This window comes from Ooceraea biroi, chromosome 6, assembly GCF_003672135.1.
Source record: "Ooceraea biroi isolate clonal line C1 chromosome 6, Obir_v5.4, whole genome shotgun sequence".
Taxonomy (NCBI): Eukaryota; Metazoa; Arthropoda; class Insecta; order Hymenoptera; family Formicidae; genus Ooceraea; species Ooceraea biroi.
The window spans coordinates 14,896,624-16,050,056 of NC_039511.1; the positions used below are offsets into that span (position 1 = coordinate 14,896,624).

The 1,153,433-nt window shown below is 42.6% G+C and overlaps 36 protein-coding genes, 6 long non-coding RNA genes, 2 other non-coding genes and 2 pseudogenes across 106 annotated transcripts in view; 22 read left to right on the plus strand and 24 right to left on the minus strand.

The window, feature by feature from the left end:
• Positions 1–6,044: 6,044 nt before the first annotated feature.
• Positions 6,045–16,910, minus strand: LOC113562055. Its single transcript, XR_003406605.1, has 3 exons — positions 16,562–16,910; positions 7,346–7,535; positions 6,045–6,888 (listed from the first exon to the last, which is right to left on the minus strand). It is a non-coding gene; the product is annotated as an uncharacterized LOC113562055 (long non-coding RNA).
• On the plus strand, positions 6,349–7,577 carry LOC113562056. The gene is made up of 2 exons (XR_003406606.1): positions 6,349–6,437; positions 7,234–7,577. It is a non-coding gene; the product is annotated as an uncharacterized LOC113562056 (long non-coding RNA).
• Positions 11,331–16,316, plus strand: LOC105285910. 3 transcript variants are annotated; one of them, XM_011350466.2, is made up of 4 exons: positions 11,331–11,913; positions 14,615–14,910; positions 15,107–15,376; positions 15,464–16,316. In XM_011350466.2, the coding sequence occupies exons 2-4, from the start codon at positions 14,638–14,640 to the stop codon at positions 15,572–15,574; spliced, it is 654 nt and encodes a 217-aa protein (XP_011348768.1). In that variant the 5' UTR covers positions 11,331–11,913; positions 14,615–14,637; the 3' UTR covers positions 15,575–16,316. The 3 variants fall into 3 exon arrangements, with proteins under 3 accessions (XP_011348768.1, XP_011348766.1, XP_011348770.1); XM_011350464.2 differs by lacking the exon at positions 11,331–11,913 and adding an exon at positions 12,677–14,199; XM_011350468.2 differs by lacking the exon at positions 11,331–11,913 and adding an exon at positions 14,118–14,199 and having other exon boundaries at positions 14,637–14,910.
• A 439-nt stretch (positions 16,911–17,349) lies between the features above and the next one.
• LOC105285909 lies at positions 17,350–20,488 on the plus strand. Of its 2 annotated transcripts, none has more exons than XM_011350462.3 (6): positions 17,350–17,524; positions 17,967–18,098; positions 18,214–18,342; positions 18,843–19,363; positions 19,441–19,536; positions 19,823–20,488. In XM_011350462.3, the coding sequence occupies exons 1-6, from the start codon at positions 17,464–17,466 to the stop codon at positions 20,240–20,242; spliced, it is 1,359 nt and encodes a 452-aa protein (XP_011348764.3). In that variant the 5' UTR covers positions 17,350–17,463; the 3' UTR covers positions 20,243–20,488. The 2 variants fall into 2 exon arrangements, with proteins under 2 accessions (XP_011348764.3, XP_026825875.1); XM_026970074.1 differs by having other exon boundaries at positions 19,083–19,363.
• LOC105285911 (signal recognition particle 19 kDa protein) lies at positions 20,261–21,442 on the minus strand. Its single transcript, XM_020033816.2, has 2 exons — positions 21,290–21,442; positions 20,261–20,925 (listed from the first exon to the last, which is right to left on the minus strand). Exons 1-2 carry the CDS (start codon positions 21,334–21,336, stop codon positions 20,529–20,531), a joined length of 444 nt encoding a protein of 147 aa, XP_019889375.1. The 5' UTR covers positions 21,337–21,442; the 3' UTR covers positions 20,261–20,528.
• Positions 21,443–21,851: 409 nt separating this feature from the next.
• Trnap-cgg lies at positions 21,852–21,923 on the minus strand. Its single transcript has one exon. It is a non-coding gene; the product is annotated as a tRNA-Pro (tRNA).
• Positions 21,924–22,407: 484 nt separating this feature from the next.
• LOC105285912 (mediator of RNA polymerase II transcription subunit 12) lies at positions 22,408–32,956 on the minus strand. 3 transcript variants are annotated; one of them, XM_011350472.2, is made up of 13 exons: positions 32,588–32,956; positions 31,748–32,517; positions 30,004–30,746; positions 29,108–29,888; positions 28,609–28,934; positions 27,985–28,516; positions 27,263–27,856; positions 25,461–27,175; positions 24,943–25,371; positions 24,378–24,852; positions 23,969–24,228; positions 23,614–23,772; positions 23,347–23,529 (listed from the first exon to the last, which is right to left on the minus strand). In XM_011350472.2, the coding sequence occupies exons 2-13, from the start codon at positions 32,289–32,291 to the stop codon at positions 23,347–23,349; spliced, it is 6,741 nt and encodes a 2,246-aa protein (XP_011348774.1). In that variant the 5' UTR covers positions 32,292–32,517; positions 32,588–32,956. The 3 variants fall into 3 exon arrangements, with proteins under 3 accessions (XP_011348775.1, XP_011348772.1, XP_011348774.1); XM_011350473.3 differs by having other exon boundaries at positions 22,408–23,523; positions 31,748–32,956; XM_011350470.3 differs by having other exon boundaries at positions 22,408–23,529; positions 31,748–32,956.
• A 106-nt stretch (positions 32,957–33,062) lies between these two features.
• Positions 33,063–38,611, plus strand: LOC105285913 (transmembrane 9 superfamily member 2). 2 transcript variants are annotated; one of them, XM_011350474.2, is made up of 15 exons: positions 33,063–33,406; positions 33,874–33,941; positions 34,022–34,115; positions 34,200–34,335; positions 34,689–34,810; positions 34,907–35,030; positions 35,118–35,266; positions 35,388–35,564; positions 36,182–36,338; positions 36,475–36,652; positions 36,729–36,888; positions 36,978–37,129; positions 37,217–37,328; positions 37,396–37,567; positions 37,651–38,611. In XM_011350474.2, the coding sequence occupies exons 1-15, from the start codon at positions 33,272–33,274 to the stop codon at positions 37,716–37,718; spliced, it is 2,004 nt and encodes a 667-aa protein (XP_011348776.1). In that variant the 5' UTR covers positions 33,063–33,271; the 3' UTR covers positions 37,719–38,611. The 2 variants fall into 2 exon arrangements, with proteins under 2 accessions (XP_011348776.1, XP_011348777.1); XM_011350475.3 differs by having other exon boundaries at positions 36,194–36,338; positions 37,651–37,718.
• Positions 38,612–38,750: 139 nt separating this feature from the next.
• On the minus strand, positions 38,751–44,652 carry LOC105285915 (apoptotic chromatin condensation inducer in the nucleus). 3 transcript variants are annotated; one of them, XM_011350480.3, is made up of 10 exons: positions 44,506–44,652; positions 44,018–44,252; positions 42,033–43,440; positions 41,756–41,843; positions 41,552–41,662; positions 41,269–41,470; positions 40,971–41,179; positions 40,655–40,879; positions 40,309–40,569; positions 38,751–40,056 (listed from the first exon to the last, which is right to left on the minus strand). In XM_011350480.3, exons 3-10 carry the CDS (start codon positions 43,436–43,438, stop codon positions 39,937–39,939), a joined length of 2,622 nt encoding a protein of 873 aa, XP_011348782.1. In that variant the 5' UTR covers positions 43,439–43,440; positions 44,018–44,252; positions 44,506–44,652; the 3' UTR covers positions 38,751–39,936. The 3 variants fall into 3 exon arrangements, with proteins under 3 accessions (XP_011348782.1, XP_011348781.1, XP_011348783.1); XM_011350479.3 differs by lacking the exons at positions 44,018–44,252; positions 44,506–44,652 and adding an exon at positions 43,698–43,939; XM_011350481.3 differs by lacking the exons at positions 44,018–44,252; positions 44,506–44,652 and adding an exon at positions 43,553–43,664.
• LOC105285914 (NADH dehydrogenase [ubiquinone] 1 beta subcomplex subunit 11, mitochondrial) lies at positions 44,353–45,219 on the plus strand. Of its 2 annotated transcripts, none has more exons than XM_011350478.3 (2): positions 44,353–44,495; positions 44,570–45,219. In XM_011350478.3, exon 2 carries the CDS (start codon positions 44,659–44,661, stop codon positions 45,088–45,090), a length of 432 nt encoding a protein of 143 aa, XP_011348780.1. In that variant the 5' UTR covers positions 44,353–44,495; positions 44,570–44,658; the 3' UTR covers positions 45,091–45,219. The 2 variants fall into 2 exon arrangements, with proteins under 2 accessions (XP_011348780.1, XP_011348779.1); XM_011350477.3 differs by having other exon boundaries at positions 44,377–44,507.
• A 303-nt stretch (positions 45,220–45,522) lies between these two features.
• Positions 45,523–48,895, minus strand: LOC105285917 (Golgi reassembly-stacking protein 2). The gene is made up of 7 exons (XM_011350482.3): positions 48,671–48,895; positions 47,815–47,895; positions 47,512–47,715; positions 47,204–47,421; positions 47,025–47,109; positions 46,560–46,902; positions 45,523–46,241 (listed from the first exon to the last, which is right to left on the minus strand). Exons 1-7 carry the CDS (start codon positions 48,731–48,733, stop codon positions 45,814–45,816), a joined length of 1,422 nt encoding a protein of 473 aa, XP_011348784.1. The 5' UTR covers positions 48,734–48,895; the 3' UTR covers positions 45,523–45,813.
• A 1,107-nt stretch (positions 48,896–50,002) lies between these two features.
• Positions 50,003–53,128, plus strand: LOC105285918 (probable kinetochore protein NUF2). 3 transcript variants are annotated; one of them, XM_026970061.1, is made up of 9 exons: positions 50,003–50,027; positions 51,125–51,284; positions 51,446–51,587; positions 51,667–51,875; positions 51,964–52,110; positions 52,204–52,439; positions 52,518–52,697; positions 52,820–52,982; positions 53,082–53,128. In XM_026970061.1, the coding sequence occupies exons 2-9, from the start codon at positions 51,129–51,131 to the stop codon at positions 53,115–53,117; spliced, it is 1,269 nt and encodes a 422-aa protein (XP_026825862.1). In that variant the 5' UTR covers positions 50,003–50,027; positions 51,125–51,128; the 3' UTR covers positions 53,118–53,128. The 3 variants fall into 3 exon arrangements, with proteins under 3 accessions (XP_026825862.1, XP_011348786.2, XP_011348785.2); XM_011350484.3 differs by lacking the exon at positions 50,003–50,027 and adding an exon at positions 50,678–50,953; XM_011350483.3 differs by lacking the exon at positions 50,003–50,027 and adding an exon at positions 50,682–50,946.
• Positions 53,129–53,282: 154 nt separating this feature from the next.
• Positions 53,283–54,862, plus strand: LOC105285919. Its single transcript, XM_011350486.3, has 3 exons — positions 53,283–53,709; positions 53,888–54,040; positions 54,243–54,862. The coding sequence occupies exons 1-3, from the start codon at positions 53,695–53,697 to the stop codon at positions 54,564–54,566; spliced, it is 492 nt and encodes a 163-aa protein (XP_011348788.1). The 5' UTR covers positions 53,283–53,694; the 3' UTR covers positions 54,567–54,862.
• Positions 54,863–55,045: 183 nt separating this feature from the next.
• LOC113562210 lies at positions 55,046–56,039 on the plus strand (the record flags this gene model as incomplete). The annotated part of the gene is made up of 2 exons (XM_026970774.1): positions 55,046–55,192; positions 55,280–56,039. Coding segments are annotated over 2 exons (300 nt in total), but the record flags the coding sequence as incomplete, so codon positions are not given.
• Positions 56,040–56,101: 62 nt separating this feature from the next.
• Positions 56,102–58,860, minus strand: LOC105285920 (vegetative cell wall protein gp1). Of its 3 annotated transcripts, none has more exons than XM_011350488.2 (4): positions 58,564–58,860; positions 57,899–58,471; positions 57,327–57,533; positions 56,102–56,555 (listed from the first exon to the last, which is right to left on the minus strand). In XM_011350488.2, exons 1-4 carry the CDS (start codon positions 58,843–58,845, stop codon positions 56,127–56,129), a joined length of 1,491 nt encoding a protein of 496 aa, XP_011348790.1. In that variant the 5' UTR covers positions 58,846–58,860; the 3' UTR covers positions 56,102–56,126. The 3 variants fall into 3 exon arrangements, with proteins under 3 accessions (XP_011348790.1, XP_011348789.1, XP_011348791.1); XM_011350487.2 differs by having other exon boundaries at positions 58,540–58,860; XM_011350489.2 differs by lacking the exon at positions 56,102–56,555 and adding an exon at positions 56,858–57,031 and having other exon boundaries at positions 58,540–58,860.
• A 1,101-nt stretch (positions 58,861–59,961) lies between these two features.
• On the minus strand, positions 59,962–67,589 carry LOC105285922. Its single transcript, XM_026970775.1, has 10 exons — positions 67,359–67,589; positions 67,027–67,175; positions 66,806–66,894; positions 66,541–66,548; positions 66,398–66,469; positions 66,224–66,322; positions 65,970–66,125; positions 65,478–65,719; positions 62,211–62,381; positions 59,962–61,935 (listed from the first exon to the last, which is right to left on the minus strand). The coding sequence occupies exons 1-10, from the start codon at positions 67,407–67,409 to the stop codon at positions 60,156–60,158; spliced, it is 2,817 nt and encodes a 938-aa protein (XP_026826576.1). The 5' UTR covers positions 67,410–67,589; the 3' UTR covers positions 59,962–60,155.
• Positions 67,590–67,877: 288 nt separating this feature from the next.
• LOC105285923 (derlin-2) lies at positions 67,878–72,266 on the plus strand. Its single transcript, XM_011350492.3, has 6 exons — positions 67,878–67,970; positions 68,419–68,484; positions 68,753–68,920; positions 69,043–69,165; positions 69,303–69,466; positions 69,663–72,266. The coding sequence occupies exons 1-6, from the start codon at positions 67,878–67,880 to the stop codon at positions 69,763–69,765; spliced, it is 717 nt and encodes a 238-aa protein (XP_011348794.1). The 3' UTR covers positions 69,766–72,266.
• LOC105285924 (protein phosphatase PTC7 homolog) lies at positions 72,137–74,564 on the minus strand. Its single transcript, XM_011350493.3, has 5 exons — positions 73,995–74,564; positions 73,347–73,526; positions 73,018–73,216; positions 72,629–72,885; positions 72,137–72,339 (listed from the first exon to the last, which is right to left on the minus strand). The coding sequence occupies exons 1-5, from the start codon at positions 74,245–74,247 to the stop codon at positions 72,290–72,292; spliced, it is 939 nt and encodes a 312-aa protein (XP_011348795.1). The 5' UTR covers positions 74,248–74,564; the 3' UTR covers positions 72,137–72,289.
• Positions 74,565–76,086: 1,522 nt separating this feature from the next.
• Positions 76,087–78,602, plus strand: LOC105285926 (GTP-binding protein 128up). The gene is made up of 8 exons (XM_011350494.3): positions 76,087–76,304; positions 76,382–76,547; positions 76,758–76,888; positions 77,063–77,302; positions 77,399–77,567; positions 77,651–77,780; positions 77,871–77,993; positions 78,080–78,602. The coding sequence occupies exons 1-8, from the start codon at positions 76,263–76,265 to the stop codon at positions 78,180–78,182; spliced, it is 1,104 nt and encodes a 367-aa protein (XP_011348796.1). The 5' UTR covers positions 76,087–76,262; the 3' UTR covers positions 78,183–78,602.
• Positions 78,603–78,704: 102 nt separating this feature from the next.
• Positions 78,705–82,504, minus strand: LOC105285928 (centrosomal protein of 131 kDa). Of its 2 annotated transcripts, none has more exons than XM_011350499.3 (11): positions 82,379–82,504; positions 81,624–81,865; positions 81,350–81,443; positions 81,159–81,228; positions 80,620–81,061; positions 80,149–80,366; positions 79,906–80,065; positions 79,554–79,810; positions 79,297–79,468; positions 79,052–79,215; positions 78,705–78,941 (listed from the first exon to the last, which is right to left on the minus strand). In XM_011350499.3, exons 2-11 carry the CDS (start codon positions 81,837–81,839, stop codon positions 78,803–78,805), a joined length of 1,932 nt encoding a protein of 643 aa, XP_011348801.2. In that variant the 5' UTR covers positions 81,840–81,865; positions 82,379–82,504; the 3' UTR covers positions 78,705–78,802. The 2 variants fall into 2 exon arrangements, with proteins under 2 accessions (XP_011348801.2, XP_011348802.2); XM_011350500.3 differs by having other exon boundaries at positions 78,803–78,941; positions 82,409–82,500.
• On the minus strand, positions 82,220–83,188 carry LOC113562155 (annotated as a pseudogene).
• Positions 83,189–83,414: 226 nt separating this feature from the next.
• Positions 83,415–100,605, plus strand: LOC105285927. 3 transcript variants are annotated; one of them, XM_011350495.3, is made up of 5 exons: positions 83,415–83,556; positions 88,851–88,947; positions 89,731–89,904; positions 90,639–91,003; positions 91,460–100,605. In XM_011350495.3, the coding sequence occupies exons 1-5, from the start codon at positions 83,545–83,547 to the stop codon at positions 92,318–92,320; spliced, it is 1,509 nt and encodes a 502-aa protein (XP_011348797.1). In that variant the 5' UTR covers positions 83,415–83,544; the 3' UTR covers positions 92,321–100,605. The 3 variants fall into 3 exon arrangements, with proteins under 3 accessions (XP_011348797.1, XP_011348798.1, XP_011348799.1); XM_011350496.3 differs by having other exon boundaries at positions 91,463–100,605; XM_011350497.2 differs by lacking the exons at positions 83,415–83,556; positions 88,851–88,947 and adding an exon at positions 90,209–90,390 and having other exon boundaries at positions 89,762–89,904.
• Positions 100,606–104,397: 3,792 nt separating this feature from the next.
• Positions 104,398–142,380, plus strand: LOC105285932 (disintegrin and metalloproteinase domain-containing protein 11). 18 transcript variants are annotated; one of them, XM_026970545.1, is made up of 26 exons: positions 104,400–104,917; positions 117,723–117,773; positions 120,044–120,192; positions 120,432–120,488; positions 120,620–120,699; positions 120,816–120,885; positions 121,316–121,462; positions 121,966–122,169; positions 122,458–122,532; positions 122,617–122,789; positions 123,016–123,185; positions 123,276–123,439; positions 123,535–123,699; positions 123,975–124,279; positions 124,361–124,480; positions 124,600–124,681; positions 124,823–124,918; positions 125,195–125,351; positions 127,436–127,538; positions 132,520–132,672; positions 134,646–134,717; positions 136,284–136,429; positions 137,653–138,001; positions 138,279–138,395; positions 139,829–140,038; positions 141,625–142,380. In XM_026970545.1, the coding sequence occupies exons 1-26, from the start codon at positions 104,830–104,832 to the stop codon at positions 142,133–142,135; spliced, it is 4,014 nt and encodes a 1,337-aa protein (XP_026826346.1). In that variant the 5' UTR covers positions 104,400–104,829; the 3' UTR covers positions 142,136–142,380. The 18 variants fall into 18 exon arrangements, with proteins under 18 accessions (XP_026826360.1, XP_026826346.1, XP_026826350.1 ...); XM_026970549.1 differs by having other exon boundaries at positions 132,523–132,672; XM_026970544.1 differs by lacking the exon at positions 127,436–127,538 and adding an exon at positions 130,145–130,283 and having other exon boundaries at positions 139,835–140,038.
• LOC105285930 (protein rogdi) lies at positions 142,327–144,688 on the minus strand. Of its 3 annotated transcripts, none has more exons than XM_011350502.2 (6): positions 144,535–144,688; positions 144,233–144,304; positions 143,803–143,937; positions 143,436–143,714; positions 143,146–143,352; positions 142,327–143,062 (listed from the first exon to the last, which is right to left on the minus strand). In XM_011350502.2, exons 1-6 carry the CDS (start codon positions 144,568–144,570, stop codon positions 142,994–142,996), a joined length of 798 nt encoding a protein of 265 aa, XP_011348804.1. In that variant the 5' UTR covers positions 144,571–144,688; the 3' UTR covers positions 142,327–142,993. The 3 variants fall into 3 exon arrangements, with proteins under 3 accessions (XP_011348804.1, XP_011348803.1, XP_026826362.1); XM_011350501.3 differs by having other exon boundaries at positions 143,146–143,355; positions 144,535–144,687; XM_026970561.1 differs by lacking the exon at positions 143,803–143,937 and having other exon boundaries at positions 143,146–143,355.
• Positions 144,689–181,413: 36,725 nt separating this feature from the next.
• Positions 181,414–770,613, plus strand: LOC105284583 (RNA-binding protein Musashi homolog Rbp6). 11 transcript variants are annotated; one of them, XM_026970601.1, is made up of 16 exons: positions 181,414–182,396; positions 185,989–186,029; positions 400,081–400,162; positions 541,189–541,273; positions 561,560–561,601; positions 609,824–609,916; positions 666,023–666,071; positions 729,217–729,299; positions 730,042–730,126; positions 736,333–736,365; positions 737,226–737,309; positions 754,473–754,544; positions 764,397–764,462; positions 768,355–768,629; positions 769,631–769,695; positions 770,138–770,613. In XM_026970601.1, exons 1-15 carry the CDS (start codon positions 182,332–182,334, stop codon positions 769,670–769,672), a joined length of 1,197 nt encoding a protein of 398 aa, XP_026826402.1. In that variant the 5' UTR covers positions 181,414–182,331; the 3' UTR covers positions 769,673–769,695; positions 770,138–770,613. The 11 variants fall into 11 exon arrangements, with proteins under 11 accessions (XP_026826402.1, XP_026826401.1, XP_026826406.1 ...); XM_026970600.1 differs by lacking the exon at positions 754,473–754,544 and adding an exon at positions 763,201–763,305; XM_026970603.1 differs by lacking the exons at positions 181,414–182,396; positions 754,473–754,544 and adding exons at positions 368,005–368,040; positions 763,201–763,305 and having other exon boundaries at positions 182,655–186,029.
• On the plus strand, positions 297,064–360,024 carry LOC109611400. Its single transcript, XR_002193775.2, has 2 exons — positions 297,064–297,125; positions 343,871–360,024. It is a non-coding gene; the product is annotated as an uncharacterized LOC109611400 (long non-coding RNA).
• Positions 439,572–445,814, minus strand: LOC113562176 (annotated as a pseudogene).
• Positions 445,887–452,179, minus strand: LOC105284590. The gene is made up of 16 exons (XM_026970597.1): positions 451,313–452,179; positions 451,028–451,165; positions 450,750–450,905; positions 450,486–450,659; positions 450,201–450,322; positions 449,680–449,872; positions 449,451–449,518; positions 449,157–449,346; positions 448,939–449,057; positions 448,603–448,792; positions 448,153–448,458; positions 447,817–448,061; positions 447,603–447,687; positions 446,719–447,287; positions 446,324–446,586; positions 445,887–446,161 (listed from the first exon to the last, which is right to left on the minus strand). The coding sequence occupies exons 1-16, from the start codon at positions 451,668–451,670 to the stop codon at positions 446,062–446,064; spliced, it is 3,276 nt and encodes a 1,091-aa protein (XP_026826398.1). The 5' UTR covers positions 451,671–452,179; the 3' UTR covers positions 445,887–446,061.
• On the minus strand, positions 452,330–454,785 carry LOC113562175. The gene is made up of 2 exons (XM_026970611.1): positions 452,990–454,785; positions 452,330–452,832 (listed from the first exon to the last, which is right to left on the minus strand). Exons 1-2 carry the CDS (start codon positions 453,183–453,185, stop codon positions 452,663–452,665), a joined length of 366 nt encoding a protein of 121 aa, XP_026826412.1. The 5' UTR covers positions 453,186–454,785; the 3' UTR covers positions 452,330–452,662.
• Positions 454,861–463,671, minus strand: LOC105284588. 2 transcript variants are annotated; one of them, XR_003406701.1, is made up of 20 exons: positions 462,228–463,671; positions 461,843–462,001; positions 461,455–461,720; positions 460,988–461,183; positions 460,545–460,883; positions 460,212–460,364; positions 459,924–460,079; positions 459,656–459,817; positions 459,448–459,569; positions 458,899–459,097; positions 458,690–458,754; positions 458,402–458,600; positions 458,188–458,309; positions 457,792–457,984; positions 457,085–457,387; positions 456,760–457,007; positions 456,562–456,637; positions 455,771–456,324; positions 455,390–455,648; positions 454,861–455,188 (listed from the first exon to the last, which is right to left on the minus strand). XR_003406701.1 is itself a non-coding variant. In XM_011348240.3 (19 exons), exons 1-19 carry the CDS (start codon positions 462,427–462,429, stop codon positions 455,550–455,552), a joined length of 3,813 nt encoding a protein of 1,270 aa, XP_011346542.1. In that variant the 5' UTR covers positions 462,430–463,671; the 3' UTR covers positions 454,861–455,549. The 2 variants fall into 2 exon arrangements, 1 of the variants encoding a protein (XP_011346542.1); XM_011348240.3 differs by having other exon boundaries at positions 454,861–455,648.
• Positions 467,955–476,745, minus strand: LOC105284587. 2 transcript variants are annotated; one of them, XM_026970599.1, is made up of 14 exons: positions 476,659–476,745; positions 476,410–476,577; positions 476,159–476,280; positions 475,627–475,822; positions 475,400–475,464; positions 475,121–475,316; positions 474,903–475,021; positions 474,400–474,592; positions 473,762–474,064; positions 473,437–473,681; positions 473,224–473,299; positions 472,361–472,920; positions 471,872–472,140; positions 467,955–471,696 (listed from the first exon to the last, which is right to left on the minus strand). In XM_026970599.1, the coding sequence occupies exons 1-14, from the start codon at positions 476,678–476,680 to the stop codon at positions 471,552–471,554; spliced, it is 2,679 nt and encodes an 892-aa protein (XP_026826400.1). In that variant the 5' UTR covers positions 476,681–476,745; the 3' UTR covers positions 467,955–471,551. The 2 variants fall into 2 exon arrangements, with proteins under 2 accessions (XP_026826400.1, XP_026826399.1); XM_026970598.1 differs by having other exon boundaries at positions 467,955–471,699.
• Positions 476,900–477,754, minus strand: LOC113562174. The gene is made up of 2 exons (XM_026970610.1): positions 477,216–477,754; positions 476,900–477,076 (listed from the first exon to the last, which is right to left on the minus strand). Exons 1-2 carry the CDS (start codon positions 477,571–477,573, stop codon positions 476,925–476,927), a joined length of 510 nt encoding a protein of 169 aa, XP_026826411.1. The 5' UTR covers positions 477,574–477,754; the 3' UTR covers positions 476,900–476,924.
• Positions 477,805–525,124, minus strand: LOC113562177. The gene is made up of 3 exons (XR_003406702.1): positions 478,963–525,124; positions 478,549–478,707; positions 477,805–478,439 (listed from the first exon to the last, which is right to left on the minus strand). It is a non-coding gene; the product is annotated as an uncharacterized LOC113562177 (long non-coding RNA).
• LOC113562222 lies at positions 665,445–665,563 on the plus strand. The gene has a single exon (XR_003406735.1). It is a non-coding gene; the product is annotated as a 5S ribosomal RNA (ribosomal RNA).
• Positions 770,614–784,729: 14,116 nt separating the features above from the next.
• Positions 784,730–786,202, plus strand: LOC105284582 (charged multivesicular body protein 6). Its single transcript, XM_011348231.3, has 3 exons — positions 784,730–784,927; positions 785,169–785,278; positions 785,446–786,202. Exons 1-3 carry the CDS (start codon positions 784,862–784,864, stop codon positions 785,903–785,905), a joined length of 636 nt encoding a protein of 211 aa, XP_011346533.1. The 5' UTR covers positions 784,730–784,861; the 3' UTR covers positions 785,906–786,202.
• Positions 786,203–792,970: 6,768 nt separating this feature from the next.
• Positions 792,971–806,542, plus strand: LOC105284581. 5 transcript variants are annotated; one of them, XM_011348230.3, is made up of 4 exons: positions 792,971–793,197; positions 799,743–799,993; positions 804,139–804,380; positions 804,905–806,542. In XM_011348230.3, exons 2-4 carry the CDS (start codon positions 799,745–799,747, stop codon positions 804,906–804,908), a joined length of 495 nt encoding a protein of 164 aa, XP_011346532.1. In that variant the 5' UTR covers positions 792,971–793,197; positions 799,743–799,744; the 3' UTR covers positions 804,909–806,542. The 5 variants fall into 5 exon arrangements, with proteins under 5 accessions (XP_011346532.1, XP_026826150.1, XP_026826149.1 ...); XM_011348227.3 differs by lacking the exon at positions 792,971–793,197 and adding an exon at positions 797,536–797,647; XM_011348225.3 differs by lacking the exon at positions 792,971–793,197 and adding an exon at positions 797,538–797,657.
• Positions 806,543–806,861: 319 nt separating this feature from the next.
• On the minus strand, positions 806,862–1,081,911 carry LOC105284577 (mucin-12). Of its 6 annotated transcripts, none has more exons than XM_026970347.1 (21): positions 1,081,361–1,081,911; positions 1,065,136–1,065,310; positions 959,003–959,080; positions 921,936–922,026; positions 871,093–871,139; positions 848,327–848,427; positions 834,338–836,292; positions 826,720–826,792; positions 826,327–826,367; positions 824,506–824,664; positions 822,571–823,656; positions 822,369–822,487; positions 822,097–822,257; positions 821,598–821,869; positions 819,531–819,771; positions 816,634–816,768; positions 814,548–814,742; positions 813,676–813,738; positions 813,024–813,292; positions 810,630–810,847; positions 806,862–810,139 (listed from the first exon to the last, which is right to left on the minus strand). In XM_026970347.1, exons 1-21 carry the CDS (start codon positions 1,081,372–1,081,374, stop codon positions 809,864–809,866), a joined length of 5,769 nt encoding a protein of 1,922 aa, XP_026826148.1. In that variant the 5' UTR covers positions 1,081,375–1,081,911; the 3' UTR covers positions 806,862–809,863. The 6 variants fall into 6 exon arrangements, with proteins under 6 accessions (XP_026826148.1, XP_026826143.1, XP_026826146.1 ...); XM_026970342.1 differs by having other exon boundaries at positions 814,542–814,742; XM_026970345.1 differs by lacking the exon at positions 824,506–824,664 and having other exon boundaries at positions 814,542–814,742.
• Positions 1,045,067–1,051,492, plus strand: LOC113562090. The gene is made up of 2 exons (XR_003406646.1): positions 1,045,067–1,048,612; positions 1,048,924–1,051,492. It is a non-coding gene; the product is annotated as an uncharacterized LOC113562090 (long non-coding RNA).
• On the plus strand, positions 1,072,933–1,080,947 carry LOC105284578. 2 transcript variants are annotated; one of them, XR_003406645.1, is made up of 2 exons: positions 1,072,933–1,074,632; positions 1,080,678–1,080,947. It is a non-coding gene; the product is annotated as an uncharacterized LOC105284578 (long non-coding RNA). The 2 variants fall into 2 exon arrangements; XR_894895.2 differs by lacking the exon at positions 1,080,678–1,080,947 and adding an exon at positions 1,075,621–1,076,426.
• Positions 1,081,912–1,082,280: 369 nt separating the features above from the next.
• On the plus strand, positions 1,082,281–1,083,823 carry LOC105284579 (transcription initiation factor IIA subunit 2). Its single transcript, XM_011348224.3, has 4 exons — positions 1,082,281–1,082,501; positions 1,082,841–1,082,945; positions 1,083,038–1,083,167; positions 1,083,340–1,083,823. Exons 1-4 carry the CDS (start codon positions 1,082,430–1,082,432, stop codon positions 1,083,369–1,083,371), a joined length of 339 nt encoding a protein of 112 aa, XP_011346526.1. The 5' UTR covers positions 1,082,281–1,082,429; the 3' UTR covers positions 1,083,372–1,083,823.
• A 47-nt stretch (positions 1,083,824–1,083,870) lies between these two features.
• On the minus strand, positions 1,083,871–1,086,667 carry LOC105284575 (membrane-bound transcription factor site-2 protease). Of its 4 annotated transcripts, none has more exons than XM_011348211.3 (8): positions 1,086,537–1,086,667; positions 1,086,392–1,086,462; positions 1,086,088–1,086,321; positions 1,085,546–1,085,821; positions 1,085,012–1,085,362; positions 1,084,758–1,084,916; positions 1,084,365–1,084,622; positions 1,083,871–1,084,249 (listed from the first exon to the last, which is right to left on the minus strand). In XM_011348211.3, the coding sequence occupies exons 3-8, from the start codon at positions 1,086,160–1,086,162 to the stop codon at positions 1,083,881–1,083,883; spliced, it is 1,488 nt and encodes a 495-aa protein (XP_011346513.2). In that variant the 5' UTR covers positions 1,086,163–1,086,321; positions 1,086,392–1,086,462; positions 1,086,537–1,086,667; the 3' UTR covers positions 1,083,871–1,083,880. The 4 variants fall into 4 exon arrangements, with proteins under 4 accessions (XP_011346513.2, XP_011346514.2, XP_019888900.2 ...); XM_011348212.3 differs by having other exon boundaries at positions 1,086,088–1,086,336; XM_020033341.2 differs by having other exon boundaries at positions 1,086,392–1,086,645.
• Positions 1,086,668–1,086,804: 137 nt separating this feature from the next.
• LOC105284576 (8-oxo-dGDP phosphatase NUDT18) lies at positions 1,086,805–1,089,131 on the plus strand. Its single transcript, XM_011348213.3, has 4 exons — positions 1,086,805–1,087,050; positions 1,087,173–1,087,707; positions 1,087,790–1,087,895; positions 1,088,181–1,089,131. Exons 1-4 carry the CDS (start codon positions 1,086,948–1,086,950, stop codon positions 1,088,418–1,088,420), a joined length of 984 nt encoding a protein of 327 aa, XP_011346515.1. The 5' UTR covers positions 1,086,805–1,086,947; the 3' UTR covers positions 1,088,421–1,089,131.
• Positions 1,089,132–1,089,465: 334 nt separating this feature from the next.
• LOC105284574 (zinc finger and SCAN domain-containing protein 21) lies at positions 1,089,466–1,091,873 on the minus strand. 2 transcript variants are annotated; one of them, XM_011348210.3, is made up of 3 exons: positions 1,091,351–1,091,873; positions 1,090,976–1,091,200; positions 1,089,466–1,090,902 (listed from the first exon to the last, which is right to left on the minus strand). In XM_011348210.3, the coding sequence occupies exons 2-3, from the start codon at positions 1,091,198–1,091,200 to the stop codon at positions 1,089,988–1,089,990; spliced, it is 1,140 nt and encodes a 379-aa protein (XP_011346512.1). In that variant the 5' UTR covers positions 1,091,351–1,091,873; the 3' UTR covers positions 1,089,466–1,089,987. The 2 variants fall into 2 exon arrangements, with proteins under 2 accessions (XP_011346512.1, XP_011346511.1); XM_011348209.3 differs by having other exon boundaries at positions 1,091,338–1,091,873.
• Positions 1,091,874–1,092,056: 183 nt separating this feature from the next.
• LOC105284572 (transmembrane protein 39A) lies at positions 1,092,057–1,094,480 on the plus strand. Its single transcript, XM_011348206.3, has 7 exons — positions 1,092,057–1,092,858; positions 1,092,937–1,093,076; positions 1,093,160–1,093,258; positions 1,093,373–1,093,470; positions 1,093,569–1,093,821; positions 1,093,913–1,094,120; positions 1,094,208–1,094,480. The coding sequence occupies exons 1-7, from the start codon at positions 1,092,427–1,092,429 to the stop codon at positions 1,094,460–1,094,462; spliced, it is 1,485 nt and encodes a 494-aa protein (XP_011346508.1). The 5' UTR covers positions 1,092,057–1,092,426; the 3' UTR covers positions 1,094,463–1,094,480.
• Positions 1,094,479–1,103,346, minus strand: LOC105284573 (spectrin alpha chain). The gene is made up of 8 exons (XM_011348207.3): positions 1,103,025–1,103,346; positions 1,102,699–1,102,930; positions 1,098,888–1,102,504; positions 1,096,076–1,098,603; positions 1,095,943–1,095,997; positions 1,095,476–1,095,854; positions 1,095,234–1,095,400; positions 1,094,479–1,095,144 (listed from the first exon to the last, which is right to left on the minus strand). The coding sequence occupies exons 1-8, from the start codon at positions 1,103,172–1,103,174 to the stop codon at positions 1,095,016–1,095,018; spliced, it is 7,257 nt and encodes a 2,418-aa protein (XP_011346509.1). The 5' UTR covers positions 1,103,175–1,103,346; the 3' UTR covers positions 1,094,479–1,095,015.
• A 1,114-nt stretch (positions 1,103,347–1,104,460) lies between these two features.
• Positions 1,104,461–1,153,433, minus strand: part of LOC105284568 (ecdysone-induced protein 74EF) — a 149,977-nt gene continuing 101,004 nt past the window's right edge. For both annotated transcript variants that reach the window (XM_011348202.3, XM_011348204.2), the window contains 4 exons: positions 1,138,779–1,139,039; positions 1,136,830–1,136,997; positions 1,136,144–1,136,383; positions 1,104,461–1,107,736 (listed from right to left, as the gene is read on the minus strand). In XM_011348202.3, the coding sequence (XP_011346504.1) occupies positions 1,107,183–1,107,736; positions 1,136,144–1,136,383; positions 1,136,830–1,136,997; positions 1,138,779–1,139,039 (1,223 nt within the window). In that variant the 3' untranslated portion in view covers positions 1,104,461–1,107,182. The remainder of the gene's footprint in view (positions 1,107,737–1,136,143; positions 1,136,384–1,136,829; positions 1,136,998–1,138,778; positions 1,139,040–1,153,433) is intronic.

Below are 1,153,433 nucleotides of genomic sequence, written 5' to 3' on the forward strand. Positions count from 1 at the left end.
ATTCCGACCTCTTCCGGCAGGAAGAGAGATGGAGGAGGAGAAACTTCGCAGCGCGAGTCCCCCAGCATGATCCAGACGACCGACACTCCTTTGGTCTTTAATTCCTCGTCATGGTTTCCGGCCTTCGCATACTAAAAAAGTTTTTTCAATGGAAGTTGTACCGTTGCTTCACTCGGAGATGCTTTGAACAGGAAGAAGTCCGTCTCGGGGTCGGTTTGGATGCCGTAGCTGTGGGGCGTAATATTGATCATGGCGTTGGCGGGCGGGTGGACGGGCGGCGAAAGGGGGTGAGCGAGATGAGGAGGGCAGAGATGGGGTGTCTACGCGCCCTCTCTTCCTCTTCTGCCTCGCTCTGCACGGAGGCATAGGGGGCGAGAGGGCAGAGGGGCCAGCTGAAGCGTTACAACGGGCCCACTCGCTGCATACGCACGTCGAATATAACGGGTGCTCGTTAAAAAGAGAAACGAAAAAACAGCTCGTCCGTCCGTCACCATTTTACGTCTTTTTCTGATCATGTAACGAGAGAACAATATTAAACGTACTATATATTTCAGTCAAAATTTCAAGAGAATGAAATAAATCGAGTTGATCATATATGACTCCTCAAATCTACCCTTTTTCCGTTTGTGCATTATAGCTAGATTGTAGGATCATTATAGAATCAAAATCTAGTGATTCAGATGTAATTCACAACTTTTCATATCTGTTTACGCATGAAGGTACATTTTATGTTTGACTAGTTAGATTATTCTTAAAAGTAACGTCCAGTCACTAGCATCATATGTATCATTGTCCGCAAAAAAGAACTATCTCGCGATCTTCGAAAAACGAGTCGCATGTTGTTCGCATTAGCCGCGCACGTTATTAATTATTGGATTTCTGACAAAAACCGTCCAAGTTGTATTTCATCTTTCGCAAATGAGTTTTTTTTCAACTGAGAACCGCTGGGACTGTTTCAGTCAGGATCGAAATGACAGTCTGGGCGAGAAGGGCGAGAGCTTTGAAAGCTCCTCTCTCTTTCTCTCTTTGTCTCTCTCCTTTCTATCCCTCCGCGTTCTATCTCTCTCTCTCTTCCTCTCCCTCGATGGGAAGTTTCTGTGCAGTACAATATGGGATATCGTGCTCATGTATGCACATGTGTATTGAGCGAGCAAACTCACCCAAGTGTACGCGTAATCGTTCGAGCGTGTGAGTGCGTGCAAAAAACTTTTGCGAGAGAGAGAGAGAGAGAAAGGCGATATAGAGGACTTACAATACAGTCATGTGCAGGTGGAGGCCATAGAAAAGCCCGTCTAGCTTAAAGAGTGAGGTCTCGAATCGTATGCAAAGCAATCCGCAAACGTCATTATACAGAATAAATCTGTCGTTGGCGAATGCCAACAGTTTGCGCATGTAATAGCTGCGCGTATCGGGAGCAAGTAATTTTGAGCACAAATGTAAATGTAAATGCACAGTGAATTCACGTATTTTTACTGAATTTAAATAGAAACTTGTTACTCTCTTGAATCAAAACGACATATTCTCTTTCTTCAATGAAAACCGTATGTAATCTTAATGCTTTTGTTGTGATATTTGCTATTGATAACATTTGTTACATATTTCTCGTAACGTTTTAAAGTTATTCTGTCAATCTGGTTGCGTTTAGAGATAAATATATTTAAATCTGAATTTCATTTATCTAATATGCGAATATAATGTTTAATGTTGTATCAAAAAGTAATTAAATATATTTAATATTAGATGCAATGCAAATATGATTGCATTGTATTAATGCATACGATCCGCGCTATCTGCAATGAAAAGATGATTTTTTTCTAAATAATAAAACAAAGAGAGAGAGAGAGCTTCCGAGAGATGATACATAAAAAGAAACACTCGAACGAGGGTTGCAAAGTGTTTGAAGGTGTAGGTAGGCCGTACAAAGAGTTGTGCAGCTGTCATAGTTGAGATCTCTCCAATTATGGCCTCGTCTTCCGCTCACTTGTGTAATGTTAGCAACATTTCATTAATTTTAATGAAATATTTTTAATTTTCGTTAATAGTAAGTAGATTTTAATTTAGATTCGTCAGAGCTCGTTCTATGTTTAAAGAACTTATTATTTTACGTTATAATCCTAAAAGCAGGAATGGAAATGTCATTGTCTGGAAAATGAAAAATTTTTATCAAAAGAGAGAAAGAGCATGCGCGCGTGCTTAAAAAAAAGAAAAGATGAGGTGAGAAAGAAAGGACTTTACTCATTTAATATGCATGCAATTTATATTAACTTGTTAAGCCGTATATTTCTCCGCAAACCCATGATCGAATTAGTTTAAGTCATTATCGAGATCATCAAATTGATTTTAACAGTTAACAACTTTGCTTCCACATGATTAAAGGACTAGTTGTTAAACCATGAAACCGCATTAATATTATATGATAGTGTAATATAGTGATATTAATTAATATCGTTTTTCGAGAATAAGTTCTTAAAACAGCCATTCTTACGTCGCCGTTGAAAAATTCTCATTTCTGATTAAACACTTCATCAATTAAATCTTATTTCAAAATCTGCATATGTATAAAAAAACACACAGTGTTTTATTTTTCTTATTTCTGAGACTTTAACGCGTATCCAAGAAAGATGCCAGATGATACGCACTGCTATTACGTCAAAAATACAGCGTGGTTTATCTTGACTATCACGTTTTGGAGAACCAGGGTTAAGCGGTGTCAGGGGGCAGTATCGGCATGAATGTTTCATGAGGCCGTTCACTCCCACCCGCGAGAGATCGCACACACACGTGCGTGATCGTGTTTGTTGGGTGACAATCCAGAAACGCGCACCTAAATCATTGTCACCTCAGTGATTGGCCGATGTCCACTATGCTCATAAAAAGTTCCGAATTCTTGACAGCGAGCACTTTCACACTATGAGTTTTTCGCACCTCGATAAATGTTCGTTTTTATTCACTGCGAAATAGTGACTCTCAGAAGAGTAATGAGAAAATTTCATTTTCCACGGAAGAAAGGATTGTTTACCTCCTACAGCGCTATTGACAATGTGTGTATATGTGTGTGCGTTATTATCATCTTCTAAAAATATTAAACATGTTACTTCAATGCAATCAATTATTTTGTGTAACACAAAAAGAAATCAATTTGATTAATTGATACTAAAAGCTAATTTATATCCTCAGAAAATGATCTGGGAAAATGAATTGCGAAGACTTTTTCAAGCTATTCCGTCATATTGTTGATCTCATCAACGATATGACTAATTTAGAGATAAGCATTGACAGTTAGACAAATTGCACATAGCAATTCAAAAGTGCTCCAGCTTAAAGGCAATCAGAAAAAAATTATATCCTCGACACATAAATGCCACATTCGCTGCAGCCATAGGGCAAATTCAGGGAGTTATTATTATATTTTATATTTTCTATTATATTTTCTAATGTAATATACTTTATATTTTATTGCAGTTTGTTGTTATATAAAATCGTTGTTGAAAATATTAATCTGTCGTTAAATCACGTTCTCTTTAATCGTGCGTTGCAAACTTTTCTTACAATTTCGGTGTCTGTTATATTGTTCATATTGTTCTATTTACACAACCTCGGATGTTTCGGATGGATACACAAGGGAGGGTTCTGTATAAACTCAATAATTATTTTCGATCTTGCTATTTCAGAAGCTAATGATAGTTTCTATTTCTGTGAAAAGCACCTGACAAATTAAAACTTTAACTTGCTGTTAAAACAGTATAATTATATAATGCATTCAAAGTATTTTCTGAAATAAACTAAGCACGCCGATGTTCCCCCTTGCCCCCAGTCTGGACCGACGTTACGTCACGAAGTCAAGGAAAAAGCGATAGGCTGCCGCTGTGCTAGAAAGAGTATGAAGAAGATATGGATCGAGGCAAGGGAGAAAGGGAAGAGAGAAAGTGAGTGAAGGGGAGCGAGGGTGGGCGCGAGAGAGACGTGACGCGTGGCATCACGTGGTGTATTGATCGTTGCGCAGCATCCACGAGAGCCATTTCGGCTGCCAACCTTCCTACCTACCCCAAGTACTACCCTTTCTCTCACACCCCGTCTGCAATCGCCCGCTTCCCCGCTTACCCTTCATCCACCCCATTCACTCGCTCCCAAACCTCTATTCTCCCTCAGCTTCCACTTCTGCAACAAACCTCTCTTGTTCTATGTCTCTCTTTCTCTTACCATCATCCCTCCCTCTTCCTCTCTCTCTCTCTCTCTCGCTTTCTCTCTTTCTCTTTCTTTCTTCCGCCCTCCTAGATTCTCTCGACGAAACCCCGTCAGACATCCATCGTCGTGTATCCAGCAAGTTAATTATTAAATGCATCGTCGTGCCTGTCGAGCTCCTACTCTACTGCACACCCTCTTTTCACCCTCGTCGGCCCATGTGAAATCTCTTCCTATCCTCGTCGCCATTCCCTTGGTGGCAAGGTACGGTTTATCTTGAATTTTTGGCTGACGCTCTCGCAGTCGACAGATTTAACATCAAAGCGAGCATAAAAATGCTTTTATCACTTTCCGATTGCAATCGAGGATTCCCCCATTACATAAATTTTCTGCTTCCCAATTTTCTCATAGAAAAAATTCTTCGCGATATGTACGCGATTAGTTATTAAGACTTACGTTAATATTTATCGTTATACTATTTGTTATTTATCATTTTATTCGTTCCTATTTATTGAGGCCAGATTAATAAATTTAATATATTCTATTCCAAGACGTATGATAAATTTAATCGCCGTTAATTTAAAAATACGTTCAAGCTATCGTAAGTATTTTTTCGCATCACAGTACAATATTGCTGCATTTGTTTAAACAGGGAGCGTTGGTTTGACCTCATTTTGCGAAAATTGAGGGACATACATATTTACACGAGCATGACGTCGCGCTCGCGCTATGTGAAATGGTCTAAATACGGGGAACGTGATCATGTATGAATTTTCACGCGCGCGCGCCACGAGAATATATATATATATATATGCACGTCGCAAATTAATTTTAATCTGCGGCGGAAGCACGCATTCGTGCCGCGTATTTAGCATGCCACATGAAACAATCTCCAAACCCGATTCACGATTAGTCATCGAGTGATTCCAGTGAATGCAATGTCGCTTAATTTTCATATTTTGCATATTCGCATTGGCATTCGCAGCGCGCGATGCAGGTAAACAATTGTAAAGTGGAAACCGCAGGAATCGTAAAATTTATTAACGCTCACAGTATTGGCGAACTACGGGGGATTCTGATACTCGTTGCCTTATTTCGATGCACCCGCTTGCGTTGCAATAATTTTGCGAGAACTATTTCACGGTACCTCCCGTACGTTGCTCGACGATATTGTTGCTAAAGTTAAATGCGATTAAATACGAAACTTAATTAAGATGGGTAAGTAAATCAACACGCTCTCCTACGTCTTCATGTTCATGTACATGTATGGGTTTTAATAACACCAGCTACATGTAATACGTTGTAATAATTGATTGCACGTTGTACGGGATATCATTTATGTCGGCATGTATGTACTCAATAAATTGGGATTGATGCGCGGCGCACGATTTCTACCCTCATTCATATCTTTTATGATTACGCGAAGCTGCTTCCGTACTACAAGAATAAATAAAAAGACAAAAATAAAATGCAGCATAGAATAGTAGATATTGTTTTTCATAATCAACATTATCGACAAGATAAGATAAAAGTGCATCAAGGCAAAGGTCTCATCAGGCAATGTTAATACATAAAATAATGTTGATAATGGTTCGTCGTTTTACTTGAACATACTAATAAACCCTTCACACTGATAAAATATTTCACAAAGAATACTTTTGAGAAGAGAAAGAAGAGAAGAAACGACAGCGTACAGTTGCAGAATATTTAAAAAAAAGAAAAAGAAAACACAGATATACATGTAATACTTCGAGTTTTGAAATTTGTATAGAAATTACAAAATTAAAGTATAACTTGCACTGTTTCGTATTTTGAAATTTGTATAGGGAAGACAGTCATACAGTATTAAAGTGTACTTGCACTTTTTCGTATTTCATAATTTTAATTTATTCACTGCTATCTCTTGTTTGATTGTTGCGAGTTACGTTTTAGGCCAAACGGATGCCAATAGCGCAATAGGGAACACGTCAGGTACAAGTCATCAGTATACATATGCACACTTACTGGTGCATGTTAGAGCTACCAATCAAAGTGCCACAACATTGTATCGCACCATGTTGCCAAGAACATTACGCTTCTGCCGCGGCAAATGGCCGAAATGTTGCTCGTCATCGAGATAATAACATGGTATACCTTCATTGTTGCACATATGTAACGCAACGCTCATCTGACGTCTGTTGCAATTCGCTATCTGGTTGCGAATCCATCTGTTTGACGTTCCACTGTGTCAAGTGCACCTTAGCGTTGTATTAAAGGTACTCGACGCTTTCGCCAATTACGCGACAGCAATCATTAATCATAGGATTAGCATTCTGGTATATGAATCGTACCGAAACGATCTATCGAGATTGGATCGCGCGTGTGCAAATATATTTCAACGTATTAATAATATTAAATCAGTTTGTTCAGTATGTATGAAGAAAAACAGTTAAAAAAATAAAATACTCAAGCACATACATTTACAATTGTTAATTAACATTTAATAAAATAGAACCACTTCAAACTGAGAATTCTTTGTACTCACGTCTGCTCCGTTAAAGTCACTGTGGAGGAAATAGGAAAGCCGCGTGAGTGATAACCCGCCGAGGAATTTACCTACATCTCGAGCGTATGGCAGACATAAATTGTTCCGGCATTCTTGAGTCTTACTGTCGAATTTTCCTCCCTGGATTAATGACGCCGACTAACACAGTTTGTAATTATACACTAAACAATCCAACAATCAAAATTAATAGAGGCGAAGAGAGAGCTGAAAACTTAAATTTACATGAAAAAGGATTATGCAGCAGTTTCATACTAACTGACATAACTTCGACATTGATATATTTAAATAAAATTTTAATGTAATAATAAATTTCAAAATATTATTGATAAGAATTATGTCAGCTCTCATAATCAAAACGTTATCGCTCAATATGGAAAGAAAGGAACAGAGTTGTGAATAAAACATAAAACGAGATAAAACCTAAAATATTTAACCGATGCACCAATTCTAAAAATTGGAGTTGTACGTGTATGTATAATATTCACTTGTAAAAATTTTAATTTTAGATCTGAAGTGTGTGTGCAAGCAACACATAGACGTGTCGCAAATATCCCGGGAGGATGCGTTTGTCGCACGGCAGGATGGGTAATCGATTAAGTCGGATGTATATCCACTTACCTGCTTGCTCTCACACCCCGCAGAGCGCAAATTCCAGAATCTCAAAGAGGTGGTACACGGTATCTTAAGACGGGATGGATACGACGCTCAATTTGCACGGATCTTTGGCTAAGCCTCCAAAGTGATAACCGATCTACTAGATGCAGCCTAGATTATACCAAGTTTCACAACGTTGCACGTGCCATCAGATCTGTAATAAAACACATAAAATATATACATTATAAATTATAATAATTATTTAAGCTATAATTCTTCGTCACCTACTCGTGACTATGCTGGTACAAATATTTTCTACTGAGAACGCACTGATAAAATGCAGTTGACAAAGTGCACTGATACAAACATTGATTATATTTAATAAACTTGATATTGGATGAAGCTTGTGTTGCGTCTCAAAATTTCCGCGTGCTAAGAGAGCTTCTGCGCTATCTTAAGAAGGACGCGCATGCATGAAGCAGGATGCCGCCATAATCTCAATCCAATTTGTGTGCTTGGCGTTGTAGCAAGGAGTCCCTTTCGTGATAATCTCCGCCGGAAATACTAGACGGCCGAAACTTCGCGACTAACGCGATTTTCAGGTAAATTTCACTCGTCGACACTGCCATTAGGGGGTGACACGCCATGGCTCTTAGTCGGACTATCAACTGATTCACTGCACATGCATCCTCCGTTAAACGCGAAGTTGATTTCCACAATGTTACAACACATGTCACAATTAAAAACCATTAATATTTTATTCGGATTTGGATTATGATCAATTATGATAAATCCCAAAATTATGAATCAATAAATGGAACAGATAAATCGTATCAAGTAAAATAATGATAATAAGGATGATGCGATTATATGGTATTATAATTAATAAAATAAATATATATAGAAGCGTAATTATTACAAAAAACATCCGAATTTATCGCATATTGTTCGACTCAAAAGATATAAGTTAATCAAAAATTATTAACGTAAAATGTAAAATGTAAATTTTAAGAACATCTTTTAATTTACAAACTAACACGCAATATAAGAAGTTATAATCCTTACGCTGCTTGACGATTTTACTCTCATGTAAGAAAAAAATAAAAGAATACAATGATACACATCGCTCAGGAAATTTGATAAGAAAACTCGTTGAGAAACACGCAGCAGATCGAAGACATCGGAAACGAAACATATTTAAAAAAATCCTACGTAGCAAGAATCCTTTTAACAAATTACGAAGCTATCGGACAACTCTCCCGAAGGGAGACACGGTTCACGACATTATATTTAATAACGTCCAATAAACGTTACTCTCCGCAACCGCCTTTCCTTTTCTCTTTCTTATTTCTCCTTTTTTTCGCCAACCATCTTGTATCTCCTTCGGTTCTTCGTTATATCTCTATTTTCCTGCCGCTGCCGTTTTTTTTCTGCTTCAATGTCCACGCTACTAATGTTCCTAGTCGTATCACATTAAAACTATCGATTCTGTTCGCTTCGCTCACAATGCTCCTTCTCTCAGGGATGTTCCTCTCTCACCATGTACCGAAAACCAATATCGACCACTTCCAGTCTGGGCACGAGTCGAGTAAACGGCCGCCATTAGCCTGAGAGTCCTGCGACGTAACGTAGGAATTTGTCCTCTCTCGAAAACGGCCGCGAAGCTTGCAGCTCATATATCGATTATATTATTATATTAATACATGGCGTTGCATATAAGTTTTCGCGGGATCATAATTGTATATGTCTTCCACACGTCTTCCTACAAATCTTTCATATTCGATTCTCTCTTTTATTTCTCTTATATACAACAGTTTCATTTTTGTTGTATGATTTTATTATGTTTTATAAGATTACAAATGTTTTTGTAGAGATAGAGATATGTACTTGTTGTTGTAAGTCAGTTTTTAAAATTATTTTTCCTATTCTTCCTGTAGCGTTTCGAACTTGACTCGTAAGCAAGGTTTGTAAGTTACTATATTTTATTTATTACTAAGTAATGCTTATTAATCTTCCATTTGTCTCACCTTTACTTTTATTTAGGAATCTATTGAAGAATTCTTTATCCGGATAAAGTAACAAAATCTTTTCTCTCCGGCGTAAAATAAGTGCACCAATGAGTTAAAGAATGATTATTTTGGAGAGTCAAGACATTTTGGCTATGTTAAAGGAATGCGCAACGATCTTGCGAGCAAAAAGTTGCAAGGCAGGGGTAGCCGCGTGGAACGGAACGATCCAGTATGGTACGCCAGTGATGTGTAGCAGTATTTATAGTATAGATTGTGTCTGCTTGGCAGCTTGCCATCAGATGAACGTCTCCCGAGAACCTTATGAGAAGCACAGATCAAACAGGGGTACAAGTGCTATTGATAACTATTGTCCCTGCCTTTATCTGCAGATCGCTCATTTTACTTATTAAACTGTCATTTAGGAAATAAATGTATCATGAACAATTTAGTTATTGAATAATAAATGAACGTATGTATATTGTTTAATTAAAAAAAAGAGCAAATCATCCATTTCAAATTATTGCACTAATTACGATATAAATATGGTAATCGCACTGTCTATATGTACATATATTCAATAAGTATTATGATTATTTAATGATACAATTATCACGCAATTATCAAGAAAGATAGTTTACCCAGGCCAAAATTGCAGCAGCGGGAATAAATCACGATTGAGCGCGATCAGTAGTCGCAAGCTCGACCCTGCTTTTATTAGACTGGCTGACATCAAGGATCTCACTGCTAAACTAGAATCGCGCGAACAATGGCTTCCACGTATCGAGTCGAGCGAGCGAAAATAACCACGATTGCTCGCACTTCTCATCGCACCCTTTTTTTGTCAAGTTAAAGCGGGAATAGAGACGTAGATAAAGATAGAAAGATGCACGTAAAGGAAGAAAAAGAAAGAATAAAGAGCGAGATGGAGAAAAAGAAGAGTCCAGTCACTTTATCTCATTTTGAAAAAACAACTTGCCATGTTTAAGCGAAACTTTAAGAAATATGTTGGTAAGTTTATAAATTTTAACGTAGTTGCAGATCAGAGACGAGCGGTTGAAAAATGAAAAAACGAACGAAGAAGAAAATGTCAAGAAGAAAAGTATGCTTTTATCATAGAAAACGAGTTGGTAGCACAGCATAATTTTATAATACATATCTTTGAAAAATATTTGTCTCATTCTAAAGTTTTGATTCCTAAAATTTTTATTTTCTAGATTTTGAGATTGCGAATTCAATTTATTTAATTTTATAAACTAGTTTTTGATATAAATAGCAAAAATGTTGTTAAAAATAATACGTTTTATAATAATCTGGTAATTCTTACTAATTAGAATGCCAATATGCAATTCTATTAACATATATTCCAGGTTTAAAAATAGAATTCGAGAAAGTAATGCTTTATGCTTTAGAGTAATGTTTCCTCTAAATTGCGTTATCTTCTCTCTTATTTTTTCTTTTATAAAAAAACCTAGATGCGCCATTCCGAGTTTTACCTGCACCAAGTGCAACGCAATGAGAAGCGACGCCATTGTTACTATTTTAGCTTTTTTCATCGATTACCGTTACCCCAACGAGAGAGCCTCTGTGAAGCTTAGCACACCGATTCGAGGACCGTCCTTGTCCCGTATATCCCCGTATCCCTAGGATTAGATGGCTTTAATGCTCGACGACAAGGGATTTCGACGGTAATTGAATCAGAACATGCTGGTATGCCGCAGTTAAAAGTTAATAACGTTTGCTATTATCATGTTTTTGCATTTGTATTCAAGTCGATAAAAGAACTAATTTAATTAAAAATCTAAGATATAATTTCTTAATCAAATATTAATATTAATTGATTCTTTAGATACATAAAATTGTTACAAAAATAATTGCTATCCGATCGCTATATTCCCGAAATTTCATAAGCCAGCTGCTCCACGTCTATAAATTATGCACATGATCGCACTATAGTTTATCACTTTGAAACGCCTTTGATGCATACGAACGACAGTACGTACACGTTAATTCTTCCTGATTGGTGAATGGAACCGGAAGCACTGTCTTTCTTTTTGTGCTAGCTGGCCCGTACTTAGGTATGTCGATTCCACGGGAACTGGTTTTGATCTGTCGCGTGGAAGGAACCGTTCACCCTCAACCCCGGGTATCTACGTACTCACTGTCAAATTTATAATCGGGTGGATAGAGATCATTCCCTTGTCGCTCGTATAAGTACAAAAATATCGAAAAGCCTCTTCGAGGCGTTACGTCCAACGTGCGCATAAAGATTAAAAAAGTACCTGCGAATGCAATTTATTCATGATAGATCGTCATTGTTAACTTCAGTCAATCGTTAACATATTACAATATTACATTACTATTGTTTATAATTGTACAAATTTGATTAAAACATGTAAAGTGTTTCTTCTGTAAATGCTAGGTAAAGTATAACAAGCGTAACGTTTATATTTATATGTTTGCAGCCCTAGATAACATCTACGTTGCATCGGCAGCTTCAATTACGAGCTGCAGCCTCGCTAGAGCGATTTCAAGATGAGCCGAGCATGCTACAATACGACAAGCGGTATTTAACATAGGCAAAAGGTAGGTCATGCTGTAAAAAGCTGCACACAGTGTACGTGCACACTGTACACATGTATATAATTCGCAAGGCGATTTCCCAGCTTCGGCTTCAAAGGAGCAGCTAGGTGAAGTGTATATTCCGTACTCGGCACGAGGCCACCTTCGCGCACGCACGAGTAGTCAGGTGGCATCGGCATCGTGCGCAAAGCGGTTATTTTTAGTTCAATTTGTCGCTCGAACGGTACCATAAAGCGAGTGCCACGTATGTATAACTCGTGCACGGGATCTATAGGGGTTTTCACGTGAGCATGCTCGCGAATAAACGTCGCTGGGATCGTTAAAAGCGTCAACTAGTTGCCACAGCGAAACTTTCGCTTTGCGCGATGCTTCTAAGGCGCAAGGTGTCCTAGGATTACTTTGTAATTTCGTCAGACGAGAATGTATTCCTTCGTCATTGGGCATGAAAATGGCCGTTCATCACCCCTTCAGCGGCCTCCAAAAGAAAAACGGTCGACATTGAGCGAACGTTGCGGAGATCAGCTTCGGATTGATACTGATAAACGCTCTGTGTATCATGACTATGTGCACATCAACAATAGACAAGATTTTCTGGTAAAAGAAATCTTTTGATAAAAGGATTCGGTTAAAATGTCTTATGAAATATATGTAAATAAAGAGTACGTAGGTATATATTGCGAACAATTATTTACTTTGATTGAAGGCTGCGATTATTGAACAGAAGATATATTAGGTAAAATTCATTTGAAGTATACGAATACAATACCTGTTTCGAAGTATAAATATTCCATTAACAACGAAATTTTTAAGTCGAAGCTCGAAGGGTTCCAGGACTCCAAACTGGCGTTCATCATAAAATATTCCAAATATGGGACGACAGTAAGTCGCAAAAGTAGATCCGTTTAGCAACCAATAACTATCGTTAATATTTGTCGAAAAAGTATTAGCGTAAGTATTCAGAAAATTTAAAGTCTGTTGTATCTTGCTATTCAGCAAGCTTTATTTATATGTATAATAACTTATATAAATACAAATGTGAATAAAACAGATTTTATTCACACAATAACTTGTGATATAACGTAACTAATAAAAACGTTTCAACGATTTACTGTTTTTTTCTAAAAACAACGTCAAGTTTCTGTCAAAATATCCGAAATTCGGATTTCGAATGGCATGATTAAAAGCAGCATTTTTGTTGCTAATCTCGCAGAATCACGTATGCTCTATGTGTAATTCAGCCGGTGCGATCGCAGTACATCTACACTGTTATGCACAGGCCTTTACACTGGCACAAATCAAAATCAATAAGCCGATTATTGGCTGCGCTCAGCGGAGATTACGTCGCTTCGAATTGACACCCCGACGCGAGCCTCGTACCAATTCAATCCCGCAGGCTTTCCCGACAGGCGGACATCCGTTCCAGTTCCTTTTTCCACGCGAGTCCGACGCAAAGCAAAATGGCGCTCAATGCAAGCTACGATCTCGCTCTCGCGTTTCGATCGTATTCTTCACTCCCCTGCCTCGCAAGGCGAGAAAATTTCATGCATTTGGGTGATTACGACCAGTGTAACTGACTTCTTCTCCATGTAATCTTATCACTTCTCTCGTTATTGGCCTGCTATGTATTTATCCCAGAAGAATATATCAATAGTGTTATATATATTAGCATCTCGACTGCCGCAACATGGCGCCACCGTACAAAGGGAAGCAAAAGCCGACACAATTTTCAAAAAACTGAAAAATCAGTTGCAGGACAATTGAAAATGTAAATTTCAATATTGTTGCATTGAATAATCATTGAATAATCAGGATCAAACAGATATATTTAGAACTAAGATTTAACGTTTCTTTGCACTATTGTTGTTGTTGTTGTTGCGTTTATTCATACGATTTAGTTGATGTAGTAGTTTTGTAGTGAAAGCCTCCTCTTTTTGTTTTTGTACGTTCTTTTACGTTAGGGTTTTGTACGTGCGCCACCGGTGGCACCCCTCTATCAATTAATAAATATATAATTTTTATTACAACCAGAATAATCCTACATATTCTATTGCACGTACTGGAAAAACAAAAGAACGCAGCATTGGACGTAACGAAGCAAACATCAAACAGCTAATTAAATTACAATTGCTAACATCTCTGATTGCTGACATTTTTAATTTGATAATATATAAATTTTTGTGAGAGAGAATTTTTCGCTGTACGCAAACTAAATGCTATTCGACCGCAAGGATCTGCACAAAATATTTCATAAGTTCACTAAAGGATATACAACGTCTGAAAAATTATTACGTAAGTAAGAGACAATATAATAGAAGAAGCATAAATGACATAAAAATTTTAGTAATATTTTCTGATTAGCCCGGGTCTACAATAGGTGTAGTAAGCCTGAAGTCGTAAAAAATTGATCAATCACAGTCGATCTTTCTCCTCATATTCCACTGAGATTGGTCAATTTCTTACGGCTTAAAGCTTACTACACCTATTCCCAGATAGCACAAAAGTACCAGAAATATTCTAAGAACGTCCTACCAGAGAGGAACCTGAGAGCGGCCACGCTGCCGTTTACGCCCATATTTTTGCACTGAGAAATTTGAGAAATACAACACCGAATGTGAACTTACATTCCATTTGGTCCTACGAACGTTGAACATTCTTTGAACGTTCTTAGATTGTCTCTGGAACTTTTGTGTTATCTGGGTTGTAGATCCGGCCTTATACTTTGATAGAATGGGACAAATCATAGGCAGAATGCCCGAAACGTGGGCAGGTACCATGGAAGAAAGAGATCGGGTTTTACACTGGAGTTCTGAAGTACTGGCTAGAGTACTGGACAACGTTACAAATGAAGATACGTTTTTGATGGACTACGATGACGCCAAAGTTAATGCTAAAGTCGATACATGGATAAAAATGAATCAGATACGAATCGACGAAATATTTAACAAATACCCAAGGGCATCGGATCAACTCAAGGCTGTAGTCACAGATGAAGTTCAAAAGGTAATATAATTGCGTTTTAAAAGGTATTATAATTGTGTTTGTATCTAATTTATATAAAATACGGTATATATTTCTATTGCATACGTGACATACCAGTGAGGTGTATCACGTATGCCAATAGAGATACAATTTGTACAAACATGAAAACTAATACTCCGTATAAACTGTTATACTAAATAATAGTCATAATATTTAGCTTACCGAAGACTTTCGAACAAAAATACGGAAAGATTACGAGGATGCGTACAGTGATATAAAAAGGTTTAACAAGAAGGTAGACCAGTTAGGTGAGGAGGAAAGAAAGATACACGCAGAGATGCAAAAATTAGAAGAAGAATGTGCAGGAGATCTTAAGAAGTTTCACAAAAAATTTGGACCATTGCGAGTACAAGTTTTTGATAATTTAAGGAAAGGCGAAAAGATGATATTTAAAGAGAAAAGGCTAAAAACTGATTTTATCAAAAAGGTACACGCTTTACACAACAAAGTTTATAATTTTAAAGCTTTTATATTATTCTTGTAATTTAATTGCACTTTTCTACTTTAATTGCAGGTCTACGACATTGATCATAAACTTTCTGCCGATTGCACAAATCGAATAGAAAAATTACTCAAAAATTTTGAAAAAAGTGCGATAAAAGAAGAAATGGAAAGGATTACATAAGCAATGCTATATCAGAAAAAATCAATCATCATAAATATTTTATATATTGCTCATATGTAATTTAGAGAGACAAAATTTTAATAAAACTTTTTGAAACATAATAATGTTGAATAAAATACATCCCACATCGATGGAAACTATTTTCAACAGGATTTTCAAAATTTGATATAATTCCTATTACGGCAACAAGATTTGCAGCACTGAAAGTGTTATTATTTATCCTCTGACGTGCTATTTAATTTTGGAACTTTAATCATATTTGTGTGTGAAAGCTGCACGTAATATAATTAATACTGATAACTAAATTCTTGTCTATTGCTCTCATATATTATCATAATTATAACAAAATAAACTAGTACACTATGGTCTATATTTTCAACTCATTTTTATTGATAACAACGCTCTTTTAGCAATGAAACATTATCACTTTATCAACAATTCTAAAAGTGGCTTAAAAATCACCTGACTGGCTGAGAAGCCACAGTGAAGATACTAATTTTCATCGTTAAAAGTGAGTTGAAAATATGGATCTATATAATAAGAAAAATAGAATACAAAGAGATCAATCAAACTCGCACACCAACAAATTCTAATATTCTAGAATTTCTAGATGAAATATATGTCTCATGATGCCCCAAAAATATAGTCATTTTCGTTGAAGAAAGAAGACCAGCCGTCGAGATATATAGATATACAGTGCTGGCAAAAAGTTCCGGAACGGTTAAAAATCTTGGAAAATAATGATTTAGTGGAAAAAGGTTTCAAACAAAAAGCATAGGGCTTAAAACAATCTATTAGATGATGATATCTATTTGACCTTGGTATGACCTTGGGAAGCCCGGTCATAGTCAACATAAAAATCTTAAATGGAAACCCCTATTTTTTATTACATATTCTTGCAGCTTAGCTCGAGAGCTTTTCGAAACGCTACAATAAATTTTTATGTTGGTATATTGGTACAAGAGGCTGAGAGCGCGATACACTTACAAGCCTAGGTGCAACCAAACGCGGCGCCGCGTTCGAAGCGACTTTCATGGTAGCCGCCAATAGCCGACCATAGGCGGCCTTGCCTCGTTCACGAGTGGTCGTTAAAGGTGTTGATGCATCCCGCACTCGCAGCGGCCGCTTTTTCCGTGCACCGAGGAGACATTATCGCCAAAACTCCGACGCCGCGATAGCAACGGCGGTCGCTGCAAGCCCCCGACGATCCGGCGAGCAGGAGCACGGCGGAGCCTGTTTTCGCGAACCGCGGATTCGTCCGCGCAGGCGCGCTCCCGAACGTCTAGAGCAACTACGTAGCGCGCAATGTCTATGTCAACTCATTTGAAGTGTTCAAACGCATATATGTATATATAATATTTATATGAAAAATAATGGAGCTCATGAAAGCGTAAAGTTAATTTAAAATTTTAAAAAGGATCGACAACAAATTTTTTAATATACAATTTGGTCGTAGTATTGCATCGTATTTTCGTAATATTGTTCGTAGTAGTCCAAGCAAAGTGACGTCAGTAGATTTGATATTATTCCATTTCGTCTTGTGTAATACATTTGACGAAACTTGCGAGATCGCAAAGCTAAAAGAAAGACGAAGCAGCGGAGTCAAGTGTATTGTAATAATTCCCCGAAATCTTTGCCGGATACTGATAAATTGTGACATTTTCTTTCATACCTTGGTGACGCAACTGATTGCATCCAATGACACAAAACACGAAGTTGCGGCAATCAAATCCGACAATCAGTTTGAAAAATAATCAGCAAATTGTGCAACGTAAACTAATATAAATCAATACACACACTGCTGTTATGGCAGTGTAGTGCGGGATCGCGTGCGGATTTGTACCAAACTTTACATTTTTTATTTGAGCTTTTATCATTTACCGGATAATATGGCTATCCAATATAATAGACATCAATTTCTATTGTTAATTCATATTCTATGTTATGCTGGTTCGTATACAAAATTTTGTGGCCCCTCATTTGATGATTAATAATTTTATTATAATTATATTAACAATTCATCTCATTTTAATATAGTATATCATAAAATTATATAATAATATAAAAATTCAATTTTATAATTATTTATTAAAATAGAATCAATTATCTGATTGCATAAATGGAAAGATTGTATTGATATTTAATTATCTTACATATGATTCAAAGTCCTTTTTTACTAAGAATACTGTCTTCTAATTTTTCAAATATTTATTATTTTTTAGAGATAATAAAAGAAAAAGTTTTCAAAAATGCAATATCAAAATGTTTTATATGATTAATTAAATATCGTCCTTTGGGCTTTAAATTATACGCAGCTGAATCTGTTATTCATAATTTAATATTACTAGCAGTTCAATTAATTTAATTAATGATAAATAAAACATGCTTGTAGCAATAATTCATGGCATTTTATTGGATACAAATGATGCTGAAATTTGTAATCTGCTGTGTGAACAATGTAACGCTTCTGCAGTTTTTTCGGATGACTATTGTGAATGCAATTTTTCTGATGATAATGATGAAGGTATTACTCAATAATATAAATATCTTTTATTTTAACAAAAGTGGTAACAAACTATGAGTGCTTAAAACAATTTTTTAAAAACTTTTCTTTTTTACTTAACAATATACAATTTTAGGTACAGAATGCATACAGCGTTTACAAAGGGAAATTCAGACTATCGACCTGAATGTACTTTCTGATGACCTCACGGATGAGGAGCGAAGTGTGCGTTCTATTTTAAAATCTAGACGTCGTCTCAGAATGGGTAAGATCAGAATAATTATGTAAAAGGATTTCATTGTTTTTTATTCTGATCTAGATGTAGCTGCAGTAAGACATGCTCATTTTATATTTTAATCATTGCAAAAAATATTATTAAATCATGAAAACTTTGAATCACGTACTCCACCAACATTTGACAATATTGGAAATTATAAAACGTATTGTTATTAACTAAGTTTAACGGTAAGAAGATAGAACCTCTTCCTTTATGCATAAGTGCATATAGAGAACTTTTAAATTAATAATCAAAACAGCGGGAAAACCTTTAAATTTTTAATTAATAATATAAAATATAAAATAATCAATAATTAATAAAAGCAACTTTATCTATAGAAGTAAAAAATGAAATGATATTCTAATCTAAAGAATAAAAAAGAATCGTTCAAAAAAATACCTTCTAAAAGAAAATCAAGGCACTTTTTACATATTTGGAGAAACGTCAGTATGCAGTATTAATGTAAAATGTAGTAAATTGTCTTATAGGAGATGCCGACAAAGTGGCACAGTATTTTATTAATGGAGGACCATCGGCTGGTCACTCCCATTTTTTCGGAGCGTATAATGCGGCTTACGATAGTGCCGATCCTAGGACAAATTCGTTTTCGGGCGTAGCTGACAAAAATAATCCCGAAAGTGAATTTTATGATGATGTATCATCACACGTATCGTTAACCAGTCCCATTTCACGGAGTACATACAACTCTCCATTGTATGTGCTACCAGAGGCCGCAAAGCACGAGGATCCAGCTACGCTCGACGCAAGAGAGAGATCTTTGACCGGATCAGCGAACTCGGTCCTCAATTATCCACCAAATGGATGGTATGATTTATTAAGTCCGCTGTTGGGAACTTATCCGTACGGAGGATACAGATACGGAGTGCCTCTTCACCACAGCGTACTAAGAACGGCTACTCTTCCGTCGCAATTATTACACAATTTATTTGCACATCGTTTACCAAACCGTTATCCCATGTATCATGGCAGCATCGTCAGAAGCGCTAATGTAAGCAACACACCTAATTATCAAATTATACCAGAATGTGTAATAATAATATAATCTTAATTTTCTTTCTGCATTAGCCATTACAAGATAGTTTACCCTTCGTCGACAGATCATGCAAAAATGTCGATGATGATGCTGCTTTATATGATTCTTCCACCGCCAGAAATAACGCGGTAAGTTTTACAACACAAGTTTACAAATTATACAAGTTAGTATATAAGTTAATACAAGTTTACAAAGTAATAAGTACACATCTTGCCTTTACGGAACCTGCACTGTATTGCCGTAATTTTAATACTTGTTGCAAATTTTTTCATCATCTTGTATAAGCGATCTTTTTTTACTAGAAACAGATTAAATTAGAATTTATCACGAAAGTTGCGATACTCTGCATATTTGGTTTTTCTCTGAACTGACTTGTAATAATATAAATAACGAACGAAAATTTTATTCTTCCAGGATAAATCTGTCGCGTACAATGTTGGTGAAAGTATTCCTGGATCAGACTTCCCAGTTCAATTCTCGCAATTCATAAAGCCATATATTTTCGGCACAGACACATTACATCAACCAATGCAATATCGATACTTTGGTTCTCCGAATCCTCAATATCCTTATTACAACCCTTTGATCAGTGTACTCAATCCTTTAAATGGATATATTCTCCAACCTATCCCGCAAAGTTTATCAGATCAGCTAATTTCGGCGCCTAATCCAACTTCATGTTACACGAATAACGCAAATTCTGAACAGCGAAGTGATGCTGCAGTTCTTACCGATAAAATTGTAAATGCTGATGATAAAACAAAAGGGCTTAATATAATTGCAGATATCATTTCTAAAGAAGAAAATAAAGCAGATAGTGGAGGCAGTCAATAACAAAATATAAATTAAATATCTCCAACTTGGATGTATTTGTAATTTAAAGGTTTTTCTAATATTATTGTATTATGATTTTATAGGAAACTACATTTTCTTAGAACTTTTCTATTATATTTTCTTTTATATAGACATATATATTTTTTTAATATTTATATATATATATATATATGCGTATATGTACATACATGCACGTACGCATATCATTCAGACATCTTATATAATAAAAAATATGTGCAAACCAAGCTCCACTATAAATAATAGTTTCGAATCTTCTTCCCTCTCTTTATCTTCTTCCCTTGCCTTTTCCTTTCTTCGATGCTGATGTGGACGGCTGATGTGACGTTTGCTCGCTCGAGCTCTGTTTGCCTTGGCGAGTCTTCAGTTTCGGTATTGTGGTCCCGATATATTCTAAAACGGAATCTCTAGTAGGAAATTCGGCTCGTACCGGTGTACCGTCATCATTTCTCAGCTGCACGCGAATGCGACCGCGATACACGGGTTCCTTGCTGCGTTCCTTCGGGTGCAGCTTATTCTCAACGCCAACATTAAAACCCGCCGCTACCAGCACATCTCGTATTTCTTGATGAGTTGGATTTTCCACGCATTTCTCTTTAGACAACTTTCGTCCACCAGCCAAACTTCTTTTACTGTTTATGTATATCGGATAAATGCATATCCACCTGTAAAAAAGGAAAATGTCAATGTAGATTTAAATTTGTGTGCATGATGGAAGTCCCTATAAACTAATAAACTAATAAATGTCAAATATTTATATTAAAACTGGAGCTTTTTATCTTGTTAGGATCTTTTCAGTTCCTTGTTAAAACTGCATAAAAGTTACAGTTTTTCTAACTTGAATATGCGTACAACAATTAAGAATCTGTCATTCAAATTGGCGTTATAGGTTAGGTTAAATAGCCTGTAGAGCGCAACGTATCTTACGAGTCGAGACAAATTGCGAAAGAAATGTTGCATTAATGAACATTACAAAAAAATTTATTTATTGATTTATTAAGTTCCTTTTTTAATACTATTGTGCTTTACCTCTCACGCTCGCTATGCTTCTTTGCTGGGTTCCACGCAAGCGACATGTTGTCTGCGAAGAAAACCACACACCACTCATGTATACATATTACACATTAATTTAATTGCACCAATGTCAAAAACAATAAAGAATTGAACCATTTTATTATTAGTCAGCTATTAATACATCTTTTATTTATGTAAACATATTTTAAGTATCTGTTGCAATTTATTTATTAATCTATTGCAACGTATAATTAAACAACGCAGATTATTTAATAGTTGTATGAGAGAATGCGTTTATTATAGTTGAATTTGCAACTATCGAATCGAATAATAAAATAAAATAAAATAAATATGTTAACTTGTAAAATTGTATTAAATATGCATGGATTTTGTCTTTTCTTATTACATAAAAAAATATTATATACTTCTTTTCTCTCTAGATAATGTCTCTTTCTCTCTCTTTTTTATGCATAATAATAGCTTATCAAAATTGAAAGTTCTGCAAGGAGGAAAGAGAACGATCTATTATCAAGTTAAATACCGATAATAACAAATAATAACAAAAAAGATCACTCTTGGGCTCGTCCGGGATTTGAACCCGGGACCTCTCGCACCCGAAGCGAGAATCATACCCCTAGACCAACGAGCCATGTGATAGACTTCTTTTGGTATACACGTGAACTTCGGTATTAATAATATCATTTTATCCATAATAATCATGAGCATGTGAAAAAGGATATCCTTATCGAAAAACATCAAGTCTGATTGCTCTTCCTCCGATTGGCGAATCGTCTTCCGTGTGAATGATGTACGAGTGCGCGAGATGCTGCGCGCTTGACAGTTCAAGGGCTTTTGTATCTTTTTAAAATTATTATGAAACACCAAAAATAGTGTCGGAAGAAAGTGTCGAAATTGTTTGAAAAATATTGATATCTGTTTCTTGTAATACTAAATATTATATTAAGAGCATTTGTCGATATAACCGCGATCTATAACGTTGTACTAGACTAATGAAGCAGCATCAGAGGTTAGGCGTGAGACTGTTAGAGATAGATTAGGTATGATTTGGACAATATACTGCATACAGGAGGCATGCAAGGTAGAAATATAATAGAATTATAATTGTCGAAAAATATGTACATAACATTTTCCTTAATATTTATTTTGCAATATTAAGAAACTACTATACAATACGTTATTTCTCATTATTATGTAATAAGAGACACACGGTCAACGTTTTAGCTCTATAATAAATGGCGCCCGTGTAATATGTTTCATATAATGCTAGTTCTATGTAAAAAATATGATATACAAGTATAAATAGTCGCCGATAACAGTAACAATAAATTTATTTTGTAATACAAATTATACACACACACAATCTCGTGACTATGTTCATCATGATATCCATCACTCTATCATCATTTTGCGCTATGTATAATATATATAATGTATACTAATAATAATAATAATAATATATATATAATAATAATACTTATGCGAGAATTTATACATAAAAAAAGAATGGAATACAATTTGTTTTGGAATACAACATGTTTCATTACAGGAGAATACTGAGTCAATAAAAATATTCAAGCAGAATTTCTGACCTTTTAGAAATCTTTAGTAAAAAATTTCTATTTGTATCAAGTATTTTGCATAGTCAATTAGAGGTGGTTTATGTGGTCCAAATACCGTTATAATTATTAAATAGCAAAAAGAGTCATTCGGTTCTCACTTGAGGAGCTTGAAACATCGTGATATTCCTATATCCATTGCACCAAGTATTGCATCGTAATAGTATACTCCATACGTGATACTTACGATACAATCCTCTCGAGTACATAAAATATTGACTGATAAAAAAGATTGCAGCACTGTCGATAAAATTCTCCTTTGTCTTTCGCTCTATTACTATTAGGTACTGACGCGTTTCCTCAATTTTCAGCTGATAAAGTGAAATCGAATTTAAATTGGTCGACATTAATCGAATAAATCCATTCTTACGATTACCTCGATACCGTATTATCGTTAAAAAGTAATAAATAAAAATGATTTCTTTTAACAGACGTTTAATAAGGTGGCGGTTGATGCTGATAGGAATGTTGCGGCGGCTGATTGAGATGCCTGAGAAGTTGGTTGCTAGCACCACCCTGCTGCTGGGCAGCTTGCTGCTGCTGCTGCTGTGCCTGCTGCTGCTGCTGCATAGCCAGCATTTGTTGCCTCATGCGCTGTTGATTTATCGCTTGCTGTTGCTAATGTAAGGATTGATTAATAACGATCGACTTCGCGGAGATTTCTTTAGAGCTTTCACGTTATAATTTGATTTGGAAATGCACCTGGAACTGTTGATTTTGCTGCAAGCTGACATTTGTCGTTCCTACTCCCGCTACACCCACCGCGCCCGGTTTCCCAGCAGATTGCCGGTAAGGAGGAGCGGGCTGATTCTGAACACCTCCACCCATTGGTCCCATCGCGTTCATGGTTACATTTGGCGCCTAGATGAATGAAACATATCGTTTTTCACGCTCTCATTAAAAGGATACATTTGTAAGAAATATCTATAACGTAATACTCTTGATAATGAAAATTATGGAAGTTGTAAATGAGTAGCGAGCATATCCGGGCTAGTAATTCTATACAAACATAAATTCGCATTCGAGGTAAACGTAAATATTACAAATGCACACGTACTTGTAAGTACGGTGGTCTCGCAGCACCAGGTTGCATTCTTTGTTGCGGCATGTATTCCCTCTGCGGACCCATCATTTGCTGCTGATTAGAGAACATCATATTTTGCTGCTGCTGGTTCAAGATTCCCTGTTGCTGTTGCTGTTGTTGAAGCAACTGCTGCTGCTGCTGCTGCTGCGTTTGTTGGGGCGTCTGCTGCTGCTGCTGCTGCTGTTGCTGCATCATTTGCTGCCCGCCGTATCCCGCATAGTTTTGATTCATGCCTACAGAGGAGAATTAATTAAGCAGGCTCATATATCGCATGATCGTTTTTTCGTTATACATTTCGTTATCGATTAGTGACAAAATTCTGAGCCACTATTTCTAACTTTGTATTTTATTGAATCTTAATCATTTTTCTCAAAACTTGTACCTTGTTGAATTCCAGCGTACATCCCTTGCTGCTGTTGCTGCTGCTGCTGTTGCGTCTGTGCAAACATGCCCTGCTGTTGATTCATGCCAGGTGCCCCATGCTGCGCTCTCAACTGTTGCCTAATGAACTGTTGCCTCTGCATTCCTTGGAATGCACCCGGTCCAGCAACTGGCGCAGCAGTTGGCTGTTGCTGCGAGCCCATAAACTGAGTAGACGGTAATCGCAATCGCAACATGTTGGATAGAGCCTGCTTGGACTGATTGTTCATTCCCGGCCTCTCGTAACGTGGACCGGTGACCGGTGTAGGCGGCAGCTGTTGTCCGTATCCGTACTGTTGCGCCGGTACGTGAGTCTGATTACCGTACCATTGCTGCTGAGGTTGAGGCTGAGGCTGTCCGGTAAACATACCGGGCTGTTGCGCAACGGGAGCTTGCTGATTAGCGAATGCCATTTGTTGCAGTTGAGACGGTGGTTGCTGTTGAGTATTAAAAAAAAAAGAGAGGAAATTAGAAGTGATGATAAGAGCAACAATCTGCTTTCTAACATTGCGCAAGCGTTAACTTACTTGCATCTGCTGCGATATAGGCGTTGTAGGTGTCGCGGGTCCTTTAGTCCGTCTGTTATGCCGTTTGCTTTTCATGGCCTTTCCTTTACCGTTAGTACCAGCATTACTAACTCCAGTGTTGGTGACGTTACTGCTAATGCGTCCTGGCGAATCGATGCTCATGGGAGTGTCCGCTTTGCCAGGCTCCGATTCCTTCTTGTCCGGCTCGAGATCTTCCGGTGGTAACGGTGGTGGGTCCAGGTAATGACTAGCCGGGCGAATTTGACTATGTGTGTGATACCGCAGTAGTTTATGCGCATTCTGATATGTAAGTGGCCTGCGTTCCAACCTGACGGCTCTGAACCATGCCCAAGAGAGCGGCGCCGGATTTTTATGACCTTCCAAAAGCTCCCACGCCGATACTCTTTGGGAATCGCACACTTGCAGTCCCTAATTTCAATTGCAATAGATTACATCCTCCTTGCAGTATAAAATATTTCTACCGATATATCAAAATTAAAGGAATAAAACGTATATACCTGCTTTTTATCGATGCTGTCGAATCCTGCAATCTTGTTTCCTTTAGTGTCAGTCAAACATCCTACCGGTTCACACGTGATGACCTCCATGGTCAGTTTTGGCAATGGTAGAAGTTGTCTGACGAAACGGATACTTGGAGAATTTCTGTCGCCCAATTCTTTCTTCAACTTTTTCATCAAGTTCTGATAGTGCTTTTTGTTCTCGTCCTTTTCAGACTGTGAATCTGACACCAAAGTGGAATGGATTAGCGTCGCCAGCATGTCTATAACGGTAGTGAACAATTCCGAATTATTATTTAAGTCTATAACGCCGTAGCTGACCAATTGAACCAGTAGAATCGCCCAGTCTGTCGTCGCGGTCGTATTCCTCTGTATCGTATCGAACACGCCTCCCACAAGACTGAATCTCAACTGTAGCGCATCTTGCAACACTTCTCTGGTCTTGGGATCTTCGGAGCCGATATGCTTTTCCTCCTTACTGGTGTTCAAGAACTGCGAAAGCTGCGAGTGTAGCGACGTCAGTAAGCCTTCTCTTTGATCGTCTTGGCCTTTCAAGCACGTCAGCACCAATGAAAGAAACGGTTGGTGATTGAACAACGAGGGCGATTTTGACTTGCCTCTTTCGCGACCCGCTGTTTTGGACCAATTGCCCGATTCCAACACTTGTCCTGCCACTTTGAGAACTCTACCTTGCACCGCGCTCGGTAACTTTGAAACCAACGGGGCAACTAGCCATATAGAGCCCGATCTCTTGTCAGGCTTGCTGTTTAAGATGCTGTTCAATTGAAAAACGTCGATCGCAGCTTTTGCAACTGTGTCCAACCATTGAGAGAGCTCGCTGGAGCCGGGCGAAAATTGTTTGTACATGAGCTGCAAGTCCAGCCAGGACATTCTCAAGCTCCACTGTTCTAAATTTTCCAAAATGTTAGTAATATGAGTCTTTTGATCGATGAACGCCTCAGTCGGAGTTTCGGGATAACAGATCATGTGTAACAATTTCTGAGCTTGCCGTAGTGTCAGCATATTGTCGAGAAGCATGTCCTGGTGGCAGAGCTCCTCCGGATTTTGCAGGCATCTCTCCAGCACCCATTCTTGGCTGCAGATTTGACGTAAGACATGGTGAGCGAAGTCGGAGAATCCCTTCACATTTTCCGTCGTCATACCGGCGCTGCTGTTGGACGACGACATAGCCAGATCGAGACCGAGATCGTCACCACCGCCTAAGATGTCGCTGGTTCCCAGAATATGGCTGATTGACAACTCGCCAGGCCCGCTGCTGCTAACACCAACTCCGACTCCGACACTAGCCGGGCCACCGCCCTTACTGGAATGACTTAGAGGTATGTCGACCTTCTTGGGGGGTTGTTTAGCGGCCGCGGCATCTCCCACAACTAATATAGCTTTAAGCACCGCCAATACTGGTCCGACTCTTATATTATTGTGGGCAGCTGCCAACAAGTGCCTGTCGCAGCTCAATTTTATACTGTAGCCCCTAGAATTCCCACTTGGGAGGGGATGGGGGCTAGTGCTGACCGAATACAGAGCTGGTTGCGGACATTCAACGGTTTTAAAGAGCCTTAGCAACAAATGACAGGTCAAGCGTGCACCAGCCTCTGCTTCAATATCGATATCCCCACGACCATCGTTGCAAGTTTTTACCAAGGACGGCAACGCTATGTGCACGACGAAGTCTTCCAAGGAAAAGCAATGTCTTGCTGTAAATATAATAAGCTGCTGATTTTTATGGAACATTTATGATGCATAAAATGTAATAACCGCGAAACGTATCATTTGGAACTTACCGATTAAAATCGAGGTGAATATAGCCAAAGAGTTGTGTATGCTCAGGTCTTGCACGTCAACCTGATTCAACACGTCGATATAAAAGGCGGAACTATTGGAGGAGCAACAAAGTGCCATCAGCACTCCCAGCCACTCGGCATTGAGTGTATTGCAGCAAGCAGTCAGTTCCGCGCAAGTTATAGCAACATCGTTCAGCTTGTCGTTATCCGTCTCGCTACATACCGCGACAATCGCGTTGCAAACGAAACTGTAACGATTTGCTGGCGTCTCATTCAACTGCCTCGCCCATTGCGGCTCAATCTTCCCGCCCCTTCGTAAGCTTGAAAAAATATCGACCATAAATTGCGAGTTGTAAACGTGACTCGAAGGTGTCGGCTGCAGTGTGCTATAGAGGGTCGTCCGAATTTTCGGATAAGCGTTACTGAACGCCTCCACTCCGTGCGACTTGGTTTTCAGAAGAGAACACGTCGAATATAAATCGTACAAGTGTGCCAACACGCATCGTTCGGCAGAGCTGCAATCGCTCGGATTTGACACGTGCTTCACCACCTTGCATAGCAAGTCGAATACCGCTGTTGTCTGTTCAGGCGACACTACAACAATCATATATAAAAAAATATTAAAAAATATAGACATCATTTATCATTTTTAATATAATCTTTTAAATATTTTATTAATTAAATATATACGTATATATATGAAACAATAGTTCTACACTTACATAGTAAACAGCAGTGGTATCTTCTCAGTACACCAACCACGTACAAGCTTAGGTTTGTGGTGTAACTTCGAACTAATTGACTGTTTCTAGCTGTCAGCTGTGCCTCTACTTCCGGCAGCTCTTTCAGAATTTGTATGCAAACGTCGATTAGACCGTATATGTTCAACGCTAGCTCCATCAAATCAAAAAGAAATGCTACGTGCTCATGCACTGGTAAATAGGATGAACCAGCTAGTGCAAACGTATTGAGCATTTCGATCACTTGCGTCGCGCATTGCCACGTGACCACATGCTGATCGAAATAACTCAGATTTTGAAACTTCATGGTGACGGCCTCGAAATTGAATTCACTCCGCGAATGTTTCTTCACTTTACCGCCCTCCGCGACATCGATACTGAATTTTTTGCCGAACAGTTTGCACACCTCCTTCGTCATCTTTTTGACAGTATGCCTAGCCTCGTCCCTGACACGTCCAACACCGTATAATAGCACATGTCGTTGATTGCAGTCGTGCTGACTACAAGTCTCATCCTGTAATAATTGAAATGATTGTTCCAAAGAATTCAGCAACCAAAGAACGATCCATCCAGGCAATCTTACAAATTCATGTCCGAAAAAATTACCTGCGGCAGTGGAAAGTGAGTAGTGTATAATAAATGTCTGCTATGGCTCGATGGCATTTTCGAATCAAGACTCTCATGACCCCCGTGACCAGTCAACGCATCTTCTTTAGGACTATCTGGTGCGTCCATACTATTTTGCTGATCTTCTTTAATGTGTTGCAGTAATTTGTCTAAATCATCGTCGATTTTACTGTCATCGTAGTCCATGGCACGTCCGTGATCTGATACTTCTAATTTGGTCGGCTTTAGGTCTATACCCGGGAAGAGACTGTCCTCGTCGATTGGTTCCCTGTTACTGGGTGTCCCAGGTTTGCTGGCTACCGGACCTAGTCAAGGTATATTTACAATTTGTTAAACAGGCCTAGATAAATATTTTTTAATACTATTAAAATATAATTGAGAAAAATGTTCTTCATTGGCAAATTGAAATAACTGAATAATTCTTAAGGGAGTTTTTAATTAAAATAGTTCTAGATAAGTAAGTAACCATTTTTTCTACCTTGTATAAGATCACCCCTCGAAATAAGAGTGCACATGTACGCGTCGTGCGAGAAAACATCATGCCTTATTAATTCTGAAAACAAGTGAACTAAATTTGTGAATTGGGCCTTGGACTGCGTCGAAGTGTTATCCAGTACCGGCGCGTCCACGTCTAAGAATTTCATAAGCAGCGGTTGGAAAATCGGCAGCACAGGCGGACTTCCGTTACTGCACATACTGTCTTTGTCGTCGTTATCGTTAGTCTCGCCGGTAGCCTCGCTCTGTCTCTTCTCGAGAAGTTTAGCGACCGCCATTGCCCTATGCTCTCCCCAGCGTTCCGCGCTCACAGCCCATTCGCACAAAATTTCAACCACTGCCGAATCCTGTTGCGGATTATATTCTGTCTTTGCGTCACGTTCATTAGAGGTATCTTTCGGGGGTGGTGTAAAGATTTTTGTATACAACGTATCGAGCGAATTAGCGGCGTCCATTCTATCGAAACTGTGCCGATCGAGGGCGTCCAACGCAGCTAGCACTTTCGTAGTCGTCGTTCCCGCGCTGCTTTGTTGCCATTTGTCACACGACCATCTGCCCTCCGCGGCTTGAGACCGAGCTCTTATATTTTCCTGCGCGACCTTCAGCTGCTTCATCGTAGGATTACCAGAACTCGCGGGTGGGCACGGCAAAGCTGCGGGAGGACACGGCAAATAATCCAAAGGCGATCCATTCAAAACTGATGGAGCCTTTCCCTCGCCAACGCTGTTCCAGACCAGTGCTGTAGGACACTCTAATGTTATGACCTAAAAATTAACAATTTTCTTAATCGCGTAACCCAGCAATGCATACTATTAACAAATCTTTATCTAACATACATGTATCAATGTTTGTACATAATATAAAATGATGAAACCTTACTTGTATTATAGTGGCTAAACTATAAACTACGTCTCTGTGGTGCGAGCAAGTCAAGTAATCGTTGAAAGCAATGATCAAGGGGTTCAGTGGTCCTTGGGCAGCGACGGCAGCTTGCTCCTTGCTACCGTTAACTTCGTTCTTGACAATGGACGGACTCTGAGGATTGGCATTACTCTCGACGTTGTTGCACATATGTGCCATTTTACGGCAGCACAGATACGCCAATCGTCTAGCTAACAATTCAGATTGTATGAATTCCTCTAAATATTGCAGAGCTAATGGCAACAGCAGCTTCAATATCCCATCTTCCGAAGGAGATGACCTGATCTTGTCCAGTAACTCCAGGATCCACTGCAGCAGCTCTTGCCTATCCAGCAAGCCCTCTTCAAACATGTACTTAGCCAACTGTATACAATAATGCCACTGTTTAAGCGCCAACTTGTGTTCCTCGTTCATTGTCGTGCCCGTTGCAGGCTGACTGCTCAAAGTAGGCGTAGGTGGTTGATTATTAGTGGCGGAGCCGTTACTATTGCTTGCATTATTACCATTAACACTGTTATTATTACTGCTGTTGCTGTTATTGTTACTGTTGTTTGTTCCAGCAGTTCCGTTGCTGCTGTTACATGAACTGTTTGTCGTGCTATTATTGTTACCAGTACTAGCTGCATGATTGCCCATGTGATAATATTCTTGCAGTTTGGACAACTGATCCTTCAGAAACTTTATGAGGGTGCCCGTCCATTCTGGATACGAGAACAAAATCAATGTTTAATGAAACCTTCAAAATCGGAGAAAACTGACATAAAAAAGTGTCAATAATCCAAAGTACTTTAACAGAAATTCAACACATATTATACAGGGTGTCCCGGGTTTTAACCGACAAACTGCGGGAGCATATTCTACTAGTGGAAATAAGAAAAAATTCTTATATCGAGTTTGCTTAGAAATGCTTTATTACAAAGTTATAAACCAATATTGAAAAGAAATATGAGATAAGTAACAACGGATTTGTTCACAAAAATTAAAATTATCTACGCAATGATTTAGTGACGCATTTCAAAATGTTGTCCTTGCACATCGATACAAGCTAGACATCGACGTAGTACAGAATTTGTTATGGTACGACATTCCTGAAAATTTTGTTGCATCTCAGTAACTGAATTAGTAATTCGTTGCTTTAAATCTATCTGGTACTCTCCTGTTAGGAAATCTACGTTGATACTCTCGTACGGCAGCTCGTGCATTTCCGTCACAGAATCCGTACACGAAATGAATATCGGTGTATTCCTCATTTGAAAACACTTTTGGCATTCTGATAGTAATTGCTAGTTGACACGACGATTGAAATCTAACAGCTACTGTTGTGAAAGTAACAATCATACTGAATCGTTTCAACATAGTGAACATGAATACATGTGAATACACGTAACATAAACATCTTCGACCTTCCAAATTCTACACTATGTTCCGTTGTTACTTATCTCATATTTCTTTTCAATATTGGTTTATAACTTTGTAATAAAGCATTTCTAAGCAAACTCGATATAAGAATTTTTTCTTATTTCCACTAGTAGAATATGCTCCCGCAGTTTGTCGGTTAAAACCTGGGACACCCTGTATATAAATATAACACTTTTCAGAAATAAAAGTGTATTTCAATTCCTTCAACTTTGAACGCAACAATCACATCGTTTTAATGATATTATAGAAATAAAAGAGAAGCAGAGCTGTGAAATGTGCTCACCTGTTGTTGGATCCGGCAGCTGACGCTTTTTTATTTTGGCCTCGGAGACTGCGACCGTGTAAGCCGAACTGAGCTTGATGAACCAAGCGGCCCTCAACATTGGCACTTGATACTCACAGAGCATCATAAATATCTCCTCTTTCTTATTAAAGTTTGGGGCCTTCTTTGCCAGAGCAACTAACGGCTTACTACCCGAGAGATCCTTGAACCAGGCCTCGATACCATTCTTCGTCCTAGCTGTCACCGGCCAGAAGTTATCTTTGGGATTAATCTGCTGTCTCTTTCTACCAGTGTCAGGCATCGTCGCGAGCTCTTCCTTCTTGGCGAGGATTGCGTTGAAGTAGGCTCCAACCTTCGCCGCGGTGACGTTGGAACTCCTTGCCGTTCCGAATTCGTCCGCCAGCTGAGGTATAGTGGTGAAGCCATGCTTAACGTTCGTAAGCGAGAGCTCGTCCTCCTTCTGCTTCGGTTCTTGAGGATAGACGTCCGGCGGACCTAGCCTCGGCCTTTTCAGCGGCCTCTTCTCGTACAATATTCCCATCATGGTACAACCGAGCGCGAGAGATACACCATCAGAGAGCGCGTTCGCGAGTTCACCGCTGAAGCTACTCTCGCTGAGAACGCTCGCGGGTAGTTAATCGCGTGAAGCAGCGCGCATAACGTTCATCGGTTCTCGAGAGCTTACATCCGTACACATCGTTGCAATTACGACTACAGGACCTGCACGTAACCAACGCCGTTATCCGTCACCGCATCATCGAAGTACACCCCTGCATGATCGAGAAATCAAGATTCACCGTGAACGGACAACGTGCGTCCTAATTGCGCTCTCCTGTTTACCTTCTTGCAGTTCCTTATGCAACTACAGTTCATCTCAGACAGCTTCGGACGCTAGCTGATGCTGCGTTTACAGATACATGTTGTGCATCACGCAAGAGTATCACATGAGAAAAGTGCTGCGCCAGTAACGTAACATCAAGCCGAGGCGTTCGGACCGAGGCGGTGCGGCACTGCGTTTAGGTTAAATCGATACAAAAAAATAAGTGTGCGTGAGGTGTAAAAATAAAAAACCGAATATATAGCAAAAATCGAATCGTAAACGAAATAAATAATATTACACGATTGCGATATCGACGTATCGTGCAATACATTCGTGTAAAGACGCCTTTATGAAAACTGGACAGTTTCGCGTTCAGCCAATCGCGTAGCTGCTCTCGCGAGTCGGCGCGAGATTCAACGACGGTGCGTTATCACCGGCGAAGGGCAGGCGGCGGGGGGAGGGACGGGGTGATTATTAGTTACCAGCACACTCGCCGTCACGGACTTCATGACGTGTCATGGCAGCGCTCGCGATGTGATACGCGTCTACTCGCGACGACGTTTCGCGCGATTCCCGGCAACGAGAGTGTTTCACGGCAGGACGTCGTACGATGCGATTGAACGCTTTCATGTAGGAGAGTGTATCTCGCGTACGAGACGCGAACGAAGCGGCGGAGATTTTAAAGAGACTCAGTAACCGCGACGATGATGATAAGAATGACGGCGGCCGCGGTGATCTTTTATACGCTGTGCGCATTTTACGGTGCCTCGGCTTTCTATTTACCTGGACTGGCGCCTGTAAATTTCTGTAAGGCTGGCGAGACCACACCAACCTGCAAGGTACGTGATAGGCAGTCGATTGGTTATGACTGATGTAGATACATATATATACATGTATACATTCTGTGCTGTGCATATGTGCATTTGTTACACACCCATGTTTTATAATTTATTTATAGTTTTTTTACACGTTATTAAATCAAGTGCATCGATGCATTACCTTGGAAGTCTTGTTTTGGAAGTTCTGCATAAGAATTTCTCGTTGCGCGTTTTGTAAATTATATTTTCTTGATGGCTATAAAGATACATCTTATTTATCCATCATAATTTTGTGGTATATTTTCTTTTACACAGAATAAAACGTATTTTATAATAATTTTTTGATTGTGATTATATTATTAATTAGTGTTATACAATATGTACACTAAGATTACTTACAATGGAATATATAATACAAGTAAAATTAAGCATTAGGTTGATTCGTTATTGATGGATATATTATTATTGAAAATATTGGGCTGTTTCAGTCTGAAATTAAACTGTACGTAAATCGTCTGAACACTGAAAAGTATGTTATACCATACGAGTATAATCAGTAAGTAATATCATAATATTTAAACCTTGTATCATCCAATAACTAAACTTTTCAATGCTCTAACAATGTTTTCAATTTAGTTTCGACTTTTGCACGTTGGAAGATGGACAGTCCCCGGTTGAGAACTTGGGACAAGTTGTATTTGGCGAACGCATACGTCCGTCTCCATACAAAGTGAGCGCAATAAGATCCAAGACATTTTTCGAAAATCTGAATTCTGAGGAAGATTATAATAAATTTAAATTATTGCATTTTTAGTTGGAATTCATGAAAGATGTCAAGTGCGACTTTGTATGCACCAAGTCATACGTAGGAGGAGAGGAACAAGATGAGAAGAAGCTGCAACTATTGAGAAAAGGAATAGCAGTAAACTATCAGCATCATTGGATTGTTGGTAAAGTCAAAAAGGGTTGATTTGTAATCGAGAATATATTGTGGTGACATCAATGAGCAATATTGTTTTAGGATATTTTTGATTACAGTCACTTCTTTAACATTATATTTTATGCAACACTCGGCTCTCATATTTGCTTTTCAAATTCTATTTATTTATATTTATTTAATATTTATTTAATATCATTTTTATTTTAACTTTATTGTAACTAATTAATCTGTTGGGAAAAATTTATTACATAGATAATTTTCTCAAAGAATTGTAATATTTCTAATATTTTCTATTCTCATCAATATGTCATTCTAAATTTCAAGTTTGTTAATGACTTAATTGACGTGCTCTACTTTCGTCAGATAACATGCCAGTAACGTGGTGTTATCAGCTAGAGGACGAACGACAATACTGCAGCACCGGCTTTCCTATGGGCTGCTATTCCAAGGAACCCAGATCTCAACAAGACACATGCACTATACACGTGAGTAATTGAACGACTTATCAACTTATTTTAAAATCGTAATCTAATTAAAAGACTGAATTTATCTAAAGAATATTTCCTTATCGATACCGTTAGGGTCCTTACAACAAACTGAAAACGTTCTATCTCTTCAATCACGTGAATCTTACTATAACTTATCATAGCGGTAGTGGAGAAGAATGGGGATCATCTTTTCAGGAAAATGGTGGTCGCATCATATGTGAGTATTTTTCAATAAAAAAGGTGAATCCTCTTATTTTTCATAAACCGACATTTACGTTAACCACGTGCGTTTACTTGCTAATAGCTGTAAAAGTAATGCCACACAGTATCAAGCATACCGGTACAATAGATAGTAACAGTTGCGAGAGTCAAATACCACTGGAGATACCAGCCAATGAGCTTCCAAATGGAGAGAAGTTCCAGATCATGTACACATATTCTGTTAAATTTGTGGTAAGTCTTCGCGTGCGTTAGATAGGATGCGATAAAAATATCTTAGAAAGGAATCGAGGAACTTAATTATTCTGTTTATTGGATCCTATAATTCACAGTCGTTTCTGCCGTTATTTTCCAGAGAGATAACAAGATCAAATGGTCGTCCAGATGGGACTACATCTTGGAGTCGATGCCGCATACAAATATACAGTGGTTCAGTATCCTAAACTCGCTGATAATTGTTTTGTTCCTCTCCGGTATGGTGGCTATGATAATGCTTCGTACTTTACACAAGGACATCGCGCGATACAATCAGGTACTTGTCAAGAGATGTAGTGTCGAGTGTCTATAGTATAGCAGCGAGAAAGATTGTGCTATAATCAGTTAATTACATAACAACTGCATGTACTTCTTCCTACATTTTATACATGTATAATTTTTTGTGCTTGTCTCATTGTAAGCTGAATGAGTGCATGTGCATGTAATTGAGCGAACGTTTCTGAAAGTGTTTTCGGTAATTCCAGATTATTTATAACTGAATCACGTAAAAATTCATTTGAGACTATCAAAGGGAACTTAATTTTGCAAAATGTTATCTCTTCTTTTTTACTAATTTTATTTATGAAAGTACCGGCAATCTTTGAAGAATTTCTTTTTCTGAGCTTTCCATTTTGAAAAATTCGGTTTCATAGAATTACTCTTCTTTTTAATATTTAGTAATTCAGACGTTACGTTATAGAGTGAATGCTATACTAACTTTATAGTAAGAAACACACACACGTACACGAAAGTAATACAAAACTAACTTCTATAAGAACACATTAGGTGCTTTTATAGAATAACAAACGTATTTCGGAAAGGTGAAGGTAACCAAACGTTTTCTTCACTTTTACAAGATTGTGATATTTGTCCGTCTGTGTTGTGATAACGCAGGCCTACTTCCAGATAGAATCAGGAGAAGATGCGCAAGAGGAATTCGGGTGGAAATTGGTGCACGGCGATGTGTTTCGTCCACCGCGTAAGGGAATGTTGCTTTCAGTTCTACTTGGATCCGGTGTTCAAGTATACTTCATGACATTGGTCACACTAGGTAAATGGCATTTATTTGTAAAATCAATTCGATGAAATTTAGAATTAATTAATTCTATGTTTTTTTTAATAACATTAAGCTTGTCGAATTTTTTATTTCGAGCAACTAATTATAAATGTCATAATTAATGCTGCAGCATTCGCTTGCCTGGGTTTCCTCTCTCCCGCTAATAGAGGTGCACTGATGACATGTGCGATGGTGTTGTACGTTTGCCTGGGAGTTTCCGCGGGATACGTGGCTGCTCGGATATACAAGAGTTTCGGTGGTGAAAAATGGAAATCCAACGTCTTACTGACATCCATGCTTAGTCCAGGGTAAACTTATAATATGTCGATTGTCGCTCACCTTCGCGACGCAGCATTTATCGTAACGTTATACTTTCGTTTTCAGAATCGTGTTCAGTTTATTCTTCATCATGAATTTGATATTCTGGGCGAATGGCAGTTCGGCTGCGGTACCTTTCAGTACTCTAATCGCGCTTCTGGCTTTGTGGTTCGGAGTATCCGTGCCATTGACGTTTATTGGTGCCTACTTTGGCTTCAAGAAAAGGGTAAGTGTGGATTTAGTATTATCCCGTACATATAAATAACAAGTAATTACAAATAATAAGTAAAAACAAGTAATTGGACAACGTCGCAGGCATTGGAGCACCCGGTACGGACGAATCAGATACCTCGACAGATACCGGAACAGAATTTCTACACGCAACCGATACCAGGGGTTATCATGGGTGGCGTCTTACCATTTGGTTGCATATTTATACAATTATTCTTCATACTTAATTCCCTTTGGTAAGCATTTCACGTGCGCGCATGGATGTTTTCATAAATAAACTAAATAAATTCTTAAACATTAATAAACGCAACACTTTTCATCAGGTCGAGCCAAGTGTACTACATGTTTGGATTTCTCTTCTTGGTTTTCGTTATACTCGTCATTACGTGTTCCGAAACGACGATCTTGCTTTGCTATTTCCATCTTTGCGCAGAAGTGAGTACGCATGTTATGCAAAGCGGAAAACATTGGATCTTTGTGATATTAATAATGTCCTTTCCAGGATTATCATTGGTGGTGGCGTAGCTTTCTCACGTCTGGTTTCACTGCTGTTTACTTGTTAATTTATTGTATACACTTCTTCATCACAAAACTAGAAATCGAAGGCGCCACTTCGACGTTCCTGTATTTCGGATACACCTTCATTATGGTTTACTTATTCTTCCTTTTGACAGGTAAATATATCGTGCGTCGCGCGTTTTGCTTCAAATATTGCCGCGCCATACTAAAAAGAGAAAAAAAATATTCTTTCTTCCAGGTTCCATCGGTTTCTTTGCCTGTTTTTGGTTTGTGCGTAAAATTTATAGTGTTGTGAAGGTTGACTAAATAAAACTGATGAGATGCGAGAACGCCCGTAAGATGATTGTGGTACAAGTGAAACTTGATTGCAACGAGAATGAGCGATAGTCGATTGCCAGTGGTAATACACTAATAAATGTACAATAGTGCACTCCTCGCGTCGCGTTACTGCCGAAACGCATCGTCGCGAGTGTCGTCATAATACTAATGAATAATAATTTATTTTATTAACGTGGAAGTTAATAAAATAACACGTTTAACAGACTTCGATATCGACTATCTAACATTCTTCAAAGTATTTCCCTATGTAAGCGTCTAACATACGTCGTACATCTTGATGTATGTTTCAAATGTACACGAGAAGTATCTATGCGTCTATAAATATTTTATTTTGTTTTCTGTCCGTTTCTGGAATGCGTGGCCTATGTCAGAAAATGTTGCATTACAAGTGTGCAAGTTTCAGATTTAGCGTTTCGTATTAAATCTTTCTTACATGTCACATAAAATCTGTTCTGGCCGAATCACTCGGTCTTAATAAATTTATTAACAATAAAAAAAGGACTTTTTTCTGATAAAAAAAAACGATAAAAGTATTAATCATAACGGTGTGTAAATATAATTTAATTCTGATAAATGCGTGCGTGTTTATGTTTCTTTAAATTTATTAAGCTACAAGTCAACTACACAAATGATAAGAATGTACAAATTGAAAACCATATAATGATTAAATTTTACGTCTCTCCTTGCGCTTTTGGTTCTCCTTATTTTTCACTATCTCTACTAATAGTATTCTATAAACGTGACGTATCTAATAGTCAATATGCACACATTCTGTACTCAAATTTTGTAAACTAAAGTACCTACAATGTTATAGAGAGCGTTGATAATGTTATTGATACAAATAAAATTATCAAATAAGTTTATATATATTCGCAGTAATTTTAAACGACGCCACGAATATCGCGTTCTATTTTCCGCAGCGGTCTTTTCAACCGGGTAACGCAATTTTTATATAAACGTAACGAATCGGACGACAACAATAGTAATATAGATGACTCCTTGTTTTAAACACAAATTTATTTACTCATGCTTTCAATCTTTTTCGTCTACAGGTGTATCGTAAAAAGTAACGATAAATGTACTTTCGTATATCTTAATAGTGTCCTTTTTATGTAAGATTTATTAATAATTTTACATGTCACACCATGGAATATCAGTTGTATTTACATGTATGCCTTTACCCTGCACTAGTCTATCGCATGGGTAAAGAACACTGACGCGACATTTTCAAACATAAGCGCTATCAAACTTGGATAATAGTAGTTGTTGAACTCGAAGAATTCGAAATAGGCTACGGAGAACAATCATATCTTTAACGCAACGACTGCAAAGACACTCTTTCCTTTTTTTTGCTCCTCGAACGAGACATCCTCATCTCGCCTCCGTGTTTCAGACGAACACTTTTCTGTCGTAACTGCGTCGTGGCGTTAATGCACAAAGAAAAAAGAAAGAGCAAAGGGGACATCGAACGTGTTACTCCGTGATCACGAGTACCAAGTCTATTCCATATCTGACAAATCAATAACGTCTTATCTTCTTCGGTAGTTCCCACGTCGTTAGACACTGCGTGCGGATGCCGTGAACATGTGCGGTCTCTCACGTGTAGTTTCAACGTGACGTAAAGACGATATCATCCCCCGTGAAGCCAATGAAAACACAGTACCACTACACCGAATCTGATCTATATTGGCTCTCTGTGGGATAAATGTTGACCTGTAAGAAGCACGGTTTAATTTTGATGCGTGAGGAGAGGGAACGAGGAATGGCAAGGAGGCTTGTTAATCATGCGTCAGATAGCATCACCTATAAGCGGCTCGTAATCAAACTGCAGAATGCGAAAAACATGGAGAGAATACGACTGAAAAAAAATTATCGTAATAAGGACATTCGAGTTCAAGATCGTAATTCATTTTTACTGGAAGGAAAGTAAATCGAACTGCAAACGGCAGACATATACGTATAACGAATATTAAAAGATTAATTTATTATTTGATTACTTGGGATGTCTTTAAACGGGAACTGAAACGAGAGTGAAATAGAGAACTGGACGTGACAAACGACACAATATCGAGGAAAAATAAGTTTCGAAGCTAAAAAACTAGTTGAAGTGGTGAAGTGGACTGGTTAATACTAAGTTAGCTGAAATTGGATCAGGAGAGGAAAGATGTGTATGATGACATTTCTTTTATTTTCGCGGACTACGTCGACGCCGACCATCCCTGTTTCTATCGGCGCGTCTCATCTCTTCTAGTCTACGCGCATGTTCCGCCATGTGTTGCCGCCGCATCTCCTCCTTCACAACTATCTGCAAGATTTGCAACGCAAAAAATGGTTAATTATTATTCCGTCCGACAATCGGGACTCCTCGATATCGTCAATTGATAATAACCGAATTGCAAAATGCGTGAGTCAAAATGTAAGAGTTTATACTAGAATCGTGTATTTTATATTTTATTTAAATATACATGTATATCTCTATTACGGAATAAACAATTTTATTTAAACCTTTTTATTAAGCCATCTTATAATCTTCCACATTGTTCCCGAGCTCACCCACCTGTTCGTTCGTAAGTGGTAACCAGTATATGCAAGGCGTCGCTTTCGTCTTTCTGAAGAGATCATCCAGGAGCTTGGCCGGTGGCGGGTCGTCCTCTTTCTTCTTGAATTTGCGAGCTGGTGCGGACAGATGAGTATCCAACGCAGGGCTCCGACTCCGTGCTCGTCGCTTCTTGTCATGCTCCTTCTTCTCGCGCTCCTTCTCCCTCATGTGCTGTTGGCCATCTTCCTTACCCAGGTCCCACTCTCTCACCACGGTCACCTAGTAATGCGCGTATGCGTCTCGTTAAATTGACTGCAAACATTTTACACCGGTAAATACCACGTGGCTAAGGCTACAACGATACCTTGGTCGTATTGGTTTTTTCATCACGACCCCAATCCTGCTGCCACGAATCGGACGAGAGCGGCTCCGTCTTGCGGGCGATCGGTTGTTCCTTGGACGATTCCCGGGCAGCCTCCATGTCCTCCCTCGTAGCGTATTCCACGTGAAGCTTCTTCGGATTCGACATAGGCCAGGAGATCCCATGAAGCGCCTGTCTCGTCTCGAATGCTTGATCCTCGTTGGAATACTGTAAGGATAATCGTAACGAATTTTACTACGCATGACTGATACATGAGTGAAGATAATTGGAGGGCTGTTCCATACTCGTACAATCGTACCTCGACAATGCACTTGGATTTAATTCGATCCATCCAGAACCCATTCTCCACGATGGTGCCAGTACGGGAAAGAAGCTCCTTTATTTGATTTAATGTGAAAGGACGAACTAGATTCTTGATCAAGAGTATACTTGTAGGTTTAGACGCTGGTGGGCTCGGCGATTTCACGTGTGGCATTTCCTTCACGATCGATATTTTTCGCCTCGTCGCTGCGCAGAAATGATGTAATATATTTTACAGTTATACAAAAGTCTACTGACTTCATGGTATCTGAAGAAAATTTATTATAAATCTGTACCAATGTGGTTGTCCACTTTTCCGTTGCCCTTTTTAGCAGCGCCGTTCTTCTGCGAGCTCTCGTCTATTGCCTTGTCATCGTTTGTACTGTCGTTGGAGCTGTGCCGCTTGTCATTACTTCTATGGCGATCTCTATCCTCGTCGTCATCTTTCGAAAGACGAACCTCATTGATGGGTAACGGCTTCGCACCGGGCACCAATGCCTGTTGATATTATTATTATTAATGAGTTTCTATATTTGAGAAAAATATTTAAAAAAATTGAAATATTTCAAATAAACTTACTTTAAGCGAGTCGGTCGAAATGGAGAACGAAGGCGCGGTATCGGTGGAAAGCGCGGTTCCCCATCGACGTTTTCTCGGTATACATTTTGGTTCCTGTTCGCCACCATTCTCCTGAAATGCATATCCGAGTATAATGAATATAAAATGAAAAATAAAAAATAGAATGTTTTCAATACTGATAAAGTACTGTAAATTGCTATATACCTTATTTTGACTACTGGCCTCATTGTCAACGCTTGCATCGGTATCGTCTTTTTTTACTTCACTATTATCAGATAACATCCTTGCAGTGCTGAAAAATGTACAGAAATTACAATTTATTTACAATTATATGCACTATTGACATGTCAGTCCAATTACTTAATTGTAATATAAATGTAAAAATAAGAAAAACGAATTTAAAAAATAGAAAATATTCTGCAAGTAACTTAGATCTCTCGTCAGAAAAAGGTACTAATTGCACAAGAATATTTATACTCACAATGATCTTTTCAAGTTAACTTTAACTGGTTTGTGAACTACTGCCTGAGAGCTGGCCAGTACAATTTGTTCCGATTTCTCACTGACATTTTCTTCCGATTTAATTTTGACAGTTTCGCAATGATCATGATCCGCCTCGATCTTTTCTACATTGTTCTGAGAATGAGAGTTAGTCCTTTCCGGCGATACCGATCGTTCCTTATCATTTTCTCGTACATGTTCCAGATTTGGTTTTTCTTCATCCTCCTCCTCCTCCTCCCTCTCCTCTATATAAGGCTCGGAAACTTTTCTCTCGACCGGCTCGTCCTCAGAATCAGGTGTTTCAGAATTGGACGAGTCGCCGTACTTGTTTCGATGTTTTCTACGAGTCGCACGTGGCGATGTTCGATCGCTGCTCGTTCTACTTCTTTTGGTGCGCGACTCGTCATTTGAATCGGATGACGAATCCACTGGACGTTGCGTTTCCGCTTTATTGTCCTCCTCATCCTCACTACTTGTGTCTTTGTGAACCTCCTCCTCCTTCTCCGTGGTACTTTCTTGGATGTTGAATGTTTCCATTGGCATTTCGCTGGCATCTTCCGTAGATTTATCTTCTTTGGCGATGTCAGCGGCAGCAGCAGTGGCGACCTTCTCGCAAGAGTCGCCGTTTGCGCTAGGAGCCGGCGCGGTTGTCGTACTACCCGGCTTATCAGGTTCGCTATCAACGTATTGGGCAGCGCAATTTGCCTCATTTGATTCAGCATGCTGATCTATGTTTGGTTTATCGTCAGACAAGTTGGCCGAAGTGGTTTCAGGCAGGATCTCCTTGCTATCACTTACCTCTTCGTTGGAGTCCTGACCTGGGTATGAAGAGGAGGGAGCGATCGGCTGTTCAGTGCTACTGAGTGTTCTTGTATAAGAAACCAGTTGCTCATCGGCCGAGTCAGCCTCCTCTACAACGCCCTCACCACTTTCCTGCCACTTGCCACTTGACTGGCCACCTTTCCTACTCGATACTGCTGTTTCGGATGATACTTCTGACGTGTTGCGCTGCCTACATAGTTTTAGCTTCTGTATCTCACCGGGCGACGCATCCGCCCTTGCCACTTTCCACACTGATCCGCTGTTGTCCACCTCGTCTTCTGGCGAGTCCGCCTTCATGTCTCTGTCGCTGGAGGAGACCTTCTCCTCCCGGCCTTGTGGCATCTGTTCCATTTCCTTGCTCTGTAGGCGCGTCTGCATGCTTGTCTCCTTATCGATCTCTTTGAGCTGAGTAATTCCTTTAGTTGCATCCTCGACAAAAGCATCTTGTTCCGACGAAGTAGAGGGTGATCTCCTGCCACGCCTACGCGTTGACTTTCTCGTTGGTTTCTCAACTTTTTTCTCCGGAGATCCCTTTGCTTTGTTCCTTTCGCTTTTGCGTCTCATGCCTGTGAAACGACGCAATAAAATTGTTGTAATCATGTATCCTTAATTCATGCACGTATCTATATAAACCGCAATGTATCATCCATCATATATATTCATCTACTATTGATATACCTTCAAGTTATTACACACAATGCTATTATGCACACATAAATAAACTTTACAATGGACTAGTACAGCTTATATGTGCCGCTACAACATTTGCAACTATAAATTTTTGGACTTTTCCGTCCAATTGAGATGACAAACATACACGTACACATACACACGAATCTACACAACGCCACCATCTTCATCTCGCGCGACGCGATCCAATACCCGATTGCCGAGAAAATACATTGAGATCACTACGTTGCAGTCCCTCCATCATCCGGATTGTCATCCCGATCACCTCGTCTATTTTTTATGCAGTAATGCTCATGCGGATTCGTTACATTGATCAGCCGCCGCGGCTCAGGTCTCCCCCGAATTCGTCGATCGATCTAACGCACTTCCCTCAGTTTGTGGTTATCAGCGCGAATACGCGCGCGCGCGCGCGCTTCCTCGGCAACGGTGACAGCGATGGTGACAGATACTTACTCAATTGCACTTGCTGCGTCCGTAGATCCGATTAAACGCCTCGTCTACGTCGGTCGCCTCGATAACATAAATGGCACGCTCTCGAAGAAGAACCGCGACTCCGATGACGCTACTCAACAACTCTCGTTCGTTCCTGCGAGAGCCGCCATACCAACCACGAATCTATGGCATCGCATTGGATAGCAACCCGAAGGCTTTCCTCTGATCCATGAGCCACCCAATCGGAGAATACGTTCTATAGAGATAAAAGTATCACTAAAGTTCTTAGATCTAAGGTTCCTAGATTTTGTTAGTGAACTATGAAATAAAGAATTTCTATTGTTTCGAACTTTCAGAAAATAATAACGTCTCTAATGGCTGGCTAATCCGCAGGAAATGTTTTCTACAATAATTTATTAATTTATTATTCGCTAATCGGACGCTCACTGAGCAGCGAGCACTTGATTGAGAACATAACCTATACAGTATACAGCTATAGGTACACTCACACGTATGTAGTACGAATCACCTGCAGTCTCTTGAAAGATTATCTAATTTCTCTGGTTGGCGCAGGACTCCTCTGATACAAACGACGTTCGGAATCCTGCATGCATTTTTCGTGACAGTTGTCACGCGGCGAGAGAACGAGTAGAGAATTGACGATGGCAGCGTTACTTCGCACTACTTGCGTCCAAGGACTGCGTAAGGGGTTGGCTCTGATAACCTCCAAAGAGGCACCGATATGCCGCAAAGTAACGACGACACCAGGACGCTACAGCGCGGGACCTAAGGAGAACCCTACTAAGAGAAAGTGGATAAGTTACGGCTTCAGTAAGACGGATGAGGCCCTCGATCGTCACTCTCTTCATCAGATCCTGTTCTGCTCTATAACCATAGCGTTGATATGTGGAGGCACTATCATGGCTTACCTACCCGATGTCAACCTAACTGATTGGGCGCAACGGGAGGCGTATCTGCAGCTTCGCTACAAGGAGGAACACGGACTTCCTCCGGTTGACCGTAACTTAATTGATCCATCTAAAATAATACTGCCAACTGATGAGGAATTAGGTGACACAGAGATTATTATTTAAAGAACGTGTTGACGATGCTGAGAACTTTGGACTTGAGAGTATCGTTACAGCCTATCTGTATCGATGTAGTACTTGTTATAATGTTGATCGAGGATAATGTATAATAAATATCGCTTTTATGGATTAAAATCTTTTCAATTTATTCAAAAACATACTTACTAATTGTATAATGTTCATGCACGTTACATTACATTACTGTCTGATTAAGACGCACAGAATATTTTATAAATATAAGTTTATATAATCATTTAAGAAATATAACTGACTCTATTATAATAATAAATATTCTAATTATATATAATTAGAATTATAGAAACATTATAGAAAATTGTATAAACTTATATGTGATTATATATATATATATACATACACACACACACATATACATATATGTGTGTAAAATATTTTTAAAATAAATGCAATAAGAAACGATTTCTTTCACAGTGCAATTTAGTATAATTAAGATTTTGCAATATTTTATTTATATACAATATTACAATACTATCTTCTTTAGTACACATTAAAAAATTTATTATATGCACATCACATTCTTGATACTTTATTATTATTAAGGAAACGTAACATAGTCCCCCAGTGGTTTGAGTCATATGCAATTTTAGAACGGATAAGTAATCAGATTTTATTTCACGGGCACTCTTATTAAAGTGAAAATCATATCCTTTCCCCCCCTCATTCGTTTAATTCGTAAACACATGCCTCTCATTACTGCGTAGACGTCGACGATGCTAATGTTGAAGGAACGGTAGTAGTGGTAATACCAGATGGAAATTGGTTTTGTTGTTCAATAACGGATGAATAGAAGGAAGTGTTCTGCGGAAGGGAGGCGCTGACTGTGATAGGCGGCATTCCTGGCAGTGCGATAGGCGTCGTCACAACGTGAGCTTGAGGTACGTTAAATCCACCAGTTACGACCGTGTTATGATGCGCAGGAATCTGTTCTTTCTGAAATCCTGGCACATTGAATGCCATGACACCAGGATTCTGTTCTTTCTGTTGTCCCAAGACACTGCTGATTGATCCAGGCGATGCCGTTGCAGCTTCGTAAGAATTAGTCATGCCAGCTGGTAATACTGTCGGTAATGCTGGAGTAGTTGGCATACCAGGAATACTTGGAGTCGCTTGGTATGTGCCTAAATAATTAAATAGCTGAATGTACAATGACTTAATTAGATGAACGTTAAGAGTATGAAAAATTTGCCATTTATGCTGTCGAAACTTCGACATGTGAGGATAAGGGGTCTCTAGATGAAGCTTTGTGAAATTTTTAAAAATATCCAACAAGCTTTGTGGATTTAATAAATAATAAAAATGAATTAATTATTTTCACGAAAAGAATAACATGAAGAAAATCCATCCATTTTTGAAAATTGAGTTCACTTGAGCGATTCGCGACTATGGTGAATTATTTGTATTCCGGGAAAAAAGGTGTAATCCAACTGTGCGTTTACCAGGTGAAAAGTTGACAGCGGGCTGAGTCGGGTACACATGAGGTGCCGAACCGATAGGTGCATAACTACCAACGGCAGCACCGGTAAAATTGACTTGACTCGTTGCTTGCATCTCTTGTGCACTTGGTCCAGGTATGTTCTGAATTGATATGGCTTCCTGTTCACTCTTCAAAGTTTTCGCGGAGTTATCCAAGTGCGCTGTGTGTGTGTAACTCGGCGGGACGGATAATCCAGCTGGTGCATTGGTAATAGGATTGATTTGTCCTGTAGTAGCGACAGGAGTGGTCACTGTTGCCGGTGCTGGCGCCGCTGGTTGCGTTTGGGCAGCGACTTTAGTAACGTTCTGAAACAAATACTTATGGTAGGCAAAGTATATTTAAAAAATATATTTATTTTTAATTTTTAATACTATATTGCAAAGCAACAAAAAAGAATTATTGCAAGGTAAACAGTGCAACCTCTTACCGCGTATGAATTAACAGGTTTATGCTCAGGCACACTCCTGACGGGTATTCTGTGCAGATATCCATATCCGATTCCACACCCTAGGCTGTCAAAATAAATGCAAGAGTAATTTAATATTGATTCCACTTTTCGAACATAATCGTACATGTTCTTCAATAATCGTGTAAAAAGTCACGAACCTTCCTTTGCCGCCCCAGGTGTTGTTAGGTGTAATGGTCACTTCCCTACAAGAATCATCCTCAGTGTTATATACATACAATTTGAGAGGACGCGACTCGTGCGCCTCTATTAAAGTGAACAAGTCTTCGCTTTCATGGAGAATAGAATCCGCTCCGATAATGTAATCGGTAAACGGTCGCAATCCAGCCAACTCCGCGGGAGACGACGGATGCACTTCCTGTGGAAATTTAAGAATCAGCATTCCTCGCCTCGTAACGATGATACGTTCTTGCATAAAATAAATAAGAAGTTTAAAGTTTACACTCACTAGTACATGCCACACGTTCTCGTTGGCGCCTTCGAACGAGCAGAAACGTATACTAACGCCTAGCAATCCCTGTCCACCCCATGTCATGCTCGGTACAATCTTCGTTCGTCTTACAGATTGTGTTTTACTACTGTATACTGTGATCATTAATTCCTTATTTACAGCAGCTTTTAAAAGCTCCTTCAAAGTATCATTATCCTGGTCCTGAAAGAAGCAAGTACATTATTTTTAAATGGATACACTGCAATGTGACAATTATAACTGTGCAAAATATTCTTGTCAGTAGGAAATAAATAAATATACCAGACGAGTATTGCCGATTGCCACAATAAAATCAAAAAATGCTTCAAGACCTGCTTGTTGTCCAGGAGAACCATCCTGAACCTGTTAAATGAAGTAGATATATTATTTAATTTTATTTATCTCACTTACATTTACGATAATATGATAAAAATGTAGAAATTTTAACATATGCAAAACAGTTTTAGTTTACCAAAATATATTTTGGTAGATATATTAACATCAACACCATTTAGGAACTATGGAATATTGAAGTCAAGAGATGTTTCATATTTATATTTCTTATTTCTGAACTTTTAACTGATTTTTTTATTAAGAAAATTAATTAATAATTAAATTATATTAAAATTGTCAAAGATAGTTTTTAAGTTATAAGTAATATAAAATTAAGATATCACAAGAATTAACTTTTAGAAGCATAAATTTAATCCTTTTTTTGACTACATTGTTTTACAATTTGACAAGTCTATAATTTGAGATGCAGTGTGAGAAAATATTAAAAATAAAGAAAGTTGACAATTCCGTATCCTCAATGTTTTCACTAAGGAAACGTTGACTTTAGGTTGTTTAAAAGGAACATGGATTTAAATTAAAAATTAGAAAGAAGATGCCCCAATAAATCTAGAATATCTTCCATAATTTGTAAAAATAAAAGATGACGAGTGCATTACTTAAATGATGCATCTGATCATATGTCAATTGGACTACACAGACTTGTTATGAATTTATGTAAGCACACAATTTCTTGTTAAATATCATTATCGTTTAATGCGATAATTACATCTAAATACATTCTGTAAATGGATAAAAATATTTCGAACTTTTCAAGCAATCTGACACTCTTGACAGATCATCTTACCCTCAATACATGATAACCTTCTGTGCCTCCTCCCGGTATCTCCACGCTGTGAGATGATCCCATTTCGACCGAGAGCTTCTTAGGTCACCTGGGAAGAGCAAGTAAAAGACATGTAATCAATTGTTAATCGCGCGACTTTACACAACACTCAAACGGCAAAAATACGTGGCACAGGTATCGTAACGCAAACTACGGTGACGTCACGATCGCCATGCGACATAATTTGGTGACATCAAGTTGTGCATCTCACATCTCTCGAACTAGAGAACCTCAAGTAAGAGTATGGACATCGTGGATTCGCACCTGATTGGTCTAGTTTCTAGTGGGATCGAAAATGGCGGAATTGAGGTTTATCAATTAAGGGACTCTATCTAAAATACATCTTTGTAGTGTAAGGGTGCCGTTACATGGAGCGTAACTTGCGTAAGCGTAACCTAGTAATTTTATAGAAGTTACTATAAAACTTACGCCTAGTTAGTTTACGCTTTCTACGCCAGGGCATCTATCACGTAACTTTTCCCCTAGGATGAAAAATGAAAATTTTGCGTGAACTTTTACGTTATGATTTGCTGCTGAGATGAAGAAATTTTCATTTTTCATTTTCTATCCTAGGGGAAAAGTTACGTGATAAATGCCCTGTTGTCAATTACGCCGATCCAATTTCTGGTGGAAAATACGCTAAATGCATGTGTGTGACAGTGTGTGTGTATCCTTTTTTGATTCGCGATCGCCGTGCCAAAATTTCTGAAAAAATGGATCAAATTCGGGTAATTTAAGAAATGCATTTAAGTTCTATAAAGGACTATATTTGCAGCTCACTTTTATCAATAAATGCGTGTATTTATTTATGATATTCTATAATATATGTAACGTGAACTATATACTAAATGCACGCATTTATCATAAAAGTGAGCTGAGAATATGGACCAAAATGTTTAAATAATGCATTTAATTACTTGGATATAAATCAGTACATCGGTTGCATAGTATGACAAAAGAATTTCAATTTATGTCCGATAACTATGGTATATTCATTTGCATGTCTGGACTATTTTCAACAGCTTACTGCAGCTTATATACATTTTCACTTATGTATTTCCTTTTTAAAATACAGCATAAATGTGGATATTGTGGGTGGCTCTTTAGCTTCACCACAAATTTTATTGATCATAAGTGCTTCAAGCAGTACGTTGAAGGAGAAGACCACATCAGCATCGATGAAAACCATATCGTAACAATAAGTATAATTTGTTGGCAAGAACCGCTAATACAAGAGTAGAATCCATGTTTAAGAGATTCCAGGTTTTTTGTGCTAGACACGCGTCAACCAGTCAACCACTCCGTATACTTTATTTAGGTTATTTCACGCATACTCGTACATACATTACACACATATATTACGCTTCAACACATTCTTACATCAAAGTATCTATTTTACATGACGCGTATTTAGCAATACGCTTAAATAATAACAACCAATCGATTTATCTCTGTTGTATTGTACAACAGAAGTCCTGATCTGTTATTGGTCAGGCTTGTTACGCTTTATGCGCATTTAACGCAAAGTACGCGCCATGTAAAATGGAATTTTCAGAATAGCGTGCATTCTAGTAATTTACTAGAATACGCAGTGTGCCTATTCTAGCTACTCACTAGGTTACGCAGGTTACGCTTACGCAAGTTACGCTCCATGTAACGGCACCCTGACTTCAGCCTTACGCGAAATGCTCGACGGTCTCGACAGGGATGCACGGCATTTTTATTGGACGAGCGCAGTCCGGGTGGGGGGGGGGGGTGGCCGAACCTCCTGGGGGCAGGGGCCCACAGGGGACGCAGGTCGTACAAAATCACCCTTTTTAGCCGGGAGCGTGGAACCGGTGGAGAGTCCTGACGTAATGCGCCTTTTAGTTCCAGGACTCTTTGTGAGCGGTTTGGTTGGTGGGATAAAAAAAAACTTACTTTTTTTACACTAATATTTTTAACCCTAAAATAAGGAAGGTTATATTGTATACTCCTCATAGATAGTGACCATACTAGTGACAAACGAACGCCATTTTTGATCCACGATGTCCATACTCTTACTTGAGGTTCTCTATCTCGAACAACACATCTCTCAATGATGTAAAAGTCCCTAAAAAGTACTAGATTCGAATGCGTTTGAATGATTCCGAACCGTTTCAAAACAAGTTAGCCTGTCGTCGTAGTAATCTGAAACTCGAAGAATTACGTATTTTTGAGATATAAATTTCATCTGACATAAGGAGAGACAGATTAAGGTATTTAGTAAGTTTCAAAGTAAAGAACTTTCTGTTTGTAAGAGATGTACAATCCAGCTGAAATTCATGAAGAAAATCTGTATGAATGTTGTGTACTAAATTTCTTATCATATTTCTCCTTTGCTTATATCTTTTTACTGGAATTAAGTATTTCATTTGCAAATAACGTTTACTTTAGCATCATGGATACATCCGTTAACACGATTCACCGTATTTTACTGGACGCTTCGTTGCCCTCAACTCTAGAAGATCTAAAAAACCCAACAGAAGATTACATTGTGAACTTGCTGAAAATATTTTTGTTACGATTTGGTATTGATGTAAACTTAATCGATCGGGTAAGGTTCTGCAAATCTAATATACTGAAACTTGTCTTTGCATTATACATTATACATTATGTATTATGCATAATTTTTATGATAGTTCAAAGAAATTGCATCCTATTGTAATTACGTCTCGATTTATAATGAACTCTACTGTTTATGTCGAAATGTTGCAGCCACTTTCAGAGCAACATACCGCTATGCTGTATTACAAGGACTCTGACCTAGTAAAGCTGATAAACTTACATGCTGTTGTAACACAAATATTTGATAACATATTTATATCTGATTTTTCTCTTATCGACATCATGAGTCCCGGTACAAATTTCAGTTTAAAACTTCTTAAGGGTGAGTTGTGCAAAAATAACATTGTTGACGTTACAAATCAAATTTATAGGGCAAAAGCGGCTTAAGAGGCAAGCAAAATTTCTTTCCAACTTTGTATTGTATACAATGCTCAAGAAGTCGGAATTTAATGACAGGATGGATCAAATTCAGGCAATGTCCAGACAGTTAGAAGAAATAAAAGGGGACAGGGCTCAAGTTCTGGAGTCTATGAATAATAAAGCATTGAACAAAGCTAAGCAGTTAGCTTTGACAAAGAAGGTATTTCATTTCCGTTTCATTATCAAAGTATGTGTTTGCATTTAATTAATTTTTTTATTGTACAATAAGAAGTTTAAACATATTTTAGTATGAACATGATATACAACAAATGGAATTAAAAATAGAAAACAACAATAAAAGGGAATTGGAGCTTGAGATAATAAAGAGCGAAGAGGAAAAAGAAAATGCAAAGGCGAAGGAAGTTTGCGGTTCTATTAGGAATGCAGTAGGAAAGGTAAATATGTTGATCTTTATTTTTTGTAATAATATAATATCCGTAGTGTTCAATAATAAGATAGGTGTCTAATGTGCACGACATAATTTTCAGCTATCCAAACTAATAGCTGAGAAACAAGCAGCAGTGGTGCATTCACCAGAAGAGTATCAATCTCGCTTGGACGAGCTTAGAAAGCAGAAAGACCTAAAAGTGCAAGCCCGTGATGTGATGCAGGAAGCGATTCAGGATAAAAAACAGTCTATAAAGCAGATGGAAGAAAAATTAAATTTTATTCTGTCAATAAAGAACTCATTCGCTGCATTGTCAGATACATTTAAAGAGCTAAAGTATAAATTTTATCCATTTTTAAATTGTTATATAAATGTACAAAATTATACGATATGTATAAAACACCGTTTTTCTAGAGAGAAGGAAACAAAATTAGATGATATAAAAAAGCAGATAGATTCATTGAATAAAACGATGAACGAGCAGCAGACTGAAATAAAAATACACAACGATCATATGGACACCGAAAAGAATGAATTACAATGTCTTGAGAATGAGATTACTTCAGTATGCAGCTCGTACAATCAATTATTGAGGTAATGTCATATAAATTGGAATTGATTTTTTGTTTGATAAAAAATATCTTCACGTTTTTCCCCACTTTCGATATTAACTTTAATATGGAAATGCCAAATTAATATTTCATAATATTCATTAGTGAAAAGAAAGTAACGAGAAGCAAATTTGAAGCATGTAAAGTGTCCTTCAATGAGGAATGCTCGAGATTTAATAAAATACAAGCAGACACCCGAAAAGTAGAGGAAGACACTACAGCTTTCCTCCACTCTTGCCAAGAAACTTATGACAAGGAAATTGATAATGTAAGTTGCTTCGATTTAATCATAAATATATTTACTTTTATAAATATATTTATATACGTTGATAATAAATTATTTTAATGATATATTTTATTTTAACAGGAACGTGATTTACGAAGTGCTTGGAGGAAAGAGTAAATGAGTCGTTCCAAAAAAGAAATATACATATTGTTAATTTTCGTGCGATTATAAGCTTCTCTTTCTTATTATAATAGATGCTCATTACATCGAAAATTTTATATATTTAAATTATATATATATATAGATTACAAAGAGCAGTCTATATTATTATTATTATATTTTACGTTTTGCTAAGAATTTGTCATTTATTTTATTTAACTATGCATATTTACTTTCTCTTCTCTTTTGCGTAGAATTACTGTGTTTAAAATTTAAACTTTAAATGCTTGATTTCATCGTCTTTTTGTACACGATACAATTGTAATGTGTGAAGTTGCATATTAACATCTTGCTATGTTATGATTATCTTTGGATGGTTCTTATGTCACGCCAAATGTTGGTAGAAACATTTTAAACAACTTTGAACGTTTTAAAAAGCTTCCGCGAATGGAATCCAGTGAAGAAACGCTGCGGAATGCAATTCGTTAGATGCGATGAATCGAACATAAATTTTTATCGGCAGGATTTCGGAGGATCTGTGATTGACAGAATTGTAAACACGACTTGTCGCTTATGATACAAACAGATACCGACGATGTGGATCCTTTGCGTAAGAATCGTTCTTTTTTAATGACTTCTAATACACAAGGATCTCAAATATGATATCAAATTTACTAAAATTATGTATAGCGGTAAAGCAATCTCTTGAGATTTTATACTCGAGCAAGAGTTAAACAGTCAACGTTTTGTTTTTAACGATCTGATCATCTGATGTATTTTTATTACAGGCATTAATTGGACTCTTCCAACTTATACTCCTATTGATGTTATCTGGTATTCTCTTTTCCATCGCCGCCGTTTCACGTCTGATGGAGATAACGGTTATCCTAATATATCCTGCTGTTGTATTCTTATTACGGCAATTCGCAAATTTAATCATTGTGAGTGTACAGTTATAATTTTCTGACTAATTTTTTCATGTCCATTTTTGATTACACTATCATTCTTATAAGATAGAGAATATCAGGATTTTTATTAAGCAAACGTATATTATTATTTGATACTTTTTTAAATAATGTGTAACCAAGACCAGGGCCAAGTAGCCCCGTGGTCAGTTAATTTTGAACACGTGGTCCTGCACAGCTCCTGACAATCCTGGCGGCAAGAATGACGTCCTCAGCGTTTCACGCACTGTTGACTCTTGTTAAATATGATCAGGAGGAAACCGTCTCTCGGCAAGAACCGTCGTCGGGTGTTGCACAGGTTCAACTTGGTATGCAAACACCTTTCGTGTCATATAAGAAGAGCGTCCTAGAAGAGATACCAGAGGACATTCTACCCACAAAGGACGAATCATCCGCTGTTGTACCGTCGGTAGACCAGGGAATTATTGAACCTCCAGAGACTCGGTCACAGGATAATGCACCAGAGGAAGCAACGATATCGTCGGGCACTACTGATTCCTAAACTAAATTTTTGATAAAATTGAATTATTAACGAGAAAAACATTTATATCAAATAATTATTTGATACGAATAATTTATGTATAAACACAAAACATATTTTCTTGGAAAATTAATTGTACGATTTCGAAGAATTAAATTCTATGAGTGCGCAAAAAGAACAAGTATTTAGGATTATTTTAATGATGATGTACAACTATAATGAATGTAGCGAGAAGTAATCGATTTATTGCTTTTTGTGTGTTCTGTAATCGATTGATAAAAAGTGCAGTAACATCTGACACAATTTCACTGCTGCGTATTACAAATCAAATTTTATGTGTATATATAGAATTCTATTCGATCTCAAAATGTAATATCTTATACATTCTTATAGCAGCTTTCTAGATGGATTAAATTGACGTTTCCTGGGAATTTATGGAAGAAAAGATGAATGTAAATCCTCTAATATCTAATTTGATTTTATTATAACATTAACTATTTTTAACAACGCAGTTGGAGGTTGTATTGACTGACTTGAGCAACAAAATACCCTATTTGCGGCAAGTTTTTCGGCCAGAATATGCTCCGTATCTGAACACAATTGCAGCAATATTGCTTGGATGGTTATTTGTGTCTTGGATATTTCATGTACGTCACTATATGTTATTAACAGGTATCTAAAACTTAATATTCGATTGATTAATTCATAACTAATTGCACCTAATTCTTTTACAGTTAATCTGGATATTATTTACTCCGTTGATATTAAGTGCTATTGCCATAGCACTAATGTGTCCATCGACAAGCAAATGGTGTTTTCAGCAATTGGCAATAAATTTGGAAGAGATAATGAATGATTTTATCCATAAATTTCAAACATCTCGATAATGACATCGATGAAATCTGATTTAACTTTATTTCTAAATTATTTAAATATCTATTTCTATGCACTTATATCAGAAATTGTCATTTATTTACTGCAAAACTATTAATAAATTAAATAGGTATTTTTAATATTTGCAGAAAATATACATAAGTTATAAAATTAACTAAAAATTGCAAAATTTAAATAATTAAATTTTTATATAAACTATATTTAATAATATGTAACGTTTTGCAGAACACCTTCAAGTTCTTTATCTAACGACCTGAACTTGCCGTGAAAATGAAATGAAACGTTTCGAAAAATTACGCTTAATCTTGAATTTGACAATTTCTAAAGTTTTCAAGCACATGATCAGAAAAATTGCGTGTGTAAATATGTGTCATGGTGAAGAAGAATTATACGAGAAAGAAAACATATGACAGAAAAATTACGGAAATGGGAGTGCAGAATTCGAAACGGTGAGTAACTCAAGATTATTATTACTTAGTACCTAATTGAAGAGAGATAGACTTTTTTATTATATTGCTAAAACAATTTCACATATTTATTGAAATTGATAATATATTTACAATATTTAGAAAAGTTAAAAAACGATTCCACAATCAAATAATAATGAGAGATTAAATAAATAATAATATATAATGATGCAGTATAAATTAAACATGCGTTACTGATAATGATAGTTCTTTCTTCTTTTTATTTTGTGTTGCCGAGTTTGATGGTATCTGCGCTTGCCTCCTTAATGGTTATTGTTTTTCCCTCCTGCATTATTTCATTCTGTTCAATATTCTTCAACTGGGTGGGATCAGCCGCTCGCTTTTGGTTGCTAGAGAAATCACCTACTTCAGAAGCGATCAGATGTGGTTGATGTGGTTCGCTATGTGCTTGCGCGTCTCTGGATAGTGTCTGGCCGAGAAATGGTCCTCCCGCGTTCACAGTGACTTGAGACGGCACGTTACCATAAGGATAAGAGTAAACGGGGTTGGGATTGTAGCTTACTGCAGGATAACTGTTGAGGTAGGAGTTGTATTCATAATATGAAGGAGCAATAGCAGGTTTAGCATACATGGTGGAATACGGGTCCATCGGAGTCAAATAGATTCTGTGCTTGTGATGTCTCGGTTCCTGCAAAAGAAATTTGTTTAAAATTAAGATCGCATTTTTTCAGAATTATTTTTGGAAGTTGGATGTCTCGGAATCGATGTTCGCCTTTCGCTTTGAGCGAATTGGCTGTGTGATGATCCTCGACTTATAACAATATCAAATCTTCGACGATTGAACCTCAGAGTTAGGCGTATGAATAATATATTTTACTTTGTACGCATCAAAAGATTCCACGCGCAATGTGATGTTTTAGATATTACACTATAGATCGTCATAGGACTGGGTGTCAATTGGGGGAATCAAAGAGAGAACAATCGGGCAGCTTTCATATGAAAAAATATTTTTTATTTGCTGAAAAAACAGTACATGTGGACGTTCCGTTGAAGACGCACTTAAAACGCGTAGTTAGTGCAACGTTTTAGATGTACTTCTACGATCTTTAAACTTGCTTGGTCCAATTTCCTTAATGAGGTCACCGGAGATATAAAGGGTTAAACCTGTGCGTGAAACCAAATATTATGTCAAACTAAGCTTTGTCAATCTATTTTCGATTGGACCTTCTTTACAAAGAGAAGGACCTTTTATTATAAATAAGCTATAAAGCTTCTCTCCTAATAGAAATTTTTTATCAAAACATTGGAACGTCATCACGCAGACAGGAATCTTTTGATGTCGCATCAAAGTTTTATTGCTTCTCAAAAGTTGCGCTGTTCGTACCGCAGAATAGCGCTTGCTTGTAGACGTACAAAATTGATGATAATCATTGCTTGCATGTTATCAGTTCGTACTCACCGCTTCTCTAGTTTGCGTAGTAAGGACAGGGACGCCAGTTGATAGATTCGGATTGCTTTGCGTGGCCATCATCATTTTAGCGGGTGCGGGTCCAAGAGATGCGGGTATCGGAAGGCGCTGCTGGATATTGGAATGTCTGGATTTTAAGTGGCTTTCGGGACGACAGTTGCATTGAAACACGTCGTGTGATGATTGCTCAGGCAAGACCTGAATCAACAAGAAACAAATTTGACTTAATATTAAAGCTGGAAAACACATACGACATACGTAGTATTCATTTAGAAAGAAGAATATGACTAAAAATTCGAAACTTTGAGAATAGCAAAGAAATTTTATGGGAAAACTGCCTTTAATGAATTGCAAATAATGTCTGACGATGTAGATTATAATCCAATAATCCTTTCATTATTTTAATATTTAATATTGAATTTTTCAAAGAGTTGGCAGATGCAATATAGTTTTTAATTAAATTGTCACCGATTATCTTGAAATTATTTCAGCACATATAACTTTTTTCCATTTTTATCATATTCTGATACACTGATGTTTATTTGAATGCATTGTCATCTTACCTGCACTAATGACATCGGTTTTACTTGAGGCTTAATAAATTTCTCTTGCTCCAGTTTTATCGGTTCTGGTTGGATCACCGTCACGGTCGGTTGCGGTACTATTTGGGGTGCTTGCGGCTGAAGGTAATGGTACTGAACAGGTTGTGACACCGTTGGGGTTTGTAGGAAGTAGCTAGTCTGTTGTGGGGCGCAGGGGGCGGCAGGCTGAATGTTAAGGTACTGAGTTGGCGCAGGAGCTGGTGCCGGGACGACGATCTGCGGAGCTAGCTGAGGAGCTGGCTGGGGCGGCAGCACTATGTTGGCTACCTGAGGCTGAGGAGCCGGCTGGGTGGGCTGGACAAAAATAGTTTCCGTTTGTGCTGGCGCCGGTTGGATTACGTTCACTGAAAATGGCTCTGGGGCACACGGTGCTGGTGCAGGTTGCACGATGGTCACCGGCGCCGGTGCTGGAGCTGGTGCCGGTGCGGGTTGCACGATGGCCATCGATGTCGGAGCTGGTACCGGTGCGGGTTGCACGATGGTCAGCGATGTTGGTGCGGGTGCTGGCAACGGCAAAATGGAAAATTTAGGATCCTGAAAAGAAACAGGGTATATTAGTTGAAGTGCAACTGGTTTAATAGACCGCTGAACTTGCAGGATACCTGTTCTTCCTTTTCTGAACGGACCTCAACGCAAAAGGTTGTCGCTGATTTCTTTGATCTGTCCTTATCCGCGCCAGCATCCTCCAACGTCAAGCTGTCTTTGGTGAGCTCGGTTTCCGCTCCGCTGATCGATTTCTTGTCGATAATCTTAGGCGAGGGTGCAGCCTGGCAGGCGACGAACGCCAGCAGGAGCAATGCGCTGTAGTTCTTCAGATGCATCTTCGTGTTCAAGTCGAAGTCGCAGTCGAAGTCGAACTGATGAAGCAGAACGAGCTGCACTGGTTTTTTAAGGGAATCCGCGACCATTCGCGAAATAGGAGCTAACGAAATCGTTCGTGCCGCTTGCGAAATTGTGCGAGTGATTCGATGCGTCGGCGAAATGCGATGCATAATTAAACAATTTACGCGCCCTCGTTATTTCATGATAACGAAATTATACGTGATGGCAGTTGATTGATTATAAGAAAAATTAGCATGAAAATAATACTGTATGAGGTTTCTAATGAAATAGCATTTATGAAATTATTGCTAATAATACATAGTATTGAAAGCACATATTAACAGTGATACTATAATAAGCATTGTTTGCACAGTTTAAATGTTTAAGCTTCTTGAACATTTGTATTATTTACTTTGTATTACATTTTTTAAATAATAATTAATAAAAAGTAATAAAAAATGAAGATTGTATGCATGCTTCACATTTTTTATTGCACGCAAAGCAAGATTCTTATGAGTCAACAGAAAAGCGATGTTGTAATAACAATAACAGCAATTTTTACAATTTACTGCATATTGTTAAATACGCATGATTGCGTTGTCCTAATTGTATTTCCATTCATGTTGAAACGTGTGTATATGTCGACATTTCGCATTTTTTTACACATCTCTTTTCGCTTATACATGAAATTCCGCAGACTTGACAGAGTCCAGTTTCGCAAACGTGATGAAAATTCAACGTATTAATGTGATCAATAATGTGAGAAAAATTTAGACATTAGAATATAACTTAAATTTCTTTATTGATACAAATATTTAAAAATATGATTTTATCTTTTTTATTTATTTTGTATTATTTTTCAATAATAGTAGCAAATACAAATTGCGAAACGTTTTAAATTCGACAGTTTTGAAAATATCGATTGCTTTTATAAAATAACAGATTAAGCTATATACATAATGTTAGATATGTCACTGATTATAGTTGTATGTTTTGATTATCTTAATTGATAATAATTCATAATTGATGATAATTCTTACAATTTTTGTATTTAGGAGCGCAAATAAACGGAATGTTAAAACTGTTATGAGGAAAAATAAAACCATAAAAATATTTTCTTTGATAATCGATTTATTTTCAAATAATATATGGAATTGTAGAAATATAATTCTGCTTTTATATATGATATATATTATATTATATGTGATATATTATAAACATTTATTTTCAAATTTTTCTTTTGTGTACATTATACAACAATAGATTCTTAGTTTAATTAGTAATAATTGATTGTATAATATATGTTTCTATTTGATAAGTTTGAAATAGTTTCGTGTAATAGATATATAATATATGATTAATAAATAACTAATAATTAATCCTTTCTCTTTTATTGTTACTGATGTGTGGAAAATTCTGCATGAGATTCTGTTGGTGTCGGTTCCGTAGGTTTTGTTGGAAGACTCTCAATATCATCAAATAGATCAGGATCAAGTTCGCTCGAAGCTTTGTTCTGGATATTGTCTTTTGCACTTTGCCACGTATTGACAGCAGGAATATTGTATTCATTGTAGTCCCTTAGATCGAAAATATCCTTCAGCAAATCCTGCTCATCGTGGGCAACAGCCTTATTATCAAAAACTCTAGAGTTTCTTTCTTCTACAGGATTTTTATGTAAAGAACTATATTTCGTTGATTCTTGCGATTCTTCCGAGGACTGGGCAGAATGCTTCGCATTATTAAAAATATTAAAGTATCGAGAAAGGAAAGATTTATATGAATTTACAGGTGTACGAGTCATTTGATCAGTATTAGCATTCGTCCTGTGTTTAAAAAGTACATCTTCGTTTTCTTTATCTTGGAAATACTTATCTTGAGAATATATTTCCTGTTTTTCTTTTTCAATTTCATGTAAATTTTCGGACATGAAGTTTAAGTTGTCAGATAGTTCTTTATCCTGCGTTGCTCTCCAAATATCTGTATTTTGGGAAAAATTGTAAGGATTGTAATTACCTCTTCCAATTTTGATAGTATCCTTATCAACCTTGTCTTTAAAATATTCCTGATTTATATTTTCCTCATCGGAGTAATCGTTTGCAAAAAGAATATCGAATTTTTCCCGAGGATAAAATTGCCAATTATTTTCAGCTTTTTGGAATTGTTTAATTTCTTCAGACTCTTGCGGGTTTCTTGTAGCGAAATCCCAATTATCAATAGGCTTTCCATACTTTGTCGGCTTCGAGATATTTAAATCCTGAGGAAATATTAATCCTGAATGAGAATTATGATTAATTTGTTCATTATCATCCTCGGTAATAATCGTCTGTTTATCTCTCGCAGGGTACACTTCTAAAAAATCTTCAGCTTGCTTTAATCGTCTTGGAGTCCAAGATGGTAACGAATCTTCGTCCAAATTGTTAAAGAACCTCTCATCCTCCGTTGTTTTATCAGTATTTAAATCCTGAGGAAGAAAATGAAGACCATGTTTAATTTCAGGAACGCCGAATTCATCGGGATAATACGCTTCCTGAGGATTTGCAAACTTGTATCGTCGGTCGACAGAATTTGGAGTCTTGACTAAAGATCTTCTTTCCTCGAGATTATTTTCTTGATGAGATGGAAAAGAATTTTCACTTTTTGAGGATAATCTTTGTGTCCAGATGTTATTTGGAAAAATGCTCCTTGTATCCTCCCAAGGTTTCGTACCTCTATCTGCACGATAAGTGCTGAATAATTTGCTTGCAAGATCCTCTTTGTTTTTCCTGTAATCTTGGAAATTCTGATTCTTCGGCAAGTACACTGAATACTTGTCGCGTGGACTTCTGAAGAACAAATTTTCCAATCTGTCACAAGATTGTCTCGGCGGAGAAACATGAGCAAAAGAATACTCGCTCATTGGTTCGCTTTGAGAAAAGATCTCCCGTCTATCTAAAGATTCCGAGAATTTATTAGGACGATTTCTGAAAAATAGATCTTCGTTTGCAAATTCTTGCTGGGGGTAGCTCCTATAGTTTCCAAAGGACAATGAATTTGGATTCGATAAAATATCATCATGTATCATGTCCTGAAAGACTTCTTCTTGCGTTAAGCGAGGATACATGGAACTTTTAATAAGTGGATTGAAGGAAAAATCTTGCACTTGTGGCTGATTTGATTCTCGATACGATTCTCGATACCTGAAACATTTTTTCAAAAATGTTTTGTTAAATTTAAAGCTTTTAAAGCTATGTGATAAATATGTAAAATTAATCAAATTCAATTTCTTATATTCTAGGTTTTAAGTACGATCAAGTTCTAAAATTCTAGATTTCTTGGATGTTGTGAATACGACAACGCTTAAATTTGATCGCATCTTTAGAACTTTAATACATTTGGTCTTGAGCATTATTATTTTCAAAGAGGTTCTTCAAGTTTCAATTGTTGTATGTTTATGTTTTGGAATTGTTCTTACCATGGTACTTGAACAGTTAGAAGCTCTGGCTGATCTTGACTACATGAGGGACACGATGCTCGTCTAGGAATCCTTCGCGACGATCCACAAATTAGGATCGCGTGCACGGAGAAGAAAAGTAATAAATAATGTCGAAAAAGTTGTCTCGACATACTTAAAAAATTCGAAAAAAAGAGTTACGACTGCTCTTTATAAGCTCGCATGCAAAGCACGCAGCAAGGACACATGATGTTGGGAATTAAAATGTTTTCCGTGTTATGTTAAACCGTTTTTCTGCTTCTTATATACATCCGCTAATTTTTTATACGAGATAGTTGTTTATTTGCTTCTTTGTTATTTATATTTCCACAATCTTTTACTCGCAGGCAGGAAGCAGATGACGACATAATATCGCAGAAGTCTCTGGACGCAGTGAAAGGGCTTATACATTTTTTGAAAGAGCGTAAATGTATTTCATATGTTACCAGATACGTATTATATTTTCTAACGAACGCAGTAACTTAATTATCTGGCTTGAATTGCGCGTGGACTAAAGATGCTAGAGTGGAGGGACTATTTCGGCGGGCAGGACGTCGCGAACTTCGGCAGCATATATTAAATTCCTTGAAGAAAGGGCATAAACCGCATTTCGACGATTCGAGTAATACAGCTCTAGAATGCGCGGCGGCTTTGCAAATTTTTCTCAGCCACTTAAAGAAACCGATTATGCCGCAGCATGTGCAAGAACTGATCCTTGGTAAATAATAAATAATGAGTACTAAATAAAAGATAAGAAACAGCAATAAATTTCAATCTTGAAAGAAGAAAGCCATGAATGTTTTTCACGATTAGATTTTATCGTTTAAAATTGCAATGTGGAAATGCAACGCTGGTCGATGTCAAACGTTTGTAAATTCATCGTCAGCAAGATTTTATTTCCGGGGAATTACGATATCATATATGATATTAAATGCATAAAATTCTGATGAGACAGGTTCTTGAAAGATGCCCTCCCCCATAGCTAATCTTTTTATATTTAATTTTTGATATACATATTTAACGACAGTTTTTCATTGATATTAAAATTTGTGAAATATTAAATATTGTGACAATCTTTTTGTCATATATTTTATATACATTTCATGAATAATATGAGTAAATGAATATATTTAAATCAATATATTTGTACAGCTGATAATCCAGGGGTGGAAGCACAAATTATTGCGCAAGATGCTCTAGGACTCATTAGACAGGATGTCAGCGGTCGTCATGGCGAGCTCCTGACTGATATCTTGGATCTACTGAGGCATTTGACTTTATCAGGACCTCCGTCCGAATGTTCCGAGTTACGCGGATCTCCCTTGCCTATCGTCCTTTTGCCAGTGTTCTTTAATTTATCGGTGATAATTATTGCATGGATCATACATTACCTTGTTGAATTGTTGGTTTTAAAAGAATATTATTTTCAGGACAACATTTTAGCAAAATTCTTAAAAGTAATTTCCTGGCTCATTTCAGTTTTATTTATTACAGCCCAGTGATTTGATAAGATGGAAACAAGTGGCGGTCAGATTCAGCGAATTAATAACGGAAGCCGCCGAGCAACTCCGTCGACATAAACAGCCAGCTGTCCGTACCGAAACTACATTAAATTCCATGGTAAGTTAAACTGATGAAATACTATTTCAAAAAATAGAGATTTGTTAAAAGATTTTACGTCGATTTTGAGTCACACTGCACAGTGTATGTCTTAAAATTTTTAAATAATTTTTATTTCACTAGAACACACAGTGTATGTGTGTGTCATTCATCATCTATTTTTAGACAGTTTCGACCTCCCCAGAAGAAGCTGAAGAATTAACAAGATTGCAGGAACTTTCCTTGCTGTATCCTATCGTTCGAGTTACAGATCATTGTAACGCTTGTAAGATATTAATTGGTGTTTCATGTCAGTCTTATTAATATAATATAAAAATAATCATATATCCATTATCTTAATTAATTTTTTGTTAACAAATTTTGACTCGTCAACGATTCAATATGTAAAACTTTGCTGGCAGATCATGTTGGTGAGATGGCACGTGTCCTTATTACACCATTACAACATTCAGCCGTCAGCAGATTACATCCAATTGTTAATCCTAATTAGGCGTATTAATGGAGCAAACGTCCAAATTCTTTCTGATTATTTTGTAAATTATTTTGTACATTATTGATATCGTTGCAAGTTTATGTAAATTAATTGTAATTCAATTGCGCTTTAATTAAAATATCATGTCTACATATGGCAAAAAATATATCAAAAAAACAATTTTTGATTGAATTAGTAATAATAATTATATCTATTGCGATGAAAGTTTGAATAAGTAAGAGTTATTTGCAAACACATATAATTCCATATATTTTTGCAAGTGCTTCTCTACATTAAATCGGAAATAAAAATTAAAAATACATTATTAGATTAAATTACATTATACGATACAACTTTACGCAATAAAAATAACAATTTACACTTACTAATTCGCTAACAAAACGCAAGAGGAGCTTATTTGCATGTACAAGATGTGATTTCAATGTGCGGTTAAACTTCAGAATCTTAGTAAATTAACTCTCTTATAAAAGTTTTGACTTTATACCGGTTCTCGGAACGGTTTAGACCACTTAGCTTAGTTTTTTTTAGGCGCTTCTGAAATTTAACCGTGCAGTCTAATCGCGCAAAATGCGGCGTTTTCGGGTGCACTTTTCTGCAGTACATCGAAATGTAAGAGTAAAAATCGTTTCATGACAAATATACGTATACAGAACTACACATATGTATGTGTCCCAAGAAAAACAATCGCATTTGTTGCAACATTCATAGAGACGTATTCACACCAAAGAATGCGATATCAATTTCCCTGTATTATAACTATCATCGATAATTACATATACTAATTTGTTTTTTATAAAAAGAAAATTTTACTTTGAAGAAGACATTAATATCAAAACTCGGATTCGTAATAAAGTCGAAAATTGTCTTAGTGATACATTACTAAAAATAAATTTTCTGTTATTCTAATTATTCCAAAGAAACCTCCAAATTATTTATTTCGATATTATAAACCAAATTTATTGAGAAAATATGTCATCGGTACCGACTTGTGCATTCTCTCTTCTAGGACGCTCAATGCATACATATGTGGATGTGAGAAATACAGAATGCCACGTGTTCCTTTCGCGTAATGTTAACCGAAACGACAAAGAGTTACCGCAATGCCCGAAATCGATAGCCACGCTAATCGTGGCTACGACCAGGGAAACCACGATCGATTTGATTGCGTGGGTGACTTCGGCGTCGGCGTGGTCGGTGCGGATGAGGACGGCGTGCTGGCCTGTTTCTCATTGAGCTGATTCCTTAGCCTGACTTTCTCGTTCGTCTCGGTCTGCATCTTCTGCTCGTATTGCCGAACATCCTCCAGAGTCATATCGTACCAGTCGTCAATCCAGGCGAAGGCCTGTCTGTGGCCCAACAGCAGGATGTCTCTGATACACTGAAATTACCGAAAATCGAATGATCAATGCACGTATATATTTTTAATTATAAAATGAGCTTTTTACAGTAACGTTACTATTATTTTGTACATGTATAGTTCATGTAGAAGAAAATTATTGAATGAAAAGAATTGAGATTGATAGTCAATGTTTTAAATTAAATAATTCCGGTACAATCTACATAATACCATTTGTGGTAGGAAATAATTGAAGTGTAAGGCAAGTGTTAGCTGATCAGATAAAACTCACTCTGTGTATAAAATCCTCTACTCGTGTTTGCATGCCCCAGACCTCAAACGAAGCATGCACCAGTTTATACGAGCACATTATGGGTTGTGTCGAGTCTCTCCAGCCTTCAACCAGAGGACCGCGCCCGGTCCGTTTTGATTGGAAAAATTTTGGGTCCTGTTAGAAGTAATATTAAGTATAAGTATCTTAATGTGAAATATAGTGTTAAAGGATATGGGTGTGTGTTAATGTCATTTAAAATTTTGTGAACTTACTTCTTCCTCTTTGTAGTGCTTTGCAGAGATCTCATCGTACGCAATATCCACAAAATCAACCTCTCGATGGATCAATTCAATGGGCGACAACCCTAAGCACTGTAATTGAAAAATAATTAATAGAAAACGATAATAAAATATGCAGCAATCTCAGAAGTGTGAGAAATTACTTACGTTTTCTGTTGAGCCATTGTTGTCTTCGTATCGTGTATTTATTGCTATGTGAAATTTAGGTATAAATGAGCACTAGAAAAAACAAATTTACAAAATAACAGGAAATTTTATTGTAATGTTCATATTAAATCATTTTTACTTACAGTGTATTCTGCAGCCACCATGAACAAAGCGTGCAAGAAAATATTAATAAAGTATTAATAAAGAATAATGCAATCTTTTCTATATTAAAAAATTATGAGATTTAAAAGTTAACATTCATATAAATATTAAGTGAGTTAAAATATTTCTGAGAGTAGAAAAGCTTGATGAAAAAAAGCAAAAGTAAAAGATTAATGATATTCATTGTAAGCGGCACTTATTATGGAATGTAATAAAAATTAATCCTAGATTAATTAAACGGGTTACCTGTGATAGTAAAGGGATAATAGTTCCATGCCTTCTCCGTCACATAAAATATTCGCGGTAGAATAGACTGTATCCAGTACGGGAGTTTACTGCAATGGAAATAAGACAATATGCTAATTGCACTTAGAAAACAGAGACAATCTTGCTGTTGAACGTTCGTGAACAGCATATTGAGTAATTAAATATTCTACACATGCTACGTTTAATAACGAGCAATTTACCTGGAAAGATGGATTCTTTTCTCAGTATACTGGCCTTTTCCATGGACAGGATCTTCGCAGGCAGTATTCTCTACTACTTCTACTCCTTCATCGTTATCAGATTGTTCATGGCTATGCCTGGCAATCATGTATAATTGACCGATGCGGTACTGCAAAAAACATTGACCAAGCATGATCAATGCAAAACTTAATTATAAAAGAATCATATTCGTATAGAGATAAGTAACCACAACGTAAAGGCATTTTAGACGCAATTAGATCAGCTTGTTTTCATTTATGTTCATCTCGAATAAATAAATTAATCGGGCGATCAAGTAACACGTAAAGGTTACCTCTTCCGTAGTGAGCGGCATGCTAATGCGGTACTCTTTCGTGAGAACCATCCCGAGTTACAAGGATCCTTAACAATTAATTGATCACAGCAATCGGCAGACTCCTGTTCGCGGAATATCCTCGCCGAGTGTCCGGACGAAAAACCAACTTCGTGATTCTCAGCGTCTGACGTGCGATAAACAATCCGCGCCTCACCGCGTGAAGTTCGCCGCGCTCTCCGCGGGGGGATCGATCGGCAGCTCAGCCGCGGCAACCTGCGAGCGCGGAAAGTTACTTTGGGCGGTTGGCAGCGCTGTACTGGCCAACACTCGAGCTCGGCGATAATTTCACGTGTTACGTGTACAAAAGTCGTACGGACAACAAATTCGCGTACGAACTACGATGTGCAGATAACACCGCCGCGTTGGTGCGACATGCGATGGTGAAGCGGACAGGTAGAAGAAGCGGCGGAAGTGCAGCTGCGAGGTATCGGTGCATAGGAAGAAACACGGGCGGAGAATCGCCGATCGTCGGCGCCAATGGCCTACGAAGCGCTATGGCACGAGTACATGCAGATGCCCGTGGTGACGCGAGCTTACACCACAGCCTGTGTCATCACGACCCTCGCCGTGGTACTTGACCAACTCTTCTTCCTTTCCCCCCTTCGGGAGCCTTTTCCGCGACGGTGTCACGTAGCCGCAGCTGTGAATTACGATCTCGTTGCTATGAATTTCCAGAAGTACTAATCTCTTGCTGTAGTTCTTGGTTTTCGCGTTTTCAATTTTCTGTCGGCCTTTACCTTTGAACTTGTAATCCCACCTCTTAGATTCGGTACCTTGACTCCAGCTTCTTCGATTCTTTTTACGTGCTGCCTGATGTCTGTACTTATCAGATTTATATGTTTCTCACGTAAGAGATCATCTTGAATCTTAATACTTGAATTTTGGTGATTTAGTTCATATTACGGTCTTCCCTGATGCAATAATTATATAAATGTGATCATTGTAAGAAAGACGCGATTTAAGTAATACAGTTACATGTTTTTTTTTTTATAAATGTATGTACTTTTAAATGTTTCAGCAACTAGACTTGGTCTCCCCGTTTCAACTATATTTCAATCCCATCCTCATTATCGAACAGTATCAGGTACGAAAATACAACGTTACTTGCAAATGTATCTTTTTTAAAATGAATCACCGAATTAATTTACATACTAATAAATAGGTATGCAAAGTACTTAACTTCAATGCAAAATGCAAAGTACTTCGTTAAGGCAGTTGAGAGAGTTAATTGATTTTTACAGTAACACTTTTAATGCAACTACTCCAGGATTGTAAAAATTATAAAATAGTGTAGCGTCAACAAATAATATTCATTTTGCGTACTTTTTAAAATGTTACTTGAATTATTTCAGGTATGGCGATTAATAACAACATTTCTGTTCTTTGGAAATGTTGGATTCAACCTATTATTCAACATGATCTTTACATATCGGTATTGTCGCATGCTGGAAGAGGGCTCTTTTCGCAGAAGAACAGCTGATTTCGTGATGATGTTTATTTTCGGCGGAATATGCATGATTGTATCCTTGGCAAGACACATTGATCGCAAATTTATTTCCGACATCGCTGCTTTTCAGAATAATATACAGTAATACTGCACTCTTGGAATTACTCTATTGTTATTCCTTAATTATCTATGCAGACCTTTGCATTTTTCGTCAATCTGCTGTTCCTGGGACATGCATTCACGATAATGTTAGTGTACGTGTGGTCACGGCGAAATCCTTTTGTTAGAATGAACTTCTTCGGACTTTTAAACTTCCAAGTAGGTCTTTCAAGGTCTTTGATGAAAATCAGATGTTACATCTTGCATCGCTCTATTATTGTTCAGTATTTTAGAATTGATTATCACATGGATATCTTTAGGATGAAGAAATGTAATAATTATTTTCATACTTGCAGGCTCCGTACCTACCGTGGGTGCTGCTAGGATTTTCCGTATTGCTTGGCAACACAATATGGGTCGATCTTGTCGGAATGGCAGTAGGGCATACTTACTATTTTGCGGAGGATGTATTTCCGCGGTTAAGAGGAGGTTTCCGAATTTTGAAAACTCCACAAATACTGTGAGTATTTTATTTATTACATAATGTTTTTGCAATTATGATTAAAATTGATCGTCATTACTCGAAGTTGAATTAACCATCCGTTTATTTTTTAATTAAGTTACAAATACACACAAGTACTCTGGAAGGTCTTTTTTCATTTTAAATGATCAATAAAAAAATAATATATAATCCTTTTTCTTTCTTTCTTCTGCAGTAAGACTTTATTCGACGCACATCCCGAGGATCCGGATTATATGCCACCACCGGAAGACAGACCGGGCGGTTTCAATTGGGGACAGGAAGCCAATGTACAGTGATCGAAAGATTCAGCTATTCTCTTCCTGATGCTGTTTCTCATACGGATTCACTCGTCTAGAATGTTGCGGAAGTGCGTCTGTTTCTATCCTTATTTCTTCGTTTTCTGAAATTACTGATAACTTAGCGATTGGATTTGTACGTAAAGATACACTACGAAACGTATGTAAACAACAATATACAGGGTGTACACAAGAGATTGGACGATTTTTTTTTCAATTGTCGGATTTTCGACAAATTTGAAGTCGATACTCTCTTAATAAAAATTCATGATACCCAATTCGAGACTTCATTAAACAATTGTAAATAGTGATAATCTATAATTAAATTTGTAGTCGAGGAGATGTAGACAAGGTTCCGAGTCCTTTAGAGAATTTATGGACAAAACACGACTTTTCTTGTGTACTCTGTATATAGAGGATAGCGCTAAAGATATACGTCTATCCTTAAGGAGTTATTATCAATTTTCTTAGATTTCATATGCACAGTCGCGTACGCGTTTTCCGCTATTTGCCACAAAGTTTATGTTTTTTCAGTCAATCGGAGAATTTAAAGTTAATGAATTTAAAGTGCGTACGATTAAAAATTAGCAAGTTAAATTGTTGTCAGATGCTATGTACAGGCTGGTTATATACGACGCTGAAAAACCGTTATGTATAATTTATTTCAACCTACTGTAGTGACTTTAGCATTAATAAGTATTAAAATTTCTGCAAATTTATATCTGAAATCAGTATTTTGTAATTCAATATGAAAATGGTGTTTCTATGCACACGAGTGAAATTAAATTGGCGATTCACAGGGATCCGAACCTGTTGCGAATGCGAATTTACTTCCGCAAGGGGGTGGTGTAATGTTCCGCTTGCGGAACTAATTGAATTTATCGTGTGAATTTAAAGTGATATCATTTTTGTAAGAGCGATATTTGCGGCCGGTGGAAACTTTGTGATATGCTCACCACGCTCGTAGTTCTTACACGTATCGATGAGAGAGAGAGAGAGAGGAAGAAAGAAAATGTCATTATGCAAGGGAGACTATTTTAAAGTATACTAAAGCATTTATTTATATTTATTACCGTAGCGAAGTGTAATCTAGGCAACATCTACAAAGTACAAATCGTTAAATATAAATTAAAGAAATAATATATATACATATATACGTACATATATATGTATACACATTTCCTACACTTTGTTCATACGTGTATGTTATGTACCACGTGAATATAACTGAGGCGTTTTGCGTGTGCATTGATTCTAGGTAACGGTCATCGTTTCTTCTTTTCTAGAAGCGATGGAAAAGTAACGTTTCTCTTTTTACGTTTTTTTTACGTATATCAATTTGCCAACTTAGGTCTTATTGTAGCAAATATTGAATCTTATTTTTTTGGAACACGTCGATTATAAAACTACACAGATTTCTAAAGCTTTCCAATTTTTTAAGTCCGCTACTTTTGTATTTTTAAATGCCCGTTCTTTTTACTGGGGAAAAAAAATGGACACATTACTTTGCCACGCGCAGTTCATACCTGACTTGGATGTAACTTTTTCTGTGATTGTGTGTGAGTGTTACGCGCAACGACTCGTAAGCTAAACATACATGAATTTTTAAGATACCGGTTTAACTACTGGATATTAATAGATTTTATTTTGCGGTACACTGGTTTTCGATGTAGAAAGAGGAGATTAAAAATAATTTCGGACGAATAATCATCGTTATCTCTTGATCGCGATTTCTACGAGATTCTCTTTGTCTTAAATTTGAAGTTGTAAAATTCTTAGATGTATATATATTTATCTTCCTTTTGTAATTTCAGCTTTCAGGATCCTAGGATGTCTAGTTTTTCTATGATTTATTTTTGGATTCTTAGCCTCACATATTTATGTACATCTTGGTGTGGTGACAAATAATATTTTGCAAATAATTATTCATCATTAAGTGATATCAATGTAAATGAAACTTTTGGTTTTACGAATCGTTAATCTTGGGATTCCTAGTTTTAATATTATCAAGTCATTTTGACAGTCGGTGTAATTAATGACAATTACATCCTCGATCATTCATTGTTAAGATGCGTTCGTATTAACTCCTTTCAGTATCTTATTGAATATGGCAGGAACACAGAGATATTAGTTTGCATTTGTTTGGGTTTTAAATATATTTTGCTTTTGGATGTAAGACTATGGACCTAAAGAAAGTAGAAGTAACGAATTCACCGAAAGTGGACATGTTGTCATATGTTGTAGCATGTAGGATGCTGAAAGGGTGAATCAATAAGAGCGCGTTTGCAATCGCCAAAGAGTACGTTAATAATTATCGAAAAACTGTAAAGAAACGAATAATAATAATAATAATGAGTAGAAGATAAGAAGTGATTTTACAAAACCATTTATTTCGATTTTAAATAATAAATGATTTGCGTAATAGGATTAATATAATGATGTATAACTAACTACATATACGCAATGACATGGACTATAATACAATGATCGGGGCTCTATTGTACACTTGTTCCTTATTGTTTTATCATATCGCCACCGTTGCTAAAAGGACAGTGATGTCATCCGGTTTACCACCTGGAAGATCCAAAATCTATTTTTACACGCTCTTCCTCTTATTAAATATGTGTTAGCTAAATTTTCCACCTATTAATCTGCTCATGCTGTTGTTAACGGGCCAAGTACAAATATAAATAGAAAGTTAGAGTTATTAAAATTATTTTATGAAAAGAAAGGAGCGAAAGAGATGTAACAGTACAGTTAAAATTTACCTTTAGTATATTATACTTTTTTATAGATTTTTCTATCTATGCTCAAAAACTACTCAAAATACAGTGAACGTAGTACTTCCGTTTTTATTACGTACCTATTGCATCGATCCCATTTTCGCGGGCATTTTGAGCAAACGGAGACATGAAGGCGCCGTCAAAGGCCAATCTACGCGCCATCCACGCTATTGTGTTAGCGACGTACTGTATTTTCGTCGGGTCTCTCTCGCCCTCGACTTTTTGCATCTCCGTGACTAGCAACTGGTCAGGCACATTATCGAATACCCCGTCGGTCGCCAGAAGGATCACATCGCCGTCCTCGACCCCGAAACTCGAAGTGTCGGCGGATTCTGGACTGAAGAGGAAGTTACGTCATTCGCGGCCGTGCTCCTCACCACGATTACGACATTGCAGAAATGTGAATCACAGTACGTGTGATTACACACACACACACACGGGCAACATATAATGTACAAGGATGATCTACCTATCGCGAAGTACCAGATCAGAGTGTCCTGGAGGTGGCAGCGATAATTGAAAGGGGGTGTTGAAGTAATGTTGCTGCTCGGAGGAGCGATGCACCACTTGCCCCCTTCGCACGACTACAAAGCCACTGTCCCCTATATTGGCTGTGTAAATGCTGCTCGTCTCCTTATTGAGAACTATGACGCATGCGGTGCTGCTACCTGTGCGTTACAGAAAAGTTGTCAGTGTCAAAGAGAGAATTAATCTAGAGGCAGAACATTTAATTATTTTAAGTTAACTTTCGTAGGACGGTCGATGTGCACTTTGTTGCGGAAGCAATTTGCTGCTTACCTAATATCGGTTGTTTGTTTTCTAATAATTCATAGTAACTACGCGCTAATAAGCCAGCCGGTTCCGTGGGTGTAAATCTACCCATAGAAACTAGCCTTTCGCATGTTTTCATTAAGAAATTAGAAAACTCTCCCGGATCGATTCCGTAGTGACGCCATCCTCCAACACCGTCAGCCACACCTGGAAAGCATTATAATTCAAGGTAAAGTTTAATGTATGTAGTTATCTAAATAATTGCTGGTCAATTGTTACATAGTGCTGTCATAAGTATCTATAAATAAGTGATAATGCTTTCAGGTGAATTCAAATGTTACATGTTAACATATCTATTTGCATATATCAGAATATCACATATAAATATCTCTTATAACTAACAATATAACAGACATCCAAGACATATTGCTCCAATATTAGATAATGCTGAAGGTACATAAAAAAAGAAACCCAGACGAGATAAAGTAACGTATAAAAAGCACAGTTAAAAGAAACAGAAAGGTGCCTTGACAGTACCATTATATCTTACTGTCTGCACTTTGAAACAGAGATATGCACAAGACTTGGGGAAAGACACGGAAGAAAGGGAGAATCTCGAGTTGGCAGGAGCCTAAAAAAATTCAGATTTTAACAAGCATCTTCCAACAGTCTCACCTATGACCTCGGCAGCTTTGAATTTCGCGGTGAACCAGGCGTCGTCGCCGAACTGGCCCCTGCGTATACGGCCCCGTGTAAAGTCCTTTGGGAAGCCGCACACCGCAGAGACGAGCGAGGCCTCGTAACGCTTGCTGCTGCTCGCGACAATCGCATTCGGTTGCTGCTCGGCGCCGCACGTAGAACTGTAGCTCGCGATGCCATTCCAGAGCGCGCGCGACAGGAGTCGTCCAGTCCAGTAGATCGACTGCATCGTGGTGCCAACTAGGTGTCCCCTTCACCACGATCAGCGGCCGACCAGGACTCGCAACGAGGTTGAAGACATCGCGACGCGTATCCCTTGTGCTGCTGGTCGTTTCGCGTGTTATCTGGCCTCCGATTGCCTCACGATCGCGTTTACGTCATCGTTTCTTCTACGCAATCCACTACCGAGATTCGTGGCCGAGAAGCCGTACAGTGCGAAGCTAGCTACGATTCTACCCACACTTATCATTCGTTCACTACCTTCATCCTACTGAATTGAAGGAGACACACGGAAAGGTTGACGGATTGACTTGATGCGCGGTCACGTGGCGCGCTGGTGTCGAACTCGGTTGGACTTTGCCTTTATGCCGGATTCACGCGGCTGCGGAATATGCGCGATGCGGAATTGGCGGAACGCTCGTTATTGGTTCGACCCTTTGACTATATACCTATGGACTGCTAATGGGCAGCCATTGTGCGATCCAAGATCTCAGCGCCACCAGGTACCAACGGCCAAACCATGAACTAATAATCATATATTTCGTGAACATTGTTTTAAGAATATAATATTCACATTCTCTTATACTACAATATAAAACAAAATATTCATGGTCATTGTATTGATATGATTTTTTAAATGCTTTTTGAACAGTAAAATTGTTGCACTTTTCATGTTAAATTGCAAAATAACTTCAAATTCTTTTCTTACTTACGATAAAGCATTAGGTACATGAGAATGTAGTACAATAAAGTATACTTGAAAGGAAAAAATTAAGAAAATAAAAACGTAATCTTAAGAGACTAGAAATCAGTTTTATTATACACTAGCATCCCCCGTCACGCGGGCTTCGCCCGCGATATTATGTGTAGAATTAAATAAAAACACATTTTACCCCTTCTCACCCGTTAGGGGTGGAATTTCGGAAAACCCACCCTTAGTGAGCACCTACGTACTAGTAGGAATATACCCTTAAAATTCCAAGTCGATAGATGCAGTGGTTCGGGCTGCACGTTGATGAGTCAGTGAGTGGTATTTGACTTATATACATATAAATTACACTACTACCCTTTGAACAAAATTAGTTTTGTAAAATCTTTACGGACATATTTTACATGTAAGTTACGTGTCGATTCTTTGCCAAACCAATATAACTTTATTTTTAAATAAAACTCTATTATTGTTTTTATCATTTTATGTTTGTGATTTTCTAATAAATCATTATCTAATACGTGCGCGTCAAAATTGGTAAAAAGATTTTGGACATTTATATTTCTTATTACGTGCAAAGTCATTCTTTGAAATGCGTGTTTTATTTTCTATTCTATAAATATTAAATATTTTTTCTGTAGTGCTCGTTTTTGTATGAGGTATGACCTCGATGATTAATCGACGTCCGTTCGTAAGTAAGCAAGGAGAAACCTTTCAGATTCAAGGATCCGTGCATCATCAACCATCGGAATTGCGGACCGATAATCGCAGAGAATTTAAGGAACCAAGTGTGAATTCTTTATTTCGAGACGATTTTTGTATTCCTGTTTTGGCTTTGTATCGTGTGATTGTACATGATTTGATACAACAATAACGAACCATTTTGTTTTCACTCAGAATTTGTCACTTATAACACCTCACGTGCGTCATGAAACCACAGAACAAATGCTTCAGTCAAAGGTACATGTACGACTATTAGTTCTTGGCTTGGCCGTTGGGACGTGGGTGCGCTGCGATCTTGGATCGCGTCTTTTACATAATTACCTAAGTGGCAACGTTAGCAGTCCATCGGTATATAGTCTATATAGTCAAAGGTTCGATCCTTTTTACGTTCGAACGCCAGTCTAGAAACTTTCTACAATTCACACGATCCATGGCATGGCGGATCTAGCATATGCGCTTACGCACGTGTAGTATGCGGCACTGTATTGTCATTCGAGCGGTTTTGCAATTTTAATAATGTAACAGAGCACCTCGGCCGAACAATTCACTTTCAAATTTGACATCATTTTCCACGATTCTTTGTAGGCGGAAGAATGAGTACGATCTTGGAAAAAATTGCCTCTATCGAGGCCGAGGTAATCCCCTGTTCTGTTAGCAACAATTGTCGCGATACGCTTGCGGTATCATCACTTATAATGATCCCGTCTTACAGATGGCCCGAACCCAGAAAAACAAGGCAACTTCTGGGCACTTGGGTCTGTTGAAGGCCAAGTTAGCCAAGCTCAGACGTGAGCTGATCACTCCAAAGGGCGGTGGAGGAGGTGGTGAACAGGGTTTCGAAGTCGCCAAGACCGGCGATGCTCGCATTGGCTTTGTTGGTGCGCTTCTCGAAATTACTTTTATCTCTTGTAGTCAACATATTATTACTCCATATCAGTCCGACAGATCTAGCTTTCCACATTCTTCTGCTGGATCAATGCTCGACAATTTAGTCGCGTCATAAAAGTTGCTTACACACATTTATGCAGTCTCGTTAGATGCAATATCTTTTGTTATATTATGATTTTACATGAAAATTGTGTTTACAGGCTTTCCATCTGTCGGAAAATCTACCCTATTAAGTACGCTTGCTGGCGTGTACTCTGAAGTGGCCGAGTACGAGTTTACAACGCTTACAACTGTCCCCGGCTGCATAAAATACAAGGGTGCAAAGATACAAGTAAATTGATTAGATATATCTATTAGTATTATTATTAATTTATGTTTTTCACATGTCGGTAAAAATGTTTAATGTTGTTTGTTTTAAATATGGCTTATTTTGAATTGAGGAAAGCCACACGTTGCACACAAAAGTAAATTCAAATGAGATTCTAATAGGGAGTGTACCTTGCAGCTGTTAGATCTTCCAGGTATCATAGAAGGCGCGAAAGACGGAAAGGGACGTGGACGACAAGTTATTGCCGTAGCACGAACGTGCAGCTTGATCTTTATTGTTCTGGACGTGCTCAAGCCCCTCGGACATAAACGGCTGATTGAACATGAATTGGAGGGCTTCGGTCTACGGCTGAACAAACAACCACCAAACATAACGTTTAAAAAAAAGGACAAAGGCGGTATCAATTTGCAGACTATGGTAAGAAGACGACTGATCGAATCAGTTAATGATCAGTGAATGGTAAGTTATTGCCGCACAAAGCGGCGATATTAAGAATCGTTGCATTTATTTCAGTGTCCGCAGACCGAGCTCGATTACGACACGGTGAAGATGATTTTGTCCGAGTATAAAATTAGCAACGCGGACATCACGCTCAGGTACGATGCCACTTCCGACGACCTGATCGACGTCATAGAAGGGAATCGCGTTTATCTACCTTGCATTTATCTTCTAAATAAAATAGGTAATAGATCTGATGGTCGTGACAGTTGCAATCGCGACGGCGGGAAGAAAATACTTACGAATCTGTGAACTCTTACTCTGTAGATCAAATAAGTATAGAAGAGCTGGATATTATTTATAAAATTCCGCACTGTGTGCCCATCTCCGCTCATCACAAATGGAACTTTGATGACTTGCTGGAAAAAATGTGGGACTATTTGCAGCTCGTTAGAATGTGAGTTAAAATTATAGTCCCAACGCCGTATGATTTAATATGATTACTGCATCAATTGTTAACAATTTAACAATTCATTTTCGTATGCAGTTACACCAAACCGAAGGGACAGCTGCCCGACTACAATGCTCCCGTAGTATTAAATACCGAGAAGCGAACTGTCGAAGATTTCTGTAACAAGCTTCACAGATCGATTGCGAAGGAATTCAAGTAGTAAGTTTCGCACATTTCGTTAGATCTTCCTGAAGAGATGGCCATTCTTCTCTTCATCGGACTTTCACTGATTCGTTACGTTACAGTGCATTAGTATGGGGTTCATCGGTGAAGCACCAACCGCAGAAAGTGGGGAAGGATCATCTGCTTTGTGACGAAGATGTTGTACAAATTGTGAAGAAAGTGTAACTCGTTTCCTTTGTGTGGCTGTTCTTCAGCGAAGGAATAAACTTTTACTGATGAAATTAACGATACCCGATTTGAGAAGAAAGCACATTTCGATTATTATTGTCATATACTACGTTATGTGTACGTATATGTTCAAATTGTTATTATATTTGATCGATTAGAAAGAGAGAGAGAGAGAGAGAGAGAGAGAGCGCAAAATGTAAGAGAAATAATAGAAAATTATGTCTGCAGCAAATTACAGATACATCTGGTTTTATAAGATTATGTATAAAATAATCCTGAGAGAACTATATTTTATAATTATATTTTATATATACCTGGTTTACATGTATATGCACTCCCCAGACGCACACAGAGATATTTAAATCTTTTTGAATGAACATGTACGTATAAATAATATATAATATGAAATTTGCTGTAGCTTATTTTATATTTGTTGTTACAGCAGTTGCCAATCATTAATTACATAATATAAACATTTTATGGTATACATTTATATAAACTATTCGTACAGCTTAGAAATGGAAAAAAATGTTTTTAATATAATCGAAAATAATTAGAAATTTTAGTTATTAACTTTTTTGCGAATAATACATGCAGTCTTTTAAAATTCAAGATATTTACACAGTTTTTAAAATATATTCCTTTCTTTGCTGATCCAACAATCTTTCCAAACGATCGCATCTTGAATCAGCAGCATTTAGCTTTCTATGGAGATGTTTTATAGTAAACACTTTTTGAGTGATTATAAACTTTATTCTGAAACATAGGAAAATATAATTAAAGAACAATACTAAGATATATTCATTTTCAATATTGATTCATGCATTACTTCTTTATCGTTTAAGTATTATATTTTTGGTTCTTACTTGCTGTGCAATTCTCTTATAGATTGGTCTTTGTTAGCATTATTTCGTGTTATTTCTTGATAAAGTGACGCAATCTTGTCTTTCAATTCTTTTTTCTCTGCTTCAATTTCTTGTTTTGCTATCTCCTTTGCATTATCTCTCTCTGCAGTTACCTTTGTAATTACCTGTAAATCGACAATGTTATGAATTTGCTTCATTTAAGGGACAGAAGGGTGTATTGAACCAATTACGCTTATATAATTTACCTCATTCATATTATTTAAGTCGGACATGTACTCTTTCAATTTATCTTCTGTTTTTTGAAATTGTGTTTCTGTACATTTGTGTCTTTCCTCCAATAGCAATAATTTATTTTTATGAATACTTTCGCTTTTAATTGCCGATTCCAATTTTGCATCGTAATCTTCTTTCATCAGTCTGAAAATGATTTTGCAAAAATTGTAATTATATATTTATGTATATTTGCAAGTATCATAATTATATTATATATCATTAAACTTACTCCAGTTTGTTATCGAAATTTTGCTGTAATTTAACTCGTATTTCGCGAGATTCCTTTTCCAATCTAGCTATAGCAATCTCTATCTGCTTATCCCTCATCTTTTGACAATCATTACGTATCGCAATCTCTGCTTTAGCGAAATTTGCACTTTGTTGTTTTTTATAATCATCAACCCACGCGAGCCATTCTTTTCGCAAGGATTGTTCAAAATTCTGCTTGCCAATTTCCTGTTGCTCTTTTAATTTTTCCGTTTCTTTCTGCATACGAAAATTTAATGGATGGCAAGTGCACGTACGACCAATTTACTTGCTAATATATTTTTCGTAGTGACATATATATGTATTAAACAAACCTGAAAATGCAACTGCGTTTGTTGCATTATCGCACTTGTTTCCTCATCGCGTTTCTTCTGTTCTGCAGTAAGAATCGACTTTTCTCTTTCGAAATGCTCCGCAAGTGTTTTTTGTTGCGTTTGAAAGTGTACTTCCTGCTCTTCCAGCTTTTCTTTGTATCTAGTCAAATGTAATTATTCCGTGTAATTTAAGTATATTCAAGTCTGCTAGACATTAATGTATACGACATGACATTGCCAAACCTTGCCGCTAAGATATCCTTCTCTTTAGTCAACAATTTTTCGTGACTATCCGTCAGTTCGATTCGCAGTTGCTCCAACTGCTGATTCGACCTACGCATCGCACGCAATTCCACGTCCTGTAACTCTTTTATATGTGCGCGCCTCAACTCCTGTATTTCCTGTTGATGTTGCTCCATCATGCTGTGTAATTCCGGTTCTAATCCTTTCACTGTCATTTCCTGTAAGCAATAGTCTTCAGTTATTACTCTAAAGTCTAAGTAATTATATTTATGTTTTAGACAATGTTATTATTAAAATAAATTATAATAAAACGTCTACGAATCATCTTTGTTTATCTTCTTTATATATTCCTTACTTAAACAAATTTCCAGATCATAATAATTTATTTCCAACATCATGATTTTCCAGAAGCTGAAATGAACAAATAGGAGTCTTAAATTATATTAAATAATGATAATTAACGCGAGTCACCTTGATTTTCGTAGTTTTTATCTCCAGCCATCGCTCACGCCGGATCTTCTCCGACGCCATCATGTTGTCTTTTACCCGTTGCATCTCAACGATGTGTCGTTCAGTAATTACTTTCAAGTCTCGTTGAACCTTACGCTCGATTTCCTTGATCTCTCGCGCCAAAGAATCGCATTTTTGCGTGAGATCCTTTTTCTCATCAATCAATTGTTCGATGAATTTCTGATGACGTTTCACGATCATCCTGTACTTGTTCTCCAGCTCTTTCGCCTTCGTAGCGTGACAGCGCTTCTGCGATGCGATTTTGTCGCACGCCGCTTTGCGTTCGGACTTCAACTGATTCTTCAGACATTCAATCGTCGCATTCTTTTCCTCGATTTGTAATTTCGCGGTCTCTAAATCATCCTGCTGACAGCTAAAAGTTCGCCCAGCCGGTACGTCATGTCTGTCAAAAAAGCGATATTTTTACGATACTTCCTTTTTTTAAATATGACAGATTTTACATACAAAATATACATGGCAAAGTATATTCATTTTCTTACGTATTAGAATTTTTGTAGGATGAAAATATAGTTGTCGCACTATTGGCGATGATATTATCTGCTTGCATACCTTCAAAAAAATAAAAATAACATTGAAGAAATATAATTTACCTTAAAAACGAGATAAGTAAAATCTTGAAACATGGACGTAAGCACAACCAGCGATAATATAATTTGATAAATATTAATACCATCTTCGAAGGTTTCCAGAAAAGACATTATGTCTTCATAAGTGATCGTGATTGCTCCACATTTGTCCTTCGTATCATCCTTTTCCGGTTCGATCTGCGTTTAATCATATTTGATTTATAATAATTAAAATTTATAATTGCAAAATAATAATTAATAATTATGATAATTAATTGCACATATAATTATTATAATGTAACAGTATTATCATTTTTAATTAAATTATATTTTCTTCTTATAAATCAATAAAATTTAATAAAACTTTCGTGTACCTACTTGTTCCGAATATTTGTGCAACATTGGTTGCACATCGGTGTCATGTTTTACACACGCGTCCACTCGATTGCACTCCGCAATTTCAATACTGCTATCTTTCTCCAACTGATTTATTATACTGCACAATTGTTCGAATGAACGAGATGGTTTAATCAAGTTCTGATTAAAATCACGTGTTTTTTCATTTAAATTATCTGCTTCCATTTTTTCCAGCATTATTTGCTTACAAGATCATTGCGTTCCTGAAGAATTAATCTGATTAGATCGACAAACTTGCACGAACTATCATCGCCATACATTTTATTTGTATCATTGCACGTTGTCCCACGATTGCCATGGTAATGCACGTGCCGTAAACAAGGGTGTACGTAATGCGTTCACCCTAACGCACTTTTTACAGTTCTTTTTCCTTTTTGAATTACACTTAGAAACTAATACTTGTGAATTATTTTACAAAATTCACATTCAGAAACCTGTTGCACATTATTAAAATGACTCTTCTCTCTCCTTTTTTTCAAATAATTCTCTTCTTTTATAATAATCCCAAAAGAAGGCTAATATTTATTTTCTATTTTCTATTTTCTATATATTTTTTTACAACTTTATCGTTTTATTATACTCCTGAAGGTCCTCGCAAAATTCGACTGTCTGACCATTCTAGGATCATCTACTTTTCATTCAATATCTCTCATTTCAGTTCTCGGTCAGGAAAGGTCCAATCTACGCTATCGGAAGAAGGATTCCGAACGGCTTACCTGCACGTTATCGCGCAGGATGACAGTTACCTTCGGAGAAGACCTTTCTCAGGGTTGCCCGCGAGCGTAACAACCCCTGCTGCACTCTCGGCGAACGGCACGAGGGTAGTTTCCCACGTAGTCGCGACTGTCGGGTGTCGGTGGCGCTCACGGGGCGAGGTTTCCTAGGTACCTCGGGCGGTGACGGGGGTGGCGTAGCGCGAGGGTAGCGGACGGGGGAGGGAGTGTGCAGTGCGGCCCTTCCGACCCCTCGCGGCGTACGGCGGTACGTACCGTGGGAGAATCGATCTAAAACTAGGAGTCGCCGCAGTAACTGCTGGGAGGAAGCCAGTGTTACAATTCGCGGGGGCCCCCGTCGTATGCGCCAGTGAAATCTTACAGACGCACGCCGGTTAATCGCACGTACGCACGGTCGTCGGGGCCAGGGTACGTCCACGTCGACGGACGGACGGACGGACGTACGGTACGTACGTACGTCCTCGCCGCAGGCCCTGCTCGTCGCTCCGCCGTTCACCCTCGCGGTCTTACTCACCCCCCGCTATCCTGGCGGCATAGCAGCACAGGGGCGGCCGGTCAGGGACGGCCGTGCTTGTAATCGCGAGATATAACGGCGGGTGGTGTTGTGCGCTCCTCGTTCTCGTCGCGTACGTGCGTGCGAGCGGACGGGACGGAGCGAGGCGCGGCGCCGTGGCTGCGACAAAGACGCAGACGGCGTCTTGGCCGGGAGCGGTCGCGTGAGGAAGGGAAGACACCACTGCGACCGTCCGCACCTAGTGGATCCAACCAGCCAGTGTATCCGGCCAGGCGAAGTGTCGCAACGCGTTTCACCCTCGCGCTCGGGAAACGGAGGAAGAGGAGAGACGGGAAGAGAGGAGAGAGAGAGAGAGAGAGAGAGAGAGAGAGAGAGGGAGAGAAGCAGAAACGGTACGAGAGAGCAAGGGGGAGAGGGGGAGAAGGAGAGAGAGAGAGAGAGAAGAGAGAGACACCTTGCGAGAGGGTGTACGCGCGAACAGGCTGGGCGGACAGCAGCGCGACCAGAGAGCAGCATCTTCCGATATATGATGCAACGTGCAGCCTCCTTCCTCGTCACCTTGGTGATCGTTCCTTCGGAATAAAGCCGCGTGCTTGCTGCTGGGACGGTTCCTTACCTGCAGGGCTATGACGTAATGGCAAGAGAGGTACGCATATCCTTCCGCAGCAGCTCACCTTCCTCTTCATCTCGCGCGCATGCAACATCCACCCTCGTCGGTCCAACCCCGCGCCGGAGACGTTTGATTCCCGTATTCTTTTCTGCCTGTTCCGTCTCATCGCGATATATCATCGTCGTCTCGTCCCATCGTGGAGATCTTTTCCTCCGCGGAGAGGATGCCTCTCAGTGACCTATTTTCACGTGACCTCGTGCCGCCCGACAGTCGGTCCTCGGCTTGCACCCCCCGGAGTGCATCACCCTCTCGGCAAGGCCGAACAACCGAAGGGACAAGCCCTTCGGCCCGTTTTCTCTCTCTCTCTCTTTCTCTTCCTTTCTCCTTTTCCCCCTCTTTCTCTCTCCTCTCTCTCTGTCTGTCTCTCTCTCACTCTCTCACTCTCTTCTCGATGGATGCGCGTTTCTCCATGAAAAGGCATTCGCACGAATGCTCCATTTTTTATACAAGCTCTTCCGTTCGTTCTTCTCGGTTATCTCGTGCGGTGTCAATGTCTCCTTCTTTTGTCTTATCTATTCAGAATATTGTGAAGAGATTAAGTTTGATTGTAACTCCTGTATTTATTCCTTCTTAAATTGATTTTATTGATTCTTTTGGATTATTTCACGCGTGTACAGAAAATTCCTCTTTCGGAGATTAGCTAACGATATTCTTTAAGAATGATGTTTCTCTGATAATCCCTGGCATTCTTAATTCCCTTGATCTAACGTCTATTACGATAGACACACTTTTTCTTCATTTGTAATATGGATGCATATAGTTGTGGAGAAAGAGAGAGAAGAGAGAGGTACTCGCTGGTGTCGTCCTAGTTTGTGGACATGTTCTGAGTTATGATTCCAGTCGTTTATCACCATCCACCCGCGACTTCTAAAGGGAATAATAAATAGAGAAGAGATGTATTCGAACACCTCTTGATAAATAGAGATTTGGTTCTGGAATAGTTAAGAAATTTCTCGTTAATAACCGTTTTCTTCGAGTTTATAATAATATTTCCTCAACAATCATTTCTACTAGGTTTTTATCGTTTGTTGTTAGCAAAGTTAGTTTTCTTTTAAAAATTCCTTTTGTTACAATTCCTCTTTGCTAACTATTAATAATAAATTAATAATTCTTATTATTTCTTATTATACTCTTTATAAGAATGATTAGAAGTTTGTATCGCTATTTTGCTTCATGTTTCATTTGTCAATGTTTTATTCATTGACAAAATGTTCTACGGCTTTGGCATTAATGGAATTCTTTGTGCACAGAATCTTCTGTAATAATTTTCTAATTTTTCCATTTGAAAAATGTATTTATCGCTTTGTTTCTTGATAAAAGTTTCTTTTTTTTTATCATTTTGCATGTTCGCAGAGCCTTTTTTTCTGTTCTTCGTATTGTAACGTCTGTTTTTCATATTGGCAGGAATCTTTCCCACACTTTCCCCGCTCATATAGACTCGCCCTCTCATTGCCTCCTTCGTCTTTTCACAATCCATCCCATCACTTGCTCGTAGATTCTGCTTCACCGATTCGCTGGACCCTAAAATCCTCGTATCATCTTGAGTTGAATTGCCAGAGTCGCCTTAACGGAGCCCATAGGACGTAAATGTGAAATTCAATACGCTTTTTGCAAATACTCTCTTTCGACTTGTTTATATTGAAAATTATACACAAAGCAGAGTCGCGAGAATGTTACTCTTTTGTCGCTGGAATGCTTTCCTAACTCGTAGAACGCCTCTTTACTTCATTGTATGTTCGCTCGTCGCTATTTTGCATACTCGCAAAATTCTTCCATCATTCTGTACGTTCGCAGATTCTTTCATCGTCCTTATTATCGTTTGCCATGTTTTGCAGGATTCTGCTGTACATCTTTTGTTTCCTCGTAGAAGTCCATTCGCATGTCTGCAGCTTCATATCAGATCATTTAGAATATTCGAAAAACATTCTTCCATATTTGCTGTTAACATTTCGCTCAATTTGTAAAACAGATAAACCTAAATGGAATAAATATTGAAATAAATTGTATACAAGCTAAGAAAAAAATCTAGATTAATTGTAAATTAATTGGATATACAATAAAAGAAAAATTCATCGGAAAAAGTGAAGTCTAGCAGAAATCTAATTCTATGTATTGTCTATATAATTTTATATAATACAATATAATTTTTTACATAAATAAATTAAAAGAGAAATCGAACTTATACATAAATTTCTTGAAAATACATATTTAATATAAATGTACATCTAAAACCATTTTCATGCAGTGGAAATATGGAATCATGTATATGGAAAAGAAAAAGTAAAGAAGAGATGCTGTTAAATATTCTTTCAGCGCTTTCTGTGTCTTGTCAATTATTTTAAATTTTACGATTTCAGAACTTTTCGTTAGATCTCATGGCTGTGGAGTCTTTTGAGCATGATTGAGTTTTAGTAAATCAAAAATTTGCGGAAAAGTCGGTGGTTCTCGACGATACTTCGTTAAGAGATGCACCTGGGTACATCCACGTTGCACAGGCCGCTGTAGCTGCAGGCGGTTCCCTATTTGCTCGTTAGCACGTTGCGATGTTGTTTACTAAGTTCCATCCACGACGAGTTCACGAGTGCATCTAAGGGTTGTTGCCCGGGAGGGGCTGATCCTTGCATTGCTCAGATAAACATTCAATTTTAGCTCTTTGGATTTTAAGTCTCTGAATTTCTTAGATGTTGGATGCTTTGATCCCTCAACCCTGAATTCGTAGATGTTTGTCAAATTCTTTTATGTTTTTTCGATTTGTTTATTCTCTAATCACAATCGTGTTAAACTTATGTATGTATTGGATTGTAACATGTATTCGTCCCGTTCGTTTAGAGTTTTTAGTAACGAATACATGTTACTACCCAATAGCATAGTTTCGAGAGAGTCCATCGATTCTTAGATTAATCGACTCGTAGTAAAAAATTTGTAAATATTTTAGCTTTTTAAATATCGGATCATTATATGTAAAAGCATGAGCTTTCGGAACCTCGTGTTTCAGATTCCTGCACATTTCAATTTTCGGTCTCCCGTTCCGGAGTACAGTAAGATAATAAAATTCTGGGAATAATACAGAGATAAATGAAACAATTCATCGCGTAAAGTGGAAATAAATTAATAAATAAATAAAATTCCTTTTTAAACTCGATTACATCGAGTTGCATCTTGTTACGGCATACGCACTTAATTTAGTAATAAATGCATAATAAATTTCGTAATAATATATTAATATGGGTGATGAATGACTAGTAAAATCGACACACTGCACAGAATAAATAAGCGATATTACAAGTTAAGACCGATTGAACCAGGTCAGTGCTTTCGAGCATAAACTGCGCACGCGCTCTGCATACTTTTAGCGCCACCCCGTTGAAGACTAGGGACAACCCCAAACATAATGCACCCCTTCGGCTCGCATTATTCTGAGATCGCTAGCGACGTCGGGATGCAATCTCACCGATCGAAGAGTGCAGGTTTACCCACGGTGCAAAATATGATAAAGTGAACAAAACGAATTCGGTGAATACTCGCAAAAAAAGAAACAAATTATATGGACTAAAATTACTTTTAAAATCAATCAAATAAATTAAAATAAACTATCGAGATAATTAGTCTCTGATAATAACCGTAAAAATTTTGGATGGGAATTTTGTGGAAAAATTTGTGCAAATCGGCGCAGTAAGTGTTTTGCGACTTAATACACATTTTTAACATTGCTCAATGTGACCGGTTCATAATTTGCGTAAATGATATAAATCAGCTCTATATACTATTTTATATATGTACACATCTATTATAAATGTAAAAGTGCATTGTGTGAACGACTCGGGAATATTTGAATATTTAAATTTCTAGATTTTAGAATTAAAAAAGAAATTACATCTTTAAATTTCTCTTAGATTTGTGCATGGAATTTAGGAAGATAATTTTAGTCTGCAATCTTTAAGATATCGAATTCCAGAATGCAATAGTTCTATTAAAGTGCGATAATTCTGTAAATAAGTGCGAGAGACTTTACAAATGCTTAATCTCTCTAAATTATTCTGTCATCATTTTTATTTTATATTAACATTTTTACCTTATTTGATTAGTATTTTATTTATTTACTGTCATGCGTCGTAATCGTATGTTAGTGGACTTCGGACAATTTGATTTTGGTCCTGTATGTCCTGCATGTTATTTAATAAATAAATTTGTATTTAAATGTATATAAGATTTGCATGAATAAATTATAAATTACATAATAATAGAATATATAAATCAGCTATACTTTGGTGCAATATTATATGAAAAATCTATAGTTACATGTACAGTGCAGTGTTAATTGAATCTCATTCTTAATCTTCTTTTTTAAAAGTAATGTATGAATGTGTGAATGTGTAAATTATCGAAAATATTTGCGTTCTGTTTTTCTTTCGCTTTTTTCCGTCTGTTTAGTTTTGCGACATCATTTTTGACACTAAAGAATGCCACATTAATTTTGTTCATGACAGAGTAAAATATTTGAAAGTTCCATATGAAGACTTTATCAGCCTTTCTACATGGTCTACATTATGTGTACCAAGCATGCTGTAAAATTATTTACTCTACTTAATATCTGGGCGACAAGCATTTCCCGGGGTCACCTCTTTAGCCTTCATACGCCTTTTCTTGCCGCAAATTATTTTTAATTTATGTCATTGCTTATTTGCAAAGTATCTTTATTTATTTTCTACAAAATGCATAGTAAAAATTTATTTAGTAGATAGTTTATTATTTACACATATAAATTTCGAGAAAACGAGTAAATTTTACAGACTATGTGATTGTGATGTACGTGATTGTACAAATTTTCTGAGATTATGACTATACAATAACTCGCATATTTGAAATAGTGTTAAAGCTTATAGTGTTTTACCCTTTTTCTAAGGTTCATTATCTTTATTTTTACAAAGCGCTGTAAATGCCTACAAGCTTGCATGAGCTTCCGGAGAACATTTAAGGTCAATAATAAAATGCAAATGTCAACCATTTTTAACCTTAATATGCATTAAAGTCCAGCACACATCGACATTTGTTCATTATTATATTATATTAAAAATAATCGATACCAGATGTTACACCTTTTCTACCATAACGGTCTCTTTTGACGCATAAATAATTTTCATCCTGTGCTTCATAAATTTTTATTCCATATTCAATTATAAAATTATTTTTTATCTTTTGTTATATTTTAATATTAACATTATTTAAAAAAATAATTAATCATGTATTCTATTAATCTGATTTTTGCGCAGGAGTTACGGACCAAGAGACCTTTTAAGATATGGGACAGTTGGCGTAATGTGAGAAAGGGACTGGTCGTTAGCAATTTTGAAGAATTAATTGTCCGAGGTAAGAAATATATAAATTTAAAAAAAGCATTAATATTATAGACAAAAATAAAATCGTTTTGTTAAAATTCTTTAAAATCACACTTAGCTTGGAACAAATATTTCTGGGATACTAATTTAATTTTCTTTCTATTTCTTAATATTGCAAAGAAGCAACAATACGTCACATATAATATACTTTTCTATTTTCATGATACTCAAAATATTGAATTATTAGTCATAAGATATGCCATTTTTAGCGTAGAACATACTTTGAAGAAAATAGTTTCAGAAAAATGGTTCAATCTAATTCTAAAGAACAAAGAAAGCGTTCAAGATATCAGATTCACTCCTTGTGTCGAGAAATCGACGCGCGTTGCGCTCAGGATAACTCCTGCGTGCATCGTCCTTTTAGAACACTCTTTCCACCTGTCCGGTCGGCTGGCGAAGAAATATTTCCGGTCGGAAATATTTCCGCGCGGCGTATCGCGCGCGCGGAATTGCATTATCTGCAAAGTTCCTTTGAAAGTGTCGCTCTCGTAGCATACATTTCTCGCAACATTTCGCGGAGACAAAGCGTCGTTCGTTCGTTCGAGGACACACCACCATTATTCGCAACTACGCCATTCACGCGATTACACAGTACAAGCGACACGTGGCATACGTACATGCACGCGCTTACCGACACCACAGACACCGATAGGTAACGCACATGTACACGCATATGCGCACGCCCACATGCTGATGCAGAAGCGTTATCACAACGCCAAACACGCCCAACCCTCCGCCCAACCCTTGCTTTTAGGTAAGGAAAAGCTGGGCGTGCCACAAAACGAGAATGTCTCGCTAGTTTTGGAGTCGGACGGCACGCAGGTCGAGGACGGCGAGTACTTCAAGACACTAGGCAACAACACGATCCTGCTCCTGCTACGGCATGGTGAACGCTGGCTTCCCACTGGCGTCGATATCATACGCGCTGGTAGGTAAAAGGGACACTCCAACGATCGATTTTAGGGGAAATCAGCAACTTGGTTGAGGAACCTTGAAGCGATATGGACGATCGAGAATTCGAAGGCACAGGGTTTGAAAGGAATAAAAAGGCCAGAAGAGTTCCAGAAATTAGGTTGTCAGAATTATTTATCGTTTGAGTACTGAAATTTTCACATCGGATTGCTTTACAAAATCGCGTTCTTACGTAGATCTTTGTACGATCAACCAAGTAGCTATTTTCTACTCTGAAATGTCTCTCGACTTTCTAGATTTTTGAACCCTCGAATATATAGCTTTAGAGTCATACGCGCTGCTATGTAAAGGGGATATTACAACGATCAACTTTGGTTGATGGAAATCGGCAACTTGGTCGAGGAAACAAACCTCGTGGCAACTGATAAAATTGATCAAACTGAATTACACGTGGAACAAACTGAATCCTTACACACACACAAGCCTTTAAACGATCAACCAAGTAGGTCTTCTTCCATTCTTAAGCTCTCTTCTTTATAGATGTTTTGAATACTTTTACAATCTTTACCACCTGAAGCCTCTTTAGATTTTTGGATTCGTAAGTTCTTTGGCTCCCTATAAGATACCGATCTCGCACTCTTGCGATGGATCACCGGCACTGACTATCACGTTTTGCAGCACCGAACACTACCCACAATTCTGCCTCTCATATTTGTCAGTAACAATTTGTTTTCTCTTTTGTATTCCCAGCAATTTCGGCGATCCCGAAAATAGTCTGTGAGACGATCCACGCGCTGGAGTTGCACGATGAGACGCCATCGTGGAAAATCATGGACAATAAAGGCCGAGTCACAGTGGTGCTGCACTGGGACCAGCGCTCGTCATCGTCGTCGCAGGTGCAGCAGCAGCAAGCGAAGCCGGGCCAAGATGCCCAGACTTCCAAGTACTCGCCGACTAAGAAAGTTGATCTGAGCGGCGCTCAACGGCCGTCCCTAGTGATCCAGACTAGTCTGGACAAGCTGGGCTATGACGGCAAAGCGACGCATTTGCCTGGCGAGATTGCCCCGACGCGGTATACCAGCCCGCGAATCACTGTGATAAATCATGACGATATGGTATTTATAATTCAGACTTGTTATTCTTAAAAAGCGCGTGTTTCATATTCTGGTCCAACCGCTTTTGATTTTTTTTCATTTTCGTAGTATAATTGAGAAAAATCAATATGTGATCTAATTTATTTCTTTAAGATTCTGAAATTTTGATAGAAAATTTCTTTCTTTTAATAGAATGAGTTGGATCATTGCTATGTTGAATCTTTCAACCTGGATTATAATTTATTTTAAAGTCCTTTGCTAGTTGCAATTTTTTAAATTCTACCAAGCAGTCGATAAATGAAAAGATCAATATGATCTTTATTAAAGTGCACAGTGTGCCGTAATATTCTTGAATGATTAAAAAGATAAGATGAGTTATTGTTGTACATTACATTATCAAATATTTGAAGCGACTCTTGACTTTATACGATAATAAAACGAATCATTGTCACGCTACAAACTCGTCTTTCTGAATAGCAGCAGCCAGTGCAGTCGCATGCCATGCCAGGTCGTTTGGTGAAGCAGGGCACGAATTCGTTCGACAGCACGACCATCCACATCCACACACCTGAGTGCTCCAATCACATCCACCAGCCGGTTGCGCGGAATGGCAGTCCAGTGAATGGTGCCGACGGTGGTCCCGCTGGCGAGTGCGACTTCCACTGCTGCGCTCTGCACGAGGAAGGTCGCAGGATCGCCGTGCATAAATCGGTAGCAACGTCGCCGATCCAGGACGCGCAGCACGCGCAGTACCATCCGCATCATCCGCATCCGCAGCAGCAACAGCAGACGCAGACGCAGACACCGTCGCCGCAGCCACCATCTTCCCTGTCGGACGGCACCAAGCGACCCGGCCTTAGCAAAGGTCACGTGCGTTTTCGCGACACCGCCGACGAAGAGTCAAGCTCGCGTCTTGCCGGCGCAGTCGGCTTCCATTTGCATCATAATCACCATCACCATCATCAGGAGCACGACAGCTCCGAATCTGAAACGGAGAACACGATAATGGAGGATGAGATCGTGACTTCGGAGAAGTTTTTGCTGCTGATTGACCAGCTGACGGTCGACCAGAAGCATCATCTTAGCATCAAGGACATCGGCATCATACTGGAGCGGCTCAGCTCCAAAATCCTCGACGTCGAGCGGCTGGATCGCGAAAGCGAGAGCGAGGAGTGCTACAATTGGACGATCAAGGCGATCATTCGGGGCGATGTTCTACGGGAGCTCGGAGTAATCTACAATGGGAATTACTACGCGATCTCGGAGCATCCCGGCTACAAAGAGGAGTCCGAGGAGAATAATGAGGATAACGAGGAGGAAGAAGAGGATAGACTTTAATATGATGCTGTTTTATTAGATAGATAGATAGGTTATACACTTATCCTTGGTTATTACTAACTTAGGACACGTTGTAAACGGAAATAAGGAAAAGAGACATCGCGCGCGGACTCCTTTTCGAATTCGAGGATTTTTTGATTCCTGAATTTTCTGTGATTTTTTTTCTGAGAATTCATCGCTTGGAATCTTCTTAAAATCTTCGTGAATCCTTTTCTGGGATTCTTCAAGATAGGATTCTCTGAGAAATTGGAATTTCTTAGTATTAGGTTGTTCGGAAAGTTCGTATCAAATCTTCTATGTAAGTTCAGGACGCAATATTTTACTCAAAGAGCAATTTTATTGAAGTAACGCAGGCATCTCCATACAACATCTCATTCAGGATCTGCGAAGCTGTGAAGTCACGCTAGAAGCAATACAGCATCACATGGCGAAGTGGATCTTCTGGTTCTCAAACTTTCCACTTAATTTTTGCCGAAATGATTGCACTTAGGAAGGCCTGCGAGGTTTCCTTTGCGGGCACACAGAAATTTGAAACAAACTTTCCGAACAATTGCGTGTTAAGTTGAAAATTCTACGGAATTAACGCAGATGCTCTCAGTATTTGGATAATACATAATTGTGTAAAAATTGCCTAAAGTTTGATGAACTTAGAACTTGACATCTACTTTTCTAGAATTTCTCTCCCACAATACTTTCCTAGAATTTTCTAAGATTTCTAGTCCCTTGTTAGGATTCCATAAGAATCTTTTAGAAATGTAGAAACTTTATAAGAATTTTTAATGTTATCCTATAATGTCTTCAATTCTTCTTAAGATCTTATACGTTTAGAATTTGCTTACAATTCTCTAGAAGTTTCCTAAAATCTTTCAAATTCTAGGATTGTCAGAATTATTTTTATTTTCGATTCAGGATGTTCCAGTAGTTTTTAAAGTTTCTTTATTCTATGATTGTACAATATTTTTTGACAAAATAGATAGATAAATTATATTATTTGAAATGAATTTAGAATAGGTAATTAAGATATTTAGTGTAATTATGATTTAATTTTATTTTTGTAATATGTGCATATTATATTCCTCGAATTTATAAAATTGAAATGAGATTCTCTTATAAAAGTGAGCACTGCGTTGTTCCACACTCTTTTGTTTATGATTCATGATGACTTTACACACGAGTCTTTCGCAACTAAAAGAGTCTCAGTTTCTTTTGTGGGGTATACAAAATTCTCGAATCGAAGATGAGATCTACGAGAAAGCGAAAAGCGAGTGACATGTGCAAATGACGATCCGCGTTGTAGGGAGAAATCTAATTTAATAAGATCGAAAAGCGACAGAGAATAGACCGAAAAGCGCTACTTCTTCCGGATGTGTTTCGTAATAAGAAGAAAGAAAACAGAAAAGAAACGAGAGAGGAAGAAGGAGGGAGAGAGTGCATCATAATGGAATCATGTAATATGATACACCTTTATTAAAAACCTAGTTCTAAAGACGGTTGTTGAAATATGTATTTATTAAAAAAAAAACTAGCGTGTATACTTGTAGGAAACATTTTTGGGATTACGGACGTCGATTCCGTAACCGTCCACAACACTGCCCTATCTAATGAAAAGTGACAAAGTAACGGAGACGGAGTGAGAAGTAGGGAAAGGCAAAAGCAGAGGAAAGAGAATCAATTTAATGGTGTGAATATACGATGCGTAACAATTCGACTCGACTCGACTAAGCTCGATGATATAACTTTTTTTCTTTGTTTGCGAGGCGTGTAGCTTTGATTAATCCGTTATTACAGGATTTCGATATATTTTTTGTGAATTCTCAAATTAATTGAATGATTTCTTGCATATTCCATATTTCATATAATATTATTTTATAATATCTCAGAACAATCTTAATTTATATACGAATATAATGTTTTAAGATAATTAGCTTCTTGAATTTTCGTTGGATTCTAACTTTTAAAATTTTTTTTCAAAAATTTGTAAACTAAGATTGTAAACTTCTTTGAATTTTAAAATAGATATTTTTAAAATAGAATTTATCAAAATATGTTGAACATTAGAGAATTTCTAATTCTTGATGATTATAATTACAAAATGAATAAATAAATTATAAGCTTTTCATAGGAAATGCCGCGAGGCGCGTATTCTATAATAACGGATTAATTTATACTTTTAACAAATGCGATTGTGCGTACGAGGACGAGATAATCTCTCACAGGTGCAAGATCGTTCGTCGACGTCAGGAACGATCGGTGATCTCGAATGGCGGAGAGATTACGCGTGGCAAACACGTGTATATCAATCCATAGATAGCCATAGAACGCTCATTATCGATATTAAATACGGATAAACGTAATATCGCGTGGCTGCCTTTAATTCATCGAACATCGCGGACGATGAACCGCGACTCAAGAATCGACATCAGAACTAATGAGAAAGCGACGCGACAACAATGGGGTTGCGGGATGGAGCTGTTTGTTTCTCGCCGACGTAAATTCTTCGTAGTCTCGTGAAATAATATTCTCGTAGCCTAAGATCCTTGGATCCTCGGATTCTCTGATCTTCGATCATTTGGATATTAGATTCCTTGATCATAATTTGTTGTAATCTAGATTATTAACTTCATTCTTTTAGATTATACACATTGTGATTGCGTTTAGTTTTCTAATATTTTGATGTCTTACACGTTCTAAGGTTCTTGAATCCTTGAAAAATTTATTAAATTACAGAAATATTTTAATTCTTTTAAAACGTACTTAGATTTCTTTATTCGCAATGTTTATTCTTTTGCTAAACTTTTTGCGGAATCTAATATCCATTGCATTCATTTTGGCTCACTGCAGCTACGATATCTTAAACTGAATCCGTGAATGAAAATCATTTCATTTAAAACGGATTGCACACACAGACAACATCGTTCAGAGCTTTCAACTTTTTCAAAATATAAAAGTAACACGTAGTTATAGAATTTCTTTTTACTTGATGTAAAGCTTTTAGTTATTAAGTTCTCTATTTCCTGAATCTTACGAGCTTTTTGTATGTGTACTTTTTATGTGAAGAAAGATGAATTTTTTCATTTCCTCATTCTTCAAAATTGATTAACGTCTCTTCCTACATCCATGCTATCCAAATAATGAGATTCCATTTTTATGTGTTATATATTTAGATAGAAAATATTAATTATCTTAATTAATATTGAAATTAGATGTTACGAGCTGGATAGCAGTTGAAAGTTTTGAGCGCTGCTCTAAAAACAGACATGCATACATACGCGCGCGTGTAGATTATGTGTAACGATATTAAACATAATCGGAATCATTTGGAATTTACGTTAGCGGATGTACTACATGATTATAAGTGATATATCGATACGTGTCGAGGATACGCTCTATGTGAAACTTTGCAATTTTAATATATTTCTATTGTAAGTATACTCGCGAAATTGTGAAAGAGAAAGAAAGAGGCAGAGAGAACGACAAAGAGAGCAAGTGTGTGCGTATGCGTGCGTGCGTGAATGAGAAAGAAAGAGAGAAAGAGACAATGGCACACGACGCGCGGGAGATATTCGATAGCGTATATAAATATATATATACATATATATATAGATATATACATATATTATATAATAATATAGCGAACTGTCGTGGGGAATCCACTTTATACATACAGGTCATCTCGTCATGGCCGACTCGAGGGATGCTCGAGGGCGAACTTTGGGAGTGACTCAAAACAGGGTCACTCGCGTACAGAGGAAACAGCTAAGTTCGTCGTTCCGTTGGCGTTAAGGTTTTCCATGTGTCTTATCTCATCTCGTACTTCCTTCGTGATCATCTTAGCTTTCGAGTGTGATGCGCGTAGATCCCGAAATCGTCGGAATCTAGAGGATTCCAGGTTCCGCCGATTTTAGATCTCTCGGATTTTAAAGGCCCAGATTCTGTGGTGAGTCCTGTGTCGGAGGACAGAGGAGGAGGGGGATGAATTCCTTTCCAATTATATAAAAATTCCACGAGTCTTAAAGCCGTTGTAAGATCACCAGTTTTCTGGATCTCTCGCATTCCTCGGTATCTAGATCGTTTGAATTCTAGATCCCTTGGAACATCGGAACCACGTGGCTCATCCTCGATCTAAGATCTTGACATTCGCATTCTCTCTCAGATTCTTGGCTCTTTAAGTTTCCAAATCTCCTTTTGTTCTCTTGCAATTCTTTCTCTCTCAAAATTCTCGGATTCCAGGATTGTTCCTTCCTTAAATCGTTGCGTCGTTAAAACTCTCGATCCTTGGGTCATCGAATCTCGATACTTTGATTGTTAAAGGTCACAAGGAACTTAAAATAATCAGAATAATGTGAGAAGGGAATAAGGAGAGCGAAAGGGGGCAAATATAAACACGATGGAATGAATGATTCGATTTATTGAGTCGATTATACATTTTTTTCGTTGTAAAAGGGCATATGCTTTTGCAATCGAAAAAATAAAGGGGTTTCTTCTCCCAAGAACTATTTCATAAGATAAAAAAAACCCTTTACAGGTTTCCGGTCTCGTAGTGCCACTTTAAATAATAATAAATAATAATAATAAACCGACAACAACAAATAATACTAATATTAATAATAACAATAAATTAATAATGATAAAAGGAATAAAAGAATTGTTATAAGTTGTATAACTGTTGTTTCTGGTACATGCAGATACTATACATATACACACATCGCACACACGCACATACACACATACGCACATGTACACTTTCTAAATTAAGGACATGGCCTCCGCCATTTATTTATACATAGCCTCCTCCTACGATCCTGTTTTGCAAGTAGTGCAATGTCCTGGAATTATCAAAACGGAAAGTAAATTGTATTTAACAATCATTGCTGTTGTTAGATTTGTTTTATTGTACAGTTAATACAGATTTTTGTGATTATTTTTGCTCTTTTTGAAACAAGAGATACATTCGCGGATCCTCCAATATCCTTTCCATATACGTGCGATCCTGTTAATGCCCCGTAATATAATTTATATTCCTATCAAGCAATTTACATTTAACAAGAATGTCTACTCGAATGTTTTTCCGATTATATGAAATAATATTATATAACGTCGGAGAGAAGATTTATTTTATAAGAATATTTGCGACACTATCTCCACTTGAGCAATTCGTTGACTGAAATTAACATAATTGCGCCTTTTTCGTCGTTTCACGTGTGATAACGTAATTTTCACGACCTATCGATCGATCGATCTGCAGCGAGTAACTGACGATCAACGTAAGGGAGAGAGATCTAGCGTAAGCAACCTCGCATTATGATTACCTCTGTGTATCTGCATGACCGCATTACAATAACCTTTAACTACTTTTAAAAAGAGAAAACCGTAGTCACACTATACTCTCGATGTAGGCGAAAAGAAAAACTATACAGAGCGTTCCAAAAGCGTGTGCCAAACGTGCGTCGGGGGTGCGCTCGATGCTAATAATTTATCTTTGCGACGACAATCTTTCCCCAGCAAATGCTCTTAATCTCTACTAAGAATTAATAGAAATGTTTGACTTTCTCTAAATTAACTTGGTACTTCGTTTTGCTTCTCGAATCTTTTCGTCTTGAGAGTTTTTAAAAACGTAGATTCTTGTTAAATATTTATTTAAACGACAATTTATAAAATTCCGTAATACTGTCCTTGTATAATACCGAAGTGAAATCCTTTTTCAAATAAGGAAGTTGCATTATATTTCACCGTCGCATAAAACTTTCGGAGCACTCTGTATAAATACTCGTACCGATCGTGAAGTACATTTGGTATCTCTTGCCGCGTAGCGATTAGATTGTATTGATAAATGAATGAAGTAATTAATTACTTAATTGCGTTAACTTACAAAGGTAAGATTCGAAACAATGAAGCAAGGGAGTAAATCAAAAGACGGGAATTCCTGTGAGATTTATCCAGGACGAAGTACTTAGGAGGAGTCTTCCCTCGTGAGAGGCATGTTGCCCTATATACACATATACAGTGTACCAAGAAAGTACTTGCACATCTTCACGGTTTTATTACAAGTTCTGTGTTATATTCTTTTATTACATCATGTTTGATCATTTGTTTGTCAATGTGCGTTTACGTTACGACGTAACCGGCGGTTACGTGAAGCAAAATTATTTATGGCACAGTTTGAGATACGAGGCTGATGCTGAATAATACATTTTTATATTAAATTACAAAATCTCAGATCTCTTGGGTCCTAAGATATTTCTCATAATTTCACATTTTTTTATATCCTGGACAATAAAATGCTTGGAGATATTATTAAGTTATGCAAATTTTCTAAGTTATTTGAACTGCAGATCTGCACTCTCGAATATCTAGAAAGGATTTTAACCTTTTTATTCAACATAAATGTGCTATAATATTTAGTATTTTGGTTTTAAAAATATAATTTTATTTATAATATAAATACACTATTACAATATATAAATGTAGTCACAGCTTTTTTATTAAAGTTATGTTTTCACCGTGAAATACAAGTGCGAGCGCATTCTTCGCACACCACGCATATATTTATACATAATATAAACTATATATAATATAAACTAATCATGATTTGCAATCCTACACTGTCGAAAATGAAACATACAAGTAGTGCAAATTAAGGTTTTTTAAGCATTAACGACGAAAGAAAAAGAGAGAATTACTGTACTGACGATGATGACTTTTTTAACGTTTTATCGCGTTACGGAGTATAATATGTGTATATATACGTTAATGCATATAACATACACCCACGGCAAAAGAACACACGTAGACCACACATGTGTCTATGTATATACATATATATACAATTCATATATATATACGCGCGTGCGTGAGAGTGTGCGTGTGCGTGTTTGACGAGAGTGCAGGAAGAATGTAAATAATAAAGACCGTACTATACCACGATTATCCACGAGAGAGGATCTATAATTGCCAAGTATAAAAGTCACGTACACAATACACATACGTCATATATATAGATTACATGAGTTCGATGCACGATAGCGACAATCGCATTATCCTGTGCGATTTTTCGGCGAGCGAGTTTTTGCACCACTTTGTTCGTGAATTTCCCTGCAAAGCGAGGTTTCCATACGAGTTCACGAGTTTAACAACTAAATAAAGATATCAGCTGAATCTTTTACTTTACCTGGATTCTCTGGCGCAATTGGATCGGCAGACCTCCGGATTCACTCACGGTTGCTACGATTTTTCGTCCGATGTTTTTACATACAGTTCCCTAAATCCCACACATTCCTCAAAATTTTATTTTACTTCGAAAGTGATTACACACTCGAACTGTCGTCAACGGTCATCTGAAAAAATTCACCAACAGAGAAGGCGGTGCAAACTTTCCCATGCGAACATCATCAATGGTAGACATTTTTTCTGGGCGCACGTGTCACGGTGTTTCTTCTTAAGTACCGGGACACTCTGGTCAGATCCCGCGCTATTTGTAATTTAAGATGTAGCCCGATTTATTTTCATTGAAAAACAAGCGCGCGAATCGAGGATCGTATTATTACAAGTAAGATATCTCATTGAACGGAAGTGAGATTTCTCATCCTCCGTAGGCACGTTCCGTGGATGCCTCACGGACGTTTACCGTATGCAAATTTCGTGGGATCCGACAAGCCTTGATCGTGCGCAGGAAATGTTAATCCTCCCATCACACGCAATTGATGCGTTTATTAAAAGGATCAGTAGAGAAACGTCGCATATGGATAGGATAGAACAATGCCGGGTGAGACTGCTCGATTGTTGAAGAGGAATGTTCCACGCTGACGTCGAGCTTATAAAGTTACTTAATGTTAGACGGATGATTTTACACATCTGCTACTTTACAATGACGCGAAGTTACGCAATTGTTCGTCTGGATAGGGATAGGAAAATGCCGGGTAAGACTGCTCGATTGTTGAAGAGGAATGTTTCGCGCTGACGTCGAGCTTATACAGTTACTTAAGATTAGACGGATGTTTTTACACGACTGCCACTTTACAATGACGTGAAGTTACATTGTTTGTCTTGATGGACGGTGCCAAATGTTTGCCGCCGCCGCACAGTGTGAAAAATCGTCGCCCAATCAAAAAGGACAAAAGTACTTTATCTGCTTGTGCACGCAGCTTTTTGTTTCGTAAAAGAGTGCAATTTTAGATGAAATATATCAATTTGAGATTTATCTATTAGGAACATAATTTACATGAAGATGATATCAAGAATTAAAGATTATTTCTTTCTTACTTATTGATTTACCTTTCGTAACAAAAGAAAAAGATATAGTTTTATTGTTTTAAATTAATTGTAGCATAAATTAGTTGTCTTGATAAATTTTTCTATTGAGAGACATCGTAATAGAAATTTTGTTGCAAATTTGAATTTTGTCTTAAAGTTAATAATTGTTTTACGAGATGTCCAAACAATTGAAACATAAAGTTTCAATTATTTTTGCACTTAAAAACTTTTTTATGAATCTAGTAAAAACAGGATACGTTTGTACATATTACTTTAAACTCTTACATGCCTTAAAAGCATTGAAACTGTTATCTCTTTGTTTACTGAAATTCAGAAAACAAAGAGATAAAATAGCTTTGCCAACCTGGATTGATCAAGTTTCACACTGTGCGTTGATTTCGTTTTCTGTCGGCGTAAAAAACAGCGTTTTTCTCTATCATTTTACCTCGCCGCAGGAAACGCAACGGCGAAGTCTGCGCGCGAAGTGAGTTTCACTGCGAACGCGAGTCTGTTTCTCTCGACTACGGATTAATATGCAGCCGAAATGTACCTACTATACGTAAATAAATAAATAAATGAATAAACAAATAGGTCAAGAAAGTAAAAAGAAGAGAAGAAAATAGGATGCTGAGTTCTTTTTCGTTATTAAAAACTAACTATTATTTTACATTCAGTGTTTGCATGCTGTTTTAAAAATTTATTTATGCACAATGCTAGTTTTGTTGCACGCATGAATATTGATATATTTAATAAAGTATCAACTCACTTTGCATGTTCAAAAGAATGATTAGATCATTAAGAATGTTTATAACTAAGTTCAATTATTTCACTTTTTTACTAACAACAAATTATACCACAGCTAAAATATATCTGTCAACAAAGTGCAAAGAAACAAATTATTTTTTTCTATTATAAAATATTTAGAATATATTACATAACTACGTTGCATAAGAAAAAAAATTAATGAATAAATCTTTTTATTTTAATATTTCATAACAATTAATAGAGAAGTTACTTGGCATTTATGCCAAATGCGCGAAATGTTGCATTATTTTACTCACGCTGTCTGTTATAAATAAGTAATCGTCAGCCAAATCACCCGCAGTGCAACCTACGTGGCGACCTAAATTTAGACCAACACGTGAATGAATCTTTCACGTGCCTCGACATTTGCTCCCCATTTCCAGTATGTACGAAATCGATTATTTTTTATTTTAAAACAATTTCGATATATGTGATGTAACTACAAACGTGTAGAGTTTTTCCTTTTTTTAACACAAATTCTAAAAGCTTTTGAAAATGTACAATTTTCCTGATCTCAAAAAATTGAATTCTTTAAAAGTTTTTTAGATTCTAAAACATTTGATTATAATCTGTATAATCATATTTTTTATAAATATTCAGTTCTCTTGATTTTATAACTCTTGAATTTTTAATAATTTATTTATAATAATAAATTATTTAAAAAATTTTTAACATATGATAGAAATTATTTTATAGCAGTTTTTGCGTGCGACTTTTAATTTTTAAATAAATTCGCAGACATGAAGCAACTGCGTCAGCTATATATGATATTAGATTGTTTTCGCAAGCTGTGCAAACAGTTGTGCTTGTCTAAATTTAGAAAGGCCAAGACAAAGATGCGCGATAGTTCGCTGTAAGATTGACCAGCAGGTAGGAAGATGCTGATGCTGATCTCCGAGAAATCCAACATTGCGCAAACAACAATAATTGGATCAAATTCTACAGGAAGGCGCCAGTCGACCTTTTCTTGCAAAATGGATGCTAAAGGAATAATAGGATGATGGCAAGCAGTAAATATGTTATTACAATTAAGGTTAACAAGATTTAGATCAGTCAAATTCCGAATAAGTAGGAGTGCAATAGATTTTCTGGCTTAGCAAATCTATTCTCTCTAGTCTCTTAATGTTTACAATCGTTAGATTATTGCTTTTCTTAGTACTGTACTGTGCCTCATAAATTTTTCAGGTGTGTTTATATTCCTCGTGCGCTGCACAGTCCCCAACCCTCATGTTCATTGCAAAGCAACCACCTCAGGATCTAGATGCCTTAAATTCTAGATTCCGCAGATTCTGAATTATTTACTGGCTGCCTATCTAGTGTCTCACGTGCCAGAAATTTTTGAAACCCTGTTCTGGTTCCGGTTCTTAATTCTTTTCATTCCAGCTAGCTACAGCGACCTCAGATTTCTTCCTTAGAACAATCTCAAAGGCTTCTCACATACCGTCACCCCACTTCAGTTTAATAATTCCTCCACTTTTGGCCCCACAATCTCCACCTGATCCACCATCTTCAATATCCTATGCTTCGTGCCAATTATCGTCACCTAATCTAGCTTCGCCAGCTACTACCTTCTCACCCCACCTGTCTCCCTCTCGTTTACAGTTCGCTTGCTTGATTGACGCTAAATGCTCATACTATCAATTAGCGGCTTTAGTGTGCATTCTTTATTCCTACCAATCGGAGCTGAAGATGAAGTTTCTATGACTGATTCTTTGATCATCATCAATACGCTTTTACGTTAATGAATTTGCGTGCTCCTTTAATCTCTTCTAAATCGGCATTTTTGATCACAATATCAGTGACTCACATTTTTAATTTTAGAAGACTAAAATCTAAAAGGATAAAAAAACTCTATCACATTCGGTTGTCATTTCTCTCTCATTCCTCTGTTCTCTTTTCTTTCTCTCCAGAGTTGCTGATAATCAGCAAAATCTAAGAAACTAGGCTTTTTACGAGAGTCCGTGTAATTGGGACATGAAATAAGTTCTTTAGCCCTCGTCCTTCGTCGTCAAGTTTGGATCCCATCGATACTTGATTCCAGATATTTCTGCCCCAGCTTTCTTATTTGTCCCATCTCTTCTCCCTCTCTCTTTCCCACTGATTCTTTCACCCCTCCTGCTTCCTCATCGTATTCACCGTTCATCTGAAATCTTCCCCACATCCACGTCGGCAGTCTTTGTCCTGCAGCATCCAGTCAGCAGCAGGATCACCATCACCAAGCGGTTGATGCTCCGCGGCAGCTCCCGCCACCTGGTCCAGGGTTCGTTCTCTCTCTCGCCCTGCGCGCTACCTCAACCAGAGGGATTTTCGCATCTCGATGCCGTTTCTACCCCCGCGGCGGTACCAAGAAAGCCGCCGGCGCGGCCGACGCGCGCGTTATTGATTTGACAGGAATGACGGGAGGCGGAATGGCGCAGGAATCGATAAGAGGAGGTGGTGGTCCAAGCTGTGCTGGCGGTGCGCGCCGCACGGGGGTGCGAGTGCGCGCGCGACGGAAAGCGCCTGGTACAGCGGACTTGCGAGCATGCGAGGGAGCGAGCGAGCGAGCGAGCGGGCCGCGGATGGCTGTGTGGGGTTGGAAACGAGCAGGTAGAAGGAGGGATGGGTAGGAGGACCGGCGGGAGCGGCAGCGAGGATGGCCAGGAGAGAGGGAGCGCAGAATATTTTCATACTCCAGACTCCCGGCGTAGGTAGAAGATGGCAACCGAGGCGTGATTCGGTCCGGGCAGTTTCCTCTCTTCTGGCCGCGCGCGCGCGAGAGTAGTAGGGCCGCAATCCGCTTTGGGTTCGAGAAGAAGAAGCCGCCGGGAAGTAGTGTGCTCTCCCTTCGTAGTCGGTCTCCTCGTCGTCGGTCGTCGACGGTACCCGTGGCTTGGAAACCCCGAAGGAAGCCGCCGGGAGATGATCTAAGGAGAGACAGAGAAACAGAGAGAAACGAGAAGAGAGAGAGGGAAAGAGAGAGAGAGAGAGAGAGAGCGAGATCGAGAGAAAGAGAGAGACTGACTGACTGACTGACTGACTGAAACTCAAGAGAAAACATAGAAAAACAGAAAAAGGAGAAAGAGACGGGGAGGCAGAATAAGAGAAATCCGCTCCGCCTTGCTCGGCTACGCTCCGCTCCCGCGACGTGTCCATCTCGCTGTTTTTCTGTCGTTTTTTTCGTCGCTGCCCGCGCGAGCGCGTATCTCTCGTATCGCGGGGATCGGTACGCGATCGGTTCACCACCGCACGCATTATTCCCGGCAGGATTGGCTCGTGATCCGCCCCGTTACGCACCGATCCGCTCGGCTCCGCGTGCCGTGTCTGATGATCGAAGAGGTGGTAGATGTCGGTGATTATGCGCGCAGTAATGAGTAATCCCGTAAAGCCCGTTGGGATCGCAGCAGCCGCCATCGTCGCAGTGTTTCACGAGCGTCATGTAATTTGGAATTAAACAATGTTGTTAAGACATAAACATGTTCTGGCTACACTGTGGACTCTTTGTTCTCGTGATTGCCGTACCTGGATTTATTAGCAGCTTAGCCGACACTACATCTAAGCGAGGTAACGCCTGTCTGCTTACCTGCCTGTCTTAGTTTACTCTTGTCTCCCGCATGAATTGGTGGCTGAGTAATCGAGCTGTCATCGTATCGGACACAATGGATCCCGTATCGTTCTAGAATCGCGATCCGGTGAACGGAACTCGGATCCGATCAATCCGAATCCTTCACCGCGCTTGTCGGGGAGCTAGATTCGTTTCGATCAGTTTCGGGAAAGACGGTGATCCGAGAGTCGGGTTGTTGTTTGACGTTTAAAACGGTCGAAATTATTTAACAAACTGATTGGGAGCCATGATTGTCTGCATGGATGATTGCTTGGATGAATGGGTACATGGCGCTGATCGTTATGGAGGCATTGCACCTGTCCGCGCACCTTGCTTGACCAGCCCGTTTGATAGTCTTAAGGAGGCAAGATCCAAGGAAGAGAGAAGGATTTAGAGCGCCTAAAAGTTCAATCGAAAGATCTAAATCTCTTTTTAATTATTATCCTGCCCGAATAATTGGAATTATATTTGAATCTCTCTGAAAGGATCATTTAATTTGGCAAATATTGACGTTGCTAGCAAATACAATATCAAGTAAATTGATCCGTATTGTCAAGAAGCTATCTGGTAAACTGCAGTAGTATTGTTGGAATAATCGTCGTACCGCGAGGAGGTACTGATCCGGTTCGTAATTTGACGTAAGGGCATATTATTCGCCGAGTAACCACATCTATCTAGATAGCCGGGTGCAATCATGTCAAGCAGCGTATTTGTCTCGTTCTAAAGAGCGAATTAGCTCGGATTGTTAAGTGAATAATTTAGATACTTTATATGTTTTGCGCTACCTGCAATTTCTTTTGGTGTCAATAATATTAATTAACTTGAAGTTTTCCGAGTTTCACGTTGTTTCGATCATTGATTCTTTGAGTGCTCGGGATCCTTTTAACGTCAAAGAACCTGCGATGTCGTGTTGGCGGGTCAGGAAATCTTGGAATTTTAGGCATCCGTGCGGTACATTCAGAGAATCTAGGATTCAAATAACCTAATTTAATCTAGAGATTAGGTGAATCTAGCGAAGGGATTCGGAATTTACAGGCTTTAGAATCCTAGCGTTCAAACAATCTAATCTTTGGTTTAGGGTGTAAAACCGAAAAAGCAAACAATTAGTAAACCAGATAATTCGACAGTTATAATGTTTTCGAGAAACGAAAAATATGATAAATTTGAATTGACGGATCTAAAGAAAAATTAAAAGATGTGATAATTTAAAAATTTAATAATTTAAGAATATGAAATTTAAAAACTGAGAATCTAAGAAATTAAAACAATTACTCGATCCAAGTTTTGGCACAGAGCAAAATTAGAAAGCTAAAACATTATGTGTGTGTGTAATTTCTAACAAACTGGGCATCCTATCAGAATACAATCTCCGACTCTGAAATTATCGAATAACATATTTAAATCTAAATATTTTTAATACATGCATCAAAAATTTTTCAAATTTTTAAATGCTCTTTTTCTAATTTTTCACACTTTCGAATATCTATTTTTTCATTCCTTGGATCTTTAAATTTTCAGTGAACCTCTTGGAGTGTTAACACAATGTCACAAATTTTTTAGTAGCATTACTTTTGCTACATTTTATTTTTCAAGACTTTTTCTTATTAATTATCAAGGCATGTGTACCTTTGTGGCTTAATTCGTTGCAATGTGTCGACAATTCTTTATCCATGTCGTGCACGATACCTTTCTCGATATACACGCAATCCTTTGTACAATATCTAAAACTGTACATGTAGCAAGCGTGTAATAGTAACATAATGTACAAGTAAAATAGATAACGATCGCATCGTAAAAAGTACTCTCATGTATTAATTATTAATATCTTGTTCGAATATCTCTCTCTCTCGAGAGAGAATTTTAATGTTTCACAAAAACTGTTCCAACTTTAACATCTGCAGAACTCAATGCGGAGTGTCCACTGTAATATCTGCGTTACGGTCGCAGTTTTATTATTAATTTCGCTAATTTGCAAACCCGCTGACCATGCTCGCGCGAGCGCGCATGGTGCTCCTCGTAAATTCCGCAGATTTGCGCATTTTGGTATTTGCCCCGGTCGCGGGAAATGCGAATATAGATCAGCGTAACGGCGGTGCTTATGAGCGCGTACGTACGGCACGCCGCGGATTTTCGCGGTACATGGAAAAGGGCGACGCCGGGCGTCGGAATGCGCGTACGTAATCGTTACGTACATTTCCGTCGGGCTTCAAATCCCGCCGCTGCATTATTCATAATGTTATCGCGTGAAATTACTTCGCACTCGCTCGTTCACTTTGCATGCGTTGCCGCTCATCGTCGCGTAAAACCGCGCGCACGCGAATATGTGTTTTGCACATGCATCGTCGTATGTGCCGCGTTTATCGCGGCTTCGATTTCGCCCCAACGGCGACGATGATGACGACGATGACGACGATGCACGCGCATGTATTACGTTTTCTTAATGGACGACCATCTGTATCGCGCTCGAAGAGGAATGTGCAATTCCGCGAAATCAGATTGCCTGGAAATTAGCAAAGCGTCATTGCATGTCTGAAAATATCTCATGACAATTTTATGAAGCTTTGTTCTCGGAGAATTTAATAATTCCATAGATAGAACTCCTAACAAAGATGGCATTACACCTGGAGTTATACGTTTTTTTTTTTTACGGAGCGATTCAACTAATTGCATCGTACCTATAAATGTATCTGATTCCGTTTATAAGGATATAAACGGAATCAACTATATTTTTATCCGTGTAAAGTATCGAGTTGCTTCAATATGACAGCTATAAAATATTTATGAGCTGCTTAAAGACTAGTTTCAAAAAATTATAACCTGAATTATCTTATAAATATTTTAATGACAGCGTTAATGTTTTATGATATGTTTTATGGAAGGCGATATAACAAGAGAAAATAAAGTAAGAAAGACAATAAGACTGTCGGAAACAATTTTGGTGGCAATTGAAAAATAATAACATTTCTTAGGTGGTTCCCTCAAACTAGCCAAGATTGGAAAAATGATGAAACAAAAGTTGTCAACAGATAACAGGATCTTATTTTTAAGTTTATTCCAGTGTAAACTTTATTTCAACGAAAATTTTCAGTCGCAGCTTAGTTACAAAGTTACGAAAACTATATGAGTTACGTAACAAGATGGCGGCTAATCAATTTTTCGTTAAGGAAAAATCGATATCAGATTGTCTGGCGGAATTAATAAACGCGATACGCGCACACATTTGCAAGGAGACACATTTTTATGTTTTTACAGTATTTTTAGAAGTACAAAATGTTCGTAAACAACAGTTATATATATCTCGAGATCTATAAAATCTATAAAAAATTCACAAGTAGTTGCAATCGTATTACATGACAACTATTCGCAGTCATAGAAAAATGTCATTTGTAAGCGATATCATCTTTTTTATACTGGTCAACAGATCTACATTTATATGAAAGCTTATTACATACATGGATTATAAAAATAATATCATAAATGATATTTAATACCTGCAAGTACCTGATAAAATATTAGCTATTAATTTTCGATAAAATATCAATTAAATACTCTCAAATATTGGATTGACCGGAAAATCCGTGTCGACTGTTGTAGCAAAGTCCAAACGCAAAACTTTGCATTAAGAATTAAGTTTGCTAAAAGGAATCCGCACGGACTTTCCGACATTAAGAATTAATACAAAGTTTTGCATTTAAGTTTTGCTAAAACAATTGGCACGAACTTTTCGATCAATCCGATATTTCCGGAAACTAATTATTCTCAATAATGGACTATTACGTTAAATTTATCGATATTTGTACAATTTTATTAAAAATCTATCACACGGATGTAGCGAGTGGTATTATGTACGATGAAGGAGTTGAAGGCAATGAAGGCAAACGAATATTTTGTTTGCTCATAGTATGCGGAATCAATCAACTTGTATCCTGCAATTAATCAAGGACGTATGACGGAAAGACGGCTCGTCGACGAGTTTCCTCGAGCAAGACCCACGAGATTGAAATGGCAGTGTGCCAGTTCTGACTTATTAGCTTTTAATACGTGAATCTGCTGCCGATTTTGCAGCTTGGCGAAATAGGACAGGTTCTCCAAAAAATCAAAGTAATGCGTACAATGGATTTAACGATAAAATTTGTTGTCGATCAATGATACGATTGAACAAATCAAGAATTAAATGTTTTCTAAAGAGTTTGGAAATTCAGTCCAAGAAATAATTATTTTTTTTGTATAATTGAGATATTTTAAAAAGTTTTCTTAAAATAATAATGAAATTTGTGAAAAGTTTAGGTAAATTAATATGATAGATGATAGTACAATGAAGACATTATCTTCTAGATAAATGATTTATATGCCCATTCATTTAAACACACTCATATACGTACTATACTCGTTTAACTATTTATCTAGTATATCTATACTGCATTCAATTCCATGAATCTTGTTCGCCCACGTCTTACTCTTTAGCTTTAGTATTTCTCGTTCAATAATTTATTCTATAATTTAGTATATTTTTGAATACGAAATTTTCTAAAATCCTTTTACATTTTAAAAATTAATCAACTCAGTAAACAATAATCATCGTTGCAGCAACGTTGTAGCAAGCTTCTGTGCTTTATGAGATATAATATGATATTTGGTCGCTTTATAAGAGGTGTCTCAGACTTAGCAAACCAACATTCGTCACAGTTTTTCAGCAATTTAGATTTTTTTGTGAAAACTGAATATCTTTAAGTGATAAGAGTCTTCCTTTTAGTAAAGTAGGATCAATTCCAAATTAATGAAAGTATCTGCAGATAAAAGAGTCCTTGGCAAGTTTGGGACACGTTATATTCACTCGAAATGGCTTCTACCGAAATGAGGATAAGTCGATTTCTCCTGTTAGGAGATCTAGGACAATTTGTTTTCCAAATTTCATCCCATCGTCCTTACGCTGGTAGACGAAAAGGGATTAACTGGACTCACGCAAATAGCGCCGACTCCAAGCTATACGGATCGATCCGAATTATCGATCGACGTTGTAATTTAACGACGACACGATAAAAGTTCTGTGTACGAGCGTGTAACACGGGTATGTTAAAGGGCGGTCGATTTCGCGTATGCACGTGCACGCATGTCCTTCTATCAGTCGAGGTGCATATCCGGCGATCAATCTCTCCGCGAATGTCGTATGGTGGCGATCAACAGGAAATCGCGAAATAACGAGGCAGTCGACTGCAGAGCGCCTGCAGTGTACATTGACGTACGCGTTGGTAGTGATGACGTAATGAGGGTGGAAACGCGCGAGAGGGGTAGGTGAGGCGGGAGGCTCGGGCGAGAAGGGAGGGGAATCTTACGCGGTTATCGAGTGACGGAAGAACGTCACACAGGTTTTACTAACCCCCTGGAATGCGTGATGTAGGTCAATCCGATCCAGTTTCCCACCCTGCTCTTAAACGCGTAAATTGTATATCGGTTATTTTATTCGAGCGAGCGAGCGAACGAATATCGGTCTAGGACATCTCTCCGTGCGATAATGCGGCGAGGAGGGAGAAACGCGCGCGGCAGACATCTTGAATAAAATGGGACGGATGTGCACCAGCGCGCGTCGGTTATCAATGAACGACCGCCGGGCGACCTTATGTCCGGTGAAAATTTTATCACGTCTCACGAATTCTGCGGTCTTCCGTGTGTATCCAGTGTGTCTCGTCGTTGGAATTTTGTCTCCCACGTGAATTTGACGTTTTCCGCGGATTTGAAAACCTGGTCACGTAGCGATGAAAATTCAGGATGGGTAGTGCAGAGCCGGGGTGGTAATGCTGCGCGCGAGGGGTGCCGAACGGACGCGGGACGAAATTAAATTTCTCTCGCGGAAAGAGGCCGAGTCACCTCGCCGACGGTGAGGTGAAAAGGAGATCTCCAATTTTAGCATGATCTCTGAAAGCGCCGGCGAAACTGGGCCGTAAGCGCTGTGTACGAGACGGCGCCTTTTTATGCGCCTCCGTGCGCCCTTTATCTCGCTTCGAAACCGCATTATTAGATTTGTTGGAGCAGGATAACTGTCTGGCCGCTTAATTCGTGCGACTCGAAAGAGGGACACGGAATTCAACCAAGTGGAGGACGAGGAAAAATTCAAGGAATTCGAAGGAGCTGTCGTGCGGATTATTGTTGAACGGAGAACAGGATATCAATTTGTCTCGCAGCTATTATATTCACCCTTTCCTTAAGGTGGAGCGTGTCATGTGATATTGGTTGCTTACGTGCAAACAATATCGTGATAGAACAGGGCGAGCAAATTTCCGGATCATTTTTTTCCTCAAGGTTGTTGCCGCCACCTGAAAAATTTTGTTCCGGTTTTGCTCAGTTTTCTCAGCCGAGCATTCTGTACGTATTTATCTCCGCATTAAATATCCGGATCATAATATATTTAATATAATATATGGATTAAAAACAATATGAGTAGATGTACTAATATATTAAAAAATACCAGAAAATTCATGTCAAAAATATCCAAGGAATTCAAATATTGCATACTAAAAGTATAAAATAATAACAGATAACATTACATATATGTAATAGTTATTATACGTATAAATTTAATTATTATATTAAAATAAATTATATTATTCTACTCGTATTTTTAGTGTGTTATACAAGCATGTATCCGTCGTTTACATTCCGTGCAATAATCTTGAATTTTTGAATTGGCACTTCTTGAATCAAGGGCTTTAGATCGAAATTGCCGGGCAAGTCATTTTTCCCGGATGTCCTCTTAAATCGTCCTCGACGCCTGAGAAATTCCGCTCGAACCTGGCTGCCGCTTTTCCGGCTGACTCACCCACAACCTGCCGCCAGTCTCGTCCATTTTCCTTTTTCGGGAATGACCGTCATCATTCTCTATCTCGATACTGGGAGAATACTGTGGGAACCAGCAAATGGCAGCGACAGGACATTAGACAAGAGATAAATATGATATCGCGAGAGCCATGATGGCGAAAATGTCTACTTTATTAGATTATAATGATTCATAAACTTTTATGAATTTGGAGACAAACGTCTGACAGTGCAAAACAGAAAGAGTTCGCTAAATTATTAATTATTTACCACTGTTTACTATTGGACTTGCGTGGAATCTTAAAGGACTTGAATATTCAATCATGTGAATCTGTAAATTCAAAAGATATATTACCAGAGAAAAAAAATGCAAAATTAAGAAACGCGAGGATCCGAGGGTTTGACTATCCGGAGTCGTTAAGCTTGACAATCAGAGGACACGGCTGTCAACGTTGAATCCTGACACGGCGTGACAGAGGATCGAGATGTCGAAGAGAAGAGCGGCCAGGACGAGCGCAAAGCGTGGTATTTGTTTTAGAATTCCTACGCTTTACCGATGTTCGAAGTGGCAAAGCGTTTGAAATCTGAAACGAATGCGCGCAAACCTTCATCTCACAGGCAGGAAGAGCCATGACCCGTGGAGAAGCTGCGTGATCCTGCGCGCACGCACCATCGCGTGAAGGGGAAAGTGTGTGTTCTTGTACGTATGCGTGCGTGCGTGCGTAGTATGTGTGTGCTGAGCGTGATTAATCATTGTCTCTCCACCCTCGAGATTACGCACTACCGGCGTATCATTTTTGTCGTGTTGTCCCACTGGAAGGATTTGATCTCATGTCGGAACATCACATGGGTATAAAAATGTGTCGACCTGTTCTTCGTTAGACGTTCTTTATTACGCGAAAGTCCTATGAGAGTTTCGATTATGTTTTCATATAACTACTAACGTTTGTTTCTAAACATATTTCTTTTTCTTTACTATCTATATTTCTCTCTCTGTATGAGCATCACGTTTTTGGATGTCAAATGTACATAGGATGTCAGTGTTACTCAAGTGCGCGATCTGTTAATAAGGTGGCATTCTTTCGATAAATTTGGAATCAATATCTTTTTGAGCAAAAGTAAATTTATAATTAGATTTTAGGTTTTAGTAGACTATATATATATTTATTTATTGAGGCAGCTAATGTTGTTAGTTGTAGATTAGAGAATGTATTATAATATTTGATACAATTTCTGTTCGTGCGATGCTGGCTAAAGAATTTTAAGACGAAGGAAGAGACGATATTTCCTAGATGTCATATACGCGAGTATTTGTTCAACCTACGGCTTGAGATTCGCCAATCTTTCATAAATGCAGGAAATAAACAGTTGTGACAAACACGGAAGAGAGAGACAAATTCCGAGAAGGAAGGCGGTTCAAAGCGAATCTCGCGTTTTTGATTGCATATTTATTCGATTTTAGATCTTCTGCGTGCGCAGGAAGACGAGATGTTGATAGGATAAATCAGAACTGAAAACTTGAAGCGAAAGAAATGCGCGGCAGGAAAAAGTTTGCGCTGCAAACACGAATTCGTACACTTTTACTTCAATTCATTTTTCGTGTTAATGTGCGGTAATCATGCAATATACTTTAATCGACTTAAAGAATTAATTAAAAATTAAGTATTGAAGCGAGGTTCTTTCTCTTTTTTGAACGTGGATTCTAGATTGCTTCTTTTATCCAAAAAGGATTCCTTTGAATTTTTAAGTTCAAAATCCGAATTCTACTTCCTTTCATTCATAGTTTATATATTAATTATGTAAAAGTGATACAATAATTCATGCGTTTAAGAATTTCGTTGATGAAAGTCTATTTTAAGCGTCGAATAATCCATTAATTCTTAGGTCTCTCTCTTTCGCGGTTATCTTTAGGTTTTCGGAACACTGAATCCGCACATCTTAAGTCTTTTAGATTTGCGGCGAATCTCGAAGAATTAAGACGAAAAAGGGAATAAATAGAACCGGGCGAAGGGGTTGAAGTTGTGTTTTAACCGCTTCGCCATTCACACAGTACTTCTCTCACCCTCTTTCTCCTGTTTGCTTCTTTTCACTGTCTCCGTGGCTTCTCATCCCATCGGAAAACGTTTCCATGCCGGTCTTCGGGATAAATAGTTTGCACAGGAAAAGGATTTCCACGCCGGCAATTTATCTCGAACGTACGCGGCTCCATTAAACGGAGACGCAACCCTTTGAGTCTGGGGAGAGTGGGATGCTGCGGATTTAGGATTTAGGATTGCGCGTGGATTTAAGAGCGTAATCGTGGGATTTCGAAATGCGGAACACGACAAGGTCGGTGATAATTTCAGAGGAAATTATTTTGTTCGCGTTTGTACAGCGCGTTTTGGTGATTTCTATTTTTATCGATATAATTAGTATCGCTTTTGCCTTTCTTAAAAAATATTAAATGATTCAAAACACAAAACAATTTAATATAATTTTGTGTTTATGTCAAGTTATTGATCCATGTTATTTAATAATTTATTATAAAAATTAATTAGTCAAATTTATTTATGTACGTAAATTTTATACTTATCAGAATATGCGTTTTTTGCATAATTAATTTCATATGTATCTCTCAAAATCTTCAATATATTTTCTGGAAATCGTAAAGTTCGAGCTATAAATTCTTGAATTTTACTTCCTGAGCTTGCGTAAAGATCGTAAAATTATATGAATAAGGGAAATTGCAAAGGGTTGGAGACTCCGAACTCGCGTGTATTCTTTACAAATGAAACAAGTCTTTCGCGGAAATGGTTTACGCGAACTGTGAAAAGAAATCGATATGGGCTGACGGGAAGACTCCTGCTACGAAAGAATCGACAGCTGCCGCTTTCTATGGCAATAAAGTTAAGAGGCCTTAAAGTAAAAGGGCAGTTTAAGCCCACGGCGTTTGCCAAGTAACATGCTCCTCGTACGAAATGAATTCAACGAACGAGAAAGGAGCTTCCAACCTAGAAAGTTTATCTTTCGGCAACGAGTCGCGAAGAAATTTCAGGAATTCAGAAACACGTATCTCGCGAATTTGGCTCCAGTTCCTTGGACCTGCAAGTTCCTAAAAACTTCAACTTCTTTACGCGCGCCGGTACAATCGCTATCTCTCTCTCTTACAATAATTTGCAATAATTTGAATAAAATTCCAACTCGGATATTCGATGTTTTGATTTCGAATTAATTATCTATACATATTACCTAGCTTAAAAAACAAAGTTTAAAATTTTACTTAAACAAACAAATAAGATTTTTTAATACATGTTTAAGGTCTATGTCCTTAAATAAGCAGATCCCTTAATCATTTCATTTCGCTCGATATTATTTAATTCTTGATAGCTTAGGATTTTCGCCCTTAAACTGCCAACAAATCTGCATTTTTGGATATACGAACTTTAGAATCTTAATCAAGCTTGAAGGGTCGGTAACTTCCAGCGTCGTTAGGATAGAAGGAAGAGAAAGGGAGAGAGAGAGAGAGAGAGGAAGAGAGAGAGGGAGGGGAGAGAGAAAGAGAGACAATGAGAGATATGCAGAGAGATGAGTGCGAGGAGGAAGAGGAAAGGGATGGAGGGAAAAGCAATCAATCTTTGAGAGGCAGATGAGTGCAGGAACCTAAAATATAGGGCAACACAAATTTAGTCTGGCTGCCGGTCCACGTCCACGTGTCGACGTGAATGCGCAACCGCCCGGGTTTGTAATCGATATTGCCGACAAGGCACCACGCCCTGCACCTGCGAGATGTGCCGGGATATGCAATGCCACCGAACCGAACCTAGTCGAACCTTGCCCAGGATTCTCTCTCTCTCTCTCTCTCTCTCTCTCTTGCTACCTTCCTCTCTTTCACCTTCTTTCTTTCATGTGCCCTTTTACACTACCTTCTCGAGCATGCTTCGAAACTTAGGTGATCTCAGACTCCTTTGAAGTCCAACTCTCTTCGAGTCCTAGATAAACCGATTGTTCAGTCTCGTGTGCGGCGGCACGCATAAGGCAACCTAGTCAAACCTTCCTCAGGGACTGTTTATCTTGTTCCTGCATGTTCGACTTCCTCTTCATACATTATTTGAACTTCCCTCTCACTTTTTCCTCGCAGATTGTGGAAGCTTTAATTCTGGATTGGATTGTCCAATTAGAATGGTAAACCCTACGTGCGACGATGCTGAACCGCGCCTAGGCAAGCTTCGATCAGGATTTTCGTGCGCTCTTTTGTATTTCCTTCTCGAGTGATGCTGCTTTGGAACTTAAGGGATTTCAAGAATTTTTCCTCGAAGCGTAGCTCTTCTTTCAGTCCTAGATAAATCTATTGCTCAGTCTCGTATGTGGCAACGTGACGCCTGTGCTGTTTATTCTTTCATACATTTATTTTGCTTTCCTGATATTATTCGAAATGAAAAAAAGATTATATTTTTGGTGCAATAATTCCAAATTGAGTGTTATTCGAATGTTGTACAAGTTCATACCGCTTATCATGTATACCTGCTTCCTTTCGCAAATGATGCCTCGGAACTCAGTCAAAGCCCTTCGAGGTCTTCAAGCTCTAGATAACTTAATTATCAAGTTTGTCAGGCAATCGAACTTCCTTCACCCTTCTTTAATATCTTAACGTTATCCAACTTAAACTTTGTTTCTAATTGCGCGATTTCGGAGATTTCACTATTAAACATTAAATAAAAGACATGATTGATTTTTTTGTGCTAGAAACAAATTATTTATGTTTAATAAAAGGCACAACATTAACGTTTAAAGAAATTGCTTCGAGTTGCTCAGTCGCAAAGGGCGGTGCTCCGGTTTTACTTGGAAGGCCCGAAGGGCTTCGGAGGGGGTTGAGAATCACCCCTATAGAACCGCCACGTCATTGACTCCGATCCATTCGGGGTCGACTTCGCCCTCGGCTGATTTTTTTGTGCTCCAGTGCCGGAAGTAGGCCAGTGCAAACCGCCGTCCCTTTATCCGTCACTACGTCCATCTTATGAATTTTTCGGCGAAGAATTCTGCGCAACGATGAAAAAGTTTCGCCATCCATTCTCGTCCTTGCGCAGGATAAAAGTGCAAATACTGTCGTATATCCTCTTCCTTTCTTTCTTTCACTGACTTCACGAGTATTTCTAGAGAGATCTAGATATGTTAAAAGCGTGATGAATTCTGATGAATCGTATGATCACCTGGATGACTTTACATCACGAAAGGAACGTAATACAGTTTTGCGATCGACTAAACGAATAGGAAAACTCGCGCCAACACACGTATCCACTAATATAAAATATTCTAATATAAGACAATTATTTAATTTATGTAAGAATAATAAGATTGGCAGTTACTGTGTATACATTAATTTCATATAACAAATGAAATGATGGAACCCAGGTAAATATACGATAATAATCGAATGAACAATTGTCACATAATTAATGAATTCATTATAACGTTTCAATATTGAAACATTCAATATCCGTCATTGTTAGTTTTTCGCTGTTCCGATATCATTTTAAACAGTTTTTAATTCAATTTTAAAACCAATATGTAGCAAGTTTGATTAAATACAGAATCTATATATCATTTTATCGCACAGGACTTTAAAATGGGTAATAGAAAGGTCATTCTGCGAAGCGAGAAACTCATATCCAAGCCTTTAAAATTCTAACATTCTGAATTTGAAATGTCTATTCTGCTGAATCCTTTAATTTTTTAAATCTATTGTTTCTTACATATATCGCTTATACATCACTTTTAGCTGATTATTATAAAAAGTAATATGTATATTTAGTAAAATATTTCGATGTTCTAGCTTTAGTTTTCCCATTATAGAAAAATTATCTTTATTTTTCAATATGATTACGTGACATTATGTATGATTACCGTACATGATTGTATGTTAAGTACAAGAATCTATAAATTATTTATTAAGCCACGTATCTCGTTTCTCTGTTTTAGAAGCCGACTACACTTTAGATGATTCCTTTTGGAATGAGGATACTCCCATTGGTAAGTATATTTTCACGGTGATATTCCTGCAGTAATTGTTTTCAGAAAAGTACTAACGCTAAGCTTAATTAACATCAATTGCGTCATTACTGTTACAATGAATAGACACAATTTAAAATGTAATCAATTAAATCTCATAAAATTACTCAGGTTCAACAAGCAATGCTGTCGACTAAACGAATAGTCGTTGTTTTCGAAATTACTCAGCTAAATATGAATTTCTGCGCAATTAACAGTGCAATTGGACTTCGTTTCTATTATCACTTACATAATCAACGCGCGATTTGCATAATTAAAATACTGCTACCCCTATACAAGAGAAAAAATTTACGAAGATTTGCCGGCGCAATCTTCGCACAATTGCGACGGTTGTGAGAATAACGTGCGCGTGAAGGCGCAGAGCTCTACGTAAACAAAACCACCGTAAAGTGGAAGAACCGCAATGCAGCACTTTCGTTAGAAACTTGATCTTCGAGGATACGACAAATCCCCCGAGAGTGGTTTATTGTTAAGTCAACACCGCTGATTGGTTGGAAACGTGAAACTTAAATTGGATTACATTTTAGATAGGGACAAAGCACCGGGACAGAGCTTGACAGAGGGAATCCTGGTTTACAGTGACAGAGTCGAAAAATATCCACACATCTTAGATATTACGCCAATTATGTAACGGGGAATCTGCCTTGACAACCGGAGGAAAAAGAGTTAGATTTATTCAAGCTAGAATTTAGTTTAATCTGGTTCTGAAAGCTGAGAAAACTCTACGCTATGTTTTTCAGTAACGCTGAATGCAGGATTCGTGGAATTAAGGAGCTTAATTAGGGATTAGAATGTAAAGCGGTGTTGAGCGTATACGAGTAAGCAGCAATAGGTGCTGCAGCGTTACATGTAATTTAATTTAATTCGGTATAACACTCTCCTGGATATCCATTATATTTATACACAAATTCAATTTGCGACTTAATTAATTTTGAAGTGAAAGCATCAAGAGAAGCATATTGGGTGATACAAAGAATTCGGGATTCAGAGGATTAAGAAGTTTAATTAAAACTTAGAGTTTAAAGCAATGTCAGGGATATCGCGTTGTGTAGAATAATAAAATAAGAAATAGATTTGGTTATTTTAGATTCCAGGCACTTAAGAAATTCTAAAGGTCGCCAAGTCCAAGAAAAACGACAGAATTTCTTGCAGAAAATCGAAGTCGCCATATTATTATAGTTCCAAGCTGCAATGTATATAACAATGCACCGAAACATAACAATGGAAGACATGTCAGTTGAACCATTTGTACGAAGTACTTGCGATATTTCTACGGCGCTGACAATAATCGGCGGAAGAAAGGGGGATAGTGGGTGATGGGCGCCGCGGAAGGAGTAAATTAATTGCCGAGTAATCTTGGCGTGTTTGGCTGAGACTTGAAGAGTGAAGATGGAAATTGAATCTGCGTGCACACAAACTTCTTGAAATAAGGACGCAAAATGATTTGTGAATTCTGAAAAATAGATTCAGCGAAGTGCTCTTAAATAATATGAATATTTACCGTTTATCACCATTTGAATAATAATAATTCTTTCAAAATTCTTTATCCAAAATGTCCCGTCAGCTCATAATTATAAATACTGAGAGTCAAACGGAAATGTTAATAAAAAATCTGAGTTTCTTAAAGAATTTACGTACCTGTATCAGTAACAGAAGTGATGATGACTTAAAGCTAATCGAATATTAAATAAATTATTAAATTTTGATTTGACAATGAATTTCCTTAGTATTTTTGTTTCTTTTCGATAATTAAATTTAAAGATATATTTTGATATCATGTCTATATATGAAATTATATACGGATGTATATATTTTATATAGAAAAAATTTATATACATGAATGTATTGTTGAAAGTTTAAAGAAAATATCTTCTTTTTCTCACGTACAAAATCTGGATGAAATCAATTGATGAAATCAATTTAACAGGCAAATACCTAGCTACACATGACTACACGTGGCTACAGGAACAAAACAATAAAATCTCTTTCTCTTCATTTTATTACTGGCAGTTTTATTATTGAATCATATGTGCTAAAATCTCAATGGTGGCGGCTCGGAGGGCAGGTTAATGGCAACAGCGCGAAACTTCGTCGGTGCGGCGCAATGAATCGCCCCAAAGTCCATTCGAAATGAAATTAGAGATCGTATGAGAGAGGGAGAGAGGAAGTGAGCGTGTGAGCCGGGGGTGGTTAAATGAGGCCGTTCGATTGAACATGGAAATTGATTACAGGTGAGGCCGAACGACTACTACGCGAATATCGACAAAACCAAGAGCTAGTATCGAATATCGGTGGCAATTTCTATCAGATCATCTATCCGGTACAGCTACGGCATCACGAGAAAATGGGGATATCCACAAGAGAAGTCGGCGTGTCGAAGGTAAAATTCTACGTCATTTTCTACATTGTTTTCAATGTAGAATTTTTGCTAGATTAAAGTAGAAATGAATAAATAACTTGAAGTAAAAAAAAAGAATCAGCGAACAGAAATGATTGAAACCGTATAATTTAATATCTAAATTTATCTAATTATGTCTAACTGATATATTTATATTCATTTTGTAATGTATTTCTTCATAATTTAAATGAATAATTAATTGTGTTTTAACTGTAACATAGTTTCCCCAAAGAGGTTACGGAGATGGAGGATATCAAAATTCTAGAAGCAGAGGGAGAGTAAGTTGTTTGTAATAAAAACACTGCTCAATAATTAAATTAATTATTACCGTAATTTTCGAGATAAAGATGAAATTGTCCTTAAGATATCTTTAGTAATTAAAGTTAACTTGTAATATTAATATTTACAGACAGGGAGACATTTTCACCGGACGTCCCTTCTGATCAAGGCCTTTAATCACAAATTTCGCCTAGATTTAGAATTAAATACGTAAGTGCTCTCAATTATATATGACAAAAGTATATTTGCACAAACAGAACTTTAACTCATGTAAATGACTCAGAGCGTAAAAGATCTAATTAAAAAATTTTTGCGTTTTGTTTTAGGCAACTTTTAGCTCCAAATCTTATGCAGAAAGACTTTTTAACCGGCAATGCGGAACAAACGTCTAAACAGGTAAAAGTTCAAAGCAAGAGAAATGCAATATCACATGCAACAATTACACTTAAATATTCGTGACGTAGATTCGTGGTTGTTAATAATTGTTTGGGTATAATTGTTTTGCATAGTTGAATACCTTCATCTATAGTTCGTTAAAATAAATTGATTGCGATAATTGTTTTTAATATTAATGGTCTCATCAGACACGAATGCTAAAGGACGAAAATGAAAAAAATAATTGGCTTGATCGAGAAATTTAAAATAATTTTAATACCATAAAGAAAAAAGGTGTCACATATGTATATTATATAACAAATTATCTTTTCTGTACTATAAAATAAGCTGTATTATGAATGGTTAAGCTTAAAACTCAATTGATATTTAAATGACAAGTAGAAGAGAATCTCAAGTTTAAAATTAATTTGTTATTATTTAATTCTTACAGGAGATAGAACATTGCTATTATCATGGTACTGTCAGAGACTATCCGGGAGCTAGTGCTGCTTTTCACACGTGTAACGGTGTAAGCGGTGTCATTCATTTAGGCAACGAGACTTTCGTCATTCATCCATTCTACGGCGGCGATTTGTCGGTCAGTCAAATTACTTTCCTCAGTCATCATAAAAACATTTTTAAATCACTGTTAAAGTATCTATGTGGAAACTATCTCTTTTAACAGTTTTTAAGTTTTTTGAGAAATATAATTATACGCATCCAATTCTTGTTAAAATTGTAACTTTGAAATATTTTCCTGCAACACGTTGTTTAGAACAAAATTATAATTAACCTTATATTATTATTACGAAATATTAGAACAACTACGAACAAGTTGTCACCAAAACTTGAAGTTTATTTTGCATCAAACTGTAGACGTGGTTCACACACACACTGTTTCAAAATAATGCTTGCAGCTGTGACTAAAATGGAATCAAAGGCTTCGCAGCCTTCACGCTGGTTAATTTGGCTTGATTTTATTGCCAGATTAGACGTAACTTTGCGGAAGTTTAGGTCGCGCTATAATTAAATGTTGAGTGTCGGGGACGGGTGGCAAAATGGCCGACGAGACCATAAACTATATGCAGGCCTCTCTTTTAGCAGAAACATCCTCACATTATATTTGAAGCCCGAACAAAAGCTAACAAAGGCTGCGCTAATTCGGCAAATAATGAGAGACGTGTAAAAAGCCGCCGGCAGAAGCACATCCTTGGATTACCAAAGACCACTTCCGATCGATACAAAAGAGACGTCCGTGAAGCAACCAAATACATCGAAACTGCCATCATTATCGATAAGGCTATGGTACGACGTTATTATTATTATTATTATTATTGCTATTATTCTGGAAATGTCTTTTGCATAATTAGTGTTTTAAAATAAATCCTTTTGAGCGAAGTTCGCAATTATTAAAGCAATTTAATTAGATATTAAATTACTTCAGGAAACGACTTATTTTATTTCTAATAACGGAATTATAAAATTGATTGATATTAAGTGAGACCATTGCTTTGAATACTCGATTTTGTATTTCTAGATTTAACTATTTCACATATATTCCTAATATATTTTTCAAATAATATTTATGCACAGTTTGACAAAAGAAACGGTAGCACCAGAGCCGAGGTTGTTCACGATGCCATCCAAGTCGCTAATATCGCAGATTTGGTAAGCTCGCTACAACGTTGAAATATGTTTATTTTTTATCTAACATGTATGCTAAATTGCACTTTTTTTCGTGCATTATTGCAGTATTTCCGTACATTAAATACTAGAGTCTCCGTCGTATACATCGAAACTTGGAAGGGCAGCAACCAGGCGGACATCGATAAAGGCATCGACATCGATCTCGCCTTGATAAATTTGAACGATTATACGATGCGGAGAATGTATCAACTTGCTCAGGATACCACCCAATTGCTCACGTGAGTTCATTATTCATTTCTCCCAGTATTCAAATTCTTCTTTAATAGAATCTTTGATGTTTTTCGTATTTGATATGTTAAATGTCTCGTTCAAAACATATTTCTCTCCTAAAGTTATTAATTTTTTGAAGTAGATCGTATGTATAATCTTATGTAAGTAACTATATATATATATATATATATAATTATAAGCAGTTAATATTTAGCGACATTTTTGTGACGGCAGGGGTGAGACATTCTCAGGTGGAGAATCAGGGGTGGCTGTACCCGCGACCGTGTGCAGCCAAAAATCCGTAGGAATCAGCGTCGATCTAAACACATACGAGCCTCATCTTTTAGCTGGTACCATGGCTCACATGATCGGTCACAATATCGGCATGAGCCACGACGATGGAAGTCAGTATCGTGCATTTTCACTTTTGCACCTCGAGAAATGGTTTCCTTCTTCAGGAACATATTAATAAAGCCTTTTGTTAAAAATTCTAGGAAACGACTGCAATTGCCGCGATTGGCACGGATGTATTATGGCTCAATCCATCGTCGGCCTAGAAAACGTTCAGCCGTACAAGTTTTCGGAGTGTAGCAAATCTGATTATATAGAAGCCTTGAAGTCCGGCCACGGCTACTGCCTTTTTAACAAACCAAACGAGGTAAAGAGCAAAAATTTACATTGCAATGAAATTATTAACGTTTCAGTCGAATCAAAGTGAATCGAGTCATACATATGTCTGCTTTTGGGATACAGTTGGAGATTAGGAGATGCGGAAACAGGGTAATCGACGAAGGAGAAGAATGCGACTGCGGAACGCTCGATGAATGCCACGAGCTCGACCCCTGTTGCGATCCTATCACCTGCAAACTGAGAACGGAGGCTGAATGTGCAACTGGCCCTTGTTGCAGCGATTGTAAGGTAAAATAAGAGGAATACGATCCTGTCTCACCTTTTAATGAACAATGTCTTTAATAAAAACTCGATATTTGAAATATACTCATTTTTTTATTGAATTAAACAAAAACCATCATTGTATATATAACTTGTTTGATATTTTTTCAATATTCAATAATAGTGGAATTAAAACAATGAAAATCCATATTGATAAAAAAGAAAGAATAATTTTTTTCTTGCACCATTTCTATTATATTGTTTTAAATTAAATAAAGTTGTAAAATTTTTTAAAACTACAGCTCCGAGTACGTGGGGTGGTTTGTCGCGAATCGACGAATGAGTGCGATTTACCGGAAGTGTGTACTGGCGACAGCGGTCAATGTCCGCCGGATGTCTACAAAAAAAACGGCAACCCATGCTCAAATATTGCTGGATACTGCTTCAACGGAGTGTGTCCGGCTCTAGATCTGCAATGTGAACAAGTTTGGGGTTACGGCGGAATCGCTGCTGATAAACAATGCTTCGAGCAATTCAATTCTAAGGGGTCCATCAACGGACACTGCGGTACCGATAGCAGCGGTCATTTTATCAAGTGCGAGGCGGAGTGAGTAGCCACTTTTTCCTATGTGTGACATTAATTTAACGTTTGGAATTGAAAAAATGGAAAAAATATATTTTCTTTCAGAAATGTTCATTGCGGATCCCTTCAGTGTCAGCAAGGAAGCAAGCAGCCGGTAATTGATGGAATGAAAGACTATTATTCTAGAACTATAATTTCCATCAAAAGCCAGGAGTATGAATGCAAGTGAGTATCCAACGATGAAGAAAACGTGTCATTAATCTTCAATTTATTGATTATTATATATCGTATAATTTATTGTTATCACGTTGTTTTAAATTAAATGAATTATTCCAATTTGCAAGAGCTACGACTGGAAAGGTGGAAGGATCCGATATGCCAGGATGGGGATTAGTTCGTGACGGCACATCCTGCGGTGATAATTTGGTAATTGTAACTTTATAATTCTCTAACTTTATAATTCTCTGACAGTTACAAATATCATCATACGTAATGTTTTCGAGTAAGTTTTGACAGTATCACATATCTAATTGTGTAATTAATTAAATTGTTAATTACTCATTCTAGATATGCGTGAATCAAACTTGCACTAGTTTGTTTCCACACATCGATCAAGGAAAATGTCCCAGCAATCACGACAACAGTGAATGTTCAGGCAATGGCGTAAGTATACTATACTATATGAAATTATGTACTGTTAATAGACAATAATAATAAAGATCACTTTTCATGCTTTTAACACAGATGATTTCAACGTGGAAATTGAACGAAAAAATATTTTTCACATTTATATATTCGGAAAATTAAAATTTTAAAATCGCCCTGAGTTATATCTAGCAATATTTTAATAATGTTCGTTCATTGATTGTTTTCAAAGTATCAATTAATTTATATTGAATTTCATGTACGTGGTAACATTCAAGATTGCTGTTTTCGCAGGTTTGTACAAACGTCAACAAGTGTTACTGCTTTCCGGGTTGGAGCGGGCCTGACTGTTCCATAGAGCAATATATTCCAACGATGTCGCCGACAACTTCCAGCCCTGAAGTAGTCGGTAAAGCTGATCCTAAACTGGAGAAGAAAGAGACCCCCTACGGTAAGCTTTGGCTCCTTCCCTAATTCTTCCGTAATTATTAATTAGAGGATAAAAGCGGGAAATTGATGCGCCTTTATTCTTACAAATTTTTTCTCTCTTTTTTTTCTTAAAGCATAATTGACCCTCTAGCAGGCATACAGATCAATACAGGCACCTGTCTCTCACTGCCTCTATCTTTCGTACTTTCTCTCTTTCTCTTTCTATATCTCTTTCTATTTAATTTCTTATAACTTTTAGCCATTATCTTTGAATTCATCTGCATGCATGCCGCATGTGTGCTTTCTGGAGGGTTAAGCGTATAATAGCCTATGCATATATTGCTATTATACGATTATTCATTATTCTCACATCGATGACTCATTTCAAAAAGATGGCAACTAAAAAATGCTGAATTTGAAATTTTTGAAGAATGTATGAAGATCACGCAGAAAGAGCGTGTATAGTATAGCTTTTTTAATGTAATCGAAATATTCTCTTTTAATCGGTTTTCTTTGTATGCAAAAGTGCAAAAAGAAATTTAAATAATTGCATTTTTGGCCATTTTGAATATTTGAAATGCACTTTGCATGAAATCACGACATAATATTGTTACTTTTTGAACTGGGCTTTCGATACATTTCACTACAATTATATAACGTTATTTAATAATTATTGTTTATAATAATATTCTAATACGAGAAAATAAATAATACGATTAGTTAATAATTCCATTTACATCAATTATATATATAATATCATAAGAAATTCAAACTTTATAGAGATAATATTTGATAATCATATAATATCATATAATACTTGATAATCACATATCATTTGTTTCATATTTTAATACTATTTATCGTTATCATCGATTATTTAGTCATGATTAATTATCATTAAATACAGCGGACTTCCGTTAACTCGTATAATATTGTCATTTTCAATCTGAACTCAATCACATGATTTAATGGCATACTCGTTTAGAAAATTATAATTATTGCAAAATTACAATTGTTATTTTTAAGTTATCGAGTTTAATTAATATATTGTAATTTCTAAGTCGCAAAGGTATTATCTAACAATTTGCATTTTTTAAATAATAATTATAATATAATTCCATAAACAAATTTGGAATTGCGAGCATTACATAAATATTCGAGTAATCATAAAAAAATTAATTTGTCAAGATCGATTTAAGAATCTATTTTAACAATCCATATATATATATATATATATATGGATACAGATTGATGCCCGAAAATTGAAGCTATATCTTTTCTAACTGATTTGATTTTGACATTTAATCAGTGATAAGCGATCTCTTTCATTGGCGGAAAACGATTTAGGCCGGAGATAGTGCCATTTCCGATAAAAGGAAGTCTACTGTACTCAATTCTATCAATACGGGTCAAGTCGACCGTCTTGATGGATTTTAGGCTTGCGATAAGGCAGAATTAGGATTTTTTGGGGTCATACTATCAGCTGTGCACATAACATCCGATGCGTATATGAACTCATATATCGTGCGATAACTACTCGATATCTCGTTTCGAGAGAAACGAAAGCAGAAAGGAAGGATCCCCTTATGTATCCTTGTTATATCCTTCTAGTATTTTCTCGGTCCTTTCGAAAGCGACATCCCCGCTTTTATCCCGTATACTCTTAGGTCATTTTATCTAGAAACAAGAATCGTGACTTAGGTTCAATACCTTGGATCTTCAGATCCATATGTTTTCTTACTTTTTAAGTCCCTATTGTATCTGTCTTTCTCTCAGATTAAGTAATCTGATATAATTAATAATACGTTTTAATATAATATTAGCAATATATTAAAAAGTAATATGTATGTGTAATCGTCATTCTAATTCTAAAATTTGTTGACCTAACGATTTTCAAGTCCGTCAATTTTTCAAAGAGAAAACAACAATCTTTAAAGTTTTACAAATTACGTAGTTTTACGATTAGAGTGACGATACATTTATTATTAGAGGGATATTAGAGGATTGTGCGATCGGTAAAATGCGACGCAATGCAATAGACACATATACACGAACAAGACACCGCCGCGTCGCACGCGCGGGATACAAAATGCTTGATCGTTTCAGGAGGTACCAACCACAATCTCTCTACGGGATTGATGGTAGTGATCCTGGTGGGTGTGGTGACGGGCGTCTTCCTTTGTTTTGCACTAATGGCTGTTTGCTACAGGTACAGTAACAGCAAGAACAGATTGCCCGCGATCACAGGCCTGTCGTCTTCGTCTTCGTCGTCGTAATTCGTGGCTAGCTGGATGATATGATAATGATGATAATGATGATGATGATGATGATGATGATGATGATGATGATGATGATGATGATAATAATGATGATGATGATGATGATGAGGAGGCATCGCACGCGGCCATCAATGCTCTATCATAATGTCGATCACTCTTAGCCTATTCTACTCGGTGTTCACTTATTACACGTATAAACACGAGAGTTGCAGAAACAAAAATCGCTGCGTTCAGCTACGACGATGACAATGGGAGAAGTCACTTATTAATATTAATGTTCCTTACTCATCTCCGATCTTTTTCCCTTAGGACTCTCGAGCAATAAGTTGCGAGCACACTCTGTCGCCGTAGACAATCACTCGAGTCTTAGATCTCTCGGATCCTGTTACGTGCTTTGCAGTTTAGATTGCTTGCGTTCTTAGATCCCTGACGCTTTAGCTCTCGGTTCAGCTTTAGATTCTAGTTACCTCGCATCCTACATTCCCCACTGAGACGTTCTTTAGAAGAGCATAGTTGTCCTCTACATGCAATGGATTCGAGATTGTTTAGTTGTTATTACGATCCCTCGCTTTATAGGTTCCAAGTTATCCAAGTCTAAGACGTCTTGAGATTATCGCATAGTCGAAAGGATCCTTGAGACAATACGTTGGATTATAGTATTATCTGATATTTCGGCTTCCGTTTAGATTTATCAAAACAACAGCTATAAATTATTCAAATACCTGAAAAGATGATGAATTTTTGAAAATACGTGTTTTCTCCATGAACATTTTGGACGCAGCTGGTTTTGTGTCTGTACCACTCGTATACTTGACAGAATATATGTATATATCCTTTTTTATATATATATCTATATATATAAATATAATATTGTCACTATGTGGTGTGCTATGGATGTGCTCATGGCATAGTGATTTATGATCGTGATTATGGTGTTCCAGCAAAGATCTCGATCTTAGCAATTGTCGTTTTTTTGACGGACAACAGATAAGAACAAAATTGCTTAATAAAGGTTGGATATAAATTTTACAAACTAAGAATTGATTAGTATTAAATTAGTATTATTAATACAATATTAAATGCTTCTTTCTGAACTTACCGCTAACATTCGTAATATAAAAAAAGATGCCAGATAATTTTATATGTATGTATAAATGTATTTTATATGTATATATAAATTATGTTAGATAATAAAAAAGTTTACTTTTTCACAGAAAATCTGGTTGTCCCTCAAAAAGCGACGTCCAAGAACCTATATAATGTGCCAGCTGCTTGTATGCCCTATAAAAGCATGAAAGAAGCTGATTAGCGAAGAACTTATTGGACATCGTTAATTACTAATAACTGTGTGCAACCTTGCGGACGCTTGCAAGTTAGAATTTCTTTGAATTAACAAAACAGGCTCTTCGTGGAAGATTGAAATTCTGATGAGCTATGTGATACGATTAACTCTTTCGGCAGTTATTCGTAAAATATGTAATACCTTATACTTCAACATTACATTTAATTTATAATTGACTGTTATTATAATGAAAAAAAGAATACTTAAAGTTAAAAGGATTCACAGAAGCTGCCTTTTTCCAGAGAGAATACGAAGATAGATCTTTAGGATTACACGATCCTTGGATTTTCAATTCCACGGATCAGCGCGTCTTCGGATCCTTGAATCCTTGGATACTGAGATCTACAGATTTTTATGTCCTTGAATGTTGACTTCCTCAATATCTGAGATTCTTGACATCGTACGGATCTATGGATTATTCATGTGATTCTGAGATGATTAAGATTTTAGGTCCTTCAGTATTAAGATACACGGATTCTCAGATCTGAAAATCAAGATTCTGGAAATCTGTCGAACGTACCATTGCTCTGATTACGAAAATTCGTAACTTTGAACTTTCAGATTGACAGTTTTGTTGTTGAAGCAGCAGAATTTCGTAAAATGCTGATGCCCAGTCCGCATTTTTTGAGTTATGAGGTTTGGTAATTAGAGCAATAACATATAGAATATTCATTTCAAGACGCAACTGCAGTTTTATATTCTATTTCACAATTTACATTTTATATTTATTATATTGAAAAAAATCACGCAAAAATAATACAATATAATAATTATTACAATAATGATGGTACGAATCCAAGTACATATTTGTTGCGTTTTATAAATAAATACTCTATACCGGATCACAGTTGTTATATACGTATATGATAATATACATATAATATATGTATGTCTCTCTCTTCACGTGCTGATATTGGCTTCTCTGTTTTTCTGTCTGTTTCTGTCTGCCATCTCTGTCTGTCTGCATGCTGTGGGACGCTCGGATACGAAAATACCGAATCGAACCACCCTCCCGCACTACGTAATGGTGTAAAATCTCCATTTTGTAAAACTAAAAAAATCGATATAACAATCCATTCATGTCGGCGTATACGACGGCCCGCCACACGCCTCTGACGACGACGATGATGATGACGAATGCTAATGATGACGACGGTGATGACGACGAATTACATACACACAATACGCTTACAGAGAACTACCACGGCTCTAACACTGTATTTTTAGTTGGTATGCTCATGTCGGTGGTAGGGGGTGTTTTCGTAGTATTTGCTCTGATGGCTCTCTGCTACAGGTCAGTCGTAGTACATAAAAACTTCTCCCTCTGTCTCAGGTTAGTGTGCAGAAACATACACAAGTAGAACTTTTCTCTTTCTATGTCCTCTTTTTTTCTATCTTCTCTCTCCCTTTCTCTCTCTCTCTCTCTCTCTCTCTTTCTTTTCTCTTCCCTTCTGTACATGTGCTGCGAAGGGTGGAAGGAGTGTATGCGCGCTACGAGTGGCATGCTGCTCTTCGGGAAATTTGCACTACAGCTTCTCTCCTCAGCAAGCGTTTGGTTTTGTTGCTTGATGTTGCTTTCATGCTGCTATACATGCTACTCATTGTAATGCGCATTAGATCTTTTATAGAAAATATTATTTTATTATTGCCTTTCATATAATTTGATTACGTAATCCATCCTCCTGATTTGATGATTAATAATAGTTTAATTCATTCATCATATATCCGATAGAATTCAGTATAACTTTCGATAACGTTTAGGTCCTTTAAATCTTGAATCCTTAAATCTCAGTAGGCCTCAGTAGCTTACGTATCTTGAAAGTAAACTTTTGTAAACAATCGTTTCTATATAAATAAACTCTTTTGTTATGTAATAATTAATTAAAAGATTATTATAAGATTATTGTAGCAAAAGTTTCGTATAGCACGCTAAGAAATCCAATTTCAAATTCCTCGAAGACTGAAGCTTTACTACTAGCATACGCTTTTCTCGCGACCTTCTTTATGCATGTACATGATAATTATACGTGACTGACATGATTATACTCAAGTGCACATATATACACATGTACATGCATATATTCATATCATTAGATCTGAAATTGAATAATACTCTATATGCCTCTCCTTGACTCTCTTTTACACTGATCTTTGTATATCTGTTCTTTCCATTTTCACTATCTTTTCTAACGATAAGAGGAGTTGCGTATACAAAATATAATTACGTGCGCGTTCGTGTTTTAGCACAATAATTAATTAATAATTTGTTTCAAATAATAAACATCATGTAAAATATTCAAACATTTTCTATACGATTGAAATCACGGCTTCTTTTCATTTTACAAAAAAAGAATTGTGAGTTGAATTTTTACCACTCCGAAAAGAATAATCATCTCCTTGTATTTCATTACTTTACTTTAAATATGTCTCTTATCTGTTTAACCCTAAACAAAAAAACAACGCCTTTTTAAGGAAATTTCAACAAATTAATTTTTCTTTTAATAATAATTTTAACAATAAGTTATAATTGATATAGAGTATGGTAAAAGTGATAACAATCACAAATATTTGTATAAATTTTCTTACTGCTGCGCTTAATATCGTTTAGGGTTGAAGGACTATGATTTATCTTTTACTGATTGGTTAACAGGTACCGCAGCGGAAGGCTAACTTAGTAAGCCAGCTGCGAATGTACCAATTGGCTAATTGTCTGTTTTGCTTCGGAATTGACTTTTGCATGCTAAAAGGACTCGTTAATTTTTGTTCGAATATCACAAATTTTACGAACTCGTAATAATTATTCATATCTATAATTATTTTGATGTATAATTATTTTGATCACAGATAATTATGTAAACTCTGATGAGCCGTTCACCAGCTTAAGAGAGATCATCAGCGCCACGTTTACATCGATGAGAGAACTTCGTTGTGAAAATTAATTAAAAAGTGGACAGAATATTAAGAACATACTTGGATTGATGATTATGAGTTGAATTGTAAAAATGCCACGTATCAATCAAATGTGGATTAATATTAATCATTATGATTTGATAAATGTTATATTGGTGCAACTAGAAAAAAATAATTTCATGTTTAAAAACTATGAAAATTATGTGTATTTAAGGAATTGTTGCAAAGATTTAATTTATTAGAGTCATTGTTTTTGAATCTGGATTGTTAAATTTTATTAATAAAATTCTTTTTATCAATTTTAACATTATTTGTTATTATTATGTTTCATATTTGACATTTTTATTCGATAAATCAAGTACTTTTTTTCTACACAAGTTACTTCAGGTAATCTATAATAATAATTAATATAATTAACACGAGATTAAACCTTTCGCATCTACTTTTAAAATTAATTATACAGCAGCAGTCATGCTAATAATTAATAACGATACTAATAATAATCCATGCAGCTGGCGATCCCTCTTAATCTTTAAATCTAAAAATCCCGGAAATTATTTGATACTTGAAATAAACCTTTTGCTAGTTTGCATGCGCTTTCCCACTTTTTTCTACAATATGAATTGACAAACTATGTGTAATTGGCGAATTTCTCGCAGAAGGAAGAGCACCGTCCAGAAATACGATCTGCCATACTCGAAGAAGCCGCCGCAGAAAAGCTACAGCGGTGTTTCCGGTAATCATCATGCGGAAGCTGCAGCCTTGGAAACCGTCAACAAGATCCTCACCTTCGGCAGAATGCCTCAATACAGGTACGACGGTCATTTCATTGCTTATTTTGCAAGCCTATTGGCTATTACGGAATATTTTAACAGAAGAACTTATCAGCAACTGATGGATTTTGCAAGAAATGGATGAATTGCATAAAGAACTGGTCAAAATAAACTCAATTAAATCTACGAATTTATAACATTTAAAACAGAATATTAATTTGAAAATAATTAATATTACAAATAATATTAAAATAAATTAATGTAATGTATAAATATTTGGAATTTAATTATGAAAAACGCGTTAAAATTTCTTTTATTGATAGAAGGTATATTAATATACCTAGTATATTAATATATCATACAGTAGTTACTTATAAAGATCAAAAAGCTTAAATAAAATTGTAACGCAACTTTCATATTTTTAATTTTACCTCGACATTGTTTATGCTACATCAATTTAAGATTACGAGAAAGTAATGCATTAACAGGAATGTACATCAGTAATAAGACCATCCCACATTACATCTTACATCTTGTCTCATATCTCATTTTATCTTTCATCGTTTCTTGCAATCGGCAAGTCGGACATGCATGTTAAACATATCTCTTTATTAAACCGTTGCCATGTCCCAGAATTCGTCCCACAGATGTCAATAGGTATCAGGCATTTATCGATGTATGATGTAGGATTGACTGCAGCTCGAGATGCTTCTGTCGTTCGATCGTTTTCGATAAACATCGTCATTACATAACGATGAACGAAGTTTGTAGTATACATATTTGTAATTTAGATAGCTGCAGGAGGGACCAAAAATCATCGATTATAAGTTACAATTTGATATAACATTTGTAATATTTTGTTGTAAGAATAGTAGAATTAATTTCTCCTTTTGCAAGTTAGTTTTTGATGATTTTTTTGGCCCATCCTGTATAACGAGTTAAGCTTACTGTTGAAGATGCGTGAAAAGCTTTGTAAAAGGTGAGCTGAAGTTTGCTTGAATCAATAATTTTGGAGTTCGATACCTTCCTATTTCAGGTAAATCTCGACTCCTCAATTCGATATAAGCTTTAGTGTGCGCTTCGTAATGATAATCTTCCTGACATCGTTAGTTGCATTAGATCCTTTAACGTGAGGTACCGAATTTTTAAAGAATTACGAGAAATATAATCTTAGTTATTAAAAAATACAGATTATTATATTTTATAACGTGACATGATCCTTTATTCCGCTTTATTTTGTAATTTGTTACAAACTGAGAATTTTAATTATAATATCACACAAATTATATAGGGTCAATTTTATAAAGTTGTAGATTTTATGATAAATTTTGGAAATTTTAAATTGCTGTCTGTTTGACTAAATAATTCAAGTTTTTTTTAAATATTTGATAATTATTCATTACATCTTGATTATTGGCAATAAAATCGAAACGCGCGAACGACAGAAAATTACGAGCATTGCTCGATCGATTTCTTTCCGCAAATAAGAAGGTGGAAGATGGCATTACAGAATTTTATTAACCCTCAATCGTCATAAAGATTGCAGATAATTTTATTTAAACATAGTACAGAGAATATCCATTTCATTTTTACTACAAACTCATAAGTGTTCGCTCAAATATTTCTTTTTAAATAATTAAAGATTCCATTGATCAAAATATTTGTTTGATTGTCAAAATAATTCACAATGATTTCTAATACAACATATTTTGTATTTAAGCCATTTAATTTGAAGATAATTTTGACAAATTACTTGCATAGTTTTGTAAATAAAAGAAATATCTAAATAAAATATATTTATTATAAATGTTTATTATAATTTCGACATATTTCTCCTTTTAAGAATTTTACTTTATAAAATATATTAGTATTAGGCACATGGTAGATATATTTATAAAGATCAAAGGACAAATGGGCGTTTTGTTAACATGAAAATTGTGAACGAAGAGTAGACATGATAATTGAGGGTTAATAAGGATAGCCGCGGCATGCCTATATTAGTATATTTCTAGCCGCGGCGAGACCCAGCGCGTGCTGTTTCGACCCCCGAATAACGTCGCCGCCACCGACGGGCCAAGACTCAAGTAAGTCTCATGTGTCTCGCCGTTTTCTTTCACTACCATTTGGTCTAATCAAGGAATCACGTTTTACCATTGATTTTGCCGATTTTCTTAATGACTCAACTTAATCAGAAAGAGGAGAAATCCCAATGACATTCTTGAGCATTGACGATAACAATTTATTAACAGTTATTCCCATTCTTAATTAATCGTTACAAAAATTGACAAATTGCCAATACAATGGTCGTTATCAAACCCTGGCGGAAATTTTCTAAATTAATCAATATCTTTAAATTACAATATCCTTAAATTTTCATGTAATACATTTATACAATCTATTATTCCTTACTTGGACCACTATCAAGGATTTCGATTGGCAGTTCGTATGCGTTTTAGCAATACAGAAGATGGCAGCAATATCGCGTTTCGGTCATCGTAATCGTAAAATGCCTCGCGTTCAAATTTTTGGCAATCTTCTTAACCCTTCTCTGCATCCAGTCACGCTTATTAATAGTCTGGTCCGGATTCGCCTTTTTTTTTCTCGATATTTCTCGCACAGAATCAGTTTCTGCACATGTCGTAAACTCAACGACGACGCTGACTTTGCAACACACACGCTGCGGTCGAACCAAATGTGGACAATTTTATTCCTGCATGCCTATCCGTTGCTGTCGATTGTAATGCTTATTATTTTACTTCGCTGCACTTTCGTTTATTGCATGATGGGTGCGTTTATACAGATGTCCAGTATCGTTGTAGGATCTATCGTTCCTTTCCTGTGTTCTGCACAAGAAGATAATCGCTGACTCTGGAATACGTATATAGCTGCTGGATAGCATATGGTTAATTTTTCATTATATATTGATCGCAAACGATACTGTACATGAAACATTCTCCTGGAATTATTATTTCTCACTATGCATTTCATTGCAAAAGCATCAAGCATCACTAAATATATTATCACTATCCATTTCCGCAATTACATAAAAGCAGACAATTATAGAATATTTGCAATTATTGCAAATTTCCAATGGTCTGGTTCCATGGTTATAATAAATTGCAAGAGTTGCATTTTTAAATATATCATTATAATTTGTTATGGCATAATCCTTCAAAATTTTTATTCTTGCCAAGATTAAAAGCATTAATTATTTTATCAAAAGTTGATCCATTTCCATTTTAAAATGTTATCAAATTTGAAATCTTTACCGATTGAAAACGAAAAGAAAATATATTAATGGACAATAATTAAATTAAAAGGCACATGACACTTATTAGTGATATCATTCTCAAGAAATTGAAAGAGTTGATTCTATTTTTCCATTTTATTTGTTTCGCACTTAATATTAAATAAATATTTATATCAGAATAAATATTATCTAATATAATCTAAGGTTGTATTATCATGAATAAGCATTATAATGCTGAACAACGTAAGAATTTAGGCTTAAAAGTCTTCTTTATGGCAAATTCTTTTAAAGGATCAAGTTTCTGCACATCTCTTTCCGCAAAAGCAGAAAATAACAAAAACTATCGATGATAATAATAATAAAAATAAACATCGATATATAAAATCCATCTGTTTTTCAGGGATAAACCGCAACCGAAGAGGCACGGCGTGGAGGAGGAAGATGGAGGTACGGGAGCAGAGGAGGTTGTCTCTTTCATTGATCTCCCACCAAACAATCTCACAAAGTTGCCTGAGAAGGGAATTTTAAAGAAACACGGTGGTTACGGTATTGTAATGCCTGATAGTTGTAACACAACAGAGTGGGCGCGATCATTTTGATATCATGTGGAGAGTAGTTGAAGAAAGCTCGAACTTTGGTATACTGAAAAATTCAGCACAAGTTAACCGAACTTGTAGCTCAAGTTATATGAATAATTATATGTCGTATCGAATATCCAAAAGTTTCCAGTAACTGTAGAAAATGGCGAGAGAATTGGGAAACTCTTCAATCATTGTTTTCAACTTTATCACTTATTCTGTGAAAAAATTATTGTAAATAATAGACAATATATATTAAATTCTGGATTTCCTTTGGAAGGAGCCACACAATATGATATTATATCCGTGATCGCTGATCGCATTTACGACACTCTCTTCACATACTCACTCACACTCGCGCTCTCATATATAATAAATAATTAAATTTATGTTTAACGTAAATAATCCTTTTTATTAACCCTGAGCTAGAAGAACTAAAAGATAAAATTATAATGTAACAGTCGTGTTTTTTCAAGAAGATACCACAGCCATACACAATTCGAAGAGTTGACTAAATATTTATTAATTTAATTTAAAATTTAAATAAGATAAAAAAAAGAATATCTTAAAAATATCCACTATCTTGTGCTTACTGCATGCTTGGTTATCTTTCGATTCCTTGCAAAGTCGAGCTTTTAACACCGACCCTTCACAAAAATTCGCGCGTTAACCCTTTATAAATTAATGATACTCACATATTTTTTTCACACATTCTCATCCACCAAGAAGAATATAATTATCAAGAAACAGTTAAAACGAAGAAACGATTTCAACACATACAATTGTAGATATTAACACACTATCAAAGTTCGAGAGATTCTCTTTAGGAGATTTAATATTATATTAAGATATATAAAGGGTTAATATACAGGGCTTTTAAAAGGATTTACTGAAGGATTTTATTTACTTAACTCTTTCATGTGCTAATTAATCTTAGATTATAAATTCGTATTTCATTATGTACAAGTAAAATATATTAAAATAATTTTCAATTTCTATAAAAAGTAATCCAAAACGAATAATAATTATTGTTAGTAATAAAATATCAGTCTGTTAATATACAATATACGAGAAATTCACGAGTTTCGAAAAGTTTGACAGAAAGATGAATTGCACATGAAAGAGTTAACGCGAATTGCACCATCAAGAGTATCTTTTATGGAGCGGTAACTCGAGTCACATGCTCGCCAGGACTAGGTGCAGGCGCAATTGAGCACGTGGAGAGAACTCTGAATCAGCTAAACGGCTACCATGAGGATATACTCGAGGTACTGAAGAACGCAGCAAGTCGTCGCGATCTCGCAGGCACCCCGTCTGGTAGCAGCAATCTCTTGGACGACGATGTCCTACGCAAGTCGCTTGCAGAGGTTGGTTGGCACCCCGACGTATACCATAAGGACACTGATGGTCAGGACAATGGCATCGACAATGGACAGGAGGACGAGGAGGAGGATGTGGAACTGCAACCCCCGTGCGGCACCATTCGTATACGTACTCTCGAAGATCTTATTCGCCAGCTGGAACATCGAGCAACTGCGAGGTAAAGATTTCTTCAATGCTTTGGAATTTTATGCTGCCAAACAGCTAGATCCGTAAATTTCTGAATACTTGAATATCGATAGTCCGAATATAAATAAATTTATTTACCTCTGATCTGGAGATTACTGTAGGAAACATGTAGATTTAATATTCTTGAAAATTTTTAAATTCTTTGACACTTGTCCGACTTTTCTAGAGTAGCAATTTTGAGTTTTCTTCATTAGGAAGATATTTAATTGATAATTGGTAATTGATGTTTCATTGATTTATGTCGTTAGACCTTACCTGCCTGGCCAGATGAGTCCGAGTGGTTCCGAGGAGATTCGAATGTCCGAGGGTGAACCGGACCGACACTACAGAATCGATTCTTCTGTTTGTAGCGAGTCATCTCAAGGGTAAGAATTTGTGAGAGAAAAACACGTGCGCTTATGTCAGACAAGCTTTCGAATTCAGTTGGAAAAGAGCCTTAAATATCGAAACACTATCGAGATAGTAATTTCGACCTATGGTGATGTTTATTACAAGATACAAGGAATATTTCTAGACGATTTAGTAATGACTTGTAAATTAGACATTTATCAACAACGTATACTTACCGAAACGATCAACTAAATACGTCTGAGCTTTTTCATACTTTGTTAACCACAATTATTGTCAGCAGATATTTCACACGCTGCCATAACTTTCACTGTGAATTGCTTACTCTATCTTCTCTTTCGCCAATTTATTATCTTAACCCTCTCATATGCTAATAAATTGCATAGCAAGTTGCTATGAAATTTAAAAAAATATTCTCACGTAAATGACAATTTCATAAATTTACATCATTTTTATCTTTTTTATTAATAATACATAATTATAATTCTCTTGTATATTTTTTGCATATAGTTAATAATATTTTAATATGAAAAAGTAAGTTCTCTTTGTTATTTTTAATGTTATTCAGTTTTTTAATAATGCTACTATACAGAATCAAGTTAAATTTAAAATTAGATTAAATTTTCCACAGAGAATCCATTGTTACATGCATCAAAGTTTAGTAATATATATTAAAATGCACGTAAAATGAAAAATGTATAAAAATGATATAAAAATCTAGATGAATTAAATTTTATACTAATTAGCAGAAATAGCAGAAATATTCGAATAATTAAATAACGGAATGAGAGGGTTAACTTATTATCTTATTCTGCTTTCTATCTTGCGCATCACAGAAGGCTGTAAAACTCGACGCATTTATTTATGTATATCAGACATTATATATTATTCGGTGTATTGCGAAACTGTAGATTACAGTAAAACACGCGCAAGGATAATGAGAAAGGGATACACACTTGGTAATAAATCATTAATGCGTATTTACACAAAGAATTTACTTAAGGTAAAATGCGGAGTCTGTTTATACTAAATAATCATAATGAGCTTGACCATATATTGCTCTCTTTGGATAGTAAACCTCATAGTAACAAATTCATTGTGATTTAATCGAAATATAAAGCGCCGAGTAACAAAATAGTTCTTTTTAGCGTCAAATAAAATTTATTTACCGATACCAGGTGTGAATGCCACCATTGTGGCACCCTAGAAAACAGAAAAAAAGATAATTAGTTACATTATAAGCATATAAAAATAATTAATTAATCGTACAAAAAATAGGACAAATATGGATAAACGTTTCGAGTATCTTTCATATAAATATTGATTTAAATATTGTAAACGACTAAATTAGAGTTTCAAATGTTAAGAGGCGGCTTAGATAGAGAAATTTTCAATAAAAGTCACACGTAATCGCGGACTTGTGCAGAAATTGATTGGTTTTCCCACGTAGAAGCAGAAGATGTAGCCGCGGCCGCGACGAGGATGCTAGTAGATTCGTCTACGGTAGATATCGTCAGCCAACGTCCCGAAGTCCTTACGGCAATCATCAACACACTCATCAACACTCCCATCAAATACACCCTGAGGACGAGGGTATCTATGAAACTGCCGATCCTGACAGAGGCTCAAATACTAGGGGTGAAACACCCGATTGTGAAAGGTATTGCAAGAATCTTGCATCACGGAAAACCACATACAGCTTCACTAGTAGCGATTATTCACCAATATCGACTTTACACACTTATATATCATTCCCTCTCCTACCTGTCACTGATTCCATGATAACTCGCGCATATCTCAGATAAGGATGGTGCATGTATTGTTGTTCGCAAAATTGAGTCCAAATATAACAAATGTCGACATGAAAGCAATTGTGTATGAAAGATATGTGTTCTATCGAAGATTAACGAAAGGCGCAATTTGAAAAGAATTTGAGAAAAACATGATTTTAAATTTAGACGAAACTAGATTTCTAATCATTAGAGATAGTGGATATTCAAGAATGACAAAAACAGTGTCGCAAGAATTAATACTGCTGGCTAGAATCTAAAATATCTTTCTCTCTCTTTCTCTGTCTCTCCCTTTCTACGTAAAGTATAAATAGACTCGGCATATAATATTCAATTTATAATTTCGCAATTGCAGCATTCGCAATTGCACATTGCATATTGAATTAATCGAGCAAATAATCGAAAGTAATATAATTTACGAAATTCCGAAGAGAAAAATAAAATGCACACAAAAGTTGCATGCTTTTTTGTTTGCTTCTGCGTTGTGTATGAATGTTGCTCTAACAACGATACAATAACAACATACATCTGACCAGTAAAGCCAGGTGTAAAATATCTCAAATTTATTAAGTGTTTTTTTTTCAGATAGCACAGAAATTTTGACATCTTATATATAATTTTTTAAACTTTTAATTTTATTTTTAAGCTTACTTTATGGAAAATTGCTTTTTATAGTTTCATGAATTAATTTCCATTTATGACGTCGACACTTTATAGATTTGAGATACTTAATAGAGCTTACGTACAAATAAGATAAAATCTCGCGCATGCAGCTTGTAGCACTTTACATAATAAAGCTTGTGAAACAAAATGGTAAAATCTCCGAGTTTTCAAGAAAGCATAAGAGATCTTCGTCAATTATTTCTATGATCTCGTTATAATTGATGTAGGCACTTATCCTTATCTGAAGTTTTTATTCGTTGGTATGTCCGAAAATAATATAAGAAATGTTAAATTAAATAGCAATCTTAGTGACAAACTGCAAGGCTTCGCACGCGCTTTAAGTGTCTTCATTAATTTTTCCGTTAATGTGTGTACGTGACACTTTCTCAGTGTTAATTTCGAGTTAATTCACATTTAAATGCATCAAATTAAATTTTATTAAATAAAAAACCAATTTTTACAAAATTCTTTGAATATATATAACTAATCAACTAATTAATCGAAGCTTACAAGAATATTATGAAAAATTTGATAGTGTACCAGTTTAATCATATGATCTTCTATCAACCCTCATCTATTCGATGCTATTATATACTTCCTGTCGCATTATACCCAGCTACAAAAATGTAATTTCAACTTGGGGAGTAATCACGTACGCACCGACAGCTCATCTTCCAGGTCAACTGGTCTCTTCACTTACTGAATGTTATTACGTGGTTGTCCCGCGTTCGAATGCAGCATTAGTGGCGGTGGACTAGATCCAATGGGCTCGTGTAATCTTATTATTTTCTAGTGATGCATTTATTCAAGCTCAACAACAAGTAGCCCGGTGGACTAGTGAGGACGGAGGAGGAGTGCAGCACCGGCCGCCGCAGCAGCCACCTCCACCACCTGCAATGCAGTTGCCGGTGCAGCAACAGGCACAGCAGCAGCAGCAGCAGTCGCAGCAGCAACCGCAGCAGCTGCAGCAGCAACAGCAACACCAACTGCCGGTGGAACAACTGCCAATCAAGCAGCGTGGCTATTATCCATCCCCCCCGACCGAAAATAGTCTCGACGTTGGCAACAACGCCGAGGCCGAATCTGCTCAATCCCAGCAACAACAGCAAACGCTAAGCGACGTTCGTGGAATCGATGTTAATCACTTGCCTAATATTAAAAAATGCCCACTAGACGATAACTTTAGTCTAGACTGTAATATAATGAATAATGGCTCCCCCAAAGAATTAACTACCAACAACAATAGTGATAACGAAAATACTGCCCTACTGCCCCCCACGCATTTTCCTGAGTACAAGCATTGATAATTAATTAATCGATGACAGATAGTGTCCGAGGAAAAAAAGAGGAAAAGGGAAAAGTCGTAATAATAATAATTATTATAATAATAATAAAACATAGTGATGTGACAATGATGATGACGATGACCCATGATGATTTAATCTCGAACTCGCATTTTATACCGAATAGTGTAAATAACGATAAACTGTAATTGCGACGATTATAACAACAACATGTATTAAATTACAATAAATTCAAATAATCTATATGAGATGTTTAATAATAAACATTAGTAAAATGATTTACTCAAATTCCATTGTGTAGTTATTTCATCCCTTTGCCTCAATTTACTAAATATATTGTATGCTAAAGTTAAAGACTTACACACTCACTGTGAAAACTACCTCAGAAATGGGAAGAACACAGTATATAACATGGTGATGAGGCACACCAGTAATTGGCAAAATGTTCTTATTAATCCTCCATTTCTGGTGTATAACAACGATAGTGTAACTTGTTATTATTCTATTAGTAACTCACATAAACGGATGCAAACCCTTAATTAGATGTTTCAATAGCTAATGTATTCAATACACCATATATATATATGTATATATATATACACATATATATATTACTATTACTATATATTACTATTATTATATATTACTATGCTAGGCGCGTGTTGTAATAATTTTTAGAAACACTAGGGCAACAATCCAGTACAGGTGAGACAGAGAATATAAGAACAACAATTAACGTATGTAAAAACGAAGGCCAGAGCAAGTGTTACCTAATTGAGGCCAAAATTCGTTCACTTGCACGTAGCACCGTACTATATCAAACGCCGATTCGAAATATGAAAATTTCTTGGTGATAGGTTACCAGCCTATTGCGGAAGGGACACGAGAACCCACCGTAAAATCTTTGTATTGGGAAAAGACGCATATCTGAAAAAGCGTATAACGTTACGCAACAGTTTAATCAAGTTAAGCCGAATAAGTCGAATTCAACCGAAATGTTTCGAGCAAACCTTGTCCTTCAGTCGTTGGCAAAGCTGTAGCGCAATAGTAAGAAGTACGAGGGCGTCGTTTAACCACGGTACGCTGCACTCCGCTTGCTGGGTCTCGTACTTTACGCTACCGTGAGCGTTCTCTAATTGGTAAATAGCTAACACCAGCTTGTAGCTTTGAATGTAGAAGCTAATGGCCAAATTCTCTGGTAGGTTCGGATTCAGAGACTTCTGTAAAACAAGGATCTCGTATAGCAGTTACTCTCGGAATATCAAGCAGCGTAATAAAAAAATCCACTTTGAATGCACACCATATTGCGACTCTTGATGAGGTCGTCGATCGTCTTCTTCCTGGGTACGATTAAACTGGTTCTGCTTCTCTGAAGGCAACCCAGGATATTACCTAACACGTGCATAACTTCGTCGGACGTTTTAAAAAGGTAGTGTCTGTCTACGTTATCTATGTGGGCAATTCCTTGCTGCAAGTGATTGGCGGCATCCTGGATCTGTTGTAGCTTCCACGGATGCTCAGTTTGAATACTGGTCCTCATGTTAATATTCTGCTGTCGTTGTACTTTGAAATTCACTTCCTGTGGAAAAGATATTTCTCATTAATTCAACAAAGACGAGATTCCAAATCTGAATCAGAATCTTTTAACAACGCGATAAATTCATTACCGCATTCGTGATACTGTCACCGGTCAGAACAGCGATACACTTGACTTGGTCATGCGGTGCCGCAAAAACAAATCTATCAGTTTTATTGTGCTGATCATTACCGAAAAGAGCTAGTGGAAATCGCTGGGCACATTCCTTGAAAGAAATGTGAAGAATGAATGGATCATATGCATATATATCTTATGTATTTATATATAATACATAATAAATAATTTTATCGATATATTTAAATGTACCGTAGGCATAGAATTCACCTACGGTAGACGTGCTGTGTGTTAGCATATTTATAAAAAAAGAAAATGATTGAAATTGACAAATGTTCATTTAGCGTAACTGCTTGTAAATAAATTGATTTATAGGCATAATGCACCGACAGTATGCATTATGTGTGACACATCATAGTTGTATAACCAAAGTGCTTATTACATACCATTAGAATGTTTCGAAGTTGCGACAGCGATGAGTGCACTTCCTCGTGGAGCACCCATTCAAACTCCATTTGCTGAAAGCAAAGTTACCGTTACATTATCGATTCAAATGTATTAGCGTACATAGAGCATACATAACGTCAAAGAAACGTCAACGACATAACCTCTGATACGTTTCCGTCATGTTGAAGCGCAGCAGCGGATTAAGTGAACGATACATAATCCCTGCTATCTTGCAACAAGTGAAACGTAACAAGGTCGTCTAATTGATTAGATAAACGTTAAGTAAATGTAAATAACTTACGAGATTGTGTGCCTCCTCCTTCTCACAATCTGCCATTTTTCAGTGGCATCTGAATCTCAACTATCTGAAGACTGAAGCAGTTTAGTAGCGATGATTTTCATGCGCATGCGCACCGACAAAGTCATAGCCGTGGCAGACTCGTGTAATAAAAACGCTTTTGCATATGTAAGGTCTTTTTTCACAAAAGAAATAGATGGCCTTGGCATTGTCATCTGACTGTTTTACATATGTAATTTTACAAGATTCTTTTAATTATAATTATAATAAATTATTAACGCAAAATATAAAAAAATGTAATATACTTTAAATATTAAATTTATATACAATAATAAAATTATTGTTTATTATTAGTGCAAATGTAATATATGTTCTTATTTCCGTGTTTTATTAAATATATTACGTTTTTATTTACTTTATATTTTTTTATTTTTAGAAATATATTTTACAACATTTAATAAATTGGATTGAATAACTGTCAACTTTTATGTTGTTTTATTACATGTGATGATATGTTCTATTGAATGTGTATTCTGCTTTTTTAACGTTCACAATTTTGAAATAAATTTGTGACTTTTTATTATTTCTTTTTTATATTTGATCAATTATTACATATATTATCGTTTTTTACTACTCTTTTGGTACTAATAAAATGCTTCAAATTTCATGCCTCCGTTATATAATTAATCCCTGCAATTGATCCGTTATTTGATCGTTTCGATATACCCATACAGCACGAAAAGATTGCATATATATTGCAGGAATCTTCCACCGCAACGTAGCAACATTGCAAATTCACTGCGAAATGTTTCTGCAGCATTGCTATGGGATTGCAGGAATGTGAAAATGTCCGCTTTTCGGAACATTGCAGCGAAACGTCATAATAATATTGCAATGTAATGAATTTGCAATAATTATAATTATTCATTATTATATACTTTAAATATTTTTATTTATATAACTTCAATATTTTTATTTATTAACATAAATAGACAATTATATGTAATATAACAATAGTAATAAAAAATGAAATAAACATTTTCTCTATTTTTGTTATAAAAAAGTAACTGTTCGTTATAAAAAAAACTTAAAAATCCTCTTCTTGAGATATTATTTTTCCCTTAATTATGTTAAAATATTTTTCCTTTAATTAAATAATTGAATTTTCTTCGTTTTTGTTTGTATGTTGCCTGTAAAAATAAAATAGGAATTAAAATTCATATATTAGCATAAAATTACATAAAAATATACATACTGCAAGTATGTATAGAATTATATGTAAAATGACATACTTTGATCTCTCAATCCTAACCGGAGCTTGAGCAAGCCACTTGGAAATGCATTCAGCAATTTCTGCATCAGTGGCATGATTGTGTATTTCACGAACAGCTTCTATAACAGAAAAAGTTATTAAAAATATTACAACTATTAATATGCAGTTTTCTAATGAATTTCCATAATTTTGAGGTTATAGTGATATAAACCGTGAGATAGGCAAATAGAGTGATTCTCTATTATAATTAATAGATACAAGATTAACAGCACACAAGTGCTATAATTAGACATAATATTATAAAAAAGTACTTACCTTTTTCTTTTACGTAACTACTTTCTTTTAGAATGATGCTCGCGTCGTACACCCACCATGTTCTTTAGATAGTCGAAAGAGACAAACACCGCATGCATATATATATTACCGAGCTCAGATTCTGGTCATCACACATCATTGGTCGAATAGATTTGGACGAATCTCGTTAGGATAGGAAGACTCCAATGTTTTTATAAAATGAATTATTAATATTAATTAATTACAAATTTTGATTGTGCAATGTTTCCGAAATATTAATGTCATGTTGCTACAAGTGTGCTGGTATTTTGCGGATATATATCTCTGCAATGTCTTTGTACTGTTGCATTGCAATTTGCAACGTTGCAACGTTGCTGCAATGTTGGTGCAAGCTTCTGTGCTGTATGGGTATAGAGAAATTCGCAAATAGTGAATTTAATTGCTTTCATGCTTTTCTGCCTATCTCTCGATACTATCGATTAACGCTTGGACGCAGCTGTAATTAACTGTAGTACACATATTACTCGTTAATTATAATAATTATTATTTTGTTGCACGCGATATTCCATGTAAGAAACACTCTCCTACATATACCGTATGTATTCGTAGTAGAATAGTTTAATTGTTTAATATCATTACAAGGATTTTGCTCGAGATATCAGGATCGAAGCTTCAAAAGCTTGTTGACGTTCAACAGTATTTTGAACGTATTCAGTATTTTAGTTTTTTAGTATTTACAAACAGGCGGCAGCCGCGGCTCACGGCTCATGATAGGGAAAGGGAAGGAGAGGACACACGCAAGCGAGAACCGAGTACGTGTGTCGTGTGCGCTTAGCGCTTCACTGATTGGTTTGTCGCTTGGTGCGTTATCCCCTCCACTATCGTCAACCGTCCCGGTCCCAAGAAATGGGATACGCGATACCGGCGATACTCGGAACTCGGTAGCATACAGTAGCGTTGGGTGGGGATGGGCGTGAGCCGCGGTTGCCGTGTGGCACCCCCGTTACTAACCGTTATCCCCTCCACTATCGTCAACCGTCCCGGTCCCAAGAAATGGGATACGCGATACCGGCGATACTCGGAACTCGGTAGCATACAGCAGCGTTGGGTGGGGATGGGCGTGAGCCGCGGTTGCCGTGTGGCACCTCCGTTACTAACCGTTATCCCCTCCCCTATCGTCAACCGTCCCGGTCCCAAGAAATGGGATACGCGATACCGGCGATACTCGGAACCCGGTAGCGTTGGGTGGGGATGGGCGTGAGCCGCGGTTGCCGTGTGGCACCTCCGTTACTAACGTTATCCCCTCCCCTATCGTCAACCGTCCCGGTCCCAAGAAATGGGATACGCGATACCGGCGATACTCGGAACTCGGTAGCATATAGTAGCGTTGGGTGGGGATGGGAGTGAGCCGCGGTTGCCGTGTGGCACCTCCGTTACTAACCGTTATCCCCTCCCTATCGTCAACCGTCCCGGTCCCAAGAAATGAGATACGCGATACCGGCGATACTCGGAACTCGGTAGCATACAGTAGCGTTGGGTGGGGATGGGCGTGAGCCGCGGTTGCCGTGTGGCACCTCCGTTACTAACCGTTATCCCCTCCCTATCGTCAACCGTCCCGGTCCCAAGAAATGGGATACGCGATACCGGCGATACTCGGAACTCGGTAGCATACAGCAGCGTTGGGTGGGGATGGGCGTGAGCCGCGGTTGCCGTGTGGCACCCCGTTACTAACCGTTATCCCCTCCCTATCGTCAACCGTCCCGGTCCCAAGAAATGGATACGCGATACCGGCGATACTCGGAACCGGTAGCGTTGGGTGGGGATGGGCGTGAGCCGCGGTTGCCGTGTGGCACCTCCGTTACTAACCGTTATCCCCTCCACTATCGTCAACCGTCCCGGTCCCAAGAAATGGGATACGCGATACCGGCGATACTCGGAACTCGGTAGCATACAGCAGCGTTGGGTGGGGATGGGCGTGAGCCGCGGTTGCCGTGTGGCACCTCCGTTACTAACCGTTATCCCCTCCCCTATCGTCAACCGTCCCGGTCCCAAGAAATGGGATACGCGATACCGGCGATACTCGGAACCGGTAGCGTTGGGTGGGGATGGGCGTGAGCCGCGGTTGCCGTGTGGCACCTCCGTTACTAACCGTTATCCCCTCCCCTATCGTCAACCGTCCCGGTCCCAAGAAATGGATACGCGATACCGGCGATACTCGGAACTCGGTAGCATACAGTAGCGTTGGGTGGGGATGGGCGTGAGCCGCGGTTGCCGTGTGGCACCCCGTTACTAACCGTTATCCCCTCCACTATCGTCAACCGTCCCGGTCCCAAGAAATGGGATACGCGATACCGGCGATACTCGGAACTCGGTAGCATACAGCAGCGTTGGGTGGGGATGGGCGTGAGCCGCGGTTGCCGTGTGGCACCTCCGTTACTAACCGTTATCCCCTCCACTATCGTCAACCGTCCCGGTCCCAAGAAATGGGATACGCGATACCGGCGATACTCGGAACTCGGTAGCATACAGTAGCGTTGGGTGGGGATGGGCGTGAGCCGCGGTTGCCGTGTGGCACCTCCGTTACTAACCGTTATCCCCTCCCTATCGTCAACCGTCCCGGTCCCAAGAAATGGGATACGCGATACCGGCGATACTCGGAACTCGGTAGCATACAGCAGCGTTGGGTGGGGATGGGCGTGAGCCGCGGTTGCCGTGTGGCACCTCCGTTACTAACCGTTATCCCCTCCCCTATCGTCAACCGTCCCGGTCCCAAGAAATGAGATACGCGATACAGGCGATACTCGGAACTCGGTAGCATACAGTAGCGTTGGGTGGGGATGGGCGTGAGCCGCGGTTGCCGTGTGGCACCTCCGTTACTAACCGTTATCCCCTCCCTATCGTCAACCGTCCCGGTCCCAAGAAATGGGATACGCGATACCGGCGATACTCGGAACTCGGTAGCATACAGCAGCGTTGGGTGGGGATGGGCGTGAGCCGCGGTTGCCGTGTGGCACCTCCGTTACTAACCGTTATCCCCTCCCCTATCGTCAACCGTCCCGGTCCCAAGAAATGGGATACGCGATACCGGCGATACTCGGAACTCGGTAGCATACAGTAGCGTTGGGTGGGGATGGGCGTGAGCCGTGGTTGCCGTGTGGCACCCCGTTACTAACCGTTATCCCCTCCACTATCGTCAACCGTCCCGGTCCCAAGAAATGAATACGCGATACCGGCGATACTCGGAACTCGGTAGCGTTGGGTGGGGATGGACGTGAGCCGCGGTTACCGTGTGGCACCTCCGTTACTAACCGTTATCCCCTCCCCTATCGTCAACCGTCCCGGTCCCAAGAAATGGGATACGCGATACCGGCGATACTCGGAACTCGGTAGCATACAGTAGCGTTGGGTGGGGATGGGCGTGAGCCGCGGTTGCCGTGTGGCACCTCCGTTACTAACCGTTATCCCCTCCACTATCGTCAACCGTCCCGGTCCCAAGAAATGGGATACGCGATACCGGCGATACTCGGAACCCGGTAGCGTTGGGTGGGGATGGACGTGAGCCGCGGTTACCGTGTGGCACCTCCGTTACTAACCGTTATCCCCTCCCTATCGTCAACCGTCCCGGTCCCAAGAAATGGGATACGCAATACCGGCGATACTCGGAACCCGGTAGCGTTGGGTGGGGATGGACGTGAGCCGCGGTTACCGTGTGGCACCTCTATTACTAACCACAGTAACCGTGTCGCGGCGACCAAGGTAAGTGTGATTTAGTCGTTCCGCGCTTTTCCGTGATTATTGCCATTTGCAAGTGAATCAGGTGCAAATAAATTATTAGTGTTTCGGAAAATATTTACTCGTGACATAAATGGCATATACAATCGTAATTACTTCGAAATTTGGTGATTTTGGCATCAGCGGTTCGATCACTTCTGTCTTCTCTTCTGTGTATCCGACATCGATTGGAAATCTCGTCATGTACTTTACGTCTTCGCCAGGAGGGGTGGAAACTGCAGTCGATGGACGATCGTCGTAAGGTATGTGCACGATTATCATCATTCCTTTAATATCTTACACGGTTTCGCTTTCTTCTCGTAATGAATAATTTATTATCCTCGATTCCATTTTCGATATTTGATTAAAATAGTTAAAATTTACGCCTCTGAATTAAACAGTAGCTCTGTCGATTTTAGTCGCACTTTCTATGTTTATTTTCTTTGTCGCGAACCAACTTCGTTGCGGGAAGAGCAGTTGAAACAAATATTGAGATCCAACCGTTGCGATTGATCCGCCATTTTGGCCGTATCGATATTTCGAGAAACTCAATATCGCAGTTTGACAAAATTCGTCAGTCAGGTAGTGAACGTGTCGCGATGATCTCCGGAGGCGCGCGTTCGGTCGCTCCGTATCATACATTTGAGGTAAATCTTACGCGTAGGGGATTATCAGAAGTATCTCGCAAAGTGTTTATCATAACGCGAATATCCTGTGCGATCCTCCGTATACATTCGTTAAAACAATAAATGAAAAAGTTCTAGCCATTAAAATTTTTTCTTTTTCTGAGGAGTTCTGGGATATTTATATTGTTACCAGTATATTACAACACAGGCGCGCGCTATTTTATTTTTCAATATTAATAATGTTTTCGAATAACGATATTTTTTTTCCACAGGACGAGAGCGAGCGAATTCAAAATATGGGTGGTGCCGTCCTACAGTGTATGGGAGTCCTGCGAGTAAACGGATTCCTCAGCATATCCCGCGCCATAGGTAAGTCGATTGTATAATATTGATTGTCAGGAGGGGTCCTCAGAGGGTAAGATGACTCTTGTGGATAATGAACTAATATATTTTAACACGATACAAAAATAAAAATAAAAAATACGGATTAACAATAACTTGCGATCTCGACTTCGATCGAACCGCCGTGATTCCGACTTGAATCTTTCGGACGATATTTGCCTCTCTCGCTGCTCGACAAATAACTCGCTTTGTATTTCGTTCCTGGCCTATTTATCCTCTTCGGCCTATTGACGGTGAGGCCCGACTATCGGTAGCTGGGGGGTATTTTGATCATTTGTTCCTTAGATCCTTACATTACTTTCTCGCTCTTTCTTACACTTTTCATTGAATAAAAATCAGATATAATTTTTAGCTTTCGTCGAATAAAAATTCCGTAATGTAATTAATTGTTGTAACTATCATTTTTTAAGTAACATTTTTAATAATCTTGAAGTTGCTTCAATAAATTATTGAATGTTGAAACATTGCGTAAATTTACTCTTTTCAACATACTTCTACATAACTTAAAGAAATATTAATTATTTACAATATTTGTAAGTACTTTTTTAATCATACTTTTTGAACTATTTAATCTTTAATCCTTTCCCTACTGTTAAAAATGTGTGTATACAAAATGCCTGCATTTGTATACTTGTATTTTCTCTGATAATTTTAGTCATTACTATAGCAGTTACAAAAATTGTATCCCATCATTTAAATTGTTAATATTTTGCTTAAATATAGAATCATGTGTATTACACGAAACACATCAATCTATTGTACTTATTGGCCGAGTTTACACCCTGTTTCGTTCGCCACCTGACCTGTACTCTGACCTAAAGTAAGCTTCCAAGTAAACGTTTACATCGTTTAGACCTATAATATTTTATAAGTGAAAAAGAAACCTCACCCAACCCAGATTAAGTCGCTTCCCAATTTAGGTCAAATATAGGGTATAGGTAGGTAGCGGCCTAAAATGCACGGTGAAAATGAGGCCATTGTCTTTAAATAATATGTAAGAAGTAAGACATTTTCTCTTCAAACATATAACATTTGTAGAAAATCATTGCATAACCATCATTAAATTAGCATGTCCTTTTAACATAAAAAAATGACAGTGTGTTGCATTTGTATTTTTATATTTATTAATATTCTGGAATAAAATCCATCGTTTTAATATGCAAATATATATTATTGCACATATTAATAGAATATCGAATTTGTAAAAATAATTTTTCACCCAGAGGAACTTAGAAATATTTCCAACGTGCAACTTCAAGACGCTGCATCTTTTTAACTTTTTATTTCCGAGCTTTGATCCTTAAGAATAATCGATAGTACTCGTCGGGGGGCTACCAGTACTCTCAATAGAATATCGAATTTGTAAAAATAATTTTTACTCAGAACAACCTGGAAATTTTTCAAAACATTTTCTCGGAACTTTGGTGTTTTCTCAACAGTACTGGTACGTTTCACGTTACTTTTTCGCTGAAGTGCGGTGATTGATTCAGCGTTGTTACCAAGTATGCTTAATATATTATGTTTAATATATATGTATGTCATTATATATTATGTTTAATATATATGTATATCACTATATATTAAACATAATATATTCTTCGACTCGATCTCTCCTCTACCTCACAACAGTAATAATGAAAAATGTGTACTTTATTGTTTATATACTGTTTATATAAACGATTTACTTCACAAGACAAGAAGTTATTTTCAGCTCATTCAAAATAGTCAATGATAAAAAATAAAGGCGTTAGTGATTAAAATATTATTGAATTAAGGGGATCCTGGAGTGGCCAGTGTTGCTCCGTCGCGGCGTCTGTGTTTTCGGCGGAATCGGTGATTTTCCTGCATTTTTCAAGAAATGGATCTTTTTATTGAATTCACAGAATGAAAAATCCTTTTCCACGATGAAAGTACACACAATAATGTAGTGTGTACTTTCATCGTGGAAAAGGATTTTTCATTCTGTGAATTCAATAAAAAGATCCATTTCTTGAAAAATGCAGGAAAATCACCGATTCCGCCGATAATCCAGACGACTCCAGGATCGCCTTAAACTTTTACACATTAAGCTTTATATGATAAAAAGTTAATATTACAGCCATCTATTCATATATCACAAAAATGGAAACTATCGATCCATCGATAACTCGTCATGTAATGATAACACAAATTTCTACCTCGTTGATATCATTAACTACTATATTCATTAACTACTATACCGACGTGTTACCGACAATACATAACCAAAAAATATATTTTATTACCATCCGCGCTTGTTTCGATTCATATTCAATTGTTTCGACCAACCGTTCCTTCGACCTTTCTTCCATCTTTCAAACAGAAAATAAATTCTCGTTTTGCAAAGTAAACATTGTGTTATATTATTTCAACATTTTCTCCTAATTTTTATAATCTTGACCTACGTACAATAATCAAATAAAAAAAAACTTTAATTCACTAGCGAATTCTTATATTCTTCGAATTTTAAGCTTCCTAATGGGTTAGTTAATATATCCGCCGTTTGATCTTCTGAGGGACAGTATTTTATTTCAATGTTGTTGTTCTTAACTTGTTCGTGTATGAAATGATACCTGACATCTATGTGCTTCGATCGCTTGTTAAATACACTCGTTTTTATCAGACTGATCGCGCTTTGATTATCTATATTTAATGTTATTTTGACAGTCTTATTTTCTAACTGTTCTAACAATGACTTTATATATAATAGCTCTTTGCAACACTCAGCTGCCGCTATGTATTCCGCTTCGGTGCTTGAGAGGGCAACTATGGACTGTTTCCTTGAACTCCATGCTATTGGTCCTCCGCCGAATATGATCACGTATCCAGTCGTGCTTTTCCTGGTTTCCTCATCGCCAGCAAAATCTGAGTCGCAATAGGCTGTCAATCCGTTTTCATCGCCATCAGCTCTGTAGACAATACCTTGGTCCTTTGCCCCATTTAGATACCTGAAAATACGTTTTGTGTCTATAATTCTTTGTTTAGTACAATTATTTAAATCTCGACTGCAGAAGTTAACAGCGTATGCTATATCCGGTCGTGTTTTGGTCGTCAAATATAGCAAACTTCCGATTATTTCTTTGTAAGGATATTTTTCATTTCCTGGTGTTCTGCAGCTTTCGATCTCCTTTTATCATTGGCGTATCTACAGCTTTGCTATCCTTCATGTTGTACTTTTCCAAAATTTTCTTTATGTAGTTTTCTTGTTTCAATTTCAGGCTTCCTTCCTCTTCGATTATTTCCATTCCCACGAAAGAATTTGGTTTGTGATTAACTTTAATTTTGTAGTCTCTTTTCAGTTTGTTCAATAACGAATTTATTTCTTCTGGTCGCTGTCCAATGATTATTCCATCGTCCACATATATTCCAAGTATTAGAGAACCTGTTATTGATTTAAAGATGCATCGCTCAGTTTTTAGTTGTTCCATTCCTTCCTTCTTAAGTGAATCTGTCAGTTTCTTATTCCACGCCATTGATGCTTGCTTCAATCCATACAGTGCCTTCTTCAATCTGCATATTTTATTTTTGTATTTGTATCCTTCAGGTGGAGATAAATATATTTCTTCTTTTACTTCTCCGTATAAAAAAGCTGTTTTAATACCGAATGTCACTATGGTATAATTCCTTTTAGTAGCTATAGCAAAAAGAATCCTTAGTGCACTGCTATTTACTACAGGACTAAATGTTTCTTCGTAGTCTATATTTTGTTTCTGTTGATATCCTCCGATCACCAGTCTTGCTTTGTATGTGCCATCCTCTTTGATTTTGAAGATCCATTTTGACGTCAATGGTTTTTTCCCTTTTGTTTCAGATGCGTTTACTAATTCCCATACATTGTTTTCCTTTATTGAATTCTTTTCCTCTTTAATTGCTTGTTTCCATTTTTCATTATCTGGTCCAGATAGTGCTTGAGCATAGATAAGATACACGTAGTCGCCATATCTTGTTGGTGGTTTTTTTTTCCCTCGTCGATCTTCTAGGGGTTTCTGTTATAGGTTGTCTTCTATTTCATCTTCGTCTGTTTCTTCGTCTTGTTCTATTATATCTTCGTGATCTGTTTCCTCTTCTCTTTCATCCTCTTCTTTATTTTCATCTTCAGACTGTGACTCTTCATTATCATCTGTTATCTTGAATTTGTTTGTTTTAAGTATATTTCTATCTCGCGTACTCGTCTTAAATTTTACATCTTGCAGTACTGATATTTCTCTTGTCCGGATTCCATAATCGGTAACCATTTGGAGCGTATCCTACAAAGTAGTATTTTCTGCTTCTATAATCCAATTTTTTAACGGTCCCAAAATTTTCGCGTGAGCTTCGCATCCAAAGATCTGCAGATTTGTCAAGGTTGGTTTCTTCTGTTCCCATTTTTCAATTGGTGTTACATCCAATGATTTTGTCCGACTTCTGTTGAGTAAATATACTGCGTTGTACACCGCTTCTCCCCACATGTATTTTTCCAAGTCTGAATCAAAAAGTAAAGCTCTTGCTTTCTCCATAATTGTTCGCACTAGCCTTCGGGCGGCTCATCCCTTCCTAAATATCTATCTTATATCTAATATCTAATCTAATATATTCGGTTATGACGCGCGACATTCCAAATGTAAAATAAAAATTATATTATTTCAACATAATCAATGTGATGTGTCTTGGTGAAACAAAAATTTAAAACGAGAAAATTGAAACAGATATAACAAACAAAAGATTTTTAATTATGAAACTTACTTTTAAGGATATTAAATTATTATTCAAGACAACACTGTTTTTCTTATGCATATATTTATTTTTAATAGCAGCATCTTTAAAAAATTATAATTTTCATACCCTACTTCTAGTAATTGTTTGAACAGTGCAGCTTACGATGCAAGTTTAAATTTATAACACAAGTACCTTATCAATTCCATACGAAAGGAGCACGGTTCTCCATCTTCCATCAAATTAGGATAGACATGTTTTGCTGTTCTAATATCCTGATATTTTATATATCGAATAAAGCTGAGGCCGTTAAAAGGCGAACTTAGGTCCCCGTTTAGACCAGCCACTACTCATCGTACGCGAAATAAGCGCGAGCGCTTTATGCTGAAAACCGCGGGCGGCAATCCCGTAAATGCGATTGGCCGTTGATGCCAGCCCAACCTAGACGGTATCTGATTGGAGTAGAGCTCGTAGCTCTCATCCGTACTTTCCGCGGACGCTTCGGAAATCGCAGACGAAACCGCAGAGCACGAAACATCGCGGGCGAGCGTGGAGCCTGCTCACGAAACCTGATAAGCCGGTGCAATATTTTTCCTAGATGCATCTAGGACGCTCGGAATTCTATTTCTGCCTGGGCGCTCCAATTTTTATATTTCATACGGATGGAATAGAATGCGGACGTATTTGCAATGCTATTTAATATGTCCGCTGCCTTTTTGATAGGGAAAGAAGGGAAACAAATGTATTGAAACATTACTTAACTTTGTTATGCACGTAAGAGAATATTTTGTGCACAAAAAGTTAAGATAACTATAAAAGTTGAGATAACGCAAATTTAGAATAAATATTAATTGAAAATCTATTTCATTCTCGACATTCTAATTTTGATATTGCGAGATATTGTTAGAGTTTTGCAGTATTCTACTATAATTAATGTTAATACAGTCACCAAATATTTATAACTGAAGCAAGAGAGGAAATTACGCTCTTCTACAAAACAATCTCTTGTCTAAACTATGTCTTGATGTTAACGAGCCTTTTATTGTCTTCTAAAATTGAGTAATTTACAAAAACGTACGAGGCTAACTATACTCTTAACTATGCTTAACTGTATGTCGAGACGGAGGTTCGTGGTTATCTGACTTACTTAACCTAGTTGTCCGATCAAGACTCGCTGGAAACTTATCTGAAAGAACAAAGTTTTCTACTAATAATACTCGATTTTATCAACTCGCGTTCACAATTAATAAAAATTGTGCATTTATTTCGAAATTTTTATTCTTTTTAACTCATCATTTTCATGCAAGGTCAATATTAGTTTTAACATAAGGTCACAACAATTCTATCTTTTAATATTATGTATGATATAGCTATTTCAGTTACAATATAATAGCGACGGAATCATCTTTATTGCGCTGTAAAAAATAGCATCCATTAACATCCGACAGATGTCAAATTATCGAAATTGGAATGTATGTAATGTTCTCCCTGGCGGATAACAGCTCGATATCGTTTTTCGCGATTACGTGCCATATTTTTCGACGTTTCTCACGAGAGTTCACTTCTAGTGCGGCATTATCGCAAAAATGTTCTGTCGAATATTTCGGAAAAAAAGTCACGAGAAAAGCGACGGATAAGCGACGGCGAAGGCGGTTACGAGAAGCACCTTAACGAAATTCCGCTCGCACTTGGATGCACGGCCTGGCAAAGTGACACTCCTCCGACGAGTAATCGAGTTATTTCATGTCTTTCCGGATCCTCCCTTCGTCTTGCCACCTTTTGCGATCGCTCGCTAGTACCGCTCAGTGATTTACTGATTACTTAAGAAAGAGCAAGAAGAAGAGAAACACACATGAGCGGAAAGACTAAAACAAAAGAATTGTTCTTTCTTTTCAATTTGTCATTTTGATTTTTTATACGTTCTCAGATGTATAATAATAATCTCTTATATAATTATCATTTTCTTATTAGCTTGAATTATGTTATGATTATAAATTAAATTAGGGCAATTTATCGCCAATAAATGTTGAATCAAGAAGATTGTGAAAAAGTTTCTGCGATGTTCCTCTCGTATACGCACGAGGTATATTAATTATTTGTGATATTTATCAGCGATGTGGGCGCGAACGTGTCTTATCTTCGTCATTGAATATGGCTTCACTAATTGGACAAATCTTTTCGCCAGCTGCATGACAAAGCATTAAGTTCCCAATTACATTACCACTTATTGTTAGCTTTCCACTTCAAAAGCGAAAAGCTATCAAAGCTAAGGTATATTGAGCATAGCAGGAGCAATATAAGAAAACATTTTAGATATGAAATAATTATCCAACGTTATTTCTGCTAAAGATGATACTTTCTGAGTGAGTGAGGTAAATATCTTTTTAAACGTACACAAAAGAAAAATATCTGTAATTTTAATTTCTGATACTACACATGCTAGTAATTACCAATTTATCTCGTTATAACATGATCTTGATAAGAATGTTGTGGGATGAATTCTCTGAGGACAAATTAAATAAAAATTTTAAAAAGAATCAGAAAGCTCGTTCAATTGGTCGTTGAATGACACGGTGAAAGCTCGATACGATGCAAGCGTTGGATGTTTAGTATGTCTCACTACGAAATATGCGGCTGATTGAAAGATATTCGTTGTTTTTAACAATCGCAGAACCTACAGGATTGAGTTGCCAGGGTGGGTGGGAGGAGCGGTTGGCTTTGCAGTGCGGCCCGGCCAATATTTCAAACGGCCAGACATTCGGAAAGAATTGACAAGGTACGCGCGCATTCTCTCCTCTTGCAAAACAACCCTTTCGTCCGCGGGCCAGGCTGGCGTCGCGGCGCACCCCCTGACAGCGGGGGGGCGCCGGAGGAGTCCCGCCAGCGGCCATCTTGTTGTTTGTGCAACCGCCGTCGGCCGTCACACTCGCGCCCGTCGCACGGCGCCAGCTTCCATCGCGTCCCATTGGCGCATTTAATCGCTAACAACCGGCTAACATCGAAAAACGGATTAATCTTTAAGGATAATTGAAAGAGAATCGTCCCCACTATATTTATGTGGAAAAATAAGGGGGCGGGAGGAGGCGACGATCTCTGGACAAGAGAAGCAAGCGAGTCATTGGTAACGCGCCAACTTTCATCCCTTTGCGTTGCGACCCGCGTGTTTTTAACTGTTAAACGTGTAACTATATAGCTATAATAATGTCGAGAACCATTTCCTTACGAAAAAGTACTGGCTGACACGTTCTCAAAATTAAAATTGTTCAATCTTGTCATACAGCTGTAATATTTTGATACGTTATAATGTAATGACACTATGTATAAATTGAATACAAGAATAAGCGGTAACTTTTATGATTTTAATTTTAATAAATTGTTATTTTTCTAGAAAATTTTTCGAATGTAATAAAATCAATTACAGAATCAGGCATATTGATCGGATTTCGACTTTCCAACATCGAAGATTAAATTTACCCGTTACCGAGGATCTTGATAGGGGAACAAATTCTCACACTGGAGAAATCCTCGCATTCTGATTGCGCGATGCGAAAAAATATTTTCGCGCCATGCCGGGATTGTTTTCGCGGTCGCGCGCGGATTTAACGAAAAATGTCCCCGGGGCGTGAAAGCGCTCGTTTTTAACACATCGAGTGCAGCTCGTGACTCGTAAATCCGGTCGCGTCGATTTGAATCGCCCGGTAGCGCGACGGAGGGCGCCCGATAGAGGCCCCCCGATAGAAGGTAAGGGGTCAATAACCCAGTGTACCCGTCGCGCTTTTTCCACAGCCGCGAAATGGATGTGGAGGCCCGTTGTGGCCGGTAGCCGAAACGCGCAAGTATTCCTCCGACGGAGATGATCGAGTTTCGCCGCAATTGAAATTGATATTGATATTTTTTTGCGCGACCGCCGCCGCCGCCGTCCGCGTCGCCGTTGTTGCGTTGCTGTCGCCGTTTCGGCGCGAGAGTCACGTGCGAGCAACGCTTGTGAGAAAAACCGAAATATTTGTGTCGTTAAATGTTCGACGGCTGAAAATATCTAATACTTTTATTATTTCATGTGTGACAAATACGTCTGTTAAGTTAGCACCCCCACTTTAATTTTTAATTGCTAATAACGGATTATGTAACAAATTTGGAGGAAAGTTTGGTTCACGTTTATCACCAATTGAAAAATAAATTTTCTAGTTGATATTGCAGCTGCCTGATAATAAGAAATAAGGCTTTTTCCACTTCTGATCTTAAAGTTTAATTCGCTTTTGCAAACGTTGGGAGAAATGAACGCAATGAAACACCATTCTCGTTTTCGGTCCTTCTCGGCGATAATATCGAATTGGAACGATTATGCCGCAATGTGAACGACAAAAAAAGCAGTTCGAAGGAAAGTTTCCTCGGCGAGCGTGCAGCGGAAACGGGCGACTGCCACTGTCGTTTGTTTAACTTTTGCGACGATTCTCAGCGTTTTTGCATCGGTTAGGAGAGCTCCTCTCCGCCCCTCTTTCGTGTACTCTCTATTCCTCCCTTCTTTCGTCTTACTATCGACTTCGTAGCGCGATTCCTTGCCGTTCTTCTTTCTAACTTCGGTCTTTTCCCTGCTGTCGCAAACAAACAAGCTGCAGGCCGAACTTCAGTCTCGAATGCGTTTGGCGAGACTTGACGGAACCTTCGGCAACTTTCAAATGTAATTTTCGAATTCGTTTTGTAGCAGTTTTCGGGGTCCACGACGTTTGGACTGATCGGTGCATTCGCGTAATATTTGCGAACATGAATCACGCCTTGCGCAGTTTTGTTTCGACACCTTTGGCGACGCAAGTATCATTGCGACAATTAAATTTTTAATTTAACAAGCTCTTAAATTTTGTTCTCTTGGAGATATCTTAATAAGACACACGCAATGCCAGTTTGTAATGTTTAAAGAATTTTAGAAACTTTTCATAACGTTTGCATTCCCATTGTAAATTATTAGTCTGCTTTTGGTCTATGATATATTTATAATTTACGTTCTTATGTTCGAAATTCTACATGTTCTACATTGTCGGTTCACTCCATCGCCGATCTTCATCTTTTCAATCTTTGGACAATCTACTTTGACAATCTTTTCAATTTCGATGCCACTCGCCCGTATTAAATTTCATAAATGTAACGGCAGACACACAACGTACCGAGAGAACGCCGGATAAGAAAGAGGAAGAAGCAGCCCGCGACTTGACCGAACCCCGATCGAAAGAGTACTATCGTCCCAAACTCTGAGAGGTCGTGCGCGTTATTTATGGAGGCGGCCGATAGCGATAAGGACAGCAAATCGAGCGAACTCACAATCGGACCAAGCTGTATTCAATTCCAGCTCATAATTGTTAAAGTGGAAAAGTTTCAAAGCACCGTATCGGGCCACCCTCGTGGCATTCTCTCTTTTCCCCTCTGTCCTCGCTTCACGGCTCGACTCACCCCCGCGGGGGAGCGAGTGCTCCTTTTTCTTCTTTCCCGAATCCGCGTCCCGTTTCCGCATTCGTTTCTACGAGCTCCGGACTGTCGCACGATCCTCTAGCGAGTTTACGATTTCCGTCTACACTGTCCACGCTACAAAGGTAAATTTCCCCGTTCTGCTTCAGCAATCGACGAGCAGTCGATGGTGAAGGGAGGTACGTCTTTTAAGTTACCTTCCATGGATACAAAAATAATTCCTACTTTCTCAATCATACAGAAAAGTACGGAATGTATCCTATAATTTCCATTAGCATTGTCCCACAATCTTTTTACCATTTGTTAAATAATATAATTACATAACTATGCTAATACGCTGATAAGTAAAAGATATCTCACACAGTTTGGAGACTTTCAAATTTTCACAATTGTGGTGTCACTATTTATATGCAATCACTCACCTCATTCTCCGCATCTCCTCCTCCTCCTCTCAGTAATCCACTGATGATTGCCCCTTTACACACACATACACTCGCGGAAATACGACACTCCCGATACGGATACGATATTCGCTCGCAAGGGTACGGTAAAGTCGTACTGTGAAATATAGCATTCCGAACGCGATTAATTCGCGCGGTAAGACACGACACTCCCGACACAACGCGCACTCGCCAGGATATGGTTATTATTACTCGTACGAAAGAACGATACTCGCTTACAAGAATACGATTCATTCGCGTATCAATATGGCGCACTCGCGACATATCAAAAGATATGCTGATTCACGTGGCCAGATATAATACCCCATGCAGCGATTCTTTCATGAAGATTAATCGTTAATTATAATTGCGAATATGATGATCGTCCATTGATGAAGCGAATGCGATACTCATAACGCGCGCATTTTTCTCGGGCTCTCACTTCTCATTGTTGCCACTAGAAACATAAAAATGAAATAATTTTAGTCATGAGTTCGCTCATAATAATATTAAACGAAATAATAAACAAAAACCTATCCGAGAAAGAGATAGCAAAATAAATCTAATAAGAACTAGATTTAATTTCACGTGCTTTTAAAAAGATTTAACATCAATATCAAATTCAATTTAAGTCCCCTTCAATTTATGATATGTATTAGTCGATTAGATATTACATAATACATATCAGGTTATGTGTATATCGCTCTCGAGAGAAACTTGATCTAAATATGAAACTGTTCCGATCTGAGTCGATACTGCTTTACTAAATTTTGCCAGCTCTAATAATACCCCTAATACGATTCACTATTGGAATTTCTGAAATAGAGCTCTTCCCGGTTTCGGCTGCATCATTGAATCCCATATGGTTTATAAGATTTTCTAATATTTCAAATCCGAGTATCAAAATGTGCAGCTGTGCACGTTACATTTTACCATGATATTTTTTCAGACGAAAGATTCTTAATTCTAGCTATTATTATAAAAATGTTACATTTTCAAGAATCGATACGTTAATTAGTTACTCTGTAAAATGTACAAATACAATTATAATGATAAAACAATGTTATACCATTAACAAATTATTAACTTGGCAATTGTGTGAACAAAATACTTCAAAAATTTAATAATTTTGCTTTTCGCGATTAAAAACTATTGATGTCCTCAAGAAAGAGAAAGCAATTTGTCACACGATAATTTCCAGGTGCCGCGCATTAAAACGGGACGAAATGATATTATGTAAACGATATTGCGACATCGCCGGGAGCGTTGCATTTCCTAGCATTTCCCGCTTTGATACGATGTCCCGAAGCAAATCCGCGATACCTAATAAAGCCGCGTTTTTGGCGAGAGCGCATCTCGCGTTTCGTCCCGCAGCGACGGCCGAGCCCGAAAGCTCCTGATAGTGGCTTAGCTAGGATCCGCCAGTCAGTCGACGGATTAGGGTATCTCTCGGCGGCCGCACGTAATCTCTCCCCGCCACCGGACATTTTCGCCACCCAAATCGTTTATCGTCTCCACGCTTCCGTTACGTCGGCCGTTTCGACGCACTATCGTACAACCGCGCGCGTTCCGGTGTCGTCATATTTCTCCTCTATCCCGCGTATCCCTGCAAAGCAGACTTCACCGTACACGAAATAACTCGTATGTCAAAATAAATCGATTGTTTTTTCCCTTCCTTTCTTCGCCTTTCGTATCAGGGAGTTTAGCCATGGTGACTGCTTCCATTGTTGAAAATCTAGATAAGTACATGTATCTCCTCGATTTACAGATTTACAAAACTTTTTTTGAAAAAAGAATTACTTGAGCAATACTTGTGTCTGATTTTATATAATATTTAGTGATTATATTCAGGGATTTTAATCCTCCGGTACTTCCGGTGCTCAAATGTTAGAATATTAGATAATTTGGCATCAGCCAAGGAAGATCGTGTTGCTGCACGACATTTCCGACATAAGGGCATAACTTTTCCCCAACAGCGCGATCGACGACGCTGTGGCATCGTGGTTGTTTTATGGCACATCTCTCACGTTCACCCACGAAGCGCGCTCTTCTCCTTCGTCTACGTCTCCAGAAGACTGAAGCACGGGGGGGATGCGCATGAGGGGTGTGTATCGGGCGGATCGCGAGGAAGGGTATGGCGGCTTCTTGCCGAGTTGACGATAAACTTTCGTACAAGTTAAATACGAGCGGGATGAAGATGCATTACCCAGGCAGCGGTGGACGCTAGCAAATTGAAGGGAGAGATTCAGTTCTGTCCGGAAAACTGAGGAAAAGTGAACGAGCGAAACGAGTTTCGCGATTTCTTTGTGCAGCCATGATTTCGAGGGATTTCCTCCCGTCCTGTTGTCGCGTTCATCCTCGAATCTCCGACTGGCCGTAATGCCTCTCCCTTTCTTCTAGATTGACTGGATCATCAATCCCTTTCAACCGAGTACGTTCTATATCATATAATAACGGAACTATAAGATGAATCTCTATCAAAAGCGATATATACATGAAGCTTGTAAGATATTGAACATTAAACAAACTGCTTTTTCTACGATTAGCAGCGCAATTATCGATAGAGTTCTGTTTTTTTTATTTAAAAAGTTGCTTTCTGTTAACTATACTTTTTCTGCAAACTGGTACAGACATTTATCAGCATATCTGTAGCAGCAGTTAAAACCAGCGATAATAATTCTGTGCAAAATATTGGACAGAAAAACTTCCAGTAAATATTTTTTTATTTTTTTGAATGTTATGGGAATTTTATACGAAAATAATTGTTTGATGTTTGCAAAGTTCAGTCCAAGCAGGAAATATATAAACTGCATATGTAGCTTTCCCTTCCATCGTGAATGCAAATGTACTATTAACATATGCGAGTGAGGCAATCTTTTAACGTTTAATTCATCCCTAAAAATAGAACAATAGCTTGTAACGGTTAAGCGAAAAGCTGTATTTCATTCTCGGATGTAACTCATGAAAACGCTGACGTAACTTATACCGGAATTATAACCAGGTCGGACAACGAGATTGCCTTTGTTTCCGGAAAAAGGATAAATGTCACGTTCTATTATTCCTATCCTCGTAATTAGTTGACTGGATATTGTACCGAGGATTTTAACGTACTACAATATCTTGACCCAGTATACTTTATTTAGTTTGCAATAGCATTTATATGTCGTTAAATCGTATTTTTATATATAAACTGTGTATGTGAAGACCGTGTTAAAATGAAAAAAGACACGTATAGGAATCATCACTTCGATTTTCGTCTGTATTTAAGAGTTAAATTTATTTCATCGATTATTTCTCGCATATTACCGCGGAATCTTGCCCTTTAGAAATTCCACTAAATCCTTTCACATTTCTTCAAACTTTCTCAACTGACTTTATTTCAATTCGCTCCATGTTCCTCCTCGCTTTTGCGTTCTTACATCCAACTATCCTCCGGTGTAAGTTGATTAACAAGTTAATCAGTCGACTGCTAATGGACTTATCAACTGGATACCGCAACTTTCTTCCGGGTGCTGGTCAATCCACGAGTTTAGATCGAGTCAGCGGACAAATTAAAAATCAGGATACGTCGGCGAGCGTGACGATGGCATCTCTCTCGAGGTCTCCACGCCCTCCCTAGCAGCCACCGTGCTTGTTCGCGATGGTTGTGACACAACGTGTATTAGCCGGCGTGAGGGATGCAGGTCTGCAAGGCCTGAAGGGCCTGAGTTGGCAATAGTGAAGAGCACCCACTCGTTGCGACACTCGTGAGCGGCCTCATTGTCTCTCAAGGGTCTTCTCCAGCCTCATCCTTTCCCCATATCCCCGGACCTCGCGGCTTGTTCCTCTCGCCCTGTATATATTCTGCACTTTCACAATCCGCGTCTGTTCCTCCCGCTTTCCCCTACCGCGCACTCGTCCCCCTTTCTTTGACATCGTTCGCTCGATGTCGACGAGCAACCCTCTCGGGACACGTCGTCGGTACAGTAGGTCCCGTTTTTGCGTCACGCGAACCTGAGGAGGGTCGAGCGGAGGCTGAGACACGAAGAGGCCTGTCCTGTCTTAGCTTGTCTCGCCTTGTCTTGCCTTAACAAGCTTATGCAGCACTCTCCAACTGCATCGGCCACCACCTTCAGTCGATATCCTCGTCGCCGCTTCTAGAAAGATGCTGCGGAATGCTGAAGTAACTATCAGATTTCTAGTGTACGTTCATCTTTCAACTTGAGTTTCGTGCAACGTGTCAATACGTGTGATCTGCCCCTTTTATTAACGAAGGTTACGCTCTCATTAAAATTTGGATGCAGCGTTTAATAAAATCGATTGATTGACAAACTGGTTAATCTGTTTAAGAGAGATGGGACAAGAGAATGAGAAACTTCAGTTAAAAATATACGAGACGATAGATTATAGTCTACGTAAATTTCTCTTTAAATAGCTGTTAGCTTCGCGGTTTCGCATTAATTGAGAAAAGTCGAAATCGGTGCATTCGATCTATCCGCACAGATGTTAGATCCGTGCATTCAGCTTGGCGCTAGGAGATCCGTTCGTGAACGTTTTATCGGTTCATTATACGCAAGATCGATGGCATCTACGAGACCGTAACATTTTTCGGATAAGACCAGTCTAACCCTCCGTCGCTTCCTTGGTCGTTGTCTGTATGTGCGTGTGCGCGCCCCGCAGACCCGTCTTATCTTAGCGTTTCCGGTCCAGCGAGCCGGAAATGCGTAATAGAGGGAGTAGACGAGTAGACGCGAGGGACCAGCAAGGCGAAACGAGAGAAAGAACGCGAGCACGTGCGGAAAATGGAGAGGGAAAACACGCGCGAACATCGCATCTGATATAACGAGCTCTCTCTCTCTGTCTCTCTTCTGAGTCTCGCAAACTAATTCCGACCGAAAATTCCAAACTCCTCTTTGGAAATTACAAACCAGGCTAGTGTTTTTCAATAATATTATACAGTATTTCGTAACTTTATCCGCGTTCTGTCATGCGTTTTTAAGCGGTAAATGTTTATTATTTTGAGAAGAACAATATGCATATAGTTCATCATTTATTTATTCAAGATACAATTGAATACAATACATAATGTTTATTAATATATGCATACCTAAAAGGTCTCCGTGTGCTAGATAAATAATCTGCATTCACCACAATTTAAAATACTTTGAAATTATATTCAAGCGGTGAGTATATTTATACTGTTCATAAGATATCGTAATTATTTCAATAGCCTGTATAATAACGTCGGATCTAATCAATGATCCTTCCGGTCTCTGTTGCTTTTTTATATCTCACGCTTGCATTAAATTAAATTTGCGATCCTTTCAACATCCTCGTTTGAAACTTGAAGATCGTTTAACTGGAACGCTTTGCTCCTCGTAAAGAGAGAACGACTTTTACCGTTGACAAGCGAGGATCAGAAATTGAAAACGTTCGAGTCAAATTTCTGCGCGAAGAAAATGATTTGACCGCCTCGCAGCGTGATCCTGGAAATTAAAGGTGCGAGGAGAACGTAGGATCTCTTTAAGCCGCTGCTTCGTATAAATTAGTCCTGAAGCCTTCACACTCGTCGGATTACGGAGATTATCCGGATCATAGGGAATCCGTAGTCCAATTAATCTGAATAGGACTTTGGAATAAACTCGGTATGAAGAAGCAATCGCGAATTCGCGACGGCCATTCACATCGCGAACAAAACTGAAAATTTATTTATCCGGTCGCTCACTACATTGAAACAGGGGTTTTTACCTTCGTGAAGTTGACACCTCATTTTTTAAAAATCGATTTTTTATTAAAGTTCTGGTTGTATCCCATTGAATTCTAAAGTTCTTTGCTAAATTTATCAATAGTTCTGAGGAATAATATACATATATATATAATTATTTATTATATTTTTCTGTTTTAATTAACTGTTTTTTAAATAAAGAAACTGCTCCAAAACCGATTTTTTATGCTCCGGTTCGTTACCGGAGCGTTTTACAATATAATCAAAAATGGTTCGCTCCGGATCGGAGCGATTTTATAAAACAAACGGGTCGGTTTACAATACTGTTCCAAATAATTTACTCCATAAATTCATCCGGTTTTTGGAGTGGTTTTTGAACTCGAACCGGTTCAAAAACGCTCCAAAGAGCGTATTTTTGTTCCGGTTTACAACCCTGATTAAAACCGTTGAAAATACTGAATTTGTTATAAGGATTTAAGAAATTTTCAAGATTTCAGAAGATACAGCGATTTTTCGTGTCACGAGCCAAAAAAATTTCTAAGTCTGAAGGAGTAAAAAATTTTTTTGCGAACTCCGACGTTCCGTCGACAGTTCTGTATAGCACCTCGAGAGTTCTAACAATGACTCTTAAGACTGGAAGCGCTGAAAGTAAGATGTAAGAAGATACAGCGATTTTTCGTGTCACGAGCCGAAAATTTCTAAGTCCGAAGGAATACATTTTTTGGGAAATCGGACGTTCCGTCGACAGTTCTGTATAGCACCTCAAAAGTTCTAACGATGACTCTTAAGACTGGGAGCGCTGAAAGCAAGATTTAAGAAGATACAGCGAGTTTTCGTGTCACGCGTCAAAAAAATTTCTAAGTCCGAAGGAGTAAAAAATTTTTTTGGATATCCGATGTTGTATTGAGTTCTGGGTAGCACCACAAGAGTTCTAACAAAAATCCTTATAACAAAATTCAGTATTTTCAACGGTTTTAATGTTATTGCTAATTTTGTGAAGTTAGCACCTCCAAACTTCAAAATTTATTTTTTAGCTTAATTCCCCAGAACTATTGATAAATTTAGCAAAGAACTTTAGAACCAGGGTTGTAAACCGAATCGAACCGTTGAAGTTTATACGTTCCGAGAGAACGGATCAAAATTTGAATTATAAAATCGTTCCGCTCCGGAGCGAACCGTTTTTGATTATATTGTAAAACGCTCCGGTACCGAACCGGAGCACAAAAAACCGGTTTTGGAGCGGTTTCTTTATTTAAAAAGGAGTTAATTAAAACAGACAAGTATAATAAATAAATATATATATATGTATATATATATAAAGTATTCAGATTAATGGATCACCCTCCGATGTCAATAACCTTGACATATATTATCATTAGTATCCTCCCTAAGTAAAATGCAACACCCTGTATTATATATATTGTTCAATTTGCATATTAAAAAATATAAAAAACGAAAAACTAAAACTTGTTGCATTTTACTCAGGGAGGATACTAATGATTTATGATGAAATATTTGTCAAGATTAATGATATCGGAGAGTGGTCTGTTAATCTGAATAATTTATATATATGTATATATATATATATACATATATATATTTATTTATATTTTCTGTTTTAATTAACTGTTTTTTAAATAAAGAAACCGCTCCAAAACCGGTTTTTTATGCTCCGGATCGGAGCGATTTTATAAAACAAACGGGTCGGTTTACAATACTGTTCCACATAATTTACTTCATAAATTCATCCGGTTTTCGGAGCGGTTTTTGAACTCAAACCGGTTCAAAAACGCTTCAAAGAGCGTATTTTTGCTCCGGTTTACAACCCTGTTTAGAACTTAATGGGATGCAACCAGAACTTTAATAAAAAATCGATTTTTTAAAAAATGAGGTGCCAACTTCACGAAGGTGGGGTTTTTAAATAAATGTAAAGATGCGAACTTGAAATCAAGAAGTTTTCGAGTAGTTGAATCATTTCGACTGAACTACAGCTTTCTTCGCATTGTTCAAATCTTTTATGTCCAAAAAGCATTGAACGTTTAAAAGTCTTCATTATCCTTACATATTTATTTCCATGTATTTATTGAAATTTTACTTTTTATTAAAGAGAAGCACAGGGAGCATCGATTAGCTACAAGATTTTTTATCTCTGCATACCTTCGCACAGCTAAATAATTGAAAGTATCCAGATTTTTAGTTCCTCCTGTAATTCAGGAGTGATCGATATATTTCCGTGAAGGGATAATTTGCTCAAAGAAAATTGATCAAAGAGTAGATTATGCATATGTATTACGCATTTATGTGTGAGTTATAGTAGTTTAGTATAATAATGCAACAGAGGTCTCCGGCGAACTCGGTGAAGAGACGTCCGCTGCTTCACATCGGCGAATTCGAGCACCATCGAAGTCGACGAAACGCCTGACGCTGCAGTCGCTTCGCGAGTTCGCCGTAGCGTGAAGTACAGCAGGATACGCTTTCGCCTTTCGCTCCCGTTCCTTTAGCCCTCTTTCCGTCTCTCCCTTTTTATCCCGTCGCCGTTGACGACTCTGGGAAACGCCAAGCCGCCTCGTCCCGCTCCTACCGCACCCTCTGGCAACGGGTATGAATATCGTCAGCTCTTTTTCACCCTCGTCGAACATATTTCAACGACAGTAGGCGTCGAGAGAGAGTCGACTGATGCCTCGGCACAATTCCGAATACGCCGCGGGGTGGCTCAATCGCTCGTTCACTTCGATTGGGATTCCACCACTTCCGGGAGAGAACGTGAGGCTGCCAAAGGACGAGAGGGCTGAGACGGTGGTGAAGTTTGTCGTTCCTTGTGATGGCGATCGCGTTCAACAAAGCTTACATATCGAGATCATAAACCATGAATTTTTTATATATTACGTATGTTAATCATTGTTTAACATTGCTTCACTTAAAGATGAAAGATTAATAATTAATGTTGAACTTAAGGACATTAGATTCAACTATTTAGTCTGTTTTAAGCAATTAACATCATTTCATAGTTGACGCTTTCATCTATTATAATATTATAAATTAATTCAAATATATTATTATAGTTTTTCAATGAGAATTAATATATTGGAATAATGTATCCTAGATCGTAAGCATCATAAAATGATAATTTGCCATTGATATCATACAGCGTAAAAGAAAAATTATTAAAATAAAATAATCGGTTTATCTCTCTCTTCTTTGTCTTTCGGTGGAAGAAAAAGTTTATATCATTGGCTTGATATTTCTTGAATTAGTTCTTTTGCTTACTTTATTTAATTCTACCATTTGAGTTACGAACGCTGCATGAGTTAATTATCTGTCGCAGTTCTCGCAGAGATTCTATTGTTAGTCTACACGGTTAATTAACTTGTGTTACTTGAGCTAAATAGCTGAGTCTCATTTAACTTAACCGTCGATTTAGGTAGATTTACTTAACTCGATTGTTTAACTAGAGTTACTGAAGATGTAACATGCAAATAAACACGGAAGAATAATAGTGAAATGTAGCAGCACAAATTCTAGCTGAAAATATCAGACGAATTAGATTTAAGATTGAAGTAAAAAATCGTTTTACTTAAAGGAGAATTTAACGTGAATATAATAAAAATTGAAAAACATTATTTTCCAGTTCCGATAAATTTGAATATCAATTTTTGCACAAAAGATAGTATTGTTAAGAACCGGAAAAAAGGAATATAATAAATATAAAAATTTTTTTTATAAAACATTTGTTATTGTTAAAAAATATAAGCTTTAACTACATACATACAGTATAATATAATTTTTCAACTTTATATTAAAATCATGAAAATTAATAAGACTCCCCTTTCCGCACTTATCATTTATCAAATGAACAAATCGTTGACTAATTCCATTATTGATACTCCATGAGAGTGTCGACACCTCATACCAGAAAAATTGGGACATCATCCTCACAAAATTCGTATGGCGATGTGTCAAGGAACCGAATCCCTCGGAGTCGTTCTCCAGAGAAGTGGGTCGAAATTCGTTGAAGTACCAAAAAATATATCGCCTGGATGTTGCCTCGAAGATCGCGGAGAAGAGCTCCGGAATGTCCGTGGGATCGTCGTCGCCCCTCGAGAACGATTTATAAGCCAGCCGTTCCGACGAGCTCGCCCGGTCCTCCCGTTCTCTCCTCTTCGAGCAGCCCGGCTTCCTTTTTGCGGCTTTGAGCTCCCGATTCTTTACGCCGCGCCTCATTTTAAGGATGAATTTGCGCGAAAACTTCTTCCGCCAGTTCCGCGTCTTGCCGCTCGTCGTCTCGACGTCGAGAGAAATTGCGGCGGGACACGAAGAGAAGCGGCTTCGTCTTATCGAGATTGAATTTTATTCCTTCACGGTGCATTTTATTAATGTAGAGAAGAAATGATTTTATAAGGGTTTCATCGCGTTGTGTCTTAACATCTCCTTTCCTGTGTGAGTAATGAGCTGGCTTCTAACAAACTTCCTACTCGTTTATTTGCTGTTACTTTGCATGTAATTGATTATTTCCCATGCTTGCTTTAATGCCGAAAAGTCAATAAAAATCTCTCTGGAATGAGCAATGGTTAAAATGTGTATAATATTTGCACATTTCATTATTTAAGAACAATTTTGTCTTTATTTCTCTTTGTTTTCATTTTGTTTAAATATAGTTGTATAAACTATAATAATACAGAAAATTTATTTATAAAATATACTCTTTTTTTTGTTCATTTTAATCTCAAATTTGCTTTATTTAAAGTTGTATAATATTTTAAATGTTAAAGTTTTTAATAATTGAACTTAATTGATTATTAGTGCTTAATTTTTTACAGGTTTGTAATTGAGAAAATTATTATTTCTCTTCTATAAAATGTTATCAGTAGAAAAAAATTATAGATTCTATCCAATTTTGATTGAAGTATAACAGAACAAGTTAAAGTACTTCTTCACACTCATAGATGGTAGCACATGTTTACACGAGCGCTTTATTCGTTACATAAAATTTTTCCAGTAAATATAATAATATGCAATTGTAAAACTTTATGCTTTAATACGTAATTTCATTCTTCTCGGACAAAAATATAGTTTTGTGTAAAAAAATAACAATGCAAATCAATGATTCTTAGGAATATTGACAGATAATATATTTGAATACTATATTTGAAAGCAAAATCATTTCCAAAATAAGTAGTAAGATGTATAAATATTATATACATTTTAATTATTTCTCATTCCTAAAAATATCAATTTTTGCGGAAATTAGTGAATAATCTCGAATAATTCTACAATGTTGATGTATCATCAATCAATATAAATTCTGTAATAATGGAATTATAAAAATGATATATTTATGCATGGTTATCGTGAAAACCGTATCTTCGAGAGACATTTTTCAATTTTATCAACAAGAAATATGTCGGCTGATTGCGACGAAGGATGTTAACGGAGACGGAGTCTCAGAAAGTTCAGTTTTGCAAGAACCCTCGAGGTCTAAGGGCCATGAAGTGGCTGTGTTCCACGCGATAACCGTTTCTAATCTACTTTTCGCGCCTTCGTAGCGCTTGGGAACACCTCTTTGCGTCGGTTAATGGAATTAAAGTTCGGCCTTGGAATGCGGTTTCCCACACAGACTTGGGTATGCGATAAGACTAATTGATACGCTCTCATGGATGAAACGTTGCTCGGAAAGACTCGTTTAACTGGCAATCTTTTGAGTCTCTTGAAAGGACGAAGGAAATCCCTCTCGAACGCTTCTAAGGATCTCTCAACAGTATCGCATCTTCGCCTGATCTAAGCCTAGTAAGTTGTCTTTCAAGCTGTAGCTATAACATAAGCGGAGAATATAATACTCAAAGGACAAGGAGATGATATTAATGTGCCAGGCATCGTAACCAGGTGTATCTCGTAATCTTGGTTAACTAACGTTGCTTAATCGATTATTCAGTTAATATTCCACTTAACATTGTGTAGTTCTAATTAAAATATATAGATATAGAATATATAGAATAGTATTAAAATAATAAATGTAAGGATAATAATGGATTACTGCAATCTTTTTGCACAAGGATGTAACTTCGATAATTAAAGAGAAGAATGCAAAACTTATAAACCTACATAAAATTGTTTTACCGCTATATTAGAGTGTATCGTGTATTTAATCTGATAAAGAGCAGAAAACGTGAATAATGATGCAAAGATTAAGCGTTGTTAATTGTTGACCAATAACAAACGGCTTTACATCAGTAATCGCTAGAACTTGCGATGAATAAAGGGAGACATTATGTCTCCTCTTGCGCTTCCTTCATCTTGAGAAGAAGCGCGGTCTTTGTGCTCGAAACGACGTTGCTGTCACTCTCAGCTATTCACTCGCTACCGCGTGAGAGTTGCGAAGTTTGCGCGAAAGTTTCGCCGAAAGTCAGCAGGCCGAGTGACGCCCGTAAGAAACTGCGGGGGAGAATGGGTGGCATCGATTATTATATATACAAGTAACCCACGATCTGCGGAAATTTCCCGTACGAAATTTTGCTTTAGTGAAACTCCGTTCGCGGACAAAACTTGATTGAAATCATGTGTTAGTTTGCGTTAAATAGTTTTTTTTATAGCTACATAGTATAAAATGCATAGTATAGTAAAGAGAGACATTTTCATGTACTTTATGTATTCTAATAATCAAATTTATTAGCTTTTTGATATGACTTATCACATTTTTACATAATTTATTAATGAGCTTTTATTCATGCTATAATAACGCAAAATTCTGTGGCTTTTGTACATGAAAAGAAACTTGCCTTGATAAAGGATTTTAAAGTACTTTCGAATTTACTCCGCGTGTATGTGTATTTTATTTCTTATTAAATTAATACAATTTGTTATACGAAGTTGATCGCAGAATCGATTTTTTATTATAATAATGCCAGTAATAATGTTTAATAAATTGATATTGTTATATTATACGTGATATAGCACTTTAAGATGCGGGAATTATATCGTTAACAAATAGGAAGGGTGTGACTGTTCTTTAAGGTCTCGATGTTACTCTTGTACGGTGAATAGCAAACGTATGTAAGACCGGAATGCGTTTTCTCCGCCTGTCGATAAATTGTCGGGATTCCTGTTATTCCCCTTTCGTCGAAAAGTTTTCATTCAATGCAAGAAGTGCAGGCAAAATATTTGGAAGCAAACTTTGTGGCACGACTCTTTTATCTTGCTGTCACGTTTACTTGAGCGTATCTTTCTATCATAATATTAAAGATCCCGAGAAAAAATTAATTTTATAGTGACACCGAATCAATCAGCATTATTACCAACATTTTTTGAAATTTCACGGAGGTTATAAAATGAAATATTAACTTGAGACCGGAAAGTCCGTGTGAATTGTTTTTCGTAAAGTTTGCACGGACTCTTGAATCAACCCAATATTAGAATCATAATACATAACTTGTGGTTTCTTTCTCTTCACAAATTAAAATGTTTATACATTATAATATTACTTCGCACGTGTGCGCACCCATCTATTACACGTTATAATAAACCGAGAGAACATTTGCGTAGGAAATTTTATGGAATCGTCTTACGAAAGCGAAATCGACTTTCGGTCGCGTTCTCTCATTTCTACAATTATTCGCGCAATGAATTCTCCGTGTGTTTTAACGCGCCGCGTCCATCGACGTGACCCTCCGCATCGCCAGCCACGCCGTTTAAACACCTGCGGGTGTTTGCTCAGGACGAGCGGCGGCACGAGCTCGCTAATTGACTGGTTTCGACTTATTAGAGTGTCTGCGGAGCATTTTAAAACTGGATTAACTGTGCTCTGTGCCTTTGGTCGCGTCGCCCGACGTGGTCCTTCTCCTCGAACCGTTCGTCAGGCAGTTCCCCAGTAATGAAATCGGCAAATTTGCCTTCGTTTGGACGAAAATGACGAAAGAAACCGGACCTGCTTACAATTAGAAGACTGACTAGGTGAGCGACCGTCCAAGTTAAATCGCCTTATCCTGACTAGTGAAATAATCTCCGAGTTGCGAGATACTCACGTAAAACGGTAGACGAACGCCAAGTCGCGAGATAACTCGTCATGAGCGTTAGGAGATTAATTACCCGCGAAAACCTCGTCCCCCGCGTCTCTCCCCGGTATTTCGCGTTCCAGAACACGCGTCTTTGTCGCGCGCGGTCCTTTGTCGACGTGGAAGCGCCTGGGGCTGGCCGTGCCGTGTGTACACAGGGCAGAAAGAGAAAGAGAGAGAGCAAGAGCGAGCGAACGCGAGGGGGACGCCCCTCAATCAGACGTCGAATCGGGGCGCGTGTCGTGCGAACGAAATCCATCGATCAACTCAATTAACTAATTGCCCCGCGGCGCCCCCGTTTACATCCCCCGCGTTGCTCCCTCCCCCACGTATTGTTGTCTCCCTTATTCGCAGCCAGCACGCCAGAGGAAGCCAGACGAACCTCGCGTCGAATTTCGTCACGCCGCTCTTCTCCGCCGTTTTCCGCTCCGATCGCGCCTTGCCACGCTCAAAAAATGCCGCGACTGCCGGTCGACAGCGGAGTTTATTGGTCAACAGTGATTCGCACCGACGGACTTTTCCGTTGCGTTATTCCGAGGCGGATATGGAAAGCGATTGAAGCTCGTTTTGTTTGTCTATACGGTCGTTACATGTTTCACTGCGCGGTCCTTTCTGGCGCGTTACATTGTTGACGTAAAATGTACGTCGAAGCTTTCATTGCGGAGCAATTGTAAAAAGTACTATATGAGAAAAACGGATGAAAAATTTTAAATCTATTTTTCGACAATGTGCAACGGAATTTGGGACAGGTATAATAATTGCCGTGGAATATCTTTTTTGCGTAGAATCAGACAATAGTATCTGAGATTGAAATATATGAAGGTATTATATTTTTTTTTTTACAGAATACACACTAAATGTATATCATACTTAACATAAATCTAATAAGCATTAAAAGGATAAAAACGTGATTTTACATATACAGGGTGTCCCGGGTTTTAACCGACAAACTGCGGGAGCATATTCTACTAGTGGAAATAAGAAAAAATTCTTATATCGAATTTGCTTAGAAATGCTTTATTACAAAGTTATAAACCAATATTGAAAAGAAATATGAGATAAGTAACAACGGAACATAGTGTAGAATTTGGAAGGTCGAAGATGTCTATGTTATGTGTATTCACGTGTATTCATGTTCACTATGTTGAAACGATTCAGTATGATTGTTACTTTCACAACAGTAGCTGTTAGATTTCAATCGTCGTGTCAACTAGCAATTACTATCAGAATGCCAAAAGTGTTTTCAAATGAGGAATACACCGATATTCATTTCGTGTACGGATTCTGTGACGGAAATGCACGAGCTGCCGTACGAGAGTATCAACGTAGATTTCCTAACAGGAGAGTACCAGATAGATTTAAAGCAACGAATTACTAATTCAGTTACTGAGATGCAACAAAATTTTCAGGAATGTCGTACTGTAACAAATTCTGTACTACGTCGATGTCTAGCTTGTATCGATGTGCAAGGACAACATTTTGAAATGCGTCACTAAATCATTGCGTAGATAATTTTTATTTTTGTGAAAAAATCCGTTGTTACTTATCTCATATTTCTTTTCAATATTGGTTTATAACTTTGTAATAAAGCATTTCTAAGCAAACTCGATATAAGAATTTTTTCTTATTTCCACTAGTAGAATATGCTCCCGCAGTTTGTCGGTTAAAACCCGGGACACCCTGTATACTGATAAGATGACGTTTAATCCAAACCTACACTGTTAAAAATTGTGCGTCCATATGTTAAAATTTTCTTGTGTTGCCATGTTTTGATTACTACTTCAATGTAAAATTAACATACAACTGATATGTTATTATTTTTATAACAATTTTATATGTTACATTAATGTTAACTTCATAACTTAACATTTTGTGTATGTCTCTTAGAAATGGAATATTATTTGAAATGCTTTTAACACAATAATTTTAAACAATCAACATGTCACAAAGTCAGTTTAACATTCTAAAAGAAGTTAAAGTAAATCTTCAAATAATCATGAACTTTGACATATAAAATAATCAAATTTACTAAAATTAAATGTTTCTATCAAAAATAATTTAAGTTGAAATAATTACTATTATGTGTTAATATAACATAAAAAGTAAATGTTCATATTGTATGAACGAAAATGTTCTATCAACTTTTCTGATGAGTTATTGTAACTTCTCTTCCATGTAGTTTTCAATTACTTTGTATGTTATTTTTACATTGCACTTAAAGTTACAATAACAAAAATAAATGTAAAGTATTGTGTTAATTACTTAACATTTCTAGTTTGTCAAGAAGTAACATATGACGAATGAGTTACTTTAACTTAAAATTTAGAGTGGACTTTCTGGGACATGCAAAAAATGTTAAAATTAACATTTTATTTTTTACTGTGTAGACAAACATGGATGTAGAAATAATGATATTTAATTAGAATTGTATTTAGAGATAAACAATTTGTGAAGGAAATTTGTACGTTTCAATGATTTTTTGAATTTCCACTTTTACGCTTAGGAGACCAAAGTTTTTATTACTTTGCTTCTACTTTTCCATATGCTTTCCACTTTGCTAACATTAAAGATAATTCATTATATAGGGTAAGGACACGCATACTCTAAAGTTGATTTCATAAATTTGCCGATAATATTGACAGCAAAATTGTCCTTATAGCAAGGGTCTACGTGCAAAGCAAAGTATGACGAGGTGCGGGAAGTCGATAAAAATTTGATCGACGTCCTTACGGTCTGCTTACGACACTATCATCTTCATGGCATTCTTTATTTCGCACTCACGAGCACGTGAATACCTCAAAATTGACACTTTTGGCCCAGGATGACATAAAGGTTGTCAGCATCAAAGAAATATGATTTTATCTCAAACAGGTAGCACAGTCTAAGACTATGATGAAGATATCTTTGAAATCTTACTGTCCACAAAGTTCTTCGATCTTTAATGTTAATGAACTCCGCCATGATAGAAGTGATAAATGATCACAGAAGATAGATTATCATTTAACATTTATCACAGAAGTGATAAATGGTGATATTTCATATATACGCATTTTTAAAGAAATTATATATATTTTTATATTAAAATTTTATACACAGAGAGAGGAATCTGTATATACAAATTATTATAACAATAAGCGCGCAATTATTTCTTGATATATTGAATTTATTATTTTTACCTAAATTTGTTTAATTTGCGAGTTTATAATGGCACTTCGCGCGTTAAAGCTCACGACGTTCACGACACATGCAGTGTTCACCACGTGACAAGTGCCATGAAATTGCGTTTCTTTCTCTCTTCTTCCTCCTTTCTCATTTTCTCGCTCTCGAATTATGCAAATCCGTCGCAGCGAACGCGATCACGGACCTTTGGCAAAGGATGCGCTACAACCAGTCAGGTCATGGCTTAGGACGATTCTGTATGAGCTACCGTGAGGTCACTTCGGGGACGGCGTAAATCCCCGAATAGTGATTGGCAAGTTCCCGACGTTCCCGTGGGATATATCATCAGGAACAGACGTTCACGACTGTGACAGCGCCAAGCTGGAAAGTCTTCACAGCTACTTATTGTGAATACAGATTTCTTGCAATTGGTCCGCCGTTTATTTAAACTTGTGAATTTTATGAATATCTGATAAAGAGTTCTTAACAATTTATTAATATGTTCAAATTTCAACATTAAAAAGTATTAAGAAATTCTCGCATGTGATACATATATTATGAGACACATTATAAATTTATATTTGCTAAAATTTAATTTTAATGTAACACATCAACTGCATCGGCTTTAGCAACTGTATATACAGTATAGTGTTAGAAAATACATTTGTTATGAAACGGCTGTTTCATAATATATGAGACATTACACAAACCTGTTTAATATGTAATACGAATTTGATTTCAATTAAGATAATTATTATCGAATTGGTTGTAGTTCAGCATATTTTGTTCCTTTTGCTTGCTTAATGTTTTGCTAGACAAGAGTACAGAGAGAAAGAACGTATTTTTATGCGTGCTAGAATCTCGTGTGATCATCAGTTATTGTTCTGCGAGTGAGATTGTGAGAAGAAATATTGCACTGGAATGGTGTGATGTAACTGACAACCTGTTATCTTAAAAGAACACGCGTGCAGATATAGCCCATTTTCCATGCCGGAACCTTGCATTAGTTATGAACGCAAAGAGTGCGAGATTATCAAGTAGGATAATCGAATGTAAATGTGCAATTAATTCAATGTTGATGACAGCAGAGAACATTTTAAATTAAATTCACAATGCAATCAGCTACACATTTCCTAATTTTTATTTGCACTATTTCAAAGTAGTTTTACACATTTTATATATTTGTTCAAATTTCACATCATTTTTGTTATTTAAATCAATCGACTTGCTTCAAAACGATATATAAGGTATATCGACAATATGAAGTTTCAATCGATAAGCTGACCATCAACGATGCAGAACATTGCTGCTTCGGATTTATGTCATGAATAATTGTAATTAATTGATCACTGGCCATTAAGTGTAAGATTCTAAGAAGCGTAATAAGTGCAATAAAAATAATAACGCGAGACACACAATGTGACACGTGTCGATACCATGTGTTAAATTACCATTTCCACATAATGCGATGCATGATGCCCTCTCACGAGTTATTGAATACGGTAATAGACCAATACAGATCGTGAAAATCGTTTACAGAGACCGTGCTAATTTAATTACACCTGCATACGTAACATATTGCTGAAGCGATACGTTCATTTACGCATTCGTATATTTATCTTTATATAGGTTGTATTAAATTCATCATTTAATCTTATATTTTACATTTTTATTTAGTGTTATAGATTTTTCTTATACTTTTAGATACAATTAATTCGATTATTGAACTTTTGACAAATTTATTTATAAACTTTTATAGCACTAAAAAGAATAGTATCTAAAAATATTTAAATATGTTATATCAATCATATGACTAATCGATTAATGCTTGTTTTATGCTAATAGATTAATTATTCTTATATCTTTATTTCAATTTACGTGTCACGAAATTTTCTAGCTAACTAATTGACTTCAATTTTTGTTCGAAGAGCATTTATTTGAAATTAATCAGGTAACAAGATTGCATTAGCAATTTGCATTTTCGACGTTCAATTCACTGAAACACCTTTACATTCGGTTATGTAGTATCGACTTCATTAAGTCTCTGTTCAGTATTTTACTAAAAAAACTGTCGATTGCGAATTATCACGAATGATCGCGTTATCACAAACGTTGGATAAATCGTATGATCGCGTTGAAAATTCGATTAGGTCGACGTCAAATCGAAAGGCAAACGACTGGGGATGATTTGTTGCACAAACGAGCCGCTCATTCGACGGTTCTATTAAAACTAGTGGAAACACGCGGTCCGATAAACTTTAGAAGCAAGCAAAAATTCTGCTGGAGGTTTCAGCCGATCAAATCGATAATCACCGGCACTGCATCGAAAGGCAAATTAATAGACAGGGGGTGAGATGTACGTGAACGAGCGAATCGTGGGGCAACTATTAACTGCATGCTCTCAATACTAGTGTATTAAATCGACAATCACTTCCGATTGTTTCTGTCATCTAATTAGGTAGAACGCAGTATTAACATCCTAAATATCGTTTTATGATTAATATAAATGATAGATATAATCGGGAAATGAAAGCGTATGAGATAACGTTAAATAAAAAAAAAAGATTTATCTACAATACGCTTGTCACTCGCGCGAGGGTTGCGCTTTCGACGGTCGGTCACGCGGAGGCGAGGAAGTGGAGCAAGTGGTGCAGGCGCGCGGGTGGTCGGGCTTTTTCGCGCGAGGATCGCATTCGCTCTCTCGCCCGTTCGCTCGCGCTAGCTTCAACGCTAGTGATACCGTTAGCGAGCGAGCGAGCAAACGAGCAGGCGAACAGGCCGCAACCGGAGGCGGGTACGCGGTCGTGGCATTCCCTTCCCCGTTTCGCGGCTAGATATCCGGGTGGGGATAGCGCAAGCGCGATACTGCGCGATTCCCCCGCCGCAAGAGTGCTGGCTCTTCCCCGCCGCCGCCGCCGCCGCCGTCGTTGCCGCCGCCGCCGCCGCTGCTGTTGCCGCCGCCACCGCCGCCGTTGCATGCCCCTCTCCCCGCGACGCCCCTTCCCCCCGCCCCGCGCCGAGAGCGCAGTGTCGCGTCGAACCTCTCGCAGAGCGCGTCGCACGTCCGAGTACCGGCCGCCGCCCGTCATCAGTAGTCGCCGTACCGCGCAGCCACGTAACCTCTCACCTTCTCCTTAGTTTTTAGTAGTCGGTAGTGTGAGGAGAGTGCGGAGAGAGGAAGAGAGCGGAAGAGAGAAGGAGAAAGTTATCGCCAAAGGGAGGCAAGAGAAGAGTAATATCGGAGCAAAGAGAGCGAGCGAGAGGTCGACAGCCTTTTTTCCTCGTGTACTCTATTAGTCGTCGTCGTCATCGTCCTCGTATTCGTCCTTCTCATCGTTGTCGTCATCCTTGTCGCCGTCGTCGTTGTCGTCGTCGTTGTCATCGTCATCGTGCGTCGTTCGGCGCGGCAAACCTGCGGGTGTCCTGATCCTCAACCCGCCCGCGCGTCTCCATCAGCGTCAATAATCGCGCTTTTGTCGTAGTGTCGCGCGATTATCAGTCAACGCTACCCTCCGTGATCGCGGAGTGGCCAAAGGGTAGATAGAGGCAGAGAAAGAGAGAGAGAGAGAGAGAGAGAGACAGAAAGAGGAAGACGAAGGAAAGGTAAAAAGTTACAAGTGGAAGCTCCAACCATAACTGGAGCACTGGGACCGTTGAGGGAGTCCCGAGGGAAGTCATCGCGCGTGTCGTGACACCACCCCCTCATACGTCACGAGCATTATCGCGACGACGCTCGCCGCTGCCGTCGGCGACGAGATTATTGCCGCGAGCACCGACCAGGACAGCAACAACAACAACACCAGCAACCACTGGCACCACTCATTCGGACGGATACGTGAACAGTCGGACGCCGTCTTTCCACCCCGGGCACGCGAGAGCCTCGACGACGACAACGAATAATCGTGCGTCGCGCGCCGCTATGGAGCCCCAGAACCAGGAGATCGTAGCGAGCGGCTCGCCCGCCGAGGTGCCGAACGATCCAGGGTATGGAGAAAGAGAGAAAACGAGGGTGCGGGAGGTTGTCACCGTCCACGTGAACGGCGGCCTCCGTTTACAACTCCCAGGCAACCCCGAAACGTTCCACTACATCGACCATCAACGATCGACCACACGAGAGAGGAACGGATAGAGAGGGAGGGAGGGAGGGAGGGAGAAAGAGAGAAAGCGAGAGAGGATGTATGTATGCGTGAGTGCGTGGGTGTGTGAAAGGAGAGGGTGGACGCAGGAGCGGGTGGGAAAATGGGGCGCTTTCGTTCTCAGTGCGTTGATACGATGCCGCGCGACGATCGCTCGTCTTCGGAGCAGCTTGTGTTTCTGTTACCCTGTTCCGTGCTCAGTGCCGGTTAATGTCGGTCGTTTCCTTCGTACGGATCGGTGCTTGTCATGACCTCAACCCGACCAGGTTGCCGTCGACGCGACGGCGCGAATCCCGCGACACGCATGGTGTTTATGTTTGCGTGAATATGCGTGCCTCTTCTCGGACCGGTGGCGCCCTTCTTTCAGCGTTTGCTACCCCTTCCCCCTCGCGTTAGCGGGGGCGGCTGCGGGGGTGGGGGAGAGAGTCGGATGAATGGAAAGAAGGAGGGGGAAAGAGGAGATGCCGCCACCTTCGAATTTGCCGCCAGCCGGCACACTTCACGGGCTCGAAAGAATGCGAAATCCTGGAATGCCACACGTGAAGACCGTGCCTCGTGATGGCCACGTGGTGGACCGAGTCTTCTGCCGGAATTACGCGTGCCCTCTTGTCACGTGATCATTCCAGATGAAAGCATGACCATTGTTCCCCGTAAACGACGCAACAGTCCCAAATTCAATGGGATTTTGGAATAGCCTCTTTGCGATCAGCAATTAAAACTTGTTCAGTTGATGCACTTAGGATGATGAAGAACGCAAAGGTCTTAGCTAGCTTTGATTATGTTTGACAAACTGACGATGTCATGTCTCTGACAGAAGTGATAGTAAGGTATCGGTCGATTTTATTCGTTGGATTATTTGTGCCCGATTCAAACAGTCACCTGATACTATCTTTAATATATGAGGCAGTACGTGATGGTTTCGCTGCGTTTCAATTGTGGTTGACAAAATTATCTGATCACGTTTCTGCACAATGATGACGACTGTGAGAGATCAAATCGAGTATTCAGTAGCTCGCACTGTGAACGACTTAATGTTCATTTGATATCCTCAATGCCCGATCATAGTTGCGCTTGCTTCGTTTGTGATTGCACTGATCAAATCATGTTATTAATCGTTAATAAGAGAAGGGTGTATCAAATTGATTAAATTTTTACCAGATCATTTAGTATTCATTTGATGCTGCCTAATTTTGGTTGACAACTTTATAAAACCATATTTTCGAGTATATTCATAACGATAGAAGTAATAAACGTTTCACGTTCTTTTCCGGAAATCCTCTGAATACGTATTACTGTCATCTGTCTGATTACTGTCCATATGATGAGGAATCGTGAATTTTGAATTTGATGAATGTTTAGTTGCTAATTTCGTCTTTAATGATACTGAAGAAGCGGAATAACGCATATTATCTCCTTATGTTCTCCTGAGTACTTGATAGAAATCTATTTGCAAGAATAAATTATATATGAATTTATTATGAATACTCCAAGTGTTCTTTAAATACTTAGCATGTGTCAATTCTATCTTTTTAAAATTATAGGTGTATAAATAATATACAATCACGTAATGTCAAGTTGTCTCGTTTGAAGAATTCAATCCTTTTCGATGTGTCTAAAGTTTTAAAAAATAATATATATTCAATAATAAGATATCGAAAGATACTGAGTTTATTTGAATCTATTTATCTGTCAATACAAAATTTACAGTCAACCGAAGATACATACATTTCATTTCAATCTCGAAAGAAATTAGTTTCATAGAAAAGCGTAAACATTAAGTAACATTACTATCGGAACAAAACAAACAATTACTAGGTCAAAGTCGCGATGATAATCATTTCAGATCTAACTTTCGCGATGATTACGAGCTAGGAAGCGGTAGTCCACTTTGATATTTCCAATTGGGAAGATCTAGATAGATAGGTGATAAGATGAATAGAGATAGCTGCAGAGGTGGATAGAGCTACAGAGAAATGGCGGGGAAAGGAGTGGAGGGAGGGGAGAGAGCGCGTGGGAGGAAGACGGCTATATCACGGCTCGGAAAATCGATGTTCAAATGCGCCACCACGTGATTACGTCCACCAAGCGGGAGCGTTATCTCGCCGTGTAATAATACGAGGCGCGATTATTTGCGACGGCGATGATGAAGAGAACCGGCAGAAGTGGGGACCACTTCGCCCGCGAAATGGAAGGGAAGGGGAGATCATGAATGAAAGGATGGGGAGGTCGTTTCCTTATCGACGCATGCTGACGGATACTTAAGTCGGCTAATTAATGACGCGTACGTGGATCGATTATGGTCGCTGCCGGCTGTGCGGGAAGCGTAATTCGCTTCCTCGGAAACTGGCGATTACGCCAGCTGGTGATGGTCTTCCGATCAGCCGGTTTATTTACGGACCGGTTCGCGTCACGCTCACCGCCCATCTAGAAAGCTTATATGCCGTCGTTTTTTATTGTTTCACAGGCTTGATAGAGAGATAGTGATCTTCATCTAGAGCTTTTCACTGTACCAAAATCGTATCGTAAGGCTGTAAGCAAATACATGTTGTTGAATCATAAATTGTTACTTCACAGTCATACGGATCATTCATCGATCTTTTATGACAACGTCGTAAAATAGCACGCGGATTTTCCGCGTTGGCACAGTGATCGATAAGCGACACGTGTTCATTCTAGGTTCCTTGACGAGAAAGTTCCAAACGAACGTAATTAATTTGGTCGTCAAAGTTTCTTCGGTTTTTGTGTTCTGTCGGATTCGAAAAGAAATCTTATGCGGACTTAAAGGCTTTCGAACTTTAAAGATCGAAAGATGCAAGAACGAATTCTAAATTGGACCCTTTACCGCATTAACTTCTAGATGCCGGATAGTGATTAATAAGTGATCACGCTGGATTATCCACTTAGAATATTGCACATTGTTCAGAACTAATTGTATGTGTTATTTACATCCGTCGAGTCCTCAATCAATTCATTTTGATAATTTAAAGAGAATAAGCTGTATCACAGCTGTATCGTTCCTTCAGCAGAAGTTTCTAATGAATGAAACCTCTTGATGTATCATAGAAAACAAATAATAAATAGTGGACCAACGCATTAGTGGATTGATCGATAGTTATCAGTGTGTATGGAATAGGAACTCGAGCATGCGAAACGGGAGTGCCGGTCCGAGGAGGGGTTGCATAGCTCGCGTTCTGTCGGAACATCCGGTTTTCGGACGAGTCGCGACGAAACGTGTCCGCGAGAAAAGAAGAAACGGGTGTTGTTTGGTTGTTGGTTGATGTGTGGTGACACCTGCCGCTGAGGGCGGGAGACTGCGCAGGGGGTTGCAAAGTAGCAACCGGAAGTTACCCTCTGCTGGCAGTCTCCTCATGTCCGCTTCCTCTTACGTCAACGACCCGCGGCCGGACGACGAGCCTGATGGAATCGTCTTTCTTTTCTAGGAAAATGTTCATCGGCGGCCTATCTTGGCAGACCAGTCCAGGTATGTGGCAGACACGTAATAGCGATCATACCTCACCGACTGACAAACCGCGATGCACTCTCGCGATGGCGATATTCATCGTCCGCACGACTCGTGAACCAGTCCCGTTCGTGAGAGCGCGCCTTGTCTGACCGTTGTAGGCATTATCCCCTTCCGCGCGTCTTCACGGTTATTACCTACTGACTTGTATACTTGACGACGCGTTTTTCTCGCGATGCAGTGGCACGGTTGAGGAACATCGTTACCAACAAGCTGAACAGCGACTTACTTGCGAGAGACGTGCCATCATTAACGGGAATCTGACTAACGGATTCCTCGATGATCGAACTCTTCTTTCGTAAAGTTTCGCAATCTATTATGTTGCAAATTTTGTTCTGTTTTCATTGAGCGACATCCCGTTGATTATGCTGATAGAATCACCTTTTTTGTAAAATGAAATATGGATTTTAATTAAGCAACAAAGTAAATTTCGGCAATTATTTCAAAGCTTTTAATTGTTTTATGCGGATGTTTCTTTACTTCGTGGAAAATATCGTCCGAAAACATCTGAAAAGAGAGTTGGAAGGTATACTATCTAAAAAATTTTAGAATGTAACAAAATTTTACATTTTGTACTGTTTTATAACATGACATACTTTTTTTATTTCATGACGAGGATGCCACATTCTGTCTCTGAAAAGTATCTTTTTATGCAAGAGGAGAAATCTCCTACACAAAAAAAAAAGAATATTGCAGAACTTTGATGCCCAGTTTTATTATATAGTGCTGTCTATATTTTTGCTACTCACACGGCTTTGTAAACACTAAAACCTATTTTGCTTTACATTCACATCTCAAATAATGAGGTACGGAAAGCTTCGTTTCATCTACATTCATCCCCTTATATTTTTCCACGACACGAAGCATTTTTAAAAGAAATGGCTCCTGACACTGGAAAGGCGTTGTAAGAATAACGAGCAAACTGGGATAGTACAACTCGATTTTACTCTACACGTAAGATAATATAAAGATGTGAAAAATATCATGCATGTGAAAAATGAGGCAAATCTGTGTCAACCATCGTTGCGTGACATTGCTTAATATTTTTGCAAATACGCCGCATCTATTTAAAAAACTGAGGATGCTACGATACATTCTCTGATACATTTTTTCGATATTTCACGCAGTTATACATATATAGCTGTATCATCTTGTTATACATATTTTTCTTATTACAAAACATATAGCAAAGAGAACATATTTCTGAGATGTCGGAGGAAAAATATGATAATGGCGAGAAATCCAAATAGTAGATCCTGACTCTTATCTTCTCTTCTATGATAGTCTGTGTACGATTATTACCTTAACACTTTAATGATAGGTAATATTTCGTCATGATACCATGCGTGAAGAAGATACGCTAAAAAACTGGCAGATGCTCGGAAATGCGCATTTCGTAGAGCACTTATGATAATCATGCATTCGTATTCTTTTTTTGCGACATTTAATCGGTCTGATGATGCCCGCGTGCGCGTGCCAATCATCCTCGTTACCTGCATCCGCTCTGTTCACAAAAGATGTTGCCTTGCGAATTAATTACACATCATATATCGTGATGCTATTTGCTATAATAATAACTTTATTGGATAAGATTGATTATTATCATGAATAATAAGACATAATATATTACTATTTTTTAATTTATTTTAAAAAAAGACAATATTATGTTACTATCTTTCATAATATTTAAGATATACACATACAACATTATCGTATTGAAGAACTAAAATATAATACGTAATATGCGAGAGGTATAATACATAATAAGATTACGTTGCATGGTTTGAATATCGATAGTTCTTCAGTAACGAGTTCCTTTCAAGGAGAGCCTCGCCGCTTGAAAGAAGTACGAGGAGTGAACTCATTAGCGTTATTTGCTGCTATTGCGTAAGTCATGCCTTCATCTCGCCTGTTTCTCGCCATCTCGCTCGTTTTCCCGCTCCATAATCCGCTCTTTCTCCGCAAGCCGTCAGGATGTAGCCCAATAACTTTTATATACTTCGTGGGCGTGTAAAGCGCCGATATACCTAACTTTTCAAGTGAAACGTAGGGTTCGCCTAAAACCCCATGCTGGCGTTGGCGCTGGCATAGAACGATAAAGCTGCCGGTGTGTAAACATGAGTCAGTAGATCAACTTTCGTTTAATTTACGCTCTCTGCCGTCCTGTTTTGAAAGGGTCATGTGCTAAATTGCATCAAAATGAGGTCAGATAGCCAAGGCTCTCTCTGTGTGTGTGTGTCTCTCTCTCTCTCTCCTCTCTCGCACCAGATTTTATGCCGTACAACGCAAAGTGGAGCCGCATAGAACTCATGCCTCACTTTGAAAGTTACTTGTATTGAATGAGCTGTTTGTGCATTACCTACACATCCTACATAGTGACAAAATTTATCGAAGAATATGAATCATTACGTTCACATTTAGCGTAGTAATTGGAAAATACGCAATTAAGGTTTCTTATTTTCTGCTTTTTATGTTAACAATGTGGAAAGTAATCATGAATATGAACTCTATTTACCTTTTGTAATGAGATCGATTAAACTGTATGTAACCGTACTAATTGTTCCAATCACATTTTATGTGCCATGTGTTAATATTATCTCATATTATATATATTATACTTATAATATGATATCGAAATAAAATGAAACATATTAATATAATAATGCTAGTTAATTGGAAAAAGCATCTTTTAGTTAGATAGAAATTTAATTCTGGTTAATGTACTTTTCCATTAATTTAATTTTTTCATATATGAGTGAAAACGTTATTTCATTTTACGTTACTCGACAAAATACATGTATCACATTAATATCGTTGAATGTCATCGGCTAGAACGATAGAATCTATTACTACGTAATAAATTAACTCATGAATGATTCTAAACAATTCAGAGATTATCCTAATTAACATTCATAATGTAATCTTCATTTATAATGCAAAACTCTTCCTCACTATGATTGATTTTACATCAAATTAGCAGAAATGGGATTATTTATGAGATAGGTAAATCGGAGATGACACTGCGAATTAATTAATTCTGCTGCATTAATATGATTATTATTATTCGAACAATATGACTCATGTGATACTCGTCTTATTATGTCTGCTGAAAATTGGGTTTTAGGCGTCACGTAGGTTCGTTCGAGAGCATTCACAATCCGTGGTTTTGTATAGCGTTTCAGCGGGCGCCACGACATCTTCGACGGATCTAAACATTAGACTGACGCTTTGGGACTGGTCCAGAGCTTGTGGAAACAATGTACACTACTCGAAGCTTACAAGCACACGTCAGTTTACGCCTGATTTTCGTCACATCTCGGGCGAGTAATGTACGAGCTTTACAACCCTCGATGCAACCGCTGATGTGAGAAATTCCCGCAACAAACGCAAATACGCTTCGCATACTTATTTCCGATACAGAGCAGTTCATAATGTCTTTTCAACGGTAGAGCTGTTTTGCTATAATAATTAGATAATTAGAGAATATCGATTTTTAATGAGCAATTTTTTTCACTTGGGTAGCAAAGGGATTAATATCGACCTTTTTGCATCATAAATTATTCACGGTAATGATATGCCAAACATGAAGAAACACACTATCGATCCTTGCAGCTGCCGCAAGTCGATCGCAAATCCAGACGAGCGAAACCTCTGACGTCTCTGTCGTCGTCGTCGTCGTTGTCATTGTCTTTTTCATCGTTGTTGTTGTCATCGTTGTCGTTGTTTTCGTGGTTGCATCTTTCGCTGCCATCCGCTTCGTCGTCGTCGTCGTCGTGGTGTCTGATGCAATCGAGCGCAACAGACTACTCTCGACTCTCTCGCTATTTTTAAACGTAATTGCACCCGGCCGTTTTAATGGGCGACCAGGCATAGTGACGGAGATAGAGCGACGAACCAGCATAGGGAAATAACTCGGCAAAAATTCGCGAGCGAATTTCGCCAAGCGCGTCAGCCGTTGAATTTCGAGTGCAGAGTTTAATACGTGACCATTGTCAATAGAAATGATGCTTCAATCATTTCAAGTCTTAATTAACTGTCAAAATTTCTCTATTGTCTTTGATTTATAAAATTTAAAATTAAAAGTTCCATAAAAAACTTGGTCACATCGAACATTAATTGATGTTAATTGTTATTGTATTTGATTGTTAATTTGCTAGAGTTGATTGTTCTCCTTCGGCACTTCAAGATGATTGGATTGATTTTTAATTAATTTATTATGAATTATTACATTTTCTGATAGGATTATAATGACAAAGCTTGTCACGCGCCGTTGCGCATGTACGAGCTTAATGTGGGGCGAAACGGGACACACGTCAGTCGATTAGACGCAGAATACCGCCGTCGTCATCCCTAAACAACGCCAATTAGTACCACTCTAGAGAGCGGATTATAAATAGTACGTTAGGTAGGTCTGGGTTGAATTGGACGAGCTGTAAGTTGCGTATTAACGCGAATGACGCATTTCGCATGGATGTGTGTCGTTTGATTTATTTTTAGTCCAATTTCGATAAGTGCGTAGTAAGTTGTATCTATAATATTTGTTAATTAATTTCTCTTAGCGGTATCAAATGATTTCTATTATAAATTGTAGCTATAAGTATATTATAACACAGATACAGGAGCAAAACTTAAATATCAATAGAAATTGATATATTTAATTTCGTTATTAAAAGTAATTTAATACATGAACCAATATCTCTTTAATTATTGAATTCGCAATCAATTATTTTTGTCCTTTTTTATATCATGATACGTAATATGTATACATATCCTAGGATATGTGTATTAATTAATTAATCTATAGAGAGAAACGATTTTAATTAAATTAAAATTGAACAAATATGCAACACCATGGAAACAATTTTTGACTATGAAGAGATACTATTAGAGAAGCAAAAGTTTACTCAAATCCAGTGATATTCAGTGTATTCAGTGATTCAATTTCAATAATTTGTACCGCTTATTTTCGCGATTCATGAATATTGAACGATTTTATATCTATAACTGTACTATTTTTAAATCATGCAACGAGTAATTGTGACGAGTATGAAGTTGCATCATCTATTACGGCTGGATATTCCAAATATCGATGAACAAAATAAATATTCTTCTATTTTACCCCCTTCCGCTTCTATTTTTCTGAAATATTAACGCAAATCGAGGCTTGTTTTGATCAGGGTAAACTATATTTCCACTATATTTCACCGAAACATGCAATCCGATGCGGTATGGCAAATTTTCGCTCGGTGCAATGTGCATCCGTCGAACACACGAACTGTCGTGGCATCAGAAATATTATTCGCAGATGGGTGCCGTTTACGATTTAACGGATGCTTCGATAAATATTTTTCACCTCGCGGCAGTTTAATGTATCGTCGCGTCCTTGCCGTTAGCTTCATCTGCGGACGTTTCTACTGCGAAAAGTGTGCACTGATAGTGTACAGTTGTACACTGACACATATATTCCCGCGAAGATATGCTTCTATAAAGAATTATGTCAAATTCATTCTACAAGAGAAGCTAATTTATTGTTTTATAATTTCATAAATTTAATGACACGATACGATTGATAAATAAATAATTCGCTCCTCTGGTCACGCGATAGTGACATACTTTTTCACTTTTCGAAGAGAGATAAGAGGGAAAGCAGAAAGAACTTGTCATTCACATTCTTCTGATAAAATATGAAAATATTACAATTGAAAAGCTCCTGAAGCTACACTTTCTTTTGTCGAAATTCTATGATCTCCGTATTTTCTAAAATTCTGAGAACTGCCGATACTTCAACGTTGAGACAAGTGTTCCGTGTTTCAGCTCGACTCTTAGAACAGTGATGGAGAGAAATGACGGTAGTTCCGGGACATCCTGTATATCCTTTTGCATTTCCGCGTGTAGATCTTCCTTCGGAGGGAACGGATGGGTCGGCGATGGTGAACGTGGTTTTGAATATGTATGCACCGGTAGTCGCGTTCGCACGGTCGACGAACACTCTTATCCGCGAGCATCTCGTTTTGCTCCGGCTCGCAGATCTCGAACAAGAGGCGCCTTGTGCCGATACGCGTACGTTAGAAAGAATCTCATAACAGTCGGTGCCTCTTCCCTTATCAGGCAAACCGTCGTCACGATCGTTCTTTTTTCTCTCCTCCCCGTTCCTTCTTTCTTTCTTCTGACCTCGTATGCGTCGGCGAGAGATAAGCCAAAGCTTGGCCAGAGATAAAAAGGAGCACTGCGTGCAATGCCGGAAGTTGCAAAAAAGAAAAAAAAAAACACTTAAACAAATGAGAGAATTGGTAATCTGTAAAATCGATTTTACGTTAAAAATATATACCGGATATCCGGACGAAATTGGAAATCTGATATGGATATAATAGTGCCTGTTTAAATAGATACTCTGATCCGATATATTGCTCGGTTCTTTAAAGTTCCGATAAGCCACAGATGATCGCCGCTGCTCTCTAATCAAACAAATGATATGACGTTATAATGTCTATCTTGTGTAGTATTTTACATTTATTGGCCGATAATATTACATGATAGTAGCTTTTTCTTCCGTTTAAATATTAATTTCCTTAGAATGGTCGGCGATAGGAGATGTAGGTCGAGTCACGTACTTGACCTGTGTTATAATTTATGACGACAATTCTTCGATTTGTTATCGGCCGTTTCAATCGTGGAATATGGAAAATAGAGTTTCAAAAGAAGAATAGCATCGCGAAGGAAAGTATATAACTTTTAGCAGTATCAGTATCTCGTAAGAATATGTGAGAATACCATCACGAATTCCAAAGTGAAAAATATATCTTTTGAAATAATTTTTAAATTTAATTTCTACTGCTATCTAATTCATATAATTCTGTTTTATTTTATTCCCACTGCAATTTTTTCCATTACACATTAATTCACTCTCTCCTTCATTTATGCCACGTAATTGATATGCTTCGTGCACGAATTAATGTAATGCGCCATGGAGTGAATCGATTGTGCATCGTAGAATTGCGTTGCAACCAATGTCATGATTTCTCTTAGATAGCGCGCGATAATCCTCGCGGCTGGTATTTACGACACTTTCGTTTCGTGAAATTGAGATGCTTGCATTTAAGATATGCTGCTGTTGCTTCGTATGCTCCAATTCACCGTAGTGCCTTTGCCGTGTGCATCTAGTGCTTGAGCAGCAGTAAGATTTGTCTGACGTCACTTAGCGCAATAGTAATTTCTCCCAGATTGCACATAGCGATCTCTCTGCAATGCTACCGTTTTACGAAACAGCAAACGCTTGTATCCCAAATGTGCATTAACATTTCCGTATTACATTAATGCTTGCCGGAATGCAGTCGAGAGTTGCGCGCTTCGAGTAGAACAATTTCTCATCTAATGTAAATAAACGTAACGATCTTTGCCTACAGAAACTGTCATCTTTTCTTACAATTCGTGCTAACATAAATGACAGTGCGAATGTAGCAAACAGAGAAAAAGGGAGTATATAAATAATAATGCGACCTCGCGTCGACGAAGGAAAGAATAATACCAGATCCGGTAAACGCGGGTTTTCGCGTTATTATCAGTGCGGTTTTCCATAACAATTAATATCAACCGCGATCACTTCTCTTTTAACGGAACGCTAAAATTATCCTCTCCAACACATTTCCGTTTCGCGATACCGAAAACTACGCATATAACAGTGGCATCCAATGCTTTATACGCTCCGAATCGCGGTGGAGTTATCAGTGCGGTTTTCCGTAACAATTAATATAAAATTGTATTTCCATAACAATTAATATAATATTATACCAATCACAGTTGCTTCTCTTTTAACGGAACGCCAGGATCATCATTCTGTCCGACACATTTCCGTTTCGCGATACGGAAAGCTACAGAACGTAGAACAGTTGTAAAACCAATGCTTCATACGCTCCGAATCACGCTAGAGTTATCAGTACGGTTTTCCGTAATCAATATAATATTATATTAATCGCAGTCGCTTCGAATGGAACGCCAGGATCATCCTGTCCGACACATTTCCGTTTCGCGATACGGAAAGCTATAGAACGTGGAACAGCTGCATCCAATGCTTCACATGCTCCGAATCGCGGTGGAATCCGTCCGCGACGACGGACGCCGAGTGGTGCATCGTGGAGTGCATCCAGCGCATCGTTCCCACCGTTCCTGCCTTCTCTTCGTCCCGTTCTGCCGGCGGTCGTTCGCGCCAGATGCTTCGTCGTTTTCTCCTGTCGGACGCACGTGCCGCTCGTATCGTTCTGGCACCGGCGGTCGAGCACTGCAAGGTGGAGCGGCAGGATCGACACGAGACGGGCGGAGGATCGCGTTGATACGAGCATAAATGTTTACGCTACGTGTCGCTCGATAACGTTCGTTATCGGCGGTCTTTGAGTCGTGTGCCTTGCAGTTCGCCTTCACCGAGTCCGATGCGCTTTAGCCTGCCATCGTGGGGATCGCTCGAAGCGCCAGCGACGACAAATTTCGAGCAATCGCTCTAAAATAGAACCGGCTCTCCAAGCCGCGATGTGATTCTCGGTGTCTTCTGATGGAATTTTGTGCGTGTGCTTTAATGCTTTAATGATTGCGGGCGCGTCTTGAAAGATTGAATTCTTGCGGAACGATGAGAGAAATAGATGCGAAGGATGAATGAATGGAAACGTGAGGTCTTTTGTAACGCCAAATGGGATGTAATATCAGGATAATGATGCGGTAATGATTGTTTCAGTGATGGATCGCGCGTAAGATTCGGAACACATGGAAAATTACACATGGAGTTATAAAAAAGTAATAGGTTTTGATATATATTGTAAATATATATGTTTCATGTACGTGAAATGTATGCATTGCTGGGATATTATGACAATTAATTGTTTCATTGAGGAATATCGTGTTGTTAATACACAGCTCAGTTCTACGCTTCTGCAATGTCAGGTTAAAATTTTCGACATTTAAATCCGACAATTTTGCAGTTTTTGGAATTCGCGGATTTGAGATTCTGAAGAATGGTAAAATTGATAGAATATATATATAATTATATCTGAAAACCCGATATTTAACATTATCGTCACTAAGTCCCTCAATCTCTTGATCCAATAAGCAGCACGTTCGAATTGCTCGAAATAATACCATTAAATGCGCCACAAGCGCTGAAAGCCAAGATACCGAATTAAGATTCACGTCGTGTATCGTATTTACGGCGACTAAGAGATTCAATTAAACGATTCGACGACGATAAGAAATAGCATTAATCGGCCGTAATTAGCGCGCTGTCTAAGAGGAAGTCGGTGCACAGTTGTAACTGACGCAAATAAAGGATCTTCTCTCGTCAATTGCATCCTTCGTTCTGATTATAAGTACTACACGTTTAATCGCGTCATGCGATATTGACAAGTTTTTGAAAAACGCGTTACATTATATCTTGAATTATGTTACTAACATGCGCGTTACATATTACTAGTTTTTGATTTAATAAATTTTAACACTCGAAAGAGGATAGTTGATGATTGTTTACTTTCTTGCGGATTATATTCAGAAATGTACAATCTCGCTACTGCGCATATTAATCCTAATCGCTGCCGGCGATGTATTTTAATGCGTTACAACGCGAGGCTGCAATTTCGCACCTATATCGCGCCCGTTGTTCAAATCCGAACTCCCTCGTTGAGGGATGGGGAAGTTTTAGCAGTTTTGGAACGGGAGGCACGGCAGAGTTGCAGTTAGCGGAGCTGTACGAAAACAAAAAATCGTTGGCGAACATGTGAATGGTGGCGATGCAGGAGCGCGGGTGGCTGCGCGTCGCGAGGATATCCTGCATGGCATCGGAGCGCTACAGTTTCCGACAATGGCACTCATATTGCCCTGCCCCGCGTTTCCTCCCCCTCTCGCATTCCCCACAGCAGATTCGAATTCATTCAACGTTTCCAATTAAGGGGTTAGCCCACTTTGCGTCGGCGGTGAGGTGTGACTTTGTGCCGCGGATGCGCGCCGCTCTCTCGCACGTTCTAGAACTTCATTCGGCCGAAACGCTCATTATCGGAGCCGCGCGATTACATGCGGGCAAAAATTTACATCCGAAAGCGTACGTCTGAAAAAGGATTTTGCAATCTGCCTAAGAATCCGCAGGAACTTTCCAATTTGTTGGATCTAAAGATTGTCCCTTGCGCGATATGGCATTCACGAATTCTGCTAATGCCGATATCGACGGATTCTAACACTCGGAGAATCGCAATACTCGGAGTCTGCACGGGGAATATCAGTTTCTAATAAATTCTAATAAATTTCAAGTTCGCGCAGTTTCAAAGTTTTAGAATTCTAGATCTGGAGATCGTTGAATCGGAGGACTCTCCATCTAATTTTCATGTAACTTTAGCTGTGATACTTTGGGAATATCAGTTTCCGAGATCTCTTGTACTTTGGAATAACTTTTGCTTTCTTTGAAGCTACTTCCTTCTCAGTTCTTGAAGCTTTCAGTTCGTCCACGTATTGCTGATATAATTTTCATTTATAAAAATGTATGTGCGAGAGAATTTTTGCTTTTTGAGGTATTTGATACATATTATTTATATGTAGCTGCACCTAATCGGTACATGATATAACCATACCTACCTACACGTTGCATAAGTTTGATTTGTCGCGTTACGTAATCCGATCCGACTCGCTGAAGTAAATAAATGCTTGTCCACGTGGAGCAGAGCACAACTGCGTCGCTCTCTAATCAGCTGGCGATTAACTATCTGATCATTCATCATTCCGTGCATTGCATTGTTAACCTTAATCAGTATTTATCTCTTTCAAGCTGATATATTAATTACTATGTATAGTTGTTGTGCATCAAAATTATACAGTGCGGATCAGTTTTCAAAGCGACGTTTACCTGCGGTGGCCGCAGGCGCAGTTACGAGTGAAATGGTGCATCTAACGTGTATTCATTCGAACGTAACGTTTAACATGTTCTCATTCACATGCACATTGAACAAATCTTTTGAATGCCAAGCGGCTTTACGCTTATTTTATAATATTTATAAATATTAGTCCGGTAGGAGAAAAACATGTTGCACATGTAACAAATATTTGCAAATATATTCATAACATCTCGATCATTCTGTTTGCTTGCTTTAATAAAAATATTTCTTACATTTTTGGTATAAATTGTGCAATATTGTGCAATAACGACCAACAATTTCCTTTTCTACAAAATAAACACAGAAAACCTGCGCAAAACCTTGAACAAATTTTCGAAACAAGATCTGTAAGGCGAATCTGAATTCGCGATCAGGATAGCGAGAATTCGTGAAACTCGACCGACGACGTGCACGCTGATCGCGAAAAATATTGAGGCTGAGAGCCTCTTCCGCAATAGGAGCGACACGGTGCGCGCAAGCTTATCGGGATCATCCGAAACGAGCTATTGTCAGCACGTGGTTAACCGTGACTATCTAAATTAGAATCGGTGTTGACGACGCATCGGCCTCCCTGGTACCGGCGTGTCAGAGTTTGCGGCCAACTTTTACGTCCATGCCTTTTACGTCGAGTGAAAAACTTCCGCGAAACTTGCGAGACAAAGGCGAATTTATGTGCCTTACTTCGACGATCATCGAAGGAAACGTACGAATAAAATGTGCAAATGTTGAAACGAATGAGCTTTCGTGTGGTCTAAAAACTGACACACGATTGCCGCATTCCCATAAAGACCTATAATTTTAATACTTTTTGAGAGCGATTTCCACGTTAAAAACCTACTTGGTAGCACGTTGATCTTTTTACAATCGATGTTTTTTTAGTCACTCAGAATAGATAGAAGGAGCTCACACGAAAATGAGAAAGAATTTTACTTTTTTCTTTCTACGATTTTTCGACTATTAATTATTGTTGCGTAAACTATGTGCATAAGCACTTTCCTTTATTTTGAGCGGTTTGTCTGTAGCTTCGGTCCAAAACGAACCGTACTCGTCTTAAGTCATTCCCGTGGAACTTGCGAGTGCTTTCCGTGACGTGATAAAAGGCGGTCGGATATAGATAGAGGCGGGTAAGGTGATAGGTTTTTACGCTGACTCGTCGCTGACACGAAGTGGCTTGGGTTACGTCGCGGCGGTAAGGATGATCGTCGAAAGGGAAGAGCATGCTTCGGAAAATGTCATGGAGCGAACGTGATGCACCTCGAATATGAGTCCGTTCTTAGCTTATGAAACTGTACGTATATATACATCGCCTGTCTCACGTAGATGATATTAATTTTCACAATTTTCATATAATTTTTAAATATTCGTCATGAAGTTGCGCTGTAATTTTAATACCTGATACTTCGCGTAGTCACTACGCCGTAGTGGAGCATCTAATTTTGTTAATACTCTACTTGAATTTTCTTCGGTGTGAGTTGGATGAGCATCGGAAACTACCATAGAAGTAATACAAAGAGCACCAAGCTTTTAAGAAAAAATTTATTCATGAATTAACAATACGTAAGGGGGAAAGAAATGGGGAAGTTATGGACAATAGAAAGTAGAGAAATTGTAAAACACCGTGAGAAGGAAAGTTCTCTTCTACTTGGCACGGTATCATTTTATCCAGTTTAACATTTCAACATGTGAATGCGCCATCCCATGCACGCAGCCACGATCGGTTATAGAGCAACATCTTATGTCCCCGATACATTCAGGGATTTATAACGATCGATTAATGTTTAGCGGCAAGTCACCGGTACGGTCTCGAAAGTGGCGCGCAGCGTTTCATACGGAAGTCTCTTTAACCCTTTAACTGTCGTGTTGCTTTCCATAACTCATGCCATCAATGAAGAATGAACAGATATTTCCGCTTTACATTCATTTATTATGTAATAGAAATGAGTATTTGGCACATTGATTATAATAACTTCTGTAATATTCCCTATATGCAATATAACTAAGACGTTTAATTGGAAGCGAAGATAAGATAATAACATATTCTATTTTATTTTATAATAATTTTATGATGAAATAAATAACATTATGAAAAGTTGGACGTATCATATATTGCGCAAAGTAGCGTTCTGTTATTATAAGTAACGTGTATTAAAAAGTTTGGTGTATGCTGAAATACGATGAGAATTAATAAAAATAAAAATATAATTTTCTTACTTATATCTTTAGCTTGCTTGTGATTTCTATATTATCTCTTAAACAATGGGAAAACATATACACTCTCTCGTAAAGCTAATATTGCAATGAAATGAGTGAATCGGATTAGTGCCTTAAATTTTTTCAGAGGAAAATCGTTAATGAATAACGAACATCTTCTCTTTTGCATAGAAGAAAACAATTTTCTCTGTACTCCAACTGCGATTCTCAACTCCCGACATAAAAAAACGTAAATTTCTGAAGATCCAAGAAGTATAGAAGAGATAAGTCGTTTTATAACAGACAAGTCAGTTTTTGCGTGTTCCCGTTTTTATTGCAGGCATGCATGTAGGCTCACTTCTCAGCGGAATTGTGCCATCCTTCTTCCATTGCTCGTGCACTATAGGCTAGGTCAGGCTCTAGATAGGGCGCTATAAGCACGAGATACAGACACACGTACACGCGTGCACGCGCGCATACGAGTGGATAGACCACCCCGTATCGAGCCAGTTAGACGAACAACGGTTACTTCTTAATGGACTCGCCATGCTCGTCCATTACCTAGCCCAACACGCTTGTATCCCCCCCGTGTACACGCACGCATCGTGCAACAGTTATGGGGCATACGTGACACCATTGTCACGTGGTTGTAACTACTCGCGGGCTCTAGCTGGCAAATGCGACCCTTTATTCCGACATGCGACTCTAATGCGAGAAAATCACTGGAAGCAACGGTGAAGCGCTTTAGCTCTTCAGTTTCGAGTCTATATTCGTGTTCCGTATTTACTGTGAATTACGATGTTACAATTTTCCGTTGCATTTGTCCGTGGGACCATCTTATATGGAGCTCGGATGTTGCAATTAAGGAACTTTGTTACAATTAAGCAACATTTAGTTTCAGATGCACAACGTGCACTCTTTGTAGATCGTTACGTTTGGAATCTACGGGTCGCGAGGCAGATTTTAATCGATTTAATCGTGTAGATTCCGTGTGTTCTTTGCAGTCTCTTTCAAGTTTAATACTACTCGGCCTTTAGAAGCCTTGGGGGGTACCATTGTGGTTTCAGAATCTAAATTGAGATGCTAAGGAATGCGTCCATTTAATAATGAAGAACTAGAATAGCTCTGCAGTTATGTATCACGAGCTCGTAAATTATCGCGTCTGGAAACGTATTATGTCACACTTCCCGTATTATTTCACTACGAGTCTGTTGTTCGCCAGGTCTTTCTGAAAGAATGCCACTGTGCGGCGTTTACATAATCCGGCACGAAGCTCGGCGTGCGTGCGGGATCCGTCACATGGTTCTCGCAAATTTGCGGCTGACCACGTGGGCGGCTGATATTTTCGGGCGCTTTCATGTACCACGAAGCAGAAATTTATGCGGACCCCTGGGAATGCGTTCGCGGAAGCACGAGAGAAAGTGGAAGGAACACGACAACTTTAATCCTCGGTCGTTAGCGCAGCTTCCGCGACGCGACTGCTCGCGCGGAGCATTATATACGCCACATTAGGAGGCAAAGTGTTATTCTCAAGGAATATCCTTCTGCGTTAAGTTCTTACATTTCGTAAAGCTGGATTGCTTTTTCAAGTGAGCCGACTGAATTGTTGCTCTATAAAGATGTTACTTCGAAAAATAAATTAACCTGTGCTGAGATTAACACTAAATGCGCGATTTGATTAATGTATATAATTCTGACTGCATTACAATTTCGTCAAAATTCAATTAATATCAAAAAATTTTATTTTTTAATATTTTTAATATTCCTTAGATAATTTTTAAACAAATTTTGTTTTAAATAAACTCTAATAAAATTCAGTTATCTTTAAATTTAATTTAAATGTAAATTTAAAGAAAATAAAATAAAATAAAAATTTAATTTACTTTAAATTAAATCATTATATAAATATGAAGCAATAAGTATTTAAAATAAATATCACGTTTTAAATATCGTAAGAAAAATGATACAAAACTGTAATATAGAAATGGCATTTAAACAGCTTGAGAGAAATTAATCTTGATCAAAGAATTGATGGCCGAGAAAGGCAAGATTATAATTCTGGAATGCTGAATATATCTGCAAAGAGGGCTTTGGGAACAATGCGATAAATGTGCCGTACGGGAAACGCCAGTAACTAAGAGTTAACGGAATGAAGATACTTGCGCCGAGTAACACTTCCCTACAGTCTCCCTTTGCCTCTCCCTTTTTCGTCGCGTCATTCCCGATCCCTTCCTCTGCGCTGCTCGTCCGTCGAACTAAGTAGATTACTCAACAAGTGGCTGCCAAACCCTGCACGGTCACCGACCGCCGCAGTTTTAACGCCGACCGTCTTCCATCACTTCGCGATGGAAATCAAAAAGTCGTCCAACTTTCAGCCTCCGCGTATCTCTAATTAATTTGCGGCCAATCATATTAAATCGCCACGAAGGCGATGTAAATAAGTAGTTTGATGAATAACTTTATTAATGCCTAATTAATGCAGGATGAATGCATTCTACAGTCTCAGTAGTTAAATGCCATTTAAAAATGAATGCTCGTTTTTTTAAATAATATTTTCAAGAGTTTCCAAGTTTTTCTCTACCTTTTTCTCTTTCTCAATTTCAATCTTAATTGGACATTCTTTGCGTTTTTCTGACGTTACCATGGATCTCTAGACACGCTGAATTATCGTGTTAATTGACGCGTCCACTATTCTTTGAACGCTAATTGGTGATTAAGTCATTTATTGGAGGCAATAGACGCCGCCGCTAGAGTTTCGCGAGTTCTTCGATTCTGTAATTCGGTCACTGGGAAAAGGGCTAAACGCGCGGAAAACGAGAAACTCAGCCCGTGTATATATATATATATATATAGTCGATCAAGTGGGTTACTAGAAGAAAATCATTCCCCGCATCGTGGTGGCCTAACAGTCGCGAACGCGCGGCGGAAGTTTGGTCGTGAATATTACATACCACCGGCCGCAGACGGTAACGATTTCTTCCAGGGGGCTGCCGCAAACTAGGTAGGTTGTGCATTATCGGTCTTATAGACGGAGGGACAGACGCGAAATGTCATCAGAGAACGGCAGTAGACACCATGATGTAGGAATACTAAATGCGACAGTCCGACGAAACATACTTGTTTCAATCCGGGCCGAGTGAAATTCGCTACGAAATCTCTCGACGAATCGATAGCCGTCCGCTGCTATGCATGTTTTCTTACGAATAACAGCATTAAGGTGATATTACCGTATATTGTGCCGATAATGAGAGGTTTTGCAATACCGTCTTTTCAGATACGGTGAACGCTAAATTCACGTTATTGGTCGAAAGACGAAATTGCGCATGCGTATCTGAAAAGACGGTATTGCAAAAACTCTAATATGAAATCTAATGTATTGAATCGAATTACATAAAAACAATTTATGTAATTTCTATTTATAGTAATCCAATAATCCAATAATTATATTCTTCGAGCTTTGCATTTTTAGTTCACATTTCGAATTTCCAATTTATGCTATAATATTTTCACATTGTGGTATATGTAGACCCACGATTTTCTGAAACCAGTCTTTCGTTCTCCACCTTCTCCAGTTTCTTAGTTTCTTCCAACTGAGAACCTCACCAGACTCCTTGTGTTGTCTCTTTTTCTTCTACCTGTTCTTTTCTTCGTCTTTCTCTCACGGTGTTCCGTCTTATTTCCCTTTGTCTTTACCTCTCTTCTCGTCTCTCTCGATCTCCTGTCCCTTTCTCTCTGGCGACTAAACACCCTACGAACCTTCGAGGCCGCAGCCAAAGGTACCAGTCGAAGGTACCAGTGGCCTTGCACACCTTTTTGCTGTAAGTCTTCTTCCGGTACAGTCGCCATCAACAACATATCCTGGCATTATAACTTAGAATATGTAGTCAAATATGAACTCTATAATATTTTTCTCCATTACAATTTAAAAAATTGTTTAATTGACGTTTGATTGTGATTCTCTTTAATCATTGTTCAACTTTTATATGTTTTATAACTTTTTATATTATACAAAAGTAGCGGTGTATTCATGTTAGTTCCGAAAATTAAGAATTTATTATATAAGACATGCAATACATACGGTGCTATATATTATAAAATAAATGTCTTGGATTAATTTAATTCAGCAAAAATAGAAATTGCATGATGTGATCTTCGTTGGAAAAATATTTCAAGATATCTGAAACTATCTAAAATTATTTCTGCTAGACAAATGCTCAACTTTCTAGAAATAATGTGAGGCTATTTTGAGTTACATCATTGGCTCCGTGACTTGACATACAACTAGTATTTGGAATGCACAGTGCGGATGCATTTATAAGCCGCCGCTAAAAATAAAGCACGCGAACTTATTTTGGAACCCGCTTGTCCACGCTTGACATATGCATCAGAACGCATGTAAGCACTCGCGTGTAATTACGCCTATGCAAACAGGGATTGATTAAAAAAAATAAAACTACCGAAAGCGGATACATCGCGGCGTGCATGAAAAATATCAACGATAGAGAGACTGATTGGAAATTTCGATGTGTACAACATCGTAGGCTGATGAGTTTTGCAGAAGAGAGATTGTAACGGTTCAGAGGATTGTCGTCAACAATCTAGCTACCTTGGAAATCCTGAGGTGCAAAATATAACTCATTATTAAAATATCTCGTTATATGTTATTCCGTAGGTGTTCTAGAATTATTACGTATAAACTGATAAATGAAATTTTTGCTTTAATTTAATATTTATGAATATGGTGTGTATAAAGTTATATACATGCGTCAATCCATTTATTTATATTAATCAAGATATATCATGAAAAAGTTTTTCGACTAAAACGTTCTTTACTCAATTGTACACAGATTATTATCTTCTAATTAAAGAAAACATTATCAAGATCTGTAGAATGTACTAAAAATAAAACGCACCGAGATTTCAAACATATATATAATATTTCACAAGTGATACACACACCCATATATTTGTGAGCTCTTTCCGCCAAAAGCTTAATTTTCTGTAAACGCCGCGGCGTCGCAGTTTGCAAATTAATGGCCGATGCGTGATTACCTGTATTTTAGTTAAAACCTGACGGATGACCGTCAATTACCGCTGCAGGTGGGACTGCAACGCGGCGCACGCGCTCACGTGCGTCATTACATTCGCGTATGCATCCTGCACTCGTCATACGCATTATTCCGCGGTTTATGCATCCCTTCGTATTCGTACGTGTGCAACCGTCCCCGCCTGCGGCTACGATATGCATACGCATGCACAAAACCCCCATTTCCTTCCTATTTGTCTAATGGTACGTCCGTGCGTTTCTCGCTGCGACGGGGTGCGTATGCGTGCGAATTCGTTTGACGGGGGCGAGAGCGGGGGAGCGGGTGGACCTCCACGCGCTATGGTAACTGAAGGGTTGCACATTGCGGGGACCGGGACGGGGTTAGGCGCATGTGTAAGCGACGTGTTAATGACATTACGTAATACCGAGCAAGCCAATCAATATGGCAGACACTGTGTGCACTCCGGTGCACGTCATGTCCTTCCGCGCGTTATTGCATCGGGCAACGTCAGTGCCGCATCCGAGTGCCGGGATGAGTGTCCACGTGCGACGAGATTCGTCATCTTGATCGACACGACACGGTCGATCCTCTTCCGCGAGTCGAGATTTATGACGCGCCGCCGGATTTTATGCAAAGTTTCTCTCTCTCCGCCGGACAAGGAATTCCGAAAGCGGCGCGCCATACGGAGATCAACTATGGGAAATGTATTATCGTCATTGCTGACTTCAACACTCGAGTAACGCGATAGTTTCACAAATACGCAAATCTTGGAGAGTATTTTTACCTTGTAGGTCCATACGGATATTACCTAGCTGCTATATTCTCATATTTTTAACTTTTAAAAGCATTATAAATTTTTGCATTCTCCGTTTTCATGTGATTGTTGCTTGTGTTGCTAGTCTGATGTCCCCGAATCTGTTTCTGTGTATCGCCAGTTTTCAGATTCATACAAGATGCATGTCGGAACGGAAAAGCACCTTTATTGCTAATTAAAATCTGTGAAAAGTTCGTAAAATACACGGACACGAGGGAAGTGTTCGTCGCGAAAGTCGTAGTTTGATGCGTAACGACGATTGCAAGAAGAACCTTCTCGAGGAAATGCAGAAATAATTGCAAACGAGGCATGTCCGGTGTAACGAAGTGACAGTCGTGGCAGGATGCAACGGTATGCACCGCTGCACGACCATGCGCACTGGACAGGACGAGGGGGAACGATCGCATGGTTGCGCGATCGATCATTGCGTGTTAGGGCTCGTTTCTACGTGACGAGGTGTCACGACATTTGCTGTCATGTCCAGAGCCGTAACTAAAGTCGAGCCGTACTGGAATAAAAATAAATTCACACGCTTGTTTAATAAGTTTGTTTTTCTAGCGGAATCTAATTCACGATGATGCTAATAACTTTGTTAATAATAAATCATTAATTATAAATATAACAAATTTGCAGGAGCGTGATGATTCGATGAAATTTTTAAGTGCATTATTTTGGAAAGTGACAAGATTTTTATAATTTTAACCTGCTATATTAACGTAATATAAACAATTGCATAATAATAATAATAGATTGTTTCACGAGAAGCTCTTCACAGTTGAAGAATTACTGTTCTGTCGTGGAAAAATGTGTTTGAAGTTGATCATCGATTCCGTAGGTGAACGCAACAATTCTGGGACGCTGCGCAAATGGAAGTTTACGGGCCAATCGCGTTATTGCATCGGTAATTGCGCATTACTACTACCGCGAACCGGGTACGTTCGTGTTGCGTTGCACAGGATTGCGTGCTCGATCACGTGCTGCGGCTTACGCACATGTTTGTCATGCGACGGAGCGGAGAACAAGTTCCCGCGGTTTCAAACGCCCACGGAGACGATCAGCTGATTCACGTCGGGCTTTTAAACGCGCGATTGCTATACGCGCGCGTATGCGTGTGTGTGCGCGCGCGTGTTGTATTGCATTACATACACGGAGGCCTCCAATTACGGTCGCTCGCGTAGGCGATTCCATGATACAATTTTTTACGGCTTATCTTGAGAAGTTCTTATACGGAATCAGTTGTATCTGCTCAGATGACGGAGGTGTGCGTTTCGTCTTTTGTATTATTCTTCCAATCACGAAAAGTAAAACGTTTTAGTGAAATAAATTCAGTATTCCAATCGAAATTTTCTTCTTCAGCGAGACGTCACATTATATTTTTTATGAACGATCAATTTCCTCTTACTCTGTGTTATGATGTAAGTATTAACTTATTTAACGACTGCTGGAATTTCGTTATTGTGTATGTCGACGCTATTAAATATGACGAACCGTGCATTAAATTTGACATTTTTTTCTGACGGAGTTTGTTGCAAGTGTTTTTTAAATGTTATAAACGTGAAAGACTCATTATACCTCTTGTAGCGTTAATATTTACTCTTCTGTGATCGTACTAAAAGAGCACCGCTTAGAACGTTTCTCTAGAAAAAACTACACGTTTCTTGGAGCTGATAAAAAGATATTGCAAACACAAGAATGCTATCACAAGTGCGATTTAATGTTTCTTTTAAATGGATAGATAAGATAACCGTATCTTCTCACGGTCCGTTAAACGTGAGCTAGACTTTCAATATTATTTCGCGCGAGCAGGAGAAGGGGGGAGCAATTTGGCGACATAGAAAAGAAATCAGGTTACACGCCTTTTTGCCCGCGCACGTTACGGTGTCTTTGATGTCATTTCACATAACTATACCTGCAGAGATTACTTAAACTTGCCGCGAGTGAAACGGGAAGCGGAACGTTCTGTCACGCCTCCCTCTCACGAATATCCGCGTAGCTGCGAATGTGCTCGCGCGGTTGACCACGTCACGCCCTTTTTCCATTCACGTTGTCAATTTGCGGATGCGGCAAACAGGGTTCGTTCGCGTGAGCGTACTTTCGCTTGCGCACGGCGGGACGTAATAACAGGTAGGACGCTACGAGCGCCTGCGAGCGTGCTTGCAGGTGGAGAAGGCACGTCCTTCTTTCTCTCCACGTTGCATCGCGTCCCTCGAGCATTGCGGCGGTAAATGCGTCACGCGTACATACATGCGTGATCGATCGTCGCGTGCTGTTGCGTCGCGCCGCGTGCGCGGTCACGTGCCGCGTCACGGGGAGAAAATGACGACGTCACGGGAGAACTTTGAAGAATCATGCGGGACTGCGCGTTACCGCAGCGTTTTAACGCATTCGTGACGACACGTGCGGCGGTATATCATAAATGGTAAATGGGTTTCTCGCAAGTTACTCACCGTTCGTTACGGGATTACGGCGTACATGCAAGTAAGATTTAAGGAAACGATTCTATTTTGGTCTTTCTGTAACATCATCATGAACGTTCTGAACATGTTAATTATTTGTAAATGTAAACTGGAAGTTTTGGGTACTGGAGTATTTCGAGTATACCGCATTGACATTACGTGAGAGTATTTGAATCCTTGGATTGAATTGTCTCTCTCTCGTAGCTTTTGTTTATGATATTCTTTCTGGCTGGAGAAAGAGAGGAAGCGACGATGATTATTGTGGATATGCTGTTTTTCTCTTTTATTCCGAATGATTCATGCGGCACGATCGTCAAGAGTGAAATTCGTGCGAATTTGCCTTAAGGAACGTCGGGGTACGGCAGCGACACCGAGGACGTAAATCAGACGAAACTGTACCGCGGAATTAAAGGACTCTCCACCGGCCTGCGTCCTTAATGAATGTACCGCCGCCACTAATTAGACGTCCTTAGTGCCGCGCGCGTCGCTTTATACCAGGGGGAAAGAGAACGGAGAGAAAGTGTCGTCGTAACCGCTATTCATAAGCGATTTAGGTTGCGAATTACGAGCTGAGGAAGCTCCGGCATTATCGATAAAAATTAAGGGGCGTATGGACGCGAGAGATAATTGAGTGCCTGCAGAATGAATTCTAATTTTCAGATCCGCCAATTGAAATTCCAAGAAACTCTCGTTAACCGTCCAACGCAAGTTAATTGATATGAATTAATGTATCTCTCTTTCTCTTTTCCTTTCTCTCTTACGTCGACTTAAATTATCGAAATAAAACGTGCACGAACATTTCTCGTACATCGTTTTTTCTTGCTTAACATTGGCGTTAGAAAGCGTCTTCCAGATCTCTCGCGTGTCCTTCAGAAACATCCATGGGACTAATATTATCCGAGCGTTTTCTTCACAGCAAGCATCTAATTGCAAGATGTATCCGCGAGGGCGAGTATTCAAGTTTCGAGAATGTGAATCGCGAGATGTCCATTGGTTTCTCGTCTATCAAACCGCTTTTCGACCGATCGGTCAATCACTGTAGTCAAACGTCAACGTAACAGGTTGCACCGTTGAACATCGTTTGAGGGCTGGTTGGTAGTTACCTACGGCCCAAGCGTTCCCCCTCAGGGGTTGAGAGTGGATACGGACTGCGTGCAGACAGTCAGGGTAGAGTAATTTCTGTCTACGAGGGTCATTGGAAGCGGTGGTTGTCTCTCTGTCTCCCTCTTTCTATCCTTTTCTCGTCCGAGAGGAATCTGGGTGAAAGGCTACCACCCCCTTCGATGGCTACCGACCCTCCGCCCTTCAGCCCCCGTCGGCCACCGTCCTGCCTTCGGAGACCGATTATGTATAATTATCCGCAACCTATTACGCGCTAAAATCTTGTCACTGCGATTATCGGTGGAGCGTGAAGGAACTGTCCTCTCTGCGACGTCGCTATGTCGCGACGCTGAATAGAGAGCACTTGACGCTCTCTATTCGCCTTCGATGGTCGATGTTGGGACTTAGTACTTGACGTATCGGGTCTTCTTCGTATTGTAAGGCTTTCTTAAAGGTGTCGAAATGAGAGTACGAAATAAAAGTATTTTTGTATAGTGGTTTTATGGTATTCTTGGTTTTAAATGAATCGATAATTCGATGGCGATTATTAGTGTTGCAATATACGAGGATAGTGGACACTTAGCATGCATAACGTACGTCGAAGCAAGTTTCCTTCGAAATGTGTGAAGTGAACGTAGAGTAGGAGAAAAGTCGATTTAGAAATTTTCAAACTTTCGTGATTCCAAAGTTCCGGAATATAGAATTGTTATCATGTCGAAGCTACTTTTGGAATCTGGAGATCTTAAAAGTTCTGAGACTTTCGGATCTTGGAATTTTACAGCTCTAGAATTTCTATATCTTTGGGAATCGCGCAATTATGACACGTTAAAAACTTTAGATTAGAAAATTGTTGATACATTTATTCTTTCAAAATTTCGAAATTTGAATTTCAAAGTTCCAAGGTTCATATTCTAAAATTCCAAAAGTCTGATTCTCGAAATTGCAACGGGATACCTTCGAATTTCGTTTAACTTAATATCATGACCTCGTGATCACGTCCGCTGCGCTTGCGTGAGTAACTGAAGAACGTACAGACAAATCGTCCAATGTGTCTGTTAGATGCGGTCTGCCTACTTTTTGTCGCGGTGCAGCCACGAAGGTGTCATAAGCCAAGGAAAGCCTAGTTATCCATCTAGACAGCTGTTTTACAATACGCAATGTAGGGCAACTAATCAGCGCGGCATTATTTCTGCGCTAAGTCACGGCAGTCGGAATATTATATGTGCGGCGAAATTATGCCATCCATCAAAATACCGATGCCTAGGATAATTGATGCCATCGGAACGGCGACGCCAGTCACGCTAGACAGCGCATGGCGTAAAATTGAATATCGATTAGACGTTCGGAGAGGGCTCGAAATGGGGCTCGCTAAAGTTATTAATTCCCTCGCAGGCAAAATCTCGCGATTAAATGGCAGCAACAACGGCCGGTTCGCGTATGTAAATTCGTCATTAGTTGGTCTCCTCCTCTCGAATTAATCTTTTAATTTCGGTCAGATTAATTGGAACGTGCCGTTGAAAAATGATTAAATTTGAAGATCTTTCTGTTCACCTTTTTTAATCTATTTTTCCATTTATTGTTCCATCTTGGGATGGAACGCGAATACGTTTGCGCAAAACGCGTCTTCGTGGAATGGACCGTAACTTATCAAGTTCGATGACATTTCCGGCGGCGGCGTTTTCATCATAGTTTTTGCACAAGTGTTTACGCTCTTCGCATCCCATACTCGCATACTGGCCCAATCGTAGGACGATTTTATTTTTACTTTTCTTCGCAGTAAGATCCATTTCCGAGCGCTCGGAGAACAGAGAGGAAACGACTGCTTCACTCGCTCGATCGATATTTTAACGGAGAATGGATGGACGCGTTGCGCCACCCTCGAGGGTGGAAGCCTTTACGTAAGCGTGCGACATGAAATCGGAAAATGAAACTCGCATCGACCTTTGATCCTTTCGTGTAACGTCGAAAGAAGGATGACGCTTGGACACGCCAGAGCTTTCTATGTAACCCTTTGGGCATAGAAAACATCGTAGCGACGACTACTCCTTACGTTATATGTGTTGCATTTGAAAATGTAAAAGAAACGCAAATTTAAACGACTATTATTCTCTAAACAATATATTCAAAAAATTAGTTTTGCGACATAAAGATAGTTGTTTGTTATGTCAGTAGTTGTTATCAACATTATACATGAAATTGCATAACATGATAACTCATGTCTAAAATTTATCAAAGCGTATCTTTCACGCGCGCGTAAATGTTTATTATTAAATGCCTCGACATTAGGATTCGAGATAGTGCTCACTGGAATCGAGTCAATACGGTAAATGGCGTCACGATTGTTATGCCAGGATTGCGGAGACGACGGTATCGTCTTAATGACGGTAATGCGCCCGGCAAGTTGCAAATGTTGCCCGTAGCACATACAATATTTGCATTTTAAAACACCGCTGCGCGTAATTAAAGGGTTGCAGATGGAAGTCGTTCGCTTCTCTCTCTCTCTCTCTATATATATATATTCTCGGTATCATGCTTGATTTTCAGTTATCGAATTACACGCATCATGAAACGCGCGTTTGCCACGTTAATTTCATGCGTAACACGAGCGAACGTACAAGCTTACGCCGTGTTACATCATCACGAGGCAGCGTATTTCTCAAATACGCGATAGAGCGACGATAATAAATTATAAATAAACGCGCCATACAGCCCTTGATAAATTTCTCCCTATTTCTCGCACGTCTCTTCATGATTATTGCAAACGTCAGAAATGAGCTGGTGCTAGCGTGCGCGCGCTCTCATGATCCCCTTTTTTTATGAGAAATGCTTCGCATGCAGGACACGGATTGCCAGGCAGAACGGTCGCGTAAAAAGAACGTAATTTCATAGCCGAGCGCGAGCGAGTTGATCGCGATCGCTGAACGCAGGCAGATGCACTTGGTACGCATGATGCGCGTAATAAAGGAAGACAGGTTGAAATTATAGGCTGCAAAGTCGGCCGGCGCGGAAGGCCGCGGAAATTGGGAGCGTGTTGCATAATATCGCCGAGCTTACACGTGTTTCCCTGGCTTAGGGCAAGGCCGTTGCGTATAATAACGACGCGAGATAAATCACGCGGGATACGTTGCGTACAAAGATCCCGCGAAGTCGGCACGCCGTGCGCAATATCGCGCATTCAAGGCGCCAAGGCTTGAATCCTGCTTATCCCTTTTGAACTGAATATTAACGCGATACGGTGCAGCGTGCGTTAGATAACGCGTAAATCTCATAGATAGTCATCACTGATGAGTAAAACGTCAGATCCGCGCACGAGTGCGCGCTCGTCTGTTAAGCGGATGTGGGAGGCGACGTTTATTTTAATTCCCCGTTCGGTAAGCCCGATGTGGATAACGTAAATAAAAATAGCGGTCGCCGCTAGTGGTAATTCGGTCTCATAAACTGTTTCGGGTTCGCGAATACGTCGATCTCGCTGGATTTCGCCATTTACCGTGGAGAACGTAATGCCAGAAGGCAAATACGGGAATATCCGCTTTCATTGAAATATACGGTAATCCACAAACAAAACTACGCGGATGTTCATAGGATATTTTCTGCCCCACTGTACTACATCGCGCTGTTTACATCTGTGCATTGTGGTATGCGCCCTCCGCCTTTATGAATATTCATGAAAGCTGATCGACACATGAAAGCGAATGAATGATTTGGAAAAAGGGCTACGTTCCAGAAATTTTAAAGAACGTTGTTTCGGGGCAACGAAGAATTTCAGGTACGCATTGAAGTATTGCACGTGTTTGCGTGCGTTACCGTTAGCCGTGCTCTATTTTGTTCGTTTATTCTACGCAGAAATTTACTTTTACAATAGCAATGCAACTGTTTACGAGAGCTTATCCGTGTGATTTCTTTTTCTTTTACTTTTCTCGAATATCGCAGCATCGTTCATCGTTGATATCAGCGAGTCGTGCGCGCGGAAATCAGAAAGCGTTACGACGCCACGGCGCGTCGCCGCGCGAGCGGGTTAACGAAAACTGATGCGGAATGACCGACCGTTTCTCAGTATCTCGACGTGAGAGGATCGTATATTTAGAACGCCGAGCGGGCCTTTACTTCGCGAAATCTTCAAGACGTTTCCGCGAGCGGAGACAAATCGTCGGCGCTAGTCACGTTGACGTTGGCGTTTGAAAGAGAAGAACTGCTGATCGCGTGCGCGACAGTTAACGGTCGGCTGTCGAGCTTCTCCCATAAATAAAACGTCTATTTTAAAAACGACGCATCTCATATTTCAAAAATTCTATTGGAATGGACGTACTGCACGCTTAGAATAGTAACTCAAGTCGTCAGAACCACGATAAGTGCAAATTAAACGGTGTGTTACTGATATAAAGTTTGAGAATTAAGAACTTATATCTTTGCTTTACTATCAGACTTTCCGACGAAAGCAGCTTCTTCGTTATTATTTTCTATTAATCCCTATAAAATCAACTGTCGCATCAGTTATATTTATTTCTGCATCCTGTCCTGACTTTATTTTCAGATTTGGGTACATCGTTTATTTTATTGCGGTCTCGTCGATAGTAGATATCAGAAGTTCACGAATTTGAAATTATTTGATTTCTATGGCAGTTTGTGCGATTGCCGGAGCCAGGTAAATCCCTACGGTGGAAATAACCGATGGTGTGACTGAAGTTTAATTGACGTCGGGATTTGCATTCGCTCGTTGTTCCATTGCCGCGCCGATAAAAATTCAGGGCGGCCCATTGTATTCAAATTCCTGCGTGGCGACCTCGCCAGCTGGTATCCTCGTCCTGGTACACTTGTAAAACGAACACTGTAGAAAGGAGGCTCGCCGACATTCACTCGTGCTGTCGAATCGGTTCAGCCGTTTCGAATCCAAATTCAACTTCACCTTTCGCAGTTGCGCCTTCCGAAACTCCAGCTTGATCGGACGCAGTTGCAGAAACGAGAAAATTGCGAGAAAATTGCTGGCGTAATGCATCTGACGAGAAAAAAGCAGTTGCTAAATTACACATGATATTGCCATGCCTCCTGTACATATTGTAAGAATCCCATTCAACTCTAGCGAGCGTTGCTACGCGTATGTTCGACCACCAATACCAGTGGTATCGTACCCCGCGTCACGCTCGAATGATGCCGTGTATCTTTCGAAGATACGAAACCCTCAGCTCCGTCACGGATGTCCCGAAGGACCGCGTTAACCCTGACCTTCGGTCTCGTTACGTGCGAGAGCAGAAGCGAGAAATCGGCGGTGAAGGATTGATATGGGGTGGGAGGGAGAAGGATATGGAATTGGCGAGAGGGAATAAAGTTGGGGGGCGAAACGTTTCGGAATAAGGCGAGTACTCTTGTTTCGCCGGCTCGTGCAGTCTCCGCGGTATGCGATTTCCGCGGAGGCTCGAGGGGTCTATCGACGACGCAGGGGGGTACAGAGCAGGGGAGTGGCGGAGGGAGCGAAGGTCGGAGGGGGGGGTTGGAAGAGGCTTGGTACGCCAGGGCGGTCGTGTGGATGCGTGGGCTCGGGTTCGACCCCGCGAGAGCGACCGAGACGGAGGGCATGCGTAGGCGCGGGGAAACGCGGGGAGGGTTCCGAGAAGGTACGGGGAGGGAGCGAGACAGGAGAAGAGAGAGGCGAGGAGAGAGAGGAACGCGGAGGGGTGAGAGAGGTGAGAGGGTTGGACGGGTTGGATTCGCCGGCTCGCTGCTATTGATTTTTCCCGTCAGACTCGCGGCCTCTTCGTTCCGCTCTTGGTCCTCGTCCTCCTCCCCGCCGACCCTCCCTCCATCGCTCTCCCGTTTCCTCTTTCCCTCCTCGCCATCGTCTCCGTCCCGCGCATCCGGCTCCCGCCGACTCCTCCGTCCCTTCTCTCTCTCTCTCTCTCTCTCTCTCTCTCTCTCTCTCTCTCTTTCTCTTTCCTTCCTTGGCCTCTTGCTCGTTAATGCCGCGCCGCCCTTCGACTCTCGATCCGTGCTCTCTTCTTTCTTTCTCTCCCTTTTCCCTCTACGCATTTGCATCCGGATATCTTTCTTTACGCTGCTCTTCCTCCGTCTTGCTTCGTCCCGCTCGTTCTCTCTTTTTTCTCTTTTGTTCTCTCGCTCTTTCCTCCTGTATTTACCATCCAGAGTTCTTAAGAGATTTAATTCCTTTCTCTCCCTTTCCATCCTATATATGCAGATCTTGTTATTTCTTTGTATCTACATGTATTTTTATTTTTGATTAGTTCGTTATCTTTATAATTCTCGCGTAATTCCGCGAGAAACCTTTTTGTACGTATGAATGAAACGACTCTTGTATAAGTTTCCCAGGATATGTAATTACTTCCATTCTCTATCCTGCTCTATATAAACTACCTTCCTCCTCTCGTTTATCCTTTTTTCTAGCCTCGTTTTCTTTATCTGTTTCTCTCTTTCTTTCACTTAGTCCCATTCATTTAACTTTTTTTCTTGTTTCTCGCTATCCTGTATATGCATGCATGTACGAATCCACGCGATAAAGCGGGTTACGTATGTTGCGAACGCTGTTAACGAAAGGCTTTTTGCTTAATGTCGGTTGATGATCCCGACTCTTGCGCAAAATAACCCGCTTCCGATTGTCCCGCTTTCCACTCGTCATTTTTCAAGCGCTCAATAAAAACTCCGAATTACGCCGATCATCGGTTCTTATCGCGCTGTCACGAAGTTACGTTTCTGATTAATTAGTGGGATTTCCGCAAGAAATTTAAGTTTTTGGCTAGATTGAGAAGTAGACAGTCGGGTTAATGAACGACGCTCTCATTGTACTAATTTATCTCACACCAGGCAGCAATCTTCCCCGATATAACGGAAGAAAGGAAAATTATGTCCTGCTATTAACTTCACAGCCTCTTTGGAAGAGAGAGAATTATTGATATCCTTGCAACGACGTAATTTATGTACAGCAAACTCCAAATTCAATGCTACGTACAACCGCAAACTGCCATCTTCGTCTCACACCTATATTATCACTCATCGTATAGATGATTTGAGGCCGCACTATTTGTTTTCAGAACAAGCAATCGTAAAAAAGTCTTAAAGCACGAGCGAGAAGATCTTAAAGCAAGATTAACGTCATGAATCGCAATCAGAAGTATCCCTTCCTTATCCGGATTTCATGTCGTTTATCCACCATACGGTTTGCGAACGTTTGCTGCCCGAGATTGCCCGGGCATCCCGCCGTCTCGCAACAACGTTTTCTTCTTACGGTAGTTATACCAATCGCGCGTATTTCCATATCTCCATCGTGAATGCTCTCGTAAAAGTTTTCACGATCCTCGCGAAACGGCGCCATCAGTATCTCCGGCGCTCTCTGCGATCTCGAGTTCCAGAACCGATTAAACTATTATCAATTTTGTATCTGTTACTTCCTGTTAGATCGACGGCGGAAATTGCATCCGTGCAAGACACCGTGTAAAATCGATAATCCTTAACTCTTTCCAATTCGGTAGTTTCAGACAAAGTCGTCGGTTACGTACAGAATACGTTAATTTGCTCGTCCATAAAACGGATATTCTTTTCCGAAATGTTAAGATCTAGATGTACGATTATTCTCGGTTAACGTTTTGTTGGTTTCGTTTATAAGTTCGTGGTTTGCGTTGGGTCATCAGCAGAGTTTATCACCTTCAACCTATTCGCGAACTAATCGTATCGAGTCTAGACCGTTTATCGGCTTCCTTGGCCTTCCTCTTCGATGAAGAGAAAAAGAGAGAGAGACAGAGGGAGCGAAAACAAGAGAAAAAGAGAGAGAACAGATACAAAAGAAAGAGAGAATGCCCGCGAGATTTACTACTCTCCTTCGTTACTTCGAAAGTGGATGACAGCTTCGTTGCGCACGATCTGTGTCGTGCTTGTGTTGACATAAATTTAATCAATCTCATGATCAGTACTTTCATTTCGATAATTGTTTCTGTAAAAGTTTTCGAATATGTCAGTATCACATTGGATAAATATTGATATTTTAATGGACAAAGATTAACGTCGTTATACGTCAAACGTTAAAGCCTGATAAATTGTGAAAGAAGAAAAGTGCATCGATTATCCGATCTTTTATGTACAATTTCTTTCTCCTAATTAAAATCTCAAAATGTCTCTCGTAAAAAGAATTCTTCTACGAATATTAATTACGGACTGCTGAATTTCCAGCGCTGCGACATTTTCCTCTCCGAGATTCGGGAAAGTATCCACCTTGTTGGCTATACTGTTCATGACTATGCTTCGAGAGTAATTTCCATGAGCCCGTACGAGAGCGTTCTCATACATAAACAATTTGCGTTTCCCGCTCGAAAAAGCGAAAAAAAGATCTATCGTAAAAGCGAGTCTTTCGACAGCGACGATTATGGATCTGGGACGGTATGCATGCGAATGGGGAACATAATCTCGTTACTTGGACGGAGATGCATAAAGATACGACGTGATTAATTACGTAGGCGCCCTTTACGGGGGCGAACAATGCGTGCCAATTATTTTCTTGCCACGGCAATCCGTCAATTGCACCTAATTAGTTGAAATTTCCAATATTAAGCGGACCACCGCTTGCGCGAAATCTTCTAATAAAATATTGGCAGAAGTTTCTCTGACGCTAATTTCGTGCGACCGAAACGCATTCGAAAGTGTTTGGGAACCGGGCGTTCCGTTAATATCGTGATTGCAGTGAATTATATTTTCACGTATCTTAACGTACTTTTAGTTTTGACGTACGTTATTTCTGCAATTCGTTTTGCATGCCAGTGCCCTCGCGTGGGGGCTGCTGGAAAATATTACTTCCATGTTTTATGAACTGCACACTCGCTCTGCTCCTTTATTACAAAGCTGTGAATGTTAATAGTCCTACATCACGCGCGATTACTTTGATAGATGTTTGCACATCTATCCGCACAAACTTGTTTAAGGCATTCTGGAGAGTGATGCATTTTTCAAAATGAAAGTTGTATTCAAGTTTCTCTCTTTTTGTGTACATGGTTTCTATTCTTTCTTTTGTGTGTACGAGGATATTGTAGGATAACATCTAAGAATTTGCCACTATAAACCTGTGCTTTGTACAAATTTTTATAACTTTGTTTTATTACTCTTTTATTACGTCACCATTACTTCCTAGGAAATAATAAGTCGGTTTTTATGAAGCAGTTGTCCCGTGCATTCTTTTATCAAGAAAAATTAACTTATCCTTAGTTTATCTATCGGTTTTCTTCCACGCGATGAGCAAAATTATGTGCGATTTGCAAGCGATGTTTGATTCCTTCGCACGAATGTTTCGGTAATAAAAGCCGATCCGATCGAATATATCTTCTTTCCATCTCGATGCCGCTCGTTCACTTACTTTCTTCATCTCACCACGAGACTCACCACCATGGAGACGACGAATCTCGGTTGCACGGCAACCGCGTCTCCTTGCGAGGTGGATAAGCGGACTCTTCCGGAAAAGAGAAATTGGAAACGGATATATACACACGCACGCGCGCGTACACACACACACACACACACACGTATATATGTATATTTATACATGTATGCATCCGTACGAAATTGCGCGAAACTCGCGAAGACGAGATTGGGATGGAACAACTTTAAACTGCATTCCAGTGATCTGCTTGATTGAATAGCAAATTGGTATACGGTAAAACGTTCACTCGCGGCCGCTTGTTTCCGAGGAGAATACGAAAGCAGCGTCTGGTAATCGCTATGCTCCGCGATGCCATCGATCTTTCCCATCTCACGAAACGATTTCGGGATGAGGTGCGCGTAAACCCGGCATATTTCATTCGCGATATAAGTGTTCAACGAATCGTTTAATCCCAACGTTTGCTGCCTACAAAAATTTACATTTTTCGGGAAATCAGGGAACCGGATAAAACACGTCTCGGAACACATATTATACATATTTATTTATTTCATTTCTGTTTTGTTGCGTGCGCGTGGGTCTGTGTGTGTACTTCATTTATTATGCTTTTTTTATTTAGAGATGTTATGTCGTTACATGCATCTTGTAGCAAGCTACAACATCATATTTCAGTTAAAATTAAAAAATTTTGTATATCCTTTTTCTACATTCCGGATTAAAACTCGAACAGGGATTATCCATCGAATGATTTATTTGTATTGAAGATTACGAAGGACAGGATGTTTGTTCAAAATACAAAGTATTGTCGCGTTGCGAGCATAAGGTCTATTTGTCTGTCATAAAACTGTGATTCCGGTAAGTTTGGAATGGAATTTTGATGATAAATATCAGAATATAGACGCGAGACAGGAAAAGCGGGAGCGTCTCGTTCGAATCGCGGCGGCGTTAACAGTCTGGGAATAAAGTTTCCCTTTGCGACGTTTGCCAAATCCAGTTCGCGTTGTGCGTGGGTCGTGAGAAATGCGAACGATGACAGTAAGCGGAATTCGAAGGAGCTGCAGCCGAAGATTGACGGTGCTCGGCGAAGGGCAGAGAGGCATGGAAAGGGTGCCAATATATAGGGTGTGCACAAATTGATTCTCGCGGTTCTCGCAGAGATCTTTTTGAAGAATTTTATCTCTACGTGCTGATACGTTCAAATATCGACGTTCGGAACTGCGGAATATTTGATCGCTTTAATTTGAACGAGACAAACTCGTGCAATTAAGAGTTTGAAATAAGTAGCACGACACAAAAAGTTCCTAATGACGACATCAATAATGAATAGTTAACAGTTTCCAATCTTATGGTCTTTAGTAATCTCAACTCTGGGTACAGCTTGTTAATAATTTTGCAGCGTTATTAACTTTATCGTATTAAGGCAATTATTACGTAATTTAATTCATTTTATGGTTTCAATTATTGCGTCCGACATTTATTCGGAAAGCGGCAAGACAGCGTGTACAAAAATCGGCTACAGTTCTTCCTCTACTTTTATCGTTAAATGCGATTGTTCTGGCTTAGAATGCTACTATTTTTCGTACACCCCATACAGGGGCGAGATGCAAGGTGCAGCGGGAATAAGGTAAACAAAGTGGAATAGGGATGGGAGGCTGCGGCTGATTCGCGGAGAGCCCTCGTAAAACCGGTGCACTTCGTCGGGAATTCCGTTGCGTCGTTTTTCCGCGGCTGTTCGGATTCCGCGGGATGGGATTTCTTTTCGACATCATCCTACCCGCAGGGTATCTACAAGGTGTCTTTGGTACATTAACTAAACAGCTCTGACGTTCTAATATCGAATTTTTAATTTGCTTTTGCGCGCCAGCCCTGTTACGGTTGATCTAATTAAGGGATTGTCGTCTAAATAAAGGTAACTTTTGCGATGCCACACGCATAAAAAATACCGTAGACTAAAGTTAATTTAAAAATCACCGACATTACTCTCACAAGGCGACGAAGAGCCCGATATCGAGCACAAAAATCCTCATACAATCAATTAAATGCAAAAGAAAGCGAACACGACGAAATATTTTCATTAATTACGACGTCGCGATTGTGTCATCGTTTTTTTTATTCCGAGCTCCATTCAGCATTCGCCGACGTTTCCATTTTTGTCCGTCTCGATTGTGGCGATATCGGCAACTAGTAATTTTTTGTTCGCACACAAGAGCGCGTCATCGATCCCAGCTGGGAACCTGTTAGCGCATCGGTGACACTTTTAAGGGATGTGCGGGGTTACGAAGCACGTGCCTTCCTCTCTGTTACAGAGTTTATTTTTGTCTGTTTTGATTTTTCAAAAAGAGTATATTATATGCACATATATTAGATATAAATTTACATGTGTATCACACATTCATAAATATATTATATTTATGCATGATCGTAGATCGTGCATGCAATATACTAATTTGTTATTTGGGCAATTTGAGAAGTATTAATTCAATTGGATGCATTAATTTATACACATATGTTATTGAATTTCATAATATAATCGTTTAGAAAACCGAGATCATAGATCGATGCAGAACCAAAATATAATACGTGGTCGAGATAACATTTTGTCCTGAAAAATGTTGTTATATCGCTTTGTTAGATTTCTCTGTACACGCCAGTTGCAATGTTTATACTTGTCTGAGGAGACCCGGGCTCATTTTCGCGTACTGCACCGAATGATTTATAACAGCCCGCCGATTCGTAACGTTATTAACTCGCATGATTGATTTCCGGCGCGGGAATGGCAGGCGTGATTATACTGGCCGAAGGACGCGCGCGGATAATCACTCTTGTCAGATCCATTAAGGGATTAAAACCCCGACGAAGCCGATCCGCGTAACAGATTCCTCATCGTCGCTCGAGGAGGTCATGCAATCTGCTGAAGGAGATTTTTAAGTCGTTATGATAAATCGATATCTCGGACGTAGAACGACCGATGTGTCGCTCCTCGTGAAGGTAAAAGAAATGAAATATCATAATGTCCCGAAAGTCGGATAGTCCTTTTTTTAATGCAGTTAGAAGGAAAGGAATCATGGTGCATGATGGTCTTTTAAGAATGTAAAGGACATAGAAAATAAAAATTAATGGACTTTGCTGGAACTTTCGGGTAAAGAAACGTTTGAAGCACGCAGAGCTTCTTAGACACAAATTTAGGACGTTTTTAATTTATAAAATATTTTATAAAATGAAGCGTCCGAAAAGTTTCGAAAACTGTTAGAGAGATAGTATACATATACTTTCAATAACTGATTGCCATTATTTATGACGTTGACAAGAGTACGAATAAAACGATGAATGCTTCTTCTTCGATTAATTTCAGATGGTTTTTAATCTAACAAATTCTTTCGTGATTGATAAGGACAAGGACCGGTAACGCGCGTTAAATCGGCGCATCGACGGTATCAGCGATATCTACAAACAGTATTACCAAGATATTATCTGGCAGCCTCTCGACGTCGGCGGTTTAGATTTCCCATTTCGAACGGAAGAAGAGCTTCATTCGAATCGGGAATCGCCGACGAGATCATCTTGTTTAACCTCGTCCAATTGTCTCGCCTAGCATCCTCAAGTTCGATCCCCCCCGTAGTGGATATTCAGATAACGAGGAAAGAAGGGTTAGAGAAAGATGGAGAAAAAGAGCGAGAGAAAGAGAGGAGAAGGGAGGAGGAGGCACTCCTTTCTTTCCCACGCTCGAATCGTTATGAGTCGTATAGGTATAAACTACCAGTTCGATCAGATGTGATGGCGATATACCGGACGATATTGCGAGAGGATAGCTCGAGCAGGAGAGTATCGATATGGAATACACCTCCATCCTCTCTGCCACGTTCTTGTCCTCCCGTTCCTCCCCTCGCCGCTATCGCAATTCGCCGCTCTTCCTTTTACCACTTCGGAACTCGCGGAACGCCTGGGAGGGGGTCAACGATCCCGACGGGGATTTTCAGGGATCTGCCAACTGAAACCACCGACGGGACTCGTCACGACTCAATTCCAATCGCCGGGGCGATAGAAAAAAAAGAAGGGTAAAAGGGGGTGGCACTTCGCGCGGGAATCCGAACGCACGCTACGCACTTTCGATTCGTTGCTGCCGATTGTGGAACGTGCGAATACCGCGATGTGTTATTTGGAAACCGGAAATGCAGGAGCGTTATAAACGCTCGGAAATATTGTTTTTGATAAATCGATAAAACGTTTTTGGTGCAATCAGCGGTACATTAATACGTGCTTGCCATAACGCGCGAGATACATTATATGGTTGCGCACTTTTATATTTTTAAAATTATTATTACTTGTCGTGAATTTGTCATCTGTCAGAAATAAAGATACATGCGTTCCCAGATCTCTATGCATTCTCTAAAGCTTCTGAACTCTTATATTCCACAAATAATGCTCTGCTGAAGCGCGACTACAGCGTCACTGAGACATGACCGTTTCCATGAAATAAATCAAGCCCGAGTTGTCGAAGCGAGCGCAAAGCGAGCTCATCGCCCGCTCTATTTCGGAGCCGATGTTCCGGAAAATGCGAAGAAATTCGCGCTGGAATTTTTCCACGATTGGCGAATCTTTTGGCGAACGAAATTTCGATGGGAGAAATGATTTCCGAAGCGTCGCGAGGTGCGTAAAAATAATCGTCGAGAGAGAAGAGGCGAGGGATAGGAGTGAGCACACGTACTTTTGTGCTGTTTTATAAAATGTTTTAACTACCCTCAGTGAGATCGACGAAAATTGTGTGCGATGTCGGTCGGCGCGCAATTTGTTTGCGAAGTGATGTCAGAAAAAAAAGAAACGCGTGTCTAGAATGTCGAAATTTTTAAAGCGGAGAGAAAATTTAATTTGTGGACGGAAAGAATTTTCAATATCTCGTATTACGCGCGCAATTGCTATTCTTAATATAATATCCGATTGTAAACGTTTCCGCAATTATTCAATTGTCGCGATACAACGGAAACTTTTCGGGAAAAAGTATGTAATCCGACGACGGCTAAATTATCGAATGTTCGCACTCGGTTCGCACTCGGTTTGCACTCGAGTTGACTTGTTCCTATTCAAATGGAGAATATGGAACACTTTAAAATATCGAGTACTCGCATCCTCTGATACCCTCATTCTTCGTACGAAAGCTAGGATCGATCAGCGTTTGCCCAAGTAATCCTGCACGACGTTTATTCAATTTGATCGTGCTAGTACGGCGGCGCGACGTGTGCGTTACGTCGGACGATCCAATTAATAGTTCAATTAAATAAACCGATAATTGCCTGAAAATGGAATATAGCCGCTGAATATTGGATCTTCCGGTTTCTCATATTCATTATTCTCCATCCTCGGCACGCCGGTATCCGCGGAGATTGCAGACACACCCAGCACGAACGCGTAGGTACACATGCACGTGCAGGCGCACACACGCACACGTATGCATATAATCCTGCACTGTACAGATACATGGCTCTCTCTTATTTCCCGATGCCTGAGTTATGAGTGAGTTATAAGCAATGTGTCTCGATAGCCTTTGCCTTATCGTCCTACAACGGTTATACTCGTTTGTTTGCCACGATACGCATAAATTAAAGCTTAGCTGTTCTAGCGAATTTAAATGTCAAGAAAGTTCATTAAACTGACACGAGCATCTTGATACAATCGAGCGAGACACGCAGGAATTTAGTGTTTTCTTGTTGCTAATTAGACACTCCGCCGGCATAAAAAGATAATGAAATGTTACTTATCATCAATCACTTTAAGCAGAGGTTTATTTCAATAAAAATTATGTGAGATTAATCTATCAATGAAATATTAAATAAAAAAATAGAGTTGCAATATTTTGTCAGATTTGTCAAACGTGACGGAGAAAAGATTTTCCTGTTTCTCGGAAAACCAATTTTCACAGCGAAGGTGAAACTGGAGGGGAACCGTAGGGACACCCAGTACAATTGACGCTCTAATGCGCATATCCTCGCATGGCCGTGCGTCTAAACGCGGACGGAAGACGCTGTATAATGTGTGTGCCGTGGCAATATTACGTGTATTAGTCATTGCAAACAGGGACCGTGCCGTCTACATCGGACGTGCGCACGCAAGCACGGCACACGAGTACGGAGAAACGCGCGTGCACGCGATATGCATACACGACGTAAGTACGTGCGATTACGTAAGCTTGAGTCACGACGCATTCTCGGCGCGGTGTCTGCCGCGGTTCTTTAACTGCCGAGATATTTACCGGTATAAGCGATTTTTCCTTCGGAAGTGCCGTAAATCAAACTTTGGAAATTTCAGCGATCCTCGCGAAATCAATTTCTTTCCCACGGGAAGGACCGGGTGGCGAAAGTCATTTCCGACAATTTGTCTGAAACTGTCAGGACAGATACACACATACACACACGACTAAATAGGCAGATGAAAGATGGAATGTGCGTTAGACGTTGATAACTCTCCGCTGAGTGTAAAAGAAAAAAAAGAAATTGATACGTGGGTGCAATGTTACTTTGAACTCGGCGATAACTTTACGGCCATGAGACTCGGCGCTAATTGTTACCAAATAAGTGACATGCTCTTTTGAAGAAACGTGGACCCGGACTTTCCTCCAGTCAAGCTTTTTTTTCTCGTTATCGGACCCGGCAATTTATCATAATTTTTAATTTCCGACATTTATTATGTCTCGGCGATGCGTGTTTTTCCCCCGAAGGAGTCTCCTCTGTCCTCGCAAAAGAGGCACAAACTTCGCTGCCACGCGCTATCGCGCCAGCCAGCGTTTTGTAAACGCCGGTTGAGCGACTTTAAACTTTTATCTCGCTGCAATTTTCCGGCCGCGTCGCGGCGTAAAAGGCGCCTTCGAGGAAAGCGGTGTGCTCTCCTGAGATGTGCAAAAAGTCGCTACAAAAAGGAAGAAGCGCGGAAGAGAACGCAGTGCGTTTACAAGATTACGTTGCGGCGCTCAGGAGTGGCGACGCAGAGGGAGAAGAAAAACTGTCCGATCGTGGGAGTTAACATCTTTCCTTCTTAAACGAGCCGCCGCCGCCGCCGCGACTTTAAGTCGTGGATTTATCACGATAATCGTCGCTGATGAATAATCTAAAATGAACGCGTATTTCGTTTGTCATATTAAAAGTGTAGATCCACTGTAGTTTGTAGAATATTCGTATTTGCGAGTGCATGAATGAACTCGAATATAATCGGGAAGATTTATGAAAATTTTATCATGTGCTAATATTTATGTGCGTTACGATAAGATTTTTAAACTCTTTCGTTAAACTGGGGAGGAACTATTTTTGGCAAAATCATGTTCGATGCTGTAAAGTCTTAATAAACACACACACACAACTTTAAGTACCTTAAATATCTTTAATATTACACACAACTTTAACTACAGACGATTCTTATGTTAAAATTCTGATAAAATAATTCTCACTTTTTTTAAATTAAAATTAAGAGATTAAGAAATTAGAAAAAGAAAAGAATTTTTTATTTTATATTATTACAGTTTAATTTGTAGAACTCTGCGATTTTCGATAGCTTGCGGATAACTAAAAAATGATTGGTTTTGATGGAATAGAAATGGACTATAGAGGATCCGTAGGCTAAAAAGATTCAGTTAAATTTAACTCATCTCATATACAATACATATTACACACAACTTTAATATATCTCTTTTATTCCCACGCATGCAATGGAACGTAGCAATCTTACGAGTCATTCAGGAAACACTATTTACACGTTACAGCTTATATGATTCGACCGTGATGATCACATCAAAGTAAATTTGATTGGACGTACATTCACAGCTCCCACAGTTTACACTTATAAAACGTTACATACGCCGAAACGCTTTAATGTCCAATTACTTGTAACCCAACGTTGTGGAAAATTGAGAGAAAGTTGAGAGACATTCCTTTTTTAAACCTGCTATCTATCTCGTTAATTTAACCGAGAACATATTTAATACAAAAAGTAAATGTCATTTTTGATTTCTACTTCTCATTTCTACTTAATTTTTTCGTGACTTATATAATTCGCGGTGTATCTTCATTCTACATTACACATTCATGTTCTGCACAGGCTTACGAGGCTAAGCAAGGCCTTACGAGAGCTAAACTTTTTATTTATTACTACTCCCGGGCGGATCGGAATCGCGTGAATCGCGCATTCGCTGTACGATTGGCACGTGCGACCAGAGAAAGCTTGCATCTCTCTTTCGTTGCAGCAGACGAGACCGTTTTCTCGCTCGTCATTTCAGGCCGGCCCTGCCTGAGCGCAGCACGCATCGTGCGCGCAGCCAAGAGATCATTTGTGTGTGCGGGGGAGGAAAAGCGCGAGAGATGAAAAGAGACGAGGCCGACAAAGAGAGATAGAAAGAGAGAGAGAGAGAGAGAAAAAGGAGCGAGAGGCACATGGTGCAGGATGGGGTACGGGGGAGGATCGAAGCGGCGCGCTCTCTTGCCTCTCCAGTCACGTATTCGCCCACACTCATTCATTTGTTTCCCGGCAGTGATGCTCAACCTCCCGGCGCGGATCCCGGCGACCACCCACCTCGTGTAGCTATTCTATATGTATGTCGTACTCGTGCTCGTATGTGGGTCGCCCTGCATCTCGCATCGTGCATACACGCGCGCGCGCTAATGCGGAGCAGCGGTTCTCAACGTTGCGGCTGCAGCTTCAGGTCGGCCGCCGCATTATCTTGTCACCGTTTCGCAAAAATGCGCGCGTTACGTAATCCCGCTCCCGAGCCACCAATGACCTCGTTGCAATATTTAAAGCGTCAATGCTCGAGGTACTTGCGAGAGGCCGGATTCGTTTCGAGCGACATCAATCATTTCCGCCAGTTCGTTCTTGTCTAATTGCGCATGTCAATCTTGATGACAAGGTAACGTTGATAACGATATATGTGTACTTAAAGTACTGGTTTAAACAAGGTGTAATGTACCGATGCGACTCGTGATTCCGCAAAGTAAGAAAAATCTAAAGGAAAAATAAGAGTAATATAAATAAAGAAAAAAGTAAGAATTACTCCTTTTCTTCATGTTTCTTCTTTTTCTCCATGGTACCTTTTGTTCATTAATTCTCCCCTTTTTTGATCTTTTTCCCTCCCATTGCGGAAACCGCTCGATGTCATGTTTCTTCGCAATACGAAAAAACTGGCGTGCGATTACTCGAGTATTACGAGAATGACGGAGCGCAAGCAAATCGACTGGATAATCTGCAACATAAAACATGTGATAGTGTCACGCGGTATCGCAATGGAGAATAACTGATAGGGGATACGTATATCGCGATTTTTACAGCTGACACGCAATACAGTGACGGTTTCAACAAGAGAGAACGTAAGAAACGTAGCGGCAATACCGTAACCGTAACACATCAAGTATATGAAACAGATGAGTCAACTCTAGTATAAACAACGATAGAGTCAGCATCAAATTGTGCTACGTAACGTGATAGCGTAGAAATGATTCAAGGTCCGACACCTCTAGCGTTCAACGAGAAGCTAAGGCGATAACGGCAGACCAAATAAAATTCTGAACGTTCATCACACTAACTGTGCGTTCTCTCCTTTTTTCTGTGAGGTGAGTGATCATTTTCGTAAATCACTGCCACACGGACAACGACGCAATCTCGCGGTGAGTCTGTGTTTTCTTCTCGCTCCCGTAACGCGTAGCGCAACGCCGCGTCGTGAAATCGACGTTACGAAAGTACAGAAACATTAGGGAATAGCAGCCAAAAGAAAAAAAAGGCAGAATGGAGGACGCGTTCTCGTGGGAAATGACGAAATAGATGGCGAGCTTGTGATATCGCTCCAAAAACGCGCGATCGAGAAGCGAAAAGGAGAAGAAACGAGCTGCATTATTGAAGCCGATGAACGTTAACGTTAATCGATGAACACTAACGTTAGCTGATCGAGTTCAAGTACTTTCCTGCGCGATATTTGCACTTGCATAGTCACTTCATGTGACGTCGTTCTCAGGGATGACGTATCGCGAATAACGCTGTCGGGATGAGAACAAAATTCTCGTTGGAAGACGATAAATTTAGCCGTTATCTTCCGGAATAGAATCGTGAATTTGCCATCGGTGTGATATAGATAGACGGGCCAAAATTTCAGATAGCCAAATTTCTCTCATATATCTCATAGTTCGTCACATATAATCGTATGTGCGTTTTGGTATATAATATTCATCACGGATCTATCGACGTTTCTACTTTACGTTTTGAACCATCACATTGTTTTAAAATAGAATGATTTCTAGATCCAAGAACTCATATAATATAGCGACCATTTGCATTTGAAATGAGGAAATGAAATTGATCCTGAATGAAATGAAGCGATCATTTAAACATCAGTAAGAATAAGGTTTTTTGTATTGTAATGTGCTGAAAATATCGAAACGATTCACAGAAGATTCATGATAGAATCTTTTAGAATTACAACTAGATTAAAATGTACGAAACGGTAATACGAGGTTCACGACTCTCCATCTTGCTTGCTCAATCTCCGTCTCGAAAAACAATCCCCTCGCGTTACTTATCCGAAGGTGTTAGGCAAATTTGATACATGTACAGCAAGGAAAGTGAAGAAAGAGAAGCGTACTAAGAATAGGGCACCTTCGTGGGTCTTTAACCTCTGCACGTGCGCATCACGAAGATACCAGCGGCGAGTGCCGCAGATTTCCGACGGCGATTGCGGCTGCCCTTAAGCCACCATCGTCGTGGACTGAAACTCGTGTAATGCGAGACGACTCGTAATCAAAGTTAAATGGGGCAAAAATCGTTCCGCGGGAAACACGATAAAGGCGCTGTGATTCGCGGTCCGGTATATAGCTAGTTGTTTGAGATTTCGACGACGACGACGATGACAACGACAACGATCGCGGCACGGAGAGATCTTCACTAGGCGCTGAAGCGGAAGCTAAAGATGTAAAGAGAAGGAGGGAATAAGAAAGCGGAAGAGATGGGAAGGGACTCACTTCTCGAAAGGGCAGGGATTCCTCTGGAGACCCTTGATCGGAGGAACTCTGTTGTTCTTTCGAATCACCTCTCGTCTCGTTCGGGAACGGTAATGGAGTTCCCCCAATTTGTCGTATCGGAAGCTGTGCGATCAGCTGTACGTTGCGTGTATCATTATTTACACGGCTATTCGCGAGCGAGGATCCTTCGGGATCGAGTCCTTTTCGGGGTCTCCTCCATGGGGAACGTTATAGTCTTTGAGAGTTTGCCTTCCGTTAAGAGCTTATCTAATCTTTGCACGAGGCATTCCGGAAGCATCGTATCTTGTTTCGCAACTTCTCGCGACAAGAATCATCGGTGATTTTCGCACGTTTTTTTATCAGCGCAAATGAAGATCAGGGATCGGCAAAATATTAATAATAAATTAATATTACTTGAGTATTTAATTATTTATTTAACAGGAAAAAATAATTCCCGATTAATTGATTAATCAGTAATCAAGATAAGCAATTTTTCAATTGCTCGGTTAATCAGTAATCAAAAAGAACAATTTCTCAATTACTCGATTAATCAGTAATGACAATAAACAATTTTTTAATTACTCCAGTAATCAGTAATTAAAGTGAAAAATTTTTTAATTATTCGATTAATCAGTAATCAGAACGTAATAATTTTAATTACTTGATTAATCAGTAATCAGATCGAAAAATTTTTCAATTATTTCATCATTCAGTAATCAGTGTCAGATGTTCCTTGATTATTTAGTTGATTTTTTTCTGGATTATTTTCTTGATTATTTAAGTTTCTTGATTATTTAAGTCATCAGCGTACAGCAGCAATTATGTACAGAAAAAAATTAATTCAACGCAATATTTTTCTAATAAAATTAGTTGAAGTAGGATTTTTTATGACTGATAAAAAACTAATTTAAATAGTGAAATATTGCGTTAATTTCATTTTTTTCTGTATGGAATTGGTGCTGTACGCTGATAACTACTTAAATAATCAAGAAAATAATCCAGAAAAAAATCAACTAAATAATCAAGGAACATCTGACACTGATTACTGAATGATGAAATAATTGAAAAATTTTTCGGTCTGATTACTGATTAATCAAGTAATTAAAATTATTACGTTCTGATTGCTGATTAATCAAGTAACAAAAATATTTTATACTATAATTACTGATTAATCGAATAATTAAAAAAAGTTTCACTTTGATTACTGATTACTGAAGTAATTGAAAAATTGTTTATTTTGATTACTGATTAATCGAGTAATTAAGAAATTGTTCATTTTGATTACTGATTAATCAATTAATAATAAATTTCTCGAAGTTGATTACTGATTATCAAAATAATTGTTAATCAAAGCTGAAAATATTACTGAAAATATCGTTGATGCCGATCCCTGATGAAGATCTCTGTGTGAGAGAGAATAAACAATTAAATCGTTATTTACAATCTTGGCTATTACATTCAGTCGTTCATTAAATTAAATGTTGTCTCAAGCCAGTATAAAAAAAAACTGTAGGACGGCGTTTGGTCACGAAATTGATCATTTTAACACATTTGTGTCCCTGCGTCGCATATGCGTGACGAAAAGAGCAAGACCACACGTTGAAATTTGCATCAGTATCGTGAGTTATATTTCAATGTGGCGTTTTGGACGAGAAACACGACGCTCGCGCCGCAACTTAAAATCTCGCTTTAAATCACGTTTCAACAATCGCCGTATCACGAAACTGTTTTATGAGAGCTCGGGTTTCAGGTTTGCAGGATGCATGTTTTTCGTTCGGAGCGAGAAACCTCGAAATGCAATTCACGTGCGACATCGATGCCAATTTTAAGGCGCGCACGTCACATACCACGCTGTATTAAAAATAAAATATTGTCAGAATATTTATATCTCTCCACATCATGTAGAGGAAATATTATCCTAATTTTTCAATTCGAGCTAATCTATGATGAAAGACCTATTGCATTTCAAATGCGGACGTATTACGTGAAATAAAAAATAGCCATTGTTCGAGTCGTAATTGTGATCACACAAAACAAGTAACAATCATCTTTAAATATTCCAATTCACTCGAATCTAACGCGCATATTGCATACTTCATACGAAAGATTAAAACCGATATAACTTCATCGATATCAGATTTCGATGGAGAGAGGAGGGACAAAGAGGAAAACAGACCATCTGCACGCGGAACCTTAGCAATTATTCGCGAAGGTGAAGGCGTAGCAAAGGGAAAGAGAAAGGAGATTTTCTCGTTTCTGTCGCATCGAGATCAGACGATGGTATCGAGGTGTTACGAAGAAAGATGAAAAATTGAGTCTCCGTTTCGCAGCGACATGCGTGGCGTTGTGCGGTTCTGCTTTCATGTTCGACGACGGTCACGCGCGAGGCGCATCGCGGTGAGTGCATACGACACGCCCACGTGCACGTGCGTGCACGCGTGTATACGCGTGTGCACGCCTACGGACGTGTGCACCGGCACGCCGGTTGCGTGCATATCTGATCACGCGGAACGGCAGCATGCATCCAAATGCGTTCCGTCTTCCTTGTCGCCGGCTTGCCTGGATTGACCCTCTGATGCGCTTGGAACGATCATCGCGTACTAATACTGCGCTATCGCGTATACATCGACATGAAAACTTTTCAGACCCTGATCCACTTACATTTTCCTTTGCACTTGTTTAATCTGCGCGAGCGAGGCGTATGAAAATTTCATGTAAATGACGGTATTAATATGATAACGGGAACTGCAACACGTGATTCTTTCGTTGGCCAAGAATACGAAGACACACCGGCGTCGGATTAAATTATTCAAATTCAAAAGTTTGCGAGTGCGAGTGAATCCGAATGCTCTAAAGTTTAGGAATTAAACAATCTGTTAAATCACATCTCTTCGATATTCCAAGAGAAACGATTGCTACACGATACGCGATACTTTATCCAACTTCCGGTGTTTTATTGTTATGATATTAAATGAGATTGAGGATTTATCGCGGCAGATGCACACAGATTTTGCAGAAATGAGGTCGTGTCACGTGACACCGCGAAACAAAGACTTATCAGCAATCAACAAAGAGCATGCCGCCCACGCGTACCGTGTTGCTTCTCGACTGGAAAACAAACGTGCGAGGCGCACATCGAGAACGCTCCCCGGCTCTCCGGATGCACCACGTTGACCTCGAGGGAAACGTGATGCACTCGGTAGCCATTATAGCGCGATGAACCGCGGAGCTGCTGCGGGGAATACCACTAAATAACTCGTTACAGCGGCGAATCAAAGGAGCGCGCGGGTGTTTTCGCAGCGATCATCCGTCCGATCTTGCGCAGTCACTACATTTCCTTCGGCGAATTAGTCTTCGTCAGAATGCAGCGTAGCAAGCATGAGAATCGTCCTTCGTTCGTGAATCCCTTCCCACGTAATTCACTTTCAAATCGCAATACTGTCGTTTGCTTTGATTTTGTAAATCGCGCCCGAAACGAAATTTCGCTACGCTTATAAAGGAGTGGAGGGTATTTTGTTGTCATGTGCGTGTGGAATATCGATATTATATCAATAATTTTCAAATTTCGAGAGATACCGATGTAAAATTCGTATGTAATTTTCGGAAAATTAAATGCATTTTATTCAGATAATATTCGTTACATTCTTTACATTTCGTCGATGAGGAGTTTCATTTCATAATCTCATTTCAATAAAATCCGGTAATTTACAATTTGAAACTAAATTTTTAATCTGAAATTAAATTCTCTTCGACGAAATTTATTCCGTTTTTGCAAATTGTATATATCGTAAACCAAGTTTTAAGTATATTAGAATTTCTTTTATATTTTGTAAATTTTCGAATTTATATTTTGTAATATAAAGTGTCAAAAGAAGGTAAAATTAATGTTCGAGAATTGGACGATTTTTTATGAGAACTGTTCAATTCGCATAATTATTACTATTTTTCTTGATGTGTGTTTTCTGTAAGTAAAAGATTTTATAAATTAAGAGCCTTCTGTTTAAAAACTTTTGCCGTATGAGTATCTTTCGACAACATGGAATACATGTATATCTGACATTTTGATAGAGCAAGTATCACAATCGCGAGTTCTTAAACATTCAATAACGATTTGAATGCCGATTGAAAATAAAATACAGGTATTGACGTTACCATGTTGGCGGGATCGATAAATTAACTTAATGGCTCGAGTTATGAGAAGGTAGTCACTCGAATGCGAGTTCGACGTCGACCTAAAGAAGGGCGGGCGTACACTCGGGCACATATCTTATTCAGGAAGCATCGTAACTTGCCGCGAAATGTCCATTAAATTATGGTCGCCGCAGATGTTGCATACTTGAATCATAATTCTCATTGGAAGTAACAACTGTTCCCACCGTCGCAGAGAACGTGAATTTGAATAACCAGATTGATTTATATAACAATAAAAACAGAGTCGTATACAAAGCTACCGTCTCGGATTCGTCATACTTTCTTTCGCGAAACGCTACTCTGTAATTAATTTTACGCGCGTTATATCCCAGCGGAATTTCAAATTGCCTCTTCTCAAGATATATCTTGCGCCAAAACTTACGGAATTGTCCAATCAAACTTTTACCGAGAAGCGAAATCGGGGTTAATAAAAAATTTTGGGGAATAAAGGAAACTGCGGAAACTTTATTCGATCGAGGAGACAATGAACATCTCAACAACCTTGTGTGAAGATAACAAATAAGAAAATTGCGCGTATAATGAGCATTATTAAAATGTGTATGGATTCAACCTGTCAGTTGATCCAACACCCTTACGTAAGTCAGGTAGTACCTAGTGTTGTTTAGTATTGTAATTGACATTATCGATCCCCTACCTGTTCAATTCAGCTGCCATTTTGTCGTTTACGTTTCCGTGCATTTGCTGCATTTGTTCGACGGGATTCGCACGGCGGCATTTACGAATCAGAGCTTTGCAAAGTAAATTCTCCGTAAATCAGCGTTTGCGTGGCTGATCGACCGCGCGTGCAAACGCATCGCGGCGCGCGCGTTGGAATTGTTTTCAGCGACAATAACATTCTCGATTATTTATTCACCGCTGGAAAATGAATCGGCGTAATCCGTCGAATTTTATCTTTCCGGACGAGCAACGAGATTAAATCGCTCTTTGCGCGTTTTCGCCATCGCCGTCCGCTATTGTTTAACATACTGACGACCGCGCGCTACGTATGATAATCGATAGTCGCTTCGGTATGATTAATATTCCGTTATTAATGTGCGTGATTAATATTCATCCGTTGTTAAATGTATCTAGTCGCAATATCGACCATGGCCACGCAGTTCCGGAAAGAATACATGGACGATTAAAAAATAAGTTTTATATATTTCGATGTAATTATTATCAATCATCGGACATTACGTTGATATTCATATAATAACTCGGTAATATCATGTCACTATGTTTTATGTATTACAGTACCGGCGATATGTTGCAAGTAATATTATTAATAACAATTTTGAACGGGCTATTTTTTTCGAGGAACACGATCACGATGCTTTTTCCGACGTTGAACATTGCGAAGGAAGGGCCATATTGCGATCGATGCATGGCAATTACACGGTACACGGTTCTTGCAATAATTTCCATTTTTGAGCGGATAATCCATATTCGATAACCACGCGAGTTCCAATCCGTTCCGATATCGTAATGCCGATCGCTCCTCGCTCGAGGTGGTATCGATCCGACCAGGTACTAACTCGTTTCTTGGAACTATATGCTGCGCGTATACTCGAGGAATTCCTGCCAGGAAGCAAAAGGAAATGCTGGCTTCACATGCAAAACAATACTGTATAATATTGTTTCCAAGATTTTTTACTAACCATTATTATTCTTATTAATTGTTCTAGCTAATAACGAGAATCAGTGATAATCGAAGATACCTTGATGCATTATTTGATAAAAATATTTCGCGCTAAATTATTGACACGCACGAGACGTCTCGATAACGCAATATGCAAGTAAAAGCGATCGCCTGTTACACTCGCATAATTAAATCGCGCATTTCCGGCAGCATCCTGTGGCAATATCTATCTCCAGAAATACGCTCCCTTATCCTCGCAGTTAATCTTTATCGACGAGCTATCGGGGAGCCGCGGCTTACAGGACGACATAAAGCGGCGCGATAAAAATTCATCTCGCGTTGCATAGGAGAGATTGGCAGCGAGAGGAGAGAGGGAGAGAGAGCACACACCGACCGTTATCCCTCCACCGGCGCCGCGGCGTCATTTACGACGTTTAAAAACTCGTTAAAAACTTGGCCGATGCGAGCATAGATCCGTCGGTGTTTAAGGCAACCCCGCACACCCCTCTCCACCCCTGCTCCTCCTCCTCCGCATCGGGATTATGAAAGTTTGATAAGGCGATAAATAATTATCCGCTAGCCCATCGCGAGCTCCGACGTAACTTTTGAGTTACTCCAACAGTTTCGTGCCTGCCGCCTTATCCTCTCCTTTTCCCTCTCTGTGCCTCTTCTCCTTCTCTCACATCCTTCTGCGTACCTTACTTCATCCCTCTCTCACCCCCGCCTTTTTCCCTCTTTCACCCTTTCGCTTTTCTCTTTTCCTCTGACACTCTGCTCGCTCGCCGCTCCACCCTATCCACAGTTTCATCCGCTTCTTTTTCTTCGATCTCACCGTCAAACTTTCGAACCCCTGCACGGCTGCTCCACTTGATCGCAAGGGGTTAGCGGAGGGCACGGGAACGGTGGAACTCGTTGCACCGTACGTCCCGTGTCGACGTCGGCAATATTCGCTGTCGTATCCATACCGCACCTCGCCCCCTTGGAGCTTTACGGGCCGCTATCGAGCTTCGTGACCGGGAACCCGAGCTGAGCCGCGTGTGGATTTTCGGTTCCCAGTGAAGGGGAACGACCCCGGGTTCGCTCGCCCTCGGGCTGCTATCGTCCGATGCACCTTACGTACGACGACCGTACGTTCTGGATTTTTCGGAAGTGCCTCGAGTTTAGACGGGATCGAAACACTTACGGTTTTCTCTCCCTGCAAGCGAGTCTTTATTTCTCACTTTTTGCACTGCACTTGCGATGACACCTGATGATACATCGTGCCTTCCGTACGCGTTGGGCTGACGTGAACGATGTAACTGCCGCGCGTGTCTGGTGCAACAGTATACGAAGCATCAAGTATCAAATGATACAGAATTCCGAAGAATATTTAGAAGATTTTTATTTTTTAATCAACTGTCAACCAACCAGTGGAACAATCTGAGTGCAATTAATATCGTCACCCTCCCTTCGCGGCGTATCGGAGCAGTCATGTCGAGATTAACTTTCCCGTTGTCTGGACGGAACAACGGTTGGTGGGAATAACAATGCGGCCGTCTTAGAGCAACGATCCTCCAGCCAGAACACGTTGGCTTCGTCGGGAGAGGATAAATCGTTGCATCGGTAATGGCGGCCATTGTGGGTGGATGCGAGTCGTCGTCCTCGCGTTCGTCCTATCGTTCGCCATTCGGCGCGTATTTCGGTGTTCGCTATCGGTCGGCGCAGAATAGTAGGTAACTCCCGGATTATGCAGAGCCCCGGGGAGATGGGAAGAGGTGAACGGATCCCGTATGCACTTGTGCATGTGCATGCAGCCGCGCGAGGAGAAGAGATGATCGGTGCAGGCGAGAGCTCGAGCTCGAAGGCTCCACCTGGGAGATTTATAAATTCGTTCGCAGGGTGAGAAACAGAAGATCGTTGCAGTCTATTCCTCGATTCCTCCGAGTTTATACGATTAAAAAATTCTCTTGTATTTTGAGGAAAAATAAGAAAATAGGAAAAGCTTGAGACGCGTCGATTTTTTCCGCGTTTTTTCTTGAGAATAAAAGATGAATCTTCTTCGTGTAGATCACGATGTGATGATTTTAATAATCTTCTTATTTTTCAGTTTTGGGAGATAACAAAGAGCGACGACAATTTATAATCGCGGTATAATCGCGATTAGGTGTCGTCGCGCTTCTCGACGCTTCTCTGAAGAGATCAGCCGCACGACAGAATCGCCGTCGCGGAGTTTCGGGCGCGGGGGACAATTTATATGCTAATTTATATGCGCTTAATAACGATGTCCGACGGTGCTTACCGACACGCCCTGCGGGCGGTGCCTGGCGATTAAATCGATGCGAACGGCGCTATAGCCAATCCAGTTGTCATTGCCCCAATTATCCGCGTCTTGCATTCGCGACGAGTTTGTTTCGGTTCTCGAAGGGTCCGCTGCAACGACGAGCCGCGTTGCTGAGTATCCCGTTAGTAATTCCTTTCCCTTTCTAAATCACAGTTCTTGTAACATTTGTAACGGCAAGAGGTTCGCTTATACTGGACATTCGATGACAGATTTAATTACAGTGTTATTGGATTTATTTAATATTGATTCTGAGATGCTTGAAATTATATATGTCCTCTTTAAATACGAATATATTGTTAAAAACAGTTATTTTTGAACCATTGATATTGATCGCAGGGATGTTCTGCGATGCTCTATATGTCGTGAGTTTTAGATTTTGAATATAGATGTCTAAGAGATATTATCAAGAGAAAAATAATGGGAAAAACAAAATTAAGATTGCAACATTTTATTTCGTATTAGATTTGTCTCATATTTAATTTATTTTACATATGAATCTTTTAATACTTAACATACTATATAGCAACACAAATAAAAAGTAAACGTAACGTATCGTTTTAATATTTCTCTGGCGGATTTCTCGCGGGGCAGAGTCCGAACACATCTCGGTATCGAACTTAGGAGATCGAGAATCATAATTTATAACGCAGCAAGTACACGGAATAGCCGACGGCTGCAGCCTTCGAGTATACAAGCGCCGTCCGACTGTTATAGCAGGGCATAGTTTCATCAAGAGGTTTCCATAATGAATGCCGCGCACTGGAAGACACCGTTCTTCGAGAAGTTGTGAAAGTTTAACACGTCAGAACTCCGACTCTGACTGAATGGCAACACGTTCAACTCTTCTGGCTCCTTTCTTTCTCCCCTTTCCATAATACGTCTTTGACACTTTGGGCGGTATTTATACTTTCATGCGATTAAATATTGGTAAACGCGCTATTTAATTTGTCAACTTACTGCAATACATGGTCGCGAGTATGCACGAAGCGTTGAAACTCTTGCGTGTTCATTACTATTCATTTCTATTTATATCATGCTAATTCAACCAATTTACATATGTTTTCTTAATATTGTAACATAGCTTTTCATCTTATCTGAAAGTCATCTGAATATTCTTATAGTTTGAATTAATAAGCAAGTTTTCCCACTATACTTGCATTTGAAGAATATAAAATCAGGGACTTCCTCTATTAACATTTGGAAATCTGGAGAAATATATTTAGCAAACGCTACTAAATAAGTCGTACCACAATCTCGTCTCTATCAGATTAATTCTCCTCGCATTAAAAAATGTCACGTACAAAATACATTTAATGATTCAAATATTCTCCTGTTTTTAGGCCAGCTATTCGCAGCAGAAACGAATAGTAATATTTAAATCATGTACACACACACACACACACAACACACACATACATTGACTCTCTTCTCTCTGGATCGTTTCCCTTCGCTATTTTCCCAGTCTGCCTGACCAATAAGCGGATCAAAAGCATCCTTTGACTGCGCCAGTCGCGCGTTTCCTCGTCACTCGCCGGTTTATTAACCACGATCGAGAAGGCGAGAGGCTCCGTACTCGGAAGTGACGAAAGTATAGCCGTTAACCCTCTCTCCCCATCCCTATCGATTTCCTATCTCGCCGACGAGACCGGTCCTGACCTCGGGACACGCAGCACCCCGGCGTCGATTTATTTAAACGGTGCACGTCCGCGCAGCGTAAAATATCTCCGCGCGGAATGCGCGGGGTATCCTCGATAACCGTTTCTCCTTGCGTTTACGCGGGATTCGCGGTTAGAGCTAATATTTTCGGGGATTTCCGTGTAAAGCGCCCGCGCCGTGCATCGCGCGCATTAGAACCCACTTTCCCGCGTTTAGGTCTAGCTGGCAGTTGGCCTGAAATGCTTTTGGAATAAATGTTTATTCTGCATGCGCCGCCGCGATTTCTGAGAAGAGCGACGCGTTCTCTGCGGTCGGGATTTAAATACGGCACGCATTGCATGTTATTCTTCAAGTAAATAAATAAAGGTGGATAATCGATAGAAAAGATTACTGATTATTTGTGATGTAAAAAGTGTTCATATTTCGGTGAGAAAATTTGGCGATTTGGTATGAATACGTGTAAATATACGCAATCCCGTAGTGTGTAGGCGCGTTTGTAAAAATGTTGCTTGCCATTTTAATAATAAGCAGGAAAATTTTATCCCTTCATACTTTACTCGTGTGTTTACATCTCGCTGCGTGGAATTATTTTTCGTACTCTTCTGTCAAAAATTCGCTTGATCACAAAGAATTAACAAAAAAGAATTAATAATAAGCGTTGGACACAAGAGAAAACTGAGGTTTAATGCTTTCACTTTGTACAGTTCTAAAAATTGACTTTTATTTTTATTTTAAGACAGAAAATATTAAAATGAATAAATATTGGAAATATATATTTTTGATTTTCACGTTATACGTATGCGTTTTTGAATTTAGTTTTTATTACTCTTTTCCATTTTTGCGGTTTCCATATTTGCAGTAATTTTATACAACGCGATCTCTTTGAAGCTTTTAGTATATCATAAACGCTACTAAAGTTTTTCTGCGAGGTAAACTAAATACTTGTCAATGATTTTTTTATATCTCGACTGTATCTACGTGACTCGTAATGCGGAACGCGTAGCGGTTTCCAAAACAAATCCACGTGTGTGAAATAATACTCTTTTATCCGTTCCGACTGCTCCTTTGCTAAATAGCGCATAATTAAAGTTGAGAAATTTTACGAGATACATAAAGTGTAAAGTGCCGTGGCTGAGCGAGAATGATTTGCAAAAAAAAGAAAAAACAATTCGGAGAAGTCGCGTATTTCATTCACATTTTTCGACACGGTGACGCGATTTCGGCATTGATCCGCGCGGAATTGCAGCAACGTGCACCTCCACCAGGGCTGCACTGCTCGCGCAGTTCTGTGTAGTATACACAGACGTTTCTCGCGTTCAAAGAATGCTGAGGATGTTTGTCGAGACGAGGCTGAGCGCGAGCAAACGGTGTACCTAATCCATCGGCCGTGAGACCTTGCTCGATGTCTAGGTGGCTCGCGTTCGTATGTGCACGTATATACGTACGACCGCGGACGCAGATAATACACGGTGTTCGAGTGCACGCGAGAAAACTGGCCGTGGGTAACCGAGAGAGTGTGATGAACCCTGGACGAAGAGAGCGTACGAACAGCTTTCCCACCGAATCAAAGACGCGGAAGTCGAGTGTCTCGTATCCTTTGCCGACGCCGTGAATTTCATTTCGCCGTGATAGATTAGTACGTCAGAAATTAACGCGACACGTGTACAGGTGTGGAACGACCTGTAATCCGCATCTTTCCCGAAGCCGCTAGTTTGCAACGTTTACTTTTTGAACGAACGCAGACGTTCCGACGTTCGAGTGTCGTTCTCTCGTCGACTTATCGAACAAGCACCGCAGAATTTGTTCAAGTTGTTTCGTTCATTTAATCTCGCGTCTTCGCAAGTGAAAAATTGTCGGTACCTAGACAGTTTCGCTCGTGATTACGAGACGTATGGAATCTATCCGTACCCTAGAATCTAAATAGAAAGTACAAGAAGGTGCCGACAAGAATAAACGCACCGTTATCGAACGCGATAAGCGTATTATGATATCGTGTGACTATGCGAACGCATTCGACCTCGCAGATAACGTTCCATCGTTGATATAACTGTAGATTTTGTCACGTACGAGACGACGCAGCGGTCGACCGTAGTTTTCCAGAGCTTGTCCGTTGGGAAGGGTTTACCGGTGGGTTATCGCATTGGGATCATCATGGATCTCGGTCAAGCTGTCCGTTTTCCCGTGATTCCATTTCCTCGGACGAAAAATGTTTGAATCGATCAAATTAAATACATAAATTTTTATATATATATATTATATACATAAATTGGAAACGCTCATCCGTTAATCCGGTAATTGCAGATTGGCTGGAACGTAAAGCGGATTAGGTGATTAGTGCTCAGAGAAAGGATAATGATTAGGCGCAACTGATTTGCATGTAGCGTATTATTAATATAACATAATGAAGTCGCAAAAGCTTCACAGGTGTTGCTGTCTTATTTGCTAGTGCGTTGACGTCTGATCATTATTTCCCTTGATCTCATTATTCTTTCCTCGACTCGCTATCTCTTGTATACTTTTAAAATGATTTAAAAATGATCTTTTCCATCTCTTTCGTATCGAATCGTTTGGTATATTTCTTCCTTTAGCGTGGCTGCTCTTCTCTCCTTTTCTTTTTGCATTTATTTTTCTTTCGTTAGCACAATGTAGCGTCTACTTCGTCTCTTTCGACGAGCTCACTTCCCGTTTCTCCTTTTTCAGCGTGGTTGCGTAAGACATACGCATTATTCGGACTAGAAGCGTTCCTCCAATGGTCGTTCGGGCACCTCTCCGTCCGTTGAAGCGTATGATGTAACGCGATGCAACGCGTAGCGCCGCAACGCGCCAATCCGCCTCCGTAATCTCGTCTGTCTCGCGCCGGCGAGTTCCGGCGCGAGTGCGAGCACACATGTTTGCCGGATAGGATAAATGGCAGCACTTTGAAATACGACACATTTCCATTGTCACCGTAGCGTTGTGGATTGAAACGACTTGGCGGTTCGTGAGTTATACGCCGACGCCGAGAATCGGCCGGGCGCCTCGGTGTCCGATCGCAGTATCGTCCGATTACAATGTAAATGATTGATTATGCTTACGCGACCGTGACAGTCGATAAATCTCGAGGAGGAGCACGAGGTATACGGCGCGTGCGCCTCCGCGGGTCGCCGGGGTCAAAACAGGGCGAACAGTGCGAACAGGATAAAGATAGAAAGAAAGGAACGGAAGACGTCTCATTAATTTGCATGTGTAAGTCACACGACTTCCGAGATTACTGAGGCAGCTTAGCGAGGTATTAAGTTAACTGTATTAGGAGCGAGAATAATAAAATAACGCGCGAGAAGTTGCGAGCAAGGAAAAAAGCGCAAAAAACGTTAATAAACGGTCGTAGGGTACTTAACAATATATGCACATAAGAGTCTGAATTCGTCTGTAAAATTTGTACAAATTATTCGCGACAGTTGCGGTCGAATTGTTGCCCGCGTACTATCTCGCACATTATCTCGCAGATCTTGCAGATGTGCGGTACCACTGACCTGTTTTACGATATCACGATATTACGATCGAATCTGTCTGATTGACGCTTCGTGTTCTTGTTATCTTATCGTTTATTAGTAATGCTCTATGGAATGCTGTTCTATATATCTATATATCTGATTACGTTTTTATGATCGAAATTTGGAGCGATTAAGCCGAGTCGTTATACTTCGGCACGGACTTGTGTCTCGTTATGACAGAAGTGAGATTCTGCGTAGACGCACTCTGATGTACATGGCGCTTAAAATAATATTAAAAATATTTTGTGGAATTTTGTAAAATAATATTCAGCTCTCTAGGGTCTTTACAGTGTGCTTAGCGCGGTTGTTTTGCATTCACCTCTCTAATCGCATAAATAGAAACTTTAACGGTGCCATCTGCGGTGTCGCTGTGTTTGTAGAACGCCCGCCGCAAGTTTCAACAGCGTCAGCGTGATATCAATTATTGAAGCAGCACATAAATATACATTGTGGTTTCTCTGTGTAATGGAGCCGGGCCACTGGCGTCTCTCGCGCACTTTAACTTTCGTTCGCTCGCAATTATGATATGCAACGCGTCGGGCGTAATTTTTTCAACCGCTCGACCGGCTGCTGCTGCTAGTCATCGCAAGTCACGTTGTGACGAAATGTCACGAGTGTGAGAACACTGGTAATATTTCGTTACCGCGTCGTGAGCATACGTATTTCTACGAATGATCACATTAGCGAGAGGTCCGTGAGGCTGTAAACGTAGCCAGGCTCAGCTTTCAACGTTGTCGGCGTTACCACCGATCACCTTGGTCAAGATGCGAAGTCCGACCGTGTATTTTATCAGCTTAGCATCCCCTGCACTTTCCGCTGCGCGCATTACCAGTCGTTATAATTATTCGCGCTACGCTACGGTACAATATCTTCGGCGTGTCAGACTTCTGAAACACAATATTACGTTAAAAGCCAAGCTATCCGGTTTCCCGGCGCGAGCCGCGCGCACTCCGCGAAATCCAAGTCGAATCTATTATTCCCACCGCGTTATTCCAGTAATTGCACGAAGAGATTAAACTCCGAGCCAGCGGTCGAAAACGGCTCGCGAACGGGACGAAGAAGCAAAGAACTGAAATATGGGTACGCGAGAGCGGCCTGCTGTTTCGCCCCGTGGAAGTTAAATTGCGAGGTGCATCATCAGACTCGACCACAGTTTCTCCCAAAACGTCGATGTTGCCCGTCATACCTGATAAACCCAAAGAAATCACGCAATCTGCCCCGACTTGGTGCAAATACGCGTGTGGCTGACTGTTAACGACGTATCTCTATCGTATTTTCTGAACGCCTCTCGATAATGCACGCGTAATTGGAATTTTGCATTATCACATGTTGCAGTAGCGCGCGCGCGCTTAATTGATTTAGGAAGAAAACAACACGCATTTTATAATAAACTCGCCAATTCTGCATTAACTCTGCATTAATATGCAATGCACGGGCGATATTCGAAAACTTATTCGGACAATAATTCGCAAACATTATTTGTTGAAGCATGAATAAATAATCCATTAGCCAAAATAATCGCGCATCGATGCTCATTAATGCTCGTTACTTAATTCAATCTGATTAACGATTTTTCGTCCTTTTCTGAACGTAACAGCCACGCAAAGCGCTTGGTCGCTGGCATAATCATCCAGTTCTCGCTTTCAGCGTCCCATCAAGCGGATAATCCAATGCAGATTCCTGTCAGTCATCCAAGAGAAGAAATCGATCGACTCGAGGGTATTAGATCGATTTCTACGCAGGATGAGCGTGGAATAATAAAACGCAGCGGAAGCTCCTTTCGCATGTATGTGCGCGCGTTTCTACATCGTGTACTAACTCTTTGAGAGAGGCATGTCAACGAGCGCTGATCGGAGCTTTCTGCTGATCCCTTCCGAGCCGCGAAGCCTCGCCGTGACGATCCAGCGCGAGCGACGACTCGCGTCGTGCCCGGTAATTGCATCGTGCCTGCTCGCTTTTCTGTCCGTCAGGCGGGAGGAGCGACTCCGACAACAAAATGCCTTTCGTCAAAGTAGAGCTGTGCCAGCTTTTTCTAGTCGGCGATGGCTACCCTACTCCACCCCCAGTTTCCTCCACCTCCGCTTGCTGCTCCTCTGGCTCTTCCTCGTCTAGTGTTGCCGGTGTCTCGCCCACTAGCTTCATCTCTCTAGAGAAGTCCGCTCGATGAATGTCAGCTTGCGCCTCGGGGCCCATGCCATTAACAGCGAGTCCTTTAGCGGTGGCGTTACCTATCAGAATTGCTCTGGAAACGTGACGAGAACACGGTGCACCGCGACGTGTCTGTTCATTTTAATCTTCACGTAGAATCGTCATTGATCTCTGACGAGACATTTCGTGCGGTCATCGCTCAAAGCGGCTTTCACAGGCGAAGCGTTCCGGTGATAAGATTAACAATCGACGACTATTCATTTTACCAACACATTGGATTTACTTTCAAGTCAGAAATTGCGTTACGATCAAGCCAGAATCGTTTAAAGCGGAACAAAGTAATGAAGCAAGCGATCTTTCAGCTTGACTTTGAACGATTCGCGGATCATTGCTGCTAATTAACCGTACAAATTCATTTTTATTGTTGTACGCCGCAGGGAGGAAGCTCCTCGGCCGGTTCTTCGACGTCTGTGGGAAGGTTTCTCCGAGTGGAGAGAAAGAACTCGCGCCTATCTCGGCCGTATATCGGCGCGCGAAAACCGCGTGCGGTGGTTACGAATCGTGGCCTGCCTTATTTACGATCCTCTTGAAAGTGGGGTACCACCGCATCGGCTCTCCTCTTCGGCGGGTTGGTTGCTTGGTCGCTTGGTTGCTGCTGATGGCCGAGCAAAAATAGCTGTAAATTAGGCGCCGTGACGTTTACGTCGCGGTTGGCTTTTGCGCGCGGATAGCGACGAGCCGATTGCGCAAATACTATGTTCCTCCTCCGCCCTCTCTCCCGCGAAGACAAAGAAAAAGTTTATTCTGGTGTAGAAAACGTCCCGCTTAAGTGAACTATTAATTAACAGAAAAGACGCCAACGTCGGAACATTAACAAACTTGATTTTTCCGAGAATAATCCGAGTTGTCTTTTATCACAAGTCGCGTCATTGTGTAGCCATTTGATCTCAGCGCAAAAACTTGCAATGCGAACGCGACATTAAAATTTGTTTCTGCAAATACGTGTGACGCAAATAAAGTTCCAGTTACGAATAATCGTGTTAGCATGGGTTGCAGTTTTGCGAATTAAGCGATACATGTGGGTTGTGTGTCATTGATTTTATTTATTATATTTCTTATATACGCTATTGGGGTGGAATCTCTTTCGGTACCTTAATTACCTTCTACAGAAAGGAAATCGTTTTCGCACAACGATCCCTCAACTCCATACGACCTCGTGAGAGATTACCGCGCCGCGTGGGACGAAAGGTAAAAGGGATCGTAGCCGGGTGATCCCTGGGAAGGGACTCAGGTCGAGCGTGACGACGGCGACCCTCGCGAAGGTCGGACAATAATTCCCGACCAGACCCAACGTCGATTGAGCCTTGACGAGGCGGAAGCGCGCGGGCCCGGTGATCCGGAATACGCCTGTACGTCCGGGCGCGTCCTAGACGTTCAGTCCGGCGGCAAACGACGGTCTCATGGCGCATCCGCGACCGGAAGACGAGACGATCCGGCGCGGAACGAAGCGCAGGGGTGTGGGGCAGGGTGAAGAGGACCGGGAACGGTCGGCATCAGGGAGACAGGGACCGTTTGTGCGTCTAGACGCGAGTCCGTATTCGCTCTACCGTGAATCGAATAAATGGCCTCGATCCTCCTCGGCTATCCCTCCTCGGCTTTCCACCACGGCGATGGCTTTCCGTCGCCACGATGCGATTAACCTTGAGCACTTCCTATCCGCCCCTGCTTCTTCTTCTTCCTCTCCGTACGCGATCATCGTAGGTGAGCGAGTCACCTAAGAGTTGACCTCTTCGAGCCACCTCTTCGTTGAGAGTCGAGAGTCGCTGGCATCGAAAAGCTTCGCAAACTACTTTGGAATCGAGTAGGAACGAGTTTTATGATGGACACTTAAGCAACGTTCTTCAAGATTTGTATTTATTTATTATATTGGAACAAGCAATGTTCCAAACGTGGAAGCTCGTACTTAACTGATTCTCTACCAACAGTAGTAAAAGGGAGATTTTACTTAAACATTAATTAATGTACGAAACAAAACTGAGGTACTTTGAGAAAATGAGGACTCGAGTATTCGGAAGTTTTCCGTGTATTTCTTTTAATACTCTCCATTCTGTTAGCATGTTTTTCTCGTTTACGTACTTCCGATCGTACTTGCATACGACGTTCTCAAAGAAGTAGCTCCGAGTCGATTATCGAGTCCGTGCGATCTGTATGTCGGGGTGCGGTCACGATACATTAATTAATAACACCTTGCCGATAGCGTCTTAATTGCCCTCTGTGGTGACGTCGGGGTCTGGCAGTGCATTTAATTAAATTAGCAATTAAAATGCCACCGGTACGACGTTCATTGGCCGTTGACGCGATTTACACGTATCGAAATGCAGAGTATCGGTACCGTGCGTGCGCGGGGCTCCACGCAATCGTTCCATGCTTTTAATCTGCGGGCAGATCGATTCGATTTGTGCTGCATGAATCGAGTGTATATGGGGTGTCGCAGATTCATCGTTTCTCCGCTGTCCGGCTGTTAATTTTTCAAGAGCGTCAAATTCCTCTTACGGATTATTTTATTAGGTTTTGTTTCACAATTCGGCCAGTACACAGCGTTGAATACTTGAGTGACTGACAACGACGATTTCGAAATTAAATTTCGGTTAAACGCGCCGCTTCCAAAATGAATAAAAGCTGCGATACTTTTTATTTGAATTTCTGAAAGTTTTTTGTTAGTTTAATTATTGCTCACTTTTTAATAACTCGCTAATTTTACTCTCATTGGCTTTTTGCGTAAATGTGTACATACATTTTTTTATTCACACCCTATATACCCTCATGTGTTTGGTTACCGTAAATCAGCTCGGTGATTTGTGATGAATGTACCATATATTGGATATTAAACCATACTACCGCGTTGGTCGATCATCGACCAGGGTTTATTTTCTGCTGATCGGTTTCAGTTAATGACCAGTTCGATATCGAGTTCTGAAGTGAGCATATCAAGTGTCCCAGAAAGTGCATTTTATTTCAGTCACCGAATACCGGAAGTCGAGAAAGAGTACGAACTTTTTCTGGCATTATGGGTCAACAATCGGAATCCAAGTAGATTAATCTCTTAGCTCATTAGCGTTTTGTTCGTTCAGTATTACAACGTTATCGCGTAACTATGATCTAGAAAGTTAATTTAATTAACTTCGATTCTAATGGTAATTTCCCCCTCCGAGCCCCGAGAAATTCAGGCTTCGCCGACAAATCGGCATCATCATCGCAACATTGTCACCATGACGTGGCCATTATTATCGTCGATTTACGGCTTTCTAGCTTTATTATTCCCGACCTTAATCATCCGCAGTGAATGTAACACGTCACTCTCGCGCTCGTCGTGTACCAGGAAATGTTTCCATTATCCCGCGCGCTAAATCGGTTCGTATCTCGGTGCGGGATCACGGACGATCACCGGATCTGCTGCGATCGTTAACGTCTGCCCGGGAAAACACGGGGACGAGTCGTGCGAATATCGCGATTTCGCTGCGGAACGATGTCGCGCTCGCTCCGTTCCGTCCGCGCGAACCGTCTCCCCCGGGCGACGCTTGAAATTGAGATTAATTCGAGTCTTCCGGGTGTGCGTGTACGTGTGGCACGGTGGTGAATTAACGCGCGAGTCCGTCGCTCTCTCGCCGCGGGAGCGAAAGATTACGATTCTATTAACGCGTGAACGCGACCATTGTCGGCCGGATTTTACTTCGCGCAACGTAATTCGCGTCAATTCGCGATTCAGGGCCTCCGCTTCTGTGGCTACCGTAGCTCTTCGCACTTCCGATATGACGATACGATGGATTCAGAGTTTTCATCGTTCAAACCATGGCCTCTCTTGCTCCCCGAAGCGTTTGCTCGACCACGTTGATCGCGATCAACGAATTTTCAATTGAATTTCTGAATCTTTGAGGACGCGTGCAATTTTTAGTTGCATCACGGTTTCGTCGCGATAACAATTTGGCAAACAGAGGGACAGTAACGAGCGGAATGTCGATGAAGAGAATTGACATTCTTCTAGCTCTGGCGAGTGGAATTGTAGTGCCATTGGAATACTTTCGTTTGCGCTTAGAACCGCGAGTGATTCGGACGGTTGCACAGGCACGCGCGAATTAACGAGCGATTTTGCCACTTGCCACGTGTGCAAAAGCCCGCGTCGATTTAATTATCGGACGAAGGCTGACGCTATTGTTCGTCGTAGCTCGCCCTCGGTTTTGCGCGTTTGAATTTGTGCTGTTTGCACTGGCCGTTGGGATGATTTCTCGACTCTCGCGGTCCGATACTCGCGCGAAAACCCGCGCCGGGGCGCGAATAGCTATAGTCTCGATTCGTTTGTAATGTTTTGCTTTCATCAGCTCGATTAATCTCCCTTTTTTTCATTCATTCCACCACGTTTGATCCGTCATCGATTGTGTTTCAGATAAACTCGATATCCTTGATAAGACACATTTTTTGATATTTCCGATATCGATCACGTTCAGTTGCGCCAGAGTAAAGGACGATGCGCTCCAGTACTTTGTCGTTAAATTGAAATGCGATTTAATAACGTTGCCACGCTAGTTGACTTACGCGAGCGACGTGCATCCGTCGACATTCGTGATGGTGTCTCGTCACCAGGCGATAAAACGAGAGTTTCGCGGGGAAATGTAGCATCTACGAACGAACTGTCGAACGTATAACTCGAAAACGTAAGCGTTAAAATATAAGACTCATGGAGGCACTCGGTGGGTTACGAGAAATACGAGAGTTCCGTCTCGCGACGCGGATTCTGCTCGCAGCATCCAGCTTCCGTTTGAGATCCGAGATATCGAAAGTTGCGCGCCTACGCGGTCGCTCTTTGCTTTTATCGGGTTATTCACCACCCGTGCAGCGAAAAAGGACCGACATGAGGACCGATGCATGGGTGCCGCCAGAATTTTTCCGTACAACGTACGGAGGTATCGAAGGAATCTGTTCCAGTCGAACACGGAATCTCTTCGTGCGGCATTTATCCTACATATTTCATTTCGAACAATATATCCTTCGTATTGAAATTCTCACGTCCCATCGTCGAAATGTTCCATAAAATTTTATTCTACCCATGAAACGCAATATATCGCGCGTTATTCTATGAAATTTCACCGCATGAAACCGGATATTTTTTTAAACGAATTTTTCATTTCCGCTTTGATAAGTCTAGAGCGTGCAAATGCAGCCCGTGGCAATCGGATTGTAAATTTCTCGCGGCGCCCATGAACAACAACGGAGCAGGATTGCAAGCGAGACGAGAGGGCCCGCGGACCCCTCGGGTGCACAGAGCTCTTCGTCGACGGTAATTGGTGTTCGGGCCTCATTGTGTAACTGGTATCGCCGTGTACTCGCCGGGGTATCGTCACGTACGATCTCGGGATGGTGGCGAGCCTCCCTATGACGCCGCTTCAGCGTCGAGATAAGCCGTCGTCGGTGTATATGTACCTCAGGACCGCCTCCAAGTAAATCTTTACGGAGCATCACGGATCATCGTGGATCGTTTTGTAGCCTTTCTTTTCTACAGATAGCACTTGGGAGATTTTTGCGAATCCTTACTAAATTTGCTATTTGGAAGGAGGTGGAGGGGCGGGGAAGGGTTGCACATGTTGCTGTCACTCCAAATCAGATCAAAAGTGAAAAATAAAGTAAAACATTTTGAATTAAGTTGTTTTCGCATACGTACGAAGTACTATTTTGGTTCTACTTTCTCTCTTTCTTAGTTTGAAACGGATGAAAGAACTCGAAGAAAGAGATATGTAAAAGTACGTAAAAAGAGCGATGAAACATTCATTTACTCTGCCAGAAGACCGGGATTCGACCGGCCCTGGAATCTTACCTTTTTCTTCATCGCCTTTGGCAGCAGCGGCGTCGTAACTGTCGATCTAGAATTCGAAACCTTTCGAACGCCCGTCGTAAATTGAATTTATGACCGCCGAGATAAAATCGTTTCGTTAAGTCATAACACGCGGAAACCCATCGGGGCACGGAATACATTGATAATTCGATAACGGTCTTTATAGACTGATGCTCGTGGAAGTCGTTTGACGTGATGCTGTGTTGTCGACATTACGCTGCTGCTTCTCCCCAACACGAAAATTTTGATGCTTCACGGTCTAACGTTCTTCAAATAATATTTCATATAACGCGTATTTCTTTAGAAATAAATGGACGCAAGAGGAAATTGCGTTTTGTGACTTGATATAAGAGAATTACAATTATTTTTTTAAGCGTGAGAATGTGTAGTTATATCGTTATGCCAATACTTTTTGAAAGTCTATTTTACATTTAATATTTGTCTTCTAGAGAAAAGTTATTGCACATTACTGAAAGACGATGGACGTCTTCATATTTCTGTAGGAATATACACCTCAAAAAGAGTATCACCTGTTCCGCTGTACAAAGTAGCGCTGAGAGAACTTTCCGGAAGTATATCGGCTTTTCGCCGGTATACTCTTACAGCGAAAGTGGAACCCTTTTTCCTTTTCGTCCGGCACAGACACGGTCCACTCCACGTCGACCATTCTCGGGTTTATTTAGGGCAGTCTGTAAGTAATCTGTCGTTGATGGGCGTACGGCCTGCTTCTTGCACTGGAGGCCCCCGTGAGCGATTGTCACAAAAACTGGTCTTTCTGCTTGCGCGAGGCCGAGGACGTGGCCTCTATGCTTGTTAAGAGAGCACGGCTCTCCGCTAGTTTCCGACTCATAAACTGTCAGATCCCTATAAAGTTTCTTCTTGCATTTCATCGGGTATTGCTACGTTTACGGTAATCAACATCAAAACGGAGACACGGTCGGCGGATGAGTATACAATTTGCTAAACTTCTAAATTAACATATAGGTATCTAAATTGGATAATTCAATTCGAGCTTTCTAGTTCGTGTTCATTATGATTTTATTTTCTGTAATAAACGTTGATTATATTAATAGAGAATCGCGAAATTGATTTGTACTAATATTTCTTAATAAAATATACGCGGATGCACACGCGGTAAAATGGTAGATGGCGGTTTGCCCGGCGTGGTTCCTCCGTGATATCATTAAGCAGTGAGACCAAGAGTTCGCGCTTATGACCGACTGATTGCGGATGGTTGCGGACGAACACTCTTCAAACAGCATCGCGTAATTATCATAAATCACTTCTGCTCGCTACGTCGCGCGGTCGGCCACTATACAAGTCCTGTTATGTCAAATATCGCCGAGAGAGCTCGTTCCGTGCCGCTAACTCCAGAACCAATACCTATCTTGCACTTTGCAACGGATTAACGCAGACGCTCATCCGCAACATATTGATATAGCATTACGGCCATCACCAATATCTTTCCGACAGATTGCGAGACAAGAAAAGAACATTTACTAATAAATTAAATTTAAGCTGGATAGAATCCATAAACATGTTATATAAGAATGCTGAGATAGTATGTAACAATTTTGTTAGAGATTGCCAATGTAGAGAAGTCAATACGACATGGAAAAAAGTCGAATCTGTAACATTTAATAACATTTTATCTCGCAATTTGTTTTATTGATATTTTCGCAAAGATGTTATTATAGTAATGGCCGCAATGCGCCGCAATATATCGATATGTTGCGGATGAATATCTGCATAATTACATTGGAGATATTCAATACGCATCCAATATACATTGTATAATATAGGTATATTATATACGGAATGCACGATCCACAATGCACTAAGAGAGGCTTTAAATTCCTATGGTTTACGCAGTGCGCATCCTCGCACTTTATTTCCGAAGCAAACACGGTCCATGGAAATGGTACAAGAATGAGCAAAAAGGCGCGAGCAAGGAAATGCAAGAAGCACGCGACAATCATCTCTCTTGTTCGGTGTCTCGTTTAGTATCTTATCAATCATCTCACTCCCGTAACGAGTCGATACTTGGTCAAGAAAATCGATATCGCACGCAAGGCTGTTGATTACGTCGGGCAACGAGGGTAACTACGCGAGAAACGGACGCACATGTGCAACAGGATATCCGACATCTCGCGCGTAGGATATCGTTGCCATCGCTAACGGCTGATAGCGCATATACCGTGCTCGCGATGCGGGGCGATAAATTTTCCCGAATTAATTCGCCTTTTGTGCGCCGCTTCCCTCGCCGTTGCCCTCATTCTCGTAAAATCGCGCGATTAATGGCGCCCGCCGTACGCTCGGCGTCCGCTAGTCGCCCGCTCGGGGACTCGACGTCGATGCCGCCGCGATGCTCGTAGCTTAAGTTAGGTTTATTACTGATTTAGTACACTCCGGGCTTTAACTCTCGGCTACGCCAGCTCAATTTGCGTAACACGATTATTTACGTCTTTTTCAACTCCATCCTGCTGAGAGAAGATCTCGCGTGCGCGCTATAAAAGAAAACCGTGGCCTTTCGATTACCATCACTGATGGCGGGGTACTTCAGAAGCGAGTAGCTGTTTGATGTATGTATCTATAGACAGATCGAAAGTTGATTCTTCACACTTTACACTCACACTGAATTGATTAATATAGCGATGTGAATATATCGTTGAGCGTTAGAGACGAGTAACACTATTTTCTCTATTTGTTTCGTAAAGCTACATTCTAAATGCCGATGCGCCAAGGCGCACGTTTGCTCCCAATATCCCGTATCCTAATTCGTAGCTATAATATGCGGGACGTATGTTCCGGCATCCCGTTAATCGTACTGTCCATACGTCGTGATCTAATGCCCTCAGGAACGGGCGATCGACTGAAATTAATTGCAAGATTATGCAGAGCGAGTTACGCAACATGAATACGCATATAATTATATGAAACGCACGAGATCAAAGCTGAATTTGGTCTTTTAGATTGTCCTTTCCAGGAGACCGATCTGTTTACTCTTCCCAGTCGATATTTCTCGCTTCCTCAACTTTACGGGGAAACGTACGTTGCTTTGCTAGATTTCTAACGCGATTTCGTCTTATAACGCGTAATTCTAGCGTAATGTGCAACCTTGCTTGCAGCAACGTGCTTGCATGTTGCCTGAAAGTGTTTAATCCTTAACGGTGTTCCTTGTTATCGTCAGGCACTTATGTACGAACCCGTTTATTTTTCATAAAGTTTTTCCGTCAGCGTATTGTTTGCAATTTTAATTAGAATTTAATTTCAAGACTGAAATTTGTTCCCACTAAAAATTCAAATTGCATTTCAAAATTAAAATGCAATTTCACGCAGAATTTAAATTTAATTCCGCGTCCTTTTAAAAGCTCGCGGCCACATCACCAGTTACGTCGTTATGTGAAGCGGATGGAACACTTGTGGTGTATTAATTACTGTTTTATTTCACACGTAACACACGTAGCAACGTGCAGCGCACGATAAATAACCAGGAAAAACAGAAGTTCTCGAAAAGTTAAAAAAAAAATATTGCTACATTTCAATGGCTGCACACATACACGCATAGCATTAACAATCAGAGTATTTATGTTATTAATTAAAACAGAGTTGGAGTTGAAGCTTTACATATGAGTTGTATATCGGATGCTTTAAAAAGTATTCGTCTTTATTCCATTAATGAATTTGTTCCAGCCAGCTTCGGTTCTGACTTGCTCTAAACAGAAACCTCATTTCATTCTTTTATATAATTGTTTAACTCTAATTAAATTCCAGACAAAGAAATAACATGAATTCCACTAAATTGAAACTAATCAAAAATAATATAATATTTGATTATTACTTAACTTGGATTCAAAGTTTATACATGCTTTGTTGAATAATTTTTATCGCATTGTTACATTGTGTGTGCGTGTGCTCTTAAGAGTATTTATTATTGTTACATTTTTTCTAGAAAACTCCAAAAGATTTGCAATCGAAATCTTCTTTCATAGTGTTATTTAGATTCCCATTTATTTATTTAATAAAATATTGAACGATATTATTATATATCTAGAAACAGAATAGAAAATGATTACTTTCCGGTGACTATTACTCAACGTCAGTTTAAAGCGAAAAGGTTGAACATTATTTTCGGTTTTCACGTAGAAACGCTTGGTTCCTTTTATATGAAAAACTATTCAATTGCTCGGCAGCGTCGTGTCGACAGACATGTGATTGGCAGGCTCGAGTCCAACACGTGGGCTCTTCCAGCATGGCGATTCCATATGGGGACCGACTTCACGCGGTTCCCCATGCTCGTGTTTCACCGATCGCGACTCCGGGAAAACACAAATTCGTCGTGGAAACGGTCCTGACAGACAGGATGCGCTAGTACGCTTCCGCCGTGATCTGTGCGTCCGAAGAGGCATATTCGTCGAGTTTGCTTAACGATGTATTTGCGGGCGAGATGTCGTACATTGACACGCTCCTTTCCCGGATAACGATTTTTCCCTTTCTATCACCGAGCGTCAAATCACCGTGGTCTTCGAAGAAATCTACGCCAAGGTGGTAATCAACGTGATTCTTGGAGACGTGATATTAATATGCAGATCTACATGAATAACGAACACTCAATGGTAAATCGATAATTGAAGTTTCAGAATAACAAACGCCGTTGCAGCTGACGCTTCAGTTGCTGACGCGTCCGGTATTGTCTGCTCTATTGTCCGTTATTTATACTGTATTTTATTTTCAATCTGCAGTTTTACTTGATATATTTTTAAAATTCGCGTGTGCTGTAATGTCTTGGATTTGTCACAAATAAATGAAGCAATTTTAATAAAATCTAATTGAGAACACTGGATAAATATGATTTTTAATAATATAATTAATACTTTTTCTTTTTTAAATTAGTCTCTAACTGATCAGTCTATCCTGCTCTTAATGATTTAATTGCATTGAGAATTTTAATTTCTCAATTAAGAAATTAAGGTATTGCTCATTCAGTCTCCGTTGCTGTGCTTGACATTATTGACCCTTGATTAGAAATATATTTCTTACGCGTATACGTACATGTACGTGTGTATTTCGATATATTTAACTTAATGTAAAATTTACGACGCAGGAATCGGAGAAGAGTAACGACGCTAATTAAAGGACACGAAAAAAATGTCGATACCTAAAAGTGTCGTTTATATTCCCGGTCGTGAAAGAGAGCGATACTCAACAGCGCGCAGCACGTAACGTAGCAGCGAGTTGTTCGTGATAATTGACGATTAGCGGCGAGCTCCGGCGCGCGTCGTGTAATTAAAACAAATTAATAACGGACGTGAAATAAGATGGCAAGACCTCACCGAGGTCGTTAAGGATGCGCCGATACCACGGTGTAAAAAGGATGAACAAGGAAAGAGATGAGGTGAACGACGTAGGATGATGTAGAAGGAAGGGAAGTTTGCGGCTCCTTCGCGGCGAAAATTTGCGGTTCGCGGAGATTTCAGGAGAAGAGAGGAGGGGCGCGGGAGACCAGGCGATACGATTTAATTAAAGACTCTCTTCTTCTAAGCCGCGACTTTCCCTCCCGGCCAGTTAACGAATCTAATTTTTCCTCGGATTTTAGATTACTACGGGGATTCATCCGGACTCGATCTTATAATGCAGCTTTCAGGGAGAAGGGGAGGAGGAGAGAAGGGAAAAAGAGGAGCGGAGAAGGATATCACGTTCGTTAACCGGAACGAAGCGGATAACCGAATCTTCTAATCGCACGCCGCGGTCGACGTTCGCAAATCCGTTCTTCGATATATCGGCGAAGCGTCTACTGAGAAAACGACGAATCTTCTTTCCGTGATATATAGTGCGTCGCCCGATTTGAGATGCTTTAGCTCAATTGTATATTTCTGAGTGAGACGAAGTCGAGAAGAATAGCAGGTATTCCAGAGAGCGTGATTCCCAAATTGTGGATGTGTGTATATTATAAAATAAAATAAGCAGAGAGAAGTAGCAAGAGACTATTTTTTTAAGAAATTGCGCACGGATATAATTCTGAACAAATTCCTGTTATTTAGCGTGTACTGAAGATATTTAAAGCTGGACATCCAATTGTTACAATACAACAGTTCAAGAAACTTTTTAGAGGACAATGTGCTTTAGGAAGAGTTTCTGGATTCAAAGATTTTGAAGTCGGAAAGAACTTAGGAATTTTGAGAATTTCAGAAATTGTTTAGTATTTGAGGACATTAAAATTCAAGGAATATTTTCAGTTTCGCGCGTTGCGGAGAAAAATGTTGATTTGGCAATTGTGCATTATACATTCGGAGATCAGCATGCATATAAATTATATATCAAAATTAATTTCAAAGTAAAATACGTAATCGGACTTGGAAATGATATTTACGCACGATACAGAAATATAAAATATAAAATAAATATTATTAAAATCTTGTTATGAATAGTTATGAATAGTATGAAATGTTTATTAATATTATATCATCTCACACGAAAAATGTTTTATAATAATTATGCGCATAAAACTTTAGCTTTTTCGTTTTGTATGAACGTATTGTTTGTACAATGCATAGATTTCATCTATATGTTCGTCTATATGTATTTGTCAAAGGAATAGTACGTTTAAGATTAATGAAATGTCTTATTTATAATTCGTGCTCAAAGAGGATGCCATTCGCGTCACTATTGAATTGCATTCTGCCGTGCGATGTGGAATTGGACGGTCGCGGTTTGCAGACGCGTCAACTAATTAACCAACAAATTAGTAACATCCCGTCACTCATTCTCGAACTTTGCAAACGTTTAGCAGCTCGCTTCACGTTTCGCACCACATAGGCAAACTTTATCTTTTGCCGGGAATTAGTTCTTCCGTGCAGCAGCAACGCAGTATTTATTATATTTAACGAGTAACGTAAGCAATATTGTTCCGCGATTGCATAATTTGGTATACCGAGATTAAAGAGAACATTGAATAATCAATAAATGTCAGACATTTAATCTTCAACAGTTTGGAGGAAACTTTTGATTACAGTAATAATTATAAATTTACTTTCACTAACGATGTAAAGTATAGAGTACTGAATAACTAAAGTAACTGAACAATAAAACCAGAAATTAAAGACATAATTATCGCATTTTTGCGTATCACATATAGTTTTATCGTTTTATACAGTTTACACTTTCGTGTTTTTAATATACAACTTTAATACATTTTCAAGAGGGAGGATTGAGAATCAGTCAATATTTAAATGTTTAATTTATAAATATTAATTAAAACTCTTAAAGATTTACAAATTATTTATTATTATAATATATTGGAATAATGGTTACTGATTCGTAATTCATTAATTTTCGCTATTTTATGAAACCAGATGAAGAGTTTACGATGTTTCACGAAGTACTAATAAATTGCTGAATTTTATCGTATTGTTAATTAATGCCGTGTATCGACGACAAGCTACGCGTGCTATTTCATGTATTGTACTATCGTTCTCAATGCCACTCCTAATTAGCCAGTATTTTTGCCCATTGCGTCTCCAGTGATGCGAAATGGTACTATTTGATTCGGGCGAAGGGTGTCTGATTGAATCGAGGGAGGATTCCATGGCAACGACGTCGCAATCAGAAGTTAGGGCAGAGCGTTAACTGGCCATGGACATGCTGTTGAGCGTGAGAGGTCTTTGCCAATGATCTGGATCGTGAGTTTTCACGTCGTCCTATATAGTTTTCAGAATGCACACATTGCTGTCTCCACATTGCGTCATTTTACGTCATGATAGTTACTGACGATTCCAATTTTATGTAAATAATTAGATATCGCTTTTTTGAGAAAAACGGTATTCAGAATACTTTCATCGTCAAAAATATTTCATGAATAAAATATCCAGATTCATCAATACATATATCAATATATTGTCGTTACATAACATTTAGTTACAATAATTATCATAACTATTATTCAAACTATTGTAATGCCCTAATCATATGTAATATGATTAGGGCATTACGTATATGTTACTTGCAATTTCTTGTTATTGTTACTTATTACATTCCAGTTATTTATAACGACAGTATATAACTGTGTTTGCTGAGAATATTATATAAATATAGTGATAGACAGATATTCCAGAAAATTGAGGTTAAAAATAGTATTATTATAAATACCCAGTTATATTCAACGTGACATATAATTTCAAGCTAAACTCAAAGTGATATAGCGTTTAAAGTTTTCAAATTAATAAGATAGATAATTACGTAGATACCTTGGCCGTTGGCCAGGATCGACATCACTCTCGCGGTTCATCTACGCGCGTGGGATAAGGCGCGGCGCGCTTTGTAAATCTTCATGTTGGAGGCGGTTTCTCGGCTTTTTCATTGACGGTGCAGTTTCTGAATATGCATGAGAGACCGGCGATAGCGCGCCGCGTTCGCGCGGCCGCGCCATAAACTTCGCATAAGCCGTCGAAATCTCTCGAGCGCTTCCCGCGCAACTTCGTCGTCGGCGTGAAGGCGAACCGCCGACCTGAAAACGGAAGAACGAAACGAAGCGGATGAACAAAAGAACGCATTCTCCGTCGCCGTTTTTCTCTCTCCCATCGCCTTCCCTCGCCATTTTTCCCTCTCCGTCGCTTTCCGTCGCCGAGAACAAAAGCGCCTTCGTACTTTCGCGGCGGAGTGTAAATCGGATTTTAATAAGAAATACCAGTGAAAATAAGGACGCGGACGGTACGCGTTCTTTAAAGCCCATTACCATGTGGCACCCTGGGCACCGTATTTCCCGATGTACGTCCATCGCGACATATATTCTCGCAGTAGAGAGTGAGCACAGTGAGTGCACTGTGACGAGCAGATGTTACGTCGCAATGACGGATCGAGGCACTTGGATACTCCGAGTGTGTCACTTTTATAATCTCTCTCATCTAAAATACTATACGAATTGCAAATTATAAATGAAACTTTGGAGACTTCTAAAAATTATGAGATTCCTAATGATTAATAAAACTTGATAAAAACTGTAGAGGACTAAAATTTCGTGCGTTTGAAAATCACTGCGAGTCGTGTCTTGGAACTTAAGTTACGCAAGTCGAATCACACGAATGACATTTTACTAGTCAGAGAATATTATAAAAAGGTTAATTCGTGCTGATAACGCCTATCGCGATACTAAGTGCCGTTATTGCGACAATAGGCTTCGAATGACAACGATGTCACGCTGGAAAGCTAACTTTGCTTTCATTAATTAACTCAACCGCTGTTTCGTAATCGCGCGCGTCGGGGAATCGTTAAACTGGGACACCGTGTAACGAGCGAGTCCGGAGAGTTTCGGGATGCTAGCCGTTTAACCCTTTCGTTGGCAATGGCGGGGCCATAGTCACCCCTCCGCAAAATGTTCACCTTGTAGCAACGACTGTGGCAGTTGAACAGGAACTGACATTTCTGTGCTTTCCACGATTCCCGGTTGCAGTAATTTGTCGCAACATTGTTCTCGCTGCTATGAGGATTTATATGTATATTATAGAAGATATTGCAAAACTCTCCATCCGTTTCCACAAGAATTCAACGCAGGAACTAAGAGAACAATTCAGTTCATTTCAATTCAAATAATAAGATTTTGCTGTTTAATTGCTATATTCCATAGGTTTAACTCGTGAAAACCTTTTGCCCACAACTAAAATATTTAAATATCATTGGCATGCCTAGACAGAGATGTCAGCTAGAAAAAATTTGTTATTTAAAAATTACAACGTTATTATGAGAGTCCTGGCCTACTTCTATTCATATTCACGCAATATTCTTGACGATCACCGTCAACTTTTAAATCACGCGATAAGATAATATTTATAAAATTATAGATTTACAGAAGAAAATCATTTGCGAATTCCTATGTATATCTTTATGCTCTTTGTTCCGGTTACGCGGTACCTACGTTTCTTCCCGTCACCTGCGCAGGAAAGGGTTAAGGACATCCGTGCCCTCGTGTGGTCCGATTTAAAGGGTCAATAAATCGCGCGGTCAGGAGAAGGGCCCCGGAGGGCAGAAGAGAAAGAGAGAGATGGAACTTGTGGAACGAGGCTCGGGCGCGATAGTTCGCCGCATTAATAACGCGGGTGGGACACGATTTCGCGCTCTTTATTGCCGGTCGGCGTTGGGTCGGCGCACATATCGGCGCGGCCATCCATCGTCCAGGATCTCTCGGGCTTGCGCACGACATATCCGCTTACGGGATATATCGCGCCACGACGACGACGACGACGACGACAGCGGCGCTAAGGTGCCTCGTATAACGTGCTGCTAGTTTATTGCTCGGCCCGAGAACAGGCGTGAGGACCTCGCTGTACTAGCACGGCCACGTTAATGAAACCTACGGTTAACGACCTCGTCCTCGCCAGATGTACAACGGCGTTTTTAATTGCGAAGCGTAAAAATAAAAATGATCGCGGAGGACAACCAACCTCGTATTGCATCGAGTGCTCGGAGAGGTTTTCGTCGATTCTTCTGGGAGATGTGTACAATTTTTGAGACAGTTTGTTGTAGGTAGAAATGGATATTTTATTGCGGACACAATCTGAATAAGTAAATGGCTTATCTAGGAATATGTTGCCTGAGGATTTCATAGCTAGATTAGCGTAAATTACATCGTAAGACAGAACAGTTTCACAAACTGTTTTTCATTTTATTTTGAAGCAGGGAAAAAGATTGTATAAATACTTGACGTAGAATTCAGTTGGTTTATTTCAGTATCTCTTATATTTTCGTAAAGAGTAAAATATAAAATTTTATGAGAGAGGTATATTATTTTTCTGCAATTTTTATGTATATTATTTTTGCCGTAAAATTAATGTGCATGAAAACTGGCACGTTTATGAATTTTAATTCAAGTGATACATGTATGTTACATAATGTACGTATGTACATATGTGTATATGTAAAATACATGTGCTTGCAAAACTTCGTATGATAAAAGCTATTTTTATTTATTATTAGTTACAATTTATGAGATGACATGTAATATTTTAATCAAAGTATTGGTCGTTGCTATCAATAACCTTCTGCCATCTTTCGGGCAATAGATTGATCTTCCGCCGATAAAATAACTCATCTTTTGAGGCAAGCTATTCACTTGTGTAAGATCTGGAAAGATAGTCGAGACTGACAGGTCGTATAGAGGATTGGAATGAAAACAAGTTGATCGCAACAGTAGGAGTATTGGCCGTACAGTCTAAGACCTAGGCGTGTGAACCAGGGATCCCGGAGAGTTCGAGTTCAAATCTAAGGCAGTCTCCTAGTTATTTTTCGCCTCTTACACTTGTGACCTTATGAACTTTTGCAAGCATCTAGATACAATATTTCCAAAACTGTTAGTATATCTAACCATTTCACGTTGTGCTAAAAATAAAATCTTTCCTGTTCCTGAAATTATTCTGTTTATGGGAAAGTGAATCTGGAAAGGGAAGGAGGCGTTCGCATGTATTGGGTCGTCCGGAAAGTTCGTGCCGATTTTGAAGGAAAATTCAAAGGCAACATTTTTTTATGTCGATAAATATTTATTGACTTATGTATGCACCGTTTTGTTTCACAACCTTTGTCCATCTTTCACGCAACTGGAAGATTTCATTCTCCCAGAACTTCTTAGGTTTCTCGGCGAAAAACTCCTCAAGGTGGTTTTTTATGTCGATCAAAGAGTTGAAGTTCTTGCCGCTAAGAGAATTTTGCAAAGACCTAAATAAGTGAAAGTCTGAAGGTGCAATGTCTGGTGAATACGGTGGGTGAGGTGGCACATCCCAGCCAAACTCCAACAATTTTTGTCGGGTAGTCAAAGAAACATGAGGTCTGGCATTGTCCTGATGGAACACGACGCCCTTCCTATTAGCTAATTCTGGACGTTTTTCCTGAATCGCTGTCTTTAATTCATCCAGTTGCGAGCAGTACTTATCTGCATTTATCGTTTGGTTGTGTGGTAGGAGGTCATAATATAGAATTCCTTTCCAATCCCACCAGACACAGAGCATGACTTTTTTTGGATGAAGGCCGGCTTTCGGAGTGGTTAATGCTGGTTCATTTCGCTTACCCCAGGATCTTTTTCGTTCTACATTGTTGTAAATGATCCATTTTTCGTCACCCGTCACTAATTGCTTCAAAAATGGTACGTTTTCGTTGCGCTTGTACAGCGAGTCGCAGATGGAAATGCGATCCATTCAATTTTTTTCGGCCAAATTATGCGGAACCCATATATCATAGCGACTTACATAACCAAGCTCGTGGACAGTGGTTTTCGATATTTTCAGTATCTCTGCTAATTCACGTGTCGTGTAGCGCGGGTTATTCTCGATCAGTGTCTTAATTTGGTCATCATCAGTAGTAGAGGGTCTGCCCGAGCGTTCTTGGTCTTTAAGGTTAAAATCACCAGCTCTAAACTTAGCGAACCACTTACGTACGGTTCTTTCAGCTAAAGCGCCTTCTCCGTAAACAGAACATACCGAATTTGTTGCTTGTGAGGCATTTTTGCCTTTCCGGTAATAGAAAAGCATCAAGTGTCTAAAATATTCTTTGTTTTCTTCCATCTTGAAAAGAGTACAAAACTGACACGAATCAATTAATCTGAAACAACTTTTTTCCTAAAGATGCGTTGAAATGTCACCTTTAAGCATATGTATATAAATCGTATGTTTTCAATAACATTGATATATTGAGACATGTTCCAACGCCATCTATTAAAAATCGGCACGAACTTTCCGGACGACCCAATAGATAACAGATCAATTTGTGAGTATACAATAAAAAATAGACGAATTAAAGAACAATATGGAGGATAGCTCTCATTACACACAAGATGCGTACATCGAAGTACACATGAGAAAGAGAGCACGTATCTATATCGGGGCGCAATTTTTCAACCGTTCTCGCATTCATGGACAAAAATTAGCGCACAGGTAAAGCACGCAGTCATAATCCCGCTTATAAAAAATTTCCACGGTAAAGTCGTATGAAAAAAAGCAAGAGGTGCATACGAAGATTGACGCAAGGTGTACGTACGTACGCACACGATCGAGCATGCCGCCCGCGCGCTAACGACATCGACTTTACTCGCCCGTTAAGCTCGAGACTTGAACGGAGTTTCATGCGGCCGGTGGATTCGATAATAAAAGCTGGCAGGCCGACGTTTACGACTGCCTACGTTGCGCCTTGCTTGTATTTCCTCGGCGTAATACGTACGTATCACTTACGCCGACAGTTACGCCTTTATTTACGACGGTGTGACGTTGCGCCGCGAGCTGCGTCGCGATAAAAATCGATGCGTATCGACGCCCGTAGCGCGCGACGGCGTAGCGCCGCTCGTGATTTCGCGCCCGGCTCGATTTCTTATTAAGATACCGGGGGCTGAACCTATGGACAGTCTCGACACGGATACGTCTCGTAGATAGAGATCGGCCTCTCCACAATGGTCGCCCGGCAGAAACGAGCTTCTGCTGTCGTCGCATACAAAGAGACGCTTTATGAATGAGCACCTGCAGCTGCACGCCGTGGCGGCGTCGCGTTCTGATAACGCGTCGCTCGGGAAGCTTGATTAACCCCTTGCGGGATACGCCGTTTGTTCAGAATATCGCGATTGCCGCTTGCGCCGGGCAAACGCGTCCGCGCGAGGAGCAACTTGAGTAATCTCGCCGCGTCAACTTTTTCTTACTCGTTGAAAAAGAGTTGCGGTGCATACCATGGGACAAATTTCGCGCAGCGAGTAACGCGGGCTCGCACCGACCGCATGAACGCGTCGATTAATTGTTGGCTTGATCGGAAGTCCGTGCCGTTCCCTTTAGTTCAAAAATTCAAATGCAAAACTTTGTATTAATTAAAGCATTAATACAAAGTTCTGCGTCTGAACGCTATCAAAACATGTGTAAGGTCCGCACGGACTTTTCAAAATTCTAGATTAATTCTTAACGCAGAGATCTGCGTTTGAAGTTTGCTAAGCAGGTCGGCATGGACTTCCGAATAATCCAATAGATCGTCTCGCATCATAATTATGTATCATAATTTTTATTCCACTGCCATTGTAGATAGAACCATACGATTTATATTTACTCCACGCTCGAAACGTCAGATTAGAGTATTAGACTGATTTGCAATTATTCCCTTGACATTAAGCGCTGCCTAGGTTTATTCGCACAATTGATAATCTTCGCCTATAGTAGCAGAAAGTAAAGACCTGCAAGTCCAATTTAAACTTTGTTGCTGAGGCAGAAACTTCCCCCGTCAGAGTAACTACACAACCGCGCAGAGCTATCAAATAAAAAGCTATACATAATAGCGCAGACTACTGATAAGTAGTTAATCATTGCCGCGTGAGATGCAGCAGCTGATCATCGTGTCCACATCGATGAGCCGCTTTTTAACGCTGAAATATCTCTTTGATGTAAAAAAGTGAGCTTATGGAGCTTATGTCGAGGACGTTCTTGTCGAGTAACGATTGGCTGCAAATTCGTCGAAAAATACAGTGGAAGGCAGGTTCGACGATTGTGCTCGGGACACTCTGTACACGAGCCAATCTCCGGTGCGCGGCTCTGTTCCATGCGACGGATACATGTCGCATTAATTATATCTCTGTCAATGCGCCGTCGGACCGAAGCAGCGTGTCAGTAACCACAGTCGGCCATTGTTCGCCAGGCTAGTTGGATACCTGGTGGCGGCCACCGCGCGGGAATTGTTGCGCTTATTAGCCTCGAAGTGCCTGGCGAACCAACGTCGCCGTCGAAGCTGCAATATCAAAGCGTCCGGATAAATTAAACGCGGTGGCTCGTAAAATAAAATATCTGCATTCGATTACGGATAAAAATACCGGCGGTACACCGCGTCTAAATATAACTACTCGATATAACGGCGGCTAATTACGGACGCATTATACACTGTATGAAAATTGCCGCCTTTCCTTGATATTTCGGGGCTTTGGTATCCCTTGGAGTATTGACGCGCATGAACTTTTATTTCCAGAGGATGGAGTGAGGTCTTTGAATAATGTGGATGATTAAAATTCGATTGCGAACGAACCCTGTTTTAAAATGTTCTAACACATTTCGATGAATTGCAATAGCGGTCTGAAATTAGGAGTGGTAACATTATTATTGGAGACATTTTGAGTTTATTATTACTTAAAGGACATTTCTCGATTTAGTTAATTCAAGTGACCTTTTGAAAAGTCCAAACGTTTTACCGATAATCAATGTATAATGAGCAAAGTGCTATATGTGCAATTGCGAAGCAAGGAGATTCATGTGGCGCAATTGACATTCAAGCAGTTGATTGATGCGCGACGGTAATAGCTAATATTATTTACTCAATCATCTCTATCTGATGTTACATACAACACTAAGAAAACAAAATCTCAAAATCACGTTAAGTAGACTTTCGCTGAAAGTAAGCTCTGTTTCTAAATCGTTGAGCGGAATTTTAAATAAAGTATAAATATTAAAATAAATTTAAATTTATTAAAGTATAAATATTAATAAAATATAAATATTAATAAAGTGAATTAAAGTTAAGTTGCTCTTTTTCACTCTGATGAATTTTCATAAATCCCAATCGAGCACTTAGCAATCACTTCCACGCATACGTGATTCACCCTAATAAATGGATGACGTTTCAGTACTCCGTGCGTGTGTGTCATAGGAATGCATTACCACGTTCGTTCGGATGTGCGAGCTGGTATAAGTCAATACTCGACCCAGGTACCTTCGCCTCCGCGTTCTGAAGCCGGGGTGCTCCGGCGTCGCGTAGTAATTGAAAATTGTTCCGGCTAGCGCAATATTTTCCATGGTGCAGCAGCTCGCCGGGGCCAACCGACCGACCGACCGGTCCGACGACCGGATCGGTCGGTCTTTTGTAGCGCCCGCGCCAAAAAGTGCGACACAGAAAGATGAAAGCCGGGAAAAAAAGAGTGCGCGGTATGATCGTGGGAGGAGGAGGAGGAGGACTGCGGATAAAGAGAGAGAACGGAGGGTAGGATCGCGAATAAAGAGACGTGGGGGGAGAAGGAGGAGGATGACCGCGACTAAAGAGGTGGAGGTGGAGGACGAGGACGCGGCAGGCTCTCTTCACTTTTCATCCAATATTCAACAAAGGTTCATTCAATTCATCCTTACACGCTGGCGCATGAAACACCACGCGACATATGCAAATGGCTGGTGACAAATGATCTTGTTATTCCCGTCGCTCCTCTCGCTCCCGACCGCCGTGTCCGTTCAGGCATTATACGATGTCGTGCGTCCCTTTGAACCCGGGCGCCGGCATTTCCCCTTGCGCGTCGTCCGCTCGATGCATTCGCGCTCGCGCCCAAGCGTTGTCGAGCGTGAGCGAGGAAGGGAATTTCTCGTCTCACGTGAAACGCATCACGGAATCAGTCAATGATATGATATAAGGGATCAAGAGCGGATTCAAGTTAAGTTTGCGGCGTATACCGTTTTCGTGTGTTCTCGACACAGCATTACAGTGAAACGTATCTTTCGTTTTATCGGAATCGTCGTATCGTACTTGACAATCGACATGTCTGTGACGCACGATTTATTTTAGACGTCCACATTACGTATGCTGCGCGCTGTGTGCTGTGGTAGACAAGAGTATTTTCGGCGCAGTTTGTCGAGCGCGTATTATTATGTAGATGAGGCAAAATAAGTCCCGAAGACTGACATTAACGGAAAAAAAGGAACGTGCTGGTTACGTCTATCAAAAGGAAAGCGTTAAATTGGGACGAAGTGCCTACGCAACCGACGTCGTAATCGACCTAGCCCTAGACCTTAGCCCCAGATCGAAGGGGAATTACAAGGGAAACGCCGAGAAAACCGCGACACCGAGAGATCGCACCGTTTGCGATTCTCTCGTTTCTCTTCGTCTGGTTTTTGCGTGCGACGTGTAATCTTCCAGAACGTGACCGTGGACGCTGTCGGAATTTTTCGTAAGATGGCCGAGGGCAAAAAGACTTTCGTTCCTTGTCAGAAAATGCAGGTTACAAAAAAAATCGCAAGATACATACGTGTACACTTCGATTTGTATTTATATTTCTATTTGTGAAGGACAATAATGGTAGTGTGGGACATAGTGATAATCTGGCAATTAGAGAAAAACGAATTATTGAATTGCGATGTAAAATATAATGAAAAGACGAATAAAGAATTTTTGCACAAATATCACAGAAATATGCTCCACAAGCCTATTTAAGATAATTATGATAATTACGAAATTGTAAGAAATTATGACATAGAAGATTTAGAAACACTTTAAATGTTTAAAAATATACACGAAAAATTTCGCGTTTTAATTAATATAAAATTGCAATATATTAAAAATACTGAGTTTATTATAAAATTTATTACTCTTGAGATATTCATTTTTCTTGATCCTGAGTGTCACGCAAATTGCAAAAGAAAAATAATCTCAAAAGAATCGACTCTGACGCGAGTCATATGTGCTCGCCGATATCGAATCTTTCTTTCCTTGGTATTTTTTTACACTCCTTTTTATTTTATTAAAGTTATCCTTCAAGTGTGTGCACCAAGACCTCTGGCACAACTTTTTTAATATTCGCTGCGTCTTCGCTCGGTGGAGAGCGTTTCTCGTTATCTGGAAAATCGCATGGATAACCGCTCTCTCTCCAGTCCCTTCGAGTGAGAAATTTTCTAAGGACGCGTGCGTATATTTCAAGCCAACGAAGGAGCACGATGCGGAGAGGGGAAAGGAAGAAAGAAAATTATTTAGCCTCCATTAACGTCAGTCGCATTTACTCGTCGAGATGTATTCCCTTCGTCTTTTCCCTGCTGCCCTTTCGTTTTCACCTAAAATTCATTTCTCTATCTCTCGCTCCACTTTCCGTTCCTCCTCTTTTTCTCGCGGCTTTGGTTTCTCTCCTCTTCCTTCGGCACCATCGATGTCGGAAGCCCGCCGCAGCTCGTTATTTAAGCTCCTCGTTGCTCGACGATGACGACGACGACGACAGGGAGCTACGGATTTGATTTCATTCGTTTCGCGGAGAAGGATAATATTATGTTATTCTCGTAACTCTAATAATAACGCGGCTACTTGCGCTAACGACCTAAACGCTTATACTAGTTAACCCAAAGTGCCTTATATACGCCATGGATATAAGCCCACGCTGGAGAACGTATATTAGTTTTCTAGAAGCGTTGAGAATTCGCTGGCTAAATGAAGGAAAAAATACATCCCCGGCGATTTGCCTTACCGAATGTTAGGCCGTTAACATTTTGGCGTGCAATTTTGTCTAGCATTTATCGTTAATTTTACAACACGAGATAGATTTGAGTGTCAATTTTTATGTATCGGTTTTTGCTGTTAAAAACTTGATGATACTTTAGCACGTTTGCAAGGATGCTTGTTTCAGAAAAATTAAAAGATTAAATCTGATAAAATCCTCTCGCATGACGGTAATGATGAACAATCCACGTGTGTAAGTTCCCTCATTGCTTCTTACTGCTTCTCACCGTTAAAGTTACTGGAGTAACTTAAATACGGAAAGTGACGAGACATCCACTGCTAAATTCCGAATCGGTCGAATCCGGTCCATTGCAGAGGTAACTCTGCAACAACCGCAGATATTCCAGTCGCGTTCCTCGCAAGTCTCCTCCTCCAGCTCTTTTGCCTTCTCTCTCTTTTCTTTCCCCTTGTATTTCTCATTTCGCAAGGCGGTGCAAGAAACAATATTTCCTCGCAACGTCCGCATCCGGACTCGAGGAGCGAACTCCATCGGCGCACTCTTTTATAAATATTTATCCTCATTTGAATCCCCATCGGGGACCGAAGTCCTCCTCACCTCTCGTCACAGCCTTGCTTCCTCCTATCCGTTCTTCTTCGCACCCTCCCCGTTTCCGAGGCCAAAGTACCCTTCCCCTCCGCTAGCGTGTATTTGTTCTTGCAAATCTTTTATACGTTTCGTACGCGGATTTGCATCTATAACAGCCGTGAGCGACCCGAACCGGCTCTTCCATCACGGCGTACTCTTCGTACTCTTTTCCGTCCTATGTCGTGCTTTCTCTCTGCTTCTCTTTACTTGTTCCCCTTTTTCCGCCCCTCGTAGTGACGCGTGCAAAGTTCTCGCCGATTCTGTTTCTGCTCCCCAAACCCGAGGCTTTTCGCCGAAGCGAAGCGGGGACCCTCGCGTTTTTGTTACTTGTACCAGTTCGTTCTTCTTAGCGCTTTTAGCGTGTCACGTGAAATGAACATATCACAAATTGTCGCACAATCACGTAGTCGTGAAACAACGTGGTTGAACGTAATAAGAGAATAAGAAAAGCTTTCTTGTTAGTGGCTGACGTTTTCGATTTAAGTAGTTCAGACGGCGACATTTCGCGCCATCGATCGATCTCCGAAAAAATGCTGAAGCGATAGTCAAATTCCCAGAGCCGGAAAGCAGACTGCGATCGATGATGGCGATGGACGAAGAGTCGTTTCATCTCGCCTCGATCTGCGCAATTGATTTCTCGTTCGCGATCACAGGACGGAAACATGGGGAAACATGCGTTTTCCCATACGGCTCTTTCTCGGGGATATCACCTCGTCGACCTCGGTCAGCGACAGCGAGCGTTCTCCCGGTCGCGAGCGAACAGTTGCTGCACTATTACTGTCTTTCCGAGAATATTAATTACACGACGACGAACGAGATGGGAAAAGCCATCTCGGGCTTCGAGGAAGCACGCTGAGGTCGACGAGAGCCGGCTTAACCCTCCTACCCGAGGTGGTTTACTTTTGCGTTTAACCCCTTCGCTCTTCCCCTGTCCCGCTCTCGCAAACGCTGCTGCAATATTTAAGCGGTTCTAATTTACCGGCTTCTAGCGATTCGCCGGATAATTACTTTTACATTTTTACCTCTATAAATTACAAACCTGCTTGCTTAATTCAGATGCAAATATTTCATTTTGCATTAACTTCTTGTTTCACGACGTTTTTTTCTCAGCGGCGAGTAAGCGCGATGTCAAGAGGACGTTGCGTTCGTAGCAATTAATATCACAATGATATTTAAAACGCATTTCTATGACCGTTGTATAAGGAATCCAATTTATTTCTCTCTCGCTCTCTTTCTCTATATCCGTCCTTAAATAAATTTATCGTTACATATTTCTTTCTTTCCTTTCTTGATACTATCCCAAATGTTAAAGTCAGCTACTCTACTTTGCCGTTACTTTCGTCCACCTTTATCTACTCGCAGGATAGAAGTTGAGTACCATCGAAGTCGAGGGAAGTCACGAATACGACTCTTCGTGCACTTTCCTCTGCTCCAGACGCTCTTGAGTTTGATTATATACATCGTGGCCTTTCGTTCCTCCCCCTTCTGCTTGCACCCTGTACCTGCCCTGTCGCTGGCTCGCTTCATCTATCCGGCAACCCTTTCGCGCCGCAGGTGCGTGCGTCCGATACGATACGCGTATTGAATTTGCGCAGATCGATCGATCTCGTTCGCGAAATGTCACGCGAAACGAAGATTAATCGCTCGTGGAATCGACCGCGTCCATTGTCGCGGGTTTTTCGATTTTGACGCTGAGTTGATCGACGGTGATAACACGGGGTGGGATCGACGTACGCTCGTTAAAGGGATCACCCTCCGCGTCAATCCTCAAGGCCAGATGGGACCGCGTTCTGTGAAAGCGGCTCCAAACATGTTTTCATGTCACATCTTGGGATATATAGGGCATTACTGGTTTAACGTTGCTGGTACCACGCGATGCAACAACTTTGAACCGCTTTCCTTCTGATTGCTCGATAGAGTAAGATGGAGTAGGAAAGATTATCACACGAGAGAGGAGAATAGAAACACGCGATATCCCAACGTGCTAATTCTTAATTATTGCATGAGCAATGTATAATTAACACGGTATTGTTTGTGCCACAATACATGGCGTTCTATTAATATCATTATTTCGGTATGCAGTATTCCAATTTCATTGTCGCCTATTGTCGTAACGATTGGCGATAAATGAACACATGGATTTCTCGTTGTTTCGCAGTTCCATCTCCAGTGTTCTGGTTTTTTGATTGCATGATATGGTTAAGCAAAGGACTATTTTCGTATTTTCCCGCATTGTGTGGAAGTTTGCGCATATCTCGTCGCGGTGTCGGACAGTGTGTCGCGAGCATATTCTCTACGAGCCCGAACACCGCTTTGCTCTCGTTGTTCGGAGTTTGGCTTCAGCGTTCTTCGACGCAACGCCGCGGTGCTACTTAGCGTTTCCGTTTCCGGGCGCGGGGCATCTCGTTAGAGTGGGTTGGCGGGTGTCGCATTGGCACGTACCCCCGAGATCTCGCGGCCTTCCTCGTTGCTGTTGTCCCATTCCGCGTCTGCGGGTGCGGGCGCTAGAGGGAAAAAACGGGGGAGATGAGTAGGGGGCGGCCTTGCACGTTGCCAAAATTCGAAATGAACCGTGCCTCGGGGGAAGAGCAATGCGCCGTCGACGGCGACGGCTGCCAGAGCCATCGTCATCATGGTTGTGCTGGTTTCCCAGCGCGGTCACGAGGCAAAACAAAAATCGTGTACATATAAAGGCAGTCGCAGGGAACAGGGAGAATCAGAGAAGTAGAGTGATTGCAAAGGGGAATAAGAGGGCCTAGATTTATTTAAGAACCGAGGGAAGAGAGAGCAGTAAGATGTGTACAGACAGAATGTGCGTGTAAGGAAACTTCCAAGTGTTCTAATCGAATGAATGCGGAATTACGTGGGGTAATTGCAGAAACAGGAAAAGCATTATAGATATACACAGCATAACGAGAGTACGATAACGAAAACGATAGAAAAAGGCATTAACAATAATAAAAATAATAAAGATAATAATGGTTAATGCGAGAATAATAGCTATGTATATATAGTTGATAAAAATTATTTCGTAACTTATGAAATATAAATTCGTGAATCGATACAGCAAATGTCAGAGGGAGGAAGAGACACGGGGAGGCGGAAATAAGCAGAATAGAAAGACTTTCTTTTTAAATGTCTCGACCACGTAATGAGCCGCGCCGCAGAGACTGAGCAAAGAGAGAAAGAAGGTAGAGGTGAAATCTAAAAGGAGGAAGTAAAATAAAAAGAATAAGCATAAGAGAGCGAACGGGATAAAATCGGAAATAGTAGAACACAAACGTAACATCTACAGTGCTCGAGCCCAGTACCTTTTTAAGGAGACCGTCGCTGAATTTGGGAACTAAAATTTCCGGCTGGAGCACCGCGCTGATTTTAGCAAACCCGTTAGCGAAGTGATGCTCTTGTCGTCGAGTGAAAGAAAATCCAAATAATCATAAAAGTCGCCTTTTGGCAGTCATGTGGACGCCATTTCGACAATCGTGTTGTTTTAGATGAGGTCCGTTATTATTTCGTCCGAAGAGTGGCTGCACAAGGATTATTGCGACAAATATTTAAGTTTCCGTGCTTGTGGCCTCTTCGGACCTGAGCGTCTGCTATCAAATGCAGGTTTTGCATGGAGAGACCGAGAGAAAGTTCTGTTAAAAATAATTTGGAAAGATTTTGCGATACGAAAAGCTTCCACATGATAGACATAAAATGTGGCATCTTTATTGTTATTGGTGAAATAAAACAAGACATTTCCGACATATTGTATCGATTTTCGAATATTGTGAGTGGTACATTTCTTCTTCGTAACGTGCAAAAAGATTATCTTGAATGTACATGATCTTGTTTCACGTCATCGTATTATCGATAAAAGGATAACAGTTTTGCGTTTTGGCAGCTCTCCTTTCGATGTAATTTTTTCTGTCGTTCACCGACAATGTTAGCGGTTAAAGTTGGCAGTCGCGATCGTCATCCAGGAGATTAGCGAAAATGGAAGTTTCGTTTGCCGCACTCCTAATTCGACGCGCCGTCCCGGTTTCGGGGATGGCGAAACTTCCGTTTAATGCCGCGACCGTTAGTTTTAACGCGCAATAAGGTCGTTCCACCGTCCCCGCTACCAACGAGGAGGACGTCGATGAGACCGAGAAGGGGCAGAATTGGTTGAAGGCTACCTGGAGATTCGAAGACGTCCCGGCGGTCACGGCAGCGACGTTTTAACGAGCCTTTTATGCCGGCGGCTTCATTATCTTCGTTAACGATCAGAACTCGGTAGTTTGGTATGCAAATCGATTCGGATCGCGGGACGTAAGACCGGTTGTCGGGTGTCAATGGAACTTCCGCGGGAGTTGCACGCGATTCACTTCGCGTGACGTCTCATCACATTCGCTGTCATCGCGTCGCAGGATAAAAAGATTACATGGAGCGAGACTTTCGCTCGTTTCGGCCCGCTAATAAAGCATTGCGGTAGTTACTGTTTCCGCGGATCTTGTCCTTAATCGCAGGGCGTTTTGAAGCTCATTTATTATTTATACGTTTCTCGACTATTATTTGATGCAATTGAATGTTTGCATTTTAACGACAGGTCTGTGATCAACGAGACACGCGTTGGTCCAGTTGCGCTCGCACTCATGGAACTCGGAATATTCATCTCGCACGAGTTCCGGAACGCGAGGCGAACGGAATTATGGTGGCGAGCGCGGCCTTCACCATCGAGGATCGTAGCGTCCACCGCATGTCGGACACAGAAAGCCCATTAAGAACGAGCTTGCATGCTCAATGCCCAGCTTCGCAACAATGCGGCACTTTTGCTGGACAAACACGGCGTATCTCCCCCTTCGGGATCCTTTCCTCTCCCGAAGTTCGTAGCGACAAAACGGTACAATCCACAAAACTCGTCGCCATTTGTCGTTTAGATACACAGCCGAAGCTGGAGGCTTTCAGAGTTGACACGAGGGGTAATAATGCAATACAAACAACGCGTATATACGTATGTATGTATGACGGATAACGGTCGATTGACGTAACATACGCGAAATATTGTTGCCATTCCGATGTTATTTAATCGATCGACGTTTGTAACTGTTTGGAATTGGTGTAAACGTAATCCCTCCTCAGGGAAAATTAAATTTCCTCGGTAGGTCTTGCGCTGTGTATCAATTCTCATTGGTCGCTGCGCATCGCAAATTGAATTTCTCCGATCTGAAAGTTTTTAATTGCTCCAAGACTTTTCCTAGATGGATAAACTGGAAATAATGAAATGGATTCCTGTCCCGGATGCGTCCCCATTTATTTCCATACCGAAGGAATCAACCATGCGGTGCGCTTGAAGCAAAGTCACAGAGCGACACGAGTCTCGCGATAATCAAGATCGGTCAAGTCCCGTCAGTGGGAGGGTAGAAGGCTCGAGCACGAGGACTCTGATATCAGAAAAATGAAAAGAGGCGCGGAAACGCAATGGGAAAATGAAAGGAAGCGAGCGGAGCAACGAGGAGAGCAGACGCGGAAAGAAGGGAGTAAGCGAGAAAAAGAAAGAGAAAGAGAGAGAGAAAGCAAAAGGGGGAGAAAAATCCGAGAGCTTCGTCGGCATCCGGTCTACTCGGCACGGCGGACTCATTAAGGGGTTATTTCAAAGTTTAACTGAATCGAGTCGGGAGGAAGAGATGATAAAAACTCGGAGCACCCTTCTCATCTCCCCGTTACCCTCCTTCACGCCATATAACCCACCACTGTCTCCTTCCAGTCCCGCCCGTCACCTCGCGCGCGCGGGCGAACTTCTTCATCCCTCCCGTCGACACTCTGTACCGTTGGCAATATTAATTAACGTCATCCTGCAGCCGCAGTTCAGGTATTTGCAGTTTGTTAGCCGGGAAGACGCTAAGTCGCGACGCTCTTCCTCCTTTAGCTTCTTCTCCCTCGTCCCCATCGCGTCATCCTTTGCCGCTTAGCAGTGCGTCGCTCTGTGCCGCCCGCTTTCATGATGCATTATTAAAGGATGTGACATACTTTCCCTTAAGTCAAAGTCGGAGATCGCGAAGGCGAGGGAGACGTTCCACGTTCAACTAATCTTGATAATCGCCGATTCAGATATTAATCGCGTCCGCTCCTCTTCTCATTTGTAATCGTAAATGTTTCACGTTGCTCACGTCGCATCCTGTGTGTAATTTAAGCGTTCTGATTAGCATTGCTTCGCGATTCGATCGCTTGATGGATGAACAAACTAATACGAGCCTCACGTGCAATCTCTACTAGTGCTCGATATCGCGATTCCACGATGTAAATTTATTACGTATCTTTATCGTAGACGTATGTTTTTCCTCAGACGTTCGATATCAGTGATGTTGTTGCGCGTCTCCGGGCTGGGACGCAGGCAAGTAGGGGAGGAAAAACAGCCGAGTCGAAATTTCAGAGGCGAAAAAGGAAGACGGGATGTCTGCCGCCAGTCGCCGTCGTTTCTCTTCCTCTCCTCATTCAATTATAAAGTGATCAACGTCCACCTCCCTCTTGGTGGCACGGTTAACGATTCCAGATGGAAAACTTCAGCTCCGCGTAATTCCCTTTTACACCCGGTGAAATCCGCTCGTTAGTGTGCAAAATGTAGCCGCACACGCTTACGTATTCGCGTATCTACATTTAACGATAAGTCTTTCAGGATAGCTGCCGCTAAGACTCGGTATTCACCGATGAAAATAGACTCTCTAGTTTCTTGAATTGGTATCGAGCTACGAGAAGCTATCGCTTGAACATAAATGATAAATTCGCCTGGAAATAAATTGCATTTGCAAAATAAAGAAATAGACAATGTAGAACATTCATCCGTTTGGAATAATATCTCGATGACGTCCTGCAAAGTAAATTTTTTTTTCCTATAATAGAATCGTACAATATGTCAAAAATCTCAAACATGTAATATTCTTAAATCAGAAGTTTGCATATTCTATGTGGAATTTCAATTTTAATGGTACCGTCTTATACAAATGTTACGAAGTAATTAATTAATTAAACTGATTGTTTCAGTTAATGCAAATATATCTGTATGTTTGTGGAATAGAGTAATTTGTAAGCGACGGAGATTTTGATACACATATCTAGTACCATTTCTAATTAACCTCAATACAGATTTTAATGTTACGAATAAGATTATAATACATTAGTGTCAGTCACATATCGTTTGACAAACATTCGCCTCGATTGATTGAAGAAAAAATATGATATGTATGCGACTTAAAGGAAAAATATGAGATAAATTTGAATTTTGTAATAGAGTTTCTATTCGCATTAGCATTATCTACGTGTTAGTAAAGAGTCTCGATCATTCGGCACGCGCGGTCTACGCGTTGCTTGTTGACTTGTACACTTGTAATAAATACATGGAATTCTCGAAGCGCGCGTTCTCATACGAGGTGGCGGCCACGTGTTACCGGTTATCCAACGGCGTGTAAACAAATTGGCAGTAATGATATTGCAATTTGTCAGATCGCCCGCGCGGTACGAGCGAGTGCACGAGCGTGTGTAACTGTTCTGTGTGCGCGTTGCATACCTATGTGACGTGCGAGAGTTAAGATTGGTGTCTGATGTGGCCGATCGCAGCAAGTACATGCCTTATTTGCATATGTACTCGCCTGCAGCAGGTGCTTCGTGCGAAAACTGACCGTCACAACTGCGTAATCGCATCGCTTCGGAATGGGTAACCGAGAGAAACTGCCTGCTGCTGCTCAGCTGTTTCTTGAAGTGAATGTATCGATTATGAAATTGCATAATGGGATAGATAAGTGACAATTTAATCTAAAAGATTGCTTCTTCTCTATAATTCTATGAAATTCAATAAAACTCAACTGCTGATTCTTTTGATCCTTTATCTTTTGATTCTTCCGGATTTATTTTTCTTGAAAGAAGTATTTGAAATAAACTTGATAATTTCTTAAAAGGAAGAACATAGAGGGAAAGTCCCCGATTATGAGATACCATATCGATTTTGCCGAATGTAAGGAATTTAAAAATGTAATACGTTCTCTTGAAGAGAATTTAATAAGCTTTAGGTTGGTGAAATGAAAAATCTAATTTAAATATTATTTTTTCTGAAAATTAAAAAAATTTGAAAAAAGCTTTACGCAAGATCGCGAAAGTGTGCTCCTAATATAAGATACCTTGAGAAATCGGTGTTAAAAGTGCAAAATACATCATTATTGCAAGTAAAAAACTTTATTAGATATTTTTATAAAAATACTGCTGCCACAGCCTTCGCCAAATCTTCACGATTCCACTGTCGACGCTTCCTCGTTTCTCTAACTTCCATAGTCAGATTCTATAAAAATTAAATACACAAAAATTCGTAATATAAATTCGTATTAACTTTTCTCTAACCTTAAGTAGTATTTTCTTTCATTTTATTACACTACATACTCTTCATATTCGAGCAATAATTATCTCATATTAAGAGTACCCTGAATATCTCATTATACGAGCCACACGCCTAGCGGTTCCGCGATCATGAAATCTAACCTCTACAATTAAGCAATTCAACAAATCGCGTAGTTTCCTGTTACTACGATTCTACTCTATCATTGCATACTGAATTTATTGCCAACCATTTCTTTATTATGTAATAAACAAGGTTTAAAGACTTACCTTAAGTTCCTTTGACATGTTCACAATTTCACAAACCTTTTCTTGCAAAAGCTAAACGCAAAAACGAACAATGAATTTTTCACTAAATACATTTTACACCAAGAGTAATAAGTTTATGGTGGAACTAACAGATGGTGCTCACTAGTTTAGCAGAAACTCCATTATCTCATATTAGGAGCATATCTCATAATAGGGGATTCTCCTCTAATGAATATTATTTTTATTTTTATGTACAAACTGTCTCAAATATGCCCAAAATAGGCCTTTTTGCACTTTTAGGTTAGGATATCTCAAAATCCTGACGTGCTAGGGCGAAAAAACCACCGGGATTGGATTCAGCGCACGAAAAACCTTCGGAATAACCTTGTCTGATTTCTGGGTCCAAAATCGTGTTGGCCTGTGTAATCAATAAATGATTTAGTGAGAAATTTCGAACGGAGGTAGTAGAGGTAGAAGAGAGGTGTAAACCGCGTTCGCCAGATTAAACATATCTTGGGTAGAATTGAACTTTCCTCGCGTTCATTTCCTGCGGCGGTAAGCCGCGTAAGGAAACTCCGGAAAAGTTAGGAATTACTTTACGAAAACTGATAACGAACGCGGGAGAACTCGGTCAAGGAACAAAGCGGCGGTAACGGTTAATACCAATGAGAGGAAACGAAAGCAGAAGGGTTGTTATTCGACTTGGCAAGAAGGGATGGGCGAAGCAGGCGGCATTAGAGCACGCCTCATTTGAATCTGGCATGGCCGAGCACCTCGTAAAAAGTGAACTTCACAGAAATCGCTAGCCAGCACCACCCTTCCCGCCGCTCGCCGCTCGCCCTCTCGCCAAACACGTGGAGGAGTTAATTCGAACACGCGGGCAATGAGCGCGAAACGCTCCTCGCCGTTTACTGCGCCACGCTGTGCGGTATTGCGCTCTAAAACGCATACGTAGACACCAGTGACAAATTCTCGTTGAGTCGGAGTTATATTTGTAATACCTGGGGTTAGTAGTCTCTAATTTCGCCGAGAGTTTCGCCGCATCGGTAATCTCCAAGTTCATGGTTTGAGAGTTCGGTAATAAGTCGACGACTACATTAACGGTTCCCGAATAAAGTAATCCCCAAATTTAGCCGACAGTTTCACCAAGTTGGGATTACATCAATAGCTCGAGTTAGGATTACTTGGTGCTAATACCACGTCCGGTGTTACCATTATCTAGTAATTCCACATTTACCGTTACTGCCGCTATTATTACTGCGGAAACGTGGCTTCGTGAATTCGTTTGATAATGGCAACACAGCGATATTACTACCGTGCGTCCCGCGCATTGTCCAATTCACTCTCCCGGCCGCTGATGATTCGCCACGCATTCGCCGCTGTCTTCTGTTACGCGGAATCCGCATTCAATCATGATGAGCTATTTCCAGAAACTGGAGACCGGCCGCTCGTTAGTGACGATCGACCGCGACACGCTCGCGTTTCGATACGGGGCCGTGCTGTTTCGACGACGGCAAACCGAAATTCCGCCATAACCGAAATTCCCCATCGGCCGGGGCCGGTAGCGGCTGGTAGCGACGTACTTTATTGGCCATCATATCTGTCGCTGGCAGGGGGACAGGCTTTCGAACGATTAATTATAAACAACCAGCCGCAACAATGGCTCTGCGTAATTAAAGCGACCGGTCTCGCTTTCCCCCTCTGACCTCGCCCCAAACACGTTCATCCGCCCCCGCGACTCCGGCAATATCAAAGTGAGGCACCCCATTTGCTCGATGAACATATCTCAGGATCAATCTCGTCTTGCCGGAATTAACTATGCTGCTCCTTCGCTCACTTCCAAGAGATCGGATTTGACTTTTCCGTTATTTTAATGATAACAGCTTCCGCACGTCGCGTCGGTGCACTGATATGAGCGAATAAAATCCATTAAGCCATAAACTGTTTCAAAACGATCTTGTTGATAAAAAAACACAAAATTCAGTAACAGATGCATATTGCCAAATGATAAAATATTCCGTCATGTAATGTGTTCACGTGCATTCTAGTCATATACTCTCGACATAAATAATCGGAGAAGTACGGTCCGTTGGTAATTCTATCTTTAGGAATCCAATTTTTGATTTAGTTATTGAAAAACGATATATATACGTAATATAATCCGGTGTCGCACGTGCCAAAAACTGCCGCGGGAAACTGCTATCACGGGAAATCGTGCTACGAGTTAAACGCGAGCGGGCGAGCGTAATCTTTTCCCATCATTATCCAGCCGCGAAATAATTAACACGGAATCAAATAATTAATTCCGAGAAAACCAAGGGAAGCGCGAGAAACGAGGGATACCCGGCGAGTATAACGCTCTGCGATAACGATTAGCGCGATTCTCGGAGCAGATAGCTCGGCTTCCCCTCGTTTCGCCGAGAATTTACGAACCCGCTCGTCGTAAGAAACGGTCGCCCTGTGTATGTACGTGGCACGTTGATTTTATTGGAAAAGCGATATACGGCAATATTATTTCAAGCATAAATGATTTTTCATGTATCAATTTCCTATAACGTTTTTCTATGCAATATACAGTAATTCATGAGAAGAAGAGACTTGTAAAATTGCATGTAAAATTTGTCTCGTTTTTAAGTTCAAGTTTAGAGTAGCGTGCACGTTCGCCATGATTGTGTTGCGTTTAATGCAATCAAAGTGTTCGCGTATGCATATAAAAATTAGTCGGACGTTAGACTAATGAAGAAACTTACTTTAACGAGTTACAACACAACGCTTCCTCGGCGAAGGGCCAATTTGACCACATGTGGACAACTTTGAAAAAAATATGTTACGTAACCATCGAATTTTTAACGCCTATGAAATGCGTGTGGAATGTTTGATATAAAAAAGCACAGCAACATTAAAATGTTTGTGTTTTAATATTAAATGCATTTATGTATCGTCTATTCGCAAATGCGTAGTATTTGTGTTTTAATATTAAATACATTTATGTATCGTCTATTCGCAAATGCGGAACGTTTGTTTGCGCATTAACATTATACCTTTTCAGGTACCTGTCGATACTCAGGAATGAAATTTCATATTGAAACGGCATATTACGGAGCGGTTATAGCATTCGCATTATTTAACACGGGTGACAAAATGCTTGAAAATTAATGAAACCAAAATTGCTTTTAAAGAGGGAAGCAATTAAGTTAGCTGTACCCAACAGATTGCAGCTCTCTCCCACTGAATTGAAATAACGCTTCTCTTTTAATCATACATTTTCACAATCTAGGCTTTCCGGACGTGGCTTTCATCACTATCCACTACTTATGAAATAAAGCATCCGCCGATATTGTTTATCTGAAAATTCTATTTTGAGCATTCTCGCTCGAAACCCCCTGTAAAGTCATTAAATTCAAAGTCTCCAGATTTAGTAACGAACCCTCGTCACTCCGTGCCGCGTCTCTCATGCTCTTTATTAACGTCGACGGCGCTAATGATCGATGGGAAAGAAACGAGCATCCGTTATTTCTGTTTTAGGTAAGCAGACGTTCGAGTCGAGATGCGGGCGAACGGAAAGTGCGCTCGCGTATGTTAGTCGTCATCCAAGTGAGTGCACACCCGCCGCCCTCTTCCTGTATCAGCCCGATAATTATTATCCGTGAATAAAAGTGTCCGCGTCGTCCGGAGCGTCGCGCCGCGGCGTCCGCGATGTTAATTCTCGCGTCGGTCCTTTTATCTCTTTTAGCCGGGTCCACCATTGTTGAATCAGCGGGCGTTAAATGACGCACGAGCGACGTTAAAGCGCTAAATTTCCAGCGCGGCGAGCGCCGTTTCTTCTTCTTTCGCCAGGAAGGAGCCAAGTCCCCTTTGTATTCCGTCCCCGAAGAAAAGCAGCCGGTTGTGACAGCGCGGATGAAATAATGCGCGAGTACAGGGCGGTGAGGATAGGGTCGATATTCCGGAGGGCTCTCCGAAACTTTCCGCAGAAGTCACTCGATAAAGTGATTAGGTAACTCTCGGCGAGACGACGGGAAGGGGGAAAATGGAGAGGCAATCGGTCAACGGCCATTACAAGTTGTTCCGCCATCAAGGAATGACTTATTACATCGCAAAACAGTTCGGATGACTCGCGGAGGGGGGAGCTATTAAAACGCCTCGGAACGAAGTCGGATCTCGTGATCTTGCGTTACGATTTTAGCGACTGACCAGTGACCAGTGATTATCTTTAGCTACAGATTGAGCATTAAATATAATTATTGCTGTTCTTGAGGAAAGATCAGTTAAAAATATCACAGTCGTGACGTTGTTCGACAAAGCGTCTTTAACTGAACCGGTTAAATGCTTCTAAGAATTCGCGCCTTTCAGACGCGGATACTTTTTTAACGAATCAGTCGCGCGTGGAAGCGTAAAAGTTTATTAATACAAAATCGATATTATATGCTAGAAATTGTTTATTTTTATTTTTATAAGTTTTTGAAAATTATGAAAAAAATCTGAATCTGCAATGTGTTGTTGCGTACGTTTACAAGGTGAATGCTATTGCGTCATGGAAGAAACGATAACGCGATTTGTTATGCGAATGACGTGAGCGTTCGGCAAATTTGTACGTAATTACTCATGAGAAATGAGCACGAAGCTGATAGATGCAGTTGTCCGAATTTGCGTATCGCAAACTGTCACTGATGTAAAGTCCGAGTTAGCCTTTGGGACATTATCGCACCTTGCTATGCTTTCCCCACGAGCACTGCCCAATTTGTGTACATTTCGACCGCCATTTTGGCACGGATACACGTGTAATATTACGCGGGCGTGAACATGACGGCGACAAGGTTGCACTTGACCCGTTGTGACGACTGCCGTTACATTCCACGTTGTTTTATCAACCGTACAATTTGCAATGACGAACGTCAGATAAAACAAGGTGCCGTGCTTTCGCTATTTGTCATCGCACGTTTCTCATCACATATCATCTGCACGTGCCAGTGGCGTAACATTCTACCAAGAAGATACCGAAATTAACACATGTGCAGTCGTGCACGAAACAATTGGACAAATAAAGTAGTTAAACAAATCAGATAAATCTCTTGTTTGAAAAGAAGATATGAATCTTGTATAAAAATGGAAGATTATTTCGCGCTGCCTGCGGTATCTTGTTACTATCATCTGATCTTATTTAATTAATTTGTTATTAATGTATCACTAATTTACTACCAATATTGCTGATTTACTTCGGATTTAATATTAAAATTACCAAAGAAGACTATAGTTGACATCACTGGCATTGTCAATTCTAATCAAATTGATACCCTCGGTGTACTCGACACGTGATACCAATTCCATTGTTGTGTACTGATATTATTTGACATGCCAAGTGAATTATTGTTCCGCGTGCCAGCGTTACGCCACTATTCCCATCACGCATTACGTTTCAGCTTGTGGCATTACACGCGAGATGAATCCGAATATCCGAAAGTCATCTCTTGTCCATGGTACAGTCAGCCTGCGTTGCACATGGATATTGCATCCGCATTCGCATTCGCGAAAGTCTCCGCGCTAACTCCGCGGAGCGTCATCGGAGATATCAGATCGGGCGAGGTGGCAAAGCGATGGATATTTGCTGCTGACTTGCTTGGAGATGAAGTACTCACGAGTCATCCCGGTGTGATGCAGCGAGTTTTGCAGTATCCGTACGCGCGTATTCATGTTGCATAGTACGCGCGTCGTGCGAGATGATTGTTCGTCACTCACCGGTCATGCACTCAGCCGCTTTGAACGAGGAAGCGCTTGAATCTCGCACTCTCTTTTTCTCTCTATAATTGCTCTGCTAAGAAAATATCTCGAGCGAATGGACGTCGCACAAATTCAGAGTTCACATTTCATACAGTATTCGCCATTCTTACGATCGGGACGTCCGACAATTCACCGTGCTCACGCTCGTCCCGAGTGAAATCCCAGATCGCCCACAGATTCCGATTAATCGAGCTTTATGGGGCGCGAGCAGATAATAAACCGTGCTCCCGTCAGTAGCAAACGAGCAATGCTTCAGCGGAATATCAAGCGGGGGACAATTACAAGAGCCGTGGAAGAATAGCAGTCCGAAATCTCTTTCTCGGACGAGATCATTCGGCCGAAGGGAAATATCCGCGCAATCGAATTTGGGGGAGAGAAATAAGGGCGGCAATGTGCGTTTCTGCTGGTGGACGCGGCTCTTGCGAAGCGCTCCGTCCGCTCGCAGATTCGCGTCATCGGATCGCGTACGCTCGCGCGTCACTCGCTCGTCCGCTCGCTGTAACGACGGCAGCGACAACCTTGTGGCCAAGGTTGCGCAACAGCGGATCGCGGGACGCAGCAGCAGCACGTGGTGTGTGCCAGGCTATGACGCACAGCTGAACGCACACACACGCACGCGTCCACGCAAAGACGCACGAACATACACGCGCACCGAAGCGTAACTAGGCGCGCTCGCGCGGCCCCGCCAATTGACTCAAATGCACATTTACCCTACATCCTCGCCGATTACATAATGGAGCTCGGCGTAGCTGCCGATTTTTCTTCCTCCGTCGCGCGCGGAATCGGCCGGCGAACCCTCGGCATTTTTCATCTCCCGACAGTTTCGAATTAATCGATTCATCGACTCGTTGATTAAAATTAAATACGAGAGTTGCCGCAGACGGACGAACGATCGCTACATGCGATTTCTTGGTAACGATCGAGTTGGCAGCGATTTTGACGCGAGTCGATGGCCACGCGGAGATCGGCGTCGAGCCCACGCGTGAGCGGGAGCTTTCCGTACTCGTTTTTCCTCCGATCCACTCGCTCGATCGATTGCTTTCGGTCCCTTTGTGACCTAATCGCAGGAGAAACGTGATTACGTAAAGCCGGCCACCGGCCGACCGGCTGGCTGGCGCGAAATGCGAACGGGGCCGGGGAATTCGCGTGTCCTCGCGGCTTAATCACACAGCGTGGCCTTAACTTTCGCTTACTGCGGCGCGGTTAACGCAGCGCGACGCCGACGCGACGTTTTTACGGCTTGCAATTCGCGTTTCCTAGGACGACGACTGCAGTGCACATGGTCGGCGGCACGGTCGGGTCGTCGATACGTAAATACGACGCCGCGGCTTGTTGCAGTGCGCATTGCAAGAACATACACGTACGTACATATGCGCTGCCGGCCGCTCGATCGGCATACGTAAGTGGGACAGTAAATGCCAATTGGGTGGCTTTTATGCCGCGGAGGGTGAACTATGCGGGAACGTCGTAAAAGTGAGTTATCGTCGCGAATCGACTTCAGCAACATTGATCCCGGGCTTACGCCGGCGCGAACTATTACAAACGATTTCAACGAAGTAGGCGAACTAGTCGCGCAGCGTCGTGCAACGCTCGGCGACGACTGAGGCGACAAGTGGAGTCGCCAACGTTATTTTAATTCGAAATCGAAATGACTCGGACGATGATTAAACGATCTGCCGGAATCGGGTCACGGACTGAGGAAGCCCGCGCGTGTCGCTCAAATAAACGTAGCGTGCGTCGTCGAGCGTCACGAAACGCGATTATCGATGGCAGAGGTAACTTTCGCAAAATTACAGGCGTCGCTACGCCTGTATCGACATTTGGAGATCTTTCCCTTCCGCCTTTCCCTCCCTTTTCTCAATTATTCGTGGACACCACTTATTTCGCGAGCGGAGATAATTAGCGGTTCGTCCTGAGCGGCGAGGCCTTGCACCGTAATTAAATAAATTACCGTGTGGATTTTAACGCAGGCGCTAAACGCAACGGACGTAATCATCGGCCACCGTTGCGCAATTACGATGTCATTATACGACTCACTGTTAATCGCTAATGACTTCTTGATCCCGTCCCTGGAACTGTTTAATGGGGCGACATCCTGTGCGTGGCTTCGCAAGCTTCTAGTGGGACTCGGAACCAGTTCGCCTCGATCGTTACGCGGATATTCAGAGATATGAAGAGATTTCCCTCGAAAATGAGACTCACGTCACGTATTGTGTAGACGATTAATGCGGCCGATTAATAAGTGCTATACCAGAATAATAATCCGACCGCGCGCGCGGGAATCTACTCGCCAAAATTCAATTCCCGCGCGATATTCCAAAGGGGATGAATAATTTACGCTACGAATATTTTATTGATACAATTTATTACGTGTTGCAATGTAATCTTTTCGATTAATTTTCAAACAGCTTTTATGCACGTTTTCACGTAATGTCTTTAAATTAAATATCTATTACATTTTATTTATTTCAAATGTATATTCTTTAAAATATTCTTCCTCTTGATTTCTTCATCTAGCATAAATATTTCTATATAGCTCTGTATATAGTTTAATATTCACGTTGATTCAATGTCTGATCAAGATAAAATTTATATTGCGCAACATACTTCTTCATCCGATAAAGACGTTAAATGGCAAATCACGTCACGCTGAACGATGCGTGCACTATCATTAAGTGACTCGTCGAAATTCCGTTCTTCGATCCGGATATTATCGTGAGCACGATTCCGCTGGTAACCGATCGTCGTGGAGAGGCAGACAAAAAAGAGGCCGCCGGTGATGATGAGAACTCGCGATACGCTCTCGAAGACGACGCGAAAGGGGACGGCGGCAAGAAAGAATCGCGTGGGAGGGGAACGAAGCGAAACGAAACGCTGGTAAATGCGTCTGGCGGTCTCGCACCTGGGTAAGAAGTTACCTGGATCGAGGTGCCGCTAACCGCCGTGCCGAGACACCGCTTAACGTCACCGGAAATCCGGTTTTTCGCTTGAACGCGATCACCGAACTGGCGTTGCTCCTTTTTTGTCATTTCCTCTCCTTTTTCTCCGTCGAGCTCATTATTTATCTACATTCCTGGCTCTTTTGAATACTTTCTCTCCCTCTCGCTCTCTCTTTCAATCTTGTCTGATAAATTTCTTATTTCGAAACAATAACATTCAAAGCGATACGATGGTTATTACAATTTCTATTATTTTTTATTTTCGAATGTATTGGGCTGTCTGAGAAGTTCGTATGAGTTTCAAATCCTGTGGATGACTTCTTTGCCTTTAAACCAGCCAAGTTCTTCGAGGAATCTTAAAGTTTATCGAAAGATGAGTTAAAATACTGCAACAAAATGGTAGATGAATAAAATTTAGTATATTTAGAACTCGTGTTTTATTTTAATTTAAAATCTTACACGAACTCCTCGGACAATCAACATTTGTGTGAGGAGAATGTTTCTTTATAAATCCAACGAATTATCCATTTTTTCACCCACACGTGTTTCCTAGATAAGAAAAGAACGTCACGCAGTATCCGATACGAAGAATTATGAAATACATTAAACTAATCTTTCGCAAATTGATTTCGGCCGCTTCCCGTTTCGCCCGTTTCGTGCAGAGGGTGATAGCACCGAGCTCGCTATCTCCACGTGCGAAATTTATTCGAGCGATCGAAGGTGCTCCACGTTGGTCCCGCCCGATGGTCGCCCGGTCCTCGTCCCGGACCACTCCCTTCCTGCGAATTCACTATTCCATGATTATTCCGTCGCCGTTCCCGGCTCCAGGGGAACGCACCAGCGTAATTACCAACGCTAACTGCCGGTACTGTTATTCGGCTCGCACCGTCCCTTTGTCTTCGGAGTCCTCCGACCGCCTGTACCTAAAGCACGAACACACACCTAAGCCACGCGTGTACGCGCTCCTTCCTGCAGTTGAATTGCCCCTCCTCATCTTTATCTTCCGCCCTACCCCGCGGTCGCAGTCCTCCCCCTTCCCCCATTCTCTCTCTGTCTTCATTAAATAACCACTAGTTCCTCCTGGACTGGTTCGAGGTAATGCAAATGGATTAGCAACTCCCAACTACCGTGCCGTCAGGGACATATATATGTATGCTCTACGTTTGCATTTTCTTATGGTTCTTCGCAGTTTCCCCTCCTGATGAGTTTCCAGTAACTTTTCCAGTACTTAAACAACAGTTAAAGAATTCGAAATCAATAACTCAGCGTATGAAATCCCTTCTATCCTGTCCTTTGTCCTCCTGTCCTTGAACCTTCGCCAAGTTTCTCTCTGATGCACCAAGCATTAAGGTATCATCGATGAGGCACTCGTAAGCCGAACGGATCATCCGCGCAATTAGTTGATATTCCTTCGCTGCACATTACTTTTGTATCAGTTCGCTAATTTTTAATTCGCCAGCGCGAGATATGTACGCAGATGCTCCACTTGTTTCCTGATTCGCCTCCGCAAACATGAACCGTGCTTGTTCTTGGGAGAATTTTCCCAGAACACAATAACTCCGCTTCCTCTTTCTCTGCCTTCCTGCTCTTTCCCTCGTCTCTTGTTCTTTCTGTAGTTGTACCCGGGTATTAGGTGAACGTGATTTTACGTCGAGCTGCATGTGTGTATGTGTGTGTATATGGGCATTCGCCGCAAGAGTTACGACGTGCTCCCCGCAACAGGTCCGCCGTGGTTTCCCCCTTGGCCACTACGCCAAGGGGAGAGAAGAGACGGCAAAACGACAGGGGGAGGAACGACAGGGAGGGACCGAGTGACGGTGCGAGGTGGAAATGCGTCTCTCGTTCCTCGTCTTGGCTCGACCGCGAAATCTCTCAGTCGGCTTGGCAATAACACTAATATGGTGGCAGCGCAGGGTGGATCGAAAGGGGGTTCATTTGCCTTGATCCCGTCCTGCCGCCTCCCCGTGCGAGGAGCACATTGCAAGAAGCAAATTCTCGCGCAACATTTCACGACACAATCGATATAAGAATAGGAATTATATACAAATCATTAAACATATTAAATTGATAATAAATGTGAGGGAGGGAGGAAGAATTTCGTGTGAACGAATATAAAACACTAGTTTAATTTTTGTGCAAGAATAATAGAAAAGGCAGGAAAGATCAAGTTTTAAAGTTTGATATAGACGCATTCGTGTATCCGCATATCAGATTGCAATGTTTCTTTACCGATTTGCCGTAACTTTTAACTTTCTGCTTTATTTACTATTTATTTATTATTTTAATATATAAATACTTCAGCGACGAATGACGTAATGTTATGTAATATGTTATGTAGCGGTACAAGAGCCACTTTAATCGCCGTACTGCTATATTATCCGATCAAGGCAACATGTCTTTCGTTTTTACAGACTGCATTAATGCGTAGTTTTGTTTAGTCCATGGAGAACACTTGCATGCACTCGCCCTGTACGTGCGTGTTGCGTGTCTGCTCCTTCTTTTTTCTCTGTCCAGTCGACTGTTGCTAGAGGCAGTGTATAAATCAGGAAGACGACTGCAGTCACCAGAGCGACGATGTATAGAACCGATGAGCGGGAACGACATGAAGGTAGAGGAGGGATGGAGCGAGCACGAGGGAGGGAACAGGGGCACGATCGGTCCCGCTGCTGCATCCGGTGCAGCGAAGCGACCTCGATGCATTGTGGGATATTCCGTGACTGGAATCTCGGACGAGCGTTACAGCCTCGCAGTTCTCTTGTTTCCCCGCTTCCTTCGTCTTCTGATCGCGCCTGTGTTTTCCTCCATTTTTCTTGTTAACGCTCACACCCAACTTGTTCTAGGTATATATATATGTAGAAGACGTTTAAATATCTCGACGATCTTTTCGTATTGAAAATTTGAAAAGTCTATCTGTCTTCGACTGAAATAAGTATTATATAATAATTTATATAATAATTTATGAGTTTATTCGCGAAATCGCGCTCAAATTCTCTTGTGTAAAAAGACATTTAGAAATCCAGCTTTTACTGAAAATAATCTCTGACTTGACGATGCAATAAAATCAGGGATGAATAGTAGTTTGATCGAAAAAGAGAGAGATTTCTTTGTTTTAGGTCGTTCAGTCTTTGGTTCGTTGAACGATGGTTGCTCTTCGAGCCGAGCATCGTCGACAAAAAAGGGTTGTCGTAAGCGCCGTATAGGCACGATCGTTTCGAGCCAATGACAAATCACGGAAGAGATGACCGATCCCATCTCCCGTCCGAATCGCCATCGCGTTCGATTGTTGCTTCGGTACAATAAACGCCATTGTGCACTGGAGTTGTCCACTGCGTTACGATTCCCACACACTCGAAATCCGACAGTGATGGTTCCGACGTTTCCTGCAAACAACCGTAACTCGATTAATCTTCTTTTCTCTTAATAATAATGTTAGCAAAATCGCTGAAGAGAAGTAAAATAAAATTTTTCGGCGATTTCAATGACAATGCAGGGAATCATGTAAATACGAGTGGACGCACATTGTACTTTGTCTTGAACAAAAATTTGATTTTTGCGACTTACTCTTTAGGAGTAGTAAGCTAGTAAGTAACAAGGTGCTCCGAAAATTCAAAGAACGTGAAACTTCGAGAGTTGAGAGATCAAACGACGTTGCGCATCGAGTTCGCTATTCTATCAACCGTAAGAATCGTAAGAGAGACACATTTAACTGTGTGTCCTGCTGCATCTGATGATTCGTTGCACTCGACACCGTAAAAAGAGGGACTATTCGCTCTCTCTATCCCCGACCGCGCGTTTCAGACGCATATAAAGGACTTCGAAGGGTTGACGACCGGGCAAACGGCGCGGAAATTTCCCTAAGCGGTAAAACATCACCTCGGTTGATCCGCCACGCCGCCGTATCGCTCGACATATATTTACTTAACATTCCTTCTCTCTCTCTCTCTCTCTCTCTCTCTCTCTCTCCCTCTCTCTTGTAAGGAATACTAACAAGATATGTTACGAATAGTATATATTGCACGTCTCTCTTTCTGCTAAAATCGGTTTATTTTTTAAAACAATGACTGAATTAAGAAAATTCATTGTTGATAGATATATCCTTTAAAGATACTTTCTTCGTACTTAAAGAAATATTGAATACTTGTAAAATATGATAAGTTTTTTGTAATATTTGAATAGTATATTATATCTTTAATTATATATTCTTTTGTAATTGTCAATAAAGGATCTGTTTTAATAATTGGCTCTCATAAATGTTAGCAAATTAAAAAAAGGTACGGTAATATTTAAAATATTTCGTAAAAGGACAGTGTAAAGAAATATCATGTACATATTTTTTATTTGAAATATGTCGCGTATAATAGATATGAACTCGTGGCGAAATATAATATCTCTGCATTGAAAGGACGAAATGCATGAGCGGATTATATCCGCGCGCGAATGCTGCCTGGGCGAAAGATATTATTTCGTGAATGGAAGGATGCGCGCGTTTCACGGTGCCTAAGACTAATCAAATCTTAATAGAGGCGCTAATGAGAGGGCATTCAGCGCAGTGGAGCGGCGAGGCTGAAGGGACGGCCGTTAAGGGAAGGGCTCGCCCTTTCGCTCCGAATTAGCCTTTGCGGTTTCGCGGGCCTGCATTCCAACATTCGTCTCACGTTCTGTCCGGGGCGAGGCAACAATTATTGTTATGCGCCAGTGCGACTATTGCAATTTTATTTTTCCCGTGCTTGCCTTGCATCCCTCTTTGTTTTCTTCCTCTTAATCGCTCTTTACGCAGTACGTCCCTTCGCAACTCATTTCGCCAAACAATTTGCTGACACAGATACTTGCTGCAAATCGTATAAACGGAAACCTGTTTCTACGTTCTAATAAAATTTATATTCGCGCGGGGAGGATCTGATTTTCATTTATTATGCTCCTGTGTGTGTGTGTATGTGTATATATTTCGTCTCGCGTGATTCGTGTCAGTGAAAATGGTTCGAGAATAATAAAATCATGCACTACCAAGTTCCTTCTTCTTGAATCATGACAAAATATCAGGGAATTATCGCTCGAAAGTTACTGTGGAAAGTTATTGACTCTCAAAGTTTTTAAGCGATCTCGTTCATTTCATTTCACGGCATAACTAAAGACACGACTCACGAACGAGCGAGGAAAACGATAAAACCCGACACGCGGTAATGTTTAAGCGGCTATAATTTTCTTCTCGCGATGCTGCCGCTACTTTCGAAAAGGACGAACGTCCTGGAAACAAGAGGCTCTCCTTGCTTATAATTATGAGCACGTGACTCGCTTAATTTCCTGACCGAACTCGACCAACCAATTTCCTCCGTTCTACGAGCAATGTCGATCGGATAACGGTAGCTTCTCGACTGCAAACGTCATTTTTTCCTCTCTCTCTCTCTTTCTCCATTCGAGGATCACTCGCGGACCAGCCATGAGAAAGAAAAAGAGAGAAGGAGAGTGAGAAAAAGAACGAAGCCGTTTCCTCGACGTGAAATATCGAGGTATCGCCGTTTGCTCGATGCTTCGCGCCCGAAGCTAATGAAATCGCTACTGCATTGCGGTTCGTTTCTTCAATCTCGCATTAGATACACCGAGCGGTTTCTGAACGTAAATTTGTGATAACGGGCAAGATGATTGATAATGATAAAAAAGAAAAAAATCTGCATATCTTGATGTTGAAGTTTCCCGCGTGGTCTTTTTCGCCCGTATTCTGACATCAGATAAAATGAATTAAATTGCGCTGTAAAAATAGTTGAGGTAATATAATAAATATTCTACGTGAACTCTCCCTTGACGTCAGAAATGATAATGGAATATCAATGTTCGAACAAGACTGATAATTCTTTTATCCTTTGAACGATCCGTGAGGCCACGGCCCCGGCGTTACTTTCTGCGAGAACAATACGAGGAATCTATCAAGATCTGATCTGATATCTACGTGCGCCGCGCGACCAGAACCAGAATCCAGAACCAGTCTCAAGTTCTCCGCCGCGGGAGGTAGGCATCGACTGGCCTTTGACCCAGGAATCAGGCCATCGGCAGCTTTCTCACGTGATGGCTACGAAACCGAAACGAACCGTAGTATCTGTCCACGCTGAAACTTTCGCGACGGACGAAGGATAACGAATCATCTTTAAAATTTACGTTAAATATCTTTTCAATGTATCATACGAGCGATAAACGCCTTTTTGCAATCTCTTCCGAGCGTAAAACTCACATGATACGTCCCACGACTCTAAAAGACAAAGTTATGAGGAAAATTTTACAAGTTGATTTCCACTTTAGCTTGCTCTTTAACGTGCTGCGCGGTTCCAGCGACAACAAACTTGCACTCTGATATAATTTACATATTCCCCAGACATTCGCTTGATATCTACGATTAAACGAACATAAACACGAACAGGTACAATAAAATGGGCAAGGGGTAGGAGAGCGAGTAGAGAGATAGGAGTAGAAAGAGTCGGGGGGGGGAGGGGGACAGAGGCGGCACGCCGACTTGGACGTGCACGGGCACGTCGCATGATCGCTGAATTATCGCCGGGAGACGCGGCATAAATATGTATGCGGTGGAGCAGCGGCGGTATTCCGGATTGCGGAATGCACGTACGGGAGCATGCACCGCGCGCTCGCGCGTCTGCCTTCGCTACCCTCGCGTTCTTCCCCCGTTCGCAGCCCCTACTTCTCGGTCTTTTCATGTCCCAAATGAACCCCCGCGAGCCCCGAACCGCGCCAACTGCTTCTTCCTCCTCGCGCACGCGTGTCTACGTCTAGTTAGTCACTTTTGCCGGTTAGCTATTTCCCAACTTTTAAGCGGAAGCTCGAACCGCTGACGAGCGAGAAAAAGAAAAGGAGAGAGAGGAAGGGATGGCCTTCGTGTTTTTGAGAGCCGCGTTCTATCGCCCTAAATTATGCGCCGAATCTCTCTCCATTCCTCTCGTTCTCTGCTCTTTTTCGCTCACCCTGATCTCTTTTCTCCTTATCCTTCTTCCCCCTTTCCGCCACCATGTGCACCGCTTCTGGTGATTAATCTCGCCGGGGGCATTCCCGAAGGATACTTAGCTCTGATCTACGAGCTACGTGTCGTACTACCGGCCGAATAGGGAGAAGGGGAAAGGATGCATTTACTTTTTTTGATCTTCTTTTTCTTCTTTGGCTCCTTGTACCAAAGATGCACCCGGCATAGCGGCGATTCAACCTGGACTGTCGATTGGATCTCGCGAAACGTGATCCCGAGGGGCGAGATCGTTACCGAGCAATCTGGGCTAGTTTGTTTTCCGGAACGAACTCGAGCCGAATGTAAACCTGCCACCTGACTTTAAGAGAGTAAAAATCCCGCCACACCACGCAACGTTCACGTTCGTATCTCGTTCGCGCTCCATCCATTCGCGTGCGGTGCGGTGACTTTGCGTTTACGTAAATTTATTACCGAGATCGATTGCTATCGTGTTGATTAACATCCTAGACGTAGCAGAGAAATTTCCTCGTTAATTTAAAGTGCAATTAAGGAGCCCGTAATCATAATGAGGAAATGCGTGATTTGAATATCGCGAGCCAATGATACCGACGATACAAGTTTCAACGATATTATAATATCAAAACGGATTTGACACAACAGAGCCTCACGTCACTGGAGGCTTAAATTGAAACCATCGCGTCGGAATCATTTTGATTCCATTCGCTTCTCCAGCTCTAGTTCCACGTCGCATCCGTCTTTTCGCGCACGGAACTTGCAGAGAGAAATATAACGTCCAGCATCTCCCTGGAGCGACGCGAGATCAGCCAGGAATGCAATTAAGACGTCCTGCTGGAACGATAATGATAACGGGTAACGAGCCTAACCGACACAAGAATTTTAGGTCGTCGCTCGCCCCGCGTATAAACGAGGAATTACACGATGTATTCTTGCAGGAGATATTTCGCCGTCGAGTAAAACTCACTTCCACAATCTGTCAAGTGTTCACGTGCTTTTCACTCGTATCAAACACACATTTTTCAGATTTTTTGTAATAGCACTCTTCTCAGCAGATTATTCTATTGTGTTGCTATTCTTCGAAGATTTTAGTCATCACAATTTTTGTCTAAAAATTCGGCAATCTTTATATTTTAAAATCTTGTCTGCAAATCTCAAGTTTTTTGAGACTGCAATATTTTAAGCACGCACCATTTTATACGCAATAACGTAACTTCCCGAGTCGAAATTTTAGTTCTACATTGAACCTCGAATTCTTCATTTGAGGCGTTATTCAGCGTCTATTTAGCTACTACTTTAACACTAAAATATGTCCGAAATTTCCTTTTTTGCCGCTAGAGCGTCAAAGCAGGTTACGATCAAGATTATAGCCGAATGTTGCAGGGTCAAAATAGCATCTTAACATCTGTTTGTAGGAGTTTGAGTTTCAATGTAAGAGTTCTAGGTTCTATTTTCCTAAAAGTAGGTTCGTACGACTGCTAAAAGCATTAAAGTAGGCGCAAAATTTCGACTCGGGTTGTTCGATAAAATCTTCTTTTTTATCTGTGAATTGAACTGGTTCCAAGTTATATAATTCAACAGCAACCAAATCCAAGTTTTTGGAATTGTTATTTTTGTTTTCGTATTCTAACTTTGTATTTATTTACGAAAAGACTTCGTGTCCTAGTTTAAAAAGATCGCTTGTGTCACAGCAAATAAATCTACCCACTTGTTCAATCGGGCGAGGGTGCGGAAACCAGATTGGGTATCTTGAGACATCAGATATCTTCGGTCGGCATCGCTATTAGTAGACGAGAGTCGAAGTGGCCGACGGTATTGGCATAATTCGGCGTCTCGATGAGGACGCGACGGACAATCCTCTTACGTCGATAATCGTCTCAATTACGGCAGAGTTCCTGTAAACCGTGAAATCGAGCGTCCCTACGGCCACTACGCCGAGCCATTAAATCCGCCACCATAGGGTGATATACGCGCGATACCATCTGCAAGAATGCACCGCGTAAATTCTCGCGACGTACGTTTGATAAAAACCCCGTCGCTTCCGCGATCCTGATAACAAAAGTGCAATTCCCGTTCCGGGGTGTCTCGCGGAACTCGGAATTTTTCGGACTCTTCTTGCGACGTTTAATTGCTCGGCCGTATCGAATTAGTCACTCTGGTGAATTACGTCTTCGATCCACTTTTTAATTGGCCCGCGTTTTTCACTTGGTCGCAGGTCGCCTCTCTGACCTGAAAAGAAACACGATTTGCCTCGGAACAATTGTCCAGTGCACATGTTTTAATCGTGATTAGCTTGAAATAATAAATAACTTGATGAATCGATAGGTCTGATGTAGTATATGCCTGAGTAACTATTTTTTATGCAAAAGAACCTCTGCTTCCATAGAAATGAATTTTATGCAAAATTGAAGGGTATATAACAAGAAAATGAGTGTGTGTGTGTGTAACTCGCGTTCGATTGCTGTTGTAACGTTGCATGCTCTGGCTGACGCAAAAATAATGAATGCACGAGGAATGTGTTGCATCTAATTCTACTATTACGTTTATCTGCAATCTCCAAGCAATTTATCGTGCGGTATAAAGGGTAACGTGTACGCCGCACGTGGTTAGTTAAAAAAAGGTCTTTGTAAAATAAATCTTTTTGCGGACACTCGAGGGTAGCATTCTCATCGGATCACGCGAATACGGTTGTTCCAATTACACTCGTATCGATAACATTGCCTCGACTCTTGTTGTCACGTTGGAGCTGTACGACGCGCGGCTGGATTGTGATGATAAACAGCCGATGGACAAATCATCGAGATTTACATCAGAAGCCGTCGCGTTCGCTACGCAATTACGTGATTTACATGTTCCTGCGAACGCGATTGGTCCTCGTCGATCGCTACCAGGAACCATCTACTGCCGCTCGTAATTCATGTAAACGCGCACGTACCAGCGAGCCATTATACGAGTCTGAGTCTCAGTAGATAGGACGAACGACACAGTTATTGACCACTTAAGGAACATTTGCTTTTTGTCGCGAAAATATGGATTTTTAGATTATGGATAGCTTTCTAGTTAAAGATAATGTATGCGTATATTATAACTCTTTGTGCTTCATTGCTGGTACAAAAATATGGAATGCAAGTGGACGTTGTGATAAGCTTTTAAAACCGAATGACAAAAATGAACGAGAATTCACAGCCATGCTTAGTATAGATTAATTAATAAGCAGTTGTCTATATAAATAGCAACTTATAATGTAAATATATATTAATATATAAATAATGAGGGAACTGTGATAGTAAGATAATTGTAATCTAACGTAGATATAATCATGATAATGATGGTGATGTAAATAACCATGGAAATTGGCGTCTGAAACTGAAATCCGGGATTTTAAATGAGCAATAAACTTACTGTGCGACGTAAATTTACGTTATACTGCAGATCTTTCGGCAAACTATAATGCAATTACGCGAGAGCGCCGTCGGGGTTTAATCGAGTCACGATTACACAGCGGACAGGAAACATCTTCGATCTCATTTCCTCCCGTATTAATCAAGCTATATATAATTTGGACAGGTCCGTCTGTTTGTTTGCCAGGCGCGAAGAACGCAGAGAGAACATCGCGAAGGAGAGAGGCCGCGTGTCATTGATCTAATTCAAGAACGTTGCACCTAGGAGCAACCTAAGAGCAGCAACTGGCGGATCTTTGGACCTGGATGGATACAGAAATTGAGGGGGTTGGTCATTTATAAATGCAGTATGATTCAGCGCTGGTCCATCTACGGATCGAGAAATACAGCGGGTTGTAAATGTGTGGCCGCCGATTTATGCGTGCGGATATGGCGTTCCATGATCACACCATAGTCCAGCATTATTCATGGTCCACACTTGTAGCGCACTTGTGGATTTATGAATTGAAAACTTATGGCTCGTAACGTGGAGGGAAAGATCTACGATAATTGCATTCTGTTTCCACGAAGGTATATAGCTGCATAAATCGATCTACGTTATGGGCATTTATAGAGAGATCTTGATCTACTGCAGCGATATGCATTCTTCATTGCCATAATCGTTCTGTTCTAATCGATCTTATCGACTAGTATTTTATAACTCTCGTTTTTATCCGGAACGGAGCAGCTCTTTCTTGCCTCGAAATTTTGCTGAAGGATTTATCGTGCAATTTTACGTGGGATTTACATCATCGTACGTGGGCACAGATTGATTTCACGCAAAGCAGGAGATATGCCAGCGATGCGATAAACGGATAATCACATCGGATGCCTGGCTGCGGCGTTCTCGATGGCTCGGGCGAATCATGCTTACGCTGCTACTGCAGTTTCGAGTGCAGCGATGAGCTATTATATCGCTGATCAGCCTGAAAAGTAACGAGATTTACATCCGAGTTTCTCCTGACGCAAGCACTTTGTAGCGCCGCTATTCATACACTCGCATCCTACATAAAGATTGATTATTATCATTTTATAAGCATCCATAGTATAAAACTTGGCAATGCATTTATTGACATCATTTTACTTTGTCCAATTTCTTGAATTATAATTAACATATATACATCTTTTTGTTTTATTTGATTTAAGTTTCGTTACTGTTTGCATCTAACTCAAACATTAAAATAGTTAAAAGTGCACAATCAAAACAATTATGTTATAATTTACAAGTCGCTAAATTTCGCTGTCATGTGCCTAAACTCACCATTTATTTTCAATAAATAGATTTATGACTGCAACAAAAACAAAATCCACTATAATTCCCAAATTGCTGGTATTGTAAAACTGCGCACATCATCCCGTATTAACAACCGTATTACTTAAACAAAGAACTATAACAATCACTATGGTTCACGTGACCATCTATTTTCAAGAGCCGCAACGTCTTAATCCGAAACGCATGTGGCTCCATTCGGCAAACCGCGGTAAACGGATCGTTGAAGTGCGTCATAAAGCGCTAATCCAGATCTGCATGCGTCTCGTATGCAGTATCGTTGCATATGCAGCGTTGCAGCGTGGCACGGTTGCACGCACGACTGCGCGCGCTTCAGGCGACCGATCGACTCGATTCGACAAAGCCGACAAAGACTCGCGAACGAGTCGTCGATCGGAAAGCCGTTTTCAAATATTGTTGTCGCGCAGTATATACGCGCTGCGTGTGCATTACCGACCGGCGTGCCGCAAATTTGTATAATGCCCGTAATTCGAGCCTGCGACTCGCAGCCTTACGTGGAGGGCGAGTACCCTTGCGCAAACCGATCGTTTTTGCCGGAAGCCGATCTTACGCAAAGCGAAAGTTTTTTTCCCAAGCGCCGCCGCTGCGGCGATAGGCGCAGCGACTTCGCGAGCGAACGGATAAATGTCGTTTTGCGCACGTGAACAGGTGTTTCCAGGTGTGCCTTTGAAAGTTTCGTTTCTATAAGTCCTGCGCTGAAATAGAACGCGTATAAATTTCAAACTCTTTTAAGCTGGTCGCTCCCATTTGTACGTCATATCGGAAAATAACGATATGTTTGGAATCGATGCAAAATGCACTCGTATATGGCGTAGAGGAGAGACACTTTGCAAATATGTTTCTCTCTTCGTAGGAATAATTTTGCATTAATAATATCTTCATAAATCGCGTCGGGCGATCGAAATTTCTCAGATTTATCCGTCGTCATTTTTGTCAATCTTGCACAACGATCGATGTTAATGTTTTTTTTGGTCGCATCATGCAGACACCTGATTTATACAATTGCCTCTCTCTGTTTTTCTCGAATCAACGACGGATATTAACACATTTACAAGTAAATGTACGCGAAACGGACGGACAACTATTGCCGACACATATCCGCGGGTGCGCCAGCGGAAAGTCAATATCGGCGAAGAATCATCAAGATTTGTATCGGACGGCGCGCCATTGGTCGCGATGCATTCTCGCGGTTTACACAGGACGCCGGACGTTATTGACCTCTCGCAAATTGGAATTCGGGATCACCTGGCGCGGCGGGGCCGCGCCTGCGACTCGTGTAAACGTGTAATACATATGGGCAGCACCGCTATTGGTCCCGCGCAAATTGAAACTCGGAAAACCTACTGCAGCTTCGTTTACGATTTATGCGGCCGTGCAACTCGCATTGTGGCAGGAGGGTATTTATCGCTCGCGTGTAACTGCCGCATTAACGAAAACGGAAAAAGGGAAACACGCAAGAGCGAAAGATAGATCGGCGGTTTGCGCATTTGAATCGCTAAATTCTCAGGCGAGACGACGAAAGAGAGAGAGAAAGAGAGAGCGTACTCATATCGGAATTATGAAAATTACCCGTACGTTGCGTGACCCTCTTTCGCGAAACTGCTCCTTTCAGCTTCTCGAGATGCGCTATTGTGATTTACTATTACGAGCTTCTCGGATTTTTCTCACAGCTCGTTCTTTCATAGAAGGACCATCTCACTTTGGAGCGTTTCGCGCTTAAGCAAGAAAACAGAGGGGAGAAAGAACGACGAGGAGGGCAGAGGGAGATGGTGAACAAACGGAATCCAATCTAATTATCCGTAATGCGCCGGAACTCGGAAACGAAGGCTTGTCGTTCCGCCTCACCCCTTCCGGTCGTCGATGTTATTCATTTGTTTGTCCGGAACGGTGGGACTTCCCTTCTCCAGCTTCGTTCTGACTCTCTTTTTCCGATGTTCCGCACCCCGTCTATGTTGAAGAGTTTTGCAATGGTTTGCCAGTCAAAGATTGCAAAAATTGATGAAGCTATGTTTATCAATTATCCCAACAAAATTACGCGGGATGTTGTGTGTGAGAAATATAATGTAGGTATATGGAGAAATATTATAAAATATTAAATTATTTTATTGAATTATTTTCGCTTAATTTGGGAAAATTAGACAAAATTAATTTTGATAGATGTTTTGAGAAACCTTGTGATAGATATATCTTTAAACTATAAATGAAACATGCCTTATTTTTAAGTCAATCGACGAGAGACCATTATTCAATCCTAGACTAATTGGCAAGTAACTCCTTTATTGGAAAGAATGAACTTTCTTACTTCCAGAACTTCGATTATCTTTTAATTGCCGATATTTTTCAGTAAAATATTAGAAGATCTAATGTGCTCGTGACACCATAAGAGGCATAAAAGACGCGAACATAATTAAATTGGAACATTTATATCGTTTTAATTTCGTGCAATTTTACTTGTTTTGTTTAACGTAACTGTTCTGCAATTACTTCCTATATTTTTAGAATTAGCCTTGCGATTGGCTACGAAGGCGTTTAATTTAATTACCAACGGAGATTTCGCAAGATCCGGTCGATTCATAAACTAAGCCGTAAAGAGAATTACGATAGCAATTATCGTTAGTGTTACGTAATTACTGGCTGTATAAGGAATTGACTTCTTTCAATTTTAAGGAGCCATTAGCACGTTCTAGATGAGTGTACATTACAGTTTCCAACTTTAAGCGCTTATCAGAAGTCGAACACTGCGGTTCGAAATTATTCGATCGTTCCAACGTAAAAACGGTCCTTTTACTCCTGCATCGATATTGACGTAAACGTGATACGTTGCAGTACTTTCTAATTGGTATCACATAGATCAGATCCAATCAGAGATTAGATTTTATTATTGCACATAACACATTTCGTTACACTACTATTATATTATGTGAACGCGCGTGTGAGAGTAAATACATGTTGCACGCGATAGGTTTCTTATCATATAATGACAGTATAAAGAACAAGTTTGCACAAGGAAAAGTCCGGACATACTGCTTATTAGCGTTTACATTTTCCTCCTATTTGACGATTAGCCTTAGCATGCATATTTCTCTACGCAAAGCAGGAATCCTTCTCGTTTTCTACGGAGCTTATGTGATCTACGTGAGGGAGTATCCATGTTCATCATCATGGACCGTGCGGACGGGGGGAAACCACGTGGACGTAATGTCGAGATGCACAGCGCAATCGTGCTTGCCACATTCTCCCAGCTGGTCCTTTAGGGCGCACGATCGACCGCTTCTCTTGCTCCCCCGGGCACGCATTGCCCCCCTTGCCCTTCGTCCGCTGTCGCCACCTCCCGCGGCGTACTTTCGCGGGGGAGCGGCGAAGACTGGCCGAAATTTATGATGGCATAAACTCATTCGTGCCATGTGCTTTTATGACGAGCGCACTGTAGCTCGTGTCAGGCCCAGAGCGAGCTTTGCGTATCCGCGCGAAAAGCTTGCGCCTGTCTCTCCCTTGACCCCCCTCCGGCCGCCACCCTTCCCCCCAGGTCGTGGCGGACTGCGTCGTCCGCAGCCGCGCGTTTCCCGCCCTATTTAATAAAGAGTGATTTACACGCGTTTCCATGCACCGGCTTTTATCGTGACTTAAAAGCGGTCTCGCGGTCTGCGTCGCGATTCAATGGCGACCGATAAAGTTTGGCTTTTGTACGTACGCGTTCGGCTTCCGCCCCGTCCGCCCGACCCTTCCTTTCCCTGCTGTTTCCTGCAAAAAGAATAATTTATGATGTTAGAACTGGATAGATAAACGTCCCATCACACATGTACTACCGATTTCAATCAATATCCGTTTATCTGCAGACACTGGAAATTCGACGAAGAGAAATGGCGGTTGTTTTGATGTCGTGACTCGGTAGTGACAAAGTTGTTTAAAAAATTGAAGGGCAGTTTTGGGAATCAAACGTAGATTTTTATATCGTGATGGTTGCGACGATTTATATACCGCTGGGGATGCAATTTTGCGACACGTGTCGGCTGGCTTTCCAAGCTTTGACACAAAGACGTTAATTAATTAATTTATTTATTGACCAATATGCGATCAGCTTTGTCGCGATTCCGCGAAATACATTTCGAAATTGATTCATATCTATCTTTGTGCCTTTTATTAAATTCACGATTCCGTCGTTTCTTTTGCCGAATGTTTCTTTTGCAGTTGCAAAAAATTCTGCAAATTGCGTGTAATTAGGCTCGATTCTCGTACTGAATAAAACCCTGTTTTCGTCGTAATGACATAATAACGTCGTCAGATTCCGTTTTGATGGTGCTTCAGGTTTTATTCGTTGCCACTTTTGCAAACGCAAACGACCGAGTGTCCGAATGTGCTCCAGTTTTTTTTTCCTGCGTATAAGCTTGGAATACAACCCTTTATAAACTTTTTAGAAATCCTTCCCGCCACAATGACCGCCGAGATGTTTACGGGTTTACTACTTTTTCGTGCAACGTCAATTCGACTCGTATCTTCACGCTCGTATCGTACCTCTATATACGGTGACGCTGAAAAATTAATGCAATAACGCCACGGGAAATGTCGGTGAGTATTTTTCTTGCTCCTTTCCAAACGCCTGGACTACATGGATATGGCGCTCGGTCGAAACGTTTGCGGTTTTACAACTTTCTCGCGGTACAACGAATGTTACGCGCGAGTCTTAGACCACTTCGGAGCGGTCGTGTCGAATATGTGTGTGTGCGCGTGTGTACATGGCGGCGCTTAAAAATTAATGCAATAAAGCTACGCAGGACATCCCGTGCGCGCGTGTGATACCGGTGGGTATTTTTATTAAGGCCCACGGCGTGCGGAAAGCTCGTCTGCCGAGCTTTCGTTCGTAGCCGTGCTTCCTGCCGTACTTAATAAAGAGTGATTTACATGCGTTTCGCCGCGTCGGTGAATCCCGCCTCTCACATCCGCTATGAAAAGCCCGCGGCGTAATCAGAAATTTAACGCCGGCGACGCGGGCGTCGCTTTCATCTCTCGCGACCGCCGCGCGTTGAAGCTGCGGGAATTGTCGGCGATCGCTCGCGGATTTGCAGATATGTCGAAGAGCTTCGCTCTTGCGAGCTCGCAAAATTGATGCAACTGCGAGGATGGATGAGATTGCATTTACGAAAAATTTAGGATGGATATTCGATGGATAGAACAAGTATCAAGTGCAGCTTATATTCTTGTGAAATACGTGTTACTAAAAGAAAGATCTGTCAAGTGTTATTAAGGTTTCTTTTGTGCAATATTTTACAGATATCTGTAAAAGGATGAGGTTTCTTTGTTGAATGTGTAACACTGAAATAGCGCTGTCAGTTTTGTTACACGAACCGGACCGCTTGAAATAGAAGCATTACAATGGCTATTCATTAACGTTGTTTTCATATAATTAAGCAGAAGAGCCCAGCGGTAGTAGTCGTATCTATTAATAGGATATGTGGCGTGTGAACGCTCTAATGTACTGTGCGAGTGTACATGAAGTGTTTCATAAAGGATGTAGGGGGACAAATTCCAGTCGCTCTTCATAGTAACTATAAAGTTTTAACTCGGGCTTATCGTGTGTTGCAACATTTAACGGACATTGTTAATTACACTAATTACATCATAATTAAATTGAATTTAAGGTCATATTATGCTGTAAATGCTTAATTAAAGATTGAAGAAGGAGAATTGTTCTTTATAAATATAAACTTTCTCTAGAAAATATAAAATATAAGAAATATGAAATTGGCGAATGTCAAATTTGCGAATTTTAGCAAAATATGCTGAATTCAGCATCTAAAGTTATAAAAATTTAAAAGCTTAAGAAATTAAATAATCTTTTTAAGAGTATCTCATCGAGAGAAAATGAATAAACCAAATAAATGAATGAATAAACAAAAATAAAAGAGATAATACGTGGAATCTTGAATCGCATTATAAATATTGAGTATTCAACAATGTCTGATTCCAATAATCCGAGGAAATACATATGATATTCGCAATGGTGTTAAATCTGAAGAGCTATTCGATCGCGCTGATTCGCATCGAACCACCGTTATCCAACACGTGTCTTTTTCGTCGTGGCATCCGGTATAAGACACGTATTCTCCATATTCCCCGCGACCTGACCTAGCTTGTCCGTTAACGGCGTTAACGCACACGCCCGGCATCGGCTTACAAGCTACGGTGTTATTCTAAGCAACGCTTCGCACGCTCTGGGAAACGGGCATTAGTCATTTTCCGCGCTGACAGCCGCTTTAAAGCGGGTTTCCACCAACGCCGTTATTTCCACGCTCGCCTCGCACTTTTTCACGTTCCCGCCGCGGCTCCGACGCTCCAGATGCTTCCTGTTCCGGTCTCTCGGCGAGGCAACCGGAAATCCCTTCCTGCGTTGAAACACGGAGATTATCTGTCCTGTTGTTTTCACCTTACTCCTCCTCAACCCCTTCCCACACACCCTCCTCTGGCGTGCCCCGACTCACAGCAAACGTCTGCGTTTTCACCACCGAGAGGAGGTAAAAGGCATTCGTACGCCAATCCTTTCCGACTTACCGGGCGTGTTGTTTCTTGGAATCGCGTCGGATGCTTCGTATCTTCGTGGGGAGTGCATCACCGCGGAAGGAGATAGCAATTGCAGCTTGTACGTGGCGATTCACCGTGTGCGTTCTGGCATTAATCTCAGAATACAGCGAGACGTGGATATTTGCCTTACCCAGATCCTGATGAGCCGATATTGCCAGCACCATGTTCATCGCGTAGCTAATTTTTCTGCATAACTTCCGCACGTAATACCGTAAGATGTCTTGGCAGTAGATGTCAGGGAAAAGCATTACGGGCGAGAGGAATAAATTACGGCAGCAAATACAAAAAAATGGTAATAAAAGTAAAAGGGAAGAAGGGTGATTTCAGCTTTTTCCTTGTAATATGTACTCTGACGTCAGAGCGATAGGCACGGCGATATTTAATTTACGTATAATCACGAAGGTGGGAGAGAAGGAAGAAACCAAACGTCATCCAAGGAGAGCAGCCTGTCGAGTGGATAATTCCCCCTTACCCCTCTTGCACTGACTCGTTCGTCAATGCTTTCAAGATATTGCGCTGCGGTTCTCCGCGATGTTTTCGGCCACTTTTAATCCTGGATTTATATTAGCTCTCTCTTCCGTTCACCTCGTCTCTCGGCCCTCTCGGCGATGCCTTTCAGAGTTCTAAAGCCGCGGCCTCATAACCCCCCACCCTATAATCCATCGTAATCCTTAAGACAACTAAAGGCGACTCCGGCCTCGCCCGGCCGAGGAATAGCGCCTCGGCTTTTTGCGGGAAATAAACAATTAAAAAAAAATCTGGGCTTTCGTCGACAATTTTTCAGTTCATTGAGTGGATAATTGACGTCAGAGATTCAGACGACCTCAATCGAGATTCTGGAAAAACGAGCATCTCAGTAGAGTTTCGTGGATTTTTTCCCCTTGTGCAGCACGAATGACGCGATATCCGAGTACCGCAATTCGCCTCTGAGGAAGCTCATTTTCATAACAAAGGCATTTTCTTAATCCTCTCGCTGTGGCGCTCGCGTAATTAAAAACGTTTCTAATAACGATGCGGAGGAGTTTGCACGGCGAATGGCGTATGCAGAAATTTTCCCAGAACAATTTAAAAACGTAAAACTGTAAGCGAGATTGGATGGTCACAGAATGTTCCCGATCACGTGTCAGCTGCTGCTTTCGTCCTTACAAGCAACTTTCAGTTTCATAGGGCCCTAACAGGCGAGAAACAGGAAATGTTCCCGATCACGATCCACCGTTCGGTACCCTATCCCCGCATAAAGTCCCAAAAGCTCCTTCGCCGGCGCATTTAAGCGCAAGGGCGCGAACGCGCCGGCCAATGAAAGCGGCTCTCTCTTACCTTCCGCCCGCATTGCAGCGTAGCCAAGGGACGATTTACGAATCGTCGTCGATGCGGGGATCCCCCGCCCCCTCTCCCGCCGTCCTCCGCCACCCCTTCCAACCCCTGCCGAGCCCTCCGCCGCCCTTCCGCCGTCCGTGCTCCTGGATCGATCTGCTGCACCAGGGAGAGAATTTAGGGACGCTTCGTTAAACTGCGCTGCAAAAAAGTTCGCCCACCGATTGGGCCGCCAGCCCCGAAGCCTCCTCGAGAGGAAAGAGGAACGTAAGAGGAGATGCCGGTGGCATGGTGGAGAGGGGATTCTTTTCTCCGTCCGCCCCTTTTCCCTCGTTTCAAAGATGGATCCCCCTTCCCCTCGAGCCTTCCTCTTACCCCGGATGGATTCCGCTCGACGATGGCTTTTGGATAGCCGCCCAATCGCTGCCACATATTCCTATCTCGGCTCTCCGCTTCCCGCCTATCCTCATCCACTTGTCAGTATTCGCTTCTTCGGTTGCTTCACCATACGATCCTCCTAATCCTAATTCATCTCCACCGTCTGCTTCACGAACGTTGCAGACATTTCGCGCGGGTTGTTGTACGAATATCGCTCAAGTGGTGTTGAAATAAGAGATCTTTCTTTTTTATTGCGGTTGTTTTAGATGTCTCAAACTGCACGTTTCACGAGTTTTCGCCTTTTCACTTAATTAAGAAGAAAATTGTGTTGTATGAAATTCAATTTGTGCGAGTTAGTTTTTCATGGTTTTTTATGGAAATCTTAGAAGTTTGTTATACGAACTTTTGCTTCTCTCTTCTCTTTGATTAATTGTTTGAATTATAATGATTACAACTGTTTAGTTGTAACGATTATACTTATGGGTTTGAGATATGGGAAAAAGAGTGTGAGATTATAGGATCGTAGGAACAATAAGATGCTCTTTTGAAAATTGCCCGCTCGTGCCGCGCCATTACGCGTGGCGTAGCGTGTTTTCGGCGCTTATGTATGCTCGAGCGAGTGAAAAACGCAAATACTCTTAACGTTATTACCTTTATTAAATTGCGCTGTGCGCTACTTTGCGACGCGCTCGCCGTCAGCCGTGCGGGATCTTCCGGCGTGCTTTACGACCGAAATGGAGGCGTGGTTGGATCCGATCCAGCTAGGATTGTGGATCCACCCCCAGATGTGGCGCTGCCACCGTGTAAACTCGCTTCCTCTCCGCTTCGGAATGTTCCTGCGCGATTTTTCGGATGTCCCTTGAGTTCGACTTTCATTGTTTCGTTGTATGAGAGGAAAGTTGAGTCGGAAAGTTATTATCTCTTTACGATGTTCAGAAAGTCCACTTATAGAAATCGGAGAGTGTAAAATGTGATACTTTATATAACTTTAAGTTGATTTGTCTATGACCAAGAATTTAACAAAATATATGAAAATAGTAAAAACCAAAAAGTTACAATTCTGTCCTCATATATTTTTACTCGATCCGTTAAAAATTTTCAACGTTACACGTTTGAGATATAGAAAAAAGTAGTTTTAAATAATCACACAAAATAAAATAAATCATAAATACATAAATAAAATACATAAATATTCTTTTATTTTTGTACGTTCCAGATACTTCTTGGGCATAATATATTCTCGATCTCTTTCTTCTCCTCTCTCTCTCTCTCTCTCTCTTCCTTTTTCTCTCGTCTACTCTCGTTAAGAACGCTCGTTTCATTAGTCGATATAATAAGCGGTGAATTAGTAACACGCGCAAGTAACGCGTGCGAGCATTCGGGAGCGGTAATAAATCTAATAAAGCATTCCCCGCTAATCAGGAAATAACATTCTAATTAAGACGAACGATCTAGCTGGCGTTGTCGACCTGCGCCGCGCAACCGACCTGGAAAAACATTTTCCAGCGAGCGAAAATTTTCTTGCCTACTAAACGTTGCATAACGTCGAAAATAATTAACACGTCGCGTCAACACGCCGTAAATAATTAATGCCATGTGGTTTTCACATGTAAACAGCTATATGCGAGTCTTAATATGCGATACGTGATTGCCGCATTTATCATTAGTTATTGCACTTTAGATAAGCAATTAATTTAGTGTAACTTAGTTAGATACACATATTAAACATGAATGTGTTAATGATGAAAAATATATAATTTTTTCACAATTATATTTTCATATCCTAAAATGTTTAACTTTTGTAAATATTTATCTTTTATCAATGCAATATGATGCAGTTGGACTGGTATTTTTTTGTTGACTGAATTATCTGGCATTATTACGGTATCTCGTTTCTCTTTGTGACAGAATACTCGTGATTTTGCGGATATGGAGCTCAGGCCAGCGATTAATGAGGGCTGGGAAATTAGATTTTACGTTTCGTTATTTCGCACCCCCTGACGGCTGAGTGGGGTGAGCGTGAGAGTGAAACGCATGTGAATTCGCCAGATGATCACCATTGATACCAGATAATAAGCTCGCTTAAAACTGCCTGACGTGGCGATAACACGCGCCGAAAATGGCGTCCTGGATGCATTTCTACATAGGTTTCTCACACTTTTATTCTGTACTTTTTCTACTCATTATAAAAGTATATGATAAATTTCAGGAAATCGATTTAGTCACGTACAAGTAGAAAGACACAGTAAATTTCTTCATAAAATGCTTTCTGGATATCTTTTTTCGCTGACATGTTAATAACAATTTTATTAAAAGTAATGATCATGATTTAAGACAGCGTACAATACATTACGGACATCTCATGCTTTTGCCTAAAGCTACATTATTGTACTGCTCATTTTGTAGTGCTTCCGTTATACATACTTAGGTATGTAAGTGTTTTGCGTGGGATATATCCTCGAAATGTGCAATAAATCTCACCTAATCTAATCTCTCTTTTGTAATTCCACGTGATACAGAACCTGCACATTTAACTCCCCCATTCCTAACGTGAAATGTCACCGTTGCGCATCTGCACTTTCACGCGCACGAGGTTTACATGCGTATCAACAATGCTACGCGGTTGAAGAAGCTTCACCCTAAGGTATCATAAAACGTGTCCCTCTCCGCCTCTCTCTCTCTCTCTCTCTCTCTCTCGTTTTCTCCACATCGACTTTTCACTCTCTTTCCTCGTTTCCCTTGCAATATTTCACGCCACGTTCTCTTTTCCCCGAATGCAACGGCGCCCTCCGGATCGCGCAATTCTCATATGCTGCAACGTACGTTTTCTCGCGCGTTACCCAGATTGGCGCATCACATTTTCCGCCCGTCCCGCCGACCCTCCCGCCCATCGCCGACTGCATTTTTCATTTCGCGCTCGGTTCATGACGTTATTACCCCGTACTTTTGATACGACTTTATACACCAAGCTGCAGCAACCCTATTATCGCGCGAGTGCGGCGGAGCGGATAATCGCGCGCGAGAACGCGCTGCTCGGTACGGACCGTTTTTAATCCCGATAATTGGATTCGAACCGATTTTTTACGGCGACTCGCGCGGTCCACGCTGACACTCGCGTAGATCTTGCGGATCTCTCGCTTTCCGCGCGAGCGCAATCGCGGAAGTTGCGCGATGAATTACGACTGTTTGCATCCGACTGTTCTCGGTGTCGCGAATCGCCTCGTGCTGTGATTCAGCATTAAAATTGCCTTGCGTTGCCGGTGAGTCGCGTCAGGTCCGTATCTCAGCAAAATCGTCTTCGTACATCTCCGAGAGTTTCATTATCTTTTTTTGTACTTATTGCAGATTTAATGCCTTCAAAATATTAAATAAATATTAATAAATATTTTACCATGAAAGAGTACGTTCATTGGCACAATATATGCAAACCCGTCAAGTTGTTTATGTTTCGCGTTTAATGGTGGAATTTACATTTTTGTTTCATTTTCCGCCTGCTCTGTAAATTTCTCTTGACCAACTTTCGCAAAATTTTGCTTCTGACACGATGACCTTTTCGAGACGGCTGATTTATTAGTGGATTCCGCTATTTCATATAATAGCATGCTTCCATTTCCACCGCAGCGGGCGATGTTTTATAGCAGTGTGAGCACTGAACTTTTACGATATATAATGCAAGGGAGAAAATGGTTATAAAAAAGTACATGTACACCCACACGTCGACAAACGTTACTTCATACAAATGCGCTTTGTTCGCTGAAATAGAACTCTTCGGAGCTTTGGAATCAGTGATACGTCAATTTCGCGCGATCGCGGCTACGGCGCTGCAGTTCTTTTCCTCTGCAGATTCGTGGGTCCGATTAAACCTGCCGTTTCCTTTGCAGGCTCCCTTCAGGGCGCGAAAACGCGTAATCCCGCCATTCGTTCTCACGCGAATTTATGGTTTCGCGCGGCGACGACCGGCGTCGAGTCGGCTAACGAACCGACCTGCCGCGGTTTAATTTAAAACCGCCGGCGAGTGGTTCTCTTCCGGTCGATTAGGAGCTGGACAAGTCTTTCCTGAAGAAGGGCCGGCGTCGTGCTCTATCTCTCATTCTCTTTCTCTCTTTTTCTCTTTCATCATCCCCCCGGGTTCTTCCCCTCTATCCCCCGCTCGTTTTGCACCACCCACGCTATTTCTACTCGTACGGTGTATCCGGTCGCGTTTATTTACTGATACCGCGTTCTCCAGTCGGCCACACGACCGTATACATAAATCCAGTTAGCCCTTTGCGCTCGTCCTTCTTCCTTCGCACCGCTATCGCTTCCCTGTTCCACACCCCCTTCCGTTCGCTCCGCGACTTCTCGCGCGAGCTTCCGACTTCTCGCTAAAGCTGTCACGCTTCTAATCACGCTTTTTACGAGGAAAGGACTGAATAAGCAGCAGCTGAATTCGCTCGAGCGTCGTTAGAGCGCTCGAGAACTGGGACGGCGCTTTCAATAGAAGGATACTTCTGACTACACCTTCTCGTCCCGATGAAGTATCTCGATTTTGTACTAGTTGCATATGAACGCATAATTCCTCATTACTACGTTATTATAATGCGTTGTAGTATTCTTGCATTATTATATTTACTTACCGTACCACACCCTCAGAAAGGATTTCTAATAACAAGACGAAAAATATTCTTGACTAATTTAATCGTATTACAAGTATAAAAAATATGAAAATAAAACAATTTTTAATTTAAATCAGTAATTTCTATTCTTCTCTCTCGAATTAAATAAGATTGTCTTACTGTCTCGAGACAAGAGTAACATATACAAATTTATCCTTATATATTCTTGTATGTAGAATAATTTGATATTAGCGCCACTTTATAGTAGGCTTCGTCGATGTCGACGCATCATTTTCTCACAGTCGCTCGTCGACTCGGCGCCGTCCTTTATTCGGATAAAACGGCCAATATTTATGTGTTGCAATCGAAAATCGGGAAAGTGTTTCTGTTATTTACAATGAATAAGTGCAATACTCTACAAGAAATATTAAAAGATATGGAAATGTAAGTAAGTATATACAATATACTTACTTGAGAAATAAAATTCGAGATAAGACATTTCCATATCTTTTAATATTTCTTGTAGAGTATTGCACTTATTCATTGTAAATAACAGAAACACAGAAACACTTTCCCGATTTTCGATTGCAACACATAAATATTGGCCGTTCTGTGCAGATTCTACAAATTCTCTTACAAGAATAGCATAAGATGTCTTTTAGATCTCACAATATTCTTAAATCAAGAATATTTTGAACTTGCTACAAATTTTTATCTAAATCCTTCTGAGAAAATTAATGAGATAGCACCAAGATTATTTGAATCTAGATTTTCGAATTTTCTATTCAAGATTAAAATATGCTCCTTTTCAATAATAAATATGATTGTCGCTATAGCGATCTTATTTTATGATAGATTAAAGAGTAATAGCATTAAGTCCAGAAATCTTTTCTGTGGGTGCATACAATCTGTTTCTCCTACATCGTGTGACGTATCCTCGACGTAATATTCTACTCGCACACACGATCCGCGTATCATGATTTTTCCTCGCGCGCATCTCGTATGTATGCTCGACCTCAGCAGCATTCAGCTGCGTTATTACATGATTGTGCGTGCCATTGTAAGATAATATTTATAATATTATCATCCCCTATTATCTCCCTCCTTTCCCCCCTCCCTCTCTCTGCCGCTGCCGGATGCGCAACGTTCATGATGCAGTATTCCATTTACGCTGGAATGAGGTTTTAACGGGACGGTTATATTCGCGGACTCCGGTACGCGCCGCGTTCCGACGACTCCGGGCTGCTGCCGGTTAGCGACTTGCTGAACGCGGCGCACTCGTGGAATGCAATTTTACGTACGAAATGCAACGTTACATAAGTTATCGTGGGTAATGCGCCGGGAACGAGGTCGTCGCTAATTGTAAGATGGTGCGAGAGAAGCGTGCTATATAAGACGCGCAGGGAGAGGAAGGAGGATGCACTCGCGCCGTTACGCACAGAGCACGCGTTGCGTTGCAATTACGAGACGCGGCTTCACTCTCGTTGCTGGAGAGAGAGCCTCTCCCTCTCTCTCTTTTTTTGCGCTCGGCTAACGTTCATCGTGCTCGTGAGGCTTCTCCTCTGTCTCATGCTTCTGGTTTTTCTGCCCTTTGCCTTTTTCCGTTCTTTCGCTTTGTTCTTTCTTTTGCTCGGGGACGTGTTATCGAGTTCGGTGGAGAATCGATTTTATTGTTAAAACTATTTTGTTAGATTCTTCTAGTTTGTATGTTTGTTGCGTTATTTTATAATTGCTCGTTATGCACGCTCGTATGCGTATTATTTGTATCCTTTCTTTTTTCCGATATATATGCGTTCCTTCTTCGTTTCTCTTTTTTATTTGTTTCTTTCTCTTCTGTTTCCCTTGCGGTTTCCTTCAACATGTATTCGCATTCAGCGGACACGCATCCGTCGTGTATATTTGCGTGATGTAAAGCAAATAAACTACCCGAGTGTTTCGCACATACCTTTTGCTCGTAACGTTCATGTGGGCATGCAAGAGAGTGCATCGTGTCCCTCTTGAGCTTCTCTTCCCACTTTTTCTGCCTTTATATTGCATCTTGGAGTTACTCACCTTTGTTTCGCAATTTTATTCCCCTGACTTTACTGTCGTCACTTCAGTTTATCATAAATGATAACATTGTTCAGATATTTGACAAGTTCGTAAAAATAACCTGTCTAAAGAATGTATTATTATTAAATTTTATCCAACGACATAAGGACATGCGTGAATAATTATTAATACAAAGCAGAAAAGTAATTAGACACGCAATCGTGATTCTCAGGAAGAAAACTTATAAACCGTCTTGCTGTTTATGCAGACACGCATTTCAGTGTCGCACGGATGCACTGCGTCGCTCCGCGACTTCCGACTCATCGCGAATTCCAACGATTTTAACATTTAAAGTAATTGCACTCCTCGTCCCTGTGTTCTTTGATGTCGTCCTTTGAAATAATCTTTTTTGATCTGGACTGATTAATTTATCGGATTAAATCTCGCAGCAGCGTAACAAATCAGCCGGTAATCAGATTCCTCTGTATCCACTTCCCTTTGGACGAAACCCCAATGCGACGACGTCGCTCCCGCTGCGCCGCGCCGGATTCGCAGCGCTTGTTTGTTCTCGCAAGAAGGGATATCACGCCGGCAACCCGGTTTTCCGGAGCTGGAAAAACCATCGAAAAACAGAACAATTTGTATCCGCGGCGGTCGGAAGAGCGCGCTCGGCTTCTCGTCCGAGCCATAAATCGACGCGCTCATCTTTAAAATATGGGAACGCGGAGATATTTGGATTTGGGCGCGCCGCGCGAGAGACGAGGGCGAGAGCCGTCCGTGTGCGCGGACGGAATCAAAGGGGATGAAGGGGGCGAGACCGGGAGGAGAAGCGCCGGAGTCGGAGCAGGAAGTCGCAAAGGCTCGTAGTAAAGATGTCATCTCCCCGCCGACGGGCGGACGGCACGGGTTTATTTGCAACGGGTGCATCGCCGGCCTCTCCCCCTTAACCCTTTTACCCTATCCCTCTTACCCTGCCTTCCCTTCCCGATCGGTCGGCCGCCGTCGTCGGTTCTTCCTCGTTTTCCCGCCGCTGCGGCCTCGTAAATTGCACGGCAAATAATTGATAGGCGAACGCGATGTCTCTATTCTTGTTGGCAGCACTTGTAAAGGAGCCGCGATTTATTCCGCCTCACCGCCTCGCTGTCCGCCGCCAATATAAATGGCCGTTCCCGGAGAACATGCGGAGGAGGGGGTTAGCAGGGGACCGGGTGGAGGTAGAAGGATGTACCCGTCGCCGGTACCGCGGGAAAGAAAATGTTTGCGGGAAAGACTCCGGGAGGAGGAGGAGGAGGAGGAAGGGAGGCGCCGCGGAAAATCGCACGGAAATTCCGCGCGTCGGACGGACTTTTTTCCTCCTCGACCCCTCGCCGCTATCCTTCCCTTTGACCCCATCATCGAACACGCGCGTATCCGCGTTTACGCTTTAAACGACGGTCCGCTTCCGCTTTTTCCTTCCCGTCGCCCGCCCGCTTTGGCAAGCAGATGACCAGGATGGGAAACATCGCCGTCTGGAGCGCTGCCATTTTTGCGGCGAGGATACGTCGGCTCGTAAATTGCTTCGAGGCCGTCGCATCAATTCGATGGTTCCGCTTATGGCTTCCTTCGTAATTCGCGAAGTCTCGTAAAGCGGCATCGGTAACCCGCCGATTATTAATCAGCCTCGTCTAACTTTTGTGCAAAGTATTTGAAATTGAATTTTTCATTTATATAATATATTCCGGAATATATAACATTCTAGTTATCCCAAAAGTACGTTTATACAACGTCGATCATTGGCGGTCGGACTTTTCATTCGAAGATAGAGGACAGAGCATTCCGTTATTGCATGATAAATTACATACGTCAGAAGAATCAAGCGCGCATATGCGGGTTAATGGAATGTGGGATTTGTTATTTCTCTCGTTCTCCAAGAGAAAAGTAATGGGAGAAACTAGAGGCAATTAGATGCTATCTACGAGTCCGCTGGATGTTGCTGTACGTGTGTGCACTTGACGTGATCGTGTGATTAAGATTAATATAAGGATCAAATGACAACTAACTTGACAACTGAACATCGCTGATGAAGCCCTTTGGACGGATATACACTTTTTCGAAGGTTTATTCATGGACAAGGGATCGTCTCTGGCTCGATGGCCGTCGAGTATAACTGAAGACACGGTCTAACAAGCGCATTCACGCGAGCGTCGTTATATCGCGCGTGCAGGACGAGGCAATAATGTGCATTCGCGTTCTTTCCCTCCTTTTTTCTCCCGACAAAAATTTCTTTTAACGATTTGCCTCGATACCGCGGTCGACAATGCCGCCGGGATTGCAAACGACTTCCTGCAGACGGTACTTCCGTGAGATTGAAGACGATTTGATATTTTGCGCTCCCGTGAATCTTCTCTTGCTGGAAGTGAAATAGAGATCGCACACATACTTGGTCTGTGCAAATTTACGCTAAAAAAACGGAATGGATTTCACGTTAATTCGGGAATGCCTGCAGTTAATGAGAATTGCGATGAATTCGGGAAATGGTGCAATGGTGCAATACAGATCACTGAATAAACGAGAAATCAAGTAACCGGATTGCTAATGGCCGGAGGCGAAAGAAACAACAGCTGGAAACGCTACTTTATTTCGCATTAGAAAATTATTATACCTTGCCAGACCGCGAGTATACATATATCTCGGGATTGCGAGAATGGGGATGCAAGGAATGGCCACGTTGCGAATGGCGGAAACGAACGGAGAAGCGTGAGATAACGCGAGGAGAATGACGATGAGGAAAGGCGGGAACGGGCGGGAAAGAAGGGCGAGCATTGTCATCCATGGTCCGTAATTAGGCTGAATGGCGCTTTTCAACGGGGCAGCCCTTTTCGAAACGAGTTCGGCTTACCGTCACTGCGAAATATCACTGGGCGATAATTAACGCGTTATCGCGTGTCCGAACCGGCCGGCCACGGCGTACCGGCAGAATTTAACCGCGCGATTAACGAATTCGCCGGGAATTGTATGGCGCGCGTCGACCTCGTCCTGCGCATAGCGAGGCGACCTGAAAAATAATATTTCTAGCGTATTTTCGTGAAATAATGTCCGCGCTGAATGAAAAATTTAAAGAATTCGTCGTTCTCGGCGTTCGCTTTGCGAAAATGTCGGTCAGGATGTTATAATATTTATGCGTCTATGAATTTGTTAAGTGACAGAAACGAGTCATCACAATTTTACGTGTATTTAACTGAATTTTTATAATATAATTTATTCGTTAAACTGTGTTATTAATGTGTTGATTAAATATAAACGCTGCGCTTTGTAACGGACGTGTTCACTTCAATTCTAAGTGACGATTTTATATATCACTTTTCAATTCATCATTTTCATTAAAAGTGGATCATTTTTTCTAGCCTTATACATCTTGATTTTAAAGCTAAAAATAAAGTCATATTATTCGACCATGAATACTGCATCATTAAGACTATCACGGGACGTAGAGGAGCGTAGAGAGTGTAGAGAGCGAGCGCTCGGAAATTAATCGGAATCGATGTCGCGTTAAATACAAAACGAAGCGTTCTTTAAGCGTTTGCATCCTAAACATTCGTTACACCATCATGTGAACCGTAGGGCTGCAGACTGGAAAGGGACACTGAATTACTAACTGGAGTTAATTGAGCGAGTCTGTCGGTGCAAGTGACTCTGGAAATGTACTCGGCCGTACTCGTCGTGGTGCGCGCGACAGCCCGGCCGTTTTGTTATACGGCGCCGCGTTAAAATATCCGCGCCGCTCGCGATTCGGCACGAGAAGCGTTTATCGGGCGTATAATATCTGCGAGTCACGTCGACAAAATGTTTAACGGTTCGCGCGACGGCGATTAATGAGATATTTTAACTGGGCGAAATAGATTACGCGCACACGCCGGCTGCCATTCGAAACAATCAAACTGCCCGTTTGGACCGCCGCCAGTCGCACGACCGCATAAACGTGCGAATTTATTATAAATCTTGCTGCGACCGGCGTGTTTCAACGAGCGCGTTTCATTGATCGCGAGCGCAAAAATCAACCGGAGTCCGATTGATTAATCTCCCGTCATCGTTTCGAGTCCCTTTCTCGCGCGCGAACAATGTTGCCCGCACGAGCGCAGGAATCTGCAATTGAATAACGAGACGTGGCTGCCGTTTCGTGCATTGCCGGCAATCAAGAGGATCAATATTATGAGGCGAATAATAACGCGATATTATTATGAGTTATTATGCTGCCAGGGCGTCGAGTTTTGTTCGCGACCAAGGGAAAATGTACAACGCGCCATGATATAGAAGAACCGCGTTGCGCTGGAATATAAAATAAAAATAATCATCCGAACGAATTGTACGTTCTATTATTTCTGTTTTATTCAATGACGAATATTGAGGATAAAACTTTCAAGATCCGTAATGCCGAGCGACTTCGAGCGTCCTATATTCCTCGCGTTGGAAATCCTTCGTGTACTGAATCTGAATTTTCAACGATGCTTGAAAATCTATTGTTTGTAGATTTTTAAGTTTAATATCGCAAATATACGAGTGTACCAAGAGAGAGAAAGTTTTAACAATCCTCTGCAGCCACGAGGTACCCAAAAATATTATATCTAAAGATATCGAAATCCTTTATTGAGATCATCAGTTCGAGGACTCGGGATACAGTTGGCAGGACATTGCGTAATTCGCAAATGCAAATCTAATCTCACGATTAGGGTGCAGTACGCTTTTTTTTTACGTGCCATTAGGCTACCACACCCGATTACTTCCGGTCCCAGGAAATGCACTTCGACATGAGGATTCTGGATTATCCTGTCGCTCGCGAGTGAGCGGGTTCGTACAAAAACCAGCTCGAGTGTGTCTACGCCGGGCGGTCGTATAGTAGTAGAGTCGGTAGCGAAACGGCCGCCATAAATCCCGGGGCGAACACATGCTTTGCATAATATAAGCTTCGCCTCTCCCGAAGCGAACCCCGTCGCCTCGCGTTTCCTCTCGTTCCTCGTTGCGTTTCTCCCGCGTTTACCCGTTGCTGCCTCGTCCTTTTACTTTCGTACTCCTCCGCCATCGTGCCACCTGCGTGTACAAGACCGCTCCGTGAGAAACGGAACCGAGCTCGTTGCTCTTATTGAAATATAAGCTTCTTAGTTCTTGCTTGTTCGCACTGTTTATTGGATTCTTCCGCGGGAATAATTGGATGCAGTATGGAGCTGATTTTAAATAGAGGTCTCCGCGAAGAAAAATGACTCCATGAGTCAAGTATTACAGGAGCACAGTTTTTCCCATATCGATGCAGGACTTCAGCTAAATTAAGATGGAAATTAGTTCCGTTAGTTGTAAATTGAAGGAGATATTTAAAAAGTACAGCGAAATGAAAATTAGAAAAGAAACCCTATGATTTTCATATATCGTAATGATTGAGACATTTACTTAATTAAATGATGAAAAACTTCAAAGCTTTAAATTAAATTTCGAATATAGAATGCGATTAATTGATTAGCAATCATTTTATAATCAAGCTCTAAAGCTAAATATTTTGTAATTACAAACAGTTTTACACAGCATGTTTTTCAAACTCTTTTAGATGGAACATTTTCAGGAAAACTACACAATCTTGTTTGATTAAAATAATTATTAAAAATCATTATTAAAACGTTTACGTGTGTCAAACAAGAAAGCTGTTAAGCAAATACGTTTCGCGCACAGCTATTCTGGTTTAAGAGAATAACGCAATGATGTACGCAACGTTTTGCTCATCTAAAATATTAACATTGTCGCCTCCGTTGTAAGAAATTATCCTCGCGATTCTTCACGAGGAGCGAGTCAGGCCGGCGACGCGACGCGTCGCGACGCATCCTTGCTACGATCAACAACGTTATTTATCGCGACGATAAGTTTTCAATTGCGGTCTCGCGAGAAGTTATGGCGCAAAACCCGGTTCCTTTTTCCAGAGACGCGCCCGCGTCGCCGGAAGAAGCCCTCGCGGCCAATAAATCATCGTTAATGATTCGACCTCTGGCACAATCTCAGATCCCTCATCCCCGTTGTAAGTATTAATGTCAGCCGCGATATTGCTCTATCAACGTGTACCGTAATTTATAGCGAGCCTTGCTCGCGTCCCGGGAACTAATAAGCCTGTCCGACGCTATTCTTCGAGCCGACCTATTCCTCTTTCGATTCCTCTTCGGTTTCCGCACAATGGCGTGTCGAAATTTCCCCTGGAACCGCCATTCTTTCCGAAATCGGGAATATTGGCACTATGGATTCCCGATATCCATTTGCGGAGAAGAGATATAGGCACCGGTTAATGAGACAGCACGGAATTTTAAGAAGACGGACAATTTTAATATAGTGATATATATTCTCATTTTCCTCAAGTGTCAGTTTCTTTCTCCCGCTCACCATCTCTCCTTGAATTCTCTCGCGACCTTCTCATCGCTGTATTCGTTCCTTACTCTCAATTTCTGTTCCGCCACATTTAGAATACGTGTAACAAGTTTTACCAATGTTCGCGTAAAATCGGGGAGAAAAAGTGAGAGTGACAGACCAAAAGAATAAAGTAAAGACCAGAGTGTTTAAAAAGGAGTGAGAAGGAGAGCAAGCAGGGAAAAAGGGAGAACATAAGTGAACCGGTCCTCCGGAGGCTAGGACGCGGGGTTCACGGGTGGAGGAATAGTGGAGGAAAGAAAAGCTTAGATAGAATCTGTCGATGAGGACCGGTACCTTGGCTCTCTCCTTCGAGATTTTCACGACGATAATCGCCCCACTCGAGATCCTCGGGAAGCGCCGAAGGAAACGGATGGGAAAGAAAGGACGACTGCGAGGCGGGGGATGGTCCCTGACGGCGCGGAGTAGGGCGGAGGGGTTGGAAGGATCGGAGAGGATGGGCGACGAACTTATTCCTACGGCGGAGTGGGAAATCGACCTTGGTAATCCAGCGTTCCCGAGGGCCGACTGTTCCACGTTTCTTACGGAGCAATCTGCTTGATGATTTCTTCTTCGGGGCTCGAGCAGCCGTCAGCCACTTGGCTCCGCGCCGCTCCGGAAAGTCGGCAGACTTCCTCGCGGATCGCGGCGGCTCGAAGGCCACGACGATAGATAAACCGGGATAAATAGGAGAAGAGCTGCTCTTGAAACTTTGGAAAGTCCGTCGTTCTTATTCATCGCGGATGCTCCGTCAGGATTGGTCTGCAGCTTCACTTTAACAAATGGAATCGGATCCGACCTTTTTCCAACCGATGACAGCGGTTCCGCGTGCACGTATGCATATGTTTCTCGCATCTGCATGAGTAAAAGATGCGCACGGCTGACAAGCCGCACCAATCCGTCATATCGTATGTCACTTTTCAAACGTGCGTAAAACGATGTAATTGATAGCGAGCGTGACGGATAACGTGTGACCCCTAAAAAGTTGGAAAAGCTTACCGTTTGTTTCATGCATCGCTGATCGTGAATAATATTTCGTTGGAAATTAAAAAGCTCTCGTGAATTGAATTTTCGGACGTAAACAGATAATAAAATATCTTTTATTTCGACCGATATAAAATTTTCGATAGACAGATTTTCCAAATTTTACGTAGAATTTATGATCGAGAGGTTACGTTGTTTTATAAAATTTGGCAATGCAAGTCATAGTTATTTGCATGATATTTTGCATAATTGCCAGACAAAACTGAGGTCGCTTTTTGGTCAGGCACATTTTCTGCAAATGTATGCGCGACTCGAATGCCAAGTGTAATAAGTGATGCGATCGATATGAATAACCGGCAAAAACGTCGACACCCGATATTTGCGGGCGTCTTAATGGCGATTTGATTGCGGAGCTTTGGGAAGTAATCGTCGATTTGACGAGGCTGGAGAAAAGGCAAGGGAACGGCGAAAGAGCTGCGGGGACGGCGAGAAGGAGGACGAGGAAGAGCAGGCTGCACGCGAAAGCGGCGATTTGCGTGCAGATCACGTTTTTACGTAACGCGTCTCTGGCATTGTGATTCCGCCGTAATGAGAGAGCACGCACGTGCGAACGAATTGGTCCCCAGCGGATGCACTGCGTGTCACACATCTCTCTCGTTCATCTCTCAGTCGTTCATTCTTAGTTTCCGCGCTTTCATCTCTGCAAGCGTTATCGGTTCAGTTATTGCGTGACGTCTAGCTTGGTAACGTTTATATTGTTTGCATATTTTGCATGGCGAAACGGTAGATTTTCTCTTGGATGAATCGCATCTCATCGAAGTAGATGTATATATACATTCGTTTGCTTCTTCTGCTTTCTTCTGTTTATTCTTTTTTCCCTGTTTTGCAGAGCAATTAATTTTCTTTATCCGCTTATTACGCTTAGCTTCATGCGATACATCTACGTGATCTCGACGCTCTTATGTCACTGTATCCTCCATGTTTCACTTTTATTACATATTACTTTTTAATCTGAAAAGCAGATCTTTTCCTAGAACTCGGATAGGGCACAACTCTCCGCTTTTCCTCTCGCTTATTTATTCACTCACTCACACGTTTGTGCACTTATTTCTTCCTCCATCTCCCTTTTTCTTCCCTTCGGCACCCTTTGCTCCGGTACCCTTTATGCAAATCCTAATGGCCACGACGACCGAAAGCCACGAGTTATAGTTAGCCACAACCCTCGCTTACTTTCGTACGTGGATGATCTCAGCTGCATCTTCCTTCTTTCCTCCTTTTCGCTATCTTCGTCTTCCGTTCCTGCTCGTACTCTTCGTTCATGCGTCTCTCCGGAACCAGATCGAGAGAGAACGGGGGCGGAAGATGACGCGGCTCTTTCGCCGCGAACCTGTTGATTTCGACGAAAAATTCAGGGCGATAGCGACTCCATGAGCAAGCCCGCCATGAAACAGTATTGCGGCTGTGATTAACGAGCGAATGATTACCCGAGTAATTTTGATATCGATATGTTTTTGCGCACGTCCGGAGATGATGAATGTCAGAAATTCGAAATGGCAGAGTTCGGACAGATACTCGATCGAGAGACCAATTTATGAAAAATGAAACTGTAAACTTGTATAATATCTCAAGCGAGTTATAAAATATTATTGAGTTTTGATCATTGCAAAATAAATAATTCTCCAGGAATCTCATTTCGAGATTGCTTCAGTCCAAACTGCTAAGCTAAGGACGAGGAATTGCGAAGGATGAGGCAACGCGATGTACATACATCGAAGAGCAATGGCGGTCGCAGCGCACGGGATGCTAGATAGGTCATCCGGGAACCTTTGACGGGATATCGACCCCATCCCTGTCGATATATCGACAGACTCTCGCCTTCTATCTTTGATAGAAACATGTATGTAAACGGGCACATGTATGTATGTGATATACGTATGATGTACGTATTCGACATATTATACGATAAATTGTGCATCACTCACGCGCAAAAAAGAGAATGAAAAAAGGAGGTAAGGTAACGGACAAAGTCAGAAGGAGATGATATAAGTGAGAGAATCGTGTGCCCTGGTCCCTTTTTGTCACAGTCGAATCCTTATCGAGCGTTTCCCTTTCGCCTCTCTTTCTGCTTCTGCCCGCGCCGCTCTCATCTTCCTTCCTCTTCGTAGGTCTTCTTTTTCTCTTTCTTCTTTTTCTGAATCTTCTACGTGCCCTCTCGCCCTACCGTAATTTTCCACGCCGAGATATCCACTCTCGATCACGGAGCGTGTCGGCGTTTAGTCTTGCTTTTATTTGAAATTGAAACGAAATTGAGACCTCGATACGCTCCCAATCCGATCTCGGACACACTTCTCCCGTCTCGTCTTCGTCCTCCAACCGTACCCCCTACTACCGCGCGGGATAAAACCCTTCCTACTCTGGTTCACCAACCGAACAAGCTCCTATCGAAAGGATAAGTTTGGGGCGAGACGAAGTCAAGTGCTCCACTGCGAATTCTCCCATCTCCGTGACGAAATTTCGACTTCCTTATATCTTCCTTATCCAAAACCGTTTTATCAGACATTGACATAATTCTGATAAATTTAACTTTCGATGCTATATGACGTGTAAAATGATACATTTATGCCAATTGTCACAGTCCTTTTGTTGAAAATAATAAATACAAAAATAATTTCTTAAACATAGTAAAGAAATAAATGTAGAGTTTTAAAATTTAGATAAAATACAAAATTAATTGCGACATAATGTAGACAATTAACTATTAACAGTTCAGTACATAAATCTGTTATATTATTAATTTTTATTAACATCAATATTGTTAAGTTTCCCGAAGTTTCTTTCTGTTCTACATTTTTACGCGCGCCTTTATCTAGTGGACACGTTGAAAGCTAATTATTATTTCTTCAGAGAAGTTTCATTTACAAACATTACTTTACTCAACTTATTACACGCGCCACAGTTTCACGCTAAAACTTTAGGAAAACTTACTTCGTTACTTTGTATTTAGAAATCGCAGCAATTAATCTCATGATGGGCTTTAAGATAACGTGCGAAGAAGACGACGGAGTATTGGTCTCCTGGAATGTCCAGAATAAAATCTTGGAACCTGCTGGGATGGGAATTCGCCGCATCGGGGAATTTCTCGCGATAACTGCACGCGATGCCAAGCTGTGCTTGCTCGGCCCCTCGTGACGACAAATTAGACCGACGTCAGTCTCTCCCCATTCTTCCGGAACCGGCATTTCTTAATGGATTCTTGACGCTCGAGCTGCTGCGCGAACTGCGCTCCACGACGTGAAAGAATGCGCCACGTCGCTCGAGATATGCGATAGTGTACGTTTCTGATAGCGGCGAGGACATCAAATTATCCATGGAGTCGATCATTTTCTATCGGAAATGTCGCATCCGGCGAGTTCCATTCTCAAGAGATGCGTGACTGAGACTTTAGCGGATGAAAGTGAATATGAACCGTAGGACAATTTGAATACACACAGTTCAATTTAATCACGTGTTCCGCTGAATCTTTAGCTTCCATTCGGAAATGCTATAGAAAGATTTGACGTTCGAGAGTTTAATGTTAAATGAATTTTCATTAGATACAAGGGGAGACCTTGTACTCCACCATCCACCATATTAATTTCCGCGGGAACAGATCGACAATTGCGTACCTCGAGATTCGAGAAGCGCGCGCGATCGAGCGCGCGTTCATGCGCAAGCACTCGCTCAGCTGCGAAGCTGAGCCTTTAGCCAGCTCCGTTTCTCTTCCGGGTTTCGTCTTCGCCAAGCCTCTTCTCGTCTCCACCTCGCCTAATCCCCGATGCTGGTACCGAGAAACTCGCTGGAGTGCTTCTAATCAGCGGCAAGACCCGTCAAGTTCCTTCACGTCGAGTTACAGTCGGAGAGTGAGGGTCGAAGGGGTTCGTTCTCTTTGTCCCTCTTTCTCTCACCCCTTTCATTTTGCAGTCTCGCGCACTCCCTTCGCCACCATCTTTCTCGCGCTGCCTGCCTAGGAGATTCAACAACTTTGATCCCTGATTCTGGTTTACCTGCGGAAACCCTCAACTTCGTCTAAGCTTGTTCTCTTCGTTCCCTTTCTCCATCTTTCTCCTCTCTTATTTGTGCTTATTGCTTATGCGGGTTGTCGCTATTATTATCTTCCTTTCTTTCATGAACTTCCAAATCAGTTTTCCTAAGCAAGAGCGTCAAGAAGCTTTGATTTACATTTTGATGGAATTTTTAAGAATGTTTTGATTTATATCACATAGGATAAGCAACGACAAAACGTTACTTTCTCGATTCCGATAGTAGTTTATCTTGGACAAATTTTGTAAACGATTTAAGGATCGGTGTAAACTTAATCAAATGCTAAATTTACGAAGGGTAAATTACAAATTCGTCAAAGAATCTGTAACTAAAGAGCCCTACGGTAGTTCCGAGATTATTTTGTATGCGTGTGAACACAATAACGAGACGCGTTGATGGTCTGCGTGAAACAGGATGAAGTAGGGTTAATCTCATAAGGACTCGTAAGTAATGTAATATTAGTTTGCCCGTGTTATCCGCCGTGGGCCCTAACTCCGACTTGTTCTGTGAGATCATCCTTCGTTGCTCCCGGCAGCTCCTCTCGACGCCGAATTACGGAACGTAACGGAGGATACCGCGTGACCCCCGGACTTGAAACTCTTCGAAGTTTGCCGGGTCTCTTGCGAATTTATCACGGAGGAAAATTGTTTGCGATCGTCTCTGCGTTGCGGAGCGTCTCTGTCGGACTTCTAAAGTGATCGAGCGCGCAGTTCATACCGAGAGAGCATTAAATTTCGACGCTAATAATATCGCGCACCTGTGACGAACTTGGCAAATGAGAACTAAATCTTCTTTTTTCAAGCAACTGAGAAGTAAACAGCACTTGATGTGCTTCTGAGATTTACGCAATGCATAAAGCAAAGCCTAAGATCCAGATTATTATGAATTACTCCTATGTAATTCATAAAAAGAATATACGTGGAATGAAAAAGATTCACACACATAAATCCAATTGCCATAGATCCTCTCTTCAAGGGAAATGAACACACGTATCCCATAATAACATTTACAGAATCGTTTTCACTTAATGGCGGCTCTTAAGAGCGATAACAAATTCAAGAGATGTTTACGAGGTTTTATGTGAAATTAAACGATCGGCGTTTCACGACAACGCTCCTTCATAAAAGCGAAGAACGCTATTCTTCACGTTCTCCACTTTTATGAAGGAACGTTGCTGTGAAACTCCGATTGTTTAATTACATACATTATATCCGAGCATGTTGTTCACGTTCAGAGATGCCGTTCGCCGCGATCGCGGTTATCAGGCGACTTAATTAATGCTGGTAATCGATGTTATTTCATGCATCCATGCATGGCGTAGCTTAACACGGTCGTTTCTTCCAGATTCAAGGAATGCGCTTAGAGTACAAACTTATTACGCTTTGCCGCTATCACAAGACGTATGACTCGCATTGTTTGCGCACTGGCTATTTTAAATTTTCATTGAATTGCAAGTAATTATTTTCTTGACGTTACTTAGAGTTGTTTTAAGTTGGAGCTTATAGTAGAGAATAACAATAATATTAAGATTCGTATGGTTACATACACGTATCAATATAAATAAAATTACAATTATAACGTGCACACATCTTTTTATTGAAAATTTCTATAGAAATTAAAAATAATATAACGCTCATGAATAAATAATTCTGTTTATTTCTTTCGTAAATGGAGGTTGCAGATATCACGAACAAAACGAAACGTTCTTTTGACTGAAACTGTTTTAGTGATAACTGGAGCAACGTAGAACGTCCGTAATGAGAAAGGCGACGTTCGACTTTAAAGTAAAGCTTCCTTGGAAAACGATTCTGAAAGCGGATTTTATTCTAAGCACATCAACAACGGACGACAGTTTGAAAGAAAAGTCTTCCCTTTCGTCAGGACTGTTTTTCCTGATATAAAAACTGTGAAACATAACATTCGTATATTAAATATGAAAAGTGTTTTAATATAAATATAATTATAATAGAGAAAACTACATTCAAGCATGTCGTATTGAAAGTTTTAAAAAAATAATGTGACAAATGGTTTGTAAAATATTCTACAAAATTTTAAGGAAAAACAGGTATATTTATATAACAACGATAATTATATATAAAAATACTGTTTTAAGCATTTATTTAAAATATGAATGAGATGAAAACGAAATTTACAAAGATATCAGCAAGTGCTAAAAAAATGCATCATTTGCAGAAAACAAACAGCACAGCAAGCAACTGTATAATGTTGAAAGAAATCTTTTGCATTGCTTGTACATGTTTCACGTTTTTTGCATCTCATTTTATAATTTATCCGTTATACCTACGAAATTGCACAGCACTCTCGGGCTTTAATGAACGTGTCTTTTTTCCTATTTCTCCTCTCTGCTTACACGTCTCATCGAATTTTAATACTGTCACGCTTTAATTAAGCGAGATAAATAAATTAGCCGCCAGCTGCACGTCTAGCAGAGGAAAAATGTACGCATAATGCGACTAGAGCCTCGCTCCAACAAGGCGGGACAAAAAAATCGAGAAGATTCGGGGGCGTTAACGATATCGCTGGCAGAATGTTCCTCGCGCAATGTAATTTCGGCGTCGTTACAATTTAATCAGGGATTGTTTTACGTTAATTGCCAGGACGTATTTGCCGCTGCGCGCGGATAATGCATCGACATTGTCGGGCTGCATAACGGCGCGTAATGTCCGTAATGCACGTCACAGGATGACCCCTCGCTGCGAGGGACACGTATCGGTATTCGTTAATGTAGTATTGATTTTGGTTGACGGATATGTAAAGGGCGTGCGGACGTGTTGAAGGGTAGTTTACGATAGTACAGGCAATCGCGTAAAATAGCCGTATTAATGATGCATCGTATTAATTCCCGGTATGCTAATAACGCGCGACACGTATCTCGGCAATTCTCGCGTGCGATATATTATATCTGAAACGGCGACTTTCCCGCGATTACCCGCAGCGGTGGCGGCAAAGGGAGGAATTCGACATGAACAGAAGCCTGGTTTACGCGCGGTCGCACATTATATTTCCAGGAAGAACCATTCCCAGCGATCGTGATCGTGGTAATTTTTTCCATTTTGAGCACGCGATGAGGTCGGCCGTTTCATCGTTCTCGTAACGTCATCGGCGAAATGAACTTGGTATCGTAAATTGTAATTGACGGCCGTAAGCTAATAAAACATGAACCACCTGTACATCCTCGTGCACCATGTCAGATACGTAACGCGTAACGTGCTGGATAACGTGCATTTGTATGTGTGTTAGAAGGAAACCTTATGGCTCCGATGGCCGGACAAAGGTAAATCCATATTTGTAGCGCGAATTATGAACCATGTGGAACAATCTTCCTTTTAATTTAACGTTTTTTTATTTTATTATTTAAACGGACGGCAATCGAGTAAACAAATTTGCCGAGACAATAAATACCGAATGAACGTTCTTTAATAATGTCGACAGGTAGATTCTGCGATGTTTGCTTCGCTTGACAGCTCATATTTCCAGAATTAGAAAATCAGCGAAATATCAGACACGTGTTGCCATCAATCGACACCTCGGGTTTATGAAAACCTGAAAAATACTTGAAAGATATTTTTATTAACAATGACACGCGGTGGATCTCGTAACTATAGTATGCTTGTGACATAGTCGTCCGCATTTGCCTTCGCACAAACGCACACGAACCTTACTCTGTGCTGAGACATTCTCACGGAATCTGGATTCGGAGCATTAGCCGCCATTCAACCCTTCGCTCTCGGATATCCGAATCATGCGTGCGCCGGTTGAACACAGCCCGCGTCGCGTCGAGTGTTTAGGAATGCGAGGGTAGCGGGGAGGGTTAGGTGTGTCGCGAGAGGAGTTGAAGCGCGAAGCTGGAAGCGGGGGTTGTTCGATGTGCGAGGTGCAGGAGCTCGCCGGGACCGGCAGGGGTGCGAGGGGTCTCGGCGGGCAACAATACCGGTAAATGAACCGGCGGTAACTCTCGAGCAACCCCCGCTGCGTCTTCAGCGATGTCTGCTGTTGGAGATAGTGTCCCGCCGTGTGTGTATACCGTCGGTACCGCGGCTGTTTTCATCCCCTTCGCGGTGTGTGCTTCACGACGCCGCCGGGTGAAGTGCCTGTGGTTTGTATGTATGTGCGTTTTGCGCGTGTATGTGTGTGCTGGGAGGTATCGGCGCGCGAGCGTGGATGCGCGTGTGGGTTTCCGGCGCGGCTGTTGCACCAGCGTTGTCGAGCGTCGGTGGATCCATAATTATGCGCGGACTTAGGATCGACGCCAACGGTGGTTATTAAGCGGCTGCATCCGCCGTGCGGATTAGAGAAAAATAGGGACGATAGGGGAAGAGAAGAGTATTTCGGCTCATTTGCCGAGATTGTGAGATTATCTCGTGGAACCTTGGAGAACCTCGGTGTTGGAGTATCGTCTTTCGGCGGGAATACTCGTATTAAAGTTTCTGAAGATCGCACGATTTCCGAGCACAGAAATGAAAAATTAGGATATATACGCTCACAGATGTATCTTGCATTTTATATTTCTTTAATGTGCAAAATTGTTTCGAGATTGCGTCTTTCATATTTTACATTTTGTACGCTTACTTCGCGTTAGGTGTGCTTTATGAGAATTAAGCTTTGCAATTTGAAGTCGAGGGATTATATTTCTTCTTGCAATATGACATCACTAGTATAATTATAAAATTATGTTTCTGCGATTTTGTAATTTGTCTTTTATTGTGAATACTTGTTATATTGTATTATATTTTTATGCGCTTATATTTGAAGATTTTTATGCGTTTATATTTGGAGATGTTTGTATCTTGCACTTTGTCAGGTCTTATTCTTATTGTACTAGAGGGTAAGTTCCCGTTTATCTTACTAAATAAATAAATAAATTATATTTACATAATTAGTTCCGATTACTTCACGTTATCAAGACGCGTTCTTCAGTTTCATGTTAGTCCACGGTTTTTTGTAATGAACAGGCGACATTAAGGCGATATTACATTCAGCAAAGGAGTGCATCTCTCGCGACGTTACCTTCCATTTAACCATTAACAATGAAGATACATTACGTGGCCTCGTTAACGAGTGCTTGTAATTTCCGATCAACTCATACGGGAAAATTGCTTATCACCGAGGAAGATGTACGTTATTCGCGACGTTACCGCGAATTGGCGTGTCGCAACGAGGCCGCGTGCGGGTTTATATGCAGAGAGCCGCGAGCAAAGCACCAACCTCGTTGCGGAAACGACCTGACTTCAGCCAGCTCTGTCTCGTTCCGTTTCTCCTTTTCTTCCGCCACTTCCCTTGCGTCCTCCATTCGTCCCATCCACCGCTTCCCCGCGACGCGTCGCTGCGGCAGGAATTATCGGATTTTCCTCGGATACGAGTACGCGGATGGTGGATGTAAGAGGCTGCAGGCGGCGGTATTAGTAGCGCGGTGAATGGAAAAGAGAGCTCGGGAAGCGGGCGCGGGCGAAAAAGAATGCGCGTCGTAGCCGAAGGAAGGAACCGAGCGATGCAATCTCGACACGCGACGCAAACAAGATGACGATGATAACACGGTTTTAATTGCCGTAAATCAGTATAAACAATGAGTAACATCGCGACAAATTGCGCAAGAACGCTAACTATTGCATTTGATACCTTTGATACGTGTAAAATTGTCGATGAAAATTCTCGATATACCTCGATTAGTAACATAATGATGTCGTGTGCGTGTTAAACTGTTGAATATCATTTTCCCCGGGGTATTTTACGTGACGGAAATCAAGGCGCCGCTAAGTATTACATTTATCACAGTTTGAGAAAATTGTCAGCGTGAAGCCTGGGAACGGTAGACGACGATGTATCAGTCGAGAAATGTCGAGATTCACGATGGTGTAAAACCCGGATCCGCGCGGTTCGATAGTCATTTGCATGCTAAATGCGCTTCGATTTCACTGCTAAATAATTAAGCGACTCCGCCGGTTACCCGCGGCCCAATTACTTCCTCTATGCGATCGCTTGCCATCACTCTCTCACATCGTTTGTTCGCTTATTTTTAAACTGGAATTATTCCCTCCGCAACATTACTGCGCTGGGTGTCGAGAAAGAAGAGCGATTGTGATTACATCGAACTCGTAAAATTTCTATTTCAAGTAAATACTTTCACGATTATAATCTGTATAGTATAATATTGCAATGTTAATTGAACGCTTACGCACAGACACATGCAACAGCGTATTATAATCTGAAGAAAATAAAATGTTCTTACAAATAATTACAAGTAATTAGAAATAATTATTTTCTTTATTACGCAAAGAATATTTTTCCGTGTACGTGCAGTTAAATTATGCGGTTTAAAACATCCCAATAGAAAATATATAAAGAAACTTTTCCATTAATGCGATATTATTATATATGATTATCGCGAAATTTTCATCAAAAAATTACGTACATATCCAGTAATCGTTTGATATTCCATTTTAAAATAATTGCCAATTAATTCCGATGTTAAATTTCGCCTACGGACGTATAAATGGACTAACAATTGGCATTCATTAGCTGCAAAATTTGTATGTTCCGAATTTATGTAGTTTAATATTACCCATACTTTATGAGAATTATAAATTATACTATATGTAAATAATAAGAATCTTCTTCCACATCGGCACGTATCACGCAACTGCGCGTTTAATATGCCATATTAAATATTCTGCGAATTAATTCCGAAATTAAATTTCTTGTACGCCGAATGAACCAATTATTATTGTTCAAATATTCGTTGCGTGAAAATCTCGGTTAACGGAGTGCAATTGCTAGGAATCAACGAGTCGTATCGGGTGTGTTGTCCACTGGCTGTCACACATTCCGTTGCATAACCAGAGTCGCCGATACATAAGTGTGCATGGAGGTCGCGAGGAAAGTTCGTAGGAAATGACACCCCTGCCTCGCGACGTCGGCGACGGCATACAGCCGTAAATAGCGGCTTCCCGGCTCCTATAGCGAGGTCGTGCAGTATTTATATCGGCGATCGACGTAAATGCATAAATGTTGCAAGCCCGTCGTTTCCTGGTAGGTATCTACGCCTCTCGTAAATGTCGGTCGAGCGGGCAGGTGGTGCCGATTCGAGACGGAACGCGAGGGACGCGAGACGATCTGCAAATTGAGCTTCTGAACGATGCTCGATGCGGACGTCACGATATACATATGTATGATATAGATATCTCGTATAGTTGGAATATTTCTTATATTATAGCTTTAAATTAAATTCATTGAGGTTTAGCCACGAATCCCTCCTCCACATCCGAAATTATGGAAATTAAATCATGTTCGGTATTTGCTTGAAACGATACACTTTTCAGAAGTTTTTTTTTCGGTTTTATTTATACACTTCTTCTGTAGTTTTACAAAAAGTTTATAAAAGTTAGTAACATTATAAAGTTAGAACTTTTTCCCTAATAAAGTTGTAGTTTCTATTCTGTATATATGTAAGATAGATGTCATTGGGTATTATTGTTTTAGTAAGTAGTAGGATATTCAGCCAAGTTGTGCTATTGATTAAAGGTTCATGTGTGCGGTATTAGTAGGTACTATTATGATTATCAAGTTAACTGTGAAGTCATAAGCGTAAAGCACTGTAACTATAAATGGAACATAAGTGCTTTGTCTCTGCTTTTCTCTCTTTCTCTCATGTACATACTCATTTAATTCATACATCATGATGATAACGTTAGTTATATAAGGACTAATAATATGTGGATATATAATAATGATTAACATATGGCTGTGACATATTTATATCGAACTTCTGAACTTTACAAATGTGATATATCATTCAGTTATTCTCTCTCTCTTACCTTTTCTTTTATCTTTTTATGTTATATATATAATATTGTATTTTATATTATATTTTATGTTATATTGTAGTAATGTAAAATAAAAAAAGTATAATTAAAATTAGTTAAATTCTACTAAAACATATTTTCAATTTATAACAAGCACGGATTGTTTTTCCATTCTCGTAAATTTTCATTTGCCTTGAAAGTTGGAATAAACATAAAGCGCATTAAATTCAGCAAGACTTACGACATAGTATAGTCCGCGGCACGTACAAAACCCTGATATCTTCTCTATCGAAGTGTCCGTGCCCAGAATGAAACAGGACATAAATGGACTCCGCGATGCGGTTCGCCCCTTTTTGGCGAGATTTCTCCCGATCGGAGATCGACGGCGGCGGTCGGGCCTCCTCTTTCATACGCTCCTAGCTTTATTGGCGGTGCCGGAAAGAAGAAGAGAAAAAAAGAGAGGCAAGGGAGAATGCGGGTGGCATCCTCGTTCTATGAGCTTTGCCAACGCAAGTAGAAATAAAATATTTGAAACACGCGCGGATTCTGGCTCTCGGGTGCGTACCCGCTTCCCCCATGGTTCACCCTTTCCTCTATCGGCCTCTATCTTCCCCTTCTGCAATCCCTCTGCTCTTGTTCCTCCTAATCTTTACATCTCGCCCGCTCTTTTTTTTCCTACCCCTTTCGGCAATAACCCGCGTTCGCGGATCCATCGATAGGAGAGAAACCTCTCGTTCACCGACAAGAGATGCATTACATTTGGCAGCGATTTCACTCAGCGAGATTAAGCTTATTTTCGCTAGGCCGATTTCGTCGGCAGCGCACATATCCCACAGTCAACTCGGCCTCAACCCTCCTCCGATGGAGCGAGCAGCAAGAGAAGACACAATCTCGCATCAGCGCCTTTTCTCTCCTACAATCGAAGCTATACTTGCAAACCGAAGGTTTCTACCCTTCCCGTCGTTTATCTTTACGTTGCAAATGCTCCCAGTGGAAGCATTCTATGGAAATATGTATCATGCTTAAGATGATCTACTTAGAAATTTGTATTTCTCTGTGCGTTTCGTCTTTTACAGCTAGTCCGAAATTGGATTCCAAATATGCAATTCAAGTTCGACAAAAGTCGAGCATGCAGATATATTTCTGTTACGACAGGAGCCATTACGAGCCTTCGATTACGAGACTCGATTTCTCCAATTAGAATCGAGCATAAGTTAGACATTCGGGCTATTGCCTGCTGAGATCGTCTCGTTAGAACGGATACTGTTCGACTGGATGAATCCGCCTCGAAAGCGACGAGAGTGCTGCGCGAATAATGGACCGACCGTCTTTCCTTTGAAGACCCCTTCAGAGTTTTGGCGTTAATTGATGCGAGTCCGCACTTTGGGAAGATCGCCTTAGCACTTCTGGCCATCCTGACTCGGTTCAAGACTCTCCTCAGCTTCCCGAACGGGCCGAGATTACTTCGTCTCCGCTCGATATCCGCTCTTTTCCTGTTGATCTCGACGCCGAATAATTCTCCTCGGCGAGAATATTTTCATTCAAACGCTAAACTTTTCATATTTCCTTCTATTTTTAATTGACCCGAATCGTACATCCTGTTTTAAAATTTATGTCAATGAACGTATCATAAATATCAATAATATCCGCTTGAATTATGGAATATGAATAAAATCTGATTTTTGCATTAATTTTTAAGGCACAACGCGCACACACGATAAAAGTATATAAAAGGACACACTGAGTTCAATTGTTTGAAGCGTACGTTTTTCATATTTCATAATGTCGTTATGAGATTTTCAATAAAATACCAATTGAAGGATTTTCATCGAGCGCTGTAAAGCCATCTAAAATGCATTAAATTCTATATTACATACCTGAATTTTTTCGAATTCTCAACATATTTTCCAATTGGAGAGATATGTATTACATATCGTAACATGAAAATGCGATATATAATTTTCCTCGTCGTACAGTTGTGATCTTTTCATAACGGGAATTCTCTGACGAGGATAATCGCCGAAGAATCTTGAAGTTTGTGTTCGCGGAAGGTAAATCGAAAGGGATGACGCTTAACCGCGGGACTTATTGTACGAGAACAATGGCAGGAAACGCGAGAGCGGGTCCGCAATCGCATAAATTAGATGGCGAGGGCATTCCGACTTCGCAGCGTGCATATTAAACGCGCCTCCTCGTGTATCTTCGCAGTGATTCCGTGAACTCCAACCCTTCGAGGAGCACCAATTAGGGTAGATTCGCGTTACTACGTTCGCGCTGTGACTTGAATGGATCCGCCACCGTCCGTTCACCGCTTTTCCAATGTATTTAAATCTCAGATAACTGTATGTTCGTAATCGAAGCGAAATCGGCAGTAGGTACATGCGGAGGCCTACCTCTTACTTCTCAATTTCATTTTAGTTTCATGCATTTAATGGCTGCCGTTGTAAAAGCACCACCCGTTTGCAACCCTTAGCCGGGCACGTAAGCAAACTTTAGCTTTGGACACGCGTTTCATGTAACGACCGATGTTACGAGAGCACGAGTGCGCTTAACCGCCTTCTCGGTTACCGCCAGGCGGCCCTCCCGAAAGATGTTCACTTGCATCCCCAGCTCCAGTCACGATATTTACTTATCTTCACGATATCTTTTAAGCCAAATATTGTACTTCACTACACAACTGTATCAGAGAAATATTTATGTGATATAAAATATCTTTTGTGCGTGTACATAAAACGTATTTGATTAGCAATTTTGCGCACTGAATCAATATGTCGAGAAATCTAGTGAAAATGTATTCCGACTTGAAAAATACCAACTCAGATGTTGGGTGAAAAATTCGACTTGATGCTTTTCATAAAGTGCAACAAAATTTCTTACTAGCCCCGACACAAAGTAAAGAGGCGTCAGTGAATTCTCGTGCTCCGCAATTAAATCTTACCGGAGGGTACGCTCTTTTTCTATCTCTTTCTCTCTGCAGAAACTTGTCCCCCGTCGCTTCCGTCGATTTATATTCGGCAGTCGTTGTAATCGCGAAAAGTACGGAACACGAATCAATTCCTCACCCTTAAGAAACGTGGAGGCAGGATAGCAAGCTGGTCGAGAGGGTGAGGAGGGCGTGAGGGAGGCTTCTTGTCCGTACGAAGAACTTTCCAAGACTCGGGTTAAAGTAGCCGATCTCATGCGCTCTCTTCTTGCTCGCCCGTTCATGTTTTCTCTCTCTCTCTTTTTCTTCATCTCCATCGCACTCTTCTGCCCGTCTTTTTAGCCGTCCCCCTTTCGAAACTGATCGCGGGAATCGGCTTTCGGCTAAAGAAAGAGCCGCCCCGATCCCATCGCTTTCAAAAGTTTCCTGGATAATTGATTGTTTTGCCAGAGCACGCTTTCCATCCTCTTGTCGATGCCCGGCTGTCGTCCTCTTCTTGCTGCGTGAAAGGGACGTACCTTGACTACGTCCCTGTATTTCCGGAAGGACGCTTCTGTGTCATCTCTCTCTACGCGGATATTTCAAAATCCGATCGATACTTTAGACAATCACCTATCCGAGCAATAATGTACTGAGATGATGATTGTTTCCAAACTAAAGTTTACGTGAGGAAATATTTGCTACATCATTTACGGCGTTTGTGTATGTGTAGAGAATCATATATTTATATATGGAATAATATTTACATCTATTAAAGGGGACGCGCGCAATTCAGTTATTGTCAATCCGGCAAATCCAAAAATAATCATTTGAAAGTATTGGAAACGAAAATTTCCAATCTCGATGTCGTTATTCCTGTGTCATACCTTCGGAGAGAAAGGTATACAGTGAGAAATTAAAACTGCAATCGGCAATGCGATCGGCCGTCTCTGTGGAATGAAACGGATGAGTGTTGATGATGCTGTTATCGGAGCACAACCATGAGTATCAATTCATTAATGAGTCCTGACAGAGTCAAATCATTAGTACAAGAGTATTTGTTGCAACTTCGATAACGAGTCAAGTGAGCTCGTTTTACAAAATTGCTCAGTGTCCTACAAACTTTTGCACCGTATTTTAATTTTGCCACCATCTACCACACATCAAATGTTAACTTGTTTGAAGAGAATGTGCATATGTGTGTATGCTTATAAAATATTTGAAAATAGATATTTACGTGTGTATGTATGTTATCAGATAATAAAATTTATTATCGGTTTTATTCTCTATCTTTTAAATGCATTTTTTCGATTCGAATTGTTTTGTTGGAATTTTAGAACTGTTTCCGAGGAGATTAATTAGAAACACTTTTGCATTATACCGTCAAATGTGGCTAGGATTCTCAAATTACGATGACGTATCTGTCACATTAGACGAGCTCAGAATTAGATGGCTACATTTAGTGCTAAATGTGGGGCACGGATACGGACCTGCTTATACATATATAAGCGCCGTCTAAAGGACAGCTGTTCCGATATCAAACTTTGTCTGGATATTTCGAGATTCTCGGAGCCTCGTTGGAGGGACGTACCCGGTAGAGCGAGGAAGGGGTGATAGGGGCGCGAGGGTTACGTAAGCCTCGGAAAGTTGGCGGAAATGTCAAATTCTCGCTCGCGCTCGCTTCAAATCAGCGTCTAAATCAGACGATGCCTCCTCGTGGGGCCTGCCGTTTTCCCATCCTTGTCTTCCTTGTGCTTTGCGTCCTTTCTCCTTTACCCGAATTCTTCGTCACCTCCTCCCATGCCGTTTCTCCTCCTCTTCTCCCAATCCTTTTCCTTCCCACAGGACTCGCTCGCGTCTTCCACGTCGACGACCGTTCGCCGTCAACGGCTAAGACGTCTCACTTCGCCCGAGACGCGCGCTACACCGGATGCTGGAAAACGTGTCCTCATCCTCTTCTTGTCTTTTCCTCCTTCTCGCTCGCGCTTCCGTCACCCTTTCTTGCGTGCTCCTCCCGGCGCCAGATGGAAATCGCGCGAGAGACTTGCCGGCAGCCATGTTGACGAAATATTCTCCCGTATTCTCCCGGTGATAGCTGGATTGTCTGCTTCGATGTGCATATTTACTTAACGGGAATATCCACGGAGTCGCTCCGCCAGCGAGAGTTGTTCTCGGGACAGTGATTCACTCGTGTCGCGCGAGATAACTCCACGGGGACAGCGATCTTATCATCCGCGAAAGGATTTCCCGACTTCCGAAAGTTGCGCCTGGATTCTTCGAGCGCGCGGAATCAGGACAGCGGTCTTTTAAATCAGGAGAGTAATCCTTTAATTCGTCCTGTATAAAACGAGCGTAAGAATCCTCCGACTTTTCCGCGTGCAGAACCGGAATGAGTGCGGCGCGTTCTCGGATCTGAAAAATTAAAGTCTCGGGGATGAACAAGTTTTCCTCGGTGAGATCGTCTTCCTGCGGGAGCTTCTCGAGACGGTGACTCGCTCGTCACTCTTCAAGGATAACAATCTTATCCTTCGCGAGAACGTCGTCCATTCTCGCAGTTGGATCTTATTTCTTCAAATGCAGAATTAAATGGAAAGTTCGCTAATTTTTTCGAACGCGAGATTAAAGAAAGCGAACATAAGTTCGAATCTAATTCTTCGATTATGAGATCAGAGAACAGTAAATCTTTAACTCGATCTACAGTTCGTTCGGGTATCTACGTAGGACGCGGTGAACTTTTCAAATGTCAAAAGGTGGCACCATGCACAGGTCGGTTTTTTCAAATGCTAAACTGAAGTATCTCCGTGATGGAATGACGCGAATGTCACGATAACGATCGATTTTTCGTTTATCTCTTGATCAGTACCTAACACGAATACAATAAATAAAATGTCTAACATGTCGTCTCATTGCATCTTAAAAACTTTTTATTTTGTGCTGTGAATGAAGAAATAAATACACAAAAGAACTTTGTCCGAACGGAATGTACAAATGAAACAAAGCAGCCGGCAATTACGCGCGGAACGCATAACGATCGGTCGCATTTGGCGTTAAACGCCCAAGAATCATGCGGGTCCCTCTTTTTGACGCACAAGCCTTGGATGAAAGGAGACAGAATTTTCGATTCATTCGCGAGCATGAAAGGCCAATGTGCCATTTGCTCGTGCCGAAGCATGTCGTATACCGATCTCCACACACGTCCACAAACAGTATATGTGATGTGTGCACGTACACGCGACCGGCATATACCGGTTCGCGAACGCATGGGCGGGTTTGCACGATTTTCTCGGACGGTATGGGGTACGCGAATGCTCGAATTATTTACGCTAAATTTGCGCGGCGACGTGCGCGAGGCGAACGCGCGTGGCAAAATGCAAAACGTAGAATGCAAAACGCGAAATGCCCGCCGGTGGACACGACCAGACAAGACCAGATGGGAATCGAATTCACGGGGCTGAGGGAGGGAATGGGGGGTGAGGTGGGAGTGGAGACGCGGTATGCGGCAGATTCGACCGATTGGAAACCAGAACGGGGCTCTATAATCTCTCAAATTGTTCGTCGTGTTATTTTCTGCTTTTGTCCGACCCGGATGTTCGCTCGAAATTCCCACCCACTCGTGCTCCTTTCTCCGTTCTCCATCCTTTCCATTCTTTCTACTCTTGATCTGCCGTTACAACTTTAGCGAATTGTACTTTTATAGGGAAAATAAATATTATCAACTATTTGGAATTATCATATTTTGTTAGTTTTATGCGATCAAATGATCTTACATTATCAAGATTCCTGCGTTTCGTAAAATTTGTATCAGATTTTGAAAGTGAAATCGAAAATTGTTTCTCAACAAAAATGTGAATGGAGTTTCGCATGTAAATGCTCCCTGCTAAACAGTTTCTCGATCAAGACTAATGTAAGATTAGATGCAAACAGAAATTTACTTGGACGTGATCGAAGAATGCGCTTGTGTTGCGCTTAGCACGTCCAAAAGGTCAAAGTCAGAGCGAAGTCTGAACCGAAATTCTTCAACCGGTTGCTTGTAATCAAATTATCATTGACGTGGCGACATCAACGCAACCGCCAGTCTGCCAATATCTGCACAAACGATGAACTCGGGCACGATCTCGCGTAACGATGCGGCGAGTTCATTAATCACCGCCACGCTCGTCCACGTGTTCGCGTTCTTTCGCATCCCGCCATCGGCGACGGCGATGGCGGCGACGGCGGTGTGTGGGTCCATTTAGTACCGTAGTTTCGTAGTTTCGCAGTTCCCCGGGTTGTCGGTGGCGTCCATTTGTATCGGGCGAAACGGCTTTGGGAACCCGAAATACTGGCCGGTGGCCAGGAATTTATCCCGGTCCCTTCCCATCGTTCCGCGCGGAACGACCGGGCCGTGTCCGTGCCCGTGCAGGTGGACCGCCGTGTAAACGCCGTATTTATTGCCTCGTTCCCGGATGTAAATGCGCGTGCCGCGGATTATTGGGAACTGATCTTCCGGTCCTGGGGATAATTCGGGTTCTAGCGACGTGATCGCCGCCGATTTCTCGACCGCGTTTCTCCGAATATCGGCGTTCCGCCAAAACGCGTCTGTTTGCTGATGTATTATATTGCTGCTTCTCTATTCGCGCTTGGCGAACGATTATCGATTATTAATGGTTCTCACGCGGAATCCGCGATTACCGCGACGGCGAGGAAAAGAGTTCGAGTAAATCTTGAATGCTGGAAGATTGGATCAGTTCCTGTGATATTTCTCAATAATTATTAATAAAACCATTTTTTATTACTTTGTAATACCTGTTGATTTTACCGAATATTGTCATATCCGTTCTGTTGTCGCTATTATACAAATTGTTCCTTTCGCAGTGGGAAATCAAATAGCACTTTAGCACGAATTAAAAGGACGTTTTTGGAAACTGAATAATGCAAGAACATATTCCACATGTGGATTGCTACGCAGAATGCTGGGAAACATCATTTGGAACTGCATTGTATGACTCGATCCAATTAGTGATGTACCCGTTAATTATCTGTCCCTTGTAACGTCGGACATTACACGAACAACAATATACGTAACTAAAGCGGTAAATGCGCGAGCGGTTCGCGGTTTCTGCGGACATTCGCCCCGTGCCACGAGAACATCGTTGAACATCGTCATCGGTTTTCTTTATCAAAGATTCAGTCCAGTGCAGGCGACCGCAAGGGCCTAGACGTGTGTTTCAGAGGGCTACCATCTGGGTTAATTCCACGAGTTGCCAAGGGTGAATTTACATCTACAAATTCAGACGACCTATTTAGAATATCGAAATGAAAGAACGAGTGATTTGTGTAATCGATATTTCCGCCGAAAGAATTTAATGTTAGTCTGACAATAATAAATATTTTAGCATGATTATAACGTAAATGATAATAGACCACATTAGAAGTCGCATTAATGTCTCTCTTAGTCGCACAGCGTAATTCAGCGTTGATTTGCTGTTGTAGTGTCATAATAAACCGTGCGTGTTTAATGAGAACATGTGCATCGAGCGCGCAATTCAGCTGGAATAATCATCCCAGAGAACGCGAACTGTAGAAATTCACCTTAACTCTCGGACACAGTGACGTTAACATACCGCGGGATTGTCAGAGGAAGGCAGCAGTGGTTGCCAGCGCAGTGGGGTCCCAGTGTCTGCGGTCGAACCCAGGATATCAAGAATTCATGCCTGACCTACGGCACCGGTTCATCCCCTGGCACGAACCGCCACCTAGACCACGGCATCGTAGCTCATTCTTTCCGCGATTAATAATCGCTTTAACATTTCATTCTACTTGCGTTACCGCGTGTCACTAATATCCCAGAGAAGACGCTTTTTCATTAGGATGTTGCTGATGTGCGCGTAATGTTTGATGAGATTTTCACACATCTTCCTTCAGATAATGACACTCGTATCTTTTGAGGATCCATTGATCATATCTTTTAAATCTAAATCGTTCGTTCACGAATGTAAAATTATACAACGTTGATTTATTTTAGTTTTATTAAATTATTGTGCTATGAAGTTAACTAAACTTGCAGTTGATTATCTTGGATAACAAATGAGATTACGTTCCGTGAGGTTCTTGATCGATTGGAAGGCACGAAACAATCTTTACTGCTCTTTCTGATTGCACGAATTTGTATTTTGGGTCACTAGGCACTACAATCTTTTGCTACTCCGTTCCGCATAAATTGATATCCGCTTATTGTTGTTGCCGAGATCCATTTTAGCACGGGCAAGCGGGACAGGCACGGCATGCGCGATCCGGAATCCCAGAGTTGCGCGAACGCGCGATACATCACCCGGAGCGCTATTTCACAAATTGCATGCACGTAACATTTCTCCCGATAACACATCGATTTCTCGGGGATGCATTTTTTAAGCGGCCCGTCGCGCCGGGACGCGGGGTGAGTGTCGCGCGCGATAGCGGTCTAAGAAAATTACTTTCGTCGGGACGCGGAGGCGCGAGGAAGTGCATCGGGCGAGCGATAAAAGGGCGACGCCGTCGCCGTCGCTGCCTCCCGAGCTCCCGAGATCAATTTGCGATCTCGACCTCACGCCTCTCGCGCTGGAACTCGAACTCCCACCCTCCTCCCAACCCTCCCTTCCCTCCTCCCCCGCAAGCCCCGCCAATCTAGCCCCGTAAATAACGACCGCCGGAAGTTGCCGGGGCGGCGGAAGATCCCTCGGCGGGTTCGCACTTTGTCAGAGACGGATGACGCCGCGACGCTCGCCGCGATCGGATCGACCGGTGATTTACGACGGGCGCCGTCACGCCGATCGTTCTTGCCTTGAGATTATTTCGATGCGCGCAAATTACAAGACGAGAGGGAGAGAAAGAGAGAGAGAACGGAGACGAGAACGGGAACGCACCACCGGGTTGCTTCCGGTGGCTTGCGTTTACGTGGATCCGATCAGAGCTCGCTGTGCGATGTGAGTAATCAACTCTTCGATGTTACTTGGCTTTCATCGTAGGTGGAAATTATCAGGGGGATTTTATCGGTGGTGTTCCACGTTGCTCGTCACTTCTCTTTGCTTGTTTCAGCATATGGCAAATAACGGATGAAAGGAATGTTACGTTATTTTATTAAAAAACTCTTTTACATGGAATCAGTCGAATGCGATGTCTTGAACGATAACTTCCTCGCTTAGAAGTCTATCACTCCATCTTGATTGATGACAGACCAATCCGCCTTCCGAGTAAACAATAATCTCCTGTCATTCTCGGTTATACCAACTGCAAACGCAATTCTCACTGTTCTTTTCAGAAGTCTATTATTCTATGTTGATTGATGACAGAGCAGCAGGTCTATGAGTAAACAGTCATTTTCGTTCGATCTTTCGGTACTTTAAACGCAAAAGATATTCTCATGTTCGTGGCACGTTAACGAACTCTTGCGCTGCGAAAGCCAGCAATAAATCTTGATAATCGCAATAGTTGTGAAAACGAGACTACGCTCAAAGTGGAGACTTGTTCTCTCAACTCCTGCGATTATCCAGATTTATCGTTGGCTTTCGTAGAGCGAGAAGATATAGTAGCGTAATGATCGCAATTCGATGGTAGGTCGCTTGGCTGCGCACGATGTTCTTATTGATAATGCATGTCGTCATGCGTAATCCTCTAATTGATAAACTCATTTTGTTCATCACGTACGCGTACGTGTTCTCCGATATCTTGCTGTGAGCTTTAATCCTGCAGTCCGCTCTCATCCGAAAAGAAAAAGTGGTTACTATTGTGTCAATGATTATTTTAATATTATAATGTAATAATATTATAATGCAATAATAGAAATTGCGCGCCTAATGCGTTAGTTAATGCATAATAGGCAACAATCAATTAGTTCAACATACACATGATAATGATCAATTTACCGCATTACAGATAATAAAACATTCATTAGTTCAAATATGTAGGATGCGCGTGTGTAGCGCAAACGAGCAACTATCACGTACATTACTTCACTCGAACTATTTAATATAGATTATTGTATTTTTCTGCTATAATCTGCTATATCTGTTATTTGGTTTACGTACCAGTTCTTGTTCTGGATACATGTAAAAATTGTCTTGACATGTCATGAATGTGCGATTTGGCATAATTTGATGTAATGTAATTTTTACTTCGATAATGTTCTTTTGACGAAATTCATTGTGTATAATCTATGTATCATTGTTCAATTGTTCCCGGCAAGAAGATGGTCATAAACAGGAATGAATGGCATAATTTATAACAGTCTCGTTTTCGCTAATTATTCAATTACATTTATTTCTCTTTACAGATTAATAATCATTTACATAATATCAAATCCCCACATCGCGTTGTACGCGAGATAATTATGCCGCAAGGTGGTTGCATTCACTCGCTGAATATTCTTTCATCTTTATCCGATAAATATGTTTTTGTGTGTAATGCCTGCGTAAATTCCAGAACCGTATCTTCTTCCTTCTCCATCCCGTTTCCCTCTAAAAAGGATTCCGATTTAACGTCTCTTTTTCGTCACAACACACGCTGAATATTCTTCGTAAACATATTTCACCGTAATTAATTGCGCTGTTATTTAACGCTGATGATAAACACGATCAATGGCGCGAGATTTATTACCCAGTAATAAAGTAAGTTTCGTTTGCTCTCTGTTTCAGGTAAAACATTACGCCTCCCCTCCCCCCATCTTTGACAGCGTTTATATGAAACGGTTATCGACGTAGGTGCAGTAAGTTGAAAAGTCCTCAATCATGATATATCGGAACGCAAAAGTTCTCGTTGCACGAGAATTTGTACACGGATCGTGACGCGTGTTTCAATTGCTCCACGGTCGAAATATCGAGGACCGTCGATCATTTTAACAGCGTTATTGCCTCGACCCGCCGATGTTAATGGTCGTTATCTAAATTCGTACGCGGAGGCAATCGCGTGTAACATGCGACACTCTAGCGGACCTCGCGCCACGATGTATCAAAATGTCTGGACGATCATCGCCAAGGTGGATGATCGCCAAAGTAAATCGTCGCGAACGAACGACTTGCGCGAGTTGCATTGAACCGTCTTACGTCAACGTGTGCGTTGACGTAATTTCGGCCGGTCTCGCGACACGTTCGACGTGCTTTTTCGGACGCGCATTTCGGGGGTGAGTTTCACAGACGCAAAGCGTCTGTACACGAGGAATGTTTATCGCTCGGACGGATTACAGGTCTCCACGTCGGCGCGTAGATGGCGGTAGAATGCGCTCTCGGATTTAAAAGTTACCGTTCACGGAATTTCAACGGAGCGAGACATCGATCCGCCGATTTCGTCGCCTAATCCCGTGGGCACGAAATCCGGATAAGAAGTAGCCGGAAGTTCTTAATCCTCCATCGGTTGCGATGTGTCGGGCAACAAAGTCGGTTGCAGCGTGCACTTCTGCGAGATAAATCGTAGACTAAAGTACGAAGCCGAGAGGGTGCAATGTACAGGAACTGTCAAAAGTGTCAAAGTGAATAAACCGAACAATTGTTATCCTTCGGTACACATTTATGTCCCATTCGGTCCTTATTGATCCGCGTATAAGAGTACTTATATCGTAACGAATTTATTTCCTCCTTCACTCATCTCATTAATTCACTCCAAAAAGCAGAAACATTTTGCTTTTCATAAGAGAGACACAAACAAACGCAGGGTGATGAAGCTCGAAAATGAAAACGTTTGCCGGATACTATCATCGCTCGATCGCTTGTCAATTTGCTCAGGAGAGAATTCCCGCTTTCCGTACTTCGCATCTCCCGCCGGCGAATTTTAGGATTAACGATTTAAATAGTTTCGTGCGTGTCGCGACGGCGATAATTGAAATTCATTGTTCCGCGACATTTTCGGGGCCAAAGTACGCGCGCGCTCTCTCTTCCTACCCCCTCCGGAAAACCGGGGTTGGTTTTTTTCACGCCGCGTTCGCCCCGTTTTTCCGCTGGTCGTCGGATTACGGACGGCCGCGTTTTATCGGTCGGCCCGCGGTAATTAACAACGGACGATAATTAATTCGATTGGATCTCGCGCAGCACCGTCGATTCGATGCGTTTCGCCAACGGCGATGCCGGAGAGGGATGCGGTGCGAGTCGATATACGCGCCGCGCCGACAATCCCGGCTTATGACGCCTCTCGCCTCGCTCCGCGGCTCTTTGAGTAGCCTTTCAAAAAGGGCTCAATATCGTGATATTAAAACGCACGATAATCGCACGGCACGTTGAGGTCTCCGGTGAAATAATAGACGGCTCGGTCGTTTGATCGAGCGCCGCGTAAAATCGCGTTGGCCGACTCTCTCGATCGAAAGTGCCAGTCACCATCTTCGATTCGACGAATGAAAGAAAATAGGGCAGAAACGAGGAACGAGGATCGAGAAAAGAAAAGACATTTGTTATTTCTTACGCACTTTCGAACGAAGACCAGGATCTTTTTGCGCACGCATACACAAAGACAGAAATACGTTTCAGAAGTATCTTCTGTCTTTGTATGCAGGAAACATAGATACGTTAGTAGCTATTGAGTTAAGTACGACCGACAATAAATCTGGCATGTGTGATAGAAATTTCGCGAGGGACAATAATTCGTTTCCGATCGCTGTTATGTGTAAAAGCGGTAAATCACAGAAATCACAGAAGAGAACGCGAGGCAGAAAATTGTTTGCTTCGTTATTTCGTGTAATATTTAATTAACAGCCGTGTATTGCATTTGCAACAAATGGATGCCATCTCGATAATGAACCTTATCAATTATTACTGCAGCCGATGAGTCGATAAAGTATCTATACAGAGCGTAACGCGAAGCTTCTCTTTTTGCGAACACTTGTGTTTTGCACAGTACGATCAGAATCCTCTCGATGAAAATGAGTAAACTAGCATAAATAAATCTAATTTCTAGATATTTATCGTGCTTCATTTACGGAGTAATTGCGATTGCATTTATGAGATTGAAGAGTCTGGAACGGTATTTCAAATGCAGCATTTTCGTTCGTAAAGTGGATAACAGGCGCCGCGTTATTAAGTTCCAAAAAAAACGGATTTTGTGTGGGAATCGATATGGAACAATTAGTAGTTAATAGATAATTGCCGCTGGAGCTCGAACCAAATTGCGCTCATTGCGCTTTGCTGGATATAATGACACGCACGATGCACGTACACGGTGGCGACTTTGATCAGGTTTTTCACTCACATAAATTGAATTCGGAATTATTTTTTTCATTTCCATATTAAATATCTTGTAAATAAAGCTTTTAATTGAATCATTTCTTTTTTTGAGGTTGTCTGAATAAAAAGATCCAGTCATTCAATTGCATTATTAATTCTTGAACATGAAAATTCTCTTGGCGGTGCATAATTTCAAATATAATTTTATGCGTTGAAATAATTATTACTTGAATTGCGAACTACGCGGTGTGTAATGTTTTGAATGGCGAATGCAACTTTATACAGAGACACCCCATATGTCCGTTGATACGCGATCGGTGCATTAGCGGCATTACCATATGGAATCGTGAACGGAGTCCCAGAGATTTTGCCGCGATCGCAATTTGCATGATTGATTGCCCTAAAGCTCCTCCGGCTTTTAGCTCCTAGGTGATACTCTTGTTTCCATTAGGAATTAGTCGCTCCATAGAATGCAAAATGCATGCGCGTTTAATTTCGCGATTGCAACGCGTCCAATCCGTTCGCGAATTCCTAAACCGCTACGTGTTCCAAACAAAAAAAGGAGAAAATTACTATATCGTTGATTTGATATAATTGCGTAATTTATACAAAGCAATATTTGAAAAGACGCAAATATTACGTTATTTAACAAATTTTGATGAAATTTCGTGACATGAATTTCGGAAAAAAAGATTCGTTACTGGTAGAGAGATGATTTCCTTTGTTAAACACGAGGATTCTTTCATATATTTTGAAATAAGAACAGAATTGTAGAATTAAAACGAAAAGAAAAGCGGAATAATCTGAATAATCCGCACCGAAGACCCGTTTAACTTTATCGAGCGAAGGGACGCGATAAACTTCTTATCTCAATCTTTCCCCTCATCTTTTTTTCAGCTTTCTCCGCAATTGCCCTCGTCACCGTAATTACTCTCAATGATAATAACCAAGTGACCACCGGATGTACGCGAACGGTACGCAGAGTAACTCCAATTTGATAAATTTCGATCTGCGAAAACTCGAGGCTAGGTAAAAGTGTCCACTAGATGCAAAGATTTCAAGATCGCCCTGAAAATCACGTTTTAATCCGAGACGCACTTTCGAGACCGAGACTTTAATGAATCTGCGCGGCGAAACGACGGGAACGGCGAGCAGGCACTTCGAGAGCGGTGAGTTGAGGCGATTTTTTTTTCCCCGGACATCGCTCTCACGTTGCGCGTCGAGGCGTCCTCGTGGGACTCGAAGGAAGGAACGGGCGCGTTCGCGACGGCGTTCCTCCGTGTCCGCGTGCCACCCACCCCGTGTGTCCTGGTGTCTTGTTCCCGTATTACATTCTTGTCGCGGGTAAGACAAGTAAGACAGAAACTGCAGCCGTAATCCGAGGCGACACGATCCGGTAATGCCGTCGCACCGGCTGTAATTTCAGATTGGCATTCGCCCGCGATTTAATCGCGCCTCGACGTCGCGCTTGTTCGCCCGCGTCTCGTGAATTAGCTCGACAGTACGCGTCGCGGCGCCCGCTGCCATTCACTCGATTTTCGAATTTCGCCCACGATTTCCATCTGCTCCTCTCTGCGACGGTAACGAGATCGCGGAAATCGGATTACCGCACCGTCGGCCAACACGCTTCGGAAATGCTCGCGCGGAAGAAGAACCAGGAGATTTTGCGAATTGTGTACATTCCTTCTTTGCAGGGATTACTGTTAATGGATGAGAAAGTCGACGCGTGATCGTAACTCTTTTCGTATAGACGCGGTTTTCGATAGTCAGTTGCGTTTCCGAGATTTATCGATAGATTATATAATAATGATTCATTTTTAAGTTCACAGTATGACTGAATTTTCCGAAATTTCCGGAAGACAAGTTAGAGTGCCGATAAAGGGCAATAAAAAGGAAAGATCTTCATCTTTTTATTTGACGCACATTTTCGCTAGATATTCCGCTACGGATTTGATTTTACGAGATTCTTTTACGACGCAGTGATGCAAGGAAAAAAATTCTCTGCTAGCAAGACCCGAATGTAATATCGATGTTTTGTCTCGTGACACTTTATTACAGCATGCATCCAATTACGAGGCGGTACGCGTAAGCACGTAAAACACGTCCGCGGGAGCCATCTCGTCCCTACGCGCTTTGGCCACGAGGCTCGTTACGTCGCAGATTATTTTTTATGTTGTAATTATGAAAAACTGTTATGCTTTACAATGGCGCACGTAGACCGCCGTTGCAGGACCCTTACACGCATTTTGTTGCATTTTGTATATCTTGATAATATAATTTTTCTAATTAACATCATGGAGCAATTCAAATTCAGTAAAAAGACATTGACTTTTTGTATTAAGCCTTTCGATCAATTACATTTACGAGATAACTATCACTCAAGATAAGCACACAAAACTTGTAAACTTGCTAATACGCAATTCTACGATTGAGATTCCAGGGGTTTTTACGAGAGTCCGTCGAAACCTGTAAAATTTTCACTGCAATCGAGTCGAAAATCGAAGGCGAAATCCGTTTAGGGATTTTCCATTTCTCGATGATACCAACAATCTCGTGTCGTGAAATCGCGGCGTCTCGAAGCGTACGGAGTCACGGGAGCGGTGATACGATACGCGCAGCTCGTAAAAAATAAATCGCGGGCATCACGTTGCCGAGGACGACGACGACGACGACGTCGTCAATCCGCGTCGCACTCTTTCGCCGACCCGGCCGGCGGATTAACCGGATAAGTCTTAAACGTTTCCGTGCGCGCAATCCCGTGACTTACGCGGCGGATGTCGAAGCGGACGCGAGCGGGTACTAACCGGGGCATCCTGACGAGCGGATTAAACGACGGTACGTGCTCCGCTCGTGTTTTGATCGTCGAAGTAGCCGTCGGGATACGAGCACGGGGTGCAACGCGTACCCGCGCCGCTCAAGAGGACCCTGAAGAAGGAGAGGGCCAGGGAGAGAGCAGCACGGGAAGGGAGACAGAATAGCGTTTGTTGTCCCGGAGCAGCGCTCTATAAAAGCTATCACGGTGCGGAAACACGCGGTGATAAGCGATATAAACGTAGCATAAACGACGGCCGTATTCTCGCTTCCATTTAATTTCGTAAATATCGCGAGATTTAGTTGGCGTTTTACCCGGGAGGAAAATTGGGACGCGAGCACCTGTGCGCAATCTGTTGCAAGAAAGTAAGCGACGTTCGAAGAATAGTGATGGAATAACTTGCGATGCGAATGGTAGATTCTTCTTTTTCTCCTTACATCGATCGTGCACATTTCTACTTTGGTAATAACGCATTTGTTGAAAGTGCAAACGATCCGCTGGAGAATCCGTAAGAGACACTCGTCAACGATACTGACGATATTCGGAATGTTTACGGGCGGATAAATTCGTAGGGAATGAAACGGGGGTGCGGACGCGGCTCACATGATCCAAATCCTCGGCGTTCCGTCGACAACGTGTTCACCTGGAAAGTAAAGGAAAGCGCGGGCGTCGTGGGAGAGCGCGGTCGCTCTCCGCTTAACCTGTCGGCTTAGCGCGAGAGTTCCGCAGGATAGATTGCTTTAATTTAAGTGGAGTTAGGCTAACAGCTCGAACCCCCGGCACGCATACTACCCCCGTGAGTTGGGTTACCGACGGCGAGTCCGGCGTCCGGGCTTAATTCGACCCTCCTCCGCCCTTTCGCTCTGCCGCCCTCCCGTCGCTCTCTCCCGTCCTTCGCTTTCACGGAGGTCTCTTCTTTGCCCCTTCTGACAGCTCGGGCTTAACCCCCTCCCTTCCAGATTAGTCCTACACTCGCGAGAGGGCATGGAGGCCGGGTGAGTGGGCGCGGAGAAGGGCTGAAAAGGGGCTCGAAAGGTGGCCGGGGACTATGTGGATCATTCGATATCCACTCTCGCCGTTAAGGCAAAATCGAACCTGGCCGACTGCAATATCCGCATCCACTCGAACCCTCCTCCCCCGCTGCCGCCGCCACCGTCTCCTCCCTTCTCCTTCATCCCCCTTACGAAACCGCCGGCTTTCATGCTCTCGTCTCGCTCCGTGCCCGCTTACCCCACTCTCTTCGGGCTTTTTTCACCCCGGCCCTTTCTCCCGCCCCCTTTTCCATCTTCTCGTTCCGTTCTATTTCGACGGTGGCGGTCGTTACCGCCGCGAGCTCTGTGCAGACTCTCTCCCCGATTCGGCTCTCAAGAGCCCGCCTCGCCGAGTGAATTCCGTACGCGGGCTCGTAACAATCGAGCCGTCGCTCGGAAATCAGAGTAGTGCGAGTCGTTCGGATTAAGTTCGTGTCGATTAAGGATGCAATTTGACGACGGAAATCGTGAACGTCGAGTGATCTTACAGCGCGTACAACGACTCGAGAGATGTCGATTTATTAACAATATTTCGCATATTTACCGTGACAGCTACGTAAGCAATGTTATCAGATTTAATTGGTATCTAACAATTCAGAAATTGTGTCACGTAAGAACGACTGAAATGTTTCAGAATTAATCCCGTTATGATATATCTCGCATATGTTTCATATGCATCGTATCGTTTATGTATAATTTCTTGCGTAATTTATATAATAATTTATGCGGTAATTAATCCTTATCTAATTATCATCGTGAATTATACTATGACTGTTTTCTCTCTCTCTCTCTTTCTCTCTTTCTCTTTCAAACGATACATATCACTCCGATTTTCAACTCAGCTCAAGTGTTTGCGCAACGAGAACCGCGTAAATTTTTCAGCGGTGTGAGAATCGTCCGTATCGGCATTCATCTGTATCGGTAGTTCGCGCGTATCGATTTTGCCCACGAAAATCCCGCGGGAATTAAATATTTATACAGCGAATTTGGGCACGGCGCCTCGTTGAATGTGAAACGCGAGCTCGCGCGCGCACACCCGGAAATAGCCGGAACGAAAAGTGCAATGAAATGTCTCGCGCTGACGTGCACGGTAATCTCGCCTCTGAAAATAGCGTCTAATCCGGGATGCTAAATCAGACGGTATAAATTAAAATAGTTTAACAAGCGTACGTAAAGTTATTTGATGCAAATGCGTGACAAGTTGGACAGAACCATTTGTGAAAAGATTATTTTCCGATTTACAAATGTTATTAACTCTGTCGATATTTATTTCTATTTTTCATCTTTATTCGGCAAAACTTCCCTTTTGCGAATAACAATTAAGTTCCTGCTTTTACCGTTATTTGCACACCATGTCCCGAATATCTGCGCTATTCATCCAAGATAGGAAACAATTACGGGAGTTCAAGGACTGAATGCTAAATTATAAATACGACAAACAGTTAAATAATAATTAAAAGCTCATTTGTCATTCGCGGTCGATATCGATGGCGCTATTACCATCAGTTTCATGGAATTATCATAGCAAAAAGTCATTCAAAAAATATAACGTATAAAAAGATGAAAATCGACAGCCTGACCGACATAACTCGCCGTCGTAAATCAAACGGTATTCGCGAACGCACATTTAACCGGGTGCTATACACGGCATAAATATTTCAATCCCCGGCAGGGCAAGGCCGACATTTGTCGCGCGTCGGTTGACACGAGCAAAATTCACAAATTACAGTTTCCGAGGCTTAGATTTGAAGGCGGGTAGAGCGCGGGGCTTTAGGGCAATTTTTTTCTGGCAACGTTCCACCCCCGTGGATCATGGGCGCGATTGGAGGGGAGGATTGGAGGGGTGGCGACGATTCAGGAAATGAAACCATTAACTGCACCATCCCCGTTACTTGTTTAACATTTTTGCAGCAAAAGCTCGCTATATCATCGCTGTATTTGGAAGTGTTTTCGGATCGGTCGCGTCAGCTTTCAGTTCCGTTATCTGGATGAAATACATTGAAAAGTGCAAACATTGTGAGATCAACAACAAATGTGAATGGAAATGCACGAGAATTTTGAAACGCCGTGCGCGAATTTAGCGGTATAATCGATTTTGCTGAAGCTGTACTTTTAACTGAGTTTCCCTTCTTGTAAAAAGCTAAGAATAGTTTTCAAAAACAAAGCGATAATTATTTATTCGAATTATTAATGGCCTAATTTAATAGTTTAACGTTTCCGTGCTCAGCTTTAAAATCTATTTTTTCTGTTTTAATTTTTCATCACAAGCTTTTTCACTCGTTCTCTCTCTGATCCATGGTACTATACCAATGATACTGCGTTACAGCATAAAATGAAATTCCTCACATTTTGCCTAACAGCTGGCTCTACTCACAAAGAGTTCTTATGTCACAGTTTAATTGATGGTATAAAAAAAGTCTTAAGTGCCCTGAATATTGTCTCAGGATGTCCGCGTTACATTAATTCACTCGAGGGACAAGTGATAATTTTTGCATTTATTTTGTACATTTTTATATTTGACATCTTTATCGTGTATATTCACGAAAAATACATTCCCAGTATAGTTTCATGAATTTGGCGCGCAAAGATCTTTTTCAATGAAAACACAAATTTTTATATATAATAGAATTTTATTATTAATAAATAATAAAATTTCCGGTGACTCTTTTTCACATGTAGCAAGTGAAAGCCATCTCGACAAATTTAGAGACGAGACAGTACTTCGCGCGCGATAATCAAATCGGCGCGAAGAGATATCATAACCACCGTTCTCCGAAGACCGAATCATTCGCATGAGATGCGAGGGGTAGCACGCAGAGGGATGATCCACCATCGGCGCGGCAACATTAATTCACTATGCTTTGCTAGCGGCGATCATTATGAGCCGCGTCGTGACGTAATCGCGTCATGACAAATGACATTTGTTCGCTGCTTTCGCGATAATTTATTTAACGAACGAATTGGGTCATTACGAAAACGCGTGAATTATTCACGAGGGGGATTTTGAAAAATAAAATGCGGGACGGTGCGATTCTCTCGGGTGTAATATAACGTCACGCTGATATTTTATGTAATTTCTCTTTCTCTTTTTATGGGTCAGTCTTAAATTTTCTACAATATGCGATTATCGTGACGTGTCCTTCATTAACGTGTCTGTTATTAATGTAAAATTTATCAGTTCTATTCTAGAATAATCATAAATATTGAAAATCGATAGATTGTACATCAATTTAATGATTTGGAAACTTGGTAATTTGCGCAATTGTGCGAACATTAAGAATTACAATTCACTCTAAGGCTTGGAAAATGAGAAAGAGATGAAAACACAGAGATGTAGATATAAATTTTGCAATTATCTCGTACGATACAAGCTGCGTAATTAGCTCAGCTCGCATGAAATTCTCCGCAACTTTAATACGCGAATAAAATTTGTTCAGTACATTTACTGAAGCGCGTAATCGCGGAACGGCAATAAAATGTTACGACTGCGTCACATCGGGCTTGATCTCTTAATTTCGCGGATCTGCCTGGTTTTTTCTACCGATTCACTGTCATCTCGGTCTCTTTCGGTCGCTAATCCGCATGCCGTAATCGTCGAAAGTAAGGCGCTAGATTATCAGAATGTTGCTCGTCTCCTCTCCATTTTTATCTCTGCGAGGATTAAGACTTTGAACCCTTATCTTCGTAAAACACGATGCATCGGATCGACGTGTCCTTCGAAGATCGAGTCTCTAAAAATAGTGTCCATCTTTCGCGTTATGCGAATGCAGCTCGCGTATGATTATTGTAGCTTAATAAAGCAAGTGTTGATAATCACAGTATCTAGTATTAAATTAAGTTGAGTGGTATTAACTGTAAAGCGAAAAATTAACGAGATATTTCTAATAGATACAATTTGATTCTGATATTGATACTTTACGTGGTAAAACTGTTGGTATACATATTTTTTTCTAGTAGGAAAAATCATTATTTTATGAGACTCGAGAGTTATGACTCTCGAGTGTGCAAAAAGAAATGTTTCTTTTCTAGAAATTTGTTAATCTAAGAAAGTTAGAGACATTAATACCTGAAAATATGGTACTAATTTGGAAAATTAGGAAAGCGTGGGAAAGTTGGAAATTTGCAAGTTTAGAAACTTTAAAAAATATAAAGGGAGAACATTTGCGCACGTTTCAGACTTGAGAAACTGGACATTTTTTGGAAATCCGCGAATGCTGATGTTACTATGGATGTTTATAGCTAACAGCTTGGTCGAAAATCTTGGTGCGTTATCGTACAGTCTGCGGCGAACATTGCCGGCGACGGACATTAAAACCGCGTCGATGTCGACTGTCGCGATCGGGTGTTTTGCGAGTTTTCGCCTCGCCGCACTCTCGTTGTTCGCGTCCGCGGGATTGATACGGAGGGAAATGAGTCTCGTCGTTACGGCCGATTTTATCGCGCTCGTCGCGCGGAACGCCGTTTCTGCCTTGAAATACGAGTCACCGGGTGTGCCGAGTTGCACGAGAGAAACCGGAATACGAGCGACACCGCGCAATCGATACTCCGCGATGCGGTTGAGTTTAATGCGTCCCTCATTATGTCAATTATCGTCTTTTTGAGCGAAATCGCTTGATCCCGTTTGTCCTTTGATCCGGCTTGTCCTACTTTTACTCTGCCGAGACGACCTTTCTCTCTCTCTCTCCATCTCTCTCTTTCTCTGACTATTTAAAATTTGGAATTTAAAGACGTATATATACATAATTACGGTAGATGATGAAGTAATTCCTTTGAGCATGTTTTTCTTTATAGCCTTAGAATCTGTTGACATTGTAACATCAAAGGAAAACGTCAAACTATGAAGTCAGACTGAGAGAAAGATAAGATAAAATGGTACGACGAATGGAGCAAAGTAAACATAATAAGTAATAAAATCTAAAGTACGCGCAGTAAAACAACATCGGCGGTTTAATTTCTCCGTATTGACGAGCTATTGTGCTTGTCACGTTTCCTCTACGCAGCTCTTCTCGATCTCTTACGTAATGTCTTCTGCTGGAAAGAGAGCGCAGTTGTGCTCAGAGTACGATCTTTTAATCGAGACCGTTACGGAAGAATCGGGAGCGCCGCGAGTTACAGTTGACGAGAAAGTTTCGCTGTGCGAAATTTTTTCAATTAAAAACCGTCGGCGCGTACTGTCCACCGTGCAGCGTAGGCGGTGGATAGCGGAAGAAGAGGGAACAGAGGGGGTACTTTTAATTACTGCGGCGTCGTAACGCATGGCCCGCTTCGGTATATAAGACCCGGAGCTAGAAAAATTCCGACGGCAGCTGCGCGAGCGAATCTCCCGCGACATGACGAACCGGGTAGACAGCACGGGGTAGGAATCCACTGCGAAATTAGGTGGGAAGCGCGCGTTGCAATCCCCGCGCTGTATTTTTACGGCGCGCTTTTTAATTAGATTAGAGAGCCGCCGACGAAAACACACGCGGCGTCACGCTTCTCGAACTAATTTCCATCGATTTTCGTTGAATACTTCATCAGAATTGGTCGACAGAATCTCCATCACGAGCCTCACAGCGAGATACAGCGTCGGAACAGGAGACAATCACGTTCGCTTGCTTGCTTGCATGCGAATCCGCGTAGATGTAAAAAATCCTGCACTCTCATGACGGAACTATAATGGTTCAGGTTGCGTAAAGGAACGTCGGATCTTTAATGGACGCAGTGGTGAACGGTCGCGGAAGAGGCGGCACGAGGAGGAGGCCAGGACGCGCGTATTTATAGCGGATGACGGAGGTCGTCACGTGGGAATGGACGCGCGGCATCCATTGATGCGATAAATGTCGCCGTCGGCCATTAACGACGCTCGCCTTGCCTCATAATCAATGGGAGAGCCCGACGGCAGCTCTCTGGGGTCTCTCTGGGTTCCACCCCGGGTTTTCCCCCGCTTCCTCTCACCCTCCGTCCCGACCACTCCCGCACTCTCCACCGAGCAGCCGCGCAGGACAAATTAATTCTCTCCGTTTTTCTGCCTTCCAATTACCGTTACCGCCGCTACCGGATCACGTTGTCTACCCTGAAGAAGAGAGCGGAGTATTTGGGAGCGGATCCACTCGTCGAGCTTTCAGCGCCGAGTGGAGAATGGCGTCGTGATGCCTGCACGCGACGTGGTATTTTGTGGCCGCATAACGGGAAGGGCTAGATCGCGCAAATGATCGTTTTCCGCCGACAACGATCCGCTGACAAGATAACGGTCGATCTCTCTTTGATTGTCCGCCCAAGCGTACTTGGAACATTTTTTGTGGAGACATAAAAATCTGTGAGGGCTATTAAACCTTATTTTATAATTCTAGCAATTAAACTTGGATTTTTCCATCACGTTGCTTCGTGCGGATGCAATTCCGAATTTAACGATATATGTACAAGAATATCAAACTCTTGATCATCTTGCATCATATCTTTTTAAAAATAAAGAAAGTTGTATAAATAAACGAAAGTTCATTTCTATAATTCACAAGCTCCCTTTCCATCACGGATGAATCAAGCGAGTAGAACTGTGACGCAATTTGCTGTGAATTTGATAGAAACTAATTCGTAAACGTGGACCACACTTAGTAAAGGGAGAAGCCGCGACGAAAGGGGAACCTTCTTTCGAGAGGGATTCCGAGGCTCGCGTCCGCATTTAACGAGATAATAACCGCGCCATTACGCATTTAATTCCCTGCGTTTAAGATGCGCGTCAGCGATAAGACGTGACAAATATTGGCCGTAACAGTCGCCCGCCGTGCTGACACGGCCGGCTCGTGGCGCATGATGACGCCGATGAGGAGACCGACCATGGGTGCGATGGAAAAAAGGAATGTGCAGAGCACGAGCACGCGCGCCTCTCATCGAGAAGGGATACGACAGCAGAAACCTGTTTCTGTTCAGATATCGCCGATGCTGCGATCCTACCGATCGTTTTTTTCCGGCGTAATTCTTCCTCGTTTGACTTTTGCCATTCGCGATTTCGATAAGGCAAGTGACACCTGATACGTCCTGTGTATACATATCGATGTGATATGATCATATCGCGTATAACTGAGCGAACGCACGAGAGATAAATTAAGAGAAATAAATTTATATCTTTTTTACGCAGAAACACGCAATTTCCCAAAACCGGGGGAGATGATAAAAGGAACGATATTACACACGCCGATAAGCAACATCAGGCTTTTATGCATAAAACGCAATGTTTTAATCGCGATTGAAACGGTACAAATAACAACGCACGTGCGGGCCGACTGTTCTCCTCTTCCAAATTAATTTGATAACTCGTACAATCAAAGGCGCGCGTCACCCGTTCATTAATTGAACTTAAAGTGACGAAGCGTAAGCTTGCACAATGCTATAATATTGCGCCTCCAGCTTAATTCGCACGTGCGCGATTCGAGATCCGGACGGAGGAGCGCGAAGGACTTTTTCCGAGTTGTCCCGGGACCGGACAAGAAATTCAAGCCGACCGTGAACCATGTACGTGGAAATTAACAGCTTAACTTGGTTACCTAAGAAGAGCTCCCGGTAGTCCCTTGAAAGTGCCACGCGCTCGCGAGCTCGACCCGGAAATTCGCCGGAGCACGACGGCGAAACTTAACCCATTATATTTCTCCGTACCCCGTCGACCGACCTCCTTCCACCATATCCTCTCCGCAATATCTACGTCATTATTTCCTCCGCGCTGTATAATCTCGCGCGACACATCCCGAGACTTTGGCCGGCCTTCCACAATCGGTCGTAGGTGTGTAATTTCGCTTAAAGCACCGAGTGCATCCGAGGTGTCACCTTACGATTCTGTGTTATTCTCGCAAATAGGATATCGCAGATTTGTCAATCTTCTTTTCTTTCCGCCCACATCCTTTGGCAAATTAAAATAAAACAAATATCTAACCATTCTATCCTCAAAACTTTTCATTTCCGGTGTTAAATATTTTACTAAGAATTTGTAACTGGCTGCAACTTTACGACTGGTGTTAAGATATCGAAATTGGCTAAAAGGTTCTTTGTTTGTTGTTTTTTTGAATATTATTCAGTACCATCCTTTGATACTCGACTAAAATATCGATTCATGTCTTTGCGAGACCCTATTTTTCTCGGTCGAAAAACCCCGGCGCAATCAGACTGCAATCTCTACCGAGAGGAGGAGCAGCGGCGAAGCCCGCGATAAAAATTCGCAGCAAGCGGCAATAAAGCGCATCAAGCCGCGGCAGCTAATTGCTGCGCTCGGCAATAATCGGCCGCGCGCCGAGCCACGAGCAGCAATTATTTTTACGACGAGGATGATATTGTCCATTTATTTAGCGGGGCTTGGCGCGCGTCGCGGCACTGCGTTGCCGATACGGGCGTCCGTGTTAACCCGCGGCGTGACGGTAACGGTCGCATAAATTTCCGGTATTTCCTGCGGTGCCGCGACGACTTTATTCCGACGATTCCTCCACGTGATACTGATACGTGCGCAGTGTTTTCACCAATCCGCGATCTCCTGTGTGATTAGCGCGAGGAAAGGAAACAGAGTAACGACCATTGAATCTATTTAACCGCGGAGGAAGGATAACGGTTCGCCAGAAATATTTAATCGGGTACGAACGGTAACGCTATCCGGGGCGGAGATCTGACCGCGAGAATAAAGATAACGCTAATCAGAGTTATTTGAGCAGGTCTGCGCCACAAGCCTGATGTAACTTTTAAAGTCCGGACTTTTAGGTCCTGATGTTTCGCAGCACAAAAGTCGCGTCGTTATAGTGGTCTCGGTTAACTAACTTTTGCTAACTGTGGTGATATCCTCGAGTTTCTAATGAAACTGTTTCGCCTTAAAAAGATGACTGCGCGCCGCAAAGTGTTTGCGTACTTTGAGATAAATATTTGACTTTTATTACATTAGAAAGTAATGTTAGAAGAGCAGTGTCGCGTTGCAAGGTTCTATGAGACATTGCAGAGGATTACACGCAACTGAAATAATTGACGATCAATCGACTGATTCGTGGCCTTGCGGCGCGGGCGATGATCAAGATCGTCGTAGATGGAAGTCGGTGCGCCACAAAAGACACGTAAGAAGCCGACAGAAATAATTACGGTGGAAGTGTAGGCGTGGACTAGGAAATTACGAGGAAACGCTTATTAACCGCCACCAGGAGGATCGCGCAAGCGACAGGGACGACGTGGGCAAGAACCTGAGGAACCAAGACGGAACCAAGGCCTTACTGGTTTTACTCAATTACTTATTTGTTAAAAGAACACTACTCAACTTATCGATTAATCGTACAAGAGTAACCTTATAAAGGCATTGACTAAATAGAAAAATTACGTAGTTTAGAAAATATCTAGCTGCCAAAAATGTATGTCTCGAATTAAAAGAATTGTATTTGACAATACTTGATAAAAAGTGGCAATTTTTGACATGAACCATTTAACCTGGTTAGTTGTACTCTTACGTCAACTTATGAGCGACTATTAATTAAAATGAATGACAATTAGGGTCTCTGAAAATATTCCTGGCACTAGCCGAGCCATGTCGAAATTTAGATCTGGCGTTCAGCGTGTTAATTACTCACGGCTGTTTTACCATGGCCCCTGGCTCTCATCGGCGAAACGACGAGGAACACGCATTCATCAGAATCGTAAATTTTCTATACGAATGGTTTAATGCGCCTACACAATAAACTACGGAAGAGTGTATTTATACGCGCGTAAAGTATAGATAATTTATAACTAAGCGGATCATACTCGGAGGATAACTTTATCTAGACTATGCCATTTTCCGAAAATAAATAATGAACATATTTATATGAACATATTATCTTTGATTTATTTATCTTACAAAGTTGTATGAATTTTTTCCCAATTATAATTAATGAGTGCTACTGCTTGTCGCCGCTCTTTTTTATCCGCATAATTAAACCGTGATTACAATTTGCATTAAAGTCCCGTTGAATTAAAGTTCATTTGGAATTAATCGGGAAATCAAATTTCGTCAGCTGTATTTACATTTTCCCGGCTTAAATTGTAGAAAGAAATTACGCGTTTACATGTTAATTCCCAGGTTCCGGAAGCGAAGTTAAAGCTCTCGAACGCGACCCGCCGTAACTCGAGCTTTTTCTATCGCGTTTCCTTTGCGCGATACCCTCCATTTTTTTAATGGTTCCCGTTTCCTCGCTTACGCGAATCCCGTGGAGATATAGCCGGGATGGTGCATTCAACGGCGCTTAATAACGCGCCGGCTTTGCACGCGCGGCCGGAGCACGTGAGGGCGAAGCATTTCGAAAAATATGGACGGGGCGCGCTTCGACGGCGCGCTACATGCACGGCTCTGTTTAAACAGTGGCCGGCGCTATTTGCATGTAATTACCGAGTCGGCGATTTAACATTAGCAACGCTGCATTTATACAGCGCCGTCGCGCCGTCCGTCACGCTGCGCTTCGCGTCTCGCTCCGCGTCCCGCTTCGTCGCGGTCTTATGCATCCCGGACTATCTGAAGCGTCTGTTACATTAACTCTATCGTGAATTTACGACTGCATACGCAATGGCTAGTACATCGGGTTGTTATCATTGTCGTGAAACACCGCGAAAGCCGATCGATCGAAGTTTATGCGACAAAACGTGATCGCAATTTTTAGAAAAATTTTCTTGGTTTTCTTATAGAGCTACAAGTATATGTAAAGAACCACATGTGTGCTCTAGAAAAATAAATATAAATACTTTACTGTTTTGTTTTGTAATCTTGGCTCACTGCGACTGCATCTTTTACATTTCTATACTACTTTGCTGTCCTTTCTTTCTCGTGATTACTCGTGCACCACTGAGACTTTTAAAGTATGTAACTTTAGAATTTTAGTAAATCTCGCGCGCGCGCGCATAAGTGCGACATTATCACTTTCATGCGTCATGATTTACACCCTTTTTCGCCCAGCGTGTTTCCAGACTCTGGCACCCCGCACGCGCGATCATCGCCGGCGATCTTTCGGCGTGATAAGCCCCGCTTAAAATTCTCGTCTCGCCGCGCAAGTTCTCGTCGATCGTCGTGCGCGAGGGTGGACAGGAGGGTGGTGGGCATCTCGATAAACTCGCCTCGTTATTGATTTATTTGGGGTGCTTAATACGTATTACCGGCGTTATTCTGGGGTCGACTCGCGTGATTCGACGCGGTAATCCCCCGTTCCGGTGAGGAGTTACGATCTCGGAGCGTCGGTAGGCGAGTTCGCGGACTGCAGTTGGCCGCCGCTGCAATTTCGGCCGATCAATTTTGCCGAGGAGCCCGCTCCCGCAATTCTCTCTTTCTTTTTCCCTCCCTCTTGCACCCCCTCGCCGAGGATCTCCTTGTGAACTGGCCGATCGTCGTGGCTCGTCGCTAATTTTAATCAGCTCGCACAATTGGCCGATCCGCAGCACACAATCTACCCCATTGACCGGCGCAGCTGTTATGAGGATCTCAATGAGACGAGCGACGCCGACAGGTGCAACCCTTTCATTCTCCTTTCCCGCCCCTTTCTCTACCTTCGCTCCTCCGCTGCACCGCGCTGTGTCGTCTATTTCCACCGTTGATCCGCGGCGGTGCCCGTTGCCGTTCGAAGCGTCGTATTTATAACCCGAGAGAATGATGTACGGCGAATCGGCGACCGCTCCGAGAAGCCACCGAGGTCAACGACGACCTCGTGGACGGATGAACGACCGACGCCGAGAGGAATCGCCGTCTGGATACCGGACGTCGCCATGAATCTTGAGAGAGTTGAAACTCGTTCTAATTCCCGTAATCGTAAACTTTGTTTACTTTTCATCACCCTGAGAAGCATAATAGCGTTTCTTTCTTTAAAAGACATCAAATATAGGCAGTCCCAAATATGATTGTGATGATGAAGAAAGTTTTTGCTGGTCTTTGAAACAGTAAGTTTCATTTCCGTTACACTTTTCGGGTTAATCTTCCAGTTTGTATTTATTTTAGCATGAGCGAACATGCAACCATGTCTCTACCTCAGCTCTTTATATCTCTATGTCCATTCGTGGCGACATTCTTTAACGATGCGGCGCGAAATAGCTCAGACTCCGAGCGTATACATCGACGGTCGCGATTTCCATTCGGCTCGCGCAGATGGTACCGGCGAATTTCCTGCGAATTACAGGCCGTAGATCTGCCGCGGCCGACACTGTCTACAAGCTCGTCCGAAATTGGCAATACGTTTTGCCCATCCGATTGAGTACTTTCGGCGGACACTTCTCCGCGAGCGCTCGATGCGGGGAAGGGTCTGTGCGGCTCCTCCGATATTTTCGCGGGATCGGGCGATTTCCGTCCGGGAGCCATGTGTGCAGAAGGCAGATATGATATTACGGGAATTTAATTAGCTCGAACTCGGCAAGTCTGCGATATCGCTCGCGAAGCGATCGCTGCCCGAGGAGCGATTGTTCGAGGATTAGTGCGAGCTCCCCCGCCGTTAATTGAAATTCATTGTTATTCTCTGCATCACCCAGCCGGATAATGGTATTTTTCAAGACTTTTCAAGAAAATGTTCTTCTCTCGGGGAAAAAGAGAGGAAGAGTAAGTCACCGATATCCTCTGTGTTAAAAATGGTATTTGCGATAAAATTCTATTGATAAATTGATAAATTGCAGGAAGCAGGCGAAACGCCGGAAATTAGATTAAAATTCTTTATATTGTTGCATTTCGGTAAAGAGATTCTGGTGAAGTCTAATTATGTTGTTTATCGCCGGCATGATCAAGTAGAATTGACGTGTCGTGTCTGTACTGAATAATTCCGAAGAACGTATTTTAAACGAGATACGCGGGAACGAACAGGATGTGATAAACCGAGTTCCATCTCGTTCTCTTGGCGCTCCTAGAATACTCATGGCGGAGGCCATCAATAAATCAAGCTGGAATTCGCGTATTAAGTGAAACCGAGTTCAAGCGTTGCAGCAGGTTCACTGCAATTAAGTCGCGCACTTATCAGAGTGCTAAGTTAGAGTGCTCGCTTAGCTGGGAGACCGCCGAGCAAGGGAATGGAATGAGCGAGCAGGAAGAACAAGCGCAAAGATGCGTCACGGAGTAAGGAATTATTTTTACTGATGTATTCGCGACATGGAATTTTGCCAAACGCGCCATCAGAATTTTCTAGTCCAATCTAACGCGTCCGTAAGTTACGCAAAATCTGGGAAAGATAATGGTTATTCATTCTACGCGAACGCGGATCAACAATAAATCTTTACTTCTTAGTTTATTTTGCACACACGCATACAAATTATACGGATTCTCAATCCGAATCTCGTTTGCCAAGAGATACAATACTGGAGATGAGAGAAAGAATATAACGTCCAATGAAACGTTCATTGAAATTCTATAGTAAGAGAATGATCTTAGATCGGTCAAGAAAACCAGAAAGAAGAAGAGTTTTCCTTGAATGTACCGTGAAAAAGAAAATTTCTTCGAACGGGACTCTCTTGATTTTTGATTCCTCGTTTTGTGACATAACGATGGCAAAATACGAAAATACACTATTACGGGCGTTCGTTCTCTCGTGCTTCTGGCAGCGTTGTGTTTGAAGTTCAATGGAGAAGAGACTATTGCCGGCTGACAGGTGTAATCCGTCTCCCGGCATCACCCGGAAGTGAGAAGTGACGGTCCAGAATAACTCCAGGCGACGTGGTTTCGGTGCACGTTCATCGCCAGAAACCTTATCGCGATTCGGGTAGCAACGACGTGACGATTGGTCTAGAGCCAAGAACGACGACCTCTCGCCGAGGTATATATCCAGATGGGGACGAAGGAAACCTAATGTCGGGACATACCGAAAATTAATACTCGCGAGAAGCGCGTACCACCAGATTCTCCCATAGATTATCCACTTTTACTTCTCGCGTCTCCCGTCGACGTCTCTCGAGATGGAGATTAATGCGAGTTTGCGATATTGCGATTAGATTAGACTTCGTTTGATCGCTGTTTGTCATCGCACCAACATCAAACGATTTTCGAAATACTGCTTTTGCTCAATCGAAATCATTTTAGCGACACTTTTACCGTTGTTTTGTACAAACAACTTTTTCACATTAATACACTGCAAAACATGTCCACTTTAACTATAACGGAAAAAAAGTCATTTTTTTCCGCTTTAACTTGTAAGTGTGAAATTAAAGCGGAATCATTGCGAGTTGTCATAGTTACGTTATTTTCGTCCGCTTTAAATATGTATGACCGAAATCGTAACCGATGATCACATCCTTTATAATATCCGTTATAATGCTAGATTATTACCAGTCCTATTTATATAAAGGATTTTATATTAAAAAGGATTAAATAAAGGGATTAAAGGATTAAAAAAGATTAAATATTATAAAGGATGTGATCATCGGTTACGAATTAGGTCATACATATTTAAAGCGGACGAAAATAACGTAACTATGGCATCTCGCAATATGGCAGCAGTATATATATATATGATTCCGCTTTAATTTCACACTTACAAGTTAAAGCGGAAAAAAATGACTTTTTTTCCGTTATAGTTTCGCGGAATTTAAAGTGGACATGTTTTGCAGTGTACATGCGCAATACGCATAATGTTACTTTTTTAATTTTCGGATGAGAGCGTGAGATATGTATACACGTATTAATTAATTGAAAGATTATGGTATCATGTGAATCTCTTGCATTTTAAAAACGACGTTACGTTCCTCTGATACTAAGTTAATGGAACTGGCATGAATGGGAATAGCCGTTGAGCAAAGTTAAGCGAAAGAGGCAAAGAGGAAGAGAGAGAAAGAGAGAGAATAAGAGAACGAGCGGCTCTTACCGCCCCGACAGGTCTAACGCCATTAACGCTCAAGCAGCGAATTATGCCGGATTTGCGCCGCCATCGTAAGATTTCTCGAAAGTATCTCTAGTCCGCTTGACTTTGGCACATAGCGGAGCCCACGTTTAACGTTAATGGAACCCGAACGCCCATTTAAAATACATTTATCAGCGGGCGGAGGACGGCAGGAGCGACGCAGGAGCTCGCGCGAATATTCCGAGCACATGCAGCTCGTTACGTGAAATACGGTTTATCATTTAGGTGTTTCACTAATTATCGTTCGCTTATTGCTAAACAAGGATACGGCACGAGAAATATGCGATATTTACAGCGCAAGATATTATTTTGGAGAGAGAATGCGAGCGACGTTTACAGCCGTGTTGTATAGATAATAACGACTCTAAGTTTAGATTAATTATTCTCGCCATAATGTAGGCGTTTGCGACATTCTCATTAGCGACGTCCCCCTCGAGATGACCACGTTACCGATGCCCCGTGAGGGGGAATAAATTTAACCCAACACTGCTGTCAGTTTCGATAACATCGTTGGAAGTTATCCAGATTTAAGCGCGTCCGTTCTCGAATTATTTTGGATGACGGGAGCGTCACCGAGTCTTTGTGCTTTGAACTTCGTTTTAACTTCTGAAAAGCGGAAATGGATTAGGCGGAAGCCAGGATATGAAGAGACATTTTTGGCCCTCCGTATCTTTCAAACTATGATATTACTTCCAAACTGGGTAACTCTGGGGCATCCGCCTTTATCCTCCGGAGAAACGTGAGAAACTTTCGAGGGAGGAGAATGCCTAATTGATGAAAAGAAGGAAAATTATCAATGTGGAAGTAGATTAAAAAACGTCACGGCATAAGGGTCTAATGCAAATTGTGCGTTAAATCTTTTCATAAAAGAAGTTTGTATTAAAAGCAGAAATAAATCTGAAGAGCTTGCATGATCTCTTGCCATAAACACATTTTTTCACGAGCCTTTTTAACAAGAAATAGAATTTAACATCATTGACGCTACGATTATTAATGGAAAGATAAATTTTCTTTTTGAGAAGATTGTAGAAAATGCAGAAAAATAATCAGTCTCATGATATCCTTATTCCATTCTGGGAATACGAAAAGGATACGTGATAATAATGTTCCTGCTGGCCGTTTGGTTGAACGCGAGGGAAAGATATCCCGAACGCTTCGTCGTGTGAACAGAGAAAACAAAACGGTTGGAAGGAGAGAAAATGCTAAGCTGACGGTCTGCTTGGAACTACTGCGGGAAGGTCAAAGAGCAATTCTGGTCACGTATCTCCGCAGGATTAGGTTCCGCTCTCGCGAAATGGCCAACCGCGTTTTGTCCCGCTCCAGAATTTACACCGTGCGATTATTTCGCGCGACGATACCGAAATCCAAAGTTACTTCTCGCTCCTTTCCCTGGCGTTCATTGCGTTGGCAATTGTTTTAAAAGCGGATCCCCGTAGTAATGGAACGATCGCCGCAGCTTACGAAGGAGTTCAGAGAAGCGATTAAACAAAATGCACGACCATTACGGGGGACAAGACAGCGATTTTATCTTATCTTCGTCTCATTTTATTACGCATTATTGCTGCGTATCGTACTGTATCTGCAATTTGAGTCAGCTCTTGTTCCTCGATGATATCTTGTTCTTCCTTCTTGGGCGAAATATCTATTAAGTTTCGAGAGTCTCGAAGAATTCGAGAGGCGCGCTTTCGCGGGGAAGCTTTTCGGGGAAATTTCATACGAAAGAGGACAAAATAAATGTACGAAACTATTCGTCTTACGTTGCACAAAGGCAAGAGCATGGTAAAAGGTATATATAATACATTGTGCCCCCATCCGTTGCTTTTGATCTTCACGTTATTAAAAACGGGAAAACTTGCAAGAACTATCTTAATTATTGTCTAACTGTGAGCGCAATCTTTGCGGAAGAAAGGTGACAGTTTCTTATTCCATATTCAAACGTTAAAATCAAGTGATAAATCCGTCTCAAAATCAGCGTTTTCTTCATCATTCTTGACAACTTAACGTTAAATCAACTTCTTTTAGTTGACATCTTGAATTTTTGATTAATCTTATTTACTCGTCTTATTACTCTATCTATTTCTATTTAATTTGATTTTAGTCGTATTTGGCAGATGAAATAGCAACGCAGCATCTACGAGAAATTCCAATTTTCGAAAGATATTTATGAGTTGCCGCGGGAAATTAGAATCTAACGACGAATTGCAGTCTAACGCAAACGTAAAGGGTCGCCCTTAAATTTTAGCGACCCTCGGCACTCGAATGACTCCCACCGCCCTCGCAGGGCAAACTTGCGACCCTCGTCGAAGGAACTTATTAAATTTCGCAGGGCGGTTTTATTCCGTTTCCCGAACGCGGCCGCCGATCCGCCCGTCGTGATAGCGGCCGGGATCTGTGCGAGGAGTTTTTAAGTGACCGCGAGATTAAAATGTCCACCGTCGCATATTTCCGCGAAATGTCGCGATGGCGGCGACGTAATTAAAAGGTATTCCGGCGGACTATACTTCGTCCTCCCTTTATCTCGCTGCCACGGTGCGAACGAACAATGGCCACGACTTTGTCATACCGCAGTTTCCGGGAGAATCTTCCGCCTTCCCCTCTCACCCCGAGAAAATAGATTCATTTGTTTACCGCAGAACGATGTAGAATGCATAGGTAATGCGTCAGAGAACGGGATATTGCCGTTCCTTGTAACAAAGTGATCTTGCGAATCTTTCATGCCGCGAGATGAACACACGACTGATTTTTAGCTTTTAACAAAAGTTGTAGAGTTTATGATTTTCTCCATTAAATTTGATGCTACGAAGAGAGCAATAATTTATGATAAATATAATCAAATCTTTTATATCAAAATATGATTTTGTGTGTGATAAAAAATTGAACATTTATTGTAATATATTATAATATCATATTATTAAAGAAGCCTCGCATTAAATGTCGATGTTGTAATTTCTGTTTCAGGTAAGCGAGAAAAGCAAAGTATAGAGATGCATGCATGTAAGTTTAAAAAGCGACTTTGGTTTTTTTTAGTAATTAAGGAAAAATCAGTTAATATTAATTGGTTCAACGTTTCAAGATAAATTAAATGATGACGATAGTGTCACGAAGAGACAAGGCGATTCACCGTAGATCGCGTAATCGCATATTTAAGAGCGGAGGGTTGCTTCGGCAAGATGGCGTCTAACGCTTTATAAACATCCTAGCGAGGCGTGACGTGAAATAATTAATTCGCCAAAGCGAGCGAGCCGACAGGGCCGGGCGAGTTTGCCGAGCTGGAGAAGCCGTTGGTCCTCCGAATCGACGATCAGCATCCCAAGTCTCGCGAGTGGCTAATTAGGTATTATAATGTCACCGAATCGGCACCGAGTCGTGGTTTTGAATAATTTCGCTCGACGAATAATCGAAGCCGGAAGTTTACAAACGCGTCAGTCGCCAAATTAAGAAACTTTGCCTGTAGTGCTTAGCTAGCTAGAAATGACAGCTCGCAGTCTCACCCTAATAATTCGATTAAACTGGCAGGCGTTAGAGCAACTGGAGTCGTTGGAGCTGGCGGCGATCGAGTTTCCTATTCGCGCACCAGTAAACAAGTAGGGATGTATGAACGATGTGAAAATATGTATACGGAAACGCATTCGCGCGTCCAAAGACTAAACCTGTGACGTTTCATCCGTCGTAAATTCGCGGTCTCTGTTTCGCAAGCGGTTCGATTTACTTTCGCGTATGCTCGACTTTATGTGTCATAAATGCTACATTTCATGTAAGCTATTTTCCATATACCCGACATTCCACCTAGTTACGTATCGCGTATCTCACGCCGTACAAATTCTCGAGTCCATGGATTCTCTACCTTTTACAAATTTTAGATCCCATTTAGCCTGTATCTCAGCAGGCTCTGCGTCTCACAAATTCTCCATTCAGACTTTATGTTTCGCAAATTCAAGCTCTCATAGACTTTACGTCTCACAAATTTCAGGTTCTATTGGTTTTATATTCAGGCTTCCTCCTCCTCCTCCTCCTCCTCTCTTCTTCCTCTTCCTCTTCCTCCCCCTTGCCCTGCTTCCGATATCGCAGGTTCCATTATTCTCTTCTCTTTCGTTCTCTCTTTTTTTTTTATCCATGAGGAATGAAATATCCGAGTCGTTTATATTCCTAACTAATTGCTTTCTTCTGCGGCGCGAAAAATCGCTCGATCGTTTCTCGATTCAGCCCCGAAGGACTCGCGAATTTCCTCTCGGCACGCGAATTTTCTGCATGCATTGTCTTCACGGAGGAAAAGGAGAGAAGGAGGGAAAGGCCGAAGGGAGTCAATACCTTTCCTTTCGGCGCGGTCGGCGGAGCTAGGGGGGAGGGTAGATTTATAAGAAGGAACTCAGGTCGAAATCTCATGCAAATCAATGCAGGCCGACGGGGATGCAGGGTGGCGGGCGGGAGGAAGAGAGTCAGGGAGGGCGGGTGTTGTCGATCGTTCTTCGTAGATACACGTAGATACGCCGCGCGATGCGGCGAACGGGCACGGGGAGAAAGAGAAAGAGGGACAGGGCGACGGGACGGGGGAGGAGAGGGGAGAGGGTTGGAACGTAGGTGTGTGACTGTATTATATATCCCCTATCGCTGGTTTATGCAGCCATAAATAGCGTTTATACGCTCGGTAAAGTATTCCCGAAGCACCAGCGGGCCCCGGCCTTCCGCCTATCCGCTATCTATTCTATTATGCCCCGACATAGTACCTAACTACATCTACCCCGACGCCGATGCCGCCACCGAACGCTCCGTGCTTCTCGCACACGTATCCCGCCATTCCCATTCCTTTTTCCACCGCGCCCTTCGCGAACTCCGCCGCCTCGCGAATTCCGTCTTTCGAATTCTCGTGTCGCGGGAATCCCGCTCGATATATCCGCCGTCGCGCCCGATCCACACCGTCAGGAGGTTGCACCCCCTTCCGAGGTTATCGCTATATTTGGAGATAGACGCCGCTCTTATCCGGCCGCGACTTCGGCTCACGACACGCCGGCGATTTGTCAGGGGATCCTTGGACGTTCCTCGAAATTCCCGAGACTTTAGCTGGCGTCGCGTCGAGAATGCACTGGAGCAACGTTTATTGTCTCGTCGTGATTATTTTATCTTTGATATACCGAGGAAATTCTTTTACCCATTCTCTGTATGTTACGGACTTTTTGAAACTGATTTATGATTACAAAGAGAAATAATTCTGTAGTGTCTAAAATTATAAATAAAATTATAAAATTACAAAATACTGAGAGCGTTATTCTGTTATAGAAATTTTTGATAATCTATATCAGATCGGAAGTAATCTAAATTTCCAATTATACGGACTTATAAAATTCTTACTGATCGTCTTTGGACCCAGGGTTAAAATTTCAAGTTTCATTCCTGCAATTTACTTGTAATTATTCGCTGTATGGAAAACTGGATACGGGATCCTCTATAAATCCACGTTGATGTAAGAGCTCAAGGGCTGTTAAAGAGGCTACCGGGCGAAGAAGGCGGAGACGATAGATGAAGAAAGTGGGATTGCTGCGAGACACGCGGCTTGGCGTGTGCTCGGAGCTGCAGCGGGGTTACGTTAACTTCCAGTTGGGTTTATTGGGCCCTGAGCACTCTCCTTCTTTTCTGCCTCCTCTCTGGCTGGTGAGCTGTGTAACGTATTCGATCTAATGCATTCTCGCAATAAACTTTATTACCGTGTTGCTTGCGTGGCTGTATTGCTCCTATGCACTGCGAACTTCAACAACACCGATGCATGCGTCGATCCGATGTTGCCTCAGTCTTGGCCGGAACTTGCAAAGCTGATGCTATCACGATGTTGCGCGCCAATGAGAACGGGCCCTTCGTGGTAGTCCTCGCTTATCGTTCCTATTGAGAACGCGAGCGCGTCAGTCGAGATTCGCTTTTAGACTCGATGGCGTTCGCGTTGGTTCCTCCGATGCTAATCCCGATTAATTAGTCTTCTTTATTTACATAGGTTGCGTAACTTCCACCGTGTATCGGGTATTAATAGCGTGGAGCTCCTAATGAATTTCAGCCGCGCTATATTAATAGACGTTTGAAGTTACACATTCTGCGCAAATAAAGATTCAAGTGATGGGGAAAATGTAGCGTTACTTTTGCATATTTATTTCGCAAAACGTATCGAGCGACTGATGAGAGAACTTTATTTGATTATTTGCCTGTTTGCTCGGATTGATGAAGCTAACCAGGTGCAAATTTGTTCTAAAACCGTACCTTCTAACTGTAACGTAACGATCAAGATACTCACGCACGAAAAAGTACCTTTTACGGGCGTCTGTTTCAATTCACTGCTGGGTATCTGGGTTCCATACGTCGCCCTCGAATTTACGTTGCTTATCGACAACTACTGCAACGTAAGTGACAAGTAGCACGTTGCATCGTGTACAGCATCCACGCTAAGGGCCACAAGCACCGCGATGAAACGAACGTCGAATTCGAATTTCGCAGCGTGCAAGAGCGCCTCGCGACACGTGAAAGTTTTGCAAGATAAACTTAGCCTCGTGCAAGCTGCACGGTTAGCGAATCAACGAGGTAGCAGGGAGGCTGGCTGTCTGGTTGGCTGCACGGTTGGTTTGTTGGTTAGCTGGCACGGTGGACTTGTTGTTCCAACTTCGCTCTCTTCGGCAATCTCTCTTCTCGCATCTTGGTGCACCTCTCCCCCAGTCTTCTCTCTCTTTCTCTCTCTCTCTCTTTCTTTGTCTTTCTTTGTATCTCTTGCTTCACCTGCTTCCGTTTTTCTCTGTTTCTTCTTCAATTCCTTCGCCTATCTCTCGGTTCCTGCCCGTTCTTGCTCGCATGCCTTCCACCCTGCTCTCGCTTCGCCGAAGACCGTCGCGGTAGTCGAGCCAAAAAAATGGCCATGTAAATTACCTCAAAGAACAATGGCCGCCCTCCGCAGCTCTCCGCGATTCCTCCTTCCACGAAGACATGCAACCTGGAGGAGGCGCACGATTGCCGTCTGCTAGCCGGTGCGGCTACTTAAAACTTGACGCTCGAAACTTCGCTGCTTTCGTGACGATCGATGACGCGGAACTCCGTGTCGGCATGTCGGCGAAGTCCCATCACCCGGAAAGTTCGGGAGTGCCGATTGAGCCTGGAACACCAGTTAACGAAGCTTTTATCTCTCCCGCGTCTCGCTCGGGAGAAGAATCGAGAGAATTATTCGTCGTTAGCGTCTGCCGGCCATAAGCCGAGCGACGTTCGGTCGGGTGTCGTTATCGATGCTAATCTCCAACTTTGTTCAACAACAAGAACTGCTCCCATTGACTTGACGTTGATCGCTGAACGGGAAAGGGAAATGTTATGTGATGTCCACGTGAATACCACAATCAAGGCGGACATTTGTTGCCTCGCGAACTTTTTTTTAAACGATTGATTATTTCTTTCTTTCTGTTTGATCTGTCGTTTGATTCTCTTTTATGTTAACGATGATTATCGAGATATTTCCTCCTGTCTCCATCCAAACTCCTCCGACGTGTGCTCTCCTGGGCTTGCGCTAATTATCTCTCACTTTCGCATTGCGCAACGTCAACTCCGATCGCTCTTTTCGATCTCGACAACTCGTTTGGCGAAATTAATGGGCGAGGATCGCGAGCGTGACGTCGCGTTTCGCAACTCCGCCGACGCGTTTTCTCATTAAAAGGCGAAAACAAGCCGGCTATTTAGCCCGGCTGATGTCGGAATTGTTTCGCCCGGCACGGAACCAAAGTTTTCCGATCGGCAACGCTCGATTCCGCCGCTCCCGCTTGCAAGAGCCACCGCACCGGCAACTTTTGACAGCCGGCGATCGTCCGTACGGGCTTGTCTCCTGCGACTGGGAAAAAGACCGAGGACTATCCGCGTTGTGCACGACAATCTATCTCTTTCGCCTTCGCTCCGCACGCGAACGGGCGTTTTCGTCTCGCCGGTGAGCGAGTTTCGCGGATCAATTCGTTTTACGGTGAACGCGCATTTCTCATTAGGCTTGAGCACCCGCCACTGAGAAATTATGAAGTGAGTTTAATTGTTCCGGCCCGTACCTTCACGGCTGGTCTCGGCGTACCTGCGCCTATCGTTTCTGCTACTGGCTTGTCATTATACCACCTGATCGGCGATAACGACTCGCCGATGGAAACACCCTTTCTTGCTCGCGGTCGTGCGAATGCACGGCTTGTCCCGCGAAAGATGTAGACGAGGCGTATCGCTAGAGGAGATCGAGATGGATTTTCTGGAACGAGAATCTTTGCCAAACAAATTGTTGCTTGTTCTCTGCAGCTTTATAGATGATTCATGTCTCAATAGTAAATGAATTTTAATTTTCTTCTCCTCCTTTCCTGATATTAAACTCTTATATTAAATTCTTACATGTAATTCTGAAGTTATATTGAATATTCGCATCATCCTTTGCAGGAAATAATTTTAAATCTCGGAAATTTTCAAGAAAACATGTTTTAACGTTAAAATATTAAAAATAAGATGCACGTACTGTGCCATATCCTTGAAAATATGAGAACATAAAAATTCGAAACGCACGTTGGAAGTTCTCGAAATTTGGGATTTTTGGCTAAACTTGTTAATCGACTTTTGCTGAAATTTTTGTCGAAGATGAACTTCACGCGCGTCTATGAAGTTTTGCCTCCCTTTCGGAACACCATCTACGTATGTGTGTGCGCGCGCGCTTCTTCAGCCAGGCGCGTCAACTGGCAGAATACGAGCATGAACTTTTAAATTGATTTGGCGTCTTGCCAGTGGCAAACGACTTTCTTATATCGCGCTCATGTCTTTCCTGGACTTCTTTCACACACTCGGGGGCAGGTAGATAGCTTCCCCGTTCTCGCGCGGCGCGCCTAATTGGTTTTATTGCACTTTAGTCGAGCGGGTTCCGCCGCGCCTGGTCCCGGTGCGATAAGGAACGTACAATGAGTCCCCGCGTCGATTTAATCCCGGCTAAACTCAAGAAGCTCGCTCGAACCGTTCTTAAAATCGCCGACCGAATTACGCCGGATGTGCAGGCCCGCTCGTCCCCCGACAGGGACTCGCATAAATTTATAAGAGGACCGAATGCGCTCCCTCCCCCGCTTCCCCCGGCACTCCCGCGAGTGCGATTTGGCGGTGATATACTTTAAGCGCTATCGATTACCGTAATGTCCCTCCTGGGCTACCTTCCGAGCGATTACAAAGGCTCCGGGTGTTGACTGGTAAGCCGAGTTAAGATGTACCCACATCACGTGAAACGTCCCGTTTGACTCATCGCGCACACCGGAGGGGTGTTATCCGTCCGCGACTTTAATCGTCGGCTCTGAGCGACACCATGGGCTATAAGCGCTACGACAAATTCCGAGCAACGAAACGCCACATCGAACGTGCATCCCTCATCTTCGATCCCCTCATCTTCGATCGCGTACAATTCAGAGATACCTGACTAAACCCCCCTTAAATCGCCAGTCGCACTCCAGCCGATAAATTCCCGTCGCGGATAAACCGCCCGTAATCTGATCTCGGGAGGATGAAATTTCTTCGTATCGGGACTAAGAACTGCGCGCAACCGGGAAGAAATAAAAAGATAAACATCTCTTGCCGGGGCGACGATGCGACGGCGGCCGGCGGGGCGAGAGGGAGAGAACCGCACAAAGGGGGACTCGCCAGCAATTTTGTCGCGATCGCGGTAGCGTGGGACGTGGGTAGGTGTACGTAAAGAGGCATAATTACGTATCATTCGCGGCCACGGGCAATAAATTTCGCAGATTCGCGCGCGAGATAGCGCGCCGAGGGCGCGGGGGATTGCGGGGAGGGTGGCTGGCTCATGAGGGTGAACGGGGAAAAAGGGGGACCTCCGGCGTACAGCCGGACGATAATTCACTGCTCGGCCGGCCGACGTGGCCGGGTACGGCAGTACCCTGTCCCCGGGTACACGGTCAACAAGTAGCCGTGGATACGCTCCGCTAAGCGCGGACATTGCGAGCGCAAAAACCGCTGCGTTAACTCGGCCGCCTCGTTACCCTCGGGTACGGGTAACGTGTGGCTCTAGCAGACGCCGTCTAGGCCGATGCTGGTTACCCGGCGTGTTCATTTGCCTCCGCAGTGCTCTCGCGTTCCTCCGTATAATGAATTACTCGAGATCGTAATCGTCGCTTTCGTTCGTTCATCTTTTTTGCATCAAGTGATTGATGAGGATACATATGTGCTCCTTGGGTTCTGAACTCCGAGGAAATCGTCTCTACGAGTTGATGAACATGCTTGACGATTGTGGGAGTATTCTGGTCTGCAGCATTTTTTGGATGTCTAATAAGAGAGAGAGAGACTTTTTGAATGTAGTTGTTGATTATTTGAACAAGTGTGCCTTGAACAAGGGTTTACTTATTGATCTGTCGTATCACAATGTTCGCGGGTGCGAATTTTAGCGAGGTAACCGTAATTTATTGGATCCTTCACGTTTCGGAGCGTGTTCCCGAAAAGCGAACTTCTCTCATCTGCCGCGCGCTTACGGGAGACGCATCTGACGGGATTGAGGAAACGCAAAGTTTCCACATGGGGCGTGACCGAATGGCAACGACACCGGGAAATTCGGATGCAGCGATGCGAGTGTCTAACCAGCTGGCCGTCATAATTAGAAACTTCAGCATCCACAATGTGCGAGTCTCGCCCCGGATCTTAATGATCCGCGTCCGTCGATCGGTCGGAAATAAAGCGTCCCGTCGACTGGGTCATGTCTATGATTAAACCGTCCGACTACTATTTTAATCGCATCTACGCAAAATTTACGCGAAACGTTTTACATTTTTAATACCGATCCAGCAAAACATTTGATATTATATTAAATTTATACGTATTTATGCCTAATTAATTACAGAACATTTCATTAACGAGTCAAGTCCAACATTCTCACAGTTTAAAGTTAATAAAAGTTTGTTGCGATAAAAAGATGTATAAATCTGTAAATACTAATTTATGTCATATGTTTTTAAAATAAATATTAAAAACGCTTTTTTGTCGTTTGTGCGTAATTATTACATTTAGCAATTTAAGTTTCGCAAATTCGGGAGATTTATATAGAGGAGAATCCCCTATTATGAGATATGCTCCTAATATGAGATAATGGGGTTTCTGCTAAACTATTGAGCACCATCTGTTAGTTCCACCATGAACTTATTACTCTTGGTGTAAAATGTATTTAGTGAAAAATTCATTGTTCGTTATTGCGTTTAGCCTTTGCAAGAAAAGGTTTGTGAAATTGTGAACGTGTCAAAGTAACTTGAGGTAAGTCTTTAAACCTTGTTTATTATATAATAAAGAAATGGTTGGCAATAAATTCAGTATGCAATGATAGAGTAGAATCGTAGTAACAGGAAAATACGCAATTTGTTGAATTGCTTAATTGTAGAGGTTAGATTTCATGATCGCGGAACCGCTAGGCGTGTGGCTCGTATAATGAGATATTCAGGGTACTCTTAATATGAGATAATTATTGCTCGAATATGAAGATTATGTAGTGTAATAAAATGAAAGAAAATACTACTTAAGGTTAGAGAAAAGTTAATACGAATTTATATTACGAATTTTTGTGTATTTAATTTTTATAGAATCTGACTATGGAGGTTAGAGATACGAGGAAGCGTCGACAGTGGAATCGTGAAGATTTGGCGAAGGCTGTGGCAGCAGTATTTTTATAAAACTATCTAATAAAGTTTTTTACTTGCAATGCTGATGTATTTTGCACTTTTAACACTGATTTCTCGAGGTATCTTATATGAGAAGCACACTTTCTCGATCCTGCGTAAAGCTCTTTTTTCAAATTTTTTTAATTTTCAGAAAAAATAATATTTAAATTAGATTTTTCATTTCACCAACCTAAAGCTTATTAAATTCTCTTCAAGATAACGTATTAAATTTTTAAATTCTGCCTATAGATTTCCTTACATTCGACAAAATCGATATGGTATCTCATAATCGGGGACTTTCCTCTACGTGTTTGCAGTATTAAATATAATAATTAGAGTTATTTGTAGATGATGTTATAACCATCTTATTCTTACTCTTATGTGTTAATTGTTGAAATATTTTTTTTCGAGTTTCAGTTGTAGGCGTTATCTCACCGTTCTTCGTCTCGCACGAGATCACGCGTCACGCGAATCACCGTTCACTTCTTGTGTATTCCGACGGTATGAGATATTACTGTCCATTTTTCAAAGGGGGCGAGCCGTTAAAATGTAGGCTGCGTCGTTAATATTCATGCGACGCCGCGATTTCTAATTATGACGTCCAACATGCTACAGATCCGCAGCTCATTACACAGGCACGTCGCTCCAGCAGCGTGCCAGCTCCGACTCTTCGGTGCCAGAGTGGTGAAACCTTTTCTTCACTTTCTACAATATTTTTTCAAAGCAACGCGGCAAGACACCTGGTCCGGGATGAAAAGAACGAACGACTCAAATAGTGACGCAAAGAAATACGAGCGCGAACGCGCGAAGAATACGATCGCTATCCACGTAGCGCGAATGTAAAAATTAATTACGGGAAAATAGTAAACACGTTCCGGAGCTACTTCTTCTGATAACTGCCCCATTTTGCAAAATTCTTAAAAGCCATCGAGAAACCTCCGTGCTCCAAGAAAAACCGTTGCGATTTCTACGAAGAAAATGCATGGAGGAGCGTTTTTATCCCCTTGATTTTTGAAATCTAACATTCGGACGTTGTTTGTGTCTGGACTTCACGCTGGTCCTGACGTCGCCGGATGTTGGCGCTAGACAAGAGTTGACTTTTTGCGGGCATCGGCGCCCTCAGTACGTGGGCGGTGATGAGAATGACAGATAGTTGCGGATTCCAATTCTATGCTCGTTGTGCGCTCCGGCTTGACGGTGCGAAATCGCGGAGAGATGTTCCGCGACGAAGGGGTGGAGACAACTTTCGAGCGATGCGTATTTATGGGACCGCTTGGCATGAACGTAGGGGAGAGCGAAGCAGAGAAAGAGCAAGAAAGAGAAAAAAACTCGTCGGACGTAAACCCGACACCGTCCAGTCTAACGAGATAAAAAGCGCAAATCCGTTTTCTCGAGATCCGTCTTTGTTGGAATACTCGTAAAAAGTCGACAGAAAACTACGATGTGTTCCAGTCTGCCGAGAAAAAAATGTCCATCTTTGAATTGGAACCTCAACTCCTCTTAAACTGACCCGCAAAACAAAATTTCTCGTCATTCCACGATTTAAAAACACAGCAATTAAATTATTTCTCGAAGTTTTTTCTGTTCTTTTTTTTTTATATAAAGAATAAAGAAAACAAGTTTAGTTCACCAAGAGATTTCATTCCAATTCGAGAATATATTTCGTGTCACTGATTTTCGTTTTTTGAACAGGAAGTAATTAAATCGCGGAATTTTACTGATTGGTGCGCGTTGAATCCGCGTTCTAGTGTAAGAATAAACAAAACTGGGACGCACACCGAGCCGAATTATTTGTCAGGCAGTATCACTGAATTCTCTTTGACTATTTTGCGGGACGTGATAAATCTGTGCGGGGGAATTACGGGATTGCGGCGTTGTCGGCATGATGCGTTGCTCTTAATAACGCGTGAATGTTAATGGACTGCGCTGGTATTATATTCTGCGGCGAGAACCCGATATCGTTGTCGTGGACTTCCACGCTGGTCGCTGCGATAACGGGAAAATCGCACAATCTACTCACGGATTAGTGTATTAATTCACGGTATCCACGTTACGGTTTCCATATATACGTTATACAGCCACATTTAATGTCTCCTCGTGTCAACGTTACGTGGGTATCTTCCTATCTCGTGTAAATTGCAGGAAAACGTGTAAATGTACATATTTCGCTACTGATTCCGGATAATTGCAGATGCGATCACGATGCGTTATTATATTATTCTTTTTATATATTAAATTATATTCTTTCTATATATTAAAATATTTGTTGAAGCATAATAATTAATTATTAATTCCACCATTTCAAGCACGGATAAAACATGCGTGACTTAATTAAAATCGATTCTTAGAACGAATGTACGTTTTTATAATTGTAATTTATCCGCTGTTCTTCCTCGCGCGCATCGTGATTTTCTTTCGTTCTTTTTAGTATTAATAATATTTATTGATGTTAATATTATTGTTCAATAATTTGTTCGATAATTGCATTGATTACGTCGCGATTCTGAGTCGCAAACGTGCAATTCCGATCCCCTTTTCTTTTTCGTTCGTCATCTTTTATTTATCTGATTTACCGCATGGTGATCTCTATTCGGATCCACGCAAATAAAAAAGGAATACAGCAGCGTGTTACTACAATATAAGTGAACGAACAAGAGCGCGCAAGTGTATTCCATCTAATGGCCGTGAGCGAGAATAGTTAAGTAGATCGGGGAATTGCGGATAATTTTGATGCTTGGTTAAATTGCGTGATTGTGAGCACGTCAGAGAGAACACGAAAGAAAGAAGGAGACAGAGAAAGAGAGAGAAAGAGACAGCGGGAATCAAGAAGAAAGATATTCGTCGGGTACTTCGCCAAGCAGGAGGAAGAGTTTCGGACTGGCTCTCGGTTAGATTCGTATTTACATGAGAAAGAGCGGGAGATTTATAGCCAGTATTAAGTTCGCCTCGCGGACGAGCTGTGAATGCCATCGACTGTAAGAGACGACTGGAGAAGAGAAGGATCCCCCGTCCGACGTCGCGCTGCGCGCTGATCCGTTTTACCCCGATGCGTCGCGACGATTAATGCGTCTTTCACTTTTGCCCACCGGCCTCCATAATTCCATTTCGTTACGAAGCCGGCGATTTATGGGGCGCTCTCCCGTCCTCTGTTAATTGGAACGCCAAGGTGCATAACTGGAGTTGCATTCGTAGCGAGTGCTGATGACTAAATTTAACATTTGCATGGCTTAGACTTGGCTTAACCCGTGCCAACGTGGATCTCTATGCTGATCATGATTCCGAGCCTTCAATGCCAATCACTTTTTCTTGACACCTCTAGTTTTTCATAAACTCACGCGCGCAACAGTCGCTTTGAGATGAAAAACTTTTACTTTCTAATTAATATTATTCTGATAACAAAAAAGGCAGGAAAACTGAATTTAGTTGACGCCGCGATTAATGGCTTCGTAATTCGTCATATTGCCGCATAGCTGTAACCCCGTGAGGGCTAAAATCGAGAAGGCGATTTTACCAAGTCAGGACAGGGGAGGCGTTTCCCTTAACTTGCAATTGCACGCAACTCGTCCGAGAAACGCGGCACGCTGTTTTTCACGAGGGACGTAAACGAGCGTCCCCTGCGAGTGCCAGCGGAGAATCTTGCACATGCAATAAACCCTCCCTCTTTCTCCTTTTCTCTCTTTCTCGTCTCTCGTCCTCTATCCCTCGCAATAGGTGCACCAACGAATTCACGTCGCGTCTTACGAACCCTGTAAACCGACTGCGAGCGACGCTTTAGGGACCCACCCCCTCGTTCTCCCAGGCACCTCTACCGCTCAGAAACAAACACCGTAAAGTATTACGGACGGGAACTGTCCAGCGGGGTAGGACCGCGCAGGGGTGCCGGGGAGCCGGCGCACGTAGGCCTTTATAAATTTCTCCCGAACTCATCCCAAGTGCCCCAGCCCTTACGACGTAGCTAAAGTATGCTTCTTCTTGAAGTATTCTCGGCACGCGCCGCTATTCCCCGCGCTGCTACCGCGGCTCGCTTTTCCGCTCGCGCGTGCTGCCGGACCGTCGTCTTGCCGAGAAGTCGGCAAGTTGCGGAAAATCGGCGCGCGGACCCGCGTGCGCGATGCACGGCTCCGCTTTCCATGTATCCGGAAGATTTCGGATTTCCTTCCCGCTGACGGATGCGACGTATGTTTCGCGGAGCGTGCTGCGTTTACGTTATAAGCCGTTATGCACGTGTATAAGTTGTACGCAGAATATTGAAAAAAGAATTCTTTCTTCGAAGTTTGGAAGTAATATTCTGATTGATCTGTACTTGTATATAAATTGGTCTATATTATATATATTTCTATCTTCTATTCTACTTGTGCGTATGCCACGTGTTTCCTGATAATGAGCGCCCTTTAATAATCGCGATTAAAAACAATTTGTTTTTGTCAAAATGGAATAAACGATGGCTATTAATTTGCCGGAGCACGATCGTGAAACTTGATTCCTGTAGAGCTTTTCATCTTTAATTGCTTATAATCCAAAAACCGTTTGGCTTTTTGACGTTTCTATTAACGAAGAATGGGCTTCAAATCTGCTGTCCAATCTGTTTGAATGATTAATCTGTTAAGGCCTGTTGACAACTTTAGTTACCATTTTTCGCTTGCGGCTATATCCGAGCAACAGTTATTGCGGCGTTTTTGATACTCACGATCCAGGAATCTCCAAAAACGTTACATTACTGTGTCGTGGCGAAACGTATTGATCTAGAACATCGCAGAGTAACGCTACAGCACCAAAAAATCTCGGAATACGCACGTTAATTGATTAATACGACGATGATAGCGTAGTTCGTACAACAATGGTATATATTACGTTTACAGATGTACTACCGTGTAAAAAGTAAATTACAAAGCACGCCGATACGTGTCCAATTTCGCGTTCGCGAGCTGTTGCACGGCACGTTTCATCGTTGCGATTTTGTTCTCGTCCTCCTCTATCCAGCTTTTTTTTTTCATCGGGCAGTTTACATCGTACGGATCGTCGAGTTCGATATCGCGACAACGACCGATACGATATCCGAAAACTGGGCGCATAGAATGACGTTTAAGCGACAACGAAGAAATGGTGAAGCGGGATGATACGATAGAAACGCAAAGGGGCGGGAGAGGGTGCACAGCGCAGAGAATATGGAAAAACCAAACTGGCCACTCGACTTTTGTTCTTTGATCGAGGTCGAGAGCAACGAGCGAATGGGGTGGCGAAAAACGTTCGAAAGGGGGTAGCGCTTGATCCGATTAAAAATGGCGTTTGATAAATTCGCGCGGATGCGGGTGTTACGCCGGCCAACCCCAGGATAATTAAAACGTTACGGACCGGTTTGGGGACATAATTTTTCTCTCCCTTTCCAGCATTCTCGTTACTAACACGACCTACTTTTCCAATTAATTTTAAGTGAACTCCGCTTTAGCAGAATTTTAATTGAAAGCTCGGTTACAAAGACACTTTTATGTGGAATATATTAAAAATTTTTGCTGAAGTATAGTGTCTGCAATCTCATTTGGAAAAGGTCTCTATGAGATTGCTTGAAGGAATCACGCACGAATGACGGCACATTTCCACCTTATTTCCGTAAAAGTTTAACTTTTTGTATTAAATAAAAGATTAAAGTGGCGAAAAAGTATCAGCGATATGTTTTAGAAATATAAATTGATACGAAATAAATCGATGAGCTGAAGTCATTATCTGGATAATTAATTTAAATTTGTTTACGAACATATTTATGAATTAATAACGTTTATATTTTTGAATCCTGCAGTTGTCCGATATCTTCACAATTATCCTATCATATTTCGTGCGAAAAATTTTGATGTTTGAAGTTATTCAAGAATCAGACATTAAATGGTCTTAATTAATATTATGACAATAGTATAATGTATCTATTGTATTTTACCTGATTAATTACGTAGTTTTTAAAATACAATTTCATCGCGTTTTATTTCGCGCTATTGAGAGGAAAAAGCTTTCAAAATTCAACTGGTTGACTAACTTCCAGTCTCAGGCTCGACGAATGCAAATTCAGATAAAAGCGAATGATCCACAGCGCTTTAAAAAATTCTGCCTAATAATTCTGGCCGCCAATGGCAGCTCGGAGTTTCGAGAGCTCATTGACGAGCTCGTGGGCTTTTTTCGCATCGGTGATGCGCGTTAGAAGTTTCTGGACAAACTTTTCGCGGCGGAGGCGTACTCCAAATGCAACTCCACTGAAATGATCGGCACAAGAGTTTTTCGGATGTGGTCGAAAAAATAGAAGAGAAGTAGAAAACGTGGCGTTCGGACAGATATTCATTGAGACTCGATACCAAACGGATTAATGAATGTAGGTAAAACATTAATTACAGACAATAGCAGTGCTATTAATTTTCTAGCAATTATTGCAATATATTATAATTGCAACAATTATTAATCATAGGGATTATCATAATAATGACTGCAAATTACTGTAATAAGAATCCAGCGAGTGTACTAATTACGACATTTATATGATTGTTATATTATTTAGCCTGTAATTTTGCAGTATTATATTATTGCACCTGTTTTTACGATTTATAATTTGCTTAAAAGGCTCAAGTATTTTTATATTCATGTTTTATTTGACTTATTAATTAAATTAAACACGATTTTATCTATCGATATTTTTCCGACCATGAATGATCCAAAGAATAATCATTAAAAATCTCTTTTTGTCGTCTTTCGGCTAATAACGCTAATAACAACTTGTTATGATGAAACATGCTACAACAAAGTTATACAATTCTACGTTACAGTTGCGTTACAGTTCTGATTTCAAAGGTGTCTAACGACCAGGATAGTCATAGAATTGTGGTTCGCGTAGGGAAAGCGAAGTGAGATAGCAAAACCGTCTTCGCTTCTTCTCGCTCGACTACGGCCTTTGTACGCTTGAGGTTTCATGGTCGGTAAAAAGTACAGAGTAATGCAGGAATAAGCGGAAGGGCGAAGGGGGGCTAGTTTGAGGGCTGGGCTCGCGAGAAAACGTTTCGTGTGTTTCCTGTGCCGAGCCAGCCGGACGAGGTCAAACACTGGCCAGCTTAGGTCCGCGGTGGACCGTGACTTTGTGGCTCTGCAAGGGAAATGGTCAGGCAGTCGACGAACGGGGGAGAAGGGAGAGGGGAACAAAGGTAACAGACTTCCGAGGGTATTTTCATGCCGATCGGAAAACGGATATCGGCATCATTGGATTGCACAGTGTGCTGCAGAGCGTATGACAGTGCTGTCTCTTTAGAAAAAACGGACCGGAGAGAGTTTGTTGACCGGAAAGAGGGGGAGAGAGAGAGGGAAACATCGGCAGCGTTTTTCTCTTAAACTCCAAAATAATTTGCAAAAATAGAGACAAACCTACAGTAGCGATACCGAGAGATTTAAGTGGGAATTTAATTCGGCTCCTAAGATTTAAGTCTCGAAGCAAGAACAGAAAGAAGAAAGAGGAGATTTCTCTGTTCCCCAGTCGAATCGGTAGAATTACGAGTAATAGAACCGGTAGAATTACATGTAATATCGGAGAGGAGTTTCGGTAATCTTCGAGATTAACGTATTGGCAGCCGGCTTACGAATGATCAAGGAACGATTAAAAAAAAAACGAGGAAGAAGGAAGTCGGAAGAGTAAGTGCAAGCGTCGACTTGGATCGGCACGCATGAATGGAGGAGAAACGGCTGGTAAAGACAAGCTCACAGGGTTGGATCAGAGCTGGCTCAAAGCTACACGGGGGTGGAGGCTAGGCTGGGATGCTGTGACTGCATTTGCGTGTTTCCCGACGGTACATAGCGAGAGACGGATGGCGGTTAGGTCACCGACGCGAGATACAGGCCGCCGGAACACGATTGTTGCATTATTCGGGGGCCGCAGCTTTCGAACTTGCGGCGGAGCTTGCGACCTCGTCTTCGCGACGTAACCGCAACGAAAGAATTAATCTCTCGAATGCGAACCGCGGCCAGCCCTGGCTTTCTGCTCGTCGTTCTTCTTCCTTTCTTCTGCGATACGTGCTCTTCTTTACGATATTTTCTTTTTTACGATTACAACCGCGAGTTTTATGTGTTACGCGTTTCTTTATATGTGCGTATATGGATTGTAATTAACGAATCATGAATAATAATTCAATAAATTATCACAATCACCAAATAAGAATAAAATTTTTGACAGCAATAAACCTCTGAAATATTAAATATTATATAGACTGTCAAAATGCATGATCCGCATTGTGACAGACAGGCAACTATATAGATAACATGCTTTTTTGAGAGATTATGCAATATTCATGCATATACAACAGGACTGATGCGATTTCCAATATCAAAAATCAAATATTGAAAATGGAAATAAAACGCAAGAGAGTTTACAAAATCGAACAATATTAACCGATTAAAGCAATTTATATTTTTGTCACATATTATTCACAAAATATCGTGTCATGGCAGGCGATTGTCGTGAGCAATTGCCATTTTTCAAATCTACTGAACTACTTAAAAATGTACTGAAAACAGAACAGAGGAAACCTGATACATAATATATTTTTGCAAGGAAGATACGTAATCGTAATCACGAAAGTCACGCTCCTCACGGTCGTTACAAACGAGGAACGTACGATCGCTCTCGTTATGGCCTGCTTTTTAACACACTCGAACGGGCACGGTATTTCGCCGCCGGTAAATCGAAATGGCGGAAGTGGAAGCGCTTCGGGGCGCGTCGGCTTTTCTTGGGGACCGAGGCAGCGGCGGACACTCGCGTTTATGCCGGAACTTCCACGGCCTCGACGTTTCATTTCCGTCGATCGGACGGAAGTTTCCTTCTCCGTACGGGCCGGGGTTTGTCTCGCGAAGTGAGCAAACAGGAAGGAGAAAGCAAAAAGAAGAGCAGGTTGAAAAGCGAACGACGACGACGACGAGGACAACGAGAAGGACGGTAGTCTGCGATAAAGAAAAACAAGCGGCTTAAGGAGTTTAAATATACGTTGGGAATTAAGGCCTCTTACGTACGCAAACGTAACGGTCGGCAGAGCCGTTTCCTTTTCGCCTTTTTCCACTGACAATTTCTCGAGTCGCAACGAGCTACGAGCAACGAGTCGCCGAGGAGTACATAACGTTTCAAGGAGGAGCAGGGGTAAGGGGGGATAGTTCGTTCGTCGCATTTAACTGTTTCCTGCGACGAGCTGCCGCAGCTCCTATCTGCTTAAATCCACATTATGAACCCTGGCACGAAGGCTGAAACTCGAACCAGCTTGGTCCTCGCGCTAATTGTTGATCTCTTATTATAAACTTTCAATAATTATGTTATAATTATATTATATATAAAATGTATATATGAATTAATAATCGATGTGTCTTTGGCATTATTATTTTGTGTGTACGTTTTCGAAGTTCTTTCTCTCAATATCTTAATAATATTTCAAATTTATTTTAAATGTATGTATGCTGATATAATTATCAATTATATGATTGTTTTACTGACATCAGTGATATATTTCTCGAAAGGGGAGCGTTCCTTAATCGAGATAGAACTGGACATTTGTAGCTGATCCAAGTACGCATCACATAGATATCGTCCATATTGATAACAAATCCGCGTAATACCTTTAAGCTTTCATCGTCACGTTAGGAAAGGGATATTGGGGCTAATAGAGCAAGTTGCATCATGGCGCCAAGTTGCGCCAAGTTTAGCCCGGTTGAATCCGGCCCAAACACGATCGATATAAATACTAATCAACGAATCTTGATCAGCCAATCCTGTTATCAACGCCTAATGTTACGTGCTACGAAAAATAGAATGAATACTCATAATGGATCTCGTCATGAATATTTCATTAACCATTACAGTTGCTCTTAGATTTGCTATTTCCGATAAATATAATAGAGCATATGTGGGACATTCTATATAAAGCTTATGAGAATAGGAAGAAGTTGCGGTATAATATGAAAATTATTCTTTCCGAAACAGTTTAGTAATAACCGTGTTTCATATAAAATGAACGAGAAATTAGAATTAACCAGACCAGTAAAAGAGTATATTTTTGCAATCTAGCGCAATAGATTATACGATTAATCTCTTTTTCGTTTTTTTTCTCCTTTTTCTCGTTGCATAACTACGCTTGGCATGATTTTGCCCCATATCCGTGACCAATGTGCAACTTTCTGACGTATCAAGCTAAGACCGCCCCTAAGCTACTAATTATAAGCGATCTATGTTTGGCCGTCTTACCGATGTTTTCTGGCATTGATTGTAGATACGCTTTACTTCTCATTCAGTTTCTCTTGAGCTATTGAACGCGATTAACCGGCGTCATCCAGCGGCTTGCTAACAATTAACCCTTGTTTGAAAGTACAACTTGTTACAAGTATCTACAAATGATAGTAAAGTCAGATAAATAAATGATTTCCTACCGCAAAAATTGAACTAACTCATATCGCATTTTCCTAAGTTGAAAGTTAATTATATAAATTAAATATATATATAATTTCTCGATACATAGTTTCTCTCTCTCTCCCACTATAGAAACATCTTTTAATAGCGTTGAAAAACGGTAAAACTTTTTATTCAACTTTTAAACTTTTCTTTCGTATTTATCCATTCGGAAAGGCCCTACGAGGAAAGGCATAATAACTATAAAATGATCTTATGCGAGAGATCGTGTTTCGAGATAGAACGAGTTAAAATATCACTCGCTCCGGCATCTCGTATACTTTCGCACGGTTTGCTCGGACACTCGTAGCTATACGATATGTTACAGTTTGACGTCATCAATATATTGAATTCAACAGGCCAGGGTTAACGGAGGTTAACTCGTACGTCTACGCACGAGTTCCCGTCTTTCTGCTTTCTACTCTTCCTCGCCGTAACAACGACGTTCGCAGTCGCGCGGCCAAGCTTCGATAATAAATCGAGATCTATTGCATGGCGCGTCTAGCTCGACTGCGCCGTAATTCAAAGGCGCAGTTCCCATTATTTGTCAGCAGACAGGTGAATTACATACGAGTGTAGGCGATATATATATATATATATATATATATATATATATATATATAAAGAGTCTCCGTCTCTACATGACAAGATATCAAGTGGACTTTCTCCGAACAAGCGGAATGAATTGCATATATACTTTCTACATACGAGCTATCGATTGCTGCCTGTCGAGGGTGCCGAGGGAAAGTTTCGACACGAGGCAATATAGCTTCCCTTATTCGAATTTTCTTGCTCGAAACGGGAATGGAAATGTAAACGCAGGAAGTCGATTGGCAGCGAACTTTTGTGATGAGCGCTGCACAAACAACGGCGCAAGGCACCGCCGATCGCCCATTGATCGCGTTTAGTCTTCAAGTGTAGCGCGAATCAAGCTCTCGGATAACGCGCTCTCGCATCGATCTGCATTGTACCGCTCAAGCTCGAGCTTATCGCGTTTCGAAGTTGTTGCATTCGCACCGCGCACCTGAAAGCGGTCGACTTCATCAATCGATTCGGGCGCATCAAAGAATCTGTAATTGGCAGAGAAATGTTTTTGCAAGGGGGATGATTAAGTAACGCGAGCGAATGGAGGCTAAATGAAACAAACGCGAACAGGTCAGCAGGGATGATGGACGAGATATCTCAAGCGGGCGGATTAATGTACGCTCTGCGGAGGATCGCCACGCGTGATCCTCGATTCGTCCATTAAATATATTTGCGGTACTTATTACATCGTTCTATGCATACATACATCCCGTGCGTGCTGACGAACGAGGGTTCAGAGCAAATCGGTTAAAACCGACAGCGTATGACGTAAATGCGATTTTACGGGCGCACGTAACGCGTGATCGTAGCGGCATGCCCGATGTCGCGAATGGTTACCGTAATCCCCTATCGCTATCGGAGTTCCACGATCGCTATATCGCACCCCTCCTCCGCGTATTTCTTCCTGATGATACGCGAAAACAGGTAGCTCCGGGTAGGAAGAAAGGGTTGAGCCAGCTGCCGATTGCGAGCGAGGCGCGCACGCTACTGAAATCGGATTAAGAAATCGAGCTGGGATATTGCATTTTTGATCGGGGCTCTGCCGGTTCGTAACCGGCCGGGGTTTCCTATTGGGTTGAATTATTAAATTCAATTTTTCGAGTACTGAGAGATTTGAATTATTAAGGCGGCCTTGGCACGAAGACTCTCTTTGCAATCGCGCGACTGTCTATATCTTTCCCTTTCTTTCTTCTTCTTGCCTCATGCGCGACTGGCATCATACTTCTTACATCAGTTGAGGAAACAGAATATATAATAATGTTTCGTAGCAGTTTTTCTCCTTTTGTTATAAAATTTCATTTTATATTACATATACCACTTCACATCTACTTGATCCGAGATGGATTAGTTTGTTATTACTGTTTATTCAGTTTTACAAATGTTTGGAGTCAAATAGAAACATTGCCTCTCTTTGTTCTTTTTCTTTTACTCTGTTTCTTCATTTGTCTTTTCTCTCGTCTGCCACGCATTGTACTCTGCTCTTTCTCTGGGCTTTGCTCGCGAGTCCGCATTTCTACTTCGCTTTCTACTATTGTATCTTCAAGCATGAAACTATAACTTGATACGATCTCATCAAATTCGCAAACCGATGGCCGACGACTGAAAAATTTAAGAGGATGAATGCGATCGTCGGTGCACGCTCGTCGGATTTCCGGCCGTTTCGCCAATGATGGCCGAGATTCAGCGAGGAATCTTTTAAAAGAAAGAATGCTTTGTGCGACGGAAATAAACGTGATGCCGGGATGCTTCTCGCGAAAATTTCGTCTCTTTGGGTAACGCTTCCGTTAGAGACAGATTGGAAATTCCAATTTCTCCGTTTGCATTCTCGGGACCCATCGTAACCAAGAGTTCCAGAATACAAACAACGTAAGGGGAGTTTATTCTTTACTTAGGTTCAAGTGGACTTTATTTCCACTGAGAGATAATTCAAGTCTTCGTCGTCGAGATATTTAACCCAGGTGAATAGAAAAAAAGTTACTAAATAAGACGACGTTCAATCAATTAGATAACTTTTTGACATTCGATTTTAAATATCCTTGCAACTGGCTCTCGAGATAAAAACTCATCAAGTAAATTCCGTTTGGAATTGTATGAAGAAAGAAGATCGTTCAGTCGTCTATAATTCAAAAGTTATTGCCGTCTTGACATTTTTATTCAGGAAAGTCAACTCTAAATCAAAGACGAAGACTCGGTAAGATAAGAAAAGGTGCGTAGAATCTGTAACATTTATCATCACTTTCATCTTGATTTTTTTATTTTGCACGTAAGTAAAACTATCGCGATTTGATGTGACGGAGAATATCGTCTCTTCACATGTATTAAATCACTCGGAAAATTCGGAACGAATTAATGAAAATTCCCTTAGTGGGTACTGTCAAGAGAAAGGAGTAGCAAACAAGTCGATACAAAATACGTCGGTACAGATCAGAGTTTCTATCAGAAGGTGGACGCAATTCGTGATAGTATCCAGCTGTGAGACAAACGAAACGAAACGGAACGATGATGTCTTGGGGAGATGAGGGCCGCGGGTCGGGAAGGTAGGATCTTCACCGGCTAGTTTTCCGCGCGATTTACCGCGAGAAACCCGAGAAAGGATTGAGGGTCCGAGATTGGAAGGAGCTGAGCGATGCGGAAGTGGTAGTCGGAGGTTCGGGACGGGAGACAGAGCCGAAAACGAAAAAGCCTCGTCGAGAGCCTTCTTAAGTGGGCAGAGCTGGTGGCGAAGGTGCTGATACACGAGGAGGAAGAGACTTGCGGAGCGGCAAGGGGCGGGACAGCCGGCGGAGGGTTGGGGTAGTAGATGGAGGAGGTGCCGGTGTAAGGAAGACGTGGAACAGTGGCTTAGCGATGGGTATTATCGTATGAGAATCTCTCATCGGGTCCGATAGTTCGAGCGCGCGGATGTGGAATAAAGCTCATCAAGGATTCAGCCCGCAATCCGCATTCGATGAATTAAAGATGTCGCCGGGAGTAACAAGAATGGAGCCCTCGTCTCTCGTTCTCCGCCGTCGGCTTGCCCTTCCTTCGTTCCTTCGAGCCGCTGCATCGCCATTTCTGCAGGCTCGCGGAGTCGTCCCGGCGCTTATCCGTCTTATTACGGAATGGAATTAACCTCCGCTATCCTGGCAGCGGTCAGATATTGATCTCTTCAAGTCGAGCAGCTCAAGTCCGCCGGGAAACGAAATTCGCTTTTAGCGTGGATGCACGCACGATTTTCGAAATATCGAGTTTCATAATGTATTTGCCCATGACTACGGAATTTCAATTTTTGTCGGAAAACTTTTGTCGTTAACATTAATTTTCTACATTAAACACCTTCGAGAGCTTTAAAAGACGGTAAACAATGGGAAATAGAATTATCTTATTTACCTGCATAGCTAAAAGCTTGTATATTGCAGTTCAACAACCTTTTATCGATTTTCATATATGTATAAATATCTTGTGGCTGAGAAAAGGTACTCTTAAGGTACTCTTAAGGCATCTGCATGATGATAATAAAATAAAGCGTCTAATATAAATAGCATAGCAGGATGACACGTTTTCAAGATAACGACGTTTTCCCGAGTTGCTCTACAAAATGTTTATCTCGATACTATCTTCAGCCATAAATCCAAGCCCCGGATTCTCTTTTGAGCTCCTACTTCATTCTGAATGTCGCCGGTGCTATTTATTAAGTTAATCGCCATCTCATTGTCAGCCGCAAGCTTGTCGCTGGATCTAATCAATCGCAAGTGACGTGAAATAAAGATCAAGAGATGCGGAAGTGGAGAGTCCTCGAGAACGAGAGGGGGAGGAGGAGAATGCCATCAAGAAAATCAGTCGCGGTCAACGTAAGCGGGGGGAGACACTTCGCGGCAAAGTGTCAGCAGAAAAGCAGGGGCTGGCGACAAAGAGTCCGTGGGCCTCGCCGGGGTGCTTGGAGGGTAACTGTGCGCGGATGGGCGGCACAAAGAGAGACAAAGAAGGAGGGTGGCGAGAGTGGTCGTACCTGGGTTACCATCATTACGATGGTGGGCCATAGCTGCAATGCGGGCGCCTATGCGACCGAGTGGAGAGTAGCGGGGTGGTGCGCACTCCACCGGGTGCCTACTATGCACCGACTATGCATTCCCCCCCCCCCCTCTCTCTCTCAGTCTCTCTCACTATGCATCAACCGCGGTGCTATCGCGAGCCCTGAAAGCGGGATTGGCTCGCAGCCAGGTAGGCTCCAGGTTCTGTCGTCCCTCTTACGTTTCACCCCGTGACGCGCGTAGGGAATCAACCTACCCTCCGTCTATTACTACCCTCCTCGTGGCGTCCGCTATTTCGCCGCGTCGATCTGACATTCGAGCTAACCCTTGTGACCCGAAATAAATGTTATTCGCTCTTACTTTCATATCCGCCGAAGTAAAGAATTACTTGTAATTACGTTAAAGTAAAATAGGGTTAAAACGTAATTAGTTGTGAGACGCCCCTAACCATGTCTTTAATTTCGAAATAATTGATATTAATTTTTCCCAACCGCGCGTATTAATATTCTATGATTTCCATCTTGACTCGTTGTAATTCGACAAGTTCGCGAATCTACGGCAATATATAATCTGGTATCGATTCTTACGTAACGTTCTCGTATATATTCTAATATCCGTGTACAACATTTCGGGCTGGCTATCAATGATGCACGAGGTCGGGTTGGCCGCGAGCCCGACGAAGAAAAACCATTACCAGTTCGTTCGCGAAAAGGACTACAGCAATTTGGAATTGGTTCGCTACCGTCCGGAGCGGTACGTCCAATTCCCGCGCGGCTCGTCCGCTCGGCACGCCGCGATTCTCAGCCGGACTTCCAAGTATACGCTTACGTTGCCGTTAATGGCTCGTCGCTGCGCATGAAGACGACGATCACGACGGGATCTGGACGGCGCGATCTTTTTGGGATGCTGCGCGCACGCCGAAATAGACGTCGGCACGCGGGAGAGACGCGGCGTTCCGCTCGCGGCGAGTCTTCCCGCGCGAGACACGCGAGAACATGGGGACGAGGAATTTTCATGTAGGATACGACATGCGCACACGGCAATGTTTATTCATTTATTTTATTACTCGCATGCACGCCGCTGACGACGTCACTGGACGATTGCCGCATCACTCGGCTGAGGAGTTTGTTGAACGCGAAAGGTCGCCGGCAATTGGGCCATCGTGTGCATGGCCGTTCACTGGACTCCTCCTTGCATGATAATTAATATAGTATATATTGAATATCAATAGCACTATTAATGGCTGCGGATGGGAAATACGCCATCCTGACGATACACTGACGGCAGTATTGATCGTTAATTGCGGCATTTTCGGGCTTAACGGTATTACTGGCGGTTTAGGGATTATTTGATGGATGACGATGAAGAATTGATTCTGTTTATCTGGCTAATGGCTCGCTAACTTCGACTGATTGTATGAATATTTTACGAAATTATCTCTCTCGATATTTATCGTTGCGACATTTATAAAGTGGACTGTCGATGTATCAAGAATCACATTGATATTGAGTATATCAATGTGATATACTAGTAGGAAATATAATAATAGGAACACTGACGTCATGCACGAACAAATTCCAAGACTTGTTACGATAAAAATTAGATTTTGTCCGAGTTCCCAGGACTCGCAAGGCCTGATACGTTTTTATGTTAATGATACATTAATATCTGCTATCTGCTATCTCCGTTAAGTATTTCATTTATGAATATTACTCACTGTTTAATCAAAATTATATTATCAGTAATATTGATCACACGCATACAGGAGGATCGTAGTGACAAGCTGATCGTATGAATAACACATACGAACAACACGCTGATATCGTTAATAATAATTCAATGCAAAACGCGTAGCATCGCAAGTCAACGCTTGGAATTGTGTTCGCAATCCGCATTCATCCAATTTAATTTACGCAAAAGCGTATTTACGCAACGTCTTTAATAGCATCGCTGCTTTATATTTGTCGACGACGTGCGTAAGCATCGCACTCGTGGCTAATTCTGGTAGCTTCGCACAAAAATAGAAGTTAATAATTTCTTCGATTTCTAGTTCTGAATTTAGAAAATAACAATTTTTCCGTTCCCTCTTTCTATATGTATCTTTGTAAATTATTTATTCTATAAAATGATTATTTATATAAAAATATTTCTCGTACAATTAACTATAGATAGACTCATGTTGCTCTCGCTAACTATTTAAGGAATTTAAGGAATAGGAAGTTTCGGTATATGCGATTGTTTTAAATTAATTAAATATTTATCTCTTCTCTCATCTTGACGCGTCACTCTAACAGTAAAACGATGCAACGGGTATGGTGACCCATTGCCGAAGATGCGACATCCTTGCTGACAGGGATCTCATCCCGCGGGTAATAGGGAATGAGGAGTTCTCTTTTTGCTCGGAGGGGTATCACGACGCCATTAATATAGTCTTGGGTGCACGCTGCAGATCTCTCTTTCTCCCCCTATCTCTATCTCTCTTCCTCTTTCTCGTTCGTTCTTGCCTGCCTGGAACAGGCGCGCAGTAACTTCGCGTTTATTCAAATGATGCTTTAGGTTGAGCCTTGAGCGTCCTTTGGCGGTGGATAAGTAATCCTGGCGGATTCGCGGGAGGCGTAACTCGAGGAAGAAGCGAAGAAAGAAGCACGGCTGGAGATCGGCAAGGGGAGAGAGAAGAGGCACGTTCGAGGGTCAGGGATAGGGTACAGTCAAGGGGCAAGAGAAAGAAAGGAAGGCAGACGGAGGGACGGAGACACAGAAGCGGGAAGATCGTGAAGATGGGAAAGGCACAGGGTGAAGGAAGGCAGCGAAGACGAAGGGACGAGGAGGAAGAGGCGGACAAGGCCATTCGTTTCAATGAACGGCCCTCCGGAATGGGGGAACCGCCCCTTCTCCTCTCTCTCTTTCTCTCTTTCTCTCGTTCGGTATCCTGCCCCGGCTCCTGGGGGATCCGAGAGATAGGATAGGATAGAACTTGGTATATAGGACTTTATGCGAGTCTTCTCTGAATAGAAAAACACTCGAGAGCGGAGGCCAGCGTGCACCGTGCTCACCCTCGCCTCTACGCCCTCTGCGTCTCCCGCCTTCTCCCCGTTGGCCTCCTGGCGTCTCTTCCGATTTCTCCCGAGCGTTGAATCTCATTTGAATGGAGCCCGCCACCTTGCCGTCTCCACCTTCCGTCATTGACTACCGTGTGGATAGTTTCGGTTCTGTGAAGCTTCGCCGTGGCACAGCGAGCAATGTGCTCCAAGCACGGCGTGCTGCAAGAGATCTCTCTTCCTCTCCTCGAAAAGAGGGACAGAGAGGGATGAGAGGCAAACCGAGGGCAACATCGACGTTTGCGAACTAGAAGGCAGGAGAGAAATTCTGGATTAGCTGTTCGGACGATACTTCAGCAACTATCGAAATCCCTGGCATCTTGATCATCTTTTGATATAATTAAGCTTCCACGAAATTATTTCGCGGCGATGATTTTTCGCACAGGATTCAAATTGTCAAAATATTCGAAGAGATATGTACTTTGTATTTATGAGAACGAAGAAAGTGAACATGTTGAATAAACGCTGCGTCTTGCGTTAAAAAGTAAGAATAAAACGTAAGTTCGCAAACTCGGCAGAAACGCAGAAGTATTCTTTTGCCGAAGGGAACCATGGTTGGCACATCACCAATGCAAAACGCATTGTGATGTACAATGCATGCTACTTCGGCAAATTCACCGCTCGTAAACTTCTTAACTGTAATTTCCTCCGCTGCACAGATAGAAACTGCAAATTCTATTGCCTTACACATATTTAATTAAAAACATTTATGAGTATATAAGTTGCGCATAAGTCGCGTATAATTCTCCAAGTGTTTAGATTTCTTGTCTTAAACAAAGCAATTGAAATATAGAAAGATAAAATAAAAACGTACGAAAGAAAAGATAATAAAGCAGATCATTAAATCAATTTTAGACCTCGATATTTTTCAGTTGCTTAGTAAAAGAAGTTTATAAATTATGAGACCAGATTCAGTGATCTATTAATTACTGAGTTTTTACGTTATAAAAAATCGGATACGTTAACAATTGCATCAGTATCAGAAAATGTGGACTTTGTCTGTTTCATTCGTATGTACGTACGTACACAATTAATCAACCAGCTGCTACTCTAACGAGCGAGAGAGAACTGCGGCTCTTTGTTTTCAACACTATAAATTACTGCATTCTTGAGAGCACAGTTAAAGAAAGTTGCAAGTAAACATTCCATTTCCTCCGAGCACTACTTCATTCGGACTCGGCAACGTATCGCCCCGGCTTCCGCGTTTGTTGCCATTCGGAACAACGGGGGAATTCTGGGCTGAGTAAGCTAGTCGCGTCACCGGCAAAGGGCCAAGGCACGAAGCGTACCTTCCGAGCGGCTGCAACGTTGCTGAAATGAGAATGCGGGACGGCGGCCGAGGGCCGAGGCGCGCGTGAAAAATAAGTTGTGCCGGAGAACAATTAAGGAAATGACAGCCGTAAATTTCGGCGGATCGCGGCCGCGTTCTAAGAGCGTCTTCTCGCGAGAACGACGAAATTGCTTCCATCAATCCGGGAGTCGGGACAAATTAGGGAAGCATTGGCAAGCCCGCCCGCCGGGGTACACCCATCTCAATTTAATGACATTTTCATAGTAGGCTGATGTTACTGGAGCGAATCTGGAAAATTAACAAGGGACTACTTCGAGAATTAAGAATTACGTTTCGGTAAAGTTCACGGTCTTGATGAAGATAAAAATTTTAAACATTCATGACCTGGAGAACACATTAAAAAACCAGAGGCATCTCTTTTTAATTTGATAATATTTTCAGTGCTGAAACATTAAATTGTGACAAATTTAAAAAATTACTTTGTAGAGAGAAAAAAAGTGAGAAAATTAGCTTCTTTTAAAATTGTGTGGATGTAATTTTAATTTTGGAATTTGTATGTTATAAATAAAAATAAAATTTCCTTTTAAGTTACGCAAGATTTCTAATAATAAAAAAATAATATTTTCTTTTAAACATTTTATTAATCTTTTTAGAATCAGTAGAGAGGGTTACAAGTTTCGGATAAAGAGAATGCCATCAGTCACCGTCAAGGCGTCAACCTTAAAGCGAGTTTTCAAGATTCCAGATCTTTTCATGACGATACCTTCGAAGGGATCCCATCTCTTTTCGTCCCCTAAAAGTTCTTCGAATTAAATGCAAATTACAAAGCCATTAAAAGGCACGCCTCGATAATGTCCTTTTTTGCTAACAAAATCTTATTTCTGACGAGGATGATGGCGTAATAAATGGTGGCGTCGATATCATCAGGTTAGTCTAATTGTCTTTTGAATGTTTAGTCATGAAACGAACATTAGTCGACGTGGTTGATACTAGGTTTTCGCTGTATCGTTTCCTTAAGAATTTCGACTTGGTGTTGCTAATTAACGGAGAAGGGGCTGGGGTAATTTATGCGCAAAGCTCGTTACCAAACAGGTGGTGCCCGGCAGCTAATGACCCAGGGATACCAATAATTCATTGATTAATGCCGCGCGCTGAATTAGCAAGTCCAGTCATCCCCTATTTTCCACGTTCCGGCAATAACAATTATCAAACATTGCAAGCTTTTACGATTACAGCTGCCTGAATGCATTTTACATTTTGTGTGTGGAAAGTAACGAAGATACGATGTTGTTTTTATTATATTCAATAGATTTGATACATGAAAAGTCATTAACATAGCATATGCTATTGTTTTAACATTTGAGAAAACATCACATTTTTGGTTAACAAGTTGTAGCCTAAAAATATTTAATCAAAAACATATCGAATTTGATGTTATTTATATTTATATCATTTCTCTGTTAGTAATATTTCACGTTCTAAATTATTCTATCTATTTCGAAGAGTAAAAGCGCTGTTGTTAATGATAAATAAGTTACTGCTTGTTTTTCTAGAGGATTGCACAAATAAATTCTTTACAATTACAATCCCCGGGATTTCTTGATATTGTCTTGGGTTGTTACCTTGAATAAATGATGTGTTTTATATATTATTTCGTTATCTTAGGAATTTTATATGAATCATTGAATAACGTTTCATCGAAAATACGGAAGAACAGGCATATACATATTTCATGTATCACAGTGCATGTATCGCAAAGTCGCGTTAAAGATTTATCGAAGCTTATTCGCGACCGAACAGGCAAGTAACCGCCGAACATTACGAAGCCTTCGGAGCGGACTGGATGAAACAGCGTATAATTAGATAAGGTGTAAGACGTATTTGGAGCGCGGCCATGCTGGCCTGCCGCCAGTGTTCAGCCTTTCGCTATAAACCTACGAAAAGGGTCAAGGGGGTGTCCCTGGTGGAAAGGAGCGAGGAAGCTCTACATTGGTTACATCGGCCGCATTGATCGTGCGGCACGCGTGCGATTGGATAATTTCTCGGCCAACTAAAAAGTAAAAAAGGGGACAGACTGGCTGGATTTGTATTTTGCGTGTTCCTTCTTGTTGTTCAGTCTGGAAGATACCAGCATTTCCGACTCTGTTTGAGAACCATATTTAGTTTGCAGATTTGCCGCAGCGTATGATGCATCTTTCCCGATGATCGTGAATAATTCATCGTACAAAGTTATTTTTCCGACGGAAAAACTAGAGGAATTAGCATTGCGGGGTAAAAGGAACATTCGACTATATTTCTGTCATTCGCGATCCGTTGTTAGTTATATTTTCCATTTAATTTCAGTATTATGCCTACTGTTATACTGTTGTTCGCATTTTGTCAGCTTTTGCTTGTCACGTATTTGCATCAGCGGAAAATGGCCGTTGGTCAAGCTCGTCACAGCAGGTGCACAATGTGTAGAATTAGCTGCCGTCAAAGCTAGGTCGTGTGCTAAGCTGAAGCTTTACTTTGGACGCACGCACCGCGTTTATCAGACTGTGAGGATTACGCTCCGAAGTGTCGACTCGCGTTGTTATCTACTAATTCCAATTAGCGTCAGCGATCTTCTGGGCTGCCTTCAGCTCTAACTTTGCTTGACGGATGCCTGCGCGAAGGGATAATTTGGCTTTTCGTCGCGATGTCGTGTCTCAGCAGAGGCATTTATTTGCGTGAAAAAACACTCGTGAAAAATGACGGAAAATGTATTATGATAAAGACACAAAGGTAATACTTAAGGAGACGGGCCTCCTCACCGATTTCCTTCAAACTTTGTAGAAATTAATATTTTGGTCCTAAAACACGATTGCGAGAAGGAAAATCGTCGCTCTCAAGTAGAACGAAAGTTACAGCTTACTGAAAAATGACAGTTTCGAGGTTAGGAAATCTGTCATACCGGCGGTCTACGGGCGTAGCGCAGACCGACCGAGCATGCGCGGTGACGTGAAAGTGCGCGAAATTAGACACGTGACAGCTTTTGAATTGCCAAATAAAAAGATAATTTGGTAATTATGCGTACGGAAATCGGTGAGGAGGCCCGTCTCCATTACCGGATATACATATATATCCGTTCTTTATTTTATGATTATTTTAAATGCACCTTCGCGCCCATTCGCGTTCGTTATAATACATCTACCGTTCGGCCGCTTCCATCGTCGCTCGGCCATTGCCGTACCGTTTCGGCCGATTTCGTTTCCTTCCGCGCTTCTTCTCGCGCGAGCCTCGCGAGCCGTGTTACAAGTCGGATTCGGTTGAACGTTTCAAAGTTGTAATATCGATTATGGTCAGGATGGATCCTCTGAGGGTAGTGATGACTCTTGTGGATAGTGAGTAACAGACTGATATATTTAACACGAATACACAAAGAAACATAAAGGAAATGGATTAAACAATAACCTCGATTCGATCGCTACGTCGATTCGCCCGCGATTCCGACTTGAATCAGACACTATTTGTCTCTCGACACTTCTCGACAAATAACCTGCTTGTTTTCTGGTCTTGGCCTATTTATCCTATTTAGCCCATCGACGGTGGGGCTCGAATATCGCCAGCTGGTGGTATTTTGATCCATCGCTCCTTAGCCCCTTACAAAGTTTATTTTATAAGCGTGGATAAAGTATTTGTAGTTGGTTTGTTCGCCAACGTGTCGCGTGCGAATAAACAAGTTTTATAATTAAAAGGAGTGTTTCCTTGCCCGCGCCGCTCTCCCGAAAGAGAAAAATACCGGAGAGTACCGCGCGGAGGGCACGCGCCCGCAGCGTCGCCATTTTCACGTTGGTGGACGCAACAGTTTCTGTAATAATAATATTCTTTGATAATGTTTCTGGTAATCCATATGGATACTGAAATTATTTACATGATAATTCGTCGCGTAGAAAGTAATAAACTTATCGTATTGTTTCAGAGAGCCTCAGGGAGTATTTCACCAAGTATGGAGACATCACAGAGGTCATGGTCATGAAAGATCCTACCACGCGCAGATCAAGGTAAGCATTGCATGCATTTAATATCTCTATTATTTTAATTTTTCAGTTTATCTTAATATATCTCGTTATATGTCTGTTTCCAATTTTCTAAGAATCAAGGAGACCTACATATTCCTCCAGAAATGTCAATTTACCTTAGCTTTAGAAAGTGTGTTAAGCACATTTTTATCCTTGGAAAGTCTGGCGAAAATGTGAATATCTTCATAGAAATTCATAACGTTACAGCCACGTGTCTGTCTTTCGGGAATTTTCGTTAGATTCTTTATTTCGGTCGTTAAGCGGAGAAAACGCGAATATGATTGACGCGCCAAGGTTGGTTCAGCCAAAAATAAGTATAGTCGATCGGTTTGTAAATCAGATTCTTATGCTTTCTATATGCTTTGCGTTTCCGATCTTATTACCCGCAGGAAATAAAGGAAGATTATGACGGATAAAAATTGGAACAAAATTGGATAAAAAGTGGAAAAAAATAAAAAATAATCTCATAATAGCAAAATTATACTGAGGTAGTCAAAATTATGACAATAATATGTTAATATTAATTTAATAATGTTCCTTAATACTATTTTTTTTCCTTATTCTTTTAAAATAGTTTTGAATAATACGATATTAAATTAGAATTTATTGTATATTCTAATTTTGAGAAATAATAATAATAATAGTTCAAGTTTAAAATACTTTTTCGAGAGAAATACGAAATAATGCGAAATTATGTGAACTAAAATTGCAGAAGGTTCTGGATGAACCAACGTGATGCAAAACGTTTGCGGTAGCGTTTTTGATACTGGCTGCGAAATTAATTCACCGCGCTATTCGCGTCCCACGAAGACTAATGCGCGGTATAACGTAATGATATACAGCGCGACGCGAAAATCGAGTTTCACGTCGAGTGTCGCTGTTAAGCAGAAACAGAGGAACACCGAAGCGGGGATGGTAAATGCCGGAGCACACTAGCATCGGAGTAATTACCGGTTTTTAAGTGGAGGAAACGAGGGGCGAGTCCGACGACGAGAAGGTCGAAAGAAGCAGGGATGGCGGGAGGGTTGAAGGGGTGCGTCCAACAGCTTATATACAGTGCACCTTGGTGCGAAAGGGGAGCGCGTGCGTCTTATCGCCCATCGAATGTAAAGCCGATGATGTTTTATTATCGAAAGATCCCAACGAAGACGCCCTTGCGCGTGACGAAGCATGACTCGTCAATGCATAGCGATACCGCTAGCGAAATGTAATGTGTGCTTTGCAAAAGGTGTACAACAAATCCCTTTTTGCAATTATGCGGTGCAATTCCTCAAAACACCTGTTCGCTGCTTCTTTTATTCTGATTCTTAATTTAGCTACGAGAAAATTATTATGCTACGTTAGACTATACGTAGACACTTGGAAAATTGGTAAATATGAAAAATTAGCTTTGAAAAATTAGCAGAAAAGGCTGCTACATATGCATACTGTAATAATGCTGGAATAAGAGTGCCAGCTATATTTTATCCATTTGTTCGTTTGATTTTAAATTCTATAAGTTTCATAGTGCGCGCAGATCTTCCGTTATGATATTCCAGTCGCTAATAGCCGCCATTATATTGAGCAAAGCCTCTTTATGCCATAAAAGCGTGCCGTCAAAACGTTTGTGCAGCGATAATCGTGCAGTCAAATTGTCGCTGTTTAAATTGCCGTCTCTCTGGCGCTTATGCGCCGGTTACCTCTTGTACCGTGCATTTCTCCGACTAATTAATTGGCCAGAAACTTTCGGGCCGTGCCCGCCAACCTTCTCTAATTATTCGTTCCTTTCATTCCCGCGGGGAGAGGAAAGGGAACGGGATAGAGGGAGAGGTCGGGAGGATGAGGAGAGAAGGAACTGCCGGACAACAAAACGAAACAGGGGACAACTTACTTCCGTCGAATTACAAAGCGCAAGCAACAGCCGGGCCTATTCGCACCCGCTTATTAAGCGAAAATAAAGCCCGCAAAATCAAAGAGCGTTTCCCACTCCTTTTCAGCTGCTGGCATTCATTCGCGACTTGCTCTGTCTCTCCCTCTTTGTCCCTTTCTCTCTTTCTTTTTCTCTCTCACTTTCTCAATCTTCGCGAATCTGCTGCTTTCTCGTCTCTCCTTTCTTCTCTGTCTTAGATAGTTTGAAGTCCACTGACAATTAAGAGTTTTGTTCTCCAACCATCAACGAGCTCGTTATGAACATGTCGAGTCGGGCAAGTCTGTCTTGTCCACGAAAAAGCCGAAGATCCGGAGATTGTGCAGCACCTGAACGCGGAAGCGGCTTTCTAGTCAAAGATGCTGAATTAAACGCAAGACGATTAATGAAGGGTGTTATTGCACCCTTTCTATTCGAATAACGACCACACTGACAATGAAACATCAAGTACCGAGCTTTGCTGATTTCTAAACAAATTATCGGCTGTGAAATCTATTATTACTCTATTATTATGCATAATTATCTTATCTTGTTATTAACAAAAATGAAATCTATCTATCAAAATCTGTCTATTGTTACATACGGAATATGCCAGTTGGTAATTGTCGGCGATTAATCGAGAGGCGCCGTCGATAGATTTAAATTTCTTTGCCGTGGTGTAACGGGGAGTTTCTCGGGCGAATGGAGGTCGCTTAAAAGTGGGTGCGGAACGGAGATGGCGAACAGAGGAGACAGACTGAAGAGATAGAAGGGACCATCCGGGAGCCAGGGTGGTTGAATCCCTCAGCGCCACGTCGTAGCTCATATCTGCCGCAAGGGGACGCGGATCCTGTATGCAGGGGTTGAGGTATGGGGTTACTCTGCGGGTTGTAAATTAATGGTTAGCCCGTGGCGTGGTGGGGTTTCGGCCTAAGGGTTCTGGTTGATCTATGGGCGGCATGTGTGCCAGGTCAAACGGGCCTTGCCCACTGATACGCCAACGAAAGTCCTCTCTCTCGCTCTCTCTTGCTTTGTGATTCCCTTTTTTAGTCGCAGCACATTGTAAAATCGATAACAGTTTCGATGGAGTTCGCGCCGCGGTTCTGACGCGATAAGAGCGAAATCACGTGTAATTCGATGATTTAATATATCCTTCCTTGACATACGAACGACGCGCACATTCGCGGGTTTAAACGTCCCATTAAATCATTCGCGTTATATCTTGCATCTGAACACGAACATTCTCGCTTCTTTTTACCTTTCAAGTCACGGAATAATATCGGTCGTTCCGATTAGTTAAAAAAGTCGATGCTTTCAAGTCCAATATCATCTCGTGACTTTAAGATAGAACTGTCGCATGTCCGAACATATGACAGTTCTACTTTCTTCTACTCCCAGGTCTCCCCCGATACGATCGATCGTTCCCTAGCTAGCGAGTACGCCCCGTATGCGACGACTTGGATTCTCGAACGCGCGATCACTGCCGGCCGAGTTAACGGCCATTGCATTAGCGTTAACTCTCATACACGTCTACGGAATATAAAAGTAACGCGATGCAGTCGATTCAATCGCCCTTTTACGAGTTTCCCAAGCGGCCGTAATAACCGTGAGATCCCGGCTGCGATCGATGTATAATGGCGGATATTCGAATGCAGTTAACTTTAGTACTCTTGGAACTCATGGTGCATCGAAGGAGGGAGAGAGGCGGTAAGCAACCTTGCAAAATCGATAGTCCGCTTCCCCTTATCTTTCCTTCTTCGATTATCAAGCTTCTGACGTTTCGCTTCCTCGCAATATTCGAGTTAATCGTCAACTGAACCCATCGCAATCTGCTCCATTACGTTATACTTTATGACTTGAAGCAACTTGAATCGCCAACTTTCAGAAAACGTGCGCCCTGTCTCTCCGCTTGATCATTCCTACAACGATTGTTCTAAATAGATAAAGCGTTAAATTAACAGGGCATTTACCCTTAGGAGGGACTCACGTTTGCACACGATTGCACTCCGGAGGCGAAGTGCTTCGATACGGCCGTTATTCCTCGTTAAACGAATCGAAATCCTCATTTCTGGCGGTTCTGCTTCTTTCGAGGGTGGCGAGCGCGAGTTCTCCTCCTATCGACAGTCTCATTTCCTGCCTCGAACTTATCAAGACAAATACACGCCGAGCACGCGCTCTCTCGACCGCCTTTCGCCGTCCATCCGTCGGAAAATATCTCTAATGAACAAACTATCCGATTTGAGCCGGTACTGCGCCACCTCGACACTCCTTTCCCTCGCCTCTCGTCCTCCTCCTGTCGCGAGGGGAGTGCGCAACCTTCGATAACCAATTTCTCGGCCATTTCGCCATATCTGTTGCGCGACCCCGAGATTTCATTCAGCATCTTCACGTTTCCGCTCGGTTCTCTTCATTTCAGAACACCTCGTTGGATGTTACGTTCTCCAATCGAGACTCGTGGACGCTGAATCATATGAAGACTATTGTTAGGTTTCGTCGAGTCTTTAAGCAAGGATTAAAGTAGATATTAGGTGATTACGAAAAGCTTCGTTTATATCTTCTTTTATTCATGAGATATGAAGTTTATTCAGAATTGAAAAGAAAGCGATACTGCTAAATAAATTTCCATTAATTAATTATTTTTTATGTCGTTCAATCTTTCCTCTAATTTTCAAATTACCATAGCATAGAGTATAGATTACACTTGGCGGGCGGAGAGTGAGAGATGACGACGTACGCAGAATACAGAGGAGAACGAAAAACCGTCCGCACAGGGACTATCTTTCCGGCGGGGCAATCTGTTAATTCGATCGTAACTCGTCGTTAAGAGAGAATTTAGTTGGTACTTGGCCGGCGATAATTACACGGGTTTTGCGGCACGTAGTGGGATGGAGGAGGGGAGGAGAGAGACGCGATGCGAGACGAAGAAAACTTCGGAAGAGAACGAAAGAGATAGAAAATGAGGAAGAGAAAGAGAAAGAGACAGGCAGATGCTGGCTGAAGTAGAATTTATTGGGCGATAAGCGCCGCGCAACTTTCTTCCCTTACGATCGTCATTCTTTATCAGGCCACTCGTGGCCGACAGCGGCGTATCGGCGTACCAGGATAGACTAGGCTTTATGAATCGGGATTATTAAGGTCTTTCTTAGATCATAGATCTTCTCGTTTCCCTACTCCGCAACACGCTAAATGGAAACGTCGCCGTGGAGGACTTCCGGTTCTCCGTCTTCGTGCGCCGAGATAGCGGCCGCGCCGCCGCCATTTAATATCATCCCCATTCACCTGTCGAAAGGTGATAGTCACCGTTTGCTCGCCACGGTCAAAAATTCTATGGAATGAAAAAACCATCGGACACAGGTTTCATTTCAATCACCATGTGACGTCGCGATAGAAATCTGTAAAAAAAAGAAGACAAGAAAGATGCATACGACCTCTCGCTTCTGATGGTTCGATGTACTTTCTCTGCGAGAGTTACGCACCGCGGCGCACGTCGGTGATGATAGCTTCCTTCCCGGATGGAAGGTTCTCCAGGCGTGCAGCTCGGAGAACCGGAGATGCTCGGGTCACGTGTACCGATCGTTTCCCATGGGGGGTTTATAAGGTGCATTCCGGCCGATAGCCGTGCGCACATGACCGCGTGCTCGGGATGGACGATAGAGGTCTTGAGTAATTTATCAGGGCGCCCGGAGGGGGTGGGTGGCGATGGGAGCATGTGATGCACGCGGCGAGCGCGAAGATCCGTGACCACCGCCGTAGTGCGAAGTCTTATCTGCTCAGCGGGCGAGCACACGAGGGTGCTCATCTACTCGCCGTTAGTTAGCCGATGTTAGCGATCTTGGTTCTCGCCGCGGCACAGAAACGTCACACAGCCGCAGATATACACGTAGCTCGGATCTGGCTGGCGCAGCGCTGGACACGTTCGTGAAATAAAATGATGTATCAACCGCTTGAGGAGATCTTGCTTCCTGTAAATAATAAGTGAAATGGTAAATTGATTCATTTTATATAGTGCTACTTTAATTTAGAATGTTTATAAAATCCTTGGCATGAAATGTATCACGCAGAACGTTTCGAGTCTCCTTTTATTACGAGCCGTGGATGTACTGATTTTTATATTCGCATGAATTTAATTAATATATTTTTTAAGCGCGTATACACATTTGATATTTTATATATCTGATGTAGTCTATACACGAAAAGAATAGTCGATCTTACTTACCTACAAGTCGATTTTTTAAATTATAGATAATAGACGAGAATATATTTTCGGTTCGGGGATATTCTCCCTTTTCGGTCGTAATTAATCATTTGACACGAAAAATACAAAAAAACACGTAATAAAGGGTAAAGCGTTAAAGGCGGCCGAGATAGCGGCAAAGTACGTATGCGCGTTGGTGGATCATTTGGCTAGGGGCTGCGGGAGGGAAGGACGCAAAGTGAGGAGGATGCGGAGGGGTGGGTTAATGCGAGTCCGCGTAAGGACACCCGCTGCGCCCTGCGGGAGTTAACGCGGGAATCGCGTGTTCCCGCTATGAAACACGGTACGCCGAAGAACGTAAGGAAGAAAGACAGCCGGGATGAAGAGAAATAGATAAACGAAGGGAGATAGAGAGAGAAAGGAGGTAGGGAAAGGAAAGGAGTATATGGCTCTGTGAATCTTCCGCGATTATTTTTCCACTCATGTTCCTCGTGCAAAGGCAGAAAAACGCAGCCGCTCATGTGACGACACGTGGCAGACGTTACGGCGCCGTCGATTTTTATCCCGCGAATTCTTAATTCAACATCAGCAGAATGAAATATACAGACGCTCTAACACACCATGATAATTGCATGCAGTGTGCAAATTTTTAAATATATTTTAATATATTTTTTGGATATTTTGTAAATTATTCCTGATTTTGAAAATTCTGCATCGTTAGGACTACCTCTACTCTATCAATTATATCCACGATATTGACGTCGTTAAATTGAAGATGCAATTATCCTATCATCGATCAGAGCACACAGTAGCATTAATATATAATAATTAATTAACGATAAAAAATTAACGATACAAAGTTTTACCGTTAAAATTTGAGCATTGTCTCTGGCAGCTGTTTTAGTTTCTCTTTTAGTCCAGCGCAACATCTACATATCCTGTGCATGCAACATGCACCCTTCCGGCTCATGACGTACGCAGTTACCGTACTCTTGTACGCATGTTTCCGCGAATTCGCGTTACGACACGTCAATAATCGCGGCGATATTCGCGCTTTAAGTTCGCTCTGCCGCGAAGCGGGCATCCCTTTATGGACACCCGTTACATTCTCGTTTCGGCGCTACGCCGACTGCTCGAGCCGGCCGCTTTTATGACGCGCACTCTGTAATGCCGGTATTACGCGGCACGGATGCGTTACAACGCCGTAAAACGAACTCTTATGCGATGGCGGACGACGCCGCTGCAAGCATAACGATGATTTGTTTTCCGCTTGACAACTTTTGAGCGCCCGCGCGATAACGTCCGCAGTTTCCACGTTTCGCATGCGGACGGCCGTGCTCATAATTATGAGTCGTAAGCACGGGAATTTAGAATCAACGTAAAATCGCACGTTTTCGTGATAATTGCATGCATCATGCTTACGTTCAGCGAAGTCAGATTACCGTGCGTTCATTAAAATCCGCATCTTCCTTCTTGTTGACTCCACGACTTTGATTAATAAACAACACTCCGGTCTATTAATTAATAGAGACTTTTCGCGCTAATAAAACACGGTAAAAGAGCCAGTTGGATATGGTGAACGGTACATTTATTTGGATTTTGCCGTAACGAAACGAATTTAGCACCGCTGTTGGCAAGGATTCAGAGTGCTGACTGAAATTATGTCGAGATTGGTGGGATATATTTAATTTTTCCGAGATTACCCGAGGTTCATTTACGCATAGACGACAATTCACATGCGAGAGAGTGTCAATGTATTTTCGTGCGGTAACGAAGCTCCAGTTTGCAATCAGTCGTTGCGCGCGCGCTTATGTGTATGTGTGTCGACACCGCTGACCGCGTTCCGATGGAGCACGATTGCATCGCAGATTTCTATTTAGACGCGTGATATTAATAAGTGACAAAGGGGAGGGGAAGAGGATAAAAGAGAGAGAGAGAACGCGAATTAGGCGCGCTAAAAGCGCCCGCAGCCGCGCTGCGGTTTTGGGCGGGAAAACGAGAATCGTCTGCAAAAATCCGTCTAGTTCGGACGCGCCGCGATTTATTAGCATCTGACCGAAAATGCCACGCTCGCGGAAAGCCGTGGCACGCGTCGCGACGCGTAGCGTCGCGTCGTGTCACCGTTACGTCGACTTGACGCCGAGTCGTGTGAATGCAGCCAAGCGATGTCATTAAGCAAATCATGTGGACCGCTTCGTCTGGGATCTAATGGCGGTCTCAGAAAGGCGCCAGTCTGCGTTTTTTTTCTTCTTCTGCATTTATCCTATGGTTGTGTCGATTTCGTGTGGAACGCCAAATATTGCCATGTTGAACAAAAATCTTTTGGAAAATGAATTTAAATTTTCTTTCTTTTACAACTCACTTTCTTGAATTGACTTTTTAACTCTCATTTCTGTCTCACTGACATTTATTTTCTATTATTTTATATAAATAGAGATTTTATTTAATATCGAGTCTTCATGTTTTCTTTCATATTTTAATTTTGCTGCACGGATATACGAGATTTTATTATCATATTTTATACAAAAGGTAAATGTTTAGAAAAAAATCATATTATAGATTTGTCTTACATAAAACGGATTTATTGAAAGAAAAAATTTGACAAAAATGCTAAGACGCGAGTAGTAGTGAGAGCAGATGAGAGCAGATAAATAGCTACTTCGCGAAAGATTCGATCTAAATATTTGGACAGAATACGAACGATACGCTTTCTGTAGGCGATTGAAAAAGCAAAGTATGATTCCGGATCATAAAGCGATTTTCCGCTGTCATAGAACATACTTTCACGTCTCGTCGCGCTACATTATAGTGCTACGTGAAATCAAGGAAAACGACTGACAATCCGCTGTTTACGGCCGCGTCCTTGATAGCGTATCTCAAATAGCGCAGCCCGTGTATGTTGCACGTGTATGTTGCACGATGAAGACGCACGACGTCGAGATTAAACTTAAGACACAAGCGGCGTATCTCGCGCGGTGATCTCGCGATTACCTCCCTCCGTTCAGGAACTTTCCTCTTGTTTTATCCTAATTCCTTCTTATCATTCCGTCATACGGTCTGGTAGCGACGTTTTATTTACACTCTTCCTCGATTCCCGTATTTGTCGCGGGAGATAGCCTAATAAAACGCAAGCGTTAAATCTGTTAAAGTGCCTTTTAAGAAATTCTTCCATCGTGTTTATCGCCCCTGAATTGATGAAAAATCAGTTTACGATTCGGCATAAGTCACACTCGCAATCGTACCTCGCCGTACGAGATCTAATAAATAAACGATATCGAGTGCGACATAGAGTGAAGTGACGTTTATCGTGGCGCGAGAAAATAATATATAAAATAAAGAATCATAAATTTTTTATTTTCATCTTTTTACTTTAAATCATTTAAAGATGCGATATCGCATTTCTCACGATTGCATATAATTATCTATCTCGTACAGCGATTGTACAGCGATCAGGATGAATCTGCGAGTTTCGACCTGTCTGACCTGATTAATTCAGGGAAGCGACTTCCCTGAAGATAAAAATGATTTGATTCAACAGTTTTAATTGCAATCGATCCAAAAGTGGGACATGCTAAGCATCGGCGGGCCTAATGCTCGTTGCACACGATAGTGCATACTCGGCCAAGCCATTATAGCCCTAGGGAGGAGAAGGAGGGAAAGAGGGAGGATTGCATTCTCCACCATAGCACTGTATACCAGCCGACCTGAACAAACCACTGTCATTTGCTAAACGTAAGCGAAGCCGCATAATGGATGTAAATTCGTTACTAGAGAGCATAGTTTAATTACTATTCACGATGCGGTAATCGATCATGAAATTCCCCCGCTCTTGAATCAGCTTTGATTCCCTTGACGCGTCGCGTCGCACGGAACCGACAAACAGATCTCACTTTTAATCCTTTTCCTTTCTATTCCGAGATCTAACAAGGATATACGCGAGAACGCTAAGGCAATCAGGAAAATTCACGAGGAGGCGATCTTCGCTCAATCAATTGCGCGATGCATGGCGCGTTCATGTAGATGTCTTCAGCATTCGATAGTATAATGGTGGACAGTTTGAGCCCGGTGCCGACCTATGTAGCGCTTCATCCTTCACCCTGGCGTTTGCGAGCAACCCCTTGCGCCGACAACCGAGCGTGTCTGTGTGCGTGCACTTGCGGGCGCGCGCGCGAACTCGCATGCGGGACGGATTGCCGCTGACCCGTTGTTAAGTTAGTTCGCCGTGCTTCGTGTCGCTGTCGAGGGAGTAGTTTTGCTAATTAAATTGGCGCCGCGCGATTGGCGTGAGGGTGGCGAAAAATGGCGGTACGCTCCGCGGTCCGACGTGTCACGGCACTGGGTCACCGGGCGAACTACCGACGGACAGCCGTTGGCAAACTTTCGAATTTATGCTCGTTTATAAACCCGTACCTTTGGATTCCGGATCCGCGGACGTTAAGGGCGACGCTATTCGGTAGAGACCGCCATTCGCGCTGAACCTATAATTGGATCCCGATTCCAAGCCGTTGCTAAATGCGATTTTCGTGTTGTATTCGATATAAACGAACGTGCGCGTTTACTTTTGTCTGGAGGGAAATTTATGTGAGATGTAACGTCCAGAGTTGATATGTGATCACATCTCGTATGACATTTATTGGGATCTCATATAGCGACGGAAACTTTTGGAGAGTCTCGTATATAATTACCACTAACGTGCGATTGCCACGAGAATATATGTTATTCTGACACGAAATAAAAGTTTGCAGATGTGGAATAAATTTATAAAAAGATTTAATAGAAAGTCGATGTAGGTACGTTTCAAGATGACAGGTGAGATGAATTGTACTGAAGTTAATTTAATTATTTGCAAAATTAAATAAAGGATCGTGGAAAAGTACTATTCTTGCTTACGGATGTTTTTGTTGTTCCTGTTTGCTTTGCATGCAACCTTACCGTCAGCTCGTTCGACGTCGGTCCGCAAAGATTCAATGTAAGCTCGGAGTGTGCTTGTTCAATATAAGCTCATCCTTAACTCGACAACCGGATCCAGAAAAAGCTTGACTTTTCCATCTGAAGTCCCAAGGGAATCGAAGAGATGTTTGTCGACCGCGATATTTTTGTCGGGTCGTGCATTCGTTTTGTATCGGGCTCACCCCCCGACTCCAGCGAAAACTTCGAGCATGCTTATTCAATTTGAGTCCGCCTTTAATTCGATGAGTGGATCTGGCGCGTTTGATTTTCCCCCGTACTTACGAAGGAAGAAAGAAAGATGTCGACGTGTGCAGTTCCTATTTTTCTTCATTATTTGGGTCGTGCGTTTTCGATCCACTTCATTCTTCCGGAAATCGAGTAAAAACTTTGGCACTGCGTTCGCTTCATGAATTTAAGTTCATCCCTAATTCGATAAACGGGATGTAGAAGAGCGCTTAATTTTTCGATTTTTCCTCGGCAGATGGAAAGACGTCGAAGATTTCTGTAGAGCTCTTGATTGTCCTCGACTGTCCGCTTGCCGTCAATTTCATTCCTCGGAATGATTCGAATGATTATTTTAATACAACTTGTAACACTTTCAGCAATGTAAATAGCCTCATTTCGCAAAAATACCACAAATTAAACGAATTGATTCAGGTATGGTTTAGTAAAATTATAATAATTTGTACAATCCGCTGTGCACTTCGGTTCCGATAAATTCCTGTTTGCATTTATTCCCGACATAAATCTCGCGTATGCGAGGTCGGCCGAACGTAGATCATAAATTTGCAACATTCGGGGGTTCAACATTGTTTTCGGGGGTACCGGTTTGAAAAAGGAGAACGGTCGCTCGCGCGTAGTTCGCGGCAGCGGTAAAAAGTAACACGGGAACGAACGAGCGTTTCATTACACGAGGCGGAAGGAGAGGAGGGCCCGGAAACGACGAGGGGTTCGAAACGGCGGAGGACGGGAACGACGCGGTTGGTTAACGCGCGTAAACGCACGCTGCACACAATTACAGTAACTAATCGCATTGTTTTCGTAGCTGCGACGCGGCGTAATTCGTCATAACATTCGATCCAACCCCAGAATCGACCCTTGATCCTTGGCCCGCCCTCTCAGGCGTTGACCCTCTCCCCCGCGCCGATGCGCCTCGAAATTGCCGCGACTTGCGTGATATACGCATCCAGAAAAGTACGGATTCAGCCGCGTTTACATGCACGTTGTGCGGTGCACGTTTGTTTTGCGGAAATTCGCGAGCGCGCGTACAATTTACCATTTTTCGCTTCACACGTGAAAATGAACAATTTCTATAAATAACCGAAACTTTTATTGGACATACAGTTAATCGATGGTATCGATCGAAGCGATCGTTGCATAATTGCGTGTGCGCGCGTAATTGCGTTGCGACACGCATGTATCCGCGCGCACATTAAAACATGCACACGCAGCAAAATAGCGCACGAATTGTATTAAGGTAACAAATGTAGGAATATATTATATAAACATGAGCGAATACCGCGTCTCGTTTGCATCGAAATACCCCGATACCGTGAGCAAAATCGCGATCTGAAACCGGCGCCGCCCTCCACAGTATTAAAAAACGTAATGCAAATTCTAAATTAATTTCCAATAAAAAACTCGTTAGCCAGATGTCCCGGGGATCGAGGGGGAAGGAGGAAACGCGGCAGGATTGGGGCAGCTACGCGAACAAACGATCTCGAGCGTGTAAACGCTCGCGCCAGTTTCGGTATTTCGCCCCTTTCTTCCACTTTTTGCCGATTCGCCCGCCGCCAACCCCCGCGCCGCGCCGGCCCGAATTTACGGCGAAATTGTTAAACGACGTTTGAAAAATTCGTGGCACATACCATCGCCCGGTTTCCCCGGTTCTCCTATGATCGTCGAATTTATATCCTCCACTTCCGCCGGGTAGGAATGCGAGTAAAGTCGTAGGAGGAGAGAGGAGGGTGAAGACGTGGAGAGGAAACACGTTGGCGTTACGAACCATTGCGCGGTTTGCAACGGATCATGATTCCGAGCGCAGGCATGGCTGCTCCGAGACCCTCGAAGTCTCGGGATAGTTAATGCGTTTGCGGCCTGTAATTAGAATAACCGGTGTTTATCTGTCGCTCCGCGACAGCAGATGCGCGGATGCGACGCCGTGCTCCTCAAGCTGGAGTTAATTAAATTTCGGGAACCTGGGGGGGGGGGGAGGCAACGTATATATGGATCGCATCAATCTGCGGGCAAACGTGGTGAACGTGGCATTTTTCAAATTACTCTAGTAACGTCAAACTGCACTTGGCGGTGCATTATCATTCCTCAAGTCTCGAGAGCTAAGCGGGAACGTAATCTTAGACCCTCGGTATATCCATTTCTCTCGTCCGAGGCGACAATTTCCGATTTCGAGTCGCGGAAGCCGCGGGGCTGCCCCGGAGGACGCATCGTTCGCGCGCGTCGAACGGTTGCGCGTGTTACGCGCTTGATCGAGGAACAAAGCGAAATGAACGCGGGGACCCGGAGATGCGATTACGTTGCGTATCGCGGCGGGATGCGCGGCGCGATAATGGCTATTTGCATTAACGATCCGCGCACGCATGCGGCGCGTCGCATGATCGCGGCCGGGTTGCAGCGGCCCGCCCGGCTCAGTCAATCAGCGATTCGGATCCGGTACGTCAGAATCGTACCAACCCGACCAGGGATAATCGCGTTACCTTCCCGATTCTGATTACCGACCTTAATTAGGCAATGGGAAAATGATGCGTGGCACAGCCGAGGGCTTTTGCGTCGACCCCCGTCGACGGCCTCCCATTTCGCATCGTTCGATTATCCGATTAGCCGATCTACATCGCGTCGTGCGAGTCTTGGGTCCTGTCCTGCACCAGATTAACCCTTGACCCCTTCGCTCGTTCTTCCGCCGCGCCGGCTCGCAAGCCGACGCTTGTTCCTATTTCGGTGGAGCGTGGCGGTTTGAACGGGGAATACACTCTACGTGCTTTTCTTTTTCTTATATTCTCTTATCATCGTCTTCAGTAATTATTCTTTTATGGTGGATTCACGTTGAGTCACGTCTTACAGTATTAGGGAAAGATTTACTGATACGTTTGCAGCATTTTCCCGCTTTGATACCTTCACGGGGACGAAATCAATTAAGTTTTATTCGCGCCATGAACGCCTTATGTTGCTTCGCATTTTGCATCGTCCAATTTGCAGTGAAACATCGAAAACAATTTTGCCGCATTGCCAAAGCGTCATCTCCTGGCTCCTCTTTGCCTTCTTTTTCAGCCGTTGCTCCTCTTTTGCCGCATGGAATCCGCAAGGAAAGCGCAAAAGAGGAGAATCCACTTTCGACTTTTCAGAAAAGTGAAACAAATTCGCATAATGGATCCTACTTTCTTGAGTATAACTTAAGGGGATGCTGAAATGACTGTCGAACTTTGGCGCGAAATTTATATTGTTACATTTTATATAAAATATTTGAAATGCTTAGAATGTGTGTGTAGAATGGACCCTTCCACCGTCCATTCCTGAGAACGCAACCAGTATATTGTTTCATCGTCTCTCCGAGTTTGCACATGAGAGCTTGTGAATATAGCTCTGGCATGAAATATTTCTTTAACCAGAATGCACTTGTAAAAAACATGATGCGAAATATTTATTAAAGTGACCAGCTCATGAATGGATCTCTAGCATAAAATATTTCTTAAAAAGTATATTTGCAAAGTTCATCTGGTGTAAATTTCTCAAAATTGTTTTTATTTGGTATACGTATAATATAACGTATAATATTTATTTATAATATTTATTGCCGGTGAAGATAGGTAAGATTGGTATGGAATTTAATATTCCAACTTATACGATGTAATTTGTTTAAAAATTAAAACTACGAGCGTGTTTCAATAATATTGCCGCAAAAACGGCACAATAAATTAGAGTGTTCACATGTCGCGTTAATTGCTCGCAAAATCATTTGTAATATTTATCTCTTGTTTCTTGGCGTCTTGCCTCGTGAAAAATAAAAGATGAATTGCATCTATTCATTACTTTTATTATCTTTCCATGATAAATTCTGATAAATTCGCAATTCTGCGTATCTCGTCGCGTATCACCATCCTTATATAAAAAGACAGATATTTAAAATAAATAAATAGTTACGCGTTTGCGTTTGACACAAATATCAGTAAACACTTAAGAAAATTCAGTGAAACTCCGTGCCCTGAGCGAGTTTAATTGCAGACGTCTTTCTTCTACAGAGATGCTGATGCGCGCGATAAATCAGCCGCGAATAAAAGTCACGTCTCCATTTAAATGCATCGAGATTGGGCGCGTCGCTGGTCGTCACGCGGCACCCTCGCGACGATAACAACGGCGAGGGTGGGTGCGGAAAGACGCTTGTAAGAAATAATTGAAACGTCGGAGATGTTTGATTCATCTCCCGCGGCTCTCTTCCCCTCATTTTACATGGGTGCTGCCTCTCTCCGCCGCCGATGCGGGATGCGAGGCTTTGCGTCCACCGTAAAAGGGGGGAAAGAAGCAGCGGTGCGACGAGCGCCAGGGGGTGAGGACAGATCGCGCGATAGAGCATGAGAAACGTCAAAGGCTGTGGTCTATCTGATTGGACAGGAAGTCCCAGCTCTATAGGAATGCACTTATCCGATTGGCCCCGCGAATCAGCCGCGTCAGCTTCTTCGTTTGTCCCCCTTTCAGGGTGTCGTCCTTTCCTGTACTCCGGGTTAGACGAGGACGACGAGGATGGTCGACCGCCCACCTACCGATTTTACTCTAGCAGCTTTCGCATCAGATGCCACTTAGATTCCGTTTAAAATAGAGAGCTCCGCCGCCGTTTGCAGTGCTATCCGCAATTGGTTCTTCGTGACGCCAACGATGTCTTGGATGCTCTAGAAGCAGCGAGTACTTGCGGCGTATGTGATACAGTGGTAATCATCGTGTTGCAATGCAGTCGAACGAAATCTATGAAAACCCATACAACTGAGGACTGCGACATATTTCGTAACTAATATTTCCTGGCAGCTTCAGGTGCAAAAGCGATTTGCAACGGAAGAAATCTTCCTCGAACCATGTATCAAGCGCGATGTTAATCGCCTCCGTATAATTCTCCATTATGGACGATAGTTTTAATCCAGGTTTACCTTGAGGTCCAACTAAACTCACCCCCGGGGTCGCCGCTACGTAATTCCAGGGGATCGGCCGAGCTTCCAATCGCGACAAATGGCAGCAGCCGCGTTTCGCTCGCGAGTCCTCGTAGTCGTAAACGTTCGCCGGGGCGGGCAAGCCAGCATTTTCATTAGCCAAGATAATCTGTTTACTGCCGTTGCAACGATACGGCGGCCCGGCCCAGCGTTGCGCACATACCACTCGAAAGCCATGAACCTCGCTCGCTACGTTCAACTACCCGACTCGCGTATATACCTCCATATCGTGCCACCTCTTTCACGTACATGTACACCCCCCCTCTCTCTCTCTCTCTCTCTCTCTCTCTCTCTCTTCCTCTTCCTCTTCCCCTTTCCCTCGCACGCGTGGTTCCGTGCTGCTGGCGAATCTTGGGCGAACCAGTCATGAATAGTGCATGGTGGTTCGCGCTGGTATACACAGGCGTTCTGTACAGCGCACTATGGCGCAACGTCGGAGTCGTTCCCCAGCGCCATCCGGGCCGGGGGGGCCGACCGGGTGCGCCGAGAGCGAATTGAATAGTGGACGTCATCTAATATACAGGTTGTCCCACATGTTCCGCTACGCGTCACGTCGTTTCGGCCTGACATTATTTATTGCCACAGCCGTGGATACGCTGTGTTCCACCCGCTCTTCTCTGCCTCCCCGCTCCCCTTCCGTCCCCTCGCCGCACTAGCTCGGCTTGGCTCGTCTCTCTCTCTCTCTCTCTCTGCTATCCTTTTTCCGGTTCCTCTTGTTGCCTCTCGTGTGTGCTCCCTCCGGTGGCTCTTTTTCGTTTCCTTCATGCAGTACACGTTGATGCACACGTCTGCATGCACGCACTTCTTGCGCGACGCCTTGCGCGCGCGTATCTCAGCATTCACCCTGCAATCTTCTGGTGATGCGCGCGACAGCAACCTGTCCCGCGCTACCCACCCCAATGCAACCACCCCGCCCGACACCCCATTCCATCCTTGGATCTATTTGTTTACCGCCGCAGTACAATTTCCAGTGATTTATACCTCCCGCGCGTCCCGGCCAGCTAGCTGCCCTCGAGTGGCTATGCCGGAATAGCCAAGCTTTTTCCGACAACATCCCCGATCCAACGTTGCACTCGCGATGTTGCAACAACAATATGGAGCCACGTGTGGAATATCTACATTATTACTTTATCCGAGTGAATGTTTCCAGCTGGAGCAATTTAAGCAGAGTGCGTGTTAAAAATAAAACGATTGTGCGAGAGAGCGATGCGATAGTCTCATCTTATTTTTCATCCATTTGAATTGAACATGATGTAATCTAGTCAAGATATTTTGAATTATTATTTTATAAATTCTGTGCAACATCATAATAATCAAAGGTTGCAACTTTGATCAATTCTTTAATTTTAAAATGAAAAACGTTCAAATCGATAGCTATGTATGTAACAAACAAACTTGCTTTGCGTGCTTTTTGTCTCGCATATTTGCACATTGTTTATTTTCTTTCGCGTCAATTCCGTTCGAAGCATCGCATGCACTGAACTGGTAACAGGCTGCCGTATTTGCACGAATTATTAAGTGTTTAGGGGTTCCATTTTCCAGCATCCGTCTATACCACCTACACAACGGTGCGTGCGTGGCTTTTGTTCCGCGGCCGCTTACGCTAAATCGTTAACCAGGATCATATTCGCCGGACGCATTGTCTGCACCGTGCCTTTCAGTCGACTCGTCAACCGGAAATCGCGCGCGACGCGACGAATAATTACGCGCGGGTACCAATAATGCGACTGCAGCGGTGCTTTTCCGGAGTGGTCCAGGAATGCCGTCCTGTCTGAACGAATGCTAGGTGCTACGGAAAAATATAGAGATGTAGAAAGCGATAAGTGCAGAGTTATATCGAGGCGAGGTTCGTAAAAACAGCGTTTCTGCCAGAAATAGTGAGCTTCGTCAGAGGTAATCGAACTTCTCGCCTGACTGACGATGAGATGAAAAAAACAAGAAGAAGCGAAGATTTTAATTTACGATTGGACCAAAGTTTATTAAAAAAAAAAGAAATGATTGATCAATCCTGCAAAATGTGATGCAGATAATGTCGTTTACAACACAAGTATTTTTACAATACAATACAAGTATTTTTCAGGTCATACATCCAACGTAAAACCCGGGGGGTGAAAAACGTAAATTTATATCCCAACAATTTCGCAATACAAGAACCGCACGTGCTCGGCGTAACTCGGCGAAAAATATCAATTAATTTTCCATCCAATATCCGTGTGTCGTGAGCCCTATAAAATACAATTCCGAGGAAAAATTTAGTTCCGAATCCCGGCAAAATATTTCCGGTCTTTTAGGAAATCGAGGGAATCGTTTTATAATCCTTTATTCGGCGGGGGATAATCGGCTGTTCATGTTGTCGTCGGTTTATTCGATACATCCACTCTCGATTTTATATATGCCGCTGATACACGTGTAACCGTAATCTAGATCAGAAAAAGAGACAAGTTTACGCCGTGCGGTTTCAGCTCACGCTACTAAGACACACGCCCACAATGGACGAAAACGGGGCGAGCATGTACGAAAAGCTTAATATTTCATGTAAAAGGTCTGAAGCACGGATTACGAGGGGTGGCTTCCGTAGAATTGATTGTTGCGGATTCTTACACGCTTCCCTCACAAGCGGTCTGCTCCCCTCGTTAAAATTGTTGAAAGTAGGGTGATTGCTGTGCACGAGATATCTCTCGTTTTTAATAAAACGCAGACCATGCAGTAATTGACGATCAACATAGCAAGTATTGGCAATAATATTTTATAGCTCGTATATTATAGTATTTATATTATTTATTTATTCTTATATTTATAATATAAATAAATATTTTTAAAAATATTTATTTATCATTATTCCGTTTTCCGTTTTGTTTGAAATTAGCAATATACACATTTATTTGAAATATGCAGTTTATCGGCAATTATTGATATTAGATCAATATGTTTTATACACATGATTTATAATTGACAAACTTACCTCTGGTTAGCATTTATAAATTTTATTTTTCACAATGTCTACTTATAATATTTATACATTATATATTTAGAATAAAAGTAAGATGTGTAGTAAGGAATTAACAGGGATATTTAATTTTAATGACCGCATTTAGAGGGACGCAAGAGAGGCTGAGGGTACAAAGTACAAAGTCTGGAGCGCAAAAGTTGGAAGTTGAATAAATGCGTGACCACCAAAGTCCATGAAACTGACCGGCCGACTGCTCCTTTGATATTACAATACTCTCAGCGCGGCATAACGTCCGGACGAAAATCGGCTTAAGTACTTTTGAATAATAACGAAGGGCACGCGCGCATCGGCCTCCGACGCGAATGCGGGCATTACGTCGAATCTGACTTTTGCTGCAAAATTAAAGGAGACTCGCTTTCATTCGGGGCGACCGAGCGCAAGAATATCAAGAATAATTTAATATTCTCTGTTAATAATTTAATAATATGCTCTGCAATTCGACCTTCTCCTCAACTTTGCGCGCGGCTAACTCCTCGAAGCACTTTGAGCGTTAAAGCGACATTCCGTGTCGCCGTTGCGTAACATCTTAAGGATTATGGTTTATCAAGGTTTTCCTTACTTTTTTTACAACGCCGAACGAACAACACTCCACTTAACTTTTATGTGCAGCCTGAAATATTGAATGGCGCACCTCATCGAGGAGTGCAACGCTCGTTGGTGTAAACGATCTGTTACGTCTATACGAGAAATTGCGTTCTCGTATAACGCACAGAGAGAGCGTTAAATTAACGCAAGCAATAAACGTATAAACGACTAAAAGTGCATGTAACGTTGTGTTTAACGTGTTTAATGAATGAAATGTGTGCCGCCGAGCAATTTCCGTCAATTACGAAGCCTTTCGCGTTGCGTAAAAACCACCCTTGTTATACAATATAATAGAATTGAACGATAGACCACGCGACTTTTCCGAATCAAGCCAGGATCAAGTAGTTGCTCCTCTTATTCAACTTTTCTGTCTTTTCTCTTAATCCTATACTCACCTCTTTATTTTTTGTTTTTTTTTCTTTCCCTTGCGATATCGACATTTATGCAGCATAACGGAGCACAGCGCCGGCTGGATCGGAAGGGTTATCTCACGTAACTCCTACGCGTTTTTTCGCGTATCCCCCGTTAACCGACAAACCGCGATAAATCGTCGTTCCCGCGCGATAGTGATGGGGAAGGACGGCGCGTAACCCGGAATTTCGAGAAAATCGACTATGGTCGCGATGACGACCGGCGTGGCGTGGCGTGGTGCGGTGCAGTGCGGTGCGGCGTGGCGTGGCGTGGCGTGGCGTGGTGTGGCTTGGCTCAGCGCGGTGTGGCGCGACGTGGCGCGGTGCGGCGCGGTAAATAAACGAGCGTGCATGCCCCTGCTCGCTCGTGGATATGGAATTATTGATCTACGGCTGTAGCGGCGATTTATGGCCGCGGATAATGCATTCGGAATGCGTTTAACGGCCGAAACGGAGTCGCCTGCGCCACCACGACCGACCGACCGGCGACTTTGTTTAGGCGACTCAGGAGGAAGGGAGTCGTCGGGCGAAAGACAAAGAGCCCGAAAACGTTCCCGGCGTGCCAGCGATTCAATCCGTTTCGCCATTTCCCTGAAAATGCGAGGGACGCGAGTTAACCCCGGTGATCGAATTATTTTCGGGCGCTAAAAAGAGAGTGATCTGCCTGTAATCCTATTTATACCGGAAATCTCATTTCCATTGTGGACGCGATAAAAATATATCAAAATCGCGGAAGTGCGAGGCGCACTTTAATTCTCAGCAGTTACGATTTCCATCCACCTTCGTGTAAAATTCACGCGCGGATTTGTATATTTGTTTTAACACCGTGGCAAAGCCGCCGTAATGATTATCGCGCGATACTCGAAATAATTTGCGCAATTTCGTAACGCGCGCGGCTATTGTTGCAACATTTTATTTCCGCGACGTTGCGCGCGGCTGGAAATAATTCCAAATATGATTTTCATTCGCCCGTAGAGCATAAAATATCGTGCCCGCTATCGCTTATGAACGTTGTATTTACATTGCAGAATGTGAGTCGTATCGACGGTAAATTAATTAACAATACTAATTTAATTAATATCACGTAATGTATGGCGTTTGCATATGTATTGATTACAGTTACCCAAAGTGCATTTCCATCCGAGAAAAAAAATTCTTCATTAACAGAAGTGCGCTTAAAAGAATTCGGCATATGCAATCATTTTTGCGCATTCGTGCTTTTATTACATTTTATATAAGTACAATTACCCGGGTAGAAATTATGTTTGGTAAAAGTTAGGGCCGAGTAAGGCATGCCGGCTCTGACATTCGGTCCTGATTCGGTAAACCAAATTCGGCCCGGATAAGGGGTGTAACGCATTTTACAAGTTTGGACCGGATCATGTCTGCCGTATCTGTTCCTAAGTAAACGCAGGGGGGAATTCACAACTCAAAATTTTGTATACCACTGCCGATTTTAAACAATGCTATAAAATTCGAAAAAACACTGCCAATTAATTATTCTGACAATTTAATCAAAATCCCCCCGTACCTCCCGTAAAACGACAATTTAACTTCACAATTGTCTCAATTAATTATTATTAATGATTTATAATAGGCCACTGCTTATTTTTTTCAGTCCACTGCGGTTTTCCGGATGGTTATTTATAATGTGATAAGCAAATGTTTCTTGCGAGAACGTCACGCTTGGCCTGGCCATCTATCGGTCGCTTGGTAAATCAGAAAAAAAGAATATTCGACATGTCAAATAATTATTGGATCTGGCATGCCGAATCCGGTATACCGATCAAAAATCGTATTCGGGCCTTATTTGGCGTACGCTAGATCAGGCATGCCAGACCAAATTTCTATCCGGGTAGTTGGATGACATGTATTTCCTATTCGTCAAACAAACGCACGGTGCACGTAAAGCTATTTATCGTATATTCTCTCGATTCACGCGGAAATAATATTCGCACGACTCGAAGTACCCATCCCCGGAATGGACTGCGACACCGCCGCCTTGGGCGCGCTCAACTCAGCTCGCCGATTTTCATCCCCGTCCCGCGTCATCCCTCTTCCCTGTGCATTTTCTTCGACTCGTTCGGCTCGCAAAAAGCCGAGCTCTCGCGTTGAGCTCTCGCGCTGCTTCATCCTCTCGACGAGGGGCCGGTTCCAGGCTGTTTTGCCTTCTCGCGCGAGGACATTTAAATGGTGCGCCGGCACCCTTAAAAAAGCCGTAGTCCTCTCCTCGACCCTTCGCCGCCGACGAACCGGGTCGAGGAAAAACGCGCTTCAGGCGTGCACACAATTTTGCGGAAAACCGGGCCGGGGATTGCCCAGGCGACGAAAGAAACTACGTGAGAAATGAATAAGAAGGTGAAAGAAAAAAGGAAACGAGAAAGAGGAAAGAGGGGGTGCAGAACGACCTACTTGACGATCCTCGCCGCGAATGTGGAACGAGAGAGCGGAGAAACGTAGCAAGACACGTGTGCACACGAGGGTGTGGGTGCGCAACGGGAGGGGAGAGAGGAGGAAAATGCGAATAGGAAAGGGTAAAAATTGGATACACCATTGGCCAAGGGGGTGAATAAATAAAACGGGGCTGGCTACCTGGTGTAGGTGCCGCCATCCTACGGATAGCACGGACAGTTCGGCAAGCCGAGTCGCGTATCTATTTTTCACGAACCGCATATTTGCACGCTTTGTGTGTACTCACGATCTCGAACGTAAATTCCGATAAATTTGCAAGACGACAAGCGCCTAATATCGGCAGTGCCGTCTTTCACTTTATCTTGACTAATGGAGATATCTTCCAGTGCGAGAATCATCGTCTATCTATTCCATTTCGCGTTGTTAACTTATCGTTATGGACTTTCCTCTTTATACATATTTACGGGCTATTGACGCTATTGGCGTAACGGATTTTTCGAGTAAAAAAAAGAATGTGGACTGATACATCTTATAAATCTTTCCTATTTCCGACTGTTGTTTCCCTTTGATTTTTCTCTTATTTAAAGCAACGCTTCTGAAGTAAAGAGCACATGAAATAATTGTGCAATAAATTGATACTTCCACCTCATTGTGCGATATCGTTGCGCCTGAAATATCAAATTTACGATGCGCGAGTTGATTTTAATGAATCCCACTCGCAAATTGTCCAACTTTGGGAATCTTCGCTGTCCCGCATTCTCCAAATTTGTACATCACTCCCCCGAAGAAAGCACGGCACAAATAATTATGGGCTGAAGTTTTCGCGACTTCGTGCGATAATCGCGACGCGCTTCGAGTGCCAGATTTAATCGGAGGGGTCGAATTTAATGAATTCGTTTCGCAATTTTCCGTCTTCGCGAGGGGGAGAGAAAGAGGTGACGTCATCTCGTCCTCGCGTTCTCGACTTCCTGAATCTCGTTCGCGAGAGATCTTGTCTCCGCCCTTATGAATCAAATTGGAATCGAAAAGCGATAATTACACCGTCGTAATGGTCGCCTTAAATACAGACGAACGTTTTCTTTTTTCCCCTGTTCGTCTGCCCTCCCTCCCTTCCACTTCACTCGTTGGATACCGCGGCAACTAATGTAAACTGACTGACGGACGAGGAAGGGACAGAAAAGGGGTTGGGACATACAATAGCCTTCGATGCCTCGAAGGAAGACGGTGGAAGGAATTGGGAGGATGGCAAATGGATCCTCTCCGTCCCGCCTTGGGAGCGGAAATGAACGAAATGGCCGCTAAGCGAAAAAGCTTCCCTTCTTTGAGCCACCGAACCCGTCCAGAAGTGGACTCGCGATGACTCCTTGATAACTGAAGACATAGAGGCGTATCGATTTTTTTCAGGCACTGCGTAACTGCACAATTCTTCGTTCATGCAAAACTGCCAATCGCGGATCAAGCGCCTCGTTGCAATTACGTATTTGTTTTATTAGAATATGTGTCATCAGCAAGTATAATATATTATTATTAATTATGCGTTAAGAAATTTCCATATATCTTTTTTCTTTACGTTTGCACGGAGTCTCCATCTATTTTTACATCCAATCCCATGAACTTGACACTCGGAAGAGCCAATATTTCATTTTTACCATTGCCGGGAGCACCCCTGCTTCGTTTCGAATGGTGGGAGAGTCATCATCACAATAAGTTTGGGAGATGATGTGGCATTAGCGTCGAGTACGGCGGTGGGCATATTTGTCAATAGGCGACTGTTAATGACAGCGAGCCACCCCTCACCTCGTAGCCGCCACCCTGCTCTACGCTCATCCCCATGTTCTATTAAACCTCGGGTCCATTAACATACGTAAATAGCCTATTCTATCTATCGAGCAACATGCAAGTGGTTGTATCGCGTTATTCGAATTGCATAGAAGGAAACGCGTTACCGTACTCGCTGTGGACACGAAATGAAGGGAACATAAAGGACTAATCATATACCAATTACGATTGGAGATCCATCCTGGCTAAATAAATTCATTCCCTGTAACGTACTGACGTGTAATAATAAAATCTATCATATCTCTCTCTCTCTCTCTCTCTCTTCGAGACTTGGAAATAAATTCTTTATAAATAAATCGCGGCGTACATCGATTCTTGTGGTTATCTTATGAATAATCCGCGATACTTTAAACTATGAACTTTCCATTGTACAATTGATTGACCTACGTATGCGGCGAGCGTGATAGACGTGCGTGCGACGGGCACGTTTGCACACGTACTCCACAACGGCCAGTAAACGACGATTTCAGAAAACGTGTGCGTGCTTGCCGGAACTACCCTTCAGACATCGCATATGAGATACGCGAGGAGGCACAGTGCGGGACATAAGCTGCTTCGGTAAGCACGCCGACTGCAGACGGCCAGACGGCAACGATGCTGTTAGCGCCCGAGAGGGTTGACGTAGGCGGCACATCGCACTACGAACAACCGTATTATTAGTTGACTGCATCACGCGCGGCTTAAGAGGCGTAAAAGGAAGCGCGTCACACAGATACACGCACACGCTAGGATGCGCGCGCGAGCAGCGAGGATAACCCATGGCAGGCGACGACGAGGACGAAAGGAAGGGCGAAAGGACCTTCGGGGTTGGGTGCCGCTCGTAAGCAATAAACCTACGCCTCGTGGCGCAAGGCGCGCATCACACCACGGAGGGGTTCTAAACATTCCGCGCGTCTATAAGGCGTTAAACGTAGTGGCTTTATCGCCTCTCGGCCAACCGGGACACGCAGGCAAGAGGCGCTTTTACGGTCGCGAGGCTCAAGCCTGCGCCTCCTGATACCGGTTAACTTTCCTGATCGTTATCGGCGGCGCAGTCACGGTCATCGCCATATATCGTAGCGCGAGAACGAAATGGAGATTTGTCCTCGTCAGGCACACATCCGCACGTACGTCCTAGGAAATCGCGTTTACGACGTTACGCTCATCCGGCACGGGGGTGGTTACATGCCTGGTATCGTCTCTCTCCATCCACGCCTTCACGCGGATAGACACCGTTGCAGCCGGCCGCAATAATAACGCTTCTTATCGCCGCTTCCCCTCGGTTACGTCGCAACCGTAAAAGTTGGGGTAAATGCCGGTAAAAGTAGAAAATTGTGGTACGCAGTCGCGTAAATCGCATCTGCATTCGAAAGTACATGCGTCTGATTTTTATATAAATTATAGTGCAGATAAAAAATGGACAGTATTATTCGCGGATGGTTTTGGACATTGGTGGAGAAGATGGATCTGTCTTTATACTCGATATTTATCACACGTGGCTATTTAGTGCTAAATTTATATTTGTCGAACAAAAAGATGGTATATATAATATCTTTCTTGTAGATTGTCTCTATCGTGTACGATAATACATAAAAAACAAAACGTGTTTAAACCATTTAAACATAATCATGTTTCTGTTTGCGGATCTAGCTACTGGTCTCTAGAACAAAGAAGTAATAGTTAAAGAAATTGGGGTTATTTTAAGTAACACTTAACGGTCCTCCGTGCCGGCCGAGTAAACCCGATGATCTCGACGGTCAATTTAAGTACGAAACGGTGGAAAATCCGCGTGAAACTAAAGGTGCGAATAACGTGCAAACTGCATAAATCCCTGATGATCGCCCATCTCCTTTACGCCTGGCCAAAAAAGACGGGAAAGAAATCCGGGATAATCAGCATAAAAGGTGCGAGCGATAGGACGAAAGGGTCGAGGACTGTGCTCTTATCGGAGCCACCTCCGGTCCGGGCAATGGCGGTCACGGATGGTTCTCTCCGGAGGCTCTCGTCGCGCGGCACCTGCTCGGGATCGGCGCAATATTCGTCCCCTTACCCCGGGAATCCGCGGGGCAGCGCGCACCCTCTTCCTCTTAGCTGCAACCACCGCTGCTCAGGACTGATCCATATGTAACGCGAATGAATATTCAACCCCCGCTGCGAGAGTGCCACCCTCTCGTCAGGGTTACTGCGTTTGCCTCTCTCTCTCTCTCTCTGTCTCTTCCTTTCTCGTCCTCCCTTTCGCTCTCTATCTCTCTCTTTATTCGTCCTTGCTTCCCATCGTTCCGCCATCGTCGTCAACGATGTCGTGGCGAACGGCAACAGCCGGCGATGCCACGGCGACGTCAGCTTCATCCTTGCAAGAGAAAGGGAAAAGCGAGGTAAGAGCGAGATCCTAAGTGCACCGATAGCACGAAAGGCGATAACGCTATCTGCCCGCTGACGACGTCCCGCTCTACGCCCCGTTATCCCCGGATGACTGGTGGTAAATGGGGAACGAAAATTTCCGCGCGTCTTTTTAGTGAGCGAGGAACCAGACTAGGAGGGCGAGAGGAGGTAATTTTTTATTCGTCGGGTCATAATTATTCGTCCTCATTAAGGAGAGCGTAAATACTACAGAGTAACATACGAGAGACGCCTGCTGATGGTTGACGTATTGTCAGCGTATGTACAGTATACGTTTATATTCTGTCCATTCTAACTTCAGAGAAAAATAAGATGTAATGCTGTAATGCATTCGAATGATTGGTGCGTGCGCGTGCTAAGATAGATTGCTTTGTTTGCACGATAAAAAGGGTGAAAACGTCCTGGTGGATGGTTAAAGTATAATAGATTGCGATGCTTAAGTGACGTACACAATTGCCGCGCGCAACGTACGCTCCGTTCGCTCTTATGAGCGAGCAAACGAAAGCTCTGGTGAATGCGAGAGATGCGGGAAAGCTTGCTGAAGAAATATTTGTTTACTGATTGGGTAAATGCGAATTTTTCGTAGTACGCTTGCCGGCGGAAATGCCTATGGGGAACGAGGAGTTCCGGGATTCAGACAACACCTGTATCGACTCGGTACATAAATAACTACGCTTGCAACGCCGGGCGCGAAAGCGTCTTAATGAACGCAACGAGATTTACATCGGTTTACTATGTTAACGGTTTTCGCTTCGGATTTTCCGCTCGACACTTCTTTCGCAGGTCTTTCTACCACGTAAATGGATACGCGCACTTTTTCTTCACACCTGCAGTTTTCATATATCCCTTACAAAGTTAGATAAGTAGCCGTATTCTGGATCAAATTCAGGATTTTTACGATTTTTACGGATTACAGGCTGCTCGAAATAAAAGTGTGCACGAATTATCAAGTATTTCACGTTCTACGTTCAAAGGATTCAGCGTCAGAAACGAAAATTTAAAACCGAGTTCACTCTTCCGTTTCCTTCATTTAAATGCGACTCCTAAATTGTGTCTTCTGTGTGGAAAGTTTCTAACTTATTCTTTTATGACACAGTTACACTGATACGAGGACAATCAGATAATACAGCGTATAATTATCTTGTATCATTTGTATGTACCTATTCTTTGTCGTTCAAACTTGGAGCTAAACTAAAGAAATAAAGATAAAGAGAACTCTTTCAGCCGGAAAATAATTTTGCTCGCTAGTCTGATATTTTACAGTTAGTACATTTTATTTAACACCCGCGCCAAGATGTAGTGCGTTGTTTTTATGCAATAAATCGAGATCGTAAGTATCCGCTGAGGTGGAAAAAGTTGGCTTCACTTTAGCAATTCTTATTTGGCTTACGAACGATAACGCGACTACTAAACGATCCCATACAAATGTGTTTACCGCGAAACTTCGGCGCGAAGACCCAGTTTACGTTTCCCTTGGATGCAGAAGGGAAATTCGGGATTTATCGCGCGCGCCTGCGATCTGAGCTTTTCTCGAAATTTATAGGGTCAAAATTCGCGCTAGAATTTCTTTCGCAAACGCGCCAATAATTTCACGCGCAAAACTTCATATTTGCTGTGCTGCGCTGTAGTGTAAATAAGCGAGATTGCCTTCGTGAAAGTTTGGACGTCAGATATTTCCTTTCTTCGTCAACTGCGCTCTTCGAAATACTCGAAATACTGAGAAGATTGGCTTCCTTTTCTCAGTATTTTATTTTCCAGAAAATACGATTACTAAAACGTGAGTATCACAATTTACGAAGATCAGTCTTTTTCAGTCGATTGTTCAATCGATAAATGAATGTTAAATAAATTTTTATTGTTTAATTAACGAGAATTAACCTTTGTAAAACTCAAAATCGATGTGTTGCGATGATGGTTTCCGAATTATTTCTCAAGAAATATCTGTTCTAAGTTCATTAAGGGATGCAACGGTTTCCACGCTTCAATGAACTCGATTATGGAAGTATACCTTCGAGGATACGTTCCGGAAAACCAAGAGATACTAGATAAGTAACTATTATATGGATAATGCGGTATTACATGGAGAATACCGTAGGTACTCGAAGTCACTCGCTCCAGCAACGATTACAGCAATTCAGCGGAAAATAATTTTTGTTTGAATATTCCCAGGGATCGATCTTTCGAGAGAGCACCACGAAGGAGCTCACGGTACTCGAGGGAGCTCGAAGGTTTTAGTGGAAACGGTTGAAAGTTAGAAGAGCATTGCTCGCGCGGCGCGCATCGGCAAAGAAATTTATGGCAGTTCGGCGAGACTTTATGCGATCTGTTTCGCAAAATTGTTTTATGCCGCTTTCCCGTAATCATATCAACTGCTTTCGCGAATGGCTGTCCATCGTTGCTGATTGCTTCTTGCCTTGGTCAGCAGATACATGGCAATCTCTGTTGTTCGGTAACGATCATGAAGCAGCGTGCAATCGTGAAGAAGCGATTCTTCGTTTTTGCATGACGAAACTATCCTGTTTGCTCAAATTTTACACGTTAAAATGGATAACCGTATTCATGATCTTTGTTTCTTTTCTTCAGTTTGTTTATGACATTTCACGATTATAATGGTGAGAGAAATGTATTTCTTCGGTGTTTTGAGGAAAAAATGAAGTTGAGCACGGTTAGTGCGTCGGAAAAGGGCCGGTGAAAGGAGATTTCATGGCATTTGCGGTATGCACTATCTGGTTTGCTTTGTCCGAATTTTTGTGTCCATTTATCTGCACATCCATTCGCCAATTCCTGCATCCCCCGACTGGGACCACCACTACCATCACCGCTACTACCATTGCTCTTATCCCTTGTCATCGGCTTTCATTCCTGAAGCCAGCAAGTATCCGACAAACCCTTCTCTATATTCTCTCTCTCTTTCTCTCTCGTTTTCTCACTCGTTCTTTCTACCGCTGTCCCTATTCGCGCCCATCTCCCTTTCATTTTCCGGCTCTCTTCCGTACTGAAAATGCCTTTGTTTTTGCTGACTACCTCGTAGTGTTCTAAGCCCGATTGCAATTTCGACGAGTTTCCCCTCATCTCTCTTACCGGCGAATTTTTTCGGGTTGGTGCAGCTAAAAGGCAGTAGAAGAGATCTATTATTAGATGCTTTCTGAATTTTTCTTCTTCCTTATGTTTGCGATGCAACCTCCTTCGATTAATGCAATTGGAAGTGATAAGCGATTGAAATTATCAGACGGAGCTCGTTGTGCTTTAAAGAGACAAGTAAATGTAAATGTAATGTTTAAAAAAAATTATTTCTAGCATTTGTACATCTGCTTGTAGCAGCGGAAGGAAGTGTGACCTTTTCAACATGAACTTATTTAGAGCTCTGCTTATCATTTCTTCGACGACCTTTTCGAAATAACTTTCTCTCTCACTTTTCCTCTTTTATCGACTTTTCTCCATTATTTTTCCGAGAAATGTCTCGCGATACATTTTCTGCTGCTTCGCTGTGATTTCTATTAGCAGTTAATAATAGAAATGACGTGAAAGCGTTGCGTTGCTTTGTCCAGCGAGACATGAGCTTTTTAATTTACAATAACTTGTCCACGGAGGAAAAAATGTACGATTGCTACATTGAATTATTGACTAGTAATACGCACAATATTGAAAACCAGATGAATAAAAATTTTACATCATAATTGCGTCGAGGCTTTACTTCAACCTAACGAGAAAACAAAATGATGGAAAAAAAATGTAAAACTCCAACTGAACCCTCACTCGTAAAATGTCTTTTTAATTGCGTAATGACTTCCGGTTCAGATTCGTATCAGCGATTTCTTCGGGGTGAATCCGTTCGCGTGCGTACACGTGCGGAACCGACGTGGAGCTGGAAGATTAATGAAATCTGGGAGCGGTCGTGCCGAGGTGTGGCTTTCGAAAGATTCGTGATCGACCCGGATAGCGATTTGACGTAACGCCATTAGTATATCCGTCGGATTGTTCGCCGACACGAACAGTTCAGTGTCAAACTTTGTCTGATCTGATTCTGATTTCTCTAACGCATCGATACGTACTAAATATAGAGAAAAAGACTAGCAAGTACATACACGGCACATGATTGAATCTATTTTTTGAAGGATAGTCGCGCTCATAGTTTCGACAAACGTTATTTACGGGCGTACCTATCGTTCCGACATTAATCATCCGCGAAAAAGCTCAACGCACCAAGCGCCGTAGTTTCCACCTAAATCCAAGCACGTGCATGTGTCAACCATGTCGACACACGATCTCGCCTTCGTACTCGCGATGTCATAATCACCATGCGACGTCAGCTGGACGGACAAACGTGATCGCCTTCGAAGCTTGGCGGGTTGGAAGGACGCGAGCCGCGAAGACAGACGCTTATTGAAGTGCAATTAATCAAAACGACAGCGCGACTTCGGGGCAGGCGTCGTGTTGGTGGCAATACACGTGTACGATCACGTCGGTACGGATCGTCATCGGTGACGTCGATTCCCGGGTCACCATGTCGTCGCGAGTCCACGATGGTGATCGATCGATCGCGCATCCCGGTTACCGCAAACACACCGATACTCTCCGCCTCGATTCCTCCTGGGAAAGCGATCTTGGCGGTCTTTGATAGCGGCGCTTCATGAATGTGCAAAGTAGGCAGAGCGCTAACGGTGGCCCTACAAATCGATACCTGGACGGACGAGAGTATGGGCACCCCGTAAAAATCAAGATGCTTTTCTCGCCTCTTTAAATATATCTACCGTATCGCGAAATTTATTTTTGCCCTCCTTCCCCTGCAAAAAATTCCTGCTGGAGAATATTTTATAATGGTTAGTCCTTTACTCTTTTAAGAGATGCATGAAAAGACAGACGCGATACGTGTATAAAATTATCGTCATTAAAAATTGTAAGTTTTCCTCCTCATATACACGGCATAAATAACATCGCTACGTAATTTGTACAAAAAGAATTTATTCTGATTTGACGTTACGTATTCAGTCAAATTATTAATAACTTATGGCTTCTCGATATTTTGAGCGCGGATCGATACACCTCGTCAGAAGAAATCTGCATTTTGCGTGAAATGTTGCCTCGCGCGATCTCCCAAGTCGCGCAAGACGTGCTCCGGATGTGCTGAATGTATCGGATAGCTGTATCTCATGCCATGGTATCGGAGTCATTATTACAGGTGACAGTATCAAAGCTGTCGCTATAGGGGTACGTTCTTGCGGGTTTTCCAGCACGTCGCGGGATGGAAGAGACCGGGTTCACAACGACGTCCTGCTTCGCCAAGGAGGAACAAGTCGCGGTGCGGGTCGCTCTTTGATCGCGTTATCAGGAAACAATAGCTGTTTTGCCTGGTTTCGCTCGACTTTGATCGCCCGTCGTCCCGGAAAGTTTGCCTAACCCGGGGAGAGCCCTTTGAACGCGCGCACCTTTATCGGAATTCCCGTCCTAATGGACTCTTATAGGGAGTCTTTGCTCGTCTGCTCAGTCTCTCTCTCTCTCTCTCCCTCCCTCCCTCTCTCCCCCCCTCCCTTCCCAGTGTCTCCGAAACTCGGCCGATATCTCGCGGATGCATTCTGCCTGATTCCTGAATTCTCGCTGAGATTAATTTCTTGCTCGTACCTTTACTGAAAAATTTCAACCTTGATACTCTTTAACCAAGGCCTTGAAAAACCTGGAAAGATTTACACAAATGTTGATGTTTCATTTGAATATCAGACATATATATATATATTATAGCTAGCGTTACGTAGCAATAAACGATTATTAGAATATTTATTGTACTGGATACTCTATTTCACCACTCAAAACATATGTCAAATTTACTATGAATATCTTCATGATATGAAGAGAACAATTAATCGCTCGCGGGGTTCAGTGATTGCTCTCGAGAACGTGGATACGCGAAATGCTTTCCCGTAACTGTAATCCTGACATTTGTACGTTGTAGTCTCGGGAGGGCAAATGGCGGGAAGGAAGCGGCAAATTTTCGGGTTCGATGGGAACATCTCACTTTCGTGATCAGTTGAGTGTCCGAGAGTGCTGGTAACGCGATATCCATTATCGCGGATGTTTTGCAGCCAGCGAGCGGCAAGTCCGTGTCATTAGCGCGTCTCTGACCGATCCCCCATCAGTCATCTTTACCCGTGGATGACAACCGAATTCGCAGTGCCCCGTCCCAGATTGATGGATCCGCGTCCGTTTCCTCGATGTATCCTTCGCGCGCATCGTGGATGAAAATCCACCGTGGTGATCCCACACACGCACACATCCGGCCGCCGTGTGGTCGGGCAATCCACTGGTCATTAGTTTCCAAATTATTGCGTTTCTCGAGCGAGTGGACGGTAAGAAACGTTTATGCGCGTGTCACGATGATTTATGGGCCGCTCGCTCACGGACGCGTCCGTGGGATTCCTTATGTGCGACTCGGACGTACTGATAATCAATGAACAAGGTGAAAAAGTTAGCTACGGGGGGATGAGAGTGAAGATGGATCTCTCTCTTTACCGTTTCTTTCCTTTGCGATGTCGTACCTTTCCATCTAGCTAACATAACGTTGATACTAGCTAAATACAACGACATATGCAGTATTTAATTAGAGATTTTAAAAGTGTAGAAATTTTAAGAATTACGCAAGAAATGTGTGGATTATAATAATTCATGATAAGCCAGTCATATATCTACATTGTTACGCGGAGATGCGCGATTGTGTGCGCGGGATTCCTCTTATTCATGAAATTGTAAGTTTATTAAACTGCTGAATTTCTCGTAGCAGGAATTTTCACGCGTTCGGTGAAACTGGAGCAAAACGAACGTTGCTCCTATTTTGTGCTGCATTAGCACCATGTGGAGAAAACGTACGTGGAGGAAACAGAATAGAATCGCAGGCAAAGAAGGATACTTTTCAAGAATAAACCGTTTTAGTTCCACCAAACGTTACTCCAGAGCGAAGCAAGCAATTTTAATGGTTTCCAAACATACCGCACGTTACAATGAAATTTTCTCGATGCTGCAGACGAATGGCTACGCGTTTTACGTCTTTCGGCGATGTATGCGAATGGCCATCGGGCGCTTTTATTGTGCCGTAGATTCGTCTTGTGAGTTCGATTTCATTATCGTAAAAATAAGATCGACGGCGAAGAATATGCGGCGGAAGCCGTGCGCTCAATGACTCCCCCGAATTATAAAAGTCACGGCGTGTTGTAATGACCGAAGATCGGACCTTGTTTCTCACCCGGATTTCTTCGTCCTTTTTTCTCCCTCTGGATCTTCCTTTCTATTAAAAGCAGGGGAAAAAAGGAAGTGGCGCGCTCGACTCGTCTGGCGTTTACGACGGACGTAAAGGAACGATCTCCGAGAGTAGAGGGAGGTGATTGTTCGCCGCGTGAGGAACCCTGCAACTCTTCCTCCCTCTGCGATCTCTCGCAGGACGGTGCGTCGCGAATCGGCGGGATCGGGAACGGGACGGTAAACTCGCTGACTCGATATGTTCCCTCGGCTTTGATGTTCCTGATAAAAGAAGAAGTCCATTCCATAAAGCGCGAGGACGGTCCACCGTTCGGGAGGGTAAAAGGTATCCTCGAAATTTTATTCCGCGAAAGGATGAGCCAGGCGCTGCGCCGGCTCGGCGTGAACACGAGCATATTCCGGAGCGAGGAAAGGAGCGAGTTACGAGATGGCATTCTCTCTTCTCTCTCTCTCTCTCTCTCTCTCTTTCTTTCGAGTAATTTGAAAATTGCCCGAGGAAAGAAAATCGCGATACAGTTCTACGCGTTGTGTTTTACCTCAGCGATAAAAGTTTACGCGACGAGTATTTCTTGGGAAGCACGGTTACGGGTTCGCCGCTCTCAAAAGCGATTCCGGTGCATTCGCGTTACTCGCGCGATATTCAAACTCAACGCGAATAAGTTGATGTTATGAAGATCGAAGGCACAAGTGTGTATCTGGAAGAAAACAGGATGTTAAAGGATGATAAGGGAACTCCTTTCCAAATATGAAGGAAAAGCTGACTTTGTGACCACTTCGTGCGGAAGCTGACTATTCCGAGGAAAATGCTGACGTAAACCTCTTCCGAGATTGCTAATAAAAAAGAATATGGCGCGTTTATTGGCAATTTTTGAAGTTTCGGATGGGAGAACCGTATTTCCATTTCTCCAACTTATTATCTGAGAATTTTCGGCTTTAGTGAGATTCCTCTTGTTAAAGATTCGCAAAACCGAATGCGTAAAAAGATAATATTTATTATATTGTATACTGCCTCGATATGTATAGAAAGTATCCACTCTTAAAAAAACCGTGTTAAATCAAATTGAAATCATTGTTGCCTCTTTTCCGCGACGCTGATTGGTTATCTCGATTCGCGTTGTGCGTTATATTCAGTTTAGATTACCATCGCGCGGCTGTCTTCGCGTGGAGGTTAACAATTTGGTAGAGTGTGATAATTGTGCATATAATAAATAATAGATATAAGATATTATTATTCGAAAACATTATTAATATTGAAAAATAAAATAGCGCGCGCCTGTGTTGTACTAATAACGATATAAATAGCACAGAACTCCTTGGAAAAAGAAAAAACTTTTAATGGCTAGAACTTTTTCATTTTTAAATCTAAAGGATTTTCAATCGTCGAAGCCTCTTCGCAATATGCCAAATAACAATATAAGTAGCACAGAACTCCTCAGAAAAAAAATTTTAATAGCTAGAACTTTTTCATTTATTGTTTTAACAAATTTTAAATCATCGAGAACTCTAGGCAATATGCCAATTAACAATATAAATAGCACAGAACTCCTCGGAAAAAGAAATAATTCGTTAAAACAATAAATGAAAAAGTTCTAGCTATTAAAATTTTTTTCTTTTCCGAGGAGTTCTGTGCTATTTATATTGTTAATTGGCATATTGCCTAGAGTTCTCGATGTGTTATTAGTACAACACAGGCGCGCGCTATTTTATTTTTCAATATTAATAATGTTTTCGAATAATAATATCTTATATCTATTATTTATTATATGCACAATTATCACACTCTACCAAATTGTTAACCTCCACGCAAAGACAGCCGCGTGATTATGCACTTTTCTTTAAGACACATATATTTATTTACTATATTTGTACCACGTATCTTTTACATATTTATTTCATATCAATTTGCATTTATGTGTTTATATATTTATCTACATTAACCAGTTAAACTACTAATTATATTAAATTTTGAGTTTGATATTGATTGATTACTACTGGTTTATTAAACCAGTAGATTAAAGCTCACACTCCGCTAAACTATTATATAAATTATCCTAATGAAACATGAATGTAACGTAATGCTGTAACGATCATTTGGCTGGAGATAACTAGATACTATTTTTCGATTTCTATTTTGAAAACCAGCGGAGAGATGCTGAATCCTATTTATATAAAGGTCGTTCAAGCAAACGTTATGGTGCTAAATTCGATACGAAAATCCATGGGACCACTTGAGCGTTGGGGACAGCGGCGGCATAGAGAGGAATGGAACCGTTCGCAGCAGATGAAAATAAAGCGGGTCGATTCGGAAGCCAGCCTCGGATCAATTCGTATTCATTTAGCGCGCAGGTGTTGTTAACGGTGAAAAATTGTCGTTACCTTTTTCACAGCGCCCGCGATCAATGAAAGACACTCGTTATTTCGCCGCCTCAGAAGGGTGGATACGAAACTTTCCAATGATTTATCGTTCGTAACATTTTCCTGTCGTTCCCTCGACAGGAGCAACTGCGAATACCTCAAAAGGGGAAAGCCCGAGTTTTCGGCATTGTTTCGCGAAAGCGTGCATTTGCGAACGACAGAGGCGCACGATTTCCTATGGTTGTTCCTGAGTATCGCACATTGCAGCTTTGCAATCAATTTTTTAAGTATAGTAGCATTTAGTTGTAATGAATTGGCAGACATGTATTCATGTATCCGAGTTTCTTTCGAAAACTTGAAAGACTTAATTTCTGATTTCCGTGTATAAATGGGTCTCGTAATTATTTGATAACTAATCGTTATGTTTCTATTTTCTTTGTTGCAGGTGAGATATTCGTACAAAGCACGGCCACGAAAGATTATTTATTTCCGCATCGATCACTGGGTCATGATAAATTTATTCGCTAGTGGCTCGGTCGACTCTGCGAAGGCTTTAAAGCTTTAAGCGGGCGACGCGATAATCTCAACGAGGCAGGAGAAATGCTCGCGTTGATACGATATAAAGCGGAATTTCATTTTAATACGACATCGCGACACTTTGCGAGAATTAATTGAATCCATTTCGCCGTCGCGTCACATACCGTCTCTCGCCGGGATCTCTTTTCCTTCATATTTTTTTCCCTCTTTTTTTAACGCGTCTGCTTCTATCGAGAGGGCTGCCATTTCGTCACGTCGTATCTAATTACGGAACTGAGCGAACGACAGCTAATTACACAATTGAATTCGCACGCAGCGTCACAATCGAAAGAAGTTTTCTGTTAAGTACGCAGAGATTAAACAACATCAGCATCATAAAATCTCTTTCGTTTCCCCAAAGTCTCGTCTTTCATCTCGAGATAGTCTCCAAATAGTTTCATCGACTGCCAATTGGTTTCAGTGACAAAGTACATAACATTTGTGTATCGTAATTACTTTTTCAATGAGCGGAAAGGCCAGACGTAGTTTCCGTTTAATCCATCTAACGCGATTTGCTGAAAATACATATCCCGTTAGTTCATTACTGCATAATGGGACTGGCTACGTTGTTACGCCGCTTCCCGTGATACGGCGTGACGTTACATGATGTGATATGACGTACCGTGACAAAGCGTGAGCTCAGGCCGCGTGATAACAATGTGTCTCTAGACATCCTCGCGAGGGCTTAGAATTTGAGAAAGGTGAAAAGGGGAGAGGCTCGAAGGGATGTAGACGTCGAGGAGCGTCCATAGAATGGCGAGCAGAAAAATTGCGTGATGCATGCCCGGGCGGGGCAAAACGGGGCGACTGAGTCTGCTCTTCCACCCTCTTCTGCACCTTCCTGCCGTAAGCCGGGGATGATAGCGCGGAGCGTCTCGATTCACGCTCGACGATGAGGTCAGGAGGGACGACGAGAAAGGAGGAGGATCCTCGAGCCAGATGTAAGAGAAGGATTATCTCGCGTCGGGTTTCGAATCTGATAGCAAGCGTGCGCGGTGCGGGGTAGAAAGAGGGGAGACGGAAGAACCGGGCGAGCTTCGTCGAAGCCGCGGCTGCGGTCGGGGGTGGGTGGTGCTTTTAAGGTATTGGCCCCGGAAGCGGGGGATGAGAGTCAGCAAGACCGCGGCGCCAAGCCGCGCTCACGAACATACCTTGACGTATTACGCACGTAAAATGGAACTCTCGTGGCTGTCGAGTGACACCGGGACGATGATAACGCCGCTCACATTCGGCGGGAACGTGCATCGTTCACCCTCGTCGATTGCGTCGACATAGGTAAATCGCGGGTACATGCCCTTCAGACCGTTAGCTGCGTCGCGTGGATTCCAGATGCTGCGAGATTAGCCCGTTGAATTGCCCGTTGAGTCGCTTATTTCTCGTTCTCTTTGATGCCTCTTTGATGAGTCCGACTCTCCCGCGAGGTTCGCGAATTATCAGTCGTCTCTCGTTGCAAATGTCCGCCGCACGTCCATTGGCAAGCTGATCCACGTCGAAAGCGCATCCCGCGCTCTGCAACTTCGGAGGGGAAACTTTCGCCGGGGGTGAGCGATTTATTCGGAGAAACTCACGTCTGGCGCGAACCCGACGCGATGCTTTGATTGATTTTTGATCTTCGCGATCTTTGATCGAATGACTTCGCAATATCGTGAGCAGGCGCTGCTATTGTCATATACTTATGGCGCAATGTATGACGTCAGAATTGAAAAAATATATTACCATAAAATAAGTTACATTGGATGGGCGTAATTATCGAGTTAAATATCTCTTATTTTGATTGTTATGTTATACGTCAACTATTTTCAGTTTTCTCCGAATTTATTTTTCAAGCGTCGATGATAATAATAAAATTATTCTTATTGTCAGTTAACTATTCTTGAAACATATCAGTATAATCTGTTTTTCTAACAAAAGTTGCAGATCAATAATTCTCTTCTAAATTCGTTACCGTTGCTTAAATAGTGATCGAGAAGAATTTGTGATTATTGAATGAAGTTCTAATCAGTTATCATTGGTTATTGGGAGATATATTCATCTTCTGACGCATTGTGCGCCCGATTTAGATGTATGTTATAATTTTGTGAGGATTTCCGGAAATATTGTGGCAGCTGTTGACGTATATTTCGGTACAATGTAATACGTCAGAATTTGAGGTCGGCTATTATCGAGATGCCTATTTCGCGCCGTTTGTATAATTAATGTATAAAGTTATCGACATTTGCTTCAGCATGAAAAACATCTGTTTTATTTTTCACTACTATAATTTTACATTTTATTCTTGTGTGTGATTACTTCTTTTAAATATATACGATGCCACTTTTATTTTAATGTTTGTCATTTTTATTGGCAGAAACAGTATGTCTCTTTACATTCCTATTATTATCTTATTATTATCAATTATAGTTCGCATTATCTATGACAATCGTTAGTCCATCGTAACACAAAGTTATTTCGATTTTGTCGATTTTTCATGAAAGTTTTTTTTAAATATGAGAGATTTCTGGAGAAAATCACTGGGAGAGAATTTTTCCATTGTAATCGGCAAATGTAATTACGCGTACGATATATCGCAGTACTCGCGTATCAAGAATATCCCGCGAAATAACTACGCTGCTTACGCGACAGCTTCTCCCGTGGGACTCGTTCCTCTCTAGCTGCTTCCTTGCCCTTTGATCTACGAACCGTCCCACGGAATCGCTCACGTGACTTCGAGTTTAAGAGCAGTTTGCGGGTCTCGAGGTACACCTCCCAGAGCGGATTAGCGCGGACTGAAAAAATAGACAATTCCGTTATCCGTGTAACGAGGTGTGTCTAGGAGTTTCCGTCTAGGAGTATATTCCCGGGTCAACGCCGCAGCCTCGGCGATTGGACAATCCTGCGGGAGGATCTTCACGAGTTAGCGGAGTATCTGCCGCCTCTTCGAGTCTCAGATTGATAAGAGCCGAATCGGATTAGCGTGGCGTCTGTGTGTACTTGGCTATGTGTGTATGTGTGTTTGTTCTCTCTCTCTCTCTCTCTCTGTCTCTCGGAACTTTGCGCGACGACGCCAACAATTTCTCGGCGAAATCGGCGCAAGCGGCTGCGAGGCGGCAGGTGTTGCTCGGAAGTGAAGATGATGAAAGATGACGGGCCGTCGCCCCGGGTGAGGATCTCTCTGACTGGTGCCTTCCATCGACCCCGTCAGTTCGAGCATGAAATTACCGGGCCGACTGAGGCGCGAGTGGTTGCTTGCGCGGGGATGCCGCGGGATGGGTAAACGAGATACGGGGGTTGGAGTCTGCGTGGAGCGTGATGGGTAGCGAGGACGGGAGGGAAAGGTGGAGGAAACGTCGGATGGAACAGTCGTACGGGCGCGAAAGACGGGGTGAGGAAGACGGGAAAAGTCCCCGTGTGCGAGACGGAGAAGAGGCAGGTGAAGAGTGACAGAGAGATGGTACCGAATGAGTAACATCCCGAAATTCCAGCGCTTCGAAGAACGTCAGGTGTGAAGAGGTTTTCGCATCGTTCTACGGAATCGCCCACGTGACTTTGTGCTCAAGAGCATTTCGCAGAGATCAAGACATATTTCCTGGAACGTTAGTTTAATTAATGCTGCTATAAACGAATGGATTCCTTTTATACAATGAGTATGTTGTAACATTATGAAAAAAATAATTTAATGCTTGTCGTTCGTTACATATTAAATTGTTAAGCATTAACAAAAACTTAAATGGCTGAATCAATTGGCTAACGAGACTAAGCCGTGATAAATTAGGAAGAAGGGGGGAACGAGAAGAGAGAGAAAGAAGGAGATAGGCAAAATAACGGGTAGAGAGAGAATATCTGCGAAATCAATTAATGTCATTCCAGTCTGCAGTCACTATCCTGATGTATGTTGACTCCGTGATGTATGTTGCTCCGCTTCGGTAACACAACAATCCGTTATTCGAGCCAGGTTGCAACCTCTTCGCGTTCGCCTTCAAGCCTCCCTCTTCCTCTGTCTGTCTTTCTAGCTGTACCGCGCCTGTTTCTATCTCCGTCGTTTCGCCGCCTCAAAATACCATTGCATCACGAGCGAGCAATTTGTCACGAATAGCGCTTATTAGGCAATTCCACGGCATCGACGCGTCTACGATGCCGTGAATTTCATTAGGATCGAGCAGCCGGGATCGGTATTAGGCGCCGTTCGTCTCGTTACATCAGCATTTCCGGTTGGTATGCGGCGAATCTCCGTTACCCGGCCAGGAGATCGTTTAATCCTGAAGCAATCGCTCATAATTAATCTGCGCCATGTGTCGCCTTCTTAACGAGCAGACAATGGCGCGCTGGGAGGCTCTCTCGGCGCCAGCTAAAACGTTAATCTCCGTTTCTTCGATGGAGGACGACAAGGACTCCTCTCGCTCAATAGTTGTCCACGAACACAGAGGTAAGCCAGATTATCACCTAGTTGCCTAGCAGCGTCATCAGAAAAATAAGCAGGACAAAAGGCCATAAAAAGGGTATAAAACAAGTTACAGGAAAGATCATCGAGATTTGACTACTGAATTGTAATTTTATTTATTCATCTCAATTCACCAATCCATTGCTTCTTCCTGCATCGCAATCGCAGACCTAGTATTAAATTCTCGTGACCGAATTTTTGAACGTGCGCGAAAAAGAGATCGGGGGATTCCTTTCCAGTCACATTCGTGGAGTTATGGCGGTGCGGTATGTCGGCGACACGGATGTTGCTGAATCTCGACGGAAACATTGCGCGATTCCGCAACCACCCCTATGCGTCTCGGCAGCGCTTCCTGTGTGTGATCTGCGATAAAGTCGCAAACTTAAACACGCGCCGTATCCGGCGAGGCGCACGAGCGACCTGGTCCGACCTGGCCTGGCCCGGTTTATGATGCCGCGCGATTCCGCGGGGCGGTAGGTGGGGCCCGGGGATTTTATTTCGTACTGCCGTCTCGTAACAGCTTGCACAAAACTGTCGGTGATATACGAGCACGAGCGCGGCTACCTGGAACGGGGCCATCCGCATTAAAAATACGCGGCCGCTCGCCGCGCGCCGAAATTGATGGACGAGCGCGCGCTACCTGTAATTATAATTATAAATCACTGGGGGTACATGAGAGAGGAAGAGAGAGAGAAAGAGAGAGAAAAAAGACGAGCTATACCACATTGCACGGTGGCTTGTGCACGTCGCTCGTACTCGCGCGACGCCGCCGAAATTTATTCGCCGAAGGGCAATTAGGAATTTGAATATGCAGCCGCGGTTTTTATGCATCGTTATACGGAAGGACCGAGAGGCGTGGCGTGACGTTTTCGGTGGAAACTCGTATTTTCTTCGCATTTTCTCGTGCGGTTGAGAATTATTAGTGGCTATGAACTAAAATGATGGTATCTCGGTGGAAACACCTTTCTGATTTACGGGAAGGAGGCACCGCTCAGGAGAGTTGCAATTAATGATTTATTGAGAATTTTCATTATTCTGATTTATAATAATTACAAGTATGAGTAATCGCGACGAGACGCCATTTTATAAAGAGAAAATGTAATTTAAGAGTGCAACGCGCGTATAGTTGTATTTATTATTTTATATCGCTATTAATATTAATTATATTATGTTATTATATCTAATATACAAAAATTCGTAGCCTCTACTTGTGCCAGTTATCGTATCTAGTAATTTAAAAGAGAAAAGAGAAACATTATATAATATAAACTTTATGAATATTTTATCTCGGACTTCTTTATACTTATCAATTATGTTAAGTTTTACTTGTTATTTAGTAACCTGTACACTGCAGTCAAGCTAACGTGTAAAATTGGTAAACGATCATGAGTATTACAATTCTGCAAATTTTTAAACAAAAAGTGTTATGATTCTGCAAATTAATCAAGTTTGGCTGGATGAAATCTAACATTTCCCTCCACATAATGGTTCCCCTCCAGGAGGAGTGTTTGTTGTTATTGCCAAGGATGTATATAGAGTGATTCGCGCGCGATTTCGCCTAAGATCGTCCCGTTATGTCTCCCGCGGGAATGATGAGGGGGTCAAGTTGGCGAGTAGTTTAGGGATCTCGTCATCGTCAGCTGGTACCGCAATAATCGTTGCGATTCGGATTCGACGAGCGCTCCGTTCAAAGCCCTCCACGAGAGTACAGTTTCTCCGGAGTTTCAGATCATTCATGGTTCTTGGGCGAAAAGGCTACTTCATACACTTCCGCCGTCAGCTGGCACGGTGATAATCGTAATTCGCGAAGAAGCCATGAACGTATGTGCAGTCGCTCTGACACGAACTTTGCGAACGTTCGGTTTCGTCACGTCCAGGAGCGGTTACATTAGAAATGTCGCTTGCATGACACTTGCAGCGTCGTAAATGCAAGCGCAATTGTGGAAGCAATTTTTAAATGTGCCAGAGAGCATTACTGAAAAATTTAATGCATGATTTTTTATCTTTTTCGATAATTTTTACTTTTTTTTATCTTTTTCGGTAATTTTTACTTTCAGAAGTGAAAGAAACGTAGTTGAGATAATTCACGCCTTTGCGAGAAACGCGCACACACGTATCACAGCAATGAAGGAAAATCGTTTGAGCTACTCCACGCCACCTTAAAACGATTCTCTGCCCCCGCAGTTCATCGTTGCGTCCTCGCGGTTATCGCTTCCGGATCCCCGGTCGGATCTGCAGCTTCCGTGGAAGCGCAGATGGGCATCGGGAAAGCCCCGGGGGAGAGAACGTCCGCGCTTCCCTCCTAATTTGGCGCTTTCAATAAATTTAACAAGCTCGTCACGGAGGTAGGAAGGGCCTGTATGTCCGGGCACGGTGCCAGGCTGTTGGTGCGCTCGCACAGCCGCGACACCATTACCGTCCCGTATCCCCGGATGGACCAGGGTGTCCCCCGGGGGACGCCTGGGACACGCCGGGTCGTCGACGACGTCCACTTGGTAATACGGTTCCTCTTCCTTCCGTTCTGCCACTTCTCTTCCTCTCTACTCCGGTTTTCCCGGCCGATTGTAGCCAGACACTCGCCGACTGGCATCGTTAGGACGTTCTCACCGACGTGCGTTCGTCTCCCCGCGCGTCCCGTGGCCGTCACCTCCGGAAAAATTCATCCCCCGTGGTCCCGACGCAGATGCGCGTCCACCGAATAGAAAACACGTCGATTACTGTCGTCGGGACGACGGAACTGCACGCGCGTCCGTCCATTCCCGCGAGAGGTCCTTTTCCGATGCAAAGCAAGGCGGACGGTCCGTCCAGTCTGCTAGCACTCGGTCCTTCGGACCTGCGTTCGTTACCCGTCTATCGCCGGTTCCCTTTGCGATGGATGGAAATGAACGACCCGGGCCAATAACATGCTAAGTCACACGCTGGGAAGCCCGGGTCTCTCGGTTTACGTCCGTTTACGGCTTCGATTATGTTCCATTCCAGAAACCCTTGTCTTTGTTCGAAGCGACGCATCAAGCAGTGAGCCGAGTGGATGTCGAGAGAAGATGTCGGTGTTGCGGATGGTCGCGCGTATGCAACAGCAATTTGGATGTACATATCATTGCCAGACGTCTAAATGTACGGCATTAACAGCAAGTTTGTAATTTAAGCTGTTTATAGTTTGCCAATTTAAAATGAATGTAAAATGGAGAATCGTGGTTTCGCGCTGCAAGCTATCGATAGACTAACATTCTTATAATGTATATATAATATCAACAAACGTGCCAGACATTATATTACCTTTTTCTTGACTAAATTGCCTTTCTCAATCGCGATGTTCTACTTTCTACTTTGCGATATCTCGGCATTAGTTTACCGTAATCTGCTGATAGCGATTACATGATTGCGATTCGGGAGATTAAAGTGGGATAATACTAAGAGTTTGTAAAGAAAGGATATCGTTTCAAGATAAAGAACATAGATATCTGAATCCTCAGCTCCTGAAACTTCGACGAGCGTTGTATTTTCCGTAATACCGGATTAATTGCTCGGATCGAATTATTCGATTACTGAGCGGTAACTTTGAATGGAAATGCAACGGAAAAATCGGATTAAAGACAGAAAGAAACAAATATAGAAGAGCTCTGTTTGCTGATCGGGATACATGAATGGGTATCAATGTGCAGTCGAAATGAACTTTTAGCATTACCAATAAAAGTACCCGGTTTGACAGACCACGAACTGCTCGCCATTTAAAATTCAAAGGCTACCGGAAGTCGTGTTCGCGATGTTTTAGTGGAAGTTCTCGAAACTCACTATACGTATGTTAGGTCTTTCTCAGCGTCGTCTTTCTACCTTCAGATGATGACGGCTACGACGGTGATTCAGCCCAGCTTTCGCGCTTCTTTCTCCCTATTCTCGTATTCTTTCAGGGTTTGCTCGCGCGGATGTCTCGTGGAAGGCAAATTGTTCGATAACTTTTGTCCCGGTCATGCGTACGTCGGTACCCTGAAACTTTCCCAAAGCGGTGCCAGAGTTACGGAACACCGTCTCTGAACCAGACAGCTGCTGTTGCATACATAGAGCGTTTGTTGTAAAGCACAACTAAAATGTGATTGCGTGATATATTTATTTATTCATTAACAGTATTTATTAACACTTATCTTTATAAAAAAAAATAAAATTAATAATAAATTACTAGACACTATTAATTAATTCTGTGCCTTAATTATAATATTTTTTTACTGTTATCTAATATTATTATAATACCATTATATATATATTATTCTGGTAATTCAATTTAATACAATATTTTGTGATCAGAAATTAAAAATAGGATCAAGAAATCTTGTTATTTTCGATGACAATTATTGCACTTCTACACTGGGTGGTTGAACAATTGTTGTTTATGAGAGTCAAACTGTTTTGCTTTAAATTTTATATCACGGATATAGTTTGATCTGGCATTTGTACATCATCATATGTTACGTATTCTGCCAAGATCGTATCAGTTTGCTGCGTTTTCTGTCTTTTTTTGCTAAAATCAAATTCAAGATTACAGCATAATCTGTGATTAATTTTAAACTTAATTGAAGTTTTTCTTGTTTTATGTTATTGTTGAAACCACATATGCTGTTGACTTATATTAATATTAATAATAATAATCTTTATTTTCTATAACATAAGATAAAAGACGTACCTTTGGTAGAAATAAAAAGCTGCACCTGGTACAACGAAAATTAATATTATAAATATGAGCCATTTTTTATGTTCCGTTGATGACTCCGTAGCATTAAAAATCGATATTTTAAGCATGTTAGGCTTGTTATGCACATTTTGGTTATGTTCGGTTATGATAACCGTTATTTCATAAAATTCCTTAGATCGCAATGGACAGTTCTTGGCATTGCCATAAGATAGATTGTTGCCAACTATGAATGGTTTGCCTGCGAGCTCTAGAGTCTGTCACAATTGCAAACAGACATCGAAGATAATTAGTTTCATAGTTACACAAAGTCATTCAGTTAGATATTTATGTTTATCCTGTTTTTACACTTTTCACGAACATATTGTGATTAATAATTATATGCATACCGGGAGTTCAGCGGCTTGCCAAGCAACATCGTTCGCATCTATGCCTACATACGCTTGTAGATCCTCTGGTATTTTTGAGTGTGTTTCGCAAGATTTGGTCTCTTGGGGTCCTTTCACTATGATATGCATCATGCTGTTCTGTGTATTGTTCAGAACAGGTGGTATATTCAACGAGATTGTGTAAATGGAGTCATACAGCATATATTCTAGATGACCATTGAATGTTAAAGTTGAAGGCGTTTTAAATGTCTTATACATTGTCTCGCTGAATTTGTTCGCGTATGTCACAGCTTGAATGGAGACGATATATCGCGTTGATGGAAACAAGTATAGCCGCTTGCTATAATAGCGCGTATAATTCGTCACCGAAAGCTTGACAGTAGTAGGCAAACCGCGAGTTTTCAAAAGATCATCTTCTTCGCAAAGCTTTTGGAAATTTGTGGAAGTCAAGTATATCTGGATGTAAAAATACTTCAGATGGTTACCCGTTTTCCAAGGGTGATACCATTGTAGATCCACGACGCTATTGTTAAGAACTGTAATGCTGAAATTGCTAGGTTTGTCTGGAACTGAAAGATAATTTGTTCATAATCCATACTAAAACAGAGCAATGATTAATTTAATTTACAATTTATGGCACAAATTGAAGAGGTTCCGAAAAAAATGATTACATCTAATGTAAGTTTAATAATGACTGTAGAGATGATATTTTATCAGCATCTTGTGGATAACGTAACGTAACATAAAATGTTCGTAACAAGGATATGTTTGATGCAGCAGAAAAGATTTTACAAAATATAATAAAATGCAATAAATACATAAAAATTTGTAATGCAATTAATCGTCGTAAAGCGATTAACTTGTAATCTCAAGTGAAGTCATACTTGCAAGCATTGTCTTATCAAGCATTGTCTTAGATACTTCAAATGGAACGCCTGGTTCGGGAACACCCATGTTATACGCGACAACCTGTAATATATAATACATTTGTTATATACTACTACTATTATATTATGCAAATTATATTATTTAAATTTAGTTTCTCTATCTATTAGACCACGTAGATTCATTTTGTAGAAACATTGAGAATTTCCATACTTCAATTGTCTGATTATCGTAATATGTTTGAATAGATCCGCAAATGTAATTGTCCCACAAGGTGCACATCGCGTTTAACTGAACGTCAGTATTGGCACACTTGGTTGCATTGCATGATCGGATGCGATAAGTACGCAATGTTCCGTTGAGAGGTGGAAGTGGACTTTGCCATCTCAAGTGAACAACAGGGGGCTTTTGACGATTGTCAATTTCGTAAACCTCCAACTTGGTTACCCTGGGTGGAACTGTCGTTTCCATTACATTGTAGTTGCAAAGAAGAAATATACTATATATAATATATAATAGTAGTATATAACTTATGATACCAATTTTTACCTCCAGGCGAAGTTTCAAATCCATATGCTTGATAAATAGAAGGGATAGACGTATATTTTATCGCATATCTTATTACATAAAGTTTTGCTACGTATTGTTCGGCACCGTATAATGGAATATCATTCAAGGATAAATAGTAGTTTGACGTATTTTTCACTGTGTAAAAGTCTTTAACTACGTCACTAATTCCGCGTATTTCTATCCTGGCATTTAATGGTCCCATAATTGTTTTGCAGTCTTTAGGCGGTTTCCATGTCATATTCCATCCCTGCACGTTTATGCGACTAAATACTTCCGTTACTGTAACTATATAAAATCGTTGATTGTTATTAATTGTTCTGAAGAATTGACTTTACTGGAATGTATACATATGCATTATTATATTTGCATATAATAAAATTAGGTCACATACAGCATTAGTGACAACTATGATAAATAATGGTAATATACCAGATGTTTTTGTCTCAAACGTTATTTTTGCAGGCGCGCTGCTATATCCTGAATTGTAAGCTACGATTTCTACGCCATACTTTGTATATGGATGTAATTTCTGAATTGTAATTCTTGTACTGTTTGTCCAGTGCTTAGTGCTGGGATTATTCAAAGCGAAAGAGTTTTCACAACCAAAGTATTCTCGAACCTGCAATTGACAGAAAATATTTACATAAGAAACCAATTTTACATTAGAACGGAAAGAGTTTAGTAGTATAATAGATATTGTTGAAATACTGTATCGATTTTAACTAAAAATTAAATAAAATATAGAATATAATAAATTGGCTTTACCTGTAACATTATACTATACCGCAGTATTTTGTTACGTGGTTGGTTTGGGGCCGTCCACGTCAGAATTACGTTCGTATTGGATACAGATAAGATTTTAATATTTGATATCTCAGATGGGACTGCCGGTATTCATAAAGTGTACTTATAAGATATGAGCAGAGCTTGCATGTAAACAATGTTCTCATTTTGTGTATCTTTAAGAATAGAATTAAGCTTACCTTCCTCGCTTGTACTAATTGTTTCGGAAAATATTTTCTGATTTTTGTGCAATATAATGACAGTAATCGTAGTGATTGGTAAAGAAGATACTTCATATGGAAATTTGTGAAGAGACGTATTTAAGATTTCTTTGTCCGTATTTGTATTCTGTACTATCAGTCTATACCAATTTGGCGGACATAAATCTTGCTGTTATCGAATAACGGAAATTAGTATAAGTTACATTTTCTTTGAGGAATAATTTACATTTATATATTTATATGCAAAATATGGAAAACAAAATATTCACGTACGCTTGCATTAGGCTTTGTATTAATCGTCAAACGCAGTTTTTCAATTTTCAGCAGGAAGCCATCAGATGCTAGACAATTATAAGTAAAATTATCATTGTAAAACATTCTAATACGATGTAAATTTGTTCGTGAATGCTGGTAAATAAACTGGGATGCCTTTTTTGTTGATAGTAAAAGCTTCATTTACGAAAGTTTGGTCACGTTAAATACCACGTTAATTTTAACTTACGCCTGCAATTTGTCTCTGTGGTTTGCCATTCACTTTCCGTGACGTTACACAACATGCTATGTTGACAGAAACGTAATGCGAAGGCAATGTGATAAATGGTACCGGGATCTAAATTTCCACAATACTCTAGCAAATTTGTCGTATTCTGAAATATCGGCTTCCAATTGTAATTATTACTAATACCGTCTCTGCCCTGTAAAACGTGTTCATATAATTAGTTTTCTTTCTTTTGCTTTTGAAATGTCAGCGAATATCATTTTTGTCGTATTTATCCATCAAGATCACTTAACTATCAATATGTAAGAAAACATTTCTCATAGTATACTTTGAGAGGTGTACATAAAAAGATTGTATAAATTAAGGAATGCATATCTCACTCTACAAGATCATCTGTATGTAATAAAACGGCGAGAAGGATGTTACAACTGGAACTTAACTGGAGCTTAACTTTCTGAAGCATTATTTCATAAATAATCGAGTAGGTATTTTTAAACAAGATAGTTTTATAAAATGTTACTTACTCTAATTCTGAAAGAATAAGAGAGCGATCCTTCGTATTTGTCTTTCCATATCATAGGATGTTTGAGCAATATGCTTCTAGCGCTTAGAAGGGAAATTATTGGTACTCGCGGCTTGTTTATACCTTTTAAAGCGATTGATACATTAGATATTTGTATCTAATATATAATGTATAAATATATAAATAATATATAATAATATATAAATAATATATAATGACACATGCATATTTGTTTGATAAGGCTAGCGAGAAAAACTCTATTATGTTTATAAACTATCTAACTTACTCATTTGGCACAAAGGTGGTATATAAAGTTTTTCTGGATTGATATTACATCCGTAATTACACGTTCCATTTACTATATTGCATAAAGATGTTGATTGTTCTTGTTTGGTTTGTTTGGTCATACATGATCCACACGCCTTTTTGCAGTCATGTCCGTATGTATTTTTTTCACAAGCTGCGTATGCAATTTTAAATATTAATTATGAATAAACACTGTTTAATTGAAAAATAATAGTTGATTTGATAATATATTATCAGCTATTACGTTTAGTACAATGGGCTCCCACGTAACCTGCGGGACAGGTGCAACCATCCTTAAAACAAATTGCACTTGCTTTGCATACATGATTACCCTCATCGTCACGTTTGCAAAACTCTAGACATCTTGGCCCTATTCGTCCTTCAGGACACTCTGCATCATCTGAAAGAAATATTTTGTATTGCAAAATAATTTTTCTATCAAGCTGTTTTAAATGGTTTACGAACGTAGCGACATTACGAATTCTAATCACAATGTTGCAGAGAAATATTTTTAGTAATTACCCAATTTCATATTTAGTTTGGCATCCCATATACTACTCACGACGATACGATTATCATAAAATAATTTTTGGCATGTCACATTTGGCCATACACGGGTCAAATTGTGCTTAGAAAGCATAATACTCTTTCTCAATGATCCTGAAAGGAAGGTCCTTAAAAGTCAGATATACAAAGAATTTATCTACCCAATGAAATTGCAAAAATTATATAAAATTATTTTACGCAGAATAGTGCAAATAATTCATATTAACAGATATAAAATTACGAAATTGATAGAATTGGTACCAGTTTTGGGACATTGACGAACATTTGCTACCGCCCACAACGGATTAGAACTTTTTGAATTAAGTTTGGGTGTTAACTCCATGATTGCGTTATCATATTTGGTTAAATGCTCGATTGTGACAAATTGCCATGTAGGCAAACCATGTATCGCAGCCTTCAAAGAACCTTTTACTGTCAACTTTTTTAACTCTTTGTCGCGTATGGCATTAAATAGCACTATATTTATGTCGCATTCAGCGCAAAGACCAATTAATAGTTGTATACATATTGTTCCGTTATCAAATTGAAAAATGGGACTTGTTAAAGTTGTGTTTTCAACGGTCGTGTGCAGAAAAGTATCTGCAAGAGGTAAAAACATAATTAAGAAATGTTTATTTATAGTTGTTACTTTGTTCTAAATATCTCGATTGATAGAAAGTTTTCAAGTGCTTTCATACTTACATGTGTGAAGTCGAATGAATGCAGAATCGTTGCTGTATATAAACGTGGAATATATGCTTGTGCTATTCGATTTTTCCTCATCTCGGTATTTTATAAAGATATCATTATTGTCAGCATCGTAAACAGATATATTTCGTGTTACAGAGTTCCACATAATCAAAAAAGTTCTCCATTTAGTTGAAGACAATGGACTATGCTGTATTAATCATCAATTATTTTTATCTTTAAGTACAATATCATAAGAGATGATTCTCGCGACTTCAGATTTCCGAAAATCTAAATTTTTAGAATATTTAAAACTTGGAAATTTGGGAGAAGATGATGAATAACGATACAAATCATAGATATTCAACTTATTTATATAATAATTTTTATAATTATTTATCTAATTTATATTTATAATTATTTTTATCTAATTTGTACATTTATTTATATAATAATAATTTATTAACTTTTATTATGTGATAGATTATGCATGTACAAAAGAAAAATATCTCAAGATATGCATAAAATAAAAATGTGAGCTATTATATTTTACCTTAAAAGAACCTTTTATTTTATTGCATTCTTTATTAATTTTTTCTTGACTAATAAGTGAAATGCCTGCTGGGCACTTTCGTATGGTGGACATTGAATTATTCGAAGAACCCATTGTGATCAAATAGCAAAGACCTTGTCGAGAAATATTAGGACTGTTGCAAATTATTACATTTATCTCCTTCAATTTGTTACGTATCGAAAATGAGAACGCTGTAGTATTTTTCAGCGTTACAAAATGAGCATGGCGATCAAAAAGTCCATGTTGCGTGAATTCTAAAAATTTTGTATACACTTCTGAGATCGTTTGATCTTAAAGATATATTTAATCTGCGTCGTAGTGCATTTTATATATTACAATCCTTTTTTATATCAGCTTTTACCTTCCCATCGTTTATCAAATACCGGACCTAAAGGTGTTATGAAAGACTCTGTAAAGTTCCATTGTTTTGTAATCCATGATTTTAAGCACTCATCGCTTTTCTTCATTTTGCAATCTATTTTGTTTTTATCTGGCTTAATTTGATCCACATTGTAAAATCCTGGAATAGAATATAAAATATCTTAGTGGTACGATTTCGGCAATTCTACTGTATGTTTGATGAAAAAAGCTCTTGTAAAGAAACTTGTATAGTGTTTCTTCCTATCGTGCAAAGCTTAAAATAGCGTGAAAATGCTTACTTTTATTTTTATACTTACGTATTAGGCGTGATTTTTTTAATGATTCTTCCGAGATTACATCGTTCCACACAAGAGCACTACCATCATCTTCTGAGAAGCACGTTAGTTTTCTTTCTCTTGCGTTGTTCTCTTCGCGTAGTACAATCGTTTTTCCAAAAGTATTAATTGCCTGACTTGCCAAGAGAAAGAATATTAACATGTCCACCATTGTCATTAAACAATTACGTCCCACTGACAAAATTAACGATCGTCAGGAACGATGCAGACGAAACAAAACGCATAGAAATAAATGTTACAACTAATTAGCTTGTTTCATTCAGTAGTGTCGCTTCACAATTTGTACGTCAAATCATTGCGTGAAAAAAAGCCATCGTGCGTATCGCGCATTTAATTTAGTTCAAATAAAACACTTGTGAACATTGCTTTTTTATTTGAAAGAAAGATTTTAACGATGAGATTGAAGCGGAAGAATAGAAATAGATGTTAACCGTATATAGTGTATTTCTGTCTCGTACTGTTTGAATTACTGAAATGATATCGGTTGGCTAACTGAGATACAAGGGAACTGCACTTCCTCCAAGGAAATTTAAATCCGCGATAACGGATTCCACATCCGCTATATGTGACGCTTCAGGAGGTGGTTCTACTGAGACTATTTCTACATCAAATTTTGACGATTATCAGTTTCGTAAACTCCCGACTTGGTTACTCTAGGCGAAACTATCGTTTATAATTAAATATCGTTTTCATCATTATAGGTGTAGAAAAGAAATTTCAACAGTAACATATGATATTAATATTTATCTTCTGGAGAAGTTTTACATACATATTCTTGATAAACGAAAACGGATTTCTTAAGCCTTCCGCATTTCTTGCTACGTAAAATTTTGTCTTCCTAGTATTATCCAAAATTTGTTATAATAAATAGCAAATATGATAGAAAAAAGAGAGGAAGAAAAAGTTAAGAGGAGAAAAAAATTACCTTTCTTTTACACAGAAAGGTAATTTTTATGGACGTATTAATGGGCACTAAGGAACTGGTTTAATCCCTGCGCAATCTGCACGTTTTGAAAGACATTCCGAACTCATTTCTTCGGCTTAGTTGCGAGTCGTGAAATTAAATTAGCTATTCTAATATTGAAGCATTACCGTTTCACATACACATTTTTTTCTTCGCACTCAGTGAAACACTAGTCTTTCGAGCTGAAATGTTTTTGTGAATTAAACTTACCATTTATATGCACGTATGTCATAAGATCCTCTTATCATAAGTATCTCTTGAATTTACTTAATAAAGATTTGTGAAACTTCTTCAAGGAATATAAGGTGGATTGCATTACTTTTCATAACAATAAGTGATATCTTGAAAAACAAGACTTATGCAACATGAAATAACATTGTCCAGCCGTGCGTAACTGAAGTCCGAAAGTTTCCTCAAACGAAAACTTACTTTGAAGCATTTCTCGGAAATGCAGCACATTATCTCAAAATCAGACTGCTGTTGCTGTTGCATGTTCAGTTCACTGTAGGGTGCAATCAAAATTTGACTGCATGATATATTATATATTTATTACAAATTATATTTCACAAATTTTACAAGATAAAAATTATCAGGCAAGCAAGAAAATTTTCCGTAATAAATAACATGATATTTGCATAGAAAATTGCCACAATTATAATTATCGCATTGTTAAGCATAATTATGCTTAACGATTCTAATTTCAATGAGATACGATCGTAATAGAATTAAAAAATATATGTTTTCTGTTATTTTAGATTCAAATTACATTTATTCATTTAAAGTATATTCAAATTAAAGTATATTTAAATTAAAATATATTCTACTCAAAACATTTAATGGAAAAATACTTGTAGATTAAATAAAATATTAAGTGCTATAATGCTAAATAGTTATTTATATTAATTTTCTTAGTATTATGCGATCTTATTGTAAATGTATTATTTTGATACTATAATTTGTATGACATTTTAAAGTTAAGAATTAAAAACTCAATCAAAGATTTATCTTCTCATCATTTTCGATAGCAGGGTGCAGCTTTTAGAGTAGCCATCCACAGTCATTACTGCTGACTAGGATCGGAAGATTTTGCTTCTAATTTAATATCATGGGCTTCATCCTGTGCTTTGTATGTTACGTCTTGAGACAAAGTTGTCTCATTTTGCAATATCTTTTGTTTAGCTTCTCCTTGCTTTTTCCTGCCAAAATAAAATTTCTGGTTGTAATGCAATTCGTAATTATTCTTAAACGATTTTAAAAAATTGTCGTAATTAATCTTATTTGATTAAAACTTCCTGCTTGGTGTTTTTATAAAACACTGTCATTCTGTCAAAGACAGACGTACTTAATAAATAGTAGTTTCCATTTTTCAAAATAGATTAGGATAAAAGAGATGTTACCTTCGGTAGAAATAAAAAGCTATGGCTGCCCCGATGATGATTAACAGTATGGGTATAATCCACTTTTCGTGATGCGTCGATGAAACATCATTGTTGCGAAACGATATTTTGAGTATGGCTTTGCTAGACAAATTTTGGTTACGCTCAACGACGAGAACTATTATTTCATACAATTCCTTAGGTTGTGTGGGCAGTTCTTGGCTTTGCCATAAAATTGATTGTTACCAATTATGAACGGTTTGCCAGCGAGCTTTTGAGTCTGTCACACACACAATTGAAAGCAAGGATATTTACAATTAGTCTCACAGCTATATTAAGAGATTCAATTACATATTGTAATATATGCCTATGTATACAGCATTACACTTATTATATGCATACCGGAAGCTCAGCGGCTTGCCAAGCGTCATCATCCACCTGCACTCCTGCTTGCGCTTGTAAATTTTTAGGTACTTTTAAATATTCCTCGCAGGGTTTAGGCCCTTTTACTATGACGTGTATCATGCTGTTCTTCGTATTGTTCAAAACAGGCGGTATATCCAGTGAAATCATCGAATCAGATAGCATGTATTTTAGATGACCATTGAACTTTAAAGTAGAAGGTGTTTCGAAGTTCTTGTACATTATTTTGCTAGTTCTGTTGTTATACGTTACAGCTTGAATGGAGACGAGGTACTGCGTTGAAGGAAGCAGGTATAATCGTTCGTGGTAATTACGTGTATAATTGGACACCATGAATTCGATTTTAATTGGCAAACTGTGATTTTTCGGAAATTTATCATTTTCCGAAAGCGTTTGCAGATTTGTTGAAATCGGGTTCATCTGAATACGAAAATACTCCAGAGGACTGCCCGTTTTCCAAGGATGACACCACTGTAGATCCACTACGCTATTATTGAGCGTTGTAATGGTGAAATTATCAGGTTGGTCTGGAGCTGAAACATAATATGCTTGGGATTTATATCAAATCACAGCAGACTTATTATAATTTACAATTTATTATAGAAAAATTAGAAAGTTCTGAAAAAATTATTACATAATCTAATGTAAATTTTACAATAAATACAAAATATATAAACATATGAGAGAATATTAATATATAGTGATTTCTTATCAATAACTAAAATCTAATGCGGTTAATCTTTATAAGGATTTCAAAATTAACGTCATACCTGCGTTATCAAGATTTATCATAGACACTACAAACGGAATGCCTGGTTTAGAAACATTAACATTGCTCGCCACAACCTGTAACATATATTTATTTATTATGTAAATTTTTTATATATGTATATTTATTTTTCAATTTCTATTACATCACGTGGATTATCCGCGTTTGTTTAATTATATTGCAAATGTCATTTTCTTACTTCAAGCATCTGCTGTTTCTTTGAATATCTCTGAATAGATCCACAAATATAATTGTCCCATAAGTTACAGACAGCATTTGATTCAACTGTATTATTAGTGCATTCATTTCTTTCACATAATCGGATGCGATAAGCATGCAATATCCCGTTGAGAGGTGGACGTGGACGTTGCCATCTCAAATATACAATAGTAGGATTTTGACGACTGTCAATTTCATAGACTTCCAGATTGATTACCTTAGGCGGAGCTGTCGTTCCATTATGTCATTATGTTCGAGAGAAAAATTATTAAGCAATGTAAATAATTTATGATACTAATTTTTACCTTTAGATGGAGTTTCAAACTCATATGTTTGATAAGCGAAATGATTTTCTAAGCCTGTCGCACGTCTTATCACGTACAGTTTTGCCATGTATCGTTCAGCACCGTCTAACTGAATTTCCTTTAAAGACAAGTGATAGTAAGCTGTTTGTTTCATCATATTAACATCTTTAACATCATCACTTATTCCGTATATTTGTATCCTTGAATATAATGGTCCCGTAATCGTCCTGCAGTCTTCAGGTGGTTCCCACGTCATATTCCAACCTTGCACGTTTATATTGCTGTATACTTCCGTTGCTATAGCTATATAAAATTATTGGCCACATTTATTTATTGTGAAAGACTTGAATAAATTGATTGAATACGCATGTGTCATTAACTTTTTATGTAAAATAAAATAAGCTGTAAGATATGTGTAGCATAATATTATTAGTTTAAAACGTGCCGTTAAGTAAATTAATACAGAGAACGATATATTAGAATTAAAAATTTTGAAGTTGTCTCGTTTTATTAATTAATTACTAATAATGACTTTCCTTTAAACTAATTCCCTATGTTCTTTTATACTAGAATCGGTTACGTGCAATTGTGTTATCTGAGCTCATTAGCAGTTTATACATATTGATTAATTAAATCCATCACGTTATCATATTCCATTCGCAGTATTAATGACAATTACGGGAAACAATGGTAAAATGTGCATATACCAGATACTTTTGTTTCAAAGGTTGTTTCTTCGGGCTCGCTATTATATTGTGAATTATAAACAACAACTTCTGCATTGTACAGTGCATATGGATGTAAATTCTGGATTGTAATGGTTGTGTCGTTTGTCAAGTATGTAGTGTTGGGATTATTTAAAAGAGGTTTAGAATCGGTACAACCATAGTATTTTTTAACCTGGAAATAACAAAAAGCATCTATTTATATATTATATCGGTCATTGTGATTTAACATATGTATTATTTTGTCAAGTTTTGCAGTTTGTATTATATTTCAAGAGACGAAGAATGCCACATTTTTAATATTAAATAAAATATAAAATAACTAATAATTGATAATTGATAATTTATAATTCATAATTTTCGACTTATATGCATTACCTGCAATGTTACTTCATACTCCATTATTTTTTCTTCATTTAGTTGTTTTGGAGCCATCCAGCTCAAAGTGACATTAGTGTCAGATACGTTCAAGCTTCGAAGATTTGAAATTTTCAATGGAGCTGTGCGTAAATTCATAAAAAGCACAAAAAGATATACTCACATGCAAGTGAATTGTTCGATATATATCGTTTAAAGATATAATCAAACTTACCTTCTTTGAGTGTACGAATTTGTTTAGAAAATATTTTCTTATTTTTCTGAAGTATAATTACATTAAATAAAGTGTATGATGGTAATGAAGATACTTTGTATGGAAGTTTGTCAATTGATGTATTTAAGATTTCTTCGCTCGTATTTGCCTGTTGTACTATCAACATGTATCGATTCGCTACACACGAATATAGTTGCTGCTAAAATATAAAGTAGCACATAAAACACAGTTAGTTATTTTTTCGAGGAATATTTAAATACATCTGTATACAATAAAATATTTACATACGTTTAGTTCGTTTTTCCAATTAATCGACAAGCTATGTTCTTCGGGTATCAAGAAGAAATTAGACTCTAAACAATTAGAAAATGATGATTACTGAAAATTATATAAAGTGATGCGAATATGAAATTTATGAACGCTGATAAAAATCACTTTATCAAGAGTAATAACTTGAATTAAGACGTTTTGCATATGTTAAAAAAGTTTTGTCTTACGATTGCAATTTATTTCTACGATGTGTCGTTCGCTCGATATGTCATTACATAACTTGCCATCTTGGTTACAAGCACGTAATATGCATATAATGTAATAAATAACATTAGATTTTAAATTTGTAAAAACTCCCGTCAGCTCTGTTACATTTTGAAATACTGGCTTCCAGCGTATTCCATTAATATTAATATTATTTGTGGTCTGTAAAAGATGTATTATTTAACACTTTTCTTCTTAAATGCGAATGAATATAATATTTTATATCGATCACACAAATTGCATTTAATTATCAAACCAATTAAAAAGCAATTCTCAATGTTCTTTGAAGAAGGCATATGTACAAAAAACTTATAAGTCAAAAAACGCGCATTAGGCGCCACGAGAATATTTATATTATATATTATATACATATATATATAGAGTAAATCAGCAAAGACGATATGAGATATGTTTTACTGGAATATTAGAGTTTCTAGAAAAAGTTTCTATTAATTTATAGATGTTTGATTAAATATCTTTTAAATGATATCATTTTATCCAATATTATTTACTTGAATGATGAAGGAATAAAAGAGTGGTCCATCATACTCCTCCTTCCATGTGATAAGAAGTTTCACTTGGATATTTACGGTATTTATAAAGTTAACTAGAGGTGCGCCCGGCTTGGTTATACCTTTGAAAATTAAAATATTAAACAATTCTATTAAATAAAAACATATACATATTTGTTTAATAAGTGTGAAAAGAAAGAAATCTTACTCATTTGACACATAGGTGGTATATAAAGTTTGTTTGGATGGTTATTGCATCCATAATTACATACTCCAGTTACTTTATTACATAGAGATGTTGATTCTTTCCTGACCATGCACGAATCGCAAGTTTTGTTACAATTTTGTCCGTACATATTTCCTTGACAAGCTAGAAGTTTGTAATTTATATGTTTATTAATTATGCACGAATATCAATTGAATAAAACTAAAATATCATTAATCGGATATATTATAATGTATTGTAAATTATTTACGTCTAGAACAGTAACGTCCCATGAAACCAGGAAAACAGGTGCAACCATTTTGATAACAGATTGCAGAGTCTTTGCAATCATTACCAGCGTTTGATACAAGATCGCAAGAAACCGAACATCTTGGTCCAAATTTGCCTTCAGGACACTCAGTATCATCTGAAAAAAGTACAATACTTATTTCAAAATAACTTGCCTAACATGCGTTGTCAGATTTTACAAGTAGAAATGCAACATTACTAATTTCAGTCGTAAGGGAATATTGTATAGACGACAATTTTCAGTAATTACCTAAGTTCATATTCGATTTGACATCCGACAAACTACTCACGACGGTATGCTCATCGTAAAATAATTTTTGACATGTCAAATTTGACGATGTATGTACGTATGTAAAAACATACGGATTAACAGAGATAGACAAAACACCTTTTCTAAATGATTCTGAAAAAATGAGCAAGACGTTAAGAAGATTCATTTACCGAAAGAAATCTTTAAAGTGATGTCTCGATATGCAGAATAAATGATAATAACATATATATATATATATATATATGTGTATATATATGTTATATATATATATATATATATATGACATGAAATTAAAAAAGAATTGATTTATACCATATCTGGGACATTGTCGAACATTCGCTATCGCCCATAATGGATTAGGACTGTTTGAATTAAGTATAGGTCTTACTTCCATTATCGCACTATTACGATCAGTTAAATGTTCAATCGTGACGAATTGCCATGTAGGTAAACCGTGTGCTGTAGCCTTTGAGGAGCCTTTTACCGTGAATTGTTTCAACTCAATATTGTGTGTGGCATCATATAGCGTTATGTTTATGTCGCATTCTGCACAAAGGCCAGCTAACAGTTGTATACATATCATTTTATTATTGAACTGAAAGATCGGACTCCTTAAAATTGCATTCTCAACGGTCGTGTGCAGAAAAGTATCTGAAAAACATAGGCATGCGAGTGATATTTCTTTCAATTATTTTTTACTCTATTCAAAATATTATCTGCATCGATAGAGATATTTGAATAATTTGTATACTTACATATGTGAAATCGGTAGAACATAGAATTGATGCTGGCTATAAACATGTGGTAGTTTTTTGAACTATTTGATTGTTCGTTATCTTGATATTTCATAAAGACAGTATTACTGGCAGCATCAAAAACGGATATATTCCGAGCTACGGAGTCCCACGTAATGAGGAAAGTTCGCCATTCAGTTGCAGATAATGGTTTGTGCTGTATTAATCATCAATTATTTTTTAAGTACAATATCAAGGTGTGTCAATTCATGCGAATTTAGCTGGCTGAAGCTTCGGAGTTTTAAATATGATTCTTACAATGTCGCCATTCTACGAGAATGTAATAAATAATGACATATTTGTAAGTTGTAAGTTTCTTAATTTTTTTCTGTGACTTTGAATCTCTCCAATTATACACGTAAAAGAAGAAAGTGACTTTAAGATTCAGATATAAATTCAAATAAAAAGTATAATATATTGTGCCTTACACTGAAGGAAACTTTAAATTGTCTGCATTCCTCATCAGATTCCTGCCATTCCATGGGTATGCCTTTTGAACATTTTTGTATGACGGACTTTGTATTGCCGTAATTACCTATTATGATCGAATAACAAGAATTTTGTTTATATTTAGAGCCGTTGCAAAGAGTTATGGTCACCCTAGCGGCTGCACGAACCGAAATGGAAAACGCTGTAGTGTTTCTTAGTTCTATAGGATGATTTAAGCGATCAAAAATCCCATGTTCTGTGAATTCTGAAAATGTTGAGTGCATTCCTTTTAATTTTGAAACTATGCGGTCTTAAAGATATGTTTAATCTGCATCATAACGCATTTTATATATACCGCAATTCTTTTTATTGCAACGATTCTTTTACCTTCCCAGCGTTGATCAAATACCGGACCCAAAGGCGTTTTAAGGGAATCAGTAAGATTCCATTTTTCTGTAGTCCACGATTTCCAGCAATCGTCGATTTTGTTCATCTTGCAATCTATCTTCTTTTTATTTTTCGCAACATCATCCACGTTACTAAATTCTGAAATAATTCGTGTGTCTATGAGAAATACATCGCGTGAATAATATTAAATTTGAATATTTTATGAATGTTTCATTTGATGGAAATCCATTGAAAGGGAGTAAACTTTCGTAATAATTAACAACTTTTATACATATGTAAAAGTGGCAAAAAGAAACTCTTGCAGAAAAATTTGCGTTGTGCTTTATCGTGTTGTAAAAATGCTTATTCGATTCTAAAAACTTACGCATTTTGTTTGATATTTTGATTGATTCTTTCGATATTAGATCGTTCCACACAAGAGCGCCGCCATCGTCTTCTGAGAGACATGCCAGTTTCATTTCATTTGCTTTATTCAGTTTGCGTATTACAATCACTTTTCCGAAAACATGAAGTACCTGACTTGCGAAGAGAAGGAACATTAACATATCCATCACAGCTCTTCGCATTTTTATTAAATATATACGTCCCACTGAACAAATTAACGATTTTCAGAAACAAAATGAACGAAGCAAAACTTGGCAGAATAAATGTAGCACCTAATTAAGTTTTTTGTTTTATCATCACTTCGATGTATGTCTATATCAGTTTATTGCGTGACATATGTGATACTACATATCGCGTATTTAATCTAATTTAATTGCAACACTTTTGCGTCCTTTAATGAATAACTTGCATTTTAATCGTGATAATTGGATTCAAATAAAATAAGGATAGAAGCGAAATTTTACGGAAACCGTTTGCACCGTGTTTTCGACTCATACTGTTCAGATTACTGAAGTAGTATTGGTTGACATCTTGATAGAGAGGAAACGCTTTTCCTTAAAGGATATTTCTATCCGCGATAACAGATTTCTTATCCGCTAAACGCAAGTGACACATCAGGAAATGATAAAGTTCTCCAAACACACAGTATGTACATATCAATTTTTATATTAATACACTGCAAATGCCTTATTACATATTTTGTTTTCAATAAATCATATGTTATATCCGACACTATTCTATGGAAAAAAGCTTGACGATGAACTAAATAATATATTAATTACTACTAATAACTAATTACAATTTATTAGTTATTTAGTAATTAATTTAGTAATTAATTTTACACGATAATTATTTATTTAGTATTATGCTATATTGTTAAAACAAATTATACATTGTTGTAAATACAGCTAAGTATATTTCCGTATCTTATTGTTAGTTTACGTTATATTTTGAAAGTAGAAATTAAAAATGGAAACATTAAATGATCTTGTCTCCTAAATGATCTTGTCTCTTAAATTATCTTCTGTGCACTTAATGCACTTTAGAAATAATAGCGCGATAGCTATTGCTTAAACAAATCGAGACGTTTTGCTCCATATTTGATGTCACGTATTTATCCGATAACTTGTATTTCCTCGTATACTGTCTGTTCAGACATGGGTATCTCATTTGTCGGCATTCTCCGTCTATTCACTCTCTGCCTAATCACCATTCGTTTTCTTTTGCCAAAGTTAAATTCCGAATTACAGCACGATCTACACCTAGTTATAATTTTATTTAATTCAAGCTTTCCCGCTAATGTATTTACTTAAAACAAAACTGTTGGCGAACAACATTAGCAGATATGTTTAGTGAATAATAAGCTTAATGTCTAAAATAAACTAAAATAAAGCAGATATTACCTTCGGTAGAAATAGAAAGCTGTAGCTATTCCAACGATTATTACCACAGGTACGAGCCATTTTTCATAATGCGCTGATGCAATCTTATCGATGGAAATTGATATTTTGAGCATAATTGGTTTTTTAAATAAATTTTTATTACGCTCTGTTACGATAACTGTTATCTCATATAATAGTTTAAATTCCAGTGGGCAGTTATTGGCATTGCCATAAAATTCACCGTCGCCGACCACGAATGATTTACCTGCGATCTTGTCAGTCTGTCATAAAAACAACCATAAAAGATTAGTTCCAAATCTGTTCAATGTGATGCAATTATATCGCATATATGTATGCAAGATCATAAGTATTTGATACAGAATTATCATGGAAATATTTAAATTTAAATAAAGTATGATGTCACGATTCATGTTTTCTTTAGACTTTTCACGAGTCCAACATCGCCAAAAAGTTATAACATACCGGGAACGCAGCAGCTATCCAAGCAACATCGTTCATGTTTACGCCTATTTGCGCTTGTAGATTTTTAGGCACTTTGGAATATCCGTCGCAGATTTTGAAATCTTGAGGTCCTTTCACTACAATATGTATCGTGCTGTTCTTGGTATTGTGCAAAACAGATGGTATATGCACTGAGATACTGGGAGGAGTCTCGTACAGTTTGTATTTTAGTTGACCAGAGAACGTTAAGGTAGAAGGCGTTTCAAACAGTTTGTATACTACTTTGCTTTTTCTGTCTGAATATGTTACAGCTTGGATAGAGGCAAGATATTGTGTTGAAGGAAGCAAATTTAACTGTTTCGTATAATTGCGGCTATAATTTATCACCCAAACTTTGATATCGTTTGGTGAATCATGATTTTCCAAAACTCCATTTTCCTCCACGAGATTTGTAGAAATGAGGTATATCCGAATATGAAAATATTCCAGACAATTACCCGTTTTCCAAGGATGACGCCATTGCAGATCCACAACGCTATACTTATGAATTGTAACAGTGAAATTACCAGGTTCATCTGGAACTGAAAAATAATATGCTTATCATCCATCTTAAGAACAGCGAATTAATTTATACTACGTCTTTCTAAAAAAGTTACTATGAAAAATTCATATTAAGTTCTTATAACTAAGGTAAATGGGACTGTAAATGTGATTTCTTATATGAGACTGTTCTGTTCAGTTTTATAATACATACAAGGATATGCGTAACAAGAATATATGTGATGCTATAGAAAGATGGTAGTGTATATAACAATGTATAAAAGTAATTGCGTATATTATATCCAGTTTTAAGAAAATGTGTAATACAACATGTTTTTAAAATAATGATCGTATTGTGTACATAAATTCATACTTGCATTATGATTTGCCATAGACACCTCAAACGGAATTCCTGCTTCAGAAACATTCACGTTGTATGCGACAACCTGTAACATGCATTTTTATTGTATTATGCATTTTTACGTATTATATATGTTTTTTAAAAGTATTAAAAATGCTATTTTCTCACATCAATTGTCTGATTATTTTCGTATGCTTCTATAGATGCACAGATGTAATCATCCCATAAGTCACAGATCGCATTTAATTGAATCTCAGTATTAGTGCACTTAGTTGCGTCGCATGATCGGACTTGATAAATACGTAATATCCCATTGTGCGGTAGAAGCGGACCTTGCCATCTCAAATGTACAATATTGGGAGTTTGAGAATTATCAATTTCGTATATTTCCAAATTGGTTACTCTCGGTGGAACTGTTACCATTGCATCATAAATTGTACAAAAGATTTATTAAGCACTTTTATTTATGCTATTTATTGTTATACTAATATTTACCTCCAGGAGGAGTTTCAAACACATATTCTTTATTAGCAAAAGGATTCTCTAAACCTTGCGGATGTCTTACTGCGTATAGTGTTGCCACATATATCTCAGCATAGCATAATTTAATTTCCTTTAAGGATAAATGATTATTAGCTGTTTCTTCTACTGCGTAAAAGTTTTTAAGAGTGTCGCTAATTCCGCGTATATATATTCTAGCATATAATGGTCCCATTATCGTCCTGCAATCTTCAGGTGGTTGCCATGACATATTCCAATTCTGCATATTGATGTGACTGAATATTTCCGTTATTATATCTGTATAAAATTGTTGATTATTATTATTATTGCTTTCTGTATATTTACCAGTCTAAACTTACATGTAGCACTATCAGTATTTAAAAGCATATCGTAGCATTATTTCTATTTTAATGATTAAATAATGAAACCGATATAAAAAATCCCAAACGCACTAGAAATAGATGTCTTGAAAAGATCCCCATTAATTAGTTAATTGTTAATAATATATTTTCTTTAAAATTATGATTTGTTATGTTATATATTATACATATAAGCTTGTATGTATAGCAATTTAAGTTGTTTATAAAAATTGATTATATTCATAGATGAAATTATTTTATTCTATCTTCAGTATTACTGGTAGCTACGATAAATGAAGATAAAATACATGAAGATAATATACCAGACTGTTTCGTCGCAAAAATCATCTTTACTGGTGCACTGGCGTATCGCGAATTGTGAACTACAACCTGTGCGCTGTACAATGCATGTGGATGTAAATTTCCTATTGTAATAGTTGTTTCATTTGTCAAGTGTATAGCGCTGAGATTATCGAAAGTAAATTTCGCGTTTTTACAGCCACGATATTCTTTGATCTGAAATTGATAAAGAGTACTCATGTCAGAAACTAATTTCATGTTGGAATAAGATATTTAGTGTTGTATTAGATGTTGTTGAGAAAAGATATTATATTACGATTTTGCTGTAATACATCGCTTTTCTGTTTTCTACATTATGTATTTAATATTGTAAGATTTTAATAGACATAGAGAAAGGAAGAATGTACATCTGTGTTAGTTTATTAAATTAAAAAGACATGTGAAGTACAACATAGAATAAGTAATGATCGATCATTGATTGATATTTGATAATTAATTGATTGATTAATCTATGAACAATTTATATATGTATATTTATTACCTGTAATGTTACGTTATACCATCTTATCTCTTCAATGGATTTTGGAACCATCCATGTTAGAGTTACGCTGGTGTTAGATACAAATGCGGTTCGAAGATTCAATATTTTCGATGGGACTACAAATAATTCATAAGGTATATTTATAAGCCGTGAAGAAAGATATGTTTACGTGAAGATGCATTGCTCAATACTTCATCTGTGCTTAATTTTAAGAGCTAAAATTAAACTTACCTTCCTTGAATGTGCGAATTTCTTTGGTAAATATTTTCTTATCTTCGTGTAGTATAGTGACAGTAATCGTAGTATAAGACAGTAAAAGGGAAACTTCATATGGAAATTTGTCAATTAATGTTGTTAAAATTTGTTCATTCGTATCCACATTTTCTATCATCAATTTATACCAAGTAGCCGGACATAAATATGATAACTGTTTTAGTGAAATAGCATTAGAACATTTACGAGTACAAGTTACATCTTTTTAACTGTACATTTTGAATTTAACTATAACTATATGATCCATGAAAAATGATCCATAAACTGTATACATACATTTGAGTGTGGAATATCAATTGACAAGCTGCGGTTCTTAATTCTTAGTATAAAATCTTCAAACGCTACAAAGTCATAAAGAATTATTATAGAAAATTTTAACACGATGCAGACATGCGAACATTCATAACAATGAGAACTCTATATGGCATTTTTATTATAAGTTAGGATTTTCATTTTAACACTATTTATAGTAAGATACACTTTACATGTTTAATGAATTTTAATGATGATAACTTACAAATGCACTGTATCTCCGCACTTTGCCATTCGCTCTGTATATTCTTACATAATCCGTTATATTGGCTACAAAAACGTAATTCGTATGCAATATGATAAACAGTACCAGGTTTTAAATTTTGAAGAAATAATTCCAATTTTGTCATATTCCGAAATATTGGTTTCCAGTTTTGTTCAATAACATCAACACCAGTCGTTTCCTAAAAAGTGATATAGCTCAATATACTAATACTTAATCAACTGTATATCTTTTATGTAAGAGAGTTATTAAATGATATTTACTTTAATAATGAAAGCATAAAATAGTGATTCTTCGTACTCATCCTTCCATGTTATAGGAGTTTCGATTTCAATATTTGTAGTATTTATGAATCTAATTGTAGGTGCGCTTGGCTTGTCTATAACTTTAAAAAATTCTATCTTAATGAGTTGTGCTTATTAAACAATACCTATAAGGATACTACTATATTTATTTTATAATGCTGACAAGAAGATCTATGAAGGTCATTAAATATTTAATATACCTTCTTGACACAAAGGTGGTATGTAAAACTTTTCTGGATTATTATTGCATCCGTAACTACATGTTCCAGTTATTGTATTACATAAAGATGTTGATTGTTCTGTCGGCATACATGCACCGCACGTTTTTTTGCAGTCATAACCGTATGTATTTTTCTTACAAGCTGGAAGTGTCATATATTACTTCTTTTGCACGGCTATTATTGAAATGAACAAAGAGAACCATAACGAAATATGTTTAAAATTGCTTACGTTCGAAACAATCGGGGCCCATAAAACCTGGGGAACAGGTACAACCATCTTTATAGCAGATTGCAGTTCCGTTGCAATCATTATTTCCATCATTATTACGTTTACAAACTTCTAGACATCTTGGCCCAATTCTGCCTTCAGGACATTCAGGAGTATCTGAAGAAGTGCAATATTTTTTGTAATGCAAAATAGTTTACTTGACAAGCTGTGTCGAAAATGTTTTAAAATTCTTATAAAGAAATATAAATTATTGTAAATAAAAGTTTTTAGTAATTACTCAATTTCACATTTAATTTCGTGTCCGATAAGGCACTCACGACGGTGTATTCATCGTAAAATAATTTTTGGCATGTCACGTTTGGCCATACAGATGTCGTATTTTGCATTGTAGCATGTATAACGCTCTTTCTATATGATCCTAAAAGCAATAATTAAAATAAGATATTAAAAAATTTATTTACTAAATGGAAGTTAAAATTTTTTGTCAGATATGCAGGAGAAGTAGAAGAGAGAGTTGATTAACAGATATAACATGTAATTAAGAGGATTTGTACCTTTTCTGGGGCATTGACGAACATTCGCTACCGCCCACAGCGGATTAGGACTGTTTGAATTAAGTATAGGTCTTAATTCCATTATCGCACTATTATGATTAGTTAAATGCTCAATCGTTACGAATTGCCATGTAGGTAAACCGTGTGCTGCAGCTTTCGAAGAGCTTTTGACCGTCACCTTTTTCAACTCTTCATTGCGTGTGTCATCAAATAATATTATATTTATGTCGCATTCAACGCAAAGACCAATTAATAGCTGTATACATATTGTTCTGTTAGTAACTTGGAAGGTAGGACTCGTTAAAGTTGCGTTCTCAACGATCGTGTGCAGAAAAGTATCTGTAAGAATCAAACATATAATTAAAAAATGTTTATCTATAGTTGTTATCCGATTCTAATTTTATCTTATTTTAATAGATATAGAGTATTTAGTACTTTCGTACTTACATTTGTGAAATCGGACGAACGTTGAATTGCTTTGTATAAACGTATAATATGTATTTATTTTTTCTTCATCTTGGTATTTCAAAAAAAAAAGATTATTGTCAGCATCATAAACAGATATATTTCGAGTTTCAGAGTCCCACATAACCAGAAAAGTTCGCCATTCAGTTGAAGATAATGGACTATGCTGTATCAATTATCAATTATCTTTAAGTACAATATCGCATCGATTCTGATAACGTTAGATTTCCGAAAATTCAGGTTTTAGGAATATGATGGTTAAGAATTGGAAATTTTTGGGAATTGAAGAATGATATATACGAATCGTAAATCTAATTTTTTTTACATTAGATGCGTTCAAAAGAAGATGGCTCTAGGCATGCGTGAAGGAAAAATTTAATATGATTTAGTATAATATAGGATTAATTTAGTATTATATATTACCTTAAAATAACCTCTAATTTTATTGCACTCTGCATCCATTATTTCATAATTCCTATATAGGCGCAGTGGGCACTTTCGTATCAAGGATACTGTATTATTACCACCGCCTATTACAATCATATAGCAAAAACTTTGTTCAAAAACATTAAACTTGTTGCAAAACGCTATAATCATTGCATTAATTTTGTTACGCATCGAAATTGAGAATGTTGTAGTATTTTTCAGATGCGCAAGATACATGTCATTGTCAAAAATTCCATCTTCTTTGAATTCTGAAAATTTGGAACATCCTTCTGAAACCATGCTATATCATCATAAAGATATATTTAATCTATGTCTCAAAGCATTTTATGTATTATAATCCGTTTTTATGTAATGAAACTTTTACCTTCCCATCGTTCATCAAATACCGGACCAAAAGGTGTTATAAGGGAATCTGAAATGCTCCATTTTTCTGTAATCCACGATTTTATGCACTCATCGCCTTCTTTCATTTTGCAATCTATTTTGTTTTTATCTGGTTTAATTTGACCCATGTTGTAAAATCCTGAAATAATACATGCTAGAATGTATAACGTGACAATCGCGTGCGATACGTGAAATCTAAATGTTTTGCAATCGTATTATTTAACGGGATCTAAATGAACGTTAAACAAGCTTTTTTGTCTAATTGTAAGTTAATAATCTTATTACATTTATTATGTAAGAATGGCGAGGAAAAATTTCCTATAGAAAGAATTGTGTATATGTTGTGCTCTATATTCTTCCAAAATTATTAAGATATTATTTTTTGTTTAATACTTACGCATTTCGTTGGATCTTACGAATGATTCTTTTGTGATTACATCGTTCCAAACAAGAGCACTCCCATCGTCTTCTGAGAGACATGTCAGTTTTCTTTCACTTGGGTTACTCATTTCACGTATTATAGTTATACTTCCGAAAACATCAAATACTTGAGTTGCAAAGAGAAAGAACATCACTATATACATCATTGTCATTAAACATATGCGTCACACTGACAGAACTAACGATTGTCTGACACGGAATAAAGTAAACAAAAAAATTAGTTTGTTTTATCGTATTATCACTTCAAAGTCTCTGCGTGAGACTTTCACACGAAACAAGCAATGTTACGTATCATGTATCAACTTTACTTAAATGAAACACTTATACGAGTGAATCGTGAGAGAGGTGCTTTTGAAATAAATAACTTGTTCTTATGATCGTAATGGTCGTAATGATTTGACTAAACGGAATAAACACAGATATTTTGTGGGAATTTTGCGGACACTGTGCGTTGCTTTCCTGTTTTGTAATATTTATGATTGTCGCAGTGATTTCGACATAAAAAAGAATTAAACTTCCTATATTTAAATTTAATTCCGCGATAACAGTTACCACCGGTTTGAGATATGTCTTATGAGGAAGTAGGTTTTACCGATATCTATATCGGTTTCTGTGTCAAAATATTGTGTATGTCACACGACATATCTCATGTTTTCAAGAAATTGTACATTTAGGCAAAAATTGTTCTGACACGTGTCACTGTTAGAACAAATATAATGAGAATATTGCTGTGTTATTAAATAATTATATTAATTATTTCTTTAGTATCATCTGACTTTATTAAAAGTAGATAATTGACTTTATTAAAAATAGATAATTCATTATTGCGATATACATTGTTCTGTTCACTATGTTTAATTTGTGTAGCATTTTAAGTTAAGGCATTCATAATCAAAAATTAAAACACGATAAATATTTTATCTTGTTATCATTTCTATGGCAATTAGTGCACTTCTGGATTAGTAGTAGAGTCGCCACCAGGTATTTGTTTAAACGAGTAGAGACTACTCCACATTTGATGTCACTAATTTATTCGGTTCTCGTATTTCTTCGTATGCGCATTCAGCCATGGTCATTAGCCGATAGTCATTTTTCGGCATGTTATAATTATGTGTGTCCGCTTTCTGTCTAATCACCCTCTCTTTTTTCCTGCTAGAAACAAACCCAGATGTAGTACGATGAATAATTATAATTTTATTTAATTCAAGTTTCTCTGAGTAATATTTTTACTTAAAGCAAAAATATTGGCGAGCAACATTAGCAGATATGTTTAGCGAAAAATACATTTAAGTTTTTAAATAAAGTAAGATGAAACAGATAGTACCTTCGGTACTTTCGGTAGAAATAAAAAGCTATGGCTATTCCGACAATTACTATCACAGGTACGAGCCACTTTTCGTAATGCGTTGATGACAACTCATCGATGGAAATTGATAGTTTGAGCATAATTGGCTTGTTAAGTAATTTTTGATTACTCTCTGTTACGATAACTGTTATCTCATATAGTAGGTTAAATTCCAGTGGGCAGTTTTTCGCATTGCCATAAAATTCACCGTCGCCGACGACGAATGATTTACCTGCAATCTTGTTAGTCTGTCACAAAAACAAATAAAATATTAGAAATATTTAGTTTGAAATCTGTACAATGTGATGCAATTAAATTGTACATATGTATATGCAATATTATAAATATTAGATACAAAATAATCGCGGTTACTATTTATATATTTTTACATAGTATTAAACTATCACGTCACGATTTAATGTTTTTTTAGACTTTTCACTTTTAATGTATCTTGATAAAAAATCATACCGGGAGCTCAGCGGCTATCCAAGCGATGTCGTTTACGTTTACGCCTACTTGCGCTTGTAGATTTTTAGGTACTTTAGAATATCCCTCGCAGAGTTTGAAGTCTTGAGGTCCTTTTACTATAATGTATATCATGCTGGTTTTGATATTATACAGAACAGACGGTATATGCACTGAGATACTGGGAGGAGTCTCGTACAGTTTGTATTTTAGTTGACCAGAGAACGTTAAGGTAGAAGGCGTTTCAAACAGTTTGTATACTACTTTGCTTTTTCTGTCTGAATATGTTACAGCTTGGATAGAGGCAAGATATTGTGTTGAAGGAAGCAAATTTAACTGTTTCGTATAATTGCGGCTATAATTTATCACTAAAAACTTTTCATTGTTTAGTGAATCGCGGTTTTTCATAAATCCATCTTCTTCCATAAGATTTGTAGAAACCGAATATATCCGAATATTGAAGTACTCCAAAGAATTTCCCGTTTTCCAAGGATGATGCCAATGTAGATCCACAACGCTATTCTTATGAATTGTAACGGTGAACTCACCAGGCTCATCTGGAACTGAAGAACGATCTGCTTATAATTCATGTTAGATCGGAATAATGAATTATATTACATCTTTCTAAAAAAATTGAATTAAAAAATTCAGATAAAATAAATATAATATTTAGATAAAATAGTTACAATTTATGTAAAGGAGATAAATATGCAGCATTTGATTGAATAAGAAAATGATAATGTGTACAACAAGGTAGAAAAGTTCTGGTATATGTTATGTACAGTTTTAAACGCAAGAGATTGTGTAATGCGATAAATACAAAATATTTTTAAAACAGTGATCGTATTGTGTATGTAAGATCATACTTGCATTATGAAGGTTTGTCATAGACACTTTAGACGAAGTGCCTGGTTCAGGAACATTCACATTGTACGCGACAACCTGTAATAGACATTTTTATTGTGTTATGTAAATTTTGTATATAATTCTTAATTTCTTTCTGTCTAATTATATTGTCTATTATCTAATTGCGTGAACGTGCATATTTTCTAACTACATTAAGAATGCTATTTTCTCACTTCAATCGTCTGATTATTGTCATATGTTTCTATAGATCCGCAAATATAATTGTCCCACAAGTCACACATTGCATTTAATTGAACCTCAGTAGAAGCGCACTTAGTTACGCCGCATGATCGGACTTGATAAATACGTAATATCCCATTGTGCGGTGGAAGCGGACGTTGCCACCTCAAATACACAATACTATGATTTGGAGAATTATCAATTTCGTAGATCTCCAAATTGATTACTCTGGGTGGAGCTGTTAGCATTGCATCGTAATTGTACAAAAGATTTATGAAGCAGTTTAATTTATTATACTATTGTTATACTAATATTTACCTCCAGGAGGAGTTTCGAACACATATTCTTGATTAGCAGAAGGATTCTCCAAACCTTTCGGATGTCGTACTACGTATAATGTTGCTACATATATCTCAGCATTGTATAATTTGATTTCTTTTAAGGATAAACGGTTATGAGCTGTTTGTTTCATTATGTAAAAGTCTTTATGAGCGTCACTAACTCCGCGTACATATATTCTAGCATATAATGATCCTGTAATCGTCCTACAATCTTCAGGCGGTTCCCATGTCATATTCCAATCCTGCACGTTGACGTGACTGAATACTTCTGTTGCTGTATCTGTTTAAAATTGGTGATCGTTAATATTATTTCTCTCTGTATGTGTGCGTATGTGTTATAGCATTATTTTTATTTTAATGATTAAAAACTTAAGTTAATATAAAGAGCAATAAACACACTAGGGATAAATGTCTTGAAGAAATCTCAATTAATTCATTAATTGTTAATGTTTTCGTTTTTAAATTGTAGTCTATTACTCTTGTATTAAGTAAGTTTGTGTGTGTAGCAATTTAAGCTTACTAGATGTATAGAGTAATTAATTATGTTCATAAGTCAGATTTCATGTTTAATGTCAATAATTATAGCTGCGATAAATGAAGATAAAATACATATACCAGACTGTTCCGTCGCAAAGATTGTTTCTACGGGTGCGCTGCCATATTGAGAATTGTAAGCTACAACTTGTGCGCTATACGATGCATATGGATGTAATTTCTCTATTGTAATTGTTGTGTCATTTGTCAAATGCGTAGTGCTTGGATTGTTTAAAGTAAATTTAGAGTTTTTACAGCCACGGTATTCTTTAACCTGCAATCGATAGAGATGTACTTATGTTAAAAATTAATTTCGTGTTGGAATAGGAAGTTTAATGTTGTAGAAGATGTTGTTAAGAAAATATATAGTATTCGATGGTTTTGGTTTAATATGTTGCTTTTCTGTTTTCTACGCTTCGTATTATGAGATTTTTATAGGAATAGAAAAAAAAGAATGTACATTTCTGTTATTTTATTAAATCTTTAAATTGATATCAAGTGGAATTCAGAATAAGTTGTAACTGATAATTGATAACTAATTGATTGATTAATCGATTGCTAATTTATATATGTAAATATATTACCTGTAATGTTATATTATACCATTCTATTTTTTCACTTGGTAATTGTGGAACCATCCATGTCAGAGTAACGCTTGTGGTAGATATAAATAAGATTCGAAGATTCAATATTTTCGATGGCACTGCGAATGTTTATAAAATGTGAACAAGGATATGCTTACGTATAAATGCATTCTATTATATTCCATCCATATTTTCTTTTAAGAGATAATCAAACGTACCTTCTTTGAATGTGCGAATTTCTTTGGTAAATATTTTCTTATCTTCGTGTAGGATAGTGATAGTAATTGTAGCGTAGGACGGTAAAAGAGTTACTTCATATGGAAATTTGGTAATTAACGTTTTTAATATATGCTCGTTTGTGCCCGCATGTTGTATCATCAATTTATACCAATTCGGCGGGCATGAATGTGGCAACTGTTACACACGGTAAAACAATATTTAGTACACAAGTGAAGTACTTTCTAAGACGAAAAATAAATAGTGAAATATGTACATACATTTGAATGCCGAGCATGAATCAACAAGCTCTGATTCTCAATTATCAGCTCAAAATCTTCAGATGCTAAAAAATTATGAAGAAATGCCGTAAAAAAGTGTAACACGATACAGATACGAAGGAAAATTAGAATTTTGTGTGTCATTTTTATTATAAATAAGGATTATTCATTTTAACACTATTTATATTGAAATACACTTTACACATATTTAATGAATTTTAACTTACGAGTGCAATGTATTTCCACAATTTTCCATTCGCTCTGTATATCCCTACATGACCCATATTGGCTACAAAGACGTAATTCGTATGCAATATGATAAATGGTACCAGGTTTTAAATTTTGAAGAAATAACTTCAATTTTGTCATGTTCCGAAATATTGGATTCCATTTTCGTTCAATAGCATTAATACCAGCTATTTCCTAAAAAATTGTGCACTACTTAACTGTCCTTCGTCTCTATTTTTTTAAATATTAAGAAATATTATTCTGCATATGTGTATATATATTTTGTATGTGTGTCAATCGCAGATTTCATTTAATTATTTTATATTATATATTAAAACGTAAGCATATCTGCATACGTGTATATGATAATCTATCGAATGGTATATATGGCAATATATCGAAATGAGAAAAGCGTTGTCATATATTTTACTAAAACGACCAACTTTTTCTAGCACAGTATTTCATCAACTATGTAATAAATAATCGATTCTGTATCTTTTAAGTAGTACAGTTTGGTTGAATGTTATTTACCTTAATAATGAAAGCATAAGACAATGATTTTTCGTACTCATCTTTCCATGTTATAGGAGCTTCGATTTCGATATTTGTAGTATTTATGAATCTAATTGTAGGTTCGCGTGGCTTGTCTATAACTTTAAAAAATTCAATATCTTAATGAGTTTTGCTTATTAAACAATACCTATAAGGATACTACTATATTTATTTTATAATACTGACAAGGAGAAGGAAAATCTATGAGGGTCATTAAATATTTAATGTACCTTCTTGACACAAAGGTGATATGTAAAGCTTTTCTGGATTATTTTTGCATCCGTAACTACATATTCCAGTTATTGTGTTACATAAAGATGTTGATTGTTCTCTCTCTGTCAGCATACATGCACCGCACGGTTTTTTGCAGTCATAACCGTATGTATTTCTTTTACAAGCTAAAAGGGTTAATTATTTTGCACGATTATTGTTGAAATGAACAAAGAGGACAACAACGGAATATGTTTAGAATTGCTTACGTTCGAAACAATCGGGGCCCATAAAACCTGGGGAACAGGTACAACCATCTTTATAGCAGATTGCAGTTCCGTTGCAATCATTATTTCCATCATTATTACGTTTACAAACTTCTAGACATCTTGGCCCAATTCTACCTTCAGGACATTCAGGAGTATCTGAAGAAGTGCAATATTTTTTGTAATGCAAAATAGTTTACTTGACAAGCTGTGTCGAAAATGTTTTAAAATTCTTATAAAGAAATATAAATTATTGTAAATAAAAGTTTTTAGTAATTACTCAATTTCACATTTAATTTCGTGTCCGATAAGGCACTCACGACGGTGTATTCATCGTAAAATAATTTTTGGCATGTCACGTTTGGCCATACAGATGTCGTATTTTGCATTGTAGCATGTATAACACTCTTTCTATATGATCCTAAGAGCAATAATTAAAATAAGATATTTAAAAATTTATTTAATAAATGGAATTTAAAATTTTTTGACAGATATGCAGGAGAAGAAGTAGAAGAAAGAGTTGATTAACAGATATAACATGTAATTAAGAGGATTTGTACCTTTTCTGGGGCATTGACGAACATTCGCTACCGCCCATAGCGGCTTAGGACTGTTTGAATTAAGTATAGGTCTTAATTCCATTATCGCACTATTACGATTAGTTAAATGTTCAATCTTTACGAATTGCCATGTAGGTAAACCGTGTGCTGCAGCTTTCGAGGAGCCTTTTACTGTCAACTTTTTTAACTCTTCGTTGCGTGTGTCGTCAAATAGTATTATATTTATGTCGCATTCAACGCAGAGACCAATTAATAGCTGTATACATATTATTCCGTTATTAAATTGGAAGATGGGACTCGTTAAAGTTGCGTTCTCAACGGTCGTGTGCAGAAAAGTATCTGTAAGAAGCAAAATCATACGTCAGTACTGAAGTACAGTTCAGAAGCAAAATCATAATTAAGAAATATTTATCTATTGTTGTTACTCCATTCTCAATATGATCTCGTTTGATAGAGATTTTTCGTACTTTCATACTTACATATGTGAAATCGGTAGAAGATAGGACTCAGGCTGAACAGTTTCATGTAATATATCTTTGTACTGTTCGTTTTTTGTTCATCTTGGTATTTCAAAAAGAAATCATTTTTAGTAGCATCGTAGAGAGATATATTTCGATTTACAGAGTCCCACATAATGAGAAAAGTTCGCCATTCAGTTGAAGATAATGGACTATGCTGTATTAATTATCAATTATTTCTAAGTAGAACATTATAGGAGATGATTCTGGCGACTTTATATTCCCGAAAATCCAAGTTTTTAGAATATAGTTTAGAATATGGTATGAAAATTGCAACTTTTCAGGAATGATGAAAATATTGATATGTGTACGAATCTTAGATATAAATAGATATTGTATATATTTTGCCTTTTGCTATGTGATAGGTTATGCACATATAGAGGAAGAATAGCTCAAGTATACATAAAGTAAAAATTGGTGCTATTATATTTTACCTGGACCTTGACTTTAGGTTTTAAACATTCTTGTTTGTCTTTTTCAATTTTCGACTTCATGCCTGTCGGGCACCTGTGTATGCCGGATCACATATTATCTGTTGCACCTATTGCGATCCAATAGCAAGGGCTCTGTTCATAAGCATCAGGATTGTTGCAGAACTGTGCAGTAAACTGTTTGACATTACGCATCGAAATTGAGAATGCTGTAGTATTTTTTAATTCTACATGATGAAAACAATGGATGTCTAATTTTTTATTTTCTGTGAATTCTGAAAATGTGAAACACTTCTGAAACCATGTTATCTCAAAGATATATTTAATCTGTGTCTCAAACCATTTTATGTATCACAATCCGTTTTTATGCAATGAAGCTTTTACCTTCCCATCGTTCATCAAATACCGGACCTAAAGGTGTTATTAGGGAATCTGTAAAGCTCCATTTTCCTGTAATCCACGATTTTATGCACTCATCGCCTTCCTTCATTTTGCAATCTATTTTGTTTTTATCTGGTTTAATTTGACCCACGTTGTAAAATCCTAAAATAATACATGCTAGAATGTATAACGTGACAATCGCGTGCGATATGTGAAATCTAAATGTTTTGCAATCGTATTATTCAACAGATAATTGAATTAATTGAATGTTAAACACTCTTTTATCTTAGTTAATAATTTTATTACACATGTAAGAATGACGAGGAAAATTTGCTGTAGGAAGACTTGTGTGTATGTTGTTCTCTATATTCTTGCAAGATTGTTAAGATATTATTATTTTTTGTGTTAATAACTTACGCATTTTATTGGATCTTTTCAATGATTCTTCCGAGATTACATCGTTCCAAACAAGTGCACTGCCATCGTCTTCTGAGAGGCATGTCAGTTTTCTTTCGTTTGCGTAAGTTATTTCGCGTATTACAGTTACTGTTCCAAAAACATGACGTACCTCACTTACGAAGAGAAAGGAGATTAACACGCCCGTTATTGTATTTTTCATCATAATTAAACGTATATATCTTTTTGATAAATCTACCATTCATCCGAAATGCAGTAAGCAAAACGCGATTGTCACGTTATACATTCTAGCATGTATTATTTTAGGTAACGATTACGTAAACCTAGTTTTACATATATGTGTATCAATTTTAAATTAATTGAACCACTTGTTAATAAATCACAATCTTTTATTTAAACGATGCAATTTGCTCTTTAATCACAATACTATGATTGGAATGAGATAAAAATAAAAATAAATTGTTTTTAGAAGAAGAGCCGTTTGTGCTGCATTTACGTCTTGTACTGTTCGCGTACTGCAGTGCTACCAGTTTATAATTGTGATACAGGAAATTACATTTCCTGTTAGGAATATGAAATCTATGGCAAGATTTTCAACATCCGCTAAATGTGGTTTAGGAATGACACATAAGGAAATAATGGTTCTACGCTCGACACTATATGTATATTATTATCTTATTAGTCGTCTTGTATTCGGCGAATCTTACGCTGACTCTGACTGAAAGTTTTATTATACATATTAATATCAATATTAACATTGATCTCAAACAAAACTAAATTAATTAATGTTGCTGTTCGATCTGCAACGTTTTTTGAAATATATTCTAAACTTGTTCGCCCGATTCTAAATCGGTTTGGCCAGTTTCGCCTTTCAAGCTGCAGAATTAAATTAGTTGCTATAACGTCGCGGTGTTACCGTGCCACGTGACGACACGTTTTCATCCTCGCTCTTAGCGGAACACGTTGCCGGTCTTTGGCGTCGGTATTCTTTCGGAGCACCTCGTATACACGCACGTACGTCGTAAGATCCCGTAAGCGCCTCTCGAGTTCATTTCGCAGAGACTTAATAAACGTTTTACGCGCCCGGGGTGGATTGCGACGCTTTTCATAAGTTACACCCTGGGAAGGAGGAGCGCGAAACTCGCACAATGTGAAACAATATCGCCCGGCTGTGCGCGCGTCCCAAATTTCGGACGGCGAGCCTTCTCCTTGGTCCGTGGACTTCGCTTCCACGAGGACGAAGCCGGGGGATGGAGGAGGCAAACGAGGTGACCGTGAGGGTGAATGGGAACGCGCGCGTGGAGATGGCAAATTTTCTCGCGTCGTCCAATTTTGTAGCAACGAGGAAGGGACGAGCGCATCGAGAGCGTCTGAGCAGGAGAGGACGGCTACAAACGCGCGAACACGAAGGGGTAGAAAAGAGGTAGAAACCGAGCAGAACGGGGGCAAGGGAAGGAAGTGGTCTTGTCAATCGTTGAGAAGGTGTGCAGCCGAGGCAATCTCGCAGGGGAGGAAAATCAGGACGACTCCTCGAGTCAGTAAATTCGCTCGCTCTTCGTCCTGCTCGCGGTGTCTCTCTCCTTTCTTTCACACACACGTTCTTCTTCCTCTGCACGTCCCATACTGCTTTCCTCCCGTACTGTCCTCTGCACTCTCTGTCCACGCTTGCTGTCTACGTAGCAAACAAGAGAGAAGGAGCCGCCAGAGGTGGAGTCGCGTGAGCATAACCCGAGCGAAGTGAAAATTGCTCGAGCCATTCGCCAGGATTGACCTTGCGCGTGCGACCTTATGTCCTACCTATATATCGTCCATTTACTGAAGACACATGTATCCCTATACGCGCGTGCGTCCGCGTTTTTCCGCGACGCGCGTTTCTTCTTCAAGGATTTCTTTTCAAGCGTTGCTCTCTTCTTATTTTTGATGATACCTTCGACGAAACTTGGAATAGGTACGCTGGCATCATATTTGTAACATGAAAACGAGAACGCAAGGCAACAGATGAAACCTAATCTGACAAAAGGGAAAATAAAGATTAAAGTAACGCAAATGAATCGAGTTTTAAGTAACGAGTAGTAACTGCGATATATAATTTAAGTAACGCGGGGGTAAATTTCAAGTTGGAGCTTGTGGGAAGAGATGGAGAGACCTCGAGGAGAGATTTGATACGCCGAGAGAGAAGGCGAAGTAGTTGCGGGGAGAATCTTCGATAGTTTAATCCGTCCGGTTTTTCCGGAGTGCCAGATAAACGCGCGGGATTAGCGAGGAGGAACGAGCGGGATAAAGTTGGAGGAAGACGGAGAGGCTGCGATCGAGCACGGCTCTCGCAAAACGCGCTGCGACAATGACGACGAACAGCCGAGGACGGGAAAGCGATCGGGAGAAGAATTCGTTAAAGGGTAAGGCTGCGGAGAGGAGAGCGGGGTCGTTTTACTTCAAACGTCGTTGGGATAAGGCGACGAAACGCAATTACACCGCAGATCTCTCTGCACAGAATGTCCAACACGATGTTCACCACGTAAAGATATCTTGTGCAGCGACTGTTAAATAACAAATAGATTTAAGCAGATTGAAAGTAGATTATAACTCCTTTATCTGCCAGCACTTGCGAATTTATTTTTACAAAGTTGGCACGAGCGATTGTACAAAGTGCAACATGAGAATGGCGTAGTCTTATCGTGAGGAAGAGTTTACTCTCTGAAAGATAAGAGATTTCTCGTTCTCATTTTTTTCCGTACGATTTATTAACGCTGCTAGACAAAAATAGAATGCCTTGTTCTCGATCCGAGCGGGCAAAAATTTGCACCTTTTTTCCCCTCCCTTTTTCCTCTTTTATCGACTTCTCCCCCTCGTAACACTAGCCCACTTTCTTCGTACGCGCTTAGAAAAGTAATCAAACTTTTTCACCACGCAAATTGCTCGAAGTAGCCGACTGCCTCGTGCAGGGGTGACGACGGCGGGAAGGATGACGGGGGAGGGATAGAGAAAGAAAGAGCGAAGACGAAAATGTGGCGGAAGAGGAATATGGAGTGCTCGAGTGATAAGGGGCAAATCGAACCCCGAGAGGCGGCCGATCGGTCGGCAAAGCGTGCGGACAATGAAAGAGTAAGTCCGCCCGAGTCGTCTAATACATATTAATGAGCGCTAGAGTGTCCGCAAAACTCGGCTTCCATTTCGACGTCGGTGATTCCGCGCGCGAGTGTTTTGCCTGGAGCGGTCAGATGTGCTGATTTAATCAGTAGAGTTTCGATCTTGAAGACCGTCAAGGAATCAGTAATTTGTAAAGGATAACCGCGCGTCTTTGAAAATGAATCGTCGTTGAAAGTCTCGCCGAGAGGAATCCACAGTAAATATGCATCGTTTCCGACGTTGCTTCTTTCACTCAGAAACGCAATACTGCTGGTCTACACGCGACATTTAACAATGTTGTTTCCCTATGACATTTCCATGTTCAAATTGCTTTAGAATCTCGCAGCCGTGACATAAAGTCACCGAGCGTCTTGTGTTATCCTGTATTAAACATGCAAAGTGTCGGCGTGGCTCTCGCAGCGTTAGTGAGCGAATCTCGTTGCCGACAAATTGGGACGCGTTTAAGAATCTGTCGTGCTTCTCGAGGGTGAGAGCGCCGTAAGGACGTCGTGCCATGACATTTCGTACGAGCCAGGGTGAGGCGTGATTCGAGGGTGCCTGCGGAAGGAGCCGACGAGTAGCGAGTAAGTCGGGTAAGTCGACTAGAACTGCCTAATGCATGCTGATAAGGCGGAGCGTGGCTCTCGTTCGTCACACTCGGCAGTCGAATCGACCGAATCGCTGGAAGGAGAGAAAATAGCCCTTCAGTCTTCTTTGTCAGCGATTGTATAAAGATATGAAGGAGTATAATGTTTAAAACATTTTTTTATCTCGACGGAGAACGGAATCCGACACTTGCTGGAGGTCCGCAAGTTGCTCTAAGCTTCCTGTTGTCCGCCTAATGAAGTTTCTAGAAAATTCTTTTACGAAAGTTTCTAATATGTTTTTATATATAATCCATTTGACCACTTTACTCAATTACAAGGTATAAACTCTCGCACGCTACAATTTTCTGTACAATTTCGTAAGAACGCGGCAGAGAATGAGATTTAGATATGCGAAATGTGATCACGCGTCCCACTAAAGTGTCCTACTTTATAGATAACCGAACGACGCGGAAGAATGATTTTCGAGACGATGCACTCGATCCTCACAATCGGCCGCGATCGTATCCATTCCTCGAATGGATATTGGATATACTTCTTTGATTTTATTCCAATGCCGAGCGGCAGCGCGCGGCTTATTCGGAAATTACATTCGTTCCCGGCGGATGTTCCTTCTTCGGATTATTGCTCGCGCTACAACACTGATCTTCTTTCTCCCTCGACCGCCTCATACGTTTTTATTTTCTCGTTGATCGCCCCTTCCTGCGGATCTACGGCTTCTCTTCTGACGACCCTTCATTTTCCAGTCAAGTTCCGTAGGTGTTCCTTTAAAAGCGTGTCTTAACGGAGAATATCACGTCTCTCGTTCTCAGCCTCCCCTCTCTGCCATTGTCTATAATCCTGCATAAATCCTTCATAAATATGGTTTATACACCTTTAAATCCTCCTACCCCCTCATTTCGTCTTCCTTCTCTCTCACGTAATCTACACTTTTACATAATGTCTTTCCATGCGTAAATTATCGATCGCATAATCTGGTGACCCATTTTTAAACGGATTTATGAAACTGTACAAATTTGCTTATTAGAGATACATATAGTTAATGAATTAATTGTGCACTACGCAGGCGATTAAATTAACGCCCATCGCGAGAAACTGTAATTGCAATAATACAATATCGCAAAGAACTTGTCTAACGATCAAATTAATTCTATTTTTACATGATCGGTTACATAATAGCCATTAATTTTATCGTGATAAAATATTATGATGCCAAAAAATACAAGGCCGTCACGATTGTCTCTTATTAAGATTTATACATGTTATTCTAGTGTGAAGCTGACGTGCCACGCATTTACGAATCGCGAATTTTTCAAAGCAAATTTATTTTCACGATATCAAATGCGTCGTTGTTTATTCCCAACTGGCAAATCCATCATGAATTAAATCTCCACGCTACATCTGAATTCATTCGCTGTCAATCTCCAATGTTATTCATTTTAACCCGGACTACTCCATCACCCGCGCCCCTCTTCGGAAATCCGTCTCAAATTCCCGAAAGATTCTCACCATTCACCTTCGTGTTTTCTGTTCCTTTCTTATTTCATCATGTATTTTTTTTTTCGTCTTTATTAGCATGCCGTCGCCATTTCCGCCCAAGGGAAATTCCCAACTTCTCCCTATAAACTCGATCTTTTTACGCATTTGTAATTTTCCCCTGAATTCTGAAAAATGTGGATTATATAAGCAATTTAAATTGCCTTCCTGTGACGTAAACGTAATAAAAAGACCCCGTTTCATATCTCTCCTGAAAAACGCGGAATGGACATATTCCCCGTTGCACTAAAAGTCAGCCATTTTCGTTCGTTCGAGCGAGACTCGGCTCCGCGACTCCAGGAGCCGTGAGTTATTCAGGTAACTGAACGAGTTACTCTCTTCGAGGTCGCTCAGGACCAGGAAGAATCGGGAGAAAAGGCGATGGTGCAAGAGAAGGATCAGGCGAACGAGGGGAGGGAACGCGCGAGGCGACGAAAAGAGAAGGCTAGGCGTTTCACATGGTAATCTCCTCATGAATATCCTCAAAGAACTACCTCCTCTCCCTCTCACCCTTCCACCCTCCTACACACACACGCGCACGCACGCGTTCGCGCACCGCTCCTCGAGGAGGTCTGTAAGGCGGAAGACGTAGACGTATCACTGCTCGCATTTATACATCCGGCCGGTAATGGGAGCGCGACGGTGGAGAACGGGAGGGAGGGAGAGAAAGGGGCGCGAGTACGGGGTTGGTGGCGGCGTAAGACCTCTCTCATTCGATTAGGTCGAAGCAAAAGCTTGGTGACACGCTCGCCCGTCGTAGCCGAGTAATGTGATTAAAACTCCGATGGAGCTCGTAGCCCGTCAACGTCGAGTGCCTTTCCACGAGCGAACTCATATTTCCGCGAGAACCGAGGAGACACGATCGCGTCGACCTAACTCCGCGATTTCTTCGCCGCGCGTTTCCGGCTGTAAAGATGACGTGGACGGAGGTCTCTATTTCCAAGTGATATTTTCACAAATTAAAGAATACGCCAGAGTAGTGCGATGAATCGGTAGCCGCGTGAGACATTCCGCAGGAACGATGCGTAGCAGATGAAAGCGATAGAAAGTGCAGGAATCGCAAAGAATTTAACAACTTATTTAACAAAAGAGATTAACAAATTTTAAATTGATAAAATCAGTGTCGTTCGCACTTTCAATCATCTAACTTTCAATTTCTTTTTGAGAATATCGAAAGATAAACACAAACGTACTTGTTACGAATTTTCGTAGCTCGTCTTCGAGATAAGCGGACTGATATCAAAAAGGTCTCGCGACGTTGTGCTTGATGATGGATAACCGAGAACTTCGAGGGCTTCAAAAGCTGCGCGAGCTTTTTCTTCCGCGCCGCATTTTCCCTTTAGGTTGATTCGCAGGGTATTCGATTAACGTGCCGGCTCGAGCATTTCTCGACGGTTGAATATACGGGGCCCCGGTCACGGTGCGGTCCCCCTCGAAAAATATGAGATGGCAGGACTGTGCCCGGGCAAAGAGAGGAAGAGAAGACTGCAGAGAGGGAACACACGGGGTGGAAAGCGACGGGCAAAGCGTTCTTTCACATGCTAATCCACCAGGCAGGCTGCGCTCATGAATACCTATGGTCAAAGCGCGCCTTTCTGTCTCCCCCTCCTTCTCCTCCTCGTTCGGTCTCCGCCGCTATTTTTGCCCGCTCTCTCGCTCTCGTTGTATACACGTTGTCTCAAAACTTTCGCACTTCCTCTCAACCGCAGATGGTAGGAGGGAAATTGGGCGGACTCGTGGTTGTTTCGGTGTCGAGACATCGATGGCTCTCGTCGAATTGTAAGCGGTGAAACGTAGGCGGTTTTGTAAATGTAGTTAGGTAGCAGGAATGTCAAAAGGGAGAGGGCCATGAAAAATTAACTGAAAATATATCCTTCGTTTAATTTCAAGCGAGCTTGCGTTAAAAATATTTGCCTTAAAAATATTTGTTATTGTCTCCCACATTCATGTTATTTATGTTGTGTCAAGCAACCCTTGCGCAACCACCGCACTTTCGCCCCTACAAGAGAGCTCCCCTCTCGCGTTTCTTCCCTCTCTCCTCTTTTGCTGCGAGATGGAGAACGCAGCAAGAAAGGCCGCGCGAGAAATGGCGGCGCTTTGTGTCCCGAATTTGTGCCGAGCCGTTCTCCGTGCTCCTTTACGAGGAACGATAAGTCAGGAGTGGCCCACCACCCTCTACACCCTCTCTTGTCCGCTCTACGACCCTTTCCCTAGCGAGCCACCGCTTCCGTTCTCGCCTGCACGCAAAATTATCGCGACCGCACTTAGAATAACGCGATCGTATCTGCGTCCGGTTCGACTTTAGCGTACCCGTTAAATATTACCCGTCCCTAAAGCGCTTCAGGCGCACGAAGCAACCCTCGCGCTATAGTGAAGATGTTTACGGCGGTATCTGATGATTGCATGCACGTTCGCAACGCGCAAACGTGATTCTGGTCTACTTAAAGTTAGCATAAGAGCGGAATTGACACAGCGAACTGTGTGTACGCGTCGCGAGTTTCGGAAACTCGCGCGATTCTTGTTCTCTACCACAGTGAGTTAAGAGTTGGCAGTGCGATTTGATTTTCGACGAAAGAATGCAACAATTTTCTATGTAAACGGAAATAAGAGATTTGACATGATTAAGAATTTGTGAAACTGGAAAGAATGGTAATAAATTTGGATGCTAATAGATTCTTCATTCTCCAGCTGCATTTTCTTTATGGGTCATGCTAATCGCGTTTTAATGAAAATTTGAGGTAATTATATAATCGAGGTTAACAGAAAAGGTCTCATGTGTATTCTATGTCGAGTTATTGCGTTAAACCGAAAGAGCGAACTGTGAAGTTTCTCCCTTGAAAATAAGTTATTCACTTGCAAACGCGAAATTTCGGTGGAACGTTGGGCTGTCGTCACGGCAGCGCATTTAATTGTCACGGCACCAAAATTGGCCTACTCATCACGCGTGAACTTTCAGAAGTCTCCTTTGTTCCCATGCACGTTCCGGTAATAACGTTACCTATTCATTGCTTGAACTTTATCATGCTTATCCTCGGAGGAGTCGCGCTGCGATATAAACAGATGCACCTCTCTCTTTCTCTCTCTTCCGCTTGTCTGTCCCATTTTGTCCCTCCATATTCACTGTAGGACCGTCGCCGCAGGAGCCGAAAAACGCCGCGGTCGTTCAATTTCGTCCCGCGAGCACCGCGTAATTGGGAGCATGCTCGGCGGGCTCGTTGCCGAGAATTTAGTTTCCGGTTCGCGGTATGCCCGGTTTGTGTGCGTGTGTACGCGTGTCGCACGGCATGGTCGCGATGCGAACCGGGGTTGGTTCGGGGAGGTAGAGCGGACGGATACCTGCACCACCCGTCGACGGGGATGACCGAGGGGACCGGCAAGGCAAAAGGGTTAAAAGAGGCGGCAGGAAGTGCGGAGAGGTAGGCAGCGGAGCTGGCGAGTACGGGGTGGCGGACGCGAGAGGCGCGGCGGAGGGCGCGAAAGGGATGGCTATCCCACGTGCTGCGCTCCCATGCATAGAGAGGGCTCATGTTTCCCTAATGCAGCCCGATAAATATTTAAACATAACGTAATCGGTCGGATTATCCCAAGCAAGCGAGACGGAGATACGGCGGAAACCCCGGCGCGCGAGGATAAGATAGAGAGAGGGTGAAAGAGAAAAGAAGGAAGAGGGATGGAGAGAACCAGGACGCAATCCGTAATGCGCTCAAACGTGCAGCAGTTGTCTCGTGAAATGGCGTCTTTCGCAATCTCGTACACACATACGCCATGCACGACGATCGGCATCGAAATTTGTCCGCCGGTGCGTTTTCCATTCAGCGAAGGACAGCCAGTGCGATGGAGACTCGTGCGCGGAAACTTGAAAGATCACGATGGAAACTTTACGGCCGCCGAAATTGCGCGATGCATATTGAAACGGACTATCGTTCCTCATCTCGATCCGAACACACGCGTGCTCCGAGAACGACGATTGCACTGGAAAAGAGTTTCTCTGAATTTGTCTCCGCTTGCCAAGAGGATTTCTTCTCGTTGTCAAAATTTTGCCGGTGCACTCGACTAACGTCGACGAGCATCGGCTCCGTCTGTCGGAGATTTGTCAAGGAAGAAATTTAAAAGTAGAATATTTTTCAGCCGTAGATTCTTCTTGACACAACGTTGCAATCTACAAATCTCTCTGCACGTATTATTCCATTTGTGCATTTTTTAAAATAAAATAAATAAAAATTAATAATAAATAAAAATTAATAAAAATAAATGAATAAATAAATTGCGAGTTCGCGCGATCGTCTCGTTCGGGTCGTTGAATCCCGCCGCTGCACTCGCTCGATTCCACATCGCGTGACACCTGATTAACCCTTCCAGCTGACGCGGAGGACACATATGTGTCACTCGGTTCGTTCCATCATTCGGCACGCGAGCAAAAATTACCAGTCTGTCGGGGAGGGGAAGGGGTTAATCGCTGCGACACGTGGCGGATTGTAAATCGTGCGGTGGACATTTCCAATTTTGCGAGCGCGCGCAAAGAACGCGCGACGGATTACCGACATCTCGTTTCGCTATCGATGGTTCCCGATCGCGGTGTACACTCGCGAACTGCACAACCGATTTTGTCCCCTTCCGGCTGGACGTTTGCAGGACACCGAAACCCCCCGGGGGTGTCCGTCGTGTCACGTCTAGCCGGGCGAGGCGGAATTTTCGGCGAGGGGACCGAGGGAGGCGGCGGTTGACGAGGGAGTGTTTGTGGGACTTTGGGGGACGCGAGGGCATTTAAGCGTAAATGGTTTTTGTAACTGGGAGAGCGTAAAATTGCCTAACCGCCCCGTGCATCTCCTGGCGCTTTTGGACGAGCCCGGCCAAACCCCTCGCGCTGCAATGCCACCCCTTCCGTTTCACCTATACAGGCTGCCTCATAGCTTGGGCACGTAATCCTTGGACTGTACAGATACGCGATTATTTATCTCTTGATAAAATCTCTGACTGGTAGCTATTGTTTATCGCAACTTCGCAGCCTTTGATTTATGTTATCAGGCAAATCTAAAAATAAGTTCCTGTCAAATAATACTGTCAGTGCCTGTGCTCTTACCGTGGATTTCCGCTGAATTATTGTGGCTAGTTTCTGCTAGGCTAACAGGATTGCATATAATATCTTGTGTCAGTCATAATTAGTCAAGTCAGTTGAAACTGTCATAAACAAAGTTCCAGAAAGAAATTATCGTTTGAAAATGTTTATTGAGCTTTTCCTCCTTCTCTAAAGCGAGATATAATATATCAGCAAATAAAAGACTAATAAAGATGCATATAGCACATATGAACCTCAAAATACATACATATGTAAGACGTATATATATAACGTAACCGCGTTCTATGCCGTTCCATGTGGTTCTCCAGTGAAAATTTCGAGGCCCAAATTACGGCAGAAACGGCAAGAATCGAGACGCGCGCGTGCTGAAATCCGAAAATAATATCTCGCGAATTAGGTCGTCCGGGTAAAAAGCACGACGGCGAAACGCGCCGCGGGTATAATGAATATTTAATGTGCGGAGAAAAAGCCGCGTCTGCACCGGAAGGCAGGTGCGTGCCGACGATATGGGTAGGCCCCATGGGTAGGCGAACCTGGAAATCGCGTATTCATCATCGGTCCATTCGTAATCCGTCGCGCGCGGTCAAGGGAGGCAGTGAGTCGGGGTGGCGTGTGTACGTGGGGACGGCGGGCGGCAGCGGGGCGGAGGAAGCGATTAATTTCACAGCGCGATTCATAATGGAGCCTCCATCAATCATTGCTGCCGGTTACGCGCGCGCCGCCCGAACTCCGGCGCGATAATTAATTCCGAAAAATTATTAATCGCAATAATGTCCTCATTTACAGAGGCGACTGCTGCAAGGGCGCGCGCGACGCTCGCCGATGCGATTCGCGCCCGCCGTGTACTTAATTATCTGCGATTTGCCTAATCGAGGATCCGTAATCGTGTTACGGGATGTGCAATCAGCGTTACACGTTTCGGCTGAGTATCATTTTATCGCGCACGGGTGTTTTATCCGACGAGAAATATAATTGGAATTATCCCGGCAGATTCGCGAATACTGAGATGCATTGTCATCGTGATTTTGTAATCTATCGGATAGCGGTGTTATATCTCGTTACGTGATCGTATTGGATTATTTGACGATACTAAATTTATGTGAATTTTTTGAGTGGAAGGAATTCGCAGTCTCGTATTTACGAAAATATATGCAGTGCGTTATTAGATTATCATATTAAAATTAATTTGCAATTAATGATATGAATTATTGATAAATTATAAATGTAACGTTATTACAGAAATAATATGTGTGAATATTTTATGTATATTTTTCAGATTAATTTCCGATGTCAGTATTATTTCAAGATATTGAGACAATTTTATTAATACAAAGTAATTCTGATACTTTCATTAATACTATCATTAATTCATTAATACTATCAAATAAAATACGTATTTCCTTTTTAAATCTTTCATACATTTTTTGAGACGTTTGGTGAATTATTCAAAGCCGATAAAATCTACTGGGAGCTAATTTAGCTGAATTAATAGAAAGTCGATTAAATCTATATTATTTTTAGTCACTTTTTTAACTTGTATCGAAAATAGAGATATACTCTTATGTTTCGAAAAGAAAAAAAGAGTGAAAAGAAAAAGATATATTAAAAGAAAATGTAACACTTATAACGAAAGAAAATCTTCATTATAGTATGATATTAAGTAGTTATAGTTCGTATTTGATCAGACATACTTCAATTTCTAATATCACATTATATTATCTCTTTCATTAGTTAAACTGCATGGTATTATAATGAGACAGACGACTTCTAATATTGGTAGAATTTTTTAAATTTAATTTAATTTTTAAAAATATATAGAATTTTTCAAATGTGTAGAATATCCATATACATATATGTATAATATTGTACGTATACATATAATACTTATCTAATATTAATAAAATTTATCTATATGTTACTCGCTAAGCGTATATTGTCTGTTACACTGATCATTAAAGCAAATATTTATACGTTTAAACATCTAATTAAATATTCGAAAAATATCTTTTTCGTATTACGAGAAAAGAGTCGCGTCAATCTAAGCATCACTTCAGTCCCATACATCAAAGCATCCGAGTAATAAAAAAAATCATTGAGCGATTGAAGCGATTCAGTCCCATACATGAAAGCGATGTTGCTTGGATACACATCGCTCATTTTATCACGGCACTTTTATTAGAGAAACGATTAAAGCGAGAGATTGAATTTTAAAAAGAAATTAAAGCGGACGGCGCTTCTTGAAAAGGTGAGTTGCCGGTGTAACCTTTACGTGGCGTTATACACGTGTTTGTTATACGCGTGCACGTGTATACGTGTATATGTCGCGGGTCGTGCTTAACAGCCCGCGACGTCGTAAATTGATAGTAAATGTCACATCCGGATTGCAGAATAAGAACGCGCTCCTGTGGGAAAGCCCCCGCTGGCGGCAATCACTTAGCCGCTCACTTCGCGAGACACGAATGCGCCTCACATTGGTCTCGCTGACGGTCGTAATTCCGTGACATTGATATTCCTACGGAAGCCAGTACCCACCGGAAAATAATTCGCCGGCACGACACGTCTCAAAGTGCATTTCACCGTATTTGACGGGGCGTCGCGAGAGCCATTTCGAATCCGGGGCTGTGCCGCGCTATTATTTATTATTACCGCTGCGATATGGCGAATCAAATGACATGATTTATCGTCATTTAAATTAATCGCGTCTTATCGTGCTTCTGCATGTCTAACCGAAAGCCAAAACATGAATTTTGGTCTGAACCTCGAGATGTTATTAAGATTAAACATTGATTTTAATAATGCGAAGTAGAGAAAGGAAAACGCGATGTTATTCGTATGCTTTTACGATGAGTCGCTTATGATCGATTTCGTGGTGTGAAAAAGAGACCGACTTACTCGTACGGAGGAGTTACTCATATCAAAAATTCGATTTCATGAATTTCCCACATAATTCACCGTAGCATCAAGCGAACCCATTTATCCGTTCGATGTACTCGCAAATTGCGTTCGTACTCAGATTATAATCGAAGCAATAAATGACATCGCGACGTAAAAATAAGAGAGAGACGTTGAAGTGCAAGTACGATACGATCGCGTACTTTTGTCAGCTAATCAATAAGATGGATGATTCGATCAAATAGGTTTATCGGTGCGGAACTAATTTTAAACTTCTGTTGCCCGATGCAACAGATATTTCATCATCTGCCGAGATTTATTGACACTATATAAGTATTAAAATTTTGATCGGTATCGAACCGTGTGCGCCAATACTTTTGACCTTTAGCGTTTGCCTGACGCAAATGTTCTCACGGCAAAATCGGTTAACTTATTTATAAATCGCTAATGTAGAGCAAAGTTCAGATGGCAATGAGCTCCGCGATATCGCTCTTCTAATGGCACGGCTATTCGCGCCGTTCGGTTATTCTTATTGCGACAGATATCAGATGATTCGAATTTGAAATCTCGTGGAAGCATCAAATGTCTCCATTCAGAAACGATACAGCATTTTTATCGAATTATGAAATTCGCTTTCTTGCGTCGTCCACCTGATTTCATCGCAACGACCACGCGATCCGCGGACATTTTATCGTCCGCGTACCTGGAACTAAGCATACCTAAAAGTATGTTTCACGAAATAGCCGCATTATTCAAGAAATTACTTCATCCGCATCAGAATGCCGCGCACAAGAATACTTTAATGACGATACGCGAATGAGACATTCGTTGGCTCTGCAAATTGTCCACCATGTGGACACCAGGATACCAGGAATGAAATAAATCCTCCGCTCTTTCGTATTCTCATCTCCGCGTCTTTCCACGTTACGCCTTTAAACATACAGCTTTCGTCGAGAGCCAGCATTCCGGAATCAGTCTCCGTTTCCGCGCTCAACTGCCGTGTCGATATATCGTATCCGTCTTCCACATCGGGAAAGCGTATAAACGATCCGTCAGTGACGCTTCTCGATCCTCGCTTTGGTCGCGCACGAGCTCGGGAGATGGGGGAAAACGGATAAACGAGCGTATTCGTTGAAGTAACTGCCAGACAATCGATAGCTCGACTATCCCCGGTAAAGCTTCGTTGTGTCTCTCAATTTCGAACGGAGCTTCATGAATAACCAATGGCCTGGGAGGGACCCCAAACCCGTCCCAGGAACACCGACTGGCACCGAGGCCCGCTTCCATCCCTTCGGAATCGACGTTGCAACACGCGATCCCGGGCCGGGCCGGGCCGGGTCGGGTCAGACCGGTCGCTCTGTGATTCCGATGAACCAATAAGACGACAATTGCGGCCGTCGTCGAGGGTGACGTTTCCGTCTCGTTCCTTTTCGCTTCCTCGTTCTCCGCCAGCCGCCCTGGAATAGAGGAGAATCGGAAGCTAAGGGCGCATCTATAGTGCACATTCGATCTTGATGAGCATTCGAGGTGTGGGAGAGTGGAAAATACCTCTCTTATTGACTGTGTTCTTAACTGCTCAGTGGCACACGTGGGACTCATCGGTGAATGTGCCGTTCCGAACGAACACACACTGCGATACAATTGGCGGATTTGTCCGCAAGCGTGATTACTTGATCGTTCTTTAGAGAGTTATTGAGGAAAATGGAGTCTAGAAATTTCGAAAGATTTGATAAGATTGAATTAATCAACGCACTTGTCCTTCGCGATATCGCTCTTTTAAGCAGTAGTAGATTACATAATGATAATTTATGTGCTATCAAAGTAGTTAAGACAACTTTAATAAAGTAATCAGGACTCCGACTAATCTCGGTGCTAGTGTTACTTTAATTCAATCTTGATTAATCTCGTAATCAAGTCGCAAACGAAGTCTTCATGGAATTCTTCATAGCTGAAACACCCGCAGATTAAAAGTTTGTTGGCGGGCAGCTTAAACGAGTCTTAGCGACTCTTTAACGAGCTTCTCACGCCAAATCCAAAATGCTTCTCTCATCCCGGCAGCGCAACTTACTCAAAGCCGGCGATTGCAACCGTGCTTTCGAAAGTTCGCCAGGCGCTCGCCGCCCCGACATCAGCGCGAGATAGTGGTGTGCGGTCACCATGAAACGCTAAACCGCTCCTTGAGTGCGTTACGGATCTCGCGGCCATCAGAAAATTAGGTCGTCCCGTGTCCTGCTGTACTTCGATTAAATCCTTAGCCTCAGCCGCTGTGTCCAGTTTCATTTCCGAAGTTTCCGCGCACAATGGAATGTCCCTGTCCCGTAGATCCGCCGGTCGGACTGGACTCCAGGAGCCGGAGTTCCCGTCTCACGGATCTTGCTGTCGAAGCTCCGCGCGACGATAACCTCGCTGTAATTGCGTCCGAACGTCGCGTCCCCGGGACTCTTGGTCCCGATCTGGCCAAGAACTTCTCAGATTAAACGCTTAATTGCACCGCCGCTATCTCTTTCGGCCAGCGCTCCACCTCCGCAGGAGCCGATCGCACTGTTCCATCGTTCGAGATGCCGTGATTACCGCGCGCAATTCGACCGCGCTTGATCGAGAGAGATGGTCCTCCGCCCGGGTCCTTTAAAGGTCTTAATTAAGTCTTCGGATCGGCCGACCTGCCGAGGTCTCCCTCCCGGGGAAAGTCTAATCGTCTAACTTTATAAGTCGGAAGTTCATTTCGGCACACATCTGCCTGATAATTACGGCCGTTTCTCTTACGTAGCTTATAGGATGAAAATGCGTTGGCAGCCTTTTTTAATATTCCCACCCGCGCGGACTTTAATCCGTAAGTTTCTTTCTTCACACACTGTACGCGAATGAAGTAATTCCTCCGCGTAGGTCTACGCTGCAGCGTTTCGAAAATTTCTTATTCAAATTGGAAAGGTCACTAGATCGAAAGTGCAATAACAATTGCGATAATGAAAGTTAAGAAAGTCGTTAAAACAATATTTGTCTTGACGATCGATTGTTGAATTAAACTTCCACGAAAGCAAAGTTCCCTCGAAACTATCGACGTCGAATTGATCCAAGAATCGGGATCTGAAACCAACAGCGAGCGCCGCGAAAGCACGATGTATAATTCAAGATACATAACAAAGCTCATCGTGGCAGTTCAAAGAAGATTTCTGCAGCGACATAACATCAATAAAAACTTTGTCTTAAAAGTCTTGAGTGCTTTCGAAAAGAGCTCTTGTTAGCCAATGGAAGTTGTTCCTCGAGGTTGCCGGCTCCGATTCTCACCTAGCGTCGGAATTTCGCCCCGTCTTCTCGGGATTGGTCATTAACCTACGCCCGGACCATTGTTCTCGTTTGCGAATCGGCTAAGACGTGCACAATACACTCTCCCGGGCCACCTATTATCCTCCCGAGATTACCGTTGACTGCTGCTCCGAGTTCTTAACTCGGGGTCGAAGGTTCTCGCGAAAGAACTGAACTGCTTTCAGTTGTGTCGTTTCGCTTGTATCTCAAAAGTGAATTGTTCAATGCGGGCACTTTATTCACTGCATCGACCACTTTACAATTGTTCTCGCGCATTTTCAAAGGACCAGAAACATATTTCGGAATCTTATCACGTACCTCAGACCAGTAACACGTCTTTATTGGAATTTAAAATGTATGTTTAATTGATAAAGACGTTATTATTCTCGAATACACGTACATGTAAAAATACAACGTGATCAAGATTGCATTTAATTCCATTTTACTCGAGAAATCTTTTAAAGCGAAGTAAATGTACGGAAATGGAGGTTGTTGGAAGCATGTTTCCTAATCTTTTACAGTTTGTGGCTACGCAGCGAGGTCAGACGGTTGTGTGCGGGGGTGAAACAGATTAGAACAACTTTGAGAATTTCATGAATTTCCAATTATCAACTTGGCGTTCCACCGACGATCTACCATTTCCGCCGCCTACGCCATGAATCCTGCTGTCTTTTCTCTCCTGGATCCGCACTATTTTCTCGAGAAACTAATCATTCTGGTCATATATCATTATGTTCGAACATGTGTTACTTTTCTACGCTTGAGCGCACGTTTGTCGTCAAGTGCCGCATATCAGAATTATCGCAATATCAAACTTGTTTTTGATATAGCGCGAAGGCGTTACTAGAAATTTAAAAAATTTTGTAAAACTGAATTGATGCTCTAAACAAATTTAAAAGTGAAATTATTCTATATGATACTGTCAAGTAATGATGATAAGAATAATGCTATTAGCGTAAGTATAACTTTTCATCCAGAAATCTCTGCATGGGAGGAAAGCTGGGAATAAAAGACGAAGGCACATTTCAGGAAAATAACGTAATTGGGCGGGATGCTTTCGCGGAGCTCGGCTCGTTAGGTTTTATTAATTCGATGTGGAGTATGATCACGGGTAGGGTCTCAAATACCGTAAGGATCTCGAAATGACGCGCGCAAAGAGGACAGGGGCAAAGGCTTTGGCGGCGACCGAGGGCACGACTGAAGAAATCGATGTTGAGACTGAGACCCGTTAGTCTTCTCTAATTAGATATAATTGCAGAAGGGTCAGGTTGGCCGAGCGTGGCTCGCTACTTCCTTCCAAGGTGAGCGTCTTGCTTTCGAGTTGCCGGAACTTCATGCTTCACTTGATGGCTTTCGATATTTCGAAAGATATCTATCTATCATTGCCCCCTCCGCGCGAGCGAATTCCCTGTCCTCGTGGGAGAGAGCACGGGGAAAAAGAGAAGAATAGAGGAAGAGAGGTAGAGATACAGAGAGCGAGAGCTAAAGAGAGAGAGAAAGAGAGGAAGAGGCAGAGTCGGTGCAAACTTTTTCAATCGGCGTCCCTCTCCTGATTCGACCACGCCGACGTCGGGAATGTCGGGTATCCTGTAACTATTCGCCAATGAATTTCAGGCTTTTCAGAGATCTCTTCCGTTTTTCTTATCGGCAAGAATCGAACTTGGCGAAGTTATCCCGCGGATATCCCCTTACGATGTTCACGCGGATGGGATTAGATTGCCACCGCAGGTATGTCGCGGAATTGATCTCGATAATCCGTCAGCGTACCGAATCTTAATTTCGATGAATTAATGAACGGTGTTTTTGCCGTATGTTCATTGCGCCTGATCGCAATTTGATCGACTCGTGACGGAGGAAAGGAGGATGAGTAGCGAGATTCGAAGTAAATGTCATTGATAATCATCGAGCGTTGCATTTGTCGCGCCGTTGAAGTTATCTCGATTGACTTTACCCTTAATTATAATATCAAGGTGACGAATTATTGAATTACAATCATCACCAACCTTCGGCTCAAGTGAAACAGCAGGGAGATCGCGTTAATTAATTCGAATCCGATAATTAGATCTTTTTCCCGCCCAACTTAGCTCAAGTCCTTAATTCTCTCGCAAACTTTTGTAGGAGAAATTCCGAGGAGAAATTCGTTTATTAAGAATATTATTTCTTATGCGTCCCGGAAAGCGAATTCCGCGGTTAAAGAAGTGAAATGTAGTACTATACATTCAACAAATTTATTGAAATCTAAAATTACATATATTCCTATCTCACTTTCTCTTCTCTTGCATTACATAATTATGATGTTAATTATAAAAGCTGCGTCAGAAAATAAAATACTAGACTTATGACTTCGTGACACACATTAAAGGCTTAAACGTATAAAAAATACCACAAAGTTACAAAACTTTCTTTCTTGTTCACGATATGAACGGTTCCGAGAGAGTAAAAATAGATCGTCGTAAACATTAAGGTGACAATGCGTAATTACAGTCAGTTGCGGTTTGTGAAGTCAAACAGCAGGGGCGATCGCGCTAATTAATTCGAATCCGTTAATTAGATCTATTTCTGACCCGAGTCGACTGAAATCCTCCCTCGATTTGAGCGGACGCATAACGGAGAGACTTTGCGAAACGTGGACGAAGCACCGAGGAAGAAGCGCGAAGGGTTCCGCCGGTAGTCTTTCTCTCCTCTAGTTTCCGCGGCGGTAAACACCCCCCCGGCACCGCCGATGGCAACGGTGGCCACGGGACGAAAGTGTGCGGGACAAAAAGTAGATAAATGGTGGCCGGATGGCGAGGGTGGGCCAATCTATCACGCCCCGGGGGAGTGTTATTGACAGTGCAAGAACTGTCTAACCCTCGACCCCGCCGCTCTCTCGGCCGCTGTCTTCCCGGTATATCCTGGGCCCGAGAAACCCTTCCCCGTTCTCTCTTTCTCACCCTCTTTCCCATGGCACCGCGATCCTCATTCTTCTCTCCTCGACTTTCGATACGAGGAATTTCGAGATAATAGAAGTTGTTGCCGTTGCCGGGAAACTTTGCGTAAAATACGTCGGTGACGTAGGTGTCTTCGCGCGGCACGGAAAAACGAATCAAACTTTTCTCGCATGGAACACCGGCTGGGATTCACCACTCACCCTGGTACCTGCTGCCTTCTTGCTGCGTCGCGATTGGTTATTGTCACTCTCGATCGCGACGAGATCTAATGCCTCTACTGTCCATGACGTAGTGTTTTGCGAAGGATCTTTTGGAAGACGGCATTTCTTTGGAAATTAGCAAGGTGTCTGAATATCATGTATGGAAAAAGAAGTTGAAAGATTCATGCATATTTGTTTAAATTAACACACGTTCGTAAATGAGTTTTACGAGCAGCGGCTTGAATCGAAAAAAGAAATGCAAGTTGAACTTGTTGAAATTATAAAGTGGTCAAAATAGAGCATGTACAAAATACATTGAATATATAAATTTTTATGTTACATTGTATAATACATGCTATTTATGGTAACGTTAATTTTGAATCTGTAGTTTTGCGCTTTGAGGACCATTCATATATTGTGGACGACTTGGCTTAATCTCACGAGTAATTACATAGTCCCAAATCTGTTAACAAAATATCGCCCACATATAAAAGGACTTAGTCGAGGGCATTTGGGCGAAGGACCGTCGCATTGACATCGATCACGATGACGGTGGTCGCTTAATGCCGTTCCGAGATCCACGGCTTTAGTGGCGATTCCGGTGGCGTGTTAGTTCCGTTGTAACTCGTCGACTTCCCTCTTCGACCACTCCTCCACTCCTCTGTCCTCGTCGCAAACTCCTGAAACGATCGTGGCAGGCGTTAGTGTCCGCTTCCTGCAGGATGCACGACCGCCGGTCGTTGCGAGCCGAGAGGCCGGGATTTCCTCTTCGAGGCCCGGAAGCTTAAGAGTGGCTCGCCGACGGGTCTCGGCTAATGCCTAATGACGGGTCGTTTCAAATATTTACCGCTCGATTTCGCAAGCGGAATCCGCGCGACACGTAGCGTCGTAAACGCGATTACATTAGACCGCGCGACGTGTACCGGGCGCGTTTCTTCCGTGGGCGAAACCACTTCAAATTGTAAGAGATAGAGTGTGTTTGGTATGTGTGTGAGAGAGAGAGGGGGGGGGAGAGCCCTATCGATCCGAGAGGAAGGCTCGTCTCATGAATCTGCTCGAATTACGCGGTCGGCGGATCGGCTAGGATGTTTCGAACGCAATATCCAGAGCGATATAATCCGCCAGTCTTTACGGCGAATTTATTCCTAATGCCTTATTCATGCGTCGACCTGAGGACTCATTATGAAAGTCGCAAGGGGTGGAAAGGTGGAGGAATTGTGATCCGTGCAGAGCGCAGCTGCGCCCGTTTAAACTTGACTCTCGATTCGTTTCGCTCGCATTGATTCGCGATTCCGCAAATCGAGCAAATTAATATATTCCCGACCGTTGACCGCTGACACGCGTAACGTTTATGCCTTTATTTTTTTTATCTATCTTTTTGCAATGCACGTTCACGTGTGCAATCTTGTTGAATTATAATTATCGTATTCGCCAAGAGAGAGAGAGAGAGAGTTATAACATATGAAATATTAATCACAATGGAAGAAGTTCGAATATAATATGTTCTTACATAAATATTATAAACAACTTTGATTGGCTAGAAATAATATCTTGTATTTATAAATAGAAAGAGACTATGCTTCAGTTTCTGTTACTCTTATCTACCTTGCAAAACACATTTCTCTAGAATTTGGCTGCTTTCGCCAAAAATCCGAACGATAGAAATTATTAACATAACGGACATATGAATGTGCTCGCATAAAATTTGATGTGCATCCACCGTCTCGTTCGCCTTGCACGCTCACTTTTCCTCGCGATAGAGGGAAGTTGGAAATCGTGAAAAGTACGATAGCGCACGCGAGGCGAAACTGCGGGCAAAATCGCTAATCCATGCGGATGAAAGCTCGAAAATAAAATTTTACTGCCATATCAGAAATTTGCGATTATTTCCGCAAGACGGCAAACCGTTAGTTCGGCTGTGTTACGGTGTAGTGATCAATACGATGTAAGAAACTGTTACACAAAATGAGAAATAAGAAATTCGCTCAAGTTATTTTTAGAATAACAGCGAAATATATAATTATGGCTTAAGAATATATCACGGATATGTAAGTGGAAGGATAAGTCCTTAGAAACTCCATCTTCGTTAGAAAGTATAAAGGGATCAAATTCTTTTCTTTACTTCTCGCCCAGATTTGATTACATTTCGTTATTTCCGCGCTCTTCCCTCATATTTAAATTGACGATTTCGCTCATTGCGCCCACGAGGAGCAGAGCTTCGCGTCGTTTCGAGTAGACTGCTGCTCCTTCGCTGTCATCATCATTTTCAATTAGTCTGTAATCACCGGGCGACACGATGCTCGTCGAACGAGCGCGGAAACGGCGGCGTCTCTCCGTCGAGCGACTTATTAGTTATTAAGTTACTTCACGTGTTAATTAAACATTCGGATAACGCCGCCTAAAGCACCAAGATTTTCCTCCTGACATGGCTTCCCCATTTCTCCGCGCCCTTCTCCTCCGATTTCTGCTGTCAGGAGGCTGCTTTCCGCCCTCTGCCTCCCTCTCGCACTTTTCCTTCCACGCGTATACGTCTCTCTTTTTGTTTCTGACAGATGGAAATGGGCGATTGTTTATCATCCTGCGCATCTTTTAAAGCAGCTTTTACAACTTTACGGTTGGCGCGATATTTTCCCCGTAACATGATACAGCTGGATTGAAAAACTCGCCTGGCATATTCTTTATATTTCTTTATATTGATCCGTTGGATGCTCCAGAAATCAGGTACAATTTTGCAGCTTTCAAACCACAAAGATATGCCTAGATTTTGTAACTTTGAGCAAACGGCTCAGAAGCTCTACTTTTGCTCCAAAATGCTTGCTTCTCGTAGTTAAGTTCTTTATTTGAAGTTAAACATTAGCCCGCGATACACAAGAAACGACGGCTTGAAGCTTGAATTACATGAAACATCCAATTTATTTGCTTGCAATCGAGCCCTCTGAGAAGTGAGTCACGCTAAACTTGGCGAGGTTTTAACATTAATACAACAGAGGAACCGCTCTTGTTCCGTAGATTCAATTCAATTTGTATTAATAAGCTACTACACGTATTAATGAGTCGCAGTAATAAAACGATAATATAATGATCCCTTTGATATCGCGGGATCGTTTTGTCCTCGTCATCATCCGCGTTTCCGCGTTTCCATCATCTTCCATCATCTCCTCCCACCCTACGTCCATCCCTCGCGTCGCTCTCCGCGCTTTGCGCTCGCCAGGTTGAGCTCGAATTAGCATAACCAGAGCAGCTTTGATCAATCGCAATGGCACCTCGTTGCGCGACTATGGCCATTAGTATGCACCATTGACCGTGAGCGGCCACTGCGTAATTAGCATAATATAGCAATATCATAACGCGCGTACCGGGAAATGTGTTGGCTGCGGCGATCGTTGGCGGGATAGCACGCGGGGAAAACGGGGGTGGCGAGGGCTGGCCGGAGGGCGATGGAGAGGCGAGCATCAGGCGTGCAGGCCCCCCCTAGGGATCCCGGTTCCCGGCGATGCCGGAGCATACACGGAGCGGTTACACCGACCACCCGTAATGAACTCGGACGTCGCCAACCCTGAAACGGAACAAGCCCGGACAGTTGCGGCCGCTTCTCGGCGACAAGATTCCTGATAAATAACAAATCGGGCCCGCCGCAGCTCGCTCGATGACGACGGCCTGCAACTGCGCGAACCCCCGGAAGCAAGCGCGCCGGAAAATCTCCAACTGCGTACGCGAAACGTGTCGTCACTTACCGGAACGGTTATTTGACATCGTTCGTCCCGTGTCATTTTACCTACCGCGAAGCTCCCCTTTTGAAAATCCCTCGCCGACTATCTCCAAAAAGGAAAAAAACGGAGGAACAGTCTACTATTAACAAGTCTAGCACTTTTTAAAATGGTTTTTTTATTTAAATGATGCAACCTCAAAACATTTTACGGCAAATAGACATAGACGTTAAAAGATCGAATCGATAGAAGAATTACAAATGTAGATTCCTGTTTGCGGAATTGTTTAAAACATCGCTTTCCCAGATTGTATCGCATCAACGATCGTATCTTACAGTTTGCATCTCACGTACATCGCCATTAATTATCACGCTTGAGATACGCTTGACAAATGGATTTATTATACAGTATCAGCTGCGATATCGGCACGATCGGATTTCGCGCGATGCGCGCCGCGATAATGGCGCCGTTCGTAATGGCAATTAATGTATCCCGGGCATCGTAAGAAAACAGCCGCGTGACGTAGCCGCGCGCGTTGGAGGCGAATCGTTAAGGGTGTAAAACACACGAGTAACAGCGCCGATAATCATCGTAGCAGAACAATTAACCTCGCAAATGGGAGTACCCCGCAATTACGGGCCGTTGATTATCGCCGGATAATACCCGGCGCGAGTAACAGGGTGACACGGGTGTTATTATGACGAGCGATTAGCGCTATTCACATCGTCCATCGTTCGCCACGTGCGATTCACGGCATTAGTGTCTTATGAATTCGCTGATTGCGTTTCTGCCCGCGCATACGTGTCCGGTGTGCCGATCGCGACCGCGACAACCAGGTTGGTTGCCCCGGGGGTTCGAAAGGCCCGGGGTCATTTCGCAGGCCTAATTTTCGACGCTGCGAACACCGGAAATGTCCCCCGCATCGTTGCGTTTCCACAGTTGCAAATAATTGCAGGAATTAGTAAGCAAGCAGTGTGTAAGCGGATTAATCGCTCATGATTAAGACTTATCATTGATTCCAAACTTTTATAAAACTTAACGCTTTGAAATCATCAAATTGATTTCGTGCTTATGGCTTCTCATGCGCCACTGGACTTGCTCTCGCGTACGGGCGATCAGGAAAACCTGAAATTCGTTGGATTTACGTCGGTTTTCACCTCCGCTGGAAACGGAGGGGCGAGGGGAGAATCGATTTCGGATTCGGGGAATCTGCCGTTAAAATACCCTCCATCGCGACCAAACGTGGAACGTGTATGTCGATTATTGATTCAGGATACAGGTCGTCCGTCCGTCCGTCCTGGAATGGCTTGGTGCGCCAGTCACATTGACCGAACAAATATGATAGCCGCATTTGTTCGATCAGGATCGAGGGATGGGAAGAGGGTAGAGACATATAAGAGGGATGGTGGAGCGAGGAAGGTCCGGGGTAAGATACGATATTTGCCATGTTATTAGACGGCGGTAGCAGTTCCCGGTGCTCAGTGCGCGATATCGATCGTGCATTTGCCTGATGAGTTGCGTTATGAATCCAAGAGGAGGGGGTGGAAGGGTGTTCAGCGAAGTTCGACGTGCAAAGAGCTTAATACGTCGTTGATTACGAACGCTCGTAGCGATCCCCGGATGTACGCTTGCCGCAAACCCCGCTGTTTTTTAGTCTCTTTTCCAGAGCCACCCCTGCGCCCCCGTCATCCCTTTACCGTGAAATGCGTAAAACCGCTGTTTCCGCGAGGCGAAACGCAGCGAGACGCGACCACGTGTCGTCATGGGTGTGGAGCCAATAAAACCGACGACCGATTTGTGGAACGCAACGACCCGTAAAAGCGATCCTTGATAGGATATAGCGAAACTGCCGTCGCCCGGAGCGCTCCCCCGGCTTCCTCCCTCTCTCTACCCTCTCAGCTGCATCTAACACTTTTAAACTGTAAGTTTCTGCACTGGTGACATCGTGATTCAAACCCGGAGTATCTGTAATTGAGTCTCTGCTTTTCCAGCCATAGCATGCCGGCATAGCATACCTAAATGTTTTGTCTCTGCGAAACGATTAAAAAATCGATCAACTCAAAACGGTCGCAAACAGCTGCAAAATTGACATTGAAAGACGATTCGATATTCCCAATATAAAATTCTCGTCTAAATTGCAGAAAAATCGAGAAAGGGGATAAAAATGCTGAGCGTGACACTCGCGTTCATCGCTTGTGCTTTCCACGCTCTCATTGCCGTCTCCAACCAGAAGTCTAAATTACTCAGCGTCGATTCGGGATTATTGTGAATCCTAGCCACCGGCACGTCACCTAATACCTCCCATCTCCGTCATGTGATTTACCCCGAGCGGGATATGTACTGTCCCGACCGCTCCGTGGTTTATCGTATTTTCGAAGCGTCCCTCGGTCCGTTTGCATCCTCCGGCTCGTTTCGTTTGTCCTGGTGATGCGCAAGAGGCACGCTTCGATTTCTGGGTCAAGATGCCTCGAGGTGTCTCGTGATTGTGCGGTAGTCGCAATTCCGGGCGGAATTGGCCGAGTCGCGACAATAGTTCATCGTCGGGCCGCAGTAAGTGGGTTATTATAGGAAACTGTCTGTGGCGCCTCCGACGCGGAAATTGCTTATACATTAAGCAAATACGAGAGAGAAGGAGAGACAAAGAGGGAGGGAAGCAATAGAGAGAGAGAAGGAAGAGAGATGAAGAGAGGAAAGGGGGAGAGATTACCGTAAAGCGCGATGTGCCGCGCGAAAAGCGGATTACCATATTGCGGATATATCTACGGAATCAATCGTACAGACATTTAAAACGTACCCCGCCGCCGTTACAATCCGCAATGCGAATCGAAAATATCCCCTTGCCATTGATCGCCTCTTAGCGAGCGATTCGAGTCTTTCATGAACACGCGCGCACGCGGAATAAATCCGTGCTCGCTTGCAACGTAACGCGCGATATCGTAACGGAACGGTGTGCACTTCGTCGTAATTATTTCGCGCAAGATACTGCGCGACGTGCAGCTCACCATGGGAGCAGAAACACGCTGTATATATGTACGTATTATTACATTCCACGGCTGTGAGTGGCTTTTCGGTTGGTCCGACGAAACCGTATCTTCTTATAGCGTATCGCCGCGGTAATACTCGGCGTATACTGCAGGGAGACTGCAGCGTGTGCAAGGTACACCGCGATATTTGACGTTATATACTTACGCGTTAGTATACGTTAGCCAAGTGTAGTTAAAGGAAGTTTGAAACCACTCGATTTCCCGAGTTTCCACGGCTAAGGAGCCCTCAAATCCAAGGAATTGCCGGGGCAGGAATCTTTATTACGTTCCCTGAGGTATGTTTTCATTCTACCTATGGATGGTACTCCAGCAAGTGAAGTAATTGCACATGGCGCAATCCACCCCCGCTTGTTTGAAGATGTAATGATTTCAGGCGCGCTCTCCTTGTCACGTGTATGTACACCGTGTATCAATGTAACACGGGACTTCCTTCTGTTACTGGATCGCTTTGTTACATCTCGTCCCACATGAGCGTTACTCGCATTGCTCGATATTCCTTTATATATCATTACATTACTATTACGTGTCATACATATTACAATATTGTTGCAATGCTGTTATCCTACGCCTGTTATCCGGAATCGATTGTCTTCTTCTCTTCGCAGCAGCGAATGGCGTGATATTCAATTCTCATATACTTACCATCCATCGTCAGACAGACAAAAGTTCGATGGAATTCTGAGATAACTAGGAAACGAGGTCGCCATTACGCAACGAGAGCTCGCTGTGAACACTCCGATCGCGATCGTCGCGGGGATCTGTCAGCAGTTGACCGCACGGCGAATAAATCTCGATCGTTCGCGCCCACTTAGGTGTTCCGTTGACGTTATCGAAAGAAAGTCCGCGACATGGATGAGGAACGTTCGACGAGCTCCGGAGGAGGCCTTAATTACTCGTCGGGGTGGCGGGCACGTGGCAATTTAAACTTCACGACCTTAACTGCCGGCGTGGTTGGCCGAGGGCGAGCAGGCAGAGCGAGCGAGTAGGTCGATGCTGCAAAAAGACGGGAGAACGCGAGGGAGCGAGAAGTGAATAAAATTTGAGTCGCTCGGAGCCAGTCACGCACACCTCGCGTGTTAATCATTCTGACTTATGTGTCGGCATCGCCTGGAACAAGCGACGGTGATAAACGCCCAATGCTCCGACCGGGCGCGCTCGTCCGAAGGAGGAAAGCTGGGAAAAGGGGTCGATGCAATGCTCCGAATTAATATCTGTGTGACTGTACTCTGCCTTGTCAGCCTAAAAACCGAAACTGACCGCGAACGGTAGCCGGTAGTTGAGAGATCGTCACGAGCGAGACGTTTTATACACGGCTTATATTAAGTGTACGCTTTGGTCCGCTTTCTTCGTTCTCACTAGTATTCTCTCCTTATTTTCTTGTTAATTTAGGGATTGTAAATCTTGCGTTACGGCCGAGGGTGCAATCGGACATGGGAAGACTATGTCCGATGCGGGAATAATTTAAAAAGCCGACTTTACCCGGTTGGAATTCATAGATCTGTTCTGACATATGTCAGAAACAGAATAAAAGAGAAATATGCCTGTCAGCGTTATCACGCGTCAGTTATCGCCAATCAATAAATATTACCACGTGGCCATTATTTTTGACATGGCGTAAAACGTATTTTTTGATTAATACTCTGTAATCTTTCCGTTTAAAAGCGTTTGTCTATCTTCGTCCGCTTCCAACAAGCTTGCCCGTCTTTATCTTAAAGACATCGTTTTATCCGCACAACGAAGTCAGCTTTCGTCCTTTGTTTAAATAACGACAATTTTTGAACGTCGCCGTCGGGAACGTTTATTTCTGTCGACAGAAAGTGTGCCAGCGGTTGTCTCAGCGCGTTAATTTTGTGGGTCGCATTAATGGAAATAATATCGTGCCCGACATCAGACTGAAAGCGTACGTATGTCGTCCGACATCGCCGCGACCGTTGCGCTTGCGGAAAAAGAGAACAACGTTCCCCCTGAAAGAAAGACAAATAGGAGAAAGAGATCTGGTCCGTGGCAAGCGCAGCGACAGCGTTTGCTCGCAAGAAGGTCGAATTGTTTGTTCTACGAGTAACCAAGAGTTCACGAAGTTTCAGCCGGCCGGCCGCTCGCTCTTACATTTTGATCCGAGTGCCGTCGCGGACAATCCTCGCTCGCGATTTCTTCGCGAGTGCGAATCTTGCACCCGGGGAGAGAACACGCGGGAAACGGAGGACGGGGCGGCGGCGGTAGTCGAGGAATAGCGTGAGCCAAAGAGGGTGGGGAAAAAAAACGAGATGATGGGAGACGTCGAGAGGAACTTCCGCCGAAGTAGCGAGCGGCTGACTTTTAACCGTACGACGAGCAGAAGTGGATGAACCTCGAAGGAAGCCGGGATCGTGGAATAGCGGAAGAGGGCAGGAGAAACGACGGGTTCGGTGAGAGGCTGCCGGATAGGCGACGAGCTGAGATTGCAGCAAGGCGGTAAATAACACGTCACTCGCCACCCCGTTTACTTTGCGCCACCATCGGCGGTGCTCGCAGGGGAGGTGCGGTAAGTTCGTCGAGGAACGTTGGCTGCGGGAGGAAGAGCAGGAGGAGGAAGAGGCGACGTTTGCCGGTGTAAATCGTATCGGCGGAGGGCGATCGAGATTTAATTAAAGCTTTCAACAATGAAATCTTTGCGACGTACATGCCTCCGAGAAGATACGCTCGATGGAACGTTCTCTCCGTGTGCTCTTATGCAAAATTGGGTTTTCAAGAAAATAAGTACGATCCGTGATACTAGTCTGTGCGAGTAAATTCAATATCGGCTTGTGAAGTAAGTAATTTTCCGATAGATGAATTTTTCGCAAATCTCGAGGCGTCAATCAAGAGTAACAGCGCGCAACAGCTTGAGAAGTAGCGCAGAAACATTGGAGATACATTCTGTACACTAGATGTACGTATTTGAGATATAAAAGATAAATTTAGTGTAACCCATATAAAGGCGGGCAATTACTGATTCTTGAAAGGGGAGTACGCGCCACGAGAAACGTAGCAACATTCATTACGGCAGCAAGTGCCATAACATAAAACTTTAGTCGTCCTCAAGAAGCAAATGATCTCTTTTTAAGATCTCCCATCTTTCGGGAGACGAGCTCATAAAACCACTGTCAATATGTGGTTACAATGGTGTCAATCATTTCGCTCGCGGTACTCGAGAATAGTAATTGAAATTTTCGGCGAGGAAATTGCACGGCAGAAACGTTGAGGACAGAATATCAAAGTTCTCTCATGGAAACTGGCGTTATCGAGCCTTCGGCCTTTCATTTTCGAAATCGCGATGCCCCCGGCCTCCCTGTCCCCTCTGATATTCCCTATAACTTCCGTCAGTCACCGTCGCGCGGCGACACGATAACGTCACCGATGATCTACGATCAATCTCTACCGGGGAGGTGGCGGAAAGCGTGAGGGTGAGACAGGGAGGAAGGCAGGCGATCTACGAACAATGACTCTCGCGCGCGGAGGGCATAAAACGACGGGCGCAGCCCGGTGAAAGCCACTTCATGGTAATTACGCCGTGCGATCCCCTGATCATCTGGAAGGCGTTAAAGCGCAAATGAAATCAGCCGACAGCCCGGGTAAAGGGGGGCGAAGTGCCCGGGGGAAGCGGGGGAGTTCTGCACCACCCCGCGGAGAACGACGAAGGATGATGGATAGGTTCACGCCGGCGTAACCGCCGGCGTTTCTAACAGCCATTTCGTAATTACACCAGCAGCGATTCGTTCACCCTCGCGTCTTATCTATCGGGGCCCATCAATAATCCTTCTCCTTCTCGTCCTCTCCATCTTGCTCCGTCTGTCGTCGTTACGCGCAGACACGTATAAGCGCCCTTCTTCCCGTGGTGCAGCCGTCATGTGAGGCGCGGCGCTCCACTCTTCGGTGATTTTAAACAAAAACCCCCGCAGAAGTCATCGGTACGACGTTCAGCAGCAGGGATTTTACGAAAATATCACGTACCTCCTCGAAGGATATTAAATTCTGAGATTTATCTCGGCCCCGTCAACCTCGCGCGCGACCGTGCTATTATCGAGATCGATTTCCATCTTACATGCTCCAGCGAAATCCCGACGGAATCTTTTGGAATTACAGTCATTATATCGATTTCAACTTTTACAATTAGATCTGGAAAATCGTAATGCTCTTATCTGGATTATTCTGAGCGGCAGGGCCAGCGAGAAAGAAAAAGAACTGTAATACGTTCGAATCGAGAACTGTAATACGTTCGAATCGAGAACTGTAATACGTTGCTCATCACATATTTATCGAGTTCTCCATGCTGAACTTGTTTGTTTTACACTTCGTATCGAAATCGAGCTTTGCAATTTGAGTGAAAAATAAACAGATAGGAAAAAAATTGCTTTGCGATATCTCTATTGTTTCTCGCGTTACCTAGTTTGCATTACATTCATGGGTGCAAAAATAATCCATGCAAGCGGATAGATGCGATAATTGCATATCATTATACCATTAAACATTGTTGTCCAGTTACCCTGCCGAAAGGTTCGAATTGTACGCATGAAATCGAGCCCTCATCGCGTATTTACTGAGCTTCGGCGTTCAGCTTTCGCCATTCGATCGAAGTATCGCTTTGTAAGCTGAACAATTGAGAATTATCTGCGTGGAACTAATTTCATAGCCCTGCAGGTATTATTATTGTATTCCCTGCGCGAAGCCATTACGTTAAATATTTCTGCTTATATTCGGTTATGAGATTATAACGGGAGAACGTAAGCTGCAGCTTTGCCGCGCTGCTTCAATCTTAATTAAGCTTGGGACATTAATTACATTAATAAATGTGAGCTTGCGGTTTCTTTGCGACCTTTTTGTATAAGCAATTTACGTTTTATATATATATATTTATATATATTATATGTATTATATCCTTTTTCATTTATATTTCTTGCTTATTATTACAGTTTTGCGTTATTATCTGTAATGTCACTATATAGCAGACGAAAAAGTGTGATATTCCTGCTATTTCAATTCTCATTGTAAGACGCTGTGTTTCACGTTTCAATTAAAAATAACTAGATTAACGTTTCTATTTATGATCTCAACTGAAGAAAAATCCGAGCACGATGCTACTTTGAGTATGACTCAACTCGAAACATTGATTATCCGAGATTGCAGTCTCCTCGCATAATATCGCTGGAATGTTTCGTTTTCCAGCTGACAATCTCTTAATCACGCGGGACAACGTTTTTACCGCGTGACTATTAACATCGTAAATATTCTGTCTATCATCGCGATATCTCAACATCATGAATCTCTTGCATCGCGTCGCATCATCATAACTGTGACTTCTTTTCACGACAAATCCACGATACACCACGGAATACGTCGTAAATCATTGTGGCATTTGTTAAGTACAAAGCGTAATCTTTCCCCTCCCTTATCTGTGGTAGTAACGCGTGGCTATCTCGCCATCATAATTGATCGTGCGAAGGAAAACGGCAGACCAGACATACGATATCGGGCAACGCATTCTGTGCTCGTTTCCCTTCTCTCTTCCATTAGACACGTTCTATTTAACTGCTTACGGAGGCAATTAGTTCAAACCAAAAACTTGCTTTCGAGCTTCCTGAAGCTTCCTTTATTTGGGAAATAAAATTCCATGTAAAAGAAGCAAATGTATGTTAGCGTGCGCTAATTTTAGGTTGCGTTCGGTCGATCTGTTAGGAAAGGATCCCTTGACGTCGCTATCGGCTCGGTCTCCTGGTAACTGTGCAGGTAAATAGATGTATCAGAGGGGAGAACTGATCGGCGGATCACACAAAGAATACGCAATGTCACTCCGTTTGTCAGCCTATCCGAAATTGTCGTGATACCCCATCGCGACCGCACGCACTTCAGTCTCGTGCCTCTTGCGCACTCATTACAATGATATCCGCTGGATTTCGTCGGATGATTAATTGTCCCTTAGCAGGCGTTCTCTCCGGGACGATTTGTAGGACGAGAGAAAAACGCGACGTCGCTGTAAATCGATTGAAGCCGCTCGAAGCTGACGGCCGCGGCGGTTGGCGACGTGAATTCCGAAGGAATCGTTACGGAAATCATGGTTCATAAATTAAGGTCTTCTGTAATCTTCTGTATGATCGCGCGTAAATCTTAATTATTCAGCACGCATTCTAAAACAAGCTTTGTTATCGTAATTACATCCAACTTTGAGAGATGAAAACGCAACTTCCAGTTTAGAATCAACGTAGAAGACTCGCAGCATTCGAAATAGAGCGATCGACTCGAAAGGCACTTTCCTCTTTCCTTAAATCAAAATGATTTCCAAGAAACGAATTATTTAATTGATCTCGCGCTTACTGCGAGTAATGCAGTTTCACTGGTAGTTGCGTTAATATCGGCGTTAAAATCTTGTTTTATCCGCGAGCCGAGACGGTTGGTTCGTTATTGAAGACAAAAGGCATCCCTGGCCCTTCGCTCTCCGCGTCGCCCCGAGTCGCGAGTGTGCTAATTATAATTCAATTTGCCCGTACGGATTTCGTTACCATCAGTCACGGCGGTCCCCGTTCACCACGCTCTTCCAATCGTGGCGGCGTTTTGTTTCGTTATAACGAGTATCCTTCCTCCCATTTTCCTTTTTCCACGGCGGCATATCCAATTTCTGCCGGATATTATTAGTATCGACATTTTCTGCTGTGGATATAATAGACATTGTGCGTCCGCGGAACGCATGGGAGGCGAAGCGCTCTGAAAAATTCCTTTCTCCTGGCAGAATTTTTTTCCTGTTTTTTTTTTTAGACGCGGATGTATTATGAAATTCTCCTCGCTATCCGATCGCGATGCCGAAATGCAGCGTTAATAACAGCGCGTAACGCAAACCTGCACAACTGTAAATTTATTCAGTGTGTAAGGAAGTTTTATCGGGTTTGTTAAACAGCGGAAATGCACAATGATCGTGTCGAATTTATTTTCGTTATTACGCATCGCCGGTTTTCACGCACATGTGGAAAATAGCACATATCTTGTGCACTTATTTATCAAGAGTAATCTTGCAATTTACAAAGAGTAATTTTTATCATTACTGTTTATTGTAATTATAACAAGATAAATATATTTTAAGATTGATATGGACGAGAGACGAAATTTATTAAATTAATTTTAGATATTAGATATAATTTTAGGCCTCCATGATGAGATCTGTTGAACTATTTAAGCTGGCCTAGAAGTCTGAAATTCTCTACTGTTCTCTCTTTTATCTTTATTTTCTTGGTAGAATGTTAATGTAATATGCAATGTCTAGCCGTGCTAACTTATACATTGTCCCAGGATTACCGCGTCGTTGCTTATCTACGCTCTCCAGCTGCATGTTGGCACGCCACGACGTCGGGGATATTTGTTTCCGGAGATATTTATGTTTCAATTTGTTTTATTCCTGAAATTCGTTCTGAACAAGCAGATGACAACAATAGAATCATATTTTTGCTATAATTTGACACGAATATGCGCAAATGGGAATAGATACATTTTTTACACATCTAAATAAAATATTAACATTTTGAAAATTAATAAAGTGGAACAATAAATGGAAAACGAGTTAAGAAATTTTTAATATTTTACGTTATATATTGCATCCTTAAATCCTACCACATGTATGCAATAACAAGCGCAATAAGAAGCGTTTCCAGCCAATGATGAGACATATAAATTCGCGGTTTCCATCCGACTCGACGGCGAGCATCCGAGAGTCGATCGCGCGTGCAAGAGCGTCGTCGGATGGCCGCGGGCAGCGGGGGACGGGAGAGGGGCCCGTGTACCAAGGGTCGAAGGAGTCAGGCAGAGCCCCAGGAGGAAGGCGATTTCGTCGCGCGAGCTCCGAAGGGTTCGATAACGAAGATGATTGGGAGCGCGATTGGTGGCGACGGTAACTGCGTTAACGGGGTAATAATAACCAATCTCGAGGCGATTTCCTCCCGACCCGACCAATCAGAAGACGCGCTCCCATTTCCGGAGCCGGGACCATCCACCCCGTCTCTTCTCCTCCGCTGTCCGGGGCCCTCCTCCCTCGCAACGGTAATCGAATTTTTGAGCAGCTCGTTTTCAAATCCCGAGAGCCATTCGCCGCGCCGTCGATGTCCGCCGTCGTCGTCGTCGCCGTCGTCGTCGCCATCGCCGTCGCCGCTGCATTTCCGCCAACGTCTCTTTGTGCGACACTCGTAAGTTCGCTCTCGTCCCCTTCCGGTTGCACTCGAGACCGCCCCCGCCCCGTGTTCCCTGGCATTCCTCACCCCCTTATTGCGCGGAACAACTACCTGTGCGTTCAGGCGGAACGACATCGGACCAGCCCTCGCTCGGCGCATTTTTCTCGCGTTGGCTTGTAATAACGATCTTTTTTATTATCGCGATTCTTCACTCGCCGCCCGCCTTCCCTCTTCCTGTCCTCTTGCACCCCCAAGACCGCGCGAGATGCCAAATTTCAATCAAACTTGGCCGAATTTCAAGGCTTCCGCTACGAGTGGCGATACGACACATCGTCTCGTGTAAATTTCGGGCGATCCTTCTTCTTCTCTTCCTCTCTCTCTCTCTCTCTCTTTCTCTTCTCTTCTTCTGAATATCACCAGGACGCTCACTTTGCGGCCGGTTGCTGATGTGCCTATTTCTACTTCCCTGCTATTCAGCTGTTGGCTGATTGCAAGCGATTTGTTTCTTTTTTGTCAGCGTCGCGATTGATAAACAGCGTTCTCCTTTTACTTCTCTCGATGCTTTATATATATTGTTAGAGCTAATATTAGTTTATACGATGCGTGCAATTTTATCGCAATGTATGACTACACACGTAAAATCTAAAATAGTGGGTATATGCAAATAGTATGTAAATCTCCTCTACTATTTACACAAATCGGGAACGTAGAATTTTATATTTCTTTCTCGACGATGTAAAATATTGTTGCTAGCAGACGCTCTTTTAATAAATCAGAAGCGTTTTTACCAAACCAGTAACCTGTTAATGACTCGGATCACTCAATCGCCGCATTTCCACTATTTATCGCGTTATTCTTATGCCTGGCTACCACGGTCTCTACATTTTGATACAATTATATTTGACAGAAAGAAAGAAAAGAAAAGGAAGAGTATAAGTACGCGTTCGCAGCGCGGCTCGTGAATTTGCCAGCCTCATCGCCGAGTTTTGCCGCTTGCGTACATCTCGTCAGCGAGTTTGCCCGTTGCCGCTCAAAGTATACACCGTCTGCCTGGCGTCGCGACGAGCAAACAGTCGTAACGGCCGTAACAGTCGTAACAAAATCAAATTTCGCCGAGCGCGTCGACGTCCCTTTTTCCCTGCCTACCGTTTATCCGTTTCCTCCTTCTCTCGCGTGTCGCGCTCACTTAACGTTCGAAAGCCCGATCTGATTCCCAATACGAAGACTGATCGCTGCCACGTCTCGACCGCGATCCGCGTTTGAGTTCGACGTCAAGCTGAGGAAGTTTGAGAAGTCCGTTTCAAAGCACGTCGAGCACGAGGTTGAGCTAGGATATGCCATTACTTTCAGTCAATCGACTGTATTGATGAGAAAAGATATTACCAGGGTGATAACCCGAAAGCGGTTGTTTACGTGAATCTAAAGCGTGACAATATCCCGGTCTCAAACTCTTCAGGGTTAATCGAATGCCCGCCGAACTGCTGCCTCTCGACATGTGAAATTCCGCCAACTTAGGCGGACGTCGTCACGGCTCGCCAAGTTACGTGGACACCCCGATACGGGTGGGCGGGTGGTCCTCCGGGTAGTTGTCTGGCGCAAAGATCGCCCTCGATGGCCGGTAAATCGCAGAAGGGACTCGATTGCCTCCCTAAGAAAAGCGTTTATGGGGCTAAGCTGACTCGTGGAGGAGGCGTGTCCTGGCCCGGAGACAAAGCAGCCAGATGTCCCTGACGGTCCCGCCATCGCGTCCTTCCGATTATCCTTTACCCTCGTCTCGCTCCTGTCGCTTATACTTTTCACTTTTTATCCGCGCCTCTCTCGTCCTCTTCATCCTCCCACGAACGTTCGGATCGTTAAGATTTCTGTCGTCGCCGTGAAAGTATTGAATCAGGACTGACCCGCTTCAAACTTGCTTGTGCAGCTAGTACTGCGTTTCAAGTAGTTGTATTCGAGGATATAATGCCGGCACAATCATTTTTATTGTTGAATTATAAACTGTTTACTTTGCAGAAGCCCTTTGGTTTCCGATGGAAAAATTATTTTAATTTAATTTATCTTAAAGGGGATAGTGCACCCGCACTCGTTACTCGTTTTTTCTCTGCATTATTTAATCCCGAATTAGTCGCATGAGAGCGAATATTTGTTAAGAAGAGATCGTCTTCGTGTCGTAAGGAGTATTGATACTTGAGCGGACTAAGTAGTTCTGGAACCGGTTGAACGGAGGAAGGGAATATCGCCGGATTCTCTAAACGGAAAAGAGCCGTGGCGCATTTCTCCGTCTCCGCGGCAAGTTAGACTATTTTCTCAGCAAGTTCGGTATAAGTTCCTGGATATAAGCTCCCCGCCCTTATTTTGCTCCATTTCCGGACTCTTAATTACTTTGCTAATTCTTAACTGGGAACCTCGACGTCGTCTCAAAGTCTGAAATAACAACTCTCATTCCCGATCCCAGTTTACTTCGCCCCGCACCTCCCGCGTGAATCTCTAAACCGGAGAACGATTCTTCCTCTTTTTTTTCTATCAGTCTTACTCTCGTTCGTCTCGCGTTCATTCTCGGCCATTCGACTAACTACTGAACTCGGCTAGAAATCAATTACTTTCGCTTTATTTCTTCGAGATAATTCCGGTTCATAATATCAAGTCCATAGAAAGATATAGACCTCTGATTATAGTCGATAATACTCGTAGATGTACAAACTGATTTCATAAAAATATACTTTCATCTTGTTAAGTTTTGTTTAATAAAAACAATATGTATGTTGTAAAACAGATATATGTGCGGATTGCGATATATATACATAATTCTAGCAAAATTAAATTTTCTTGGATAACATCATTTTCGGTATGTTGGAAGAATTATCGGTGTGTAAAATAATTTTCACATATTTATTGAAGAGATTTTAGTGTAAAATTATGGAATCTCTTAATAATATTTGGTATACTAAAATGACATTTTACATACAATTGAGTAAAGTAAAATATTTCTGATATTATATGTATATCCTGTTTAAAATGTGAGATTGTATCGTAAACCTTAATCTGCTTCATGAAACAAACAAATTTCAATTTAAAACGTAATTTCAACTGTTATTTTCGTCTCTTGGAAATAATTAATGATGAAATATTTTTAAATGAGTATAAAATAGTGAATATATTATCTATAATGCATATATCAATAATACATTTTGTATTACGAATTTGACCAATGATTCTGTCCATACTTATATGTACAATTATATACTGTTTTTTAAATAAATAGCGTTATTTATAGTCGATATAAACTTTACAGATAGAAAAAGGAGAAACAGCATAGATCTCTTTCTCCCGGCGAGATTTATGACGCTAAATGAGGCATAAAGAAGTTGTGGATCTGATACACTGAAAGTTTGATTCGACGGTATTTGCGCCGTCTGATATTGGGCTCATTGAAATTATACAGTTATCGATCACTGTCGCCGTAAGCATAATCTGACAGCGGATCGATTCCGCCTCGTGCTGCCCCAATTCTAAACTGAATACCATTATCGTCGCATTAACGTTAATTTAATGACGATACAGACACGAACTGAATTGAACCTTCCCTCGTTTCATTGTTATCAGATACCAAGAAAATTAAAAACTGACGAAGCTTAATTGTTTTCGCCAGAAACGGTAGAATAAAATATCCGCAATTTTCTCCACACGTTCAACAGTAACATTATCGTTAAAAAATTATTTCAATAATTTAAGAAAGAAGGGATTTAATAATTATAAAGTTACATAAATAATAACTTTGCTATATCCTAGAGCAGAACTAATAAAACTCGTTCCGTAAATCTTATTCGTAGAAAATATTCCTTTTGTTGCAATGCGACTTGCATTCTCTCGTTCGACACGCGGTGAGAATTGTCACGCACATCATGAATCGACGATTGGTGCATTGAATATCTCGCTGGAAGACCGTCGAGAGTGACTTCGCTGGAAAATGCGGGAACCCGTACGAACGCGTCATAAATTTCTCCATCGGCAGGCAGTTCCTCTCATCCCTTCCTCCCTGGGGGTAGTAGCAGCCCCTCGTCCCTTTTTCCCGGGGGCCGATCGGCTGGCCGTTGTTAAACTTGCGGCCGATAAATCAGACGATCCCGTATAAATTTGTTACCCGCGAAATCGCGCACGGATGCCCGCGCGCGCGGCACGTCTTTTCTCTCCCACCCGGTTTCGACCCCCGCAGGAAACCCACCCGCACGTTCCCAACCCTTCCCAACCCCGTCTTTGTCTTCGGCGCGCGTTTACCGCTGTTTCCGCGCGCATTTTTAGCTATCGCGTAAATAACTACCGCGCCCATAAAACCTGATATACCGCCACCGGTACGATACGAATCTATATATCGTTGCCCGCGATAGACGCAGCCGCCCACGGGCGTTCAGCCCCTCGGCACTTCGCGGATTTATAGAGCGTTTTCGACCCGAGGGAGAGGCCAAGTGTGTACAGAGACCGATGCCTCTCTCGCGTGCATCCTATTAAGGGCTGTTTCATTGCGAGCGAGTCCGAGATAGTAGCGTGCCCCGAATAGTAGCCTGCAGATGGACACTCTCTAATCACCTTTAAGCGCCGACACCTGATTTCGACGAACCTCGAACGTACTTCCGTCTTCTCGTGACTATCGTGCGTGTAATCAATGGAATCATCATCGATTATCGATGAGCCAATTGTCCTGAGGATAAATAACTTTACCAAATACATGATTTCTTATCTTGCGCTTTACTTTAGCCGCTGATTCTTGCTGAAAAGTTTTACGGAAATCGTATTGATAATCTTCTTAAGTAATAGTCACATTAATCAATAATCTCCTTAATCAGTAACGACGTTAATGAGAATTCCGCGACTGCTTGTTCGGCTGATGGGTTTCGGGGCCCGCTCCCGTTAGAGAGTGGCTTGGAAGGCGCAGTTATCGCGCCTAAGTAATTTCGAGTACCGGCATCGGCGCGCGGTAGCGGTTTAGGGTACCTCCTTAGGTAACGGGCGAGACTAAGGGTAAGGGAAGATGGGGGATGAAGGGTAATGCACGGCGTAACCGTAGAAACAGAGTGGCAGCGCGTCGCCGAACACCGAGCATTGTCCAATCAATGCACATTGAGACAAAGATAGGAACCCGAAGGACCCCTATCCTTTCACACCCCCTTTTCCTCCCTCGTGCCTCCTCTCGACGCCCGCATACCCCTGCACCAGTAGCGTCGCGCTGATGCCCGCAGGCACCGTAGCCTATCTGCCAGCGACCGATGCTACTCCGGTGATTTAGGTGCCTTGCTAATTACCCCGAAAGATCGTCCTGGATTCACTTAGCCGGATCTTGGTATTTCTGTCCCCCGCCGTCGCGATCGATGCCTTAATGGTGGTTACCCGTTGCTCGATCAAGCTCGTCGTCGTCGTCGTCGACCGGTTATTCGTTCACCGCAGCTCCGACGCTTCGCCGGTTCGCGTCGTGAGGGAGATCCGCGCGGCGAAATGATTTCGTTCCTTTCGATTCGTGATTAAACCCGCGGCGTAATTAAACGTCGGGAATCCGGCGAGCAATTTCACCACCACGAGCCATGGCGTTCTCGTCGTCCCACGAGGACGGCGCGACGCTCTCTAAGCGTTCCCGCGCATCGGCAACGATAACTCTCTAATCAGAGGCTTGTGCCCCGTTAATTATTCTTGCATGATTAATGGTGACTGATGTCCTGCAGCGTCCTCGGCAGCAAACGCCGGGGACGTCAGGCTAAGCCGGGGCTGTGGAGACGTTCGTGTCCTCCTGTTGGCCGTGCAACAACCTCTGGGACGAGCCGGGTCGTCGGCGGTGACACTGCTGACGGCGGTAGCGTTCCTAATCAACGGATCGCACCCCCAGGAGCCGGAGTTCTGACAAATGAAAAGAGAATGAAAGGGGGCGGCCGCGGGCGGGGGTGAACCCACGTGCGTGCCTCTTAATTAAATTTCTGCTGACCGAGAGTGTGCCCTTTTCAAGAGGAACGATGGGGGGTAGCGCGGAAATCCTACTTCTTTCCGCTTTCATGCGCGGCGTTCATGCTCTGACGTTGCTCAAGAATTTCGTTGTAGCGAGGTTATAGATGCTTCTTGAAGCGTTGATGCGCGATGTAATTAATAAATAACAATTGAACAATAACGGCATTACATTCTCCATAATTTTCTTCTATCTAAATTAATTATTCAAATTGATGATAGCCACACAAACAAAGCGTAACAAACAGAACACTTGTTACATGAAAAATAATTTCGTTTATACGTGTAATAAATAGATGAAGCACAAGATTTGATAAACGCGGAGAAACTTTTGCTACCTTAAACAAGGAAAGAATTAGACTATATCTAATTATTTCCTTGTTAAGTAGTACAACAGCTACTTAATATCATCTTTCGTTTTTTGAAACAGGTGACGTGTCTTTGTTGTGGCATAGTTTTACAAAAGATGTAGTTGCTAAAAGCAATTATAACTTATTTGATCGTGGTGAACGCAGGAACGAGAACGAACAAGAGAGAGAGAGAGAGAGAGAAAGTACATGTTCAAAAAATATTTAAATATTTCCAAGCTACACCCTTACACATTGCGTGGCAGGTAGCAAACCGGCCAAGCGGGATACACTGTTGCAAGGTTTATTTAGTTGGCACAGGCTGAAGAGGATCGTTTATGGCGGTCTAAAACGTCGGTCTAAAATGACGCAACAGCAACAACATCGTCGTTGCCGCCTGGTGTTGCGGTTTCCACGTTAACGTACTCGGACCACGTAACCGCTGGTCACAGGCAAGCCGGTTATGGACAGTCTTGCAATTTTGGACCCTCTGTTCTGTATCGATACTTTGGAACTAGAACGAGCATCGCCTCTTCGCTACTCATAACGGCAGGAGGGAAATTTTATGGACGTCAGATACGGTCGGTTCGTTACTTTCTCCGTATCAATTTTTGCATTTTCCCCAAGCACCGAGATGAACCCCGCGGTGAATCGCCACTTATCGAGTTGAAACATACAAGATTGGATTTTATGAAACAAAATATCGTCTCTACGCTGTATTTCGTTTTATTGGTTCTTTAACTGATTTTGATATTTGGAGAGCGGAATAATGAATTCAGCAACTTGGAATGTTTCGTATAACATCTCGACATATAATTGTACATATGAAATGCCTTGATTAAATTAGATGCCATTTACTTTGACAAAATTTTTCAGAATAATTTCTGATATTAAATGTACATTTTTCAGTACTCTTCAAGGTAGCTAAAGTAATCACGTAAAAATTAAAATTTGAAGGAGTTTATAAAAGTTTCATCGATAGATGCAGCACTGCACATTCTAAATGTTCAATTCCGAACGCTGTCGTCAAACGACGATAAACTGCTAAGCAGACCTTACATGCTTATTACCGAAGACGGTTGGTCAATGACCACACTGTTGACTCTGTCCTCCTCGGAATTGTCTTCGTGCATATTACGTTTCGCGAGCAGCCTATTATATTAAGTAGCAAAGAGGGACGCGATACATAACAAGCGAAATGTCCTAAAGTTACGAGGCTCGCGAGCTGGCGGTAACGTAACACCGCTCCTTTGTATAATTCTACACTACCGAGATCGTAACTGCCAGCTACGATGTGCTTAGATTATGGAGAATGCACTCGCGTTACGTACTCAGTCTCGCCGATGTTCCGAGAGCATCTCTTCACGGTGCGATGCTTCTGGAAAAATGCTTGCGTAAAAATCCTCGCCCTTTATGTCGTACACGCATTTATGAAGAGCCGTGTTTCCTCGCGCAAACAGTGATAAAGTCCTCGAGACACGCGAAATAATTTTTCTTTATGTCTCTTCTTTCTGTCTCTCTCACTTTCTCTCTTTCTTTGAGTTTCTTCTAGATCTCAGAGCAGCTAATACAATTTCCGATATTTTATTCGTAACCTGGCAAATACAGAAATAAGCTTCTCTTGCAGCTTGATTATTAAATCAACTAATTTTGGACTTGAAGTAATATATCACCGCACAAAGATATTTGATGATTTCTCCTTTCATGACAGAGCGTTATTTGACGTTCATTTGTTATTTGTTTATCTCATGAATAAAAATTAAGATGATATATTTACTTAGTTTACGTACCAACATCGAGATTCATCTCGTTGAAGAATTCAAGTCTCCCTCTCCTCACTCTCATGGGAATAGTATAATGAGGTCTTGGGAAAGCGTGAAATGATCTTTCTTCATCGATCATTTGTATTCTGAGCGTCGAAAGCGAATAATTCCTCGGCGACGACTTAGTTTTATTGGCGCTTTATTCCGCCCGTAAACCTGTTCGATTTTATACGGCTGCGGAAGTACGCGCGCGTTTTTCCTCTCGATTAGAGGCATCCCGTCCCAACCCGCCACTGTTAACTCGCTTCCGTTCTTTCGCTTACGTTCACCTGTGCTCTTTTACACGGCACGTACTGTTTCACAAGCCGGTCGCTCGCATTATTCCGAGCGCGGTGCAATTCACGCCGGGAATTAACGGCACACGAGGAACTCTCCCTCAGGAACTGTAAAACCACGGATACCTCGCGAATAAAGCGACTTAAAAATTGCAGTGGGTTGCTGGTATAAATTCCGAACTGATGTATGGCCGCGCGCAGCGAGGATAATCCGACACTGTTGGTCGATAAATTTATCCTCACGAGATTAGCTGCCAATTTCAGTCGAAGTCGGTTACGGCGCGAAGCGAAAGCTGAAACCACACGTAGGAGATATTCGATTGGTAGAGAAGTAATTTTGGATTTTCAGCCAAAAACTGAATACAACGCGTGACCCGATATCTTGCTGTTCTGTATACATGTGACATTTTTCAGCGCTGGACAGTTTAAGACGCATCATTTAAAGTAGAATGACAAAAAATAATTTTAAACAACTTATACAAGTATGTGCGTGTATGGTAGTTTAAAGTACAACATGTATATGATGAAAAAATATTGTAGCGCATGGTATGATACATAAGCGATTTATAAACCAAGTTTTATTCGCGAAAATCAATAATTTAATATCGAGAAAAATTACTGCTTTCGGTATCTCGTTCATTTATCATCAAGATATTGCAAGCGTGTATAAAAAACTGATAATTATTTCTCTTAAATAATCTTAAGTTCTCAGATCTTGGTTTTTATTCGCTGTCGTTAAAATATATAAATGCTTTTTACATACATATATTGATGACGATGCGTAGGATGAAGATAACAGGAGCGATTTCATGTTCGTCTTTATTTGTCTACATCCGCCAATCTAAAATCCATAATCGTTCCTGTCACATGTCGGTTTTCGAAGGTACAGGTGCAGTCACCTGTCCTTTTTCAGCAGTGATCGCCGCCGGCCGATTTATTTCACCAGGCGTGACTCGTAGGGCGCGTACAGCGGCGCCTGTTAATAATTCGCAGCGGTTGTTACCCTGCGGGCTTTCCGTCCTCCCCCGTCCCCGGCAGCCCTTCGCTGCCCTTCCGCTCTCGCGCCATCCGTGTGCCGCTAGTAACGCAAACACACCGCCGTCTAATTCGGTTAGCCGGCCCGCAAAAATTATATCCAATTACGCGCTCCCGTGGCCCTACCAGACAACCAACGCAACTTTCATCCCTCCACTGCCGTGTTTACCGCCTTGTCTCTCTCTCTCTCTCTCTCCCTGCATGGGACTTTCTACTATTCGGTTCGCGCACCATTCGCCTCTCCGTCCGCGAACTTCTCGATCGTTGCCAGCGATCCTGACGTTTGATCCTGAGATCAAAATGCGAGATTACGATTATTTGGAAGCAGCAAAGCCAAAGATTTCTTTAAAGCTACTGTCTAATAAAATAATCTCACTACATAATATAAGTAAATTAAATTTGAAATTGAGATCAACAATGTCGTCATTCAAATAAATGCAGACGCAGGCAAATGCAAATTTTCGTGCTACCGTCGATAATAAAATTCTTACCGCAAGAGGATGTGATAAAAAGCAAAAGTTAATTATCAAGAGCAACAAGCTACGTAATTAAAACGTGTCAAAGCCGATAGGGAAAAAAAATATAGTAGAAAAGGAGAGCCGCAAGAACGCGTGAGAGAATCGCGAGAAAGTTTGCGTTTAGCTCTGGCTACTCGAAATCTCTCCACTTTTCTATTTCTTTCAGCGTTAACACGGATGACCGGTCATTGTCTTCCACGTCGTTGGTCCTCGCGGTGCTTCCGATTCGGCGAATGCCGACGATAGTCTGGCCTCGCACGAAGAGAGAAGGGTGGGTTGAAACGGTTCTGGCGTAAGGACTAGAAATGGGGCTGAAATGCGATAAGACTTGCATTTGCATTCTTAGTGAGGACAATCGTCGTTTGCAGTAACAAGCGATTCACGAAGAGCCAGGACTAACTGCCGCAGACTGTTCACATTTTGCGTAACGAGGTTCAGTTAATCGATGGCTCTCATCGTTCGACTCTGAGATCAAGGAGGGTACACTTCAGCTATGTGCGTCTTAAAGATTTGCGAGGAAAGAATTCTCAAGGAAATTAAATTTAATTCCCGTCTCTTACCATATTTCTGTCATATTTAAAAATAAAATAATCCATTAAAAATACGCTAAAGTATCAATATTTCTCAATTTTTGCGTGTTTTCAGAGAATTTGAGCGAATTTTGACGCTCGATCGCTTATACATGCTCGTTACATTTTAAATCGCGCTCCCGCGGAAAGCGTATTTTCTCCTCACGTCACTCTGTCTCGGCAACGAGCAGTAAATACACTCTACCCCATCATCCCCCATCGACGAGAGGGGGATGCGTGGTGGTTCACGAAGGGTAGCGGGGCCGGGAGAAGGAGGTGCGAGAAGAGGTTTCGCTCGCACTTTCCGGCATGTCCTCGAGAGACTACGTGTCCCAGGACTCAATAAACCTCTCCACTTCCTCGCTTTTCAAAGGCGAAGGAGATTTTCCCACCCGCAGGTGTCTCGACGAGTGGTTGGTAAAGATTCGAATCCGCTTTCTCCTCTTTCTTCTTCCCCGTGCGTCCGCCGAGCCACCTTCGTCGGCTTCATCCTCCTCCTTCGCATTCGCTTTTCACCCGGTAGCGTCGGGCAAACATCCGATGCTACCAATGACGCGGCCGCATCCATTGGAAATTGGCAGATTTGAATGGCGAGGGCGTGCTAAACCCAAACGCCAATCTCCAGTCGCGGGAATAATCTGGGCCGCTGTTTGCGCGCGGCGCGGATCACCCGCCGAAGATTTCTTTCGCACGCACGACGCGTACGGTTCTTTCCGCCAACAGGCGTAAGCTGTGGAAAATGACAGCGATTTTCCCTGTTTTGATGTTTCTTCGCGAAACCTGTCATCATCTCAAACTGTTCCATCAACCAACAAGTATCACGATACTTTACAAAAAAAAAGAAAACATTTCGTGAAATTTTCGGGTAATCAGCACTGCGATATAACGTCCCGACATGTGAAATTATTTATATTCAATTATTTATATTATATTCATTAAAATAGCAATAACATCCGATCAATTACTTCTTATTTCGTAAATTATTACGGAGGATAGATTAGTTCGTTTGAATAACAATGATAATAACAAGATACAAGGCGAGTTTGTAAAAGGGCGTCTTGCGTTCAAAGTAATCAAGTCGTTTATCAGAGTGACGATAAAAATTTAACATCTATCGCGCCGTCGCCACTCAAGCCTGCAGAATCCCCTTCTTCTCGTACGTGCGCTTAACGGCCCGCCATATCGGGCAATTCGTCCTTATTTGTCGAAATTATAACTCCACGTTCCACCATTTACGAGGGGAAAGACCGGTGGCGGCCGCCGCCGCTGGATAAAAGACACATTGCCGCCGCTCCTGCGCGCCCGCTCCCGTGGCGGCGATGTGTAACGTGACGTTCGTGCTCGGCTGAGGGCGGCATAAACTTATATTAAACAATAAAATGCAAATAGAATGCTTTATACCGCGAGGTGGCGTCGCTGCAACCCGAGCTGCATACAGTCGACCTCGCTGCATTTCGCTTGCCATGTACGGGGTGTCCGTTTTGCCTTTTTGCAAAATTTTCAGCTGGATCGAATGGTGCATCGAGCGTGAAATCGATATTTCCTTCATTGTTAATGTCCATCTAAAATATAATCACGAAGACTGTACTGAGTATAAAAGGTTCTGTTGCGAATCGAACGGACTTTAACGCACAAACACACGAAATTTTGAAATTTCCCTTTTAAGTTCAGATCGGTATTACTTTAACGTGGAGTTCGTTTCACACGTTTACTGCTTACAGATAAATTTATTACAATCCGCAAGAGCTTTCTCGCGACTTGAATAAGTGAGTCTAAATCTGTCAAAAGATCTCTTGTTAGATTCTTGATGCAATTTGGTGTTACAGATTTAGTTACAAAAGTACTTATCGTCGAGAACTAGAAGACAATGGAGGAAGAATGGCGTTCAATAGAATTTTCGTTACGGAGAAATCGGCTCTAACTACTCAAAGAAAACGTGAGCTAAAGGAACGGTAATGATTCCGGGTCACCGTATGTGTGGCATCGTACACAGAGAACCGTCGTACAATTGAGTTTGCCGTGGAAGCGCGGTTGGTTAGAGAGCTCGCCGAGACCAACAAGGGATGGTCCGAGCCGAACCCGAGAGGACGTAATTAAAAAATCACTCGAAGTGACCAATAAAGGTGGTGACTGGGCAGCTTATCTCCTCCACATGGCAAATCCTATTGCGGCCCGTTCAAGGAAAACCCACCGTTCTGTAGACTATTGTCCACCGGCTGTTATTTGTTCCTTTCTTGATTAACGGCGTGCTTTTATTGCGTCACTTTTAAAGGCTGTGGCGTTACGTTGCGCGGATTGCAATTTTTGCTGCCTACGCGACGCAAAATGCGTAGGATGTAATCCAAATTTACATTAAAATATAATCCCGCGCGTGTGTGCGATTTTATGATGTTATGTATTTGCAAATCGGCCTTAGAACGGATTTCTCAATCTGCTTCTCAGATTAGTCCGTGAAATGTAATCATGCGAGATGCGTTCCTAATTCTTTAAACGTGTAACAACTGAATAATTATATTTTTAATAAATAAATTTTTTAAATAATTTCTGATACAATATTAGTTATCGCCAATAAGTAACGAGTATCAGATTCAGCATTTAAAAATTTATTTATCTCAATACGATAGTGACATGTTAAAATTGTGTATAAATTAACTAATTACATAATCCTAACGTAAAAATAATATTATAAAATATATACATGTCCAATATACATAAAATGAAAAGCGATTAAATTTCAACATAGCTCGAAGTGGCGTTGAATTCAGCTGATTACACTATCAAAAAGGCAAGTTTTATTTCCCCAGCAAAATATTTCTGACCTCGCGGATGCATTCGGCTCGTTCTATTTACTAGTCTCGCTGTTCCCGCTCTTCTTCCGCGGGTCCAGTCAGCAGTATTTTAGAGCGCGTCTTTTTACATTGCCACCATCTGGAACGTCGCTCCTCCCCCGGCGTTAAAAACGCTGGTACTGCGCAATTACCTCGAAAGTTCCCGCGGACAACGCGAGCTCCCCCGGACGATAAATAAAATGTAAATGATTTCAGCGGCGAATAAATTTGCGCGGCGCACCGGGCGCTCGAGGGCGGAAGTCGAGGAAGGACAATCGGGGAGGGTAACGTGGGAGTGAACTTTCAGGAGGAAACAGGGGGGATTTCGGCAAAGTACGTCGTTATAAATGCACTCGGTACATGCGAGACGAATTGTTCGCTCATCTCGACTAACTTTAACTCGCGCCCCTTCTTCATTCACTATGGCTTTTCCGCGGTATTTTTCCCGCATCAACCGTTCCACCGTCGTATTGAAAGCACATTCGTCTGTTACGCGAATATCCTGTGTCACGGAGCGTTACGGAGACCGGTTTCATTTTCGCTTATTTCTTCTCTCCTCTTTGTGTAATCTTCTTGTGATACCCGATAATTCCTTGTGCTCGTTACAAGTAAGAAGTAACAACCTGCGAGAACTTTTTAACTTTAACGCGCAACGTGAAATATTGCACTTTTTATTGCCGGACGTAATTCCATAAGCCGGATTAGTCGAATTTTAAACGTAACTGTCGACGGTTAATCGCGAGAATGTCGCATACATAAGTTTATACGCGCATAAACTTTACGCGACTTGTTTTATTACGGATGCTCCCGCACCGATGCTCTCCGTTCACGGTCCGCATAAAACACAGCCTCGGGCAAGAAGTCTCATACAAGCCATTGCAATTATATTTCGCCAGCCACATCGGTAAGAAACAAGATAAATAAGAGATACTCCTCTCATTCCTCATCCCACTTCTCTCTTCCACCTTCTCTCTTTCTATCTGTCTCTTCTTCTGAGGAATAAGATATAACCGAATAATGTTTCCATGCGGGAGGCAGGAAGAAGCCGTGGTAACGGAAACGCGCACGTGTCGCCGACAGTCCTGTCACGTTATCGTCACGTGTCGCATGAATCGAATGTTTTCCTCCCCCTTCTGGAAGAGTGCCTCCACCCGCTCCGAATGCGTTTTCCAGCATGGATGTCTGCGAAACAGGGAAACCTCGCCTGGATATGCGAGGATATGCGCGGCGACCCGTCCGATCCTTTATGCGATCCATATTTCTGAGAGCACCCGCGGAATATGAAGTCGAACAGTGGCTCTGGCCTATTTACAGGTTAGACTTCGCGCACTTCGTACCTTGTTACGTGACACAGAATTCACTGGACATCTCGCCCGCATCTTGCAAGAACACGCGACACACGGGCGACATTTTATTTAGGGATGGAAGACACCGACCTGTTTGACAAATTGATTTAATGACGTCTTCCTTCGGATACGTCATTGCGTATTGATGCTCTTGCAATTTTATTTCTTTTTTTTTATAATTAACGTCGATTTGAAAATTAAACTTTTTGTCATTTTTGAAAGTAGAATATTTTCCAAATTACTTTTTATTTAACGCTTCTCTTCAAATTTCCCTTTCCAAAGATACGATTATGGAAATGATCACGAATCTTAGGACCTGATTTAGCGGAATTTTATAGAATCTACATTAAATATCTTTCGCGTGTTTCCATGAAAATTCTTGATGAAGGATAACGTGGATTATGTTCTTTATCAGAAGAAAGACAGAGTTTAGTATCGATAAAAGGAAAGAGATATTTGACACTTCCGCCGGCATCTTCTTACGGCAGGCAGAAGGGTGGTCAGATAATATGGTCGAAATTGCTGGTCGTCTGAGACGCGGGTGGCGTCTCAGAATGCTGCCGGTGCGGCAAGGGGGTGGCGCGGGACGTCGCAAGTATTCGCTAATGTAGCTCGTAGCTCTCGCGGGATAGGAGTTTGCTATAGCCTCCGGTGACACTCAGAATGCGCGGTCCTTATCCAAATCTATGCGGATGCTTATGCAGCGGTCGACTCGTCGCGCGCATTCGGGGATCCGAAAATTGCATTCCTGGCACTCACCCTAGTAAACGGCGCGTCTTTTCGCTCCTCCCCCATGCTTTCGCGTAGCTACCTACCTTCCGTCACAACCAATATTTACGCGCTATTAGCGTGCAGCATGTCCCAGAGCTATCGCTGCTCTCCCTGGCGCAGCTGGAGGACTGAAGAACGGCGATCGCGCCAACGAGTAGCTTCAGCTTGCTGTAATCAGCAAGGGAACTCGTCAAGTCCGCCAGATGACGAGATTTGATTTCTTGCCCTCAGCTGCGCGCTCTAATCGTCTCGTTTCTGAGTAGATTTTAGCTTCACAGCTTGATCACTTAAACGGCCGATGGTATCAAGAATTTAAACGAACGCTACGGACACGAATGTGAAAAAAGTTGCAGCTAGCGCGGCACGATTTTAGACGCCGGCTCGCGTGACGCGAAAATCACCCCTACTAAATCAGGACCAGTGGGGCTGTCCTCGTTTTGAGAAGCGCCGTTCTCGTTACGATGAGAATTCTTTAGTCTAGGAAGATAGAGAGAGCGCTTACTTTCGCACGTCAGGAGACCCTGCATAATTATTTCGTCTGAAAGCGAAAATAAAACGACGCTTCCTAAGCGTTTCTCCTGTCTGTCTCTCCGTCCCTTCCCGTTTCCCCTCTAGAATGACGCAACGGGGGATGTATGCGGCGAAACCAACTTTCGGAATTAGGTTGCATCGTCGAAGCACGGTGCCGCAACGGTGCTTCGTTTTCGAATCCCTGCTGCGGCTTAGAAATTCAGCCCATCCGTGAAACGAATTTAGGCTCTGCGGAATGAAGCGAAACTCCACAGACGAGTGCCCTTCCTCTCTCTTTCTCTTTCGTAGCGAAACGCCTCGTCGTCTATCTCGCCGGATACAGAGAATTGCGAGATTATTCTGAAGGCTCAGCACGCTAGATATAAACGCGGCTCTTTTATAGGCTTAGAGGACAAACGAAATTGCAAAATAAATCTTTACGAAAAATATGTAATAGATTCAAGAGAAATTGGACACATTGGCAGATCAATCCCGATGTCGAACGAGAAAGATTGAACTCTCTCTAGTCGGTTCAACATCAAGAAGATTTCTTTAAGTTTCTAGATTTTGATTAAGTTAATTTGAAAATTTATTAATCTGCTGCACAACACATAAAAATAATACATTACGTTCTTATATCGATGATTAAATTAGGACAGTATACGGCTGATAACATAAATCGTTCTGCGCTAAACACTCTTGTTTTTTATAGAATGCAGATATTTCACAGTTGAAGGGAAATCTTTGACCATACACGTGACGACGTTGTTACGACAGGGGACAAGGGAACCGGACAGGTTATTGCCAATTTTACTGAAGAGACTCGACCCTTCGAAAACCGTGGAAAAGCCGGACTGGCAAGTTGATCCGAAGCGCAAGTGGAACATGAACGAATGGATAATAATGCGAAGGAATGAACACACAACGAACGGATGAAAATTTTCCGTCGGAAACGTCGCGATTGCCGGAAAGCGGATTACAAAGATGAACGGGCGAGTCACCGCTCGTGAAAATCCCGATTTCTCGTATCGCGCGATTGAGAGCGCAAGAAAATACGTAAATAAGCTTTCAGACGAGCGGAACGCTTCGAAGGATGTTTATTCTTGTGTATTTAGCTAGTTTTAGCAGCAGAAACTGAACGGAACGAATAAAATCTCGTAAGAAACATTTATTACTGACTGAGTAAAACAACTCTGTAAAGAAAACTACAAAAATTAACTTGGCCTAGTGAAGTTATCTATTCTATTGTAACTTAGATAAAAGTAACTTAAATAAAAGTAAATAAAAGTAATGCTTAACTAAAAGCAACTAATTAATGGAAAGTAACGGAAGATTTCTATTTTCAATACTATATACTTCCAACGTGTTTAATAATTCATTTTTATCGCTTGAACTTAATTGCATACGTCAATGCAAATTCCTCGAAAATTCCAGCGCAACGTAACAAAACGCAAAGAGCGAACGCTCTCTTGTACGCCGTCGTTACATCGCACGATGCGAAAATCGACGATGTAACAAGAAATTCTTCAGCACACCGAGACGACGCGGACGTCACGCGAGACGGCGATACGTACGAGGCGTCGCGGCGCGACGGGACGTACGAAAACAACGTGACGTCTCGGTGCGTGTGCAACGGGGGTGTGCAAGACGCCTCGCCTCGCGATGGGACGGATTGCAAAATGGCAACCCGCGGGATTATTGTACGTACAAGAGATTTACCGTCTGTGGCCCTTTCGCCGAGCCAAAGGGCGGCCGAGGTCGCTATGGCAACAGACAGGCGGAAGCCAGCCACCTACCCTTCTATTTCCCCGGATGCAAGCCGTCGGCTCTGCCGTCTCTCGCTCTCTTTGCGTCAAGTGATTCTGTTGCATCGTCCTGCAAGCCTCTCGCCATTCCTTTTTTCTCCACGTACCCTTTCCTCCCTGTGTTTCTTCAGCGTCGTTGCATCGTCGTTTCCTCGTTCGCTCTTCAGACTCTCAAACGTCGTCGCGAGCCGGTGCGCTCGGTGATCCCGTCTGTTGCGGTTCTCCCTGTCGGCGACGGAATTTCCTACGCAACAAAAGGACGCATGACACCCCCGCGCGATATCGTTATCGATCTATCGTGCCGGCTTTGCCCGGCATGTTGGCGAACACGCACGCCCGCGTACATGGAAATACAGGCGTATGTGAGACGCGGAAAGGGGACGTGATTTTTTTGTAAACGTATATTGATTGTGCTTCATTGCGAGTAAGAGTATGCATTATGTTTCACATGGGAAGTTTTACGGATAATCTCAGCAACTATGTTGTTCAGGAATTTCAAGGATGAGCGTTGCCAATAATAAATTGAAATATGTGTTTGTTTTTCTAAAGTAAAGAAGAATTGAAAATTATTAAACTGTTCACTTATCAGTAATTTAATCGAATCAACTCGATTTAAGATTACGTACCGAATACATTTATTATAATTTAATTAAATATTATTCCCGTAACGTGCACAAGTGTAAGTTCAAAACGGACACTCACAGCACATACTCTTTCATCAACTCGTAGTTCATAGTGACACATAAGATCAAAGCCAGTTTCTAGCGACGTAGAAAGGTGATCAGTTCGTACGCGTTCAAGGATCGTTGAAGGGCGAAAAGAAAGTGAAGGAACGGAAAAGACGTCTTATTCCTCCACTCAAGTTCGCTGACTATAAAGGAAATTTCGAGCTTTCTTGTTTGAATGTTTACTTGTGGATTGATGAACAATTATAATAAAACATAAAACGAAATCAGTCATTAATTTTATGCGTGTACACAGAGTCAATTTAAACGCGGTGAACAGATTTTTAGCTGCGATAAAATAATTGCAAATTTATATATACTATTACCCTGAATGCATATTATTCATTAAATGAGTATCATATTATCACAATTATTCGTATAATTTATTAATTATCTATCCTAAGCATATTTAATGCTTAATATGTAATATTCGCAAACGTTTAATGTATGTTATGCATTTACCTATATCGATCGTTCTTACTTAATAATGTGAAATGAAGTAATATTTCATTTCGCATTATTAAGTATAATATAAACATTCGGGAAGACAAATTAAAACCGTTGCATTACGTTTATTTCATTCGATTCAGCTTATAACTTACTGAAATCAAAGAAAGAAAACATATAAAACGATCTTTGTTATAACGCCAGTTTTGGGGAAATTAAGAAGAAGAATGTATAGAAAATACAAATAAATAAAAACAGAAATTGATATGAAGCAAACTCTGCGTGCAAATTTTGAAACCACGGCGAACCAAGGCAAGAAACAATGTCATCTTTTGAGAAGTGATTCGAAGCGTTTAGAATTTTTCGACGGGCTGCATGTAATCAAATATTTGTAATAATCAGTCAGAGCAAGACGCGTGACGAATATTTAGGACGGTATCAACAGGTGGCCATCCACAGCTTTTTTTCTCCGTGCTTCTTCCTCGGTCTTGGTGCACCCGATGTTCGCTTTAGCTTGCGTGAATCGTTTAATTTCTAAATAAACCTTTTATGCTGGACTAATTAATTAATATCTACTGCTTGGTACAAGGTAGATTGTGCGTTGTCTACGGAATTATCATTAAATTCAACGAAGTCCACAATTCTCCTACTAATTAATTGAGCCGCGAATTCTTTATGTAATATCTGTATTGTGTCTTGTATAAATTTTTGACCAGATATGATATAGGCAGAAAAGATATTAAGCAATGTAATATCTGAGCGTAAAATGTAAAATTTACTATATTTGTTTAATCTACCTTTAATTTTGACAGTTATGTGAGAAATTCTAATTATATAAAACGAAAATGTTGTACATCGAAGAATGAGAGAACGCAAGAATTGTCTATCAAATAATGTAAAATTATATTTCAACTGAAAGTTCATGAAATGTAAAAGCATTGCCGAAAATAATTCCATCAAGCTCTGACCGGGATCCGGCTATAATGGTCGACAGTTCACAATAATAGAGAACAAACTGAAGTTAAAGGCTTTTATGAGAGGAAGAACCGAAAAAGCGATACCAGAAAATGCCAAGTCAGAACTGCTCGCGCTATCGAGTTATTTCAGCGTTGTGAGATAAGCGTTATCCCCCACGGTCATGAATATTAACGAATTCCGGCGCGGTAGGATGGACAAGACTTGCAAGGGATGGACTGGACTGTGGTGTGTGCGTGACAATCCGGGAATGAAATTAATTTTCCAGCTCCGCGACGAGCTATTACGATGCCTCATCCAACATAAATTATCCATCGAGAGGCAAGCGCAAAAGGCAATATCAAGCATTCCTTTGATAACGAATAACTAAGCAAAAAATATCATAAAAATCCGAACTCGATTTTGCGAAATATTTCTCAGAGAAAGATGCTCTGTCAGTCAGAGTCATTAAGCAGTTCTCATGCCACATTTAATCTTTAAACTCAAGCATTTAAAATTCTCACTCGCATTTACAATGTCATAGAATTTTATTATATAAATTTGAAGAAAATTTGAGGAGAATGTATTTTTGAATTTTTGATTTGTCAAGTCTGTACAATAGGATCTTAATGACATGGAATTATGCTGAATTATTCATCATTAAAGATGAAAAATTATAACAATGAAATTAATAATAAAATTAATAATAAAATAAAAATGAAAAATTTATAACAAAACCCAATGAAAAGTATAATAATACAAATGCGTATAAAAAACATACGATTATATAATTTTGATGGGCGATACGATTATATAATTAAATCTTCTTTAATAAAATATATAAAAAGAGAAATACATTATTGCAGTATCTGTACTAATATTATACAAAAGCCGAGATTGAACAATGAGCATAATAATTTCTTAAATTTCTTGAAATTATATTACAAAGTCCATATTTTAAGTAACTGTTTCTCTTTTAAACTTCCACGGTTTGGTGGAAAGGTCATCCCTTCTGAATAAAATGCGGAAACTGAATTTTCTCCTTCAAAAGGATTAAAAATCGCGCTCAGGCGAGAGTGACCCAAGAAGTTCGCCGACAAATCAGACAGAGCGGACTAGAGGTTTCTCCTCTGGCTCTGGCTTGTTCCCGTGCTTCCATCGCGCGGAGGACAATAATTCCGTCACTAATTGAGTTACGTCGCGGCCTAAATGCCCGATGAATATTCATATCCTTCCCCTGTAGTACCTCGCGTTTCTCGTTGGCGCCGCCGTGGCAAGAAAAAGTTGTCGTGAATTAAAAACTCAATGAAATTAGAAAATTGCGTTCGCTTGTCATTCGGCGGGAATGTTGCTAATTTTTCACTATTTCCGTTTCCTGCCTATTACGCGAGTTTGATCTCTTTTGTTGAAGGGATGATGCGCGTATTTTCCCTTGAAAATAATATATAGATATATATTATTTAAAGCACGATTATACCGTATATTTACGAAAAATGTAAATCACGAAAATAATGTAAATCATGAAAATTAATGCAAAGTTTCATTACGCGATGTTTATAATATCTAGTTCTACAATTATGTAGTTAAACTAGCGACCGCAATTAGTTAAAAGGCTTCACTTAAATTACAGCACCTTTTCTTAGTTACACCGCATGTTATATTAAAATGTATCTAAATATTATCATTTTTCTTGTAATTATCGTAAAAGGATTGGCTGCGGTAAACATCTAACGGTATATACTCCATAATTTCAAGCAAAATTATGCTTTCATGAGTCTGCTAATTCTAGTCATATTAGAAAACCGTGGGACGTATGATTTAATTAAAAAGAATCCGCGTTTCTACACGGAAACGCGGAAACGCGGCACAATTTCGGTTACTAACGATTCTAAACTTGCGCGTCCAAGTCGCATGCATAATAGAACATGATTTACTCCAATCTGCTCCGGTCAACCTATGCGGATAAAAATTATTTAAAGGAAAAGGAATTTTCTCGCTGCACAAAATATTTTTATTTTCACAAGTGACAGACAGCAAAAAGATCTGCACTCAGGTACAACACGATCTCACACCGTCACGTAAGAACCGCCACCTTATCATTAGCGGCGACCGACCGAGTGTGGCTGCGGATATCGTTATCGCGCCGGCCACACCGAGCAAGCTATTGAGCAGATTTTTCCCCGCGTTTTTCCCGCTCGACTTAAACGTCTCTCCTGGTCTCCGCAGCTCGCGGTGGCCGGGCGGGCTGACTTAGGGAGATTGCGATTTGCATAATGCAATTCAACGGGATCCCTTTTCAAGGAAAAGTCAAGAAGAACAGGGCAATTACAATGAGACTCCATGGGACGCGGTGGCGTTCACGGCCTCACTACCGGCCACCTAGACGATGTCGGCTTTATAAATATTCAGCCGGTCATTAAGGCGACGGGGATAGAGAGAAGCGAAGAGCCGGAAAGGGCGGGAGATAGCGAAGGAGAGAGAACATGGAGAGAACCCTCCTCCCCCGAAGGGAAGGGCCGGAAAAGGGAGGAAAAAGAAGAACTATATAAAAGTCGTTCGACTTGACGCGTTCTTGCGCCCGCGCTCGTTGTAACTCGATTCGGCGTATCCTTTTAATGGCGGCTGATGTAACGTGTGACCAAAGACGCCTTTAGTGCAGCTTGTATTTGGGATTATTATGCAGTTAAGTTGATCCCGCGGAAACATTTCAATCCACATCGCGGCGGAAATCCCGCGAGAGCGGTTTTACGAGCGCAAAATGAGAAGCTATATCCTGGCTGGAGAATTGAAGAGAAAACGTTGCGGGCGTAAAAACGCGTTTCCAGGCTGTACAATGACATCGTAACTTAATTAAATTTGTCATCTCCCTTTATTGTCATCGATGAAGGAAGAAGAATATTCCTCTTCATATATTTGTTTGATAAGACACAGAAAACAGAACAAAAGAAGACAGAGAGAGAAAACGTTTCGCACAAGAAGCAGCAACACCTGACAGAGGGGAAAGCGAGTCGAGTCGGAAGATCGGCGAGCTCGCAACGAGTTTCGCATGTTCCTCGCTCCGTCTGTGGAGCTGATTGTCTGCGCCTCCTCGACGGAGCGGATTAAGACGGTTAGTTAAAGAGCAGTTGCGTATATAGCCGACGCGACAAAGCAGCGACCGCGGATGAAACTTCCGCGGTGGGCGAGATGCGGCGAACGCGTGGCGACAACGACGCCACTAGCAGGCAGAAAGGGAGAAAAGGACACGTTTTCTAGGGGCTGCAACGTTAGGTAGCGGAATGCGCGGAGCGTTCTCGCCTTATCCCGCGCGAGCTGGGTCCGTAACTGGCTTCAGCTATGAAGCTACGGTCCCGACTCGTTCCGGCTATATCGCAGCCAGCTGCAATAGCAGAAACTGTCGGGCTAAGTAACTGCCGGTACTTACAGTAAGTTTGCGCGCAATGAGACCGCCTACATAAATACACCTAATACACTGGAGTCCTCCTTCACCCTTCCAGCTCCTGTTGGTGCTGGGGTCGCGCAGTTATCCCGCTTCACCCCGGTAAATTCTCGGAGTGGAAGCGCAGCCTTTCGGCGCGATACGAGGCTTAGGTATGCGCGAGCTGCGCTCCGCTCACTTACTTTGCGTTTTATTATTTTCTTCTTCTTTGTAGCTGACGTCTCATCTGCCACATATGGGACACAATATGTGTCAGATAATGTGTTGGTGTGTGCAATATGGTTTCTTGACCGTTATTGTTATTAATGTTTTATTTAAGTTCAATTCGTTTTTATTACTGTTGGTCAATTGATGAAAATGTATAAATGATTAGTAATCGATTACAAAAATTTTGCTAATCATGTGGAGCATGATAAAAGAGCGTGTTTGGATTTGTTTGTGGAAACTTCGCGTTCTGACGATCTGTTTCATAAATTTTGCAACAGAGATATATATGCGTAACATCTAATTTGCATATGTAAGGAGTAAAGTATGTCTTCGCGAATTGAAACCCTTTGAAGACAGCCCTTTGTCATGCCGGACCCTTCAATTCCCGCTGAGACTTCCAATAATCTACGAACTTATCCCGTAAACTCGGGTATTCCCGCGACTTTTCATGGGACTTCTACTTCGTCGAATTTCCCCTGAGCTACGAGCAAGAGACTTCACGACGCGTTGCGTTATCTTGAACTGATTCCGGCCGGGATTTCTTTTCGCGGCACGTGTCCGGGATGCTGTCCGTATGCCGGAGTGGCCCTGCAGCCCTGCGGCGGAGCAAGGGAGGCTGTGACAAACAAATGCACCGCGTCAGCTCGGCGTGACACCCTTCCGTAGTCGGGACGACTTGGGAAGCATGCGAAAAGGGCGACGAGACCGGCAGAGAACAGTCAGATCGGCCGAGGCGAGCGAGAGAAAGGGAGAAAGAACGATAGAAAGAGAGAAAGAGGGATAAAAGGGCGGAAGGAGAAAGGGATGGTCGAGCGGTGGAAGACGCAGTGGAGGAGATGAGGAGCAGGATGAAAAGTAGAGGATCGTGGAAGCCGTGCTCAAGTAGACAAGAGACACGTCAGCCGCCATCCTTCTACTCAGCCTTTTATAGATTATTCACGTACAATGGCCGGGGGTGACAAGTGGCGCGGTGCCGGTACCTCGATGGAGCGCCGGTTCCGCGATGGAACCCCGCTTTATCCTGCGGATGACTCGAGTGGCCCTCGACTTTTCTGATATTCTGATCTATCGTTCTAATAAGATCGGTGACTAGCGATACGATTCCGTCTTCGTCCTTTGTTGCGGATAATTGCCATGAATCACGGCTGAATCTCTTCCAAGTTGAATAAGCGGGGTTCGATCGGGATGTGGAATAAAAATTACAATGCAGCGTAATCAAGCTAATCTGCTTACATTCTGCCTTCGATGTTACACTCGATAAATATCTTTGTTTCTATTTTAAAAAATACAGTTGTTTTTACATATTTTTTCGATATAAAATTGAGATTCATTCAATTAATGATTGGAGGTATCTGGAAATAAGTGAAAAAATATTGCAATAAATACATTGTTTTTCTCGATTATTTTCGATACTTTATGCGTGTAACAAAAATACGGGAATATTGTTTACAATGACGAAATTGCACGGCACATTCATGACAAGAACGGTTAAATAGCCGTGAATATCCAATGCATTATTTCACTGCATGACAGTTTATATTATATATCATTGTACAATTTGATCGATATATGCTCTCGCAATGACCATCGACGGGCTGACAAGCCGCGAGTTCTAATTAAATTCCGGCGCAGCACCCGACGGAGAAGGAATAAATTATTCGCGTAATTTTCCGAGGCCGGTGTCCATGATTTCGGCGTACATTGCGCGTACGCCGTCATAAACGCGGTGTCATAAAAGAGAGAGACAGAGAGATAAAGGAGAGAGAGGGAGGAAGGGTGGGAGCAAGAAAGAAAGAGGGCGAGAGCGCGAGTGCGTCCGGACAGTTTCGTTCTATGCAAATGCGAGTCGCCTGCGGTGTTCTCGCTCGTGTTGTTCGACGTTTTAATGCTGATTGGACGACTGCCGATTCAGCGGCCGTTCGTTTGCAGCGATTGTCGCTTCGACCGGCCATCCCGCGAAAATCTGCCAAAAAGCGGCGCGTATACCACCCCTGGTCGCGTATCGCCAGCCTGTGAGACGAGATGTACACACATATGTTCGTACACGCAGAATGCCTTCCACCTATCTATTCTTCAACGAATTCGGCAGTCGGTATTTCTCCACCGAAAAATGCCGTGAATCTTGGAAATGACGCTCGTGTAGATCTGACGAAATTTGGCGAAATTTTGGCATTGGTGTGTGGATTTGCGTTTGCACGCGTTGCCTCGTACATTGACACGGCAGATCACAAGAACCGCTGTTGCCGCCGCGCAACTGGCTGTCGCGAAATGAACCGGGTCGCGAAACTAGCTTTCTGCGCGAACGCCATCGCGGAAACGCACATGGCGTTGCATCCGCGCGTTTCTCGAATGTCGCTGACGCGGAATAACAATCACCGACACTCGCCTTCCGATTTCGCGGACGCCGTAGCGCGCCACCGCCATCCTTTCCGTTCCTCTTAGGGGCGCCCTTTGCGTCGTCGTCAACCTCGTTCGAATCTCGTATCACGTGCCCAAAGAAATCGATGTGAAGGAAGTCGTCGCGACGACTTCCATGCACTCGCGAATATCCCTGAACATCGCGGACGTAGGAGAGCGGTGATGAGGTGGTGGGGTGGTTGAGGGGTGTGGAGGTCGAGAGCCCGGAGGGATCGGCTCCATCAAAAATTCAATCCATACGAGTATTCGTTGTTTCGTCGGTGGAAAGGAAACGGAAGCGGTAAGAGAGGCGTTGAAACGTTTTGTAGAATTCTCAAGACGTTCCCGGCAGGTTGTCGGAGGATAGGGAGAGAGAAAGGATGGGAACGGATGGGGATGTTGCCTCGGGAGCGGATGAAGGAGATGTGAGAGAAGGAGAGCGGAATACCGCCGTTCCGCAGGGAACGACGAAACAGAAAAAGGGAGGCAGTCGGAGGAAAAGAGGCGGAAAAAGGGTTTGCGTGCGGAAGGTGGAGGCGAGTCGACGTAGAGGGAGGTCGACGGAGGGTTAGCTCGGTGGCGCGCGTTTGGTTCTTGAGGCATGTGTGCCCCATAAATAACATGTAAATATTTTCAATAACTGCCGGGGCGGCCCCGGCATGAAAAATGCAAACCGCTTTGCGTCCGGCCCTCGGCGCGTTGCATTCCCCCGTATCCGCGTCCCGACCACCGTTCGTGAATCGGCCGGCGGCAACCACCCCCTTAGCTCACGGCGTCGAACTGTCTTTTAATATATCTGTGTGTACACGGTGTCCCGCGCGAAATTTATGACACGGTGAGACGCGCCGGGCCCGATATTCGTTTCGCTTTAATCCCGCAGTTTCCAATGTCGCCGCCGGCTCCTCCGCGAATCTGCATAGGTTTCTGAAAAATTATTAGCGTCCACCCTCTAGTCTCTGTATTTAGTGTTTTTTGCATGCATAAAAGAAAGAAAAGAACATTATTATGAAATTGTTATAATTTTGTCGGTTTCATAAATTCGTATCGACCGCGAAACGTAACTTTATCGGTTATTTTATTCACTCACGTTTGCATAACCGATGTCACAAAATATGTATTTTGCGGATTATTACAAATAATACCGCAAGGTGTTAATCTTCGGCTTTACTGTAATGGACAAGTTTGTGATAAATAAAATAGCTGGAATACTTTGCGAGATATTTCAAAGTTTCCTTTTCAAAGTAATCATCCTCAAAGTTTCCGAACAGATTTCATTTTATCTCATGCAAAATAGAAAAGCGGCATTAATCAATTACGCTAATTATGCTAATGACTACTTTTAATCGCAAAAATAAGAGGGACTAAAATTATTTCCTATTTTGAAGATTAATGTACTGCCGTATCTCACGCGCAATTTACGAGAATGGATTAATATGGAAATATTATACTGCCAACCGGTTTTCTTTTTACGATCGTGCGTTTCGACGAGCTTTCTACATCAAGATATGTATCTCGCAACGTATGTTACTGCGCCATGCGACTGCTGCGTGTACTTTATATGTTCACGATGAAAATAACATTATTATTAGCGAATGCATGCTCCATTAATGTCCCGGGACATACATACATTCATATTAAATGTTCTCTTTTCGTTTGTTTGCAGGGGCTTCGGATTCATCACATTCGCAGACCCTGCGAGCGTGGACAAAGTGCTGGCGCAGGGGAATCACGAGCTGGACGGCAAGAAAGTGAGTAATCCGCGCATTCTACCAGATTAATTCTAGCAATATCACTGGACTGTCTGAGCCAAAGTTTTTGGCTTTTCTATTACCCTTTTCTATTACTCTGCAGTATAACTGAAAAAAAACGCTAACCTGCAATTATCTAATTAATAGTTTTATAATATTGTTTAACATAGTAATTTTTATGTTTGTAAAATTATGGCCACTTAGCTGTTTTTTCACTTCGTATTTTTTCATTTTCGCTGGCTTTTGTTGGAAGCCGCGCACAAAAATATTACAATCTCTGCTTTGTGCAGTCATCCTCTTGCTACTTTTTGCAAAAGTTATGCTAGCTTAAATTAATTGTGTACAGTGAAATATATTCGCGTTTGCGTGAATTCCTTGAAATTCGATGTTGAAGCCAGACTCGTTTGTTTCATAAGAGCGAAGATTATAAATATAACGTTCTGTAATATTTCTTGTTACTACCCCGATGAAATATCGGAATTGGCCACGTGAAGTATTTAGGTCGTAGTTCCCGGCGAATGTTAGCAAAAGATTGGAAGGTTCCAGCGGAGAGTATCGAGAATCTTCGTTCACGGATATACCTCGCATTGACACCAGCAAGAATGATTCCTCCCGCGGGACCCTCGACGACTATAAGCGTAATACTTATCGCCGAAGGCGCAGGATTCGTCGCTCCGTGAAAAAGGGTGGTTAAAAAAAGAAAAAAAAAGATACAAATTGCCGTGATCGAATGTGCGTCACGCGAGCAATTAATTTTCGCGTCCGATCGGAGCCGCCGTTCCGAGATAATTGAAAGAGCATGCCGCGAGTCGATTGATCAAACCGATTGGTCGCTGCAGTCCAGAGGTATATCCCGGTCCGGGACGCGTCCCTGTCATCGATCCCGGGAGCAAAATTTTATTCGCGTTTGAAACTTCATTAATTAAGCGTCAAACGTTATTTCGTTCCGCTCGCTGCAATCTGAGCGTATCATTTATCACCTACATTTCCCGGCCTCATCTCTGCACCATCCTTCTATCAACGCATTTTATAAGCGCAATTTCGTATGAACAGTCAGCTCGATTATATTTTATACAATTGAATAAACATAAAAAGCCCGATCTGAAGCAACCAATCTACTTCAGTTCTCTCTCTTTCAAATCTTTAGTGCCTCGCGTTTAAGAAGTAGCGATCGTAGCGTTGCGAGAACTCTCCGATATCAAGTTCCAGAATTGGACCGATTGAGTTTTACCTATGAAAAATTCCCGTCTCTGTTCCATCCCTCAATCGATCGTCGCCTTCTCCTGCGGGGCATCTTGCACGCAGCGCAAGTCGAGCGGAGAATGAAGCGGAGAACGGAGCGGATGGCGCGGCGCGATTAATCGACGCGGCCGTTTGGTAAGCGCGCTTCGCTCCGAGGCGGGCAAGACAATCCTCGTGGAATAATATCGTAAGACGCGTACCGAGGCGGGGCTGTACGGCAAGAGAAATAGTTGCGGACATTAGCTGTCCACGGCGCCATAAGTAGAGCGAATCCAGCGCGCCAAGGCCGGGCCGCCTAAGTGGCCCCGAATACGCTTAAGCGAGGGCAGTCCCGGTCGTATCCCCGGTTCGCATAAATTTCGCGTAATTCGCTCCGGCTAATGCAAATTGCGAATGCACGGATCCGGAAGCTAACACCTTCCCGATAGCGGGAAGAGAATATCGCGCGTATAGGGCAACCGCCGGCGCATCCTATTAAGGCTTCCTCTTAAGGGATGAGACTTCCTCACCCCTCTGCCACTCGGTCCGCCTCTTTCTCTGTCTTCCATTCTCGCTCTTTCTCTTGTTCTCTGTTTCTTCTGGTTCTCTCTTTCTCTCGGAGGAGAAAGGGAGAGGCGTACATACAAGGAATGCAAACGTGCGGAAGCGCCCGCTGCTTTGATTCGCTGACAAGTTTCGCCGCATTAATTAGCACGGCCTTCACCCCCGCCGCGTTAACGAACGCTGGGACTCTTAACTCACGTTAACACGCGAATATAAATAAAGTGGGACAAGAGCGAAACATGCGGTATTCCGGCGGCAAGCGTAGTTGTCATGAGGATATGCAATAGTTAGATAATAGTTTCTCTCTTGCTTTGTCTCTCGTATTGTTTTGAAATTTCCTCTAAAACGGGGTAGTAGAGTTATTTGAGATTCAATGGGGAATTTGTTGTAATCTATAAGTGAGTACTAATGATATATTTGTTCATCGAATTTAAAGAACTAATTGTGTACCTTTAATTGGATTGCTGCTGTTAACGGATTAAAATTGATGATATTAAAAAATGTATTAGAAATTAATTAATAATATTAGATTATCAATGTATTTCGTAAAAGCTCACAGATAAATATTTTGTAAATAAATATATTTAATTATACAGATTAAGAAAGTTACATTTTTGTTAGAAATACACATAAAGAATCAAAGCATCCGTTCGTCTTAACGCAAGTAATGAATAAAGAAAAACGTTTCCATGTATGTACATTGAATTAGACGCCATTTTGATTATATAACATTATCGAGAATCAGCGCAGTGCGATGGTTCACGGGAGAGCGATTTTGCTGGGTCGATACGCCTGACATTTCTGGCGTGGACAATGATTTCGCAACGTGCCGCGTAAGCACCCATTGCGGCACAATGCTGGCCGGCGATCAGAATAGCCAGCAGATTCCGCTTAATCGGGCCGAGTGCTGATTAAAAAATGCGTGGGTCGAACATGCGCGTTCTCGTTTGCGTCCTGTTTGATCTCGACAGGCGTAGCGGAAATAGTCAAATCGGTCATGCTTGCGCGTGTTTGGTCCGTAATGCCGACTCTCGAGAATCCCGGTGTCATCCTTTATCCTCTCATAGAAGCTCAACAGCGCAAAGCTAAACTAAAGCACGAACTTGAAGGGACAGTAATTACTAAAGTGATGCAGCTTTGGTTAGAAGCAATTGAGGAGATTTTTGTCAAATTAAACCTGATAATGTATTATAAATTATGAAGTTACAGAGAAAAAAGTGGAGAATAAAATTTTCAAGAAATTCAGATTACTTTATTGAAAAATATGGAAAAATAGTTTTCGTTTATAACAAAATATAGAAAACATCACATAAAGAGATAATATAGAAGAGATAATATAGTTTTTATCAAGATTCAATTAAAACTGTTAGAAATTTTGTGACATTTTTGTAGACACTTCCACACTCTGTTTCTTTTACCGAATTATTATTTAACTACAAAGTAATAAGTGATTATCTATTAATCCTTTTAAAATGATATTTTTATTTCAGATAATATGTATCTTTCGCAGTTTTTGGAATAATATGAATAATTAAAGGATTAATATCCGTACTTTGAAAATTGAAATTTTAATTGAGTTTAATTATTTCATGATTTAATTTATGATATGATACTGCAGATGTATGTAATAGAGACGGCTCTTGAAATAATATGAAAGATAAGAACAGATGCGGGCGATGCATCTGAGAAGGAAGTCGCGAGACGGAAGGAACCTCTAAGGGTGGATGCACGCGAAATTGTGAAAGCTCTTTAGAACTCTACATGGCCCGCATTCCTGGATACCTTCAGACATCTCGACGCTTTAGAGTCGTTTCGTACGAGGACACGTGGCGAACGAGTCTGTCCTTTCCTCCGTCTACCGACTTCCTTTCCCCTTAAAGAAGAAGAAAGTCTTTAACCCTTTTGAGAGAGCGTGCCGGGTTTATTGCCAAAAAGAACATTACAAATACAGGATATACGGAAAGAGAGAGAATCGTACACTTTCCCTCGGTCGTGGTTTCTGCGACAAATATAAAGTCGATTTTTCCTTTGGTTAAACATCACCTCCTTTCGTCATTTTTCAGTTTTCTCTATTCAAATATTTTTATTCAATTTTTACCATCAAATATTTGTTTTGGTAACATAGTCTCGGACTAAAATTCTATCAAAGTGTACATCAGCTGAGATCATCTCCGATCGAAAGAAACCCCGAGAATTTTATTAGAGTCACAGATATATTTGATCTTACCATAAACGTTACTTTGTCATGAATATTTAATATTTCGTTAATTTAACTTGCTTTATTCTTGCGCGGTAAATATGCAGCGGTTTCGCGACGCGATCACTTGTATCGTAGGAATATTACGTAACGCGCAAAGCGAAAGAAAAATAAAATCGGATATTTTTATCGAGGTTATCGGGGAATTAAAATCGTTGTGAGATTGTGCGTATTAAAATATATATGTTTCGCTGGGAATTAACTGAAACGCGGTAAGTCGATATAATGCTGAAACGTGGTTTTCCGATACCCCTGTGAATGCAGTTTTTCCGTACTTACGCAAATTGAAATTCTCACAAACCTTGACTTCATCGTCGCGATGTAGTTAAACGAGTTTTTCATAAAGACTTTTTAGAGAGAGAGAGAGAGAGAGAGAGGGATCAATGTTTCTCATAACGATATCGCAATCATATTCGCGATAAACGTTACTTTTTATAACGACTTAGATTGAAATGGTGCATAACGAAACAAGAACGATTTATCCTTCGTTCCTTCCTTCTCTCCTTTCAGATACACAGAAAGCGATTAAATATTATATATCTTGCGCGTCTGTATATGAAATATTCACATAAGTTTCTGCAATTTGTTTCTCAACTGCTTCTTGCTTCGAAAGTGCAGTTTGTTTGTGAGTGCACTTTGGAAACGTCGTAACAGACAATATCGGCGAAAATTCTCAGAAAAAGTGGACCTGCGCCACTTTTAAAGCAAACAGTTCGCGTGTATATTTTATATACATAGACCTCAGTATCCTCGATACTGTGTAGCTAAACGGATTTTGCCCAGAGGTATAATAAAACTTGCCTTTCCCACCCCCACCCTACTCGGCTTCTTCCCTGTCCTTTTATATTTTTTTTCCTCTCTTTCTCGATCGATGCTTCTTAAACGCCTTGCGTGCGCTTCAAGCGGTGGCTCGGAAAACGCTGAAAAATAAGCAGCGTCGCTCATCCGCGGAATAATTTATTTGGAGAGCCCGAAGCCACTAAGCCCTGCGGAAATTGTCTGCAGTCCCTCACAAAACTCCGAGCTATCCCACGCCGTTTCTCAGCCCATCGTTTTCTTCGGCCGGCTCTCTTCACTTCTCTGCGCGTATTATCTCTCTCTCTCTCTCTCTCTCTCTCTCTCTTCCTCTCTCACTCTCTCCTCCTTTTCTCTCCACCTCGAGTCAACAATACGAGTAGCATCCATTGTCGAATGCTTTTAAATTTGAAATACAAACCGTCTACCTTCTCGCCGCCCCTTATCTCGTCTACTCCGTTCTCTCCCCCAGTTCTCCCTTATCAACGTCATCATACATGTGCCGTTTAAAAGAATTTCTCACGGCCGCGCATTTCCCTGTGATCGTTCCCATGCACTCGAGCAAGTCCGAACACTCTTCGGTTTGACCAACTTCTGGAGAAAAGTGAGAAGCCGAGGGGGCGGCTCTTGTCACAAGGAATAGTTGACATTTCAGGAAAATGCATACGTGTCTTTTTACTATTTAACTACTTTTGTGACATGATACTTTCTCATGGTATGGAGCAGTCTCTGGCTGCTCACTGTTTGACTCTTTTCACTTTGACATCGTTTGCTTGAAGTTGCGAAGACTCGAACCGCTCTGTGTCAATTCAGTCGCAAGAAAGAATTGCGGTCGCCGGAGCTCGCAGACCTCGGAATTATGTGGGTTATTAGGATTTCGCTCAGGAGTGTTGACTCGGTGCCTCCCAGGAAGACTCGGAACTTCTTGGGTAACACAAACGTAATTAGGAGCCACGGAGGCGGAAAGCGGGAATTAGTCACTTTGTAATCGTAATTCGGGAAAGTTTATGGCCCGCGGTTTATGAAGACGCATCCCGCCGAGTCGCCGAGAAAGTTCTGGTTATCGCGCCGACGAATTAAACCGATACAGCCGGGTTGCGGCATCTGTTACTAACGGCTTAACTCACTCGCCCTTTGCGCCGCGATACACGCGGGGTACAGCCGGCATGAATATAAGTCGAAACTGGGCCACCTACATCAGACAGTTGCGGAAGGAACGGGAAATAAAAAGAGCCCCATATATCACAGGCAGAAATCAAGGAGCGCGATAGTAAATTCATGTAGTTGGACTATCCATGAAAAGAGCTGAGAGACCGCAGAAATAAAAGGTACCTATCCCCTTATTACGTAATTTATTGCAAGGATTCTTATTCTACCGCGCGTCAGTTGTATAATAATAAGTGCATGCAAATGCGATTATAAATCTTTCTTTTCAATTTGCGACGCATTTCTACGGAGATATATCAATGTTCCAACGTAATAAAGCCAAATGAACGTACAACATAAAGCTAGCGTTGCAGCGTAATATAACGAATGTAATAATGCGACTATTACGCAAATAATACGTTTCAGTTTATATTACCGAAATAGATGCGGAGCAATTACCTTCACAATGTAATTACCGTAATAATAATGTTCCAACTTATTATTATGCCGTTCCGCACGCTGGATTTGTTTGCATATAGTGCGGACATGACGAGGTTTTGGGCGATCGATCGTATATCATAGCTTGAGTGTTCGGTGCCCTGGGAAGGGCACCCCCTTTGCCAGATTTTCGAAGGTTTCCCTTCTCATACTGGCGCAAACATAAAATCGGGAAGCCCACCCTTGCGGCTTTCGATGCCTCGCCCTTTGATTTCCGGCTTTTGCGAAATGCGATCTCGTTAATGGCGCATAACATCAACGGAAAACTTTTCCGTCCAATCCCCTGCCTCGTCACAGTCGAAGCAAAGTATTATCCTCGGCACGGAATAATCCGAGAAACGTACGCGGAAAAATCGGCTTGCAGTTGTAAAATATTAGGGGACAGCGATGCTAGCGAAACAGTGAAACAGCTGTTTCCGCCGTGCGAACGAGTTCATGTCATGAACGAGCGGAACAATCAGAGGAAACCTTGCAGGCACGACATACGTAATGACATGTAAAAATAACGGGAAGAGATACAGCTCTGTTATTCTTTGTAATTGGAGCAGATAGCCGTATCGAGTATCTACCTTGAATTCATGTAAAGTTGTCGGATTTACATGACGCACACGTTCGCAGCCTTAACGAGCTTGGGAATTACCAATGTAAAAAAAGGGCTCCACTATATCTTTCGTTAGTCGCAAACATTTTTTACTGCAGCTGTATGCATCACGTTTATCGGGCGCAGCGTTCAACTAGTTATCAAATTTGTGTGTGATGCTAACAGAACGTTCCCTACGTTTTCTGTATGCAAAAAAGCTTTTCATTTTAAATGTCAACTTTTTACTAGAATAGATGAAAATTTCATAGTTTCAGGATTTTTATAGACTCGATGCTGTTTTCAATTCTTTTACGAGTAGATTGCGTATTCCTTGTATTTAATTATTACGCTTACGTCTGCTGGATCTCGCTTTTTCTGAAAAGTTGCACTAATAACCAGCGAAGCTGACAAGCTATCAATTTTCGCGATTTGTTATGATTTACAAGCACATCAGCTCTAACGGACGTGAATATGACAAGAAAAATTGCATTTAGGGTACCGTTAAAGATTCAGCAGACGTTATCTGTCTCGTTGGTGAAGATTGATGGGTCGTCAATGTCGTTAATGGGAATTCGTGAAAGTTGATGAACTGGAAGTTAAGTGCTCGTTTAATTGAAATTGAGATAATCTTCTTAAATAATAGAGATATTGGAGACGAGAGGAAACATATAAATTAAATAAAAAATAATTATATATAATAATTTATTTTAGTAATTTTAATAATCATTAACTGCCATTATCATCTTTATAATATATATAAAAATACTTTTAGCAGTTTCCTATTTACGTATAAACTGAGAACACGTATTAATTTTTGTTCAACATCGTATCATAATTTTGAAGATACGAAGAACCATAAAATTAGAATAATTATCAAATAAAATTTAATTGGGCGACAATGTTACTTGTTTGAGGAATAAATCAATTTTGACATTATCCTACCATTCTCTTGTCTCTTAAACGTCTACTGTTCTATTTATTATCATCCTAAATTATGAGACGGCTTGAAGAGGCCAAGTTACGCACGATGTTTCCTCCGCTTTTGGACCGCACGGATGGAGCTTGCGCGCCGAGTCTGCACGCTGTATATGACGACGTATCGTGAGTGTAAAATACCGCGTGCGCGTTGTAGGCTGCAGGTACCTGCCAGGGTGTGCATGAAGTATAAATAATTAGCATGATATATAAGCATCCTGCGGCCGCGCGGGTGCGCCGAGCACGGTATATCGACGTGACCCGCGGCTTTATTTCGAGAGCGGCCACATTTTACCCCGTTAAATTAGCACGGCTGCCCGCGATTTATGTCACTCGTTTTGAGAAAACCGTTGTCGAGATAGATCATTCCAACGTGATATTAAGCGACAAACGGAAGCGGACGCGAATGTACGAGGCTGCGGCCCGCGGTTTGGCGAAACGGGACGCATCACCGGCGTCGCACCGTTACTTCATCTTACTAAATTAGCGTTGAGATATCGCCACGCCATGAGCAAACGGAATAGACGCGTTATATTGATTTATCGAAAGCGAGCTAGGGTCGGAGCGCGTGTTCGCCATAGAATTTGAGACTATCTGCGAAAATAATGGGCGCGGCGGGTGCCGCGTGAGAGAAAAGCGAGATGCGTATGATGGTCCATTCTCCGCAGCCCTTGGAAAAGACGGTGTCGTGTTTCCCGATGCCAAAGGCGATGCCCTAAAAGCGTTTCTCCGAACCATCCCTTAACGCAACTTGAGCTGGTGGCGGCGCGCGGAATTTTCATTCGTGATAACAAGCGATTAAAAGGGAAAAAGAGTGGAAGCGACGAGAGCGAACAGCTGACTGCATTTTGTATTGATATGACGTGCTTATCAATAAATTATATAATATTATAAATAAATTTTAGTTAACCCTTAGCTGGCACACTGCAGCCAAATCACATAGATGGCACACTGGGGTCCTGTAGGACCCCAGCAGTACATTCATTTGTAACTACTGTAAATAAATATATAATTACTTTCAAAAATTAGGAGATACTCCTAAAGTATTCTTATAGAAGATCTTATAGTAAATTTAAAAAAAATTGAAGGTTAAGTATACAAAAAAATGGATTTTGTCGAAAAAAAACGTGAAAAATGTCAGTTTTCATTCAAAAATTTATTTTTTCAATTTTTTATATTAAGAGCTAAAATTTTAATGACATACTCTGGAGTCATAACACTATTATAAAAAAAAATAGTTTGATTTTTTCGGTTTAAAAAAAGGTATTTATTCTGAAGGTTGCATTGGTGATATTTGAAAGTGGTTATGTTTTTTTTTTCAATTTAAGCTGTTTATTTAAGAAGTATTTCAAGTTTACGTACGTTCAAATATTGAAATTTACAGTCGGACTAGGCTGGGGTCTCTCAGGACCCCATGTGCCAGCTAAGGGTTAAAATTGCGCTTCCCATTTGCGAATCTGGAATTAATAAATCTCGCTCTTTTTGGATGTTACATTCTTCATACTTTTTGAATTATGTATAATCTTCCGACAATATGTTCACTCAATAATGCTTTCCTGTTGCCTCACATTAAACATAGCCAGTAAGTATAGAACGATTGCTCATTTGACAGTTAAAAAAGTTTGTATAAAAGTTTGGCGAATGCAGGAGATTTCATAAAGATGTCACTTATCTTGTCGAACTTTAGGCAAAAATTGTGTCACATTATTCCATTTGGTTCTCCGATACCGCGCCCGATTGCAAAGATATTGAAAATTGAAACGACATGACGAGTAAAAGTTCGAGGAGCTAGCAGAGCTGACTTTCTCGATTAGTTTCAAGTGAATTTCAGTTTAATAAAACTTGAGGAATTGATTGCGCGACAATTTTTAATATCAAGGGCTGCGAATAATACACGTTAATTGCGCCCTTATTTTTCGTACCGGCAACTGCGAATTGTCCGTGAGTTACGGAATTTCTACAGCTTGTCTTCGCGAACTGCGCGAACGTGTAATTTGCGTAATGAACCGCGATCGCAAGAAGTATGTATTCTCGCGGCTTCTAGCAGTTTGCTGGCCAGTTCGCGTCGTGTGACTTGGCAAAAGGGGTAGCACGATAAGGAGGAAAAAAGGAACGAGGAGAAGGGCAGCGAGCGAAGGTAAAGGGAGAGATGACGCGAAACAGTCTATCTCTCACCTATTTCCTGCTCCCTTGCTTCTCTCTCTCTTTCTCGCTCCTTCGCGTCTGCTTCCCCTACCGGCCTCTTCCCAACTCGGCTCATAGAGGCGCATTCCCGGACGATCCATTTCCAGATTAAACACGCGTAAAACTCCACTCTCATGCGGCACGTACAAGAAGTATGTTCCTCTCTTCTTTGCCTCCTTTTTCCACCTCGCCCCTTCTCTCTTCCCTTTCTTTCCTTTTTGCGCCTGTTCGCCTTTCACGCGCTCCTTCCCTCCATCTCGCCCCTGCCGTTCCCCACCCCGAAAAGTAGACGACAAGGGAAAGACTCGCGTGCTATCATTGAAAATCTTGTAGAAGCGGAGATCTCTCGCTTTTCGACACACACTGAAAGTATCTGCTTAATCGCGCAACATTTCGAGAAGATCAACTCGTGATACGGAGAAATTCTTCAAGTGCTGCAACATAAGAGTCAGCCTCGTACGCGTGCGTTTCTGCTAGTGAAATCAGATGAGCCTTGAACGAAACCGGATTGACTTTGTCAATATCTACGTAGAAAGGTATAGTGACCGACAATTTTGTTCGCTGCAAGTTAACAAGAGCGATCGAGCGGCGATTAGCATCGATATTAATATAAACCGATTATCAGCAGTAACGGGGAAGCAGACTATCGGGGATAAGTTTATAATGGACGTTTTAATGATACTTCCGCCACGTGCTCTTACCCGGGCTATTGCCAACGCCTGTTTCCTTAACGGGGCAATTTCCGGTTATCGGGCATGTTCGAAGCGAGGTCAGGGTCAGCCGAGATCGATGAGGACGACGTTAACGAGGCGCTGGATGCGCGGACGGAGATACTCCGAGGCGAACGTTACCGTTTAAGGCGAGACGTGACGTCGAAATGGAAAGTACGTAGGGGTAACCGGCGAGAAGGGTGGCGGGCGAAACGCGCGCGAGGCATTTGAGGAGTACAAAGCTCGTCAGGATGGCGGGGATGTTTGGTGGAGGCGGGGTGCCTGTGAAATAACAGAACGGAAGCTCGACTCCCGCGCGGAAGGTAGCTAGGTAGAACGAGATACGAGCGGGATGGGGATCTATTGAGCTCGTCGCGCGGCTGCTCGACGCGCGTATTAACGCGCCATAATAATTACGAATGTAATCAGCGACGCGCGCAGGAGCTTCCTGAATCGCGCGTTTTGCTTTCACCTCGGTTGGCCGTCTGTTCTCGCGAGGAAAAACGGATCCCCACGACGTAGACGGAGATCCCCGCGCGCGCGAGTAGAATAAAAGTTCCAGCAGGGCGCATGGAGCCGAAGGGGGTGGTTGTGCGGGGGACGCTTTTCACGCTGCTATATCTCGCTGCGCCAATTTGTATAATGAGACTGAGGCTCATTGAAAGCTCGACGGCGAACGTATGACACAAGTGCAGATCGACCGGTGTATTACACGGTATTTTCAGATAGAAATAATCTCTATCGATTAGAGAGATGAAACATGGAAAAGTTGCTGGTAAAAAGTGTGGAAAATTATGATCGAAGCCGTTACACTTGTACAGCAAGCGCTGCGCCGACGTTCGTCTTGCAGAACTTTTACTTTTGAAAGTTAATACGAGGCTGCTAGAGGTGACGGTCCGCACGTCGGATTTAATGGCGTAAAGAAAATACACGCGACCATGGAAGGTGGGACAGTTTCCAAAGAGAAACATTATAATCCGTCGTACAAGTTGAAGAACGAAGAGCGAGGGAAAGTCTTAAGTAATCGTTAGAAAATCAATGGTGAGTTCTCAGCCGTTGTCTCACGGACAATGTGCAATAATCCATGGTAGGGAGCCGGGATGGCTGCAGGCTTTCCCACGAGGCGGTAAGCGGTTAGGTAGTCGGGAATCGGGGAACGTGCTGGAAACGCGGAAGCGTGTCCTCCATCATCGAAGTTGGAACTTGTCGGCTAATTGCATAGTTCGCCTTCTTGCCTGCAAACATCCGAATTGTCGGAAGCACACTTGGCCGTACTTAAAACTTGCCGCCCTCTCAATCTTTAATATTTTCCATGTATTCGCAGCTCGCGCGCAAATTTTACTTCAGAGACGTGCGTCTCCGTATACAGTGTACGAAAATAGTTGCGTACATTCCTCTGCGAGGCTGCGAATTCGTTTCTAGCTCTGCGATACTAGAAACGAAACCGTAGTTTCACTGCTGGAGTAATGTCTTCGGGGTATAAACGAGAATTGGACTTCCAGCGAGTCGGGAGCTCGGGAGTAACAAAAGATCTTTATTTGTTCAATTAATCCCAAGTAAACGAACCCAGAATAAATTAATTTCAAGTCTTGTTGTAATAGGATCATTATACGAGCTTTGTTGATCAAGATACTTCACAATGAAGGTTCTACAGTCTCATTTAGAAATTTGATTAAACGCGCCCTGTATATGCAAGAAAAAACATATTAGTCGCATGTATCATAGTGCAAACCATTGCGAGAAGGGTAACGTCTAGAAGCTATCTTAATTTCCGAAATAATTCCTCTTCGTCTTGAGAAATCCCGACGCGCCTATCGAGCAAGATCCTCGCGCGGAATGAAAAACAGAAACGGAGACGAGACACGGGGGTGCGTGTTGTTGTTCCGGCCTCGCTTAAATAATTCATAAGCAATATTGCACCGTGGTCGCGGTCACGTCTCGACTACCCTCCTGATTGGCTCAAATTTACGAGCCATTGTCGCCTGATTGGTTGCGCTTGTGCGACGGATGGTGGCTTCGTAAAGAAAAGCACTTTATCGCCCGGGAACATTGACGTGCCGGAGCGAGCAGCGTCGCCGGGCAGGGCGAGCATGAAACGCTTTCGGTAATTCCTCCAAGACTCACCCGCTCGCCGTTTCCTCCCATTTCTTCGCCGGCTACCGCGCTGCCGATTCAACCCCGTCGAATTCCGCCGTCCCGCACAAAAGCCGCTCTCGAGGTATCCCAATAGAAACGGAAAACAGCGTGCGCGCGTTCGCTACCGCCGCGTGCTCCTCCTTTCTAACATTCGCCGCTCTTTGTGCGGTATTTGTTGGCGCCATTCCATCCGTGAGACGATCCCGTCGGAGGATATCCACTCCTGCCGAGTGCACGGACACACGTACATGGTGTGATTACGACTGCTGTTATCAATGCAATCTCCAACGGAGCCTTCTCCCGAGTATTTGATGAAAATCTTTTCTGCAGTTTCCATAAGAGATAACGATACCCGTTATAACAAGATGTAAGGACGAGGAACCGAAGGTTTCGCGCGGTAACAAAAATTGCCGCTCTTAACGAGATGCGAGCTATGCAGTTTCAATTTCGCCAGAAATTTGAATCGCTTGTCGCTCTCTTCTTTGCGCTCTCTCTCTCTCTCTCTCTCTCTCTCTCATCATGCGATTGCATTCACATGAAAATTCGGCGCGCAGGATGTCGATGCTTCGAAACCATTCGGTAAACTCGCGAGTTTCTCTACGAAGCCTTCTTCCACGACGGTGGCGTGAGTTTGCGAAGGGATGTTATGCCCGCTGCACGCCCCCGCGAGTTGCAATTTCGGTTCGGTCTGGTAGACCTCGTTGCCCGTGACACTTTGACGCAACCTCGCAAGCGGAGAACGGTGTCCGGAGAACGCCTGTGCCAGGCAGTTATGAGTTGCTTAATTGTTTTGTCACTGTTCGTCCCGACCTCCTCGCGACGGCAGCGTTCTCGTTGTCGTTGCTGTCGTTGCTGCTGTCGTTGCCGTTACGCCGAGGTAGACTTTCTCGGGAGATCATTTCCGGAATAGCCTGCCGACTTTGACCGCTCGATAACTTGGACCGCGAGATTCTAATGTCCGCTTAAAATCGACAGACAAGAGGGATTGCATTGTTCGCCAAAGATTAAGTTCAAAACTGTCCAAATTCCACCTGGTGACACCCAATTTCCCACAGCCTAAAGTGTTATTCGACGAATTTATTCACGTTTCAGTACATAAATATTTGATAGACATTAAAACGGATTTATTATTTCTGTTGCAGGATATCGGATTATTGTTGCGAGAAGTCACAACATAGTTACGCAGACTTTAGTGATTCTCTGAATCTTTTATTTCACATAAGTGACAGTATCTCGGATTTTAATTTCGCGAGTTTTGGCGGTGTCTTGAATTTTAATATACCCAGATCTTTTTGTCAGGGCGCTCTTCCGTTTTACTATTTTATCAGTGAGAAGACGTGCTACATCTGGGACACATTATGCATGTTACATTATATCTCACGTCGTCCGAGTCCTCGTCTTTCACGAAGTAGCTTGCCAGATTATCCGGATAAAGGATTTTAATGTGTACTTGATACAATGATGTAGTCGTGTTCTGTAACGGTGTAGCTTAATATCTACGAAATCCTTTATAACCTTGTCTGTCCCTGTAACTTAATCATTACCTGTTCGCTTTCTTTTTGTTCCGCTGCTGTCGATGTAAAGAGCCATCCAAACGGCAGCCGTTAAAGGATACATCGTGCCGCTGATATTGGCTGGCGCCGAATGTCGGTGACGCTGTCGAGAAGACTCCTGACAAGCGTTGTTATTAAAAATCCGTGGTGCCGTGAGCTCAGAAACTGCTCCAGAAGTGAAACAAGCGTCGCACGGCTCAAAATGCGACGTCTGTGTAACACTCGAAGCAGCGTTCATCGGATGTCAGTGAAATATCTTCCGCCGAAAGACGAATCGCGTCGAATGATTAGCTCGGCGAATTTCTCCGCTCTGCTGAAGCGATGGAGAGAATGTTCCACGCGATGTAATTTCGTTACGTCACGATCAGCTGATCAAAGCGAAAATACATTGTAACGTAAATTCTCTTTTAACGCGATTACGACACGCGTACGGCACAAGAACGCGTCTAAACGGCTAGCCCGCGTTCGTGTAGCCGTGCGTTACGGGACGCGGAAATTCCGTTAAAAGTTGTTCGGCCTGTTCGGCCGAACGACGAAACATCATTAAAACACCGAGGCTCTTTCGCCGTCCGGCGAATTTTCATGGGGAGGTGAATTTCCGGGGGTTCCACCTCGGCATCGTAATAACGAGACGTATTCGTCGTACGCGAGAAATAATGTGCGCCGAATCGAAGCCGGGAGTCCATTTTTATCGGCTTATACATCTTGGCGGTAGTCGCGGCGGCACCCTGAAGCGAACAAGGCGAAACGGGGGAGGGAGGAGGGTGCCTTGGTACGCAGCTGGTGCGAATATTAAAAGCAATCGCTCAGCCCCGCGTAATAACTGACCGTCCGATCTGCCGGTATATATATATAGCGCACTCGTACTTGCCTGCGCATTGCAATCCGCAGTTGCGTGAAGAGAATAATAGTCGACGCCGCGGAGGTTTTTGCTCTTCGTTTTTAGCGTGACACTCTCGTATGACGCACGAAATTTCCGCGCTGCAAAATAACTGCAGGAGCCCGACACGTCGAGAAGGGTAACACTTGCTTCTACGTATGGAAAACGCTCCTCGATCACTGTGCGGAAAAAAAGGAAGCACATTCAAGTGACACATAATACAGATAACGGAAATGAATCTGAATCTTTGACAAAAGTTGGTGGCAAATTTAGTTTAGGATAATTCCGGAATAATTAATGCTGAAGATGACACAGCTGCGCTTACGGCATTCCGTCAAATTTTTAGTAAGGGAAAACTGGGTCGTCGGGAGATCGTCAGAATTTATTATTAATTGATTCGAGATAGCTTAATAGGACTAAAAGCACGAGTCATCTTTCCCCGAACACTTTTGGAAGTTAATTAATTCCGAGGGCGCCACGGGGCCTTTTTCATAGGCGCGTTCTTAGACGAAGCTTTCGTTCTCACGATGATGATGTCGGGGATGAAATAATGGGCAGGCGAAAGCGGGCGGGCCGCCGAACGTGCGGCACGGCGGAAATGATCAGTTGCAAAATCGCAGCCGCGTATTTGCCTTTAATTTGTCGAGCGAATTAACCGGGTATTTGAGGCGGGCAAACGCCACCGCATCGCTGCCGTTCGCCATCGATGGCTCGGGGATGGAAACGAATCGGCGATCTCCGAAATTTAATAATAATTCCCGGTCTCCAAATCCCCCGCAACGCCAAATATGACGTCGCCGATGAAATTCCGCTGTCTCTATCGACGGGACTACTACCGGCGCCGCTACCTTTGCGCGGTTTCTCCACTCGGAGATCGAAATAAATTATAAGCGCACTCTCTGTTTAAACAGCTAACGAGCCCACCGTATATAACAGGAAACCGTGCGGCGGAGATAGAAGCGGATAAATAGGGCGAAAGTTTCGTCGCTACAAACGATACATTGACAATTTCCGGGATAACTGCGAAAGACAGAATGTTTCTTGTTTGAAACTTGTTTCGATCGTACCAAGGAAGCCGTTACTCTTCAGACTCTTCAAACTTGGAATGCTGAAAGTGTCATAAAGAGGAAACGTGATATCACCGCGGCTCATTGACGATTTAAATGCCTCACGCTATCAGTTCGCAAATTCAATTTTGCAAAAATAAATTTCATCGTATTCGAGACAAACGGTTGCACACACGCTCGCCGGCATTGGAATTCTGCGCGGCCGTCGTAATCCGTGCCGCAAGTCGTCCATTCTCGCCGTTATAATTGAAACTTTAGCGTTATACGGCCGCCCCGGCTATTTCCGTGTCTCCTCCTCTGTCTTTGGTGCGAGCACGGCCACATACCTCGTATAACAGTTTAACCAGCATTCGAATTCCTGCGGAATTAGCGCGAGTTCGCCTGTGAAATTTCTCGTTCGCGTTATCCGCGGATGCAGTTCGCCGTGAGAGCGGTGCGATGGGCGGATAAGGGACGGACGGAGAGGAGAGGAGAGGAATTGAGGTTTCGGAACGAGACCGCTTACGGTCGCGAGGGGGGTGGCGGCGGCGCGGGACACAGGGGATGAGAGAGCAGGGAGTTGCGAAGAATGGCATCGTGAATTACTTTTCCAAATGCTCCCGATCCGACTCGAGGCTCTCCTTTCTACCGCGCCCCTTCAGGGTAGAAGCATCCAGAGGGGTAGGTAGCTCTTCCAATTTCCAGGCGTGCCAACCAGATTGAATTTCTATCGTCGTTGACGACGACGACGTCGACGACGAAGACGACGGCGGTTGGCGGCCGATCATTTCGCGAGATATCGGGTAACTGGGTTATGTTTGCGAAAATGGCTTCGAGCCTCTCGATTTTTCTCGGTAACGCTACCTCTCCGTTCCCGGCAGTGCTCCTCTCTTCCTATTCCTCGCACTTCCCCTTCATTTTCTTCTGTTTCCCACACTCTCTCCTTCTCGCTTTCTATCTCCTCGTTAACTCCCTGACCTGTTCTCGCGCGAAACTATCGCTCGATGAGACGAATCGAATGAATGGGACGTCGAATGCTCTCACGTTGATCGACTGGACAGCCAGAAATTGCGTCTCGTTGACAAACGTCTATTACATCGGACAGAAAAGTGATTACCAGAAGGCAGATAGCATCCCCTCGATATTTATTATTGTACCCTGCGATTCGAATCTCAGGCGGGATCTTGAATAAAAGCTTGTATCCGAGAAACGTATCTCAATTTTAATTTGAGAATATAATATAGATAAGCCGAATTCATAATAATTAATAATCTTAATTGCCCGATGAATTCTTCCAAATTCATTTGTCCTCGCACTTGCAAGCCATAAAGTGTCATCGACTGTTCCAATTCCAGCACGTATATGTAAACCGCAGTTATAGCTCGCAACTTCTCGTATCTGACGTACGATGTACAACGTAGAGCGCGAAATCCGTTGCAAATAGCTGCTGCGACCGCACCGGGGAAGTTTGAGAGGCACTTCCCTCGTTCCTCGCCCAGCCTGTCCTCGTATCGGAAGGTGAGATCGGGAGAAGAGGTATTACCGCGACGAAAGAACGGCGGAAAGACTCACTCTCTCTCGTCTCTTCGTCGTCCTCATCGCCGACGACGACGTCGGGACGCATCTCGTCCGGGAGCGTGCGAGCGACCGGTGTGAACTTCGCTGTAGGGGATTATGCAAACGGGAGTGGTTCCCGAGCACGGAGAGAGAGAAATAGATAGAGGTAAAGACAGAACGAGAGAGAGAGAGAGACGAAGAAAGAGAGACAGAGAGCTAGAAAGAGAGAACCGTGTCGTCGAGGTGGATGATGATGGAACCGATGGTGGCCATGGCGGTGGTGAAGGCGGCGGGCGGGTTCCCCTTGCTTGTCATTACCATGTTCGTGGCTTCCACCGCCCGGGGTGCCGGCCGCTCTCTGTTACGCGAAAACCCGCGCTCGAGGGTAGGAAAACTCGCCCCCTTGGCTTGCACATACGCATATATGTCATTTTTTTTCTGTTTTAAGTGGCGCGCCAACAATGCGCCGCGAGCCAATTACGATGGCTGGAAACCGTGAGTCGACTTGATAATGCGATTCAAGATCGCGTTCGCGGTCTTGCGAAAGCTGGGTGAAGGGTCGGATTGCGATTCTCCGATTCATAAAATTACCTTTGCTACCGGAACACCAGCGTCTTCAGAATGTTTTTCGCTCGGTATCGTGATTCCTAAAATTTTTGTTACATTTTATCATATACGCAGGAGAATATTGAAAATAATGATAAACATTTGCCAGTAACATGCAGTGGAATTAAAGATTCATATATTTCTAATGTTGACTTATGATATTTTGATCTCTTTTTATTATGTGATGCAGAATGCACATTCTCGATTATAAAAATATTTTACACGTATAAAGAATTAGTAGTATAATAAAACACGAAACGATCTTTCAATCACTAGAATGACGGCAATGTAGCAAGTGAAACTCAAAACTAGGTAGTCACGTTTGGCGCTGAATGCGCGCTGAGAATGCAAACAGAGATGTTGTTTCATTTAGTATTAGAACAATCAGTAGAATCGGTTCAATCCCTTCATCGTGTTTAAGCGGCAGAATGGTATTTCCACCAAATTCTAGTGTTAACAATAAATATTCCTGCGGATTTCAGTAGCTTAGTATTCCTGATGTTGCTTATCTCACTGCACTATAAGTAATACGAATGTGTTGCACATATATATGCAGTGCTGCACATTAATGTTAGTAACGTAAGTGCAACACATGAATGGCACATTAACGTTAATAATACAATATAATGTATTTTACAAAACAAAAGTGCACAGAAATTTATACTCATTTTATGCCAACAACTTTAAATCCAATGATTCATTTTATCAAAAAATGCATCTGCTATTTTTTAAATTACTCATTTCTGCTGACAGTGTAACGACAATAAATCCCTTCAAAAAAAAACTTTCTATAATCAAAATTGCTTAAAATTCACTTTGTGTTGCCGAGCTCTCTGAGTAACGCACCACATATTCCGAATACTCAGTAAATGTGCTCCGTTACTGTAAACTTTAAATGGCGAAAAGGAGATTGTCTCGGAAGAATCGCGGCACAAGGAAGGAGCATTCGAGTGGATCGTGAATTTACGTTGCTGTTGCGCCGTAAGTTCCTCGATTTCTGAGCGGTTTCGGGCTTCGCTTTTTAGCGGAGCACGGAACGTAAGGTGCGCTTACGTTCGACTTAGCCGGTGTGTTCGTCTCCCACTGGGATCACCCGCGAAGTGAAAAGAGGCGGCGGAGGCAACTGAGAGTTCGGTTAGTCGACTCGTAGAGTTTTCGAGTACCTACTCTTTATTACTATGTAATTAATTGTAATGGGGATTTCAACTGGGAAAACATCCCGGCGAGAGCTTCCCCCTTTTGTTCGTTCGTTCATTCTCGTTTCCCTCCTTTCCCGCGTTTTCCCACTGCGCTCGCGTATAATACGTATTTTCATATTTGTTCCTCCTCTTTGTCGCCGCGAACTCGCGACCGAATAAGATTTGTCACCGGATTTGAATTGGCGCGTAATGCTCTTTCCACGCTCATGTCTCCCGCTGTAACCCGAAATTCGGTTATCACAAGGCAGTTTGTTCGAAATTTATCATCGGGAAAGTTAAGCATGATGCTCATGCGCATGGATCCATATTTATACGTCTTAATCAAATATGAGAGTTTTGTAATCTAATTTTATTTAACTTCGGCGTCCTTCTGTTTCAGATCGATCCAAAGGTAGCATTTCCTAGGAGAACACATCCAAAGGTAAGGAAACTTATTTACGATACTGATATATTAAATTCTACGCCGTTTTGATATTTTGTTTTGATTTTCTCTACTTATGCATATCTCTTAATAATCTGTCGATTATAAAGAGAGAATTTACGAGAGAAATACTACGAATAGAAGCAAATGTTAAAAATGGTAATAAAAGGATACTCGTAATTCCTTTAAAAGCTATTGAGGGAAATACGTTACGTCAAAGTAACGTATCAGTTCCGGTAGCATGAATAGTTTAATCCTGTAAACGCAAACGGCGAGAATGACTGCTGCGCATGCAAACGCAACTGCAACGCGAAGAATCGGAGTGATCCGTCCATTTGCGAATGAATTGACGCTGACGCTTATCATACCAATCCTTCCGGTCGACGGCGTGGCGAAGTGAAATAGCGGGTTAACGAGAATTACTTGTAGCCGAGCTCGCACTACGTTCATTTGGAACGGGGTGTTTTTGCGCGCCGCCCGTAGAAAAAGCACGGACGTGGAAACGCGACGGCGGCGGCGGGATAGGGAAGCTTAAAAAGTCGGATGACGGTTCTCGTTCGTAGGGCGTGATTGAAGAGAGAATAATAAAGCCGGCTCGTCCTCGCAATAAGAGCAATTAGACGTAATTCACGTCGAAACCCGGCATTACTTCCTTGCCGGGGGATAATCGTGGCGGCGATGCGACGTTCGGTCGCATCGGGGAAACGCGCGCGAGTAGAACGACGCGCGGAAAACGCGCGACAGGACTCGCCCCGAGCTGCGGAGCAGACGGACTACAGGGTGGATAGAGGGGGTAGCCGGTTGTACGAGTGCACGCACACAGCGGCGATAGGGGTGAAGTGGCGAGAGAAATTTGCGCGACTTAATAATATAAATGCCGGGCACGCGAATTACCGGCGACTGACTGAATTGCGCTAATTTTAATTGTACCCGTTCCCTTCCCGCGGTACCGCGTTCTGTCTCTCTCTCTCTCTCTCTCTCTGCCTCCCTTTCTCTCTCTTTTTCCACCACGACTATTTCCCGGATTCTGCATCTCTCGCCGCGCTGTACGCCACCCCCTGGCTTTGCCTACCGTCGCAATTTTTACGTTTTCACGACGCATGCGCGCCGTCTGTCTCTCTCCGAACCCCGACACTCGACCCCTCGTGCGACCACCCTTTCCCAACATTTTATTTCGATGGCAGAATCCGACAGAAAAGGGACATAATTTACGACGCGTGGCCGAAATCACGACGCTGCGAATACCGCTGGTAATCGTGCGTTTCAACAATGTCGCGCAATCTGGGACCGAACGCGACGCGTTCGCCGCAAGTCAACAGAAATGAATTCCGAATCAGTAGGAAGAATATGTGGAACGCTCCTCTGGCACAGACTTGAAATCGGAACAAATGTCACTTTTGCGTAGCACGCGACAAGCTTGCGTGGGAGTTCCAAGTAAATCTCATCTATCACAAACGCGGAACATCTCAGTGCCAAAATCTCGAAATCCCGACTTCGAAACTTCAGCTTCGAGAAGTAGAATATTCTTGGAACAATATAAGATGGAGATAACTTTTCGACGCGGGCGGGCTCTCAGGACGATTTAATATCGGAAGCCGTAACTTGTAGGTTTTCCCGTATTTTTTTCGTTTTCTAGTTTTCCAGTTCCCTAGTGCGATTCTTTTTGCTTCCTCTCACTTCTCCGAAGTCGATTTCAAGTCTGATTACTACAATTTTACTTTATGATTAGAAATTCCACAAAACATTTCTTCACGATGCATTGCATAAGAGAAGAATAATTTCATAAGCACCGTATCATATAAATATATAGTAAATTTATGCTAACCAACGGAAGTAGCTAATTAGATTTACTCGAACTGTAAGAGAAGATTTGAGTCAGAGCTTGATCATGAACAATCAGATATCTTTTGATGGTCTTAGATAAAACTTCCCAGGACAACTATACGAATGCATATTGTGTCTTTTTATATGATGCATCTGTCCAGCATCATAAATCTAGTACTTACGTTCAGTTTCAATAACATATTTTTTCAATACCGATCGGATAATTCACTTTTGCATTGCACGGCATGGCAAGGTTGTAATTAGGATTTCTGTAAGCCGAGTTTTCTGGAACTTTCCGAAAGCACGATGTACGGAATTTATGCCGCAAACCGTGCTAACACGCGAACGCGTTGTTTGAAGTAACACAACCGGTGCATTAATTGCTTGTGCATGTAATGTATGTAACGGGTGTAACGTATATGGGTCTACCGTTTGGGAGGCGAATATGAAAGCGGGAGATGTAATTTTCATAAAATCACTTTCACGGGACTTTCAGGCTCCGCCTTTATTCCGCACTTTCGGAAGATTTGATGATATAGTTTTGTCAGAGATGTGCGCTTCGAGAGATCGGAAAGTAATGCCAGGAAACTCTTTCCCGCTCGCATGCATTTGGCGCGTTTCATGACGTGATAACTTGTCGCAAATCCGAGAAGTAAGTACAGTTCAAGTACTTTACTTGCTCGGATACGCGATCGCAAATTGATGCATCCTCAATTATTTATCAAATCAAACAAAATTGAACGAAACACATGTGTTTTGTAATTACGCTTTGAAAGGAATCCGGATCTGATTAAATCTCAAATCTAATTACTGATTGGAGATGGATTCATAACGCGGCACGGAAGCGCCAACGTTAGAATATTCGCGCGCTCGACGAATTAACGCGATCTCGGATTAAGGAGCATTCCTTTCTTGTCACAAGAGCGAGGCTGATGTTCCACGATTTCGCTCGGTTATACACGCCGCAATTCCGCCTCGCCGACCGTGAATCGAGTTAATATCGCTTGCTCGCGAGGGCGCACAATGGCACACTTAATACCGCCGGTTCGTCAACACCTGAAACGCACGTTAGACCCGGTGAACTTTACATGGAGAACGGTACTCGCCGCAAAGTTCATTGAAATGTCACCGAGTGCTCCCGAGCGCTCATCGTAACAACCTCCTTGAGACCGTACGCCGGAAGCGCTTTGTTACGCGCACTTCCGGTCTGACGGAAATGGCGCAATGCGCTTCCGACACGGCGGAAAAGTAGCGACAGTCATTACCGAGCTCTCCTGCCCGCTTCACGCCGCTCCTTTGCGCCGCTCCTTTTGCGGTGAACGCACGAAAAAAAGCCCCGGCGAGGATTTTACCGCTTTTCGGGAAAATACGAGGTGTACTTCAGATAATTGTCTGGAAGTTTCGTAGAACGAGAAAACGGATGGGACGCTCGCGGCAACTAGAGACCCATTTTTAATCAAGAATATACGGCGCGGGCTGCGCAGGAAAGTACAACCTACCCTCTTTTAAAGCGAGATATCTTTAAAATTATTTTGTCTTTTATTCTGATTTTATTGTGATCAAGCATATAAGTAAATAACGTATTTATCAGCATTTATTCGTTGTGAGACATTTAGGATACTCCCATAGAAGGGTGCTTGATTATAATAATCTCGTTTCAAATATACGTGTGCAAACTCGTATATGAAAAGTAAACGTTAATCTCGAGATACGTAATTTCGCAGTTGCGAGTAAGTGGAAATCACGTCTCAAAGCTACATATCTTTGAGACTGGTTGCACAATCCATGCATCGCGTTTTCTCTTCAAGAAAAAAAAACGAGAGTCGCGAACGCATCCGACTGCGAAAGGATGCTTTTATGTAATTTAGTTTGACGGAGAGAAGCCTGCGTTTGTGGCGATAGTATAACTCGCGTCGCGACCACGATCTGGAAAACTATGGCAAGCCAAGGGGTGGCAAGTAAGGGATGAGGGACAATGGGTAACTAGCGCGACGCATAAACCGTGCTCGCCATCGATGGCGTGGCGCCGTCCCCTCGGCCAGGGACAGTCGACTGTCCGGGACAGTAATGGCATCGCTAACGGTATAATACCCACTTGTTACTGAGTAGTAATACGTACTCGCAAGATACCCAGGCGCTACACACGCGCGGGGGAGGGAATATTACGCCAATCACCGCAAACTCGAGAGGCGTCGTGGAGAAAGCAGAAAATAGAGATGCAGGGTAAAAGGGAGGAGGCGCGCGCGGTAAGAAACGAAAAGGGGTGGATAGATCGGAAGGACGAGAAGGAAAGAGAAAGACAGAAGAAGGGCGGAAGAGCGAGAGAAGAGGAAAAGAGGAGTCAACGGAACGTAGATGGATCAGAAAAAAGGGAGGAAGAGAGAACGAACGGAGGACGAGCGGAGGGGAGGGAAAACTTAGGAAGAGAGAGGGTGGAAAAGCCGGGATAGTTGCACCATGTCTCACGTAACGAGCTGTCGGCTCCCCAGAGTGTTCAGCTCGCCGTTTTCTCTCTTTCTCCCTTCCACCCTCTCTTCCTCTTTCTTTCTCTCTCTCTCTCTCTCTGCCCTCTCACCCCGCGCGTCCACCACACAACGATGTTTCTACCTACGTGCTCTCACAAACGTCTCGCGTACCACCTCTTTTCGCAGACTCGTTTTGTTTCCTGTCTCCGTCGAGCGAGAGATATCCACCCACCCACTCGACTCGACTAGCGCGGGGCGCCAAGTGTATCGTCGATACTCGGTGGTCTCCCCGATCGCACGATGGTGTCCTGTGTACCACCGCGCCTTAATGTTATCTTATATGATTTGTTTGACTTTGCCTCTCGTGGAATCCCTCGGCTTATCGTCCCCCGTTTTGTCGTCCCTGTGCGGCTTCCGTTCTTTCTCTCCGGCGAGCACGCGTGTGCAACTCGTGGAACTTGTGCGTTGCGAAACTCCGAACGAAATTGCGGGACGATGCCAACCTTACTCTCAAATTCTCAGAAAGACTGTAATTACGAGTTGCGGGGAATATGAAAAATAGTTTGAAAGAATAGATGAGAAAGAGAGAGAGAGAGAAAAAATGAAGATAAGATAAAAATTTAGAGATTACATATATTATGTATACCCAGCTGTGGTGTTTTTGTAGGCGATATGATTAAATGTTAACTCTTTATGCCGCGGCGGTTAGATAAAATAATATTACATACGGTTCTTTGTGAAGACAAGTTAAACCAGTCGAGAGTTAACTTTGCAGTATAATGCGAAAGAGAAGTTAAAGACATGAAGCGTATAATGTAGTAATCAGCAAACTACGTGGAAGTCTCATGAATATTTAAATTGAAGCTTATATGATGTATGTTACTCTTTCGGATGATAGTAATATTCTTTTTTCTTGCTGTCCTACAAAGTTAATTTTATTGAAGTAGTATCACTTGATTCTTCTACATTAACCACGAAGAAAATTGTTCGTTATATTCCTCGAATCATCGTAATCTCCGTGTACATCGCAATAGCTAAGCTATCTTGAGGTAGCTTGACCAATCTGGGATGATGAAAAATCGTAAAACATAAAGAGAGAAAAGAGAGAAAACGGAATCCTTAACGCGCAATGAATACACGAGGAGGGCAAATGAGGAATTTACGTTCAAGTTTGAGTTTGATGAAATATAGTTGCCAGCATCGTAAAGAAACGGGAGACGTTACCGGCGAGCTCAGTGATTCACGCCATGAGGCTCGCCCTGTATAAAAGCGTGATGTAACAGTCGCACTTCCTCGGGGTTGAGCGTGAAGGATCGCCTGGGCGTTACTGGGGCTCTCCCGCGAGGCCTATTCGTAATTCCGAGTGGAGCAAGGATTACGGATATGTGCACACATCCTTCGGCCGGTCCGGGTCCCATTTTCTCCCGCGCCGCTGGCTCAAAGGGGACCTGTTACATACATCTGCCTACCGTAGGATAGGGAGCGCGGGGGTGGAGGGTGAGAGGGCTAAATACGCTGTCGGGCAAACTCCCTGGTCGGCATTAGAGTGAAATCCCATGCATTTTATACGCGGCCGGGTCATTCAGCGCGGCGACTCGTCGGTTATGGCGGCTGTGTACTCTGCGACGACTCCCTTGTACCCGCCGCGGCACCATGTGGACACAGGCCAACCCCGAGGTGGCCTCCTCCTCCTCTTCTGTTATCACCCACCCCCGCGCAACCTTCCCCGTCGGCGCCTTCTCTCCTCTTCCTTCCGTCGCTCTGACGCGCCTACTTTTCCTCCGTCGTCCTTCCGGCTGTACCGGCGAGAAACACGGAAAAAAGGGGGACGACATGAGCCGGAGGTAGAATGTTTGCGCGACGTAAGTGGCGTCTCCACTCGCTGTGGCGATGTTGTCCCTCGTCCCCGTGGCGGTCCATCCAAGTGAGGCAGGATTGTTCGCGCTATTCACGCTACCCGAGTAGCGTTTTAAGCCGCGTGCACACGCGTGTACACGCGAGTGGCCGGGCTGACCTGCGAGATGACACCGCTAAAAGGGGGAAAGGATCATCACACGAATTGCCTGGCTCGCACGCTGGTATGTACGCAGCTTTACGGTCGCTGATTCTCGAGGGAGCTCGAGTATCGCTGGAAAAAGAAATACGTCGCTTCGGGGGTCGTGGTGATACCGGGGATATCATTTTCGACAGTATACCAGTATAATATCGTCACTATTGATGAAGCGATTTATGCAGCGCGGCGATGCCGGTGCGGCATCGATCTATTGTTGTTTGAAAAAAAAACGTGTACTACACTCTGATATTAATATTAAATGATATTAGTTCAATCCTCTCGACTTTCGCTTTCACAGTATTATTTTCTACCTTTTCTGCAAATATTTTGTTCATTCAGCATGCATTATGTATTAATATTAATTTGCCATTTTTCTTTGAAAACACCTGGCTGAAGTTAATATTGCAAAAACACATCATACATGGTATTATTGCCCGAATGTGTTGCAAAATGGAGCCGGCGGCCATGGTAATGATCAGCTTGCTGAAATCACTCTGTCCGAAACATGCCTATCCCCCGCGATAAATCGCCGAGTTAATCTTCGAAGGAATTTCGTAAAACGAGCGGCTGGCTACGCCCGCGAATTCTTTGACCGGAAGCCGCTCGGGCGCCGGCACCTGTCGCAGATGACAGTAGTTTTCCCGGCGGCGGGAGACGGAAGCCTCAGATATGTTGTGTCACATTGAGATAAGCTAAGCTCTCGCGTGATGGAGCAGCCCGTAAACTCCGACGGCCGCGCCATGATGCCACCGAAATGGCTGCTAGATAATGTATAGCTATACGTGATGCGCGCCGACCTCTTACTCCTCTGTCTTATGCATACGCGCACGTAACGGGTGTCCCAGGAACAACGTGGGAATCTAGGAAACACGCTGTGAAGTCCGCATTCGATTGCCGTAAGGGAAGCTGAGTGCCCGAGACTCCTGCCTGCGGAATACCCGATCCTTGCATTCCAGTTCCGACTCTATCATTCCGTTTCGCAACCTCCTCGGAGTCTTCCTTTCTTTTTCTCTTTTCTTTCATAGATAATCATTTTTATAGACATTTTTCTTTTTTTTTATGCATACTGGTTTATATTCGCATGCTCCAATGAGCTCTTTAATTTTACATTTCCGAAATCGAATAAATACTTGCTGCGCGTATTTCTAGTTTCGTTACTTCGAAAATGACTAATCATGCCATTTTGTTTCTTTAACTATAATCTTGCAGGCGTGAAAGTACTCAAATTTATGTAGAAAGTGCGAGGATTTAAGTTCAGTAATTATTACATTGTAAGCTCCGCAATTTTGTTCGTACGCTACATTTATCGGCAAACGAGTCTACGTGAATGCACGAGGTGGAATCGATCAATCTTTCGACGAAGTTGGCGCAAAGTGTGCGCATATTACACAGCCATTAGATGAAGATCCCAACCGAAAAATCTCGGACGAGAAGTTTCGGTCGCAATTATCGGGAACGTCACTCGGTAGCAACGCTACTATGTCTAATATACTTAACAGCGTCGATTTCAGTGACGATTCGCAATGGACTCCGGTGAATCGAGAAGCGGAAACAATGATGCGTCTCGACACAGATATTACGAGAAAGAGACGGGGAAAGGGCTTGAGAACGAGAGAGAAAGAAAAAGGGGGTGGAACGGCGGGAGAGAGAGAGAGAGAGACAGGGAACACACTCTGCGATACACGTCGCGCTTTTTCGCTACGCAAGTTACACGTCTGGCTCGAAAGCTTTCTGGCCCGGCGCGCTTTTTATCATCGCGCTGAATCGACACGCGGCAAAAGGGAAGGAATGCAGCTCTGCTCGCACGCGTGTCCTCGCGTCCCTTTCTTCTGCCTTTGTCCGTATGTTCGTCTGTCCTTCCGTCCGTATGTCCGCCCGTCCGTCCGTCCTTCATCCCTCTCTCGCCGTATGTGAACGCGCGTCGCGTCGCACGATGCATCTCCCCCTGAATAGGCTCGGTAATTGCGCGTTTAATATTTCAGAGCTTTTTCCGCAGCGCGAGCACAGCACAGAGAGCCTCGCGATTTAGCGAGGGGTCCTGTCCGCCGCCTTTCATCGCTCATCTTTCGTCTTGTGCTCCGCCGTCTGTTTGCGATGCCGTGACCAAAAGTAGCAAAGCGCGCGCTTTCGCTCGTACTCCTATGTTCCTTCACTCCACCCCTCGAGGTACACTCTCATCACCTCCATCCTTTTTCTTCATCCCCCGTCGGCGTACGGCTTCTCGCCTCGTTTAGCGAGAATCCACGCCGTTCGTGACACACCGAGCTTCCAAATATCGAAAAATTCGTGATAGTTTATTTATTATATTTTTATCGCACTAATATTCGCGAACGTTTCGATGCTTTGGATTCTTCTCAGCAGACGACGAATGCTGATTGTTATCGATATTGAACAAGGGTTATCTACTGCGTTTTCCAGTTTTGCCTTGGTAATATTAGTCATGGAAAATTAGTAATTTTATTTAATTAGTAATAATGAAAAGTAATTTCGATATTTTCTTAATATCTGCTCACGCGGACACATTTGCATTTGCACGTCAAACTTTTCAAAGTGAATATTTTATCGTTGAAACGTATTATTCCAAGCAGCTTTTTCTCGTCAATATAAAAGCAAGGCGAAATTGCTCAAGTTGTGCTGTCGGAATATCGTATACACCAGAAACTAATCAGTGAGTTAAGGCGATTATTCCTATCAACAATGCGGGACGATGTCGCAGAAAATTTCATTTTGCGGTCTTCCCGATCGCTAGGGAACGGTCTTTCTCAAGATCGAGTGAAAAACTGACTGCACCGTAGTCTTCGATAAGGTACAAAGGCTTAATGCGAGCCCGTCGACAAAGCGTCATTTCAGGCTCGCTCTACTGTCTACTCCTACTGTCCTCGGCTCCCTTTCCGTAACCCCACCCGTTATTCCCACCTCGGGGCGACAAAGACCCTCGGCGATCTCAATCACAAATTGACAATAAAAAATGTCCAATTAACCCCGAGGAGCATCAAGGATAGATGGAATCGACTGGAATCGGCTCGACCCCCGCACAGCATCGTCGGTCGTCTTTTCACCGCAACGAAACGCAGGGTGGAGTCAAGGAGGAGTGGAGGAAGGGGTGTCTGTGCGGAGGCCGACTGGTCGGGGAAAAGGGAGAAAACTCGCGCGAAGTTGGAAGCAATCGAGAAGGTTTAATCCCGCTCGATTGCGTTCCTTGCCCGGCAACCCCAGCCCGCTCCCCTCGGTCTCCTTTCGCCCTAGCCGTCTCGCTTCCTCCGCTAGCCACTTTTCCCCCTTTATTACAACCGACGACAACGACGACGACGATGACGACGGATGCGTAAGTGTGCGGGACTAAAGGGGCTCCCTTTTTTCCCTCCCGCAAGAAATCGCGGGCCCGTTGGCACTGCATGCACACACATGCGTCAATGAGAAGCTCGACGAAGGGCGCAGTCTTAGATGAATCTCGCTCTCGGAGAAAGGAGAGATAGGTGAAACCACCTCGTAAATATTCCATGGCCGATTTCCCTGTCGTGAACGAGCATGAATCAAAGCGATTTAAACGAATCGCCGCGGACGCTATCGCGTTTATCGATTCGCGAGAGGGTATCCATTATTTCGGCTACGGTCCAGCAATTCGCACGTACGAATATTAAATATTCCGAAACCGCCCCGTGTGACATACGTGCTCGATTCGTTTCTAAAAGTGGTGGACACCGCGAGAACGCTCAGTGCGCGTTTTGCGTTTACCCCCGGGGTAATTTATCGCGAGCGGGCTGCAGTGTGCATTCTGCCAGCGTGTGCATACACGCGATAAATACATACACGGAAAAAAAGAAAAGAACGAAGAGAATTACGCGGGCGCGTAATTCGCCGAGGAAGCGCTCAGGAATGGCGGAGGGATCTTCCAGTTTTGCGCGGCGCGCTGCGAAAATCGCGCCGCCGACATTTCGAAGATTTCCGGCCGCGGCGGCTCCGGGAATTAATCGTAAACGAATTTATCTTTGGCGCTCCGGGGTTGAACTAAAACGCTCAGATATTACGGGGAAGTAAGCTCGTTAGAGGGTTTACGGCATCGTCGGTGCGCGCCTCGGCTCGGCCGCTGTCCCCCGCGACCCTTCGCCACCGTCGGGGTGGTAGTAGCTTGCGGTCTGGTAACCGCAGTCTCTACTGCGCTGTCGGTTGCGGATAGCCCGGACCTCGTGTGCAACCTCGCCGTCTGTTTTGCGTCGAGAGGGCTTTCAAAAACCGCGACTGCCGAACCGAACCAGCGTGGCGCGGCGCGGCGCGGAGCGCTACCACTACCCTCGAGAGCCGACATCGTGACGTAAGCCGGCAGCCGTCGGCAAGGGGTAGCTCGGCGCGCTTTGATGCTCGCTGCAGCCGCGAATGCACGTTTTATAAAAAAGTTTCACTCGAAAATGATACCGAGGAAGAAGCCGCAGATAGAGAGCGCGAGTCTGTGCAGAAAAATCAATGGTTCTTTTTTCACAAAGGAAAATAGTTTTTTTACGTTGGTAATGTAATAGTAATTGCTTCATGTGTGAAAGGATTTATGGAATATTTACGGAGGAGCGGATGAGTCCAATTATTTCACGACGCTTTAATAGGGGAATTTATTACAGAACGAGACGATTTAATTGTACACGTTGACTCTAGACGATCGTAATATGAAACGCCGTAAAATGCGTAGGCACGATGTATCGATCAGAGCCGCCCTAGACACGAGCCCCTCGCTAACTATAATAACTCTTACGGCGAACTCATGTACACTCTCGAATTAATTATGTGCTCACACAGATAATGCCGATCGATACGTCGTATTAATCACAGCAGCGAGAGTAACATGGTTAATATTAATCAGCATTTTAGTACAGGCGCGGCCGACTACACGAAGAGACGGTAGGTAGATGATGTTTAATATTGAAGAACATAATTATCTATCGTTGATAGAATGTAACGATATAATATTGAAAATTAAATGTGATAATGGCGGATTAAGTTTCAATTGAGAGTAAATAAGAGGATATCTTATCGCCTTCGATAATTTTAAGGATGTTGGGTACTGTGGGATTATTAAATATTATGGCAAATATTGAATATTACTATGAGATAATATAATATAACGCGAAGCTCAAAATTATTGCTATGTTTAGCGTAAAAAATTCAAAGATTATATAAACAACATAAAGATCTGGAATCTTTCGAGAAAACTTCATGGATTTTTCAAAATGCTCCATAATTTCAAGAATTTCTCAGTGACGCGGCTGAATGACTGATTGATCCGAATAAGTTAAAGTACGCGTGTTCGATGTAACAGCGATGATAATTTCTTTATCGAACAATAAATTCTCCGATCATGATTACTCTGTTTGCTGTGTCGCACAGCTAATGTATCTGATCGGCCACAATTTATCATCTTCGCACTTCGCTTGCGAAGAGCCTTTTGGGGATGTACGACCATCAAGTTGAGAGGAAATGTCCCGTACACAAAATATGTGAACTCAGCGCATCCATTGGGTCGTGATAAATGTAAATGTCGCTATCCAACCGCTCCGAGTAATGTAAATCTCGCTATAATGATCTCCATGCGTCTCGTTACTCGGTACCGCTGACGACGAGATGACGCGATACCGACGATCAGTTCGCGCGAAATCTCCTATCGAGGTCAGATTCATCAGAGAGGGAGCAGAGAGAGAGAGAGAGAGAGAGAGAGAGAGGGAGCAGAGAGAGAGAGAGGGAGCAGAGAGAGAGAGAGAGAGAGGGAGCAGAGAGAGAGAGAGAGAGAGAGAGGACACCCTCCCTCGTTTCTCCCCAATTTTCTCGAGTCGTTCCGGTTGGCCCGAGCACCGGGTGTGCCGTCTCGTCTGGCAGCGAATTAAGCTGCTTTATAAAAATGTAAAAGGATTCGCGAGCGAACCGTTTTCGCGGGCTTAGAGGCGGAGGTGTAAGGAGCGGGATGTGGGCTCGGCTCGTGCGATGGAACCGGGGAATAGCAAATGCGATTGGGAGCCTCATTGTTTCTAAGAGCCGGGGCGCTCGGAGGGTGGGAACTCGAGACTCAGCGAGAGAGAGAAAAGCGGCGAGACAGAGACAGAGAGTTTAAGGCGTTGAGAACGACGGGGCGGGGGCGAGGAGACGGCGAGGAAGCGGCGATGAAGTTGAAGGCACGAAGAGATCGCGATAGAAACGGTCGCGACTAGGGATATTCCTTATTTATGCATCAGCGGATACCAAGACTTCCAAAGTAAGCGGCGGGTAAAGGGTGTTTCCTTCGCGCTCCCTTTTGACCGGCAACCACCCCCGGACATTATGCGAGCAGCTCGCAAACATCGCGCGTCAGCGACGCGGATCTCTCGACCGATCAGCAACGTCGCAGAGCTTGACGTTACTTTGCGAGTAACTCTGCTAACTCCTCTTGTAAAGCTGACTTGCGTCTCACGCGACGTTTTCAGGATTATCAGGATTTCTTTCGTTCACGAGTGCTTTGATCAATATACGTATTATAAGTGATTGCTTGTTTTAGAAGCCCTGTTTTATTTTTTCGCTTGTTGTGCTGTCAGTATCAATTGTGGTGAATTAAGAGCCGGTGATGTGCTTGTGGCTAAAAATTAATGACTTTGATGACGTCATTGCGACGGTTGTGATGCAAAATCTCTTTCCATTTCATTTACTTCATCTGTATCAGCTGCTGTAACTATAAATTTTCGAACAGCGCGAAAATAACAATCAAATCTGCCCACCTAGTATATCAGATCTTGAACATTATTGATCACGCTGTCACAATATTTTTCTACTTTCGAACGTAGAGTCGTAACTGGGTCGCACGCGCACGGAGGGACGGGAAGACACATACCAATAAACCGGCCTTCACGACTCGTTGCTGGCACATATCTGATAGGACGAGGAATTACTTTTCTCAGTTGCATGACAAACTGCATCTGTCTCGTGCAATTGTAAATTTGTGCGTAAAATACAAATAATAATCGGATTGTCCTTACAAGGAAAATGAGAGAAGAAATTACACTCATGAGAAATATGAAGAAACGCAGCTGGAACACTATTTTAGACCATCATGAACGATTCCAGCAAAATTACTGACAAATTCGTAATAATCAACGATCGAATAAACACAACAGAGCAAAACCAACTTGTCGACCGATTTGCCAATATAATCTCTAACGCTGCACTACCGATTTCGTCGCAGGTTCCTTGCGCCAATCGTAATTTCGCACTTGGTGGCTTCCGCTCGCTCGCGCGAAATACCTTTGCCACGATAAAGCGGAGAAATAAAGTACGCGCCGATAAAACGAAGCACCGAGAAAACAACTCGGCTGATTCCTGTCGCGGCGGGGGTCGCATTACGTATTCATTTGTGATTTCCTTTTGTACGACCGCGGAGAGGGAAAGAGCGACAAAGAAAAGAAAAAAACGACGAGACGAGCAGAAAGGAAAAGAGGAGATGGGGTGGGATGGGGAGAGGATAGGGGAGGAGAGGGAGATAGTGTGAGGCCCGTTGGAAGTTAGAATGCGAGTGCACGAAATAAGATTTCGATTCCGGGGGCATTAATTGAGCCCGGCTATGTATTTCCCTGTGGGATAGGCGGGGAACGGTGCCTTCCGCTACCAATCTCCAGGAGTTTGGATTTCAAACCGGCGGAAATGGTAGGAGGAGGACGGAGAAAGTGAGACGAGGGCAGGGGGTGGTGGTGGTGGTGGTGGTGGCGGCACGGACGGGACGGGGAACGTGGGGGTGTGCGGGGGAGTTAAACTTGCATGCGCCGTGTAATATGGCGTAGGCACGGGATATTGGGGGAGAGGCCGGGGACTTGGGTATGCCGGGGAAGGATGGGGAGAGGGAGGTAAGAGAGATCCACGGTGTAAGGTGGAGAAACGAATACAAGATAATAGAATGTGCATGTAATAACCGGAGGAAATATACACCGCGTGGTCTCATATCGCACCGCGGAAGGAAGAAAGGAAGGAAGGAAGGAAGGAAGGAAGGAATAAAGAAACGAGAGGGGTTGGGGAAAGGGCCCTTTCGCGAGAATACCGGCGGCGTCCCCCCTTATGTTCTTGCGCGCCCTTCTTCTTTCCCCGTGCTGAAAGTTCGCGTACATGAAACTCGCAATCGAATCGGCCTCGCGCATTACGCGGGATACAAACCGCGCCGCAGTATAATTTTGCGTCGCGCGGACGGAAATTGCCGGAATGCATCGCCGGAAATGTAACGTAATGCTCCCCGCATCGCGCGGAATGGCGTTCGCGTAAATACACGAACGAAGAATTATATGATGGGACAATTATGCGACGGAACAATCCGCCGACGTACGAATCAGCGAATGGCACAGGTTTTGTGAAATTTATACGATGTACAAACACGTTTGCGCGAGATAAAAGACAATTTCTGAGAGAAGAGTACTGGAGATGTAGCTATATATCCAGGCAATTAAAAATTCCAAGTATTATATATGAACCACATGATTTTTAGCAAAGTTCTCTCGGGATAGAGCTCGTTCCCTGTTGTCCTCCGCAGGACCTGAAGCACGTTTCGTCTGCGGGATACCGCAATTAACTGTCTCTACGAGCTCATGCCATCGCGTCCTATGACAAGGACAGCCGACGTGAAACGTCAGCTTGTACCTAGGTATTTCTGCGGAACCCGTGGCATCGTAATCAAAATTCGCATAGGACGTGGCTCCGCAGTAATTTGGCTAACGTTGCCTCTCGAGATCAAATTTATGTATATATATGAAAAATGTATCAATTTACTAATTAACCAAGTCCTTTAAAATACTAGTTTTTATACTGTCGTACTCCCGACAACTAAATTCATTAAAAGATTTTAATTTGCGTCCTTTTAACTATTTCTTCGCTAATGGAACATTTGCGAGTGGACAACATGAACAGTCAACATTTCTTTTATCATACGGCCCGCTACTTCCTCACGTTAAAATAACTTCCGGGATGGACCCGGGGTGGAGGGACGCCAAGGGAAGCGCAGCAAAACAAAGGGAGTCCGTAACGGGGGCGATACGAGAATTTAGATCTCGACCGATAAAGTCGGGATTCCCGAAGGCGACGAGTCCGTCACCGCGGTTCGACTTTTATTATATTAAAGTAGTAAAGCAGATAATAAAGCGAGGAATGTCCGCTCGTGTCCGTCAGGTTTACGACTGGCCGTACGACATCTTATATCGCGTACTTACGCCCGATCATAACCGGTCTGCGCTCGGTCGCACGTATGTTCGCGCGTAAGTCGCCTGGCCGTGTCTTTCGATCGCGAGGCACGTATCACGGCCGGAATCATAACGACGAATGGCCACAATTTTCCCGTTATAAACCGCGCGATGGCACGGCCACCCTTCCTGCGTCACGGATGAAGCCCGTAAAGAAAGGAAATGCAGAAGCGCGCGTATACTTAACAACGCGCTTCCTCTTCGCGAGCTGACAACTTGATCGTGACAGAAACGCGCGACACCCCACTTCGCGAGTGACCCGAGAAAGACAAATGAAATGTCTGGCTGCGCGATTACGTTCGATCATCATCGTGACAATGAATGGTTATTCTCAACAAAATTATTTCTTGTAGAAATATAATAAATTCTAAAAAGAAGCTAAGCTAATTTACTACTTATCTTCTTGGGATTGCGATCTTCTCGCATGTACAAACGGAGTATCCCTGAGAGCACGCTCGCCCTTAATTGATCGTGCATTATCTATCGTTGGAGGATACGGCCGGTCGGGAATATACCCCGTGCGCTTATTTACGGTGTGCGCGTTCGACCATGAGGAACCATGAAGAGGCTTTCGATGGGAAGCGCGACGGGATAAGGAGGAACCGCGATTGATACGCCGCCGGAACGGAACCGGCCTCGGTACCGGAATGCGCAGATCGCTCTCGATGTTGATTGAAGTGTAACGGAGATAACTCGAGTCATGGGTAACGGAGCGCGGATGCACCTGCTGCGAGTGTGAGCGGACGGAGATTAGCGAAAGGGCGTGCAATGGAGCTAAGCGGAGGAACTCAAAAAGGATCACGCTCCGCTGGAACGATCCGCTGGCGGACCGGTTCGATCTTCCGGCGCCGTGGCCACGTGCCGACCGGTTAATTCCTGATATAATGCACCACGTGATTTATATCAGGCTCCTCGTCTTGCCTTTGTTTACGTAATGGCCGGCCGCTCGCTGGACTCAAGCCAACCGTGTTCGATGGCGATAACCGTTTGCGTCGCGCTCGATCAAAGTCGCGCCTGATAAGTGCGAGAGGATAAATCAGAAACGAGCGGAATGGCACGCGCACGTGCGCGCGAGCGTCGTTTGTGTTATCCGGCTTAATGTTAATCTCTTTTCGGCGTCCGCGTGGCACAGATTGCCCGTTACCACGGTTAAAAAGCTGAGAGGGAAAATTAAAATTTTAAGGGAAGCCTGCGCGGACGCCGTTTCCCGCTTAATGAGGAAAAATTCGGGGCTTTGGCTCGAGTGTTACCAAGTTATTTTTATCTTACCTGCACAAGGCGTGTTAATGAATAAGACCCACTTTCCAATAGTTCTCGCGTGTCGCATGAGTTAATCTGCTAATCTATATGTTATCCATTAAAGTTAATGAACAGCATTTGAGATTTATACATTCTACGTATTCATAATAATTGGCAGCCTAGAAATTATTCTTAAAACATAATCTCTCGACCTTACTTGATAATATTGAACGATTTCTAAAGTCTTTGCGTAAAACCGTCATTAAGAAAAATTATTTTAGCATACGATGACGATTCGCCTATCGATCTTTATCTCACGAGAAATTGTCAAAGCATCACCGAGCGAGACGGATGTTCTTGTTGAAATTTTCGCGAATCGGGAAGCGTCGCGTGTGTTCCATCCAGGTGGAAATGGGGCTTCTTGGCGAGGGATAGCGAGCTCGCGCAGTGTTATGGCAATCTAAGTTGGCATGTTTAGTCAGCTCGAATAAAGCGTGCGCCGGTACCGGGTCTGATAGCTGGCTGAGTCAACATTCACGTATTTGCCGTGGCATCGCTACGAAGCCATCTGGTTGAGGCCCAACCGGTGAATCTGGTAAAGGGAAGAAAGAGACAGGGAGAGGCAGATGAAGATGAGAAGCCGCGAGGGAAAGAGATGGACCGAGGGAGGAAAGGAGAGAGAGAGAGTGAGAAAGATAGAGAGCGAGGAACGTGAGTGCTACAGCTTGCTAGAGAGAGGCCGGGAGAGTGTCTCTCTCTCCCCTGTGCCGTGCACAATTTGGTGCAAGATATTGCTCGGGAATGCAACCCTCTTACCCTTCGCCGCCCGAGCAGTTACCGATGTTTACCCTGCATGCTTGACGGCGCCACCGCGAGGGATCCATGCATCTGTTTTCGATTCGAGCTATCTTAATCGAGCAGGAATCATCGGAACGTTCGCTAATCCTCAACAAGCCTCGGGATTACATTCTTCAAATCGGCGAGTAAACTCGTAACGTAATTGATCGCAAGCGGATTATGGACGACGGCGATATCTGGGACGTTTCGTTAATGAAATCGAGCGTTACGCTCTCGAGAGAATAACGGAGGAATAAAGAGATCACGGAAGGAGGAGGGGATTACGGTCGAGCACATTAAATAACGGAGACGAGTAATCCCGCATTACACCGTATATTTAACGGTCACGCTCTGAATGATCCCGCTGAAACTCACACGTCGGACAGTTGAGACGCTCGCGCGACAATGGAAGAGAGACGGGAGAAAAGAAATAACGTCTCGCGTTACGCCACGTCGTAAATTGTGCGGGAACCGCCGGGAAATTCGCCGAGCAGCGCAACTTGAACGGTCCACGCGGAGAGAGGATCGGCATCGCGAGCGAGGATGTTAAACAGTTGTCAAGTCCATCTACCACGTCGCTTGGTAGACGAGTCGCTTCTCCTCCTCTCCGCCGCTATAATCCACCGAGGAGATCTCGGTGGTGAGGAAGACGTCGTCGGGGCGGAAAGAGAGAAATAAGGAAGGGGATGCGAGCAAGAGCGAGTGCGGAACAGGCGGACGCCCCATGAAATTGAATTACAATAAGCAAAGTAAAGTTGGATGATCCGACTATTGTGCCCCGTCGCTCGTTGCTACCTCACTGCCAGTTATCTCCCCCCGGCCCCACACCCTTCCTTCTTACTCCACCCCCGTTCCGCGTTTCATCCCTCCTCGGCGAGAGCGAGGTCCCCGGTCGGGGAAGAAGTTCTCTGGAGTACGAGACGACGGCCGACGGTATTCTTACGCCTTTGTTCCCCGCAGAGCTGAATTAATTGCTGCGTTTTTGACATCCATTCATTGTCGGGTCCCGGCAGACGACGTCGGGATGAGCGGATAAAGGGAAAAGTTACGGTGTGCGCGCGCCATGTCTGTCTCTCGACCCCCGTCTCTCACTCTGCCGTTATTCGGATTCGTGGAATATTATTTCGTCACGCGTAATCCTGGCGGAAATCGATACCGTGCCTCGCGGGTGACAGGTGGCCCCTTTGGCGACGATCGTCCGTCACGCGATTCCTCCGGATCAATGAGAATTACGCGATCGGTGTTCTCACGGAAACGGCGACCCGAATTCAGCGTCAGCGTTTCTCAACAATCCGTAACTTTCGCTTTTTGCGAATCGAGAACGGCGAATCGCACAGATTGCGAGCACCACAGCGTGATTAGGGAAATCTCGTTGAATTTGCGTTCGCGTATCAAGACCGAACGTCTTTCGCGCTATCTCCGATTTATTCCGAGGGGAATCCTTCTAATCAACTAACTTTAGCGCACACTGACTAGAAACTAGGAGTTCCCAAAATTTCACTAGCTTTCGTTTCTCGTTTCACGACGGATCGTGCGCGTACCGTTCTCTTGTGAACGCGCGGGCAGGGGAAGGCCATTGAATATGCATAAGTCATATTAAATTGGGACACCAAGTGTATGGTGCATCGGCGAAGATGGCGGGGATAGCGGATACCAATTACAAGGACTTGGATAGACTTCGACTTCCTAGTATGATGCGCATGAGAGAGAGAAAGAGAGGAAGATAGATAGATTAGGAGACACTTGAGAGAGGATAAAGATGCGTCGCAGTAATTTTCAGTATCGCGTAGCTCGCGTTGCATCACTTTTAGACATTAGACATATACGCACCGATGAGTGGCTTGTTAGTGCAGGTTTGCGAAAGATCTCGCGACTGGCATGTGCGAAACGGAACGACTAAATGGTGTAAATTAGCGTATTTTCGTAGCGCAGATCGACGTTGCGCTGATCAAGTGGCGTAGTAAGAACGCGCTGAAAGTAGAAACAATTTCCAATAACTGCACAATACTTACTTGCACTTTGTTTCTTCTGCCACGCACAACATTATTATTCCATTACAAGATATTTTATGATTTATATTATGGTGACAGTGCAAAGTAACGTAACAGCTAAGATTTCGCAGAATTGCTTAATTAATCGAGCCTCTGTAACCAGATAAAAGTTGATGGAGCATAATTGCTTCGCAGCAATATCGTTTAGAATTATGTTCGCGCTAATTAGAGCCATTCGCGAGCTACCGAGATGCTTATGATTGTTTGTCAGCCAAACAATTTGAATGCGTCCGAACAGATGCGTGTTTCACTGGAGTGACGTTTACATAATCCCGGCATTACTTGCGTCTTCCCTGGGGATTGACGAAGGAGTTTCCGCCCGAAGAGCGGAGTGGAAAGGATTGAAGAGAGAACTGGAAGAGGCCTGCGGGCGGAGGAGATACAGAGACGTAGTATACACCAAGTGCGAGGCAAATGAAGAGACAGTGACGGCTATAGATAGGGATTCCTCCAGAAGCGGGATTCTTCGCGCCACGCTCTCGCGTAAAAGCCACTTGGTTCGTAGCGAGCGAAGAGGAAGAGGACAACAAAGAGCACGGACGTAAAAAACTTCATTCTCATTATGCACGTTAATTCGGTTACGCTTGGTAACGATCCCTTTAACGAGAGAAATTGAACGGCGACCTCGCCGCGGGGCGCGTTACGATACGTACTTCCTTCCCCGTGTTTCGTTAACGTTGGCGATCGCTTTGTCGAAGGATTAATGTCGTTGCCGTTAATTGCCGCGTTTGGGGAGTCCATTTATTATCAAGAGGCGTGCTGTCGCATGCTTAATGTGTGAAAAGTCGTTTGACGTTTACCCGTTTACCGCGCGCGGTCCCCCGTAGACCCGTTAACGAGCTTACGTTGACCGTACCGTACCTTCCGGCCGGTACCGGCCGCTACTCGGGTTTCGAGGGACAGGCTCTCCGCGTTTCCCTGACCGTTTCTGACCGCTTTACGCTCGTTGACTTGGCTAATAGCATAATGCGCCGCGGAACGTGTCCGGAATGAGTGCCGAATACTCGTGGAATGCGCATACCGCGATATTGTCCGCCGCCTTTGACGCATCCTCCGCGAAAAGCGAAGCGTTTCGGGTTAAATTAGCCTTTCTGCCGCTCTCGCGGTCTCCGCATACAAGGAAAGGATCCTGACATTTACCTGTTTCCTTCTGGAACTTTAGCCGCAAGCTCCGCACATTTCTCGAAACTTACTGCGATAAATATTTACCATAAAAAAAAAGAAACTTTATATCATTACTTATTATAGAAGATTTATTACTACTTTAGCTTTGAGGTTTATAAACGGAAACGTATACGTTTGGCTTTCACGTTTATTTAGGTTTATTACGTTTGTCTACGTTTGACAAACGCATGTTCGTCTGTTAGTTATATCGCACTCGCTGCATGTGGAAAAGTAATACTGACGAAATAAGTCTAGACCATCTCGTGTCATACACTGAGGGGGCGACAACGTGCGATGGATAAATATTGATTATCGCGCCTGCTGGCACGGATAGGCCCGGTCACTTCGTATAAATTAGCAGAACGATTTTCGCTCGCGCAACGCTCGCATTAAGCAACGCGGCTCGCTAACGCGGCTGCTCCTGGACCTGGTTTACGCGGCGCGGTCGCTAATTCGAGTTAAACGAGATGAATGTCGGCTCGCTAATAGTTGTTACGTATTGCCACTGGAGTTCTTGCTTAGCCCGCTCGGGGAGAGATTTAGACGAGCAATCAAGATGAGCTCGGTGCCTTAACAATCTCACCTTCCCCGCTTTAATCTCGCGACCTACTCGCTTCCCACCCCCGTGCGCCACCCCATCGCCATCTTATTCTCCTTCTTCGCCGAGATTAGAAGTCTCGCGCTCGGAACTTCGACGGGCGACGGTTCTCCTGATCAAATTTGCAAGTCGCGGTTGGCTCTTCGACGCGGCACCGCTATCGCGTTTCATTTTCAGTCAAGTGTCCAAGTACGCGGTAATTGAACGGGGTTCGAGGTTCAATTTAAAAGCCGTTTGTTCTACCTCTCTCGAAACGTGCCACGTGTAACTCGCGTAAGTCTCGTGCGGCAAGCGCGTTCGTCGTCGCATGAACTTCCATGTCTTTCTTGAGGCTGAAGGTTCAGCCCCGAGGAGAGTCTCTCACGTGCTGACTTATTTAATCGTTATTCTCATACCCCGTGCGGTATTGCGCAGATCAATTCCACGTAGCACAACGGACGGCTTATTCCCGATTTCGAGCACATCTCGCGGAATCCCTTCGGCGCGCCGTTACGTCTTTATCTTTCGAGTTGATTAGCCGTGTTATCTGACCACGAGCAATTTCCGTGGGGGAATCCCCGTGGGAGGTTGTCCGACCGGAAATCAACCCTCGCGATACCGGGATCTCGATAGCCCGAGAGCAGAGCAGAGCGATGCGGGATACATTAGCTACGTCAGAATTCTCCGCGAAATCCGGCACGGGGCGATCTTTCCCTCCGAGTCGGAGAACCGAAGGTGTCTCTCCCGGGGATCCACCGTCTTTCCCGCGATACATTGCGACGTTCTTGTGCTTGTTGCACGTTACGACTCGTCTCACTTTAGGCGGCAACAATCCGCCCGATATCGCCGCGTACTCGCCAAGTCCTCCCTCGATGCGGAACTGTGTGTGTTCACGTGTATGTGTCATACGTGTACATACACACGTGCATTTGCACACATGCGTGCAGTTCGTCGAGTAATGCACCGCGATCTTTAGCCGCGTCTCTGCCTAACAGCGGGATAAGCCGGGTCTCTCGATGGGGCACGAAGGAGGCGGAGTTCCGGAGCTCATCAAGGTAATGCAGCTGGGATTATCCCGTAACCGAGTGGGTTCCCGACGAGGGGGCAAGGAGCACTGACACGGCTCCGGTGGAAAGAGCGAGCCGCTCATGGACCGGTATTAGTTGATCGTTTGATCAGAAGCCCCGTTGAGATTTATAGCCATCCCTCTGACACCCTTTGTGTCCACTCGCCGGATGGGCAGTGTCAGAGCTAACTGACTCGGTTTTAGCCGGGCACTCTCGCTCCGCCAATTCGTCGACGAGTCACTCTTGCCTCGGCAAAACATCTAACAAATACGAAGAGACGGGAATACGTCGAACACAGTCTCCTGTGAATAGACTTTTGTAATAAGATGATAAGGCTGATTGGCGATTTTTCAAAAATGCGAGTTCTATATTAGAGAAATTAATTTAAAAAACGAATTGTCATTCGAGGACGAAGAAGGTACTAATTTCTTTCGGAAAGGACATCGAGCAAATACTTGATTAGTTATTATTGTACTGTTACTTTATTGATTCATTACGCTGACAATTATAGAATGAATAAATAAAGGAGCTAATTGCGTTTAATGTCAGATCAGGATTTTATTTGCGGAAGAGACGAATGGATTATTCGTTAGAGATCCAGTGAATGTATCTTGATTAACTAATGCCTCCCCAGTAAAATCAGTTTGCAGGCGCTCGCTCGACTATCGCCAAATATATCTCCGTGGTTAATAGCTGTGTCGACGTCGCCGCCCCGACGGGCAAGGATAAATAAGTGCGTTTAACGGATTGATTGTGTACAGGGCGCTTTGGCGAGACCAGCTACGACCCGATGCACTTTTGCCGTCGCAGCACCGAAAATAAATTTGCTGAATTTAAGTCGTGAATGTCGAGCTTTGCGCTCGAGATTTAACTCTTTATCCCGTTTCATCCGCATTATTTCTCGCGATACTGCGCATTTCTAATTGTTCGCGGAAGATTTGTAAGCTGCGCGAAAGGGGCGCAAACATGTTTTACTCTCTGCGAGATATTATTTTTGATATATTTCGGGAATATTTTTGAAGCGGAATTATTTCATGCGTTCTATTTATAAGATCTATCGCCAGGAGGGCACGCGAGGAGAGGCACGAAGGACGAGACAGAATGAAAGAAATCGCTTTCTAAATGCCAACGCAAGACGCGCCCTATTCTTATCTCGCCCGACGACAGTTTGATTAAAATGCTCGTTGCCTTTTTGTTGCAGGTAAGAATCGAAGAGGCGTTTTCTGTCGGCAGCGGCTCGTATCGCGCATTTAATCGGTGAGTCTACCGTGAGAAAGCAGCGAGGAGAAATTCGAAATTAAAGCGACCGTCTCGCTCGTATTTATCTCGCTCATTGGCGTTCGCGGGGTCGCGCATCGAGGGAGGCGCTCTTAATTACAGACTCGTCGATTACATTTCGGCGTGTCGATCTCGACGTACATCCGGCCTAAAAATTATCGCTCGGAAATGCGCGAGACGCTGGGAAATCGGTCGTCGCGATATCGCGAAAGTCGATATCAGCTGAAAAGTTCCGTCGGGCCAGGCATTTTTACATTTGAATTTGCGACGAGGAATGCTTGCTTGTACTCTTCACGTTGTATCAGCTGCCGATCGCTGCCGGAAAACGCGCTGAGCGACGCGCGACGATCGTCCTGCCTAACGTAATTAAAATCGCAAAGTTAAATTTTCGAAAATTATACCTCGGCGAGATTAAATCTCTCTTGCTTCTCAGAATTCGAGGAAAGCGCTCGAAATCCTGACCTGCTCCGGAAGAAAACGAGAAAATCGCCGCGTGGCGGCTCCCTCGGCAAGATGCGAAATACGCGAGCGTTTCAGACGGGCACGACTAAGCGTAATATCCGAAACGATAATGCGCCGGTACGTCGTCGGTCGGTGAATTTGCCGTTTAACCACGGAGAAGACGACGGGAATATCCATTTCGAGACATTTAACCCGGCCGACTACCGACAAGGCCGCGGAGTGCCGCGCTTCTAAGATTACTAGGCGGTTTCATTACGCCTACGAAAAGTCGCCAGCGCGTCGCACCCTCCGTGTGTCATCGCGGCGTTTCCTCCCCTCGTGCTCGAGCCAGACTTGCCGGTCGCCCCCTGTGCGCTCTCTTCTGTGCGCACTCGCCCCTGTGTTCAGGGTCTCTTCTCTTTGTGTCGCGCGGAGAGGCCCTCGAGAGCTCGGGACCATAGTCGACGTCAAAACCGGAGATGAGAGCACCCGGGAAGAACCGAGACGAGATTTCCTCTTCGCCGTGAAGTTTTCTAGACGCTCGTGCGGCTGATGAGCGTGAAATAGAGTCGATACTGTATAACGAACGCGGGTATTCCGCCGCCCGTGTTGCTACCCGCCCCGAGTTGCCAGTGCATCAAAATGAGGGTGACCGACCGAGGTGTTTCCCTTCTACGATAGAATTTTGCCCTCGACTTGCAGGAGAGCGGAAAGCTTCGCGTCGAATTACGTGTTCGATAGGTTTCGAGCGAGGGTCCAATCAATTAACAATGAGTGAAAATTGACAATGATCTATCTAATATACTGAATAATTATTCAGTTTATGGCATCTCCTGCAATGATAAACTATGCCAATAAATTATTTTCTCTTTTCTGCATACTAACTTTTTAATTTAATAAACAGTATTATATTATATATTTTTCATGACAGTATTATTTATAAAACTTCTTTTATTCATATTTTAAAATCTGTTTTCAAATATTATAGATATACGCGAATTATTAAAACTAAAATGCGGCAGGCATACAATTTTGAAATGCATTGTGTTATTTTTAAATAATTTATTATTGCGGAGTATCGTTGATTTTTATGCTGAACGAATAATTAATGATGGTGTCTTAATCCGCAAAGTTTATTCTAAGGAAAATCGATTCGCGATTAAAGCGCGAACGTATCTGATGACACGGAGATTATACATTTTGCAATCACATTTGACGACGAAGGTTTGTGACCGCGATATTTTGTCGCTCTGTCGTTTTGCAGAAAGAACCGTAAATCCGAGTCTGATCCTCTTACGATCAACGTCATAAGAGGTACGAAACGAGCAATATCCACTTCTTAGAGGTTTACACGGATAGTAAGAAGCTCGTTTTCTCGCAGAGGTATCCACGCGAATGTAACATCACGTAATAGATAAAAATTTCTTTTTTATGTTCCTTTCAAACATTTCAGAATCTCGCGTAGTTTAAGCGGGAAGAAAGCACAGATGATTTTAATGGAAGAACACAGTTCGGTGAGCTGTGCGCGACCACGGGGAATTTCGTTATTGTCGCGTGTTCCCGGAGACTCTTCCTCCTGTGCATGCGACTTTAATATCGCGCGAATAAACGCCGTGGATTAATCGAGCGCGTCGGCAGACATATTACGCGCAAACCAATCTAACGACCGAGAGTCATTACCGAGCTGCACGGAGTCGAGATACTATAGGCACACACCTGCGTGTACATTTCTGCAAAGTTACTCCGCCGACGACACCTCTTCCTTCTCCTCGGTCTTTAAGCAAACGCGAGCGAACGTCGTGAAACTCCGCGCGCGACGTAGATGCGCGTTCTACTAATCACATGTTTGCCAATTACAATTATTTGCCAGCATCCGGATGCGAATGGGGATCGCGTGTAATTTCACCGACCGCGGAAGAGAGCGTTGCGCCTGCAATCTTTGTAGCGCGAGAACGTGATTAGGACTGGAAGGAAGATTGTACGGGGAGATCAGAAAAATCCTCGTGTACACGTCGTGTATTTCGCGGAAAATAAAGAGAGGAAACTTTTGCCTCAATGGATTCACAAATGCACATTACTGCTAAGAGATTAGAAATCATTTAAATATGCTTGGAATTATGTAATACAGTAGCGAGATAGGATTACGTACTCCTAATGAACTCTGACTTGCTGAATTATTGTGTGGCAGTTACGAGCATGAATTTGCATAAGAGCGTGCAGTTTAGTAATCAAGATGAAATCATCTCACAGATTTGCGATGGAAATTTACTTTTCCGCTAGATTGACTGTGCACAGGTGGAAACGAGTTTAACGTTAATTCAATGTACAGCGCTGCATGATGGAGTTAACGGAACACAATCTTAGTGTGATTTAAAGAGTGCACAAACGCAAATGTCATCACTAAACAATCACTTGTTACGTATTTACAATTGCAGATTACGCAGAAACATTTATTTCGTATACTTTAATAATCGTGATCTCTCGCAATTCAAAAAAGGCTTTATCCTAGTTGATTCTTTTACGTCAAAAAAAAATACCGCTTTACTTAACTGTCAAGTGCCGTCATTCGTTAAAGCCGCTAAGCAGAATTTTCATCGAAGAAGAAGTCTTACATCTGGACAATCGGTATGATGATGATAACTCTCTTTTATTAACGCCATTAATCACTCGGCGAGGATACGGCCACCGGGAAGAGAAAAATAAGGGCGTCCCGGGAAGTACGGGAAGGATTCCGGGAATTTATCACGCTGGTGAATTTTTCCGAGTGCTTTTTCGAAGGCGAGAGTAAGACGGTATGGAGCATCGTATCGTTTCACCGCTCAACTTCTCGCCGATTCTTTCGCAGATTTTACACGGTCCTCACGGTCGCGCAAGGTGCCTCAACGCTGATTCCGAGGTGAATCCGGGGCCTTCTGTCCTCGATAAAAATTCATTTCCTTCCTTTGATTTACTCCGAGCACCCCGGCCAACTCAACTCGACGCGCTCCTTCCCCTTCGCGTCCTTGTCCTCGCCATCCTCGCCATCCTCGCCGTGAAGTGAATGAGATAAATGCTTGGAAAGCGCGAAGCGTTCTTACAACCGGATATAAATTTTTGCAGAAGGGACGCGCGCGAGTAAAATTCTGACGGAGGACGACCCTCGGGGTGAATTCCGTAAGGCGCGAAATCTTGACGGAATGCCGCATCTTCGAGTTGCCAAGAATAACATTTGACGAAAAGTAAGAGGAACGATCAATGACTCAGCCAACAATTCGCTATTTCTATCGAAAAAATAATATAATAAATTACGATTGTAGTTAAACTACAATTCATTTCCCACAATTGATGTTTGAAAATTAAATTGCGACGACTTGCAAAGATTTATTCTTTTAGGTATAGTTTTATAGCAATCGTTATGAAAAATATCAATTCTTTAAAGAAATATAAACTTTTTGTTATTATCTATATATAATATCCTTCAATGCATATTATATATTTCATTCTTTATTGTTAAAAGCCTCTGCAATCCAAGCATTCCATCGGCCCTCTTTTCCATTAAGCAGATTAATTTCGATTCTGCTTCGATTGCGATATGGCCGTCCGCCATTTCGCGAGCTGCTAAGTTCATGCCCGTCGACTTTATCATTGCGCTGCGAGAAAGGTGGACGCGTAAAACACTGTCGATATCGATTAAGGCTTATCTCCCGAGACTCCAATGCTCTCGACGGCAGACAAGCTCTTCTCGGTGATGTGTAGCTGCCGGGAGGATCTTGAGGGTCGCTGATGGCTCAGTAGCTCGTTTTCGTGCGCCCTATTAATTACGAGGCAACGGCTCGCGTGATTCGAGCTATTTGCCCATCCGCCCCTGGCTCTCTTCGGTCCGACTCGTTCGCATTTTCTCCTTCTCTTTCCTCCCTTTCTCTCTGCCTCGTTCGAGCTCGACGAAAACTTTGAACGAATCGCGAGGAACGGAGTCCAGAGTGAATGAGCACCGAACGAGTAGAACGACGAGGAGGAAGAGGAGAATCTAAACGAGAAAGAGACCCGGAGAAGCGAAGAGGAGGTGGAAGGGCGACCTCACGCCCTTCGAGCACATCGAAGCGCCCGGCGTCTAATATTTTACAAAAGTTTCCAGCTCCACGTTTGGGCCGGGTCGCGTGCGGAGGTGAGATGGAGGACAAAGTCGGGAGAATATCGGAGGAGCGGTTTTGCGGTAGACAGGCGAGGGCGAGGGCGAGTCGCCTCGGATGAGCCATATTGCGGGGGATAAGTATCGAGGATCGCGACCAAAAATCCCGGCGACGTCATGCGGGAAAGAGTGAACTGGGTCGGCGGAAGAGTTTCTTCCGCGGTCGAACGATCCAATCGAACCACCCCCCATTCCACCCTTCCGCATCCTTTCCCTTCGTTTTCTGTTCGCCGCGCGTGCATCTTGCATGCGGGCCTCCGAAACTCGACTGCTCGCCCGACGACGAAAACACGCTGCCCTTGTACTGTCACCGAGACAAATACCGATTGCGGCAGCCGGATTAAAAGGGATTAAAGGCTGCATCGGCGCTCTCTCTTTCTTCGATATCGGGGTTTCCAGGGGTTTCCACGAATCCATCGATCCCGCGACCGAGTTAATGGCACTTTTTCATTCACCCAGTTCCAACGTACCAAAGATCTTGAATGTCCCGGCAATCTAACGTTTAAAGCGGAAACGTTGAGCTGAACCCTTCACAATAATCTAATTATCGATGTAAAAATATCTACTGATTAAAAGGCGAACTGTTCTCGAACAACATGAAAGCATACAGAAAAATATCGATCATCGTGTTTACAGGATATCTTCATCTTTTAGAATGTCCTCGGATATTCTATAGATGTTGCTCTTGAGTTCTTAAAGTTTCATACTTGTTTTCATCATTTGGTTAAAGAGATATTCTAGCGCAGAAGAGATACTCTTTACATGAAATATTTATTATATTCAATAAATATATAAAATTATTGAAGTAATATCTTTTAATATCGGAAGCATCAATTTAATTCAATTAAATTCTGCGAGACTTATTGTTACAATAATTACATCATAACGGTATTTTATTTAAATGCTTCGTGAAAATTTATCATATGCTCGCTTCCACATGAAGCAACTTTGAGCATTTTTTTCATTTTTTATCGTGATGAAGACAAGCGAGGGAAAGGGATTTTAGTCAGCGAGATTGCCGTGTAGGGTCCGATTGCGCGTTAATGTCTCGTCGATTCGGTCTCACCGAGTAGAATATATTGTACATTGACCGAAGGACACCCTCCGGAGGAAAGGGCGCACCCTCCCGTGTACCGCGATAACTCAGTTACGTGCCAATATCATGATTACACGTCATCCTTGGCAGTCGACAGCCCCCAGAGTAATGATTATTGTGGGATCGTCGAAGCGGTTACGGGATCGCATTGACCGGCCGAAATCTCGAGGCCAGTGAATAATCCGTCATTCGCCCACCACTAACCGTTTCCGCGGTGATGCGCTGTTATTACGCGATAAATACGTAACCGCGAAGACATGATAATAGAAACCGAAATGATTGGAATCTTGAAATTAGTAACGATTAACTCGTCCGCGTTTGTTGCTCCGTTATTTATCGTAGTTTCAACTTTCGTAGGTATTTCCGTGTTATTCTCCGCATCGAGTTTCACATTTGTCTAACATTTGAAAACTGATGTAAATTGTAAAATTGTAAAATTTAATCTGAAATAGCTATACTTATATCACTTATATAATATTTTTATTCAGATCGATAGCGTTTAAAAATGTAAGTTCCATCACACCGCTTTGGAAGTAAGTGGTACATTTCTTGAGATTATATTTACAGCAAAGATATAGTCGCGCGAGTAGATATTTGATTTTTCGTACAAAATCAGTACACGTCAAATTGTTAGATAAATTATTGATCAAAAATTGTGTACACTATGTGTGTGCATGAAACCGGTCTGGAGCAATATGAGCTTATTTACTAACGTAAAGGAGTCGATAAATTCCCAGGTTATCTTCAGTGTTATCTCTCAACATAGAGACGTCTCTACGCAGCCGGTGCAAGGATATTGCCAGCTATTGTAGCCGTGTCTGTCGTACGACAGAAGGAAACACGCGCCAATGCGGTTTTCCCGCCAAGTTCATTCAGCGTCTCGCTTTGGATGCAAGCCAAATGCACGCGAGCAAGCGACCCGCTTCCCCCTCAACCCGTTTCTCTCTCACTCTGTCTCACCCTCTTTCTCGAGAACATCGTCATCCGAGGTCTTGGAATTGGGAATCCTGCTTCTGCTGACGCTATCGGTGTCTCTCTCCCCCAGAGCGGACGACAAGCAAACAGATCAAAATTCTTATCCACCTTGATACGAATAACGAAAAGAAAACGGAAAAAAGAAAAAGGACAAAAGATGCGATATCAATATCAGTACACATACTTCCGCGAGAGCTTGACCCAGCTTCTTACGATCAAAACGGCCGGCCATCCCGTACGATAACCGGAACCATTCGACCTTATCCGAGGAGCTTCGACGGCACATTCCGCAGCGGCGATATTACCGAAAAAATGGCGATTCTTATAGCCGGCCTTCTCGCGAGCGCCGGTCATCGCGAGAGTCCGCGTAGAGAGAGTCCATAGTACTGGCGACCGGCCAAGTCACGTCGTGGCTCAATGAAATCTTTCTGGGTTAGTCCCTTGCTTCCTTCCGTGTTAAGTGTAGGATACGTTCACACGGAGCCGCCGGAGTCGACGAGCGAGGGAGGAGATCCTGGCCTCCGGCCAGCCAGGCAGGCGACGGAGCTGAGGAAACAGTCGGCCTCGGGATCCGATGGGAGTAGTAGTGGTCAATATTGGCCGGACCTGGCTCTGCTTCTCGAACGAGAACTCGAACTACTTGGAGTCGGCGGGTCGTCGCAGTCGCGTTATCCACGCAGCTGTCAATAGGATTCCGAGCGGATCGTAGAGATGCAAGGGGCATCGTTGCATCTCTTCGTCGCGACCGCGACGATTCGAGTTTCCAAATGACCCGATAATTGCGTATGACAGTTTTAAAACTCTGCCGCCGCGCGAATTAAAGTTACGAAATTAAATGGGACATCGCGCGTGCAAAGATGTAAACGAGACCAATCGGTACTGATTACTCGGACGATCAGCGAAGATTAAAGTCATTAATCAATTAAATGAAAGATTAAAGAAAACTCGATAATTATATCGGAAGTTCGACATCATTCTGAAATATTCTGTGCCGCGAAATCTACTCTCGCGAAATCCCATCGGCAGCGTCAGGAGGAGCTCGCGGACGCGTAACAAGTAGCCGCAAGCTTCGCAGGCAACATCCGGCGGCTCGCGCGCGGGAGTCCCTTCACTTCCGTGTGCTGGCCTCCCTCGCCACCGTATCCCGCCGTCAAGCGAGCGTGGCTCGGCGCAAGCAGTCAGGCAGTCAGCCTCTCTCCTGGCATTAAGTATTCCCGTTCGGTCGGCGTGGCGAGAAGGTTTGTGGCCAGAGGTGGTGAGGGCGCGGGAGGAGAGGTACGAGCGAGCGGCTCGGAGCAGCGTGGCGGGTCGGTCGATGCTGGGGTTGTGCTGCTGGTGAAGGAAGGAAGGAAGCGAGCGAGAAGGAGAAGAGCCCATGCCACCCTCCCCCGCCCCGTCACCCCCGTAACTGTCGCCCTTTCTCATTCACTCCCCGTCTCGCTCGCTCGCGCGCTCTTCCACTCTCCTTTCCGGATCGCTCTCCCTTCATCTTTCCTGTGGAAGCGCGCTACCCCTCGAGCAACGGCAGCGCCCCGGGGGCGCCTGCGCGCCTCGGAGGGGTAGCGCTCGCTCGAGGGCGGAGGACACGAAAGAGCGGGATGTTAGGGGGGCCCCTTCCCGGAATACTCTCACTCGCCCCTCTATCCGGCACCCCACTCCGTCGCCACCCGCGCGACCACCTCTCCACCTCCCCTCGCTACGGCTTCACTGCCCGGGCCTCCACGATCGCCCCATTCTGTTCTCGGCGTCACAGCGTGCAGCATTGAACCCGACGTACGGCGACGAGAAGCGCGACGACGACCACCTGCCTGTGTGCTCGCAAGTCGATCACTCTCCCTCTCTCTCTCTCTCTCTCTCCCTCTCTCTCTCTCTGTCACTCTCTCTCTCTCTCTCTTTCTTTTTCTCTCCGTCGGGACAGACGGGTGCTCCTCATCATCCGCCTCGCACGTACCCTCCCCCGTGACGTGACAACAGCGGAGGATAAACGACGCGGCGATTACCGGTTCACCAACGAACGGAAGTGTGCCGATCCAAGCGGACCTGTCAGAGGAGGGAAGGCAACACGCGCGTATCGATCGGCGATCTCGATCCCGTTCCCGTGGTTCCGCGTTTTTCACGCAACGTCGTCCGCCGAAGACTCGACGCTCGTTTCCAGTGTCTTCCGCAATCGCGAAAAGTGTACGTCCGCCGCGAATATCAGTCACGTCTTCTGAATCGGCAGCAGCCTGATGTGAGGAAACTTGTGCACGCCGTCGAGAGGAATCCGCAAGATACAGTCCGGAGGATCCAAGTGGTCTACCGCGGTCTAGCTCGATCTAGCCCGTCGTATCACCGTGACAATCTTTCGGCGGATCCCTCAGGGTACGCGTCAACTGTCAGTGAACCCGGCAAGACTCACGGAAGTGTCAATCGCACATCGTACGTGTTGTTGCACACACGTCGGACAACAGGTACACGCGCGTGTGTACGCGGCAATCCTCGATCGGCCAGGTTCGATCGGACCGAAACGTTCGTACCCGTTCCTCTCCCGCGGAGGGTAGAGCACCTCGCGCCGACCGCACGGCACTCGGTACACCACGGTGCTACTGAGTGACCTGCAAGTTCTCCCAGCCAGTGCTCATCGCAAGGTGTACACGACGGCGGTCACCACGTACATCACACCGCTCATCACCCCCGAGAAGGTACGAAGTGCGCGAAGGCACCCCTATTCCGCGAGGGTCCCCTTCGCCGACTTCACTGCGCGCGTATCAGTCTTCCCACGTCGAGTCTCGAAGGGCTCGCTCGAAGAGCTTGCGAGTGTGCCGCGGATGTGCGCGGGCGCGTGCTTGTGTATGCATGTGTATGCGCGAGTGTCGGCTTCCGCACGTATTCGTTGCTGGACAGCGCGGGGAGTCCTCCGTGTGTGCGTGAGTGTGTGTATGTGTGTGTGTGCAGTATGCGTGGGCGCAGAGATACGCGTGCGTGTACGGATGTGTGCGTGCTGTACGTGTGCCTGGCTATACATGTGTGCGTTGGCTGGGGGCATGTGTGTGGGTGGAGCTTGATCGTGGACGTCATCCATCGGACAGAGGCGGACCAACCAACCGGGGTGTCGGATATTCTCTCCCTCTCTCTCCCTCGCCAGCTCTCTCTCTCTTTCTCTGTTTCTCCTTCCCGCTCTCTCCAACACCCCCTTTCCCCTTCGATCGCTCCTCGCGCACTTTGTCTCTCTTCTGGTTCCTCTCGCCCGTGTGCTCCTCGCAACAATGTGCAGTGACCGAAATGTTTCACGGAGATGACAGCGAGCAACTTTGCCTCCTCCGATTCGCCCGCGAAGTCCGTTGCTCACGAAATCTTCCACGACTTCCGTTCCGTTTGATGCGGCGATAGGCACATGACGTCTTATCCGTTTGGATAAGATAATCCCCGCGGATGTTTTTAATACTCGAGACAGATTTTTTTATGCAGTTTGCTCTCATGATGACTTGTTCCCATCAGTTTTATGGGATTTCAGTGATTTTGAAAAATATACGAGCATTAATGGAACGAATAGAACTCTTGTTGCCCAAGAAGGTCACTTATTTGTATTATCGATATGTAAAAGAATGAATTATATTATTTTTAAATCTTTACTGAAATTGGAGTACAGTTTGCATGTGTGTGCTCTGTTTCAACCTTTGATATTTTCTTCCAAAATGTTATCGTCATGATTCGCTTTTCTGTCATATTGAACGGTCCATTCAACGCAATTATCGAAAGTGAATCGAGCAATTTCGCGTGTACATTGATTGTCGAATCCGCAATATTTTACTTTACTGAGCGATATTAATTTTTGGCTTTACCCCAATCAAACTCGTCACATTTAACAACCGTCACGGCTTGGATTATTTGCGAATGCATTATTGCATCGCTGCATTGGCTACAAGAGCATTGCTATCACGTTTCCTTAATAATCAAGAGAATCTTAACAAATTAATCTCGTAAGCACGTGTATATCTGTGTATTATTTTCATTCTACTTAATTAATTCTCTCAAGGATGTAAAAGAAAATTACGAAATAAGCGGGATAAATTCTCGCGGTTGACTGCACATGGCATTTCGAGCGATACATTTTATCCGGAAGAATCAGTTAATTTTTTAAATAAGTACCGCGTGGTAATGAAGACGAAGTTTCCGTGGTGGTATTACGGCTCCTCCGCGCGCTTTTAATAATCTCGCTGCGTCGGTACGTCAAATCGCATGAAAGAAATATTAATGGAATTAATAAGTTGAGTGGTCTGACGTGGATAACAGTAGAGAAAGAGAGAGGTAAAGCGGGCGCGCTATTTCTCTCTCGCGTGTACGCGCGCGCGCGCGCGAGAGAGAGCGCTCCGGTTTCTTATTAAGGATTCTCCACCCTCCCATACAAACTTATTATCTTAAGTCCTTCGCTTCTCGAGGCAGAACGATAACGAGATCGTTACTTTCGGAGCGCCTTGTGGCAGCGGTCCAGCAAGACTTGCCCCACGCTCCATCTCCTTTCTCTCTCTTTCTCTCTGTTGCTCGCCAACCCTTCTTCTCGATTTGCTATCCGCGATTCTTCTGCGATTCCTAGTCTCGAAACGACGCTTTATGCTCATCTGATGTCGATCGCATACATTCATGAATAGGTACCACCAGAAATACTCCTCACATCCGAATTACTTTCACTGTTCCTGTTTCTCTTCGTGATCATCGAGCATTTCTGATGAACAATTTCTGATGAACGCTTTTCCATAACGTACTTTGTGTTTACCTAGTTTGCTCGCACGCATGCACTTGTGCGTGTACGTGCGTGAGTGGAATGTGTAAGTAATGGTAATTGCTGCAAGTGAAATTTGATGGTGCATCGAATTTAAATCAAAAGCTGTTTGCCTTGCTATTATTGAATTCTAATTTATTAGTTTTTCTTTTTTAATTTAATCGGGTTTATCGAACGCTTCGTAACGATACTTTTTCTGCGACGCGAATTGTCAAATGTAAAATTTTGTTCATCCCTCGCTATTGTACACGTTTTAAGGGAGGAGGAAGATTCGTATAATAAAGAATAAATCCCATTCAAGATTACTTTCTCCCATTCGATTAGGCCGAGACATTTAAATGGAGTTCTTAAAGCCTCCCGTCGCGTAGGCGGAAATTGCGGTAACGCATTGTCACGCGAGATAATCGTCGCACGAACGATCCATCCACAGAGTTCCACCCTTATCTCCGCCACCCTCTTCCCCCTCGGCTGACCCATATATCGTATCGCGTTGTAAAATTCACCGTTATCTGAAATACAATCTTTACTTCTGAACATGTGCGGCACGGTTTTACAATCCGGCTCGAGATGTCCAATATCTTTTTAATATCGCGTTCCTGCATCTGCAGCGCGAATTCGCGAATGAGAACCGCAAAATATTTTCCAATCAATTATTTATATTCGCAGAACGTAGTTAGCACGTTGCTTTTCTCGATGCTCGCAAAAACTCAGGAACGTTTTATAAGCGAGAGAATGTCAGTACTTTCGTTGCTCTTCGTCCTTCGTGCCCGCGATGCACATTTTTTTCGCCGCGATGCTCGAAAATTGGCAAATTTACGTCAAATAAATGTCACAAGAACAATTAAAGTCCAACAGCGGACGAACTTGTCTTCGAGATGAAAAGCATTGTTCTTTTCAGTTTTTCGCGCGAATATCTTTGGGTTGACAAACGCGAGCACTTCAACGGGAGGAGATTTTGGATTTAAAGCGGCGATAACGAAACGTGTTATTACGAGCGAGCGAGATCCTAAACTGCGCCCCTTTAAAGTTTGACGCGTTAGGACAGAGAGGGTCGTTTTTTGCTGAGCTCCCCACAGCGATACGCCCTTCGGGGACAGGGCTTGATTGTTCTCTACCTTTCCTTAAGGATGAGATCCTCCGCCTCTCCTTCCAAATATCAAGCAAAATGCCAAAGTTTCCGGCTTGACGACTATGGCGATGCGCTCCTTACATCGTTCGGCAACGCCGGACTTCGCTTCCCGAAGAAAGCCTCGGATTGCTCGTTTCGCGAATGGCAAAGGCAGTAAGCGGATTCAGCGGTCGTTCCGTCTCTCAGTCTCGAAAAGATGAAGCACCAACGAGAAAGATGAAAATAATTAAGAAAATTGGCTGAAAACCTTAAAGAGACGTTTTCAAAGTCACAACGTGATGGAGGAACGAAATTGCGGAATTCAGAATAGAAGAGTACTTGAAAAGTCTCGAGTGGACACGCGCGTAGTGGGCGAATCGTTGCGTCATCATCATCGATGAGAAAAAAATCAGATGGTCCGTGCGGTCGTGAGGGACCGGTTGTTTACATCGAAACGCTTTTAAATCCGGGACAACGGAACAAGCGGCCAGTCCTCGCGATTCTCAGGACTTGTCATACGGTATGCACCCTTCGTGCCGCTGATTAGTAGCCGGACATGTAAAGGTAGATGATCGCTCGTCCACCAAAAGTGATCATTTTTCTTTCGGTGCTCAAGCAAGAACCGCCGATGACCACATGTCCGCTTTCGAGCACCTCGTACTCGAAAATAATTCTGCAGTTATTAATTTTGGTTAGGTGCAAATAAGTAATTTGAGGAATTAGCATTCAACGAACATGCGATAAGAATCAAAATTATGCTCCATAGTATTAGCTAGAAATGACGATTTCATGTAAGAATCTCAAAAAGATATTTTGCAAAAGATATTCTCCTGATTTTGTGTATCGTTATATTAGTCTACTTTAAAGTTTAATATTTTGATATTGTTGAAATGTTCTTTTCTCTGTCCAGTAAAAGCACAAGCAATTTCACTATGTGTCGGCGATGTTACGGTGCCTTAATTATTCGCCGGAATTATTTCTCGTCGAGAGTTTAAAAAATCTGTCTCGCCGCGCGAGCTACGCGATAAATAATGAAATTTGCAACGCCGTGCTAGGGGATAGAGTTGCGGCGCGCATTCCGCGGTTACGTGAATCTCGCGGTAATTATTAACAATGTAATCCGGAAATGGTCTAGACCGCGGAGAGCAAAGCGGTGTGCAGAGAGATACAAGTCGAACAATAACGACGCCGGATTACTTTATCGCGACTACGTGTAGTAAACCTACTCGCATGTGCGAATATTCGCGCGCAACTGCGACACGCGATGTTCTTTTACTTTCACGCTAACTGCACCCTACGCATTTTTTCCTTTTAATTCTTCCTTTCTTTCTTTTCCTCTCTCTTTCTTTCTCTCTCTCTCTCTCTTCTTTTTATCTTGTTCATCTCGTGCCTCTTTTATTTGATCCTAACTTTTGCGATCGTTTTGTTGATTACACATGAGCGCATTGCTATTTTTACTCGCACACGCATTTGATATTAAACATGCGTAAGCATATTGGCGATATTAATTAATACCTTGCAGCAAAATGCGCTTCCGGTGTTGCTTTATGATATGCACTTTCGCGTGCCAGTGTTGATCGCATTTCAAAAAATTTTCAACTTTCTCTTGTGATTTCTATAAATAGACACAAAGCGATTCAATAAATTATTCTCAAAATTCAATAGCTGGAAGTTTTCAGACTCGCATTTCATTAATACATGTTCTCTCTAAAAAATAGATAACGTTTAGAAACCTGCAATTTGTAACATCTATTCTTTACTCTCTTTTTCCAATCGCCCATTTATAATACAATCATTATAAAAGCGATGATAAATAATCAATCAGTACTATTAACATCCCCTCTAAAGCCATCAGAAATTAACGCGAGGCAGTTGAATAGACAATTGAATAGATGAATTGAAGAGTCCGCAAAATAATCGAACTGCCTTATGCCTTAATGAATCATACAGAAGGACTGCAAAGCTGAGTTATCGTTATGGTTCTCCGAGTAGGTATCTCTTTCGCCGGGTATTACAAAACGCAGAGGAGCAGCTATGCACAGTGTTACACACGGAAAGTGATGCTGCACACTGCGTGTGTCGCGACACGTTGACAGGAAACCGACGAGAATTGGAGCTTCCGGCATCGTCGAAGATAGACGTCGCCCGGCACGCACCGTGACCGCGCGATTCGTTAATTAATCCCGGCGTACGTGCGGTACACCCAAGATCCGCACTAAGAGCTCCCGACCTCATTCGACCGTTGAATCGCGTTGGCATAATACGCGAGTTGCGGTTTACGACGGTGATTTAACCGGTCGCGGCCAACCGAATTCGCTATGCGTCGCTGCGTCCCACCGCGCTCACCCACACTCGTCCATATTGCAATTTTCGTTTTACTCACGAGCACACCCGCGGCGGAGCTGCCGCTCGTGGAAACTCGAACAATTTGGAAGACATAATAATGATTCCGTGAATAGAGAGAAAATCCAGGCGAAGGCTTCTAACGTAACGGGAGAAGCAGTAATAATATTGTATCAAAGCACGAATACAGATATTAAATTACGAGGTTTATTAATTTGTTTAGAAATCGTTGCTTTCTTCTTCGATTATCATATACCATTTTATTTCTTCAAGAATGAAAAATTTATTAATTAAATAGTCTATCTGTCAAATCAGAGATCAAGAGAGTGATGCCGAAAGACGAGATATGCGCTGGTGCGTTAAATAGCTCTCGTAGCCTGATAGCGTGCGCATTTTCGTAACGATGAACATGTTATCAGCTGATTTAGCGTCCCGATTCACCGACATTCAACGGCGGGGTGACGTGAATCGAGACAAGGTCGTTCCGGCTGTCGCTCTACATTTTAATTGGCAGCACCGTACATTGCCCCTAATGGTGTTTCTGTTGTCGGCGATTGAATGGCGCCTCACAATAGCCGCCTTTACGTCCTATTCAGACCTTCCGCGAGGATAGCAAGGGCGGGCGGAGCTGCAGGGTAAACTACTATGAATGTGCTAACTCGCGGCCGAGGCGATTGAGTTTAGATCGCTATTGAATTTCTACGTGCTCGGACGGCTTAGACGCGCGATTATGTCCCTTTACGTCTCGCCTCTTCGAGAGGAAGCTCCTTCAGATGCGTGATCATCTAGAAAAATTCTCGAGAGAGAATAGAAGCATACATATATAAAAGAAGCGGGGATTAACGGATGGACGCGTATACAATTTGAAAGGGCTTTATCGCTTCATTCAGCGTTCACTCTTTCTCGCTGAGAACTTGCAAAGCTGGAATAACGATTCACAAATTACCGGCAGTGTCACGACCAGCGATAATCAGAAGATTATTATCGATCCTATATGTCTATCTATTTAAACGACGTATCGAACTATTCGCTGTGACATAGGTAGTTACTGTCACCGGGCTGTCGTTTGGTAGATTCAAAAATATTCCGCTCGCTATGTCTCGACCGCGCGAAACGCGAAAACTGCCAAACTCGCAATATGCTGCAGATAGATAAGTCTGAAACTTTATTGGGCTACAAGCTACAGCTGGTTATCGCGTCTTGCCACAATTTTTCACAGTGCGGTGGCACGAATGGAGTTTCAACCATTTTTCCACAGTTAAATCAAAACGGAAGAAAGCCTGTAAGCCGCTTAGCTCTAAATACGATCCCGCGAGGGTCGGCCCGTTTCAGTGCTCAATTTATGGTCGCCAGCTCTCGCAGCCAATGTCGTAGTCAGCGTGTCGGCGAAACTGCATTACGACACGGACGAGTTCAGCGTCGTGTCGTTGAATGCCGGTTATTTCGCGAACCTCTCCGGGAAAGGGAATCATGTCCCGAAGGGTGAGCTTTACGAGCGCCCCCGAAATCTCGGCATGACTCGATAAAAAGCACCCTGCGGGACCCGAGGACACCGGTTCCCCTTTTATCGTTCCCATGCTCGTGAAGGAGTCGGTCACGGGAATATCATGGAATTCCATCTTTCTTCGGCGCGGATTTTTGACATTGGCGACTCTCGCAAGGATTATTTATATCCGATGCGGTGTACCGCAAAATTAATAAATCTGCGTATTTGAATTAGTAATTTGTCGAGCCTGAGAACAATGCATTAATAGAGAGGAAAAGCTATTCACTTTGAAAGCTACGTGGTGTGTATTTTGGTGAATCCGATTAATGCACGTTGCATTATAACGTATTTATACAAACACTGTCGAAATTATGTAAAACTTGCTTTAATTCGTTGCAAAATTTTGATTTAACGCAGTTTACGAATGAAAAAGTTACATGATCGTGCATAATACAATACTCGCAATAAATTTTTATTTAGTGGAGAAAACAACGTACGTGGCAGGACGCTCAAGTTTTTGTTTTTGTTCGCAGCTCGCTCGCAAATAGTATCGATATGTTCAATTTATTCGCGCTCGTTGAAATACCGTGAAAGATGTAACACAGTGATGTGTCCCAAACAATCCCGAAACAGATTAAAAATACGAGCGGCTCCGGCCGCGGCTATATCGGCATGCCGTTGAGTTTGAAAGGCTCGTGGATATATCGGGCGCCCGAATAAAAAAAGGAGGCCTGATAATGCGCATCAAAGGCGCGGGCAGAAATAGAGGAGCGCTTAAGCCGGCGTGCACTTGTCGAGCGTCAGCGCTTTCATCTTCGCCCTCAAAGAGCAACTCGTAAACGTTTGATGCCACAGGATCAATAAATGTATCATGCGCGAGCCGACGCATTGGCGTTAAGTTTCCTCGGAAGAAAATCTTCGTCTGTCTTTCGCGTCTCCGGATGCGGAAATCGGAGATCCGGCACGTGAAACACGTTGATCTTGCATGAGTTTTAATCTTAACATCTTACCTTATCGAATTCAAAAATATATCGGCGTACTCAAAATATTTTTTATGTCGAGTGTTATTCGAAACAGTTTCGTTTTATTCTAAATAATTCGATAAATATTTCGATTTTTTTTTATCGATATAATAGAACAGAATATTACGAGCGCGTACTCTGCCAATTTAAACAATTCGATGCTTGGTCTTTTGCCGATACTGACAACGTGCTGTGTAATAAATCTGCTATTTTCAAGTTTCTATTAAAGATTCTTTGATCATTTAAGAGAGACGTCGAGTTTCTTTCTAAAAGCAAAGAATTCTATCAATGCAACGTTTCTCTCATTAAAGCGATGTTTTCGCACTTTAGTGTGCATACAGATTTCTATATATTCTCTTCTGGTGGAACATTTATTTGCACGTTCTTTGAGAGCTCGCCCTAGAAAGTTAATGAATACTTTTATCTACGTATCTATCTATCTATCTACCTAGTGTGCTGAAACACTACGTAGCCACTACGTGCCTTAGGAAAGGTGTAACGCAAGCGCCGGATTTACCGCGAGGCTTGAATACTGGTCGTGAAGAAATTCGAGTATCCACTCCAAAACTCTTTTACGGGAGTTCGCGTACTCGTTCGCGCGCATTTTTTTACGGCAGTTGCTTACTTCGAGATTCCGCTTGAATGGCTGACAGCGTGAACGACCTCGGGAAGCTTTTAGTTCTTACCAAAGTCCTGCGCGCGATTTTTATCTTAGTGTCTAATAAGAAATTTATCAGAAATGTTTGTCGTTCTCATTACACATAATCACTCCTCTATTTTAATAGTTAATCACTATTTCTTCCGTTAATAGTCAGGTGTATTGTTTCTTCCGATGAGGTCCCTTCTAATAAAACATTTTTTCTGCGAGAACAAATATTGACCCGTCCATTCTTTCCTATTATACGAACTTATTAAATTCTTCAGCAGTCATTCGGACTAATGTGTCCGATATAATTTTCGTTCGCGTTCAAACATCCCCATTTTTCGTTAGATCGAATATCGCGCTACGAAAGCACGGCAGATCCCGAAATAATCACCCAGGGTTGAGACTTCTCGGACGAGGAAGGGGTTTGGCAGATTCCCTGGTAATCCGGTAAAGTCGCAACTCAAACAGTTTAAGTCAGAATAGTGGCCGAAGGGTGGTAGGTTGCGGTCGTTCGGAGGGTGTAATGGGTGGGATTTAGGATTACGAGCGCAAGTGTATGTAACGTTCGGTCCAGCAATTTATCGATCCTCTATTCTTATCGAATATTCATCGATATATCTTGCAATTATTGAACGCATAACCTTACATTAATACAGATGTACTGAAAAGACTATATATACTATATCCATCATTTTGTATCTGTTACAAATTGTAGCTTTAAGTTAATTGTAACTTTAAGTGATATGCAACGATCTCGAATCAACTCTTATTCTTTTCATTTTACTTATCCTGATTCTGAACATTTATTATCTGTATTCTAACAAAATAATATTGCTTCTTTGCAAAAAGAATAACCACTAGTCTGCATTACGTCAATTTGAAGCCAGGGACCAAACAATATTATTGATAAAAATTTACTCCGCTAAATCATTAAATTAAATATATATCACGAAATCATCGATTAATAAATAATTAACAAAAGCACGGATTATACTATTATACGCCTCTCTACACGTTGGAGAAAATGGGAGGAAAACAAAATTATAAATTCCAGTCACGGAAGCATTGAATTCGCCTGCCTCTAAATTCGCTAAATCGACTCGTAGCGCGGCTGATACAAGCGAGGCAGAATTTTCGGAATATTCCCCGACCGGAAAACGTAGGATGAGGCATGCGCGTATAATTTACGTGAGAGCACGTTCTGCGGCGAGCACCAGCACGGTTCGCGCTATAGCATGGGAAGCTAGAGCAGAGTTAGAGCAAGGTACGGTCAGGACTGGACAGCGCGATAGCGATGTTCCCAGCTATGCTATGGAGCGACGTTGAGCGCCTTACCTACCGCTCGGTTACTGATAACCTTCCTTCCTTCCTGCGCATCCCTCTCCACCCCCGTCGTAGCTCCTTTCGCTATTTATGACCGGTAACTTAAATCGCGAAGCGTCGCGACCATGAGAGATTGCTGCAGCATGGTGGACGTGCAGAAATCCGCGTAGATAAAGGCGCAAGCATTCTCCGCTCGCGTAACAAGAAAATTTCAAATGTGTCGAGAAAGGATTGTTTTCCGGGTATTATGTAAACGACCGCGTTTGCATATTGGGCAAATAAAATGCACAAGTATTTAGCAATAAACGCGTTCCCCTCTCGCCTGTCTTGCGTCCAAATGGTTTCGTTAGGACGGGACGAAATCGAGACGACTTGAAAAAGGGGCGAGAGACTCCGAAACGTCAAGGAACAAAAGCGAGCGACGTTATCCGCAACGAATGGGACCAAAGTCGCCGGGTTGGCCAGGATTAATTCTTTCTGAGCGCTTCGGAACGCGGGGATAGATCGCACGGAAGACAGAAGGGTTGGAAGAAAGACTATAGATTCCCTGGGCGCTGGGCTGGCGGCATGGAGAAAAAGTAGGGCGAAAGGGCGAGGGACAGGCGAGGGCGAATCGGTTATCATCCCAAGGGTTGCGGGCTTCGTCCCGGGATCCCTCCGTCGCTTTTTCTTCTTTCCCTCCACCATTTTTTTCTCTATCTCCGCGTATCCTCCTCTCCTGACCCTATCCTCGTCCTATTCGTCCCTGTGACCTCGATTCGCGACAATGCGGAATTATCTTGCGCTGCGAATTTTCGATCGCCCCTCGTCCCGATTCGAAGACGCTTCGCCGCTGTCGAACAATTAATTATCGGCGTACGTCGCCACGTATGTTGGCACACGAAACTGCTTCTGATATAATAATATTTATAACGATCACAGGATGTAAAGAATAATGATTGGCTGCAATTATCAAGAATTTACGAGTATTTTTACTGTCCCAATAATAAATCATAACGTAATCTTTTCGAGGAAATCAGATAATAGAAATGAGTTAAAAATCGAACAGAAATTAATTCTATATTCTGTAATATATATATATATATATATATATATATATATTCTAGCTGTCAGTGCAGCATTATTGGTGGCATCCTGTTACGATTAAAGGCAAGAGCGAGCGGAGTAACATTTACCATACGTAGAGGTTATTGATTTTAAAGTCGAGTTGATTTGCCGCAACGGCGCGATGTAATAATACAGATGGCCCATTCAACCGTGGACACAATTCGTTACCGAAAGCTATTGCGCCACCAAATTGACGGTATACATGACACACAATGGGAAAGGATAATTTATTTATAACGGCCGATAACGCGGTTGTCTGCCATTTTCTTTTGCGCTCTCCCTTTTGTCGCAGGGCGCATCACGTCGTTTATCGCGAAACGCGAAATTTTCATAGTATTACGCTTTAATGCGATTACTTCGTCGCACTGTGCGTGAAACAAAGTAATCGCGACACGCATTTCGCGCGCTGCCGTCTAATAACGCGCGCGGTGGCTTTATACATCGTCCGTTTAAAAATCACTCTGCGTTCCTGGCGAGTCACAGGATCCCCTACCGTCTGTAAGGGGTAAATAGTAAATCTGTGCGATCTCATGGGAACGTGCGATTAAATACTCGAAACGATCGCGAAACGGTGACAAAAGCCGTTTTGCCGTTAAAGCGCGGACGCGCGGGACCGCCGATTAACGTTTGTTCCAATATTTTACTTGCCATTCTCGCCTTTCATACGTCCATCGCGGGGGCGGAAACGCCGCGGAACGCGGGACTGATTATGACATTTACGAATACATCGCAATAACGTGGAACGATAATGCCCAACGGCGATAAAAGACACGCTATTGTCCCTTTCTTTCTTCTGTTCTCTCTTTTTTTCTGTGTGTTCTTGTTTCTTTTTTTTTATGAAATTACGCGTCGCCATTAAGCGCGCCTTTTATTACGGACTTCGTTGGTCCCCGCTCGTCATTTGCGTTACACAATAATTTGTTATTGTTGGAAAATGAAGTTTTTATTTCACAGTCAATCGGTATAATGAAGCATAAAGGCCTGCACATTGCGTCCCGTAATAGCACCTAATGCGTTTTTATTTCTTCATTATATTTATATAATTTTCACGTTTTACAGAAGGTAAATCGTGATAAACCAATCCACAGCGAATGTGCAAATTTACGTAAAACAATTCATTCACATCGTCACAAAGTCATAATTAGGTTACGGAGGATTAATTATAAACGAATATGAAATTTCTGAAAGCAGATAGAGAATGCGTAGGTATCGTGCGGAGGTGGTTTCGTTTTCCTTTCTCCGAGGCGATTTCATTTTCGTAAACGCGGAAAAGCAAGGTAGAAACACGTACGCGGTCGTATCGAGTGAGAGAAAACACAAGATCGGGCAAAGAGAGATGGGACAACCCTCGTCCTTCTCTCTCTCTCTCTCTTTCCTTTTTCCACTTCCCGCGAACGATGAAACTATAAAGCCACTCCTAGTAAGTTGTAAAATTGTAATAGCCTTCCGGTATTTACATAATGCTACGGCGTAATAAGTGGAACTCGCCGAGTTTCCATTACCATTCCACCGCTATCCGCTCTTATCTTCACTAACGACCCGAGGGGCCCCGCTTTCCCCTCGACCCCTCCCGTGACTTATATTTTTCTACCTTATTCTTCGTCGGTTTAACCGCGCCGGGAAGCGATTCAACCCCCGTGTCGTCGTCCACAACCCCATCCTTTGTTCAAGTCGTGCCGTTGTGCGACGAAAATTCGACCGCTTATTCCGTTAGTCGATTTTCCCTACTCTTCCAAGCTGAATATACGCGAACTTACTTCGTCCCGAAAGCTGAGAGACAGTAATTGACAAGCTAGACACTTGCCTTGCCAGTCCATTCCATCGCAATTATCATAGGAAAGCTATGACGGAACTAACATATAGCGAGTTTCCGTCCACATTTTCGCAGCTCCCTTGTGATTAATGGATAACAAAATAAATTCAGAATTACACTTGATAAAAACCATGCTCTATTTGTCTGTAAAATCTGTAAAACGCGTTTTCCATTTTACGTAAATATTAAACTGCTCGAAATTCATATCATACCTCTTGTAGAATTGCCGGAGAACACCAAAGTCTCTCTAATTTCTACGGCAACGTGCTCATTACGCAATCGGTGTAGCAAAACGACAGAAAAAGATCTCGGACTGAATCTCGTACGTCGGTGGAGAACACGAGGAAAGTCGAATTCTGCTTTCGGCATGGGGAAGAGAGAGAGAGAGAGAAAGGAAAGCTGCAGCGGTTTCATTCGAATAAGTGGCCTCCTTAGTTTAGGTTTGCCTTCTCCCCATCGCTTCCTCCCTCCTCATTCTCCCTCTGTCCATCCACCGTGCCATTCTTCTTTATCCGTCTCTCGCCATCTTTCTCTCTTACGAGGAGCTTCTCGTCGACGAAATCGGGGCTAGTCGTTTATTTAATTTTCGAGATCCCGCCATTTTATTTTTATCCCCGGGACTTTATACACTTCGCTGATTAACCCACCTTCGCGAGAAACGTACCTCGCTCTGATTCCCCTTCGGGTAGGAGGAGAACGCCGAAACGAAGAACGCTGCGAGAAGTTTGCATGGCGGGATCGAAGAAGGGTTGCGGAGGGTGAAGGGTGGAAGTCGGTCGAGTTCAGGAGCGCACAGGGGACTCGCGTCCTTCCTGGGGGGGCTTGCGTTACTCACCGGATATAGAGATGTCTAAGCCCGGCCATCACTGAAATTGCCAGAGTTTACCTCTTCCGCTCTTTCCGCCGTGCGTCGTCTCTCTCCCTCTCTTGCTCTCTCTCTTTCTACCTCGCGCTTGCCTTCCTTTTCGCTCCGACCGGGCTTTCCTTTTCTCAGCGTGGAGCTTCCGCCCGTAAAATGTTCGACTCCTGCTTTTCATTCCGTGGCTCGCCCGCCCGCGGCTTTATTACAATGCGATTGTATTATCAAGATTTCAAGACTAGGAGTATCAGTCTTCCTTTCAGCTCCCTTAAGCTCTTCGCATTAATCTACCGTGCCGAGAGAGAATAGGAAAGAGAAAGAGAGAGAAAGAGAGGTGTGGTTGATATCACGGAGGAATCAATAAGTCGTCTCTATCGAATTATTCGCAATGTTTATCCAGCTATTAAATGCGACATTGCTGTACTTTATTTCCTTCAATTTACGACGCAAACGTCACAGACAAACAAATATTCGTTAATGTCGATTGTATTTAAAGAGTACTGTTAAGTAGTGGTAGAATAAGGATTGAGTATTTGTCTGCGATCGGTATATTATTCTAAATCTACCAGATCTGCCTTCCACAGGACGATCACTCAACTGTTGGATTTCCGAGCGCGACCATTTCTCTCGACGTTCGGGCGTGACTTTTAGTGCGCCATTCTTAGGTTCTATCCTTTAAAGCTTTATTTGGTAACGGTCTCTGGCAACAGCTGCCATTACAGTCTCCTTCTTACAGTCTTCTTCGCGAGAAACGCGGAGGGAAAATCGCGTACATGTTCCACTTCGTATTTTCTGAATTTCATAGAACCGATCGTCGCGAGTGTTTCCTCCATGTTTGTCTATTGTTACGTTATATCGAAGCGTAAGTTCGGCTGTTAATAATGCACCCACGTCGATTATTTACGACATCCCTGTCGATAACTAGACAGCTACACGAAACGCGAAGGGTTAGAAAGCTATGGCCAGGAGCACCGCCGGAAGAAAGTCGTCTGCCTGGAAATGTCGCAGACCATCCAGACACAAACCATCCATATTTGATAAGTTCCTTATCAATTTTGCTGGCACGATCGTGGCCGCGTCGGAAATTTTATTTCCTCCTCCCCGAGCATTATTAGTTCCATCTGACTCTTTATATTTTCGACTTCCGCGAATAGCTGCGAATTATTTAATATTGTCTAGAACGTAGCTATGAAGAAATTTTACGATTTCGGAGATGCGTTTTAGTGCGATGCGTCTGGATGACAAATCTTTGCACATTTTGGAATTAATGACTATTTTATTCTTTTTTCTATTGTAGATGGTGACGAGGACAAAGAAGATATTCGTCGGGGGATTATCGGCGCCGACGACGCTGGAGGACGTCAAAAATTACTTCGAACAATTCGGTCCGGTGAGTAAAAAAAGCACACAAATTTACATCGTTATTGCATTGCGCTGAATTGCAAGGCTAAATTCCCATTGAACTCGGCGGATTTTATTTTAATAAAATAAAATCGGGAACATTGCGTTTCGGAAAACAATGAACAATTTCTTTGACGACTAACGCGTTTGCTGATTTCCGGTTTTGAACACAGAACGTAGATATTCATCAGCTCGACAAATGTAGAGTCAAGATGTTGGCCGTAAAACTTTTAATGTGATTCCGACCTTAAAATGTGAATTATATCGTAATCGTTGATTACGTATGATTATGCTTCTGCTGGATTCACGAGCAGCAAGAGCAGCATCATTGCCTATCATTTCAGTTCGTTACATTATCGATGTATCGCGCATTCTCACCATTTCCTCTCGCGTCGCAAAATCGAGCGGCACTGTCGACGACTGTGATTCATGGGATTTACATTGTTTAGTACTTTTGCATATTTTATTGGCCATTTCGCGCGAAGCGCTATTGATTTTTGGACGAACAAGTGCACTCATTTCCATTTACACGACGTCAACGGCGCGCGACGACAATTCTGCCTCTCTCTGTAGTTCCCATGAATTTTGATCGTTATGGCTCATAACGGTGATATCGAGGTATCGCTGTTTGGATTGTTTCAAAATGCGTGATGTAATGTTATTCACGCGCAATGATCATATTCGCTCTAGCGCCCTAACTTGTTCGTGGATTATAGAAAAAGTCAACTTTTGTTGTAATAATATAATCGCGCATTCAACTTTCTCGTTTTAATCGTCTTTCATAAATCATATATACACTTCTCTATAAAACTTTTAAATTTATATAAAAGTTTATATAAAAGTAACATGTTGAAATTTGTTTTTAAATTGTCATATGATAAAAATCTGTATTTTATAAGCAAGCTACTCCTATCAATTTAAAAATCGAAAGATGTCAATACTTAATATTACATCAAGAAAAATTCTGAACTTTTTAAAATTTGTGTTTGCCTCTCAAATTATATTAAACATCACGGTTGTATATATCTCGCGACATGCAATCTTCATCAACATAAATGAGTTTGCATAACGTGTAACAGCTGACATCAAAGCAAAAGCAACTAGGATTAAATTACTCCAATCGCGATCATTAAAACAAATCAGATCGTCGGATCTAATCCTGGACCCGTACGTGGTTGCGAACGGTGAACCAAACTTGCCTCCTCGTAGAATGACCCGATTCGAGCCGGGTCAGCCTGGCAAAATGAACAGACCGAATGCGCCATAAAAATTCTGATAGCGCATTTCCATTACGGGTATGAATCAGATTTCTTGTCGCGGTCAGACGTGCATATTGTACAGGACGTTAAAGTCCACCGAGCGATCGTCCGTACGGCGGGAACCGATGCCGCTTATCATCGACAGCGGGCATCGAGATACGAAGGGAAATTCGGGAACGCCGAATGGCCGCATAATAAGGCGGTCCGGGTCGTCCGTTGCAGATGCAGCTGGCGGATATAGAAATTTATTGGAAAACTTGGTCGATTCCAGCCGGCGGAGGATGTATGTTCGGCTCTCAGGTGACACGGTGTAGTCTCGATGGGTCGAGTGGACGTTAAGGGCGAGCGGTCAGGGGGAGGTGAAAGAGGAGGAGAAGGAGGAAGAAAAGGAAGTCGAGGAGTGTACGACGTTTGTGCCCGCGGCTCGTGGCGCGAGCCAGAAATGGACTTGAGATATCAGAGTTCGCCGTTATCTCTGGCCTAACCCACCTTCTCCACCCTCTATAATCCTACCCTCTTTCTCTTTCGTTCTCCACCGAAAGCCTCGTCCGGCATTGAATGCAGAGTTTCCGGCTCGGCTAGTCGAAGCTCGACTTCGTTCCTGTCTACATGTGTGTACGTATATGTGTCTGTGTGTGACCCACATCGGAGATATCAGACGTACAGGACGCCATTTCGGAATTCGACTCCCACATAGCACATACGTGTGGTACGTGTAGACACACATGCTGGTCCGTGTGTATCACGCACATGTGCGCACACTGCTAACAACGAGCGTGTACACGCTCGCGCTACATTCGCACCCGGAGCGATCGAACCGGTCGAACAAGGGCGAAGGGCGGAAATTTGGAGCCGCGCCATTTGCAAAAGTAATCAGAGTGCGATTCTTCCACGTGAGCGTAAACTCGGACGCAGGCTACGCCGCTCTACGATCGTCGGAGGCTTTCGCGTTCTCCCGATATTTTCACCTCCGCATCGCGGTTCGATGCGGGGCGCGACTGTTGCGCCGAGAAACTACCGTCTGCGGCTGCCACTGAATTCGGTGGTGACCTGCAAAGCTTCCGCTTGCGGTGATGCGACGCCACCGACTCTCGTCCGGTAGAGGCACCAAGACACCCTCCTCGTGGCCGGAGCGTCGCAAACGCACTTGGAACTTGCGAGGCGAACTCTGCCGTACTTTCCAGCGACCGCCGGTCTCCCGGGTCGGTTGGCCCGATGCTCCATCTCGCTGATACGTATCTGATTCCACTTTTGCTGCGCGGCAGCACGAGGGTGGTAGCGGAAACGGAAGATCTCCGTCGACGAAACAGCCAGACCGCGAGGCAGCTGATAAAGCTAATGGCATTGCCGGGAAATGCGTTATACTCATTGCGTTCGGGCTTATGAAACTTTTCGAGGACGACCGCTGCGTTTTAACGAACACCTGCACGTATCTGCGACTGAAGAACTCGGACAGATTTTCCCGCATTCCAGCTTCCCTTTAAATAAGGCTACTCGGTCACTTTAATCTCATTTTACATATTCCGGGAATTGAATGTGCACGTGCGCGATCTCGCTAAACTGACAGCTTTCAATTTAATCAGATTGCATCTGGAAATGTCATTCGAAGATAAATCTAATAATTTTAAGTAATCGCTTTTCACGTATTTTACTTAAAAAGAGGAAAAAACCTTTTGATTAATATTGAACAAGTATGATGATACAACTGAGCGTTGAAAATCGATATCAGACAGTTTTGGAAGATTGAGTGCAACAATCGTGGTTGACGGTTTATCGAGCGTAACCTGAATGCTCTTCATGTTAATCTGGGTCTTCTGCAATGATCGTTTGAGTTCACTTTCATCACTTAAATCTTCACTTCCCTGGCATCTTCAGTGCACTTAACGGTCGTTTTTACGGTCCACTAGTTTAAACAACCGACGAATGGCGCTTCCTCCATTATTACAGGCGGATCGTTGCAAATGAACGGTAACAAATACCCACGTAGCGGGCATCAACTTTCTGTCGTCATTGTAATTTGGAGAGAGCCGAGCCTAATAGTTAGCGTGAATGCAAATCTCGACCCGATATACATAAATTGGCAGCGAGCCTTCCGCCTTCCTCCAAGCCTCCGGCGTCCAAGGCCGGTCGGTCGGGTATCGCAGACCGCCGCCAGCACGCGATTTAAAACTTAGATGAGGCCGTCCGGCGACGTTACCTGAAAAATGAATGGATCCCCGAAGAGAGCGAGAGCTTAATTGCACTCGCTCTCAACCCCCTTTCCGTGCCGCGTCTCCCTTCGTCTGCCTCCTTCGGCAGCCGAAGAGCTGGAAACGAGAGTGGATGAAGCGGTGAGCGAAGCAAAGGGGAACCGCTGGTTACCGATGGAAGGCCAGACCTCTTTGACGATGTACTTAACGGTCGACTTGAAATTAAGAAATTAAGAATTAATACGAACTTTGTGTGGAGGCCGGCCGGTTCGTCTCTTTCCGCCGGCAACCATCGCGCGGTCGCGATTCATTCACACACTTCCCGCCGGGACGAATTTTTCAAAGGACCGCCCGTTCAGGATCACTCGGCCGAAATTCGCTCGTTCGGATGTCGAGAAGTGATCACGCTAATCACACCGCGATCACCGCATCCTGCTGACCGCGAGCAGCTCTGAGGACTTTGATGGACTATGTTGTCGTCCATCTCGTTGCTCCGACAGATTCGTGAGACATTAAAATTGCGCGAGTAATGAAATAATTCAGTAATAATTGTTTTTTTTTAAGAAACGACTGCAAACGAAACAGCGTTCGTTTATCTCTCTCTTTTTTTTTACCCTTGCGTAATCACGTCCAATTGTACGTGTAACGCGTTGCGAGTGCACCCTGCGTGTGACCAAAATCTGAAGCCGAAGTAAATAGTCTCGCTCGCCACGCTCGATCGAGTTTCTCTCGTCGACTTTGTATATTTCGTCGATAAATAATACTTCTAGCGTTCGAACCGTTTCCGCTTTGTTCCTTTTCGCGTAGAATATTACCGCGGTCTACAATACATCACTTGCAATCGCGCGCGCTCGCGCGCTTCCAATATTCGTTCGCCGTTTCGTTTTCACCTGTAGAACACACGGGGGGGTGGGACAGGTGGGAAGGAGAGGAAAGGGGTACTGGGGGTGGAACGGCACGGGCGGGAGGGCACGGGGACTTCTGGGAGTTCTCCTGCGTCTGCGACCCCGCGCGGCTGCGTGGCTGAATAAATAAATTTAATGGCGCTTGTCACGTAGCAAAACGGGATAAATTCCGGGCGTCTGACAGCCATTTAAAACAATGCCGTCGCGAATACACGCCATTTGTAACCCGGTGCTTTTGTTTCACGTTGCTATTCATTCCCCTGCAACCTCCCCCGCGCGCCGTTGCACCCCCTTCGCGCCACCACTACCGCGTCACCTATTCTATATCCACCGACGTCACCATCGTTCGACCAATCCGCGAACCGGGAAAGCCGCGCCGGCACGTTGATAGCGGACTGCGCTGTCGGATTCATGCTTCATTTTTTATCCCCGATAAAAATGCAATTAAGGCTCTTTGATAAGGCTCGAGTCGCGCGCCCATTGTACCCCTTTCTCGACCTTATATCCCGATTCCATTCATCCCGACCGGTTGGAAATGCGCCGGCCATTATTCGCGCGGAAAGATCGCTCGCCGTGAAATGTCAACGTCCTTCAGTTTCTTCAGATGCAAATCCCATTCGATAGTGGTGCGCTATCTAAACCGCACTATAGACCGTGTAATGCATAATCTTAACTTGTATTGTGTATTCTCAGATACGATTATACTGCTAACTTTAAGAGTTGTATGTATATTTTCTTTTTATTTCAACGTTATAATAAATGACGATTTATTCTTCTCAATTCCGAGCATTAATAAATTAATTCCAGGAAAAAGGGAGAATATTAAACTTTCTTATCATATTTTTCTGTGCTTGTAAGAGCTTTTACGTGTCTTTTTATTTTAACGTGTTATTAATTATTATTTATTACATAAAAAGAGCTGTTTCACATTTATTGACCTGCTGGATGTGTGTAAATTGCATGGTGTTACATTATTTGTTGATTCGTGAATTGTTGATCGAGTAAAGCAATTTACTTAATAACTACAATGTTGTTATATTGACACCTGGTTGTTATTTCATTCATAATGGTCTATAAAATAATAAAAAAAGAACTGAGATTTATCGACAGTCAATCGTCGACAAAAAACGTTCGTCACTACGACATCATGTTATTAATCTTCCACGAAGAATTGCGCAAAATGCTCGATTTTCGCGGAACATATTCTCGCGCGAACACGCTAGCTCGCAGAAATGCTGGGGGATTAGTCGCGCATCTGCCTCGAAAAAGGGATAACGGGCGTAACAGCACTTCGCGAGCGCTTTTTTCCCGTCGTCGTGACGTAACCACCGTATATCACGTTATGGCGCTTATCAGACGGGCGTACATCTCGAGCGTTTCGCTGTGACGAACGAGGAGAACAGAAAAGAGTCGAGTGGAGGAAGAAAGTAAGCCAGGTAGAGAGAGAGGGAGAAGAAGCGTAATTTCGCTTCTTCTTTCGAAATTTCTCAGGCCCGAATGGCGGGAGTCAGCGCGTCGCGACGCCGCTCGCGCGCGCTTGTGAGCATTCCTTCTCCGAGGATGAAGGGTACCGTCGCTCGCTCTCGCTCTCGAGCGAGGGTGCTCGGGCGTGCGGAATGAAATTTATGAGGGTCCTTTATTCCGGCACTTAGAGGGCGGGGAGATCCGGGGGAAGGACCAAGGGGGAAAGGGGCGCCTCGACTTAAGTTTGAGCAATTTATTAATTTCCCCGTATTTCGGCACGACCGTGGGGCCGACGCGTCTCGTTCCAACCCCTTGAGAAAGAGATCACACTCTCGGGCCCCCCTCTTGCTCTCCGCTCCCACTAACGGCGAACGCGTCCCCTTCGTCGGGGGTTCGTAGGCGAATCGTACATCACGCGCGTGTCGCGAGAAGAAGTTTAACGTCGCCCACAAATCGTGCCGCGCGCATTTTTATGCTCTCAGTCGAGAAATCCTCAAGTCCACGTCCGCGCTCGCGCGGACGATAATTTATTATTTCGCCGCATACATCATTCCCGTGATTATATCGCGTTTACTGGCGGTATTTTCGCCTGTACTCTAAGCTACGCCGGTCTCCCACATCCGTAATTAATATTCATTGCGCTTGGAAGTTCGTCGCATTTGTCAGCAGCGGTGGCTGGAGTAACCTAATTTGCGCGTTCAGATAGTGGCAGGTCGCCGCGGAATCTCATATTATTTTGGCAGCGTGTACCGGTATTTCAATAAATTCGCGTCTGGCGAGCTGCTTTTTTCCGAAAATCCAATTTTTTCGCTTTCTCGTCGCTGCGACGAGCCGTGTCGCTTTTTCATCCGTTTGGTGACAGCCGCGCGAAATTGACCGTCAGTTTCGCGCAGAATAAATCTCGGTTCAGGAGAGACGGTCCTCGTCTCTCCCCGATAAGCTCGTCGCACGATTGCTATACGCAGCTTTTGTCTGACGATGCAAGCATCATTAGCGTCGAGCTTAATGAGCACGCTAATCACCAACAGACCGCGCGCCGTGTGCCGGAGCACCCAAGAGAGAAGGAAAAAAAACTACTGTGCTGTGTCTGTGTGTGAGACGCGTGGCTACAAGAGCTGAGGTGAACAAGTGCCACAAGTCTGTGTGCGAGGACCGTGAGGGGATGAAACGGTGGACGAAGGGCGGAGAGAATTGCTTTATTAGTCTTCTCGACTGTTAGAATTTTACAAGAGCACGATAGAATCTGCGATAATTGCCATTGACTGATGTATCGCCATCATTTACATCACTAATTACTGCAGCATCAGAACTAGAGCAAAAACAGAGTAAAATAAAAAAAAGAGATCAAGCAAGAACGGGGTACTTAAGAGGATGCACAGTCAAAGCACACATCACACATCACATCTCACGTCTCTGAAAGATGTAATTTATATAGTTTGCAGTTTACAGTTTATAGTTTCTAGAACGCGGATGAATTACTTCTGGCGCCGATCTGTTGCACGCAATTACCGCGCAGTTGGCGAGATACAAAGATATATGTTTTGCGATTCAACACCGCGTGCACGCACTATTGTTCGCCGGGAGGAATACAAAATGAGTAATACCGATGTCGATAATATCAATGCGCGCGTATCATTGAGAAGCGCGTTAGATCATTGTGCAGCGAGCGCTGTGTTTCGCTGATTTATCGCGGCTCTTTCTCCCGGACGAGATTGGGCGCCGCCTAATTATCGCGATTCCGATTTACGATTGCATCTCTCTTTCGGGTTCCAGGATTTAATTCATTAGCCACGTTGATTAACGCATTCATTATTTCGGTAATTACGCAAATGTAAATACGCCACTATTCATTTATCCGCGCGCATTATTATAATTAGCCGATATTCACGATCCTTATCGTTTTACCTGCTATCACAATTATTTGCCCCGAGTTTTCGCGTTACGCGTGTCAGCTCCCGCATTGGCCACGTTACACGTCGTAATACATCAGATGGTTAAACGCTGTAAATGCAAACACGCCGGGATCGTGGAAAAATGTTTCGGACCCTCTGGATATTTACTTTGCAACGGAAACGTTTCGCCGCGCCGGTTCGTCGATTTTTACTAGCCAATCCCAAACTGGATGCTGTCAATAGTTGGCGCGGACTAAACGAATTAGAACGAACGAGGAACAATGTTAGGAATCCTGCATTGAGTTCGGTACTTCGGGGGTTAATGCTACTTTCTGATGAGCGTGCGTGTGCCGGTCCGTCTCCACGTATTAAGAATTTAGATTACTGACTACTGATCTTGGAATTGCGCTGCATTCATCGGGGATTGTTGAGCGAGCGCTACCTTGTCGCCACTTTATCCAGCGATTTCGCGAAATCTGTTTAGAATTGATTTAAATCCGAGCTCCATTCTCTCGCAACAGGGTCAAGTGGAGCGTAAACCGCTGGTCATTTACATTCTCAGACAACGCGGTCCGTATTGCGCGAGTATTTGCTCGGCCGTTTCGGGCGAGCGAGAAACAGGCAACGAACAATTCCGGACGAAGTGCCGCTTTAGCGCCCGAACCCGTGTCGTTTTAAACCCGCATGTTTTGTTCCCTTATTTCCGCGTTAACTGTGCGCGAGAGGCGAGGCCGCTCGTTTGTCCGCGTAACGCTCTTGTAATTGCCGTAATTATTGTCGTGACCGAAAGTTGTCGAATGCACCGGGAAAGACCTTCATCGCTTGCGTTTTTGTTGCGCGAACAACGCTACATTTTAGAAATTGCACGCTTGTTTCGTGCTTGGATTCACTCGAAATTATTCCCGTTGCGTTCCGTGGGGATTAAACACAATCTAATCAAATTCTAACAACATGTCATGGAAATGTTATACTGCGACCTTTCAAGCGAGTTCAAGTATAATATTATATCTGTTGAATATACAGTTCTGATTAAAATTTGCAAACTTTATGAGACAAACACGTGTATCAAATTAATAATAGATAAAATTTCTATACATTGACGGCATTTGTCGCGCATTTCACAACATAATATTATTATGTATCTTATCGAGGACAGGCAAGTCCTCGAGCAATGAACGTAGTCAGGAGGAAAGACACTGTATCACAATTATGAATTCCTTTCATGCTCACCGTGCGCGTAATTCATCAAAATTCATGATACATGAGGTATTTATCGCCATTGTTTATCGTGAAATCTGCAAGGTAATGATAGGCCTATATTAAAGATAGTACGTGCGGGGGAGAGAGCGTTGAAGGCAGGAGGCTGCAGTTAACAGTCCCGTTAAACATTAACTGCCGTTCTGCAGTTTTCCCCCATAACTCCAGGTTAACTTTGATTGCAGCTAACGGCCCCCAGGGATAGTACGTTTAAGAGGAAGCCGGGGGTAGGACGGGGTGCCGCGCGGTATGGTAGAATGGGTTGATGAAGGAGAGCGCGCAAGAGGGTAGAGGAGGCCGGCGGCGGGTACGGGGGTGAGGGGAAGCCGTGAGAGAGGTGCGGTGGGGTAGTTAGGGGGGAAGGTTGGACTACAGGAGGCATCTTATAACTTCTTATAATTACTCAAGACTCGAGGGTTTAACTGCTGTTTAATTCCATTCGGCAATTAACTCGCGCTTTATCGGCGCTCGAAACACCTCGAGCCATCGTCTCGGACGGTCGTCAGCCGTGCCGTTTTATCGTCGGCGCGGCCAAGTGTCCGCATTGTTCCGCATGCGGAATGGAATCGATAACGGCGGAAACACGATTCCGCGATTGCGATCTCGCGGATAAACGAATTGTCAGCGTCGAGTGATTCTACCTCGAATAAAGAGAGAAAGAGAGAGCAAGAGAGGGAAGAAAAGTCCGACAAAACGTACAATTGTCCCGAAAGGGTGAAGTAACCCTCGAACAGATTAAAGCGGCAACTTTGTACGATGGAAATTTTATTTAGTACCACTGATTTCCAACATTAGTATTACATGTTTCACCGATATCCGGCAATCAACGTTCGTTCGAGAACAGCGTTTCGGTTAGAAAAATCGAGGAGGACATATCCCTGCGAGGATGCATTTCGAAGGAGGGCACCCGTAGCATCGCCGCTGAAATTGCAATTGTCGCGGTGGCTTGTAAATTAAAAGGCAGACAACGAACGTTTGCAGCTGACAAGTAATGAGGCGTATAATGATTTTATCGGACAATTGCCGGTGTTTCATGTTGCAATGCCGATTGGACGAGAATAATGGTTCGTCCGCATGAGGCATTCGATCGTTGATTGCCCATTCGGCCGTCTGGCCCGGACGCTCGCTGCGTTTGACCGCCCCGACATCGTTTTTCCCCAACCCCCTCCGAAAAGGGAATATAACTATGAGCTCCCGTATCGAAATCCCGCAGCGCGATCTACAATTCGTCGATGCATCGCAACGTTTCCTAATCCGGTTTTCAATGGTTCATCGGTATCGTCGTTCTCACTAGAAAAATAAAAATCGATTTCGAATTCGTCAAACGCATTTCCATATCACTGATCCCAATTTCTCTTTCCTGAAACCTCATCGTTGCTTGCTGAAATCGCTGTTCGTCCGAAAACCGGTATGATTGACTCGCAGAAAAGTTTTCCTTCAATCGCACCGACAGTTGTTGGATTAACGTTAACTGCAAATTTAAATGGGCACGACGAGCACGATAAACGCTGAACTGATTAATCCTCTCGCAATCAGTCGCTTTTCTTGCGTCGAGTCTGCGTGAAATTTTACGCGCGCCCGTCGCGGATTTGCATGCTCGTCGAAAATAATCCACTCGAATTAATCTAATTAGTCGGAAATCGCGATGGTCGTAGACGCGGAAGTGAGGACGGCGGAAATACAGTTGCCGGAGGAACGAGCGAGGCTACTCTGCATAGATAGAGCGCCGTGGCGTTGCCGGCATGTTGGATTTACTCCCGGTGAAATTTGTTTATGCAAATAATTCGCTACAGTTACGCGGGAACCGTCGGGAGGCCGACGTTGCCGTTCTCCTTTTCCTTCCGACGTGCCGTTCATCTGTATTTCAAGTAGTACAGTCGCACTGTAATCGGGCCTTCTTCCTGCGTTTCTCTCACGTTGCCGTGCTGAAGTGCCGGTTGCTCGAAATTGACAGCGTTGCGCCGAAATAATGATCGGGGAAACAGACAAGCGCGCATATCGTGCAATTATATTTGAAAATGCAACTTCTTATCCTTGGAGTACTGTAGAGTAATTAGTGTCGAAAATTTAGCGGCTTGGAGGTTGTGGAAGGATCAAATGTTCTGCATGTGCGTACAACTGCTTCATTCTATTTTCCGGTCATTAAATCACGATGAAATAACGCAGCAATTTAGCGTTGTCATAATAATAGGATATTTTGACGTGACAGATGTCCATAAAATACCCAATTTACTCAGCGATTGTTGTTTAAAGTTATTTGACGTCATTCAATTATGACTTGTTGATTGTTATGATTTGTTTGACAGAAATGCTGAATTTATTTGCGTCCTTTCTGGCGGTTGCTCTCGTGCGGTCTTCCGCGGAGGTAAAATATTATGTTTCCGGCACTTGTCGCTCTCTCGTCTTGTGAGATCGATTTTAAATTCGTCGAGTAGGGACGTGAGAGTGTTTTACGCACCCTTCGCGGTCCACTCAGATTTGAATGACTGAGATGTTTCGCAATACCCGCGAGGAAATATCTCGGAACGGAAAACGACGTCTAGATTACGAGTTTATCTAAATGGCCCTAGGACGCGGGAGCCGCGTTAGAGCGGAGCCCAGATTATAGGGCGAGCTACCCTAGCCGAATCATGGGCGCAGACTAGGGATGTTTATGATTCCGTGACAGGGAAAATTGTGTTCCCGGCATAAACCTTCGAGCGGGACAATTCCTGAAGATTTCTTGTGTCTTTTCCATTCGTCGCGAATAGAAATAACGATTTGCATTGAGAGTAACATAAAAATTCGTAAACAGAGATGATAGAAATGAGTAAAAAAAGGTATAAGATGAGTTTTAAAAGAATGAAAAAATAAAATATTTGACAAATTAATTTTGTCACGGCAAAAGCATATTATCTTCTATGTTTGTAAAACGCGATCAAAATTTGTTTTAATTATTAATGTAATTTGCAACGCGCATAAATAAAAAATAAGTATTCTACTAAGTATTCTTAATCTCCCTCTTGAATTTTTTAAGAAGATTTTAACAAAGTTCCGAAGAAGCACGACGTCAGAATTTTTCTGGTAAGAACAGCCAGCGATAAAATCCATCAGGAAGACCTATAAAAAATACACAATTTCCTTGACATCTTGTATTTCCGGACGAGAGTGCACGCAAGTTTGCGTTTGCGGGAGACGAGATCACCCACGGCGAGCAAGTGTTTTCATTTGGAATGTAGCGACGTTCGTTGATCGAAATCGAAGCCACCGCCGGAAGATGAGGTTAAAATCCAATAGTCCGGCACGGCCCTCGGGGGCGACGAAGACGACGGAGGAAGGGAAGATGCTGGAGCTCGAACGTGAGACGGCACCCTTCGAATTACGGGCGGATGACGAAATTTTGATTTTCTTGGCCGACGGCTCCGCTCCCCCGCGCAGCGTTCGTTTATTTGATTTTAAACCACGACGCGACGAGACCCTTGCGACCCTTCGTCGACTATCTCGTCGTAGCTCCTTCCTCCAATCTTGCGCGAGGAAACGCTTCTCTCCGCGAAATCTCTTACTTCTTTTGTCGCCCTCACGGTCTTCCATCGCCATTACTTTCCGGTCTTTTGCCGCGACTGTAACCCCGAAGAATTTTATCGTTCCGAAAGATTTAAAGATCATGATAATAACGATCCTACCGGATACTGCGGCGTAACGGATATCTGTGCAACAAATTTATAGATGAACGTGAATAAAAAGAATATGTAATTAGCTATATTAATATAGAATATATAATATGAATTACAGTGACATTGTGCTATCACTTATTTCAATCCCTCAAAATCAATTCTTTTTTAAACAAAATTTAATTGAAATTTGGTAAAGAGTGAAACAGAAAGTTTTGTTATCTATTTGCAGCTATAATTCATTTGCGAGAAAACTTTTATTTCCAATACATCCTAATCATAAAAACATTGATGTTTCACTAATTTGTATGATAAACTTTTAGATGGAATTAAAGAATTTTGACAAAGTACGATATGGCTTTTTCGATAAAGCTAATATACCATGTGATAGCAATAGTGTTATTAATAACGATTCGCGTCGCTTGCGACGCGAGATAAACGTCATTTAATCTGGCTGACGTGTGTTAGGATATATGGGCGGGATGCAGTCTGCAATTTTGTTCTCTCGGGATCTGGAGGCTTCTGATGGCGAAATCCTTTGAGTACAAGCCCGCAGCTGGATCTTCTTAAGATTAGTTGTTGGGTGGGTTAAGTTTCAGCTTGCAAACAAAGCGGTCCCCCGTACTTATCGCTGCTTAGAGTGTCTTGCTTGTCGAGCGTAACTAACTACCGGCAGTATTCATACGAGTTATATCTTGGCAGATGTATATGATAAACGCGCAAATTGCATTAGCGCAGAATATGTTAATTTCCGGTGCAGATCCTATGCATAATTAGACTAGAATTAAATCGGGAATTGTCCGAGTATTATTCATATCCTCATTTTATGTTTCTTGAAAAAAATGGAGATATATTATAATTGTTTTGTAAAAGAAGACGACAGAAAGAAAGGAATACGCAATTTAATTCTTATGTGCATAGATAGATAAGACTGAATTTTTATATTCTTTAACAAAATCTGCATTAGAGATTTATCAAAAATCAGGAAATTGGCTTGCTCAGCTTAAATTCGACGCAACAGATATTAACAAGAGTGCCTTTACGGTCACTGCTTACTTTCGCATGTTGCACACATGAAAGTTAAAATAAATAAGCGGGCAAACAATAAACAGTTAAATTATTTTAACCATTATGTTGCTCAGCGGTGCGATTTTATTTATTTAGAGGAATGCACAGCACAGCTTTTTTCCATGGAATTAATACTGCGCCGATTTAGTTCTTCACTTGCTGATTGATTTACGTGTTTTTCAAAATTACCTTTTAAACAAAATACAAAGGTATTGGGTACGAGTTAGAACGGATATTGGAGTGAAACGCACACATTCAGTTCAATAAAACTTGTCTCAAGAATAAGCAAGAAATTAGTAATATACAGATACAAAGAAATAAAATAATCGAATCAGAAAAGGAAATAGAATCTTTCAAGTAGTCAAAAACAAATTTGATCTGAGATTTATATACATGTATATGTTAAAAAATTTATACGTTATTATAATTATGAAACAAGCACTAATTCTCTTTTTCTTTCTCTTTAATTTGGATAGTTGGAACTAGACGATTGTTAATTTTTCAGTGCAATTTCGATACGAACTGCCAGCCTGTTTTTCCCCTATTTATCCACGCTTCATAGTCCCGTGATTTTTCCGCAACGACGCTTTGTCGCGGCACATCCGGCCGCTTCCGGTGCGCCCGGGTCCGGAAGCAAGATGGCCGACGCCGACGCAGCCACGATGAAATATTAGCGGAAAAGCTGGTGCCGGGGCGAGAGGGACGTGGATACTGGGCCCCCGGGAAATTTCGGAAAATCTTTCTCCCCCTTGCCTCCCGAATACTCCGGCGGCACCAATATCAGTCGCGGTCCAACGCTTTGCTGATGTACTTCTGTTCCACCGGAAGCGGGCGCCCTTGGTTGCACTCATAGGCTCTACATTCATCTTGGCACCTCGTGCTTCACCGCGCGGAATGCATACAACGGCGGTAATGGTGAAAACTTTATAAAGAGCAAGAGAACGGAAGCTGGGGCGAACGCGCGATATTCCTTACGGAGGGTCAAGCCGCCTTAGGGAAGATCCAGGATGTCAGGGTAGAATGAATTGAATTCTGGAGAACTTTTTAATTTTTAGCAGTTTACTTTAATTTGCATTGAGCAAATCTAAGTTTCATTTGCGTGACGGAATCGTATTTTATCGTGAATGTAAAATTATTTCTTGGTCTAATTTCGCACTAAATGCACAATGTAAAAAGATGTGAGAATCCTTATATCATTAATGTTTACACTAAGATTCGTTTAAGCAGATGTATAAAAGAGGATAGAGAGAGTATAATAATTGCTGATAACAGCGTTTGTCACCTGACACAGTAAAGTAGTCGCTAAATTTAATGATACCTGTTAAGGAGTGTTATATCAGAGTTAAAAATATATGGGAATGCGAGAATCATTTGAAATTACGTTGGTAGACCTTGCGAGAGTTTATTCGCAGATGGAACACGGAAGAAAGATCGTAGCTGCATCGTCCTTGCAAACGCATACATTTTTAAAAGAGATCGTACATTTCGGTTAGACCACGCTGAAGGTACGTTTCACGGGCACGTTGGCGTGCCCCGTTAATGTTTACCATGCAATAAACGCCACCTCTTGCCCGACCCTTGACGCTTCTAAATAAATATTTCATAGAAGGTAAAACTTATATTTTTGGTACAGGTCGGGAGGTACAGTTCACGTGCAACTAAGTGTATGAATAAGGACATGTAAAATGGAAAAGCGAACATAATACGATTGCAATCGGCAGGGTAATTGCGGCGAACTTTGCACGTCTATAATTAAGCAAACTGCAGAAACCGTTGATTTTATCAGGGAATTGGTACGAGTAACTTGATAAAGTCATAATTTAATTGCATCAATACTTGTTGAGTCAATTAAACCGAGTAAAATGAGAATTAAATCGGTCAATTTCGTAATCAGTCACCTTTTTCTGTTTTTAACTCTGCATCGATCGTGTCTTACAACGTATCGACGAATTTAGCTTTTAATAAAATAAATAATTAAATATAGTTTTTTCAAAAAATGTATACAATAATACATTTCTCGTTCGTGATTATGTTGATCAGAACATTAAAATCTTTTGCGAAACCGGAATAAATGATTGCAATTGCAATTGCCTGATAAGATTGGCGAAATCAATTAGCTTCGTCTCGAAGAAACGATGGTCATAACGCACCGAAGGCCATGATAATGGTGATTCACGGGTCGAGGAATTGCGACCGCGGATCGCGCAGACGTGGCGGATAAGCTCCCTGGAAAATCCGACGTTTATTTAGCTTCGACCTTCTCGCCGATAAATAATTCGGAGCTCTGCGAATGTTCCTTCTCTCTCGTCCACCCTTTCTCTCTCTCTTTCTCCTCTATTACGCCCGCCACCCAACGGATGAATCGAGCGGACTCACGCGAGCGCGCTTCTTCCCTTATCAAACGGGTGTCCATTATTCACGCGTTTGCGAAACTCGGCCTGGTTTTACAATAGCCCATCTGGCCCGCGGTCGGTCGGCTCGTGCACGTTCGTCCGATCGATCGATCGATCCCCATGAGCGGCTACCACCATTGTTTTTCGCGGAATGACCATACGCCGCAGCACGTGTGCGCTCGATCATTGCACCCGTACAATTCCCTCTTCATTTTTCATGCTTCGCTTTTCTTATCTGCGCTCTCGTTGCCGGAGAGTGAATAGGATCAAATAGAATAGAATTTACTTCATGGATCAAAACGGAAATCTATACAAAATTGCTGTATATAGTGCAGATTAAATTTCACATGTAACGAAAGCCATTGAAATGAACAATAATATGAGAATAATTAACCAATAAAAAAAACATGAAATGTTATGTAAGAGAATAATAGAAATTCCATAAATATGTGAGAAAAAAAAGCGATAAGAGTGATTAGAATTAATGTGAAATTACTGAAAGAAATAATATTATAAATTTCATTTGTCGTTCAATTTAGTCATTACTTATACTGTACATCAATTTGAAAATTGAAACTCTTTATATTTAAATAATAAATAATAAAAAACAGAGAAATAGCATAATTTGTGTGATAAGAAGCAAACTTAAAACTAGAAATCCTAATGCAATAAATAAATAGCGACAAAGAAAGAGAGAGAGAGAAAGACCGTCTGCCTCAGAGAAAAAAATCGTACAATGCGGCAACTTGACGAGCCTTAACGAATACGCGAGACATTTTCTTTCGAGAATCCAGTTCCGGAAACCAAAGTCGGGGTTGCGAACGCGCCCCTTTGACGCCGTTCGCGGCGCCTGTAGTCGAGAAAAGTCGGCTCGACGGTCTCGGGGGAGCCTAGTTCGATTTTCATTCCAAGTGAAGAAGACTACACAATTCGCCGGCGGCCACGTTTTCCAATCTCTTTTCCTCGACTGGCCGTCGTCACTCGTCCGAGGGAACGTCGCCAACTTCGGCATCTCGTGGTAGGGTTGTACCCGCTACCCTCGAGGGAGAACGGTCGCAGCGCCAAGGTGGAGTCGCGGAAGCGTATCTCGACGTGCAGGAATCGTTCCCGCTACCCGGACAGGGGATGAAAAGCGGGCGCCGTCGTCGTCGTCGCCGTCGCCGCCTCGACTTCGGCCTCCGTCGAACCAGCTGCTGATTCAATATTCGTTTCCGCGCGACATAACTTTCCATTTGCATGCGCCCTGCCCAAACTCCCGGACCACCCTCCATGCTTTTCCTAACCCTCTCCTCGTCGTCCCTCCGGCTTTTTGCCTGTAACCGCCTTTTCGACAAGCGAGCTATCCTATCCCGACCGCGTCTGGGTCGCGGGTCGGTAAATGTCGACATGTGTTGCATAATATCGAGATATTTTGATACTACACGCCGGCGGTTTGGGCTCCGACGATATTGTGGTATATTAAATCGAGAAAGCTCGCTAAACTCCTTGACTCGCTAGACTCCGAAGAGGAGAAGCGAGTTTACCCCGTACCCGGCTCGTTCGCGTGTGCACGCCCGTTCGATCACTGTTCGCCTTCGCCGGGAATTGAATTCGATTTTTGTGCGAAAATAAAGACGAATGACGTGCCGGACCCTCTCAAGCGTGCGCGCCCGCGCGATATTTTTGCTCGATATTCGCATAACTCTTCAGATACAATCGATTAGGTATGCAACATCGTTCAACTTCTGTAGCTGTGAGAGAAGTTATAAAATTCATAACATAGCACATATACATGTCGGCCCGAACTTTTTCCTCGCTCACTTTATAGTGTTTTTATTTATTTTTGCAATACCATTCACACACATTTCACGTAGATCTTCAATATTTTAATTGGTTGGCGAACTCTTGATATTTTATTTGATATTTAGCATTTTAAATGCCAACCTCACATTACATACAAGAAACTAAATTGCATAAATTTCCATTAAGATAATGAAAGAAAAATAGATCGTAAAATTAAATATCGTAGTTTTCTAAAAACGCGCAGAGTCGTCTTACTGCACGTTTCTTTTCCAAGATGCAGTGCGACTTGATTCGTTTATGGGTTCTCCTCTCTTTGGAACAATCCGCGCGATGCAAAATCAGCGTAATCTCCTTGAACAAAGACAAGTCGGCGAAAGAAGACTGATGCTATTTGTATATCGAACGAGTTTGCGTTCGGAGTCGATACGTAACTTCGTTCTCGTCGCGGAGCGCGTACTTCTATTCCTCCATGGGGTGAGTCCCGTCTTCCGCTAGAAAGTTTTCAATAAATCCTGACAGAAGTGTTGACGACATCCTCGATGCTGTACGTAGTTCTCACAAAGGACATTAGCGAGAGAAATGTACAAGACACTCTTTATCCCGTTCGCTTGAATAATTTCAATTGGGATCTTCGTGCACATCGCCACATTTGTTTTCTCTCGTTCTGTTTCCTTCTTTTTACGGAATTGCATTATCTTGGCGATGTAAAGACTTAAAGGATCAAGAAATAATTAGTTTTAAGCGGTCTCTCGAATCAGGATATGCGGAGATGATGCGATCGCGCCGACGATTACGCTATCGCGAGTTAATTCGAAAAGTTCGACGCGGACGCAGCGCTGTCGCGAGAGTATGAAGGAGTGATAGCGGTTAGCCAGGAACAAGTCCAATTTGCAATTTTGCAATTCCAATTGCCTTGGCTATGCAGATGCTCGCGAGTTCTCCTCTCCGCGTGTCCGAGATCTCTCTCGCGACTCGTACCTTCCTATAGACTATGGACCTTTAACGCGAGAAAGACACATCCATGCGCGAACTCCTTCGCGAGTCCCCCTGTCCAGACTTTAATGCACGTCTGACAAACCAGCGGAAGTGCATTTACGCCTGTCGCCGTGGCAGCAGAATGCGGTCGGCGAAATGCGAAAGCCAACGTCGAGGATTCTCGAATGACGCGTTAGCAGAGTGATTTGTACGTTCAACAAAGGCAATTACCGTAAATTCAGAAGGCCATGTACATTGCTGAGCTAACAATTGAGTGTACGTCATTATCTTGATGGACAGAAAATGCTAATTACTTCGAGTAATTTTTATATATTATTTTTACATACAGTAATATTTCCTCCCGGCTTATATACAATTCAACCAGAATCAATATAATGTGCACATCCCAACAGATTAAATCCTCACCAAAATATCATCGTGCTTAAGATACATTTCCTCTTACTTTTCCCCTAAGCATGCCATTTAACGTGTTAGCGCAAATGTACACTTTTAATGCGATCGCGGGTACCAAGAGCAACCAGGACAATATTTATGGAGTAGCGATGAGAAACTTTTCTGCAACGTACACGATCATTCTGATCCCCCAACTGCATCGGAGGATCAAAAGCGTCGGACACGAACGACGGTAAAATTGTGAAAGCAGCGCGCAACGTTGGATTCAGTTAGGAGGATTATAAATTGCAAGAGAGTGCCTGCGAGCGCCAAAGTCCCTCGTCGGAGGAAAGGGCGGAGGAAAGTTTTCCGCTTGCTGGTAACTCGAAACTCGCGCGGCCGGAAAACGGAAAAGGGCACCCTCGTACATCAGCCGCTCCCTCCCCTTCACCACTTGCGGCCCGGTCGCTTTTTCCCTGATTAAGGTGATGCGAAGAGTTCATGGAACGCGAATAGCGGCGCGTTTCGCGGAGTTCGCTCGCAGTTTGTTGCACCGCATCTGAATTTTCGTAAGGGCCTTAAGGGCGGCGATCGGTTGCCCTGGAAATAGAGAGTTTCGTCGGGGCCTAAGTCTAATTAATTTTTTATTAGCCTCACTGACGGATCCGATCATTGAGTTTTCTTTCTACGATGAAACAATGTTGAATATTATTAATTTGGCGTATAGTATATTAGCGTTTCTCTAGAAACGTGAGGATAATGCAGCGCATTGCAAAAATAATTTTCCGTTTCGTGCGAGAAGAACGCAGAAACTGGCACAGTGTTCGGTACGTATCAAGTTAAGCTGAACTCGTTGGTCGTTACGTGGATAAAAGAATGCTAAACGATACTTTAATACATTCGTGGACGAATACATTAATAAGATTTACGGCGTTGTCGTTGTACGTCATCTTGCTCGCGGTCTTATAAATAACCTAGACTTCCCATCGCATGCATTATAATATATTATGCGGGAGTGGAGCCCGCGCGCGGTTCTTCTCCCGCCAGTTTTTACGCCATAATCACGCAGTTAAGGAGATAAATATGACGTCAGTAGCAGAAGCCAGCAATGTGGTGTGCACATTAGGAAAAAGTATATCTTTCGCGCCCACTAAGCCGCTGTTTGCTCAGCGGTTGTGAGCTTAGCCGAGGTAGAAAGTACAAATAACAGCCGGAAACGGTAGAAAGACGAAAACGTTAAAAGAATTCCCGAGTAAGAGGTAATTCGCGAAAGCGTATTAAAAGGATTAAGTACGCATACGTCAATCACGTTAGTTAAGAAAGATGTCTAGTTGTCACATTGTCGAATCATCAATGTGAAGCGTTTCCATCGTATCATCGCCTGCTGACGCTTTTCCTCGTGACAAGGAAAATTCGCGGTAATCCAAAAAGGGTCCGAAAGCTAGTCGACGCCAAGTCGCCATTGAAAAATGACTCGATACCCTTAGATTTTCATAGCGACGGGCCTTGAGCGGGATTCACGCGGAACGGACGGAGCCAAGCGGCGAGGGATAAGAGTCCCGAAGGATTATTGGGAGCTGGCCCACCCACATCCGCCCTCCGTGCATTAAAGTCGTTCGCTAATTGGATCGGTTCCCGCTTCCTTCCCTCTCTCATTTTTCTTCCTGCTTCTCTTGCTTCTTCTCCCTCGCCCGCTCCTCCAACCCGCGTTCGCTCGCTCGTTCTCAAGCCCTTCAGTCCTTTTCTTCCCGGTGAGCGCTTGATGAGGGATCTGTAGGAGCTACCCCCATGGGGTACGTTTCCGCAACGCAACGGCGGCGAAAAACACGATCCATAATCGTCCGCGACACGAGCGCGCACCAGCCACGATGCAACCCCGGGACTCTAATCGGGTTTAGTTTATCTCGCGGAGACACGCGCTGTACAAGCATTAGATACCTGCATCCGTTCCCACCGCGCCCAACCCTCGTCTACACCCCGCGTCACCACCGCAGACCGCACGCCGCCACCCTGCCGTCCCCGGCCATCTTGGCTCATCATCTTTTGGAGGCAGTTGGATAGGTCGGCGAGCTAGGTGAAGCTCCGTTCTCCCTTTCTCCATCCCTCTTTCCCTCCTTCCTTCTCTATCTATCTCTCTATCTCTCTCGCCCTCTCTCTTCCCGGGTAGCTAACTCATAACTACGTCACATCCTGCAGGTAATTGAAAACGTTATCTCGCGCCCGGCCGCCCCTCTACCCCCGGCTGTGCCTCGTCCTATCCTACGGTCGTGCATCCCGCCGTGCGCCGCACGACGGCGGCGGCTTGCGGGGCGCTACTCACCCCCGCGCCCAGAACCGGCTGGTAATTAACACTCCGCTCTCCTCTCCCTCATCTCCTACCCGCTCGCCAGGGTAACTCCTGGAAAACTAGTAGGAAAACTCGTGATAGCGCTCGCCGTCTGCTCTCCCACGTGTACTCGCTCCAATCTTCTCTTCTCCCTCTTTTCTCTCTTCGTCTCTTTTCCTCTCTCTCTCTCTCTCTTTCTCTCTCTAGCCCGCTCTATCAGCCCGCCGCCTCACTCGGTTAGCCGACACATAATTCGTAACCGCGAGTTGTATTCAGCAGAAAATGGACTTAGGGGTCGCGTCATCTCTTCCTCACGTTTTGCTCTCTCACGTGTACGTGTTGATGTTTATGAAGGTATGGAGGAAAATCGAGAGAAATGTGAGTGCGGAGTAGTTATCTACGACGGGCAAGGCCCGCTCTTCGAAATGAGAGTCGGGAATATTGTTGAAACGAGAATCGGGTTTATTGTTGCTCGCGAGGCTGTTGTTCGAATATCAGAATTTAGACCTTTCAATGTTTCATGAAGCGCGCGTCAGTTTTCGATAATGTATCGTAAATTATATATCGAGAATCATTAGAAGTTAAGCTAAGCGATAATTTCATAGTTCGATTCAACTGTTATTGAATTCCTCTAAATGACTCGCGTCGCATGAAAAATTCTTCTTATCATTTATGTAAATTATAATATATTAAGAATATAAGGCCGATTTTAGAGTCACCAACTCGAATGTGTAAAGGATATCATTAGAATTGTAATATTTGTTAATATACAACAAATGTTACGCACATGCGAACCCTAGAAGCGCGCAGTCTTTAGATTTTGAAGAATTATTTTAGAAATCTCTTGATAATCTTCGAAATCATAGATGAAAGTATACATGGTTTTGACATGAAAAATTGATCAATGCCGAATCAGTGAGAGCATAGCATAATTGTCACAAAGCACGCATAATGCTCGCAGGAACATCGCGCAATGCGTGTCAATGATGCATAGGAGTTTCTCGTCTTCGCTCCGGCTAAGACAGGAGAAACAAAGGGGAAGAGAGGATAACACGCAAGGGATCGATTCTCCTGCCGGTCTACTTCTGTCCTGGACAGTGACGAATGGAGGGCGGCTTTCAGCGAACTCTCTCGTAGCGAAGTACCCTTCTCCTTTCTTACGTACTTTCGGACGGCGTCCGACGTCGTCCCATTAATTAACGGAGAATTAGAATCGTTCTCGCTTCGCGACGGTGGCACCGGGCAAAGAACCGATACACCGGCGATTTTACAAGAATGGGAAGCATCCGCGTGTCCCATGCTAACGATGAAAATGGCGTAAAGTAAAATCATGACGGATGATTGAAAGTGCGCTGCATCTTCATTCGTCTGACGGAATCGGGTCTCCGTCGTTTTCACATCCGCAATGATGCTCGCACGAGTAACGCTCTCCAACCGTACAGCGATGATAAATTAGATATCACCGTTCCCGTTCCGTGTCCGTTGCAATACCGAAATTAAGTTTTATCTGTCATTCGAAGGTGACATCGGATGAGCGAAGGATGCAGGGTGTAAATGAAGCGTAATCCTTAATCCTTTGACTGCCTGTTAGGTCGTGCTCGGGGGCGCTTCCATAATTCCCGCAAGCTTCGCGGTTACGACGCCGACACTCGGCGTCACCAATATCGGCATAATATACCACGATACCTCGCGCAGCATTATAAGTTTCCGGCGACGTCTCCCGCCATCCTGCTGTTTGTCGACGCGCGCGCGGGAGGGACGGGACGATAATTCACGTCATGGCTTCTTAGCTTCTTGACGTCTCGGCGGTTTCGCCACTTGACTGTGAATAGCGAGAAGGAAGTAGACGGAGACAGAGCAAAGGGAAGGCGAACGAGCGAGGAGCGCGCGAAGGAGTCAGCTAAACCGGAAGCCTACCGGCTCCCGTCTGCGCGCGCGCGCGGATACCATTCATCAAAAGTGTCCACCCTGCCGTCATCTCTTCTCTTGCTCACCCCCTCCCCCTTCCCTGTTCACAGTTACCCTGGCCTTCAATCCTGACGGTAGTCACTTCTGCTGGCATCCGTGAAGGGCGCACACACCGCCACCTTCGCCGTCACCTCCGCCTAGCACCTCTTCGAGATGCCATTCCCATTGATTAATCGAAGCGAGGCATGTCGGGACTCGGTAACACCCTCCATTTCCTCCCTTATCCCCGTTAACCACTACTAATACTACTAATACTACCGACGACGACGACGACGACGACGAGAATGACGGAGACGGGCTGCACGCTGGCGTTTGCCACCACGCTCTCTCGTCACCCCATCAGCGCCAATAGAGGTGGAGGGTGCCATGATTTACCCTTGTACACGTCGGAGCTTCGATAGCGAGATATCGACTGCCTCCCAAGGGAACGGTCTAACACCCGTGGGGGCCGATATCGTCGTTACTGTTCCACGCATTCGTCAATCTTGCGTATTCTCGCGGTTCGACCTGGCTGGTAAATCCGCTTGTTAAAGGACGTGTTTAAACATACTAACCTTTCCGTATGTAACAATTACAGTATTTTATGCCAGTCAGTTACAAAATATCGAAAATTACTGAAGAACTAACGTATGGGGGAGAGAACATTATTTACCGTGGAAAAAGGAACGGGATAATACTTTTACGAATTAGTAAGAAACTTGCAGGTGCTAATTTTGCAACTCGAAGATGTTATAATTCTCTTTGTGACTGCACGAAATCGTTCCATTCATTCTACATTCTCGCACATGATTGTAGAATCATGTGAGTCGAAATTAACGAAGTTTAGCTCAGTTAGATCCAAGTTTGGAAGTCGGCGCTCTGTCCACCGTTCTTCAGGGACATAAACGTCACGCCATGAGGATAACGTGAGATCTACAGCGGCAAACGCCGAAAGAGTTCTCGGTGGCGCTACGAAGTTGGCGGTTTATTTATCGCCTCGTAAAAGTAAATTTTCCATGCTGCCATTACAGCCGCGATCTGTATGTTAGTGTAATTTTCGCACCGTCCTGCTAAATTTCAACCGAAAATATTTCGTCTGGTGAGTGAAAAAAACGAAAAAAATATGAAAATTTGAGATGGGAAATAAAACATCTGGCACAAGCTCGATAACCAATGATAAAAGAAACCTTTGTGTATTTTATTTTCGTTAGCGTAATGAGCAGATTTATATAAATATTCTTGTTTATAGTTGAAATAAGATATATATGTTATAATTATATTATATTCTAATGAAAGGTACCAGAAAGTAATTTTTATCATTCGTATTCAATCTAATATGTGATTACATCTGTTTCCATTAACTCTGATGGTAAGAAATAAAAATCAAGTTGGTACCGGTTACATTGGTACCGGTTAGGGCACATAACGTAACATAAAACATCATTATAGTTATGACGAAGCACTCAAGCAGAAGTCTAGCTATGTATTACGACACATCCGAAAGTTAACCGCTTCCGTGTGAAACGGCTGGACACCACCTTGTGAAAATTCCATCTCTCACGTGGAACAGAATCGCGTGCCTTTTCTTCGCGCTTGATTTATAGAGCAATCCATAACCGTGGTGTTCTTAGCATGAATGATGCATCGCACGGCGTACGTCGAAATCCTGGGAAAGGTCGCGTCGGTGTTTAAGATCCCTTAAAGAAGAAGCATCTTCCCCTAACGATCTTTTCTCGAGCTACATGCGCTGATCGCACTCACATCACTGCAAATGTGAGTGCGAGATGCTCTCAGCATGCGCACTGATCTTCCACACTGCCAGGCCGCGGACAGCTGGCATTTTGCTACCTTATCGAACGCGTTTGGACTGTCTCTTGCGCGCGGAGAGAACGTAAGGCGAATGCCGAGTGGAAGTCACTCGGGACAGTTGTCACCGGCTCGCGGAAGGCTCGTAGGAATATTCTGCAGTTCGGAACTTGTGTGTCACACGAGCTGACCAACAATGCGGCGCACAGGGGGTGGGAAGTAAAGCGGCGTGCGCGGACTGCCGGGCGGCAGGCTCGGCTCGCATAATGATTGAATTCCAGCGTGGCGCCTTCCGCGTATTTACCGGATGCACGGAATTTCGACGGGGCGCGAAGGAATTCCTCGCCGCGAGGGACAGTTTCGTTTCACAGCCCCTTGGGGAGCTTTGATTCCCTCCGCTCCTCTTCCGACGCCGTCTTTCATCCCCGGCGCGCCGCGAGGAATTTATTCGGATTACTTTATCGCCGCTTTATTATCGATGCTCAAAGGAAAGGCGTTCACGCAGATGGCGAATCGACGCGTACTCAATGACTGGGGTACTTTATGCGACGCGATAAGTGTTAAAAAAGCAACGCGTACTGTTATTTCGTTGGTATTGTAGCTTTTGTAATTATTGTTATTTATTCACGTATTTATTTTATTTACTGCTACATGTTCCCTCTAATTATTGCCAATTTATTAAATTATTCTTAGTTGCATTGTACACAAAGTAGAGAGACAAGTTTGATATGATTATCACGATTGAAATTCGTCCAAGTAAAGGCTGAGCGAAATTTTTGCCGCGAGGAATTTTCGCAAGATATCGTCGATCTTGGCATGCCACCGTTTAAGTGATCGAAACGACAAAGCGTTTTTCCGCGGCCATTTTCTGTCCACAACCGTCGCTCGGACGATATCGAATTTCGGCTTTGCCGCTGCATATAGCAGGCTTAGTCGTCACTTTGCGGAATTAGATGCCGTGAAATGTCCGCAATATCAATGCTTTTTCAGCAGCCGTCGAGGCGAGCTTTGTAGCTGATCATTGCCTTCCAAAAGTAGCGAGAATCTTCTCATTCAACTCTGAAAATTCGCATCTATCACGGGATTGAATCGCAGTTTCCAGTCCCTATTACACTGTGAGTTTCAACCATTTCTTTCTAAAAGAAAGATTTCCGCCGAATCTGGTCCGTTAATTACGTTAAGTGTACCTCTAATAGCAACAACATTTACTTAATTCACATGTACGGGATTTGCTTTAACGATAATGCGAATTCGGAGTTTCCCCCCGCGTGAAACTTAAAAAAATAAAGTATTACAAGTAGCTATTTTAAAGAATTCACGGTAAATCTACAAAGGGATGAGAGATAAACACATTTTATTTCACAAAGTGCAGACAGCCGCTTTTATCTATCTCGGAAAGGATATAATCATTTCGGATATTATCGCGGCCAGGAAAAATGAGAAGGCACACGACGACGAACAAAAAACTGTCGTATTCGCGCGCAGCTAAATTTTCCACCTGGCCGTGATTTTACTTCCGGCGGATACTAGTCGCGTGATCGCGTGCGTGGTTAGTGTCGCGGTACGTGAGGTAAATGGCGCGATGCTCACGGACGCGAACGGAGGGTAAGAATATCGCGTCGCGCCACGACGAACCACCCCCTGGGGGATTGTACTGCCCCCTTGGCGCTCGCCGCATCAACGTTGTTCGTGTGATGATGGTATTATTAAAGGTAGAATACACGCGCGCATCCCTGCCGACGTTATACCACGCTGATTATCGCACCTCCAATCCAACATCTTAACAAGTTCGAGTAACATAATTACGCTTTCCATTTTTTATATAATGTAAAAGAAAAGTGTGCAGTAAAAGATAACGTTGTCGTTGTCGTTTTTCAGATTTTGTTCTCTATTACAATTGAGTGATAGGGTTTTAATGAGAAATATTCTATTTGACTTTCAAAATTATTTTATTATAAATCAATGTATTTAATAAAAAATTACAGAATGAGGGATAAAATTAACAGGATAAAATTAATAGATCCAGAATATTTTTTAGAATGTGTACAACTGTCGATTAATTGGGTGTTTTCATCCTTGTTTCGGAATAATCCGTGTGACGTGTGCAGAAAAGAAGCACAATTATCCAGGGTTTCCTTCCTTGTAGGGGGATGATACTCCAGCTTCCTCTTTCAACGACTTGCCCAACAACTCGTCGACGATGACAACGATGACGATATGACGTCGACGCGTATCTCCCGGCGGCTTGTTAGCGTCGCGCGTATCTCGCGGCGTCTTATTTAATTAGACGCCTTTCGACGGCATTGTTAGGCACGGGGCATCCCCGTGTCGCCGCCTGTACGTGTTCAAGTTGGCCTACGGCCAGCGAGCTGCTCGGAATTACGGTTCTCTTCAAGATCTTCCGGTGCCACCTCTCTCCCCCGCGCGCGCTCCCACCCTTTTCTTTTCTTCCGTCTATTCAGCCTCGATCAGGTACTTTCCGCTCGCTCGCTCTTTTATTGCACTCGCACTCGAGATCCGAAGGAAATCTCCGCCCACGCGAAGGGAAAATGGACGAAGGACTCTCGCACAACGTTGTTACGAGTGCCGGAGGAATCAAAGCCTCCAAAGGCTTCGGCCTCGAATCCCGAGCTCTCTCTCTCTTTCTCTCTCTTCGTTCCGCTCTGATCTGAACTATCGATCGTTCGGTTTCAGTCATGGGGATTGTGCTGGTAGGAACGTTGCGTGGAAAGGAACAATTTCATGATGAATGCGACGAGAAATAATGAGAAAACGCTACGCGAACGTTTCAACCCTTCACGAATTGGTGAGACTCGTTACACAGTGGTTCAAAATACTCGTTACGTCGACTTAAACGTATTGCCTAACGACAAACCGCTTTGTCCCAGTTCACAGTTGCTTATACAGGCTTATTAAATAGCGGGCTTCTCTTCCGTGTACAAACGAGCGAGTCACACGCGCAAGTTGCGCCCGCTGCATCCGTACAGCTGTGCTTAAAGAAGTTCAGTCGTAAAGGGTTAACGCGTCTGAATGCCAACGACAGTTTGCTACTGCCGCAAAACTCCGCTAACGTCGCATTACGCTCTCGTGGCGGGCAAAGATAACATTAGCAAAATCGTACATACATACATGTATGTGTGTATACATATAGGGTAGTTTCAGCTGCTCGAAATTTAGCATTAACCAAAACACACTCCACACTATGCACAAAGCGCGTAAATAGTAGAAACGTGGTCTGGCTCTATTAAATCCTTCATCAGATAAGATTCTCCGTCTCGTTCGCGCTGTTATCGCTACACGGACACGTTTTCACGGTTCTGTAACAGAGGCGCTTGAATGTTAAGCATTATTCAGCTTCGAAGGGAATCGGCTGGAACTTCGCTCGGCATCAGGTATCTCCGTGGCACGTGTCTTTAAGCTACGAGCTAATAACACGTGCTCCACGAAGACGTAAGAAACTTGTGCGGAAAGTTGGGCGCGCGCGGCCGATCATCATCCACCAAGAATGCCGCGATGCATTTAGCGCCGCCATCCCCCAACGCGCAACTTCGCCGCTCAGGAATTTCCGTTTCGCCGGGGATATTCTTGCGCTTACTGCGTTTCCGTGCACTCGTCCCAGCATACTTTCGAGTTGGCGAATATCAGGCGAACTTCTGCGGCTGCGGCGTGATGGCGGGGCGGCGGTCGCGTCTCACGGGAGCAGATCCCCGCACTCGCGCGCGCACTCGCGTAAACCGCTGAGTTTATCTCGTTGCGGTAACATTTATTCGTGCCGATACACGCAAGAAAGTTCGCAATTTCGTGGCTCCTTATGTGGTACTTGGAGCAGACCGCACTCGTGCGGTAAACATCAGGCTGCGGCTGCGGTTACGGCTGCAACTAATTTCCGGGCTCTATTAATTATCACTTGATTGCATCGAGCTTCTACTGAATTTCTCCGCTTGTACATTTTTTAAACTACGGATTAATCTTCTCCATGCTATTGTACGATAAATTTTTTGCGTGGCACTCATGCGTTAAAACTGATGAACGCTTGGCGGAATATCGAGTTGAATGAAAGTCACGTCTCCCGTGCTAGACTGAAGAGAACTGTCAAACAGCGTGTAAGAGTAACGTAACATTTAAAATGCTATTAATAACGTACCAATCCGTCCGGTTTTTCCCGAGCGGTCGAGTTTTCCGTTTGGGAACGGGAACAGATTCCCCTCGAGTTATGACAGATATTATAGCCCGTCGAGCTTCCTGCCGAGAAATTGGCTGCTGGAGATAAACCGAGTCTCATGTCTCATTACACGTACCTGCTGGTTTCAGAGGGTTAAGATGAGACGCGAGTATCGCTCGCTTAGCATTCTCGGTTGCATCTCGCGTCTGATTTAACCCCTTGTTCTGTCGGAGACCCGCCGCGCTTAAATCCCCGAGGGTTTACAATATGCGGGCGTATGCGGGCGCATATCATTCATTAGGATCACACGGACGCACACCTGTACGCCAGGTCGGCCGGTAACACCAGCGGGGACCGAACCCGTGTGGAATAGGGGGCGGCAGGACGTACGGGGAAGGGGGTGGTGGCACTTGACACGTCACAGTAACGAAGTAGTGACGCGCATGCCACGGCACTTAATTAATTCTGATTAACCCGTAATCACGTAGTCGTTCCGCGGCGCTGGAGGTTCCCCCCCATCCAATTTGTGCCGTTGGCTATTAATTCTCGACTCGCCACCCCTCCGCGAGTGTCCCGTCCGCGATATTTCGGGCGTCGACCGGGGGGTGAGGAAGGAAGCGCGACGAGTGTGCACGAGAGAGAGGGAGCAGAAAAAGCTCGATCAAAGAACACCATTTCAACTATATTTTACATAATTTTTCGTAAATCCAGTATCGAAAATTTTACAACGTACTTTATTCAAATTAAGCTCAATAAGTGTAATAAAAAGTCTTTGAGACTTGGTGAGGCTAGCTCGGAGCACCTACAGGAATTCAATTCCAACGGAAAAGAAGCTTAATGAAGGAAACTTGATTAGTTACTCCGCGTATAATGATTCCTATTATGCAGTAATTGTGTAAATACTGCGACGTATTAATCAGAATAAAATTAGAAAGAAAATTGCATGTTCCACCGAATATTACTGCGGTCGCGATCGATTGTGCGCTTTCGTAAATATCAAAGGTAAAGGTAGTCGACGCAAATTTAGTAACGCTCTGTGCTCGCCGATTAATTAATGGAATTAGTTCGCTGTTACATTATCATAACCGTGGAACACTGTAATAATCTAACGATCTGTCTAACTGCCTTTGGTACGGCGCTTGGCGGATAGAATTATTCGTTTCGAGGTCAAGTATGAGAAGGGTTCGGCAAAGGGCGCTATGCGCATATTAATATCGCGCTCCCGATTGAACTTGGCCGTTCGATACCTCGAAAAGCCCGGGGGTTGGTAAACTGCGAGCGAACAGGGCGCAGCTCGGCTGCGTTTTTGCGGGCCGGCAGAAACCTTTCTGTTAACGTCGCCGTAAAAGCCCTCGTATATTCATGAGTTCTTACAAACTCTTTTTGCCCAGCGCACCCTCCGGAGCGTTGTAATTAAATCTCAAGCAGTATGCACTTTCCGAGGGCCGCCCCGATAGCATTGCTCTTTATTTATTCTCTCATAAATGCATGCGCGGCCAGAGATAATGCCGCTCAGCTCAGCGTTGCAGTTTTTGTTTTATTAGACACACCCACAAGTAATAACTTATGCGTTCTGATTTCGCGGAAATTGTAAACGAACATATTTAACATTATCCCAGATATGATTGAAATGCTTTTTATCTATTTTATGTAGGAGAAAAAGAGGGAGAGAAAGAGTATGTTTATTCTCTATACATTAACGTGTAAATTAGGAATAAATATCGGGAAATTTATTCGTTTTATTTTTTATTTAATTTCATATCTTTTAGATTATATCAATTACTTTACAAATAATATGCGTCTCGTTAATCGGTATTTAATTGGTAGATGAAAATATACTTCGATGATGAAAAACGCGATTTACGCGTAATGAGAACCAGCAACTTCCTCCGCTCCGAATTAGATCCATCGCTCGCAAGCTACGCTATTCAGCGTACTTCGTTCGCTTTTAGAATAGAGAAGGGGCATAATTAAATATGAGTTTGATTTAATTCAAAACTGCGAATTATACACACAGTCGACCGAATATTAATGCCGGACAGTGTAAATTATGATAAGCGATTTTACATAAATACACTGCTAACGAACCAATCGGTCGACAATTGTGTGAGCGCGATTGGTACGTTCATAATAAAAGCGCGCGGATGTACGCTCGCTCACGCGAGGCGCATTCGATCCTTCGTGATTAAACGCCGAAAGTTCATCACCGCTACATCACAGTGATAAAAAGTATTTTTTACCCGGATGGAAATCCCTGGACGTATTCACCAACAGTCGGCACCATCGAAAACAGCGCACTTCAATATCGTCGCTTTGACGTTGCTGCGTTCCCGAAAATATTCTCGCTCGATCGAGTCGAGTTCGGCCGAAAGTGAACGGTTGATATATCATAGGTCACATAAACGGAATGTTTCATATCCTTTAACCAAAGAACGATTTTGCGAACTCGTAATAAATTTTTGCTTAGGAAGTCCATCATTTATTACAACTTCCCAATTTTTAACGTTCACTTGAGAGGCACATTCCTGAATCCATTCCACTTAACGTTACGATCCTTTATTCACCCTGAAAAAAGGATCCTGTTTATTTCATAAATCCGTCGCTGGTATCTTTATTGCGTTTTCCAAAAGGATTAAATATTTTTCACCAAACGATAAAAATTTGCGCAGCAGCAGGATTAAAGATATCCGCTACTGCCGATAAAATACGATAAAACGCGGAAAATTGGACGATGTTCGCCGTCGTGTCCGTGTTCGACTGACTGCGGACGCGAGAGTTTAAAAAAGCGATGGACGTCCAGGGAGGATGGGGTAAAAAGGGGGATGACCGTAGCGCGTTGGGAACGTACCTGACCGTTCCGGTTATGCGTGCCGGGACACAGCAGAACGGGAACTCCCGCGGGAGACCGGCGTTACATCCGATCTGACCCGCCGCGGTTGTTACTGAAATTAGTTCGGCTCGTACGGCTCGACATAAATTGCAAGCGGCTCGCACGGACGCGCTTATTGGTCCACCAGAGAAGCGTATAGCGAATACGTACGGGATGCGCCCGTTTTTTCACATCGTGGACGAATTCCTTCCATTTCTTTTTCGTTTCGAATTCGGGGGGTTTAATCGGATACGGAGAAACGCGATCGCAGGAAGATCACTTGAGCGCGCACGGTCCCAGACATTCCCAATTGCGGACTCTTTCCGTAATTTCGAGACGATATCTCTTTCCGGCGCTTGGAACGAAAATTGCATTCAAGCGGATTCCGCCTGAAATACATTGAAACGAATAATGTACGCGGAAATCCGATAATGCACGATTATTTATAAATAGCAATCGGTGACTTCGTATCATATATAACTGTTTTTATGAAATCAATAGAAAATTCAATTTACCGAGGTAATGCTACAGTAATATACTGCCAGCGACTTTTATCTCTGTAATATTCATGATTGAAGTTAACTTTTGTATCGTTCTGTTTTTCTCCACACTTGTCGTGACTTAAAAAAAGTTTTCTCAGCAGTCGGCTCTTCTTTTATGCATGCTACCTGTTTTTTGCGACATCGATTATTCACCGTATGTAATCATGTGTTCTACGTATGCTCGGAGAAAATATAGTGAACGGCAAACAAATTCCACCCCATTCTATTCCGTCTATATCGTCTTCTTTGTTCCCCCCCTTCTATCAGTCGCTCGTTTTCCTCCGGGATCCACATTCTGTTTTTTGCCGTGGTCACCTTTGCTTCCTCCGGGGGAATCCCGCCGGCCGAGCGATAAAAGTTCACCTCGCACGTATCTCACTCGCGGGAATTCCGCGGTCGTATCGATACGCACCTGCAAGATTAGATCCTGGTCCTCGATAGCGTGACGCAAAATGACGTGTCACGCGTTAAGAGTGACCGTTGATTTGAGTAATGGTGGCGAACCACGATACCAGTCGAGGACGATTTAGGACCGATCCTACCCATTTCGTGAATTCCCAGCGGCAGGGAAGATATTGGAGAGATAGGCTTAACAAGGAAATGTAACTTAATAAAGAACATTCGAAAACTGATTCGAGATTACGGGATACAAAAATAAACACCACATCCATTTCATTTCAATAATCAGGATATTGCAAATGACTGAACGAGTTTTTAAGAGTACTTTCAATCTTTATATTCTCCATTTTTTCTAAAATATTCGTTACTTTCACTCTTTTGTTTATCTTGAGCCAATATTTCATAGACGCGACGTCTCGTAGATGTTAACATCGGCATGGACGAAGTGTCGGCGAATTTACTTTTCATAAACAGAGAGGATGCTGGGAAATCGAGCGGAGCACAAAAATGGAACGATTTCGCGGACGTGGAACGGTGCGCACAATGGCCAGGACGATCGCGATCGCTATTGTGTCGCGTCCTCATTATTGTCGTCGGACACGACAGGCTCGTGCCGGAAAAATGGTCCGCGCATTTTCGAAGTCCGCTCTCGCCCGCCATCTTCAACCCCTCGCCACGGTGCATCGATCGTCGCCCTCGGAAAGTTTCCGCTCTTTTCCCGCCACCCTGTGCTCGCCTCCACGTTCCGACTCTCCTCCTTTTTGCCCGCACGCTTTCTCTCGTAGACAAATTTTAAAGTCGATTGAATTTCCGGTCGGCCAAACCGCGAAGCTACCACCAAACAACCTCGTGGCTGGTTTTTCGACGCTCTGTTGACGCGAAATACTCCGTTTAGCCATTCCATATTTTATCCATAAAAAAGCTTAAAACAGTCATAATAAACGCGTTGCAGTATTTACAATTAATGTTACATGATCAAAACGCAAATTTTCATTGTTAGCTTTTGCATAAGTAATAAATCAAATTGAAAGTTTAAAAACTTCACGTTTATCATCAATTTTCAGTTCATCCAAAATTTAGCTTTTAACAAATCATTCACAAAAATTACTCTGGTAACAATGGTAATTTGTTTTATACAATTTTTAGCTTGAATATCGTTTATTTGTATTTAATTTATTTATTCGATATGATCCATATAAAAATGAAATTATTAAGAATATGAACAGCATATTGATTATATTTTTAATCTGGTAACGATGGTAATTTGTTTTATATAATTTTTAGCTTGAATATCGTTTATTTGTATTTAATTTATTTATTCGATATGATCCATATAAAAATGAAATTATTAAGAATATGAACAGCATATTGATTATATTTTTAATCTATAAACGTTACACACACATAAATTTTAAAAAGATTTTCCCTCTTTCATAATAATCTTTCTCACCCAGATGCGTGTGTGTAAAATATGTTTTATATGTTAAATAAATAAATAAAATATGATTTCGCTGAAGAAAATTTGATTGAAAAATCCGTCAGAGAAGTACCGCTAGTGGTCGATTTAATAGAATTTGAATATTTTGCACATCAAAACGGATCAGAAACGGGACGTAGTTGTGCGTTTTCGCATCGTTTCCCACGTTATTACACCATAGAAAAACGATATTAATAACAAAATTCCGCGGCTGCTGTGGCGCGCGATGTCCTTTGAACGCAATCGTGTCCCGCCATGAAAAATTTGGCGTCACCACGCTCATTCCCTGTGAGCGTTGAATCGTGCCACCCCTCGCCAATTAAAAATCGATACGTCAAATAGAAACGTTCGTATGCGGGACGCACTTGTAGAATATTAATTAAAACGTCAGTAATTAGCTGACAGGGGATGAGAACAAAAATGGCATTTTGCCTTGCTGTACGACAGAGAGTGCAAGCATGAATTACGCCATTCCGTCGTATGTCAATTAGCGCAATTCCGCAAATTCAAAATGCCAGAATCGCAGCAAACCTATATTACAGCTACGATCATAATTATGTTGCGAATATGTTAAACAAAAAGAGTCGAAATTCTAATATTATTCTTTATACAAGTAAAATTTCATCTATTATTTTAAATAAATAATATATAAAACTTCAAATGTGTATCTTACCGATTTAAATAAATTAGTTTTATACATGCAACCTCTTGATTAATCAAAACAATCTCGAATGTTAATGATGAGAAAAGAAAATATTTAATCACATTTTCTCCAAAAGAGGATTATTAAAGATTATTAAAGAAGCTATGAAAGAAAAGTCGACAATAATTTAGACAGTGTTACGTGCAGAAGAAAACCACGCTCAAAATATTGAGTAAAAAAATTATCAGTTGAATCATGCGCGAGAGTCCCTTTTTCATTAATTTCCCTCTCGACGAGTCGCGAGTGATCGCACTTCCGGCGCTTTTACGCGGTCGGTGCGCGCCATAGCCGAAGGCGTAATCGCGCTCTCGCGGTTATTATCGCGACCCCGCGCGAAAATTACGCCTTCCGACGCTCGCGTGATTCGACGGTTAAGGTAAAACGTTAGTAGATTAAACTTTTATGCTGCGGCCCGAGCGCGTTTCCGCGCATTTTTACAGCCGCTAAATATCCAGGCTCTCTTGGATTTCCGCGTTCCTCTCGTTCCTTTCCTCCCCCGTACGCTCTCGTTAATGTCATAGCATCGATCGTTTCGGTCTCGAATCTTTATCACCGTCATACCCGGGCGATCGCATCTCCCAACAAGTTCTGCAGCCTGCGTATATAAATAATTACATTGCTCTCGATTGCTACCGATTCGCTGATAACCGTCTCCACATTGTAACCGGAAAAAGGGCGCTCGTAACGCTCTAATATTTCAGGGTGACTATAAATCCCAGGCTGCGTTCGGCGGCTTCCTCGGTGCGAAGTCGTTTCCTCTTCCCAGAAAGTTCGTTGTCTACGTTCACGCGGGCAAAACTTCCGGCCCGGATGCGACTATAGCCACCGCGGTACGATTAATAGTCAGTTCGAGTACCAGAACCGACCAGCCAACCAGCCGCCCCGGCAATGGTGGTGAGGGGGTTGCTTCGTTGGTGACACGGTGGCTGCGCTCTGCAACCCGGTGGACCGGAGGGGGATGGAAGCTGACTGGAACCGTGCTGCCATAACACTGCCGCTAATTAAACGATTAATCATGCAACGAATGACACGTATATAACCGGTTCCGCGGGAAATCGCTCCCGCTAGACCCTCCGCCTGCGACGTTGGCCCACCAAGGTTACGCCCGCTATTCCGGCCTAGATGTGCAGCATCTGCATATTCCGGCGCATGTGAGCACGATATGATATTAACTCCTTTGGGTCGAAATGATTTTTATCCGTACGCTTCGTAAAATGCGCGAGTATTTATGAGTGTCCGTTTCGCAGTCGACTCCCGAGCGGATCATTTATCTTAATATCGTTTATCATGCTGTTACTGTTACCCTTACGCGGACGGATCGGGAAATACACGGCGAGGTCGAACTCAACGCGAGTCGAGTACGAATTGAATGCGGGCGCAATGCTAATGGACGGCAAGGTTCGGCTGATGGACTTGAAAATTTCATTCTGAGAAACGCGAGACGTCGTCTTACCGCAAAAGTGTGATAACTCGAAAAGTATCGACGTCTCGCTACCGCGCACTGCCTACTAGACTCAACCTCGCTTCCATCAGCGAAAGAAGGTTACTTACGCGATAAGTCTGGAACACTTTATGGAGAACCTCGTGAGGAGGAAAAGGGAGCCAGGAAAAAGAAAAAAAAGAGGAGAAAAAATAAAATACGAGCGAGGGGAAACAGTCCGGCAAGAGATGGTTACTAACTGATAGAGAAGGTCGGTCGGTACGGATAGCGCTTTGCAATCGAATCGCGTCCCATGCGGGTGGACACGCGGAACCCGGTGGAGAGACCAGAGGACGGGGTTGCTCGGTATCGCGCGGGAGGGAAGAGGGAGAGCGGAAGGGTGGAGGATAGCAATCCCGGCCGTGCCGAGCCCCGCTTGTCCATCGGGGGATGACCGTCGGGGTCCGCTTTCACGGTCCGTGTGCAGCCCTTCATTTCGATTGTCCCGACGTATCGATACTCGACATCGGCCGTACCCGTCTATTATTCGTTGCGGCCAATGGTCACTGGCACCCCCGTATACCCGCTTATGATTTGTTACTCTGTTTTCGACGTATGTTGCGGCGACCGCGTCCGATGTCCTCTCTACCTCTCTCGTTACCCTCCAGTTTCTTCCGACTCCCTTCTCCCTTGCCCCTCACCGCTCGTGCGTCGCTGGTACAGACTCTCTATCGTTCGCGCCCGGTATTATCTCCGAGTATTATCTCCCGTGACGTTCCACGGGAACGCCAATATCTACTCGAGCGATTTCCAAGCGACGCAAGTCACGATTCAAAGATTAAAGATGAGTATTTCGGGACTGTAGATACCCTCCTTTCCGAGCTACTTTTGAACATTACGATCACCGAGAGGTATTTTCGAATAATTCTTAGTGTTGATAAGATTTCTGAAATGGCTTCAAAATTAGATGGCTAATTTGATCGCATTTCACTGGCTCATACATTTAAGTTTAATCCATATTTCTGGAATTAGAAATACAAATACGTATGATAAGGGATAAAATAATGCTTATTTTTTCAAAGAAGTATAAGAATACGTCACAGTGAATGCATATGATTTAGTGAGGGATTTTTTGAATTTTTAATTACAAGAATTGGATTCATTCTCTATCATGCCATTTATACAACCGCTCGCGCTTGTATGGAAGATTGCCGAAGCGAATTTCTCATAAATGAGGTCCCGAAGCAATTCGCGAATTTGCGTTTATCGCGTTCGAACGAAACTCAATAACGACGTAATCGCTTTAATCTAGTGAGCTCTCTATAAATGTAATTTCATAACACAGAACACGCGGGAGTATTACAGCTGTATCATGCAACGCGCTTATCGTAGTTATCAGTGGTAGTTCACGGGCGAGAGGGATGGGGAAAAAGGACTAGCAGAATACCGAGGACGCGTATCGCGATGCCACAAAGAGCGCGATATCGAAAAACGTACGGGAACGGCTTTTCGCTTCACCTTCGGTGTATCACATAATCCATCGATTCCGCTATTATCCCGTTGTTTCTGCGCTCGTGGCTGTAATTTATTATATTTCCCTGCCTCCCTTGCCTACCACCCATCCTCCTCGTTCTTCGCGCCGCGCTCGTTCCCTCAGCATCCCCTCCCGCGGTCCAGCCCCTCAAAGAGTCGGTGCGCTACAGGTGTCGACGAGATACAGGTGTTAGGATAGGTGCCCGTGGGGAGGATAAAAGCATCTACCTCGCCTAACTCTATCCCTCTCCTCTTCCCCCGTTTCTTCTCAGCTCCGCTTCTGCATTTCCTCCGGAGTCAACACCCTCCGCTTCGTTGCCATCCAACCCTCCCCCCGACACAACCCGCGACTTCACGACCGAAACTTTCGGAGATTGCGAAGCTTTGGAAAGACTTCGAGGCGCGGAACATAAACTGAATTAACCCTGGAACGCGCATACTGGATGAACGCGCCGCTCTTATTCAGATACCGTAAAACCGGTTTACGGTTTACACACGGTGATTAGATTTCGTTTCCGTCACCGTTGCCGAGGCTGTTGATCAATAATGGTAGTCGTGCTCTTTATCTACTTGTATCCTTTTGTATCAAGTAGATACTTTATCTTTTACATGAAGATTATTAATTCAAATAAAATACCATTGAAGAAATATATACGTAATAATATTTCTCTGTAAAAAAAAATAGATTCTTTTTTCAATAAGAAACTCTTGGCGAATGTGTAAATGAGTTAGTTATCTTTATTTTTAAATAAACTACTCGTCATAATCATGACTTGTATAAGAACAAAGTTTAATATAAGCGAAGACATTAATTCATGTTGTTACACGTTTCGCTTTGTAGAAAGACAACGAACAATTAAATGTGTCGAATCTACAGTTTATAACAGCGAGGACCAGCAAATCGGATCTCGCGGAATGCACTCAGAAAATTAACGGAAAATTTCACCGTGTACGCCTGTTTACTCTGGTCGGTCCCAGGTCCGGATAAGAAGTAAGAACTAAGTAAAGAGAAGAGCGGAAGAAGCCGCGACGGAGCCGCGTACTTAAAGAAGAAAACGGAGAAGAAGTACGGAAAGAAAGAAATACCGGCAAGAACGAATTCTCCACGAGCGGATAGCCGGACGAACTTTTCTATCACCGACTTTCGCGACAATACAATTAAAAAGATTGCAAAAGTCCGTAGTGCTCGCGAGAGTAGCGAGCTGCTACTCGCGCAAAGTTAGCTTCCTCCGAATCAGATCAGCCGATCAGAAGAGAAAAAAAGAAGGAGAAGAGAAGGAAGAGCTGTTTTTCATCAATGTCTTCGTCCTCGTCGTTGTCGTTGCCGTTATCGTTGTCGACGTTGTCGTCTTACGCTTGCCTCGTCAACGGCAACTATTTGCCCACCAATCGGTGAATGGAACACTCGGACTGAATCCTATACCATAGGGATCTCTTGCAGCAAGCGGCTTCTCACGCCTTCAAAATCGCAATCCTTCTCCAGTGGCTTGTTTGTGTTGTAAATCGGGAAAAATTTCCTCTTTCGCTTCTCCTTCCTTTTTACCTACGAGAATTTGAGTTACGGTAGAAGAATCGTGTTCCTTCTTCTCCGACGGAGGAAACCGGTTACGTATTCTTGGTGTCTGCGTCGATTTTTGCCGAATAACTGGGCCAAGTGGTGGACTCGACCGTGACAATATCCACTTGACCACCAGTACATCAGTGGCTTGGCGAAGGAAGTAGATCGCCCAAGGGTCTATTTGCTAGACCAAATAGATAAGTTGCTGACTCTACATTGTGTATGTGTGTGTGTTTATATAGCTTACTAATAATTAACGTGTTTAAACTCGTTCCAGCAGGGCTTGACTAACTGTCACAAACATCAGTCAAGTTATTTGAGTTGATTAAAATTATGAACTTGTAATGTAAGGGATTAGCAATAAAAAGGTAAAAACTTGAAGAAAAGCAGAAAATGAAATTTATTGTCTCGTCGCTTTACTAGAACTAGAAAAAAATGTCATTTTTACGTAAACCAACGAATATCGTTTCTCTTGCACTACTAATCTTGGTGTACTGTATGTTTACATCATTCAAATTTCATAACGCTGTGCCAGATATCATGTATTTCGAAATTGTTTGCCAACAGCTGTAGTATAATGTTTAATCCGAAATTATTAGAGTTAAGTTTAGGTAATATAATTATACTACACAACTTGATTAGTTTTTGCTGTAATAATAAATGACTTATATATGTATATTTGTTATTTTGTTGACTTAATAAAATTGAAACAATTCTTTAATTATTATCCACAAATATTATCCACAAATATATATAATATCGATTATTGTATCTATCAATTAAGTGACTAAATAATTCTAAATTGGTTTGCATATTTGCGAACTTTGTCTAATTACACGCGTAAGAAATGCAGCTGGATCCAATTATTGTTTAACAGCTTGCTATTAAACGGTAATTGCGAATCGCGTTATTTAATTCCTATGTGCATACATTTCGCCGCATCTTGATATTACATAGCTCGCTTTGGAATCCTCGCATAATGCTTTTGTTCTTGGCGGAACATTTTCGGAACGGAATAAATTACTTTCTCTCTCCTCTCTCTCCTCTCTTCTTCTTTTCGGAAATATTCCAGTCACGTTCCCCGTTGTTTACGGGAGTGACGTTCATGCGCCGAAAACGCGCCGAGTGTCTCTTTACTCGGAAGCCGCGAGTGAAATATCGGACGTATCATTGCTAATATTTTTTCTCCGGGAAAAGCGAGCCCTTTGCGAGGCCGGAGCTGAGGGCGACGATAACTCACTTCCTGGAGAATCCTTAAGAACGCGACGGCAAAGTCGGATTGAGAAGGGGCAGAAAGTGGGACGGGGGAAACGAGGCCGCGAGAATAACTCAAATTTATGAGGTGTAGAGCCAGACCAAATTCCCGTTTGTACCATCCCCCTGGAGTCCACTTATACCCCGACTGCTCCCCTATATACGCCGATCGTTTACCCTGCGCCATAATCTACCCTTTCTAAATTTTCGCTGTCCTCGTTTCCGTTGCCCCGCCGGAATTCGAATATCGTGGAATTCTCACGATTATTCGTGGACGTCGAAATATCGCGCGTTGAAATCGCGTTTCTGACTATCAAAGCAATTATTCCCGCGAAACGTCTCGGACGCTCTGCTTTTTCTTGTGATTTAATTTATTTTCTTTACTTCTTTTCTTCTCCGCTCATAATTCCTTAATATACATGTACGATAAACGTTTATTTTTCTTGGTTACGATTTAGTGCCAAAAGTTATAATAAGTAGCATAATAACTTAAATAGATAATAATAATAATAATAATAATAATAATTCTATTCTCCTCTTTTTCTTTTTCTGAACTTTTAAAATTGAATCTTCATGAATGATTTAATTTAATCAATATTTCGTATTCTTATTTTTTTCGAGTTCTCGTTAATTTCTTGGAAAGACAAATATCAAATTTATCATAAAATTTTTTTCTATCCACATTTTCAAAATAAATCCAGATTATCCAGATTTTCCTAGAGCTTCCTCATTAACACGCAATTATGAACAAGTAACAAAACAACAAATTCATTTCCGCTTGTTTAACCGAGGATGTTGGCTGTAAGATAATGTTTACCATCCAGCAGGGTTGGAAACGGTTGGTAGAATGCTATTCTGTTGCATCTAGTGGACAGGTACAATGCAATACAAACTCGCGTGTGCACGTGTAAGTACGCGTAGCTGTACAACGACGATCGTAGAATGCCGTTGCTATCGCTATCATTATTAGCGTACCAACCATGGTTTGGCGTACGGGGTGGAGCTTGGCGTTTAATGCGGAGTCACGGTGCACGTAACAGAGACACGTGTGCATCTATACGCGTATATGTAAGTCGCGGCAAATGTGTGCGCTACGAATTATCGACCTGTCGCTTAACTTGAGCTTCTGACTTTGAGTGATTTCCCTTCGAACCTAATATTCGGGCCGATGCTAACATAAAAAAGTTGAGATTTGTTCCTTGCACCCAGGAGAGTAAAATGAGGGGTATGATGATCAAGAGATGATGTTGAAGAAAAGCAATGCTGCAGTGAAAGACAGCAGGAGGAGAGAATAGCAAAAGAATAACAATTACATTCATCTCTAATAAAAAATATCAGAAATGAGCTGCGAGCCAACGATCATCGCAGATTAATTCATGAGAGCTTTCGATTTGTCGAACTGTTCTCCTGAAAATCTAAAGAGGTGCAAGCTTCGCTCTTCCGCATCCCTCATGCCACCCCTACAGCAATGCTCCGTAATACTCTTTACTTAAGCGACGATGCTCCAGTCGACGTACCGTCCCCTTCGCACGTTGAATACTTCATGTTACGTACCCCGAAGAATGCGCGCTCGAGCGTGCACCAGGTTTGCAGATCGCTGTCTGGGAGAGGACACGATTATCCTTTTACGGCCGACGCGAAACGAGGTTGACGTACGCTGAATAAACCATTCCGTCGCGGAAGGGAAATGAAAACGCGAAAGAAACAGCATGTCCGAATCGTCGTGACTTTTGCGTCGATCGATCCGCTGGGGCGGAAGCGAATGTTCGGGGTATTATGCAAGATTCGTGGCTCCCACAAACTTGAAAATCCTCCCTTTCGTAGAAATTTCAATTGGGGCATAATTAATGTATGTAGTTAGATCTGAAAATCGAAAGCCTCCGGGAAATTACGCTTTGGCACTGCAAATATATGATAAAATCTTGTTCCCCGGTCGGCTTTAAGAGGACTTTACTTTAGCGGAATTTTAATGTGAGACTTAATTAGCAAGATATTTAAAGTTTATAATTAAAAAGTTGCAGAAAAAGAAGAGAAGAAAGAGGAAGAAAGATGGCGTCCAATCGATCCTCCGCTAAAGTGCGCGGATATCGTCTACATATTCATTAAAGAATAATGCTCTTAAAGTTTGAAATAAATTTTACCGGTTTTGGTGTGCAACAATAGCGACGTAGATCGATCGCGTCAGTAGTAATTACGGTAAATGATGTATGCTACTACATCGCGATATCTTATTATACGTACGTTCATAGGGCCGCGCGTTAATAGAGACACGCTTAAGCTGTAAAGACATCGCGCGATCTCCACCGGGGGGCGAAACCAGAAATAATAGCATTAAGAAGCCTCTAATGGTTACGGAACGTAGCCCCCTAACTGTCGTCCCCATATCTGACCCCTTCGCGGCAACACCCAGTCGACGTATCAAGCTCTGCGGTGACAATGAAGACAACCATGCCACATCAAGTAGCATTACTTTACCCTAACCAGATTCAGACCCTTGGTCAGGAGACCGCAGGTACGTCTCCCGAGACGATCTTGTAAGGATTGAAGATGAAACTTTTTCCGATGATGTGTGGTCAACGTAAGTATAATTGTCAATGACGCGCAAGTCTTCCAGCTGCGTTTGCGCTTAGAAGACTATTCAGCATCGACGTGAGTGACCGAGGAGTCGTCGCGCTGCGACAAATCTTACCTCACCAATGCTGTATAATTTCGAGGGGGGTTCCAGTAGAGAATGCGAGACACGTCGGGACGTGTCGACGAATTTCAATTGCCGTGTACACGCGCCGTTCCACGTTCGAGCAAAAGTTCGTGTACGGTCATTGCTGCATCCTGCCGGTACTCTCACGACGAAATCGGCCACGGTAGTTCCGAAGGACGCGCAGCACGTGGTACGCCAGTTCAGTTTACGAGCACTTTGTGCAAATTGGTGGTAAAGTTAGCGTCTTAATATACATTGGCTAAACTGTTTACCGAAGTTTGCGAGCGGACGGAGCGCGCAGTACTCGCGCTTGCTTGGTCGGTCCACTATGTGCACCTATTCCAAAGTCCATAACTAATCCCACTCTGCAAAACCCCGTAGCGAAACTCTTCGCATAACTAATTAATCGACAGACGAGGTCCAGCGATTGCACGCGCTGCGTCACGTACTCATATTTGGAGAAAAAATGATCGCTCGTGGAAACGGTAGATAATGTTGAAATCTCGTTTTCCCACAGAATGCCTATCGAGATCTTTATAAATATTTTAATTTATAAATATTGGTACCCAGTACTTGTAGCATTTGTGTGAGTAGAATATCTACTTTCACTTATTCAGACCGTTTCGCTATTAATTTGAAAAGTATGATATTATTGCGTGATAAAAGCAGGTACTATATTTTATTACATTGTATTTTATGCTCCGTTGCGTAACGCGAGAACGATAAATTAAGCTTAAAGTTATGGAACGCACTTGCGATTCAATTGTAATTTGATTTAGAGAAAAGCAGAAATAAAAATAATAAATTAAAATAATAACGGAACATTGTTTGCTGAAATTAACAACCAAACGTCACTTTGTAAAAGTTAACAGCGACTCTGAATACTACAAGTGATAATCCAGCGCGAATTTTTTGCATACAGCACAGTGCATCGTGAGTACAGAGCGCAGCCACATATTTTTTAAACAATGGCATTGTCGGACATGCATTTTTAAACGAACGAAAACGTTATAGCAGTTACATTATTCCGTTCGATTGGGCGGATGCCCACATGTATTCTTCTGAAATTCGGCATTGTCTCTTTTCTGCAGTATTTTTTGGCGGAAATAATCCAAAGAACACAGTGGATCAGTTTAAATCACGGGCGCCATTTACTTTCCCCTTTCGCGCCGTTACGTAAATGAAATCAATCGATAACTATAATTGCTTCTTCCCTTATTCCTTCATTAATAATAAAGAAGAATGTACAATCACGCTCAGACTAGTAAAATAAAAATGTGCACGCATGTTTGCATATATTATTATAAATACTATTATTTAAATCCATTTATAATTAATCGTACAAACGATGTCAATGACATAATGGTGAGGAATGCAAATTACTCGCTCGAGTGTGACTCGGAATCCGTTCATTGACATGAAATTATGAACCTGTATACCTGTGTACATATTTGCAGAATTATTAACGAGCCGAACGTGAATTTCAGAGGCAGAATGTCCGAGGAGTATCCGCCGGAAACCGCTCCTTCCTCCTCCTTCCGTTTTATTACTTCGCATCGAAATTTAAGCCAAGACAGCCAATCGGAAAACGATATCCGATAACGTAAATCCACGATCTGCACGTGAATACATGACAATGGCCAAAAGATGCGCGAGTTCACCTGGTTCCACTGGAAGCCAACTAATATTTCTCTCTTCCAACCAGCGGAATAAAAACGCGCAAAGCCTTTTTCGGGAAAATTAAACAAAAATAAAACCGGATTCCGACAGGAGAGGTAGTTAGATACAATGTATCTCATACCGAACATGTTTACCGAAATTGTTTTAGAGAGAAAGAGGGAGAGAAATATACTATACCGAGAGAGAAATTTATTATACAATAATTTATTTTGAGCACGAGAAAAATATCGTATCCGTCGACGAGCAAAAGTATTTTATTCGCAAGTTGCGGCAAGAAAAAGCTACGTTTAATAATAAATAATTTTGAGTTACAGAGTTACCCTTTTGTTATTTCTGTGAGATTTGCGTCACGCGCTCCCTCCCCAGCGATTGATGCAATTACCCCGTATTGCAAGTGTATTGCAGATGTTCCATATTCGGTGAGGCTCGAGGGGTGGGGAATTGGATTCCTCCCCTCCGATTCTGACCGTTTTGCATTCACTGCCAACGTCACGGCCGGAACGTGCAGCGCGATGAATTATCATGTGCGGGCGAAAAGCGCGGAGAAATGCATAAGATACCAACGCTGATACCGCCGGGGCCGCGATGGCCCCGGTCGTGCCTGGCACATCACGGGTCACGAACCGGTACCTACCTCGCTCAGGGAAGCGCAGGGTTGGTCGGGGGAAAGCGAGCACATCGCGTTCCGCAAATGGACCTCCCGATCGTTTCCGGTGAATAAACCATTCCTCCGGTCCCTGCGTTCAGCGTGTACGGGGTTTTTATTTATGTGCACCCCGAGATGTGCAGCGCACTGTGCACAGGCTCGCGCTCGCGCGCTCGGGGGTGGGAATTATACGAGACGACGCGAGACACGCGGGCGCACGCACGACACTCGAAGAATAACAGGATTGGCGTAGAGAGATGGGGGAGTAGCGGGATCCGGTTGTATTTTTCATCCCCCTGTCGTCCACCGACAAACGCGCGCATCTCTGTAGCGACTGTAAACGATCTGTTTATACGAGCGGCTTCCGGTCAGCCGTTATTTCGGCCCGGCGATCGGAAGCATCATGCGCTGTTTGTCCGCTCGAGAGCGATCGATCGATCGCGATTGCGCACCCCCGCGACGGCGCGCCTCCGCAAGCGTTTACGATGCTTTTCATTAATGGCGCGGGTGCTCGCGATCGCCGTCCGATTCCATTGGCATGGCGAATAAATATCTGATCGGCGCGTTAGCGCGCGTGTTGGTTGAAAGTCGGTCGGCGAAAATGTCAGGGCGGATTTTCGACTGAGGATAAACGGATTAGTTGCAGCTATTCGCAGCCAATCATTTCGCCGAAGCAACATTGATCTTCCGGTGTTTACAACGCAACCGCGGCGAACGGCTGTGTGTACTCGTATCACGCGTTTTGCCGCGCTTCAAACGGGATTCAGTCGAATCGTAAAAATCGGTGCATGTATCTCGCAATTGGGAGATCGACACCGAGCACCTGTATTTTCATCTCTGGTATAAATGGTTGTTTGTTTGCTGTGCTGAGAACGACTTGGAGAGAGTGATGCGCGTTCACGGACCAATTATGTTGCACGAATCTAAAAATGAGTTTATCTCGCGCAGATATGAAATATTCTCTTATCCGCGTTTGGAAACTAGAACTTACGCTATTTAATTCCAACATTTACGCTACACATATGTTGCAATTTAGTTTAAAATTGAAGATTATTTCATCATTTTCATTCTAATTGTAGCTGATGAAAAATCCGAGATCCTTTTTACGCAATTTAAAATTGAATTACAGACTTTATACATCGTAATGTAATGAAATTAAATTAAGTCAAGTCGCTCTTTCCCTCTTTTCTTCTGAAAAGTCAGCATTGAACGATACTCGCGAGATATTGTATATCGAAATATGATAATGGAGATCGTGTTGTACCAGCTGGTACACGAGGATGGACTCGGCTTGTTATGTGATTCTTACATATCGTGTTCTGAAATATGAGAGAACGAATTGTTCTAATCTTGCCCCTATCTCGTCATAAAACCAAACGTGCATTTTACCCTTCGCTATATCAGAGTAATTTCTTAATTTTAACAACGTCAGGCTTTTTCAATTGCATGCACAGAGTATTTTTCGTTCAAGAGTGCTACAAAGGATGGTTCATACGAACCAGGAAACTCTCGACTCGAATCGCGACGTCGAGACAAACAAAGGTGGAACAGCGCAATACCATCTAATAATGAAATTAATCGAATGATAAAAATGCAACCGTCGTCAGAAAACTGCTTGTCAAACAAAATGTCTGTATTTCTCTAGCCTCGGCACCGGAAGCATATTTCCATCATTTCCCGTGTATTTGATTGCGGTCGAGGATCAGGACACGACCCTCGGGACGCCTGGCGCTAACGTTTGACGGGAAAAGGGTTGGAAGTTATAAATGACGCTCGCGTAGCTCGCGCAAGAAGGAGCTCGACAGGGCTCGTAGCCGGAGGGCGAAACGGGTGAAGTTACCCCGCTCGGAGATTAGAGAGGTCGTACTTTCTTCAGGAACGGCCATCGGCGAGCAACCGATGCTTGTCCGAGTGGTACCGTAAACTCCGGGAACACATTTTACGCGCCTGGCAAGACGGCAGAAGGTAATCGAACGGCCCTTCCGCGCGAACGGGAACTCTCGCGGGGCGATGCGGCTCGGAACGCTCGTATAAACTCTGAGGAATTACACCCGAGTAATTACGCAAGCCTCGATTATCCTCGGGGGTGAGGATAACGCCCGACACTCGTGGCAATTTTCCACCTGGCAATTTGTCGCGGTGCGGAATGATCGTTTTAGCGGGGTATCTATCGGTTATTCCGCGCGATCACCGCTTCGTAACGAGTATACGCGTTTCATAAAGCATTACGGTGATCAGTAAAGCGGATGTCGGGCGCAGCGTATCGAGCAAGGATTGTATCGAGATGGGAGGACGTCTACGGTCCATATTCGTACCTCAGGGTTGGCGCGCTAAATGCGATCATACTTGCATTTGACATTTAACGCCACGTATGGCCGTTCGCCCGTGAGTTTTATCTAGCGCTAAATGTGGCATGTGAATACGATCGTATTTAGCGACCGGTGCGCGAGACGCGAACGTTCGTCCGTTATTCATGGACCGTGCGCCGCGTTATATCCGTGCCGCGCAACGTAAAAAGGAATATCGAACGCGCGATTACTTATGGCCGCGTTCGCATCGAGTACTTCGATCACGCGCAACCGAGGACTCCGAAAGAGCAAACGTTTATCACAGATTGTGATACGTGTTCCACGCTCCCGTGAGACTTCGTCGATGTTAACATGCCCGCAGCGTGCCTCTGACATTTTTTCTCGGATGATCACGGTCCTACGAGTCGCTTTTATTCGGAAAACACCGAGCGAACGTCGATCCGGCAGGCATCATTATCCCCCGAGTTTCGTGAGAGAGGCGCTACTTTCATCTCGAGAGAACCTCCCAGAGAAGAGAGGGAAGAATAGCAAGGAGGAGACTGCGTTCCACGAAGGGCCAAACAGAAAGTCCTCTTTTTTTCCGCGAAAGTTATCCCCGCGGGAAAGGGCAACCCTCTCCACTTGCGCGAGTCTCGACCTCCCGAGCATCCCTCCGGGATACTGCCCGGCGCGATATCGATCGAGTATCGAACGCCGTGCGAGTGCGACTCGGATGGCCGACGAGGCCGATTTGTTTGTCGGGGATGCCCGGTCGGAGTTTTCCCGGGAAGAGTTTTCCCTCCCTCGCTCACCGGAAACGTCGATGCGCAGAGGCGGAGTCGACTTACGTGTTGTCGGATATATAACCGGATCGACCCTTCGGCCGTGTGTACGTTCGCGAGCTACTTAAGTTCCTCGCCCTAACTCGCCCCGCGTTCCCCTCCGCCCTCTACTCGGGTCATTATTCAGCCTCCCACCAACGGGCTGGCCGAGCAGCGAAATCGCATGAGTCACGGAGGAACACGATGGTGAAATTGAAGCGGTTGGGAACACCTTGATTAAGTTGGTGACATTGCAACAAAATAGCTGCCCACACTCTCTCCCACCACCACCAAGAGGACCAGGATATTAACCCCGGATGAGTAACGTGGGGGTGAGGGTGATACGTAATGGCTCTCTTCTCTCCTCTATGTCTCCACTAACTTTAGAAATTTTTGCGCGACATTAAGGCGGCATCGTTAATCTCCCATGACTTTTCAGTTCAGAGGGAGAGAGAGAGAGAGGACGGGTGGAAGAAGAACAGATCTGGCATTTAATTGTGCACAAAACAGAGAAATTCTGTGTTATCTATAATTCGATGCACTATGACAGAGAAAAGCATTTTCTGAAATCCACATCGCGTCAATTTGAAACGTCGCGTCAACAATGGCGCGAACCGCAATTCCGCCGCAAATGAGCCGCGATCGTAAATTGTTGTGCGGCATATACAACTAATAGAATCCGACTTTGCAATTCATTCACTCACTCTCTGTCTCTCCGTTCCTCTCTCTTTCTCTCGTAGGCCGTGGTGCGGCCTTTAATCAACTCGGGGGAGGCCGGGGGATGATTTGGTGAAAAAAATAAAACGTCGATGGAGAGAGCGCTCTCGAAGCGCGCGCGGTGCGCTCGTTTCTCGTTTATCTTTGAAAAGGGAGCCCCGGACAAACGAGGAACGGAGAAGCGAAATGAAATAAAAAAAGGGCGCACGCACTCACTATCCACACGCATACAATGTGAGAGCACGTAGGATGAGGGTAGTGGAAACTCGATGCTCCGCGTTCGAAAATGAATTTAAGCACGCCGAAGCCCGTGTTGCCGAAGTATCCGGTTCTGTGAACTTTGGCGATAAGTTTCATGAAGTGCACTTGGAACGGCATACGCGTGCGTGCACGTTTGCGCACTCGAAGCGTGTATCGTCCGTTGCAGTGCCGGCGCTGCACGGAGCACAGTTCAAAATCGCTCGGTTTCAGTTCGTTGGGTCCGATTCGATGCCACGATCGATTGAGATAACTTCCAGCTTTCACGCGCAGATTCGCGGTTTATCTGCATGGCATCCGTGCGCCCGCGCGAGTGGTATGCGTGGATCGCGGAATTTCGTAATGTGATAAATCGTATTATACACGTTGAATCGCTCACTTTTCCCCATTTAAATTTTCAGCTCATCCGTAAATCACGTTTGCCACGCATGCACGTTCCCCTCATATTTTCACTCGTTTGAATTTATAGAGCGTCGAGTATCCAGATTAGAGATCCGTAAATTCATAAATTCCTAGATATTGTTTAAAAATATTTTACAGGATTTGTGTATACTATTTACGACGCATACACGCACACATGTGTACATGAAATAATTAATTAGAGAAAGAAGAATAAATGACTCGCGTCTCCTTACAAGTATCGACTGCGCCAAAATTATACTTGATGGAATATTAACTTAATTTTTAATAACACAAAGATTAGAGGTATTACTATAAATCTCGTTCGCACTCTTGATTCCCAATCTCACTGATAGCTCTCTTAACGCAAATATTTAACGGGCAGCTTTTTTGCTCCGCATTTCTATAGGATTACCATAAAATCTAAAGGCAAACCGGGAAATATGTTAGTAGCGAAACGAAACCCAATGCAACGCAGGATAAAATCAACAGATGAATTGCAAATAGAGACTGTAAAGTTTGCCGAGCGCCGTTATTGGCAACAGCAGCGCGAGTATTTCCTTTTTTTTTAATGTTTCTTACAATATTTTGGAGGGAAATAAAATTCTGAAAATGTTTTCCCGAGGAAAACGACAACGAAAAAATATTTATGTGCAAAGCAACGTATCAATTTATTATCTGAATATTTCAGCGGTTTATTCTACCTTATACTCGCGGAGCGCAATTTCATTCGTATTATTCGTATTTATTGCGAAGGATCAGCTGCATTTCCTTCTCGATAGCGCTTAATAACAATCATTAGCGCGGAAAAATGAGCATTTTCAATGCATTATTTTGACTATCTCTTTATTGCACGTAATTGCGCGTTGGAAATCCGAGCCGGGCGTACCTACGGCTCTATTATTTTACAATGGATCGTTAATGAAGCAGATTATAGCTGACCGTAATAATACTCGCATCTTGATAAGTGTATCTATGTCTTTTTTTCTATTAATGTCTGGATACTCAGAAGGTGTGGAAGGAATAAAATGGTCAAACTGTTTTCCCGAAAACTAATTAGTTTTTGTTTGCATGTCAAAATTGAATTCTGATGTGATATCTATTGCGAATCGTTAAACCTATTTTTTTGTACGCTTATATAATGAGAATAGTAAATAACATAGAATTAATATATCTAAACGCGTTATTTTTGAAATTAGCTTCCTTCACGCTGTCACCTCGATTTCTTCATGGAAATCGCGAATATTTGAAAATGTTGTGGCAATCGTATCGTCGGCGATCTCATCAGAAAATCGACGTGCTTTTATACTCACGTTATTTGACGAATGACGCGAGAGAGATTAGAAATCTCTCGCGTGACACATGTGTAACGTTCCAGCGGAAATATTTATTTATACCGAATATCTCGCGAGCTGAACAAGAATGTCTGAGTTGATAAAAATTGGTGATAAATTCGCTACATTTATATTTACCTACAGAACATACGAAGAAATGCAAAATACAAAAAGAAGTTGTAGGATTTATTAAACGTTTTAAGCAATAATAGGTTTTTTAAAAATAATTACAGGATAATACATATATGTAATAATCATACATTAATAAATCAAGTTTATATTTGATCTGAATTTGTTGTCACTTGAGTATCCAAAGTAATCAAGCTCTTGCTTGACATATTTAAAAAGAGAAATCGTACTTATAGAAAAATTAATTTCTCTCGCCGCTTAAGACAAATGGACTTTGAATCTGCTCAAGAATTTCCGGTCGAGCGAAAGCACGCGAGTCTTTCGCAAAGTTTTATAGAGCAGAAGATCCACTCTGCGGAAAAGTGTCGGAAGACTTCGACAACGATCAGCCACAGAGGATTGGGAGTAAAAAAGCGGCAAAGGTGTTCTTCTGCCCCACTTTCGCGCACCCCCGTCTAAATTAGTTGGTCAAACGGAAAGACTAAAGCGAGCGCCAGGAATCTGGTTGGGTGGGGTGCCGAGGGAAATGACACGACCTTCCTCCTCCGGGGAAGAGGGACGAGCTCGCGATATAAAGGGCGAGGGCAGTAAGACAGCAATCTACAGCTCGGTCCGCGGAGAGCTGTAACACCGGTGGAATCGAACTTGTAATAAGGTACGTCTCGCCCACTCACCAGAACTCGATTGCTCTCCGGGGATGGTGCTGCCGACTCTTGTCCTCCTTTCGCTTGCTTCTCTTTCTCTTATCCCTTCTCCCTTTCTTCTCTCTTCGATAATCTTTCCGTGCCACGTATTTCCCGGGCGCACGCAAAGAGAGATAAAGAGACAGAGACAGAGAAAGAGAGGGGAAGAAGTTTGGAAAGTTACAAGGCTACTTGGCGTTATACTCATAAGTTACCGTCATTTCCTGAAGGTACACCAATGTGTCCTCGCAGTTTCAATCTGCGCAAATCAGAATTCTTTCTTTCTCTGGTTTTCGGTGAATTCCATGATGCCCTCCTCCTCGGAAGATGAGTGTTGATCTCGCTCGTAGAAAATAGTCTCACTCATGAAATTGATATAGTGTTGATGAGTGTGTTCCGTTTTATACAGTTTGTATTTATATCGTATTTTTTTTCTAACTTTAGGAGAGAGAAAGAAGAAGAAATGGGAATATATCGTGCGTGAAATCAACTTGCACAGAAGCAACGGCGGAATAACAAGCGTTTTGAACATTATTCGGTTATCTCTCGTGCTCGACGTCACTGGTAATGCACCGTACGATAATTGTATTAATTTATATGGAATCAATATTAAACACATCCGGGCAATGTATTTTTAATGGAGTAAATACGTGGATGCATAATGTGCCGGACGCTGAATATTACATATCGCGGGAAATAGATACTCGTAATGCAACGTTACAAGTGAAACCCGCAAAACTGTGTTGCGACCGGTGATAATTATTTGAGATAATGAGCGAGAAATTCACGATTGCCAGTTTACGAAGATACTCGCACCGCACAGCAGAGAAAGCTGCTACCGGATATATCTCGGTGACTGAAGTTGCATTCGCTTTCCGGACAGAAAAGGTCGCAGGCTGAGAGAATAAAATGAAGATACAATATTAAACAGAAGTAAAACGCGTACAGACTACTGATCAAAAGAGACGTGCGAAGACTCACCGACAGAAGTAGACGCCTTAGGCTGAAACGCTAACAAGCCAAGGGAGAAGGGAAATATTTTTCTCACGTATAGTGATCGGAATGGAGAAATCTCGTTTCTTGATCGAAGCCATTGTCGGCGACAGCGATGCAGAGAATTCGCAACGTCGAATGGGAGACTCACCATCAGACTGATTCAACCACCGAGAATACATCGGTATAACGGCCGCAACAAAGGCCGCGGAATTAAGGAATAATGAAAGGACACGTACTTTGTGAGAAGAGAGGGTGAAAAGGCATAAGCAACGACAGATCCTCCAGTGACAGTCTTGTCTTACGCCGTGACGCCTCTTGCGTTTTCATTAAAAGCCCGCTAGTCCCCTTGTTCCCCTCGTTTTTCCGCCGCCGTATCAACCTTCTCGTAAAAGGCGTGCCACCCCTCGAAAAATAAAAGTCGCAACAAATGTCAGCTAAGATACTCGATTCCCTTGGCATTTTTCCGCGACTTCCTCGTCCAAGCGACGGCGCAATCGTCGACAACGCGAATTTCATTAAAATTTTATTACACGGCCCAGTGAGAAAATAGAACGTGACGATTGTTACAGGTGCACGTCTAACATTTAGCATCTACTCAAACTTCAGTACTAGATTTATATATAAGGATGCGCCTCATGCGCATTTTTTCAGATATTAGATATTGAAAAATTCCATGAAAAAGAAATTTAAGTGTTAAAATTGTAAACTTGAATACAGATTCTGATATTTTATTTGGATCTTGTCAAATTTAATTTAGAGAATTTGTCAATACGTAATCTGTTTTATGCTTTGTATACTTAGTATTTATATTATTAATTCTTATAATGTTTTAATACTATATAATGGAGAATACGGTTTTCGATTTTTCGTTTTTTATTTTCTGTCTTCTTTACAAAGCAAGAAAAAATGTCTATCGAACACGTGAGGATTCACACGGTTACTCAAACGTCACGGGAAGAATATCGCTCGCTGTTCTAACACGCTGCGGACTATCGATAGTTGCTGTCGTGCGAGAGAGCGGGAAGGAGCGAACTCGTGGAACGACGAAGGGTAGTAAGGGTAATCCCTATTGTTTCTCTTGTCCCATAAATCTCGTACTAGCTCTTCCTACGCCTCTTTGGAGCTCCGCTCGCGCTTCAACCACATACAGAGTCGTCCGGTCTCCCTCGCCCCTCACCGCCATCACTATGCCTTTCTCAGCAACGTGCCCCGTAAATCTCTGACCAGCTGTGCTTTACGATACGTATACAGTTGTCGTAAGGATACAAGATTTTATTCGTCATTCGACTGGAGCCAATCATCGTCGGCCTCTTCTTTGGATAAGTAAATTTATTTTCTTCACAGGATCAATCGATCACCTATTTTTGATACTAGGGAAAATCGCCTCTATATATGATTAATCAATTTTAAGGGCATTTAATAATTTATTTATTCGTCGTACAAGTACTGCGCGAATTAACCATAGAATATCATCATAAGTTACTTTTAAGAAATACCAACGCAAAATTTTTATTTCACTTTAGTTATACACAATTATTTAATAAGCAGATTGGAAAAAAAGTATAGAATACATTATTGCAAAAAAATATTTTAATTTAAGCATGTAGTGTACCATTTGTTTCATAATGAAAAAATATCTTTACGAGCCAACATCCATACCACGCTGAAAGTACCAGTTCTCGTCCGATCACTGAAGTCAACCAGCGTTGGGCACGGTCAGTACTTGGATGGGTGACCGCTTGGGAACACCGTGTGACGTTGGCACTCCTTTCTCTTTTTACATTTTTTTCTGCTTTTAAACTTTTCCCATTGAATGATTTCTGAAACTTGGAGAGGGGTGCACCCCTAACTTGTCAGCGGATTTGCTATGGAGTTTTACGATATCAAATAACACAAGTTATCTTAATAAGCAAGCTTAATTTACGGTTTGATGACTTTGGCAAATGAGACGTTTTACTGACTCGTTCTTTGTTTTACCAATCGACATAAAATATAAAAAATCTAATAAAAATGAAATTTAAATTACAGCAGACGTAATAATATCCAAATTATAAATAATATTAATAATATAATTTAAACAGTGTGTGAAAATGTATAATATTATTAAATAAAAAACAACTTGCAATTTAGCCAGAGCCTAAGCTGAGCGAATTAGATTATAAAACATATATGTTTCGTATTGAGATAATGTGTGTCTGACAGAGTGGTCTTTTTGCATTTCAGATCGAGGACGCTATGCTGATGTTCGATAAGCAAACTAACAGGCATAGAGGTAAGTACATTTATTATTCCGTTTCGAAAATATCGAAGAACCGTCGCAACTTCGTTGCGTGCAAATGTGCCGGAAATATGTGCGAAACTGTCCTATTTAACGAGTCAATAACGTCGCCATTCCGCTGACGGGATAATTAACAAGCCGAGCTGAGGCTATAATTAGTAATCACGGTAAATCGCGAGCGCCGGTAAATACAAGGGAAGATAAATAACATAAATTTCAGGATATCCACTGCCTACGCAAATCGCGACGGTATTTTACGAATTCGCGATTCAAGAATCGATAATTGCACAAAGAAGGAATTATTGCGACGCATCCAGAGTAGCATAATTATGACAAGATAAAAGAGCAATCGTTGAGAGAGAATCGAACATACAGCGAGACGATTAGAAGTTCCATTTCTCGTCCCAGTGTTGCGTTCTGCGTTTAAAATTTGCACGAAAGAGCCTGGCTGACTCACAGCACGAGCAATCGAGCATAGTGCTGATAATTTCTAACACTGGAAACCGATCATCATGACGAAAGAGGAGATAAAAATTTCCCTCAGAGAGATGACGCGTCCAAAAAATTTTTCGCGGCACTTCGTTCAACAGTGAGGAGGAGCGGGCGAAGGAAGAGGAGAGGAAACTTTATTGAGATCGCGCGAGGAGCGCATACCCAATTGAAAATCGACCGGGCAGGGAGGGAGTGAGGTGGAGAAGAGATCGAGAGGTCGCGATGAATGAAATATCGCGCGGCCGGGATAATATATAGGGCACCGCTCGACTCTCAGCCCTCCGCCCTTGCTCCGCTCGTTGAGAGCGTGTGGCGGCGGTACCGATCTTCGTGAGTCCGGGATCCATTCACGTCGCTGCCTCAATAGGGTCGATAATCGCCGACGATCGCGGTACCCCACCCCACCGATAATCGTGAGTCTCTCTATCTTTTTTATCGGCACGTACTACCTACCTGCCTGCCACCTTCACCCTAGCTCGCGGCCCTAGAACGCGAGCGAGCGCTTGCCCGGGCCTCGGTGATAGATTCTAATATCGCTTATGAAAAATAGGGGCAAATGGGATATAAGAGCTGGCTCCCTTCAACGCCATGGGGAGCGTTCCCTATATCCCGGCGGTGTTGCTGAAGAGGCGGGCGGCTTGGAAGGGGATGGTATGGTTGGAGGTGCGTCGCACATCGAACATCGGGCGAGCGGGCGAGCGCAGGCAGGGGTAAATAGCGACGCGTGGGACGACGCTCTCTGGTGGATGGAGGGTGGAGGAAGAAGGGTGAATGGAGGTGGAAGAGTGAGATAGGGGGCTCTTTCAAAGCCGCACGTAATCTCTCTCGTGATGACATCCAATACCGTCCCCGTGCGACGAGAGTCTGCGAACCTCAAACCTCGAGCTCGGCGGTCGCTGCTGCTGCTGCTGCTGCTCGCTGGCAGATTCCGCGATATGGCACTTCCGCGCCCCCGGTCCCTGACCCCTAAGGGGATCATTCTCGGATTCTCCGGTAGACGTACCGTGAGAAATTTCAGGCGAAATACGCGCGGGAGCGACGGGGATATTTATTACACCGCACTTGATATTTCCCGATCGGGCCAGCCACGCGCGCTCGTCGATCGGAAACTTACACGTATAAATCTTCACGCTTTTCAGGACACGTTCTGAAAACGCCTCCATTATACCTTCGTCTTTCGATCTCTAGCCGTGAATTCTGTCAGTAACATGTTTATGCAACCTTACGATCTTAAAAATTACACGAAGCCGAGCTTTATTTGTTTTAAAGACAACAATTTGTTACTCTTGTTGTAACAAATCAAGTTAAAAAACGATTAAAGAAAGAAATTGACAGATGATAATTTTCTTTGCGCATTGGAGTTAATGTGTGTTCACATTATAGTAGAATAGCTTCTGATATATTAAATTCTAATATATTAGGTAAAGGTGTATCTTTTTTATACCTTGTGCAAAATTGTAAATCCCAACTTTGTAGTTATTTAAGCAATCCTGATGGATTCCTAATAATTAATCCAACATCTTTCACCGCTCCGCAAATCTATTTGCGCGTACAGCTACCATACAAAATGTGCAGCTTCGGGAACTCGAGAATCAATGCGCGACCGACTTATGGAACAAAATGTATCTTTGACGATATCGAACGCGAACACTCTTCCGATGGTTATGCAGTTGCGCGAACTTCCTCTCTCCAGTGGCCGTAACGTTCCCTTTAAACGCGCCCGATTTCGATTCGCATCCGATCGACGCGACGCGTCTCCTCGGAAACGTCGCCATCGAATTACAAAGAGATCCTCAGACAATCTTCCGGGAGGTCTCTTTACGCCCAAATCCCCGAAGAAGCAGCCGGCTGGCGGCCGTGCCTCCTTGCCTCCCGTCTTCGCCTCCTCCACCGGAGGATGAAGAGAGAAAAGAAGACTCCGCCGAGAACAGCCCGGCAAGCGTTTCCGGACAATTTCGAGTCCCGATGGCTCCCGCAGCGAGCTATGATTTCCACGTGGATGGGCAGGCTGCGATTGCAGCAAAGCGAGCTTTCTACCTCTTCCTCCCTTCTCCTCCTCCTCCTCCTCCTTCGTGCCTCTCTCCTTCTCACTGCTCTTACCGCGATGGGGAGAGATGCGTCTATAGCTCGGAGCGCGATTATCCAAGCTTCGCTGCCCAAAGGATTTTCCCTCCGCGGCCTCTCTCCGCACGAGGTCCATGTCGTATATGTGTATGTGTATGTGTACATGTTTGTACGCGCATGTATGGGACGGATAAGGAGGAACTAGCTGACAGGAGACTAGCGCGCGTGTTCGTGCACGTGTTTCGCACGCGTGTGAGCAGGTACACGTCCTTCCCGCACGCCTGTGTGGATGTGCGATGGTGCACGCGGCAGTGCTCATAAATTGCGACCACATTGCTCGACGAGGGTATATATGTGTGTGTGACCGGGTTCGATGTAACTACGTCACGTACGTGTGTATACACACCGAGCTGTGTGTGTCTTACTTGTCCGTTGACAAGTCGGTCCGGCTGACGACCGATCCGCCAAAAGGAGGACTCTCGCCTAGCCATGTATGAACACACGTCAAAGGGACACCCCACTGTCGATCGTTTATTGGATCGTCTGCCCGCGTGCGCTTTGATGGTGGATTACCCACGTTTGGCCTGGCGTCGTTTAAACGTCTCCGCCGGACGTCGCTCATGGAAATCGGAATGCCCTTCACGAAGTAGAACGGAGTTCTACTCCGAGAAGCTGCCTCTGCGCGAGCCCTGAGACGCTCGATTGATCGTACAATTCCCGTCTTGCTATCTGTCGCTTCACCCCTAACTGGACTCGACTGACTTTAACTTTCTGTAGAAAAGTTGGATCCTTAGCTATTCCGAAGTTGCTTCAAGCATCGCTTGGAGGTTGCTGTTGCAAGATCAAAATGATGTCATCTTGATGTGAGGCATGAGGTGACACTGATATAACATCGACGTAATGATTGCTTCATTCTATTCACAAAAATAGAAATTATATGAAATAATAACACATATTTTTGTCATTCTTCTCAGTCTGCTTTTCTATTTGTTCCTTTTTTTGATGAATCAATTGATAAATCACCAATAGTCTTCAATGATCACTCAATAGTTTGATCACTCGCGATCGATAGATCGTTCGAAAGATTAACGAGTCTCGACTCCGCGTCCGTTTAGCATAAGAATTGCGGTCAACCCTGATTACGTGCCGATGTAATGTTCGATGAAAGAAGAAGAGATAGAGAGAGAGAGAGAGAGAGTGAGAGGGGAGAGCGAAACAGCGAACGAGTCTCGCATCATCGTGGTCCGAAGTTAGCCAAGTCCGCAATCTGCCGTCTCTGACGGTGTGCTCGGATAGATGCAATTACCCCGGCCACGTTTCCTCTCCAGCGAGCGAGGAGAATCTCCGAGCAAAGTCTCAAGAGCGGCAAGTTCGCCAGTCAGCTAGGCGAAGCGGATGTGTGTTATGCCGGTTTGATGTAATCCGATGGCCTGGAACCCCCTCCTCTCTCTCTCTCTCTTTCTTCTCGCCTCCTCTCTCACTTTATCTCTTTCCCTCTCTCCCTCTGTCTGTCTTTCTCGTGCTCCTCGGCCACAAGAACCCTGCGTTTCTCGAGAGCACGAAGCGACTCGCGTGGCACGCGCGGCGAGTCTGACCAACTTCGATGCGTATGAATCCGTCTCGACTCCGCTCCGAATAGTTGCTGCGCCTCCGCGGAAAGTTCCAGACCGGTCCGAGATAGTTTCCCTTCGTCGTTTCTAGCACTTCGTCCCCTCCTGCCCCTCCCCCTTCATCTTTCGTCTGGTGCTGGTGGAGTGAGACCACGTACGAGAACTTCCGTGATCACGGCGCGCCGTTCACGAGCCTTCAAGAGCGACCGCTCGTGCGGAAAGGCTGGATTGATCTCGGGCGGAAATTCTGTCGCTTCCTGATTAGAGGGCGGAATGCGCGCGTAATAACGCTCGCGCACTTAACCCTTGATGCGCCGAATTACTATTCCCGCATGGAGTTCCCGCAAAAGGAGCTACCAAGAAGCATTTATTGTAAAGCGGATGAAACTTTGTATCAGCGCAGTTGAGCGTTCGAGCGCACTCTGCGTCTTCGTTATTTGGCGAAGTAGGTCATCGGCAATCCGCCTGAAGAACAAGAAGTACACGAATACATTAAAAGATTTCTCCTTTGTCTAGCGTAGTCGTACCGATTCTTTCAGAATTTGATATAAGCAATGCCTTATTGATCGTTACGAAAATGTTTCATGAAAAATGCTAATAAAAAAAATAATTTTCTCTAGTTACATTTGAAACTGAGACAAATGTGTATGTGTGTGAAGAACATCTACCATGATGTAATTCCTGTTTGAGGATCTCAAGGAAACACGCGTCAGATTAATACTTAATTTTGACGAGCGGTCCCTTGACTCTTGGCGAGGAATAATACCAACAATAAGAATTTTTTCTCTCTCGAACAGACTATAGCGAGCAAGCGGAGAAACTTCGACGGGCGGTGTCTTTTGGGAACGGCCAACGATGGCGTCGAGTATCTCTGTTCGCTGACGGGATATCGGAGTAAGGTTTCGCGCGTCGCTACGAGTTTCAGAAAGTTCTCGGAGGAGAACTCGTCCAGCCGCGGCCTGGAAACTTCTGAACGATGGATGGTTCCGGGTCGGGGAAGTTACGTAAGGGATCACAAACGCGCGCGCAACAGCGCGTCGAGCACGCCTAAATGTGCCATCGGTCTCAGCCGGTCTTATCAAGGCTCTCTCATTCTGGGATTACCGGAAATGGTCGATTTGTCACGAACTCGACGATCTTCCTCGCTATCGGCTGTCAGATCTAATCGCCAGGTATAAGATGCATATCGCGCGTCTGACCTGTTTCATCTCATTTCTCCTGCCATCTCTTGGTATTCATTGTTCCATGGTATTTGATGGTTTAATTTCTTATCGTCTGTTTCTACTTTTAGGTTTAGGTAAATTTGTTCATTTATTTATACGTAAACTGGAGATATATTAACATTCTTATATTATTAAAATTCTGATTTATCTGTATTTAAAAGTTACATCTACTAATAATGCATTATTACTATTCACACATTACTAATATTATTTTATCATTTAATATAAAAAAATCCTCTATGTCTACAACAAAAATCTAGTTCAATATAAATCTAGTTTCAATATAAATCTTTTTTTAGCTAATCTTTCTTTTTTTTCTTTTCCACGTGTAATACCATCATCGTAACAATCTCGATCACTTCATGGTCGATCGTTCGATCGTCGCAGACAATGGCGAGCACGTTCGGTGACTGGCGACTACACACACGTAGCGGAAGGGTTAAGAACACGGTTGCTGATCTTTATCGGGGAGATGGCGAGCGATTTTCCGGTACGGTTCCGCCGCGGCGCGTAAAGTTCTTCGAGCAAATCTCGGTATAAAAGGAAACCGGAACCCGGAGGATAGGGAAAGACGTTCTATCCATTCCATTATAGGAATCTCGGGGCGCGGCGGCATCGACACGCTCCAATTGTCACCTGCATTACGGTGCTATGCTCCAAGTGGAGAATCCTCGGCAGCGGTGGCGGAGGCTCTAAAATATTGAAACGCGCACATCGTTCTCGGCACTTCGCTTCCGCCCTCAACTGCGCTTCATCTTCAACCCTGCTCTTTCGCCACGTCTCTCGTTTCGCCCTTCATCCAGACTACGTCGGCTTAAACAACCGACAACCGCGTCGAGCACTTCGACCGAGTTGGCAGACACGAGAAAGTTTCCTCCGATTTCTACCGATACCTCACCATCTTCGTGCATTTTGATTTTCCAGTGCATTCTTTATCGTCTATTCGCGTCCACCGACAGAATTTCGCACATCTCGTATAAAATGATATTTGTAATATCTTACAAAAATATTTACAATACAAACGAATAAACATTTTATTTTAAAATACAGATATTTTATGTTGGATTTGCTTATTTTTGATAAAAAAGTACTTTTTTATAATATTATTTTTGGTATTCAATAGTTTTTCAAGAAACATAGTAAATTATTTAATTGTAGATATATTTTATAGAAATTTATAGTCATATTTGCTTTATAATGTTAAAAACAAATTGATACAAAGTGAAAGAATATTGGCATGTGTGAATCAGTCAGTATTTCTTTCTCCAATATTTTTGAATCCTAAAATAAAATTTCCATAGCCGTATCGTCAACAGATCTATTTATATTAACAATTTTCATATATTCAGTTTTTCATGTCTGTGAAGTGTCTTCATTTTTCAACTTTTGCCGCAAAATTTTACATTCTTCATTTGCTTTTCCACTGATTTGGCATTCATTGAAATAGTCGTGCTCGACTGGATGTATCGATATAGCGCTCAGCAGCTTTTATTCTTTTATTTTCTATTTTATACTTTCTTCGTGCATTGCACGAGTCGATTTTCAGCGCGGTGCACAATGGTTTCATATAGGTGCATATACTTATTATCGAATCTGCTTCGTTTCGCGGATAATCCTGGATTCCGTGGACAAGAAAGCGCTTTCCGTCCCGCGCTCGTTTACCGCCATTCTGCCGACGTTATCCTGCTTTCTTCTACGGTCGTTTTTCGTGCAGCTCCAGCCTCCGCGCTCAATTGAATTGCCGCCCAGCGATTTTGTGGATCCATCTTGAATCTAGAACCGACGAATACGTTGACACGCTTCCGTGAGAAACGGGGAAACAAAATTGCGGGAAAGCAAAAAGAGAGAGAAAAAGAAACGATTTGGTAAATATTCCAGAATCAGAATCAGAAACACCTCTAGAAGCATCATCAAGAAGAATTATGGAGAATATTTTGGCCTTAGACAATGCTAAACAACCGTATCTATAATTAATATCCCATTGAAAAGAGTGAAGTTTACTCGAAAATAAATAAAATCTGTTGCCTGTCTGCATCTCCGTAGTTTAATTCGACAAAATTCTCCGCCTCGACATTTGTCGAAGAACAACATTGCAAAGTTCCTGGCAATCCCAACGAAGGTTCCGTATACACACACACACACACACACACACACACACATACATACCGTTTGTCAAGATAAGACCTCTTATCGTCCAGGATTCCGTAAAGATAAGAACGCGAATGGTAATTGCGCGCTGAGAAGAGGTTCATCCTTCGCAGCGTATCACGATATCGCGCAGCTACAGCGAGAGGAAAGCGAACCGGTTTCCTCGTCCGGGCGTGAAACATGCAGAGCGTCTAGCCCGCATCACCTTCTTTCACTCTTCAGCGTTTCCTTGCTCGTCCTCTCGCTTCTTCACATTTTTCCGCCCCGTCTGTGTACGCTGGTCTTCAAAATGCTGATCTCATCAGAGACAACTTGACCCCTTCGACTCGTTCGTGCTTCGGCGAGCTTAATCCCTCTCGCTTAGGTGTCCTACCTTTTCAACCCCCGCGACTTTTCCTCCCACCTCTCCTCCTCTTCTCTAAACTCCATCATCGGAGAATCTTTCGTCCGTAGGGGAGAATTTAAAATTCAAACGTAAGTGGCTCTCGAGTCGTCGTCGTCGTCGTCGTCGTCGTCGTTGACGTCGACGTCGACTCCATCGTTCCGCATCACGCGCATCTCTCTTTTCTCCTACCCCCTCTTCCTCTGTCTTTCTCCTTTCTTTTGCAAGCTCGCGCACCCTCGAGGCGCGGTCGTTCCAGATGCATGCATTTCGAGCTGCAACTCCCCGGCGCGGCTTGCACGAAGCAAGCGCTCGAACGGAAAGGGGATGATCGACGGGCAAAACGCAGCTGTACGTTATCAAAGTGAGTAGAAACGCGCTTGCAATAGGAGGAGGCTGCCGAGTTACTATCCGTGACTTCAAAGTAACATTGTATACATGCACTTTTGTATAATATATTAATTCCAACCATGATATCGATGAAAAGAGGACCCACTACACATTGATTATTGATTATTAATAATCTTAATAATCTGTGAAAAAGAAGATAATACAAGAGAGAAAGAGAGAAAGGCAGAGGAGGAAAGAGAAATAGAGATTGAGAGAAATGCGATGTCGCACGTCGTACAATGTCGCATTCCAGACCCACGTTGGATGCGTTTCTCGTCAAGTTTGAGTTACGAAACAATGAATATTCATTAATCTCCGGGACACCGCGGTTGCGCGAGCGCGAGTGCGCTTCCGGCGCACCTACGTTGGGATTTCCGCGCGTCGACGGAGGCGTCGTTATCGGAAATGTCGTTCGCGTTTGTATCTCCTCCCTTGCACCCTACTTCTTCCTCTCTCTCTCTCTCTCTCTGTCTCTCTCTCGCTTGCATTCACTGTTCCCTTCCGTTTTTCTTAAGGTTTCTTCGATAGCTAATTTAAGCGCCGTAACTAATACTTGCCGTGTCAGAATAAATCCGTAATGATTCCCAATATCCGCGCGAGAGTAATCGATAAAAGGAGAAACCGTCTTCGAGCGTTTAACGGGAAGTTGCACAAGCCCAACGTGCAAAATCGTTAAATTAATAAACGTGTTGAAACGATTTTGATGTTTACAGTAAATGCAGATTTGCACTTCGAAAAGGCTTAGCATAATTCACTTTATCAATTGTTTAGACGCGAATCGAGGCACTTTTATTACGGGAAAGTATATTCGTGTGCAGCCGATGAATTCAGTGTCTTTCAGAGGCACATAATGATTTTGTGTATGAATATCACATCTGATTAAAAGAGTCGGGTGTATTGTAGTTGATGCAAAAGCCTTTTAATCTTTTGATATTCAGTGCTTTCACTTTGATCCGAGCTTTTTGAAGCCCCGATTTGAGTGTAACAGTCAAGCTCAAAAGGGAAGAGCTTCGGAAAAAAGTTTTGTAAATGAAACCACTGTGTCTCGCAGGATTAATGTTCGCAGCTGGGAAATCATGAATTCCAAGAAAAACGGGTGAGGAATTTAGCGCTCCTATATGTAAGTCCGTCTGAAGCTGGGAAAACCTCGTCGTAGTATTCCGCAATATTCGTGTATGCGGTAACGCGAGTAACTTATTTGCCAAGAAATACATATATGATAGATAGAGAAAGAGAGAGAGAGAGAAAGACAGAAAACGCGTACCATAAATTTGAATAACATCGCGATGTCATCCGACGCGGCCGACAAGATGCAACTTATTTCGACTTATTTATTTCGAGAAAGAACGAAGCTACGAGTGTTCAGTTGGCTGAAGCCGAGTCGATAAAAATTTAAAATTTGAGTATGAGATTACCAGGCAGATGCATCTTGACCGATAAATAAATTAACTGTTGCTTAGTAGTAGTAATTTATCTGTTCATGCAAGAGCTACATGTGGATAACACAAATTGCACGGGGAAAACTTTACATACCGTTATACCTGGGCATACCAGCACAATTCCCCTAACAACTTCCACAACTTTTCATAAAATTAATTTGATAAGCATTGTTTAGCACAAAGAACTTTTTACTAATGCTTAATAAGTCTTGCTAATATTTAACAGTAAACATCTTTTTATAATAATTTCGTGTTAAATAAGTTAAGAATGTGTTAAGAATTGTTTAAGTTATAAGTGTTCTAATAAAAATATATTCAATAATAATCTTAATTTTTTTAAACAAATATTTGCAATTATATATGTTAATTAAATTTTTCGTTCAAATTTTTGAATGTTAACAAAATTAATTGGAATCTCTAGCTGTGCGTAATACTATTCCTTTTCATTTTAAGACTAATTGTAAATAAATCAATTTATTGCGTACTCTCTCCTTTTCTCTCTCTGACTATCGCCATAATAATCGACGACGAGACGACAGACGCGAGTTGTGAACTCTCTCCCACGCTCCAGTGTTCCGTTGATTGGCGTACTTGACCGATTGCATTTCACATTTAAACGTCTCGTCCTGTCAAACGTGTGAATCACCCTACAAGCTCCGATCCACCCTCATCTGTTCTAGCGGTTCTGCGGATAGATCGCATGCGAACACGCCAAATGCAACGCGTTTAATACCGCTGAGTGGAGAATGCAAAATGCAGATTAATGGTGATTACGTAGGGTGGTTTAGAAAGCCGCATTACAGATTCCTCAGGGAATTTGGAATCGACTTATTTTGCATGAATGTATCATAATCCCTCACATCGTTGGTTTTCGCGTGAAACTACCTCTCACACTTACACAAGAAAATTACGGGAAGTCCCAAGTGAAATTAATTAAAATCTCACTGTGTCGATTTCTCATTTCGAGGCAGTACTCGATCCCTGAATTTCCACCGGAAGACTAGAATGCCATCGAAGCCACCCCATACGGTGGCGTAGTAGTCATTCTTAGCTCGGCTGCCAGTATCTACGGTTCAGTATTTGGGTCGGAAACGTGAATGCCTTCGCGTAATATGCGACACGGGCCGGGACAATACTCGCTACAGTGTATCGCGAATAAGAGAGCAAAGGCGAGCACCTGTGGCGGCCGTCGCGCGGCAACCCGATGACTCTATTATGCGCCGGGGCTCGCTAGCGCCGGCCATTATTCATCCCTCGCGGAGTCATACACGAGTCGAGTGCTCGAAATACAGGGAAGATGAATGGCGGGTACCGTCCGCCGGCGCGCGGCGCGCCGGGGGTGGCGGGAGTAGCAATAACTGGGGGATTAAAAGAGAATTAAAAGTGTGCTGGCCGCGCATCTGTGTCAAGCGCAGAAAGGGCAGAGTCATCCGTCGTCGAGATATCGAAGCGACCGCGGCAGCGAATGAAAAAAAAGAGGTTGAAACGACCGACGGGGGGGAGAGGTGGGTCGGGGTAAACAAGCGGAACGCGTTTACCGTTCCGTCTCACCCCCGCGAACCGCTCTCACCCCTTTTTTGTCCACATCGCGCATGGAGGCCTTTCGCCTCGCGTCGCCGCATGATTTATCCCGCTTTTCGTCCGATTGCTTCTTCCGCTGAAATAATTATCGGGCACTTTCCTCGTGGCGTGTAGGTTTACGTGGCGTAATTCGCTCAGCTCGCACGAATTCGCCGGTACAAGTTCCGATGCGCCACGTGTCCGCCGATTAGTCGATAGAATTTATTTATTGTTCCAAGTAGATCTGCTTAAGTCAGCAGTAGACGGCGACCGAAATCGAAGTTCTTGCAACTTTCGCAATTTCCGCGGAGCAATATCGATTTTGAAAAAACTACATTAAATCATATTATTATTACCATGTATCAATAATTAAGTAACTTGAATGAAAATCTCATTGTCCGGAACGGGAGTCTCGAGATTAAAATTCGTATTCAGGAAAAACCGATCTCGGATTCATCGGCGAGTCCGCATCGTTACGCGGAGCGCGCGATTTGTAATGCCAAGGTTGCTGCTTCCCTCATCCTGAAAACATCGCATTTTTCCTCATTTTGCCGTACATCATCGTTTCATTACGACGAATTTCGCGAGCAGTTCCGAGCAGTGCCTAACTGCCTGTGACGCGTCCTCGCTCCGAATGAAAGCAATATACGGCGGCCGCTCAATCATTTCCAGCTTATGGGACTCCATCCCCTCCCTCCCCGCGGCAGGATTGGATTTTCCCCGATACTTGATATTTTGCAGTAGAACGTCGGCGCGTTGTGGCCCCGCAACTACGCATGCTATTTCCATTTATTATCGAATTGCCGTACGCCGCGTACCGGTTAAGCCGGATTCGCGAGTGATTTATTATTCGCGTTTGTCCTGCCGGCGTATCGATTCCTGCACATAATTAACGAGGAGGCTTTTAGAAACCTCTCTCCCCTACGTGGCCACGCGATCATGTCGGACGACTCTTGTCGGGCAGAATGTAAATCATCGCATCGCGATGGAACTGCGCGATCAGACACTCGGCGTGCCCGCGCGAGGCAAATCATATTTCCGCATGTGTAATGTGCACCGAGTCAGCATTTTTTCTCATATAATATTTTTCTCTCGCTCACGCCTTTTTTCTCATTTTTCTCTTTCTCTCTGCCTTTCTTCGTTACTCTCTCTCTCTCCCTCTCTCTCTCTTTTTCCCTCGCTCCTCTCACTCTACATCGGAAAACAGCCGGGCCAGAAGTTGCGCAAACTCGTGGAGGGTCGTATTTGCTGGAAGGGCGTAAGGCTGGAAGGGGTATTGCGAGTGACAGCTGGCTGTTCATTATTCCTGGATTACCGGACTGGTGCACGAGTGTGGAAGCGAGACGGATCGAGGGAAAAGCGAAGCGAGGGTATAGGGTACGAGGGAGACAGAGAAAAAGGGAGAGAGGGAGAAAGATGGCAAACGTTGAATAGGACGAGCGAGAAGAAGAAAGACGAGAAGCCTTCAGTTCGAAACATTGAAACTCTCGGCTAGTCTACTCGACAGAACGCCGTATCGTTAGGTCGCTCGCAGTTTTGAAGATTTTCCACCCACGTCCCGCGGCCCTTTTACCTCACCAGCCGATTCCGGACGGCTATAAGTAGAACTTGCTGAAAATGATCGAAGTCGCGGAAGTCTATTTAACAAAGAACGCATTATTATTGTAGACGAGGTTTACATTCAGCCGCAAAGTTTCGCCATTTTCGTAAAACGCAGATTCGTTAGAGAGACTTATTGTTACCAAGTTTGTTTTCGCCCAAACAAGATATACCGTAACGAGACGATTGTCGATCGTCCATTATAGCAGCCTCTCTCTCTCTCTCTCTCTCTCTTTTTTCTTTCCTGTTTCTCTGAATCCGCCATTTTTTACGCACATATCGCGTGTCTGTTCAGGCACCGCTCGTTATTTCCAACGTTTGTTCAATAACTACTGCAAACCCGACGTTTCATTTCCGCATATGGCGGGTTACGAGATTTTTTCGGTTATATGTGTTTTTTTCTGCGTTTGCAAATATCAATACGCACATATATGACATGCGCGAAAAATGGTCACCTCATCTTGAAAAGTGTGCACGCTTATTATTTTATTAGCGAATGTAGTTTTGAACGTGTTGATACGTTAAGCGAAAAGGGAATGCATTGATGTGTAAATGAGCATTAGTTATAAATAATAACACAAATCAAATTAGTAATTGTTGCTACAAGGAAAACAAGATACCTAACAAATGGAGGATTAGAAAAAACATGTTATAAAAGAAAAGAAGTAAATAAAAAGTACTAATATATATATTATATGTAAGCATTGAAAAAGAAAAGTTTCTCTAAGAGCCAAATGGAATCAATTCGATAATAACTATGAAATTAATAAAATGGTTGATTCGGAATAAATGATAAAAACTTGTAGGTGTTAACGATGCAGTGATATTCGGTTCACAAGCTGTAACTCGAACGCTTCGCTTTCACGATCATTTAAAGGGCTACCAAATGCGCTTTAATTCGTATTTCCGATCTTTCCTGATTTGATTTTACGTATCGAGTCCCTTTGTAGCCGAACGGATTCCAGGGTATTTACCGATAGAATGCATTTTACGATAGTCTATAAAGCATTTCGATTGCTTCGGTTAAACACTTAATCGCGGCGTTGACTATCCGACTGGCTCGGAGGCCGAGAGGGGACGCAGCGTTTTAATTACGCTTGATTCCGCTTTATGATCTTCCGACGGCGGTGAATGAACCGTCGCGATAGGATTACGAGTCTCCGTGAATGATCGCAACGTTCGCGAAAATGCATTCCTCGACGCCAGACGTAGTTTGCTTTCTGCGCGAAAAGGATTGGCACGGCCCCGGAAGATCGCTCCACACGAAGGGTGGATATCAAACTCAATTGCAGCCGACTCGTGCCATCGGCAGGTGGAACGGAGTTACAAGGGCGTCAAGTCAATATCGATCCTGTAATACCGCGAGTACAACGCGTCGCGTTTAGCCGGCGAGCGACAATAATTTTTCATCGCATTATGAATGCTATACCGGCCCACGTAACGCTTTTTATCCAGTTAGATGGGAATAATGAGGAGAATATTAATACGCGGTATTAAAATGTACGCGCGGCGATTCCTGAAAAAATTCTCTACTCTGGTGAAACTATTTTTCACGTTGTCGTTTCGTATTTTCATAATGTACATTGAGATTTAATACGTAATGGCAAATACGCGCGTATACGTCACCGGCAAATATGGATTTTGATATTTTGAACCGCGATATCGTGAGATTTACTTACATGGAATAAATAATTTCAGAATTTAACATCACGCCTTCCTCTCTCGTTCTTTAACATTTATATTTTCACATGCAGCGCACCTTTTTTTCTCGTAAACTTCCCTACGGATCCCTCGAGACATTTTTATTTTAAATTCCAGGTTTTATATGATACGCGTAATCAGCCGTCACAGCAGGAAATATGTAGGAAAGCATTGCTCCTTGCATTAAACATTCTTTGAAGCATAATGTCCCCGGAGTCTTAAAAGGGTTAAATCTAGTTGCAGCAGCCCTCTCTCCTCCCCGCCCGCTCTTCGCGCCCCTACGGTTTTAATAAGGCTTGATTACGAGTTTTACGAGCAGTCGGCTCGCGTTTCGCATCCCGGTTGATGGCCTCCCTCAAGTGCTGCCTGGCTCTCGCGAGTAATTAAGTTTACAAGTGCAGCCTGTCTTCGTCGTGGTGGCGTAAGTGCGGACCTTCTTCTTCGTGTTCGGGTTAAGTGAACGGACGCTTTCCGCGATGCAACGACCAATAACGAGTAATTGCAGGCGGAGAGCGTTTTCCCGACGTGCTTGCGACGAGGATGTGATTATAATGACGGCAATAATAACCGCGCCACTATGAAGCACGATCGCGTTCTCGCTGTGCTCGCGATTAGGATTAACGCGGTCTCGTGTTTTTCCGCAGAGCGATCTCGCTGACGTGATTATTCACGTGCGTCATACTCGGATAACTCGGTGATAATGATAGCACGCCATATGGCCGAAATATTCGCGTTGTTGTCCCATTAACAATGATAATAGCAACGTGGCTCCAATGAGAAATATGATTTTATTATCATTGTAATTGCGACCCATAATTTTCTGGCAACATTCTGGCGCGGCGGAAATCCGCGTTGTCGTCTCGTTAACAATAATGACGATAATAATGGCGCGGTGTGAGAAATACAATTTAGCTTCCATGGCACCCAACGCGAAGATGAAGATAATTGTTTTTCCAGCGAGCTCACATTTTACGTAAGCGGTCTCTGGAAAGTTCGCGTTATCGCCTCGTTAACTGTCTCGCCGCGGTTTCCCGTCGTATAGTCACCACCAAATCGCGTCCGGGACAAGTGACAACAAGCAGTCAACTTTTAACCGTGCACGCGGCCAGCATTTATCAAGATCATTTAACGGCCAGAAGAGGGTCTTTGTCACGCACGCGTCTAATTATTCCCCGGTGTGTGCCTCGCCACACGAACGTCCCGCCGGTATGAGCTTAATTAACCGTACCGCAGAAATTACGATGGCAATTAGAGCATTCAAAGGCACAAGATTCATCAGGCATTTTGCTTACCCTAAAATATAACATAAACGCTGCAACCTTTGACGACCCTTTCTCCCATCTTTTATTTAGTACCTCCTATTTTTTTTATAAATACGCTATCGTCACTCGACGCGCGTTAATTGATTATTTTTCATGGTAGACGATTAGAACCAATGTTCTAATTGTATCAGGGAATGGTCCCAGAATTATTTATAATAATTTCTGGCTAAAATCGATGTACAGGATGTTTTATCTCCCCCAAATATAATATTTATATGTTATTTAAGTATGACTCGACGAGTGGGAAGAGGAATAATGCCATATAAATGACCAACGTCCCACAGAGCGTTGGTCGCCGTAATTTCCAGGGACATGGAATAATCCCATTTACCTTGCTCGGTCCTCGAATTGCCTCGCCTCCGCCTCGGTTCGCCTCGAATCGTCGAATACAAATGATATCATGCGTAATTTCGGCAAAAGTCAGCACGGCGTTCTCGCGTGCGCGTTCGTTTCGCCGCCCGCGTGTTCCGAAATAAACCGCCCTATAATAAAGACAGATTCTCACGGATCGGGTTTCCTATCTCTCTTACATGTGAAGAACATCGGCCGTGCCTGCCCTGATGGCTTTCGGCTTTTTGCACGTTCATATTTGAAGAATGCACGACATCAAGGCGTATCTCGAAAATAAGATTGTTAGGAAATAAAAAAAATATCTAACTTGCCTATATATAGAAATATTGATCCTCATATAATTTAATAATGAAAAAATTAAAGTTATTTCGGCTTTAATTTAATATCTTTCTACGTTTACACGATTAACGAGGAGGCGATGTTTCTTCTCACAAAGGATAGAAAACAATTTCCATGGAGCTTTTACGCGTGTAAAAACATTTTCACACGATTTATGTAAGTTGTTTCGAATAATTCGAGAAAGCGTGCACGCGCGTCTATGCATTGATAAAAGCTTGAGCATCGATCATTTTTCCCGTGAGAATGTGCTTTACAAACATTGCAGTTACAATCTTTTCTCATTGTTGTATTTCAAGTTTACATTCAAAATTTATCTTTGAATATATCTTACTCGAACCGTAGTAAAAATAACGCTATACATTTCAGTTGGGATAGATCTCGAATAAATTGTTATTATGTTACGTTTTATGCATCCGAACATCAGAGAATGAATTTTTCTCGAAATGTTTCTAAATGGTTCTTGATCGTTATGGCCGCGCGCGGTCGCCGTTTGTCATAGCCAATGGAAATCACGAGCATAAATCATGCGATCCTGTCATGCGGCGATCGTGCTCGATCCGAGTTCGATATATAGGGATGATGTATTGGGAAGGATTCATTGAATAAAGTTCCTAAATTTCCTCCGTCGAGCGGCGAATAGATTTTCGCGGTGCTCGCGCGCGAGAGAGAACGTATATCGCAAATAAGTGTTTCGAGTAGAAAGAATTTATCGCCCGGCTTCCACGCTCTCGACACGTGTATATCTTCCGCGAAATCGATATGCGATTTCGACGCTCGCCGTACATTTCCACCGTTCCCGGATGTTCGCGGAATACCGTCGCGTTCGACGAGCGGCGATATGTATTATTCATTTTTCACGCTCTAAATTCATAACATTTCGCAAAACAGACAGCTTTATTCCACGTTTGTTGGGACTTTTTTTCGGCCGCCCCGTGCTCGACATAAATGATTGTGGAGAATCGCGATTGATTCCAGAACGAATATTTAGCTAGTAGTATCGACTGACTCAGCTCCTTGATCCGCCGCGAACGGACGAACGAAAGATAAAATGTTGCATTTGCGGCGGCTCCGAGGTAAACTTTTACTACTGCTGGAAGAACACTCGCCCCTGTTACTTAGGGGTCGTAAACTCCAAGTGCATAATTCAGCGCGGCTCAACGAGCGTCACGCATTTCGGGTTTACGATCCCTAACGAACATTACGCGATTTCGCGTGCTATTAAATAAAATCCATTTACTGCGGACGAAATCGACAACTTCCAAGCGACGCGGCACACCCGACCTAAATTTTATCGCCTATCATCGATACCGGAACGGAGACCATAACGAACTTTGTTGCAGAACTCGTGTAGCTGTTGGTGTTGATGTTGTGAACGAATACGGGATCTTGTAACGAAAATCCCGGATACTCGTCTAAATAATATACGGCGATCGATCGACTTTAACGGAAATGCAATAAATAAATGTCCCATACATATTTTTAGCTTTTCGTTGAGTATAGATTGCAAACCGGGTATAGTTTGTATATATATAGAAACTGAAATCTATCTTCGCAAGATTCACGGTCAAATTTATACATGCATCGCCGAAAGAAATAGGACAGAAAATGTATCGGAAGCTGCCGTGCGCGCGCGCACGCATAGATTTACATAATACCGATACAGGTGGACCGCAAGGATATAATCCTCAGGGTGGTTGGCTTTGAAATATCACATGCCACATTCCCCACGACATAATCCCGTTTCTTTAATTTGCATATTAAATACATATTCGAACCCCTATTCTCTGTCTTCCTCTCTCTCCCTCTATCTATCTCTCTCTCTTTCTCTCTTTCTCTCTCATTTCGCCCCATCATTCCACAAAATCCCTCGACACATATTTGTATACATATCCGCGGATTTATCCCGGATTCTCTACGAGCTCGCTCTCGCTCATAGTATTCGGCTGTGCGTAGAGTAGTAGAGAGGAACGAAAAAATGCAACTCGTCGCGGAATTCGTTAAACAAGAAATTGTTCATTACGTCGGATGATCCTCGGCTTCGCGCTCTCACGTGGCGCTCCGTGCGATTACGTTGCAATTACGCGCGTGGCTTTATTTAATAACCCGCGGTAATGCCCCGCTTCTAATTTCGTATTTGACATGAAATAAATGTAACACATATATTTGAAATAATTAGTATTAAAACGCACGCCGTTTCATGAGACCAATTTCCCGCGAGGGAAAACTTACATCGGAATTACTCTGAAAAATATATTAATCCATTTACGCGCGTTGAAAGAGAGAAATGTTTTATTCCACTAAAATAGAATACAATGGTCTTTGATGGCTTACATATTTTTGCATATATTTAAAACTTGTTTTGTAAAGATTTTATTGATATGAAAACACGTGTGTGTAAATTAATAAATCGAATAAATCATTAAAAAAAAGGATTTGTTCTTTCAAAAATATAATTAATAAAGCAGGTTTGCTAATCAGTATCTGACGTTACGTTATTATTATGTGTTAAATTTTACGTATACCACAAGAATACCACAAGAATGGATGATATTTTTTTGATGTGTCGCGAAGCATACATACGTACAGACATCGGGAGATTTTACAAAGAAGCGTGTCATAGAATTGTGGGATGTTATCGAAAGTGGGATAAAGATGACAAGAATCCTTGATGATCCACACAAGAATTTACTGAGATACGGTACAATAAAATAGAAGAACGTAATGTAACAACTAGCTTGCGCGTAACACGTCTTGACTCGCTCGTTGCCAGATCTCGACTCCCTTCGCGCTGCTCACGCCGCTGCGTGGTCGCCCGCGGAAACAAAGTAACATAAATCGTCAACCGCATATCAAACTGAACGCGATCACCGCGCTATTAAAACAAAACTAAAATTACAACGTCGCGTTTCCAAAACTAAAACAATCTTCTTGCCATTCTGCAGAATATTTATCCATAATCGATCCTTGGGTAAAATCAATCGCATGCGACTGAATAGGTTTCACCCTCTGCGCGCACGACCCTTTGCCGTGCCTTTTTCGTTCTCCTTTCGCTCCCAGCTCGGCTGCTTCGCCGAACGCGAAACGCGAGTCGAAGATATAGAGACCTGGCAAGAATCAAAGAGGAAAATAAGGGAGGAGGAAACGAGACTGCCGTGTCAGAAAGAAATGAAGACAGAGCTATCAGTTACAGAACGCCGTCTGCACGGAAGCAATTCATTCCGCTTCACTGTTCAACCCTTATCCGTCCAACGTTTTCCTTCCACCTTTCTGATCCCATTCCCTCCTTCGCCGAAATCTTTTGATCTCGCTTGCTGCTCACCTGCGCCACGTGCGGTACATGAAGCTCCAGCAAAAGGGATATTCTTTAAAAAAGCGTAGAAAAGGAACATGATTCTGAGAAAAATCATGTCTCTGATAGTTGCGAATGCTTCCAATCCATCATCCAACTCTCTCTTATTGTTCTATGCTTCTGGCGAAGACTGTATTCGAAATACTAGTTTTCTTTGTATTAGCCAGGTGAGCCTCTCCTGCGCTGCAAATATCGATCAGGCACATCGCAAATAACAATGACAAATTCTAATAGCGTACGGGGAGTTAGAGCGCGGCGCGCGTCGTCGATGGAATTACGAGTGCTTGATCGGCCTTAATCCCGCGGGCTCGTAACTCATAATGTCGCTTTATGAGCGTCTGTACGACCCGGTGTGCTCGCATTAAGAACGAAATTCGTGCCAAGGGGAAAGTGCATTAACCATAAGGAGCACCGCAATGGCATTTATTCTTATCTCGTGTGTCGAGGGCGAAGGAGTCCCGAAAGTGAGGGGATTATGGCTCTTCCTCCCACTCTCTTACGCTGAGCTAGCAAATTTCGGGATTCGTTCAGTCGACCATGCTTGACCCTCCGCTGTTTAATTATAACAAGGAAATTACAAGTACAACGCTCACGAAATAAAGAATTAAGTTTGTAATAGAGTCAGTCCCCATTGAGAGTTCTATAGAATTGGGTAATATCGCTGACGATTAGCATCCAAGTGATTTCTTTTGGAGTCATACGGATAAACGAGATAATTCTTGGGAAATTTTATTCAAGTCTGTCACACTCATGCTTTGTTCATATTAGGTTACTTCAGCCAATTCTTGAAAAACGCTGTCAATAGTTTCCAAATTCGATTTCTGTGTTCAAAAATCGAAAGACAAGCGTATCAACAATGTTTACTTTTCCAGATTTTCTTTAATGCTCCAAATAAAATTGGGAAATTCAAGTTTCAAGATCAAGAAATGTCAAGAAAAGCCGGAAACAATTCCTGAATAAAAATTAATAAGAAAAATACAACTCTGATGATCGCTCTGATTGGAACACGCAAAAAAGATTTTTGCACGTTAAAGAGTAAACGCGACACGAAGCTTGATTGAGTTGACCTTCTCGTTTCTCTTTCCCTTTATCCTACTCTCAGTATGCAAACATCGTGGCTTTAATTATGCGGACTAATTACGTGAATTAACGCGAATTAACCCGGTGGTCCGTTTGACCCGTTGCTTCCTGTTGGTCCTAAACCTGCTGATAATCCGGACGCGGTGCGCACTGATTACCGAAGATCGGTGAGACCTTCCTGCACTCACCGCAAGTTGCAAATCGAAATGCCAAGCTTTAAAGGCGCGTTGCGTTAATTTTCAACTCTGTTTACCACGGATCTGTGGAGATCATTAACTTCCACTGAGAAAATCGTAAAGAGAAACAAACCGTTGAAGTGACGCGAAATTATTTCGCTTTAATTGTTTTCGTTTGTTCCGGAAAAGGATCGTTTGCAAGACGTTTTGTAAAAAATGCTATATATTATTAATAAATAAATTATTAATAAATAAATTAAGAAATATATATAATATAAGTACCTAATAAGTATATATAATGTAAATGCATAGTTATTTTATCAAATGAAGAGAATACAGTTTGCATAAATATATAAAAGTGTTGTAATAATAAAGTGATAAAATGAGAAACAGGAGGAAAATATACAAAAGAGTGGCAAATAGGAAAAGCATAATTTATACAGACGACCCTATATAAAGATATTTGTATCAATAACCAGTTATTAAAACGCGGAATTAACAATTAAAGAGACCGGTAGTAGAAAGTTATTACTCGGTTTGCTAAAATAATATTAATTTCATGCTGGTTGGTCGCGACGTAACGTCACAAAGGGAACGATTCACTGCTTTCTTGTCGAGGCGATGCGCGACTCGTCTTTCCGGCTAGCCGACGTTCCGATATCGCTCGTTATTAAAATTAAATTGCATTATTAACGCTTCGCGAACGATTTCCGACGGTTTGTACGGCAATTTGCGGCCGAGAGAGCGTCCGTGGAAATTCGAAAAGGGATTAACCAACCAGCTCTTCTCCCCACCGCTCTCCCCAACTCGCCTACCCTCTTGCCTTCCCTCCCGTCCTCCTACCCTCTTTTCCGTGCCTCTCCCTGCCATGCTTTGCAGGCCGAGGGATTTATACAATTAATTCTCTAATTTGTCGCACTCACGTCGGATTTCGTCGGTAATAGATTTTCATCGATCGTCACAACCCGTTCCTGCCAAAGCTGTGCCGCTACCTTCCCCCTTTGCACGTTTTGCTTGATTTTCGTAAGTCCTAATAATTATTTTCGCTGCGACCGAGTGCACGTAACCGTTGCAATACAGTTTTTGATTAGCCGTACGTGTCGGCGAAAGCTCTCCCCATGTTGTGATTTGACGAGTTTAATTAAAGGACGAACGCACGTGATCATTCGCATCGGAAATTTTTATTATTTTCTTCACCGCAGTAATATCAATGCGGAATGGTGTGCGATGGTTTTTAAGAATAAGCAATAAAGTGAAAAATGCGATGTTTGCACCATTAAGTCAGATTGCATGACGGTTAATTAACTGACAACTTTAATGCATGTTACAGAGATTTCGTAAAACACTCATTCCCTTCAATTAACGCGCAATGCATTCCTTGGCCGGTTAAAAAATAAAATTCGAAATTTGAGAATATTAGTACGTTTAATCCATTTTGCTACATTTTGCTACATTGCATAAAGTATCATTTTACGTGAATATAATTTTTTTTACACAAATGTAATCTTTCTCTCCGCTGGGAAATGAAAATTTTGATATATATGAAATATGAAACATAATATTTTTTACCGCAATATCACGGTTATTTTCATAAAACTCAATCTACATTCTGTAGGTTGCAAGCGAGAATTTAATTTTTATCACTTTGCATACACCACGCACCTATTAAAGTACGACTAGGCGCATAACATTTCACGGGAACATTTTACAAATTAATACTATTGCCGGCTGCTGTAAACAACGTAATGGACTAACACTGAACAATTATTGACACATGGCATTTAATGTTGGAAATTAGTCAATAATATCTAAATTCTCGCGGTCTGATAAATTTGAATGTCGAGGTGTCGCTCACTTATATTGCCGAAAATATGCGGCAGCAACGCGTTTGATTGATTCGGTTGCTACCAGCAATTCGCCGAACAAACATTGTCCGGCCATATCGCGATGGTTAGACGGTTTTTCATTTGCGAGTTAAAGGCGATATGCGAGAGGAACCTGTTCGAGATTTATCGCGATACCTGGACCCCTGGTCAAACTATGGGTGATCCAGAAGAGAGTATGTCATAGCTTGAGGTTTTCCGAGTCACGAGTGGCACTCACGCGGATATTCGCAAGGATAATAAAATGATCGCGTGGATCTACGGCTGGAGAAATCCGGCTTTTCCTCGCAGAGCATACGTTCGAGACGACCTTTCGAAAACCTCTTATCTTTCAAGAATCGTCCATGATGCAACAGCGGCAAGGTAACGAGAGGAACAGCGGGAAAAAGAGGACAGATTTATTCCGCATTCAATTAACGCCAACAATTTGCCTTTACTCGAAGACGATTGTACGATACTCAAGTGCCGGTACTCATAATAACCCGGTTTTCTCGAGCATCGTCATCATCCCACTGGAACATCTTTCTAATAAAAAGAAAGAAAGAATAAGTAGACAAGACGAAAGAGGAAGACATAAAAGAAAGAGAGAGAGAGAGAGAGAAAGAGAGAGAGAGACTTTGGAAAGCGAAAGAGAGAGAAAAGATAGTCGAGTAAAATAAACCAAAAAGTATATATTATACGGTAAAAGAGATTTCTTTAATTTGTTTTTACACATGAAGTAATTCATATAAATGAAAATAACTAAAAACAGTGTATATTAAAAACACGATACATAGAGAGAGTACACGGCTGACAGATGCATAAGTTTTATTATAATAAATATCAAGTTTTTAAAAACTTGTATCGTATAATACAACAGTCGTTTAGGAGCAGATTAATTATCATCTAGGGACGTTAAAAGTTTAACACCTCCGAAAAACGAAATATCCTAGAAATAATATATTTATTATAACAACTGAATTACTGAAGACTTAAAAAATTAACGTTCCATTAACAGGAACACAGTGATCTGCTGCAGTGATTCGATATAACGACTCTATTGCCTCAATTTACAGGCAGTCAAGATTAATACAGGGAAAATAATCAATACCGGAGAAAGGGCAGACGGAAGCGGAAGGATTTGCGCTTATCGGCCCTGACCATTCCGCACCGTTTTCACTTCGATTTCAACATTTCAACGATCGGGCGTCGTTGAAAGCTGCTAAAATAGTAGAATAATAATATTTCGCGCGATTCCGTCTAGCATTAGCGATTCTTTGAGCGAGTAATGAAGGAATTTGAATATTTCCCTCGCGCGCTGTTCCCCCGGCGCGCGAGCTTCCAAGTCAATTACCGGATTCAACCACCGTCCTACGTTCCGCGGCCGCTTTATTAAAACAATTCGCCCGATCCCCACCCCATCGTATCGCCCTCTATCTCTCTCTCTCACCCGCTCCCTCAGCTCACCCCAACAGCATCGCGCGAGAGAGCGCGGATTGCCGCGACTTCGTTTCCTTCCGCTCCGCGCCCACCCTCTTCATTTCTATCATCGACTTCCTCGCGGTGCCTCGGATTATTATCGCGATGGAACTCGAGACTCGAGGAGAACGAAACTGTTGCTCGTAACAATGACCGTCGTAAAAGGGTTACGGTCTCGGGGTAAACGACTCGTAGATAGAAACTCCTGTCAACGCCGTGGCATCATTTTTGTGGATACCAAGGGAGATGTGCTTTCCATAGTCAACTGGGACGATCCACTGGCGCTTCACTTGCACTTAATACACTTACAGAATTAAGAAAATATATTCGGAAATTTGAGCGGAATGAAATTTACAGTCGACTGACACGTCTGAGGCAAATTCGCTAATCACAACATTATTTGCCCGAATTTTAAAACGGTCAGTTCTCCAACTACTCCGTACAATGCAAATTATACGAAATGAAGCTTAAGTGCAATTTGTTGTACGGAATTATTTTTATTTAGGTCAGAACTGAATAATATTGCAATCAAATTATCTAGAAATACTAATCAGAAGTAATATACCTGTTTCAAAATCCATTTCCACAGACTCTAGCGAGTCAAATAGTGACATGTACTATAGTTTACCTAATAAATAAAATCGTGCTATAACATACATTATCAAAACGTTATTCTCGCTTTAAGTTAATCGTGTAATCAATCCTATTTAAAAAATAATACGCGACAATAAATTCGATTGTGCCAGATTGTATTCGCTTTACTGTTCAATTATTCGTTTCCCTTAGCGATTTGAATCGTCTACGGCAAATCGATGCCTCCACCGGCTGTGATGGCAAAATCCGACGCGGATCACGTTTTAATGCGAATCGATCGTTACGCAAGAACTCGCTCGTAATTCGCCGTAGCAATCACGCGATGGATATCGCTATGGACATCGGCCATACCCTAGCGTTGCGATTAATATTTCAATAGGAAATAGCCCGACGATGCCTAAACCCGACAGAGCGGAGCTGGTCCTGCCGATCGTCCTTTCGTGCAGCCGCCAACGCGAACAGCCGCATGTACGTTAATTGCCTGCTTGAATATGAGACGCATATCGATTCGCCGAGATGAGGATTGAAATTTGATATTATCCTGTCTCTCAGATGCGTGACTGGACGTGTTACAGCAGTGAAGTACGCGGAAAATCAACACTGATTAGCATAACCGGTAAAGAACACCGTTACAGGACAATCCGCTATAACGAGCCTAATTACGTCAAATTTTCTCACACGAGATCGATGACGGCGATTCTATTGTTGCATATGCTACAAAACGCGTTCCTTAAAGGATAAGGGCCGTTAATTTTATTTTATCGCCGATGTTGCGCTTATATAGTTTGATCGAGTAGATTGGATAGTTCACTATTACACCAGTGATCCGTCAATTAAAATCAATAGAGTGTCCTCGTAATATCCGGAACATTCTGCGCTGCGCGTGTTTGTTAGAACAATAAAACGATGTGAGAACGATAAAACTCAATATTATTATTCTAAGAAAAATCAATTGTGTAACGTGATAATGTGAAACAACCACTTTAATCCTGAAAATAACTCGCACTCTAAGTATAAAAAAAGAGAATATAACATCGCGCAAACGATTGGATCTTAAGAAGATGGATAGTTTTGAGATCGTATTTTAGCCTTTTATGGGACTAAATCGCGGAAACCGCTTATTTTCTTCGCATTTAGCGTTTCGTGTTACGGAGGGATTTTAGCGGAATCAGCAGCCGACCGAAATAACTCTTTTTCTATTGCCACCCTTTCTCCCCTCATCCCCTTCCGAGGATCGTCAGAGACGAAGGGGACATGCGGGAGAAACTTCTTCCTTCGGACACAATTAATGCGATCGCTTAGTTTTCTTCTTGTTACCTATTACGCTGTCCTCCGCCTATTTGTAACACAAATTGTTCTCAACGTGCTCTCTCCCCGCCCCCTTTCCATTCCGTCCTTTCGCCGTTGCCGGAGTTAGGACGATTAAAAATTGCGTGGCTGGCGAAACTCACGGAAAAGAGGAACAGAGACGGAACGAGGGACGACGGGAGAGGAGCTTTTAATCAAGGCCAAAGGCACTAAATGACGGCGAAACTAATTCCTCGTCGCGCCGACTACTATATATCCAATTTTCTCGACAGTGGAAAACTTTAAAAATACATCGGGCACTCTCTCTCCCGCGGAAAATGTCGTTGCATTAGTCAAAGTGTCGTTTGCATCTTGATGGATAAATGTATAGGTCTGTTAAAACAATCAAGCCAGTTAAATTCAAAAAGCAATCTCGATAAACTGAGTGCATGTATCGATCTCCTGCAATCCTGAATATTTGTGTTCAACTTGACAATAAAACTCGTGCTTTTGAGGAATATACCAGCCGTCGAAATAATTCTAATGATAACGATTGCCCGACGGTACGAAATAACGAGTCTGGCTGATAAATCGAGTTAATCGATCAGCGTCGTGGAAAAGAGTGAACGATGCGAAAGTAATACGCCGTTTCCGCAGTGGATTTTAAACAACTCGGGATCGGTTATCAATTAGTTCTCGTCGCGGCGCAAATTTATTGTGCCATTATGTTCCATGCAAATGCGAGGAAGGTACCGGACCCATCAAAGGAGCATTGATAAAATAATTAGCAGCTGCCAGTGCGTGCCACGTGTGCGTGCGACTGATCACTGCGGCGTACGTGTCGCGCTTGCACGTGTTGCGCGCATTACGATTGCAAGCACCCTCATAACGCACGTATGTTCGCGAGCAATACCAAGTTAAATGTACGTGTATCTCACGTGTAATTCACGTGCATCTACTGCGATAACGGATGCTGTCTCCTCTCCCTCCTCTCCCTCCTCTCTCTCTCTCTCTCGCTCTGTATCTCTCACTCTCGTTTCGTTGCGAAGCAAATGAGGCTCAAAGAGGATTAGATAGTGGAGAAGATGTACGCGATATATATTACGGAATTCGGAAGCACATATTACTCTAAGATCTAAGACGAAAGAAGATTAGCGCGCTTGTGATATCGCCAACTCCGGCACTTATCACGGTACGTAATAATATACGTAAAAACTAATTCTACTAATAAAGTTTTGAGTACTTGATTTCGCGATTGTTTTGTAACAGGAATATAGCATCAATAATAACGCGAAAGGTTTCCGAATCTTACGGGCAGAATTTTTCAGCTCTCCGAAGACGCATTGGCAGCGAAGAGTTGGAAGATCGTGATTTGTCCAGCGATTCCAATTTGTAAAAAGATATGCGAACACGAAGCAGTATATCTTGCGTGACGTATAATTAATCGCCATTCGGACAGTTCGAACAACCGCACCGTAGCCGGGGAGAGTCTCCCTTTTATTAAAAAAGTTGCGAAACTGTCTAACACCGAGCAGAGCTCGACGCGACCGAGTTTATTTATATGTTAATGCCGAGTCCAACAATGGGGTCGTGACTTCCGGCTGTTTCTCATCCCTCCGTCGCGGCAGCGTCCGGTGAAAGTTCATCCGAAACCGCTGGCCTCTCTCTATCCCGCGGCAAATATCGCTGATTTAATTAGCATTTATCCTCGCGCCGGCGAGTCGTTGTATTTCGCATGTATTTCACTACGCCGAGTATCACGCGCAATGCCAGAAACGACGACAAGAATCAACGGGATTGTGACAAAAGCGCGCGCGCGCTTCATGCACTTCCATGTAATACGATTGTAACGTAAAAGCATGCGGCCATAATCGAGTTTCGGCGTTGCCGAGCGCAAACATCGAATCCGTCGAAAACGGAATCGGTTTAACCAGTCCGTAGGGCGGTTAAACGCTATTGATCGGTTCCTATTGCTTGGAAACGCGGTATTAAGCCTATGTACGCACCTGGCCACCCTCTCTGTCTCGCGGAATATCGTGCTTAATCGTACACGGCGCGATCCGATCGGCGGACAATTCCAGCGCCATTCAGCCGATTCAACCGATCGCGCCAATCTCTTGCTAGTTGACTTTGTTTCCCGCACTTTGCGCAATTCCACGAAAACAAAGCCGTTGGCGTAGCGGCTCCGAAAATCTGAAAACGAAGGGACACACGTATTCAAATTGTCCCGCACAATCGTAACGGGAGCGTAACGGCGTCCATTACCTCGATTTTTGAGAATGAGAACGAGAACGACCTCGCACAAAAGCATCGTTTTCTCTGCAAACGACAAAGGTACATAAATATCATCACGGCTTTATCTAACTTAACGCAGACATTTCTGAATTCTGTAGACTTCTAAAATAACACGATGCAGATATCTATCAGAATCGAATTACATAGCGGTTCTCTATGAAAAATATAGTTTAATTTAGTTACGTTCATAATCACAACATGCTACTTCTCTTCCAAAGATCGGACAACTTCCAACATTCATACAGACAGCAATGACATTAATAGTAATGATTACGTTCCAGCATCATGAATAAAGTCATTCAGGCTCGGCCTACCAAGCCATAGATCGAGCTCATCGATTTGGAAAAGTCTTGTCTTTTCGGGCCATTTAACGCACAGCGCGCAGATCAGTATACATCAGCAGTGTGTACGCTGGGAGCGATCGAGCAAGGACGAGAAAGGCAAAAGTTACGCTTTGCGGTGTCAAGCACTAATCGTTTATGTTGGAGGGTGGAGCTGGCGGCATTGGCAGTTGCTGCTTCAGCTGTTTACAGGATAGTCCACCTCGTGTTCTCTGCCATAGGTTTGACCTCGTCCACCAAGCCAAAGGATTACGCCTACGCGCGTTTCCCTCCTACTCACATACATACACACACACACACACACGCCTACACATGTTCGTGAGTTTCACGCGTGCACGGCTAATGAGGCATGGCTGCAAAATCGCGCACCGAGATAGCCAAATCCGGCAAAATATCGTGCCGCAGTACTGATTCTCACAGGATGATCTAATTGGACGCGGAATTGCAGGTTCCATTGATAATCACACCGCGCTTCCCACGCGATCCTTTCGCCCTTTCTCGTGGCTGCATTTTCGCAGAAAATATGCTGCGCGAAAGGCCGCGGAAACGAAGTGGCGCCGAAAGTAACGTGTTAAATAATTAATGACCGCAACCGAGAGAGGTGGAAGATGCGCTTCTCGTTTAGGAGGACCTTAATCCTTCAAATGGTAAGCGCACTTTGGGGAAAGAGAGAGAGGGAGGGAGAGGGATTGCCGGACTTTTACTTGTTGGAATGGAACTCTGTCAAAACCTATTCCGAGTGAAATATTCATACCGTGAGCGAATTAAAAGCTACTTTTTTGAAAGATGAAGAAGAATGAGTATTCATACGTGTATACTTTTTCTATTTTAACCCTTATGTGAGTGACGAAAAAAATCTTAATTGGTGTGATGAAGGTACCCGGATACCTTCGGACATTTTGTAAGAAAATTGATATCCTGCAAATTACGTTTCCCATTGAGTCAATCTGTCCAAAGATAACGCTAAAATAATCGTCAGTTTAAGAGTTCTAATACGACTAGAGAACAGACAAGTTACCCGGGTACCCCGTCACTCACATAACGGTTAATAAGCGTGCTTACAATTAGTAGTATAAGTAAATAACATTAAATATCGCGATATACAACGTATATAAACGCGAGTTGATTAATTTGAACGTTTTCGACTAATCAAATAATTATTCCGAGATTATAACATAATCTCAGAATATCCTAATCTAAGATTATAACATAACAATCTCAAAGTTGGCGTTAAACGTTTAACAACCTGATTTTTGCGAGATTGGATATCAGGTTCACATATGCGTGCCGGAGGCACCGCGTTATCTTTGCATCGAGATTTACGCGCTCGTTCGATTGCCATATCAGTATTAAAGAACCCGAGCATCGCGGGGATGCGAAACAGCGATCCGTTCCAGTTGATCACATTGGAGGGGTGCTGATCCCCACGTACGTCGTTATCAGTCGCAGCGCACTCGCCATCTCCGTTTCTCGTTCCGGTGCCACCAGCGCGGATGTGTGACAACCGGGGTCGGGAATCGTTAACGTATCGCTAACTCGTTCGATATCTGGGTACTGGTTTAAGCCCGCTTCCCTAAGTACTGCCGTCATTACTGCGGAGCGCGACCCCCCAACCCCCGGCCACCTGGCTGCAATCTGCCGCGCAACCCCGGTGCACCAACACGTCCGCCGTTCCCCCGTCCCTCGTTGCTGGATCGGGCGATTGCATACCAACGAGAGGAGCTGGTGTTTGCTCGTTAGTGCGAGACTGCTTGAATTCCCGCGACAGCGACTCGAAAACGGCCGTTTTTGCGACGGCGAAGATGAATCTCGAACGTACTTTTGTTTTGTTTCGTACTGTTTTCTTTGTTTTTCTTTCTTTTTGCGATTTTCTCGTTGCGAACGACGGTTTTAGATCGTACTCGGGCGTTAGCACGCCCCGTTAACTCGCCGCCCTCGCGCGGTTATCCGCTCTCCCGCGATCCGGAGTCTCTCGCGAATACCTATCGTTCTCGCAAATGTTTCAATTTTCATGGGAGTTGGAATATTCCGAAATGCACTGTTGGCTGAATTTTCCCACGTGTTTTATCTGGCGCTATTCAAACGGATAAAATCCGCATGTTAACAGTTTGTATGTAGGACTCGCTGAGCAGAGAGCATACAATCGACTTGTGTACGAAGTGTAGTGTAAAAGCGATGCTTTCTGATCACACGATACCGCGGGTGAAATGTAAGTTCGAGCGATCGCTCGATAACGCGATAGCCACGAATAATAGCGTGTAACGTAACTCCGTTCTTACACGCGGCATCAAAAAGGCCAAGGGCGCGGAATCGACTTCGTTAAGCAGCTCGCAGCGCGGGCAATTCCGAGGAGGATTTTCCTCGCGCGTCCCCGTCGACCGGCAACTCGTCGAGCGGCGAGGGTCGCGAGGGGATGAACGGACGGACCTCGGAGGGCGCGCCCAGAGGGAAGTTTCACCAAAAGGCTTTTCGTTTAACCAATGACGTGGCGAATAGGGCGGGCTCCTTCCCGCGCGTTCGGAGGGTGCTTTCTAAAACCTAACCCAGTTTCCACTGCGGTCGGGGCCAGTATGCTAATCCGCTACAACGTTCGGGCATCTATTGAAACCGCAGCCTCCTCGTGCCCACTCCTGGTCGGAGTTCCTCCAACTATACGGCAGCAGCTTCGCGCAACAATGATCTATGTAGCACGACGAGGCGGCCGACGTGTTTGGTACGCTGCACACAGCCGCTAGATCAGGACCGGACGTTAATTACGGCCACCAATCAGCGACGGTGCAGCGGCTCGCCTGTTAGTCGGGGTGCTAAGGGCAGCCCGCTGCCAACCAGATCCACCGGTCCACCCTCTCCCGTGTGCCTTCCTCTCCACCTCTTCCGGTCGCATTGACGAATTCGAGCCGTCTTCTGGAGCTCGAATTGATTAATTCCGCAGCTTTATTCGGGCACGTGGACGAATTGCGTGATCGCCGAAGTGTAATCGTACACCCAACAGCGAGTGCTCCGAAACGTCGATCGTTTCTGGAGCCCAATCCGATGTTAAAGGTGAGATGTTCGATCTTCGAAATGTAAGGGGCATAGCTCAACGTCGACTGATGTTTTACAGGAATCCCGCGGCCGTTACCTCGTCGCCGCGATTGCCTGCATTAGCCGATGACTTTCGCAGTTCCGGCAGCTCTAGATTGGATCCCGGGTGGAGTACCTAATTGGCGATTAATAACACGCCCCGCCGAATATCGGTGTAACGTAAGACGGTGGGGTTGCCATCGGTATTGTAATTAAGGCCGGGTTGCACGGCGCGTTTGTGGCCCGCGTGATCCGCCTTCCGTACCGCTATTGCATCCATCACGTGCTACCTCGCGATTAATATGGGGACGTTCAGACGCTTATCTGGGTTATCTTTGCCATCGATAATATATCACTCCATCCGTGGTATCGCGTGCGTCCCTCCCCGTGGCGAGAAGCCCCGACGCACGCGGGGGTGCGTCTTTGTCTCTGTCAGGTTTAATCGCGCGTAAGGACGAATACGGTGTCATAATTCCGGCGCGTGATAGTGATTGCGTGATGCGATTAATCGTCGCGACTCCGATGAACGCTGTTGGATAATTAAATAAACGCCACTCGTCTCTCGCGCTTCTTGCTCCTCCGGAAATCTCTTGATTTTTCCCTTCGCTAAATGCGAGCGTCTTTGTTGTTACGCATATGTTAAGTGTCCCATCATTTTTTATGAAATTATTATACGTACAGAGCAATTATCGATTTCCTCAGTCAACAGAAATATATTCACTGACAAAACAAATATTTGCGAGATACTTTCCTCTAAAAGTTTCCATTAATTCTCACACTTCATCATTCATCTAAATTTCGCTAGCAGCGATCTTATCTATAACACGCTAATTCATTTTTCCCCGGTTATGTTATATTCGGCTACGTTTGAACGACTTAATACTTACATTTCTCATATTTCTTATAATCCCATAAAATTTGCCAAATGTCTACGGGAACGACGTAATATCTCGTGAAGAAAATCTCGACGGCTTGCGGTATCAAGTGGGATTTCTGTGCCATTAAAGCATCAAGCAACGAAGTCGGGTAGCCGATTTGATGCGAACGAGGAGGACCGAGAATAGAGCACCTTGGCCGTTTATACCGGGTTTCGGGCTAGATTTACCGAGCCACTGTACCCCGTTCAGCTTCGGCGCCCATTATTGCTGATATACTGAGAGATTAAGAGCACGTGTTACGTACATTGTACCGCGGTATAACGTGCTTGTAGTAGAGCATTCCGTTGTCGTATCGCGGTACCGACGAGTGTATGTAGGTCAATTTCCCAAACGGTTCGCGTAAATACGTTATTCCGATATTTTCTTCGATAATGCGATATCGTACGCTCGCCCACCGAGGCGCCGTTACGCGCATCGCGCAACGCGCGACCGAACGGAACTGCCCGTGCGAGAAATGAGAATCGCCAAATAATTTCGTCCCGGGCCGGCCCGGGACGAGCAACTCGCGCGAGCGATTCCAATTGCGCAAATTTACAGTGGCCGTCCGGTCGTTCGATTAAAACTAAAATCAGCGATTAAACCCAGCCGGAGATTGCACGAAAAGAGCATCGTGCAATTGACGGCCGTGCCGCGCGTCCCTTAATCCTTATTAAACCACGATTAAATCCGAATACCCTCCAGCCGTGACTCGCGCAGCGCAGCGGAGTGTGTTCCCGGATTTCATTCTCGATTAGTCGCGGCGAAACACCCCCACCGAGGGTAACGCAGCGCGCATCCTCGTTTACATGGCTGCCCAGACTCGTTTGTATTCCGAGATATCTCGGATTAGCCAAATTTCGTGCGATTAAAAAATCGTATTACGAGTTTGAGGAGAGCGGATTCTCTTCCGCGCGCAGGGATCAGTCGATCCGGAGAATTAGCAATGTTGCTATCTCTGCGGAACGCCTGGATTCTAGCGAATGCCTCGGAATCCTTGTCGGAAGATTAGAATTAGACAGCGTGATGGATATAGATGCAGTTTCAGTGGTTTTTTCCTTTGCACAAATTTAGTCTAGTTCTTTACTGATAAAGAAATTTGTCTATTAGCGCGTTATGTACTTTTAATAGAATTGATATTAATTACCATAAAAGCCAATTTTATCACAGTAAATAATTTAATATGTTATTTAATTTAATAATTTCGTACGTCTTCATCGTGTTAAATATCATATTTACTCTTAACTTTTGTATTTTGAACATTTTGTTGCAACATTTTTAATTGTATACTAAAATATATGAGCATGTTTGTGCTTGTTATATTAAATTATCCAATCTCAATTATTTATAAATCAATTATACCAACTCATTTGAAAACAGTAGTTTAATTTCTTGTTCATCGTCCAGTACATGTCGACATTACCGTGCAACAGAGTTTATACATTACGCCTATTAATAATTTCAGTATAATAATTGCATGTGTATTTCCAGAAACACATTGAAAAGATATATATTTCATTTAAGCGAATCAACCGACCAATCACATTTTATAATATAATCCGATTTTTTCTTTGTGCGATTTCAAACAGGTCCAGTGAGCGAACCGCGTAATGAAGAAATTTCAATGAATGAATGTCACTGATGTTATGCTCAAATGAATCTCGCTCGTTAGAGGATGAACATATAAAAGACAAAATCAAACAATGTGACGATGGGACAAGTGGACACGGTCGCTCGTCCAACACCTTTTTTTATACAGATCTAAAGGCTAATTACAAATTCCGTGGTACTTCTGACAAGTTTCCATAGTTACTCGACGAGAGAGATCACCACAAATAGCAGTTGATCCGAACACAATTATGTCGGCGATATTACGCGTTCACAGACGACGCTAATTAACGAGAGTAACGATAATGAGGAGTATCCTATAAAAATCATTTCAATTGCAGAATATTACGCTGATATAAATCGTGGATACGATAACGATTTTTCATTCAGAAAATACGGTTCATTAAAACGTTTTTAAGAGATTGAATAGAATTTCTCTCTCTTTCTCTCTCGCTACGCCATTAACTATGTTAATTACGTTCGCATCTCATCTGAAATAGCTTTTTCAAAATGTAACATTAAAATTTCCACTTAAGAAACGTAGATAAGAAGCAGAATTAATGGAATTAATAGAATATTATGTTTTCGCCAATCGCATCAGCAATATTTAATTAATCGGTAATGCAAGTGCAAAACGCAAATATGTACAGAACATACACGTGCGCACTCGTGGAGTTACTTTGTTCTCGTTCGACTTATTATTCTATCGATTTTACAATCTTCCTGCTCCCACGTGTATTTGCTGGTCGAGTCGATAATGAAGACAACAAATGTTTTATCCATTATCTCTGTTTTAACTCGATTAAGAGTTTCGTCTGACGCTAATCGAGCCGTGTTGATAATGTTTCCTGCATTACCCTTAAAGTGTAAACGAGTAGATCAACCTCTGCTTCTGCTTCGCCTCTTCTTATGACATAATCTCATTAATAACTCGGAAACCGACAGGGTTAAGATTGCGTTTTCGTTCGTCCTAACGAATTTTTGTAGACACTAGCGGATTAAACTATATTTTAATTTCCATTCAATTTTTATATAATATTATAAATTTAGTCCAAAATTTTAGAAAGATTTGATCAAGAGTTATTCTATTTGTGTTATCTACGTCTTATGAAAAAATCTTTTATCTCGTTGTATTAATAAACGATATAAATATATTTAATGTATTAAATATATTAATATATATTTATTAATATATTTAACATATTAAACTGAATAGCTTTTATTAAAATAATAAAGTATATAATTTCTTCGAATTTATTTAAAAATAAAATATTAACTTCCTGATTGAAACTTAGCAATTATTCTTCTATTGCCAACAATAGCGTGCACCATTCTTTAATAAAAAACTCAAGATCAAACAAGCTAACAAACTATCAGTTGTTAGCCGAAGGTATTCTCCAGCAAAAGTTACGCAATGAAAATAGTTGGTGAAGAGGACGTCAATGTATAGTATGAAGTATACAATTTTCACAGGATACAACATTGGAATATTGATATAATTAAGAGACGGTTACAGTTATCGGAAGTTTCTTGCTAACGAAGCTAAGCCCCTTCCAAGGGATGAAGAAGGAACGTGAAGAGAAAGAATTCCAAACGGGATCATCCCAGGATGTTCTTTCTCCGGCGGCGAGGAAAATTTATACTGATACGAAACCCGTGTCGCTCCGGATGTAGAAATAAATCACAAAATACAAAGATGTGCAAGACGAAGGATACACGTAGAATAAGGATTTGGGACGACAAAAAACATGATAGGGCGATAATATAGCTAGCGCGTGAACGCGGTGAGATTGATTCGATTCAAATCGGGCGGATTCTTGCGTTGGACTCGTACGTGCGTGTGTGCGCGTTTTCCGAATGGATCCGGATCCCCGACGGATTTTGTAAGGGTTGACGGAAGACTCGTGGTGATATCAGACGCGAATCGAACGAGGGATTCGGTTGCGCGCCGTAATGGCAACGCCAGCAATCGCTGGAACTCATCCGTCTTCATTTCCTGCCGAACGCCATTACTCACGTGATAGAAAGTCGCGTGTACGCAACCATCCCCCTCCCGTCCCCGCACGCACGACACGACCGCCATGTAAATCGCAACAGCCGCGAGGGCAAGAGGGCGAGGGACCATCAATTTTTAATTGAATCTTGATTGGCAGAGATTACTCGAGGGCACTGGGTTCTGTCCCAGGGGTTCGGTTGATTATTCAATTATCAGAATCGATTCGGAAATGGTGATAACCCTGGCCGATTTGGCTCCCTTCCCCCTTGTCTGCCGACGCTTCAAAATTTCCCGTCTATTGCTTCACCAACCGGTTCCGGTTTTTCTATAAAAGAGGATGCGTATTGCTATGTTGATGAATACAGAAAATCGCGTCGCTGAGTATCAGGAAGGTAAATTGTGATGAGATCATCGTAAGCGTTCGATATCTTCTGTAGATCACAGATATAATGACTAATTTTGTTATTTTTATCGTTGCTCTTTATCACTGTATATGACGTCTCTTTCTTATTTTCTGTCCTCTTCGCGAAATAAGGTACCGTCGGTTAACGTAAGCCGGCGATTGAATTTTTCATTATTATGAAAGATCATTAAACGGATAGTCGAGACTCATCTACGGTTTCACAGCAACCATAAATTTCAATGTTAGATGAGTGGAGCGATATCACATTTATATACCACGCAGCGCAGTAGTTTGGAGTTACCCTACAATGCTTACAAATATTGTAAATCGGTTTTCCATAAAGATAAATCAGAATTCCGAGTACATATGTGGAGCCGGCGCGGTAAAAGGGGAGAGCCCGGTATTTTTATTGCTACGCGTTACGTAGGCTTTTATACGTTTTTATTACGCCGGCGAACGGCGCCCTTTTATCGATCTAATATCTTCCGTTATTGTGGACACGACGACGTGCTATCTAGACGACATTGTATCACGAACGCAAAAAAGGACGAGCTGGAGGCGCGACAGAGAAAAATTGCAGCGGTGTACCGGGTCCACTGAGTTATTACACGCTTTTTCCGGGACATCTTGGACGGGGAGTCTTCTTGCGATACGCGGTTAATACATAGCTCATCGTCGAATTCTACGATGCCATAGTCCACGTGGCACATTTTGCTGCGAGGTAAACCTCACGACGTAGTCGCCATTAACTGAAACTGCGCGATATCTCAGAGAGGAATTGTAATTCTCGTTGACAAAGCGTTCGAGATGACGGTGTAGTTGCTCGAGAATCGCAGATTACACATCTGGCATACTGCCTTTAATATCAACACCTTAACGACGCGTTCAAAATTCCGATCGATTTGTCCAAGCAGAATCGTGTATTTAATAATGACAATAGAGTATTAAAGATTCGAACGATCGCATTAACGCGATCACACTGCAAACTCAATAACTTTTTGCGCGTGACACGACAAACATTATGACTTAAACAATCTTTTTCTCGTTTCATATTGTCTTCGATATTCATGTCTTCACGTGTTACTGTAATAAAACGATCGGGATTATATCCGATACAAATTGGAATCATTAAAAGCGATATTTGCGAAATACGATTACCGGTAAAAAGGATGCGGTATAGCACTTCCCACAGTAATTGCTCCGTAGTGTCAGCGACGTCCAATTAAAGCAAATCGAAACGTGTCGCTCGCCCCGAAAGAGAGGAAAAAAAAGCGATATTACTCCACTACTCCCCGCGCGCTTTAACGACTTAATTAAGGATGCCGCGAACTCGTCGCAGAAAACAATAACGCCGCGCAATCTTAATCAAAGTTTCCGCTATAATCTGTACTCGTGAAGCTTATTCTCTCCGCTGCCGCGAATACCTCCCCATTCTCTCTTTCTTTCTCTTTCCCTCAGAAAGGCAAACTCAACAGGGGCTCGGTCGGATAAATCCGTACCGGTAAAAAGTGGTATAACGCGCCTCGCTGATAGGAGCGGCTTCTACCGAAGAGTCTAGATAAAACCATCCGCGCGTCTTAAAAGGAAACGAGAGAGGACGAGGTCGTCGCCACCCCCGTCGTCGTCCCCTAAGCGGCTCAGGAGAACTTTTTTTTCTGCGCTTAAAAGCGGCCGCTCGTCGAGCTTCACCTTCAAGCTGAAGAGAATTTTGGATTACGACCGCTCTCAAGTGCGACGCCTCTCCTCCCTCTGCCCCTTCAATCGTGGAAACTGTCAAAAAATTCGTGCAACCATTCTTGCAGAAATCAAATCACATGTACATCCGCAGTAATTGATAGAAGCTAATACATAAGTAAGAAGCTAATAAATAAGTATATTAAATAATATTTATCTTGATTCACACACGAGCCTGAGATAAATTCGAAATAAATTTAACTCTTTTCGGATAATGTAAAATTATTCACTATTTGCCAAAGTAAAGATTTGTCTTGACGATACACGAGCGGCAAATATCCGCGGAAGGGGTGTATCAGATATGTTAAAAAGTAGATCGTAGATTAAACGTCACATCTCGCTGATAAGCAAAATTAATCGTTCTTCATTGTCGCAGTGCCATTTGAAGGACGCACACATTTAATACTCCACGCTGACGAAAGGGCGATCGATGTTTCATATTTAAGCAAGTAACGACATTTACTTTACGTACATTTAGGATATGCGTAGCGATGCGATACCTAATGGCCTGCCCGTCATATAACTGTCCCTCGTGTGTGCCTCGAGATGCCTGGGTCAGGCTTGAAAACGTTGCGCGCTGACACAAATGGCGGCATCGACGTGGCCGCGATGTATCCGCGAGTTTTTGGCTTCCCCTCAGAAAAAGAATCTGTGGCCATTTTTCGGGTTCGTCAAAAGCGAACGAGCTCGTGCGTGATGATAGCGAGTCACGGGGGACGTTTTTAGGGCTCGTCCAATTTCCGAAAACAGTCAGGCGGTAGTTCTCCCGAGGAAGGAGCACATTGCGGGAAGAGCGTGCACACCCCTCGAGCGCACCCTCGTTACCCTCGTCACTTTCGGTCGACGGAGAAGAGGAAAAAAACCGCCGTGTAGTTGCGCGTCGACGCTTTCGACGGAGAATTCTCACTTCAGCAGTTTCATTCTCTCTCTTCCATTCTACTACCTCTTGCCCCTCACCCCGCGCCCCTCGCCGATACGCGATTCTGGAAACGTTCATCGAAGCTGCTTATTTCCGACGCACGCTCTTTCACTTTCTTCGCCTCCGCGATTTAACGGCGAACACTCTGGCTTTAATGAAACTTTCCTCACGTGTGCGGAGATCTATAAACTATTATCACTGATAAAAACTATTTCAACTTTTAATGGATTGTGCGGATATAAATTTGCGGAGTCTGTTATCGCAATATTCTGGAGCTTATTAACTTGCTTTGCTTTCTTTGCGCGAAATATCCGCATAAAATATGTTGCGGTAACACGAACGATTCATAATCGCGATTACGTTCTTATGCCAACTCGGCATGTCTCGCCGGTTCGAGCGCTGTTAGGTTTTACTTTTATTTTCAGAGTGTGCAAAAAGAAAGATGAATATCCTGATGACTATTCTTCTCCGTGATGGCGTATAAAGGCGACGGAGGTCCGGTGTGCGTTTTCCCGGGCAAAAGTCGCGATCGATCTTTATCGCGAGATCGCTTATCAAGGCAGACGCCTCGATCGCGCTCGTGGGTGCCGTTTGTCGCCTACCCCGAAGTGTGTATCCCTTACCCGCTGTATAATGCGAGAGGGATGGCGTAACAGCTGACTATTCGCGTTATCCCCCATTGTAAATCGCATGCAAATCATAACCGAGATCGCCCCGCCACATTCACCTACCCCGTATGACAAACATATTAAATGACGTCGCTACTGCCTTGCGTGGGATCCGAGATTACCTGAATCTTCTCTCTCTCTTTCTCTTTCCTTCTTCCTCAGTACAAATATTATTTAGCTTTGATGGATTCGGTGAATCTATGCTTTCACATGGACATTCTTCATGTTTTATTTTTCTGAATGCTAAATTAGCATCAGTGTATACATATACTTCCCTAATTATGCGATTAAAATTCACTGGTTCACTCTTCAGCATTATTATAATACAACACGTTGAAATAATAGAAATTATTTGTATTATTAGTACGCGGCTTGTGCGTACGTTGTTATGTTATTTTTAACAAAATTGTGGTAATATTCCATTGTTAATTAATCTAAACTAATTAATTCGGCAACGTGTAATTAGAATCTGCGTTAATCTTTGTTGGAAAATTTGAAGATAAAAATATAACACTTCAAATATATATAATTGTCAAATATTAAAATTTAAGCGTTACAATTTCAGTATGAAATAAATGTACATTATGTCCGTGGAAGTAATATATGAATCACACTTTCTATTGTTAAACTAGAGAAAAGGGTCAATTAGGATTTTTGATATCGTTAATTGTTCGTGACACGAGGGAGTTCTTTATTCATAAAAATTCTCTGGCTAAAATTTAAATCGCGCAAACGTAGATGTCATTTTATTCGGTAGACACAAGGGATCCTGAAACGGCGAATTTACGCTTGCGGATAAATGAGTCCGCTTTATAAGCGACGTCTGGACATTAAACTTTTTACGTTATATTATTTCATGGACTTAAATGTATATTGGGATCATTTCAGTGGCTTATTAACGATACAAATTTATGCAAATGTAGATTTTAATACTTTAAACTGGAACAGTAAAATCGCCTTGTGGCTAGATTTCTATTTAATCATTCCTGTACGATACCCACGTGAGGAAAAAATGTAAAGCGAGGCCAAGTTAAAAATATAATCCGCGTGAGTATTGAAAAATGTCAGAATAATGAATGAAAAAAGAGATGACGCCAAAGTTAGCCGTTTGGATTGGCTGCGTTAATTAGAATTGATTAATTCCCTGCTTTAATCCTCTCCCTCTCTTTCAGTCGACCTGGATATAAATTATCTGATGTCAGAGGCAGATCCAAAATGATTCGTTTAATGCTCCGTAAAGTGTTGACGTTTCTGTAATAACCCACACACAGTCCAGAATACTACATCCTAAAAATAAAACACTCTTCCTTTTTTTCCTTTCTCTTCGTGCATCCACAAAAATTAAATCAAAACATATTTGATTCTAATTTCAAACGTATTTGTAGTTTTCCACTTTTGTCCTACTTTTCTGCAAATATATCGATTTAGATCGTCAATAAAATCACAATTATGAAATCGGGTCGAAATCTCTTTATACAAATGCACCTGCAGTCAGAATATTTAAATATTCAAGCTGGGATTGACGTCAGTTTTTTGATCGCGAGCCAAAGAGCATTGAGCTCACCCGCCAATTACCCGGCCGCATTAAATGTTCAAACGGCGCGGAGCTGTTGAGCGGGCCGATTATTAATGCTATCGTCAAAGGTGATCCCCGCGGCAATGAGTGTCAAACTGACGTGAAATTCGTGCGACATTCAATCTTCGGGAGTTCTCTGGAACCCCGTGTCTGGAGAACGCGCGCAGGCTTGACAGAGACGAACGAGCGCGAATCCCCGACTCTGACGCCCGTATGCATCTCGCCGAGTTCAGCAATTTGCATGAAGCGAAACGGCGGCGTCGTGCATCGTGACTGACTCGCACACAAAGCGGTTGGAACAAGCCCTCTCTCTCCCTTCCCCTTGATGCTGGAATTTGGATAACGAACACCAGCGTGAGAAGAAGCCCGAAAACGCTCCGCCGAAAGCAAAAAGCGAGGCTGCTATTTGCCTTGCCTCGACAACGTAAATGGATAAATGGTCTGCCGTATGGGGATACGCTGATTCCGCGATTCTATAATCAACGTATTTTGTTGTATCTGTTTTTGATCAACGTTGCGCCTGCGAAAAAATATTTGTTAATTCATGGTCTTTGTCTGGTCGGAGAATATTTAAAGTTTTGCTATCGTGTGCGGTCGCATCCCGAATCTCTTTAGATACGTTTCAGTTAACGTGTCAGTAACTCTTTTGTGAAAGTAAAATATTATTTAATCAAATTGATATTAGTAGCTTGTTAGAGCAAATAGAACTTGAAATACAATTGTCATTATATATGTTTCAATCATTCTCAATTTAATTTCATTAAAATTATTATATGTATGATATACATAAACTGACTTTTCTACTTCCTCTCTTTCTTTCTCTCTATTACATATATTTTTCTATTATGTCATCATAATACCTTTCTACGTGTGAATTCTAGCACAAGACACATCTTTTTGCGCGAGGATTGATAACGGACTGAAATCGCTACCCTAGAAATTTTACGGAAATACAGAGCTACAGATCTCTCAATCACGCTCCAGCGGATATGTCAGTGTCAAACCCCCCTCTCTCTCTTTCTCTCTTTCTCTGGGATATCGAAACGGCATTTCGTAGGTCTACCCGCGTTTTCAGATGCCTCCCACGTAGAATTCACTTATTTCGCCGCGCGTTTCGCCGCCTTTGTTCGCCCGGGTGTCATGAAGGCGTAACAAGATGTCTCTTCTCACCGCGTCAAAGTCGAGTATCCTTAACCCGGTTTCCATTTCGCCTTCGAGGCAGATCCTGCTCCAAAAATTCCCGTTGACGAAAAATTATGTACGCATCCGAGCTTTCATCCGGAGACGTAGACAGTTTGCGAGATTGCGAGATTGTCAAAAATTAATTATTTTTCCTCATATACTCCAATATGATTTTCAACCACACGGTACATCAATCGGTGCCGCGAGTTCTTGATTCGCATCTGGGGGTGATCGACGGAGCACTAAGTAAGGACGAGCAGGATTTTTGGCAGTACTTAGCGTAAGCCACCGGAACAACGGTCCCGTATATTCGACGGAGGTCCTTTCCGCGGTCCTGAGCGGAGATCCGGAGGTTTTCGGAAGCAGGCAGTGTCGTGATCCCGGGATTTAGCGGCGTGCACCGTCCGCCCAAGTGTTCCTCATGTCCGTCCTACGTATGCCGTCGGACGTATAGTAACGTCTCGTGTCAGCTCGGCATAATCCTGGGATCTGGAAGGCGCCCATGGTCAGGAAACACGATCGAGCCAACCAATTCCTTGGGTTCTGGTGCGCGATGGGGAATGGCGATTCCGTGAACACGCCGAGAAATTCTCTCTCCGCCCGGTCTCTGTACGGAGTGTTCCTCGCGATTTACACGTGGATTCCGGCCTGCCAGATTTTACGAGATCCGTTTAAACTTTGCTGCTCGTTACCCGAAATGTAACCGCGATACGACGGTTGGGATCGCTATTGAATTGAATATAGATGTGTGCTTTCTAAACACTTTGTTGAGCGCAGCGTAACGGAATATTGGGCATCATGGAAACGTTGGATATTATACAAATAATCTGAATAAAAGCAGAACAATGAGATGGTAAGCCGCGTGCAAAAAGTCCTAAAGTTGGATAAGTGGAAAGAATCATGAATTATTACTAAAGTTTACTATTCTTTTCCTACTCTTTTATTCCTCACATTGTGTATTTCTGGAAGAAATGCAGCAGTTTTATTTGAGACAAATCGAATTTGCAAATGTGTGAAACGTAAAGATAATATCTTGGTAGCGTGTATATATATAACTTTTATTTCTTCTTACGTTATTATTTTGCCAATTGAGTCCAGTTAAGATAAGAAACGTTTAATAATATAAATATAAGAATATCTATATCCTCTATGTAACAAGAATTTTTATAAACATATTTATTTGCACTAAATAATTAAGAGATAATATAAATGCAGAAGAAATTAACAAAACTTAATGAGTTTTCAGTGAGAAAATTAATGAGAACGAGTTTATTGAAAAAGAACTTAATGAAAATTAAAGAGTTAAAGTTTACAAAAGAATATCTTAGCAATAAATTTAAATATCCTTGTACATTTTCATGCTTATTCTTATTTCAATTTCTCTCAAAGCGTATGTATTTTTGCTTACAATTGTGATACACATATACATAGTTTATGAATCGTGCCTCAGTTTAAGTAACCCAGGAAAATTGCATTACGTTTTCGGCGATATAATTTAACTGGTTGGGCGCGCTCTCTAATAATATAATTGCTCCAAACATTTAATTGAAACACATCTGCAATAACTGACGAGTTTAACGCGCGGTTTGCTTTTCTAACTTTTTAATGCAATTAAAACAATTTAACTGCAGCTCTATTTAATGGGTCGACATTATTATTGGAGGTGCAGACGGAACCTATGTGGCTTTGGTTTCGATATGAAACGAAGTAAATTATATATAAAAGCGTGTTCCGCATATTCCAAATAAACGGTGGTCATCTTCGACATAAATAATTTCTTGTGCAAATTCCATAATTACATTGGGACGTGATGGAGTGAATATTTCATCATATTCGCAACACGAATTTTACAAGCGGTCGAGAAACAAAGCAATAAATAATAAGCGCCAATGGAAAACCGAATTATTAATTTCCACCGTTGCTGGAGGCGGATGAGAAAACAATATTTAAAAGTCTATTTCTTCTTGTCCTCTCTCCACTTTCTCTGCCATCGCTTTTTTTCTTTCTTCCTCTTCCATTTAACATAAAAATATTGCACGCGATGTCCAGATTTATACGCATGTGTAATTTTTCCCCGAAATTGACTGCAACGGATAAAAATGGGGTCTTTGGAAATACCAAAGACGAGGAAATATATTTGTAATGTAAAAATAACGGGGATAAAACGAGAGAAACATTATTAGTATGTAAAATATATAATTTAACAGAGCGAACCATCATGCTCGCAAACACAGTATAATTGTTCATCCATGGATAATACAACTTGCAAAAAGTAATGACATATCTGAGATTCATTCACATATAAATTTTCATAAAGTACATACATAAATACAAGAAAATTTCTGAAATATACCTGCACCAATTTTAATTTAATTTAAATGTTGATGAAACTCAACGTATTAATCTTTCAACATAACAATAACGCCGTCCCCGACATAAAGACAATTCTGAATAATTTTAGCTTTCAATATTCCATAAATGAGAAAGTTGGCTAAATTTCACTGCACAAATTGCGATACGTAAGAGTAATAAATTTTAAATTGACATAATAATTGATCCTATATAGATCCTATATAGATATATGCCTCTTACCGATTTACGTATTGATTGGAGTGGGTCAGCATTTTCTGGCAGAACGTTCCTCGTGTATTGCTTGATCTTCCAAGCTGAATATAACAGATTTACTATAGGGCAGTTCAAGCGCATATAAAGCACGCTGGAAATCGAGTTCTCTGCAAAGCCGTACAAACCTAACGAGTTCCACGCGACGAAGCAATTCCTTTTCAAGATTTAAAAGCGCGTCCTTCCGGCCGAGATACTTTCCTTGCCGGATCCAGGTCAGACATTCTTCTTCGACACCGAGAGGTCACCTTTGGAAACGCCATGTGTTGGTATATCTCGGGTTTCATCCGAATATGCCCACAGGCAAAGGACTCGATTCAGGTGCTCGATATTTAGCCGTTGACATTTCTACACATGCCCAAATGAATTCTATGATGCAGCTACGTGAGAGCGCAAAAGAGATCCATATTTGAACTGTACGGAACTTCGTCCTGGAACCATTTCTCCACAGACCTGCTGATTCTTTGATCAAGTTACCATCATGTTCACTCAATAAAAATAAGTTGATAAATTTTTACTTAGAAATTTTCCCATTTTTCAGCTTAAACATCTCGGTAGCCAAACTTTGAGTCGAGATTATTCTATATTAATACAAAATAGTGATTATATAAAATTTCAAAACTTTTCTTTTTATTTTGTTAATTATTAATCGAGAAGAATGTCCCGACATTTTTATGAAGACGTAATCGTTTTTCTAGTCAGATTAAAAAGTTCTAAGAGGGATAATTCCGGAACGTTCGGCACAGCGTGCTTACATGTGCTCTAGATTCAAAACTAGTGCGACCGAATTTCAATTTGGCTGAACATTTCAGTCACGCGTATCCCCATCTACTCCGAGCCTGTTTCCTCGCAAGGAGAACAATGAATAATTCCTACGTTCTGGGACAGAACGGAATTCAAATGCGACATAATTCCAGTTACGAAGGGTGACGTAATTGTCAGTACGTCTATTAACTACGAATGAAGATCAATCGACCATTCATTCTTGTTGTGGGATCCGCAATCATTTCAGCTAATTCAATCGCATCTCTGCTTGAGTCAGATTCGAGAATTTAAAACATCCTCTATTACGACGATCTGTATTCGCAATATAGATATTTATAGAAAACATTTTCTTTTATAGAAAATGTGTAGAAAAAAATATAGTAGTGTAAAGAGCTTTTTTCGCATGAGAGTAACGAGATCGGCAGCTGACAATATTGGATGCTGATCGCGCATAATCTATGTGGATCTAAACGAAATCGCCGATATCCAAAAATCTATAGGCTTTCGTAGCAACTGCGGGGGTAGGCGCGATACGTCATTGCGTGCCCAAGGCACATAGGAACCCTGAAAGCCGATCGGTGAAGGACCCATTAGTCAAGGTGTGGCAAGAAACAAGTGGAACTTCGATCCGTTCGTCACTGGTCAGCCGTGCGATTAATCGAACACGTTCGCGGTACGCCAGGCATCGTTTCGCGAACCTCGCTAATCGATCCCGATACTTTGCCGGACGAAAGAGGATTAAACAACGGAGAAACCGGCGGTGTATCAGCTGAAAATGGCCGATATATAATGTTGTACTTTAATGTGGTACTGAGAATAAATTAGAGTACATTATCGCATCAGCCGCAATATACGAGTTTTCCTACACTATTTACGTCCACTCGTATTCTTGTCGATCGAGACAGCCACGAGTTCCCTCAGTAAATGGTGTGCTCACAAAATCGGTGACAAACCAGAAACGATAAAGAGCACAGAGCCGCGCTGGGTAGAGGACGCACCTTTACTGACACTTTCATTCATTTCCTCCGTTTTACGAGCGATAAAACCGCGGGACCCATAACGTCGTGACGCTGTGAACACCCGCAAAAAAATCCCACCTACGTCTAAATTCAAACTGCAAAGAGGTAGTCGCCCCTTTTCCCTCCTCTTCGTCATCTTCGAGCACACTCTTTACTATTCCCGTTTACCGAATGACGCTATAATCTGATTTAAACGGTAAACGACGGGAAGGGGGTGTGGGACACTGTTAACGACAGTCACACGCATTCGCGTTTTCTCGGATTCTGCAGACGTCTCGATTGTTCGAAAAGTTGCAGCTCGTGCGATCGCGCGGACCTTATTATCTCGTTTCACGGCAGCTACTCGATAATTTCCCTCAGGTACGTCGAAAGCTCGTCGTCGGGTATTATCATGCTTAAAGGATCGTATCACCCAAAGGGGTTGTCACCATCTTCGAGCCATCGAGCCATCTCCCTCCTGGGCACTGCCGAGGGAGACGTTAACGACCGCTTCTAACGTCGTCTTAAGCCGCCTTTTTAATCAACGATCGTTTTCGCCCTTAATACTGTCTCACTACTTCATCCATGCTTGTACATGCATGCTAAATATTCCCGTTTTTAAGATTAAATCAGGGATATTGAAAAGAGGATTTGTCACGTTATCTGTCAATTATTATATTTCTGTGTCTTTGCAAGCGTATTATTGCAGGATATTTCCTCGAAACTATTATTAAGCTCCTTATCTACAAACGCTTATTCTTGTTGCGTGTATAATTAGATTTTAAACGATGTCAAATTAGATTTTTAATTTAAATTATTAGATTTTACTGCGTCCACGTTTGGAAAAGTCTATAATAGATTAGCGCGATTATTGGTTCTCTCTATTCTTGAGTTTTTCGTCGATACGAATCTTAATATGCGCTGCGGTGTAATAAGTATCGGCGTGCAAGGGGGAGGAAAACAGAGACAGTCGGGTAGGGATCGAATGTACGGCGGATGGCATTGATTCGGGCCGGCAATTAAGCTCGGATTACACTGGATAGGCCGTACTGTGTGCCCGGGGCTAAATGGATACACATAGCTGAGATTACTGTGGCCACTATGGCCTAATGTAATGCCGTCCTACGGACCGTTACAACGACGCAGCCAGGAAGACGCTTACAGGAGAGATCAAGAGAGGAAGTGCGGACGGTGGCGCGGGGATAGAAACGGATACGGAGAAGGGAGAGAGGCGAGAGACGTCGGCGGACAATCGCGGAATTATCCGTCCTATCGAGCCATGCAATTCCATCCCGCATCCCTCCGCGCCGCTTACCACCGTTCCGGATCGGAATATAATATTTTCGAAAACGGGAAATTCTCCGATAAGTACGGGAATTATGCGAGAGCGGTTTATTTCAGGCACCGATCGCGCCTCTCCCGTCCCCTTCCTCGCGCACCATTGTCCCTCTCACCCTCGCCGTTGGCCGTTTTAATCGTTTTCGAAGGGGTGGAAAAACACCGGCCGCAGGGAGAAACACCCTGATTTATAGATGTACCGCGATCCACCCGCAGCCCGATTATAACGAAGGTAATTAATAATTTGCGGTGCTTAAGCGGCGCTTGGGAATACACTTCATTCGATATTCCTATAGTAATTCGTTATTATCTACGCTCGCCTCATCGAACGGGGGAGCAATTAACTATTGTAACGCCACGGTCGATAATGATTATTGTTGTCGGTGATCAAGCACGAGCGGACGCATTGCGATGCGCGCGCGTTAATAAATAAAGCGAATTAACTTTTATTACACGCGATAGTGTCGTTTGCGGACGCTTCAGTTCCGAGAGAAGGAGTATCATAAAACGTTACGACTGCATGTGTTAATTGAAATTTCTGTTAAAAGGTATTACCTCTATCTGTTAAATATGCTAAATGTTCTGATAACCGGCATTACACGTATAGTTGCCTAAAGGTAAATATTGAAACAAGATTCATCGCACACGTAGCATTAACAAAAGAGAAATATTTATTACTTTCGTATAAACATGGTTCATTCATTAAATCGTTTACAGAAATTTTGAAGAACGTAATTACTTATAAATTGATAAAATTAATTAACACTGAGAAACAATGCACATAATGACAAAGCTGGATTAAATCTTACGGAACACCTGTACCGTATAATAAAAATAATAATTGGAATCACGACTTAGAAAGCTGTGACAATCGGCAAGCAGTGCCAGTTAATCGAGTCTGTCAATGTTCTGGAGTTAAGCACTGCCTCTGGCTGTTCTCCGATAATATAGAAAAAATGACGATGGACAGCCGGAGAGAAGGCGAGAGGGAGAAATGGAGAAACGGGAAGAACGGACGAGAGGCAATAGCTCGCGGCACCCGTCAACTCTGGAAGGAGCCAGCAACGCCGGGCATAAACCGCTATCACGGACTATAACCGTCCGCGCCATAAACCTCAGCCTCAGCCCAGTAACGAGAATAATGCGTGCCGCTAAAGTATCCGCCTCTATTACGTTTGAAATCCCCCATAGACTCAGCCTCACCCCCTCGTCCTGTCGTGCCCACGCGCACCCCGCGTTACAGTTTTCCTTTCCCGTACCTATCCCCTCGCTCGCGCGCGCACGTTTCATTATGCCACGCGTGTACTCCCGCACGTTATCCCATTAGTCACAGATTTCACGAGCCGGCCGAAATGGATTTCTCTTTAGGCGAAATTTAATGGAAGTCTCATCATTTATCGTAACTTTCCTCATGTTCTCGTTCTTTTTTTCTTTTACGTTATCCGCAATCCGATCTGAAGTTCGGCTTGTGCCGCACTTTAATTTTTAATTACTTAATTAACCACGATGACGATATATTTCTCTATAACATTTAGGGGAGATTATGTATGCACGATCAGTATCGTGAAATAGAAAAGATTGCGTCTTACGAAAATTAATAACGATATTTCAATCTTTAAACTTTATCGATTATTTCGTTTAGGTGTTCGCCGCGCAGCGTAAAGATTCCCTCGCAACAAGATTGGTGGTGAGGTTACAGAGTAATTAATTCCTATCCAGTACTTTGGTTAACCATTCATCCCGGGATCCCAGGGATCTTTTTGTGGTCAAGATTCGTAAAGTCGTTACGGAGTAATTAATTTCTTCGCGTACTTTGGTTAGCTATTCATACTCCAGCTCATAATAATGTCCTAGCCGCAAAGTACAATTTTCAACGAGGAGATATTAATTACGTTGTGGCGTCGTCGTTGAATATAATATTTGAGGAAGGGTGGAAGCGTGTTTATACATCGTTTCAGCAGAATTGTAAAGAAGACTTAAGAGAACGCAGAAATAAAGGAAATAAAGCAACCACCGTGTACCGATAATTGAACTAGGTGCTCTTCTTCTTGTCCCTTTCCGTTCTGATACTCCGTACCTTCCCGCTCTCCCTCTCGTACATTTCTTTCCCCGTTTTCTAATCGAGTTATATGAGGTTGCGTTCGACTCGCTATTCGCTTGGTGAAAACTGGAAAGTTTTTCAAGACGGTACTGTACTGTAATGCTCCGACGATAAAGTCTCGTTCGAGAAGAGAACGTAGAAGAAACAAGATTTGACACAATGAAAAATAAAGAAAGAAAAAGAGACGGGCGGATAATGTAACTTTGCGATACCACGAGAATTCGCGCATATTGTGAGAGCTTTCGCAGATCGAGAGAAAACTCGATCAAGAGGAGTAAAGAAATCAGTCTTCCGACGAAAGGGAAGACAATATTTTCAAATCGCGTGTCAATATTCTTGTAATTGCACTCTCGTATATCAAACGCTTTAATCTCGTAATACGTTTATCAGATAAAATCGTAAAATGTTTTTGGCTTCACATTAAAAGAGAAATATTGAAAGGATCAAAGGATAAAATCCGTGAATTTTCATTCGCAAGCGGCTTCTTTATTCACATTTCTGTCCCGTCACACCGAAATACAATAGTGCCATGAAAATAGCATGTTTATCGCAATTTGCGGACTTTATCATTGTATCGCGGACCAGCATTGATTCGATTGATCTCTATTGATCAAATTGGCGCATGTAAATCGGCCCGAACATTACGCCGGAAAAACTTGGAAAATATAAGAAAACAAGAGAAAAAGGAAGCTCGTTTTTGAACACCTTCGATATCACATCGTGCAACTGTCTCCTTTCTGAACCATCATCCCTCTCTTCCTCCCTCACCTTCTTCTGTTGGCATCGAGTTACGACGGCGTTGTCGACGAGTCAGGAAATGGCTTGAACTTTCTAATGTAAAATGCAAGGCGCAATATTACCGGGTAAGACCACGGCCATTCCCGTCTCTTCCTCTCTTTCTTCCTTATCCGTTTCTTCCTTTCCTTTTCACTCCTCCTTCGACCCGATACGGTAAAACTTGGACTGTAAATCAAAGCCCCCAGGCCCTGATTCTCACATATTTTATTATTTCATAATAAAAGTTTGCGCAGTTCCGATACGAGGTAGAAACGAGTAGGGTAAGATATAACAACGCGGAGGCTTTACGATCTTACAAATCTGACGGCGAGATACTCCACCGATTTTTGTCCCTATCCAGCTTCTTTATGGGCGTCACTCGCAGCGGAAAAGCGGAAAAGTTCGATGAAGCGTTTCTCCTTGGATTTTCATATGGAGAATTGCATCCAGACCATACTGTCGGGCTATTGTCGCAATTGTTAAATATCTCACTTTGAAATTGCTTCTTCACTCATATAATCATTCGTAATTATACTTAATTATCAATTTATCAATGTAATGAAACGGCAAACAAAACTAAAAATTAATTATTTATTAGTCTATAAATTAGTATTGACTCAGTGTCTTGGATATTATAAAACGTGAACACATTGAAATACAGATCTTTATTTATCGTGCTCGATATTCCTAAGTTCTAGAAAACGAAAGTGTAGCTAGCTATAAAATATATATATGTACATGCGTGTACATATATATATATACATATATATAATTTGTCGACAATGCGTCTGCAAATTTGTAGGCGGATCGGTGCGGGCGCTGGTAATTGCAGCGTAAACATTTTCGCCCGCGCGCTGATTGCGAGACTCATTATTTCGGCGAAGGTACGAATCGAGAATCGCGCTCGACATTCGACGACTCGAAGACGCCGCCAACGACCCATTCCACCAGTCTTGATTAAGGCGAGGGGATGCTCTCATTATTGCTCATAATCAAGGCGCTACAATAAGGAGAGGCCACCGAGCGGGAAGATGCTCCCGCTCCGTCACGACAACATCCGCGCCCCTATTTCTCATCTCCCGGATATAAAGACCCGATCCTTTTATGGCAACCATACTCGCTATCACGCAGATTTCGTCCCGACTGAGAGATGAATACGAAAATAAAGCGGGACGTTCTATGATTAAGGAGTCGGCGATTCATTCGTAAAACTAGCTCCTTCATCTCCTCGCGGCTGTATTGAACTCGAAAATGCAACGTGTTCGTGGAATACGAAGCGCTATATCAGAATAGCGCGCAGAAATTTCGCGTTTATTTCGTATTCCAAATATCTGTATTCAGTTGGCACGTGAACTGATTCGTTTATCCGTACGGTGTAGTGAAATTTACATTCATTTTCAACGCTTAGCTAGCTACCTCCGCATCAAATTTTTAGAACGGAAGTCGAAAATTGGTGAATGTCCGTTACGTTTCTTCTTCACTCATGCCAACATATCGCGGAATGATTCTAACTTGCGAAATTTTATTTTTTTGGCATTAATCAGCCACATTCTCGGAAAAAATTGGCAAGTTACAGAACATAACAGATTATCGCAGAAATAACTCAAACATACTCATTGTCAGTTATAAATACTGAATATTCTTATCAAGTCTTAATTAATATTGGCACGTATAAGAAAAAAATTATGGAAGAATTTCTATTACTTAAAATTGATTTTTCTTTTTTCTTATATAATAGAATAAACAATTCATCTTTCAGTTATCTTAGCACTAGCTTCTTGTCACATTGAAAATTTCACAGTTTCACATAATCGTGCAATGATTGCATTTTACAAGAAATATTTTCGCGGCAAACGTAGTTTAGCATCTCCAAAAGATTGCCGAAGGCAATATAGAGAGAGGGAGAGGGACGCCATTACGCATCGGATTCTCAAAGCTGTACGAGGGTGCGTTTCACGTCGCTGGCATTTCTTAGCGAGGGCAGGCGATAATAAATCGCCACAATTTCGCAGGAAGGAACCCGCGGTGCGGCTTACATACGAAATGGTGCTCCACTTCCCTTTCTGGGCACCTGACAAATACGATACGTAGGTAGAGCTTTTCGGGCGCGACCCGAAAAGTACGGAAGAGATGCGGAAAGCAGAATGGTGAAAGGGCGAAGGGACTCCCGGTCCCTACGTCCAACAAATGAAGGCCGAAAGCGGCAACCTCCGTCGGATGATGGGTGCTCCTAATAGAGAGGGATTCCGTTCAATTATGTCTTATGGCGCCATTCTGTCTGTAATTCGCCGCGATTTTCAATGGGCAATAAGATTCATCCACGAGGCAGAGGAAGAGCGGCGAGAGACAGAGACGAAAGGTGGAATCAGTCGGACAGAATGATCGCGAAATTTGTATTGTATGATCGCGAGCGATACATTATCACCCGATCCGCGTGATAAATTCCGAACGGGGAAATTGTAGAGAGCAGAGATTATCCGCCGGCCAACCGCGGACACAAATCATGCGATTACACGATATCATCAACGAATCGAGAGATGAGACGGCACGGAAATTATTATCGCCATTATGCGAACTTTGAAAATGACAGCATGATTTACCTTCCGCTCGATAACGTTAACACGCGAGAACGCATGACAGATTCTAGTACCCTGATTTTTACTTTTTATCGATACGATCGCTGCTGAAGGAATTGTAATTTTTGAACTCGTGGCCTTGAGCTCCATGTAGTCGCGGGACCATATTGAATGCTTCGATTTCCGATTCTCCAGGTTCGCAAAATAATTTGCGGAACGAATCTTCGACTCACGGAAATCCACGAGTTCTTTCCGTTGTTTCATGGTTGGATCCTCGGCGAGGGGATATCGGCGTTTCGCGGTCGAGCGAACGTATGTATAAAGCAGCCTGGTTTGCAAGTACAGTTTCATCTAATCTTCTTGCATTTCCTTCGGTCTCTCTCTCCTCCTCTCTCTCGCGCGCGCGCGTGCTTTCAACCCCTCGCCCTCTTCGCCCATGCTTCTTGACGACTTAAGTACCTCAATTTGGTACGTTCGCTTAATCCCCTTCCCGGAGGACTCGAAGGGGGTAACAAAGTAAGGGAAGATGGCGGGAAGATAGAATGAGGCCGACGTCTGACGCCAGCGCAGCTGCGTGCTAAGCAAAATGCGAGATGTGGTAAAGTGCAGTTTGCAGTTCCGTTCGTCCCCGATGAAGCCTGTCAGCCAGTGGCGCGCAAAAAGCGGCTGACTCACATCTAAGAAACTTACATCTAATTAACAGTGATTAATTAACGTGCCACGCGTTTCCGCCTCATCGTTCTGTTCAGCAAGATACTACTGTGACGAGCTACTCGCTCTTGCCCTCTCCTTCGCTGTCACATGTATGATACCTCATGTCTATCTTGCAACCACGACGCTGTAACATCATGAAAATTTGTTTGCTGTAGGGCAGTTAAATCGGGAATTTCTAGAGTGATGTAAAAATAGAATGAAAATATTTAACGAAACCTCGATAAATATTTTATAAATATTAAGGATAAAGCCAAAATCGATAGCGATTCGTATTTTTTCCCTTAATGATATCAAGAAATGTTCAATCTTCAACTTATTTTCGAAATATCGTTTAAAAATACTTTCTCGATTTGCAATCCGCGAGATTTCGTCAATCAACATTTGTTAGTGTCCCTATAATGCATAATTCCTAATAACGTGTCATCGCGGTTGATCGAAAACGAGAAGATGGAAATAAGTTTCTGTTCTATCCGACAAAGTGTATGTACGTAGTCGAAATTACTACATCAGCATGTAGTAAATGCAGACGAGGTATCCTCTCTCCTATGTCTTTTTACTCCGACAACTTACGGTTATATAGGCACTCACTCGCGACATCCCTGAAAATTTATGACGGCATAACTCCACAAGGGGCGGCCGCACGAACACGAGACAAAAACGGATTTCAAGTGTTTTGTTTGGTGTGCAGCTTTGTAATCTACGCGCAGTTGTCTGTCATCACTCACGCACGAGCGTACATTAATGCATTGATTCCGGCAGGCGGACTCTTAGCAGCATTATTGTTGCATTCAGCAGCGAATAAATGCACTTCATGAATTATGAATTGTATATTTATGCTTTGCCATTCGTATAAAGGACTCGCAAGTTTCGCGACAAATTTCAAGGATATATTTTTCATCAAGTTAGAGACTGACTTTTGCTTGATAAAAATTTAAATCATGCCGTAATCTCAGAATTGTGTAGCGATGAAAAACTTGAAAGCATTTTAGTGACTTAAATGTGTAAAGAAGTTGAAATATCTTACTAATCCTTTTCAAACTCAAATGTCTTCAACTTAAAAGAATTGTTTAATTATATAATATTGAGAATAATTAATATAACAAACAAAATAAAACAAAAATATTCCATCTTTAAGATACAACCAAAGAGGATAAAATTTATATTTAGCTTGAAACTTTTAATGAAAGAGTATGTCATGTATACTATAACTATAGTTCGTGCACAAAGTCGCTTTTAGAACGCTTTGTTTATAGAATAGTTGGGAACATGCGCTTCTAATGCATTGCTCCCGTATTCCCCATACGCAGGATGTCACGTGAAACGTGTGATAATATCTGTCCGTAAATAATTCAGGGATTAGTAACGACGAATACCCAGGTGGCTCAAACGCAGCAGGACTGCAGCGCTGATCGATACCGAGGAGTAAGGGATCTCCCGATGTGTAGCTATATATGAGTTTTAGGGCGGCTATTAGAAAGTGATGGCTTACCAAGAGAGTTCGGACGCCTCGGAACCGCAGGTTCGCGGTTGGCACGGTAAATCAACAAGTTGATATCCGTTACTCGGCCCAACTGAGGCCACATCAGAGAGCGAGAAAGGCGAAGTGACGTGCAGACAGAGTGAGAAGGAGACAGAGAGAGAGAGAAAGAGATATAAAGGGAGAAAACAGGTAAAACCAGAGAGGAAGAGAAATAGACAGTGAGATAGACAGCCAGCTTGATAGACAAAAATAATGACTGTACGAAACGACAAAATCATCTTCAAAGCGCATAACCTGGTGCATAAACTCGCTCAATATTGCAGATACGGTAGCTCTCAAGACACATCTGGTGGCATAACATGCGATTTCCTGCAGTCGAGAGTGTTCCCAAAATATAAATATTATATAGCTCGAAATCGCGCGCCTTCGAAAAAGCGTCATCCTTTGGGAGCAAACTTGCTCCGGCAAATTTCAGGAACAACTCGGAATTGTTAATAAACTTGGAGACGTTGATATCTCTGGGGGGTTCTCGCGTGACGCGGTGAGAGGTTTAAAATTATATAGACTACGCGCCTATGAGCGCGGCGAATCGATACTTAATGAATTCTACATTGTTCCTCAAAGTTACGCGAGAGACTCCTAAAATATTGTCAGAATCGTAACAATTGCAAATGATGATTGATGAAGAAAAAACAACTATCATTTGTATATCTGATACCTATACAATATACAATAGACTGATATAATCGTAAAGTAATTCGTCTGGCCAAAGGCTATCTTTGTGAGTAATACAATATTCAAACGAACATGTGAATTTTTCCGATAGATCCATTATTGGACTACTATCTAGATATCTAGAGTTGCTTCGTGGCACAGATCGGTAACAATTTTTTGTTACAATAAAAAATAGTTATGTGCATATCCGATTGCGGTCAAGCGTTACGTAAGAAACTGAAAGATGACGGATATTTCGGGCTTGTCATGAGAGCTTCAAGAATAGTTCAATCAGTATCGTGGTTGGCGAGAGGAGAGTTTACCTCCAGACTCTCACAGTACAGTACGGTACGTAATAACATATTAATCGATGATGAGCTAGTACATCCGAAGAGGCCATAACGAAAGCTCGGTAACTCGAGTCTACGAGGTGCAGTAACACGCGGCGGACATTTATTGGACACTAACTTCCTGTCCGGAACAGGTCTGCATGTGAGTCGACTAGTAATAATCGTTACTACTGATCCTCTCCTCTTTCAAGGAGCGATTTAAAAGTCTGTCGCACTCGATGGCAGTCAAAACCACCGCTCGTCCGTTCATTTTACCTTTGTTTTATCGTTTTCCTAACTCTGAATCGAACTGAATTCACTAAACTGGGCACTAAGAGGATTTTACGTCTAACGGCACAATCCTTCCTCGACAGGATTATCATTTTTTGAGCAGCTGTACACGTCCATTTCATGATATCATTCGGAAACTTTCGCAGCGTGATTCCTTATCGTGGGAGTGGTGGTGGAAGCGAGTCCGCGATCGATTATCGTATTAAGAAGCGCGAAGGGTGCCGATATCGTGCGTTGAAGGGGAAACCAATTGGACGATAAGGCGATCCGTGGCAATCGCGACGTGAAATCGTGACTCGGGCGACGAATCGAGCACGAGAGAAATCGCGCTTCGAGGAACGGCGTGGTTATCTGGCCGCGTCGATCGCTGTTTCGGAAACTTAGATTATGGTCGTCCCGGCAGAAAGCGATTAGGTTCACGGTACGCCGGAGCGCAAATTGGTTCGCGAGTGGTTTGCTTGATTTATTGCCGTTTCAATCGACAACCGGATCGCTACGTAATACACGCCTAATTACACGGTAAGACGTTAGTTGATAGCCGTCTTCGTTGCTTCGAAGCTTGGTATATCGTTAACCGTATCAAGGAGATAACTCACACGATATCCAGTATCGCCGACGTTATGGAGGTGCGTAAATCCTGCACTCGAGCGACTTTCATGACAGAATTATTAAATGATACGTATGAACACCTATAATCGCTTTTATCACTTCGGAACTTGGACCATCGCCGCCATCAAAGCGGAGTGATTAAGATCACTACAAGCCGAGGAGCCTGAGATTAATACCGGCACCTGCACTCCACCATATCGATTTATTGGTGTTCCAACTGGCGATTGCTGCTGCACATAATAAAATATACTTGGTCGAAATATATGGTCTGCCATAATGATATATCTGTAATAATGACAGACTTGATGGAATTGGAAATTCAATAGTGACATTAACTGGCAGTTCAAAATAGAACAAATAGTTTGAGTAAACAAGATTCAACGAATCCACTAGTAGCGGACATTAAGGGCAATTATGGTCAGCATTGCATCGTTTAAAATTATAGCTATTAATCTACAAATATCATGTTATTTTTCTTGCAAAATGTCGGGCGTGCTCAATATAAAATGAATTTACTCGATAATGTGACGACAAGTGGATAACGATATTGTCATATAACTGAATGTAACACGATTACGTTTATCTTATTCTGAAATTATTTCTGTATCACGGTGAATATATTAAAAGACAAAATATTATAAAAAATTAAAAGAAGAAGATAAGATCATAAGGTGGTAAATTAAAAGTTACAAGCGAGTATTATGTTACAAGGAAATTAACTGCAAAGTTTTAACGATAAATCTCAACGTGAAATGACCTGTTTTACAGCGCTAGACCATGTTAAAGACACCGTTGTCGTCAATGTCGATGACATCCATAAAACCAGTAATCAAAGTTCGATTAAAAATTAAGCGACCGTAATATTAATAATCGCACATAACCACGAAGACTGACTATAAATCTACAAAAATTAATTATTACATGACTTTAACGTTATATGCGTTATACACGCTAGATTTTTATATGAAATAATCTACTTTGTAATATGAGATTTACATACATGCAATTATCAAGAATATTTGACATGGATGCTTTATCGAAGTTCGACGATATTAAAAATAAAATAATCGTGATATTATTAATAATTCAGCACAACTAAGAAAAATGCGATTGCTGTCTAACGGAATTAGTCGCGAGAGTTGAACGCTATGAAGCGGCATGCTGAATCGGAACATGAAGCAAGCCGTACGAGCGAAACGAGCTTTACAATGTTAAATCGTAGAAATAACCGTTATCGTTATCGTCCTGGTGCTCCTCGTAAAACGTGCCATCAAAGTTTGATGACATTAAAAATAAAGTAGTCACTTCGTTCTCTCTCTTTCTTTCTCTTTCTCTGGCAGCCCTCTCGGTATCGATCACCGAGATTCCGCGTCGTAAATACATCGCGGGAAACAAACAAAAGTTCGCGGAAGTTTTATGTGCCGACGTCGGGGGGAGGGCAAAGGTGGATGGGGCGCGACCGCGCGAGGGAGGTTGGAGAGAGCGCGAAAGTCTGACTCTCTCGCGTATCCATTTACAAGTTTTAAATCGTTCCGCCGGCGTGCCTTTTGAAAGAAACCTTTTACCTTTACTCTCAATGTACGATAAAATTCTGAAACGCGTTCGCCGGCCGCCGCGCGGCTTTTAAACGTTAACACGCGTACGCTCGGTACAATGGCGGGGTCGCATTATACTCGAGAATCGGAGGGAGAACAAGCGGTATATAGGAAGAAACAAGGGGTTGAGACGAGTGCCGCAAAGGGGTGAAGAGGGAGGCACACCATGGCCTCCGAGTGGAAAGAGGGCGGCGGTGAGAACGGAGAACTGTTCTCTCGCCCGTCGTCGCCCGCTACTTCGATTTCTTTGCACAAGACGGAGTAGAATTGCACCAACAAGGATAAAAATCTTGTTTCGTGCGGTGCACGGTTACCTGTATTGACGCAATTTTACCCCATCTAATTGTACATATTTGCCCATCGCGTAATATAACACGTAAATATCTTCAGCGCAGGCTTTTTTAACGTTTGCGTAGTCCTAATCTGTTGTGTAACGTTGCTTTTTATCCTCTACCTTACGATTACCTCTTTTTATCCTCTATCTTACTTTTATCCTCTACCTTATCTACTGATAGTAATACTGATTAAAAATGTTGCATATCCCTAAAACAGGTTCTTTTTACGGCAAAGTTCCCAGTGATAAATACGCATTTGTGCCAAATCAGCTATCAATAAGCGAGAGTTAAATAATTTATCATTTGATATGAATTATTAATCAATTCTGACGGTGACTTAATCAGAGGTATTATATCACCGGTATTGTTTAGAGTAATGAAAGGGGCACGGCAGCGCCTCTCTCACCTCATCGATTCGACATAATGCATTTCAGCAACGTTCACGGGACCGTAAATAATCTTTTTCGCTGTAACCGTTTCGCTTGCCGATTTGCGCGGCTTTTATGAAATCTGCAAGATTCGATTTGCATCTTCGTTGAACGAATAAGGGATACTCCGTAATCTCGCGATGGCGAGGGTACTTGCGATGATAATTCCATGTGGTCGGGTCGCTTATGGGTCATTTAAGAAGCTCTCAGAGGCCACGGGTCGAAGGGTATATCTGGAGGTGTGCTTTTTATTGAAATGAACGCATCTGGCGTCCAGCGAAGGGTCGTCCAGCTGAGCATGCGTTTTTTCCCGCCTCTTGTTCGACCCCCTCCGGGACCGCCGGTCGCCCGGCGAGAGCGGTTACATCCCTTTGAACGTCAGTAGCATGGTGCGAAAATGGAGCTTCGCGGGGAGACTACAGTCCGGTCACAGGGGTAAATATCCTTATGAAAATTCGAACTCGATCGGGGGTGGAGCGACCGTCACTCGCGATTTATTGGATCGCCCGCGAATCGCTGACCGTGCTCTCACCTTCGCCCTATTCTTCCCCGGTCATCCTTCGTCGCTTTTGACACCAAAAGAAAAAGAAGTGACCTCCTCGAAAATGGCAAGTAGATCGCTTGACGCTCGGAACGATTAAGGACATACGAGATTTCCTTCTGCTAGAAACGTCTTGAGACCTTGTTCGCTTTGGAATATTTCGAAAATGATCTCATTCTCTGCAGAGCGGATTATATTCCTTTATTGTGTCCTAAAGGAAGACGATTTCTTAATATCTTGCATGATATTACCGCGCTTGGAAAGACGTGCGTTATCAAGGAATGTCAACGGCAGGTCCACGTTGCTGGGGTGTTGTACTACGTTCGCGGGGGTGGAACTGTTAAAGTGACGGGGAGTAAAGAGGGAACGGGGTAGAGTAGTTAAATGTTACCGGTGTCAGGACACAGCCTTTGTGTTAGGGGAGTGCTTGGGCTGCGTTGGAGTTAGCTAGACTGGCAGAGTACTATAAATTACATAAATGAAGTAAGCCCCTTCCGCGCTCAAACGGACGTCTTGCCAAGTTTATAACTTAATCACTCGTGCTACCCGTGGCAGAGGAGGAGCTTAGGTGGATGAGAGGATGCGAGAGACGTAACAGAACGGTCGAGATGGGAGTGGGTATGGTAGTACACCGTAGACGGATAGCACGGTAGATGTAAGAGAGAAAGAATCCGGCTGGAGAACAAGCCCAACGATTAATGATGTCAGCGTTGAATAATTGAATGTGTCGCGCACATATTGCCTCGGCGTCGGCAAGTTTTCTTCTCGAAGCTAGTAGCTCCAATCCGGTTAATTTGGTAATTAAGAGCACGATATTTATCGCAAACTGTATATGAGACTCGATGAAAGTTTCATCAACTTTCAATCTTTTATTATTCGATCGGAAACGTCGCTTTCAAGGCTATTAGAGATAAAAACATTGTAAATTGTGCAGAAATTATCTATCGATTCTCTCGACAAACTTCAACAGTATCGTAGTTTATGCCGATTTCAGAGAGGTAGATTAAAGTCACATGGATCGCTTACATTTCAGATGAGCGTCCGTTTAATTACGAGTCACCAGTTTCGGCAACCGCTTCACTGCGGAAGTACTAACTCTTGGTTATCTTAAGCAGCATCGCGTTCTGAATTCGTACAACTCATGCTCACCAGATATCTCAAGCCTGAATTACCAACTAGGAGAGAAGCGCCGGCGCGAGGCAAGAGCGAGATTAAAATCGCCCGGAGAGCAATGCAAAGTTTTTAATAACCCTTGATGCTTGATTAAGTTACGACTCTCTTCGCCGGCTCGCTGTCTCTCCTTCCCGCTGTTCGTCTTCGGCTGAAATAAATTTCGCGGAGATTTCGCTTAGACCGCGTTCGAGCGGTACGAGGGAAGAAGCGAGGCTCGTTTGCTCCGTCGGTTAAATTAATGGAAATCTAGGTGGTTTCTTATTCCTGCGAATATGCAGTCAAATTTGGAAGCTCGCGTCCTCTTGCCGATACTGATTATCCCAATTTGAAATTATATACTATAAATTATACATAATAAATGCAGTTATTAAATGCGGATATCGAATATTAAATACTTTAATATTCATGATATGATAGACAATTTAGACTCTTTAGCATCTAATGCGATATGCATATGCGATATATTAACCACAAGATAGTAATTACAGTCTAGACTTTGGAAAATAGATAATACCGTTTATTGACGAGTGATTGTACTGCTTAAATTTTCATATTAGACTAATGAGAACTTTATGAAAATAACGAGTACTTATGTATTTTCTTCCAGGCTTTGGATTCGTCACATTTCAAAGCGAGGATGTCGTCGACAAAGTCTGCGAGATCCATTTCCACGAAATCAACAACAAAATGGTGAGTCACGCCGTTAGAAAAGTCTATTCGCAGAGTGCTCCCCTTGCTTTATCTACGTATCTGCAGAGGTCGTATCAAAAGGTATTTGCCATCTGCTTGCTGTCTGCAGATACGGCGTCGGGCAGAATTAATTTTCCGTATAATCGAGAAGGTCCATCTCTCCGTTATTTGCATTTGACACGCATGTGGAGTACACATGCAGAACTGCTGGAAATGGAAGAGCTGACCGTGGATCCTCTAGCAAGAATACTCTGTTTACCTTCCACTATAACGGGAAGCTCTCCCATACTCTTCAAGCATTTTCTTGATGCCATCTCGTATCAGTAATAATCCAAAAGTAAACTCGCCGCACGCGATCAAGTCAATGGTTATTTTTTACCCAACGTCGCCCTCAGTAGCTAGCTATCTCTTAACCAAACGTTTAGGAAAAGTACTTTTACTATTTTTAGCGATGAATAACAGCTACCTAATGTTTAACAGAAGAAACGAGCAACAGAAAATAATAATAGTGTTTCCATCCAGCCTTAATCCCTCCTCAAGAATCCTCAAGAATGTCCCACGCCATTTGTCGCGATGAGCGGTAATTAGCGCAGTCCTGTTAGACAGGTACGAAGCACCTCTCGACCTTTCTCAATCATCATCACCCTCCCCCCTCCCTCCGCACAAGTCCCACCCTCGAAAGCCGGTCTCTCGACGCTCAACCCGTCCCCGTCACCTCACCTGGTCTGTCTGAAATTTCAAGGTCGAGTGCAAGAAGGCACAGCCGAAGGAAGTGATGCTCCCAGCGAATCTGGCGAAGACGCGAGCGGCCAGCAGAGGCGCATACGGTGAGTTGGTGATGGTCGCGACACCCACCCCCGCAACTTATCGCTACGCGCCGTACCCCCTGCCGACGGCGGCCGCCGCCGCTGCGCATGCAGCCGCGGCGGCTACTGCCGGACCCCCTCACCACCATTTGCTGGCCCCGATAGTCGCAACCGCTGCTCCGAGTGCGGCCGCTACCTACCAATACGCGGCCGGCGCGGCCGCACCTACGGCCGCCGCCGCCGCCAGCACCGCCGCTGCGGTTTACGACGTGAAACGCGCGATCGCCGCGGCGGCCGCAGCCGCCGCCGCGGCCTCTTACCGGCCGCATCCGGTCGCGGCCGCGTCCCGCGCCGCGGCACTAACTTACTCCATGAGCGACCTGCTCGGCGTGCAGGGCCTCGACATGGGTGCCGTCTACCATCCGATACCTACGATCGGCCTATGACCTACGATACTCACGCCCCTCTCGCGGCCACAGTAACCGCCGCTTGTGCCGGAGGGTTTATTGTCGCGTCCGATTATATATTATTATTATATCATCAATTTCGTTCGGTTTCAATCGATTCGATCGGCCGTTTCTTTTCGCGTCGTTTCTTGTCTCTGCGACGAACTCCTTGCCGGTCTTCTTTGTAGTATTGCTGTACTGCGATAGATTTACGGTTCCGTGTGCCAAAGGACGATATAGCAAGTTCGCGATATATCGCGAATGCGATATTCTGTTTTTCCTTCTCGGAGATCGCATTTTGATACGTGCCAAAATTAGATTTTTTGGATAGATTTAGATCATACGAATCGCGAGGGTTGAAGCGCCATCAGTTTATGGCGTTTATGTAAAACAAGTGTGCACTTTATCAGGAATTTATTCAAGAATCAACTGGCCAAAAGCGTCGACACGTTGTTTACCATGTTTTTATTATATTTATTGTTAACTTGTAGATTCCAGTGGAAAACTAGTCTCTTATAACATGAGTTACTTTCTTTAATGAAATATAGTCGATTTTTAGAAACGGAATTTTGCGCATTCCTCGATTGAGACTGTTCTAGCCTTCGTTTCGAAGTAAGGTAGCCAACGAAAAAAATCGAAAGTATTAATTATCGTAGATTGATTAGTCATTGAACGACCGGACGTGATAGATATGAATATCGAAAAGTGCAATACCGTAGATTAGGATGACCGCTCGTTCTTGTTTGCCAGTTCGAAATACATATCGAGAACGCGATATCTCCGCGGATCCTGTTCGCGGATGGCAATGTTCGGCAAAACTGTGATCGTAGAAGCAGAAGGGAACGCGTTAGCGAATCGCAGATTTACTCGACGTAGTAGTTACCTATGGGGCCTCATTTTCTAGTAGTGAAAAAGAAACGTAGAACGTGTAGCAACGAGAGACAAACGAACGTATCACAAAAGACTGGTAGTTACTTCGTAGGTAATTAGTAACGGCAGGTAGTAGGACAATAAAAACGAAGTGTTCAAATGTAGAGAGAAAACGAACCGAAATGTTCCAGTTTTGCTCAATAGTAAGCCGCCGTCACGTCCAACGTATCACCTTGGGGAATTGTCTCTTTCAATTCATGAATTCATAAATTTTACAGATTCGCAGAGTCCAAATAAAATGCACGGTGCGCGAAACAACTTCGTCATTTGCGATAACATGTGAAAATCTCTTTGCTTATTGATAGAAAGCGTTGCTCAATATAAAAATAAAATGTATAAAAATCTTGAGATATATCTTTGAACCATCAGAAAACAATTGTCTATTTTTGAGTTGTTGAACATATGGAATACATCTATGCATAAATTAAATGACTATTGTTTTACGTAACTTCTTTAAATATCCTTAAATCAAAATTGACTCCATAAGTAAGTGACGTCGAAAGCTTATAAAAAATTCTTTAAAAATTCAAGATGTTATATGTTGTTAACGTCGAGTAGTATTGAAAGTCAAGTTAATTATTAAAACATTAATGTACAACGCGCGATAGACATCTTTACTAATAAAAATAAGCAGGATGGACGAGTAGTAACTGTACAAGTCTAATTAAGTTTCGATCATCTACCAACGTCAAATAATTAAGTTCTCGGCGTCCGTCACACTCTTGCCGTTAAAAGCATTTCAATTAAAACGCTGTAGAACTTAATGCCGATATCGAGCCTTCAGCGAATGAAGGTGCAGAAGTACGGGAAATCGGAGGGCAGGTACTCACCTATCGTGCGACGAATTTCAGGTCACCCCGACGGGGAAATGAGACGACAACTCCCCGATGGGGACGGTATGTTCGCGCGGCGGCTGTCAATTCGTTGGTAGAACCTAGTTGAAGTATTAGCGACGCGAAATTCTAACCGTAGAGAAAATGGCCGTCTGCGTGGTTATGCGACGAGACCGGGTGATAATTAGGTGCCGCGATGATAAAAATGCAGAGAGGGTGGACTGTCGCGTTTCGTGGCGTATTTTCGAACGTCGTCAAAATGACGGGACGTTTTTTTCAGACGGGGCGGCTTCGCTCGTCCCTCGCCGAGCGTGGCCATTGATTACGCGAATATTTTATCAGAAAACAGAAATAAAACAAAAAAGAGAAAACATTCCCAGGTAGCGGCCGCGTCGCGTGTGCCGCTCGCGACACGGCGAGCGATAATTGAAGGAAATCAATTAGTGGTGATGCCGGCAAATTGCCGGCGATGCGGCGGGAGGGCGGTTAGCGCGACGGGAGCCTCGCAGCAAATGGTTGGCGACACGTGCACTACTTCTCATTTGTCGCGCCTTCCGGAATATTTTTCGCAAGTGACTTCATGAAATTTCATAATGTCGAAGCAAGAAGGAACTCAGTGTTCTAAACGATATTAAGGCTCAGAACGAGAGACACGAGCTCAGCACTATCTATATGTATATACATACATACGTGAATCTATATACATATATGTATACGTATATAATATACTTATATTCTGTACTTGTACGGGAAGTCCGAAAACTGACGGTATATATGTTTTGTCAGGAAATATGAAATAATATGAAGGCTAAATCGGAAGCAGGAAATTAAACTGTTCCACGAGAAAGGAAAACGTAAATAAATACCGAGACTTGTGTTTAAATAGACACATGGATGCTATTATCGTTTAAAGTTGATGGTTAGGATAAATAATAGCTCTTGATAAAGTTACAACGGATTCAGAGCGATACGTACTATCGGTTTCCGGACATCCCGTATAGTTACGTACCTAACGATCCATTATAGATTACGCCAGACGATATATACGTTATATTGTTTTGTATCTTACCTATTTGGTAACGCCATAGCATTTGATATTGATATCGATATATTTTGTGAGAAAGCCGCATTATACCTTATAGTTTTCTGTAATAGATCAAACAGATATACATATCGGAACCTATATATATATATATATATATATCTATCTATCTATCTTATAAATATCTAGGTAATTAGGTAAAGATTTGTGTTGTTACCAGACCTTAGACATTATTGAGACTCTAGGCGCTCTAGGTTCGATTAGTTAGAGCGAGAATCTGAGTTTTGGGCGAATTAATATACTATGTACACGTTCCTACCGTTGAGACTACTAGTGGACTCTAGCTTTTGGGAAGTCACTATGATATCGTTAGCTTAGACTATACTTTAGGCACTTCTTCGCGGAGGAATCCCCTTTTTAGCCGCGCTCCCTTCGATCGATTTCTCGACTCGAAGGATTGCTCCCACGGAGGCGAAATTTCGCCCTCGTATCGTAACATTCCCAACTTGTATTACTTCGTTACCGTCAAGTTATTCATCCTGGGAATCTTTTATTCCCGGAGAGAAGCGCCTCGCGAGAGGCAGCGCGCGCGTTCCTCCGCGAAGAATACGCAGCGGCTTCAAAGAGACCTATTACATTGTACCTATTACTTAACGAGCTACGTTACATAGTACATTTATATTACGTTACACGTAATATTATACCTCTCTCTATAGGATACATACTAAATATATATCGTACGTATACCTGTCTATACCTATGCCTCAGCCCTCCGTATCCTGTTCCTGTTACTCTCTATTCGTTACATGGTACTTAACTCTTCTTAAGGCAAATAGCACCGTTTCTAGCTTGACAATAATGTGTGAGACGTGTGTCCTAGAGAGTACGTACTTAGCCCGAGAGGCGCAACACACAATGTCAATTTCGTAAGTAGACCAGACGCTGAAGGTGCGGTCTCGTTGGCCCTAGTGATACTTCGGCTTCGGCTGGGCTTCGGATTTTGGGTTTCACGGGAATAACAACCGACGACGTCACGCACGCACGCACGCATGCACGATTTGTAACGGAGGCGCGGAACGGACTTGACCGGATGCACCCCCGATCCGTACACGGCCACGCGAACGTTCTCCTACCTCATCCCATCCGCCGCGACGTGACGCACAACACAGGAGGGAAAACATAAAATTCTCGTAAGAGTGTCTCAATGAATTCCACGTTGCCGAAGCCATCGATGTGACGTAAACGTTAATCGACCGGCAAGCCGATCGTAAACTCGAGCCAAGTGACAGGCTTTATGCGCTACTCGGAACTACGAGAGACTGTTAATGTTAATGTCGTACGTAAATGTCTGCTCTACGTGAGATCGATACGTCGCATCATGAGAAAGTACCAGGGTGTATACGTTAGACGACACGTAGAAGGCGCGCGCGTAATTCGCGCGCGAGTATTTATGTAGTATCGTCGAGGTTCATTCACGTGTTTCCGATGAAGCGACGACAAAGATACATATCTGCATTATGCTGCAAACACGATTCCATGAATATGCGAGATAGTGCTCGATCTACATGCAAATCTTATTGTAGCTCGGAAGTGTGTTTAGAGAAAGCCGTTGTAAGACAGAGAGAGAGACAAAAAAAAGAGAGAAAAAGCAAAAATGATAGTAAAAAAAGTACCATTGAGCGCTTGACGTAATCAAAACCAGCCTGGTAGAGAGACTTTAGGTACGGAATTACTAATACTATTAATATGTATCAGTGTATATTTTAATGGCTAGAATAAACGCTCTTATACTTTTTCCATCTGCGTAATATTGTGAGAGCAACGTCGATATGGACACTAGCATAGTGAGTCAGTAGTGTAGTATTGTGTCGGTGTTTTTTTTCAATATTGTATCGTCGATATAAATGTGGTAGTGGGCGTCGATACTATGCCATGCGAAGTAAAAGCAAAAATCGAGCGGCGTCAACGACGTCTCGATCATATAATTTGCATGATCATTCGGCATCACTGTTGAATTCGAAGGCACAGGTTGCGCCTGCGACTGTGAATTGTGTGTGGCATATTACCGATCCTTAGTCGATATCTAATAAGCTATATAGAGAGCCTAGCAAATATTACTTAACGGTAAATAATTAACCAATACCTTTGGAGGCTACAATAACCATAGCTCATAGGAGGGTTTATTTTGTCGTAGATTGGAAACACCTCGGTCGCGCGTAGTTACCTAGTACCTTGTCATACAGTTTAGTCGATGCGCTATATAGTCGATGCGATTATACATATATACATAGTGAGAATCTTAGTTGTGTGGTCTTTTGGATTAGTATCGAATTATGAAATTTCATGGATGCCTTGACTCTTTCTGTCACTTTTTCTTCCTCTATCATCTTCTTTTCTTCCTCTTTCTCTCTCTCTCTCTTTTTTCTCTATCTCTATCTCTTTCTCTTTTTCTCTATCTGTCTTTCTCACATACATTCTCTTACTCTGAGATTAACCTAGAAGGCTTCTAATCCTATTTCTTATCTTCTTTTCTTTTTTACGTTCTCTTTATCGTTTGGACCTATAGTCAATCAAGTTATACTTAAGTCGTTGATCCCGACGAATTTCTGCAACGCTTCGCTTCATATTACTTAACTTATCTCCATGTACATATTCTTAAATGTCTACGCCTACCTACGCCTGCTTGAAGAAAAATATTGGTCCCGCAGTTATGTCAACTTTGCGGGAATAATTGACACGCGGAAACTTCCCTTCCCGCGTGAAGTCCGGTCTCGAATTCCCGACGAGCGATCGATATCTTTCTTCGTACGTAGTTGCAGAAATTTTGATGGAGACTCGTTATGCACTAACGAACATGCAATACGAATGAAGGAAAAGAGTTAAAAGAATTTAAAGAAAAGAAGGGAAAATGAGTAAACTCAATGCGTCGGTGTAACCCCGAATCCCCGTATTAATCGAGTCTATTTCTTTTTATAGATTTTATGTGGTCCCTGGGAGCATTACCTGATGGTAAGTATGAAATATGTATGGATTTATATCTGGAAACCTCGGTGCTTATTGACGGTTGCCATTATATTATAGTGGACATAGACAGGATAATGCTATGTATCTCTTTCGGGGAAGGAAGGAGGGAAAGGACAACCTTGATGCATTATCTATGTCTATTTCATCGTTCTAACGTATACTTTATCAATTGTCGATACGAATTACCTACAAGCATTAAACTTTATCAGACTAGTCCCTTAATCTCATCAATTTTGATGTTAATGAAAATGCAATCAAGTTAGCATAACAGGTATGGCTATAACGAACGGATGAAACTTGAGAGGTTTAATTCTATTTGTAGACTACATTATCGTTTCATCGTTTCACATGTTTTCAACGAACCACTTTTGATTATACGTAATCTTTTGTGAGATATTGAAGAAGCATGTCAGAATTTGGGATCTTTAATAATCGACTTTTTACTTTTAATCGAAAATTAAGTGTAACAGTCTTTTTCTACAAAAAGGAATCTGGCAGTGGTTATTTCTGCTGTCGTTATTTCCATGTCCTCTTAAGAAATAGTTTTCTATTTTAAAACTTTAAGATACAAGTTGTACAGCATACACGTACATATACGCAAAGCGGTATAATTATAGAATCAAAATTATACATATAACAAAAATCCAAAGAAGACATACAATTATAAATTATAATAGACGGTACAACAAGATACAAAACAGAATTAGTGAATCCTTAGTACCTCTTTTCACTTCATTGTCATTCGGAGGTAAATCGTGAGCAATTACGCGATATCAACCGAAGCAACGAGCGCGTTCGCACCCAAGTAACGACAAGTACAACGGAAATTTTCGTTATGTTCGCAGGTTTCCCAGCGGCGGCGTACGCGGCATACGCGGCAGGCCGCGGCTATTCTGGGTACCCTAGTTTCGGATTACCCTACCCGACAGGTAACCACCTTAGCCTTAACCACCTTAACCACCACAATGCGGCCCACATCGCGCCCCTGAACCTGAACTTGAACCTCATACAGGCGCAGCCCGCGCCCCATCATAACCCGCCCACCCCGACACCGCTCTTTTACCATCCTAATCTGGACCTCTACAACGCCATGCCTCTGTGAACTAACTCACCACCGACTAACGGTGCCGACCCGAGCTGTGCGCGCACTTTAACTAATCGCTACACGCTAACTGATTGCGCTGTTATCACCCGATCCCACCGCGAGGAGAGAGCGTGTCGCAACGCGATCACCATGCCAGGCCAGAGATAGCCCCCCATGCTTGCCTCATGGGGAGACGCGGCTGATCTCGAGAACGCATGGCAGGACCATGCGGATTAGCTAGCGTGCTCCTCTCGAGGATCGCGCACCTCGTCGCAGAGTCGCATGCTAACGTAGAAGATACCCCATCGAGGGGAGTCGCTAACCCTCGAGCTTTCAACGACGCTGAATCTGGACGACGCCAGTAGGTTCCCGGCCGAATGCGCAAAGCGATACACTCCTCTTTGAAAATGGATACGGGACGACAATTCCTGCTTCAAGTGCACGGACGAGTCCTGTTTGAAGCGCGGGGAGAGCCGTCGCGCGGAATCCCGCGCCGCTCTGAACTCATGGCGCGGAGATAGAAGTGGAAACGGGAACGCGAAAATAATACCGCGCTATGAGAGATTTCGTCCTGCTTATAGAGCATTCGACGATAAATTATGAATGACGAGCTGGTGTCTCGATATCGACTCGCTTTTCCCTGCGAAAGGTCTGTACATTATCGGAGCGCTTACGCGATGCTTGTCGCGCGATGCCGGTTTCACGTATTTTTTTAGAACGAGAACGTACCGCCGGTCAATAACGTGTAATGAGAATCGTACAAATCGATGCAAGTCACTATATCGAAGTTTTCCCGTCGTTTTAGGGCCGGTGGGTTACGTGAAGACAGATTTGTTACCCTTGATACGTACCGACGAACGTTTCATTCTGTTCCGCACACATTCGTATATTAAAATTATCGAGATATTCGATGGATTTCACAACACAGCCATTTTTGCACGTTATTTCCCTCCCGTGCTCTTTTAGATAACTTTTCCCAAGGAACAATGGATTCCATAGAATATAAATAATCCATTCTCTTTCTCGTTCCGTGGTAGACAATAAATCACCGGGTGTTTGCGAAAAAGTGGCGTTACCCGTGGATTCGGAATTTATTGAGCTGTTACAGCCGCGGTGTACCATTGACTCTCTTTCTCTGTAGCCGGGGAGAGGCCATAATTTTTCAAGAATTCAAAATCTCGAAATTCTTCTATATATGCGAACGTAGGAACGGAAGATGCGCGTGGAGGAAAAAATATTTTATGTCAACTGTTAGTTGTTGAATAGTTCGCGGAGTTATTCGAGCGATTTCATTTAATTTGCAGGTATATTACCCTTCAAATACTTCGGTGTACCACCGCAGGTGAAATCAATCATTCCTTTCAATAACGAATGTATCCCAATGGCAATATCAATAAAAACAAATCTCCAGTTGAAATTTGCCCCGAATTTGCGAACAAAATGCCGTTAAATACCGAAATAGAACAAAAGACAATACTTTTACTTTTAAAACATTTATTATTAATCGAGACTGCATAGCGCATGAAACCAATCTTCTATTTTTTATGAATACATATCGATATTATTTCAGAAAATATAATGTCACCAAAATTGAGTTCGACAAAGCTGTTTGGCTCGGTCAACGGATTGTGAAATCGATCGCGATATAATAAAATGTGCGGGAACGATGAGGGAAAAGGGACAGCGAGCTAAAATGTCATTGTTGATATCTGGCAGGGGTAACGAGTACGTATCGATTGACAATGATACGTGAGGGAACCGCATCGCGGTCCACTCCGACACACATACACATTACACGTTACAAATGCACACTCACTCACACACACACACACACACACGTACATGCACAGCGCGTCGACTTACACATATACTGTGGCGATTAATAGGGTACTCGCGGAAAATGAACACATCCATCTTTCGATATCGATCCATTGAAATCGGAGCGGAGGATAACTCGTAGACGAGCCTTTCGAGGTCAAGCCTCCTTCACATCGTGAAATGAAAATCGCAGATGCGTTGCACTTGGAAAATAGACACAAGGAGGATCTCTCTTCCGCCCTGATTGGTATTGCGATTGCCTGTAACGCTCGACGGTCAAAAATAATGAGCCGATAGCTTACCTTCACGAATTATCAAACTTTATTCCTATCGACTTGCCTGATTTTATTTCTCATCATCAACTTTCCGCTTCTTTTAGTGGCATCAGATTGTTATTTAAGTTTTTACTGATATTGACTCGTTATTATCTCGTAGATTGCTATTTGTTTTAGCTACGTAAAATCTAACATTGCATACATATTTCGCCGATGTAATAATACATGCGTGTAATATCGGACTTCCGCGCAGCCGAGAACCGAGAGTTAAAATAAAAACCGATATAAAAGGTTATAAACTCTGTTATATTAACTTTGAAAAATATCTTTTCTGATATTATTTCAGGTTTGTACTAAATACTATATTCATGACAGAACTGTCCTTAATACGTGCAATTTCATACGTGCAGTTGGAAATTACATTTTGAGTTAATTTTAACTTGATAGAGCAGAAGCTCGGTATTCATCTCGTTTGAGAGCTTTTCGAGCACGAGCAATCCCTCATTTATTTTTTACCGCAAAACGTCGTTTATTTCAGCTTTATTTCAGCTCCGATTGTGAAACATGGACCTGAACTTTTCGTAGCTACCGCATTTCTCTAAGAGCTTTGTCCTGACGTTCATCAGGAGGTTGCACACAATCGTCGCTCTCGCGCGTTATGCCCGCCTGTCCTCGTCACTGCCTGCTTGGTGAATGTACGCACGTTTTGTTTCATGTACTCAGCGAAAGGCGATTGCGATCGAAGCTACATACACCCTTCTGTCCCTCATAATTCTAACCCTCGCATGCGGTTCACCGCTCCTCTGTGTCAAGCATGTAAAACGGTAATAACGCGTCACGTCGTTAACGTCGGACAAACTGCGACCGGTGCCCCGCCGTCACGATCACCAGATTAATTAGGGAGATAGCATCGCACTCGGCGATATCGCGCCAGATATGCAATGAATGCGTCGAGAGAGATAGAGAGAGAGAAAGATTTCTTCCCGGCAGGGGATTGGAACCTACGTGCCGAAGCACGTCGATTCTTAGAGTAATACACGGGGAAGAAAACTCATAAATAATGTATAATGTTTTTCGGACGTTGGCCCATCTCTCGAAAAAAGCCTGTCCTCCTCCGGCACTCCTTCTCACTCTCACTCTTTCTCTTTCTCGAACCGATCACGATTCCTCCAGGGATGTACTCGATGCTTCCACGATCGTTTCCAATTTCCCTCGACACCCGCTACTTAACGCATTTGAATAACTTTTCGGGACCACCCCCGAAGAGAGTCCACCTTTTCCCACCTACATCCACCCATCCTCGATCTCCCGACTTGTGTGCGTGTGTGCGTGTCCTATTGCGTACAGTTCACGAGGCATGGTGGTAGAAGGAAAAGTGGATATCATCCGCAATGATTGATCGCCATAGAGGAGAACTCCCCGCCACTCCCTTGGTCCGCCTTTCCCGATGTATTCCCAATGTCCGAAAAACATTCGTCGGTTAAGCCACCCTCTTGGCAAACACGGGAACCGGGCGATCTTCCACGCAGGAACGAATCTGACATGGGGTCGGATATTTCTGGGGGCGCGGCGACGTATATTCGGGGATGTATTCGCGGAGAACTTCTTTCGGGGGAGGAAGAGTGACTTCTGCTTAAACGTTCCCGCACTGCAAATATTCCGCTGCCTTCGGAAGAAGGCAAACGGCAGCCGCGATTTAACGATCGTTGCCAGACATTCGTCTTCGCGTCACGAAACGAAAGCGACAACGAGACGAGAACGCTTCGCGATACGAACTGAATTCGAAGCCGCTCGTGTTTCATATATTGGTATATATGAAGGCAATTCTTCCGAGGACTTACAAATAGAGACAGACACGCACGTGAGAGTTATTCTTACGAATAACTTTTGAATCAGTTGAATTTCCGTTCCGATAACACATTTCTCAATTCTCAGCGAGAATCGAACGAAAATAGTATTAAAATGAGACTCATTTCACACTAACCAAAGAATAAAGTCATCTATTTCAATGCTTTGACATAAAAAATTTTGAACTTGGCTGTTATTCTTTGTAATTGAAAAAGATGTGCAAGTTTTCCTAAATATTTTGTGATATAAATAATTAGTATGGTATGTTCAATGCTACTTTTGCATTAAATCGCATTATCATGATTATTTCTTAATGGAATTTGAAATGTATCAAGAGCATTAACGACCCAAACAAACGTGATAAATCTGATTGTCAGATTTGCCTCCTCGAGTACATACCTCAAGATGAATAGGATGTGTAGTACATCAGCGCAACATTATGCAGCAGATTCACTCGAGTTACGTTGCAAGTTTCCGAAGAGCGCAACGTAGTTTCCACCCGATAGTTTATTTGCTAAACACTGGCATGAAATCAGCGTGTCTCAATTAAGTATCCGACGTAGATGCATTACCGCTCACAAATTAATGAACTAAAGATTTACACGAGAGATTATCAACGGATTATGCTTAGTCCCACACAAGTTTCTCAATATTTGAAATTACGTAATGTAACACAACTAGTCTCTTAAGTTTGAGAAGAAAATTTCTTTTTTCAACAATTTTACCAATAGTTGTGTTATTTTACTCTACTCTAAATTTCTCTGTACAACGAGTAATTTAGGCGAATAGTATAGGGTACCTCTCTCTCTCGATGTGCAGCATAGCATGTGAATGAACACGATGAGCGAGGGGCAACGCAGTCGCAGTTTGTTCGGTGACACGTTAACCATCGTCATCTAAAGCTCGATCCAGTTTGTTATCCTCAACGTTGGTATTTCGCAGCAGCCAACGATTTCGTAATGCCGTTCGATCGTCAAACAGACGTGACCGACACGAAACGAGAAGGGGTTTGCGTCGTAACGGCGGCGCACCACGAAACTGTAATTTAAAGAAGACCGACGAGCGGAGAGACTAGGGACTTAGGGGGCTGATGGTAGTTTCAGGTGCCTTGGGACTACCGCCCTTATCGGCAGGAGACACGTCGCTGCACGGCTACTCCGCGGAATACAGGGTCATTCCCGAGCAATGAGAGCCGGAAACGCCAAGAGACCTCCCTGCAGGGAGGTCAAACGGCGACGTTAGGAGGGAGGAGGACGCTTAATTTTTCAATGACGCTCGCGAGAGTCATCGGGGAAAAGACGTGGAACTAAGAGTGAAGGAGGCGACGAGCGGCGTGTTCCCTCGCGAAAGTGTCACCCCGTTTTTCTCGCGATACGCGTTAATATAACTGCTCGGACGGGTAGATTCCCTCGATCCGATCGGGGGAAGATAAAGGACCGAATCCTTTTATTTAGCCTCTCCCCCCGTGACCCCTTTCTTACGACGGAATAACGAGCTGCAACGGTCTCTATATTTTTCCCGGGATAACGCCGCTTGAGTAGACAGCGTAACGACGACGGCAACGAGAGCGACGACGACGACGACGACGACGACGACGACTACGACAACGGAACGACGACGATTTCCTCTTAGAATGCAAACGCGATAACGAGCTTCTTCTCCCCCTCGCGCGCGAAGGAGGGTGGTAGTCCCTGACGCCTCATTGGACATCAGTCGGTTTTTCAGAGAAACTCGAAAGAACACTCCTTTTTTTCTCTTCGTCGGCTTACCGCTCGTTCGTGTACATCGCGAATACAATTCGTGGACTTTCGCGGATACATCGGGCTCTCTTTACCTCATCGCTCTTCCACGACGGACCGGCTCACTAGTGCGAGGATCAATTTTATTGTACAAGAACCGACTCGAGCTTGTACGGGTGGCCGGGAAATCGGTCGGATTATTCTGATAGCAGAATATCGGATAAGTGGGTGGAAGGGAGGGGTGGGAGGGCAATCTCGTAAAAGGGATAAAACTGGCACGTGCATTGTGGACGAGAATGTTTTGTTATCCATTTATTGTTCGATTCACGTCAATATGTTATCAATACAATTGTTCTTTCAGACTTTGGTTTGTGTTCTTTTACTCTTTCTTTCATCCCCCTTTCCCACCGACAGCGACGGATTGCGCGAACGATTGGTAAAGTGAACCACGATATGAATGATAAAAGAGGCAAAATATTAATTTAACTTAATTACTACCAGCTAATGTGATATTTTTTACCCTTCTGTACGGTTTGCGAGTATGAATAACTAATTTATCGACAATTCAAAATTATTTAGCATTCAAGAAATATAAAAGAAATAATATAAGTGATCAAGCTTAGTTTTATTATATAATCAGATGCATTTAAGAAGATTCAAATTCGCGTTTTGTTTTATTTTAATACATTATTTTGTTTTAATTCATCGTCGCATTATTATTTATAAAATCCACAGCGTCGGTGCTTAGTTAGCTTTAGACTACATCGCGATCGATATGGCACGCACCGCGATTGATGATACTTCTTTCGAAGAGACTCTCCGAAATACAGAATATTTCTATTCACTCCAATTAGAAACGAGAGCAAAGTAGAAAAAGGAGACGAAAGAAGCGAGAATTTTACGTGCTCACAATTCGCGTATACGTACACGCGAATCGAAACTAGGTCCTTTCATCGGAGAGCCGGGGGGTGGCCGGGCAGCTGCGGCGAAGCGGAAGGGTTGCATGGGAAGGGGGCAGAGGGGGCAGAGGCGCACCGTCGTATTTCACAGTCATTACCGTAACGTGTTACCGTGCGCGCTCGTTGCGCCACGCAATAAATCGTCGGTTACCGTTACCGTGGTGGTCGGGGGTGCGAGAAGGGAATGAACATGGGAGGGTTATTGTGGCGCTTCAACTCGCCACCGTGCCAGTGCGTCTCTGCTAACCTGCCGTTCGCAACGATTGCGACCTCCTTTCTGGTACTTTGTGCTCGAATCTCCCCCGCTTTTTTCCACCCTTTTCAGTGCAAGTTGGCTTAATCCTTAAATTCCGGATGATTGCACGTTAAGCATGGAGACATCTTTATTGGACGGTCATCGTTTCATCATTTCTTTTCACTTACAGTTATCTATCAGGCTATGTTACGTGTAAATTGACGTCTAAATTTACAGATTTATTCTTTTCTATTATACACGTAAATCGCATTACTTTGATAATTTCAATATAAAAAAAATCAAAGTAATCACCCCTGGAAAAATAAATTTGTACAAATTAAACCGTGACTTTTGCGTTTCGCATTTTAATTTTTGGTCGATATTAATTTTCTTCTTATGCAATGATTACGTTATTTTATATTTTTATTCAGTTTTATCTACTATTTCAAATCTTTAGAATGTACAAATGTAAAAGTACAAACGGTTGTTATATATGTATGTGTGCCATTATGTTTTTGTTCCCAAAGGAACATATACGAGATACGAGTACAGTAAGACACGAGACGTACACAACGGGCACAGCATTGCGCAAACAGCGTATACCGTATTTCTTTCAGAGGGTTGCCAGATTTCTCCGCGATTCGCATTCACCCCGGCTGCCTGCATCTTTCATTTCCGCTCGGATTGCTCGACATTGTCCGCTCAGGAGTATCGCCACGTAGTGCTCAGACGCGGACGACTATGCGCGATTGCTCCAATACTCGCGAATTAATTCCGCGACAAGCTCGATTCGCGCCACTTTCGAGAGCACGTTATTACGTTCCGCCGCGCGTTGCGGTGACGGATTTTTTCTTTTTTTCTCTCTCTCCCCCCTTTTATTTCCGTTTTTGCGCTTCTGGCCTTTGTTCCTTCCCATCAACGGCAATGCGTATAACTCCAGTGCTTTCCGTTTTCTCCCTTTCATCGCTCCTGCGTCGTTTCCGTCTTTGTTCGACGCAGGAGCAGCAGACCGACTCGCTTCTCTCTCCATTCGCGAATTCGAACCGCGAGTAGATGCCGGAAATAAAACGTGGCGAACGAGACGGAGTCAAGGGAGGGGATTTCGATTATTCTTGCGCGCAATACTGCAATTTTCTTGCGGATACGCGCGAATCGTTTGCGGTTTGTCTTAAATCTTTGCGGGCATGGTCGAGACGAAGTCACGAATCCAGTGGAACGGTCGTAGTTTACGGCACGCGGAAACGCGATTAATGAGAAACGCAATTAAGGAAAGATGCACGTGCACATCTTTGCACGTTTCTTTTATTGCATTCAAATGTGAATTTATACATGGTATGCATCTATCAGCTACGAACATCACCAGTTACAAAGAAATAATTCTCTAATATGCAACGATCCACAAGCATACTGTTCACTTATATTTTCCTTTCCTATTATCATGTATTATTACGCGCAGATGTATCCGGCAAATTCTAATTACCGTCTCTAATTGGGAAAGCTAGAATACTGATTGTGAGTTGAATCACGACGCAACGACCTTTTAATTAAACGTCAACGCGTTTGATTGTGTAAATTCCGAGTATCGCAAGCACAGGGGAATTTTTGCACTCATCACGCAGAAATAAATCGCCGCATCGACGGGATCGAACGCGGAATTAATACTCGATACGCGCGAGATATCGGGCGCGAGAAAATCTGTTCTTCTACGTTCGCGCAACGAGAGATATATTTTCTACGCGTGCCGTCGTCGTACATCTCTCTTGTGCTCGCTGTACAATATTTATACATAAATATAAATATACATAAACACCTACACACCTATATACACGCGTATACACATATACATGGACCGTTGTACATATCGCTCGCATCGCGGAGCGAGGCTAAGGTAATGCGTTATAGCTTAAGGGAAACCTTGCGACTCCGCGCTAAGAATCCCAAATATCTTTGAAGCTTATATATATATATATATATATATATAACGTGTGCCGTTTCTGGAGATTTACGATATCGCCGTCATGCGAGAGACACATATAGCGTATACAGCGGCACCTGCTCTCACTCCCGGAACACAAATGCAAACTCTTGCCCCCGCAACGAGAGTTGCGTACAAACACGTGCGCGGCGCGCACGAAAGTGCTCGAGAGATTTCGCCCCGAGAATGCACTGGGTCACGAAAGTCTACGTACGGCTGAAGAGACTTGAAGAAAGTGTCGGAACTAATATAAAGTCCTCGCATTTTTGAGGTGTCCCGCGTGTCCCAGTAGCGCGAAATCGGACTACGGAAATATGCGAAATTAAAAGAGCAATATTGTTGATTAGCTTCCCCGCCAATTTCCATCGGTAGAGCTTTCTACAATCAGTTTATACGCACGGTACATATTTTTTAAAAGCATCGGTGAATATATTACAAAATTCTCAATGATTTTTGTTAAATCCAAGAGAAGAGAGAGAAACTACAGTTTATCACATTGTTGCGGTATCAATATTTTGCATATTACTGAATACAAAACATGTTTTCTGTATATATAATAAATTCGGGACATCTAAATATTTTTATTGTTTCACGATATTGTGGTATGTGGTTATTTTTGCGAATATTTTATAGGAAAACAAAACTTTTTATCATTCTTATTGTTATTTCATAATTTCGTTAAACAAACGGTGCAGCATATTCTGTGATTTATTCTGTTCTATATCTCGACGCTCTCTGGAACATCTTGTAAATACGCGCAATTGTACAGTTATTTATTCACGTCATACATTATGTACACATGATATAAATAAAGGGATAAATGATATAAATAAATATATATGTATATGTATACAGAGCGGGGGTGATGTAAATTAATGTTGCTCATATTTGTTAAACTGCGAGTCTTCTGAATTATTAATGGAATATCATTAATCTCTACGATGGCGATCACAGTCCTGTGACGATCAGACGATGATAAATATAGAATTGCCGCAATTAATATGATGCGCGATACTATTCGCCGGGCCGCTCTTCATCACGCATTATTAGAATAATCTCGCGGCAGATGCATTTGCAATTGGCACCCCGCGATATTCGGCTCGACGCAGGTATTGCGTAATTTATCAAGCTAAAAATTCAAACAAACAAAAGAATTTTGCATGCCGAAAATTTCCACGGCAAGCTGAATGAACCGTAGGATAATCCTCAATTTCAATGCAAATTACCGGTGTCGTTCTAATCAATTCAACGCGCCCGAGCGTCTAACTAGAAAAATTATAAAATTATATTTCGCGCGAGAATATGCCCCTGTGTGATTTCAACAACGATTTCATAGAGCTGAACGTTACTCCGCCAGCTATGATATTCACTTACGCGAACAAAAAGATCAACCCCCTCAATGATGCATAAAATTCTGTTTGGAATAACCTTTTACTGTTAACAAAAGTCGCACAACTCTCGCTCAACTCGCTTTACGTCACATCCGAGCGAGGTATTGTCGCTGTTATCATCAAAAGGTTAATCCGAGTATGTAACCGCACGTCTTTTCGATTTTTGAGTGAACGAATGAACGAACGAACGAACGAACGAACGAACGAACGAACGAACGAACGAACGAACGAACGAATATTTTTTGTGTTACCGGTGACCGTCGAAGGCCGATTCTGAATTTCATCACCGAAACAGCCTGTTCTCGAACGTGAATCGTTTGACCGGAAATTACAAAATGTTCACAGACGCATGGCTGGCAAACTCTGTGGTCCTCCGTCAAGCAAAGCGTCGCCTGCCTCTACCCCCATTCCATTAGGTACTGCCAAACACAAGAGATTCTAAAAAAAAGTAATGCCACGCGAAAAACGCGTATACACACGTACAAATACATACACACGTATACATACATACATGCACACGTACACGTATATGCACGCACGTACATACGCATCGCATACCGAAACACAGGAATACCTTCGACAGAAATATCTCGCGCGAAAAAGTGCTCGCCTTCCTGCAAAAGCATTCACTCTCAAGCAAACAGCAACGAAGGAATGGCAAGGAAAGAAACGGGTAAACGCGTAAATATCGAAGCAAGAGAAAAAGAGACAGAGAGAGAAAGAGAAAGAGAACGGGCTGTACAAAAGAAACGAAAGAATACATGGAAATCGGGCGAGACGAGATTTAACGGTATCCTCAATGGAAGTCGCGCGAATGCTGTAGCCACCTTCTCTCTTTCTCTCTATCTCACTCTTTCTGTCCCTCTATTTCGTCTTCTTCTTCTCGTTCATGTAGAAATAGACAGATTTGTGTATTCCTTCGTCGTTACTCCGAGAAGAGCCTAAGAGATGAGCGCTCGTTCGAATCTACGATACTCCGGTGGCGAGACTACTCGTATCGGGGAACCGGACAAATTACGATGCTACAAGGTTCGCTTCTGACCGAATTTATTAATCGAAGTAATCGACGCGATATTCCTACAGACGAGTACAACTTTTCAGCTAGAACAGCTAGAAACAGTCAGTCGGAGATAACGATTCAATGGAGAAATGGTACTTTGTAAACGATCATAGCGGTTGGTATAATCGTAGGCGCAGGTTTTCGCTGAACCGTTTCAGGATCCTAATTGTGGTAATTACAAACATCAAAGTGTCAGAGTCCCGTGTGATACGAGACAGTCCCGCCACTAGCCATCAACGATCGTTGCCTATCTAACGTGGAAACGTAGATGTAACAAGCACAGCTCATTTGCCGAGATAATTCTTACCCCTTCGTCACAGTATGTGTGTGGGGGGAGAGGACATAGCAGCGCAGCTGTAGTAAACGTGAAAACACGGAATAATGATAAATTGACGATATAATCCAAGTTAGATATCTTAATGCGAAGTTATAATGAGCCATAATGAGAGCGCAAGTTAGATAATGACTGTACCGTAGGCACAATTAACGATTATTAAAGACCACGGTCTCCGTTTCGTCCTCCTTCGTGTGCTCCCCTAGGAATCACCTCCTCCTGGTAACTGTCCTACCCCCCGCCAGGTTCCCCGCCATTCTTTTCCATCTACTTGAAAACTTTAACGCGTTTCTCTCTCAGATAGATGTTGATCTCACGTAGTCGATTCAAGATGTAGTCACGTTCTATGTAATCTCTAAGCTAAACACACTTTAATCGAAAACGCTTAGTGTAGGAAGTATATACGTAGATATAAACGCGATATAGACGTTTCCGAGTGCCTCGGTTACGGCGCCTTGTCGAAGCGACGCGCGTGTCGAAGTTACGCGTCAATGTTTCATAATAATCCCGAAATTCGCCGCCAGCAATTATGGTCGATCGAAGGGTAGCGGCAGGTGTGTACGCCCTAACGAGGGCGAGGTTCGTAACAACGCGAAGTTGCGCGTGACCAAAATTGCGAACGAACGTGCGAAATTCAACTCCGTAAAAATCAGACCGCCAGCGATACCGAAACTTGAAAAGGCATAAAACTTGCCGCGGTCGATTTTTCCTCGGCGAAACGTGGGGGCGGGAGGTGCAGAGGGTGTAATTTATCACCGATTCCTACTTCTGCGAGCTTAGATATCTTGGCAGCAGGAAATTAAATTTTTACTAAGATAGCCTATCGCAACATAAATTTCTGTTAAGGTGATGATGCGCAAAAAAAGAGAGGAAAAAAGAGAAAAAGAAAGGAAGAAGGAGAGAGATAGGAGAAAGAAACGATTGAATAAAAGGAGTAAGTCTCAAGTGCAAATAATTTGCACAGTTTGCTGATATCGTACTCGGTGTACTGATATGCTGATCTAACTACGAAGTTATCATGGAAGAATAAAAGTGTATCGCTCAAGCGCATCGCGCGTACAAGGTGCCGTTGTCGCGGCACATGACTATTTCTTCTCCAGAAGGAAGTTACATATTGCTAAACGTAGAGTAAGGCATACGTCGAGTTAGGCTCGAGTGAAACGTAAGAAAGAAAAGAGTACCGACCCTCGTAGGAGAGATTAGCATCGAGATAAGCAGCTCAAAGACCGTTGGCCATTTTGCGCTTCTTGTTATTATTCTACCGTTAAACTCATTCCAGGCCTTTCCGAAGTCACCATATTTCCGTCCCTCGATATGTAGAGAGTCTGGAAACCGCGTAAGCAAGGACGGCGCGACGCGTCGCGACGCGAAACATTATTAATTAAACAGACTTAATGCGCGCGGTGGTAACAGTTATATAATCGGGGATTTATATTAAAATCCCCGCATATTAATTACACTCTCATTATGCGGCGCATTAAAGTTTCTCATTTAATTAAAATAATATTCTAAAGCGTCCGCGCACGTGGAATAACGTAAAAGGAGTAAAATGCAATTAAGATTAATTAAGGATATTAAGGATATTTGTAAAAAGGAAAAGAGTAGATTGCATGCGCAAATCGCTGTGATGCGGTACCTTCGTGTTCCCGCACGTTGCACATGCACATGCACATTTACTCTCACACCTAACGGAGATTAAGAGTAATTAATTACGGCGCGGATTTATTAACGGTAAACAGAGGAGACGCAAGAGAGGTGTCGTCGCGCTAATTCCTCCGCCTTGCTTTCTCGGTTTCGCTCTTCCTACCCCTCGCTGGCCCGCATCCCTCAGGCGTTATTCCACCCGTACCGCAACGTGTCATGCGTTCGCGAGAGCTGTGATCGCGTTTGGATTCCGTTGTGTGTTCCCGAGTTGTCGTTAATGAAGGTCCTACGAACCATCCGTGAATTGTGAGGCGAGAAAAAGTAAACAGAAAAAGAAAAGTATGTACGAAAAATATATCTTATGACGAGTCTCGCACGCGCGCACGCATAAAAGGGAAAAAAAGAAAGAGAGGAGAGAGAAAGGCGACGAGCGAGTTGTCCGTCCTCGTTCCTGAGACGTTATGGAGAACGCAGATTCACGAAAAGAGCAGCCAGATTTATGCTCGTTCCCGCGGATTGTCTCGCCAGAACTACGGCAAGTCGCTGAAACACAAATTGTTAAAGGCTTGCATCCACATCCTCCTTTAACGCCGCATTCAGCCGTAAATGTAACCGTCTAATTTTCAGTTGCGGTTCGCTTATGCGAAAATCATCCGTTAGTGTCACTAAAATGAAAATCGAAGAGTGGCATTTAGCGCCGAATGTACCAGATTCTGGATTTCTCGACAAAATTTACGTTTCGATATCGTGAAGACTCATTAAATCAAGACTCAGATGGTCTTCAAATGTCGCTTAATTTCGAGTCCTACTTTGCTTAATTTACAGATTCCATTGTCCGTCGATCGACGAGTCAGGCAGTTGCACTTAGCGCTAAATGCACGATGCGAATGCAGGCCTGAGAGTTTGCGAGCGAGACAATTAAGTATTCGCATGAGTAAGCCAAATCCAAGAGGAGACACTTATGTCCTGAGCTTATATACATTTGTTAACGACACAATGCTTAAATGATATTATTGATACTTTTATGCGCGGCTATAGTTCGCTCGCGTTAACGTCGCCGTACTCGAAGACAAATACTTGTAATGTGTCGTTTTTTCCTTGCATTTATTGACGAAATCCACATCGTCGACGATATCGTAAAACTTACGCGTACGATTTTCCGCGTAAGCGATACAACTTCTTTATTAGATTTCCTTCGGAATGGCGTGTTTAACGTTATCGAGCTGTGGTCCGATTGTTGCTATTCGTAAGATTGTTGTTAAATCACTATGATCGCGCGTGGATAAAGATAATACTTTGCCCGATCCCGAGAATGACTCTCACGATGCCATTTGCGCTCATGAAGCAGGTCTGACAATGCTGAAGCGCATGCCACGCAAGACTACTTGAAGAACGTCGCAACATTATGAAATTAAAAAACGCAATTGGAGAACGTTCATAATATGAGAAAATATACCGTCCAAGATAATATAATATTTGTGAGAGCAGATTGACGCACTTCTGAAGCCGATTGACTCGCGGGTTATGCTTGGGATTGAATTAAAACGTCAATTAGGGGTTAGGAAAAAGGGAGAAGTTTAAGAAATATTTCTTTCGATTATGATGTAAAGTAGAAATCTTTTAATATGTTTTTGATCCTTAAATATCATGGTGAATATTTGTATCATAATTTCTGTAAAGTTCGGATGTGATCAATAGTTAGTACATATATATATATATATATATCAGATATATTTAATATTCTGATATCATTTTTCAACAGAAATAGTCATATGGAAAATTAGCAATTTCAGTTGTAATTTTAGATGCATCAATATAGTAAAAAAAAAAGAAAAACTGGACTAGCATGTCGCTTCACCATGATACTTACAGGCTAATAATGTCTGCTATTCGAGATCTCATCTTCGCGTTCTATTCGCGCATCTAGAAAGTGACCCGTGTTGCTTAAATGCAGGCAGATACATCTATTTAAGTTGAAGCCATCGTACGAATGAGCTTTTTACGGTTTGCTCGGAAAACCTCTTCAAGTTTTCTTGCACGCGAAATCGTTTTATTCGACAATCTTTCTTGACACATAAAATTTCAAACGGTAATAGATTCATGCTTCCAACGATGCTCCTTTCCTCGGCTTGCGCCTTAAGGATAACACACATCCGTGAAAGTAATTAATTTAACAGGCGATCGATGAGGGCTCGGACGATTAACTAGGCTACCAACGATGATATAGCGTAACAAGGTGACGAAAAGCGAACCTGCAGCCGCGAAAGTGTTTTGTAAATGTCTCATGGGGTGCTCGGTAACATTTAATGCCCGTCAGAGATCGCTCTGGAACTGAACGATAGAGTGAGTTTCGCTCACGCACGCGCGTATACATATTAAACGCCGCCATGTAACGATTCTCTGAAGCTCTATTATTATAACGATTAAGAATTATAAATAATAAATGTCTGTAACAAATAAAAAGTACCACGCAACGAACGAAGAAGGTATGAGGAAACGAATCTTTTCGATAACGTGTGTGCTGGAAGAAAGGGAAAGAAGGGTCGCCATGAATCGATTGTCTCTCATTGTTGCATGAGAGAACGACTCTGACTTTCTTGTAGCATGACTCAGTAATGTAACGTATCTTAGTTTGAGCCTCTGCTATGAGCTAGGTGTCACTTCACACGATCAGTACAATTCGACTCGCAATTAACTGATGGAGTACATCATTGTTGTAAGCGTTGTTGTACTTCCCTTTTATGCGCAAACGATTCTTTTTGTTCAGAATTTTCGTAAGAATCATTTATTGTTTATATACATATCGTGTAATGAAATTGGATTCTCGACACACACCAGTACTTCATCACACCTTCCTTTAAACGCGATTTAAAGTTGGAGTTTTAAGCTGACGATGCACATGGAGAGTATTTGCTATTGTTAAAACAGCTCGTGTGTCGGTTGAAACCGCGTGCCTTGGTTCGCTAGAAAATTGTAGAAACTGCAACATCGCGAACACATGAACGAGGCAAGCACAAAGTAGCGAACGACTCTTCATCTAGAAACGCAAAACATATAGAATACACGGTCGCTGGATTAAGTACGATGTTAATCAGCCGTAATTCCATGTTATCGTTGTAACGATAGTAAACGCAGAGGAAAAGTGTAAAATCCAAATACAGAGCAGAAACTTATGTACAGTGGTTTCCAGTACGTGAAGCAACGTAACAAAGATTTCTCATTCTTTCACGACGTTGGCAAACAGTATTGTACAAGCAATTGCAGCTTTTTTTTGTTGTAGCTCTTTCTGTATCTCAATGCATTTATGTGGTGTATTTTTATCTTTTGCGTGTGTTTTTATTTTATATATGTAACTCTTTTGATAAATATACAGTCTTCTTTCCGCAGCTTTTTTACGACTCTTGCAGATTTTTATACGTTTATGATATTTATAATTGATAAGGAAAAAAATACAAATCGTTAGTTTTCGTAAAATATAAATCGTTAAAAATATATAAATGCAAAGAGCAGGTCTTACCGTCTTATAAAAAATATGTCCCACAAATAATAACACAAAAATTCAATTTTAACTTTTACTCAACTTTTACTCTGCTGACGCGTGAAACTTAATCCAGCGTCAAGTTCTACACATACACATATACACACAACTATCGATAGATGATAAAAATTATCTTAACGTGATCGGAGATTTCTATATCAAGTAAGATCGGTGATATCTCTTGTTGGGTAGGAGCGGTCGTGTACCGCGCAGTGGGGCCAAGGGTAGGCCGAATGTCCGTGAGCCCCAGCGGGGGTTGCACCGGTAAGCTTCAACCCCAAAGTGCCAGGTTGTTCCACCAAGTTCTCGTGTTCTCGCTCGTGTTGACGGTAACCGTAATCCGTAGTACCGTAGTACATACCCAGATTCCACATACACGCTCACGTATTGCACAAATACACATGTACTCAGTCTACAACGAACATCAATCAGGATTGCCATACGTGTACCACGAATCCTATTTTTCGAGCGTAGAATCAGAAATGAATGTGAGAATTCAAAGCTATGTGTTATACGCTCTTTTCACCGTTATTCCGAGATACTTTAAAAATAGCTGTTTACTGAAAAAGTATTTTTTCATACTTTCCCAAGACACAAACGATGCGAAAATTATTAAAATCTCTTTTTATGCGTATCAGATTTTAATAATATATTTTTTTAAATCGTAGTTTTCAATCATAGTAGTCAAATGTTTTTATTCCGATATATTTTTTCCCATAAATCGTGAGATTATTCCGCAGATAAAATTGAATCGCGCGAAATATGCTTCTGTGTCTCGCTTCTATTAAAATTATTACGGATTTATTATTTATAACAATATCAATGAACGTTATATTACGATAGCTTCCGTTCCGTTCATCAGATTTTGATTTTATTCATTACGCTTGTGCGTAATAAATAAAATTTTTTTGATCGGTCATGTAAAATATACCCGCGCACGCGAACTCATACTTCCTGACACATTATCGTACATATCACTCTGACATGTCCCACCATTACTTAAACTTAATTAGATACGAAACATCCTGTCACTGTTGCCATTTAGTTACTTTAGGTGCTCATAGTTCAATATTGTCACCGATAGTGTTTCGTATTGAATTGATTGAATTTTTCGTATACAAATATATTACGTCTTTATGGAATGCTTAGGGAGCAGAGAACCGTATGTTAGTTGTGCATCCGTTGTTCGTTGTATCGTTCGCTCGCGATTTGTATTTGCGTTCTGTCTTTCTTTTCCACGGCGTGTGCGATTTTTAAGTCGATCGATTTGCAAAGTCGACATGCACTCTCGCGAGTTCGCGGCGGAAATAGACTGCGTAAAATTAAAATATCCGCGTCGTCCTACTTTCCTTTCTGTCGATTCGATTTAGCTCATCCGCGAAAATCGATTCAGTGATTGTTTCCCTCCCGAGCTCTATTTACATTTGTCTATGCAGATGACGAACGTTTAATTTTACAATCATTATGGGATTTACGGCAATATTAACAATTAATTTCATCATTGTGTAGACGCGTTTTGTCGGATTAAAACAAATCTGCGCAGTGCGTGATAGATCGCATTAAACGCTACGCATCGTTACGTTAATTATATACTTACATTATATTATATTCCACGCTAAATTGGGAAACGGATGATCGGCGTTTTCAGCGGACAGGCGCGATCGAAACGAATTTAACGTGATTGTAACCCGTAACCAATTTCGCAGTCATAAAAGAATCATCTCGCTATTCCGTACACGGTCCGAGATACTCTATTGCACTGCAATTTAATCACGGGAGTAATTCGCGCTTCGATCGAGCAACGCGATCGGCAAAGGGTAAGTATCGAAGAAGCGATATAAATGGCACGCTTGTACGATTTCACTGCAGCAGTAAAAGTTTGAATTAGTTTCTTAGCCCCATCTCAAGTTGGTTTGTTCTGTATACTATTGTTACACTGTATCTGCGTTTTTTTTAATCTGCTTTAAAACCGCCCTTAATTGCTATTTAACATGCTACCGAGTGAACCCCTTGTAACGTTAATTCGCTTCTTCGATAGTTTTACTGGCCAAGGCGATTTCGAGACACGATTGTGGGAACATGAGGATATGACTACGATCTTTCGTCGGGGAAGTACGCACTTCCCGACAAACGCGGACTATTTTGTTCGATCTCGAATAAAATAGCAAAAATATCGCGAGATCATTACTGTTGATCATTACCGATTCCATATCTTCGTTTATAAATATTATTTATAAATACCATTATTGTATGGTATTTATAAATATCCGTATCAGATGTTCTGAAATATGTGTTAAGTTACGGGACGATATTGATGAAATCATTCGACAGAATAATGTGTTATTTGATATACATTTCGCACGGCAGCCTGCATAATCCGCCATGCAAACACGCAGCGGATTGCAACGTTGTGTCCCAAAAATGGAATCGACATACACATCGCTCGATCCATTAAGGGTGTACGATTACCTGGACACAAATATGGCAAATACGAGAAATTTAAAACGTTTAAAAAGCACATTACAAAGCTGTTGTATCTATCGCATGAATACGTACATACATACGTAATCTTTCTAATCGGTGTGTTAGGAATCTAAATATATCTTGCGTCATTTCTCTCTTCATAGTTCTAGAATAGCCCACAAGTAATCGTAACGGAAATCACTTTTGGTTCCTACGTACATATATATATTTACATATGCACACACACACATACACACACATACACACACACATTTTTAAACCCCGTATCTCGTACTGGTGTTGGATGACTGCCTAGCTCATAGTATATAGTTATATCCAGAATTTCCATCGTTTTTACTCTGTCCGTGCTCGAGTTCTCGAGCCTGAACATTAGTTTTCACTAGAACTTAGCCTGACGTCCGTAGGTTTGTTTGAGACAGCGTATCACGAGAGATCTGTGTGTACAACACGTCGCATGACAAGAGAAGTATTAGATCCTTTCCCGATCTTGATGTCCAGGGAAGGACCTCCGTTCAAGTAAAAGCGAACGGTGTATACGTACGGCCGGTCGCAGAATGCCGGAAAATCTCAACTTACGGGAGCTTGCTTTAGAGCTATCGATACCCGATACGTGGGAGTTCGTGCTCCCGTCGTATTTAGCGAGAAAAACGAGGTCATCAGATTCTCATCTCCCGCTCTGACACATTAAAGGTGATCTCTATATCGGATAGACGTGATTCAGGATTAGACCGCTGTTAACGGATACGGAGTTAACGCGATACGAAAAGTTGAGAATAGCGACTGCCTCGCTCCGGTCAGGAAAGTAAATGATTATCGATATCTTACTCATGAATATTTAAACGTTTTTTTCAATTGTTGACCGCTATTTCACGCGCTGTCAAAATTTGCATGTATCCAGGCTCGTGTGTGTAGTTCTAGTGAAAACTGAAATCAGCCGCGCGTGTAAAAACACTCTTGAGCCTGCCGCGTGACCCATAGCCACCATCGAGAATGCTGAAGGACTCTGCCCTTTACCGCAGACATTTTCTATTCTTTCTCTTCCTTCTCTCTCTCTCTCTCGTGCATCACGTGATTTATGTGTCGATATTTTCTTGTAATCTGAAGTACATTACTTTGGCGGGTTCTGCTGTCCTTTTTGCCGTGACGCACGGTTTTGCTCATCACGTCGCGCGGTTATGGGTCAATTTTTTCCGTGAGACGAACGAATTCGAGTTGAATGTCGCAAAAAAAAAGGAGGGAAGGCAACCGGGGTGGAACCATTGCCGTGATCGATGACGAAGACTTCGTGAAGATGCAGTCACCTAGGGGCGAGTAATCTACCATCTACCTACATCTACTATCTCTTAGAAACATCGCCGTATATATATATATGAAGTGATTTTGATTATTATACATTGTTCATAGTGAAAAAGCCTAGTTTCACCACGACGGGTCGATTTTCGTTTTCCAACGATTGTAAGAGCACATGAAAATTTTGCCGAAATATTAACCAATGACGATCACAAAGTCGTGATCAAAAATAGCATATATCCAGATCTTCCCGCAGTGGTACAAAAGTGTAGACAATTTAGAACTCTCTATAAATTAAATTAAACGATATAATACATAGTTGTCTCTGATTAGAAACAGTTTGTAGTACAAGAAAGATTTTTACATCAATTAATATCTTTGTGATTAACATCGATAGTAAATAATTTAGTTGATGCTAAGATTGCCCGTATATTACGCTTATATAAATGCAACACATACAATTTCAGTTCTATCACGACTGCGATATGTACAAAAGCTTCCATTCGTTCATATTGGTACGAAAACAGCACTTGAAGAAAGTAATAACATTATAGTGTAATATTAATCATATAAATCGATTTATCATCGGGAAACGTAGGTGGCAACCTTGGCTGATATTTTAGGCCATATATATATATATATATATGGCCTAAATATATATATATATATATATATATAGTTACAGATTCGAGTTAAAATAGTGTACTCAAGCGACCGTAATAACGAGTATCTTCGTGTATGGCAAAAAGTATTTTAAGTGTTGTCTGTGGAGTTTATTGAAAATAATTATATCTACATAGAATAAAAAGTAGATCTTTCGAAGAGAGATGGTCAGGAGCAGTAAGGCGATTCGGCACGACGCCTCTCGCCTCTCGGCTTCTGCGTAGAATTGATAGAACAGTAGATTAGACACGTAGATAGAACGAGAGAGTGATCATTTTGTTTGGTGTGTCGTGTGTTCGTCTGTCAGTTTGACTGTCCATCTTTTCTCGTATTTCCCCGTACAATTGTATAAAAGTATAAATTCCCATTATACTCGCGGCTAGTACTTCGAGCTAGAACCGCTCGTAAAACTCGCCGCCCAAACATCGTTATTTCCTGCCGTTTATTTAACCGCTAGAATTAGAACGCTAATTAGTGTTAGCAGCGTGACACGCTAGCGCGAGTTGGTAGTTTAGAGACGATCTGTCACGATGATATCTACATAAGGTTATATATCTGCCTACAATATATTTAAGCTACGACTATTACACGCCGGCAAATAGCCACTGATACGCGTGCGTAGTTTAGGTCGACGATTCTACTGGCCGGAAAATATTTGCTAATTTGTTTAATGCATTTGATGTCGTTTAAACAGCTTCCGTTAAATTTCGTTGAATTCCGTTTAATTTTCACCGTTTATGAATGCGCGAATTGACGACTATGACGATCATTATCGACGATCACCTTTAACTGTACAATTGTCATCGCTGATTAACAGTTTGATTCAATCAATGTGTTGCTTCGTCAAAAGCCTCTGTGCATCTCGCTCTCCTCTAATTGTGCGTAAAAAATGCAGCTTTTCACTATGGGGGTAATCAGGATATGTCCACTTTAATGTGCAGCTGTTATAATGTAAATTGATACTATACGAAATCATGTATAACACTTTTCATAACATCCTCTTCTACATTTGCATTTTTAACACAACATGAAATCAGAATACAAGCTTTCAAAAATATTTTAATATGTTAAAGCTTTCCATCATAATTTACTGCTAATCGCAACACAACCTTACATCTCGCATGCTCATACGTTACAAGCCTGCGTTATAAAATAACATCGAATTTCTTAATTTAAGGTCCATTTATGCAATAAACAATGATAAAATACTTAAAAAAGTGGTCTGAAAATATATTGTTTTATAATTAATTATAATTAATTATAATTATGGTTTCACACAATCTTCTTTAATCAAGTAGCTCTTTAGGTACTTTACAAATGTTGACGTGACAGAAAGTGTACGTATCCGTCTTTACATTTTGCAACAAACTCTCTTCTATATCGTCTGTAATGTCTATCTTTGATCAAAATGATCAAAATGATTGGGAAAAAAAGAAAGTCTCTAATAACGAAATTTTTCTGACAATATGCGCTACTCGCAAAACATTTATCAGTAACTATTTCCTTGAGTCTGGATATAATCTCTTTAGAAAGAAATGTACCTTGATAATTTTCAAGGATGATAAAAACTCGCTAATAATTACTACCTCCATACAACATGTATGCAGTTTCTTGTAAGAATCCTTCAAGCCGATGAGCTGTTCCAAACTGTCAGCAGGTTTCGATTTCTATATAGAACCAATTTTCAGACGGAATTATCTCGTGATAGACATGCACTTGTATCCTTTACTTGTCGAAGTTCGGTTCTTCGGATCTGGTAACCTTCGACCAGATCCTCATCTTTCGCTAAAGCAGCCCCAAGTTGAATGAGCGATTCCGTGCGAGAATTTGGGACTTAAAGCTCTCGGCTTTGCGCTGCTCTGGGTCCCCTGAGTAGATTTCGCGGCACGGAGTTCTTATCTAAAGTCTCAATCGCGTTTACGTCAGCTGGAGATACACTCGAAATAGATGAACTCTTGGCCTAGATCCCTACGCGTCGGTTGTATAGACGGCCGAATCCAGGCAATAAGGATTTCTCGCTCCCCTTATCTCGCAGGCAGATTTAGTATATATGTATTTATATAGAATGCCCCAAAAATGTCGCGTACACTTTTTTCTTCGATTACGAAATTGCAAAATTGCAGTATTGGTGGTCACTTATTCCATACCTTGCACAAATTTATTCGACCTTATTTTAAAAAATTCTCACTCCGTGCACATGCATCTGCATTTACGGTATTTATATGTCCCACTAATGTAATTAATAATTTTAAACTGAAATCCTATTAAAATACACTCCGCTTAAAAGCTATCTTCCAAATAAGACTCTATCACTGTATTACAAACCACATTAAGTTCAATTCCAATTACTTATGTTTGAATGTACGATATCCTGGTACTAAAATTACTTACACTTTCTTATCTTTTGTAATACTAAATCTATTTCTTCCAATATCTGCTATTTGGCTAATATCTCTGGCTCAGATAAAACGTATGGTCTTTGAAGCAACTTGTATGTACATACCTGCTCGGCTAGGTATATACATGTATATCTGTGCTTATATATATATCGCTATTTTTGGCCGGATCTAGATACGACCCCAGGAGTTATCGGTGCAGCCATCGGTTGTCGCGAGATCCGGAAGCCGCGCCCGTTTCGACGGACTCGACGTGTAGCCCCTTTCTTTTCATAAAACTTCCGATAAACGTCTGCTGGCAAGGATTTCCGTTTCATTCGTCAGCCTGCCCAATCCCGAATCGAGCGACACACTCTCACTTCTAGAATATTACTATATGTTTTCTCTCTCAGGACTGCTATATGATATTTTCTTTTCATTTTCTAGAGAGCAATCGTGAAAGAAATGTTTTAGCAAAGATACTCATTCAAAGATACTTATTTATGAATTTCCCTTGCAAAATTTTCAGATAATTTTCAGATAATTTGAAATTCCCAAGTCGAGAGAATTCAATTAGATAATCCTGGCTTCTTTCAAAACACAATTCGTGTTACAGACTTCTGTCTAATTTCCTCCGAAGTATGCGTAGTTTCTCTTTTATTTACGCATCTTCGCCAAACATCAGATTCATTTATGTTGCCGAGTATCGAAAAGATATGAATGCACGTAAATCGTCAGACTAGGGCGGACAGGTCTACAGAGTGTTTCCCTCTCTATGGCAGCTCGGAACTTCCGGTCAGAGCATGTCGATAGAGACAAGCCACACCATTAAGCGCCGTGATACCCCATACAAATCACGTCGATCCACGATTTATGGTCCATTCACCCTCTCTGGCATCTCTCGCAATCGCGTTATCAGTGTCGATGGTTGCGCGCTCAAAACGAGGCTTCTCCATGAAAACATGTTGTTGCGACAGCATAGAAGGGCTATTCTCTTCCCCTAACGGTACATCAAACGCACGTTTCGATCTTCAATGATTTTCCCGTATCATCGATATTATTCTCAGAGTAATCGCATATTTATCACAAATAACTCCCGCTTGTACACAATATATTCACGGTACTAAGATTATCTTTGTTGAGTACTGTCCATTGCTGCGAATAAAGATAAAAACTCATTTCTGCATTTCTACATAATATTAAATCTAGGAACACAAAGGTTTTATTATTTATGGAACAGAAAAAGTATTCCTTTCGCTCTTCCTAATCCTTATAATTTTTAATTAATTTTTATATCTTTTGATTGCGCAGATATTCTGAGAATAATTAATAATGACTAACATGTAACGATAATACTAGTTACATTTATTATATAAAAAATCTTGCCATTAAAAGCCACATTTTTTTAAAATAAATTTTTTCCATTACATCCCATGAATTAAAGATTGCACGAGAAATGGTACACTATGCTGGGAAATTAATCTTTAGTATTTCATGCGTCATGTTCGTAGATACGAGAACATATAAGCTTAATCCGCTTTTATTCCTAGCCACTTCCTCTGCGCCTTATTTGCATTCCAGTTTCTCCACGATCTTTCTTTTATAATATATAAAACAGCATAAAATATCTGCCATATAAAACAGTATTAAATTGATACGCTGACTTTTTAAACACTTTATGAGTTTATTTAAGTTTTTAGTATAGTTCTTTTTAATTTCGCTCAATGTTCACGTAATGCGTGACGAATGCAACTGTTTTGGAGATTCAGATTACTAACAATGCGACAAGCAAATAATCTATATCTACTACACATATGCGTACATTGAAATTATAAAATTGAAATTGGAACTGTGTCATATCACTCGTGATATCAATTTGTACACCATATATCGAAAAGATAAATTTAAATCCTTACACACGTATTAAAAGAGACGAACTATAACGTAAAATATCTACACATTGGAGTGTGTTAATCCACGCAGTACGTCAACATAAATTCCCGTCCCCTTTTTTGGCCAGTAACAATTCGCATTACAGATCGTATTCCCCGTTCCCGTTTTTGTTTCTCATCATTCTCAGCTTTCTTCTTGTTCTTTATTAATGTCAGGAGTGCCGGCGGTGTACTACCACGGAACAGGAAGTGAGAATGCAGGCCGCGCGTATACGGAGGCGCCGATGCAACACGTCCAACGCAATGCACTGCGGAAGAAATGTATGAAGTCGACATTCACTTTGCTCGAAACACGCACCGAAACACCCCCCCCCCCTCTCTCTCTTCTCTCTCTCTCTCTCTCTCTCTTCGTCCGTCATCTATCTTTTACACACGCACGCACACACATGCTCGCGTACTTTTTTCACCATCATCGGACTGTCTTTCTCTATCTCGCTCTTTCTTTCTATCTTTCTCTCTTTTTCTCCGGCTGATACAGAAATCCCTTATACGCGATCTCTCAAAGTACAACCATTTCCGAGAATTCTTCTCGAATCGTCCCGCCTCGTTTATCGCGTTTCGTACGTTTCTGCCTTCGTCTGTTCCGTATGGAAAATGCATATTAATACCGAAGTGCATTTCGATGCATCGGGGGTGCTACTCGAGGGAATCTCGCAGCTACAGTGGCTACGACGGCGATCGATACCCGTAGGTTCCATTATTGCCACAGCCAGTCGACGCATCCGAATCGAAACCGTAGTCGTGGCGGTAACCGCCGACGCGGTCTCGAGCAGCGTCCTCGCCCCGATGGAGAAAGCTGATACCGTCGATACTGTGCGAAAGCTTTCTAAGTGCCCAGAGAAAACACCTGTCACATTTTTCGCCGACGTGTGGCACTTCCGTTATTCTCGCAACGTGCCATCTCGCGCGCGCGCGCGACACATCCGCCGAGCGTAATTCCGCGATGGTGGAACACCCTCGCCTCGGTTCGCAACCGAGCGTTTAAGAGCCACTTTTCACGCTCGAGCGTCGGAGACGAGAGGCAGAGAAAGCAACGGTACGCCTTCCCGGGGATCCCGGGGCATCCTCGGACGAAACTCGAAAACAGGAGAGAGACGATTGACAAAGCAACACACTCGGAAAGATCATCGTTCTACGTCTGCTGTTTTTTTCTTTCAGTCATCCATCCGGCGCGTCATCATCTTCTCTGTTCGTTCTGTTCTCTTCTTTTTTTCCTGTTTTTTTTTCTCTCTTTCTTGATAATATTAGCTTCCAGACTATTGTCGAGTGAGATAGTCGGCGGAAATGAATAGCGAAAGCACATACGCGCATTGCAAGTGCGGCGCAGTTGTGACCGAAGTTTTATGTTTCAGTGGATCTAACCAATGGACAGCTCACCCCAAACAACAACACGCCCTTACTTACGCAAGCACTTTCTGGTACGTCTTCAAAGTCTTTCTTCTCCTCCTCGTGGCTGCGAGCGTAATGCGCTTTCTCGACTTGCTTCATCGCGCTACGATCGATTCGCTCGGTCAATGCAAACAGTTTCTACGATGGCTTTTTCGTTAACTAGTCACGCGAGATTACGAGCAATAAAGTTTGTGCGGAGCCGATAGAAATTGGCGGAAAAATATCTTTTGAACGAATACTCGCGATCGTTTGAACGAAATGCCACGATAAAATTATCAAACGAAATGTTATATTATTTCGAAATCAAGCTTTTATCATATCATTTTAATATCGTTTAACATTTCAACGTTCTCGCGAATTAAATTCCGTTAAATATGGTGTGTAATTTTGCGAAGGAATGTCCTTGAACGTTATTAATTTTGCTGTTTAATGCATTACACGACGATTCGTTTTCACGAAACAATCTGCCTTTATTAAGAGCCAATAAAAGTCAGGCAAGCTTTTAATCGATTAAAATCTGCCATTTCTCACAAGGCGCTACTAATTTGCGATAGCGAGCAACGGAATGCATGGCTGCTTTGTCAAGCATGATTAACGCTGCATGTTTATGTTTATGTAAAAATCATTTTTGACGATTTCCACCGGATATTCAAGCTTCAGCTAATTCAGAGAACAACGAAGACTGTCGTGGCAAGTCAAATAGCATTTCAATCGCACTCATGATGCCATTTGCGGCGTGTAAATAAAAGTAGATGAGATCATACTCGCTCGCTTCTGTCAGAGATTTTTCAGTTTCCCGAAAAGTTTTCGCTTCGAAGCCCTTCGTCGCTGTAAAGCGATAGCTTTCGGCGAAGAAACACTATCCCATCCATGATCCCAGCGGAGGGCACCGTCTCGTTACTTCTCGTCCCTTAATTCTCGCGCGATCGCTTCCCGTCAAATCCGCGTCGAGATGTCGTCACGGAGAGAACGGAAGTAGAAAAGGACCGACGAGAGGGCAGCGGGAGGGAGAAGGAGGATGTACCAGCGTTTCCCAAGAGAAGTGTCGCACATGCGAGGGCGCCGAGATGCCGGCAGCGAAATACGCCTCCTCTCTTCTATTTTTTTCTTCTTTTCCCTCGTTCTCTCCATCTAGAATCTGTCCCCGATCTGCCCGCCGTCGCGCCGTCGTGCCGTCCGCAATCTCCTCTCAAATAAATCAAACTTTTGAATCGCGCACGTCCTCCTCGCCCGCCCCCGTGCACCCCGACCGCGCGCCGCCTCCTCCTCGTCGTCGTGGCACCGGCACAAAACTTTGTAACCGGCCGCCATTGTCAAGAGTTTAAAAGCTGAATGGGTTTTTAGATTGTACGCTGGGGCGCTTTCGGTTTCCCGTAACCTCGCCGCCATCCACCCATCTCCGTCCCTTCCCTCCCGGTCCTCCCCTGTCGAGAGAGTTTCAAATTCTTCGCGTACCGCCCGCTTACGACCATCCCCCATCCCCGATTTCTTCCTCATCTTGTTCCTCTTCTGCCGCTCTCGTTCTCGTCGTCTTTTTCGTTCTTCAGCGCTCTCGTGGCCGCCGTTAATCCAAAAGTACGTACCGTATGACATTTACGCGAGCTGCCGCGCGAACAACGCGAACAACGACGATACGCGGTATCGTTCGAGTCGGATACATTAATCTTCGGCGCTCCTCTTATTGGCTGTCTGTCAGAGTTTTTACGAGTGTTGAAGTTCGACGGGGAATGCGGACGACGCGGCGAGACACTGTGTTCCCGAGTACGATGCACTTTCGAGAGTAATACGGTGTAATTTCGTCCTACGGTTCCATTGCTCCTCGTTGCTCCTGCGCGCGAACACCGTGAGAACGAACAAGAGGCAGTGTTTGGCAGGATTGATTAAGAAAGAGATGCGCGAAAGTAGCTTTTTGTAAACATAGTAACTGCATCAGCGTTTAATCCTAGTGCTGTGCATTATGTGTGTATCAAATGTCACGTGTTACTGCAGAAAAAGCTTAAAAGACTAACACATACATCACTCACCCTCCCTTGCTGAAGGCAGCATAATATATCGTTTGCAAGAGATGGAGAACAGCATAGTTCGTGACTCAAAAAGCATCAGTAACGTCAAAGATTTAGGTTGTTCAACATTTGTTTCGAAAAAAAAGAGACTGTGGTTTTTCAGTTTAAAATTACAATTCTTTTGGCACAATTATCGTTTTTCTGTTAGTAAGTACATCTGGTGCAAGAGACAGAACGAGTATTTATTTTATGAGATTTTTCAATCAAATTACATAAAAAAATAACTTCAGAATTTTGATTTCATTTCTTTATCGAGCAATATTTCCGATGTAATCAATAAAATAATTTCTTAATTAAATTTTTCCTGCGTATAACTCAGTTTCCAACGCAAGCTCATTCAATATTAATATCACAAAGAAGGGTAATATTGCACCAGATTCTGTAATTGTTTGCATCATCATAATTTCCCCCGCCTATCCCTCTCTCGTTTATATTCTCATGACGTCTTTACTTCGGGAGCCGAACGCGGAATGGGGTAAGTTTAGTTTTCGCCGCTTGGCCTTTATAATCGAGCAAACTGTGCCATCCCTGCTCCGTTTGACTTTCTAACAGCACGAGGGAAAAGTTAGTCCTCGTGCAGACGGAACGTCAGAGCAGTAACCGTAGCCAGTTGTATCTTGTAACTTCTCCAAAATCGGTCGCCATCACTGCCTCGTGCGATTGCGTTGCCTGTCCAGCGACGTGTTGTACAATGTCATACATACATATGTCTATGTGCAAGGCGCTTTTTCTTCTTATCTTTATGGTCGTAGGTGAAGGCTGCCTTGCAATGCGCTTAATGAGTGTCTTCTTTTATTCTTTCCCTTTTCTTTTCCTTCAGTGAATGCATCGTGAAAAGATTCGTTAAACGGACTCTATCCTTCTCTTTGTATTCATGTGTGTGTGTGTGTATATCGTGATACGTACTCGTCGATTTAATCGTATCTCACTCGCGCGATCGTTAAGCGAGCGAGATACACGCACAGTCCTCAAAGTAAAACGTAGACCAGAGATCGTTTATTTGTGCACGAATGTGCGTGGGCTTGTTACGATTCACGTTACATTAGTATACGAGTTCAAAAATCTTATCTTTAACGAGATTTAGCCCGCTAAAGAGTATCATTATGCAAGTGAAATGAGTTTGATATTAGCAAACGGAAAGAGGTGAGAAAGCTAAAAAACTAAAGGCAAACGCTAACGGAGCAACCACGTGCCTTAAGGTACTTGCATGGAAGATTCCTGAAAGGGATAAGGCATGCAACGCTGATATCGCTATCGCGAGAGTAGAATAAAACAATCGAAATTTTCACGTTCAATAATTGCCACCAAGACAACTCTCGCGAGAGACACAATACGTTACAATTTCAAGAACGAAAATTACTGCCGCACTCGCGACTTAACGTCTCTTGTTTAACGATTAGATAAAACGAATGGCCATCGTAAATCTCTTTTAATCCTCAACTATCACGGCGCAGTCACAGCTGATTCCATCGCATTCATTTTATGAGAAGAAAAACCCCGTAGTAAAAAAATTATGCAATTTTTAGTCTGCGCTTCGCGTAAATGCGCTGGCAACTTTACACGACTTAAGCGTTAACTTTTCACTCATGAAATTAAATAAACAGTTAACTCATTAACACATAAAATAACAATCGCAGTTTCAATCGACTTACATCAGATTGGGCCATGGTAGTTGAGAAATCGATTTCCATTTAAATCTCGGTGCTTCTTGATCAAGCAAGACTCGGAAGCAAGCGAGTACGATATGTTCCTGCGCACGAGACGAGGACGAGCTTCCTCGAAGTTCATCCTCGTCGCGACGACGACGTACGCTCTCACGGGTTAAGAGAGAGTGAACATTGACGCGGGTTCGTTGCAGTGATGAACAACTACCAGGCGGCCGCAGCGCAGGCCGGATTCCCGCCGGCGTCGCCGCACGCGGCCGGCCACGGTGGGCCTCAGGGCCGGTCATTTCCGGCGGCCAATTCGCCGGGCCCCATTGACATGTACAGCTCGAGCGCCGCCGCCGCAGCAGCAGCCGCAGCCGCGGATTCCGCAGTCGCAAGCTACGTCCAGGCCGCAGCTAGCCCGCAGCCCCCCACGACCGCGTTCCCCGCGATCGCTGTATCCCGTGCCCCGCTCAACTACAGTCCCGTAAGTCCACTTAATGCTCCTCCATTATCACCAAAGATCGGGCCCCTCCCGAGAAAGAGAGAGATGGAACGAAAGGACGAAGAGCGCGGTCGGAATCACGCAAGATTTTTCACCGCCTGTTTGTCTGTCCTGGCAGTCCTGTCAGCCGCACCATTTTCTATTAATGTCTTGCTCCAGAGAAACATACGTGGAAGAGCCTGCTGAAGCGTTTCTGCTGGGTGCACAGACATCAGTGGAACTTATGGTCGGCGAGAGAGGAAACGGGATGCAGACGTTGTATCCACATTTTTGCGTCTAGAGACTTACATCACACGCACGAGTATTAGAGATGCATTTGCCACTGATGTAAGATACTGCGAAGATCAAGATATTTTTTTAGCATCGACCAAGCTCTCTATCGTTTCGTTCCATACAGTAATTTCACCAGCTTCACGCACTTATGACAAGCAAAAATGTGGGTGTGTAATACTACCCTTTTGCAGACATAAATTATATTCAATGCAACCGATTTGTCAGATTTACAGCAAAGAAAGATTGCTTTTATGTACACATTATTATCGTACGCTTTATATATATATATATACATATTCTATATTCTATTTTTATATTTTACGGGTACGTCTCTGGTCCGTCAGGTATAGTATGACAATTATTACATTGATTTGTATATCGAACGTGCATAATATCGTTTATAGGATTTCCATAATGTGGTACTCTCTGCAATATTAATGTATTTAACAATTTACCCAAGACTTCCTACGTAACATCAAGGCCTTCGCAATTTGTTACTTATTATTGTTGCTGTTATTATCTTTACATCATGGAATTTTGTGAAATACATCATAAAAGAGACTACAACCTCAAAGGCCAAGTACCGCAATTGCACGCTGCAATTTTAGATATGCAGGCAAACGCAAGGGTCTATCTTTGCGCTCATCCTTGTGTAATGATTATTATTTTTATGGGAAGGTTGATGAGACCGATATCTTGTACTGTTCCAGGGTCCTCTAATACCAGCGGCGTTCACTAATGGCTACCATTGAGCCTTGTTAAGACCTAATAACAGGTATGTCCGCCATCAACAATATTTTTCTCACAGTAGAGTACAGATTTCACGAGGCAAATTTATTAGACGCAAGAGCAACACATGGAATAATCAAGTTTCCTTTTCTGCATCCCGCAATTTCTGGTGTAACACATTATCTGTGAAGATATGCGAGAAAAAACACAGCTCTGCATAATCGTAACAAACTACTAACGAAAGCAATCCATTCCAAGATATTGAGAAAAAGCAAGAATCGAATTTTTACATATCCAAAGCAATACCCGTTTCCCCCAGAACCTTCCCCCAAATATGCATATTGAGAAAGAGATGTTACGTTTAGATGCAGCTTTATTTTACGCCCGCTGTGTGAGTTAATTTCGAACTGATTAAAATTGGCTGCGTCTTCGTCAGCCGGGCAAATAATTTATCTAACTTGTCGAAATGTTACTTTTCTTTTCGCCAGGATGGACGAGACGGCAGAACGCAGCACGGTCGCTTAATATAATAAGCAACACGGAGGATTTGAGGCAGCTAAACACAGTGTGGATAATCTCTGGACGAAATAGAAATAAAAAAACATATACACGCTTATCACAAATGATGATCGAAAGTTGCAATACACCCACAAGCAGATAATGTCAACATCACAAGTCGATGGTCAAGCAAGATCCAGTCGATGCAACTTTAAAAAAACGTCCAGCTTTGTAAACGGCCTGGACATAATATTACGCGAATATGTAACAACGCATTAAAAAAGAATTTAGAGCATTAGTCGAATTCAGGAAGTTGGATGCAACTGTAGCTAGGTGGAAGAAAGTAAATGCTGCTGAAGCGAGGAAAGAAGATTGATATAAGGGGCAAGACGACGTCACGTCCAGAGAAGAGATGAGGGAAAACGGACGAAAAGAGCGACAGGAAGACCGACTGTCATTCGGAAAATAGGAAGAGAAAACAATGATGCGCTGCAATAGCTGTGGCCGAAACTGCGTGTTGACGCCAGCCCGTTCTCCGACATTAATAAAAGGAATAATAATATAATAATAATAAATTAAATTAATATTATTAATTGCTAAATATTTAAGCGGTTAAGTCTAGAGTATATATATATATATATATATATATGTATATATATATATAGTATATATATATGAAGATATATAAATATATATATATACATATATATATATATAAATATATAAATATATAAATAATTGATAATTATTAGACGATAACGTATGACTTCTAATATTTAAGGCAGATAAAGAGACGGAAGAGATACCAACTCTCACGAATATTATTATATAACTATTAATTATTACATGATTACTATGGCGATTGCAATTATTAACGAGCGCCATGCACTGCGTATGCTCGCGTAAATATATTATATATAACGATAGGCACACACGCGTTCGCACCTGGGAGAGTCTTTGTTTCCGGGCTTTCAAGTTTTAATCGTATGCGTGGGGAGGGTTGAGTAATTTAACGAGAGAGACGGTCGCGAGAAGAAGAGAGAAAAGGAGGCAAGGCCTGACAAAAAAAAGAAAAGGAATAGGCTGGATAAATCATGAGACATTTTCTGTTTTTGTTCTCTCTCTCTCTGCATGTTTACGTGCAGACACGAGCTCTCCCTTTTCTCTCCTAACGTGCCTTTTCGCTGACTAAAATGGCGGAACGGTGCTTCTCTCCTATCCTCTCTGTCGCAGTCCTATCTTTCCCGGGTGCGCAACGAAATAACAAAGCGTGAGGATATAGTGGCGAACGGGCGAGGGAGGTTCGCATACGTAGACGTGTTGCATACTTGACGTCACGCTGTTAGCATTACTTGTGGAAAGAGGGAAACACGCAAGAAAGCCGCGTCGAATTTCGGGCCGACACGACAGGCGAGCCCGAGAGACGACAGATAGAAGCGCAACAGCGGAAGACTTCCAGAAGGAAGAGAAACAGCACTAGATGATATCACAGTTAGAATCACAGAGTAGCGGAAGTTCTTTAGCCGCATTTCGCCGACGAATCCGCCATTTATATCCCGACAGGAGACGCGACTGCTTGATGCACGCGCGTGTAATTACCGTGGTTTCGCGAACCTCGCAAGAGGGTATTATCGTGCGTTTTATGGCAATAAGATGTTTCGCGGTGACCGAAAGGGTTTTGGAAATTTGTATACTATTATTAATCGTATATTTCCTTGTTATACTATATTAGTTATAGTCGAATACTACGTTAAATGACGCAGCGAAGGCGCTCGACGCGGCCTCGATGTCCTTGCTTTCGGAATGGGGATATAAATGGCGTCGATTTTACGCCACTCCACTGTAATTCTAATTGACACCGAACGCTCGCTTCGAAGTTCCGCTCGGCGTTTTCCGCTTCCGGAGCCGCCGAACGACGACTGTTATGAATCTAATCGGCCACTGTATAGCTTTAAAAACCGATTACATACAGTAACCCCCGTTACATATACACATATATTACGCGAATTACCGTATAATTGATTTAAAGTAACGCCGTATATGCATGACCCTATAGACGAGCCAACGCGATGAAAAAAGAAAGACGATCCGAGAGGTTTCTTTCGGCGGTCACAAACTACCGCGACACACGACACACTCTACACAACATGTATACACACGTACACATACACACACTTGCATAACACGACACACGCTCTACATCCCCGGCGTCTAATCGTCTAAGGCTGAGCTACACCGACAGTCTGGATTAACTGATTCTGATTAGCGTGTGAGTCTAGCGATTTATTGTCCTTCACTAGATTATAGTCCTACTTATAACACACAGACAAGGCAAGGGAAATTTAGTTAACCAGCGTCGGTGTTAATCAACGTAGGTGCGAACCGAGATTCTTATATGGGGGGGAGGAGAAGATGACACGATCGGAATGAGATCGAGCTAAGGAAGAAAGCTAGTAAATGCATAGATAGAGATGTCGCGTGACACCTGTCCGCGATGTACAGAGCGTCGGTCGACGCGTTTTAAACGCGCTAACTTAACGGAAGGGCGAGAGGAGACAGACCTTAAGGCGGGAAAAAAATGAGAAACAAAAAAACCTAAAGTTATACGGGAGAAAGAGCGAAAAGAGCGAAAGGGAGAGAGAGAAAGAGGCGATGAGAGAGCGTGAGTGTGAGTGCGAGAGCGTTTACCCCCTTTAGGATTAAAAGCGCGCGGCCGCTGACGGTGCGCGGTGACCGTCGCGAATTAGGCTTAGGGACTAAACGGGCTAGCGAGGAAAGACACAAACGTGAGAGCGAACATTATATTGTAGCCTATATATTGCAAAAATGGCTGGACATCGGACGTTGCGCGCTTCCACTAATGCAACCCTGGATGTTAAAAGAGACCCAATGTCCGCTCGGGACGAGAATGAGAGGTGGGGCCCCTTTTGTGAAATCCGAGCCTCGATTGGACCATGTTGTACAATGCAGGGACGAGATCTTAATCCGAACGTCGCGGCCGGAGACCGTCTCCCCGTGTTCCCGGGCGAGCGTTATTCAGCCGCTCCATTTTCTTGCGGGTTACGTCACACCTCTCAACTCGGGATTGCATAACGCGGTCCAATTGACGAGTGAATGAGCGAAGATTGAGAGATTCCAGTGGACTACTTGTGATCGGGGGCTTAGGTTAACTTTGTCGCGACCTTACGATATTGCGCGGAAAGATGAGAGGAATTTCGATTAGCATGGGACTAGATTGATTGATTCTTCGAGGCACGAGCTTCCCGAACGATCGAGCGCGATCGGCATTTATTCCCTTGAATATAACCGGACGGGCAGTTTCTCTGGAAATTCTAATGAACGGACATCACACGAGAGAGCTGATTACCGACGTTCGTAGGCTAGCCAAGTTGCATCGATAGCCAAGCTCAACTAACTCTGTGTGAGTTATCGGTTTGATATCTCTTTCTAGATTAAAGTCCTAGCTATAACATATAGGCAAAACTTGCAGCAGTAAATTTCACATTAATCTCACGTTAATTAGTACCAACCAAGACATTGATATACAGCCAGTCCGTGGGTCTCTATTATGCGTGGCGATCTTTCTCGTCGATCGCGGCACGCTGATAAATCTCAATAAGTTTCAAAGACTAAGAGCGCGCGTTATCGCGCGCGTATCAAAATCTTTTGATCTTTAAAAGATTGAAAAGGTTGCACGCATAAGAAAGACCTCGCAGCAACTATTAATCGATGGTGAAGTTGCAATGCGTTTAAAAGACATGGGTACGAACCCTACACTGAGAGATGAAGTGTTTATGAGAGGTTCCTCCCTTCTTTCTGGCAACGAGGGCCGCATCGCCCTTAATAAATTATGCGCGTAATTTATACGACTGGAATATTCGCGTTTCGTTGATATATCGCTAAATAAACGGTTCCTTATTGCACATTATCATTACTATAATTAAAAATTCACAAGAGGAAGAGTCTCATCGACCGATTAATTATAATTATATAAACGACGAATATACGCGCGACTATTATGTGCGTGCTGTTATTATTATTGCATTAAACAACAGGGTAAACAAAAAAAAGGGGGGGGAGAAATAACTTTAAATTGGGTACGTGCGTGGCATTGAACGGCAGCCATTTTGTTTCTTCGGGTGAAGGTGCAAACAAAAGTAAGGAAGAAGGAGATGATGGTACGCGCGCAAACGAGTCAATTCTTAATGAACGTTAGCAATACTTTTTCATGACCACAAAGAGACGTACAGTGACAAAATGGTGGAGGCTAAAGCGTACTGACGGAAGAGTTACAGTATTCTTAAGTTCCTATATTATGCGCGTGACGTAAACTCGGTTCGTTTGAGAATAATGCATCGAGGTCGAGACTGGGAAAAGGGAGGGCGAAGTGGGCGAATTGCGATCGCGTGTAGTCGCACTACGTTTCGAGTACCTCCCGTCTCCATTGTGAGCAAAACAAAATGGTAGTTGTCTCGCCAGAGGTCGGTGAAGCATGATAGAAGCGTGATAACTTCAAAAAGAAAACGTTCAAAATAGGCATATTGCGTAAGACGTGAAAATGCGATTGGCTTTAATTAAACAATCGCCTTTTTTAATCAAAAGAAAGAAAGAGAGATAATATAATTGCTTTAAGTTGAAACAATTGTTATTTTACAACAGTCATCGATATAAGTGGAATATCTTAAATTGCGGAATATCTTGGATGCATTGGAAATAATAAACGAAAAGTATCAAAATAGATTCAATACGTCCCTCGTTTCGTTTGCAACAATGAAAGGTTCATTTTTTGATTGTCAGGATAAGAATATCAGCCAAGCATAGATATGGATACCGTAAAGTAGAGATAATTTGTGACTACAGTGTATAATTCTTTAATCGGACTGGTTTGAAAGAATAGAGACGAAAGAACATATAAGTCTCAATAAAAACGCATGTTTGAAATGGAGTGTACATGCTCGTTATACGTGTAAGAGATAAAAAAAATTAATGTGTTCACGTTAATGTTCATGTTCATGTTAATGTCCTCTTCGCTAATAAAGTACCTAACGACCATATTACATTAAGTTTTATCAACTATGAATATCGATTGTTAACGTTTATACATCGCGATATATTTTTCCGAGCGATTTCATATCCGCGTTCAATTGCTGTAGAAAGATTGCTCGCTAATCAAATAATCGATTTTTAAAATAAATGTTGGTCTCGCAGCTATTCTTCTTAAAATTTTGCAGGCTCACAGTCACAAAGTATCTCCGCTTTGAAGCTTCAAACAGCAGCATATGCTCGCGCGTTCTCGTTCTCTCGTTCTCTGCGTTTCTCAAGTGGTTTTGTTATACTGTGCAACAATGCTAGATATTACTGGGTGAAAACCGAAACCGCAACTTTCGTAGTGCTCTTGGTGTTCATTACACGTTCTAGCACTTACTTTATTTTCATTCGATTTGTAATTCGATCAGCGAATACATGGATCGTAGGTAAACGATATAACGGTGTCGGCCGCAGCGATATACAATACATTACGCGAACAGTAATGAATAAGAAAAACAAGCGTACACGGGTGAACTTCGTAAGGGAGGAAGACAGATTAAAACAAGTACATGCACATACACATACATATAAACAAGGACATAACACCAGCTCAACAGAACGTAGAGCGTAAACGCGAGATTCGTCGCACGTTAGGGTTAAGAGAAGACGCGCGAGATTGCAGCGAGGAAAAAACACAAGAAATATAAAAAAAATAGAGAAAGGAGGGATAAAAGCGCAAAACAGAGAAGATCACAGTTAAGCGTACAAGCCGTAACTTTTCGCGATTGGGAAGAGAAAGCCGAAAGAATTCCGAGCCGTCTTGCGCAACGTTCGCAACACTGGACAGTAGTTTAGTGTTCAGAGCGGGTTTCGAACGGAAAAAAGTTTGCCGTGTTTCATATAACAACAAAATTGCGAAGTTCCCGACCGCTAAAATCTTTTTGCGAAAAATTGCAAACATTTTATATTGTGTTTCTTTTTAAGTTTCACAATGTTTCCCTTGCGTAAATGCTGATGCATTTCACGATACAATATGCCCGGTGTGAAACATGAATGAAAATTAAGAGGAATAAATTACTGATTCGATGATCCAGTTTAAAGAGTCGATAACACTAACCGAAACTTCTTTTAGAATTATTTATTTTTCGAATTCCTTTCCTCAAAGTGTCTAGAAAACTTCAAATATACTTTTTTTGCAACTCAACGTAATTTTTAAAATTCAGATATTGTGAGCTCAATATTAAATATTTGAAAAAGGCCTAATTTTATAACCGATTGCCGTATTTTACACCATATATCGTATATAACATTTTACAATAAATGCTAAGTGACCACACAAAAAATTATTATTTCCATTATATTATCGTGAACTATAATTTTTTTTCTAGACACAGAGAATCAAACAGATTAATGTAAATTAAAATCCCATTCGTACCTTTTTCTTGCTATTCGTGATTTAAATAATTGCCTAAAAAAAAAACAGATTTGATAAATTACGTATTCTCACATATAGTCTATATTCTTTAAAATAACTTTTAATTGAGTTGTTAACTTCGTGAACAGGACCATCGAATTGTTTATTACTGCCAATTAATCGCAAGAGGAAGTGCCCATAAAAAAACTGTAGCCTCAACAATATTAAAAAAAATTGCAGATTCTGATCGAACATTTTATCTGATAACTGTTTGATGAAAGCAGAATACTATGAAGCAAATTATATTATTTTAGATGTGTATATTATCACTTTTTCCACGATGTATACCACCATTTGTGAAAAGATGCTCACGTGTTAAGAAAGAAGCTAAATCAATTGATTGTGTGTAGGGGGGATGAATTATATCTTATTATAATATTCACGATATTAAAACTGATTTCTTCATAGTACTCTAGTTTCCTTAAACAGATCTTTAATTCCGTTCCTCTTTATTTTGTCTTTCTTGGTTTGCATCGGTTTATAAACTTTTCGAATGACGAATCTTTTTTTTCAATATATTATAATGCAGATAATCTCACGATATTGATATGTATCATTTAAGAAATGTATACCTACTCAATGAAGCAATGGCAACTCTTGAACGTTCAGAGTTCTTCCGGCGATCTCTCTTAGGAAAGAAAAAGAGAATTATATATATATTTAAATATATATATAATTCTCTTTAAATATATATATAATTTATATATATAAATATATATAAATGTATACATATTCGAAGAAGAATCTACGATCAATTATTAATTACAAAGAGACGCGATCGTAATATACAAATAAGTTGACATGAGAAGAAGAATGAAAGAAAATGAGAGAGAGGGAGAGAGAGAATGAGAGAATGAGAGAGAAAGAGAAAGAGAGCGAATGAGGACGAGTGAAAAAGGATATATGCAAGAAGCAAAAGTGTAGAAAAAGAAAGAGCGAGAGAGCGGAAGAGAAAGAGAGATGAGTTTGTGTAGGAAACAAGAACAAGCAAAATATATGTGAGTATAGTCTCCATGCGCGTTTATATTTATATATATAAATATGAAATATATATTAAAAAATATTGAAATATTACATATATATCTATATCTAGTATATAAAAAGTATAAATATATAAATATGAATATAAATATACATATATATATAAAAATATACATATTGAATGATTAAGAAAAGCAAAAAATATATTATAATTATATATAAACGAGAATATATATATATATATAAAAGGCGAAAAAAAAATATGAGGATTATGAAGATGAACAGATATATTGAGACATTGTTTTATGCATTTGTATATATAGTTATTGATGTTTTAAAGCTAATATACTATTGTACTGAAACTTTTGGATCACCACCGATTGCGATAGAATTATTGGGGGAAAGGGGACAAACGGGGTGGCTAAGGAAAGAGGAGGGTTGTGCGCGAGGCGCGGCTAGAGTAGGCTGAACTGTACGAGCCTATCCGCGATTCCCAAGAGCTTTTTTTACAAGATCCATTTAGACAAAAAAAAGAAAAACGAATTAATTGCGTGGACATGTGGTAGACGAGGTGAAATAATAATACGACACCGATCGCTCGTCGTATTCAGCCGCCCCTCGTGCGACCGCACATGATATATACAGATATACATACGTATAAATAATAAGATAATAATTACGAGACCGATATACATATATATACACTATGAAGAAGACATATATAGAGAGAAAGAGGGGAGGCAAAATCATGCGGAGCGGACAATTAATTAGTTAGTTAAGCAATTTACCACTCCGTAAATGAGCGGCGAACCGATAAGACGAGGCGTTTTCGAGCACATGATTGGAGTTTGAACGAGAGACGCTAACGTCAAAAACACATACACACGTACACGTACACATTTATTCACACAGACACGTACGTACACGATCACAATGGTCCAGTTTGCGTCGCAACGTTAATTCTCATTGCGACGGTAAGAGCTATCGTTCGAGTATACACAAAACGAGAAAAGGGAAAAGAAGGACACTACGAAATGCACATCAATGATGATATCGGAACATCATCAAGGAATTTAAATAAATTTAATTATGAAATATAGTAAGACGTATGTATAACATAAGCAAATACTCTATAGATGAAATCAAAGCACTATGAACTTAACGATCACGATTAATTATCCCTCGTGGTATCGAGATGTCAGATGAGAAGAAAAATACGGCAGTACGATTGTCGACGAGATCGATACCAGATTCTGACTCCACGGCGGTCTGAATTTTGACCAAGCTGAGCGATTTCTTTTTCCCCCTCGTTTCTCGCATTGAGAATCACGTTATTTCGGGCGTCGCCAAACGAAAGGAGAAAGAAACGAAACGGAGGAAACAGGAGAAAACGAGCGAATTCCGAGCACACGTCATTTCACATGTGGAAAAAAGCAATATCGAGTAATAATTTAAACGGCTAACTGTGTGCAGTAGCAGACCGCACGCGCGGATCCCTCGTGATTAATTGTTGTTATCGTCTACTACACGTCGCGCGAGTGAGGGTAAATAAACGAGTATTACGGCGCGCGCACACATCACACGCGGCATATAATCCATTATGAAGTTTACGCGAGACTTTTCCGCGTTTCTGCCTAATTGCGCGGTAATAATTCCCCACCACGCACGAATCGAACATTGAATTACACAAATCATTGCACTCGTTCAAGTTCGAACTTTCAGAATTCATCAAATTCATTCAAGCTCGATAAGGATATACACGCATATTCTTCTCTCCATGGATCAGACATGTTCCAATCATACGTAAAGACCACACATGCCATTTTTCACACACAACACACAAATAAAATTTACACCGCCAACATTTGAGACACCGATCCTACAAGACTCTCGTTGGAAATCCTTACAAGATGGTTTCCTAAGTCTGCAATCAGGATACATTACATGAAAAACATTCGTTTGCTACGATAGTTAACGCACACATTCATGCGCATGCACATTCACACATATGGCTAGTACAGGTACACACTCACACAAACACACGACGAAAAGTCAGATTGCACTTTTTCTCACGGAAGTCGATATCGATCCCTCGATCACTTTTTACACACCTTCTATTCCTCGACTAAAATACGTTTCCTAGAGCGGCTAATTTAGCGTGTCTTTCGCTGCGCGACACGAAATTAACGCGTTTGGTTTTCGGTTTCCTCGAACGCGAGAGCAGCCGGTCGTGGCATTTCGCAAGAAAATGCGCTCGGTCCCCAAAGCTCTTCCGCGATGTGAGTGGTTCGAGAGTATCGAAGGAAAAGCTCGAGACCATAGATAGATAAGTAATTACGACGTGAACATTTTGCGCAACGGTTCTCGCGACTACGCGCTTCGCTTTCGGAGATGTAGGCTAATATTGCGTGTGTCCACTTGAGAATCATCTACTTTTGTAAGCAGCTCGCCACGATTTAAATTGCACGCCTATTTTAATCTTTATATTAAAAATGGAAAAGAGCAATTTTTGATTCTACGTTCATCAGAGAAAGTTATCGTAAAGTATCGCGACTCATTTTCAGAGAATAAAAACTGTCACGTTGACGTTCGTTTAAAGTCGCTCCTAATTACGTATTCCGCAGAAAGTTCTCGCTATCAAGAATCATCCTGAACGACGAGGAGCTAGAGCAAAAAAATCCAAGTGGGCACTAAGTTTCGCCATTGAGACTCGCTCTCCCGGAGACCACAACTCTTAAGTAGATAAACCACCCTAAGCGCGAACTCGCTTCCTAGCCACGAGATACGTGCGGACTCGAGAGGAGTCCGCCCCGCCGAATCTCTAGCGGCGGCTAGATATCCCGGAAGTACAAGGAGGAAGGCACGATCCAATCGGTTGTGCCTCGAGCGGAAAGAGTCCTTAAGTCGCGTGTGATCAACTGTTTGGTATTGTATCTAGTCTTAAGCCTGAATCGTGGAGCCAAGTAGGACGAGATTCCTATTGGAACTTAATGCGGTTCCCTTTTTGCGGGAAGTGGAACTCGCCTGTTTCTTTTCTCTGTTGAATTCTGTTGTAATGTCGATTAATTAGTTATCGCTGTCAATGTTAATGACAATTGCGTTCACGCCCCTCACGGACTTTCGTCATATCGCAACGCTGCTTTTTCGTTACGACTTAATAGCCAGTGCTTGACCCTTTGATTCATTCACTGCCGACTGTAGTGCACCGTTGTCTTCGCTCTCGCGAGTCCTCAGTGGAATTATTATTCCGCAACTGGGGAGCTGTTCGTACAAATCTGAAAATCGGCAGTGAATGCGTCCAAGCTCCTTTGTCGGGTTTTCGGAACATGTCCCGAGGGTCGGTCGTCGTCTCGGAAGAACGAGTTACTTGCATTGGTAGAGGCTTGCTAACTAGCGGTACCTTCGATATTACCTAGCAAAACGGCGGACGACGGCGATCCATCCGGATACGCACGCGAATACAATATAGGTATATAAAAACCCCATATATACAATGTGTATATACGCTATATATATATACATACGAGGCATCATGCTGTCTTAAGTACATTACGATCTAATTACACTTTACGTATATATTCATACGCGCCGTAACCGAAAACTACTGATATTCTTCCTGCGTGCAAAAGTGCGATCTTCAGTAAAAGATTTGCTAATCGTCCGAACTGTACCAACGTCATACCTGGATTCCATCGAAAAATCGTCATTGTTACAGTCATTCTCGTGCGTTATGCGATTCTTGTCGATCTTTATCGGTACAGGCACAACGGTGGTAATCATGTGGGAGCGCGGTTTGGCAAAAAGTGAGTCTTTTGAAAAGGTTTCTTCCGTTCAATTAACGCTCGTTAGCATTAGTTATCGAATCGCGAACTATCGATCTATTTTTTCATGAGATTCATTACCTGCCAAGCACGGTCCTGTAACTACAAAGTGTTATCAGTTCTTCAGTTAGTCGTTCGACCAGTTAGGGGAGGGCGGTGTTCGCCCGTATCTCTGATAGTTTCCGTTTTATATGACGTTCTATATAAATATATTTATTATACATAAAAAAGAGAGAGATATATATATATATTATATATACTGACTCGTCTACCGCAAGACTGTAATTCACTTCAGAAGGATTGTCTGATTATTTGAAATTGCGCGCTTTTTCAGATACAGATCGTATCACATGTATGAATTAATGTAACATGATTTTATGCTGCGAGCAACATTTTGTATTCTGTAATACTTTAATAGTCGTGCTATATGCATGTCAGTACTTGTTTGTTCTAATCGAAAAAGTATGATTATTTCATGATCGCATTTTGTTACGTTTTTTCATTTATCGAGGATTTATTGTATTCTCACTCGCGAATAATATTACTAAACTACAATCTCCAAAAGTTATGAAATAATTTTGAAAACACAAAGTAAAACGTTTTGCGTGCAATGCGATATACAAAAGTTTCATTCAAATTTATTAGACAAATCTATGACATGTAGTACGACTTGTTATTTTAACGTTAAAACTTGTTCGAAAAATTTTAATTTTGGTTTCCTAGTAAATATCAGTCATTAGCATCATCAAAAACGTATAATAAGCACAGCAAGTGTGCTGCAAAATATCCCTTATTTCTTTAAAATCATGTGTAAATATTATTTGAAAAATTTTGTCACAAACGCGTCGTTCAATATGTTACGTGCAAGAATATAAAATTTACCAAGTTTCTCAGAAAAGCGAGTATATGTACAGAAGGATCTATCTCGTCGCACTAGCAATTTGCCCTTATTGCATTATTATTAAGCTCTGAGTGATTTTTATAAATGATTCTTACGTGCCCATTCTGACGAATTAAAAGATCTCGTATCATTATCGGTTTCCGACGTTTCGAACGTTATGTTCTGACTTGTTTCGGCAGCGATAGTCTGTAATGGTTCGACGTACGTTTTACATACTGTACGCTACGTTCATTATTCACGTCGGTGATGCAGCGAACGAGGAAAACCAAACTTTCGGGCATACTTTCTGTGATTCGCAGCGAAGGGGTCGCAATAGCGGTAAGGGGGAGCAACGGTGAACGCGAAAATGCTCGACGGCATGGCACAGCTTGCAATGAGGAAACTTGCAATATAACAAGCAATAACTAAGCCCCTTTTAATTCCATGTATATTAAATGATTATGTGGATGCTTAAACGAGATTTATTGAATTATAAACGAGCAAGCCAAGAGATAAGGTGAAATACCAATTTTACATATTCTTACTAATCGTAAACGATTACAGTACATATAGCGACATACTAAATTATACGATTATGTATCGACTTAAAAGAAAAAGAACAAAAAATGGTATATATACATAACGATAGGCCGCCCGCGAGCGAGCGGGCGTGCAGACGCTAATCTATAAATCTACGTAAGTACGTAAAAGTTTCAATTTTACACTACCGATAATAATGACATAACGATAAGACTATCATATAAGACATATTGATGATTTATAATAATTATAACGTTGTACAGAATATTTATGAAAGGCCCGCTGCTAGAGGGAGAGCCGAGCGTCCGCTTCTCGCGAATGTTCGCCATCGCGGTCGCAATTGTCGAACGTGAAATCGGCACACCTGTTCAAATCACTCGTGCGAGATCCGGAAGCGGCAGACGAACGAAGGGAGGATCGACTCTCTGTCCAGAAGCGCGGCCGGACTATAATGGATGTTTTGTAAGATAAAAACAAAACGATCGCGGAGCGCCGGGGTCGCGTCCGAGGTAGCGAATCGGCCGATTCGGACCGATCAAATGGAGAGATCCCGATGTTCGTCGACGATGCCTTTCTCAAACGGGGAAAGGGTACAAGCGGATCGGTCGATTGCGCGACACTCGAGTCGATTGTCGGGGAATACTCGGTCCCGGGATATTCAAGCGGGAGAATCGAGATAGGAACAAAAGATAGAAAGTGAGAAATTATCCGCCACGCGCGTGGCGCGAGCGAGGGCCGATAATCTAATTAATTGTGTATGTATACAAACAAAAATAAATATAATATTGCGATTATAAATATTAAACTAATAAAGAATATATATAACAATATTATACCCCTCTGTACATATAAATATATATTATATGAATATATATATATATATATATACGATGATTATTGCGATATGATTTATTATAAATAAATAAATAAATATATATATATATACATAAATATATAAATATAACTCATGAATTCACATTATTATGTTTATTATTGTTTACTTATGATTCTTGAAAATTATTATCATTGCTATGATGACGATGATGATGATGATGATGATGGTGATGATGATAATGATAATGATGATAATGATGATGATGATGGCGGTGATGATGATAATGAGGAGGATGATGATGATGATGATTATGATGATTATGATTATAATTATAATTATGATTATTATGATAATATTATTAATATTTAAGAAAAGGTTCACAACGTGCCGTGTGTATGTGGGAATAAAATATATAATATAATGGACATTGTTCAATTCAATCTGACGTCTTTGTGTTTTATTACACCCTTCCAACGTATCAGAAATTATCGTAAAAGTACGTGTATACGTCTTGTAAAATTTTATTTTTCATAAATTTCCTCCTTTATTGCAACACATTGTGCAAAAATGTGAAAAGATTTGAAAAAAATTAAAGTACTTTTATCGCGTCGTGCGATTAATCCACTAGATATAAAAATTAGATCTTAAAGTATCACCATGAAAATAAATTTCAATCCTAAGATCTACTAATTCTCTAATCATATCTCTCAGTTTATCTCGCAGAAGATTAAGCAAGTGTATTCAGAGTGTACGTTACGTTTCGCTGCGACTGCCAGTTCCAGCTTTCAGTCATCGTCCGGACCCATTTTTCGTTATTCCGATGCTCCAAATATGCAGGCGTGATTTGCAGTCGTTCTTCACACTAAATATACACACTAAATATTCATACTTTAACGTAAATATCTATGAAATATGAAATTTAACGCAATTTAACGACGTTCGGCATTCGAGCTATCCCGCTACTACATCGCGCAAGAGCAACGTGACGTTAGCGGCGCGCGTTTCGAGAATCGCAACCGCCGTCCGTCTCATCCAACATGGCCGCCGCCCGGCTCGCAGCTACATTAATTGCATACCGCTAGTAACCTGTCAAACAGCGACGTGACTCGCGAGTCAGCCGAAAATTCGACTCGCGCTCAGGCTAACGCAGGCAACATGGGGATCTTCTTCTCGAAGAAGAAGCAGCCGAGTCGCGTCACCGAGCACGACAAGGCGGTCCTGGTAAGCAAGCGTCTTAACCTAACCTATCATCCTGTCACACGAAATTGCTAAATCATTCTCTTATCAGTGATTGTATTTTACTTTGTCTGCAAATTGTCAAATGTTTCATTTCTGATTGCGTTACAAACAAAAGATTACGCTCGATGCGCATGATCGTAGTATGTAAAGGAGAGTATTATGGTGAATCTAACCTCAAAGTATTCGAGACGGTCTGTCACTGTACTTCCTTGTGTTTATGCAGCAAGTGAAGCAAACGAGGGACAAAATCAAGCAGTACCAGAAAAAGATTGAGCAGAATTTGGAGAAAGAGCGATTGCTCGCAAAGGAACTCTTAAAAAGTGGAAAGAAGGAGTAAGTAGAAACTTGAATAATGTTAAGCGTTACACCAAAAACAAGCATTGGTTTAATATTATTCTATTGCCAATTATCATATATTAGGCGTGTAAAAAAGATCAAAGTACTCAACGCTTAAAGATACTTACCAAAAATTGCATACTCGTAACTCTTAATTCTTGTAGCCGGGCGTTGCTCCTGTTGCGCAAGAAAAAGTATCAGGAGCAGGTTCTGTCACGCGCGGACGGACAGCTGGAAAATCTTGAGCGTATGGTCCATGACCTGGAGTTTGCTCAAATTGAAATCAAAGTTGTCGATGGCCTAAAAGTCGGTAATAACGCACTGAAGCAGCTCCATGCTCTGCTGTCTATCGATGACATCGAGAAAGTTATGGACGAGACAATGGAGGGTATCGAGAAGCAACGGGAGATCGATGAAGTATTATCGTCAACGATCACTGCGGACGACGAAATTGATGAGAGCGAAATTGAAGCGGAGCTGGATGCTTTGATGGAAGCAGAAATCGAGGAGAAGGCTCCCGAAATTCCGAGTGACGTTCTACCGGAAGTGCCAAAGGAATTGCCAGAGCGGGATAAAGATCGTACAAAAGAAAAGATTCAGGAGCCGGTTGCAGTAATGGCGTGAAACTTTCAGGAACTGACAAAGACTTTTGTTAAGATAAAGACTTCGTGCAATAGCCTATGTATGTATATATATGTACAGTGGATAAGATTTGTAACAAAAGTATAGTTTGTAAGACCTATTTACAGAACTTGTCAAGACTTTAGCTAAAAAGTAAATAACTTTAACCGCTTACTGTGTATGTTAAAATATGATATTTAATAGTAAAATTCGTTTTGCAATGTATATTTTATCGGAATACGAAAATGCCATGATGCAAAATAAGTTGTGTGAATAAACATAATTTTTCGATATCTTGTATATTTGGAATGTACGTGTACTTTACGTAGTATAACATTATAAAAATATTAATTATTTTATATCTTTTGGTCTATAGGTAAGTATTATTAAAATGTTTTCTCTGCTTCATTCATTTTACATGTACAATCTATTAATTTAAATATATTGCAAAACTTTACAATCTATCAAACACAAATTGATGATTTTATATTAATATATTTCAAAATATATTATTAAAAAATTATAATATAAATGAAGATATGTAATTAGTTTTTAGATATTTTATTAATTATCTTATACTTTGATATCTCTCTCTGAATTTGTGTACTTTAAAAAAATGTGCTATATTTTTTTGTTACGTGAGCCAGAAATAGTCTGAAACATGTTACAAGATATCTGATACATTTATCATCTTGATTCATCAGCACAATATTCGACGGATCATGATCTTAACGATGGCGTAAGCTGTCGGAACCTGACCTACGCTTATATGTAATTTGCATAATTATATTCACGTGTCATCTTAACGAATAATAACCGTGTAGTATGCAAATAATAATTATGAAATTAATTAAAAAATTTATATAATTTCCCAACGATTGATATATAATTGGTATGTAATCTTTTACGATTAACATAGTTATATTTTCCAAATTACGCATATATGAAAAAATCAGAAGTAATCAGACTTTACTTTTGTCTTTATGGAGGACATGCTATTTGCATTTGCAAAATATTCACATAAATTACCATTGCGGAAATTACCATCGCATTACATGTGCCGTTATACATTTATTCAACTGTAATGAATTCGTGATCTCTTATCTATGACCGTTAATATTTCTTGCTGACTGATCACTGATCGGAGCGCCGATATAACTATTTTTTTTTGGTCAATGCACGTGATTCTTTCTCCAGTTAAAACATTTTAGTCTGGAGATAAGGCGACGTTCGCTTACAAGGTCACTATGCTTGTTCTTAATGTCGGTGTGCACGCAGAGTATCTTGACCAGTCTTGCAAATATTTGCAAGTGCTCAAATTTTTCCGCTCGTTCAATGTATGTCGCAATTTTTTCACAAGGATGATAAATGATTATGTAAGAATTGCGGAATATATTAGCGACATTTTATAAGTTTCTTAATTAATCTCTTTACATTGATATTCATTGTAATCAAAAGTTTAATATAATGCGCTTAATATAATCATGTTCCTTCCGGTTTTACTTTATGTTTTATAATTTCATTCCACTTTATGCTCATCGTCAACTACATCATTACGTATGCTATATAGAATATATATATATGTCGTATTACATATACTGACAAGTAAAAAACTCTTGCATTACGCATTCATAAACAGCTTTATTAAAATGCGAGCAACAGTGTCTATATTTGTATCTGACTTGGAGACTTTATTAAAATTCAGTATTCGCAATGAATATCTTTGTATTCACATTGGTTACCAACTACTTGAAAACATCTCTTGAAATCAAAGTGCAGCTTACATCGATAACGCATTCTAATTTATCTTACAAACACGCCTGGCGCCTATTCGCTGCCAGAAAGCAAATCTGTATCGTTAGCATCAAGTAGACAATGGTTCACAACTTTAATCAGAATACAGAAAACTGATTGTTCGAAAGAGAAACACACACGCTGCTAGGATTTTAATTTAATTATAAAAAAATAAAGAAGCAACATCGGTTACGTTAAACGACAGTGAATAAGCGTAAAAACTAATTATATTAACGTATTGTAATAACAGCGTATAGAAATAATTAAAACATATAGCAATATAATAATTTATATAGAGATAATTAGAAAATGTTATTAAAAAATAGAATAATTAGAAAAAATTAGAAGAATTAGAATAGTTAGAACTGTTCTCGCGTGCACATGTCGCTTAAATACAGATTTCCTGCTGTCTTACTATGTACTATAAAAGAATGTATGTACATACTATGTAACAAGACAGCAGGAAGTAAGAAAATCTGTATTTAAATGACGTCTACACGGACACGAACGGTTCCGTATTTAAAACTGACTGGCCTTGGGTGAAGGAATGAGATCAAGAGAAAGGGGGGGGGGAGATGCGTGAGGAATAGCCACACGCACTTCTGGTCTGGCAAACGATGTGATTGCTTTTGCTTCTTTCTTAATGTTTGCTAATGTATGATTCAATGTTTCACAATTATCCAACAAGACACACCACGCACAACATGACTATGTGTAATGTTCCATAAATAGCGCAATTGGACACTTTGTTCCAATTAATCATTGTTAGACACACCTTCTTAAAATATCGCGAATACTTTTTTAATCGACTCCAGCTTATTTATTATTTAGTGTGTGCTTTTGTGACATAATCTGATTAATGTGTGCGTGTGTGTGTGTGTGTAACTTTATGAGAAATGTGTAACCAAATATTAGCAAGAGCAGTTAGAGAGATAAATTTTGCGACAATAAAAATTCGCAGACTACATGTGTTGTAAAACGAAAGAAGTACTGATAAGGGATCTCGAGATTCTCGATAGAAGATTCTCAAGATGCTCAATATTCTCGATAGAAAATGTGCTTTTCCGTGTATCATTCTTTCTTATTTCTAAAACGCGCAAATTGCGTAAAATGGCTGTTGTATTAGAAGATATGTGAGTTGTATATAAGCTGCAAGCATATGCACATGTTTTTCCATAGAAATGTGTTTCTTAATTCTTCCGCGTTAATCAAGCCGGAATTTCTAGAATCACTTGTGATTTCATTACTCGGAGATATCGTGACGTTATCCCTTCCTCTTTATCGCAGAAAGCCACTTGGGGAAAACACTTGAGATAATTGGTAGCATCAACAGCCCAACAATTTCAAAGATTGTCAGAAGAACGGATTACAAGAGAGATTATGATTTGAAGTATTTACGGATTGTGCTATTTTGTCATTTTTATCATGAAGATATTATCATTCATATAATTATCCACAATATTCGCCTTCCTCGAGTCACGCAGATGGATAATTATTTCTGTGCGAGACAGATTTCTTCCTCGCTTTAAAATAGCATTCATTTCACATTTTATCTACTGACCTTTCTACAACGTATACATTTTTCTCCTACTTATAAATTCGTATAAACATAGAAAATCTTAATCATGAGAATTTTTGTAACATGCTAAAGATTCATAGATGTTACATTATCATAATGACTTGTAATATTTTTTTCGTACAATTTGCAATGCGATAAAAAAGATTAATGGTTTTGCGGAATTGCTTATCATCCTCTCGCCTCAAAAAAACGGCAAAATTAAGTATCACGAGATACGCCCCATCCTTGTAGAAGATTTTCCTCTGAAATTTTCCACACTTGTATGTTCAGACAAGTATAACATTATGGAAATACATCGCATTAAAATACGCCAGAAGTGCATTTTAATGATGTGCTCTTGAAGCGGCAAGGATATTAATCTAGATTACCTCAACTTAACCGTCGCGGGGGACACGCAGATGCACGGTTTTCTCTTATCTAAATGCGCCTTTGCATCTCTTATCTCGGTAATAAGTCATATTACCTTTAAACAAGACATCAAGATTGTTCCATGGACCTCGAACCTATTGTTTGCCTCCTCTTGAAAATTGTTCCTACCACGAGTGATGTACAGATATGAATCAGATATGAAGTATTTTATATCTGCCCACCCACTAAATATGGCATTGGGCTTACGGAACAGGTAGATTAGAGCTACTTCTTCGGATATTCACCTGTTGCAAAGCTGATCGTTACAGGCCTCTTCGCATTCGGCGAACGAGAAGCAACCGATATAAGACTACATATGCATGTTTCATCAAGGTTGCATCAACAAGTTGTTTTCGCTCTTTTTCGCTTATTTTACGAGACAAAACATTGATAGCTTTTTTTTCATCTCAAAACCATTGATTCGCTTTACGTTACCGTCGGCAATATTAATAAGATTTTGAAACATTGTATTATTATCATATATAAAATAAAACATAAAAATCAAACACATTAGTTATCTACATTTTATACTTTTATCGTATACAAGTAACAAAGTGATGTCAGAAGACGACATAATGACATATGAAGATATAATGACATCATTATATTACCTCTTTTGATGTCACTTTGATACTTATTGTTAGGATATACAGGGTGAGGCACCTAAAACAGGCCACCTGAATATCTCGGCTGTTATTGGTGATAAAAAAAATGTGTCAGACCAAACTTGTATGGTTTCGAGGGACACATAATTTGTTCTAAATAATTTTTTATTAGGTGGACGCGTAGAGGTCATATGAAGGTCAATTTCGTTTTTTTTAAATGGTATGATATGTTTTTTTTACGTACCATCTAGTAGAGGGTTTGAAGATGCGCACATTGATCTACGGGTCAAAATCATTCAAGGTCACTGAAGGCTAAAATTTCTAAGTGCTAGAAATTTTTCATTTCTGAGTTTACGGTATTTTCAATAGCAGGGAACTCTAGGCAATATAAGAAATAATGATATGAACAACTCAGAACTTCTCGGAAAAGAAAAAATTTCTAAGGGCTAGAACTTTTTCATTTCTGAATTTACGGTATTTTTAATAGCAGAGAACTCTAGGTAATATAAAGTAAATTATTTTCCCTTGCAGTTGGCCTTCAGTGACCTTGAATGATTTTGACCCGTAGATCAATGTGCGCATCTTCAAACCCTCTACTAGATGGTACGTAAAAAAACATATCATACCATTTAAAAAAAACGAAGTTGACCTTCATATGACCTCTACGCGTCCACCTAATAAAAAACTATTTAGAACAAATTATGTGTCCCTCGAAACCATGCAAGTTTGGTCTGACACATTTTTTTCTATCACCAATAACAGCCGAGATATTCAGGTGGCCTGTTTTAGGTGCCTCACCCTCTATAATGGTTAACATTTGCTCTTTAAATTGCTCTTTAAATAATGTTTTCTGCAGTTATTCTGAATAAATCATATAATCTCCAATATTTTTCTTAAATATATTAACTATGTATCTATTATTAAATGCTGAATTTTTATACTTTAACTTTCTCTTTTAATTACTTCTATATTATGTTGCGTTCGTGGCAATTCACTTGGTATTCCAGAAAATCAATACAGAGAAGAAAATTCTTGTGTCCAAGCGACAGGATCAACATTCTAGAATAAAAAGTCATCCCGAGCCTTTCGTGCCAAGAAATCGTTCCGGATCGACTGTATTATTTCTCTGAAAAACATTTCCTGATTGTTTCTTCTCTCTGTTCAGTTCTCTGCGTTCTTGAGAAATAAATAATAATTATTCCTGAATTAGTGTCGAGGTATTTACGCGAGAGCGTGGATGTAAGTGAATAAAAAAAGAAATACTTCGAATGCGATCGGATAGCACATTACCATCGAATCAATGAAAACCTTCGGTTCGATTTTTATATCAAATTTTACTTTATTGCATTCAGTAGAAAAAAATTTTTCATCAACCAAGTAATCACCATCGTTGTCTATGATACATTAGACATTACCAACGTTGTTGTCTGCATTTACATTTATATGGCGTCAGCTATTGAAAATCGAACCAAATTGTTTGACTAACCTAATATTATTTATAAACTGTTAATTGATGAAATTTTACGCAATCTCGCTTTCATGCGGCGTGTCACGTAGGATGAGCGCGCGAAACAACGTTCATAATATCTTTGTCATATGCTCGGATCTAAAAGCCTACTAATAGAGTCAGGTAGGAATATTACTCGATTCGATTAATAGATTCTATCTCGTCCCTCCCTCTCTCTCTCTCTCTCTCTCTCTCTCTCTCTCTCTCTCGACGCCAGAGTGTTAATTATACCGTTACTTCCAATAACATGTTTCCGATCGTGATACGTGCGGAGCAACTGGTTATTTAGAGATGCTTCACATCAACAAATTACTGCTATGAGATATATTTTCGGTTCTTCTGTCATTAAATATGGATTAATCAGCGCTCAAAAAATTTCTGACAAACATTTCTTTTTTATGAGCTGGCCACGAATCAATGCGATAAATCGTAAGATCGCATACCAAGTTTTTTATTCTCAGGAAATACGGTGACGTATAACGTCTCAACGAAATGCCAACGAGGAAATTTATATTGTTGATTTTTGCAGATGACATTAATTCTTTTTCCTTATCACAAATAATTTAATTGCGTGGAGATACTTATCTGGACTGATCTGTGTACGACGATTGTGCATTAATGTGAAAATCCCTTTAATTATAATATTTTTCGAAGATTGGAAAAGAAAATAGAAGAGAAAGATTTGCAATACGTTGACTGAGATTAACTTTATTTCAGCCTATCAATTTAGTCTATTACAGACGATAGAAGTTTGTTGACCTCATTTAACATAACAATTTATTTTACTTTATTTGCGTTACATGTTTCTAACTGTTTTTATTCATTTAACTGTTAACATATTAGATACATCAGTACGTAACAGAATCTTATTCTTCCAATTATATTGAATAATATAATCTTATATTGTACAATCGTATATTGTATGCTTTATTATTATTATATTATCTTATATCATTGCGTCAAAAAGGACCATCAGTTTTATAAAATTATACTCATTTTATAAAATTCGTTTTCGAGAGTCTAGAACAAAATAAAGCACTTAATGCAAAAGTATCTATTTCTTGTAAAAAGGTAGAAAAATGCCGCGTTATATCGCGCCGACATCAATGACGTCTACACGTACGCTTGACTCCAGTAGTAACTGGCAGCGTGGGTTAGACAGACCGCGAGAACGGTTGCGCGTCAGTCTGCGCCAAGCCCTCGACGTAGGAGTTGCGCTCTCTTGGTGCGTCGAGAAAACAGCTGTTGGGACCCTTGGTCACCGATGCACAGAAGAGCAGCGAGAGCTGGTCAAAGAATTAGGGACTCAGTGAGTTAAATTAAGTGCGTGCGAGAAATTTTCCGAAAAGTTTCCGAAACTTCGACTTCGGTTGGTCTTATATCACCGTGGAAATCGGTTCAGGTAAGCTAAGTCTTCCTCTTTCTCCTTTTTTTCTCACTGTTAGTGACCCTGACAACGATGAATGCTGAACGTGTTAGTTCCGTCCTTGCCAATAGTCTATTATTGTCTATATTTAGTCAGTCGGCGGATATTTTTTTCCAGCACAACGTCTTTTTTTTAGCGACGAATAATATTCGCACAAAGTTCTTGAGTGATTAGAAACACATCATCATCATTTTCCCTCGCTTAGTTTACACGATTGTGTAATGTAGTATCACATGTTTCGCGATAGCAAATGTTTTAAATTCAACTTCAGTTTTAATTTCGCATATTATGATTTTCTACTTGATAAGTAATAAGTAATTGCGGAAACACTATTGCGAAAATAATTCACAGCACAGATAGAGAATTCTTGTGAAAGGATTAGCTTAATTAGAATTAGCCTCGTATATTCCACTCGATTATGCTTGCATTAATGAGTTCTTCGACTTGCTAATTGAATAATCGCGCGGAAATATCTATCAACACGTATCTGGTATCTCGTTGAGCCGTAAAGCACAGTTAGGCAGTCGTTGTTACGACACGGACGCGTAACAGGTGCATATTAGATTCTAAAAGGCTGATTCGTCCGTGAGGCTCTCCAGCTTTCGCAACCTTCTTATCACCGCCGTTTATGGTTCACAGATGCAATGGCTTGAACTGTAGCCACAAATATAAGTATTAACGTACGTTACATGTGTGAGAAATATGTTTTCTCATTGACTGAAAAGAAAAAGTATTACACACACATTTACGTTATTATTTGCCGCCTAACTTGAACACCTTCTTCTTGTATTTGCAAATTTCTTTCTTGCCGCATTCAGATAATGCTTTTGATGCTCATGATAATTCTAGTCGGCTCTACTCCGGCTCGCTGAATACAATCTACGCACGCGATTTGATAACTATCGTGTACTGTATAAAATCGCAAACGAAATTTGTGTCCGTGGCTAAATAAATTCTGATATTAAGAGACAAGTGTCTTGGAAAAATATGATTTTTCCTGTTATCTTTAACTTTTTTTTATCTTTACAATTCGGCTTGTCATCTTCTCTAAACTAGAAATACATAACGCGACTAATTAGAAAAATTTGCAACTATAAGGGGAGGGCGTTTATGTTGAGTCTATGAAAACGTGATAACTCACGCCACTATCTGTGACGTAACCCGTTATGAATGTATTATTGCATCTCTTCTGCTTTGCTGAATTTATGATTAATTCTTATGTGATATTTAACACGTAGGAACGTGATAAAAACTCCTTACGACACAATAATGTGAGCACCATCACGAGCCACTGGAACTTTCTTCCTCGAACAAAAATATGTTTTATCAAATACATCCAGAAAACTTTAATAATTCTCTCTCTCTCTTTCCATAAAAATTATGAAACTCATATAAACGTAAAAAATGCAATAAATTAAGAGAATTTAAGAAGTGCTCATCGCATGTACGATGCATGATGTTATACGTGAATAATATCAGAGAGACTGAGCTATATCGAGACACACAATTCCATAGAGAGAGTCCCTTTCTCTTCACTACGTTTAATTTCTCCAAACGTATGGCTGCCTTATCACTAGCTCGGTATTATCTTATGGCAAACGTATATTTCTATTCACGAGAAATACGATGAAAAATACAGGGAACAAAAATAGAGACCATGTGAATTCCGTCTCAGATCAGTCGCGTTAGAAGTTATACGGGACATAGCGTGCCTCGATGACAATAAATAGAGCTTCTGTCGCAGATATCTTCGCGCGCTTTTGTGCCACGGCTTTTTAAAGCGTAAAGTCGTCCATTTACTTATCGCTACTGTATTCGACGTGTTCGAGGTGCGAAACCGGGTTAAGGTCAAACCATGTAAGTAGCGAGCAACACGTAATAGTTGCACCACTATCGTTATCGTCGCGCAAACTGCTTCACGCAAGAGTCACCATTTTCTGGTCGTGGCTTATGGGGGACCGGTACGAGTACGAGATACGCATGTATAAATATAGAAGGGATCCCAAGTCACGCATGCGGTCTGCCGAGCCGTTCGATAAAATGCAAAATGCACGAAAGCACCAGGTGGATCGATCGATCGGTGCTCAAGAAGCGTATATGACTGTACAGGTCTGTGCCTGACTTGACTTCATGGGCATGACAAAAAAAAGTAATTAAAAATGTATCGGTGAATATAGTTCGCCATTCGGTACGCACCTTCACGTTTTAGGTAATATAATAATACCGCCAAGCCGAATAATCGAGCTGAATTTTTGTTCACGCCAAGTGGATTATTAATATTCATTCAAAATATATAATAATTTTAACCATTAAAAATGTTAAGTTGTTTACAGATGCAATTGCAGTTATACTTTTTATTATTGTTAAACAGTCATTATTTGTTACAAATATAAATAAATAAATATAAATAAATTCGCATATCTTAACGTGGAAAATCGGTTAATAATGGAAAGTAAAAAAGAACTTCTGTGAAAGGAAACATTTTTTGTGATTTTTGTGTGAGATTGACATGCATTTTTACGTGCTCGCACGTGATTTGCTTCGTTCTTTTCGAAACTGCATTGCATATATGTAAAGTCCTGTGATAGTGATTATTGCAGATTTGGTTTTTGAAGTACCACGTCAAAGCAAATTTAAAATCACTTGTTGCTAATTATTACAATAATATCACTTGTTATTCTTCTTCCGTTTTCATTATTAATAATCGCTGCTTTTACGATCGTCAATACGTCATGAAAGAACTTGAAGATATGCCAGCTGCATTGTCAATAAGCTTTTGTCGCGTCTGCGTTGAATCAGTCTCAAATTAAATGAGTAATACTTTGTAATACCCGCGAGCGCGATAAGATTTATCTTGATTTATACGTTGAGGACCATCTCCGCGACTAGATTTATTCATTACGTCAACAGAATGCAGATATCGCGTAATTATTGAGAAACATAATTGATGAAAATCGTTAGAACATGTATTTAAATTTAAAATCTTATTTGAAATTTTCCTAAATACAAAAAAACGATTTAAAATTATAAGTAATCAAGATAAACAAAAAAACGATTTAAAATTATAAGTAATCAAGATAAACAAAAAAATGATTTAAAATTATAAGTAATCAAGATAATTTGAATATATGTATGAATTAAACACAAGTTACATTAAATGAAAGATAACCGGATTTCTATATTAAATACATATTTAATGATCTTCATTGAATTTTCATTGCAATTTCATTGAATAACATCGTACTTCCTGCTTCAAGATCGCTGACCGGTTTATGATAAAAATAGCGACGCAACTGTATATTATGCACGAGTAAAACTGGAGATAACGCATGATAAAAACTTATCTGAGACATGCACTGATTTCTACTCATGAACCTCAATGATATGTATACTTCCAAAGATATATATTTAATAGAACAAATTATATTAAAAGCTTTCTCCAAAATTATAATTACATGTAAAATACAATTAGTACTGTGACCGACGAAACATAAAACATCAAATTGAAAATTGTTATTATATATACATATATATGTTCTTTTTAAATTCAATAAATATTTAAAAAATACCAGATTTGATAAATCGATATTAGAATCGCAGTAGATAGCGCTGCTGTAAAAAACTTAAGGTAGATTCTTTCCACGTGTGCACAATGCGTTCTTTTCTGTTCTGTCTTCTGTCTAAGTAAGATCTAAAAATCTGTGAATTTTTCGCTTTTTTTTTAAATCGGTGAATAAATTTTCGTAAGTTTTGATATTCACGCGGCGCAATCGAACTGTCGGTTTGCATTTTCCGTTTTTGTGTGCACGTAAATAAACACCTGAAGATCAAGCACGTGCACGGTGCACGCGCTCAATCACAACTGCCGAGGTAAAGTATGGAATCTTTCGGATGGCACGTTTGGATGCAAAGACGTATGCTGTGTTTCATTGATCGTAGTCTAGTCTCTTGAGGAGATTCGTAGTACGACGTCCTTGGATGCCGTTTCGCGTACATATGTAAATTGGAATTAATTTCGCGGCCGCATCATTGCGCACGCACACGGAGCCTAGCTGATCGTGCGTATCTCCAATTGCACTGCACAGCATGAACGCATATGAGCGCATGTATCATCACATGTAAGACAATTTTACCGTGCTCTCACGTGTGTTTAAGCTTGATCGGTGCTAACGGCGATAACATGTCAAAAATAAGACACCTTATCTTTACGATTTCGGTGTCACGCTTGGAAACGAATTGCTCGTAATCGAACATGCGCGCTCTCTCTCTCTCTCTCTCTCTCCCTGTTATGTTTCTGTCGCTTATATACGCCAGCACCCAAGCGCCAATATGTTAGTCGCCAAGAAAATTCGTTAGTCGAAAGACGTCGGTCGCGTCGTCGGCGTACCGTTTATCCGATACAGCGACAGCATGGATGAGTCCAGCGGTAAATTACAGTATGTTACATTAAGTAAATTAACGTCGCTTTTTTAGACCTGGAAACTGTGACGCGCGCTAAAAGAATGGACATATTTCGACAAAACGGTGCTGAATCACGTCGTCATTAAATAAGTCGCGCGACGTTAAACAGCGTTAAACTAATTAGGCAGTTCGATAATTGCATTATTATATTATTAGTATCCAACTACGGTTTGATCATTTAAAGATAATAAAACGCGTTAACTTGAATGCAAGTGCATTAAAACAAAATTAGCTCGTGACAATTACGGATACGATAATACACGATAATTGTACTGTTTTTCACAATATGTCACTCCAAGATTATATGTTTCTGTATTTTTCTTTCATGATGCAGAATAACATCGCTCATAGTAAAAAGAAATGTTTATCTAATTCTATCTATATAAAGAAGTAACATATGACGAATATATCGATCGCCCTTTACTAATGTCGACACGGCTTATCTACGCGTTATAATCGTTTGCATGTAGCCTACTTTGCAGATAATCGAAGAATATTTATAGTTTCTTGACCAGTGAATTACGTAAGAACGATAAGTCGCGCCAATAAATTTATTTCCTTAATATAATTTATTAATTTATATATAAATCTATATATTATATATCTTATATTATATATTTGCAGGCAGAAATTTAGAAATTCTGATTTAGATATTTCTAGATAGAAATTTAAATATTTCTATCAAGAAATATATAAATATAAATAATATATTATAATTTTTACGGTTCATCTCTTTCTCTTTATGGTTCATAAAAAATATATATAGAAGACAAAAATATATTAGGGTATACTTATTAATTCTTGGCGAAGGCATTATTTATTGCCCACCCAATTCCTGACGTCATTGCGTGTCACTCTTCCTAATGTCCGCAAGCACGATTGAGTAATCAAGTTTTGTACGAATGGCCTACTTTACGGAAGTGGCATGTCTTTTGTCAAGACGCTTGCTACAAACGCTTTCTGCTTTCGTCAATATCATATTGCCAATATCGTCGCCGTCTTAATAAAGTTGCAATTTGCGTCAATAAAACTCGCCACGACACGGTCAACCCGCGATCTCTCATGCCAAGAAGAGCGCCTGCCTTTCGTGCGAAAATTATTTCTCGAAGTTATTCCGAAGTATTCCACGAAGTACGTTTTATCGATTACTGGTATCGTCGAAATGTCAATGTCACACGAGTCCAGCAATTTAATAACTGATATTCGTAATTTTTTACGCATATCAGGGTTCGAGAGATTAAAAGTAATTCAAGTCGCGATAACTAAGCTTGAATTTCATACGTATAGTACTTAAGTAGTACTTAACATAGTACTTAACGTATTAGAGCCATGAGATCAGGCCAATTAAAGTTAATGGTTTTTGTTTCTTTTTATTGTCAAACAAATGTTGGAGATTGGAGTAAATCCAACAAGAACATTCAACCAACTACTAACAGTCATTTGATGATTATTACACAATTCTAAATTAGAGTGCAGGTCTGCGAAGTCCAATAAAGCGAAACGCGCTTTCAATTAAATATTGCCTGACACATCGTCGAGCTCGTACAGCCCGACCAACTATTCGACAGCTGCTGTATCAATACAATTCAGTTTGAAACGAAAGGATCGCTAGTTTCGTATTTATAAATGTCACTGTCTTCGAATCAAGTGATTGATGGCGTTCTTTTTCCATTGAAAGCTATTTATAACAACGCCCAATCAATCGAAATACTCTTTTCGACGCAGGCATTTTTCATACTACGGCTCTCTACATATGGCTCTCTAATAACAGTTATTCTTTCCTGTGTAAATCCGTTACGTCACGAGTTGACGCAATAGTATTTCTAATATCTTTAATATCCAATACTTGACTTATATAATTTTATCAAATATTAAATATTATATCCGATATTTAATATCTAGATTGCATTCATAAAGAAAATATTTTTGACATCTTTAATATCTAATTCCTGAGAGAGAAATTTTATGTAATTTTATCAAATATTATATTGAACATTTAATTTAATAGCTATTGCATTTGTAAGGAAAATATTCTTAAGAGCGTGCGTTTTATGTTTCAGCTATGTCTCTGGAGGAATCTCGGAGATCGCAGCGACCGTATAGGTACGGCATGGTCCTCTTATGCGTTGGTGCTCTCATAAACTGGTTGGGTCTGGCAGAGAACTATGTCGAACCGGTACGTTACGTCGGTGTCGCCTGCATTGTCGCCGGTGCCCTTCTCATTTGCGCCGCAATGTGCTGCTGGTTGCACGCTCCGCCAAGTAGAACGAGCTCGCAAACGCAACACGCGAGCCATCCGATCACGGCACAGGTACGTCATTTTCATACAATCGATTTATACTTTGTAGAATTCACTTATCATCAAGATACGCGCCTGGCGTGAATCGAAGACGAGCGAGGACAAAAGACGCGAGGATCATTCATTTTTATCAATTCATGGCGCCATATCAAGGCGCAAGTGCACACTTACCGGTTTCTAAGATTAATTTTGTTTTTTATGATCTTTCCGTCGCCGATTATGCTCAATGCGCAAATCTCGTACACGTGTACCTGAGTGATTGTTACAGGCTTCTTGTAGTCCCCGATTGTTACAAAGTAATCCCAAGCAGAGTGAACATCATTAAGCGTATCATAAAGTACACATTGTTCTGCAGCACGCGGCTTTAGCTTTTCTATTGAAATAAAAAAGAGACGAGGTAGTAGACAGTAAATTGCGTTTCAAATGTTGAGTTATTTTTCAAACTAGACTACTTATTTTTGTTCTCTCGTGTCACATGTTGATCGATGATTGATGATTTATCATCAAACTAATCATGTTTGGATCATTCTTTATTTTTATTGTGGCGCACGTATCATAGAAAAAGATACGAATCAGATTTAAGAGTCATTTCTAAAAATCTCAAAAAGATCTCGAAAATTTTAACGGGAACTTTAGTTTCTCGGTACAAATAACATTTTGCTCGTGTGGAATGATCAACTAATTACATTTCGCTTCAATTGATCGATATGTTGAATAATATTGCCAACGTCAACGAGGAATATTGATCGAAGGGGCCTCTTTAGCGATTCGAAAGGATGCAGGTCGCCGACGCGGTCGAGGAGGCCCCGGGGATTAAAATGTTTTTAGATCGATCCGGGTCAACCCCCTATTATAGACCGCGAGGGACGTACATTATCTATAGATATGCCCTAACATAGCAGGGAGTAAGTCGCAATTACTAGCGACGATGGACAGAATAAGAAGAAGCTTAATAATGCACCGTCTGCAGTGTATAGCTCATGCTTTTTCCTCGTCGAACATAATTCAGCCAGAACAAGAGAGGTATAAAAAGAGAGAAAGAGAAAGAAAGAGAGAGACAGGAAGAGAAAGCATATTTTCATACGTAGATCAGATAATGTATCATGGCGATCATAAATCATCAATGTTCAGTAAACACGCTCGGCAATCCTCGCAAGTAAAATATTCAACGTTGGCGAGACGTGGGCCTGACGATTGCAGAGATCGTAAAATTTCAAGCGACAGAAATCCCGGCGTCGCGTCACCCGTAAAGCGGCGCGGCGTGAAGTCCCGATATTGCATCACGTGTGTTCTATCATTTCCTCCTTTCGGTTTCGAATGACGGAAATCTTATGAGTCGTTCCACGGATGGTCTCACTTTTCTTTGAAGAGTCGTATTCTCCTTATAGATTAATATTATTGCCGGTTAATATTATTGTTGCTGCGATCCTCTCATTAGCCTTTGACATCACGATACACGTATTGTGTGTCATGTTTCTTGCGATTATTAGTATTATTGTTGAGGGAAATCATTTTTGTGTTATTAGTAGTCGTTAGCGCGAAGACTTTGTTGAATCATTATCATGAACCTGAACCACGGTCAGTGGTATCCATACACACAGACACAGACACACACACACACACACACACACACATGGCAGATTAAAGAATACAATTAGGAAAATTGACGAAGTTTTATCGCAGATCTTTATTTTTTCTTGCTTTATTGTACAGTACGATTTTCCTTCTTCTTTTTTTTTCTCCTTCATCTTTCCTTGTTTGCCTCCTAGCGCGTGCTATTTTGAAACCATAGAACATTTTTCCCCGTAAAAATGATCGGTGAAAATATTCTCCACATAAAATAAACGACCTGTCCATTTCCGAATGTTCGCCCGTCCGTTCTTTATGCTTCGTTACATTGTATATGCAAAAAAGATATAACGCACGTCGACTCGGTGTGTAAAGGAGGTCGCGGTAGTCTGTAATGTCGATTGCTGCTATAAGGATATTCACCCGGAAGCATATACCGCGTGCTATATTTGTCATTATTTATCCTTGGATATATCCATACCTGCTGACGTGCACGACTTATAAATAATTCCCGGCAGTTCTTAAATCGACGACAATTACATTTGCCGACGAGAAAAATAACGTGTAAGATGGCATTCTAAGTCGTTTTTAATCTCGCCACTATCAATTACAGTCTCCGTGTGATACACGTGATGATACGCTTACTTGTCATTCGCGGAGGCACGAATGATACATTGTGTTACGTGTACATCGTGCACGTACTATCTTCGTCTATGTTTGTCGCTCTATCTTTGTCACGTGTACCGCACTCTGCGTTATCACGCAATCTCATCTATTCTTACCGCGGGTAGAGTGTTTCCCAAGTTAAAGAAACCCGTCATTTGATTCCGAGAAGCCTGTGCTGGAATCAATATTGACGAATTTTTCCAACAATACTTAGTAATCACCGAGACAACAATTTGACATGACGTCACTTCTCTGTCTCAAGGAGGAAAGTCCACGTGTATTGAAATCTTGCCGGGGAACCGGGGATATTTTGCAAATAAATTACACTCGGACATTGTACAGGACAGATACGACGGCGCGGTTTCAACGTGTTTTCCCATTTTTTCGAATACGTGTGATGAATCCTCAGTACAAGACGAAGAATAGATTTGTCATGCAATTCAAAATATGGTCGATTATCTAACAAAATATTCGTGTCGAAAATTAGTGCTACTTATTGCACCTATTTTACGTAATGATCATTGCGATGGTTTTAATTATACCTAGTATCGCATTACTTCCTCCCTCTTCCCCCCCCCTCTCTCTCTCTCTCGCGACCTAATTATCATGACTCGTCGTACGTGGCCGACATATGATACCAGCGAGTCACGTCATTTTCATGTCTAATCCGCCCGATTAAAGGCAAGCAGCGTGGAATCGGTGCTGCTTCCCCGAATCTTCGGGGTCGCGCCTACTGGTCATCGATAATCGCGCGCGTTTTACCGGGAAAGAATTTCGTGCGGAGAACCGAACGTTTCCGTTCCGCTCATTCTGCCCCCCGGGCGGGGTCGGAGGGGTCACAGTCGTTCACCCCTCGCTTCCACTTAGGCTCATTATGCAATTTTCCGACGAAGCTTTCTTTATCGCCGCAAATAACCGCGGCTATTCTCGTCGTGCGCGTGCATGCTCGCGTCTCGTGCGTCACCCTATATGTATCTCGCACGCGCCCTTTCGCGACTTACATTCAGCCGGCCGGCACAATGTTTCTGAAGAGTAGCGAGACAGAGAGGCAGAGGGAGAGAGAGAGTAAGAGAGAGAGGGGGGGGGAAGCCGGGTGTACGTAGTCAGATATCTATAGCCGACCTACGACGAATATAGCGCGATGTGCACTTCCGGGTGAATATCCTTATAACGCGGCAGGTAGAATAGCGCGGGAAATGCGGGGCCGGCACCGTCGATCCGGATACTTTAAATAGACGCCGACGACGATGTATTACCAGCGATGACCGGCAATGTGACATATTTTTTTCCGTCCACGAGTGTATCGAATAGTGGAAGCGAGATAGTAGAATTCGCGAATTTAAGTACCGCAGTTGGACACATGCAGAATTTCACGAATTCCAAGGTTGCGTTATGCAATCCTACGGATTTCTCGAGTTGGACTTCCTCGCGAATCTTTAGACCTGAAAACGAGTTCCACAGACATAATGTGACAAATCCGTTTTGAATCCAAATTATTGTACAAAAGCATAACATTTCTAAAGTTAAATTGCAAAAAGCAAGTGTAATGACCCATCAGAAACCTATGAATACAATACAATCTCATTAATTCTTTAATGTAGCGAAGTAGTGATTAAAAACATTTCTGAAGCTAACAACGACGTAATGTGGATCCTCTTTGTATTAAATTCATAATGAGAATTAATTCTTAATTCTTCAAGTTTTGCGTTTTAATTTTGCTAAACAAATCCGCACGGTCAATCCAATACTAGAGCAATTTTGGAATCAAGAAAGCAACATTCAAGACTTCTTGAAAATAAATGCGCGCAGTCGACTCTCGCGAATTTACAAGTAGCGAGATTTCACGAGCTGACTAAGCTGCACAATCAGATTTCATGGCACTTGAAGTTAACTAACTCGAACACGATTGCTTGCTTTTAAAGATCGATGACCCGATCCACGTGATCACTATCGAGGAACCGTCCGGCGTGTCGAGACAGAAGCCACCGGATTACGAAGCGGTGACGGATGCACCACCGAGCTACGATGATGCCATCAAGCTGAATCCTAGTCAATTAGTCAGGTTGAGCAATGGCAGCACGCCGCCGTTATCCTCAGGACAAATGATCCCGACGAGCATCAGCATCGTTTCTCCCACACTAACACCACCACCGCCGTACGCGAGGTAAGACTACAATGCACAGCTTACTCGTAAATTGCTGGATAAATTATTGCTCCAATGTGTCTTGGAACAAGCAGTAATCTCGATTTAATAGCATCAAACATTTATCTATCCTGTCTATCTACATAAAAAGTTTCTCTTTTCTTCTCAAATGCTTTTCCCAATGAAATTGATTGACCTCATTTCAGCATGCTAATACAAGAGTCCTACATTAATCCTCGTTTCGCAATCGTGAACGCATACACAGTTAATCAACTAATCTGATTGTAATCAGTATTAATTATAATGATAATGATGTTGAATTAAATAAATTAACATCGAGAGAATTAATTAAATTAAAATTTGATTTAAGAACTTCAATATCTTTAAAAAAATTTTTATCAAATTCTCACTAAATTCATTTTAGTTCAATGAACTTCGATATTAAGTTAAATACGTTGAACGTCCATGACAAAGCGCGTTTCTGAATGTTGGACGAGCAGGAAATCTTGGCAAGAGCGTTTCAAATCGATCTTTCTCTGTTCCAGGTGAGGCGGTGCTGGAAATAGAGAGCAACGAATCCGGAGATTCGCGACGCGCTGGAGAATCGACGAGACGTCGTTATCGAGCGCGAACGAGCGTTCGCGTCGCAGGCGACGAATGATGCGATTGCCACGGGACAATATCGTAGTTCGTCCTCGCAGGATACGAATACGTAGCTGCGCGAAGAATGTTTCAGTCACAAGGAGTCCAGCCGTCCAGAAGACCACCTAACGTTTCGCGAGTTAAAATTAAGGGAGGATCTCTGCGACCTCTGCACCACTCCTTGAACGTCGACTGCTTGCATTATTAGCTCATGGACACTGCGGACACCACGTCGACAATGTCATTTAATGACTCGGTTGACTCTTCCTTCGCAACGTTACATACTTGCTATGATCATCGAAACAGACAGACGGAAATCATTGAACGATCACGAATTCGTTGATCACGCAGATGTCCGATTCATTAAACGCGGCCTAAGGATTCACCAGGATTCATCATACCATAATACTAATCCTGTTCTCATGTTCTCATTCGTTGAAAGTTTCGGAGGATCTCCTTCGTGGAGTCGCGCGCATCTGAGAAGCTGAAGATGTAGAAAAGTAGTCCACGTAACGGCGTACCAGAACACAATGCACAGCTGTAAACGGAAGGATTCGTCGTACTTTGTTACTTTCAGCGTGACTTGATGATCACCTCAACGAAAAAATGCCGCGATGAGTTATGTCGTAGCGTCTGCGGTTTCTGCCGACCGCGCTCTTGCCTGGTCAACTTGTAGCCGCGAGATTGAAGTAACGACGAAGTAAAGACTTTTGATGCTGGGACGTTCCGTTCGACTCGTGGCCGGCTACTCATTTAATTTAACAATAACGAACTGCGCCTGATTGACGCCGAACTGATCTGCAGAAACAACGAAACTCCTTCAAGTTAAATCGATGGAGCAAGTTTACGAGCGATTTGGAAAACGCGCGGTTTTACCTCGTCATACATGTTATCTGAAAAGTGACGCAAGTAAAGTCAACATCTCGCTGAAATATGTAAATCGCATCGATTTATATTCATGCTTCTTATCGCGCTATGCCGCGTCCCAAAATTCGCGTTGATTTACGTCACTTTTGAGATAAACAACTCAATCGCTATTCATCACTAATCGATTAATCATTTAATTATTAATGACGATTACACGCGACGCGAAGATGCTCCGATACATACTTTTGTTCTCAAACCCTTGGTAAGGGTACACTGAAGATCACACATCCCCCGTCCCCGGACTAGGTTTAAAAGAAGTGTTAGTAATAGAGTATTTGGCGCGTTGCGAGCTCAGTGTGCGCAAATTTATCGCAGAATGATCTTTCGTTATATCACCTCAGTGTCTCTAATGTTAAACTACACACACACACGCGCGCGCGCGCACACGGCACATTTATGCGAAATCAGTTCGCACGTCCATTTTATTGTGATATACGTATATATACATATATAAAATATATATATATATATACATGTATAAATTATTATACATACGTACGCATAGATATACGCATAGATATACGAAGCAACACTGTCAAACGTAACGGCAACGCTTGTAAGATAAGACTTTTTTATATTGGAAATACAAATACAGAATACGAGATTTTTTCTAGCTTCCTTTGTGGATTCTTTCATCGTTCTCTCACGTCCTTCTTTTCCACTATTGTTTCCTGCCAGATCTCACATCGCACGAGAAATGCATTATTATTATCCTGAAGATAATAACACCTTGATAATATAAAGACAAAAATATGCACTCAAATTTAATAATGAAGTCGATAAGGATACGTTCTCATTAAATTAAAACCTCATCAAAATTCTCATTTAATTCATGCCTCTGACATTTGCGACTCGCGATCGTATCTTGATCTTTTGTCAAACGGATATTGGGAACATGCGTATATTTAGGTATGGGAAAGATAATTAGTATTCATCGATAAATACCCTTTATTCAATCGGAGTAACATTTATACTTACTTAAAGCACGTTATTGAACTTATATACCTGTAGATTTTTATTAACGGTAACAATCATAATGGTAATAAGAATAAAAACATAACGGCAATAGTGACTATAAGCTGAGAGCAATAATGATAATAATATAATAATAAAACAATGGTACGTTAATAATAATAATAATAAAAAAATAATTATAATAATATTAATAGCATCAACAATAATCATGACTAGTAGATGACGATAAGAACGATACCGATATATGAATATGAAGATCGCGGAATACATTAATCTTGCAACGAAATTCGAGATAGGAAAGTCGAGAAATGTGGTGACCGTCGAGATTTTTGGTTATTTGAGTTTTTCGCCCCCTCAGATCTCTCATCCCCCCCTTTTGCTTTCGCCAATTACGCTAATTCGCCGTAAAAGAACGCCCGCACGATTGTGACAATGATAACCGTAATTATAATGATAATTATAATGATAGTGACAAGAATAATTATAACGTCGAGATTATTCGTAATTGTCGGTCGACTATCGCTATCTTTAATTTTTTTTATTACTCTCACTACACGGTGGTTAAAGTATTTACTTCTTTCGTACGCATCTCTCGCTTCATCTCGGCCTCGTCGGACAAAAAACAATTAATTCTTTTTTCTGTTTTTCTTTCGTAACTGGTTTCCCATTTCTTTATGTACATCGTATCCGTCGTACTCATTACCCATAGTGCTGACGAACGTAGTATAATTTTAAAATAGCATAGACCTTTCCACGCCGGCGATCAGTGATCATCCGATCGACATATCTGCTGTTTTAAAATGATCTTGACGTTATCAGTCCGCGGTCGACATAACAGCCCATATCAGAATGAAACATTAAAAATATGTACATTACGTAATACTGATAACACCATTTCCCACTGACTGGGACAGTTGTTTGATCAGGGGCAATTGATTAATTATAATCATACTCTTTTAAGATAAATCATAATCTTTTAAGTATTAATATATATGTATATACTTCCTTATATATTCATATTTTTTCAATCAAGTCAAGTCGTCTGTTTTCGTCTTGCCATTCATTGTACCGTCGTCGATGGTATTAAAATTCTTTTTGCATCTATGTCGATCGTTCGATTGATTGAAGGTGACGTAAGTGTGTACAAAATTTAGCCAGCAAAACCGGAGATTACTTCGACGTGTCCCAGGTGATAATAACGCTGTAGTACAATTCCAACGAGAAGCGGCGATTTCCACGACTGAAAGTCATACTTTTTCGGTATTTACAAGTCCCTGTAGCTTGTGCCCGCGCGTTTCTCGAATCAGCAGCAAAGGAAAACGTACAATAAATAGAAAACACAAGGAAAAACCACACGGAAACCAACGGAACAGTAACAACCGCGTCGATAGCAATGTACACGTATCTCAGGGCGCGGTAAGTGATTGCGAATGTACAGGGTAGAATGCAACGCATGCGGAAATTATTGCACAAACGAATATATATCCTCCGACCGAATCGGCCTGCGTCGTACATCCTGCGAGAACGCGCGGCGCGATCTCCCTCCTTTGCGTCCTCTTTGCACGATGATCAAGGCTCGATCATCTCCCACGATGATCCGCCTCGGACAGCCATAAATTCGACAATGCGTTGTTCTCACGATTGACAACTTCCCGCGACGAAGAGGCGTGCGTCACGCGAACGTCTCCTCCTCGTTCCACCGAAGTCGCAGCTCGCCACCATCTGCGATACTTATCCTTACAGTAATTGTATATCTCTGTGAGTACTATGTACAGCCTATGGACAACGCGTCGCACCTTCCTCTCGTAGACTCGTTAATATTATATAAATATTACGATGGTATACTCGTGACTATATCGACAGTAGTAAGAGTAGTGGTAGCGATAATGACGATTGGATCGCAGTCGCTAGAAACGACCCGGCTGGTTGTAACAGTTACAGTAATAGTAATAATCATTAGTAGTAATAATAATCATAATAATAGTGACTAGCTGGTAAATGGTTAGCCGATAAATTGGTTTATAAGTAGCCCTCGGGTTTTCAGCAGAAGCGTCATTGGTGGAGCCAACCCTCGTGGGTCTCCTCGTAAGTCTCGCGCGACTCTTAAACGGTAATATAATAACAGTTACACAGCGGCATAAGTGCGGCATAAGAATCCGATACACAGCTAGACTGATCATTTTTACACGACTTATAGAGCGACAACCATCATAACCCGTCGAATAATATATAAATGCATTTCTCCCGTTCTGTGTATTTACATTTACTCGTGCGAGAGTGTGTACGTGTGCGGCGGCGGGGGCGGCAGCGACGACCGCCACCCTCGGTCGTGATACTCGACGCAAATCGTTCATTATGTACAAAAGATATCGCTGTGAGCAACGTGTCGATCGCCCCGTGCCGATCACACAGTCCGTCGACCCTCGGACAGGACGCTCGCCGTCGTCGGAGCCGTCATCCGGTTTTAGGTGCCGTTACAGGGCGTTTACCCCTCAACGCATGAGCGCCCGTGCACCGGTCGGCGTGCACGACCGGCCACAACGACTTTCACCGACGTCGTTACCCATGACGCGTACGTGACCCCGGGGGTGCCAGGAGGTCGACGAGGGGCGTCACGTGGCGCGGTCCGAAAATTCTCGCGATTCTGTGACGCACGCGGCCCACTCGCCGCGACATCCGGGGTGAATCACGAAGTCGGGTTTCCCTCTTCAGGTCGTAGGCCGATCCGGCCGGAGCTCGCTCGCGATCGGCGCGGTCCTCTCTCTCTCTTTTTTGTCTCTGTTTTTTTTCTCTTTCTCATGAGGGACCAGGCGCCGTTCCCTCGCGCCGTTCGCTCCGGTGAACGAGAGGCAATGGCTGCGATCCGCGTCGTACGAAATCCGCATCGTGTAGCTTACTTAGTCGCAAGTACGAGCTCCGAGCAGCGCTCGGTACCCAATCGCCGATCCTTAAGGATGGTCTCAGATGGCTGTCGGCAGGACCGTGAAGTCCTGCAGGGCGGTCTTCACCGTCTCGTAGATCGGCCGGTTGCTCTCGTCGGCGCAGTAGCCGTCGGCGGTGCACAGAGTCTGCAGCTTCGTCAGGTAACTGTCGAAGTTCTCGTGGCCTATTTTCTCTTGCGGTCCGCCCGGGGCGTTCGGTATTCGCACTTGTTCCAGCAGGGAGATCATGTTGTCGCGCAGCGTGTGGTAGTACTCCGTCAGATTATTGTTGCGCTGGGCTATCGACGATGTTTCCTGCAAGAACAAACGTTTTCAATTCTGGCGCGTACTCTGGCAATACTTGCGAGAGAGACCGGACTTACTCACGATTGATAAGAAACAACAAAAAACGCTTGATCATAAGCGCAATGAAAGTGCTTGAGATTTCAAAGTTACAACGAGTGTTTTAGATGCTACACAGATGCAAAGTGAAGCTATTTCAACAAGTTTTTCCTCGTCTTCAAGCTTTAGCCAGGTAAACTGATTGATCGTCGATCGTGTCACCGACACCGACGTTATCAACGCACAGTCAACGGAACTCGAGCTACTTTCGTCCAACTAAGCTTCTAAAACGGGAAAAACAACTTAGCCGCGTGCGCGACGCGACGGTCGCAATTGCCTGGCGCTTAGCGATGAAGAAATCTGATGGAAAAACCTGATGAAAATTTCAAATTTCGCGCATCGCGAACGATTAGATATTTATTTAATCGACGCACGGTACACTACCGACCGAGCAGGCACTGACCTTTTCTCCGTGCTTGAGCTGATGCTCCATGGCGGTGATGTCCGAACGCAGGCGCAGGACCTGCGATTCGACCCGGGCGTTCTCCCTCTGGAGCTCGGTGATCTCGGCCTCCAGTGTGTAGAGATCCTCGCCCTGGGCACCGGCGGTCCCGCTACCGCTCGAGTTACCCTGACCTGTGCTCACCGCACCCCCGTGAGCCGGACCACCGGCTTCCAACCCTGAGGACAGGACAGACACGGTCCAGTTTCATAGACTGCCCGTTTCATATGCCCGTTATGTATGCGAATCGTACCTTCCGGTTTCCAGAGATTCGATTTACGCGGCAAAAGGCACCGCGTGCCGCGCATGCGCGTGCCGCGACTCGCGACATTCATTCGTCGCAGAAATGCGATCTTGAAGCGGATTGATTGAGAAAGCTACTGGAAACCGGCACGACTCGAGTTCCCAAGCCTGACGGAAACTCGTACGAGCTCTACGTACTTAAAATGGAAGCGTTCGGGTGAAATCCCGTAAAATGTTTCTCTTATTTTTGTTTTTCGTTTTTAAGTTCTTTTAGACAGTCACGATCAAAAGGCCAGTCAGATCGAGAAATCCGAATAGGTTTTTGCGGGACTTTTGCGCGGCACGTAGTGGAAATGTAGCGAGCACTTAAGTTACGTCAGGAATCGGTTCAGGCAGCGACTTAGGCGATGCGGTTGGCTTGGACGTAATTGCGATCTGTATATATATCTACAGGTTCCAATCAAGTGCACCGCAAGACGTATGCATCTGCCGATGCTGCGCGTCCTTTCGCCTCGCTCTGCCCAAGTCACTGCAATGCTTGTCTCGAGATAATGGGACGATACGGTTTCTTCTGCGTACGGTTCGTGCCAAAGTGAGAAACGCATCTCGGCGGACAAAGCGAGAGACACATTTTTTCAGGCTCGTTCGATCAAGCGTGTGCTCGGACTCGGCAAAGAGACGCACGAACCTGACGAGGAGTGCCGTGACGGGAATGGCATGATCGGGACGAGATGTCGGGGTGTCTCGAGGATTTAGCGTGAGGTGCCATCATACCAGATAGAAGAAAAAAAAAAGTAACAGAGGACCCCGAGTGCTGGCCATTTTGTCGCGGCATTCTGCTGCGCGCAAAACGCGGACGGTCGAGAGAGTCGCGTCGGGCGATCTGTTTTTCGCCTCGCGGCGGAGAGGTACGATTCGCGAATTTTTGTCGCCAACACTCGGACGCCGTCTCGTAAAAGTAAAGATACTGGTGTGTGGATTTCTGTATGTAACACCGAAAACACATAGGAAACAAGTGGCGAATACGTCAGTCCCTTACCTTCAAAAGTAACCGTGCTCCAAGCTCAACACGAAAGGAGCTGATCGTGATCCCAGAATAAATCAGAATACATTATTTTTCATCATTAAGACATACGGTTATTTTGCTTTTTTTTTCTTTTGGTTTCTTTTCTTTTTGGATTTTACATTTTTCTGTCTTGTACATAACGAGGGAAGAGGAGTTTTCCTGCGCGGGGCCGAATCGAAAGGAGGAAGAGAACAAAAGTGAAGTGATGTGAATTAAACGCCGTCGTGTTCGCACTCGATTCAGGTGGTTCTTTCTCTTTCGTTTGTGAGCTACTCGTGACATCCTTTCTTTTCATCGTTTTCGTATCTCTGAAGTATCTCGCGGTATTCATTCGCACAAATCTGGAACATTGATCACTGAGAAAAAGAAAGAAGTCGAAACGGGGGGGAGAGTGACACTCGAGAACTGAGGAAACGAAAGAAAAACGCGAACTCTCGGACGGTCAAGAAAAACGGAAGGACAGGGAACGAGGTTTACCCTCATTGGTATGACAGCACATCATTGCGTGAAGAGCAGAGTATGGCATAGCACGGGATCAAGTACAAGGTTAGATATGCACGAGTTTACAAAGAAAGATACATAATTCCGTATGTTGTAGCACCGTGCTCGTCCAGAAGTCCAACCGCGAACCGGCACGTAATCGCGCGTAACCGGCTTTCCTTGTATAGACTCTTCGATCAACATGGACATTGATCGACATTGAATTCTGAACGAGCATGATGCGCAAGCATAGAAAAGAACAGAGAGCGAACTTAAACTGTCTTATCTAGCGCGTGACATTTTCTCTATCTTTCTCTCTTTCTCTACCGCGCATTCACAGGAAAACGCGGGTCTCGCGGTTTTCAATTTTGGCAGCTGCGCGCGAGAAGAGCGATCATTCTTTCATGGAAAGCTCGACAGAATCCTTCACAAGTTTGTAATTGTTGGTTTCACGCGCACAGCGTATTTTCTCTCTCTCTTTCTTTCTCTCTGTCTGACAATTCTTTATTCTTCGATCGTTAAGTATCGACAGCCGCAAGCGTCATCAGAGGCAACTGGATCCTCACCGGTGATTCCTCTGCCGTACATGCTCATGTTATCCTCCGGTTTCGGTTTCTTCACGGCGTGGCTAGCGATCGGGCAGCCCGACAGGGACCTGTGGCTGTGGAAGGAACCGTTTATGTGACCCAGTCCATCGCATCCGGGTGTCGGGCAGTTGACACCCTCGAACTTCATGGCCGTCGCGGCAGCCACGGCAGCCTTGTGTTGCTCGACAGTACCGCCGGACTCCAGCACCCGCATCTTGTTTCTGTTTGCAATCGGACATCCGGATGCGCTGTAATAAGGAAACGAGGGTGCATGAGGCTCGCATACGTTATTAATAGACGTTACCAAACTTATCGTAGTGAATGTTGTTAAAGCGCGCGTTACCAAAGTCGAATCTTTAACAAACGCGTGCGGGCTATAATCACAACTGAAATATCAATGCAAAAGACGAAATTCGGAAGACTCGTAGTGCTAATATATTCGACAAGTTAAAAGCAGGACGTTTCTCAATCTTTATATAACTTTTCTACTTAATAACTTATATAGAAGGTAACTCTTTTTTTATAGCACTTTGTTACTGTAACCCCGGAAAAGTTTAATCGTGCGTTAAGGGGATAAGCGTGCGATCATCCTCGGGCAAGATTTCTACGTGAAGGTTTCTACGAGCCTTACCTGCGGTGTGACAGGAATTTGCCGGTCGCATGGCCGGACCCGTCGCAACCCGGGATTGGACATCTGTAGTCCAAAATGCCAACACCACCGTCACCACCACCACATAATCCATCCACACAGAGCGAGCGTGAAACGAGCGGAAACCGCCAGTTATTAGTCAGCGTCTTCGCTTTTGCGCGGGGTGTGTAACTGGGGCTGGGAGTTAGGATGCGGTTTCGAGGGAACGGGATTTCCCCTTACGGTTTCGCGCGACGGCCTCCCGGTACGTGCCAATGCGGTCGAGAAGATACCTGCGTCGACTGCTACGTGCAACGTGCGAACGCGACGAAAACGCAAATTGAGATCGCGATTACCGCCGCGCCCTCAAATTGCAGAACTTGCGAGACGTAATCGCATCTCGAAACCAAATCCTGCCGACCCCGTGCGATAATCCGCGCTCTCTTTTCGGATCTCATCCCCTCGCGTCGCCTGTTAATTTCTATTCGCCAAATGCATTCAATAATAGAACCGAAAATTTCGTAAACAGCTGTCGTGATAATGAAAAATAAACTGTATTACTTTTGGAAGACTACAAATACGCCGCAATTTTCTGCACGTCTAAGTACACTGCGATGCATCTTAAGCGATTAAAAAATTTCCTTTTATAAAGTTTATGTAAAAAAAAGTAATAAAGAGAGGTAAGTTTGCTTAACATTAATTAGTTCCAAGTTACCCAATGAGTATAAATTATTAAAAATGAAAGCGGTTAGTGGAGAGAATTTTACAATTAATTATCTTATTGAATAAAAACGGAGAACGTGCGTTGACCGGCCGGACAGGAGGATAATCAGAGGATAAAGAGGACATAAAAAATGAAATGTATTCACATCGACCTCAAGGGCTCAGAATCTTGACCATCTCGGGGTTTACTCTTCGGCTTGTTCGCTCGCGGGCAACCGGACAAACTTCTGTGCGACGAATAATTTCCCGTGACGTGTCCAGAACCGTCGCATCCTGGCGTGGGACACTTGAGCTCCTGGGAGTGCGCCTGGATTTGCGAGCGGTCGGCTCGCGGGCATCCGGACAGGCTGCAAAGGAAGAAAAGTTCTCTTCTATCTTTTAACGCGTTGCAAGAACGCCATGAAGACCGCGCGCTGCGTACACTGCGAGAACTTCTGATATTTCGAAATTTGATCATTATACTATAGTGCGCAACGTGTCGTTATCCGGCAAAGTTTCGCAACGCGGTAATCCTCATGGCTTCGGCTCACGAACGCACACCTCAGAAACGTCCAACCATCGTTTCAGCAACACATCGCATGCAAATTACGCGACGTTGCCGTGAGTACTCACATGACTCGAAACTGCTCTTGCTCGAGCTTCAACGACGATCAACGTCCCGGTATTCTAGATCTCGATGAGTATCGAACATCTCGTTTCGCTGGATCGATCGAAATCTCTGTACGAATCGCACGAGTGACGAGTGACGCCGTTAATATAAATTAATGTATAGTATCGCTATTTTAATTGGTAATCGCCGCTACGATCTATAATGCGTACTTATCGAAGAGAGACGTTGGCTCACCGAGATCAGTGCAACGGATCTTGCACTGGCTACGATTTAGTACTTGGACGACTTGCCTTGCGTCCAGTTCGAACGAAGACATTCAGGGGAAGGGAGACTTAAGACTCGCATTCTCGCATTCGAGTTTCGGTTCTCGATCGTGCACGCTGGACGATCAGGGAGGTCCGAGTCTTACGCTCCGAGGACAGCCCTCGAATGTCGTGCGGATTGTGATCGATGCGGGCGGACAACGGACCGTGTCTGGTAGCATGCAAATGGCAACGCCGTGTTCCAGTTGGATCACTCATGAGGTGTCGCTCGTAAGATCAATCGCGCTTCGGGCTCGCGAAGTTGATCAAGTTGATCGGTCTTACTCTAAGAACATCGAAAGGGAGAGCAGGGAGCACACTCACACCTGACCCCAATGAAACTCGCCAATTGCCAATTGACTTCGCCCGTGGTGTATCGCAAAGCGACGGTCTCACCGCCTTCGTACTTCCTTCGATCGGTTTACGGTTCTGCTATGACATGGTCATCGACGACAGTTCGCTACGAAACTGCCCACTCGAGGCTGGCGAAAGCGGCTATTATAACGAACGGGTATTTGTTAAATGATTGCTATATATATAGATATATATATGTATGCAAGCGAACGTGAGAGTCGCGCGATCGAAAGCGGGTGACCTTCAGCAATGCCAATTTCTCCGCAAGGCCGGACTTTGATTTTGCCATCCCTTTTCGTAGGGGTCGGGTAAAAATAGTCAGGAGAAAAATGAAACTGGGGGTTCATTCAATTATAATACGAGGCTCATCTACACATCTCTGGTATCGCATAATATAATAGTAGATAGGCATATGAAACGAGGGGGGGGGGGGGGGGAGAGAAAGATAGAGGTGGATCGCGTAACAGAAAAGTAAAGGCTATATATCGCATATACTTATGCAAGGTAGCTGCACCATTGAATATTCACACGTACGTTATATATAGATAGATGGCAACATAATATCGAATAGATGTACAACTCAACCGCTTAACTAGGAGAGAAAATAGGGTTTCTAGACGTATGTTTCGTATCGCAACACTTAAGAAGCAACTACGCCACGGACCACCAATATGCATCGATGCAAGAACCATCCATGTAAATGTAACTCTCGCAAATTTATTTAATGTCGCATGTGTTTGTGTGTATGTGTGTGTTTTTGGCATAGGATATATCATGATCTACCGTTTCTGGATGAAAATAACTGTTGGGAGCTTCGTCGAGGAACCAAACCAGGAGGATCAGCAGAAATTTAGGTATATGCACGTATATGTATATGTGTATGTAGCGTGCGTGCGTGCGTGCTGCATCGCCATATCGATATATACATAATCGAGCGTCAAAGACTTGGTGTAAACGTCAATGTTGCCTTGCCTTCTGTGGGTAGCGTAGTTCCCTGAGACATGACCCATGCCATCACATGACGACGTGGGACACTGTATCAGCTCCTTGCCATCGCGACCACGAGGGGCGGGCCGAGGTGAGAAATTCAACGAGTACCTCCTCATACTGCACCGAACAACATTAGCCGTCAAATTGCGAGTCCCTAACTGGTCTGATTACGGAATCATCGACAATTCTCTGACCATTGCTGCTCGAGTGCAAGAGCCCTCAATCGCGTACTTTTGCTTAATTGTTCGTTTCAGTGTGTTTTTTCAGCGATTTGATGTATCGCTTAAAATTATTTTGCCCAAGACACTCGAGCAGACTGTCCGACATAATTTGAATGTACTTCACATTTGAATGTAACAATCGTGGGTCATCTTCCCAAACGCGGATATGAGCGTATACGGTTTGCAGTTAAAGGGCGGCACAAAGTTATATTGCATTTCGCAACTTCTCTCTTGGGGCGCGAGTGGAAGAGCCAGTGTACGACGTGATATGAAAAAATGTCGGAAAGCGAGAGAAAGAGAGCGGGAGGGGGCGAAGGAGGAGGCACACCGAAGGAACGTGCGCCGGCCGGAGTCGAGGGAGGAGAGCGGGCCTCGCTCTTGCTTCCGGTCTCATCGCAGTCTCGTAGATGGGCGAGCCGTCGTTGGCTATGAGAAAACCTCGGAAACCTCGATGGCCCTTGAGTGGCCGCGATATTGCCGGGCAACCGAGAGCCGACGGATGCGGACTTGAGTGCAATTCACCGGTACGCCGTCGGACTATCTATCTACCTTCGCGTTTTTGTAGTCTACGTTGTTCTGTCTTCGAGATGGCGCCGTCAAGCTGCGCGACTGTGCAATAAACCCTTTGACTTGGTATTTTATTATCCGCGTTAAACGAAAGGCGCAATATTTGATATGCAAACGTAGGTATAAAATATAAATAAAAGGTAAAAGGTATTTAATGTGAATAACAACTATGATAAAATTAATCAAAGTTTCAAATGTTCTTATTTTAATGATTTTAATGATATTTTTAAGAATTTTTCTAGTTAAAGAAAGATTAAACGGCATAAATTTAAACAAATCTTAGTCGTCATATCTCGACAACTACGAACTTTTTTCTCAATCAAGCTTATATATTTGATACTTCCATACATTCAAGCGGTTAACCGAGATCAGGGTGTACTAATATGTTTTCGAGAGAGGGACGGTAATATAGTTAGGACGTGAAGGGTGGTAGTTATATTGCCCGCTGCTATTAATAAAGTTGAAGTTTGGATATAGATTGCTTTTAGCCAAGGTTTCAGCTGATCGTACGTGTTCCACGTTATAGTGTTTCAATAAGAATAAAGCCAACGATTGGAGGAGAGACGTGGAAAGATTAATATCTTATATATATATATATATATGAAATAAGCGAACATATCCTTTATTTCATAAATCCCTCAAATTTCGTGCAACAAGAGGGATATTTCATTAGGAGTACGTCTACTATCATCATTTACTTTGATAAACGTGAAATAATAATCTCGCAATATCATAAAGTAGAATAACGTTGTATCAGCAGTTTTAATGAAAATTGCGCTTAACATGAATGATTTATTTTTTAAGAAAATTATTAAGAAATAGCATCTTAACGATATTTTAACAAAAAAATTAGTAGATCAGTTTCTCTCTTCACTGCTAAGTAACAATTTTATATTTAACTAACATTAACTTTCTTTTCAAACTGCATAACGCGACCAGAACTATTTAGCATATTTATACTTGGACATTAAAGGTATCATCGCATTTGTGAACATTTGACTTAGAAGCAAGATTTGTTTCTCGCACTTTCGCCCATCGCGCGGAGACGCACGCGAGATTCGCGGAACGCGACTCACAATTTTGGATCGCGGTCAGGTTGCAAAAGGGACGAAGGCAGCTCTGGCCCGAGATAGCCGAGGAGGTGTGTTCCGGGTTCTAAGCCATGGTAGTAAAGGGGAGAGGGACGAGACGCCGGGTCTCGGCCCATAATCCAGTGCGGTGGCAACTGATTATACCCCACCCCCCATTTGAACCTTATCCTGCCTCAACCCCCACATCTTCCTCCCGCACTCCACTCGACCCCTCTTCCCGCGCGCGCCTTCCACTCGAGCCTCATCCTCATTCTCTTCTTATACGCCCAACCACGCCTTCTCCATACCGCCGAGCTTCACGTCAATTAGAATAAGGTTGGCACTTTCGGTACGAAGAGTAATTACTTTAATTAACAAAATGGAGGTGGGTATGCGCGAGTTTTGCCCCCCCCCCCCCCCCGTCTCATCTCGCCCACCGTCGCTGATGTTAGCCGCCGCCGCCGCCTCCATGCCTTTTCAAGCTTCGACCACGAGTCTATCGCATGAAGGATTCGTGCGATCCTTTCCGCAAGGCAAGTAAGTACCAAAGGCGAGAACTCGCGATGCTCGCCTGCACGACGTGTGGACGTATTCTCTAATAATGCTACCTTTCTCACACTACGAATAACGTTACGCGTTCTCACCAGGTATCTGGCGCTAAATTGATCGTCTGACTTTAAGTTTCATTAAAAAAGTGTATTTAATAATTATATGTTCAATGTGAGCTCGTTCAATGTAATCAGAGAGCTGCGAGTACGAAGCGCTAAGTACCCAGTGAGAATATTGATCAGTCATCGTGACACATTTGATGGAATATTTTGAACCGGGAGCTATTACGTCTACAAGTATTTTGAACAAAGTTTCATTCCGACTGCTTGGTTAAATGTAATAATTCCAATTGGACCGACGGACGCAAAATCATATTTACAGTACGAAAATAAAAGTTTGCAATGAGCCAGAAGTGTTGCCAATAATTACAATCGCGATACTCCATTCAAAAGAGATAAAAGAGACATCCTACCTGTCATCCTTGCCAGATGGCTTATCGAGAGGTCCAACCGTGTGCTGCGGAGGTGGCATGCTATAGCACGGTGCCGGGCTGTAACCTGCTGGAATCTGATAACCGGAAGTCACCGGGCCACTCGGGTAAGTTCCACCGCAGTTGTAACCTGCAGTAGGGTAAGGGGTGTACGTGTTCCCGGGATATTCGGGTTGAACGCCGGTCATTCCGTATCCTGGATGAGGACTCATAGGTCCGTAACCTGACGTGATAAGGAATTACATAATGTAAAATAATGGTCATATTAATAATCGTAAGAGAGTGAAAAGCTAATGTTGTGCAAAAATAATAAACAAGAAGGGAAATGTAAAATATGATTATATATCTATCTCAATTTTTCTTTCATTTTATTAATTTGTATAAGTTCTTTAGATGACTCGAAATTTAGGCTTCATCTTACATAAAAATCTTAATTTTTTGTCATTACTCTTTTAATATTTGATACTATGATAATCGAATTTTAAATTTTTATTAATGTATGGTCAGTGAAGCGAAAAAGAGAAGATTCCATTACCTTTCTTTGTCAACAAGTATTAAAGTATTTCTTCAAAGTCTACTAATTGTAATCAGACATAAATAAATAATCCGGAATTAATATCACGAGATTGGTCGACAGCATTATTGTCAACCAAGAGTGATATTCGCAATTCTACTTTTATGGTACAAAGAAAGCGCACGATTTCTGGGACACTCCGCATGAATACGCACATGTGTGCCATGTAATCGCGCTCGAACGGGAGACGCGGAAATAGCGCGAACACAGGCGCGCTACAGGAGCAGGCCGCTGCTTGATTAACTGTTGTAAAATCTACACGTTTATTTACTGGCAAGAATTCATTTTGTCGAGAGAGCACGCAGTGCAAATAGCCGACGGACGGAAGGCCGACTGTGCGCTCTCTCGCGCGCGCGCACGCGGGCGACGTCGCGCGAACACGAGCGGCACTGTGTGTGCCGAGGCCGGGGAACACGGCACTGTGTGTGCTCGAATGTTTCAATTTCAATAACTACTCCCCAGCGTCAGAGTCCGCACAATATCGGCCGCGCCGGACTTTTGCCGGCACTACGTGTACGCGAAATATTGATAATTAACAATGGCCGTGTACCGTCGCAGGGGGTGGTTCGACGGGAAGGGTGCGCACGGTGCACATTCAGTCCGAAGGACGGAGGGAGAGAGTGAGAAGAGGAGAGAGAGAAAGGGAGAGAAACAGAGATGGAGAAAAACCGGGAGAAAACCGGGGGACTATCGGAGGGAGTGAGAAGGAGGCAGGGATGAGAGGGGGAGAATGGGCCGCTGGTTTGGAATGCCAAGGTATAAAGAGACCGAGGAAAATGAGAGTTCGGCCATAGGTGCCTATTATGGCAGTCATGTACTGTTCTGGTGAATTTTTATTCGACGGTTGTAACCGCGTATCGTCCCTCATCCCTACCTACGTCCCTCGCCACCCTTGCCGACCCCCGGGGGCGTCGGGCTCTTTGTTCTCTCCCGAATCCCTCATCCACGCGCCTCCTCCTCGCCGCCCCCGCTATCGCCTGACGTTACAGGACGACCGTGTAAGGACACATTAACGTTTCGCATGTATCTCCCCGCCGAATACGCCGGCTAAAATTTATAGTGTTAAGAAAACGTGCTGTCGAGCGTTCCTCTGCGTGTCTGCGCATTTATTTTTTGTTTTTTCGTTCTATCTCATCTTGGTCTGACATTATCGTAAAATGCACTGAAATGGCTCTTCATCTTCTTCCTTTTCATGACGGATTATAAAAACTGAATGTCAGATGTCGTGCGCACACGTAATCAATTTGAGAAATAAAAGACGAAACAATTTTTGCAAAGATTTTAACAAAAATATAACGTTTCTTATAGAGAAATGTAAAATTGCACGAGAGACAACTTTCACGATAAATCTCTCATCGCTCTGAAATAAGAACCGGTTAGAATATGTCTGGCTACAGTCGCGACATCATAAAGCATCTTCGAGACGCAGATCATAGATTGCCTGCAGAGTTACGCGATAAACGATGATAACTCACCGGTAGGGTCTCGGTAGGCGTCCATGTAGTGGGAACCCCCGCTGTCGGGTGTGCTCTCGCGACTGTACGCCGCAACGTGCACTCCGGGCGGCGGAAACCCGGGTACAGGCCTGATCCCCGGACCCCCGCTGAAATTCACCGGCTCGTTCGCCGTTGAGAAATCAACGGGTTCAGTCTGCTCTTCGATGGGTCGAGGTGCTGGGAAACCCGGGCCCACTGGAACCGCGACAGCTTCTCCGTGGCCGGTAGAATATTGCGGACTGGGTGCACCGCTGTGTAAAAAAAGGAAACGTAGCTTCAGAATATATTCTATATTATTATCTGCAGGTTACATTGTATGGCAACAATAATGGATTATTTTGCATTGTATTTTTCTACTGTGAGGAAAGACTTCCACGTATAATGATGTAATAAAGATAGCAAATGATTTCCTCCAAAAACTTGACATTTTAAAGTTTTGTTCACGTTAGTTATCGTTAGTCTCAAGATTGACGAATACCTGTGCAGTCTATTGACGCTAAGATCAAGAGTCTGGCCTTGAGGACTGGGAACTTGAGGACTAGCCGTCAAGTGGGGACTCGCTGCCGCCTGAGGACTACTTCCCACCGTTTGTCCTCCTCCGTACTGCGGACTGAGGCTGTTCGAGCCGTAGGGTGGTGCCTGTCGTCATCACGTAGTCGTTAAATGCAATAATGATCCACCCATAAAAATGTTTCCCACGTATTTCGAATTAGTCTGATCTTCTCGCTCTTTCCGCTCTTTCAGACTTACCTGTGGGCTGGTGGAGGTGACACTGGAGGTGGACAGATCCATCACTGACCCCCCGGGCGAAGTAGGCGGTCCACCGGGCTTCTGCATCTGCTGCACCTGCGCGACCGTGACGCACTTCACTACAACATTTACGGAGACGAGACGATTAGCAGTAGGTCAATTTCCGAGTATCCGCAGCGAGACAATTTCGAGAGTAAATTACCGTCTTCGGTCTTCATCATCCCGGCTGCCGTGGCGGCGGCCATCGCCATTTGATGCTGCTGCGCGGCCGCTGCGGCTTCTTGATGATAAACTCGCTCCTGTTCCTCCGGCGTCATACCGGTTTGCCCCAGGTAGTACATATTCGCCCTCGAGTGGAGCTGCTGCTGCTGCTGTTGCTGTTGCTGCTGTTGCTGCTGCTGCTGCTGCTGTTGTTGCTGCTGCTGCTGCGACGGAATAGGCCCGCATGATTGCGTGTCGTATCTCTCGTAGGTCGCGGTGGTACCGGGATCGTAGGGTCGGTGATTGGCCGCGCTGACTATCGCGTTCTCGTAGCCTCTGCCGGCCGCGATGTCGTTGGAATACGTCACCACTGGTCGTGCGATGTTGCTCGCTCCGGGATGCATGTACGCTCGCGCGTGTTCCGCTGATCTGTGGTGATAAAGCTCCTCCGTGGTGGTCGCGGCAGCCGCCGCCGCCGCCGCGGCCATCATAGCGGAAGATTCGTAAGGAGACCTCTGGGACATCTGATGACTCATCCTGGTGTCTTCCACCATAGGCATCGGATAGGCGACCGGTTGCATCGGTAAAACGTGGTGCGTCGAGTGCTGGTTTGGGTGATGGATCGTCGCTCCTATGGACGGCCTCGAGCCCATCGCGTCCATGGACGACATGGATGAGGAGTTCGAGTCTTGACTCATGTAGGAATCGTATGCCTGCCGCACTGCCGGTGGTGGCGGCGGCGGGGGTGAGTTTACCCGACAGGACGTGGCGTCCTCCGTTTTGGGAACCAACAGCTCGCCCGTGTTCTGATTGCGCGTGGATAGCGTGTTGCAACAACTGCTGTTGAGGGTCATGTTCTCCGTCTTGGGTACTTTCGCGGGACGCGACGAGCTGTTGTCTTCCGGAGTCTTCGGGGGTTTCACATTAATCCCGGTGTTCTTCGTCGTCGTCGAATAGTAGTCGTAGCTCAGGCTGCTTAACACGGGCTTCGTATCCTGCGTTGTGGAGCCGTACTGCGCGTAACTCTTTGTGTCCATTGATGAGGGTAACAGGTTCGTACTGATGTACTCAGGTGGAATTCCCGGCACTATTTCCGAGAGATTGCGAGTATTTAGTTGTGCGGGTGTGCGAAAGAGTTGCGCGCATGCATGAGATGGAATATTTTGTAAATTTGAGATATCAGTGTACGATCTTTATAAATTAAATACTATTCTTTTCTACGAAGAAGCATTGTAACGCTTGCTAGTACCATGACAAGTAGCATGCAGTTATCGATTACCGTAAGACACTTCAATGACCCAGTTTAAGTGAACAATACCTCTTACCGAACGATAAATTAAGAAACTTTCCTAAGTAAGACATTACTGAGGTACAGACAACTAGAGTCTACGAGCAATATTTATGCTATTCATTTTTTTTATATACATGACGTATCTGAAATAAAATATGTTAATAATTGACAACTGTATACAGACATTCTAGAACCAAAACTTTTTTCTAAAGCTAGAAATACTTTGTGTCGCTTTTTTTACATTTTTAACTGGGTCATTAATATTACATCGAGTCTTCGAGTTAAATGGGAGAATTTACATAAAATCCAAAAGTCCAAATGTAGAATTATTCGAAAAATATCGATAATATTTTGCGCGATAACTTGACAATATATACCAATAACAATAATAATTTCGCTGATAAATCCAATCAATATGTCGCGTAAGTTCACGAAAAAGTTTGGCAACTTTTCTGCCATCTCATCGCGTGAGCAGGCACGACACGCACGTGCGCAACTGCGAAGAACGAGATGCGTGTCTTACGTACGACATTACTTTACCCTGTCCCCGGCAATTAAGCGTTAATCTCGTCGCGTCGGGCAGCAAGGATTTTCGTGTCCAGCGTATCCCAGACACGAACGACGAAGAGTCCCGTGTCGCCTTACCTTGAGCCTTTTGTCGGGCTTCGCGTGCGGCCTGCTTATTGGCCGCGGCGATGGGACATCCGGACAGGCTCCTGTGCGTGTTCCGATTGGAGCTGACATGACCGCGACCGTTGCAACCAGGCGTTGGGCATTTCAATATAGTCTCATGCATCGCCAGAACTGCGAGAACCCAGAGACACGCGGCGTGATTACAGACACGTCTTGGCACGTACACGCGTTACGCACACACAGTAAGAAAAGAGACGCGGCGCACACGCACGCGGCAGGTGTGGTGTAAGGGTGAGTTGCCCCTCTTTATGCGTTGAGTATAATTATCTCGCGGTTGGGGTACCGCGTGCTTCCCCAGAAGGAAATCCAGAATCCAAAGAAGGAAGATGCTGAATCTAGGCACGACGGTGAATCGCCGTTTCTCGTTTCTCACGAGGGAAAAAAACGGGATAAAGCCGTTTAGAACGGAGAAGAGAAAGAGAAGCTGCGCGTGAAAACACGTTCACGAAAGAAAGGGGAGAAAAACGGAAAACGTAAAACGGTCAGAGTGTGAGAGGCGGATTTACACGGCGTCACACCACGTGTGGAACGCAAATCAATGCGTAACAGTACAATCAAGTATACCGAGCGGGTAGAGAGAAACACAAGACAATCAATCAATCAATCAATCGATAGAAAATTATAACACAACAACTTGCAATCTGTGTGAAGGGAGTGTGCTACATCGATGAGAACGCTTTTCCATTGTGTGCAAGCGGGCGACGGCGAGATCGATCCCGTCACCTCGGAGGATTCTGCATTCTCGACGAAGGTCTTCGCCAGGGCGAGGCTTCACGGGACGTGAACGGAAATAAAAATTCTGTGACAGCGATTGCGTGCGCGCAGCAAACGGCCGCACCAGCATTATTACGCGCGCAATGACTTGACTCGTCATTAATTGGAGATTGCTATCTCCGCGGTTGCGGAAACTCGTCGGCGCGTCGATGGAAAGCTCAACATCGATCATGCGACCGATCGTTGCGTAATTATACTCAATCGCACAAATGTCGTCCGTGTAAAGTGTCCGACGTGTGCGTGTACGCCGGCTCTCGTCGCGCCGCCCGTGTCTCGAGTTCTCCAGAGGTTCGTAGGCACGACCAATATAAGTTCGAGTGTGGTGATATAATTCTCTACTATAATGAACTACGAAAAGAACAGTAAGACGAACGCAATAAATAAAGCTCTCTACCCCGCAAACGAAAAGCGCAAAGAATATACAACAGACAGATACACACACGCACACACGCATTCGCGACGCGTGCACCGCGCTCGTCGCTGGAAAGTATCCATTTTCTCCTTCTAATCTCGTTTTGTGTATCGAAAATATATTTTTGTTGCGGGACGAGGAAGTCGCGGAGAGCGAAGTAAGTTAAGTTAATTAAAACTGTACGAGATGCAACGAAATATTTTCCAACAGAATGATCCTAAAAACAAGCGTTGCAAAGTGACCAATATAAAGCAAGACTATTAAACATTAAACGATTGAACACTAAACAATTTTATTAATATTTTTAAAAAGCTAGGAGGTAGAAATATGTACATATTTATTGTAAACGTTCACTGCAATATGATCATGTTTGAAAATCGAGTGCAGTTGCAATAATACCCTTTACACGCTAATTAATTATTTATACGGCGATCAATAAAATCATTTAACTGTAACATTTACACTGATTCTCGGCCATGATTCACTCGGCACTTCCTCGTCCCGTCGTGAGAAAAACACTCTCGCAAAAAGAAGATGCACTATGTAGCTACGATAAGAAGTAATTAGTCCGGTAGAGGGGTACTTACTCTCTGGAGTTAACTTATCCTTCTGCGGACATCCAGAAAGGCTGCAAGCACATAGGAACTGATTAACAAAGACTTTGAATTAGCGCTCCTGGAGAAATCAGCTTTCCTCTCAAGAATCTCGAGCGTATATTTAATTCAAACAGCGTCCCTTCATCCTTTAAACTTTTGCTAGATGCGGATCCGAATGCCCGACATGCGCGTATCTGTCGTTTCAGCGTTGCACAGGCTCTCCGATATGTGGATCACGAATTGGCTTATTGATGTCGGTTTCTCTCTCTCTCTCACCCCGTGCGTATAACGCTCCCCCCTCGATTCTCCCGTGTAAAACCGCGTAGGTGTGTAATCGGCCGTGGCTGAGTGTGGAGCGCACGTTAATTACCGATAATTGCTTACCTGCGGTGGTGAGAGTAGAGTCCGGTCACGTGACCCTGCCCCGTGCAGCCTGGGGTCGGGCACTTGTTGCCCTCTGTAACAAATCAAACCGCCACGTAGAGCCAGATGTTGGTCTATTAAGTAGTGCGTCAGGTATTCATGAGATACGACGCACGCCAGGTTTTAGTCGAGCTTGCGACAGCTATGCATGAGCTTTTCGCTCCGATCTATGTAGACTTAAGCCGATCAAGCTCTATCCAGCAATCTGAGAGTGCTCTTTTTGTTACACGGCCTCTTGTAAGATAAACTTTAATCATTTCAGATTTCGTAAATTTAAATAAAATTTTAAATGTATGATATGAATGATATGGATGTAACTGTCTATACACGCACGTATGTATGTATGATTATGTAATTGATAATAAAAATTCATTTAATTGTCTACTATGAATTTATTCGTATCAATCTTATTCAATAAATCCTATTGATGATCTTGTTTCTCTTAGCTACTTGTTCATCGTTTTGTCTCTCCCTACGATATGTTAATATGTACATATAAAATACTTAAAAAAATATTACTATGTCTTAAATCTTAAGTGCAGAAAGTGAAAATGCGACAAAATATGATCCCGCTTTAAGCTCATTATGTTTCGATATTAATTACTACGACGGAGCGCGCACGGCGTGACGAGCTTTCTCTTTCTCTCTCTCTCTCTCTGCGTTGCGTTATTTCTGCACCGAAATTGATGATCCCGACACAAGCGGGCTGTAATTCTGAATAAATTGGATATTTACACTGTCGACGAGTGTTGTTCGCGGCGGGGAACGCGCCGACCGGAATACGGCATCGGCTTAATACGCATTAATGCATTGTTATTGCATTTGGTTTTATAATCTTGCACTCGCGGCCAATTAACGCGAGAGTATTGCACGCAAATCCACTTTCGTCCCGCCATCCATCCGAAATGTGCGTACGAGTCGATACTTTAAGAGGAGATATTACCGTAGCGTGAAGGCTTTGTGGTGCTTCCATCTTTGATAACGTGCTGTTGATACCCCAACATTTATCTATAAAATGATTTCTGCCGCGTAACAAAAAACTGTACATCTGCATTTTACAAATAAATCATTTTTAATTGACGGTATAACCAACGAAAGATATTAATTAACTACTATGCAAATGCAAATGTTGGAACGTTTACATATTTCCAAACAAATTTTCGAATACATATATGTATATAAAAAAAGAGACAGAGAGAGAAAGAGAGAGATTGTCGGTATAATGAACTCTCCACTGCCACAGATTTAAAAAATAAATATAAAAGATATATAAATCACAAAATGTATAGAAATAATGTGGTATTTCGGTACGGCTTGTACGGTACTGCCGGCGACGCGAGCAGTTGAATGGAAATTAACTATTGAATGGCTGACAGCCGACGTATCCGACATCGTCGCGTAGTTTTATTCTGCACATCGAACCAGAATATAGCTTGCTCCCCGTTTGCCAATATATCACGCGTACCTTATGCCTCGCAGAGACGGTTAAACAGTCGGGGCGAAGGATTCTGCGTGCAGGCACAGCGAGAAACAGTCGGCCGTGCCGTTCCACGTTAAAAATCTACTTGGCAAAATTTTTATTTCTCGTCCGAGAAATTCCTTGTTCGCGTTGTACCAAACGATAATCCAACGCTCGTATCAAGACAAGCGCAAAATTAAAAGATAGAAAGACAATGATTTACAATAAATATATTCCGCTCTAGATCTGTAACGGGCTTTGGGGATGATACCTCGACAAGAGAAAATTTGCACAGCTTCCTCGAGCGTGCACGATATTTAGTAGCATTTTTCAGGATGAGTTTCCCCAATCCTGACGAGAGGCCCCAAGTGAAAGTTGAAAGGGTGGTCCGGAAGGGTAGAAACGGCCTCTCGCGTGCGGTCAGCCTGGATCTCGTCGCACAAGTTACGCATTTGTGAATAGCCTCTGGGATTTCTCTGTCCCGTGACTAAGCCTCCAGGATTAGTACCATGCGGGGTATGTGGCCGGCCTACAACTGTCCGCGAAACAAAGAACAGATAGATACTTCGTTCCCATGCGACAGAACGAAACTTCCAGCGATCGGGAAAAAAGTTTCGCCACGTGATATTACGTCCTTTCACCTCTCCCGCTCCCTCCCCGCTCGCGTATCTGTGCATTAATACGAGACACGTTTCCTTTTTCAGCATCGTCCGTTACTTATCGCCGTTATTATTATTCGTGCGAGTTAGAAAAGCGCCGGAGCGCTTTTAACATTCATTATGATTCATTGATCCTCGTTTGCGATTTCGCGAAGATACCTCATTCATTAGCGGATTGTTGTGGACAGCGTGCACGGCACGACGATGCTTCGTCGAGGCTTATTTAGTGGCGCGCAATTCCTATCATCGAACGTCTGCATCAGCCAATCGTTAGCGTCGACAGTACCTAAATTTTTTCGAAACTTTTTCAAGTTCCCTTTGTGCTTGTAACGGTAATGCGAAACTACGGACGAGGCATGCCCAAACGGCCAATTGTACCATCTGTCGTGCGCTTGATGTAACTTAATGGTGGGTATGGTGCACGTCACGTATGATCGCGTTCGTATTCCCGGGGCGACCTCGCGTGACCAGACAATTACGGGTTGCTAGTGCACTGCAGGTAGCCGAGAAGTACCAATCGGTTAATAGCAGCCCGTTCGGCAAGGCTCTCTTTATTTCAATCATAAACGATAAATGTGGCTAAAGGTTTGCCTGCCCATTCCTCAGAATTAGACAGTACGATCGACTGAAAGCTATATTAATTGGTGGACACGGCTACGAGTTCCATACACGTGCTGTTCTCTTATTTATTATTAGCCCCAAACTTCCACACAAGACAACATTTAACGATGATTCGTTTATAACTACTGGACTCACAAGTGTACATTTTTTATAAAGTACAATATTCATGGAGCGTCTCGTAAAAAGATTTCACTTCTTTAGAAAATAATAAGTACATAATTCAAGTTTAGTCGAGATATATAGAAGACAAAAGTAATGTCTATGGTAACAATCTTCATCTAATGCAAATCGTTTCTAAATTTTTATTGAAACTTGATCAGAGATTTATCTGCCGCGGCAGCAGAGATCTCGTCTTGCGTGAGACTATATGGTTGGACACCGGATATCATCATGGATACATCATGACGGCGATGAAACATAGGTAGGTTTGTCACGTGTGTTAGAGGATCGGAGAGGGATTCCGAGGGAGCCCCATAAGGGGAGGCCAGCTTTAGGTTAGTTGACGGGGGAGGGTTTCTCTTGAAGTGAGCGTACTTTTATAAACTTTGTCGTGTACTAATCCTCCCCGCCCGGGCCTGATCCCCTAGCCAACCTACGTTGGGGCTCTCCAATCGAGCGCCGTGACGCCGAGAAACTTCATCAGGTCGTCATTTCGCGTTTCGGAAGAGCGAGAACCGAGCACCGGGGGAGGAGGGATGAAGAAAGAAAGTCGATCCCTACTTAGGTGCTCGACTTTTTCCTAAGGCGGGCGCGCCGCGCCGCGCCGTCCACCTCCCCATAAATTGGATTACGATACGTGACGTCATTAGCGGCATGCTTTATTTGCGGGCCACGGCGCTCTCCAAGTTCCGAAGTTGAACGACGGCGCACGCTGTCAGGAATGTTTCGTAGCCCCCGCGTAATTCCTCGGGAAGAAACTCGACGGATTAATTTCGATTTGAAATCAGAGTTCGGCCGAAGATTAAAGAGCCGACAGGCGCTTGACTTTCATTCGAATGAAGATAAAATCGCCGCGGCGACACGCATGGGGGTAACGTAGCTCAACGAGCCGCGAAACGGCGCGTTATGAATCTTAGAGAATTCGTGATACAGGAAATCGCTGTTATTTTTATTTCGAGGGAGGAAATCGCTGAAGCTTCCTGGTTTTTAATTAGCGCCGGGTAAAAAAGGTTCACCGGATAACTGAGGGCGAGCGCGGTTGCCCTGGTAGGATTAATAAATTAGCCGTAAGGTTTTAAAACGGTCACGTCGGTGGCTAAGCTCCGGGGTGAAGGAAAAAAGTGAAAGAGATAGCGGGAGCAAGCGAGCGAGAGAGAGAACAAGAGCGAAGGGGCAGATAATGGTTCCGGTCAACAAAATGAATACCGGCACGCGCTGTTCTTTCCGGATGTCTGAATAGACTTGTAACGAGTCGGTCAGACTCGCCTTCACCCCTATTTTCCTCCTATCTTCTTTCTCTCCCTCTTTTTCATCATTTTCTTTCTCCTTTTTTAGATCTTATCCTCCCGGTCCCTCTATCGCACTCCCTCTCTTTTCGTTTCTTTTTCCCTGCAGCACGCTGTAATGGAGCAGCGGGAGTCAGAGGGAAGAGAGAAAAGAGCGGAATCAAGGGGTGAGAACGAGGACGAGCGCCGGTCACACGAGGGTGATGCCGTGGCCGCGTTGTAATTGTGTTATTTTGTAGCCATTTCACGTGAGGGTGCGCGGAAGGGGGTGGTACGTGTACATAAACACCGGGATTGTTTTATTCGGCCGGCTTGCGCGATACGCGCCGAGACTCTCGTTTCGACCACGGAAAAATCGTCGCCGTCGTCAAGATAATCGGGGAGAATTGGACGGCCGCCGCTCGCTAATTATTAACTCGCCGTCAAAAGTCGTTAATCAGCGCAATTGAGCGTTCACGTGTAATGAATATTCGCGCGCACCAATTAATCCCAGAACGGGCAGCGTACGTTGACGGTAACGCCGAAATTTCATGCGCCGGGGTATAAGCTGAATTTATTTGCGCGTTATTTAATTCGAATTGATGCTCGCGCGTTTTTAAGTATCCTGTCTTCGTCGACGATCAATTATCGCTCCGCCAGCGATGAAGAGACACAATGGGACGTAATTAAGGTGATTAGGTTTACTTCATAATGCGAGCTGTACATCAATCGCGTGCGTTAATGGAGCAGTGCCCGTATTCAATTTCTCTGCAATACGTAGAAACGTTGCAGAGCAAGCATCAAGCTAACTAATTGCACTTTTGTGATTCAACTCTTTCATGCTTTCAGAGAACGAAAAGAATCGGTGAGTCGCGTGTCGCAAAGTGTCCTTGAGAACGCCTTGCGAGCACACAGGATACCATTAACGCACGCGGCTGTTATTTGCCGTGAGAGCAACAATCATCTTGAGGTGACGTTAACTTTTTGGTAGCATGGCGCGAGATAAATCCTATATACTAGATTTTAACAAAAATAATAAAAATAAATGCCTATTTCGCAACATGTGCAGAGAATGCAACTACAACAGCTCGAGATAGTATGCGTAAATTCAATCGTACAAAATCGCGCGGGTGACTCTACAGGAATTTCCGACAGAACTGCCGTAAAACTGCAGAAAACTTGATCGTGCACGGAGTACTCGATGCATATAATAGCTTCCGGTTACCATTCCACGGGGAGTCGCACGCCGGACATGCTGGATAAGGAAAAGATCGGGGGTTCTAAAAAAAGGGCAGCGCGAGGCAGTCACAAAGTAGGTATTTACACACGGAGGCGCGCGCGCGCGCACGACGCCTTTAAAGAGAGGGTAGAGCCCTCGCGCGCGAGTAAAGGTCCTTTTTATGCGTGCGGTCGCAAAGGCAGCGTAAAATTGAGTTACAGGGCAGTTTATTTTTTTATTAGCCGGCTCGACCCCGCCGCGCGCGCGGCCGGTCTTTCTCGACGCGGAAAGGGTGGTTTTTGCGGCCGACGGATTTCCCGATAGCGGTTTTATGGCGTGTCAACACGCTCTTACGCCTGCATGTGAGCGAGCGGCGAATAAAAAAAAGGGTGCACGCGATCGTCACGCTAAATCGAAGAGATCAAGAGCACCTCTCGGCAACGAGAGGCAGAGAGGGAAATAGAGTAAGGCAGACAAAGTGGAAGGAAGAGAGAAAAAGGTAGGTGGATTTCCGATTAAAATCTCAGCTTGGTCGACTCTGGTATGTTGTATCGCCGTCACGCTGGTAAGCGCGACTAATCGTGTCCATTTATCATGCTGCATAGCTGTATCTGAGATTTCGCGATGAGAGAACTGTTTTGGCCATCCAGTCAATTAACGATTGAAATCGCGAGCATTGCTTATGCTATTTTTTTTTAATTAAATTATCTGAGACAATTGGAATCGGTCCTCATTATCGAATTAATATCTCGCGTAATGATCGTCTGGCGACAGATGAAAAGTCAAACGCGGGAGATTGAATTCTTGAAAGCGATCATCTTCGCAGCCATCGGCTGGAGAAAACGTTAAGGGGATAATGAGGACAGGCAGCCAGGCGCAGGGTGGTAATAAGGTGGCTTGGAGCGGCTGGGATGCTAGTCACGTTTCCAGCCGCTGACAGCTGCGGCTTATACGTATGACGTGGTATCAACCCCAAATTTCCCCGACTAGACACGTCGTGTCTTCGCTGCCCTAAGACCCTGGAATGCACTCGAGCCTACACCTGTCACACCATGGCGCATCTACAGCGTGACGCACGTGGGTAGCTCTTTGATTCTTCGAGGAAGAAAGATCGCGCCCAGTTATGCCGCGACGCGTTACGCTCGTCGCGTTTATTGAAACAAATTAATTTCGTCAACAGCCGGAAGCGTCTAAACACTATATTTTTGCAGAGTGTCATTTCTGCCAATTTTTAAAGCGCAACTCCTCGAATACGATACCGTTTTCGTGCAGATAATTTCGCGCGGATGACAATCGGCAGCAGGACGCGTGGCGACAAGTGAGATAAACAAAGAAACGAGTGGAAGAGTAACAACGGGGATAAGGAATGGGATATGGAATGGCTATATCATAGGACACGGCGAATAATTTTACCCGAAGAGACCTTGATTTCAGCATTTGAGTCATCACCCCTCGCTTCGTAATTATTGATTTTCCGTGCTGCCCTAACTCCCCTAACTTTATAGAGAGCAAGACAGAGAAAGTAAGTGAGAGACAGAGAGAGCAGAAACGAGAGAGAGAGACAAGACGAGGAACGGCGTAAGCGAGAGTCGAAAATGCCTTTTGTCCCCTTTCGTAACGTATAACGTACGAGCGGTAACCCTACTGCGACTTACGATTACTATCTCCGTCAATAATTTAAAGGGTTTCGAACACACGCGCGCGTTTGTTGTATCCCATAGAGTTTAAAAGTATCATTAAAATTTTCAAAGTCGCCAAGTTTCAAAGTCGCATTGTATGATGAGAGGGTGCATCGTTCACATGCATTTCTTGCGTGTACAATTTTAAGTTTCTTCTGTTTAAGAAATCACTGACGTCTCGATATAGAAATGTATCATCAAGAAGAGAAACTTTTAATTCGAAAAATCTTCGTCCATATTAGATGGTATAATTATTCTTTCCTACGCTATAATAGATAGTAACAGCCCGTTCATCAAAATTGGCTACTAACATAAGTGATCACGTGCATATCAATATCAGCATGGAACTTTAAATAATATCTTCCACGAGGTTGAAGTTATCGATAACAACATCAGTTTGTTTATGCATTTTTGCATTGTGTCATGATTTATATTATATTTCGGGAGACTGAATCAATAATCGATCCTACACAATACCACGCTTCTTAATGTGACAGACACGACATCGAAATCCTCACCTCTGCCGAGACTGGACGGAGACATAGACATTCCCGGCCTGCTAGTGTCGAAGGTGCCAGGTCTCTCTGGCATTTTCATGACATTGTCCTGCTGACCACTCGCTGAGGGCACATCGGTAGCTGTTGGACTAGACGTAGTGGTAGTGATCGTCGTGACGGTTATGCTGGCGATGCTGTTTGCGTTAGGATTCCCGGCAGGATTCGTCGTATTGCTGCTGTCGCTGGCACCGTTATTGCCGTTGGTTGTCTTACTGCCGACTCCGTTGCCGTTCGTGTTCGTGGTGTTGCTTGCATTGCTGTTGTTCCCCGTGGTGCAGCTGCTCACGGCGGCGACACTGACCACTCCTTCCCTCGCGATATCCTGGATTGCACTGGCCGCCCTGGAACCCACTCCCGCGGGTTGAAGAATCGTATATTGTTTCGAGGAGTCGGGGCTGGTAACGGAAGGTAGACTGCCGGTGGGGCTCTTGCTGGGGGACACAGAATTTGGGGCAACTTCGTGAGCCGTCACGTGGTGATTGTCCTCCTTCGAAGACTTCAGCTGCAGCAGAGACACCGAAGACGCGTGTTTGTCTTCCGACGTGGGCGATATACCGGCTACGGGCTGCGGCGTCGGCATCGTTGGTCCAGGCGTGGGATACCCCACGAAAGTAGCGGAAGCTGGGTACGGACCGATCGGCGGGATAGCCGAGGAGGCCACCGGAACTGATGCGGTGCTGCGACACGACGCTTTCGAGTGATCCGAATTGGGTGGCCTGAAAGCGGACGTTGCCGAAAACGGCGAGCTCGTTGGCGGTGACGAAGACGACGAAGTTCCCGTAGGTGAGACTTTCATGTTGGTGTCGTTATATTGTCTTTGGTAGTTCGAATAGAGCGTTTGATGTTGCTGCGGATGGTGTTGCTGCTGCTGCTGTTGCCTGCCGATGTTCTGGGGCGACTGACCATTCTTGCACGTTCGGTCTCGTTCCCTGTCACTCGTTCTTTCTCGATCGCCTTCGTCCTTGTCGGCGGTCGGATCCGACATGTCGATTTCCAGCTCGTTGGATGAATCGTCGACTAGCTCGTTGAAATCCGGCGGGTCGTATCTGGAGTACTTGTCCGATTGCCTGCCCTGAGACTCAACGTGCACATTCACCATGTTCCTGTCGCCTCTGTCTTTGCTCGACAACGAGCGAACGGAGATCGGTCTGATTTTCGGTGGTTCGTTCTGATTGACGTTGTTGACTTGAGACTGGGTGTTCGCGCATTCGTTCTCTACCTTTAACAGGTTATCCAGATCCTTCTTAGTTTTGGTCGGATGTTGCTTGAAATCCAGCTGCTTATTGTGCTGTTGCATCTTCACTAACCGATCGTGCTGTCCGCGGAAGGTGATTACGTCCTTCAACGAACAGCCGGTGTCGTTACTCGTACTCGAAGACGTTGATATTGACGAGGGTGATAATTTCTCCTTCTTTTCTTCAAAGAGATTTTCAAAGTTGGATTCGTATCTATCATCGTCCGAATTGCCTCTCTGATATAAGGATCCCCTGGGTCCAGGCCAACTGCCTGACAGACTCTTCAAGGCGGCCTCCGTCTCTCTTATGAGAGTCTCATCGTCCTCAGGTTCTTCGCAGTGCTTGCTGGATTTCCTGGCGGGACTGCCCGAGTTACCCGACGCAAACGCGCGCTTCTTCTGCGGCAGCGGTATGTTTTTGTTAGGATCAACAATGTCCATCGTCTTTCGCACGTCATCGTCGCGTACGCTTTTTCTCCTTCGCTTCGCGGCGGCGTCAGTCGACTCCATCTCTTGCGGCGCGTTCGTCTGCAGGCCCTTCTTGCTGATCAACAACTGCTGCGACTGTTGTGACGGCTGCTGCATTTGTTTAGGATTCTGCGCGACCGACTCTGCCTCCAGCTTCCGCTTTTTAAGATGAGCCATCGCATTCTGTCCGCCCGGCACGCTGGTCAGTTCCACCCTGGAACACAAAAATTCCAGAGGATCAGCAAGTCTGCTCTGCCATGCGGGCGCAAGGGACGCGGTGCGTTCGGTACACGAGTGCAAGGTCGTCGAGTTCGAGGCCGGCACAAACGGGAGAGGACCACCTCGCTCAGGATCCGCGCCGCTCTTTCATCGCGGAAGATCCCCAGCGTCCGACCCGGACATCTTCTCTTTTTCTCCCTCCGTCATCTACTTAACAGTGCATTTCAAAGTCTAAGGGACTATCTCTCAAGAGAATTCACCTGACATCCGCAGAGGTTCATCGAGTGCGTCGCCGCAAATCCAAAGAGTCATGCCGCACAGCTGTGAGATGCGTCTGTGTCTCTCCGTCTGTCTTTCTCTCTCTTTCTCTCTCTCGTTCTGTCCTGGTGAACGATCTCGCTTGACTGTTTGTATTATATATATATATATATATGTATATTTTTCTAGCGACGTACACTCTATCTCTCTTGCTTCGTTCTTGCGGCAGACTCGAGACGTTCCGACAAGCACTTGCGTGACACGCACGCGCGCGGACACACGGGGCGCGAGGATACGCGCGTGCTCGACAAACCACCGATATCTATATATACATATATGTATACATATACACGTATACATATATATATAGGTAAGAAGTCCGACTCGTGTGCGCGATGAGCCCTCTCAGACGGGGTGCTCGCGAGCTACTGTGCTATGTTTAAGTTCGTTCGGGGGTGGCGATCTTCTGTCGCGCGCGGAGGGGATGAAGACTTGCGCGGGCAGCCGGCGGCTTCTGCTTCGTCGCGAAAGGTGGGGGCGGGTTCTGCGCACTGTCCACCCCCTTGAGCTCGGCTGGAGCACGATTCCCGGCCCCTCTGCACATCCCCCTCGCTCACCTCGACCACCCCTCCCGCCACGGTTATCGTAGAAGGGGACGCGATTCCTGGGTGCACACCTAGGACCCTCTCGCTCTCTCTTTCTCAGTGCGCTGAGGTACGTGCTCCGTACGTCTCCTCTCCCGCTTATATCCACCCGCGTCTATACTACCATCCCTCCGCCATCCCTCGGGCACTCGCGCCGCTATATACGTATGTACGTGTTACCTGCTCCTCTTTGCCGCCTTAAGAATCCGAGCAACATTGGTCCCGGCCAGCGACCTCGCGGGTCTACTCCCTTTACAATCTGCGAGTTCTTCGCGCAGCAGCATTTTCAAAGGAGAAATCAAGTCGCCGCCGTCTTAACGGGAATAACTTTGTTCACAGCAAATTTTGTAATTTTCTCATCGTACTTTTCTGCCTGGCAGAATAAATATTTATCAGATAGCTAGTTTTGGGGAAATCGAGAATGATTATGGTTTCAGGTGTACGATTCGTCGTAATGTACGCGATAAATCAATCGTCACACGCAGGCACGCACACGTTACATCTCGCCAAGTGGTATTTTATACATTTTAACGTTGAAGAGATCCCCCCGAATTTGACGTCTAGCTCTGCACGGAATTCTCCGACACGCGACTACACATTATTTCAAATTAATAAGTTATCCGCCCTTCCGTTGACTTGTAAGACTTTAGGCCTTTAACTGCACAACGTTCGCCCTTTGGTACGCTCGTAAGGTTTACAGCGATAGGAGGAACCTACAACTGGAATTAGATAAACCCGAGCTCCTGGAGGTGGCGGAGGCAGAAGAAGAGCGGGATCAGCGTCAGCGCTTAGCGGAGCTCCCTAGGATCCCAAGGAATGAGAGAGCTTCCCTTAAACCTTAAACCCTCCTCAGACCACGTAGCCGGGAGTTTAGAGCGACGAACTCTTGCTAGGGACCGCGGTGGGAGGACGGCGGGAGTGCCCTCGTCCAAAATCGGAAGTTAAATCGCACCGACGGCTTAAGACATTATCACTTTTCTTTGCGGACCAATGCTCTTGAAACTGGCCTTCGACGGAGGAACTAGGTAAGGGCAAAGCAGCGGGTTGAAGGGGAGAAAAGTGGGGGGAGAGAGGGAGACGTGGAGCAAGAAAGAGCTAGGATCCCTTCGAGTTGCGGATCGATGCGTCCTGGTCCACCCTCCAGTTACGTGTCATCCCTTACGGTCTGTGGGGAATAATTAGAAAGCAAGCGTAGTCCTGGCATGCGGGTGAGTAGCCCCATAGATGTACATACCACGTAAAGGTCGACTTTAAATTCTTGCAAAAAGAGAACGCCGCCGATATACTATCGAAGTCTCCGTCGGGGCGGCTACAAGCGTCTCCGGTGTCACGCGAGGCATCGAATGCACGTTGACTCTTACTTGCAGTTACTTCGCTCGTTATGGCAGCTTCAGCGCCGTCAGCCATATCGAATAATATAGAATTTCTCTCCTTCGTGCCGTCAAGTTTCGATCCGATCTAATATGAAATATGTTAGAAGCAGGTCTTATGGTATAACGCGTTGCATTTTCACTTCGAGTTTCATTTATATATTCAGTAAAGTAAAAAGATATTTGAGGTGGGGAGAGGAGCAGAAAGGTAATTTCAGCAATATTTTTGAGTTCGAGCATGCAACCTATCTCTATCTCTCTGTAAATGTTGATTATTATCGAATATTTTGTACAGTTGAGAAATTATTGGATTTTTCAATAAACGCGAAGGACTTCTCTGTGGGAACATTCAAGAATCTCTACTCGCCAATTAATTAACATGTGCCGACCGTGGTGCAGCATAGGTAAGATGGTAAGACAGAAACACGACGGCGTGAGGCGGACGCTGGTGCTTCTATTGCAGGGATTAGGGTATTAGGCGACGTCACATCACTAAAGTCTAAAGGGAAGCTCCTTGGAGCTGTGCTCGGAGAGATAGCCCAAACTTGCGTTCTCTATCTTCCTGATGGTTCTTCGGATTCTACCTCTCGCCCTCTCTTTCTCGCTACGACTCTTTCCTTCCTCCTTTTCTGCTGTTTCCTGCTATTTCCTCTCTCTCTCTCTCTCTCTTTCTCTCCTTCTTTCTCTTCCTTCATTTTCGTCTTCTCTCTTTATTCCATCATTGTTCTTTGCTTATGCTATTATGAGCCCTAGGGCACGTCCTTTCAAACATTCTTGATAATTTCAATTAAATAAACCACTAACAGGTCACAGTGGACTTTAGCGGTCATCTTGAAGACGCAGCGAATCTCGTCAGCTTCCAATTTATGTCAGATTAGTTGCATTCTCGAAATTACTGTGTTGATATGTAACTTCAGCTAGGAAGCAGTAATATTCTCACATATTAGTTTTCAAATTAATGATATGACTGTGAAAGATGCAAAGATTATTGACGATGCTCGAAACCAGACAAAGAAGATGACGATACAAAACGATTTTTTATTAATGTCTTGATACGCAATGAGTCCTCGTAAATTGCGAGAATCACGCGTTGGTAACCCTGGAGCCGGGGGTGTTGTCGAGAAAAGACGGTCATACGTCTTTTTCTCGCCGACGTGCGAGGGTGGGTGAGATCGGCGCTAGGCGAGCGCCGGATAATTTAGGGGTCTCTCACGCGTGGATAATGGGGAACTTGGCTAATGCACCCTACTTGGCACCACGTGGATTCGCATGAATTTTGCGATTCGACCTTTGTGCCTCCCTTGTTCGCTACTGCTAACGACTCGCGTATATAAAAACAGCAATAAGTGCAAATTTAATTGTAACATTTGAACAAATTCCTTACTATTGTGCTGATAAATAGTAAAATCATTGATAACTATATAAATATATTAAGATAAGAAAAATAGGAGACAGAATAAATTTTAAAGAAAATTCGTCTTTTAGGTGAGAGTGAGAGACTAGTGAGAGAAGAATGCTACGACTAGGACAGCTGAGCTGTATCCGGTTGGACATCATTCTGCTGTTCGGCTCGAGGGAATACTCTGCCATCCAGCTACTAACTGTCCGTCCGTCCATTCGTCGAGCTCTTTCCTCCTTGCTTTTTGTTTTTTTTTCTTCCTTTCGTCCGTCCCATGAGCGCACCCTCGCTTACCGGCTGACGTCTTAAACCAATCGAATTCTGATCAAATATTTAGCGCTGACCGAACCAACGCTTTAAGTGGCTCCTCCATCGCTGGACTTCACTTCCTTCCAATAAATCCTTCATGTTACGTCTTCTAAAATTTCAACGGATCATCGAATTTCAGACCAGCACTGTCATTTCGAAAAAGCTCAATAGCAAGTCTTTTCAAACGCAAAACTGTTTGAAGCATCTCTAATTCGTGCATAAATAAATATGACATAAAACGGTTTTTATGACAAAGTAGCGGATGCCACGAAAATTTTGCAGTAGGTTCATCAAAGATTTTACAGCAGCTTCATAGAAAAACCAAAAATGGAGAAAAGTGTCCGCGCGTCTAAGATTTCCTCGATAATCCTTATTCGTATGCGCGCCAATTCGTATTCTTGGAACATAAAATATCGCCGATCACTGCGGCGTTGATTAACGAGCGAGCTGCAGATTGGCGATTCTAGCCGGTGGTAGAGGTCTCTTTTTTGTCCCTTTCGCCACACGGCAATACGTCACGCGTCCCGGTTTCGGGGTGTAATTAAAGAGAGCGCAGAACAGCATGACGCCTCGGGCCTGTCTGAGGGGGGTGTAAGGAGCGGGACGAGGCGACTGGGGCCGAGGGTACGCGCGGGATATAAGGGATGTGTTTTACCGAGGGATACTTACACACCATCCCCGTGCGGCACATATTTTCATATAACAAAACCATCTGCGTGCCGCGCATAACAAATTTCAACTGATTTATAGTGAGCCCGCTGGCGGTGGGAGGCCGCAAATTTTCGCAGTTACGAGAGCCGGCGACTGCGCGCCGTTACGAGAAACGAGTCCTCACATCTTTCGCGTTTTCTTCTTACCTTCTTTTTTTTGCAAATTATGCCTTTTCAAATGTTAACGTCTCCGAAAAGAAAAACCGTAGCTGGTAACCGCATCTGACTCGCGACAGATCCGGATAATTTTCCGAATCTGAACGCTTGGACGGGCAACTTTTGCATCGCGCATCTGACGGCAAAAGTGCGCGGTCCTCCATCATATGGGAAAACGCGGAAGTATGATGGAGTTTGCGAACTTCGAAGTCGTACTTCGCATTTTCAGATGCCCTCGATCCCGGGCGACGGAGAAATTGAAAAGGACATCACGTCTCCCAGGGGTTTAATGCTGATGTCCGCTGGAAAGGCGGACCTTAAAGGGTTGCACCGAAAGGGCGGCAAAGACGGGCACATACTGAAAGGGACAAAGGAGCGAGGAGGGCGGTAAGAAGCTACCACGCTCGGATGTCCAACCGACGTCCGACCATGCCATCGGATCGATAACGTCATAGTGACAAGTACCAGTATATGTATATGCGCTCCTTGCACTTGCGATAACGTTATTCGCCTTGATTTAGCGAAAAGTCCAATACGCTGATCTACTATCAATTTAATTATTGTACATTGAAAGAGTACCGAGAGAAAAATAAATAAAATGTTGATACAAGGCGAAATTTACATAAAAGAGGTAACACTAATAAAAATATATACATAAAACATTTTATAATAAGGAAATTGTAATGCGCGAGATACTGTTTTGACAACAGCGCGCAGATGTATATTTAAATATCACAAAAGGTCAAGTGCAATATTACATCACTGTATCGGCATCGTAAAACTGTGTATATTACAGCTCGTATTTTTAAATTTCCCCACAAAATGTTAACGGGAAGTTCTGCGCGAGCGGTATCTCGCGCGATTTAAGGCAGCCTGATTTTAGGACCGGCGAGTCGCGAGTTCTTACTGCAAAACGAGGAGGGCAGTAAATCTGGAAACGAACCTGGAATAAACTGTCCGGGACTATGGCCATAATAATATGCCTCCGCCGACGCCGCCGCCAGATTGTTACGGGTAGCTGGAATTGCCTCTCCGAAAAGCGGCCCGCCTCGCGCCGTTCTTGGATTACGATGCAATTTCTCGAGCCTCGCACTGATGACGGCCCTTAAAATTCGGGAACCCTCTCGCCGCGACGCGCTTCGTGACATTATATATAAGTGTATATGTGTGTGTAGTATTGCACGTCAATGAATTCGAATATCGTCCCCCACGAACGTTTCTCGTATTCCTAAAATCATATGTCGAAGAAAGGAGTTTTCAGCAGCGCGTCACGCGACACATCGATTGTAGCGTAATACATAAGTTACAACGTCTAAAATTAAAGCTTCATTTCTCTTGACAGAACACTCAGTCAAGGTAGAGGATGAGCAACAAAATATATCTCGTAAAGTGGCGAATATACCTTCTAGAAAGTGATAGTTCTCGCATATACGATAATTCAGCAGATCGCGCGTACACGCGAGAAGCGTTGATGACGCTTTTTCCGGTGAAGGGTTGCTGAAGAGCACGCCTACGCGGTCATAAAGTAAAAAGAAAGGCTGTTCACGGCTGTTTGTTACGAGAGGCAGTTGTAACGGAAAGGCACGTATGTCGAGTAACGTGATTACAAATATATCATAAGCTCCTCCGAGCGGTCTTGTTCGGAGGGTGGTCGAGGAGGGCCAGGGCCCATGCCGAGAGAGGAGATGGAGCGTGTCCTTCGACACGCGATACACGTGCGTCGCCTGTCGATGCGGCTTTATCGCAGCAAATCACTGCCGCGCCGGCGAAATAAAGACAGAGAAAAGAGAGCAGAATCGCCGTGAGACGGGGTGAGAGCGAACGAAAAGAGCACGTAGCACATCCCTCGACTAAATCGAATCGACAGGGCACGTTTCTTCCATACCGCGCCTAAGAAAGCCCCCTCCTCATCCCTGAGACGATACACAGTGCAACGCACGAACAAACATTGTCCGGCAAACTGTATGATTTGTACGTGAACTTCTTGAGATGAAAAGAAGAAATGTGAAGAAATCGAAATCGGCGAGTCTTAATGTAACTTATGAAGTCGAATCTAGTATATAATCTAAATCTAATATAAATTTCATATAATTATTCAAGATAACCAATCTTGAAACCGATGAAATTGCAACGCACGCGATAAACTTTTATAAAATTACTTTCCGCATCACGTCAAAATTTGAGATATAACACAATATAAAGGAAATGTCAAGGTTTCGCTAAGACTTCCTAACTCTTAAATTCCTCGCAAATGCGATCCATAAAATCCATAAAAAAGGTATTCGTTCCAAGCTCCGTGTCTGCCTTTAAAGAGCACAGTATTCATCATCATTTCGCACCATCGCATCCAGGGAAAGGCCAATGCACGGATCGAGAAGATCCGTCGAGATTCCAGGAGGAATCTCGCTTTGACGATAAAGAAAAATCGTAGGGTGCACGGGGTAAGCGAGCCGGCGATATCGCGAATCGGCGGTACGGGAACCGCCCTCGCAGCATCCGAGACAGCCAGATATCTCGGAATGTTTTACACCTCATTAGGCAACAATGTGTTGTTGCCAGGGTGAATTATATCGGGCATGAGACGCCCGTCAAGACAAATGGCTCGAACCGGAGGTAATTGTGGGCTTTTATTAGCTCTGGTTTCTCCCGTTGGCTGCGAATCGCGCAACGCGGGAGACGCCGAGCCAGCAAGCGCAGCGACAGCAACCCTTCTGGTTCCTTCCACCCCTCATCGTCCCGCGGCTCCTACATCCCTATCTCCGACCCACCGCCCACTCCTCATCCCTATCTCCGCCCGGCGTACCCGTTGCTTTCGACGGTGCGTAATTACTCGCGTGACAGTAATGCGGGAATGCGAATCTCGCCTCTCTAATGCCTGCCGAGTCATCCCTGCTCCTTGTATTTACTTCCTGGGCTCGTTGCGGCACAGTCATCGTCCCTGAGTTGCACTCCTCCAAAATCAGCTTCGACTTTTAATCGAAGCGATTAAATCGCGCCGCGAGATTCAGAAAAATCTCGAGAATCATGTTCAGAATTCAATCATTATTTTTTTGGCTATGTAGAGATGCGATCTTCAGATAAGACTAACGTATTGACAAGGTCTTATAACGTATTAAGCAAAAGAGACACAATTATTCGAAAAAATTATTTTACAAACTTCGAAAAAGATGTTAATTATTCAAATGCCGGCAGACTAAAATTAATTGTTTTTATTATCATTTTTTTGCAGAATAAAATAATTTACTAAGTAGGCATTAAGTATGCTCTGTATAGTAACTAAAATTACAATTTTTTAATTTTAACTTTTCAACACATAATACAAAATTGTGACATAATAATTTTAAAAGACTTTTACGCAAATCTAGTAAAAATAATATATTTGACACGCTCATAATGTTACAAAGCAAGTTGCATCGTGGCAGGACAGAGTTAGTGACAGGAAATCATGGAATAAGATTGTCATTTCTCATGTGTCCTCTCGCTCCCTTTCGGCAACGAGCGAAACCGCGCTCGTTTTCGAAGGGGAAGTATAGGCTTTTGAAAGACCGTATTTTCGCGACGAGAGAGCCGCTATCCACACGTTATTACGAGGTATGAGTCGCCCGCTACATATGCGGGCCAAAGCTTGTCTCCCTCTTTCGTTCGTTGCCCCGCGACTCATGTATTTATGCATTTCCAGCGACTGGCTGCTCCTTGACTCGCATTCACGCATACACTCGTCGAAAACACGCGTAAATCGGCTACATTCGCCACACATGATGCAGGAAAATAGTATAACGAATGAATAATCCCGAAGAAATTGAATTTTTCGCAAAAGAGACAAGGTTCTAAAGACGCACGTATAAAAAAATATCGCGGAGCAATTTTAATAAGTTGCAGCCATTACCACGCGCGCGAAAAACTTTCTCTTGGATTGGAAATCAGTTGTCGTGTTATGGCTGCTGCCAGACACTCGTGATTTTCCTTTCATTACACGAGAGCCATATTTACTCATTGCATTCAATTCGGATTCACTTACGGTATGATTTACTCGACGAAGGCGTACCTGGAGGCTGGTGATGGGAATTTATTGGGGGCGGAGGTTGCCCTAAAAGCCGGAGCGCAGTGCGCAGGAACTGAGAGAGGAAAGAAGAACATGAAGGAGAAGGGCGGACAAAGAGAGAAATCGCGAGAGGGACAGCGAACCAAAGAGGAAAGGAAGAGAGAATATACAAAGGGTACGTCTTTTCTTCATATTCTGTATCCTGTATGGTGCCTCATAAAAGTTTGTAAGGATGTCCTCCGAAATGCAGATTTATCGCGTCGCTTCCGCCAACGAGTCATTGCTGTTTAGGACTCTTCACGGCTGAGCAGCATTATTACAAAATTATATGACAAATTTATGAAAAATCACAAACTTGGTCCGACAAATTCGAAATAAATGTTTCGTTATCAAGAAATTAATTGTAAATTGGATCAACAATATTACATGTTTTTACCTCTCTAATTTTTAGTCCTAAATATTTTTCGACATCGAAATTTTTATTAAAGTTATGTTTAAAACATAATGTACCTCAGACTTCTAAAATTAGCAAAAACAAGAATTGAGGAAATACAATTTTATTAAATTGGTTATTCTTTTAACTGCATTAACTGCAAAATTAGTGACCCATGATGTAAAAACAATAAATTTTTATGTTAATGATTAATGGTAAAGTGTATGCGCTTTCCTATCCGGTAAAATTGAATTTTTATTCGCTTCTTATACAACTGTTGACCATAGCCGTCTGACTGGTTATTGTGTTTTAAAATACATGTGCAACTTAAATCATAAGATGACAATAATTGTGTCTAGCAGACTCGTATGACCAACCCCAAAACATTTGTTCACTCGCTCCCTCCTTACATAAATCATATAATATTACACATTCTCTATAAACAAGTAAATCTTGCATTTGCCGAATAATATATCATGTTAAGTATTAATTCTATTATTCTCTTACACAATATCAAAATCTAATTTCTATTTTCACAGTTATGTGTATCTTCTAATTCTTGTTCACAATAATTTTCATATATCGTTTACATTATACTTTTCATGTTTTTAATAGAAAAAAATTTGCGCTATTTTAAACCATTATATAATAGTGCAAAGTATAACTTTTGTTGTAATTTATTTTTAATCGAAAAAAATTATTTAAATAGGACAATGTTTCAATAAATTACTCTTATTGATATTTAAAAAATAATTCATTCTATGCGCGCATATTTATTATTAAATTATCATTTTATGTCAGTCGTGCTTTAAATAATACAAAGGTACTATTCATGTGAAAGTATGGGGAAACTGTGAGAGTAGCAAAGCAAGGCGAGCACTAGTTGTGCTTGCCAATTTACACGCAGCGCGGGACTTCGGTCGATCGACGGGGTACAGAATGCCACAGGGTGGAGTAGCGGTTGAGCGGAGAGGAAAAGGAAGTAAAGAGGACACCTTCCCCTTCCCTCACTCTCCTCCATGAACCCCGAACATGAATTAAAGTTTTAATTTCTCTAAATCACTGTTCGCCCTCGAGCGCTTTCCACCAGACGGTCCGTTACTTATAGCCTTTGCCCTTTTTACCGCCTTTCTTTTTTCCCATTCGCCTCGATCTTACCGGTAGCCCGACCCTTCGCCAATAGGGAGAAATCGATATGCACTTATCCGATGACTCTTGAGACCCCGAATAACGAGCCTCCCCCTTTTTTGCGTTTTTCTTTTCCTTTTTTTTCTCTGAGTACTTCTGAGCGATAAGCAAAACTGCCGGAAATTGTCCGACCTCGAATACTTCAGGCTCCTGTCGCGATAATCGGATTTATTTATAATTTAAGCTACATCTAGAAGTACATGAATATTGAAAGAGTGCGTGCGAAGTCGGTAGATGTATTTTTTTCTTGTATTATAATATCTATCATCCAACACCTTCCCCATACGTACTGCAATAAACTTTTCTTTGTGTATCACTCTTACATTCTTGATCATTATAAAAATCTGAAAATTCCTCTGTTACAAAAACTCAATAAAGTTGATCCACTTTTTCACATGAGAGCTCATAAGAGTCTACACGCATATGTAAGAGCATTTATGTAAAACAATCACTTCCTCGCGTTCCGCACCAATCAATCATGCTGGATAATGATGGCTCGAAATGGAAACGGAGGCACAACGCGAACAAATTCAAAAATCGTTTAGTACGCAGTATCACGAAGCGCACGACGGCAATTCCGTCGCTCGCCCTGTGTTTTCGGGCTGAAAGGGAGAAACGGGGGTTGTTCATTTAAAATCATGACGTCGGTCGGAGGGCGCTGGCACGGCGGAGGCGTTAGTATTAACGTTAGGTACCACCGGTCGGGCCACCTACAAGAAGTTCGCGCAACCCCCCTTCATCCCCCGGCCACGCTACCAGCTTGCTTTCCCTACCGGGTGACATATTGTTTCCATTCTGCTCTCTCGAGCTAAAGCGCAATAAAAAACTGGCATAAATATCGCCTCGTTCTTCCCCCCTCGTCTTTCTGCATGGCCCCCGACCGTGTACACGGTGCCCTGCGAGACCGGGGCGATGGCAGTAAGAACAGAGAAACGCCCGATAACGGCGATGTAGAACCGCACAGCAGCAACCATTCCTGTATTGCTTGCGCGGTATTGCGAGCGACCAATTTGTCTAAGTGGCTTTTTGGGCCGCGGAAAGGAAACCGCAAGGATCGCGGTCCCGCCTGCATCCCCCGGCAATTTTTAATTTTTCTTAAATAATATAGCGAGGTGTTACTGACCTCGTTTTTCCTCCATTAAATACGCAGAGAGTTATATTCAACGTCGTTTCGTTCGTATTTGTTCTAGCATTTTTTTAGGAGCTTTGTACATAATGTTCAACACGTTCGCTACCACCGTATAGTTGGCAAATCTTTCACCACAATTCACTTTTCATATTTTTCTTATTTTTAATATCGAAAAGATAGACTTTCTTTGTCTTTATTACAGAAATAAAATAAGAAAAGATCAATCCGTTACACATATGCTTGATAGCGAACGTATTAAGAAATTTCACGCACATAAGAGATGTCTTATATATCGAATATTTCTTTGTACTGTACTTTTTTTATCAACATTGGCTTAGATTGTCAATATAAAGCAGCGATTCTGAAACATAAATACATAATTTTTACTTACAGCGTAACAGGTTCTTCAGGGCTAGAGGGCGAGATGGAAAGCGACATGGTAGTAGCGGTCAGGCATCGTGATGTTCCCGGAGACCTGACTCGATCGTCCACCTGCAACAAGACGAACGCAACACGGTCACTCACGGAATCACGATCGATCGTCTTTGCCAGTTTCTCAGGACGACAGTTAAAGTCGCACGTTGCGGAATTCCTAAGAATTCATTGCGGTCGCTTCAGCGACTCGCAGACTGCTCCGCATCGCGATAGGTGGAGGAAAGCACGAGGAGGAAGAGCTCGTCGAATTCTTCGCGCGATACTTGCTACCGTCGATGGGGAATTGAGCAACAGGTAGAGGCAGACATGTCCTCGAGGCATCATGCTCAGCAGAGCACACGCGTGATTCACTGCATAAGTGAGTTGTCAAAAGCACCTTTTTTTCTCTTATCTCTGGTGTACCAATCCAAGTGACAGAGAAGAATTATGCGGCAGATTTAGGATTGCACGAGATACCAAGACTAGTCTTGGTATTGTCTTGGTCTTGTCACACATTCCGAGACAAGATCAAGACGAGACTTTGTAATTAATTATCAAGACAATAATCAAGACGAAGGTGTCGAGATTATTGATCTTGTCAAGATTCTTGGTTTTAAAAAAAGGTAAAATTAAATTAAAAGTCAGCAATATCTTTCCCAGTATGCTTTCCATTTGATGGTGTAATGTAATGAAAATCTAATGTTAATGACTGAAACTTCCAATTGTTATCTATAAAATGTATAGTAACTCCGTAATATGATTCAAAATTTGGCGCAGTCCAGCCATCAATTGTAAAAGAAAATTTACTTTCTCTTTCATAGCATTTCTTTTAGGCATATTTGTATTAGAATTTATTCTTCGAAAAAACTATTGTGTCAATTCGTCATTGAAAAATGTAAACGGAAGTCTTTTGTAACTTTACATGTATAATATAATAAGCGAAAATCGCGTACATGTGAGCTCGGCTCTTGGGCTAGCTTGGAATAGCAGAAGAGGATAGATATATTATTTTTTTGTCTCCTACCAAGCGGGTAACGTTACATATAAATACATATATATATATTGTTTTGAGAAGAGTAGACAAATGACATAAATATATATAATTATTTTCAATTATATTATAAAGATTAACATGCCTTTTTTAGAATAGGATTATATTAAATATTATTGTAAATAATTTACAATACAATAACGGTTAAAATGCCTACTTACTGCCAAAGAAAGACTGATAGAATACATGAAGACAATACCGTGACGTGCAGAAAAATACGTCCGCAATCGGCTGAGATCAGCAAACAAGTGAGACCAAATTGAAAACAAGCCTACAACTTAGTCAAAACAAGATCATACATATCCGAAAGGTTATCCGTGTCTTTGTAAATAATTGTTGAGTATACAATTGTTAACATTTATTAACAATTGTTAGATGCAGATTCTATCGCAAGTAAGCTCGAACACCTTTGTCAACGATAAATGATATCGTAAATTCTTCGCATCGCGGCGTGAGGAATATTATTGTGTAATTGAGTAAAACGTATCTTAATTTTAGAAAAATTTAAACGAAAGTAGTTTTAAAAGTCTCGCTTCACTTGATTATTTTCAGAATTATGAATAAATTTAATTCATAATATCAAGTTTGCAGATAATGCAATTTTCTCGCATATTGCACACAAGTTTTTTACATATAACTATGTCTACGTTATGTAATATCGATGTACGAAAATATCGAGCAATCGATGCAATTTCGATCGAATATAAAAGATACTGGACTGCAAGCATTATTACATCCAACTCAGAAATTCCCAATTTTCTTATTCGCCGATATAATCCGGGTGAAAGTCATTTTTTCATTTTGCGCGATGAATAAAACAACTGTCGCGATTTCCAAGAGATTAATAACGAGCGAGAGTGGACCGTTGCACGATGATCGCGGGGAGAAACAAGCGTAGCCTCGGGCAAGTGGACCAGACTCGCGGCACAACCGACATCAATCTGAACGAGCGAGCCGCACCCCTAACGATCCACCGAGTCATATAAATTTTATTGCCATTTCATAAATCCCGACGACCACCGTGAACAACCGTCCGGGAGCTCTCCGAGAGATTATCAGGAATGTATAAAGTTGCGAAACGTTGCGCGGTTACGGCTCGCCCGATCGCCGTTGCGAACGCTCCCGACGCAATTCTCAAGTGCGATTGTGAAAACTTCCGCAGAAATATAACGGTAATTATCATCCGACTTAAAAAGCGATCAGGCCGCACGGATCATTGGCATTTCATACCAATTTCCGAGCTCTATATTCGAATAATGCAACTAAATGATTCGGTCTAATAAACTTGTCGTTCGAGTTTTAATTAACGTAAACGTATCATAAATAACGCGTTGCATATTGTGCGTTGTCTTTAGCGAATATATTTCGAGAAGAATGTATAATCGAGGAACAAGAATTTATAAAATTATTATCGCAAATATTATCAGATTTGTAAAAATATTATTCAGTGATCAATGTTCAAAGCAAACATTATTTTATCAATGTAACAAATTTTGGATAAGCAATTCTCTGTCACAGCCAACGAAGGGACGTGACCCGCGTCTGCCGCCAAGAGGTGTATTGCCTTTAATTAAGGAAAAATGTAATATGGACGAGAAACTAGACGAGGTTACGACGTCACCCCCCGCGGTTCTTGAGCCGCAGGGGTCGGTCGTTCCCGCGACCACGGAGGGTGGAACAAAGGAAGTTATCGCCGCGGAATTTTTATGCCAACGAGAGAAAGAAATGTAAATCAGGTGCTGGCGCTCTCGCTTTCCGTTCTCGTGGATCGGGAGAACTAAAGAATTTAAAAGCATCGTCGGTTTGTAAGATGCCTGCAGAATTATATATAATATACGTATTCGTGCTTTCATACATTTGTTATTATGAAGCAAGCTTATCTGATGATCATCATCTAATAAAGTTTAAAAATTTCTAGCAGTCACAGTCAAACTAATTTTTTTTCAAGAATCTTCTCTCTATTGGTTGCGTGACACCGAATCTCATCATTTATTTGCATTTTTGAAATGTTTGAGTGAAAAATATTGGTATATTATCCTATACACTTGTGCAATAGTCATTGCTCAATTATGTAAGCACATAAAAAAAAATAACAGACAAGAGCGTGCCGATCAGTCCTTGAGCCACGGGACGAGATAGAATCGAAATGTAATTAAGAGGGTAAATAATCCGTGCCGAACCGACTCCGTAAAATGGATCAAAGAACTCGCGAGCGAGAGGGAACGCGATCGTCGGCGAGGAGGGTACCGGAGGAGTCCCGACGAGAAGAGCATGAGCTACGAGCAGCCGCGCCTCGTTCTGTCGTCGTCCTGTCTAACTCGGAGGAGTAGGGCAACGAGAGGGGCCTCGCCGGAGACCCTCGATAAATATTTCCGTCAAGTGACCGGGGTTGGAATTCAAAGAGAGTCGAAAGGTGGAATCGAGAGCGGAACGAGTCCGCCTGTCTTCGGGGATGAGGGACACTGAAAGGAAAGCCGACGCGAGCCCGAGGCCAGTATATTTGCGTTACATAGTTGCGCGTTTAATCAGCCGTATACCCGGAAGGAGCTCGTTCGTGGAGGAAAAAGGCAGCGAGAAATGAGAAGAGTATGTATCCTGCGTCCATGTGCCCTGGGGAGAAAAGGAGACGTTACTTGGGAAGAAGTAAGTAAAGGTATCCTGATTCCTTGATAGTTCGTTTACACGCGGTACTTCTTCAATTCTTTTACGAATTTAACTGTCACGCAAGCTAAACACTTTTTCAAATAAGTTTAGATAGAGTGACTATAGAGTAGCTAAGATTAGATTAACAATAAATATTTGTCTCTCATTTTATTTAAAAAATATTATGTTTATTAAAAATAATCATTATTTTTTCTCTGTAGATGATAGAAAGAAATACATAAACGAGCAGAATTGCCCGAATTATTCGGATCGTGAGATGATATTCCTGCGATCTTCAGCTACGAAGGAAGGCAACGAAGGGGATCAAAGATGGAGAGGAGAAGGAAGTGGAGAGGCGGCGCCTGCGGGACGTCGATGGCGTGACAGATTGCCTCCAGTATTTTCCAGCACATACATCATCGGCAGCCGCCAGACCTTAGTTCTGTTTTGGCGCTCGCAACCTTCGTCCTCCTTAATTGGCGTCACCCACGTTGATCTACCCGTCTCAGCAGCATCGCGTGGATTTCTCACTTCGTTTAATGCGCGCGATACAAAAATCTCTTATCCAATAAGCAATCACGCCGAAAGGCCACACTCTAAATTAAAATACTACTCGCCGGACATGGCGCGGAAATACATTGATAATAGAACGAAGGGTCGGTGACAAACTGCCGACCGCACTTTCATCGTCAGAGATGCGATTAGGGAAAAATTCGTCCTCTTTTAATGGGGAGTGAAAATTAAATACCGCGGTGTCCACCCCTTAGGTCCGGCCACCTAATAATTCATACGAGGAATGTAAAAAGGGCAGGACGCGCCCTTTTCCACGAGCTCGCGGAGAAAGCGCGAGGAGCGTGGCGCGGAAATCAAGGGGGTGGAAAAATACGGGCTCCTGTTTATCTTGAGATTTGTAGCCGCCTTGTTCTCGGTATTTATTGGCCGCTCCGGGAGCGGGAACGCCGCAACGCCTGACAGACCGTTAAATTTTATTATGGTTTTTTCACCGATGCCGAAATAACGCGTCGTCGGATACGACCGCCTGCATAGCAGTAAGAATAAATCTTGATCGACTGTGGATCGACATTTCTCTCAAGGGCCATAGACTCCTGCGAGCTCTCGCCTTATCCTCACGCTCTCGAATCGCCCTATCTCCCTGCGTGCTGCTTCAGCGACGAAATTCAATCTACAAGACACTGAGTGAGATAATAAAACACTCATGAGCGTTATAATATTTTTGTGTACACTTTGCAGTTAACGATACTTTATTGTTTCAGTATTCCGGACGGTTTCTCATCGGATGTAGGAGCTTCTCCATTTGTTCGACGAGAGTACGTCATAAACCTTGAAAGCACAATGCAATTTATTTCCTGGCAGAGTAATGTGTGCAACACTCGTAATGATGAAGAGTTTTCGCCTCAGCGAATTCGTTAGGGAGGCTCGTGAGCACACATATCCTCCTTCTGCTTCCTTCTCCTTCCTTCCGCGCCTTCCCCCGCGTAAGCTTGCATTCTGCAATGGTCTAACTGTCTCCCCGTGCGAGGTCATATCCGGGATTAAGGAGACGGCGGTTGCAGGCTCTTCAGGATGATGGTTGCAGGCACAGTAGAAGCGCTTTGCTAAACCGGGTGCCTCATTATCTTAACAAATCTAATCTGGTGGTGGGTGTTTATAAATGTCTTGTTTTCCCCTAAAATGACTTGGAGGGCTGACGAGAGGAGAGAGAGAAAGAGAAAGGAGAGAGAATTTCTAAAGATTATGTATCCTTTTATCGCCCATAGTTCGTGTGAGAAACAATGTTTGCGCAAATATGATCATGATTTTGTTAGAAATGACAATTAGAATTACTTAACATGCTCTAGAATTTGAGCACTTTTGTCTACTTTGGTGGTTTCACCGGTAAATATAAAATCGATTTTTTCATATCTAATTATATTGAAAATTATTCTTCCATAGCAATTTGATTCTTAAAATTCGAAAATGTAAGAATAATTATATGATAACAATACTTTGCACGTGCTATTAATATATTATATATATATATTATATATTATAATATATATTATAAGAGTATAACTTTTATCCCTGCCTTTTCTAATTAATACAATTTAGAGACTAATGAAAAAGTATTGTATTGTACACGGTCGCTATTAACGTTATTCTTTAATCACATTGTATCTCCGAGATGAACCATAGCGTCGCGACGCATAACATAAGAGATTAGGTACGTAACGTGGCGTCGCACAAACCAACTAGATTCCTATCCTAATCGGAGTCTTTAGGCACAACGAGAACGCGGAGAACACAACGTTGGCATCCAGAGAAGGGTAGGCCTCTGTTATTATAAGATGGAGAGTACAACTTGTCGCGGGACTAGAGACCCTAATCCCTAAAGAGCAATATTACGAATCCTTTCTTCATGTCTCTCTCTTTCTTGCAGTTATCATTAAAATTGTCAAGGCGCGCGTAAAAGTTAATCCAAAAGTTAATTCAAGTCTTCATGATAGGCTGCGGTGTAATCTTCCTCTCGATCCTCTTTAAAATCCTGTGCAAATCTACTCTCTCGCACGCGTTTCATTAACTCACCTTGTATTTTATCTGGAAAAAGTGCCAAAGTATCATAAAACTTTTTTACAAGCTTGTAACTGTTACAATTTTACGTGAACTTTATGATTTCTTTAATAACTGGGAATTTCTCATTTTATTTCTACCACTTTTCAAATCAGAGATAACGATTGTGAGTTCATCAAAAAGTATTGCAATTATTATTCCGCGATTTGTGACGGCATATGGATAATATACAATAAACAGTAAACAATAATGTAGTTAACAGAATATATTATCAGTCACTATATTTCGAAAATGTGTAACTGCTCTATCTGAAATTATAAATGTCGTTTTAACAATGAGTCCGTCTTTGAGACTCTGGAGCAGGAAGCTTGCACCACAGCAAACTCTTTCTCTTAAATTTTCATTCGAATCTCGTACGAAGAGGTTGCGTCAGGGACTCGCTTCATCCTCGTAGGCGAAACCCGAGCTCTCTTCCATTCTGTCTCGTCTTGGGCATAATTTGCACACAAAGTACCAAGGAGTAAAGTACTATGCGGGGTGCCGGCATCGCGTTATACGTATCCGCGTTGTACGTGTGCGCGTTATGTATGTACCGAACCCGAAGACATTATGCTAACGCCACCCCTTCTATGCGATGGTCCTCTACCTGATGCGCCTACCTCGAGTACTCGTCTCTAATAATCAATGCGAGTACAAAACATCCTCAAGTTAATTAACAATATCATGCATGAAATTACGGCATTTATCATGCAAAATGAAGAAAATTTTGTATTATGAAATTATTATTACTATTATTCTGTGTGTTGCCATTTTTTTATAACATATCTTTATGATTTCAATTACAATCGTCAAACGTTTATTTAATAAAGTGCGAGCCTTCAGATTATATCTCGCTTATTACAACATAATTTTTTGTAATAAGAAATCTTTCCCTTGCCGGTAATTGAAATGCAAGGACATTAATGGCGAACGCAGCGCGGACCGCATATATGTATGAATAACGACCACCGGCTGGCTCTAACGAAGGAATAAGGAGGCATTCTTCCGCCAGGTAATAAAAAGCCTGTCACGTAGCGACGGCTCCGTCGAGGACGACCGCGGACTGAAGGTGGGTAGCCAGAAAGAAGGGAAAGAATACTGATTCATTATTCAATCTGGGTCGAGTGATTAGCATGCGCCAGTGCTCGACGTCTTAGTCTTTGGATCCTTCTAAATAATGTAAGGCGCGCCATCGCAAGGACCTGCTGGCCCAAACCACCCTCACGATGATTCCCCGACTTTTCTAGCATCGTCTTGAATATATTTGCAGATTACATTTAATCGTGAATAATTCTCTTTTCCGCAAATTTTTTTAAGTAGCTTTCTCCAATATCATAGTATATTCTTGTATAGGCGTCTTCTCTTTTATCATTAAAAATCCAAAAAAATCTTCCGATTTACGGAATGATGTCGATTTTAATAAACAGTTTTCATTTTTCTAGAATAGACTTGTCTCCTGCAGATCTATTTAAATGCAACGTTTCAAAGTGTACCATATATCTTGAATCCCCGATTAAATTACAAGAAAGATTAATAATGCTCTAACCCGTCCATGAAAAAAATATCGTAGTCTCGAGCCTCCAGGGGCTAGGAAGAAAAGGCTGAAGGATAAAACATTTTTAATGTAATTAAGTGGGAATCTCTGCGGTGTTCTGCCCTGCTCTGCCCCGTTCCCCGACCGTCACCGTTACCAACCACCTTCCTGCCTCCTCTGCCTCTCCGCTCCTCGGTTGACGGTGGTCTCAGCTCGAGATCTGGATGTAAGAAGGGTTGTATTCAGCTTGCCTCCGGGGCATGTTAATGCACTCCGAAATCTTAGCACTTACACTCCAACACGCCCGTCCTCGTCGTTGTCGTTCTCCTGCCTGCTTTTCCATCCCCAGCCATTTTCTCTTTCTCTTAAACTACCCCCGACTACCCAAGTCTCCGGCGCCTCCAGAGGGCTTTCACGGACGACGCCTTAAATCCGGATCTCCGCGCGCCTTTGCCACCCCCTCCCCCCGCCCTTCACCCGGACCGCCACTCGTCAACCTCCGAGACCGCATACTCGATCCTCGAAGCCACCGCAAAAGTTTCCTTGCAGGAAGCACCTCCACGAGAATCTTATTTTTGCTTAGAAAGCTTAAAATTAGAATCCTCTTCACTGCAAGCTTTCTATTCACATAGGTACATGATCATGTACTTTTTAAAGAGGGTCTATTTTTATCTATTGCTTGCGGCTCAATAGTACTCAAAAGATAAGTATCATGCATGAATCGAACCTTGCAATACTCGTCTGTCTCTTTACCAGTTTAATCAATAACAGCAACGACGAATTCCACAAAAAACAAACGAAAAGCTCCTGGAATAAGCCGGCACTGACGCCGTCTAGGAGCGGTCTGTACTTCTGCCAGCGCAGAAACTCTTGAGAGAGGGGTACTCAACAGCCACGAGAGTGGGGTGAGGGGACTCGCAGAAAGAAATCTTAATTAACGAGAGCATTGTTCCAGTGGCGAAAGTCGTCGGGATCTCTCAGCCATGAGAATCGAGCATGGCTCTCGGCGTGGCAGCCGTGGGATGATCGTTTCAGACCTCACTGGAGAAGTGGATGAGAGGAGAGGAAAAACGCCGCTTTTCCGAGGACGACGGGCGCCACGACCGGCGGTGGTGGTGCGCGCAAGGGCACACAAAGCCCTTGACGGATGGGTAGCCACCGGGCTGCGGCGTAACCCCCACGATTACGAGTGACCACCTGTTGAGGGTCCTGTACGCACCTGTGTACGCACACATGACTCGTCCTCCCCGCGAGCACCACGAACACAGGCATTCCCATCCGTGACAGAAGAAACGGTCCGGAATAATGCGCGTTGACCGCTGCACTAGCGGAAATGATTGGTGGAAACTTGGAGAGTTACGTATAATAAAATAATGATATGCGCAAATAACAAGCTCAACCCGAAGGAAGAGGGTAAGCTCTGCGATTCAGGTGCAAAATTAATATGTATTTTCATCAGATCAAATGTACAAATGGAAAATAATTTAGTACAAATTATCATACTTTGGTACTGTAATTAATACTATTATCGTTTAGCATTATAAAAATATGTGATATTCACGACTAAAGCGCTATAAATAAAAGAAACTGATTTTAAATGTGCAGTAAATCGAGCATTACTTCCACTTATTACGCATCCCATAATAGATCACAAGATACAGACGCACTTGGCGAGGGCAGGGCATCCCTCGATTGCATCTCTATCTGTCGTCGTGAATCGAATCCGTCGAGACAACCGCCACGCCGACGCGATCGAGCTCGGACGCAGTTTCGAACACGGAAAAGTGCTTCGGCGTTTTTGCGCGCTTGAGCGCACGTCAATCCGGAGATCGAGAACGCGCGCGTGCGTGTACATGTGGTGTTTTTTATTCTTGGTCTCTCTTTCTCTCCTCCCGGACGCACCCCCGCTTCAGTCACGGCCGTGGAACGCGACGGGGACGCTTTATTTCCACCCCCGTCGCGATCGTTCCATTTGTTTCGCAGCCGGCATTGCATGCCTCGCGGCGACGAGCTTTCTCTCCCACCTTCTCTATTTATCTGCTTGCCAACCGCCTCTCTTTTTCTCCCCCTGCCGTCCCCCCTCACCATCCTTCTCCCTCATCCCTCTGTCACCCTTGCTCTTCATGGCAGATCCGTGCGGTGGACGAATCGACTCGACGTTATCTCGACGTATCCACGAGTACGCGTTTAATGCGCGACGCCGACTAGTATTTATTCACCGGCGTACTTTCCCCATTTTTGACGAATGACACGCCACATCGCACGCTACTATATCTGAATGCCGTGTTATTCGCATGATTTTTCGCCGGCAATTCCACAGGCGAATTCCTGTTTTTTCGGGGAGAAAATTTTGCGCGGCTGAAGATCATCAATCGAGAATTCCGAAGCAGAAATTTGTAGGAGGTGATATACGAGCGTGTTTGATACTTTTGTACGTGTGAGGTACTTTGAGCACGATTGTCACACATTAAACTAACCGAATTTGTCGTAACATCTTGCAACAAATTCAACGTAAGTCACACAAAAAGTGGTTCAATCAGGGATGAAATCAGGTCGAGAGTACACCGGGAGGAGCGCTTGAATTTTAAAGAAGACGCAAAAACCGAGAAAGACTTGGAAACGCGGAATTCTCTTAGGGGCTAGATGCTCATTAGTAGTCCGGCATCGTGGCGTCCATTACGCATTCCGATTTCACGTTAACCCCCTCGGAGCTGCTCCGCAAGCCCTCTAGCCACGTCGTCTTACGGGTTCCTCGATAATCCGTCGTCATCGCGTTGAACCATCTTGTCAGCGCGGAAATTTGAGCGATTCATGTCTCACGTTCATTCACGATAATTCGACGGTCGTTTAACGGAAATTGCGAGAATGTTCAGAGAGACATTAAGATTTCTGCGATTTTAATCTATCGATATAAAAGCTTGAAGAATATTTCGTTGCGATTGAAGTTTCACGTGGATGGCAGCGAGAGGAAATCCATCGCGTCAAGAAGGAATGGCTAACAGCATCAAAAGGCAATCCATGGCGGAAGTGGAACAAGTCAAACGAGCATCGGCTGGCCGAGCCTTTTTAACTTCTTCTTTTCGAGCGGTGAGGGTGACCGCCGCTTAAAGTGGCGGCTCGCTAATGATAGTCCAACCCTTCGAGGACTTCGCGACCCGAGCCCTCTCCAAGCCGGCCTGCATCTGATGGCACTTCAATCCGTTAATTGGTGTACAACTTTTTCGCCCTGCGCCCCCCACGTCTCTTTTCTCGCCGCGGGGAAAAAATTTATTAAATTAATCGCTGGCCGGTGACGTAACTTTATGGAGGGGGATCCGTGCAGTGATCTTTATACCGTTTATGCGTTGTGATATTTAACGTTACGCTCTCGTGGCGCTGGTCGCCGCTTTCGTCGTTCACGCTTGAAGAAACTTTGAAACTCGCTTAAACACGTGGCGAGTAATTTTTATGCCTTCTTAGACACACAGGGAGAAAATCGGTGAACTTGAGATCACTTAATGAATCGCTTCACTTTGAGCAGTGAGTAAGTGCGGAGATAATCTCCAAGTTAGCTCCATAAATAAGCTTTCACATATTTACGTCAGTTTTAAAAATATTCATTAAAGACGTGTGATACGATAATAAATTATTTGTCATACGGGAGATTTAGAAGAATTAAATATAAATACATGCATGACTTTCGTAAACTAATATCTTCAATAATCAATTTTTTCTCTCACGAGGACATCAGATCAGATTAAAAGATCAATCATTTTATGTATAAATCATGTAGGAGATATAAAATGTATCATTGTGATTAATAATCGCCTTCGGTTTGGCTTTGCGAATGCATGATTAATCGTTCATGCTGATATTTTTTTCACGAGATAAATCTGTATATATCTCTAGACGCATTTGACCAAAAATATGCAGCAGCTGAGACACATGATTTAGCGTGATTACTTAGCAATTCCAACTGCAGCTATCGACGTGAACAGGGACAAGGCTTACACGGATCCAAATGGTAGGACAGAAAAAAAAGAAACGAAAGAGAGATCACCGCCGGTATTCAAATCGATTACACGAGAGGCAATGTAAAAATTATGCAAATGTCGTTTACAAGTGAATGGGACCCTCGCGACGAGCGAGGTTACAATTAGGCAGGAGCCAATTCAATATCGAGTGCCATTCGGGGGAATATTCAACGGGATAGTATTAAATGCCGGCTGGCCCGTTTCTACAACGACGGATCGGCGTTATCGGCGTCAGAACCACGGTACCCGCATCGCGCGCGTAACAATCGCAGGAGCAGCAAGAAGTTGAGGATGATCAAGAGCGAGCAAGAGATCTATTTGCTAAAATAATGCTTGTGAATATCTCCTTATCCCTCCTCTCGTAAAAAATTTAATTAATTTTACCGTAACACATTAGAATAAATAATTACACGTAAGAAAAATAGAGCGTGGATGGAGCGTGGTTTCAAACTGCAATTCATGATACATAATAGTACCACGTGAGGCCGCAGTAATCGTGCGGGAATTTACGAATTATAATACGTTATAATAGTCCGCCGTGGCTGTGGACCAAAAGTCGGGGCGCAACTATTTCTTCGTTAAGCCCGCTTTAGTAGGTTACAACCACGAGTACATCCCTTGAAGAGACCCTCCATGCTTAAAGCATCGATGGAATTACCGGCGGGTGATGAGTTTAGAGGAAGGGATAGACGAGATGAGAGGCCTCTCCTCTCTTCATCCCACTTCATTCCCTTCGCGATCCATGGTGAGGCAACCTTGATGGGAAGCAACGTAGACTTCGTTCGGCCGACGTTTATCGGATCGTTTTAATCACGGCGATATCTCGCATTCGGAGATCGCGGATAAGGGTGTGACACGAAAACGCGGATGATATCACGCTTGAAACGAGTAGCTGTTTGCGATTTGAAGAAATATCGTTTGTGCGTCACGACGATCGGATTAATCGAGCCTGTCGTAAGATATCGTGGTCGAAAGACGCGAGTACGTTAAAGAAGCCGAAGGATTCGGCGGATTATGGATTTCTCGCGACCCGCCTTCATCTACATATGCTCTCGTCAGCTGCGCTTTGTTTCCCGAGTAAGAGCTCATCACGGATGCAAAACCGTCCATTCATATTCAAAATTTTATATCTCAGCCGCGTTCTCGCGCAGGGAAGCGGGGGGGCTAATTTATTCGGCTTCGATCCCGCCCGCGACAAATTCAAACGACGCACCCTCCACGCTCTTACACCGCCGCCCTACCACGCGCGATCATATAATCTTGTCGCTTCGTCGTTCTAATTTTTATTATTGGATCTTTCATGAGGAAAGAATAAAAATATCGTATCTAATATCAGATCTAATATTGGACACTTTTTATACTTATATATTATATTAAATAGCATTAATAATAACATATGTTAACAACAATACTATCAGAACGAACTATCTCTCTTCTAAACTCGAGCAATTATTTACCAGGTAAACTTCACTTAATTGTATGTTCTCTCCCTTTCACGTAAAATGCAATCTTTGATCATCTGAGCTTCAAGATATTAATCAAATCGCGACTACAGACAATCTACAGGAAATTTATAGGCAAAACATGCTGATTAAAACTTGTAACATGAAATTTGCGAGTGTGCGTGCGTCGGCTGAAAATGAATATGGCAACACTCTTTCACCCGTTCCCACGACGTTCCAATGAGCTGCGAGAAGCGAGGTTGCAGACACCGGCCGCTGCATCCGGTCCCTCTTTCGCACGCTCTGCCTTCCGTCGAAGAGATAATCATATTAGCCGAGCTATAACTTGTCTATGCATAAGCATAATACCGTGGCGCCGCAGTCTCGGGATCCTGGCCAGGATACCGCGTATATTTTACGCGCTCTGCTCGAGCGCGAGCGCGCGCGCACCCTCAGGACCAGCCAGACCACCCCGAACTGCCGGCGAGAGAAGGCGCGAGAGAGGGCGGGGGTTAGCGCGCGCGCGCAACGTACAGCGTTAATCAGCCTAATTGAATTAAGCACGCGCGACTGTTGTAATTATGACTATTTATAATGATCCCGCCCGCGCGCCGCGATTCACCCCTCCGCGAGTGCGCGCCCGAGGAATATTAGTTTACGCCGCGAACGCGTCGCGTTTAATGCTCGACGTCGTCGCCGAGCTTGTTAGCGGGGAGGCGACCGAGCACGGCGATACATGGAGTTTCGAACAATCGTCTAAAGTGGAAAGATAAGCCATTGCCGCCGCAGCAACTGAAACTGCGCCGCAGCGCCGTTGAAGGTTAACGATAGTTTCTTGTTATCAGAAATAGACTAGGCGAATAGGGAAGTTAAAATCGCGAGCAAATTACGCGCCCCTGAGCGCCCCAATAACAGACTAGTCGATTCAATGACTTGGAGTGTCTGATTTCGTGGCAGAAGAAATATAAAAAATTATGCAACCATTATATAACAATTTTGCTATTTCTGAAAATGAAATCGGTTTCTCTTCATATTTTTCTTTTTCTTCCAACATGAATTGAAACATGAATCGTCGTTTCGATTTCCGTTAAACGACACATCCTACTTATCTAATCCGCTTTCTTCTCTGCTGCAAAGAGGCAGCCGGTAAGCATGATCATGAAAACGGGTGTTAGCCAGGATTTCCGGGTGACTCGTCTTCCTCGCGTCTTCCTTTCCGCCGTGGCTCCCTTCGTCTCCCTTCGTTTCCCTCTCGCGCACACCGGCACGCATCAGAAGTCGTACTTCATTAAGTCGGTAACACTTCTTCCAGCGGCGTTACTCATCCCTTTGGGACGGGCGCCGCGAGAAGGCGAGATCGAAAGGGAATAAGATTAATTGCATTCCGCGCGGGAGAGAGAGGAGGCGTATTTTAAGCGCAAACCGCCAATGCTCGCTCGTGGAAACGGCGACGGGGCTCGAACGAGTGGCGTGGACGAGAGGAAGGGTGGATGAGAGGAGCGACAATACCCCGAGCGGAAAGACGGGGATGAAGTCGCGAGAAGGAACGGGATTCCTGCCGCTGATGGAGAAGAGGAACGAGCCGACGAGCCTGACTGAAAAGAGGACCGAGAAGGAGAAGACAGCGCCCAAGGCCTTGTTGTATTTATCATATAATTACCATAATAGAGCTCTGCGCCGCGCTCCACCGGTGCCGACCAATCCCGCCCGTGCTCACCCCCGTTTCTACCAGGCCACAACCGCAAATTGGAAACTCTCGAATACATTTTCCCTTCGTCGCTCGCTAGCGAGCTCGCCGCGCTCGAAATTGTTCGCCGTAGGACGTCGGCCGTCGAGTCGGAAGGATGCTAACGACAGCAACGCGAATACGCAGTCATGGAACGCTTGCACGGCTCGGGGGATGATCGACGTATGGTCATTAGATACAATTTGTCTGCGTAGCTGCACCCCGTCTGACACCAGTCGTCGGAGTAATTATGGCGCGACTTAACCAATAAATGCGTTTCCCCGTTTAGGCCTTTACATTCAGACTGCATCAGCTACATAGTTGTCTAGCATAGAAATTTCGAACGGGACGTACGTGAAAGAAACGCGTTGTGTTTCCAGTATTTTCACGATTATTTTCCGGTATTATCACTAATCCAAAAAAAAAACGATAAAATGCTTTTTGAAATGTAAATTATATCGATAATTGAGGGAAAATTTAACGTTTTCTTGCGCCTTTGTTTGATCTGATCTGTCACATTTTTGTTATAAATTAAAGCGAAATATAATAGGTGAAAAGAAGAAGGGTAGAGATGGATAGTCTCGGAGTGGAGGTGACTACTTCAGCTTCTTCGTCAACCGCGAATCATCCTCACTGACATCACCTTTTGAATCTCTTGGTCCCCCTTTTCTGGTCACCCGATGTGCAGCCCAGTGGAAAGATATTGCAGCTAAACACTCGGTTCTTTGATGCCGCCCTAGTCCGGGACCTCTATGTCGGGTACGCCAGCGGATAATTAACGTTAAAGGTTAATCCCGCGGAGAAAGACGACAGGGTAAGAACGGGCTGACAGCAGCTCCTCGGCTCCTGCTCCTCTGGCAGATATAATTTGATTGGAAGCTCGAAAATGGTACGCCGAAGACGGCTCCTCTGGATTCAGACACATTCCTCAATACGCACGTTATAAAATTTATAAAGCAATAAAAAATAAAAGAGAGAGTGGCAGAATATATTCGAAATATTGTAAGAATATTCATATTTCCGTTCCAGAATAATTTTCAAATATTTTTAGTTTCCCTTTGGCATAAAAATTTTAATATAATTATTCTTTTCTCGGAGGATTTTGGTTCAAGAGGATGTTTTCAATACACCTGTACTTTACGAAATTAACTATTATACATTTCCGTTTATTTAATTAAAAAGATTTACAAAATACATAAAAAGATTGCAGAAATAAACCAAATCCAATATGGATATCAAAATATTATGATTTATTACATACAAACATATGAAATAAGTGCACAAAGTGTTCATCCACCTCAAGTAACGGTTAGCCGATAAGCTGCGAAAACAAGCGTTATGCAAGACGCGTAAAAACGTCTAAATTGCGCGTAAATAATTATATTTGCATATTCATCGAAAGGTAAATATTTAATGCCCACGGAGCATAAAGGGGCAGCGTGAAGTGTAACGTATACGTGGAAAGAGTGGCCGGTGAGTTCCTGAGGGGGAGGGCAGTCGTGCGTGTACGCGCGGCCGCCGCCACGGGCTGACGGGAAAGGGGTTGAATGTACATCGCGGCTCGTCGGAAATTTTAGCTTAATTTTACTTAACTACACTGGACTGCCCGTGGGCGCCCGGCTGCAGGGACAAGTGTTATTTTTGTAATTCCGAGCGGCGCTAATGGGAGACCTCGGCTTAACTCTGACCGACCGCCAACAAAAGAGGGGTGTTTACCGCGCGCAATGAGTATACGGCCACGCGGGGGTAGTAACCGACACCCCACCGCCTCCGCTTGTTACAAAACGCGAAAAGAGCTCGACGTTAGCTGACCGACGGACGAGACCGGAAACGCCGGCGGGTTGAAGCATGGAAAACGCGAACAGTCGTCTTTTTCCTCCGAGAAAATACTTCTTGGAGCATAATACAACGTATTATTTATCACAGCTTTGTATAATAGAAAGGTAAAAATGTAGATTTTAATTGTTCTTTATTACAACGTATCGTTAAAATTGCGTTAGAGGTGCAAAACGGGACAGATTAATTTATGAAACAATAATGTTAATAAATACGATATAGCTGAAGGAAAAACAATTATCTTTATTTTAGAATCGTTTCGCGAAGAGGATAAGAATACGCTTTTCTTGCGCACGCTACATCATTTAACATGATGAATGATAAGGACTGTGACTGACGCGCTACTGTCACGGCATTATCAACGAAGGCGAAGGTATCGGGAAGACGCGAAAGGGCACTGATGAGATTCGAGGGAAAACTTACAGGTATGGAGCGTAGCAAGTTACAGAAGCCGGGACGTGTATCGAGCGTGAATATTACATCGATCAGGGTTTGATGTGGCGTAGGGGCGGGAGGGAAAGGATCAGGGAAGCAAGGATGATGTCGCCTATTATCCCGTGGAACACCTGAGCCCCCTGTTCTCCGTTACACGCTGCTCTTCACCCCTCCGTGCGGGAAAGTGTATGAAAACGAGCACGCACTCTCCGACGCCCGGCACCGTTGTCGGCGCCGGCGTCACGGCCAAATTGCACGACCTCCGCGTATTATCCGCCTCTAAATTATTCTCCGCCAACCGCAAAAATAGCCCCTCGTCTCCCGCAACCCCTCCGCAAGACTCCCCCGGTTTCTGCATCGCTACATTTTCTCGGTTAACGCGCCGCGCGGCTCATCGTCCCGACTACATCGCGAGTACACTAAATCGTCATTAATAAAATATTTTAAGTGTAACGCCTTCTTCTTCTGCCGTGCTTGCAATTTAGAGAATTAGCAGATGAATGGCTGACAATTTTATTTATGTATTCGAAGGAAAGATAAAGATTATTGTTAAACGAATCAAATTATTATTAACTTTCAGTCAGGGGCAAATAGAAATAGAAATTTTATTTTTGCTTTATCCGCAAAAATGAAATGGTGATAAAATACGTGACGCGTATCCACGCCGAGCGTGATTAAGGACTGCTTTTACCGCTTATTTTGATGATTAGCAGTAGAGCGAATTATTATGAGCGAACGGTATACGCATCGATCATGAACTCAACTTTTTCACGGGTGCCGGTCGGTATATATGCATATTAATGTATGTTTGTTTAGGAGAAAGAGCGTATACCGTCCGTGACATGATGGACGCCACCGGAGACGAAAGTTGAGATGGCTGTTAACGGCTTCTGGCACCGAATGTTGGATTTCCATTCAACGAGAGATGGATGGCTCCCAATCCAACATTGATCACTATTAAATCGCATATGCCAACGCTATGGCGGTCAGAATACATCACAGGTACGATCGCGATACCTTCAAGCTCCATTCGATTGTCGCTGGACCATCTTCGCATTGCAGAAGCGCTCCCCCGTTGGCCGTGATGCTCGATTAATAAATGGAAAAGCAACTTGGGTTGCGGGGCGAGTAAAAAGTTTGACAGGTCGCCGCACAGTAACGCGCCGAAACAGCACTGTCCATTATTTACATGCGGGCGCACGCGCTCAGGTGGTGCACATGAGAGTCTTCGAAGAGGCAAAAGTTGCGAGTCCATGGTGGCGGCGATGGCAGCGGTGGCGGCCTGGCCATCACACAGGTCCGATTCGATAAAAGATGGATGATCAAACGTCGGCCGTATAGTCGATCGGTCTCCGAGCTGACGCCTCCGAAGATGAAATGCACCCTTGGCGACCCCGGAGCCGACCCAGACCCCGACACCCTAAGCCCTTTCCTCCCCTCGGCCACTGCCGCCGTTCGCGATAGCACTTTGCCAATCGAAGGCATATTTACGAGAGAGGCGCGTGCCCCGCGTCGGAACGCGGCGTCTCCCGAATATACGGCGATTTGGCATACAAATTCCGTCATATGTAACCCGGAAAAATGTTTATTGGCCCGACTGAGGGTTATTAGGTCCGGCTTCTAGTTGACCTCCCTGACGTAACCAGTCGTCTCACGTAGCCCCATGAATTGGCTCCGCCGAGTCGCATGGAAAGTGAAAGCATAAGTCTTCTTTACAGCCGGCTACTCTGTATTTTGCATTCCGCGCGACGCCGCTTGGAATCTGCTCTATTCTCGGAAGTCACGACGATAAAAGATATCGCTGCGGCACAAACGGAAACCAATTCGGCATGAAGAAATGTATTCTACGAGTGATTGGAAGCCGTTCCTTTAATTTATGCACGTTTATTTCATCCCACCACAATTATCTGATACGCGGAAATGTTACGAAACGACACAAAAAAAAGAACGCACGCGTTTATGCCCGTATTTGTGCGTAACGCGACGTAGACGGATGATTTTCGAGAGAATTCGCTATTACGCGGGATTCACGGAGGATTTATAGGAACGGCAGCGAGAAAGAGCGCGAGTTGCGGGCAAAGGATCTCCAGTTTCCTCGCGGGGTGCCCGCACGACGGCGGTCGTGCGGAGGAACAGTAGTACATTATTTCTTGATGTCAAATAAAGCAATTAGCATGTGCCCTGACCAGGGTCCGCAGGTTCTAACCCGAGTAATCTCGCCGGGGTCCCCGGCGTGTGCGACATCTTCATCAGAGAGGCGGACCCTCCTCTCTTCTCCTTTCTCCGCCACTTTCCGTCCCCGCCGCCCTTCCCCCGCTTGTGCCGGACGATGGCGCGGTCACGTGACTGCTCTGCACCCCCAGAGACGAGGGATGCTGGATGCTGCAGAAGAGCGAGAGCGCGGATCGACGAGAGGAAGATGGCGGCTCGGTATAAGGCCGAGGGAGAGGGTTGAGAGGAGAGAGATCGAGGGGGCGAGAAGGCCGTGTCCACCCCGAACCGAGGCGCTTCCAAGGGAAATTTCACAAAGGCTGACCCGCTGGTAATGAATGTTATATAACCCTTTTAATGCTTTAAGCCTCTTAGATTTTTCAGTGTGCGCTCTCGACGTGCGCGCCTCCTTCGTCCCCATCTCCCTCCTACTTTTCTCCTACGAAGTGAACCGGAGGTGGTTCGCGACGAGCCGTGGAGAGAACGAGCGAGGGAAAAGTCGTGCCTCAGGGTAGGTAATTATGTGGCGGACGTAAATTAAGCTTGTTTAGATTGGGATTTTTATTAAGGTCCTTTATGAAAGAGTGCCGCCGCTAAATGGCGTACGGTATACACACCGACACCGGTACTCCTTTAAATGCCGCCGGAAAGGAACTCGTTGATACGCTTATTTCGTGAGTAACGCACACCACAATGAAATACTTTAAAAGTCAGATTCGTCAGATATAGGATTTTTATGGAATTTTAGTACCGAATTAGTCACAATGTAATATATAAAACATAGAAAATATTAGCCTGTTGAATTACTGACGAATTTCACTGAATATTACTTTTGTTGAAAATTTCTATAATTTCTCATAATCCCTTATTGCGTGCGCGCGCAAATATATTTTTTAATTAAAGTTGTTAATGCGAGAGTATATGAGGTCTCTGTGTATTTTAATAGTTTTTGTAACATTACGGTAGCGGTAAATTACAAAAAGCAACAATCCGAAAGGAACTTGCCAAATTTCCGCAGGACCATCCCCAAAGAAACCGTAAGCAACGATCAGGAGATATATCTAATAGCAGCAGGACACACGCACTGAGGAACAAATAAGTAAGGATTAGTTTAATCGTGCTTTAGGAGTCGAACGTTACGGGTTTATGTCGCCGTTCCCTTTTCCGAGGGTAATGGAAAGCTAAAGCGCGTACGAACAAATTTACGAAGCAGAGACAACACGAAAAAAAATCCATTCGATACATTAAGAAATACATACTTTTGCTAAAATCTGCTTTTCAGAATAAATCCTAATTAATTGTAATTTTTATCATTCTTTAAATTTATCCTGCATCAAATAAGATATTAACTTCATAAAGAGTAATGAGTTATATATAAAAATCCTGATTGCATTATCGTAAAATCAATGTATCGTAATTTTAACAATAAAAGTATTTTCCAATATGTATACGTATACGTATTGTAAAATACTTTTATTGTTAAAATTACGATACATTGATTTTAAACACTCTTTAATCTAATCTATTTACTGATTTTAACATGATATAAGTTAAACAGCGTGAAGTAGTCCATTTGAGAAAAATGTCCGGGTCTGAAATACGTATCGCTCTAATTTGTTCGAATCGCGTACATCGTGCGTAGGCATGTTAATCCCGACATGTCCGTAACGAGCATAGCGCTACGTCAAACAGCTAACTGCTTTCGCACGAAGGCACCGGGAGCGAACTTCGAGAAGCAGTTCGCACAGGTACAGGCCGTTAGTAGCTATACCCCGTGTATATGTATGCCTTCGAGCCGGTGAGCGGAGAACGAAGTTCTCGGTGGAAGTTTAATTCAACTGGACGGGCAGCCGGGTGTAAACGCTGAATGATTTGTTGCAAATCGAAAGCGCCGCTCGTGCGCGCGCGAGCCCCAGTTTAAACTTCACTCGCTTGCTCGTATCACGGTTTATTTTACAGTAACATTGTACCACGACTGTTGATTATGGAGCGGGCATTAATATATTAATACTTTATAAAAACAAAGAAGGGAAGTAACTATAATTTATAATTGTTATGGTTCATCATATGTGTATTAGATTCAATATTGTTCTGCGTAAAATATTCTTGCTCGATTTGTTATAAGATTTGACATTTACAAAGAATTATATGTAATTTTGCAGCCACACATTGTGTTCGTAATATTAGAAAATTAATCAATAATCATTAACGAGCGACGCGCAGTTATTATCGCAGACTGCGCGAGCATCTTCTCAAAGTGACGGTTGACTGGTTGAGTATCGAACGTCGAGATCCAACGTCAATTTTCCTGGGTAGTTTCGCAAGGTCGGGTATGCTCGCTCGTTCTCTCGATTAGGCTTTGCCGTCATTAAAAGTTTATAAAGAAGCTAAGGTACGAGGCAGGGCAACGATGTGCGAGGGAGACAGAGAGAGTGGTAAGGTGGTAGCTCGGCACTCCCGGAACGAAGGTGGCGGAGAGAAACTGGCATGACAGAGCAAAAGGGAAAGAGGTCTAAAAGTGAGAAAGAGCAAGAGAGAGAGAAGAGAGGGAGAGCAAACCAGGACGGAGAGAGATTCCAAGTAAGTTTTCTCATGTGCAATGAATAATGAGGAAAGGCAGACGGCATATAAAGGGCCTACAAATGAGACTCAAGTTGCACACGTACATTGTAACGTGCACGTAACTAACGTGTCGATGTAAACGACTCTCTCAACGAAATAAATGTTTCCGAATAAAGTTCGATAAACATTTCCATCGTAATCCATAACGAATCGTAACTTGGAAAAAGCGCACATTGTAAAACGTAATGCACTTTCTCTCGAGTATCACATGATTTTCAGCGTGTGATAGCACAAAGTGCTCGTGCAAGATTTTGTTGATCGGTAGGCACAGACGTCGGTAACTAAAGATACGAACACGCAATGCGAGTCGCGGGGCACGAAAACCAATTAAAGGTGTTAGATCGATCCTGCCTAGTAACTGACTTGCTAAGCCTCTTCGATGAAAGATGCAAGTCCCCGCTCATGACGCAATGCTCTTTAGTTCAATATTATTATACAGTGATTCATATTTAAGAAAGACAATTCTGAATCTTAAATAATTGTAAGATTATTGATGACAAAGTGCTTAATATTGCACATTATTATCGTCGTGTATTTGCTCTCTCTACAATTTTAATTATTTGTTAGAAAAGAGAATTATGTATATAAATGTACTCACTCAAGTCTGACGAATTTAAACTTACCTTGTTCATGATTTGGCGGGGATACTCCCGCCTCGTAAGGGACGGCTCTGTAACAAAAAAGTTCCAATTTACCCTTCCAAAGTTGTAAAAATATATAATATTGTTTTGTGAACAATATATAGAAAATTAAGTATACTTTTACTTCAGGCTCCCGAATTTGCGAGAAACCACGAAATATGTTTCGACAGAAATATAATCTGCACTCTATTTTTTCTATACTTCTTTTCCGTTTTCAACTCCATCACCTTATGACGCAGGCTAATGCACGTGGGGTTGTCCTTGATCGCGCAGCAGAGCCGCAGCCCTTCCTCTCCACTCCCTTCGACGGGCACCACCGAATTCCCATAATCTAATGAATGGCCTAACCCCAATATCCTCTCGGTTCAGCCTCACCGCCGCCCACCCTCCATGTACTACCCTTATATGTACGACGCATGTAAATTTCCTCTCTGCCCGCGCGCCCGTGTGTGCGCACTTCAAGTTCCTTAAAATTCTACATCCGCTGGCTATAATTAATTATTTCAACGCAATGGCGACTACCACCTCTCGCTCTTCCTTCTTAAAGTTCATCAAACTAACCCCCAACGCTCTGTAAATTACATCTAAAATCAGTTTCTATGTACCATGGAAAAAGCTTTGCGATTAAAGCTACATAAATAAACGAGTAATGAGCTCGACAAGCTATTCACAAATTTAAATAAACAAGTAATGATTATGAAGATAGCTTCTCAAAAATTTTGAGAAGATGGGACAGCAAGAAAGAAATATAAAACAGCATGAAAAGAATAACGGTTGTCGATAATTTGGATTGCAGTTTGATAAATGTATATGTTTTGGAAGCGATTCTGCATTAGAAGTCTTCTCTATAAGGGTAAGAACTATGAAGAGGGACTCGCGCGGGCTAATTGCGCGTTAAATAGAGGACGAAGCCGGCGGCGAAATTCTTTCGTCCAGAAAATGGACCAGACGCGAGGCCACGCGGCCGGCGTTGATCCCGCGCGCGACGGGGTAAGGACGCGCAAATGTGTTTATCTCGGGGAATAATAAAAAGGGTGGCCCCGTCGGGCACCGTGACGCCGGGTGATCGCAGCGAGAAGTCGGGAATAATGTCTCGGACACGAGGCTCGTCTGCGGATTTACCCCCGGCCTTCTACTACCAGCCATCCACCCACACTCCCCCTTTCGACCTCCTCCAACCTACCCTTATACGCGTGTCCGCCGCAGATTCAGACTCCTAATTAAGACGAGGGTGCGAGAGGGGTTTCAGGGGTTTCTGCCGGGTTCTCCCCCGAGGGGGCGGGGGAGTAGGTGGCGGGTGTATGGGTAGAAGGAGGGTTTTCCCGAGGTAAGGGGCACCCGTATCGTGCCGGAGGGGTAAGCCAAGGCAAAGGGGGTAAGGAATATTGATCACGGGACCACCACGGCGGCGAGGCAGGGACTGCCCGCACTCGCCCTCTGCTTTCATCCACCCACCCCCTCGCTCTCTAACTCCAGCTTTCTCTCGTCTCTCTTCCGCTCTCTCCCTCTCTTTCTCTCTATCTCGGTCTTGCCCACTATCTCTCACCTTCTCCCTTATACCCGACGTCTTTCGCCGATCCTCTCGCTCTGGAACCAGCACGGACCAAGCCAGACTAAACCGCCAAACGCCAGATGCGTGAAATCAGTCGGTTAGAACCTGCCCCGCAGCCTTTGCAAATTATTGACGCTGAAACCACGAGGCAGATGATGCCTACGCGCTGTTTCGAGGTGGACTTTGAACGAAGGTAACCGGCAAGTGTAACGTTTGCGAAGAAGAGCGAGGTAAAAGGTTTCTGAGAAGAAACTTCTTCGTACAATCTTACCGGTAATTACTCCGTCCGATCAAACGTACGTAGCGATAGTTTCTTGAAGATGAAGGTGTATGCTGCCATTAGCATAAAGCTGGTTGGAAATTTCGCCAACAACCTTAGGTCTACGTTACAATGAATGCATAAAGTACACCGCGAGCCTCGAGGCTCCTCGCCATACATTTAATCAAACGTTCTGCCAACTTCGTGAAAACGTCTCCACGCCGTGACAAGGTTTACGAAAGTCGCAATAAGACATCGGCCTCTTGAAGGGAATTTCTGGCGCTGGAAATCCGAGTAGCCTGACGAACTTTGACGCACACGCTCGGCCGAACAAGATCTACGCTCTAGACGTGTGCAGCGTTCTCACGAGTTTTCGAGAGAGATCCTCTCGAATAGCGGGAAGAAGGAGAGATGACTCGGTTCGTTCAAAAGACGAGGACAGAAGATGGGTAGAGAACCGAGAGGGGGCCAAACCGGGGTGGGCTCGAGTTTACACGACGTAGCGACTCGTCTTTCTACCCGTCGCCTTGCCTTAATTAAATCTCTAGACCCTTCCTGAAGAACCCGCGGACCTGGCAGGAAACTAGAAGAACCGCCTCCTCTTCTCGCTCTACAATTCACTGCGGTAACACGTCGTCTTCCATTGGTCCTCCGCGCGTTGCCGCGAGGAATGCGTAAACTTAATGCCCGCGATACAAACTCAGTCTTCTTTCATCTGTTTATTTATCTTATCATTCTACTTGAGACATCTTATTCTACAGATCGCTTTATTTTGATAAATTTTATTCAATAAAATGTTTCATTATTTCAAAGATATTATTCTTTGGAAAAGTAAAGTGACGTTGTATATTTCAATATGAATATAAAAATCTTTATATTTTTTATAAAATAATTCTTAATTGCATGTTCATATTTCAGGTTATATATTTCATTGTCGTACAACATTCATTCCTTCTTTAGATAAAGAAATTGCATAATGACTCATCAAATTTTTGTTTAATAACGTGAGCGTTTCTAAACGGTGGTTTGATTTACATAGAGACTTGGCAGGCAAATGGTTTCGGTCCGCACGAGCGGCAAATTTCTAGGACGCATTTTCTCATGCGCTCCAGCGCCATTCCGGTGGCTTCAGATACCGTTATTTGGCGTTGTAACGAACGTCAAGGACGGCCTCGACGAGACCGGAAGAGACCTCATTGTCCAGAGGCGGGGGCGCCGATAGGAGGGTGCACAGCAGCGGCAGGCAGCCAACTCAAACTTTGATATGGTTTCCTAAATAACCAAGGCGACCGATACCGCAGCACGATAGTCCTCCTTCCTCCTGCCACCCTTCCGCCACCTCCCGCCTAGACCGATCTGTGGTGGTCCGGAGAGGGTACTGTAACTACCGCCGAAGCATATTGAAACCCTCGCACCAACGGTGACCCGACTCGCCACCCCGGGCAACCTCCTCATTCCACCCCGGCCAACCCGCGACTAGTCGTTCAGGACCGATACCGTTCAGGACCGATTCGTCCATGCAAAACCTGCGGCGTGAGTGCGTTTGTCGTTTCGTGAGTAAACGCTGCTGACGCGCCCAGCGCGAGCGCTAACACCAACGTTTTCATAATGCCGACAGGTAGCCGTTAATTTGGGCGCGGAGTGACAGGTAATCTGCGGGAGCACACAGAAGGAGGGAAAAGGAACGAAGATTTTGCGGAACGAGTGGCTCGAAGTTCGATTGCGTAACGGATCACCAGAAGGAACGTTACTACGCGATGGTGTGCCGATGGACGTGGCACCATACGAGGCACGCTGTGCTTAAAAGAAATGAGATATGAGCAGAACAATGGATGTCAATCGAGACATCATGTAAACAGCAGTAGGAAAATTTCAATTAAATGGTGATCTATCTCTGATCGTGTCTCTCTCAGGAACTCTGTCGTTCCCGAATGGCTCGTTTTAACCAGATGAAAAGTTGACGAGCTGTTAGCCATCCAGCTTACAATTTCATCCCTGCAGGCCGCCGATAGATGCGATGCCTGTATCTCGGGACTGCCTGTTTGTCCGCTAATTAGAAGCTAACAGCAGAACTAAAGTTTCGAACTTTAAAGTTTCTTGCACTCGCGGAAGCCTCTTGCTACCCATTCAATAGCTCCTTTTCGAGGATGATGAAACGGCCACCCTTTGGGAAGAGCCCTTTTTCCCACCTGCACGGGTGTCCATCTGTCTCTCTCTTTCTCTCTTTCTCTCTCCCTTCTGCTCTCTCCCGTTGCTCCGGCTACCGACTAGCGTTAATTACTAATTAATTGTTTCGCGTGTTTGAGTTTTAAATGGATAAGTTAAACAGCGCGTAAGAGCCCCCGACGTGCAAGGTGGTGTTGCGGCAGTTCACCCTTCTTTTTCCCTCTGTCCGTTCCTCTCGCTTCGCGTACGATTACCGTACAAACAGTGTACTGCCGGTTAACGACGTTAGGATGACCGTGTTAGGGAGATGGGGAGCAGCGCTCGTTCATTTATTCGTTTTTCACCCCGTCATCAGAACGCCGCACCACGCTTCGTCCGTTTCACAACGTAATATCTTTATCGCGACGCCGAACCATCGCCGACACGTTTAAAGTTACTCCCGATCTGACGACGATACAGATGTAACTTTGGTAATATAGCGAAATCATCGAAAGTTGCAGTCAGTTCTCGTAGTCGCATAAGAAAATAAAGATTTTGCGGTTTGAACGCAATCATAAATGTATAATCTATTGTAGAGTAAAACTTGTAAAAATTTTAACGTTTAACAAATTGTTATCTTCCACTGCATATTTTTTTGTCTAATTAATCATCTTTTAGATTAATTAAACTCTAGACCAGCAACTCGTAGAAAATAAATTTTCCCGCCACGTTTCCTCGAGAAAAGCAAGTCGCACACGTTTTTATTAATTGAGGCATTCTATTTTCGATTGTCATTCTTTGACCCGGAACTTTCACGATAGCTCCAGAAACTTGTACCATTACAGTGCAGATCGTCTGACGTTGACCTTAAGGCACGGCACACCGACGGGATCGTTTTATCCCCCGCGAGAGACACCCCCTACCCTCTGTAATCGGAGCTCAAATAAAAAGTCGTAATGCCAGATAAAACATCCCATTTGTCTAACGACGATTCTTCTCTTCGCTCCTGGGGATAGTGTACCATAAATCGGGATGGCAATCATCTTAAACACCGCACCGTCACAGACACGTAGACGCTCTCGGGAAGACGTCCCCGAGCCATTTCTAATTCTCTCGTAATTGAGACGAATCGATAAGAAATTCCTCGCGCGCAAGGAAATTAATATGAACAGGAAGACGGTCGATCACAGCGGAGGATCAATGTCTGCCATACCGTACATTGAGTACGGTTGTGCGCAAATTGCTGCTATTTTCGACGGCGCTCTCGAAGCGCGCGAAATAAATCGTAGACGAGAGAGGGTGAGAGAGAGAAACACAGAGAGTTTGTTTCTAGAATGAATCAGGAATAATCGGAAAACACGACGACCAAATTGACGGCTGTTATCGACTGGCGTCGCGGGTGGTGATGAGAACGCGGCAGGGTCGAAAGAGCGAACGAGGAAACGATGGCACACGGTTAACGGAGGGAAATCGTGTCGGCAGCAAATCGGTGTCTTAACCGTCCAACGGGGGGACAATTATTTAAGCGGGCACCTAGCGCGACGTCCTAGCGTGGCGCGCCGCTCCATGTTAGCGCCCGGCGAGGGCATGCCGATGGAGAGAGCGAGGCAGGACTCCGAGGCTGTTAATTGCCGGCTGTCACGGGCACGCAGTGACAGGGACCACCGTCGACGAGGGATTGCCTCGTCGAAGCCGGTGCGAGAGCATCGCCGAGTTCTCCTTTCGATGGAGAAAACGTGCGAGCGTGCTACCGCGATGGACGTGCGAAGGTACTCCAACGAGGGAGGAAGAGAAGCATGGAGAAACGAAGATAGAAACCAACGGAGTCTGAGACGAGATAGCTTTCAAATTCAAAGCTCTAATTAATGCTGTCAGTGTTCGTCTTTTATATGAATTTTGTTAGCATTGATCTTGGAGGTATCTTGAATGTGGAATTTTTGTTTCGTCTTGAAGCTGCTATTTCTATAATAATATGCTTGTGCATTGACTGTAAAATTGGCTAGCTTATTGTGTATGCGCGCGATTGTGTTTATTGTATTATTTTTATTATTCTAGAATAACATAAAATAAAGCAGGGGAACAATGAATGCAAATACTCGCTCGGACGTTCGTGTAATTTAAACACCGACGTATATTTACCCGGGAAAAGGTGTCGCGCGGAAAGCGGGAGCTCGCAGAAGTAGCGTGACGACGCTAAGAGCATTAAAGAGACGTTTTCCGCCCGACACTTAGGTTTTCGTTCCCGCGCCCACCCCATAGATTCACGGCCTATCGGCTTAGCACGCGGCGGGTGGTCCCGAGCCACCCTTGGCTTCGCTCTGCATCGTCTTCCGCCCGGCACCTCAAGGTACCAGCCAGCTAGAAACGCGGCTGGTTACCGCGTCGCTCTCCTCGGGAAATATTTTCGTAAGCGTAAGAACTTAAGTACTCGGGCGCACACGCGTGATGAACCATCTTGATGAACAGTCCTTGGTCCATGGCGTTTTTCCCCTCCTCCCTTTACGGAGAGGTGTAACGCGCGCGTAACGAGTCTTCGAAAGTTATTATCTCATGTTTCCGTTACGGTAACGGGCATCATGAGTACGTTGAACACGTAAAACTCGCCCAACTTTTGCAGTCGCGCTCAGTAATACGCGTTCGCAATCGCAAATTAATCTACATCTTGTCATTTATCCGGTCTCATTAATAAACTTTCATTGATGAAAACCATCAGTGGATCTTCCATGTTATGCCATAAATTTAACAAAACTTTAATCGACAAGAATCTAATCTTCGATTTCATAGCAGTTTCGTCAATTCCAAAGCCGATACGAGAACATAACAATTATGGGGCAGAGATGCGCGCTTGGCAGCCGATATAACAATTCGCGTGGAGAAGACGACGAAGGAATACTCGCAGGCAACCGCGACGGGGTCGCACCCGTTCCTCTACCTCGTTCTGCGTAACAACGCTCCGAAGTGAGCATTCTGAAAGGGTCGAGGGAGGAAGCATTGCGTCGGCGGTGGTGAATTATCAGCTAAGAGGAAATTATGGAAATAGATATAAATCGAGAAGAAGAGCGCCGGCGCGGCTGTTCGCAGGTAGATGCAGCGAGTAGCCAATAAGCGACTCGCTACCGAGCGTACAGCGCGATGTGCCTTTATAAATAAATGGAGCTTAAAAGCCAATTTGGAATGTAAAGATCTATCAGCATAAATTAAACATGGCGCGGAGCGGCAGGCTGAGCGGCTCGTCCTTCGATTTTTCGGGGCCAGTTCAGCCAATAACGATCCTCAAGACCGACAATTTGCATGTTGCAAATTCTTCTTCGTACGCGCGCGAATATTATTTTATACTTAATAACACTTTTCTTAAACGCTTAAAAAGGTACTCGTGAACTGGAACGTAACTGCGACGCGAAACTTCTCCGTATCGCACGAATGCATTGTTCGTGACTTCGTTATGACAAGAACTTTCTTTTTACTTATAATAGTCATGTCATAATAAAATTGTAATTATGTATAATTATTGTGATTATATTATTATGCAAGTATAGTCACAAATACTTTTCTCAGTGCGTAGGGCAGGGAAAAATGAGATTACTGACAAGTTAATTCTTTGTATCTGAAAGAATTCTGTCTCGAGATTGAGAAAAGGTAACGCCTCGAATCTCGGATCTAATCGCATCAAGGCAACGAGCGATACGTCGGGTCAAGTGCGGTCGATTTAGCGGGAAATTTTTTGTTCCGTGCAGAAACGCAAGAGAAGGGGGTGGGAGCTATTGGCGGCAAGTCGCGCGGAAACATCAGAGAGTCGAACGAGAAACGCGCGGAAGCCGAAGGGTGGAAGGGCGTAGGGTGGAAGATTCGTGAGTTCGCGTCATGTGCATCGGACGCGACGCGCGAATTAACAACTCACGCGTCATATCGCGCATTATTATCCGATATATCGGGCTGTACATCGACGCGCATTCACCCCCCGGGTTTTGTGAGCGAAGAAGCGCTGGCGCGCGGGTTTACCCAGAGAACGTTACTTAACACGGTAACAAGCGCGATATGGGGTGAAGATCACCGTAGCAGCAGACGAAGGCGGTGACGTCGATTCGACGTGCTCGCTCTCGCGTACCGTGAATCGTTAATGTATTTTGCCAATCGCCTACGGTGGCATCCCTTGGAAACGTCAGATATCGATACGTTCGAAGAGTCTTATAAAACCTTAATAATGATAATAACGATTACAAACTCTCGGGCGTCGTCATGCTCACTGACGTGTAATTACCATTCGCCGCGACGTCGCTGAAAATATCGATTGCCGGAAAGCTCTCGGAGCAAGACGAAAAAGTCGCGTCGCGACGATGAGGGAGGAGAGCGTTAATGTTACCTCGAAGGCGGACGCGTTGAAAAGGGTTGATTACACGAACCCGGCGCGTCCAACGAGCGCCGCCGGGTCACGCCGGAAGGATGCTGCCGGACCATGCTTGTAAGCAAGCGGCAACCCGTTCGAGGGCCGCCGGTAGGCTCGGGGCAAATGGCAGCGGGATGATTGATCGCCCGGCTAATTGGATGATCGATGACTCAAGTTCATCAGTGGCTGTTCAGCTCCTGGCGAAGGATGCTTCGCTCGCACGTGAGCGCCCTGCCACCCCCGCAAGATGTACGCACGTATATATAGATGTACGTGTAATGCCACAAATGTGTGTGTGTGTGTGTGTGTGTGTGTGTGTGTGTGTGTGTGTGAGTGTGTGTGTGTGTACATGAACATGTATGAATTAGACGTCGCGCGTAAGAGAAGAACACAGTTTACAGAACAAGCTTGAAATAAACTTGTGCTGGTATTCTTCAGGTCGTTGTGCCTCTCTCTCTTCCTTTCCCTCTTTCTCTCTTGCCCTATTTCCTATTGATTTACATTCTTCATAAGTTTAAAATTGCGTCAAGTTTATAAATGCTTGCCTCGAAATGCAAGTACTTCGGAGAAAGAAAACATATATATACACTTATGGAATAATATGTTTTTTCCCCTTCTACAATGGTTAATTTTCACGATGTGCCATATACTGTATAATAAAGAGTGTTACAAGTATCTATGTATTAACAACGCAAAAGTAATTTCAAGTATTTGAAGAGAATTCCCTTTCAGTTAAATATAAGCCTTGCTATTCATAAATTGCTATTCAACATTTAAACCGTCGGTATTCTAAATATCGCACAATAAATTTCTAAACACGAGAATCTTTATATTAACATTGGCGTTCCTTCGTCGAGACTGGACAAAGTTAACGTGCAAGACGGTAAACGTTCTCTGGCATTTCTTTCTCCACGTAGAAATCTCGAAGCTGCGCTAGACGCGACGTTTCTTCAAAGTAATGAATTCACAATAGGGTTTAGCGAGTGGCAAAGGTGCGAGCGGGCCAGCGCGCAAGTTCACGCATAGCGTTCGTCCCTGATATACGGCCGACGCGTGAATGCAAATCGGCGTGTAAATCATGCGAACAATGTCTTAATGTCCCGGTCATACAACGCCCACCCGAGTCAGAAGACAACGGCTCCGGTAGTCTTCGGGTAGAAGGAAAGGGTGCCTTTTCGGATATTCATAGGGAAATAAATTAGCAGGCACGCGCGTCACGAGGGGACCATTATTGATATCTATTTTCTTGGTGAATGTTACCCGCGAACAGGCCTGGTCCCCACGTGCGACGACTCGCGTAGCTTTTACCACTCGTAAGGAAAATAATGCTCGTACAGCTGCGAATAGTATTACAATATTATTTTCAAGAACATTAGTAATTTTTTTATATATTAATATGATAAAAGATCTACAAAGTTTTTAATAGACTAAAAAAAGTCATTGCATCACTTGGAAAAAGCACAATGAATGTAAGAAAAGGATACACTGAAGCGTACTAAAACAAGACATTTGCTTTTTACTTTAAAACAATTAAAAAATTGTTGGTTGCCGTCAAAAGACTTGAAAATATGTAGATACATTGTTTATTAGTAGTACAGAATTTGTTTACGAAAGTGGGAAGAATGTTTTCTGTTGCTTCGTATGGGATGCTAAGCAGATCCGGATAGTTGAGATAATGCAATGCGTTCCTTCTGCCACCATGAGCGGACTCCGAGAGCAGATAGAAAGCTAAAAAATGGCACCTCTGCCTTCTCGTTTATGCCATTTAACTTGCAAATCTTCCTACGGAGCCTGCTGATACCCATGAAACATGTGTGGAAAGTGAGAAAAGTCTCAGTCTTACTTCTGAAGAGAGGATAGAGCGGGTGGGATAGGAAAGAAACGGAAGGGTAGAAGAACGTGTGAGGAAGAGAGACAGAGAAAGCGGAGCGTGTGAAAAATTCGAGAGAACAAAGGTGGCAAAGAATTCCTGCTTCGGAGGTCGAGAGTTGCGATTTCTCGTGGAGGGTGAGCCGAGGAGAGTGGGGAGCGTTAGAGTGAAATATACGTTCGAGTGGAATATGCGAAGACATCCCTTTGACGCGTTATCGAATAAACAATCCTTTTATATTAATTATTTCTTACATTATATAAGAGAAACGTCGATATATTCCATCCTACCGCAACTCACGTAAACTTACTCGAAGTGGTTACATGATGATGATCGATGAACGTGGATCGATGCCACTCAACAACTCCGTTTCCCCGATAATCCGGACGCAAAGCGGTACAATGGCGGATACATCACACGTGTACCGTATTGACGAAGGTGTCGGCGAGAGGAGAGAGACACGATTTCAAAACGGCAAAATGAGTGACATGCTCGACTATCCCTCAATAACGGAGCTTAAAGGGCGCGCAAGGGTTGCATCAAGTGCGCCGGTGCTGTACAGAGATATTCCCTCTGACGACGGCGAGAGGAGAGGCGAGAGGGTGGTGGAGAAGTGGGTGCGATCGGAGTCGGTTGCCAGATAGTTTAACACCGAGGTGGTTGAAAGTCCCTCCTACCGGCGTTCTTCTCCCCTCCTACCGGAGGGATGGTTAGTCGGTTTACGATGATGATGCGATTCCCTTTACGCCCGCGACGGGTCCGTCGCCGGCAAATCTTAGCTTCTTTAGCAACGTCCTCGCGCTCGTTCCCGGAGACTCGAGCGAAGATGCCACGGCGATAATCGCTCATAAAAGCACCACCCTCGCGGCGAATGCCGCCCCTGCGCGAACAAAATTATACAGTGTCGCAGTCTTGAGAACGGAGTCGTCGTTTCGCGCGTCGCTGAGCGTCTCTCGACCGATCATTACTGTAATTTTATCGTCTCGAATATCATACCTCGATCGCGGCTGATGAAAAATCTCCTTCGGTACTTCGATAATAGCTGGACATAACGTGTTTTTGTTAAAAAAATTAAGAGATAACTGTCATACAAAGCATTAAGTGCAATCGCACGCAACAATCAGATTGCGCTTACATGTTCAAATTAAAAAAAGATACATACGCGCAGTAAACGATTAAAATATCATTAAATTCTTCGTGATGTTATTTAGACAAAAAAGATTTTCTGAAGATACATGAAATTCTTGTACCAGACAACTTTCCAGATATCGTCGAAAATATTGAAATATGAAGGCCGAAACGGGCATCCCTCGTGCGACATCCAGGACCAGACGCAATTCGTTTTTATGAACAGCGTCTTCGTCGCCCATCCCCTTCCGTTTCTCTAAGTTTCGTAAGAATCCACCGTAACGGCTCTAATTTCCGCTAATAAATCCACCAGTGCAACGAGAATCTACCCTCGATACAGAGATAATCGTATTCCCGTTCGAAATGTATTCGCTGCGCCCTCGAGGAACGTTGATGTAGCGCTCGTGTACGTCGATGGATTTTGCATACATGTATGCGAAACGTACACGTACGTTCTGTACATGTGTGAGAAACATGTAGCGTGGTGAAGAACCCCGAAATCAGAAGAAGAAGGCGACGTAAGAAGACGACTAGTCTCGCAAGAGGCGCGTCGCGTAAAAACAGATGTAAAGACACGGGGATGCTACTCAGGAGAGCCAGAAAAGAGGATTCGGACGGTTGTAATCTCGGCTCAAGGTGTCGTTTTGCTTCTTAGCGTCCCACTGGACACTGAGACGTTCACGAGGGAGAAGCTTAAAGTCCCCTTCGCACGCTGTTTATTGGGTATACCTTGATACGCACGCTGTCGGCTTCTATGCGTATATTGTCGCGAGATTTCAATAAATAATATATATTCTCCGAATAATTCTTTTTCTTAAATAGTAATTCTGCATCTTGCAAATTTGCAGTATGACAATTAATTGTCAGTATTGTAAAAAAAGATGTTACGATAAAAAAGAATTCCTTTCTTCAAGCAAGAGAATATTATAAAATTCAAGCTATTATTTTAAAATTAAAAGTATAGAAACTTGTTAAATTCCTTTAATTCTCTGTTACATAATTTCGTAATAATTTTTCTTTGTCCGATCGAATTCAACTGAACTTTCTATATTTTACCAATATTCGTAAAAAATAGACAATACCGTAATATACGTTATTTTTGTATCCAGTTAGTTTGCTTTACTTTTATGCAATATTTTTTTACAGAAGTAAAATTAAATAGAAGTAAATTTATGATCAATAAATGAGGTACTGCGCGAAAACTAGAAAAAATCCGATTTTTCGCGCACAAGTGAGAAAGGAGTTTCGAAGATTGCTGAGAGAAAGAGGGACGTAGGCAATTTTGCACTTGTAAATAGGTCCCGAAGGGAAGAGCATAAGTAAATTAGGCCGGTCGAGGCGAAACGTTCTGATAAGGATCTTTCCCTCGGCTTTTTTTAAAGGCCGACTTCTCCGAGGGAATTGAGACGTCATCACGACGCTCTTCCTCGTCCCGGGGTTCGCGCCTTCCTCCTCGTTCCTCGTTGCGTCCTTCGAGAGCCGTTTAATGCCGAACGCTCGCGCCTCGTCCTTTGTTTCGCCTTCATGAGATTTTTAAACAGCGCGAAATGAGCTTCGCAGACCGGAGAGTCGAGAGAACGGGCCTCGAACGATTATCGTTTCATCCGTCGTCACTTTAATTCCCTCGCTCTCCTCGGCGAAATTAAAAAGAAGGCCTTTGCGATGGTCGTGCTCCGTTATGCGCGTTTATGAATAGTAATGTCTAGTTTGTAACATTTAAAGAAAGCGTTCAAGAACTGCTCGATTCTTCATAATTGTAAAAAGCCTATATTTATTTAATTGCCTATATTTATTTAATGTACACGAAAAACTTTTAAGAGAGAGAAAGCATCTTCGATTCTCATCGAAATCATTGTACCAAGGAAGGGCAAAGGGTTAAAGGAAGGAAGGGACTGAAGAATCCAAACGCATTTGTATCGTTTTGTCGTACTTCAGCGTCGGCACGCGTATCGTATAGCGTTGCATTATTGCTTTTATGGCCAATAAAAGGAAAGATGTCCCGGTGAGGAGGAAACGATGGTCGTCCTCCGCAACAACTGTCCACCCTCGACTCCTAGACCGTTCTATCCTGAAACCATCATTCGCCCCGCGACCCTTACCCCCTCATCCACAGCGACCACTGCCTGTTATTGCCATCGACTCGTTCGTTCGGTCGTCGAAGGTGTCACGATTGGTTTCGTGTTTGCAGGGAATATAGTCCAGGGACTCCCCGACCCAGTTAACCGTTCGGCCACCCTTTGGGACTCTAGGAACCAAAGAATAATACTTGGAAAATTGCCCGATTGTCCAAGAAACGTAAAACTATTCCTTCAAAAATCGTAGCAAAATTTATTTATAATTAAACGTACCTTCTATAGCGTGCAAGCTTACAATGAAAAACTCCCAACAAAATCCCTTAACAAATTAAAGAAATTTCTCAAGAAACTCAGAGGCGATTACTGTTTTGCATCTTTATAAACTTTGTAGGAGAATATCGTCGTACATTCTTGCGTAAAGTTGCAGATAAGAAAACATTACAATTAGATATTTTTCATATACTTTTTGTAATGAATAAAGTTTCGTCTACTGGAAAGGACACCGGTAAGACGACAGTTCCTGTCTGAGGCGACGTCGTCAAGGATAGACGCCGGTCTTTCTTGTAGACACTAAAGCTCGTCTTCTCTCTAGCACTAGCTACATCGTTGCACCTACAGGCAAAAGATAACCAGCCCGTCCTCGAGCCATCAACCTCCTGTTCCTCCTTGGTTGTCCCGAGCAACGATATATTTCCCAGCATCCCCTTTCGCCGTCCCCGTCACCCTCCTCCACCTACTCCTTGCAGAGTTCCGATGCTCCAGGAGGGTGCACGATGACACTCGGTTACGACATTAGCGACGTTTCCCACACCGTCTACGGATCTACTTCGTCAATGTCAAAGCGCAGCCTCACCCCCACCGTTCTCCCGTTCGCAAGCGACTTTTCCGCAAAATAAAGCTTTAAGACATCAACATACGTGACACAGAAATAGATTTCTGGAAGTGATTATATGTATGAAAAGGAATGAAAATCAATACGTGTAAGAATATTCTTCATTAAGTTAAATAATTATTTTGACAAACATATTTTTATATTTGCCACCTCACTTAAAGTTTTAAACATTTTCGATATGTCTGTATTTTTTAATACATAACGTTTATAATGTCTTATTTCTAAAATCATATACATCATATGCGTATGATCCGCTCCCTCCTCCTCGTTTTATTTTAAATCAAGAGTTCGAATCGATTTGTAAAGTGGCTGTTGGGTCCAACTTCGAGATTTTGTAATTTTAGGTAGGTGCGTATCGAGACGAAGGAAAAAAGGAGTCCCATGTGTCGCGAGACTCCCGAAACAGAGTCCTGGTAGCGGTTGATTTACGCGGCAGCTACGCTCGGGGCGACTAGCGTCGCCTCTCGTCCCGCTTCTCGCAATGTAATAGCACCACTCTGATTCCAATAACCATGAATCTATCAGACGTCAAAACGCAATCTCCACCTGAAAGCGGCCTGCCTTCGGCCGTGCGCCATGGCGACCACAAATCTCGCAGTATCTACAATCGTATATCTTATACTTACGAGTGCGCGGTATGCAACACAGATGTAAAGGAGCTGACGGACGGACTCCCGCGAGAAAAAGAGAGAACGGGAACGCAGAAAACGAGAGAGAGAAAAAGAAGAATCGTGAGAATGGAGGGAAATAACCCTCACGAATCTCGTTCGACGTCGACAGCAGCGAAGAGGGAGAGGAAAAAAAACCGGCGAGATTGCGTGCCAGAGGAGAAAGTTGCAAACTCGAAAACTTTCGAGCTCCTATTATCTCCGACGAGACCACGGTCCGGCATCAAGGGAGTTGTCCGGTACACCTCGATCTCTAAATACTCTACCTTCTGCGCGTCCTATCGTCTGGGACGAGAATTGTTCGGCAAAGTTGAAAAGGGAACGGTCAGTGCACAGGATTGACGTTTGCTTGAACGTCGCGAATGGTAGAGTCGCAGCGATGTGCATCGCAATTTTCGTTTGATATTACATGTTCACCCTCTCTCCTACAGTTTTAATTATGTAAACAACACAAAACGTTACCGAAACATTTTATTTGTAAAACCCATTTCGATCAAAAGTAAAATAGTAAAATAGTAATATTTTATCATATAAATAAAGCGATATCATATGCAAACGTAACGTTTCTGAAAGAAAGTTTAATTATCCCTTAATTTCGAAGAATTTCATCCTTTGTGGAGTCATTATTTCAAAAAATAAATAGAGGAACCTGTCGTCCTGATGGGCTTTTCCTCGAGTAAACTCATCGAAATTACCTCGCGACGTCGCAATGTCTCGAAGAAGCGCGTCGCTCATTACGAGCGCGCGAATGAGGAATGGTGCCAATGACAGTGCTAACGCCGTGCAAATGAATGCACGCCGAGGCTTTGACACGCGGTAATTTATCACGCCGTCCCGTCGTACCCTTCCGCGACGTCTACGACGACGAAGACGCCCAAAGGAGGGTTTGAGCGAAAAATCTGGCGACGGTGATTGGGACAAATATAAATAAGGCAATCGAGAACCCTCCGTTCTGCCTCTCCCGGGTTTCCACACTCGAGAACAGATGTAAACGTGGCTTAACGGATCCCGGTAATCCCTTGGGAATATACGCGTACGTGTCTGACAATTCGTTGACGCTGGCAGGCACGGGTTATCGCGATAACTCCACGTGAAAAATTCTGCAAGATTAATCTTTCCTTCGAAAGTAGCAATGGGAAGAAGTAGAGGAATCCTTTCCTCTCTTCGCGATGCTCGCTGCGAGATTTATCAAAGTTTCCTCCTAAACTGGATCGTTCATATGTTTTGAGTAAAGCATGTGCAAAACTCATTAAGTTTTCGTCATAAGCTCATAAAATCTGGAGACTATTTTTTTATTTTATTTTTTATATTGGAAAATATTTAAAGTTAAATCATTCAAATATTATATTTCAATATTTATGAAATAAAATGGAATAACAAAGAACTGCAAAAGTATCGAGATATCATCGTATTCTACACTTTGAAAATCGATTGTCACATATTAATGCTTGACAATGAACGCAATTAAAATTGTTGTATGAATCAGACTTTAACTAACATTTTCGCCGTTGTAGAAACAGTTTTCCACAGAAACAGCTCGACGATAAATGAGTACGCAACGGTGACATCGCGAGAAACTGCTGCTTCGTCTCCGCTACAATCTCCCTCGTCCCCTCTCTTTTTCTGTCTTTCGGCCTCTCTCCGGCGCACCAAAGTTTTTCCAACTTCGTATAATCATTTTTCCCGGAATGTCCCGACGGTACTTTCCCACTCCCTCTTCGGCGTCGCTTATCTCGGGGAAATTCTTTTCGCGGTTTCCTCTCGAGAACACGACTCGCGCGCGCGCGCGCCTTCTCCCTCATCCGTTTCCAGGTTCATCGACGCAGAAGAATTTTAATTCTACTCCCGAAAAATCTCAGATGACGGTGTGCTTTTTATCCGTTCTCACGCTCTCTCGCGCGGATCGTATACTTCAAAGAGATCGCGCGCCAAGTCTCGTATCGTTACAAGCAAGAAGATCGTAAGAAGAGTCACGAGAAAGAAAGAGTCGCTCTACTGTAAAAAAAAACCTCGTGATTTTATGACGAACGATAAAAGTGCTGAAAATAAACGTGAGACAGCGCAAGAAAACTTCGCTCGTGGCTTGCTCGGCTAACGTTTTGTCACGGGAAACGCTTGCATCTCTACATAGAGCCTTTCGCAATTTTCTTGTCGTTCTATCTTGATCTAGTGCAAGTGGCTGATTTTTAATCTAGCGTATGTACATTAATAATACATGAGCAGTGCGCACTTATTCAGTGAAGGTTGGCCGTTTACACGGCGCATCAAATATGCAGGTGTCGCTCGGAGATGTTCTCGCTCGTGAAAGAGCGAGAAGAGACGAGAAAATAAAAAGGGGAAGGGCCGAAGGAAAAAAAAGACGTGGGGTGATTAGACGGGGGAGACCGGGGGACGTTGGGTTTATTAACGATATCGCGGGCCCATGAGGGTGGAAGAAAGGCCGCTCGATAATTTGCTGCCCGTGCACCCTTGAAAGGAAATCCATATTCTGACGTTAACGAGATTTTGTAAACGACAGTCGCCATTGCTAACCAGCGCGCTTCGCAGATAGGACACCGCCTAGCTATAATAAGATGTCGTTTTACGAATAGATAGATGAACGAGTTTAGTTATCTCCAAATACGGACATCATAGAGACGGGCAGAGCTTTAAACAGCGGAGTTGACTACGCGTCATGATCTATAAAATAAGATAATAACGATTATAATAATGAAAATGTTCAGCACCGTATTAATGACAATAGCAATTAAAGATAACGTAATATATATCAAAATACATATATTTATATTTTTTATATTATATATAATTATAATAAGTATATTAGTTACAGATAGAAAAGATACAAAACGCATCGCATGTTAGCAAGGCAGCGATATCGTACAAAAATCGCACGGTATCAATACTGCGTTCGCGTAACGATCACATCGATCGTTAATCATGTTCAGACTAATTCGATTTCATCCACGCGAGTGTCCATCTGTACACGAGATCCGACGCCTTTTCAGGAGGTCCGCCGCGACTTCTTTCAGGGAAGGATGGACGCATCGCGCGGTGCGGCGCGGCGCGTTGCGACGGCCGACGCCTCTCGCGGCGACAAATATGGAATTTGCATATAAATCGGGTATTTCCATCTGTGGCCTCGGCGCGCGGGGCGCGCCGGGTCGGTTCGTTCGTTCGCGTGATACAGAAATGAAGAGATCTCCCATTTCCTCCTGGCCTCAGACTCTTACCTCCCTCGCGCCCGCGCCCCGCGCTCCGCACGGAAATACTAACCTCCAGATATTATTAATAACCCGAGATGGGATCGAACGCGCGCATCCCTCTCGGGTCGTATTGAAGGGGTGGCGGGGGGTGGGAGACCGGGGGTGCACGCCCGGCGAAATCAATCTACCAGCCGTTTGTCGGTGCGGTTGGTCGTTTTCCGCCTATCTCTTCCTGACGCTCGCACGCCGCTCTTCTTCCGTACCCCCTTCCTTCCCCACTTTTTTATTTTTTTCTTCGGCGCGAAGATCGGCTCGACGCGTGCACACGCGAATTCAATTCCCCGTCGCGGTACACGCCGGGAGTTTGCCTCGGTCTCGGGCCAATCTCAAAGGTTGTCAGATGCTCGATGCCTCGGGAGCAGACACGGGAGCTTGAAGTTTCCACGATCGGCGTGCATATTCATTCGAGATATACGTAACTGTGCACCGAGTCTGTAGTCGTGCGATAATATTGTTCCTGTCCATTCGAGATCGCAGTTATTCTCCGAGAGCCAAGTGCTATATAAATACCTATATAAATAATCTGAAGCAAGCAGCTACTTCTTAATTGGCGAATTATGCAACACGCTAGATCACAATGAATTGTTAGACGCTGAAAGTCGATCTTAAGCGCACGAGGTGATCGATGCGAGTAATGAATGATGAATTGCGCGATCTTTTCGAGAGGTAGAGCATCCTGGATATCGCGTTCCATCTTCTACTACCCTCGACATCACTCTCGGTGAGAATCGCCCGCTCGTGCCGACACTTTTTCTCCACTCGCGAGTCAAGAGCGGACGAGTAGCAGAAGGGAGGAAAGCAGCTTTGTAACCGGAAACCTCCTTAGACGGTCCATCATTTTTAATCGGCAGAATAAATCGTTTGATTCAATTATCAGGGGCATCTCGTGACTCCCTCGAGGACTTCCGTTGAGGATCCTCGACGAAAGGGAAAAAAAGTGCTCTTTGTCCGACTTAAGAATCTCAGGAACGTTTAAGAGGCTTAGGATCGGTTAAAAGTCGACATTAAACACCGTGGGGCCTGTCGCCGGTGTTTATTCTCATTAAAGCTCAATGTTGTTTCGCGTGTCACAACGCGCATCTATTCCCTTTGATTGAGCAAGAAATACAACTTCTTTGAAGTGAAATTGCAAGAGCGATAAGAAATTGACAAGAATAACTATGTTCTTGCGATAATTATAATCATAGGTGATTTATATATAACTTTATTCCTGTATTTTATACACTGGCAACCAACTCGAAAGTAATATGATTATTTTAATGTCATAATGTTAATAAAATTCTAAAGTCAATAAATCTTGAACATTTTAATTGAAACGTTTTTTTCATTAATTTGTTCATTTCTGCAGATATAAAATATTTAAATATTTTACAGTATTATTAAGTCGAAATGCGGTGGAAGCACATTTAAATCAGAAATGAGATTGCCCACATGTTGCGGGTGTGCTGTATTCCGAACCTGCACAGTGTATCTTGAGGAAGATGGCAGGAGGTGAGGTGAGATGGTCGGCCGAGTCTTTTCCTTATTTTTATCAGGTTTTCCGAGGGGATGAATATTTAAGGGAAGCGGACTTAATCTGCGCTCGGGGATTCGCGGGCAGACGCGTATCGCAAAGCAGCCCATCTCCGTTCTTTTTCTTCCTTCTCGTCCCCTTTATGCTACAACAAGCCCGAGGAGGAGGTGGAGAAGGAAAAGGAGTAGGGGGCAAGTCGGAGGTGGAGAAATAACGGAGGGCGTTCGGTAGGAGGGTGCGTGGTGGCGGTGCATGTTTCCCTAAATATTTTACGGCCGTTATCGGCTCTTGACCGAGGAAATTCCGACAACAATTTCATCTCTCTGTCGGCTTTCGATAGCGCGCGCTCGTGTACCGGCACGAGGGTCGCCTTGATTCAGCGTCTCCTCATGAACGAAAATGAGCAAGCAGTCACCCTCTGGCTCGAAAATATGAACCCGTATTCCACGTATCTGACTGTAACATTTCCTTTTTCTACCTTCAGATCACGGATCGTGATTATCGTTGCAAATTGCCATGTATCGGATTAATGCGTCGACTTTACGTACCACGAACGAGCTAAAATGTGCTCCGCACGTGACATCTTCTTCGGTTCAAATAAGTACCAAGAGCGTTTCGTCCTGCGAGCGGTCTGTTTCTGGGCCGATATAAACTGACGGACGGAGACCCTCTGACACCCGGCGAGGGTTTAAGGAGGGAACAAGGGAAAGGGAGGATAGGCTTTCCCTTGCAAATTCCCTCTTTACCACTTCTCTATAACCCAGCACGGCCACCACGTCCCCGCCGGAGGCTCCCACCACTCTTTCTCCGCCGGGGGTTTGTTTTAGCAAGAACTCGCCCCCGGTTTTTGGATACGCGCGTACACACCCACACATCGGCGACCGCTCTCGCTACTCCGAAACCACCGCAACCGCCGGCTGCGCGAACCAGCCGACCTTTATTGGTTTTTACCGAGCAACACACAGTCCGATATTTTTTTATTACGACGGAGCACGCGTTTAGCCCCCGACCGCGCATTGTTCGGCATTAAGCGCGGAAAAAGGCCGCCGAGCGAAGGAGTTAAGGTGCCCTCACACGTGCAAAGGTAACCACGGATGCTCGTGCTCGCCTGTTTGATACGACACAATCCTGCAGTCGCAGTAAATTGATTTCCCATATTTATCGGAGATTCCGGGGATACTTTGCCACGTGCTTATGCCACATCTGTTTTGCATCGGTCAAATTTACTCTTTTGTGTTAACACATATTCCTATCTGTAAAATGGTTGGTTTTAGATTGAGGAACTTTTTGATTTTATACAGATTCATTTATACCAACCTTTACAGAAATTCTTCGAGAATACAAAAACAATAATAAAATAATCTTTCATCAAATTTTTCTTAATTACATCTCTGTCATGTTAGATATAATATTCAGATATAATATTAATAAAGATAAATAATTGATTTGTACTATTTCTCAACAGTGATTAATACATTAACCGCGTTGACATCGCTACTCTTTAAAGACGCATAATACATTTTTATGGGAACACCCGTTGTACAAACGATTTAGAGTTTATATGGGCCGTTTTCGTTTTCGAGGGTTCGCAAGGGCTGCGCCGAAAGTAACGGACGAGCCTTTAGCCACGCGAATTACGAAATACTTTTACAAATTAAATACGCGTAGTCATACGGGGGAGGTTTAGCGGAGCTGAGTTCCATCAGACCGCAGTCTCCCGACAAAGTATTCCTGACAAAGGGCGGAAAGCCCTTTCGAGCCATCGTCCACCGCTCGGATTTTCGGAAGACGCCGGAGTCTTTTTCCAGAGGAGTTTAAATAAATTGAATTTATTTAAACCAAGCACATACTTAAAATAACTTATATCTAACTAACAATTTAATAACATTTAGTATCCTTTCAATTTTTTCAATTAATTTAATTATTGTTACAAAATATTTTATATACATTTTTGATTGTGACATATTTCTAATGTGATATAATCGTGTACGTTTTCTAAATTCGTATTTTTATTTTTATTACAAATTAGTCACTATCTATCTACGCACACTCTCTACGTCAAGGAACAAATACTGGTGCTAAGATTCCCTCGTTGAAATTTCTAATTACTTTTGCTCGTTTGCTCCTAAGTGGCAAAAATGAGTAATGCCGAGGAGCGCACTGTCGCTCGTTTCAAGGCGGCAATCGAGGAGCCTGAAAAGAGGCGAGAAAAAATAGCGAGACATTAAACGCAAACAAGGGTAGCAATTTCGAGAGGGGCTCCAAGAGTCGAGAAGTCGCTAGACAGTTGAAGAAACAGTGAGGAAAAAGAGTGCGAGTCTTGAAAGCGACAAAGAAGAGATCAGCTGACACCATTGAGACAGAGAAAAAGAGAAGAAGCAAGATGCAAGGGGCACGGGAGTCGAGAGGGTTAAGGGATTTCTCAACGGGAACTGGAAACATTATGAAAGCAGCTCCGGCATTCCGGCGCAGTCACACGATACTTTTTAATTTACTAAAAATGCGCATTCAAGCCGACGAGTACTTCAGCTCACGAAAGGGTGGTTCAAAATCCGGCAGGGTGGCCCTCGAGTGTCTGCAAACTGACTTCAATGGACTCGCCACTCACCGCAGGTAGTTCGGCGAGGAGGAGCACCCCAAGACGAATTATCCATTCGCGGAAGGTGCAATTGACATCGATTTATTTCGCTCTGTATTTTTCTGTCTCGATTGTTCTATTCAATGCAAATGGAGTCTAAGGTTCCACAGGCTGTTAATACTCAGTAGATATTAAATTTTTAAATAATATGATTTAAATAATAATTATATATAGATAGAAAAGATCAAGGGTTGAGAGATTTTTGAAGCGACTGTTTAGTTTTCATACTAATGCTCACGAAGGCGTCGGTTATTGACTGACATGCGCATAGCGGAAAGGGTAGACCGCGCCGGAATAGCTACGGCGGAAGATAATTCGAAGTAACCGCGACAAATTCCAATATCTGGAGAAATATGCGGGGCTGCGCGTCGCTACCAGCCGCCATGGCGTTCCTCGCGGTCATGTCTAACCTTCGTCTTATTACGAGAGAAACATGCGGTCGGGCGGTTTTACCTTTTTACCTCCCTTTTCTTCACCCTTACTCCCGCACGTGACACGCGACAAATCGGAAACAGTCAGAATGTATCTTTTACAAGTCAGGAAAGCACGATTTAACTTGCAATAAATAAAAAGATAGCTTATTGCAATAAATAAAAATGAAACTATAACACATTCTGTGCGTAATTAAGAGAATTCTGAAATATTAAAAATACATAAATGGATGCAAAATTCAATGTGATTTTTACAAAAAGATGAGACTGAATTATCAACATGATCGAGTTTAATCGATCAATTTACTATTTACGACAATAACTCGAGAAAGCGTGACGAGTCGCATTCTTCTCATGATGGAGAACGTCATAGGGCGGACCTATTTGCTGTTCCATTCCCGATTCATTCGGTACACGTCACGGTTTGCATTGTGCCCGCCAGGCCGGTATGCCCAACGTAAAGCGATTCCCCGGCGAAATTTAATTAAAACAATCAAATTATGGAAGGAGACGTCGGGCTGAGCTGTCGAGATCGCCGGGAGAAAAGGAGAAGGACAAAAAGAGGGAGAACAAGTCCACGAGACTGGAAGCCCGGATAAGATTTTCTTCTCCTACGTTTATTTTCGCTCGATTCCCTCTAAACCCCCGTTCCCGCTTCTTCATCCCCTCTCCGCTCTTTATCCATCTTTAGCTCTATTTCTATCTCTCTGTCTACCCTTTTGCATTGGCGCTCTCTCTGTTCGGTGCTCTTTCCAATTTTCGTAGAAGTTCGCCGGCGATAATAATATAGCAAAGTCCTTTGAAACTTACGACTCACAGTCCTGAATATAACAACCTCGCAGTATACCGTATGAAAAAAATATTTAGCCGTTTAACTAAACGATACAGCCGTGGCAAAACCGCTTCGCACAATTCACGTGTACTCGAAATAAAAATGTCTTACACGCTCCTCCCGAAAAATGGCGAGCTGTCGAGCTGTAAAACGCCGAACGAGCGTCCATGTGCGTCATCGAGAGGGAAATGAGCACGCTCTCTCCGCTGTCAACAAGTTATTACAAAGTACAATATCGTTTTAGTTTGGTGAAAGTCCGCGGGGGGAGGGATTCGCAAAAGTGTATCACGGAAGGTCCCCCCTCCACGCCCCTCATTGAAGAAGTTCCCGTTACTGCATAACTTTTCGAAAGTTCGGTTCGTCATTATATCGCGGGAAACTTTCGTGAAGTTCAAGTTCGTATCCGGAAGTTCGGACACGAGAAAGAATTAATATCAGCGAAAGTCTGTCGGAGCGGGCCGAGCGGGAGAGAGGAAGGAAGAAAGGGGCATTTTTCAGCAATTAACAGAAACCAAGGTGTTAATCATTACCCGCCCGTTCATCGAGACATTTCGCGTTTAAGTAATGATTCTCATGGCGTTGATAATGCGATGTAATAATTCGGAGCTCCAGGCATGGTAGAACCTTAACATGCCGGAAACGCGTCGAGCCTGTCCGCTTTCGAGCGCCCGCCCAAGGGCTACTTATCGGCCGCCTACTTTATACTTTGTTTGCTCCTGATGGCATTAGCCCCGAGGGTGATTGTGAAGCCTCTTGCCGCCCGCCCTGCCGGCCGTCGTCCGTCTGGCTCGGGTATACTCATGAAAGGTAGCTTTCGCTACCGACCACGATGCTGTTAGCATTGGACCGCGTGCTCGGAAATCCTGATCGACACCTTCGGCACGTATCCACTATCTGATCCACGAGACCCGACTACCTCACTCCACGGCGTCCCAAAATTACCCCATGGCACTTGGGCGCCGCGCGAATTCAATCTATCCGCTGGATAGAATGCTCTCTGCTTCTCCACGGATGGACGTGGCTTGCGGTATCATTTATTCAACAAAGATCCTCGCACTTTGTGCACTCCGAGTGCACTTCGTACGGAAGCGAGCGTTTTTGACGTTTGTATAGGTAAAATACTGAATCCTCTCTGGTGACACTGAGAATTTTTTTCTCTATACCCCATAAAACGATATGATACAATGTTCCGTGGTACCGTTTGTCGAACGGCGCCGCGTAAGAAATTCTACTGACACGTCAAAAGTTCAGTTTCGCATACGTGTTATCGCAACTTGGAACTTTGCTTCTCCTTGTCACGAAGGAAAAGATGAAGGAAAGCTGTAAGAAAGGGAGCGAGGAGAAGGGAGGCGGAGAGGTAGCGTGAAGAGCCTCGGTAGCGTTATTGGAAAACGATGATTTACGATAATAGGGGGAGGTTTTCTCTCCCTCGTCGAGAGTAAACGGTGGAAGCGGAGAAAGAGCGACGAAGAAGACGAAGATCGAGGAGAAGAGAGAGAGAGAGAAGGAGAACCGCATCGCCCAACCACGCCCCGTCTTCACCCCGTCCGTTCGAAGTTCGAAAGGTGAGACGTTAATAACGTTAATTAATATTTCGCGAGAGGTTCGGCGGTTTGAGAGGGCCACATGGGGCGACATGGTGTGACCGTAACGTACCGCGGCATCATGCCAGCTGGCAGCAGTCGCAGACGGCAATTTGCAGCAACGAATCGCACGAAGCAATCGTCGAAGCTTACGGATTTCCCACCCTTGATTGTCTCCCGCAATCAAATTGACGGTAGCCAGTGGTCGCAAGCATATCCAAATGTCTGTGCCCCCCCTTGCGAAGGAAACACGCATCTTGACTTTGGAAAGACACAAATAATAAACGATGATAAAAATAATAAATAATGATACTTATGTAAATCATTTAAAGAAGAAAAAAGGGATCAGAGAAAGCTTTGTTACATCTGTACGAGTTATAAAATAATTCTTCATTCTATATTCTACGATCACACGAGGGAAGTAAGAACGTAACGTAAGAGTTACGGGATTCATTCGGCGAAGCGAAAGTCGCATGATCTTCTGACGACAAGGGTGGAAAGGGATCCTGAATGGGAGGTCAGCCAGACGAGCAGTCCCTTCTCGAACATCGACGCATTCAAATGTCCTCGCATCAATATTTTATTGCGGACATTCCTCATGTAAATTCTCCAAGATTTTACGACAATGTAATCCCCGCACGACTGCGGCGACAACGATGACGACGCCTTCAGACACAAGTAGTCGTGTAAGAACGTTCGCGATCGGGGAGAAGACTTTTATTGCGCGCTGGTTTCCTTCTTCTTCATCTACTGAGCGATTATCGTCTCTGCGAATGTGATTAACGCAATCTTCCCCTTCTCAATCTGAGGCTTTCAGATCAGAGTTTACCTAACGCAAATAATATTCACATCAATTTCAGTATATAGACTGTACTTCAATTGCGATTTTAATTTTATCTTTCGTCAATGAATTTTATGAGTAAAAATAACTAATCGCAGAAATTGTGAAACTATATAAGTCTTACGATACGAGATAAATATATTTGTCAAAGTATAAACTAACTCTGCAAAATAAGATTTAATATCATTATGTCGATTGTTGGATTCGAGGCATCGAGCTGCGTCATCTAAGAACGGGTGACGCGAATTTGTATTTGGGAAATCGGGTAGTTAACTAAGAGAATGAAGGAGACAGTGTTGAGGGTTGCGCAAAGGAAGAGTAGCAAGAGGAAGAGAAGTAAGAGCATGGTAAGGGGTGAGGATGAAGGGGATCGTGCGGGAAAAGGGAGTAGGTGACATAAAGCTGGTGTACTGAGGATTGCGTACGAATAACGGAAATTAAGTGTCAACCGAAAAGAGGAGAGCCGAGTCTGCCTTCCCCTCCTCCTCCGCCAATCTCGCCTCGCTCTCCTTTTAAAGAGAGCAAGTGACTCGTGAGTGAGAAAATATGGGAGTGCAAAAGAGATAGAAGATGAAAAGAGAGAAGGCAAAGAAAGAGAGAGAGACAAGCGAAAAGGGAGATACATAAGCACCCGCGCAGGATTAACGCTACGTGCATGGCAAGCCTAAACCGCCAGAACTACCCTTCCGCCAACAGTCGTTTCCTTCGGCCGTTTATGGGATTTTAACAACGCCGCGCATTATGTAGCGAGTCGCCGGCACGAAGTCACCCCTGAAGTGCAGCGCGAAGGTCATTATTGGTCCTCCGCGTTGTTTCGGGGCGTCCGAGTCGACGAGGGGTTAACGTGAGAACGACTTGGGTGACCGTGCCTGTGCCTTTCCAGCTTTCGCCTTCATAACGACGGCATAATAGATATACCTGTGCTATTCTACCTTGAGTACTCAATCAACTTGACATGTACGTCCGTTATTCTAACTATCAGGTGCATACCAGCATGAAAGAAAGTATAGACTATGAATCTCAAATCATAGATCGAGTATAGATTGCCTCTGGCGGAAAAAATTGCCCTAATAGACGTTAGACATGTGTTCGTGCACGTAAAGTTGAGAAGGAAGCGATCCATTTTTTTAAGCTCTCCCTCTATATATCAATTGCCTCGTCACTGTTTCTGAATCATAGTATCCATACGTACGAACAATCAGAACGCGGTTGAATCGCAAGACGAGTTTGCTTGATCTTCGGACCCGTAAAAAGCAAGGATGGAGCTTGTACAGGATCTAAGATTCCTGGCGGATCTATGACAGTCGAAGGGTTGACTGTAGTCTTCGATTGAAATCCAATAAGATCGTCGTAAAGGGAGCAGACGAGACAACGCACCGTAATCCTACGTGAATGGCTCGAGGGTCAGGCTCCATGGGGGTGACGCCGATGTTCCAATCATATTTATGGGCTCCGTGGCTCCTACGCGTGGATCCAAGCGTGTCTCGCCCGTGAACCATGGATTACGTGGCCAAATAGAAAATCATAAGACGACCGCCTCGATTCTTCTCGCTCGCTGCTCCTCGCGGCTGTCATAAAGAAGGAGAAAAACTGCTTGCCCGCGCTGAACTTATTTGTCGAAATAGCTACTCGAATGTAATGGAAAGAAATATCCGCCTGCGGTTGAGAAGAGATTTAATTTGTTTGTCGAGAGAATAACCACATTCGAGCCGCACTGAAACTGTAATGCAATGTATACGACGTATAATGTATTAATAACGCCAATTAAATTATTTCTTAAAACTCCTTTCCATCTCAATTATTTAGAAGAAGTCAATTTGGAAAAAAAAGAAATGGTGATTAAAGCATTTGTTTATTAGTAGTAAACATTAAAGAATCACATAAAAAGCAAATTCAAGAAATTAATGCAAACTCTAAACAAAGCAAATATAACGTAAAACAACTTTAACAGAACATTTAAAAATTGCATCCCATCTTTAATTCAGTTTAAGTGTAAAAAAAGTAGAAATAAGTAATCTAATTTTAATTTTCAAAGAGTTACAGGAATGCCTGGCATCAATCTCGCGGAAATGCTAAAATGAAAACGAAATCGGAGCGCTACCTCAAGTGGCCACGAACGATACGAGGCTACGATTAAATATAATTAGCTTTGCGAGTGTCAGTAAAATGTGGAGAGATTGAGAGACGAGAGAAGAGGACTGAAAGAGAGAAAGACAGAGAGAAGGCTTTCTCGCGAAACCGAGACGGGCCGACAGCTCGGTGATAATGAGTCACTCGGTGCGAACCATCTTAAGATGCTTCATTTGTATTTTAATTAGTGTCGTTATGCTAATTATGCGCCGTTGCTTCTTGTTCCCCAACGTTTTTGTTTTCTCGCCCCTCGCCGTTGATTCTCCATGGAAAAAGGCACCGAGATGTCCGGCAATAAAGACGAAATCTTGGCGATTAATCGCGACGCGATGAAAAGAAGTTGTCAAAACTAATTTCGTCGTGACGGCCGAATTACGTGATAATCTCACCCGATAACTGCAATCCGTGTTCATTAAATCACGCAACGAAAGCTCATGCTGATGCGATAGAAATGAAATACCTGACGGTCGGTCCATCTTGCTTTTTTCGAGAATTATTTTCCGGGCAAACGCTTGCTGCTTGCCATATCGTTCAGTATGTCACTGGCGTGCGTAGATCATTAAATAAGATTTGTACGTCCGGCGTGTATTGTTATCGACAGATTTGATTAGTGGAGGAAAGTTCTCGCCCGAACAATTCGATCGCACCCAGAAGCTACGCACTCTCGCGTTCTCCCTCCGTTATCCTCTCCACTTCTTCCTTCTGCTTCTCCCTTCGATTCTGCCATCCCCGCGTCGCTGGCTTGTTGCTTTTTCTCGCCTCCTATCCCTCCCCCGACACGGGGCCGGCCGAAACTTTTTGTTATAGTCGCGCGAACTTCTTTAATAATGCAACTCTTTATATTCACGGGCGTTTTTAACAAGCGTCGGTCCTGAGATTAGGTGAGTCGAGAGAAAGAGCGAAGAGAGAGAGAAAGAGAGAGAAAGGGAGAGGAGATCAGACAGAAAGAGGGCAACAAATGAAACAAGGGTGACGAAACAGAAGGGGAGAAAAAGGGAACATCGAAGAAGGAGAGCGCTAAAGTCGTCGGGCCAGTTCTCCAAATATGCTGTCGTTACGATGTTTCTTAATTATCATTATTGCCGTCGTGCTGCCAGTTGCGTTAAGCGTGTGCGTAGCCCTCGCCACCGCGACAATAATAACCGCGCTCAGCTATGAATTGCTAATCCCGTGCGACCAAGGCGCGGCCCTCGACGAGGAACACGACGAGGAGGACTCGCGCGCGACGTATTTTCGCGCTTCCTGCTAATGAAAGTACGGAATATCCTCGCACACGCCCTCGCACCGCTGCGGCTCGTAATAATAAAACGTTATAAGCGTGAAGCTGATTGCGCCCGGCTGATTGCCCCTCTCTGGAGAACAAGAGCATGCGACGGTGAAACGACAGGAACTTTATGATCGTACACTGAAGAAGAACGACTCTTCTTCATGGTGACGAATGGCCTGGCTTACATTTCAAATCAGAGCGTTTTATTCTAGCTGTGACACAAATGTAATGCTGGATGTTGTAAACGGAAAATATAAGAAATACAAAAATATTTTTATTTTTTACTTTACGTAAAAATAAAGAAAAGAAAATGAGATTATGATAGATTTAATAATATCAACAATTTTTCAAGAATCAGAAAGAGGACTTAAATAAATGTTAATTAATAAAATGTTAATAGATGGAGAAATTAATAATTGTATTTATAAACTCATAATACTAGAATAGTCACTTTTTTATGCATAAATGTAATGATATTATAAAGATATATTTTCAGACAGATAAAGTTAAGACTTAGCTACAGTGCGGCGACAGCTCGAAATGTCGACAAGCTCGCAATTAGCTTTCAAGTAGGATTTATCGTACGCCTTTCCGTTGCTTTCTCTGCAGAAAGCCGAACTAGTGACAGAATGAAGGGATTGGCTGGAAATTCTGATTCGGTTTTTCGCAGCCGGTACCGGGGGTGCCGCTTTTCAGGCGGCAGGGCGATTATGGATTTCTTTAATAAGAGACCGCGTTTAAACAGCTTTGATCAATTCAGCCGGGCTAATTCCCACCCGCCGAGACCACGGTCGACCTTCAATCCAGCCGTCACCCCGTTCTCCACCCTGCGCGACGTCTCGCGTTACGTGATTTAAGGGGCTCTAAAAACCTTCGCTCTGATTAAGCGACCGGCTCCAGCGGAATGTCGCTTGCCCTTTAGAACCTTCGTCCTTTTTTGCGCCCGGCGAACTCATGAACCTCCTAAAGTAACTTTAACAATAGCCGATAAACATCCATTAATTCATTTCGATCAAACGTCAGTCTGCTCGTGCACTAAAGTTAAAAGCGACATTACATCGTTTATTGAAAATCTTATAACAAGATTCGCGAGTGCATCAGCATCATTCAAGGTCCGATACATATTTGGAGACTTGATATTTAAATCAAATCCCTCCAGGTCCTTTGGAGCCATTAAATTTATTACCTCGCGCTCGCACGAACGCGATGTAAGTAGAGGTATAAATCAACACTTTGTATTGATACGACGGCTTTTCATGCGAAAGTTACCGGCAGTTCTACAGATAAGAAATAAGACCAGGAGGACGACGATCCGTAGCAGTCGAGTTACTGAAATGTCTTCGCGGTGATTGGGCAAATATTTGACGAAGCCGGCGAGCCCTCTCGGTCTGCCTCGAGGGACGGAACGATTCTGAGATTCTCTACCGGGTGTACTGGAGCACATAGAGATGTGTCCAAGGGGCTTCAGAAGCAGCTTTAATATGCCAGCCATAAGGAGGAATGGAGAACAATTCATATTTTGCCTTGCAAAAATAATGTTCGCCAAAAAATGTGCTTTTCGCGAGGACTTTGGACTTTATGATCATTTGCGCCCGGTTCTGTCGGCGTTTTGCTAATTAAACACCGTGCAATTAAGCGGGGACAGACGACGCTCGTGTTTACGGACACGATCCCTGCCATCCCCTTCTGCAGCATAAAAAGAGGACGGGAACAGGAAACGACATGGTGGCGACGCGACGCCGCCGCCGCCGCCACCGTCGACCGGCTTGGAAGCAATTATACAATTAGTTAAAGTATCTGCCTACGAAACGGCCCATAAAACAAACGTGATTACGCGAACGAACTACCGTCGGTAACGGGATGTAAAGAGCCACAGCTTTTGCGCTTCCTACCTATGAGCAATGTATAAGCAACCTCACCCTCTCTTTCTATCATTACCTTCCCCTACGTATTCCATACCATCAAAATAATCGGCGCAACTGATCCACCCAAGTTACAAATATATGCATAATTTTAAAAGAAGAAAAGGGAGAACTAAAATTATCTTACATAAACAATCTGCGAGACCTAAAATCGATAGAATCTCAAAAATTTATTAGATTCGACAACTTTTCCGGCGTCGATTGCTCGGTGATACTTGATACGGACACCGGAAGAAACGCTTGGTAAATATTTCAGAAAAACGTAAACTACACATCGCTCGTTCAAATCCCTGGCCTGACGGCATCGACGAGGTACTAAAGTGATATTTGAGCGCGGTTACTTGGCGCCATTCGTCGGAATTTTAGCATTCTTTGGACGTGTGGGCTGCGAGGGCACATCCTCCTCGAGTCTCCTATATTATGCATACCCGCAGAGAATCGCATTTCCGCCGCTTCGGAGAAAACCGCCGTACCTGCGAGCGAGCTCGAGCGAATCCACCCTATCCGAGTCTATGAGCCTGTGATTTCGCGTAACGGCTTCAAAGTTAATCCAACCGCGCGAATTAACGGCAGCGGAGCGATCGTTGGCAACCGCAACAATTGCTGAAGTCACGATTAAACTCGAGATACCAGGCATTGTTTCGCACGAGGGATTTTTCGGCAGTAACAGTCGCTTTCTTTCATCACTTTGCTGCATTTCAATGTAATAATATATAATAATAATACTCCTTGTATTACTTTAGCAGCAACTTTAGCTGCAAACAGCTGCATCTAAAGCTATACTTCTCCGCAAACAAATTGCGGAAAAATGTCACGTTCTCCTGCTGCCCGTTGTATTCCACGCGAGCAAATTGAACGTCTCGTACAATCCGAAGTACCCCCGTAAGCGGGACACCGTCGCTCACGCGAATGCACGATACTAGAAATCGGTTTTCAGTTAGCGAACTCCCTTCCTCCGCTCGCCTTTGCGTATGCATAATGCATAACGGAGCGCATCATTGTATCTCCATTTCTTCTCTCTGCACGCGGCGGGGAAGAGCTTTTGTATCGAGCAGGCGAGAGAGGCCTTATTTTTTCTCTTTTGCCTCCCCCTTGCCGTTGAATCGACGTCGACATCGACAACGGCTGCAAGAAGGCGACGAAGGTGACGACACGTGTGCCAAAGTGAAAATGTATGGCCCGCGAGCACGTGAGCCGACTCCCCCACGCGCAACACTCGTGAAAGAGATTCTCATAACTCGATATGTGGGGTGGCGCAGGGCGCAAAGAAGGGCCGCTAATCTCTTCTCGATGCCACTTTGTAAAGCATCGGGTGACACGCCGCCTTTCCTCAGGTGACGATGGATCGTTACGTGCCATTGCGTGCCGTGCGATAAAAATGATATCAAGTACCACCGGTCGCGGAAACTTTCCGATCCGCAAAATTAACTTGGAAGTAAAACGTCGCCGATTATGACAATGACAATAAATTGTGAGCGATCGCTCATTAGCAGCATCCGTGTAAATTTTATATCTAAGATTATATAATCGGTGAATGTTAATGTTTCATGCTACAGAGCACCAATCGCGCAAAGTATAGTAAGAAGCTAATTTACTTAATTTAGCTGAGAATCAGAAAGAAGAATTAGTCCAATTTCCTTTTTGGGAGAAACTGCAACCTCTTCGTTGATATTCCTGAAAACTTTTTAATCACGACGATGGGAAAATTTACGCAAAGCCATCGCGGAAAAATACATCATTTCCGACTTTGTCTGCCGAGCTCGAGCCGGAGGAGTTCGAGGTAGACACAGACCCGTATTAGCGAATCTGCAAACCGTGCCGGGGCGGCATGAGGCCGGGCTGCATAAATAAGGCGAAGGAAATTTGCAATTATGAATCGGGACTAGAAATACACGGCTGCGCTGTCCCCGACACCTGCACCCTCTCTCCGCGCCCCGCCTCTGTGGCTCTATCCGACGTGAGTGCATACCCGTACCACCGAGTTCGCGCAGAGTTCCACGGAGGGTGTGCCGCAGGAAAAGTTGAAGGAAGCACAGCTGACGAGTATGCAAATCCAAGCGGCTCCTGTCCCTACGTCCCGGCGAAACAGTGCACAATCCCTATGTACTATCCCAGGTTTCGCATTAGCGAGCAACTTTCTCGGCGCTTCAGGAGAGCTCATGGTGTGGCCATTGATGTTTCTAAAATCTATTTTAAATATCGAGATTTCTTATAATAATTTGTACAACTAGCCTAATACGCATAAGTTTCAATCGGTTTATTCTAAAATTGTTGGGCTTTCCGTATACAGTACACAACTAAATAGTGCATTAGATAATTTTAATTGATAAATAAATCTTTTTAGAATTTTATCTTGCCTACCGATCACTCAAATTGGAATCCTTTTCATCATCTGTAAAAATTTCGTGTATATTTAAAAGATGTTACAATTTTCGTAGTAGTTATATATGATTTAAACTCGCGAGCTTAAAAGCACGAGACGCGCGTGTGTGCGTATACTCGATTTCCGTTCTGCTTCATGCATACGTAAATCGTCTTCTTGCCTCATCCTAAAAACTTGGAGCCACACCGAAGACTAGCAGGTACTTTGGAGATCGGTCGTGCGGACCGATGACTGCCACAGATTTCATTTCCATATGGAGTCGAACCATTTAGCGCAAACATTTCTTCCCATTCACTAAAAGCCTCGTCGCGCACGGTCTCATCCCGAATGGCATCTAACTTACAATTTAAATAAAAGCAAACACACGTACGCGCGCTAGCACCCCACTGGCTGCCGTATGACGTTACTTTGTACGCTCTTCTTCGGTGCGAGAGAACTTTCAATGGATTCCAGGATAGAGGATGTCTGCGACAGAGACAGGAGGGTGTGATGAATGCCCTTTAACCTCGGAAGTCTGCCAAGTCCTTCTTACTTGCGGAATCAATTGCAATACCGATGTCTTAAAGTGCACCGAATTTTATTTCTATCTTAATTTAATTCTTGTTAGATCAAATCATGATAATAAATAATAAACAAACACATGTACGCAGAAGTCCAAATTTCAGTTGCTTATTCCTTAAATACTGATTAAATTTGAAGAATAAATTTCTAAAATGATACTGTGTAATTTATACACCGAGAAGTCAATTTATTCCCGATAAAAAATGATATAATATCTTGCTTTATCAAATCAGAAAGATATAAATTACTTGTTAACAAAGCTGTTCTTAACATTTATACGTGCATACATCGTAGATATTTCTTATTGTTAGCAGAAAAAGACTCTTCGATGAACTAAATTCGCATTTCTCATCTAAGTGGATTCAATATCCTATGCCTTTATCCCGGTACGATGAAAAGGACCAATTTTGCTTGACCCTTTGGTCCTGTATGTGCCTAGGGATCACCATGGCATGCGATTGCCCGAATCGTGAATCCGACGCGCTCTTAAGATTAACGAACCAACTATCCCTGCTCTCAGACTCTATCTCTCCGTTTCCGTCCTTTGTCTCCTCATTACTCCAGCCTTCTCCTTCTTTCTCCGTCAAACTCGTCGGATTCCTCCTTTGTGCGTCGTCTGATGTAGTCCAACAACTATTCGCGAACTTCTTTGTGCCGCGCAATCGGGAACTTTGCGGATAAACCATCGACCGGCGCGTGCCTCGAGATCGACTATCCATTTGGTATCTGATTTCATTACATGAAGCTTGGGTGTTGTACACGCAGACAGCAGGCTGCAGGAGAAACGTCTAAAACATACTCCCGGACGTAATCCAGATAAATAAGTCACAAGAAACAGCCATTGCACTTTGTTGGCTGTCCACTTACGTCAAAAGTCCGCGTGAACTTCGTTACACGTTTTTAATCCCCATCGTTGCTTTCCGGTTAAACATTCCTTATCTCTCTTCATCAGACGTGGGCGAATGGAATTAGTCTCGTTTTCTCTCTCGCAGCGCGCAAATAAAAGACGGGCACGCAGCCTTTTTCCACATATGCGGTGGAAAATAATTATTTAGCAGGCTGGTGTATACGCTGCTGCTGCAGCTCTGGCGTGCAACACATTGCAGGATAACATCTACTTTACGGGCAGTGTTTTCCGTCCTCGTCTCCCGTCCGCGTTCCTCGCACCCCATGCTGTGCCGTTCGAGACGTCGCTGCGTGATCCGACAGCTGAAGAAAATGGAGACGGATGATTTCCCTTTTCTGCGGGGCCTAACGCGGGGCGTCGCGTGACAACACCATAGGCTTCCTGAGACGCGGTTTCCCCCGGCAAATGCGCGCCGCTTACTGTGATTACGTGTACGCGCGCGTGTACGCACGTATCCGCGGCAGCCGCCGCGCTTCTGAGCATAATTTAACGCGATACGTTGGGGTTGTGCTAACTTGCTTAGCGCAACCTCAAATAGAACCGTAGGTCGGGAAATTTCCTCTGGCGCCGCGACGACCAGATCAACAGGAGCACCACCTCCCCGAGGAGAATCGCGAGGCGGATCCTAATTGCTTCGACAGTCGTCTCCGATCTAATGAGCTGTTGCTAACCAAAGTGCCGTAGATCGTACGGATAGTAATGAAATAAGCCGTGACATTATTGCTGGAGTTATCTCCACGTTGTCTTGCAGCTCAAAATATTTCTCTGCCATTTGCTCGGTTATTCGACAAACAGAAGCGATTGGAAATCAAAAAACTTCAGCACGTTCAATTGCATTACTGCAAAGAGAAAACTGCCTTTCCGCTTACCTTTAATCAGATATTGTGATTAGTATGGATGCACTGATCTGCCTTTGATAGCGGATTAAATGGCAAGATCACGTAATTGAGAGTTTACTCGATGATTAAAGTCGACTGCTGCTATATATTGTATAGCAAGTGTATACAATTGTACAGTATGAAAAAATAAACCGCTTTTTGTGGAGGCGTTCCGAAATGGAAAGAGCATTAATTGGGCGCAAGACGCTGCGTCGACAAATTGTCGCTCTTGGAAACGGTTCAGCAAACGCCGCTAAAAGGAGGACGGGCGCGATCGATTGGGGAGTCATTCGACAACGATACAATAACGGCGGAACGCGGCAGCGACAGTTTGATACCGATGGCCGCAATTACGCCGACAGTGCTTAACGATTGATCGAGCGGCGAGTAACGATCCATTAACGGGATTACACGCGGTTTAACGTATCCACTGACTGTTTATTAGCTCAGCTACCACTTGACGTTTATCGCCCGGGGTTGATAAGTATACGGCTCGACCAGGACCACGATGTGTAATCCAGCTAGCAGGTATTTTCAGACTCGATCGCGAATTACTCGGTGGTTAGCAACGATGCTTTGCGTGCGTGTTGCATTGTTTCTGAATGTTAGAAGACTGGAGCGGAGCGGACGAGAGGATACGAGGCCAAAAAGCGGAGGCTTGTAATCCGCAATTCGGGGGCAACGACAATGAGCACACGAGAAACGCATCGGGAGCTTCTCCTCGGCTAGAAATGATGGTAGCTGGGTACCCGAGGGTTCTCTCTGGGGCCTATAATCATGCGTCTTGATTAGTGCCGCGCACTCAGTGATCATCCCCGACCTCTAATACCTCCCTCTCTTTCTCTCTCTCCTACACTACTCCTCTCTAGTCCTGTGCGCGCCTCCTTCTCGGCGCAAACTTACTAATATCTCTGGCCCAGCCGCTCTTATCAGGTGACTCGAAAGCATCGTGGCGTTCTACACAAAGTCGACGTCCTGGAATGATTAAACTTGCTAAACTCGTCGAACGAGCGTTTGCACGAGGAACGCACACGTTAACAAGTCCACGACAAGTCGACGTCGTTTGAAAAGCTACTTCAAGAGGTAACTGAATGTCAAAACGCGTACTTCTCAAGAATTAAAGAATGCTGAATAACACACTTCGATAGCTTTCTATGCATTATTTCCAAAGTGATGCTTGCACCAAGTTATAAATATATTCATACGCGCGACAACTCTGGCAGATATTTGACAGAATTCAGAGGTGAAATGATCGGCACACCCTGTACGTATTCGAAGCGATGAGGAAACTATATGCGAGGTAGGCGACCGTGTGCTCCTAGCGACGTCCTAGGAGGAGCCTCGAGGAAACCATTATAGACCCGCGTTCTCTCTCGCTCCGCCGTCTCTTGCTCACGGTCGTTGCCTCTCTCCTGGCGCTTTCTCGCCGGGAGATAACCCAGAGCGACGTTGGGTATTTAGCCAGAAGAAAGGAGGATCAGAAATGCCTAAGGACTTCTCTATTTTGTCGGTGAGCCGCGAAATACGATCGTATAAAAGCCGCATCCTCTCAAGCAGGCGCACCGCGCTCGCTACATCGTGATCACGAAGCTTCACGCTCGTTCGTCCCGAGCAGCCCCGATGATCTTCATCAACCGCACGCCAGCCGGAATTTACACACCGGGGCGGACATTAAAATTCAATTAATAACACAAACACGAGAAGTAGTATACGAGAGGCAGGAGGATGAGGGAGTCCTCCTGATAAGTAACCGAGGCGAGAGCACGGATCCCGGTGAACCGCGACGAGCGTAAGTCGTAACAGGGTGAGAGGGTGCCGCGAGTTAGGCAAAGTCCTAGCAAAGCGCAAGATTAAGCAAATCGATGGCCGGCATTTAAGGTCCCGGTCAATGGCGCGGAAGAGACGCGGGGGAGGGAACGGCCGCCGAGTAAGCAGGTTATAGCAGTGCGCGCGGGCCGGTACAGATGGATAGGCAGATAGAGGCTGGTTCGGGTGGCCCGAACTGATACAATTAGATGTGATCTTAACGCCATAACTCAGGGCTAATCTCGGGGTCTAGACCAAGCGCCCGCGCGCACGACTGAATCTCTGGCCTTCCGGGCGAGGCGCGGACTCACTTCATTATTCATCCGGGTCTCTCGGTGCCGGCCCAGTTATCTCGCGCTATCCTAGCCGGATGTACCGGTTACCAACCTAGCGACCTATCGAGGAAAATTCGCGCTCCACGAATAGCTCGCGAATTCTATGGCGCAAATTCGCCACCAAGATCCCGACCAGAGGGAGGGACCGGGCTGCCTTCCTGCATTCCCCGCATTCGCATTACCGTTTTGGTATTACCGAAACTGTCGGGTCTCCTAGGCGCGACCGCGCGCGACAGCCTGTAGAAGGCAATAAAATGTGGGATATGCGAGGACAAGGGTCAACTTCACCGACATAATTAATCGTGTCCCGTCGGTTCCTAACGCAGATTTGCTTTCCAATGGCGTTTCCATTAGGCGAAGGTATAGAGAAATTTGAACTCGGTTTATATGGACAGATCTGATGATATAATAAAAGGAAATATTTTTCACGATCTCGTCTTTAATTCTTCTTTGCTGTTACTGTTTTATCTTTATTTTCTTATCCCCTTTGCAAAATTTTCACATGTGAATCGGACTGTAATTTATAGCAAGGTAAAATTTTATTTTGTCTGCCAACAGGCAAGCGCGCATTTTCTGAACGAATGACACCTACGAAAAACAGCCGTTCCCGGGCAAATACCTTTTTTCCTTTTAATAAACCGTAACTCCATCCGCCATGAAAATGCGAATTGCAGTAAAGCCTTGCTCTTGGGAGCTTCCCCGCTGCCGGTTATTGACTTAGTTCGTTTATGTACTCACGCTTTACGATGCTACTAAAATCGCGGCAAGACGCCCGAAGCCAGACGGTTAAAAATAAAGTATCGCACTCTCGATAGCCTTTGAATACCTCGTGTCCCTTTCAAAATGGCAATCAATGCGTCATTCAAAAGAAAGTTTCTTTGAATCTACTTTATAGATGTTCTTGAAGAATTATATACAAGTAGTTATACAATGATATATTCGGTACATGATAGCCTAAAAATTGCGACACACATGAAAAAGAAAAAGAAAAAACGGCTGTTAGCGTACATCACATAACGAATTATTCGTTGGCCAAGGCCAATTTGGTCTGGCAGCGTGTTAGATGGCTTGGAAACGCGCGACGATAGTTTCTGACCCATTTACCCAGATGCAATGATCGCTCATATATTCAGCCGAATTGCCTGAGTGAATTCCAAGGGAAAAAGCGAATTCCGCGGAAAGTAAAAAGCAGCAGAGATTTAATGGCAAGCGAAGAATGTTCTGCACTCTCAGCTGACGTATCGTACGATTGCGTAGACGCTTCATCCGAATGTTGAAATCAATCAAGGAGAATTCGGCGTTAAAGCAAAAAGACTTTGCCTGATATTATAGATACTTAAAAGATAAAACATGCACGCCTGTCAACAGGAGAAAATCTAACGAGATATTTATCATGATAAACAGGCGGCACTTTCGCTATCTGTATAAGCTTAGTTTTAATTCCATTAGACGGCGAACCCCCTGCTTCCCGTGGAAAAGGCATCTCCGCCTCCCTGAGAAGACGAAAAGGCGCGATACTCTCGGGAGATTTAAGGTTCTTGGGTTTGCCGCGGGCTACAGTCCAATGACTAACCCTTTGAGGGCGCAATTACCCACGGAAGAGATCTTCGAAGTCCGACATCCTGGCAAACAACCAGAATCTTAATGAGCGGCTACTCCCTCGAAAGACGTCATTATATTAAGGCTTTATGCTATTAAAGGTAAAGTAAACTGCTATATCATAATAATCGCTAATAATGATGGCAATGTTGCATTCCAAAAACTCATACGACCCTTAAACAACGTTTATAAAGAAATAAAATTTAAAAGTATAATAGAATGTTCCAAAATCGATAATAATTTTAAAGGCAGGCAAATACATAAAACAATGTGTGCACACTTCAGCTTCATCGCCCCCCAAATGATCTGAGACTTTTCACGATGTTTGCGTGCGTATCATCTCTCAGTCTATCGCAACCTGGAACTCACCGTTTTCTTCAATCCCCACAGTAAAGATAATATTCCAACTGTCGTCGCCTGGGAGCTCTCAATTGCCAGTCTATCCGCACGATATCTCGCCAGTCGACAGACGACGAAACAGCAGCGCGAACAGGGGTGCAGGGGTGAGTGCCAGCTACCTGTGGCTTCGCCTAGTTTCGCGCAAGAAACGGTGACAATGACGCGAATTAGCGTCGTCGCGTATACACACGGCGTATCGTCTGTATCATCAGCGTTTGATGGCGTGGAAGGCGCGGCGAGGCTGCCGCCGTAGGGGTAGCCGCTTTGTGCCATCAGGGTGATTATATTGCTGTTCGGCGAGAAACATCAAGCCACATGAGTGAGGCGGAGGGTGGATACGACCGTTACACGCGCCGACGATATATACCCGTCGCCGTGTATCGCAGCCAGTCGTCGTCCCGGGCATGAACGGGATACCGGGCTTTTGTTAGTTAGAAGCTACGAAGGAGGAAAATGGATGAGGAGGGAACCTGCGAGGAGGAAGACGAGTCCTAATGCTACGCGTGGCAAACGATGCATAATGCGTACGATCGAAAACCACCAGGCGTGAAATTGATACAGCGAATAGTGGCTGCTAATGCTGATCACGCGACAATCATGTAATTTTTGGTGAGAAGTGATGCGGTATAATGGCGATAGCAGTAGCTCCTTGATCTGAACGATACTCTAAAATAAAGCTACTTCTCTTTGGCGTCACGCTCGAGAACCCGTTTGTTTTCCGAACTATTTCAAACGCGCATCCCGTGTATCCCTCACGACTGAGGAAGAAAGGAATGAATTCAAATTCTCTCAAAATAAAACTGTCGCGTTTCGAGATTATGTGCTCTGGGAAAGCGCTTGATACGTTGCTCGACTTAATCCGAGATCTTGCTGGCACTTCGACTCCCCCTAAGACGCCTTCTCGCAGATCCCCTCCTTGCTTTCTTCCTCGCACTCTCTTTTCTCTCTCTCTCTTTCTCTCTTTCTCTCTTTCTCTCTTATTCAACCGCTTCTCCCACCTTGCCTTTATCAAGACGCGAGAGAAACGTTTCGCGGTAATGCCGGCGTGACGGTGGCGGGCGCTGCGGGCTGTATTTTTTTTACGATATTATTTATGATATTAATTTCGCCCCGGTAACGTCGGCCCCGCCGGGAGTTGTAAAGCGGGCCGAGACGCTCTCCTCTTTTCCTGCGATATCATTGTCTCGAGCAGGCAACGGCGTACCCCAGCAAGCGACGACGACGACAACGACAACGCGAACTACGGCGCGGGGGGCCGCGAGGGTTGGAAAGAAAGGGGTGCCGCGAGGCGGCGTGAATAGTAGCCCTCTTCTATGAAGTGCAGGAGGAAGAGCAGCCGCACCCGGTGTTTTTGGTGAAAGGAGGAAGTCCTCCTCCCTTGTTCTCTCTCTCTTTCTCTTTCTCCCTTTCAAATTGCCTGCGGAGAGAGATGGAGAAATCTCGACACCCGACTGCCGCTACGGGTGTCGTCTACGGGAAATCTCACGACGCCCAGAGAGAATTGCTGCTGCAGGAAGCCGCGCTGAGTGTTGGCGAAAATTCTTCTTCTCAGAGCTATTGTTCGAGGAAGGAATCGTCCGCAAAAAATCGCAATCAATCTGAATCACTAGTTTATTATACTTGCCATACAAATACAGGCAATTGTGATTTAATTAAAAAATTCATGATGTAGTATTGCATTTTTGCCCGGCATTTTTCGTAGTCGTATGCAGAAAATCGAGATTGTTAATGCTTGCACGGATAAAACAACAACAGAGAGATACTCCGAATGTATCGCACAAGAAAAAAATCGACTAAACTCGTAGTATGACAGGGATCGCCTGCAAAAACGCGGTTGCCTGCCCGCGGCGCAAGTAAATCTAAGTCCCACGGATAAGTAAAATTTAAAATCGTTCCCTCTCGTCCTCAAATTACTTTCCGGTGGCGAAGAGGGCAGGGGGTGGCGACGAAGCTGGAGAAGCGGGACCGGATGATAGCTCGCGAGATAAAAGCAAGCACCGGGAGCTTCGGTTGCCACCGAAAGCTCAAGGCCGCATTAATCTCGGTAATTACGTCACCTCTGTTTATCCCCCGCGGTGCGCTTCCGCTTACCCTCGCTCGCCTCCCTCGTCTACATCTGTCTCGCTCTCCAGTGGCTCCTGCGGTCGCACCATCTCCAGAAACACTCTCTCGCCGAGGTCAAAAGCTGCACCGAAGGGGACGGAGGGCTTTTTATCCGTCTCCAACGTAATCGAGCAGCGACTCCAAGGTGTCGACGTAGACACCAGCGAAATCAAAGAGCGACACGCAACTCGAATTAAAACGGAAGTATAATAATCTACCTCTAAGCGATGTTCTCTTGTAATTTTAGATTTTATAATTTAATTATTTTAGACAAAAACAGGAAACTTTCGTTTAATTATCTGAATTTATGATAAATTTTGTTAACATTCTCGGAATAAGAAATGATAAATCATAAGAAATATATAATCTAAGACAAGGGGAATAAAGCAACATTTTTTAAATATAATAATTTATGCAGAGACTATAGATAATATTACTTTTACTCTGCATAATGTGATATGCGAGTTTATTCATTTTTGTATAAAATTTATTTATATATAATTTTGAATAATCAGATTGGTACCGAGGTTTTATTGATAAATTGATAAGCCTGTTATTATTATTATGAAAAATAAGCATCCGCCAATTGGATGATCATTATTCTCTACTAGGTATCGTGAATCTGTAGAAATCTGTAACACTCTCTTGAAAATCCCGTGGCCAGATTCTATTCGTGCCTAACATGAAGGCGGTATGGCAGAAGGAGACCTTTGCGGAACGATGTTGTCGAAAGCTCGCTTTTCCCAAGAGGAGGGAAAGAGGTTACGAGGAAGGCAGCGTTATGGTACACCGCAAAACCAACAAACGATATGCGCCAAGAGACTATGGCGGTCCGACATACAGCGAGGTATGCAAATCTACCTATGTACCTATGAGGTATGAAAACCGTACATCACCAACTTTCAAAATAACTGGATAGATGAATGATCGAATTGCGAGATTCGACTATCTTCGTAAAATACATAAATAAAAATACAGCATGCTTAGTTACACTATTCGTGAATATTTCTTAATTTATTTTCTGATCACACGGTTACAAAATTCGTCACTTGCAACTTATTCTTTTTCGCCAAATTTTATAAATAACAGAGCAGAAAGGAGATATGTAACCAACTGCAACAAGTTTTAACTAGAACAAACACTTTTACCGTGTTGTGCATACAGATTATTCTAAAATTATGCGCACAAACTCCAAGATATCAAGCAGTATGATCTCGTGAACTATTCGAAATATCTCAAACAACTTCACACGGCAAATGTTGCAAATACGGACATATACCGTGCAATATGCTCACCTAGATGGCACAAACGCAAGAGGGTGTGTTTCGAAGCGAATCACCCCTAATTCGGCAATAGCATAGCTTAACCACAAAGCCAGCTAATACAGCGATTAGGCGTCGTGTACAAGCCAACGAGGACTGCTCGGGGCAATGCCTCAACCTGCGTGAAATCGTTGCACGTATCGCTTACAGTGGCAAACGGTACGTCCAAACATTGACTCGTCCAACAGGTTCGATGAGCAGTGATATATCCTCAAGTTTCGTGAACCAAATTCCAAAATATGCAAAGCGTGTCAGTTTTCGTTACGATGCCGGACGATGACACGCTCATCAAACAAGCTTCGCGACGAAAGAACCGACAGTCTCCGGGGAATTTCCCAAAGCGCGCTATCAGTGCTAACCCTGTGTGCCTCGGTAATCTTAAGGGTTTGTCCAGCGGGGCAACGGTCAGCCATTGCGGTCAACTACACAGCTTGTCCGACTCGCCTTCGTGCTTCGGGTCCTTTGGTGATTAACGAGAGGTCAAACCTACTGCCGGCCAAAGCACGCGCAAATAGTCTCTCTCTCGTGAAATTGGGTTCCAAAGCGAGTCCTGATTGAGGCGCCCACCAATGCGACCCTGACGAGGTTCCTCCGGCTGTGTCCTACGTCGGGATATTCCCAGCCGAGCGAAGCGGAAACGCCGAGAGTGTGAACGAAGGATCGCGAGGACGCGGAGGGAAGCTTGACGCGAGAATCCCGTATTTGAAGTACGGGCGAACAGCTCCGAGCGTTCCGCCCTTTAGACGAGATACGTTATGCGAAAGTATATTATCCGCCTGCGAATCGCACGCAGGAGATTGCGGAGAGAAAGCGTCATTACGAGCGGAAAGTAAGGAGCGCGGCTTCGTTAGCGGGGGAGAATGTAGCGGTTTATTAGTCAATATAGAATACTTAGTGTCATATCCCATCGGACGGAATGTCAGCGAGAAGAAAGAGGTTCGTGCGAAGCTGCCACTTTATCGGATTAGCCGGTCGCGGTAAAAGCGTCCTGGAAAGGGCACCCTTCAATTCGTTAATTTACCCGGCCTCGCTCGTTTCCTTCGCGCGGCGATATTAATCGGGCTGGACGTTCCCGGGGATATCTCCAGTCTCTGAGAACATGGCGCCGTCTAAACAGTTCCTTATAGACGAGAGACATTCGTCGTACCGGAAAAAAGCGTGTATTTCTATTCCTAAAGATCTAGCAAAACAAACTGGAAAATTTTTATTTGTCATTATTAAGTGTATTTTCTTTGATATCGTAAATAGAAGAAGTGCAGATGATTGAAAACTATTCAAATACTTTCTACCAAAAATTATTTCGCACGCGATTATTCCATCAATCTGTTTATCGCAACGTTCATTTAATTCAACTATGCATTAGACCATAATTAGCACAACAATAATAGATTTGTAGTTTTGATTTTTATTAAATAAATTTATTAAATATTTCTGTATCTGTAGAAGCTAAAAAAAGCATTCAACTCGCCATCTTCCTCTGGTCAATCGCGATGTGATCTCGAAATGTCGCAAGCACAATATCCAGCGCAAAAAATCCAGTTTGCCGCCATCAACGTGGATCTTTTTTTGACTGCACCATCGGTCGAACTTTTTCGAGGGTTGCGACCGTGGGGTGGGTGTATTGTTTATTCAGAAACGTATCAGCGTCGGCGACTACGGCAGCGACGACGACCACGACGAACGACCGGCGAAGAGGCGGACGAGAGCGAGAGGGCCGCGTGAATGGCGCTTCCGGTAGAACGAGGTCCGCAGGGTTCCGCAGACTCTCGCTTCCGGTCAGGCGTCCGCCGTTGCTACCCCATCGAAAACGCGGGTCCGGATCTCCCTGCATTCGTTCCCTCCCCCTCCTACCCAGTCACCCTCTTTACGCCGCTGCTCCCCCTTTCTGCTCCCGACGAGAAGTTCGCCCGTCGGACCCACCGGCGTTCGTTAATTAAGATATCGATTCTTATTGTCCGTCGGAGCCGCCGAGTCGAGCGGACGTCCTGGCCGGCGCCTGATTTCACGCCCGCGTTAGGGGTTGCCCGCGCGCGAGTTGTTGTCGGTCACCCGCGACGTAGCAACCCCTCTATTCGCGCGCTTTTGTTGCGTCCGGCCGCGGTAGGTTCGCGATTCCGCAGCACGTCGTATCGATTAATTGTTCGGCCGTTGCGGATTCGCCTTGATTTCCATATCAGCGTCAACGGAAACCGCGTTCGTTTCACACCACACGGATTTTTGACTCTTCGAAACAGTCAAAACGCGTGCGTTGAACACATACAGAGGGTGATAAAATGAAATTGTTATCAAATCTTTGCACAGCAAAGACATATCGTCTCGCATGTAGTAATTCCGAGATAGTGTCGACCGAGAGACGATCCAGGTACGAAACAACGTATAAAAACCGAGCAACCAAAGCTGCGGTAGGAAGAATAGGAGCGTGTAATTATAAGGATTAATCTTAAGTCCCGTAAAGTCCACCACTTGTAGAGCTTGTCCCCCTTGTCACGGCGTAGAGTCCTGAACGTGTGCCGCGATAACGAAATTTCGTACGAAGACCGCAGTAGAAATCTTTATCTTTATGACAACAGTGTGCGTGACTAAAGAAAGTCGTGTTAAAGAATGTGAATTTATAAGTCAGAATTAAGCTTCTGACATGAAGTAGCTACACGTGTTTTTAGGAAAGAACTCATTCCCTCATAATTTGCTGTTAATAACGTCAATCATCATTAAAACTTTGTAGACACTTAATTTATTTCCAATTTTATTTGATTGTTATTCGCCAGTATTAGCAATATTCATTATTAAGTTTGACGATTAAATAATTCTTGCTGTCAAAGATTATTAGTAATGTATTTACAGCCACTTGAAAAAACAAAGAAAATAAAAATTTTTGCATTAAGTCACAAAAATTCTGTTAATATTAAATAGCGCATCTTTTAGCGAACGTATTACTGAATGATATATTCAATCCGAACTGTTTTAAAGCAATACATGTCTGTAAACAAGAAATTGCAAAATTTAAAGACAGAAGATCTTCAATAAAGCTACGGTTTATAAAATTCTAATGTGATGCGACTCTTTCTCAACGCATCACATACTTGTCGCGGCAGAGTGATATCACTCGATCGCACTTTGCATTACACTCGGTAGGTTTTATGATGATTTTCGACATCGTCTACTATCAATTTCGTCGTCCCTCGTTTCTTCCACTCGTCGACGGCGGCAACTCGGCGTGCTACGTGCGCACATATGTAGAACGTCGAAGCTACAGGTGTCAGCGAGAGCAGTATTTTTCAGAGAGGCCCGGTGAGGGTGTAGGTGATAGAGCAAGAGAGAAAAGGGTAAAGAGCGCGCCGGAGGAGCGAGCGGGAGAGCAAGAGGGTGAGAGGGCCATCGAGAGGGAGGAGGGTAAAGGGAGGAGGGACGTTTCACCGCGGCAGGGAAACGGCGGCGGAGTGCCGGCACGCACGTTGAATCTGCTAAACGCTCTCGCTCGTGCGTGAAATGCCTCGATATCACTGTTTTATTTCGGCCCGTTCGTTCGTCGCCGTTCTCTCCCGCTTCTGCAATTCCGTCCTTTTTACCCTCCGACCAGCCGACCGGCATGCAACCCTTTCTCTCGCCGCGCACTCGTGCCCGCTCGTGCAGATTTGATGACCCTCCCGCCACGATTTGACGATGATTCAATTGTCCACGGGCAACTAAAATGAAGCATCCGCAGGCTTTTCCACCGACTGGCCTTTCATTGGTGGCGCGTTTCCGACACTTGGAACAGTCTGTTGGTTTAACTGCGGCAGGTGCATGTACAAACGAGGAATATAAATGAACTGCTGCTTGATTAAAATATTGTAAAATCAGTTGCACTTCACAGCACGTTTAATTAAAGTAATCGCAACGAACATCATAATGAACGAGAAATTTAATTGGTCAATTAATCTCCGTAATATATAGAACATATATAGAGAGTTGAAATTGAAATGAAAATATATAACATTATATTTCGAATTCCGGTCGATCTATAAATCACGTAATAACTCAAATGTAACGTGTTCCTCGCGCGACATTAATAAATCCACGCGCACAGAGGTCGTTAAAAAATTTGTCGGCGATCTCTCCCAGACAATATCGCCGCAATATCGTTGAACGACGATCGATAAGTCGATAAATCGCGGAGTGGCCCGTTCGGCCAATTTAATTAATAATTATCGACTCGAGGAGGAACGCCCTGCACAATGGCGATACTTCCTTCTGGCGTAATCCTCCGAAGATTAACGAGCCCGTACCAGAAGGGACCGTTCTCCGCTGCCACCCGCCGCCTTCCCGATCCTCCTCACCGCCCTTCCTGCGCTATATCGTCCTCTCTTATAGCCGCAAGACGCCATGGCGCGCCTTGCGGTGGTTGCGGCAAGAACCCTCGCCGTACCCGCATTAACGCAATTATGAATTTGTCGCGTTGGGATCTGACAATACAAGATGTCGCAGCCATTCTCCCGCCGCATCTTCCCACCCAGCCAGGAGCCGCGCCCGAGACCCTTAGCCCGGCTTTCCTCGTTTACACTAAAACCGATTTTGCGGACTACTATATGGATCGAGACGACGTGACGTAAATGCAATTTGCCCGACCACGTGGATGGCCGTGTGAGCGTGTTGTGTGAGCACGACAATAAGGAGAACACCAGTTATTAATTATCGCGATACGCGCTCGTTAATAGATCATCGCGGCGGATTTGATCGCCAGCTGCGCAGTCAAAGCGCACAGTCAAAACGCCCGTGACGTTTTGAGGGAAACGAGCAGGGAGGCAGCTCCGATGCTGTCCGTGAAAATTAATTGGAATAATCAACGTCGGTGCCGTCATTTAAAAGCGGAACAGCGGACGCTTCGCGTGACGCTGACGGCCACGCATCCGTAGCCGTTGCCTACGTACATACGAGTACGCATCGTGCGTCAAGCAACATTGTCTCAACTTCGAGCCGCGCGAAACGACATTAACAACCGCAACTCCGCGCCGCGGATCTTCCTCGCGCGTCGCGCGTCACGCTGAATGCCCAAGGAGTTATTCACCGCGACACCGCTTTCGCTGCTGTCGTTTCACCCTCGCGAATCAATATCCGATGTATTTCGTGTGCCCGCCTTGTTAGCCGTGCCGTTCGTTTTGCGGCGTGGGAAGCGGGTGTAGTTTCGGCGGCCCTCTAAGTTAGTTTCGAACGGTCCCGCAGCAATAGCAGTAGCACAGCGGCTGGTTTAGTCCTCCCTTTCTCTCTCTGTTCCTCTCTTTTCCTTTCTCTCTCTTTCTCTTTCACTCTCTCCGGTATCGTGCGGTAGCGCACGACGGGTGGGACGAGAGGATCGTTGCGGCTCGCCGCAGGCGACTGCTGCGACCTGCTCTCCTCAGCGACAAATTCCTCCTCCCGGCTCGATCGGCTTCACCATGGCTCCACCATGGTGCGTTTCTCTTCTCGCTCCTCATCAGGGTGAGTCGGCGTCACCATGGGCTTATCCTCGTGAGCTTACGTCGCGCAAGAAAATCAATCGGCCGGATCCGCAAAGCAAGACGCGAGCTCCCCGATCTCGCCTATCCGGAACTCACGGAAGAGCCATGGAAGCCGGCCGGGCGATTCTAAACATCAAGGAGCTAGGGACTGCCTAGTCAGCCCTTAATATCGTGATAGTCGGATCCGCGCGCAAACAATCCCGTAACCTTCGGTTAAGCGCCGACCAGCCCGGCAGGGTGGCGTCGGTCCGACCGCTGTTGGCCCTATTATCGCTAACTAATAAAGGGCCTAATTGAAACGCCGGGCTTTTGTTTCCGGCACTCGTCTTTCCAAAAGCGCCTGACCCGGCTGTTTGACCGGCACTCGAAGCACCGACAAAACGGAATTCCCCAGCAAAGTGGAGATTGATCGACAATGCTTCGAAGTCAAGAGCTATGATACTGTCTGTCCGCGTGCATGGAATGTATTATATATATATATATATATATATATATATATATGTGAATACATTAATTTTAGTCTAAAGTTGAAAAGTCTGTTAAACAATCCATGTAATCTGGAAGGAATTGCGTGTGTAATAATATGACCAATTTCTTCGTGACTGAAAAAGAAAACGTCGACGATAATCCAGCCATAATTCATAGATGAAAGCGATCGAGATCGTTTATAATCGCGGCGCACATACAGCCGGCGCCGTGCTCGTCTACAACTATTTTCTGCGAAGGGGAAAGAAGAAAGTTCGTGATCGCGGTAAGTGCCGCTATCACGAGAGATCACTTGCGACGCGATTTTTGCTCTGGGCAAAAGCTTCGATACCATTGTCGTGATGCCATGCTCCTAAATTCTGCGCGTGTCGTGCCTGCTAGAAGCAGGACATTATTCTTCAGAAACGCAATCATATATCCGCGTTCCCCAAGTCATTAAATTATTTATACCATTACCTATCGGGAAACCATATGCAGCAGAAGTTCTCTATGCCGCGAGTTCTTTCAATCATTGTCTTTATCGTGGCGATCGAGCTCATGAAAATCGTAAAACAGAAAAAACGTCGGAAAACAATCGCTCATTGATAGATTGTGGATAACTCTAATGCCAAGAATTCTCGTTTAATAGAAGATATTTTCTATAACTTGCAAAAGAGCAGGCTTTCTCGGCATAAAAATGATTAATTTGCAAACTATTACATAAAAAGACAGATAATTTTAACAAGGTAGTCTTTAGAAAATATATAAAAGACTTGCATTTCCCTTTAGCAGTATCTCTAAACAAATTTAATCTTAATAAAAATTTAATAAAGTGCATCGAGTTCGGATAATTTAATTATAAATTATAAACTTGTGATAAAAGGAGGATTTCATTATATTACATGCACATTGCACATAGATCAGATTTCTTATTAAAGTTTCGCGCGATTAATATTTTCTTGACTTTTTTAAATATATTCTTTTACATACGAAAGGAGACTAAATCATAAGGATATAAAGAATAAAATTGCATGTGAAAATTTTGTAAAAATTATGAGAAAACGGCCAAGATAATCGAATGCTATGCATCGTGCGCGTGATTTTTCATTCTTTGTTCGAATTGAAAAAATACAAAGAAGAGAACGAGAGAGGGAGAGAGAACGGCTCGCGTGCTGTGAAAATAGTAAGATAAAAACTTACCTTGCTGGCGTGCGGTTGGACTGACTGTTCGTGAGAGAGACTGCTGCAAATCGGCCGAGAAGGCAGCCTGCCGTGTTTTGCTCAGATATAACTGCAAAAGGAAACGAATTACGGAAAATTATTCTTTCGACGTCAATCCTAATTTATAAGCAAAGCGTTTCTTTAATTGCTTGTACTACATTATGAAGAATCTCCGTAATGCGGAAAGACAGACGTGTCGTGACTAAATCGAGCCGCGTTACCGTGTGCCATATTAGATTACGAGATGCAAAAATATGGGCAAATAATTTAATCATAAGCAGGAAACAACAACGTTTGAATCAGTTATCTTAACGTCATTATTAAAAAGTGGTATCTCATAAATAAAATATTACACTACGAGATCAATTACACACACAGAAAATACATAAATTTATAAAATACATAAATTATCATTTACGATCAAACCATCAACCATGTTACGCATAAATAAAAATATGAGACTAAAATTACACTTTTCATGTAGATGATAAAACAGTTTAAGTTTAATATAAATTTTCTATTTACGAGTTGTACGAGATTTATTTAGAAATTGCGTAAAACTTTACCAGTCTAAATATCACATAAGAGATCTCCATGATCAACATAGCTATGTAATTAATAAAATAAAGATATCGTAGCTGCCAAGATGTGCTACGCGTTCTCGCAGTCGCCTGAAATTCATTTTGTTCATCTGAAAGGTAAGTTGAACGAAGTCACAATCGGAGAGATTTGGCATCCCGATCACGCGCTAAGGGCGAGCCATCCCCTTTAATATTAAGACCAAATCGGACCGAGTCGCTTCGGTATAAAATAAAGGGCTGACATGCGAGCACGGCGGGAGAGCCGAGCCAAGCCGAGGGAGACGCCGAAGCGAGAGGGAGCCTCGCGAGAGTAACGGAGAGAGGCGTGGAAGACAGGCAGGGTAGGGTGGCTTCACCACCGCGGTGAGGGATGACTGAGCGAGTCGGTTAAACGGGCGTCTTCTTTCATAAATTTGGAGGGCGCCCCCGGATAAAGGTTTAGAATAAATCGTTTGGCCTGTTATCCACTCCGACGTCGGCGGATAACGCCAGACGAGAGCGAGCCCGAATGGCTCAACGATCCCTCCTCAGCCCTCTCCGCATGATCACACGTTGTACCGCTTTGAGACGCATACGTTTTGCCTTGCGCTTTGATATCCATCACAAAATAATTTAGACTTTCATCAGTACGTCACTTTTTCCTTGTTAAAATGTACATCGCGATGTAGATGATTCGATTAAAGGATGTACAGGATGTATCGATGTGTCGAGATCTCGTGTACATACTGTCTCCTAGCTATGCACACTTTGATGAATTTAATACGAAAAAACGGAACTTTTTGACAAAAAGGAATGAAATGCTGTTGTTGACATTTGCGTGTTGCCAATATTTATTTTGTAAAGAAGAACTGTTTTGTAGGAACAATCTAGCTACTAGAAACGTTACGTGTTATGTATTACGTGTGTTCTGTGAAGCAACCGTATACGCGAGACTGACTGTCTAAAATGGCGAGCGCAATATGAAAGTTCAGGCGGGGGTGGCTAGAATGCTCATAAATACGTCCTCGAAGATCGCACAAATCGCTCGTTCAAGACCAATCCCCTTCGACGTTCCCCGCGAGAGATACGAGAGGGAACCCTTCTTCGTCTCGCGTAGAAATACGCACGGCGATATGGCGAATATACGCGCGACTTACATGCACGCACACACGTAACGTACGCAAAGTCCGAACGTATCACACTCTGGCGTAAAAGAAAAAGGAAGATGATGAAGAAGAAGGAGAGAAGCAAGGGGAGAAGTGAGAGCAAAAGAGAGAGAGAGAGAGAGAGAAAGACCAGGCAGAAAGCCAGTCCAATTTCTCAAACCTGTCCAATCTGTGTCGTATGCAAAATCAATCACGCTCTACCCTGCCACACCGCCCTCGCCAGGAACCCTAGGGGCCCTACAATTTTCAAATCCATCCGTAGCCACGCGGTAATCCAGCTCTTGAAGCAAAACTTCTCACCGATCTGAGACGGAGTCCTGCTATCGAAGCATCTTTCTCGATCCATCTCGTCCTTCCGACAATCACCCATATGTAACGTGACATGTATGTGTGTATCGTACAGTGCACGTGGACTTCCGGCGCGTTTGTTTTTTGAATGCATTATCAGCAACGAATAAGGTAAAATGAGCTGAGAAAGAAAACTTACTTTTCTAGACAAAATAAAAGAATTTTGTAAACTTCTAGTAAATGTTCCTTTTCTCTATTTATTTATTAAAATGGTGGCATGACAGTATCATAAATTGCTAGTAATAAAATTTATAACAAAAGAGAGAAATATCTAATACATCTATTTTTAATCATAACAAGATATATTATTATGAGAGAGAATCGCAGCAATCGAACGTATTCTGGCGAAAGAATAACAGCCTTTGAAGCTGCATTGAGATGCACCCGTAACCCCGCTCAACGTTATAAAGTTTATATTGAGCCTTTGAATCATGGTAATAATATCGTCGAGCGTGCTCAAAAGGCGAGCCGGCGACGCGGAGGAAGACATTTTAAAAAGTAAAATTCCGAAAGTCATTAGGAACTATCGGCGTATCGGACGTTTGTTTCGCCGTCCTGTCCATTGATATGCATTACCTTCGATCGCCAGCCGCGATCATTAAAGGGACCTAAGGGCGCTCTGTAAGGGTTTCAAGGCCGGGTGACCGCCTCGAAAAAGTAATTTGTCCTTTGGGGCACGAACTTCAAAGTGCACGCGGGACGAATGTCCCGCGTGCGGGCTTGCTACAACAAGCGGCGTTCTACTTGCGCCCCTTTCTACTTGGCGCCACTGATCAGACTTGCTGATTTTTGCCGTCGCAACGTCGGCGGTGGACCTTGTCCACCGATGCCTGTCAAGGGCCCCGGCTGTCGAAGCTCTCAGCCCCGAGAAGACGGAGAGAAGCGGGAGTGCGCCACGAGGGGTGCGAAGAGTTTAGCATACGCATTTTGTACATTGAAATCCCGACACGTTCGTCCAACTTTAAATTGAAACCCGCCCGACGCGCGTCGCCTCTCCACCGTCGATAGCCGTTGTCGTCGTCGTCGTTGTCGTCATCGTTATCTCCCAGGGTGTCGCCAAGACAATATCAAAAGATTATGTAATAGCCGGAGGAATTTTGAAATAACGCTCGCATGAAGGAACCAAGTTTCGAAAACTTCAGTTTTTTTTTTAATTAATTAATTAGAACATAGTGTGAATGTAGTTAGAAAGATATTTTTGTATTTTATTTTTATTAAGACGAAAAATTCACATTATGGCAGAAAAGATAGAGAGGCTAGTAATATATAGATAGAAGGCCCTAAAAATGCGAAATAGCAATGAGAAGACAAGGAGAGAACGTGATACTTGACGTCCTATTGACTAGCGTAAAGTTTCCATAAAATAGTTACAGCTTGTTTACGCACACTAAAGACCCGGAAGCTGTTACATCGTTATGACGGGAATATGGTGTTTGCACCGCCACTTTCCTCGAGAGTTTAAATGGCACCATGTATTAGAAGTCTGGCAAATACGATGAATGCCGAAGCACTAATAACACGAAATAATCGACTTCGTCGCAGCGAATCTCCAAATTTCGTTGTGCGACATTACGCGAAGAGACGATAGTGAAATCGGGCATTTTTAATTAAATAATACTAATCACAGAGGGCAACCCTCCTGCGCTCAGGCAAATCTCATCTCGTTCTTTCCCTGGACCATCCCCCGTCGCGCTGCCTTCTTCCTTTTACCCTGTCTTACCGAGCACCACCTCTTCTCTGGTCCCGCGAATCGTCTCTCTTTTAGTCTTCGAATTGTAATTAACATTTGGTTCTCCCATTAGTGTAATTAAAGTGCCATTCCATAATCTAGGAGGCCGAGAGAAGAGAAGAGGGGCACCTTATCTTTCAGACTTCAGCCCCGGCTGCGGGGGTCGTTTTAACCCCCGCTGAGCGCCTCCAGCCTCCCTTTCCGGGTCTACGCCAACCGTCGGTTGCCCGTAGTTTCCTTCGGTGATAACTCCTTTCCGCGGGAGAACCCCCCCCGCCGCTGGGAGACGGGAAATCGCGGCAGGAAAAAGAAAAACGGTGATTAAAACGTTTGGAAATCCGATATCGTATATTCGCGTACCGAGTCGTCTATTCGAGATGGCGCGTACGCAAACTGATTTTGCCATTTCCGTTTCTTTAAAGGAAAGAAGTTAAAAACGCCAAATCTTTAAAGGAGATAGTTATATCGATCTGTAAAAGAAATTCATTGCCTGCGTCAGTAATATTGTATTGTAACTATATACAAATTTTAAACAATATTTTATCACATTATCCTGACAGGCATAATAATATGTTTGAAGGATACGCGATAGCAGAGATCTCGACTCAAAAACAGAATAAATAATACATAGTTTGTCTTAAATTTATAAAATGTACATTTGTCTAACTTTTTGTTTATGACATATTCGAGGTTGCGGATACGCAAAACACATTGCACGGGAGATAATCGGCGGAAGGTGTCATTCGCAGATTGGATTCGCTGGGGGCGCAGGAGGTCGGACAAAACGATAAAGATAAAGGGCGAGATGAGAAGGGTGCCAGCAACGGTAAAATAAAGAAGAGCAAGGAGATAAGAAAAGGACTGCCTACGTTGACATTTTCCGGTGGTTGAGTTAATAATGCGCGCGGTACACACAGCCGCGTCGAGCGGCGGGGATGGATCTCCGCACAAAGTGCCATCATAAAGAAGCGCGGATGTGTTTATTCGAGAATTTGCCTTTTTCCCACCGTCTCCCCCGCACGACCCGGATGCTGCGAGATTTTTATCTTATTTTTCGACGATGATCCTGTCCGGGGATTTATATACTCTCGGTCCTGAATCGAAGAGGAGGGCGCGCAAGCGATAGAAAAAGAAAACAGGAGAGAAAAGGAAAGAGAGAAGGCAGGGGAGAGAACAACGAAGAAGTAGGAAGAATCACGATGCAATTATTTTCGTTCCAGCTCGTGAACGGATTTTAAGGCCGTCCGGTCGCTGGACCGAGGAGAGAAAAGAAGAAGCGCAGGAAGTCTGAAGGCCAGAAAGAAGGATTAACCTCGTCAAGTGGGAGAGTCCGTGACAAAGACGTTAAAGTGGTCGAAGGGATGAGATATATCGCCCCGAAATCTGGGGTGAAATGCTCACATCGTCGAGCATCATGGGACGGCGAGACACTAATGGCATTTTTATTATTTCTCTCTGGAGCCCCGCAGTAATGGGGCGCCTGTATGGTCCATTGGACACGTGACAGAATTGACAGCTTCTCACCTTTTCCACGACACGCCGATTTCCTGCGATACAGGCGTGAAGAAAGCTCGCTCGGTTCACATCTGGACGGATAACTTCTTTTCACGATACTATTATCTCAATAGAGTTTCATGATATCTCCCATCAACATCGTTTTCAAATATTTATCCTGTACCGGCTTCTCGATATTGTCTAAAGCAGATTTACTGAAATAGCTGAACTAGGTCTTGTCAAAAAAATGTTACAATATCTTTCCGATGTTATCTCAGCAAGCTTTCAGAAGAAGCTTAACAAATGTTTTATATAAAGCAATATTATGTCGATAATAAAATTGGGATACTTTGTATGCTTGCAAGAAAAGAAACGTGAATAATTTTACGATGTATATCAGCGAAGTATGTACTTATTCCCAGCCGTTTTCAAAATATCTGATGCCGCAAGATCGCAAATCATAAGTAGCTCGCCGCAATGTACGAGCCATTGCCGTTCCACGTACCCACGAAGCCGTTGGGCTTGTTGGGTTTTGATGAATGAGCCTAACATAAAGCTGAAGTATGGTAAAAGCTGCCGTGGCTACCGCCGTAATATTCTACCCTGGGAGCTTTTAGAATCGCTAATGACTAATGGCACCAAAAGGAGCCCCCTCCGATGAATGTTGCCTCGGTTCACGGATTAACGTTTCGTGTGATTCCAGCTCGAAATTTCTGATCTCGCCGTCCAAGGACGTGAACCTGACTTGCTGATGCCACCCTTTCACTTACGTCGCTCTTTCATACAGAATTTTCTCGTCCCTGATTTGTTGCAACATTGATAAAGAAATTGCTTTAAAATAGTAACTAAATTGTGTCATACAGCATCTCTCGACAATATCGCATTAATTTAAATAGAAACTCCCGTCTTGTCACGCTTCTGAATTTAATAATTCAATCTTTTTTCTCCCACATCACTCGTTCTAATGCAGTTTTAATTTCGGTTCCTTAGCTCCTCTTCGCTTGGGATAAAATATATCATCGCGCACGCACACCAACACACACGCACGCGCATACACGTGACTATCGTCGGACGAAAAGTCAGACTTTACTCAAGTATTATGAGCGACCACGAAACATCACGCGAAATAGGCAGCAGGTTTAGGCAGAGCTTACGATTGCTCGTGGACCGAATAGTTAACGAGGAAGGGACGGCGAGAGAGAGAGAGAGTGAAAGATCGAAAATGAGAAAAAAAAGAGACAAGAGCCAGAGGGGCGCCGAGTCTAGAGGTGCGGATCGCGGTATGGGTAACGAAAGGGGGAGCCAAAAAGTACTTTAATATACGGCAATCCCCTTGGCTTGGAACTCGCAAACTCGGGCCGAGCAGCTCACCGCCCGCCTCCGCGTATTCCTCTCGTCGCAACCGCGTGGCTTCCGATGAAATTTCGCATCTTCCACATGAGCCGCCTTTGATGCCCGCCACTGCCATTCTAATTGCGGAAACCTGTCGCAATCGGCTTGCGAAAGTCGCCGCTGCGCGAAGTGAAAATCAGTGCGAAGCCGAACACGCAGCTCTACGTGCAATGACCGTAATGACACACACGTAAAAATGTTAGAAATAGTTTCTTTTTTTTCATAAACACACGAATTCTCGTTCCATTTGTGTGTCTTCGTAATGTCGGAATATTCTTTGGAATTTCATATAAGGCAGGAAGAGGGAAACGAAATTGCGCGAACGCACGTGTGCGTCGCCGGCTGAAAAGAAACTTAAGCTTAGAAAATCTGTTTATCTTGAATAATAGAAGTAAATGAACGGCTCTATATAGAGTGAACGAGCCAATAATTGAGAAACGACGGGGACAGAGGAGTAGTAATTCCCTAGCTCGGTTCTTTCCTCTCTTTTTCCTTGGAAGCCAGCTGATCACGCTTCTCCGCGGCTAAGTCCCGTGAGGATCCAACACCAACGAGGAACTATCTCGTGAGCGAACCAGTCATTTATCCTTTTATCGAGCTCCCTATTTCTGCCACGGACTTTAACGAGCAACGACTTCATGTCGGCAAGCGAACGGAAAGAAGATTCCCTTACATGGGTTTGGCAAAAAAACAAAATAAAATAAAAATCAAATGATTAAATTGTGTATAATTGTAAAATATAGCAAATGGCAAGATGTACATAAATTATTTGACGCAACGCTTCGCATTTTACGTCCTGTTCATGTTATTAATTTTTGTTGCCACTGTTAGCGCTACCGATCTGAGCCTTGCATGGATTTCCTTAACGAGGTTTGTCGCTAATCACCGTCGAGAAACTGTTTGCGTGTAATTTGTTTATACCACGGCTACACGCACCCAGCCATAATTCCTCGATTTTATCCGGCCCTTTGGTCTCCACGGACGTTTACGTGCGGCGCCAGAACCTCGTCGATTATCGCGTCTGCCCCAAGATTTCATTTGAGAAAATCGACATTTTGCATAGAGCCGCGTCCGTGCAAGCAAACTTACGAGAACAGTCTTTTGTATAATTTAACTATAGGTTAAAGGTTACTTTTCGCACTTTAGATGCATTTTGAATATTATACATGAGGAATTTATAAATTAACTGAGTTCAAATGTCATACTTGAAAATGTTACTTTTGTTTTTCATTTCCTTTATTGTTGGAATATTTTAGACGTTTTGCCTTTGCTTCCAAAAACCTGTGCTCACGGATGTTCAGTTGGATTTGTCATCGCAGTTATTGCGCATTGTCACGGCGGAATACATTTAAGACGCGTCGCGACGCCTTCCAACGACGGAGACGTCTGTCAGGCCGTACGACGGTGCTAACTGAAGCTGTTGCGAGATATTGGGAACGGAATCTCGGTCTTCTCTTTAACCCGCGGCGGGGCGTAAACGGCGTAAAAGCGGCACCACCCCCTTATCTACATATCAAAAAGGCAATCCGGGGAACTCGCTTATGTAAACGGCGCGGGTGGCCCCGTGTCCCGACTGGGGATGAAAAGAATTTCGAAATCCGCGCGCTAATAAACCTGCTCTCTGGCACCGCGACGACCGCCGTCGAGGGAGGCTCTGACGAGGTATTCGTGGGGTTAAGCTCTTTAAGCTGCGGATTAAGCGAGGCGGCATGAGAATTTAAAGTTCCGTGCCGACGAGGCCCAGGCGAACTCTCCGGCACGTACACCCCGTGGATGCAAAAGTCTCAATCAAAAATATATCAGCGGATATTATCCGGATAGTCATGTGGCCAAGACTCAACTCCCGCGAAAATATCAACTTCCGTAGAAACGTTTGAAAAACATACATGAAAAAAATCCATATATTGTTCTATTATAAATATTCTGCTATTTTTGTTATATCTAATTCGATTTACTCAATAACGCGTAAAAAATTTGTTTTATATATTTTCACAACTTTACAAACAAGTATCTACTTTGTAATAATTATTATATTCAGTATAACGGATGAAACAACAATCATTTATTTCCTAGAAGAACATTAACGCGATTCCAGGATATGAAAGTTTTAAACTCGCTCAATGCACTCCTTGCTGAAAGCACCTCACAAGAACAATGAGCTTAAAAATAATTGAGGTTAATAATAATACGCGGAGAATGGTACTTCTACGGCACGGTCCACCGCCGGATCCTCGACCTATGAAAACGCCAGGGACCAGCAATCACGGCGGAAAGAATTTAATCAGCTCAAGGACCGGCGAGCATTTCCAGGCGAGAGAGTCCTCCAGCCTCGCCTCTCTGCATTCACCTTCGATCAACCCCCGTTCGTCCGTCCCCCTCAATGCCGCGGATATGTATATTCCTCTCTCGCCTCTAATTCGAGCGTTCGTCAGGCTGCACACACGAGCCATTATGTGGCCGGTTCTCATTAGCATTTAATGCTGGTGAAACTTTGATTTTCCAGCGGCCGGAGAGGAACCATCCACTCGTGCCGATTACGATTTTCCGCCAAACTCGAGCATGCCTTATAAAGCTCCCGGCTTCTGTCGGCCATGAGGGTTGATTTCGAGTAACTATTATTTCATTCAAAAGGGCTCGGGAATCGGAAAGACTGGACTTAGGCAAAGTAGACGCTCGTTAGTCGCTTAATTGAGGAATAACCTTACGCACTTACATCGGTCTGTGATCTCAGGAACTCGCTGAGCATTAAAGATTAAATTATCGAATGCAAAATGCGATCACCGGATTCAGATCGAGGGAATATCAAATATCTCATGAATCATTTTGAATGTTACCGTTGATACTGTAAACTTTAAATAAGCTTGTTAATAATAAATTATAGTAAAAAAATTATAGTAAAACAATTTATTTATTATTCGTTTATTAAAGGATGTATTATATTTGCGAATAAATGCAAACATAAGAAAGCCGTTTTACATAATAACTTGATTTCGATGTTATCATATTACTCGTTTTCATGATTTCTCGATGATATCAGTAAGTCACTTTTGTTACAAATACTTTTTTATCTAGACGCGTACGCATCAATGCTTATTATTAAAATATTTAATCAACTTTAAGAGTTCTGATGGTCCCAAGGAATGGTTCCATAGACTACATAATTTAATTAATATTCCTGCTTCGATTAAATCCCCGCCTGCACGTGAGCCTTGAGCCTGATAAGCGATTAATCCTGCACGGCCCCGATAAGACGATGCTACGAGACAAAAGGGTATATAGGTGGTAAGGTAATAACCAACGTCGCGGCGCGAAACGAGCCAATTAAGTGGACCCTACGAAATTGATTTTTAATTGAACCGGCAAAACCGATGACGTTAATAACTGGTGGTGCCCGCTAGCATATAATTAATCAAATTGTAACCGCTATATGCTGGAAATAATATGTCTCGACTCTCTCGGAAGCCCGCGCAGCTCATTAACGCGTCTGCATCTAGTACATTAATTACTGCCTAGCGACTATGCTTTGGACACTTCGTACATCACACACAAAACCAGCTACACAACTAATTCAAAAAAACCAGCTTCAAAATACCCAAGCGAAAAAAAGAATTGATGGTCAATGAACGACGTAAAATGTACGTAAGAAAAATGTCTGAGCCGAACACCAAATGTGCCTATTGTGCGAGGGGCGACAAATTATGTCCTCAAGTAGCGTTCAACGACGACGAAGGGTGGCACAGAAGGGAAGCGCATAAACGAGCGAAACATCCTCGTAATTTTACTTTTAGCCCGAGACGTTTCCAGCCGGGCAATGGGTCTCGCGGTCCCACCGTCGTCATCCTATCGCCTCCGAAACCCTAAGCCCTTCTCCTCCCGCCCGCTTTTGGCGGCTAATGTCTTTTCTGTGTCACGCTAGTCGGTCGTCCCTCGGCAACGCCGGCGGAACGTCCTGCCGAGACATTATCCTATTTCGCGAGCCACTCTCCCGTCGACGTCGCGCGGGTAACGAGAGTAACGAGTAACCCGCGTGAAAATCACCCTCGGAGATATCATTGGCGTATCCACACTTGACGCATTCACCCCCATGGCGGTCACCGGTGACCGGCGCTGAACTTTCCGTCATGATGATCACTGGTAACCGATATCAATATTTCTATAAGATACATGAATAATAGATATTATAACACGAAATTATTTATAGTTGCAAGAAAATGAATATTTAATAGTAATAGAAGAACATAATAGATAAAATGAATCATCTGTCGCATCGTAAACAACTTAATATTTTTGTTTATTTGTTAAAATTATGAAGAGATGAATATGTGGACATGTCACGATAGTTTTAATAATCGAGTTGGCGTGAACAAAAACATGTCAACTAAAGCATGTTTGATGGTAAATGTGTTAACAACAAAAAGTAATTATATAATATTAATAAAGTTATATAACGAAATAAGAAATATTAAGAAAAAGACTTAAAAAGGAATCTTCCAGTCATTATAAAGCACTACACTACAAGATTAACGATGACAATGACGATCTTACGCGACAGATTTGGAGATTAAAGGCCCGCGATACATCGACCAGCGGAAGGCGACACTGCATCACTCGGTAACGTAAGAACCGAGCAATTTGTTGGTATCAGGTGCGCGGGCTATCTCAACTCGTAAGCCCTCGGTTTCGTCCTCTACCGGCAATTAACTCCATTACCACTCTCTAACATCGTAGGCTGAGCTGCCTGCCACGAAGTGCGCATAACTTGTTAAGCCTTTGGGCTCTGGACTTAGGCCCTTCGGGGACCGAAGGGACGCAGGGTAAGATCGAGCGACGACGCGACGTCCGTGTTACATTGCGCCGACGAGACATTTCGAGAAACATCAACGAAATCTCAACTTTTGTCTTGCATTCTCTCGCAGCGATAAACTCGAAGACAAACTCGATAGAGAACAGTAAAACTCTCGAAAATAAAATTAAAGTTAAAACGTACTTCTTGAGAAAAATTCAACGTCAAGCATGCGTCAAAGTCATGAAAGATTCTACCTAGTCCGGGAAAATTTACATTACGAGAGTATCGATCAAGCCAGTTAATTGCCAATAACTTAATGAAAAGCGGTGCACTTGTGCAAAAGGGAGAAACCGAGCGCACACTGCGGTGTATAAAGTTAACTAAACTAATGTGCGCAACATTTCACACAAAACTCGCGAGCGCGAAACAAACGGACGAACTGGGGGCTTTTCGAGTGGACAAATCGCACTTCGCAAATGAAGTTGCGAAACGTTTCTGCTTCCGCGGACCGGCGAGCCATCATGCCGTCTAGCGAAAGCATGATACATGTGGCATTAGCGTGGCACCGAGAGAGATGGAAACCGGGGCTGCTACCTCTCGCAAATGTACGAAGCCCCATGAGTGCGCGCATCGCCATATAACTCCGTCTCGGTTCGATTCATATATTCATAGGGAAATAGCAGGGCGCGTGGGAGAACCCGTGGAGTCTCGGCTCTTGAGGGCGAGGGTGGTCCATGTGTGGGAACGTATGTGTCGCGATTGCCACCGGTCGCGACCTCATGCATACATCACGGACAGAAAGTGATGGAACGCACCCGCGGCACCTTGGGTCACCTACGACGGCGCAAGACCATCACCCTGACTGATTGCCAACTCCCATGGTGAACTGCGCGACGACAAAGACGAGGACGAGGACGACTTCTCTTAACCGCCCCGCCATCCCGTCACGTTGTCGCGGTTTCAGAAACGCGGAAGGTGCCACGTAAATCATGGGACCACCGCTAGATCACGTTGAAGATTAATGACGACTGGAACGGCCGTCGTGGCTGGCCTCGTACATCTATGCCCGCGTTACGGGTCGCATAAGAATCTGCGAGACTGAGGAAGAAAGCCGTTCGTCGTGAAATTTATGTTCTGTGATAATAATCCAGTTTGCAATGCGCAACTGTGCGAGGCTAAAAAACTTGAAATGGCTATGGTTAATAATTGCAAATGTGCACATTAACATTATTGCTTGATTATACAATACATGAAGAAACAGAGATGAATATGACTTACTATAATTTGTTCTGCTCTCAATGTTGAGTAATTTTGTCTCTGTAATATTTGATCACTATTGCAACCATCAATTACAAATAAATTTTAAATAACACGAATGTACGTATCTTCTTTACTAAAATAGACAAGAGAAGATACATTAAAGAGAGACAATGTTTCTGAATGTATGAAATAAAACATTACTTTGCGACTTTACGTCACTCGTAATTCCCCGGTATAACGTTAATTAGCTAATGTCAAGACGTTGTGATTTGCAACGTGCTATGTATAGACTCAACATAACTACGCCAAAATGTCCTCGTAGAACGTGGCGTTCGCGTGAGCAAAGAGGCGGAAGGCAGTAACAGAGAAGACGATGGAGTGTTTACGAGCGAGGCGGTATTAGATGGATGTAGTCAACGCGTAATTGCCACCGATGCGGCAACTCGCTTCCTGCATCTCGCAGCTGCCAACGTCTGACATTTGTTCCACGCACACAGTGAACGGCTACGCTGATCAGCACTCCTTCCTTCCTTCCGATGTTCATCCAACACAACATACAAATATTGTCCTAATATTCCACATTTTTCATTACATCCCGAATATATGTATGAAACTGAATAAACAAGGCGCATCATCGTACATTTACCAAACACTATCAGAAAAGAAAACAGTTACTATTAATATCCAATTGTTGCGATGCTCTTCCCGAGATCTTCGTTCGAGTTCATCGCGGAATCTGTCCGCGGGAAACGTGCGGGCCATTTGGTGCTCGCAAATATTTGAGAAACGCGATAACAAAATTCTTATTCCACTCCGATGACTGTCAATGGTCAAAAGGCGTTTTCGGGGGGAGAGGCCTTCTTCCTCGAGACCCACAAGTGACCATTGCGGAAAGGGTGTTCAAGAATACGCGACAGAGCGGGTCGGGGAAGGATGGGACGGCTGGAAAAGCAGAGGTCGAAGGGATGGATCGAGGTCTAAGCACGTTCTCACCCTTGGCACCGCTCGTGAGGACCCTCGGAGGGCCTAACGAGCGGCTTTGTCATTTCTGTATGTCCCGTCTCGCTCTTATCCATCGCGCGTTCTCCGTCCGATGCTCTCTCTTAATGATGGTTGCCAATAGTGGAGCACGTAAATAGGCAACCCACCCTCTACCCCCCGCTCACGCCACCATCATGCGGGACGAGCATGGGTACACGCTCGCTTACCGTCGTTACACCCTGAAGAACACCGCGTTCGCATTCACACGTGCCGGTTTATCCGCGGACACTTTGAATGCGTATTAGCGCTAATTTCGGGAGAGGATGGAGCTCCCCGCATTAGCATCCAGGCTTGCGACGAGAGCTTTGACAATTCAGCGCAGCTTCCGCAATCAGTACGCGTGAATTTAATCCTCCAGCGACGTTGCTACGAATGTCCGAAAACTACAGTTGTAACGTTGCATGCGTGGCGTAATGAATTTATGTCCATTAATCTCGAATGATGATTAGCTCGACGAAAGGGACCGCATTATTCATGGAAAATCTAGTCTAATATTCAACACAGAAGCCTTCCGCTGTAAATCCGCTATAAATTCTACCACGGATTAAAGTACGCGCGCGTACAATTGTACTTGAAAATAATTTGACGTGAATGCCCGGGAGAAAGGCGGTCTTTCTTAAAAAGACCGGGTCCGGGCTGAAGACTGTTTCCAACAGGAAATGCTGATTAGCATCCGGTAGGAGCAAACTTTCCGAGTCGATGCCGCGCGCGTCTGCCTCGAGATTCTAATGGATTCTCATTTAAATAGAAATCTCCCGCCGATACAGAGGGGTTTCGGGGTGCAGGACGTACGACAGAATGGAAGGACGGTCCAACGGTCGAAGTGTGTTTGCTGGTCGAGTAATGGCCACGGAGGGTCCTCCTCAGCATAGTCCTCCGTAGACAGGGTCACCTAAAGATGGATGCCTGGAGAATGGCCGAGCAAACAAGCCAAGTGTTCGAGTTATAAGCCTTCTATAGAATTTGTCCTAATCATGTCTCCCGGTATACCGCTCTTTACAGAATTCAAATGGAATAGAACCCAACGGCAATGTGCAAATATGTTATGAAACTTTAGTATGTGGTCAATAAAATTATTGGTAATTAAAACTGGAGCAACAGTCGTCAAACGAAGAATCAAGGTCTCAAGAACATCACGTTATACATTTAAAAAAAATTACGTCAAATTTCAAGCGATATGTAAATGCAGAGATAGTACTGTGCAGTTTTCCCGTGTAATGCTCGCCCGTGGCTTTTTCCCACCGTGGAATTTTCACTCCATTTCGCGAGCACGTCACTTCCTGCCGGAGTTCGTATCGTTCTCTCGGCGAAGAGAGCACATGGCAGTGCCCCGCATACATCTACATTGCTACAATGGCGTCCACGGTCAGTCGACTGGCGATACTTTACATGCAAACAGAAAGCGTTACATCTCCCTGGCCGCCGGTCGACGAGACAGTAAATTTTCAAAACTGCCGACGCCACAGTCCAGGCCTTATCTCTGATTCGCCTTTGTCCTCCTTCCGTTCTTTACATTCGTCGCTCTATTCGGTCAAATTCAAACGGAGCACAAATCTGCGTTAACGGCTATAAAAACATCGCTATAAATAACAAGTGATTCTGAATGAGGAATAAAATTGAAGTTATCAAGATTTACCGCTGGTCACAGTAATTGAATTTAAATTTAGCAAATGATACGCATGTGATACTTATAGGTACAATATTAATAAATTAATACGAGTGCATGTTTCATCAAGTTCTCTAAAACTGCATTAATAAATGTAACAAAACCATTCGTTTCTAATACGTTAAGTAATTTACACAGAGTTAGATGATAATATCACATGTTCAAAGATTTCTAAAATCTCGCTGCTCTCAATCGTTGCACTGGGCACGGAATCGTGAAAAAGAACAGAAGGACACGGAATCAAATCAAAGTTGTGAAAGCAGAATCCGAATCCGGAGCGGAATGCGAGAAAAGGAGATGGCGTTCTCTCTCCCTTAAAAAAAGAAAAAGAGCAAGTAGGAGGCAAAAAGAAGGCGACGGCGGAGGAACGCAGAGGGAACATAGGGAAGAACGGCTGGCTGACTGTTCTCGCCGATCAAATTTCCAGAATGGCTCGAGCTCCATTAAACAGGTTCTACTTTCGCTCCTGCAGCAGCGAAAGGGCGAGCTCGACTAACCCGTCGCGAAACGTTCGACGAATGCCCCCCGTGAGCTCCAGCAGGGAGATAGTTTCCTCTCATTTCTTCTTCAGCATCTCGCGGCCCGGAAAAACGATCCGCGGATCTTCCCGCTCTCGCACGATTGAGTTCGATCCTTCGTTTCCCAGCGCTTCCCTTTACCAGCACGATACTGGCTCACAAAATAAAAACTCCAAACACGTTCGATAGCAAAATCTTAGCGAGATCGAAAGTTGTCGATCGAGATTCATCTGCATTTCTTGAACATTCCGTATTCGAGGACAGATGCGATCTCGTTCGCGATGTACGACTGGTCCTGACTATCCTCACGGTCTACATCACTATTCAGAGATGAAAGGATTGCAGAATTCTGAAGGACTCGATACAGCGACGTGCAGCGTTACACGTATTACCCGGCAGAACGTAACATCCTACTGATAATCTGCATTCTCGGATATCAGCGACGATACTTTGCTGCTTGTTAGCCTTGCTTATCCTATGACAAGGAACTCGGCGGAGAAGCAGGCTTCCAAACTAAGGGCTTACGTTTACCTTTGCGGCAGGCTCTGATAACTGCCAAGGATTCCACCTCACCCGGAAAGTTTGTCTACCGGCGTTATCTTGCGCCGTCGCCGTCTTCGCCGTCTTCACTCCGGTATCGACAACTCGTCTACTTTACCTCCATATTTCCCTGGTCCAATATCCGCATTGTCTCGTCTCGTCCCGTCTCATCTAAGTCTCCACGTGTGTCTAAACTCATCTCGTGAATCCCCCACTACACCACCCCACACCTCCCTGTCGCCTACGCTGCTCTTCAGTCGCCTCTTACTCGAGTTTGCGCCCGAAAATCAGCCTCCACCCTTGCCTACCGACAGGTCTTTGCCCCAGGATAAGGCTATCAAATGCACGTTGCGTCTTCCGAGTGAGCCAAAACACTGCTTATGATCCTGGACCAATAACCCTCAAACGCTTTCTTCGTACCCACGTTTTTCTCAGAAACCACTAGCTACGCTCGTACATCACCTTTTTGACCGTTGGAGATGCATTACGCTTAAATTACCGTTAGTAATAATTAATAGACGTTACGAGTGTTATGGTTTAAACCTATCAGTTGTCTATTCTATATTTCAGTGTTATAATCACGTGTAAAAATAACAAACACCACTTTGCATACATATTATATTTACTGTCAATTATTATTGATAAAACCCCCTTTTTATCAATAATAAATAAACAAAATAAATAAAGCAGAATCTTTTTCGTAAATAAAAGAATATTCAAGACACCTGCAACACGTTGTTCTAATTAAATGCTATATGTGAATCTAATAATATTAAGCTTATGTTATATATTAAATATTAGATTACGTAGTTATGTACAGATCAGTGAGAGAGAAAGAAAAAAATTTACAGCACGAGCGGTAACAGGCTCACGTTGAAGATACTTTAGAGTAAGCCGCGTCCTTTACGATGATCTCGGAGGTAGTAAGGCATCGATGTCTCGTGCCGTGTAAAGAGTTTATCGAAGAAGGAGGCCGTTAAGGGTAAAGGGTGGTTTGTGAGCACAGCAGAAGCGAGACGGAGAAGCCTAGCGGGACAATCTCATCTCGATCCCGTCGTACATCGTGCCACCCGAGGCCCTACATCTCCGACCTCGTCCTACGTCCCTCTAAGGGACCCGTACACCCTCCAACGACTCTGCCACCCTCTCTCCCTTCTCTCTTGCCGCCCGCCAACGGCTAGGTACACCGGGTCCTGCAACCCTCGACGTGGCAAATTGAGCACACTCACCCCTCACTGAAGAGGAAAGAAAAAGAGAGAGAACGAGTTGCGTTACGAGCGATATATGTGCACTATTCGACAGACAAACGGCCTTCTCCCTCTTTCAAACTTCTGTCGCGGGACTCTGTTTTTTTCTTCCTCCTCCTTTCCTGGGACTTCCTGCTTGGGTTTGTCTGGACGGCGAAATAAACGAATAATGACGATTGGGGAGGGATAAGGTACGTCACAATTCCAACCGAGAACGAAAAGCATCCAAATGAGAGGCCCACCAAGAGTCTCGCTCGCAAAGTACATCAGAATTATTCGCGCTGTCCGGGTACACCAACGTTCGCGATATCGGGAAACGCACGTTAATTACCTGACAGGAAGCGAGCGCTGTTTGCAGTAAGGGACCCGTCTCTTTTCACATGAATCTCTGCGTCGTGATGGATAATTTGTCCGGACCCCGGATGGCAGTCCGAGTAAATACGAAATTTAATGGAAACTTCGTTGTCGGAGAGAGCACTCCCTGTTACGGATACACGGACCCAAGGGGGCAAAAACCTTGTGGAGAAAATGCAGAGGACGTGTTCTCACCGCAAGTTCACACGATTTTCTCAGACTTCTCGCAGAAGCGCCAATCTCGAGTCGAGGTCTTATTGTCGTAAATGTTGCAGCAGCGAGCTTGGTTTATCGCGAATTAAGTAGCGACGACACGGGCGTGCGCGCGATGGTTTGAAATATTCTGCGGAAGCTTTTCATAAATACTGAACTACACCCAGGGCGAATCCAGACACGCCGGTAGCACCCCTGAATCAGGCTCATCTCGCGCCAGCGCGCGGCGGTTTTCGCTCGGGTCTAATAAAGGGTTAATTAATACGCTTTAAACCGTCGCTCTCGAAAGGGTGGCCGGGGCGCGGTGCGACCTACAAAGCGTTCGGTGCTGGATGAGAGAGAAAGAGGCGGACGGCCGTCACTTTCACACCGCCTCGGATCAAATCGAATCGCCGGGCGTTATCGCGTGAATCCCCTTCTGCGAGATGGCGCGAAGCGAGGAGAGATAGAACCAGAAACAAAAATGAGAGGAATAAAAAATGCAATGCCTTTATTTTTTAAACAACTGGAATACGTGATATAAGCTAACGTTTGATATAAAATTATGCATCAAAAGCTATAAGAACGCTCTTACTAAAATTAATCAAAATTTTGGATGTTGTTCAGAGAGAGAGATGTTGATAATTTAGGTTGAAGTGCGAAAAATGTTAAGATTACCTGCATTTATTATTTGAGAAATGTTCGTTAATCGCTGATCGATTTGAACTCTAATCGATGACTAATTCGATACAGAAATTCGCAGAAGCTGCCCGAGGTTTCGCGAAACTCTCTATGAAAGTGTGTGAACAGCTGATTAGACTAACGAGGCGAGCGAGAAGCAACCAACAAGTTAAGCGTCAAAACAAATAACGATCAGATGATCTATTAAAGCTCGATAGATCCTTATGGATCTATCGGAACAAAGAAAGATAAACATGTATCTGAAATCTATATTAAAGAGCGATAGGTCAATATAAAATTGTCACAACAGTTATGCATGGCAGAAAATACATTTTTACCAGAATAATATAACAGTACAATATAATAATATAAATTAATATATATTGTAAATATACATGTACGTTGTAGGAAGCAAATAAACTCTAGGAACCGAGTAATTAAAATAAGCATATGAAAAATAAAATTCCATTCCTTCATTTATTACATGGTTCTCATGATACGATAAGTATATCGATACGATACGATACGATACTTCACGAGAAAAGAATCACAATCAAATTTCGACTTTGCATTACATTTTGGCGATCTCAGCATTAATCAGTAATATCGATAATTCATTAAATTCAACCGCAGTTAATTAAATCGGCGAGCCAAGATTCACCAACTCACGTAAAGCGGGGAAGGTGCGATTTCCAAGAATAATAATCGACGAAGTTATTAGGACGCTGATACCAGACACCGAGACGAAATCGGGAGTTACCGTGCAATCTCGACGTATCCGCGCTCACGCGGAATCATCCCGGTGTGTAACTACTGAAGGATGCGTAATTATCTCACCGGTTACACGCGCGGGGAGCGGCGCGCGATCATATAGATCCGGGCGACATTACCGGTAAATCCGTACAGCAACATCCGCAGCAGCGAGAGGAAGCAACGAGACGTCTCCTCCACGGTAAACCCAATTTATTTCGTTCCGGACGAGGGAGGTGAGAGCGAAACGAGAAAGCCCTTCTTCTCGGGGTGGGCGCCAAACGGTGATGCCACCGGCGACTTGTGAACCACTTGTCGCTGTTACGGCCCCATAAATTCACGGTGCCGCCGACAACAGCGACGACCTGAGTCACACTCTCGTCGCCCTCTTCCTCCGCTCGTGTTCGGACACCTACTTACTTAGCTAGAAGTCCGGACTGCAAGATCATGGGACTCCTTAATCGAAATCACCATGTTTCTCCCTTTACCTGTCTAATGATACTGGTGCTCCGCTGTCGCGTAATTTATCCTGGTCTGTAGCTGTTCGAACAAGTATATATTGTCCATCTCTTGGTCTGTGTTTTGAGACACAGTACGCTAAGACAAAATTAAATTTACGAGCGAATAACTAATTGTCAGCAAAGTGAAATTAATCAGTGACACTTGTCGTCCCTTCTTGAAATCTATTTTAATCTTTCATCGCCACCACGCAGAATCGAGTTTAGATTTATTATATCTAATGACATTAGAATATAATCGAATCGAGCTGCATGCGTGCGAACGGGAAGAGAGCAAGGCTGCGAGGGGTCTTGTCAACGGGGATGATAGAGACGAGAGAATGGGACGGGAAGATAGGAGGACGAAGGAGATAGAGAGACATAGGGGGGAAGAGGAAGATAGAGAGAGAAAGAGAGAGAGGGAGAAAGTGAAATGGAGAGAAATGGTAGGCTTCCTGCATCCGACGTCTCGTCGAGGAACGTAACATAACGAGATGAAGTCAGTGGTGTATGACGTCACGGTGGTGGGCGTCCTCTTCGTTGCGCTAGCTCACTTCCTGGCGACTGTTTCCGTGGAACGGCGGAGGCCGTCAACAAAGGATGGCCAGCCACCCAACGAGGAAGGGAAGACCCGTCTCCTCGTATCTCTACGTAGCCGTGTGATATCGTGTGAATCCTCCTTGGACATCGCCAGACCATGCTCCGCGAACCAGCGACAGAGTTTCCGAGTGAGCTCCATGTTGCTCGGCTGATAAGAATCATCATCGCTTAAGAAGTTAACAAGAAATGTAACGCGCAAGTCGCATTAAATCGACATAAGACGAGTCAGACGATTTTTAAAAAATATAGCAGAAATAGAAGAAATTGCACGCTTGTAAAATAATCTGCAATTCGTCTCCGTGCAAATGGCACGTCATCGCATTCGTCATCATTCGAGAGAAGTCCGATAAAAATCACAAATGAATGGATGAATAAGCTAATTTTCATCAGTGGCGTTATGATTTGACATGGATCCTAGGATTTCAAAGCAAATCACGTCGTCGTCGGAACGTCAGGACGATCGCGCGCGTCGTATCACACGAACAAATGAAATTCCTCGGGCCATTGCGCTCCCATAAAATTGTTTTGGTCTCCGCACGGAGCCAATCCGCGGACCACGATTCCAGCGCTTTTCGGAGCGTCAGCTTCGGACGACGAAAACGGAGGAGGAAAGTACGGAGGGCAGCAAGAACGGACGAGCGGACGAAGGGGCGCGCGGAACGTTAAGGGGTGATAGCCATATATACGACGTCCCCCATTGAACGTCGTACTTTGAAAACTTTGGACGTTAAGAGAAAGGGTAGCTAGCTGTGCCGAGGACGTATTGTAAAGACTCCGTACGGGCGTCCTCGAGGTGGCATAAGGGAGCTCTGTAGGGCGGCGCAGGGATCTCCTAGACATCGCTTCGATTTAAGGAGTGCCAGACTCACGGCAGGGCGGTGGAAATGCTAGGATTTTGGATTCTATCGGGATAACGATCGGAGCAACGAGAGAGGAAAGAGAGAGAGAGCGAGCAATGAAATGCTTTCATCCTGGCGAAATCCTACGAGCGGAGGCGGACGCGATTTGCCGAGAAAACATCGCGCGCGACAAGAATAGAAATCCCCGAGCGATCGCTCTCCGCAAAATGGAAAATGGCCGACGCACCGTGGAAGCCGTCAGCAGTAAAATCCCACGTCATTCGCATGCGACATCATTCACGAAACATTGATCTACGCAGCGCAGAGAAATAGCTATATGCCGCGAGCGAAAGATATCGCGTAGGGTTCAACGTAATACAGAAGTACGTACGTACTTACTTGAGCCCATTATCTTATGGAGTTATCGGAAACAAGCACCTCACTCTTAATTTGACTTTTATAGGCCATTTTATGCAGAGGAATATTATAAATGTTTAGAGAGCAACGTAAAGAGATTCGATCGCCTTGTTAAGCGACTTAATGAGATAATCATCACACGAAATGTCACGCGACTCCACGTCCATCTCATAGGATTGCACTCGAACTCGGAATTCGAGTCGCGGAGGCGAACGGATTTGCCGCGTGTAATATTTCAATGCTATTATCGAGTCTCCGCGTGTCTTCGTACAAAGGGAAAATCAAAGAAACGAGGAAATGCCGGGCAGAACGAGTCAATAGCTTCGCCGCTACGGAGCTACGGCATCACGAAACAAAGGGCGAACGAGTGAACGGAACCCCTTTGAGAAAATCTTCAACTCACTCCAACCCCCATCCTCCCATCCTCCCATCCTCCCATCTTGTCTTTTCTTAGCTCGTGGGTGGGATTGCATTGCTGCTCCGCCTGCATTCTTTTAAAAAGATTCTTCCGCTCTGGTTAACGTCTTACGCCGGTCTGCAAAAATAGCTGAAGCAGCGCGAACAATTCGTGGAATCTGCTGCGTCGCACAGAGGAAGCTGCATCCAGCTGAACGAAGAGATTCGCGACGGGAATATGAAAGCCGACGCCACCTCCACGAGACGATTACGCGATAATAAACGCGATTGGTCAAGAAACGCCCGGCGACTTGACGATACAATAGATCCGAATTCAAAACTCGACGTAGTCGCGACAATGAGGTCCCATCAGGGCCATCAAAGATAGCAATTTTCCGGTAATAGTCCTAGTCGAAGACCACCCTCGGAATACTTCGTCCGTTTTGTCAAACTGAAGATAGCTTTTAAACTCAGCCAGGTTGTTCGCCGTCGTACTCTGTCAGGCTCTGTCCTCGCACTAATGAAGGACGAGCGAGAGAACGGGTGTAGGTCCAACGACGCGAGCAAAGGCCAACAGGTCGCCATTAGAGCATACTGTTTCGAACTACTAATAGCCAATTCATGCGACCGCCCAGCGGAGCCCGGGCTGCCAGTCTGCTTTCCTTCCCCGTAGCCGCCATGATCGTCGCATATATATTATATAAACCCTACATATAGTTGTCAATCTTATTCTGTTATACATTGTGATTAATTTATTCCATTCTTTATCATTCTTAGTGTCGCGAGATGAATCGAATAAGAAAGAAATTTAAAACAAGTGGACGAAGTATAAAGGATGTGTTACTTCGCAAAAATTTGTCGATAAAAAATTATAAGCTAAGAGAAGAAGATCGTTCTTAAAAATTGCGTTATATTATTCCTTATTATTCTCAAAAAATTGTTGCGGCAGCTAGCTCATATCCATCTTAGATATCGCTTCGGAAGCAGTCTTCAAATGTATAAAAAGTCAGAGCTGCGAGGAAACAGTAGTCGTTCTTAATTTCTCGCGTCTTACTACGTACCGAAGGAGGTTCGACAGGAGTTCTACACATCGGGTAGACATGTAGCTACGTCGGATATACGAACTAGTCCCCACGGCTCGCACCCTCCTTCGTACAATACTTGGTCTTCGTCTTGCGCACTCTACCCGCGTAATTACGAGGGGAAAATTAAGCACCGACACAGCCGCCGGTCGGTCGGACGGTCTGCCGGTCCTCTCGCTTCGTTAACGAGAGGGAGGGACGAGGTTGGTACCCAAGGAGCGAGGGAGAAACCATCGTGTAAAGTGAGGGAGTCACGTCCCCGGCGCTTACACGACAAAGACGACAAGGTAGAGAAGCTTGCGCCAGCCAACCGCCAGTCTTCTTAGATCTTGGCGATGAATCGAGCCACAAAGCGACCATTAAAAGATCATATCACCCGGCGTCATGACTTCAGAAACCTACCGGCGAAATATTCTCGACAGTCGCTGAAGCCTAGAAAGGAGGAACGTCCCTCTTTCTAACGCTATCGTCACTTATCGAGCGATGCAATCCTTGCTTTTGTCATTTCTATGTCTGCGTGTTTATTACCTTTTATATTCCGTCGCATATTTCGATAATCTACATTTCTCAGGAAAAGATTAAACAATCCAGGTGAATAACGAACGCATTGAAACTTCTGACGTACCACTCGTCGTGGTTTACGAAGCCGATTCTCTTAACAACCGCCACTTCTCGTTGCAAACGTTTTTCTTTCGCTTGCACGCAACGTCCCTCCACTTTCTTAATCCGTTGCGCCGCGCGGAGGATTATTTTACGAGCCTGCGGTGCCACGGCATCAGCTGCGTCTTCAATGTGATCTCAACCCTCGATAGAATAGTGAAGGAAGCTGGCGAAAAAGGGCAACCAAGCTCGCTACCGGTGAAGGACCACCCCCTAATGCGAGTTAATAATACTCCCCTATTTTTTAAGAGTCACTATTTTATTTATAAGATATGGACCCATACGCGTAGAAGGATATTTACGGGGTAAGCGACTATTATCTCATACCCCGGGTCTGTTCGGTAAACCGGAGGGAAGAAAGCCGTTTCCCCCGAAATATATTTCCAGATGCATACTTTATGCTACACGCAACACCGTGCTCACGAGTACTACTCGTATTTCGCGTCACTATGTCAGATCCGATAAAACCTTGCATGTGAGATTCGACGGCAGAGTGGAGAAAAATTGCTTTATTACGATATAATCGGCGATTATTTAAAACGGATACGAAAATATATATTTATACACTTCCACGTCTAATGTTTCAACTAAACCAACGTCGCAAAAAACGCAACCATTTAAAATAATAATAAGAAAATAATATAAAATATATCAAATATGGTAGCACAGAATACAATTGTCATTACAGTATATTTTCATAGACAATATAACCCGAGAATCTTCAATAGAACAAGCTTAACTTATAGCTCTAATGACTGCGATTATAACAGAATTTTTCTATAGCTACTGCCATACATCATCGGTTACGATTTCTAGGAAGGGAGCTCTTGCTACAAAGTTCGCGCTGGATCTGGAAATTTTCCTCTCATCCGCGGTGGCTGTAATCGGCAGGGAGTTCCGTTTACCGTCTGACAAAGGCGTCCACGAACGCGCAGAAGGAAACCCCGGTGGTCCGAACCGGACAAAAGCGGCCGTCGCGGTAATTATCGTCGACGTGGGCGAGAACAAGGAGGCGAATCGCGTCCACGTGAACGCGCCGTCGACGACCTCAGCCACGGAGGAGGACGCGATTCGCCAGGGCGCTGACTGGGCTTCACCGAGTTTCCAGCTAACCAAGCAATCATCAGGAACCAAAGTTCCCGCCGGTCGTCTAGGCTTCCAAGCTCCCGGAAACTTTCCGTCTGAGCGTACCCTCTCGATGGCCAAGGATCGGGCCTCTTTGTCCACCCACCTGGCTTCCGAGATCACCGCTCGGACGAACACAGCTGTCGCAGCAATCGCAATAAACGTCCATTAACGCCGAAAGGCCTCGTCGGCTCGCTGTGAATTGCAACGACCAGTCGCGCGGCGAGTTGACACCTCTTAGCTTTCTGTTATGCAGATAACAGAATCTCTCCTTGAGTTTTTCTCCATTCAGATCTACATTTTTCTCAATTTCGTAGCAATCTGCGAGAAACAGTCCTGAGATGACGAACAATCTCACGATTCCGTCGTGTGAACGGCGACACAACCAATTACAGTATTTTCCGGGAGAACGACGCAGATTCTCTTACGCGCTCAGCTATCTTATGGAGCGTATGTAAATTAGAGTCTCGTCGAAAGCGCGGCTTCCTTCGAAATCTGCCTGTTGTCTCCGTTTGATTCCTATCCCTATATATCTCTCTCTCTTTCTCGCTGCTTTCTCTCTCTCTCTGGGTCTTTCATCCGTTCCCTCTATCCTGCTCCTTACGAGTGCTCCTAACATTACCAACACCGCCACTGATGGGTTTGTATTCTAATTTCGCGCTTTGGTTTTCACCCGGCTTTCTACCAAAGCGAGGCGAGACGGCGCGCCTGGGGGAGGGAGAGAAGGAGCGTTTTCTCCGCTGCAACCACCCGCGAGGATGAAATCGCTTTCCAACTAATCCCAACGGAACCCTCTACCCCACTCTTGCCGGCGAACCCCGCACGAACCGCCTTTCTTATCCCGAAGGCGAGCGCCTTCTTCTTCTTCTTCTTCTGCTCCTCCTCCGTCAGCTGGGTAACCAGGAGATTCCGGATTTTAATACACGTAAAATTAAAATTAGACCCATATTTGCATTTGGTAATGGGAAAAAGAACGCCACCGTGGGATAAATTCTCGCACACGCCGCGAGACATACCAAGGAGGTTTCTTGTGGCTTACGGCATATATTAAACTCGAAGCCAGCAACGTTGCGCGGTTTGGTAAGCTCGTCCCGGGCGATTAGGGCGAATTACATGCGCAACACGATCATCCTTAAAAATGTAAAGCTCCATAAACCTCGGTCAGAATAACATCAAACTATCGTTGAAAAATTATTTAGCAAACTATAAAGAGATAATTTGAGATAAAGCACATTTCCGGAACTGTCATCTTGCATGAAATATCTCAAGTCTAGCATTAGTGTTTAATCAGGAAATCTCCAAGTTTTGTTACAGACGATTTACAAAGGTGTCAGAAAATGGCAGCGGGATATCCATCGATCCAAGAAGCCGTCGAAGATAGATCTAAAAGTAAAGACCTGTGAAATGGCCTTTCTGAGTAACTCACCCATGAAGGCATCACAGTGTCAAGAAAAGCAGTAATCTTGCAAACTTCTTTTACTAACAAAACGTTTTTTCCCCCTCGATAATATCTGTTTATTGCACAATTAAATTAATAGTGAATTTAATACTAGTCCACGATTGGAACGTAGATTTCAACAAACTGACCACATGAACTATTAAGTCACATTTGTTTGACGTCGCGAAACTTCACATAGAGGAAGAGATCCTCCAGCGGTATTGAACCCGGTGGAGATTCCTTATCAGTGACCAAGGTACACAAGATAGCAGATAGCAAAACGCCGGACGGACTGGGCCAAAAGGCAGGCTCCATGGGGGTTGCTGAAGTCCTAACCACGGCCTAACGACGGCTATCAGTGGTATATCGGGAAAGGAGAAACTCAGATCTTATCGGTGCGTTACCACCTAAGCTGTTTGCGTCTTGTAAACTCGAAGATTACCAAAGTGGTTTCCCCACCGACCGCCCTCCTTCTCCATCCCGATACGAGATAACGTGGCCGACAAGGAAACCATGGACGAGGGTCTCGAAGTGGGTATAGACACCGTGGATCCGGATGGTATTCAATGTGTGAATTGCGGCGTCTGGGGTCGCCTGTCCCATTCCGATTTTCGAGCCGGTCAGACGCGCGCAAGACCTCGCATAAGGATAGACTCGGCTCGCCTGACCATCCAATCATTAACCCGAATTACGCTCTGACCGCCGTGCCGAGCAATATAAATGATTAAGTTAGTTACGCGAGTTCAAACAGCGTGAACACCAGCAAACATCATATAATGCGCCCATAATCATCATGTAATTACCAACTTGTATGTAATAGTTAGCGCGCTTGTATTGAAACGTGACGTCGTCACGTTATCTTCAGTTTTAGCTATATTTCGTTGAAAATTTACGTTTCCTAGAATTTGGAGATCTTAGATGAGACTTTGATAATAAATATATCATCCATAATTCTTGCGTTATTGAAAGTATCTCGGAGCTGGTACTTTCAGCGTAATATCTGACGAGTTCGCACGTAAAGCACACATGCAGTTTTATCAGGACGCATTTGAAATATTCCGGAATGTTCAGCTTCCGAAATCTAGCGAATTGATGTCGCGGGATCGCATTCTCATCACGATGCGCTCGGTACGTCCGGTACTTCCGAATTTTGCGCTCTACCGAACGACGCTCGCGTCTCGTGAATGCGTAGACTTCGACTACGTCGGTGCAGAAGCAACGAAGTTGCCGCTGTCGATTCAAAGTTCCGGAAGCTCGTCTGGCAGAACCGAAGAGCTATAAGAAGGGTAGAGACGCGACGGAACGGGCGAGCATGCAGTCCACGGAATCGCGGATTCGCTGGCGAAGTAATAACTTGGAAGACGAAGCTCCGCGCGAGTCCGTCGCAGCTCGCGTTTAGAGGAACACGTACGAAAGTGGATAAGCAACCACCAGGAGAAGTTCATTCATGCGCTGACGCGTCCAGAATAGATTATAGGTAACGCGAACACCACGTACACCACTGTCTAGCTCTTGTCCTTACCCGCCGCGTCCTCGCGCTGCTCCCTTTCGCCTATCTCGTAGTCACCCTCATACGAGAATGCAATAACGACTGGGAGTTTCCTCGGGAGATCCTCAGACATCCTCCTGGAGGTCCTGGCCGTAGTTAGCCCGCATTAGTAATCTCCCCGAGGTATTCTTGAATTCTACGTCGCCGCGGTGAACGCCCACCCGCTTCTCACCCCTTCTCGCCTCCAGGTCCATATGAATCCGAATTCAAATCTTCGACATTACTCTGTTTTGTTCTTCGTATCTTGTCGAGTTAAGCGACGCGCAAAATTATCCGCGATTTACGCTCGAAAATGTCGCGCACGTATAAATATTTTATACGTAATATAAATTTTTATATTTTTATATTTTTATATTCTTTCCACTGAATATTAATCATGGAATAGCGTTGTTCTCATCGAAGCTATCGATACGCTCGAATGTATCCGCCGTATTTTTATTATACGTACAAAATATTTTGCGCTGCGAGTTCCTCACAAAAATACGCAAAGCTCGGTGAAAACGCGCGCGCTCGTTGCACTCGTTAACAACGCTACCGTTCGTTAGAGCCCCGTTAATTACCCGCGAAAATAGATCGCACGGCGGAACATGCGCGGAGCACACACGAAAGTAGTGAACTTTCTGATCGAGAGACCCACCCCTTCATCAGGGGCGTGCGGTAACGTTTTTCTCCAATCTGCGTTCCATCTCTTACTTCGTCCGTAATCGCTATCGCCGTAACAACTGTTACGATTCGCAAATCCGCCGTCCCTCGGTCACGAACCATTTACTCGCACATTTCGTTAGAGCAGTTTCGGCTAATTAATGCCCGCCGCGAGCGAATTCGCGAATCGTTCTCGATTCGAAAGACGCGCGATGGAAGACACAAGTGCAAAGACCAAGAAACCCGGACGGATCACCCCGAAATCGGTATCGGCGATTGACGGTACTCGCCTGTTTCATCACGAGACGAATGCGAAATCGACGAGTCGGTCTCTCGAGGGTCGAAAGGGTCGCCTTACGGGCGGCTTGTGCCGGACTAAATTAACCATGAATGGCCAATTAACCTGGAGACTGTGCCAACTAACCGCCATGGCCGCCTTCGGTCTCTAGCCAGAATTGATCGCCGACATACCCGCTTAATCGTTACCGATTGCATAAGAAATGCTGATCGCGTCCGCATTTCGAAAAATATGTTCGTGCGAATGGCAACTGATGCTCGATTTCTGGCGATTTCTGGCGAGCGGACTATTCTTTCTTCCTTTCGGGAGTCCATTTGCATTCTATAAAGCGAGAAAATGTTACTCGATTTTTTCTGCGTTATGAAAATGAAAGAAGCGATCATTATTCTTGAACGTTATACATACTTAACAATATTTAGTATCGCTCTGTTTGTTTCTTCAATAATTGAAACATATACCTGCTTTATTCTATTTTTTCTAGACATAAAAGAAAACATAGTTGTAACATAATAAAAATATATTTAGTTATTGTGTTAATATATAATTATTTATAATATTTGGGCAATTATGATTTTCTTTACATATTTTAATACTATACTGTTTAATAAAACAAATATGCAATATTATATCGCATCAATCGAATTTGAAAAGCGACAACCTTAAAGTACCACGTATGCGTTCCTTGTTTACTTTTCGCTTTTAAATCGGATGAGAATTTTCAGTCGATTATTTTCGTTCGTTGCGCGGGACGATACACACGCGGGGTTTGAGAAAAGCAGCAACCCCTGATACCCCACACCCTGGGATTCCCGCTCCGAACCGTCTTCCTACGAGGTGGGGGAGGGTGCCGTTCCACGCGATGGTACATTTTTAATTACTTACACCCACGCAGCTGCATCGCGCGATGACTATAAATCAAGCGGAGCGCCGCCCAGCAAAGTAATTACAGCTTGAATTTTAGATAATGTTGCCGCAAGCACGGCTCACCCGCCCGCCCACTCCGCCGAACTACCCGCCTTTCGTTCAACCAACCCCTGATCTACCGTAAATAGATCGTCGCTGCTCCGGATTTTTGTTAATCCGCAGTTTTCGATCGCGAGCGATAAATTCGTAAAGCGTACGCGTAAATCGCTCGTATGATCAAATTCCTTTCCTCGCAAAAACTGCCAAATGTCGGCACGTAATGATTACTTAACATGAAAAGCATCATACGTTGTTCAATAATAGAAATTTCTCAGTTTTATTCGAGCACATCTCACTTAATTGTACTTTTAATTAATTTACAATGGCGGATGGTATATAATAACGATCGAATTGACATATATTCCGCCGTTGATCAACGTAGCGCGATCGTGTAAATTTGCGTTGTTAAACTTCGATACTTGAATCTGAAACTTTATTTCGAGCTAATTTTGAGACTCGCAGCATCGGAGGACAGGGGTAGCTCTAACTTCGTGGCTAAGCGTAGGAGTCGGGAAGCGACGTCGGAATTGTTTACATAATTATGCGCCAATTAAGAGAGCGGGCTACGGGAGGCAAGGAGAGGAAGAGAGAAAACGCGAACGGAGGATCGGTGCCGAGTGGCTGATGAGGGCAACAGCCATCTCGATTCCCGCGCAATTAAGGTGCGGTTGAGAAAACCTAAAAAAAGGCTCGCTAGGAAAGAGTGGAATTTAATTAGGAACTCTTGCGCTCTCTTGTGTTGCCAGGCAGCCATGAAGAAGCGAAACAGCGCGTACGAAGCGAATACGTAGGAGATCGAGAGAAAGAGCGTTGCAGAGCAGAAATTATTGAGCCGAATAATTCAAGAGATAGAGAAAGAGATTTCTCCGTTGCGCGCTCTCTCTCTCTCTTTCTCTATCGAGAAACGATGCCAAGAGATGGGGGAGAGAGTGGTGGAGCGAAGAGAGAAAACACGAGCAGTAGGGTATCGTCAGCGAAGACATAACAATCAGGAATATGATAACACGCGGGACGCGGATGCTTACCTTCACCTCAGAACCTCCGCGAGGATGCCAAGGAGCCGAAGAAGATGACGGCGGGGCAAGCAGAGCGAGATGAAAGATGATGAGTGAAGGAGCCGTGGCAGGGGTAGGGGCTGCTTAATTAGAGCCAGACTTCCGTAGGATGCTTGAGGCTTCCCCGCGCTCTAAAGTTCTATCTTCCCACAGTTTATCCGCGTAAAGTGGCTATCTCGAAATTACCCTCAAAATTATATCGAATTTCGGACCCGATCCTGCTCGGTCCCCGTTATACCTCGCGCGAATGTCTAGAGTATCGACAACTTTAAAGTCATCCGAATCCATCAAAAGCGACGGGTGATTCGACGCGACGGAAAAGATAATCGATTACATTACACAGAGACGCAAGACGGATGACGCACGAAGAACATCCTGAGCCATCCTTTAATCTTCTGGTACCAGTACAAACTCTCCATAGAGTCTACTTGAGCGCACAAGTTTCATATTTTCCAGATAAACGTTCACTTAATAAACAAATATTTTCGTTACTTCAAGAAACTCAAGTTTTCTGAGATAATATAAAATTGTTCCTGAAGAAGAGTTGCCTTCTTTCAAATTTAAACAATTTTTATGCAAACAAATATATTTGAAAAATTAACGCGTACACGCGAGACTCTTGCACTTATATGTAAATCGAGCTCTAAGGAATGTCGCATTATTTTTTGGCGACTTCTTCGAGGCGTCGCTTCCTTCTCTGGAGTATTTCGCACGAGCAACAACCACGACGGAGGGCCGATGTTTACTTTATCCTCACTAATCACGGGACGTATTTGCGTTTTATAATCCTTGGTCGGCTAAGAGGGTAAAATCTGAAAGCTTAGTGGAATCTCCTTTCGGTCGGATGAGTAATCCTCGCCCCAGCCCACGACTGCCGCAGCGCTCCTCATCCTCCGTCTAAGAGTCGTCTGAGAGCGGAGCGTCTTCGTGTAACGCCAAAGAAGAGAGAGTCCATGTCGCTAACTTAATGATTCACTTTATCTCATAATACAGTCGCGCGTTCCCGAATATTCGCGATGATGGACACGCGACGTCAAGAGATATTCGGAACTTGTGAGAAATCTCGAGTTTACAAAGTACTTCTAATCCGACTCTGATTTTAAGTATCAAATTACTCATCGAAAAAATCTGAAAAATCTTTTAAGCACGCAGAGTTCAGTTCGTAACGTGACGCACAGTTGCACTATTATTTTAACGTGATTCATAATTTGCTGATAATCGTATCAGCGACAATCAGCGAATCACAATTCAACATTTGCAGCTCGGCATAGATTCATAACCGCCACCGATAGGCTGAATTTTGGAGACGGTAGATCGGGACATAAATTGTGCATCACGAAGAGTGGTTTTCAAAGAACGAGCAAGGGTGCACACGCAGATCGAATAATTGATAGGTGTATCGTCTGGTTGCAGGAAACTCGCAGGTCTGTGTTATCGATAATTCACTCGACTTGACCGTCCTCACTCGAACAACGGGTACCACCCTCCGGTCCTGCCTCCTTCGCCCTATTTATATGATTAATGGCTTTATAATGACCATGCAAGCTTGCGATTCCCGGCGCAGGACAGAGTAACCCTATCTCGCCGGGAGCAGCGTTCACGCGAAAGAATATTTGCCGTCTTGCCGAAGGGCGCCCGCAAAAGTGTATAATCGTCGTAATAATACCGTTTCTGACCTCGATTTCGATGAATACTGCAAAATACTGCATTGTCCGCGCTATTCAACCGCGATACCTTCAAAAGCATGATCCTCTGCTGTAGCAGAGCTGAGCTCTTTGTATCGCCGATTACCACTTGGCTTCGTACTATTACACGCATTAGCGTCACGATTTTTATCAAAGAGACAGTATTATTGAACAATTACACGGACGAAATTGTCTTTGAAGCGTCCCAGTAAAAAGCACTAATAAAAAAAAGTAAAAAACATGTCCTCTATAAACTATTAAAATTTGATAGGATTCCTATTTGTGATCATTGACAATTGTGGTCATCATCCGTGCGTTTGAAAAATATAAAAATATGTTTTTGATTAAATTGAATCGAATTGGAATAGCCGGACTCTGTCGTTGATCTCCACTGAATTTCCGACGGCGAGCGAGGAAAGGATAATCACGATCGATCGGTGTAAAATTTCTTGGGGGTGTCGGGGCGGCATCGGAATTGCGCTCCAGGTGAAATCGAGCTATCGAATCGACATCCGTCATGCGAACGTGTCAGACCCTATACGTGTTCTCCTAGCGGTAACTCTAGCCACTCGACGGTAATTCTCTGGCTGGCATGCGACCGCCACTCGAACGACACGACATCACACCGAGCGTCGCGCCATTTTTCCCCATTTTTCAGACTCCCCTCGCGAGACCAGCATGTGCACGAACAGAACGCGCCGCAGACGTGAAGCCCTTTTAAATGTCCGTGGACCTGGTACGCGGCAACAAAATATAAAATTAATTGCAGGTCTTGGAGCGGGAACACGCTAAGGCGCTCGAAGGAAACCTGTAAGAGGGCTCCTTGCTTTGTACACGTACGTGTATCCTGGTGCACTCGATTATAGTCGGAATGAACCATTCCGGAATTTTACAAGGCATGTGCGATACAGTGGCTTTAATCGTATCCGCAATGAGTTATTATATTTCTTAGTTGCTTAAGTTCAAAACGCGTGCTCTTAAATTTATCGTGCTCCTGTATCAAACTTCGTAATTGGCTTAATTAATAGGGATTTGCAAATTTTAGAAATTAGCAATTTTATATATTTTTTATATATCTATTATATATATATATATATATGTATGTACTCTATTTTGATTTGATACTTACAATATTAAACTCGATGAGATACCAAGAACGATGAAATTCGATAATATTCGACTGTCTCTGATCTTTGAAAGTCGTCTCAACTGTCTATATCCGCAAGTACCACTGTCGAAGAATTAATGCATCTCAAATTATAATCAAAATCACTGCAATTACAACGTGCAGCCCGGAAACTCGCGCGTTCTAATCATCATGAGCACTGTATGGACACGTAAGCGAGTCGCGCGCGGAATTGTCGAACGCATACGACACGTAAGCCAAAACAAAGCGTGCCAAGGTTTAAAACACACTGATCGCGATATACGACGACGGGTGAGCGTCGGTGCGACGACGCAAACCTACGTCCGTCTTGACGAGCCACGTGGCCGAGACGTAGAACCGGCCGTGTCAAGCTTGGCGTAAAAGTGACAGACAGACGTATATGTATATATATAGAGAGAGAAAGAGTGATATCCGCAACCCTCCACACGACGTAGAAATTCTACATACGCCTAGGCTAGGTAAAGGCATAGCCCGACCGGGCTACGTGGCTTACAAGCACGTGGGAAAAAGCGCGTGCGAAACAAGCGTCGGCCGGCCGGCAGCCTCTACAGGGACCGCGTGCATAATGCATGGCCGGGCGTATGCGCTCCCGTAGTGCGCCGTTCTACCCGACAAAATAACACACATTTGCGACTAATTTTCCGAACGATCGTCATCGTCGTTGTAGTCGTCGTCGTCGTAGTCGAAGGAGTGAGTGGATGCGGAAAAGCTTCGCCGACGACGCTGTCGTCGCGACACGCCCCGGTGCTCCGCAACCTCTGACCCTCGTCTATCCTCCTTTCCGTGCCTCCTTCGCCTGAGTGACGATCGAATGCCGAGCTTAGCGTCGCGTGTATTGGTAAAAACGTACGACGGAAGTGCGCGACTATAAGATTTCGTTTCTCGAAGAAAGCGATGCGTCTCCGATGCGCGCTGCGCGGCCCGAAACACTGCCGCTATTTTAACATTCGACAGTAACAAAGAATATTAATATTGTTGTTGGTGATTTTCAAAGTTCGCCTGCGTCTAATCTTGGACGCGATTGCAACGAGGCAAAGGGTAAAGGTCTTTGTTGCAGTAGGCAGTTGAAAGTAGGCAGCTCGGAATGATCATGATGCAATCGTGGCGACTTGGACGCATTACTTTCCCCCGTAGTTTCGTTTCGAAACCATTGACGGGCATCCCTTTGCAACTCGCCGAGGAAATCCCGCCGGTTGAATGAACGACGTTGGGCCATAAGCTGCTATTTCCTTGACCCGCTTCCTTATTAATATTTCTGTGAGGTTTATACACACGTAGGAATCGCGCTAATGTGCGCGTATACGAAGTTAAAGTGAATGCACTACATCATAATATTAGGGGTGCTTCCGTAGAAACTCAAATCGAAGCAATAGAGAAGAAGAATAGGGGTATGTAGCTTTAACACTGAAATTCGTTATGTGCAAGCGCGCCCGCAATGCAACATTTATAACATATTTATGTCGTCGCCACAGTGTACTACTCAAATACAGCATCTATAGATAAGGAAATAGAACTAAATTGGTAACATAACTAGAGAAGGACACGACTACCTACGCAAAAGAGAGAAACACCTTGCGGGCATCTTTCGAACGGCGTTACATTCAACTGTTTTTCTATTCTAATGATGATATGAACTTTGCATATATCTATAATACGTACACCTGTGATAACGCAAGTGCAAAGCACCGACTCATACCTTAAACAAGGAAAGTAAATTTTCGTCAATGCTCCAAAAGTAGTAGATAGGTGGTGCAAGAAAAACCAAATACACTTATGATCTTTACGACAACGACACGCGGAATGGAAATTCAATGGCAAACCGTGCTCGAAAGTCAAATAATTAATGCGGCGCGCGATATTTTCACTGCACTCGGGGACGGAGTCGCGCAGGGGCGAAAACCGCGATAAATTGGAGAGCTCGAGGAGCGTGACGCTTTTTAAAGCCCATGATTTTCTGGCGAAAGCTCGCGTTTCAGGCGGCGCGGAAGGGGCGAGTCGGGGCGTGCGCTCCGTTTAGCTGCAACCCGGCAATTACCTGTAGGGCATAATTGTCATCCCTTACGTTTTCCAGGACGGCGTCCCCTTCGTCCCACCCCACCCGCCCGCCCCTGAACGATTGCCCGCGTGTTCACCCCCGTGGCCACGGTTACTCCGAGATGGGGGGCGTCGGGTCACGCGAGGCCGTGCCTGTCGCAGGAGTCCACGCGACGCGGAGAGCCACGCGATGCCGAAACAACACCGACTTACCTTACCTGTATCAGATTTCTAATTACTAATTTACTCCCAACCCGAGACTCTCTCTCTCTTTCTCTCTCTTGGCCTCTATGCGCTGCTTTACAACAAGACCACTTTCGTGCTTCTTAAAAGCGAGCCGGTATATCGACGTCGCCTGGCGCGAGGTCGATTACGATCAGAGCCCAATCGGGGTTTCGGGATCTTCGATCGATAAAACGTACACTCTCGCGGCCTTTCACGGTCTCGCGCGATCGAAGCGATTGTTTAAATCTTCAATTTCGAATCTGTTCTCCCATTCTGATCTGCGACAAAAATCTCGGGAGAACGAGATTGATTGAGGTAGTTGATGACATCAGAGTTGCATTGTAATAAATTCTTCAGAAATGTATTATATTTAAAAATTAAAAGAACGATTTATTCATCCTATTTATCTACTTGATACTATATAACGCAGATTTATGTACGATAAAATTCAGACAATGCTAGAACACTCCTATAGTACGAAAACACAAATTGCGGGATTAGTCACAGCTCATCGATTGCAATCGAATCTCGCGAGCAACTTGAAACACATTGAAAGCAAGCACACGTAAATTACTATTGTCGTAACTGTAAAGGTTTCGTTCGTATAGAACGAGCTGATCGGAGAAGCACAGAAGGTCGATCGACTTACCGCCCGCCGACAGAAAGACGCTCGGGACTCGTAACTGTTCTGGCTAATGCAACTCTGCCGAAGCGGCGTGCTATTTACCTGCAATCAGAAAAAAAACGGACACAATAACAAGAGATCAATCATGGGGAAGAAAGCTTCATCAAATTTCGAGAATTTCGGTGCACGGTGGGCACGATGAAGGAACGTGTCGAGGAGCAGAGCAAGCGAACGAAGGCAAACGTAATCGCGAGAATTAATTATTCCCACGCACGAATGTCATGTGCCTCCTTGTAATTACCCGACGGGCATAATTTAAGGCGAGCCGAGTTGTTAACAATATCGTTCGCGTCCGGGAGTTCGTCTTGGTGGTGAAGACCCCCTAACGGAAAGGGGTTGGCGAAGCAAGAGGAGGAAGAGGAGGAGGCGGTGCGAAGGGGAGAGGACGGCTGTAACGTTTAGTTCTGTCAAAGGACGTGATTCATAACCGCGCGGCGACACCGGCAATAGCCGTAACACCCGCGGGGCGGTCCAACGATATATTACCTTTATAAATTAACGCGCGGAACTTTCGCAGTTGACTCGCAGTAATCATTAATTTCGGGTATTATCGTAAACATGCAGCGCGCGATAGCGAGCGCCGGGACGCAGCGCTAAAACGGAAGCGGCACGCCGGCCAGCGCGCTTCCGGATGACACCTCCTCGGCGACCTCATTCTCGAGACTGCACAAGGGCTAATTTGCATCCCCGAGGTCACAGTGTCATCTCATGGTGGTTACACGGTGTCGGTGTTCCGCGTTGGGCTTTTTTACGCGGCTTATCGTCCGGGACGATTAAGTCCTCGATTAAGTTCGTTTCTCACGCGTGATTATACGCAATGAAATTTAAACGAGCGTATCGTGACCGGCGACGAGAATCACCCTTTTTCGTTAGGCGCGCGTAATCCTCGAGCGGGCGCACGTCGTATCCCACTTAATCTCAATCTCATAATGCGCTCCGCCACTTCGGTGTACCGCGTATTCGCTGCGTGTTACCATCCCGTGCCTCGTAACTCAGCCTCTGCTCGCGATCTCTTGGCTTTGAGGCCATACCGCCATACGCGCGCGCGCGCGGTACGGTTATAACATTTACTTACTGCCGTTTAACCACTTATCACGTCGGATCTTGGGACCCGCGGCTTCTGCATCGCGCCCAAAGGCAGATTCGTAGAGTACAGAGGGATCGAGAAGCAGGTTTACGAGAAAGCGGGAGCAAGAAAGAGAGAAGAAGTGAGAAAGAGAGAGAGAGAAAGCATGCTAGAGAACGTGAAGGGATGAAGTCAACGGAGTGCTGGCTGAAGGGAGAGAGGGCGATACTACGCGCGTATCCATTACGCTAAGCGCGTGGAAACGTTTACGTGAACGTGTGTAAGCGTACATATCCGTCGTTATCCGCCACGCTTCATCCACCGGCTTCATCCCCACGACGCGGCTGATCGTGATTACGCTCGCATGCTTCAAGGACATATCTGCCGGATATCAACTCTCGACTACTCCTCGACCTGCCTAAACGCTTTGCACCCCGCCGTATATATCCCCGTCCCGATGCCCAGCCAACCCTCCGACCCGGCAATCTTGCCTTTGCAGCCGCCGCCGCTGCGTGCTGGATATTTACCGATTCCAATTGGTTTCGTGATTGCGTCTAAGCGCTCGCGGTAGCCGCTGCTGAGCTAGACGAATGGATAGATACGCGATTCTAAACGCCAACGATGTATAGGATAATCCTGGCTGGCTGGTTGTTACAAAGCCCGGTAAAGGACGATGAAGAGAAATGCACTTCGCTGACGAGTGAACTGCTCCCGTTAACGCACGCGGCGGTAAAGTAATTCGTAACACGACGTTGAAGGAAAGGCGTCGGAACGATATTGTGAAACTTTTAATTGATCGACAAATGGGAGCTACTATCAGGTGGTGTACCGATTTTCTATCGTCTGATATAATTAAAGCAACTTTTTAATACGACGCAATTAGCGGTATATGCAAGCAGTGATCAATAAGTGTGCCGATAATTACAACAAGCACATTTCCGCACCACGTTACTGTTATTAATTTTAAATATACGTTAAATTGTCATATAACTGTTTCCTATATACAATGTTTTTAATATGTATAATATCTATATTTCTTATATAAATTAATGCAAAGGGCTTGAATCATTTCTACGCACCCTTGCGATTTTTCAAAGAACTTGAAATTGTGATTAATAAATGATGAAATTGTTGCCTCCACGTCATTATAAATTTTGATAGATGAGTAAGACGCACGGATATAGGAAAAGGTTGCAGCTTATAGGCAAATATGCCGAAGGGTCTTTCTGGTTAGCTCTGATGTGGTCTGCAGTCTCGGCTTAATAACCCTCGACCTCGTCAAACAAACGCTTCTAACCGGCCTCTTTGCCTCTGGCAGTGAGAATTCTCAATGATAATGCGAGGCGGAGAAAACACCAAGACAGAAAATATTACGAGGACATCTCTTGTACTTGAAGAATTAAAAAATGTTATGCAATGCTTCACATTTATATTTTAGGACAGATTTTAACGGAAACTCAATGAAACGAAACTTGCGGCGAGTTTGTTTAAACAGACAAAGTGAATGCAAAGAAATCAGAAAAAATCTCGGTTCATAACAACGATTCGTCTAGATGTTTTCCATGTTTACCCTATATTCTGTAAATTACAGTTTTCACAAATTTTGCACTTAATGCAAGGCTGTCAAATGCAACTTTCATAGATTCCTCAAATTCTAGATATCACATATTCCAGATTATAGGAATTTTTAGATCCATAAATGATTGGAAAATTTCCTACAAAGGATTTTGAATTATGCGTTAAGGGGTGAGAAAAATGTAAAATTCGTACGTGTCGAGAGGTGCTTTGATATCAAAAATTCAAGGAAAGTCACGAAGTAGCCGATTATATCGTTGCGCCGCCCTCGTGTGTACGAGCGATGCAAGAGGAACCATGAAGAGGGGAAGCGCGGTGAGTGGCTCATCGACTGGTACAGACTAGTACCGATATTACCCTGCACCCTGCACAGTAAGGGAGCAAGGAAGCGAGAAAGAGAGAGAAAGAGAGGAGGCAGCCGAGAGAGTGAGATAGGAGTATGTAAGCTCGCAGGTATCCACTTCCCTTCCGCGATCAATTAATTCCGGACACTAATGCTTTTCTAAAGACACACACCCAACCGGCTCACCACTCGGCCGATAACCAACTATTCCGAGAGAGCTGTCGGTCGGAACCATCGAATTGCACGTCACGCGATTCCTCCGCGATCGCAGTGCACTTTCCTCCGTCGGCTGGCAACTTCGATGCGACCCCCGAAAAGAATTCGGCGGTAACGTTTCTACTCGAGGGATGCATCGGGCGCAGATTTCAAGTCAACTAGTTTCCGATAATATGCGAAAACGCACAAAGTTCTGAAGAACGCCTGGCACTTTCAGAAGCGTTAGTGACACATTTGGCACCCCCTTCGAATCTCGGCGTGTATCCGTTAAATTTCTGACTTTCGCAGTCGCGAAGTCTTCGTATACACCTCCCATCACGACCACCCCCATCCCGCCGTTGTTGGAAAATCGACGAAGGCTCCCAGTAATAGGCACCTATCTGCGGCGTTACTCCGCGTCTACGAGTACGAGGCTGGCTCTCTCTCCGGAGTATTCTAATTGTGAGAGACAGTCCCAGGAAAATACTCGGCGGAAGTTTCCTGCAGCCTTGCTCCTCGAGCATATCGCCGGTATTTCAATGTGCCACCAACACCAGCGTGCCCGACACCAACTCTTACCTTTCGGTAACACCTACGCCATTTCCCACCTAACCGGCGCCATCCAACGGCGCCTCCCCCCGGACTTCATTCCGCAAGCAAAATTAAGTACCTACGAGAGACGGTAAATACAGTCACCGGCGTACTTTCCGAGGTAGGTAAACTCGAGATTGGTCGCGTCCCACTTCGATGGGGAACCAGATGCGTGTTCCATGACATGCTTTCCTTGTTGGACTCGGGAGATGAGACTGATAGAGAGTTGGGGTGTATTTTAATAATTACGTTATACTCCCACGAGTGCAGCTTGATAATGCTTCAACGATCTACAAAATCGTAAGACGAAAATAAATTGCTGACGAAACTGGTCTGTTCAATGCGCGTGAAAATATGCAGATCAAAGACTATTAATTTTTATAGTTATTCAAAAGGTTTAAAAAGAACACATTGTGATTATAATTTATTCTCAAATTTCTAACAAATGTTCTGAGACTGTTTTCGATTGCCCATCATTTTCATTAGCTGCATTATTCCGGTCTTGCCAATTAATATTTTTCCGCCCTCGATATCAGTTGCCGCGGGCTATTACGTGAATTATATATAAAAAATTTTTGGATGCATACATCAGCCACGTCAGTATAGCGATCTTTGAAAATGAGAAGAAGCGTCAACGAGGCTTTTGAGAAGTTCTCGAGAATGACGTTGATCCCTCTCCCGTTACCCGTTGCGACTGTCACTCACAATTAGCCGTCCCGAAGGATCTGCCAGCTAGGAAGAGAACGAGCCCTGGGAAAATAGAGGAGAACAAAATAAAGGGCGGGAAGGTAAGGTAGCAGGAGCGGAGGGAGGAAGCGACTACCGCTTGACGGCGCATCTTACATGACAGTCTTTGTATTAACTATCAGGTAACTTCTTCCTGTCAACCCTTTTGCGCCCCCGTCCCGTTGTTCCTGTGTCGAGAGCCTCTTCACTCCGACCATTCAGAACCGGAAGAAGACAGAGAGAGAGAGAGAGAGAGAGAGAGAACAGGGAATAACGACGCGAAAGAAGAAGAGAGACGAGAAAAGATAGAAGTGAATTAGCACTGTCAAGACGAGTGCTAATCCTGTAAAACGCTTTTAACTGCAGCAAGAATATATCGACACTTTATAAGGATACATCGCGAGTAACGAAATTTCCGTTTCAGCAATTACTTCCGGACGATTACGCAACTGAGGTATTCACGAGCGTGCACACGAGGTTGATGCAATTTTGTAAAACTGGATAAAACTGGAGCCACTAAACGCTTAAACATAATATGATTATTTACAAAAAATATTCACTCAGTCGTGAATATATAATATTTGAGAAACAATACTGATTGTTCGTTCATTAACTCACATAGACACAAGCACGTACACTCATATGTATATACAACACGCGAAATTATAAAGTTGTGTCACTTTTCGACACGTTCGGCGTTCACACACGTAGACACTGTCTGAAGAGAGCACGAACACGCCCGGACGAAGGTGTTACGCCGTAGGCAGGGACAGCTCATTAATATTTAGACGTATTTTGAGCGGCGAGCCACTACCACACCGCTAACGCCAGCCGCCATCGTCGTCGCCTTTATACATAATTATTCGCGCGAGATTGGCGGGCGCTAGGCGAGCCTCGTTGCCCTGAAATTCCCCGCTGGAAAATTTCCAGCCGCTTTTTGAATTAATGATTGCACACGAGACGCGATATAAAATCAGATCGATGCAACTCCCTACCGAAATTGCGAAATTGCCCGAGCGATCGTCAAGTTTTTGAGAAAACGTGACTGATTGCGCGAGCACGACCCTTTCCTTCGAAAAACCGAGACGTGAATTATGCCGTCTGCAGGATTAAATGGGGAACGGATAGAGATTGACGAAAATAGTTCCGAAGTCGCCCCGTGGGCGGCCGAAAGCGTAATTTCGAGTGATCAGGGCGTATTATTCATTTGCTTGCCGTTAATTAAGCTTCGCTTACGGGTCGACTGAGAGCAAGCGAACATTCCGATAGACGAGAAAGTAGCTCCCGGACAGGATACGGCCATTTTTGCCATGAGCGCTGTAAAGTTCTCTCGAATATCGTATTTATATTGCGACTCTGCCTCTCTGCCTCTCTCTCTCCCTCATTCCCTACGAATAAATATTGATCCTGCCTCTATCTCTAGACTTTCCGCTAGCAGAAATATCGTTGTACTCTCTACGGACTGACCCGATAATTCTACCATTTCCAGCAATCGCTCGTTTGCTCGAACGATTCCTCAGCAACGAGGTCGCCGAATCACGTTGCTCAAAAAGATACAACGTGGTGTTGCGATGGTAGTCTGCGAGACCGCAGCCTCACGGAAAATTTGCAATCATTTTTGTACCCCGAGTGCAAGACACTTTGCAGAAGCAATCAAAGATTTAACATTTCAGTCCAGATACGCGGCATTCTTGAAAAAAAGATTACAACACGAGGGTCGATTTGAACAGACGGAGAAAGGTAGGAACGTCGAACGGCAGGCGGTCTCCTTTGCCAGACTCCTAATCGATTGCCGCGAGTTTTAAACTTTACCCCGTCCCCTCCGACCGTTCTCTTCCGTTCAGCCCGCGAAACCATCGTCGACGACGACGGCGAGGTCGCGGTGGAGAGAAGCGAAAGAGAAGCGGCGGAAAACGCGAAAAGACGGCAAGCCAGAAGGCAGAGAAGCAGGAGACGAGAAAGAAAGAAAGAGAGAGAGAGTGCGAGGAAGCGAGGGGGCGGAGGAGAGCGAGAGAGACGGCCAAGTCTGTAAATTTTCTTACATTTTATGAGCCATCAGAATTTCATAACCTCGAGCCAGTCCGCGTGGTACTTTGCACAAGAAAAGTTTCCGCCCCCTCCTCCTCCCGCCCTCCACCCCCGTTCATCCGCGCGCACCTTTTCCTCCACCTTCCTCATCCTCGCGCAGCTCTCTCGCGGCACCTCCGCGAGGAAGGGCAAAGATGGCCCAGGATGAAAGAAGATGGAAGAAGCCTCAGCTCGTGCAGCAGGATCATTGTACCAGGTAACGCGAAGACGATGCTTCGTTCTCGCGTTAGTCTCCTCCGATTCTGCAATCCGCTTTGCGTACATTAGACGCACGAAGGAGATTGGCCGAAGACGCCTTAGATCATAATATCGTTTAAAATGATGGATAGTAAGACGCTCGTTCTAGACACCCGCGATTTTCCGCGCCGCTTTCCATCAACCGTTCGTCAGCCTCCATGTACCGTCGCGCTGAAGAGAAGCTATAGGGTAAAGGAAAGGCATGCCGGTCTAACGAACCGCGATTCTTTAGCATTCATTTTTACTGATTGCACATTGTGTGTGTTTCTCATTAATTGATATTTTGAAAATTTACATAGCGTTTGTCTGCACTGCGAAGAATATCGCACTCTTTGCGTTACAGTAAAATGATACTCGTGTTACAAATTACAGACCAAAAGTGAAAACCTCAAGTGTGAAACTCGTGATTTCTACGTTTTGATTTTACGAGTGTTATACGCTTAACTGTCTGACTTATGCTTAACTGTTTGATATTTATAAAAAAAGATATTTTTATTTATTTTCTTTAAATTTTACACAATATATATTACCACTTAATTTTCTTTTCCATAAGAATGTATATTGAATTTGAACAATTAGCAAAGATAAACTAAATAGCAGGCGCTTATCCAGCGGCCGCTTGTTCGAGCACGTAAATTAAATACTCAACTTTGGTTCGAGCAACGATGGGAGAAGTGGTAAGACAAGGGTTTAATGAAATCGCTTTGTTGAGAATCAGTTGCGGATCACGCGCGACTATTTTTGGAACCGATAAATCCTCGATTCGATAAATCCGAATTTTGGAGGGATTGGAGCGACCGAATTCCACGATCGTGATTGAATCTGTCTAGTCGGATCGGATTGTTATTCTTGCCGGACGCCAAAACACCATAATCCGGGGTCTTCGCGTTTCCGATTAAACAAATACTTAGTATACGAGCGAAAACTCATGGCAATGCCGCGTTGACGTGCTTGCGTGTCTCGCGGTCGCACCTTCGCGTGACTTCGCGCTTAAATGGCTTGACGTGCTTGACGCGAGACTGTCGATCGCCAACTCGTTATTTCGCGACTCGTACATACCTCCCAGAGAAGCGTTTTACGAATCGACATCTGCGCGCATCGCGTACAATTATCTCTCGGTCGCGCGGTTGCGCGAACAACCACTTTGGATGTTTGGTGACAGTAATAGATTCATGCGTTTCCCAATAAATATGAGAACATCGTGAAGTGGAAATGGTAGTAATGTGACAGTAAGTGTCCCTTAAGTGGTCCGATCATTTTGCGGACGAGTTGTGAATGTACAGCGAATGCGTGGCGAATGGAATCGAACATTAAACGGTAAAGTTGCTCGCTAAGTTACTTCCGCTGATCCAGACTTACTCCAGTGACTCTTACGGTCACCACAAAGTACTTATTCTCATACCGCGATCGTTATATCTTCTTCGAAACACGAGGATTCAACTTTGATCATTAAATCCATTTTCCCTCTGTATTTTTATTCGCCTGGCGTTATGGTTCTTGTAACGTCATCATGTTTCAATTCATGGACCTCAAAGATTTATGAATTAAATAACAAATTTGACGATCCTGTAAATATGGCTGCAGTCAGGTGTGTTTAAAGCACAATCGCATTTCGAAGGAAATCCACGAGCACGTCGTCACAACAGTTAGACCGTACGGATCTCGCTCGGTCCTTTTTTCCTCTCGAAAATTACTTCGCGAGGCATGCTGCAAGTGGGCGGTTCTCACCGGCGTAGAAACGACGAGAATAGAATAAAGGCTGTCCTTGCGAGAGGCGACGAAAGGAGAAATAGAAAGAGAGATAGTGAGAGAGCGAGAGAACGAGATAGAGAGAGTGTTGGAGTGGCGAGTAGAAAAGCCCGGAGTCGTGTCGGCCATGTTGTCAGCAAAGTTTCGTCCTCCCTCTTAAATATAAATGTATACGTGCGAGCCGGCACGATAAAGCGTCTCTCCTCTGGTAAGTTCCACGTCGCTATAGTCTACATTGTCTCGTGAAAATGTGCACACACGCCTGTCTGTCGTGATCCATAAAGAGCCATTAAGAACCGACACTGGAGTGCCGCATAAAGGGACGCGCGAATTTCGATGAACATTTCACGAATATCACCCGTATGAAATTATCAAATTATCAAGTAGACCAACATCTCTGGCGAATCACTAACGCTGGTTGAAGTGATCGAGAAACGAATCGTAAATTATGAGGGCCATGTCACCCTTGACACTGATCTTCTTTCATTGCATTGCATTGCATTCACACACCTCGATTAAGAATCGAAAATTCTACTTTGGAAAGGAAATGTCGTTCATGTCTGATGTACATCTAACACTCAGAATAGATTGCTAGTCTTGATGTGCAACGTGAGATCAATTTTTCTCTCCTTGTCGCACAGAAGCATGACAAATGTATGTGTACCTAACGAGGTCTTCGGCTTTATTGCAGGACAGTTTCGTCCTATCGGCACCGCGAACACGCGCCACGAAATAATTGCAGTCATTCGGAACCATTCGCTATATTGGCCGAGATAATCTCATCGCCCTACTTCTAACATCCTCTCCATTTCGTCCTACGTGACACGTAACTAACTTTGACAAGAATAGTCTGTCAATGCGAAAACACGACTGGACGTTAGCACTAACGGACATGTCCGTATACCGTATATATCGTACCCGGTATTTCACGTGTCATATATTTTCACTGTTTATTATTAACAGGGATAACGCGATCCTCCCCTCGATCATCCATAATTCCATTTTTCCCGATCATTTTTTCATTACATTTTCTTCCTCTCATCCGATCGTATTTCTGCTAAAGAAACGTCCATCCCCGATTCAATAAAAAAATTCATTTCCGCACGTCACGTATTTAAGTAATATGAAACGAATTTTCTGTAAATCGTTACAAAATGTTTCTTAATGTTCAGGAACTAACGAAAGACGAGGAACACTCCGTTTAATTTAGGGAATTATTGACGGCACGAATGGACGATCCGAGATCCCATATGTCGCAGTATTGCTTACATGGGTGTCCAACGGCGATATTTCAGCGAAGCAAATCGAACGCAATGGTTCAGAAAGGATCGAATCACTCGCGTTTCGGTCGAGCAATCCGTGCACACGCAGTTGCAGCTTCCCTTCTCGGCCCATGGCCCTACCCGATTACTCTCTTTCTACCGGCAGGTAGGTGTTTATCCGACCGTACGCGCAAACACTACTTCCACCCTTCGTAGCCAAGCACCTTCGGATTGATTTCGCGTAGTGAAAAGAAACATTTCGCACATCTCGAAGCTTCAAATCCGACAAGAATACTCTTTTTGCTATTCTGAGTTTCTTTATCGTATTAAAAATGATACGAAATAAACAAGCGATTCATATGGAAATCAATTTAAGTACTATTTTATTATGTAATGTTTATATGAGATAAAAATTTCATGATTATAAAAGTCAAACGTTATAATTGCAGTATTATTTATGTACTATATTTCCAATTATTTGTTTTAGATATGTTTTCACTGTTACTTGATTTGAAAAGACTCAAAATTAGATTAAGATGATTCAATCACTTCGTCAAAATAAATATTTTTAATGTATGTTAATATTTCTTATATGTCTTATTACAGCTTCTGATACAAAATAATTTCTTTTACAAACAATTACACGGTATACAATATATATATACACAGTATATTGCAATAATTAAAAACTCAATTAGAGCGTCAAATCTGCAGTATGCAGAAAAAAAAAACAAGACACACGAGATCACGAGACCTTAATCACGACTCGCCAGTCAAGCGTCCAATGAGTGTACTTACTGCGATGATCCCGAGGTACCAGCTCGAATTATTGTTTCTTCCGGACCGAAACGGAGATGCTTAATCACACCGCCTCGACGATCGCGGCCTGATGAGAGGGAGAGCACAGCCGTTCCTAGCCGCGGCGGGCATTGCGTGGGTGCGTGGGTTCGTGCGTGGCGTGCGTGAAGGGCTTTAGGGTCGCGTACGCGCGGAAATCGTCGTGGAGATCCTCTCGGCCGTGGATATCCTCGCCGTCGGTGGTACGTAACGATCCCCGCTCATGCCGTGAGAATCTCTCGCGGGCACTTGTCTTGGGCAGCCGCCAGGAGGAGCCGCGGGGGTTCCGGAGGAGGCTAGGGTTACGTGGGAGGAGGTGAAGGTGGAGTAGGAACCGCGAGGGAGGGTGGGATGGCGGTGGTCCTGCTCGGAGGTAGCGCTGGTTCCGGCGCATTCCGAGGACCAGGAGGGTTGCGGAGAGTCGCAGGAGGTAACGCGAGGGAGAGGGCGGAGGTGTTCTGCCCCACCCGTACTCGGCTCTGATTGGACTACCCCCGCCTAGCCACCCCCGGCCATCCCTCTCGTCCTCTTTCACCTCCTCCACCTCCTCCTCCTCGTCCTTCTTCTTCGTCATCCTCCACGTCGTCGTCGTCGTCGTCGTCGTCCTCCTTCTCTTCCTCTTGCTTCTCCTCCTCCTCCTCTATCTCTTGCTCCTCACGTTCCTTCTCTTGCTCCGCCATTCCTCCGCCACCCGCCACCTCGTGACCACCTTCTCTTCCGCCTTCCTCCGCCTCGCTGCTTCTTCTTCTTCTCGTTTGCGCTACCTCGCTCTCCGGTCCGTCGCCGCGCGTAAGAACGCCCGCCTCTTTTTCGATGCACCGGAAAACAGGTGTGGAAGCCCGACGTGGGGGTACCGAGATTCCTACTGGCTCCGGGAACCGACGGTGACTCCGATCTCCGGGCTTTATTCCTGAGCTCACTAGTCCCTCCTGTTCCCTCCCATCCCCATACGTAGAGAAGCTTGAGGTACCCTTCCCCCGATAGCGTTGATTTTTGAAAATTCTGCAAGAGTGCCGAGGTTCGTGCTCGGTGCGATGCATTTAGCTGTCTTTTGCTTTCTTCTCGTTTCGAACGTACAGCAGCTTTAATAACGCAAATCTCGCAGGATACCCGATTCTCGCGAGATGTCGTTGAACCGGAGTTATTTTCTGCGCTCGCCTCGCGGAATTGACAGGATGGAGAAGAGAATCAAGAATAGATAACGAATATCGTCGCGCGGGAAAATCTCGCCTACAATATGAAAGTAGCGTGGAAAAAATTATATGCGTAACTGAAACGTATTTGATAGTATGCGAGGCATGTATCATTATAATAATTTCGCGATCAAGTCTTATTCCTGTCAAATCTCTGCAAGTTATGCAACTCCGGAAACGAACATTATCAAATATTTCTTAGCTCAAAGTGCACCGACCTTTCATTGCTTTTGTAGCAATCGATTAAAGGCGCGAACGGAAATAAATTTCCTCTATATTAAAACGTGAATCAGAACCGACGGCTACCTCATTTTTCCGAAAAACAAAGCTGCTCTTTATCGATGAAAAATAGATAAGATAGAGTTAACTTAAGCTGGCGTTTCGGTAACTGAAAATTGATAAATCAACAGTACCAGAATTTTTTAAACCAAATTTCATTTTCTGCTTCTCTCTCATTTGCACCCTGAACAACAATATACAAAAATTAGCGCTTTTGTAATCTCGCTGCAAGAGTTCGTTTTCCAAATTACTCGCAGTCAGGTCTCAAGATTCCTCGACATTTCAGAATTGATTTGGACAAAGTGCATTGACCTCCTAGTGTCCCCATGCAAATCGATCGCAATTGGACAATGCAGCAGGTGAACGAGTACAAAGCGAAATGACTCCCCCGTGCATAAACGTAGGTCGGGATCGGTAGCCGACACGTTTGTTCAATAAATGAAAGCATGCTTGCAACGATGATCATAAAGGTTTGGCGAACGGGCGGAGGCAGGGGCGCGGCAGGACAAGAATACCCTAAGGCGACGGCATTTTGATAATTGGAAACCAATGAGCCGTCGGTAGGAGGATTTTCGAGGTAAAAATCAACCCTTCTACCCTTCGTTCGGGCCCTAATGAAGCGAACCTTCGGCGTTGCCTGCCAACGTGCATGCCTCCGCGTCGTATTAATTGCCTGCCCCCTCCGCATCTCGCGTCCCTCATCGCCAGCGTCGCGCCCTCCGCAGCCCCGGGGCCTATCTAACCCTTTCCATCGTCTTCTTGCACCACCTCGCAGTTACCCGCGATAGCGCATTCTTCGACAAATTGGATCACGCTAGCGCGTGAGCGCCCGCGCTACGATTATGTCGCTGAGGACTTGCTCGAGGATAACCGAAATTACCGTGGAGATCGAGCTGCGAATCGCTCGTGATGCAGCTGCCGATACTTTCGACATCTTAGATTGATGTTCCGAAAATCTCAATGCATCAAATTTGCATGTACATACTCGAGCGCGCGTGAGAAACGGAATAATGAAAACTAAAGCTAGAAATCAACGCAACCTCAACTCTTCGTGAACAAGAAATGCCATAAATATCTTGAGAAATCGATTGAATCTGTCACAAGGTATCATTTTTCAGGGCAAATTGCCAGGATCAAACCGCAAGTATGCTTATAGTGTCGAAAGTTTAATTTCGGTAGAAGACAATAAATGCAGGCCATTATTCCTATGCAGTACAAGAATCTACAACATCCCGAATTTTTTTTAATCATCGATGAATCAATACTTGATACGAATGATGACGAGCATCAGTTTTTTCAATTCCTAAAACTGAAAACTAGGAATATCAGAACATTAAAAGCCAAAATATGTAAAAATTCTTTCTATGTTCACGATACTACTTCTGCAATTAGCATTACAGCCTGTTTTCGCTAGCGAGTGCCCTTTTTTTATTCGCTCATTTGCATCAGTAACATGATAACCTGATAACCGATAAACCGGAGCCTCGTCTGCGTAATGATGCATTTGTATATAAAATACGCGTGGATAATATCCGCCGTCGGGACAGGCGGCCGATGACCGCGATTCGTATAAAAGTTTGCATTGATTTGCATCACGATGGGGCGCTGCTTTATTGTTCCGTCGCGAGTGATTGAGCGTGTAACATTTAAGCGTCCGGCGGCACCGGTTATCATGTACGGGGATTTATCTCAACGATAAAAAGCTGCCGCGACGAAAATTACTTCTCGCTGAGGTGGCATCGGCGTAACGAATCATCAAAAATTACTTATTACGCGCCGTTGCGCCGATCCTGCAAAAGGCCCAATCTATTGAGAATGCGGCTCGATTGAGATTGTTAACTGACCGATCGAAACGATCGTGGTGACACAGAAAAGCGCGATGAACGAAAACTTGGAAAAATAAATCGTACAATTCGTGATAAAATTAGCGCGCGGATTTGGGTATAATTAATTATTCATTGATTAAGTCATCGTCTGTACGCGGTTTGGCTTGCCGACGTTGAGCAATTAATCACGCTTCTGACACGTTGCTTATGATAAATGTCACACGCGCAAACGTTGTAGTGCGCACGCCAACTCGCGTTGCTTGATCGTAAATGTTAAATAGAAAAGCGAGTTGATTGTCAGTTAAATAGCTCCCTATTTTCTTGAGATAATTAAGCAGGAAACTGGATCGCTGATGATAACTTTATAATTGCCGACGCTCAATCTGGCATACTTAATCGTCCTGTTTCTTATAATAAATCGTCATACATTAAAAGTGATTGCTGGAATCCTTTGCATGTCGCCGTGCAAATTAATCAGTCTCGCAAAACTCAAAACGCTTGCAATTCGGTAAAACCCGAAGGGATTACCCCGTCCCGCGAGGCTTTAAGGTTGCGCAAGGTTAGGGGGCAATTTTCAACGTAATTCCGTTAGGTGGGCTTCAAATCGATATAATCAGCGAACGCGGGGTGGCTTTAACGACGCTGGCCGCGCCCGTGCGGCGACGCTTACACCCGAATTTTAATCTCTGCACATCGCCTTGGAATCTTCTTCTGATCGAACCTTATTGGCGGATGCGTCGCTTCGCTCCAGTGATACCTAACGATTTAATGACGTGACGCAATTGTCTCTCAGGATAAAAGCAAGTGCTGTATAACTCCCAATTCACTAATAAATATTTCTACGCGCGTAAACAGTGATAAATACCTACACACAGTGTGCATCGGTAAATCCCGGCGCAGCATGCGAAGAAGCTTCACAGCAACGAACACACCCCTCGTTTCTTTCCTCCCTGGGTGCTTCGCTGGGTGCACTACAGCCCAACTGTCCGTCGCAACAACACTCGGAACGCCGGTACCGGTAATTTTCTGGACAACGATGGAGAAGACTACCGTCGCGGCCAACGTCGAGATTGTTCATCCGAGAACGGTACCGCAACCCTTAACGGTCGGCTTGGAAAAACGACTGCGTGTCGATCAAGACGCATTTACCGGTTTTGGGCACGTCGAAGACGAGCGTCTCTGGGCGCGAGATGTGGCACACCCCGAGACCTAGACACTACTGAACCAGCCCCATGGCAAACCTTGTTAACGGCAGTCGACAACCAAGTTTAAACTTCGGGTAACAATTCCCCTACCAACTCACTCATTCTCTCTCTCTCTCTCTCTCTCTCTTCTCCTCTCGTGTTCTCTCCCCCTTCCCGTTTGGGCGGCCGATCTCACCCCCTTTGTCTCTCCCGCTCACTGCGAGAGAGGGTGGTACTCTCGAAGAATTCTTAAAAACTAATTTAATCGTCAAAACTGATTATACACTTTGCGCCGTAACACCGCCGGGTTAACCAACTTGCTCGCTGTAACAATCGGTTTCCTTCGATAACAATGCTCGACTCATGCAACGTGACGTTGCAGCGTGTTGTTTCATTCTCATAAGTGCCGAGATGTTTGTTTCAAACGGTAACTCTTCAGTACATCGTGAGGTACCAAACGCAAACTTTTGAAAAGTTGCAAGTAGCTTGTAAGAGAGAAACATTAACAGTGGCAGCTTATTTATCATCAGCAAGAATTTCAAAAAAATGATTTTAAGACATATCTTTTTGATGTTTATTGCAAAGTAAGCAGCGAGGACCACTACAGAGCATTCTAATAACTAGACAATAGTTAATGTGTCCAACGTCAAAATAGATCCGAATCTTCAGCTAGATATGAATATTAATTGATGCAAGCATTCGGGATGAGGGAAAGCAGTACAAAGTTCACGCACAGAATATGGCTTTGAGAGAATGCCGATAGATACCTCCAAGGTATCCAGCATCTACTACTTCCATAATGGAGAACGGAAACTATTCCACTACTCTTCAGTTCGATGTAAATGTCTAACAAGAGTTCCCGCTACGATTGTTCAAGAACCGACAAGCGCCGATTTCGCTGTACCGACGAACCGCGTGTTCGTTGATACCTTGGCCTTCGCCAAGGCTCCCATCCTCGGGAAGACGACGAGGACAAACCAACTGTCGTTAACCCTGAATCCTGGTGATCCCTCGCGGCCGAAATGGAGAGTGAGAAGTGGAGGGGGCGAACGAGGGGGCACCAAGTTCGCCACAACCACCTTCGTAACCGGCGTGTCGGCGCGAAACTCGGTAGCCGCGTAACAAGAAAGAAGTAACTATCGTTGAAGCGGACTAGTCTGTTCAATGACGCGGGGATGCAAGGGGCCGCAAGGGGAGAAGAGGGGGGATACAGGAAGGTGGGCCGAAGTTCCTCGCAAGAACAAGAACAAAGTTCCCGACCGAGGCAGCCCTCCCCCCTCTCGCCATCGCCTTCGATCCTCTTTCACCCCCTTGCGAGGTGTACACCCCCGCAGATGCGCGTACTCCGTGCACAAGCGGTTCACCTTGGAAACTTTGACGAAAACCAAATTCCAAGAGCACGCCCGCGCACCCCACGAGCCTACCTGCGAGTTTGCCGCCGCGACAGCGAAGTCGCGCCGTCTCTTCGTGGCCCGAGACGTGAGGCAACGCAACGGATCCCCGTGTCCAATACGTTCGATCAAGAAGCACAAGTTCCTCACGAAGCTCAAAAACATGAATTTGCGTTGTAAAATAAAGTTGAGTGAGAGGAAAATATTACTTTGTGATATTATTCATGATCAGTGCCGCGACAGTGCGGGTTACGTGTCGTATAAACGAAGCATGGCGATTACCTCTTCGCTCTACGGTTTCACAAATTTCGCGTAAAAACAAGTGTGCGTAGTGCAGTTAGTCAACTGAATTTGTGTGCTAATAATATATGGATTATGTGTGGTAATACAAGTATTCCTCTTTAAACGAAATTATTGCAGAATCCGTAATACACGTACGTACGCGTGGAAATTTCTCACGTGATATAATAAATAATTTGTGAACATACGCGGAGACCCGAATATTTATTCGTAAATTTCAGAATGGACTCTCAATTGTTTTTTCATCGAAACTATACCCTATGAACTCGAAGGCTGTTGATTCTCGAGAGCCACGACGATAGAGATTCGACGCGATCGCGCGGGTTCAAGAGGGGCTTCCGGTGTTTCTTGGTACTTACTTTGCGTCGGTGAGCGGGAGATCCTCCACGTCAATCGACAATCTCGGTACCGATATCAGCAACCTCCTGGGTTACCGCAAGGGATTCCATCTCCCGTACGACTCTGGTGCACTGTTTGATCTCTCCTCCGTTTACCGCGATCCTGACGCCGGAAGACACGTCTAGGAAGCTCAAAAGAGGAGACGTAGACCCGTGATCGACGTTAGGCAGCCCTACGAGGCCCGTCCGAACCGTCCGCGCCGCGACGTCGACGAAGAGCGCCGATTTTCCACGAGCAACCCCGAGAGGTCGTACAACACCACCGTCAAGAGGAGGACAGCGGTGGAAGAGGAGGAGGAGGAGGAAGAAAGAGGGGAGGAGAGGTGGAAGGAGCCGGAGGAGAATTTCAAACTGGTATTGGTGAGGAGGAGACCGTCGACGTTGAACAGCACCGATACGCGGTTGTGTGCGCGTTTGCGAGGAGTTAGATTAGAGAGGAGGAGAGATGCGAGAGTGAGAAGAGAGAGAGAGAGGAGAGGAAGAGAGGAGAGAGAAAGAGAGAGAGATGAGGTTGGATGTGCGACGTTGAACGTGCGTTAGTGTTGGTGAGAGTAAAACTTTTCTCGCTTGTGTTCGTACTCACGCATCGACTCGTCTCCGAGGGAAAGAGAGCGAAATCAAGAGAGAGAGAGAAGGTGAAGAGAGAGACGAGGAAAGAGGAGAGTAAGAGAAAGAGAGAGAAGGGGGTGAGGTAGAAGGGGAGAAAGATAGGGCGTAGTACGGTTTTGCTAGTACGGAGACGAGCTTCCAAGCAAAACGCGTGGTCCACCTCCGAGTTATTTCCTTTTCCATCCTCTTCCTCTTTCTCCGATCCGTCCCTCCCATACTCCCATACTTGGTATCACCCTGCCCTTCCCCCCGATCCCTCCGCCCGCCGAAGGGCCCAAGCGCCGCAGCTCTTGGACGGCACGAATTATTACCCGTCGCAGGTGCATTTTTTCCTATTCCCTCGCTCGCTCGCCCTGCGCGCTGCGCCTTGCTCCGCAGCTTCACTCCGAAACGTCCGTCGTGTGACAAGAAATTACGAGAGCTCGGAAGCGCGACCCTTCGCCTCGCTCAATTACCAGCAACGAGGGTAAACCTCTGCTCGAGGTGCACGTGAACTGCAGCAGCCGGCGCCGCGATCTCCTACGAGAAATCACTATGTTCTCGGCGGTAGGCCCCGTGATTCCTACATGGCGATTAGAGAGAATATCCATAACCGAGAATGGATAAATGCATGAATAGATGGAAGCATTTGGAATGACACGTAAACCTAGTCTTTATGTTTGAACCTGGAGTTGCTTCCTAAATTTGTCTCTTATAAATAAGGATGTTATAACATTCAAGCTTGCAAAATCAACTTTTATTTTGCTGAAAGCATGACAACAACACTCCGCAATCAGGAAGTTCAAATAAACCTGAAAATTTGCATGTGTAATTATCCAGTATCTAGATAAAAAATATAAATTCTTTTAATCTATCGAAAAGAATTAAAAATATATCGTCATCCACTCCCTCTTTCTCATGTGACAAAATTATTTCCGAACAAGACAGGGTGAAAGCTGCTCACGCATATCCGTGCTGTATCATCCATGAAGTTTGACATTTCCTCGAAATTCCGAGTATTCAAGAGTAACAACGCGATGAGGTGTTCCGCGTGAAAGCTAGAACTAAAACGTGTTCTCATGATGTCATTGAAATCGCTACCGCCGAATCGCGGGATTGCGCCGATCTCCGAGGGCAAGAGAAGACGTCGATGGCTTCCCGGATGTCGTGCAAAAACCGAAGATACCATATGATCGTGGACGATGGCTCGTACACTACCAACGAATAGGCGGCGGGCTACCGAACGCCGAGTTTAATGCAGATTAAGGAGCGCGGGGGCTGGAGGGTCCTTTGTAGAACGCGTTTCGTTCGGTATTAGCTGGAAGTAGCTCGTAGAACCGTGGTATTACCTGGAATTACGTCTCAATCTACCGTGGCCGTCGACTAAACTAATATTAAAACTTTTAACGTAGTTAGAGCGCGGCCCGTGGTTGCTTTACCGTCCGTGAAGCTTCATGCTCGCTTCATCTCTCTCTCTCTTCCCTCCCTCCCCCCTCTCTCTCTCTCCTCCAGCTCTCTCTCTCATCTTTTAACCCATCTCTCTTTCTCTCGCGCATAGACACCCCTCGTGCCGCGCACACACGCGTGTGTGTATGTGCGTGAGCTGCATTGACCGCTACTGAACTTTGATGTGTTTCCTGCACAAAATTCACCTCCGAAGTCATAAATTAGCTACCGGAGACCGATGCGTTTCTCTTTGGCCGGCTCCCTCGAACCTGCACCAATACCACGGACTGCCACTTCAGCGTGCTCAAAAGCATCAAACGCAAACGCCGGACAGACCTCACCGGTTTGCTGATGGCAGGAATTATGGAAGTATGCAATATATAACGGACGTTCAATCTCGACCGCCACCTTACTTTTTAGCATACCTCGCCCGTCCACATGAAAGCGAACGTTTTTCCCCTCTCTCTTCCCGTTCGTTTACATTTATTTAATTTTTTGCTCGTCCAATTGCTAAACAACGATAATTCTAGCACGCTGTAAATGTTAAATGCTTTTACCGTAACGCACATAAGTTGTCCGAAACGTTTCGTGCACAGACGTATAACGATACTCGATAAAACTCGTTTCGTTTAGTCAATTATTGCTTTCCGATGATCCATTTGCTGCCTCTAACAACGTGGTTTCGATAAAAGGGACCGATGTAAAAAATAAAGTGCTTCATGATTAATGTAGTACACGAAGAGAGCAGAGCGCAAAGACCGACGGACGGATGTTAAACCATATCGCGATTGAACTGTCACAATCGCATAAATTATTACCGACGCATCTTCGCGATGTTTCCTTTGGTCACTTTCACTTTGCTGGTCGTAGTCCGTCCTTAAAGTGCGTCGTCGGCTGCCGCAGTTCTCACCGGGACAAGAACTTTTTATTCCGACGCTTAAGAAACGGCCGAGTCTTGCCAGATCGGAGTTACTCCATTTAGAATCTATTAAGTGAATTAAGTTCCACCAATGAAGTAGTTCTTCTCGCTTCGCCTCTCTATCTTTCTTTCCGCCAACCGTCGGCAACTTTTACTCCTTCCAGCTTCCTTCCAAAGTTGTCCGTGGATGGAGCGACGGCCAGATGCGAAGAGACGGAGGTGCGCGCCGCCGGGGAGGCAAATCGAAAATTTACTCTCAAATTCACACCGAATAATGCGAGAGGAGACGAGAGCTGCTGCTGAAAGGCGTCGCTAAATGCGCCAGCAAATTCGAGCAGCGCGCTGCACGAATGTAAATAAAAACCGTCTTCTATTCTGGACATAACGTATCGATATACTTGGCAGTGCAAACAATTAATGACATCACGCAATGTAAAGTTGGCTCGAGAGAATATCCTGCATCTGAATGCGCGACATTTCCTTTTGCACGCGTCCAAGCTGCGGAAAAATACAGTCGCGCCAGTTCCAAGACAGTGACGCATTCGAGCATTCATACGTGCTGTCTTACCAGACACGAGAAGTCTGCGTTAACATTATGCGCGATAACATCTGTCAATATTCACTGCACGTTCATACGCAATTAATACGTGCAATTAATACGCATGAGCGCGTATATCAATACCATAGAACTATTAACTACCAGTTGTCCATGTTCCACTTGAAATTGATGCTAGGTTCAATTATTACGTAAAATGTCAAAAATGAAGTAAATCGAAACGTACCAACTCATTTCAACAATAATATGTAACGCACATGTTCTATAAATTAACAAGCGATTTTCCATTATTGCATTTCTCTTTCCACGTTCTCGCAATATAAATACGAAATTTATTAGCAAAGTAATTAGCGCGAGGATTAAAACGCTCATTCATTAAATGCACGTGTTTCATAAGATTACAATGACCGTTCAGCTGCGCATTAATTTAGTCCATTATTAGTTTACCGCGATATTCAGAAGGAATCGGTGAATGGAAAACGAGTGCATTACTCGCAGCTGATTGATAAATTCCTTAATTCGTATCAACCCCTTCCTCTTCCGGCATGCCTCGCCTCGATCATTCCGCGCGACGACCGTGCGGCTTGTTTAATTGCGATCAATTTCCATAAATCATTCGCCACAGTAAGCGTGATGATAATGTTGACGGATAGTCCGTATCCAGCACGGCGCTTTGATGCTTTAATGAACAATTGCGATATTTACTTTAACGCACCCGACGCGGTGCGAGGCGTACGACTCCGGTCGAAGTTTCCTAAATGATTTAACTTATAACCGGCTGTTCCGTTAACAAACACATTCACGACTATTCTAATATCATCGCTCAACGATATGCCGATACTTTCAAAGCTATTAGCAATTGGCTGAAGTGAGATGGAAAGCAAACACCTATTCTGGATGCAACACGTTTAGCAACATAAGCCGGAAATGTGACCAATTATATCGCAAAAACCTAAAATATGAATTATTTTAATCAAATAATTAATTGTTGATAACAATTAGTTAAAAGATGTTATCTTATTATATATAAATGAATATATAAAATAAAACATTAGATGAAAGGGGTAAGAAGATAATAAATTTTTTACACGGATCGCGCGCTGCATGTTATCATAATTTTATATGTATTATAAATCAATTATTATTTAATATCATTGCTGTATGCGATCTTTCACCTATAATATCTGTTTCTATAATTATTATTCACGTCGTTATGTCAAATGAATTTTAGACGAGACACACGGGAAAGTTAAATGATCCCTAAACATATCTAAAACGGACGCGCAAGAGCGACGGTCGCAGGAGACATCCTTGCACCCGTGTGCCTCGAAGAGGAGTGCTGGAACGTCCTGCCCCGGCGACGTTTTCATCCCTCCCCGCGCGCGCGTTCTACCCTCGAAATCCTAGAGAGGTTTTCTGTCCTTTTCGCCTTCTCTCTTCTCTCCTCTCTTTCTCTTTCAACGTCCTCATCGTCCCTCCTCGCTTCTGTTACCGGAAACGTCCGCGCAAGCGTGGCCCCACTCTCGCGAAAGCTCGTCGGGAACTCGGCGAGACACACAGGGAAAAGCTCCGCGTTCCACGCCTCCCACGATAGGCTTACTTTCGTGTTACTTTTTGCCGGTGAGGAGGACGACGCCGGCGTCGTCTCGTAGATGGTCGTAGGGTCCATACATGTCTCGCTCCCAGCAGGAAAAAGCTCTCTTCTCCGTCGTGTCCAGAGCGAAAGAGCTTTCCTGCTCGCCGCGCTGGCTGCTTTCTCTTTTTTGGCCCTCCTCTTCGTCTCGCGGCGACCGCCGTCCTTTCTTCGGGGTACCGTCGTTTCCAGCTTCGTCGTTTTGTGCCCCGCGCCTGTTTCCGAGTTATCGCGAACAATAAACGACGGTACTCTCGAAATTATAGCCGACACCGGAATGACGACCAGAGGAGATCCACTCCGAGCCGAAAGTAGGGTACTTCATGTCTGGCGTGTAATTGCCGCCGATAACTCGCGCCGTTTAGCAACGATTCGTGATTGGCTCTTAACGATCGTGATAGTTAAGGGTAAATCGTTGTGTGATCCAAATCGCTGAACGGCTTTCCGCGCACAAATAGTCTGATAAAAAGCTAAATGGTATCTGATATGTAACGATCATCAAATTAGTTCTTTATATGTGACACATAATATGAACGGAACAATATATATGTAAAAATGTACGCACTGAGTAATATTTGTTACCGAGTTATCCATGCATAAAATCATAAAATGCTTTTCTTTCTAAAAATTATATAAAGTCTTGAAACCATGTTTTTTCTCGACAGTCGATTGCCGACGAAGGAAGAACCGCAAGACGGTGAAGCGGTAATTATGCAGGCACTAGTACTTCACGCGGAAGTAGGAAAAATTCTGGCGCGAAGTATGTTAATGGCCGAAAGTGAAATAAAACGGCCGCGAGGTCACTCGAGCGGCAAAGTTCAAAGTCCAAAGTTCGGTCGCCCCCTCGACCACCCTGCGAATCTCCCTTTCCTCGGAGACTTGGCTCGCTCGCGGACTTTCCGAACCTTCTCGCGGGATCGCGGGCTGCTCCGACAAACTCGCTATTAAAAAAATAAGTAAATACACGTTTAAAAACTAGATCCCATCATTTCTCAAACTACGATTTCTGTAAAATAAAAACAATCATTTCAGCAGTATAATGGAGTCATCGAGCATCGAGATGTCTTACAGCTTCTCCGGGAAGTTAACGTTTGCCAAAGGGGTTACTGATCTGATTTCGGGGGGGGGGGGGGGTGTTTAACGGCAGCGTCTAGGGGCGACCAGCGCTAGGCAGCGCGAGATACAAGCGGATATAAGAAGGCAAACATGGAGGACATGTCTATATATCTGTATATGCGTATTTGTTCGTAAATACAGGAACCCAAGGCGTTGCGTACGAGGGTAAATATTGGCGAGGGAAGAAACAGAGAGAGAGAGAGAGAGAGTGGAAGACACGCGAAGAGGAGCATATACAATCCCATATATCTATCGGAGAAGAACGATGATGCCTCATGGTCTAAGGCATAAATCCATCGGTTTGCTCTCTATCTTAGCTCTATCTTAGCTCTATCTTAGCTCTCGTTCTACGTACCACCTCAAGGCATCGGGGAAGCTTTCTCTGAGATCAGCCTCCACGATCTCGCCTGCAATTTTTATTGTCCCAAGGGCGCTACCAGTCGCACCCTATTGGTCCAGCTACATATCTCGCTTGCCACATTTTTAATCAGACGGCGATCCTGTACGGTTATTTAAAAATTTTACCGAGATTAATATAACTTTACACTTTATCTCTCGCGAATTTCACTTTACTACGCGATTAAATATGCAAAAATGTATATCCAAGTATTATGTATTATGAGCTCGAATAAAAATTTCAATTTATGAGTAAGAACAACTTACATATCAAAGTAGGAAAATTGAGAATTTACGATAAATATTATTACTACATGATCTAAGCAGCGATAACTGTCTTATAAAGTAGACGCAGTATGCACTGTGATATATCGCTCCGTAATTATTTGGCAGTTTTTTGACGAGCCACGGAGAGCAAGCATGATTGCAAAATGTTAAGCGAGATGTTTCATTGAATGTTAAATGATACGAAAATGAGGAACGACGCGGTCGAAGGGCAGAAAAGGAATGCCGTCGACGTTTTCTCCGTCGATGGCCGCTATCGCAATATTAATTGACGCAAGAAATTAGCTTCGCGATCCCTGAGAATGATTGATCGCGTAATGAGAAATCCCTAATAATGACCTCGGCATTTTGGGGTCCGGAGAAACGGTGGTGGTGGCGGCGGCGGTCGGGGGTAGAAAGGTATTAAGAAACGACATTAGATTATAATTTATATTAAAATCTGTGCAAGGAGATAAAGAGAGGAGACACCCACTGACGGTCGATCTCAACCCTTCGCCAGTGGCGTAACATCCGTCGTCTTAAGACGATGAACGCGCGCGATATCCAAAGTTTTAAGTTGAAACTATGGCTTTCTCTATGAATTAAAAATAATACACGTATCAAAGAGAAAAAATGTTATTTGTTAAATCAAAAGTATATCAGATGTATTATTACATAATATATAATAAAATTGATGCAACACGTACGTCTCAATTGTAATAAAAAATAAATTTGCTAAAAAGAAAATTTCTAAAAACATCAATTATTGATAGGTAGAGATAATTCGATAGATCTATCAAGATTGTCGAATAACTTATGATATAATTAACGGGACCGAAGAGTGGACGTATCATTTTAATTAGCTTCTACGCCAATGGGGAATAATCAAGGGGTGGGCCAAGGGACGCTTTATAGCGGTAGAGCGAGAAAGAGGGACAGGAGCTGAAGATACGTCGCATAGGGCAGACAGCGCGATGGAGTATTATAGTGAAGCAAGGACGGTATGGGGACACCATGCTTAGACGTAATGGGATACAACTTTGGACTTATTCCAGTTAAGATGTAGAGCGTGCAATGGTAACTGCTCGCCCCGACATATCACGCTCCAGAAAGGATTTTCCAGTCAACACGCCACTCTTTGTCTCAGCAAGCCACTTTGTCTTGATCTCAATTGAGAATCGTGAGTCTGCAACGGATAAAATTTATTGACGAACACGTCAACGCGAATACTGTTTCTTTGTCTGTTTTTGCAATAAATAATACTCGATACCAAAGTATATGATTTGTCCAAGGGTGCGTTTAAGGATACGGAAAAACACATGATCGTAGCGAAGCGAATGCACGAGCGTGCCGGCGTGATGAACGCGACAAACCAAGAGAGATCCTCTTTACTCGCCGCCGACGGTACGAAACGAGACCCGCGTTACATCCGAGCGACAGGACGATACCATGAATTATAAAATGACGGTAAAAGCGAAAGTTTCCAGCGGTTTCGCGAATCTAGCGACGCAGAAAACGGAAAGGAGAGGGAGAGGGGGGAGAGAGAGAGAGAGGAAGAATGAGAAAGAGACAGAAATCGTGGTGGCGAACCAACCAACCGACCAACCAGCCAACTAACCGACCAGACAGGCTCCTCCTAATTTAATGAAATAGCAAAGGGTTAGGCTTCTAGCAGGTGAAGCGCCGAGCAAATGTTTAGGTAAAGTAGTCCGACTGCACGACGAATACGTCGAATACGCAAACGTGGTCGTGCAACGCTTTTACGTGCTCGGCCGTGTCTATCATGCGTTTCAGTCTTGTCCATTACTTGGTGAGATTCGATTTCTTTTTTGTCCTTCGCATAATAAACGATGTAATAGATTATTACATGATACAGGCACAAATATTGCTTAAAACTATCATTTTCATTGTTAAGCTAAATTAGATTAATCTTTCACGAAACAAAAGCATAATAATGTTAGCATATACCACTAAAACATCGGATACACTCTCTCTCTCTCTTTCTTTCCCCAAGATACCCACAATACGAACACATACAAGCATATTTTTACATAATAATCCACATGAACATAAATTCATGTAAACATCTAACATGAAGATGAGCAAATATCAATAAACTGCATTTCCCTGCATCCATCCAGCTATCCGCTCTTTTCCTCGTCACCCCTTTATCCTCGAGAAGGATCCATTAAAATGGATGTGAGACGCTTTTTGACGACGGCGATAGTGCTGGCTCGCAGCATCCATGCCACCAGCCAGCCCATCGACCTCGCTCTCTGCCTCCGAGCGGTGAACATGCAAATGCGGAACCGGTTACGCGAGCGTTTTCACGTCCGGAACGAGGCGGTAACGAGAGAAATCCGACGAGACGTCTCCTGGATAATTTCCCTCCTAGGGCACACGAGAGTGTCCTACGCATACTCGATTATCGGCGTAACAAAAGGGCAGACCCGCGTTGTTCCTCGTCTAGGAATTTGAATAAAACTCTCAAAGTCCTTGAGAAACGCAATTTTTACTTCTTATTTAATCACCTTACCTCGCGGATATTATCCGCGAATGCACCGGGTGAAAAGGAGAATGTTTCAGGATTTCCATCTTTCATCGTTCGATTTGATTACAAAAAAATGCGTACACGTACATCTCACTGCTCATTGCGATTATTTTTCCCGAGTATCAAACAGTTTTTCGTAAGCTTTTCTTGCGCGCAGGGCGAGAATAGCAGAACAGATTTTCAACTGAAGCAGTCCATCAAGCGAACTCCGCGAAGGTCGAAGAAAATCGCTTTTGGAATGGACATCCCCATGCCAGTATACCTCCCTAGCTTCAATCTGGATACTCGGCACAATACCATTCTCATCCAGGAGGTCTGGTCAGGCGACGATGGAAACGAATGGGAGGACGCACACCGGTGGTAGTAATCTGGAGGTATTCCCCGGACAGCCACGCGCGCGTCCTGTCAAGGGGTGTGAGGAAGCGCGATGACTGCACGATAGGCAAGGAGTGTCAGGCCGGCGAGGGGGCAGAGGATGCCTACGAGAAAGTGAGTTAGAAAGAGAGAGAGAGCGCGGTCGTGATTACGGTGCCGTGTATTCAAATGGTCAGCCCGACCCACACCAATCACAACGAGCACCCCCGAACATCCCCGATACCCTTGTCTAATGCCAAAGGGACTAACAGCGAGTGTACCCGGTGACACGGGGGTGCGCGACGCCGTTCACACGCACGCAAGCACGCACCGTACCGCTCGCACGTCGAATCGAGAAATGGTAATATGCAACTTGGCCGACAAGCTTCCCTCCGTCGACTGGAAAATTCGAAGGACCTCCCCAGAGATCCACGGACTGACCGTTGCAGGACATCGAAGGACCTCGAGCCCCTGGCCTTCCCATAATAACACGCCCTTCGTCAGAAAGCGCCACGCTATTGCAATGCTTGATATGTTGCCTCCGCGGAAACAAAGAAAATTCAGTACCCCCTTCCTCTCTTCCCTCCCCCGCACCCTCGTTGCTCTGGATACGGTGTTCCTGTATGGAAACGAAATGATGGGGTAAGGTAATGTATTTTCGGTATGCGCACAATTTGCGAGTAAGCTGCAAGTTATGATGCTCGAGCCGTTTCAGATATTTGTGTGTAATTGTATTTTGCAATTAGAAAACCGATTCGAACGCATAAGCTTGCAACTATGTGAAAATTGTATTAATTCATTAATATTTTTGTATTAATTCATTAATGATAACATTAATGAATCAGGCGGAAAAGCCGGAAGAAAACCACGTTTTGAAAATGTTGTAAAACGTTGTTATAAATGCTCGGCGTTCCTGCGACCGTGACAACTTGGGCTAATAGTTTGTAACGGGCAAACATTATGCAAATCGAGTCGATCGTCGAACTCGAAAGATAACCTCCTTGTTGGCAGGCGTGATAACTAGTGGTAGGTGGAGATCTAGGAGGACGAGAAGGAGACGGTGAAGATGGCGAGAGGTCGTAGAACGACCCTAGTTAGTCCCGGGTCTATGAATCGTTAATGCTAATCAGGATCGCCAAGGCTGCGGACGAGGTGACGTCAGCCCTTCGTCAGAGATATGGATGCGACGAAGGGACTTGATCAATTAACCCTTCGCGATATAGATAAACTTCGAAGACCATTGGCTATACAACCTCTCGTACGACTAACTGAGAATACAACCGCAGTATTAATCCTTAGAGGAGCAGAGTCTCTCAATGCAAACTCTGAAAGCAACAAAATGTATACGTAAAAATATATGCATATCAATTCCATTTTTTATAGTGTTAGTGTGAGAAAGGGAAACGAAAACTAGAAAAATTATTTCTTTTAAGCTCATCTGTCATGCAAGCAGGATTAAATCAACCTGATTTGTATTCTCGTCTAGGTTTTTCTATCTATGCAAAGAAAGAAGAGAAAAAGAATAGTAATGCCAAACCCTCTCTGCACTAACTTATTATTAATCATTTACGTGAGACGTGCGATTCTTCCGAACAATCGATCGATATAAGGGCGGGACGAAAGCACAGATTAGTAGAAGATCATCTCTTTTCCGGCTCAGCAAAATGTCGCGATACCATAAAGCAAACATTTCACATGGGGGTAGGAACACCAGGGGTTGTCCTCATCCAGCCGCGGCGCCGCCACCGCGAATCGCCTCGCAAGTGTGCCTTATCTGCCGACGAGAATATAAATTTCGTCGAGAGGTCGACGATGCGTTACGGGGCGAGCTCGCACGCATACGATTCGCCATTATCCGTTGTTTGCTGCGGGCTTGACCCAAGATTAACGCTCGCAGACCATCGGCCATTCGTTTTATCGGTCATATCACACACAATACACACATGCGCGCGCGCGTACCAAGTATACCTCTACAAGAAAAGATATCTAACATGACACTATCGCTTGCCTAATAGAAACGGTTTTCGAGTCTCCAAACTTTTAACAGTACCTTCCAATTCTATGCAGAGTATGAAACATGATATGCATTAATAAATGATTGCTTGCTAGTGAATTCCGCCTGTATACATTGTGATAATGTAGAGTTATATGACTCCATTTGTTCATGTTTTAATTAAACACATGATACTATTAATTGCCAATACACGCTAAATGATAAAATGTTGAGTATTAATATTAAATGGATCAAAATAGTCATCCACCGCTTAATCTCATTTTGCCTTAATATTCTTCTTTTATTGTTAATTGTATAGATATGTTAATAGATGATTCACTAGACTTCTATTGCGTATTTTTTAGTATTACGCGAGAATGAAAAAAGTAAAGGTTTTATTACAACTTTTACGAGCGTGCTGCATCGACTTAACTCTCGCAAACTCAGCCGAATCGGGGAAGGCGCGAAGTGAAAAATGTGAGAAACTTGCCGTGCTCGGCCACGTGCGACTGACGATTGCATCACAATCCGCGAAAGGCACCGCGTGCGTGCAGCGAATATGCAATTCGAAAATATAATTGTATAACGCGGAGAGATAGCGAGAGATATTTATCTTCCAAGGCTTATATACGTGAACGCGCGTCTTGGTACGAATTGTTTGGTCGTTTATTGGAAGCAACTCCAAAAAAATTGAAATTAACATTTCCTTCGTAAGAATGCACGCTATAGCATAATTGCAAATAAAAAAAATCAAAGATCTCAATAAGTGAAGAATGTAATTAAATAAAAGCTGAATTTATATCTAGTCTAGTGATATTTATATTTAAGATAAAAAGATAAAAAGAAAACATTACTGTTATTAATAAAATTTCGATTAAAGCTTTAATAAATTTGCAGCTGAGGAAAGATCGTTATCGAATTCAATAGAATAAACCCTCCGAAGCCCGATGCAACATTTGCGAAACGCTCTGCGTATGACGATTCGGAAGCTGGCCGTATTGAAACGGCGGCTGTTTTTTTGCCGCCTCACGTGCGCGATATTTCGAGGTTGAGCAAATATTCAGTACTGACCAGCTCAACGTACGAGTTTCGGTAACGCTGAAGGGGATTAACTAGCAGGCTAACGAATGCAATATGTCGGGACCGGGCTGAAAGCAGGAAATCGCTGCAACCGAACGTCGAGCGAGGGCGACTGTGCCGTTGGTCATTGTGAGCGCGAAAACGCGCCCCGAAAAATGCAGTCGAACAGCCGGCAGCGATTTTTGTCAGTTATTCAGTTATTAGTTTCATTCAGGAAAACGCTCGTTGTGTGTTCGGCTCCCTCCAGACGCGCAGATACGCTTTATCATGAATTCCCCGTGAAAATTCCGCTTTCTTTCCGTGCCGCATTTCTTTTATTCATCGGTATAATGAAAAAAATTAATAATCCCTCTCTCTCCACGCGGAACGCGAAATATCAGTTTCACGTCACGATGAATAATTATTATTTTAATTTCGACCGACCATGCTTCATTATGCCACGGTTGTATTTGATTAACAAAAACAGTTACGCATGTCGGTGAGCAACGCACTCGCTGAAGTCTGTCGACATTTGCGTACGAAATTGTTTCCGAAAAATGTCTAGTCTGCCTTCTGGACGAATAAAATAATGATTATTCGCGCGATCGACGAACTGAGAGGGAAAACGATGATTGCGCTGACCAATCGAGAGATAACTAAAGAGCACGGCGCGCAATCGATAAATCGTCCTCGTTATCGGGATCGCCGATTTCGGTTTTCCAGAAGTGCGTGCTCCTTCTTCAAGCGGAGGGGCGAACGGCGGGGGAGGGGGCGATAAATTCCGCAAGAGCTGCGTAAGAACGGGGGAGGGCGGCTCGTCGATAATAAGGGGATGATCTCGCGATAAGGGCGGCGGCATTAATTGAGATTCCAGATAGAGTGTGGTAACTTTTGCTCGGAGCCGCGAGCTCGGATAACGATCGCCGGGACAATGGCAGCTGCGGCCGCATCTGGGCTGCATCGAGAGTCTCCGTGAGGGAGACTCTCTCGTTCGCTCGTGTTCAGGAAAGAAATGGGGCTGCTTCCTGACGCGAACGGAAAAAGAACAGAGACGGACGGAAACGGACTTTTGCCTCTTGATGCCGCGGGAGAGTCCATAAATCCATTCGCGAGCGATAACTCGAATCTCGTCCTCTTCCCTGCTCGTCCCTCCTCGATCACGTTTGCGTCTTGCTTCGCTTTTTCTGCCATCCGAGCGATTGGAACATTGATCGTAGCTGTATCCGCGCCATAATATTCTCAGTGTCGAAGATGAATTGGGCGGCACTCATTTTAGGCTACAATTACTACGTACGAAATGCGATGTCATAGATTATCATCGCCCCTATGAAATAACGATTGTGTGCGTCGTGTCGGAATGGCGCGTGAAATAAATCTTGCACTCTTTTATTCTTAATAGCAGAGGGGAAATTTGGAGAGTGTGTAGGTGTGCGTTAACAGGCGGAAACGATTTAAATCCAGATACAAGGAAATTTCGAGCAAAGGAGTCAGGATTCTGCAACGTGCTGCCCTCGGACGATAGACCCTCGAAGTCAAATACTCGGCCCGCTATATAACTAACAAAAAGAATTGGCTTGTTCTTCTCTGTTAAAATATCTTTAAATAAAATTTTTGAAGCTTCATCTAGAATCTAGATAAACTGTCTTCCTGCTTTGCGTCTCGCTTCGCTTATAAAGTACGGCTTAAAAAAGAACGCAAGAAGAAACACTCGCGTAAACCTCAAGAATCCTAAGGACTTCTGATTCACGTAAAAATTTTAATTACAGCAAAATGAATCATATAGAGTATTGCACAAAATGATTAAAAATTCTCAGCAACTTTGGAGGAAAATCTCGAGAAGAATCACGTATAAGAATACTGTCACTATCGATTTAACGTCCATAAAATTACGCTATCTAAGACGCAGTGTTCCAACTCCATTATCAGACCGTTAATAGTGTCTAATCAAAGTGCGGCATTATTTAAACGGATTTTAATTGAAAATTCCGCGGCGAACGATGCGTTCTGTTTGAACCATCAAACCGATCGATAAGAGTTAATCGTTGCGTGCTGCGCCGACAAAGCCGTGAATGGGCGACGATCGAGTACGCAAGAGAGACGGTAATAATATTCGCGCCCGTATTGCGTCACGATCGAACAAACACGTAACGACGTACGCAACGCGCAAGCATGTGCACGACAACGTTGAACATCATTGACACAAGATGCCAACGGTGCCTCCTGGGGACGCCGCTGATTTCATCTGATAAATTTCACCGGGCGGATATATTCAGGTAACGGAAAGCTATTACAAGACGATATCTATCGAGGCGGGGCGGACGGGAGGGCCGCCTGGAGAGAAATAAAGAGCGATTGCCTCGGTAAATCAGAGCCCTCCACCCGCGCCATCGGGACCACCGACGCCCTTCGCGCTCGTCCGGAACACCTTCCTTCCGGCGAGTCGCCGTACTGCATACCAGCCACGAAACGAAGAACACGAAGAACATACGTATCGGAACATTAGCGGACCTCTGTCGCCCTTCCCCCGGTTGGTCTCTTCTGCCCGGCGCGGCGCTCGCTTCAACCCATTCGAGCCCTTCGGGACGACATTACCCAGTGCGCGGCAGCCTTCACCCCCGAAAGTGTTTCCCGAACAGCGATAAAGCACCGCAATGTATCATTCGTTGCGCGCGACCGCGCGCGGCTAATAAATTCTTCCCGTCGAACACGAGCGGAATCCTCCTGTCCTCATTTCGTCGCGCGCGGTTACGCGAAACTGCCTGGGATTGTTTATTCTTTCGTTAACTATCGCGCAATTTCCGGTGGAGAGTTTGATAGATGTGCTCGGGCATATGGATGAGGAACGTGCGTTACATTTGTATTTCATTTGATTTCAAATTTTCAAAAAATTTGGCAGTATATTATATTTATTATCAAAACTTTATTTAAACAGATTTATCAAAAATGATTTGTTAGATATGTGATGTTTTTTAGGAAACGATCGTACGTATTCACTGCTACTTTCGAGCAATACTCATGCTATTTGCAAAGAGAAAACGTACCTGGTAATTTTTCAAGTTATCAGAATGCCTCGTGAGACCATCGCGGGCATTCCCGCGGAAAATGGCAATACTGTACGTGATATAGTTCAGAACGGGAAGAACATATACGCGCGCGGCAAGCTTTTTGGCCGTGCCGCCACTAAACCCCGTCCACGCTCACGTAATAATAAATCGAGCGATCGCCATCGATAACAACTGCAAAGATACGCCGTTATCTCGCGCAGCGGACGGTCTGGCCGTTTTATAGATAATTTATTGGCTGAGCAATTTGTAAGGGTCCGAATAATGGCGCAGAATCCAACGAAATCCTGCCGGCTATACCAACTCGCTAAAGACACGTGAGTTTATGGCCGGGGTGAAAGTCCCTCGAATTCACTTACTGCCTTAGCCGGATCTTTCTCTACATAATTCATCGCGTAAAATGTCTTGGCTACTTTAATCCACGCTCTCGCAAAAATTTTAAACACTCGAAAAACGACCAATTTATTTGTCTCGCATCAATTTGTACAAAAGAAGCATAACAGTACTTTCAAGGTTTGGCATATTTGTGTTGACCATATAAGAGCAACTTTGGTTAAAATTCGAAATACGTATTTTTACTTGAAAATGTAATAATTATTTCGTAGAGAGTATGCATTCGTGCGAATGCACGTTCCACGCAATTATGCATTAGTCAAAATTACCGTATTATCGCAATTTTCGCATCCACCTAAAGACTTCTACCTTCCACATGGTGGCTCTTCGCGTCGAAATTTCCACGGGATATTCAGGACGTCGAGAAACTTGGAAATTATAAACTCGTCAGGCATTTACGAGAAACGATTAAAGCCAGCCCACATCGTCATGGATAACAGTGACGAGAAGAGGAGAAAATGGACGAGAGAAGAGCGAGAGCGAGAGAGAGAGGACAAGAGAAGAGACAGAGACTTCTATCGCGACTAAGCCGACGGTAGTCGCCGCACGCACGTTCCCAAATTCTGCCGCCCCGTCCACCCCTCATCCACCGTGTATCTTTCCACCCTCTACATCCTTCTCCATCACACACGAAACGATTTATCAAGCTAGCACCGGCATAACGGCTTATTCATGTGCGCGGATCCTCTCGAAAGCGCGGCTTAACGATCTACTTCCTGCGGTCTGACACAGGATTTTTCGGGATTCCTTGATAGCCCCGTTGATGGTCGGCGACAGTCTCATCAGCGACATTTTCTACGCCTATGCTCGATTAAGATACCTCCGCATTGTAGAAACAAAGAGAGTGGAGATAAGTACTATAAATGTCTCTATAAATTTATTTCAATATAAATCGATCGTTTAAAAAGAATCGTTAATATTGTAATTTGTGCAATTTTATGTCAGGATTGATATGTAGTGTTTTACGGCACTCTTTCTCCAATTACATCTTCCCCAATCAGACTTTGATGGTGATATGTATTATATAAAATATATAAACGTTTAACTATATGAAGTAAAAAACCATGTATTTGGGGATGCCAGAAATGGTTGATTCTGATGACCAATTGTTTCCTATAACAAATTTTTCAGCGCAAATTGTTATACTTCGATCCGAAGGGATAAATTGTATAGAAAATCCAACGTTGGCATGTAACTGAGAATAAAAAAAATACCGTGTTTGTATTCTCAACACACATTGGAATGAGAATTTTTTTAATAAAACCATAAAATATCACCGATGATATGTTATTCTGAATATAACAGCTCCACTGTTTCGCCATTTCGGTTATACCAAATTGAATAACGGCCGCAACAATTTCTAATTGATTACTTTAAAATACATATAAATTACATAAACTATAAATCGCAAAGAATATTCCTTTATATATGTTTAGGGAAGATTATTAAACTAAAACAATATAAAATAATTTATAAAATCAGATGTATTTTATTTAAATAAATTTTCAGTTCCTTTCACAAAATTAATTGCGAAAGAGTGAGAATGCAAATCAGGACAATATCCATACACACTGTTCTTACATTACTCAACAGCCTCTAGATACCAATAAAGCTATCTTATTGGCTAGTAACAACTTAAGAGCGCTTAAGACGATCTTAAACATAAAATCAGACTATGAATAACGTTCAACAGCATCGGAACTTTATCCACGTAAATTCGATGGTAAAATTCGCGCAGAAATCCGTTGCATCGCTTAGAATCTCATTTCACATTTGCATCATCTCTCTCTCTCGGACTTGACAGCCCCACGTCAAAATCGTGCGGAGGGCAAAAAAGAATGGACACTTCTACGGACCATTGAAATTTATCGCTTGTGCTTCCTGCTTGTTCCGCATCAGGATCGATTTCGGTCGAGAAGAGAAACTCGGCTTGCAGGAAGGGCGGAAGATCGAGGGGTAGTACCTCTTCGCCCTCGTACCAAACACGGAAGGAGACGAGAGAGAGAGAGAGAGAGAAAGAGAGAAGCCCGTGCTATACGCGACGGGATACAAAAGTTTTCCAAATATTGGATTGACGTATTACTTCGAAAATAGCGCGGCGCGTAAACAACCGATATATGTATTCGCATCACGCGAAACGTCCCGCGGGATGTCCGCCTTCCGAATGCATCGGCGTGTCTCGCACGACGACGGACGCGGCAAGCAGAAAAAGAAGCGACTCGCAAGGAGAGGCAAACGACGAAACGATGAAAGGAGAGGCGTCGTTATGCCAGAAATGGCGACTTCGCTTCGCGAAGAAGCGGAAATTCCTTCCGTTGCATTATGACCGCAGCGCAGCCTGAAACGCGGCCCCGGAAGTGATCGATAACGGTGCAGTTATCAATGCTGATCTGTTCGCGGCTTATAAAGATATCCGTGAAAGAGAGGCGGTGATTTATCTTGTTTTCGGTTATAGAACAACGCACGCGTGGCTATACTGCTGAACTGTATCAAACTGTTGAAAAGGTGAAAGGGTACGGCGAAAAGACTAGATTTAAATCGCGCAGAATGTCAGTTTCAAGATCAATCTCGGAAATCCTGCCATAAAAAATGATATCAAAGATACGAGACTTGTCAGGCGCATTTGATTCAAATGGACTACAATATATATTTTTATTTGAATCAAATTTCCAATAATAAATACGAATCTCAAGAACGATTAAAAGTTACAAAAATCATGAATAATTTAACGAAATACAAGCACTTTAATAAACGCAACAATAATTCGATTTACAGCCTAATAGTTTTATATTATCGAAATTATCGTAAACATCGTAAAATAATTGTCCACTCTTAAAAAAGCCGTGTTAAATCAAATCGAAATCATTGTTGCCTCTTTTCCGCGATGCTGATTGGTTATCTCGATTCGCGTTGTGCGTTATGTTCAGTTTAGATTACCATCGCGCGGCTCTCTTCGCGTGGAGGTTAACAATTTAGTAGAGTGTGATAATTGTGCATAAAATAAATAACAGATATAAGATATTATTATTTGAAAACATTATTAATATTGAAACATAAAATAGCGCGCGCCTGTGTTGTACTGGTAACAATATAAATAGCACAGAACTCCTCGGAAAAGAAAAAAATTTTAATGGCTAGAACTTTTTCATTTATTGTTTTAACGAATTGTAAATCATCGAGAACTCTAGGCAATATGCCAAATAACAATATAAATAGCACAGAACTCCTCAGAAAAGAAAAAAATTTTAATGGCTAGAACTTTTTCATTTATTGTTTTAACGAATTGTAAATCATCGAGAACTCTAGGCAATATGCCAATTAACAATATAAATAGCACAGAACTCCTTGGAAAATAGCGCGCGCCTGTGTTGTACTAGTATCTAAGAAAAACACAATGCACAGAAACGATAGTAAGCAAGCGGCTGCAAACAGGATGGTTTCCACTTGTTTCCACGATCGCGACGGAATTTTTATTTGCCGCGAAGAAATGACACAGACGAGCGGCGACATTAAGGGAATCCCGAAGTTTCGAAAATTATCAGACGAAGCGCGCGCGAGAATGACGACGAGCATTTAGAGTCGGGAACGAACCGGTCGCGAGCGGGCTCAAAACAATACCCACCGAGATAACGTAGCTTTGAACTTTGTTCCGCTGCAAGCTCGATAAGTCGGACTGAGCCCCGTGGCGTAAAAACTGCGAAAGTTCGCCCCCAGTTTCTTTGGCCCCGTTAAGCAAGTTTGCGCGACGACCAGAGTACGGTCAAAACTCGCTCGCGCCGCTATTCCTGGGATAGCAGCGGTTGCAAACAATTTAAGGATTTTTGTCGAAACTTGCGAAACGCTAAACGTTTAATTACGAAATAATAGTGAAGATTCTCGGGTGATGCCACAGTCATCAGCGTAACTATCCGTCCGCTCGTAAACTTTCGTAATCTCTCGTAGCTCGGTAGCTCTAAAGAATATGAGAAAACCGCTTTCAGAACGCATCCCCATAAATTATTCTCGCGAGCACCGATTCACGAAGGTTTGCAATATCAAGGCAAAACAAGGTCATCAAGATCGGACCGCAAATCGTTCAACGATGTAGTTGCACTCGTTTTGAAGATCAGGAGAGTTTCCGGCTTCGATGGTGAATAAAGCAAATTGTTTCCACAGTATCGTCCTCCGCGAGTAATCGCAAAACGCGGTGCTAATCTGGTGCGACAGCGAATCACACGCGAATCGTAAGGAGTAAAGTGCGGACAATACGGATGGCTATATAAATCGAATGTCTCTTTAAATCGACGCGGGACGATTGCTCGTAAAACGGGAAACAGAACGGTTTACAACGCAGTCGTTAGAAAAATGGCTCGTGAGAACATCCGATCGCGTTTGCAGTTTGCGCGAATCGACGGAGTATGGCAATTTCGGTTTTAATAATCGGCAATCTCATCGCGATTTCTTCTTTATCACCTTTGCCATGCAAAAGAAATTCTCTTCCCTATACCATTAATTGACACATATATTTATCGTGTACGTGCAAGATACTGAAACTGTTACCACTGTAATAGGTTTTACTATACATCCTACACAGGCTTTTTATAACAAAATAATTATAGCAAAATAATTTTATAACAAAATAAAATAATACTATCGAGAGAAGTATCGTCCTGCTAATACCAGATACTCTTGCGACAGTATCGTAAGTATCAGCGAGATTAGTCTAGAGCAGTGGGTTCACATCGAGGAAAGGGCGAAAACTCTCGCGCGCGCGCGGAAAGCTGACCGCATTAGTTCCAGCTCGTATGTACAGGAGAGAAAATGGCACTAAAGGGCCAACTAATCATAAAGGACGCGGTAACGAAGTGAATTAATCAATGGATTAAACGCGAACTACGTTGAGCGCGCGGGGGTGGAGAAGAACGAGGGGGACGAGAGCCGGACGGGGACAACTGGCCGGGGATGGCGCGACCCTGACGTCTCTCGTTTGTCACACAAATAACCGAGCATTTGGCGGGAACGTTCCAGCGGTATCCGCTCGATGGACAAACTCCACGGAGGATGACGAATTCCTATGGGAGCGTGGGCCGCACGTATAACCTCGGTATTTCATCGGAGGCTTGCGTATTCTTGTCAATTTCTGGAGCCACATAATTCGGAAGCCAGCTTCGGCATAAATGGCAAATTCATCTAAATTTGGCCGCGTGTAGATGTCACCTCATCACTCGTCCGTTATCGCAGAAGCTCGAATGCATTGTTAATTTATTCTATTAGTTTTTCAACTTTCCACACATTTCAATCATGCTTATCCTTGTACGTAGCAACTATGATCTTTATATAATAGAAAATAGACAAAGTACGAAGGATAAATGAATTATTTATCCAAACACTTTGAGACATGATGAAATAAAGTGCTTTCCGAAACGTCTGGCATTTCACGTCTTTACATCCGACAAAAGGAATGAGAAATATGTAGTGTTGCAGTATCGATGTACGAAGCGAGATATCGTCTCCACGACATTAGGAAAACGGCTCTTCATAGACTGCGAAAGGGTTAGATTGCGCAGCGGTACCCCGGGCGACGGCCAACTATTTTCCGCGTCAGAATCCTAAAATCAATCTTGGCGAATGACAAGGGAACTTGCGCGCGATTAGTCCCGGTGGAATATCTCCCTTGCGGTTAATTCCGGACTCGCTGCTACGGAGGACGATACCTCACCTTCATCTTCGAGAACAGCGGAGAGAAGAGAAGAAGGAACAGTGGGGGGATAAAGGGGTTAGGAGATGGAGGAAAGGGGGAGGAAAGCGGCAGAATCCAATATGAGGCAACACCGCAACGTACCAAACATCCGTCGGTCCTCATCTTCTCCGTTTCCCGTCGCCGAAGACCGCCGACGTGTCGTCGACGCCACCGTTACAGAAGACATCCGCAGACGCGCCGCGGCACGTGGTGAACGACGACGTCAGATCCACGGTCTTTGATGGCAAAGTTTTCCATCCGGCAAATACCGGCACGCGGAAATGGATCGAGTTCCCCGCGCGCGTGCGAGACAGACGTTAGGCAGTCGGCTTTAATCGACAAAAAAAGCAACGGGGATCGATAACGCGTTATACATCGAGACGAGGAATTAATTGTGCTTCATGGAGGCAGCAGATGACCTAACCCAATCGGGATCGATCTTCTTGAAATTAATTAGCTTCTTGTACCAGTAAAAACAACAGACGTATCCCGAAAGTATCGAACAAGTGTGGCGCAAGGACAGAAATGATTACAGATGTCCTACTATCGAGTAGGATTAATCGAGTTGCGGGGAAATGGCGCGAGCGCCGCTGGGTGTCCCGGGGACAGCGAAAAGAGCCACGGCGAAGTTTCTCCGACGGTTTTGATAGAAACTGACAATGCTAGATAATGTCGACGACGACGACGACGACAATGACAACGAGGAAGGAGAAGGTTCGAGCCGAGGAGAGCCGCCTAATGGCGGTAATGGCTAATAACCTTCGAATCTATCCATGCTAATGACCGATGCTCTCTCCAGTCAGAAACCACTTGTACCTAATACGCTTAATACTCGAGGCAACTTGGCACTCAGGCCAAGTCAGAGCCCGCCGCGGCGAGTCCAGGCTTGAGTGCTGGGAAGACACGCGTCACATTACCTATCCAAGCGCTAACGCCGCCGAAAGTCCCACGACCTGGGACCAAGACAGCGGACAGAATGGGACGGCGAGGGCGACAATGACGACGGCGTGAAAGACAGAGGAGTCGATAATGACGTCATCTGGCGCGCGTCGCAAAACTTTCCAAAAGTTTTAATACCTCGGCCGACGGCAGTTTCACGACTTTTCTCTCACTCTCTCGCTCTCTTGTTTTTTTTTTCTTTATCTTTCTCTCTTTCCATAAATTCGATGAAGTAAAGAGAGCTTCTCGCTCATTCTGACAATTCTTTTATCCCTTGCACACTCACGTTCGCTGCACAAGTACAAAGGGATTAAAATTTTATCATCAATATGTCCAAAAGATAGATCAATCTCGTAGAGGTAAGTTAAAGATTGCACACAAAAATACGCGACAAGTGACAAAAGCTTAAAGCTAAGAAGGCACTATTATATATAAGGAGGAAGCGAAATGATAATTTAAGCTCGAATATGCTTGCGATGGGCAAACGAATGTAATCACGACGCAGAACGGCTTTCTCAAAGCGTTCTCCGATATGCGTCCCCATTTCGAATCCTCTTTTGAGTACAGGACCATCAAGGGTCGCTCATAAAAGAGAAGAACAAGAGTGCAGATCGGAATTTTTAGAGGGCGGCCGAAGGGCCGTCAAAGTGACGAGCTGTCAACCGTGAGGCGAGAGGAAATTATTGAGCTAATTGCTGATAACTTGGGACGTTCAACGAAATACTCGAGCCGAAGGTGAATAGCGCTAGAAAGAGATTGAGGGGTGGAAGGGACGCCAAAGGGCGGGTTCAGGTTGTACCACGACAGCAATCACCAGGAAGAAGAGTTTTTCCTCTTTTGCAGTGACGTGTCACCCTTCCTCCCTCTTTTTCTCCCTCTCTTTCTCGCCTCTCCAGACAGAAATATGCGAAGCCGCTCGCGCGCTGCCGGTCGAAAAGCTCGGACGCTTAATTGGACAAAGCCCCAACCTTCCTTAGCGAGGGCCAGGCACTCAGCCTCGGTCGCAATATGCCGAAAAAAGGAAAAAAATATGAATCACTTCTCGCAGAAAACGGGGGTGCGTACGAGTGGAGGACAGCGCGCGGGGCAGAAAGAGGGAGCAAGAATGATCAACGTGGTCAAAGAGCGAAATTTCAGATGAGGTGGTACAAAACTCTCTCGAGGACCACAAACGAGGGCATCGACGTTTCTCCGCCAAGTAGAAGCCGGCCTCATCTCGAAAATCTCTTTTGCGATGAACTTCAATCTCGGAATCGAAAATTCTACAGAAAAACCAAAACATGATGAAAACGTTTCCGCGCGAACCACAAGGAAGCGTCGTTAGTCACGAAGAAGGCTCCGATGAAGTCGAGTTGCGATACAGACGGCGTTAGCAAGGGGTTGAAAGGAAAATGTCCCTCTACATCTTCCATCTTGTACCCGTAGTCGTGCCTGCCTTCCTCGTCGAGTCTGCTCGAAAGTTGGCTCACCATTAAGATCCTCTATTTGCACTGTCGGCAGCCACGTCGTTTGATATTAATGTTTTTCTTGCGACGTATTTCGTGCGCCGGTAATTACCAGTGCAAACAGCCGGCACGAGGAAGAAAAAAGAAAAAGAAAGCAGTGAAAGAGCGTGATGAAGCGAGTACGAGCAACGGCTCGGTGTTTTGCAAGCCTTTCGCGCGCGAAGTACTATCAATTAATTCATCTCACCGAGATGTAATCAAGAGTATCAAGCAATTACGCTTCTTTTTGTAGATTTTCAAACTTTTCTTTTTCTTTACATAGAGAGATAAAAAGAAATAAAAAGAGAAACAATTTGTAATCTGTATAATGTAACCATTTAATAGACTGTAAAAGTAATGACGCCATGAAAATTACAATTACATTGTTCACAGATATCGCGATACGAATCTCGCTCTTCGCGCTCGTCTTCTTCGGATGATTCTAATTAATTTCGAACGGACATACGTTCTCTCGGATGGTTATTATGCTCTTGCCCGACAGCATTGTTATTTCCGTAACTGCGCGAGCGGGAAAACGGAGAAAATCTTCCGACCAACCGGCGCGTCTCACAATAGTCGCTCATTTGTCTCGTGGTAGCTAATGAAATTATAGCCAGCGGCCCGGCGCGGTCATCTTTCCAGGGGTGCATCTCGCACATCTCTCCTGCCCTCTCTATCCCTGTGTATCCTTCAGCTTCGCACTCGCATGAGAGAAGCTAAGAGGGATGCGGGAAAAAGAGATCGAGAGAGCGACAGAGAAGAAGAGCTTCTCCCAAGGGGTCCTCGCGAGTGTAGGAAGGAAAATTGCGGGAAAACTTGTTTCGCGGATATTTCTTTGAGCACTTCTCGCAGATGACGGGGACCGACCGGCTGATATTGCGTCAGTCGGTCACCGACACCACATTCGAGCGAAACGCGTCATTATGAAGAAAGCGGAGATACAAGGAGAGACGAGAAAAATCGCAGCCATTTCTCGAGAGCCAACCGTGAAACGTTGACATAAAATTATTGCTGATTGCTGTCAGGTGTTACAGTTAAATATCTATTGTCGATTCCACTTAGATGCTGCGCATTCTATATGATTGCAAGAAACAGGCGTCGTAAGAGTGTGAGCTCAGAGTAAAGTATGGAAGACTACGGGTACAAAGTATGCTGCAAAATTTAAAATAAAAGACAGATAAGAAAACCTTGAGGAGGCAGGTACTTCCGAGAGGAAGATCCTACTCTTCGAACTCGATACACCCCGAGATTAATGAAACGGCCCCGCGATTTATCACTCGCCATCTCCTTCAAAGTTTAGGCAACAAAATTTATATCAACATCCAGGCGGCCTTATCAAGATATGTTAATTCGGGGGAGCACACGCGGCGCAGTCCCCCCGGTAATATTTCCGGTGGTAGTTACGCGAGAGGTTAACGTGTCGTTCGTAGGCCAGGCGTATCCCGGAATCCAGTTATCAGCTAATGAAAAGAAGAGCGGGACCTCTCTCAATCTGCTCCGCTCAGGAGCCCCGTAACTGCCTAGGAGGTCAAGGGGCAAAGGATGAGGGGGTCGAGGCCCCCGGAAGAACTTATCTCGGCCAGAATTTTTTAAGATTAGCCTCTTGTGTCGTATTAAGCGAAGACGTTTAAGCCAGCCAGCGTACGAATTGGGGTGGCTTTCGCCCCTTCCGTCCCTCCAACGTCTCCTGTCCCTCTTGCCACCCCCTCACCGCACCGTCCTCGCGAGGCACGATGGTGCACCTAAATAGCTACTTGTCGGATCGTTCAGGAAACTCGCACACGCTCCTTCCGGCTCGACCGAATTAGGTATTTCATAGTGTGGCCTTACGGCGCGCGAGGCCGCAGATAAAATCAATAGGAACTTCACGCGATGGGGCTCGCATGCACGACAAATCCGAAAGCGCAACGTGTCGCACCACATGCTTATACGCTCTACTGACCCACTTGATTCCGATGTACAGCGCAAAAGGGGGATAGCTACGCGATAATCAATTCGAAATTGCCTTTTCCCTACGTATACGCAATGTAAAAGTAAATAGCACGTATTGCATTGTCTGTATGCACTTCCAGGAAAGTATTATAAGTAAAAGTGAAGTATTTTCAACTGAACAGTAAAAAGTAATAACAGGAAAAATTATCTTTTATATTAAACGAATCCTTTTTTAGTAAAGGTTAAGTAAAATTTAAGTAAAAGTTTAGTAAAATTTAAGCAAAATTATTTACGTATTTGATGATATTATATAAGAAACATTTACAGAGCCACATTTAAAATACTTGAAGAAACCATTTTTCAAATGTACAATCGTGCAAACAGCTCGAGCAGAAACAACGACGGGGATCCTTCCGTTTCCGAAACCGCGAAACTTCAAAGACGTCGTCAGAGTTTTGCCTTCCTTGCGTAACGTTAATATTATTATTTCCACGGGTGACTCCTGTCGAGTCGACTCGTTTATTTTTCTTCACTTCCCACCGTCAGGAATGGAAGAGGGTTCAACCGAGCCTAACACTGGCCTCTCCGCTGCCGCTGTCGTCCGTTCGTGGCAAACGGTTTTTCCCGCAATTTCCTCGGGACTGCTTGTTACGCAAGTTTTCCACCCCAATTGACTGCCCCCTCCCCGGCCAGATTATTTTTATAATTTTTCTTGGCGCCCGCCCTCTCGCCGTGCGAGCAACCCTTTGGCCGCCTCGAAACGAGGCTGCCCAACCCCTCACACAACTCTGCACCTGCTCGCCGTTAATTTTTATTAGGCGAGCGAATGACGCGGGAGCACCTCCGGCTCGATTAACAAAGCTGTCTGTAAGGTCTCCTTGCCTCGTATAAGGCGTTTTAATTACTGGCGACTGGCAAGAAACTTTTTTCATTTTCAGCCTGAACTAGCGTTAAAAATTCATGGAAATTAATCTATTTGCGAACGCGGAGCGTCATGTTCCAAAAGCAACGTTTCGGAAAACGGTTTCAATATTAACTAACTATATTATTTTTATGTTAAGAATGTAGTTTTATATAACCAATCAATTAAGATTTTATATTAATTATTTTAAATATAAATCGATTATTAAATTAATTAAACAAAACTGCCAAAGATTACAAAGAAGAATCGGGAAAGCATGGTTAGAAATAACACAATGTTGTACTTAAATACGTATATACACACATAGTCTCCTAAATTATTAAAAAATGTTTCTAAAGTTACGTACTTTTTGTATCAACTGAATCTCTTTTATCTTTCTGTATCTATAGTACGTAACACTTTGAATTCAGAGATTATGAAATTTGATGACGAATCCTCTTCTCAAACTAAACTTCTGAATTAATGCGACGATTTTAATGAAATAAAAGCAATATTAATATTCGTAATCTACATAGATATAAACACGTGTACGCAGCTTGGTCTTGTTAAATGTATGAACCCACAGAAGCGCGTCGGGCGGGCGAAAGCAGGACCGTTCGGAGAACAATAAAGTAATCAGACGAGATTTTCAGATCGTGCACGCGCGGAGGAAAGCACGGAAAAACTCGGCGGAGGTTTTAAATGCGGGCAACCCTGGCGAGAGAGGGCGAGGGAACGTCGAGAGTTCCTGCATTTCACGAGCCATTGTACACGCTCCTTCCGCATCGAAAGAATTTTAATATTTGCCAATTTAGCCTCCGCGGGAGGTAAAGAGCCGGATTTCCCCGGGCGCGATAACCACATCAAGGCGCCTCCGACGGTTCAACTTTTACCTTTGCGCCGGTCAGTCCGCACGCGCCGGCCGAAGAAAGAACCGTAACGAAAACAGGATACGCACGCCTCGGAACTACCTCGAAATCAACGAGCGCGATTACGATGCGAGCAACGGAGATCGGTCGATTAACGAGCCAGATTAATTCGTGTCTGGCGCTGTTCGCTTTACCTAAACGAATAGCTTCGCGCGCGCGGTATGCAAAGAGATAGCTACTAAGTCGGAGTAAAAACATTACGCGAAACATGCGTGACTCCCATGTGCAGGGGATAAGATCCAATCATTCCATTCTTGATTAAAAAAGTACCTATTTAAAAGTTACTAGAATTATTAGGACGTGGTTAATTTATACTCTTAAGGAACATCATCAGAGCGCAAGCTTTTTCTTCTAAAATTGAGTTGCTCTTGTTCGTTAATGTTTCGCAACGTGCAATTCCACAGCTCCTAGTATCCTAGTATCATACAAAATACACTCTTTCTTCTTACCGCAATAGCAGCGTCCAAAGTGCCGCGAAAGGAAAGGAACGTGCGTGATGCGAGTAGATGCGAGCAGTGTCGCAGTGAACTTTGATATTTCGTAATTCCATTGCTCGCAATTAGGGCCGGTAATTACCATAACCATTAGCGGGCCAGCGGGACGCGGGTCCGAGAAACTACCCGGAACACTCGGGATACCCCGGGTTGTGTCCTGGACATAAATACTGGTGGTCAGCCCGCTGGAGGAGAGCGGCGGTCATCCCCGTGGCGGGAACGCGCCAACTCCCCCGACGGCGCTGGACACACAATCAGGAACTTGTCTGAGGAATGCGACCGCAGCCAGTTTCTTAGAGCGGTCGAATTAAACTCGTTCCGCGCGCCAACGTAGGGAGAAGCGGCGTTCCACACCGGCCGGCAAGGACCGCAGCCGGAAAGACGTCCGAGGATGGAGACGGAAATGATGGCGCGCCGCCAAAACGCGCGAAATCCTACGAGGGTCTTTCGCACGAAAGGTACGAAGCGCGACGGCGTGACACAGCGTGGATTTGCGAGGTACAAGTACGTGACGAATTGTCGTGGCGAACTGTCCGCGTTTTTCTCCTGCAAGAATACCGCATTTTTAAATTCCCGTCAAACAGCGGACTTTTATGTACGGACTGCATGTTAGATACATTTGACACTTGTAACATTGCCAGAAGAATATTTGAACGTTTTCCACATGTGTCCCCACAATATTATCTCAAATATCAAATATTATACATGAAGATATAGAGTTATATTTTTAGTTTTTTAAAATTGTCAAATTAGTCGATAAACGAAGAACTATGAACAGAGAAAAGCTAAAACAATTTTTTTCACAGAAAATTCTTTCACAGCCATGATATGTTAAATGATTCTAACGCTACTTTATCACAAAGCTCGGTATTTGCGTTAGCAACTGCAACCTCTGCTTTAGGATTTTCAGATGATTAAACATTTATCTTCGGCGCATTCCCGTGTAGGGAACGATTAATAAATCCGCGGTCGCGGGAGATCGCATACGTCGAGTCTGAATTCAGTTAATTCAATGTGTCGAGTCCGAGCTAGAGTGAGCGCATAGCGCGTAGGCGCTTGAAATATCCAATTTTCTGAATGGAAAAGACATTAAAACCGAATTGCTGCCCCAGACCAGTAAAGTCTGAACCAGCAATCTCGTTCAACAGACATTCGTAGCTGCATCTCTGCCGCAGTAACCCAACAACTCTGATCCTACATACGTGTACTTTTTGATACCTCTACATGCTCTTTCACTTCCTCCTCCAGCCTCTCTCGATTCCCTCTTTCTCTCTCTTTCTCTCTCCTTCTACTTCGGTTTCTCCGCAGCGGTATCAATTAATCTGGCCCTCCGACCCTGCTCACGCTGAGCGTTCACCCGGCGCATGTCGGTATTTCCGGCTGAAACTTCGTTTCCTAGTCTACGCGCGCCGAGGTTCCTCCTACCATCGTACCGCGTTTTCGTTTCGCGGCGCGAGAGGTTGCCGTGCACGAACTTGCATTGTGGCCGATCTCTCTCCTCTAACGCGTATCAATTATTATAATTTCTCTCCCGACTGGACAGCGAAAATAACATGTACGAGAATCAAAGTAGAAATTTAAATATAATACAAGATTTTTGTTAAGTTTCTTGTATGAAAATTAAAATTGATTTTGTTGAATAAGATTGTGTAAAAATTTCGCAACTAAACTTGGAAATTTCTAAAATAATTCTGATATCATGTGTGAATATTATTTTGTAAAATTAAATACGATTACATAAAACCAATTATGGGTCATAAAAGTTCCTTTAGGGAGAAGACTGCTATGAAGCCTGATAATAATTTGATGATAAGCAGCTACAAAGCTAGAGCTAGACGCCCGAATGATAATTCCGGTATCGGTAGCTGTTCATTTTCTCGATCTCATTCCGACGGATCCGTAAGTCTCGAGGGATGCGAGATGTCCCGAAGTCGATAGTGATTAAAACTTTGACTTAAACTACCCAACCAGAACTCAGCTGGCTATTCCAGGATCGATTTGGTATTCCGGATATGTGAGAGCCTGCGAGCCCAGCACAACGAACCGATCCGTTGAACAAGGAATGAGAATTGACGCGGACGCGGTCGCAATGATCAATGTCGATCGCTGTAACACCTGTAATCGGGTAAGATCACTGTTCCCCAGAATTTCACGACATCTGCGATAACGCATTCTATTTCGCTATTTTAATACTCAGACTCAATAACTAATCTGTGTACTTATTATTGTATTATTATTAAAGCTTATAAAAGAGGTAATACATTTTCAAGCAATAAAAACTTACTTGTTGCAAAATGAAAAACGCAATATTCAAATCTAATTTATTTAAGTAGTCGAGCACACATCGGCAAAACTCTTAATAAGTGTCAAAAATTATTTCATTGGAATAAATAAAATGTGACACGGACCAAATTGCATACATATATAAATAATAAGTCATAAATTATTTAATCATAGAATTTAACTTTACAAATTCAGCGTTAGCCAAACTCTATTTCTAAGAAATCGGAAAGGCACGGAAAGGCACGGAAAGAAAAAGATGCTTACTAATGTTGGAGGCTGAATGTTTACGTTATTAAGCAAATGTACGAGGATGTATCCTGTATGGGGGCCCGACATGCGGGTCTAAACGCCGACTAAGCACCATGAAATCCTCATCGATCGCATCCGACGACGACGACGATGTCGACGAAGAGAGAGGCGCCAGGAAGACCGACACGCCGATTTATAACGCACTAAAACCGACGATGCATGTGATCTGCGTGCGTCTCACGCGTACCGCACGCATCTACGCGCATCCCTCTCGCATAGTCTAGATACTCTAGATATACCGACAGATCGATTCGCGTCAATTATCGCAAGATAGCAATTTAAACCCTGGAAAAAGGGACAGAAAAGTAGAGACGGAGAGATAATTAGATTCCACTTTTGTCTCGAAATTCTAAGCTGTTTGCAAGAGATACAGATTCGAAAATAAAAAGAAAGATCAAACAACAATTAAAAGTATGATTTATTGTCATCCAGTAGCTCGACATTTTTCCTTTACCATCGTCACACGGGAGCAAGGGTACTAAAAAGGAACATTACGGTTGAGTGGGGTAGCAATTCCACCGTTTCGCATAAATATTTTTCATCACAGTTTTCCACCCCTCTTGCGACCAAGAGGGAAATGTTTATCGTATATTACGGGTGATGGGGGTTAAGCGCGGTGGAAACATTTGTTAGGATAAATTCCAGCTGTCTGCAGGAAAGAGAGCAAACGGACGAGGCGGTCGAAAGTTCTGAACATAACGAATTACTCGAATATTTAATGTATATACGTGATTTCGGATTTCGTTAGTGTGGAAAATAGTTTGGTACGAGGGATCCGACACTCGCGCGTATCAATTACCTAACTACGCACACCGCGAAGGGGACGCGCGAGTGAAAGAGCAGGAAAAACTAACAAAAAAAAAGGAGCGAGAGACAGAGAGAGAGAATTAAGCGCGAGACGATTCTAGTCGGCCCGCGCCATTTGTCTGTCTCGAACTTTTTAATTAATAACATCGCCGAGGTGTGTCTGCTCTCACGAAAATCAGAACTACCAGCATTTTAATCCTTTTCCGAGATACGTTTTGCACGTTCGCGGATTAGTCGGACTTAATTTGCTACACGGGAATGCGCGTTATCGTGCCGGACGTCAATTTAATTATCGCTGCACCACAATGGCGGAAAGAACGTACTTAACGCTAATTACATCACTCCTTCCATGCGACCAAACCACCATTATTATAATATCTACTCAAATTCCATTTTTCTCTCTTCTTCTGTTTCTCGCAGAAGACAAATGACAGCCCATTTTTGCCAAAAATCGGATAGATAAATTATTGCAACGTTGTTCGAAGTTTCGCCTAAGACTCCCCGTTGCTTCGTCCAACTTCCATCGAATTTTCTGAAGGTAGTAACTAAATGAGGATAAGAAAAGCGAAGGTAAGACGTAGGTAGGGCGTAATCGTAGTCGCTACGACGCGTGACGGAAATATCTCGAGCAGCCAGAGCAGCAATCGTTCGTTTCCCGGGAACGTTCTGTGGAATTGCGTGGACCGGATGCGAAACTTGCGGCTCCCGCGTTTCGCACGCGCTCGCCCATTCTTATTCCCGCGAAATAATCTTAAATTCTGTTTGCCAGTCCTTTCTACACAAAGGACCGGATATGTAGATCGAGGCATCGGGGGGAGGTGGTATTCTCCGCATGAAAGGCTAATATCGTGCCGCTACGTGTTCCGCGTGCGCGATGCCGATTGTCGAGGCAGGCAGTCGAGACATAAGGATACGCGCGGGGAGGAGAGGAGCACAGCCACTATAAAACCATTGCCTCTCGCTGATCATAAGAGGGACGACTGTATTCAAATCGTCTCCCTATGTATCTCGCGATCGGAGCCAGACGGAAAGAGAGAAAAGCGCCGCGACTTTATCTTTTTTTCATAAATCCATAACGCGAGTTATAAAACAACCATTTGACGATGGAAAATGTCGGCGGGCAACCCCCTCGAGATGATTTGCTGGTGTATCATTTTTATAGCCGCATGAAAGTCTTTATATTGAACGAATTTCCATACGTGACGTGGATATCGACACCACCTGATTGCTATTGCGAGCTGCGGAGCTCAGCGTCGATTTCGACAAATGTGAGCTCCCGCTGAGAAGTTTATGAAATATTTCGGTTTGAATGGGAAGAAGATGTACATATATTATCTACATTACAAATAAAACTAACAAAAGGATAATATAAGGAAAATTAAGAAATTATATAAATTCAAGTTTTTAATTAAAAAACATATACATTTACTTTAATTAAAATAAAATTGTTTAAATAAACATAGAATTAAGTATTAACGTAATGAAACACACGACAAGATACGAATTAAATTACTCAATTTAGAAATTAATAAATATGTAGCGCTATTCTTACGTATTTCCATCGCAATTTATCTAGAAGAAAAAATATGCAGAGTCTATAAGAGAAATACATACATCTTTAAGTACCTCAAATCAAAACGCGATCTAAAGTAACGTCCATACAAGCGACGGAAGGAGAAAACGGGGCAATCTCGGGCGCGTGGCCGCAAGCTGACGGTGGAAATGCAGTTCCAATGTGAATTTTCCGCGTGTGCTGGAAGCCGGCTCTGCTCGACTGCCCACGACGAGATTACTCGTCGTCGTCGTCGTCGTCGACGACGACGTCGACGGCGCCCCGTTTCCTCCTCGTCGTGAGCGGTAGAGGCGACTCGTAGTGCTTTTCGGACGGAATAAGCGGGGTAGTAACGTCTGGAGCGGACAGATCCCATTCCGGATTGCAGATCTGCCACCCGCAACCTGCCCAACCCTGCGCCTGACCGCGGATCGGGTGCAAAAGTTTACCTCGCTCTCGCTCCACTCGCCGCACTTTGCAGGTGAAACAAGAGAGCTCCGTCCGGAAGAGAATTTCGATATATGGCGCCGGCCGTATTGGCGCAACCGCGACCGACATTGCTGGGGGTTAATCACTGCGATTCCGATAGTAATTCCGAAAGCAACGTGGGATATAACATCGAAAAAAGCTGTTTAACGTTTGACATAAAAATCTCGAGGTAACATCATAACTATTTAGAAAAAGTAGACATAATGGCCGTTCTTCTGTCCACCATTCTATATCAAAGACCTAGAAATCGACCGTGATCGAGACACCATAAAATATACGATTTTACGAGCACGCCCTTGCGTCGCGGAAAAATTCCATTTTCGCGAGTCGCGCAAACTGTCTTTTGCAGTTCAGCTCGCGACATATAAACGAATATCGGCGGGCATTGTTGCGCATATAACTTTAGCTGTCAACAGTTTTACGACCCGCTGAGCGTGCACTCTCTCCTCTCATTCTCTCCTCCTTGCCGAAATCGACGACCTCTCGCCATTCCTCCCTTCGCCATCCCCGCGGAGCCGGGCATCGTTCACCTATCATCCATCTCTCGGCGAGTGCATTTCATTTTCGCGAACGGGCATATATGCCGGCGTCTGCGGGGCGGGGGGAGGGAAATTTATGAACAACCCCATCGCGCGAGGGAAGTCTGCGGGCGCGAGATTTCGCCCGCGGCGGAAAATACGTGCGACCGGTTTTACACGCCCGGGCTTTACGACCCTACGTGGCCGCGGGACAAGTCGGGCGGTAAACACATTCTGAGCAACGGTGGATTTTTTCGACTGCCGAAAAGCAAGAGGTATTAACCTCGCGTGAGCTTTTACGACGAGCGCGGACGCGAAGAAAAATGGAATGCCGAGAGAAGCGCAGAGCAAAAACTCGGATGTGCGTTTGCGCCAGAAATGTATGGTGACGTAACGTCAAGTTGGCAGACGAGCAGAAATAAAATCCGAGTAATTACACGCGCGAACGCACGCACACACACAAAAGTCTACAATTAATTAACCGAAACGCCAGCGTGCCAATAACAAATTTCCAGCCACAATGATGTTTACAACAACGAGAGAAATTGCTGGAACTGGCAAGTTTAGATTTCCCCGACCGACCAAGCGGTACATCGGGCATACATACAAATACGAGGCACGATCTTACATCCTGTGGGAATATAGCAATCTTGCAAATATTTGGATGAATTACACGTACAACGTCGAATCACGTTGCCTGGCTTAATCATAAGTCAAAGTTTGATTCCACCGCAAATACAGCGCACTTTATCTGTCCGTGTGTACTCTTTGGAAATGGTACGTATCTGGCGAATATAAGAAATATCTGTTTCACCTTACACGCTCGCGTAAACGTCACGAGACTCGGCGAAAGTTTTAAAGATGAAGCATCACGTTATGTTGTAGATCGCGCAAGAGAGCAGCTCGGTCATATTTGCGGATAATATTGACCAGGGCTGTCACACCCTCGCCCTCCAACAATTTCATATTTCTTCTTCGGTGGTATTTTCGACCCCGTAGCAACTTGGAGAGCTGCGGGATCGACACCACTCTCTCTCTCTCTCTCGTACATTATTTTCCTTTCGGCATGTTCCAGTATTTGCACATATAATCTTCATATATTTATACATATATATGTTCGTGTTATCACTTTGTATAAATATTTTCCTCGATTAAGCGAAGAGAAAGAGCAAAGAAACCGTTGCAATTATCTCCAAACTTTATATTATGTACGAGTGCATACACGTAATGAAATGTGTCGTACAGAATAAAATGTGTTACTCTCTACATAAATAATGAAAATTCCTTTTATCAAACAAAACGAAAAAAGAGCTGAGATTCCAGAAACTGTACAATGTATCCATTACATTACCTTAATAAGAATTGTTGGCAAAACAAGTTGAAAAAACGTCGGTCCTACAGCGCGTTGTAATAAATTACTATTACTACACAATCACACACTGTAACAAAGTTACGAACACAACCGTATCTCTCCTCCACGAAATTGCGCTACCAACACCACCTCACACGGTAATTAAGGTAAACGATGCGTAGGAAGCTCGGGAAAATGCAATGACCTCTCGACTGTATGTTTTATCTATCAAGAAAAGAAAAAAAAGGAAGAAGAGAGAAGAAGCTCGACAAGCAACGCATTTCTCGCTCGTTTCTCAATACGTCCAGCGTCGCGATATTGGCTGCACTCTGACCCCTCTCCGACCCATTGGGGGACCGCCTTGGCGCGGTTTGTTCTTGTTGTTGTTGTTGTTCGACAAACTGCTGCAAAATTACTAGCCGGCCGCCTCTGCGCGTACCGTGGCCAACGTTAACGATATTTGCAGCTGGACCGGTCGGGAAGTTCTCGGCGTAACCCTCGCCTCTCAGCCCCGCCATCGTCCACAGCGGGCAAAGGACCCGCCACGGCTAATGGTCAAGTCGCCACGACCTGCATGACCACAAAGTGATCGCCTTCCTCACTTCCTGACTTCACGCGGGATATTTCCAACGCGGACACGCGGTTGTCGTGACACAAGGTACCGGATGCTGGATGTGGAGGTGAGCAAGAGAGGCACGTGTATCATGTAAATAACAAACGTTAAATGGTTAACAACGAGGTGGTTAACAGGATGAATCATCGGTACGTGTACATTGACCTGTGTATCGACAAAGTGATCTTACAAGCATCGATCCCGCCATTCGTAGCGTTAGAAGCGCAGCCGGGAGCAATAAAGCGATCGTAAACAACGAACCGATCGCTGGCCGGAAAACGGGGGTGGACGCGCGGCGCGTCTCTTCCTCCCTTCCCGGTTTTAATTTGACGCAAAGTACAAAAGCAGGGCTCGTCCGATCGCCGAATTACGAGGAAATCTCGGGGCGTAACAACCGATTAACGATCCGCGGCTAATTGCGATTGTGCCGGCTCGCCGTGCCACGCCGAAGAAGGAGACCGGGGAGGGATTAAAAAATGTCCCGATATAAAAGCGAGCGCGGCGCGCGCGGCCGCGCCTGCAAGAACCTGCACGGGGAAGTTAACGCGGCGGGACGGAGGGGGAAATCCAAGTAATTAACAACTTTTTGAAGCCAAGGGATAATCTCTGGACGGATTCCCTTCGTTTGGCTGAAAGAGTTTTCCCCGGCGCTAAGCCGTGACCATTTGGCCGACTACTACGTCGTAGTCGTCCTCGTCTCCTCGTCATCGTCCTCGTTCTCGTCCTTTCCCTGAGCACCGGTACTCCTCATCTGCCGCCTCGGTGTTTATAATTAAACTTTTTTCCCTTCCGGCCCCTCTTCGACTCGCCTCTGTCTCTCGTCATGACCATCCTTAGTGATTCTAATTGTCGGCAAACTTCCCCGGGCGATTCCTCTCGCTCTCTCTCTTCTTCTCTTTCTCTCTATCATTCTTTCTCCCTTTTCCTTTCAAAGAAAAATGTTAGAAACGATCAGTCTCGCGAACCGCATCCGTCATAGTGAAACGTACGTGTCCATCATCGATCTACAATGAAGTTACAATGAAGCTTTCTTATCTTCTGCGGCTGATGTTATCGCGATGGAATGCCAGTTTTATCCACACACGCGCGCGCCGGAATTACTTTCAATCGCGCGAATCTGCATGGAGATGCGAGCGGACGCGATCGAGCGTAATACAAGTTAACTGGAACGAAACGCGGCATGGGGTGAGTTCGCGAGTTCCGTGAGCGTGCTTTCAAAATGGTGGGCGAAATTCGAAATTCCCGAATAATAACGGCTTGCGCAAATAATGACCGCGTCCATACGAGCCACGAGCTTTTCATGCGGCGCTCACTGCGTTCTCGAGGAGAACTTTTAATACCACGCGCACACACACGCGCGCGTAGCTCGTCGGGGTAGCTGCTTAGCTGTTTACCGTCTGGCACGTCGTCGACAGGGATTGTTCGTATCCTTCTCGCCCGCGCGCACAGCCGCGTGCATGCGTGTACGTGCGAGCATAATGCCGCGCACAACACCCGGCGAACTAGTTACAACTTTGGATATGTAATAGCGCATGTAAGCGATTAGGCGGTCGACCAGCGCTGCCAGGACCATCGAAGTGTCGGATTACAACTTTGCCTGTATTTCGTCAAAAACGGTTGCTACGTAGAACGGGTTATTGTTGCGAGCGGCACGACGAACCTACCACCATGAAGACGCGTTGCAAATAATCCGAAAATCCTGCATTATTTGCCGATTTTTATTTAGACATATATGATAGTTGAAGTGCAAATCCAAGTGAAATATTTCTTTCGACAACATTTTACGTAACTTTCTTGTCTAAAAATTCTTATGTTATGATTGTTTCTATCATTTATGAAAATGTACCGACGCTAAATTCGTTCCTACGTTAAATCTAAAGAATTATTTAACAATGTATGGCGTTGCACCACCTCATCGTGACCAAGCTCCACACATGAAAGCTTGTGCTGACAATCTAGAGCAACGCTGCTCTGCAAATCGCAACAAGGAAGCGTCCACGCAGCTAGGAACGCTTTCTTCTTCCGCGTGGCCGCGACTCAAAAGAGGTTGATTTCGCGAGGCCGACCGCAAAATTGCGAGATATGTTCTTTCCGTTATTTCTTGCGAGCGTGAAAAAAGAAAAAAAATCGTGTCGAGACGTTGCCCGACGATTTCACAAGACCGGCGGTAAAAAGGGAAGCGCCACGAATGGCGATACGAAGGGGGAGGGAAAGGATAGGGGAGGCCGTCGCCTCTTGCATCACGGATGAATAGCGTGCCGCTCGGGGAAACCACCCTCCTCGGCTCCGCGCGTCCTCGGCTTCGCGGCGCGCGTTCACGCTAGCGTGCGAGCGAAACGGACCCAAGGCAGATACGATTCACTACGACGAATAGCTCGTCCATTGTCGGCTCGGCTGTTAATTAGATATCTAGTCCTGCCGCTCTCAAATTCACCTTATACGCGACGTGTGCGCGCGTTCGCGCGCACCCTGAAGCCAACCAACCCCATTGTCGCCCGCTCCCACGGCAATCGGCGTCTACTGCCGCCGACTGTGAATGGACGTGCGTGCGTGCGTGCATTCGCGTACGCTAATATCGCAACAGTACGTGACATAAATCCGCGAGCATTGCACCGAGAGCTTTTCTCGTCTTTTCACCCGTCTCCTCCGTAGCATATTTGCGAATAACGCTCGTAATCGCATTCGTTTTTATGCGTTCCGAAAAATGAGAATGTTCACCAGGTAAGGAAATCGAGGCTGAGACTTGATGCGCATAAGAGAATTTGTAATTCAGAGTTACATGTCATTTATATGATATTTCTAGAAAGTTAAATAAAAATTGGCCTAAAACTTTATTTGAAATCACGTTTACATAAAAGAGCGACGCATTTGGATTTAGTTTAAAATATTGTATTTTTTTAATAATCTCACATAAGAGCTAATCTTTTAGGAGAAAAATTGAGAAATAATTAATTTTTTGGGACAACTCATTGCCTATCTCCTTATTCTTCGAAGAACAAACATTGAAATTATTATATGCTGAAATTATCGATTAATTAAAAATTGTTCGATCTTGCAGTAAATTAGAATAAGGGAGATTTGGATATATTATCGTCGTCGTTTTTAATTAGTTATTTTTAATTACCAGCACCTCGTGCGTTTTGTCGAAAGTGCTTGAAAACAAGTGTTTCGCATTGCATCATCAGCCAAAGCACCTTTCAAAGGACATCGTTGGACATTAATTGGCGCCTGAGATCTTTGTCCCTGAGCGCGATTCGTCCATTGTCGTTCTCGGCGAACACCCGGAGTCGTCCGGCCACGGTTCGGTGGTCACATTCACAGGATTAGCCAGGATTCGCGTGAACGCGGCCACACCACGTAATTGCGGTACGAATTTCTATAGGGTTACTCCGCGTAGGGCGCGACTCAGGTATCCCATTTCCTTCTATTACCGCACTATCCTTTAGCGGGCCTCTTATTAGTCGATTCGTGATGTTCGACTTGGTATCCGAAGCCGTCTCCCGGAAAAGATCAAAGATTCAGACGTTGGAGTAGCATTGCTTTCAATCAAGAGCGTTGCTTAACGTATAAAAATTGACGGTATGAATCCCGAAATCTTCTCAAGCTTCATATTTAAAGGCACGTAGCTTTATACGTAATCTCGATATTAACAGCACATTAATTGAGACATTTATAATATTTTATATGAAAAAAGTATCGTGAAAGTCCTAGGTAATATTTAGGGGAAACTTCAATCGCTAGAGCGAGAGAGATCCGTAATCTGGCGCCCTTCGACGATGGTCCAAACAGTGAAATGAATTATATTATTTGCCGTTCGGGGTAGAATAATTAAAAGACAGCATGACGCTCCGCACTCTCAGCTCTTTCTTGCTCGTCGGTACGCTACAATCCGCCACGAGAAGGGTGAAAAGATTGACAGTGAATTATTTAACTCTGACAATTAAGGGGATTTAACAATCCATCCGGCCCTCCTCCGCTCACTACCCTCTTGATAATTTTCTTCGCAGTGCAACGTGAAATTTCCCGAGAAAATAAAAAAGAAACGTGGCTTATCGACGCCTACATATATCGCGATCGCCAAACTTCTTACTTTTTCATCGGGATATTGAATTTATCGGATTCGACCTATTCAGTGGTTCTCGTCACACGTTATCTACATTAACAGGAATTCTATCAATTTTCCTGTAGTGACGTTATGTCGATAGTATGACGTAACGATAGTATGGCCTCGGAATGTTTCCGGCTCACCTTCTCTCCGTTCGTCTAACCCACCCTATGTCATAATTACCCCATCTTGCCCCAAATATCAACCGTCGCTCAGTCATCGTCGAATACGCCCGGTGTAACTTCGAGGTGCGATCGATCAATTATCCAACGAGTGCGAATAATAGCCGAGGCTCTCGAAGCGTGGTTCTTAATTACTGCGTACAGTCATCGCGGCCGCGAACGCGCGCGCGCACACACACATACACCGACAAGAAAATATAGCGAAGCCGATGCGGCTTTAATCAGCGCCGATGTGCCGTCGCGATGTGGCGTAATACATAATGAAAATTGATGAGATAATCGAGTGGGGTCGTAAGGGTGCAGAAATAGGATAATATCGTTTCGAAGGTACAACGACAAGCCATGAGTGAGTTAGAAACGAGATACTTCCGTGACTCTCTTGCCAAGAAAATACTCCAAGATACTTGGATATTTAAATAATACAAAAAGAAATTTTAATAAAAATGTGAAATGAGAGAAGACAATCAACTGCATTTAATTATGAAACAGGATGAAAAGAACTGCAAACAATCGTACAACTCGTCAGCAGAATTCGAAACAACTTTTTCACTATTTTGAACAGACGTAGAAAAATAAATTGCGATGCGGACAATTGTATTTTAACGTCTGACTAATGCATTACTGTTTTTTGGGGGGGAATGATAGCTCCAACTACAGCTCGAAAAATTTGATTGCAATGCTTAGCTGAATTGTGAGCTCGACAATTGAGGTACGTTGTTTGCACAATAAAAAGATGCGTGTTAATTATAAAATCTGCAATTAAATGTGGCTGTTATTTTGCGCTGCGAATTTGTACTCGCATTACCGTGGGCGGCGGTACTTTGTACAAAACGTATCGCTATGTTTGACTTTATTACAACGCGATGCGCTATTATGTAACGACGAGCTCACCGCAGTAGTCGTTACCAATAAGCAAAACAACAAAAATGCAAGAGCCGCACGTGTCGATAAACCAGCGGAACGAAAGGTTCCCGTCTAACGAGCACCTCCGCTACGCAACTACCCTCTTAATTAATGCAACTTTTATTATTGTTTCCTTGTAACAATCCGGCCGCACGCGCTGCCCTCAATGTGCCCCAATCCTTTTTGCGTGCTGTCCTCGCCCGTCGCCCGCAGCCGCCCGAGCCATCCCTGTTCACCCCCTCGAAATACACTGAGAGAGCGCGTTCCGTAAGCGCGGAGCATCATTCAGGTAACTTTCGAAACGAAACAGGTAGAAAACGGAGGAGGACATGTCCACCGGAGCGTGAATCGTATTGCGCGGACAAAAGTTGCTGGAATATAAAAGCGACCCGACAAATACGTGCGCTAAACAGAACGCTAAATAAACGCGGCGCGTTATTTTGGATCACGAATTAATAATACGTCCATCAGCGCGGCGATACTCATTATTCCAATTAGTACTGTTTATTAATTCGCGCAGACGTACATACGGACACGCACGAGCATTGCGTTATGCTCGCCACTTGCAAACTCGGTGACAAGAGTGGTTAATGGAGATGTTTTACTCGGCTGGACGCCGTAGAATGCCTACCAGTTTCTCCCAGAGCCTAATTTCCCTTGATTGTACGACGTTGAAATTCAACGCCGGTCGGACCGGCGAACTTCTCTGCCGAGTCGATGGAAATTTTATTTTAATTTTATTTTAATGAAAATGAGAGCGCGCGATACGACGGCGGCGTATTAATTTCGCCTGTAACACGGTTACAACGGGCCACTGGTCCGAACAACCGGGCAATTAAGCGTGCTCGCCTTACTGGGGACTTGACGAACTTTTATTCGACGATCGAAAACAATCGTTCGTGAGAACGCGAACGCTGCCCGAATCCAAGTGAAAATATTTATATTAAGAGAGAGATACAATGCCAGGCTCGTGGAAAATTCTACGACCACCACATTGCGTTCGAATTCCGTTAGCGATTATATTTCTGGCAAAGGATGATCAGGTGAAGGAATCAAATATTGAACGACCACTCTTTGCAAGCAAAAATATTCCTCGATCTCAATTAACATTATTTCTCAATGTAGAAGAATATATTTTATATAGTAATATAAATTAGAAATTAACATTTGTCTTTAATCACAAATATCTTATAACACATATAAGATACATATATAATAAATATACAAAATACAAATTTTATACTGCGGAATGTTTTACGAAAGGTACGAAAAATGGGGTATTTTAAGAAATTTATAATATATTATGTTGTTTTGGTTTGCACGAGACAGTTTTTGCAAAATGATCCCTTTCGAAGATAGCATATCCATTTCACTCTACTCAATCCGCAAATATACGGCAATCGCACACATCGATTCAGCTTGATGGACTTATTTGCTTTTGGCACGCGACAAACGCTCCGAATGAGACAATAAGATTTTACGAACCAGGCTCCATTTAAGGCGACGGTTTTCTTCCGATTCGCGGGCCATTTTCCACGGGAGTCAGGACTTCGCGAGTGCGCGAAATTGAACGGAAGCCGTCTACGCGACGCGCGGAAGAGACATTCCCGTTCCCCCGCGGCGAAATGAACAAGCGCGAAAGAGAGGAAGGAGGATTCCTGATGGGCTCGGGCAATAGGAAACAATAGTCGAGCGAAAAACAAAAAGTTCACTTCCCCTTCTCCCTTCTGTCCGTACTATCCCGGGCATACGAACTCCTCGTCCTCCGATAGACTTCAATTATGAACTCCCCAGGCATAAAAGAAATCTCAATATTACTGACAAATTTGAAAAGTTCCGTAATTGATTCCTCGCAGCCTCTACCTTTCCCCCTTGGAATCGAAGGCGAAAGAAGAACCCGACGGGAGCTGCTCGGGAGTTGAAAACGGGAATGTAAGAGGGCGGAATGGAGACCAAAAGCAAAAACAATGGCCCCTTCCATTTCGAGCTGTCCGATCGAAAGGATTGACGCTTCCGAGATATCCTCGAGAGAACTGACACCTTTGTCTCCGTTGAAGCAAACGTTTCCAGGCACTCCGTCCCCATCTCACCTTCATTGACCAGCTCCGAGAGAGATAGCGAAAACACGATGCTATTCGCTCATCTCACAAATTCAATGAAAATTTTATGTTTCAGAAGAATTTCAAAAAATGACAATATATGAAATTGAAATAACAATTTGCTCGACATTAAATACGATATAAAACGATATTCAATATATGAAAAAGGTACAAATTAGAAATATTTAAAAGATATTAACGTAGAGAATATTAATACAATTCTCTCTGTATTCTAAAATTAATAAACAAAAAACAGAGTTTATATTGAAATAATACTGTACCATAAAAAAGAAAAAGTATATATATGAGAAATATTTTCGGAGAGGAATTCATATCCGTAGGAACGTTCCATCTCTCGAGAAGCTCGAATGGAAGGATAGAAGAGTCGTTTACGATGTCGTGAGGGATGCATTGTAGCACCAACGCTTGCGATTTATCGTGGTAATTATGGGGTTGTAACCGATGGTCATTAACGTTTCACTACGACCGCCATACATCCGCAAGACGATTTTTATTAGCGTCGAATTACTTCAGCGGCATTTGTTGTCGGAATTGTGCCTTCTCACGACAGTACCCGATTGTTCTCCAGCGAACAGCGTCGATAATTTACTTGTATTGCCGGCCAATACGTTTGATAGTCGTGATTCAGTGCTGGAATCTTCGAAATGAGTATACGCTTCCCCTCGTAGATTAGCAAAGGTTATTATTACAAGAGATACGTGCGCGGAAGATTGCTTTAACAGTCCTTTTCCATCATAAAAATTTATGTAAAATATTATACGTATCATGAACATTTGATTTTCACACGTCTAACAGCATTTTATTGGATACCGTAAGATGTGAAATACCGTAAGATGAAATTACTCGCTTGTCCGGTCGTGTCCCGAACTAAGAAGATAAATTTTACAATTTAAATCGAAGCATCCCTTATTCGGAGCGATCACCGAGGGAATCGTAGTGCAAGGATCTTTCGCGGGGAGGAAGGAAAGGAGAAGGCAGGATGTTTTGGGACGTCGCGCGGCGTCGGTCACGTTTCCACAGTCCGCGTGTCCGTCACGTATGCATATCTTGGGACACCGTGGTGAAACTACCCCCGGCGCTCGCCATCCGTGGCTGCGTCTCAGCCGGGCCCTGCTCGCCCCTTCCCGCCCGTCCCCCATCAGACCCTTCGCTCCCACGCGAAAACCCGTTTTCCCCCTCGCGGCCGCTCCCGTGGGAGCGCAGAGCCGGACGTACGTGGTCAACGCGGGCCAAACTGTCGGCAAAGTTACGTAAAATAGTTAGCGACACTTCCAGCGACCCGCCGACCGCCCACACCTTTCTGCTCACACCCCCCGGCTGGTGCCACCTCCGGGCAGACAGCAGCAATGGTACGGACAGGCTGACCGGAGAGCCTCGAAAGTAAAAGGAGGACGAACACCTAGGGAACGGATGAGGGGAGGGTGGATACGACAACCGGGCTGGAGAACGGCATCCCGTCCGTTCGTCACTGATATATGGCCAACACGAGGACCTTACACCTCGTCCGAGATACAACACGTACGTGATATGTGCGAGATATCTATAGACATGCGTGTCGTCTTTTTAAGGGCGCACGCACGCACACACGCATACATATGCATCACACTCGGCCTTGAGTCTCTTTTAGATGCGGTAACGATGTACGTGGCAACGTTTATAACGTGTCGTTTGCGCGAGATTAAAACGAGAGTAAATGGCAACGCGTCGACTCCTCTTCGGGATAAAACGTCTATTCTCGCCGTGGGGAAAATGGATCCAGCTTTATAAAGGAACCGGATGTTAAACCGTCGCACTCACGCCGAGATAGTCTGCGCGTTACGAGTATTTAGAAGCACCTTGCTCTCTTAGTTGCGCAATGTATTCATAATATTACTTACTGACATGATACGCATATATCGTAGCAACTTCTTTTCCAAAATGTGAATGTCTCTAAGAAAAAGAAACAGTTTTCTATAGATCGTTCTGTCGACGTTTGCGAGATTTGCGTTGAATAACGTTGCACAACCATTCTCCACTAATATTCTAATTTTCTCTCTCGCCTCTCTTTCTCTCTGTTTGTAAGGGAAGAGGATAGCCGAAAGAGGGAGACGAATTAATTGCCAACTCGTTCGTAGTGGATAGAAAGGCCTTGGGATGCTGGTTCTCCTGGTAGAGCTTGTGTTTCTAGGACGTAGTCCACCCTTTCCTCCGCTACTCCCCTTCGTATCCCGCTTGTTTCTAGGGGCTCAGCAGACTGGCTCGAAGCGCCCGGGGCCAGAGCAGTGGTCCCGGGCCTCCATGAGCGCAGCTTGGCTCCCACCTACAGGCGGAACCATTTTATTCCGTTGACTATAACGCCAAACTTACTTGGCCGTGCACTAACCATTGCCACCGCCGACCCTCTCTACCGGTGGCACTGACGCAGAACCGGGCTAAACAGCAAGTTCAACGGTACCGTTGTACCGCCACCTCCTGGGGATATCCCAGCACCCTACGAGAAACCACCGAAGGTTCGCCCAACCGTTTCCGCAACTGTTCTCTTCGTTCGCCTTCTGGGGCCCCGGGTAACGCTCGCTACAGAGAATAGCGACCAGTAAATTCGAGATAAAAATTATTCTCGAGCAATATTCGATATCGTAATAATTTACCTGGATGCCATTTGGAATTGGATTAATCGATGCTCTTAAATTGGATTAATTTATTCGGAATGCTATAATAAATGCTTTGCTGTAGTAAAAGAACTTTGGAAGCAAGAGATACCACAGGAAGAAGACACGCATCGCGACGATACAAATCTGCGATGTAATTATCCGCTGGCAATTACAGCGAGATTTTATTTTTCCCCGCGTATCGGTCTGCCTGCGCAAGAAATTCGTGAACTCGGCGCTGTCTCTGAGAGATTTAGAGAAATTGTAAAAGTACTCGACAAAGTTGGAATTAGATCCATCCGCAACACAGGTTACAGAACTCTACCAGGTAGCCGAACTTTACAGAGTCTGCGCTCAGGACAACAGAGACTCTTCGCTTTCGCAACGCGAAAGTCTCGGAACTTCGGTATCGAGTCGCGGGGGAGTCTTCGCCCGGTAATATTCAAGGTCACTTGTTTCTGCCAAGGTCGTGCTACCCCCACTGCACGGATAGGTCAAGGTTCGCGATGGGAGTGGAACGGAACAGAACGGAACGAGGCGACTCGCGAGGGGGTGGTTTCGCGCTAAATAAATACGAAAGACAGATAATCGAGAAAGGGAGGAGGCAGGGAAACGGATACGGAAGTTTCCGCAAAGTGGACTCCCGTTAAAATATTTTTTACGACACTTTCCCCGCTCGCATTTCCCTCTATCCCCCGCCTGCCATCCTACGTCCGCGGTTACCGGCGGCAGTCGAACTCCGGGGCCGAGTTCGCCAAGTTTCGCCATTAGACACGGTTAAAACTTTGTTCGAAACACTTTCGTCCGCGTGCCGTCCGCGACCGTGAAATAAGCGTGCTAAATTCTGAATATTTTCTTCTCACCCCATCCCCTCTTCACCCCATCTATCCGGAAAGCCCGAACACACTTTCGTTCTCCAGGCCGATTCCAAGATCGACCCCCGAATCGACCATCGTTTCCGGTCTCGGCTGGCTCCACGGACTCTCAGCGGACTCTCACGCGCCGGCATTCCTAGTTCCTCCAAGTTCCACACGAACCGAACGCTAACTTGTTGGCAGCGAGTTTACATAGTAGCTAATTTGGTCCGCAGGTGCAAACGATCTTTGAATCGACCGTATCAACTGCGACGAGAGACTAATTAAAAGTAAATTGCTGTAAAATAGAATTACTTCATACGAAAGCTGAATATCATACTGTAAGATTAATTTCGCCTAAACGATTATGTAAATGTAAATCCAACGTGATAATGGCACATGCAGTGCACGTTTCTAATAACTATATTTAACTACATTTTTATAAGAATATCAGTTTATTTTTGCAAGCGAAATCATTGTAAAATTATATTAGCATGATGCTTAACAGATTCACTAGATTCACAGTTAATTATGGAACTAAAATATTGAATAATGGAGTAACTAAAATATTTAGTAATATTAACAGTACTCTCTCCTACGATAACAAAATGAAATCTCGAAATATCCTGAGAAATATTTTGAGCAAGCTCTCCCAACTTATCATTTTGCTCACGACTGGAAAGTTCGTCTCTCGCCGTCCGATCAGATTTCAGAGAATGGTAAGTCGCCCGGCGTTCCTTGATAAGAGGCACCGGGAGCTGCTTGGCCGCCAATAAAAAGATTGTTCTTGAATATCGAAGATGAAATATCGTGGCGGAAAGCAACGCCGTGTGTTTCGTACGATCGCATCGACGTTGCAATGCATCGACCCCTCCGTGCTATAAATATTTTACGCGTTGCGTTTTACATACACCACGATGACCGCTATGATAATACCCTCTCCCCGAGGTTTCATGTATCTTTCCCTATTTCCTCGATGCTTTCAAACCACGTACGTCCCTCGCGGAATCGTACGGACAAAATTCAACTAACGCAATATGTTTCCGTCCCTTCAATCTTGTCAACGCGCTGCAACACAACGATACCGAACAGCAAATTGCGGCAGTTACGAAGAAATCGAATCGACGACGTTGCGGAAGGGCGACATTGCGTTTGCAAGACTGTCTTGATAAGAATACGAGATTGTGGAAAGGATGTTGCACGTACGTTTCATTATAACGTAATATTATAATATACCTTGCCTCCCTGCGCACAACTGATCTCGATGCAGACTCCGCAGACACCTTTCGTCAATGTGTCGCTCTAATTATCACCAGAGACGTTTTCAGGGATGAAGGGAGACGGTACTCCTAGAGTGGAAGGCTAATTGTCGTCGAACGAAAGGTCCGAGAGGGTGACCGCATCCCTCGCGGCATCAACACGGCAAGGCACTCAAGCTCGGTCGTCTTTTAACTCGTGTGGTGCACGTTTCTCCGCCATGCGAGAGGGTTAAATACGGAGTTACTCGGTTCCCCTCTAAGCCTGTTATACGTCTCGAGGGGGTAGTCCCCAGCCTCTTCCCTCTTTCCTGCCTCGGACGATGTGCAGAAGCCAAACGACCTCCATACCTTTCCTTGCGTTTCTTAATCGGCAAACGCGATTTCAGAAGACCATCGTCTTTGCATGAGACGATGCAAAGCATGAATCTTTAGCATTACTGCGTATACTTCTCATAAAAAAAATTAACTGCTGATGCTACACGAAAGAAGTGCGCGAATGCAATTTTAATAGATACTTGTGATAGTAATTACATACTTTTTTTCCTTTAATAGATTCAAAAAAGCATCAAGGCAGATTCTGTTTTGCACAGAAATATTTTTACGCTGCCCAACCATTTGTTTAAATGTTATTAATGTTATAAATTAAAAATACGACACAACGTTACTTACCGAAGAAAGATTCCGAGGAAATCTCGGTCAGTATAGAATTACCACAGTTATGAATCCGATTTCAAAAGGAGTCGCGAGCGCTCTCAGATCTGCAAACGCTATTTTCACGTCGTAAAGATCTTTCGAAAGTTAGCTTCCTGGTATTACGCTAGACGATAGACGGCAGCCAGTCGATTGAGAACGGATAGCAAAATCGTAAGGATGTCTCTCGTAAGAATCGTAAGTAATGGGGTGTGTCTCTGCGCGTACGATCGCCGGCCACGGCATGTCCGGCGCAAACAACCCGTTCGAAATGTGCACAAACAAATAAGTCAATAAAACGACGTGTCCGCGCTATTAAATTGTCCTTAAATAGCGGACGATCCTTCGGAACCGTTCTGAAAGTCACTGACAAAGGAATCACTTCTAACTTCGAAAACAAAGAGAACGTATCGATTTTGCATAATACGCAGAGCGCGTCAAAGCGGTTACCCCATTAGAAACTTTGGACGTTATCGAAGGAACCTTATTTCCACGTGTAATTCGTAGTTTCACTGTGATAAAATAAAAGTGCACTCGAACGCTCACGTTACATTATATTTAACTTTTTTGATAACATAGGAGTAAAATGTATATATAATTATATACTACGCTGCATCCTGGCACAAAATATATCGATATATTTTCTTTTAGTACTTTAAACTTAAATATTTTTTAAAAAAAGATTCTGATTAATATAAATCAACTATTTAAATAATTCATTAATTTATTATAGATGCGTTCTACTAACAACTCTAACTGCGAAATATATCTCGAGATGCATCAGCACGTATCAACTCGTTAAATGCGAATCGAGTGAAACGCTGATCGCGGCAAAGGGACGCGTTTTCTCTTAGTGCCGTAAGTAAGTTTATTTCCCTTCTGCTAAATAATTCGTCGTGGCCATTTAGGTACGCGAACGTCCCTGCCCGGATGATCAGACCATCTAAACTATCGAGGCTGACGACGATTAATCCGATATATCGCGCACCGTTGGGAATCATTAGTCGCTGGTCCCGCCTTGTGGATCATCAGTGAAACCGATATCGCTGATCGAAGACACGAAAGTAACTCGCGAAGGGAAGGACCGAGGCAGCGGCGGTATGGCGCCTATGGGCGATGCCTCGACTGGATTAAAGGCGCATTACACCGCTCCAAAGGGCCCCTAATTAGATCCGGAAAGAAGCAAAGGGTTCTCCGAGTCGCGTAACTCGGTTTACCGAAGGGAGAAACCTACTACCTCGGTTCTCTCTTGGCATTAACGGCTTTCGCGTCCGCTGAGAGACGACCTTTTACCGCCCCTTCTTAACCCATCCCTCTCGAGCCGTGTTCACGATACGGCTAGAAGACCGGTAAATACTGCCGATGCACCGCAGCAAGATACTTTCGAGAATTCAAAAGTCACGGTGTGTCTGTTGCCAGAAGATAAAATTTCTTAAACATCAAATTTCAAAATTAAACATGTGCTGCAACATCCTAATTTCGAAAGTTAACGATGTTTCTCTTTCAAAATAGATTTTAAATCTAGTAGGATGGAAGTTACTCCAAATGAATCAAGAAGTAAATTTTAATTATCTATTTCAAAAGCTTAATTCTACAAGTCTTCAATTTGTGATACAATGACGACATTTCCATAAGTTCTCTTGGAAGATCATAAAAGTATTTCGGCCTGATGATCGAAATTATACGGGACATCGGCGACCGAATCGGAGATATTTCAGAACAGGCGTACGGCAGGGAGGAAATACGCCTTTTATCGGACAAAGTTCGAGCCATTCGGTTTTATGGGTTCCCAGGCTAAATACACGTAAGGACTAAATCTACTTCTTCGTTTCGGCGTCGCGATATAAGACCGAGACCGGATGAGCTATACAAACCGCCGTAAGTGATTGGCAAACAGGCCGACAAGACTTTACGACTGACTACTACACAACATCGTAGTTACTTCGATTTGATAGTTACTGATGGAACGAAATGCGGAAGTCAAAGAAATTATATCTCAATATAACAAATTCGATGAAGCGTTACAGATTGATATTTACAACTCTTACAATTAAACTAACGCCACGTGTAATTTCAAGAACTCCATCTCGTGCGGCAAGCACGATGCAAGACGACGATACTCATTCAGCAATAAAAGCGAGATTGTCAGGAGGCACATGAAAGCCCGAGCATTAAGACAAGGAGTGGAAAAACGTCACCGCAACATCTAGACACGTAGGTGCATCATGGTGGAGCAGCGAGTCGCTCAGCTGCGTGCCTTGGTAACGAAAAAAAGAGCAAGCGAAAGAAAAGCAGGACGAGAGGAGGCAGAGAGCAGGCGGAGAGCGGGGCCGCGGGGGACGACGAGGGAGGAGAAAATGGAGGTGAAAGAAAAAGGAAGTAGAATAAGGTGGTAGGCAGAAGAAGAGGAAGAAGACGAGACACGGAGGCGTATCTGCCGCCCACGTATATGCTATCCCGCGGGTTTTGGCGGGTCCTGGGCGTTCCTGGTACCACGGTGGAAGCCCAATCGTGGGTTCGAGGTTCGAAACCCGGCCGGCGCACTAAGGACGCCGACGCCCACCGTCCTGACGACCCACCTTGTGCAGGGCCGTAACGCGCATCGCGACGCGCAGGCGAAAAACGCACTGACCTCGATACCACCTCCACCAACCCGATCTTCAACCCCCAACCTCCCCCCGAGCCACCCACGCTTATTCACCCACCCACACGCTCTCGCTCTAATTCTCGCCGGCCGTCCACACGCGCACGCTTTCGGGCCACGCCGACTGCCCGGTCTTACAACATCTCGGTTCTTCCACTTCGGGCGTCGCGCTGGCGTGTCCTGAAGGCTGGGATAAAACGCCACGTAATATTACCACGTGCGAGCGAAGCTGTATGCGACACACTTCTCGGGTGCAATAGGAAAAATAGAGTGGAATTTTCGAAAAACTTCCGTGTAATATCGATGGTTTCATGCGCTCCTTCGTATAAAAGTCAGTTTCTACGATTATGCGCGAGCAACTGGAAGTTGTAATGCTTCCATTCATTTATACATACTTTTATTAGCTTAAACTAAACTTTTTCGCAACTCTTGTTGAGTCACTGAGATATTTTTAAATCAAGGAAGATATTAATAAATCTTCAATAATTGTTTGGTTAAAATTAATCATCCTTCCAAGTAGTTGCAACATTTTTTAGAAGGCATTTTTTAGCAGTCAAGGAGTCAGAAAGAAGTTTCAAATTTTATGGAAACACTGTAAACCATACATCATGCGTTGAAATTTGATTGATGGATAATAAAATTAAAACTTTATAACCTACATCAGCGCATACAACGGTTCCAGAAATGTTTACGTGAACGTAAAGAAAGTTTATTTTACCTTTACAGTATCATTCGTACATTTTCCAAATACATTCTTGCACCGATCAAGATTTTATTTACAAAACGTTGAAGAAGAGATCACTCATTTGTCAAAACTACAATTCCGCCTGGTTGTTCAAGTCGAGGCTTCAATTGTAGCTGCAAAAAGCACGATTTAGAACGCGAAAGACTTAAAGTCAAGTCGGCGCGTCGTTTGTTTCCGGTTCCGATGTTCGTCCTTTCAAACGGAAGCGGCGAAGAATTATTAACCGAGACCCAGTGTCGAAGGAGAACGAAAAGCCCTCGAGGACACTACACCAGGCAGTGCCGTTACCGGGGCATTAACTTTGAAGAGCATACATCCTGGAAAGTTCTCGCGCGAGCCGATTCGTTCGCAGGAAAGTTACTTCCCCGTAAACAACAAGTAGTTACCTACTCCAGAAACGTTCTGGCAGACTCAGTTTGCGTCTGTGCGCGTGCTGTCTGTGCATGTATGTATACGTACCGAGCGTACAAGATGTCCGCGAAAACTGGGACTCGTAAACCACTGACATTGCTAGAGTCGAAAACTTAAGACACGCCGAGTGGATAGAGTCGGAATTCGCATCTTCAGATGCATTTTAACATGCGGCACGCAGAATAAGATCCGATCACGTTAGACTTCTCTTTCGCTGCCCTCGTAAAGATTTCGGACATTCAGAGATTTCAAAGTCAAGACATGTATCATATGCAAGTCTTATTTTTTTGACACTTTAAGTAACGTAAAGAAATAGTTAAATCGCTGCACAATTTAACAAGGCAAGGAGTACTGAGTCATTTCAAAACTTTAATATTTTATCCAATTATTGGATAATTTTAGCAAATTAATTAATATTTTTTAAGTAAATATGATTTTCAATAAGAATAGTCTTTTTCAAAAATATTATCTGTCAAACTACATTTTTACTATCTCAACATGTTTTTAAAAATAATTGAAATGCCTCAACTTTCAGTGTCAATATTATATATTTCTTTTATTTTATTTTTATAGAGTTCAAAGATCGCGAAATGAACGTAATCAATCCAGGCGGAGATATTACTGCAAGATGAAACTATTTGGACAAAATATTGGAAGTAGCAGTTGGAACATTAGGCACGAAAGGTCCGATCGACATGATTCATTTTCAATTCGGCTTAGATGCCACCGGGCGTCAGTGGCATTCAGCTGGTCTAAGTATGTTTAGGGGATTATTGGCCAAAGTTGGTGTCCTGGCACGATGATATATTGGAAGGGTCGACAATACCTACTCCCAACTCTTGGACAATACGCCTCCGTTTGGAACTCGGTTCCGGGTGCGCGTACTCAAAGTCACAACAACAACCTCTTCGCCACCGGCAGCCAAATATATCAGAGAATTTAAAGAGAGCAGTCGAGTAATAAGCGGAAGACAAGCGCTCTTCGTAACTTCATTCATACGACATAAGCATAACATCAGCAATAAATCACAGTTTTATTTTGCAAGTGCAATAATTCGTGCCATGTACCGTCCGCGGTAATTTATTACTACGATTTTGGAAATTTCCATTCTCCACTTGAGCATGCGACGTAGATTTTTCTCAGCGCGACTACAAATTTTTATTTTCCCAGCGACGTGCGCTTTTCACGAGGACACGGCTCTAAAATTTTTAAGACACTCGCGGCGATCGTGGCATTATGTCAGATGGAAATCGTAAAACTCGAAAACGCGGTCTTATTACTTTTCTCTGCTCCCCGATTGCTTTGCATTCGTACGATGTAGAGATTACGTTCGCGAAACTTTCCCGTAATGTAAAGTCCGATTAGTTGCGAATGAAATTGAGAAATGGATCGTGAAAGTGATATAAATAACGGCTCCTCGGAACTTGTCCTCAAGAAACTAGGAAACCTCAGAAAGATGCTCAATGTTGATCTGCCAAGACAGTTGGAAGCAATTTTTTTCCCGGCACGATTTTCCCTTTTTTTGAAATCTGTCGTTAAAGCAATACAAACGAGAAAAAGTGCATGATGCAACGCGATAGATAATGGACATCAAGCACCAATCGCCTTTCCGATGAAAGGAAGTGTCGATGTTACTGGTAACGATGGTTATCATGTTGACGGTGGTCGAAGGCAGGCCAGTCCTGCTTAGGGCGCAACTACCATCAGTCATTATTTTCCGCAACATTTAGCAAGCACTTCAAAACTGTTTCGCGCCCCTTGCTACGTCCGCTATCCTGCCGCGAGCCTGAAACTTTCTCAAGTATGTAGCCATAGGAGAGAGCAGCGTGGCTTCTCCTCGCACACAGCTCCTCTTTCACGATCCGCTCAACTCCACCTAGAAAGGCCCGAGCTTTTTTTTCCGTCGCTCCTGAAGATGAATTATGAACCACCAGGTCGCCGGAACCTGCTTCCTCATCCAGCTCCGAGCTCGCGCAACGAGGAACAAGCAGTAATTAAGAACAGTTACGAAAAAACAACGTGGGGTGTTACAGATAGAATTAAGCGCGGGACCTCTTTGCGAGAAGTGTACCGACTATTTAATAATAATAACTGTTAGCAGAATGCATTTTATTATTTGCTAACAAGTTAAATTAATTAAATTGATTTGGTATTTTACAAATTAAGTGTATATAAATGGTGTGTGTTCGTTTGGAAAATGTGTATCCTCGGAGAACATTTATAATTGAAGGAGTAATAATCTTTTTATAAAGATTTTGGATTTATACATATTTCACGAAATATATATTTATTATTATTATACTATTATTAGCAAAATTTCATTAAAGATGCAAAAGCGTCTGCGATTTAATTTCTGTAACTCTGATATCGTCATCCGCTTTTTATATCAATGTTAATTGAAATCAGGAAAAGATTGTTCCCTGCAAGCTGACCACAATGCAGTACTCTAAACCTACTGAAGTACGATGAAGCCGACATTAAGCCGTCGCAAATCGTAACGGCACGTTCTAGCTACTTGCACACACCGGAATCACGAGCGATACCAATGTCATTCGGCTTCGAAATGTTACCTACCCGAGTCCGAGCCAACTTTAAATTACTGATAATACCGATCAGAGACGGATTCAGTCGGCTGGCTTTCAGTAGTACACTGCATTCATCGATCGAGCCGTGACGACTGTTTACTGGATTTTCCGCGACTTCTTGTCCCTTGTCCTTTCTCCCTCCCCTTGCACAGCGCACAGGGGTGGGTTGGAAGCCACCGAGGACCACGGAAGTTTTAATCGAATTTATCGCAATGCTATTCATGAGAGATAGAGAGTGAGTGAGAGGGACAGAAAGTGAAGGAGAGATAGAGGGACGCGAAAAGAGACAGGGATGGCGAGAGAGCCCGAGAGAAAAGGATGAGAGGGTGAGACGGGAGGACAGAGATGGCAAGCGAGAGCCGTACATCTCGACGTCACGTATAGAAGTGGCAGTAGTGCTGGTCTCGAATATTCCTGTCTCGCGAGTGCTGCAAGGCCACCTCCTATCACGAAAACTGTCGAAACGTGCGAGCTAAAAGTGCCGCGCGCTGCATGTAAGTTCCCCGGAAGTAAGTTTCGCGTCTTCCCCTTGGCGACTGCACCGGGTACCGGCTAATCGGAATTACAAATGCCTCCTCCTCCTCCTCCTTTCCTCCTTCTCGTGCCGCTCCTGCCGCAGTCCTTTTCCGATAACAGCCGTCGTTTCCGTTTGCCACGCGCAGACATCTAATTCAAATTTGGACTACTCGCGATGTCGACGACATTTGTCAGGACGTTGATCGCGTTCCATCACCGACAAGCACGTCTCGTAATTTAGTTACCATGACTATGAGAACCATTTTGCACTCGAACCAATTGCAAATTAATAGAAGTAACGTACTTTGAAAAAGTTGTCTTTCTTTACTTGCAAGTTAAATTTTTCTTTTAAGTACGCTTTCTGTTTGCTTCTTTATTTTACTTACTACTTGTCGCTATTAATTGTGAAATACTTGAAGAAAGTGTCCGCTAAAACTAAAACAGTACGCGACGGAGAACAATAAATCATCCTTCCTTGCCACATTCCCACGCAGTTTGTATCGTGTTTCCAGATGAATGGACCACCGCCTGAATTCAGAGTGGCCAATTCCTTGCGCAAACCCAGGCGACTGGAAGGCCAGGAGGAAGCAAATTGATTCTGCACGGACCGTCGCCAGAACTTGGTCGATTTATTTGATTACGGTGCGCATGATTAGCAATATTGACAAATTAACTCTCGGCCAGTTGCTCGGACACTCCGCACGCAAACCGTTGACCGTAGCTGAACCTTCGCGACCTCAGTGGTTCAGACAAGAGCGTTAAGACAAGAGCATATAATCACTATCGATTGATATGTAACTTTCGATGACGCAATGTCTCTTATATAAAATCAGTTATTGACTCCGACAACAAATGTTTTCTATCCTTGAAATTTTGATTAAAAGTACAAAGATTAAAACAGAATCTTGAGTGCCGATATAATCTCTCTCTAATAAAGATCGTACTATGTATTTAATTTATAACTCATAATAATATAAATAATATAAACGTATGCGATATTTCGTACAAAAAACATGTAGACATTTACATCATTAAACATCGTATGTAGATTATTCTCATATTTTTTGAATCACGGTTTTTGATCTCATTATGCACTTATGCATTATGCACTCGCACATACCAAACATTGTCACAATCAAATCAAAATCTTCTGATTCGTCCCTTATAAAAAGTTATAAAAAAGAATTATTATAAAAGGTCTTCATCAAACGTTTACAGCGTTTTATGTATCCTTTTGAAGGATGTGATGGTACCGTGCACAATTGCAAAAGCCGGCTCGTATATTGCTTTCAGCGCCGGACAATCTTGAGATTAAAGCCAGGGACAAATCAGAGACCGTCCTATCACCTGAAAAAAGTATTGGGAAACGTCGGGGCGTCGGTTGTCGGGACATATACCGTGAAAAAGACGAGGAAACGAGATAGGTGGAGATATTCGACTCCCCATATCCATATCAAACTTGTACCTCATCCCCTCTCGAAGCCAGACCGGAAACTTTTTCTCGTATGTAATTCGATATGGAAACGAAGCCGAAAGGTACCTCGCGCATCGGACGAAGAGAGATGCTCGGGGATGTAAAACGTTCACGCTGATGCATAACCCGTGCCCCGATTCAAAATTCCCTGAGAAACAAATGTTCTGCAACGTAGCAAAGTTTTCTAACCACACGAACGATAAAAATATAATACCTATTTTTTATGGAAATATGTCCGCATTTATAAGAAACGCGCAAAAATTACGCTGCATTATTGCATTCTATAGAATACATATAAAAAAACAAACTATACAGATAAAAATCAAATTGTCTTATACAAAATTATTATAAAAGCATGAGTGCGCAACATTAGTAGAGAAAAATTATTCATTAAATTGTATTTGTTTTGTACGTGTCTTTGATATAATAATTTTGCTTACAATGTTAACGAGTTTACATATTCGTTAGCAGAAAAGCTGTCTTCACTACTAATATATATTATTACATGTTAAATGCAAAAGTTTAAGGGAAACTTATTTGTTTTAAGATTTGGCAAGAAACTTTCGGAAATTCGTCAGCTTAGAAAGATTGTTGCTGATCCCATAAATAGGACATGAATACCATACCATGGGCTTGAAGTGCATCAACGAACTGAACAGAGTTCCTAGGATGCTCGTATCCGATGCTCGTATCCGAACGACCGACCACTCCACCCAGCCACCCTCGTTCGCTGCTCGTACACCAGCTCGTGAACGTAAGGGCGTCAGACCAGTGGGGTTGGAACGAAAAGGAGTCTCCTTAGGGCACTTAAGGGCATGCTTGTGCGACCCTGTCGACCCCGCCGGCCGGATTCTCCAAACAACTTCATGATTTGCTTGATTGCACCCACCGATAACTGCTTCTAGATACACGCGAGAGATTCACGAAGAACTGGAAACCTCGCCAACTTGTCGTAATCCTATCGCCAAATCGCCTTTTTATGCACAAAATTATGGAAAACACGGTATTTAATATTTTAAGTGTAGTTTTGAATTTTTTAACAAATTAAGATGACATAAAACTTTCAAATTTTATTCATTATTCATCGATAAATCTATCGAGAATAATTTATTTACATAAGTTGCATCAAAAGTGCTATGAAAATCAAATTTTGAGAATACAATATAATTACAAACTCTACAAATGATTCAATTGATTTTGATGTGCCAACTATTTCGTTAATAAATATCAAACATTCCTTTATTTAATCTTGCATCTGAGATATGCGACGATGCAAGTTGCAAAGTTCCGTTAGTGCGGGTAAAACGATAGAAGGAAATTTAGCCGCAACAAAGTTCATAATTGTGCAATGCCAGACGGGATGCTGCATCGTTTCATGGCAATTAGTAGTAATTATTAACTACTTTGTGACGGAGGTCTCATAGCTGGCTCGCGGAAATTTGTTACATGCGACTCCGCTCTTCGCACACTGTCTCAAAATATGCTCGTTTATCGCGATATCAATCACATTTGCATTTCCCTAACTACGTAGCGATCTTTATTCACAAAAATAAATCCCTTCTTACCGCATCCACAATCTGACATATTTCTTCCTTTAGCAAATTAATGGCAACCTTTGATGACTATGCTTGCTCAAGACGAAAGTATGTTGCCTTTCGCAGCTAGTCGTCGACCTCTCGGTGTCATCGCAAAACTTTTTTCCGTTTATTACATCATCAAGCAGAATACGGCAGTGTAGACAATATAGCTCGAAATGCGCGAGATAGATACCGGGCTGCGTTTCCAGTTCGTGTGCAGAGGTACGTACAGAGCTCCGCCGTAAAGGCTCGATCGTTGGCCTAATGAGCCCGTTAGGCGCCGTCAATGACCGTTCCGCAGAAGAATCCCCGTGTCGGTAATGTGCGAGGATCCGGAGTGCTGCGGACACCCGGAACGGAGCAGCCCCGGTTTAACGCGACGGCGTTATTTCCACCTAGCGCACGTAGAGAGCTACGCGCGTTATACAGAGAAGTTCCGGAACGCGCGCGTTTACGCGCTCGCTCGCGCGAGCGAGAGCTGTGCGTACGCCGGAAGGACGCGTTGGCCGAGAACCGTTGTACAAGCTGGCTCGCCGCGCGAGAGAGGCCCTCCGCCAACCAGATTTACTACCCTCTACTGTAATTATCATCATAAAGTCGACTTTACGAGCAGTAAGAGCCCTCGTAAAGGAATGCTTCATTTCGCCCGCACGCAGCCTCCCGCCGCCTTTCGATCACCCCGGGGCTACAACATCACCTACGGGAAACCTTGGCCGTCCGTTCCTCGGCCCTTCCGCCCTTCCTGCGGAGAGCTTGCCAGGCCGCATCTCTCCTTTCTTCTTCGCGGCGTATCCTCTTCGACGTTAAAACCTGCCGGGGGCTGCCTTTTTACCTCTCGCCCGGCGATCCCGCGGACGTAAAGATCGCGAGCCGCGAATCGGATGAACCCTCTTCCTTCGAAAACGAACGAGAAGTATATAAGCCGAAGTGCGGTATAAAAGAGATAGATCCTGAATACCGTGTTCGAGTGTGCTGACGAATATTGCTAGATTTACACGAGCGTTCTCCAAATGCATTTACCGAACGAATTGTACTCTTGAGATACATATCGAGGTTCTAACGTGGCAATAATTAAAATAATCAGCCTAAGTGTAATTCAGCAGACACATCACTCGATACTGGATAAGTACAGAAAATAATTGAGGTTTCGCCGAATTAAATAAGCGCCAAACAGGAAAGGAAAAAGGGAGGCTCAGAAAGAAGCTCGATAAAATGCGATGGCAAACGAGACGGACGAATAACGCCGAAGTAACGGTAACAATTTAAATACAATTTGAATACTTAACGGCCCGTGCTTGGGTACTCTGTCGCCGCTTCCCTTTTTCTTCGTAGCGCCGTGCGGTACTAAACTACCATAATTACCAAGAGTTCAACGGGAATTAAGGTCGCTTGATAGTGGAGAAGTAAACGTTAGAAGAGTGCCAGCGCGACGGTCGCCGAGTGCGTATATTTTATTAACGCTATATTTACCGGGCGACCAGCAACTTGTTTACTTTCTAAGACACACACAGCTCCACCGACGCGAGTCTCGCATCTGCTGCCCGTACGAACCACCCCCGGTAATGCCAGGACTTTCCATTAACGGCGTGTCATTTAAGTGGACCTACCCCCTTGAGACCATCTATCGCATGTAATTACAATTACATGTTACGAAGCGATATTATTTCGATCTAAATCGAGCTACGAAAATATAATTTAATCGGGTACTCAATAATTTAGCTAATAATTCCTATACTAATCTGTTGCAAACTTGTGTCAGTTGCTGGCTATTACTGTTAAGAGGTCTTCCCAGTTAACTTCGAATAATTCAGCTCGCTTTCTACAAGTACAACTGTAAATTTATAATAACAGGAGAAATTCTGGACAAACTTTTTTTTCGTTCACGATTTCCTTTAACGCGGTAAAAAAAAAGATACTTTTTTTACAAATAAAGACACAATGCACAAAGTATCTCGATAATTTATCATAATTTGACGCGTTCTTCTAAATTTAAAAATTCGACTTGAAAAAAGTCTTCGAATGCTATATTTAAAAAATGATTCCTTTATTGCGAGATGCGCGCTCTTTTAAAATTGTCGATGTGAAGAGCATTTTTATCAAGTCTTCCTCTTTAATTGCAACTTTACATTCGTTACAAAACTTCAATAAGCAATTAAAAGACAAAATAGCTTAAGAGAAATGTAGCGTCGTGGTTCGGTAGGAATTAATCAAATTGTTGTTAATGCATCTCCGGGACAAGTCAATCAAGATCTTATATTTCAAAGGCTTTCTGGCACCCCGTCTCGCTCGAGTCTCGAGTCCATGGAACACTCGGCGTCATTAACTGTTAGGCGCGGAGTTTACGAGCAACTCGGAACTCGTCGAGTCTTTTTCTTCCGTTCGCCGATATTGCCATGATCGAATTAACGATCGGCTTTGTGCACTCCGTTTGGTACCTGCCAAATGCTTTAATGCCATTATCTTCATTAGCGGCGGAACCGGCGCGGATTACAATACCTAATGAACCGCCTCGTGGTGGGCGAGTGTAACTTTTTCCAAGCTTCCTCGGTCCCCATTTGTCCTCCCCGCCTTTAGATCGTCCTCGCCCTTCGTCCTTCGTCTCGTTTCTCTCCGCCTGTTCTCCGGGTGACCAATCTCTGGATGGGCAATCTCCTTTCCTCGGGGTCCCGTGAAAGCCAAATAAAAATAAACAAATTTGTTTGTATCGCAAATGCGCGCGGTCCGCGAAAGAGCCTTTGACTAGAGCGAGACGTCTGGGTATACTGGTTAACTCGGATTTGCAATTTTAATTACGTCCTGCCGCGAGATGCAGGATAGCCGGCGAGAGAGGAAGAAAGAGAGAGGGAAAGAGAGATGGGAATGTGGGAATTAGCCAGGCAAAGAAAACTCATTTGATGAAAAGAAAAATCCATGGGAGACAATATTTTCCAAAGGTATTATTGTTATGCATTTTCAACTAAATTCACAGAGTTTTATAAAAAGGAAAGAGAAAAAGAGTTGCACTCAATATTTTGTGTTGCGACTAGAATAATTGCATGCGTGTGAGCAAACCACGGTCTCGGACGCAACAATATATTTTTCTGACATTTATTTATATCTCTACATAATGCTCTACAATAATGACAGTTACTACTGACGACCCGAGACAAGATACTTCCGTCGTTCTTTTGCTCACTAATCGATGCAATTATCGTCAGCTATAGCACGGCGTTTCAACAGCACCGAAGTTTTCCCCAACGAAGGGGTGATTTCGTGACAGGTCTCTCTTGCGGATAATTCACCTGCGAACTGGGGAACTCAATTATCCGGATACTGCGTTATGTAGAAAATAATGGAGCGAACATAAGCTTGCTCCGTCTGTTATTTTTGCGCACAAAAATGGAGAAAAATGAGAGTAAAATCTTGGATGAGATAAAAAAGAACGAAAAAGTACGATATAAAGACTCGAAAAAGATGCGAGCAAGAGAAAGAGAAAGACAGGAAGAGAGAGACCCAGCAGAGATATCACCAGACTTTGTCATCCTTTGATTCTCCTGGGTTACGGTGCATTAAGAAATGCCGAAACAAAACCAGAGACGCGAATGCCCGACGACTTTTTTGCAAGGAACAAAGGAAAGGTTTCACCGACGACGACGAGCAGACCCCCTTCCTAGCTTCGTAGCGATTTAAGTAACAAGTTGTCCTACCCACCGTTTTTTTTATCCCTTCCCAATCGACTCGTCAAAGAAGAACTTCTCACGTTGTACAGCGTACTACTAATATCGATTGCCGCATCGCGTTCGATCGCTTCACAAATAAGTTTTTCTTCTGCTAACATAAAAATCGACTAATTTATCCCTGTGTGTGAAGATATCGCGAAAAAACCTTCTGGCCAAATTTTAATTTTTCACGTTGCATCATCATCATCTTATCGATGAGTTCGAAAAAATTATTAAACTGTGAGGTAAATTCCCATGTGGGCGTGCTAGACGCGCTAAATGACGAGGAAACCTGCTTTTAATTTATCTCATATTTATCATGTCGACTGAGAGAAATTTGACTCGTATCTCTTTGAAAAGTTTGACAGGTTTCGCCAACTCCTATTACTGGCCTGCCACATGGGAGCGGGATGTCGTTTCTGGCGGGTTCACACCGACGTCTACGGTGTCACACGGTGTAACGTATCGACTGCTCTCGACGTATCTACATGCTAACAGTTAGCTCCAGTTCACGCGACAGCCTACGTCAGCCAACCACAATCGAAGTTCAGACACTGGCCATCGAAGATTGCATCGACAATTGGATACCATTAACGTTGCTGCTGCGGCAGAACGTATGTTCCGATAAACGAGACCGTGAATGCGTCTCTGCCCCTTCCCACATTTCAATTTAAAATTAGCTTGGAATGCTAGCGTTTTCTTTCATACTTAAAAATAGCATGTCCGTGAATCAAAAAACTGTTTGAATTAAAAAGCTAAATTGGAACTGTCAACTGAGTTCATTGTTGGCTGTGATTATTAAAAGATATTAGGAAGAAAAATGCTGAATATAGCACATACATAATATCAGGATATGTCGTTATTTGTAGATGCGATTTGGATAAATATGAGAAGAAAAAAAAACAAGAAAAGCGAGGAGACGGTGTCCCGTGGGGTAGGGATTCGTTGCCCTATCTACGAATGATTTGTGAATATGCAAGGGCAATGGGACGTCTCCTTCGGGAGCGCGACGGTCAAGATAGTCCCTGGATCCCTGGGCGCCTAAAACACGGAAAATATTCGAGTGGACAGCCGCAAATTTATCGTCCGCAGCAGCCCTAAATTTTCCATTACACATCGAATCCCGAACATGTCGAGGAAAAAATGTGCCCGGAATCCATTCGCTCTCCCTTCGGGATCTGCTGCTGATGCTCGCTCTCATCTTTGCTTAATAATTTTGCAAATCTAATCGATTGCGCAAATTTAAATAAATTTGTTCTGGCAACAAAAAGTTTATAGGAAAGGAGACAAGGAAAGAGAGAGAAAGAAAAGGAAAAATGTCTATAATCAAACGACGATACCTCAAAGTATTTTGAGTATTTTAAGAGCATCAGAATAAAATTACATAAATTACGTAAAATTACTTTTTTCAATGTACCAAAATATTGTATTAATGCCACAGAAAAAGATGTTTTTACACTCCTCCAAATATCCAAATATATCATAAATGAGAACGCGCAAGTTGACTCATTTAAAGACGAGCGAGAGAATGACGCGGAGACCAGAGATACGCTTTCTGGAAACTGCAAAACTGCATTTATCGTTTCGCGCCTCGGAGAGAAAGGGGTATTTCTTTCGGTCGTTATTATGGCTCTTACCGGTGTTAACGCCTCGCGCCGAACCGGGCTGGATCCCGGTAATAAAGCCCTAAGAATACAGGGCCGATCGTAAAATGATAATTGCCGCCGTAAACCTAAGTGATATTGAACTTGATGTCGACACCGAACGGCCGAAGCGAGCAAAACCGAAATGTTATGTGCTAACGACGGAGCAGGTGAAATCCTTGAGAGTGTTCGCGACATTCTGCATTATCCCCCTTGCCAGCTGGCTCAACTCGATGGACATGCATCAATGATTCTACACTGATGATAATGCCAATTGTGGTTTCTACTAATTGTAAGAGAAAAAGTTCTCTATGTTATTCCTTACATTTTTTCTTCTTCCACTATTTATCTCTATTACACTTATCCACTCTTAAAAAAGCCGTGTTAAATCAAATCGAAATCATTGTTGCCTCTTTTCCGCGACGCTGATTGGTTATCTCGATTCGCGTTGTGCGTTATGTTCAGTGTAGATTACCATCGCGCGGCTGTCTTCGCGTGGAAGTTAACAATTTGGTAGAGTGTGATAATTGTACATATAATAAATAATAGATGAATATTATTATTCGAAAACATTGTTAATATTGAAAAATAAAATAGCGCGCGCCTGTGTTGTACTGATAACAATATAAATATCCCAGAACTCCTCGGAAAAAGAAAAAATTTTTAATGGCTAGAAATGTTTCAGTTATTGTTTTAACGAATTTTAAATCATCGAGAACTCTAGGCAATATGCCAACTAACAATATAAATAACACAGAATTCCTCGGAAAAGAAAAAAATTTTAATGGCTAGAACTTTTTCAGTTATTGTTTTAACGAATTTTAAATTATCGAGAACTCTAGGCAATATGCCAACTAACAATATAAATAGCACAGAACTCCTCGGAAAAGAAAAATATTTTAATGGCTAGAACTTTTTCAGTTATTGTTTTAACGAATTTTAAATCATCGAGAACTCTAGGCAATATGCCAACTAACAATATAAATAGCACAGAACTCCTCGGAAAAAGAAAAAAATTTTAATGGCTAGAACTTTTTCATTTCTAAGGCCCAATTTCTTCACCTCTCGATAACTTTATCCAAAAAATATCTAGTAGAATCAGTTTTCTTCACCTTTTTAACCTGACAGAATATGGTAATTTATAATAACATTCTAGACACTTTGTGTCAAAAGTGAGTAGTATGAAGAATAACTATCCGTTAAATATGTAATCAGAGGTTTCAATGAAGACAATAAATTTTTAGTTATCTGGAAGATAGCTATTGAGAAGTATGAAGAAACCGGGCATAAATCTAAAGGATTTTTAATCGTCGAAAACTCTTCGCAATATGCCAAATCCACTTTTAAAAAAGCCGTATTAAATGTCTTCGCGTGGAGGTTAACAATTTGGTAGAGGCTGATAATTGTGCATATAATAAATAATAGATGAATATTATTAGTCGAAAACATTATTAATATTGAAAAATAAAATAGCGCGCGCCTGTGTTGTACTCGTATATTATAAAGATGATCGATCGTTATTGAATTAAAAATTATACTCAGCACGTAATTTTTAGTGTTCTCAGGCGTTTCACGTAGGATATAATCACGAAGAAACCGAAGAGACAGAAATCGCAAAGTGCAAATTTGCGGTGTATTTTTTTTCCACCGTATCTCAGAACGGTAGAGACTATAAAATTCACCCCCGCATTAAGAAGCTCACTTTCCCCACCCCGAGTTTAACCCTTCCTCCATGTCTTGGAACAAAGTTGCCGGCGGCCTCTGCTCGATGATCCTACTGCTTTCCCGCATTCATTCCGCGATCTGGCCCTTCTTACCCCTTCGTCTTTGCCGATCCCCGCGACGTCGGCACACGAGTACATCGTACGCCTCGTGTGCACACAGATGCATACATATACGTGCACGTAGACGTATACAAGGAGCGATTCGCCTCGCCGGAGGAAAGTTTCCCGCAGTTTTGCGTTTCCACGGCAGGAATAATTCATCGTGTCCCGTGAAACTTTTACGATTTCCACGGGCGACGTGCGACGAGTCCGACCAAAATCTGAGGACACGAACGGTATACGTTTTCATGAAAATAAGAAACCGCGAGACACAACGAAATTACTCGGCGAAATCAATCTTGATACGAATCATTCGTTCTTACGTGATGCTCTCAACATAACGTAATTCTTGCCGATACGATAGAGTGAATGCGATATGCACTTTTTACAATGACTCGTGCCGTTCTTGGTAACGAGCGTAGCGTGATACCGACGGTAACGCGATTGTTACATTGAAAATATATCCAAATTCGACGAAGCTTTTCTCCCGTTCTGATGCACGTAAACGAACGAAGTACGCGATGAAAGTCTCCCTAATGTGGGAATGCGACATGTGCGCGATAATTCGCGTACGCGCGTCGAAACGCCGCGCCGCGCAAGAGAACGCAAACACACCGCTACTTAGAAAACTTTTGCCGCACTATATACGCCACGATACGGAGGATACAGAGACACTTTACCGTTGAAAAACGACGTACGCACTTGCTACCCCTGGCATTTTATTCCACGACTAAAAACTTAAAAAGACAGAGGAAAGTAGTGGATGTTATTACGCTGACTATACATCGTTGCGCGACTATGTACGGAGATGTAATGGACTGAAATAGGCAGAATTGTTATTTTCCGCGGAAACTTTTGCGAAATTAGCGTGACCATTATTTATAACCACAATTCACGTTCGCGTAACGACGAGTGAGCGAATGGCACATATAAACACAGTTATCGATCGCGATTCTTTCGGTAAACTGTATAGTACGTATATCACGCGCTTTCGACTCGCGAGCTGATCGACGTGAACACGTAGGCCAGCAGGTGCACGCGAAAAGGGTGAAAAGGATTAAAATAGGCCCGTCTATAATCTACTTTACATTTGCAGGAACCCTTTCTAAGCGCGGCGACTAATACGGTAATGCATCGGAATCCCCTCAACAGGGGCGGTAGTTTCCGGTAGTCGTAAAGCCGGTTTAAGTAATTCCCGATAGAGGAAAGCTTCCTTCGCACGCAGCTTCTGTTTTCGATGAATCCTCTTGCTAATAAGCTTTCGCGCATTCATTCTTTCTTGCTGCGTCATCATCAAAGAAATATCCAAAATTCGACGGACTAAAGCTAAACAAACTTAAATCCTTTATTTTTCAAATGCAGCAAATAATTCTTTTACTAGAACATCATCTAATGTAATATCAGAGACATAAAATTTTCATTTATAAATAACTTTTAAGAACTTTCAGGAAGAATCTTGGTAAATTTTTTAGACATTCTCCAGATTAAAATTAATCTAAACCAGTTAACATTCTTAGCATGGCAAAGGTACGATTAATTTAATTTCCGCTTAATTGTTATGTAATTCACCGCGACCGTCTCAATCTTGCCGGAAGTACACGTCGCGCAAGACGACAAATCGCTGTTCTACCTCGTCGAAAGTTTTAGGGCACGGCCGCCTCTGGCGACACGTGTGCCCACGAGAATCCGCCGCAATGACGGGAGAAGGGACAGGATTGGCGAGGGTGCAAAAGAAGAGAGACAAAGAGAGAGAGCGCGAGCGAAAAAGAGGAAACGTGACGTCGTCGGTGTAAGGCCCTGCAAATTGTTTAACTTTTGCGGGGTGGCGGACGACACCGGGCGATACAATAATGGCTCACTGATGCGATTTTAACTTTTCACGCCCGCCACGTTCGTCGGGGTTGAATTCCATCGGCGGAATATCGGACGTGGGCGCGATAGAGCGCTAAAACGGTGGCGCGGCACCGCGACATGTCGGTCCGCGAGCGAAAAAAGTTCGCTCGTCGACCTCCGTCGATCTGAACTCCAACCTTGCGAATTCCTCCGGGATGAGAGCGAAATTCCGCAGGACTCGGGATATCCCGTCTCGCAAGAATGCGTTTTCCTCCTTGTAGAGGCGACGGATTGCGCCGAGTTTAATAGACACAGGCATAACGAACATTTTCTTCCAACACTCATAATACTGCGATAAGCATAAGAATATTCACATTCACGAAAAATCCGCTTAATTAACTTCCGCGGAAAATCGGTAAGATTTATTTTAAAATGACTGCGCATCATATTTCACACACGAAATTCTGTGATATTTCCGTGCTTACGAGTAATATTAATGTAGTTTAGTTCTGGCAGTATATAGTTTTAATACAGTTTTTAATACGTCATAGATTATTCATGTAATAACATTATGTAAGAAATGTAAAAATAAGAGTGACACGCGTATGATACGCGTGTTCTCAGTTACAGGATGACATCAAACTTGGGAGAATATTAAGCTAATATGAAGAAACACTTGTGCGTTTTCCAAGCTTTCGGTGAGCCAGGTAATGCCGGAAGGTAATTAGCTATCATGTTACCTTCCGCCTCCCGCTCGCTCGCCTGATGCCTACCTGCCTGGCTGGCTGCCTGCGCTGGATCCGTTTTCAGACATGCAATTATGTCTGATGGAAATGGAAGGCACGTGCACATATAAAGTACGCAGACGGAAAGAGGGAGACCCCCGCATTATTGCCCCGTGCGCGTTTCAATTGCTGCGTGCGTGTCTTCGTCGAGTCCCTCAAAACGCACCGAGATAAAATGTTTTCCACCTCTTCGAGCTCGCAAACGCCATAAATATGAAACGCAATTTCCTACTTGTACGTATTTTTTCTTTTTTTTCACGTAAATTTGTATCTTTAATTAATAAGGTGCAAAAGTAGGCGTTTTCGAAAAAGAAGAACAGGAAAAGATAAATGCATATACGTCCAAATGAGAATTAATGAAAGCGACGCAAAAGCAGAAATATACAAAGTATTCATTTCCATCAAGCACAATATTCCCATTAAGAACAATAATCTGGTACAAGGTACTTGAGTTAAGCACATTATACGATCCTGGAAAGTTTTTTCTTTTGTCTTGAGCCATCTCAATGTGGAGGTTCTACCGTGAACAATTTATGGCTTAAAAAAGGAAGGGTGTCACCCTCTGACAAACGAAGACGGAGATACAGACATCGAACTAAACGCCGCCACCCCAACCCCTCTTGTCCGAGGGGTCAAAATTCTTGTAAAACCATAAAGAGGATTCCCAGTCATTAGATCGTTTCGTTACAGGATCCCGCATTTTTCTGCATCCCACCCACCCTTAAAGAACCATCCCCGACGACTGTTTAAATTTCTCTTCCGTTTTGTAATACGACGGAAATCGCATCGCTCTCAAGAGATCCTTGACTTTGATTTAAGAAGATTTTCAACTACAAACAATTTTGCGTTGAGAGATTTCACAGAGATAAATAAGAATAATAAATATAAAACAAACGAAACAAACAAAAAGTAACATTACAACAGTAACAACGATAAGAATTCTTATCGAAAGCGTTGCTCTTGCAAGCAAGTACCAATAAAATTTTATTTTAATTTTAATGTGTATGTAAATTCTTTTATTACGATCCATTGCACAGAATAAATTCTCCTTTCCTCTCTATTCTTATTATAATAATGGTTATAAAAATTCTCAATAAATTTCATCGTACATAATTCCACGAATTTTATTGCAACTGCAGACAACAACTCTTGACATCGCAATTTACAATTCACTCGAGTAAAAATATGAAAGAACTCCTCCTTTTAAATCAAGCTGCTCGAATCCTTCCTTCGTTCTAATCAATCGGAGCATAATGCGAGAAGGAAAATGCAACATGTGCGGTAGTGCGAGATCGGCACGGCATTGGGAGAAATAAGGGAACCCTCTTCTTGGCTGAAATCCGGGGCACGAGGACGCGGCATGGGTCTGTGATTTTGCCGTTTCCCGACCACCATAGATCACGGCGTCGTAGCAATTGAGTTAGGAAGGAAGGAACCAGTTCGGCAAACACTTCGCTCGCAACGCCGTCGCCCCCGTCCTCCCTTCCACCCCGTCGTCCTTGTCCGCTCACCAAATTTATGGCTTAAAAAAGTCCCGGACGGCCGGAGTCGTTCGCTTTATCTGTAATGTACTGATCTTGCCTCCGTCGACGAAGGCGCCCCTTCTTGCTGCCGACGTCGTTCCTGTCTCTGGACTCAGCCTGGACCGAAAGAAGCCACCCCACGATCTGGATATGGGGTCCACCCGGCGGCGCTAGTGTACACAGGGGTGAACCACTACCATCGCCACCACCCCGCGGCTTTCATGATTTATAACAAGGAGAGAAGGCGAAAAGCGGGCAAGGCGGACGAAGGGAATCGATGCCTTCGAGTCTCGAGGCCCGCAGGAGCTTCGGCGGGACTTGCTTTGATAAGGGTTTACGAATCACGCGATTTTCCTACGAGGAGCACTGAATCCGTAGCTTACGCGTCGAACGAGAGCGGGTCCTCGAGGTGGAAGGTCATCCAAAGAAAGACGCGGATTGGAACTTCCTACTTGCAGAATACTACCGCGATAAGAGAACAGTTTATCCCGCGCGCGAATTTATTCCTTCCGCATTAGAATGCGGCTCATGGTAAGGAGAATTTAATCCAAACTTATCGCATAAATCGAATAAAACATAGTTATGTCTAAAGTGAAATATATAAAACGAAATAAACTATAATATACACTAATTTTATTTTTCATCGCGGATATTAATCAATTTTTTAATTATCAATTTTTTAATTATATTTGGATATTGTAGACGCGAAAAGCTGCATTTTCATTATTCATTGCTTCAACTTAAACATTTTTTTTAATGTATGTTAAAGGGGTGACATTTGGCTTATAACATTAAATTTTATTTTTACATCCATTTTTACAATCGCCGCGTAAGTTATACTCGCGAAGCGGAAAAATAAAAGGGAACATCTACAAACGTCACATGTCGACGTCGCAAGCAACCAACCAGGAAGAGGGAGAGATGAAATGTGCAGGGAGTAGATAAAGAGGGAGAACATCCTCACCCCGTGCTCACCCTCTCGAAAAGGCTGTTCTAAGTTTCCCGGAGACGTCTGTGAGCAAGAACTCAGAGTACGAAGTTGTTCGTGTGCTACGTGCCGGGAGGAACCGCGAGTGGAGAAGATGCAGGCATGGTCAGACAGACGTGTGGACACCCGATCGGAATGACGTTTCTGGTTGTCGTCGTCGTCGTCGTCGTCTCAAGGCGAGCAATCACTTAGGCAAATATTCACGCACGGATGCATCTTCAGCATGTGGGCGCCTGTTACATTCGATATGAGCAGCCACCAGGATGAACGTATGGAGCATAGGGGCTTCTAATTGGGATGCCACCACCACGTGAAATTCTGTCAACGATCGATATTATTGCCGTTTCTTTGCGGATACGTTGAAGGAAAAAGAACAGAGATAGCTACACGACGGAAAATTCGAATGTAGCTAAACATGTTAAAGATACATGTGCGTGAAAATGAGATGATTCAAGATGATGTTTGATTGAACATGATTTTTTTAAATGTTCAAACAAATTGCAACAGAGTCTCTCTCCGATTAAGCCTAATGAAGGATGGTCGCCTGGAGAACGCTTCAAAGGAGCTGCACGCCAAACGATTCATCAGGATACGTAGGGCTCAAACCTCGAAGCTTCTGCGGTTCTTCCTCCTCAAGATTCGACCGTAAAGTTCGCCCTAAGGACCAGCATCCTTGCTCCATAAACCTAACCCTGTCAGGTAAGTAAACGTGATTCCTTTGACGATCTCTAACTCCTTTGCGCATGAGAAAGGATCGCGTATAGCCCGAACAAATCCCTTACAAATGTACGTTCTGCAGGATGTCAATCAATCTATCATTTCCTCCGTTCCTTGCCGTTCCGTTCCTTTCGAGAAAATTATAATGATAATCGCATCACGAAATTTACAGTCTTAATATGCTTTTGTTTATAAACATAATTAATTAGAATCGAAAAGATAGTGTTACGTAATTTATTATTAAACTTACGAATATGATGCGTCTCAAAATCGAGTCTCTTGATTACTTTCAGAATACAACCATCGATTCCATCGTCTGCGGTTACACGGACCGGGAACAACGAATCTTTGGCACATCTGCCGAGCACGATAGCAGCGATTACTTATGCGTCCCGTGCTCTCTCTCACAGAAGCTTCCTCAGCGAATCCCTTCCTCGCCACCTCCCTCTCGGCGAGATGTACAAGGGGGATGGCGCGAGTTAACGCGAACATATAAATTAGCAGGACATCTTAGCAGGCCGCTTGCAACTTAGTCACGTAGCGGGTTTAAACTTGACAGGAGGTGGATCCTGCGACGGCGAGCGTATGCGGCCGCCACCGCCACCGTATAGCGCCGCCACCCTGTATCACCCCCCCCCCCTGCCCCGTCACCTGACCCCTGTGATTACCACGGCTGACGAAAAGAGGGAAGAAAGGAGGGGAAGCGAGAAGCCTCTTAATTCTCCGAGATTCTCGGATCGTCGAAGTGGAAAACGATCGGCCATCGATGGGGTCGAAATTACAACCGCGATATTTCCTCTCGACGGTGTCGCGGATCGAAGCGAAACTCGAGTATCCCTGTTTCAGGATTTCTCAATTTGCGTCGATATCTCAGAATAGAAACAATAGATTTGATCCGTGAGAAGATAAAAGATCATATGTTTCGTGTGTAGACAATCGAATTGTGGAATCGCATCGTTTTCTTTGCGCTAATTAACAATAGCTGCGGAGATATAACATCCAATAGCAGAGGAGCCAACGTAGATGTAAACATGTTAATATATCGCGATGATTTAGTGCCCCGAGGAAGCTCGATCTTTGACTTGTCCAGTGGTAATCTCACATCTGACGAAGACTAGCTAGAGGCGAATCGCCGCTCGATCTTACCGTTAACGCAAGAATACGTCGATAAGGGCGGTCGAGACACGCGGTGCTCGCCGTCAGGGGAGAGCAGGAACTTCCGATTTATGGGCCGTCGTGTCCCAGGAGATCCTGAGAGTCCCCGGGATGCGGTCAAAGTGACAGGGTGGGCGATTAGGTGCACAATACTCCGAAACAGTTCGGAACGGCATCTGCGCCGTTCATTGATCACATTCGAGGACGAGGCGGAAAGTCCGCGAGACGAAGACGACAACGACGACGACGACGACGACGAGATTGCGAAAACGGGGAAGACAGTTATGACGTGAGCGCGTAGAATTCGCCTTCACCGAGGAAATGGACGGATGGCAAAGCGACAACGGAACGTCCTTTCCAATTTCCAAGTCCTTTCCACACAATCCAGATTGTTTTCCGCGGTACGAAGTCGTCGCTTTTTCACGATCCTGACTACCCTTCAACTTTTCCTCAACTAATACACGGAGTAAAGTTTCGCGTCGCATGATTTCTTTTATTTTCAGAATTAGCTGGAGAGAGTCGGCTGCGATGATTCGTTAAAGTCGAGAAATGACATGTGATCGATAAAATCTGCGTGGGTGCGAAAATTTATTAAAATAATGAAACTTATAAAATATAGAAAAACATTGATCAATAAAATCGCGAGGTATATGTTTGGCGACAAGTTGAACATGGAGAAGGAAAACCAACAAATGTGTTACACAGACCAACTTTACGCTTTGCACTCATATAAAGAAGTAATGAAGTCAACGCTATTGGCAAGACGAAGAACAGTCCACACAGTAACTACAGGAAAGCGGATCCCCTTGATTCTGACTTTATGCTCGACAAAGTCCCCTACTACGCCTTTAACGTCTCTCCTAAGCTAAACCAGCACCATCATGGTAATTGCAACGTGGCGGTGTAGTGATTAATGCTGCTTGTTATTAGGATAAGGCTCGGAGACGTTATCAAGACAGAGCGCGGTGTTGAAGAGTGCTTCGCACTTTCATTGAAAAGGACGTACTATGCAAAGTAGGCTTACGTCTTTACAATAAACTAAAATGAAACCTACTGTTTCTAGATAATAAAGATACTGTATATTCTTGTGCGGTATTTTTTTATTGCAAAATTACTTATATAAATCTCTTTCTTTGTGTGTTATATTACAAGCATATATTACGATAATGCGGAAGGATTATTTTTTAAAGAATTATTGAAATATCTTTTATAATGCAGTACGAACATCTACGCCACTGAGACACCGTTCCTTACGTGGATAGAAGAGATAATGTTTACTTATAATTAATGAGTTAGAGTCGTGAATGAACCAAGAGAAGAAAGGGTGTAGCTAAGAACGTTGGGGCTACCTTCTAAACTACGGAAACATTCAAGGAATTCCTCAAACTCTCTCTCTCACACACACACACACACACACACACACACACACACACACACACTCTTTCTCTTTGCATCTCTCCACGCTTTCGCGACATGCTGCGGCGTTATTAGCTACGTTTATCATTCGTCTTGCGAGATATACACGAAATCCTATAATAAATTTGTCTTTGATAGCTTATAAAGACAGCTTTTTTCTGCAATAAGATAAAAGTCAATCGCTGCACCTAAAATAAATAAAACTGATAAGAGTAAATACCAAAAGTAATGTATTGAAACCAGAAATAAAACAACAATATCATTAATCAAAAATAAAATTATTTGTCTCCACGAAAGCTGAAGCAGAATATCTTCTATATTTTTCCCCCAAGCTTTTTCGCTCTTTTACATTTCGATCCCCTCCGCACCTATACCTCTCATGAGCTACCTACGTACGCAAAATTACACGGCGGTGGGATTTAATTATGTCTGGAATTTGGCGCTAATTAAGTTTGATCGAACGAATCCGTGGGTTTGTTACTGAGTTTGCTCCGCAATGCTTACGAAACAAGGGTACGCCCGCACGAGCATAATGCAAATTATATTACCCTTTATGTCGGCTAGCCGAGCATTCTATTGACGTGCACTCCGTACGCTCTCTTTCACCGCCCCATCTGACAATTGTCGATATAATTGATAATTTGACAGTCAGATCAAAAAGAGATGAGATACTGCTTATTTATATTGCACTGATTGAATTCCTTGAAAGATCCTTGGAAAGATCCTTGAGCTTTCCGAACTCACAAATCCAGTGAATCCAAGTTCCAATCACAATTTCAATCATTTCAATGTATCACACTACGCAAACGATTGCTGTACAAAAGAACAGGAAAAAGTGTATGGACGAGGAAACCAAAAGTTTTGTCTTTCTCCACATTTTGATAAAACGTGTAGACATCTCCTCCCACGGTTGCAAGTTTTGCCATTCGGTCCTTCGAAAGAGCAAATACGCACCATCAACAAGGAAACGAAAGGTAGGCGATAGGAGAGGTAGAAGCGACACCCTCGGGCACGGTGGGTTTACCCCCTGATTGGATGAATATTAAATTCTAGTCACCAGCAAACAACCACCCCACTTCCCCTCGCTTCTTCGGCCACGACGATTGAAATATGTATCCGACGCGAAGTCAAACATTCCGACAAAGTGCATGACCCGGTACGTGGCGCGAATTCGGCGCATGATTCCCGCGAAAAATGTACGTGATCTACATATCCGGTGGAAAAAAACCCGGAGCACGGACATGTACGCTCCACCGAAAGTTCCGTCCCTCGTTGCATATGCACAAGCCTCCGATAAATTCCAACGTAGCCATGTGCTACATGCGTACGGAGCACGCTACGAAAAACACAGAATTATGAAATAATCACGAGACTTTTTAAATAGCGCTTCGCGCGGAGCATCTGAATTTCGTTCTGTATACCGATTACACATCTCGCACTCTGAACAACATGGCTTTTTATCGGCAATTACGCCGATCGTTCAGCAATCTGAATTATAATACCGTACGAAGCGAGATTAATCGAATGCAAATTTCTCGCTTTTTTATTCCCAAACACGTCCCAGTGACAGACTCGAGCATAACGTTACGTCGCGCGCGACCGAAAACAGTCTGTTTTAAATTTCTCATTTATCGCTCAGGGCGACGAAACTTTGCCTACATATCCCGAGAGACACGAACGATCGAAAGTTTCGTTCTAGATAAGTAACAAATTACGGATCGAGTAACAAGGCTGACTACTCTCCGTGGGGGGAAAGAGGGGTGAGCAAAGAGGGAGATAGCCCGGCTAGGTAATTGCCGAGGATGAGACAGGACTTTCGAAAGAATGTAATTTCGTTTTGCGTTTCGCGCGCGAAGTCATCAATCGCCGCGCGTCGCGGCACGCTGCGTCGCGACGCCTCGATTATCGCGACGGTTTAACGGAGACGAGGCGGCAATTATCTTCGAGAAATTAAGGGCGCGGGATACGCCAAGGGAGGAAGGTGGAGGATCGGACGGGACGAAGGGGAGAAGAGAGATCTTGACGGAACGGGCGCGTTTTCAGCAAGAAGGGTGGTACGCTTAATTTCATAGACGTGGCGTACGGTGCCATACGAGCAAGAACAATCGAGCCCGGGAGCGTGTGCGAAGGGGGCCTCGGCCAAGGGTAGGTTGTACATACTTCGAAGGGATAATTACAATAAGCAGCCCTTGCTGCCCTCGCCTCGCCACTGGTCTAAGAAATCCACTGGCGTAATCTACCCAAATTCGTGCGCGACATCGAATCTATCGTGGACGAATTGACGTTCAGGCAATCTTGATGTATATCAAAATTATTTTACACGATCTATTTTATTGTACATTTTATATTTTTTTATTTTATTTAAAGAAGCACATCGCATCGATTCTTTCATATTCGAAAGAGTTACGCAATTTTTAGGACAGAGATAACTAAATTATCGCTCATCCTAAATGAATTGATTGAGATAATTAATTCGTAATATCAATTAGCAACATATATTAAATAAAAAAAACCTTACAGAACGATAAGACAAGAGATATTTAATGAACACATCGCCCTGATTATATTTTAAGACATCACATGAAATTCTAGTTAATTTGAGTTTCCATTAATGTACAGCACTCAAGACTTAATTCATCCCCTATGTAAATTGCTATCGTCTCCGCTCTCGCGAGCGTGCGTACGCAAAACGCATTGGTCCCATATACTTTCTGGAACGAGCGTATCGCCAAGCGCGCGAACTTAACGGCGCGGCGCGTCGCGCCGCGATAAAACATCGGCGAATTCGCGCGATTGAATTACAGTTTAATTAACTCGCGGGCAATTAAGGCCCGTTCCGTCGCGCGCCCCGAACCACCCCCGGCCTACATCCCAGAAGAACCGACACCATCCAGCTATAACGAAACGGTTTTCGCTTTCCGTCGAATCTCGTACATCCGCCAGCTCGACCGTTTCAAGCAGCAAGTTTTGAGGGTACTCGCGATTTCATCGAAAACTTTTGCACCCCTCGATCGCTTTTTTTTACTCTTCCATGCCTTTTCCCTCTTTCGTTTCAAACAGCCTGCCAAAAGAGATTGGCCACAAGCGCATGCATGCCAGAAATCAGAAAGATAATGTCGTTGACTAATTAAAAGGATCGGTAATAGCAATGTTTTAATTATCTGTAGACTTAGTAGGTGATTCTGGGCTCCGACTGCAATTTTATCGATTTGTATGCGTAAATAAAAATGAATCGCGACAGATCAAAACACAAATATCAAGTTAAATACGTTTTGCGTTTGACCTCTGCCAAAAAACAAAATCGCAAAATTTTGCATTAATTCTTAATTTCCGATCGACCCAATATTTTATATCTTATATACGAAGCTATATTGTGATTCCTGAACTTACTGCTGATTTCGAGACGCATGATACTTCCATGAACAAACGTTAATGCACCATAACACACGCGTCGTGCATCGTGGAAACACGCAGTCGGTGTGCACGGTATACTTGGCCGATGGGAAGCCGTAACTGCCGCGTAGGCGGCCGATTTAACGACGAGTGAATAATTATGGGGGCTTTACGGTCCGATGCAGGAGAGCCCCGGCGAATGGAGGAACGCCACTATGCTCGTTATATTTATGGGCCGACGATGACGGCAATTTCGGCCGAGGAATCGGCGGCGGAACTGTTGCTGGACGCATCTGGCGTTGTTCCGTTGCACCGCGAGCTGCCGCAACCTTCGCGGCAGCAAACAGCGAGAACACATTGAGCATATCGATGAGAAAACCGCATTCGTTAGCGCTCGCGATGGATTCTACGTGGCCGGTGTCAAACATGACCACTGTTCGCCTTTTCGCGAGAGACAAAATTATTTCCTGACCACGCGCCATAGTGGATGCGACGATCGATTGACGATATCGCGCGCGAAGGCACGTGCCGTATCGCCATAACAATTGTCGAAGAACATCCTGATCGTTAAAGCTTGCGGTTCTCGATGGAATGCATCGTTCGAAGAGCTGAATTGCCCTAACGTCGTCATTAATTACCGATCCCGCATGCTCGTTTATATCTTATAAAATAAATCATTATAGATACTGGGATAAATTCTTTAACAAATATGGAATTGGCGTACCTTGACAAAAGCTTGAATGTTTTGTATTAAAAGTAAGCGAATTAAATTTCAAGCTTGTACGCGAACAAGATCCTCTTTTTGATCTACTTTAACTATATGCTATACAATAAAAGATCTTTTTTTCTAATAATTTTGATATTATTGTGAAAACCGTCATAAATTACGATATGATTCGTGCAATCGTAGGCTGAAATGATTAAGTGTATTAAGTTCTCTTATGGTACAAATGCATATCCCTTCGTCGTGATTAGGATTAAAGTGAAGGTGGGAACCAGGTAAGTTCGTTCCAGGGATGCGAACATTTATAATTAAATGGCGTTGTTACTTATTACATGGAAGTTCGCGAAGAAGCGGAATAGGGAGATTGTTAGAGGAGGTAGGCTGTGGTTACTCGGATAATCTCCTCTATAATGTAAGACGGCGAATGGAGCGCGCCTGGACGGGTTCTAGCTTATGCGTTTAAGAAAATAGGAAATGTAGTTACGTTCAACGGGATTTCAAATAAACCTAAGAGAAAAATCACGAGAATAAACGCTTTATCATGGACACAGGATCGCATATCTAACGGTAACAAGCAAACAGATCCATGCAGTTTCCAAATTGCGACGAAACATGATGCAATGGGTAAGGTACCAAAAATCGCAACTTGTTTGCATCACACAATGTTAATATCCTTACGGAAATCAACGGATTTATTATGAAGTTATCGCTGTCATGATTAGAATATTCAACATGTTACGTAAATGAGAACAATGGACATATTCAAGAGATTATTTGAAAACTGCGTCGAAAGTGCATATCAGCGAAAAAGCATTCATAATCAGATCAGCATTCGGATGGCCGACGGAGTCGATCTCGCTCGGTCGAAAGGACATAAGTCAAAGCTCCGGTACAAAGGTCGATATCAAGGGGAGAGGGCAGGTGGCGAGGGACGGTGAGGTGCGCCTCGCAAGGGTGTCGAACGCTCAGGTCTCGTGACAAATAGAAGCTTTGTGCCGCGACAATGGGGAGTTTATTTCCGGGCCGGCTGGGGCTACAATGTAGGCACTATACTGTAATTAAATTCCCAAACCCAAGGATTCGGGAGGTTATAGAGGACCAGAAGGAAGGAGCTGGAGAGAAAGAGGGAGAGAGATGCACCACACGTACGCTGAGAAGGAGTGAGAGAAACGGACGTGGGACGGCGTCAGACAAGGGGGTAGGAGGTTGCCAGAACCTTAGCATATTGCATACTGACCGGTCCGGAACGCTCCGGGCTTTCTCTCGCGGCAGACGCCATATTGTTTGCCGTATGTTCCTTCCTACCTTCCTGCCTTTCCACGCTCGTCCGACGCCCAAGATGAAACGAATTCCACCTACATGGCATATCTTCACCGAGAGAGTAATCGCGGAATGATAAGTCTCGTACTGGCCTTTCAATCCCTAAAAGCGGGACTAAATTTGAACACCGTGAAACTTCGTGCAAGGAATAGACTCTGGCGCAACCCTATCCCAGCCCTATTCTGAAGTAATATCTCCAGATTTGTGAACTGTTAGACAAAGAGTCTCGTAACAATAAATTTTTCGGCATATACGCTACTCACGCAATCAAAGTAATCGACGCACGCAAGTTTAGTTTACCGTCGAAAAATTATTAACCAATGGAATGGTGTAAAACTAAAAACTATAACAGAGAAAGCAACGAGAATAATTCTGTAGTCCGTGGGCGAAAGCACGGCCTTGGATTCGTCAGCTGAAAGTATCGGTTACACGAAAGACAAATACAGGGGTGGTAGGACTGAAGTAGGCGTCGAAATATAAAGTCTCGGCAGATCCCCAAGGCTTAACACGAGCCTGAGCTAAGAATAGACGACGAGGAACGGTGTTAGACGTTTCTGATCTTCGAGAAAGAGTGGATGGGTAATCTGTATTGGTAACGCGAGCCAAAGTCTTATGTACTTGAGATACGACTTATATAAGCAGAGGTGATAGAGCACGGAATATAAGCAGTCTGGAATGGAAAGTTTGATCCTAAGGAGTGCCAGCTTTTAACGTGAACGAGTTTACATGACTGTCACGTACATCGAGTAATTGTGCGCGAGGGGAAAAATAAATTAGAGGAAAATACGATGCACGCAAGTTGATTGATCGAAATGCGATACGAGTCATCTATCTCGATGCTAGACACTTTTCAAAAATCTGTATTAAAATACTGGGGCAAAAGTTAATTTTCTTATTTTAAGAAACATGAAAGAAACTGTAAAAGAAACTGTAATAATTAGTACAAGATTTATCTTCTTTACCGTAGAAATCTTTATAGTTCCATGAGAAAAAAATCTACAATTTTGTCATCCTGATAAATTGTTGTTTGTCATTCAAGCAAGCAGTGTTTGAAAGTTCAAAATATATTAGAAAATGTTTAGTTAAATTTATTTCATGGACTGAACTCGCCGAATGATAACGCGCTCTTTAACGACTTGCGTCTAGATTAAACAAAGTCCTCATCACAATTTCACAGCCTCGTTGGAACAAATGGTTCAGTAATAGGTGCGATCGAAGAAGAAGCTCACGTAATTGCATCGATCGCTTAGATAAATGGAGCTCCGCCGTGTCGGAGAAATAAGAAACTGAGAGATACGGAAGACATAAGATCGACAAACAATTTCGCTAGACGAACTTGAAACGATTACAATGCAAAAGCATTGAAAGGAACAAAAATAAAAAATGTTCTATTACTTTCCAATAATGCACTATTACGAATCCCTTGGCATACTTACTATCTTTGCCACTTGATGACGTGCATATGTATATAGTACACACACAGTAATGTATATGATCTACGCTATAAGATCCATGACATGATGTATTTTGTATTAGTTTAATAAATATATAATTTTATACCAATATATATAATATAATTTACTGCACAAAGAGACGCCTGCATAAAGATATAAAATGATTGAAATATATGGCAAAAATATCAAATAAATGATTAAATAAATGAGATAACATAACGTCAGAAGAACGTAATAAACTTCTCTTCGCCGATGTTGTGCATCTTGACGAAAACCACCCAACTTCGTTTCGACGTAATACAACCCTTTCCGATCACGCAGCTTCTTAAGGAGACGAACGGGATCAGGATCACGCGTCCCCGTAAAACGGGGATAGCGTTTTAATGCCGGGCAAACACACGTATAGATCCCGAGCTGCCGAACGCGAGAGAGAACTTCAGATGGAAAGAGAGAGAGAGAAACACGAAGGGAAGTAGACGAAAACGTTCGTGCACGGCTTGTCAGGGCGGGGTTCGCTAAAATGAAAGTTGGAGCCACGGCTTGCCGCAGCAAATCCGGCTTGATTAAAACACCGTAGGAGGAATCCCTTACCCCTTTTACCCTTAGCCACCAGCCACCGCGGCCCTACCACCGCGCCGCCCCGTTTATTTCGACCGTCTTCGGTCGCCAAGGAACGCGCCAACGTATAATCTTAATGCAGTCTTATACGAGGCGGAACGAGGCTATATTTCATTATAACCCCGCAGTCCTTCCGGAGCCCTTCGCAAACCCTTTCTATTTCTACTGGCTATAAGCGCGCGCGCGTACGCTCGAAGCAACTGGGATTTCGCTCCCGAGATATCGTTTGCGACGTAGGACCGAGGGCTGCCGAGTAAGTATCGAAACGATGACATTGGCTAAAGTGCCTCCTCTTTCTCTCTCGGAATGTGCCTTCCCTAATCTTTTCTGTGTCTCGCCGAAAAACTGCACGGCTCCCCTATATAAGCGGCTGCTGCTGAAATTATAATATATCTCGTGATCGCGTCTGATAACAGAGACAGGATGAGACGCGGACGGAACTTTCGCGATCGATAAACGAGCCATCATATTCCACGCGGGACGTATTCGAATATTAAGTATAAAATATAATGATATATTTCCATCAAGAAGATTGGATACCGACACGACATGATTGCAATATAATAATTCCTTTCATCACTGCCAAATGATATATTTCATCACTGCACTATCGCAAATTTTATTTCAAGATGTAATAGAAGTACACTAAATGGTTAGACCATGAGAACGAACAGAAAAGATTTCAGATAATTACAAGTAAAATTTGATGAATGGCTATTACTTATGACGTTAAAATTATAGCTAATAGTGTCGCTACATTTATGCGATAATTTTTTTCTTTCTTCTCCTTATTAAATTAATACTTCAACAGAAGTACAAAAATAACAACTCTCGCATTCGGCTCTTCTCATTTTTGTTACAAGTATCGAAACTGATAAAAATTATTTATTAATTAAAAGTGCGATTAGAGAGAAGAAAGAAGGTAGAGAAATTATTTCACATTTTAGACGGAACCAATGTCGATGAAAATAGTCGGCAAACTTACCGACCGTAGAGAGGCAACGAGGGTGAGGGGGTTTAAAGCTCGAGGGGTAAAAAGGGGGTGTATTTACGACGTTACAATACCCTATGGGCTAATCCTCGCCCGAAGCAGTACCTAGGCCGATCGACGCTTCTCCCTTCTTCACCGAACGCAATCACGACCTTCATTCAAGTGCAGAGAAATCCACCTGAAGTAAAACCATTTCTCTTCCTTGCGCAATCAAGCGGGAATTAAAGTACAAAAAGGACGTAATAATCGCTGGAACCTGGTATTAACGTTAGAGGCGAACATTTAATGTAACGTTACCCTAAGTGTACATTGTGTTCTCGTTTTTGCAAAAAAGTGAAGGTTGATCACATTTGCACAACATATTATATTTTTACGTTAATTTATATGCGACTACCAATTATTCTCATAATTCTGCAAGTTTCTTTCCAATTATATAAAATATTGTACATGACTACTTCGCTAAAGCATTAATTTTAAAAGAAAATCTCAACGTACTCTTAAAATAGTATAAAGAAAACTACATTTTTACTAATCTTTAAAAATACTTTGCAAAATAGCGTCTAACACTCAAGAGATAAATGCCTGCCGGTGATCTCTTTATAAGAGGAATTGAAAGCCCTCCCACTCGTCGAGCACCGTATCCCGCTTGTCTTCTTTTCTTGAGGCCTAATTGACACGATTTTTATAAACTCCCCTTTAGCTATGAAGGGTGAAGTCTAACACCTTCAACCTCAGACCCTTCCGCGAATGAGAGTCGCTTTGTGGCTAAAGAATACAGCGATGCTCGATGCATAATTATTATTTTCAGCGGTAGCGAAAAATATTGCGTGATAAAAAATATATCGGATACATGTAAATTATTCCAAATGCATGTAGTTACAAAGGATAATTTACGAATAGTCTTCAAAATCCGATGAGCGATAAAAAAAGCGTGTCACTAGGAAGCATCAGTGATCAAAGTGATATTCCGGAAGCATCTATTTGTAACGCGGAAATTCGTCCCTTAAAGTGGCGCGACTAATTGAAAAAATTGCCTCGCCTGACCGCCTCGTTACAAACGCCTGATAAAATTTTCAACTGAGAGTCACTGTCGTAAATATAGGTACAGGGGTGAAAACAGGGTGCACATTCCAAAGCCTTGGATCTGCGTATCCTCGCGCATTCATTCATAAAAATTCACTCAACCGCGCGGCTACTCCCACCGAGTGAATTGGAGGGTTCGTTCCAACCCCGATCAACGTGACAGCTCGACAAAGTTAAAGGGTACTGTGCTTCATCTTTTCAGGTTCCCCCGAGAGAGCGATGCTGCTAACGGTATCTTGTAAAATACAAAGAAGTACGTTTCGTGAGAGCAGGTCGAATGACAGCCGGTAAACATGCAGGAATCCGATGCGCGTCGAAAAATTCGGCATAAATTTATTTCTGCGCGTAAATATACGTCTAATTATCCGTAAAATCAATTATTATCCATTTTCTGATCGACTCAAATAGTTTGCTCATTAACGGAAAATAGCATAAGGCACCAATCGATTAATGACCATAGAAAACTAAACATTTACAATCATTCTGTAATTCTGCCATGTATATGAATCAGAGATCGAGACGAGGCAGGTGGCCATAAGTAATAAACACGCGTCCTTAAGCGGATTTGGGGTTGGCTTTTCGCCATTTTAACGCCGCATATTCCAAGCTTCCATGAGATTAGCCGGTACCCAAACAGATATTTCTCTGTGCACATTATAAAGTTGCAGAAAATTAATTTTTAACAACGTTTTCTTTGATAAGCCAATTCGCAATTTCTGTTGTTGTAATGGCATCTATTATTTTAACAAATTATGCTGTAGTTTAACACTTGTTTTACAAAGTTATTGCTGCTGTAGCTTGCTACTTTGTTAATTATATCCGCTTAAATATGACTGGTTTCTTAATTGTAACGTGCACCATCATCGCAATCTAAGAGGACATCTCGTACATCGAAAGAATATTATAGCACGGGATAAGAGTTCCCCTTTAAGAGAAACGGCTGCTCGTAATCGTAATCGTAACCGTAACGATCATGAAAGTTGAGGCGGCGGAGATTTCGACATTAATATTCCAACGGCGCCCGTGCGAAGACCCGTGCCGTTAATAAAGAAATCACCAGCGATTCCGAAATGACAGTGTCAGCCGTCGATTTCCCATAGCCGAGAAGCCGAGCTGATGGCGTTTTAACGTCATTGTTCGCCAAAGGGTGCATTAAGGTCAATTTCGAAATAACATTGATTCTCGTAAAAGCATTAAACAATGTATAAGTCCTAATCGCTCCCGCATCGCAAGTTACTATTATAAGACGTATGTACAAGGATAGCTGAACTTTTGACGAAACATATTGATTATTAGAACGTTTTTATATTGTGCGATAAAAAAGAATTTATGAGAGGCAAAACGGTCTGATTAAAAAATAATTACTTGAAATCGAATGTTCGGGCTTTGCACAATTTTATAATCTAAACTCGCTATTTTTAACAAAGTGTATAGAATCTATTAAAGATATGTAAGCGCGAAACTTAAACTGCGAGAATTAATATAATATTATATTATGTGATACATCATGTGCAATCACCTGCAAACTGTCTTATGATGCAGTACTTATTTATTATATAAGAAAAAATCTTGTAATACCGATATTGCATATTTTACCTTTACCATTATATTAACTGTTACTATTTCTTATATATTATAAAAAAATTGTACTGAAACATTTCGCGCACCCCATAAAATCCAGAAGATGGCTGGTGGCACCCTCTACTCCATCACCTCTTAACTTCACGGCTACAGCGCCTTATTGATTTCTAAAAATCTATCTATTTTTGTTTTTTTTATGTATCGTACACAAGAAAATTATTTTTAATAACGTACATCTCTGTAACAATATCCTTAAATTTTGTTATAGATTAATTATTCAAGATCATGATATTTACGATACAAAGATATTGCAAATAGCATCACGCTATTGAAAATATTAAACTTCTTTCAAGAAATTAAAACAATGTATCTACGATGATTCATGATAGGAATAAATATAGTCTCCCTTCTAGCTTCAATCTCAGCAAAGACTTTATCTTATTCAGTACAGCGCGAAGCATCCCTCGATCTCCTATCCCTCCCCCGATCCTTGCCGACGGCTAAATAGCTAACTTCGCGCAACTATCCCAATAGATTATGATTATTGTGGAGGAAAGCTCTGATTTATGCAATTATCATAAATTCAGTCCACGCCCACCAGCTTGCATATGCCCAAGACGCCTTCTGCCGTGACTCCATTCATAGAATTTCAATAGCAAATTATACGACCGTAAAGCACCTACCCCTATTGAGAGATCTTTCACAGTTATGTTCATCACTGTGTATATCATTATCGTTCATATGTCTTATTATTTTTTTAATAATAGTATGAATTTATACTGCAAAAGACAAAGAAACAGAAAGCGTTACTCAATTATAAGTAAATTTCTCACAACAAAGAAAATATATTAATAATAATTGCAAATGCATTTTACAAACACATCATACTTTTTATCTTAATTTGTATATAGCGAATAGTTTTGTAAAAATAAATTAATGAATCTTCAAAAATTGTTTTCCGTAAAAAAAAGAAATGATAAACATTAATTATATGATACATGTTGTTAAAAAAGATTTCTTTTAATCAACAACCGCCTTCGCCTTATCGATTGAGACCTCAAAAGTGCGCTCAACTCGGTCGACACCGAATAAGTAAGGATCTCTTTACCCTTTACCAGTCGGTAATAAAATAGGAAGTAGAGTCGGTAAGATAATCATTCAAGATATAAAATTACTGTTTTCTATCTGTTTTCAGAATATTAATAATAATATATAACGATCTCATACTATAAAGTACAGTAATAACTAATTATTATAACAGAGAAAGTTGGTAAAATAAATTAATAAGACTAAAATCATGTGTAACAAAACATATCGACATTCGATAATAATGCAGAATCATGAGAAGATAATAATACCTATCAATTTATTTCACAATATATATTTCATAACACAGAAAGAGAAAGACAGACAGACAGACAGAGAGAGATGTATATAGTGCAATTTAAATTTATATGAACGTGTAGCTATATATACATATATGTACGTATGTGTATTATGCAAAAGTAAAAGATAATTCTCCAACATCAGTTATAATCTATTATATAACAGAGCAAATCAAAATTAACTAAATATAATTAATAAACTAAATATAAATATTAATAATTAAATAAATATAATTACTCAATGTATACACAACATACACCATATACACGAAATAACACAAATTTTCATTTATTTAAAATAAAATCTTTAGATATTCTTTTACATTATAAAATTGAAATAAAATGCATTTAATTAAATAATAATTTAAGTAATAATAAAAAAATCATAAAGTCATTTTTTTAAGTTGTCACATAAGTACAGAAATAAAAAAGTTTGAGTAGTTTTATAATTAGATAATTAAAGTTTAATAATTTTTTTCAACAAATCTTTTTATGTTTTTTTCTATCCTCTCATGTTGCATTAACCTAAATTACAAATTTAACTCTTATTAGAAATATTTGATTTATATACATATATATGTATATCTAGAATATTATTTAATGAGAATTGCATAATGATTTTATGCATTTATTCTTTCTATAACTATATGCGATTTAGTCTCGGCTCAACGAATCATATAAGATCAAAAGCGTTATTAATGACGCTTTTAAATAACGGTACAAAATCATCAATACGATAGTGATAAAACTGGAAATTATCTCTTCCGCTGTGCAGCACGGATTCAGACCTGCGTGAACATTTATACGAGTAATAACTATCTCACGTATGAAATGATCGATAAAAAACTATGATAATATAAAACGTCAGCATCCTACGTCGTTATGATCGTTCAGTTTTATGTACTTCACAAATCTCATCTTTTTATTTGTGATAAACCCACGTCTTCTTTTGTAATCCTCTAATTTGTCAGATGCAATACAGATATAAAAATGAGCATTATAAATAAATTACTGCTGGTGTATTCGTGAACAATGCTTGGCATTGTTATACAGTTATATAGGACAGTAAAGGCTATTTCAACACAGCACGATAGAATTTTCTGAAGGATTACATAATATTTCCTAACTCGAGATGCTCGATGAGCTAAAGCTTCAGTAATTATTCTCCACGCGGATAATAACCATGTCGCCCTTAAAAAGTAGGGCGATCTTTTTCTTCGACGTTCTATTATTAAGCTCTAGCATTTGTACAGTTTTAGAATATTATCGATATTGTCTCAACATGACAACATCGTACATCTACATATTATTATGCGACAATTTCGCATGACTTCCTTCCATGCTCATTGTTGCGGATTTTCAGCGAATTATCGTGTCCCACTTACCTTTTTCGGAGAGGGATGCAACACGGTCACCGGGACTTGGCGCGGTGTTGGCATGGATGGCGGGTGATCGGCATGATCCTTCACGGGAAACCGCGGCAATTTCGATTCCCGATTCGAGGGTAGCTCGAGCAGGTGCTGTATCGAGTGATTCTTTCTTGTCTTTCTGGACGCCATTCTATTAACAGACGAACCCACATCTCAGTAACATTTAAAATTTGCTAGTAGTCGCTACGAAACAGTCTCGACCTGACTTTCCTGAAATTCTGGTAATTCTGGTAACATGAAACATGTTTCCAATGTACCAGATGAAAAATAATAGGATTCTGATATTGTTTTCCATGATTATTCTCGTGAAACGCGTAATTATTCATGATTCATTTTGCAGAATTCATTGTCCCCTTTTTAATTTCGGATTCCAATGAATCCGCGCAATTTACCCCATGTTACATCAGAGAAATATACTGAAAAAATTCACCAATTTGATTTGTATAGCGTATGTGTTCGTTTGCATCTTACTTAGAAATATATCGATCCGTCTTTCCTAATTGTTTGTTTCAATGTTATTTATAACGAGAATAGTGTCGGGCATGTACACTACTACAGACACGCGACACAGCCACGTGCGTAGACACCTTTTCCAGACGCGCGGAGGTACTGGATATCGGATAAAACTTTCGCATTTAACTTTTCCGTCCTGCTGGGGAAACGACCAACAAAGCTCATCACCGGAAAGTTTTCCGAAACAAGGATAGGCGAACGACTCGAGGGGAGACAGAGCGTGCGCGCATACTCACACCATTACACAATCGCGATTGTGATTCCGCGCCAACATCCCAACTCCGGACTATCCAAATATCGCACATTCGGATTCTCGTTGCTAGATAAACTATAAAATTGCCGACTATTCTACAGTATTCCCTATACAAAAGTATGCAAAAATATGGAATATAGAGAAAATAAAAAATATGATAAATATTTTTCTTATTTCCTTCTCATTTTCTTATATTTTCATGTACAGAAATAAATATACAATAAAAATTATCCCAACAAATCATATTAATTCATAAATGTAGAATTTATAAACATTGATTTGCAATTTACAAGTCGCAGAAATTAAATGTTGATGAAACTTAAGATTTTTTATGTAAAAATGATCAAAGGAACAACTCGATCAAAGAATTTGAGAATATTATAAATAAATAAATATATCGCGCGTGCCAAGTTTCAAAAAATCATCTTGCATACTCAAAAGTTAATAACCGCGTAACTGTAAACACATAGCTGCAACATGATGCAAATATGTATTTCTCTTAATGTCAAATTCAACAGATTTTCGTTATTTATTTATAATTTTACGTATAATCGAACTGAATTACGTCAAAGTTTGCAGCTTTGCAGAATGAAAGTACATCAAATATTGGCAGGGATTTGTGAAAAAATCTCTTCAGAATAGACTCGCACAACCGCCGTAAAATCCTCGTGTAGAATACATACATCTCCAGTCTCGTATGTACGTGTGTGTTGCATGTAACAGCTCTCCCTATAGCCGTCGCAAAAGTTTGTTCTCTCTCGCGTATTTACTCACGCGCCACATCGTGTTCGCACACACACACATCACACTTCACTGGCTGCAGGCTGCAAGCACATGTACGTGTCGGCGAGGATTACGACCGTGACCTTACCGACCAAACCATCAGCGAAAAAAGGCGAAGATATCCTTTTAACTAGCTATCAAACCACATTTGCCGTGATAACAATACAAAGTCTGCTACTAATTAGATTGCTTCTCATCTCTTGCACGCTTGCCGCTTTTTATTTATTATTACACGCATAATACACATAATCTCATAGATTTTCGGTTGCGTTTAAGATTAAAAAATCAAACCAATTCTTCAAAGCAATAAGATTTCATTTTAATAAAATGAATCTTATAATAAATAAATGTATAAATGGTCTATTGCCTGCGAAAATATTCAATTGCTGACTAGATGTCTCGGTAACTTGCACTTCAGTCATTATTTTAATTAACGGATAAGAATATATAGTATCATGCCAGTTATAAAAACCGATACAGTGTACGTGTCAGGATTAATTTTAACGTAATTCACGGTACAAATGTTGCAAATATTACTGGCTCTGATCATCAGTCACAACGACCGCTCGTGCCGATCGATTGGGCGCATTCAACCATAGTTCATATAACTCTAATTAGCCCTGATATGAAATCGAAAATATTCTTGTAATAAATGAAAAATTTTTTAATTGACTTATTTGTATAATATGTCCAAATTCGTAGTATCATATATGGCAATTTCTACCTTCTTTACGATTTCTAATTTTGATTTTTTCTTTCTAATTTTTAAATAAAAAATCCGTAAAATTTTTCAAATCAACTGGAAATTTTATGTAAACGATAATATTTGACTGCATAACTATAACGTGAAAAAAACCACTTCTTTAGTTTGCCTTTTGATTCCTATTCTGACAACATATCTCGAATAGGTGATTTCGGAGCATCCGCATATTCACTCATTATTATCGTTGCACCCTACTTTTCGACTTTTTCATACGTATACGTGGTGCTGATAGATCCATAAATTATCTGCGATCTTTCAATAAAAAATTCATTGTATCTGCTATAAATCACGCGAATAAAGAGATTTTTGCAAGACGATATCTCTCTCAACCCTTTCTGCTTCTTCCTATTTCCCCTCGATCGATTTGCCATAAACGTGCACCACCCATTACGATCACGCTTCCCCGAACTTCATCCGAATTGGAACGCGACCCAAGAATTAAATAAAGTGTGATCGATTTCATCCAATAGATTCGCTGAGGCAGATTTCATAAGACAATTCACTTCGCAACAGTCTATTTTAGCAGATATTTGAACACGAAGTACTTAAACATATTAAACGTTAAGTTTCATGTATCAGGGAATGTCGCATTAAGCTGACGGGCTACTTTTAGTACATGCGTTTTCTGAATTCTCAATTTTCAGTTCCCAATTTCAAATTTCGAAATTTCTGTATGAAAAATATGAGAAAAGTCTTTATAAATTTTCATGTTGCAATTATTGCAACTTATCTTCAAATTATAAAAATCTGTTACAAAATAAAATCCTTTTACATAAAATTAATTAAAGAAAGATAAGACTTTACTGTCTCTACTGTATCCAAAGCTTAACTGCTGAAAAGAATCACTTATACAATATAACTGGTCATATTGTAAATATTATCAACTTTCCAATGATATAATGATTTGGTCATTCGAAGGATGATATGTAGATAGATAAACGTATACAAATATATCTCTATTACATAAATTAACAAATACTTAAGTCTACTGTTAAATAATCTGTTATCTCTCTTTGTACAGCCTTCTAAATTGACGCAAGCAATCAGATCTCAATATTCTTTCGCGTCTTAGATCAGTTAGCGGAGGTAAAAGCAAAAAGGAAAGAAGGAGGGCAAGGTAAAGACGGCGAGGAGGGAGGGTACGTATTTCAGTCATCCGACCAACTTTTGCAAGTTTAATGCTCGGGCGCTCGAGTAATTTAACACGACGAAATTAACTTTTCAGTTTTACCAAAGTTTCCTGGCAACTTAACCGCGTCTCCACCCCCTTCTCGCTCCTTTCACGTCATCCCCGTGCCGCCCCCATCCTCCCGGAATCCACTTCCTTACTCTCCCTCGAACCAACACGAAGAACCGGGACCAACTTTTAAAGCGCTCGTCGTGGTAACAACTGCGTGGCGCGGCGCTCGCTCCGCCGAACTATAATTCCACCCTTAAGACCCGAAGTTTACGACGTAAACTTCCCCACTCTCGCTGCCGCGGTGAGCTGACGTCGATGCTGCAAGCCGGAGAATGAGAAGCCGAGACTGAGGGTGGTTATCGAAATCATCGCTCCTCAGCCAAACGTTCATGCCGTCAAACTGAAAATCTTCATGATCGAAATGCATTTCCAAAAACAACATTCTCTTCTGATGTTAAACGAAGAGTGACAGGTAAAAAATTTTCCCTGTCAAGATGAAAATATAAAAATACAAAAACATAAATACAAAAATAAAGAAAATCATTCGTACGGACATAGAGACATGCTTCGGCTATACGTTCTCACTTTACAACAATCCATTCTTATTTTCTACTATCGCTATCACCACGTATACCTCAGCCTTATGCGATCCATTGTTTCATTTATAAATCACAATCGATGGAACGTGACCATCGATTAATCGCAAATAACGGGAGATATACGTTCGCGATGATCTTCCACTCTGTCTTTCTCTTTCCACACATCTTTCCGAGGCTGTACAAACGCAAACTGAGAGTCCCGGTCGATCGGGCATCCGATACCCCGTGCCAATACTTCTCCGACTAGTTTTGCGTGGCTATTATAGCCGCACGATTGGCTCTCCGTTACTTCCCATTCGTCTGTCCCGACATCCGCAACTTCTCGACGATCTCAAGTCCTTTCGCCGAGAGTCAGCACGACGGCGACCATCGGGCGGATACCGAAGCTTGAGATATCGCCGCTATCGCTCATTCCAAAATGTCAGTTCTTCCGGCAAACAAAAGACTTCAATGACCCAGACTTTCTGCTCGCATTTTTGGCAAAAATCCGCCGTAAAAATATTGCGCGTGATGTATGGACGCGCGTACTCGAAAACAGAAATCGGTGCGGGAGTGCCGTCCAGAAAGTGCGGTAACTATGACAGATTCATACTCCCCATCGCGACAGCGAAACGTGCGACACGGAAGATTGCGCTTTGGTGAAGTTTCGGCGTACCGAACTTCTGAACGACATTCATCGGATACAGAAGGCGAGCTCAGAGGCAAAGAAATGGGAACCGTAAAAGCGGGACCGGTGGTTGACTGAGCTCATAAAGAAACGTGTCGATCCAACAACGTGATTCCAACTTTCGTCACGAGTTCCCCGCAACTCTTTTGCAAACGTATCCGTGACACGAGATTTCGGAAGAATTACGGGACCAAACTCGCCCTTTGTGAAAACTTTAACACCGGCGCGCCATTTCTTCTTCGAATCGTTTCGAACTTTCCGAGCTGTACCCTGTCATAGAATCATTTAAATGCGCGTCACGCGCGTTATCGCTCTTAACCAACGGTTTTTAAGTAGATTTTACTTATGCGTGTTTAAATATTATAAACTAGTAGACGAAGTAAAAATATTATTTAAATTAAAATTCTCTCTAATCTTGTTCCATTAAATTCACGTATCTTCTTTTCCATATTCTATTACAACTTGTTATTGTATGTTGAGCTAAAATGGAATAAGAAGAGAAATATGAGTTGTATTCAAAACAGCTTTTACGGAAATAAAATGCTGCTTGTTATTTTCGTCGTCATTGCTGTTTTGGATAAATATATTACTTTGCAATGTGGAATTGAAAATTTGTAACAAATCAAAAATCAATCTTTTTTTAATTAAACTTTAATTCACGTTTCTATTTGTAAAATGTATCAATATCAATTTTTAAATAAGCTATCGACTCGCATAAATGCAAACTATACATTTAAATTTTATACGGCACATTTAGAATAATTTACACGTTAAATTTAGAATAGTTCAAAGTCAACGGTACTAATGGATAAAAAACTCTCATGTCATATAAGCAACAATTTCAAATGCACTAAGAATAGTTTCCAGATCGGTATGAATACACGAATAACTCTTGGAAGGTTCCATCTTTTCATAAATAATAATGTAAACTTCTTCTACAAGGCATTAATATAGACAGTAGAGAGACCGTTTTTTCATTCGTATCTTTCATGAAAACCATAGTCACTTGCATTCCTGGCAAAGTAGCAAAGGGCTATGCGCACGTTATTACTGAAGCTTTCAACGGAAATAAAAGATACGGAGATTTCACGTACAATTAACCAGTTTTCCTTCCGTGACTCGCTATTGTGCATCTTATAATGACACACTTACATCGTGGAACGGACGGAAGAATCGCGACGGAATATACAAAGCTTATCCAAGACAATATGCCGGTGTTTGCGTAAAGAGGCACAAAACGGCACGAAGTTAACTTGTGCTCTTCTGAGACCCAACGAGGAAGGACAACAGGAAAACGGCTAGGATTACGACGGTGTCGGCGCGAACGTCAACGACGATGTTAGCTACGATGCGACGACGACGACGACGATGAAACGCACGCGCGCGGAATCAGGTTTGAAAGGCCTCGGACCACGCTTCGGGGGACTCCAAAAGCGCCCAGCCAACAGCCACTTGGTGGAATTCGAAGCACAATGCCAACAACGCGGAATTACACCACGGAAGCCAGAACGATAGCGGCTTAATTAGTACCTCTCCGCCTCGCCGTACATCGAGTCGTCGTCACACGTGCTGCTAAACGCAGACGGGATTTTGTTTATGACGCGTCTCATATGCGAGAGCAAAGAACGCATGTTCCTTTACATAGTATTTACATATCCCGCACAAATGGAATAGACGTCTGGAATATAAGCACACAATGCAAAAGAGCAGGCAAAGCGAGAAGGAGGCAAGGTAGATTGGAAAAAAGGTTTTTATACGTTACGATATTGTTTACAGATTTGCAAGTAAATATTTGATTTGACATGAAAGTAACTTTTAAACTATGACTATCTATTACTAATATTAAGATATCTTAAACAATAAAAGTGATATTTAATAATTATCGATTATTAAAAGTAACATTATATTTATATTAATAAAAGTATAAATTCAATCATTGCAAACGCTTTAGATATATGTAAAATAATTTTGCTTAATGGATATTTTTTATTCTTGTTATTTATCGATGATTTATCGAATTAATAGACGGTATAACATTTGCATAACGTATTAAAAACGCAAAGTATTTTAAACGGACATGATAGGAAAACAATATTAAAAAAGGATAATAAAAAATTTAATACTGTGCAAATTGTAGGAGGTTGAAGATACCCAAACGATGAATAATTTGTGTAACTATAATAAATCTTCGGCAGGACAATAATTCTGTAAAACCTAAATTGATGGTCGATTTCACACAGTTAACAATCGTTTTTTCACACTAAACCTGTAATTGTCCGTACGATGGAGATTAGAGTTCTCGGTTTCCGATAGTTTGTTTGGCTAGAAGAGAAGCGCAAAAGTTTTCAATGCACGCGAAACTTTTGAACGTACGTTGGTATTGGTAAGCTCGTAGTGAAAGGGGTTTCCTCGCAGAGAGGATTAATCTCGCATTGAGTCTGCGCGCACGGAATCCCGATAATCAAAAAGCGTTGATACTCTCACAACAAGCAGCGTTATATAGTCGGACCAGTAGACGATCAGCTGACCTGACTTACTCCGGCATAAATGCAGTATGTCTATCGAGTATCCAAACAATTCTATAATTCTTCACTCGTGCGATTTAATCTGACGAAACAGGAAATCCTCAAAGTGATTATAGCTCAAGAATAACTGAAAATTAGCGGAATTGAGTTGTTTTACTAATGCTGAGAAACTCGAGTGTTCACAAAAGCGAATGGGTTGACTACTACACTGTTAAACATTTGCATCAAACACGATGCATCAAAGAGACCGCAGAATCTAATCTCACGAAATATTGCCAAAAATTTTTTAGTCCACATAATTACTTTCCGAATTATTCAAGCAAACAAAAGACACACGTGACATAAAAGAACAGCTATTAACTTTGGCAATAAGATGTGCAACGTGCCACGTATAACACTCTTCACCAATCTCCATTCATCACTAATTAACACTTAAGCATTACTTGTGATAGAAATGAGTAATTCATACCTCGAGCGTCTTGATTAAATCTCGCGATGCGCCAAACTATCCGCGCGATTTACACGTTATCACATCCCACGCATCTCGAAAGTTTCGCGGAAGCCACGCGTTTACAAGTCATCTTGCGACAATCGTATCTCGCGTGCTCCACTTTACTCATCCCCTTCCGTCAACGCAGCACGCGACACGTTTATCGCTGGCACGCGTCCTCGCGTTACCGACAGAGCAAACTCGTTACTAGGTTAGAATCCGCTGAAAAGGGATGCTAGCGAGAGTGCACGGGGGTGGTGAGCGATCGTCGCTTCTCCCCTCCGTCAGGCGCGCGCGACCCCTCTTCACCCTCGCCGTTTCTCGCAGTTTCCAGGATCTCCGGAAAACTTTGCTGGAAAGCGGCAGGCGGCGGCTGCCGGGTGGGGAGTTGGCGAATACATACAGGGTAGGTAGACTACGAGTAGGGGAAACGGTTCCCTTTGCTCCGCCGAGCCACCCCCTATCCACCAGCCACCCTTTTGTCTGTCTGTGTGTAAGCACGAACGCGGTAAATAAAAAAGTTTTATGTCACTCGCGAATTCGTCGGCGCCGGCAATGCGCAGGCACCAACATGGCCGCGCACTTCGCGAAACTTTGTCGAAACACCTACAGATTATCAAACAACAGCTACACGAGAGCGTTTACTCACGGAGCGGCAGGGATAGTTAGGAAGAAACTAATATTCTCGAACGAACCGAGCGAGCTGAATACTAAACGCGCCTCTTTTGCTAATTGCGAGTGTTCATCTCAGAACAGATGCAATTTTTGGAAAACAGTAGTCAGGGCTGAAATATATAACAAATGATCACCTGTCAACTGAAAACTGTTACTTGATGTATATAATCTAATGCGTGACGATACTGCGAGCCTTTGTCACGTATTTAACTAATCAATACTTAAAATCCGTAACAATAATCATTTATTCAGCTTCATCAATCAGTAAGAAAACTTTTGTTCGTGTAATTATAAAGCGTGCAAATGTACATATTAAATTGAATTACATAGAAACGAAACAGCTGACTGCACGGTCCGCTTATAGGGCGTAACGTATTCAATTACTGATCTGCTATTAAAACTTGAGGTGAAGATCTCGCGAGACAATGGTACGAGCGCACGAAGCACGTGGCGGATGTTTGGAAAAGTGTCTCTGTATCGAATCGAGTGGAAGGAAGACACGCGAGTGCCATCACTCCGATGGAAATGAAAGAGGGAACGCTGCATCTGCTCGACATAGACCGACTCTCGAGTGCATACGATGGTTTCTTTCTGGTCGTCGGAAGCTGTCTACTCGTGGCACGGTAGCCGTACCTGGTTGCCTGCCGCCTGCCCTCGTGGGAGTCAGCTAAGGGAAATCAATATCTCACTAGGGGTAGAGGAACACGAGGAAGAGAGAGACGAAGCAGCGAGAGTAGGAGCCGGCAAAGGTGGAGAAGGAAGATGAGGAGGACGCGGCAAAGAAGCAAGAGAGGAGACGCGAACGCGGTGGGAGGGTGGTCGCGCGCTCGTCGACTTCGCTCCCTCGCGGCCCTCCGCGGCCGTAGTGCCACGCGTGAACTCGACCGCCGCGGTAGCACGCGTGAACCCGCGCCAGCGATCGCCGACCAATCACCCCGCGCTATCGCGTGGCGGTTGTTTTTATCGGTCGCGTACCGGTTCGGCAGCGGTCAGAAGTCACTGCGGTAAAAGGCCGCTGTTATATTGATAGCGTCGTTGATAAAGCGTACCACGTGCGTCGTCCCTTTTTTAGCGCGACTGTTGCCACTACGCGCACGCCGTGTACCCTTATATATTTAAATACAAGCGGGTACACGCTAGCGCCCGCGTGCCCGCGCGAGCGTGCACCCGTAGCCCGCGCTCGTTCCAAACCTGTCGGCCGCTTAGCGGGAACTGGAGACGAAAACCTTGCCTCCGCATCGCGTTGCCGTTCTCCGGACTCTCGTTCCAAACTCTATCCCGCTCCTCTCATCCCTCCGCGCCACTCACCCCCAACTTTCTCCCTGGCCCTCTTTCTCGCTCGTCGCGCGTTCTCACACTCCGCGCGCGCCGCGTTTCTCGACGAAACTTTCCCGGCACATCGGGACACGCCGCTCTACCACACTAGCGTTCCACCATCGGCACTACTACCACCATCGCCGCCGCCACCACCACCGATGCTAAACCACTGTCGCTACTACCCCCGTCGCGATCACCTTCGGCGCTTCCACGTTTACCAGCAGCAACCCGACGATGTGTTGCCTACGGCGCGTCTCCGCCGAACTTCCCTCTTCTTTCCAGATCCAACCCCTTCCCCCGTTTCCCTCCTTTCATTCCGATTCGCCCCTGCGCCCGCACGGAGAGCGCGCCACCCCTTTTCTCCGTGTATATCCTACGCGCTTCCTTCTCTACTTCTCCTTCAAGTTTCACCCAACTTTTTCCACCCAACCCCACCGTCGCTCGAGCCGAGGACGACACTACCGCGACATACGCTGTATATATCCCGCGCGCGCGGCTCCTTCCACCCTTCCGTCAGCCTCCCTTCTATCTATTTCTCTCTCTTTTGCTCGCTTCTTGCCCTGGGGATGCGCACTACGTACTAACGTGCGCGATTCGCGAGTCGCCCGCCGAGTCGCGGGACAAACTTTCGAGTAGCGGGACACGCTCGCGACTACTCCGATTTTAATCCGATAGCCAACAAGAATGCAGTCGGAGGTGGCACGCTTTGATTTTAATCGACTTGGAACATGTTGTGTAAGATATCGTAAAATACTTGATATATATAAAATATATTACACAGTCAATATCAATTTTAAATAATCTTGAAATATCAATTATATTAAATAAATAATATCAATTTTAAATAATCTTGAAAACTATATCTTCAGATATTTTGTGCATAATAGTATCATATTCATGATAATACTATCTTGTAGAGGGGGTAATAAAAGTTTTATTATGTCATCATATCCTAAGTGCATTTCTTGTACGCATCAAACTTTCATGCACATTACAACGTGTTTAAAATAGGCTATTTAAAAAATATTTCTGGAAATATTAAATTATAATAATTCTTGCAATAATTTGCGTAGCATGGTTATCTCCACTGACAGTACCTGGTTATCTACTCTGTGCGCTTACGGGTTGGAGTACCATAATTTAAATGCTACGTTCGCGGTTTCAAATTTATGCAACCGCGAATATTGGCGTCAACTTCGATTTCTCAGCTCTAGTTTCTAGATATGCAGGTATCTCAACTCTGTCGGACATTTGAGTAGATTTACCAAGCATTTATTATGCATTAGTTCGTAATCTTAAGTCCGAAATTTCCATCAAATAAATTAATCCAAAATAATATCGATTGCAATAATTAATATAAGAACTTTATGCGTTGTGGTTTCTGAAACATAGAACCAATAATCATATGCACCATGTAAGACCGTTTTAATTAACTTTGATGCAACTCCTCTAATTCAAAAATTAATAGATACAACGAGTAAGCTGAAGAAAAATCAAAAAGAAACAAGCGGCATTATCACCAATTAAAAACAGATGCAGCCTCATTATGAGATACTATTGTCAAGGGATCGTGCTTGCCTCGAGCATTCTTCAGAAAATATTTCCTATTACACGAGGTGGAATATCCGAATACCGCAACACGAACGCATACATATTCATCCATGACGATATCAAAAAGCGAGATATAATTGGATAGCGATTCTGAAATCAATCGAGGGGCCGAGCTCTGGCCCACAAAGTCGACACCTTCGACAGAATTTTTCTGTATAAATCATAATGCGGCAAACTTTGCGAGCTTAACCGTCTGTGTCACGGAAAGGCGAAGGTGGGTGGACCGGGCGAAATGCACGCTTTAAGCAGTGGCACGCTTCGGCGGGGATAAAGGAGGGTGGAAAATGGGGGTGAGAGCGCGGCCGGACGTCGCGACGCCTGCGTCAATCTGCGATTCATTGCCCTGGCAACGGCCGACGCTTACCACTATTCTCCCTATAGGGTGTTCCAATCCTAGCGCGTAATTATTTACAATACAATAATATATTTATATCAAGGGAATGTCATTTTAAAATTGATAGCAATAAATGTTTTGTTATAAACGATTAATAGCATCTTAGTTTCGCGCATACACGCACGCAATTATTAAGATATAACATAAAAATATTTTACAAACAAAAAATAATTTATCTAAATTGTTATTGAATTAAGAATTAGTCAAAAGATATAATTTTAATCATTCTAAGTACGCCATATATCCTTGCTTGCCTATTCGCTCCTTTTCAATCATTGTTTCTCTTTCATTATTCTCTCGCCGCTCGGAAATTCTTTGTTCTTCTCTTTTTCACTAATATATCCCTTTTTTCATCCTTCCTTTTTCTCTACCCTTTCTGTTCTAATACAATTACATTGCAGAAATGGGCGCAACTTCCAGCAAGTCAGCAATGTAACAAGTGGATTTTGTCATTTCCCTTATCATCATCCCTTCTAATTCATGCGATTGCTTCGATAATTGATAACAATTCTTTTTGAATTATTATGTGAGAAATGGAAATGATTATGTACATTACAACAAAGAATTATCATGTCTTGACATATTTGAATTTTAAATATATTCTAATATAATAAATATAACTTAAACATCATATCGTTGTATTAATAATGTAAAATTCAGCATAGACATTTATCAGATTATTTGTAACATTTATGAAAACTACTTTAGTTTTAATTTTGTTCAGCTTACATTCTCTCTCTCTCTCAAGGTCTAACCACGGCGTTCCCTATCATCGATAAAGGGAGCCAGTTCTCTCCCTGCTCGTAGATAAAGTTTTCGGTGTCATAATAAAGTTCTGGCTTTCCAAATGGCACGTATATCCGTAATAAATTGTTCTTGCAAAGTTTCTGGGAGGCGAGCTACATAAATAGTCGCGCGGACGGTTCCCACCCCGCATCCGCGCGCGCACACGCTTTTCCTCTTCCATCCTTGTCTTTCGCCGACGTCCACATTCGCCCTCTCCCCCGCACCCACCCCCCCTTATAAACTTCGCTATACTACTCTTAAAGATACCTTTCATTGCACTACCACGTCGCATACAATCCGATCGATGCGACTATTTCGCTCACACAACTGCCGAAAAGCCACCCTCTTTTGCGTTTCCTCCTTCACAAACCTTCTAGCGAATCATAATTCTCTCAAACTCATTTTATCCTGTTATTTCCTAGCTTTTTGTTCTCGTTCTGCAATAAGCTCAGCACCTTTAGACTCGAAGTGAGTGATAGTTTTGAATTTTGTCTTTTTCTTTGTAATCACTAAGAAAGTCATAAAACTGTAATTCTATTTTCTGTATACAGTCATCTCTCTTTGAATAATATTTAATATTCTATAAAAATTTATTCCATGATAATTTAAAAAATTTTTATTTCTATATTTACTTTTATTTAGCTCTTCTTTTAGGATGTTTTCAAATACATGAATATCATCTCTAAATGTTTTTTAATAAATTACTGAAACTTTACATTGAAATTCGAAAAATGAAAAATTTTAATAATTATTCCAGATGAAAAATAAAAGATTTTCTGCAAATTAAATTTGAACAGGTCAATAAATAGATATAGTTTCATATTTTATTTAATTCCAAACACAAATTTTACTTTAACGATATTTAAATGTAATTGTACATTTAAAAGATATTTAATGTCGAAGAGAGATATAAAATTTTCTGGTAAATATTACAAAGTAAAGTTTTTATTAAATTAAAGATATTATTTGTTATTTGTAATACATCTTTATATTATACATTGCATTTATATCCTTTATTAAATCATTATTAAAGTGTAAATAATTTGTAAAATTTTGATAAATAATATTTCTCGACATTTTTGACAAACAAAAATCGTTATCAGAAATTTGTCAAAAACTTTGTCATTAAAAATAGATTATTGCAATGCATATATTTTTTAACAATCAATTAATCAGTTATCTTTTCGATCTGTATGAAGAAATCACGCGTTGCAATTGCAATTTGCAAACTGATTGAAAATCGCCGTCGATAGTAATAAATGTGGCAAAACATTTACAGCGCGGAAAGACAGATACACTTTCGTGCAGCAAGTTCATGAGAGTTGCTTATTCATTTCCGGTTCGAGAGACTATGTGCCTTCGGTTTACCGAAGGAAGTTTTGCATGCAAACCGAACTTTCCGTCGGCAATTACTCGAGCATCCAAACTGAACGGATAGTTATAAGGCTTTCTGCCTTCAATTCTACTCAACTCGTGTGAATTTTAAATAAAAAGAAAAACTAATTATGCTTGAGTTCGCACCAATATAAAATCACATCACCACTTGAAATTAAAAATTACTAATACAATAATACGTGAACTTTAATTAAATTTTTTCTATCCGACATACTGAAAAAGTATTAATTTTATTCTTTAATATTATGTCGATTGTAAAATATCTAATATAGAAATATAATTACCTCAATTACTCTTTTATATTATTAGTACTATCCATTATCCTATTATAAAATTATAATATTATAAAATTGTGTAATAATATGGTAATATTATTAAAAACATATCCATTAGTTATAATGTGTATGTCATTTATCACGTATTGTTAAATTATTATTAAAGATATATTTTTGAAAAGTAAAGCTCATTCTCTTTTTAATATATCAAGATAGTTAACATAATTTGTATCACAGAGATGAAAGTAATGTTAATTATACATATACATTTGATAAATTGCTCTATCACAAAAAAGTAAAACGTATAAATAATTGAAACGGATACATTGAACATGAAAAATATTGTAATATGAATTATTCTCGAATAATATCATAAAAAATATTTAAAAATCAGATGAAAGTCGAGTGAAAATCTTTCAACCTTTATGCAAATACGATACCACTAATCATTTCGATAATGTTCATGTGGAGTAAAAGATTCAAACGAGATTCCTTATATACAATTTTGTGCTAATAAGTTTGTAGAAAATTATTTCCTAATCTGCAGAATTCAACTATATTCAATGGGGAAAGCAGTTTTGCAACGAACAAAAAATAATTAAAACAACTTCGATAAATAATCCTTCCTACTCATTCTTCACGAGCGCTTAAATTGGGATGGTCGTGATTGTCTTTCTAACGGAGTGCGAGAAAGGCAACCGAGCAAATCAGAGAGGCATAAACATTGCGAGCAGAGTCAGCGTTCAAGTTACCCCGTTGGACTTATCCCTCTCTTCCTCTTTCCTTTTCTCCACTCAACTTGACTCTCTTCCATTGCGTTAACCCGGAATTAATCGGAATCACAAATGTGAAAACTTAAAATAAGCGAAACCAAGGCAACGCAATATTATACAAGAACAATTCGTTTTGCATTGTAATATTGATACGAAAAAGAATGCTGCAATTTTCGAGTGATCGAGAATTGGAAATTTATTCCAATTTTCCATCATTTTATTTGTCATACTTTTTGGTAGGCATTTTAATATTTGAACGTTTAAAAAATATTATATTTTTTATATGTATTATTAATATTAATTAAGAAAATTGTATCTTACACTTTTGTACTTTTTAACATTATTGATTTGCTATTACTTATACAAAATGCTGCATCTTTCACTTTCACCCAAATATAAAATGCGCTAAATAAACAAATGAGATGAGCATGTATAATGTGTCACATATACGTGACACGCTAGTCTATAAATTTATAATTTATCTGTTTCTCTCTCTAGATTCACAAACTGAAAATTGATTGCTGGTACACAGATACGCGATGTGCTGAGCACACACATAAATCGGCCTGTCACATACATGTGACGCGTGATAGCGAATATTTTAAACTTTTTAAAGGAATCTGAGATTTGCGTTATTTTTGTAATCTCGTGAGATGTTGTTATGAATACATGATGCATATCATTTTCATAATGAAATATTTATTCAAAAATATCGAGTATATGTAAAGTGCTACTTACTTGAAGAATAAAACAAACGGAGAAAATGTAGGTTAGCAGTTCCCTTCTCAGATATTTCGCTTGCGATATCTCTATTATCAGACGCCACGAACATGCAAGCGGTTAAATACAACGTAATTCGTAATTAATCTGCCTCGCAAATTTCATCTCGCAAGAACAAATCAGCACTACGCACAATATATACGAAAAACTACGATTACTAGATTACCGCGTTCGACTACGAAGCAAATTGAAGTTGCTGCAACTCTTACATCGAATTCGAATTCTGACGACAATGCGGAGCGGAGACGCGCGCGTCTCGATGACGTGTTACGCGGCGAAGTTCAAGTCGCACAAATATCCGATTCTACGAATCTCCTTCGCTATTATATTATGGAAATATAATTTACATTGTTGCTAATTAACGATGATTATGGCGCTAATTATAATGCTTATGCACATACCTGACAATAATCATGCAATTTTGCTACACCTTGGTGTGAGATACACGCGACGAGTTTCACGATCACTTTCGGCATCAAGAAACGTACCGCCAAGTACCGAAATCGCGACACTGCCGTATACTAACGATTATTCGCGATAGTTGACTCGTTACGACGAAACTGCTCGCACTCGGGTATAACGTCTCACGCGCGAGATGCACTTTTAAACTACACTCCGTCGCGAAACATACGGGACGTCTCAAGCGCGTTCGTAATACATCATGGCTTCATGGCACGTTACGTGACTGACTGCGATTCGAAATCTCTCGAAAAACTTGTACGACCGTAACTCTCGACTCTCGAAACTATCGAAGCGGCGGACCAATCAGCGTAATCGAGTGCGCGCGTTCCACTGCACCTACTGCACTACAATTCTTTGTGGAAGAGATACTAAGAAGTGGGTAGAGAAAATGTTACTAAAACAAATAGAGTAACATTTATTTTTACATTCTTGAATTTTTAGGAGGCTAAATAATGCTCTTGCTTTTGTAAAGTGTAATGCAAATGCCTAGCAACCTGAAACGTCTGCTGGCGCATGCGCGATTTTGTTTCCCACTCTACACAATTAATATCGAGGGTCTCGTACTTGTTCAGCCTGCTCCGAAAGTCTGACTCCGAATGATTCGGACTGGCATACGTATCACGTGCATCGAGACGTGCGAATGGGCATCGTTGTTATTTGTTGATATCAGATGCCGTATAGTCTGGAGAATTGTTAATTTTTAACGCTATTACAATATATTTTAGAGAAATGAGATGAATTCCTTTTTCGACCAGACTGGCTACTTCATTAATAGTTAGAGAAGAGCGTTTCGTTTTAAGATCGTCTGCAGACTCATCAGTAGGGCTGTGCAGACGATCCCTTGTTAAAAACTCGTATATATATCAAAATCAAATGGTGTCGTACAGAGTACTCGCGAGAAAATCCACAAGCGCCCCCACGCGGCACACATTGAAAACACCTATAACTAGATCCAAGGTGGACTGATTAAAATCTCTGTTTTTTCCAAACGCGATATATTTTAGAGAAATGTCTTATCAATTGTATAGGAATACGACATTGGGAAACACGCTGCAGGAAAGTCTCGACGAATTGATACAGGTAAATTGCAATAATGTAACATTCGGACAGGTTAGGTTGGCATCTATAGCCACTATAGATAGAGAAAAGTAATTTAGATGCAGAAAGATTTAGATAGAGAAAACTTTATTCAACTCGAGCCATGTGACGATAGTAATTTTATGTTAGTTAAGTTTATTTCGTGTACTACAATAAAACTGACTTTTACGCTACAAAATCAAGATGACAATAAAACTTTCCTTGCATGATATTAAGTATTGTGGAACAAATATAAGTATTTGCACGAATATCTTATTAAAATTCAAGACTTATTTCATAATTTTATGATGCCTTGTTTTACAATGATAATATGTTATACAGTATGGACAAATAACACCAGGACTTGCAATAAAAGTTTTGCTACAGTTCGACAAGGCTATTAATCAAGCTCTCGCGACGAGAGTTAAGTCGAGACTCACTTTTAAGGTAAATCTCTTTAGCTCTGCTCAAGTAATATTCTTCGGGTAACTGCATAGAGATCAAAAAAACAGAAAAATGTAAAATTGACCTGTTTATAGGCAGGCAGATTGAATACATACAGATTTTGTGATAACGTCTGGACCTTTATGCTGAATGATGTGGAATTTCGTGAAGTTCAGGAGGTAGCAATGGTAGATAAAGTAAAAATTGTTGCCTGCGATGGAAAAAGTAAGTATCGATACTGGTAAATCCAGATTTATATATTTAAATTTCCAATTAATTAATGTAAAAAGTAATCGAAATCAATTGTTAGATTGACTTGTGATTTACTGTTCTCTATTATTTGCAATTATTTTTATTATTTCCCATGACGATACAAATTATAATCCCATTTTTCCAGCATTGGATGCTGATGCGGTAGCAAAGCGATAACAAATCCAGCATTTTGCAGGATTTTTAGAATCACACGTGCGAAAGAAGCTTTTATTATATTGCGAACTAAAAATAACAGACAGATTTTCATGATAAGTGATGAAACAGGAGTACACTACATGTAAAGATAGATATACATTTCTCATTACTTCCCTATGAATATGTGGTATGTGTTATCAGCTGTCAAGTAATGTGTCGAGTCTTAAAAAATTCTACACCATTTTTCTAACCGTTCGCATTAAGCAAACTGAAATATCTTCCTATTTGCCTATTTTCTTATACTCTTTAAATATATACATACCAAAAAAACGTATCAAAGTATTTTAATTAGAACATGTATAAAGGATGTAATACGCGTCGTTAAAAATTTTGAACTTTCTGAATACACTTTTAAGAGGGGCATTATATTATTGTCATTACACAACAAAATGGAATAAAACTAATAATAACTGTAACGTGATTTCGTACCAAGGTGATAGATGAAGAGGATGAAAGTGTATTATGATTGCTTATAATAATTTATTGATAAGTAAATACATTACGTTTATTATAAGAAGTAGTGTAGCTATACTTGTTACTGTAAGTATCGTGGCTTCTCTGATATTTTTGTTATGCGGTATCGAGTTCAATAAATAAAGTACAAGTATGCTTATAATGTATTGACCGTCCAGAAAGAAGCAAGGTGCAACGTTAACAAACGCCAATCCCCCGGAGAACGCCGTGATGTATTTACAAAATAACGCTAGTGACTCTGGCAATCTTGGATGCAGGAAAGAATACTTTGGCACCCAATCCGACACATCGACTGTCCTATAGATATCCGCCGGATGACCAATGTACAGCACATCCTTATTTACTTTCCTCTTTATTTGTACAATCTGCAAAGATAATTATTAGATCTACATTTGGAATATAATTTTTTTTAAAACTTATTTCCTAGATAATTTTTGGTTCAATGCAAGCGAGTTATGCTCTCTTTTTTCCACTTCTTACCTTCGTCACATTGTCCAACGAAGGTTTCAGGCAATGAGTATCGTGAGACAAACACTCGTGACTAGTTTGACAGAAATTTTGCGACTGATTAATCATTGCCCTTGCTGGAAGGCAAGAATGCGGAGGCAGATGAAGTGGGGCAGCCTGCGGTCCTTCGATATACTCGAAGCACAAGCTGCCACTCGTTTCACTGTCGGTCGTGCAGCAATTAACGACACCGTTTGTTTTCTGCTTAGCTGGCACCGACTCGTCATAATCCTGGCATGATATCAAAGTTACATGTATAATCGTAAATCAATATATCTTTGACGCAGCTTGTAAGAAATAGTGGTAAAAGACACGAATAAACGGTACATAACAATTCAAATATAGTAAATAGCTCCAAAAAAATACCTGAATAAATGATTGTTTAACGCAATAACCAGGAGATGAATGTTGCACTGCGTGCAGCATGCAATCGTACCAGTCCTCACTATTTCTCACGGGACAATTGTTCAGTTTGTATATTACATCACGTTCCAGAAGGCCAGTTGGTCCTAACATCGGCGAATTCTGTAAATGCGACGAGACACGGGAGAGATGAAACTCAAGATACGAGGAATACGTTCTCAGGTGAGATATGAACTGTTGACGTAATCTTCACTCACTGGTAAAATAGTCTTTACGTAAACTCCAGAATCTAAACTATAAAGCGGCGCCCACAGCCACGCGGAGAACACGAGAACCGCCGCTGCCACTGTAGCAAGAATGATGTTGTGCCAAACTCCCGCGCACATGATGCGCAACTGGTTTTTCAACGGCAATGCGGCCGTTTGCTCGCTGTTCATATCCACGTAAGCAATAGGTATCGTGAAAAAAATGAAGAGTCCTATGCCAAACAGCTGTACGTCCTCTCTCGCTGCAGCGAGCGCGTGTCCCAGCTCGTGAACGATAGTACATATCGCCAACGTTATCGCGTAGTAACCAATTTCGCTGAACGGCACATTCACGCCTGGTAACTAAAATGAAATCCCGAGGATCAGATGCTAAATCTCTGGATTTGGCTTTTGTGTATAGGTGTAGTCAAGCTATTTTCATGTGTCGTTTAAATTCTAATATATCATGCTAAAACGTATCAATCAATATTAAAAATAGCATTCACAGCTTTATGAAATCTTCATATTTTCACTTATATGATCTACCATAGGTTCTAATATAACTCCCAAGTTATCATCACTCGAGGAACCAGCTCGCCACATGCTAAACGTCATCTTTAAAAGGATGATGATGACTATTGGCAGAAGCACAATGGTTATAATAACACCAGCATTGAACCAAGCAGTCCAAAACCTGGAGCGGCTCATTCCCCATTTAATTATCTTGCGATTGAATGCAGTCGTGAACCACGTCAGCCTGAACAGCCGGATTTCCAAGCCAGTGTTCTCCAGGAAATAGAGATACGGAAAATGTGAACAGGACTGAAAAATAAATTGATGTCACCTTTCGCTCGTTTAGAATCTGCATTAGGATAAATATTAACTACGTCAATATCAGTCATACAAAACCAAACAAACACAGAACTTCTTGACAGAAAATTCAGTATTACTGACTGAGAATCTCTCTTAAGGATACTAGAAACGTTCACTCGCACATTACAAACGTCGTTCCATCGCAATAAACTTTTTGCGTCTAATTTTTAACGAGAAATCACGGCACAGATCTCGCAGGAAAATTGCGCGTTTACCTTAAAAAATATATCAAAGAAGAACAGCAAGCAGTGTATCAGCGCTATTACAATCAAAATTCCTAAAGCGTCCATTTTCGGTTTCGGATTTATTCGGATGTGGATCTCGCAGAGTGCCGGTTATTCTCATAACTACATAACTGCGTGGCTTGGCTGAGACAGAACCACGCGCGAACGCCGGTGCTCGAGTAATCCTCCTTCCCAGCACAGAATTAATACTTGATAATTATATCCCTAGAACATGTTTCGCTGAAGAGCCAGGTGTGAAAGGAACGTTATCCCCGCAATAATAAACAAAGTTTACTTTTACAAACAGCAGCTTCTTGACATTTGCGTTACCAGCATCCTACCGCGAGCTCCATCCTTTTGGCAAACCTTGCGAAAATTATTTACGTCAGTCAATAAGCGAGCAATTACAAGAATGACAATTCGTCTTTGACATGTAATACTTTAATTCAATGGAGACGTTTGCGACAGCTTGTCCCTGACCGTCCTTCTGACAGCTCGTGAGGAAATCAGCCGTCACTCGCGTGTACAATGTACTTCAAACGCAAAACATCTCGCAAAACCTGGCATTTCGGCAGACCTAACCTTTGCGTGTCATATAGGGAATTTCATAGCGCAGGAACGGAACGAGCGCCAGTAGCGTCGTAGAAGCGCGATTAATCTCGCCGCCACGCGTCTCGATTCTTGTTTTTTTACGCGCACGTTTACAGGCTAATCGGGCTGTCATCTTCACGTTGCTCTTTTCACCGTCCGTGTCCGGAGTCGTTAGCGGGCCGCAATTCACGCTTGATGCGCATCGTAATCGCGCGTAACACCGCACGCGACGTGACGCAGGATATTTATGTGTGTGAGATATGTCAGATTTCATAGAGAATCAAGTGCAATTACTGCTCGCCGGACAGGCATTGGAGAACGATGACATATGCAACGTGCACGCTGTCGCGGGCGACACAACAGGTACGTCAGATGCCTTCGCCGACGGCATTGTCGCGGTGGTGCTCTGAGCGCGGAAGCGCTGAATTTCCTTCTCGCGAGAAAATCAAGCGTTTAACACAAACTGAGATGATGGTACATTGCAGGTGCAAAATCAGGTCAGCTAACAGCACACGTTCCCATTTGCCTGGAGACAGTGACGTACATAGTCGCAGCGGTTGTTATAAATGACCAGGGCGAGGTACTGATGATGCAGGAGGCGAAAGCCTCCTGCACGGGGAAATGGTACTTGCCGGCCGGTAGAGTGGAGAAAAACGAGAACCTGGTGAGCGCCGTAAAGAGGGAAGTCCTGGAGGAAACCGGCCTGGTGATAGCGCCGACGACTCTGATACTGGTGGAGTGTGCGAACGGCACGTGGTTTCGCTTTGTGTTCACCGGAGACATAGTCGGCGGCGCGCTGAAAACACCGGATCGAGCGAACGAGGAGTCCCTTCAGGCGTGCTGGGTGCGCAACATAAATGACTTGCCTCTGAGGTCCAACGACATCATATATCTCCTGGACAGGGGCAAGAGTTACGTCTCGAACAAAACTGTCCCGCAGCATCCGCAGTTGATGCCAGCAACCAAGCCACACGCAAGACTCTTGTTGAGAGTAGTAGTCACATCTAAGAAAAGAGCAACGTAAGTGATCATCCTGGTAATCCTATTTGAATAAGTTGATGCCTTGAACAAGTTATGATAAATTAATCAATTCTGTTAACAGGAACAGACTGCATGTACTTATGTCAGATACTGATCGATGCAATCCACCAGTTTGTGAGATCAATCCAAATCGTAGCTTACTATCCACTTTACATAGCTTTATGACTGTGAGTATATTGGATGAACATGGTTTTACATTTATATGGATATTAATAAATTACAACAAAGTTTTATTTAGTGATGCTTGACAGATGATACAAAGAAAATAATTTTTCCTAAATTCTAGAAGAATCTGTCCTTATTACGCAGAAATTTATGTATAAATTTATTTTTATGGAAAAAATATTGAAATATTGATCTTTTATCAAAGAAAGTATAAAAGTTAAAAATAGCTTAAGAAGAAAACAATTTTGCTTTAAATATATATTCATATAAATATTTATTGCATTTAGGAAATATTCGGAAACGATGTAGCGCAACACAAGCCACATGGCTTGTTATCCGTCGAATTCAGCGGTGGACAAGGAGGCGACGGTCTGTGCCTGACGTTATTAGTATCCTTCAAATTGCCTTTGGAAGATTTGCCCATCTTTGGAAAATATGTCTGGCACGAGCTCTCCGAAAACGTAGCGGAAACTCTTGCAACCCGTCTGCCGCGAAACATGACTGTTCCGTTGAAAGTCGTGCGTTGATGCGTACGAACATCTTAAGCAATTACACCTGCGCTCGACGAAAATAAGTAGAAGGCCAGGACAGAATCTCTTACTAAACGAATATTTAAAACATTAACATCATAGTTACCCTAGTCTACACCAATGACTTTATAACAGGTATTAATACGTAACAGATAACACGTATTCCACATTTTTTACTTATCGTATAAAGTTAATAATTATAATAGGAAATTAAAATATTAATTTTATAGTGATATAGTAACATTGGGATCAAGTTTCTCGTTTTAGAAGTATTATTCCATACATTCCTGAGATTATATGAAGTCATTATATATTGTAAATTATTAAAATGTTACATATCATAGTATATTTATGACGATTATTATATTGAATATAATAGAATATATTTGAAGCTCAAAAATTTAATAGATGGACATATATAATTTAAATTAAATGTGTATATAATTAATAACTAAGAGAAAAATGATAAAGGCCAAGATTATTAGCGTGCTTAAAAATTTATTATTGAATGTTACTACACAAAAAGTGCTTAGAAATATTAAATAGTATAACATTTAATATTCGGTCAATACAAGCATGTGTAAAAGTTACATAGATTTAATTTATTTGCAAACTATGTCATTTAACCAATGTCTGCTATACATACATGAATGCTGCTTATACATATACATACATACATACATATATATATATATATATATATATATATATATATATGAACAATATTAAAAATTTTAAGAGAAGAAATTGTTTTTATTAAAATAAATTCTACAACAATAGCAAATAAATATAAAAAAATAGCGATAACAAAAGTTTTAACGAGCAATTTTATCATTATTAATCTATTGTGTAATAAAATTGCACATAGAGCACAAAACATTAAACAGATATTTATTTTTATATGTATTATGTGCTTTTTATATGCTCAAAATACTATAATAATTATAGTATTTAATTTAACTCAAAAGCAATATTTATAGATATGCTATATAAAAATTATAAAGTACTGTTATAAATAAAACTATTAAAGAAACGAAATATATATGAGATATGTATGAATTATTTATTTATATAAATAAATGTTGAAAGGATTCCTCTTATAGGATATTATCCCTACAGTCGTCAGATCCTACTTCAGTAAACTCGAAAATCACAGATCATAGTTACATCCAGAGGTCTAAATAAAACTTGCAAAGTGAGTATATTTTACGTTAGTAAAATCTCGGTGGTATTAGACTTTAGGCTCAAGAAAGACCACCATACTGCAAGAAGGTATAGAGGTGAAGGTAATTTTTTGCCTTTATATATCAGTTAAAAAGTGTATAAGTGACTGAGCGGAAAAATACTAAAAAACTTTATGTTCTTAAAACCTCTTTGTTTATAAAGTGAACCATGTAGCAACTATTACGCAACTACAGTAGAATCCCAAGATCTTTCTGCTTCACACGTACTAGTATCGTCACCTTCTATATTAACAAGCGAGACGATAGCGTGCACATCTCACGTGAAATTATGATGAAAAGTTTAATCCCTCATTAACATGATTCACTTTATACAATCAACTTCAACTAGACGTTAATTTTCCCATAGTGCTTAATACAGTATCTTCTGTACTTTCATTCTTTATAGGAACCATGTTATTATGCATCGATTTAATGTCATCACTGAGCGACAACGGTACGTCATTTAAGTAATTTGAAGAAGTATCGTTAACGTCCACAGCGGTATGCAATATATGCTTTCGATCATTCTCGCAATCGGTTGCGTTCGCGTTAGCATTTAAAGGATGTTTCTTCATGTGCGTCGTCAGATTGCCGCTGTGATAGAACTCCTTCCCGCAAATTTTGCATTGAAACGGCTTCACCCCGGAATGTATCCTCTCGTGTATCGATAAATTGCCACTGTGCCGAAATTCTTTACCACACACGTTGCATTTGTAAGGCTTCACGCCTGAGTGAGTCCTCAAGTGAGTCGAAAGGTTTCCACTGTGACTGAACATCTTCCCGCATATTTGACAACCATACGGGCGCTCACCGGAGTGTGTTCTCATGTGAATAGCTAGATTCCCACTGTGCGTAAAACACTTCTCACATTGACTGCATTTGTACGGCCTTTCTCCATTGTGAGTTCTCATGTGTATAAACAGATTACTTTTATGTCCGAACTCTTTAAAGCAAATCTCGCACTGGCATTTCATCTTTTTCCCTGTACTAGCCTCCGTGGAACTTTTCGACGGTCTTCCAAGACGACTGGCCCTTACGCCGCTCGGCAATTCTACTGCCAATGCCTGGGTGATATTTTTCACATTCTGCAAATCTTGCAATGACAACTGTTTGTTCTCTTGCACCGCACTGACGTTACTTGTACTCTGATGACACTGATTGTTCATCTGTATTTGACTACTGCCGTCTTCTTGATTAACTTGATAAAATATCCCATTTTGTATGTAATCCTTCACATATGGTAATGTCCCAGTGCTCTAGGATGGAAACGTATGAAAGTATAGACGTAGTAAATGTAAACCACTTACGTAACGATGTATAAATACTCACTTCTGCCTGGAACATAGTCTGCTGATCGTGAACGTCGTTCTTTGTAGGTATCTCGTTAGATAACTGCGACTGCTCCCAAAACTGGGATAACTGGCGGTGCTTGTACTCGACATCTTGATTGATAAAAATAGGATATATAGAATTGTCTGAGGAGTTGATTCTATTACTCGTGTTTACGTCTTCTACCGTTGTACATTCATGTTTTATCTGTATAGGACTGAACATCTGTAAATGTTTATGAAAACAGAAAACAATAGAGTAACTGCCACATTTACGTCAGTGCGCTACAATAAAATATACGACGAGAGAATCTTCTTAGTCACGATTAGCGTCATTTAATATGTATCAGTGTGTACACGTACTCTGTATACTAACATTTTCATTCAAGGAATTGTCAGTAAGGGCCTGAGCCAGGAGAATGTTAGTTGTAAATATTCGTAGCGAAATACACTTGTAAAAGTGTCATAATTGACACACACATACACCGTCACCGTCTCGTTAACATACGCAATAATGCAATAAAACCATCCGTGCGCCTACATTGCTAACAAGGCTCTTCAATCCCTTTGTTCCAAAGTCATTTTCGTTGAATTCGAACGCCACCTATATGGCACATACATGCAGCATTTCAATAAGCGGAGGCGTCATGTAATTTAGCATCAATAATATTTTTTTACTTTCAATTTAGTTATTTCTAGGTTAAGAATGCTTTTAGAGATGCTCGCGCTCATCATAATTGCTGATTAAACATTCTTAAATAAATATTAATTAATTAATTTAATGCTTAATATAATGCTTCATTTCTTGATACGAAGTTTGAGCTTTTACATTCATGATCCACTGTTAAGAAATAACATCTTATTTAATTAGCTGTTTTGTACATTTTTTTATGTATATAATTAATTAGTTCCAGTTCTCTCCCACTATTCAATTGATCGATTTTAAAATGAATTTTGTTCTCACTCATCATTGAGTTATACTACTGGGGAAATAAAATATTTTTCCAGCAGTTCAAGTAGTACGACTCACTGATATGGCTGACAGTATAAATACGATATAATGGCGGTGCAATTTATTTTCAAATAATATAAAATCAACAGTGTGCGCGGATGAAAAAATTTGTTGTACATAAAGATAAGAATATCTTTATGAACTTGACGTATAATGTATCTGTGCATGCGATATGTCTGACATGTGTCCGGCGTATACTCTGACGATAGTAGTACAATATACTAATTCACTGTGATTGTGTTGTACATAACCACTAAGTGGTGCATATGACAATTATAACAACAAGGAAATTAGTGTCGAATATAAATCCTCAATCTGCATTTTTGTTTTTGTTGTGACATAATCGATATGTCTGGAAAAGTTCAAGCAAACAGCCTATTCCAAATGAATCATATCTCTTGAGACCTAAAAATTGTCTATAATTATAATATATTTGTCTCATGCTGCATGAGATATATCGATCGATCCATTTATCCATTAATTATAAAGTCATCAAAATAAGCTCCTGTCTCTTGTGTGTCATAAAGAATAAGTGGATAAATATGCCTGGAGGTAGACGGAACGTTTCTAGTCGGACTGGTCCGACCAGCAGGTCTGGTAGTTCTTATGCTAGTTCTGCTAATGTTAACGGAAGGAGTAACAGTGGTGAAAGAGCAGTGGGAAATGGTACGGACGACAGAAAGCTCGAGGACATTTGTGGTGGGAGATCTCTGGCGCCCAAGCATGTTCCCATACCTGTGGTGCCAGTTGATGGACAATTGACTTTTGAGACTTTGTCTCTGCTCTTCGCGGTCGTCGCGGCCTGTTTGCAACTGCTTAATCTGTACAGGACTGTATCGTGGCTGCCACATTCGTACAATGCTTACATGATGGTACGTTGCGCTTGTATTTATTATGTAACTTTAAAATAGCATAATCGTATCAGCGAAATGAAATCCTTGGTGTTCCAGAATTTTTATTTAATAGATCCCTACCTGCTTGTATTTATTCTTACGATGGTGACACGCAGCTTTGTTTATACATTGTTACATCATTTAATTGATGCCTCATTGCCGGTTCGATGGTTATCTGTGATTCAAAAGATTCTGAGGTGTGTACACGTGATTTGCCAATAGATATTTTCTTATGATGGCATTGAGATATTTTCTTATTTATGTATAACTTGTTTTCCAGGGCATCTCTATTGGTTGCTTTGATGAGTATACTTTGCTGGTGTCTCTATCACATGGCTGAGAGACACAGCTTCATAAAAATGTTGTGTTTATGTTATCTGTGTGTATATCTTTTTACACATAAGTATAATAATATATATATACCACTATAAACGAAGATATGGATCAACTAGAAGTAAGAATATGTTACTTAAGTAATACCCATTTGTTTCAGATTGTCGATATACCTCGTGATGTCTGGGGTAGGTGCAGCACTCTTTGATACATCATTTTCATGTGGAAAAGAGGAACGAAAAACAAAATATCTGCTAGGTGGGTGCTACACGCGCAATCTTCATATTTCATCTAGTTCTATTATCAATCCATTTGCGAAGTGGTGCTATGTGTGATGCCACTTTTCTCGTGCGCAGAGAAACCTTTGCACAATTGCTCGTTAAACGCATCGGCTATCCGAGCAGAAGTGTCCACTTTGAGATCTGATTTTAATCAACGATTAAAGTGGGCTTTATGTTCGTCCTCTGGTAGCGCGTTCGCCTGTGGAATCGCACCCATCATCTTCGTCCCGCCACATTTACACTTCAATCGATTATGGGTGATGCAATACGCGATTTTGCTGTTGCTTGGAAGGATAAATGCGTACGTTGTTCAGGCCTACCCCGTTAGGTGAATATATAATTTCTCATATATTTGAAGAAACTACCAAATATGAAATAATATTAATAATCTAACAATAATTTATTAATATTTTGTTCAGATACTGCGATGTGCTACATAGAGCGGCGCTACATTTAGGCCGCTGGATTAAAACGGAGAATCGCAGTAGTCACGTGTACGCTCAACCGTGGAATGACACGGTGTTGTGGCCACATGGATCGATCGTACGGCACAATCGAGGAATTTATCGTTCCGAAGGCTTATGCACAGCAGCGGAACCGGGTAACTCATATCACTACAGATTCCACGTAAGTAATTATTTTATCTCGCATTAATGAGAATAGGAACAACGAAGAAATATCGAATTCAATAGTAATCATTACACCATCTTGCAGCTTTTATTTAATAATCCTGCGATGCTAGTGTGTTCACTGCTGGTCTTACAGTTGGTGATGATGTGCGTCCAATTATTTATTTTATTACGCACAAACGAATGGTATCAAATACTGTCGATGGTGCTGTTATTAATCATGAATCATTACACGTTATTTAAGCTGATTAGGGATTACCTAATATGCTCGAGGGTGTATGGTGTTGAACAAATAATTCAAGAGAAGTCTCAAATGGTTGTAAACCCAGTTGCTCAATAAAACAAAATACTATCAATATTTCTGCAACATTTATTTCACATTCTCATCCACACATATACTTACCAATAGAATATTGTATTTATAATGAAAGAAAATTACGCGGTAAATATCGCACGCATTTTACATATTCATTGAATAGATTAAAATATTGCATAAGAAATACTTTTATTTCGAGGAACAATGTAGAAAGAACATTGAATACCAACACTGGCTAATATAAAAATATGTAATAGTTTGAGAACGATCTAATTGAACATTTTAAAGAATAATAGACCATTAAATGACACATCTTAAAAAATGCGTAGACAATAGATTACATTGAACAAGTTTTTTGTCAGCCAGTTAGTCTAGATGAAATATAAAACCTCAATCTTTCCACTATCTCGTATATGTGTATATAGAGAGATAAAATATATTAATCTATAACAAGCATGTATAGTTTTTAAAGAAAAATGTAAATTTTTCCTTGTGCTCTTTATGCGGTTATAATTTAATAGGTTTAAGAAAATAATATAATACGCATATGTGTGTGTATATATATATGAATGCAGGATTAATTCTGGAAAAGGGTGCGTGTAAACTCAATATAGTCCAGTGCTGCTGTAATCGGTCGTTCCGACTTGGGATCTACGTAAGGTTTCATACGGGCAACGCAATAATCGGCCATCTCCTTCGTGAGGTTCTACGAGAAAATAGAAAGCGATTCATTAATATATTAGAGTAAATACCATAAGATGTTTGAATATAACATGATTCTACGGTTACACTTACAGCATATAATTCCTCCTTCGTGACGTATGGTCGATCTGCCGCGGTAATGGCTCGGAAAGCGTTTTCTATCTCCTCTGAGCTCTGCACGTTCTCCGTTTCCTTGCTGATCATAAATGCCATGTACTCTTGTAACGACACATAGCCGTCTCGATTAGGATCCACGATGTCTACGAACAATAATATCATATTATATTGAACGTTTACGGTAACCAAAAGTAATGAAAAATTAAAGCGAGTAAAACCTAATATATTCTCGAATTCTGGATCAGGTTGTCCCTCTTCCATCATGGGCAGATCGTAACCCAAAGCTCTCAGGCAGGATTTGAATTCTTGGTGATTCAGACGGCCACTCTTGTCCTTGTCGAAGTGCTTGAACATCATGGAGAACTCTTTGAGTGCGTCCTCAGATACACCGGATTGATTTCGGGCCTGAATCTGCTGCTCCAAGTTATGTTGCATACGCATGCCTAGTTGATCCAACTGATCCCATTGCTGCGCCAATCCCACAGTACTGTGCTCCGTGTAACGATTGTCCAGAATCAAATGCTCTTCCAGGATGGCTCCTAGATCCTCGATCTTCTTCAGGTCTTGACGACGTGCACGTACCTCTTGAGTTTTCCGCTGTAAATCAGATTTATATGTAATATGATGCAATATAATACAATTGTACATAAATTTTTATAATAATGTGTCTTTTAATTGAACAAACCTTGGTAGCTTCCAGTTGCTGTTCCAGAGATCCAGATCCCTCCATCATAGCTGTTCTGTAAAAAAAAAGAAAATAATTTGCATTTTATTAAACAATCAAGCGAGTAAATTATTCTTGAAAATTTGATACACACCTCGTTTCCGCGAGCCACTGATGGAAGGCATTAGCGTGCTTGGCGAATTCTTTACGCAATTTATCATTTTCTTCCTGTCGCTGTGCTTCCTTCGCGAGCTCGACGTCACGTTCCTTTATTATCTTCTGCAAGTTACGCCAAGTATCTTCTAAAGCTTCCATCGTGAACCACGTGTACGGATTCGGTCCGACGTTGAAGCTCTTAATCTGCCTGTCCAGAGCGGCCAGGGCTTGGAAGTCAGCCTCGGCTGACGACAAGCTAGCCTGGAACTGCGCATGTGCCTCCCGAAGAGCGCGAATCTCCTCGATACTGTTGCAACGCACCGGATCTGTCAAATCCTCCTCCGCGTTCTCAAACCAGGAATTAAAGGCGGACGCCTTCTTCGCGAATGTCAGGTAGAGCTCCTCGATCTGCCTGAACTGATCCTGCATTCTCAGCAGACGCTGTTTCCTCGCGTCGGAATCAGCCAGGAGTTTCTGCCAACGAGCGATTACGTCAGCATGACGTTTCTGAATATTGGGTGTCTGATCGTGGCCGGATTCAACGAGCATTTCCTTCAGCGAGGTGATATTTTGGATACCTTCGTGCTCGAATGCGTGAAGACCAGCGTCGAAGGTCTCTTGTTTCGTGAGCAAGGTCTGCACGGTGGATAGATCTCGGCCAAACTCTTCAGAGCGCACGTGAGTTTCCTTGTCGGCGATCCACGACTCGACCACGTCGGCCTTCCACATGAACTGCAAGTATGCCGAATTGTCGTTCAGTCGCGTCTTCCTGCGAGCCGCAAGCGCACCGAGTTGCTCCAGCTTGTTGCGCAGCTGCGCGCATCTCTGGCCGATAGCGTCCGCTCGATGATTGCCAGCTTTGATCAACGTCTCACCGGCCTCGCAGATGTCCTTGCAACGTTCGCCGTGAGCCGCGAAGTCGGTCTCGAACGCGTCATGCTTTTTCAAGAGACCTTGGACAGCAGCCATCGTGTCGCCGTAATCCTCAACGGAAAGTAACTGTTGTTTCTCTGTAATCCACGCTTCTTCTTCCTCAACCTTGGCAAGGAATTGCTGATATGTCAAGGACTCATCCAATTTCTGTCCTCTGGTGGCAGCTAATTGTTTCAGTTCGGCCCAAGCTTGATTGAGAAGTTTCAAGCGTTGCTCAATTTCGGGTACTCCCAAGTTGGAAACGTCCATCAACTTCTCTCCCGCTTCCTGGACAGCTTGAATAGCGGGTTCGTGACTACCAAGTTCAGCCTCCAATCTTTTGTGCTTTTTCTTCAAGTTCTGCACGCCCGTAAGGTCGCGGCCGTAATCGTCCGATCCGACAAGAAGTTTCTTTTCTTTGATCCAAGACTCCTCATCGGCGATGTCACGGAAGAACTGATGTAAAGTGTTGGCTTCGTTGAGTCTTGCCTGTCTGTGTGCCGCTAGATTTCTGATTCGCTCATAGCGCTCGTTTATGCTTTGCCGTTTCTCCTGAATACCGGCAGCGTCGAACTGTCCGCTCTCGATCAGCGAATCAGCTTGCGCATTCATATCCTTGATTCTCTCCTCGTGCGCCTGTATATCCGCCTCGACGAGTTGATGTTTCTTCATGAGATTCTGCACTGAAGCCAAGTCTTTACCGGCATCTTCGGACGTGAGCAAACTTTCGACTTCTCCAAGCCAGAAATCAAGATCCTTCACGGCAGCGATGTAAGTGCGCTGCTTGTTGGCTTCCTTCAGCTTCATGGATTTTTCCGTGGTCTTTTGCGTAAGATATTCCCATTGGTCAGCGATGGACGCGAGCCTTTTCTGAACCGCGTCCTCCGAGCCAGCGCATTGATGCTTGTCGATCAGATTGCCACCCATAGCAAGCACCGCCTGAATTCGATCAGCGTTAGCCGCCAATTCGGCTTCGAAAGCCTGATGTTTCTGATGTTTTGACTGTATATTAGCCGGATCTTTGTAATTTTCTTCGGTAGCTAGCTGAAGCTTTTCAGCGATCCAATTTTCCATCTCATCCGCGTCTCGAGAGAATTGCTGCAGGGTCTGAGATTCGCCCAGCCTCGAGCGTTTCTCGATCAGAGCGTCTTTCAAATGTCGCCAGCGATCGAGCACTTGGCATCGTCTTTCATCGATAGGTTTAGCGGCATAATGTTCGGCAGCGATTAACTGATCAGCGAGAGTCTGTAAGGTAGCAATCTTCTCCTCGTGAGCGTTGATCGCTTTATCGAAATCTTCATGCTTCTTAATGAGAGCCTCAACATTGTCACTGCTGTCCACTGCATCCGCACTGCTAAGGAAAGCCTCTCGTGCGCTCATCCAATTCTCCGCCTGCTCGCAGTCCCGACAGAACAGCTGCAATTCCAGGTTCTGATCAAGCTGCATGCGCCGTTGAATCCAAGCCTTCTCCAGTTCTTGTCGCGCTTCGGTCATAGAATCGAGTTTCTCCATTATCTCCACGCTGGCATAGTGGCTAGATTGTAATAGTTGCTGCCCGAACATTTCGAACGTCTGGAAAGTACTTGCCCGAGCATCTATCTCCATTCTGTGCTCCTGTAAAAAAAAAGATCATTAAACAACGTTTACAAAACGAATTATGATACGATTCCCGGATCTTCTGCGCCAATACACAACCATATGTGTTATGTATGACCAAATCCATTCGACATTACAAGCAGAAAGGCGGTAGTTATACGAGAAGCACTGAAAATACTCAAACTGTTAATAGGCAGTATTTTCATTGCAACACATCGGCAAAATCAGTCTATCTTCTATCGTAGAAGAGAAAATAAGTCATCAATGCATTGCATTCGATCATACATGGCGAACGCTTTTACCTGATGACGCTCGAGCAGTGCTTCGGCGCCCGTAACGTCTGATGCGAGTTCCTCGGAAGCTACCAAGCCCATCATCGAATTAATCCAGGCCATCAGGTCGCGATAATCACTGAGGAATCGTTGCAGATCGTAAGAGTCCAGAAGTTTCTCCTTTCTGCTATTGGCTTTGGCTGTCAGTTGAGTCCACTCTTCGTTGATCTCTTTCTGTTTGGCGTATGTCTGCTCAGCGGTTTCTGGATGTGATTGCATCAAGCGGTTGGCCGTCTCGTCGAGCTGCTTGATCTTGTCTCCTAAAGCTGCCAAATCTCTCTCTAGACCTTCATGTTTCCGCTGCAAGGCTTGAACGCTCCGCAAATCCTTGCCGAGATCATCGTTATTCAATGCCGCGTCCTTCTCACGAATCCAATCCTTCGTTTCGTCAACGTCGCGATGGAAACGTTGCACCTCGTGAGCGGAGCCGAGCTGATTGGCACGTTCTGCCGTGAGCGTTTGCAGGCTGGTCCACTTTTCATTCAGATCCTGAATCTGCGTCTGGATCTTCAGTGCCGCTTCGGTCTGTCCGAGACTCATCAGCTGCACGGCGATTTCATTCATCTCGGCCAGGCGCACTTCGTTCGCTTTGAGGTCGGCTTGGAAGTCGTCGAATTTCTTCTGCATGACCTCTACTTGCTCAAGATCCTCGCCCACATCCTGCACCTGCGCGTGATTCTCCTTGTCCTTGATCCAAGTAGCCAACTCCGCGGCTTCTCTCACCAGTACGTAAGCCTTGGCCGTTTCATTGAGCTTGTTCTGACGTTCACGTGCCAGACGCAATAGATCATCGTACTGCCCCTCGATCTGCGCTTGTCGCGCGGCAATGGAACTTTGTTCCCTAGCCAAGTTCTGTTGGGATGCGCTGAGGCCGGCTTCTGGTTCTACACGTTTCACGTATGCCGCTGGCACGAAACCTTGACGATCATTCACTTCGACTTTCCACCAATCTTTGTTATTGGAGTTGAGAAGAGTCAAGGTGTCGCCCTTCTTCATAGACACTTCTCTGGGAGATTTCTCGGTGTAATCATAGAGAGCGACGACGCACTCCTTGCCGGTGATATCGACCGTAGGAGTCTCTTGCTGTCTGCACGCCGCAGCTTGATCTCTCAGTGCTGCGATGGTGCTCGCGAATGCTTCCAGATCGCTGACTAAAGCCTCGTGCTTCTTCAAAAGAGCCTCAGAACTGTCCTCGTCCTTACCATAGTCGCCATTCATCACTATAGGGCGTTTCTCCTTCATCCAAGACTCGGCTTCGTTCGCGTCGGCGAAATACTGATGTGCCTGCAAAGAGTCGTCCAAGTCATTCTTGCGTTGGCGCGCCTTGTCCTTCAATTGTCCCCAATGCTCGTCCAAAGCTGTCAATCGGTTATTAATTTCCTCAGCGGCGAAATGTCCTTCTTGTAACATCGTTGAACCCGCTTGGCACACCGCAGCCACTCTCGGCTCATGATTGTTAATCTCAGCCAGCACAGCTTGATGCTTCTTTTGCAGATTCTGCACGCCGATCAGATCGCGGCCACGATTAGTGGACGCCGCGACCGGTTCCTTCTCACGAATCCACGCTTCTTCGTCCTCGATGTCTCTGAATAGTTGCTGCACTTGAAGGGAGTCCAGGAGTCGTTGCTTTCTGCTACTCATGGGACGCTGCAGGGCGGCATATCTGGTTTGCAGTTGTTCCTGCTTGGTTTTGATGTTATCAGCGTCGAAGTGACCCGACTTGACGAACTGTTCGGCCGCTTGAGTGATACTGTCGATCCTATCCGCGTGAGAGGTCACGTCAGCCTCTAGCAGCGCATGTTTCTTTTGCAAATTCTGGACGCTGGTCAAATCCTTGCCACAGTCCTCCGACATGAGTTGTCCCTCCACCTCCGAGAGCCAGAGCTCGATGTCCTCTACTGTTCGGTTGAACTGTTGCTGCTGAGAAGCTTCCTGCAACTTTGCACCTTTCTTCTCGGTAGCCCGCGCTAAGCTTTCCCACAGCGTCACAATCTCCTCCGTACGGGTGCGTATGCGATCGCTGGCATAATGATCACCATCGATCAATTCCTGGCCGGTAGCTACCATCTCCTCCATACGCGTCCTGTTTGCATTTAATTCCTGTTCGAAATTCTGATGCTTCTGAACTTTACCATTCAAATTCGTAGGATCCAAATAGCTGTCATCAGTGGCAAACTTGAGCTTCTCGTTGACCCAACCTTTCGTCTCGTCGCAATCTCTTTCAAACTGCTGCAACTTGTACGCGTCTTCCAAACGACGGCGTCTTTGAGCCGATTTCTCGAGCAGAATGGCGCGTCGTTCTAATAGCAGTTGCCGTCGTTGCGCCACGTCATCTGCAGCATAGTGTTCGCCTTCAATCAGTTTCCCGGCAAAATCATCGAGCACTTTGATCTTCTCTTCCTGAGCTGCCAAGGACTTGTCGAAGTCCTCGTGTTTCTTAATGAGCGCCTCCACGCTGTCCAGAGAATCTCCCAAGTCTTCGTTAGCCAGAAACGCTTCTTGCTTTGCCATCCAAGCATCCGCCTGTTCGGTGTCTCGGTAGAACAACTGCAAGTCTACGCACTGCTCGTACAAGATACGTCGCTTCTCCCACAAGCTTAAGAGGGACGACTTGTCGTCAGCGAGAGAGTTCAATTTTCGCGCCACTTCCTCGGCAGCGTAGTGCTTCTTCTCCAAGAGTTTATTACCAGCTAACGTGGTCGCGTCGAAACTGTCGGCTCTAGCATCGATTTCTCCCTTGTGCTCCTGGTGTCTGTCCACCAAAGCCTCGGCGCCGGCTACATCCTTAGCCAACTCGTCCGCGGAAATGATGGCACGCATGTCGTTCATCCATGACACCAGGTCGCGATAATCAGCCAAGAAACGATGCAGGTAGTAAGATTCGTCAAGTTTCAGGCGTCGCTCTTTCGCTTTCGCGGTGAGGCTCTCCCACGATTGCAAGATCTCGGCGCGTTTAGCCTGAATCTGCCTGGAGTGATCGGCCTCGTGAATCGCGGCGAGACGATCGGCTTCCGCGCCCAGGGTGTACACTTTATCTTCCAGCGCAGCCAAGTCACGCTCGATGCCCTCGTGTTTTCGTTGCAAGGTTTGCACACTGGCGAGATCTCGACCGAAATCGTCGGACGAGAGGACAACATCTTTCTCTGCGATCCAAGCCATAGTCTCGTCGGCGTCGCGATTGAATCTCTGGATCTCGTGCGCCCCGAAGAGCTTTTCTTGCCGCAATGTGGCCAATTGCTTTAATCTCTGCCAGGACTCGTTGAGCTCCTCCTTCCTACGCAAAATGGTATCGCGTTCGGGATGCCCATCCAGCAGTAACTTGTCGGCCAGTTCGTTCACTTCAGTAACTCTGTACTCTTGGCTGGCCATGTCCTTCTGGAACTCGTCGAATTTTCTTTGCAGTACCTCCACATGTTCCAAGTCGTGTCCAAATTCATCGGTCGTTACAAAGGCCTCCTTGTCGTGAATCCAAAACATCACCTCGTCGCAGTGACGAATAAATTGCACGAGGACCAAGGCCTGCTGCAACTTCAGACCTTTATCAGCTAAACGAGACAGCAGCAATTCCCATAGGCGATGCAGTTCCTCTGTAAAAATTTATAAAATAATTTTTAATTATAAAATAATAAAAAAATAACAATGAATACATTACGTTAGTATAAATGAAATATTTGTACTTTGATGTTCAGTAGTATATCTCGACAACAGTCAAGCAATTGATAGAAACTGAGTTATATTGATCTCAAATTGAAACATTGATGTCGTCAATGCTCGTACATACCCAATCTTTTGCGAATTATGTCACTGGCAAAATGATGTTGCGTTATCATCTCGGAGCCAGTATTATCGAGCAACACGATCGCGTTTGAATGAGCGGCAACCTCCGCTTCAAAGGCCTGGTGCTTTTGAATTTTCGCCTGCAGATTGGTCGGATCCTTGTAACTCTCGTCCGAGGCCGCTTGGAGCTTCTCATAGATCCAGCCCTCAAGTTCATCCGCATCTCGCTTAAAGTACTGAAAGACGGACGCAAAAATGAAAGTAAAAAAAACAGTTACAATATAACAAACGTTATCAAAACAGTTACACGGAATGGCAGCACACACGTACCTGAAAGCGACGGGAGTCCTCGAGCTTGTCACGCTTATTACGTGCCTCTGACTTGAAGTTGGCGTAGCGTCCCAATACCTGCTCTCGCCTCTCCTGGATATCCTCCGGATTCTCCAGGATCTTCACCTCCTTCGGCGTGATCTGATCCATGATTCTGTTCAAAGTAGTTCACCGACTGTCGTGCCCAAAATGGCCACGATGGGGTGTGGCAAGATCAATTCAGCGCCGGGATCGATAAATGACGCGACACGTCGCGCAGGCACCGGTGGATCGTCGAACGCACGCACGCTCAGAGATCGTCCTGTGAGGCTCGAGAAAATGACAGTCGCTCGCGAGTGAGATGATCCTCGTACAATTCGCCTGAGAGCGCAGATTCGCTGCACTTCGTCTGCCACGATTGACGTTCCGACCGCTTGGCCGAATTCGACGCTTCGTGCACTCTCGCGCGTACTCGACGGCATTCCGATGGTGCCGCACGTTGGTTGGGTGATACGATCGACCGGCTTAGTCGGTCCAGCTATATATAATCCTTGCGTCATCGCGATGTAATTTAATTTGGAGTAATTGAAGCGATTAAGAAGTGTAAATGCGTGACAGTTTGGTACAGCTGAGTATGCTCTTATTAGAAATATTTATTTAGCAAATGTATTGTTTATAAAAACAGGAAATTCATATAATTCGGAAATGTTTTTTATCTTCATGTGGGTTTATTCAAACAGAAGTATTTATTTGTTTATTGATTCGTACTTATTTGCATCGTTTTTCTCTTTTTCTTCGCCCTTCCTCAAAAGCTAGAGATATGCAATATGCGATTGTAAATAATATTATTGATTTCAATATTAAATTAATTATTACCACCGAGCGCTACACTTTACTTACCTACAGTCGTAATAATCGACTTATTGACCATGATACTTTAATTTTATCTACAATGAATCTTAATTATCGACAAAGGATGATATAAATAATAATTAATTAGATTGCCACAAGATGGACTATATAATATAAAATCAAAGTACATTGAATATTCAACTTGGAAAATATAAAAATGTAATTATAAAAATACAAAAGAATGCAACATTAAAAAACATTGACTTTATTAAGCTTCTAAATTATTTATAAATGAAATAATATATATAATTGGAAATATTTTTCTTTGATAAAACCACAGATGAGTGCGTCAACAGAATCCACCAAATAATTTTTAATACTAATTTACAGAGTTTTATATGTAAAATTATTCAATCTATAATTGTACGATACAATATAATACAAATTTTAGCGGAATAAAAAGTTTACCTTGAAATCATTTTTAAAAGATTTAAAACATTTTTCAAATGTTACGTATTATACGTAAAAACTCAATTAATAAAAATATAGATTATAAAACTTTGTGAATATTTGTTGGGAATGAGGGAAATAAAGTAGCACGAGTATATTATGATACAATAATCTTTTATTAAATTTCACCTACAAACAACGAATCACAGAACGTTACATTAGAGTTCCTTACGTCAATCCATCGTGTTTTCATATATTTTACAAGTAAATAATTATGTATTTATCTCTATTACAGTAAAGTCTTATTTGTTAAAATATCTCATAGTGTAGTGGATCATTGTTATGTATATGTAAATTTAATTTACCTAAAAATAGGATTTCTGTTGTAGTTGTAGCTGTAGTGTCCATTCATTGTTTATAAGTGTCTGTTATCATGTATAGAAGAGTGTGGTATACTATAGGTACTTTTGTCCATTGTACTCTGATATATCATTCTCTTTTATTAATAATATCGTTATTATTTAATAGTTATTACTATTTCCCGCCGATATACATTGTATTCGAAGTACGATAAAAGTCGCCACGTACCAAAGAACTTTTTCGCTGATAAAATTACAAAATTCAATTCTTCACAAACGATGCTATATAAGGTAATATGTAAAGGGTTTTTTTAAGTACCTGGACAAAGTGACGGTATTTACGATACAAATCGCTAGAACTTTTATATGCATCTTTTTTGTTAGAAGGCAACACGTCTTTGTTAATACGAGAAGGCAATTTGCTTTGTATCATCGGTATGTCTGATGTCCCAAAACATCGATCGATCTGACGGCACTTTGTGTGCTCGAGCCGAGGGACCTCGCCTCGAGTGACAAATGCAAAGGGATCGTTTACAGGCATTATTGGCAGCACTATTGGATCACTGTTCGAATGTACTGTATATTTCGTTTCTCCGGAGTATTCCAAGGCTGTAGTGCGAATGCGAAATCGGCCTGTACGCCTGCGTACACACGCGTCGTGATCGGCCACGGTGCCACCGCACGTGATCTAGCTGCGCTTCTCGCGCGTCCGTTCTTCCTTTCCTATATCTCCGTGCCGTCTCTCTCTCCCGCGATAGGGATAGTCGCGAGGAGAGATCGGCGTGCTCCGTCGGCTCTCGTTCTCCCGAAAATTCCTCCATTTATGTACAAAACTTACGGCTATAGGATACACTTGCACTCGCGCGCGTCACGCGTCCCGGGATGCCAATAAGTTAAATTTTACTCTAGAGTTATCGTTATTCTTATGCATCCCGGGCGTCGCGTCGGGCGGAATACTCCTCATTCTGTCACACGTGCGACGTCTCTGATTAGTCTGAGCATGCAAGACCGGCAATATGTGTGCGTTACGACTGCGACTTGTTAGGGGAGTCCGGATGTGTGATCGCGCGGTGGACGCGTTCCCGAACGTGCAGCATGTTCCACCCCCGTGTAAAACGTACGAGAGAAAACGACAGTAGAAAGTTTACAATAGGAAAGACGTCGCACGAGATGATCGAGCTCCCACCGCGCTGTCAGCGTGACGCCGGATCTCATAGAGACACATCAAAAGTCGCTCCACTTTACTACATAACATACAATATATTTATTTATATAATATATATATAATATTCAATAATATATATAATATATATATATATTTTTTTTACTAAAGGTATTCTTTATATCTATATACAGAGATATATAATGTCTGTCTCGATAATCTTTACGAATTAGTAACACTAGGTTGCTAAATAATATTCTTGGACCTCGGTGTGTGTATGCATATTAGCCAGCACCTTGCGTTGTTGAACCCTCAGCTCACGAATCGAAAGAAATCGATCCCTTCCGCTTATACTTAAAAAAATATAGTGTGCACCCCTCCCTGAGCTCGCTCCGCGAAACTTCGAGAGACACCTCTCATCCTTTTTCCGTGCTAATCTCATCTCTCCTTTCTCCTCTCCTCTCCTTTCGATACCGTAATCCTTTTCACAGCCCTCATTTCGTTTCATTGTTTCTTCTTCTTTTTTTTTCTTTTTAAACTTTCCATCGTGCGTTTAAACTTTCCGTAGTACGTTTTCCGTTTGCATGTGGATCACGCGCGATCAACAATTTCTTTTATAGGTAACACATAGTATAAACGTCTAATGTACAATAAATAATTTACTCGCGCTTTCGAATATACACTTTTCCGCTTTCCGATGCTTTCCGCGTTAAGTAATTCGTCCGTGGCGTCCTTTCCCGAGGTACACCTGATAGAATCTTTAGTTTTCGCCCCCCCTCGCCCCGGCATTAAGAACTAAATTTTGTACAAATTTCAACGATTCAGACGCCATCGAGCATACGGTGCCGTCCTGTCCATCCCGATTCCTGCGCGCTGTTCGGACACGCGAGAAAGAAACGGATCGCAGGAGGAGGACGAGGTATCGGGTCGGGACCACCTCCGACGACATCGTCATCCGGCACCTCAATATATACATTTACATAGGTATAATACAAGGAACAAACGAAGCTAGAGAGAAAGAGAGAGAGATACAGAGAGAGATAAAGAGAGAGAATAGCAGGGAGGGAGAGGACAGACAGAAACAGAGAGGGAGAGAGAGAAACACAGACAGTGAGAGAACGCGTTTTACATTAATGTCTGAGGGGTGTGCCAGGTCGGCGCGTCTCGGCGGAAAGAACCGCTGGACGGCGACCTCTCGCGCGGATAAGGCCCGGCGACGGGTCCGCGACGTCGCGTCAGCGACAGCAGCGGCAGCGTCAGCGGCGGTCGACGTCCGCGCGGAATCCGCATCAAAACGTCGCCGCCACGTTGCTGCTGTTCGTCCTCGTCCCGCGCGGGACGGGCCGGCTCCCTGTCTCATGCACCCGTACAATCGATCTCGACGATGTCCTTCGGCACGTCGACGAACTGATAGACCAGCCGCTGACCGTCCACCTTCGCCAGGATGCCGCGCTGGTAGTAGTAGCGCAATGCCCTGCCCATTGTCTCGTAATTCATGTCCGGTTTGTTCTTGTGCAGGCCCCAGAGCCGCGAGACCGCCTTGCTGTCGACCAGCTTGAAGACACCCCGCTCGCGATTCGTCCACTTGATGTAGCGCGGACAGTACTCCCGGTCCTGCAGCAGCTTCAGCAGGAACTCCCACAGATACGTGGTCGAGCCCTCGCGCGACTTCCGCTTCACCGCGGCGCCGCCCTCGCCCTGCCGCGGCTTCTTCAGCTTGCTCTTCTTCGAGCGTGGCGGGAAACCCAACTCGAGGAGATACAGATCGTCCGAGACCGAGCTGGTAGCTGCCTGGATCACGCTGGTGGGCACGCCGCCGGGTCCTCGCGGCGGACTCGGGGTGCAGGGAGTCGCAAACTGACCACCCCCACCGTACATGGAGTTCACGTAACTGCTGTAACTCTCGGACACTGAAAGAAGAATGAGAAACGACATTAGAACTTACAGAAGTCCTGTAAAATGAATCTCCGTGTCATTTTACAAATAAACATCGTGAGAGAAACGATAAAAATTTATTTCGACGGAAATCCCCCTCCCCCACTCGGATAAGACGCCGCGCTTTGATCGTATCCCGAACGTATCCTCGCACCGTGGAGTAGCGTTATTATCTCGATTCGCGGCGGAGGGTCGGACTCGGCGTTTATCGAGTTAGTTTTCACACCGCGCGGCTTAAGTATATACGTCGCAGTTGAGCGTGCAATGAAGTATTAATAGCGGTCGTTTGTGAGGCGAGAAAGAGGGGAAACGTCGTCGTCGTCGCCATCGTCGCTCAGGTTTCCATCGTTCTTTTCATTCGGTTGGTCGATATTGTTTTTCGATAGTCCATCTCGCATGTTTTCACCTCTCTATTTACATTGTCCACGTATCTGCTCCCGTTACATATTTTCAGGACATATTTTCTCTTTCCCTATTTACGTGTTTTTCTCTGATGGGAAAAATTGAAGAGATAGTAGCTATCCGGAATAGTCAAATCTCCAATCTACTCATGACGGAAATGCCACGAGTTTACGCGACACATGCTTCAGTTGCGAGTAGATGCGCGCAGCATCGATCGCGCCAGTGCGATCGTATAGACGCGAGTGCACACGATCTGAGCTCATGCCGCGAGCATAGGGCTGCGCGTTCATGGGCGTAGGGAAGGAACGTCGGACGCGCGCGAGAATTGTCCTTCCTCTCTAAACCAGGAGATTTTCCTCTCGCGAATCTCGCGCTGAGACATAACAGCAATCGCCCGTAGAGGTTTGGTGTAACTTATTGTGTAAAAGTTTAATAAAAGCCCTCCCCTTTTAAAAATCCGAAAGTTTCGCTGGAAAAGTTGTATTGCTTAAAATCCACCTACGTCTGTCAATCTGATAAAGTTTATTGTCCCGAAATCAGACCGGCCTGAAAACATAAGTTTGATATCTAAGGCACGAGCGAGATATAGGAAGAAATTGAATCCTCAAATCGAAATTGAATTTGTACATTATTCGCATGTGTTATCTTAGCAGATACGCGTACAAAATGTCTTAAATATATTTAAGGGAGAACATTATACATTTAAAAATGAAAGTCGGAGTTCTCGAACAAATTCTTTTCCTTGTGCCATCAGACCGATTTGAAAAGTGATTAAATATTTAGCTCAAGTTCACGCACAAGTAAAGAATTTGTAATTAGATAAATCTAATGTTTCTCGTAGCACGAAATGCATAACTGATTTTACCCGATACATAGATATTAACTATTTTAAAAAACAATCTTCGTGAAAAAGTGCCACATTATAGAAATTGAAAGGGCTATGTCAAAATAAATCTCGCACTTTTGGATACGCGGTTGGCACATACCATCATCGTGTGGCTCCCATACGAGAGGAAAGTCCCAACATTCGTGGCGCGCATATACGTGAGCAACAGTGTACTACATCACGTTGAAGGAAAGCGAAAGTTTCGGAGCTGCTTCCAGATAAATCTCGCATATTTATGCCGGCGGACGAGTAACCAGTGTCATAACGTGGCCCCCGTGGAGAAAAAAGATCCCCCAACATTTTTTGATACACGCGCAAGCAACGGCGGTGTACCACATTATGCCGAAAGAAAGCAAAAGTTTCGAAACCGCCAACGAGGAGCGGAGAAGTGTTTCCTTTTACGCCACTGGCTGAGAGGAAGAGGAGACGGGCCGAGATAAAGAGACGAGGAGAAAGAGAGAGGGTTAAGCGGAGTCGAGCGCGAAGGGGGGCGAGCGACGCGCGGGAGGGCGGCAAGGGGGGATGGAGGGTGAGCAGAGAGAGAGAGAGAAGGGGGGTCGGGGGACGGGGGAAATCGGGAGAACTCTGCCTGCAGTATGATAGAGGACTGACCCGAGCCAAGGTTGCACGGGTGACGCCATCAAGCTACTAGTGCATAATAGCGCCGCTCGTTCTGAGGCCGCCGCGACTGCGCTAAAATCGGAACTCGTTCTCTGGCCCCTCGCGCTTCCTCCCCCTCCTCTGCACTGTCTACCCTACCTAACGTGGCATCAACTCTCCTCTCGTTTGCCCCTCCCGACCCGTCTCTCTTGCCGTCTCTCGCCTACATCTCTCCCGTTCGCGTCGTGTGTTGCAGTTCCGTGGAGCCTCGGCGCGGTTGAACGATTCTTCGGGCTCTATTCGAGGTTTTCTGGTTTGGCGCGATGAGACAAAAGGAAGAAAAGGATTGAGAGTGAGAGACGAGGAAATTATTGTTTGGCGTTCTGAAACGCTACCTCCTTCGGGTAGGAACATAAGCGGACGTGTATGCGAATTAATGACACCTAGAATGATATGAAATAATCTCATAAAAGTGTTTAAGAAGTACATGAAATGAAATCGAGAGTTAAAAGGATGTAGATGAACTGATAAAAGTAGATTTTATAACTTGCTACGAACGAAAATCTCTAAGAATAAAATCACTATTTATATAAAGAAAGTTAAAAGATTGTATAAAGAGAAGGAACAATAAAACGCGAAAATACAGAATTTACAACAACGCAAAAACAGAAAAATGAAGGCATTTATTCGCTTTCCCGATAGATGTAGCAACACGTAGCAGGTTTACGAAAAAATATTCCCGGCTAGTAACATACGGGGATGCAACATAACAGGAAAGACAAGATTTCGATAAGTAAGAGCGGCGCGGCGGTATAAATAGCGTAAGAGAAACGACGCGAAATTTGAAAGTGACAAGAAGAAAGCAAGAGGAAGACCGGGAAAGAGAAGAGAAGAACCCAGGGAGGGGGGCGAAAAAGAGCAGGGCGGCGGGGGAGCGGAGGATCTTCGAGGTGGCTCTAAAAATATAGAGAACGCACCGTTGTTCTCGAGGGAAGCGCGCGTACGCGCAAAGCGGTAGAGCACGCGAGAGATCGCGGAGACGACGCGGGAGAGGGAGAGGGAAAAATGAAGACGGAGAGAGCGCGAGAGCGAAGGCTGTGTGTGGTGGAGGCTCGAGAGTGCGAGAACAGCTGGAGCGGATCGTGTTTACGCGCGGTATGACTGGCTAGATGAGTCAATCGTAGACCCGTTGTCTAGGAGCCGCCGCGGTGGGGGAACTGCTCCTACTTCACTGACCTATACCACGAGCGTTGTATAGCGCAGGAAAGCACCGCTAGAGACGACGACGCATCGCCAGCCGATGAGTCTGGTGCACCGCATCGCGACGCGCCGCACCGCGCGGAGACCGGATAGAGGGATTATTTCTACGAGTCTCTAGACAAGTCCCTAGGATTCCTCTAATCGTAAGATTGAAGAGCCCCGCGTGAATGGAAACGGATGTGAATCCCTGGAATTTTCGAATTTTCCAAAACTTTCCTAACACAGTGAAAATAGAAAAATTATATAAAAACGAAGTTTGAACAAAAAAAATCCGCGCGGACTTTCCGATCACCCCAATACATGTCCTCCGTATGCAATTGCGTGGCATCTTTTGCCGTCGTTATCATGACAAAGCGCAGCCGGAGGTCAACTTAAGGCGATCATTGGTCGAATTTAAATTCAAGTTTCGCGCTCGTCCCGACGAAACGATGTTCCGCGACAATGAAACGGCAGTCTCTAATGCGTCCTCGAGGTCGTATTAATCTTCCAGTTAAATGACACTCCTTGACATTTTGTAATCGACTGGGAAACAAGGTGATGATAGTCAAAACAAAGTTGTGAGTCTAAGAAAATCTGATTACGCATGACACGAGATTTAAACGTAAGAAAATATCAAGAAAATCCATAAAAATTATATGAAACAATTAACATCTTTTTTCACAGATGCTTCAGCGCAACGTACATTTTTCACGTAATATAAAAATTAAGCGAAATTTCTAGACGAATCAATGTTTTGACGTACAACTTTGAGATCAATTTCGCGCATAACTGGAATAGCAGATTTGTGGATTTAATTCCAGTTTTATAACGAGTTTGAGTGAAGCAGTTTGCACGGAGAGCGATTAAATCCAACTTTTCAACAAACTCATGTTTAACTAGTCGTGCATTTGATGCATACATAAAGAGGGATGGCAAATCGCAGATCGCATGCGCTATTTCACGTTCAACTTTGCGCTCACCCCAGATCGTGAAAATTACGCTCAATCGCCTTTGGGACGATCAAGGCGATCTCGGAGAAACGCATTATTAATTCCTACATTTAATGACTTTCGCAACTCGCCCCATCGCCCGCATGCGGCTCAAACGAGAGTAACCGACGGAAATCGAGAAATAGGAAGCAAGATCGGGGCTCGGGAGCCGCATTTCCTCCTTGCGCGTTCTCGAGCCGCGTTCCTTCCTGACAGTGTCGGCAGGAAGTTTAGTCGAGGGACTCGGTAACGAGTCGATAGTTAAAAATACACGGAAGGGTAGGCGCGGGCGCGGGCGCTGCGCGCGGCTGCGGCTGCGACGCGGCGCGGCGCTCGTTTATTTTGCGGAGGATTTCGCGCTAGTTGCTCTCTCGCGCGCGCGGGCCGGAAGTACAAGTATAGCGAGAAGGGTAGAACCTGAGAGAAAGAGAGGAGATGAAGAGAAAAGGGAGAGGGAGAGAAACGGAGGAAGAAAGAGAGAAAGAGAGAGGGAGAGAGAGAGAGAGAAAAAAAAGCGCGATGAGCTGAGAAGCAGCGGGAGGCGGCGCGGCCGACGCGACGAATGGTGGCCATGGTGGGGATATCCAGGGACGTACGATTCGACGGAACGAGCGGTAAAAAAAGCGGTTGCGCTAAAAGCAAGCGCGCGGTGGAAGAGGGATGCTGCGAGGGGAGAGAGAGAGAGGAAGAGATGTAGACAGAGAGCGCATTCTCACGTAGTGACGGTCTCGGATAATTGGCTGGGAAGTCGCGCGCGCTCGCGCGAGATCTTCCTGCGTTTTTGATGGGTTCACAGAGAGTTTGTTTGGGGATACTATCGATAATGGATACTTACTATATTTCGCTACCTTTCGCGACTACTTGCGCGAGCGAAGATTCATCTCTGTATTAGCTTTTTTGCATATCTGCTTTCGCTTATGCTTTTCTTACGGTAGCTTACGTAAAACATGTTATCGATATGCGACACAGTCTGCCATCGATCTTGAATAATGACTACAGTCATTACTGTAGTCAAAATATATGACGTCAGTTTCTTCCGACAGCGTTATGCAAATTTCCGTAAAAGATGTTCTCTCTAACAGGTAACCAGAAATTTTGATATTGTTAGAAGACAGCTAAGGTAAAGTTAGTTCGAATTCCACGGAGCAAGAAATAGAGGCAGACTTGGTCCCTCCGACTCATCCGATCTCTGCAAGCCACGCTCGCTGGTCGCGTGACGCGAGTTCTCACGTACCAGGATTTCGAGAGGCGGAATTCCGCGTGCACCTAAGTGCACGAGTTACTCGTAGTCAAAGAAGGAAGGAGGGACCAGGAGCGTCGAGGAGAAGAAATTCCGGCCCGGGAGGAAGATACGTACGCAGAGCGCAGGGGTGAGGGGTAGCACGTTGGAGTACACAGGGGCCACCGAAAGTGCTCGTCCGGCATAAACAAAGCGATCGTGGATTATGGTTCCGACATAGCTCCGCAGCTCGGCGTGTTAGCGCACGGAAAAGGGGCATCAGGGTGAGGAGGGGCGAGGAGGATGGCGGAAGGGCAGGGTGAAGATGGGCCGGGCAGTGTCGGTGATAGCGGAGCGATGCCGATACTGGTGGTGGTGATGGCGATGGTAGTGGTTAATCGAGTGGTGGAGTAGGTAGAAGGAAGAAGAAGAGGCAGTGGAGGAGGACTAGAAGGAGGGGAAGGCGGAGGAAGAAGAAGAAGAAGAGGAGGAGGAGGAGGAGGAGGATGAGATCCGGAGAAGGGGAGAGTTGACCTTCAGCTGCGCCGGGAAAGTCAGGCAGTCACTGACCGACAGACTAACTTAACCGCTCTATCCTTCTCCTCCTTCTCTCTCCTCCGCCTCCATTCGCGACCGGCTAGTCCGATGCACCGCATTGCACACGCACACGCGCGCACATTCGCGCACACGGCCGAGTCCCTCCCTTCCCACCCTCCCCCTGCTCGCTCGCTATCCCGCCGATGTCCGTGTTTCTCGGTCTATCTTTCTTTCTCTTTTCCTCGTCGCGTCTTCCTATCCTTGCGCGCTTCCTCCAGCATCTCCCTACCCGACATCCCCCGACACGTCGTGACGTTCTTCCCTCTCATTCTCCATCCCGCTCGTTCTCATCCCTCGTGGACCCTTTCTCTCTTCCCTCTCGTTAGACCAAGTCCCTGCCTATTATGTTACCCTACTGCCTCAGGCTACTATCTTTAACCCCGAAACCCGTTCAAATTGCGAGCTCTCCGCGTGCACGTGTACGTGCACTGCCGCCGCCACCGTCGTCGTCGTCGCTTCTTCTACCTCCGTTTTACCTCTTCTTCCTGTCTCCCCTTCTCTCTTCTACCCCGTCTCTCTCGAAAAAGAATAAGGAGCGACCGAGAAGGATGTAAGGAGATTGATAGCTAAGGAAAGAGTCCGCTTCATCTCTAAACTCGACAGCGTATCTCGTAAAACAAGTCTCTGTTGTTCGCAGCCTGGATTTGCAAGTTCTGTCTGGCGATTGACATATGTTTCTTACGTGTAATCCCCAAGTTATGCAAAAATTATTCGCGCATTTTTTGCAATACATTATTCATAATTCAAAGTATTAAAATTCCTTGTCCATAAATAATTTCAAACATCTGCATTTCCTGTACATTTGCCATCGTTCACTTGGATTTATTTTCAAGTCTGCTTGCCGACGAGTTTAAAATTTCCATTGAAGTTAATACTGCGATCGTTGGTAATGTGAGGCAAACATTTTAATCGCCCGGTACTTTGAAACCCTTGGGAGATAAATTAACGATATGAGTCAAGTTCGAGTCAGCGAATGTTTCGTCGTATCGCGCGGCTCGAGACAATTTTCCGAGTGGACGATGTTTTTCATCGGAAGGAAGCATTTTTCCTGGTCGTTATGTAAATGCGTCCCGACGTCGGAGAGCGGAACTTCATATCTGGGATTAGGCTTGCATGGCGATGAGCAACGCTGTTTTCATCGCCGACGAGGGCGTGGGTGGTACCTCTTCGAGGTTTCTGTTTTCCACGAAGTGTCAGTCGCTCCTCGCACTTCGCGCTTAGAGAGCAACCGACAAAGAGGAGAAGAGAGACGAGATTTACGTTCCGGACACCTTTTTCCGCGCGACCACCTTGACTGCCTATAAAATGTTCGCAAAACGTGTGTGGGTTTTGCGAACCCGTCGACCGCGTCGATTCCACGACGAGTAATAACGCGTTCCGCTCGATGCGAGAAATGACGTTAACGAGGAAAGAGACGCGGCAATAGCAGTGACGAATGCGAAATCCCAGGGAAATATCGGCTCCCATATTCATTTTGACACGAAATATCGATAATCCGGAGATTATCGTTCTTAACTTTTGCGCGTGTGAAGGATAGACACACGAAGCATTCGCAACCGAATGGAAAATATTGATACTCTGCGACAATAAAGATGTTCTCGGTACGATCATTGCCGAACTTAATTTGTATCCAATGATCTTGACCTTTGCGATATCCGCGGCCGGCGCTATCAAGAGCGTTTTGATAAAAGCGTGATGTATCGCAAAATTAAAACATCTGCATCACCGAGAATCGCGAAGGAACGTTGTTGTCGAACAGATAAAGAGGCAAGTCGAAGAGTTGTTGGTAACAGGAATATAAAATTTTGTAATGTATTTTGTTTTATCGCTTCTTTTCTTGTTTGAAGATTTGAAACCTGTTTTTAGTGATTATGATATTCCTTATCACATGTTTATATTTTATATATGTAATATATTAACCAATACACACACACATATGTATGTGTGATTATATCCACGCCTTTATTAACAAAACTTTCAGGAAACTGATAGCAGTTAATTTCTTCTTTTGCAACAAGCTTCATCTATTCTAACGAAATATGTGAAAACGTGACGAACGATAACTCCTCTTCTCCAGCCATCGATATGAATAATATGCGGAAATATCCCTGAAGTATCATATAACTCAGTACAACAATATCTCTGACAAATTAACAATTATTGATGCAATAATTCAGAGATGTTCCATGCTCACGGAATACCGATCTCGTGAAATGACCGACATGATCCAAGCGACGAGGATGCGCAAGAATTCAGTGATTCGAGAACGGCGTTCTCGAAGGCAGACCAGGAGCGAAGATATGCGAAACCGCGTCGATCACCAATAAAGTACACGCGTTTTCGCTCGCGCTGCTGAAATAAATGCTACGCGCGATTTATAACCCGCTCCGGACCGCGGCGTATCACCGGCGTGCATCGTTTGCGGAATACGTATCCCCGACGCGGCGGGTTCGTCGATCGGTCGATGGGATTCTTATTGTCGGTTTCCTGCCGCACGCGTATCGCGCCGGACAGCTCTTTGTAGCTCTCTCGCCCTCTCGGTATCCGGAAGTCTCGACGTCGCGCTGAAGATCAACTGCGCGCGGCTCCGCACCGAGAAAGACTCCTCCTCATTCGCGCAAATGCCGCGCAATTGGCGCGATAGCGATAAACTCGCCGGGGATTCAGAATTTAAACAAACTTTGAGAACATAATCAAGCACCAATACGTACGTACATGTTACGTGCATACACATTGTTCTCCTATATTTTTATTTTATATTTTATTACTTCGTTACTCTTGCTGTTTTCCGCACGCGCTCAAAAAACCAGAATTTTGAGTCGAAAATGTCTTAAAAATTACTACGATATTTTAACTGCATTATCTATCGATCTGTCTTATCTGGTAATGTCGAAAGATAATATATGATATCGGGCAACGCGTAACATAAGAAGGCCAGTACACGCAAAACGCACAATGACCAACCGCAAGTTGCACGCTACCCACGTCGTGTCGCTCCTTTTGGAAGCCGAGAGCTCGAGACAACAACGATACGAATGAAAAGAGCGACAGGTGTAGGCATAATGCGTTGACACTGTCGGCCGACTTATGCAGAAACGATGCGTGTCCTCGGTAATATTCTCGCAGTATGCGATACGAGATATCAAGTGAGACACGAGATTTTATTAATTAACGAAACAAAGCACTCGAACAGCTCTTTTACAGTAGAGTGCGTATAAACGAAGCAGTTGCCATCAGAAATTTGGTGCAAAAAGGTGCAAAGAGGTCTAGGAAGAAAATTCACGATCAAGAAGCGATCATCAGCGTGAATTAACAAAGCATTCGGCGTGTGATTAGCGTTAATTAACGCTGCGGCAGCAGTTGCGAGAAAAAAGGACAACAAACTATTTACGTGATCGGATCGATCTGACGGAGGTAATCGCACTTTCCGCGTTCGCCTTCACGTCCATGCGCGCCAATCCGATCCGTCGCGCGCGTTATTCCTTCCCGTTCGACAGAGGGAGAACGTCGAACGAAAGAGAGAGAAAGGGAGGTCGGAAGACGACGACGAGCGAACGGTAAGAATGCACGGCTCCTCTCTTCCGTCGTCGCAGACGACGCGATGTGTGCGAGGTCAGTGACCATGGCGCGCACTCTCGCCGGTCGCACTTCTTGCGGCCCGAAGAGGAGGAGGAGGAAGAGAAGGAGGTGGCGGAAGGGCAGAGGGGACGCTAATGCAACGGGAGAGGGAGAGGAAACGTAGTTTCGCGCGGCGCAAAATGCAGCGGCCGATGTTTAACGGTCGGATGATACCGAATTTAGAGGCCGGAGATGGCATTTCTCCTCTGCCGAAAGGAGCAACACGCAGCTATTAATTGGCGAGGGAAAGAGAGAAAGAGGAGGGAGAGGGGAGGCGAACACGGAGCGAGAGAGCGAGAGGCAAACATCTGAATTCGGCTGCTTGAAATACGGCCTTGAGGAAGACAGGCGCCCCTTGCAAATGTATTTACGAGACCGTTAATTTCTGGCCAATGAGAAAGTGAATTATCCAGCGGGCATCTCTGGGCGGATATTTATTGCGCAACTTGCGTGTAATTTCCCCAATAAGACATGCGCACGCATACCTGATAGCGGGCTTATGTCGCTCGAATAACAGGAAGAGCTCAGTGACGTTGCGCATCAAGGCGACACTTAAATATTCGCTGACTTACAAAGAGGGAAATATCTCTCACACGGTCTGCACTGTCGCCCGCGTGGGTGTACCAACACCTGCGCGAGTACTCCCACACGCGTACATGGATATAGCCTTGCGGTTTTAGGGAAGCGTGAAATTGTGAAGAGGCGCAACAGCGTAATTTATCACGGTATTTCTTGATGTATTATATTCCCGGGAATAACGCGCGAGCTCTTATTCAAGGTTCTCGTGAGAGGAACTGCAGATGAACTTAATCCAAAGCTCGGATCTTTAGGTCCTTATCAATGAACCGAGTTCAATCCCCTGCCTTGAATCATCTATTGCGAAGTAAAGAAACGGCTTAAGGAAACGATGTCCGTTTCCTCCTACGAGAGCTTTTTACGGTGAAATTTAATTTCTATCATAAAATAATGTCCAGCATCAGCTTTGAGCAATTTTGAGAAAAACTGATTAAAATGTTATATTGAGAAAGAAGCGGCGTTGGCACCGAGTAGCGGAACCAGTTATTTTTGAAGCATAATTGGGCGCGTAGTCTCCACCATGAGATAAACACGAGTTGCTGCGTTAGCGTCTATTAGTAATCCAGTTCAGCCGAGTCAACGTTCTCTCTCGGAAGGGAAATAATTCCGTCGACGGAGGGTCAGGATCATTACGCACGGCTATGAGGGCGTCGGCGTCGCGCAAAAAGGAATTACTGGACGAGTGCGTCGCGCCGCGTCCTCGTAGCCAGCGGTGCACTTTCGCGAGATCCGTCGGCTATCGCGACAGATAACCCTTCCAGGCAATTGCCAAAAACGTCGGTCTCAGCCGCGATAACGTTCGGCCGGGTCAACGCCGACCGATTTGGGTCAGCGCTGATAGTGATACGAATTGTCCCGAACTGGAGGAGTTCTCTCTCTCTCTCTCTCTCTCTCTCTCTCTCTCTCTTTCTCTCTTTCTCATCGGCCGGTACCAAAAATTACGATAAATTCGTTGCGGTGAGAATGAAAATATATCAATAATCCCTTGCCGTCTGGCCCAAAATGATGCCGCCGCTCGCGCGCGCGGCGCGTTTATCTCGCCGTTATGTAAGGCGGATTCGGCGCGGTAGAAATAAAGCTGCACGAAAATCGTTTTGCGTCTTTTGCCTCCGGGAATCGTGATAAGAATAAGGGCGAATAAAAATGAGGGAGGAGGGGGGAGCAAGAGCCTTCCGTCTTTGAGAGACATGATATTCGCGATTGTACCTCTCGTTGCGGACGCACCACCGCAGTGTGATAAGATGCATGCAATCCATCCAAGGAGCCTTCCAAGAAAGAGACGTGTGTAAAAAATTCGCAGATAATTGCGCAGAAGTAGGCTATCTTCATTTCGGATAATTCTACTTTAATCGAGTACCGAGAAAGTAACGCAATAAACAAATTTATTTCTTACAAATCTGTTTTCGTGCGCTCGTGAAAGCAAATGGGGAAGTCGTTTCGCTGACTCTTCTTCGCAACAACGCAGCAGCGAGCGGGATTGCAACCGAGATTGCAGCCGAGTGTTGCGTCCAAGCGACGCAAAGCGCAGTTTCCCGGTTGACACTCTCGACGAAACGATAGCACACACGCGCGCGCAGCTAAAGACTTCTCACGTAACGGTTCACTGTCGCGACAGTTCGTGGTTTATGGCGGAATAGGGAAATCATTTATTCATTGTTAGGGGGAACGCGACGTCTGGGGAACATGCACAGGTCACGCGTCAGCGCATGCACACATACAAGCGCGCGTCAAGCAGATAATAGAATCGAACACGGGGAAAAGAAGAGAAGGCCTTGTGGCACGACAGGAAGAGTTTCGCGTGCGGAGCCACCATTGCCGCCACCGCCACCGCCGTCGCCGTCGCCGTCGCCGCCACGCCCGTTCACTTTCTCCAATAGTACTAGAAACGGCTCCTCCGTGCCCTCTCCCACCGTCGCCGGTCCTGCTAGCCTGCCTGCTTGCCTGGCTTGCCTGCCCGCCATCGTCCCCGTACCCCGCCGCCCCACTCGCGGGCGCATATGCCCGCGGATCTAGGCTAGCTCAGTGGGTCTAGGTCTAGGCTAGTCGCGACGTCGCGCGCGCGTGCAGTATTCACCGATGCGGCCGCGCGCGCGCGCGTCATCGTCCGTTCGTCCGCCTCGTCGGCGGCGATGCGACGTGCGCGCACAGCGGGGCCGCGTTATATTTAGATGAGCGTAAGCGCGAAATTCGCATTCGAATTCGCGCGACGAGGCCTTCCTCTGGTCGCGGAGGTGAAACGACGATAGAGCGACGTAAAGAGAGAAGGGAGAAAAAAGAGAAAGAGAGAGAATTGCCCCCTACAGAGCAACGGAAATGAATCATTTAAAATCGTCAACTTTCGACCCCGCGTTTTACACGCATGCGCGCGCGTCCTCCCCCGCGCGTACTGTGCGTGCAACCCGAGATCGCGGGAAGGAGATCGTCGAGGAGGTCGTCAGCTGCATCGTGTCCTGCTCCTCTCGATTTCGGTCCCAATTACGTAATGTCGTTACGTTGACGCCTCTGGTCCAGGCGTGCGAGTGTGAGTGAGTTTCATGCCCGAATTGAACGGCGTTATGCAAAAGTTATCTCACGAGAAAAAAAGAGGGACGGTGAACTTTCTTGTAATTCGATTAACAATCACCGCGTTCGCGAAGAATAGCGGAAGTGCACAGCGTGAAGTCCGGCCTTTGAAAGTTGTATACGTTTAGGAGCTGCTCTCGAAAGTTTTGCTCTCCGAGAGGGAGACCCTTTGGCCTTTATGGCAGATCCTTTGTAGCGCTTTCTCAAATCACTTTCCAATTTTACGCTAGCCTTCCTCTCTGAGAACATTCCTCTAGTTACATGCCTATGTAATGAGGTACGTGTACATTTGATCCACGAATTAAAAAGCGAGCTTCAATCCTGAATCTATGATCTCTGATTTTAACTATAGACAGATTTACATTATATTGTAATATTGTATAATATAATAGTAGACCGATCTCGACATTGGAGCTTTGAAATGTGTACTTGGTGACCGAGTACGAGCGGATATGTGGAACAGTAGTATATAATTTACGAAACAGGAAATGCGAGATGAGCACGTAGTAGATAATGAGTATCGGCGAAAGAAAGAGAGAGAGAAGAGAAAAAAGAAGAAAGATCGGAGCGCTGGATACATGACGTGTACACGTCTCAGTGAATTTAGTCCTGCTTCTTTTCTAATAAAAAAAATAAAAATATCGTCATATAAAATATAAACAAAAGAAAACAATTAGATGCAATCTTTACTAGAGAATTATATTTTATTAATTACATAAATTATTATTATTATTATTAGTATATTTATATCTTTGACGCATAAAAACATAAGGAGTAAATTTTCAATGCTGCTTACGAAACAAAAAGTATTCCAGGCATTCTGGTTGTCGACTGTATGCCGAACGAAAGTGAACGCGCAGAAAGAAACCTACACACGCTCTCTCTCTCTCTCTCTTCCTCTTCCCGTGATTTCGCTATCCTCACGGTGAACGAGCAGAAAGTGTGCACCTTCGCAGAAAGAAGAGACCTTTAACTTTGGCACAAGAGCGAACGAAAGGAGGGAAAGAGAGAATATTTCCGCAGACATGCGAGCAAAACGCAACCGCCGCAAAATGAAAACAGGAATTGCAGAGTTTACTACTAAATCATTCTGAACCCATACTTTTTGAAAAATGAGGACAGCAAGCCTGTTACGAGCTTTCTACAGTTTGCCGACGTTTCAGCTTTTTGGGAAAATGGATTTAGGGCTTTTTAGGCTGGAATAGCTTCTAAAAAAAACCGTTGCTCAGTTCAAGTAATAAAAGAAGAAAGGAAAGTGCGACTGCATCAATTGGTCCCGAGATAGAGAGGGAATTCAACGTGCTTGGAAGAGGCAGTCGGTATATCTAGCAATACCCACACAAAGAGAAGGAGACGCGAGAGACAAGAGCAGCGGCTTTCGTCATAAACGGAGCGGAACGCAGAGCTCGATGACGGACGGAGACGGACAGCATTTTATCGAGCACGAACGAGGAAGGGAACAGGCGAGAAAGAGAGAGCGGAGAGCGACGAAGGGAGACAGAGTCTAGGGCACGCGGAGGCTAGAGCGAGAGAAGTTTGCACGAGGTGCACGCGATACGGGGCAAAGCGCGAAACGCGCGAGGGAAAAAGCGAGAGTAACGAGGACAGGGAAAACGAGAAGATTGGAAGAGGCTCGACGGAGACACGGTTACGTCTCTTTCGAGGTGTGCGACGGAGACGGAGGTCGCGTCGGACGTGTCCGTCCACGCGCGCTCGCGCACGAGGGGGGAGGGGGAAGGGGGGAGGGGGAGGGGTATAGTTGTTGGGCAGGGTGTAGGGAGAACGATCACACCACCCCGAGGAGCCGGCGGAAGAGTGGAGAAGGGAAGGATACGGCAATGTGCGATGTCGGAAGACGGCGGGGAAGAGCGACGAAGAAGAGGATGAGAGGAGAGAAGGAGCAGAAGGAAGAAGGGGCGGCGGAGGGCACCGCGCCGCCAAGAGGATGGAGGGGAAGAGAAAGAGAGGGGGTCAGACGGGGTGAATTGCCGGCGACAAGGTCACCGTCTATACCTCGCGCTGAAACCGCCGATACGTGCCTTCGGCGTTACACTCGCACGGTACTCTAGCTGCGTCGTTTTTCCCTCCCTCTCTCCCTCTTTCTCGCCCCTTGCCCCGCCGCCCTCCCCCGCGCTACGCCGCGTCGCGCCTCTTTCCCTCCTCCCTCATCGCCAATCACCGCGCGGCGAGTTACGTGTATGCATGTGCATATACACTACCATGCGCGTGCATATGTGCATACGACTGCGCTCGCGCGCGCGTGCACGGATACCCATGCGTGAGCTAGCATAATAGGAATAAAGAAAGTGACGCTCATCACGAAGGTCAGTCAGAATTTCGAGGATCGAGAAATGGATGTGGCGATCGAGGAACCGGCCTCTTACACGAACGATCTGATTACTTCGACTCGAAGCCAGAGAGGAATTACATTGCTGCGTTATTTTCTTTCATTAATTAGTACTTGCAGCGAATGTAACGTGGAGATCGTCGTTGAATCATCCTCCAAGAATGTTCGCAATTATCACGAGAATAAGATGAAAGCGAGATCGCATCATGTAAAACATTTAAAAGCATCCACAGGAAATTGACAAATTCTTACTTTACGCTTAAATATATGGGACGCTTGTATCGTCGAGTCGTGAAAACAACATCGATTGTTCCACTTCTAAGGCACTGACTCAATCACGTTTTCACGGTCGATATTCCGTCTAAGAATTTAGCGAATGACGATCGATTCTGTTTATTTAGCATCGGTTTCTCGAGAAGCCGGTTTGTTGGCGCACCGCGAAGAAAGACGTTGGCCGAAAATCAAAAGTCGAAAGCGCGCGAGGGAATTATTTTCAGCTGTCGCCCTTCCTCCGCGCTACCAAAAGTCATATTTAAATGCCCGAACAAGTTATTTTCAGCGGCAGGAAACGCGCGATATACGGACATGGAGTGTCAATGTCCGTATCAACATGTTGCGATCGCTCGTCTAAATTTTCTTATCGGCGAGGCTTTGCCGATAAAAAAAACGAGATCTCGATGTATAATTTTACGGTAACATAATCGAAAAGAATCGACAACTAAAAAAAAATCGTTCGGAAAATTGTCGCAGTGTTCAACGCAGAATACAAGTACGTCGGAAGAATGACGTAGTTTTATTCCAGCTATCGATTATGTGTAATTTGAGGAAGCTAAACTGTCGTGATCGGAAGTTACTACGAAAGATCAGAAGATTTATCTTAATTCCACAATATATTTGAATATATTTGTTATACATGAAAAAGAATTTTAGGAACATTGTAGACACAACTGTGATACCCTGCCTCCGTCATCAACCTCGTCAGCAAAGAGAGGCAGAATGCGCGATAAAATACCGGCACGTCTTTTTCGGGAATCTCAGTGACATTTGGAATAGCGCGGCCTTGTCTGGTCCTTGCACCCAGATCTTCGACTATTGTGATCGCGCGTTGCCGGTGGATTTCGAAAATATCCGCCGGCACCGCGAGACAAGACGAAAGGTTAAAACGCGCGATCCGATGCGCTCCAATAGTCGTCGGCAAATAGAGGGAAACCTTGAGGAGGCGTTTACTCGACTTACGAACACACACGCTCGCTCCCACTTCCTCTCCCGGCATCCATCTTTCACTCTGTCGATTATCTCTATCGTCGTTGAACTGAATCTATCGAATGCGCGCGTATCTGCCCCCAAGAATAATTCCGCGCAAAGAGTCTTCTTATTTGCGCGATACAACGATTGATTCATATTCGGACCGCGTTTCCTGCCGGAGTGCGATTATACCGCGCCAATGTCCGAATTAACTTTCAACCCTTAATAATTAAACTGTGTGTCTCGCGAAATCCATCCAAAATAGCATTCAAATGTGAAATTCGATTTATTTAAACTATCGATTTTTAATTTTCGAGACTACGCAAGTACCTAAATAATTCTGTTCCTTTCGCTTGTGCTTCAAAAACGCTGGCATGAATAACCGATGCAAACAAATTTCAATTAAAAACAGGAACAATAAAATCCATGTAAAAAATCGTTTTCCTTGTAAATGTATGCTGTAGGTACACTTTCCACACATTTAAAAAAAAAAAAACAATCTGTTCCATTATGCAACGCATTAATCAAAAAGCCTTTGAAAAAGGCGAACAACTAACCATTCCGCGCGGACGGTTGAGAACCGTCTGGCGCAACAGCGCTATGCATTTTTGCCGGCGGCGGCGGCGGTGGTGGCGGCGGTGGAGCTGCGTATGCACATGCACACGGTGGCGCACATGCGCGCGCGTGTGCGCCGGCCACGGCAAGTGCACACACAGAAGAGCACGCTCTGATAATATGTACACTGCAAATACACAATACTACAATACACACGCGCGTCGGTAGGGGCAGAGACCCAGGAAGGACGCGTTTCTCTGTCAGCCTGCCTGCCAGCCTATGCGCCTATCTGTAAAGCCGAGTTCCCGTCCTCCTTCTTTCCTCCTCCCGTCTACAGGGTGACCCGAAAGACACTGCGCGCACCACCCAACCGTTTTACACGTTTCCCACGTTGCGATTCGACATTCCGAGACGAGATCTTTTTTGTGTGATCATTAGCGTAAATTCGACGAGTTCGAGATTAAAATTCCATTTGCAGACGCGTGACAAGTGCAATATTAAATTGTATTTTCTATAAAATTTCTGGCATGCATATTGATGATTTATAAGCACGATGGTGGTACTGGTAAAGGTAATGTTGTAAATAAAGTTTCGATTTGTCATCATGACTCGTGAACAATTACGCGCAAAGATGCAGCTTCGAATCACAAGTCTGTTAATGGATATATAAATAATAGATTTCTCGGTGAGTAAAGGCAGTCCATTCTAAGTAAACTTTTTCTTAACGTCTACGTAAGTTCCATGTACATCTCGCATATCTACGTATTAATGAGTTTTTTTAAATAAATTATGTTTTGCGAGTAAACACGCGGCGGTCTAATTAGAATTTTTTCCTTATCCTCGTAAGGCAACCCAAAATATGATACGGGAAGAACATCAGCTTGAAATTGTGTATTTAATACACGTGAGGCAATATTTTCCTCATTCATCAATTTTGAAATACACTTAAAAATACACCTGGGAAAGCTACTTTTTTCCGTTCAATTTTTTAATGGAAAACGTTTGATAAATTTATATGTTTGGAAAGGTACTAATGCATCCGGCATTCAACAGAAATGCTATGAATATCCGCGCGCGTAAATTCTACCTCGCGCGATGCAGGAGTAATTTTTGCAAATGACATTCGGCTCGCACGAGGGAACGCAAAGCAAATTCACATCGAACTATTTAATGCCGTAACCTTCCTCGTGGTATCATAACGAATTCTGGAGGTTTAACCTCCTCATGAATATTCAGCCGGCGCTAGCGACTAACTATTTAAAGAAACTTCGCAATTATTATTGGATCGCGCACCAGTCGGAACAATCGCGTCGCGCGTAATTACGCCGGAGAAGACTGTTGACGGCACGTCGACGAATCGTTAATCCGAAACTTCGATGAAATTAAAAACTTTTAACAATGTTGTACTGAACATGAAAAATTCGTGAACAAAGTTTGACAGGAAAATCAAAATATAATACTCAAAATATAATACTTGCGTTTTAAACAACGCGCTAACAATCTACAATGCACAGACAGAAGTGTAATACCGTTCGCGAAGGAGATAGCAATTACGTTAATAAATTGAAAGAACTTAATAATTTTTCAATATTTTAACTGCAAACAGGAAAGCTTTCTTTCTCACGTGAACGATAATGAATAATAGATGCGTTTTACAGGATAATTTATCGATTATGAACCAAATAAGTGTAACATTGCGCAAAATCCGTTTACCCAGAAGGGAAATGTGCAGATAAAAACTCGCGTGTACAAACCGAAATTCACCTGCCCCACGAAATCGACGTAGCATTCATGGCGACCCGTTATTTTCTGCCTCATATGCAATTTACGAAACGTGCCATGGTCTACAATACAAAAATCCGATACCACTCGTACTTCCGGAGTCCGCGGACGCCATTAATCAGCAAGTCACGGGAATGTCACGTATCGACGGTGGTGAATGCACCGACTTTCAAGTTTCATGCTAAAACAGCTATTCCGCACTTTCGACGCAAAAATCGAGAAGTAGATGCGCTTTGCATATGTTACAGAAAAAATGTTAATCACGCGAGAGAGACGCTTTCAAGTCTCACGAAGTCCATTTTATTAAAGAAAGAATCGAGCGCATTACAGACCACACGAGAGATGAAAGCTGCTTGAAACATGCGAAAATTTGATTGCGAATTATCATCGATTATCCATTAAGAAAGAGAAAGAGAGAGAGAGTCGCATCGCGTTCGCGGGAAATTTTTGCTCGACTCATCAGAAGGCGCGCTTTTTCCTTATTATTGAATATCGTCGGCAACCGGCGAGCTTCGTTACGAGTAACATCAAACCGACACGGTTCTATTGTTCTGCAGTTTCGCTCGAGCGATCGGCGCCATTTCGCGCGAGAGCGTTTCCGAGAGGAAAGCCGGATTGTCGTCCTCGGCCAGGAAGTAGACCGCCGCGCCCCTTCCCAGTCGACCTAGACCTACACCTAGACCCAGACTCGGTCGCGACGCGTCTCGTTTCTCTCATGCTTACTCGCGCTTTTCCTCTCTTCGCGGTGAAACGTGCACCTGTTTCGGGAAACGCGGACTCGCACTTTCACATCTGATTCACTCACGGATGCATAGGATATGCATACGTATCGCTAATACGATACATTTGCGTATTCGAACAGCTCATTTCCATAAAGAAAGGAAATAGTTTCAGAATGACAATGAGATAGTTTTTTTACTGAAAGCAGAGCCCGCTAGATCCGATCGTAATCCATAACTCTCTTCATAATGTCTTTTTCCATATTTGTATAACAAGACGATGCAATATTGATAGCAAATTAGCATTGGAGATTGTCTCGTCAGTGGATTAATTACAAATTGAAATTGGATTAATTAAAATTCATGCATCGATCGGAAATAGATACATTTTGTGCTTACGCGTTGAGTTTCGTGGACAAAATTTGCGACAGAGGAAGTCAGCTATCTCCGACCAGGAAGTGGATTATTGTACGAAGCGCAACACGTATATCGGGGACCGCGCCTAGTCGACCTAGACCTAGACTCACTCTAGCCTCGGAATCCACTCTGCATCACGTCTCGTTGCTTTATTTTTACTCGCTGCTGCTCGCCGCTATGCGAGGCAAGTTACATAAGGCTGTGCTCGACTCTTCCGCGACGCAGTAAATGCGTTCCTGCAGCTTTATGAAATTCTTCCTCCTCATTTCTCGACTAGCACGCAGTGCTCTCTCTCTCTCTCTCAACTTTGAAAAAGTCTCTCTCTCTCTTTCGCATCTCTCGCGGTTTAAAACCTAGCATTTTGCGAAGAATTTTACAGGAATACTTCGAATTTATCGAGGTTTTAGACTCGTCGCCGTTAAATTTCGCGAGAAAATAAAGAAATGACAAACGACAGTTTTTGCATCTTATTTCACATCGGATGCTACTGCATTGAGTAATTCCTCAAAAATAGAAAAGAGGAAACTCGCGAAAAATAAAACGGGAGTTGTGTCAACAACAATCTCCTCGTTCCTTTGAAAAAATTGGATGCGTCAGTAGACGCGCTAAAGATAGAAGCAAAAGTTCTGTTATGTTCTGAAAAAAGAAGAAAACGAGTGTCTCGGTACATATTGACCAAGAGCACTTTGAACTCGTTGTTCTTCTCGGTCTCACTTTCGCCATTAAGGACATTTCGAGATAGCGGAATCGTAAAAATGATCGATCAGGCGTGTAGTGACGATGCCTTTCCAGGTATTATCTTATTATCGGGCATCGATTGCTTGTACCAAACAAGATCTCAATCGCGAAGGTAAACCGCAGCAAAAAAAAATACCTCGGTGTACGCCAGTACGCATTTTACGATGGCTGATAACCGACGTGGCTGTGTAAGTGACTTGATTTACATTGAGCAATTATCAAAAGATTGTCATTTCCATGCGGCGATTTCGCACGAGACGGAACGAAGTGCATTTCGCTGCATGTGCGACGTTGTCGCAGAATTCGATCTACAAAACACGCCAAGATAACTTTAATCCTATCATACGGTCACATATCGAAACTGCTCAACACATCACGTGCATCACCGTGATATTAATATCTGACGTAATACATTTTCCTGAATGTAAACACATCGCAATACGGAAGATAATTTCGCTAAGATTACATAAATCATGTTATTATATCACCACCTGATAAACATGCGCGTAAATAAAAAGATAAATTTGTATTTATTGCGACGGCATTATCGCAAAATTTTTGATGCCGCGATAACTTTTTACCGGTATTGATATGATCCGAGAACGATTGTCATATATCGATCATGAAGATGAGTAAATAAATTATACACTTTTAAAATATAAACGAATTTATTGAAGCAAATCTACTAAATATCTCAAATTCCATTAGGCATATTTTGCTCATCTGTTTGAAACAGAATGAATACGTCTTTCAAAAATTTTGTTTTGCTCTTTGGAAGTCATTTCGTGGTAGACTTCCTCAATAATTACTGAATAATTTAAGTACTTGGATACGGACGAAATTGCGTAACGTAACTTTATTCCAACCACCATGTGCTTTTCACTCCGCGATTTCTCGAGAGGCAGTGTCGTAAGCGGAAATTTTTTGACCACCTCTCTGCCCAGTCCTCGGCTCTTTTGTAAGCAGCCGTTATTCATCGGCGCTGTTCTATTTTTTCTTTCGATTTCTCGCGGGGAAAAAACCGCTTCCTCATCCGTTTCCTCTTTCCCCGCATCGTCAAAATCGCTCTCCTGTCATCCGCGGACATCTCACACGTCTGTGAATTACGTCGGTGAAGAGTCACCGCTCTGATCTTTTAAAAATATCACACAAGTACTTGATCTAGGGCAACCAGGACATTCTCGATCCCTTGATGGCATGATTCCCAGCTATATTCATCTTCGTATAGATTCGGCCACAAAAAAAATAGTGTTCAGTTACGAGTTTGGTTTTGCATCGGGATATTTAAAATTGTAGAATATATACAAACGTATATTCGTACGCGCATTTTATTGCTATATTTCGCATATTTATTTCGCATATTTATTTTGCATATTTATTTCGCGTATTGTTATATATCGCATTGTTATATTTCCACGTAAAATTGTATTTTTTTTATTTTTATATTTTTTTAAGTTTAACATTACTAGACCTTTCTCAAATTACTTTTAAGATAATAAAATTATTTAAAGAATTTATTTTTCTAGTTTCGATTATGATGATGACATATATATTTTATTTCATGATTCTTGAAAGAAGTTTGCGCTTAAAAAGACACTGAAATTTTTTGTAATGAAATTATAATAAATAATCGAAAGTATAATTTTCTTAATGAAAAAAGCGGTCTTGTATATCTGAACTGACTTCGTCATTGTTCTTGAAAAAGTTCAAAACATTTTGACGGTAAATCTTTCTCAGTAATCAAAATGATAATGTATTCGTGAGACTATTTTGACGTCAAACGTTAAATTCAAGAATCTAATTGATATTCACGCGTTCGCATAAAAACCAGGTTTGTCCTTGACACAATACGTGAACCAGTGGCGCGAATCAGAAAAAGGGAAGATTGCAAATATGTGACATCTATCCATAACTTGTATTCCCTATTCTAAATTCTTATAGAACACAGTAGAACAGTTTAGTACGCATGTATCTTTTATTCACTCGATTTCCAAGAATTCTAACAACCAGCTACACAAATTTCACGTTGAGGCAAAATAAATAAGATAAAATGAAAAGCAAAAAGCACATTTTCGTGCGTTCCTATTATCCCTCTTTCACTTAATCTTAATACTTCTTGACGTTTCCCTTTTCTCCGCATTATTCGCAGTATTCATAGCCGCAGCAGAACGTAATCCCTAGAAATGTAAAGCTTTTACGGTAAACCTCTCTGTGGATGAGGTACATAATCACGATAATAAATTAGACCAGCGGAACATAATCCATTCTTAAGAACTTAAAAACGGCCGCGAATGTCTCGCGAAGGAGAATCACCGGAAAATTGCAAATGGACAGTTCTCACGAGATCTTCATGCGAAGCGTAACGAGCAGTGTAACGGCGGAGCAAGCAAACGAGCAGCAAGTGCGCGAAACAAAATCGTCTTTGAATTAATGTTTCTCTATCGCTATTGGGAACCTTGTAACACTTTCGCTTGACGCGTCGTCAGCGTCAAAATTTGTGCCACGCCACTTTGCCAACGCATTTCGCGTGCGTGTGCGCGCTCGCGCGCGCATCACTTTCGTTCTCGGCGTGCTTAAAGGGTCTTTCACATGTTCCCGAGGCGCTAATGGACGACGAATCGCGGCCCGATGATGATCCGGTCGAAAATAGCGGCGCGCTATGCTATTCTTTCCCCGAGTTGCTATTCCGGTACGTACATGGCGCCCGCTGTAAGAGGTCTATACGCGGTCGACCAATGGATAGGCAAACAGTTTGCTCGATAAACGTTCCTGATTATTTTCTACTTTGCGAACGACGGTCTTCCTCCTTTCTCCTTCGCTTTCTCTCTCTTTCTCCCTCTCATGCCTATCGATTGCCCGATGGAATAAACAAATCCGGCGTTAACGAGCGCGCTATCGATTTTACGAATTAATGTCTGTGTATAATCCGTGAGTGATTGTTGTAATATAAACTGCGGTACAAAAGTTTCTTTGGTAAATACTAAAATTTCAGACTGAGAGAGAGACAGAGACAGAGAGAGAGAGAGAGAGAAGATCTCTTTGAAGAAAGCTGAGAACAGAGGAATCATCTCTGAGAGCTGTAATAAAGTTGCATATCGCGGTTACTTTTACCATGCGTTGTGCAATGCACAGGTACGGTGATCTAGATAAAAGAGGCCGATGGCCAATTGGCTTTGGCAGAATCACGGAAAGCCGCTGAATGCGATTTTGGCAGCGTGATTCACGAGGTGCACTGGCCGGTACGTACGTAGACCAGATCCAAAGAAATTCATTACAGTAACGATATATCGCATAAAATTGACGATAAAAATCTAATAAAAATAGCGGTAGTAAAATTCCATTAAATTGTAGTTTTACTTTTGCGACAATTATTATGATTACACACACTTGTTCGAATTTATCAATTATTAATCACAACAAATAAATATGTGTGAATTAAGTAATTAACATCGTAGAAACTGTCTATTAAACAGTAAATCTAAGATGACTTCTGCATTAAATTTCATTCAAAATTCCTCGAAGAATACAGGTGTAATTATACACGTATCCATTTTTGAGAAACTCATTAAAGCACATCTCATTACAAATCTACTTTCATCATCGCGGCGCTTGAAGTAATCCGAATTAAGAATTCTATTAATGCAAAGGTCACACGGAGTTCAAAAGCAAAGACCTTAGTCACCTTCACACAACTTTGTTTATCAGACTTCCTTAATTTTCAATTAACTTATTCTACCAATCAGTTTCTCGGTTTCACTCTTGATACGAAGCGGGATCGTCCTCCAGAGGATGCCATTTCGGTCTTATCGTACGCTCGAGGCGCATTCCATATCGAGACGTGTCGCGATCGCCCAAACGCGACCCTTAAACAGGTTGAATTTTCTCCCGTCCCCCCTTCCCTCCCTCCTCCGCCCGCGCGAGCCGCATGCCTACCGCAATGGGAACACGGCCGTGCTTGTCGGGGAAGGAAAAGAGGAAGGGGGGACCCGGCGACGTTACCAAATCGCTATGGCGTAACATTTTGCTTATTCACGTTCGATTATACAATCTGGCACACTTTTACTCGGAGCGCGGCGCGCCGCGACGGCCCGCCGAGCGGTATAATCGCGTTGTCGCCGCTCGTTACACCTCCTTTGTCCCGTACTTCCCAAACTTCCTTTTACGTCCTTCTTTCTTAAAAAGAGGTAAGAAACGGAGAAAAATTTTACTCCTTCGTATCCTTTATAAGATTTCAAGTGAGAATAAAGTTCGGCGAGCATGAGCAATACTTTCGTAGTTTCTCAAAGAACCTAATTCGTAATGCTTTTTTAACTTTTTTACTCTTTTGATCGGTGATGTATACTTTTGAAACTTTTATTTTCGTCTGTATCTACACGATAGGTCGCAGTATTTGTCGATTTCCATTGCAATTTACGTAATTTTCTTCATGTTCCACCGAGAAAACGAAATAGGACTAGGTTTCACGCAAATTAGAAAGAAATTACGATAACGTGCACGCTTCACTCATGTTTTCGCGATGAAACCTTTTCGCGAAATTTTAACACTAACTGCTGGTTATTAACAACTGCTCAAAGTAGCGGCACGCATGGAAAACAAGTTCCTTCAACGCCATGCAAATTTTCATTAAGACGCTCTTACTGGCGCTTTCAATAACATTTCGAGTGGCTACAACAATTTACGAGCTAGCAAACAGCGATCATTCGCACATCCATATCGCTACGAAAGGCGCTTTACAGAATAAAGACAAACCGACGCGTAGCAATTTTTCCCTCTGATCAAAGCAGCCGGATCGAGAAGTACGCCGTGAAAAGGAAGATTAAACTCAGCGGCGCGCGCACTCCCCAGATACTTTCAATTAGGGAAAGTTCGATCGCATTGTCGGTCGCCGCGGCAGGAATTGCAGCCCACGGTGATAATAAAAGCCGACGAGCGTCGCTGTTTCCGGCCGACGCACGCGCCTTACTCTTCTCTCTTTTCTTTTCGCGGAGATAATTGATACTCCGCGCTCGCACGCGGAGAATTTCACCGCGATTTACGTGGGCGCATTTCACTTCGCGTCGCGCTGCGCCGCTTGCTCGATCAGATCGGATCGGATCAAACTGGATCGAATCGATCGGGGCAACATTGGCGCCGATCCGAGCGCGCTTGTTTCTGTTCCGTCCTGAAATCACGTGGTGCCAGGTGCGTTGCCGCTGGGATCAGCTGTCGATTTAAATCGAACCACTTCAATCGGCGGGAAAAAGATTGTCGTCGCAAGCGGCATACGACAGCGTCGAAGTCTCGTCACTGAGAGACCACTTGACTCATCAATCGCGCCCTAATTAACTATACCTCACGGCAGCGCGCACCGGCCCTTGACGCAACTGACCTACATCGCCTGCGTGCGTAATTAATTTCCGCGACAGCTTAACGCGCATATTGGCTGAACGATACCGAGACCTGACGTCGGCGAATTAGTAAGACGTAACGTCGCGAATGTCCGTAATCCGCGGAACGTCATTCCTCGTCGTCAATTTTCGGATTGCTGGCTTGTCAGGTGTTAAAGCACTCTTTCCCTTTTGAAATCTTATGAAAAATGAATTCCTACGGCCAACTTGAGAATTACATATAAACGTTATCATGTTCTTTCTAATATTTGCTCTAAAGTACTAGCATCTTACTTTTCGTTTGCGTAAAAATGCCATGATGAAATTTTAATAAGTTAAATTCCAAAAAGTGCAATCAACGAACTTTGCTTGCCAATTAATTTCAAGCGAGCTTTATTTAAACGAAATCCTATTTAAAAAACTTCGAAGCTGCTTTATTAGCAATGAAACTAATGAAACTCTCCGAAAGACTCTCATTTAATCATAGGAAATATTTATGGGAAAAAATTTTACTTTTTGTATGGCAAGAAGTACAGATATTAAAAGAGAGAATTGTGCATCTGCATCTGTCAAGACTCGCGAGCGGCTGCATGCGCGAGAGTCGGAAATGCTCCGGCGACAGGAAGCGAATCTGGGCCGTCGAATCGGAGAACGGCAAGTAGGTCACGAGAACGAGACGAGCGCGCTTCGGAGATGCCAGCATCGTCGACGGCGACGGCGACGGCGACGGTGACGGTGACGGTGACGGCGACGACGCTCGCGTCGCGCAATCGCTCTCTTCTGCGTTCTCCGCGACGACAAGGCGAATCCTTTCACTTGGCATCTGCCGCGGAGGAAATTCTCTCGAGGTTTCATTTTAGACGGCTAAATCGTGGCCGACACGACATCGTCGCTTCCTGTTCTCGTATTATGTTCAGTGAGAAACTCGGTGTAACTTCTGCCTCGTGACGGTCGCCTTTGAAATCGTAAAACAAATTACAGCTACGTTTTAATTATTTTCACTGCTTATCTTGCAAAAGCTCCGGTTGCGAAAGATTCATTTTACATGTTTCCGTTAGACGACGACTATCAGAATTTATATATATAGGAAGTTATACAAAGCTCTACTTAATGGGAAAAAAATTGTGTTATCGAATCATTCAACTATAGCGAAAAATTAAATAAAAGTTAGCACGATTTGAAGTCTCACATTGTACGGTCGATACGCGCTGCAGAGAAAAATTCGTCTGCCTATTTGAAAAGTAAACATTGGTGAAAATGTTTTAAGAACTCTCGGTAAAATAGTATCGATGTATACTGTCCATGTATCTCGTTTGCAATTATTTTATTTCGGCTTGCCGAATCCAACGGAAGCAAATATAATGATAAAAATGTCGATCGCACGGTTTTCATATTCCGTCGGTTCTTTTCACATCTTTTTATCATACAACAGAATGATATATTTTCTAGCTATCGCTCTTCAGTAACGTAATATTTTCTGTTACAATTCCGTTGCAATAATAAAAATGCCATTTCATAAAAAATAAATCCTAGTAACTAAACCAGGACTGCATATAGGTCCCTTTTCACGATAACGGTGAAATAAAGATCATTAGGATCACTTTCCACGCTTATGCTTGCATGTGCATGCGTGTAATCCGTCAAAAGCGAAAATATTCCGCGTCTCGGTCGATGGCGATTGAATCGATATCGACAAAGTCGAAATAAACTCGAGCTACCGAGAATCGCTACGTCACGACGATCCAGTCTTCAGATGCCACCGCGAGATACCGAAATCACTGTTTCATCGAATACTCCTCGTTTCCCTGCATCTCCTCCACTGTCCGACCGCCGATCGATCGCGATGAGAACGGAGATACATCTATTATCGTCAAAATTGCCGATAAGTAAACGAGGTCAAAGAAAAGGCCCGCCTCATTGTGAGTCTAGCCCGAATCCGAGTTACTAGAATCTATTCTGATCGCTATCCGTTTCTTCCATGTAAAGGGTGGTCTGTGAAATGTTCAAACTTCAGAATAAAAGGTTCGTCTAGACGGTCGAAAAATCACGTGCGCAAAATTACTCCATTTTCGTCTCTTTCTCATTTGTTCTGAATCTCGTGTTTTATAAATGTGGCAGATTTTCATGGAATATCCAGTCTCAATGGAATATTACATACTAAAGTTATAGTTCACCAAGCAATAGTTTGTCCCAGATGATTAATAATGCGGAAGACATTTAATCAAGGACCTTACCGGAACTGGCAAACTTGTTATTAATATCAAAGTATCTTAACGATCCTCTTGAGATACCTTCGTATATTTTTGATAATTTGTCAAAATACTATTCAGCCATCAGCGATAATCTTTAGAAAGGCGCTTATCAAATTTTTAAATATTCCATTCACGTCTCATCGTTCAGCTATTCAAGAACACTATTAATGTCAGATCATCAAGGGTTTTTGTTCTCGAAAAATCTGCCAGTGCTCCGGTCGTCCTGATCACGTCGATTTTACATCGTTCTAACTGATTAGAGTTTGGACTTACGTGTAGGTGGCTGACGGTAGTGCAAGTGCTGGAGACTCTGCGTTTGATGATGGTGGTGATGGTGAGGCGGCCCCATTGTCGGACCCATGGTGTGGTTGCTGTGCTGATGATGCGGCGAGCTCCCCCGATGTGGATGATACTGGGAGGGATGATGCTGATGAGGATGATAGGAGGGCGGCAGGAAGCTCGCCGTCGATGGGTACACGCCAGGGCTGTGGCAAGCCGACCTGCCGAGTGCTGCTGTCGGGCAATCAATAAAGGCGCTCAATAAGAAAGTACACTGTCTCGGACGCCGCGATTTAGCATCTCGGTGATCTCGACGAGACTTTCGAATTTGTAACTTTGATCTCCCACCGAGAACCGTAGATTTCCTAGATTCCGGGTAGAATTTTAGTTTTATTTTAGGACAAACTTTATCATCTTATAATTTCGATAATGAAGTATTTTCTTTCAAATTGTTCAGTAATTCTTTTAAACACATCGAGGATTTTCCAGACAAGTAATTATATGTTGTTCAGAAATATGTGCGTTCTTTAAAAGATTAAAGAAGAAGCGACCAAATGTAAGCATTTACTCCCCGCGTTACAAGAGCTATCTTCCCTCGGCCCTTAATGTCGAGAGTCCCTCTCTGCTTTTTTTTCACGTGTACGTGTCAATGATCGCGCGTAAGATAAAGACGGGCTCACCGGACGACAGATGAGAGTGATGTGATGCCAGACCCGGCTGGAGGGACGAATTAGGATTGAGCCTGGCTTTTAGTAAGAGATTCGCGTCCTCGTTGCCGCCGGAGGACGTGCTGGACTCGACATCGCTGACTCCGCTGTCCGCTGGGCTTGCTGGCAGTGATCCGCTTCCTGCTTCCAACCGGCGACGCCATGAAACAAAGGGAGAAGACGTGTCTGCTGTGATAAATGGCCGACAGAGTCTACGGTTAGCGATAAGACGCGACAGCGTCAATTAATCTCCGACGATCCCATTTCGCTCAAAAGAGCATGCTAAATGAAATAGAAAGAATTCAAGGGCCGCGTAAAGAAAGAATCATGAGTGTCAACCGCTCCGGTCGAATTTCGCTCGTAATTCCTCGCTTTTGACGTCATCAATGTATACACGGCTGCCGATATATCGTATCGATTTTGGACGTACGGTAAATATTCCGTACCACGTAATGTCGCAATTATCGAATCCCTGTAACGTTCCAATATTACGTGGACGTAATAAATGAGCGATCGACCGGTCCGGCTCTTTGCCAAGCCCTAAATTAAAGCCGTATGTCGCTTTCGTCTGCCGCTTTAAACAAATTAGGTGGCCCATCAAGGTGGTCCAGCGGCTCTCGCGCTCCTCTCGCTCGCTCGGCTTTATCGAGCGCGTCGCCGAGCCATGCCGAACGTGTTTTCGCGTGCGCCGCCAATTAAAGGCATCTTTATGCAACGAGCGAAGGTCATCCGGTCATTGGGTATGCATATCGCTCGGTCTTCCCACGGTCCCTCTCTCTCTTTCTCTCTCGCAGCGCGGTCTAACCGTCTCAAACGAGTCCCAAAGGGTTCTTGCACGAGTCATTGCTCTCTTTCTCTCCAGTTCGTCTGCTCCTCTCCTCTCCTCCCCTCCGTTATCGTCGTTGTCATTGTCGTCATCGTCATCGTCATCGTCATCGTCATCGTCATCGTCATCGCCCTCGTCGCCGTTCCCGTCGCCGCGTTATGCAAAGTGGTCGTGCAAGAGAACCGTCGGCGATACCAGTAAGTCGATACCCGCGAATTTCGTTGATCGGATTGACCGGCAGTGTTTCGTGTGCCTCGATGGACCCGAGTATTTTCAGAGTCGATTTACGCTCTTTAAATTATTGCCAAGCACGCCGAGAGCTTATTACTGGCGTGCGCTTTTATCGTTACACAACTTTGCGAAATCGACGCTGATTACAATTTCAGCAATGCGAATATGGAGATGCTATGCGTCCCGCTTGATTGCCACGTTGCATTACATCGCGTTATGTTAAAATTCTTAAGAGATTGCGTTGAAGCTTTTTCATCTCTTCTTCAATTGCTATCACGGTTGATCGTTGCTCTGCTTTCCAGTTCATTGCAGAATAACAGCAATCGACAGTGCAATCTCTCAACGAGTCACATTAAACGAATTGCGATTGTCACTTCGGTAACGAGCCGTTTACTAGAGCAATCATACTGTAATCGAATGAACGGAAATTGGAGATTTGTATTACACGGCCTTTGAATTTCGCTCCGAAAAATGTCATCAATTCGTTACTCATTATTATTCCGCTTCAGATCAAACATAATTTTTAAGAGTAGATGTATGTATGATGTAACCATATCTAGAAGCTTTTAACAATATTTTCTATTTCTTTCTGTTCCGCTTATGCTTTGCTTTTCACTTTATTATTACACATCATTGCATTAAAAATGTACCAAATTCTTTCTTCCATTTCTTCCCAATCTCATTCCTTATTATTTCGTCATTGTATGCCGGTTGAGTTATGTTCTATTACAAATCTATTGCAACATGGAAACACCAGTTTCATATTGCTGACTAATTAACCGGCATTATCGAAAACCATTACACGGCCAATCTATGGTAGAGGGATCTCGTCAGCGCTTCCTTATGAGAGTCTACAAAGCTTTACCTGGCGTACTCGTCGTGGCGATGGCGGCAGTGGTGTAAGGCGGTTGACCCATCTGAGCGTGACCGGCCAAGTGCCGACCGTATCCGTTTTGCAGCCCCAGGGCATGCTGCTGGGGATGTTGGGAGAGAATACCATGGAGTAGACGGGTCCCTGTGCTACTGGTGGTCGTCGCGCTGGTGGATCCCGGCTCCACTTTCACGCTCGCGAGACCCAGCTGTTCCTTCTCGCCCGTGTCGTGCGGCTGCACTTCTCTGGTATCCACTGTAACAGATGACGAGATACGTCGTTTAGATAAACTGCCAGCGGGATCTGAAAGAAATGTGAAGTTTGCTTTTAGCCTAATGCTGCACGAGTATGACGTGGTTTCGTCGTAGGCGGCCGATACAACGTCAAAGGATTGTGGTAGGGTAGAGTGCGGGATGAGCGACAAACCGGTTCTCATTAATTCACATAAAGCAATAAACATAATGGAATGGAATAGTTCCCGAAAAGGGAGCTCCGGCTTTCCGTGTATCTGACAGTTGTAGATGTTTGTGTTGAATTTATGCCAAAGTGTTGTCTTCATCTTTGCCTTTTTACTCGTCTCAGCTTATTGTTAGTCTAGCTAGTATATATGAGAATGTATCATTTCAATATATAGACAGAATTTACTCCAAATATTAAGCAGAGGAATTTCGTAAATATAATAGCAAGAGAAAAGAAAAAAGCTGATTATTATTTTAAATTGGACGATGATATAATACAAATCTCCGTTCGCCGGGGCGCACGAAATTATAGACACAGCTTTAAATCGCGCGTACTCTGTTGCACAAAGCGAAGCGTCGACTGCTTATGAACGAACGAAAAATGATGCTCCAGGATAAATTACTCATCGTGATCCGCGTTACGCCGCGCGTTGTACGTCCACGATAAGTGGACCAATTTGGCGTCCATTAAGTTTACCGTAAACACATCCCTCCGTCGATCGAAATAATTGGGCGTAATTACAGGCAGGATAAAGAGCTTCGCGAGGGGAAGAATGACAGAGGCAGGAGGAAAAGAAGCCGCGGCTCAGGAGGCGTTCTCGAGGAGCGCGCGCGCTGGCTGCCGAGAGGAAGTGAAAGCCGGCGTCTCTCCTTGACCCACTGCAACGTTTCTACCTTCCTTTCAGGCGGTGCCGAGCCGCGGCTTCATTAAGCAATTTCTCGCGGCAACGAGCCCGAAAAATCCACCGTGGAAAATGGCGGACTCAATTGGTGCTGCTCAATGGACAACGGACTTGAGTCTGATCTGATCTGTCCACGACGCGATGCAAGGGCTGCTCCTTCTCGCGACAATCTTCCAGCTCGAGAGCGTAGAAAGCCCACAGGCGGTCCCACGCGCTCTCGCTTCTCTTTCGCTTTCGGAAGGTCGTCAAAGATTGCACAACGGATCCCGCGACTTGTCTCGAAGTTGTCGTGGAGAAGTGCCTGATACCCATGGAAACTAATCGACGATAAATTCTCGTCATAAAGGTTTTTTTAATTACGGTAAACGCTGAGCTTATATATGTTGCTTGATCAATATTTATCACGGATGCCGAATATTCCTCTAAACGGTTGCGATTCATGATAAACGATTCACATAAATCTCGCAATTGTTGCGAATTTTGTAGCACGACGCTAAAGTGCAGTATCTCTGTCGGCTGAGTTGAATTTACAAAGCGACATTTTTCACAATGTGTCTCGATGCATGCCGATACATTCGAATAAATCTGCGCGGTGATGTAACGCGTAAATCGAAGAGGTCCGCCTAAAGATCAACGAATCACGTAAAAGCCAGCATTTAACGCGCCACGGCAGTGCAGCAGATTACAGACCGGTATTCTCGTGAATAATATTCACCTCCGCAATACAAATTGCATATCCCCGCGGCTTTGTGAGAGCCGCAACTTCATAATAACCGCGGATGCGTTACTCGCGAGGCGTCGTGGAAACAAAGAATGCAACATTTTTTTCGTAGGTCCCTCCAGTCACCGTGCAACGTTCGCAATGAGGAATTTCATAATCATTATGCACACAGCAATTATGAAGAGTATAACTATCGACCTTTTCGCCGAAAAAATTGCATTACATTTACTCGCTTGTCGTGATTACAGGATGTCGGATAGGAATTTAATAATGTAATCAATGCGTCTACACCGACATGATGGGGGCCACTGACGTCATTGCGTGACGAAATTCGTGAATCGACTTAATAATTGCGGGCGTGTAGATCGAGCTCACGGCTGTGCCGAACGCTGTGCACAAAGTGACAAAACGAAAAAGGAAGATTCGCTATGCAGACTGTATTCGTTTTTCTTTGTTCTGAATTAAAATTAATCCGCTAGCTACCGGTTGTTCTCGCAACATTTATTTTTGGCCCACCGCGTACAAGTAGGATATTTACATTCCACGTATTCCGAACGTCTCAAGGCTCCCGGAAGTAAACGGTACTTGGGCGTTACTCAAAAACGCCATCGCTTCTCTTCGCCACGGCATTCCTCTACAGGCGCATCCAAGCCAGATGCGGCGCCCAACTGTCGCTTTGCATTCTCATCACGCACGCGGCGTTCGGGTACACCGATAGTGCTCACCATGAAAATTCAATCGACATTCGAAACTCAGCGGCCCTTCATTATTTCCCACCGCCATCTCGGCGAACATAGAAAAGGGATGATCGCATTTGAGATAAAAAATTTCTGCTTAATCTCGTATCAAGAGCAGCATTTATTCTAATCAGCTTCGGCCACGGTGCCTCTTCACGTCGCGAATGTCTCTTCTCTGAATAGTTTTATTGGACAAGTCTTCCGGCACGCTGTCATCTCTCTTCGAGTTAACAATATCTCAACGACCGACCGACCGAACGGGACAAATCAAGGCGCATTGTGCGCGGCCAACATAATCGCGAACGGGAGATAAATCTCATTCGCCCACCGGAAACTCGTGGCGGCGACGTGACCTTGCTTGACCTTGGCTCGCCCCCGACTGCGGCGGAGGCAGGGTGAGTCGTCTAGCCGCATCGACCGAGCGCGTTTCGCCGGAGGAGTTTCCACGACGTTTTCACCTTCTGCGAGCCGCTTCCTGCCCGTTTCTCCCGTATCAGAAGTCGGCTTCCGGTGTATCGACACGTCGGCAAGGTTTCACCGTAATCACCATTAGCACGTCCCGGTTTTCATAGTTTCTAAGAAGCCGAGACTCATTTCGCTCGCGAGCGACCACCATTCGGTCTGATAGTTAAATTATATGCAACGCGCAACTTTAATCGGCGTAACGAAACCATCAAAATTAATCACGTGTTATTAGGCGAGGGAAGAAAGTGCTCCACTCTGCAAGAGAATATAACGCTCGGCGCTTTTGATATAATACAACGCGTGCACGAGTTTAAGCATATGATGAAGTGATGTGTAATAATTTGTCGTTTGTACATTACTATGTTACACTAAAAAGTGAAGTTTATCGTCACTTCCGTAATATTGTGCAATACTTTGTAATATTTCGTATGTGCAATAATACGTGTAGGAAGAACGAGTATCATTATTCTGTTAAAGTTACAAAATGTCAAGCCGAAAATAGCCATCATAAAATTACTCCAAGTTTCATGCTTTATATCTAGCTGTCGACGCATCCTTATTAATACCACAAATGGATCTAGTTTACAAAAAAACCACCTAGTTCATACATGATACAAATTTTACATAGATGCCATCATATCATCTAATCAATAACAAATTCAGTATTTAACATTATCCCGAGATTGGTCAAATATCCTTATCGAGAGCCTAGAAACGTTTCCTTAGCGATTTCTCCGCAGGAGAATTTCTTAAAGGCTGTATCGCACAGGAACGAAATGGCTACAAAACGGTCGTGCATTCGCGAGCGCGTACACTCGTATGCGTGCCAGCATACGAGTACGGGTACACGAGTACGTGCGTGTGCGCAAGCAGCGTACGTAAGGTCAGCGTTTGGCCGGGCCACGCAACTTTCTCGCGCGCGTACACGCACACGCACACGCGACGTGTCCCGGTGCGGCGTGGCCGACATTGCGTAACGGTAACGACTCTCTCTTTCTATGTGACATCACGTGCGTTCGACACGCGCGACAGAAACGGCCGGCTCTTACGTGTGAGGGCAAATCACTGATACGTATATGTATGCGCGAGCGAGGACGAATATCCGCGCCTCGAAAAAAGGAGGCGAGCATGTTACTTCGTGCGTTCCGGCAATCCGGATTCGAGGCGCGTCTTGCCCTCGGTGTTCACGCGAAAACCGAAAACCGCCCCGAGGTATTGCGAGTCTCGTTGAATGACACGTGATTATTGATCGACTGCCGATGACATACGTGCATTGCCTTATGATTCAGTGATATTACGTAAATAATAATACAAGGTCCGCTCGGCGAATAGTAATTGAAACGGAATTGAAATAAAGCAGAGCTGATCATTAATCCGCGGAATTCATTAACTGGATTTTATATACTTTATATCTAGTTCTTAATCGGCTCCAATTAGCTGATAGAACTTTCATGCAGTATTCGTTTTATTAATTTCCAACGTTGACAGTAACATTTATCGAGATAATTTTTATAACAGCTTTTTTCATTTTTCCGTCAAGTTTCTCAAGCTATTTTTTCCGTCAAGTTTCCGTCAAGTTATTTTTATGAATATTTAACTGACGGACCGGAGGGAATGTATCTCTCTTGTTTATCTCTTTCTCATGAACGCATGCATCATCTCACAGTGCAATGATATGGAAGGTTATTTCTCACCGATTATGCGTGCCTATGATTAAAGCATGCACGTAAGTGCATAGTGCAGACCGCGATTAAAGCGAGATCGATCATCCCGCGTTTCCGCGTGCTATCGTCAGCGCGCGGTTAATCACACGACAATTATCGGACGTCGGCACATGTCGTTACGTAATTAAACGATCGTTTATCGCTTTGTATATTGATGAAGCAAGTTCCTCATACTGGCAGATTCATTTAATTTTCTCCATATGGAGGTAAATGAGCAATTAAACGAAAGTGACACAAGTCAAATCCCTTATTTTATCTTACTTTATCAAATCCCTTATTTTAAAAAGCAGATCACACAAATCTGCAAATATATAACATAAAATACACACGGTGCATTACGATATTTTATTATTGTGTAATTATAAAAAAATAATAATTGTGGACACACACAACGGGAGACAGGAAAGTACGCAACAGCTCGAATATAAAAGAGTATTTTGTAATTGGGTATTCACGCGAAAACTTAATATTTGTTGTTTACTTTCCTTATTTGTATAAGTATATTTATTATTCAGCTTTATCAGAAAAATTCCAAAGCAACGCGCAATTTGCGACACACGTGTACGAGAAATTGCGTGCGCACAAATGCAGATTTCTGGAAGCGAGAAAAAGCGAAGCCGATTTCTGTAATTATTTCGGCGAACGGAGATAAGACAAAACTATGCAAATGTGATAGGCGATATTATAATGGCCGGAAAGAAGCGCGATCGTTACGACCGTGCGCAGGAACAAAAGTCAGCTATTCCGTCGTGATAGCGCACGATCGATATCGACGAATACAATCCGCCGCTAATTGAGGTCATTAAAGCGTTACGAGCGTGTGACTTACAGACGGCGACTCGACTCGACTCGTTTACGGGAATCTCATCGGGATCGAAGAGTTACATTAAATTGGGAATCCAAACGATAACGCGCGTGGCGTGACGAATATTTCATGAATATTATCGGAAAACATCAAGAGCGAAAACGAGCGAGACAAAAGTGCCACTCGTGTGTCAGTTAACGATCACACGACGTTCCACGACATTTTGGACGGTAATCTATTGAGTGATCAGACAACTTGCGTTAATACTCGAAAAGACAAGTTGAGTTGACACGAGACAGCATGAATTTCTTTACGTGAACGCGATGATTGCAAACGCCGGAAATTTGTGTTCTCTTTGTTGCTACAGCTTTGTACGATTGTACATATCTACGAACTTCCTGCGTTTTTAATTCATTTTATTTCACGTGCTTTATCGCGAGATAAATGCGACGTCTTCCCGCTTGTATTACTGACATTACTTATCGCCGAATATTTTCAACACACCGAAACGTGAATCGTTAATACGATCAGAGAGAGAAAGGCTTTGCCTGCAAGGCAATCACGATTCGACGCAGAACGTTCTGAATAGCAGAAGCTATGGTGAGTAGCAACGGTGACGGCATCTTGACGCGTCGAAACAATAGCGAATGGGCCGATTGATATATGATAGGTCCGCTGTTAATTAACTAATTCGTCGCCGAGCTCGGCTGGCACAATTCACCAGCGTGAAAGAGTCATTATATGGCGCTAGTCCCTCTCTTTCTCTCCCACATTAACGGATTGCCAAAGCCGGAAGTTTCGATAGCGGAAACGGCATACCGCGCGTGTCCGTGTGAGCGACCCACTTCCTCCTACTCCTCCGACGAAACCGAGAGTGCTCCGGGAGTGCGCGTGTACGCGTACGTACGCCGACGAATGTGGAGCCTCGTGTGGGTGTCTCGTACGAAAGAGACCTGGTTATCGCACACGAGAAGCCATCGGATGATGCCGACACACACGCGCCTCTCTTTCCATAATTTCTATCCTGAGGTGTAGGCTGCCGTACGAATTTGAATTTCCAATTAACCACCACGCATCGTTTAATCCATCCCTTTAATTAAGTTATTTTTAACCATCCCGATCGTATCGTCTAATTTATTTTGTTCCGCATCGCGCGCCCGCGTGTTTACCTGGAGAACGCGCGAGAAACATCCCTCGCGTTTATTAAGCGTTTCCCCCGGCATTGGCAGTGCTATCGACATGAAATCTCCCTCAACGCGGAAATTAGAGTGCTGAAGGAAGTATTATTATTTTTCCCTCATATGAGAGAGGTCTTCTCTCGTGTTTGCTCGTCGGACATTCTTGCAGCGTCTTTCCCCATAACGTAATGGGAATTAAACGATGACATTGTGAAATTCGAGAGGCGGGGCCTCGTACTTGACGAACCGCGACCTATATTCGAATTAACCTCGCTACCGTGACACTCTTCTTCCTCTTTCAAGAAGGAGGAAACGACGGCGCGCCGGTCTGACCTATTTCCCCGACTGAATGGCCCCCGTCAAGGAGCGGGTGTTCCCCATTGTCCTGGAGAATCGTCCCCGCGAGAAACGACCGTGTATCCGAACGAAATGCGTACGCCCACTTCCTTCGACAGATGAGAAAACGAACAAAAAGAATACCGAGAAGGATAAATGGGATACAATAAATAGCTCTTTCGTAACGGTATGACGAGGAAGCCGAGGAAAAAAGTATTTACAAAAGAGAAAAAAGAAATGCGAAATAAAAGTAGAAAGTAATAAAAAAGGATGCATGTTTATGTAACCATCGATTCAGTATACCATATACGTGTACCATATTTGTTACTGTTTATAGTTACCCAGTTAAAGTTAAATCTGGCAAAGAGAACGTCAGCAAACGTAACTTCCGTCAAGAAGGATGGACCGAAAAAAGATTAATTGAAAACATACAAAACTGCGCGTTCATTCCTAGCAGCATCAAGTCAAGTCATTCCTGTGACATCCAGGATAAATAGGTCAGATTAGTCGGTCAAGTAAATTGATGCGAAACAGAAGCTGGCAGTTTCCCTGCTGTGCCAGTTGTAAAAGAGCACACTAAGTAGCTCGGATTCAGAGCGAAAGCGCAACTAAACTCGTGTTACCGCAACATTGTCTCGCGTCGAGGAAACGAAAGGTACGAGGCGAGCGTGCGAGGACGAGGGTAGGATAAGAGGGAAGGTACCTGAGTGGGCGTACGTTTTAAAGGGATTCATGACGGTTGGGTGAATTCTTTCTCACGGGGGTGGGCAACCCTTCCCCTCTCATTAGGGCGTAAAATCAGGACCCTGCGGGGTGTACCGTTAAGCGAGGTAGGATCACGAGAAACTGGGTTATCCATTCCCTCGGGATCATTTTGCCTCGTTCTAACGGTAACGGTTAGAATTCAGGTACAAGGGCGAGACGCATACACGGAGCGCGAGGAAATGGTCCATGAACCCTCTCAAAACTTATCTTCTCCGATGCCCGCTTTCTCCCTTTTCTACTTTCGCCTCTAAATAGACACGTTTGCCTTTTCTTCTCGTCATTGAAAACTCCGATGCACTTTCTCGAAAAAGGAGCTCTTTCCGGCACGTGATTATCTACCTTCGATGAAACTCGGAAACTTTTACGTGCCAAGTGCATTAGGAGAGAAAGAACAATTTATCGAACTAAAGTTGTGTTTAAGATTGAACGATTAAAGATTTAAGTGTCAGGAGAGCCTTTAAGAGACGATTTAAGGAACATTTCTTTTTGCGAAAACACTCATTAATCATGACAGTTTATGTAAGATCATAAAAGTTTATGTAAGACAAAATGATATCTATCCGGAAAAGGTTGAATATTGCGTACAACGTCAACGTCATTTCTTACGTTTTCTCTTCCTGAGAGACAGCTACTCTCTTAAACCCAAGAAATATCCTCATATCCCGTTAGAAAATTTCGATTAATCGACAGACTCAACCGAACAGAAGGCGGGCGAGGCGATGCGCGGTAGGCAGCACATCACCGTGGTCAAAGTGGACTTCAAAGTTCAGTTGTGGTTCCCGCAAAGGACTCATTACGTAAGCTAACGGCGGAGGAATCTAATTTCTTAATTGCGCAACTCGGTCGAGCGTTGCCTCGCGTCGGTATTTGGCGAACTTTCTTTTTCCACGACGTCTATTCTGTGTCCTCCTTCTCCTCCGGAATCGATAATTCCGACCGTTCACGCGACGATTGAGAAACGAATTACGACAATTTGCCGAAAAGGTCACTGGCCAGTTTGCGAATTGCCGGTCGAGGTCCGTTAATTCGCGCGCGAAAGGGATTGCAGAAGGGAGGGAAGAGGAACGGAAAGAAAAGGTGTCAAGGACGAGCGTCGTCAGCGACGACGACGGCGACGATAACGACGCATCATTCTCTCACGCAATCCGAATGCCGGGATTGTTGTACTCGTTTCGATTGGAAAATGGTACTCTCATTGCTACCGCGCCGAGGACCCAAGAGTTCGTATTGTGCAACGCGAGCCGTACCATACGTAACGGCCGCCCCGTATAAAACGCGCGCATTACATAATGTTAATCGTGCCGCGGCACCGTCGTTGGCCTCCGCGCGATGATATAATAACGCGGGCGCGAGTTTCATCGGTCGCGGGTATCATCGGCCGCGTTGCACGCGGTTGTCCGTGTTAGAGTCTCTCTTTCTCTTTTTTTCTTGCTCGTCAAATCGTCAGCCGGTGCATCCTTTGCGCGCGCATGTGAATACAAATCGAGTAAACGAGCGGGTCAGTCGCAGCGTGGGGAAGTAATCGTGACAGTGGGCCATGGTTGGAGCTATAACGTTCCTCTGTGATAAAAGTAACAGCCGTCATAAAGCCATTGTCGAGTAACGACTACTTGTCTCATTTGCAAAATTTTCCAGAAGACGCAGGTAGTCTTATTGTTCCTTGTCGAAGTACTTGTGCCGTTTTACGTACTGTTTCGCTGAGATGTCACAAAAATTACAGCAATGCGTGTCATCATTCGGAAGCATCGCAATTAGCAACGCTTTGTTTCATTAGCGTACCTATCCAAGTCCCTCCCCTTTCTCCGTCACGTCCCTGTCTCTTCAACAGGATCAAAAGCAGCTTGACCGATGGACTCATTAGGGACCAATCAGCGCGCGCAAATCAGACAATTTTCACAACTCTCGTATCTCGTCCCCGGTCGCAAAGAGGTGTGCAGCAGCAGCGCATCCGGAAAATTCACCACCCGGCCTTTACACCCTTTACACCCCCTCGTCATCCACACGATCGGATCCCAGAAACCGAACAAAAAGCGCGAGGGCGATTACACGGTTTGCCCGTCACGCGGCTCGCCGGGAAGAGCGGCAGGGAGGGACGGTGAGTGCACCCTACGTCTCGTTGCTATAATGGTCTAGGTAGCTCTAACGTAGGCTCTGGCCTAGCCCACAACACGCTCTACTATGTAGGTCAGGGCTGATGCATTCAGCTACGAGCTGTGCTCTTCCTCTATGCACCGTTCGCGTACCTACGACGACACGCGACTGCTCTCGTCTCGCCGACGTGCCACACTCTAACGGGTGTCCCGTTTCACCTCGCGTTCTTTACCCCAATCGGTATCCATTTTCGTCCACTTTCCCGGAATTCTCGCCTCAGCCCACGATTATCGATAAGCGATGTTGATCTTTTTCTAAAGCGCCGCTGGGAATGCACATTTCTCGTCCTGATAAATAATGCAATCGCAAAAAGCATTATGACCGCTTTGTGAAAAATAGATTTCTCGCGTAGTTAAACGGTATTCGCGCGAACGATTAAAATGTCCCCGAGGTTTTGCCGTCGACGCGCATCGACGCGTTAAATATCTTATTTTGCGAGCTGCGGGCCGCAAAATCGCGACAAGCCCGGCAACCGGCCGAAAATTCCCACATGTAATTTTCGATGAATTAATTCTGGTGCCGATTGACTGGAAATCCCGTCGTAACAAATTTGTGCCCGCGGCGAGTAATCGTAACAACTTCGCGAAAAACAGCGCAAATCCGTGACTCGTCCGCGCACGGTCGATCGCCGCGAACGCTTTATTCCGACGTGCTATTATTTCCGTATCGATCAGTGTCGACATGTAAAATTTGATGCGCGCTGGAAATTAATTGCCCGGCCGCTGGCTGATTATTTTCCAGTCGTGATTGCAACCGCTAGTTGGTAATTAATGCGCCGCTTGTGGAAGATATCGATCGCTCTACAGGGTGTCCCTTTCAAGCAGAAACGATGCCGATAGCGTCGTTAATTAGCTATTCCGCATACGGAATACGATCGGTCTAGAGGGTGTTCGATCGTGATCGATCCACGCACGATCATGGGAGATATCCTACGGGCTCTCAGTCGATCGTCGATCGATCGATGCGTCGAGTGTTTGCCTCGCATTCTCAACGTTTGATTGAACAGGCTACGCATCCTGATAAGAATCGCGAAGATCTATTCTCGTTGGTACCGACCATTATCGCCGCGTCACGTGACGAAGATAAACCGTATCGTGCGTAATGCAAATCGCACGCGTACTGCGTTGAGAAGCGAACTAGTCATAATGAATGAGCTTTGTGCGGCACATTCGTCTCTCGTGTCGACGAGCGAGCTTCATCGGTTTCGTTCTTTCGGGCTTCCAATTCTATCGAGAAAGTATCAAAAATATACTCTATTATGTACTGTTAAAATATCAAAATATTTCCAGACATCTATTTTTTGATAATTAAACATTAATTTCTTCTTGAAATAAAAATATGCTAGTCATTCGCTAAAATTCAATGTCTTGACAACGTTATCCTCTTTTCATAAAATTGTCTGATACATATATATAGTTTTCGTTGTAATTTATTATAAGATTCTGGAGTTAAATAGAAATATATGTTACCGCAGAAATATAATCCTTTTAATAAAGGAGTACATTTTCACGAGAATTTAATTTGAAACTTCATCGTCCGTAACAGATTCAACTTGAGAAATATTAAGTCAAATTAATAAAAAAATAGAACCGTCGCAAAGTATGCAGCTGCCTCGGAACAGCCAGTTTACACGTATATACGTAGCATATTCCACATATCCCACGTTCCCAAAACGTTTTTACGGCTTCCTCCGCGCGAGTATCGAATTTCAATGATTCGAGAGGCGTAAAGAGTTCCGCTTGGCCGAACGAAGGCGCGCGTCTCGTTTCTCAAAGTACAAAGTTTACGTTTCACCGTTCCCCTTGTTTTCCCCAGTTTACAAGGAGGGTAGGGAACCCAGAGCTGTGAACCCAAACCTTAATCATAAACCTCGAACTCTAAACTGTTAATCTTAATCCCTAAATGTGTGTATTTCTTTCAGCACGTGACCTAAGCCGGTCTGAACTTGAAGATATTTCAGCAGCATTTGCCAAGAGAAGAAAGCAGACTGAAATTTATTACACCCCTGGAAATATAATCACATTTACGAGATACAATCTCGAAGAAAATATTAGATCGTGCTGCGCATTATCTCTTCGTCACTGATCTTTCTTCTCCTTTGGGCGACTAAGACTGCGTTTCCGCGGACGATCTCGCGTGCCAAGATTGCAGCACGGCCTCGCGAGCGGGACACCCGGTAGACGAAGGTAAGCGTCGCCGTGCCAACGTTCCAATAACCACCCGAGAGCGCAAGGACAGTCTACCCCAGTTTTCCTATTGCGACCGCCTTACAGCACGACGTCCTTCAACCCCTCCGCGCGCGCGCTCGTCACCCTCTCTTGCCCCGACGTCTCCCACCCCATTTCTCGGCACCCGCCGCTCCTATTCTCGTGGGCACACTCTCTTCCGGGCCGATCGGCGTGGAAAATGCCGCGGGAGATCGATCCCGGCCGGACGAAGCGGAAATTCGTGAGGCGTGAGACCGCTCCGGGTAAAAGGGTGGACCGAGAAAAGGGCGAACGAGGGTGATCATCGTCCCTCTTCTTGGTCAAAGACGCAGGAAGAAGTTCTTGGTTTCAAGGAGGCGAGAAAAAGACAGTCCGGACGGTCGACGTTGCTTTTTCCCTTTAAGGAGACTATAAAAAAATCTTCGCGGAGGCCGCAAAGACGGTGGATGGATGGCGCGTGTTGGGAAGAGAACAAGGAAGGGTGGAATGGCGCACAGTGGCGAGAGTTCGACCACAAGTCGAGAAAAAGCTGCCGGTGGAGAATCACGGAGCTTTTTCGGTGAGCAAAGGATTGGAGAAAGCGGGGAAAAAAAGAGAAAAAGCGAAAGTTCGGAGGGAAATCCGAGCTCCTCTCTTTCCCCGCGAACCGGGGGCGGCGCGAGGGAAATTAAGCGTGCGAGAAGCGGCCGCGCGAGGGTTCGGATGTAGGTCAGTTTCGCGAACGCATTCGGGGATAATTTTAAATCGGTCGCACGCGCGCTCGCTACGTGTCCCTTTGGAGATTGAAAAGAACTCGTAACGCTTCTTTAAATGTGTGACATAGCACACTCCGGGCAAAATGCATTGTTTTTCATTGAAATTTTAATCGTATAATTTGTCAACCAGCAGGGAGAAATCATGTATTCTCGACGCACAAAGAAGAGTCTAGGACTCGTAGAGAGAACAAAAAGAAAAAGAAAAATCACCGGAAGGCAGACAAAGAGGATACTTCAAGCAGACAGGAAGCGAGTCCTTCCTTCCTTGATCAATATCCTGAATCTCAATGAGCTCTGCATTTTCCTCGAAACGGTATTTAAATACAAGCGCCAATGGTCCATTATGCCCATCGTCGTCTATGCCGAATACCGAAATTCCTGGTCATTATGAATAGCACGCTTGGAGGCTATTGAAATTTATTAGAACAAATTTCAACATAATGTCGTGTCGTTTCTTGTTGTGTTGTGCCTTAACTTTTCCTTTTTATAAAATAAATAGGTTCATGTAGGTACACAAGTCAGAGACAACGTGAAAATATGTGAGCTTGACGTGCATTCAAGCTTGAAAACGTATAATAAAATGCGTCACGCAAAAAATAACAAAATCCTCATGGTTTTTGTTATTCATGATCGCAGAGAATTATCAAAATCCGAATCGGAGCTTAACGAACGAGGCGACAAACGAACTTGTCTCAATCTCTATCATTAGAACGCTCGTAGGATAGTCATCAGACTATCTACAGGTTAACGACATCATCCGGTGCATTCTCAGGGCGTGTCCAGACTCATTTCCTTTTTTTTCTTCTCCTGCCGCGGCCTGTTGGGGAGAGGAGGGGATGAGTGCGGGAAAAGAGATAGAGTAACCCCCGTGCAGTCGCTGATTAACCCTACGGTCGACAGACGCTGCTTCTCCCCCAGGAGGCGATCGAAGCGTCTTCATTTCCTGATTAACTCGCCGAGCCGCTCCGCAGCTCGTACGAGAGGAGAGCGTAACCGGAAGTAATCCGTCTTCCTCTCCGGACGCATCTCGCGACCAAGAAGAACGGAGGAAGACGAGGAGAAGCGCGCCGGCTCAAATTCGCTCCGAGTGATTTAAAGGCTGGAATTATCCTTTCCGCCTGTTCTTCTGCATCCCTCTTCAGCATCCCTTTAACCTCTTCCTCCGCAATAATGCGTCTTATTCTTCTCCGTCTCTATCGAATTTTTCCGCTGCAGTGATTGCGACTCACTCCGCTCGTGATATCAATCGCACTCGTTAAGGAAACGATAGTCGATCAGAACGCTTGCCAGATCTTCGACACCGTTCTTTTGTAAAGAATAAAAAGCGTGGACAATGGATCGATGCTTCGACAATGTTGCAAGTTGTTGTTAAGTATCCATATCCATATGCCATACATAGAACATTAAAATGCACGTTGATAGCAGTAAGCATATATTATTATGCATTCGCCAGTTCATTGAGAAAAATGTAAACGTTTATTCAAATGACAGAACTTCTTCAATCGATCTCGCTCTTGATGCAATTGTAATTTTTTTCATCGATACGGTTGTCAATGAAATTTTGATTTCGTAATTGTGTCGACGTAGTAACATCACTCGTGACATCGTTTTGCTTATGAGTGTGTGCACCGACACACACGCATTTCAAGCATCGTGATCGTTTC

Excerpts from the sequence above, each read along its gene's own strand:
- LOC105284572 (XM_011348206.3), top strand. The coding sequence starts at position 1,092,427 with ATGCTGCATGAGATATATCGATCGATCCATTTATCCATTAATTATAAA. Across the intron at positions 1,093,077-1,093,159 it reads GTGATTCAAAAGATTCTGAG|GGCATCTCTATTGGTTGCTT; the intron begins GTGTGTACACGT and ends CTTGTTTTCCAG. Across the intron at positions 1,093,471-1,093,568 it reads AAAAACAAAATATCTGCTAG|AGAAACCTTTGCACAATTGC; the intron begins GTGGGTGCTACA and ends TCTCGTGCGCAG.
- LOC105284590 (XM_026970597.1), bottom strand. The coding sequence starts at position 451,670 with ATGTTTTTACCTCTTGCAGATACTTTTCTGCACACGACCGTTGAAAAC. Across the intron at positions 449,058-449,156 it reads AATTAGTACAAGCGAGGAAG|TCCCATCTGAGATATCAAAT; the intron begins GTAAGCTTAATT and ends GAATACCGGCAG. Across the intron at positions 448,062-448,152 it reads ATTTGAAACTTCGCCTGGAG|TTCCACCCAGGGTAACCAAG; the intron begins GTAAAAATTGGT and ends TGGAAACGACAG.
- LOC113562175 (XM_026970611.1), bottom strand. The coding sequence starts at position 453,185 with ATGACAATGGTGGACATGTTAATATTCTTTCTCTTGGCAAGTCAGGCA. Across the intron at positions 452,833-452,989 it reads AAAAAAATCACGCCTAATAC|GATTTTACAATGTGGATCAA; the intron begins GTAAGTATAAAA and ends ATTCTATTCCAG.
- LOC105284577 (XM_026970342.1), bottom strand. Across the intron at positions 813,293-813,675 it reads AAATTCCTGTCACACCGCAG|CGCATCCGGATGTCCGATTG; the intron begins GTAAGGCTCGTA and ends TCCTTATTACAG. Across the intron at positions 810,848-813,023 it reads GTACGGCAGAGGAATCACCG|GGTTGGAAGCCGGTGGTCCG; the intron begins GTGAGGATCCAG and ends TCCTGTCCTCAG.
- LOC105285927 (XM_011350495.3), top strand. Across the intron at positions 89,905-90,638 it reads CGTCGATATCATACGCGCTG|CAATTTCGGCGATCCCGAAA; the intron begins GTAGGTAAAAGG and ends TTGTATTCCCAG. Across the intron at positions 91,004-91,459 it reads TGATAAATCATGACGATATG|CAGCAGCCAGTGCAGTCGCA; the intron begins GTATTTATAATT and ends CTTTCTGAATAG.
- LOC105285918 (XM_026970061.1), top strand. The coding sequence starts at position 51,129 with ATGGATACATCCGTTAACACGATTCACCGTATTTTACTGGACGCTTCG. Across the intron at positions 52,440-52,517 it reads GATACATTTAAAGAGCTAAA|AGAGAAGGAAACAAAATTAG; the intron begins GTATAAATTTTA and ends CCGTTTTTCTAG. Across the intron at positions 52,983-53,081 it reads ATGACAAGGAAATTGATAAT|GAACGTGATTTACGAAGTGC; the intron begins GTAAGTTGCTTC and ends TTATTTTAACAG.
- LOC105285923 (XM_011350492.3), top strand. The coding sequence starts at position 67,878 with ATGGCCTACGAAGCGCTATGGCACGAGTACATGCAGATGCCCGTGGTG. Across the intron at positions 68,485-68,752 it reads TCATTATCGAACAGTATCAG|GTATGGCGATTAATAACAAC; the intron begins GTACGAAAATAC and ends GAATTATTTCAG. Across the intron at positions 69,467-69,662 it reads TTGAAAACTCCACAAATACT|TAAGACTTTATTCGACGCAC; the intron begins GTGAGTATTTTA and ends TTTCTTCTGCAG.
- LOC105285912 (XM_011350470.3), bottom strand. The coding sequence starts at position 32,291 with ATGATGGGAATATTGTACGAGAAGAGGCCGCTGAAAAGGCCGAGGCTA. Across the intron at positions 30,747-31,747 it reads GCTGCCGGATCCAACAACAG|AATGGACGGGCACCCTCATA; the intron begins GTGAGCACATTT and ends TCTCGTATCCAG. Across the intron at positions 23,530-23,613 it reads AGCAAAATCAACAGTTCCAG|CAACAGCAAGCGATAAATCA; the intron begins GTGCATTTCCAA and ends TCCTTACATTAG.
- LOC105284582 (XM_011348231.3), top strand. The coding sequence starts at position 784,862 with ATGGGGATCTTCTTCTCGAAGAAGAAGCAGCCGAGTCGCGTCACCGAG. Across the intron at positions 784,928-785,168 it reads AGCACGACAAGGCGGTCCTG|CAAGTGAAGCAAACGAGGGA; the intron begins GTAAGCAAGCGT and ends GTGTTTATGCAG. Across the intron at positions 785,279-785,445 it reads TTAAAAAGTGGAAAGAAGGA|CCGGGCGTTGCTCCTGTTGC; the intron begins GTAAGTAGAAAC and ends TAATTCTTGTAG.
- LOC105284576 (XM_011348213.3), top strand. The coding sequence starts at position 1,086,948 with ATGTCAGATTTCATAGAGAATCAAGTGCAATTACTGCTCGCCGGACAG. Across the intron at positions 1,087,051-1,087,172 it reads TGTCGCGGGCGACACAACAG|GTGCAAAATCAGGTCAGCTA; the intron begins GTACGTCAGATG and ends GGTACATTGCAG. Across the intron at positions 1,087,896-1,088,180 it reads CTTTACATAGCTTTATGACT|GAAATATTCGGAAACGATGT; the intron begins GTGAGTATATTG and ends TATTGCATTTAG.
- LOC105285926 (XM_011350494.3), top strand. The coding sequence starts at position 76,263 with ATGAGTACGATCTTGGAAAAAATTGCCTCTATCGAGGCCGAG. Across the intron at positions 77,303-77,398 it reads GTATCAATTTGCAGACTATG|TGTCCGCAGACCGAGCTCGA; the intron begins GTAAGAAGACGA and ends CATTTATTTCAG. Across the intron at positions 77,994-78,079 it reads ATTGCGAAGGAATTCAAGTA|TGCATTAGTATGGGGTTCAT; the intron begins GTAAGTTTCGCA and ends GTTACGTTACAG.
- LOC105284573 (XM_011348207.3), bottom strand. The coding sequence starts at position 1,103,174 with ATGGATCAGATCACGCCGAAGGAGGTGAAGATCCTGGAGAATCCGGAG. Across the intron at positions 1,102,505-1,102,698 it reads CATAATTCGCAAAAGATTGG|AGGAACTGCATCGCCTATGG; the intron begins GTATGTACGAGC and ends AAATTTTTACAG. Across the intron at positions 1,095,401-1,095,475 it reads AGAATTCGAGAATATATTAG|ACATCGTGGATCCTAATCGA; the intron begins GTTTTACTCGCT and ends TATTGTTCGTAG.
- LOC105285913 (XM_011350474.2), top strand. The coding sequence starts at position 33,272 with ATGATGATAAGAATGACGGCGGCCGCGGTGATCTTTTATACGCTGTGC. Across the intron at positions 34,811-34,906 it reads AAGACACATGCACTATACAC|GGTCCTTACAACAAACTGAA; the intron begins GTGAGTAATTGA and ends CGATACCGTTAG. Across the intron at positions 36,653-36,728 it reads ACATCCATGCTTAGTCCAGG|AATCGTGTTCAGTTTATTCT; the intron begins GTAAACTTATAA and ends TTTCGTTTTCAG.
- LOC105285919 (XM_011350486.3), top strand. Across the intron at positions 54,041-54,242 it reads AATTCGCAAATTTAATCATT|CTCCTGACAATCCTGGCGGC; the intron begins GTGAGTGTACAG and ends GGTCCTGCACAG.
- LOC105285930 (XM_011350501.3), bottom strand. The coding sequence starts at position 144,570 with ATGGCAGATTGTGAGAAGGAGGAGGCACACAATCTC. Across the intron at positions 143,938-144,232 it reads AACTTCGAAACATTCTAATG|GAATGTGCCCAGCGATTTCC; the intron begins GTATGTAATAAG and ends ATTTCTTTCAAG. Across the intron at positions 143,063-143,145 it reads GCCAACGACTGAAGGACAAG|ATATGCGTCTTTTCCCAATA; the intron begins GTTTGCTCGAAA and ends ACGCTTTTTCAG.
- LOC105284587 (XM_026970598.1), bottom strand. The coding sequence starts at position 476,680 with ATGGGCCCCGATTGTTTCGAAC. Across the intron at positions 472,921-473,223 it reads GACAAACCTTCATAATGCAA|TTCCAGATGAGCCTGGTGAG; the intron begins GTATGATCTTAC and ends ATCGTTCTTCAG. Across the intron at positions 472,141-472,360 it reads GGATAGCCGCTGAGCTCCCG|ACTAACAAGATTGCAGGTAA; the intron begins GTATGATTTTTT and ends TTTTTGTGACAG.
- LOC105285932 (XM_026970540.1), top strand. The coding sequence starts at position 104,830 with ATGTTCTGGCTACACTGTGGACTCTTTGTTCTCGTGATTGCCGTACCT. Across the intron at positions 122,170-122,457 it reads TCATTATCGATAAGGCTATG|TTTGACAAAAGAAACGGTAG; the intron begins GTACGACGTTAT and ends ATTTATGCACAG. Across the intron at positions 134,718-136,283 it reads ACCGACGGGCCAAGACTCAA|GGATAAACCGCAACCGAAGA; the intron begins GTAAGTCTCATG and ends TCTGTTTTTCAG.
- LOC105285917 (XM_011350482.3), bottom strand. The coding sequence starts at position 48,733 with ATGGGATCATCTCACAGCGTGGAGATACCGGGAGGAGGCACAGAAGGT. Across the intron at positions 47,110-47,203 it reads ACCTGGGGCGGCAAAGGAAG|CCTAGGGTGTGGAATCGGAT; the intron begins GTTCGTGACTTT and ends TTATTTTGACAG. Across the intron at positions 46,903-47,024 it reads AACCTGTTAATTCATACGCG|AACGTTACTAAAGTCGCTGC; the intron begins GTAAGAGGTTGC and ends TATTTGTTTCAG.
- LOC105285910 (XM_011350464.2), top strand. The coding sequence starts at position 14,121 with ATGCTATTCGACCGCAAGGATCTGCACAAAATATTTCATAAGTTCACT. Across the intron at positions 14,200-14,614 it reads AACGTCTGAAAAATTATTAC|ATCCGGCCTTATACTTTGAT; the intron begins GTAAGTAAGAGA and ends TCTGGGTTGTAG. Across the intron at positions 14,911-15,106 it reads TCACAGATGAAGTTCAAAAG|CTTACCGAAGACTTTCGAAC; the intron begins GTAATATAATTG and ends CATAATATTTAG.
- LOC105285915 (XM_011350479.3), bottom strand. The coding sequence starts at position 43,734 with ATGAAGATGGTGGCGTTGTGTAGATTCGTGTGTATGT. Across the intron at positions 41,844-42,032 it reads GTTAACTTGAAAAGATCATT|CACTGCAAGGATGTTATCTG; the intron begins GTGAGTATAAAT and ends TACATTTTTCAG. Across the intron at positions 40,880-40,970 it reads AATCCAAGTGCATTGTCGAG|TATTCCAACGAGGATCAAGC; the intron begins GTACGATTGTAC and ends TTATCCTTACAG.
- LOC105284583 (XM_026970600.1), top strand. The coding sequence starts at position 182,332 with ATGGAGCCCCAGAACCAGGAGATCGTAGCGAGCGGCTCGCCCGCCGAG. Across the intron at positions 730,127-736,332 it reads GGCCAGCAGAGGCGCATACG|ATTTTATGTGGTCCCTGGGA; the intron begins GTGAGTTGGTGA and ends TTCTTTTTATAG. Across the intron at positions 768,630-769,630 it reads CCCCGCTCAACTACAGTCCC|GGTCCTCTAATACCAGCGGC; the intron begins GTAAGTCCACTT and ends GTACTGTTCCAG.
- LOC105285920 (XM_011350487.2), bottom strand. The coding sequence starts at position 58,845 with ATGGTCGCGGATTCCCTTAAAAAACCAGTGCAGCTCGTTCTGCTTCAT. Across the intron at positions 57,534-57,898 it reads AACCGATGTCATTAGTGCAG|GTCTTGCCTGAGCAATCATC; the intron begins GTAAGATGACAA and ends TTGTTGATTCAG. Across the intron at positions 56,556-57,326 it reads CTACGCAAACTAGAGAAGCG|GAACCGAGACATCACAAGCA; the intron begins GTGAGTACGAAC and ends TTTCTTTTGCAG.
- LOC105285922 (XM_026970775.1), bottom strand. The coding sequence starts at position 67,409 with ATGGTTCTCACGAAAGAGTACCGCATTAGCATGCCGCTCACTACGGAA. Across the intron at positions 66,323-66,397 it reads ACAATGGCTCAACAGAAAAC|TGCTTAGGGTTGTCGCCCAT; the intron begins GTAAGTAATTTC and ends TTTCAATTACAG. Across the intron at positions 66,126-66,223 it reads AGCACTACAAAGAGGAAGAA|GACCCAAAATTTTTCCAATC; the intron begins GTAAGTTCACAA and ends TACTTCTAACAG.
- LOC105285924 (XM_011350493.3), bottom strand. The coding sequence starts at position 74,247 with ATGCAGTCGATCTACTGGACTGGACGACTCCTGTCGCGCGCGCTCTGG. Across the intron at positions 73,527-73,994 it reads CAAAGCTGCCGAGGTCATAG|GTGTGGCTGACGGTGTTGGA; the intron begins GTGAGACTGTTG and ends AATGCTTTCCAG. Across the intron at positions 72,886-73,017 it reads GATCTGGTACTTCGCGATAG|TCCAGAATCCGCCGACACTT; the intron begins GTAGATCATCCT and ends CTTCCTCTTCAG.
- LOC105285911 (XM_020033816.2), bottom strand. The coding sequence starts at position 21,336 with ATGTCGCTTGCGTGGAACCCAGCAAAGAAGCATAGCGAGCGTGAGAG. Across the intron at positions 20,926-21,289 it reads AAGCATAGCGAGCGTGAGAG|GTGGATATGCATTTATCCGA; the intron begins GTAAAGCACAAT and ends CCTTTTTTACAG.
- LOC105284588 (XM_011348240.3), bottom strand. The coding sequence starts at position 462,429 with ATGCGAAGAGCTGTGATGGATATGTTAATGTTCCTTCTCTTCGCAAGT. Across the intron at positions 459,818-459,923 it reads GGGACGTTACTGTTCTAGAC|CTTGTCAAGGAAATATGTAC; the intron begins GTAAATAATTTA and ends ACAAACTTCTAG. Across the intron at positions 458,755-458,898 it reads CGTAGAAATAAATTGCAATC|AGTCTAATTTCTTCTTGATA; the intron begins GTAAGACAAAAC and ends CTAATTGTTTAG.
- LOC105284579 (XM_011348224.3), top strand. The coding sequence starts at position 1,082,430 with ATGTCTTATCAATTGTATAGGAATACGACATTGGGAAACACGCTGCAG. Across the intron at positions 1,082,502-1,082,840 it reads GTCTCGACGAATTGATACAG|TATGGACAAATAACACCAGG; the intron begins GTAAATTGCAAT and ends TATGTTATACAG. Across the intron at positions 1,083,168-1,083,339 it reads TGTTGCCTGCGATGGAAAAA|CATTGGATGCTGATGCGGTA; the intron begins GTAAGTATCGAT and ends CCATTTTTCCAG.
- LOC105285914 (XM_011350478.3), top strand. The coding sequence starts at position 44,659 with ATGGCAGCGTTACTTCGCACTACTTGCGTCCAAGGACTGCGTAAGGGG.
- LOC113562174 (XM_026970610.1), bottom strand. The coding sequence starts at position 477,573 with ATGATTTTGCTTCTTACAGATACTTTTCTGCACACGACCGTTGAGAAC. Across the intron at positions 477,077-477,215 it reads TCGTCAATGCCCCAGAAAAG|GATCATATAGAAAGAGTGTT; the intron begins GTACAAATCCTC and ends TATTGCTCTTAG.
- LOC105284574 (XM_011348209.3), bottom strand. The coding sequence starts at position 1,091,358 with ATGAAAATGTTAGTATACAGA. Across the intron at positions 1,091,201-1,091,337 it reads TGAAAATGTTAGTATACAGA|ATGTTCAGTCCTATACAGAT; the intron begins GTACGTGTACAC and ends AAACATTTACAG. Across the intron at positions 1,090,903-1,090,975 it reads AGACTATGTTCCAGGCAGAA|AGCACTGGGACATTACCATA; the intron begins GTGAGTATTTAT and ends TTTCCATCCTAG.
- LOC105285909 (XM_011350462.3), top strand. The coding sequence starts at position 17,464 with ATGGCTATCCAATATAATAGACATCAATTTCTATTGTTAATTCATATT. Across the intron at positions 17,525-17,966 it reads TCATATTCTATGTTATGCTG|CAATAATTCATGGCATTTTA; the intron begins GTTCGTATACAA and ends ACATGCTTGTAG. Across the intron at positions 18,099-18,213 it reads TTCTGATGATAATGATGAAG|GTACAGAATGCATACAGCGT; the intron begins GTATTACTCAAT and ends ATACAATTTTAG.
- LOC105284575 (XM_011348211.3), bottom strand. The coding sequence starts at position 1,086,162 with ATGGACGCTTTAGGAATTTTGATTGTAATAGCGCTGATACACTGCTTG. Across the intron at positions 1,085,363-1,085,545 it reads GAGTTATATTAGAACCTATG|TTACCAGGCGTGAATGTGCC; the intron begins GTAGATCATATA and ends ATTTCATTTTAG. Across the intron at positions 1,084,917-1,085,011 it reads ACGTAAAGACTATTTTACCA|AATTCGCCGATGTTAGGACC; the intron begins GTGAGTGAAGAT and ends TCGCATTTACAG.
- LOC105285928 (XM_011350499.3), bottom strand. The coding sequence starts at position 81,839 with ATGCTGGAAAAAATGGAAGCAGATAATTTAAATGAAAAAACACGTGAT. Across the intron at positions 81,062-81,158 it reads TCCTACAAAAATTCTAATAC|ACATGACGTACCGGCTGGGC; the intron begins GTAAGAAAATGA and ends CTTTTTTGACAG. Across the intron at positions 78,942-79,051 it reads ATAAGAGAATTGCACAGCAA|AATAAAGTTTATAATCACTC; the intron begins GTAAGAACCAAA and ends CCTATGTTTCAG.
- LOC105284581 (XM_026970348.1), top strand. The coding sequence starts at position 797,636 with ATGAGTCCAGCGGTAAATTACA. Across the intron at positions 797,658-799,742 it reads GAGTCCAGCGGTAAATTACA|CTATGTCTCTGGAGGAATCT; the intron begins GTATGTTACATT and ends TTTATGTTTCAG. Across the intron at positions 799,994-804,138 it reads GCCATCCGATCACGGCACAG|ATCGATGACCCGATCCACGT; the intron begins GTACGTCATTTT and ends TTGCTTTTAAAG.